The sequence below is a fragment of the Moschus berezovskii genome, chromosome 7 (genome assembly GCF_049115385.1).
Source record: "Moschus berezovskii isolate FMDL1 chromosome 7, NW_MosBer_1.0, whole genome shotgun sequence".
Lineage (NCBI taxonomy): Eukaryota > Metazoa > Chordata > Mammalia > Artiodactyla > Moschidae > Moschus > Moschus berezovskii.
The window spans coordinates 71,431,225-72,420,716 of NC_142466.1; the positions used below are offsets into that span (position 1 = coordinate 71,431,225).

Sequence of the window (989,492 nt, forward strand, 5' to 3'; positions counted from 1 at the left end):
CATTGCATCATTAATGTTTAATAAATATTAATAACAAAACAACCAGCCACGAATCCACCACTTAGATCAGGAAATAAAATATTGCTGTAACCGTAGAAAGACCATCTATGTCTCTTGCCTGTAGCTTTCTCTCTCAATCTCAGCTGCTATTCCAAATGTTGTCTTTATCACTTTTCTGAAAAAAATATGATTTACTTGCATAAGTCATTTCACATTGTATAAATGCGTAAATGGCCTGTTTGTTCTCACTCCTCCCACATCTCTATATACACAGACACTGCCTGACACACAGTAGGTGCTCAGACTAGCCTGGCCCTAGCATAACCAAAAAGCATCTGTGTGCTCCCTGTGCTCTCCAAAGGATTGAAGAAGTCTAGTCTAGTTGGAGTGGGTTCTGGGTAAGAAAAATCACAGAACAAAACATCTCAGTGCACCCAGCTGTATGGCATGAGCATATTGCCACTCCAGGAGAGTCCCTTGTAGCCCAAGTCCAATCTAATCAGGGGAATAGTCTTGGTGGACTGTCTCACTACTTGAAGCTGGAGTCCTACCTTAGAGCTCAAAAGCGTCTTCTCTCAAGGCCTTTTCACAAGTGGCAAGTACCACCCCTATCCACTTAATGACCTTGTACACTATATTAACCGAGCTTCCACTTCCCTACACATTTCCCTCTTAAATTCCTGGAGAATTTATGACACGTTTAACAGCTATTTAAACAATGCAAGCAGTTTCTGCAAGCCACAAACCATTAGTGAGTAGTGAAGTCAATCTACTGGCTCAGACCAGGATTTTTAAAAATTGAAACAGAATTGTACATTACCTGGTCAAGAAGCTAGAATTACAAAATATGAGTGTGTGTTCCCAGGAGCAAGTGGTAAATACTATCTTGTGAAAGTCCCCAGTGGGATTACCTTGTGGTTTGGATGGGCTCTAGGCATTTGAGTGTCCATGACTGACCTTAACAATTATCATAATCCCAAGCAGTTGCCACTATGATTGGGTCAGGGATGAGCAGTAATCCTAGGCCTTGACCAGTTAGAATGTACCACTCCTTGGCCACAGGGTGGGGGGACACATGTCCCAGTTAATCCAAGGTTCTGTCCCTTAGGGAATCCAACCCAACCCTTTGATGGACCTGGAAATTTCAAAACTAAATACTTTGGAGATGCCCAATATGGTCTGAAACACAAAAGGGCTATTCACTGTCCACCCCACCCCCATCCCAGGCCAAAATTTTCTGGGTAGGGAGGAGAGACCAAGAGCAAACAAATAAGACACAGGGTAATTTCCAAGTTATATCATCAATAACCTACTTATAAAAGTCATGGTTTTGCTGCCCTAAGGAGAGCTTTGTTGGAGACCACAGGTCCATCTCAAGCTCTAGGTTACCCTAAGGAGTAGTTTACATACTAGAAGAACCTGGGCACTTAGGAGGCCGATTTTCCTGGTGAAACAGGGCTTTGGGAGTCAGCTGCATATCCATGCCAGGGATTGGTGGCAGGCAGGAGAGCATTTGAAGTTGTCCAGGAAGAGCTGTAAATTGAGTCAAAGTGAAAAGATAGACCCCAGAAAGGGGTGGGGTGGAGGGAGGGGAGCAATAATGCTTGGGGATGGACAGAGACAGCAGTGGTAAGATTCCTCTTACACTTACAGACAAGTGTCCTCCACTACACATGTAATGTTGCATCGTGGTAACACAAAAGGAGCAAACTCTCCCTCCTGCAAACTCTGGCAGCCTGCCAATACCTGGTCCACATTCGCCTGCCAGATTCGCAAGGCTTTTGGGATAGAGAGCTGGGTAGCAGGAGACGTGGAAGGAGACTAACTGGACATAAGTTAGAATGGATAGAGGACCTCTCAGAAGGAAGGTGGCACACGTACAGATTTCACTATAATCTTTCTGGCACCATTTAACATTTTTCAACAAAAACTTAAATTTTTTTGTGTGTTTGAGGAGAAATCAGACCATTCTTTCTTTTGATGAAACATTATGATCAGGGGACTAGGAGGTGGTCAGCTCTAGTGGAGTTATGACACTGTGATAGGCATTAATTGTGTATAGTCCTCACTATACTATAGGCTCCTAGAAGGAAAAAAGAGCTAGACTCACACCTACCTGTGTTTGATAAAGGAAAGCACAGTTGAGTGGAAAGATCTTATGCTGAAGTCTCATCCCTCCAGGAGTAACTGCCCTTCCTCCACTCAACCCATCCCATGAAAACCATCCAGGAGGCCTGATCCCACACTAGCTTTGGTTGAAAGGAAGAAATCCACCTCAGAAATACTATAGAGTCATGCATAAAAGGAACTCAAATAGAGTGTGGAGCAGAACCTTCCAGAAGCTGAGACACATAGATTTCTATAAGCTTGGCGGATATATGGCATTTTCTTCTTTAATTTCATTTAGCTTCACAGTTAAATTTCTTTGGAAAGTACCACACAGTCTCAACTATCTTACTGGAAATGAGGAAGAAGTTTGAGTTATATTCTGGAGTCTGAAAGAGGAGTCAAGAACTGTCCTCTAGGGTGAAGCCCTGGGGTAGGGGGAGGGAGAGCTAGCGATGCTGGCATGGTCTGCCCTGACCTGAGCAGTGTTCTCTGAAATCTCTCCTAAAAATGTGTCCTAGTCTTTGCTTTTGATTCATGTGAGATGCTTCCCAGAGTCTGGCTCCTGCAGCCACATCCCTCATCCCTCAGCCTAGCTGTGGAGCCGTGAAGACACTGGGGCTCCTCCTTCTCTCTTTCTTAGAAGTTTGAAGGTGGCCAGGGCCCTGGGAACACCACATGGCCTGGTTCTGATAGGCTCACCCAAGGGAAATGGCACTTGCTTGGGTGTGATTAGTCCACAGAACCTCCCTCCTGGCTTTCCCTTGGTCCAGCATGTTCGGTCCAGCTGACTGTTGGTGCTGACCAGGGATATAAGGAGCCTTGACCTCTTGGGGCCAAACTCCAGGGAGCATATGGAGGAGTCAAAAACTCAAGGGACCAGGAAGGCCCCCATGACCGGTGAAGGGGGATTGGTTTTGAGCTGGAGTCCTGAGATTTTAGGATGTGGAGTGGCGGAGGCCTGGCTTGGCCAAAGGGGGCTGATAATTCTTCCCTTTGGTAGCACTCACGCTTCCCCTGAAAGATGGGGGCAGAGGCCTGCAATCAACAGCAATGGGTCTTTGTCTGCACAGCATCCTTCTGGTAACAGGAACCTGGTCATAATTCCTTTGGGAAATGACTCCTTCCCAACCACTGGTGCTTTGTGATGGGTCTGGCAGGGTTGCCAAACCCAGTGGCCCATCCATCCTGATCTCTACCACAGGAAAGGGCAGGTGGCAAGGGCACCTATCACCATGCCCCGAGTCCCTGGCTTCAGCAATTGGCACAAGACATTGGTTCTCTACCTAAGGCAGTACTGTACCCCACAGCCCTGGCCTTGGAAATGGAGGGGTACAGTTGATTGTTGTTGTCTGGGAATCACTTTGGCATTTAGTGACCAGGGACCCTGAATACTAGAAATGCCCTAAACAGTGCTTCAGAGCAAAGAATTGGCCTATTCAGCAGCTTCTCTATTGAGAAACCCTGACCCAAATGACTCAAACGATGGGCACCTGACCCCAGGTGGGCTAGCCAGAGTCTATCTCTAAGATTTTATTTCAGAATGACTGTCAGGTGTCAAGTAGCTACCCCTCTACCCCGACACATGCAAGAGTATGTCTGAAAGAGAGAATGAGGACTAGGCGGAGAAAAGGCAGAGGTGAGAGATGGAGAAAGAGAGAATGAGGACTAATGACATCATCTGCCCTTATCCTTTTCAGCTATGACAGCCAAATTTGTGTGTCTGTGTGTGCTTAATGCCTTTGAAATTGGTTTCTTTCTCATAACCCTAAGAATCTCAACCACCATGAGGCTTCAGGAAGCAATGTTCCTCCTTGCTGGGCACAGATATAGGGGATCAAGATTTTAGAAAGTAGCTTTAACTGTTTCTCCAAATACGGAAACAGGTCCAGAGAAGGGTCACACAGCTATTGAATGACAGGGACCAGGCCATATGTCAAGTCTCCTGCCTACGAGCTTGGAACAGAACAACCTACTCTTGTTTAATGAGATCAAATCTAAGCTCCTGCCATCTGGATAGGGGTGCGATTATGTCTTTAACATGCCATTTGGCACTCAAGGGAATGCTAAGAGACACCAGGGGGAGGTTCAGGACCTCTGGGAAATTTCAGCCTAGTTGGGACCACCATGGCTACCTGGATCCTGTTGGTTTGGCTTAAAAAGTGAAATATTCAGATGTATTGGAAATACAGGGCATCCAAATTAAAGGGCAGGGAATTTCAAACCAGCTAAAGCTCCCCTTCCTTCATCCTAGTTTTTCCAGTTTAGGTAACTTAATGGCTCTGTATGTTCACCCATTTCCTTTGCAAAACACCATCAGGAGACAGTCAGCATCTCTGTTGGGCCCAGAGAATTTTTAGAGGTTGTTTGTGGCCAAGACACTATAATTAGATGAATGAGATCCTTTGCCCTTCCCCTGTAGGTAGGAAGGAGTTATGTAAGGAAGGCTGGTGCTTGCTGACTTGGGTGGGTGGAGGCTGTCTTAGAGACTGTGGGGCACCTGCTTGCCTCTAAGTGCTAACTTGGATCCTGACCTGTCCAGAGACCTGATCCTCTGGAATATTCACTGTCCACTCTGCCCCCAGCATTCTCACTCCCCACCTCCCCACCCATTGCATAAACTTAAAGTAACTGTCAGTTTTTTCTGGCACTAAAATCGTTTTCATTGTTATCAGTATCGAACAGAATTCAAATAAAAGCTATTGGCAATATATTCCAAGAGAAATTCAGCTTCTGGCATTATCTCCCCTTTTCCAACTGTGAGAACGTGTTCACAGGCTGTCTCTCTTCCTCCTGCTTTCAAGCTGATATCTCCAAATACTTGGGTTACTTAGGAAATTTTTGTATGTGTTTTGAATATTTTGTTTTGTTTTCACTTGAACTTTTGTTACAAATGCCCAACTTTAAACACACCATAGACACAAGGATTTATCCTCTATTGTTTCTGCTTTGAAGGAATTTGTTGAGGTTTCTTAATTTATGATCAATTTTGTAAATGTCTCTTTGATACTAGAAAACAGAAGAAAGTACTCTGCATTTTGTGCTTGTGAACCTGTGTGTGTGAGAGAGAGACAGAGAGAGACGGAGACAGATAGAGTGAGCATACTTGCTGCTGCTGCTGCTAAGTCGCTTCAGTCGTGTCCGACTCTGTGTGACCCCATAGAGGGCAGCCCACCAGGCTCCCCCGTCCCTGGGATTCTCCAGGCAAGAACACTGAAGTGGGTTGCCATTTCCTTCTCCAATGCATGAAAGTGAAAAGTCAAAGTGAAGTCGCTCAGTCGTGTCTGACTCTTAGTGACCCCATGGACTGCAGCCCACCAGGCTTCTCCATCCATGGGATTTTCCAGGCAAGAGTACTGGAGTGGGGTGCCATTGCCTTCTCCGAGTGCATACTTAGCCTTGAAATTTATCCTTGCTTGTTTCTTGACTGCTTGATCTACCAAATAAAGTTGTATTAAGCTCTTCCCAGCACTTCTGTGTTTCTGTTTAATTATCTCATTGAATGTGGGTGCTATTTTTTAATATATAGTTCTAAATGTGCAAGTGAATTTGCGTGTGTGTGTATATAAAATTAAACTTGTGCAAATCTCCTACTAAAAGGCCACATGGGCATGTGTTCCATGTCTTCTGACTTTTTTTCTCTTTGCATAATACTTTTTAAGAACATGTGATTAAAGGGAAATTTGAGCCATGGGGAAGGGGTTGTGTTGTGATTAAAGGGAAATTTGAACCAAGGGGAAAGGGCTGTGGCAGCCTAATGAAAACCTTCAATTTGTCTTGGCCACAGGGAATCTTCCTGGCTGATCAGGGGGAAAAGCTAGGCTCTCCCTGAGATAATGCAACTGGATAGGGCAGACCAACCCAGAGGAAGATTCTGTGACCTTTATGAGGTACTGAGTCTAGTGGGGGCAGGCAGCAAGCAAGGAAAGAACATGACCATGGGTAAGCAGTCAGTTCCAGAGATGTAAGGAGCGAGATGTTTCCAGGACAAAGAGAGAGCAGCAACATGTACCTGAAAAGCATAGGCAACCACATTAGAATGTTCATCTGCATGGAGCAAACACTCATCCACTGAGCTTGGTTTTGGCCGGAGATTCCAGTCTTAGAAGGGGAGGTGATAAAAAGGAGTTTGGGCCAGACGGAGGATGTGGGCAATACCGGGCACCAGTGCAGCGGCCTAGACTTGGGAACGAGGCAGAACCTAGTTATCAGTCGGCCAGAGACTGAGTCGCAGAGAGGGAAGCTGGAGGACTGCTTAATGTTCAGCTGTCTGAGGGCAGGATGGATGCAAAGGGAGTCACAGTCTGCAGCTTAGGACTGCTTCTCATGGCCAGAGGGAAGACAGCTCCAGCCTGCAAGCCCCCAGCCCTAACCCACAAGGTCCAGGAGACTGGCATTAATTTTTGCTTCTGTGATGAGGTAAGGAACCTGTGTCTCTGGGGAAAGAGGGAAAGCAGAAGAAGAGAGATCAAACAGTCAAAAATAAGCAAAGGTTAACTACCAGGATTAAATAGACACACACATACACACTCACAAATTCACATGAGTAAAAGAGAGTCCACTTCTGTTTTCCAGTATCTGTGGGGCATTTATTGAATTAATCTAAATAAAAAAATAAAAATTTCCAAGCAGAGAAAGTTTCCATGGGGCAATTCTTTGTCAGCAGTGTGTTTAAAATTAGACTTTCATAATGAAGGTCCAATTGAAAACAAAACAACACAAAACAGAAAACAAAACATTTTCTTAAAAGTAACCCAAGCATTTGGGGGAACCAGCTTGACAGAGGCGAGTGGAGAGACAGCCTGTGAACATATTTTGAATGTTTGAGAAGCAGTAGAGAGGCTGCCAGAAGCTGGTTGTTCACGTCCTGTATTGCAAAACAACTTTTGTTTGAAACCCTGTGAGATCTATAACAGTTACTACTATATTCTGTTCTAACAGATAAGATAACTGGACAGCGATTTTTAAGGTATCTGTAGGATATTAGGCAGTAGGAGTTTCATTCCTGATAACTAGTGGATTGACCCTCCTAAGGAAAAAATTTCAAATGCAGAGAAAATATATCTTCCTAAGTGCATTTCTGAGTTGGCAAGAAAGTAAGAGGTACAGGCCAAAATCCTAAGTGAGTTCTAAGTGAAAGAAGGACTATGCTGGCTGTGGCTCTGAGGGCATTGGTTGAACCAGGTGGACTTGAGCTTCTGTTGTTGGGCCTCACAGAGGACAGGGAATCATGAAGTATAGAGATCAGGGCCATCCAATGCACCTGGACACCTCGCCCATAAAGGTGAGACCCCAAATGCCTACACTTCCAGATTGTATAAACTGGAAATAGTTATTAACCACCTTAACCATCAGGGAGTTGCAAGACCCTAGGTCCTGAGCAAAAAGGAAAATTAATGTCATTACTGACGTCTGGGACCACAATCTGTCCCTCATGTAGATTGAGGCCCAATTTCATACTACCTGTGTATTCTAAATAGTAAACAACAAACCACCCTCTGCCCCCAACACTCAAGCCAATACTTTATTAGGTTAATCTGATATTGGCAGTGGTATAGGTGGCAAGAACTAGTGCAAATTTTTGATAGAGGAACCTACCTTTATCTCAGACCTTAAAGAATTTCCACAAATAAAATCTCAGGGAAACGCACAGCTTTCAATCAAAAGAAATGATCCTCATACAGAGGCACTATAAATGAGAAAAAAACAGACTGCAGAAATAGACCCACAAGAATTCAAATACTGGAAATATCATACACAAACAAAACTCTGAAATAACTATGATTGCTATATTGTTTTTTTTAAAAAAGACCAACTTGAAAAACATGTTGGAAATGAGGAACTATAAGGAAAGATCAAGCAGATTTAGGCAAGGTCCAAATACAACTTCTACAAATAAAAAATAAAATGAAAATGAAAACTTAATGGAAATAACAATTAGAAAATGAAATTAAAAAAAAAAAAAAAGAAAATGAAATTTAGTAATTAATTCCAGTGAATTCCCTAGTGGTCCAGTGGTTAGATCTTGGCGCTTTCACGGCTGAGGGTCCAGGTTCAATCCCTGGTCAGGGAAAGAAAATCCTTCAATTTGTGTGGCACAGCAAAAAAAAAAATTAACTCTACTTACAATAAAATGTAAAAATTTACCTGGAAATAAATTTAATAAATGTTACAAAAGGTTCCTACCAATAAAAAAAAAACTACAAAACATTGTTGGAAATAAAAAAAAGTTATTGAGAGAAATGAAAGACTTAAATAGAGAAATATACCATGATCACAAATTAGAATAATCAATTATAAAGATGTACATTCTCCTAAAATTGATTTATAGACTCAAGGCAACTCCAATAAAAATTCTAGCAGGGTTTTGTGTAGATATTGACAAGCTATTATTAAAATTTACTTGGAACTGTGTAGGTCTTAGAATGGGCAAAACAACATTGAAGAAGAACAAAGTTGGAGAGCTAATGCTACAAGATTTTAAGACCTACTAGTGATATTGGCACTAAGATAGACAAATAAACCCCTGTAAAAGAAAAGAAGGTCCAGAATAAACCTACAATCAAGTGATTTTTGACAAAATTACCAGTGTAGTTTTATGAGGAAAGAAATTTTTTCAACGAGTCAACAAATTATTTATAATTTTTATTTATTTATTTATGAATATTTTATTTCTAAAATATAAAGTCTATTTAAAAAGCAGAGAGAAAAGATAGATTACCTACAAAGGAGAAATCAACTAATATCTGATTTCATAAAAACAGCAATGGAAGCCAGAGACAGTGGGATGATGTCTTCAGTTGTTGAGAGAAAACAATTATCAGCCTCCAGTGAAAACACTGTCCCATAATAAAGATGAAATATAGACATTTCAGTCAAACGAAAACCAAAATTGTTTGCCGCTAGTCAACTCTCACTAAAGGGAATACAAAAGGATATGCTTCAGGCAGAATGAAGGTGATCTGAGATGGAAAAATCTGGAGGTAAAAGAAATGAAGATCAGAAAAGGTGGTAAAAATGTTTTAAAAATGGCCACAACTATTGCTTTCTTGGTCTCCATGCCCCTTTGCAATCTGGTTTTGCATCTTCTTATATCAAGAGATGGAGTCTATTTTTCCACTCTTTGAATTTGGGCTCGGCCTAATTCATGCCCATACCAGTGGGATGAGGCAGAAATGATGTTGTGCTAGTTGCAAACTTCCATTTAAAAGTTATTTTGGACCCCTAAACTGTCATGTTAACAAGCTTAGGCTAGCCTGTTAGGATTAAAAACCACATAGAAAAGTGATTGAGATTATTATAGATCTTTTTGGCATCAAGTTGATTTGCCACCTGACAGCAGATTCATATGTGGCTCAGCTGAGATCTGCTTAAATTGACCTACATCAGAAACACTGCCCAGCCTACCCACTGCCTTTTCCTACCCACTGGTGAGAAATAATATATGATTATTATGCTTGGACTGCAAGGAGATCCAACCAGTCCATTCTAGAGGAGATCAATCCTGGGTGTTCATTGGAAGGACTGATGCTAAAGCTGAAACTCCAATACTTTGGCCACCTCATGCGACGAGTTGACTCACTGGAAAAGAGTCTGATGCTAGGAGGGATTGGGGGTGGGAGGAGACGGGGACGACAGAGAATGAGATGGCTGGATGGCATCACCGACTCGATGGACATGAGTTTGAGTGAACTCCGGGAGTTGGTGATGGACAGGGAGGCCTGGCGTGCTGTGGTTCATGGGGTGGCAAAGAGTCGGACACAACTGAGCGACTGAACTGAATTATGCTAAGCCTCTAAGTTTTGAGGTGATTTATCATTTAGTTCAGAGCACCAAGAGATAATAATGAATGGTATGGGCTTCCCTTGTGGCTCAACTGGTGAAAAATTTGCCTGCAATGCAGGACACCTGGGTTCAATCCCTGGGTTGGGAAGATCCCCTGGAGAAGGGAAAGGCTACCCACACCAGTATTCTGGCCTAGAGAATTCCATGGACTGTATAGTCTTTGGAGTGGCAAAGATTCGGACACGACTAAGTGACTTTCACTTTCAATAATGGTATAAATCGATAATGTCTTGTGGGTTAAAAATTAAGATAGAAAGAAAATATATAGCAATAGGACTAGAACCGAAGTATTCTAGAGTTTTAAAAAAAGATGTTTATTTCTCTCATTTCAGAGTTGGTACAGTTGCTTAAGGAATTTATCAAGGACCCAGACTGTCTTTTATTTTCCTCTTCATTATTCCTAGTCATGGCCATCATCCTGATGTTCATAAGATGGCTGCTGCACATCTAGGAATTGCAACTGTGTTCCAGGCAGAAAGAGGGTGAGAATGTAGTATGTCTATCTCTTCTTTATGAGGAAAACAACATCTTTCCCAGAAGCTCTACTTGGTAGACTTCTGATTATATTTCTTTGGCCAGAAATCTGTCACATGACCATATCTAGGTGCCAAGCCTGGGAAATTTTTAGTTAGGTGAACTGCTTTGCCAAAGGAAATGAGGATTCTGCTATAAAGTGAATGTGGGAATGGATGTAGATTAGGCAACTAGCAGTCTCTGCTCTCTACTTGAGAGAAAACATCTTACATGAAGAATGATGAAAAGCAAAGCAAAAAATGTACTCCGCATAAAGATGGAGAGATAGTATTGTGTAGGGACTGGAGTGAGAATCTCCAAGTTTTAGCTCTGAAGATGACTTGCTGGAGGACTGGTCCTCACTTTCTTCACCTTTAAATCACAACGTTGGCAGGAACAAACTGTATTTATTTTTGAGGGCCTATAGAAACTGAAGGGAAGTCACATCATAGATTCTTCATGTGCAAGAACACATTTAGACCTTATAGCAGATATATAAGTCAGTGTCGTTATCTCATTTTTACACCAGGGTGATGTAAAATCTCAGAGTGATGGGGTAGAATGTACAGATCCTACATCTAGGAAATGGCAGAGCCAGTTTCAGCAGAGTCTTCCTTCCATTGCCCACCCTATTTCAAAAGGTGAAATAAGCACATGCATTTTTCAAATTGAATTTTAAGGTCACATTTCCTAAACCAAGTGTCTTTTAAAGCATGATCTGGTGACACCAGCAGCTAAATCCCCTGGGGGTGTTTATTACAAATGCTGACTCCTGGACCTCCTTCAGATGAACTGGAGCACTCTCTAGAACTGAAACCAGGAATCTGCATTTTAAAAAGTTCCCCTGGCAATTTGGAGGCATTTTAAATTTGAGAACCATGGTTATAAACTTATAATTTATCATTCCATTCTAATGTAGTTTATTTATGGATCTGTGGCTTATGGAAATTTCCTCCACATATCAGGAAAACAAAATTTAAAAATAGTCTGGTTTTCCTTCCTGTTCCTCAGTTTCCTAATAAACACACTCAATTCCATGGAAAATGTGAAGGACCTGGAAGTGTGTCACAGAAGATATCCCAACACTGATTAACTGAGGTTCTGTAAGGCAAAAGCGTGGATTACTGTGAACGTGAATGCTGATTAGAATCACACAGAGCTGGAATGGGATGGGCAAAGGAAATGACATTACTAAATATTTACTATGTTCCAGACACTGTTCAGACACATTACGTCATTTAAGGGGCCTAAGACATGTGATTTGATCCCTTTTATTTATAAATGGGGAAGGTATCCTTATATTTCCATTTTAGAGATGAAAAACAATGATGAGAGAAAAACAATCGCTTGTCTGAGATAAATCCTTCATTCATTCACACAGTAAGTATCTCTTGAGTGTTTATCTTAAGCAAGATATTGAGAGTAGAGCAGCAAAAAAGACGTGTAGAGACTGCAGGTGTCACAGTGTCCTGACTGACCCACCAAGTCTCCATTGAAGAAACCAGAACTGAGAAAGCAGATTGGGGCTGGACCCTGGCAGAACAGGCTCTCGGGGCTTCGCCTGCCTGCTGCAGGGAGCTAAGAACAAAGCTTCTTGCTGGTGATCTCAGGCAGCCCCAGAGAGCAGGCCGTGACCTTGGTTCCCGAAGTAGCTACATCCCTGTTAGGTGGTCTGGTGTATGTATACCAGCTCATTACTTGCCCAGAGGAGAGGAGCAGGTGAGGGGTCCAGAGAGAGAGTGTATCAGCAGAATTTCAGATGGAAGAAGGGGAGCCCCCAAGTCTTAACACTGTCTCTCACTAAAACTTGGGAGATAGATGTTACTTCCATTTTATAGATGACAAAATGGAGGCTCAGAAAGGTTAACCGGCTTGCTCAAATAGGTGTTCAAGCCAGAAGGGGAATAGTGCCCATCTCAGATCTCAGTTCCAATACCCGCACCCTGCCCCTTTACTACTCAGGAGGGAGGTCTTCACGGCTTGTAAAATGCTCGCCCCGGTAGCCCTAAACCAATTTACAAATCGATAGTAGAGGCTGGTTCTGATTCCTGCTACCAAGGTTTATTTAATTCCAAGTTCGGATCACACAGAAAATAAAATTTTCTCTCTGAAAGGTTCTGTGGAAAAATGTTCTCTGTTCTATGTAACAGCCTCCTCGGCTGTGTTTGTGTCTGAAGAGAGGACTAGTCTGACAGGAAGAATTACAAATCTGGAGCTCATTTTGGCGTCCCAGAGGAAAGGTGGGTGGAGCGTCTCACAGTAAATTAGGAATTCAGAATGAAAACGTATCTGAGTTTATTTAGGTTTCTAGTGACACCTCAGAATTATTGTGCAGGCGTGTCAAAGGCAGCTCAAAGTAATGACTGCTCCTCCTCCGCTCCCTGGGTGCTGCCTGCTAAGAAGGGGGAATCCCTCTTCTTGGGGATGGAAACCTTCCCTTTCTCACCTGGATCAGGAAGGGAGACGGGGAAAGGAGTGTGGTTTGGAGTCCTGTCTGGCTCAGCTCTGAGTTCCGGAGAGGGGCGGGAGTCAATTCGGGGGTGTGTCTGAGCTCGGGATCTGTGTCTGAGGCGGGGGGATCTGAGGCCAGGATTTGGAGACTTTCTTTAGTTGTTTTTTTTTTTTTTTTTTTGCGGGGTGAGGGTAATCTAGGTTTGGGGGTGGACAATGACAGTGGGAGGAAACAGGAGACTGGGTCGTATCTGAAATGCACTGAGGTAGGATCTTGGGGTGGAGGGATGGTGTTGAAAGTTGAGGCGTGGATCTGGAGAGAAGTTGAAGCCTGCCCGACGATACTAAAGATCCGGGTGAATGTGTGGGGGACCGACGGTGCAGGACTGTGAATCGGGGTCAGGCTCAGTACCAGATCTTAGATGAGAAGAGGCTAGAAGAATAGAGCTTCGAGCTGCCACAGCCTTTTTCCGAAAGCGACTCACACCCAGACACACCCATCGTCTAGCCCTCGCCCTCTGTGGCTGGAGGTAAGGCTGTGCCAGGCTCGCTAGACCCTGCCCCCACCCGGCCTTCTAGCTCCCAGCGGCTCCGACTGGGGCAGGGGTCTGTCTCCTCTGCCCCTGGGGAGTCTGGGGGCGTGGCCGGCAGCCCCGGCGCCTGCGGCTCCGGATTGGCTTCCCAGCGGGCCCGTGGGCGGGGCTTCGGGTTGGGTCCCGCTCGGCAGTTCGCAGACGGCGGGGAGGCGGGGCCGGCGGGAGCCCTGCAGCCAATGGACTGGCAGCCCCCGAGCAGTTACAAAGGGCCGAAGCGAGGCCGCCGCCGCGGCAGGGGAGGTGGGGCAAGGCGAGGCTTGTTGAGGCAAGGCGGCGGCGGCGGCCGGGCCGGGCCGGGCCACAGGCGGTGGCGGCGGGACTATGGAGGCAGCGGCCGCTACTCCGCGTCCCCGGCTGCTCCTCCTCATGCTGGCGGCGGCGGCCACGCTGGTCCCGGGGGCAACGGGTGAGCAGCGGCGCGGCAGGGCTGGCGGGAAGCTTCGGGGCGCGCGGGCCGGGCCCGGCCTCTGGCTCACTCCTTCTCTTTCTCAAACATGGCGCGGGGCCGGGGGCGCAGGTGGCGGCACCCGGGCTGGGCTTTCCTGGTCTGGCCGCCGCCTCGCGAGCCGCGGGCGGGCAGCGGAGGCGGGGCGGAGGCGTGGGTCCGAGCGCGGGTGAACGTGCCTGGCAGCGCGCAGCCGCCGCGGCTGCTGGCTCTTCGCGGGGAGGTGGCGTCGGGCGAAGCCGTCCGGGGTCCGCGGCTGCCCTCTGGGGAGCGAATGGGCGCGGGCCGAGGGGCGGAGGGTGTGAGGCTGGCCGAGACCGGCAGAGCTGGGGCTGCTCCCCGGTACCCGCGAGGCGCTGCGTGGCGTTGTCCCAGGCACCGCACCCCAAGCGAGTTGGTCCTCCGGGCTCCGGGGGCCCGGGCGGGGTTGGGGGGTCGGAGGAAGCTTCCAGGGCGGGTTGTGCGCTCTGAGCCTCCAGGCCTCCCCCAGCAGTGGGAGGGGATGTGTGTGGCAGAGACCCTCGGGGTCAGCGAGGCCTCCCTGGCCTTTGACATCGGCTTGACCCCGCCGAGCGGGGCTGCTTCTACAGCCGCGGGTGGCTTTGGAAGAGGAGCTGCTGCGAAGCTTTGTGTGAGGACAAGGAGGCACTAAGTTGTGTGGAATGTTTCTTCTTTCGTGCGTCTGGGGAACGCTGAAGTGAAATCCACTCACCAGAAGGCTGCGGATTGTTTTGGTAGTAGAAACTTGAACGTTTGCTCACTCTGCGGGGTTTGGAATGTTTGAATGGAAATGACTGAATTGATCAAACGCTTTTATTTCCTCGAAGGAACATCGGTAGAGAGGTTCCATTTCTTGAGTGACAGTAGTTTGAATCGGTCGTCTGTGTAGCTGGTTTTCGAGGGACAGTGTTTGTTACGTTTTCCAAAATATTAAATCAGGATGGGGTATGTGGTCATCACCTACCCAATGAAAGGGGGAGTGAAAAACTTTGTTAGCATTCAAACTGTACTACTAGAAACTGAAATGTAGAGCCTTAGTGAAAGTAACTAAAATAGAGTGAATACAGTTTTATTTCTCTAATTGAACACAGAATGTTTTAAAAACATTTCAAGACTTAGGGTGCCAGTTATTATTAATAGCTACTGTCTATTAACTTATGATACAGATGCATAAAGTACACCAAAGTACATTATATGATCCTCACAACTAAACCCTGAGGGCTGGTGGTGTTTGCCCCATTTTACAGATGAGAAAACAGGTGTGGAGAGGATAAGTGCTCAATTGCTAAAAGCTGGATTTAGGATTTGCGGCAAAGGTTTCAGGGTTTCCAAAACCTATACACTTTAATATATATACCTGTCTGGTATTGCCCATATTCATTTTTAGATTTTTGTCCTCACAGTTAGGAAAACAATTTGGCTTCTTTCTGACTCCAAGTACTTTTTTTTTTTTGGCTACACTGCATGGCATGCAGGATCTTTGTTCCCCCTGCAGTAGAAGCGTGGAGTCCTAACCACTGGACTGCCAGGAAATTCCCTTCAAGTACATTCTTATAGTCCCTTCAGGCTAGGCCTACCTTTGAGGAAACAGTGGATTTTTAACGTGGCCTGAGAAAGGAGTCAAGATAGATATGTGGATAGGTAGGAGAATCGGTATAATTATGCATCAAGCATAAGTAACATTTCCACACCACTAATTAACTCAAATAGCACAGTTCACTCTTTTCCACTTAGCTTAGCACACAAAGTGTTCATGTATTCAAATAACAGAATTGAGCTTACTAGATACACAAAGCATTGCCCAGTTCATGCCCTGGAGGAGCTTACAGACTACACTGGCATGCACACAATACAAAGCTGATCCAGGCGCTGTTATCCTTAAGTCTAGACTACCTTGACTGGTCTGCCTTCTCTCCTTGGTTATGTTGATGTTTGCTTTCATACCTTCTGAAGAAGCTCAAATGCTTTTTAAAATTTCTAATTTGAGGGACTTCCCTGGTGGTCCAGTGGCTGGGACTCCAAGCTCCCAGTGCAGGGGGCCTGGGGTGTGATCCCTGGTCAGGGAGTTAGATCCCACATGCTGCAGCTGAGACCCAGCCAAATACACACATTTTTTTTTTTTTTTTTTAATAATTTGACCTTCATTTTTAAGAGTCTGCAGTTCTTCCTTATTGTCTGGGTATCAGTTTTATATTTTTCTGCCCATCTTCTGCTCTGTCCAACATAGATTTCTTTGGGGAAATTGGTCCCTTGTCCTTGGTACACAGTCTAGTACCATTATGTTTACATAGATTTCCCATGTGAGAATGCTTTAGCTTCCTGTCATTTTGTAACTTTTTCTTCTAAAACATGCCCAAGCCCAACTATTCTTTACATTAATGCCTCTTGAATGTATCTTCCTTTCTTCATATGCAACTATCAGGTTTAGTCTTGCCTATTATCCCTCAAATCCATTTGCTTTCCAGAGTTTCTCTCACCTAGGCTTTTCTGTAGGCTGCTGCCAAGCTAACCTTCTTCAGCCATCCCCACAAGGGGTTTACAAGATTTCCCATTTGTATTCAGTGCTTAGAGCAGTACTTGAGGCCTATGATTAGGGCCATTTCTGTATCCAGCTAGAGATCTCTCATCCTGCTACTGCAAACCCTCGATTCTAGTGTTTGCTGTTTTCCCACCCACTCCTGACTTTTCAGCCTTTTTACTACATATTTAATTTTGCCCCTTTGGGGAGTGTGAGAAGCTTTTAGTCCTGACTGCCTATACTGGTTTAGTTTGTGAACTATTTGCCTGAACTGCATAGAACTTACACTTTGTGTTTTCTGTTTTTACCACCTTACGCTGTTACTTAAATATTCTCTTGAACGTGTTATAAGTACCCAGAGGGCAAGGGTCATGCATTTAATTTCCTTTTGGTCTTAGAACCTAGCCCTATGTTTTATATTCAGTTCCATTTAAGTACTTGTTGATTAAATGAATTCTATTTGACTTGAGTATTCCTTTAGTAATTATACTGTTATATGTAAGTACAGTTTATACAGTATTGAGAATTCTGTGTATAATCAGAAAATTCATGTAACTTCTACTTATGCAGAAAACGGGGATGATACTTACTTTGCCTAGTTTATGAGATTGTGGAGATCGAATGAGAAAATGGTATTATTAGAGTTTGAGGTTGCTGTTTTGTATTGTTATTAATAGGAGGGCTGATGTTCAGCCAGAAATTCCCACTGGGCCACCTGTGTTTTGATTGGTCAGACATCCTTTCTGATTGGTTGATCCCACTGTGGTGCTAGTTGTTAATACTTTTAATATCACCCCTGCAGAGAGGCATCAGTATTCAAAGAGGGAAGTGAGTAGTCTAGGCTGAAGTGACTGGGGGAGGGAGGCTTCCTGAACACTTCAGGACTTAAACTGACTTTGAAGGGTAGCTGGAATTCATTGAGGCAGAGTGGGGGATGTGATTAGTGTTAAACTCTCTTTGTAAACCGTGTCCCCCAACTCCCCTAGGGCAGGAAGCAAAAGCTTTTATTGTCTGGCTGGCGAGTTACTTTGTATTTATAATTTCCTTATTCTAAAATGTGGGGTTTAGATATATTAACCGCTATCATTTATTCCCCAATTCTAAAAATTTTCTAATATGTGACTGAAGCAGAAATGAAATATAAGTGGGATAAGAGAGAATAATGTAATAGGATGCCCACTAGGGCTAAGCATTCGAATGTTGAAAGTCATAAGTCACTCACTTTACAGATGGAAAAACATGGGTTAGGTGAATTTTTCAGGGTAGGGAAGAACCAGGACAGGAACTTGATTTTTCTGATTCAGGATCTCGTGTCCTATATGGCACTTTAAGATGTGAAGGACTTGGATCAGGGAGGAACAGAGTTAATGGAGTACTTTCCTAAATGAAGTTACCTTGGATTTCACAGAGCTTAAGAAAAGTGAATTCTGAAAGTGGGAGAGAGGGGGAATAATTGTAAGTTATAAAGTCCTCAAGAGACTGTCAGTATCTTTTTTATACTGCTGGAAAAAAAAGAGGACCTGGTGTAGTGTTTGTTGATTGAGAAATGTAGACATAATAATTTTGAAAGAAATTTTGGGTTAATTGAAGTGGGGTGTGGGCCTTGTAGTACATGGTGGTTAGGTTTAGAATTTTAGATGAACTCTTTAAAAAAAAAAACACATTTTTTAATGGGTAATACATTGTAAATATGTTTTATTTTTATTTTGTTTTTTTCCACTTGGCCTGCAGGATCTTAGTTCCCTGACCAGAGATCAAACCCATGCCCCTTGCAGTGGAAGTGCAGAGTTTTAACCACTGGAACGCCAGGATCTACTTTATTGCTGACATTAAATGGGGAACTGATATGTTAAAAATAATCAAAAGGGAAACCAGTCTTGTGGGGAAGGCTGCTCCTGTGAAGACTTGGTTGAAAGCTCTTAGGCCTAATTTAAACAATTACCTGAACTCCTTACCATTCTTACAGTAGTGCTGTATTGTATCAGATATGTTCATGTCTAGAGGAGTGGGTTTTGAAAATGCCAGTATCCAATGGATTGCCCTTTTGATGTGAGAACATGTCTTTTCAAACCACAGAATCCCCTGCACATGTCAAAAAACCTCATGCCTTTTGCTGTTCTTTCTTGGTCGTGGATTGCATAATGCAACTTTCTCTGAACAGACAGACTGTGGTTTTATATCATGTGATTGGGTCACATCTTTACTTCCTGGTTCTGGAAATTGAGGGCAGATGCTGGCATAAGTTTCTCAGAAATTTTCGTGCCTTGTCCTGTAGAACTGGCTCAAGAAAACTTTTGGAATCTTCTAAAAATGTATAGTCTGTCTTGACCCAGCCTAACTCCAATACTTAGGTGCCTTTCTTAATGTAATTTTCTCAGTATCAAATCCAAGCAGTTTCCATATATATTAAGATTTGCTGCTACTCTGAATTAGATCCAGGTTTAGCTGTACAGTTTCAGTCCAGATAGTGCAAATAGGTTTCTTATGGTTACCTTTTTCTGGTATGAACTTAGGATTGATTGACTTGTAGGCTTTTTGCCTTAGAAACTTTCTCAAATGTTGGAGGAGTAAGCCTGATTGGTTTTATGGGTCCAGTTTTATAGATCAGATCTGGCCTTTTGATAGCTGCTTTCTCAGTTTGGCAATCTGAGAGCAATAAACATTATAAAGAATGATTTAGAACTTAAATTGTGACTTACAGAATATGCAAACAGGTTGCTTTGACATTTCTCAAAGGTTTAGTGGGCCTTGCATCATCTTATCAATCTGAAAGGAACATATTTTAAGAATGTGCCAGGAATTCTACCTGCCTTGTCTCATTTAATTCGCATGACCAACCTTAGATGATAGCTGTGTAATGGTACAAAAACTTCCTACTAGGTACCAGTTAATTTCCAGAAGAGTCTTTTTAAGTCCATTTGTTCCCAAGTCCAGTGACCAGTGCTCCAGAAATAACTATAGATTTTGATGACATTGGTTTTAACCCAGGATTCTTTTCAGTTCTCTTAAATATTTTTCAAAGATGTTAACATTTTGTCATTCATATTTTAATCATAAACAACATTTGTAAAAGGAAGACCCTTCACATGGAACAGATAGTGACTAACAGTAATCCAGCCACTGAGACTCAAATGATTGTGCGTTAATTACCATTAACTCCATCTGCCTGAGTAGGCAGAGTTGTTGGGATTTTGCTCAGATTGGAACTTAGTTTGTATTGATGAAAGTTGGTAAATAGAGCTTCTGTGTTTCCATTTTACAGACCAGGAAACTGAGGTCATGGTGTTAATGAATGGAGCCTGTGTTTGAGCTTTTCAGAGTATGTACTCTTTCCTCTACATCATGCTGCTTTCATACACAGTAAATACCTTGTTATGGTCACTATGTTAGGAAGGATTTTTTTTTTTTAACCATGAGAATTTGCTTCACTTTATCTTTATTATGGGATTCCCTGGTCTTTATTACAGTTCGCCTCTTTGAAACTGCAGTTCACTCAGATCTTGCAGTCTTTGACATAGATAATTTTAATTTATCCAGTGAGTCTAGTGATAATCACTCACTATTTGTGTTGGTTTATTTATATTCATAGCAAACTCTTATGCTTCTCAAATTAACATAGACACAGACGCGAAAATTTGAGTCAGAGAAAAGAAAAAAACTATCATTGTCCATCATTAACATTTGGCTTATTCTTCCCCCTCCATACATTTTTTGTATAATATAAACATTCTTTAATCATTCTGTTTTAGTAGTTTATCAAAACTAATAAATATGTTTTTAAGATGGCAGAACTTTGAGTTGAAGAAGAAATAGCTCATTTAAAATAAGCACATATTTAGTAATGGTCAACACAGTGGAAATACAGAAGAGGCACACTTGCTTTCAAGGAATGTGATGCTGGGGTAGTAATGATGAATACAGATTCAGTAATAGAACTTCAGGGACTGCTTTATAGAGGTGATAGGACTTGACCTCGTGCCTTGCAGGACAGGGACGGTGTAGACAGGATGAGGGGCAGAGGAGGGAAAGCACTCCTGGGTAGGGGAGGATGATGTGAGTGAAGAAGGAGCATGCTAAATTTCAAGAATTTAAGGGGAAGAATGGAAATTCATGATGCTTACATTATGGGTAGGCTCAAGAGAATTATGAGCCTTGAAAATCAGGTGGATGGTTTTAATAATTTTAATGTGGAAAAAGAATGTCTTACTGTACCGAAGAGGAAATGGAGCAGGGTGGCTACCTAGAAGTTTTGGAGTTGGAATGGCTTTGTGACATTTCAGAGAAATAGGAGGAGCTGGTAGTAGGGTATTTGCATGACTGTTGCCTCAGGTATCTGCGTGGCTTCCTCCCTCACCTCTTCTGTGTCTTTGATCACATGTCACCTTTTTCTCGAGGAGGCTAACCCTGACCACACTTCTGTAACTGCCGTTATCTTGCTCTTCTTTTTCTTTTTTCACACTGCCTTCTAAAATACTGTTTATGTATCATACTTACTAATTTACTGTGTTTATTGTTTCCTTCTAACTACTAGGATATACGCTTCATGAAAGTGGCTATTTTTGTTTTGTTCATCAGTTTATCTCGAGTGCAGAGAAAGTGCCTGGTGCATCATAAACACTCAGTAAATATTGAATATTTAAGGCAGTAGCTCTTAATTGTAAAAAGGTGGAGTACTGGTTTTTAGAAGGACTCCATGATATAAAAACAAGTGATTCCAGGGTTTTTATATCTAGATAATATCTTTAGTAAGGAATTTGGTGAGAGAAAGATTGAAGAGAAATGAATTCTGGTTTGAGCATGTTGAGTTTGAGGTGGAAATAGGATAGGCAAGTGAAATGGTTCAGTAGGTAGAATCCATAAAAGACTGAAAAATGGTTGGAATGGGAGAGGACCTTAGGGAGAGAAATGATATCAGCATTTGCCTTCCATCTCATTCTTGTGGATTCTTATGCCCCCCAAATCACCTTAAGTATTTATTTTGACCCTGAATTCCTAGCTTAGATCTGGAGCCTCGCTCAGTTCATATTATATTGTTCCCTCCTGGGTTGCAGGTCCATATTTAGAGTACCTGGCAGATAGCCTGATACTGATAAATATTCAATAAATGAGACTTATTATACATTTAGATAAGTGGAGGAATGTCTTTTGGAAGAGGAAATACATGTCTCTCTAATGAAGAGCTGTGATTAACTGGTAGACTGAGAAGCAGATTTCACTCAGTATAAGAAAGGACATTATATCAATGGGGAGCAGTCATAAAGTGAAACATTATAAGGTACTATGTTCCCTGTCACTGGAAATGTTCAGGCAGAGGTGGTAGGCAGAGATAACCTCCTGTCCAGAAGTTGTAGAAAACATTTCTTGCATTATGTGAGAGGATGGAACTGATTATATCCAAGCTCTTTTTCTACTCCAGAATTCTGTACTTAAGTTGTAGTCCAGGCTTCCTTACTGTTCTTAGCCAGTGTACAGACTCTCTACTTCCCTAGCATTCATGACTTCAAGATGAGCACCTTTTGTAACTTACTGTTTGGGAAAAATTGATTCAGTGCTTGGCTTGTCCTCTGGCCATTTTCCATAAAAGGATTTAGGAAGCTTGAAATAAAAATACATGCAGTAAGACTAAAGCTAGTGGTCAAAAAGATAAGAACCAGTAAGTAAAAGGGGAAAATAAGGAGAACAATTAACCATAACTTTTTCACCTGACAAAAGTGTTAGTAGTAGAGCTAATAATTAGCTTTGAGTTTTCTAGCACTGAGGGCCATATGGGATCCTGAGAGCTTACATAGATCTCATTGCCTATAGTTGAGAACACATGAGGCTGCCACCTTCATTAATAAAATAGAGCTCCCAAATATGAAGATTGCAAAGTAGGGAGTAGCTTCGAGTGGTAAGAGTTCCATGGGTCTGGCAGCCCTGATTCTTGTTCTCAGCCTTCCTCTTTAACATGCTTGAGCATTTAGTTTAGTGCTGCTGCTACCATTTTTCTTCTCTACTCTTAAGGACACACTGCTGCTGCTGCTGCTAAGTCACTTCAGTCGTATCCGACTCTGTGTGACCCCATAGACGGAAGCCCACCAGGCTCCCCCATCCCTGGGATTCTCCAGGCAAGAACACTGGAGTGGGTTGCCATTTCCTTCTCCAATGTGTGAAAGTGAAAAGTGAAAGTGAAGTCGCTCAGTCATGTCCGACCCTTAGCGACCCCACGGACTGCAGCCTACCAGGCTCCTCCATCCATGGGATTTTCCAGGCAAGAGTACTGGAGTGGCTTGCCATTGCCTTCTCTGTAAGGACACACTGCTGCTGCTGCTGCTGCTAAGTCACTTCAGTTGTGTCCGACTCTGTGTACCCCATAGACGGAAGCCCACCAGGCTCCCCTGTCCCTGGGATTCTCCAGGCAAGAACACTGGAGTGGGTTGCCATGGAACAGCTGATGTAAGACTGGAATGTTTAAATCAAGCTTTCCTAAAAGCTAGAGGATAATGGATGGAAAGCAACATAAAACTGTTCATCCTGGTTTATAAAGACTTTGTCTTCAGGTCCTTATCTTTTGGCCTATCTCCATTTGGCAGACAGAGTCTGAGTACTGCCACCAAGTGACCAGAGCCAGACATTTACCTCTCTTTCCACAGGCCCCAGACAGCAGGGTCCACAGAGTGTCTTTGCTTGGGTTTCTTGTTTGAAGAACTGCCTCCTTTCTGGGTGATGAATTATAAGAATGAAGACTTCCTTTAGGAGAGACCGCAGTTAGCTGGAGATCATGGCCCTACATGTGTTGGTTGTATAGTAACCTCAATATTCATGTAAAAGATACTGACACATGTTACCGTAAGTCACATTCTTTGGTTAGAGACATGATTATTTCACTGGAGAAAACAGTTTCTGCATGCTCTTTAGCAGAATCTATTATAGAAGTCTTTGTATAAAAAAGTAAAAGTCGCTCAGTTGTGTCTGACTCTTTACGACCCCATGGACTATACAGTCCATGGAATTCTCCAGGCCAGAATACTGGAGTGGGTAGCCGTTCCCTTCTCCAGGGGATCTGCCCAACCCAGGATCAAACCTAGGTCTCCTGTGTTGCAGGCGGATTCTTTACCAGCTGAGCCATCAGGGAAGCCCAAAAGGCCTTTGTATAAGAGGCACTGGGAAAAAAGGGAAGAATTTGGGTTTATCAGTTTCCATGACTTGAGCAGGTCACTTTCCTTGCTTATTTGCAGTTGCTGAGTTACTTAGGCCTGTTTCAGTGTTTCCTTGTTTTAACCAATAGGGCTGAACCTCCTTATTTTTGTTCAGTTGCTTAGGATAACCATTCCATCTAGATTTCCTAGGTGTGAACCTCACTGATTACATAATAGTGTATATTTATAGTTCTAGGACACCTTGTGCAGGCATCCTGTTACATTTCTACAATGTAAGATCTTTCAGTATGCATGGAAATACAAATAGCTCCCATGGGAAAAAGCAAGAGCAAATTTTTTTTTTTTTTACTGGAAATGAGGACTAATATACATATTTGGGAGCATTGAACATTAAAGAGATAGTTAAACCTGAAGAGGAATATAGAGATAAAAGCAGTAAGAGTGGCTTTTCATTTATACACACGCATGTGTGCACGCGCGCACACACACACACACAGTATTTGTATGGGGCTATTTTTTTCCCTAGATGTATTCATTCCCGAACCAAACCATAATGTGCTGTAATTGAGTCTCTTTGTTTAGCACATGGCTGTTGATTTGAGTACTTGCTCCAACTGAAAAACTGACATTTAAATTTTGTTATTCAGTGTACAACAGATTTAAATAAAAACACCAAGATTGTGTATTGTAGATTTCCTTCAACATAATTATATGTAATTATTTTACCAAAATAAACAAGTTAATGTAGTTTTAGCTATTTTATCTCACTTCACATTTGGAGAAAAATTACAGAGCAGGGGTTAGAGTTTGCTCGTGTTTCTCAATGAGGAGAGCTAATTTCTGATTGCTAGTTCCAGCTGGTTCCACAGAACCATGCACAGTTGATGCTGGTTAGAGAGCACTGAGCATGAGGAGAGGAAGTGCAACTGGAAGTAGGTCGGGCTGACTACATGTTGCTAAAACAGGTGACAGTTTTCATGAGTGTGGCATCTCAGAAATTTTAAGGAACCTGTGAAGATTAAATGAGATTGTACTCCTAAGCTTGGAGTGTACCTCCTGGCACTTAGAATACATGACGTAAATGATAGTTATTATTAAGAAAATTGTTTTTCATAGAATTGTAGAATTTTTAGACTAAAGAAGGACCATGAGACCATGATTATCATTTTGTCTACTTTGTAAGTGAGGAAACTGAAGCTCAGACATTATGTGGCATTTCAGGATGAGCAGAATGATTTCAGGATAATAATTCAGCTAATGATTGAACAGGAATCCAACTCCCTCCTCACTTGCAGTTTCATTTAGCATCCCTTTTCTGACTCAGGTCTCCATTAGGGAGAATGATTTTTTCTTTTTTAATGTCTACTTTGTGGAAGGATTTTTTGGTGTGGTGTGTGTGCTCAGTTGTGTCCAACTCTGCAACCCCATGGACTGTAGCCTTCCAGACTTCTCCTCTGTCCATGGAATTTTCCAGGAAGAATAATGGAGTGGGTTGCCATTTTCTACTCATCTTCCTGACCCAGAGATCGAACCTGTGTCTCCAGCGTCTCCTGCATTAGCAGGCAGATATTTTACCACTGAGCCACCTGGGAAGATTTCTTTAAATACTATCAAATCAGACCCTTAACAGATAGATGCATAGATGGATAAATAATGATAAAATTAATATAACAAAATAGTAGTTGTTATGGAGTTTAAATGGTAAGTATAGAGGTGTTCACATTTCTGTCAGTTTTTCTGAATGTTTGAAAATGTTCATAATGTTGGAGGGGTGGAACTAAAAAAATATATATTATCTCCTCACCCCAGATACCTGTCTCTGAACAAAGACAAATCAGCAGTCCTGGCTACAGCCAAAGGAAATAAAACAACCGGGGGTCCAGATTCCTCTGGCGTGTACATTCTAGGCCCTTTCCTTGACATTCTTCAGGGAGTGAGAACCACAGGTCTGTCTCACATTTTCTTGTTCTTTTCTTTCTTTACGCTGTCTCCCTCCTTTCTTAAATTGCAAACGTTGCAGGTTTGAAAGTGTTCACCAACGAACAAGCCAGTTAACACAATTAGCACTGTATATGACTTTCCTCTATTTTTCTTCTGTTTTGCTTTCTCATTTTGCATGGGAATTCACTTTTGTTCTTTTCTTTCTTGTTTTAGTTTATAATCTTGAGTATTTGTTTTTATAGATCTTTCTCCCCAAGATTGCAATTGTTTCTTCTACCTTATCCTTAAAAGGAAAAAAGAAACCCAAACATAGGCTCATCAGTATTCTTTTAGTCGGGGCCTTTCCACTCATTCTCATATAACACTTAAATTTTGTCAGGTCCAGCCTACCCTTTCCTTATGGTAGGAGAAGGGGAAGGAGGAGTTTTAATAAATTGGGTTTTAGGAGTCAGGGGATACTCTTAAAGGGTCAACAGACTCAGAATTAGCTGTGCATTGCAAACAGATGGTGTGCCCTAAGGAAATAGCTGCTCTAAACAGTTGGGTTCTTGCATTGAATTTAGCTTCAAGATCTTGGAAGTAGGAAAAAAAATTTCATGGAGCAAATGGGAATACTTAAATATAAACCATTGCTAGGGCCTAGTCACTATTGACTTACGTATAGACATCATAGTTCTGTGCCACCATTTTGTATGCTGCATAGTTCTGTAGAACATAGTTCCGTGCTGTATCTTCTGTTCTCCAAAGGATAAGCAACATCAAGCCTTAACAGACTCTTACCTTTTAATAACCAATCCCTACTAGAGTCCTTCAGTAACCAAAATGCTACTAGCAATTTGAAACCTGTATTCCTAATGCTAAGTCTTGGGACTCTAAATTTTGAGGTGTGAAAATGTTATGAGGTTGATTACAGTGCATCCCCAAAGCTCCAGTTTTTAAATACACATAAAAATGGCTGGATGGCATCACCGACTCGATGGACATGAGTTTGAGTGAACTCCAGGAGTTGGTGATGGACAGGGACGCCTGGCATGCTGTGATTCATGGGGTCGCAAAGAGTTGGACACGACTGAGCAACTGAACTGAATTTAGTCTTAAAAGGGTAAGTATTCCTCTGAAAGAAGTCAGCGCTGGCTGCTTGAAGCCTCATGCCCCAAGGGAGGCTGTGGATCCGAAGGTTAGAAACATTATGACAATATACACATAATAAGCACCTCTTTATTTTGACTGGACTTTTCTGCCCTTGCTTAGTTCTGTTCAGCTATATTTCTCTAGGAGACTGTAATTAGAATCGAACTGCTTTCTTTGATATTTTAATTGACAAGAGAGGTGAACATTTCAGACAAGAGAAGACAAGAACGTTATAGCCTGTGTAAATTGTGGTTCACCAAGTCTCAGATTTCTAAAGTATTTATCATCCCTCTTTTGGCTAAATTCTGTTGTTTTTTCCTTTGTTTTGCAAAGGGGTGCGAATGACATAAAACTAAACACCAAGAGACTGAATTAAGAGTAGGAAAAAAATGTGATTACCTCTGTGGAGCAGGAAATAGAAAGAGTTGAGTGTTGGGGAATTGTTACCTTTTGTCTGGGGAAGGGGGAAGGTGGATAACAATCTTGTAGAACTATTTGACAACCTTAAACTCTATACATATACAACTTTGATCAAAATAAAATCAAAGTTAATGATAAACATATGGCAGTTGTAAGTTCATGAATGCTTGGTAAATACGAAGGTTTGAATTCAAGAAAACAGAGTCTTAGATTAGAATTATACAGAAACAGAAGTCTGCAAATCTAGCAGACCTTTTCAGGAGGTCCTTAAGATGACATCAAAGGTTGAAATAATGAAATAGAAAAGGCAAATTTGATGCAAAAATAAAAGTAGATATGGTAAGATTAGTACCTGACAAAATTTAAGCTACAAAAGGTACGCAGATGACACCACCCTTATGGCAGAAAGTGAAGAAGAACTAAAGAGCCTCTTATGAAAGTGAAAGAGGAGAGTGAAAAAGTTGGCTTAAAACTCAACATTCAGAAAATTAAGATCATGGCATCCGGTCCCATCACTTCATGGCAGATAGGTGGGGAAACAATGGAAACAGTGAGATACTTTATTTTTTTGGGCTCCAGAATCACTGCAGATGGTGACTGCAGCCATGAAATTAACAGATGCTTGCTCCTTGGAAGAAAAGCTGCGACCAACCTAGACAGCATATTAAAAAGGAGAGACATTACTTTGCTGACAAAGGTCCATCTAGTCAAAGCTATGGTTTTTCCAGTAGTCATGTATGGATGTGAGAGTTGGACTATAAAGAAAGCTAATTGCCGAAGAATTGATACTTTTGAACTGTGGTGTTGGAGAAGATTCCTGAGAGTCCCTTGGACTGCAAGGAGATCCAGCCAGTCCATCCTAAAGGAAATCAGTCCTGAATATTCTTTGGAAGGACTGATGTTGAAGCTGAAACTCCAATACTTTGGCCACCTGATGCAAAGAACTGACTCATTGGAGAAGACCCTGATGCTGAAAAAAATTGAAGGCAGTGGCAGAAGGGGATGACAGGATGAGATGGTTGGATGGCGTCAACAACTTGCTGGACAGGAGTTTGAGCAAGCTCTGGGGGTTGGTGATGGATAGGGAAGTCTGGTGTGCTGCAGTCTATGGGGTCACAAAGAGTCAGACATGACTGATCGACTGAACTGAACAAAAGCATTAAAGGGAATGAAAAAGATTTTATTTTGATAAAGAGGTACCATCTTTCAAATGTCATGAATCTTTATGAGCTAATAAAATATTGTCCAAATACATAAGAGCAGAACTGTTAAAAATACAAAAAGACATTGATAAATTCAGTTTGTAGATTAAGAAAACAGTATTTGAATAACATAATAATAATAACAATAATTATTCCAATTTCATAATCATTAATAATAATCTTGTAAAATAATTCTGCAGTTTTCCAGGAAATTGATGATTTGATAATTTGGAAGTCTACAAAGAAAACTCAAATTAAAAATTAACAACCAAATAAACCCCAAAATCATGTATCTGTTGTTGCAGTTGTAAATTACAAACCATTTAGAAATGAACAAGTTTATCAAACCTAGTGGGAGTGTCACTGAAGGAATCCCCAAAGGAAAATTTGAAAGTGAAAAGATTGAAAATCAATATGGAGACTAAGTAAATACAAACAAAATAAGGATTTAGAAAAAAAATTAAGAAAAATAGATTTGATACATAAAATTCCAAATTAGTTGTTTATAAACACATTATTAAAATAGACATATTTGGGAAATATAAAAAAACAAAATTTTTTATTTGGGTTTCTCTGATGGCTTACCTGGTGATTCAGGTGGTAACGAATCTGCCTGCAATGCAGGAGACCCAGGTTCAATCCCTGGATATTGGGAAGATCCCCTGGAGAAGGGAATGGCAACACACTCCAATATTCTTGCCTGGAGAATTCCATGGACTGAGGAGCCTGGTGTAGCCCACAGTCCATAAGGTTGCAAAGAGTCTGACACAATTGAGCAACTTAAAGGCAATGGCAAGCCACTCCAGTACTCTTGTCTAGAAAATCGCATGGACAGAGGAGCCTGGTAGGCTGCAGTCCATGGGGTCGCTACTAGTCGGACACGACTGAGCGACTTCACTTTCACTTTTCACTTTCACACATTGGGGAAGGAAATGGCAACCCACTCCAGTGTTCTTGCCTGGAGAATCCCAGGGACGGCGGAGCCTGGTCGGCTGCCGTCTATGGGGTCGCACAGAGTCGGACACGACTGAAGCGACGCAGCAGCAGCAACTCTTCACAAGAATAAAAGGCAGTATAGAAACATGGCAGGGGAGTATGGTATCTTTTTGTTGAATTGTAATGTGTTTTAATGTAGTCCACCTTTCAGTTTTTTTTTCTTTAATGTGAGTGCTTTTTGAATCCTATTTGATTATATTTCTGGATTCAATGTCTTGAAAATGTTTTTCTGTGCGTTTTCATCTAAAGGGCTTCTTATTTTACCTTTCACATTGAGATGCACAGTCTGTTGGGAGATGATTTTGGTATGAGATTTTTTTTTTTCATCGAAAAAAGATGTTTCTCTAGTTGACCCAGCACTATTTGTTGGTCATGCCTTCCTTTTCCTAGTGCATTATGTCGTCACCTTCACTATAAATCAAGTAGTTGTACGTGAGAGTTATATGTGAGAGTTTGTTTCTGGAATCTCTGTTCTATTGCATCGTTCTGTTTGCCATTGTGCCAATACCGTATTGTCTTAGTATTATACTGTGGTCTTGATATCTAGTAGTGTAGGTCTTCCAAAAGCATTGTTTTTCAGACTGCTTTGGCCATTCTTGGGATGTTTTTCCATATAAATTTTAGAATCAACTTATCGGTTCATACACACACACACCAAACTGTAGCATTTTGATTTGATTTTGTCAAATGTACAGATCACTTTGATGAACATTAACATTTTACAGTGTTGAACTGTCCAGTGATAGGAATTGACATGTTCCTCCATTTATAAATAAATTTTTGTTTTATATTTTTCATAATTTCTATCAAGTAATCTTAAAAATTTAATTGGAGGATAATTGGTTTACAATGTTGTGTTGGTTTCTTCTGTACAACAGTGTGAATCAGCTGTTAGTATACGTATATCCCCTCCCTCCGGAGCCTCCCTTCCCCCCCCATCCCACCCATCTAGGTTTTCAGAATACTGAGCTGAGCTCCCTGTGCCCGTACAGAAGCTTCTCACTAGGTCTCTGTTTTACACAAGGTAGTGTATACCTGTCAGTGCTACTCACTCAGTTCGTCCTGCTTTCCTTCACCTGCTGTGTCCACAAGTCCATTCCCTATGACTATATTTCTGCTCCAACCCTGAAAATAGGTCCATCATTACCATTTTTTTGTAGACTTTCTCTATATATATGCATTAATATACAACAGTTTTTTTTTCCGACTCCACTCTGTATAATAGGCTCTAGGTTAATCTACCTCACTTCAACTGATTCAAATTTGTTCCTTTTTATGGCTGAGTAATATTCCACTGCATATGTACCATAGCTTCCTTATACATTCATTTGTAGATGGACATCTAGGTTGCTTCCATATCCTGGCTATTGTAAATTGTGCTGCTGTGAACATTGAGGTACATGTCTTTTTAATTATGGTTTTCTCAGAGTATATGCTCAGTAGTGGGGTTGCTGGATTATATGATAGTTTTATTCCTAGTTTCTTAAGGAATCTCTGTACTGTTCTCCATAGTGGCTGTATCAATTTACATTCCTACCAGCAGTGCAAGACATTTCCCTTTTTCCCACATCCTCTTCAGCATTTATTGGTTGTAGATTTTTTTTGGTGATGGCCATTCTGACCTGAGGGGATACCTCAGTATAGTTTTGATTTGCATTTCTCTAATAATGAGTGATGTTGAGCATGTTTTCATGTGTTTACTGACTATGCGTATGTTTTGAAGCTTTCACTGTGTTTACTTTCATGTGTTTACTGACTATGCATATGTTTTGAAGTCTTACATGTTGTTTGTTAGATTTATTCCTGGACACTTGATTTCTTTGGATGCTTTGTGAATGATTTATTTTAGAATTTTTGTTTTCTGTTTGTTGCTGGTTTAAGAAAAGGTGATAACATTTTGTATAGTGACTTTTTTGTTTTGAGTAGGTATTGAGTTTTATTCATTTTTTTGTTTATGTGATCTATTTACATTTTCCCAAACTGCCTATAACTCTCTTATTCCTGAGTTTATGTACAGTATCTTTATATATGACCTCCTTTACTTCTTTAGCCTTGCATAAGCCTCAGTTCAGATGTCGTCTTTGAGATGTCTCCCTATTCTGTGCTCCCTCAGCACTTTGTCTGTATCACCCTTTGTCAGCTGTGTGTGTGTTCTTCACATTATCCTGTGAACTCCTTGAGAGCAGGAGTCTCATCCTAATCATCTCTGTCCTCCTAGAGGCACATTGTTTCTTCCTCCACAGATGTCACACTGTGTTCTGTTCTGGTAAAGTGTGTTCAGGCCTTACTGTGTGCTTCTGAATTACCAACTGCACAGACCTTCGCCTCATATATTCAACTATGGCTCCAGTAGGTCTTTTGCTATTTTTCTGGCCCAGGTGTAACTCTCCTCTGCCCTTACTTCAAAGGCAGCTGGTGGATGGTTACCACTCCCTTCTCTTACCACAGTTGTTGCATACTCCATTCCCCTAGCCCAGAATGACTTGTCACTTCTATTCAGTGACATTCATCATGATGTCTTGGTATCTGCACAACCAGCTCACAATGTCTCCTACAGTTACTCTTGCTTTCCAAGCAGAAGGGGTTGAACCCTTTGTCTTGTCCTACTTGGGGGAGGACCACCTTAGATTATCTGATAACCCTTTTTTTCTCTTTTTGTGGTTTTTAGAATAAATCTAGATTCAGTTCAGTTCAGTCGCTCAGTTGTGTCCGACTCTTTGCGACCCTATGAACCACAGCACGCCAGATTATATCCCTGTAACTCTTAGGGCACCCCTGTTTCCTCATCTGTAAAATAGTTATTGTCAGTCTGTTAAGTGTCAGTCACTCAGTCATGTTTAATTCTTTGCAACCCCATGGATTGTAGCCCACCAGGTTCCTTTGTCCATGGAATTCTCCAGGCAAGAATATTGGAGTGGGTAGCCATTCCCTTCTCTAGGGATGTTCCCAACCCAGGGATCGAACCTGGGTCTCCTGTATTGCAGGCAGATTCTTTACCATCTGAGCCACCAGAGGGTTAGTATCAGGTAATCATCAATTGCCTTCGCAGTATGAACGTTTTACGAGTAATGAGTTGTGATTCTTTTATCATTAGGGGTATTATATGTAAATGAGTATACATACATACTTGTTAACTTGGCTTGGAACTGCAAACATGGTTCCATGTAGGTACTTCTCACATGCTATGGGAGTGACGTTCTTGGACTAAATAACTTTGCTCAGGCAGTCACATTGATGAAAAACGGAATGGGTATTTGTGAATGGAGTGAGAAACAGCTACCGTGAATGCTGTGTTGTGTGTGCGCATGTTTATATTGTGTCAGTGCTGCCTCCTAGAGCGATATAAAGCTTTGTTCTGATTCTCTGTCCAGCATCTAGAACAGGAACTGACACACTGTAGTGTTAAAAGATGAGTGTATAAGTGATTTTTTTGAGCATTTTATTATGTGGTAGGCACTATACTAAATATTCTGTTATCTCATTTAGCCCTCAAACTTTCTGAGACTGCTGTTGTCATGAATTTAGGAAACAGGCTCCAAAAGTTAAGCAACTTAGAGGCTAACTGGCAGAGATGGGATTCGAACTTGGGGCTTTTTTGTCTCTGAATTCCATGAAATTAACTACTGTATTCTTGTAATACCCACTAGTCAACATAAAATCCAGTAAGAAACTATAAAAGTGTGTTTAGATTGGGGGACATAAATTCATTTATTTATCACTCACCATCATAAATACAAGTTTGTCCACTTTTTTCCCAAGGGCTCGAGTGAGGCAGAGTGCACACATCTGCTCTGTATATTAACATACCCCCCTCGGCTCATTGAAGTGAAACAAAAATAAGATCGCTTGATAGGAATGAAATTATAATCACATGGTATATAGCTTCAGTAGGATGATTATTTCCCTGTCCTTAAACATACTTCTATAATTTATCAGCCTTAAAGGTTATATAGTATTCCGCTAACCCTGCTGTCACTCATATATTGTTTTCAACAAATGCTATAACAAACATCGATGTGCTTATATTTTTGCTATCATCTGTTTCCTTAGACTAAATTCTAGGAAGTAGAATTAATGAATTAAAAGATGCAGCCTTTTAAAGGCTCTTGCTATATCTTTGCAAATTTTTTTCAAGAAAAAACAGTCTTGAAATTGACATGAAGTGACTGTATTCCTCAGGGTTAAATATCCTGAGTTGGAGTTTTGAAGACAAAATAGGGAAAGGGGATGGAGTACAGAGGGGCATATTAAACATATTTTTTGTAACTTTGAATAGATACAATACACTCATTTTTCAAAATTCAAAAAGTAAAAATAGGTTTATAGTGAGAAGTCTCCTCCTGCTCCAGTCTTCTGGGTACCCAGTTCCCTTCTTTGGAAGTCAGCGTTACCTGTTTCTTTTATAGCCTTCCAGGGAGAAGAAGTGCATGACGGAGGATGAAGTGGTTAGATGGCATCACTGACTCGATGAACATGAGTTTGAGCAAACTCTGGGAGATACTGAAGGGCTGGGAAGCCTGGTGAGCTGCAGCCCATGGGCTGCAAAGAGTCAGATAAAACGTAGGGACTGAGCAACAACAAGAAAGGAGATGCTCTGTGGCATTTACACGCCAGTGTGTGTATGGATTTTCCTCTCTCCCTTTTTAGCACAGATGTTACTGTATCAAATTCAGTGTTACGCACTGTGTGGATTTTTACTTGATACTCATTGGGGTCAGTCTTTGCGTGGCTGCATGATCTTCCATCTTATAGTGATTTTACCAGTTCTATTGATAGATGCGTAGGAAAGATTACAGTCTTGTAGAACTCGTGAGGACATTACCAACTAGGTGAGTATATGTAAGCCACTTTACACATGTATGAGCTATCTTTAGGCTACATTCCTTGGGAATCAGAGGGTATCTTCATCTATAATTTTGACAGAGCCAGCTAGTCCTCCATTTATATGGTGAAAGAAGTTATTCTGGGCAATGGGTATTTACATCAAATGGACCTAAGAGATATCTACATGGGAATTTTGGACAGTTGAAAGGAGAGCACTGAAAAATGGGAAAAAGACTTAAAAAAAATGACGGTAGAAAGGTAGAAAGTGGTAAAAGGAAATTTGCTTGTGTGGCCATTTTATTGAGGACCCTTTGGCTCCAGAAGATCCCCTGGAGGAGGAAATGGCAACCCACTCCAGTATTCTTGCCTGGAAAATCCCACAGACAGAGGAGCCTGGCGGGCTGCAGTCCATGGGGCCACAAAAGAGTTGGTCACCACTGAGCAATCAAGCATACACTGCTAGTAGCAACCATCCATGTACTAAAGAGATACTCCTTGGAGGTTTATTTAAGAAACACATACTAGATCTCTCCTGTGTACCAGGATCTTGGTACCCTGAAGATGTTAAGTTGAACTAGGTCAAGAAATGAAAACATGGATATTTAATGTTTGATATAACTTGTAAGGTAATAGAATCTTACTATTTAAAGGATGGTAGAGTTTTAGACTAACTTCATTTAGTACAGAGGATCCGTACTTCAAAAAAATCTGACTTTGTCATTAAGCCTCTGCTTAAATATCTCTAATGACAGGAAGTCATAACCTTTTGAGCAGCCAAGTCCATTGTAGGGAGGAGCTGCAGTTATAAAGTGACTCTTTCTGAAACAAAATTTACCACATCCTGATCTCATGAGTTGATTTAGTATTGGAGTAAGACTCTTGAGAGTTCCTTGTACCACAAGGAGATCCAACCAGTCCATTCTAAGGGAGATCGATCCTGGGTGTTCACTGGAAGGACTGATGCTAAAGCTGAAGCTCCAATACTTTGGCCACCTCATGCGATGAGTTGACTCACTGGAAAAGACTCTGATGCTGGGAAAAGTTGGGGGCGGGAGAAGAAGGGGACGACAGAGAATGAGATGGCTGGATGGCATCACCGACTCTGTGGACATGAGTTTGAGTGAACTGCGGGAGTTGGTGATGGACAGGAGGCCTGGCGTGCTGTGATTCATGGGGTTGCAGAGAGTCGGACACGACTGAGCGACTGAACTGAAGAGAAATTGACTCAGTTGCTACATCTATAAAATGACGTTGTCTTCACAAACTCAGTTGAATTAATTCTTTGATTCTCTGACTCATTTACATGGCAGATTGATATTCAAATAACACTTATGATTACTTGTTATATTGGACATTTGTGGGATTTTGTGCCCAAAATCTCCCTCTGTCTCCCCCATCACCATGGCTACAGTTAACAGTAAGTGCTGTTGCCTCTCTTTAAATCTGTTCTTAAACAGATTCCCCAAATCTGCTAGGCAATTATCCTGTACTTGTGCAGTTTATTTTGAACCTAAATGAAGGCCTTTGTAGTAATTGCCCCTATTAAATCTCATCTTGCCATTCAGGCAACGTTTTTTTAGCGTGCTTTTCCTCTGATACTAGTTAATGTTATGTCAGCTAATTCCATGGAGCTTTGGAGACTAGAAAATGGAAGTATTGTGAAAAACCAAGTGATTGATAATTTCAAAGTGCCTGCATTCATGTGTTGAATTATAAATGATGATGCTTAAATGCTTTAAAGGTGGCAGAAGTAAATGGTATTTATCTGAAGAAATGTTTGGATAAATCAGATTTTTGTTTTGAAACCCAACATTTGGGAGTGAAATGTTATCCATATTGAAGGAGAACTTACTCTCACAACGTATGAGAGTTATTTTAACTGTTATTTTTAACACTCATGTTGACATTACAGCTGTAGGGCAACCAAAATGCATGGAGTTAAGAACTACAGAGTTTTTTGAGGAACAAAGCCCTTAGCAGTAGGCTCGAGGGGGTTGTAGACAGGATTTTAGCCTTGTTTTATAGAGATATGCCGCATATTTTAAAAGGAAGAGAACCTGTGTGGTTCCCTAGACTTGAAAGAGGGAGAAAAGGAGAAGTCAGGCCTCCTTGAGATGGGAGTGGAGAGAAAGGAAGGTGGGTTACTCTGGGAAGCTCAAGTGGACCAGTAGACTAGATGGTAACAGGGCTTGACATTAGTACTGGAAAGGATTTAACTTTGAACTTTTGCCTTCTCCTTTGCCAGCAATGGTGTGGTCATCTGCTTTTAGTCTAGCTAAGCAGACGGAATAAAGGGCATTGTGTGTTTGTTCCTTTACCTGCCTGTTGGTGAGTATTTGTTACATTTGGTAATAGTATTTGCTGTAAAAAGGAATCGTGATATAATGGGCTAATGGAAAGAATGGTCATTATTAGAAAAACCAGAGTGGTGAAAAGATTGGAATCCAGGGTCTGGTCAGAAGTCTTCATCCCCTTTTTCCGTTTTAGCAGCTGATCTGTCTTATGTCTTAGCAAGGAAGAAACCTCTGAATCCTTCCAGGGGCCTTGTTATCACAGATATTATTGTTGGAGTAATAATGCCGTGTTTGGTTTTGAATGTGTTGACTTTGCACTGACTGGTAGGCCAAGCGGAAGATGCCCTGGCAGGCAGTGTGGGGTCTCGAGCACAAGTGCAGGGAGAGGAGTGTGGACGGATGTGGGCTGCAGCGCGGCACTGAGTGTGCTGGCAGTGCAGTGTCCGCGACTCAGACCGACAGCGTTGTCGGTGTGCCTCCTGTCCTAAAATAATTGGAAAAGAGCAAATTCAGCCAAAGGGGCATCACTGGTGAATTTCAACAAGATGTTTCAGCCTAGTTCTTTATGGGCGAGGATGAGAGATGAAAGGGTAACAAGTGTTGAAAAAGAAGACAATATTTTTCCTTATGTTTTATTTTTTAACTGGATGAAAGTTGCTTTATAAGGTTGTGTTGGTTTCTGCCATACAACAAAACACAAATCAGCCATAATTATATATATATTTCCCTCTTGAGCCTCCATCCCACCCCTCTAGGTCATCACCGAGCACCAGGCTGGGCTCCCTGTGTTATACAGCAACTTCACACCAGCTATCTGCTTTATACATGATAGTGTGTATATGTTGATTGTTGTTGTATATATATTTTTCCATTTGTCCCACTCTCTCCTTCCCCTGCTGTGTCCACAAGTCCATTCTCTATTTCTGCGTCTCCATTCCTTGCCTGCAAATAGGTTCATCAATACCATTTTTCTAGATTCCATATATATGCATTTAATGTGATATTTATTTTTCTCTTTCTGACTTACTTCACTCTGTATAACAGGCTCTAGGTTCATCCACCTTATTAGAACTGACTCAAATTTGTTCTTTCTTACGGCTGAGTAATATTCCATTGCATATATGTACCACATCTTTATCCATTCATCTGTTGATGGACATCTAGGTTGCTTTCGTGTCCTGGCTCTTGTAAATAGTGCTGCTGTAAACATTGGGGTACATGTGTGTCTTTTCAATTATAGTTTTCTCAGGGGGTATGCTTATAGTGGGATTGTTGGGTTAGTTTAATCCCTGGGTCAGGAAGATCCCCTGAGAAGGGAATGGCTACTCACTCCAGTATTCTTGCCTGGAGAATTCTGTGGACAGAGGAGCCTGACAGGCTATAGTTCATGGGGATGCAAAGAGTCAGACATGACTGAGCAACTAACACTTTCACACATGGTAGTTTTATTCCCAGTTTTTTAAGGAATCTCCATACTGTTCTCCATAGTGGCTGTATCAATTTACAGTCCCACCCAACTATACAAGAGAGTTCTGTTTTCTCCACATTCTCGCCAGCATTTACTGTTTGTAGATTTTTTTGATGATGCCTAATCCTGGGTGTTCATTGGAAGGACTGATGCTGAAGCTGAAACTCCAATACTTTGGCCACCTCATGCGACGAGTTGACTCACTGGAAAAGACTCTGATGCTGGGAGTGATTGGGAGCGGGAGGAGACAGGGACGACAGAGAATGAGATGGCTGGATGGCATCACCAGCTCAATGGACATGAGTTTGAGTGAACTCCGGGAGTTGGTGATGGACAGGGAGGCCTGGCGTGCTGTGATTCATGGGGTCATGGAGAGTCGGACACAACTGAGCGACTGAACTGAACTGAATCTGGTGTGAGGTTAAGGGACAGAGTATTGAAGGATATGCCTAAAAAGAAGTGTAAGGGCTGGGAAGACAAAGTTCCTGGTACCAATTTTTATTTCATCAGTAGGGCTTATGGGTTAAGTTGCTTCAGTCATATCCAACTCTTTGTGACCCAATGGACTGTAGCCCCCTAGGCTCCTCTGTCCATGGGATTCTCCAGACAAGAATAATGGAGTGGGTCCCCAAACCCTCCTCCAGGGATGTTCCTGACCTAGGGATCTAATCTGCATCTCTTATGTCTTCTGCACTAATGTGCAGGTGGGTTCTTTACCACTAGCGCCACCAGGGAAGCCCATAGTAGGGCTCATAGGAATTTTAATTTTAATTCATCAGTAGGCCCTGTTTCATATACTATTCATAGTCTCTTCATTGCCAGATATAAGGGCTTGTGAATCAACCGTTGATAGCCCTGGTATTAGGTAGGAAGGAAAGTTATGACTAACCTAGATAGCATATTAAAAAGCAGAGACATTACTTTGCCAACAAAGGTCTGTCTAGTCAAGGCTATGGTTTTTCCAGTGGTCATGTATGGATGTGAGAGTTGAACTGTGAAGAAAGCTGAGCGCTGAAGAATTGATGCTTTTGAACTGTGGTGTTGGAGAAGACTCTTGAGAATCCCTTGGACTGCAAGGAGATCCAACCAGTCCATTCTAAAGGAGCTCAATCCTGGGTGTTCATTGGAAGGACTGATGCTAAAGCTGAAACTCCAATACTTTGGCCACTTCATGCGACGAGTTGACTCACTGGAAAAGACTGATGCTGGGAGGGATTGCAGGCAGGAGGAGAAGGGGACGACAGAGAATGAGATGGCTGGATGGCATCACTGACTCGATGGACATGAGTTTGGTTGAACCCCGGGAATTGGTGATGGACAGGGAGGCCTGGCGTGCTGTGATTCATGGGTTCGCAAAGAGTCGGACATGACTGAGCGACTGAACTGAATTGAGTAATGCCTTGATGTGTGACCTCTGGATACAATGGATACAATGAAATGAAGCAATCATGGAAATTTCCTTTATAGAAGGAACTAAGAACCAGAATCTCAACTTGGAATTTATCCGATACTGGAATATAATCAAAATGATAACCCCATGTGTTCTGCTCTTTTTACTCTTGCCACTTCCCTTGAGAGCTAGATGTTTGGTTTCCAACAGTCCTTCACATCACACCAACATCTTCAAACTCAATAATTCTATGATTTAGTCTGCATTATTTGAAAAATCTTACTACTAGTAATTGTATTCTTGGCACGGGACTGACAGTTTTCTGTGAACACAGTAACTTCATTGCAGTGCTGAATCACAGAGAAATCTCTGTGAAGACATCTTAATAGGGATTAAGCTTAAGTTAAATTTTAGTTGCAGGAGAGCTACCAGTTCAGATAGTTAAAGTGATGATTAACTGAGCTTCCATGCATAGCCAAGTTTTCATAGGCATAGGTTGTAACAGCTCTATCATGTCTTACCTTTCTTTCTAGAGCCTGGAGTTGTGTGGGTTTTTTCTGACCTTGATTGTGACATGGTGTGTAGTTTCCACAATGTTAAAAGTGTGGGAAAATGTGCATCTTATAATTGAGGAAGCTGTGGCTACTAATAGAGATTGGGGCACAGAAGCAAAGGGCCAAGGTAGCAGAAAGGCACTCAGCAAGGAGTTTAGTTCTTCCCTTTGCTGTCAAGTAGAAAAGTCAGCAAGAAGTTGTACTACTGAAAGGTTGGGGTTACTTACCTATGGATACCAGTATAGAGAAGAACCACACATACTTATTCCTGTTCATGATGATAATTTACTGGGGTTGCAAAGAGTCAGAGGCAACTTAGCAACTGAACATTGTCTAGAGACATTTTCTTCTTATTGAAAAACTCTTAATAAGAGAAGCCCCTTTTTAGCACAGACTGTCTCAAATTTGCAATACTTTTAAGAGAAAAATACAAATGTATTTTTCATAGTGTTGAAAGTTGTATAGACATGAAAGTAGATATAAAATCTTTGTTCTTGGCTCATTGACAACTGTAAACCAATTCTGCAAATTAAATATAAAGAGAGCTACAAAACCAAAAAAATTCAAATTAATACAATTATTCAGTGTGACAGATGATATTTAGGTTTCACAGTAGAAAAAATAGCCTTGGGTCTGATTCCATTTTAAATCTGTATCTATATATCTTAAGTTCAGTGATACTAAAAGCTTGCAAGTGCCGATTCTCAGAGGTAATGTTGTGCAAGGTGGTTATGTATTAATTTCTTTATGGCTTTGTCATTCCAAACCACAGTTACTGCTAATGAACTTTTGCGGATTGTACTACAAAGATAGGACCCATGTTATACTTGTAGTGTGCATATGGTATTGGCTTTAAAAATACAGTAAATATACCATGCCTGTATCATCATCTGCTCTGATGATTCAAGTTCCCCGTACTTTTCACTCTTTCATTTACAATTACCATTTCAGTTGCAGAAACCTCTTGCTTGTAGTGTTTCATGAGGATATCTGACCTGAACGAGATCTTAACCCAGCTGAAGCAGCAGCAGTGAAAGCCAGCTGACCGACAGTACTTGTTTAGATACGTATGTGTATGTGTTCAGTCACTCATTTGTGTCTGGACTCTCTGCAACTCTAAGGACTGTAGCCCACCAGGCTCCTCTGTCCATGGGATTTTCTTGGCAAGAATACTGAAGTGGGTTGCCATTTCCTCCTCCAGGGGATCTTCCCAACCCAGGAATCAAATCTGCATCTCCTATGTCTCCTACAGGAGGATTCTTTACTGCAGAACCACCAGGAGTGGTTATTCATGATCTAGAATGGTTATCATTCATCTTTGTTGCTGTTGTTCAGTCACTAAGTCATGTCCAGCTCTTTGTGATCCCCCAGATTGCAGCATTCCAGACTTCCCTGTATTTCACTGTCCCCTGGCGTTTGCTCATACTCATGTCCATTGAGTCAGTGATGCCATCTAACCATCTCATTCTCTGTCATCCCCTTATCCTCCTGCCCTCAATCTTTCCCAGCTTCAGGGTCTTTTCCAATCAGTCAGCTCTTTGCATCAGGTGGCCAAAGTATTGGAACTTCAGTTTCAGCACCAGCCCTTCCAGTGAATATTCAGGGTTGATTTCCTTTAGGATTGACTGATTTGATCTTGCTGTCCAAGAGACTCTCAAGTATCTTCTCCAGCACCAGAGTTTGAAAGCATCAGTTCTCTGGCACTCAGTCTTCTTTGTGGTCCATCCCTCACATCCACACATGACTGCTGGGAAAACCATAGCTTTGACTATTTGGATCTCTTTCAGCAAAGCGATGTCTCTGCTTTTTAATACACTGTCTAGGTTTGTCATAGCTATTCTTCCAAGGAGAAAGTGTCTTAATTTTGTGGCGGCAGTCACCATCCGCATTGATTTTGGAGCCCAAGACAATGAAATCTGATACTGTTTGCACATTTTTCCCATCTACTTGCCATGAAGTGATAGGACCAGGTACCATGATCTTCATTTTTTGAATGTTGAGTTTTAAGCCAGCTTTTTAGTCTCCTCTTTCACCTTCATCAAGAGGCTCTTTAGTTCCTCATCACTTTCTGCCATTAAAGTGGTGTCATCTGCATATTTGAGGTTGTTGATGGTTCTCCCAGCAGTCTTGATTCCAACTTATGATTCATCCGGCCTGGCATTTCACATGGTGTACTTTGCATATAAGTTAAAGAAGCAGGGTGACAGTATACAGCCTTGACGTACTCTTTTCCCAATTTTGAACCAGTCTGTTTGTTATATGTCCAGTTCTGCTGCTGCTTGTTCTGCATACAGGTTTCTCAGGAGGCAGGTAATGTGGTCTGGTATTCCCATCTCATGAAGAATATTCCACACTTTATTGTTATCCACACAGTCAAAGGCTTTGGCATAGTCAATGAAACAGTAGATTTTTTGGGGGGGAATTCCCTTGCTTTTTCTGTGATCCAGCGTATGTGGGCAATTTGATCCCTGGTTCATCTGCCTGTTCTAAATCCAGCTTGTACATCTGGAACTTGTCGGTTCACGTACTGCTGAAGTCCTAGCCTGAAGGATTTTGAGCATAATCTTGCTGGCATGTGAAATGAGTGCAGTTGTATGGTAATTTGAACGTTCTTTGGCATTGCCTTTCTTTGGGATTGGAATGAGTGATCACACCATCTTCATTATCTGGGTCATTAAGATCTTTTTTGTATAGTTCTTCTGTGTATTCTTGCCACCTCTTAATCTCTTCTGCTTCTGTTAGGTCCTTGCTGTTTTTGTCCTTTACTGTGCCCATCTTTGCATGAAATGTTCCCTTAGTATCTCCAGTTTTCTTAAAGAGATCTCTAGCCTTTCCCATTCTGTTGTTTTCCTCCATTTCTTTGCATTGATCACTTAGGAAGGCTTTCTTATCTCTCTGTGCTATTCTCTGGAACTCTTCATTCAGTTGAGTGTATCTTTCTCTTTCTCTTTTGCCTTTTGTTTCTCTTCTTTTTACAGCTATTTGTAAGGCCTCAGACAACCACTTTGTCTTCTTGCATTTTCTTTTTCTTGGGGATGGTTTTGGTTACCACCTTCTGTAAAATGTTACGAACCTCTGTCCATAGTTCTTCAGGCACTCTCTCTCCCAGATCTAGTCCCTTGAATCCATTCATCACCTCCACTGTATAATGATAAGGGATTTGGTTTAGGTCATACCTGAATGGCCTAGTGGTTTTCTATACTTTATTCAATTTGAGCCTGAATTTAGCAATAAGGAGCTGATTATCTGAGCCACAGTCAGTTCCATGACTTGTTTTTGCTGACTGTGTAGAGCTTCTCCATCTTTGGCTGCAAAGAATATAATCAATCTGATTTCGGTGTTGACCACCTGGTGATGTCCATGTGTAGAGTCGTCCCTTGTGTTGTTGGAAGAGAGTGTTACCTATGACCAGTGCGTTCTCTTGGCAAAACTCTGTTAGCCTTTGCCCTGCTTCATTTTGTACTCCAAGGCCAAACTTGCCTGATATTCCAGGTATCTCTTGACTTCCTACTTTGATTCCAGATGAAAAGGACATCTTTTTTTTGGTGTTTGTTCTAGGTCTTGTCGGTCTTCATAGAATCATTCAACTTCAGCTTCTTCAGCCTTAGGAGTTAGGGCATAGACTTGGTTTACTATGATACTGAATGATTTGCCTTGGAAACAAACTGAGATTATGCTGTCATTTTTGAGATTGCAACCAAGTACTGCATTTTGGACTCTTCTTTGTTGACTCTGAGGGCTACTCCAAAGGAATTCTTGCCCACAGTTGTGGATATAATGGTCATCTGAATTTAATTAGCCTATTCCCATCCATTTTAGTTCACTGATTCCTAAAATGTTGATGTTCACCCTGCCATCTCCTGTTTGACCACGTCAAATTTACCTTAATTCATGGACCTAACATTCCAGGTTCCTGTGCAGAATTGTTCTTAGAGCATCAGACTTTACTTTCACCACCAGATACAACCACAACTGAGCTTCGTTTCCGCTTTGGCTCAGCCTCTTCATTCTTTCTATAGCTATTTTTCCATTCTTCCCCAGTATTGTACTGGATAGCTAGCGACCTGGGGCATTCATCTTTCAGTGTCATGTCTTTTTGCCTTTCCATACTGATGATTCATTACTCATCTTAGAGTATTTTTTAAATAAATATACTTAAATTTTTGTACGCTATTTTAGACTCTCCTTCTCCCAATGTATTTGTGACCTTCTGTTTGGGAAACATTTCTTTGACTGTGTAGAATAGCATGTGGAATCTTAGTTCCTTGACCAGGGATCGAACCTGTACCCCCTCTATGGCAGCACTGAGTCTTAACCACTGGACCATCAGGGAAGTCCCTGGCAAATGTTTTTCTGATTGCTATCATGAGTTTGGAATTCAAAGATGGGAAAACAAAACAAATTTTAAAAACCTGGCCGTTCTTAATTTAATGAGAGACACTTTAACAGCAAACTATAAATAATGTGAAGTCAAGTGGGCCTTAGAGAGCATCACTACGAACAAAGCTAGTGGAGGTGATGGAATTCCAATTGAGCTATTTCAAATCCTGAATGATGATGCTGTGAAAGTGCTGCACTCAATATGCCAGCAAATTTGGAAAACTCATCATTGGCCACAGGACTGGAAAAGGTCAGTCTTCATTCCAGTCCCAAAGAAAGGGAATGCCAAAGAATGCTCAAACTACCGCACAATTGCACTCATCTCACACGCTAGTAAAGTCATGCTCAAAATTCTCCAGGCCAGGCTTCAGCAGTATGTGAACCGTGAACTCCCAGATGTTCAAGCAGGTTTTAGGAAAGGCAGAGGCACCAGAGATCAAATTGCCAACATCCGCTGGATCATGGAGAAAGCAAGAGAGTTCCAGAAAAACATCTATTTCTGCTTCATTGACTATGCCAAAGCCTTTGACTGTGTAGACCACAATAAACTGTGGAAAATTCTGAAAGAGATGGGAATACCAGACCACCTGACCTGCCTCTTGAGAAACCTGTATGCAGGTCAGAAAGCAGCAGTTAGAACTGGACATGGAACAACAGACTGGTTCCAAATAGGAAAAGGAGTACGTCAAGGTTGTATATTGTCACCCTGCTTATTTAACTTATATGCAGAGTACATCATGAGGAACACTGGGCTGAAAGAAGCACAAGCTGGAATCAAGATTGCTGGGAGAAATATCAGTAACCTCAGATATGCAGATGACACTACCCTTATGGCAGAAAGTGAAGAGGAACTCAAAAGCCTCTTGAGGAAAGTGAAAGAGGAGAGTGAAAAGGTTGGCTTGAAGCTCAGCATTCAGAAAACGAAGATCATGGCATCTGGTCCCATCACTTCATGGGAAATAGATGGGGAAACAGTGTCAGACTTTATTTTTTTGGGCTCCAAAATCACTGCGGATGCTGATTGGAGCCATGAAATGAAAAGACGCTTACTCCTTGGAAGGAAAGTTATGACCAACCTAGATAGCGTATTAAAAAGCAGAGACATTACTTTGCCAACAAAGGTCCGTCTAGTCAAGGCTATGGTTTTTCCCATGGTCATGTATGGATGTGAGAGTTGGACTGTGAAGAAAGCTGATCACCAAAGAATTGATGCTTTTGAACTGTGGTGCTGGAGAAGACTCTTGAGAGTCCCTTGGACTGCAAGGAGATCCAACCAGTCCATTCTAAAGGAGATCAATCCTGGGTGTTCGTTGGAAGGACTGATGCTAAAGCTGAAACTCCAATACTTTGGCCACCTCATGCGACGAGTCTCACTGGAAAAGACTGATGCTAGGAAGGATTAGGGGTGGGAGGAGACGGGGACGACAGAGAATGAGATGGCTGGATGGCATCACCGACTCTGTGGACATGAATTTGAGTGAACTCCGGGAGTTGGTGATGGATAGAGAGGCCTGGCGTGCTGTGATTCATGGGGTCGCAAAGAGTTGGACACGACTGAGCGACTGAACTGAACTGAAACGTATGTAAAGAGAGCTATGATAAAAAATTGAAAGGAGTCACCCATTTGTTTTATGGGTAGAGGAGAGGTTTACAACTGAGCGACTGAACTGAACTGAACTGAGAGGTTTAGAGCACATCATGGAAAAGATCTTGTTTGAATAGGGTTGTAAAATATGAGAGGGTGAGTTTAAACTAGGCAGAGAGATAGGATCTGTAAAGATCAAGGTCATGAAATATGACCTTGAATGAAGTTCATATTTCATTGAACCATGTTTCATGTTCATGAAATATGAACATCATAATGATGAGAACTGTGTGACTCTGGATAGCATTTGTAATGTAATTTGGACAGTAAGTTGGAACAGTAAGTTGGAACCCCAGTAGAAGTTAGACCCACTGTTTCGCTTTTATTTCATATACTTCTAAGGGAGCCATGAAGATATTAGAACTGGGAGACTATTCATGACAGTGTTTTTATATATAGCAATTACCACACTGTATTGTAATGTTCTCACTCACTGATTATTGGAGCTCTTCAGGGGCTATGACCATGAATTATTAATCTTTGAATACTAAACTTCTGGTAGAGTAACTGATAAAGCTGATGCTTAGAAAACATTGATTGAATGACTAATTATGAGTAAACAGGATTCAGAAGAATAATGACAGTCTTCTGTGATGGTGGTTTTAAATTTTTGTGGGTGATAGACCACTTGGTAGTTCTGTTGAAAGCTATAAACCTTCTCTTTGAAAATGTAAATACATACAACATTTGGCCTACAGTTTCATGGGATTCGTGTATCCTGAAGCCAGTCCGTGGATTCCTGGTTCAGATCCTTCCTTAAGAAATTACTCCCAGGAACTGGCCAAGGACCAGTCCTGAAATAAATCACCACCAAACCTCACCATGAATAAATGACTGTCTCTTTCAACAGTCTTTAACTGTTAGATCTTTCTTATACTTTTATTGAATTATCTTCCTGCTTGGGAGGATTTAATTCAAAGAACTGAACTATCTATGGAGAAAGAAAAGAATTTCTATAATGATTAAGTTAAAGCTTTGCTGGTCTTTAAGGATAATTTAAAGCATGCTTAATTAAGCCAGCAACCAGGAAGCAGCTGCTAGGGTGGTGCTGATGGTGCCTCAGTCAGGTCAGTTCAGTTCAGTCCAGTCGCTAAGTCATGTCTGACTCTCCGCGACCCCATGAATCACAGCATGCCAGGCCTCCCTGTCCATCACCAACTCCCGGAGTTCACTCAAATTCATGTCCACAGAGTCGGTGATGCCATCCAGCCATCTCATTCTCGGTCGTCCCTGTCTCCTCCCACCCCCAACCTTTCCCAGCATCAGAGTCTTTTCCAGTGAGTCAACTCGTCGCATGAGGTGGCCAAAGATTTGGAATTTCAGCTTTAGCATCAGTCCTTCCAAGGAACACCCAGGACTGATCTCCTTTAGAATGGACTGGTTGGATCTCCTTGCAGTCCAAGGGACTCTCAAGAGTCTTCTCCAGCACCACAGTTCAAAAGCATCAATTCTTTGGTGATCAGCTTTCTTCACAGTCCAACTCTCACATCCATACATGACCATGGGAAAAACCATAGCCTTGACTAGACGGACCTTTGTTGGCAAAGTAATGTCTCTGCTTTTTAATACGCTGTCTAGGTTGGTCATAACTTTCCTTCCAAGGAGTAAGCGTCTTTTCATTTCATGGCTCCAATCAGCATCCGCAGTGATTTTGGAGCCCAAAAAAATAAAGTCTGACACTGTTTCCCCATCTATTTCCCATGAAGTGATGGGACCAGATGCCATGATCTTCGTTTTCTGAATGCTGAGCTTCAAGCCAACCTTTTCACTCTCCTCTTTCACTTTCCTCAAGAGGCTTTTGAGTTCCTCTTCACTTTCTGCCATAAGGGTAGTGTCATCTGCATATCTGAGGTTATTGATATTTCTCCCAGCAATCTTGATTCCAGCTTGTGCTTCTTCCAGCCCAGTGTTCCTCATGATGTACTCTGCATAGAAGTTAAATAAGCAGGGTGACAATATACAGCCTTGACGTACTCCTTTTCCTATTTGGAACCAGTCTGTTGTTCCATGTCCAGTTCTAACTGTTGCTTCCTGACCTGCATACAGGTTTCTCAAGAGGCAGGTCAGGTGGTCTGATATTCCCATCTCTTTCATGTGATCCACACAGTCAAAGGCTTTGGCATAGTCAATGAAGCAGAAATAGATGTTTTTCTGGAACTCTTGCTTTCTCCATGATCCAGCGGATGTTGGAATTTGATCTCTGGTGCCTCTGCCTTTTCTAAAACCTGCTTGAACATCTGGGAGTTCACGGTTGACATATTGCTGAAGCCAGTCTTGGGGAATTTTGAGCATGACTTTACTAGCATGTGTGATGAGTGCAATTGTGTGGTAGTTTGAGCATTCTTTGGCATTGCCTTTCTTTGGGATTGGAATGAAAACTGACCTTTTCCAGTCCTGTGGCCAATGATGAGTTTTCCAAATTTGCTGGCATATTGAGTGCAGCACTTTCACAGCATCATCTTTCAAAATTTGAAATAGCTCAACTGGAATTCCATCACCTCCACTAGCTTTGTTCAAAAGGCAAAATGATAGGATACTGAATGAGGAATTCCCCAGGTTGGTAGGTGCCCAGTATGCTACTGGAGATCAGTGGAGAAATAACTCTAGAAGGAATGAAGGGATGGAGCCAAAGCAAAACCAATACCCAGTTGTGGATGTGACTGGTGATAGAAGCAAGGTCCGATGCTGTAAAGAGCAATATTGCATAGGAACCTGGAATGTTAGGTCCATGAATCAAGGCAAATTGGAAGTGGTCAAACAGGAGATAACAAGAGTGAACATAGACATTCTAGGAATCAGTGAACTAAAATGGACTGGAATGGGTGAATTTAACTCAGATGACCATTATATTTACTACTGTAGGCAGGAATCCCTTAGAAGAAATGAAGTAGCCATCATGGTCAACAAAAGAGTCTGAAACGCAGTACTTGGATGCAGTCTTAAAAACGACAGAATGATTTCTGTTCGTTTCCAAGGCAAACCATTCAATATTACAGTAATCCAGGCCTATGCCCCAACCAGTAACTCTGAAGAAGCCAACGTTGAACGGTTCTATGAAGACCTACAAGACCTTTTAGAACTAACACCCAAAAAAGATGTCCTTTTCATTATAGGGGACTGGAATGCAAAAGTAGGAAGTCAAGAAACACCTGGAGTAACAGGCAAATTTGGCCTTGGAGCACGGAATGAAGCAGGGCAAAGGCTAATAGAGTTTTGCCAAGAGAACGCACTGGTCATAGCAAACACCCTCTTCCAACAACACAAGAGAAGACTCTACACATGGACGTCACCAGATGGTCAACACCGAAATCAGATTGATTATATTCTATGCAGCCAAAGATGGAGAAGCTCTATGCAGTTAGCAAAAACAAGACCAGGAGCTGACTGTGGCTCAGATCGTGAACTCCTTATTGCCAAATTCAGACTTAAATTGAAGAAAGTAGGGAAAACCACTAGACCATTCAGATATGACCTAAATCAAATCCCTTATGATTATACAGTGGAAGTGAGAAATAGATTTAAGGGACTAGATCTGATAGATAGAGTGCCTGATGAACTCTGGACGGAGGTTCATGACATTGTACAGGAGACAGGGACCAAGACCTTCCCCATGGAAAAGAAATGCAAAAAAGCAAAATGGCTGTCTGAGGAGGCCTTATAAATAGTTGTGAAAAGAAGAGAAGCGAAAAGCAAAGGTGGAAAGGAAAGATATAAGCATCTGAATGCAGAGTTCCAAAGAATAGCAAGGAGAGATAAGAAAGCCCTTCTCAGAGATCAATGCAAAGAAATAGAGGAAAACAATAAAATAGGAAAAACAAGAGATCTCTTCAAGAAAATTAGAGATTCCAAGGGAACATTTCATGCAAAGATGGGCTCAATAAAGGACAGAAATGGTATGGACCTCACAGAAGCAGAAGATATTAAGAAGAGGTGGCAAGAATACACAGAAGAACAGTACAAGAAAGATCTTAACGACCAAGATAATCACGATAACGTGATCACTGACCTAGAGCCTGACATCTTGGAATGTGAAGTCAAGTGGGCCTTAGAAAGCATCACTACGATGGTCCCTAAGTTTGGATTTAACAAGTGAGGTGGGGGTCCTCAAGACCTTCCTTAGGCTTGATGATATACTAGAAGGACTCATAGGACCCAGAAAAGCTGTTAATACTCCTGGTTTTTATTTATTACAGTAGAAAGACATGTATTAAAATCATCAAAAGGAAAAGGGAGGCACATGGGGCAAATCCAGGAGAAACCAAGTGCCATCTTCCAGATGTCCCCTCCCAGTGCAGCATCATAGGTGTACTCATAACTCAGCAGTCAGGGATGACAGCACATGGGAAGTGTTGCAGCCAGTGAAGTTCACTGGAGCCTTCGTGTCCAGGGCCTCAGTCACAAAGGCTCAGTCACATAGCACTATTATGAGAGAGAATATTTCAGGGTGTCAGAGCTCATCTCCCAGGAACTGGCCAAGGACCAGTCCTGAAGTCAAGCTTTTCTTGAGGATGTGCAAGGTTTGAGCAACTTGGGCTTACTGAGTGAACCCTTTTCTGCACACCAAATTAGCTGTTCAGAGTAGCTAGTTTTCTTCTGGCCTGCCTGTCTGCCTCGCCACTGTTTCTAGTTACAGTAGACCTCCCTGGTCTCATCGCAGATGGCCATTCTGCAAACCTGGACACTTCCCTTTACTGATGTATAATTGGAGTCAAGGGTATATCTGTGCTTTTCATGAGATCACAGTGATCTCCCATTCATTTCACAGTTTTTTTTTTTTAATGTTGTGTACCAAGCTTAGTTCTAGATGTGGATTTACAGAATCTACCCTCAAGAACCTTAGAGTTTCATAAGGGAAAGGAGAAGATAATTCCGTTAAGCAGTGTATGTATGCTTTGGGGAACACTTACCCTTGTTGGCGAGCTTAGTGAAGGGTTCTGTGTGTATGGGAAGGTGTTGATTATAGTTAGAAGACTTCCCTTAAGGAATTACTCTTCAAGTTGAGCCATAAAGATCAAATAGATAAAATTGGGCATGGAGCGTTGCTCATTTCTATAGCCAGTTGCCTTTGTGGTTGGTGGTATGTCTTGTTACCTTGCTTATGAGAAAGTACTCTAATCCTGATTAGAAGATACATCTCTATTTTGGAATCTGCACAGGAGAAGGGAATGTCTGGCTCAATACAAATCTGTTTCCATTACTCTATTATCATAAGTTTACCCTGAGATTTCCAACCTATAGTGAGGAGGAGGAGGTAGGATTTTCACACTGTGCTCCCCAGTGGAGGGAATATATGAATCCCTAATTTTGGACTGATAAGAACAAGTATAACCTTTGTAAATTTCAGTGTACTGCATTTTATTTATTTATTTATTTATTTTTATTTTTTTCAATTTTATTTAAACAAACTTACTTATACTCCAGAGTCCTTTAAAAACTTAATAGCATTTATACATTGAAGGTATTTGATTTTCTTGTAACTAGCACTTCAAATGCAACAAGCATTTGAAGCAACAAGCATTTGACCCAACAAGTAAAACTTTCTACAGTTCATAACTTTTATAAATAAAATAAATGTACAGTGAATAAGTTCTCTGAAATATTTCAATATTTCTGCAGGTTTAGTAACATCATAAAATACATTTCAACTAAAATTCACAAATCTAAAAACCTGTTAGGCATTTTTAGGCGTTTTAAGTTGGAAATGAAGACCAAAGTTACATCGTAATATGCCAATTACAAATAGTACTTCAAATAGCAAATACTACAGTTTGTCCCAAACTTTAAAAACTATTCATGAACTCAACACTGAACTATTGATGGCTATGAGAATTGTTTCCTAGCCTTTTTGAAAATTTCAACCCATTTACGTTTAAGGTAATTATTGATAAGTACGATCCCGTAGCCATTTTCTTTATTGCTTTGGGTTCAAGTTTATACACTCTTTCTGTGTATCCTGTCTATAGAAGATCCTTTAGCATTTGTTGGAGAGCTGGTTTGGTGATGCTGAATTCCCTCAGCTTTTGCTTGTCTGTAAAGCTTTTGATTTCTCCTTCATATTTGAATGAGATCCTTGCTGGGTATAGTAATCTGGGCTGTAGGATATTTTCTTTCATCACTTTAAGTATGTCTTGCCACTCCCTTCTGGCCTGAAGAGTTTCTGTTGAAAGATCAGCTGTTATCCTTATGGGAATCCCCTTATGTGTTATTTGCTGCTTTTCCCTTGCTGCTTTTAATATTTGTTCTTTGTGTTTGATCTTTGTTAATTTGATTAATATGTGTCTTGGAGTATTTCGCCTTGGTTTTATCCTGTTGGGGACTCTCTGGGTTTCTTGGACTTGGGTGATTATTTCTTTCCCCATTTTAGGGAAGTTTTCAACTATTATCTCCTCAAGTATTCTCTCATGGTCTTTCTTTTTGTCTTCTTCTTCTGGGACTCCTATGATTCGAATGTTGGAGCGTTTAACATTGTCCCAGAGGTCTCTAATATTGTCCTCATTTCTTTTAATTCGTTTTTCTTTTTTCCTCTCTGTTTCATTTATTTCTACAATTCTATCTTCTAGTTCGCTTATCCTGTCTTCTGCCTCTGTTATTCTACTGTTTGTTCCCTCCAGAGTGTTTCTGATCTCATCTATTGCATTATTCATTGTATATTGACTCTTTTTTATTTCTTCTAAGTCCTTATTAAATCTTTCTTCCATCTTCTCAGTCCTTTTCTCCAGGTTATTTATCTGTAACTCCATTTTGCTTTCAAGATTTTGAATCATTTTCACCATCAAAATTTGAAATTCTTTATCAGGTAAATTCCCTATATCTTCTTCTTTTGTTTGTGTTGGTGGGCAATTATCTTGTTCCTTTACTTGCTGGGTATTTCTCTGCCTCTTCATCTTGCTTATATTGCTTTGCTTGGGGTGGCCTTTCCCTCTTCTTGCAGTTTGTAGAGTTCTCTTTATTACGTAGTTTCTTCGCTGTGTGGGGTTGGACGGGTGACTTGTCTGGGTTCCCTGGTTAGGGAAGCATGTGTCGGTGTTCTGGTGGGTGGAGCTGGATTTCTTCTCTCTCCTTTAGAAGACAACGGGCTGCTTTTCTGGGAGCCTGATGTCCTCTGCCAGTATTCAAAGTTGTTTTGTGGACTTTACTCCGCGTTCAAATGTTCTTTTGATGAATTTGTGGGGGAGAAAGTGGTCTTGCCATCTTATCCCTCTGCCATCTTGTTCCTTCCTCCCCAGAACACTGGATTCTTATATTCCACTTGGTCGTGGAGTATCTCTTCCCAGCTGCTCCAGCAAGGCGCAGCCGCTGTACCTTACCTTGGACGAGGGGTATCTCCTCAAGGCCGCGCCTCCTGCTTTGAATGTAGATCAGCTCCTCTCGGCCCTCCGGTGCCCAAGCAGCCACCGCCTCCTGAATGTGGTACAGCTCCTCTCGGCCACCGCCCTAACCCTGGGCACGGGGTAGCTCATCTCAGCCACCATTCTGCACGTGGTCGGTTGCGCCGGAGCCGGGCGTCTCCCGCGTCTGCGGCTGCGCCGCCGGAGCCGGGCGTCTCCCGCGTCTGCGCCTGCGCCGCCGGAGCCGGGCGTCTCAGTGTACTGCATTTTAAATGGGAGGACAAATGCTTGCCTTGCACAGATAAAATTGCATGTAACAGTTCTTCTCTACTTGGAAGCCAAAAAGGTTTAGGAAAAAAATCTGGGTCCAAATTTCAACATGTTTGACTCCTACATATATGTGCTTCTTAATAGAATTTGGAACTTCTCAGAATAACAAAGAGTTTTGTTTTTCGAACAGTATTAAAAAAAACTATATAATTATAATAGAATCAGGAATGTGTCTGTTAGTACAGAGACCATGGGATAATTTAAAATTGTTAACCTTGATAATTTTCTCTGATAGGATCTTTTTTTTCTTTTTTTTCCCCAGCATTACAGTGTTTCTGCCACCTTTGTACAAAAGACAATTTTACTTGTGTCACAGATGGGCTTTGCTTTGTCTCTGTCACAGAGACCACAGACAAAGTTATACATAATAGCATGTGTATAGCTGAAATTGACCTAATTCCACGAGACAGGCCATTTGTATGTGCACCATCTTCAAAAACTGGGTCTGTAACTACAACATATTGCTGCAATCAGGACCACTGCAATAAAATAGAACTTCCAACTGTTGGTAAGTTGTATAAGATTTTTTTCTTGATACTATAAGAAAAGCTCTTAGACTATCCCAGTTTATTCAGTTTAGAGGCAAAAAGTAACTAGGCCATACTAGTAGTCATAAGAGTAGCCAAAATTCTTACTCCTGGGTGTGTGTTGCTTGAGACGGTGGTGCCAAGACAGACTTTCTCTGGGGTCTGTTGTGCCTAAAAGAGTAGGCACTTTTAGAGAATCCTGATACAGGCCACCACAGCAGTATATCCTGAGAGTGTCCCTGCTTGTATAATGCTCCATCCTTTGAAAGCAGTCAGTAATGGACAGGGAATGGAGAGCAACACTCAACAATCCAGACGCCTTCACTTTGTAATTTCACCTTGCTTTATGATCTTTATGTATAAATTATTACATATGATTTCTAGGTTTTTGGTCCTTCACCATAGTTTACATTTTAAAATGTCCTAGGAGAGCCAGAAATTTGAAAACTTAATAAACAGGATTGGATTAAAGATTCTGGTTAAAGATATTGGTCTGAGCTCATGTATTTAACTCTGCTGTCACTTTTCCCTGGTGGGTCCCTGCTGGCTCAGATGGTAAAGAATCTGAGATTCCCAGGTTCGATCCCTGGGTTGAGAAGATCCCCTGGAGAAGGAACTGGCAACCCACTCCAGTCTTCTGACCTGGAGAATCCCATGGACAGAGGAGCCTGGCAGACCATGAGGTCACAAGGAATCAGACATGACTGAGCGACTACATGATGTGATGATCTGTCACTTTTCCCAAATACCTACTATAATAAAGGAATACAAAAATGAGGGAAAGCTATATTAATGTAGGAGAATTAATGGAAGAAGTACCACCTAAATGCATGCAGAGTTGTCAGAAACTCTGCAGTTTATAGTGCAGATGATAATAGTCTGGTAAAGAATTGACTAACTATAGGAAACGAAGTACGTGAAAGAACTTCTTGCAGAATCCCACCAATACTTTAAGCTGAGAGGCTGGGTGTGAGACTAGGCTACAGGGGCAGACTCTCAATTCTCCTTTAGGAAGCACCACTTTCAGTGCTCAGAGGGATAGACCCCAGTGCTCACTTTCCACTCAGAGTTGGTCTAGGCATCGTACTAGTTAAAGTAAAAAACACTGCTGGAGCTCAGAGGAAAAGGGCCAGCCCTGCCAGTTATAGAAGTCAGGCAGTCTTCCACCTAGTTCACATGATAACAGCAAAGTAAAACCAAATCTTCACCATAAAGAAGGTCCTTGTGGCAAAGCTCTGTCAGACTGTAATTTTTCTGACTTTTATATAGTTATTTGCAATTCTAATATGATGAAAAGAATTTCCCATTTTTGTTGTTTGAAATGGCTTAGAATATCAGAATGGAGACTCACAAAACCTTATGAAGAACTCACTTTATTTCTAATGCTGAAATACAAAGATCCCTCATTCCCAGGTCCCTGATAATCAGACAGCAAATGATTTTACCAAATGGAAAGATTCCATGGTTCAAAAGAAGTGAACTGAACTGGATAAATGAGAGTAGATGTCATCCTATGAAATAGACTTACCTCATGATAGGGAAGAACTTTCAGAGAGTCCAAGGTCTGTTTTCAGTTCACAGTGAAATGAGAACACTTCACAGTTGTTAAAGATTGCTTTCAGATGAAAAGCTCAATTGATAAATTATTTTAAAAAACGCAGTATTGAAAGTGAACAGCAGACTGGATACTATAATTTTATAATCAAGTGTGAGACAAGCTTAAGGCAAGACAAGCTTGAGAAATTGTGTTACAATTCCGAAAAAAGATACCTGGTGAGCAAAGTAAGAGATATAGAGGACAGATCTAGGTGATCCAATGTGCTTACTGTAAAACCAGAAAAAGGCAAAAGGACAGACAGAAGAGAGAAGAATACTATGTAAAATTAATGAAGAACTACTTAACCAAATACATATAATGAAAAATCCATCAATTTTCAAGAATAAAGGAAAACTGTGTACACATTCAGCACAAGTGAACACTGGTTACCTATAAAAGGAAAAAGTTCAAATTATTTTGCTTTTTAAAAAAAATACCAGAAGGCAATGAAATATCATATATTGCTTGTTACCCAAAATTCTTTAGATGAGCCAAGATTTTTCATATGTAAAGGCAACAGCTAACTTTAGATAATCAAGTATTCAGTGTGTACGCACTCATGTACTCCTTCTGAAAGATAGGATTCGTAAATCAGCCCAGTAAAGATCTCAATATGATAAAGATGTGATGTGAAGGAAATGGTGGCGGGCCATGAACCAGCAAGTGTCAGAATGAATGCCTAAATAGTTATAATTCATGTGTTTCTGAAGCAATGCAAATTGTTAATTGTTAAATTATAAAAAATGATCTTGAATTAAAAGGCTCAGTGATTAAAATAAACTGGAAAGTATACATGTGCAAACTCAAAAAACAGGGTATATTTTTGCATGGAAAAAAAATTGGTGGAGATATATAGATACACAGAACATGCAAAGATGAATTTTAGGGGGATTGTGAAGCTATAGATAAATTTAATTTTGCTCATCTGTATTTATACGTTTTAATTTTTTTCTTGCTATGAGCATATACTGGCCTTGGAATAAGAAGATAAGCCAAACTGCTTTTTTAAGAAAAGACAGTGACTCAAGAAATTTTTAATGAGAGTTGTTCCAGATGATCGGTTCTTTTATTAGTAATCGGAGAGTGATGGGAGGCGGGGGAGTGGGTGTCCAATGTTTGCAGTACCTGGCCTTGTTATTTAGGCTCAGGACTATAGGAAGACTAAGTGGATGTTGACAGAGCTAGTGATCATAAAAGGAGAGCCAGTGGGAGAAGATGAAGTGCTTCACTTGTTATGGGTTTGAGCTCCATGAACTGCAGTAATGAAGCTGTGACTAATGGTAGTGACCAACTGCAGGAAATGTGGAGGATTAGGAAACTGTGGATGCCGCCTATAGTGTTATTGTTGTTGTTTATTTCATTTGAGGCCCTTTTACAGGAAAGCCATCATCTGGCCTTGGTCCTGTCGAACTGGCAGCTGTCATTGCTGGACCAGTCTGCTTTGTCTGTATCTCACTCATGTTGATGGTCTATATCTGCCATAACCGCACTGTCATTCACCATCGAGTGCCAAATGAAGAGGATCCCTCATTAGATCGCCCTTTTATTTCAGAGGGTACAACGTTAAAAGATTTAATTTATGATATGACAACATCAGGTTCTGGATCAGGTAATGTATTTGTTTCTTTTTCCTAAAATGTCTTTTTAAAATAAACTATTTATTAGTTGGCTAAGCCAGTTGGCTAAGTTTGTAAAAATTTGGGCTAGTGTGAATACTACTCCAGGTTTGAACCTTAATATAGGTCTTTAAGCTAAGTTTTTATCTGACTGTGGCTAGTTTAGGAAGGACAAATTGGAAATGACTGACTTGTCAACATTTCATCAGTAAGTCACCTTCACATTTGTGTAAATTTCAAAGCATTCTCACCTTCTCATGACTGTGCAAGATAAAAAGGATAAGGACAGTTATTCTTCTGTAGCTGAGGCTGAAGTTCAGAGATGTTCAAATAATCTGCAGCTACCGAAAGCAGGTATGACAGACAGTGTGTTGAAATTGTGAAGGCTGTTTGCTTTTTTAACATGAAATTGCTGTCTTTGGCTCAGGCCTAGTTCCTGTTGTTGTTTTCATTAAACTAATGAATTTTTTGTCATTTTCTCCCTTAAGAAAATGCCTGACCACCTTGTTATTTAATACAGCTTTACTGATCCATGGCCCTTCTGATATTTGCTTTTCTCAGTTTGTTGATTTCTGTGGGATCAGAAATAGATTACCCAATTGCCTGAAGCAAATTAACTTCAAATAAGGGCTAGATTCATGGATACAAAGATTTAAACATATATATGTAATGAAAATTTCACAAATTATATAATCAAGTGATTAAAGGAACTTTAAAGCAGAAATTATGACTAGGGGAAGCATATGACTCTGAAGCATAAAATCACAGATACACAAAAAGTTCACATAATGAAAAATGCTTTATTTCAAGGGAATGAAGATATATTTTAAGGGATGTATATGTATATATGTTCATTCATTTAAGTATGAAGAAACTGATTTCATGATCTAAAGTTTTCTTCTGTAGAATTTGACCGTAAATATTCCATGAGTTCTGTCCATGACTACTAGGATGCATACAGGCTTATGAAGGAGCCCAGGTCTCTTAAGGCAGCCTTGTAGGGATTCCTGAGACTCCTATGAGGAGGGAGGCAATTAGAAGTTGGATTAGAAGGAGCAGCCTTAGTTCTGAAGATGTGACACTCTGGGCAGAGATGGTGGAGGAGTGGTGAGAGATTATTTTACAGCTTCTCTGGAGTTCCCCCTTTGATTCTGAGTTAAAGGGTTCTCAAAGAATATCCGGCTCATTCCAGGAGTTATCCTGGAACAAAAAAAATATCTTCAGCAAGGACCAAAGTCATGGAAAATTAGGGTGGCTTTAGATCATTTGGAATTAATCCCTTGGACCTGCTCACTTGTGGCCAAACTTAAACCCAAGGAAATCAAAGCAGCTCATGCCACCTGGCAGTGTTATGTATCTGGCCTCAAGGGGAGCCAAGTCTTCCTAAAGGATTAAAAGAAATTGCTGTCTGGATGGCAGTTGATTTCTAAATAAAAATATATTTACCTTTTAAGATACAGATATGAAGTAAAGAATTCTGTATTTGTAGATCTGTCAGGGACCCAGCTCCATTGTCTGAAAGCTTCTCTCCTTTTTATGCCTCCTTTTACCATGTAAAAACTTGTCTGCATTGTTTGCCAGCTCTGTGGCTTTGGGCAGTTAGCTGATGTCTCATGCTGGAGTAATTTCATCTTTAAAATGAAAATAATGAACCCTGCCTTGTGTAGGTCATTGAATTTGTTGTGAGATTCAAATGAAATGATACATTTGCATGAAAGCACTTAAGCACTTGGTAGATTGTAAAGTTATATCCAAATGACAAGTGTTATTACTCTTATTGAAAAGGTATTTGGGGAAAAAATCTGACATACAATTATGAATTTGCTGCATTTTACAAAAAAGCTTAGTTTAAGGCCTCTTTCCCTGTCATAGTTTATTCTGTGCTGAATGGCTTCCAGATTTATCCAGACAGAAGCTATCTTCTGTTGAATGATAGCAGAAAGTGCTTTTCCTCCTATTTATTATAAAGCCTGAATGCCACTTCATGAATGGAACTCATGCCTCTGAGTAAGTCAAATGTCTGTAAATAATATCCTTTTTAGTTCTTTCAGTCATTGAGGAAAAGGTAAAACAACATTTTATGTTATGAATTCAAATGTTTATTACTCAGCACCATATTTGAGGAAGGGCCCTATCTCTTTCTTTCAAAGACTCTACTTTTTAACTTAGGAATTGCGGGAGACAGCAGAGCGCTGGGTTCTGGTACCCACCTCTAAACTTAATGCTAACCTTACCCCTGTTGCATGAATCTGAATTGCAGGTTGGGCACGTGCCTATTTTTAAGCATATGCCTCTATTTAAGCAGTCATTAGATTGAAAAGTTTATGTGGACATGCACATGGGTATGTCAGTTTTTGAGAATGTGAATCTCTTAGCCCAGTGTTTATTATGTCTTGTTCATGCTTTCAGTTCAGTTCAGTCGCTCAGTCCTGTCCAACTCTTCATGCTTATGATCTCTTTAATGTATGCATATTGTTCTTGTCTTATTTCCATTGTTCACTGCATGTGAAGGTGCTTGGACCATGCATTTTTCCCTGTTGTAGCTTCCTCTTGAGCAGTTCTAAAAGGTACAGAAGTAAAGCAGAGAATATTGAGATCTAACTTAGGCCTGTTTATTTTTGTCTTTACAAGAAAACTATTACTTTTTTTTTTAATGCTCAGATACTCATGGGTTGTGGTAACCAAATACAGAAAATATAAATCTTGATTTTTCCCTGATAGCTGAGTTGGTAAAGAATCCACCTGCAATGCAGGAGACCGCAGTTCAATCCATGGGTTGGAAAGATCCCCTGGAGAAGGAAAAGTATTCTGGCCTAGAGGATTCCATGGACTGTATAGTCCATGGAGTTTCAGAGTTGGACACAACCCAGGGACTTTCATGCTTGACTCTGTATTCTAGTTCTGCATCTATCAATGGTGAAGGAGAAGACAGACTTTTCCTTGTCCTCTTAGCCTTTCTTGACTGTACCATTTACACGAGTCTTGAACGTGTCAGGCGTTTCCAGACTTGCCTTTTGCTATTCCCCTTTCTTTTTATTCCTTGCCGTTCTAACTTCAAGATCAGCCTTCTGAAAGGAACCTTTTATTTCCTGTGTGTTTTTAATATTTATTTATTAATACATAAATAAAACCCTGGTGGCTTAGATGGTAAAGAATCTGCTTGCAATGTGGGAAACCTGGGTTTGATCCCTAGGTCAGGAAGATTGCCTGGAGGAAGGCATGACAACCTACTCCAGTATTCTTGCCTGGACAACCTCCATGGATAGAGGAGCTACATTCCATGCGGGCTACAGTCCATGCAGTTGCAAAGAGTCATACTCGACTGAGCGACTAAGCACAGTGCATTTAATTATGGCTGCACTGGGTCTTCACTGCTGCAAGCCTGTTTTCTCTAGTTGCAGCTAGTGGGGCTACTCTTCATTGCAGTGGCATCTCTTATTGCAAGCACAGGCTCTAGGTACATGGGCTTCAGTCGTCGTGGCGCATGGGCCTAGCTGCCCAGCAGCATGTGGAATCTTCCTGGACCAGGGGATCAAACTTGTGTCTCCTGCATCGGCAGGCGGATTCTTAACTGCTGGACCACCAGTAAAGTCCCTGAAATGAACTCTTATGTATACTTTACATCTTTTTAAGTACATGGTGTGGCCCTGTTCAGAGGATTAGTGTCTACTGTATGTACTGTCAGTATGTTAGTGTCTACTGTAAAAAGCATAATTAGGAATTGGTTATTCATAATACAGATGAGCTCCTTCATTTAATTTCTACAGGTTTATTTTTAACCAGCAGTCTCCTTGTAAAAACAACTGTTTACAATTAGACTGCTAACTACTTTGCAGGAAGTGGGGGATGGATGGATAGAGCAAGGGAAAGGAAAGACCTATTTGAGAAGCTTTAAGAGGAAAAGAGACAAAGATTTAATGTTTCTATTTATAAGCATTTCACACTAGAAACCAAAGAGAGCAGATAATTTCATTTACCTCCATTGGGTTAATTTGATCTAGTAGGCAACTCAATATAGATTACATGTGACACAAATGTGTGCATATTAGACTATATAAACAGTGTAGAACTTGATGTACACTGGTATTTTGTTAGTGCCAGTATAATTTCAGGTGACAGTTCTTAGTCCATGAGATATTAAGTGAATTAGAATAGTCAAAAATACAGTGTTACTTAAATTTTATAGGTAAGTACTTTTATATAAATGAAGTGTGGCAAAAATATTGAAAACTCTGTATGTTATAATCAAGTGAGTTCATTTTGTGAGAAAACTGCCAACATCTCATCACCAAGGTAAGTTACTTGGCATCATTCTTTAAGATATTAGTGTTGTGTGGGGAGCCATTTCCTAGCACATAAATTAGTAAATTGCTTGTCCTGAGATGGTTTCTGTGATCATTTTTAAAGTTAGACCATGACACCCGGGGTGGATTCATGTCAATGTATGGCAAAACCAACCAATATAATATTGTAAAATAATTAGCCTCCAATAAAAATTAAAAAATAAATAAATAAAGTTAGACCAGAATTCACTTGTTTCTGGTGTTTACATACTTTTTTCCTCCCATTCTTAAAACTTACCAGACTCATCTTTCTGAAATAAGATTTTTAAATCATTTCTTCCCATTCATGGCCCCTTTTCAGAAATGTTTACCAGTTCCTCTTTCCCCTACAGCTCTTCACTGGTCATCTTAAGCTTGGCTTTCAGTACTCCTCACATTCTGACGCAGCTTCCCTGTTCCTCTACTGTTTTACTACGCATGTCCCTGTTCTGCTTATCTAAGCTGGTTCCCTAAACATGTATCATACATTTCCTTCCTTCTTTTGCTGGTAAATTCCTCCTACCTAAACACCTTACCTTCTCTTCTTCTTTAGTCCTATCCCTTCTGTAAACCACAGTCTAAATTCAGCTTATCTTTTAAAGCCTACCTTGACTCTTAGGGGTTTCTGGATCTTTTTATTAGTTTCCTTTTTATCATGAATTACTGATTTTGCAACTTTACTCTGTATTTCCTCAGTGAGATTTTAAACCTTTTAAACTAAACCTTTCTGGGTCATTCTCTAACACCTATCCTGGTTTAGAAACACATACAGATATTTTGTATTGAATACTGTTTTTATCCTTAGGTTTACCATTGCTTGTTCAGAGAACAATTGCAAGAACTATTGTGTTACAAGAAAGTATTGGCAAAGGTCGTTTTGGAGAAGTTTGGCGAGGAAAATGGAGAGGAGAAGAAGTTGCTGTTAAAATATTCTCCTCTAGAGAAGAACGTTCATGGTTCCGTGAAGCAGAGATTTATCAGACTGTCATGTTACGTCATGAAAACATCTTGGGATTTATAGCAGCAGACAATAAAGGTCAGTGACATTTGCTTCTCCTCTGAGTGTAACAAAATATATTTTAATTCCTTCTACAAATAAGACTATTAAACACTGTCATATTTGATGAGAAATGGATATTTGTCATATTGATTAGACCTATTAAGTAAAACAGAATACATTAGAAGCCTTTAGAACCAGGAACTTCTAAAAGATTTTCTTGATTCTTGACATGTTCCTAAACCTCTAGTTACTTCATAAAGTATAAAGAGTTATTTTATAAAACAAAAAATGAAACTATATGCTTTTGTTAATTTGGTTCTGGGAAGTTAGATATTGAAAATAGTCATAACAGAGAAAAAAAATTCATAAGCTCTAGTTGCCCAGAGTTCTGAGATAGACTAGAGCTCAGATATGTTTCCTTTTAATCTCCTCCTGACCATTAGGACATTCTAGTATTTTCTAATGAGCTTATTTATAGGGAGAATAAAAATAACTTCTCAAGTGTATTCTGTGTTTAAATTTCTAGGGCTAAATAGATTAGTCTTAAGTAAACTCAGAGAAATGGTTCTCTAAAACCACCTACACCTTGGTAACCACATGGATGAACCCTTTCTTGCCTGTTGTACACAGGTGATTGAGGTCAGGGGTCAGATCAGATGCTGAAGCAAGTGAGGAAGCCATGTGAGCAGACAATCAGGATGAGAAGTGACTTCAGACTGTACTTAACTTTTTTGGCTTCAGTTATTATAGCAGTGCCCACAATCCCTACCTTTATAGCTTTTGTCAGAGACTTGTATTAAACTCAACTTTCATCATACTTGCTTTGAATCAAGTGTATTTCCCAGCATTACTATTTGTTTTTTTAGAAAAATGCTTTCATTCTTTTTTAAAGGCCATAACCGTAGTCATCTTTTTACTCTTCTTCCTTCCCATTTCTTCAACAATATTTATTTCTTCAAAATGTTTAATCTTAGTTGGTGTTCATGGGTGATTTTGATTTTTCTTGCTGTTTCTCTGTATTTTCAAGTTTATTTACAATGAACATTACTTGTTTTTTTAAACTTTTAATTATAGAAAATTTCTAGTATACAGAAAAGTAGAGACTAGGATAGTGGATTCCCATTACCCAGCTTCAAAAATTATCAGCTTATTGCAAATTATATTTGAGTTCTGATTCCATCTACTCTGCCCCCTTTGAATTATTTGAAGCTAATTGCAGTAATACATCTTTTCACTATGAATATTTTGGTTTGCATCTTTAGATTATAGGGAATCTTTTTTATGAAACATAGCCATACTACCATTGTCAATTTAAAAGATGCCATCAAATATCTAGTCAGTTTCATATTTCTGCAATTGTCTACTTATTGGTTATTCACTTTCGGATCCATTGCATTTGGTTGATATTTATCTTAAATCCTTTAAAAACAGTAGGGTTCCCCTTTGTCTTCTTTTTTTCCTTCTTGCAGTTTATTTGTTAAAGAAACTGGATTGTTTGTCCTATAGAGCTTATCATATTCTAGATTTGCTAACTGAATTTGTACAGTATCTCTGAACTTGCTCCTTGTATATTTGAAAACAGGTAGTTAAAATTAGAAACTGAATCTGATTATTTTATTGGTTTTCTGACTGAAAATACTATATACTTTCTACATATTATATTCTTTCTATTGCACCTCATCAGGAAGCATTTATATGTAATTATCTACTTTCTGTGACCTAGGGGTGATGATGGATGTAAGCAGCTGTTATCAATAGATACTACCAATTTGGTATTATTTAAAAACAAAACAAACGAAACCAGAACCAGTACTCATAGTCTGACCAAGTCCTTAGTTTTCATTTTCTTCTTAGACACCATTTTGCTTCTTCCCCAATGCTTTATTTTTTTTTTTTGAACAGAGGAAAATTTATGCGTCGAACCTGGACTGGTCACTTATGATAATATACATGCTACAATTCCATTCTCTCCAATCATTCCACCTTCACCCTCTCCCACAGAGTCCCAAAGACTGTTCTAAATGCCTATGTCTCTTTTGCAGTCTCTTATACAGGGTTCAGGTTACCATTTTTCTAAATTCCATATATATGCGTTAATATACGGTATTGATGTTCTTCTTTCTGGCTTACTTCACTCTGTATAATTGGCTCCAATTTCATCCACCTCATTAAAACTGATTCAAATGCATTCTTTTTGATGGCTGAGAAATACTCCATTGTGTATATGTACCAAAGCTTTCTTATCCATTCATCTGCAGATGGACATCTAGGTTGCTTCCATGTCCTGGCTATTATAAACAGTGCTGCAATGAACATTGGAGTACATGTGTCTCTTTCAATTCAATGCAAACTAGTACAGCCACTATGGAGAACAGTGTGGAGATTCCTCAGAAAACTGGAAATAGAACTGCCATATGATCCAGCGATCGCACTCCTGGGCATACACACCGAGGAAACCAGAACTGAAAGAAACCCAATGCTTTAAAACAGTCTTTATTATTAATATATTCTGTTACTATGGAAGGTTTTTTTAAATTTTTTTATTGAAGGATAACTGCTTTACAGAATTTTGTTTTCTGTCAAACCTCAACATGAATCAGTCACAGGTATACATATATCCCCTCCCTTTTGAACCTCCCTCCCCATCCCACCCCTCTAGATTGATATAGAGCCATTTGCTTTTCCTCAGCCATACAGCAAATTCCCATTGGCTATCTATTTTACATATGGTAATGTAAGTTTCCATGTTACTCTTTCCATACATCTCACCCTCTCCTTCCCTCTCCCCATGTCCATAAGTCTATTCTGTTTCTCAATTGTTGCCCTGCACATAAATTCAAAGTACCATTTTTTAGATTCTGTATATATGCGTTCAGTTCAGTTCAGTCGCTCAGTCATGTCCGACTCTTTGCGACCCCATGAATCACAGCATGCCAGGCCTCCCTGTCCATCACCAACTCCCGGAGTTCACTCAGACTCATGTCCATCGAGTCGGTGATGCCATCCAGCCATCTCATTCTCTGTCGTCCCCTTCTCCTCCTGCCCCCAATCCTTCCCAGCATCAGTCTCTTCCAGTGAGTCAACTCGTTGCATGAGGTGGCCAAAGTATTGGAGTTTCAGCTTTAGCATCAGTCCTTCCAATGAACACCCAGGATTGATCTCCTCACTTCACTCTGTATAATAGGTTCCAGGTTTATCCACCTCATCAGAACTGACTCATATGCATTCCTTTTTATGGCTGAGTAATATTCCATTGTGTATATGTACCACAACTTCTTTATCCATTCATCTTTCCATGGACATCTAGGTTGCTCCCATGTTCTAGCTATTGTAAATATTGCTGCAATGAACAGTGGGATAGATGCATCTTTTTCAATTTTGGTTTCCTCAGGTATATGCCTAGGAGTGGGATTGCTGGGTCATATGGTGGTTTTATTCCTAGTTTTTTAAGGAATCTCCATACCGTCTTTCATAGTGGCTGTATCATTTTACATTCCAACCAACAATGCAAGAGCGTTCCCTTTTCTCCACACCCTCTCCAGCATTTATTGTTTGTAGACTTTTTGATGATGGCCATTCTCACTGGTGTGAGGTGATAACCTCATTGTAGTTTTGATTTGCATTTCTCTAATAATGAGCGATGTTGAGCATCTTTTCACATTTGTTAGCCATCTGTATGTCTACTTTGGAGAAATGTCTGTTTAGGTCTTTTTCCCACTTTCTGATTGATTGGGTGAGTTTATTTCTTAATTGGTGCTTTTGTTTTCTGAAACTCTTCTTAACTCATATGAAGGCTCTAATTCTACAAATAGTAATTTCTCCCTCAAATAACTCACCCACATTTTTGGTTTCAAATTCAGTAGTTGCAGTGACTTTAAAAACTGCAATTTGAGGCTTTTACCAGGCCCAGCATGTTTTAGGCTTGTTCTAAGTTGTTAACATGCTGACTGACAAAAAACGCTCCTGCTACTGTGCCCTGAACTCTTCTCTTTTGCTCAAGCAGCAGCCAAGCTAGTGCTGTCACCTAGTGGTCACTGTGGGAATTGGCGACCCTGCTGGCTCTTCCCTACTCTTTCTTCTGTCAGGGGTCAATGGACTCTGCCTAGAATCTAGGCCTGCCCCTCCCCGCTACCTTCACCTCCAGCCCCCTATTCCCTTTTCCTTTGTTTTCCTCCTACTAATTTAGTTAATTCCAACTCAGACAACCCTTTATGTGGGCATAGCCTCTAGTATATCCTTCCACCTCTCTTGTCAATTACCTCAGAAAATCTCCCAGTCTTCCATCTTACTGTGTTCCGAATTTATTTCATGTATTTGTGAACCTTCCAGAATTCAGCTATGGTTAATCATGCAGATGTACTTAGTGATATATCTGTATCAAGAAAAAGGAAAGGTACAAGTTTGAACAAAATCAGTTTATAAAGTTTATGAACAAATTTATAAAGAACTAGTATCATGAATATCTAAATCCTTTTGAAAATACTCAGCAATCTCCACCAGAATCTTCTGAAAACATTTCATTCCTTAATTTATTCTAATCAGAGTTGCTCTCTTTCAAGTAACAACCTTCAAAATAAAGTGTCACTTTGAGTTTCTTTCATTTTACAACTAATAGGGAAGGAAATAGCACATTTTAGTTCTTGTGTGCCATGCTAAATGCTTTTTAAAAACCTATTATCCTATTTTTAAAATCTTCATAGTGGTCTTGAAAAGTTAACTTATTCTTGTAGTGTAAAAAAGGAAACAAAGGCTTACTGGTTAAGAAGTTTCTTAACCAGTCCAAGGTCACGTAGTCAGTAACAGCTAGGCCCTGAATTCCAACCCAGGTCAGAATGACTCCAAGTAAAGCATCTTTTACTGAAATGCCCTGCCTCCTAGTATTGTTGTAATACTGTTTTGCTATCATGATTTTGTGAAATATATGGTTCTTCAGCTACTTCTAGGTTAAATGGACTTCTGTGGACCAGGCTAGCCTAGAAGCCCAGCCAGAACCTTTACCATGGTTCCTGAGGGAAAATACATTTTCATTTCACGTATTGGTTTACAGTTAATTGAACTTTTGGAAAAAGGCACATTCCTAGCTGATGAGGTTTAAAACTACCTTGTGTAAAGTTAAATTCAGTCCCAGCCTTTTCCCCTCCTGACATTTTTAGTTCCTGTCCCAGCTTCCCCATGTGTCAGTGATATCACTGTTTTTATAATTTTCTAAGCTGGAAACCTTGGAATTGTAATAATCTTAATTTGGCTTCTTTTTGAACTGTAAATACAGTTTGTCATTAAAGCTTGCATTTCTCATTTAAGGTCATGTTCGGTTTGTCCCATAATATTCCATTCCCACTGTGGCTGTGCTAGGTTCCAGGTATTTCTCTTCTTCCTCCTCCCTTGTTGTTTCCCTCCCAGCTTCCAGGAACAATCACTGAGCACCTCACCTGGACCAGGCATTCTTCTGTGTATTAGAGTCCCATCCCTGGTACTGTTTGTGTGGACTCAAGATCACCATCTTTACACTATGATTCTTTGTCTCTTGAATGGACTAGTTGTCTTTGCCTCAATCTCAAGAATAGGGGACTTAATTTAAGGACCTAAAGGATATAAACATAAACATATAAGAAAACTGAAAATAAATGAAAATATATGAAGAAGAATAACAAGAAAATATGAAAGAAATCTATACAAATGTAAGGTACCAACGTGTTGCAGTTGTATGATTCAGGACTGAGAGTAAAAAGTTATAATGTTTGAATAGATAAATCATAAATGTTCTATAGCCTATCTGAAATACTGTTTTTCTGCTTGGCAGACAATGGCACATGGACTCAGCTCTGGTTGGTGTCAGATTATCATGAGCACGGATCTCTTTTTGATTATTTGAACAGATACACAGTTACTGTGGAAGGAATGATAAAACTTGCTCTGTCCACAGCAAGTGGACTTGCCCATCTTCACATGGAGATAGTTGGTACCCAAGGTAACTCAAAGCAGTCCTGTTATTTAAGCTTTAAATTCCAAGGGGTCTAATGTCTATTCAGAAAATTTTTGCAAGAAGTCAGCCGAAGTGGAAATGTTTAAAATGAGTTTTTATAGGAGAATATTTTAACTTTCTGTTGAAAATCTAACATAAAATTAGGAATCTAGGAATTTGACTAGAGATTCTCTAGTCATTATAACAATACTGATATTTTGGTAAGTTCTTAAAAGTAGTGTTTAGTCTTGTGATTTTTGAGGATCTTGATTTTGGAATTTATGTGTGAAATGTGAAAATGCTCTGTAAACATCCAACATGCTACATAAATGTTATCTGACCATCTGATAATTCTGTTTGATCCTAGGATAAGGAGATTGCATGAGTTAGTATTGTGCTATATAAGGTATCAGATGCCAGTGTAGTCTCTGCTGTAATGACTATCCACTTGCTACCTGATGTTTATCCACTTGCTAACCCCATTACCACCAGCTTTACTATATACGTCACACATGCTGTTTTACTAGTTCAGCCAGCCCCATCTTTGCAAAATCATTGTTGATTATAATAACTTCATTGAGTTATAATTCACATACTATGTCACATACAATAAACTGGAAAATTCTTAAAGAGATGGGAATACCAGACCACCTTACCTATCTCTCTAGAAACCTGTACGCAGGTCAAGAAGCAACAGAACTGGACCTGAAACAAAATAGACTTCAAAAACAACAGATTCAAAATTGGGAAAGGAGTACAGCAAGGCTGTATATTGTCACCCTGCTTATCTAATTTATCTGCAGAATACATCATGTGAAATACCAGGCTGGGTGAATCACAAGCTGGAATCAAGACTGCTAAAAGAAATATCAACAACCTCAGAATGATGGTAATGACAGAAAGTGAAGAGTAACTAAAGAGCCTCTTGATGAAGGTGAAAAAGGTGCCTTAGAAGTCAACATTGAAAAAAGGAAGATCATGGCATCCAGTTACATCACTTCATGACAAATAGAAAGGGGAAAAGTGAAAGCAGTGACAGATTTTCTTTTCTTAGGCTCCGAAATCACTGTGGACGGTGGACTGCAGCCGTGAAATTAAGACACTGCTCCTTGGAAGGAAAGCTATGACAGACCTAGATAGCATATTAAAAAGCAGAGACAACACTTTGCTGAAAGAGGTCTGTGTAGTCAAAGCTGTGGTTTTCCAGTAGTCATGCATGAATATAAGAGCTGGATCATAAAGAAGGCTGAACGCCAAAGAATTGATGGTTTCGATCTGTGGTGCTGGAGAAAACTCTTGAGAATCCCTAGGAATGCAAGGAGATGAAATCAGTTAGTCCTAAAAAGAAAACCCAGAAAAAATATTCATTGGAAGGACTGATGCTGAAACTCCAATATTTTGGCCACCTGGCGCAAAGAGCCAACTCATTGCAAAAGACCCTGATTCTGGGAAAAATTGAAGGCAAAAGGAAAAGGGGGTGGCAGAGGATGAGATGTTTAGATAGCATCACCAACTCAATGGACATGAGTTTGAGCAAACTCCAGGAGAGCCTGGCCTGCTCCAGTCCTTAGGGTTGCAAAGAGTCAGACATGACTTGGCGACTAAACAACAACAAATTGAGTTGTAATTCACATACTATACAGTTTACCCATTTGGTGTACAAATCAGTGGTTTTTAGTATAATCAGTTTTGTATAGTTATCACCACATTTTAAGAACATTTAAGAACAGTTTCATCACCTCAAAAGAACCCTATAGTTCTTAGCAGTCACTCCCCATTTCCCTCTAAACTCTCTAGCCCTAGGCAACCTCTAATTTATTTTTCATCTATTGTTCAGTCACTAAGTCGTGTCTGACTCTTTATGACCATCTATGGATTTGCTTACTCTGGACATAGCATATGGAATCATACAATATGTGTCTTTTATGACTAGCTGCTTTCTCTTAGTATAGTTTCAAGGTTTATCCATGTTGCAGCATTATCAGAAATTCATTCCCTTTTATGTCCAAGCAATATTTCATTATATGGCTTTACCACATTTTGGGTATCCATTCATCAGTGATGGACATTTGTTGTTTCCACTTTGGGCTATTATGAATAATGCTGCTGTGAACACTGATGTACAAGTTTTAGTGTGGATACGTTTCCATTATCTTGGGTATATGCCTGGAGGTAAAGTTACTGAATCAGACCATAACTAATGATTTGTGAAACTTGCCAGACTTTTTTTTTCTTCCAAAGGGCCTGTACTATTTTATTGTACATTCCCACCAGCAGCCTCTGAGGGTTCCAAGTTTTACACACTGTAATTAGTTTATAATAGCATTTTTTCTAGTAGTTAGTATTAAAGGCATTACACATTTAATGAATATATTCCAGTTGATTGGCAAAAGAGGTGATCTAGATTTTTGGTTCTTGGATTGGAATATTAGTACCTAGGAGTCCTATAAAAAAAGATTCATAGGGTATCAACAAACTAGTATCTTTAACCCCCTGGTTTTTGAGTGTTAGACATATTTTTTGAACATCATCTGTTTTCTTTGAAGTGTAATTTCATCAACTTTTTGTGCACTGATTCACAGAAGTTGGTTTAGTAAGGGCCAAGGTATTGCAGAGATGGGGTGAAATGCTTTTGACACTGGGATGGAAGGACCTAAAGGTGAGATTTGTGATTTGTATTACCCTTTAAGCAACCATGTTTAACTTTCTTTTTCTTTAGGAAAACCAGCCATAGCTCATAGGGATTTGAAATCAAAGAATATCTTGGTAAAGAAGAATGGAACTTGCTGTATTGCAGACTTAGGATTGGCAGTAAGGCATGATTCGGCCACAGATACAATTGACATTGCTCCAAACCACAGAGTGGGAACAAAAAGGTACACTTATCACAGAGTGAACAGTTATTTTTATGTTCTGAAGTTGACTTCTTTTCCTTCTCATTTCTAGATACGTAACTTTTCTGAAACTCAGCCTTGTACTTTATTAGATTGCTCACAGGGAGAAGATCTCATGGTCTTGCCTGCTCTGAAATCATGGTTAGCTAACTTACAAAGGTTACTGCTGATGAAAGGTAGCCTTTCCAGAAAATACTACCATTAGTTATGTTATCATAAGAGTAGTTAATATTTATGGGGTACCTACTGTGTACCAGTCATTTTAATGTGTCTCTTATGTATATTACATCATTTAATGTTCTCTTCAAATGTGCTGTAGTTAGCCCAACTGTTTTTATATTTTTATTTCCTGAAAACATAGCTTTCTCTCTTTAAACTTTCATATGTGCTATATCCTAGAGCAGCAGTCCCCACCCTTTTTGACACCTGGGACTCATTGTTTTGAAGATAATTTTTCCAAGGATGAGGGGTGGGGAGATGGTTTCAGGATGATTCAAGCCCATTATATTTATTGTGCACTTTATTTTTAATCTAATGCTGCCACTGATCTGACAGGAAGTACCACAGTTTGTGGGCCTGACCTCTGTCCTAGAGCATACTTTCCCCTCCTGTTTCCTTAACTTGTACTCAGTCTTCCTTTCTCAGAGGAATCTTTTTCTAGACTGTTAGATGTTCTTGTCAGGCACCCACATTGCATGCTAAATCTGAACCACTTAGCACATTATAACTGTTCACTTATCTGAATATTCCATTGGATCGTAAGCTGCTTGAGAGAAGCCTTGTATTCCCAGCATCCATCACAGTGCCTAGAACATAGTAGGTCCTCAATAAGTATTTATTGAATCTATGAGTACTCCCCTGGTAGCTCAGTCAGTGAACAATCTGCCTACTATGTGGGAGACCCAGGTTCAATTCTTGGGTCAGGAAGATCCTCTGGAGAAGGGAATGGCAACCCACTCCAGAATTCTTGCCTGGAAAATTCCACGGACAGAGGAGCCTGCTGGGCTACAGTCCATGGAGTTGCAAAGAGTCGGACACGACTGTGTGACTAACACACACACATGAGTACTCAAAGAACCTAAGCAGGTAAGTATCACTACCCTCAATTCACAGATGAGGAAACCACCTTGTGAAGGTAATGTGGCCAACCAACCTCATGGATGGTAATCTGAAGAGCTGAGATTTGAACCTGGGCTTTGCTTTGTGTATCACAGCATTTTGCCACTACATACCTTCAGACTGCTACTCTGGGCTTGAATAGAGCTGAGCTTTATTCTATCTCAGCTGTATTTATGGATTAAATGGGGACTCTCAGATTTCTTGACTCAGGGTTCCAGGCAGTGGTTGCTGCAGGTCTTTGTGAGTCCTAATCTGTAACCTTAGTAGGATTTTTGAAACCTCAGAACTGTGCAATATGGTATCAATAAGGACTGGCATTCATTTTTATCTATTATTTTGTTCCCTGGAGTATGTCCTTGCCTTTCCTTTTATCCTGTTTTATCACTGTTTTATGTATCCTGACATACATAGTCCCTGCATAGTACACAGCAAAGTAGGTGGTGTATAGTAGGACGCCTAGGATGTGGTCATTGGAAACAAAGATCATAAGGCAAATAGCATAAAATTGCTATTTCAGCTTTTCATGGGATTTGGAGTAAACCAGTAGAGATACTTATTTTTCTTGAGTCCAGTATGATCTCAGTTATGCATGGAGGCTCAGGCTTCAGAAATCAGACCTGGGGGGACGGGAGTGGGATGTGTAGAAACAGTTGAAGGGTTTAGAGTCTGATGTGACCGCATCTGAGGGTGTACACAGAGAAAGCCTGGGCTGCCTTAGAGGCCAGGCGCCATTGTGTGGGCCGTGTGTGAGGGGCGCTTTCCCCTGTGTTAGCTTTCAGGCAGCAGGACACCACCTCCAGGAACAATCATGAGCTACCACCACTGCCAGGAACACCAGGACCAGGTATCTGGATACCCTCTATCAGAGGGATAATGACAGTACATGCTGAGGAGAGGGGCGCCAGGCATCCACACTCAAGCAGCCCTTGCACCAAAAATACTAAACCCACACAAGGTACACAGGGGTGCTCCCACCTATAAATAGTCCTCAGAGACCATCATAGACAATTGTTTCTCCTAAATTCACAAGATGATGCTGTGAAAGTGCTACACTCAATATGTCAGCAAATTTGGAAAACTCAGCAGTGGCCACAGGACTGGAAAAGGTCAGTTTTCATTCCAATCCCAAAGAAAGGCAATGCTAAAGAATGCTCAAATTATGGCACAGTTGCACTCATCTCACGTGCTAGCAAAGTTATGCTCAAAATTCTCCAAGCCAGGTCTCAACAGTACATGAACCGTGAACTTCCAGATGTTCAAGTTGGATTTAGAAAAGGCAGAAGAACTAGAGATCAAATTACCAACATCCATTGGATCAATGAAAAAGCAAGAGAGTTCCAGAAAAACATCTACTTCTGCTTTATTGACTACGCCAAAGCCTTTGACTGTGTGGATCATGATAAACTGTGGAAAATCTTCAAGAGATGGGAATACCAGACCACCTGACCTGCCTCCTGAGAAATCTGTATGCAGGTCAAGAAGCAACAGAACTGGACATGGAACAACAGACTGGTTCCAAATCAGGAAAGGAGTACGTCAAGGCTGTATATTGTCACCCTGCTTTTATGCAGAGTACATCATGCGAAATGTCAGGCTGGATGAAGCACAAGCTGGAATCAAGATTTCCGGGAGAAATATCAATCACCCCAGATATGCAGATGACACCACCCTTATGGCAGAAAGTGAAGAAGAACTAAAAAGCCTCTTGATGAAAGTGAAAGAGGACAGTGAAAGAGCTGGCTAAAACTCAACATTCAGAAAACTAAGATCATGGCGTCTGGTCCCATCACTTCATGGCAAATAGATGGGAAAACAATGGAAACAGAGAGACTTTTTCTTGGGCTCCAAAATCGCTGCAGATGGTGACTGCAGCCATGAAATTAAGAAGCTTGCTCCTTGGAAGAAAAGTTATGACCAACCTAGACAGCAGACTAAAAAGCAGAGACATTACTTGGCCAACAAAGGTCTGTCTAGTCAAGGCTATGGTTTTTCCAGTAGTCACGTATGGATGTGAGTGTTGAACTATAAAGAAAGCTGAGCGCTGAAGAATTGATGCTTTTGAACTGTGGTGCTAGAGAAGACTCTTGAGAGTCCCTTGGACTGCAAGGAGATCCAACCAGTCCATCCTAAAGGAAACCAGTCCTGAATATTCATTGGAAGGACTGATGTTGAAGCGGAAACTCTAATACTTTGGCCACCTGATGGGAAGAACTGACTCACTAGAAGACCTTGATGCTGGGAAGGACTGAAGGTGGGAGGAGAGGGGACAACAGAAGATAAGATTGTTGGATGGCATCACCGACTCAATGGACGTGAGTTTGGGTAAACTCCAGGAGTTGGTGACGGACAGGGAGGCCTGGCATGCTGCAGTCCATGGGGTTGCAAAGAGTCAGACATGATGAGCAACTGAACTGAAACTCACAGAAGAGAAATGTAAGTAAAATGAAGCAGAGGAACCACTCCCAGTTGAAAGACCAAGAGAATTCCCTTGAAAGAACAATGGAACAGACCTCTTCAGTCTAGTAGGGACTGATTTCAAAAAGAAGACTGAAAATACTGAAGGAATTAAAAAAGGCTATCAACAGAGATACAGAGTACTGTGAAAAAGGAAATAGAAACTATAAACAGGAACCGAGAAAATTTAGAAAACTCACTTGCCAAGACAAAAACTGAAGTAAAAGCAATGAATAGCAGAATAAATAAGAAGAATGAATATCTGACCTGGAAGACAGAATATGAAAACTGCCCAATTAGGGCAGCAGACAGAAAGCCAAACGAAAAAATGGGACCTGTCGGGTAAGATAAAGTATGCCAATCTGCATAATAGGAATTCCAGAAGGAGAAGAAAGAGAAAAAAAGGTTGAAAATGAATTTGAAAAAATTATGACTGAAACCTTCCCATACCTAAAGAACGAAACACATATTCAAGTACAGGAAGCACTGAGGGTCCCAAACAAGGTGAACTCAAACAGGCCTACATCAAGACACGTTATATTTAACAAAAGTTAAAGAGGAAAATTCTAAAGGAAGCAAGACAAAAAGTTAATTACAGTGGATTACCCCATAAGATTATCAGCTGTTTCCACTACAGAAATGTTGCAGGCTAGAAGAAAATGGCAAGATATTTTCAAAGTCCTAAAATAGAAAAATTTGCAACCTAGGATCCTCTACCCAGCAAGGTGATTGTTTAGAAAGGATGAAGAATTTCTCAGAAAAGGAAAAAACAAAGTATACAGCAATACTAAACCTATCCTAAAGGAAATATTGAAAAGTCTTCTCTAAATAGAAAAGGAGTAATACTCTATAGGGGGAAAAAAAGGGAGGAAAAAAATCACAATTGGAAAGCAAATTACTGAAATAAGCCTGTACACAGATTAACAAAAAAATTTTCTGTGAAAGTGATAACCACAATGAACAGCTAAAGAATGAACATGAAGATATAAAAGTGGACATCTAAATCATAAAATATGGAGGAGGAAAGAAAATGTAGGTGATTTTTTCTTTCATTTTCTAGATATGTCTGAACCTTCCTATCTAAGGCAAGTAGATATAGGATGGGATTAACATATTTGAAAAATAGAGTAACCATCAATGAAAAACATACAATAGATTCACAGAAACCAAGAAGAAAATAAGTATGACACAAAAGAAAATTATCAAACCACTGAAGGAAAACAAATAGAAAGGGATAAAGAAGAAATATAAAATCAATGGGAAAACAAAGTTAAAATGGAAATAAATATGTATATATTTATTTAATAGTTACTTTAAATGTCAGTAGACTAAATACTCCAGTCAAAAAACAGAGGGGCAAATGTTTGCACAGCAAAGGAAACCATAAACAAAACCAAAAAGACAACCATCTAATGACAGAAAATATTTGCAAATGAAGTGACCAACAAGGGATTAGTCTCCCAAATTTACAAACAGCTCAATGGCAAGCCACTCCAGTACTATTGCCTAGAAAATCCCACGGATGGAGGAGCCTCGTGGGCTGTAGTCCATGGGGTCGCTAAGGGTCGGACATGACTGAGCGACTTCACTTTCACTTTTTACTTTCACACATTGGAGAAGGAAATGGCAACCCACTCCAGTGTTCTTGCCTGGAGAATCCCAGGGACGGGGGAGCCTGGTGGGCTTCCGTCCATGGGGTCATACAGAGTCAGACACGACTGAAGTGACTTAGCAGCAGCAGCAGCATGTGGCTCAATATTAAAAACAACATGGGCAGAAGATCTAAGTAGACATATCCTCAAAGAAGACATACAGATGGCCAAAAAAGCACATGAAAAGGTGCTCAGCATCACTAATTAGAGAAGCCCAAATCGAAACTACAAAGATGTATCATCTCAGACCTGTCAGAATGGCCATTATCATCATCATCATTAAAAAAAAAAATCTACGAGCAATAAATGCTAGAGAGGGTGTGGAGAAAAGGGAACTCTCCTACACTGTTGATGGAAATGAAAACTGGTACAGCCACTATGAAGAACAGTATGGAGGTTCTTTTAAAAAACTAAGAATGAAACTATCATATGATCTAGCAATCCCACTCTGAGGCATATTCTGGAAAAAACTATAATTTGAAAAGATGCATGCACCCCAGTGTTCACTGCAACACTATTTACAATAGACAAGACAGTCTAATGTCCAGATGAATGGATAAAGAAGATATGGTGTAGGTATACACACACAGAAATATTACTTACCCATTAGAAAAGAAAATGCCATATGTGGCAACACCAGTGGACCTAGAGATTATGATTATCATTCTAAGTAAAAGTAAATAAGAGAAAGACAAATAGCATATCACTTACATGTGCAATCTAAAAAAATGACACAAATGAACAAATTTATTTATTTATGAAACACATTCACAGGCTTAGAAAAAAAACTTAAAGGTTACTAAAGGGGAAGGGTGGAAAGGAGTGATAAAGTATGGGTTTGTGATTAACATCCACACAATGGGCTTCCCTGGTAGCTCAGCTGGTAAAGAATCTGCCTACAATGCAGGAGACCCCAGTTCAATTCCTGGATCAGGAAGATCCCCTGGAGAAGGATAGACTACCTACTCCAGCATTCTTGGGCTTCCCTGGTGGCTCAGACGTAATGCAATGCTCCTGCCTGCAATGCAGGAGACCTGGGTTTAATCCCTGGGGTGGGAAGATCCCCTGGAGGAGAGCCTGGCAACCCACTCCAGTATTCCTGCCTGGAGAATCCCCATGGACAGAGGAGCCTGCACACTACAGTCCATGGCGTCACAAAGAGTCAGACACATAGGACAGCCCATACACACTATATATAAAATAGATAACTCAACAAGAACCTACTATATAGTATAGGAAACAAACTCAACTCAGTACTTTGTGATAACCTATGTGGGTAAACAATAGATACATGTATATGTGTGTGTGTGTAAATGAATCACTTTGCTGTACACCTAAAACTAACACATAAATCAGCTATCCCCAAATATAAAAAATGAGAATAAAGATAAACTCTCAGAGAGTAGATTGCTCAATGTTCTGTGGTAAACCTTAATGGAAAAGAATGAATAACTGAATTACTTTGCTATACAATATGTGTATCAACAATACTTCAATAAGTTTTTTAAAATAGAAAAATAAAGACAGGGTGGCAGATTTATTGTTTTAATTCAGAGCCTACAACATGCTGCCTTATAAGACCCACTTTAGGGCAGAGGACACACACAGATCAAAAGTGATGGGATGGAAAAATATTTCATGTAAACAGAAATGAGAAGAAAAATGGGGAATCACGCATGTCAGACAACACAGACTTTCAAACAAATACCATAAAGATAGATAAGGGCACTTATATTGAAAAAAGGATCAATTTAGGAAGAGGATCTTATACTCATCAGCATATACACACCTAATGTAGGAGTATACATAAAACAGATACCAACAAACATAAAGGGAGAAATTGATGGGGAATAAAGAGTAGGAGATTTGAACACCCCACTCACGTCAGTGGATAAATCTAGACAGAAAACCAGTAAAGCAAGAGAGATCCTAAACAACACAATAGAATTATGGTAAATTGATATTTTCTGGACATTAAAAAATGAAACATTCTTTTCGACTGGACCTGGAACATTCTCTAGGATTGATTACCTTCTCAGCTATAAAACAAGCCTCAACAAATTTAAGAGTGTAGAAGTTATCTCACACATTTTTCGTGACCACAACAGCATTAAACTAGCAACCACAGAAAAAGAAATGAGGGGAGAAAATAAGTTACACAGAGACTCAACAACATACTGCTGCTGCTGCTGCTGCTAAGTCACTTCAGTCGTGTCCGACTCTGTGTGACCCCATAGACGGAAGCCCACCAGGCTCCCCCGTCCCTGGGATTCTCCAGGCAAGAACACTGGAGTGGGTTGCCATTTCCTTCTCCAATGTGTGAAAGTGGAAAGTGAAAAGTGAAAGTGAAGTCGCTCAGTCGTGTCCGACCCTTAGTGACCCCACGGACTGCAGCCTACCAGGCTGAAAAAACCAGTGGGTCAGTGATGAAATCAAAGAGGAAATTTAAAAATACCTTGAGACAAATGACAGTAAAAACAACCATACAAAACCTATGGAATGGGACTTCCTTGGTGATTCAGTGGCTAAGACTCCAAGCACCCAATTCAGAAGCCCAGGTTCAATCTGTGAACTAGACCCCATGTGCAGCAGCTGAGACCTGGCACAGGTATTTTCAAAAAAGAAACCAATGGGATGCAGCAAAAGCAGTTCTTAGAGGGAGGTTCACAGCGATACAGACCTTGCTCAAAAAAACATGAAATATATCAAATAAACAACCTAGCCTACCACTAAAAAGAATTAGAGAACAAACAAAATCTCAAGTCAACAGAAGGAAGGAAAAAATAAAGATCAGAGAGGAAATAAATAAGAGATTTTTGGAAGAAAAAAACTACAACCAAGACCTGGTTCTTTGAAAGAATAAACAAAATGGACAAATCTTTGGCCAGGCTCACCAAGAAGAAACGAGAGAGAACCCAAATAAATGAAAAAGGAGACATAACAACTGATACTGCAGAAATACAAAATACCATAAAGGAATACTATGAACAATTATATGACGACAAATTTGACAACGTAGAAGGGGACAACAGGACGAGATGATTGGATGGCATCACCAACTCCATGGACATGAATTTGAGTAAACTCTGGGAGTTGGGTGACTGACAGGGAGGCTTGGAGTGCTGCAGTCCATGGGGTTGCAAAGAGTCAGACACAACTGAGTGACTGAACTGAAGAAACATACAAGTTTTTAGAAACATACAGTCCACCAAAAAAATTAATCAAGGAAAAACACATAATTTGACCAGACTGATTACTAGAGGTGAAATATAATCTGTAATTTAAAAACTTCCAACAAACTAAAGTCCGGGACCAGATGGCTTCGTTGGGTGAGTTCCATGAGACATACAAAATAATTTATATCAGTGCTTCCAAAAAACTGGGAACACTGCCAAAGGCATTCTATAATGTCACCATCGCTCTGATACCAAAACTAGACAAAGAACCACCAAAAAAGATATATACAGGACAATATAGCTGATGAATGTAGATGCAAAAATTCTTAAATAGCAGACTGAATCCAGCAGCACACAAAAAGTGTCATAGACCACAGCCAAGTGGGATTCATTGCAAGTTCACAAGCATGGTTCAACGTATACAAATCAGTGTGATACACCTCATAAAAGACAAAAAATACGATTATCTCAATGGATGCAGAAAAAGCATTTGACAAAATTCAACATCCATTCATTGCAAAAACTCTTTACCAAAAAAGTGGGTATTGAGGGAACATAATAAAAGCTCTTTATGACAAACGCACAGCCAGTATAATACTCAAAGGTGAAAAGCTGAAAGCCCTACTGCTAAAATCTAGAACAAGACAAGGATGCCCACTCTCACCTCTTCTAGTAAACACTGTAGTATTGGAAGTTGTGGCCACACCAGTCAGATCAGAAAAAGATATAAAAGGTATCCAAATTGGAAGGAAAAATTTAAATTGTCATTATATGTAGATGACATGATTCTGTGTGCATATATATATACACACACACACACACACAGAAAACCCTAAAGACTTCACACAAAAATTACTAGAGGTGATAAATTAATTCAGCAAGGTAGCAGGATTCAAAAGAAACAAGAGGATTCAAAGAAATGGAATGATATCTCATGTCTTGGATTGGAAGAATTAATATTGTTAAAATGGCCATACTGCCCAAGGCAATCTACAGATTTAATGTGATCCCTATCAATTTACCCATGATATTTGTCACAGAACTAGAACAAATAACCCTAAAGTTTATAAGGAATCATAAGACCCAGAATTGCCAAAGCCATCCCAAAGAAAAAGGGCAAAACAGGAACCATAACCCTCCCAGAATTCAAACAATATTACAAGATACAGTAATCAAAACAGCGTGGTACTGGCACAGAAACATTCATATGGATCAATGAAACAGAGAGCCCAGAGATAAACCCATTCCCCTAAGGCCTCTTCGACAAAGGAGGCAAGAATATACAATGGGAAAAAGACAGTCTGTTCAGCAAGTGGTGTTAGCAAAGTTGGACAGCCACATGCAAATTGATGCGGTTAGAACATACCCCCTCACCATACATAAAAATAAAATGGCTTAAAGACTTAAACATAAGACATCAAAAACTCCTTGAAGAGAGCATAGGCAAAACGTTCTGACATAAATCATACCAGTGTCTTCTTAAGTCAGTCTCCCAAGGCAGTAGAAGTAAAGAAACAAATGGGACCTAATCAAACTTACAAGCTTTCAGCACAGGAAAGGAAACCATTAAAAAAAGGAAAAGACAACCTATAGAATTGGAAAAAATATTGACATTGGAAGAAATACAAGGGCTTAATTTCCAGAATATGTAAACAGCTCATAGAACTCAACAACAAAAAAACAAGCAACTTAATAAAAAAAAGGACAAGAGACCTAAATTGGCATTTCTCCAAAGAAGAAATACAAATGGCCAATATGCACATGAAAAGATACTCAGTATCATTAATTGTTAGAGAAATGCAAATAAAAACTGCAGTGAGGTACTGCAGTGAGTGGCCGGTCAGAATGGCCATCTTTAAAAGCTACAAATAACAAATGCTGGAGAGGATATGGAGAAAAGGGAACTCTTACACTGTTGGTATGAATGTAAGTTGGTACAACCACTATAAAAAACAGTGGAAAAAGAAAAACAGCATTACCATATGGTCCAGCAGTCCCCCTTCTGGCTATATATCCAGGAAAAACTCTAATCCAAAAAGATACATGTACCCCCTGTGTTCATAGCAGCACTATTTCACAATAATCAAGACATGGAAACAACCTAAATGTCCATTGACAGATGAGTTGATAAAATGTGGTCCATATATCCAATGGAATACAACTCAGCCATAAAGAGAATGGAATAGTGCCATTTGCTGCAACATGGATGCAACTAGAGATTATCATAATAAGTGAAGTCAGTCAGAAAGAGACAAATATCATGCTATTACTTAATGTGTGGAATCTAAAATATGACACAAATGATCCTATCTGCAAAATAGATTGAGGGACATATAGACTTGTGGTTGCTGGAGGGGAGAGTGTTGGGAGAGGGATGGATTGGGAAGCTGGAGTTAGTAGATGTAAGCTATTACATACAAAATGGATAAACAACAACATCTACTGTACAGAACAGAGAACTATATTCAGTATCTATGTAAACAATAATGGAAAATAGTATTTTAAAAATAATGTATATATACATATAACTGAATCACTTTGCTCTACAGCAGAAATTAACAATATTATAAGTCAACTATACTTCAATAAATTTTTTTTTAATTTAAAAAGCAGTAGAATCATAGTGAAAGGAGGAAAGGTCAAAGTTAATATTGCTCCTCACCCCCCTGATCTCCCTGCCCAGGAATAAAAGAAAGATGATGAAACAGTTTAAAAAGTAATGTTACTATTGCATAAAATGAAGTGCTGACTTCTTTTTTAGGTACATGGCCCCTGAAGTTCTAGATGATTCCATAAATATGAAACACTTCGAATCCTTCAAACGTGCTGACATCTATGCAATGGGACTAGTATTCTGGGAAGTAGCTCGACGATGTTCCATCGGTGGTAAATTTCTCTCCCTTTCCCCAATATTTTGTCACAAACAAAAGTTGTTTAAGAATTGTCTTTATTGAATGAAATTGTTTACCCAGTGATCAACAAGAGTGCCAGAGAGATGACACAACATGCTTTATCCTTGTGCATGGCTTTATCCTAATACACAGCTTTATTCATGTGGTCTTTTTCTAGTTCCACTTGAATTTAGGGAAGCAATAGAAACCAACCCCTTGTTATCTTGCAGTATAGATATTTAGAATGAATGACTGCTTGTGAGGCCACCCAGGAAGCTATTTCTAGCACGTACCGGAGTCAAACTGATTTTTTTACCCCCGAGATTGTAGTGATTTTCTCCATCTTGATAGTGGAAATTACATATACAAAATGCAAATACACTGTCACTGCATGTACTTTTTAAAGTACATTTGTGTTAGATTGAGCACTTTCAATGTTGAGAAACAGTCTTATCCTTGAGAACCCAGGCTCACTTGAGACTAGTGCCTCAGGTTTTTGAGGCAGTGAGGGGTGGAGTAGCAAATAGGACAGGTTATTAACAGACACAAGTAGATGAAGGGACTTGCACCTCAGGCTTGCCATGTAGGATTCACACCTTAGTGAGAGTGTGCATCCCTTTACCAGCTGAGGCTGTGCACTTGCCAAATAAAGGCTTTCATTTTACATTAGGGCTGTAGGAGAAAATGTCAATCTGGTCATCACAACTCATAGTTAACCATTATTAAAATAGCTTTTGCTGATTGTTATTGCAGAATTTAGTTTCAAAGTGTGGGCTCAGTACTGACTCAAGGAGGTGGATTGTTGATGCAAACATGGATAAGAGAGAGCAGGCTGTTCCACTTACCTGTTTTAGTAATGGGACACTGTAACAGGATTTCCAGCTATTCCTTTTCTGTCTGGTCAAAGTTTGTTCTGACATTATCTAAGTAAACCTTTCAAAATAGGTTTTTTAAAAATTCTTTACCAATGTAGGAATTCATGAAGATTACCAGCTGCCTTATTATGATCTTGTACCTTCTGATCCATCAGTTGAAGAAATGAGAAAAGTTGTTTGTGAACAGAAGTTAAGGCCAAATATTCCAAACAGATGGCAGAGCTGTGAAGTGAGTATTTATTTTGGATACTATACAGTTTTCTAAACTGCTTCTGGTTAGTATGTGGAAATTTGCTACTTTTCTTTAAGGAAAACAGAAGTAAGAATTCCCATTCCTTTATTTTTCATAGCTAATTAAATCAATGAGTAAAAACAGAGTAATTTGTTTTTTATGTTCAAGTACATTGCAAAGGCGATGGGACATTTTCAGTGGCCATCAGTTTATTAGAACAGTGTTTTTAGATCTGTCAGTGAAACAAGGCTCCTGCATTTTAAATTAAAGCTTCCTGGTTTTCCCTGGTGGCTCAGTGCTCAAGAATCTGCCTGTCATTGCAGTTAACATGGGTTCAATCCCTCATCTGGGAAGACGCCCACAGGCCACAGAGCAACTAAACTCATGTACCACAACTTATTGAGCTCTAGAGCCCGGGGGCTGAAACTTACTGAAGCCCACACGCCCTAAGAGCCTGTGGCTTTGCAACAAGAGAAGCCACCACAATAAGAAGTCCAAGTACCACCACTAGAAAGTAGCCCTTGCTCGCCACAACTAGAGAAAAGCCAAGCGCAGCAATGGAGACCCAGCACAGTTTTAACTAGGGCAGCCCAGAACAGTGGGCTGTGTACTGGCTGGAATCAGGAGGCCTATATTCTAGATCAACCTGGCTACCATATATTTCAGAGTCTGACTTCAGGCAAAGCACTTCAGTTCTTGGGACCTTAATATGCCTTTTTGCAAAATAAGGGATTTGGATGATTGTGAAGATGGTTACATTTTATTCATTTCACTGTTCATTTGACTATTCACCAGGAATTTGTGGAAACTGATTTTCAGCAGTATCTGAGCTTTTCAACCCCAGTTCTTTACAAAAAGTTTTAGAAATATTTTTGTACTTATACTTTTAAAGTATTTATAAAAAAATTTTATTTAATTTATCCTTAATTGCTAAACTTTTACTAACAGAACTAGAAGATATTAAGAATACATAGAAAAAATGTACAGAAAAGGTCTTAATGACCCAGATAACCAGGATGGTGTGATCGCTCACCTAGAGCCAGACATCCTGGTGTGTGAAGTCAAGCGGACCTTAAGAAGCATTACTACAAACAAAGCTAGTGGAGGTGATGGAATTCCAGCTATTTCAAATCCTAAAAGACGATGTTGTTCAAGTGCTGTACTCAGTATGCCAGCAAATTTAGAAAACTCAGCAGTGGCCACAGGACTGGAAAAGGTCAGTTTTCATTCCAATCCCAAAGAAGGGCAATGCCAAAGAATGTTCAAACTACCACACAGTTGCATTTTCACATACTAGTAAGGTAATGCTCAAAATCCTTCAAGCTAGGCTTCAACAGTACGTGAAATGAGAACTTCCAAATGTACAAGTTGGATATAGAAAAGGCAGAGGAACCAGAGATCAAACTGCCAACATCTGTTGGATCATAGAAAAAGCAAGGGAATTCCAAAAAAAACTTCTGCTTCATTTACTACAGTAAAGCCTTTGACTATGTGGATCACAACAAACTGGAAAATTCTGAAAGAGATAGGAATACCACCTTACCTGCCTCCTGAGAAACCTGTATGCAGTCAGGAAACAATACTTAGAACCAGACATGGAAACAGTGAACTGGTTTGAAATTGGGAAAGGAGTATTGTCAAGACTGTATACAGTCACCTTGCTTATTTAGCTTATATGCAGAGTACATTATGCGAAATGCTGGGCTGGATGAACCTCAAACTGGAATCAAGATTGCCAGGAGAAATATCAATAACCTCAGATATGCAGATGACATCACCCTAATGACAGAAAGTGAAGAGGAACTAAAGACCTCTTCATGAAGGTGAAAGAGGAGAGTGAAAAAGCTGGCTTAAAACTCAACATACAGAAAACTAAAATCATGCATCCAGTATCATCACTTCATGGCAAATAGGTGAGGAAAAAATGGAACAGTGAAAGACTATTTTCTTGGGCTCAAAAATCACTGTGAACGGTGACTGCAGTCATGAAATTAAAAAAGATACTTGCTCCTTGGAAGAAAAGCTATGACAAACCTAGACAACATATTAAAAACAGATATCACTTTGCCAACAGAGGTCTGTGTAGTCAAAACTATGGTTTTTCCAGTAGTCATGTATGGATGTGAGAGTTGGACCATAGAAGCCTGAGTGCCAAAGAATTTATGGTTTCAAACTGTGGTGCTGAAGAAGACTCTTGAGAGTCCCTTGGACAACCAGGAGATCAAACCAAGTCAATCCTAAAGGAAATCAACCTTGAATTTTCATTGGAAGGGCTGGTGCTGAAGCTCCAATACTTTGGCCACTGGATGTGAAGAGCTCACTCACTGGAAAAGACCCTGATTCTGGGAAAGACTGAGGGCAGGAGGAGAAGCAGGTGACAGAGGATGAGATGGTTGGATGGCATCATTGACTCAATGGACATGAATTTGAGCAAACTCTGGGAGACAGTGAAGGACAGGGAAGCTTGGCGTGCTGCATTCCATGGAGTCAGAAAGTTGGACACAACTGAGTTAACAACAACCATTATGATGATACTATTATAATATTGGTAAAACAAAGCATCTCCCTTTAGAGTTTTGTAGTTTAGGAAGAATAAAAAGCTGTTCACTTAAGAAGTTTATTTTACATCTTAAATTAATGTAGACTTCATAGATACCTGTGAGATCAAGAGAGTTCCTTGGCTACCTCCAATGAAATCAAGTATGCAGGCCCAGACAAAATATATTGTGTGCTCACAGAACCTGCAGGTTTAACAAACAAAATTGGGCTAGATTTTGTCTTTGAAAAATGTCATCTTGATACTACAAACTGGAATTATTCATGTACTCATTCAATAAGCAAATTAGAGCAAATTAATATTAAACAGATGACTGTTTAAGCATGAAGGAAAGTTGGTAGTTAACGTTAAAAAACACATGCAAGTTGCAATTACTGTCGCAGCGTGTTGAATTAATGCCATCACTGTCATTTTAGGGTTTTTCTCTGTTTGGCTAGTTTTGTATCACTAACTTAATCTTTCCCTTTTCTTGGGTTTTACAAATCTCCCCTCAGTAGCTGAAACACATCGAGAATTTGAAACTGATAGGATACCTACGGAAGTGTTTTTCAGAGCCCTCTGACCTTTTCCAGTCTGAAAAGCTGGCTCTAGGCCAGCTTTCATCTTGGGATATCCCTCACCTTTCACCTGTGATCTCTCTTGCCTCTTTTGTGGTGACTGCCTTTCTGAACCCCATGTCTTCACGTTTCTTGGTTTGCTCATTATCCCCCTCTTCCATCTCTTTGCTCAGATGTTACCTTGTCAGTGACATGTTACCTGTCGATCTATTTAAAATAGCACTTTTTTCCCCTGGCATATTTTATCTCCTTCCCTAAATGCTGTTTCTCCTCAGCACTTACCACTGACAGTCCATGTATTTTGCTTATTTATTACATGCTTTAGCCCTCTATAAGGAGAAGTCAATGGCACCCCACTCCAGTACTCTTGCCTGGAAAATCCCATGGATGGAGGAGCCTGGTGGGCTGCAGTCCATGAGGTCACTAAGAGTCGGACACGACTGAGCGACTTCACTTTCACTGTTCACTTTCATACGTTAGAGAAGGAAATGGCAACCCACTCTAGCGTTCTTGCCTGGAGAATCCCAGGGATGGGGGAGCCTGGTAGGAGGCCGTCTATGGGGTCACACAGAGTCGGACACGACTGAAGTGACTTAGCAGCAGCAGCAGCCCTCTATAATGTAAGCTTTATGAGAGCAGAGATGTTGTCTGTTAGTTCGCTGCTGTGTCTATTAGTGTATCCTACTAGATACATAAGAGGATGGTATCTGGATTATGGCACTCAGTTTGCTGGATGATTTTATGCATGTCCTGAACCCTTGGTCATTTTTACCTGAAAACAAATGTTCATTTCTAGGAAATTTTCCTTAAGTATTCCCTTCCATTTTCTTCTGTTCTTTTTCTTCAACTCTGGTTATGAATGTAGACATCCTGAACAGGCATTCTGATTTTCTTGTGTTTTCCTTCCTATTACCCATCTCTTTGTTTTCTTTTCTCTGCTTTCTGGGAAAGGAATCCGCTTTTATCTTTTGATTTTATTATTATTATTCAGGTTTATCTTGTAGTTCTATAAAACTTTCCCCAAACCAAACAAAACCCAAAAAAGTATTGGTAAGTCCAGTATCAGTATTTTCTTTTATCTCTTTGAAGATATTAATGATGGATTGTTGATATTGTCTTCTGTACACCTTCTGTTTTTTCCAAGGTGTTTTTTTGTTTGTGTCACTTTCTGCATTTCATATTACTTTCCTGAAATGTTTGATCAAGCTCATACTCTATGTATAAAAGCAGCACTGAAAGCTGATAGGAAGCTTTGTGCACATGAATGGAGCTTATCGTCAACTGCAGTCTGAGGGTGAAGTAACTGGATTGCTTCCTTGGGGAACCACTGATGTCACTCTCTTTAGGCTTTTCTTATTGGGCTGAAGTCTCTTCTGGTCTCTTACCTGGAGGAGTATGTAAAGTCACTGGCCATGTTCTGGGGAGAAAGTTTATTGTCTTAGTGTTTAGTGTGTTGTCAATGTGGAATTTTGCCCTCATTTCCCCAAGACGGGAATCTGTTCTGCTCTCTCAGATTGAAACCTCTTGTCTTCTGTTGGGATGGGGTGGGATGGTCACCCAGCTGTGTGAAGTTGGAGCAGGGCAGGTATCTGGGTTTCCAGCTTCTTTGGCTGTTTCTATTTTTACCCTGAACTTCACCCCAGGGATACAGGATATAAGTTAATTCCTCAGTTTTGGGGGCCATTTCATGTGAGTCAGGTTCCTTCTTTGCCTTGCACAGCTCTGTTTGAGGATTCAGCTTTGTCAGGCTGCTAAGTAAATCCTCCCTTGTCCATCTGCTTTTCAGCTGCTGGCACCAGTATCCTGCTGATGGGAATTTAGGTCATCTTTCAGTTCAGTTCAGTTCAGTTGCTCAGTCGTGTCCGACTCTCCGCGACCCCATGAATCACAGCACGCCAGGCCTCCCTGTCCATCACCAACTCCCGGAGTTCACTCAAACTCATGTCCACAGAGTCGGTGATGCCATCCAGCCATCTCATTCTCCGTCGTCCCCTTCTCCTCCCGCCCCCAACCTTTCCCAGCATCAGAGTCCTTTCCAGTGAGTCAACTCGTCGCATGAGGTGGCCAAAGTACTCATTTGCTATTACAAATAATGCTGAAACACAAATACTTGTATGTCATTTAAAAAGAAAATTTACAGGTAAACATTATTATCCAGGTTGTTGAAAAGTGGTCCATGCATTAATGATCTTTCTTTTCTTTTCTTATAGGCCTTGAGAGTAATGGCTAAAATTATGAGAGAATGTTGGTATGCCAATGGAGCAGCTAGACTTACAGCTTTGCGGATTAAGAAAACACTGTCACAACTCAGTCAGCAGGAAGGCATCAAAATGTAAATTCTGTGGCTTTGCCTGAACTCTACTTCTTCTTAGATCTGCTCCTGGGTTTTAATTTGGGAGGTCAGTTGTTCTACCTCACTGAGAGGGAACAGAAGGATATTGCTTCCTTTTACGATGATGTAATAAGGTGAACTAAAACATCCCAGGATTTCTTCAGACCCAGGAAACCGCCATGTGGGGTCCTTTCTGTGCACTATGAACGCTTCTTTCCCAGGACAGTTACAAAATGTTGTGTAGTCTACCTTTATTTTTTATTAACACAAAACTCGTTTTTTTAAATGATTGCTGGTCTTAACTTTAGGTAACTGCTGTGCTGAAGATCATCTTTAAGGGTAAAGGAGCTGGATGACTGAGTTATATGAAACATTTCTTATTTTTAAAGAAAGTGATTTCTCCTGGTTAGTACATTCTCAGAGGATTCTGAACCACTAAAGAGTTTCTTTGATTTAGACTTTGAATGTACTGTTCTATAATTTTCAGGATCTTAAAACTAACACTTATAAACTCTTATCTTGAGTCTAAAAATGACCTCATATAGTAGTGAGGAACATAATTTATGCAATTGTATTTTGTATATTATTGTTCTTTCACATATTCAGAACATTACATGCCTTCAAAATGGGATTGTACTATACCAGTAAGTGCCACTTCTGTGTCTTTCTAATGGAAATGAGTAGAATTGCTGAAAGTCTCTGTGTGTATTAAACCTGTCATGTTTTAATTCAAAAGTTTATTTACCTGGATAACCCAGACTTACTCTGTTTTGTTTTCTGGAAGAGTTTTTCTGGTATGTTCTTTGGTATTCCATTTTGAAAATGCCTTTCTTCTACCAAAATGTGCTTAAACCACTAAAGAAATGGCATTAATTGGTAAATTGTTATCATGGTCATAATTAAGTATTCTCATCAAGTTTTTGCATTTTAATTGTCTAAGTACACTTTAAAAAAATCAAGTGGCACTCTTGATGCTTATAGTACTTTAATAACTTAAAATCTGTAGCATACAGACGAATTTTTCTAAAAGGGAAAATTTGTCTAGCTGCTTGTGAAAAGTTGTGTGGCATTCTGTAAGCCATTTTTTTCTTTATCTGATCAAAGACAGTGTTATTTTTTTAAGAAATGAATTACGTTTAAAATTAGAATATGGTTAATGTTAAATAGGCTTTTTTCTAGGAAGGTAAAGGTAGTTGATAATTTGAATAGTAACAGGTATGTGAGAGTCACATTGTTGTGTAGGAGTCACTGTTCTGTGGACTTTGTCTTTGTAGCTAAGGTTAGAGTCAGTGTGGTTTTGAGGTCGCAGTACACTTTAAGGAAGGCAGCTTTTACTTCAGTCTTTCCTTCTCTGTGCAGATATCACAACTGCCTAATTTATATGGCTATGGAGTGAATTTGGTGCACCCTCAATATTTGGGAAAGCGATAGCTAAGGAATATTCCAAGGATAGATTCTCCATTTACAGATGTTTATGGTGAAATTAAATGTTTAAAGCAAATCTGTCATGGCTTTCTCACATTAAGTTCAAAGCAGCTTATAATAACTGGTTTTACTTCCAGTGCTAAAAGTCTTTGCAGGATTTTTACAATTTTTCAAAGTCCTCTTTATCACTGTGATCTTAATCTGAGGGAGGACGATAAAGTCTGTCGTAGCTGTGAGGCAAGATGTACCTTATAGAACTATCAATTTCCTGATGAAAGGGTCAGAATAACCTTTACAGTATTTTGGTCAGTAAGAGATAGTGGCCATTTATGCTGACTGAGCTGCATTCTGATAACGTCTTATTTCTTATAAATAGAATAAATTTGAAAGACTATTTGGTCTTAAAGCCAAAGTAATTTTAGAATGAATGACATACTTCATAGGAATTTAGTGTCAATTTCATGTGTTTAAAAACAACATGGGGAAAATATTGTTTAGAGGTTAATATTTTTGAGTCCAAATTTGAGTTTTTTCTGTAGTTACCATGATTTCATCAAAGCAAATGAGTGAGTTTGAGAGGTTTGTTTTTATAATTGTGTTACATTTCCTGTTTAATAATCTCTAGCTCTATGATCAGGTACTTTTACTTTTTTTTGGCCATTTACAAGCCTACCAGATCTGCTTTATGAAATCCAGGGGACCAATGCATGTAATCACTAAAACTATTTTTATATAATTTTAAGAACATACCAAAAGTTCCTGTCTGATTTAAAGTTGTGATACATGATTTCTCAGTTTCATATAAGGTAATCAACTTTTGCTGAAGATATTCTTTATTAAGTCAAAAAATGAGTTACAACTTTACTATTCAGCCTAAATGGATAAAATCTACTTTTGATGAATCAGGGAGCTTTTTAAAAGTTGGAATTTAGTTCTAAATTGGGTTTACATGTTACTCTACCTGATTCCTTTTTTTTCTAACGATGGTTTGACAAACCCCAATTGGCTAGTATTGAAAATGAAAGTAACCGAAAATATTTATGGATCATGATTGCTGTGGCTATTCCTGCAGAAAAATTTGACTGGAGAAATAGTATAAACACAAAGGCTCGTGTTTTTAAATATATCTTCAGATGCTCACTTTCCAAGGTTCAACTTGGCTAAAGTATACCTTCAGACAGATTGTCCATGTCAACTCTGTCAGTACCCCCAGAGGAATGGGGATGAGGGGTGCGTACGGCTTACTGGGGTGTAGGCATCCCTGGTCTTTTCTTCACACCCTTAGCTCTCTCTCTCCCAAACAGCCTTCCTGCTGGTCCTGCCTCTGAGTGGGCTAGCAGCAAGGGGTAGCTCTGGCAGTGGGAATTGTGCCAGAAGCAGTGGCCAGTTGTATCTTCCATAGGACAGGGTAAGGTCCAAAGAGCTGAGCCTGTAGTTATGCTGTAATGATAGTGCTCAGGAAGTGCCTTGAGTCAGGATACAGTGCCATGGTCATCAAGAACTCCAAATTTCTATTCTTAAAAAATTTCAGTGGTCACTTGGCCATTTTGCTGCTCATACCTGAGTTACCATTTTTCCCCCTCTACCTTAAAGAACGGTTATGTACAGAATATTTTGTAAAACAAGATGGTGAAGTGCTAATGAAAACTCAAAATAACATGAGGATCCCATTAGACATGTCATATCAAGAGTTTATTTTTACCCCTCCAATGAAAGAGTGATTGTTAGTAAACTACTTCTTGACCATGGCAGTGTTCTGGCTCCAGATGGTGAGAGTCCAAATAATGGTTCTGTCACAGCTTGGCAGAAAAATGCCAGTTCAGATGTTTTTGAGATTCTAAAAAATAGCTCATGTCCTGCAGCATCTTGTGTCTGTTTTGGAATGCTGCGGTTCCTATGGGCCCTCTCCAGAAATGCTGGACTTCTAGGACATTCTGAGGATTGTCAGTACATTTAAACCTTTAAGCCTATTATGCAGTCTTATTTGTAACTGTAAACTTAAAAAAAAAAAAAGTGGTTAATAACATTCAACCAATTTCTTAAAGCTTAAAAAGAACTTCAGTGAATGTTTTTATTTTTAAACAAGATTTGTGAATTGAGTATCATGAACTGTGTTTTGATATCCCTTTTTCACATTGTGCCAATGGAATGGGGTGTTTGATATTTCTTTATATGTCAAGGAGATGCTTCAAAACGTCAATTGCTTTAAACTTAAATTACCTCTCAAGAGACCAAGGTACATTTACCTCATTGTATATATGATGTTTAATATTTGTCAGAGCATTCTCCGGGTTTGCAGTTTTATTTCTATAAAGTATGAGTATTATGTTGCTAAATTACTCAAATGGTACTGTATTGTTTATATTTGTACCCCAAATAACATCTATACTTTGTTTTCTGTATTTTATTGTATTTTTGCAAAATTCTTTTGGCTTTATCACTGTAATCTCTGCCCCTTTAAGATGTGTACAGAAAATGTTCATATAAATTTTCACTTACATTGGATGATTTTGAGAAACCTGTAAAAAGGTGAGGAAAATGAAAACTGCAGTTCCCCATAAGTTTTTTAAAATTGTATACTGTATTTGTAGTAATATTCTGAACAAACTGTAAATAGGAGGTAGAAGAATAATGCTTATGTCAAGTCCTAACACTACAGTAGAAAAATGGAAGCAATGCAAATAAATTACTTTTTTTCCCAAGTGCCAGTGGCATAATTTAAAATAAAGGGTGTATATTGGAGGGAGTCCTGCCATTATGAAATGTAACTGATATAAATACAGACTAGAATCTTTGGATGACTGCTCGGTACAAATTACAGTATTAGAACGTGTTTGAGACTTGCCCACCTGTCCAAAGGTGCATCTTTGTGTGTAGAAGCTTCTTTCCACATGCTTGTGGGCTGTTAATCTGTCAGTGGACATGAAGTGACATGTCTATATGTGAACTGCTTTGTCTCTGGCTCAGCAATCTGCTAAGTTTGTGTTAAAGTTTTTCAATGATTTCCAAAGAAAATTTAAAGTATTTTCATCTTCTTTCCAAATTTTCCCTTCTTTTCCTAAATTAAGGATTGTGAGAAATAATTTGTAGAAGTAAGTTTTTTTGTTCTTGAGCTTTTTTGAACAGTCAGCCTCCTGAGAGTGAGAACCTGACAAGACAACTGAGGAAGTAGTGGCAGAGAGGGCCGATGTCACCCCCACGCCCGCAACATACTCTGGGTGAGGCTTTGCAGATTGGACTGTTCTTGCATTAAAGACTAGTCACCTCAATTCACAGACCGGATTTAGCAATTTTATTTTTCTTCATAATAAAAGCAAGTAGAGCTTTTTCTTGTAAATTAGAAGAAAGTGAGATTACTTTTAAAGCATCATAGATTCAGAGAAAACAGAACTAGCTTTGTCTTTTCATCACCTCTTCAGCCCTTGGGGTTTTCTAATTTGGACAAAGTGCTATTACCACTCCAGTACTCTTGCCTAGAAAATCCCATGGATAGAGGAGCCTGGTAGGCTGCAGTCCGTGGGGTCACTAAGGGTCGGACACGACTGAGCGACCTCACTTTCACTTTTCACTTTCACACATTGGAGAAGGAAATGGCGGCCCACTCCAGTGTTCTTGCCTGGAGAATCCCGTGGACAGGGGAGCTTGGTGGGCTTCCGTCTATGGGGTCACACAGAGTCGGACATGACTGAAGTGACTTAGCAGCAGCAGCTATTACATATATGACCTGATGGACAGATCTTACAACTCTGTGCTTTATTTCATAATTGAGAATTTAGAAAACATTGGAGCTATTCTGAAAAGTGAGTAGAAAAATTTGATGTTATAAAAGCGAGGGCTCAGTCATGTATGACTGTGTTTTTTTTTTTTTTTTATTGGAGGCTAATTATTTTACAGTATTATATTGGTTGGTTTTGCCATACATTGACATGAATCCACCCCGGGTGTATATGAGTTCCCCTTTCCGAACCCCCCTCCCACCTCCCTCTTCTCCTTATCCTCCCTCTTCTCCTTATCCTCCCTCTTCTCCTTATCCTCCCTCTGGGTCATCCCCGCACACCAGCACTGAGCATCCTGTATCATGCATTGACCCTGAACTGGCAGTTCGTTTCACATATGATAATATACATGTTTCAATGCCATTCTCCCAAACCATCCCACCCTCACCCTCTCCTGCAGAGTCCCAAAGACTGTCCTATACATCTGTGTCTCTTGCTGTCTCATATAGAGGATTATCATTTCCATCTTTCTAAATTTCATATATATGCGTTAGTATACTGTATTGGTGTTTTTCTTTCTGGCTTACTTCACTATGTATAATAGGCTCCAGTTTCATCCACCTCATTAGAACTGATTCAAATGCATTCTTTTTAATGGCTGAGTAATACTCCATTGTGTATATGTACCACAGCTTTCTTACCCATTCGTCTGCAGATGGACATCTAGGTTGCTTCCATGTCCTCGCTATTATAAACAGTGCTGCGATGAACATTGGAGTACATGTGTCTCTTTCAATTCTGGTTTCCTCGGTGTGTATGCCCAGGAGTGCAATTGCTGGATCATGTGGCAGTTCTCTTTCCAGTTTTTTGAGGAATCTCCACACTGTTCTCCATAGTGGCTGTACTAGTTTGCATTCCCACCAACAGTGTAAGAGGGTTCCTTTCTCTCCACACCCTCTCCAGCATTTATTGCATGTAGACTTTTGAATAGCAGCCATTCTGACTGGTGTGTAATGGTATCTTATTGTGGTTTTGATTTGCATTTCTCTGATTATGAGGGATGTTGAGCATTTTTTCATGTGTTTGTTAGCCATTTGTATGTCTTCTTTGGAGAAATGTCTGTTTAGTTCTTTGGCCCATTTTTTGATTGGGTCATTTATTTTTCTGAATTGAGCTGCAGGAGTTGCTTGTATATTTTGGAGATTAATTCTTTGTCTGTTGTTTCATTTGCTATTATTTTCTCCCATTCTGAAGGCTGTCTTTTCACCTTGCTTATAGTTTCCTTTGCTGTGCAGAAGCTTTTAATTAGGTCCCATTTGTTTAACTTTGCTTTTATTTCCAATATTCTGGAAGTTGGGTCATGAAGGATCCTGCTGTGATTTATGTCAGAGAGTGTTTTGCCTATGTTCTCCTCTAGGAGTTTTATAGTTTCTGGTCTTACATTTAGATCTTTAATCCATTTTGATTTTATTTTTGTGTATGGTGTTAGGAAGTGTTTTAGTTTCATTCTTTTACAAGTGGCTGACCAGTTTTCCCAGCACCACTTGTTAAAGAAACTGTCTTTTCCCCATTTTATATTCTTGCCTCCTTTGTCAAAGATAAAGTGTCCATAGGTACATGGATTTATCTCTGGGCTTTCTATCTTGTTCCATTGATCTATATTTCTGTCTTTATGCCAGTACCATACTGTCTTGATGGCTGTGGCTTTGTAGTAGAGTATGAAGTCCGGCAGGTTGATTCCCCCAGTTCCATTCTTCTTCCTCAGGATTGCTTTGGATATTCGAGGTTTTTTGTATTTTCATACAAGTTGTGAGATTATTTGTTCTAGCTCTGTGAAAAATATCGTTGGTAGCTTGATAGGGATTGGATTGAATGTATAAATTACTTTGGGTAGTATACTCATTTTCACGATATTTATTCTTCCAATCCATGAACGCAGTATATTTCTCCATCTATTGGTGTCCTCTTTGATTACTTTCACCAGTGTTTTATAATTCTCTATGTACAGGTCTTTTGTTTCTTTAGGTAGATATATTCCTAAGTATTTAATTCTTTTCGTTTTAACAGTGAATGGAATAGTTTCCTTAATTTCTCTATTTTCTCATTATTAGTGTATAGGAATGCAAGGGAATTCTGTGTGTTGATTTTATATCCTGCAACTTTACTGTATTCATTGATTAGCTCTAGTAGTTTTCTGGTAGAGTCTCTAGGGTTTTCTGTGTAGAGGATCATGTCATCAGCGAACAGTGAAAGTTTTACTTCTTCTTCTCCAATTTGTATTCCTTTTATGTCTTTTTCTGCTCTGATTGCCGTGTCCAGAACTTCCAGAACTATGTTTAGTAGTAGTGGTGAGAATAGGCACCCTTGTCTTGTTCCTGACGTTAGGGGAAATGCTTTCAGTTTTTCACCATTGAGGATGTTTGCAGTGTGTTTGTCATATATAGCTTTTATTATGTTGAGGTATGTTCCTTCTATTCCCACCTTCTGGAGGGTTTTTATCATAAATGGATGTTGAATTTTGTCGAAGGCTTTCTCTGCATCTATTGAGATAATCATATGATTTTTATTTTTCAGTTTGTTAATGTGGTGTAATACATTGATTAATTTGCAGATATTGAAGAATCCTTGCATTCCTGGGATAAAACCCACTTGGTCATGATGTATGATCTTCTTAATGTGTTGTTGGATTCTGATTGCTAGAATTTTGTTAAGGATTTTTGCATCTATGTTCATCAGTGATATTGGCCTGTAGTTTTCTTTTTTTGTGGGGTCCCTACCAGGTTTTGGGATTAGGGTGATGGTGGCCTCATAGAATGAGTTTGGAAGTTTCCCTTCCTCAGCAATTTTCCAGAAGAGTTTGAGTAGAATAGGTGTTAGCTCTTCTCTAAATTTTTGGTAGAATTCAGCTGTGAAGCTGTCTGGACCTGGGCTTTTGTTTGCTGGAAGATTTCTGATTACAGTTTCTATTTCCGTGCTTGTGATGGGTCTGTTAAGATTTTCTATTTCTTCCTGGTTCAGTTTTGGAAAGTTGTACTTTTCTAAGAATTTGTCCATTTCTTCCAAGTTGTCCATTTTATTGCCATATAATTTCTGGTAGTATTCTCTAATGGTCCTTTGTATTTCTGTGTTGTCAGTTGTGATGTCTCCATTTTCATTTCTAATTTTATTGATTTAGTTTTTCTCCCTTTGTTTCTTGATGAGTCTCGCTAGTGGTTTGTCAATTTTATTTACTTCTCAAAGAACCAGCTTTTGGCTTCGTTGATTTTTGCTATGGTCTCTTTTGTTTCTTTTGCATTTATTTCTGCCCTAATTTTTAAGATTTCTTTCCTTCTACTAATCCTGGGGTTCTTCATTTCTAGTTTCTTTAGGTGTAGAGTTAGGTTATTTAGTTGACTTTTTCCTTGTTTCTTGAGGTGTGCCTGTATTGCTATGAACCTTCCCCTTAGCATTGCTTTTACAGTGTCCCAGAGGTTTTGGGTTGTCGTGTTTTCATTTTCATTCATTTCTATGCATATTTTGATTTCTCTTTTGATTTCTTCTATGATTTGTTCATTATTCAGCAGTGTGTTGTTTATTCTCCATATGTTGGCATTTTTAATTGTTTTTCTCCTGTAATTGAGATATAATCTTACTGCATTGTGGTCAGAAAATATGCTTGGAATGATTTCAATTTTTTTGAATTTACCAAGGCTAGATTTATGGCCCAGGATGTGAACTATCCTGGAAAAGGTTCCGTGTGCACTTGAGAAAGAGGTGAAATTCCTTGTTTTGGGGTGAAATGTCCTACAGATATCTATTAGGTCTAACTGGTCTGTTGTATCATTTAAAGTTTGTGTTTCCTTGTTAATTTTCTGTTTAGTTGATCTATCCATAGGTGTGAGTGGGGTATTAAAATCTCCCACTATTATTGCGTTGTTGTTAATTTCCCCTTTCATACTTGTTAGTAATTGTCTTACATATTGCGGTGCTCCTATGTTGGGTGCATGAATATTTATAATTGTTATATCTTCTTCTTGGATTGATCCTTTGATCATTATGTAGTTTCCTTCTTTGTCTCTTTTCACAGCCTTTGTTTTAAAGTCTATTTTATCTGACATGAGTATTGCTATTCCTGCTTTCTTTCGGTCTCTATTTGCGTGGAATATCTTTTTCCAGCCCTTCACTTTCAGTCTGTATGTGTCCCTCGTTTTGAGGTGGGTCTCTTGTAGACAGCATATATGGGGGTCTTGTTTTTGTATCCATTCAGCCAGCCTTTGTCTTTTGGTTGGGGCATTCAGCCCATTTACGTTTTAGGTAATTATTGATAAGTATGATCCCGTTGCCATTTTCTTTACTGTTTTGGGTTCGAGTTTATATACCCTTTCTGTGTTTCCTGTCTAGAGAAGATCCTTTAGCATTTGTTGGAGAGCTGGTTTGGTGATGCTGAATTCTCTCAGCTTTTGCTTGTCTGTAAAGCTTTTGATTTCTCCTTCCTATTTGAATGAGATCCTTGCTGGGTATAGTAATCTGGGCTGTAGGTTATTTTCTTTCATCACTGTAAGTATGTCTTGCCATTCCCTCCTGGCCTGAAGAGTTTCTGTTGAAAGATCAGCTGTTATCCTTATGGGAATCCCCTTGTGTGTTATTTGCTGCTTTTCCCTTGCTGCTTTTAATATTTGTTCTTTGTGTTTGATCTTTGTTAATTTGTGTCTTGGAGTATTTCGCCTTGGGTTTATCCTGTTGGGGACTCTCTGGGTTTCTTGGACTTGGGTGATTATTTCTTTCCCCATTTTAGGGAAGTTTTCAACTATTATCTCCTCAAGTATTCTCTCATAGTCTTTCTTTTTGTCTTCTTCTTCTGGGACTCCTATGATTCGAATGTTGGAGCGTTTAACATTGTCCCAGAGGTCTCTAATATTGTCCTCATTTCTTTTAATTCGTTTTTCTTTTTTCCTCTCTGTTTCATTTATTTCTGCAATTCTATCTTCTAGCTCTCTTATCCTGTCTTCTGCCTCTGTTATTCTACTGTTTGTTCCCTCCAGAGTGTTTCTTATCTCATCTATTGCATTATTCATTGTATATTGACTTTTTTATTTCCTCTCAGTTCAGTTCAGTCGCTCAGTCGTGTCCGACTCTCTGCGACACCATGAATCACAGCACGCCAGGCCTCCCTGTCCATCACCAACTCCCGGAGTTCACTGAAACTTAAACCTTTCTTCCATCTTCTCAATCCTTTTCTCCAGGTTATTTATCTGTAACTCCATTTTGCTTTCAAGATTTTGAATCATTTTCACCATCAAAATTCGAAATTCTTTATCAGGTAGATTCCCTATATCTTCCTCTTTTGTTTGTGTTGGTGGGCATTTATCTTGTTCCTTTACTTGCTGGGTATTTCTCTGCCTCTTCATCTTGCTTATATTGCTGTGTTTGGGGTGGCCTTTCCATCTTCTGGCAGTTTGTGGAGTTCCCTCACTGTGGGTGGGGTTGGATGGGTGACTTGTCAAGGTTCCCTGGTTAGGGAAGCTTGTGTCGGTGTTCTGGTGGGTGGAGCTTGGTTTCTTCTCTCTGGAGTGCAATGAAGTGTCCAGTAATGAGTTATGAGATGTCAGTGGGTTTGGAGTGACTTTGGGCAGCCTGTATATTGAAGCTCAGGGCTATTTTCCTGTGTTGCTGGAGAGTTTGCGTGGTATGTCTTGCTCTGGAACTTGTTGACCCTTGGGTGGTGCTTGGTTTTAGTGTAGGTATGGAGGCGTTTGATGAGCTCCTATCGATTAATGTTCCCTGGAGTCACGAGTTCTCTGATGTTCTCAGGATTCAGGCTTAAGCCTCTTGCCTCTGGTTTTTGGTCTTATTCTTGGAGTAGCCTCTAGTCTTCTCTGTCTGTCATTTCCAAGGTGGTTCCCTCTGTTTTAGCTTCTGTTTTCTGGTCTCTTCAGTGTCTAATTTCCGCCCTGATACTAGGTAGGGGGCGGGTGGACACTTTTTAAGCCTCAGTTGTTCAGTCCTGTTCTGGGAAGGGAGGAACACTGCAGACAGATATCTCTGGCGTCTGTGGGGAGTCCTTGCAGTGTCTTGGCCACTCTGGGTTTGTCCCCACTCACAGCGCGTGTGTTACTCCAGTCTACACTGCACAGGCTCTAGGTTGCTCTGCCGGGAACTGTCTGAGGCCGGCGCTGGGTTGTATGCACTTCCCAGGTCTGAGCGGCTCAAGTTCAGGTTCTCGGGTACTCCACAAAGGTGCAGACTTGGTTGGGCCTGCATTTTGTGCCTTTCCCGGTCCGAGCAGGTCAGGTGACCAGGTGTTTGGCAAGCGCAGTTGCTGCGACTTATCGCCTCCCTGGTCCCTGCCGCTCGGTTTTCTGGGTGTACAACCGGCGCACCTTCTCGGGTGGATATCGACCGGCCGGAGCCCAAGAAGTCTTGATTAGCAACGAAGCCTGCCTTCAGTTTGGTATCAGATGCTTTTCTGTGGCCGCGGTTGTCCCCTTCCGGCTCTGGCTGTACTCCCCTGCCTGTCTCGGTGAGGGATGGGGGATGGGCCGACTGCAACTGGCTCGCTCTGCTCAGTCCTTTATTTTGTGAGTGGGGCTGGCGGAGTCTTAAGTTAGGGCTTTCCGCCTTTTCACGGGGAAGCTATCCCACAGTCTGCTTTGCTATCCCCAGTTCTCTCAGATTGCCCTGGCGGCATTCAAGCCCAGTCCTCTCTCTAAGCAGTTCAGCCGGCTCCTCCCTGCCCAGCCCCCAGTTGCTAATGGCGAATGTGGGCGTCTGCGCTGCTTCTCCACTGGGAGTTACCGTTTGGTGGGTAATCTGTGGATTTTAATTATTTCTTTTTCCTCCCAGTTATGTGGCCCTCTGAGGTTCCAAGGCTCGCCACAGACTCACCAGTGAGAGTGTTTCCTGGTGTTCGGAAACTTCTCTTTTTAAAGCCTCCCTTCCCGGGACGGAGCTCCGTCCCTTCTGCTTTTGCCTCTCTTTTTATCTTTTATGTTTTTTCCTACCTCCTTTCGAAGACAATGGGCTGCTTTTCTGGGTGCCTGATGTCCTCTGCCAGCATTCAGAAGTTGTTTTGTGGACTTTACTCCGCAAAACAATTTTGATGAATAAAAATATTCATCAAATATTCTCTTGATGAATTTGTGGGGGAGAGAGTGGTCTCACTGTCCTATTCCTCCGCCATCTTGTTCCCTCTCCCCATGCATGACTTTTAAGGGTTAGAAAATATTCAGTTAAATAATATTAAATCATTGTGAAAATGAAGGATTCTTAATGTGAGATGGAAAAAAAAGAAACTTAAGATGACTATTTCCTAATACAAGAACAGAATTATAAGAACGGGATATTGGCAAGTTAAGTATTTCAAAGAAGAGAAAGGAAACAAAGGCTGTCGAGAATGATAGGGTTTGGATACAACTAAACCAGCTCTCAAAAATAAAGGTGGGAAAAAAACGCAGCACATGTGAAAAAATGAAACTAGATCATTCCTTAATGCCACACACAAAAATGGGCTCAAAATGGATTAAAGACCTGAATGTTAGACCGAACACTATAAAACTCAGCGGAAAACACAGGCAGACACACTATGACATAAATCACAGCAATGTTTTCAATCCATCTCCCAGAATAATAGAAATAAAAACAAATGGGACCTACTTAAAAAGCTTTTGCAAAGCAAAGGAAACAATAAGCAAAACGAAAAGACTACCCACAGATTGGCAGAAAATATTTGTAAATGTTTTACTGATAAGGGATTAGTCTCCAAAATTTACAAACAGCTTATGACAAACAACCCACTCAAAAGGCAGAAGACCTGAATAGACATGTCTCTAAAGAGGACATACTGATGGACAGCAGGCACACGAAAAGCTGTTCAACAACATTCCTTATTAGAAAAATGCAAATCAAAGCTACAATGAGAAACCACCTTACACCAGTCAGAATGGCTATCATCAAAAATCCACAAACAACAAATGCTGGAGAGGGTGTAGACAGAAAAGAACCCTCCTGCACTGTTAGCAGGAATGTAAACTGGTACACGAACTACAGAGAACAGGATGGAGGTTCCTTAAAAAACTAAAAATAGAGCTACAATATGATCCTGCAATCCCACTCCTGGGCATATATCCAGAGAAAAACATGACCCAAAAAGGTACCTGCACCCCAGTATTCACTGCAGCACTGTTTACAATAGCCAAGACATGGAAACTACCTAAATGTCCATTGGACATTTAGGCACAGCTGCTTACTCCATGCGCCTGGAGAATCCCATGGGCAGAGGAGTCTGGCAAGCAATGGCCCACAGGGTCACAAAGAGTTGGACACAACCGAAAGCACACATGCACACAATGTATATTACAACAACAGCACAAGGGAGTGGGTAGGAAATGGAGCTATACTGGAACAAATACTCTGTTTCTTACTGGAATTACACTAGCATTAATCTGAAGATTGTTGTTAACTAAAATACTGTAGTCCCTAGAACAACCACTAAAACACTCAAAATATAGTTTAAGAAATCTAAACAGCACACTAGAAACATTTTAACAGAAGAAGGAGAAGGCAGCAACAGAAAGATGGAGATGCAAAAACATACGAGACATTTGGCAAACCTAGTAAAATGGTAGCCATAAATCAAACCGTACCAATAATTTCATTAAAAATGACTGGACTAAATACTTCAACCAAAAGACAGAAATTGTTACAGTGGATAAAAAAAGCAAGATAAAAAAGCAAGACTTAACTATGTGGTGTCTACAAGAGAAGCTCTGGATTCAAAGACAAACAGTACAAAAGTAACAGTATGAAAAATATACACCATGCCAATAGTAACCATAAGCCAGAGCCAGAATGGATATACTGATGTCAGACAAAGTGGGGTTGGAAATAAACTAGAAGTAGAGGACATTTCAAATGATAAAGGGTCAGTGTATCAGGGAGATATGGTACTCTACCAGATGGGTTCACTCACGTGCACTCAGTAAAGCTAGTCTAGTAACAGCAGGTTGTGGTGAAGAAAAGTCCAGTGTTTACTGCGAGGCACCCACTGTGGGGACAAGTAAGAATGGTAGCTGATGCTTGAATGACCCAAACTCCCCAATGGATTTTAAGGAAGACAAAGTGAGGGAGAGGGTCACAGGGTTATTGATTAGCTCATGCACAGTTCTCACTGGTTAGTGGTGAGCCAACAGGGTGATGTTTGGGCACTCTCAATCATCAACTTTCTGCTTCCAAGTTGTCCAGAGCCTACATGCCTGTGGTCAGCATGTAGTTAACTTCCTCCAACTGGTGGTTGTGAAAGTGAAAGTCACTCAGTCATGTCCGACTCTGCAACCCCTTTGGAATTCTTCAGGCCAAAATACTGGAGTGGGTGGCTGTCCCCTTCTCTAGGGGATCTTCCCAACCCAGGAATCAAACCCAGGTCTCCCACATTGCAGGCAGATTCTTTATCAGCTGAGCCACAGGGGAAGCCCAAGAATACTGGAGTGGGTAGCCTATTCCTTTTCCAGGTGATCTTCCAACGCAGCAATCAAACCAGGGTCTCCTGCTTTGCAGGCGGATTCTTTACCAACTGAGCTATCAGGAAGTCCTAGATATTAATGCACCTAAAAACAAACATGTGGAGAAAAAAGTGACAGGATTGAAAGGAGAAATGGATAATTCACCAATAACATTTGGAGATTAATACCACATTCTCAATAACTGATAGAACTTGAAAAAAGCAAAAAAGAAGAATGTCATCGCCCAACCTGTCCTGACATTTGTAGATCAACCACCACAGCAAAACATACATTCTTTTCAACTCCACATGGAACATTCTCCAGGGAAAGACCACATGCTGTGATATAAAACAATTTGAAAGGACTGAAATCATAGAAAGTATTAATATATTTTCCAACCATTTGGAATTAAGTTAGGAGTCACCAACAGACATTTTGCAAATCCCCAAATATTTGGAAATTAGTGCATTTCTAAACACTTGTGTATTGAAGAGATCAAGGAACGTTAGAGAATTTTAATGAAGTAAAACAGCATATTGAAATTTATAATATGCAGCGAAAGCAGTACTGAGAGGGAAATTTTGCTTTAAATACATATATTTGAAAAGATATTTAAATTACATTAAGATAGATGCAAAAGTCCTTCATACTATTAGCAAACTGAATCCAGCAACAAATAAAAAGGTTTACACACCAGGACTAAATCGGCTATATCCTGGGGCTGTAAGCTTGATTTCACATCCAAAAAGTTGTATGCTACTGCTACTGTTAAGTCGCTAAGTTGTGTCCGACTCTTTGCAACCCCATGGATTGCAGCCTGCCAGTTTCCTCTGTCCATGGGATTTCCCATGCAAGAAAGATGGAGTGGGTTACCATTTCCTTCTCCAGGGGATCTTTCTGACCCAGGGATTGAACCCATGTCTCTCGGTCTCCTGCACTGGCAGGCAATGGATTCTTTACCACTGAGCCATCTGGGAAGCCCTGAAAACGTTGTATACCATATTAATAAAATGACAAAACCTGTATGTTCAGCTAAATAGATACAAGAGAAGGCATTTGACAGAATTCAGCAGCCATTTGTGATAAAAACCCAAACTAGGAATATAAGGCACATTCCTCAACCTAAGTGAAGAATATTTTCAACCTATGAAAATCCTACAGCTAATAAACTTAAGGGTGAAAGAGAGTGTTTCTCCTAAAATCAGGGGCAATCAAGAATATCCACTCATTTTTATTTAACACTGTAGTAGAGGTTCTATCCAGCTCCTGACCTGCCCCCAACCCCCACCAAAGATTAAAGGCATTCAAATTTGAAAGAGTAAAACTTCCTATGATCCTAAGGAATCCACAAAAAGCTAACTGAAAAAATTATAAGGTTGTATGATACAAGATCAGTATATAAAATAAACTGAAATTCCCTATTAGCAATGAGCAATCCTCTTAAAAACTTCCACTCACAATAGTATCAAGAATACAAGAATAAATTTCACTGAAAAAGTATAAAAACTGCAGAGAGAAATTAAAGATCTAAATAGATGAAGAAACAGCCCATATTTTTGGACTAAAAGATTCAATACTCTTATAATGATAATTCTCCCCCAATTATTCTCTAGCTTCAACTTTTCCCCTCTCAATAGTCCAGCAGGCTTTTCTGTTATTTTGAAATAGACAAACTGATCCTAAAACCTGCATAGAAATGCAAAGTATCTAAAATAGCCAGAATTATTTTGAAAAAGAACAAACTTGGAGGAATTACCCTACCCAATTTCAAGTTTATAAAGCTGCAATAATCAGTGTTTGCTGACATCAGGATAGGTGGATAAAGCAATAGAATAGGGTTAACAGTCTAGAAGTAAACACTTACATATATGATAAATTGATCTGACATATGTGCCAAGCCATTTCAATGTGAGATCAGTCTTCAGCAAGTGGTGCTGGGACAACATATACCAAAATGGGGCAGGGGGCGGGGGGAGGTGTGTGAATACAGAAAGAGAAAATAATTTAGACCTTTAGCTCATTATAGACCTAAAGATACAAGCAAAGGCTGTACAACTTCTAGAGCTTCCCCAGTGACACTAGTGGTAAAGAACCAACCTGATGATGCAAGAGACACAACAGACTCTGGTTCAATCTCTCGGTTGGGAAGATGCCCTCCCAACCCACTCTAGTATTCTTGCCTTTAGAATCCCATGGGCGGAGGAGCCTGGCAAACTACAGCCCATAGGGTCACAAAGAGTTGGACACGACTGAAGCAACCTGGCACCTCACATACGACTTCTAGAAGAAAATGAGAGAATCTTCATGGTTTAGGTAAAGACTTCAGTGTGATACCTGAAGCAAAATTAAAAATGTTGAAAAACTGGACTTAAGAATTAAAATCTTTTTAGCTTAAAAAAAATTGGTGTTGGTTAGGATTAAGGTGGTGGAGAAGTAGGACATGAAGTTCACCTCCTCCCATAAAAATATTAAAAACACATCTACAGGTATTTCCCTGGTGGTCCAGTGGTTAAGATTTCGCCTTCCAGGGGTGCTGGTTCGATCCCTGCTCAGGAAGCTACGATCCCACATGCCTCAGGGCCAAAAAGCAAAACATAACGCAGATTCCTATTTTAACAGATTCAATTAAAACTTTAAATGGTCCACATAAAATCTTTAAAAGACCCCCCACATCTACAAATAGAACGATTCACAGAGAACATCTGAACACTGGCAGAAGACCACAGACTTCCTAAAGAGCAACAAAACCTCCATATAACTCGGTAGGACAAAAGGAAAGAGAAAAATAAAGGAACTGGAGCAGCCCCGCTGTAGGGAGGAAGCTGTGAAGGAGGAAATGTTCTTGCACCCTGGGTAGCCCCTGTGCTGGCAGAGAGACCAGCCTGGATGAAGGGGAAGCTTCAGAGCCTAGGAGGAGAGTGCAGCAAAACAGAGTAACCTGCACAGAAAGTTGTCACCACCACCCTGTGCTCTGTGGCATGAGATGCTCATCCATCGGTGCGGACTGGGTGCTGAAGCTCAGGCTTCAGAGGTTGAGACTCAGGGAGAAGACCGGAGTCGGCTGTGTGGAGACAGCCTGAAGAGTCTGGATGGTGGCCACAGAGGGTATACTCAGGAGGAGCCTGGGCTCACCAGTGAGGCCAGCCACCCTTCCTGGGGGACGTACAAGGATGGGGCAGGACCACAATAAGAGCTTCTCTCCCTGTGAGTGCTCTCAGGCAACAGGACACCTGCAGGAACTCTGGGTGTGGGGGTGAGTCACAGACACTACGGTGGGCTCTAGAGAGGTGCATGTGCCATCACTGCCGTTATGAGACCCGTGAGCAGGCACCAAACCCTGCCCCTGCTGTCCCAGGAGCACACCGGTGCTGCCGTACTGCACACTCCATATCAAGGGAGTAATGGCTAACACACCGAGGAAAGAGGCAGCAAGCATCCAAACTAAAAGCAGCCCTGTGATTTTAGTGGCAGAGTAGAAGGACTTGAGCTCACCTCCTCTCACAAACACAAAAATCACAACTAATTGCTGAACAACCAGAAAAGACCGAGACCTACAGAAAAGGCTATTTCACTTTCAAAGACAAAGAAGTCACAATGAGGTGGTAGGAGGGGTACCTTTGCCACATAATCAAATCTTATACCTATCAGGTGGGCAGCCCACAAATTGGGAAATAATTATATCATAGAGGTGTTCCTACAAGAGTGACAGCTCTGAGCCCCACATCAGGCTTCACAGCCTCGGGGGTTGATATCAGGAGGAGGAACCCCCAGAACATTTGGCTTTGAAGGCCAGCAGGGCTTGAGGGCAGGAGCTCCACAGGGTTTGGGGAAATGTGCTCCACTCTTGGAGGCTTCACATGCACTGGGACCCAGCACAAAGCAGTAACTCCATGGGAACCTGGGATAGACCCATCCAGGGCTTGGAGGGCCTCCTGGGGAAGTGGGGGCTGGCTGCGGCTCACGGGAGGACAAGGAAACTGGTGGCAGAGGCCCCAGGAAATACTGATCAGCATGTGCTCTCCAGGAAGTCGCCATTTTGGCACCAAGACCTGGCCCTACCCAACAGCCTGCAGGTTCCAACGCTGGAATGCCTCGGGCCAAACAACCACAGGGTAGGAACACAGCCATCATTAGACGGGCCACCTAAAGCCATACTGAGGTCAAAGCCACCTTTAAACACACCCCTTCACACGGCCCTGTTCACCAGAAGGACAAGACTCAGCTGCACCAACCAGTGGGCAGGCACCAGTCACTCTCAACAGGAAGCCTGCACAAGACCCAGGACCAACTTCACCCACCAGAGGGCAGACATCCAAAGCAAGAGGAGCTATGATCCTGCAGCTTGTGGAAAGGGGACCATAAACACTGAAAGTCAGACAAAAAGGTGGCAGAGAAAGAAGTTCCAGATGAAAGAAGAAGATTAAAAACCCGTAAGAACAACTAAATCAAGTGTACATAGGCAATCTATCTGATAAAGAATTTAGAGTAATGATAGTAAAGATAATCCAAGATCTTGGAAAAAGATTGGAGGCACAGTGACAAGACACAAGAAATGTTCAACAATGAGCTAGAAGATTCAAAGCACAAACGAACAGAGATGGACAATATTATACCGAAACGAAAAATACACTGTAAGAAATTAATATGAGAACAACTGAATGAGAAGAATGAGTAAGAAAGCTGGAAGACAAGAGTGGTGGAAATCACTACTGTGAGACAATAAAGAAAAAGAAGGAAATGAGGACAGTCTCAGAGACCACTGGACAATATTAAACACAACACGTGCATTGTAGGCGTCCCAAAAGGAGACGAGAGAAAGGGCCTGAGAAAATATTTGAAGATATTAAAGCTGAAAATTTCCCTAACATGAGACAGGAAACACTCAAGTCCAGGAAGCAAAGAGAGTGCCATACAAGATAAACCCAAGGAAGAACATCAGTTCAGTTCAGACGCTCAGTCGTGTCCGATTCTTTGCGACCCCATGAACCGCAGCACGCCAGGCCTCCCTGTCCATCACCAACTCCCGGAGTCCACCCAAACCCATGTCTATTGAGTCGGTGATGCCCTCTAACCATCTCATCCTCTGTCATCCCCTTCTCCTCCTGCCCTCAATCTTTCCCAGCATCAGGGTCTTTCCAAATGAGTTGGCTTTTCACATCAGGCGGCCAAAGTACTGGAGTTTCGGCTTCAACATTAGTCCTTCCAATGAACATCCAGGACTGATCTCCTTTAGGATGGACTGGTTGGATAGCCTTGCAGTCCAAGGGACTCTCAAGAGTCTTCTCCCAACACCACAGTTCAAAAAGCATCAATCCTTTCTTTATAGTACAACTCTCACATCCATACATGACTACTGGAAAAACCATAGCCTTGACTAGATGGACCTTTGTTGGCAAAGTAATGTCTCTGCTTTTTAATATGCTGTCTAGGTTGGTCATAACTTTCCTTCCAAGGACTGAGCATCTTTTAATTTCACGGCTGCAATCACTATCTGCAGTGATTTTGGAGCCCAGAAAAATAAAGTCAACCACTGTTTCCCCATGTATTTGCCATGAAGTGATGGGATCAGATGCCATGATCTTAGTTTTCTGAATGTTGAGCTTTAAGCCAACTTTTTCACTCTCCTCTTTCAGTTTCCTCAAGAGGCTTTTTAGTTCCTTTTCACTTTCTGCCATAAGGGTGGTGTCATCTGCATATCTGAGGTGACTGATATTTCCTCTGGCAATCCTGATTCCAGTTTGTGCTTCCTCCAGCCCAGTGTTTCTCATGATGTACTCTGCATATACATTAAATAAGCAGGGTGACAACATACAGCCTTGATGTACTCCTTTTCCTATTTGGAACCAGTCTGTTGTTCCATGTCCAGTTATAACTGTTGCTTCCTGACCTGCATATAGGTTTCTCAAGAGGCTAGTCAGGTGGTCAGGTATTCCCATCTCTTTCAAAGTTTTCTACAGTTTATTGTGATCCACACAGTAAAAGGCTTTGGCATAGTCAATAAAGCAGAAATAGATATTTTTCTGGAACTCTCTTGCTCTTTCAATGATCCAGCGGATGTTGGAATTTGATCTCTGGTTCCTTTGCCTTTTCTAAAACCAGCTTGAACATCTGGAAGTTCACGGTTCATGTATTGCTTAAGCCTGGCTTGGAGAATTTTGAGCATGACTTTACTAGCGTGTGAGATGAGTGCAACTGTGCGGTAGTTTGAGCATTCTTTGCCATTGCCTTTCTTTGGGATTGGAATGAAAACTGACCTTTTCCAGTCCTGTGGTCACCGCTGAGTTTTCCAAATTTGCTGGCATATTGAGTGCAGAACTTACACAGCATCATCTTTTAGGATTTGAAATAGCTCAACTGGAATTTCATCACCTCCACTAACTTTGTAGTGATGCTTCCTAAGGCCCACTTGACTTCACATTCCAGGATGTCTGGCTCTAGGTGAGTGAGTCATCACACCATCATGATTATCTGGGTGGTGAAGATCTTTTTTGTACAGTTCTTCTGTGTATTGTTGCCACCTCTTCTTAGTATCTTCTGCTTCTGTTAGGTCCATACCATTTCTGTCCTTTATTGAAGACCATTTCTGTCCTTTATTCATCTTTGCAGGAAGAACATGCCAAGACACCTATTAATGAAACTCACAAAAATTAAAGACAAAGAAAAATATTAAAGGCAATAAGAGAAAAAATATCAACAAATAACGTACAAGAGAATCCTCATAAGGGTATCAGCTGACTTTTCAGCAAAAACTCTGCAGGCCAGAAATGAGTGGCACACTATATTTAAAATGATGAATGGGAAAAATATTACAACCAAGAATACTCCACTCAGCTCTCATTCAGATTTGACAGAGAAAGCAAAAGTTTTACAGACAAACAAAAGCTAAGAGAATTCAGCACCACCAGACCAGTTTCACAACAAATCCTAAAGGAACTTCTCTAGGTGGAAAAGAAAAGGTCACAACTAGAAACAAACAAACAAATTACAAATGGGAAAGCTCACTACGAAAAGCAAACATAAAGATAGGAAATCTTCCACACACAAATATATTAAAACCAGCAATTGTGAGGAGAGTACAAATGGAGGATATTGGAAATGCATTATAAATTAAGAAATCAGCAACTTACAACAATTTTGTAGACATACAAGACTTCTGTATCAAAACCTCATGGGAACCACAAATCAAAAATCTACAACAGATGCACACACACACAAATGCAATCCAAATACAACCCTTAAGATAAATGTCAAATCATAAGAGAACAGAATAAGGGAAGAAAAAAGACCTATAAAAACAACAAAATGATAATAAGAACATACATATAAATATTGCCTTAAATATAAATAGATTAAATTTTTCAACCAAAAGACAGAGACTAGCTGAACGGATACAAAAACAAGACCCACATTCATGCCATCTCTAGGAGACCCACTTCAGATCTAGGGACACATACAGACTGAAAGGGGAGGGACAAAGGTATTCCACGCAAATGGAAACCAAAAGAAAGCTGAAGTAGCATCACTCATATCAGACAAAACAGACTTTAAAATAAACATTGTTATTAGCGACAAAGAAGGACACTACATAATGATCAAAAAGGATCAATCCACAAAAATGATATAACAAGTGTAAATATATATGCACTCAAAGGAGCACCTCAATATTTAAGGCAAATTATAACATCCATAAAAGGAGAAATTGACAGGAACACAATAATAAAGGGGGACTTTTAACACTTCACATTCATGAATGAACAGATCATCCAGAGAGAAAGTCAATACGGAAACACAGGCTTTAGATGACATAGTAGATTGAAACTTAATTGATATTTATAGAACATCCCATCTGAAATCAGCAGAATACAATTTCTCCTCAAGTGCACACAGAACATTCTCCAGGATTGATCACATCTTGGGCCAGAAATTGAGCCATGATAAATTTGAGAAAATTGAAGTCACACAAAGCATCTTTCCAATCACAGTGATATGAGATTAGAAATCAACCACACACACAAAAATGTAACTAACAAACAAGTGGAGGCTAAATAATATGTTGCTAAAACCAATGGATCACTGCAGAAATCAAAGAGGAAATAAAAAAAGATACCTAAAGACAAATGAAAACAAAAGCATGACGATCCAAAACCTGTGGGACACAGCAAAAGCAGTTCTAAGAGGGAGGTTTATACCTCATGAAACAAGAAAAATCACAGATAAACAACCTAACCTTACACCTAAAGCAACCAGAGAAAGAAGAACAGACAAAACCCCAAATTAGTAGAAGGAAAGAAATCATAAAGATCACAGCAAAAATAAAATAGGGATAAAAACAATAAAAACATCAATGAAACTAAAAGTTGGTTCTTTGATAAGATAAATGAAATGGATAAACCTTTAGCCAGACTCATTAAGAAACAGTGGGTACAAATCAATAAAATTAGAATTGAAAAAGAAGTTACAATTGACACCCAGAAATAAAAATGACCATAAGAGACTACTACAAGCAATTATATGCCAATAAAGTGGACAACTTAGAAATTGACAAATTCTTAGAATGGTACGATCTCTCAAGACTGAACCAAGAAGAAACAGAAAATATGAACAGATCAATCACAAGTACTGAAATTGAAACTGTGATTTAAAAACTTCCAACAAACAAAAATCCAGGACCAGAAGGCTTCACAGAAAAGTTCTATTAAACATTTAGAGACCATGTAACAACTATCCTTATGAAGCTATTAAAAAAAAAAAAACTATGAAAACTTATGAACCTATTCCAAAAGCAGAGGAAGGAACACTCCCAAACCCATTCGATGAGGCCACCATCACTCTGATACCACAATAAAAGAAAATTACATGTCAATATCACTGATGAACACAGACACAAAAATACTCAACAAAATACTATCAAACTGAATCCAACAATATATTAAAGAGATCATACATTATGATCAAGTGGGATTTATCCCATGGATGAAAGGATTTTTCAATACCTGCAAATCAATCAATGTGATACACTACACCAACAAACCAAAGAATAAAAACTGTATGATCATTTCAACAGATGCAGAAAAAACTTCTGACAAAATTCAGCACCCACTTACATAAAAAACTCTCAAGAAAGTGGGCATAAAGGGAACATACCTCAACATGTTGTTCAGTTGCAAACACCTCAACATAAAAAGGCCATATATGACAAATCTAAAGCTGATATTATACTCAATGGTGAAAAGCTGAAAGCATTTCCTCTAAGATCAGGAACAAGACAAGGATGCCCACTCTCGCCACTTTTATTCAACATAGTTTTGGAAGTCCTAGCCACAGCAATCAGAGAAGAAAAAGAAATAAAAGGAATCCAAACTGGAAAAGAAAAAGTAAAACTGTCAGTATTTGCAGATGATATGATACTATATATAGAAAATCCTAAATATGCTACAAGAAAACTACCAGAGCTCATCCATGAATTTGGTAAAGTTGCAAGATAAAAAAGTAATCCATGGAAATCGCTTGCATTTCTATAAGACAATGAAAGATCAGAAACAAATTATGGAAACAATCCCATTGACCATCACAACAAAAAGAATAAAATACCTAGGAATAAACTACCTAAGGAGGCAAAAGATCTGTACTCTGAAAACTATATGACAATGAAAAGACAATTCAAAATCTATGGGATGCAGCAAAAGCAGTTCTAAGAGAGAAGTAAATAACAATACAACCTTATCTTAGGAAAGAAGAAAAATCTCAAATAAACAAATCAGCTTTACACCTAAAGCAACTAGAGAAAGAACAGACGAAACCCAAAGTTAGTAGAAGGAAATAAATCAAAGATCAGAGTAGAAACAAATGCAATATAGAGAAAGGAAACAACAGAAAAAATCAATGAAACTGAAAGCTGGTTCTTTGAAAAGGCAAACAAATTTCATAAACTTTTAGCCAGACTCATCAAGGAAAAAGGGAGAGGGCTCAAATTAATAAAATTAGAAATGAAAAAGAAGTTACAACTGACACCACAGAAATACAAAGGCTGTTAAGAGACTACTAAAAGAGCTATATACCAATAAAAAGGAAAACCTAGAAAAAATGGACAAATTCTTAGAAGGTACAACTTTCCAAGGCTGAACCAGGAAGAAATGGAAAATATGAACAGATCAATCACAAGTAATGAAACTGAAACAGTGATTTAAAAACTTCCAACAAACAAAAGTCCAGGACCAGATGGCTTCACAGGAAAATTCTATCAAGTATTTAGGGAAGAGTTCCACCTATTGTTCTGAAACTCTTTCAAAAAATTGCAGAGAAAGGAACACTCCATACCTCACCCTATGAGGCCACCATTACCCTGATACCAAAACCAAGCAAAGATGATACAAAAAAGAAAATTACAGGCCACAGATGAACACAGATGCAAAAGTACTCAAAAAGATACTAGCAAACCCTGAATCCAACAATATTAATACATTAAAAGGATCATATACCACGTTCAAGTGGGATTTATCCCCGAGATACAAGGATTTTTCAATAAATGCAAATAAATCTGTGATATACCACATTAACAAACAGAAGAACAAAAAACCATATGAACATATGATCATCTCAACAGATGCAAAAGAATCGTTTGGTAAAATTCAGCACTGATTTAGGATAAAAACTCTGCAAAAAGTGAGCACTGAGGGAACTTACCTCAACATAATAAAGACCATATATGACAAACCCACAGCTAACATCATTATCAATGATGAAAAGCTGAAGGGAGTCCCTCTAAGATCAGGAAGAAGACAAGGATGTCCACTCTCACCGCTTTTATTCAACATAGTTTTGGAAGTCCTAGTCATGGCAAACAGACAAGAAAAAAATAAAAGGAATCCAAATTGGAAAAGTAAAATTGTCACTGCAGAAGACATGACACTATACACAGAAAATCCTAAAGATGCTGTCAGAAAACTATTAGAGTTCTATAAATTTGGTAAAGTTGCAGGTTACAAAATTAATGCAAAGAAATCTCTCACATTCCTACACAATAACAATGAAAGATCATAAAGGGAAATTAAAGAAACAATCCCACTTACCATTACATCAAAAATAAATAAATAAATAAAAACCCAGGAATAAAGCTACCCAAGGAGGCAAAAGACATACTCTGAAAACTGTAAGGTGCTGGATGAAAGAAATTAAACATGACACAAACAGATGGAACGATATACCATGTTCTTGGATTGGAAAAACCGATATTATCAAAATGACCATACTACCCAAGGCAATCTACAGATTCAGTGCAATCTGTATCAAATTATCAATGACATTTTTCACAGAACTTGAACAAAAAATTTTTACATTATGTATGGAAACACAACTCCCCCATTCCAAATAGTCAAAGCAGTTCTGAGGAAGAAAAATGGAGCTGGAGTAATCATGCTCCCTGACTTTAGACTATACTACAAAGCTATAGGAATCCAAACAGATCAATGGAACAGGACAGAATGTCCAGAAACAAACCCATGCATCTATGGTCAATTAATCTATGACAAAGATGGCAAGACCATACAGTAGAGAAAAGACAGTATCTTCAATAAGTGGTAATGCAAAACCTGGATGGCTACACGTAAAAGAATGAAATTAGAACATTCTCTTAATACTATACACAAAAATATACTCAGAACAGATTAAATACATAAATGTAAGGCTGGACATTATAAACTTAGAAGAAAACATAGGCAGAACACTCTGACATAAATCTCAGCAAGATCTTTTTGGTTCACCTCATAGAATAATGCAAATAAAAATAAATAGTACCCTAATTAAACTGAAAAGCTTCTGCACAGCAAATGAAACCTAAAGAAAATGAAAAGAATGAAAGAATATATTTGCAAATGAACAGGCAACAGGGATTAATCTCCAAAATAAACAAACAGCTCACAGAGCTATATGTGTAAAAAAAAAACAAAACCCAATTGAAAAATGGGCATAAGATCTAAACGGACATTTCTCCAAAGAAGACATACAGATGGTGAAAATATACATGAAAACGTGCCTCTATGTCACTAATTAAAGAAATGCAAATCAAAACTGCAATAAAGTATTACATCTCACCAGTCAGAATGGCCATCATCAAAAGTCTATAAACAATAAATGCTGGAGAGGGTGTGGAGAAAAGAGAAACCTCCTACACTATTGGTGGGAAGGTAAATTGGTTAAACTTCTGTGGAAAAAAGTGTAGAGGTTCCTTGAAAAACTAGATATAGAACTGCCATATAATCCTGCAATCCCACTCCTGAGCATGTATGTGGAAAAAAACATAATTCTAAAAGATACATGCATCCCAATGTTCACTGCAGCATTATTTACAATAGTCAAAACATGGAAGCAATCTAAATGTCCATCAACAGATAACTGGATAAAGAAGAGGTGGTACATATATGCAGTGGAGTATTACTCAGCCATAAAAAAGCAAAATAATACCATTGGCAGCAACACTGATGGACCTAAAGATTATCATACTAAGTGAAGTCAGTCAGACAAACATATGATATTGTAACAGAGCAGGATGAGCACAGTCCGTAGCAGGTAATAGCCATTGCTGTGCCTCATTACTCTGCCCACTGTAACTAGGCAACAGGTCTTGTTCGGCCACTGCTTAGTGCCTGAATGGGCCCTGCCCACAAGTAAGTGTCAATGAGTGACCATTAGTTGTCTCGCTCAGCCACTGGCAACTGTCAATGAGGAACCACTGGGGAAGTAATTCAGTCGAGGGTTGATGGTGTGGGGGTCATCAGGTGGAGAATGAGGTAAGAGGTAGATTCAGGCCTTTTCCTGGAGGCCCTCCAGCTTACCCAGCCTTGGGTCAGTGGGTGAGCTGGAGGTCCCAGGGAACAGACTGGTCACTATGTCCTTGAGGGCTCCAGAGTTCTTGCTAAGGCCCTCTACTAGCCATAGCCCAGGCCTTGTGGTAGCGGTGAACATCACGCCCATCCCTGTCTATGCAACCTAACAGCAATGGCTGTCTGGGTCACAGTCTGTGAGACCTGGTCTCCCCTATTTGGGTGACCTGAGGAGGCTGAGGGTCAGCGGGGTTGGGTGCACGGCTCCCTCAGGGATGACAGCTGGGCAGGATGTGGGAACCTGGCTCTGAAGGAGCTGCCAGCTGAGATATTCCTTCTTTTAGCCAGAGCTGGGACCCTGGAGGGTGAAAGTTGTGCCTTAAGACTTTGCTCTTTCTCGTCGGGACAGAGAATAACATTTATCTGGTAGGGATTTATAGGAACATTGTTGCTTGACCATGACTGTACCTCAAGAACAAAGGCTCTGACACCAAGAAGTCGGCAACAACTAACCATGTCCATCTCTCACCTTTTGCTTTTAAAGGGACTTGACGAAAACATTTAGTAATTAACTCTGGGGTTCTCAGGGGATGAGCCACCCATCTCCTGGTATGAATCTGTAATAAATCTTCCTCTGTTCCAAACTATAATGTTTAGTATTGATGGGCCTCACTGTATGTTGAGCGCATGGACTTGAGATTTCAGAAACAGTATAATTCATAGGTGGAATCTAATTTAAAAATATGATACAAATTAACTTATTTATAAAACAGAAACAGACTTACAGATTTTGAAAACAAATTTATGCTTACCAAAGGGGAAACATGGTGGTGGGACACAAATTAGGAGTTTGGGATTAACATTACACATTCCGTTCTGTTCCGTCACTCAGTCGTGTCTGACTCTTTGCGACCCCGTGGACTGTAGCCTACCAGGCTTCTCCGTCCGTGGGATTCTCCAGGCAAGAATACTGGAGTGGGTTACCATTTCCTTCTCCAGGGGATCTTCCCGACCCAGGGATCGAACACGGGTCTCCCGCATTGGAGGCAGACGCTTTAACCTCTGAGCCACCAGGGAAGCCCGCCCCCCATATATATATATATATATATATAAAATAGATAACCAACCAGACCTACTGTTGTATAGCACAGGGAACTCTACTCATTATTCTGTAATAACTCATCTGGGAAAAGAATCTGGAAAAGAATGAATGTATGTATAAGCATTATTGAATTGCTTTGCTGTACACCTGAAATACAACATTGTAAATCAACTACACTGCAACAGAATTTTTAAAACTTACTGTTAAAAATGAACCAGATTGAGCAAAAAAGTTTACAAATCATGTACCTGATAAAAGAGAATTCTTGTAACTCAAGACAAATGATCCAATTAAAAAAGTCAAAAAATCTGATATTTCCCCAAGATAAATGAATGGCTAATAAACAATTTCTTATGACTATCAATAAAATTAATACCATAATAAACAACCACTCCACACTAGAATGACTATAATAGCTTTTTTTAAAAAGGCAATGTAAGTATTGGTGAGGATCAGAAACTAGAATCTTAATACACTGCATGAATGACTGCTCAGTCATATCCAACTCTTTGCAATCCCATGGACCATGGCCTGCCAGTCTCCTCTATCCAGGAAATCTTCCAAGCAAGAATACTGGAGTGGGTTGCCATTTCCTACTCCAGGGGATCTTCCTGTCGCAGAGACTGAACCTGTGTCTCTTGCATCTTAATACACTGACAGAATGTAAAATGGTACACAGTCCCTTTGGAAAAGCTTCATTTTTGAAGAACAGCTTCTTCAACAGTTAAATATAGATGGATTGGATAAGGATCAAGAGAGAGTAAAATGATGTAAAGCTCACCTTCCCCCATGAACACATCAAAAATACATCCACATATATAAAATTTTTCATGGAAATCTATCTAGAAACTGGCCGAAGAACTACATGACCAAGGTTTAAGGAGATTCCCAAGTAACTGGGTAGGACAAAGGAAAAAGCACTGCGTTGGGACCAATGCTTCTGAAAGGAGTCTAAGAGGAAAAGAAAGACTGTACAGGCAGACTCTTGTTCTGAAGAGGGAGTGGGTGGAGCCAGGGTCTGGGCATATTAGGCCTGGGGTCCTACACAGAGGAGACAAGCACCCTCTGCTGATGAGAAAACCACTGGGACAGACAGAAAGGTTGGAAAACCGAGACTCTCCTTGCTAGGAGTGCAGATGCTGGCTTGCCGAAAGACAGGGCAGAGAGTCCTGCCCTCGTGGTTGCTGCCTCTCTGCATTCCCCAGTCTGAGCTGGGCAAAAACCCTTGCCCTATTCACTCCACACATAGCTTAGCAGAGTATCTAGGGTGACCAGATCCTGGGAAAATACTTTATCTAGTGACACAGAGGTGGCCTGGGATATGGTCCAGGAGGGGAGGTGGTGGCCATTGTTGTCACTCAAACAGCTCCAGGAAAGCAGCGCTGATCTCCAACAGCAGCACAAGCCACTTTCTTGCAACCACAATGCCCCAAGCCCTGGTCCCAGCCTAGTGAATGCTCTGGCTCTGCTCACACCATGACACGACCTTGCACTAAATCTGGGAAAACCACAAAGAGCAAAAGACATGACTGTGAGCTATGACTGACAGAGTCTAAAACACCTACACAGGCAGCACATCCAACCTCTGTAAGCATGCAAACGTCACTGAGCTCACTGTTCCCTTCCTTTGGACCAAAACCCCAGTGTGGGGAGAAGGGAAAACACTTAAAGGGAACAGATCCTACCTTAGTTTGACCCTCAGAGTTTCTATTCCAGCAACTTTGGAGTTGACCCATACCCCAGGCAGGGCTGCAGGAGACGTGGAGTAAAGAAGTCCCACCTCATATCCCGAGCAGGATTTAACTCCTCCAACACTAGTCACACTCTCTCTCAAAGTGACAGTGGCCAGCAGATCCTGGCCAGGAAAGATGTGACTGGTGTCCACATCGAATCAAGACTTCACACCACTGACACTAGACACATGCTGTCTACACAGGGATATTCCCATACAAAAACACTTAGACCACAATAAATGTTTCACCTAAATTCACAGACACAGGGAAAATAGAATGAAAAGGCAGAGGAACTACTCCCAATAGAAAAAGCAAGGGAAAACCCTAGAAAACAGGGATAATCAATCTACCAGACACACTGAATTAAGAATATTTATATAAACACAGGTCATTTTAATGAGGAACTAGAAACTATAAAGAAAACCTATTCAAAAATAGGTTATTCAGTTTCTGACATAAAAACACTCTAGAAGCCATGAGGAGCTGACTCAATGACACAGAAGAATGCACAAATCATTTTTAGGAAGAAAGAATAAGGGAAAATCACCCAATTATAACAGAAGATAAACAAATGGGAAAAAAAATGAAAGCAACAAATGAGATTAATAGGGTAATATAAAATGTGCCAACACATGCTTAACAGGAGTTTCAGAAGGAGGAGAGAGAGAGAGAGAAGGGGATAAAAAACTATTTAAAGAAATTTTGACTGAAAATTTCCCAAACCTAAAGAAGGAAATAGACATGCAGGTATAAAAAGCACAGTTCAGTTCAGTTCAGTCGCTCAGTCGTGTCCGGCTCTTTGCGACCCTACGAATCATAGCACGCCAGGCCTCCCTGTCCATCACCAACTCCCGGAGTTCACTCAAACTCATGTCCAGAGTCGGTGATGCCATCCAGCCATCTCATTCTCTGTCGTCTCCGTCTCCTCCCACCCCCAATCCCTCCCAGCATCAGAGTCTTTTCCAGTGAGTCAACTCGTCGCATGAGGTGGCCAAAGTATTGGAGTTTCAGCTTTAGCATCAGTCCTTCCAATGAAACCCAGGACTGATCTCCTTTAGAATGGACTGGTTGGATCTCCTTGCAGTCCAAGGGTCTCTCAAGAGTCTTCTCCAGCACCACAGTTCAAAAGCATCAATTCTTCAGCGATCAGCTTTCTTTACAGTCCAACTCTCACATCCATACATGACCACGGGAAAAACCATAGCCTTGACTAGACAGACCTTGGTTGGCAAAGTAATGTCTCTGCTTTTTAATATACTATCTGGGTTGGTCATAACTTTCCTTCCAAGGAGTAAGTGTCTTTTAATTTCATGGCTGCGATCAGCATCTGCAGTGATTTTGGAGCCAAAAAATATAAAGCCTGACACTGTTTCCACTGTTTCCCCATCTATTTCCCATGAAGTGATGGGACCAGATGCCATGATCTTAGTTTTCTGAATGTTGAGCTTCAAGCCAACCTTTTCACTCTCCTCCTTCACTTTCATCAAGAGGCTTTTGAGTTCCTCTTCACTTTCTGCCATAAGGGTGGTGTCATCTGCATATCTGAGGTGATTGATATTTCTCCCGGCAATCTTGATTCCAGCTTGTGCTTCTTCCAGCCCAGCGTTCCTCATGATGTACTCTGCATGTAAGTTAAATAAGCATGGTGACAATATACAACCTTGACGTACTCCTTTCCCTATTTGGAACCAGTCTGTTGTTCCATGTCCAGTTCTGACTGTTGCTTCCTGACCTGCATACAGGTTTCTCAAGAGGTAGGTCAGATGGTCTGGTATTCCCATCTCTTTCAGTATTTTCCACAGTTTATTGTGATCCACACACTAAAAGGCTTTGGCATAGTCAATGAAGCAGAAATAGATGTTTTTCTGGAACTCTCTTGCTTTCTCCATGATCCAGTGGATGTTGGAATTTGATCTCTGGTGCCTGTGCCTTTTCTAAAACCTGCTTGAACATCTGGAAGTTCATAGTTCACATATTGCTGAAGCCTGGCTTGGAGAATTTTGAGCATGAATTTACCAGCATGTGAGATGAGTGCAATTGTGCGGTAGTTTGAGCATTCTTTTGCATTGCCTTTCTTTGGGATTGGAATGAAGACTGACCTTTGCAGTTCTGTGTCCACTGCTGAGTTTTCTAAATTTGCTGGCATACTGAGTGCAGCACTTTCACAGCATCATCTTCCAGGATTTGAAAGAGCTCAATTGGAATTCCATCACCTCCACTAGCTTTGTTCGTAGTGATGCTCTCGAAGGCCCACTTGACTTCACATTCCAAGATGTCTGGCTCCAGGTGAGTGATCACGCCATCATGATTATCTTGGTTGTGAAGATCTTTTTTGTACAGTTCTTCTGTGTATTCTTGCCACCTCTTCTTAATATCATCTGCTTCTGTTAGGTCCATACCATTTCTGTCCTTTATCGAGCCCAGTTTTGCATGAAATGTTCCATTGATATCTCTAGTTTTCTTGAAGAGATCTCTTGTTTTTCCTATTTTGTTGTTTTCCTCTGTTTCTTTGCATTGATCACTGAGGAAGGCTTTCTTATCTCTCCTTACTATTCTTTGGAACTCTGCATTCAGATGCTTATATCTTCCCTTTTCTCCTTTGCTTTTCGCATCTCTTCTTTTCACAGCTATTTGTAAGGCCTCCTCAGACAGTCATTTTTCTTTTTTGCATTTCTTTCCCATGGGGATGGTCTTGATCCCTGTCTCCTGTACAATGTCACGAACCTCCGTCCATAGTTCATCAGGCACTCGATCAGATTTACTCCCTTAAATCTATTTCTTACTTCTACTGTATAATCATAAGGGATTTGATGTAGGTCATATCTGAATGGTGTAGTGGTTTTCTCTACTTTCTTCAGTTTAAGTCTGAATTTGGCAATAAGGAGTTCATGATCTGAGCCACAGTCAGCTCCTGGTCACGAGAGACGCTGGCTCCGGCAGCGCAGACGCGAGAGACAGCGCAACCGATCACGCGTAGAAGCGTGGCCGAGAGGAGCTATCCCATGTCCAAGGTAAGGTACAGCGGCTGCACTTTGCTGGAGCAGCTGTGAAGAGATTTTCCACGACTAAGGTAAGAGAAACCCAAATAAGATGGTAGGTATTGCGAGGGGGCATCAGAGGGCAGACACACTGATATCGTAATCACAGAAAACTAGTTTATCTGATCACATGGACCACAGCCCTGTCTAACTCAATGAACCTAAGCCATGCAGTGTGGGGCCACCCAAGACGGATGGGTCATGGTGGAGAGGTCTGACAGAATGTGGTCCACTGGAGAAAGGAATGGCAAACCACTTCAGTATACTTGCCTTGAGAACCCCATGAACAGTATCAAAAGGCAAAATGATAGGATACTGAATGAGGAATTCCTCAGGTCGGTAGGTGCCCAGTATGCTACTGGAGATCAGTGGAGAAATAACTCCAGAAAGAATAAAAGGATGGAGCCAAAGCAAAACAAATACCCAGTTGTGGATGTGACTAGTGATACAAGCAAGGTCTGATGCTGTAAAGAGCAATATTGCATAGGAACCTGGAATGTTAGGTCCATGAATCAAGGCAAATTGGAAGTGGTCAAGCAGGAGATGACAAGAGTGAACATAGACATTTTAGGAATCAGTGAACTAAAATGGACCGGAATGGGTGAATTGAACTCGGATGACCATTAAATCTACTACTGCGGGCAGGAATCCCTTAGAAGAAATGGAGTAGCCATCATGGTCAACAAAAGAGTCCAAAATGCAGTACTTGGATGCAATCTCAAAAACAACAGAATGATCTCTGTTCGTTTCCAAGGCAAACCATTCAATTTTACGGTAATCCAAGTCTATGCCCCAACCAGTAATGCTGAAGAAGCCGAAGTTGAACAGTTCTATGAAGACCTACAAGACCTTTTAGAACTAACACCCAAAAAAGATGTCCTTTTCATTATAGGGGACTGGAATGCAAAAGTAGGAAGTCAAGAAACACCTGGAGTAACAGGAAGATTTGGCCTTGGAGCACAGAAGGAAGCAGGGCAAAGGCTAATAGAGTTTTGTCAAGAGAACACACTGGTCATAGCAAACACCCTCTTCCAACAACACAAGAGAAGACTCTACACATGGACATCACCAGATGGTCAACACCGAAATCAGATTGATTATAAAAAGCACCGAAGGTAACAAACAAGATGAACCCAAACAGATCCACACCAAAACATACCATAATTAAAACTGCAAAAGTTAAAGAGAGGATTATAAAGGCAGCAAGGGATAAACAGAGAGTTAATTACAAGAGAACCTCCATAAGGCTATCAGCTGATTTCTCTATAGAAATTTACAGGCCGGAAGGGGGTGGTATGATACATTTAAACTCCTAAAAGGGAAAAACCTGCAACCTAGGATATTCTATCCAGCAGTATCATCATTTAGACTAGAAGGAAAGACAAAGAATTTATCAGACAAGCAAAAAACAAAATAATTCAGCAATAGGACTGGGGAAGCAGACTCTTGGAGGGCACAAACAAAACCTTGTTTGCACCGGGATCCAGGAGAAAGGAGCAGTGACACCGCAAGAGACTGACTCCAACTTGTCTGTGAGTGTCCAGGAGTCTCCAGTGGTTTCGTGGATCAGTGGTGGCCTGCTGCAGGGTCAGGGCACTGGGTGCAGCAGTGCCTGAATGGGACCTTTTGAAGGAGGTCACCATTATCCTCATTACCTCCACCATAGTTTGACCTCAGGTCAAACAACAGGGAGGGAACACAGCCCCACCCATCAACAGAAAATTGGATTAAAGATTTACTGAGCCACCCATCAGAACAAGACCCAGTTTCCCCCTCAGTCAGTCTCTCCCATCAGGAGGATGCCTCCTATCCTTCTCCATCAGAGGGTAGACAAAATGAAAACCACAATCACAGAAAACTAACCAAACTGATCACATGGACCACAGCATTGTCTAACTCAATGAAATTATGAGCCATGCCATGTAGGGCCACCCAAGATAGCCAGATCATGGTAGAGAGTTCTGACAAAACATGGCCCACTAGAGAAGGGAACAGCAAACCACTTCAGTATTCTTGCCTTGAGAACCCCATGAAGAGCATGCAAATGCAAAAGGATAGGAGACTGAAAGATGAACTCCCCAGGTAGGTGCCCAATATGCTACTGGAGATCAGTGGAGAAATAACTCCAGAAAGAATGAAAAGACGGAGCCAAAGCAAAAAGAACACCCAGTTGTGGATGTGACTGGTGATGGAAGTCAAGTCCAATGCTGTAAAGAGCAATATTGCATAGGAACCTGGAACGTTAGGTCCATGAATCGAGGCACATTGGAAGAGGTCAAACAGGAGATGGCAAGAGTAAACATTGACATTTTAGGAATCAGTGAACTAAAATGGCCTGGAATGGGTGAAATTAACTCAGATGATCATTATATCTACTACTGTGGGCAAGAATCCCTTAGAAGAAATGGAGTAGCCATCATAATAAACAAGAGAGTCTGAAACACAGTACTTGGATGCAATCTCAAAAACGACACAACGATCTCTGTTCATTTCCAAGGCAAACCATTCAATATCACAGTAATCCAAGTCTATATCCTGATCAGTAATGCTGAAGAAGCTGAAGTTGAACGGTTCTCTGAAGACCTACAAGACCTTCTAGAACTAACACCCAAAAAAGATGTCCTTTTCATCATAGGGGACTGAAATACAAAAGCAGAAAGTCAAGAGATACCTTGACTTCAGTATTCTTACAGGCAAATATGGAGAGAATATCCTAGGTCGCCAGGAGTAACAGGCAAATATAGCCTTGGAGTACAAAATGAAGCAGGGCAAAAGGCTGAGTTTTGCCAAGAGAACACACTGGTCATAGCAAACACCCTCTTCCAACAACACAAGAGAATACTCTACACATGGACATCACCAGATGTTCAATACAGAAAATCAGATTGATTATATTCTTTGCAGCCAAAGATGGAGACGCTCTATACGGTCAGCAAAGATAAGACCAGGAGCTGACTGTGGCTCAGATCATGAACTCCTTATTGCAAAATTCAGACTTAAATTGAAGAAAGTAGGGAAAACCACTAGACCATTCAGGCATGACCTAAGTCAAAACCTTTATGATTATACAGTGGAAGTGACAAATAGATTCAAGGTATACGATCTGATAGAGTGCCTGAAGAACTATGGATGGAGGTTCGTGACACTGTACAGGAGGCAGTGATCAAGACCATCCCCAAGAAAAGAAATGCAAAAAGGCAAAATGGTTGTCAGAGGAGGCCTTACAAATAGCTAAGAAAAGAAGAGAAGCGAAAGGCAAAGGAGAAAAGGGAAGATACACCCATTTGAATGCAGAGTTCAAATAGCAAGGAGAGATAAGAAAGCCTTTGTACATGATCAATGCAAAGAAATAGAGGAAAATAATATAATGGGAAAGACTAGAGATCTCTTCAAGAAAATTAGATACACCAAGGGAATATTTCATGCAGCGATGGGCACAATAAAGGACAGAAATGTTAGAGACCAACAGAAGCAGAAGATATTAAGAAGAGGTGGCAAAAATACACAGAAGAACTATACAAAAGAGATCTTCATGACCCAGATAACCACGATGGTGTGATCACTCACCTAGAGCCAAACATCCTGGAATGCAAAGTCAAGCAGGCATTACGAAGCATCACTATGAACAAAATTAGTGAAGGTGATGGACTTCCAGTTGAGCTATTTCAAATCCTGAAAGATGATGCTGTCAAAGTGCTGCACTCAATATGCCAGCAAATTTGGAAAACTCAGCAGTGGCCACAGGACTGGAAAAGGTCAGTTTTCATTCCAATCCCAAAGAAAGGCAATGCCCAAGAATGTTCAAACTATCACACAATTACACTCATCTCACACACTAGCAAGTAATGCTCAAAATTCTCCAAGATAGGCTACAATGTATGTGAAGCATGAAATTTCAGATGTTCAAGCTGGATTTAGAAAAGGCAGAGGAACCAGAGATCAAATTGCCAACATCCGTTGGATCAATGAAAAAGCAAGAGAGTTCCAGAAAAACATCTACTTCTGCTTTATTGACTATGCCAAAGCCTTTGTCTGTGGGAATCACAACAAACTGTAGAAAATCCTTAAATAGATGGGAATACCAGACCACCTGACCTGCCTCCTGAGACATTTGTACGCAGGTCAGGAAGCAACAGTTAGAACTGGACATGGAACAACAGACTGGTTCCAAATGTCACCCTGCTTATTTAACTTCTATGCAGTGTACGTCATGTCAAATGCCAGGCTGGATGAAGCACAAGCTGGAATCAAGATTGCTGGGAAAAATATCAATAACGTCAGATATGCAGATGACATCGCCCTTATGGCAGAAAGTGAAGAAGAACTAAAGAGCCTCTTGATGAAAGTGAAAGAGGAGAGTGAGAAAGTTGGCTTAAAACAACATTCAGAAAACTAAGATCAAGGCATCTGGTCCCAGCACTTCATGGCAAATAGATGGGGAAACAATGGAATCAGTGAGAGACTTTATTTTGGGGGGCTCCAAAATCACTGCAGATGGTGACTGCAGCCATGAAAGTAAAAGATGCTTGCTCCTTGGAAGAAAAACTATGACTAACCTAGACAGCATATTAAAAAGCAGAGACATTACTTTGCCAACATAGGTCCATCTAGTCAAAGCTATGGTTTTTCATGTATGGATGTGAGAGTTGTACTATAAAGAAAGGTGAGTGCCGAAGAATTGATGCTTTTGAACTGTGGTGTGGGAGAAGACTCTTGAGAATTCCTTGGCCTGCAAGGAGATCCAACCAGTCCATCCTGAAGGCAATCAGTCCTGAATATTCATTGGAAGGACCGATGCTGAAGCTCCAATACTTTGGCCACCTGATATGAAGAACTGACTCATTGGAAAAGACCCTGATGCTGGGAAAGACTGAAGGCGGGAAGAGAAGGGGACGACAGAGGATGAGATGGCATCACTGACTCTATGGACATGGGTTTGAGTAAGCTTTGGGAGTTGGTGATGGACAGGGAAGCCTGGCGTGCTGCAGTCCAATGGGTCACAAAGAGTTGGACACAACTGAGCAACTGAACTGAACTGAAAGGAAAGGAAATGTGAAGTCACTCAGTTATGTCCGACTCTTTGCGAGCCCATGGACTGTAGCCCACCAGGCTCCTTCGTTCATGTGATTCTCCAGGCAAGAATACTGGAGTGGGTTGCCATTGCCTTCTCCAGAACTGAACTGAAACATACCCTAAAAGAAATCCTGAAGGATATTCTCTAAATGGAAAAGCAAGAACCTTTAGAAAAGGAAAAATCCCAGTAAGAAAGGTCAATATATAGTAGGGATTGAAGATCACTTAAATAGCTAGTATACTGACTGAAAAACAAACAAAAAAATTGAAAAAGCAACTACAATAAACAGTAAAGGGGTAAATGTGAAGATGTAAAATATGACATTGAAGACAATGTTGGGGAGGGAAGTAGAAAATGTAGATCTTTTAGAATGTGTTTGAACTTAAATGACTATCAGTTTGAAGCAGACAGATATAATTATGAGTCAAAATATATGAATCCCATGTTGACCACAAAATCTAAAACCTACAAGAGATACACAAAAACCAAAAAGAAAAGAACTCAAACATATTACAAAAGAAAACCAAAACACAATGGGGAAAAAGAAAAAAGAACAATAGAACAACTAGAAAACAAGAAATAAAATGGCAATAAGTATATACCTATAATTTAAGTGCCAATGGACTAAATGTTCAATCAAAAGACATAGGATTGGATTTTAAAAAAAGATCCATCAATATGCTGTTTACAAGAGACTCAATTCAGGGTGGAAGATATACACAGGCTAAAAGTGAGACAACGGAAAAAGATATCCAGGCAAATGGAAACAGTAAGAAAGCTGAGATAACAATATTCATATCCAACCAAATAGACTTTAAAATAAAGGCTACAGAAAAGACAAAGGGCATTATATAATGATAAAGGGATTAATACAAGAAGAGGATATTAAACTTGCTAATATACATACAATCAATACAGGAGAACCTAAAAATGTAAAACAAATGCTAACAGACATAAAGGGAGAAATGAATACAGTAGTAGTAGGAAACGTTAACATCTCACTGACATCAATGGACAGACCATCCAGATAAAAAGCAAAAAGGCAACAGAGATCCTAAATGACATAACAGACCGGTTGAACTTAATTGATATCTACAGGATATCTAAAAAAAAGAAATCATATTCTTTTTAAGAGTGCATGAAACATTCTCCAGGATCAATCATACATGAGGTCACAAAACAAACCTCAACAAATTTAAGAGGGCAGTAATTATATCAAGCATCTTTTCTAATCACAATGGCGAGAAACTAGAAATCAACTGAAAGACAAGAAAAGAACAAACATGTGGAGAGTAAACAACACACTGCTAAGAAAAACCCCAATGGTTCAACAATAAAATCAAAGAGGAAATCAGAAAATACCTTAAGACGAAAATGAAAACACAACTTCTCAAAATCTATGGGATGCAGCAAACGCAATTCTGAGAGGGAAGTTCATAGTGGTATACATCTTTCTCAAAAAACAAGAAAATTCTCAAACTACCTAACTTTTCACCTAAAAGAACTAGGGAACAAAGGCCAAAGTCAGCAGAAGGAAAAATCAGAGAGAAAATAAAATGAGATAAAAAAAAATAGAAAAGATGAAACTAAGAACTAGTTTCAAGAGCTAAAGTTTTTTTAAAAAGAAACAAAATTGATAAACCTTTTGCTAGACTCACCAAGAAGAGAGAAGACTCACATAAAATAATAAAGAGGAGAAATATCAATGCCACAGAAATTTTAAAAAATCATTAAGTATTATGAACAGTTATATGCAAACAAAATGGACAACCTAGAAGAAATGGACAAATTTCTAGAAACAAACAGCCTGCCAAGACTAAGCCAAGAGGAAACAGATAACTTGAACAGACTAATAATCATTGGAAGTGAAACAGAATCCATAATAATAATAAAAAAATGCAAAACTCCCTACAAACAAAAGTCCAGGACTGGACTGCTTCACTGGGGAATTCTACCAAACATATGAAGAACTTAATCTATCCTTCTCAAACTATTCCAAAAAAAAAAACTGAGGAGGAGAGAATACTCCCAAAATCACTATATAAGGAAATCTTTATCCTGATACTCAAACCAAACACAGTACAAAAAAAAAAAAAAAATGACAGGCCAGTATCCTTGATGAATAGAGATGCAAAAAATCCTCAAAATATTAGCAAATTGACTCCAACAATATATAAAAAGAATCGTTCACCACGATAAAGTTGTATTTATTTCAGGGTCACAAGGATGGTTCAACAATCATAACAAAAAAAGATCAATTTTATACCACATAAACAAAAGGATAAAAATCATATGATCATCTCAATAGATGCAGAAAAAGCATTTGACAAAATTCAACATCCATCCATGATAAAAATGCTCAAATTGTGTATAGAGGGGACATCACCATAATAAACAGTTTATGACAAATTCACATCAATGTAATACTCAACAGTGAAAAGTAAAAGCCTTCCCACTAAATTCAGGAATAGGAAATGATGTCCACTCACTACTTCTTTTGTGTGTGTGTGCATTTACATTTTTTAAAAATTATTAATTTAAGATAAATTTATTTTAATATATTTACAATATTGTGATGCTTTTTTGCCATACATCAACATGAACTGGTAGTAGGTATACATGTATTCCCCCATCCTGAACCCCTTCTCCCACCTTCCTCTCAAACAGGGCTCACTCCGTCTACTTAACATAGTACTGGAAGTCCTAGTCATAGCAATCAGACGAGAAAAAACAAAAAGCCACACCCAGACAGGAAGGGAAGAGGTCAAACTATCACTACTTTGCAGATGACATAATACTTAGGATCCTCATTTGGTTTCTGTATTCCTTCCTGTGCTTTATTAAGGCGTCTTTGTTTTGGCCCCGTCTTCACAACCATGCAACAATGCAGCCTTGATAAAGTCCAGGTTTGGGCCTGTCCCCAGCATCACATCCCAAACAGCACCCACTGTGGCTTCGGCTGTGCTTGTAGCCAGCCTGTATCTAGTTACCAGGGGCTTCTGATGAAAACCATCTGCCTCCTCCCAGGCTTTATCCAGCACCTTCTGCGTTCTGAAGTGAGGAGGGTGGTTAACAAATTTTGAACATCGGTCTAGGTTGGGTAACAGGTTGCAAAAAATTAATGAAAAAAAATTTCCAACTCTTTGGGTCATCTCTGTAAGTTCACATATTGTTCTTCCAATTAAATAAATCTGAAAATGAAAAAGGAGAATGGACCAATATCAACCCCACCAGTTGCCCAGTTTCAGCATTCACATCCCTAACTGGAGACTTGCCTTAAGGGATTTTGCCCTACTTGAGTTTGAGCAGCTTCCTGGCCAAATGGAGTACCCTGGCAGGTATGAGAGGGGAAGACCAGTCCTATTTCCTATTTCTCTACCCACAGACACCAGCAGGGACTAGAGGGGGACTGGGGAGAGCCTGAGGCAACAGCAGCACCAGCGTGTGGGGCTGGGGAAGGAGCCGCCCAAGTATTAGAATTAATAGCAAGCCCTCCTCCTTTTCTTTAGAACCAAGTGAAATAATAGGTTTCTTTTCCTGCCCTTCTTGTTGGGCCATAATCTTGCACTGTCTCTGCACAGGTTTATTCTGACACAATAACATAAGACTGTATAAAAGATTTTATCTCATTTTCCTTCCCATTTACAAAATAAATCAAGTTGTGAGATTTTATTGTAATTTATGGATCCATTTTCAGGCCATTTTGCTCTGGAGTCTAAAGGATATTGTGGTTATACAGTGCTACAAAAAATACCATCTCTTTCTTTCTCTTCCGCAGATTCATAACCCAGAGTCACCTAACTCCAAAGAATGCACGTTAGAGGGCTTTGAGAGCGGACTGAACCAACATTTCCCATTAGGAAGGGGCTCTACTTCCGGGTGGTTACAGCAAGGAGATCTCTCTACAGGTCCTCTCTGCTTGGTGCTTGTCGGGCACCAAGAAGCTCAACCCCTAATAGCCAGTTCTGGCAAGCCACTCCAGTACTCTTGCCTAGAAAATCCCATGGATGGAGGAGCCTGGTAGGCTGCAGCCCATGGGGTCTCTACGAGTCAGACATGACTGAGCGACTTCACTTACACTTTTCACTTTCACACACTGGAGAAGGAAATGGCAACCCACTCCAGTGTTCTTGCCTGGAGAATCCCAGGGACGGGGGAGCCTGGTGGGCTGCCGTCTATGGGGTTGCAGAGAGTCGGACACAACTGAAGTGACTTAGCAGCAACCATTAACTCAGACCGACCTAGACAAACATGGGCAAACAAGAGGAGAACAAACAAGACCACTCCCCCACCAAAAAAAAAAAAAAAACCCGAACAAACAAGAAAGAAAGAAAAACAGTCCTGGGCCTTTAATTCAGGTACTTCAGTCAGCAGCTGAAACCTTCTGTATTGACTGCCCACATCCCAACAGGCAGGCCTCCAACCCGCGATTCAGTCAAGATCACACAAAAAACCTGTGGACACGTGCATTTCTTTAACGAGGTTACTCACCCAAAACACATCTTCCAAACCCAACCCCTGAAAACCATTTTTTCGCTGCAAAACAAAACTTCGGCGCTGAAGGACTGTGGCATCTCACCTGGGAATTCCGAAGGACAGTGCCTGGCAGTAATGGGCCAGGCCGCTGCCTGGACTCACGCACAGGCTCTTAGTACCCGCGAGGGTCTGATGAACCACTGGCAAAAGCTCCGTTTCCACTTACCTCCTGGCTGGCTCATCTTGCCGGACACACAGGAAACCAACCAAAATCCTGAGACACTGAGGCTTACTTCGTAGGCAGCCAAGCAAGGAGGTCGAATGACAAATCTCAAATTTGTCCTCCCAAAGGCAAGAGGCTGGGAAACTGGAGGTATAATTAAGGAAGAAACAGCCAGGGCAGAGGGTGGCGGGGGCGAGGGGCTGAGGCTCAGGAGCAGTAGTGCTATTCGGCGCAGGCAGGTAGGTGTAACTACGTAACTATGTAAGCCTCTGCGTGGTCAAAACGTCACGCTGGCTCATGCTCAGTGGAAAGGCTGGTGGGCCTATCCAGTTTAAACTGGCTTAGCTTTAACCAGACACTGCTGACTATAAGCTCCTAGAAAATAACTCAGGCAAACATCTTATTTTTGGATCATTTGCCACGTGGAAAGCATGCAAGTCTGTAAATGATCTTGATTAGAGAAGGCAGATAAAATGGATTTAACTCACAGTTTCAGTCATCTGCCTTTACTTGCTAAATCTGGCACCCTAAATCCAGAAAAATGAAAACATCCACACAAAGAATCCTAGGTGAATGTTCATAGCAGCAATGTTCATCATAGCCAAAAACAGAAGCAATCAGAATGTCTACTACTGATAGTGATTTTTTTTTAAGTGTTATATTTATTCAATGGGTTACTATTTAGTGATCAAAAGGGATGGACCAGTGGTACATGATGCAACGTGAATGGACCTCAACACCATCATGGCTAGTGAACTAAGCATGACCAAAAGACTGCAGATGGTGCACCAGAGAACTTTTTGCAATGATAGGAATGTTCTAAAACTGGATTTGGATGATTTGGGTGATGAATTCACTATTTTATAAATTCAGTAATTTTTATAAATTCAGTAAAGTTCAATATTATAAATTCAGTAATATTAATTATACACATATAGTGGGTAATACACATATACTGTGTAAATTATACCTCAATAAATCGATTTTTATTGAGGCTTCTCTGGAAGTTCAGATGGTAAAGAATCCACCTGCAATGAAGGAGACCTGGGTTCCATCCCTGGTTTGGGAAGATCCCCTGGAGGAGGGCATGGCAACCCACTCCAGTATTCTTGCCTGGAGAATCCCCATGGACAGAGGAGCCTGGCATGCTACAGTCCATGGGCCCGCAAAGAGTGGGAGACGATTAAGCACAAATCTATTAAAAAAAAAAACTCTCCTGCCATTCTTACCCCCCTCTGCATCATAGTTTATGTGCCAGACGTATGGAGTCACCCTCATGTTTCCCAGCACACCCTGCTTTTTGCCTCTTTGCTCAGGCTCTTCTGGTTTGCTGGGACCACAGATGCCCCTTCCTCTGCCTTGCCAATTGAATCATCCCCAACGCCCAGCTCAAATGTCATTTCCTCCACATTTCAGTCAAGCTGCCTCCTAGTAGGTCACTGATCTCAGCAGTATTTCCAAGTCATTTGGTTCAACTTCTAATTGCACCTCTTTACTGATTTAACCCCCTTGGGGATATTTAGGATTCTCTCCCTCTTCACATTGAAGCAAGAAGATGGTGTTCACACTTTTCCCTTTCCAAGTACCTCACATGAGAACTAACAAAATGGATTGCAGGATTATTTGGATGCTAACTCCCTGGTGACTCAGATGGTAAACAATCTGCCTGCAGTTCAGGAGAGACCCGGGTTCAATCCCTAGGTTGGGGAGATCCCCTTTAGAAGGGAATGGCTACCCACTTCAGTATTCTTGCCTGGAGAAATCCATGTACAGAGGAGCCTGGCCGGCTACAGTCCATGGGGTCACAGAGACTCGGACACTGAGTGACTAACACTTTCCCTTTCCACTTTCAACTCTGCTGGAACCCTGTCTTCTCAGGGAGCCTGTCCTAAGTTTGGTGTGTCCTGTCAGAAGCACAGTACCCTTTCTAGGAGGGTCCTCTTTATGTTCCCACCACACTGTTTATGAAGCCATGTCATATGTACACATGCTGCCCTCTAAGCTCTTGTATAAATTTTGTGTCCTCGAGTGGTTCTAAGGCATATCTCTGCCAACTAGACAGGAATACCTCAAGAATGAGGACCGTGTCTCATTCATTCCCGTGAACCTCTTGCATAGCCCAGAGCAGAGCAAACCCCAAGAAGAATTTGTTGAATGAATGATCATCTTAAGGGAATCCTAAAAGAATATAATTGATCTGACAGAATCCATCCAATAAGCTGTATATTTACATTATAAAAGCTAAGGCCTTCATCCTGGGGAGTCCCTAGATGAAGGGTGTGCTAGCTTTTTAAAAAGGCATTCCAGTGTCACCCCCAGGACCTCTCAGGTGTTCTTAGAGAAGACCTTTCTTATTTTCTTTCTTTACCACCCACCCATCCCCAGATGGCTTCTCTCTTGCTATTCTCTTTACCAATTCCATCAACTACTTTCATTACCCTTTTATTACTTTCTCTTTTTCTCATACTTGATGTCATTAAAACAAAACAAGACAAAAAAGTGTGCTCTCCTTAGAATTCAGCACTGTTAGATGGAAGTTTGGTTTTAAATTTTAAAGTGAAGAATATTTTTACATGCTCAATAAATACTTATTAGTATTTATTTATAATATAAATAAATATTTACCGAGCCTGGACCATACAAAACAAACTATGTACCCATCTTTCACCTTCCATTTCTTTTCTTGTATTGCCCTTCCAAATTAAAAAGCAACCAGAATTCTTATTTACAGCATTCCCGATTCTAGCCCAGCTTATGAATTAAGCGAACCAGATGATTTTGGAAGGCTTTCCAGCTCTAATATTTTGTGATTCTGAACTGAACTGAATATATGTTTTTACCTTGCTTCTTTCTTAAACCAATAAATGAATGCAGTTTTCTTTGATCTTACTGGGGGTGTTAATATTTTCAACCCGAAAAGGAACAGGAGTTTGGTTCATTAGACTGTAGAGCCTGGATTTTTAAGGCATGTGTCCCAGGCATGGGTAAGTGTGATAAATACAGGTTGGATTGGGTTTGGCAGGATGGCTCACCAGATACAGTTTGATTTCTCTTAGACTCTTTGATGCTTTGGCTATGCCCGAGTCCTCCTGTAAGTCAGGCTGAGGATCTGTGACTCAGGGTGTGAGGGGACTTGCATAGTATGTGGCATATAATAGAACCCTGATAAGTATTGAGGGCAGGAGGAGAAGGGGATGACAGAGAATGAGATGGCTGGATGGCATCACCGACTCAATGGACATGGATTTGGGTGGACCCTGGGAGTTGGTGATGGACAGGGAGGCCTGGCGTGCTGCGGTTCATGGGGTTGCAAAGTCGGACAGGATTGAGCAACTGAACTGAACTGAAAAGTATTTGTTGGACCCCTGCTTGCCTGCCAAGACCGTGTGCTCTAATTTCTCTCAGACACTCTATTCCTACTTTCCAAGATAGAGGTCCTGCCTCTCTGGGCACCCATTTGCAGTGAGCAGGGGTGCATCTCCTATTTCATGGAACAACAGAAGTTATTTTAAGGAAGCAGTGTTTCTTAAAAGGTCTTTCTGGTACACTGTCACTCCTTTTCATTGGTCACACACATCAAACCTTTGCCCCGTGTCAGAAATTGAGCCCATGTCCCTTGTGTCAGAACTTCACTTGGGTGAATGAACTCCACTTCCGAAACTGCTGTCCATGCTTTCCCAAGCATCTGTCTGTATGATCCTGATTTCTTACTTATATTGCTACTAATTCATGCCCCTGGAGAAGATAAACCAGATTTTGGATCTATGCAGGTCTCACAAGGATTTTGTTAGTTTTACATTTATAAAACAAGCCTTTCAAGGCAACGTATTCTCAAAAAGTCGTCAGTAGATGGCAGTGTTGTTCTTTTATTGGTTTTGGGTCTAGGGTGTTTCTTCTGTTTTTGTTTTTGTAAGATTTAGAACAGCTGAGGTTTCTGTCTAGCTTTAGATTATGGGTTCCACAAAATGTAGTTCTTTTTACTCAATCAGTCTTTTTGTTCAGGACCTTACCAAAAACCCTAAGTCCTTTGGGTAGTAATAAGTAATAAGTAAGTCTTCAAACTAGTATTCTATTTAAAATGTTTTAATTACAACAGTTAGACATGGTTGTAAAAATTCAAAAGACACAGCAATGTAGAAAATAAAAGTGAATGAAAATTTTCCAGGTGTTTTACTATGCATATAGTATATATTAATAACATTACATATATGTGTGTAGGGTCATACTATTCATACTATTCTACAACTTGCTTCTTTACATCACGGGTTCCTCCCCGTCAATACATACGATCTTCATCTTTCACACTTTCATTGTTTGTAACATTTACATTCTGTTCTGGAACTACAGTCAAGTCTTCTAGCCTTGAACTTCTGAATACTCAATAAAAATAGCATTTACCATATTGTGGTTATGTAAATATTAATCACTGCTGAACAAAATGTGATCAGATCTATAGAGAAGGAAAGAGAATCACAATTGTCAGTGTTCAAAGCTGTGTTTTAACTTCATTTTTATTTTCCTTACTTTTACTCAGTTATCACTGGTTTTTATTAGTTTGTTTGAATCTCATATTTCTTGAAATGTCATTCTTCTATCCCTTTTGCTCTGTTCAAGTACCTTCATGGGTAATTGGTAAACATTAGTACATCTGTTATAAGCTTTCTCTGCAGAACTTCTGTACCTTCTCTGTACCTTCTCCCCACCGATTGCTGATTTGGCCTGGAGTTTTTAGGCTCAAATTCATATTCCCTTGGAATTTTAAAGACATGGTTTAAAAGTGTTTCTGATAGGAAATCTGATGTTAGTCAGATTTTTATTCCTTTGAGAGCGCCGAATCCTGACCATTAGACCACCAGGGAGATTTTTATTCCTTTGAGACTGATGTTTGTTTCCCTATCTGGAAACTTTTAAGACTTTATCATTGTTCTTGGGGTTCTGAAATTTCTACAAGTGTCTAGGTATGGATATCTCTATTTATCTGTTTGGTACCTGAAGGGCTCTTTCAATCTGACGATTTATGTTATCCCCTAGCTCAGAAAAATTTTCTATTATGTTTTCAATTCTGCTACTTGCCCCCCTTTCCTTGGTTCTTTCTCAAACTCATATTGAATGAGTGGGTGCTGACCATCTAGATCGTCTCCAGCCAACAGGAACACATTGCTGAATCCTTCCAGGGGTAGTTCACACATGGACTAATACACACATGCATGAGTTTATACATACACACGTGTATGCACATACATACAAGTTGCCCCCTTTCCCTTTTTACTTAAATGGTGCTGTACCAAAGAGCTGTTATTGAAAGAAGAGGCCAAACTTCGTTAGAGGAAGAGGATTGCTAGTGACAGCCCTCAGCTCAATTTTTCCTCTTCTGTGCTGACAATTTGAGCTCTGCTTCTAAATATGCACACACACACCACCACCACCCCCAACAAAAAAACAAGCTCAAACTCACCCCATTCCATGATGGTTTCTTATAAGCATGTTCTTCAGAGGACTTGTTACTTCTTTCCCCCTAAAAAGAAAGGTTTATTGAAATGTTGCAACCACACAGAATAATCTCCTTGTGAAGAGTTCCATCCAGTAAATTCCCTTTCCCCCCATCTTGTACCCTTCTGGAGCTTTTGCATGACTGGGTTTGGTGCTCCAGTAGCTGCCCAGGGGTCCCACCCATTATCCCAACCCTGGTGCTTCCTGTGGACAATTTCAATGCATGTGTCAGTACTGAAGAATGAAGCAAATTGCTGGATGCTGTTGAATGGTCTGTCTGCTCTCTGCGCACTTCCTCTCCCTCACTGCCATGTCCCCATGCTGGATTCCAGTGCCCTGAATTGACCTTGTGAGGGAAAGTACTGGAGACTGGAAAGCATCTCCTCTCAACTTTCTATCCTTTCTAAAAAGACAGCAGAAGTCAGGCATCCATCTGGGTTGGTGGGGAAAGGGAAAAGGTGTGTGGGTTGGAAAGCGTGTTGGGGGTAGACGGGGTCAGTCTCAGAGCAGAGAGTTGATCAACAGGGGGCTGCCTCCTGTGTGGCCTTGGCTCCCATGGAACTGTCAAATTTGTGTCTTCCTAATTTTCCTTACTGCTGCTGCCTGTCTGAATTCTGCCTAGTTCATAAAAAATAGCCAAACAGAGCTGAAGAACACAATAACTGAAATGAAAAAATACACCAGAGGGAATCAACAGTAGATTAGATCATACAGAAAAAGGGATTAGTGAACTAGAAGGCAGAGTCAATGGAAATCACTTAAGTTGAACAGAAAAATTAATTTTCAAAAATGAGGATAGTTTAAGAGACCTATAGGACAGCATCAAGAATAATAAAATTCACATAATAGGGGTCTCAGAAGTAGAAGAGAGAGAGAGAAAGAAGCAAAAAACTTATTAGAAGTGATAACAGCTGAAAACTTCCCTAACCTGGGAAAGGAAACAGACGTCCAAGTCCAGGAAGCACACAGAGCCCCAAGCAAGATCAACTGAAAGAGGACCACACCAAGACACACTGTAATTAAAATGACAAAAAATGAAAGATAAAGACTATAAAAGCAATAAGGGGAAAGCAACCAGTTATGAACAAGGGAACTCCCCAAAGACTGTAGTAGACTTTTCGGCAAAAACTTTGCAGGCCAGAAGGGAGAGGCACAATGTAATTCAAGTACTGAAAGGAAAAGGCCCACAACCAAGAATACTCGGCAAAGCTATCATTTAGATTTGAAGGAGAGAGAAAGAGTTTTACAAGCAAGCAACAGGCAGAAGAGTTCAGAACCAATAAACTGGCTTTACAAGAGATGAATCCTGCCTAGATCAGAAGTCAGATCCTCCACTCTGGGTAGGCTTGTCTCCAAACTGGCAATGTTTGTCTGTCAGTCTTACACAAACACACACACACAAACATACACAGGTGCGTGTGTGTGCACAGAGGCTGTTTCTGATTTATTTCTCTGTTTACAGAGTCCATCACAGAGGTGCTTAGGAGATTCTTGTGGGACAAATATTATTTTAAAATTTTTATGTTTTGAATAAATAATACTCAAAGAATCCACATATAGTATAGCTACTATGGAAAACAGTATGGAGGTTCCTCAAAAAATTAAAAACAGAATTATCATATGATCCAGCAATCTCACTTCTGGGTATATACCCTAAGGAAATGAAAATAGGATCTTGAAGAGATATTTGCACTCCATGTTTATAGCCGCATTATTTACAACAGCCAAAATATGCAAACAACTCAAGTGTCCATCAGAGGAAGAATGGACAAACGTGATGTACACACACATCAGTTCAGTTCAGTTCAGTCGCTCAGTCGTGTCTGACTCTTTGCAACCCCGTGAACCGCAGCACACCAAGCCTCTCTATCCATCGCCAACTCTCAGAGTTAACCCAAACTCATGTCCATTGAGTCGGTGATGCCCTCTAACCATCTCGTCTTCTGTCGTCCCCTTCTCCTCCTGCCCTCAATCTTTCCCAGCATGAGGGTCTTTTCCAATGAGTCAGCTCTTCACATCAGGTGGCCAAAGTATTGGGGTTTCAGCTTCAGCATCAGTCCTTCCAATGAATATTCAGGACTGATTCCTTTAGGATGGACTGGTTGGATCTCCTTTCAGTCCAAGGGACTCTCAAGAGTCTTCTCCAACACCACAGTTCAAAAGCATCAATTCTTTGGCGCTCAGCTTTCTTTACAGTCCAACTCTCACATCCATACATGACCACTGGAAAAACCATAGCCTTGACTAGACAGACCTTTGTTGACAAAGTAATGTCTCTGCTTTTCAATATGCTGTGAGGTTGGTCATAACTTTCCTTCCAAGGAGTAGGCATCTTTTAATTTCATGGCTGCAATCACCATCTACATGATTTTGGAGCCCAGAAAAATAAAGTCAGCCACTGTTTCCACTGTTTCCCCATCTATTTGGCATGAAGTGATGGGACCAGATGCCATGATCTTAGTTTTCTGAATGTTGGTTTAAGCCAACTTTTTCACTCTCCTCTTTCACTTTCATCAAGAGGCTCTTCAGTTCTTCGCTTTCTGCCATAAGGGTGGTGTCATCTGCATATCTGAGGTGATTGATATTTCTCCCGGCAATCTTGATTCCAGCTAATGCTTCATTCAGCCCGGCATTTCGCATGATGTACTCTGCATATAAGTTAAATAAGCAGGGTGACAATATACAGCCTTGAAGTACTCCTTTCCCTATTTGGAACCAGTCTGTTTTTCCATGTCCAGTTCTAACTGTTGCTTCTTGACCTGCATACATATTTCTCAGGAGGCAGGTCAGGTGGTCTGGTATTCCCATCTCTTTCAGAATTTTCCAGTTTGTTGCGATCCACACAGTCAAAGGCTTTGATGTAGTCTGTAAAGCAGAAGATGTTTTACTGGAACTCTCTTGGTTTTCTGATAATCCAACAGATGTTGGCAATTTGATCTCTGGTTTCTCTGTCTTTTCTAAATCCAGCTTGAATATCTGGTAGTTCATGGTTCATGCACTGTTGAAGCCTAGCTTGGAGAATTTTAAGCATTACTTTGCTAGCGTGTGAGATGAATGCAATTGTACAGTAGTTTAAAAATTCTTTGGCATTGCCTTTCTTTGGGATTGGAATGAAAACTGATCTTTTCCAGTCCTGTGGCCACTGCTGAGTTTTCCAAATTTGCTGACATATTGAGTGCAGCACTTTCACAGCATCATCTTTTAGAATTTGAAATAGCTCAACTGGAATTCCATCACCCCACTTTGTTCATAGTGATGCTTCTTAAGGCCCACTTGACTTTGCATTCCAGGATGTTTGGCCCTAGGTGAGTGATCACACCATCTTGGTTCTCTGGGTCATGAAGATCTTTTTTGTATCTTCTGTTTATTCTTGCCACCTCTTCTTAATATCTTCTGCTTCTGTTGGTCCCTACCATTTCTGTCCTTTACTGTACCCATCTTTGCATGAAATGTTCCCTTGGTATCTCTAATTTTCTTGAAGAGATCTCTAGTCTTTCCCATTATCTTATTTTCCTCTATTTCTTTGCATTTATCATGTACGAAGGCTTTCTTATCTCTCCTTGCTATTTGAACTCTTCATTCAAGTGGATATATCTTTCCTTTTCTCCTTTGCCTTTTGCTTCTTTTCTTTTTTCAGATATTTGTAAGGCCTCCTCAGACAACCATTTTGCCTTTTTGCATTTCTTTTTCTTGAGGATGGTCTTGATCACTGCCTCCTGTACAATGTCATGAACCTCCATCCATAGTTCTTCAGGCACTCTATCAGAGCTAATCCATTGAATCTGTCAATTCCACTGTATAATCATAAGGGATGTGATTTAGGTCATACCTGAAAGGTCTAGAGGTTTTCCCTACTTTCTTCAATTTAAGTCTGAATTTTGCAATAAGGAGTTCATGATCTGAGCCACAGTCAACTCCTGTTCTTATTTTTGCTGACTGTACAGAGCTTTCTCCATCTTTGGCTGCAAAGAATATAATCAGTCTGATTTTCTGTACTGACCATCTGGTGATGTCCATGTGTAGTCTTCTCTTGTGTTGTTGGAAGAGGGTGTTTGCTATGACCAGTGCGTTCTCTTGGCTAAACTCTGCTAGCCTTTGACCTGCTTCATTTTGTACTCTAAAGCAAAATTTGCCTGTTACTCCAGGTATCTCTTGACTTCATTCTTTTGTATTCCAGTCCCCTATAATGAAAAAGACATCTTTTATGGGTGTTAGTTCTGGAAGGTCTTGTAGGTCTTCATAGAACCATTCAACTTCAGCTTCTTCAGCATTACTAGTCAGGGCATAGACTTGGATTACTATGATATTGAATGGTTTGCCTTAGAAACGAACAGAGATCATTCTTTCATTTTTGAGATTGCATCCAAGTACTGCATTTCAGACTCTTTTGTTTACTATGGTGGCTACTCCATTTCTTCAAAGGGATTCTTGCTCACAGTGGTAGAGATAATGGTCATCTGAGTTAAATTCACCCATTCCAGTCCATTTCAGTTCACTGATTTCTAAAATGTCGATGTTCACTCTTGCCATCTCCTGTTGGACTCTTCCAATTTGCCTTGATTCATGGCTCTAACGTTCCAGGTTCCTATGTAATATTGCTCTTTACAGCATTGGACTTGACTTCCATCACCAGTCACAGCCACAACTGGGTGTTGTTTCTGCTTTGGCTCCGTCTCTTCATTCTTTCTGGAGTTATTTCTCCACTGATCTCCAGTAGCATTTTGGGCACCTACTGACCTGGGGAGTTCCTCTTTCAGTCTCCTATCTTTTTGCCCTTTCAAGCTATTCATGTACACACACACATTAATACGATGGAGTATTACTCAACCATGAGAATAGAAGAAAATCCTGTTGCTGTTTGCAACAGTCTGAATGAAGCTTGAGGGCACTGTGCTAAGTGAAATAAGGCAGGCAGAAAAAGACAAGTTCTGTATGATATGTATTTCATATATACAGTATGTGAATGTGATCTTAAAAAGCCAAGTCAATGGAAACAGAATAGAATTGTTGTTACCAGGGGCTGGGCTGTGGGGGAAATACTTGTCAAAGGATATGACCTTCCATTATGATTGACGCGTTTTGGGGACCTAATGTACAGCATGGTGATTATAGCTAATAACCCCTCCTTTCACCTTTGGTAACCATAAGTTTGTTTTCTATGTCTGTGAAACTACTTCTGCTTTGTAAATAAGTTCATTTTTGTAGATTCCATATGCAAGTGATATCACACATTTCTCTTTGTCCGATTTACTTCATATAGTATGATAATCTCTAGGTCCATTCTCATTGCTGCAATTTGCCAACACAACTTCATAGAGAGCTGACTTTCAGAACAGACCAGTGGCAAGAGATCTGAGGGTCAGTTTCTCACAGGTGAGAAGCACGGCACAGGCCTTGTTTACAAACCCAGAAAGACCTGCTGGGATTTTTCTCTGCTCTCATCTCGGTCAGTGAGGGGTTAAGCTTCAGCGGACCCCCAGGGATTTCAGCCTGGACTCCCAGGCCGTTAATCACTGGGGACCAGGGCTGCAGGAACAACACTTACTAGCAATTAACCTACAGTAAAGGGAGCATTGTTCCCCCCCTGCACTCCCTCATCTGCACGCCCAATTACTCTAAATTAACATTTACCAAGCAAAGTGCCTGTTAATTGGAAGGGCAGTAGAAAGAAAGGCCACACACCTACCCAGTCTAACTTAATAACCTCAAAAGAAGCCATTAATTAACAGGAAACGCTGCACATTCAGATCTTGTTTGGCCGGTTCACTGTTAACACGAGTTTGTGTTTCTGAGCTCGGCTCTGGTCTCCCCATTCCCTCCCCTCTAGTACCTCAGATTATAAAAAACACACTCATAGTGAAACTTCTTTTTAAAGGATGTCCACATTGACCGGGTCCTTACAGGTTCCTGGAAACAGTCTTATTGTCTAGATGGGGAAAGTGAGGCAGAGAAAAAAGGAGATGACTGCCCAGGGTCACACATTCAGACAGCAGCCAGTGCCTCCCTGACAGGGACCTCTCTGTGCAACCCTGTGCACTGGAGGCCGCATCCTCTCTGGTCCCCAGGTGCCAGACAGTCAAGTTTGTTAACTTTCACGCTGGTTGACACAGGGCGAAAAGTTAAGTGGGGGGTGACGAAGTTGGGGAGCAGGCACAGTGTCTCAGGGCAGCCTGCTGTAAAACAAATGCCCTTCAAGGCTCACTCCCTGGTCCCTCCCCAGGTATGCAGTTGGGTTTAATGGCACCCACAATCCTCCAGCCCAGTAATCCGAGGATCCTGGCAGACACTCTTCTCTCACCCCAGTTCCCATGTCCTGTCCATTTGAATCCTTGGCTTCATGCAAACCCAGTTCTTCTCTTCCTGCACACGCTCGCGGTCTCCATCCCAGCTGGGCCTCCGCCTGGCCTGATGGTGCCCGAGGTCACCTCTCTCTTCTATTCTCCACAGCGACTGTTACACACTTTCCTGACTGTCCTCAAGCCCCTCACCCATCCCTCCCTGTTCTTATCAGGTAACTGCCCCTGCCTCCTTAAGAAAATGGACACTGTGAGGGAGGGGATTCTGCTTCACTGCCTTCCTTCCTGCTGGGCTCAGCCTGCCCTCCTGCAGGGCTGCCCTGTAGTTGCAGAGGTGTCCCACATTCCCCACCTGGGCTCTCAGTCTGCGCCTCCTCTGAGACCTGGCTCCTCTCTTGCCTCTCGATCTTGACCATCTCACTCTCTTCAGGATTCTTCCGCCACACGGGAAGACTCTGAAGTGACTCCCATCCTACAACAGCCCTGCTTCCCCTGCAGCCTCTTCCAGCCTCCCTCCTTCCCTCCTCATCTTCGGGGTTGAGCTGGTTACACTCATTGTATATTCTCAACCTCCTGCCCACTCTCAATTGCCCTGCAGAAATGCTCTTCCCTAAATTCAAAATTAGCTCCTTGTTACTAAATCAGGAGATGTGCTTTTAGTTTCTTTTTTCTAAATATGACCTCATTTGTTAGAATTTTCTACTGCTGATGACTCCCTTCCTCCTTCCTGAAATTCATGGTCCTTGGCTCCCATGGAGCCACCTTTCATCTTCCAGGTGTCTTGTTCCATCTGTCCCTTCATCAAACATTCCCCACGGTCAGCCCCATCCAGTCGGGTGGCTTCCACTGCCAACTCAGTGATGACGTTGCTGCTGCTGATGGGGGTGGTGCTGATGATGACGGCAGTGACTCTCAGATTATCCTGCATCCAGATCTGAGTCCTGAGGATCAGGATCATCTCCAGCCACCTGGCAGACATCTCACGTGGGACTTTTAGAAGCATCTCACACTCACCATGTTCAAACTGTTCTTTCCTTTGTCTGCTTCTCCCAGAGGGCTTCCTGTGTCAGTGAAAGTGCCACCGTGCCCATGGGAGTCACCCCTTCCCCACCTCTCCTGTCCAGTCAATCAATTAATCATCAAACCCTATATATTCAATCTCCAAGGGGCCTCTGTACCCCTACCCCCATTACCCGAGCTGTGACAAATTCCAGTCTCACCTCCCTACTACCATAGCGATCTTGCTAAACCTATATTTTATCCAGTGGCACCCTTCAGTGGCTCAGCACTGCCCCCAGGTCAAGGGTCAAGCTCTTTAGAACAATGCCAGATTCTTCAAGACCACACACTGGGAAACATCTATGGACTAGGACAAGTGTTCTCATCTCGGCCTCAATTTTCTCTTCTTAAAAATCAAACATCCTTGCAACAATCTTAGAAATTTGATATCTGTTTCCTGATGAAAACACTTACATGAGGTAGGCATTACTGCCCCCATTTCACAGAGTCTGGGGTCACAAAATAATTATGGCAGGATGTAAGCTCCTGCAGGAGACTTACCATACCTTTTCCATGATCCCAGAGCGCAATAAGCCAAGGAAGCAGAACAGGAGTCTTCCAGCTTCTCAGAGATCACCCCGATCACATCACAGATCCAAGAGACCTTCTCGTGTTGCACATGCTTCCTGTTGCCCTGTACCTGGGGCCTGAGTCTTACCCTGAGTTCTGGGTCAGAGAGAATTGCTTCCACACCTAGTCTCAGATGGGATTGGAATGATGGATGAGCAAAGGATCAATAGCCATCTGTCCGGCTCCACTGACAAGCTAATCTTTTCAGTAAACATTTCATTAGCTCCTGCCAGGCTGCTTGCACCTGCTGACTGAGAGGCAGAATGGGGTGGGTGAGGGGCCTCTGCTTTATCTATATGGTTCATATGTCATGTTGGTGGGGGTCTCCTGGCCCCTAAGCTTTGCTAGAACACTGGTACCAGGTACCAGGAGAATCTGAAACATTCCCAGGGTTTTGGTAAATTCCTGGAGATGACTGTTCTTTTTGTCCCCTTTAGTTTTTCCCCAAAGAAGCTTTCACGACCCACTATCTAAATGAGACCTCTCCGGCCCCATTCCATTTTAAGTTTTTACAAATTTAGTCTTCCCTTCGTCGTGCTTTTACTGCTCTTGTTGCTGCTACTGTCAGTTGTACTAACAGTAATAGCAAACAAAACATCTAGGGAGCACCCACTGTATGCTGGGCACCGTGCTAAGAGTCTTGCATGCATTACAACAGCCCTGTGAGGTGGGGCTATTATACTTGTCCATTTGGCAGGTGAGCAATGACTCTCTGAGAGGTTAAATGGGCAAGCAAGACCTAGATCCTGGGTTTGGTCTACCTCCAAAGTCCAAGCTCTTACTCACCATGTCACATTTGCAATTTGTGGAATTATTTGACCAACTTATGGCTCCCTGAGCAGACTGCAAATGCTGCAAAGATGTGGAGCATGTTTGATTGCTTCACCACTATGTTCCGAGCATAATGATTTTTTAAAAAATGATACAAGGTATTACACAGAAGTTTGTTTAACTTTTATTGGTGGTAATGGTTCAGTCGCTCAGTCGTGTCTGACTTTTGTGACTCCATGGACTGTAACCAGCCAGGTTCCTCTGTCCATGGAATTTTCCAGGCAAGAATACTGGAGTGGGTTGCCATTTCCTTCTTCAGGGGATCTTCCTGACTGAGGAATCAAACCCGGGTCTCAAGCATTGCATTGCTCCCAAGCTTGTGGAGATAAGAAGCTGATTTTTATTTTATTTTTTTATTTTTGCCATACAGATTCCGTCTTCGCAGCTTCTTGGGGAAGACTGCAAATACCACTAACTTGGGTGATCCCTCACTTAGCTCCACCCCCTGGCTTCTTAAAACCAAACTACATCTGGAAAGCATCCTCATACTAGCTGATAACTCCTACCTTCCTACTGCAATAAACACGCTACTCCAGTTTTGCATGTCAGGGGGTGTCCCTCATTTTCAGAATTATGTTCACTGGCTTTCTTGGAGGTCTGCAGCCTTTCGACTCCTCATAGTCTCCCCTGTTCATTCTCTGCTCTATTTTGACTGCTTTGGACAGTTCTTCCAAGTAATTTAAAGTTTTGTCTCCAGTTTCAACAAAAATTGTTGCTGTTGGATGACTTTCAGGAAAAGAAAAGGGATAAGGTGACATCATGTCATGAGGTGACTTTATGGGGATTGGGATGAAGCATTCTGGGGGGCAGCCCCAGCAGCTTGTTGGCATGTAGACTGCAGGCTCCCTGGTACCAGATCATTTGGGTTTTCATATTACAGGGAAAGGACCAAGCCAGGCCTCTTGGTGTCTGATTCTAAAGTCCTTGGTCCTAAACACTACATTACAAGGTCTCCATTAGCCATGTTGTTGAAAGAAAAATAGAAAACACTGATAAGCTAAAATAAACAATTACAACCACCCATCATGGTTCCAGTATTCTTGCCTGGAAAATTCAATGGACAAGGGAGCCTGGTGGGCTACAGTTCATGAGATTGCAAAGAGTTGGACATGACTAAGTGACTGAGCATGCACACGCGCACATGCACACGCACACACACAAACACATCATATTTCCACTTAGAGAAAACCACTGTCAAATAAATGATATGGTAGTTAAAAGCCCTCAGACCTGAGCTACCAGGGAATGAACACAAAATAGGCATGTGATTCTGAAACCAGATACTTAGCACTATGTATTTCCATACCAATGAACACAGATTTATTTAACTTTTAGTGGCTCTATGGTATTATAGTGCATGCAGGGAGTATGAGTTAACTAGTCTTCTATGGATATGATCTGCTTCTAATTTTTAACTTTTTATACAATGCTGCATTGAATATTCTTGAATACATATCCCTGTGTACTTAGTTGAGTTTCCCCCCCTAAGTCAGGGTTTCTCAACAATGACACTATTGATGTTCTGGACCAATAATTCTTATCCTTGGAGGGCTGTTCTGTGCATCGTAGAATGTGTCACCTTTGATTCCTTTCATTAGTATCCTATAGTTTTATTCTGAGTATAGGTCTTCTGCCTCCTTAGATTTATTCCTAGGCATTTTATTCTATTTGTTGTGATGGTGAATGGGACTGTTTCCTTAATTTGTCATTCTGATCTTTCATTGTTAGTGTATAGGAATGCAAGAGATCTCTGTGTATTAATTTTGTAACCTGCAACTTTACCAAATTCATTGATGAGCTCTAGTAGTTTTCTGGTAGTATCTTTAGGATTTTCAAAGTATGGTATCATGTCATCCACAAACAGTGACAGTTTTACTTCTTTTCCTATTTGGATTCCCATTATTTTTTTTTCTTCTCTTATTGCCGTGGCTAGGACTTCCCAAACTGCGTTGAATTAAAGTGATGAGAGTGGACATCTTTGTCTTGTTCCTGATGTTAGAGGAAATGCTTTCAGTTTTTCACCATTGAGAAAGTTTGCTGTGGGTTTGTTGTATATGGCCTTTATTATGTTGGGGTAGGTTCCTTCTATCCCCACTTTCCAGAGAGTTTTTATCATAAATTGATGCTGACATGCATGCACAAATGCGAGTAGCAGTAGCATAACCCTTTCCCATATCTTGACAATCATTATCTCCAGATTGCCAAATGTCCCCCAGTTGGCAAAATGCTCCTGCTTGAGAACCACTGCCCTAAGGATAAAAACTCCTAAATCAAAAGGTTAAAGGATATGCATCTTTTAAGACTTTTGCTACCTATGCCAAATCACCTTCCAAAAGCTGCGTATCTATCTCTTTACACTCCAAGAATGTATGAGAGTGCTCGACTCATCACTCTACGAATAGGAGCATTATATTAGTCATTTAATAATTTATTAAGACAAAAGTTCTCTCACTGTTTGATTTTTTATTACTAAAGCCGAACATTAAAAATATCATGTTGACTGTATTCGTTGGTTATAGTTTCTGTGGTGAAATATCTCTCCTTATAATTTACCATTTTTTCTTTTGCAATATTGTTATTCTTTCTTATTTTTCTGTCATCTTTTAATTTATTAAATAAAAAGTACATCCATTTCATAGCTTGCTGTTTGTCTTTCTGTCTTGATATCTATGGTAGTATTTGTTTTAAAATCCTTAGGAATATCATATGCAACGTGACATGTTTTTCCAATAAACTGTGGAAAATTCTTAAAGAGATGGAAATACCAGATCACCTGACCTGCCTCCTGAGAAATATGTATGCAGGTCAAGAAGCAACAGTTAGAACTGGATATGGAACAAGAGACTGGTTCCAAACCGGGAAAGGAGTACGTCAAGGCTCTATATTGTCACCCTGCTTATTTAACTTCCATGCAGAGTACATTATGCGAAATGCTGGGTTGGATGAAGCACTAGCTAGAATCAAGATTGCTGGGAGAAATATCAATAACCTCAGATATGCAAATGACACCACCCTTATGGCAGAAAGTGAAGAAGAACTAAAGAGCCTCTTGATGAAAGTGAAAGAGGAGAGTGAGAAAGTTGGCTTAAACCAACATTCAGAAAACTAAGATCATGGTGTCTGGTCCCATCACTTCATGGCAAATAGATGGGGAAACAATGGAAACAGTGACAGACTTTTTCTTGGGCTCCAAAATCACTGCAGATGGTGACTGCAGCCATGAAATTAAAAGATGCTTTCTCCTTGGAAAAAAAGCTAGATGGCATATTAAAAAGGAGAGACATTACTTTGCCAACAAAGGTCCATCTATTCAAAGTTATGGTTTTTCCAGAAGTCATGTATGAATGTGAGAGTTGGACTATAAAGAAAGCTGAGTGCCAAAGAATTGACGCTTTTGAACTGTGGTGTTGGAGAAGACTCTTGAGAGTCCCTTGGACTCTCCTAAAGGAAATCAGTTCAGTTCAGTTCAGTTCAGTTCAGTCACTCAGTTGTGTCCGACTCTCCGCGACCCCATGAATCACAGCACGCCAGGCCTCCCTGTCCATCACCAAATCCCGGAGTTCACTCAAACTCATGTCCATCGAGTCGGTGATGCCATCCAGCCATCTCACTCTCGGTCGTCCCCTTCTCCTCCCGCCCTCAACCTTTCCCAGCATCAGAGTCTTTTCCAGTGAGTCAACTCGTCGCATGAGGTGGCCAAAGTACTGCAGCTTCAGCTTTAGCATCAGTCCTTCCAATGAACACCCAGGATTGATCTCCCTTAGAATGGACTGGTTGGATCTCCTGGCGGAACAAGGGACTCTCAAGAGTCTTCTCCAACACCACAGTTCAAAAGCATCAATTCTTCGGCGATCAGCTTTCTTCACAGTCCAACTCTCACATCCATACATGACCACGGGAAAAACCATAGCCTTGACTAGACGGACCTTTGTTGGCAAAGTAATGTCTCTGCTTTTCAATATATTATCAAGGTTGGTCATAACTTTCCTTCCAAGGAGTAAACGTCTTTTAATTTCATGGCTGCAATCAGCATCTGCAGTGATTTTGGAGCCCAAAATCAGTCCTGAATATTCATTGAAAAGATTAATGTTGAAGCTGAAGCTCCAACACTTTGGCCACCTGATGCGAAGAACTGACTCATTGGAAAAGACCTTGATAGTGGGAAAGATTGAAGGCAGGAGGAGAAGGGGATGACAGAGGATGAGATGGTTGGATGGCATCACTGACTCAATGGACATGAATTTGAGTAAGCTCTGGGAGTTGGTGATGGACAGGGAGGCCTGGCATGCTTCAGTCCATGGGGTCACAAAGAGTCAGACACGACTGAATGACTGAACTGAACTGATCATATGCAGGGCCAGGGACAGCATCCTTGTGTATTTGGTTTTTAGGGGCTCTGTGTTCCCTGCCAGTGAACCTCTGACCTGGCTAGTCTTTACCTGGTAGAGGAGGCCATTTGGGTCTTGCCCTTGTATATTAAAATCTGTTGAATGTTTCTTTTGAGTTTGAGTGAAAAGTTCTTGCTCTGAAAGCCCACTTGTCAGGAGGCAGTCTTGATCTGGGAAGACTGACCTGGGGCTTGACCATAATTAGTTCAGGTTAATTATTGCCGATCTGTAGATTCGCAGCCCAGAGCCTTTCTTCCCCTGAGCTGGGGCCTCTGGAGGTTTCTTTTATGAGCTCCGAACCCTGAGGGAGGACTTAAAGTAATGAATTTTCCTGTAATCAGGTTTGAGGGTTTGTTCCCTGAGCTATCCAGTCAATTGGAGAATTGAGCACTGACTGGTTTATTTGGCCAAAGGATGCCGTAGATGAAGCACAAGACACCCGATAAGCAACCTGGTGAGTATACTGAAAAAATGACTTAACAATCAGAGATGTCCACCTCTTCTGCTTCATGAAGTTTTTAGAGGAAATAGATTCATTTACAAGGAGAGGATATCATCTGCGAGTTATTCAGGAAAGACTAGCTCAGGGGTAGTTTTTGTTTGAGTATCTAATAACCAGACTGAGAGTCCGATTATCCTCCAGTGAAACCTTGTGAGTTTCACCTTAAACTTCTTCACCATGGGAGTAACATGGTTTGCACATGCTTACAAGTATTTAATTTGCTAAGTATTTACTCAGCATTCATTTGTTTGTTCATTCATCCCTGCAATCACCAGAAGGCACTGTGGATGTAGAATGCATTATATGGGGTTCCTGCCTGTTTTAAGACATGTACATGCCACTTGCATTACTGAGTGAAAACATGCTTTGCAAGGGTTCATGCTATGTACATTCGGGTTCACAACATGAATATCTGCGGAGACCAGGTAGCAAAGTCAGTGAGGCTGGTTCAGGGATCTGGAAGAGGATGAGTGCAGGTTGAACTGAAGGGAAAAGGTAATAAGTACCCGCCAGTCAGCCCACAGGCATTCAGTGGATGCTAGTTCCTTCTCCCGGAGAGTCTCCCATACGGAGCTCTCAGAACTGCGACAGCCTCACTTGGTCTGAACTTGGATAAAACTCCATGCAGATGGGCTTCCCAAAGAACAGGAGAGGACAAGTCCAGACTTTTGTGTTGCTTTGAGGCATCGAGGTCAGAAATAGAAGGGAGCTGCAGCGATATCTTCTGGTCCTATGGCGAGTGCCTAAATGGCCAAATGCAGGCCCCAGGCCCAGTGGGGCCTCTAACAGAGGGGAGCATCCCAGCCCAGAGCTCCATGGGGCCCTGTGGCAGGGAGGCAACCAGGTGGGAGTGGGGGCAGTGGCTGCAGAGAGGACCTTTCTGCCCTCTGACCCGTCACTACAGAGAACCATAAACTGCACACCACACCAAACCTGGTGAGACGCCATGCCCAACTTGAAACTCCCATGAACACTGTATGTATCTGTAGATACAGATATCTCTAGATATCAGTGCACTCTCTTATTGTTTTAGGATTGTCTGTTTGTATGTCACTCTTCTAGAGGCTCTTTCGATTATGTTCATTTCTTGTTTTTCTTTATACTTGCATGAGTTTTCTCTCCTGTTTAGCAAACCTCATGGTGATATAAAGGGAATTCTAGCAGTGAAGTTCCCACTCAACCCACTTCTTCTCAGGAGTTGCTAACTAGTTACAGACAGGAATGTAAGTTATAAAACTTTAGGGAAAAGACTGTTTTACATAGAAATATTTCATCAGAGAAGTTCATTCTGGAGGGATGAACTCTCAAAACTGTCATTCTGGGTTAATTTCATTCCATAGTTAATTCTAATAAAGGAGAAAAGAGAGAGGCAGCCGAAGGCACAGGCGTGGCTGGGCAGGAAGTGGTGCCAGGCTCAAGAAACATGACTGCCTTGGGCCAAAGATGCAGGAGGAACATGCACATCACAAGGCTGCAGGAAGCAGAGCACGGGCGCGCAGGGACATGGTGAGCTGGCAGCCAGCGTGGCTGAGATGTGCGGTGGTGGTGTACTTGCTCAGTCGTGTCCAACTCCTGTGACCCTGTGGACTGTAGCCCACCAGGCTCCTCTATCCATAGGATTTTCCAGACAGGAATACTGGAGTGGGTTGCCATTTCCTTCTCCGGGAGATCTTCTTGACCCAGGGATCAAACCCGGGTCTCCTGCACTGCAGGCAGATTCTTTACCAACTGAGCTACCAGGGAAGGCAAATGTGTGGGGAAGGGCCAAAAAGCTTTGCTGGTTGTGCTCTGTGTGAATTTGAAACTGCATTTAAGTGCTGGTAACAATGACCCGAGAAACCATGGCTTCAGTGAAACAGGGTGCGCTTTTCCTCTTGGGCAGTGCAGGGTTGGTCTGCAGCCTTACCATGCCATTACAACTTTCTATCTTTCCACTCTGCCATCCTTCCTATGTGGCTTCCCTCTGCACATTCCCCTCGTGGCCCATGCTGGCTGCCAGTGCCCCTCCTGGGAAGAAGAAGGGAGTAGGGAAGAGCACAAAGGGTGCCTTCCAAATTTGATAGTGCCCTTTATAAAGTAGTTCCCCAGAACCCGCCTCTCGCCCAGTGACTTCCGTGTACTTGAGATGGACCACCCCATCTGCAAAGGAAGCTATGTGTGTGTCGGTCACTCAGTTGTGTCCGACTTTTTGCGACCTCATGGACTTTAGCCTATCAGGCTTCCCCGTCCATGGAATTCTCCAGGCAAGAACACTGAAGTGGACTGACATTCCCTTCTTCAGGAAAGGAGGCTGAGACACCAGTTTTGTAGTGTGGCGTGTGGCCGCATTCAACAATCAGGGGCGTCCTGTTACAAGGGGAGAGGAGAGAATAGATGATGGCCGGGCAAGTAGCAATTTGTGATACAAGCTCAAGAAAGACAGTGAACAAAGACGGCAACGCACTCTTCCTCCCTCCGCAACGCAGGACGCACGGTACACCGTCACTAGGCAAGGGTGGGCTCCAGACTCGAAGCTCTAACTAATTTGCTCCCATCTTCTTCTTAAAATGTAACAGGAAAGTTCAGGTCTAGGAAATCGGAGGAGATAGAGCATAATTTGAAAGGATTTAAAGCTCTAACCCCTTGCTGCTGCTGCTGCTGCTAAGTCACTTAGGTAGTTTCAATACAGGGCAGTGACAGGACTGAGAGATCCTGGAGAATCTGATGGAGAGGGGCTTGAATGGCATCACACTGTCTGACGTGTGATTCCCAAGATGCTACTGGAAGTTATTAATACATGAAGAAATGGCTCCCTGGTCAAAACATTTGGAAAACTCTGGATTAAACTAAGTGAAGCTGTTTATTTCACTGCAGAAAATGTTGGAGTCATTAACATGCTCACTGAGCTTGTAATTTTTTGCTTTTCTTTCTAAAAGAGAGCATCTCTAAGTTTGTTTGACCATGGAAGTCACTTCTTGCAGAGGGTCCCATGGGATGCACCCAGATTAAATACTGGGGAAACAGTGGTGTGGGTAGAGGCTGCTGCCTTATCCAGGCTCTGGCTTTCTCAAAGTGCTACCCACGGACCACTTAGCCCAGAACCAGCTTAGCCCTATTTCAGACCCACAATCTCAGGGCTGTGGCCTGGAAACCTGCATTTTCCCAAGCTCTCTGGATAATTCTTATACTCACTGAAGTTTGAGATCCACCAGATGACAGAGCTGAACCTTCACTTTACAGAGTATGACTTGAATTTACATCCAGGTAGCTCCTCCTGGCCCCCACAAAACTCATTTTTCTCATCACCATTTGGTATCTGGCTAATTTTCTCAGCTCTCTTCAGAGCAACTTGCATTTATCTTTATTGCCTGTCTCTTTATTGATTTAGGTTCTTCTCTGCAATTCGTCAAGCTTGGATTGTATTTTAATCTTGTCCTCCAAAGTAGCTAAGATCCCTTCCAGCTTTGTATCATGCAGAGATCTGATTAGCTGGGTCTCGATTCCATCCTTCAAGTCATTAATGAAAATATTAAATGGTCCTGGGTTGGTACGAAGATCTTCAGGGTTTTAAGTAGATGTATGGCCTCCATATCTGCCACTGGCCTCTGCTTCGTATAGTTATAGGCTGGATCACACCCAGTGTTTTGGTTGTAGGCTACCATTTCCTAATTTACAAACCCATGCAAGTAATGCAAATCTATGTAGGAAAAAACCCCATTGATCAATAAATATTAGACCAGCAAATGGCTTTAAGGCCTCCTCAGCCTTTCCTCTCACATCAGTGGCATACTGACCACGGGGTGAAGGTTATACCAAATGTGTGCATCAAAAAGATCAATTTTTATACAAAAGGCAGCTCAGCTCCAACTTTGAGGTACACCATTCTAGGCAGAAGCGAGCCCTTAACAGGCAGCTTCTATATCACAATGCAGTAAGAGCTCACTTTCCTGAGCATTTCCTAAGTGCCGGACACGGCTCTCACTTCTTTATATGTGTTCATCAACACCCCTGTGGTGTGAGTACTGCGGCCATCACCCTTCTTCAGATGGGCCGTCTGAGACGTGTAACACACATGTAACACACATGCAGTGCCCGAGCTGGGAAGTGTCAGAGCAAGATCTCAGACTCAGGCAGTCCGCTGGCTCTGACCCGTGGTGGCAGAGGGACCAGAAATGTGCAGGTGTCCCCACTTTCAGAGAGCAGGAGGGAGCATCGTGGTTTCCTGCAGGAGTTGGGCCTTAAAGTCAGATCTCAGTGACAGCCCAGGGGTGAGCTGGGGCAGTTCTGAGGGGGAATCGACACTCATGAGTTGGCCACGTGAGCACTGGAGCAAACCTGGTGGCTGGTGACTTCTCAGTCAAATGCCTGCCAAAGCAACTGACAGAAGCCACACTTTCACCTCAGACCCTCAGCCTCTCCATCACTGTTTCATGAGATGGTGTGCATTTCATTAGTCAGTGAAGACCAGGGCCCCCAGAATAAAAAAAAAAACTGCCACTGCCACTTCTCATTGGGCCAGTGAGAGGAGCCTGGGAGATTGGAGGGCCTTTGTTCTGTTAGGTCTATGGAGCGCTTTGTCCATCAGCCACCAGAGGGTGATGGCTGTCCACACATCAGATATTCCTGTGGGGGTAGCGGGCAGCATCTGCCTGGGAGATCTGGGGCTGATGGTAGGGATTTCCTCCCGGCCCCAGAGCTTTTAAAAACCTTCATGGCGGTGGCATTCCAATCTTAGGGAGCAGTCTAGTTTAAGAACGGTTCCTGAGGTACAAAGACACTTGATTTGGGAGAACACAAGAGACACTGAGCTCAGACCCCTGTTCTGATGCTCAGAGGCTGTGTTTAAGCCCCAGCCTTAGTTGCCTCATCTGTAAAGTGGGGATAACACTGCTTATCCACCTATCTTCCCAAGTACTCACAAGGTTTAAATGAGACAAAGGAAGTGAAGGAGCTCTGAGCGATATGACTTGTGAAGACAAGAGATTTTGATCAAAGCTGCTGTGTTGCCAGCATCCTTCCCGTCAGCAGAGAGGGAGGTGGAGCCTAAGGAGCCTACTGCTTGCTCTGTGCTCGCAAGGAGCAGTCTTTGTGTCATGGAAACTGGCTACTCTGTGGTTGGTGGCACAGAGTAGTGTCCTTACATCTAAAACATAAAGGGCAAGGGATGCGGGGCACCTGGGAGGGGCTTGGTCACAGTTCATGGATGCTGTCCCACATTGACTTGCTTTGTGACTTAAGGCAAGTCTCACGATCTGTACAGTGGGCAGGAGGTAGGATCTCTCTGCCCTTATAGCCGCTCCCAGCCTTCAGCGCCCCCTGAGTTGTTATGACATAGCAGGGAAGTCGCAGGGAGAGAAAGGTTGCTCATACTGGGAGTTGGAGGGGAGGGGTGAAGAGTAGCCCCTGATGCACAGGGAACCTTGGGACTTTTCCTCCCCTCCTCTGGGCCTTGATCTTCTCATCTGTGGAATTGGCAGATTGGACTAGTTGATCTAGTCCAACCATTATCTCCCCACAATTCTGTCTCAATAAATACCCATAGAATCCATGTGGACTCTAAAATTCCCTGATTGTGATTCCTTTAGGAAAACAGATAAGCAAGCAGACACTTTGCCCTCAGATTGGTCCTGACCTCTAGAGTGCCCCGAAGTGTCCCAGCTGAGTGGAGGCTGGAGAACGTTACCACATGCACTCGGGGTCCTTCCTGCCACTGTCATCAAAGGGCAAATGCTGGAACCCTGAGTCCCTCGAGAAGACGGGCTCACCTGCCTTTCTGATGCTCCACCTTCAAGCTGCTGCCATAGCTGCCCCTTGTCCAGTCTCTGGTGTCCTAATTTCCAACAGACTGAGCCTCTGTCCGCTCCATGTTGACGCCTGGTCTTTCTGTGGCTCCAGGGGCTCGTGGAGCACTGTTACATGGTGTGGCCCAGGTTTCTTCAGTTTTATCTTCTAATACTTCCATCGATTTTTAAATTTTAGTGCACATGTAAAGCCAACTGAAGTTTATGGAATGTAGGAAAGGAGAATCCATCTAAAATCTCTTCAACTTGGGATTACCTCCCCCTACCCCCAAGATCTGCATTTCTGCCCTCCCCATCCTCTTTGCTCTATACAAGGCACATTACCTCCCAGTTTCAAACAAGCCTTTCTCTGCTGCTGTGCTTACATTAGGACACAATCTGGCTTCCCGCTTCCCTAGCTGTGACACCAGCATTAACCTCCTCTAGGCTCCTTTCTAAGATGAAGACTGGATCCCATCAGTCTCTTGCTTAGAGATACAGGTGGCTCCTCTTTGCCTTCAGGTAAGCCCAGCGTCATTGTCCTTAGGTTGCTACCACATAGAATAATAGCAAAGACTGTGAAGAAAGCTGATCGCCGAAGAATTGATGCTTTTGAACTGTGGTGCTGGAGAAGACTCTTGAGAGTCCCTTGGACTGCAAGGAGATCCAACCAGTCCATTCTAGAGATCAGTCCTGGGTGTTCATTGGAAGGACTGATGCTAAAGCTGAAACTCCAATACTTTGGCCACCTCATGCGACGAGTTGACTCCCTGGAAAAGACTCTGATGCTGGGAGGGATTGGGGGCGGGAGGAGACGGGGACGACAGAGAATGAGATGGATAGATGGCATCACCAACTCGATGGACATGAGTTTGAGTGAACTCCGGGAGTTGGTGATGGACAGGGAGGCCTGGCGTGCTGTGATTCATGGGGTCGCAAAGAGTCCGACACGACTGAGCGACTGAACTGAACTGAACTTTCATTGTACTTTCTGTATTTCTGGCTCTTTGCTAAGTGCTGTACCTATTCTACTTATTGCATCCTCACAACCATCTTAAGAGGTGGGTCATATTATTATCCACTTTTTGCAGAGAGGAAAATTGAGGCTCTGAGAAGTGACCCAAGCTCAAAGTCACCTAGTCGGAAGGGACGGTGCTGGTATTTGAATCCTGTTTTGGAAGACTGCTGTTTATCACAGTACAATCCCATCTCATCATTTTGAGAAGCTTCCTGAGATTAGTCTTGAGGGACGGAGTTCGAAGTGTCTTTATCTTTGCTTCCAGGTTTTCTTATTATGATCCCCCTTGAAAGACACTTTGCCTGTGCCTCTCTGCTCTGTTACTAGATTGGAAACAACTCAAGCAGAGGATGAAGGCAGAGATGCTCAGAAAACACTGGTTAACTTGAATCCTCCCCTGCCCTGATAGATTCCCTGTATCATACACCTTTCTTACCCCCTTCCTCATCCTCTCTGCATTTGGGCTCTTCATGTGCCTCTGCCCAAGACTCCAGGGACAGACATCCTTGTGTCCATGTACAGGGTCCTGCCTGGACTCTGATGTTGCCCCTTCCCCTTGCCAAAGCTCTCTCCCCTTGTGGTCTCCAGCATGCTCCCCACCACTGGTCATTTTGCCTCTGCCAGTTTCTCTTCTGTCTCCATCCACAATCCTCCCACCCAAGTCAGGGAGCTGTCCCCAGCTTTGCCCCCCCCCCCCCCACCATTACATGGCCCCCTCACAGCCCAAACTGGGGACACAGGAGCAGTTCATAAACACGAGCTGGATGAATATTTAAAGGGAAGTAGTAAGTAGTATATTAACAACTTACATGGATGTTGTAATGATCCACAGTGAAATATTCCCTCACCTCTTTGTAAAATTATCATTCCAAACCACGGAATACATTAGGTTTTATGATCCACTCGCTTCTTTGGGGAGATATAAATCTTGAAACATCATCTTCATATGACAGGGAAAAGAGTCCCCTGGGACACAAGATGTTTAAGAATGTTAACTGAGAATCAGAAATAGTTTGTGACTAATATCAAGGTTTTGTTTATGGACAGAAATAAATCCCCAGTCTAGGGCCAACCTGTACAAATCTGATCACAAATGATGGAATGGGGGAAACAATCTGAATTTAAAGAGGTGACTGGGGGGGCAGCGTTGCAGTGTTTAGGAGCTAATATTTTCTGACCATAAATCTCTATGCTGTTCAAACATTACTAGTCACAAACTAAAATAAATATGATAGAAACTAGGAATTTATATAGATGGTGTACAGTCACCAAGGTCTGTAAGTAGGTCATATGAAATGAAGCAGTTCCTTTTTCTAGGATCATCAAAAGAGGTCTCCTCGTCCTTCTTTCACTGCTCAGATGAAGAACTATCAGTGGTACTCGGCACTCCAGAGGCAGAGGAGGATACATTGGCTTTTTGGGGTCTGTGTGACTCAAAGTAGGGTGGGGGTCTTCACGTGGGAGCACAGCTTTGGGAGAGAGAAGACCCATGTTTGCTTCTTGCTTGTTAGACTTGGTCAGGCTTCTTCCCTGCTTAAAACCCATCGCATATGATATGTGCGTATGATATGATGTATAGAAAAGCCTACAGACTCCATACGAAAACTACTGGAACTGATAAATTCAGCAAGGCAGCAGGAATAAGATAATGCATAGAAATCAGTTGCATTTCTTTATACCAGCAATGAAATATCAGACAGGGCACGTTAAAAGAAAAACAATACGTTTTAAAATTGAACTCCTCAAAATAAAATGTTTAGGAATAAACCTGATCAAGGAGGTGAAAGACTTCTACACTGAAAACTATAAAACATTAACAAAAGGAAACTGAAGATGATTCAAATGGGAAAATATCCCATGCTCTTGGATTGGAAGAATTAATATTGTTAAAAGGCCATACTACCCAAAGTCATATACAGATATAGTGCAATCCTTATCAAATTACTCATGATATTTTTCATAAAACTAGAACAAATAGTCCTAAAATTCATATGGGGCTTCCCTGGTGGTCCAGTGGTTAAGAATCTGCCTGCCAATGGAAAGGACAATGGTTCAAGCTCTGGTCCCGGAAGATCCCCACATACCTCGGGGCAACTAATCACAAAAGCCACAACTACTGAAGCCCACATACCCTAGAATTCTTGCTGCACAAGAGAAGCCACTGCAATGAGAAGTGCATGTGCTACAAGTAGAGAGTGGACCCCGCTTGTCACAACTAGAGAAAGTCCACACATAGCAACTGTAAGCCAGCAGAACTAAAATAAATAAAACTTAAAAAAAATTCATATGAAATCAGGAAAGACCCAGAATTGCCAAAGTAATCTTGAAGAAAATGAGCAAAGCAGAAAGCATAATCCTCTCAGACTTCAGACAATACTACAAAGCTATAGTAATCAAAACAGCATGATATCAGCACAAAAACAGACATATGGATCAATGGAAGAAAATAGAGAACCCAGAACTAAATCCACACACCTATGGTTAATTAATCTTTGACATAGAAGGCAAGAATACACAATGGGAAAAAGTTTCTCAGCAAGTGGTATTGGGAAAGCTGGAAAAGCTATGACATTCACAGGCTTTTCTTGTTGTTGTTTTTAATTTGTATTTTTTAAAAATTGAGATATCTAACATTCAGTTCAATTCAGTCACTCAGTCGTGTCCGACTCTTTGAGACCCCATGAATCACAGCAGGCCAGGCCTCCCTGTCCATCACCAACTCCCAGAGTTCACTCAAACTCATGTCCATCGAGTCGGTGATGCTATCCAGCCATCTCATTCTCTGTCGTCCCCTTCTCCTCCTGCCCCTAATCCCTCCCAGCATCAGAGTCTTTTCCAGTGAGTCAACTCTTCGCATAAGGTGGCCAAAGTATTGAAGTTTCAGCTTTAGCATCAGAGTGTCCTTATTTTTGATGATCAGTTTTGAGGAATACTGGTCAGGTATTTCATAGTATGTCCTATAGATATTTGCCTGATGTATTTTTTTCTTAGTCTGAGTTTACGGGTTTGGGGGAGGAAGGCCACAGAAGCAAACTACCATTCTCATCACATTATATCAAGAGTACATCCCAGCAACTTGACTTATCACTGTTGATGTTGACCTTGATCAGCTGGTTGAGGTAGTGTTTCTCAGATTTCTCCACAGTCAAGTTTCTCTTTTTCTCCCCTTTCATATTGTACCCTTTATGGGAGGCCCTAAAATTAACAAAGAGAAGTTATACTCCACCTGTTGAGGGTGGGGTGTCTACATAAATTATTTGGAATTCTTCTGCATGGGTAATTTGTCTATTCTATTTTTCCTACTTATTCAACCATTTATCTATATTAGTCTGGACTCATGGATATTTATTTTATATTTTGGGTTATAATCCAATACTACTTTATTTTGTTGCTGCTATGTCCCACTGATATACTCCCAATCAATGTGGGTTTAAAAAATTTTTTTTTAGCTATTTCTTACTTTTTGGCATTATAAGAAGCTCTAGGCTTATCTTGTATATTTTCTACACTATCCTAGGCTAAGGCATTTCTCTGTGAATCCTTTCTTTTACTGGAATCTGGTGTTAGAAACCAAGAGTTGGTACCAGGTTTTCCTTTTTCCTGGGCTTTCCTGGTGACTCAGACAGTAAAGAATCTGCCTGAAATACAGGAGACCTGGGTTTGATCCCTGGGTTAGGACGATCCTGTGGAGAAGGGAATAGCCACCCACTCCAGTATTCGTGCCTGGACAGAGGAACCGAGTGGGGTTGCAAAGGGTCTAACATGACTGAATGACTAACATTTCACTTTTCTTTTGCTTTTTGCTACTGAGTCATTTGTTGCCATTGTTGCCTTGCCAGGTGAGACACAAGGTAATATATGTGTGTACACTAACCTATGTATATACATGTATCTATAAAGATTTGTGTAACCATCTGTGTCTATATTATATTAAACATGGATTCAAACGAATATCTCCAACCACATCACCACGTTGATCATTCAAGGCCATCTCCCCTTGCTCACCTGAAAACTTCCACTTCAACAAGGAGATGCCTGGCTCCACCATCTGCCATCCATAGACTCATTTGTTCAGTTCCAGTGGTTTCATAATTGTTAACCAGTACGCACATGGAAACAACTTTGTCAACCAGAGTGAAATGCTTGTGTGCCTTTGGTTCTGTAGACTCCACTGATTTCCAGAGTTACCTGGCTGACTCAATGGAAAAGACCCTGATGCTTGGAAAGACTGAAGTCAGGAGGAGAAGGGGACGACAGAGGATGAGATGGTTGGATGGTATCACCGACTCAATGGACGTGAGTTTGAGCAAACTCTGGGAGATAGTGAAGGACAGGAAAGACTGGTGTGCTGCAGTTCATGGGGTCACAAAGAGTTGGACATGACTTGGTAACAGAACAACAGAACAACAATCTTTTTCTCCCACCCCTTTCAGAGATTGTTTCAACATATTTGTACAAAACTCCCTTTTCCCCTGGTAGGCAGATTTCAGTTCATGTAGTCAGCCTCAGACCGTCTCTGGGACTGCCTCTTTCTTCTGACTTTCCTTCCTCTCTTCCACCCTTCTGCCCTCTTCTTGGACCCTGATTTCATCCTGCTCCCCTTCACCTGGTGTGAGCCAAGAAATACATATTCAGATTCTATCTTTAGGAGCAAAGGTGTGTTCTTACAATTGGTGGTGATGCTCCATGGATCTCCAGGGGATGAGGTCCATTGTCCTAGTACTCCAGAGGATAGAAACTAGGTGCTAACTTAATCACCATCCACAGACAGAGGGGGTGGACAGGAAGATGGGGTGAATAGGGTCAGAGAACACCTGCCAGATGAAGGACTATGGAGACAGGCTGGGAGGCTGGGTGGGAATCAACCATGCTACAGCCATGCCGCAGTTTCACAGGATACAGATTTCCAAAATCAAATCATTCATGGAAACAAAATTTCATTTGTCTTTAAACATTTAGTACTTCAAATGTCTCTAATATGTGTATTTTTAAAAAGTCATCAGAGTATTGGAATACTCTGAAAAATCACCCACTCCTCCTTAAAAGGCAATCTAAATAACATTCTTGTAGTTATAATAGTCTTGGTGGCTCTAGGGCGGTGGGGGGTGCTGAAGCATCAAGTGACATCCTCATCAGTTCTGTCCCTGGGGATGAGGAGAGAGCCTGACAGCTGAGCACTTCTAGGCTTTGATAAACACCTTTCTTATTCTAATTACACCTTTCCCTAAAGTAACTTTTCCAGCTTACTCTTTCACCCCATTCCTTACATCCCCTGTTTAAAAGGAGCCTATTCAGACAGCTTGTGAACAATGCTGCTTCGGGATGGTTTAATCGGGGGTAAGGAAACCTGTAGAGGGTCTTATCTGGGGTAAGCGTCTCAAGCATCTTAGATTATCTCCCTGTCACCTTGTGACCCGTCTTCTTCATGCTACCTTTTAATTTTGGTAGCAATTACGGTGTATATGGATAATGCCTATTAGCATATTCATGGTCATCTAGTCATATTTATTGTCCACACAACTCATTAATCTTCATCTACTTTGTGTGCTTGACAGCTCAATCTATTTTGTAATCTCTGGGAAGCAGCCATAGCCCCCCAAAGCCTTTGTTTTCCTGTAAATAAACTGTGTTGGGGACCAGAGGACAATGGTGCATCCCGTGGTGATTGACACCAGCCATGGCTCCTAATCAGGATGGGACTTCATTGCCAGCTGAGTCGAGTGCGTTATGGGGCCATTGTTCCATTGCTGCCAGGGCAAGAACACACACAGACAGTCACCTTCGCAAGATGGGTTGATTGTTCTTCAAGATTAGACCGAGGTGCCTTATTATCCGTCCCAGACAACAAGGCATCTCACCCAAACAGACACATTTGCAGGAACGGTCAGTACACTGGCTGGATTTGAATTGCTAATGTATAATCTGCCCAGCACAGATGTGCAATGAATATTTGGATGTTGTTTTGCCCGTCAGTCTAGGAGGCTGAATTGATGAGGTGATGAGTATTCAGTGATGGGTCCTGGACATTGGCCAACAGCAGAGTTTGAGCACTTGGACTGGAGATAATCAGATTACCCCCCAAAGTGCCTCTGCAGTAATTCCGCGGTAAATTCTGTTACAGAGGCTGTTTGGTGGGAAGTTTTTTTCCTTTTTGGTGCAATTAGATGTTTTGTTATGCTTTTTAGACTTGGGACACATAGAAGTTGCCTTCTGTCCTTACTTGCCAACTGTTAGGGCTGTGAGTAATATGGGACTGACTGCTTGAGTTTGAATTGGCCATTTTTGAGCCTATTTTCTCAAGCTCAGTGTGCCTCAGTTTTTCCACATGTTAAAATGGGTTGAAAAAGTCTATCAATCATATAGTGCTGCCATGAGAACTCAATGAATTGATACCCACAGAATAAGTCCTAGAATAGTGCCTGGCTCATAGTAAGTGCTTAACAAATATTAACTATAAACATATTATTGGTCACTTACTTGCTCTTGAGATTACTGTGGTCAAAATAGGTTGGGTACACTGGAAATAAAAGTAAACCACCTTCAGTATCTCAAGATGTCTCCTGGCCTTCACCATGCTACTTTGCCTAGTACATTCACAACTATATGGAACACTTCCCACACTTATTTGACCATGAAAGCCTTTTCTCTGGAGCATCTTTTATACCTGATTTTGCCTAGAACACACTATAGGAAAATCTACCTAGAAGATGTTAACACAACAATTGAAAAGGTTTAAAAAAAAAAACACATGATTCAGGAATTTTATATAAAATCAAGCTATTCATATGTGAAGGCAATGGGAATTAATTATGCAAATACATGTATTCTCTCTGAAAAAAAAAATGGTACTCAAAGTGTATTCTTAAGAAGAGGATGATAGCCATGAAGGAGGAACTCAAGAATGGCAGACAAGAACTTGTAGGAAGTGGTGAGACCAGTTGATTGTATTGAAATAATTCTAAACAACTGCAGCAAGTATCTTGTCAAAACTGACATCAAAAGATTAAAATACTTGGAAGAAATTATTTTACTAAAATAATGGGCTATTGGCATACATCAATGAAGATCAAAAGAATGAAGAAGGGGAAAGGAAAATAAGTGTCTTTTCTTAAGAAACAGAAAAAGAAGGTAGAAAGGATGATGAACTTCTGTTTAATAAAGGTATAATAAAAATAACCCCAGTCATCCTTAATGACTTTAAAAATATATATAATAAATCATGAAAGGCCAATACTCTTAGATCTGAGGTAAAAAACCCTTCAATATAAGGTTTCTCTGCTTATTAGATAAATAAAAATAAAAAATGGAATATTCAAAATTAAAATGAGTAAAATAAAGAAAGTCAGGTCTGGCAACATTAATATCAAGCAATGTACAGTCAAAGAGTATGAAACTATTAACTTCATTTCTTTATCCCCAGGCCCTTGCACAAGGTTGGCTGTGAACAGATATTAGCCAGATGTATTGTGGAAGTGGAAGCAAAGGGCTAAAGTTATATGGGAGGGATAGTTAGTCTGCCAGGGCTCCTTGAGTGTAAGATCTTCATTTTTTTACACCTATTTTATCTTTCCAACTCACCTTCTGGGAACTGCTTGCTCCTCCTTCCTCTGGGCCCTCTTAGACTCCTTTCTCCCAGCTATGTGATTCCTCCCACTGTGTGACCCCAGGTCCTGCCCACAGTGGATGGGAGCCCACCTGAGCCCAGCAAACAATAGTACCTTGCCTCCTGACTTGCTTCCTTACTTTTGGGGAAGACACCTGAATCAAGAAGGCGTCATCATTGTCCTTTGATGATGTCTTTTCAAACGCTGATAAAGAAGGCTGGCTCCTCTTTGGTGATGCAAACAGTAAGATGGAGGTTCTCCACTGCTATTTGTGGTCATGTTTCCTGCCATAAGAAACTAGCCTATAATGAAAGACAGTGATGTCATATATTATGTCAAAACTGGTTTTCTGATAGCACGTGAATTCCTAGTTCCATCTGAACCTCAGGCCTACCATTTCCCACTTCATTTATGCAATTTTTTCCTTGAATCATCTATCCCTATAACTTCCTAGATAAAATCCCCTTTTCTGCATTAGCTACAATTGGGTTTTTGTCACTTGGAATCAAGAGTTCTAATACAGTTACCTTGTTAAAGTTTTACCTATGTTAAAAAGACATAGTGGTATGTCCTGATGTATGATTACATATTAGTTCAGTTCAGTCACTCAGTTGTGTCTGATTCTTTGCGACCCCATGGACTGCAGCACACCAGGCCTCCCTGTCCATCACCAACTCCCGGAGATTACTCAAACTCATATCCAGTGAGTCGGTGATGCCATCCAACCATCTCATCCTCTGTCGGCCCCTTCTCCTCTTGCCTTCAATCTTTCCCAGCATCAGGGTCTTTTCCAGTGAGTCAACTCTTCACATCAGGTGGCCAAAGTATTAGAGTTTCAGCTTCAGCATCAGTCCTTCCAATGAATATTTAGGATTGATTTCCTTTAGGATGGAGTGGTTGGATCTCCTTGCAGTCCAAGGGACTCTCAAGAGTCTTCTCCAACACCACAGTTCAAAAGCATCAATTCTCTAGCTCTCAGATTTCTTCATAGACCAACTCTCACATCCATACATGACTACGGAAAAACTATAGCCTTGACTAGATGGACTGTCTCTGCTTTTTAGTATTAGTTACTGAATTGCTAAGTTAGGCATCCAGGTCCCACAATGAAAGGAAGCATATAATTTGGCTGAAAGCAAGGTGGACAACAAAGTAACTCAGTTTGAAAATAAACATCATCAGTTAGTGATTTTTTTTTGAAAATTTCTGTTTTTGTGTGTGTATTACTGAATAGTTTTGCAACATTTTCACATGCCTTTTTTCTGATTTTGTTTTTGCTTTTTAAATTTGCTTTAAGAAAAAAAAAAAGGACTTCCCTGGTGGCTCAGAAGGTAAAGCATCTGCCTTCAATGTGGGAGACCTGGGTTCGATCCCTGGGTGGGGAAGATCCCCTGGAGAAGGAAATGGCAACCCACTCCAGTATTCTTGCCTGGAAAACCCCATGGATGGAGAAGCCTGGTGGGCTACAGTCCATGAAGTCACAAAGAGTTGGACATGACTGAGCGACTTCACTCACTTTAAAAATTTTAATATTTGCCTTTAGAATTTAAAGTTAATAATTTTCCTGCTAGGTTGCTTACAGTAGCAAACAACTGGAACAATCATAATATATAATAGTAAGGGATTAATTAGGACAAACTATACATCCCAAATAGGGCAATAGTTGGAAACACAAATGTCTAAAAATATACTGAAGAACATAAGTGACCAATAAGATTTTATGTTTTCTTTTATATTTGAATTTTTTATCTTATGAGAAAATCAGCTTATGGAGTATCAGAAAATATAAGCCAACAAAATAAGATTTTAATGCCTACCGATTAATCACACCCATCTGATTTCTTGGGAAAATATAAACAACCTCAGATATGCAGATAATACCACCCTTATGGCAGAAAGCGAAAAGAACTAAAGAGCCTCTTGATGAGGGTTAAAGAGGAGAGTGAAAAAGCTGATTTAAAACTCAACATTAAAGAAACTAAGATCATGGCATCCAGTGCCATCACTTACTGGCACATAGATGGGGAAAAAGTAGAAAGAGCGAAAGATTTTATTTTCTTGGACTGGAGATCAGTGGAGAAATAACTCCAGAAAGAATGAAGGGATGGAGCCAAAGCAAAAACAATACCCAGTTGTAGATGTGACTGGTGATAGAAGCAAGGTCCGATGCTGTAAAGAGGAATATTGCATAGGAACCTGGAATGTTAGGTCCATGAATCAAGGCAAATTGGAAGTGGTCAAACAGGAGATGGCAAGAGAACGTAGACATTCTAGGAATCAGTGAACTAAAATGGACTGGAATGGGTGAATTTAACTCAGATGACCATTATATCTACTACTGTGGGCAGGAATCCCTTAGAAGAAATGGAGTAGCCATCATGGTCAACAAAAGAGTCCGAAATGCAGTACTTGGATGCAATCTCAAAAACGACAGAATGATCTCAGTTCGTTTCCAAGGCAAACCATTCATTATTACAGTAATCCAAGCCTATGCCCCAACCAGTAATGCTAAAGAAGCCGAAGTTGAACGGTTCTATGAAGACCTACAAGACCTTTTAGAACTAACACCCAAAAAACATGTCCTTTTCATTATTGGGGACTGGAATGCAAAAGTAGGAAGTCAAGAAACACCTGGAGTAACAGGCAAATTTGGCCTTGGAGCACGGAATGAAGCAGGGCAAAGGCTAATAGAGTTTTGTCAAGAGAACGTACTGGTCATAGAAAACACCCTCTTCCAACAACACAAGAGAAGACTCTACACATGGACATCACCAGATGGTCAACACCGAAATCAGATTGATTATATTCTTTGCAGCCAAGATGGAGAAGCTGTATACAGTTAGCGAAAACAAGACCAGGAGCTGACTGTGGCTCAGATCATGAACTCCTTATTGCCAAATTCAGACTTAAATTGAAGAAAGTAGGGAAAACCACTAGACCATTCAGATATGACCTAAATCAAATCCCTTACGATTATACAGTGGAAGTGAGAAATAGATTTAAGGGAGTAGATCTGATAGATAGAGTGCCTGATGAACTATGGACGGAGGTTCGTGACATTGTACAGGAGACAGGGATCAAGACCATCCCCATGGAAAAGAAATGCAAAAAAGCAAAATGGCTGTCTGAGGAGGTCTTACAAATAGCTGTGAAAAGAAGAGACAAGAAAAGCAAAGGAGAAAAGGAAAGATATAAGCATCTGAATGCAGAGTTCCAAAGAATAGCAAGGAGAGATAAGAAAGCCTTCCTCAGCGATCAATGCAAAGAAATAGAGGAAAACAACAGAATAGGAAAGACAAGAGATCTCTTCAAGAAAATTAGAGATACCAAGGGAACATTTCATGCAAAGATGGGCTCAATAAAGGACGGAAATGGTATGGACCTAACAGAAGCAGAAGATATTAAGAAGAGGTGGCAAGAATACACAGAAGAACTGTACAAAAGATCTTCATGACCAAGATAATCACGATGGTGTGATCACTCACCTGGAGCCAGACATCTTGAAATGTGAAGTCAAGTGGGCCTTAGAAAGCATCACTATGAACAAAGCTAGTGGAGGTGATGGAATGCCACTTGAACTATTTCAAATCCTGAAAGATGATGCTGTGAAAATGCTGCACTCAATATGCCAGAAAATTTGGAAAACTCAGCAGTGGCCACAGGACTACAAAAGGTCAGTCTTCATTCCAATCTCAAAGAAAGGCAATGCCAAAGAATGCTCAAACTACCGCTCAATTGCACTCATCTCACACACTAGTAAAGTCATGCTGAAAATTCTCCAAGCCAGGCTTCAGCAATATGTGAACCGTGAACTTCCAGATGTTCAACCTGATTTTAGAAAAGGCAGAGGAACCAGAGATCAAATTGCCAACATCTGCTGGATCATGGAAAAATCAAGAGAGTTCCAGAAAAACATGTCTTTCTGCTTCATTGACTATGCCAAAGTCTTTGACTGTGTGGATCACAATAAACTGGAAAATTCTGAAAGAGATGGGAATACCAGACCACCTGACCTGCCTCTTGAGAAACCTGTATGCAGGTCAGGAAGCAACAGTTAGAACTGGACATGGAACAACAGACTGGTTCCAAATAGGAAAAGGAGTACATCAAGGTTGTATATTGTCACCCTGCTTATTTAACTTATATGCAGAGTACATCATGAGGAATGTTGGGCTGGAAGAAGCACAAGCTGGAATCAAGATTGCTGGGAGAAATATCAATCACCTCAGATATGCAGATGACACCACCCTTATGGCAGAAAGTGAAGAGGAACTAAAAAGCCTCTTGATGAAAGTGAAAGAGGAGAGTGAAAAAGTTGGCTTGAAGCTCAACATTCAGAAAACGAAGATCATGGTATCTGGTCCCATCACTTCATGAGAAATAGATGGGAAAACAGTGGAAACAGTGTCAGATTTTTTTTTTTGGGCTCCAAAATCACTGTGGATGCTGATTGCAGCCATGCAATTAAAAGACACTTGCTCCCTGGAAGGAAAGTTATGACCAACCTAGACAGCATATTAAAAAGCAGAGACATTACTTTGCCAACAAGGGTCTGTCTAGTCAAGGCTATGGTTTTTCCAGTGGTCATGTATGGATGTGAGTTGGACTGTGAAGAAAGCTGAGCGCCAAAGAATTGATGTTTTTGAACTGTGGTGTTGGAGAAGACTCTTGAGAGTCCCTTGGACTGCAAGGAGATCCAACCAGTCCATTCTAAAGATCAGTCCTGGGTGTTCATTGGAAGGACTGATGCTAAAGCTGAAACTCCAATACTTTGGCCACCTCATGCGAAGAACTGACTCACTGGAAAAGACTCTGATGCTGGGAGGGATTGGGGGCAGGAGTAGAAGCGGACGACAGAGAAGGAGATGGTTGGATGGCATCACTGACTCGATGGACAGGAGTTTGAATGAACTCTGGGAGTTGGTGGACAGGGAGGCCTGGCGTGCTGTGATTCATGGGGTCGCAAAGAGTCGGAGACGACTGAGAGACTGAACTGAAAATCACCGTGGACAGTGACTGCAGCCATGAAATTAAAAGATGTTTGCTCCTTGGCAGAAAACCTATGACAAACCTAGGCATTGGATTTAAAAGCAGAGACGTCACTTTGCCAACAAAGGTCCATATAGTCAAAGCTATGGTCTTTCCAGTAGTCATGTACAGATGTGAAGTTGGACCGTAAAGAAAGCTGAGTGCTGAAGAATTGGTGCTTTTGAATTGTGGTGGTGGAAAAGACTCTTGAGAATCAACTGGAGTCAAGGAGATCAGACCAGTCACTCCCAAAGGAAATCAACCCTGAATAGTCACTGGAAGGACTGATGCTGAAGATGAAACTCCAATACTTTGGCCACCGGATGTGAAGAGTCAACTCACTGGAAAAGACCCTGATGCTGGGAAAGAGTGAGGGCAAGAGCAGAAGGGGGCGACAGAGGATGAGATGGTTAGGTAGCCTCACTGACTGAATGGAATGAGTCTGAGCAAATTCCAGGAGATAGTAAGGAAGGGAAGCTTGGCATGCGGTAGTTCATGGGGTCACAAAGAGTTGGACACAACTTAGCAAGTGAACAACAACAATTTAAATAACACATGCATATATACTCTCACGTTTATTCATTTACAAGACTTTTATTTTCTACAAAAAATGGGACTACATCACACGTGCTTTTTAAAAAAATCAACTTAATGAGGTATAACTGACATGCAAAAACATGTACTCATTTTAAGCATACAGTTGATTAATCCTGACAAACTTAGAAACCCTTATAACCACCACAATAAAGATATAGAACATTTCCATCATATCAAAAAGCTCCATTGTGCCCTTTCCTAGTCAATTTCTCATCCTAGGCCACAGGCAGTATTTAGCTTTCTGTCACTATAGATTAACTTTGTTTTTTCTTTCCTTAAGGTTTCATATTCATGGAATCATACAATGCGAACTCTTTGTGTGTCTGACTTCCACTTAGCATACTTCTGAGATTCATCCACATCACCGGGCTCATCAGCATTTCGTTCCTTTTTTTATTGCTAAGAAATAGTCCATCCCATGAATGTACCATAATTTGTTTATCTGTTCACCTGCTGATGGACACTTTTTCAGTTTTTGACTATTAATGAAAAAAGCTGCTATGAACATTTGAATAAGTCTTTAAATGTATTTTAAATGTATTTTCACTTATTTTAGGCAAAATTTCTAGAAGTGGAATTGATGGGTTGTATGGCGTCATGTTTAACTTTGTATGCAACTTTCAAACTGTTGTTCTGAGTTGATTCCATTTTCTATTCCTGTCAGCAAAGTGTGAGAAGTCCAGGTGCTCCACACTCTCACCAACATTTTTACTGAGTCTTCAATTTTATGGGTGTGCACTGATATCTCACTGTGGTTTTGATTTGCACTTCTTTTAGGACCACTGATGTTGAACATCTTATCATGTGCTTATTGGCCATTTGTATCTTTCCCCATTAAAAAAATGTGGGTTGTTTGTTCTCCTGTGAGGCTTCTTTACATATCCTGGGTGCAGGTCTTTAACAGATATATAAAATATTTTCTTCTAGCCTGTGACTTTTTAATTTTTTTTGTAAATCAGTGTCCTTTGAAAAGCAGTTTTTAACTTTGATGAAGTCAACTTACCAATTTTCCACGTTTTGTGCTTTGTGAAGGCTATGGAGATTTTCTTTTCTAACTTCTACAGTCTGGCTTTGATGTTTAGGCCTATGATCCACTTCAAGTTCATTTCTGCATAGTATGAGGTAAAGGTTCTTGGCAGAAATTAACTGACCGTAGGTGCAGATGAACTCTGTTCTACGGCACCCCACAGTTTACACACTCTGTTCCACGGCACCCCACAGTTTACGCACTCTGTTCCACGGCACCCCACAGTTTACGCACTCTGTTCCACGGCACCCCACAGTTTACGCACTCTGTTCCACGGCACCCCACAGTTTACGCACTCTGTTCCACGGCACCCCACAGTTTACGCACTCTGTTCCACGGCACCCCAGTTTACGCACTCTGTTCCACGGCACCCCACAGTTTACGCACTCTGTTCCACGGCACCCCACAGTTTACGCACTCTGTTCTACGGCACCCCACAGTTTACGCACTCTGTTCTACGGCACCCCACAGTTTACACATCAGCTTCACACCCTGTGTCACTGAACCATTCAGTCCTCCTGCTGACTCTCTTCACAACCACGTGGTGGGGTGGGCTTCTTAGACCTGATTATACCCATTTGATAGATAAAGAAACCTAGACTTAAGGATTATCACCTTAGGACACCTTCTCAATAGCTGTGGAACCCTGAAATTCTGGCTTAAGTAATACAGAAAAGTAAAGGCTGATCTGGTATCATTAACTTAGCAGTCTGTTCTAACACTGCCTGTCACTTTCTTGGGTGAGTGGTAGGTCACAAAGGTAAATCACAACTGTGCTATGCCTCTCCCCTGCTAAGCCCCCACCAAACCCCAACACATCAGATACACAGACACATACACACAACCCCCGAGAGACATCTAGGCTGTATTTGTCTCAAAAGACACCAGTGGCTGGCCTAGTGATACTGCTTCCTACAGAACAGTTCAGCACTTGCTTGTGGTCCTGTTTCTGAATCACCAGACTGGCTCACCCTTACTGTGAGCTCCACCCAATCCCCATCCTCTGGGCAAGGACAGAGTGCTGGCTCCAGCAGCCACTTGGCTGGGAGTTAGCACGGTAAAATCCCTGCCTATCCCCACTCTCAAGGGTTCCTGTTTAATCAGAGGACAGCTGTCACTAGCTGAGCCCCCCACCCTTCAGCTAGCAGGCACGAGAACACTAGTGTCTGGGCGGTGGCACCCTCACAGGCTGTTGGGGATACAGCTGCAGGGGACTGAGGTTAGGAATGAAGGAGTAAGAAGTTCAAAGTGTTCTGAGATAAGGGGCTTCTGACAGTAGAGGTGGCGTGAGGCACTTCAGAATGAACTTAGAGGAGGGCTTCAACTGTCCCTGTGTGACCTCAGGCAGGTCCCGTGCTCTGGGGGCCTGTATTCCCACCCATGGAAGAGCACATTAGGTTGGGTGATTTCTGGGGTTCTAGTCAGCTCTGAGTGGACTTGATTCTGGGACCTGGAAATGCAAAGAAAGGAGGTCACACAACAGTGATGTTGGCCAAGGTGGAGGGGGAAGGGCTGATGATCAACAGGGATAGGGGACGAGCAGAAAGCAGGGGAGGGGAGTATACAATTGCCTCATTTTCTTTAAGGAAGAAGACAGTTAAAGTGAAACTGGCATACTGGGCTGGTGAGAAAAGGTGGCAAGGCATTTATTGATGAGGCATCCATAGTACAACTGAAAGAATTCTCGACCTGGTCCAGGGCTTCACAGCTGTAAGCCTCAGCTTTTCCACAGTGAGCATGGCTACAATAATTACCTGGAATGATGCTGAAAAGAGCTCTGCCACAACCTAACCCCCATAAACAAAGTATTCTTAAGAATACAAATACTCTGTAATTATCTTAAATCCTATTTTTCCACATTGTATAATTAGCCTCCAATTAAAATAAATAAACTTACAAAAAAAAAAAAAAAAGAGTTCTGCCAACTCTAAAGCCTTCCCAAACAGGACTTCAGTATCATTAGTCATTAGATCCTTTCCAAACAGGAAGAACCACAATACTGCTCCCCCTTAGCTGACAAGTGGATATCTTTTCTATGTACATGCCTCGACCCCCACCTCCAACCTGCGTGTGTGTGTGTGTATAAAATCTGAGCTAACTGGTAGAGATCCATGAAGGGCAATAGGGGTCAAGAGTTGTATCCATGTGCATATGGGAATGAGCTGACACGGGAAAACAGTCACCTCTTGGAAAGAGAGTGCATGAGAAACTTTCGTCTCCCATCTCCAGTTTACCCAGGCTTGGGGACCAGGGGCCGGGCATGACAGCATTTTCTGGCATGGATTCTTTCAAATACCCCACTCTTAAAACCCTTTGAGTGACCTCTCTGGTGGTTCAGTGGTTGAGAATCTGCCTTGCAATGCACAGGATTTGGGTTCAATTCCTGGTTGGGGAACTAAGAGCCCACATGCTGTGGAGCAATTAAGTTCATGTTGTAACTATTGAAGCCAAAGTGCTCTGGAGTCCACGATTAGAGAGTCTGTGCCCTTGCAAGGAAATATCCCACATGACGAAACCAAGACCTGACACAAGCAAATAAAAAAATATTTAAAAAACAAATAAAAAACCCGAAAATCTTTTGAGCTACATCATCTTGAATTTCTGCTTTGTCAAAGTAAATGACCCTGATAACTCCACTAGGACTTTGAATGACCCAGTGTCACTCAGTGAGGGCTACTGAGCAGGGTTCCTCACAGGGTTGGCAATAGGGCAATGGGGTGCACGTGGGATGCCAGTACCTCTTTTAGGTTCAGAGCACTAATCTGCAGACAGAGTATCCTGTCCCCCAGCTCTGCTTTCAATCAAAGAATGCTGTACTTACTCTGAACTTCATAAAGTATTAACAGTCATATACTATTTATGCTTGTCAAAGGAGAGCTGGCTAAGAAATTCTGGTATAGTGCTATCCTGGATGATCAGGTAATTGGGGTTGAATCCCAGTCTACTCACTTTTCAATTGTGCCTTTCAGCAAGTCTTTCATCTCTCTGAGCCTTCTTGTGTATAAAATGAGGGACGATCATATCCACCTTAGAAGACTCCTCTGAAAAGGGAAGATGAGTAACAAACAAAGCCTCTCTAAACCTGAGGACCCGAACAGCTGTGCCTGCAGTAGGGTAGAGGACTTCTAACTGAATAAACACACATGAGCTTGGGCAGGGTGGAGGCACACTGAAGAATGGTAAAGTGGTTGGACTTAGGAATCAGAAAGCCTTGAGATGCTGCTCATCTCTCCAGGCTGTGTGACACAAGCAACTGCTTAACCATGCTGCTGCTGCTGCTAAGTCACTTCAGTCGTGTCTGACTCTGTGCAACCCCATAGACGGCAGTCTACCAGGCTCCCCCATCCCTGGGATTCTCCAGGCAAGAACACTGGAGTGGGTTGCCATTTCCTTCTCCAATGCATGAAAGTGAAAAGTGAAAGTGAAGTCGCTCATGTCTGACTCTTAGTGACCCCATGGACTGCAGCCTACCAGGCTCCTCTATCCATGGGATTTTCCAGGCAAGAGTACTGGAGTGGGTTGCCATTGCCTTCTCCCTGGTTAACCATACTTATCTCTAAAGGGAAGAGTACTGAAACCTCATAGAACTGTTAGGATTAAATGAGCTGTCTGATATGGGCCACAGTTAAGTGTTAGAATTACTAATGTTAACATCCTGGCAGTTAACTTCAGTCTTCCATGCTTCTGTGCTCCCTAACTTCAGCTTAGTTCTGGAAGCTGTGAATACTACTTCTATGGGTAAAGCTCCATCGTAGGTCCAGGAGGCAGGAGTTAAATATGCCAGAGGCTGGAAGCTCAGGCTGGGCTCTACATCCTTTCCAGATCTGTGGTCTTACTGTCACCTGCTGCGGCTTAAGACAATGAAGGGAACTTAAACTTAAGACTCACAAACTCATGTAGTCCACTTTTGAAGGATCTGCATAAAAATGGTCAAATAGGCAAAAAAGTTTTAGTGCTTGGAATGGGTAAGCATCAGTTACGGCTCACAGCATGCCTGAGTCTGTCTTTCCTAAACCCAGTGGACACAGTCATCAGGTCTTTCGGGAAAGGCTGCTGTTCCCTAAGAAACACACGGACCAAACCACAAAAGATGGAACAATCTACTTTACCGGATGGCAAGCTTTCACAACACGAAACACTCAACTGAACTTCTCATTCCATAAGACTCAATAAACGTGACACTCTAATTTTAGAGAACTTCTTGTTGGTGCAGTCATTTCATTAAAATACTTCTGGCATATAGACAGACATAACAAATCACAACCTGAAACTCCATCCTCTAAAGAACCTCAAAGAAAAATACAGTAGTGCAGCATGAACCCATGTGGAACTTATGTAGTAATTTTTGATATCCCCATATTGCAAAAATAGCTAGCATTTACATAGCCCATACTGTGTGCCAACTACTATTTTAAGTACTTTACATATATATGATAACTCATCACAACCCTATGAGGAAAGTACAAGAGTACAGTTACTCCACTTTACAGATGAAGAATCTGAGCCAGAGATCAAGCAATTTGCCTAAAGTCACATCGGTTAATTAGGCTCTCAGGTCTTTGCTCTTAGAGTTGATTAATGTGGAGCCTTTGGCCGGTGATCTTTATTATTTTAAAAAAATGAATTTTGCTTTAAAGATACACTGAAAACTGCTTTATGTTTATTTGTACTTAGGTGGTGGTGGTGGTATCTGGCCCTTGCATGGACTGTAGCCCACAGGTTCCTCTGTCCATGCGATTTCCCAGGCAGTAAACTGGAGTGGGTTGCCACTACCTTCTCCAGGGGGACTTCCCGCCCCAAAGATCAAACCTGAATCACCTGCACTGGCAGGCAGATTCTTTACCGAGCCATCAGGGAAGCCCCATATGTTCTTAGACCAACAGGTAAATAACTAACTTTAAGACAGATAAGTGCTATGAGAGGGTCAGAAAATGTGGAAGGGGAAGGCTGCTTTCAGTTCGGGAGTTGGGTGGAGGGTCAAGGAAAGCGTCCCAGCAGTGGCATCTGAGTTAGGCCTTGAAGGATAAAAAAACACTAGTGTCTTACATTTAGTAGGTGCTTACTTAATAAAACACAAATATTAATGAAGTTGACAACTTAGATGACGCCAATAAACAAAAGTCTGTTAGTTGCTCAGTCGTGCCCAATTCTTTGTGCCCCATGGATTGCAGCCCCTCCCCAGGCTCCTCAGTCCATGGGATTTTCCAGGCAAGGATACTGGAGTGGTTTGCCATTTCCTTCTCCCTTCTTCCTGACCCAGGGATCAAATCCAGGTCTCCGGCACTGCCCTAAACAAAATGCATACTACACACATGACAACAGCCATTCACTCCAATATTCAGTTACTCTAGTTTCTGACTAAAGGCTTGGCTGTCTACATTCCTAATACCATACAATAGATCACGGAGGCCAAAATCTAGTATTTTTTCTCTTCCTACGATAAGTATCTTTTATTATCATATCTGTGTGCAAAGCACAATAAATCATCTTCGTAAAAAGACAAAAAACACATCATTCTTGCTATGGATCCAGGCAAAGTTATGACTAACAAAAATTTCCTCACAGAGGTCACTGAACACTGAGGTGGACTGATTCTAGGAACTATAGTAACTGTCTTCTCAAGAAGCCAAATTAATAAACTTTGATGACACACTTTAAGTATTAAAACAAAATAAGGCACAATATGACTCAAAGTTTATAAGTAGAGTAACAATAATCTAGAGAATGTATAATTAAAATATTCTGCTGAATATGGAACTGTACCACATTTATATCTTAATCACCATTGGTAATACTCAGAATTATTATAGCATAAAAGATATTGTTTTTCTGAAAAAGCTGTCTGGGATGTAAGGGGTACAGGAAAGTGACTCAGATTCAAGTATATTTACAAAAATTTTCTTCTGTACTAGATATCAGGTTTTTTCCTTTGGTTTCAAAACTGGGTGTATAATCTACAAATGTGATATTAATGAATACAGCATAAAGACTTAAAAAAAATATGATTATACCAGCAGTTTGGTGACATATTGGTAAAGCTGTTCGGTAAATGCTTCAGGGGAAAACTTCTCTTTCACCCTGTTTCTTCCAGCCAGTCCCATTGTGGCTTTTAAGGAAGGTTCATGGATGAACTTTTCTATTGCTTCTGAGAAGTGTTCTGGGTCAGGGTCACACAGAAATCCTGTGACACAGTGGACAATGGACTCCAAGGGCCCACCTGAATTAACAGCAATGACTGGGCACTGCATGTACATGGCCTCCAAGGGAACGATGCCAAAGTGCTCATTGCTCGGTGTGTAAAGCACACACGTGCAGCCTCGGAGGAGTGAGATTTTCTGCTTGTCTGAGCAAGACCGAAGGAAGGTCACATACTGACTGAGGTCAGACTGCTGGGCCATTTTCTTCAATTCCTGGTAGTATTGTGCGTTTTCCAGGACTCTCTCATCATAACCACCTGCAATGATCAGATGCACTTTGTCCCAATCTTGGGATGTCAATCTTCCACGCAGCTTTACAAGGGCTTCTAGCGCCAAAGTCAGATTTTTCTTCCTTTCATATCTGTTGATGGAGAGGAATATGAATTTTTTCCCCTGGGGGACTATGTCATCAAGCTTTTCAGGAATAGCAGAATCAAAGCTGACGATATTCAGAGATGGGTAGAGGACAGCAGGGTCTATGTGAGACAGGGACTTGAACGTTTCCTTGAAAATGGCAGCTGTGAACCGGCTGTTGACCAAGATGCAGTCTGCCATGCCTGTGGTATATTCCTCTACCCAGTCAATTGGGGCCCTGTATAGGCGTTTTATAAAAGAATCTCTCCTGGTGAGAAGCATATCTGGGAAGTGACAGTAAAACAGGATTTTCTTACGCCGTCTGGCCAGCTTGAACACAGGGATACAGGCAGACACCTAGCCAAAGCAAAAATCAAGAGATAAAGTGACTGGTCAGCTAAACTTCAGCCAAATTAAACTAACAGGCACCTGCCCTGCCCCCTAGTTTGTGAGTCCCTTGTGGGCAATGTCTGATTTTGCTTTGTGTTTCCCCAGACTCTCACCTAGTAAAATACCTGGCATATAGAAGGCTGGGAGACGTTTTCTGGATACTTGATAAATATTTAAAGTTGCAAGTCCAGTGGTTTCCTCTAGAACAGCACTGTCTAATGGAAATTAAAAAAATCTAGTACCTACGCAACACATTTTTAAAGGTTAGTTTTAATATATTCTAAAATATTATCACTTCAAACGTAATTAATAGTTAAGAAGTGAATGAGATCTTCTAATCTCTTTTTTTCACATGAAATCTTTAAAATCAGATGTGTATTTTACTCTTACAGTACATCTCAGTTCAGGCTGGCCACATTTCAAGTGTTTAATAGTCACCCAGGGCTAGTGGCTACCACACTGGAGTCACTCCAGAGTCTACCTCCTCCTAGGAACTGAATGAATGAACTATAGTAGTTTAGTGTAGTCTAGAGTGGTTTAGAGTGGAATCAAGATTGTCAGGGTTTGAATTTCAGCTCTGCTACCTAGGCGTGCTGTGATTCATGGGGTCGCGGAGAGTCGGACACGACTGAGCGACTGAACTGAACTGAACTGAACTGAACCTAGCTGTGTGACTAATTTATCTCTTTGTGGCTTTCTTCTGTAAGGCGGTGACAATTATAGTTTAAAAAATATATATAGTTTTTGTTATTATTAAGTGCACTGGTGTTATGTAAAACCTGTAAGAATTTAGCACACACTATGTGCTCAGTCGGAGAAGGCAATGGCAAGCCACTCCAGTACTCTTGCCTAGAAAATCCCATGGATGGAGGAGCCTGGTAGGCTGCAGTCCGTGGGGTCGCTAAGGGTTGGACACGACTGAGCGACTTCACTTTCACACACTGGAGAAGGAAATGGAAACCCACTCCAGTGTTCTTGCCTGGAGAATCCCAGGGACGGGGGAGCCTGGTGGGCTTCCGTCTATGGGGTCACACAGAGTCAGACACGACTGAAGTGACTTAGCAGCAGCAGCATGTGCTCAGTATTTATTGAAACATTAACCATAATCGTCACTAGAGACTTTCCTTCCTGTTGAGTAATCTTTACAAATCACTTAATCTCTAGCTCTCTTAACACCTGAAAAGGGTGAGCTTTATGGATATTGAGAGATTTATTCAAAGATACTTAGACAGTAGCAGATATGGAACTAGAATCCAGGCTCGGCCAAGCTCATTTATCCACTACAGTCTCAGCTGCCTGATGCTTACTAACCAGTTTTACACATGTGGATTGCTTGGTAAATGCCCATGTTTCTCAAAAAGAAGTAACCTGCACACAAGCAAGGATGACAAAAGTAACTCAGAAGTAAACAATTAAATACAGACACAAACGTGATGCCATTTCTACCTATCAGTTTGGCAAAGATGAAAATAGTTTACAATAGCCAATGTGCATGAGAGCACAGAGTAAGAGGCTCTATCACTGTGGGAGACTAGAATGACACAACCTCTTTGCAAGGCAAATTTGGCAAGCTATATTGTCATTTAAGACATATTACTTTTTGACCTACCTGTTTTATTTCTATGGATTTCAAAGACAATACTTGCAGAAATACAAAAAAATGAAGATATAAGGATGTTTATTACAACACTGAACTGGGACTTCTCTGGTGGTCCAGTAGTCAAGACATTGCTCTTTCAATGCAGGGGGTGTTGGTTCCATCCCTGGTCAGGGAACTAGATCCTACATACTGTGCAGTGCAGCCAAAAAAAAAACAAAAACAAAACACCCAAACTGATTTATTCACACAAAAAAACTGGTCACATTGCTACTGTCCTTTAGCAGAAAAATGTATAAAGTATGATACAGTCAAACAAAAGCAAATTTTCCAGTCACTGTGAAGAATGAAGTGAATCTGTAATACTGACATATGAAGATGTCCTAAACAAAACGTTTTGGTGAAAAAGAGCAAGCTGACCAATAGTAGGTGGGTCTTATGACACACCTAATTATAAATTATATATAATTTAATTTATAATTAGGATAAATTATATCCTATTTATAAATAAGAAGATGCATCTATAAACAGACATCATATGGTAGTACAGCCACAAACAATTTCTGAATGCACACAGACTGTTAATAGTGTCTGTCTTTAGGGAGTGGAACCAGGGTGGGGTTTTTACATTAGTCTTTCACAGTATTTGAATTTTTAGTCCTGAGTAAATGTTACTTTTTAAAATAAACTTTTTTTTTGGGGGGGGGAAGACATAAAAAGGGTCTAGAATAGCTAGAGTCCATATTCAGGTAAAGGGCTTGGACTTTTCTCCAAAGGCTAATGGGAAGCCATGTTAAAGTTTTAACAGGGACAAGACATGTTGAGCTTCGGGTGTTTAAACACATTACACTACTGAGGAAGAGTGGCTTGACAGCGAAAGTTATAATGGGGTATGTGTAGCCAGGAAGTAGTGTCAACAGGAATAATGCCAATAGGAAAGACATACAAGTTACTGGGAAGTAAAACTTGACTGAAGGAGGGCTTCTAATGTTTGCGTTTCTTAGAGCGAGCACCAAGGCCCATATGCTTCAGAATCACCCGATGATCCAGTGAAAATGCAGATTTCGGGGGCACACCTCTGGGGCCCAGGATGAAAACTCCTAAGGGTGGGGCCAGGTAATCTGCCACTTCAGCATGTCCATACTAAAGTTCGAGTTCCAGTGTCACTCCCACTCTAACCTCTCCAGATCAGTTCCCACCCTTTCCGAACCACAGACCGAGAGAGGTCAGCAGAGGTCCTGGGGGGCACTCCTCTCAGGAGTGAGACAACGGGAACCGCGAGGGTCGGGCGGGGCCGCCTCACCTGGTCGCACACGACCACATCGAACTCCTCATCGCCAAGGAACAGCACGTAGAGAGCCAGGAAGATCATGCGCACGTAGGCGCAGACAGCGGCGCCACGACCGCCCCAGCCCAGGCTGCGAGGCAGCCAGTCCCCGGCGCACTGCACCGACAGCTCACGGCTCTCGGCGAAGCAGTGGCCTGGGTCGTAGTGCGCCGTCCAGATCTTCACGCTGCATCCGCGCGCCTGCAGCGCCAGCGCTGCGTCGAGCACCAGTCTCTCGGCGCCGCCCACGCCCAGGTCTGGGTGCAGGAATAGCACGGTTGGCTTAGGACCTGAGTTCCCATCCTGGTCGGGCTTTTCCGCCATGGCCAGGAAGCCACGCCTGCGCCACCAGCCCTTTCAAGGGCTTCCGCGCATGCTCCTTCGTCCGGCTTCCCAGCTGGCCCTAGCGCCGCGTGCGTCGGTTAGGCCACATCAGCGCGAATCTGTGGGTGTCTAGGTAACTGCCGGAGGAAATTTCTCGTCTGACCATGGCTGGATCTTCCCATTGGTAGAGACTTGATTCTAGGAAGGGCGTTGTAGCCCAAGGGAAAAATACAGGAGGCCTGTAGTTCCCATACAGCTGCTCATCAAATCTCTCAGAGCAGAATTGCTACAGGCATATCGTGGGACAGCCCAGGCGTCCCTGGAGTCAGCGAGGGCCCTGCCAGCAGGTCTGGGGGCGGGACCTGGGTTGTTGCTCTGGAAGCGAGTCTCTGCCGCTCCTCTGCGGTTCACTTCAGCTCCCTGCGACCCTCCTGTCTTCAACATGGTATGTGGCCCCAGTCTCCCTCCTTGTCCCGATTTCTCCCAGGCGCCCCGGGAGAAACTGCCTCCCGCAGTTTCCTTGCCTTCCCCAGCGCCCCTATGCGTGTCGCGGTCTCGGCCGTCAGGGCCAGGAATCTGCGGGTTGTCCGGCGGCGCTCACCGGTCTCTGTCCTTGTCTTCCTCTGCAGCCTGGCCCGACCCCCAGTGGCACTAACGTGGGCTCCTCAGGGCGCTCTCCCAGCAAAGCAGTGGCGGCCCGGGCGGCGGGATCCACCGTCCGGCAGAGGTAAGTATCCTTGCGAACTTCTCGGCTGTGGGCTCCTAGGATGGGGCCCAAGAATTCGTTGGTCTTGAGGAGGAGACCCCGGAATGTTAAGATCCATAAGGGCAAAACGAGCCATGATGTGGCCATACGGGTAAAGAGTTTTTGGTCTTTTGTATCTCGAGAGGGAGGCAACATTTTCTTTGCTCACTTTTGAGTATCACTCTTGAAAAAGGAAAGTTAAACTGGAGTAAGGTCACAGCATTGAGAAAACTGACGTCCTTAAACTGGTATCTTTAGACCTGAGCCTGGCACATTTGTATCTGGAAGTTCCACACACACTCAGTCTAACATGACTCGTTCAAGGCCCAGTTCAGTCTCCTTTCACCCCAGCTCCCGCCCCTAATTATGTCTCCTTACGTCCTTATGGTACTGTTGTAAACTCGATCGCCCAAAGCCAGAACTTCAGCATCATCTTGGATTCTTTTTAATGCTCAGTCTTTATTCAATACGTTTATATTGCACACTAAAACCTTCTCATCAGTTCTTTACTTCTCCATTTTCTTCTGCCTCAGTTTAGCCCTCAATTTCTCTCATCTAGAGAAATTTTCTACCTAGCTCGTCTCCCCTCCAGGTAATTTGCACTCTAATGTGTCCTCTTCTCTGATTCTGTCACACTGTTGGTTAGCTTCGGTGTTAGTTTCTTGTTGCTTAAACACAGCAGGGGTTACCAAGACGCATTGTGGTGTCCCACCCCCCCCCCCGCCCCGTTCCAGTCTAACTGATTCTCTTCTCTCTTTATGATCTAGCAACAGTGAGTTTATTACTGTTTTCTGAACTCACTAGACATCCATTCCCCGCCTGTCCCTCCCCTCCCCCCCCACCAGTTTCTGTATATCTTGGACTAGGCTCAGAGTTATTTCCACTAGAGGCCTTCCTAACTTCAAAGGCAACAGTAGCTGCTAGTCTTCTCTTTTACTCCCAAGCATGTTGTTCATGCCCTTCTAATAACATTTGTGTTTCCATATTTATCTCCTTCCATAGACTTTTACAGAAACTGCCTGATATCTCTGTCTTACCATAAAACAATGAGTGTGGAAGGATGCAAACCACCCTGTAGTCTTGGGATTTTTTTGGCGGGGGGGGGGGAAAGGGGGTTGTTATCGAAAGAGGAAAAGAACTTGAACAGATACATGAAAACTATCCTCAAGGATAGTGACAAGGTGACAAGGGATGAGACTTTTTTTATTGGCTATGGTAAGTAAATCTAAAACTGATGATATGAACTCACCTGAGACAAATTTCATCTTAGAGCAAAAAAAACAAACTTTAGTGGAACTGTCAGAAATGCTCAGATGATCCTGACTCATTGTGCCCTGTCATCAAGATGTTCAAGGCAAGGCAGGGATGGACCAGCTGGAAAGTGTGTCGAGCTGTGGTGTAGGTTATTTGGTCTTGGAGTGCTGTCTTGTTTCCACCCTGGATTTCAGAGATTCTTTGTACTGGAGTGGAAAACATGTACGGTAGGTACAGTTGGGGAATGGGTCTAGTTGATGAGAATTAGTAGTAGTATGGCAGGAAGTTGGGCCATCTGAGAACTTTTATAAGAAAAAAAAAAGAAATCATGTACTCATTAAATATAACAAAATTATTTACTTAATAAAAATGAAATAACTGCTGCCCAAGTGAAATGGAGAAACAAACATCTGAGGGTGTTTTGGGTGTTGGTGTCATCTTTCAGAATTCAGTGTGGCCAGTGTAACTAGATAGACCATGGTTGTATTGAGAGACCCTACAGAGTTCCCTTCTAGAATTTTGGTACTCTTTTAAGTGTTACTTCATGAGTGTAATATAATAGATATTGACTGGCTGTGAATATGTTCCCTTTTTGTGAGTTTGTAAGAAAAAGTTGAAGCTAATAGTTAATAATAGTGCTATGCATTATATAGCTCACAGATTTGTACTTTGTCTCCGTATTCAATGAGGTGATAGAGGTCGTACCTTGGAGAAGAAACTCTGGGATTTTAGGTCAGGCCAGGGTTAGAGTCCTTGCTCTGTTGTTACCATATAAAAGGAAGTTGCTAGGATGAAAAGGAACAATAATGTATTATAAACTGTAAAGCTATAAAAGCTACAGTGTTTAGGATTAATGGGACTCAGGGATAGTAAGATGATGAACTAGCCAGGGATATTAAGGAAGTGATCAAATGGATACTTGAGGGTGCATGCCAGGCTCTGTTCCTGTCATGAGGCTGTATCTGTGGAGAAGCTAGGTAGGGTTTGACCTCTGAACCTTATATTGCAATGTAAGAGACTACAGCCAAGGCCGATAGATAATTTCAGGCAGTAAGGCCAAGAAGAAAAGTTGGGTGTAGAATAGAGAGTGGGTAGGGGTAGGGTGTTCAGAGTAGGTGACATGTGACTTGAAACCTAAAAGAGACAAGGGAGCAAATCATGCCATGGAACAGTCAGAAGACCACCAAGTTAGAACAAAGTATGTTAAACGTTGGTGATGAAAACCATTGTGTTAGGGTATAGAAGAGGCAGTTACAGAGTAACCAGAAAGAAAGGGTAAAATAGACCCCAAAGAAATTTAGTTTAAAATTAAAATGTCCTGTGTGCCAGCAGATGTAAGAAACCTTCAGAGAGTCTAGACTGATGCCATGAGGGGGTGGGGGGATCTTTGAGATGCTGAAGACAGGAACTGGAGTAGGGTGAAAGTGTGAGTAGAAAGTGCATGGGTCCCAGTCTTGGGTCAGTGGAAGACTTGTCAGGTCCACACCGGCTTTATCATCTTGTTCAGATTTCATGTACTTACTCCACCGAGTAGAGGATGTGTATGTGAAAGATCTTCCAGGTATGAAATAGTCTGTAAATCCTTGTGTAATTATATTTACAATCAGTTTTCCTATAGAACCAGTCATACAAATGGAGTTAGAAATGCCAGGCTGACCACATGGCCCATAGTTAACATGTCTGAAATATAATCTTTTGAGTACAGTACACCTAAATCATTGTTTGACACTGTTTTTAGATTTCTAACATGAACGCAACTCTTTTTGCCAGAGTCCACACTGGAATCATGACTCCATTCTTCCACTCACCACAGCAGGGCAGGCTCCCAGTGCTTCTTGCATTCAGAGTGTGGGATTAGGTCCATGGTAGGGTGAGGTGGGAGCAGGATCAGAGTTTGGAGGACAGTGAGAAGAGATGGTGGGGATAGGGTGTTCACTTTTGGTCTTTCCCTGTATGCCCATCTTCTCAAAAATCCAGAACCAGCAGCCCACAGATAACTGGAAAAGGATTTTGAGGATTTGGTTAATGGTGGGGGGCAGTGATGAAACGGGGCTTTCTATCTCTCCTCTTCCTCTCCCCTTCCCTGGAATTTATAAGTTGGTGATAAATGGGCTGAAGAAGATTTCTTGTGACACTTACTTTCTCACACTCACTACTTCTTTTCAAGTGTTCCCACTCTCACTCTTGAGTGGAGATGAGACGTGGAACTGGAGGAGTGCTGTATGAGGGGATAGCTGCTGGGGAGGGTTTCCAGTGACCCGGGAGGGACGGGAGGGATTCCCTGGTTCCTTCCAGGTCGGTGGCATTAGTGCTGTTCACTGCTTCTGTGTGCTAAGGCTGCCTTCCCCATGCAGTTCACTTCACAAGCCTTGATCCCCCTTGTGAGGGACGAGTTTCTGGTTGGGTGTTTCCTGCATTTTCCACATCCTACCTCTGCCTGAGATTTATGGTCAGTATATCAAAATAATGAAAACAGACTACAAAATAATTTTTCAACAAATGTGCACTCTGTTTTGAGACCTGGATTACAACTTATGTTTTTTGTTTGTTTCTTTTGTAGAAAATACAGTAATTTGAAAAGATTTTAAAGTAGTCATTTTAAAATCTTAATTGTTTTCTGGGTTATTATATGCATCAGCCTATGGCAGGCACTCAGTTCTTAATGGTTATCATGATCAGTGGAGTAAAAGCAAAACTTTGGAAGGTATTCGCAAAGAAAAAGTTAATTTTTTGGTTCTTTAAAAATATAATGGTAGCATATGTCATAATGCTCTGATAAGGGTTTCTAAGAAAACGCCATTCATAACATACTTTTTTCTCTCACAGGAAGAATGCCAGCTGTGGAACAAGGAGCGCAGGCCGGACGACCTCAGCGGGCACTGGGGGGATGTGGCGATTCTACACAGAGGATTCACCAGGGCTCAAAGTGTAAGTCTTGGGACCTGACCTGTGATTCTGTCCAGAATCACAGAGCCTTTCGGCAGCACTGTGTCTCTGCCACCAGTGGTGTTTGCTTTGATGAGATTGATAATACACAGCAGCTTTCTTTGTGCCAGGTGGGCTGGGTTTGGTTTGTTCATGTACCAGCCAGTTACTTTAGGGCTCAGAATGACATCTGTTCATGAATTGAGTGAAAGCAGGGGGACACCTTCATGTAGCTCTGTCAAAATAAATGATGGGAACAGAGAACTGGAGGGAAAATGGCTTAATTAGATGAAATTGCTCTTCATTTCCTGTTCTTGTCCCACACTGAGAAATAGGACTAACCATTTGAATAGGAGCTGGGTGATTTTTCAAAGCTCTCCTGGAGGCATAAGCTGATATTATTACAGCCTAATGGGACTTTCTGCATTAGGTTGTGCTGAAAAGTTCTTAGGCCTCCTTCCCTTTGGTGGGTGGTGATTGAACCCCTATCACTTTCCAAGTTCTTATGCCTGGGATTGCTCCCTATGCCTTTCTCTCTTCACTTTCTGGTACCTTGTGGCGGACCTACTCCCATGGTTTCTGACCAGGGAGACTCCGGCCACCACTCTCTGTGTCTCAGGGTTAGTCTTTCAGTCGTGTCTGACTCTGTGCCACCCCATGGACTGTAGCTTGCTAGACTCCTCTGTCCATGGAATTCTCCAGGCAAGAATACTGGAGTGGGTTGCCATTCCCTTCACCTGGGGATCTTCCCGACCCAGGAATCAAACCTGGCTCTCACACGTTGTGGGCAGATTCTTTGCCATCTGAGTCACCAGAGAAGCCTATGGATACCACCTAAAGCTATTTCCTGACTAAATTCAGTGGATGAGGAATTGGAATAATGATAGCACCTCTCATTTGTGTAGCACCTCAGGTTCAGAAGCTCTGGTTCAGGGAGGCAAAGCTACTTGTCAAAGACAGCCAGCCAGCCAGAGATGGAACCAGCTCTTCTGACTATTAAATTCCATGCCATCTGTTTCGCAGCACAGAAGACAAAAATCAACTTTATTTGGGTTAGTTTGTTTAACTGGACCAGTAGCTTGACCTGGATCACAAATTTAATTTAGAAGACTTCCCTAGAATTCTTGAGATTTGGTTTTATTTATCGAATTTTTTTTTTCCTGTTATAATGAAGACTTGTAAGGTGAGCATGTATTTTAAGGAAGTAATTCTTGAGCTTGGGGATATGTGAGTTGGCACCAGTCTGACAACCTTCTGGTCCTTGCTAGAGGTAATTTTTCTGAGCATTTCAGAGAGAAAGTTTGAAACCCTTTGCTCTTCAGGGTATCCTGGGAACAACATTTTAACCCTTCTCGAGGTGGTAAAACAACTGTCCTTACATGGGTGAACCTGACTCTGCTTGCTTTGGGCTCTTGTGCAGTGGGGCTTGCTGCTGCTGTGAGTCCTCCCAGGAAGCGATAGAAGCCATTCCTTTGAAGTATCATAAACCACAGTAGTGTCATATCACAGAGAGAGGTTTGTGGTGAAAGGACACATATCCACATCTTGGAGCTTGTTGGCTCTTCCTGGGAGTTAGAAATTTTTTCAGGTTGATAATGATAGCATTTTGGGGGAGCTTACTAGCAGCCTGACTGGTGTGTGAATATATTTAATACCTCAGCAGCCCTATGAGAGAGATGCTGTGATTATCCCCACTTTACAGATGAGGAAACTGAGGCTTGGAGAAGGTGAATCACAGGGCCACAGTCACGGCTTGTGAGGGCCAGAGCTGGTTTCCAGACTCTAGTGCCTGGACTGTGAGCACTGCACTCTCAGCTTCATGCTCTCTGGCTGATGTTACTGTAACGATGCTTCATAGTGAGGGAGTGTGATCCAGTGCATGGTGATGATGTCATCTTCCTGCTGCTGCTGCTGCTAAGTCGCTTCAGTTGTGTCCGACTCTGTGCGACCCCATAGACGGCAGCCCACCAGGCTCCGCCGTCCCTGGGATTCTCCAGGCAAGAACACTGGAGCGGGTTGCCATTTCCTTCTCCAATGTGTGAAAGTGAAAAGTGAAAGTGAAGTTGCTCAGTCGTGTCCGACTAGTGGCAACCCCATGGACCGCAGCCCACCAGGCTCCTCTGTCCATGCGATTTTCTAGGCAAGAGTACTGGAGTGGCTTGCCATTGCCTTCTCTGATGTCTTCCTATGGGCTTTTAAATTTGGTTACTCTCATAATTGTACAAAATTTGGAAGAACAACACGGTGTACCAAGGACTTGGATCCCTGTGCATTGATTATTGTCCACTAGTGGATTGACTGTTAACCTGCTGCTCCGCTGGGTTATTCTACTGCCTTAAAGATTCCTGGGGTATTTGTCCACCCCCAGGTATATCTGGGAGGTGAAGTGACATCTTGAATTCTCCAAAACTGGTGTTGGCAAAAAGAGTCAAAAGGGCGAGGCCCATTACCTTTGACTGAAGTCAACATTCACAGGTTGTGTAAAATCAAGGAGTTCCATCTTTAAGAAACCCATGTACTAATTCTTAACCTGGAAAAGAGTTGATTTAGAGAAGGGCTGATGAGTAAAATCTGTTGATACTTCCCTTCTTTATGGTAAACTAATAGAAGTCAAACTTTTTATGTTGCCTAGAATGTTTGGTTCCTTAAATATGGGAACCTTAAAGCAGTAAAATGAGCAGTGTATGGAATCAGAAAAGCGGAGTTCAGATCCCTCCTTTCCATTCTGGCTCTGTTTTCTGAGGCAAGTAATAATCTCTCTGAGCCTCACTGTTTCTTATGAAATGAGATGAATATTTGTTTCACCTGTGTCTTGAGTTTGTTGATCATATGGGATCATATATTTAAAAATACTTCATAACTTATAATGTGATATTCATCTTTGTATGCCTATTTTATTATAGTTAGACAATGAAGGTTGTCTTCATTAATTTGAAATAATAGTTTGATAATTGGCTTATTTGCACTTAAAGAGTTTGGGAAAATTTTTAAATTACTTTTTATTATGGAAAATATCAAACGCACTAAATCAGAGAGACTAATATGTCCAAGACAGATCCTTTTATCTGTATATATTTTAGTACATTTTATTAAAAGGTGAGGATTCCTCCTTTCTAAATAACCACAATGCTGTCACCACATCCTCAAAATATCCACAGTAGTAATTTTTGGAATATTTTTTAACGGTCTAAATTATATTCTTCGATGGATCTTGGGTGCTTTCCCCTCCCTTTTCCTCTAGGCAGTCTTTAATATTTTAGATATTATAATGTATTACTACTGAAACTAAGCATGCCTTCTCTTCTTATTTCCAGGGGCCCTGTTCCAGTACTGGTGATGAGTCTTCTGTTCATCGCTTCTGTATTTATGTTGCACATTTGGGGCAAGTACACTCGTTCATAGATTCGTCTACATCCATCTGTCTGTCATCTGAAGAAGAAAGGAAAAAATCCCAACATATTTTGGACCAAAAACATAGTGATTTTCTGTTCATGAGGAAGAAATTTTCTGCAAGCTTACTGTTTTACAGGGAACTTAATGAGAATTAAAGAACCAATTTTTTTTCTATGGCTAATAAACTTTTTAATTCATTTATACCAAGTCTCATTGCTGATGCCTGACTGCTAGGGCACTTAGTCACTCTGCCTTTGGATTTACAAGTAAATATGTAGAAATCGTTTTGTGGAGATTTTTTTTTGTTAGATTGACAGTTTCTTACATGACCATGTAGTCATTCAAATCCAAGATGCTGTAATTGGCCTTGGCTTGTTTTCTTCTAGGTATTTCCGTCCTGATGATTGTCATTTTGAGTGTTCTGTGGTTTTCAAGGAGTGTGCCTATGACTCCATCAGGCAGATCTGTGTTCAGAGGCAGCTGGTACCCAGTGGAATCGTCATAGAAATCATCCAGAAATCTTGGATGAAATGTTTGCTCATTCTGTTCTTTGTCTCTAAAACCACAGATAATATTATTGCCTTTTCTTTCTTTCAGTTCTTAATTCTGTGAGTCTAGATGAGGGGTTTCAATCTATTTTATCACTTGTCGATAAACCCCTTTTGAAATAATTCATTTGATAAATTGGATTTCTCATAAAATTGTTTCATTTTGAAAATTAAAGACCTTAATAATCAGTGTGAGATATCAGAATTTCTAAACTGAGTTGTTATACTTCTAACCAAAAATAAAAATTTTTGAAGTGTCACTTAGCTTATATTGCCTTCTGGCTATGAGTATTCAGTTTCTGATAGACCCTAGGAAATACCAAGAGTAGCTCAAAGGTGTACACTCTGAGTCTAGGACTCTAAGCCAGAATTTCTAAAGATTAAGAGATCCATGTAAAACATCCTTGTTGTCCGGTAGAATGTAAAACACCCTAGTTGTCCAGCCGAATCACAAAATGATGAAGAGGTATATTAGTTTTAAAGAACTGGTAATGTGGAAAACATCTTTCTCTAAGCCTATTGAAATTTTCTTTAGAAGAGGTAAGCAGTTTTATAAGTGTTTTTCTTAAATCCTGGCTGAAAGTAATTTCAGGTCCAAAGTGCCAAATTTAAGTGCTGAAATTGTATATCTTTAAAAATGACTTCCTCAGGCAATACATGGGTGAGTGTAAATTCCCAGGTGGCTCAGTGGTAAAGAATTCACCTGCTAATGCAGAAGACACAGAAGACAGTGGGTTTGATCCCTGGGTTGGGAAGATCCCTGGAAAAGGGAATGGAAACCCACTCCAGCATTCTTACCTGGGAAATCCCATGGACAAAGGAGCCTGACAGGCCCTCCTAGTCCATGGGGTTGCAAAGAGTCAGACACGACTAAGTATGTATGCATGCATACTTTTGTAAATCCTAACAAATGGAAAATTGGGAAAAAATAATGAAAAACTGATTCCTTCTGATCTTGGGAATGGATTGTTGCACGAAATAAGCATCTTCATTTTGAAAGTAAGGAAAAAGTCTCAATTTCATTCGGAAGAAATTAAAGATGATAGTATCTATAGTGGAATTTTTCTTTTTCTGATATTCATGTTGACTACCATTAACAGTTAAAAGTCACACATTTAATTTGGAAAAGAAATCTGTTCCTCTTGTCTGGAGGATTTTCTCTGGGGGAGATGCGAAAGCCACTTGGGGGAGCTATTTGGTTGTGAGGGGTGCATTCTCTGCACAATGCTGCTGCTAGCCTCCTCTGCTGAGCAGTGGTCTCTACTGGACTGATTGCTGAAAGTCACTTTTCTGAGCCAGTGATTTATAAGAAAATGCTAGTTTTCAGTGGCAGAGCAAAATGCTTCATTCAGCAGAAGGAACAGTGGGGGGTTGGGCATAAAAATGTACAACATCTATTATGTAGCTGTTTTTGGCTCTGATGATACAATGCTAATACCATAGCTGAGAGTCTTAGTGTTCAAGCTGTTCCTTTTTCTTTTTTTCCAATTTTAAAAATTGTGGCAAAATACACATAACATAAAATGTACCACATTGGCAGTTTTTAAGTGTGCGAGTCAGTGGTACTGAATACATTCATATTTTTGTGCAACCATCACCACTATCCATCTCCAGAACTCTTCCATCTTGCAAAACTGAAACTCTAAACCCACTAAATAATAACTGCTCTCCTCCCCCTTCCCCCAGCCCCTGGCAACCACCATTCTACTTTCTGTCTCTATGAATTTGACTTTCTAAGTACCTCATATGAGTGGAATCATACAATATTTTGTCCTTTTGTGAATGACTCATTCCACTTAGCATCATGTCCTTAAGATTCATCTGTTTTAGCATATGTCAGAATTTCCTTCCTTTTTAAGGCTGAATAATATTCCATTGTGTGTATATATCACATTTTATGTTCCTTTCTTTTTAAATAGGGATTTTTAGACTTGTTTCTTGAGTCCTAGGGGATCATGAGCCATTTATAGTAATTTCAAAAACCTAACAAATTAGACATTTACCTGCATTGAGGCTACCTTGGATCCCCAAATCCTCAAGCTTTCTTGACTATGGGATAGAATTCTAGCCATTACTGAATAGACACAGCCAGTATATGGTGAACAGAAGCTCTAAGTGTTTAAAACTGGGAAAGTGAATTACATGATAACTGCAATTTGAGCTGAGCATTTTAAGTCATTGGGGAACAACCATGTTAGGGAAAGGGCCCAGAAGTCTAAGGCTAGTGATGAAGGAGAGACTGAGATTTCTGAGCCCAACAGTGCCTTGAATGCCTTCCAGTAAAACAGTAGATGAGAAGAAATCTATTCCTGGGAGAGGCGAAACATGTTATATAGTTTCTGTTTTCACACCTGTCTTAGTCTAGACACCACTTTTTTTTTTCTCCAGGTGCTAATATCCTCAAAGGAAGAACTGGAAAAAAAAATTCTGAAATGCAAATGTTGGCATCAAGTTAAAATGACTGAAAATGTCTACAAAGCTATTTCAACAGGAAATACTGTTCAGTGTATGGAGTTCCTGGGCACATATTGCCATGTTCTTAATTCTCTAAAGCTTCTCCCTTGGGAACTCCAGAGCTGCACTGCCCTGTCCCTCAAATGCTGCAGCAGGAGGGCTCCAGTCAGGATTAAGCTTGTTCCACTCTCTGGGGGTACTACTAGGACTTCTAAATTTACTGTACTTACTACCCCATTGTCCAGGCTTGGAAGTGCTTCTGACCTGTGTTCACCTGCTGGCCCTGCCGTTTATCAGTGGTGAGATCATGAATGTCTCTTGTCTTGGGGGTCTCATTTTCCTTAGCTGTAAATGACTAACATATGATAATTCCCACCAAATAGGAGGTCTAAAGGAGAAGGAAGATCCAATGGTTGCTTTGTTAATTAACTAACAGTTAATGAATGCTCATTTTCAATATTTTTAGAATTTGGTTTTTTATTTAATCAACAACCTAATGAGGAATTTACTATTTGCCTCATTTTACATAAGGGGAAACCATTCTGCTTGTAAGTGGAAGGGTTGGGATTTAACTCCAGATCTCTGACTTATTGACTGGAGTCACACAGATAGGATTATTAAGCACTTGGGTTGAGGGCCAGGGAAGGGTGTCACAGAAATAGAGCTTTCACACAGAGCTTTTAAAAATAACAGAATTTGGGGCTTCCCTGGTGGTCCAGTGGTTAAGAATCTGCCTTGCAATGCCAAGGGACACCAGTTCACCCCTTGGTCCGGGAAAATCCCACATACTGCAGGGCAGCTAAGCCCGTGAACCACACCTATTCAGCCCATGAGCCTAGAGCCTGTGCTCCAAAACAAAAGAAGCCACCGCAGTAAGAAGCCTGCATTCCGCAACTAGAGAGCAGCCCCTCCACAACTAGAGAAGGCCTGCATGAGCAATGAGGAGGACTCACCCACCAGCCAGAAAAATAAATAAGTCATTAAAAAAAACAAACCCACAATTCCAAGAAAGCATCCACTATCATTTGGTGTACTCCAGGCATTACACAGCTTCAGTTTTGGTTCTGCAGAAGAAGTTGCTTTCTCTACTTGTATCCTGAACCTTGCTGTCATTCTCTGGAACTCTTGTTTGTAGAGAAAGCATAGTGTTTATTCATTCAACGAACATATAATGATCACTGTGTGATATGCCTTTCAACTAGGGTCTCAGAGATGGTGAGGCAACTCATGGGGCATTTGGGTGTTAGGATCCCATTACCTCCTGGGGTGCCAAGTTCTGCAATAGCTGTGTGATTATGGATAAAACAGACAGGGAGTGCCTTCAAAGGCCTCTCAACTACTGGTGAAATCAATAGTTGGGACCACAGCTTAAGAACCAGTATGCTCACAAGTGTGTGGGCAATGGTGTCAGAGATTGCAAAACTGGAACTGCCTTCCAGAAAATCTACACTGTATTCTCACTTTCTAACACAGGAAGACTGGGGAACCCTGGGACACCCTAGCTGGAAGGACTGAGAGTTTGCTGTGTTCTCCTCATTGTACAACAGAGTTCTGAGGCCTCACGGAGGAGGGGCTCACCCAAGACAGTGCAGGAAGTCTAGCAGAGCAGAGACCAGAACCAGGCTTCCTGCTTCCAGGCCCAGGCTCTACCTCACAGCAGCACTGTAAGCCCTATCTGGGTCCTCTGCATAAGCCAGCTGACCTATCTGGAGGCTAGACTCTGCAACTAGGTAAACCAAGTGGTGGGCTTTGCTCAGTGGGCAGTGTTAATCAAAGGGAAAGGAGTAAAAGCAGCAAGGTTCCCTGTGCGGGAGACCTGGGTTTGATCCCTGGGTTGGGAAGATCCCCTGGAGAAGGGAAAGGCTACCCACTCCAGTATTCTGACCTGGAGAATTCCATGGACTGTATAGTCTACGGGGTCGCAAAGAGTCGGACACGACTGAGCGACTTTCACTCACTAGCTACTAAAATATAAAGTTGGTAAATTTAGGAGAAAGTCAGCAAGTTCATAAGATTTGATGGAGAGACAAAAGAGGGAGAAACAACCAGTAGAACTGCACTGTTTTGTGTTCCGGTGACCATGGATGTGTGAGCCAAAAACACAGCAAAACTGACCAAGCAGGGGTAAAGTAAAAGCCGAACTTTTAAATACTACTCCTGGTTGCTCTGGCAACTAGGTCTCCTTCCCATGCTAAAGATAAAATAAAATATGCAAATTAAATAGGAATCAAAGTTAATCATACCCAGTCTAGATGGCTCCATTTTGGGAAAGGTCTGGAAGTCCTCATAAAGCAAATGAAGACATGAGAAAAACCTGAATTACACATAAAAGGGTTAAATTAGTCCTGTGAACATACTTGCTTTTCTCCCTGTTGACTCTGGTCTTAGGTGATGCAGATGGTAAATCCTGTACTTGCTGGTCCCTATGGTCTCAGCTATTCTACTGGATAATATACACAAGGTGTAAGATCCCCTGGAGGAGGAAATGGCAATCCACTCCCGTATTCTTGCCTGGAGAATCCCCATTACAGAGAAGCCTGGCAGGCTACAGTCCATGGGATCGCAAAGTCGTACACGACTGAAGTGACTTAACATGCTAGTAAGAGAATGGAAGCTCATTCTCCTAGGCCCAATCTAAATTGATCTGGGGTGTAGAATTTAAACAGGGGTTCTCAAAGTTTTGAGTGCACTGGAATCACCTGGGGGAACCTGCGTCTGTTCCCTGGCAGATCTGGCCTGCCTCAGCCTGGGCATCCTGGCTCTGTAAAATGGGAGTCACACAGTGGGGCCCATAGTTTACTCCAGGCCCAGCTCAGGTACAAGTGCATTCATTGAGTCTCCCTTTCTCTTTGAGGCTTTAACCATGGTTCTATTTGTTTTGCAGCCTCTGCGCTGTGTCTGGGGAAATTCACCCTGCCTTGGGTGATTTTGCGTTTTGTGTATTTGTGATCTGGTGGCATGCATGGCTGGATGGCAGTGGGGTGGAAGGTGCTGAGAACCCACAGAGTCCTGGTTCTCCCTTTAGTTCTCTTCAACTCAAGGTAGTACCTCTTTTTATAGAGCACATGTTGCCTGAATGAGCAAAACAAACACTAGTCAGACTTCCTTTTGTAGTAGCCTTGCTGTACTGAAACCTTCAGTTGGCTCCAGGAGGCAGTAAAACCATGAAGAGTGCCTCAAGTATTTCATTATTGTGCTGGCAAGGATTTCCTTCCTGGGTGGGCCATTAAATACTGGCATGGCACTCCCCCCACATCCATCCTGATGGTGGAAAAGCAGGGAGTCACTGCTCGAAGAGCTGTTGGACCCACCAGACTTGCAAACACCTCAATGAGATTCAAGTGATGGTGTCAGGGGCCGGGAAATGTTTGTAGTAATGTGTGCATATCCTTTGTACTTCCTGTTGGTGGGTTTAGTAAACCCAAATTAAAGCAAATTTAGGTGAGTTGTCATTCTCACTCATCTCTGAACCTGGTGCCAGCTTGGTGGTCTGACCTTGCTCACTGCTCCTCCTCTTTCCTTTCCTTCTTTCTCCGCTTCCCCTGACCCTCCGCCTTCCCTCTCCTCTCGCATTATGCTCATCTGTTCTATACAGCTCAAATATTCCTGGACTACTGTTTGCATAAATAAAAGATAAGTGTAAGAAACACAATCCTCTAATGAAAGTTATTTAAAAGTAATTCTAATTTCACTGACATTTTTTCCAAGTTGTCATGTGTTGAATTTTGTGCTCCAAAATTTATACACTGAAGTCCTAACCCCTAACACCTCAGGATGTGACCTCATTTGGAGATGGGGTCTTTATGGAGATAATGAAGTCAAACTGAGACATTAGCGTGGTCCTTAATCTGATGTGAACTGCATCCGTCTAAGAAGGAGCAATGTGGACACAGACAGCTGCAGAGGGAGAACACCCTGTGAACCCAAGGACACTCAGCTTGCAAGCCAAGGGGAGGGGCCTGGAACTGGCTCTTGCCCTCACAGCTAAACCTGTCAGGACCTTGACTCTGGACTCCTAGGCTCCAGAACTGTGCGGCGATATGTTTCTGTCGTTTAAGCTGCCCCCTTTGTGGTACTTGTTATGGCAAGCACTAGCAAACCAGTACATGTTAAAAGGGAAGCCAGTTGGGAATTCTCAGAGATGTTTTTAACCACCAGCCCTCTTCCTGTCTTCCTAGTCCTCTGGCATCTGCAGCTGCTATGGAACCTCTTGATTTCTAAACTCCAGAAACCCTGCCCCACTACTAGCCTGAATTTTTCTAACACCTCTCCTGGGGAGCAAGAAATCAGCAAACTCTGACTCATTACTCTGGTATCTTGAGAAAGGTGGTGCCCAAATTGGAAACACAAGCATTCTGGATCACTGGAAGTAGATATCCCCCATATAAATGTAAACGTGGCTTATTTCATGCATGAGGTAAGCATGAGTTCTATTTGGATTGGGACTTGTTCATGTCATGGTTAACTGAGAAAACCCCAGTGTTCCGACTCAAGAACTGACTTTCAGTTCAGTTCAGTCGCTCAGTCGTGTCCGACTCTTTGCGACCCCATGAATCACAGCACGCCAGGCCTCCCTGTCCATCACCAACTCCTGGAGTTCACTCAAACTCATGTCCATCGAGTCGGTGATGCCATCCAGCCATCTCATTCTCTGTAGTCCCCGTCTCCTCCCACCCCCAATCCCTCCCAGCATCAGAGTCTTTTCCAGTGAGTCAACTCGTCGCATGAGGTGGCCAAAGTATTGGAGTTTCAGCTTCAGCATCAGTCCTTCCAATGAAAACCCAGGATTGATCTCCTTTAGAATGGACTGGTTGGATCTCCTTGCAGTCCAAGGGACTCTGAAGAGTCTTCTCCAGCACCACAGTTCAAAAGTATCAGTTCTTCGGCGATCAGCTTTCTTCATAGTCCAACTCTCACATCCATACATGACCAAGGGAAAAACCATAGCCTTGACTAGACGGACCTTTGTTGGCAAAGTAATGTCTCTGCTTTTTAATGTGCTATTTAGGTTGGTCATAACTTTCCTTCCAAGGAGCAAGCATCTTTTAATTTCCTGGCTACAATCAGCATCTGCAGTGATTTTGGAGCCCCAAAAAATAAAGTCTGACACTGTTTCCACTGTTTCCCCATCTATTTCCCATGAACTGACTTTGGTTGGTGGTAAATTCTTGGCAGCCAGTTTGGTAGCGACCAGAGCTTGTTTAGCAGAGTGAAATACATTCATACAGTAATCATAAAGCCTGGACCAGTGAAGGCCTGGAACAGCCACTGGGATTTGACGGTATACACAGCAGCTTGGGGGGTCCAGATTCAAGTTTTCACTTAGGTGTATTATCCTTACATTCCTAGAATGATCTCTACTCTGTCACTGTGATGAAAAGAGTTATCATAGCAGTTCAGACACTGCTAGTTTTAGAGAGGTCAGTTTGCAAGGTAGGAGCCTGACTGGTGGTCTGCAGATTTGGCACCTGAACAGTTTCCTAACTGATAAAGCTGACTGATGGTGTGATTTCTCTCGTATACCAGTTCTTCTTCTGAGAGTCTGAGACTTTGGTAGTTGCCAGGTAGAAAATGCCTTGGCAACCACTGACAATAAAATCCTTGGGCCCGGAGTCTTCAATAGGCTTTCTGGGCGAAACTTTGTACAAATGGTTGCATTCTTCACTGCTAGAGTAGGGATCATGCTTGATGTGTCCCTCACAGGAGGGAAGGGCTATAGGAAGCCTGCATGGATTCCTCCAGACCTTGCCTGTGTCTTTCTCCTCCTATGACCCTATTATGCATCCTTTCACTGTTACAAACCTTAGCTGTGATGTGAGTACAACTAGGTGATGAATCCTGTGAGTCATTCTAGAACATCATCGAACATGTGAGTAGTCTTGGGGAATCCCTGGAAGAGTCACGGTGTTTTACTTCTTCTTTTTTAGAAAATAATTTTATTTATTTAGTTTTGGCTGTGCTGGGTCTTCATTGCTGCAGGGGCTTTCTCTCCAATTGTGATGCACAGGCTTCTCATTCCCATGGCTTCTTGTGGAACGTGGGCTCTAGGTGCATGGGCTTCAGTAGTATGGCATGTGGCTCAGTAATTGAGCCAGTAGGCTTAACACCTCAGAGGCATGTGGGATCTTCCTGGACCAGGGATTGAACCCATGTCTCCTGCACTGGCAGATGGATTCTTTACCACTGAGCCACCAGGGAAACCCCTGTTTTACTTCTTAATGTGTTGTTGGGTTGTGCTTGCTAATATTTTATGTTTTCTTTATTCACCTTGTTCACTTCAACTCCCATTCATCAAGCTTTACTTCATGCACGTTGTTCTAGGCATTGATATATAGCAACTTCTTTAATCTTCTGAGGTACCCAGGACAGCTCTTTTTGTAGGTAAGAAAGCTGAGGCTCACAGAAATGGAGTGACTCACCCAGCGTCATGGAGCTCCTGACTGCATGGTGGATCTTGGAACCAGGGCACTCTGCCTCCATGTTCGTGTGATCAACAGTCTCAGTTTGCTCTCGACTGAGGGTTTCCTGGAACATGGCACTCTGAGTACTAAAACTGGGGTGGTCCTGGGCAAAACCAGGACACCTGGTCACCCTACTTCATGGCTCTTTTATACTTTATCCGACTGATAGTTCTATTTTCCTGAGGGAGAGCTTGTCCCCATTAGGAGGTGGCCTATTTAGACCCAAATTGAGCCAGACACCTGGTCTCTCAAGGAGACCAGTTTCCAAAGCCTTTCCTTAGTGCCAAAGTCGGCACCTCCCAACCCGCTTTGCGCTGTCTGCTCTTTTCCTCTCCTCCACAAAGCATACCCACCCCAGCCCCGTCTCTGCCCACCACATTTTTCAGCATTACTGGTTTTAATTTCCTTCACCATCCCCTTTGCAAAAACTTCTTTCCTGATTTAATTACTGTTTCTCTTAATTCAATTTCATTCTCTTGACTGTCCTTAAACTCCTAGACTTGTTTCTCCCATGAATTTAATGGCAAGGCCCTGTGTTTAGAGATTAATTGTCGTCATTTTGCCTTCAAACATAGGTACTTTCTTCCTTCTCTTTAATTATCTCTGGGAGAAAGGCAAGTGACCATCCTTCTTCCTAGGGCCTCTGTGAGAAGAAACACCACTGGGGCTGCCTTGAGAGAGAGAGGGAGGGAGAAAGCGGGAGAGAGGGAACGCCAAGCCTCTTAAATCTCTCTCCCACCTTCTACTGACTCTAACCTCAGGGTCTGAGAGTAGCCAGCGTCCAGGTGACACAGGTGGGCTCACGAACAGGTTGAGGGGGGTGGGCTCCAGGGGCAGCAGCTCAGGCTCCAGAGATGTTGGTTCTCTGCCGTGAGGGGTTTGGGATGGTGGGGAGAGGGACGAGGGCTTGGCTCCAGTCTCAAGCATCTCAAGCAGCCAGTCTTTCAGAGGAACTAAGGCTGTGGTCAAAGGAACAGAAACACTTTGGGCTAGAATCTCCCTTCCCTGGAATGCCCCTCTCAGGAAACCAGAGCTTCAGGGCTCTCTCCTCCGGTTGCCTTTCCCACGGCCTCAGTACAGCAGCTTTTGACCTTTCAGCCCTACGCCTGTTTTCCCAGCTCCATCACCCAGAGTCTCCCATGTCTTTGTGTACAGACCTTGAAAAATGGTTGCTAGGGTTATCCTGGGGGCTCAGCGGTAAAGAATCCACCTGCCAATGCAGGAGACATGGGTTCAATTCCTGGTCCGGGAAGATCTCACATGCCGTGGGACAATCTAAGCCCACAATTACTGAGCCTGTGTGCCTAGAGCCTGTGCTCCTCAACAAGAGAAACTGCCACAGTGAGAAGCCTGTGCACTGCACCTAGAGGGTAGCCCCTGCTCCCTGCACGCAGCAAAGAAGACCCAGCACATCCAAAAATCAATCAACCTTAGAACAAAATGGTTGCTAGAGAGATGGTTGTAGGTGGGACCCAGACAGCTTCCTTCATGAGTCAGTTTCTGTGTCCCCCGCCCCCTGGTGGGTGAAGCACCCTGGAGAGGCAGAAAGCACACGCTCTGGGGCCCTCAGACCAGGGCCTGAAATCCAGCCTGGCACGTAGAGGCTGTGTGACCTCGTTTCTCCAGTGCCCTGAGCCTCAATGCCCTCGCCTGCAGGTATTTAGATACTGTAGAGCCCCATGTGAAAGGGTTGCAAGGCTACCTTTTATGTCAGGATTAAATGAAAGAACTCAAGTGAAGTATTCAGCACAGTGTTTGGTGCATAATAAGCCTTAAACAACAAGCAGCATTATTCACACTGAACAGCATTTGGTTCTATATGTCATAGAATCCCCAATTTTTAGGACTGGAAAGAAAACTGAACTTCTTTAAGCCCTCTTGTCTTCCTGCCCATTTAACTACAAAACCTTCTATTTGGTCTCTGACTCTGCTTGGATGCCTCCTGAGATGGGGGGCTGGCTCACTGCTCTTGGGGAGTCCCTGCCTTCTTTGGGCTACTCTGTGGATGTCAGTTAGGAGCTCTGTATACAGGTGTGATGTACTTAAACCGCTTTCCAGTTGCAGGGAACAGGAAGCTGTCCCCCATTCAACTACAAAAACGTAGGCTGCCAGATAACAGGATGCAAATTATAGTTTGGAGGATAATTCAGCAAATAACTCAATGACATACTCACTGGTGAAAGAATCAGGCTCTAGATGCTTCCCTTTACCCCTGGAGTTCGTGGTTCTCCAGTCCAGCTGAAGACAAAGTCCTGAGGATGAGGAAGAACCCAATTAATTTAGACACATTTTATAGACCAGGCATCAAAGATCCCAAGGGAACTCTGAAATCACCCTTTTCTTGGGTTTACGAGGACTCGTAAACAATACCGCCCATCCCTGGTTATTCATGCTCATTAAATGTCAGAATAGAGAGATTAGAGCTCGCAGGGGTTCCCTCCCCACTACTCCGGGGATGCTTGCCTGCATTTATGATGAGAAGGCCCTGGGGTGTTTAATAAACTACCTGATTTGTCTAATACAATCCTCCCAGGGCCTTGTTGATGTTCCCAGTTCCACATCACACATTCTGATATTGGGATAATACCAGAATGTATTTAAAATTCCCACTGTGTCTATTTCATCTTTATTTAAAGGAAATGAATTCCAAGGTTTAAAGCAGATCTTCTAATGTAAATGTACCTATGCACCTAGGAGTGAGGAGCTGAAAATATCACTATCATATATATCAAGACAGTAAGGGAAGGATTACTGCATAGGAACTGCACTAGACATTCATGGCTCGTCTAACTTGAGAACCTGCTTCTCGAAGCATTGAGGTTTGTGAAACAATGGATTCTTCTCCTTAAGAAGTACATATTTGTATAAAGCTGAATTTATTCTCATTTAGGGTTTAATAGATTTAATCATCTCTTAATGATACATTTTATATGGACTATTAAAAGGTTTGGATTCAACCTTAGAACTTAATTTGACCAATCCCTCCTCTTACAGATGAAAAAACTGAGACCCAGAGATGTTAAAGGTTATTCCCAAAGTCACACAGGTATACAAGTGTAGGACTAGGATTTGAATCCAGATTTTAAAAATTCAAATGGTTCAAAACTCACCCCATATGTTCTGAGATAAGCATTTCCAGCAGTCTCTCTGGCATAAAAGGGAAGTGTTAATGTTTCCTCATTCTCTACATCCAAGATCCTATTTATTTGGAATTACCTTGGTGGAAGAATCAACTTGCTCTCGCACCGGTGCTGTCCCTGCCTCCTACCACACTGACAAGGAACCACAACCCCCTTCCCCTGACCTCCCCCAACACGCACACACGGCATCTACATATGTGCAGCAGGCCTTATAGGAGACTTGAGGAAATAGGGATTTGTGTCACCATGTTGCTTGTTTCCTTTCAGAGCACCTTTCTGCAGAATTCATCCCAGAAATTCCCTGTCCCTCACTTCAAAAAGAGAATAATTTAGTTAATCAATTCTCTTTCATTTAGGACTGTGTTTTGTTGCAACAGAGACCTGTAAAACAATGCCTGACATAATTTTTCTCTCATGTAAAAGAAGTCTGGAGGTGGGCATTCAAAGGCTGGCGAAGTAGCGTCACAATCTCATCAGTGTCCGAACCTACTTTCATTTTTCCATTTTGCTATCCTTCGCACAAGCCTATTGCCCTCAAGCAAGATCACCTTAGGGCTGCAGAATGGCTGCTGCAGCACAAGTCATTACATCCATGTTTCAGGTAGAGGAAGAGGGAAGGCCAATAAGGGGCTTGCCAACAGAGTCAATGCCTTTTTCAGGGAGCATTTCCAGAAGTCTTACACTACAGTTATTTTCTTGATTCAATTGGCCAGAAGATATGGGCACTCTTCTCCAGAGGGGAGGCTGGGAAATCTAATTTTTCAGCTGGCACATTGCTACCTCCAATGAAATCAGGGACCCGTGTAAGTAAGAAGAGAAGAATAAATTTTGGGTAGGCAACCACAATGTCTGCCACAACTCCCAACTCAGTTTTGGGCCTATAGCCAATGATTGGTTATTCTATTAAAGCTAAGAGGCCATCACAGGGCTGAAGGGATGGAGTTGGAGGAAAATAAATGGCTGAATCTTTCACCTGCTGTCTTCACTGACAAGTCTCTGCAAGTGGATAGGAACAACAAAGAGATTTATTTGGGGGCAACAAAGAGATTTGCCCAGGGATGTGAAATTTACCACCCTCCTTAGAAGGCAGAAGCGGTTACAGTTGCCTTTTGTTTTCTTATTTCTACACCCAGGGGTTGTTGTGAGAATCAGAAGACAGATAGGGGAAAGCATGTTATAAACTATAAAATACTATTCAGTGACAGCAATGATTGTTTATCATTATTACGAGTGTTGTCACATCTTCTAAAGCTGCGTGATCAGCTGAAGAAAAGGATTTTCTGATGCAGAGCAAGAATGAGAGCCAAAGAGAAAAGGAGAGAAAGAGTGGGGGTTGGGGGGGAAGGGGCAGAGGGCAGAGAGAGGAGAAGGGGAGAGGGAGGGGAGAAGGGAAAGGTGGAGAGAGAAGAGTGGAGGCCCCTTTTCTATCAAAGGCAGAACAAAAATATATTGACATAATTGAATCCCATGTCTGACCCAAACACATATACCCAGGAGTCAGCATCAAAGTTCCTTGCTCAGGGTTTTCTCTCTAAAGAGTATCCCCTTCATTTTTGTTTTTGTCTGTTGCAATCAACATGTGGGATTTTAGGTCTCCCACATTCCCTGCTTTGGGAGCTCAGAGTCTCAAACACTAGACTGCCAGGGAAGTCCCACGCCCCTCATTTTTAAGCAATATATACGCAGAAAATTATGTGAAACATATGCAAAAGCACAAAGAAGTTTGGTTTTTTTTTTAAACCTGCTTTATTGATGTATAACTGACATGCCATAACTATGCACATTTCAAGTGTACGATTTGACATATTTTGACATATGTGTACACTCATGAATCCATCACTACCCTCAATGTAATGAACACATCCATCACCCCCTAAGGTTTCCTCATGCTCCCTCCCTCCTGCCCTTTCCTGGCCAAACCCCTTCCTGCCAGGAATCACTGATCTACTTTCTGCCACTCTAGATTCCTTTGCATTTTCTTGAATTTTATACAAATGGAATATAAAATTCCATAATGTCCTCTTTTTTGCTTAGCTTCATTCGCTTGGCATAATAATTTGAAAAAAACCCCCACAATTTATAGAGAAGTATAATTAATGATGTAACATAGATTCTCCAGGACTGAGAACAGATAATTAGCCATATTTGCTTCAGCTCTCCTCTTGTTTTTCTAATGTGATTTATACAAAGAAAAAAATTGTAAAAATTTGCATAATTCAATGAATAATTATAAAGCAAATCCCCGTGGCAAAGAGATGAACATTGTGAGCACCCTGTTATCTTCTGCGTCCCCTGACAACTACTTCTTCCTTCCCATTCCAGGTCACCACTATCCTCACTTTTGGGAGAATCACTTTCTTGCTTGCCTTTTTGGTTTTATGACCTGTGTATGCATCCCAGTATGCTAGCGTTGAGCCACTTGTTTGTGAATTTTCTACGAATGAAATCATATTGTTTGTCTTCTTCTGTGACTTGTGCTTTTTACTGTTAGGTTTGGGAGATTAGCCATTTGTGCCATGTGGCTATGATTTGCTCATTTTAATAGCTACAGAATATTCAACTTTATGAATATACCACGGCATGGTACAGCCCACACCAGAAAGAAATCTTTTAAATGTGATCATCATTGTTTGGCTTGCACTGGCACCCAAGCCTTGTGCCCATCAGACAGTCATCACAGGATAGAAACAGGCGAAACACCCTTACTCTTGTGGCCAGGCCCCTGACCCCCCACCCTGTGTCTGTGGAAGATTAATCCATTAATATTCACGTATGCAAATCATAAATATTTACAACAATACCTTCTGACATAGTATTCTTTCTGAAGAAGCAAAGCACAAAGTAGTTTTTTTAAAAAAAATACTTGAACTTTATGTAATTTCATTAAGTCACCCCAGGCTAATAAAGTACCAGAGACTGGGTGGCTTAAACAATAGATATGTACTTTTTCTCATAGATCTGGGGGCTGAAAGTCCAGAACTGAGGAATCAGTAGGCTTGGTTTCCTCTGAAGCCTCTCTCTGGTTTGCAAAGGGCTGCCTGCTCCCTGTACCCTCCCAGGCTTCCTTCTCTGTCTTCTTCACTGTCTTCTCTCCATGCCTGTTTCCCAATCTCTTTAAATACCTCCATCAGATTGGGTTAGGACCCGTCCCAGGGGCCACAGTTTATCTGCATCCCTGTTGCGAGGCCCTGTTTCCAAACTGAGGTGCTGGGGGTGAGGACTCCAACGCCTGACTTCTGGGGGCGGCATGATTCAGTCCACAGCAGTTGTGCGGATCCGCGGGAGACAGGAAAACAAGGGCGAGCTCAGACACTCTCCTATAGCTTACTTTTCCACTTCCACTCTTTTCCTCAGGCCTTCAATCTAGAATATCCTGGCTCCCTGCTCCTAAATGCCATCATTCCCATGCTGCTTTAAAAGATGTTACTACAAATTACATAGGAAATACAAGAAATCAAAAGCTAGTTTTATGTTTCTTCATATACAAGAGTGACACAGTAAGAGTCACCGAAGTCAGTGCTTGCAGTCTGAGGCTTTTTTTTTTTTTAAGGTTCAGTGCATTATTCAAGTTGAAAAAATAATGATTTGGACCTCGGCCTTCCTCTAGCAGATGGATCACGTTGCCCATCCCCAGCCCTTTTTTAAGAAGCTCCCTTTATTCTGTGATACCCCAAGTGTCCGCAGGCATGGTGGCTTACAAGCACCTTCTCACATGGTGCATAATTAGATCCTAATCACCACCCAGTGAAATCATCTGAATCCTTGTTGTACACATGGGATAACTGGAGCATCAGGAATGCGGGATTTTCAAGGTCACACAGCAAGAAAGGCATAAAGCCAGTTTTCATTTCTCAGTGCAGGTGATAGAAATTCTACAGTTCTGTGTTGCCTTCTCTCCCGCAAACTGGCAGTATGTCCACCATTTTTTTGTTTCACTTGGTGTGCACTGGTGCTAGTCATTGGGAGGGGGAGCAAGTGAACACATGATGATGACTCAGCGATCAATAAGAAAATGGACTTTTCTCAGTGAAGCAGAGGTGGGGAAGCAGTCAGCTTCTTTCTTCTACTAACAGGGTATATGTTTTGGTTTTCAGTCAGCATGTGTCCTAGGTCCCACTCACCCTTTGTCTTTCATGCTTTCAAAGCTTTCTTTTTCCTTCATATTCCGCCACAAGTATTTGTTTTTGTTTTTTTACTTCACCTGTATTTAGTAGTTGCTGTTCTACTGCAAAGAAGTACTTTCCTCTCTCCTCCATCAGTTTGTATATTCACTTATTAATTCATATCACTATGGTCTCCTGGATTCTTGCTTTATTTAATGAGTTTTTGTTTTATTCCATGGATTTCAAAGACCGAACTATATATTTGTTCAGTGGGAACCGCTTCATTCTGGCTCCTGGGTCCTTTTGATGTGTTCCCATAACTCTGTGAGCATATCCTTGTTGTTGCTGTTCAGTTGCTAAGTCGTGTTTGATTCTTTGTGACCCCAAGGACTATAGCAAACCAGGCTTCTCTGTCCATGGGATAGCCCAGGCAAGAATACTGGAGTGGGTTGCCCTTTCCTTCTCCAGGGGTTCTTCCTGGACCAGGAATTGCACCTATGTCTCCTGCATTGGCAGGTGGATTCTTTACCACTTTACCAGGGAAGCCCGAGCATATCCTTACTTGGCAAAAAAAGGTGTTTCATATTTTTCTTTTACTTTCCTTAAATTCACTGTATTTTGAGAATTGGTGTATACCACCCGTGTTAAAAATTGAAGCCTTCAGCCATTGTACGAGCCAGAGGAGATCATGATTTCTTCTCAAAATATGACCCTTCTCTGCCTTCAAATGAAAGGATAAAGAGGATGATTGCCCCCAAGAAGGCCTGTGTTTGTAATTCATTCCAAGGGTAAACAAATCTACTAACTTTAGTTTCTTAAGGCATCCCTTTCATGGAAGAGAATTTCAAACTTTGTCTCAGATGACACTACATAGGAAGCAGGAGATCAAATATGTGGGATAGGGTAACAGGAGATCACTATGGAATGGACTGCCTCCCTTACTAACAGTGCCTCTGACCCACATAAGGCTGTCCTCCCAAGGAGCCTACAGGGCAGGCGGCAGAGCAGCAAACCTCAGGGTACAGAGGACCTTGTCACTCCTGACTACCACATGGTGAAAAGTAAGCCTCTGTGCTGGGGACACCTGAGTGGTCAGACTATCCTTTCTACACTCACAGGTGCAACCAGAGCCTACTCTTAAGACAGTTTTGATCATGGCCCCTTTTCTGCTGCTGCTGCTGCTAAGTCACTTCAGTCGTGTCCGACTCTGTGTGACCCATAGACGGAAGCCCACCAGGCTCCCCCTTCCCTGGGATTCTCCAGGCAAGAACACTGGAGTGGGTTGCCATTTCCTTCTCCAATGTGTGAAAGTGAAGGAAAGTGAAGTCGCTCAGTCATGTCTGACCCTTAGCGACCCCACGGACTGCAGCCTACCAGGCTGCTCCGTCCATGGGATTTTCTAGGCACGAGTACTGGAGTGGCTTGCCATTGCCTTCTCCGCCCCTTTTCTATCAAACATAAATTCAATCAGGAAAGATTTGAAACTTACAGAAAATTACAGAGAAGTATGTCAAAAGCACCAATGTGCCCATCACTAGATAGAAGAATTGTTAACATTTGCCTTAGATCCTTTTAGAAGGAAAGTAAAACTACAGATAAAATCGAAAACCAATTGCCCTCCCTCTCCCTCCAGAGGTAACTCTCAAGTTAGTAGCCAGCTTCTTAGTGCTCAATATTACTTTGTTTTTATGTGAGTAAACACCAATGTGTAGTATTGACTTGTATATTTAAAACATTTCATAAGCAATACTTTTAAACATGCTATGCATCTCAGGCCGCAGGCCCTTATTCCACAAAGGCCCAAGACAAACCCAGAGCAAGCTAAGTCCAAGATGGCAGGCAAAGTAGGCTAAAGGTCACCGCTTAATGTCCCTTGATTTATCCCTGTATTTCCATGGCAACCTCTGAGAGCAGATGGACACTTACCCTGATTTCTCTGTGTTTGCTTCAAAAGTACCTGGTGTTTGGCAGAGATGCTCTGGGGCTGTTCTTTGAGAGATATATAATGGTCAACCACTGGAACTCTCTCGGAAGACCATGAGAACGCGCCTGCACAGATAAACCAGGGGGGGCTGTCCTGGCATTACCTTTGCTTTATTAGCTTGCTAAGATCTCCAGCCAAAGTGGGGACTCATGCTCTGCTAGACTCAATTTGTGCCATGTGTGAAGAAGGATGGAAAATTGTGCATGCCCTGTCTTCCCCGGGGAATCTCTGCAGCTTTCCCAGAGCCCTATCTGCCTCCTAACCCTTTGAGTTCCCTCACTCCCCTCTCTTTCGGAAGAAGGTGCTTTTAGGGTGGGAGCTTCCCTTCTCCATTCTCTGACCATTGAGTGAAAGCCTGTTTTGATTGCACCAAACTCAATTTCGTTACTGGCAGAGCAAACCGGAGAAGGCAATGGCAACCCACTCGAATACTCTTGCCTGGAAAATCCCATGGACGGAGGAGCCTGGTAGGCTGCAGTTCCTGGGGTCGCTAAGAGTCGGACACGACTGAGAGACTTCACTTTCACTTTTCACTTGCATGCATTGGAGACGGAAATGGCAATCCACTCCAGTGTTATTGCCTGGAGAATCCCAGGGACGGGGGAGCCTGGTGGGCTGCCGTCTATGGGGTTGCACAGAGTCGGATACGACTGAAGTGACTTAGCAGCAGCAGCTGCTGAAGCAGCAGAGCAAACCTGGGTGGAGAAAGAACTCCCTGACTGATAGGGTGTGTGGTGGGAGGGGAGCTTTGGTTCAGCTGGGGCAGCAAGAGGAGTGTTTCATGTCTAACTCAGAACTAGTATCGTACTGCTTGTATCTTTTTTCAGTTGGCTTCTGATTTTCACCTAACACTGAGATTTAGCCATGTTAATATTAATAATGTAGATCTAGTTCATTTATTTGTTAGATACTATTTTGTTGTATGACATTCCTATAATATGTGCATGTGCCTGCTAAGTTGATTCAGTCTTGTCCAACTCTTTGAGACCCCAAGGACTGTAGCCCGCCAGACTCCTCCATCCAAGGGATTTTCCAGGCAAGAATACTGAGTGGGTTGCCATGCTCTCCTCCAGGGGTTCTTCCTGACCCAGGGATTGAACCCGTGTTTCTTTACACCTCCTGCATTGGCAGATGAATTCTTTACCACTATCCTCATCTGGGAAGCCCTTATAATGATATGATATTGCTCTTATTAATTCCTAATGCTTTGTACATTCTTTAGGATTTTCTTTGAAGATAATACACTCACCTGAAATAATGATAGTTTTGTTTCTTTCTATCCCTAAGCCTCTTATTTCTATTTTTAATATAATGTTGAATAGGAGTTCAAGTGGAGATTATTTTGTTCTTTTTCTAATTAAAAAGAGATTGTAAGGGTTGCATTTTTAGGTATGATGCTTCTGGTAGGTTTTGGTAGTTACCTTTTTATCAGGTTAAGGAACCTACCTCTTAGTACTAGCTTGCCTGGAGTGATTTTTCAAAATGTCCATTCGTGACTGGCTTCATTATGTTTCTTCTTCTGAATCTATTGACACCGATTATATAATTTTCTCCTTTTAATTTCCCAATTTAGTTAATTACATCACTGGATTTACTAATGTTAAAGTATTCTACTTTTTTTAAAGAAAAGATGAGATAGAGGTCCAACCTCTATTTATTTGGTCAAGATGTATTTATTTTTAAACACAGCTCAATTAAGTTTGCTATCAAGCTGTTTGCTATCTATGTATTTATTTTTAAAATTCTTGTATTTTTGTACGTTTGAGGTGGGGGGGTGCTGTACATCTTTCTCCCCTGTCTGATTTATTATCTAGACTGTGCTGGATTCATAAAATAAGTTGAGAAGTTTCATCTTTGTTTACTGTCTGGAAGATTTATATATAGTTGGAATTATCTGTTCTATGAAAGTTTAAAGGATCCACCTGGAGAACCATCTGTAATCCATAATTTCTTTGTGGGAAGATTGAAAAACTATTAATTCAAGTTTTTACATTGTTATAAAAGTACTTGAGTTTTCCATTTCTTCTCAAATTAGTAATGGCAAGTATAGTATTTTAGATTGGGGTAGATAAACTATGGCATCTGAGCCAAATGCAGCAACTTTTTGTGAATAAAATATTATTGGCACATGGCCATACACATTTATTTACATATTGTCTATGGCTGATTAGGTTGAGTTCTCCTAATCAATCCCTAGAACCTCTCCTCTGTCTCCTTGAATCTCATAGCTTTTCTATCCTCAGTGTAGATGAAGAATTTCATAATAGAGTTTTCCGTTCACGTCATCTGACTTAGTCACCCATCAGTCCTTCCATTCAGTGACTACTCGGTATCCACATTCCCAGTATTATTTTAAAAGCACTGGGGATATAACAATGAACAAACAAGCCCATGCCCTCATGAAGCTTATGGTCAAGGACGGAGTCTCAGACAATAGACATACACACATTATGCCTGGTGTATTTGGGAGAAAAATAAAAAATAGTAGTCTTTGACTACTGTTTCCATTTCTGTAACATTCTTTGGTCTATTCAAGTTATTTATTTCTTTTGTGTCAATATTGCATTTTATATATATTAGAATTTATCAATTTCATGTAGGTTTTCAAATTCATTACTGTGGAAGGTTTCATTCTTCTGTTTTCAACTTTTTGCAACTTATTGTCTTTGTAGTTGACATAATGCTGATTTTTTTAAAAAAGCCCAGTCTTACTGTTTTTCTCTTCTAATTGAGACATTTTCTAATTTATATTTATTTTATGTTTGAACTTAGTTGCCATTTTATTCACATTTTTCATTTATTTGCCTTCTTTTATTTCTATTCTTGCTTATCACTGGATATGAGCAGGTTTAAAAGTTATACTCTATTTTATGCATCTGATGATTGCTTTAAACTTAAGATTAATATATATTTAAAAATTTCTCCAATTAATGTATTAAACTTGTCAGAATTTATGTCTTTCACCTAAAATATCAAACACTTTAGTCCGCTCTCTTGTCCTTCAGTTTCTCCCCCACCCCTATTCCAATGCCATCATTACATGAAAATGATTTATTTTCTTTTTTTCAATCATGCCATATTTTTAAATTACCTTCTCGGATTTATATCTCTTAAATTTTGACTACTTTTTTTCTAAAATTATTTGCAATATGTGGTAACCCTTTTTGTATCTTACATGCCTGAGAATTTTTTATTACCCTTCACATTTTAATGCCAATTTTTGGATATAAAGTTCTACTTTGTAACTTTTTTTCAATTAAAAAAATTACTTTCTGCTTCTTGTGTCCTACACTTCTTTTGTAAGGGCTAACGCCTCTCTGCAGATTGTGGCCTCTTTCTCTCGGTATTTCTCTGCTTTCTTTAGGTAGGTATTCTCTAACCATGAGATTCTTTTCAAATTTTACCTTTGCCTTTGGGACAGTAAAAGAATCACTACAATCTAAGTATAGGTTTTCATTCTCTACTTTAAAAATGTGAAGTCTTTCATCTTTTCTTAATTCTAGAAAATTAATGTCCATTTATTTGTTCAGATATTTTCTCCTTTCTATTTTCCTTTTTCTCTCTCTTGTTAGAACTCCTATTATTTGGATGTTGAAAAGTTTACTTCTAAGATTTTTTTTTTTCTTTTGTATTTCTTAAGAATTTTTTTTTGTTTTTTTTGTTTTCTGTTGCCATCTGGGAGAATTCCTCAATTTGATCTTTCAGTTCACTAATAAATTCTTCATAAATCTGTACTAAATATATGAATATATTCCTCAGCTAAATCTGTCCTATCATTTATCTACATTTATCTAATAAAATGTGAATATTTCCACTTGGATTTAAAATAGTTTGCTGTTCTTATCTCATAATCCAATGATTTATTATGTTTAAATTCTTGGCCTAGTCTTCTGTTTCATCCAATCCCTGGTGGTTCATTTGCCATTTTTATTGTAATTTTTCTGATAATGTCACTTTTAAGATGCCCCCCTGCCCCCCAGTGAGCTCATGCTACTCTGGTCATGTATATTTGGGGATTTGCAACAGAGAACTCTAGTCTGTGTCTGTCCTTGTGAATATAAAGTGTAGCTAGTGGATAGTGTCCCCACAGGGCCACTATTGATTACTTCTGATTGCTGACTCCTCATAAGGCAACCCTCTGGTTCAGGGTTTCGATGTAAACTTTTAAGGACTAGATGCAACATAGTATCTTGGATTGGATCCTGGAAAAGAATAAGGACATCAGTGGAAAAAACCTGGCAAAATTGAGTATGGTTTTTGCTATAATAATGTACCCATGTTAATTGCACTGCAGTTATGTAAGACATTAACATGAAGAGAAACTGGATGAAGGGTGTACAAGAAACCTTTGTGCTATGGCTGAAATTTTTATGTAAACCTAAAGGCGATACCATACCACCTGACCTGCCTCTTGAGAAACCTGTATGCAGGTCAGGAAGCAACAGTCAGAACTTTACATGGAACAACAGACTGGTTCCAAATAGGAAAGGGAGTGCGTCAAGGCTGTATATTGTCACCTTGCTTATTTAACTTATATGCAGAGTACATCATGAGGAACGCTGGGCTGGAAGAAGCAGAAGCTGGAATCAAGATTGCTGGGAGAAATATCAATAATCTCAGATATGCAGATGACACCACCCTTATGGCACAAAGTGAAGAGGAACTCAAAAGCCTCTTGATGAAAGTAAAAGAGGAGAGTGAAGAGGTTGGCTTGAAGCTCAACATTCAGAAAACAAAGATCACGGCATCTGGTCCCATCACTTCATGGCAAATGGATGGAAAAACAGTGGAAACAGTGTCAGACTTTATTTTTTGGGGCTCCAAAATCACTGCAGATGCTGACTGCAGCCAGGAAATTAAAAGACGCTTACTCCTTGGAAGGAAAGTTATGATCAACCTTGATAATATATTAAAAAGCAGAGACATTACTTTGCCAACCAAGGTCCATCTAGTCAAGGCTATGGTTTTTCCCGTGGTCATGTATGGATGTGAGAGTTGGACTGTGAAGAAAGCTGATCGCCGAAGAATTGATGCTTTTGAACTGTGGTGTTGGAGAAGACTCTTCAAGGAGATCCAACCAGTCCATTCTAAGGGAGATCGACCCTGGGTGTTCATTGGAAGGACTGATCTAAAGCTGAAACTGCAATACTTTGGCCACCTCATGCGACGAGTTGAATCACTGGAAAAGACTCTGATGCTGGGAAGGGTTGGGGGTGGGAGGAGAAGGGGACGACCGAGAATGAGATGGCTGGATGGCATCACCGACTCTGTGGACATGAGTTTGAGTGAACTCCGGGAGTTGGTGATGGACAGGGAGGCCTGGCGTGCTGTGATTCATGGGGTCACGGAGAGTCGGACACGACTGAGCGACTGAACTGAACTGAACTGAAAAGGTGATGGCACCCCACTCCAGTACTCTTGCCTGGAAAATCCCATGGATGGAGGAGCCTGGCAGGCTGCAGTCCATGGGGTCGCTAAGAGTCGGACATGACTGAGCGACTTCACTTTCACTTTTCCCTTTCATGCATTGGAGAAGGAAATGGCAATCCACTCCAGTGTTCTTGCCTGGAGACCCCCAGGGATGGGGGAGCCTGGTGGGCTTCTGTCTGTGGGGTCGCACAGAGTTGGACACGACTGAAGAGACTTAGCAGCAGCAGCAGCAGCAACATTGGTGGCTTAGTTGCTCAGTCGTGTCCCTCTCTTGCGACCCCATGGACTGTAGCTCAGTGGGCTCCTCTGTTCATGGGGTTTCCCAGGCAAGATTACTGGAGTGGGATACCATTTCCTTCTCCAGGGGATCTCCCCAACCCAGGGTTTGAACCAGGTCTCCTACATTGCAGAAAGATTCTTTATCAACTAAGCCATCAGGGAAGCCCAAACTTGACATTATTCCAAAATAAGACATTTTTATAAATATTTTTGATAAGTGAACTAGACACTCATGTATAATTATCTATAGGTGTATTTCAGTTTAAATAAAACATTTTAATGTGTAAAACACACACACACACACACACACACTTATACACCTTAAAAACCCTTTCAGTCAAAGCACCAGTGAGAAGACAGAATTGCCCTTAGTTGTAATCCCCCTGCTTTTGAGGTTCTGAAAGGGAAGGACTGGAAAATTAGAATTCAAGGCAAGCTGGTCCAGTTGTCCCACAGTTCACTGATGCTCTCATTTTTAAAGCTCTATTTTCTCCCTGTTTCATTTTGCATAGATGTAATTGTTTGGCTTTCAAGTTCACTGATCTTTTTTTCTCTACTGTCTAATCCACTGTTAATCCAATCAGTGTATTTTAAAATCTCAGACATGATTTTCATCTCTAGAAGTCTTATTTGGGTCTTTTGCATATTCTCCATGTCTGCATAACTTTTTAAACACTAGGAATGCAGTTATAATACTTGCTAAGTTCCTTCTCTGCTGATTCTAACATCTGTGTCACTTCTGAGTTGGTTTTGGTTGGTTGGTCTCACTATGGGTCATATTTTCCTGATTTTTTGCATGCCTGGCAATCTTTGATTGAATGCCAGACATTGTTAATATTTTGCCTTGTTGGTTTTGGACATGTTGTATTCCTATACATCTCCAGTTTTGTTCTGGGATACAATTAAGTCCTTGGAAACATTGTGATTCTTAGGTCTAACTTTTACAATTCGCTAAGTGGGTCTGGGGGCTTCCCAGGTGGCTCAGTGTAGTCTGTCTGGTGGCTGTAGGCACAGTTCTCAGCGCTGTGTGAGCCCTAGGACATTTTCCCTCCAAGCCTTTCAGGTGGTTCTTTCCTCCACTTCACATTGTTTCTTCACATGACTTGTGGTTGTTGGGTGCACGGGAGGTCCTATGCAGATTTCTGAGATCCTCTCACTGTGCGAGCTCTCTTCTTTGGAGCTCTGTGTTATGAATTCTGGCTGCTTTGGTCTTCATGGACTCTCAGCTCCATCTCCTTGACTACAGGAGTCTGCAGGCTCTGCCTCGGTTGTCCCTCAAGTGTCATAGCTAGAGAATTCTCTTAAGGCAGGACATTGGGACAATCTGCTTCTAGTTTCTTAGGCATGGTTGTCTTCCGTTATATGAATTTTATGTCTTGAAAAACACTGTTTTATGCATTTTTTTCTTTCTTTCTTTTTTGTTATTGTTTTATAAAGTAGGGTAAATTGGTCCCTGTTACTCCATATTACTGGAAACAGAAGTCCCACATTCTTTTTTTTTTTGTTGCTCTTCCCTACATTTTAATGGTGTGTTGAGGGAGATTTGTGTAGTGAGGGCAAAGAGGGGCCAGGACAGCTTTTCCAGTTTCAAAACTCAGTGGCTCCCTCTTCCACTGTTACCATGAAGAACTCAAAATGTGGCCTCTCTATGTAGCCACTTAGTCTCTCAGAGCTAGGATTTCTGCCTCCAGACTGTGCTTCCGAGAACTCTACAGGCCATACTCTTCAAGGTGGACCAGATGCAGGTTTTTAAAAATAGAGAAAGCAAAACAACAACAAAAAAATAAAAATAGAGAAAACAATAGGTTGTACTGAAGGGGGCATCATTTGTGAAAAGGCGGGATCAAGGGAGACACCAGGGCAGGTGCACAGGTGAGGTGGGGGCAGAGGCCAAGGTCAGCCAGATGAAGATGCCAAAGTGAGGGTCAAACACAAGGCCACATGAGCCATGTTTAAGGAAGCCACTTATTCACATACTCCAAGTCTGGGCAGGGGCAGGCACAGAATGTAAGTCTGCCAAAACAGAGGAGGAAGTTATGTATAAGAAAAGGCCCACATGTGTCTATGCAGGATGTTGAGCATTTGAGAAGAGCTTGATGCTTGAAACACTTCCGTGGCAGAGATGGCTGGTTACCCCCTGAGGATAACTTCTTCCTTTGCGGGGCTCCCAGGATGGTCACTGTGGAGAGGCTCCCTGCTCAGGGATGACGTTCCCAGTCCCCTTCGTAGGTTGGCATGAGGCTCAGAGGCAGGTCAGGTGAGTGCCAGTGATACGAGTGCCAGTGATGTGCACCTCCCACACAGTCTAATCCCTGTGCTTCTCCCCTTACAGTTGGTTGGCATGGAGACCCTAAGGGCAACCTTAAAGCCTGCACTATCTCAGGACTGCTTACCTAACTAGGGCATGGACAATTTTTGCTGTCATGGTGATGAAGCTATAATGTTATGTTAAGAACATTTTTCAGTAATGAAGCAAATTGACCATTTGGTAAATTGACCTTTGGCAATCCAATTTCCAGCAAATTCTTTCTTGAGGGGATATGGATATACACATGTATGGACGTGAGAGTTGGACTGTGAAGAAAGCTGATCGCCGAAGAATTGATGCTTTTGAACTGTGGTGCTGGAGAAGACTCTTGAGAGTCCCTTGGACTGCAAGGAAATCCAACCAGTCCATGCTAAAGGAGATCAATCCTGGGTGTTCATTGGAAGGACTTATACTAAAGCTGAAACTCCAATACTTTGGCCACCTCATGCAACGAGTTGACTCACTGGAAAAGACTCTGATGCTGGGAGGGATTGGGGGCGGGAGGAGACGGGGATGACAGAGAATGAGATGGCTGGATGGCATCACCGACTCGATGGACATGAGTTTGAGTGAACTCCAGGAGTTGGTGATGGACAGGGAGGCCTGACGTGCTGTGGTTCATGGGGTCGCAAAGAGTCGGACACGACTGAGCAACTGAACTGAACTGAACTGATATATATGTATACATATAAAACTTGATATGCAACTTGATGTATACAACTTGACTTGCTTCCTTTGGAAAGACCAAGTGGTGTTTTGAGTAGAATAACACACCATTTTTAGCTAAGAGTTGATTTTACTCATAGATGTAGATATTTTGCAGATGTTATACCCTGTGGTTAGATGGGAAAAGACTTGCCTTCATTCTTTTCCTTCCATTCATAGGATGCCAAGCCACCTCTTGTGCTCCCTCTACTCTTATGAGGCAGAAAACTTAAGAGGAAGAAACCAAGGGAACTAGAGAGAGAGAGAGAGAGAGAAGGGAAATCACAGAGGACACTCATGTTGCCAAACCTAGACTAACGCAGACAAGAAAGACTCAAGGGGAGAAAGAAGGAACATTTTGCCCAATTCTTGTGTGTGTGTATGCATACTTGATTGCTGAATTACTAGAATATGTCCAGTAATGTTCTGCCCTTCTTAATGCCAGAGACATAACAGTGGACTTACAGGTTTAACTCCTTTATTTTACAGATGGACAAGCTGAGACCCATATAGAGACACGGGGCTGCTCAAGTCACTGTTTATTAAGTTGCAGAGTTGGGATTTCCCAAATTCACTTGATTCAGAAATTTTAGAGAGGCCCTCCTCCCACTCTCAATGCCCAAATTTACCTTTGAGTTGCGGATCTTGCCTTCCTGTGAGTTGGTGAAAACCACAGGGTGAGCCTGCAGGGAGATAAGCTCCCCGTCCTCACTCAGCTGCTACCCAAACAGACTGCACAGTTCAGGGAGAACAACATGGCAGAGAGGAGTTTTCCACACAGGGTCCCCACCAAAGCCTCACTCTTTTGGTTTTCAGGGGAATCTCTCCGGCCTTCAGCTTGCAGCCTCAGGAGGCGAATGTCTTGAGTCACTCTTGCCACAGTGCTGGGCTGGTGACCACAGAGGGTGACCACAGGCCTGGGGAGCTGGGACTGTCTGGAAAGCAGTTTCTCTTTTAATCTCTCTAGAGGTGGTGTCATCTGCCCTTCCCAGGCTCCTCCCGGTCTGATTGTTCTAAGCCACACTGGAGCCCTGTCTTCCCTAGAGCCCATGGAGTGGCACGCCAACTCCCTTTCAGGGAATTCAGCCCACCATGGCTACCTCTGTGTGTCGCACATGTTGGGGACACTTTTACTACATCCAGAGAACACCAGTTGCTTTCATACATCTGAGCTTTAGCACAAGATGTTTCTTCTGTCTGGACTTTTCTCTCCCACCTGGGCTGCTTAGAACACTCCTTCTTCATTCATTTTTTTTTCTCACAATAATTTATCTTTGAAATTGGGTAAAATATATAAACATAAAATTTAACATTTTAACCACTTTTTTATAGGGTGCAGTTCAGTGGCACTCAGAATATTCACATGGTTGTGCAAACATCATCACCATCCATCTCTAGAACTGAAACTGTCTGCATGCAAAATCACTTTGATTGTGTCTGACTCTCTGTGACCCTATGGCCTGTAGCCTGCCAGGAAATTCTCCAGGCAAGAATACTGGAGTGGGTTGCCATTTCCTTCTCCAGGGGATCTTCCTGATCCAGATATCAAACCTGGGTCTCCCATATTTGGGCAGATTCATTCCTGTCTGAGTCACCAGGGAAGCCAGATCACTTAATAACTCCCCATTCCTTCCCCCAGCCCCTGGCAACTGCTGTTCTACTTTCTGTCTCTATGAATTTGACTACTTTAGGTAACTCATAGGGGCAGAATCATACAGTGTTTGCCCTTTTGCGACTGATATTGCTCTTAGCATAATGTCTTCAAGATTCATCCATGCTGTGGGATGTACCAGAATTTCCTTCTTTTAAAGGCTGAATTGTATGTATGTATCCATTCCATTCCATTGTATGTATGTATCATATCTTGTTTATTCATTCATCTGTTGATGGACACTGGGTTGATTTCACATTTTTGCTACTGAGACGTGATTTGTGGCCCAACATATGGTCTGTGCTGGACAATGACCCACATGCACTCAAGAAGAGTGTTCTGAGTTATGCCTGTTAGATCTAGTTGGTTTATGCAGTTCCTTACTTATCTTCCATTTGGTCATTCTATCCATTATTGAGAGTACGGTAGTGAAGTCTCCAACAGCTATTGTAGAATTGTCTCTTTCTCCCTTCAGTTCAGTTTTTGCCTCATACGTCTTGGTGGTCTGTTATTAGGCATGTAAATTTCCCTTCTCATTTTGAAGCCTCTATCCAAATGCTCCCTCCTCTGGTGCCCTCACCCCTGCCTCCCCCAACCCTGGGTAGTTCCTGTCCTCTGCACTCTCACTGTAACTTGGCTACACTTCTGTGTCCCAGGTTCAGCAATCATGAGTAATTTACATGTCTCTCTTCACAGTTAGTTTGTCTTGGAAGGCACAGAATTTTGTCTTCTTTATGTCTGCATCTTCAGAATCTGGCATAGTAGGAATGTTTGTTGAATGGACATTTGTCCTGGAATGCAACTGTTGTGTCATCCATATTCTTCCTGGGATAAAAATAATTGTAGTCAGAAATTTTCAACATCATTGCTCTTGTATCAGTAATGTATAGCTTCCAAAGTGCTTGCTCTTCTCCCTTATTTGATCCTTATTGCAAGGCTATAAGGGTGCCAGGCTCCACTTTACAGGTGAAGAAAACTGAGGATCAGAGACTTGGATTGAGTGTCTTGCTAGAGGTGAAAATAGTAAGAGGCAGAGCTGGGACCTGAGCTCAGGTTAGTCTGGCTCCCAACCAGGGCTCCTTTCTCTATGTCCACCGCCCTAGTGGGCTTGACTCTTTGTGGCTGGGATCACAGCCTCTGTGTGTAGAGGCTGAACCTCTTTTCTCTTAGGGCATTTGCAGCTTGTCTTTGGATATGTTACAAGGAATTCTGAGTGAGTCTCTGAGCTATACCTCCCGAGATCATTTGAGAGATAGTGAAGGCTGGTGACTGCAGTCATGAAATTAAAAGATGCTTGCTCCTTGGAAGAAAAGCTATGACCAACCTGGACAGTATATTAAAAATCAGAGACATTACTTTGCTGACAAAGGTCCATCTAGTCAAAGCTATGGTTTTTCCAGTAGTCACGTACAGATGTCAGAGTTGGATTATAAAGCAAGCTGAGCACCGAAGAACTGATGCTTTTGAACTGTGGTGTTGGAGAAGACTCTTGAGAGTCCCTTGGACTGCAAGGAGATCTAACCAGTCAATCCTAAAGGGTATTAGTCCTGAATATTTGTTGGAAGGACTGATGCTGAAGCTGAAACTCCAGTACTTTGGGCATCTGATGAGAAGAACTGACTCATTGGAAAAGACCCTGATGCTGGGAAAGATTAAAGGCAGGAGGAGAAGGGGATGACAGAGGATGAGATGGTTGGATGGTATCATCGACTTGATGGACATGAATTTGAGCAAGCTCTGGGAGTTGGTGATGGACAGGGAAGCCTGGCATGATGCAGTCCATGGGGTCATAAAGAGTCGGACACAACTGAGCGACTGAACTGAACTGAACTGAAAGCTGATTGGGACCTTCCCTGGTGTTCCAGAGGGTAAGCCTCTGAGCTCCCAATGCAGGGGGCCCAGGTTCTATCCATGGTGGGGGAAATGAATCCCACATTGCCGCATCTAAATATCCTTCATGCTGCAACCCAGTGCAGCCAAATGAATACATAAATAAATATTTTGGGGCTTCCTTGGTGGCTCAGTGGTAAAGGATCTGCCTGCCAATGCAGGAGATTTGGGTTCGATCCCTGGGTGGGGAAGATCTCCTGGAGAAGGAAATGGCAACCCAGTCCAGTCTAACTGGCTGAAAAAATCCCATGGACAGAGAGCCTGGTAGGCTACAGTCCATGAGGTTGCAAAAGAATTGTATATGACTTAGCGGCTAAACAACACCAACCAACTCTGGGTACTTTGCTCACTGAGGCACAGGTGGGAGCTGGCGCTCCAATCTGGGCTTCCCTGATTATAAACTTGATGTGCTTGCTGTTTGAGCTAACGTACCCTGGGCAGCCCTGGGATAGTTAAGGAGCTTTTTCATGGTTTGAGTTAAAATTGGCCCCGTGTGTCCACTCTGACTGCTGGAGCCCTGCAGAGTGAGTCTGCTCTCTCTGCTCCTGACACCCTTCCAGGGATGTGCATGTGTTTCCCCAAGTTTTCCCTTGGGCTGTGTGGCTCCAGGGCCTTCAGGCTCCTCCACTGCTTTTCCAGGGACTCCTTCTCTGGGCCACCTCTCCCTGGCATGCTCCAGTTTGGCTACTGGCTGGGTCTGAGTGACAGGGACAGCACACCCATAACAGGGCATCACCGGGCTGGCAGGGAAAAAGACTGCGGAGGCTCTAATTGCAGTTTCCTCAAATGGACAGGCAGCTGGCTGTCCAGCAGAGAGCAGGACAGGATGGGGAGGGGGGAGGAGAGGGAAACAGAGCCCTGGCATGTGTGATGGAACAAAAATAGAGGGGCTGGCATTACTGTGAGCCAAGCTTCTTCCCAGCACGTGTTTGCAGGGAGGCTCTGGTTCAGGTGAGTCCACTGGCCCTGTGCTGGTTGCAGGGTGAGTCCCCTGGGCTGGGGGAGAAATAGATATTTCCAGGCCATTCCCCTTCAGTGGCTGGAGTGGGGTTTGGAATGGTGACCATACTGTGGTCCTTGAGATCTTGGATTCTTTTATGGGAGCCTCTGTTTATGACTCCCTTCCCTTCTGTTCCCTGGGTCCTCTAGAAATGGCTGACTTTACTTGTCCATTGACTGACCTTGACAGTGAGGGGAAAACAAGGACAAGGGATGACTAGAGAGGGTCCAATGAGGGCCTCCTGGTTAATTTTCATGTGAACGATGATAATAATTACACATATAGGATTGCTGAACTTATTAAAAAAGGCAGTGCACTACCTTTTTTTAAAATAAGTTCAGCAATATATATATGTACATTATATATATGCTTTTTAATAAGTTCATCCAGTGTGTGTATATATATATATATATATACACACACACATTGTGCAATCCCAACTCTGTACAGGGAAGCTACACTTAGTACTTAGTACACTTAATATTCACCCTGTGAGGGTGCCTGGTGGCTCCTGGCAGTGTTTCCCTTGTGACCCTCTGGGGGCCAGAGTGGGGTCTGTCACCTCCACGCTCTGAAGGCTCTTGTGGGTTGACAGCTAGACTGGAGAGCAGGGTTGGATTTCAGTCCTGGTTCTAAGGTGCTGTGTGACTCAGGTTAGCTCCCTCCCTTCTCTGGGCCCCCTTTTTCATTTTTCTTCCATGAAGGACTTGGGCTAGAAGACCTCTGAGGTCTTGGGCCCACAGAAGCTGGGGGATCTGGGCCATGGGGCCAGGTACTACCTTGCGATGTTCTGGACTCTTCAGGGGAAGGCACCTCTCTCTGCTCTTTGCTGAGCTGGTCTGCGGGTTTCCTAGCCAGGCCCGGCAGTCCTCGAGCCTGGCCTGGAACTGGAGGTTCTGAGGTTGAGACTGTTTCTCCCATGTACGAGGGCAGGCATCGGGCCCAGGCCTCCCTACTTCATCCCCAGACGACACCCCTAGGAGAGGGAGGCTGCCTGCATTGCTTTCAGTGCTCTTGCCCCACCTGCTCTGGGGACAGCCCGAGCCATGTCCTCAAGTCACAGGGAGAGTTCAGCATGTCCTGCTGTGACACACGGCCAGAGGGCAGTAAAACCCAAGCCCTCCTGGTGGGCAGGTGATCTCCACAGAGCTAGCCAGGCCTGACTCAGAGCCTCGGCCTGCCAGCCCCCGACCAGCTGTTCTCCGGGTCACCACACAGAAATCACGCCAGGGGACGGCATCGGGCTGCGGGGAAGCGTGTCCCTGGCTCGGGGGCCAGGGAGAGGAATGCAGTATCAGCCTGGCATCCGCCAGCACAAGAGAACAGCTGACTCTCTGCAGGGAAAGCTGAGACGGAGTCCCAAGTTCAGGGCTGGCGGGAGCCCCGGGTGGGGATTGCTGACAGTCTGACCGACTGCCAAGGAGAGAGCTGGGCCAGACCCTCTGCAGCCCACTCCTAATCCCACCCTCCACCTGACTGTGTGTGACCCTCACTTGATTCCGGCCCCTTCCTCGGCCTTGGCTTCCCCATCTGGGCTGCATATGAAGGTCAGAAGAGAACACATTTTGTGTGGTGTCTTAAACTTTGGGGACCCTGTTCCTCCAGCCTTCAGTGGAAATGCTACTATGAAGGCTGAGTGTCTGACATGCCAGGTGTCTTGACCGGGACACACTCCCTTCTCAGCCAGCCTCCCCTTTTCTCACCACGTCCTAATCTGAGCTGGTACCTATTCTCTTGTTTTCTAAAAGGAAATGACCTTCATTCTGAATTATAAGGAATGGGGATCTGGACATTTTAGTGTCCAGTTGAAGAGGTTTGGGCTGACCATGGAGGTCTTATTTCTGGCTCCAGCTCCCTCTGTGGGGTCTTGAGCAGTTCTCTTCCCCACTCGGGTCTCAGTTTTCCTTTTGGTAGTGGGAGGTGTTCGAGCCAAGTGACCCCGAGACTTCTTTCCAGTTTCGCCGCAGGGTCTCTAATTTCCCCTTGGAAATTAGACCTTTTTTCCCCCTTTTGTCTCACAATGGATTAAATGGACCAAGAAGCCAAACAGCCTGGCTATAAATCCACTCGGAAGGACAAGGAGACCTCTCACTGTAATGTGGGGAGCAGTTAGAGAAATGTGGTGAAAAGAGATGGGATGCTTACTGTTCATATCTCACTCACGGTGGAAGGTTTACAAGAGTGATCTCTCTCTCTCTCACACACACACACACACACACACACACACACACACACGAACACACAGGCGCATGGGCTGGGGGAGGGAGGAGGTGCTAGGTCAGCTGGGGTGTCTGGAGAATGTCCCTGAAGGAGAGTCAGGCAGAAAAGCATGCTTGGTACCAGGCCGCGCTGGGATTATCTTCATCGTAGAGCCATAATTTACTTTCCCCCAGACCTCGGGATTGTACAAGGGGATTCCAGAAGCCTCATGTGAGCAGCGAGTACCCAGGATCTGGGGGCTGCCTGCCAGCAAGGCGACCTCTCTCAGCGGCTGCCTCTGCCACCTGCTGATTGGGAGCTGGCTGCTGCCCAGAGTCCTCGTGAGAGACTTGTCAGGAAGTTGGTGTTCACCTCTCAGGCATTTGGGTGTGAACCTGCCCTGTGGAGCCGTCAGCATGCCTGTGTCAAATGGCTTCACCTGCATGTGCCAGGGGAAGGGCCGCACTCCAGGTGGCCCTCCTGTCACCCTGATCTGTGGCTGACGGAGCTGCCCTGGCTGTATCACTTATTGGTGCTGCCACAGCCTGCAGGCAACTTTGAGCAGCTGGGTCTTTAGATTGCGGCTGGTGGGAAGCTTATACTTTCTGCTGCTTATGAGCTGGGCTTTGAACAAGGAGCAAGAGAACAGGAGAAAGAGCTTTCTGGATGCAGAATTGCACAGGAAGAGTCATAGCAAACGTGGGTAATACAAAGTAAGCCAGTTTACAAAGTAAGCCATGAGTAATACAAAGTAAACTAGATCAAAGGTCCTCTGCCTCTGCCCACAGACCTGTGCTGCTTAGTGAAGAATGGCCATTATTCATAGCAATGGGGAAAATTAAGCCCATAGAATGAATTCTGTAAAACTAATGTAGCTTGTGTAATTCTACTTTATTTTTAGAGATAGCCTTGCTGCTTTTTAATGTGAAATGTTTTTTTCCTTATAAAGTGATTGTGATATTAGATGGTAGTTGGTTTTTTAAAATGTACCTATCTGACAATCCTATGTCAATCCTCTGTGATTAAAAAAAAAAAGTTTTTATTGATCTGTGAATCCCCAAATCTAGGAACCGGTGTATTCTCAAAGATCTTGGATAGAGGGCAGTGGGAGACAGGGCAGAAGTGATAGGCAAGGGCTGGAAGTGGAACAGTCACGTCTATAAGCATCAGGGGACCATGTATACTTCACCCACTGCAGAATCCTCAGCATCTAGCACATGGGTCAGTAATCATTTTCTGTAAAGGGCCTGGTAGTGAATATTTAAGGCTTTTGGGGTCATACTTCTTCTGTTACTTTTACTTGACTTTGCCATCTTAGCACAAAAGCTGCCACAGATAATATGTAAATGAGTGAATGGGGCTGTGTTCCAATAAAACTTTATTTACAAAACAGTTGATGGACCTGATTTGGCCCACGGGTTTTAATTGGATGACCCCAATCTCTGCTAGATTGATAAGAATACTTATCTTTTCAATAAGTATTTATTGGATTAATGTAAATTGTTTCTGGAAGACAAAGAGGAGACATTGGAAGGGTGTGAGGCAGGATGTGTAAGGACCACTGCAGTAGACTGTGTAAGTTGAATGGGGGTGTATCAAACCCTACGGTTTCTCTTTTTGGTTCACTCATTCTTTCACCAAACATTCTGGACTGCCTTCCCTGTGTCTGGCTATATTTCAGGACATGGGAATATAAACTCAGACCCAGCCCTGCCCTTAGAAACACTTGACCTGGTGAGGAAAAGAGATGCAAACACAATTGCAGCTCAGTTTATGGCCTCCCACAGAGGTCTGGCTGAAGTATGCCCCTTAGGTCTCCCCACACAGAGAATAAAGGGAGATGGAATTCTGTTCACCACAAAGCTGCTCAGAGATGGAAGGAGGGTATTTTAGAGATTCTAAGTTCCCTGTTACTGGGGATGCTCAAAGACTGCTGGATGCCCATCTGGTGAGAATATTACAAGGAGGATATAAACCTCACTTACGGCTTTTCTTCCAACCCTCATTCGGAAACAAATCATATGATTCTGCTGCTCTTTCCCGGTTTCTCCAGGTAGACTGTCAGGAAGCCGGGGCTATGAATTCTGCTTGAGGGATGTGTTTCTGGGAGTAGAAAAGCAAGGAGAATAGTTCCAGGCACAGCAGGGACCCTGAGGCAGGTGGCAGAGCTGTGCGGTCCCAGCTCTGTTGCTGATTGACTGCGAGACCTAGGGCGAATGCTTCCCTTCTCTGGACCTTAATGTCCCTTTCTGTATCATGGGGGTCGGGAGGGGGCAGCTGGACTAGGTGTCCCACTGATTTTCTCACTGACTCTGGGAAGGACTATTTGGTTTGCTTGTTTGTTATAGCTGCATTAAGATACAGTTTATATGCCACACAATTTACTCATTTAAAAGGTACAATTCAAGGTTTTCAGTATATTCACGAAGTTGTGCAACCATCCCCATAACCAATGTTAGAACATTTTCATCATCTCCAAAAGAAGGCCCATGCTCTCCAGGTATTGACTCCTAATGCCCGCTGACCCTAGGCGATCACCAGTCTTTCTGTCTTTATTGACTTGCCCATTGTGGAATGGAATCATGTAATGGAATGGAATGGAATTCATGTAAATGGAATCACATCATAGGTGTTTCTCTTTTTTTTTTGATTCTGGCTCCTTTCATTTAGCACATTTGCAAGGTTCTTCCATGCTGTAGCACGTATCACTATTACATTCCTTTTTGATGCTGAATGCTGAATAACATTGTGTTGTATAGATATACTATGTTTGATTTGGGTTGTTTCCATTTTTCGGCTATTATGAGTAATACTGCTATGAGCATTAATGTACAGGTGTTTTTTTTTTTACATGGAGGCATGTTTTCAGTTTTCTTGGGTACACACCAGTGAGGTGAATTGCTGTATGATGCCTTCTTTGATCTTATATCCTGCACCACCACCTCTTATACTTCATAAGGTCCAGTCACAGTGGGGCTCTATCTACCCCCAAGCCCATGGTTTTAGGTCCCCCATGCCTTTGCCACATTGCTTTTTCCCCTGAAGAGCTCTTCCCTCTCATCATTTTGGGTTCAAATCTTATGTGTTATTCAAAGTGAAAAGCGAAGTCGCTCAGTCGTGTCCGACTCTTTGAGACACCATGGACTTCAGGCTACCAGGCCCCTCTGTCCATGGGATTTTCCAAGCAGGAGTACTGGAGTGGGTTGCTATTTCCTTCCAGGGGATCTTCCTGACCCAGGGATGGAACCCAGGTCTCCCACATTGCAGGCAGACGCTTTACTGTCTGAGCCACCAGGGCAGTGTTATTCAAGGCCCAGCTCAAATGTCATTTCCTCCACTGCTGCCTCCAGTCAAGGTCATGTGAGCCCACAGGACTTGCCTATTAACACTAGTCCTTCCCACTGTGGATTGAAGTTATTCTGTGCCCAGGTCTTATTACCTTCTTAGATTCTACATCTCCTGGTTTCATCTAGATTCTGGTTTTTGGATTCACTTTTATATTTCAAGTGCTTGCATGTAGCAGACCCCACATTAATGTTTGAATAGTGAGTATCTGATGTGTTCTGTTATTTAATGATTTTAAGGTGATACGTCTGCACCCTATATGGCCATCAGAATCTTAACAGCCCTTCCCATCTCCTCAGAATGAAGACACATTCTCCAGGCAGCACTCGGGGAATAAGGTTCACCTGCTTTCTGTTTCTCAGGCCCATTCCCCTGTCTCCCGGCTGACATGGGCATCTCAGCCTCTTTCTCACGTTTCCAGCTAAAATCTAATGAATTACTCTGATAAACAAGGTTATATATTTTGGGTCCTGACATTTTTGAGCATTGATCATGATTTTGAAATTTATAAACATAGACAGCTGTCTTCCCAGATGACCTACCAAATCATATTCCCCTAGAAAGCAGAGCTCAATTAGATGTTTAAGGCATCAGGCAGTGAAATGGACTAGATGACTTCCTACCCCATGAAAGGTGCAGTGCAGCCATGATCAATGGTCATTTGGTCTTAGATTCAACATTTCTAACAACAAGTAAATAACCTCTGCCCAGGGCCACTTGAAGAGTAAGAAAGTTCCTTACACTAAACTAAAATCTGCCGTCCTGCAGCTCTTACCCACTGTGCCTGGCTTGGTCTCCAGGGGTCCCTCAGAGGAGCTCCACCCATTATGTTCTAGCCCACCCCTGCAAGTTTTGAAAACAGGACTGTGGCTTCTGTTTTTATCCTTATTCAGACAGAATAGCCCCAGTTCCTTTAGTAAGTTCTCACTGTGTAATAAGGAACAGTAAAAATAATAAATAGTAAAGAGTCAATAATAGTAAATGTTTTCAAATTAGAAAAATATCATCATGCTGCAGTAAAAAGTGATGATATTGAAACTGCAGACTTCAATTTCCGATCCCCAAGCATTCAGCATATACTGGGCATCGTACCAAGCACTTACCATGGATTAACTCTAGTCTCACAACAAACATAAAACATCAGGACTATGATGGTTCCCATCTGACAGATAAGAAAACTGAGACCTAAGAAGAATAAGTAACTTGACTCACCGAGTTAGAGCTAGATGTAGATCTTGAATGCAAGCAAGACGCTTTGAGTTCAAGGTCTAAGTTCCATGTGTGCAGTCTTACTGTCGAGCCAGATGATCTGACCTTCTCCAGACAGTGGTGGCAGGCCTTTTTCTCCTGTGGTCTGGAGACTTGTGTTCCATTGTGGACACTTCTAACTTGGGTATGAATTGCATGAGTTCCCCTCCTTGCCTGAATCGTGGTAACTTCATCCATTAAACATGGAATGAGTGAATTGGTCTGTAAGGTGGCCAGTGGCTTGTGGTTTGAATATTGCATTTGGCCTGAATGCATAGAACTCTTTCAAATCTCTGGCCCTTTGAACTTCAGTCCCACTGCCTGACTTGACAAATAATTCCTCATCTTTTGAGACCTGGTTTGAATATTGCTTCTTCTATGTAGCCTTCCCTGAACCCCGGGGAAGGTCAGCTGCCTTAACCCCTGTTCCATAAACACTGGAATAAATCTCTGCTTTAGAACTTGTGACGGTCTCCTCAGATGGACGGTGACCTTCTCAAGGTCAGAGGCTTGTTTGTTCATTGTGGCAACCTCAGCACTTAGCACAGTGAGTACTTGTGTTTCGAAAGACTTCAGAATGGCCAGGTGGTTCTGGTGCCATTTCACCCTCACAAGCTAGATGGCGCTGCAGCCCACAGGAGTGTCACCCCAAAGGTCTGCAAAACAGCAGGTCTTGCCAGTGGGGGCAGTAGCCTCAGACCAAGTTGGGAACTCACTTGGCCAGAAGCCCAGGAAAAGTACAAGTTTCTATTTTCTCCTCATCTGTTCAGTTTTTAATGTTGCTGGCATTGAACCCTTTGCATTTCCCATTCCTGGAGGTCTGGGAAGGCACAGGCTGCTGGTGCTCCCTTCTTCCTTCCTCTGCTGCCTCATAGCTGGAGAATTTAGATTAGTCCTTCCCTCTGCCTTCAGACTGTTCCAGGTTTATTGTCCCATGTATGTATGATCTATCTGGTTTTGGCCCCGTGTCATCCTCACCTACTCAAAAAAGGAGAAAAAGACACAGTTCAAGATCTCATGGTAATATTTCTGACCCCAATGAACTTCCATTTCTGATCCTCTTACTGTTTATTTGAATCCATTGTGTTTTAATTTTTCTATTTTCCCTTATTTTCTTTCTGCTCTTCAGTGTCTCAGCATATCTTGTGCTCTGTCCTTCAACAGAAGGATAGTAATGGTTAAAGGCACTGAGTCTGAGTGGCCTGGGTCTGAATCTAGCCCTTGCTACTTGTTGTATGACCTTGAACAAGTTACTTGACCTCTTGGTGATTCAGTTTTCTTGTCTGTAAATAGGGGTAATAGTACCCACCAAAAGAATTGTTGTGAGGCTCAAATGAGTTCTTAGTGCTTTACTTTAGAAGGAGTTGATAAACACTAAGTGCGGGCTTCCCTGGTGGCTCAGAGGTTAATGCGTCTGCCTCCAATGCGGGAGACCCGGGTTTGATCCCTGGGTCGGGAAGATCCCCTGGAGAAGGAAATGGTAACCCACTCCAGTATTCTTGCCTGGAGAATCCCATGGACGGAGAAGCCTGGTAGGCTACAGTCCACAGGGTCGCAAAGAGTCGGACATGACTGAGCGACTGAACAGAACAGAAGTGCTTCTAAGTACTCATTACAGAGTTAACACCTGATATTTGTTCACTGTGTGTTGAATGTACGTCTGTATTAGGTCTGAATCCCAAGAAGGCAGGGGTTGGGTTTGTCTTGTTCACGGTCTCATCCTTAGCCCCCCAGAAGAATGCTTGGCACATGAAAGAGGCTTAATTAAAATTTTGAAAGAAATAAAGTCTGTTTTGTTGTTCCTTTATGATAAAAATGAACTGAAATGATGATTTATAATTGTTTACTCATTTAAATTGGTTAGAATTTAAACTTAATAATACTCAGTGTTGGCAAGGGCATTAAATAGGTACTTTCATTTATTGCTGGTGGAGTGTAAAATGGTTGAAGTATTCTGGTAGGTAATTTGACAATATGTAGAAAGAGCCTGAAAAAAAGTTGATTCAGTAATTCCACTGTTTTTTTTTAATCTATGTGTTCAGATATGCACAAAGGTTTAACTACAAGGTTGTTAGTAACAGCAATATTTATTCTTTTTTAAAACATTTTTAGTTAATTTTATTCTAGTGTTATTGGATTGTAATTGACATACAGCACTAAGTTTAAGGAGCTTCCCAGGTGGCACTAGAGGTAAAGAACCTGTCTGCCAATGCAGGAGACATAAGAGATGTGGGTTTGATTACCTGGGTCAGGAAGATCCCCTGGAAGAGGGCATGGCAACCCACTCTAGTATTCTTGCCCAGAGAATCCCATGGACAGAGGAGCTTGGCAGGCCACAGTCCACAGGATCTCACAGAGTCAGACATGATTGAAGCAACTTAGCATGCACGCACTAAGTTTAAGGTGTACAGTATAATGATTTGACTGATATACACACCATGAAATAATTAGCACAATAAGTTTAGTGAACACCCATCATAGATATAAAATTTTAAAAAAGGAAAAAAAGTTTTTTCCTTGTGATGAAAATTCTGAGGATTTACTCTCTTATCATTTTGCATATATAACATACAACATGCTAATTATATTAATCATGTTATACATTGTATCCATAGTACTTATTTATCTTATTTCTGGAAGTTTGTACCTTTTGATCAGCTTCATCCAATTCCCCCCCAACCCTCTCCCCACTCCAGCTTCTGGTAACTGCAAATCTGATCTCTTTTTCTGAGTTTGTTTGGTTTTGAAGTATAATTGACCTACAACACTATGTTAAGTTTCTGGTGCAGAACAGAGTGATTCAATATCTCTATACATTTCAAAATGATCACCACCAGCATAATTTATTCTATTAAAAATCACTAACGATTGAACAGAAAGTTATTAAATAATCTCTTCTGTGGGATAGTTAATAATGTGGGAAAACTTTGTTGATATAAGCTTAAGTGATAAAAAGCAATCTAAAAAACTGAGTATACAGAAGGGCCCCATTATTTAACCTCACTAGTCCCAATTTCCTTATCTATAAAATCAAAATAATAATAATGTATATCTCTTAGGATTGTTACAAGGTTTAATAAAGCGTTTTTAAAAAAGCTTTAAATAAACTATTTTATTAGTTCTGGCATGGGAGTAACAGCTCAATAAATGTTAGATATTGTTGTAAAACATTTATCAGAAGAACGAGACTGGAGGGAAAGGAAATACAGCAGGGTGTTAATGGTGGTTAATCTCAAGTGGTGAGATTACAGGAGTTTTAATTTTCTTCTTTATGAAATCACATATATGTAAAGCAGTTAATAAAGTTCTGGACCCCAGTAGGTGCTCAATAAAAGGTACTAGCATTATTCTATCTTCTATTTTCTCTCTCTCTTTTTAATAATGAACATATATTACTTTAAACATTTCTCTTTGTTTTAAATTTTTTTTGTTGGAGGATAATTGCTTTACAATGTTGTATTGGTTTCTGCCATACATCAGCATGAATCAACCACAGGTATACATATGTCCCGTCCCTCCTGAGCTGCCCCCCTCCATTCTCCTCCCCATCCCACCCCTCTAGGCTGTCATAGAGTGCTGGGTTGAGCTCCCTGTGTCACATAGCACATTCTCTCAGTTATAAAAAGGAACACATTTGAGTTAGTCCTAATGAGGTGAATGAACCTAGAGCCTATTATACAGAGTGAAGTAAGTCAGAAAGAGAAAGACAAATATTGTATATTAACACACACATATGGAAACCAGAAAGATGGTACTGATGAACCTATTTTCAGGGCAGCAGTGGATATGCAGTCATAGAGAACAGACTTGTGGACATAGTTGGGGAAAGAGAGGGAGGGACGAATTAAGAGAATAGCATGGAACCATATACATTATCATATGGAAAACTTTAAGCTTTAAAGTAAAGCTTTATATATATATATATATTTTACATGACACAAATATTACAGTATAAGCCTCACATATGTATTAAATATATAGCCACAATGCCAGTTCTTTATATTTGTTAATTAATTAACAACCCTGACAAAACAGGCACTCTTTGCCAAGCTTTGTGATAGCCACTTAGATCACGTGCAAGGGGAACTGACTGTCAACTTTTCCCCTTCAGCTGGGAGCCCGGTATAACCAACTCAGTTCTGTTTGCATCCTCCTTTTTTTGAGACGCTCACAAATATTCCTTCCCTGCGGCCATTGTTGTTTTGACAACATGTTCCTTCTATGACTCAGTAGTTTTCTCTTTTCCCATTTCTGCCTCAGACTTTCCTTTTTCACAACAAATTCCATGACTATCTTAGCTGCCTTTTCCTGATTTTGTCCCACACCACACTTTCCTTCCCCATCCAAAACAAATAACAATTCACCTCTCCCTTGTAAATGAAGTCAAGATTGCTGATAATAATCATTTCTACCTCTTTCAAATCCAAATAAAAAATGTATGAGTAAGTTGGGATTACAAACCAGAGGAAAGGATGACTAATTTGATGAAAGATATTGGGAAATTTGACCGACTATTTTGCAAGAAAAAAATTAGATTCTTATGGTATGCTGCGCTGTGCTCAGTCGCTCAGCCATGTCCAACTCTTTGCGACCCCATGGACTGTAGCCCGACAGTCTCTTCTGTTCATGGGGATTTTCCAGGTAAGAATACTGTTGTGGGTTGCCATGCTCTCCTCCAGGGGATATTCCCAAACCAAGGATTGAACCAAGGTCTCCTGCATTGCAGACAGATGCTTTACTCTCTGAGTCACCAGGGAAGCCCAAGAATACTGAGTGAGTAGCCTATCCCTTCTCCTGGGGAACTTCCTGACCCAGGAATTGAACTGGGGTCTCCTGCATTGCAGGTGGATTCTTTACCAGCTGAGCCACCAGGGAAGCCCCTTCCTATGGCATACCACACAACAAAATCAATTCCAGATGGATTAAAGAATCACATCTAGGAAAACCTAATGAAGATATCGGTGAATATCTCATTTCAGGGTGTGGAAAACCTTTCTAGAGACTTATGATATAAAAAGGTATATGTGCGAAAACAAAAATAAAACATCTCCTGCACTCAAGAAAATCTAAAACAAAAAAGAAAACAAACATATTTTTGAGATTTACGATAAAGATAGTTATCTTTAAGATAGAAAAAGTCTTGACGAATCAATGGGAAAATCTAAATAAGTCATCCCAAAAATGGGCAAAGGTAAACAAAATTAAAAGATAAGTGACAGACTAGGCAAAATTTTTTATAACATATAAAACAGATACAGTACTAAGAAAGCATCAATTGTTTAAAGAGTTCCTGTAAATCAATGTTCCAAAAGACAAAGAAAAACCAGCAAAGTCTCTGAACAGGTGAATCACTGACGGTGAAGTAAAAATATCAACAAAGATATTAAAAAATGTTCAACTTCACTAATGATCAGGGAAATGCAATGATCTTTTTTTTAAATCACCTTTCTACCTGAAAAACTAGCAAAAATTAAGAAATTTAAAACAACCAGAGTTGAAGTATATATGAGGGATACAGACACTTTCATACTCTCACTGGTGAGAGTATATAATTGGTGAGATCTTAGGAGGGCAATTTGGTGGTAAATTTTAAAAATATTCATCCTCTATGACCCAGCAATTGCTTCAAAGAATATATTCTTAGAAATACTATACTGTGCCCAAAGATGTATGCAGAAACAGGTTCTAATTCCTTATTACAGTATAAAGCAAAGGAAAAGATATTCACATATTCTAGAGAATGCTAACAGAAGTGCACACAAAAGTATGTATGCATAGAATTATCACTGTAGTTTTGGAAGTACTTGGAAATAGATGTCCAATAAAAGCAGATCATATAAATAAATTCTGTGTACGCACTTAACAGAATACTACTCAGCCTGCAAAATGAATGAGATAGGCCTACATGTACAGATATATTAATAGAAAGATGTTCATGATAAAAAATGAATAATATCCACAACCATTACTTTAGAAAAGCAAGTTGCATGAAACATCTACAAAACAGAAACAAACTCACAGACATAGAGAACAGATTTGTGGTTGCCAAGGGGGAGGAGGGGGAGGGAAGGAAGGACTGGGAGTTTGGGATTAGCAGATGCAAACTATTATATTTAGGATGGATAAACCACAAGGTCCTACTGTATAGCACAGGGACTATATTTATTATGCTGCGATAAGTCCATAATGGGAAAGAATATGAAAAAGAATATATATATATATGTGTAGCTGAATCACTTTGCTGTACAGCAGGAATTAACACAACATTGAAAATCAACTATACTTCCATAAAATTAAAAACAAAAGCAAGTTGCAGGACTATAGGTGATGTCTGATGTATTTACATAAACCATGGCCCCTGCAATCAAGCTGTGTGCCTCTGCTTGGATGGGCAGGGCCCCTACTGATGGAGGCTAAGCTATGACTGCTGGCAGAGCTGAGAGGCAGCCTCAGTTACCAGCATCCTCTGCTTTTAACCCTTCTCTGTCAGGGGAGGGCACTTGCCTAAGGATTCTTTCTCTCTTTAGTCTGCTGGGTGGACTTGGGACTCTTTTGTCTTTTTAAGCCGATTTAAAGTAGGTGAAGGTGGAATGATTGGAGAGAATGGAATTGTAGCATGTATATTATCATAAGTGACCAGTCCAGGTTCGACGCATAAATTTTCCTCTGTTCATTTCTTTGCATTTGTGCTTTTTTAATAAAATTCTTTAAAAAAAAAAAAGTAGGACATGACCCCATTGGGCTTCCCTGATAGCTCAGTTGGTAAAGAATCTGCCTGCAATGCAGGAGACCCCGGTTCAGTTCCTGGGTTGGGAAGATCTGCTGGAGAAGGAATAGGCTACCCACTCCAGTATTCTTGGGCTTCACTTGCAGTTCAGCTGGTAAAGAATCTGCCCGCAATGTGGGAGACCTGGGTTCGATCCCTGGGTTGGGAAGATCCCCTGGAGAAGGGAAAGGCTACTCACTCCAGTATTCTGACCTGGAGAATTCTATGGACTGTATCGTTCAGGAGGTCACAAAGAGTTGGACACAGCTGAGCGACTTTCACTTTTCTATGACCCTGTTAACAAATTCTGAAGGTTTCTTCTTAGGAAAAGAATGGATTGGCCACTATCTCCATGAGCATAAAAAAGACAAACCAGAAGAAACTCCCCAAAGGTTCCATATCAGGAGGTCTCTTTCCATAATAATAGTGGATTGTAAGTGGCTAGGCAGGAGGACCCTCTGTATTAGAAGGAGGGGGAGAGAACATCTGAGGTTGAGACCATGAACTCTGTTTGGTCTGTTTAGATAGCTCTTTCTTTTAAGGTCTGCTATCTCATATGAAGTTGAAATCTGCTTCTTGGAGGTTCTATCCTAGGTTCTTTGAGGTCAGGCCCCTCTTCCTAAGGAGAACCCTTTAGAAAATAAAAAATAGCATCCTATTCTTTCTTCTGTCAGCCTCATGATGACGAACCCCCCAATAGAGGCCACTGTGCTATTATTAGAGAAACTGAAAAGGGGACGACCATGGGTGAGATTGGACTCATGATCTTCTTCTACCTACCCTTAATCTGGCCTCATCACCTACTTATCTTCAACGTCCTCTACCCTAACTTCTGGCCCCATTATGTTATGTTATGTTATGTTAGTCACTCAGTTGTGCCCGACTCTTTGTGACCCCATGGACTGCAGCCCACCAGGCACCTTTGTCCATGAGATTTTCCAGGCAAGGATACTGGAGTGGGTTGCCATTTAGTCTACCTAAATGTTCTTAGTAGAGTCATCAAGCATCACCATTGCATTCAATGGCCATTTTTAATCTCTATTCTACTTGACTTCCTAGTAGCTCTTGGCACTACTGACAACTTTGTTTTTCTTGAAACTCTCTAGTGATTTCCAAAGTACCACCGTCTTGGTTGGTATTCCTCAAATTCTCATCTAAGGCCCCTTTTCTCCTTTTCATTATATACTGTCTTCCTCAATGACTACCTCTATCATTCTTTAGGAAAACAACTCTAATTTATTTGTCTTCAGTCTGGATGTCTCCTTTGAGCTCTGGATCTTTATATCCAACTGGTCACTTGCCTTTGCTTGGATCTCTCAGTTGCTCCTCAAGTCCCATGTTTAAGGCTGCACTCATGATCTTTTTCTGCCTGCCCTTAATCTGTTCCCTCGTGAATGCAATGCCCAACCATGTGCTTTTCAGTTCAGTTCAGTCGCTCAGTCGTGTCCGACTCTCCACGACCCCATGAATCACAGCACGCCAGGCCTCCCTGTCCATCACCAACTCCCGGAGTTCATTCAAAATCATGTCCACAGAGTCGGTGATGCCATCCAGCCATCTCATTCTCAGTCGTCCCCTTCTCCTCCCGCCCCCAACCCTTCCCAGCATCAGAGTCTTTTCCAGTGAGTCAACTCATTGCACGAGGTGGCCAAAGTATTGCAGTTTCAGCTTTAGCATCAGTCCTTCCAATGAACACCCAGGATCGATCTCCCTTAGAATGGACTGGTTGGATCTCCTTGCGGTACAAGGGACTCTCAAGAGTCTTCTCCAACACCACAGTTCAAAAGCATCAATTCTTCGGCGATCAGCTTTCTTCACAGTCCAACTCTCACATCCATACATGACCACTGGAAAAACCATAGCCTTGACTAGACGGACCTTTTTTGGCAAAGTAATGTCTCTGCTTTTTAAAATATTATCAAGGTTGATCATAACTTTCCTTCTAAGGAGTAAGCGTCTTTTAATTTCATGGCTGCAGTCAGCATCTGCAGTGTTTACAAGTCAGAGAACTAGGCTTCATTCCTAACACCTCCCTCCTGTAACTTTTATTCTGTGAATATCTCTTGAAAGCACCCACTTTTCTCCATTTCTACTGCATTAAAAATGCAAAATGAAAGGGGCTACTTTGACAGGAAATGAACTCATTATTGGCGGTGGTATCCAAGCAGAGACTGATTGGACCCTGGGTGTGAATGATATGGCAGAGGCTAGGTAACTAGGTGACAGTGAGTGTTCCTTCATCCCCTCTCATCTGTCTTAGCTGGGGGGGTGAGGGCTCAGGCTTCCCTTCTCTTGGACCACTCCTTTTTCCTGCTTGTTCAGGTACTACTCCACAAGACCTACAAAGCTCTCGGAGGCCATGAAGCCAGTTTCTAATCAAAGTCTCTTTCAGAAGAGGGCTGAGTTCTTCTGGGGGCTTCCCAGAAGGATCAGATGGTAAAGAATCTGCCTGCAATGTGGGAGACCGAGGTTTGATCCCTGGGTGGAGAAGATCCCCTGGAGAAGGTAAAGGCTACCCACTCCAGTATTCTTGCCTGGAGACTTCCTTGGACAGAGGAGCCTGGTGGGCTACAGTCCATGGGGTCTCCAAGATTTGGGCACGACTGAGCAAGTAACACTTTCACTTTGAGTTCTTCTGAGCCACTAGTCTCTCCAGACAGCATCCTGATCAATGGGAAATCTGAGGCTCAAGAGCAGGGTAGGGACTTGCCTCAGGTTAAACAATGAGCCAGAGGTAGAGACAGGGCTATGACCCTGCCTCTTGCCTTCCAGTGCTTTATCTTCTCGTTATTCCCTGCTGCCCCTCATCAGTCCACTCTGTCTCATTTAGCGCTGGTGACTAATAATTTGCACAGATCCTGTCAGATGATAAATTACACCTGTCATGTAGGAAGGATGCTTCAGTGCTGCTCTGGGCTAGGGTGTCAAAAGACAAGAGCTATTTATTTAAAACACAAACAAAGAGACTGGTGACAGAGTAACAGTGTGGCGAGAAGTGGACACCTTATTCTTCTATCCTCATATCTGAGGGTCTTAAGTTAGGAACATAACCACGATCTTTAATTTCAGAGGCAAAAATAAACTAAAATCACCACCACCACCATCAGCACCAACAAAACCTCAGTGTTCATCAGTCGAGATTTTTAATTTAGCTATCAATTCCAATAGCTAGATGTTAGGCCTGGTTGAAGAGGAGTCAAAGGTATGATTCATAATATTTGGTTCTGTGGTAGATAAAGAGAACAAGTACAAGCCAAATAAAGTGTATCTGAAACAGCTGTATAATAGGACTTTGCCTGATAATCTGTAGGTTTAACCTGTAGTTCAGCGTTCTCAAAATCCTTTTGATCTCTTCTATAGTGTTTGGGAAAAAAAACTTTCATGATACAGCTTTCTTCAGAAAAGCTGTAGATGGTTGAAAAATGCAGAATATTCTCACAAAATGAAGTGGATTCAGAAGCTCCTCAATCAACAAAGAGTTTGAATTTTGCAAAACTACTCATAAGTCTATTTGTTGCCAAGTCTAAAGTGGCCTTCTACCAGTTATCAATGTGTGTGAAAATGAAAGTCGCTCAGTCGTGTCCAACTTTTGTGACTCCATGGACTATACAGTTTATGGAATTCTCCAGGCCAGAATACTGGAATGGGTAGTCATTCCCTTCTCCAGGGGATCTTCCCAAACCAGGGATCGAACCCAGGTCTCCCACAGTGCAGGTGGATTCTTTACCAGCTGAGCCACCAGGGAAACCCTTGGTGTAAGGTTGCAGTATATAAGAATGAAAGACACATATGGCATTTTTTTTTTACTTATTCCATACATATATCCAAGGTGAAATATTCATTATTTTTTTTTACCACTTTCAATGTAAAAAGTTTTACCTCTGCTTTCTTTCTTTCACAACAATATGTTAACAGTCATGTCCTTATGCTAATATCCTCAGGTGCTGGGTATGAATTTGAACTGATGCACTCCTTTTCCCTACATTCATAGAGTGTAATTGTTTTTCCTGTCCAGAGTCAGGAAGGTTTACAAAATCCTTTGGTTCTAGGACATGTCATTCTGAGGAGTTTCACTGTTGGTTACTCCAGGGTCCCTGTAACATATCACCTACAGAATCTGCATTATATAGATTTAAGCAATAGCTGGTATTGTTGTTGTTTAGTTACTAAGTTGTGTCTTTTGCAACCCCATGGACTGTAGCCCACCAGGCTCCTCTGTCCGTGGGAGTCTTCAGACAAGAATACTGGAGCGAGTTGCCATTTCCTCCTCCATGGGATCTTCCCGACCCAGGGATGGAGCCCACATCTCTTGCATTGGCAGGTGGATTCTTTATCACTGAGTCATAGTAGTTGGAATAGTGATTTTCAGAAAACAAGGAGTGGGGAGAGTGAGGCGTATCTCCTGGGAGATAGCACTATTTGAATCTATGGGTTGAGGGGCATGTAGTTTGAGAACATATTCAATATTATCTCATAATTTTATGTCTGGAAAACAAAAAACAGTTAACATATTCTCAGTGAAAACCACAAGAAGAAAAGCTCAGTGAAATCTTTATGGTTGATTGGGTTATTCAAAAGACACAATAAGAAATCTTTCTCAATTAGCCCTAGGAGTAGCTAAAATGATGGCTACAACAAAAGAGAACAATAGAAGGAGGAATAATACCACACAAAAAACATGCCTTCAGCATAACCAGAAAAAAGAGAACACACAAACTTCAGATTTACCCACAAGTAGATAAAAACTCCAAATGCCACAAACTATTTTTCATGCTTTGCCCACTAGCATTCAAGAAGTCCAGGGGTAGTAGGGGAAATCCTACATGGAAGGGTGAAGAGGGTAGACAGTGGCAGGCCCAGGCTTGATCTACAATCACCACCAGAAAGAGAGGCTATTCTGAGTGAGAAAAATTCTGAAAAAGAGTTCTGCTATATCAGAGCACCTGCTATAAGGAAGGAATATAAAGATGTATGCTAGTGAGGCAGCAGTTCTTAAAAAGTGCTGTTTCTGAGAGAAGAGAATTTGAAACGGTTGGGAGAGATGGTTTTCAGAGATTTGGTGGTGATGGAGAAAAATAAGTAAAGGGAACATTCTACAGTCTTGCAAATAAGACAGAATAAAAAAAAAAAAAAAAAGGAAGGACACTCAATTCCTTCTCCAGTCACAAAAAATAAAGGCCACCTTTTGAAGATATTCTGCAATGCATAAAAAGGGCACCCTTGAATTAGGAATTAAACAGAACTGGTTTTCAACAAGAATGAAAAGTAAACAAAGGATAGACACATCAGAAATCAAGATTAAGTGCTCTTTGACAAGGCATCCAAGAAAGAATAGACTAAAATTTTTGAAATTTTAATCAGGGAGGTTGAAGAAAGGACTAAGAGAATGAAAACAAGATAAAGAAACAAAAAGGTTAGAGAGAAAGTAGTTGATGATAGTCAGGAAGGCAAAGAAAAAACAATATATATAACTGGGTCACTAAAGAGGATAATTCAAGAAGACTTTCTGGAAGTGAAAGAAGATGGTACATATTGAAAGGGTCCACTAGGTACCTGGGAAAATTTATTCATAAGGGTCAGCTCTATGACATATTCTAGTGTAAATATTCAGTTCAGTTCAGTTCAGTCACTCAGTTGTGTCCGACTCTTTGCGACCCCATGAACCACAGCATGCCAGGCCTCCCTGTCCATCACCAACTCCCGGAGTTCACTCAAACTCACATCCATTGAGTCGGTGATGCCATCCAGCCATCTCACTCTCTGTCGTCCCCTTCTCCTCCTGCCCCCAATCCCTCCCAGCATCAGAGTCTTTTCCAGGGAGTCAACTCGTCACATGAGGTGGCCAAAGTATTGCAGTTTCAGCTTTAGCATCAGTCCTTCCCATGAACACCCAGGATTGATCTCCTCTAGAATGGACTGGTTGGATCTCCTCACAGTCCAAGCGACTCTCAAGAGTCTTCTCCAGCACCACAGTTCAAACGCATTAATTCTTCAGCGATCAGCTTTCTTCACAGTCCAACTCTCACATCCATACATGACCACGGGAAAAACCATAGCCTTGACTAGATGGACCTTGGTTGGAAAAGTAATGTCTCTGCTTTTTATTTTATTTTATTTTTTTTTGTAATTAATTTATTTTTTATGTCTCTGCTTTTTAATATGCTATCTAGGTTGATCATAACTTTCCTTCTAAGGAGTAAGCGTCTTTTAATTTCATGGCTGCAATCAGCATCCGCAGTGATTTTGGAGCCCAAAAAAATAAAGTCTGACACTGTTTCCACTGTTTCCCCATCTATTTCCCATGAAGTGATGGGACCAGATGCCATGATCTTCGTTTTCTGAATATTGAGCTTCAAGCCAACCTTTTCACTCTCCTCTTTCACTTTCATCAAGAGGCTTTTGAGTTCCTCTTCACTTTGTGCCATAAGGGTGGTGTCATCTGCATATCTGAGGTGATTGATATTTCTCCCGGCAATCTTGATTCCAGCTTGTGCTTCTTCCAGCCCAGCGTTCCTCATGATGTACTCTGCATGTAAGTTAAATAAGCAGGGTGACAATATACAACCTTGACGTACTCCTTTTCCTATTTGGAACCAGTCTGTTGTTCCATGTCCAGTTCTAACTGTTGCTTCCTGACCTGCATACAGGTTTCTCAAGAGGCTGGTCAGGTGGTCTGGTATTCCCATCTCTTTCAGAATTTTCCATAGTTTACTGTGATCCACACAGTCAAAGGTTTTGACATAGTCAATGAAGCAGAAATAGATGTTTTTCTGGAATATTCTTGCTTTTTCCATGATCCAGAGGATGTTGGCAATTTGATCTCTGGTTCCTCTGCCTTTTCTAAAACCAGCTTGAACATCTGGAAGTTCACGGTTCACGTATTGCTGAAGCCTGGCTTGGAGAATTTTGAGCATGATTTTACTAGTGTGTGAGATGAGGGCAATTGGGCGGTAGTTTGAGCATACTTTGGCATTGCCTTTCTTTGGGATTGGGATGAAGACTGACCTTTTCCAACCCTGTGGCCACTGCTGAGTTTTCCAAATTTGCTGGCATATTGACACAACTGAGCGACTGAACTGAACTGAACTGATGGCTGATTCATGTTGAGGTTTGACAGAAAACATAAAAATTCTGTAAAGCAATTGTCCTTCAGTAAAAAAAATAAAACAAATGCTAGGATCTTTTTTTCTATTCTGTTCTAGTGTCAAGTCAAATGAATGTATTGTTAAATATATCAAACTTCAAGTTTCGCAAAAGAGCCAATCATAACTTATTTTGTTTTTAGTTGTGATGAATCCTCAGAGAACAGGTATTGAGTATATCTCCCTATGCATGATATATGGTTGAAAATAAATTTGAATAAGAAGTGCAGCTTTTAAAATTAAAGCTTTGAAGACCATCAATGAAGTTGATGATGTCTTCCAATCTGTGTAAAAATTACTTGAAGTTAATGAACTGATTTGGGAAAAAATTTTATTGTGTGTCCAGCAATGCTGGATCTGAGATTAGACTTTCTCTTTTTAAATTAAAAACAAAAAACAAAACACCCCCCTTAAAAAAATCTTTAAACTTTTCATCTGTTTTTAGGATATATATTGACTTTATTGATAAACAAGTCTATGAAAGGATCTTAATCTTGCTATCAAGATAGTACTTTTTTATTAACAAAATTGAGTAGAAGCATCAAGTTATTTGCTCTGCGTTGCAAAAAATTAAATGTGAATAACAAAGTTCTCTTGTCTATGTGAGGTTCATCATTAACTATCACTTGCCCTATTTTTGAAATACCAGAGTAAAAACCATGTCAATTAAAAAAGTGATTAAAATTTTAGTAGAATTTGGAATATTTACTTGAGATAAATTTGGAAATTTGAACACACTGTATTGAAAATTGAGGTATATAAACCAAATTATCATTTACTGTGATATACTCCAGGCATTTATAATGTTGTTTCTTCTAAAGACACTGCAGTGCTTTCCGAGGTATGCACCATTCCTCAGTGTAGAACCTCTCATCCGGGGGCGGACCTCCGAGTTTCTCTGGAATCTCCTTCCCCTCCATCTAATTACAGTCTGACAATGACACAGTGACAGATGAAAAGAGGCTAGTAATGGAAGTGTGATGCACTTCACAAGGTGAGAATTTCCATGATAGAAGTCTCAGGTCAGTGGGTTTCAGAATTTTTTTTTTTCAGTCATCCCAAATATTCAAATACTAGAGTTTTTGGTACCATACATAAAGCACGTTCCAAATATTCTGACTGTCGGACTCTTTTGCTCAGAAATATTACATAAAACTAACGTTTCTTCAGAAATGCTTGGGAAACAATTTCCTAGATGACAATGAAGTAATACATCAAGAACTTGAAAGAAAAATATTGTGACCCAACAGTTAAACTCAGTCAAGATGTTCACGCCTAAAGGAACAGGAATATTAAGTTGTATGATAGATCTCAGAAAGTATACTGTACATACTTCCTCTGAAATATTAATAACTATCTAAAGATTTTCCTTCCAGTGCTATTTCTATTTGAAACAATAATAAAATATTCTAAATATATATATATATATATATAAGTAAGTATTCTCGGATGTGGAGAAAACTACAATTTTATACCTTCAGGGAGGCCTGGCATGCTGTGATTCATGGGGTCGCGGAGAGTCGGACATGACTGAGCGACTGAACTGAACTGAAAATGATATGGAAAACAGTAAACAAAAGATAATAGCAGGAAATAAATAATGGAGTTAAAAGTAGTTATTAGCAAATTAAGAAACAAAATCACCAGAAGCTGGCATTTTAATTTAAAATGTTTTCTAGTTTTATCAGTGAAAAATGACATAGTATTATTGCTTTGTTTTACATTTTCTGGACTTTTTGAGGTTAAGCATCATTTAGGGCAAATATCTCTAATGTATGCAACTTACTGTCAAGAGTGTCAGAAAAAACATTGTGTGTGTGTATGTGTGTGTGTGTGTGAGAGAGAGAATGATAAAGCAAAATATTAACAATAGATGAATCTGGATAAAGGGTTAATGGATGTTCTTCTCTTTGTGAAACACTTTGGTAAGTTTAAAATTATTTCAGAAAAGTCTTTTAAAGTAAAAGCACTTAAGGCTATATATTTCTATCAGGATATAGCTTACATTGAATCTTAAAGGTTTTGATGTGAACTATTGTAATTTTGGGACTTCCCAGTGGTTCAGTGGTAAAGAATCCACCTGTCAACACAGGAGCTGCTGCAGCTGCTGCTAAGTCGCTTCAGTTGTGTCCGACTCTGTGCAACCCCATAGACGGCAGCCCAGCAGGCTCCCCCATCCCTGGGATTCTCCAGGCAAGAACACTAGAGTGGGTTGCCATTTCCTTTTCCAATGCGTGAAAGTGAAAAGTGAAAGTGAGGTCACTCAGTCGTGTCTGACTGAGTGACCCCATGGACTGCAGCCTACCAGGCTCCTCCATCTACGGGATTTTCTAGGCAAGAGTACTGGAGTGGCTTGCCATTGCCTTCTCTCAACACAGGAGACAGGGGTTCAATTCCTGGATCAGGAAGATCCCCTGGGGGAGGGCATGGCAACCCACCCCAGTATTCTTGCCTAGAGAATCCCACGTACAGAGGAAAGAGTCAGACATGACTGAGTATGCACACATGCAAACATTGTAATTTTTATTACTTTCTAGATAATTCATACTTTCTTTGATGCAGTCATTATTTAGAAGGACATTTTATAATGTCCAAGTAGTTAAGATAGTATCTTTATCTTTATATTAATGTATAGTCAGAGAGTATGGCTTATAAAATTTCTCCTTTTAGAATTTTATTAAGATTTTCTTCTTGGTCAACTACATGATTGATTTCTAGAAATACTTAGGTGTTTGAGAAAATAGCGTGTTGTTTCTATTTGTGGAAGTATGAGTTTTCTGCCTATGGTTTAATTTTAATTGCTGATGTATGTGGTAGGTTGTAGTCATATTTGCTAGGTCTTTTTTGTTGCTTCCACCAAATTGCTTTATTTACGTAAGCCTCTCTCCTGAAAGCAAAATGAAAGGAAATATTTAGAAAGGTTTTGTTTTTTTACTCTCAATTTTCTCTTTATTTTTCATTTCTAGGTTTTGCTCAAGTAATTTTAAACATTCAGTAAAGGATATTATTAGGTTTAACTTTATCTGTTCTAAAATTCTTCACTTAAAACTTTTGATAAAAGACACCACTCATGCTATTTATATATGCATGCATGCATGTGTATATACTAAGTCACTTCAGTTATGTCCGACTCTTTGTGACCCTATGGACTGTAGCCCTCCAGATTCCTCTGTCCTGGATTCTCTAGGCAAGAGTACTGGAGTGGGTTGCCATGCCCTCCTCCAGGGGATCTTCCTGACCCAGGGATTGAAACTGCATCTCTCTTAAGTCTCTTGCATTGGCAGGTAGGTTCTTTACCACTAGTGCCATCATATATATTCATATGGGAAGCACAGATATACACATATATATAGGTTGTATTAAAAATATTTAACAACCTAGCAAAATGGACACAAGCCATGAAGCAAGGTTACCAGTGTGGCTCACCACCGTTTTCCCTCTGTTTGTTATCTTTCTGCTGGAGCTGCCATTTGATTAGCAGTTTCTTAAATATGTTCCTCAATTAGGTGACACCCTGAGAATGCTTGCATAGCTATGCTGCTGCTGCTGCTGCTGCTAAGTCACGTCAGTCGTGTCCGACTCTGTGTGACCCCATAGACGGAAGCCCACCAGGCTCCCCCGTCCCTGGGATGCATAGCTATAAACACCTTTATTTACCACGTAGGTGTTATTCTTCTCACTAGTTATTTGTGATTGAAAAGTCTGATTCTAGTCTGGGTTTAGTTCTCCTTCCTTTTTAATCCAATTTCTCCTTTTTGTCAGTTGCAAGGGAAAAGATAGTAATTATACAGTGGAGAAACTGAAACTCAGATTTTTTTAAACCAAGCTATGTCAAAGCCTATTTCTTTCTTTAGTCAATTGTGTCTGGAGGCTGAGGGTGGGGGAAATGGGAAGATGTTGGTCACAGGGTACACAATTTCAGTTATGAGGGTGAATACATTCTAGAGATGTACTATACAGCATGGGAACTATAGATAGTAATACAATAATATAGGATTTTTGAAATATGCTAAGCGTATAGATCTTAAGTATTCTCATTACAAAAAAATTGTAACTGTGTGAGGTGATAGATACATTAAGTTATTGTGGTAGCCATTTCACAAGGTATACATAAATCAAAACATCACACTGTATACCATATATATATATACATATATATATAATGTTTGTTTTTTAATTATTTTAATTGGAGGCTAATTACTTTACAGTATTGTAGTGGTTTTTGCCATACATTGATATGAATCAGCCATGGGTGTACATGTGTCCCCCATCCTGAAGCCCCCTCCCACCTCCCTCCCCAAAAATGTTTATTTGTTAATTATACTTTAGTAAAACTGGAAAAATTGTGTCTAAGACTTGAAAATTCCTTTTAATTTTGACGTTTATCTTTCTTTAGATAAGAACACTCTTCGTTCTTTATTTAGTTTTTATGATGATTTCATTTATTCCTTTCTCTCCTTCTAGAACTTGCATCACTTGCCAGTTATCTGTCGTCCAAGTGTCATGTATTTTCCTTCATGGTTTTTATCTTTCTGAATTTGTTGCTCTGTTGTGAGATATTTCTTGTACAGGATACTAAATCTGTTTTTAGAACCAACTATCTTTTCTTTCAGTTTATGTATGAAAAGTTTTGATGAGAAAGCTATATTTTTAGACCCAGAAAGTGTTTTTTATTCTCTAATTGAATCTCCTTAAGAGTTCTTACAGGGCTTCCCTGGTGATTCAGACAGTAAAGAATCTGCCTGCAATGAAGGAGACCCAGGTTCGATCCCTGGGTTGGGAGGATCCCCTGGAAAAGGGAATGGCTTCCCACTCCATTATTCTTGTCTAGAGAAATCCATGGACAGAGGAGCCTGGCAAGTTATAATCCATGGGGTTGCAGAGTTGGACACGACTGAGTGACTAACACTTTCACTTTTTCACTGAATTCTTACACTTTTTAAATTTTCACACTCGATTCTGTTAGTGTCCTGCTCCAGTGGGGCCCCTACTCTTCGTGCTCTGCTTTGCCTACATTTTTTCTGGTTACTGAGTGCTGGTTAAAATAGTTATTTTTTCTTTAGCCTGCTTATGATTTCGTTGGATCAATCATTGGGTAAAATTGCTGGAATCTCTCTCCTGCTGGCAAGGCCTAGGCGGTTCTGTCTCATTAAGTGATAGGGAACAAAACTGCAGGGTTATGCTCTGCTCCTGAGCAGAGGGAGGGAGCTTCTGAGCAAACCTCTCTCTAGGACCACCTCTCTGCCTCAGGGACAAAAGCACCCTGCTTCCTGCTCCCCTGCAGTTCCTCTAAGGCCATGAGGATCGGCTGGCCCTCCCAGGACCCCACACGTGGGGCCCTCCAGGTCACAAGCTGTCCTCTACCTGTGAGTGGTGGTCTCAGATGCCCCCTCTAGTCTCCTCCCGCCTCACTGCCCTGCTGCTGTTTTTCTCCAGAAAGGGAGTCAGAGCCTCTTCTCCAGTCTCTTAACCTCCATAGATTCTCCGTCTCAGTATAGACCATATTTTAGGGTTTTAAAAAGTCATTAAAGTTTCCAGCATTGACTGAAAGGAAAAAGGGAGGAGTAAAAGAAAGCTCTGAAAATACTGCTTGGACGAGGAAGACCACACGTGCTGTATATTTATGCATGAATGCCTGCATGTGTATCCATAGCACTTACAGGGCGAGATCTAAGCCATACAAGGACCTGCTGTGACCCCAACTTGTCCCAGCCGTCCTAACAACTGAAGTCACTTGTTCTTGATGGACTCAGTTTTCTTCAGGCCTTGAGATCAATATTTCAACGAGGCAGCCAGTGAGTCCATGTTCAGGAGTTCAGGGGCTTAATTGTGTCCAGCTTCTGAGAACCTGACTTCTGCTCTGATCCTGGCATCAAGTTCATCCCCTCTTCAGTCCCTCCAAGGCCCAGTGTTGTTTTATTTGTCCCTGTGCATATCATTCGGGGTTCAATCAGAGAAGCAGAGCCACTAGCACAGCGTATGCAATACAGGGTTAATTATAGGGATTTGACCCTACATAAACATGGGAACTGGTCTGGCTAAGTGAGGCTGTTAACTTCTGCGTCTGGGACTGGAGCCTCAAGTCAGCAGAGCAGGCAGTTGGGAAGGAATGATGGGAAGGAGGTAGGGGATCAAGGAGAAATTGGAACCTGCAGGAATGGGTTAGAATCTGAGCGATGGGCTGGAGTCTACTTGCTGTCTCACTTCCTTTGAGACTCCAATTTTGAAGGCAGGAATGGCTTACGGGAAAAGTTTTGCTTTTTCTTGTGGAGCACAACCCTCAGCTGGCCCATAGAATCAGGGAGTAAAATGGGCAGGACTAACAGGGGTGGAGGGTCTGGGTGCTGTCCCATGCCACCCCAGTGAGCCAGCGGAAAAGCAATAAGGTGGGTGAGGTCTTGTGCCCTGCCCTTCTGAGCATAAGAAAGAGTGTGGTAGCTGCTTCCCTGCTACCTTCCAGATCTCATGAAAAAGGTTCCTGTGACCAGAGCTAACCTGGATCTACAGAGGAGGGAATTCTAGGAAACATAGTTCCAGTTCGGGTAAATGGACATTATAAAGCTCTATTAATGAGGCTGTAGCTAGGCACTCACCCAGGGCCACGGGCTGCCCAGTGGCCTTGCAGCTCACCTGCAGTTCCTCGCCTGGCCCTGTGCCTGCCCACATATTAGTGGAAGCCTCTTCCCCATGGGCACCGGGGACTCCCTGCTTGGTCCTCCCCACCAAGGGTTGTGAAGCTCTCTCTCCTGCTATGACCTGGCTCTGGGAAACCAGACTGGATTCCAGTTGGAAGTCAGAGGAATTTATGGACAATTCCTGGTGGTATTTGTATCTCACGGAGCAAGACTTTCCTTCTCTGTTCCGGATTCATGGGCTAGAAGCCATGTGTGAGGAGCCTCTCCGAGGTATAGTGGAGCTCAAGGCCCAGAAGCCCTTATCTCAGAGACTGGGGTAGCACTGACCTGGCCCAGGAAGGCCTCCTTCCCTCTCAGCCCCATCCTGGAAGGGGAGTACAGGTCATTCCTGGTGTTTCCAGGATACTGGGCATGACATAGGGCTTAGTCTAAAACCTTCATTGCTTTTACAGGGACCCTGAAGCCTGAAGAGTGACAGGAACTAGCCCAGGAAACAGAAGAGCATTAAAAGCAACATGTGGAAGCAGACACCTGGCTTCATGTTGGGGCCTGGCCTCTCCCTAGGGTGTGTGGCCTTGGGCACATATGGCAGAAAGTGAAGAGGAACTAAAAAGCCTCTTGATGAAAGTGAAAGAGGAGAGTGAAAAGGTTGGCTTGAAGCTCAACATTCAGAAAATGAAGATCATGGCATCTGGTCCCATCACTTCATGGGAAATAGATGGGGAAACAGTGGAAACAGTGTCAGACTTTATTTTTTTGGGCTCCAAAATCACTGCAGATGCTGATTGCAGCCAGGAAATTAAAAGACGCTTACTCCTTGGAAGGAAAGTTATGACCAACCTAGATAGCATATTAAAAAGCAGAGACATTACTTTTCCAACCAAGGTCCGTCTAGTCAAGGCTATGGTTTTTCCCGTGGTCATGTATGGATGTGAGAGTTGGACTGTGATGAAAGCTGATCACCGAAGAATTGATGCTTTTGAACTGTGGTGCTGGAGAAGACTCTTGAGAGTCCCTTGGACTGCAAGGAGATCCAACCAGTCCATTTTGGAGGAGATCAATCCTGGGTGTTCATGGGAAGGACTGATGCTAAAGCTGAAGCTCCAATACTTTGGCCACCTCATGCGACGAGTTGACTCACTGGAAAAGACTCTGATGCCGGGAGGGATTGGGGGCAGGAGGAGAAGGGGACGGCAGGGAATGAGATGGCTGGATGGCATCACCGACTCGATGGACATGAGTTTGAGTGAACTCCGGGAGTTGGTGATGGACAGGGAGGCCTGGCATGCTGTGATTCATGGGGTTGCAAAGAGTCGGACACGACTGAGCGACTGAACTGAACTGAACTGACCCTTCATATCCTCATACCTAAAATGGGAGAAAACAATAGTGCCTGCTTCATTGGACTGTTATACAGATTAACTGACACCCTGCTAAGTGCCCAGCACTGAATAAGTACTTAATAAAATACACAAAATACGTGGACAGTTTCCCCAGAGCCAGAATCCTTCAGCCCAAGGATACAGGGCATGGGGAACTTTCTTCAGTCCCAGGTGAATCTTCTCAGCCACCTCTGCTGGCTTTTGGTCACCTCCCTGTAATACCTGCATCATTGTGCCTTGCACTTGAGTTAGGTGCTGGTTTGTCTGTCTTCTTATCAATCAGGGATCTCAACCAGCATTCCAGGGGCTGGGTTTCCTTCATCTCTCCCCAGGACACAGTCTGGCACAAACCAGGCCTTCAGAAGAGCTCTGAGTGAGTGGACATCTTTGACTTCCAGAATTTCTGATTTGGAGGGACTGGAAGGTCGTCTAACCCAATTCCCTACCTGATTTCAAGAATCCCTTCTCAGATCATTTGGTGTATACTCTTTCAGTCTCTGCCTGCATGCCTCCCGTCCTGGGAGACTCACTGTTGCTCAGGGCAGCCCATTCTGTTTTTAAAAACAGCTCTATTTTTAGAACTTTCTAATTTTGTTCAATACAGTTAATTTTCCCACTGTTTACATCGAATTTTGTTTGGAGACTGAAGAAACGTGCAGGGAAAGAGCTGGTAAATAAGGATTGCTCCTAGTTTTATGGCTGAGGTTATAAAACAATAAAAAGGGTGACAGAGCACACAGTATAACTTTTATAAGGTTTGCTCAACTAGGTAGATATAGTCCCTCGGGAATGGCTATACATTTCTGCCTCCAGAGTTTACTTGAGAATCCTTTACAGGGTTATTATTTACAAATCCAGACAGGAGTTTGTAGAGGGCTCAGAAGCAGCAGTTTATAAGAGAGTTTGAAGACAGAAGTTTATAGAGAACATGAGTGTTTGTTTGCATGCTAATCTTCTAAAAGTTGTTTTTCTGCTCCACAATTTTGGGAGTGGAGTTGTCCAGGTTCTACGGTATATTGAAAGCTTCAGTAAGAGAGGGGTTGGACTTTCATCTCCAGGACAGGGCAGCTGCTTCTGGAGGGGATGCTAGGATTTGAGGTCAGATCCTTCCCAGCCCCACCAGAGGGATGCTCTCTAGAGTTTGGCCAGAACATCAGCCCCCACGGATTAATCTGAAATCCACTCAATCATTCCAAATGCCTGCTTTATGGAAGAAGTGCCTTCTGGGCACTCACAACTGGATAGGGACTGGACAAAAACAAAGTGGTGAGGACTCCAGTACCAGCCAGAAAGCTTTTAGACCTCCCTGTGGCCACGCAGTCAGCAGCAGGTTAAGGCTTTCTAGAAAACTTCAGAGAATGCTTTCACTAAACCCTGCACCTAGAGCAAGCAGGACGGATTCTGGGGGGCACAGTATGGCCTGGCTCAAAAAACACCAGAAAGGGAGGTCAGGCCCCTGAGGGTAGACATCTGTTTGCTGCTAACTCAATTTTTCTAGCAAAAAGTGAAGACATTAAGATGCCCCCAGCAGAGGTTCAGATCTTTCCCTACCCACATCAACTGTTATTAGGCCTCTGACTCTGTGTGTGTGTGTTCAATGTTCAGTCACGTCCAACTCTTTATGACCCCATGGACTGCAGCCCACCAGGCTCCTCTGTCCATGGGATTCTCTAGGCAAGAATTTTGGAGTGGGTAGCCATTCCCTTCTCCAGGGGCTTTTCTCAACCCAGAGGTAGAACCTGGGTCTCCTGCATTGACGGTGGATTGTTTACCATCTCAGCCACCAGGGAAGCCCCCCTCTCCGACTCTAACAATCTGTGATTATGTGGTCAGCTTTAGGACAGCAAAACATCTATTGGGAGAGGTGAATATTCAGATGGCAAATATGGCTTTTATGTGGAAGAGGTCTCAATACAAATGGACTTTATAAAAGGAGATGTAGAACAGGGGCTCAGACTGTCTCTGGGATAGCTATCTTTTGTCAGTTTATTAAAGTCAGATTTATTGCTGACTCCCTGACCAAAAACAGAGCTGTCAGCAGTCTATAACATGGAGCAGAAATATGAGTTTTCAGTGAATCTGAGAAAAAATATAAAGAGAAGAAACCTTAATGACCTGTCACTTGGAATAAATCTTAGTGGTCACATAAACCAGGATGACAGGAATTTATATTATTCCTCAGCACTTGAATGACTAATGTGGTCTGAGTGGTGAGATGCGGAAATTATTTCTAACAAGCCAGCACCTGTTTGCACACTCTTGGAACTGCTTTGACAAAGTCCTGAATGTCACCTTAACACCCCTCAGTCATGCTGTTGGTGGGCAGTAACCTTCCCACACAGCTTGAGACAGAGGTGGCATTTCAGCTCTGGAAGGTTCTTGGTCAGAGGAGTAGCGGTGAAATGCTAGAGAAAAATCACTGGAGAAGTACTGACCTAGGCAGGGCAGGGACAGTTGAAAAAGGCCTGAGGATCTGGGGTGCATGTACATCTGAACCATTCCTAATCCCACCCCACACTGGGAATCTGGATGCTGCAGCATCAGAATGACAAAGTTAGAGCTGGGAGAGAGTCCTCAGAGATCAGGAAGTTTCATTGCTCAGAGGAGCAGATTTAAGTTTACAGGATGGAAACAACAGATTCAAAGTCACAGAGCAAGAGTGTCAGATGCAGAATGAGAGCTCAGATTTCCAGACTCCTGGGCATCATCACATAGCCTCTGTTAGTGGACAACAGTCCTTTCTTATTTGAGCCTGAAAGTCATTCAGTCGTGTATGACTCTTTGTGACCCCATGGATTATAGGCTCCTCTGTCCATGGGATTTCTCAGGCAAGAATACTGGAGTGGGTTGGCATTTCCTTCTCCAGGGGATCTTCCTGACCCAGGGATTGAACCCAGGTCTTCTGCATCGCAGGCAGATTCTTTACCATCTGAGCCACCAGCGAAGCCCTTATTTGAGCCTGAACAAGTGTAAACCTGCATGCCACAGATATCTACTTGATTCCCCATGTTCAGTGCTTGGAATATAATTGCCCAGTCAAACAGTCCTACTAAGATATTCCCCACGTAAATCATTACTGACCCTAAAAATCCCTCTCTCACAGATACAGTGTGTTACCTTCTACACCATGTTTTCACATCCTTCCTCTATGTGAGCCTACACACTGAAAAGGCAGACAGGATGGCTGCTTTTTTTCTAATTGTATAGATAGGAAACTGAGGTTCCTAAATTAAGGCTAATAAGGCTACACTTCCATTATCTCAAAGGATCAAGAGTCTGAGGAATCAGTGAAATCCTGAACAGACTGTAACGAAGTGCTGTTAATGGGTCAAATTAACAGCATTGCCAGGTGTTATGAAGAATGCACAAGATTCCCAGCTCTGACCCTGTTCCTGGAGAAACTGCAATCCACTGTGGAACCAAAGGCCATCACACCCCTGACCTCCTCTGGCCTGGGATTCCAGAGATCACACAACCAGTTCCTGGGGGTTCTGGTTAATTAAACTGAAGTTGGTTTTCTTTCCTCCCTAAAAACAGTTCATCTAAAATTTAATCCTTTAAAGAGGAGTTCTACATCTGATTTGATGACCTGTTCTTCTTTGTCATTAATTTTTCAAAAACTATTTTAAAACCTGTTCATCCTAGAGCACTTCTGGCTAAATTTTATGCTTCTATTCATTTATCAAATTCACAGCATTTTATGAAGATGGTATTTCTTATCTATGCAGGTGTCTTTTCTATTAAGAGGAATAAAACCACCCTTTCCTCAAAATGATATGTATCTAGCAATAAATACTTGCATTAAAAACATGAATTGCAGTCAATTGTTATGCACAGACACACCCAATCCTGTCTCTGTAATTACAGATGATATGTACCAACGTTGGGTACTCTTTATCTTATGCTTCATAATCGGCTATTAACTTACGAACTAAAATATGGAGCCGATATTCCAGTTAACCCGAATGAGCTGCTGCAGATTTGATTTATTGTGATCTAAGAATGGGCATTAAAGGTTATCCAGATAACAGAGAGAACACAGGGGGATTCTGGCAGAACCTGGAGGGGAAGAGGCCTTTGAACTCTTGCAAATATGGCATATGTATGGAAGGGTTGACAGGAGTCAATCTGGGGCCTGGCGTTTGAGCCCATTTAGATCCGAGTCTAAGTAGCTAAGTAGCTCTTGCGACCCCATGGACTGTAGCCCTCCAGGCTCCTTTGTCCATGGGATTTTCCAGGCAAGAACACTAGAGTGGGTTGCCATTTTCTTCTCCAGGGGATCTTCCCAACCTGGGGATCAAACCTGGGTCTCCTGCATAGAAGGCCAATTCTTTACCAACTGAGCTATGAGGGAAGCCCATCGAGATCCTAAAAGGCTTTAAAAATGATGAAAGAGACACATGTACTCCAATGTTCATTGCAGCACTGTTTATAATAGCCAGGACATGGAAGAAACCTAGATGTCCATCTGCAGATGAATGGATAAGAAAGCTTTGGTACATATACACAATGGAGTATTTTTCAGCCATCAAAAAGAATGCATTTGAATCAGTTTTAATGAGGTGGATGAAATTGGAGCCAATTATACAGAGTGAAGTAAGCCAGAAAGAAGAACATCAATACTGTATATTAACGCATATATATGGAATTTAGAAAGATGGTAACCTGAACCCTGTATAAGAGACTGCAAAAGAGACATAGGCATTTAGAACAGTCTTTGGGACTCTGTGGGAGAGGGTGAAGGTGGAATGATTGGGGAGAATGGAATTGTAGCATCTATATTATCATAAGTGACCAGTCCAGGTTCGACGCATAAATTTTCCTCTGTTCATTTCTTTGCATTTGTGCTTTTTCAATAAAAATACTTTTAACTGAAAAAAATATATATATATAAACCCTGACCGTACATATTTAATAAAAAATCATACACTTAAAAAAATAAAAATAAAAATGATGACTCCGGCAGTCATTTCTTTCAGTCATTTCACCAATTAGCACACATTTATGGAGCACCCTCTGTGTGCCAGGCACTACACTTGAATCTGGGAATACAACTGTGGACTTAAACACCCATGCTCGCTGACTTCATGGAGCCTATTCCCTAGTGAGGAAGACACATCTTAAGTCACAAGCTCACATTTATGTCATTTCCTTTTTCTCTGTATTAACAGAACCCCAAAACAGTTTGGGCTGGCAATATGCCCAACCAACCAAATGACATTTCCCAGCCTCCCTTGCAGCTGAGGATAGTCATGTGACATATTCTGCTCGCTGAAATGTAAGTGGAAGTGTGTTGGGTATTTCAGGAAAGTTTTGCTTTTCTGATGTAGGTGCTATCCCTTCTATCTTGCTGCTGCTGCTGCTTTTAATTTTTTCCCTTTCTTCCTAGAACATGAATGTGAGGCTAGAAGTGAACACCATCTTACAGCTAGCTATGAGGTGGCCATACAGATTTAAGTGAGAAAAAAATTAGCTCCTTCTCTTTGGTTAAACACAATAACTGTGTCTCTCTTACATGCAGTCCCTGCAAGTCAGACACACTGATAAACCCATCTATGTCTTGGATGCGAGATTATGAGGCCAGAATTCTCTTAACGGGTGACAGGAGCATAAAAGGATGATTCTAGCAGTGGTCCACAGCCAGGACTCCAGAATTAAGTCTCCAAGGGGTGGTAGATAAGTAAGGTCTAGTCTCCTGTGTTTCAATGGCTCCCCCAAAGCAGACAGCATGTTGGAATGGGCTGTAAATATTCTTTGCATCATCCATCTGATCACACTGTAAGATAGGGGGAACTGTACTTGCATGCCTACTTCACAGGGCTGTCACAGAGGAATTAGAGATGGGGGCATGTGGGTGGAAATCTATAAAAGCTGAGGAGCTGCACTGAAGGTCAATTAACTTTCTTTTAATACCAGGCAGTCTGAAATTAGAGGTAGCAAGGAAGGAGATACATGTAATGAAAGCCTAAGGAAGAGGTGGATTTTGAACTGGCCCCTGAAGGATGGTGCTGACCATGATGGACAGATACAAGAGGCTGAGTACATAGGAAGCTACAGAGCTGGGGGGCCAGGACAGCAAAGGCTAAGAAACAGTGTAGAAAAGAGGCAGGCCAGGACTCAGGCACTTTCATATGTTAAGGAATGGAATGGAAATCAGATCACTGCTCAGGGTACATGATCAGATATAAGTATTAAATAAGGTATAAGGTAGGTTTTGTATGTGTGTGTGTGTTCATGTCAAGTGTGATGAGAGGGGAGAGGGAGACACAAGGTGGAGTTTTCTCCAGCAATCAACTAAGCTGAAGGGATGTGGAGCTTAGTTGATTGTGGCTGAATTTCTGGAAGCAGTATTTCCAAGGCCTGGGTGCCCAGAGTTAGAAATGCTCTGCAGCACAGGCTAAGGAGAAACACAAGCCCAGAGCGGCCTCCTGCTCGCTTCCCAGAGCCGCCCACTGACTCTTGACATGCACACACTGGTAAGTTCTTTCCACACGGCCTGGCAGGGCCAGGGAGAGATCACTCCCGGGTAATGAGACAATTAGCTCCTTGCATTCTTCCTGCAGGAACAAATCCGGGCCCCCAAGGCATCTGTCCCCTCCTGTTCTTCCAGCTGGCCTCCTTGCCACGTGCATACCCTGCCCGGAACCGGGCCCAGCTGCTTGCCGCTCGCCTGCCCACTTCCGTTTCCAGGAAGGGCTCCGGAGGCTGGCGGAGCAGGGGGCGGAGTGATTGATGACAGCGTGCGTGCCCCTGAACTCCTCGTCAAAGTTCTTCTACAGGGTTGGCAGCCCTGTGCTGAAAGCTGCTCTGTAGCTGAGGCGGCATATGGACTGCTGACAGAGCAGCTGCTGGGGAAGAAGACGCTGAAAGGAAGCCTCTAGGGATAAACAGAGAAACCCATGGCACCACGTGGCACCCAAGGCAGAATTCTCATCCCCTTCACGGTAAGGAAACTGGTTTGGGATAGCTGTGCTAGATCTCATGCTCCTAAAATGATCATCGTCATGTTAACATTGGTTCCGCCCTTACTATGTACCAGCCAGTTCTGAAAACGATTTTGGGTGCATTATTTCAGCTTCTCCTTCAAACAGCCAAAATAACTATTAATCCCATTTCCTTTTTTTTTTTTTAACAGATGGAAAAAAAATCAAGGCTAGAAAGGATCTTGTGCTTGTCAGATAGTGACTCAGGTTTAACTCCAAGCCTTTAATCCAAAACAGGATAGTGGTTTTCTCTTGCAAGCGTTTTGAGATTAACATTGGTAGCTAAGATGCACCGGTGGTGTAATTTGCAAAGCAATAGGGCACTTATTTTCTCTGTTGGACCTCTAGAGTTGTAGGCACAGGTTATAGTCACTTCTGAGCTCCCAGGCTCTAGAACAGGGTATGGCACAGAGGTATACAGTGAATGAGATGAATAATGTATCAATCAACCCTGGGGGGAGCTGCTATCACATCAGTTTTGCAGGTTGAAAGACAGGCTCCTTAGGGAGTCTTGCCTAGGACCTCATAGTAAACTTGGCAGAGAGGAGATTTGAACTCTGATCTTCAGATCACAGGTCCAGAGCTTTCTCTGCTCTACCTGGAGTGTATCAGGTTAAGTGGGGAGAGGGGTTGGCTGGGTGAAGGGGGATGGAGGAGAATGAATGAGAAAGAACATACGTCTATGAGTGTGAATTATTTCAGAGTCAGTTGCTGATATCTTAATAAATCCCTGGTCTCTCAAGCCTGGAGAATATTGTTTCAAGAGCATCTAGTTTTAGTAAAAAGATGTTAAAAATTTTTTTTCTTGTTGTCGGAGGCCTGTCTGCAACCCAATCCCCAGGGAGCCATGGGTCGGTCTGTGTCCCTCATGTCTGTCAAATGCCATTTCCCCCAGGTGGATCAGTTGCCTTGTTTGGGGATCTGGACCTTCCAGACATGTATACAGAAACCAAGAGCCCATTCATCACGTTGAAAGCTGATAGCCGACAGAGATTCAATCCCATCTTGAGGCTAGAAACTTGGAGAGAAGCGAAGTGGACTAATTTTTTCAGACTCCTGAGAGAAAAGTTCCCGAGTATCAAAGGCAGTGCCATAAGCCACGTGAAAAGCGCTGCTGGACAGCTCCACTTCGGGCTGTGGCGAGTAGTGACTGGCTGTTGTCATGAAGATGAGAACAGAAGGCTGCCACATCTGGATTGCAAACACTTTTAGGGGTTCACTTTCCAGCCTCTGGGAGGCACAGGGGTACCCTGAATGGGTGCTTGGACACAGAGATTGAGGAACCAGACTGCTGGGTCCTTCTTGATTGACCCCTTCCTTTCCTTTCCAGACTCGTCCCCAGCTCCTCCCTCCTCAACCTCACCTAGTCTTCGACCTCTGGGTATTTGCCTAAGCACATCCTTCCTTCCTTCCTGTTAAACTTTTATTTATACATAGAAGCCTAGCTCAAGTCACACCCCTTGCACTCTCCCTGGCTGAACTGGTTACTTTCTGCTCAAGGTTCCCACCGTATTTTGCATCTTCTTTGGCTTCTCATATTTTATTACCTTTGTTTGCTTTAAGGGTCTGTTTCCCACACTAGGCAGAGAAGGAAGTAGTCAGCTCAATTCCCCTCCAGAGGTCCCCGGACCTGGAAGATTTTGATGCTTGGTTGCTGCTCCCTTTTGAATGAACAATAAGTTGTGACGTCTAAGCTTTTGGCAACCTCAGGTTGATTTTCTTTTGTATTGTGCATTTTGCACACACACACAAGGGAGCTTTGAGAGACCAGTGGGGAGCAACTTGGAGGACTAGTGAGATGCTGAGACTCCTGGAATTTTGCCCAATCCATGTTTCTATCCAAAAAGTAACCTGTATGCAGAAAAAATATCTCCCCAGGCCAAACCTGGATCTTAGGGACAGAAAGGGCTTGGTGAAGACAGTAGACCTCGGTCCCAAAGACTTCTACAAGGCCTTTTGGTGCCAAGATCGCTCCCTCCTCCACCCTTCCAAGCCCTGTAAATGTTGGTATCTTCCCCAGCATCCAAATCAGACCAGAGGGATCTGTGCCAGAAGTTCCAGCTTCCCTGTCATTCCACACACCAGCCCTCAATCTAGAGTGAGTCACCCACCCGCAGATTCTTTCACTCGAGGATAACAAAGATGCTGACTGCATAGGATGATTGTGAGGGTGAAATGAGATATTATTTATTATCCACTTAAATGTTTAGAGTTTTTTAATGCCATAAAAGTAACAGAATAAAGTGCCCTGAAACTTAATTGTAAGCTTGATTATTTTTCTTTTCATATATGCATACACTCAGGTAACCAACACTCAGGTCAAGATTTAGAGCTAACTGAGATTTTAAAAGCTGACATAGCTTATCGACTGTAAAGCGCTGAAGAAATGTTGGTTTTGAATTATTACCAGGAGGTGGAGCCTCTTTCCCATTGAATTCCTCTCCGTCCTCAAGTTCTAGGTTTCTAGAAATCGTTAGCATCAGTTGCAACCACCCTAGCAATTTGTTGCCAGAGCCCGGACTCCAGAGCCCCAGCTATGCAGAGTGGCCGTGGAGACACAGCCCACACAGACCCACGGCTCTCAGGACCACTGCTCTGGGCATGCAGCCCCTGTACCCACCCCCTTAGGCACCAGATGTTCTCACAGAAGGTGGCCAGTGACGACACAGCTGTTGTGTAGTTTCAATTCAAGACAACTTGACTAAAAAGATATGCCCTGCATGCTAGGACCTGGGCAGAGAAGGAGAGAGGGAGCTTCCTAGACTGGGCGCTCTGCAGACTGTGGGGCTGTGGACATTAGCATGTACATACCTGTGAAATGAGGCCCACAGTGTCCCCTTATCTCCCATGGCACTCTCTTCCTGAGGCTTCCCAGACCTCTCTCTGTAGTGCCGACCCCTCCTTTGGGCTTGAGTCAGCATCTCTGTTTTGTCTGCTGGTGTTTCCACCTGGCTGCTCCCTGGCCCTTTAAGCGCAGGGAAACTCATCTTACCTCTTACACCTGACTTCTTCTTCCTGGCTTTCCTCCTTCATTCTGGCATCACTAATCCCCAGCAGTCCAATCAGAGCCATGTTCCAGGTCCAGTTTTGCCTTGCCACTATTGTTCTGGTCCTTACCTACTGCCATCTCTGTGTTACTTCTGGAAACCCTCATTCTGCTGGAAACCTTGGAGCTGGCTCTTTGCCAAAAATGGGATCTGCTGCCCCATCCCTGGCCATTCCACGACCTAGAAAGATGCCTCTGCTCTAGAAGCACTCCTTGAGCCCTTCCACTGCATGTTATCCACTCATCTGCCTGTTGGTCGCTGCCACCCTTTTTCTGAACCTCTTTCAGTCTCCCTGCCTTCTGGTGCCTAGAGTGGAGTTGGCCCTGATGTTGGTGGACGAACAGATGAGTGCTGAGTTCATGACTAGACAGCATGTTATTGTCTGAGTTCATGACGAGACAGCGTGTTGGTGTTTAGTCACTAAGTTGGGTCTGACTCTCTTCGACCCCATGGACTGTGGCCCACCAGACTCCTCTATTCATGAGCTTTCCCAGGCAAGGGTACCAGAGTGGGTTGCCATTTCCTTCCTCAGGGGATTTTCCTGACCCAGGGATTGAACCCACGTCTCCTACATTGGCAGGTAGATTCTTTACCACTGAGCCACCAGGGAACCATGAGATAGCATAAGTAAAGGCAAAGGTGCTGAGCCATTCATCATACTCTCAGAGACCCCAGCCTTTTTTTTTTTTTTTAAAGGGCCAGGATATGCTAATTCAAGTGGGGACTTTGAGAGTCTTCCTTCATCTTCTCCATCTTTGATCCTCACATTAACAGAAAAGGGCAGGTGTCTGACACCTCACCATCCTCAGTGCTTGAAAATGCTGAATCTGGAGAAACTTTGTCATAATTACCTACCCACTTGAAAGTGCAAACTCTGTAATTTGCCTTTAAGTGATCTTAAATTAATATAAATAATGAAGTATGCTCAGAATACTCAAGTACTGGTACATCCAATTGAACACAATTAAAATTAAGATGGATTTATTAGTATTGTGACTATTATTGATTAAAATGGTAATGATAAATAAGGAGAAATGTTAAGTACAACAGGGAATCAGTAATATTTCTTCAAAGTAATCATTTTGCTGTGACTACCCAATTATTAGTATATTTAATGTGTTATTCAGTGCAATTAATTATCCACTTTGCTTCTGGGAAGGCACTAGGAAAAAATTACTTTCTGCCTGGAGTGGTGGTTGCTCAGGAGAAGGGATGGGAAAAGCTGCTGCTTGCTGGGGCCTCTGTGATAAAGACCTTGCTCTTTGGGAATGTGACTCCAGCAGCTCCGATAGAAGTGTCGAGTACCCTTGGGGAAGATGAAGGAACCCAAGAGACCAGGTTCTTGGCCTTACAGTCAGGTGCTTTTGTAGCCCTGGGAGGTGAGGGTGAGCAGCCAGGAGAGGGAAATCAGAAAACCTGACTTGATTCTGGACTGGGCCACCTAGTTGTGGGACCTGAGTTCCAGAGGTTCATTTCTCTTACCTGCAAAATGGTTAAGGATACATCCTGCTGGCAAAGACCCGTATGTGAAAGGGATCTGTCAGAGACACAGGTGTGTGGGGCTTTGGTGACCGCTTGTCAGGAGACAAGATAGTCCCCAGGCTCAGTCTGACTTGTGGATTTGCTTCTGCTTCCTGAAAACCACCTCTGGGAGTTACCCCTCCCCCCACCCCCAGCCTTTCATAGGTCCCTGATGCCTTAATGCATGGTGAATGTGGAAGGTTACACACCTGCCCTCCGGCCACTTCACCCTGTATCCCCTGACCCAGGTTATACTGTCCATGACCCTCCTTTCCCCTCCTTGCTGGGAAGAATGTAGATGGGTGAGATGATAAAATAAAAATTATTTTAGTTTTTACTTTTACAGAGCTCATGCCCATTCACTTTCTTTCTTTCTTTTTGTTGTGTGGCATGTGGGGTCTTACTTCCTTGACCAGGGATCAAATCCGTGCCCCTTGCATGGAAACATGGAGTCTTAACCAGTGGACCACCAGGGAAGTCCCTTTTTATTTTCTTATCTGTCTGTACAACCATCCTACTAAATAAAGGAAGTTTTATTAACCTCATTTAAAAAAAAGAGTACACAAGGTTCTAAAGAGGCAAAGTGATTTGCTCAAGGATATAAAGCAAAGTGGTAATCTGGGGTCTTGAACTTGAATCATCCGACACTGAGAATTGTGTTATTCCAGCTTGTTCCGCTTTCCCACATTATTGTCACATTTCCTTATCTCTGAGTCTTCTGGCTTCCAACTCCTCAATGCCAAAGATTCACTGTAGCTTGTTTCACAAAGCTAATTGCTAGTTTTAACATACAGATTTTGTTTTATGAGCTCCAAATTGCCCAAATTAGATTTTATTAAGTTCACATGTATGATTCTCCTTGTTTTTAGTAAAAATAAGCTCACTCATTTGTCATTTACAAGGGAGTTTGAAATTAGGATCGTTTTGTATCCACGGAAACACAGGGAAAATCTTACATGTGATCAGACTTTTACCCACAGAATGGGGGAAAAAAAAGGCAGCCGGTAATTAGGTGCATAATCCATAGACAAGCTCCTCGAGCACGTGGGGCCTGCTCTTCTGCTTTGTGGGTGAGTTATGACAACTCTTTCCAGCATGACTATGTGGTGGGGAGGGGTGGTAGGATAAAGGGGTGGGAGAAGCTGGTACCAGTCCCAGCTCTCCCCTTCACTCATTCTTTGGCTTTAAGAACGACATGCCTCTTGTTTGGGGCTTTGGTTTCCCCATCTGTAATATGGGGGTGTCAAAGAAGTTAGGCTTAGAAGAAACTTTTTATCCCTTGTCTCAATTTTTGTCACTGGCAGAGAATGGTCATAATGCTGTGATGGGAAAGACTAAAAAATGTATCTTTATTAACTAACTCGGTCAGCAGCTGCTAACTGAGCAGCTACTAAGTACCAGGGACTCTTCTAGGTACTGGGGATAGTTGAACACATCAGAAGAGACTTCTGTTCTCAGGGAATTGCAGCAGTAACAACAACAAAAACAGACAACTAAATACATCACATTGAAAAGATGATGATATTACAAAAGATAAATCAGAGACTGATGCTATTTTAGACTGGGGGGGAGGTCAGCTAAAACCTCTGTGAGGAGGTGGTATTTGAGCTGAGACCTCAGTGACAAAATGGGTCCAGGCATGAGGCCATCTGGTTGTGGCAGATGTGCAGATTGCAAGGTAGGATGGGAAATCAGTGTGTTCAAGGAACAGAGATGAGGTCAGTATATTAGGAGAGGTGGAGATGGGCTCAGAGGGCTGGACTGTGCCTAGAGGGTGATTGATTAGTTATGTCTGCATTGGAATTATGGGAAAGAGTGTTACTAATGTATGCCTCCTACTTAAAATTTCTGGACTAAATGGTCCCAGCAAAGATATTTCAGTATCCCACTGGCAAGAGCCCCTTCCTGGTACAGGCGTGGGGCTCCACTTGGGTGGATGCGGGGAGGCTCCTATGAGGAAGTGGGGGTGACATTTGAACTGGGCTTTGATGGATGCTAATTTCCATACCAAGGGGTGACATGCCCCTCTCCATCCAGTTTTTTTGTCCTGCAGTGTCTGGGATATACTTCTTCAGTAACTTAGACAAGACACCCTGGTTTGGGTAAGGAGGACTGTCTGTGGAGGCAGAGAACCTGGGCCCAAGTCCATGCTCTGATGTTCTTTAAACATTTGGCTTAGCTGGTCACTTCAGTTTTTCTGAGCCATAGTCTCCTCATCTTTAAAACAGGACAGTAATAAAATTTACAGAGTTCTGTAAGAACTTAGTAATAAATTAGCTAATAGGGTCTTATAATATGTGATATCAGCATTTCAGGGGCTTCATGGTAAAGAATCCATCTGCCAAGGCAGGAGGTGCTGGTTTGATCCCTAGGTCAGGAAGATCCCCTGGAGGAGGGCATGGCAACCCACTCCATTATTCTTGCCTGGGAATTTCCACAGACAGAGGAGGCTGGCAGACTATAGTCCATGGAGTCATAAAATTTGGACAGGACTGAGTGACCAAACAATAATCAGCATTTTAGTATTTATAACATATATTAGTTAAAACACACCGTAAAATATTATAACTAGTATTTTAAATTGTTTTTATTATTAGGACAACTTCTGACACTCATCTCTCAAAAGAATTGGAACTTTTTTTCTTGAGTGAAAATTGTCACAATTTTATGGAAAGTAATTAGCAGAATGTAGCATGCTATGTCCTAAGAAATTGCTTGTTTCTTTTTGCCCAGAAATTCTACTTAGAATTTAACAAAAGAAATAAGTGGACTTCTTTTTCTGGCCAAGATGGAGTAGCTTGAAGTAGCCTAATTCTTGTGCTAAGAAGTAGAGATGCTGAACAAAATACAAAAGAAATGGAGATGAATAAACTATTGCGAGAAGCAAAAACATGGATGAATCTCACAAACAAAATGTCAGGTAAAAAGAACCAGATGCAAGATCTGTACAATTTTATATTTGAATAATACAAATCACATACACACACACACACACACAAATATATATCACAATATATATGTGTGTGTGATTTGTATTATTCAAATATACATACATATACATATAAGATACATGTGAGTATATATTTATATTTGAATATTACATATATATATCAGTAAGATGTATGTGAGTATGTTTAATTCAACCTATTGGTTTTGAAGGTTTGGATAATGTTACCCTGGGAGCAGGTGTGCAACAGGAGGGTACAACAGGAACTCAGGTTCTGGTAATATTGTTTCTTGATCAGGGTGGTGGTTCTATGGAGTGTCGACTTGATAAAAAGTTATTAAACTGTACATTTTTGAATTGTGTACTTTTAAGTTTACTGTGACTTAAAAAAGTTTACCTAAATAAAAAAGTGAAGAATTTGACTTATGGATAAAGGTGTGAAAATAAAGAGGCTTATCATGTATAATAGTAAAAAATAGAAATAATCTAACCGTCTGAACATGGGAAATACTTAAATAAACTGTGGTAATGATACTCTTTACACTGATGTTTTGAAAGAATTTTTAACCATGTGGGAGAATTTTAGCATTACCATATTAATTGAGTATTGTTCCATGAACCTGTGTGCAGAATCTGAGATTGGGTTATATTGGCTGGCTACTGCCTTAGCCTTGGAGGATGGAGAGGGTGGGATGAACCCCCTGCTGCTCAGTCTCTGCTTTTCCCATCTTCAGGGAAAGGTAAACACATCTCATTTCCTATCCTTGCTCCTCTTTATTCTCCTTTCTAAAAGCACCCCAATCCTTTCACAACTCTTCAGATCTCCCCCATCTTGGGAACCCCATCCGGAGTCCTGCCCTCCCCTCCAAAGTCCCTTGCCCTCCACGACCTGAACTGTCTGGTCTGGATAGCTCCCCAGAGACTCCCACCCAGCACTCCTCTCCAGTTCCCATGGTCAGTCCAGATGAAAGTCTTGGGGAAGAAGAGAAATGTTTTCCTACCTGCCCCATAGTTTGAAAAACTGCTCCTACCTGCAAAGTTGTAAGTGCTACATGTTATTATTCAGAGTTGTGTTTGCCACTTTCTCCATGGTCTATCTGTCACCAGTTGGCAGCCTACTCTACCCCAGGCCAGTCACACTGGATTTAGGATGGCTGCTGCCATGAAGAACTTAATTACAAGAAGAACTGGGAGAGTCTTTGCTTTCACTATGTGCAAGAGCCTGACTACATTCCTGTTCAAGCCATCTTCCTCCTCACTCCTTCTTAGAGCCTTGGAGTAGGGTGAGGGAACATTTTCCACATATTCCACAATGAGTTTTCATTACTTTTATCACCAGAAAAATATTAAATAATGCTCTTTTTCTCTATGAGTGCTCTAGATTAATATTCTCAAATGTTAATGTGTGATGCCTACAAGTCACTTAGGGAGCTTGGGAAGTAAGGTACTGAATCTTAGGTTGTGATTCAGAAGGTCTGGGGTTTGCCCTGGCATTCTGCATTTCTAACCCGCTTCTAAGTGATGCTGATGCTGCTGGTCTGTGCCACACTTTGAAGAGTGAAGTGACAGAGGGTAGCTGGAGAGGAGGTGCAAGCTGTGACCTGTCTCCTTGCTCTTCACTGCCCCCAGGCCCCTATGATTCACAAACCTTCACATTTTGCTGAATATTTAGTGCACAATGAGTAAGTATGAAGTCTCCCAAGAAGGCTGCAGTCTACATATGTACCCGGGCTAACCAAAGCACTTTGGAGGTTAGTTGTTTAGAGAACAGGTTCTCAGATTTGAGCCGCCTTACTCCTCAAGCAGATACAATAAGTTGAACTCATGGAAAAGGCCTTAGAGTCAAGAGGCCATGACTTCAGCCCCGGCTATGCCGGTGACTCAGTTTCCCAAAACATAATTGATGGAGTTTAGTATCAGTTGTTGGTAAAGATAATGGTTTTCATGATCCTGTGATCCTAGGAAGTACTATAATAGTATTCATGTCCTTCAATCCAATACTTTCCCTTCTGGGATTTTAGAGCAAGTAAATCATTCAATAGAAGATAAAGATGCTCATAGAAGCATTATTTGTAGTTTCAATAAAATTAATAGATTCAATGCCAACAATAGAATATTAAGTAAATTGAGATATAACCATGAATTAAATATTATACAGCTATTAAAATGATTAGAAAATCTACACACCAATAGGCACAAATGCTTATGTAAGCTAGCAGAATAAAAATTTGGTTCATTTCTACCTTTTTTGGGTGTATGGCTGAACATTAGAAGAAAACATGAAAAAAGTACACTTTAGTTGAATAATTATTTGCTTAATACATATACTTAAAATAATATCATAAATACAACAGTATTGGTATAAAGCCAATGGGAAACTCCATTTGGAAGAAGTAAAAGGTCAAGCCTTTGATGAATCCCCATTGAAAGCAAGTACCCTAAGATCTCTGAGGTGTCTAGGGAAGGCCTAGCTGGGGTTAGCTGGTTCAACTTCCTAAGCGTTGTGAGGATATTTATTTTAGTAACCTTGAATATAGCACCCTGTTCTTTCCCTGTCTTCTGTAACTGGTAAGCAACCCAAGAAGTTTTCCTCAAAGTTCGTGCCTACCTTTGGGAGAGACCCAATGTGGGGGGGTGTTGGGTAGAGGCAGATGCTCAAAAGCGCAACTAGGAAAGCCAGACTTCCCATCTCAAGTTTTGTTTTTTCAGACCAAAATTCTTTTGTTCAGAGCAGATTGGCATCAACTTCTCAAAATTTGCATCGTAGAACAAAGATTCATGTTTGAGTAAAAACAAAGAGAACAGCACAGCTTGCGACTCAAAGGTTCCTCCTGCCCCCACTACCACCCGCTCAATTCTCTATTTCTAGTCTGCTGGGGCAGAGAAGCCATTGAGTCGGACTGGGAACAATTTACTGAGGCAAAGGCTTCTAGAATGAAGGCTGGGCCCAGAGCTGAGACTCTAAGGGAGCTGGTTTGGGGGCTGGCTCAGGCATTAGGTTTCCTCATTTCTGGGTTAGGGACAATGCTCGTGAGCATTAAATTTACCAGGTGAGAGTTTGCATAAATGTGCTATTACTGATTATTTTGCATTGAGCTGGATTTATGTAGAAAGAGCACATGTTTTAGAATCCAAAAGCCTGTATTCAGTCTTGGCTCTGCCTCTTATTAGTGATGGGATCTTGGCAATCACATTCCCTTTACAGGCCTCAATTTTCTGACTTACATACAGAATGGGAAAATAATTCCTATCTTGTACAGTTCACAGGGTTACTGTAAAGGTCACTTGAATAATCAATTGAAAAAGCTTGATAATGCGAAATATTATGCACACTAATTATTTTAATAATGGTAATATGTATGGATGTGAGAGTTGGACTGTGAAGAAAGCTGATCGCCGAAGAATTGGTGCTTTTGAACTGTGGTGCTGGAGAAGACTCTTGAGAGTCCCCTGGACTGCAAGGAGATCCAGCCAGTCCATTCTAAAGGAGATCAGTCCTGGGTGTTCATTGGAAGGACTGATGCTAAAGCTGAAGCTCCAATACTTTGGCTACCTCATGCGAAGAGTTGACTCACTGGAAAAGACTCTGATGCTGGGAGGGAGGTCAGGAGGAGAAGGGGACGGCAGAGAATGAGATGGCCGGATGGCATCACCAACTCGATGGACATGAGTTTGAGTGAACTCCGGGAGTTGGTGATGGACAGGGAGGCCTGGCGTGCTGTGATTCATGGGGTCGCAGAGAGTCGGACACGACTGAGCGACTGAACTGAATAGTGACTTTGCAATTCAGAATTTTATTCTGGAGTCCTAAATATTGATTCCTGCAGGCTTGTAATTATTTAAGGAATGATTTATTGGCTACCATGTATTGAGGTTATAATATAAGTTAAAGTTTTTTTCCAGCTGTGCTGACTGGGGCAAGGGTGGTTTGCAGGTGGGGGTGGTAAACCAGGAAATTGAAGTATCTGAGGAAGACCTGTCCCGAGAAAGCCTGACCAGATACCTTAGTTCAAATCCTAGAGCTACATATAACAAGGAGTATGCAAGCCGATGTCATAAATGATAGGAAGGCATCTTAAAGAATCTTGTGAGAATGAAGAATTGGGGGTATCCTAGATAGGTCAGATGGGGAGCAGGCTCACTGACCTGTGACACTGAAGCAGATCCACCCAGGACCAAGGGGGAATCATCTGAGCCTTCTAGACAATTTGTACCCCTTCCTCCCTTTCTTGCCATCCCTGGGTCTGAATCTCAAGGCCTGGAACCTGACGCCCTGAGATGTGGACCTGCAATACACCGCTTTCTCTTTCTCTTTTATCCCATCCTCCAGTTACATAGTTGGAGTGATGATATGTAATGCATGCTTTAAGATGTTCTTTATTATTCAAATGATACAATTCAATTCTTTTTGTAAAAGAGCTAAAAGAGTCAGATGTGATATAGCAAAGGAGGTGAGGTCCCTTTTCCCCACTTCTCCCCACGCCTGGAAGAAGTGTGGTGGATACCTGTCTCCCCTCTTGGAGCCTTTACACATGTTCATGTATTAATCATATATTTTTGCTGCCTGCTTTTTTCACTAAGTAATATCTTGTGGCACTCTTCCTACTGCCATATCGCTAATGCACTCTGCTTTCTGAGGAATGGGTAGGCCATAATTTACTTAATTATTCCCCTCCCTATTAATAGTAGGTTAGGGTTTTATTTTCTTGATACTGCACACAATACTGTGATGAACATTCTTGGATCCATGTACAAAAACTTGTACAGTGAGTTGTGTGGGGCACACAAACAACTATTTTTTTTTTTTTTTTTGTGGAAGAGTCTTAGGAATAGAATAGTTGGGTCTGTTGATATGTACATTTAAGATTCAGTGATGTTTTCAAATGGCATGCATCAACTGGCTTCACCAGTCTGCATATGTAGTGTATACGAGAAAGTTTCTCCACGTTTTTGCCAACACTTGGTATCTATCTTTTTTTTTTTTTTTTTTACTTTTTGTTAGATAATTCTTTTCCCTGACGAATGCAGCTTTGCATGATTATTGTATGTTATTAATTTTCTGTCAATTGTCTATTTCCTTTATAGACTTTTACAATTTACTTTGTTAATTGTCTTTTTCTTTCTGCTTTGTTAGAATTCTCTGTGTTCTGGATAGTAATCTTTTACCAGTTAAGTGTGTTGTAAATATTTTTCCTCAGTCTTTTAAACTTGGCTCATCTTATAACCTGATTTATGGTATATTCTGACTGACAGAATATTATATATTTTATGAGCATAAATCTATGAAATTTTTATAGTTTCTAGATTTTTGTCTCTTTCTTAGGAAGACCCTGATATTCTAAATTCATAAAAACTATTCATCTATATTTTCTTCTAATATTTTAATAGTTTTGTTCTTTAAACCTCATCTGAGGGTTATTTTCTGTGGATGAATGGTGCAAGTAAGGAATCTAACTTAATTTTCCCCCCAAATGAATAGATAATTGGTCCAGTCTCAATTGTGGATTAGTCCATAGTTTCTCTAGTAATTTGAACTACCACCTTTATCGTATAGTTCCTTTTCATATAATCAGGTTTGTTTCTTGGTTTATTAATCTGTTCCATTGATCTATTCATCAGTACTCGCACCAATATTAGGCTAGTTTAATTATTATAGCTTAAGTGTATTTTGACATCTGGAAGAATAAGACCTGAATGAAAAATGCTTAATTTAGACTGGAATTGCACTGATGGGTAAATCAGTATATTTTCAATGCTAAGTCTTCCTAATCAGTTTTAAAACTTCAGATATTTAAAAGGTTTTCATGTTATTTTATCTTCAAATAGATCTTAAACATTTAAAAATTATATTTGTTTTCTAGGAATTTTATGTTTTTTGTTATAAATTGAATCCTTCTAAAATTATTTAATTAATACTAGTATATAGGCAAGTTACTGGATTAGGTTTATGATGTATATACCCATAGTTTTGAACTTTCTTACTAGTCCTAATATTAGTAGTTTTCAACTGATTCCCTTGAATTTTTTAGGTGGGCAGTCATATTATCTTAAAGAGTGAACTTTTATTTTTCCTTTTCAAGCTTTATGTCCCTCTTTTCCTTGTCTTCTGACCTTTGGGACAATAATATCTAGTATCAGTGTTTGCAACCACTTTTGTCTTGTCGTTATCTTTAGTGGGAATGCTTCTGAGATTTCACCACTAAGTATTTTATTATTGATGATTTCTAATAGGTATCCTTTTTTTATGTTGAGAACTTAACATTCCATTTCTGACTTACTGAGATTAAAAAAAATTAATTCTGAATGTTGAATTTTATTGAATCTTTTTTGTATTTATTGAGATAATGTTACTTCATCTCTGTAATAAATTACAGGATTAGTTTCTCTAATATTGAACTGCCTTTTGCCCCTTTGATAAGCTCATTTTGGATACACTGTATTTTTAAAATATACTCTTGGATTTTATTTGTTAATATTTGTAATTTAGGATGTTTTCCTCATTCTAGAGGAGATCAGTCCTGGGTGTTCACTGGAAGGACTGATGCTAAAACTGAAACTCCAATACTTTGGCCACCTCATGCGACGAGTTGACTCACTGGAAAAGTCTCTGATGCTGGGAGGGATTGGGGGCGGGAGGAGACGGGGACGACAGAGAATGAGATGGCTGGATGGCATCACCGACTCGATGGACATGAGTTTGAGTGAACTCCGGGAGTTGGTGATGGACAGGGAGGCCTGGCGTGCTGTGGTTCATGGGGTCGCAAAGAGTCGGACACGACTGAGCGACTGAACTGAACTGAACTGAGGATGTTTTCATCTCCATTCCTGAGTGACACCTGGCCACCCTTTCCTATGATTCTTACTCTGTGTTCCTGTCTTTATTGTTTCTCTGTTTCTAAATATATCTATTGCCACTCCAGCTTCCTTACTCTCCTCCAAACTCCTCAAAGACAACACACTCATGCTTTCTTGAGCTGGGAAGCCTTCCCCCAAGAGGTGCATGGCTGGATGTGGGATTTGTTGTTGTTCAGTCACTAAGTCATGTCTGACTCTTTGCAACCCCATAGACTGCAGCCCACCAGGCTCCTTTAGCCCTCCACTATATCTCCCAGAGTTTGCTCAAATCCAATCATCTCATCTTCTGCTTCCCCCTTTTCCTTTTGCCCTCAGTCTTTCCCAGCATCAGGGTCTTTTCCAATGAGTTGGCTCTTTGCATCAGGTGGCCGAAGTATTAGAGCTTCAGCTTTAGCAACAGTCCTTCCAATATTCAGAGTTGATTTTCTTTAGGATTGACTAGTTTGATCTTGCAGTCCTGGGGACTCTCAAGAGTCTTCTCCAGCACAATTCAAAAGCATAAGTTCTTTGGTGCTCAGCCTTCTTGATGGACCAACTCTCACATCCATATATGACTACTGGAAAAGCCATAGCTTTGACTATATGGACCTTTGTCGGCAAAGTGGTATCTCTGCTTTTTAATATGCTGTCTAGGTTTGTCACAGCTTTCCTTCCAAGGAGCAAGTGTCTTTTCATTTCATGTCTGCAGTCACCGTATGCAGTGATTTTGGAGCCCAAAATGTGGGGGACACTTGGCTATATATCACCACTTTATCTAAACGTGTTGCTCCCTGTCATCCTCTACCCCTTTAACCTGTTCCATGGCCTCCATAACAGTGTATCTGTCAGAAGGTATATTATTTACCAATTTGTTTTCTTGTTTATTATCCATCTTTTCCTACTAAGCTGTCACTCCACTGGAGCAGGGCCATTTTCTGCCTGGGTACTGCCGCATATCACAGAGTAGATGCTCAGGAAATACTGGATGGATGGATGACTTGTTTTTTTTTCCAGTCAGAGAGCATGGGAAACAGAATTTCTCAGTCTCTTTAGGTTTGAAACATGTTTCAATTTTGTCTTTTCCATTGCATTCTAGTTGGTTGTCTCAGGGTTCTAATATTTCAGTGTCAGTTCCTGCTTGTGCAGAGTAGAGATAATAAAGGCACTCATCTCTTGGAGTTTTAAAGGCACTCAGTGAGAAATGTATACAAAGTGCTTCTCACCATGCCAGGCATGTAGGTAGCTGATGCTCAGGAAATGTTTGCTATTATTGTTACCCACTCTCTCACACAACACAGAGAAGCTCCTTGAGTCTCAGTTTCTCTTTACTGTCCAGGGTGGATGGTAATCCTTGCCCTGTTTATTTCACAGGGTAGTATGAGGCTTATGAGAGAGCATGGAATTTGAAAACAATGATGTGTCATGTAAATAATGTGACTCTCCTCACGTGTTCAAGAAAGAGCTGCATTAAAGGAACCAGGGAAGTGGGGTTCCCCTTGGGCAGAGAATAGACCTGGAGCTGGACACACCTGGGCTCAAATCCTGACTCTTCTATTTACCAACTGTGTGACTTTGGGCAAATTAAAGCCCCTCTGATATTCGTCTTCAGTGTCATGGATGTTCATTCTGTAAACTAGGTGACAGTAACACCTGCTTCACAGGGTTACTGTGGGAATTAAAGTGAATATGTAAAGAACCCAGTTTAGCATTTTTCACACAAGTGGGTATTTAATAAATGATATCTATTAATATTATATTTCTCTATGAAAAGGATTGGCAAGCCACAATTTAGAACATTCTCTTTCCAATTTCCCATCATCGAAATAATCACACTTCGCACAGCCTCACTGGCAGATTTCACAGCTAGTGCATTCAGGAAAAGTTATTTATTTGAATAACAAATTCTTCGCCCAGTTCCCCAAACTGCACATTCAAGCAGAGGTTGTTACAGTCGACAGTGTAGGGTGTATTGAGGAAGGTGTGGTGGTGATGGTCATAGAGACAATATGTGTGGGGCCCTCACTGTGTTCTAGGCACTGTGCTAAGAGCATTACAGGCACTCCTTCATGCATCCTCTTCTTACAAATAAGAGAGCAGGAGCCCAGAGAAGCTAGACAACAGCCCAAGGCCACATAACTATAAGAGGCAGAGGCCATATCTGAATCAGCAGGCTGACTTGGAAATCTTTTTCAGTATTAGAATGGGACAGAGGCGTTTGGGCATAACAGCTCTTCTCGAAGTTTTCAGAACAAAGGGAGAGCACAGGCTTCAGTGTGTAGCTTTTCATGGGTAGAGGTTACTTGCTCATAAGAGGTACTTGACTAATACTTTTTGAGTGAATGAAAAATCAACAAACAAATACATAAACCAAGGTAGTCTTCCTCTGATGACCCTCATAAACAAGACCATAATAGTATCCTGTAAAGTCTACAAATAATAAATGCTGGAGAGAATGTGGAGAGAAAAGAGAACCCTCCTACACTGTTGGTGGGAATATAAATTGGTGCAGCCACTATGGAAAACAGTATGGAGGCTCCTTGAAAAACTAAAAACAGAGTGACCGTATGATCTAGCAATCCCACTCCTGGGTATATATCCGGAAAAAAATGAAAATTCTAATTTGAAGTAGTACATGCACTCCAGTGTTCATAGCAGCACTGTTTACAATAGCCAAGAAATGGAAACAACCCATATGCCCAATGACCGATGATTGGCTTAGGAAGATATGGTATATATACCATGGAATATTACTGAGCCATAAAAAGAATGAAATATTGCCATTTTCAGCAACATGGATGGATCTAGAGAATATTGTACTCAGTGAAGTAGGTCACCCAGAGAAAGACAAATATTCCACAAAATGTATGTGGAATCTAAAAATTAATGCAAATGGATCTACACACAAATCAGAAACAGACTCATACACATACAGTCTTGTAACAAACTTATGGTTACCAAAGAGGAGGGGGAGGGGCAAATTAGGAGTATGGGATTAACAAACTACTGTACTCTTGCCTAGAAAATCCCATGGATGGAGGAGCCTGATAGGCTGCAGTCCATGGGGTTGCTAAGGGTCGGACACGACTGAGCGACTTCACTTTCACGCATTGGAGAAGGAAATGGCAACCCACTCCAGTGTTCTTGCCTGGAGAATCCCAGGGACGGGGGAGCCTGGTAGGCTTCCGTATATGGGGTCACATGGAGTTGACACGACTGAAGTGACTTAGCAGCAGCAGCAGCATACATAAAACAGGTAGGCAACAGGGGTTTACTGTATAGCCCAGGGGCTTACATTCAATATCTTGTAATAACCTGTAATGTAATATAATCAGAAAAAATAACTGAATCACTAAGCTGTACACATGAAACTAACATACTATTGTAAACCAACTATGTTGCTGTGGTTAGTTGTTAAGTTGTGTCCCACTCTTTTGCGACCCCATGGACTGTAGCCCACCAGATTCCTCTGTCCACGGGATTTCTCTGGCAAGAATGCTGGAGTGAGTTGCATTTCCTTCTCCAGCATATCTTCTTGACCCAAGGATTGAACCTGTGTCTCCTGCTTGGCAGGTGGATTCTTTACCACTGAGCCACCTGGGGAGACCAAACCAACTATATTTCAATAGTTGGTACGACTATATGCTTATAAAAGAGTATGCGGTAAATAAGACTACGAGATTACAAAGAAAATGATATCATTGACTTGTAGACCAGAACTATAGGCAGTGCTTCATCTTGGTATCTTTTCTTGCATTTGTTTCCTTCTATTAATTATATTAATCTATATTGCAGGCTGGATAGCTGCCCACCAAGCTCAGGCTGTGTTTCTCAGCTTCTTTTGCTATGGAGTGGATTCTTGCCAATGGAATGTAAGTAGAATTGATGGGTGTCACTTTCTCGCTGTGGCAGTTAAGAAGTAGATGTATGCCTTCCTTTATTTTCTAACCTGCTGGCTGCATGCAGGGGATGAGGACAGGGCCACAATATGGAAGGAGCCTGGGTCCCTGAAAGACTGTCCACCAACCAGAAACCCCTGTGTTGGATGTTCCCATTTGCAACAAAACTTTTGTTTTGGTCCACTGTATTTTGGGTATTTGTTACAGCTCATAGGATGACTTTTCTCAAAACTTCAATTCCTTCTGAATTATCTAATCTCCTTTGTAGAGTTTCAGATACACACACACACGTTTCATTTTGTTGCTGATAATTTGTGAAAGTATAATGAATGGAAGGGCTTCCTTGCCTGAAGAATTCCATGGACAGAGGAGCTGGTGAGTGTCAGTCCATGGGGTCGCAAAGAGCTGGACACAACTGAGCAACTAACACTATTACTAATGAATGGAAAATAGAGGCGAAGAAGAAAGCCCTAGAAGTTCCTTCCTCCTCTCTTCTGAAGGCACAGGAATGTTCATTATAATTTACAAAGTGGTTTTCCATAAACATTTAACCCTCATAATTTACTGGTGTATTTATTTTTGTACAGAGGAGGAGATTAAAGTTCAATTAAGGGATTTTCCCTAGGTCCCCCAGCTGGCAATTAAATGGCAGTGTGGGGACTGACACCAAGTTTGTCTGGCCTTGCCTCCTCTGCTTTTTTGTCACATCCCAGTAATATATGTGAAGTGGATAGGTTCCCTTTCCGTAAACAGGGTGTCTAAGATGGTTTTGATAAGTGCCTTGTCTCTTCCATCTTTACACCTTTGTCTCTGCCAGGGTTTCCTTGGGATGTGGTACCCAAAGCTCGTGATTAAAAACAGCTGCAGAAACAAGAGGAAAACATCTCCTAAAAAGTAATGCCTTGGAACACAATGTGTGTGGACTTCTAGGAGGTGGACAAGGGTGCGTGACATAGTGGATCCATGGGGAGAGCTTTGGTTCTACACAAGAGGCGCTCTTCTGTTGTCAGCTGCTCCTGGGAGGCTCCATGAACTCGATCTCAGATCTAGGGGCTGAAAAACTGGACTCATCCTTCCACTAAGGAATGAGAAGACTTCCTTCGAACTTCCTAGGAGTTTGAACTGCTTCTAAAGTACAGCCCAATTAGCCCATGTAGACTATGCTATTCAATTATATGGCTACTTAAAAAGTATTTAATGAAATAGAATAATCATATAAAATACTAAGTGATAAAATAGTATGATGCAAAATAGTATAATCAAATTTTTGTTGAAATTTGTATGTAGTTACACACACACTTGACAAAAAGACTGAAAGAGACCTCACCTTAGCAAGAATTATTTCTGGGTGATGAGATCAGAGCTGAAATTCATTTATTTAAAAATTATTTTCTGTCACTTTAAATTTTTAGAGGGGCTTCCCAGCTGGTGCTAGAGGTAAAGAACCTGCCTGCCAATGCAGGAAACATAAAGAGACACGGGTCTGATACCTGGGTTGGGAAGATCCCCTGAAGAAGGAAACGGAAACCCACTTCAGTATTCTTGCCTGGAAAATCCTATGGACAGACAAGTCTTGTGGGATATAGCCCATGGTGTCACAAAGAGTCGGACATGACTTAGTGACTAAACAACTATTACAATATATGAACTCCATCAGTTCAGTTCAGTTCAGTTCATTTCAGTCTCTCAGTCGTGTCTGACTCTTTGCGACCCCATGAATCACAGCATGCCAGGCCTCCCTGTCCATCACCAACTCCCGGAGTTCACGCAAACTCATGTATGCTGCTGCTAAGCTGCTGCTAAGTCACTTCAGTCGTGTCCGACTCTGTGCGACCCCATAGACGGAAGCCCACCAGGCTCCCCCGTCCCTGGGATTCTCCAGGCAAGAACACTGGAGTGGGTTGCCATTTCCTTCTCCAATGTGTGAAAGGGAAAGTGAAGTCGCTCAGTCGCGTCTGACCCCCAGCGACCCCACAGACTGCAGCCCACCAGGCTCCTCCATCCATGGGATTTTCTAGGCAATAGTACTGGAGTGGCTTGCCATTGCCTTCTCCGAAACTCATGTATAGCTAGGAATTATTTCTGGGTGATGAGATCAGAGTTGAAAGAATTTAAGTTTCTTTTCTACTATTTTAAATTTAATAAAATAAACAGGTTATTTTTGTAAACAGAAAAAAATGTTAAGAAATAGAGTTTGGTTTTCCTTGATTTGATTTTAAGGTTTTTGCTCATTTTCAAATTATAGCTTTGTTGGGAGATAAAGGAAAATTAAATGAGCTACCAAAAATTTGCCACAAATAATTAATTGTTATTAATAAGTTATGTAGCCAGTTATCAGATTAAAATTAAAACCACCATAACAGGTTGTTCATACAATACTCAAATTTTTAAATTTATTCTGATTGCCTTGCCTACTACATAGAATTTAGATAGCATATAAGTTGTTTCATTTTGTTGTTGATGTGTTGGTTTGGTTGAATAACTAAACTTAAAAGGACTTCTCTGGTGGCTCAGTTGGTAAAGAATCTACCTGAAATGCAGGAGACCTGTGTTCCATTCCTGGGTTGGGATGATCCCCTGGAGAAGGAAATGACAATCCACTTCAATATTCTTGCCTGGGAAATCCCATGGACAGAGGGGCCTGGTGGGCTACAGTCATGGGGTCACAGAGAGTCAGACACAACTGAGCCACTAAACAACAACCACCACAAACTTAGAAAAGCAGACTAAATGACAAAACATATATATGTATATATAAATTTGAGAGAAAGTTGAGAATTGCATTAAGAATGTTTTTAAAGTGTTATTTATAGTGAAAACAATCAAGTCCCTGGTAGGTAAATGAACCAAAGCTGTAAGCATATTTTGCTTAATAATAATATAGCTAATGAAATATAGCAAGTGGATACATGTTAATTCTGACTAGGAATCAAAAGCAGTGCAATGTAAACAATTATGATAAGCCCCAAATGCTGACCAAGATAGTTGTGGAACTGGTGAGCTTCCTGCAGCCTTCTTCGAATCACCCCAGTGATGTTGTCTAGAGCCATAACCACCACTCTGACTCTTTCTCTCAGTTATCTCAATTATGGAAATTTGCCCCACAAATAACAGAAACAAAAGCCTCAATGAAGACAACTATTAATTCTAGTATTTTATCTAAATGTAAGGAAATATACTTGAAAGAACCCAATGACCCCACCAAATAGGAATGAAATTAAATTCTAGGATCCCAGCTTACTAAAATACAAGGTTATAATGACAATTTTGAGGACCACACAGAACTATGAAAACATTTATTAAACAGTATCAAATGTAACGGAATATACAATTAGATTTCTGCTACAAATGCTGTTATTTCAGTGTAAAATTGTATGTGCCTGTGATCAGGTATGGAAAAGAAGAAAAAGATGAAAGCAGTTACACCTGGGTGAGGTTATGAATGATCTTTCTTCTTTCTCAAATATTTTAAAAAATATAATTATGAATGTGTGTTTTAATGAAAAGAAAGATTTCCATTCCTACTTATCTCCATAAATAAAGAAAAATCTTCTAAATGTAAGGTTCTATGAAATTTGAGTTAATTCTTGTTTAGAAATAAAAACTTCATATTTGTTTTCTATGCTAGTTATACCAAATTACCACAAACCACATAAAGTTATTATCTTATGGTTTTGTAGGTCAGAAGTTAGACATGGGTCTCAGTGGGTGAGATCAAGGTGTTGGCAGGGCTGTGTTCTTTCTGGCCTCTCTAGGGCTTCCCTGGTGGCTCAGCTGGTAAAGAATCTGCCTGCAATGCGGGAGACCTGGGTTCGATCCCTGGGTTGGGAAGATGCCCTGGAGAAGGGAAAGGCTACCCATTCCAGTATTCTGGCCTAGAGAATTCCATGGACTGTATAGTCCATGGGGTCACAAAGAGTCAGACATGACTGACTTTCACTAGGGAAGAAGAATCTGTTTCCTTGACTTCAGTTTCTATAGGCTGCCTGCATTTCTTGCCTAATAGTCCCTTCCTCCATTTTCAAAGCCAGCCATGGAAGATTGAGTTCTTCTGACATTGTATCACTCTGGCTCTTCTGGCTTTTCTTCCACTTTCAAGAATGTCTGTGATTAAATTGGGCCCATCTGGATGAACTTCCTCTCTCGGGTTCAGGTGATTAGCAACTGTAATTGCATATGAAGCCTTGATTCCCTTTTACCAAGTAAGGTACCTTGTGAATCATTACTCTGCCTTCCATAAGCCCCTAGTCTGTGCTAGATGAGGTGCTAGTTGATGTTGGGGAAAATGGGAGGTAGGCTTAAAGATGATGCTCATGGTTAGAAGTTGAAATCAGTCATGTAGAAGAACACCTACGATACAATGTGGATGGTGATTAGGGTCCTGGTAAATTAATATTCAGAGACTTGGGAGGGCAGCATGGTTCCTTTTAGCTGGAAGACTCAAGGTGGGGTGAGGGGGTTCATGGTGAATTGGCATTTGAATTGGGCCTTAAAGGATAGGTGGGATTTGGATACAGAAATTGGCAGAAGAAGCCTATGGCATTTCAAGTAATAGATATTAAAAGAAAGTTAGTGAAAGAGCCATTTTTGTAAGGCAAAGATATACAAACATTGACTTTTTAATTCAACCTCATGCGTCAAAGCAAAAGGCATGGAGATGAAAGATAGCAGTAAGTGTCACAGGAAAAATCCAGAAGTCTCTTCTACTTCCTTTCTAACTTAGCCAGAACTTCTAGTTTGTTTGTTTGTTTATCAGCTGTTCATACTCTTACTTTTTTCCTTACACAGCCTCTAAGGTGCCAGTTATGCAGTTCCCTTCCAAGTAAAGTAGCCTCTTAGCAACTTTTTTTTCATGGTTTATAAAAGCTTCATGCTTTGAGCAGAACAAGTTCTGCTGTTTGGATTGGACCAGCTGGAGCTAAAGGCTGCCTACAGAGAAACTCCTACTGAATGCCAATCGTCTGGTCCTATCAGATTGTCTCTGCCTGGGACAGCTGAGTGGGAGAGGCCAAGAGAAGAGAAGGCAGAACCCCAGGAGAGAGAGAGACAGACAGACAGACAAGGTGAGCACTGGCTCAGAGTAGCTACTACATCCACCCAATAAGCTCCTCATTACTGAAGGTTTCCTGAGTGTGTGTTTCTTGAAGTCAATGAAAATGGTGTTTGGCATGTTTTAAGGAGGCCCCATCAAACTTGAGTCTGTTGTGTTTGCAGGATATTTTGGTTATTAATATTTTCCTATTGATTTGATTATTCATGAGCTAGAAACACTCCTTCTGGTAGCCGAACACTTCTCTTCTGCACCTTATCACACAGAGCTCCTGTTTACTGATCTTCAGATAACTACTTATAGAATTTTTTTTCCCCCAAGTCCTGGATAGACTCTATATCATATCACATCACATCACTTTATGAGTCTGGATTCACAAAGGTGAGGCTGCCCTGAACCTCCATGTCTAAAGTCCAGAGAAGACAGCACCTGGTGGACGGTGTTGCCATGGACTCTGTCTTAATAACCAACTCTAAGTGGCAAAAATGGAAAGTCAAGGTGAGAGTGAATTACAAGCCCTTGCAATCAGATTTTTGGGGTTCCCCCTGTAAAAACAGAACTCTATTAAAACTCAAACAGAGGAGGACTCATGAAGGCTGCTGAGTTACAAGGCAGGTAAACCCATAAAGATAAAATAGTTTACTAGTTAACAAATTAATCCAGGAAAGAAAAAAAGGCAACTAAATGAAAGAAGACACCGTCAAGTGGTATTATTAGTGATTACTATTATAAGATGGAATAAAATGGAAGCAGACAGGAAGGTCAGAGAAAAGAAATGGTTTACAAAATATTTCTCAGAAATGTAGGAACAGGAAGATTTTGAATCAACCCCTCTGTATTATCAGAGTCTTCAAAGAATTACAAAAAGAACATTAGAAACAATAATCAGCAAACTGGAAATCATTTCTAGCCAATGGGAAGAAACAGAAAACAGGTTTGCGGATGAGGGTAAAGCCAGGAAAACCCAAGAAATTCCATAAACTGTGCTTTAAAACAAGAGAGGGCCCTGAAGATTGGCAGAGCAGAAATGCTCTCTAAGGTACAGGTGAATCTGAAGGAAGTGAAAAATAAAATAGAAGGAAAAGAAGAAGAAAATGAAGAAAAAATTTCACAACAATATGGTTCCTGAAGATGTATCATAGAAACAACTCAACAACACCTGCAAAGACAAACCCAAATAAGGGGACACCTGGAGGGCTACCCTGGTGGCTCAGGTGGTAAAAAATCTGCCTGCAAAGAAGGAGACCCAGGTTTGATCCCTGGGTTGGGAAAATCCCCTGGAGGAGGACAATGCAACTTACTCCATTCCATGGACAGAGGAGCCTGGCGGGCTACATACAGTCCACGGGGTCACAAAGAGTTGGAGATGACTGAAGCAACCAACACACACACACACACACACACACACGTCCACGGGGTCACAAAGAGTTGGAGACGACTGAAGCAACCAACACACACACACACACACAATTAGTGTGGGAAGAAAAGATCTTAACAATATATGGAAGAAGAAAAATGTTAGCCTATACAGCTCAACATAAAAAATAGTACCATATTTAGCAATAGCCACTCCAGGCAAAAGCAAAATATATGGTCACCGAGTTTAATACACCAACCAAAATAAGAGCCCAGGCCCAGATTTTGTTTCCAGTCAACATGTGTCTTAGCATTTAAGGAGAAGAGAAGATGTTTGCACACTTAGACAGGCCACAACAATTAATCATTCTTGGTACTGAAAGAAAACATTTGGAGGTCAGAAAAATTTGTTATTCTCTTATCTCAGGTGGGGTTAAGATATGGACTGTGTTAGGTTGGGCAACCACCCATCTGGGTTATGCTGGGACTGAAATGTCCCCTAGTGTAAGAGACTTGCTGTGCTACAGATAAGACAGCCCTGAGCAAACTGGGATGGTCCGTTACCCTAGCACTAGTTTCTGTCACATGACAACCTAGGCAGGCTAATTAGGCTTGACAGTAAAATTAACACAGAGAATTCTCTAAACTCTTCAGGTCCTGAATTTTCAAGTTTGTTGTTTTCTTCTGTCATCTAGGAAAATGTTCCTAGAATAGTCAGCATCTGATCATTTATTCATTCATCCAGTTAAATAATGATTGTGGGCTTTTTAGTGCCTTGAGCTGGGTGTGCAGTTCCAATGGAAGCACACCACCTCTGACCTCATGGGGCTTAGAGAAAAAGCAGGAAAGCTGGGTATGAAATACATAAACATGAAGGTATGTATAATGGGAAATGTGATAGAAGGTGTGATGGAAAAGGACACCATGATATGATTGAGAGTGATAGAAGATGTCATTTAGACTGGAGGAGGGGCATTCTGGCTGGAAAAGACCCTCTGAAAAAGGGACAGGAAATCAGAGACCTGAAGGATGAGAGGAGAGAGGAGGCAGATGAAGGATGAAGCTGCAGTGGGGAAATGTATGTCCGGTAGAGATGGAAGACAGAGAGTGTTCCAAACAGAGGGGTAGCACATGCCAAGGCCCCAAGGCAGGAAATAGCTTGGTGAGTTAAAGGAGTGGAGAGAAGACTAGTATTTCTCTTAAATTCACCTGGAAGATCTGGAAGTACCAGGCATAATTGTGGCATAGTGGTCCAAGCAGAGTTGACAGAAAGAGAGAGAGAGAGGGAAAGTGGACCCAAGAAGCAAAGGCTAAACGTCAGTGGTGGATAGTGATCCTTTTTGCCTACACCATTCTTACAGAAATTTAAGCAAATGAGTATAGCTACCCCTGTGGTCTCTCTGATGAACATGCATTATAAAAGGCTCTGAAACAAAGCTGAGAATAAGAGAATGACAGCGATTTAGAAGAATGTGTCATTATGGATAAAATTCTCCTTAATCTGAGAATGGCAAAAACGAAGGGAAAAAATACAAAGCCGGTTTCTAGCTCTGCTAAGTTCCAGAAGAATAAGGGAGGTATTAAAATATGGGCAAAATTTTGGTGCTCCTGGATGGTCCCATCTCCAGCTCTCTCTGTCTTGTGCTCGGTCGTGTCTGACTTTTTGCGACCCCATGGACTGTAGTCTGCCAGGCTCCTCTGTCCATGGGGATTTCCCAGGCAAGAATAATGGAGTGGGTTGCCATTTCCTTCACTAGGGGATATCCTGACCCAGGGATTGAACATGCCTCCCTTGAGTCTCCTGCATTGGCAGGTGGGCTCTTTACCACTAGTGCCACCTGGGAAGTCCCCCCATATCCAGAAGGCCCAGAAATGCCTGAATATTGCTTAAAGTCAAAGTCCCTCAGTCGTGTCTGACTCTTTGCGACTCCATGGACATACAGTCCATGGAATTCTCCAGGCCAGAATACTGTAGTATGTAGCCTTTCTCTACTCCAGAGATCTTCCCAACCCAGAGACTGAACTCAGGGATTGAACCCAGGTCTCCCACATTGCAGGCAGATTCTTTACCAACTGAGCCACTTGGAAAGCCCAACAAAACTAGAGTGGGTAGCCTATCCCTTCTCCAGTGGATCTTCCAAACCCAGGAATTAAACCAGGGTCTCCTGCATTGCAGGTGGATTCTTTACCAGCTGAGCTACAGGGAAGCCCAAATATTGCTTAAAGTGAAAGTCTCTCAGTCATGTCTGACTCTTTGTGACCTTATGGACTATAGCCCACCAAGCTCCTCTGTCCATGGAATTCTCTAGGCAAGAATACTGAAATGGGTAGCCATTCCCTTCTCCAGGGGATCTTCCCGATCAAACCCAGGTCTCTTGCTTTGGCAGGCAGGTTCTTTACTGTATGAGCCAGCATGGAAGCTTTACAGTCACCTTAAAAGAGTCCTGGGACTTCTCTGGTGGTCCAGTAAAGGTTAAGAATCTGCCTTTCAATGCAGGGGAAACAGGTTTGATCCCTGGTCAGGGAATTAAGATCCCACATGCTGTGGAGCAACTAAGCCCATGTGCTAGAGAGCTCATCTGTTAGAATCAGAGAGAAGCCCAGCACATCACAATGAAAGATCCCCTGTGCTGCAACTCAGACCCAAACCAGTAACAAATAAAAATAAATAATTAATTTAAAAAAGAGTCCCCAGAGAGCTATACCAGGGGGGACTCTGGCATAGGAAAGCAACATATTCTTGCTGAGTTTTTTTTTTTAAAGCACAAGTGTCTCCATAACCTGTTAATTATTCAGGCATTCAGGCTAAACCTGCAGGGAGGATTTTTCTATGCTTCTAAACTCCATCTTTGGACCTATTGAATGTTGCAAGTAAAATCTATGTGAAGATGTTGAAAATGCATCTTACAGATTTGAAGATGAAAAAGAAAGCAAGAATACTGGATTATAGAAACTCATAATCACATGGACAGGGTGGAATGAAACCCTGAGGATGAAATTTAGCAACGACAGGAGCCTAATGGTCAGCCAGGAGGAGCTCAGTTCTGAGGAAGGAGAAGGGCTAGAAGAGGACTTTCTGTTCAAGAACCTAGGCTCTGGCTAGTCACAGGCCACGTGGGACCGAGGGGGCAGCCACAGTGTGCACCGGGACACGTGTGGCCTCTGCCTGGGAGGCTGAGGCCCAGATGGGTGAGGTGGCCACTTTCACACAGCCCTCCAACAACTGCTCTTTCATCTAGGGATCTATCTGGTGGCACAAGTCTGGGGACTGGGACACATGTGCTACTCAGGGTTCTCATCATCTCCTCCTTTGCTCCCAGAAGGTGGAACACAAGTTCTAAAACAGTGACATGTAACTCTCTCTCTCTCTCTCTGGTTAACTAAACCTCCAGGCACCTACATGTCAAACAGCACAGGGAAACATTTAAAGGAAAGTCAAGTACATACATGAAATGATTTTAAACATGAGGAAGTCTACACATTTGTGTGGATTTTAAAATATAGTTCAAATGATGGTGTGACCTGACACTCTGAATTTTTATTTTGATTCTTGTCATAAAAATTCCCATTAGATTTATTTTTATTTTATATGCTTGAAAGAAATGCTGGAAGGTTTTATAGGGTAAAACAGAATAAACAGAAGAGTCATGCATGAAGTCAAGGCCACAGTTGATGAGCTTAGCCAATTGTCAGCGTTAATGAAAGGCAGCTGGGTCATGTGGAGCTAGTATTAAACAGAGCAGAGCGCAGACTCTGGGGTCAGAAGGACGTGGGTTTGAATCACACTCTGCCACTTAGTGTCTGCGTTGGTGCTGTCATATGAAGAATGTGTTAGTGATACTGACCTCAGGAGGATTAAATTGGATGTTGTACACAGAGCATTTAGGGCTGGGCATGTAATAAACATTCAGATTTATTATTATTGCTATTGTGGTTATTATTATTATTGTCAGTTCAGTTCAGTCACTCAGTTGTGTCTGACTCTTTGCAACCCCACGGACTGCAGCACACCAGGCTTCCCTGTCCATCACCAACTCCCAGAGCTTACTCAAACTCATGTCCATCGAGTCAGTGATGCCATTATTATTGTAGGATGCATGATCATGTTGTGAATCCTTGATATCAACTGATTTTTAAAAATCAATTTAATAATAGGCTTCAGTTCAGTTCAGTCACTCAGTCATGTCCGACTCTCTGCGACCCCATGAATCACAGCACGCCAGGCCTCCCTGTCCATCCCCAACTCCCGGAGGTCACTCAAACTCATGTCCATCGAGTCGGTGATGCCATCCAGCCATCTCACTCTCTGTCGTCCCCTTCTCCTCCCGCCCCCAATCTTTCCCAACATCATAGTCTTTTCCAGTGAGTCAACTCTTCGCATGAGGTGGCCAAAGTATTGGAGTTTCAGCTTTAGCATCAGTCCCTCCAATGAACACCTAGGATTGATCTCCTTTAGAATGAACTGGTTGGATCTCCTTGCAGTCCAAGGGACTCTCAATAGTCTTCTCCAACACCACAGTTCAAAAGCATCAATTCTTCAGCGATCAGCTTTCTTCACAGTCCAACTCTCACATCCATACATGACCACGGGAAAAACCATAGCCTTGACTAGATGGACCTTTGTTGGCAAAGTAACGTCTCTGCTTTTTAATATACTATCAAGGTTGGTCATAACTTTCCTTCCAAGGAGTAAGCGTCTTTTATTTTCATGGCTGCAATCAGCATCTGCAGTGATTTTGGAGCCCAAAAAGATAAAGTCTGACACTGTTTCCACTGTTTTTCCATCTATTTCCCATGAAGTGATGGGACCAGATGCCATGATCTTCATTTTCTGAATGTTGAGCTTCAAGCCAACCTTTTCACTCTCCTCTTTCACTTTCATCAAGAGGCTTTTGAGTTCCTCTTCACTTTCTGCCATAAGGGTGGTGTCATCTGCATATCTGAGGTGATTGATATTTCTCCTGGCAATCTTGATTCCAGCTTGTGCTTCATCCAGCCCAGCGTTCCTCATGATGTACTCTGGATATTAGTTAAATAAGCAGGGTGACAATATACAACCTTGACGTACTCCTTTTCCTATTTGGAACCAGTCTGTTGTTCCATGTCCAGTTCGAACTGTTGCTTCCTGACCTGCATACAGGTTTCTCAAGAGGCAGGTCAGGTGGTCTGGTATTCCCTTCTCTTTCAGAATTTTCCACAGTTTATTGTGATCCACACAGTCAAAGGTTTTGGCATAGTCAATAAAGCAGAAATAGATGTTTTTCTGGAACACTCTTGCTTTCTGCATGATCCAGCGATGTTTGCAATTTGATCTCTGGTGCCTCTGCCTTTTCTAAAACCTGCTTGTATATCTGGAAGTTCACGGTTTACATATTGCTGAAGCCTGGCTTGGAGAATTTTGAGCATGACTTTACTAGCGTGTGAGATGAGTGCAGTTGTGCAGTAGTTTGGCATTGCCTTTCTTTGGGATTGAAATGAAGACTGACCTTTTCCAGTCCTGTGGCCACCACTGAGTTTTCCAAATTTGCTGGCATATTGAGTGCAGCACTTTCACAGCAACATCTTTCAGGATTTGAAATAGCTCAACTGGAATTCCATCACCTCTACTAGCTTTGTTCATATGAGACAACTAATCCATTAAATTAGCAGGTCTGGCAAATATCCCCAAAAGCCAACAATTAAGTACCAGATAGTGAAACCATCATTGTAAGTCAAGAAGGGATTTTAACATCAAACCTTCAGTGTTACAGACTGAATGCTTGTGTCCCTTTCACACTTCCCATTTCAGTTGTTGAAATCTTAACCCCAACGTGATGGTAGCTGGAGAGGTTCTGCTGTCATGAATGGACTTAGTGTCCTTAGACAAAGAGATGGGACAGAGCTTGCTTCCTGTCTCTCTGCTCTCCATCAAGGGAGAAGACAACAAGAATTTAGCCATCTGCAAACCAGGAAGCTGGCTCTCACCACATGCCAGATCTTCTGGCACCTTGATTGTGGACTTCCCAGCCCCAGGACTGTGAGAAATAAGTGTTTGTTGTTTAAGACATCCAGTCTCTGGCAATTTGTTGTAACAGCCTTAACTAAGACAATAGGAGTCGAAAAAATAAGGCAACAGTATCAGCCCAGTTGCTTAGAGGTGATAAATTAATGCAGTATTTAGTATGTAAGAAATAACGCTAGATAATATCACCTACTTAGAATATGCAAAGCTAAAATGTCTCTGCCAAAAGGGAGACAACGATGAGGTTTTAATGAAAAGAACAAATGGGATAAGATGACAACAAGGAAGGAGAAAAAGCTAATAATAGATTAAGAATTAATCACACAAAGATGATGTTAATATGAAAATAAGCTTAAAAATGCATCCTATTTTTACAACCAGAAAAATTAAAATAATTTATTAAAAATATCTATCGCATCTAAATCCCCCATGCCAGCAGAGGACATGCACAGAAGTATTGATAAGACTATGATATTGAGAGAGCAATTAAAACGTAATAATAATAAACATGAAAAAATATATCTAGTAAGAGTAGAAATCTCAAACATGGGAAAATAGGCCAGAAAAGAACCCAAATATATACAGAAGACATGATACATCATATGTATCCATTTCTCAAGAAGTAATTTTGTTTGGTAGTAATTATGAATCTAGCAATTACAGACAGAAATATAAAACTGAGAAAATGGATAACATTTACAACAAGTTGGGTAGTGGTCTTTTTAGATACATGGCAATAAATTGCAGGATTTTTATTTTTTGTTTGTTTTATTTAATTTAAACAATACAGTCTTGCTACTTTGTGATTTTAGCAAGCCTCAATATCCTTTAAAAACATCAGATTATAGACACAAAGGTTGGAGATTATGGAATGTATATATTTTTTCATGTTTATTATTATTACCTTTTAATTGCTAAAAATAATCTCTCAATATCATAGTCTTATCAATACTTATGTGCATGTTCTCTGCGGGCATGGGGGATTTAGATGCTATAGATATTTTTAATAAATTATTTTAATTTCTCTGGTTGTAAAAATAGGGTGCATTTTTAAGCTTATTTTCATATTAACATCATCTTTATGTGAGTAACAGCTCTTCTTCTGGAAGACTATGGAAGAGAAGACTAAAAATGCAGGGATAGGTCCCCGCACAGTCACTCTGTGTGTTCACCATGCACCAGAAATGTGCTATCAGACAGTTATCCTCATGTCACAGATGAATGAACTAAGGATTAAACAGTAATTTGTCCCAGGTCTCCTAGCTAGCATCAATCAGTGATGGAGCCTGGATTTCTGTCCATGTAGCCTGATTCAGAGCATCTGCTCCTAACTGGAGAATTCAGCAGTGGACTATGAAATGTAAATCTTCTTTTACTTTCAGTTGTCTTTAAGGCTGAAATGATATATATGATTTAGGAAGATCACTCTGGTCATGCTTGAAGAATTAATGTATCTGTCAACATGGTTTTTATATCTAGATGTCTATCCTTGTATTGACATCTTGTATAGATGTCTGTGACTTGTATTGTATTTGAAGGTGTTGATGAACTACTAAGTAACCAGGACTTGAAGGTTCAAGACCCTTGAGAGAAGGAGAACTCATTGAACTGAGCCAACCATTCTGCATTAGTTCTTCTCTCAAAGCATTTGCTGCATCATAAGAGTAACTAAGCAAATAAAAGTCTATTCCACTTCATGGATTAGAAGACTCAATATTACCTCTTCTCCCCAAGTTAGTTTATAGATTATTATAAGCCCAATCAAAATGTCAGCAGATGTGTGTGTGGGTAAATAACAGGGTACTTCCAGAATTTATAGGGAGACACAGAGGGCCAAGAATACCTAAGGTGACCTTGAATCTAAAACTGGAAGGCTACACTAGCAAACAAAGCTATAGTAATTACAAGAGTGTGTATTTGTAAGAGAGAGATAAAGCCAGTATAGAATAGAAATTCCAGACATAGACTAACACTTGTCCAGTTACTTGATTTATGACAAAGGGGACATTGAAGTACAGTAAAAAAAGATTTTTCTCTTTAACAAATTATTCTGGGTCAACAGAATATTCTTATAGAAAAAATCATGAACCTTGTCATCGACTTCACATCTTATACAAAAATTAATTCCAAGTGGATTATAGTTAAAAATAAGACAGTTAAAATTATAAACCTTCTAGAGGATAACATAGGAGAATACATTAATGAATTTGGAATAGACAAGGAGTTCTTAACATTAGGGTGGAAGCAGCACTAAACAAAAAGGAAAATATTAGAAATTTGATGATATTAAAACTAAAAACTATATTAAAAATATATTTGTTCATCAAATATACGATTGAAAGAGTGAAAAGCAAAGTACCAAGTCAGAGAAGATATTTGCAATAAATGTATTTGACAATGAAGTTGTGTTCAAAATGTAAAAGGAACATGCACAATCAATAAGAAAAACAAAAATAACACAATGTTTAAAAATGCAAAAAATCTTGAATAGAATGTCAACAAAGAGGATATCCAAATGGCCAATAAGGACATGAAAAAGGGTTTAGGATCATTAGCCATTATGAAGATGAAAATTAGAAAGCAGTAACACTACACATTCACTAGAATGGCTAAATGTAAAACATTGGCAATATCACATGTTGACAAGGATGTGCAATAACTGGATCTCTGGTAGAAGTGTAAATTGGAGGTTAAGCCATTGATATTACTAATATTCAACTACTTGGACCTGCAAAAACTGTAACTTCCTAAGGTTCAAATGAATACAACTATTTTGGAAAACTTTGTCAGCAGTTATCAGAACTGAATATATAAATGGCTTATGATCCAGTAGCAGTTTCACTCTTAGGTATAAATCTAACAGAAATGAGGACATGTTGGCAACATAAAACATGATTAGGAATATTCATAGCATTATTTGTAATAGCTTAAAAAACTATAAACTGCTCATATATCCAGCTGAATGGAAAAATAAAGAAATTGTGACATATTATCCAGTAGAATACTCCTCAACAATGAAAATGAAAAGACAATAGCTACAGGTGACAATATAGATGAAAAATACACACAATATTGAGTGGAAGAAACTGGATACAAATGAATACAATAAGAAAACATGGTGATAGAAGACAGAATGATGGTTACCTTTGAGAAGGGGGTATTAATGACTGGGAGGGGCACATGTTGGGGGTTCTGGAATGCAAATCATCTGTTTCCTGATCTGTCTGCATGTGAAAATCCATCCAGCTGTACATGTATGCTTTGTGCACTTTTAAAATGTATACACACTTAAATTAGATAATTAACATGATTTCATTAAAAATCATGGATGATGGAGAATCCCAGAGAGGTTTGTAATTCCAGGATGTTGGGGTGGGTGGGAGAGGTGTCCAGTTGCCATCAGGTATGCTGGGGGAAGTGACCTAGTAGGTCTCTTGAGATGTGTTTGTAGGTGTGAAGGCATGATGTGTGAAGGCAGAGAGGACTTGAGGACAGCACTGCACCACCCCTCCAAGCTCTCCATGCCTGCATATGCTTTGGAAGAAATTGAGATGTTTTCTGAGATCCAGTAGAGGACTCAGAGCTGCTGAAAAGGCCATGCTATTTCCTGCTCTCATTCACATCCTGCATTCCTACCTGCTTACTGGTTTATGTTAAACACTAAAAACTGAGCCTTCTATATTTGTCTCTTTGGAGCCCATATATCATCTCCCCCAAAACCTTGTTTTTGAAAACGAAATTCTTGATTCTTACAACTTTCAGATCATCGTTTGGAAGTTCAAGTTTGAACTGACATCTTTCTCTTGGCAATCCGGCTTTAACAATCCTTACTTTCTTCAAGGCAATGACCCTCTGGCTGAAAAGGACAAATGTGATGTACAAGGTGTGGGAAAAAGAAAAGCATATTCAAATACTTTAAAATGTTATCTTGACACTTTATATCTATATTAACTTTCATATTCATTTAATAATAAGCAACAATAAAGTAAAATATAAATCTTTTGTACAGCTGTTTTGGAATGACAAAAAGGTGACAAAAATAGATGGCATTGTATGCCAGTAATATGGTGCCCAGAACAAGGAGGGTGACCTGCCAGTTTTCCATTGTTCTGTGGCCAGGTTTTGGTTGCACACACTGTAAGTGGGTCATTTATAAACCTGAGCATGTTTAGGTATGGCCAAAGAGTAGAGGGGTACTATATTAACCTTTTTGTGTTGCTACAACAAAATGCTATAGACTGGGTGGTTTAAACAACAGATACTTGTTTCTCACAGTTCTGGAGGCTGGGAAGTCCAGGATCAAGATGCTGACAGATCTGGTATCTGCTAAGGACTGGTTTCCTGCTTCACAGACTGCAGTCTTCTCATTGTGTCCTCACATGGTGGAAGAGACAAGGCAGCTCTCTGGGGTCTTTTTATAAAGGCACTAATTCCATCATGAGATCATTCTCATGACCTAATCACTACTCAAAGGCCCCATCTCCACATACTATCACATTGGAGGTTAGGATTTCAAGATGTGAATTTTGGGGGACACACTTAGTCCCTAACAGGTGCTGATACCACAACATATGCGAAATGGTTGAAGAGACTGTATGTTTTGCCCCCAGCCCAAAGATCCTAAAGAGAACATGTCTATTGACTTCACATATATAAAAGTTTGTCCCTTTTTAATATTTTAAATTATCCTTGTACATGTGTTTTGGGTTATATTACCTTACATACATTTTTGGATAAGGATGGATTGGTAAGACATTTCCAAACAAAGACAACACAATTCAGTTCTTTACATTGATCAGATCGACCTATTTAACATACCTAAGTTAAAAATTTGTTTTTCATTTTCAAATAAAATTTCAGATCAAATAAAAACATTTTATTAAGGTAACTATATGTGTAGTGCTGAAGAACATTGCTGCAAAAGAGATTACAAAAGCTTGTTTGCTTCTTTAAGTAATTTTATATAATAGCTGTTTTCTGCCTAGTATAGCACGGAAAATATCTTTTTAAAATTTAATATATAATTCTGGAGACTATTCACTGTCCCTATTTGCTTCAATAAATTTTAGAAAATAAAATATCCACATTGAGTTTTTTGAAGAAGCTTCAAAGTAAATTAGGATAAGCAAAATAACAGTAAAACTCTATTAAAATATGCATTTATGTGATAAAAGATAAACATTTTTCTATCTGAATTATGGAAAATAGGGATTATGGTTCTTTTATATGGAAAGAATTCTCCTTTTATAGAAAAAAATATGGACTAGTTACTTGCATTTTTCTAGCTAGTGTCATCTCATGAAATTGAAATGAAGTGAAAGTCGCTCAGTCATGTGGGCTTCCCTGGTGGTTGAGATGGTAAAGAATATGTCTGCAAAGTGGGAGACCCATGTTCAATCCTTGGGTTGGGAAGAACCCCTGGACAGAAGAACCTGGCTGGCTATACGTTCATGGGGTCACAAAGAGTTGCCATTAACACTTTTACATATGCTACTTTGCAAGATGTTGATCAGATACAAATCAAATTCAAGGATCAAAGAATGGTAGGAGAGGGAACAAGTTTGGTGCACACTCAGCTGAGGTGATTAAAATTTAAATCATCTTTGGTTTCCCAGGCTTTGCACAAGAATATTAAGTAACTCTTCACTTAACAGCAGTTAAATAACATCTATCCTAATGCCTAATTATTTATAGCAAACTTTCTGGTCAGTACATTAACAGGTGTCTCAAAAATACTTTTAACATTCTTATTGCAAAATTCTCATGCTAGAGAGACATGAGGGTCATCAGTTCAGGTGTTCCACTTTATGCCTTCTGTCCCAGCCCATCCCACCTCCCTCTGCTCTGTTACATTCCTTCTAGTCAGGTTCTCCGATTCCGGGCTTTCTATTGTGTATGTTAACATTTCAACATGGGGTGGCCCCTTTAATAAAAAAAATTATGGGGCAAGGTCGTGTCCATTGTTTTTGAGACTGTTTGATCATGAATGCCTCTACTGGGAAACTGTTACATGGCTTCTCAAACTTCAGTCTGTTTTATCTATTTCATCTCAGGTAAGAAGCAGCGTCCTATTTTAAGAAGAGAAATTTTTTTCTTGTCAAAACTCATTCACTCACACAGCCACATGTTTTAAAGCCTAATTAGTCTCATCTTTTTAGAGCTTAACACAACACTGAGATCTGAAAGGCCCCTAGATGCCTTATAGCAGAGGCTTGGGAAAGAGGCTTTAGAATGATTTTTTTTTCATTCATTTATTTATCCATACATTATTTTACACTGTTTACTGTGTTTTGAACATTGCTAGATGCAGGAGAAAACAACAGTATGGAGATCCTTTGCCTCGTCACAATTCCTCAGGTGCAGATCATTTCCTCCCCCCTTTATCTTTTTTTTTTTTTGGTTTTGAGCTCATTTGTAGTTTCTCCTAATTATCAGCTCTTAAGAAGTGAGTGGAGGCCCAGATTCCAGTTCTGTACAAAGCACATACATTGGGTGAGACTAGCCATATGCCTCAATTGGCACATATTTCTTTTGTCAAGAAAGGATTTGTTACGTCTTTCATAGAGATTAAAAAAAAATAGATGCAATTTTTATTCTATTCCACGGTAGAGCTATCACTAAAGTTCATTAAGGAAAATTAGCATAGGGCAGTTGACACTGAATTTGGGTATGGTGTTGACATATGAAATAAGTCTTCAGGACATACTAAAAATTGTTGTTTATCTGAAATTTAACTGGCCATTATTTATTTTTTTCTAAATTTGGCAATCTTATTTAGGCATCAAAAATTTTATAAAGTGGGTCAGGTCTGTAGTTGTTTTCTTTCAGTAGAATCCAATCCAAACTCTGCTAACAAGAACTGCATATAAAAGAGGCCTGGAGATCTTTTATAATAAGAGAATTCTATCTTGACCTTATCCTAAAGTCACCAAGATTATGTCAAGATTGCCTGACTCCTACAAGAGTCCTCAAATGGAGAGTCACATAGACATTAGAAAGGATACAAAATGTCCAAGTACCAGGGGCCTTCCAAGGGCCTTTCTATATTTGAGGCTAGAATGAAATTCATAAACATACAACTGCTCTGTAGAGGGCACAATGGGGCTTCAGGTAAATCTCTGGGTTCAGGGCACAAACACTCCTTTACATACTGTTTATCCCAAAGACTAGAACAGTTCCAAAAGAGCTTCTCTGATTTGCCAAGAAAGATCTATTTTAAAATTCCTTATTAAAAAAACCCTCCTATTTAAATATCATGGCAATGATCCCCAGTAAAGGTGTAGTATTATAAAGAAAATTGTAAGATAAAAAGAGTTAGGAAGGGACTCTGAGGGAAAATTCTCTTCCCAGCAGAGACTTTCTGAACTCATGCACCCAATTAACTCCAAGAGATTTACTGCTCAGTATTTTTAAGTTATTTGTACATGAATATTTTACAGTGATTTTAAAGAACAGATGTTCTCATATTTTTCCCTCTTGCAAATTTTGCAAATAATCTTTTAAAATGTCTTCAATATTCCAAAGTGCTTAACCTTTGCTCTGAGGTAATTACAGGTAAACATCTTGTTACCCACCATGCGAGGTTTTCAAGGATGTTCCTAAGTCATCTATGAGTCGTGTTTGAAAGTTTCTAGCACCTGGTAGAGTCTTCCAAAGAATGGGGTGAGGATTCACTCAACACAAATGCCCAGTAATGTCACTGACAATAGTTGATACTTCTTTCAGACCCCCTTAGGATCCAGCTTCACCCCAGATATAAAAGGCAGATGGTTGAAATCAGTCATAGATGAAAAAGTAGAAGAAACTGGGGATGACTAGGTTGAAAAAGAGTGATGGAAAGATGACAGGGAAGCTTTCATTTGAACTCTGAGATGCTGTCAAGAGGAAGAAGGCCAGAGCCAGCATGTCCAGGAGAAACTGAAGGAAGGTAGACTTTAGTCCGTGCCACAGAGGCCCATCCAAGGATGAGCGCTCACACTCCTCTGAGGAACACAGCAAGGGGACTGAAATACCAGCAGGGGAAGTGGTCTACCTGAAGCCTGCCTTTTCAACTCTGTGATTCTGTGGTTCACAAAAATTCACAACAGTAAAGCCAGGATGTATTGTTTCAGACCTCAGACATTGAGGATTCCTATTAGAATGTGAGTCTCAGCTCTTGCTGAGTGATCTTGGCTAAGTTGCTGAAGCTCTTATGACTAACACCTGGTATCTACCAGGCGCTCTGTAAATACCTACTTAAAATCCCCTGAACCTACTAAATAAAACTATTTCACTTGGGTTGGTTTGGGCTTTGTTTTTCCGAGGTCTGGGCCTTCTCTGATGAACTCATAAATACATCTGTGGAAGAAAATAGTGGAATGTTCACATAGTTTAGTGAGGTTGAAGAAGTAAGCAGCCTGAACCCTGGTGAGTTCCTGGGAAGATGGCTGCAGATTTCACAGTGGGGAGATGCTGGAACCAGCTCTGGGATTGCACCTCTAGGGGTATGGGGAATTGGAAGGTACATGAAAGAGAACTGGGTGCTGAAAGTCATGACCTCGTTTTCAAGGTCTGTTTTGGCCTGCAAGACTTTTCTGCATGAAAGAGTAGCAGCGCTAGACAGAGATGCATGGTATGGATGGTGCAGCAGCACTCAACCAGGATGCATAGATGGTGGGGGACACTGGATAGATGGGAGGGCACTGGATAGATGGTGGGGGCTCTGAATGAATGACTAGTTCCAGGGTCCAAGCAAGAGAGCCATAGGAGGTCTTCCCTACCCAACAAGAGTTTCAAAATGTGTAATCTGGAGTTTTCATACAGTTTAGGGAAGGAGAGCTATTAGGATAAAATACTGGATCTCTTGCTTTTGGTGTTTGGGACCATGCAACAGTTTTACTTTAATCTGCAGAATAAATAAATGTGTCTTCCCTGCATCCCTAGAGTGTGCAGTGTCTCTGCTTTCCCCTGACACTTTCCTACCTTAGCACTCAGAGCCTTCTGCACTTTCAGAGCCTCAGCTCTCTCAGAGCACTCCCTCTTCTCCTTACTCCCTTCAGACTGGGGATCTGTACTGGGGCTGCATTCATGTACTGTTTTCACTTTTTTCAATACTAAAGGGAGTTATGAAAACATCAGGGAGAAAACATTTTTTTTTGTTATAATACTAACTTTTTGTCTTTACATAGTTCAATGTGTGGCAAAAACCACCACAATATTGTCAAGTAATTAGCCGCCAATTAAAATAAATTAATTTTTTAAAAAGAGAAAACATCAGGGAGAAAGTATTTTTTTTCTCATAACACTAACTGTTTGTCTTTACATAGTTCAAAAAAAGAAACTGAGTTGAGCACATTGCCTGCTTAGGCTTCAGTTGTCATCTCTTTGAAATGCAGGGATCACAGTCTCTGAGATTCTTGCTGTTTCAAAAAACCTTAAGATCTTTGATATAGTTGGAAAGTGCTATTTAATCATATTTATAGTTGCAGTGGCATAAATGGGGCTGCCATGATGTGTTTGGATATTGCAACTTGTGTAGGGGACCTTTTGTATCAATGACTGACATTGGGAAGAAGGTGTGTTGGCCTGGGAGAGACACAGGCTTTATTCTCTTACTCAAAAGGGCTTCAGGAGAGATTGATCTCTAACCTCAAATTGCTTAAAGTTTTGGACTCAGGGTAGCTTCCTGTAAGGCTTATTCAAAGGCACATGTGAAAACATTTTTGATTTAATGAATAATCATTAACGGTGTAAGCACCCTTTTTTAAAAAAAATATGGTTCCTTCCATTCTTTACCAGAATCCTCAATATGTGTATGTATGCTGCTGCTGCTGCTAAGTCACTTCAGTTGTGTCCGACTCTGTGTGACCCCATAGATGGAAGCCCACCAGGCTCCCCCATCCCTGGGATTCTCCAGGCAAGAACACTGGAGTGGGTTGCCATTTCCTTCTCCAATGTGTGAAAGTGAAAAGTGAAAGTGAAGTCGCTCAGTCGTGTCCGACCCTTAGCGACCCCATGGACTGCAGCCTACCAGGCTCCTACATCCATGGGATTTTCTAGGCAAGAGTACTGGAGTGGCTTGCCATTGCCTTCTCCGATGTGTATGTATAAGATGGAGGTAATCATTGACAGGATTATTGGGAGGACTGGATGGCTCCTCTTACAATTGCTCTGAATAGGAGGTCTTGGTAAATAGCAGCCTTAGCAGAAGTTATTGCCACTGTACCCAGGCTCTCACATCTGCAGCTCTGTTCACACAACTGAGAGGTCATGGCTTTATCCTCCCTCCTTTATTTTGGATCTTGAAAGTGTCTTTTTTGAGGAGCCAGGTTTCCCAGCTGTGAACACAGTAAATCCAGGGGGAATTTACTATCCAGAGATCCATTTTTTTGGAACTCTATTTGCATGATTTTCCATATTTAATGACATCCCACCAGCAGGATAAACATACATGCAAGGTTGACTCATCTTTTCTTTCTCCTTGGATCAGGAACCTAAGAAAACAGGTGCAGGAAGCAGGTGGGAACTCTGGTGAGCAGGATGCTGCTATGCCATGCTTATATTGCTCAACAGCCCCACAGGGATGTGGGTGGAAGAAATGAGGGGCCCTTGAGGTAACGAGGGGCTCGTCTCTGTCATATGCAGCAGGTCTACAGAGAAGGGGAATGGTGTGGAGTGCCTGCAAGCAGTTCTCCCAGAAGCCCTTTCAATCAAGACCAGAAAGAGGCAGTTTCCATGGCAGTGGTTGAGAGTTGTGAGTGGAGCCACGTCACTGGTGGTTTGTGTGGAGAGTCAGGATGCACGGACAATGAGGGAACCAATCTTTAGAGATTTAGGGCACACGGTTTGGCCGTGAAGGGAGAGAACTAATTACGTCTCTGACAAGTGCAGTTTGCTCTTCTGGCTAGAAGAGAAGAGAGGCCCTAAAGAATATCTCTTTGAGCTTTTTTAGAGAATAGGAGAGTTTCCAGATTGGATGAGAGAAATGACAGAAAAGGAAATAAAGAATGAAAAGGCTTCCAGAAGAAAAAAAAAACCAGAAATCAAAGTTTAGGGAGAGAAATGGATGAATGTGGCATGTCAAAAATGTATGTACATGCACCGTCACCTTATCCCATAGCGTGCTTTGGAGCAATTTTCAGAAGCACACGCAATACAAAAGGATTAAAAATAAGCAAAGGGCTTGGGTTTTAAAAGGTAACTAGGACTCTGAGTAAAGACTGTAGCACAAGGGCATTTTTAGTTCTCGCTCTCCTTACAAACCCACCAAAAACAACAGATTTTTAAAAAAAGAGGTGGGGAAAGCCCTTCATCGTCAATGAAAGAGGAAAAGGCCACAAACTATGAAGCATACCTACCAAATACTGTGAAATCTGGAGAAAAGAGTGGCACGGAGACTGCCTCAGGGCTTGAGCAGGAGAGAAATTTCCTAAATATGAGAATTCCTGCCCCAAAAGGAGCCTTTGGTGAGAATGACCTGGTCCAGGGCAGCATGGGTCACAGATGAATAGGAGTGACCCTGGAGAGGAACAGTGCATCCCTGGAGACGACTGGGAAGTTGGTGCTGAAGGCAAATCATATGGGTCTGCCATTTCTACAACCTGAGGCCAACTGCTGGTCAAGCCCAAGGTGGGATGGTGGAAGGAGGCTGAGTAGGCAGCCTTTGCTATTTGCCAGAGAGCCTGTGATTTAAAAGGTTTTTCTGTGAACAGTGTTGGCTAAAAATATGAAGGAAAATAAGCATCTGTGTGCAAGAGAAATAGTGAATTTGATGAAAGGGACATTGAAACAAGAAAGCTGAACCAAAGTTTCATGCCCCCTGTCTCCTCCGCAGCTAACCTTTCCTGCTTTGCCCCCAAACAAAATTTCAGTAAAGAGCTAATCTCATTAAAAGCCAGTAAGGAATATAAAAGAATCCACATAAGACTTAGGTATAGAACCTACAAAGAAAGGAAGCATATGACTTATAAAAGAGGCAAAAGCCTAAGAGACATCTTGATTATGCTTGAAATATCAAAGAGACTTCACTCTGGTGTGTCTGGTGATGACAAATTAAAGCATTATTTCTGTTGTGAAAAAAAAAATAGACTTGGTCATGGACTTGAGTTAGCCAAGTAAATATTTTCTTGGCAGTGCACAACATCAGTGCAAAATGCCTATTATGCACTGACTGTAATTATAGCATTCAATTAACATTCTTAAATGATTATCATTTCTGGCCGAGTGGTGGTTGAGACTTGGGAGATATGAGCTCCGCCTGATATCTTTGCCTGGAAACCACTATCTGATATTTGAATTTGGAGATTTGATGTGGACCCACTAGTGTAGAGGATGGAGGGGGTGTGTAAGTCATGGCAAGTTTACAGCACAACTCATTGTGGCTTGCTGTCCATTGTTTCAGTGAAACTAATTTACTAAGGTTAAAAAGAAAAGTCCAGGGGTCTCCAGGGGCCACCAGTCATAGGTGGTCCAGTGGCTGGGACTCTGCACTCCCAATGCAGGGGGCCCAGGTTCCATTCTTGGTCAGGGGACTAGAGCCTGCATGCTGCAACTAGGAGTTTGCATGCCACAGCAAAGATCCCACATGCCACAATGAAGATCAAAGATCTCCTATGCTGCAGCTAAGACTTGGAGCAGCCAAATAGGTAAATATTTTTCAAAAATAAAGTTTCACTTTAGAGTGTTGACACTCACTGAAAACATGTTGCTTAGGTCCACAGGGTTGCAAACTGGTGTTTTTCTATGTGTTTGTCATATAGAACATGTCAACAAATATTTATAAATAAAGAAGTCCAGTTTTTGGTATAATAGGCACTTTTCATATTAGTTTACTTATTTCTGGAATATGTGGGTTTTGAACCATTTTCCTCCAGAGGATTAGAAAGCTAGTGTAGAAGGAAGTGTCTATGTAGATTACACTTTAAACCTTTCCTAAACACAGGACAGTGATTTATTGAGTGCAATTGTAATTATTTCTCAAGTTTACAACCATGCTATGGAACGCTTGCTCCTTGGAAGAAAAGCATTGACAAATCTAGACAGCATGTTAAAAAGCAGAGACATTACTTTGCCTACAAAGGTCTGTATAGTCAAAGCTATGGTTTTTCCAGTAGTCATGTATGGATATGAGAGCTGGACAATAAAAAAGGTTGAATGCCAAAGAATTGGTGCCTTCGACCTGTGGTGTGGAGGAGACTCTTAAGACAGCAAGGAGATCAAACCAATCAAATCTAAGGTAAATCAACCCTGAATATTAATTGGAAGGACTGATGCTGAAGCTGAAGCTCCAATAATTTGGCCACCTGATGGGAAGAGACAACTCATTGGAAAAGACCCTGATGCTGGGAAAGATTGAAGGCAGGAGGAGAAGGGGATGACAGAGGATGAGATGGTTGGATGGGATCACCAACTCAATGGACGTGAATTTGAGCAAGCTCCAGGAGATGGTGAAGGACAGGGAAGCCTGGCGTGCTGTAGTCCATGGGGTCCCAGAGTCAAATACAACTGAGTGACTGAACACAACATGGAAAAGGTGTCATTACTCCCATTTTACAGATGAGAAAACTGACTCAGGTTGTCATTGATTCAAAATCAGATAGTACCTGGAGGAGCTGACTTTCCAATTCAGTGATGACAGAATGAGCCAATTAGCACTGAAAGGGTCATAGTACTGAGCATTCCTCCATTAGAAATGTTTCCTGAGGGACTTACCTGGCAGTCCAGTGGTTAAGACTCTAAATTTCTGCTGTAGGAGGGCACGGAATTCATCCCTGGTTGGGAGAGGAAGATCCCACATGCTGCATGGTGTGCCTCCCCCTGCCACAACCTCCAAAAATAAAGAAATAGAAAAGTTATTTAAGAAAAGAAAAATGTTTCTTAGAAGAAATCTACCTATTTAAAAGCTTCAGTAGGATGCAAGATGGACATATGAATACCTGTTTTATACCACTCTCATGCAAAATATCATTAAAAGGGCCAAAGGAATATAATTAGGAGGGAGAAAATACATACACAGGAAATAGGGAGCAATTCTTTCCACTTTCTAGAAATGACAAATGCTTTAGGCAGGATGCACTGGAGACATACATGCATTAGACCAAGCAGGCCAGTGGGGCTGATCAAGAACACTGGTCACATTCCATTATCGTCTCCTGGCTCCATGCCGGGTTGCAGGTGAGGATGGGCCATGGAACTTCCAGAAGTATATCAGAGCAAGAGGTCTACCCAGCTGCACCTGCCTGCCTCATTCCACCTGCATGGTGACCGGCAAGGATGCTGTTTCACTAGCTTCTAATGCAGGCTGTTCCTGGCACCAAGAAGGGACAGAGTCAGGGCTTGAATCTCTTCTGGATTCAGCCCATTGATGGCCCAGAGGCCAACTGTTTACTCAACTGGTGCAAAAAAGTCCAAAGAGTCCTTGCCTTCTATGTGGGTGCAGAATAAACTGAGCTCTGACACATGGCAGGGAAGCCCCCAAGGGCAGGGAGTGCCCAGAGGAAGGAGTGACTCTGTGTGCAAGGGGATGGGGCCTCCTCGGAAAAGGGGAGAGGCTCTGAGTTTGACACCGTGACTGTGAATCCGAGTAGCTGGAAGTGCTGAGTGAATGGGAGTGTCTGAAGAGGACACAAATGGATGGGACAGGGGGAGCAAGTATTTGGGAAAATGGGAGAGGCAGGGCAATACCAGCTCACCCACACCCCAAGGGGCACACTTCTAGGCCTCTGAGGAAAGTTTGCTGAGAGGCACGCGAGCAGGAGAGTGGGTGGAGCAGTGTTCTCCCGTGCTTTGGAAGGTTCAGCGATATTCCCGTATCCTCTGGCAGGAGTCATCGTGGACGTTCAGGGAAGAAGTAGGGACTGCAGCTTTTTATGACAGAAGGAAGCTTCTACCAGGATCGGGATCAAATAGCCCTTACTGTATCTTAAGTGGTGGATTACACTACATCCCAGGGTCTCAACAAACAGGAGCAAGAAGCAAAAGAGTCCTGCTAGTACTCACTGAGCATCAGTTTCCCCAGCTCTAAATGGCGAGGGGTAATATATATTCTCCAGCATGTGGCAGCTGTGTAACCTAGCCTGGCATGTACAATATAAACTCAGCTACTATAAACAGTCTCATTACTGTTTTGAGCTATTCAATTTCCAAATCCAATCCTTCTTCCTCTATTCAACAATGACCTCTTCTGGGAAAACAAACAAGCAGAGAAACAAACAAATGGGATTTCTTTTGTATAAAGTGAAAGTGAAGTCGCTCAGTCGTGTCTGACTCTTTGTGACCCTGTGGACTGTAGCCCACCAGGCTCCTCCTTCCATGGGATTCTCCAGGCAAGAATACTGGAGTGGGTTGTCGTTTTCTTCTCCAGGGGATCTTCCCAACCCAGGGATGGAACCCAGGTCTCCCGCATTGCAGGCAGATGCAGGCAGACACTTTAACCTCTGAGCCACCAGGGAAGCAAAGATTTGCCAATTTCCTTCTTCCCTACATCTTTGGGCATGATTTCTCATGCCATCTCACGCCATGGTTTTGTACATGTTGTTCCTTCTGTCTGAAACACCTTTCCTTGTCATCACTGACTTATCCTTCAACCCTCAGCTCAGTGTCACTTCTGCCGTGCCTCTGATCTGCACATCCCTCAATGATTCACCCTCTCACGGTGTACCTTCACCCCAGATCATAACCGTCTAGACATGGGTTTCCTTCACTAGACTGTGAGCCCCTGAGGATGGTGGCTCCTGTGTTTACTTTCCTTTTTACCTAGCACCCAGAATATAGTAAACCCGAGCAAAGGTTTATTGAAAACTTGTCTTGAAGGAGAATCCATGAAATATTGGAGGAAAACACATTTTTAACCAATCTTGACATTGCATCACTGTGCACTAAAAAAAAAGGAAATTGTTCTGAAATTAGATAAACTCATGATTCTTTCATTTAAATGATTTTTACCCTGTGGACTCCTTTCCTGGGAACTGGTCCAGGCTCTAGAATGCAAAGGTGTGTGACAGAGTGTGGGCACCCGTACAAAATGAGTGTGATGTCAGGGCTCCACATGAGGTATTCAGAGGGAGGAGCCATGGATCTTTCACCACAGTGGGGTGCAAGGATGGTTTTCCATTACCTGAGGCTTTAGCTGTCTTCTGATTCTATGAGTTCAGCCTTTTAAGATGCCACATGTAAGTGAGATCCTACAGCTGTCCTCTGATTCTGTGTCCTAGAGGGGGTCCAGTGACTGGATGGGGGAGTTCAGAGCTGTCGAATTTGGGCCCCTGCAATAGGTGTAGAAATAGATGGAGAGAGAGCAGCGTAGTCCAGGGGTCAGGAGACCCAGGTTCTTTAGTAACTTTGGACAACCTGCTCCCTCTCCTTTGAGAGAAGTTTCAAACTTTTGTAAATTTCTGCTTATACAAAAAAGGGGTGGGATGAGACAATCTTAAGGTTCCTTCTAGGAAGCATGGGTCTATGACAGCTTGAAGCAGGCCCTGAGATCCATTGGTAGGAGCACTTTGATTGGGAAGAAACCCCATGGCCTACAAATTGGGTCTTCCCTGTTCCCAGCTGTGTGACTGGCATCTCACCAATGTGGTCACAGCGTCTGATTTAAAGCACCCGTGTACTGCCTCTGAGCAGTCCAGACCCTTAATGCAGACTGGTTAAAGCCATCCTAACGTCTAAATGAAAGTTCATGAACTAGATCAACCAACTGGACTTGGAAAGGAAGGGGAGGAAATCTGAGCACAAGGAAGTGAGTCTGTTTATTTGTTTCTTAATTCTAATTAGAAAAAGGAAAAGAGTGTTAGGAGTCTTTAGTGATTCACATCTTAATAGCCTGGTTATAATTTATTAATCCCTTTCATCAAATTTTCAGTATCCCTTTCCCCAGGAGTCTGAGTGACTCAAATGTATTTATTGTTTCTAGGTGGGGTGTCATTAAATATTTGGCATCTCCTAAAGCGGCTTGGGGAACTGGATTATATACCATGTGAAGGCAAATTATTTCTGGAGGGAGAAGCATGAATAGATAAAACATTAGGCAAAATGAGTGATACATGCAGAAACATTATTCTTTATAATAATAATGACCTCATATTTATCTCTAATAATGACAATGCAGGTCTGCTATTTTACTTTTTCCTGTAATTTTCCCTACTGGCATCTCTTCCCTTTCCCTTAATGGAAATCCAATGGTTTTCCTTAAAATGGAATATCAACACTAAAAATTATATATTAATATATTATATGTAGTGTGATGATTACCACAATAAAGTTAACACATCCATCAACTCAGATAGTTTCCTTTTTTTTTTTTGTAGTGAGAAGATTTAAGATCTACTCAGAAAATTTCAAGTATGCAAAATATGGTATTGTTACCTACAGTCACCATACTGTATATTAGAGCCTCAGAACTTATTTATAATTGAAAGTTTATTCACTGAGACAAGCATCTCTCCATTTTTCCCATCCTCCCAGCCCTGGCAACAACCATTCTACTCTGATTCTAGGAGTTTAACTTTTTAAGATTCCACATATAAGTGAGATCATATAGCATTTGTTGTTCTTTGTCTCATTTATTTCACTTAGCATAATACCCTCAAGGTTCATCCACGTTGTTGCAAATAGGATTTCCTTCCTTTTTTAAAAAAGCCTGGATTATATTCCATTGTATATGCATACAGACAATTTTACTTCTTCCTGTTCAACTTGGATGTTTTTACTTCTTTTTCTTGCCTAACTGCTCTGGCTAGGGCTTTCAGTAGCAGGTTGAATAGAAGTGGTGAGATCTTGGATAAAACACTTGTTTAGTTCCTGATCTTAGAGAAAACACTTTCAGCTTTTCACTGCTGAATATGATGTTAACCAGTGACTTGTCATATATAGCCTTTATCATGTTGAATATGTTACGTCTATACCTAATTTGTTGAAAGTTTTTATCGTGAAAGATATGTTGAATTCTGTCAAATGCTTTTTCTGCATCTTTTGAGATGATCATATGATTTTACCATTCGTTTTTGTTAATGTGATATGTCATACATAGGACTTTGTGTATGTTGAACTGTTTTTATATCCTAGGGATAAATTTCATTTGATCTTGATTCTTTTAATGTGTTATTGAATTCAATTTTGCTAGAGTTTGGTTGAGAATTTTTATTTATTTTTAAAAAATTTTTATTGGAGGCTAATTATTTTACAATATTATATTGGTTGGTTTTGCCATACATTGACATGAATCCGTCCCGGGTGTACATGAGTTCCCCTTCCTGAACCCCCCTCCCACCTCCCTCCTCCCTTTATCCTCCCTCTGGGTCATCCCCGCACACCAGCCCTGAGAATCCTGTAACATGCAACGACCCTGAACTGGCGATTCGTTTCACATATGACAACATACATGTTTCAATGCCATTCTCCGAAATTATCATGTTCATCAGGTTTACTAGTTTGTAATTTTCTTCTCTTTTAGAGTCTTTATCTGACTTTGGTATCAGAATGATACTAGCCTCATAAAATGAGCTTGGAAGTATACCCTCCTCTTCAATTTTGGAAGAGTTTTGAGGAAGATTGGCATTAATTCTTCTTTAAATGTTTGACAGGATTCACCAGTGAGGCTGTCTGGTTTCTACTGGGAGGTTGAGAGGTTTCTGATTACTAATTCAATCTCTTTACTTGATATTGGCCTGTTCAGATTTTCTATTTCTTCATAATTCCATCTTTGTAGGTTGCACATTTCTAGGAATTTAAACATTTCTTCTAGATTATCTGATTTGTTGCTGTATAATGGGTTATAGCAATCTCTTATGATCCTTCTGACACCTGTGGTGTCAGTTGTAATGTCTTCTTTTTATTTTATTATTTTATTTATTTGGATGACCCCTATCCCTATTTTTCTTAGTTTAGGTAAAGGTTTGGTAATTTTAGTTGTCTTTCAAAAACAAACTTAATTTCATGGATCTTCTCTACTGTTTTCCTATTGTCCATTTCACTTATTTCTGCTCAAGTCTTTTTATTATTTCCTTCCTTCTATTAACTTTGGGCTTAATTTGGTCTTTTCTAGTTTCTTGAAATGTAAAGTTATGTTATTTATTTGAGATCATTCTTTTTTCTTAACATAGGTGTTTATAGCTATGAATTTTCCTTTTAGAAGTGTGTTTGCTGCATCCCATAAATATTGGTATGCTGTATTTCCATTGTTTGTCCCAAGATATTTTTGATTTCTGTTTGATTTCTTCTTTAACCCATTGGTTGTTTAGCAGTATGTGTTTAATTTCCATGTATTGCACAGTTTCCAAGTTTCCACCTGTTATTGATTCATACCATTGTGACTGGAAGAGATATATGATGTGAAATCAGCCTTCTTGAAACTGTAATGACTTATTCTGTATCCTAGTGTGTAATCTTTGCTGGAATGTTCAGTGTGCCCTATGAACAGTCTATGTTGTTGTTCAATCGCCCAGTCATGTCCAACTCTTTGCGACCCCCTGCACTGCAGCATGCCAGGCTTCCCTGTCCTTCACCATCTCCCAGAGCTTGATCAAACTCATATCATTGAGTCGGTGATGCCGTCCCACCATCTTGCTCTCTGTCACCCACTTCTTCTCCTGCCTTCAATCCTTCCCAGCATCAGGGTCTATTCCAATGAGTTGGCTCTTTGCATCAAGTAGCCAAAGTATTAGAGCTTCTGCCTCAGCATCAGTCCCTCCAATGAATATTCAGGATTGATTTCCTTTAGGATTAGTCTATAGTGTTGTATAAATCTGCTACTTTCTTAGTTTTCTATCTGGATTATTTACCCTTTGTTGTGAGTGGGATAATGAAGTCCCCTGCTATCACTGTATTGTTGTTTATTTCTCCTTTCAGTTCTTATTTCAGTTTCATATTCCTTCATGCATTTAGGTGCTCTGAATGTTGGGTGACCGGAGAAGGCAATGGCACCCAACTCCAATACTCTTGCCTGGAAAATCCCATGGGTGGAGGAGCCTGGTAGTCTGCAGTCCATGGGGTTGCTAAGAGTAGGACACGACTGAGTGACTTCACTTTCACTTTTCACTTTCATGCATTGGAGAAGGAAATGGCAACCCACTCTAGTGTTCTTGCCTGGAGAATCCCAGGGATGGGGGAGCCTGGTGGGCTGCCGTCTATGGGGTTGCACAGAGTCAGACACGACTGAAGCGACTTAGCAGCAGCAGCAGCAGCAATGTTGGGTGACAAATATTTTAAATTGTTATATCCTCTCCATGAATTGGCCCTTTTTTATTATATAATTTCCCCTTAAAATATGCAAGTGTTAGGGGTACTAACCTTTTGTAGCGTTGGAAGTCTGCATATAACTTTATAGGCAGTCCTCCATATTTGCAGTTTGGCATCCACTGGATTCAACCAACTGTGGATCGTGTAGTACTGTAGTGTATTTGGTGAAAGACATTCACATATTGGTGAACCCTTTCAATCCAAATCCACATTGTTCAAAGGTCAACTGTATAATGACTTTTTAAAAATCTCATACGATTAAAAAAAATAATTTTTATTTATGTCTTTAGTTTTGGCTGTGCTGGATCTTTGTTGTGTGGGCTTTATTTTGATTGCAGGGAAGCCAGGGCTACTCTGTAGTTGCAGTGCTCAGGCCTCTTTTTGCAGTGGCTTCTCTTGTTGTGGAGCACAGGATCTAGGGCAAGTGGGCACCAGTAGTTTTGACATATGGGCTCTTCCTGGGCTCTAGAGCTCAGGCTCAGTAGTTGTGGTGCATGGGCTTAGTTGCCTCGCAGCATGTGGGATCTTCTCAGATCAGGGATTAAACTTCTGTCTCCTGCACTGGCTGGTGGATTCTTTACCACTGAGCCAGCAGGGAAGCCCCCTCATGACCATTTCTAACTATTTTGACTATTCTATATCAGACTATTTTGTCTGATATCAGTATATCCACTTTTGACCTCTTTTGGTAGACACTTGCTTGGAGTATCTTTTCTATCCTTTCACTTTCAGCCTGTATGTGTCCTTAAAGCTACAGTGAGTTTTTATTGTAGATAACATATCATTTTTTTTAACCCATTTGGTTATCCTGTGTCTTTTAATTGAAGACTTTAGACCACTTGTGTTTAAAATTATTACTGATAGGTAGGACCTATGATTGCATTTTGCTCATTGTTTTCTGACTGTCTTGTAGTTTCTTTCCACATCTCTTGATGTTTTCCTTTGTGATTTGATGACTTTTTGTAGTGGTAGGCTTTGCTTCTTCACTGTTAATCTTTTATGTGTTATTACAGTTTTTTCCTTTCTGGTTACCATGAGATATCTAATATCTAATAGTTATCCTGTTTTAAGTGGCAAACAACTTAAATTTGCATACAAAAACCCTATACTTTTATTTCTCTGTCCCTTCAAATTTTAGGTTATCGATGTCAGAGTTTATATCTTTTTATATTGTGTATGAAAAACAAATTATTATATAGTTATTTTAATGTTTTTTTAACTTTTATACTAGTTGAAAGTGATTTATATATCATTACAATATTAGACAATTCTGCCTTTGTTTATGTATTTACCTTTATCAGTGAATTTTATATGTTCATATGATTTACATTGTTAATTACTGTCCTTTCATTTCAGTTTGAAGAACTCCCTTTAGTGTTTCTTGTAAGACAGGTCTAGTGGTAATGAATCCCCTTAGTTTTTGTTTATCAGCTTTTATTCATTCTGTTCTCTTCACCTACAAAGCACCAAAATATGTGGCAGCAATTTTAAGGATCTATCATTATTACAGAGCAGCAATGGACCTCAGGGATTATTTTAAAGATGAGGCCTGGAGTAAAGTGATTCAGAATCATAATGCTAAAAATGGAAAGGGTCTATCCTCTTTCTCAACTTTTATACAGCATTTCCAATAAAAGTTGACCAGTCTTGATGAGTTTCTCTCCAGAGACAGAGAGCTTACAATTTTCAGAGGCAATCTTTCCATCACGGAGAGCTGGACCATTAGAAAGTTCTTCCTCAATCAGCTAAAATCTTTCTCCCTTTAGCTTCCTCTCTATGTTGTTCAGTTTTCTCCTTGGTGAGAAATAGCAGAGCCAGATGCTGGATGGACCCAGAGCAGGAAGACTCCTGAGAAAGGGACAGCCAAGTTTGACACAAATACCAAAAAATCCCAGGTATAGCTACTTTAGATGGGCTAGTTCCCTAGATACAATGAAATATTACCTAATCATATGGCTTGTTCTGATTAGAAACAGGGATTCCTTCACATGGTCTAGCCTAGCTTATTGGAATTCTACAATAGATTTTAGTACTGAAGTCTTGGTCAATGTCATATTTTGGTACTCTTGACCATATCTGTCTTCCTTGAACTCCTCTTAAGGAACAAACAATTGATAATTGGGGAAGGCAAAATTTCGGGTATATATGGTTCCCCTGGCCAAATCCCATTTTTCATATCACCTTCCAAACATAACTTCTGATACAGCAGACACTGACACTGTACACCCTTTAGCTCACATTAATTAACCTTAAAACTATACTGTGCATCCTTGGGCTTACACTGCACCTTCTCAGTCCTCTCTCCTAGCTAACCAGATCATGGCATCACCCATGTTTTTGAGGCCTCCACTTCTGAGTTCCTCTCCTCCTTGTAAAAGCAATAACCCTTTAACATCTTTGGCTCAGCATTTATTTACACAGCTCAGGGTTATCCAGCACCCCTAGCTTTCTTATCTACCAAAGTTTCCCTTGGAGAACAAGGTCTTCAGCATTTTCATTGGCATAGCTTGACAATGTACATACAATACAGAGCTTTCTTCCTTTCCTATCAATAGCCAGCGTATAAACCTAACTTACCCAAAATCTGCAAATCCTATATTTTTAGTTATTTTTAATGATGTGAACTGATTAATTCCCAAGAGCTACTTCATCCACACCATCCCACCATACCAGTAAGGTGACTATTTTCATGGAAGGGTCTGGAAAGCATACCTATTGCATAATTTCTAATCATCCTGAAAATAGCTTATCAAAAAGCCTCAAAATTTCCTAATGATTGGATACATCACATCTGGAGTCTGTGTATGTCTAAAACCCAGCCAAGTGATGAGCAAGCATTATCTGGAGATACTCCTGAATATTTGTTTTAAAAAAAAAGTAATAATAATACCTCGTAAAGTACATGGGCTTCCATGATGGCTCAGCTGGTAAAGAATCCGCCTGCAATGCGGGAGACCTGGGTTCAATCCCTGGGATGGGAAGATCCCTTGGAGAAGGGAAAGACTACCCACACCAGTATTCTGGCCTGGAGAACTCCATGGACTGTATAGTCTATGGAGTCACAAAGAGTTGGACACAACTGAGTGACTTTCATTGTGGGCTTCCCTTGTGGCTCAGTTGGTAAAGAATCTACTTGCAATGCAGGAGACCTGGGTTCGATCCCTGGGTTGGGAAGATCCCTTGGAAAAGGGAAAGGCTACCCATGCCAGTATTCTGGCCTGGAGAATTCCATGGACTGTAAAGCCCATGGGGTCTCAAAGAGTTGAATATGACTGAATGACTTTCACACACACATAGAGTACAAATCCAAGGAAGCAGAGTGGCTAATGTCAAACTTTCCATTTATGTTTCAAAGCACTCACTTGAACAATGAGGTTTAGGATGGGCTTTGTATTGAATTTCTCACTAATGGATCTTTAAAGGACATATGCACTGCTTGCTGTTGTCCAGATATTTTCTCAAGAAAGTTACCCTCCTGTCTGGTATATACCAAGACTTATTACTCTGACCATCAAATCAGGTAAGGAAAGATTTGGTCTTCCAAGTGACATCTGTCATTATTATAATGATAATAGTAATAGTTAACTACATGGCAGTTACTTGAGTCCCAGGCACTTTATATGCATTGTCTTTATCCCTACATCTCTCGGAAAATATGCATTACTGGTGATAGTCATAAGTTGGCAAGATATTTTGCTGAGACCTCAAATCTGTGAGCCCTTGATCTGCTGCCCACCTCAGTCTAACACCAGTCCTGCTAGGTCTATGAGCAAGGTAAAATGGACAAAGCTAGTCAGAGGAAATAAGTTTATAAGTACAGAGGAAGCTTTGGTACCAACTCTTACTGCCTGATGCTGCTGCTGCTGCTAAGTCACTTCAGTCGTGTCCGACTCTGTGTGACCCCATAGACGGAAGCCCACCAGGCTCCGCCGTCCCTGGGATTCTCCAGGCAAGAACACCAGAGTGGGTTGCCATTTCCTTCTCCAATGTGTGAAAGTAAAAAGTGAAAGTGAAGTCGCTCAGTCGTGTCCGACCCCTAGCGACCCCATGGACTGCAGCCCACCAGGCTCCTCCATCCATGGGATTTTCCAGGCAAGAGTACTGGAGTGGCTTGCCATTGTCTTCTCCGACTGCCTGATGAGGTACGTCCAAATTATAAGGACCAAATTTGTGTTCCTGTGTGGACTAAGTCCTACATGAAAAAACCATCCTAGCTCATTCTAAGAGCTATCATTCTTATAAGCAGAAGAAGAAAAAACACACCCAAGGGAAAGGGCATAATGGGAAGATTATTTTCCTAAGATCTGGTTCAATAGGCTTAAACCTCCCACCCTACCCACCCTTAAAAAATTAATGGTAGGAGAGAGCTGTCTTATAAACTAGGATGGCCCCTGGACCTTCTTAGCCAACTAAAGTTATAGTCATAATCAATCCAAAAAGGAAAAGGATCCAATAGGGCATGCCATGTGGAAGGAAAAACGTTTCAAGTTCTTTGTTCCTCCTTTTGAAATCTTTTCTTGTTAGTACAGAAATGGGAAATTACTGAGATGTGTGCAGACGCTCTCTGATCCTGAATCATGGCCAACATCCCAAATCAATGACGGCTCTCATTCTTGCCAAATCTAGAGTCTTTTTCAACACAATGCCTTAAGCAGTTATATTAGATGACTAGAATCGGCTATTCTTTTACCGTCATTACCTTAGCACCCCAGTAGAACAGTGCCTGTTCCCTGTGTCAGAAAACTCCTGCTGTGGGTACAGTGTAGAAGATGGTGCTTTCTTTCCTCCCCAGAAGTTGTGGCCTTCAGCCAACACACCCCCATATTTTGGGTCTCTCTTTAACTTAAGGATATGGCCTTAGGGCAGAAAAGTCAAGAGCATCAGAAAAGTCCTGCCTGAGTTTTCACGAGGCTTCTTCTCCAATCCTTGCCTCTTCTCTTTTACCTTGATCTGGAAGCAATGAATGGGCAACTCAGCCTATTTTCCCCATGGTTATCTGCTAAATTAGGCAACATAATCTCAATTTCCACACAGAAATTCACTTTGTACAATCAAGTTCCCTGGACAGATGTATACAGTATATATGGAGAAATGAAGTAATACTTTCTTCTGCCTCGCAAATATTAATAACATCCTGAAAAAATGCCAAACCAGACAGGAAGTCAGGACAATAGGCATAAACTCGGATTTTCCTGAGCCAACCTGGATGTCAGGTCACCTTATTCAAAAGAAGCTTTAAGAACGCAATATCAGTCCCATACCCACAGAATGCGTAAATCATATCTCAGCATCAATGTGAGTTCACAGTTACCCTCCAGTCTAATATCTAGACTAGAAGCAAACCAAGTAGCTCTTGTCCAGTTTCCCTACTTCCCAAATGAAGAATACCCTGGGATTCTTTTTTTTTTTTTTAATATGAGCATGTGACTTCCCAACACGTAAAACGGTGTAGCCCCAGAAACAGAGAAGATGAAGCCCATGTCTGATTGAGGATGCTCCTCAATCCCCAGAGGTGGACTCTAAGGAGGGGCTATTTAATCTTATTTAATCCCAGGTCAATGGTTTTTCCTGTGGTCATGTATGGATGTGAGAGTTGGACTGTGAAGAAAGCTGATCGCCGAAGAATCGATGCTTTTGAACTGTGGTGTTGGAGAAGACTCTTGAGAGTCCCTTATACTGCAAGGAGATCCAACCAGTCCATTCTAAAGGAGATCAATCCTGGGTGTTCATTGGAAGGACTGATGCTCAAGCTGAAACTGCAGTACTTTGGCCACCTCATGCGACGAGTTGACTCACTGGAAAAGACTCTGATGCTGGGAAAGGTTAGGGGCGGGAGGAGAAGGGGACGACCAAGAATGAGATGGCTGGATGGCATCACCGACTCTGTGGACATGAGTTTGAGTGTACTCCGGGAGTTGGTGATGGACAGGGAGGCCTGGCGTGCTATAATTCATGGGGTCGCGGAGAGTCGGACACGACTGAGCGACTGAACTGAACTGAATCCCAGGTCTTTACCTCCTGAAAGCTAGCATATGTCATTGGCATTTGGCTTTCAGATAAGTCTGTGTTTTGCAGATTCTGCAAGTGAATCCAGGCACAGCAGTTTGTCTTGTTGATCTTTTGGAACTTTGGAGAGGTGGGACACATAAGAGAGCTAATTGTGGATGGACCCAACTAAGGTTGTATGAAAGTTTACTGCAGCAGAAGATGCCTGCCTGCAGCTACTGAAGAAGGAACCTGGTTTCCATCCAAGCTCCTGCAGCTCGCCTCCTCCCAAGGCTCCCACAGCTAGAATCAACATAAAATAGGAAGCTTTTGACATAATTGGAGAGAGTTTCTCTCTATGGCAAACGGGCACTGATTAAAATAGGAGGGGATGCAATGAAAACTTGTAGTATGGTGGCAAATGTGGGCTTGGCTGTTGTGATCATGGTTTGTTGCTTTTGGATGTCCAAATGTACTCTTCAGCTTGTTAACCAGGTGGTTCATGTGAGAGACTAGGACTTTTCAGCTTAGTGTGGAGAGTGTGGGGCAGGACGAGAGCCTTTTGTAAAGATCTTGGGAATATGAACCTCTCATCTCAATGGCCCTATGTAGGAACAAGTGGCATGTAAGAGCAGTGGAAAGGATTAGACAAACTATCATTGCCAAGACTATTAGGACTGTTATGGTAATTCATGACTATCTCTCTGGCAGGGGACATCTATGGGTCTAACAGGTCTGGACTTGAGCCCATTGGACTTACTGGAGTTAAACAAAAAGGTTGGCCTCTAGAGGGCGTACTAGGTCTCGAGTCTGGTGGAGATCCAGTTAAGGACGTGGTTGGATTATAGTTTTACATGAAAACGGGCAAATTGACAAATTCTGATGTCTGAGTAGCAGACTCTGCTTAGACCCTCCTCTCTTTGCACCTTATTTTTTAAGGTTCCTACTTTTGAACTGTGGTGTTGGAGAAGACTCTTGAGAGTCCCTTATACTGCAAGGAGATCCAACCAGTCCATTCTAAAGGAGATCAATCCTGGGTGTTCATTGGAGGGACTGATGCTAAAGCTGAAACTCCAATACTTTGGCCACCTCATGCGACGAGTTGACTCACTGGAAAAGACTCTGATGCTGGGAAAGGTTGGGGGCGGGAGGAGAAGGGGATGACGGAGAATGAGATGGCTGGATGGCATCACCGACTCTGTGGACATGAGTTTGAGTGTACTCCGGGAGTTGGTGATGGACAGGGAGGCCTGGCGTGCTGTGATTCATGGGGTCACGGAGAGTTGGACACGACTGAGCGACTGAACTGACTGACTGACTGACTGACTTCGAGCCTTCCTTTGAAGTGAGGAGTATCTAAGAAGCCACTGTGTGTCCTCCACAGACCAGTGCAAACCAAAGTGGCAAGCAGTTGGAGAGAGTGTGGTGGGTGGGTTAGTCAGGCTGCCTTAAGCTTTAGTGAGTGGCTAGCTTTCCCTGCTCCAGAGTCAGGGCATGCCTGAGGAAAGGGCACTTTATAAGGCTAAACAAGCTAATTGTTAGTCTGTTTCTGGCCAAGGATTCAAGCCAGGGGCCAAATGGAATTCTAGGCTCACACATCAGCCAGCCCAAATTGCCAGGATATTCTATTAGGGCTTGAAGGCATGATTACTAATGAAGGGAGTGGATATCTGCCTGCCTTGGCTAACCCTTCAAGGACCCTATAGGTCCAAGGCACAAGATCCAGAGGTTCTGGTTTTGGCTTCTTATAGACAAAACCAACCAATACCATCTTCAGTGTATAGATAAGGTCATTCAGTTCAGTTCAGTTCAGTTGCTCAGTCATGTCTGACTCTTTGTGACTCCATGGACCGCAGTATGCCAGGCTTCCCTGTCCATCACCAACTCCTGGAGCCTATTCAAATTCACGTCCGCTGCGTCGGTGATGCCATCCAACCATCTCATCCTCTGTCATCCCCTTCTCCTCCCACCTTCAATCTTCCCCAGCATCAGGGTCTTTTCCAATGAGTCAGCTCTTTGCATCAGGTGGCCAAAGTACTGGAGCTTCAGTTTCAACATCAGTTCTTCCAATGAATATTCAGGACTGATTTCTTTTAGGATGGACTGGTTGGATCTCCTTGCAATCCAAGGGACTCTCAAGAGTCTTCTCCAATACCATAGTTCAAAAGCATCAATTCTTCGGCGCTCAGCTTTCTTTATAGTCCAACTCTCACATCCATACATGACTACTGGAAAAACAACAGCTTTGACTAGACAGACCTTTGTTGGTAAAGTAATGTCTCTGCCTTAATGTGCTGTCTAGGTTGGTCATAGGACTCAGAATTCGAGGAACCAGGATTGATCCTTTCTTCCAACTCTTCTCCCAGTGCACCACTGGTCTGGGAGTCAGGATGAATGCATGTCAGCCCTGTCTCTGCCACCTTCCTTGGGATATCAGGAAAGCTCTCTTTAGTCTCAGTTTCCTCATCTGACAAATGCACGACTCACACTAGGCCTTCTACAAATCCAACATTTAGTGATTCACTATATTATCACCCACTCCTAATGTTCTGTTTGAGACATTAGTATTTTTATCTTCTTTTTAAAAAAAATCAGGAATTTGAGCCTGTAGCCAATGATCTTTCCTCCCCCGTTATGAGAAACAATCCTCAGAATCCCAAGGAAACCAGGTCCAGGACTTCTCCCAGGGGAGGTTTCTGCATGCGCATAACCTACTCTGGCTTAAAAAAAACCAAAACTCTTGACGTCCTTCCCCCCAGTAAAGTCAATGACTTGCAACTTCCTTTCCCAAGTCCTCGCAGAATTTTAGGCAAATTAACGCAGGAGCATTTGATCTTCTCCCCAGATGTTCTGATCACAGAAGGGCCACATATGTGCACACATTCCTGGATATTTTTAGGTTTTTTTATAGGCTCCAAAGTTCTAACTGCTTTTTCACTCTGCGCTTTGTGGCCGCTGCCGGGAGATGCTCTGCCAAAGCTGCCAAGGCAGGGCCTGGTGGAAGGGGGCCGGGTCCGGGAAGGCTCCCCGAAGTTGCTCTGAGTGCCTGGATGCTGCATGGCTTCAGTCCCTGAGGCCTCTCTGGCCACTAAGAGGAAGCAAACCGCTGTCAGGTAAGACTTACGGGTTACAGACTCTCCCTGGAAGAGTTCTGGCTGAAAGTCTCCTAAAAATCATAACAAGGCCCCAGTAAAGAGGTTAACAAGATACAGTGGAGAAAATATTGGGCAGAAGGTCAGAGATGTGACTCTGACTCCTTTATAACCAGTTACTTTTCCTCTACTGGGCCTTAGTTTCTCTGTCTGCAAAATGGGATACTTCATACATGTAGAGCAGGGTCTGCAAACTATGGCCTGCAGGTTGGCAGCCTGTTTTATTAAATAATGTTTTACTGGGACAAAGCCCCAATCCCATTTGTATTACATATTATCTGTGACTGAGCTACAACACCAGAGGAGACTAGTTATGATAAAACAACATTGCCTGTAAATCTCAAATATTTACTCTCTGGCCCTTTAAGAAATAGTTTGCTGACCCCTCATGTAGCAGATGGGCTTCCCTGGTGACTCAGTGGTAAAGCGTCTGCCTGCAATGCAGGAGACTCAGGTTTGGTTCCTGGGTGGAGAAGATCCCCTAGAGGAGGAAATGGCAACCCATTCCAATATTTGTGCTTGGAGAATCCCATGGACAGAGGAGCCTGGCAGGGTCCCAAAGAGTTGGGCACAACTGAGCAACTAATCATGCACACACGATGTAGCAGATGCTGCCTTCACCATTCCAGGACATGCCAAAGGCATCCTACTGCCAGCAACTGGGACTTTCCTCCTTCCCTTGGGGGGAGGGGTTATGGAAATTGATGTCCCCGGGAGCAGCCCCCAGCCAATGACAAATGGTTGGAGATAGCTATCCCAGCTCCCTCAGCTTGCAGGTGGGACAAACCTGAAATGAGTGTCTTATTATCTCCTGGATGTTGCCAGTAGGACTGAGCCCCAGATGCCCACAACAGTAGCCTCCTCATCACCATACCATGTGTTGGCTTCCTCCTCTGTCTCCCCTCTCTACTCTTCCAGCGCTGCTTCCTGGATTCCATTCCCTATCAAAACCTCTTGTACTCAGATCTTAGACTCAGGGTTTGCTTCCGCAGGTGCCCAGCCTAAGCAGGACATGAGTCTTGCACAGCTTCTTCTTTCTCTTCCCTGGCATCTGATCTAACTAAGCTGCCCATTCAGTTCTGGACTTGGGTGAAAGGCCACAAGGCCAGGATGTGGGATGTTTTCCTGAACAACCATCACGGTGCTTGGTGACACACTCTGGAAGTGCAGGGGAGTTTGTTCACTGTGGGGTTAGCCTTGACCATAGGAGGGAAACTGACAGATACATGCACCCTACTCTCCCCCTTTGGACTTCGGTGAAGTGTGGTTTCTCTTTGGAAACCTTTCAGGGGATTTCCATGTGCTGAGAGATCATGTCTGCTGAGAGACCTGCTGTGTTTCTTTGGGGCCTCATTGAGTAACCACTGGGTAGGGGTTATCTACGTGACAGCTCCTGCATCTTCCTTTATCTTGTTTCTGAATCTTTCCCTCACCCTAACCACCATAGGTTTGTACCTCCCAAGTAAGGTTTCAGTCCTATATCCTTGCCTCAGGCTCTGCTTTCCAGAGGATGTGAGCTAAGGCATAGGGTTGGTTTAAATAGCTCTTAAGGACTCTTTTAGCGCTGACATACTGCTGCTGCTGCTGCTAAGTCACTTCAGTCGTGTCCGACTCTGTGTGATCCCATAGACGGCTGACATACTAGACCTCTACTAAATCCTATTTTTCACCTAGTGATAAAAAAGATATTGTATATCTACTGTGTTGGACATGAGACATGGTTTAATTCTCACAGGGATTAGTTTTTGAGGTATGTCAGGGTCTTGTTCGTCATAATTCAAATCAGACTGATTTGAATGTTAGAATGTTATTAATATGATAATTATTATTATTAAGTTTTATATGCTAGACCTTGAGTTATACTTTAAAGGTAATAATTGATTCTCATTTAAACCTTATTGGGTTCTATTATTACCTTCACAAGAGGAAAATGAAATTCAGAGAAGGTAAGCCATTCATCCTAAGTTGCACAGTAAGTGGCCAAGCCAGAATGTGAAACCAGATCTGACAGTTTCCAAAGGCCATGTTCAAAATTATGTACTTTATTACATTTTATATAAACAAATATAACACTCTTTCAAAACTTTTTCTTTGAATAACCACTTCACTAATTGAAGATATATGGATGGCAAATAAACACATGAAAAAGATGCTCAATGTCATTAGTTACTAGGAAAATGCAAATTAAAACCATAGTAAGAGGGACTTCCTTGGTGGTCCAGTGTCTAAGACTCTGAGCTTACAATGCAGGGGGTCTGGGTTCGACCTCTGGTCAGGGGACTAGATCCCACACCCCATAGTGAACAGTTTGCATGCTGTAACCAAAGATCCCATGCTGTAACAAAGATTGAAGGTCCCACAAATAGGACTGGGCACAGGCCAGTAAATTAACACATTAAACAAAACAAAAAACCATAGTAAGATACCAACATACCTAGCAGAATGATTAGAAGGAAAAAGACTGACCATACCTTATGTTAGTGAGCATGTAGAGGAATTGGACTCTAACAAACTGCTGATGGAATATAAAATGGTATAGTTAGTTCAGAAAACAGTTTGCAATTTCATAAAGAGTTAAACATCGATTGAACATGTGACCCAGTCAATCTACTCTTAGGTTTTTACCTAAGAAAAATGAAAACATACATCCACTCAGAGTCTTGTATATAACTGTTCATGGCAATTATATTTCTAACAGCCCCAAAATGAAAACAGCAGCAGGTGTATGGACAAATTGTGGTGTATTCATATAGTGGGATACCATTCAATAGTAAAAAAGAAGAAATTTTTGATACATGCAACAACATGCATGATTCTCAAAATAATTATGCTGACTGAAAGAAGCCATATAAAAATGAGTACATGCTCTATGATCCTATTTATGCAAGTGATAGAAGATGCCATGAGAGCAACAGAAGGCAGTGGTTGCCTGTGTGTATGTAGGATGGGTGTGTGAAGACGGATGAGAAGGATAATACAGAAGCCCTACGAAACTTGGAGGGGTGGTGGATACATGTTCATTGTCTCCACTGTGGCGATGGCTTTGTGGGAGTATACACATGTCAACTCTCATCAAATCGAACACTTAAAATATATGCAGTTTATTGTAGGACAGTTGTATCTCAATACAGCTGTAAAATACAGAAATAAGTTCTGTGTGTAACCGAGCACCACAAGAGATGACACTGTAGAATTGTTCTTTTTCATTGTCTTTTGGGATTGCCCGTGGGAATTAGCTGACCGATCTTTTCTTGGCTAATTCAGAATGGTGTAGCCAAAGTGGGAAGGGGGTAGGGATGCAGTACTGGCAATTTGGAGATGGTCTCTTTATCTTCTTGAGCCTCAGCTTCCTTGGCTGTAAAATGGGAATGTCTCTTGTGCCCTGCCTTCCCCACAAAGTTGGTTTAAGGAAAAGTAAGTGACCCTGTTCTCAAGTGTGAATGACCAAATCTCCCAGTTGATATGACATGTACATGACAAGCAACTGTGGCAGACCCAGTCCTGGATGCTGTAGGCCCACCATGGCGGGGCTTGGGGTGGGGGGTACTGGGAGCTCTTACAGACTCCACCTCTAGAACTGGCACAGCCATCTTTCTTCTGTTCTCTGCTCCTCTGTGGTGTTGTTAACAGATACTCTTTGTCTGGTCCCTCAGGCTCTTTCCTGTCTCTGCTTCTCACCTGCTTTGCCTGGCCTCACATCACTCTCTGCATTTTCTCCCGCTCCATCTTCTGCTATTGAAGGACAATAGCCTAGACCTGCCCACCCACCCCAAGATCAAGGAGAGATTGGGACCCCTTGTTCAAGGTCACCCCAGGCAGCGGGGACCAGAATTTGGTTGGAGAGACAGACACACTTCTCAGGGCTTCTTCAATGAGGAAATGGTACAACTGGATCCAGAAGGGTGGGTGAGCTTTGGTCTGATGGAAGTAGGACAGCATTCTAGACAGAAGACATAGAATCTCCTCCTTCAAGGGCAAAGGTCTGGGGTATTGGGACACTGTGAATGACAATGTGATCCCAGCGCCACAGAAGGTGAGGCTGAAGGGTAAGCCATATCATAGAAGCAAGGTTTAGGGTGCCACATGCCGAGGGGTTTGAGTTCAAATCTGAAGGCACTGGGTAGGTACTGAATATTTCCAAGCCTTGGTGTGACAGTCCCAGTTCACTCAGGGGGGCAGGATGGGCAGAAGGGATCATTTGTGGGGTCTTGCTCATACCTCCCCCAGAAGGGTTGCTTTCTCTCTAGAGCTGGGTTTCTTAACTGTGGCACTACTGACCCTGGGAATGGATAAGCCTTTGTTAGGGGCAACTGTCCTGTGCCTTGCAGAGGATTCAGCAACAACATGTTGGCTTCTGCCCACTGGATACCTGTAGCAGTCCCCCAATTGTGACAACCAAAAATGTTTCCAGATGTCTCTTAGGTGGCAAAACTGCTCTTGGTTGAAGACCACTCCTCTAGAGTTATTTTTTGTTTCTTTTCCTTTTTTTTTGAGTATAATATGCATACCAATGGCCCCTCCTGTATTTGCTCTCTTCTCTCCTTCTAAGGCTGGGCAATGCCTGGCTTCTAGCCTTTCCACGAGGCACATGGCTGGATGGTGTCCTTGGCTCCCCAGACAGCCTCATCTCAGCACCTGTGGCTCCAGATCCCTGCTCACGGGGGCTCTGGCTGGGGCTGGCTTCCCGGAGCCAGCAGCCAACAGCTCTGTCCACCTCCATACCAGGCCAGCAGGGCACCTAATCCACTGTTGGGCACACCACGTGGTGCTGAGGAGACTCCTGGACGGGGTGCCACCGAGGTCGGCTGAGACCAGAGCTGTCCAAGCCTGTTGGCCGTGTACCTTCTGTCCCTCTGCCCTGCTGACTGCCAAGCTCGGAGCCTGAAGGGACGAGTCAGCTCGGGAAGCCTGCCAGGGAGAGGGCACCGGGCTGGGGACAGAGGGCAGGTGGTGGCAGCTGGAGGCCATGTGACTGCTGGAGGTTGTGTGTGTCACAGGGCAGAGCCGGGCTGCCGGCTCATTCCCGGGCTCAATCTGAGAAGGCCTCACATGACTTTGCTGTGGGAGTCTGTGTGTCGGGGGTGGGAGAGGAGACTGGAGGGAGGGGGAAGTGATTTGAGGATCCGGGCTGGAAATTCAAAATACATTTATGCATCACAGGCAGACAGTCATCACATGACCTCCCTGATTTTGCTAATGCAGAAATTAGGCGTGCGCGCACACACACACACACACACACAATGTATCTCACCCTCTGCTGTGTGCAGGCTGTGATGGCTGAGAAGGACATTAGGACTGTAGGAGAGGGAGGGGGAGTCAGCCATGCCACCCGCCTGCATCTCCCAACCTGTCAGCAAAACCAGAACATAAACCGGCCCTCAATTTCAGTGCTTTCCATATGCTCATTCGTATGTGAACCTCACAGCCCACTTCCCAGTGAGAACACCAGGCCTGAAGAGGTTCCTCCACTTTCCCTTTTCTTCCTTCCTTAGGTTGTCAAGGTTTTATCTGGCTTTGTTTTTGCTTTAATACTCCCCCTATCAGCTCTCTCTACCTCACCATGGCCCCAAACAGCATAAGCTGGCAGGTCCTTCTTGCTGATGGGAGGAGGTGAGGGGTCATGAACTCACCCTAAGTCTGGAGGCGGGGGGTGGACACAGAATCCCCAGTGGAAGGGGTCAGAAATGCAGGAGACCAGAGTCAGGCAAGTTCTCATGCGGCCAGGGTGAGAATCAGCACAGTGAGCTCTCAGAGCCCCGGAGGCTCCTTCCCTCAGAACTGAGAGGAAAGTCCTAAGGTTCCTCTGGCAACACAACCTCACAGCCTCCAGTGGGCCAGAGACTGTATTTAGTTGTGCTAAAATCCTAAAGACCTAGGTTAGGACTCCTAAACCTATGTCCTCAGCGTCCAAGAGGACAAAAGCTTGGAAGCAGGCTCTGTACCCTATGGGAAGAGAGCCACCTACTGCGTGCTTGCCGAATGTTTCACCTCGAGGGTTATTACTTTCAAAATAACATTTAATATATTTAATCTCATTACATAAGCAAGATATGTTCAGTGCAGAATATCTGGGAAAGCCAATAAAATATAAAGAAGGAGATTAAAAATTCACCATCATCTCACCAATAAGAAACAACTACTGCTCAAATTTTGGTATGTAGTTTTCTCATCTATAAACTATAAAAAACCAGAGTAATTATATATATACATATAAATATAAAGCTTATATATATAACATAATGTTTATATGTATACATATAAATGATTGAGGCATAACATATAGTAAAACTGTAGCCCACCAGGCTCCTCTGTCCATGGGATTCTCCAGGCAAGAATACTGGAGTGGGTTGCCATGCCCTTCTCCAGGGGATCTTCCTGACTCAGGGAAGTCCATATATAATACAATAGAACATAACATAACATAATATTTATAAATGATTGAGGCATAACATTTAGTAAAAGACATATATTTTAAGTTTATAGCTCAGTACATTTTTACATATTATTGCATCCGTGAGACTACAACATCTCAGAATCCAGAAAATTCCCTCCTCCCTTTCCTCAGTCAATAACTACGTCCATCTTCAAGATGTAGCTGGTATTCTGACTTTCATAGTTTCAGATTAGATTTGCCTATTCTTGAGTATAACTAGATTACTACAGCATTTATTCTTTTTTTTCTTTTAATCTAAAAAAAAAATAGCCATACATTCACATGAATCAGCCATGGGTGTACATGTGGAGAAGGTGAGGGTGGGATGATTTGAAACATTATCCTATGTGAAACAGATCGCCAGTCCAGGTTCGGTGCATGTGACATGGTGCTCAGGGCTGGTGCACTGGGATGACCCTGAGAGATGGGATGCGGAGGGGGGTGGGAAGGAGGGTCAGTATGGGGAACACATGTACACAGTATTTATTCTTTTGTGTTTGGCTTTACTCACCCAATCCGTGGCATCTACTACAAAGCCTAGCCTAGAAAAGGTACTCTGCATTGGCACGAGAAAACTCTGTTGGATGCATGTTGAGTGAATGAGTGAGTGAGTGAATGGCTGAATAGATAGGCTTTGGTGATCTTCTGTGTTTTTTGCTCACTGTCTGGTGGTCCCAGTGGAGAAGGGAGAGCCGTAGGGTGGCTCATGTCATGATCCGGGTGAGAGCAGATGAACCTGGGCTCAAAGGAGGCCCTGTGGAGAGTGAGGAGGCCTGTCTGCCTGGCACTCACAAGGGTTGGGTTGGTGCCCGTGAGGACAGGACCCAGGGTATTTTTAGAAAACCCATCAGGGCTGCCACTTGACAGTTAGGTGACAGCCTAACTGTTTTTGTCCCATGGCTTTATGTGGAGCCCCCACCCGGGTCTGCCCCTGTGGGCTATGAGCCCACTGTCCCCCTCTAAGCACGTGGGAATCATGCTCAGCAGTGGCTTGGGGTGATGAACAAGCACAGAACGAGGGGTCTGGAGCGTTTCTGGAAAGCACATCACTGGAACACAGAAATGCTTGGAGAAATGGTGCCCCAAGAATCCTGTACCCTAAGAAAGAGATGCATGCTCTTTAGGATCAGGGTCACAGCAGAGCTCCCAGACAATGTACCCCCCTTTATTATTCAAAGTTATCAAGGTTGAAAAGGACCCCTTTTTTCCCCCTACCCCACCTGGGGCTTGAGCCCCTTTGACTTTCTTTCCAACACAGGATCAGCTTTCACACCCACCTTTTTGCTTTTTCTACAATCAACACTCTAGCCTAGCCACCATCATCTCTCACCTGTCCTACGCCAGCTTCCTCCTGCCTCCATCTACTCCTGTTTCTTGTTATCCATTCTACTCGACAGCCAGGGCTCGGGGGCTCTCTTGTAGTCTTGACAAAGTGTCTGGATATAGCTGGAAAAGGGGCAATATCCCTGGAGAGGGATGGAACCATGATCTGCAGGACAGAGCTGCTGGGCTTCCCAGGTGGAAGGAGGAGCCATGGACAGCAAAGTGGGAGCCACTCTGAGATGCTGCTGGGGCTAAGAGGTCTGATGTGAGAGGGACAGGACAGGCAGCACTGGGATGACACAGGTGGGCCTGAGACCAGGCAAGGTTTTATTATCTTCTGAAGATTCATTTCTCTTGAGGGAAAGGATTCCTTGGGCTTGGGAATAAATGGGTTGTGGGAGATTAAGAGGCAAGGGATCTGCTGGTTTTGTTTTTTGTTTCTCCTGTATGACAGGAAAATTGCCTTTGGGAATGTAGGAAATCAGTTCTCCATGAGTTCATGAGCTATTGGGGTAGAAGACAGTCATGCTATAAACTTCTAAATCAGATGAACAGGCCTCTGACAAACTGTTAGAATGAGTGCTGATTATTGAGAGTGTTTATGCAGCATGTGACCTGGTGTGGGTTGTTAATGCTGTCCTGGAGACAGCGAAATTTCAGATCAGCAGTATTTTGGGGTTCCACTTGGAAAGAGCCCACCCCTCAGCTGACTGGTGCTGTTCTCCGCCGGGTGATTTAGTGATCAGACTTGCTCAGTCAAGAGGGAGCAGCATCACGACAAGGCACCTGTGCCCATCTGCCAGTTTGGATGAACAGCTAGATCACAGGGTCAGTAATGCCTCCTGGCCAGAGTACATGAGCCGAGCAGCTGTCCCTGACATGCTGGCCAGGAGAGGTCCTCTTACCAAGGCAGCCAGGTCACCACGGGGAGTGTGAGGTCTCCTATGGTCAGAAGGGTATGTGAGTGTCACGGCTATGGTCAGAGGGAGGCAGGAAGCCTGCTCTTGGCCCCTCACACAGATATAAATCCAGGAAGCTGGAAAGGAGGCCATTAAGGTCAGGATGGAGGATACTCCCAGCATCCCCTGCTGCCAGAGGGATGGGTCCATGGTACACTCAGAGATTGACTGGGAGAAGAGATAGGAGCAGAGCTTGCTGCAGTTAAATAATTCCTAGATTGCAGAGCATCTCTGAGCTTTATTTTCCTCTTTTGTAGAATGAGTAAAATGAGATTAAGGATGAAAATTGCCCCATAAATTGAATGATGTTATGTGCATCTAACACATTATTTTCCCCAGAAATTTTCATGTTTAATATTTTTATCAGCAAGTTGGAGGAAGCTAGTGTGTGCAGGCTTATCACATGTGTACAGAAAAATTCAGCTAGGAAGGGTGGTTGAGACACAGGTAAGGGAGACCTTGGGTTGCAGGATCTGAAAACTCTATATTACCCTGGTTTCTCTCCCCTGTGTGCCCTCTCTGCATGATCCTTGGAAAACACAGTGCCCCTAAAGGAGCTCCATGCTTATGATGTGGCTCCTCCCTCTCTCTAATTTAGGGTTTCTCCTCCTCAGCATTGTTGGCATTGTGGTTTGGTTGTGGGGGCTGTCCAGAGCCTTGAAGGATGGTTCTCTACCCAGGCCGGGAGTGAAGAAGGAAATGGCAACCCACTCTAGTATTCTTGCTTGGAGAATCCCAGGGACAGAGGAGCCTGATGGGCTGCCATCTATAGGGTCGCACAGAGTCGGACATGACTGAAGCAACTTAGCAGCAGCAGAGGTCAGGAGTGCTACCCCTCAGACGCCCCTGGGAGACAAAATTCCCCCTAGTTTGAAACCATCTTTCTAGCTTCATCCGTTGAACATTTCTGCCAGCATCATATGTGGCTTTGGTCACATCAAAGTACATGCGGCTGCTCTAAATAAATAAAGGTTTTTCACACCTTTCCTATACCTTTGTATACACAGATTCCTCCCTCTATCATCTTTCCCCACTCCTGCCTTTGAAGCTTCTTAAAATCTTGCTCATCTTTGAAAACTCATCTCAAGCATCCCTTCCTCTGGGACACCATCCCTGAGGCTCGTGGCCAGTGAGTATATTCACAGTATACATCTTCTGGAGCCCTGGCTGCACGGATTTCAATTTTTTGCTTGTGATTCTATCTCATTGGAATATAGGCTTCTTGAGGGCAAATCCTGGATCTCCTTTACCTGTGCTCCCCAGTGCCTGGTACACAGCCTAGCATAGAGGTGGGCTCAGTAAATCCTAGTTGAGTAATATCATTTAATGAGTTACTACTGGCTGGTTACAGGATATAAAATGCTGTAGTCCAAATGAGGTCACTTTTTAGATCTCATTAAAGCAGGGAGTCTAATACTCCATCCTCAGACAGCACAGCAAATCTCATCTCATGTGCAGACAAAAATCAATTTATTATTATTTTAATCTCTAGGATGCCAGAGAGGTGCAGGGGAGTTTCCTCCTGTGAAAAATCTCTGTCTGACTCTGCCCTTGAGAAAACACTGGTGTGGCTACAGTAGGTAGCCCTTCCTCTCTGAAAGACGCTGAGTGAGGTCGGACGCTGACCTCAGCCAAACTTTCTGCTTGCATCCCTCCTGAGCGAGGGGCTCTGACCACAACTTTCTTAAAAATATGCTCCCTCCTGTCCCAGAGCACAGCCCCACCCTGCAGCTTCCAGAACCCTTGGCTCCGGGACTTTCTCCGGCTCTCCTCTTTGCATTGTCAAAACGGAACAGACTGCGCAGAAGGAACGCGTTTGGTGCTGAGACCGGAGCCAGGGCACTATGCGCGGATCCAGACAATCTGCTCCACTCCTTCCAAGGAGAGAGGAAAGGCTTTCAGTACTTGCTGACAACCAAGTCAGCGATGGGAACATCTCTGGGTGACCAAGGCTAAACAAAGCAAGAGATGTACACCCTACGCTGATGCACTTTGAAAAATAAAGGGCTTTTAGCTTTAAATACCGTGGTTTCACTGTGTGTGTGTGTGTGTGTTTGTGTTAGGGTGGTTGTGGTGATGCAAAACCTGTCAAGTCCAACCTCCGCCCAGAGCTTGAATTGCACTGATGGCCCCTCTTCCACACTTCCCTTGGATACCTTCAGGGGCCGAAACCTCTCACTTTTAGATAGCGCTGTCTAATAGAAAGCTTTTGGTCACTTTGATGGTTTATCCTTTTGTCTTAAGTCCAATTCTTTCCTCCATTTGGAACTGGTTATCATTCTTCCCCGGGAAAGATTTTTAGAGGCAACTATGTTTGTTACCACCCAAATCTATTTTTCGGGCTAAACAGACCCAGTTCTTTCAAATGTCTTTCCCGTGACAGTTTTGAGTCTCCCTGCTTCCTGATCATCACTTTCTTGTCACCACATAAGTGACACAATACTCTCGTTGTCTGTACTTCTCACACAGTGAGTTATTTGGGATGGACACGTTTTCCAGAGGGTTGAAGGGTTATCTCTTTACCACCACACTTTTAAAAAGCATGACAGAAAGCATGCAGGATGCGGGTCCCTTGTAGCAAGCATAGATCTCTATCATTTTTCTTTCTGATGTTTCTCATCACCTCTGACATCATCTCATGATACTTCTCCCCACACACCTCTCCAAGCCTCTTTGCTTACCATCTCCCAACAAGACTGGACTTTCTGTGCCGTCAGAGAAAGAACAAGGACCAATGAGAGGAAGCCGCAAAACGTCAGATTACGTGTGGATATGAGAAGCACCTTCTGCTGGCTGAGTGGTTCAGTGAAGAAAAGGGGTGCTACTGGCTGGGAGCAGGATCTTGGCTTCAAAGGTGTTAAGCATGGGCTTCCCTGGTGGTCCAGTGGTTAGGAGTCCACTTGACAATGCAGTGGACACAGGTCCAGTCCCTGGACTGGAAAGATCCCAGATGCTGAGGAGCAACTAAGCCCATGGGACACAGCTACTGAGCCCAAGCACTTCAAGTACTGAAGCCTGAGTACCTAGAGCCTGTGCTCTGCAACAAGAGAAGTCACCATAATAAGACGCCCATGCACTGCAGTGAAGAAACCCCGCATGTTACAACTAGAGAAAGCTCGCACAAAGCAACAAAGACCCAGCATAGCCAGATAATAAATAAATAAAAATATTTTTCAAAGGTGGCAAACAGAGAAACTTGTCAGGGGTGTCCTTGGGGTGGCTCCACAGGTACATCTGCTAAGGAAAGGACTAGGTGCTCCATAGTCTCCTCCAGCTCTGGATTTTGTGGTTGTGGACAAAGATTCCACAATGGGGTTTTATGTGAAATGAGGGCTCCTGCGTGTCCTTGTGACTGTTGTGAGAGAGGGAATGGAATGCCAGTTCCTTCAGCCAAACAGCGGTGTGGCTGGTGGCTGAGTTGAGCCCCTCGAGAAGAGGGCACAGCATGAAGAGTGTGGTGACAGGCAAGAGGAATGAGGGGGTGACTCTGCCTCCTGTGTTTAGAGGACTTGAAGGCCACGAGCTTTGAGACCTCCAGTTGGTCTGGGAGTGTCTGAAGTTCTGAAAAGTATAGGGGTAGTCTGGGACATTGTCCTGGAACCATTTGCCAAATTCCTGGACACCAGAGTGGCCACTGGGCTTACTGTAAATGTTGGGATGTCAGTGTTTTCACAGAATGCTGGAATCTCAGGTCTGGGTGAGACTTTGGCACTGGTCCAGTCCAACCCCTCAGAGCTGGCACTCCCTCTGGAGGCCTCATCCAACCCCTGCCAAACACCTCAGTGTTTGATTAAAGGAAATGATAGATGGAAATGATCGACCATTGGCAGGTAAATAAATATCTCCCCTCTCTCTCACTTCTCCCTTTGCATGATAGGAAGCTCCCTGCCTTCTGAGACAACTCACTCCACCTTGGGGTGGTTTTTCCCTGAAATCTGCTTAGCTGGGTACTTGGTGCCCTTGTAGGACATTTTTAAAATTGATTCCATGTTATCTGAGGAATCAGGTGTTACTTATTACAGTTGCTTATGATCAACACGACTACTAACAGTAAACTTGTGCCAGGCACTAGGTTGAGTACTTTACAAACTAAATACAAAAGTCAGGCTTAGGAAAACTCCAGTGCTTACTGGTTCATGCCATTTCATGCAGTCTTCATGTTCCAGAGCATAAGATCCAGACTCAGATATTAAGCCACCGACCCTAGCTCTGTCATGGATGGATCAAAGTCATCTCCCTAAAGGAGGTGTGGTCACCAGGATTTCTGGACAACTTGTCTTCCTAAGGAAGCCAGTCCTGCAGGAATGTAGTTAGAAGCAGTGGTTTTCTTGAGGGTCACACAGAGACCCTCATCAGAACTGCCCTACCCATCCTGTGTCAGGAGGCTGGGCTAAAGAGACATGTTCTGCAAAGTCCAGATGAAATGGAGGGCCTTCTCTGGCCACTGTGGACGGCAGAGAGGCAATGACAGTCTCAAGTCAGGTTCCTTAGAAGCAGAGGCTGAGAAAGGGTATTAGGTCTCACGGTTTACAGAGGGAAAAACCTGCAAGGGAGGGAGATAGAGAAGCAGGATAGGGAGTAGAAAGGAACAAATGCCAATGTGTTTGAGCGTAGGGCTAGCAGATAAAATACAGAGCGTCCAGTTACATTTGAATTTTAGAGAAACAGTGAGCAATTTTTACTACAAGAATTTCTAAATATTGCATTGGACGTGCTTATACTAAAAATGTGTGCTTTGTCGATCTGAAATGCGAATTTAACTGGATATCCTGTATTTTTATTTCCTAAACCTGGCAACCCAGTCTAGGCCGACCAATCAGCTCTGTGTGCCCCAAACTGACAGATACCTGGGTCGTGAGAGTTTCAGTGCCCTAAACTGTGGTCTCAGGTAAAGCTTAGCCTTGGCCTAATCTTTGGAGAGGGGGTGGAAGTGGGACTGACACTCTGGAACCTAAAGCACACGACCAAAGTGTCCCCTTGAGAGGAGGGCACTGCCGTTTCAGATCCCTGTTTCACTTAGTCATCCCTGTGCTGGCTGTAGTGGCGGGGATTGGGGGAGGGGGATGTGGAGGCGGGCAGGCTGACCTCCTGGAGAGGCAGCTCCTGTTTCCTGAGGGCAGTTCGCCCAAGAAAGCGGGCAGCTGTGAGTCAATACCAGGCAAGCAGGTCACACTCACAGCATCTGGGGGTGGGGTGCAAAGGGGCCCAGAGTGTCCCATACCATCTGCTCCACCCTCTACAGGCCTCCAGCCCAGAGGCTCTACTCCACCCTTCAGGACAAGGGATGAAAACTAAGCCTGACTCCGGTCCCACTGATCAGTGGGTTAGCTCCTCTGTCCTAGGCTGGATGTATGGGAAACTCCAGTGCAGACTGGTTGGGATGTGCTGCCATGTTCACAAAGTTCTGTGAGAGCCCAGAAGAGGGGCTTTCATTATTTTCCTAACTGGGAGAAGGACCAGAACAGATTTTACAGATAGGGTAATATCTGCACCAGGCCTCGGAAATGAGTGGGAGTTTGTAGGGGTGGAGAGGTGAGGGGGTGGTTAAGGACAGGAGGGGAAGGTGCAGCTGAGGCATAAAGGTCAAAGTCCTAGAGGCTGAGATGTAAAGAAGTCTTCTCATCAAGTCCCCCAGGAAGCAGTTACATGGGGCTTTAGTTTCTTTTCCACAGACTGATCCCTAAGCCAGGCGAGCACAATGCCTTGTCAAGGTAGTAGATTCTACTGGGGCAGGTTTTGTCTGAATGACAAAGTATCTGGTCAGGCAAAGGGCTGAAGGACTTATTTTCTGACCTAGGCTAATGCTTTGGAAAGTGCTGGCGGCCCTGCTGACTTGGGGATGCCCGGACACCTGGGGAACGTCCCAGTCCTGGCAGGGGAGGCCCCGCCACCCGGCCCTGGCCCAGATCCATGGGAAGACAAGCTTCCTTCTCACCTTTCCAGTATATCCTGAAACCAGAAGCCCCATGACACTGGCTTCTCTGTCCCTGCTCTGGGATTTCAGCTCTGGCTGAGGCAGGATACCCATGCTGCTGAGAAGCCTGAGAAGCTTCTGGGACAAAGGTGCAGGGAGGGTCAGCTGGGGAGAGCGATGGGACCCAGCCCAGATCAGTGTCCCCATTTCTGGGCTGAACTCGGCCAGCATTGTAGAGCTCAGCATCTGATTCTTCCAGTGGCCTTGTGATTTCTTTTCAGCCCTTTGCAGAGGGAAGGAGGGCTATTAAGCCCTTATGCCAACAACTTACTTGCTGTGTGACCTTAAACACATCACTTGGCCTTGCTGAGCCCACCTTCCCATCTTTACTAATGACAAAAACATCAACACTACCAACTAACATCCTTGCAGCATTTGCCAGCTTTCACGATAGCATGGTCACATAAGTTTTCTGATTTAGATTTCTTAGCAAATTGTGAAGTGGGTGAGTAGGCAAAGTAGCATTAGTATCTCCAATTTAAGGAAGAAGAAGTTAAATATAAACAGTGTAACTTGCTCTACTGTTATAGCCACAAGGCCCCTGGGATTAGGGCTCTTGACTCTAGGACACCAAATAGACAATGATCTCTTATCAGAGTCTCAGGAAATGTCTGAGACAAGTCAGCACTTTAAAAGTCTTGATGATGGGACCCAGGGAGCATTTGGTTTCCATGAGTTTTCTGACACCTACAGAAGCTGGACTCGGGAGGGTAGGGTGTTCTACAATTGGCCCTGTATTCTGTTTCTGCTGCAGTCTGATGTGAATTCAAATCTCAGTTCCCTGTGCTCTTAGAAATACAATAAAAATATTTCATTCTGAAGCCATGACACCAATTGTTTGTAGAAATAAAATAAGATTTGACAAGGTGGTGTTTCTCTTGGGATCCATTAGGGAGGTCCCAGGAGCCCCAGAGCCTGAGGGCTGGTGTCCTTTTTAGATTCCAAGGTGACTGTATCTCAGATCAGTCATTGCTTAGAATCTAAAGAAGCAGACCAAGCTAGTGCTGAGGGTTCCGAGGTGGGAAAGGTCTCTTCCAGTTGGGGTGAGGGGCCAAGGAGAGGAGCAGAGCCAGGGAAAGAAAATAATAAAAACAGTGTTAATGAAGACTGTTTATTTTTTTGGAGAGGTAAGAAGGAAGCAGTTGGGAAGATGTGAGGTTTGGGGCCAGCAAGGAGTTTGCATCCAGACATAGATTTTAGCATAGCCACTTATGAGCTAAGCGAATCCAGGCCAGTCGCTCATCTCTCTCTATCTCCTCACCTGTGACCTGGGTGGGGCAAGACCACACCCTGGCACCACTGTCAAAGTCCAGGTTTCCAAAGGGCTGGCAGAGTGCTTGACCACAGCGGGGACTCAATATGTGTTCATTCCACTGGTTTCCTCCTCTTCCCTTAAATGAATCACTCGCCCAGAAAGTATGGAACTCTCTTTCATCAAAATACACAAAAACTCTGTCTTCTTAGAGAAATCCGACAAAACTAACTTTTAAGATGAAAAAAGGGCTCTGGATGAATAATGAACCCATTGACTTATTTTCTTCTAACCTTGCCATCCATGCTCCCGCAAACATGCACACACACACATGCACATACATGCACACACAGAACTGGTATGGCATGGAGAAGGATGGCCAGCATCCTGCTCAGGCTAAATGTGGAGGCAGAACAGGCCATTCTGGATCCCCTGGGAGAATGGGATCTGTGCTTGGCCCCTGCCAGCAGGCTCTGAGAACCAACCACAGGCCTAGTGTCCACTGCCCACTCTGCCCTGTGAAGATGGAGCCCAGTATCCCCATTCCGATTTCCTCTTGGGAAAAAAAAGGAAGGGAATTGGAGACAGAAAGACGAAATGAAAGCAAAACGATGGAAGGAAGGAGGGAAGGTAAGAGACCTGGTACAAGTGTGAAATCAAAATAATAGACTCAGGCTAGTGAGATACATGTGAACAGAGTGTGACGTGGGCAACCCCCACAAATAGACCTTCTGTTAAAAATAGCCTTTGTCTAAATGTGGAAAGAGTGTAAATATAGTAGCGGTTTCGGCTTACTACTAGCCGAGCCGCCCCAGCTCCAAGTAACAGAGGCTTATTATAGGATGTGTGCGTCAGCAGCAGGAGAGGAGGGAGGGCAGACGGGCAGGCCCTGGGCTGTGGGTACAGTACCCTCCGGCCAGCCAGGGTCAGCCGGCCTCTTGTGGAGTGGGACGGCTGGGTTGCCCTAAAATGCTCTCACAGAACTCTGATGGGCAGAAAACTCCAGCCAAGCTGGGGGGTGGGAAGGAAGGAAGGAGTCATGGTGCTGAATGGAATCTGGGGAGGATTGTCTTGAAAATGCTACTCACTCTCCTCTGGAGCGTCACCAGGCGGTGTGCTCACTGTCCAGGACGCTGCTCGCTCCTGGACGTGGCAGGAAGCTTTCAAAGGAAACCCCTGGGATGACTGGGCTGTGGACAAAGCAGTTTCCTCAGTCCTGAGTGCAGGGGACAACCCCCTGGAAACCTGTGGAAAGTGCCAGAAAAGGATTTGATTCAAATCAAATCAGTTTGATTTAAAAAAAAAAAAAAGACTTCGGGTTTTAATCTCCATGTCCTGGGCTTTACTTAGTAGGTATGCAGAGCACGGTGAGTGACGGTACGGCTAACTGGCTGAGGGCGCTGCTTTCCCGGGGCAGAACCGAGAGAGGACTGTTCTGTGGGAAGCTCACTGCTCCTCATTCTCTTGATCAGGTGCCCATGGAGTGATTGCCTGTGTGGGTGCTAAGACCTGCTCCCGGCTGCATGTCTCATCTGACCTCTTAGGGGACCCTCATTATCCCCCTGATCTGTCACTGTTTAACCCAGATCATCACTCCTCTCTGCTCAGTACATGTTTGTGTATATGTTACATATGCACACATCCCAGCGCGCGCGCGTGCGCGCACACACACACACACACACACACACACACACATACAAAGTTAGCAGTCTGACACCCATTTCCAGCAAGAGCCCTTTGCACCCCTTGCTTCCTCCCACTCTGGCCTCTTTCTCCCACTGTGTCGCTCTGTTTGTCCTGCTCTAGCCCTCTGGCTGCTTCTTTTCATGCCTAACCTTGACTGTTTGCCCCTTGGAGAGAAGACACACCTGGCCCCTCCAGGTAGATCTTTAACTTCTTCTCAGGCACCACTGAGGCTTGCTGTGTGGCTCTGCCCGCCTGGTTCTGCCATCCCCAGAGACTACCCTACTGACTTAGCTCTTGCCCCAGGACTGATGTCCTTATCATCTCTCACCTACACACTGATACTGGTCTCCCCAGTACCATCCAAACTGCCCTGAAAAGCACCTTTCCAAGATGCAGGCTCAACACTGTCACTGCTCCACTCAAAATACTGGCAGTGACTCCCCATGGCCTGTTGGACAAATTCCACCTCTTGGAAGGCCCTTACTTGTCCTCCCACCATCTGTATACCTCTTCTGAGAAGCCTTTCTGGATCTCTTATTCTACCCCAAATCTTTAGTTGTTCTTATATACCTGAAAATGAATCACAAGGCCTTATCCCATGTCTTGGTGAGGGGCCCTCTCATGTGCTCCAACAGAGCCTGTATGTTCCTTTCCTACCACACGTATCACTCTGGGTCAGAGTTGTCTTTTTAACTGTTGGTTTTGCCCAGTGGATTATGACTCTATAAAGGCAAGGTCTGGGAGGAGGACTTGTTCATGCCTAGCATGGTGTTTGGTTCATTGCACTGATTGAAATGGGCTTCCAGGCCTCTCTCCTTCTGCTGTGGCCTGAATATTTGTGTCCCCTAAATTCATTTGTTGAAAACCTAATCCCCAACGTGATGGTATTTGGACACGGGGCTTTGGGGAGGTACTTACATCATGAGAATCCTCCAATTAAAAAAAAAAGTAACTAACAAGTACCTACTATATAGCACAGGGTAACTCTGCTCAATATTCTGTAATAACCTAAGTGAGAAATGAATTTGAAAAAACATAGATGTATCTGTATTATAACTGATTCACTTTGCTGTATACCTGAAACTAACACAACGTTGTAAATCAACGATAGTCCAAAATAAAATAGAAATCTTTTAAAGAACCTGCAATAAAAAAGCCCACCTGATGGGATTAGTGCCTTTTTCAGAAAAGACAGGAGAGGTTTTACCCCCCTGCCACGCGAGGACCCAGCAAGAAGACAGTAGACCAGGAAAAGGGCTGTCCCCAGCACCCAACTGTGCTGGAACCCTGATACGGGACTACCTGCCTCCAGTTCTGTAAGAAGTAACTATCTGTTGTTTAAACCACTCAATCTGTGGTATTGGTTATGGCAACCCAAGGTGATGAAGACAACTTTACCTTCTACAGAGGCCACCAGCTGTTTCCAGGCTCCTCTGCTATTTTCCACAGCCCCTGCTACTGGCCCTTTGGACTGGTGTTACCACCCAGATACAACCCTGAGGTGGTGAGCCTGGAGTCAGGAGAACTGGGTTGGAGTCTCACCTCCACCTCTTAGCTGTCTGCCATTGGGCAAGTTGCTGCACGTTTCTGACCAGTTTTCTCAACTGTGAAAAGGGGTAACACCACTCACTGCATGGGGTGACTGTGAGAGGCAGAGAGTGTGGAGCACCTTTCAAATATTGGGGCCTTTGTCACAGCCCTCGCCCCCTGACGGCTGTGGTTTGGAGACCTGCTCAGATCCAGTTGTGTTGACTCAAGCTGCTGTTTGAGCTCATAAGGATGTCCTAGAAAGCACTTTTGCCACCTCTCTGTGTTAACAGCTCAAAATCTTGCCAGGACCCTTTTGAGCACACAATTATTTTCTTCCTCAAAATCCTTAAAAAGAAAAAGGCTTGAATGGCAATCAGGACTGGCAGAAGCTGGACTGTCATTGTGAACCGAGGAAGGAGGCTACAAAAGGAAATGGGAAGAAAGTGGATATGCTGATAGCCAGGCTGGTGCTCTTCCAGGTAAGTCTACCTGCCCTGGCCCCAGGAGGCCCTCCTGGGGTTTGCTGGTCCTTCAGGCTGCCAGGGTACAGCAGAAGTAATGAATAGTGTGGAATAGCAAGCACTGGGCAGATTATGCCTTTTACGCAGAGTGTTAAAACAGTGGAAAAAGCCAGACTGTGGATCCAGCAAAGCCCAGCTTTAGTCTCTTTTCTGCCCCCTTATGAACAGAGTATAACTAGACTCTTAAACTCTTACAGCCTCAGTTCCTCATCTGCAAAATGAGGATCATTTTTATAAGAAACAAATTCAAATGTGATTGTTTCTGGAAATCTCAAGCACAGTACCTGTGCTCAATAAATGGTAATTGCAACTGATTCTCAATCGATTTCTCTAGACTAGTATTTCATACTGCCAGGAAACAAGCAAAGACAAACGATTCAGAAAACTAAAGTATTGGAGTTCATTGTGTTTTTATATTAAAAAAAACATCTCTCAATCAAGACAAAACCATCTCCACAAAGCAGTCTGAAAAACTTGCCATGGAAGCAAGGATTTGGGGGAAGGACAAGAAAAGAGACTTCTTTAGGATTAGACTAGAAGAATCAGAGCCTCAAATTGCTTAGAATCTCTAAAATTTGTGCTGCAGCTTGTTATATAGAAATTCTAACAAGTAGGATGCAATATATGTTTCCAGATGGCACACACTAATAGAATTATGTATGTGTGGGGTGCTTCTGGAAGTGTGTGTCTTCATCAGCCACTGATCTATAATCAATCTATCCCTCCTCTGTCTTAACGTTTCTTATATATGCACACATCTGTGGTTTCATGTAACAAATGGTCATATGAGTAGGTGGGGGTAGGGGTGGGGTGGAGAGGCCAGGCGCTCAGACCCAGAAGGAAAACATTCCTGATTCAATCCTTGGCTCCGCCTTGTATTGTCTGAATGGCATGTTGGGGAGAACATACAACATTATCTACTTTATCTACCTCAAAGACTGTTGTAAAAATGAGGGATACTGTGGTAAAAATGCTTAGCATAGTTCTACCGGTATCATTGCATAAATTCACACGGGCTTCCTTCGTAGCTCAGTGGTAAAGAACCCATCTGCCAAGTAGGTGACACGGGTTTGATCCTTGGGTCCGGAAAATCCCCTGGAGAAGGAAATGGCAACCCACTCCAGTATTCTTGCCTTAGAAATCCCATGGACAGAGGAGTCTGGTGCGCTACAGTCCATGGGGTTGCAAAGAGTTGCACATGACTGAGCGACTAAACAACAGCAATAAATTCCCACACATGTATACGTAAATGTAAGTGCTCATCCTCTCATTTAGGTATACTCATTCACATAGGTGTGCATTGACAAATACGCATGTGTGCTTATTTGCACATTATTAAATGCACGTGTGTGCATTTAAGTATAGACACACAGGGCATGTGCAACTTTGCTGTATAACCTAGCGGAGAATATTGTTTCTCCCAGAGTTGGTGTCCAGAAATATCTTTGAGCCTGAGTTCCTATAATGCTCTGCATGTGGGGACTATGGGTAGGGAGCTGAGACCAAGCACCTGTTGTGCCCAAGTAAAAGATGTCAGGATGGGGTAGGTGTGGTGGCTGTGAGATACGCCTTGCAGACAGGGAGCCAAATTGACAAAGGGCCCCAGCTGCTGTGCGCTCATATTTGTATTGAGGCCATATTTCCTATGGGCTGCTCCCAGACAATCAGCCTGGAGTGAGTCAGGGGTGCTAGCACTTCTAGTCTCCAAGAGAACAGGGGCTTCTCTGATAGTTGGCTGTGGTTTGAAAACTCCCTCATGGCCTTGCTCAGCCTTCCTAGAACACACAGTGGGCCTAGGACGCTTCCAGCCAACATTCCTCTCCACCCTCCTCCACTGAGATCAGACTGGCAATCTAGTGTGACGGTTCTCCCCACTGGACTCTCCCAGCTCCCTTCTCGTTGCTTCCCCAAGTAAAATCCTCAAGTTTAATCCTGTCTTGGTGTGTGCTTCTAACACCAGAGGGACATGTGGAATCCCAGATCACACAGGAGCCCAGAGGAGGGAGGAGACCTGTCTCCCTGATCACGCATGCTGCACCTCATTAACTTGCATACCCACATTGCCAGGCAGCACTTACTGTCATCCAGGTGGGATGAGGAGACAGGTCTGAGAAGCTCTGTCCCTTGCCCAGGCTCACAGGATCAGAAAGTAGCCGAGCCTGGTCAGAAACCCAGGCTTCTTGAACCCCAAGTCTCTGCTCTTTTTGCTCTGCGTTGCCCATTGAGCACCTTACCAAGAGTTTTCACAAGCTTCATATTACATCCTCAATTACATTCTCAATTATCATCATGACTCTTTTGTCCCTCCTCCAAGGGACTTGTCCCACTCCCAAGCCACTTTAGTCCCTGTGAAAAATCTGGGAGTTTCCTATTCCTCCTGACACTCCCCACAAATTCTCTTTTCCTCTCTCTTCCTGGGAGCAAAAGCCCCAGGGAGACTGAGCCTCACTGTACCAAGTACATAGCAGTCTGGGGTCCGGCCTGGGGATGTGGGGAGAAGCTTCTGCTCCCTGCACTGGAAACTTGCCCACTGAGCCTCCTTCCTTTTTGCTTGAAAGTGCTCTAGAGTTTCTGTGCTCACAATGCATCTCTTTGGAAGCCTGCCCTCTGAGGGTTGCCATGGTGACTATTTTGGTACTGCATGCTAGAAAAAGCCGAGGCACCTGCTGGTCACACCACCAAAACTTGTCTCTCTGAAAAATCAGCAGATGGCATTTGTCAGAAATTCCTACTTCTTGATTAATTTGAGAAAAAGAAGAGTGTGTAGAAATGCTTGTGTCCTTTAACCTGGATCGTCTGTGTTGGTGTTTCTTCGGGGAAGATGTGAAATCACTGTGCAGAAACCCCACAAGCTTCCTTTGAAGGTGGTGGGTCACTTAGTTTTCCAGAGAGGCTAAGAAGTTTGGTGATTTGAATTTCAGTAGATGAAAACAAGGGGAAGGTGGTGATGCCACTTTCCCATTAAGAGGGGTTAGGATTTCAAGACTAATTCTGTAAAGGTTCATCTCTCATTTCTAGTAACTTCCACAGATTTTCAAACATTCTTCAGATTGGATCCAAATTTTAATTAACATGAATGGGAAAAAAAATCATGATTTTTTGGATTTGAATCCCAGCTCTGCCATCCATTAATTTTGTGATCTTAGGGCAGTCCCTCAGGCCATCCAAAGGTCAGATTTCCAAGTGATAAATCAATGATGATAAGAGTATTTATCTCGTAAGTTTGCAATGAGGATTAAATGGGATAGCTATTATCATTATTATTAACAGAATTAAACTTAGGCATGGAGGGATTGACCAATCCATATGCTCATACAGATTTTACATATATCTCTATTCATAAAAATAAATTAATTTCACTGTTGCAATCTAGGCAGTGTTATTTTAGTTAGAACAACCTAACCCTTCCTCCCCAAAAAACTTCTGGGTGCACATTGTATAATGTGTCTCTAACTTAACTGTTTTCTTATTCTGCTTTCCTAGGTCTCACATCCTGGCTTTCACATGCTCTTGTCACAGCTTGCAATATTCTTTGTTCCCAGTGTTATTTAGCAAACTTCGAATGTAGGTGTGAGCTGGTTCCCTAAACATACCTTGACTCAGTCAGTTCAGTTCAGTTCAGTCGCCCAGTCATGTCCGACTCTCCGCGACCCCATGAATCACAGCACGCCAGGCCTCCTATCACCAACTCCCAGAGTTCACTCAAACTCATGTCCATCGAGTCGGTGATGCCATCCAGCCATCTCATTCTCTGTCGTCCCCTTCTCCTCCCGCCCCCAACCTTTCCTAGCATCAGACTCTTTTCCAGTGAGTCAACTCGTCGCATGAGGTGGCCAAAGTATTGCAGTTTCAGCTTTAGCATCAGTCCTACCAGCTCTTAATTTGGGGCTATTTGCAAGCGTCTTCGGCAGAATGGGTTACGTAGATTTCTACCTTTTTTCACTTGTTTGTTCTCTAGGAAGAATTTCTCTATGGTAATTTGATTCTATAATGAGGCCTGGTAAATTAGGGATGGCAAAACCTGGGTGATCACCCTTCCCTCCTGTGACTGTGACAGACATTGCTAATCAATTACAACATTCTTCCCACCGAACCCTGAAGGACTTGCGAACCTTCCTGAAGACAGTGTTCAAGGAAGCCATGCTAATTCACTAGAATCAGCACAGGAAAGGGAAGGAAATCTGTTTGCCATTCCTGGCATTGGGGAAAGAACCCTGGAATGGAAAGCAGCAAAGGTAATGCTAATCCCAGTTCTGCCTTTAACTAAGTCTGTGAACTTAGATTCATCATTTCCTTCTCTGAGGCTCAGTTTCCATATTTGAAATAAAAGAAAGAAAGAAAGAAAAAAGGAAGTCTTTAATTCCTTCTAGTTCTAAAAGTCTCTATACTCTCAGCATCCACCTCCCCACCTCCCACTACAAACACATATTCTCCCATCAGGTGGGCTCCCAACACCCAAAGCAGGCTCTGATCTGTTCTTTTCCTGGGACTTGTCCAAATGATCAGATTTTATCAAACATCCTAGGGTGGCTGAGTGCTAAATAAAACATTCTCAGATGCTTAGAATTACCAAATTACAGCATTTGAGAGCTGAAAGTCACCTTAGAGCACACTGAGATGAATCCTCCATACTAAAGATGAAGAACTAGAAAAAGTGAGTTCAGTGAATTCCCTGAGATCACTCAGCAAGTTAAGAAGTTGATCTGGTCCCCGTTTGGGGAACCATCAGGTCTGAGACCAGGCCAGTCCTCGGTCGTGTGACCTGTGCTCCACCAATCGGATGTACCCATGGAAGAATTCAGTTCAGAAGTGGAGCAGAAAGCCTTGGGAGTGTCAGAGCCTGAGGTTCTGGTGTTCAATGCTCAGCATGTTTGGTGAAAGCCATGGTATTTATGCCTGCACAGGTTGCCAGTGGGGCCTTTAAAGATGTTATCTCACTTTGTGGTTTGGGCATTTGCCTGGCTGGCTACCTATATGCTGCACTCTTTGGCTGTCCTGGAGATTTTGTGAACTATCTAATATTCTTTAATAAATTCTCTTTCCATTAAAATGAGCTAAGTGGGTTCTGTTGTTTATACTAAGAGTCCTGACTGGCACACCAACCCTTGAAGGGAAAGGAAATTCTAAATATAAACGCCACTTCACAGACACTTGTTAATCCTCTCTCTTCTCCTCCGCCCTCCTGCCTTTCTTCTGTCATGCCTGTCAAACTCATCATCATTGAAGCATTGTGGGACCTGTGAAAAGAGATATGTTGGATCTAAATTCCCACAAAATGACACTGGGTGTTTGAAAACGCTTACAAAGAGGCATTGCTCCTCAATGGGGAGGGGTGGGCATCTCAAGGATTTGTGAGGGCTGCAGGGGGTGGGTTGTTGGGGGGTCAAAGAGGTACAGATGTTCTTTTTAGCTCCTCTCCTTCCATCTTTCCCATTCTAGAATTTAAAATAATAGTGAGAATGATGGAAGATAATTTTCACTGGCTCATGTGTGAACTTAAATAGGAGCTGATTCCCAGGTTGGTACTCCTGCTCTTCTCCTAGGTCCCTCCTTGAAAGACTTGTGCTATGTAGCAAGAGATACACATGGATTAATTTGCTTGGAGAACCTTCCATGCAATGACAAAACAATTACAGATGATCCAAAAAACAAACAAAGAGGGACAGGAAAGGGAAAAAAGACCAGCAGAGCAAAGGAGAGGCTGAAAACAGAATAAATTCTCCTTACCTGAGTTCCACAAATAGCAACTGTTCATGCAACTTAGTGGGTGGAGAATGGACTCAGATCTACCCGGCACCCATTAGATGTGTGATCTTGGGGCAGATTCTCTAACCTCTCTGAGCCTCTCTTCCCTTTATTTTATATATTGCATATATAGTATAGTCGGCACTGGGCTTCCTGGGTGGCTCAGTAGTAAAGAATCTGCCTGCCAATATAGGAGATGCAGGTTCAATCCCTGGGTCAGGAATTTCCCCTAGAGAAGGAAATGACAACCCACCACAGTATTCTTGCCTTGGAAGTTCCATGTGACAGAGGAGCCTGGTGGGCTACAGTCCATGGGGTCGCAAAGAGTCAGACACTACTGAGCAACAAAATAACAGCAACACAGATGTATTATATTAGCATTATTTGTGATAGTTTGTCCTATAGACTGGGAATGCCATCAGGAGCAATATTTGAATCGCTCCTCTGAGGAGAAACACATAACCTTGCTTTCTGTGTGTTTCTGTTTAAAGACATTAATATTATTGTTGATTCATTGACATTGAACTCCTGGCCAACAGCGCTGGAATTCATGCTTGAATGAGGCTCATCTAACACACATTTTCTCTATAAGTCACACCACAATCTCCTTGTGTACCATTATGCTTGGAGACATTTTAAAGAGTAAAATCTCTAACAAAAAGAGCACAAAATGTGAAAATAGATGGCCAAAAGGAGCTTGTTTGCAGTATGAGAGCTGAAACAAGATGGCACAGCATCACCTTGTTGAACCTTGGCTGGGAACATCTGTGATGAGCAGCTCAGATTTTTAACTGCTCTGGCCATGTCTGCAAACAACTGTAGGGTGCCGTGAGTGTCGATTTTGGGATTACAGATCAATTTTAACAAGTAGGCAAATTCGCACATATGGAATCTGTGACTAATGAGGATTGACTATATATACAATTATATATTGCTATCTTATCTCACTTAGTTTTTGTCAGGACCAAATGCATGGGAGGATTCATCACAAACAGTAAGACATTGTAGAAATTAATTTCATGGTTATATAACATATGTGCTGGTGGATGCCAGCACATTCTCTCAGTTCAGGTGTCACCTCCTCCAGGAAGTCTTATATCAAAGGCAAAGACTTAACTATAAATACAAACTAGAATGGGTTCCTGGTTTGCCTGAGTGGGGTGGAAAGAAAAGAAGGTCAAGACAACCACTCATTTATTTCATTCAACTTCTCACCTTGTCCAGGAACCTAGATGCAAGGGTATACACTGCCAAATGGCAAGGTCAGGATGTGTATCCAGGATTTCTGAGACCAGAGTTTGGATTCTTAACCTCTAGGATATACTAAAACCAAATTTTGTCACATCATAATTGAAGCAAAAGCACATCACTTAAAATTTCCTGGAGAAAACTCATGGACTCTTGGGAATACCTCTCTGTACCTCCTCCCATTACCCCAGTTAGAGAAACATAGATTTACTGGAGTCCCTCCAAAGTGTGCTAAAGGTTATAAGCCTCTTTTCCTGCCCCCTTCAAACCACCACCCCAGTGGTGACGTGGTGGCTCCAAGATGACACAAGATGACAATGGCCTGGGATGAAGACTTAGGGCTCTGGGATCATGAACTAGGAATGAGTTGGCTCTATGGAGGATTAAGGATGGAGATTTGATCCAGGCTAAGCATGAGCAAAGAATACCAAAGAGGCTTCTGAGATGGTGACAAGGCCTGATGGCCTCCCCCAGTCTCGCTTCTCCTCTGCTGTTTGAGAGTTTATGGGGATATGGACTCCATGCACAAAGGCAAAATTTCCTAGAACTAGTGCCCTGAGGAACCCATTCATTCTACAAATGTTTACTGAATGCCTGCTATATTCCAGGACTTGTGTAAATGGTTGAGCATACTGACATTAAGCATTAGGGTGTACTCATATCGTATTTACCTTAGGACAGACAGTCAGACCCAGCGGTTGAGGACGTTTCCTCATGGTGACATGGAGGAAATCCCAGTACCTACCTTACAGAGTTGACATGAAATTAAATAGACTAATACACACAAAGGTTTAGACCAGGCCCTTGTTATTGCTGTTATTAATTTAAGTGAGCCCATGAGAGAGAAAGAATGTGAGAAAGAAAAAAGTTGTGTTGGCAACTATGCAAGTGCATATGCTTTCTTTCAAGGTGCATATGCTTCTGAAGATAAGCAAGGTGGGATTTTGAGGTCATATTGATTGGCTATGGATTTCATGCTATGAATTTACATTTAACCCTTATATTACCCCCTGTATTTACCCCTATATTACAGTAACCCCCACTACAGTAGTAGTAGTAAGTTGTAGCAGTAGTAGTGGCAGCAATGAGTATTTACTGAGCACATATGCATCTATCAGGTCACAGTGCTGTGTTTCAGCCATGTTTAATCTAATTCACACAATAATGGGTTCCACTGTTTAGGTTTTAAGAAACCACAGTATGAGGCAGTAGAGCAATGTGTCCAAAGGTACAGCTGACACATGACCAGGTCAGGAGGTGAACTCAGTTTTTACAAGTGCAAATGCTGCATCTTAGCCAGTAAGCTATACTGTCTCTGAGGAAACGCACAGCCTAGGGGTGCTGCTGACAATTTTAAACAAATAATTCCGATAGGTGGGAAAAGTGCTGGAGGAGGTGACACGGTAATTAAGCTTTTTGCCAACCTGTTCTCTCCCTATCACTTTCTTGCTGGTGCCTAAATGGCAGGGACCAGATATTGCCCATCTTGGTTCTCCTTGCACTAGCCAAGTGCTCAGTAAATATTTGCAAGTTCGGTTTGATTTGAATGAGATATAATGACTCTTTCAGATGGTGCTCCATGACTGAGCTAATGATTTCTCTAGTGTGGATTACAAGCCCTAAGGGTATGTTATTGTTTCTGAAGCTGGAGCCAGAAATGACAGTCTCTGTTTAAGGATGTAAGAATGCTCAAAATAGGAATGATGTTCATTGCAAGCAAACTTGCTAAATGTGGGCCCCTTTGGTTTCTGGGTCATTCACAACTGGCTACCTTCTACTCTTCTATGTTCCAAAAAGTTCCTGGCTAATCTATTTCCCTGAGTCATGAGTTAAAATGTAAAATAATAAGGCAGATCCTATCTTTGCAATGAAAACCCCACAGGCTACATTTCATCTGTAAAAGCAGCTATGTGCCAACCTGACCTTTTCCCCAGTCTCATGCTCCTTTTGCCTCTCTTTGGGCACACCCAGAGGAAGGGAGATCACCACCATTCATTCCATCTTTGAGAAGTTCTGAGCCTCAGGCAAGGTCATCTTACTAAGTGAAGCTGCCTATCTAGAGCTTTCTCCCTTTTGACAGCCTCCAAGGGTCACACAAATAGCCATCAGCTTCCTTTGCCTCAAGACAGTTTTTTAGAGATTAGATATTACTACTATCAAGGCCATATTCATAGTTCCTTTGAGCACCCTCCATAGAGCTTGGTTTCCAGTCCCCTCACAGCCTGGTCAGCTTAAGTGGATGACAGTGTGAGGTCCAGAACTGAACATGATGCTTTAGATACAGTTTAGCACAGTAAACATGGACCATGCTCTTCACAACATCCTTCTTATTTCTGCAGTGGTACGCCACCTTTGATGCAGCTTGAATTAGATTCCATAGTTTTTTTTTTTGCTATTGCTCTCAAGACAGTGCCCCCAAAATAGGGAGGCATCAGACCTGAGAGCTGGTGGGAAATTGCCATGAGTGAAGAAACAAGAGAGGTTGCCTCTTCTCCCTGGATGTACAGAGGAAGAGAACACCCCAGGTCCCAGGTGAACAGGCAGAGGAAGAAGGCCTTGAGAAAGGGTATTGGCACAGGGTGGAGAGGTTTGGGTTTAAAGCACACTATTCCACCTGCCATTAAGTGGAGGTGCCAACTCTTCTGCTCACAGGGAGAAGACATGTCAAGGACAAAGTGGCAAGTAGCCTAAAAATTCTCGGTGCCCTCTAGTCCCAACTCATTAGGTCATACAGACAAGAAATATCGATCTGACATTCAGAAAGCAGTATCAACATTTTTATATTTTTCCTGAGGTTCTTTTAAAAAGGTAAAATGGAGAGACTTCATTGAGTGAATCACAGCAAAAATTTTCTTTGCTTACGTATGTCCCCAAAGTCGGCCACAGTTTGATAGCTGCACAATTTCCCCCAGCTGAAAGTTCCTTTCTTCCCCCTTCTCTCCTTCCAAACCTATAAACCAAACTCTCTAATGAGGGGAACTGTTGGGAGAAAACCTGACTCCTGGTTCTCTCTTTCCTAGCTCCTGCCTTTAATTGTGTTGTTCATTTACCCTATTTTTTCAAGAGATGCTTAAAAAGCACCTGTGTGATCCTGGGCAAGTCGTTTGACTTCTCTGAGTCTCAGCTTTACCATGGGATAATGAATGTGAGGCATTTAGTATGTGGCTAGAAATGATATGCCTCTTCCACAGCAAGTTACATTCAGCCAACAACATTAGGCTGGGGCTTAGAGGATATGCTCAAATGTCTCAGACTGAATTTGCTTCTTGGAAAAATTCGTGGTACCGTAGGGGAGACAAGTCAGGCAGAGCAACACCACTGACAGAAAGCAGAACATGCTGAGAGGATAGGACAGGACTGTGAGAGGTAAGGACAGGCAGAGCCCAGAAGGCTCCCTGGAAAAGTCAGGTTTGAATAGATCCCTGCTGAAGGGCCAGATTTGACCACAAAGGAACAGAGGAAAGGAGAGTGGGGTGCTTGTACCGGGAGAGAGAGTTGCAACACAGAATGAGTAGGTAGTAAGTCTGGAAAGCAGATGGAAGGTGGGTATTAGTCTGATTAAGGTCTGACTTTCTTGTTTCACAGTTGGAACTACAAACAGGTCTTCGAAATGAACTTTTGCACAGACTCATGGGGTATGAGCAAAAACCAGTCCAGAGAGCTTTAATGCCAAGACCAAGTGGGGAGAAAGAGAAGTACCGAAAGTCAGAGAGGGGTCACTGTTTCTCCAGGCACGTTTGGTGCCAATGACTCCAATGGAGGATGGAGATATTCTGATAGCCTGTGGGCCCTGAGGAGACCTGGTCTTCTGCATGCCCTCACTTACTCAGGAACAGGATCAGTATGGGTATCATTGCCTCAGGCTGTCTCAGAGGGACGGACTTCAGCTTTTATGAGGCCAGCTGGGTGTAGCTCTAACTTTTATTCAGAGTCATCTGTCATTCAGGCCTGGTCTGTGCATGCAGGAGTGACTGTCGTTTCTTTAAACATGTACAGCTAAAAGCCTGTCACACTTTTAACACTTCAAACACAGCATTGGCTCATATATAGCTGCTGGTGGCATCCATAATCTTTATATTTAAAGTCTACCTGCTTCAAGCACTTTAGGATAGTGTTATCTGCTTATAGACTTGAGGTTCCTGCCAATGAATGTTCTTATAGACTCAAGGTTCCTCCAAAAGAATTTCCCCCAGGACTCTTACCAAGATGTATGAACGCCAGGTTCGGGCTATTGGATGGTCTCTCTATGGGTTCAAGAGAAGGTATATGAGATGTAGGGTAGGCAACAGAAAGCCCAGGAAGGAGAAGACATCAGTGGAAGAAACAGCACTGGGGAGAGGCCTGGGGGATATCGTAAACACTCAGAGGAATGTCTGGGAAGCTGGGTCAGGTAGGGGCAGAGGAAATGACAGACTTGAGAAATAATGTCCAGGAGAGAGCATGACTCTAAAGAGGTGAGTCAACAGATGCCAACCACAAGGAAAGTTCTTAGAAAGGATGGAGGGCTCCTCTTTTATGGAAGTCAGATGAGAGAGTTCCCTTCCAGTCAGTTCTATTTTCTCTGTACAGAGGGTCATTCTCTCTGAGGGTAAGATGCTGGGGTGAAAGTGGAGAGCAGGAAAGGGATGGATGGTACCCAAGGGCCCCGGAGGAAGTACTTGGGGGTGGAGGATGAAGACCACAGTGGCAGGAGCAGGAATTAGGGCCTCTTGCAGAAGTGGCTCTCACTGTTTGAACCCTCCACTCCCCCAAGTCTCTCTGTAGAAACCAGATGAGCAAGCAGGCCACAGCGGAAGAGCCGAGGTTACTCTGGGGTCTTCAAAAGCTGTGACTGATTACTGCCTTCTAAAAACTGGAAGGTCAGACTCAGGAGGTTGATGGAAAATGATACATATGTAATAACCAGAGAAGAAGCAGACATATACTCTATGTCAACTCACGATTTCCTTCCTTTACCCCATAAAAGGCATTTCCAACTTCAGAATGTTGTAGCTGAAAAGGATCATGTAGTCAAATCTCACATTTTGCCACAGGGAGAAGAGGCAAGTACATTATAGAGTGATGGGTGCTCCCATAGAAAGAGTACGGTCACTTGGGATCACTTGTGAAGGACACTTAATCCCCGCCAGGAGTGACCTCCCAGGGAGGCTCTCCAACTCGGATGCAGGAAGGGGACCCAGGAGTTGAAGGACTTTGTGGACAAGTGTCAGCCACTGCCCACACAGCCTGCCTTACCCAGCACGCTCCTCCCTCTTCCCCCTTCACCCCCAGGCCATGGCTTCCTGCTGGCATACACCCACACTGGCCCTGAGTCTTGGCTGCCCCTGGGATTGGTCCTACAGGGTGGCAAGCTCTCAGGATACTTGATTGGAACTAGAATTTCATTGTGGAAAATCTCCCCAGGCTCCAACCGCTGACTCATCCCTTGAGCCTTATCCAGGAAATCAGTTTCCAAATTGCACAAACTCACATGCAGAAAAGCTATCAATATGTTCGCATTTGTATCTATGTCAATCTCCTTTCCTTATTCCTTGATATAATGAGTTATCTAATTATGGTGACATCTGTTGAGGAGGAATCTAGCTTCCCTCTCCCCGAACAGAACCCAGTACAGGGCTCTTTTGGGGAGATCACATGCTGCAGGGTTTATGGAAGATGGGCAAAACCCCACCAGGAATCAGCCATGTTGCCACATGGCTCCTGTTATCACTAACAGCCAGCTACTCCCCATCATCAGCACCATGGCAGAGATGGGCAGACCCACAAGCTGAGCTACAGACCCATGGCAGCCCAGGCTGATTGAGAAGTCCAGGGAAGAGGGGAGGAGAACACGTGCTGGTTGCTTCACCTTTGTCTCATAATTAACATATATGCTTTCTTTTCCCTGGTGGCTCAGACGGTAAATAATCTGCCTGCAATGCAGGAGACCTGGGTTCGATCCCTACGTTGGGAAGATCCCCTGGAGAAGGGAATGGCTACCCACTCTAGTATTCTTGCCTGAAGAATTCCATGGATAGCGGAGCCTGGCAGGCTATAGTCCATAGCGTCGCAAAGCGTCAGACATGACTGAGTGGAACACACTTTCTTTTCATCCAGAAATGAGTTTATATTGGTTAGCTACCATATGACCTGCAATTGTGCGGTAGTTTGAGCATTCTTTGGCATTGCCTTTCTTTGGGATTGGAATGAAGACTGACCTCTTCCAGTCCTGTGGCCACTGCTGAGTTTTCCAAATCTGCTGGCATATTGAGTGCAGCACTTTCACAGCATCATCTTTCAAGACTTGAAATAGCTCAACTGGAATTCCATCACCACCACTAGCTTTGTTCGTAGTGATGCTTTCCAAGGCCCACTTGACTTCACATTCCAAGATGTCTGGCTCTAGGTCAGTGATCACATTATCGTGACTATCTTGGTCGTGAAGATCTTTTTTGTACAGTTCTTCTGTGTATTCCTGCCACCTCTTCTTAATATCTTCTGCTTCTGTTAGGTCCATACCATTTCTGTCCTTTATCGAGCCCATCTTTGCATGAAAAGTTCCCTTGGAATCTCTAATTTTCTTGAAGAGGTCTCTTGTTTTTCCTATTCTGTTGTTTTCCTCTATTTCTTTGCATTGATCACTGAGGAAGGCTTTCTTATCTCTCCTTGCTATTCTTTGGAACTCTGACCTGCCTCTTGAGAAACCTGTATGCAGGTCAGGAAGCAACAGTTAGAACCGGTCATGGAACAACAGACTGGTTCCAAATAGGAAAAGGAGTGCGTCAAGGTTGTATATTGTCACCTTGCTTATTTAACTTATATGCAGAGTACATCATGAGGAACACTGGGCTGGAAGAAGCACAAGCTGGAATCAAGATTGCTGGGAGAAATATCAATAACCTCAGATATGCAGATGACACTACCCTTATGGCAGAAAGTGAAGAGGAAGTCAAAAGCCTCTTGATGAAAGTGAAAGAGGAGAGTGAAAAGGTTGGCTTGAAGCTCAACATTCAGAAAACAAAGATCATGGCATCTGGCCCCATCACTTCATGGGAAATAGATGGAAAAACAGTGGAAACAGTGTCAGACTTTGTTTTTTTGGGCTCCAAAATCACTGCAGATGCTGATTGCAGCCATGAAATTAAAAGACGCTTGCTCCTTGGAAGGAAAGTTATGACCAACCTTGATAGTATATTAAAAAGCAGAGACATTACTTTGCCGACCAAGGTCCGTCTAGTCAAGGCAATGGTTTTTCCCGTGGTCATGTATGGATGTGAGAGTTGGACTGTGAAGAAAGCTGATCGCCGAAGAATCGATGCTTTTGAACTGTGGTGTTGGAGAAGACTCTTGAGAGTCCCTTATACTGCAAGGAGATCCAACCAGTCCATTCTAAAGGAGATCAATCCTGGATGTTCATTGGAGGGACTGATGCTAAAGCTGAAACTGCAATACTTTGGCCACCTCATGCGACGAGTTGACTCACTGGAAAAGACTCTGATGCTGGGAAAGGTTGGGGGCGGGAGGAGAAGGGGACGACGGAGAATGAGATGGCTGGATGGCATCACCGACTCTGTGGACATGAGTTTGGGTGTACTCCGGGAGTTGGTGATGGACAGGGAGGCCTGGCGTGCTGTGATTCATGGGGTCGCGGAGAGTCGGACACGACTGAGCGACTGAACTGAACTGAACTGAACTGAACCATATGACCTGGAGATTGAGGTAGCCGCAATTTCTCTCTCATGTCAGCACTCCTCAAATCCAAAGTTTAAAGTGTGCCTACATTCATTTATTTGACAATTATCTGTTGAGGTACCAGGTACTGAGTATCGCATACTGAGGGAGCCGGCGGAGTGGGGGTGGGGTGGTGTGTCCTGAGATAAATAAACGCAATCCTTGGAGAATTTAACATCCGGTGACACAAATGATTGCTGCACAGGCAGATGGTGCCCAGGCTTGAAGAGGGTGCTGAAAGAGACTTAGAAGATGGGCTGCCCGGTCCGGGGCTCCTCTTTTGCCAGAGCCCCTAGACATCTTTAGAAACCATAGTGTCTTCACCTTTCAGGCTGAGCCCCAAAAGACTCGAAGTGGCACAGCCCAGTATGTCAAACCACACTCGGCAGGGTCAATGACTTCCCAGGGAACTTGGACTCATTTTGCCGGTGCTTCTCATTGTTCATTTTCTCAGGAGAATTCTGAGTGGCTTTGATTTTTGTTTTCAAGCTTCCTGTGTCTTTGGGGTAAATGTGGCTGTGGTACATATTTCCGATAGAATTTCTCTTCTTGATTTGTTAGTCCTAATTAAAGTGAGGGAACAGAGGGTTCACCTCTAACACAAACCCTCGCTATTTTTGATAAGATCTTTCTCTATGCCCTAGTCCTGAGCGTCACTGGGAAGTATTTTTTCAATTAAAAAAATTCTTCCACTGACTTTTCTAGGAAATTCCTAATGGTGTAGTCATAGAAAAAAAAAAAGTTTCAAGAATCTAGTGATCCCAATAATAGAACTTTAGGGCTATTGAGGACTTGCAAGATCATTTAATCAGCTCTTCATTTTGCAGACGAAAAAACTCAAGGCACAGAGTTGGGTTTTTGAGAATACCCAATGCTGCAGGGCTTGCCCTGTGCCCTTTCCGTAGGTAGGTTTTTAGGTTCCTGCCGTTACCCACATAGTCTGTCTTATCCTTTAAACATCAAAGTATCCTTTGGTTTACAGAACCATAGTTAAATTCCATTCTAAAGCTTACATCCGTTCATTCACTCACTTATTGATTCATTCTACAAATATTTATTGAGTACACACTACATAAATGCATCCTGTTACTCTCTGAGGAAGATGCACAAATGAATACACCACAGTCCTTGTGCTCAAAAGACTCAAATTTATAAGAATTAAACCTGGGCACATATAATGTAAACAATAATAATAATGGTGATGATGATGATAAGAACACAGTCATTGCTTACACAAAATTCACTACCTTCCAGGCACTGTTCTAAGCCTACCATACACATTAACTCATTAAGTCCTTACAGTGATGTTAGGAAAAATGTATTATTATTATCCCCACTTTATGAGAAAATAGAGCCCTGGGAAGGCTAAGGGACTTGCCCATGGCCACAGAACTGGCAAGCAGTAAATGTAAAGCTATGGTTTGGATCCAGACAGTCTGATGCTAAGGTAAAAAGCCATCGTTGCAATTAGAAGGGATCATCTGAAGAGGAGTGAAAACTCTAAGGAGGAAAGGTCCCTTCCAGGTAGGAAAATTAGGCAAGACTTCATGGAGAATGTGGCACCTGAGTAGGGTTTCCAGGTTTAGTAATTATACTTACCATGCTGACTTGCGACCCTCAGTGTGGAGTGGACTTGAGGGCACTGTGACAACATGTACGAAAGAGGGATATTCTTAGAAGCAGCAGTCCAACTAGTCTCCTTATCCTGAAAATTCCCCCACTCCTTCAAATAACCCCACTCATTTCATCTAGAAAGAGAGATACGGTACTATCACTCTCGACTGAAAACCTTTTAGTGGCTCCCCAGTGCCCTCAAGATTCAATTGATTCCTTTACCTGAGATTTGTCCTCTCTCATTCATTCACATCCATCTGCTCATTCATTCTATTTCTCAACCTTATTGCAGATGAATTTCCATCATCATAACAACCGACTCCTCAAAACCGTCAGTGGTTTCCCATTGGCCAGATGGTACCAATTCTCCAGACTGACTTTTAAGGCTGTCCACAGTCCAGGCCCTCATATCCAAATGCTTTTGCCAAAGAAACGACCTCCTCTGTCTGGGTTATTCCTAATAGGAGCACATTCTGCTCATGGTCAACTTCACACCTTGGTCCATCTCATCCTGGAAAATGAGAATCATCTCTCCTTTTGGCTCTACCTATTCCTTCCAGCCTTGCTCACGTTGACCTCTCTGCCCCCACAACTCTTTCAGCCTTTGCCACACATTCAATCATACCCTGACCTCTCTGCTTTTCCAACAGCACAGTGCAGCCCTCAATTCTGTTCTCAGCAGGGCTGCAGCAGGGCCCTTTATTCCATGGGGGGATCTGGAGTGTCATCTCTAGGCCTTCGCTTACAGAGATGATTATTTTATTTCGATGTGCTTTTGTTGGCAACGGTCTGATGCATCACACATCCAACTCAATGTGCGATGTGCATCACACAGCGCTCTTACGAGAGGAGTAAATAGTGAGACGCAAGAGTGGCTGTCATTTGTCTCAAAATGTCTCCATTCTGAGAATCGCAGGCTGCAGATAAGATCTGTCAATCAACAGTCACAAACATTGTTAAAACTGGCAAAGACTCTTTTCAAACTTTTTTTAAAGAAGAAAATCCAAATGACTTAGGCCCTTAAAGTCAAAGTCTCCCAAGAGCTTGTGAATCAACCAATAAATCAATGAATTAATTAAAAAATATTTATGAACTGTCTATCACATGTCAGGCTGTGTGATATGCTGGTATATGTTGTTGAAGGTACTGAATAAAAATGTCAAAATCCTTGTTCTCCTGGAGCTTGCCTTTTGTAGAAAAGTAGACAACAAATGCCTAAACCAAGGGTCTGTGGACGGTGGTCATAGATTAAATCCAGCTCGCCATCTTTGTTGTAATAAAGTTTTATTGGAACACATCCATGCTCTTTTATTTATGTACTGTCTATGGCTGCTTTCATATGACATTGGCAGAGTTGAGCAGTTGTGATGGAGACCTTATGGCCTGCAAAGCCTAAAATATTTACCATCTGGCCCCTTTATAGAAAAAAGTTTGCCAACCTATGACCTAGAAACATAAGTATATGTCAGGTGATGATTTATTTCATGAAGAAAAATGAACAAGTGTGAAGGTAGAAATGATTGAAAGGAGGGTACCTAGATTTGCACTCTAATAGTGTGACCATAGAGGACAGATCTGAGTGAAGGGGGAACCAAACCACAAGAGACAGATAACTGAGGAAGGGATTTAGAGAGGAAACAGCAAGCATAAAGATCATGGCAAAAAAACCCAAGAAGGCTGTGGGGCTGACGCTGAGTGAGTGAGGAGAAGAGGAGAAGAGATGGGATTGGGGAGATGGTGAGGAGCCAGATCCCAACGGATTGGACCTTGGTTATCCTGAGTGATGTGTGAAGCCAGTGTAGGTCTGGGGCAGAAAATGGTCTGATTGTTTGGAAGGATCTCTTTGTCTGCTGTGTAGAGAAAAGGATGTCCGGTGAAGGGTAGAAGCAGAGAGCCCAGGTAAGGAGCAACTACACCAGTCCAGGTAAGAAAGGCTCACATCTTAGACCAGGTCAGTAGACGTGCATTGATGAGAGGTGGTCTGATTCTGGGTACTATTTGAAGGTAGAGGCACTGGAATTCCCTGATGGATTAGCTGTAGAGTAATAGAGACTCCACAGCTTTGGCCTGAGCATCTTAAAGAGTGGAATTGGCATTTATGAGTTTGGGAGAGTGAGTGAATGGGCACCAGGGTTTCTGCTTTGAGTGTTTATTGAATGGCAACACAGGATAGGCAGCTTCACCATGACTGTCCTCCTTCACTCACCACCTATGGCCTGTGGGCCCTGTGTGGCCAGGTCCTGCTGACTCTTCACTTACTTCCTGCCTTTCTCTTTCTCAACCCTACTGTCCAGCTATGCAGGTCTTCTGCTCTTGAGCAGGTGGCACACCTTTCTGCCTGATGGCCCTTTCAGTGTGACTTCCTCGATGCCTCTTCTCCACCCTTTCCTACTGGCTGCACCTCCTCCTTCAGGTTGCAACTTAAACTTGACCTCCGAGGAGAGGTCTTGCCAGATCACTCCACCTAAAGTGGTCCCCCTTCCATTATTCTCTACCTTAGCCCCCATATCTTACTTCAGTAGTGCTTTTCCCAGTTTCAGTTATTTTATCTGTTTGTTTACTTGTCTTCGGCCTACCCTAATCCATGTATATGTGTTAGGCACTCAGTCATGTCTGACTCTTTGCGATCTCATGAACTTGTAGCCCTCCAGGCTTCTCTGTCCATGGAATTCTCCAGGCAAGAATACTGGAGTGGATTGCCATTCCCTTCTCCAGAGGATCTTCCTGACCCAGGGATCGAACCCTGGTCTCCGACATTGCAGGCAGATTCTTTACCGTCTGAGCTATAGGGAAGCACCACCCTAAGCCACAGACTATGTAAATAAATGATAAGTCTGTGTCTGTCTTGTTCATTATCATGTCCCCAGAGCCAAGCATAGTCTCAACCTTTTAATTTTTCTTTTTCATATATAAAACCCTTTCCTTATGCTGAAATCCTATGCAGGAGCATGGCATATGCATTAATTCATTCACTACACAGCTAAAACAGGTGTGACTCTTGTTGAATTGGCACTGAGGGGCCCCATATTGTGGCCCCAGAACTGAGAACTGGTGTTCTTGTCCAATTGAATACCTCCCATGGTCCAGTTATCAGAGTGTCAGAATGTCTAAGAGGTTCCATTTCCTGGGCTGTTAAATGCCAAAAGAAAAAAAAAAAAGAAATATCAACATGAGACTGGCAACATTTCATTTTGCTAAATAAAGATATGAGAAAAATAAACAGCTACTCTCTTAGTCAGACTGGGCTGCAGGAACAACTCCCCAAGACTCACAGCCAAAGTTTATTTTTCACTCACACTATGTGCCCAGTGAGGTTGGCAGGGTTGTGGTCACTGGGGGAGCCAGGTTGACAGAGGCTGCATCTTGACACATTTCCAGTCTCTGAGGCTGGAAAGTGGAATTGTCTGACTCTCACAAATTCTGCCGGGAAGTGACTTGTTCTTTCGACTTACGTTTCATTGGTGAAAACAGTCACTTGCCTGGACCTAACTGAAAGGGGGGACTGGGAAGATTACTCTTCCCATGTGCCTGGGAGGTAAGAATCAAAACAGTTATGACCAGACCCATGACTCCACCAACTACCAATAACAATCATTTTAGTACCCAGAACATAAGAAGGACATCATATCAGAACAAAGGCAAAACTTGAAGTTGAATAAATTAGCTTCATTCAAAAGTTGCTCTTTGTCCTTATTTTTCTTGCCTTCTCTGTGGACAAAAGGAATATAGTCACAGATCGGTGTGGTCCCCAGGCCAGTGCTGGTTAACCAATCCACTGGGTGGTCCCACCTCCTCACCCATAGGCTGCTTCCTTCACCTAAGCTTGTCTTCTGCTTCGTCTCCCTGTTTCCCACTTCCTCCCATATTGCCCAATTTCTCCAATTTTCAAGCACCAGCAGGAAGCCTTCCCCAAGAGGGATGTCTTCCCTCCAGCATCACTGTGCCTTTGCCTCTTGGGCTCTGAGCCCTTTCTGTTTTTCTGTGCATCACATTGAGGGGTTCAGACTACACATGAGGACCAGAAAAGCTACAGTTTGTCCCCATCCCTACTTGTTCACAGAAAAAGTGAAAAGGATAAGGGCAAAGGTTCATCAATTAGAGTTCCTTATGCTGAGGGAAAGGAGATATTCAAAGGGAACAGATGGTCCAGGCACTATTTGGAAACCCTCAGAAGTACGATTTCCCCCAGACAAATGTATCGACTGGGAAACACAGATGACAGGAGGCAGCAGAGTAAGCTTCAGGCACCTGGGCGCCTGTGTGCTTTGGAGCACCTAGGCTGCTTCTCAGGTGTTTTGGGTTCTGATTTTCCAGGGGAGGCTGGGGAAACTTTGTTTCTCCATCCCTGGGCAATTTCTGGCCCCAGATGCTGCTGCTGCTGCTGCTAAGTCACTTCAGTCGTGTCCGACTCTGTGCGACCCCATAGACGGCAGCCCACCAGGCTCCCCCGTCCCTGGGATTCTCCAGGCAAGAACACTGGGGTGGGTCGCCATTTCCTTCTCCAATGTATGAAAGCGAAAAGTGAAAATGAAGTTGCTCAGTTGTGTCCGACTCTTAGTGACCCCATGGACTGCAGCCTACCAGGCTCCTCTGTCCGTGGGGTTTTCCAGGCAAGAGTACTGGAGTGGGGTGCCATTGCCTTCTCTGTCTGGCCCCAGAGCCAGCCAAAAATGATGAGGACCAGGAAGGAGAAGCAGGGCCACATAGAAGAATGTACTGCAGCAGGCATGAAGAAGTGATGGAGGGTCTTCAGGAACATCTCATTGATGTCTTGGTCCATTCCAACCCACCATCATATCTCACGGTAAACATTTGTTAAACACCTACTTTTGTGTGTGTGTGGTGCTTTTGACACAGTCTCTCATTTGCTACTTGGTACATCCCTGTGGAAGGGAAATACACTTCCATTCTACAGATGAGGGACCAAAATGTCAGAGAGATTATGTAACTTTGGGGGATGGGTGTCACAGTTAGTATGGTAGGCTGAATAATAATCTCCCAAATTATCCACATCCCAATCCCCCAAATCTGTGAATGAGTTTCTTTACATGGCAAGAAGTGCTTTGAAGATGTACCCTAAGATAAGGACCTTGAGACGGAGAAGTCATCCTGCATTATCTGTAAAGGGCCTGATGTAATTATCCTGGGAAGTGCGCAATGTAATCACAAGAGTCTTTTAAGAGGGAGACAGAAGGGTCCGAATCAGAGAAGGAGATGTGACCACAGAAGCAGAGGTCAGAGTGATACCATTGCTGGAAGGAGGCCACAAGACAAGGAATGCAGGCAGCCTTGAGAAGCTGGCAAAGGAAATGAACAGGCTCTCCTCTAAAGTCCCCAGATGGACACAGTCTTGCTGATAGCTTGATTTCAGTCCCGTAAGATCCATCTTGGACTTCTGACCACACAGAACTGTAAAGTAATAAATCTGTGTTGTGTTTAAGCCATTCAGTTGGTGGTATGTTTCAGTTTGTAACAGCGGCAAGTGGAAACTAATACAGGTTAGCAAGGAGGCGAGTAAGGCTTTGAGTACAGGCCTATCTGTCTTTGATGTCCATTATGCCATCAGCCAGGAGGCCTGGGTGCTAGGCCTGTAACTCACTCTCTGAGGCCCAATTTCCTGCTGCATATAATTGTGGGGTTGGATTGTCCTGGTTGATTTCAGCTACAGGAGAACACAGTGGAAAACTCCTCCCACGGCCCAGCGATAATGACCTGAACCACAAATAAGACAGCTGGGCAGTATAGGAGAATGTAGGAGCTGGTTATGAGAAAATAACAGAGATGGGATATGGTGAGTAATTGATGTGGCAAGTGTCTTGTGTAATGATGTGGGCTGGGAGGTGTCATTCATCTAGATGGGACACACTGGAGGAGGACCCAGGTTTTGGTGAAGGTGAGGTTAGACTGGGGCCTGTTGAGTATGATGTTTATGTGAAACTGATCCATGGGGGAGGGGAGGACCATATGGATCTTGGGATCAGGAGAGTGCCTTGGGGGACAGCTAAAGATCTGGGCATTGCAGGTGAACAGATGGTCGTTGAACCTCTGGAGTGAGGAGTGTGAGAAGAGAAGAGAAACAATGATGAACCTTCAGGGGAAACAAAACAAGGAGCAGCCAGAGGAAGAGGACTCAGAAGCAGACTGAGAAGCAGCCAAGCAGCAGGCAAGCCAATGAAGAGAGGGAGGGAGAAGGGGAGGGCAGAAGGGAGAGAGAAGGCGTGTGATGACATCAAAAGCTGACTGCAGCTGGGGTAAGTGAGACATGTCATTAGGCTTGGGAATTCAGAATCCATTGGTGACCTTCACGTGCACCGTTTCCATGGAGAGGTGGGTAAAAGCCAGATTGCATTGGGATAAGGAAGGGAAGGGAGGGGAGGATACACGGATGGCAAGTTATTAGAGAGACATGTTCCATTTAGCTGGAAGAAAGGTGTGCTGAGATGTGATACAAAACACTCCAAAGACAGTCAGGAAGCTTTCCAAACACCCATTAGAAGGGGAAAAATTTCCTTAATAACATAACAAAAACTACTCAAAAGATTGACAATAACCCCACATGGTAGTCAAAATAAGAGGTGGATAAAAGCTTCCCAGGAAAGTGGCAATATTAGGGACTTTGGGGATCAGCTGTACTATGGCCACTGTCCTCCCCAGGCTGCTCTGCACCCAGTCCATTTGGCCTAAGGGCTAAGAGCCCTGGAGAGCAACATTCAAGTCATGCCTCGGTTCCTGTCAATGCCAGGCACTCCTTATTGTCGCTTTGGTCAGATGCTGGTTCCTTGATTTCTGTATCATTTAGGCTGGGGAGATTCCTGAGCTGCAGCTACTCCAGCATTCACAGGAAGGAGACTGTGGGCTCAAGGTCAAGGATCAGATACTGCTGACGCCCTGGCTCAGCACTTTAGGTCCACAGCTTGACTCCCACTCACCAGCAACTGCATGTGGGCTCTCTCTGGGCATCAGAGCCTCCTCCCTATGCAAGTATGCAGACGGATGAATTATTTTCACTGTCCCTTGCTCCTTGGACCAGCCCTCAACAAAGACTGCAGGGCGCTGGTGTATCCACACCCCAGGTCTGTCACCTGTTGGGCAGGAGAACTGTGAGGTGAAGCTCTGCACTGTCAGTCTCAGTCCCAGCAAGACTGAGCTCCAGGTGTCCACAGTGGTAAGTAGGTTGATAACACCATCTACTGCTTTCCTTTTCTGCCTGTCTTACTTTCCGTGTTTCATGGGACTGCCTCCCAAATAAACGACTTGCACTGGAATCCTTTTCTTGAGGTGTGCTGCTGGGGCAACCAAAATGAAGTGGGAGGGATCATCTGATCCAGTGCGTGTGAACCTTCTTGGTTCCTGACAGCTGTGACATCAGTTTTTACTAGTTATCCATATCTTCAGTACCACCAGCATCCAGACCTACTAGGTCCCAGCTCGGGGCTAAGAATCTTACAAACATTTTCTCATCTGTGCAAGAGGTCCTGGTGGTAGATGGGATAATGAACCCACAAAGATGTCCACATCCCATTCCTGCAACCTGTGAATAGGTTACCTTACATGGAAAGAGAGACTACAGTTATGATTCAGGACCTTGAGGTGAGGAGATCATTCTGGACTATCATATTGGTGCTTATAAGAGGGAGGTAGAGGAGTCAGAGTAGACACAGGAAATGTAACAAGGGAAGCAGATATCAGAGTGATGTGAGGAGGGAACCACGAATCAAGCAATTGCAGGTGGCCTTTAGAAGCTGGAAAAGGCAAGGAAGAAGATTTTCCCTTAAAGCCTCCAAAAGGAAAACAGCTCTGTCAACATGCTGATTCTAGAACTTCTGACCTCTAGAACTGTAAGATAATAAATCTGTACTGTTTTAAGCCACTAAGTTTGCAGTAACTCATTACAGCAGCCACAGGAAATCATTAATAATATACTCAATGTAGAGGTTAAGTATATAGATTCTGGAGCCAGAATGCCCCAATTCAAAGCCTAATTCTATCATTTACTAGCTGTGTGATCTTGAGAAAGTAATACCTCTCTGTTCCCACCAGTAAAATGAGAATAGTAATAACATCTGACTCAAGGTTATTGTGAGGCTTAAATGAGTTCAGTTCAGTCCCTCAGTTGTGTCTGACTCTTTGCGACCCCATGAACTGCAGCACACCAGGCTTCCCTGTCCATCACCAACTTCCAGAGCTTACTCAAACTCATGTCTATTGAGTCGGTGGTGCTATCCAACCATCTCATCCTCTGTTGTCCCCTTCTCCTCCCACCTTCAACCTTTCTCAGCATCAGGGTCTTTTCCAATGAGTCAGTTCTTCGCATGAGGTGGACAAAGGATTGGAGTTTCAGCTTTAGCATCAATCCTTCCAATGAATATTCAGGACTGATTTCCTTTAGGATGGACTGGTTGGATCTCCTTGCTGTCCAAGGGACTCTCAAGAGTCTTCTCCAACACCACAGTTCAAAAGCATCAATTCTTCAGCGATCAGCTTTCTTCACAGTCCAACTCTCACATCCATACATGACCACTGGAAAAACCATAGCCTTGATTAGATGGACCTTTGTTGGCAAAGTAATGTCTCTGCTTTTTAATGTGCTGCCTAGGTTGGTCATAACTTTTCTTCCAAGGAGTGTCTTTTAATTTCATGGCTGCAATCACCATCTGCAGTGATTTTGGAGCCCCCAAAAATAAAGTCTGACACTGTTTCCACTGTTTCCCCATCTATTTCCCATGAAGTGATGGGACCAGATGCCATGATCTTAGTTTTCTGAATATTGAGGTTAAGCCACCTTAAATGAGTTAATACATGCTTATTTTTCATGCTCAGAGAACTCACATGGCTTGCCAAAGGCCACAGAGTTAGAGTCAGAGCCCTCAGCTCCATTGGCTCAGATGCAGATGGAATGAAACTCTCCCAACAAGAACTTGGTCTTCGGACCTCTTACCTACCCTCTGACATGCTCTGCTCAGCCATTCTCCTTTTTTTAGTTGGTCATCAGCTCAGATCACAGGTGGCTAAAAACACTGTGATTTTCATTAAATGTGTAAAGGGCTACCTCATAATACCCTTGCAACAACTCCAGTTGTGGGGAGCGGCAGTTGGGCTGGGCAGGGAGTAGCACCCTCAATCTGGGGATAAAGAAACTGAGGTTGAGAGAGGTTAGAAGACTTGCCCAAGGTCAATGGGCTCTTGAGAGACAGGCTGAGGGAGGAGGCAGGTCTCCCGGCTCCTGATGCTGAGCCTTTTAGGCTGCCTGTCAAATCCTTCTAAAGGCGCCTGCTTATTTCCTGCTGTTCAAATCCCAACCAGTGAGAACTGCCATTGATTTAATGCTCGTTTAAGAGAATGTGCTATAAATCCTGCGTAGGTGGTCACTAGGATATACACATTTCCCTTAATATTGCTTTAACTGAGTATCCCTTGGGTAAATACTTTGATTAGCAAATGTTTGTGCTTCAAGGATTTAACTAAATTAGACTTTTCCAGTGGCTGGAAAATACTGAGCTCTGTGTTATTTTGATTTTTCTGATGCACACAGTGGAAACCCAGGGTCCCTTCTCAGGGTTCACTGTCCTACACTGAACCCAGCACGGGGAGCCTGCGTCACTGAATTCCCAGTGACAGTGAACAAATTCCTTTCCCTCTCTGGGCCCCCAGCAAGTTGCTCTGGGAAATGAGGGGGCTGGACTAGATAATCCCTAAGGGTTTTCCTAGCCGGCGCTTCTAACGACGAACCCGCTCCCAGCCCGCACCCCCTACGCGCGCGCGCGCGCGCGCACAGACACACACTCTCTCTCTAATACACACACACACACACACACATACACACGTCGATGATTCCTAGGAGCATAGAGCGTCTCTCCCAGCCTGTGTGCTTGGTCTCTGCCCTGAGTCCCAGCGCAGGAGGAAGGGCAGCCAGCGTCATCAGGAGCTGAGCCCTTGCCCCTCCCGCATCCCGGCCGCTTTTGCTTGCTCTTTGCTGTCATGGGGAAGCTATTCTGGCCCAGCCTCAACTCTTCCAGCGCAGAGGGGAAGTTACCATGAGGAGCTGGACCTCTTGGCAATGCAGATAGGAATGCCTGTTTCCTGGATCCTTCATTTTGCCTGTTCAAGAGCCTTGACCCAGGGGGGCGCAGTGAATGGCTGAAAGCCAACGTTGTTCCATGGTCAACTAAACTGACAATGAATCCATCCATTGACTTTTTTACATTGTAAAGATGACCTCTTCCTTACTTTTAAAATTGGACATTTTCAACTTATTTTGTATTGCCAGTGATCACCCAAGTTGTGTAGCATTCTTTGAAGCGTGAGGTTTTTTGTTCTTGAGGCTGTCTTAGAGCTCCAGTGTTCTCAGGCCTCAGCAGACTGGGGATATAAGTGACATTCTGGTGACATGAATGCCCAAGTCTTGGTGGCAATTAACCCTGACCTGGATCTGAATTCAGGAAGGTCTGAGTTCAAATTCCGTTTCTGTTTGCTCTCCAGCTATTCAAATTTGAGCAGGTTGTTCAGCTCTGTGAGAATTACATGAAATGCCAGACTGACTTGGAATAGCTGCTCAGTAAATATTTGTTTCCTTCCCAAGGGCACCATTTTGCTCATGCCCCACAGGGGAACTGGATATCTTCCCAACTCTGAGCATCCCGAAACTTTAAAAAACTTTGAAGAGCTGATGGAGGTGTTGTTTGAGCTTGGTCTGGAAGCATGAAAATGGGGAAAGGATATTCTACAAAGGAAGAATATAGTGAACAAAGGCCAAGGAGCAGTAATATATGCTATGGTAGGGCTAAATGAGTCGCTTGCATTTGGGCCCTAGTAGGTCTAGCAGTTTAGACAGAGCTTTGTTTTTCTTTTTCCTTTTTTTCCCCAGTTTGCTTCTTTATTTCTCAACTGTCTGCGAGAGGTTAAAGCAATCTGAATTAAGTTAGTTAAATTGACTTTTATTATTGAATTATAATCATTTGTGCAATTATGAAACCAGGTGTTCCTGATTGAGATCAATTATTCCTTCACCTGATCACTATAGAGCTAATAAGGACTTAGAATTGCTGTTCAAGTGTACTTCCAGCCGGGTTGAAGCCTTCTGGAAAGGCATTTATTAAGCCAAAGAGTGGTGGAAAAAAATCCAGGGAGAACAAGGACAGAGATGAAAATCCTTTAGGAAAAGGCCTAGAAAGGCTGATTTGATCATTAAGTAGCCTTGATTTGTGGCTGGCTGTTGACAAGGAATCTTTGAGGTGTTTCCACCAGAACTTTGGTGGGAGTGAGGTAGAGTGGGGGCGGGGGAGGTATGGGGGGAGGCAGGAAATGAGGACACACATGCTGTATAAACCGCAGGTTAGAGCCCCATCTATGCTGTGTTCCTCTGCTGAGGTGGAGTCGTCCTCTCTCCCTCCTGAGGCTTCATCTTGACTCCAGTGAGGATACGAAGACGCCATGGCATCCACTTCCACTGCGTGAGGAGTGTGTGGAGTGGACACGCAGCTTCTGTTCCAGGAGGTGTTGGATTCCTAGAGTTCTAGGTTCCTTCACATCTGGTCCCTATGAGACCTCTGTGAGGAGGTCAGAGCAATAGTAGCTAGTCTCATCTAACAAGTGGTGATCCTGACACTTGGTCAACAGATTCGCTTTCATTCACAGAATTAATGAATGAGATGCGGCTGGGACCAAGCCCTCTAGATGCCAAGACCGCTGTGTAAGGATCACAACCTTATTCCCACACAATCCATTCCATAAGCAAGTAGAGTGAATTGGTCATCTCTACAGTGGTGTGCAAGCTGAGATACATGTAAAAATCACCTGGGGAGATTAAAAGCATACCTGATGCTTGGGCATTTTCTAGATTCAGTTAACTAAGAGTTTCTGGTGTGCCATTGTGTTTCAAAAGGTCCTGAGGTAATTCTAATGTGGGCCTGGCCTATAAAGCATTGATCTAATGTGTGGTTAGTTAGCTAAGCGTAGCCTGGATGGCCTTGGAGTTTTGAGCAAGTCATATAAGGCCCTTTAGGTTGCAAATGACAGAAACCTCAGATCAGTTCAGTTCAGTTCATTTCAGTCGCTCAGTTGTGTCTGACTCTTTGCAACCCCATGAATCACAGCACACCAGGCCTCCCTGTCCATCACCAACTCCCGGAGTTTATCCAAACTCATGTCCATCGAGCCAGTGATGCTGTCCAGCCATCTCATCCTCTGTCGTCCCCTTTTCCTCCTGCCCCCTATCCCTCCCAGCATCAGGGTCTTATCCAGTGAGTCAACTCTTCGCATGAGGTGGCCAAAGTATTGGAGTTTCAGCTTCAGCATCAGTCCATCCAGTGAATATTCAGGACTGATTTCTTTTAGGATGGACTGGTTGGATCTCCTTGCTGTCCAAGGGACTCTCAAGAGTCTTCTCCAACACCACAGTTCAAAAGCATCAATTTTTCAGCACTCAGCTTTCTTTATAGTCCAACTCTCACATCCATACATGACTACTGGAAAAACCATGGCCTTGACTGCTGCTGCTGCTGCTAAGTAGAGTCAGTCATGTCCGACTCTGTGCGACCCCATAGATGGCAGCACACCAGGCTTCCCCGTCCCTGGGATTCTCCAGGCAAGAACACTGGAGAGGGTTGCCATTTCCTTCTCCAATGCATGACAGTGAAAAGTGAAAGTGAAGTCACTCAGTTGTCTCTGACTCTTAGCGACCCCATGGACTGCAGCCGACCAGGCTCCTCTGTCCATGGATTTTCCAGGCAAGAGTACTGGAGTGAGTCGCCAGTGCCTTCTCTATAGCCTTGACTAGATGGACCTTTGTTGACAAAGTAATGTCTCTGCTTTTTAATATGCTGTCTAGGTTGGTCATAACTTTCCTTCCAAGGAGCAAGCATCTTTTAATTTCATGGCTGCAGTCACCATCTGCAGTGCTTTTGGAGCCCTAAAAAACGAAGTCTATCACTGTTTCCATTGTTTCCCCATCTATTTGCCATGAAGTGATGGGACCAGATGCCATATTAGTTTTCTGAAAGCTGAGTTTTAAGTCAGCTTTTTCACTCTCCTCTTTCATCAGGAGGCTCTTTAGTTCTTCACTTTCTGCCATAAGGGTGGTGTCATCTGCACATCTGAGGTTATTGATATTTCTCCCAGCAATCTTGATTCCAGCTTGTTCCTCATCCAGTCCAGCATTTCGTATGATGTACTCTGCATTTAAGTTAAATAAGCAGGGTGACAATACACAGCCTTGACCTACTCCTTTCCCTATTTGGAATCAGTCTGTTGTTTCATGTCCAGTTCTGTTACTTCTTGACCTGCATACAGATTTCTCAGGAGGTAGGTCAGGTGATCTGCTATTCCCATCTCTTTAAGAATTTTCCAGTTTGTTGTGATCCAGACAGTCAAAGGCTTTGGCATAGTCAATAAAGCAGAAGTAGATGTTTTTCTACTAGTGAAGAGGAACTAAAAAGCCTCTTGATGAAAGTGAAAGAGGAGAGTGAAAAAGTTGGCTTAAAGCTCAACATTCAGAAAACTAAGATCATGGCATCTGGTCCCATCACTTCATGGGAAATAGATGGGGAAACAGTGGAAACAGTGTCACACTTTATTTTTTTGGGCTCCAAAATCACCGCAGATGCTGACTGCAGCCAGGAAATTGAAAGACGCTTACTTCTTGGAAGGAAAGTTACGACCAACCTAGATAGCATATTAAAAAGCAGAGACATTACTTAGCCAACAAAGGTCCATCTAGTCAAGGCTATGGTTTTTCCCATGGTCATGTATGGATGTGAGAGTTGGACTGTGAAGAAAGCTGATCGCCGAAGAATTGATGCTTTTGAACTGTGGTGCTGGAGAAGACTCTTGAGAGTCCCTTGGACTGCAAGGAGATCAAACCAGTCCATTCTAAAAGAGATCAGTCCTGGGTGTTCATTGGAAGGACTGATGTTGAAGCTGAAACTCCAATACTTTGGCCACTTCATGCGAAGAGTTGACTCATTGGAAAAGACCCTGGTGCTAGGAGGGATTGGGGGCAGGAGGAGAAGGGGACGACAGAGGATGAGATGGCTGGATGGCATCACCAGCTCGATGGACATGAGTTTGGGTAAACTCCGGGAGTTGGTGATGGGCAGGGAAGACTGGTGTGCTGTAATTCATGGGGTTGCAAAGAGTCGGACACGACTGAGCAACTGAACTGAACTAAGATGTTTTTCTGGAACTCTCTTGCTTTTTTGATGATCCAGCGGATGTTGGCAATTTGATCTCTGGTTCCTCTGCCTTTTCTAAATCCAGCTTGAACATCTGGAAGTTCATGGTTCACGTACTGTTGAAGCCTTGCTTGGAGAATTTTGAGCATACTTTGCTAGCATGTGAGATGAGTGCAATTGTGCGGTAGTTTGGGCATTCTTTGGCATTGCCTTTCTTTAGGACTGGAATGAAAACTGACCTTTTACCTAATTCAGCTAAATAGGCTTGGGTTATTTGCAGCGGGATTTACTAGAAGACTTATTTAATCAAGAGGCATGTAGGAAATAAAGTGGGATCTCAAGGACAAATTATATGTGGGCATAGAAAACTGCCTACTCTCCCCTGACCCATCTCCACATCCCCTTTCCCTCGTGCCAAGTTCTGTGTGGTCACTTCATTTGTTCCCTCCTCCGGCTGTTTCTTCCCCAGTGCAAGGAACCTGGTCACTACCAACTTAGACATTTCCACTGCTGGAGAGGATCTGAGACTTCTTCCTCCCCCTTCTTTAGGCACGTGCCCACTCCAGGCCAATCACTTTAGTTACGTGGCTGTGCCATGAAGATGCTGGTACCCTCCATTCAAACCACATGGCTAGAGTAGGGGAAGGGGTTATTTTCCAGAAGGAGGGGGTACTGTTCCAGAAAAACACACAATAGAGGTTCTCTAGCCATCGTCCATGACCTTCGCATACCATTCCTGCAAATGGACTGCTTAAGTGAGGGCAAATCCTTCAAGAGTGGCCTTGAGAGTCCTGCCCTGGTCTGGAATCTCACACCACCGAGGAGCAAAAATCAACAGCTTTGAAAGCAGGACAACTCTGGACCCAATCACTTCATGAATGCTGAGCAGCAGGATCCACAAGGCAGAGGAGCTAGATGTTGAGGCAGTATGGACATCATTTCTATCCCCAGAGTCTGCCAGAGACTCACAGCCTTGGGTTTGGATGGGACTCTGCAAAGACCTTCAGGTTGCAAGTGACAGAAACCCAGCTCGGGCTGATTTATACACGTAAGGAAATGAATCTTTAGGCTCACATGACTGTAAAATTTAAGGTATTTGCTTTCACAGTTGACTGGATTCAGAGCCCGGATAATGTCCTGAAGATGTGGTCTTCCCCTCTCCCTCTCTCAGCTCTATTCTCCTCTGTGGTCTCTCCTCACAGAAGTAAGATGGTCATCAGACTGTCAGCTGCCCCTAAGGAAGGACCAGTATCTTTTCCTCCAATAGAATTAACAGAAAACTCCAGGGTTGAGTATCATTGGAATAACGTGACCTAGACCTCTGGTCAAAGGATAAAATTGCATGAACTGAGAGTAGGAGATGGGAAAGCTTTGTGGGGGTGTGGAATGGATGCCAGGAAGGACTGGACAACAGATCTCTTTTAAAGACCCCAAAGCTCATTTAGTCCCACATGTCATAGGCCAACTACCCAAACAGAATACTCTGTGAAGCCTTCTCTGACAAACAGTGTGAGAGTGGTTAACACTCTCTCTTTGTCCATTTCTCATTTATAGACAGAAAATACATAAAAATCACTCCTGGAACTTGCCGAGAGACTAGGTATGAATCAGTTGCAACAGAAAAGTTGATCAGAGTTCTATTGAATCACAGGACTCCCAAGAATCATCAAGCTGAGTAGATGGAATTCTGAAGTTGGGCCCAGATGCCTAGTGTGGAGCTCTAGTTCAGCCCTGATTCACTGTGACCCTCAGACAAATCCCTTCTCAAGTCTGAGCTTTGTCCACACAATCTTGCTCAACTACCTGTTCGGATTACCCAGAAGTTTGCCTTAAAACACATGGGAGCAAGCTCTAATTGTCAAGCAGCATTATTATGTTACTTGCCCATGGAATAACCAAGGAACGCTTTCAGAAAATACAGCATTATGGAAAAAAAAACAGTTTAAAGGTGAAATGAATGGAATGATGGAACTGCAGTGCAGCATTAAAAAAAAAGTCTAGGGAAAAATTATTTTAATATAAAATATGTACTTTGAAGAAAACAATGCAGTGGGGGTATGTGGGAGAGCAGAGCAGAAGCCAGAAGTCTGTGGAGCAAAACCAAAGAGGATGGCCATGCTGGAGAGAAATCCCTAGCACAGGCAGCTTCTGAGTTGTTAGCTGGAAAGAACTTTAGTCATGGTCTTTCCAGGTTCGGCCACAAAGGGATGCTGCTTTTGGAGGCCTTTCTTAGGCCTTCTGCTCCTTTTCCAGTCTTCAGAATGAGGGCCAAGAAGTCGGGTGAGCTTTGCAGGCAGATTACAACCAGATCCAGGGCTGTCTGGTAATACTGTGGCTGCACCCTTCCCCAACACTGAAGGCTGTCTGGCTTTCTTCACCCTGTCATCTTGGGCTGTGAGCAACCCACTTAAATCACCACTGGACAGGGAGAGGCTCGCAGCCTTCTTTGCAGCTCTCCTTCCATCCAAGCCATTAGTATGTTTAATAGCTCTGGCCCCATGCTGATTTCTGACACACGGTAATTAATTCCTTTCCACTCAGAGATATAGCCATTTACAGGGCTTGATTCAAAAATGTCTCTGCAATGTTCCATTTGAAAAACACTTAAAATGTTGAGTAGGAAAACCATTTGGCCTTTTGTGAAAAGCCACTGATCTCTATCCCACCCTTACATGAAAATAAATTCCAGATGTGTTAACGATCTAAATGTAACATATGAAACCATAAAAACTCTCTAAGGTGAACATTTATATAATCTTAGAGTGGGAGAGGTGCTTCTAAGCAAACAACCATAGGCAGAAGCCATAAAGACAGAGGTTCATAAGTTTGTTCACAACAAAATTTTAAACTTCTATATGGATGGCCTAAATTATAAAATAAAATTGAATTAGAATAAAAGAAAATGACAAATTGGGGGATGTGACTGCTACCTATCATAATGATGATGATGCTAACATTTATTTGTATGTGCCAGTATGTTAACATATACAGGATACTAACAGTTTAATTCACAAAAGAAAAAAAATCAAGTGCTAAAGAAACATAAAGGAAAATACTGTACTATGTCATCTTATATGAGGGACTTGAGTAACTATAGATTTTGGTATCCACAGGGGTCCTGGAACCAATCCCCCATGGATACCCAAGGACAACTGAATTCTATCTTATTTATAATCAAATTAAAGCAGCAGTAAAAGGCTGCTTGTGAAATTAATCAGGACAATAAAACAATAATACTCAAATACTCATTCAGAAAAATGCTCACCTTCACACACTGCAGTTGAGAGTCTAAATTAGTACCAACATCCTTCAGGGGAAATTTGTCAAAACCAGAAGCATGAATCCATTTCAGTATCAAGGAGTCTGTCCTGGAGATATTATTAAGGATATGCACAAAGATATAGCTATAAGATGCTATTTTAATAGTGAAGGTTAGAATTAATTCAAATACCCAGTGTTTTCAGGTTTGCTAAACAAGTTATCGTATATCCATACTGTGCAAACATTAAAAATTATGTTGCAGGTGTATATTTACTAATATGGAAAGAGGTTCAGCATCTCTTGTTAGTATATTCAGTTCAGTTCAGTCGCTTAGTCGTGTCTGACTCTTTGCAACCCCATGGACTGCAGCACGCCCGGCTTCCCTATTCATCACCAACTACTGCAGCTTGCTCAAACTCATGTCCATCGAGTCATTGATGCCATACAACCATCTCATCCTCTGTCATCCCCTTTTCCTCCTGCCTTCAATCTTTCCCAGCATCAGTTCTTTGCATGAGGTGGCCAAAATATTGGAGTTTCAGCTTCAGCATCAGTCCTTCCAATGAACACCCAGGACTGATCTCCTTTAGGATGGGCTGGTTGGATCTCCTTGCAGTCCAAGGGACTCTCAAGAGTCTTCTCCAACACCACAGTTCAAAAGCTTCAATTCTTCTGTGCTCAGCTTTCTTTATAGTCTAACTGTCACATCCATACATGACTACTGGAAAAACCATAGCTTTGACTAGATGGACCTTTGTTGGCAAAGTAATGTCTCTGCTTTTTAATACGCTGTCTAGGTTGGTCATAACATTTCTTCCAAGGACCAAGCGTCTTTCAATTTAATGGCTATAGTCACCATCTGCAGGAATTTTGGAGCCCCCCAAAATAAAGTCTGTCACTGTTTCCATTGTTTGCCCATCTATTTGCCATGAAGTGATGGGACCAGATCCCATGATCTTTGTTTTTTGAATGTTAGCATATAAAAACAGGTTATAAAAACATATGCTCAGGGGCTTCCCTGGTGGCTCAGTGGTAAAGAGTCCACCGGTCAGTGCAGGAGACATGGGTTCAAACCCTGGTCAGGGAAGATCCCACAGGCCGCGGGACAACTGAGCCCATGCACCACAACTACTAAGCCTGTGCTCTAGAGCCTGGGAGCTGCAACTACTGAAGCCCAAATGCCCCACAACAAGAGAAGCCACCACAATGAGGAAGCCTGTGCACCACAACTAGAGAAAAGCCCTTGCGGCAACGAAGACCCAGCACAACCAAAAAATTTTTAAATGCTTTTTTGGAAATAAAATTTTCTTATACAATTTTTTTTCATAAATGTATTTTTCTTTTATTTATTTATTTTTTATTGGAGGCTGATTATTTTACAATATTATATTGGTTGGTTTTGCCATATATTAACATGAATCCGCCCCAGGTGTACATGAGTTCCCCTTCCTGAACCCCCCTCCCACCTCCCTCCTCCCTTTATCCTCCCTCTGGGTCATTTTTCATATGCTTAGCATATAAAATCTCATTTTCCCCCAAAAAATATCATGGAAAAAATACACCAAATATTAACTGTGGTAAAGTTATCACTGGATAGTAAAATTAGAGCGGATTTCAATTTGCTTTTTGTTTATAGATAATATCTAATTTTTATGTAATGAATAAAGTTATCACTGGATAGTAAAATTAGAGCGGATTTCAATTTTTTTTTGTTTTTGGATAATATCTAATTTTTATGTAATGAATATATATTACTATAAAATAGGAGTAACAAAATTGCTTACTGCATCTTGCATGATTAGTGTGGGGATTGATGGTGTGGAAAGTGGTTTTGGTGCCCTTTGAATGGTAACTATGATTTCTAAAGGGACAGCCCCAAGAAAGAGATGATCAGAGAAGTTGGGGAGGATGAACCAAAGGAAAAACAAACTTGAATAAGCCTATGGCACTCAGAGAAATTAGTGTGAAGGAGTTTATATATAGAGAGGGTGGACAGAAAATAGGGCCACAGACCTTCCTTTGGAGAGTCTGATAGAGTAGAACAAGGAGAAAGACTAAACAGAATCGAGAAGGGAAAAGGATCATTAGACGGACCCTAGTGTTTTCTCCGGAGAAGGCAATGGCAAACCACTCCAATACTCTTGCCTAGAAAATCCCATGGACGGGGGATCCTGGTGGGCTGCAGTCCATGGGGTCGCTAAGGGTCAGACACGACTGAATGACTTCACTTTCACTTTTCACTTTCACACATTGGAGAAGGAAATGGCAACCCACTCCAGTGTTCTTGCCTGGAGAATCCCAGGGACGGGGGAGGCTGGTGGGCTGCCGTCTGTGGGGTCACATAGAGTCGGACACGACTGAAGTGACTTAGCAGCAGCAGCAGCAGCAGTGTTTTCTCCTTCCAGGTTTTGAAGATTATGAAGTTCTGAGAATGTCTGAAAATGGGGAGAGCTTGTATAGGCTCATGCGGAAGTATGAGAGTAATCACTCAGGATCACCAGTCACAAACCCCTCTTGGGTCCATGGCCCCTGGTGTGTCCCCTACACAGGCTCCCTCTGTTTCATCTGGAGGTTCTATGGTGAGCCCTACCTCTTTGCAAGTATTACACAGTTGTGGTGTTATCTACCCAAAGACAGTGGGTAAGATTTAGCAACCTTAGGGAGGATTCTCAATCCCACACAAGGAAAAGTCAAGTTAGAAGGAATTCCAAGGGCCCTGGCCAATTGGAGGATGGCCCATTCTTATGAAAATATCTTATATTAATAGTATCTGCACCAGAAAGAGACTTGAGGATGACCTGGCTAATGTTTAGTCAGTACTTCTCTCCCCTTTGCAATGATCCTGATAACCAGTTATCTAGTCTGTTCACACACTTTCAGTGATTGGTAGCTCATTACCCCAAGCCAGTCATCCACAAATGGACGAGCTCCAGGAAATATGACAAAAACTTATGTCTAGAATTTCTAAGGTCCTTTTTCAAATCTGCTATGAACTTTTTATAGTTCATATTTTCTATTCACTACAGATGCTTTCAAGTTTGTTTAAAAAAATTTTTATGGTCCCTTTCACACATAGCTGTTATGAATATAAACTATTGTTTTATAGACTGCATCTGATAATCCCCCCGTGTAAAGTTTCTGTAGTTCTGTTTCTATTGTCTGTTGTTTTTGCTGGTTCTGTCTTGCAGAGCCTAATTTCCTTTTGTGACTTGTTACCTTGGACTGTTTGTCAGAAATTGTATTAGGAGAATTATTTTCAGGAATAGTTTGAGGCCTAGAAAGAAAGTGCATTTCTCCTGAGAGGATTTAGGTTTGCTGCTAACAAGGATCTTATTAAAGTATATATACTGTATAAGCAGTTTGTCTGGAGTGAGACCCAGGAATCTGCATTTTTAATTAGCTATCTGGTGCCACGGATGTCCTGGATCCATGGACCATACTTTGAGCAGCAAGAGACTGGAACAGGATCCAAAGGTTTAAAGCCAGTGTGTCATTCTTGGGACTGCGTCACTTCTGGCCCCAGCTTATTGTGGGAAGGGTCTCCAAGGAGATGCCTCTGTGTGTGGGCTGTGCTTTGCTTTCTGTCCTTCTCACCTCTTGACACTACCAGAACAAAGTTTTAATTTTGAGGGATTAAGTGTGTTCAGATCAAAAGCAGTTACGGTGCTTGCTTATCTCACTAGGTTTTCTTTTTGCTTTTATTTTTAATCCAGTAATTCCTTAATTTCTGGTCATCTCTGATGCTTTTAAAAAGTTTTTTTTTTAATCTATATTTTTAGCTGCTTTCAGTGGGAGGATTGATCTAAATAACCTATTCCAGTGTTCCTAGAAACAAGAAGGTCTACTATGCCAAGCATGTGCTGTCTTCATACTCACAAATTGTGCAATTCTCTTAAAACAGTAATATCCAAAGAACCTCCTAGCATTATCTCTTCCATCAGTGTAAGACTTTGTTTGCATCTATGATTACTTGTTTAGAATAAATCTGCCACACTCTCTCCAGTCACTTGTACCTGTCCTTCTTTTAAGGCTCTTAATTTCAGAGCTCCTTCATTCAGCAGTGCTTTCCCTGCTATCCTGGCTGGCTGGCTACTCCTCTTTGCACAGTCTTCTTGCCAGTGTGTCCCAACATTTCAGAATGGGGCTGCTAAAAGGAAACATTCGGCTCCACTTCTTATCCCCCAGGTGAGGAGACTGAAGCCTCAAGAAGGGAAACAACTTGCCCAAGATCTCACAAAGAATTTACTGCTGCTCTTAAGACTAGAACCCAAACCCTCCTCACCCAGCCTGGCAGTGTTTCTACAATCATATGCGAGTCCTTCATTATGTTGAGCCAAGCTTGCCTCTCAGCAACTTCCATGTAGTAATTAATCAAGAAATGGCAAGATGTGTGTCTTCTAAATCTGGGAAAAACACCAAAAGAACTCAGTACATTTGTATGTAATTTTTATCTGCCTGGTTCTGAGGATAAAGGTCTCCATCCGCAAAAAAGCTGAAGGGGAAGGAAGCAGTCAACACTGCTCTTACTCTTGGAGAAAGTAACAGGTCACAGGGTTTTATTTTAACTGTCCCCTTTTATTTAATTTCTATCTGTGAGAACTCTGAAACCTGAAGAGCCCCAAACACGCCATAGAATATACTCACTGTCCTCCTGGAAGGATTCCAGTAAAAACAGTTTCTAATTAAATAAAGGAGCTCTGCCATGTTTGCTTCAGATAACAGAATAATGCTTCCAATGACAAGCGCATTTGACTGCGGTCAGTTTATTACTTGTTAAATAATCATTGAGTTTTGCTGTTCTTATCCATCTTACAACCTTTCACTAACTGAACACAGATCATTGTAAAACAAACAAACAAACAACTAATCACAAGGAGGAAAAAAAATGGCAATGCTTAGGGAAACTAGAATGTCTATAATGAAATCCATTAAGAAAGGAAGCAAAATGACTAATTCAGGAACTGGGTAGTAACTCATTCAATCTAATTTCTTAAACTGCTGAAATCCTGGCCCCTAAACACTTCCCGGACCATATGGTCTCCTGAGCACCACCCCAGGCAGACACATACACAGATGACACACATAATCCTACGCCCCAGCCACCGTTGTCTTCTCAGTGGCCACAGACACAGCACACACTCCTGTGCCTCTGTGCCTGAGAGTACGCTGGGCTCCAGGCTGCAACATCAATTTCTGTTTCCCCACCTATCAAAATCTCTTTCAGCTTCCAGGGCTTAACATTAACTTCTCTGAAGATTTCTCAGGGACGAAGCTCCCACCCCTGCTTGTGGGGATCCCTCTTCAGAGAGGCCATGGAGATCCAGCCTCTCTGGAAGGGACTCTGGCTCCTGAAATGTGACCAGAGTCACATGGATCCCCCCACACCATACTTAGGATTTTTTCCTTTTTTAGCATAAGGATGTCCCATGGAATAGTTGGAGAATGCTTAGGACACTAAACAATTCTTCATTGTTTATCGGAAATTCAGATTTCATTGTTTATCCCTGTATTTTATCTGGCAACCCTACTCAGGTGGCTTGGCTGCCTCTGACAGTGGTTCATATTGGAGGACATTTGCAGGTCTCACCACTCTGGGTGTGATCCAGGTTATATGCAACTTGCTGAATGATGACTTGTCCTCACCTTGATCTCTGCCATTTAGTAAAACAAGTGAGTATAAATTATATATTTATATTGAGTCTTTCTGAACATGAGTGTGATTTTTCAAACACTTGTATAAACTTAAAAAAAAAAACGCAGGTGAGTGCTAAGTTGTTTCAGTTGGGTCTGACTGTGACTCCACAGACTGTAGCCCACCAGGCTCCTCTGTCCATGGAATTTTCCTGGCAAGAATAGTAGAGTAGGTTGCTGTTTCCTACTCCAGGGGATCTTCCTGACCCAGGGATTGAACCTGAGTTTTTTGCATCTCCTGCATTAGCAGGTGAATTCTTTACCACTGTGCCACCTGGGAAGCCCAGTAATAATAATAATAATAGTAGTATCTATATTGCCAGGTACATTTCCAAGCGTTTTACAGATACATGATAATCCTCATAACAACTTTATGAGGTAGGCAACAATATTGTCTCCCTTATACAGTTGGTCTTCCATGTCTACAGGTTCTGCATCTACAGATACGGAGAACTGACTGTGTACTATGGTCTCTCCTGGTGGCTCAGCGGTAAGGAAACTGCTCTCAAATGCAGGAGACAAGGGTTCAGTACCTGGGTTGGGAAGATCCTCTGGAGAAGGGCATGGCAACCCACTCCAGTATGCTTGTCTGGGTAATCCCATGGACAGAGGAGCCTGGTGGGTAACAGTCCATGCGGTTGCAAAAACTCGGACATAACTTAGTAACTGAGCATACACAACTGTACTATACCATCTTGTATAAGGGACTTGAGCATCGGTGGATTTTGGTTTCCTGCAACCAGTCCCCTATGGATACTGAGAAACAACTGTACAAGTGAAGAAAACTGAGGCACTGAGCACTTAAAAAATTTGCGCAGGGGACAGTAGGTGACTTGGAGTTGGTAAGTGGCAGAGCTGGAACTGAACCCCCACAGCCTGGCTTCAGAGCCTACCTATCAGCCACTCTCCTCTGCTGCATCTTTAATAGTCAGCACCAACACATTACTCACAGACCCTCACCCCTGACCGTGAACAGTGGCCTACAGCATCAACTCCAAGTTCATTACCTGGGAGTCATGACTTTTAGCAAGTTGATACAGATTACTTTTACACACACAACACCTGATATTCCCCTTCTCCATATATGCTCCAGTGAACCTCCTCATGGGAGGAGACGCTTTTCTCTCTAGCGCTAGCATTTCATGTTGTTTCTGGAAGAGATGAACAGAGACTCAAAAACCTTGCCTTTTACTTCTCCTACTTTGGCACACACTCTTTGTGATACATAGCAATACATTCTTTCCTGCAACTGTTCTTTCTTTTCCAAAAGGAAAATTCCTACTCATTCCTCCAGATCTAGGTCAACTGTCACCTCCTCTGTGAAGGCTCCCCTGGTTTTCCCTGGCTGTGTTAGTCCTCCCGCTTTCTTTGTGCTCCTTTGGTACTTGGGTCATGGCTTAACTCCTGGTCTCTAGATTCCCAAATCAGACTTCTGTTGACTCCGCTCTATCTCAATGAAATGTTTCTCTGGAACAGAACTTCTCCACCTTGACTGAGGCTCTGAATCAGCCAGGGAGCTTGGTAATATACAAATACTGGGTTCCCACTCCCCAGAATTCTGATTTGGCATGTTAGATGTAGGATACAAACACTGGTATTAAAAACAAAGAAGTCCACAGATAGTTCTGAGCTACAGTGATGAGCCTGGTTCAGAGTTAGTATTCTGAGTAGAAGTAGTACCGTACACAAGCTTGCTGAAGTTCAGCTCCAAGCTTGATACCTAGTGAACACACTCCTCTCTGCTGGCTGGGCCCTTAAGGGTTTTTATGACTGAGAGCCTGAAAGAGCTTTAGGAAGAGTCCTTAAGTTCACTTCTAATCCATCCTCTTATTATTCTGATGACATTTTCAGACATGATATTCAATTTCATGCACCCAAAGCAGCGCCCCCTACTACAGCAACATCAGGGAAAGGTGCCTATTTTAGAAGTTGTTTAGAGTAGAATACTTTATAGTCCTCAGCCTGGTGGCCTGCCGTCTATGGGGTCGCACAGAGTTGGACATGACTAAAGCGACTTAGCAGCAGCAGCAGCATAATCCCAGGTGGGGAGACTAAGGTTCAGAAATGTGAGGGGAGCTTAAGCTTCTGGTTTTCCTGCCTCCATCCTACTTGTGCCCTCACATACCCTGTCCACCTCACCCAATGCCAGGTCCCTAGGGTGGCATTCACTTCCACTTGAAAGTGAAAAGAAAAACGGCTTGACTCATGTACCCAACTTGTACCAAAACAAAGTAATGACACTCTGGTTATCCAATAAAACATAGTTTGAAATGATACCCAACTTCATAAAAGACACACACACCATGAAACATCACACAATTTAACGAAATCTTTTACTGTAATATCATTCAAACCAGTGTAAAGCAGCTGCACTCTTAAAAAAATTAAAATTGAATTCTGAGGCATAATCCAAGAGATAAGAGTTAAAAAAAGCCAATATGTGATGATTGAGTATGCATGACCACAACCCGTAATCTCTGCCCATCCTTTTCAGTGTAAACAAATCTGCTGATTGTTGATGGTATTGCTGAAAACATCACTAATCAAACCTTAAATACCAAATACATTTAAGCAAATAACACTCCAGTTAGAGTCATTCTAGCTAATCGTGAAGGAAATCCAAATCGGAGACCAGTTTGAAAATGGCCAGAGCTATCCTGTAGCTGCGCATTAATTGACCAGCATCCTAGAGGCAGTGCTTTCTCTTAAATACAGGAGGCCTGAAGCACAAAAGGAAATAAGGAAGAAGTCCAGGAGGCAAGAGCTAATGCAATTTCAAACTAGAATTACATCAGAAGCTTTAAACAGATGGCAGAATGGGAATAAATGTGTTAGCTCCTTTCTCTTGCTTGGGTTTTCATTGTTTATATCATTAAAAATAAGGAGAGTTTAAAATAACATATATCGTCATGTAGCGACTCACAGAGACACGCAAAACTAGTTGGAAGGGAAAGACTGAATTTGGTCATACTCCTGGTTGTTTTGAAAATAACTGGGTGAATTCAAGTAACTAGCTGGCTATTTACAACAGAGTTAAACCTTTAAAGGTACACTGAACTGGTCACCAAAAACTCTGGATAATTCAGAGACTGGTTTAAGAACATTTCTCCTGTGTGTGAGAAAGTGGGTGTTGTGGATTATGGAGTCTTATACTCCCAAAGTTCAACAGACTTAATCAATTATCTAGTTAATGAATAACAAAGAAATGCATGAGTGTCAGCACTTTCTGTTCCCAGACCTCAACAGATAGCATGAACCTATTCTAGAATCATTCCTGCTACTAGAGGTTTAGTCTCAGAATTCTTCTCTGGACAGTGGATGCTGCTTGTTCATGACAAGAGTGGGTATGTGCAAGCCTTTTTCCCATCGCTGCTCTCATCCAACTCATTCATTTTTTTCAGATGAAGAGATGGGACCCAAAGATGATAAAGTGCCCAGAAATATTGATCATGGCCAGAACTATATTGCTTTGCTCTATAAATGCCTATTAGTGAAGTCAAAGTCTCTCAGTCATGTCTGACTCTTTGCGACCCATGGACTGTAGCCTGCCAGGCTCCTCTGTCCATGGAATTCACTAGGCAAGTATGTTGGAGTGGGAAGCTATTCCCTTCTCCAGGGGATCTTCTCAACCCAGTGCTTCATAAATACTTATTTACTATGTGCCTGGCACTGTGCTAAGTATCCTACACAAATCACCCCATTTGAGCTCACAGCAATTTTATAGAAGCAATTTTTGTTTCTATTTAAAAAATGAGGAATCAGAGTTAGGTCAAACACTGCTCTTCTTGTCAGGATCTTAGAGTAAGCTCACATGAAATCCCTTTCTCTTCTTTGAATTCATAGGGAAGTTAATAAAATACTTGAAATGCTTAAAGCACATAAGAAATAAAGGGAATAGCTTTGTAGATCAGGAAGAAAATCTATTTATCTATTTAGTAATATTTAGGAATCAAAGTGGGGCCATGGGAATAGGACTGCATATGAGCTCCCCCCAAATTTTGGGGGGCTCTAAAGTATGTCTGAGCTTGCACTGTAAGCTACATACACCCACCTCTATCAAAAAGTTTCTTATGAAATTAGGAAAGTGTTACGGAGGGGAGTGAATTTGTGCTGCACTGAGACCATTTTGTGAGGTGAGGCCAGACAGCTGGCCTCAGAGGACTTGGGTTCACATCCCCATTCTTGCCTCTTTGGGAACGTAGCTTTCATTCTCTAGGGATAAAAAAGTTCCTCATCTTCCAAACAGAGTATTCATGCTTCTGCTGTGTACTCATAGCTTCTTAAATTTAAGTTAGGTAGGCAGCCTCCAAGATGGCTCCCTGAGGATCAGTGATGAGTCATCATGCTCTGCAACAGTCCCCTTGCACACTGAACAGGGCTGACTCAGTGACCAATAGAGTATTCGAATAATTATAGTGTGCGTCTTCTGAGGCTCGGAGAAGGCAATGGCAAGCCACTCCAGTACTCTTGCCTAGAAAATCCCATGGATGGAGGAGCCTGGTAGGCTGCAGTCCGTGGGGTCGCTAAGGGTCGGACACGACTGAGCGACTTCACTTTCACTTTTCACTTTCACACATTGGAGAAGGAAATGGCAACCCACTCCAGTGTTCTTGCCTGGAGAATCCCAGGGACGGGGGAGCCTGGTGGGCTTCCGTCTATGGGGTCACACAGAGTCGGACACGACTGAAGTGACTTAGCAGCAGCAGCAGCAGCTTCTGAGGCTTGGTCATAGAAAGGATTATGCCTTTTCCTTGTTCTCTGTCACTTTCTCCCAGGGAAACCAGTGCCATGCTGTGAGATACTCAAGCAGTCTTATGGAGAGGCCCAGTGTGGCAAGGAACTGAGTCCTGTGCCTTTCAGTTCAGTTCAATTCAGTCGTTCAGTCGTGTCCGACTCTTTGTGACCCCATGAATCACAGCACGCCCGGCCTCCCTGTCCATCACCAACTCCCAGAGTTCACTCAAACTCATGTCCAAAGAGTCGGTGATGCCATCCAGCCATCTCATTCTCTGTCGTCCCCGTCTCCTCCCACCCCCAATCCCTCCTAGCATCAGACTCTTTTCCAGTGAGTCAACTCGTCGCATGAGGTGGCCAAAGTATTGGAGTTTCAGCTTCAGCATCAGTCCTTCCAATGAACACCCAGAATTGATCTCCTTTAGTCAGCACCAATTTGCCATCCAAACAAGCAAGCCATCTTGAGAGCAGATCTTCCAGGGCAAGTCATGTCTTATGATAACAGAAGGTCTAGCTAATGTCTCAATAGCACCCCCATGAGAAACATTAAACCAGAACCACCTGGTTAAGCTTCTTCTGAGTTTCGGACCCACAGACACTGTGAGATAAACAATGTTTGCTTTTTTTTAACCACTAACTTTTGGAAGAAATTTGTTACATAGCACTAGAGCACTAATATAGACACAAACAAAACAATAAACTGTGAAATTCTATCTGTATCTTTCTTAGGGAAAATTTCCATATTTTCATATCATCTGAAAATTTCAAATTTCAGGTGATCGCATTTGTACTTTATACAAGTCATTTGATCTTTTGTCTTGGTTTCCCTGGCAAATGGGGAGTAGTGGAACTAATCCAGCACTACAAGTCATTACTAACAGAAGTGAAGTCTCTAGTTCCAGGAATGAAATGCAAAGAGCTTAAACCAGCACCGTCTCCCCACATTTCTTGTTGATTTTTTATCTTTCCTTTCCTTGAAAACCAGACATGGATATATAATACTTTGTTAGAGCTAACAATTTTATAAAATTAATTGCTTTCATGGTCATTTGGGAGAAATTTTTTGAATTATCATTCTTCTTTAAGGGTTAAACCACTTCATCTTTGGACCAGAATGAGATTTTTAAAAAGTTCCATTGGGACCCCAAATATTAACTAATTACTTAAATCGTGATATTTCTCCAAATTTGTGTTTATCCAAACATTTCAATATGAATTGAATGGATAAACTTATTGGGCTTTTTTTAAAAAAAGAATTATCTCATGGCATGAAAACATTCTCTAGGTGATATATTTTTCTTGGGAACTTGTCCTAAGGCTAAGAAACCAGTAGTGTTACAGTTAAAAAATATTTGTGTATTCTTTGTGTGTCTAAAATAGCAAATCCTAATTATTCTTATCAGTTGCTTTAATTATGTAAAGTGTTTTCAGCTTATTTCTCACATACATATTAATATTGAAGGCTGTTCCCACAAACACCTTTACTTAGTTTAGGCCCAAATGGGCAACAGAGAAGATCAGCTCAAAATTTCTTGAAGTTCAAGCACATTGGGCTCAAGTCTGATTCTGTCACTGGGTGGTTGTGGGACTCAGTGTCATTGTCTATATAGAGTGCAGTGCCTGGTGGGTGATCTCTATAGAGTTCTTCTTGGTTTAACTTTCTAGCTTCTAGTGAAGCACTACAGACTTGCCTTGTGATAATGATGAGAGTATTCTGCTTTCTGATACGAAATAGGTAGACTTATGTCACCTCTGACTTGTTAAGGACCCTAAAAGGTACATTTCACTTCCTTAATTTCAAACAGGTGCAGAGTTGCCATTCCCATTTTACCACAGAAGGTAAGAACAAAGTATGTAAAGTCTCAAACCACAAGACATTTGAGGCCTACTTGAATAGCTTTCTCTGAATGGGTCAATATTTAGAAATTAATTTTGTTTTCTGATTAAGCAGTAATAGTTAAAAAAAAAAGCACGAAGGCTCAAAACAGAATAACTAACATCTACGATTGCAGCCATGAAATTAAAAGATGCTTACTCCTTGGAAGGAAAGTTATGACCAACCTAGACAGTATATTAAAAAGTAGAGACATTACTTTGCCAACAAAGGTCCGTCTAGTCAAGGCGATGGTTTTTCCAGTGGTCATGTATGGATGTGAGAGTTGGACTGTGAAGAAAGCTGATTGCCGAAGAATTGATGCTTTTGAACTGTGGTGCTGGAGAAGACTCTTGAGAGTCCCCTGGACTGCAAGGAGATCCAGCCAGTCCATTCTAAAGGAGATCAATCCTGGGTGTTCATTGGAAGGACTGATGCTCAAGCTGAAGCTCCAATACTTTGGCCACCTCATGCGACGAGTTGACTCACTGGAAAAGACTCTGATGCTGGGAAGGATTGGGGGTGGGAGGAGAAGGGGACGACAGAGAATGAGATGGCTGGATAGCATCACCGACTCGATGGACATGAGTTTGAGTGAACTCCGGGAGTTGGTGATGGACAGGGACGCCTGGCGTGCTGTGATTCATGGGGTCACAAAGAGTCGGACATGACTGAGCAACTGAACTGAACTGTACTGAACTGATGGTGTGCCTGCTCTGTGATGATACTGTTCTGAAGCCTTATTTATGTTAAATCATGTAGCCATGACATGGAAACAACCTAAATGTCCAATGACAGATGAGTAAAGAAGATGTGGTATATATATACAATGGAATATTATTCAGCCACTAAAAGGAATGAAATAGTGTTATCTGCAGAGATGTGGATGGACCTAGAGTCTGTCCTACACAATGAAGTAAGTCAGAAAGAGATAAACAAATATCATATATAGACATATATATGTGGAATCTAGAAAAATGGTACAGATGAACATATTTCAAAGGCAAAAATAGAGATGCAGACATAGAGAACAGACATGAACATGGAGGCAGGGGGAAAGGGGAGAATGGGACTAACTGGGAGGTTGGGATTGCCATATATACACTACCACGTGTAAAACAGATAGCTAGTGGAAAGGTGCCATAAAGCACCTTAACTCAATGCTCTATGATAACCTAGAAGGGTGGAAGGGGGTGGGTAGGAGGGTGGTCCAAGAGGGAGGGGCTGATTTACTTCATTGTACAGCAGAAACTAACACAACACGATAAAACAATTATGCTCCAATAAAAAATAAATAAGGTCATCCTTACAATAAGACTCTGAACTAGGCACTATTATTGCCTTCATTTTAGAAATGAGGGAACTGCACCACAGAAAGGTTGACATAGCTCATAGGCACATCGGTGGCAGAGCTGGGATACAAACCTGGATATCTTGTGCTCTTAATCCCTCGCTGTACATATGAAAAGATATAAATCTTACAAATGATCAGTAAAATGAAAATAAAATGACATACTGTCTTTTAAACCATCAAAGTAGCAAACAGTTTAAAATTTTAAATTAAATAATATCCAAGGTAAAGAAGTATACAGGGTATTTTCATGCAGTTCTAGTAAGTGTGTAAATCGGTACAGCAATTATAAGTCCTCTGGATAGAGGAGCCTGGCAGGCTACAGTCCATGGGGTCGCAGAGTCAGACACGAGTGAACGACTTTCACTTCACTTCACATATATATTTATTTAAATCTTTTTCTTCCCTTTTTACACACAATAGGGATTATTATTACATGATACATTTCCCTTTAAAGTTTGCAAAGTTTTGCTCCATGGAAGCTCTGGTAACTCGTGCACTAATCCCTGACTGTTTTACCCTTCCATGAGAGCCTGGCTGGGGATGCGGTCTAGGGTGTGGGCCAGGAGTGGGGCTGCTGCTGCTGCTGCTAAGTCACTTCAGTCGTGTCCGACTCTGTGTGACCCCATAGACGGAAGCCCACCAGGCTCCCCCGTCCCTGGGATTCTCCAGGCAAGAACACTGGAGTGGGTTGCCATTTCCTTCTCCAATGTGTGAAAGTGAAAAGTGAAAGTGAAGTCTCTCACTCATGTCCGACCCTTAGCGACCCCACGGACTGCAACCTACCAGGCTCCTCCATTCATGGGATTTTCTAGGCAAGAGTACTGGAGTGGCTTGCCAGGGGCTATAATATCACATGGGCTACCACTTATGGGTGTTTGCAGGGCTCTCCCAACCCTGCCTCAGACCTGATGCTTCTGATAAAGGATTTAAAGTTTAGGGAAAAGGGAACATGAAAACCATTTCTTTTAGCATGTGAGTTTATCACTTAACTTTCAGACACACTTTTAATCTGTTTGAAAGTAGGGGCCCATCAACAATTGACTTCCTCCCAGAAATGGGATCAAATTATGGAAGAGGACAGGAATCAGGTAACATGGTTTAAAAGGGAGGCGTCTGACAACTCTAACCCTCCAAGTGGATTCAACCGTCTTCCAGTCTGCCTGGCTATATTGGTGGTGTTGCAAAGTGTCTGTTCTCATGGTTTATTCATGATTATGAAGCACTGGCGCTAGGATGGGTGCTAGATGGAAACAACACATTAAAGATCTGGCCTGTGGTCCAGAAAGGAAGATATGTATACATGTAGAGCCCTGATTCAAGGCAGACTCTGATGCACTGTAACTAGTGGAGCCCTAACCAATCTGTCTGGCTTTTCAGGTGGCTCAGTGGTAAAGAATCTGCCTGCCAATGCAGGAGAGCGGGTTCGACCCCTAGATCGGGAAGATTGCCTGGAGAAGGAAATGGCAGCCCACTCCAGTATTCTTGTCTGGGAAATCCCAAGGACAGAGGAGCCTGGCACGCTGCAGTCCATGGGGTCACAGACAAGACTTAGCGACTAAATAACAACAACCAATCTGACAAATATGGGTGTAATAATGGGGATAATAGGTTGAAATTCTATTCCTAAATCCATGTTCTTGGGGGAAGTGGGAGTAATTTTCCTACTTTGCTTGCATTGATTCATTCTTGAACTCATAAACTTGAAGTCACAACCCTACATGGTTAGAATGTCACCCCTGTGTTGGCATTCCCATTTTGGCTGCCTAGAGAAGTATAGCTGCATTTGACTCTGGTTCAGGGGCATCTAACATTAAATACACAGTCTGTTAATACCTGGGAGGCAATGTGGGCTTGAATCTTTCTGGCTCCACTTCGTTATCTATAAAATGAGGATTTTTTTTAACATCTCTCTCGTTTACCTCTTCCTACATACTCCTGAGAATCAAATGAGTTAATGGATGTGAAAGCAGGCTCCAAATTTTGATCGTTATAGAAACGTACCATCATATAGATTTTTATCAGAGCTGCAGGTTTATCAAATGTTTTTATTTCATCCTTGGAGACCCTTGCTTTTATGTGAAATGCTGTATTCACCTCATCAGTTTGTTTTTGTTTTTTTTCTGTGAGACGAATCTTTTTATCCAGTGTCTTCAGTTTGTTTGCTAGAAAAAAAGTTGTCCAGGTGACAATGTTGATATTCAAAAGCCAATCTGAAAACATTTTCCATCTAAGAAGTGTTAAAAATCACAAATGTGTATCTTTTTAAAAACTGACTTTATCTACTATTTTACAACTTTAGTGAAAATATTATCTGTTTTAGGTGTATGTCTGCTCTGAATATTTCTGGCATTCTTCATGGACTTGAATGTGGTTCCTGATTTATTCCTTTTAAATAACCTGGTGATCCCAGGGGGAATATCACAATCTATAAGTATCTCTATTAACAAAGAGATGGATTTTCCTTGGCTAATTACAGTATTAATTTTCATTTACAAGTTGGTAATTCTGAGCATCAATCCTTTCCTTGTCAGTGGGGTGGGGCCACTGTTTTTGGAGAAAGCCCCAGGAACATCTTTTCTATCCTAACCTCCAGTCGTGCCACACATAACAGAAAATGTGGGGAAAAAGATAAGATCGTTTCCTTGATGGTAGACTAAAACAGGCAGAAATTTCTCAGGTTTCTTAACACACTCTCCACGCAGAACCACACCACTCTGGGTTTCATCAGCATCTCAGAATCCTTTTCATCATTCTCCCTGCCTCATCCTAATGAAATCTCATCCCCATACCAGGTATGAAAGCATTATCATCATTATTGCAATATTTATATTCCCATTCCACTCCCCCCTTGCATATTACATCCCATGGCCAGGTGTGAGAAGAAAATCACAAAGTAAAAGCATTTCCCCACGTGCTCTGTTTCTCTGCTTTGAACCCTCAGTCCTAGCTGCCAACAGGAGCACCTCAAGGGCTTTTAGAAACTCAATCAGTTCCCAGATGACAGCATAACAAGATATTAACTTTCATACTGTTGTCCTCTATGATTTGGATTTTCCACTTTTTGAGTAAAGTCTAGTAATTTTGCTTCTAATGGGACAAAGGAGGAACAGGAAATATGGAGGTGCTTCTAGGGCTGGAGCTCGGGAATTAAGGAATCCCCACAATAGAAGGCTGACCCTTTCTCTCCTTTTATTATTGGTTTCAGGATAATGGAGATTAGAGGATGATGGAGATCTGGAAAGCATCAGAGATGAGAAGTCAAAGTATGGGATCTGAACCTGAGCTGGACCAGCGAGGACCCAAACCCAGTTGCCATGGGGGTGTGAGTGAGCAGCCTTGGCTAAAAGGGCATGAAGCAGAGCCAGTCCTTGGAACTTGTTTGGGTTTCCCATAATGCTTCAACTCTGTATCATGGTTTTAGAACAGACAGCAGGGTCTTCAGAAGTCATCTAGTCTTCTTTTATTGATTAGAAACCTGAAGCTTTTTGAGGAATAGGAATTGTTGATATATTGACTTAGGTAAATAGACTTAGAAAGTGACCTGTCACAAAGCCGACACAGGAGGACTGAGGGCCGATGAGGAATGTTTCTGAGAACTAGAAAGGAACCTGGTGTGTCTGAAGGGCTTGGTGAGTCAGAATGTGTTGAGAGGAGTTTTACAGATTGGTCAGACAGCTCCAGGAAAAATGAGTAATAGGTATACAGAAAACTAAGCAAATGAAAAAAGAAATGCACCAAAAAATGAAACTACAGTAATTTCACTACATAGTTTAGTTGCATGAGATACTTACAGGATGATGATGTAAATACTGTGTGTGAGGGAGAAAGGGAAGTCGAATCTTGGCTAGCAGGCATGTAACAAAACAGTAGCTAAATGGGAAAATCAGGAACTAGAACTATACACATGTTATTCAGAAACTTGGAGGTAAATTCTAGAAGAAATCACTAAAATAATTCAAAGGGGCTGCTACCGAGAGCAGCCCTTCAGAGTGCAGCAGGGGACTGCAAGTTCTCATGACTAAGCTGACAGTTCTATCTTAAAAGACATAGATTTTTTAAAGGATGTTTATGCATTTTAAAGGGAGTCACTGGAACTGTCCATAAATACATAGTGAGCTCTTAGATGTGGCCGAATGATGTGCTTTAGTCAATGAAATGAGACCAGAAGTGAAGTATCAGAAAAGAAGTGTTTGATCCACTGTACTCCCTTCCCTATTTCAGCCTTTGTGCATCTGGAGCTGGATTTTCCTGCCACTGGGCCCCTGAGGAAGAACAGTAGAGAGCAGAGCCTCTCAGTCACCCCATAGCTGATAGGGAATATGAGGGAAATCGAGCCTTTGTAGTTTTCAGACACTGCGGGGCGGGTTGTTCAATAAAACCTATACTCATAGCCTATCTAACTGCTATAATCACTTCAATAAAGGTAGAATCAAGTAAAAAAACCAAAACTATGGAAATAGCCCATTCCATCCAAGTCACTAAGGGTGGAGCAAGGTGTAGAGAAATAAGAGATAAGAGTAGTGACAAGCAACTATGAAAAAGACTTAAAGATAATTCACTATATCATATATATAATATATATACATGTATATACATATATATACACATGTACATATATAGACACATTCAATATGTATATAAGAAATTTTAAAACATAAATTATATATTTATAATATATTTAATACATATAAATTTTATATTACTTATATTCATAAATGTAAATGTTATACATAAATATAACATAAATATATGTTATATATTAATATAAATATTGATAGGTAGAATAATGTTCCCCAAAGATGTTCACATTCTAAGCCCTGGAACCTGTGACTATGTTCCTTACATGGCAAAAGGACTTTGAGATGGGAAGATTATACTAGATTATTCTAGTTGGTTTAGTCTAATCGCATGAGTCCTTAAAAGCAGAGAATCATTCTTGGCTGCAGAAGGTTAGCTAGATGGCAGCATGAAAAGGACCCAGCCTGTTTTTGCTGGCTTTGAAGATGGAGGAAGAGGCCACGAGCCAAGGAATGTGAGTGCTGCCTAACACAGTGTGTAGCAGCCAGAGTTCTTATTAGGACAGAGGTTGAAGTTCTTAGAAAACTCTGGTAAAATGAATTTTATTTATGAATATAAAATCTTTATATCTTTTAATAACTCACTGATTAGTTTACTAAGTTTCCCTTGGTTATAAATAAAATACTATTATCTCAGGAGCTTTTCTAGGAACTTTCCATACAGTAAACTAGTAAGCATGCATGGTATTTCCCATCACTGATTGTTAAAAAGAAAATAATTGTATTTTTGGCCTAGTGTATAGCAAGTCAGAAGGACAAACATTGCTTTAAGGTAATCTGCATATATCTCTGTCCTAATCCATATGTGCTGATTTTGAAGTTTAACTCCTAAAAGCCAATCTTTTTCCTTTTCTTTCAAGTTTTGGAAACTATTCTTTGTTATGTCAAGATTCTGACTACAACATATTAAAACATTTTGCAAACTTTAAAGTGCTGCATATTTGTAAAGACTTTAGACTAGAGCCTGGAACTAAACCTTCCATCTCCATTTATAAGTAAGGAAACTGAAGCCCAAACAAGAGATGAGATATTTTCAAAGTCACTTAGTGCATAGGCAAGAGAATCACATTGAGACCCTCAGCGCTCTGCAGGGCTCTCCTTCCAAACTGCTGAACTCATTCCAGACCTCTCCTGGCCTATTTTCCATATATTATCAGAAGAGCACATTTCTCCTTCTCCTGGTCAGACCTTAACAAATTACCCCAAAACACAGAGGGTAAAGCAGTAAACACTGAATTCACAGTTTCTGTGGGTCAGGAATCCAGGAGTGGCTTGGATGGGCACTTATGGCTCAGGGTTTCTCAAGACGGCAGACAAGATGCTGGCCAGGGCTTCAGTCACCTGAAGGCTGACTGGGCAGGAGAATCCGCATCCATACTCATTCATGTGGCTGGGAGGCTGGAAGTCACCGGGGCCTCTCCCTAGAGCTGCTCAGGTCAAGGCCACTGACCAGAGAGAGAAAGAGACTTGAATGCCAAACTGAAGAGCCTGAGCTTTATTTCACCTAAAATGAGTTGTTGATAACTGATGAGAATTGCTGAAGTTTTCCCAAAGCCTTTTTGGGATTCATCATTGATGTCCAATTGCTGGGGTGAACAGCAATTTCCTTATCTGGGGTGAAATCATTCTATGTTGTCTAAAATTCAGTAACTAATAGCTAAAAGAAATTCAAGAAAACAAAATTCAGTAGCAAGAATCCTATGAATACCTTGTCGTGGCCCATAAACATCACAGAAAGGGAGGCAGGGCAAACCTTATCAAGTACATCTCATTAGAACAATATTCCAGGAAGAGAAGAAAGGTTTACTTTTGGATATTCCCTTTTACAAACTTTACAATCACAGATCCTATGACTTAAGGTTTAGAAAGGAACTTTGGAATGATTTAGACTGACATAAGCTGATAAACACCCAGACCTACATTTCAGCTTAACCACACCTTTGAACTTTACACCTGTTTCTCAAGCCGTCTGCTGGGCCTGGCAGTTGGTTGAACTATGGAGTCTCTCATTTTAACCTGTCAGAAATTGGATTCATCATTTTTCCATCCTACTTTGCTTTGGGTGTTTTATTTAATTAAACCATCATCTGCTCAGTCATTCAAGGCAGGAGTCAGTAGCCATTCTCTGCTGAATATGAGAAATCATATTCGACAGGGTACCACCTACTGATTCTACATCTAAACCACCTCTAGCTTCCTCTCCACTCTCAAAGCTCTTGAACTGACTGCTTCTCCCCTCCCCTCCACATCTCATCAAATCTCCCCCTTGCCTCCAGTCCTTTAGGAATGTGTTAACTTGCCCAGAATGTTCTCTCTGTCTGCCTGAAAAACTCTTATTTACAGTTTTTCCTCAAGATCTGGTTCTTATGCCACCTTCTCTTTATGAAATTAATCTATTCTTCATCTGGACTCCCCACACGTTTATCACTGACTTCTAACATCATTCTAGCATTTCCACCTCCTCCACAAAATAATGAGCTCTTTTTATTTTATAGTTAGAGAAACTATGGCCCCCAAAGTCTAAATGATTTACTCAAATTAAAGTTTACTCAGTTTATCAATAGAAACAGGTCTAGAAAACATTCTAAACCTAGGGCTCATGCCTATGATAAAATGTATACTGCTGCCTTTGGCTACAGAGAAGCATCTGCTGGGCTGAACCCATGGTTGTCTTTGAGGTTAAAGCTGTTCCCCCAAAAAGACCTGTTCTGCACTGGGGATAGACAGCCTGCCTGCTAACACTCTAGTTGGTGGGCCTGCGAGTGTCTGCGTCGAGGGGCTGGGTGGAGATGTTTTGGCTTTGCTCGAAGGACAGCCTGTGGAGAAGAAGTGCCACTCCAATTTGTGAGTCGCCCATTTCCACTCCACAGAGGCTTTGTCAAGTAGGAGCCTGTCAGCTCTCATCTCCATCTCTCTTATCCCTGGGGCCAAAAGTCAAATTCGGTTTCTGCTCACTTGTTTGATTTTTAGTGGCTCCTCTGGCAGCCCCAGCTCCAGAACCTTAAGCAAGTGGTTTCTTTTGAAAGTTTAAGGTGGAAATCTCTGAGCTGGGCCTGTGCTTCCTCTGACAAGTGTGTAATCGATGGGAAATCTCTCACTGGAGGCTATCCTTTCCTGAGTCTTGCTAAAAGGCACTTTGAGCAATGGGAAGTGCTCTTAGAGACCTTTTACAATGGACTGAGCTGGGCTAAAATCGTCACCTTTTTCCTCCTGGGTGACCATTCACTATCACCAATCTTTCTGGCAACTGGAGAAGAATGTGAAGATACAGACAGAAAAGAAATCACTCAATACATACAGGACAGAATGTTCTTAGGGATGGGCAGGAAATCAGTGACTTGGAAGAAGATTGTGAAGGGTGGGTGGATGCCGCACCTTTGGGCTTTGGTTTTCCGCCTCCAAGTATCCTCTCTCCCAGGGTTCTTTTTCTTTTCATAGTGTCTATGTGTGTGGTCCATTATGGGTCTTCTATTCACCTGTCTTTGAAAGGGGGTCATTCTACCTAGTCTTCCATTTTCTCAAAAGTGGTGTGGTATGATTAGGAAGGGCTTCCCTGGTGGCTCAGATGGTAAAGAATCTGCTTGCAATGCAGGAGACCCAGGTTTGATCCCTGGGTCGGGAAGATTCCCTGAAGAAAAGAATGACAATCCACTCCAGTATTCTTGTCTGGAGAATTCCATGGACAGAGGAGACTGGTGGGCTTTAGTCCATGTGTTGCAAAGAGTCAAGCATGATTGAGGGACTAACACTTTCACTTTTTATGGTGAGGAAAGAAGAGTGATCTGAAGCAGCTGAAGTATTTCTGAAGATATTTATTCAGGGAATCTGTCTCTTAATGTTTATTCTTTTCACATTTCAGCTGGGCAGATCATCCAGACAGGATGTAAATCTGGCTCACAACAAATGCCTAACTCACATTTAATGTCCATCTCGTTTATGTGCATGTGTGCTCAGTCATGTCCGACTCTTGTGACCCCATGGACAGTAGCCCACCAGGCTCCTCTGTCCATGAGATTATCCTGGCAAGAATAGTGGATTGGGTTGCCATTTCCTTCTCCAGGGAATCTTCCTGACTCAGGGATCAAAACTAGGTGTCCTACTTGGCAGCCAGATTGTTTACCACTGTGCCACATGGGAAGCCCTCCATCTCACTTACTTTTACAGAAATCTGGACCATGCTGAGTTATGGAGGGTTATATATCATCTCTCAGCATCCTTCTTCAAATTGATCCCCAATTCACTGATATTCTGATATTTGGCAGATAATCTCTTGTGCCTACAATTTGGAAGTTTGTAGCTCTATTACTTATTGGAGATGTACTTTTCTTCTCTATTTATGTTCTTTGTATTATTTTAATAGGTTATGACTCAGATAATCATGAGGGTGTGGTCACTTACCTAGAGTCAGACATTCTGGAGTGTAAATCAAGCGGGCCTTAGGAAGTATCACTAAAACAAAACTAGTGAAGGTGACAGAATTCCAGCTGAGCTATTTAAAATCCTAAAATATGATGCTGTTAAAGTGCTGTACTCATTATGTCAGCAAATTTGGAAAATTCAGCAGTGACCACAGGACTGGAAAAGGTTAGTTTTCATTCCAATCCCAAAGAAGGGAAATGCCAAAAAATGGTCAAACAATTGCACAATTTCAATCATTTCACATGCTAGCAAGGTTATGTGCAAAATCCTTCAAACTAGGCTTCAGCAATACGTGAACCAAGAACTTCCAGATTTACAAGCTGGGTTTCAAAGAAGCAGAGGAACTAGAGACCAAATTGCCAATATTTGTTGGATTGTGGAGAAAGTAAGGGAGTTCCAGAAAAATATTTACTTCTGCTTTATTGACTATGCTAAAGCCTTTGACTGTGTGGATCACAGAAAACTGGAAAATTCTTAAAGAGATGGGAATACTAGACAACCTTATTCTCCTGAGAAACCTGTATGCAGGGCAAGAAGCAACAGTTTGAACCTTACATGGAACAATTGACTAGTTCAAAATTGGGAAAGAAGTACATCAAGGTTGTATACTGTCACCCTGCTTATTTAACTTCTATGCAGAGTACATCATACAAAATGCTGGGCTGGATGAATTACAATCTGGAATCACGATCACCAAGAGAAATATCAATAACCTCAGATACACAGATCATACTACTTTAAAGGCAGAAAATGAAAAGGAACTAAGAGTCTCTTGATGAGGGTGAAAGAGGAGAGTGAAAAAGCTGGTTTAAAGCTCAACATTAAAAAAATGAAGATCATGGCATCAGGTACCATCACTTCACGGCAAACAGAAGGGGGAAAAGTGGAAGCAGTGACAGATTTTCTTTTCTTGGGCTCCAAAATCACTGCAGATGCTGATTGAAGCCATGAAAATTAAAGATGCCTTTGCTTGGAAGGAAGCTATGACAAACCTAGACAGTGTTTCAAAAAGCAGAGACACCTTGCCGACAAAAGTCCATATAGTCAAAGCTTTGGTTTTTCCAGTAGTCATGTATGGATGTGAGAGTTGGACTATAAAGAAGGCTGAGTGCTGAGGAATTGATGCTTTTGAACTATGGTGCTAGAAAAGACTCTTGAGAGTCTCTTGGACTGCAAGGAGATCAAACCAGGCAAATCCAAAAGGAAATCAGTCCTGAATATTCATTGGAAGGACTGATGCTAAAGCTGAAGCTCCAATACTTGGCCACCCGATTTGAGGTCAACTCACTGGAAAAGACCCTGATGCTGGGAAAAGTTGGAGGCAAAATAGAAGGGCGCGGCAAAGGATGAAATGGTTAGATAGCATCACCAACTCAAAGGACATGAATTTTTGCAAACTCCAGAAGATAGTGGAGGACAGAGGAACCTGGCATATTTCAGCTCATGAGGTGGCAAAGAGTAGGACATGACTTAGAGACTGAACAATAACAATAGGTTATAAAATGGGCACTCTAGTAAACAGAAGTCCAATGTAGTGTTTTGAAAATAAAAATCTGATGACATCAGCCCCTTAGTCTGCTGCAGTAATATAATCTGCTCCCCATCTGCATCTCTACCCCTTCCTGCATTTTTGTCTCCTTCACCCTTGCTGCTGCTGCTGCTGCTAAGTCACTTCAGTCGTGTCCGACTCTGTGTGACCCCACAGACGGAAGACCACCAGGCTCCCCCGTCCCTGGGATTCTCCAGGCAAGAACACTGGAGTGGGTTGCCATTTCCTTCTCCAATGTGTGAAAAGTGAAAGTGAAGTCGCTCAGTCGAGTCCGACCCTTAGTGACCCCATGGACTGCAGCCTACCAGGCTCCTCCATCCATGGGATTTTCTCCTTCTCCTGGTACCATTCTGTTTTTTTGAAACCTGGAAGGTGGTGTGGAGGATGCTTTCATTCAAATCAAATCATAGCAGGAAGGAAACCAGTCAGGAGATAATTGAAAGCTAAATTAAGGCAGTAGAAAAAAAAATGTAAGAAATATTTAAGAGCCAGAATAAGTAGAATTTGGGGACCTATTAGATACAGGGTGGAAGGGTTGAATCTTCCCTTTCCTGTCTTTTAAGGAATCTGTTAAATTTAAGTTGAATTCCCTATACCTTTTGAATGTTGGGAATGATACTGCTGAAAAAAGAAAAAAAGAATTGGAAAGAGGGGAAGAACAGAGACACAAGGGGTAGATCAAAATTTTGTTATTAATGAAGACATATGGAATGGCATGTCGCCTTCTAAAAGTATAATTTATTAAGGTATAATTTACATACAATAAAGTTTCCACACATTAAGTGTATAATTGAGTTTTGACAAATGCATACATCCATTTCAATCAATATAAAGAATATTTCCACCACCTCAAAAAAAAAAATCTCCTTGCACCCTGTCCAGTCAATAGCTCCACTCTCATCCCTAGGCAACCACTGATCAGCCTTCTGTTACTAGAAATTAATCATGCATGTTCTAGAATTTCATATACATGAATCACACAGCATATAGTCTTTTGTGTCTGATCTTCTTTCATTTAGCAATGTTTTTGAGATTCATCCCCATGTATCATTTTATTTTATTGCTGAATAATATTCCACCATTCAGATATATCACAATTTGTTTATCCATTCACCTACTGATGGACATTTGGGTTGCTTTCAGTTTTTAGCTGTTAGAAACAAAGCTGTCCTGAACATTTGTGTGCAAGTTTTTGGGTGAACACATATTTCCATTTTCTTAGGAAAATACCTATGAGTGGAACTGCTAGATCATATGGAAAGTACATGTACATTTAACATTATAAGAAGCTGGCAGCTCATTTGTTAACTAACAGAACACTTCTTATCACTAGTCACCATAATTCAAGGATGAAGGAAAAACAAATTTAGCCCAATACTACTTGAATTATCATAAAATTTATATTAGTGGCATCTGAATTAATGAGATTGAGCCATTATAAAATGTTAAATTAATATAAAAATGGTTTGAATTTTTAATTTATATGAAAAGAGTTATTGTAAAAGAGTATGATAGGTACCAAGGGAAGAGAAATTTTGTGAACTTTGTATATTTCCACCCAGAAAAGAACAGCAATACGTTGTTATTTTTATCAGTGGGATTCAATTATATAAAATAAAACTGTGATGTGCTCTAAAAATGTACTTAGGGTATTACTGTTTTACTTTAATGGAAACTATCATGGGACTTGTAGCATTGTTTTGCTTATAAAATCATGTGGATCCAGTATATGCTATGATATCATCCTTCTGAGGTGACTCGGCCAGAAAGCTGGGACATGTATGTTGTCAGATAAGCCAGCAACTTGGAAAATTATAGCTCAACTCTTCTTAAGGATTCCCCTGTGAGCGGGAGCCTTAACATTGTCTCTAGGGGACTAACATCTCCAGGAGCAGCCTAATCATTGGCCCAGACACTTCTTTAGAAACTGATTGACAGCAGCTGCCAATCTAGATAATCACCAGAGAGCCCCAATTAAAGCTCTCTGACCATCGATCTTACCACCAGGGCTTGGGACTTTAATATAAATCCACAAGTGGAAAAAAAATTACCCCCTGAGGAAAAAGCAGTGTTTTTATAGTATGCACTATATTACACAGCCATATCATACATTATTTATAATTCCTAGATGCATTTTAAACCCATCTTCTTAAATGTTTCATTGTTAGTCTAGTAAGATTGTTATTTAGAACCTTTGTTTTTCCAATTCTTCACTTTGGAAAGGGACATATTAAATCTGGAAGAAAATATAAATGGAGTATTTTTAGAATTGACAAAAATAGGAACTATTTTAAAGTAATTTGTACTATTGTCAATCCTGGAACCTTCATTTCATTAGCCTCCTAAGAAGGAAGTGCCCAACGTTTTCACTAATCCTCCAGATGAGGCCAAGTTTAAAACACACTCTTGTTATAAGGATTATGTGAGGATGTTAAAACTTGGCCAGAAAGGTGACAAGGTATCTTGATAATTGAGACAATTCTGGAATTTGGCTGGTCTGTCCAACTGCTATGAACTAATGGTGGGTAATCAAACACAGCAGGTCTGCACAGATACAGGCAAATGCCAAACAGCTTTCTGTATGTACAGAATTCAGCTTAATTAGTCACAGAGGAGAAATAGGCACATTTAAGCTAATCCAAGAAATCATTATTGTTCAAGTTGCACTCATACAAACATAGAAATTGTTGCCCTCTTAAAACAAGCAGCTCCTACCTGCAAAGGGAGGGCACAGGAGAGAGTCATTTGACCTTTATATATAAAAAAACTGTCCAGAGGATGAATTCTCTCTATCATTTCTTTCTGTAGCTTTATTTCTCATTAGATCTATTTTACCCCATAGTTGATAAATGTATGGTGCACGCTAACTCAAGAGTGGCTACTGACAAGAAATACAAATGGACTTTTAAAGTGTTTGGGTAGTTTTTCGGCTACAAGTGCTGCTGGGAAAAGCAGATATAGACCTGGCTATTAAGGCAGGGCTTTCTATGAGTGTGTTGAGGGGAGGGGGTTCTTCATTGACAACTGGAACAGGATTGGCAAGTGAGGGTTTTCCTGTTGTCCCAGAATTGCCACTAAGGCTGAGCGGTGAGCAAAAGGCACTTAGTGTCCCACTTTCTAAGTCCTGATCTCTCCAAGGAGGCTCTGGATGGTTGGGCCCAGCCACAGCAACATGGGCTTATTCAAAGTGCTAATTCCAGAATCAGCCATCCCATCCATCCCCATTCCTCCCATATCCCCACCTCACAGGAGAAAAGGATGTGGAGGTGAGAGAGGGTCAGCCCTGTGGGTGTGCTGCATTCACAGAGAGAGGCTATTCCCTTTCATGAGTAAGGTTAAGGAGGTCCTTCCTGTTCTTAGACCATCTTGAAGTGATGTGCTTCTGTTCTCTAATTATTAATATACACAAAGGTGGGAGGTGCCAAGGGGCTTTCCTTGTAGCTCAGTTGGTAAAGAGTCTGCCTGCAATGCAGGGGACCTGGGTCTCATTCCTGGGTCAGGAAGATCCCCTGGAGGGGGAAATGGCAACCCACTCCAGTATTCTTGTCTAGAGAACCCCATGGACAGAGGAGCCTGGCGGGCTACAGTTCACGGGGTTGCAAGAGTCGGACACAACTTAGCAATGAAACTACCACCGGCAGTGCCTACAACAAGTGGGGCTGACATATCATTGATTATCACTGTTTAGGCTGTGAAACTTGAATGAGAAAAAGAGAGAGACAGTCTCCCCGTCTGCGTAGGTGTAAGTGGCGGTGGGGGCTACAGCCCTGACTGCCCCCACAGAGAGGACCAAGAGGCATCTGCATCAGAGGAACATCGTAGGAAAGCCACCAGCCGGGTTCAGTTGGAATTTTCTTTCGAATTTGTCAAAAGATCTTTAATGCATGAGGTTGATGTTTGGGCACAAGTCCCTTCCCACCTGACACATAGGACCCACTCCTGTCCTCCCCAAAATGATAGAAGATGAGATAGAATAGCAGGCATCCAGCCCAGAAGGCCATTGCTGTACCCAGTTGTATAAGGAGACATCTGTACTTTTCTTCCTCCTACCCTACCTGTACCCAAAGCTCAGCACCCAGAAGCTGGAAGGGAAGGTATTTGAAGCCACGTGCAGCCTCTCTTCCCTGGGTCCCAAGTGCTCAGGGCAGAGGTGCTGGCCTGTGCGAGGGTTATTCCTTCTCTGGCCCTGGATGAAAATCTAACAAGTCCCACAGCCTTCCTGGGCACTCTCGGGTAACAAAAAGTCCTGATGTTTTCGGTCACAAAGATGTTTCCCTTTCAGCAAATAATGATCAGTTAACCTGCTTCATTCATTCAAACATTGCTTCATTCAGCGTTAAAGCCCTCCACTCCCCTCCCAGTCCTGGCAGGCCTCCGGTCTGGATGCTGGGGTGGGTCAGCTGCATTCATAGTCTTTCCCCACCTAGCTCTTCTACTTCTTAGCCACTCACTGGGCTGTCTCTGGGGGTGAAAATAAGATGAGGGGTAAAGAGAGAAGTGAGGGACAGGAAAAAGATTCCCTGACTGGGTAGGTGCAATCCACCCTTTGGGCAGGGTGGAGTACCCTTGCTGATTCTGTCTCCTGGGTGATGCTTTCAAAAGCAACTCAGGGACCTCCTGACTGTGCTCCCTTGATGTGAGTGAAGCCCATTTCAGCCCCTGGGTGTCTGGGGATCCTTCCTATTGTATTTCCAGGGAGTCCTCTCTGGGGGAGTCCAAGATGACCCCAGGCTAACTCCTTGTGCCCTCTTTCTACTGTGGCCATATCTGGTCCTTGAAATATCCTCATCCAGCCAGTTCCCCACCGTTAATGGAAGCCCTTGGCTCCTGACACAGTCTCCAATCTGTGCCCATAAAACCTTTTAGTAGATTCTTGCTTGTGAATTGATTTTAGACTAATTTGTAGATTTCTGTCTGATAGAAATGCAAATCACTTTTGTTTGGTGCAACAGATACTTCAATGGGTTATGATTTCCAGTCCTATTGGAAACTTTTCTATCTAATCCTTCAACCTTAACATTGCTATAAAATACTTAGCTTCTCAAATGCTCTTAGAAGATGGTTTTAACATCTTAGTGGATCCCTCATTGATCAGCGAGTTGAACAAAATATTTGACTTGTGTTTATTTCATGCTTGAAAGAGTCATAATTTTATCTTTTTGAAAATCATTCCTTACCAAGATTAAAATCCAACACTTTCTGCTAAGAAATTCTATTACTATTTGATGACAGTACTACCTTACCTGTCTATAGCGATTTATAGTATGCAGCTTCTTTCCTACAGTGAGAAGTTCCTTGAGGATAGACGCGGGCTGTCTTGTGTACCATTGTCTTCCTTCTGCCTGGCATAGTCTCTAATCCAAAACAAGAGCCCAATGAATATTTGCTTTGAATCTCATTTGGTGTTCTCATGAGGTAGAGAGATTCACAGATAAAACGCATTTGGATGGCTTGCCCAGGGTCACACAGGTAGTGAATTAAGAACAATGGAACTCAACCAGACCTTCTAGGGCAATGCTTTTTGAGGACACTACAAATTGTCTCTCATGTTATAAACAACCTCTTAATACACCCATACAAATTAGAAATACTTCCTGGCTAAAAGCTTCATTAAGTGACTGCTTCTGTTAGGATGCTTCTAAAAAATTTTAAACATAATTCAATAACTAAAACTTCACAATTTATGGTCATAAACTTGAAGTTATCTAAGGTCATGGCAATAATTTCTGGAGAAGTAATTAAGTAAATCTGAGGAGGATGATTTGTGACTGAAACACTGGAGTCATGTTTGCCCTAACAGAGCAGTGTGCCTTGGTTGAAGAAAAATCCAAATGTAAAGAATCTTTGTTTTCCAAGCAAGTAACAATTAACACTAGAAAATCAGGAGCTGACTCCATTTGCAGCTGGAATTTCCCTTAGTCCATATTCTTGTTTCCTTGGGTACCCACTGGACTCCCCTCTACCTTGCCAAAAAAACAAAAAATCAAAGAGACAAAACAGAAAAGTTGTTGGTCCCCTTAAAATATTCCTGAGTCCCCATTTCTTCCCATCTCCTCTGCCAGCATCCTATTATAAATTATTGTCTATTCTTATCTGAAGTGCAAAAAAAATCTCCTAGCTCATCTCCCTGTACCTGCTCTTATGCTTCTCTCACATCAACACCACAAGTAAAGTGAATTTTACAAAACAATCTGACCTTGTACTTTTAAGCCCTCTCTGTGGCCTCCTGCTGCTCTTAGATTAAACCTAACTCCTTAATGTGGGTTTGATGTCCAATGTGATTTGTCCTTGCCTGACTCTCTTTCCAGTTACCTCCACCCTTGCTCACATGGGACCGTCCCCATCTCAGACCCTTTGCACAGCTAATCCCTTTTCCTAGAAAGTTCTACCTTTGTCTTCATTTTGCTAATTCTTGCTCCCCCATCAGGGCTCAACTTTAGTGTCCCTTTCTTGGGGAGGATGCCTGTGCTCCTCCAGCAGGTGCAGTCACACCTGCAATCTCTTTTTCAGCATCTGTCTTCCCCCCAAACTCTAAGTTTCTTGAAATTTATCTTGTCCATAGCCCTAAGTTCACTGTGCTTAGCACAGTGCCTAACGTATACAGTATTTTACCAGTTCTCAGAAGCACTTTTTTTTTTACTTTTTAATATTTCTGAAATCAGGATGCAACTTTCAATCATTAGTATGTCATAAGTTAAATGGCAGTATTTTTCTTTCTCGGTGTAAGTAGAATAATTGTGTATCATACAACGAACACTATCTTGCATTTGAAGAAATATGGTGGCTGCCACATGAATGCATACAAATAATAAAGTCTTCAATTATTTATTATTATTATTTTTTGCCTGAATACAGAAATTCTACTACTCATGAATGGTTGGGTTCTGAAAGACTATTTGTGAGTAGCAAAGCAAACAGTCAATTGCTGTTTCCTCCACTGGTCATGGGCAGAATCAGTGCATTTTCACCTGACATCTACCTAGATGTCATGCATTTTGGAAGTTCATTGGGAAAGGAGTATTGTATCTGAGACAGCTCATGTAAACTTCTGCCTGCTGCTCTAGTGTCTGCTGATGCAACTTTTGTCAACACAACTCTGTATCCCAACCACTGCTGTCAGCATCTCCCCTGTCAAGGCTGATGTCATATCAGCTGCCTAAGCTTAGATCAGCTGCCCCCATCGCTGTCTTCCTTCTACACCAAATAGCTCCTTCTCTCTGCTAGCTGAACAGAACAGCCTTTTGGTGCTCACAAGACACCTGCCCTGTCATACATTCAGAACCCTTTGCTGGGAGCCCAGCTAGAGACTCCTGGGAGAGAAACAGGGAGCTATAGAGGGCTTGATCACTCGTCATGCTCCCACCTTGATCACTGGTCCAGATGCCACCAGAATGCTTGAACCATTTTTCTTTGGGAACCAATTCTAACACAGAAACAGTGATATATAGGGCCTAATTTGCCTTTACATGAAACATTAGCCCGTTTTTTTCACCCTTCTTCTTGGGAATCAGCTTTTTCTTTGGTGGAGATTGTCCACCCTGATCATTTACTGAGAAAATTCCATCCATATCCATGGGCATGTCTCAACCCTTGCACAAGTAGACTTACATGGAACATGTTTATTCAATTGACTGTGGCCTTGATAAGTTGCTCTCATGATTGACGAGGTTGCTATTTCTGGGTGTCCTCTCCCATCATTACCCTGCCCGGGGCTTTACAAAATAGCTAGGTTGAATCACACTGACAGAATCTTTTAGTCACTTTCAATTCTCCCAAGGAAATATAGACATGGGCTTTTGGCTTCTAAATTAACTTTGATTCCCTCCAGACCCTGATCCCTTTTAGGTCACAAAGTATCTTAAAACTGAGCTGGCAATTTTCATTTAAAAGAAAAGGAAGAAAAAAGGAAAACAGATAAGGGAGAAATAATTGAAGCAAATATGACAAAGAATTAAGAGCTATCTAAAGTAGAATGTTACTCAAAGTGTAATATAAGTAAAGATCTTAATAAACAATTGGCATCTGCCCAAACTTTCTAAGCCTGAATGGAAGCGAGGACAGAACCATCCAGTTAGAGGGTGCCACCGAACTGTGCTTGGCAGAGGGCTCTGCCCTCAAGTGCAGCAAATAGTGGCCTTAGGTGACTGTAGTAAGCCAGGAGACACATGTGGGTTTGAATCCATTAAACCAGAGAAGACCATCTGATGAGGCTGTCCCACCTGAGGGACCAGGAGCAAATGTTAGAAGCTAAAACGTTGGGAGGATTACTGGGTATATAGACATTGAGATCCCTTAAGAAGCCAACTGAAATCCAGTTCAGTTCAGTCACTCAGTCGTGTCCGACTCTTTGCGACCCCATGAATCACAGCACGCCAGGCCTCCCTGTCCATCACCAACTCCCGGAGCTCACTCAAACTCATGTCCATCGAGTCGGTGATGCCATCCAGCCATCTCATTCTCTGTTGTCCCCTTCTCCTCCCGCCCCCCAATCCCTCCCAGCATCAGAGTCTTTTCCAGTGAGTCAACTCGTCACATGAGGTGGCCAAAGTATTGGAGTTTCAGCTTTAGCATCAGTCCTTCCAATGAACACCCAGGATTGATCTCCTTTAGAATGGACTGGTTTGATCTCCTTGCAGTCCAAGGGACTCTCAATATAATGAAAAATTTTAAGTGGGGGCAAATAACATCATTTGTGATGCCAGAGTAATATCTCAAGCACATATCGTAAATTTTGAGGAGTTTCTGATCTTCAAATGGAACAACTGGGCATCTGATTGAAGGAAATCTCCAAGGCAAAGGGCACCCCCAATTCCTTTGGGGTTCAGGCTAGAGGCCAGACTGGGTCAGGAGAGAGGGAGGATCTTTTCACTTGAAAATGCTACTATGGGAGAATCTTTGGGAATCAGCTGTACTGGCAGCCCAGGGGAGGTCTATGGTACCCAGCAGAAGCCCAAAATAGCAAGGCTGCTCTCTGAGCAGGAGCCTCTCCAAAGTGATTCTGCTCTTCTCTGATATGGCCAGACATTCCCTGATGTGGACTATCAGTCAGACAATCTACCTGTGTGTGTGGAATGGAGGCTAGATCAGAGAGATGAGTGCAGGAATTTTTGTCAATATAAAGGTCCTCTGATAAGACAACTGTAGCCCTGAACTAGGATTACATGGTCATTGCCATTGCCTTCTCCGAAATGGTAGCTACTACTATTATTATTACTACTACTATTATTATTATTATCCATCTACTGTGTGGATCACAATAAACTATGGAAAATACTGAAAGAGATGGGAATAACAGACCACCTGACCTGCCTCTTGAGAAACCTGTATGCAGGTCAGGAAGCAACAGTCAGAACTGGACATGGAACAACAGACTGGTTCCAAATAGGAAAAGGAGTGCGTCAAGGCTGTATATTGTCACCTTGCTTATTCAACTTCTATGCAGAGTACATCATGAGGAATGCTGGGCTGGAAGAAGCACAAGCTGGAATCAAGATCACTGGGAGAAATATCAATAACCTCAGATATGCAGATGACATCACCCTTATGGCAGAAAGTGAAGAGGAACTAAAAAGCCTCTTGATGAAAGTGAAAGAGGAGAGTGAAAAGGTTGGCTTGAAGCTCAACATTCAGAAAACAAAGATCATGGCATCTGGTCCCATCACTTCATGGGAAATAGATGGAAAAACAGTGGAAACAGTGTCAGACTTTATTTTTGGGGGCTCCAAAATCACTGCAGATGCTGAATGCAGCCATGAAATTAAAAGATGCTTACTCCTTGGAAGGAAAGTTATGACCAACCTAGATAGCATATTAAAAAGCAGAGACATTACTTTGCCAACAAAGGTCCGTCTAGTCAAGGCTATGGTTTTTCCCATGGTCATGTATGGATGTGAGAGTGGGACTGTGAAGAAAGCTGATCGCTGAAGAATTGATGCTTTTGGATTGTGGTGCTGGAGAAGAGTCTTGAGAATCCCTTGTACTGCAAGGAGATCCAACCAGTCCATTCTAGAGAAGATCAATCCTGGGTGTTCATTGGAAGGACTGATGCTAAAGCTGAAACTGCAATACTTTGGCCACCTCATGTGACGAGTTGACTTCACTGGAAAAGACTCTGATGCTGGGAAAGGTTGGGGGCGGGAGGAGAAGGGGACAACAGAGAATGAGATGGCTGGATGGCATCACCGACTCTGTGGATATGGGTTTGAGTGAACTCCGGGAGTTGGTGATGGACAGGGAGACCTGGCGTGCTGTGATTCATGGGGTCACAGAGAGTCAGACACGACTGAGCGACTGAACTGAACTGAACTGAACTATTATTATTACTAGTGCTTCTTCCACTGTTCTTATATTACACTATTATTAAATAAACACAGAGCCACATGGAAAAAGTCAGTACTGTGGTCTGTGTCCTAGGGCTATCGACTAAGTTTTGTCTACAGATAGATAGTTTTTTCTCAAGAAGGGTTCATGGCTGCTACATTTCTTGAATCCTTTTTATATTTGTTTTTAAGGATATCTCCCTGTTACCGTCGTATGTAAATAATAATTTGATGGATATAAAATGATTGTGAAATACATCCTCTATAGCTCTGTACACAGTATATACCAGTTTCCTGACACTGAATGTTGCAATGGAGAAATCAGAGGCCAGTTGATTTTTTTTTTTAACTTGGAATACTTGTCGTAGAATAAAAATTATAGCCACAATACTCTTTTTTCATTGCAATAACTCAAGATATGCCTCAAGAGTTTTTATTCTGAGTGTTTTTTTTCTTTCTTTCTGAAATGAATGCTCTGTTTTCCTGCAGGTTCAGCTCTTGGTCTATAGAAATTTTCTTTTATGATATCTTGCAATGCCTTTATGTCTCATGTTCTCTTTTGCAGAAACTCTCATATGTTACGTTGGTTTTCTTTTATCTTCCATGTCCATTGTTTTTCTTTCTAATTTATAAAAATCTTCTTACCGTTTTCTTGGGTATACTCATATTCTGATTATTGCAGTTTCTAAGGTGACTCCTCTTTCTATAGCAGTTTTACAGTTGTGTTTAGTTTCTTTCTTAAACACTGTCAGCTCACTTTTTCTCCTTTGGCCATCTTAGAATCTCTTCCTTGAGCTCTTTTTCTCTCTTTTGTGCCTTCCTTTTTTAAGGGGGCCACGTACTTTTTAACTTCTCTGGAGGGTGAAAAAAATTTAGCTGAAATTTTTTCTATATTCTGGAGTAATTTTCCCTTATAACTTGGAATGATTCTATGTCAGATGTGAATTCCTAATCTGATTTTCACTTCTTAACTTTCTTCATTCTTTTTCTTTTCATAGTGTCTATGTGTGTGGTCCATTATGGGTCTTCTATTCACCTGTCTTTGAAAGGGGGTCATTCTACCTAGTCTTCCATTTTCTCAAAAGTGGTGTGGTATGATTAGGAAGGGCTTCCCTGGTGGCTCAGATGGTAAAGAATCTGCTTGCAATGCAGGAGACCCAGGTTTGATCCCTGGGTCGGGAAGATTCCCTGAAGAAAAGAATGACAATCCACTCCAGTATTCTTGTCTGGAGAATTCCATGGACAGAGGAGACTGGTGGGCTTTAGTCCATGTGTTGCAAAGAGTCAAGCATGATTGAGGGACTAACACTTTCACTTTTTATGGTGAGGAAAGAAGAGTGATCTGAAGCAGCTGAAGTATTTCTGAAGATATTTATTCAGGGAATCTGTCTCTTAATGTTTATTCTTTTCACATTTCAGCTGGGCAGATCATCCAGACAGGATGTAAATCTGGCTCACAACAAATGCCTAACTCACATTTAATGTCCATCTCGTTTATGTGCATGTGTGCTCAGTCATGTCCGACTCTTGTGACCCCATGGACAGTAGCCCACCAGGCTCCTCTGTCCATGAGATTATCCTGGCAAGAATAGTGGATTGGGTTGCCATTTCCTTCTCCAGGGAATCTTCCTGACTCAGGGATCAAAACTAGGTGTCCTACTTGGCAGCCAGATTGTTTACCACTGTGCCACATGGGAAGCCCTCCATCTCACTTACTTTTACAGAAATCTGGACCATGCTGAGTTATGGAGGGTTATATATCATCTCTCAGCATCCTTCTTCAAATTGATCCCCAATTCACTGATATTCTGATATTTGGCAGATAATCTCTTGTGCCTACAATTTGGAAGTTTGTAGCTCTATTACTTATTGGAGATGTACTTTTCTTCTCTATTTATGTTCTTTGTATTATTTTAATAGGTTATGACTCAGATAATCATGAGGGTGTGGTCACTTACCTAGAGTCAGACATTCTGGAGTGTAAATCAAGCGGGCCTTAGGAAGTATCACTAAAACAAAACTAGTGAAGGTGACAGAATTCCAGCTGAGCTATTTAAAATCCTAAAATATGATGCTGTTAAAGTGCTGTACTCATTATGTCAGCAAATTTGGAAAATTCAGCAGTGACCACAGGACTGGAAAAGGTTAGTTTTCATTCCAATCCCAAAGAAGGGAAATGCCAAAAAATGGTCAAACAATTGCACAATTTCAATCATTTCACATGCTAGCAAGGTTATGTGCAAAATCCTTCAAACTAGGCTTCAGCAATACGTGAACCAAGAACTTCCAGATTTACAAGCTGGGTTTCAAAGAAGCAGAGGAACTAGAGACCAAATTGCCAATATTTGTTGGATTGTGGAGAAAGTAAGGGAGTTCCAGAAAAATATTTACTTCTGCTTTATTGACTATGCTAAAGCCTTTGACTGTGTGGATCACAGAAAACTGGAAAATTCTTAAAGAGATGGGAATACTAGACAACCTTATTCTCCTGAGAAACCTGTATGCAGGGCAAGAAGCAACAGTTTGAACCTTACATGGAACAATTGACTAGTTCAAAATTGGGAAAGAAGTACATCAAGGTTGTATACTGTCACCCTGCTTATTTAACTTCTATGCAGAGTACATCATACAAAATGCTGGGCTGGATGAATTACAATCTGGAATCACGATCACCAAGAGAAATATCAATAACCTCAGATACACAGATCATACTACTTTAAAGGCAGAAAATGAAAAGGAACTAAGAGTCTCTTGATGAGGGTGAAAGAGGAGAGTGAAAAAGCTGGTTTAAAGCTCAACATTAAAAAAATGAAGATCATGGCATCAGGTACCATCACTTCACGGCAAACAGAAGGGGGAAAAGTGGAAGCAGTGACAGATTTTCTTTTCTTGGGCTCCAAAATCACTGCAGATGCTGATTGAAGCCATGAAAATTAAAGATGCCTTTGCTTGGAAGGAAGCTATGACAAACCTAGACAGTGTTTCAAAAAGCAGAGACACCTTGCCGACAAAAGTCCATATAGTCAAAGCTTTGGTTTTTCCAGTAGTCATGTATGGATGTGAGAGTTGGACTATAAAGAAGGCTGAGTGCTGAGGAATTGATGCTTTTGAACTATGGTGCTAGAAAAGACTCTTGAGAGTCTCTTGGACTGCAAGGAGATCAAACCAGGCAAATCCAAAAGGAAATCAGTCCTGAATATTCATTGGAAGGACTGATGCTAAAGCTGAAGCTCCAATACTTGGCCACCCGATTTGAGGTCAACTCACTGGAAAAGACCCTGATGCTGGGAAAAGTTGGAGGCAAAATAGAAGGGCGCGGCAAAGGATGAAATGGTTAGATAGCATCACCAACTCAAAGGACATGAATTTTTGCAAACTCCAGAAGATAGTGGAGGACAGAGGAACCTGGCATATTTCAGCTCATGAGGTGGCAAAGAGTAGGACATGACTTAGAGACTGAACAATAACAATAGGTTATAAAATGGGCACTCTAGTAAACAGAAGTCCAATGTAGTGTTTTGAAAATAAAAATCTGATGACATCAGCCCCTTAGTCTGCTGCAGTAATATAATCTGCTCCCCATCTGCATCTCTACCCCTTCCTGCATTTTTGTCTCCTTCACCCTTGCTGCTGCTGCTGCTGCTAAGTCACTTCAGTCGTGTCCGACTCTGTGTGACCCCACAGACGGAAGACCACCAGGCTCCCCCGTCCCTGGGATTCTCCAGGCAAGAACACTGGAGTGGGTTGCCATTTCCTTCTCCAATGTGTGAAAAGTGAAAGTGAAGTCGCTCAGTCGAGTCCGACCCTTAGTGACCCCATGGACTGCAGCCTACCAGGCTCCTCCATCCATGGGATTTTCTAGGCAAGAGTACTGGAGTGGCTTGCCATTGCCTTCTCCGTCCTTCACCCTTATGTGACATAATTACTTGTTCTCCCCCTGAAATCTGTTCCCTCATATCTTTTGTTCCCTTTACCTGGAATGTTATTTCTCCTCCACTCCATTTGCTAAACTCCCCTCATACTCCAGGCTCAGTTTTAAACATCCCTTGTCAAAGGATGCTTTTTCTGAACGCTCTAAGTTTACATCCATGCCATGCCTTGCACTTAGTATGTCAAATCTCCCTTCATATTTGGTTAGCAGTTCCCGCAACATCTTAATTTCTCTTAATGTTGTTAAAATGTGGATTGGAAAACAAATAATAAATTCAAGTCTACTACTGCAGTTTTCAAGTGAATATTGTCTTGACCAGATACATTAACGTCAAAGTAAAAACACATTGAGAATTGATTTTGAAGTGTTGTGTTTTTGTGTCTGTTACATATATTCAAGCTAGAGTAAAAATAGTACTGATGAAGATGTATAATAAAAAAAGGATGTTGTGGAAATCTGTATCTAAAAGTTCACTGGTGCCTAGGTCAGTTCCTGGCACACAGAAGGTGCTCAATAAATGTTTTGTTGAACAAATGAATGACTGATGTACCCTTGAGGTTTATGTTCCTGTACAGTACAGTCCCTCTGTATAGAAATAAAAAGAGACAAGAGGTTCTGTTCAGGTAGAAGAAAGAACAGGTTAAGATAAATCAGGGTGTTGATTCAAGTTGTTCTGTCAGCTTGCTTCATTTGTTTTCATACTTCCTGTTCATAGGTAACCACTTTGTAAACCCAGACGCGAGATGGAAGGCCTGCGGATTCCCGCTAACAAGCTGTGTAAGCCATTCTCAGCATTTCTCCAGGCTGTCAGAGGGCTTAGATCAAGTGTTCTCACACATTGCCTAAGCTCTTCTCAGACATATTTGCTCCAGGCTTTTATCAACTGCCAGGAAACGAGCCGCTGTGAGTTCCAAACCTAGCAGGTATGTGAAGCTGTCAGCATGTCCTCTGATCTGAGAGGAGTTGTGCTAGGGTCAGTTGCGTGATACCCCTCCCCTCTGACCAGTAGGAATTTGTTCAAGTTCCAGGCTCCAGCTGAACAAGGAATCGCTATAGGAGGTTGGCCTGGGGACTTCTGCCAAGCTGGCTCCCCAGCCCTATGTAGCCCCTCCAGTGTCCTGTTATTTGAGATGACATGTGGGATTCCAAGAGCAGGCTTAGCTCTGGTAGCCTCCACTGCCAGAAGTCCATGGGCCGCACTAGATTAATTCTAACGTCTGTAAACCATTTAAAATGTGGCTTACTGTGACGTTGAATTTGTTTTACCTGGTTTTAAAACTCTGAGAATTTAATTAACTTTTTTTTTTTCCAGCTCTTTACAGAATTGAAAGTCAACTACTTTACGCGCAGGGAAGTGTTCATTGTTTTAATAGCTCTCAGGTTGTGTTTGGGTCTCAACTTTTGCATGTGGTGCCTTTTTTCAACTAATTACTTTTTAAATGTGTTAAGACTCCTTTTTAACTCTACTGTGCTTTAGAGTGATATTACCATTTTATCTTTTAAATTTTATTAACTTTTATTTGGGTGGTTTAAAGAGTTTTCAGTGGTGAGATTCCATTCTCTTAACTAGAATCATAGACTTTCAGAGCTGGGAAGGCTCCTGAGATCTTCACTACAACTCTTATAAAGGTGAAGAAACCGAGGTAAAGATGTTAAGACCCTTGCTCAGATTCTCACAGCCAGAGGAGGAGTTGGGGTAAGAAAAATCAGGGTTTTCTAACCCTCAATTGAAAGGTATTTTCACTTCAGCTGGTTATCTTTTTAAGGTATTTTCACTTCAGCTGGTTATCTTTTTAAGATATTTTCACCAGCTCAGTATCTTACTCTGATAGTCACCACCACTGCCTTTGATGAAAATACATACGCCAACTTTTATGAAAAAGACAAAAATGAAGAATTATAACTACAGTTAATGTGATTTTTGTTAATTTCTCACCCAAGCCCCCCAAAATGCCAATACCCTTGTCAGACAGTCAATCAATGGTTAATTAGTTTTAAGTCCTTCTATATGTCAGGCACAACATCTGCCAAAATATGGAAGCCCTTGGTTCTTGTGACAGGGTCACAGGAGACATGAAGTCCTAGGAAGCATATCAATAATCTGGCAAACTAGATTTAGCAGTGGATATGGGGGTGGGGGGTACTTGAAAGCCAGATGTATTTAGATTACACATCATGAGCTAAAATAGCAGAAAAAAATCAGATATGCTCTTTCAACTGGTAATACTGATAAAGTATACTGACTTTAGTAAGTTCTTATATTTTGTTGCAATAATAATAATAGTAATAATATTTTCATAGCATCTTACAGTTTGCAAAGCTCTTGCACTTTTAAAATCTCATATAATTGTCACAATAAATATTTTAGATAAGTATCTTCCTTTTCAAAAAATGACACTGAGACTCTAAATCTCACAGCATATTGTTTGGAGAAATTAGATTTCAACCTAGCCTCTTCCTATTCAAAAATTTCATGATGGTGTTTCTTCAACACATTCATGGACCATTGTTTACGTGCCAGAGACTGTAGTAAGGAATGATTCCATCAAAAGTACAAAATTGGTTCAACACAAGGAAAATTATTAGCTTAATCTATCACTTCAATAGACAAAGCAGCAAAAATTAGGTTTTGTGGCTACACTGGAGCGATAAGAAACAGCTCTCTTTGGATTAGCTCATCCAAGTTCACATTTTACAGATGAGGGAAATCTGGCATGGAGGTGGGAAACAGCTCAAACATTCAGTGAGACAGAAGCAACTGTAAATAGGGTAGCTCAGAAATTTCTAGTAGACAGCCGTGCTTCTCAGGAGACACACAAAGCTACGTACTTGGTAAAAATCCTTGTGCATTTTTGAAGAGCAAGAGCAGGTATACACACACCACACACACATGCACACACAGATAAAATATATGTTCAGTTCAGTCGCTCAGTCGTGTCCTACTCTTTGTGACCCCATGGACTGCAGCACGTCAGGCCTCCCTGTCCATTGTCAACTCCCAGAGTTTATTCAAACTCATGTCCATTGAGTCGGTGATGCCATCCAACCATCTTGTCCTATGCCATCCCCTTCTCCTCCCACCTTCAGTCTTTCCCAGGATCAGGGTTTTTTCCAATGAGTTAGTTCTTCACATCAGATGGCCACAAAGTATTGGAGTTTCAGCTTCAGCATCAGTCCTTCCAATGAGTATTCAGGACTGATTTCCTTTAGGATGGACTGGTTGGATCCCCTTGCAGTCCAAGGGATTCTCAATAGTCTTCTGCAATACCACAGTTCAAAAGCATCAATTCTTTGGTGTTCAACTTTCTTTATAGTCCAACTCTCACATCCATACATGACTACTGGAAAAACTATAGCTTTGACTAGATGGACCTTTGTTGGCAAAGTAATGTCTCTGCTTTTAATATGCTGTCTAGGTTGGGCATAACTTTTCCTCCAAGGAGCAAGCATCTTTTAAATTCATCGCTGTAGTCACCATCTGCAGTGATTTTCAGTTCAGTTCAGTCGCTCAGTCATGTCTGACTCTTTGCGACCCCATGAATCACAGACCCCTAAAATAAAGTCTGTCACTGTTTCCACTGTTTCCCCATCTATTTGCCATGAAGTTATGGGACCAGATGCCATGATCTTTGTTTTCTGAATGTTGAGCTTTAAGCCAACCTTTTCACTCTCCTCTTTCACCAAGAGGCTCTTCTTCTTCACTTTCTGCCATAACGGTGGTGTCATCTGCATATGTGAGGTGATTGATATTTCTCCCGGCAATCTTGATTCCAGCTTGTGCTTCTTCCAGCCCAGCGTTCCTCATGATGTTCTCTGCTTATAAGTTAAATAAGCAGGGTGACAATATAAAGCCTTGATGTAATCCTTTCCCAATTTGGAACCAGTCTGTTGTTCCATGTCCAGTTCTAACTGTTGCTTCTGGACCTGCATACAGATTTCTCAAGAGGCAGGTCAGGTGGTCTGTTATTCCCATCTCTTTCAGAATTTTCCAGTTTATTGTGATCCACACAGTCAAAGACTTTGGCATAGTCAATAAAGCAGCAATAGATGTTTTTCTGGAACTCTCTTGCTTTTTCCATGATCCAGCAGATGTTGGCAATTTGATCTCTGGTGCCTCTGCCTTTTCTAAATCCAGCTTGAACATCTGGAAGTTCGTGGTTCATGTATTGCTGAAGCCTGACTAGGAGAATTTTGAGCATGACTTTACTAGCGTGTGAGATGAGTGCAATTGTGCGGTAGTTTGAGCATTCTTTGGCATTGCCTTTCTTTGGGATTGGAATGAAAACTGACCTTTTCTAGTCCTGTGGCCACTGCTGAGTTTTCTAAATTTGCCGGCATATTGAGTGCAGCACTTTCACAGCATCATCTTTTAGGATTTGAAAATACACGTAGAAGCAAGTTAATATCATTCTCAGTGGCAAAACCACAGAAAGGCATGCTCCCGAAAGAACAGAGCATTATCGTTTGTAATTGCATTAAGGATTCTCTATACAGATGCCCAAAAAAGGGAATTCACATAGAAAAGGAAAAGAGAAAAATCACTTTCTAAGAATCCAAGGGAATCCACCTAAAAGCTAAGTAAGTTAAACAAAGTGGCAGAATGTCAAGTATTGCATAACAACTAATTTCTGAAATCCTGAGATAAATAGCCATAAACGATCATAAAAAGAAAGCTAAAAATTTTTTTTAAAGAAAGCTGACTTAGATTAGCAATATACAGCATAAAATATTTTATTAATTCAATAAATGTTTATTCAGTGCCTACTACATGCTGAACAATGTTCTGGGCACTTGGTGTAGAGCAGAGAATGAATAGACAAAGATCTTGGCCTCAGAGAGCTTTTGTTCTAATGGAGGATACAGATAAGGCATAAGTAAACTGTATCACATCCTTGAATCTAGGGTTATGGGAACAATGGTGAGCAGCAGGAAGGGAGTCAGGACTATAGACAGTAAGCATGGCATTATAGTTTTAAATAAGACCATTTAAAATAAGGCCATTGAGAAAGTAACATCTGGCCCAAAACCTGAAGGATATAAGTGAATTAGCCATGCAGACTTGTGAGAGAAGAGTGTTCAAGACAGAGGAATCAGCTAGTGCAAAGACCACAAAGTAGGGGTCTCTCTGTTACATTAGAGAACAGCACACCGAGGTGACCAACAAAGCTACAGAATTAACACTAATGTGAGAGTGGGGGATAATCACACACAGCCTCAGAGACCCCTGTCTACTACTCTAAGAATATGGACTTTTGCTCAGAATGAAATTCAAAGTCATATAGGTATTTAGGATAAGAGTGTGACTTGAACTTTATGTAAGTCACTTGGGTGAAGTGTTGAAGCAATGCTCTACTTGATCACGGCTCTACCCTTCTCTCTGATTCTGGCTCAAACCTTCACCATCTCTCACTTCATTTATTGTGGATAACAGTGGTTCGGGCCAAGGTACGGGCAGTGGAAGTGATAATAAGAGACTGAATTCTGGATATATTTTGAAGGTAGAGTCAACAAGATTTCCTGAGGTGGAATATGAGAAGAAAAGAACAGCACTAAGGATTTCAGCCTTGACAAACTGGAAGGAGAGTTAATAATTAACATAGTATGAGGCATGTGAGAATGTCAGAAAGAAAATGCTAAAATCCTTATCAGATGGTACCAGAACTAGGACTCTATCCCTGTCTTTTTTGTTCAAGCTGGTTTTAGAAAAGGCAGAGGAACCAGAGATCAAATTGCCAACATCTGCTGGATCATGGAAAAAGCAAGAGAGTTCCAGAAAAACATCTATTGCTGCTTCATTGACTATGCCAAAGCCTTTGACTGTGTGGATCACAATAAACTGTGGAAAATTCTGAAAGAGATGGGAATCCCAGACCACCTGACCTGCCTCTTGAGAAATCTGTATGCAGGTCAGGAAGCAACAGTTCGAACTGGACATGGAAAAACAGACTGGTTCCAAATAGGAAAAGGAGTACGTCAAGGTTGTATATTGTCACCCTGCTTATTTAACTTATATGCAGAGTACATCATGAGGAACGCTGGGCTGGAAGAAGCACAGGAATCAAGATTGTCGGGAGAAATATCAATCACCTCAGATATGCAGATGACACCACCCTTATGGCAGAAAGTGAAGAGGAACTCAAAAGCCTCTTGATGAAAGTGAAAGAGGAGAGTGAAAAAGTTGGCTTGAAGCTCAACATTCAGAAAACAAAGATCATGGCATCTGGTCCCATCACTTCATGGGAAGTAGATGGGGAAACAGTGGAAACAGTGTCAGACTTTATTTTTTGGGGCTCCAAGATCACTGAGGATGCTGATTGCAGCCATGAAATTAAAAGACGCTTACTCCTTGGAAGGAAAGTTATGACCAACCTAGATAGTATATTAAAAAGCAGAGACATTACTTTGCCAACCAAGGTCCGTCTAGTCAAGGCCATGGTTTTTCCAGGGGTCATGTATGGATGTGAGAGTTGGACTGTGAAGAAAGCTGATCGCTGAAGAATTGATGCTTTTGAACTGTGGTGCTGGAGAAGACTCTTGAGAGTCCCTTGGACTGCAAGGAGATCCAACCAGTTCATTCTAAAGGAGATCAGTCCTGGGTGTTCATTGGAAGGACTGATGCTAAAGCTGAAACTCCAAAACTTTGGCCACCTCATGCGAACAATTAACTCACTGGAAAAGACTCTGATGCTGGGAGGGATTGGGGGCAGGAGAAGAAGGGGATGACAGAGAATGAGATGGCTGGATGGCATCACCGACTCGATGGACATGAGTTTGAGTGAACTCCAGGAGTTGGTGATAGACAGGGAGGCCTGGCATGCTGTGATTCATGGGGTCGCAAAGAGTCGGACACAACTGAGTGACTGAACTGAACTGAACTGAGAGTCTATAACCATGTCTGGCACACAACAGGCACTCAATAAATATCTGTTAAATAAATTGATGAATAAATAATAACTACTGGATTCTCCACTCTGAACTATAGTTTAAACCAGTTCTCAAACTCTTGTGTGTAATGGAATCTCTGTGTTATAAAAGATACAGGGCCTCACCCCTGACTTTTGGTCCAATAGTTCTGGAATGGGACCTAAGAATTGGCATTCATCACACCTTCTCTGGGGGATGCAGCTTTGCCACTCAATCTGAGTTGCCTCTCACCTCCTGGGGCTGTTTCCTTCTTTAGGTTATGTCTCAACCCAAATGGGAAAACAGCCCCCTTTTCTTGTTGTCCTTAAAGCACTGTAAATTTCCATGGCAGTCATGTGGAGTGGATGTTTACTGAGGATTCTGGCATATAGCTCAGCAGATAACTTAAAATTTAACAGAAGAAGCCACATCACTCTCCACAAATTTCATAAGCCATTGCCCAGAGACCAAATTGCTTCCCTCTCTTCTCCCTATGTGGGCTTCCCTGGTAGCTCAGCTGGTAAAGAATCCGCCTACAATGCCAGGGACACCGCTTTGATTCCTAGGTCGGGAAGATATCTGGAGAAGGGATAGGTTACCCACTCCAGTATTCTTGGGCTTCCTTGGTGGCTCAGATGATAAAGAATCTGCCTACAACTCAGGAGACCAGGGTTCGATCCCTGGGTTGGGAAGATCCCCTGGAGGAGGGCATGGCAACCCATTCCAGTGTTTTTGCTATGACTTTCATTCTTTGGTCTTTCTTATCCCACTCCCTTCAGAACCGCCCCTCACATACCCACTCCCACTGTTCCTTAAACTCAAACTCATTCCCTCCTGGCTCTACAGAGCAGTTCTCTACAGACCATGTCCTGGGGACTTTCCTTTCTAACAAAGTGATTTATTTTTCCAAAAAAATGACTTTCCCATTTATGGTATTTCAGGACCCAACTTTAAAATCAAAACATTTCTCTCTACCATAACACACACACAATTAATTTTAATAAGTAAAAAGTCCATATTTCATTATGGTTTTAGTTTACATTTCCTTGTTCTTTTAGGTACTGAGGTCATTCTTAGTGGGGGTTTTTTGTTTGTTTCAATTTATGTGTATCTTCCAAGTAAATGTTAACATTTTATCCTTTGTGATGGCTTGCATTTTAATTTTGGCTATGCCAAAGTGTTTTAATTTTTATGTAGTCAATCTGCCAGTCTTTGTTCTTTGTGACTTCTTTAACCATGTGTAACCTTCCTTGCTTTACCCTGGAAGTTGTTCTGAAAGTTTTATGATTTTTGTTTTTATGTTTATATTTGGCATTTCTTTTGTATTTGACCATCTATTATAATTGGAATAATTCACCTGTGATATAAAATAGAGCCTAAATGAATTTTTTTCCCATCTGATAATCAACCTTTATAAAGTCTTATCACCCTGCAGAACCTGTGACACATAATGAATTCTTACTAAATGTTTACAGACAATGAACGCATCTCTGTATGCTACAGCAAACAACTCTCTTCTTCCCTCACTGAACTCTGTTTTACTTGGGGACTTGATACACTTTGGGAAAAACGAATTCCTCATGAAAATGTTAGTCCTTCCCAAGTTGTGAATCTACAGTAGAAGGTAATCAGAAAAGATTAAAGCATTATTCACAGGGCAAGGTCCAAACGCCCCCCTGGACTTCTGACAACAGAGGTATGAGAATTGGAAAGGGAGCGATAAAACAACCTCTAGGTATATGCAGCTGGTCTGGTTCTCTACCTGGAAAATCCAAGAGATATCAGAAAAACAATAGAAGAATAGAAGACATACAATAGAAGAATGTAGTGTAGCACATTATAAAAGCCAACATATGAAAATCAATAGCTTTCCCTAAATCTAATTACGAATAAATTGAATATCAATCAAATTGACACTCATTTTACAAAATAACTGGCCTGTTCTCTTCAAATTTAGCATGATCCCAATAAAAATATCATCAGGTGTTTTTTTTTTTCCCTCGAACCTTGACAAGTTGATTACCTAGTTCACTTCAAAAATAAGCAGGCAAAAGTAACTAGGAAATCTCTGTAAAATAAGAGCAATTGGGGATTGGGTATAGCCCTATCAAGTATTAGACATATTTAAAAGGTTCTATAATTAAACTGTGGTATTGGTATATAAATAGGCCAATAGAAGATAATAGAAAATCTAGAAATAGGCCCAGTTTAAAAGAAAATGTATTGTGTGATAAAGCAAATCATAGAGAAAAGATTACCTGGGATAATGGATAGCCAGAGGGAAAAGGTAAAAATTTGGTTCCTTCCTCACATTATATACCAGAATAAACTCTAATTGAATCAGAATTGTAAATGGAGAAAGAAGGAAAGAGAGGGAGGGAGGGAAGGGTGGGGGTGTGTGTGGGAGACTGAGAAAGAGAGAGGAGAGAAAGAAAGAAAGGGAAGAAAAAAGAGACAACCATAGAAGAAGGCATGGATCAATTCTAAAACAGGAATGGGAAAAAATTTCAACCTGTGTTCAAAATCTAGAGGCCATAGAAAATGACTGATATGCTTGTCTTCATAAAAGTTTTTAAAATGAAGTTTACACTGCAAAAATACATCAAAATATAGTAAGAGACAAATGACAAGGTGAAAAAACATGAACTTATAACAGGTTAATATTCCTCATATATAAAAAACTATAACAGAAATAAAAACAGAAATGATCTATAGAAAAATAAGCAAGACTGGCACTGAAAAAATGCTAATGGCTCCTAATCATATGAAAGATGCTTAATAGAGCTTAAAATAAAGTTCACAAATGAAAAGGACATGAAATACCATTCTAAAAGTTTGCCTATTGATAAGATTTAGAAAACAGACACTGTCATACATCGCTGGCAGGAATGTAAAATGATATCATCTCCATTGAAGGGAATTTGTTAATATTTATAAAAATCATATATGTGTTTATCCTTTGACATAAACATTCCAATTCTAGGATGCTAACTCAAAGACACATTAGAAAAAAAACAGAAAAAAATATAGGTACAAGGCTACTTATTGCAATATGATTTATTTTACCCAATGATTAATTGAATAAGCTATGATATATTTGTAAATATGTGATAGATTTACGTAAATGAGACTCCAAAAAGAATGAATATACATGTATATCCCTAACTATATATATATATATATATATACACCCCTAAGATGTACATTGGAGAAGGAAATGGCAACCCACTCCAGTGTTCTTGCCTGGAGAATCCCAGGGACGGGGAAGCCTGGTAGGCTGCCGTCTATGGGGTCACACAGTCGTACACGACTAAAGTGACTTAGCAGCAGCAAGATGTACATATTCTTTGTCTTAGCCATTCTATTTCTAGGAATTTATCCTATGTGAATAATTAAAAATATATGAAAATTTGACTACTTGGCTATTCATTCTAATCACATTGAACAAGTACTTGTTTCACCTCTATCTCAGGGCTATGACAAGAGTGCAGTAAAATTAAAAGGTCAAGATAAAAAAAAATTCTTTAAAGGAATAAACTAAATATTCAGACCAGGGGGTTGGTTCAGTGTGTGTACTGAACACAGAATAACTGGAGAGATCCCTCCTCCAAGAAGTCTTCCCTAACATCCCACATTCGCAAAGATCACTGTGAGGACTTCTCAACACCACTCTCCACTTCAAGCCTCGCTTTTGAAGAGTTTGTGTATGCTTCTTCCCTCAGCTCTAGGTTCCTGGATCTAGGGAACCATGCATTGCTCATCTCTGTTTCTATTCCACCTGACTCTCACCTTTGCCCCTGAAGACTGCCCAGTATCTTATATATATTAGGCCAAAAATGGCAAATAGGTTTTGTTTGCAGCATTAGCCCTAATCATTTAACAATAGCTTCCTGGAGCACCATGCTGAGAATGGTTCTGAGGCTGAGTGCAGGCTTAATTAAAAATAATGCTACAATCAATTCTATCTTCCGGACACATGGGAAAGAATAGAGCACATATACCATGCCTTGCATAGGGAACTACATGTTGGTCACACTGACCTTGAGTAATAATTTGTCTAACAAATGCATTGATTCATCTTGTAATGCGTAGTATGTTTAAAAAACAGAGACACTCACATATAACCATGGTATATAGCAGACTATGTTAAAGGCGATTAGTCAAAATAAATAAATAAAACATACTGCAGTTTTAATTCCAAAGGAAAAGACATTACAGAGTGGGAGACTAGAGTCTAGACTAGAGTCTTCGTGGGAGATGTAGACTGAGTCAAGCTGTGAAAGATGGACAAAATGCTAAAATCTGAACAAGAAGAATTAGCAAGAAGGGCAATCCAGTCAGGGGAACCAGTGTGAACAAGTACGTGAGACAGAAAAGAATACGTCAGTTTGCTGGAGTGGCCATCCAGCATTCCCCTTCTTCCTCAATGAACCTCAGATTTCTTTCAGACATTCACCTTTCTAACACACAGCTCCATGTGTCAGGAAGACTGACTCCTCTCCTAGCTCTAAGATGGCCCTGACTGGTTGAAGAGTAGCCACTCATGATTGTCAGCAATTAGTCTGAGAACAGCATGCATTCTGTTTCTGGCCAATGAGAGATGAGGGGGAGTTTTCTAGCCCAAGGGAAAAACCACAGGAAAGATGGCGTTCTTCTCTCTTCAAGATGCCACCATTTGTGGGTATGATACTAGGAGCTGCTGGAGCCAATTGCTTCTGGTCTGAGGTTGAATCCATTATCAAGAATGGCAAAGTAGAGGGGTTGGGTCCTTGATCGCATTGCTGAACTGCTAAATCAGTCATCCCTGTAGCCTGCCCAATCTCTGGAATGCCTGTTACGTGAGAGAACACATTTTCTTCCTCTAGAAGTCAGGTCGGGTTTCTGATGGTGGCAGCTGAAAGGATTCTGAGCCCTTAGAAAATGGTGAGCGGTCCCGACTGGTTCGAGCAGAAGTTACCTAAAGGGAATGGGAGGGAGAGACAGCTGGGAAAGAAGGCTGGGGGCAGACCTCATAAGACCTTACGTGCCAGGCCAAAGACTTCATAAATGATGGGGAGCTGATGAAAGTTTTGGTAAGTAGAGGGGAGCAGACTCTCAGAACAGATGGGATAAATATTGGTGCAAATACGTGGTGCAGCTAGAGAGGAAAAAAAAACAATTTGATTCAGACTTTTCTCTCCTTAGTGAAATATGCATCTTCTGAGCAGCATCTTAACCAGACTGGGAACAGTATGGAAAGGACGTGGGCGTGAGTGATGATCAAGTTCCCGGGCACTGGTCTCAATGGTCACACTCATACACAAATGCTGCCCTTGGCTGCAGTTGCGCCAACATCATGTGTGAAACCAAACAGTTGGTTTCTCCGCTTTCCTTGGCAATGGCAAAGCCCCAGTTGGAGGCCCATGTTTGTGCTGAACTCCAGGCGGCACAATTCTGATTTATAACTTTTAAAATTATTATAAATGTGATTTCTTTTCATTGTAGGAAGATTGGAAAATACATACAACAAAAAGAAAATTAAGGCACTTTTCAACTTATCTCCAAAAGATAAGTTACAGATAATATTTGTTGTAGCCCTTCCAGACTTTGTTGTAGTCCTTCCAGACTTTGTCTCTCTATATGCATGTGCATTTTGTAAATAAAAATTATATCATAATGTATATCACTCAGCAATAAATTGTGAATGACTTCACATGTCAATAAATATTTTTCTACAGGATTATTTTTAATGGCTCCATGAACTTCGTTCTAAGGAAATATCATGGTTTATTTGATTAGTGCCCATTGTTGAATGTTTATATTATCTCCAATGTTTGTTATTATGTACACAGATGCCGTTGCAATGAACACTATTATACACGTACGCAATTCACATACATGGTTCAGTTATCATCTCAGGATATAATACTGGAAGTAAAATTGCTAAACAAATGTAGAATAATGGTAAAAAGTAAAAATATCATTTTGAATTCTCTCAATGAAGTATAAAAATAAGTGAAAGTGTCCCCTTCATATGACTCCTCCATTCTACATTTTTTCCCAAGTTTTTAAAATATCTCTTTAATATCTATTTAGACATATATCTAGCTAAACAAGTATCTATCTCTATAATTTATATATTTATGTAACTTATCTACTTATATAATTCAATAGATATATATATACATACAAATACACACACACACACACACACACACATATATATATATATATATATATAGATGAGGTGGGGGTGGCTTCCCTGGTGGCTCAGACGGTAAAGAATCTCCTTGCAAGGTGGGAGACCTAGGTTTGATCCCTGGGCTGGGACGATCTCCTGGACAAGGAAATGGCTACACACTCCAGTATTCTTGCCTGGAGAATCCCATGGACAAAGGAGCCTGGTGGGCTACAGTACATAGGGTCACAAAGAGTCAGAAATGACTGAACAACTAACACTTTCACAAATATACAGATATCTATCTATCTAGATAGATAGATAGATATATATACTTTGCTTTTCACAAGAACAATAAATCTGTTGTGCTGATATGACAATTTCTGAGTACTGCATGTCACATTGTCCCAATAACAATATCATCTTTCCATTGAAATTGGACAAGATTATGCTTTCAAAACAGGTCAAGGGACCCAACTGCTGCCAACAGGCATAGCACCAGGGTACAAAAGATAATTAAGATTACTGCCAAAGTCAGGTGACTTCAAACTTTCACTTCACCGCAATTCAATCATGAATCACACTTTAAAATCTTTCAGATTGCTTGTTCTTTCCATCTAAGAATGACTGGGCACCACCTCCTCCTTTCTCCTTGTGGCCATGGTACACGTAATATATCACATAGTATCTGATGATTTGACTGTATCATTGACTTTCTCAGTGCTTTCACTTAACCTCTCTTACTTGATTATGCAACTTGAGAAATGGGATGGCAAGGTGTGATATAGTGTGACTGAAATGGACATACAGCATTCTAAGAGGTCAGATCAGAGTAGCAAAGTAAAACCAAAGGCATTTTCTGGAGTCAGGATGGACAATGCCAAGGGTGGAGCCCCCAAGCACAAGAGTCAATGTCAGTGCAGTGACGAGGCAGGGAATGGGTGCTAGAGGATCTGCACAGTGAACTGAATCATCCCACTGGGCAGTGATTCCCTGGCATGAGGCGTCTTTGTGGAGCCAAGCACACACCTCCCTGACTATTCTGTGGACTGTCTTAAAGATACCACCTGCTAAGGGTAGAACCAACCATCTGCGAGCACAATCATTTTGCACAATGGTTGAGACCTAGAAATCAAGTCAGATTCACTATATTTAACCACTCTTATTGAGCATTGATCATACTGAAGTCCTGAGCCAGGCTCTGAGGATTCAGAGGTGAATAAAGGCCTAGTCCCTATCTTAGTGGGACTGAGACACATGTGGGACTGAGACACATATACACAAGACTATTTCAGTAAACTATGCTGGTCACAAAGACAGGGACCAGAAAAACTGTTCTGGAATACTTTTGAGTTGCACAAGGAAGATTACATGGAGGGAATGGCATTCGGGCAAAGAACTCCAGATATGCAGAAGTGGATCAGATGGAGATACAGCAGCATAAGAGCATTCAGGAAGAAGCAGCAGCTCATGCAAAAGTGAAAGTTTAATAGACTAGGTCAGGAACTGCTTGGAATTTGTAGAAAGCAAAGAAGACAGGGGAGGTGATGACAGCTAAAGCCAGGGAGGTAACCAAGGGCCACGTACGATCCCCATATACCATGCTAAAGATAATGAGAGCCATTGAAATAGTTAAGCGCACTGATGGCCAGATTGGCCTTTTAGAAAGATCACTGTGGCAAATGGATTGGAGAAAGCAAAATGGAGGCAGGGAGACCCCCACCTCTGAAAACTGATGTCAAAATAAATAATTTTCTTTTAAAAATTCTCCTCTGTTCTTTACTCACTAACATTTATGGAGTGTCTAGTAAGTGTCAGACCTTGTATGAAGCACCAGAGGTAGAAAGAATAGGACATTCGCCTTGTTAAAAAGTGGTTGATTGCCTGGGGCAGCTATGTGCTTGGGCGATGGGTTTGTTCAAGGGTGCGTGTTATTAGAACTTAAGCACACTGAATTCTCTATGAAATGCACCGCAAAATCTTCTGCTTAGCTTCGGCTTCCTTAAGAAGGCAGCCCTCCCATCCCCCTTAATCCAATTAAACGAGCTCTCGGTCGCTGTGAATGCCAGCCTGGCCATGCAGAAAGCTCCTGGCCGTGGAGGATGTCCCGTCCCTAGAGCTTGGCCTGTGCTGTTTGTTGGGCCCTTGCTCCTCCCCTGAGCTGTTTCCATGGGCTGCTGGCCATACTTTGAAAAAATGCACAGGTTGCCAAACTGTCAGCAAAAGCTTTAATGAATGGTTCTAATTACATTCAAGTAGCAGAGCCCACTGCCATTTTAATCAAATCTGGGCCTGGCAAGCTCTTTGGCGGGAATACAAGAGAAAGCCTCATGAAAATTCTGCCAAAACACTAATCACCTTTTATCCGAAATTTGCCTGATGGAGGCCTGGATGTAAAACGCTTAGAGGGAAAGAAAGAAAAAAACCTAACAATAACAACGTTTGGATATTTTAAGGAGCTTATTTTGGGGCTTGCCATAAATTATTCTATGCGAGGAGGGGAGAAAATTCCAAGTCAGGAGTTGCCAGGTGACCTCCCTTCAGGAACAAAACCTCACGAGGCAGAGGGGACGAGCCCTTCCAGGGCCCAAGACAGGAACGCTTGGCCAGGTTCAACCGTAGCTTACATGCTAACAGAGGCATGACCATGTGGCCTTGTTCGAGACCTTGTCAGAATCCAGCTTTGGGAGGCAAAAGACCTCCAGCCCTGCTCCGTGTCCTGATGTCACCTTGAACCTATACCCTGGCACTAACTGGAATTCTTCCAACCTGACACGGGGTGGTAGTAAATAACTTTTTTTTTTTTGTAAAGGTGGCTTTCATATTAATTACTTCAATTCTCAAAAGCTGAAGGGTGAGGGCTTCCTTTACTGAACTATTCAAGGCGAGGATGCAGAGGCAATAGGGGAACTAAAACCCAGACAACTTCGTTCTAGCCAGAGTGAAACAGAAAGGAAAGGCTTGAGACAAACCAGGTTCCTCTCCCCTGGGGCAGAACAAGAGGAGAAGGATTCAAATTGCAGCAAGAGGGAATTCATTTACAAATAAAAAAGAAGCTTCCTGACAATGAGGATAGACAGTGAATAGGGAACCGAGATAAGGGATAAAATCTCCTTTACTCACTGACTCTGCCCTTGGAATACACTGCAGGTGTTTCTATACACTGTCCATCTCTAAAAGCTGGTGCCCTCAGGGAACAAAATGAAGGTCTCTACCGTTTAAATCTTATATCTTAAATTTCTCAGTCAGTTGTTACCCTTAGCTTGTCGGTTAGATTCAATTTTCCACATATTTTGTATCTTTACTCTCAGTATGAGGCTTCCAAGGACTCTGGGATATGAGAGAGTCTGGGGTGCCTGAAAGTGTTTCATGCATGGATTTGGAAGCTGTTTTTATATCTAATCCCTGCTTGCTAAATCGCTTAAGTCGTGTCAGACTCTTTGCGACCCTGAGGACTGTAGTCTGCCAGGCTCCTCTCCTCTGTCCATGGGGTTCTCCAGGCAAGAATACTGTGGTGGGTTGCCATGACCTCCTCCATGGGAACTTTCCAACCCAGGGATCGAACCCTTGTCTCTTATGTCTCCTGCATTGGCAGGCGAGATTTTTACCGCTAGTGCCACTTGAGAAGCCTGAACCTGAGTTTCTGTCACTCATAAAACGAGGATTAAAATACTTGCTCGGCCTATTCTACAGAACACTTGCAAGGATCCTTGCAAGGATTAAATAAGATCCTTGCAAGTGTATAAAATATTCTATTTTATTTATAGTGTATATAAAATGAACTTTAAACATTTACAAATATTTGCGCATTTTTTTTTATATGAAGGTAGCTATAAAAGAGCAAAGTTCTGAAGCTGAGTCTTGAATATCACGGTTCACTGACCAGGGGAACGTGCATTTTTGTTTCCTCATCTGTAAAATGGGTATAGTAACTGCCTCATAGTGTTGTTGAGAGAACTTGATAAGATATAATGAAGGTGAAAGCACTATGAAGAATGAAATAACAGAAAGATATGATTACACTAAAACGTGTTTACTGTGGGACCTCAATACTGGTTGGATCCTGGAGATGTGCCAAGAACAGAAAATTAGTCAAAGCTTGTCATTTAATTTGGGGAGAACAAACATTTCAACAGACCCGGGGTTCCAACAAAACAAATGTCTATCCAAGCAATAGTTTCTGGGACTCCACTGAGGTGGTGGTGTCCAGATCATGCTCCCACACAACTAGAAGACCAGGTTGAGTGTCCATGCCTCCAGGATTAATCTTCCAGAAGATAAAACTCCAACCCCAAAATGGAACTCCTCCAGAGCTCAGGTGAGGACATTTGATAGGTAAGTTGTCAATGGGTTGACAACATTCTTACCCCTTACTTGAGCAATAGCTAAAATCATGGAATAAACCTTCCTTTTATCTTTGGAAAACTTGGACTTGAAAGAAAATGTCCATGAGACAGAACTAGGGTCACATAACCAAAGCTGAATACAAATACATGGTGAGGGGGGACACTTAAAAACAGTGTCCATAGGCCTGAGCCCAGGAGGTATAGCATGTTCTCCAAGAAGGACCTGTAAGGAAGCACAGGAAGGTAGATGGGAGGATGGACTTGTAAGAACTCAGGAATGCTGAGACCAAATAAGGTGAAAGAGAACAATTTAAAAGGGGAGGAGAGAGGAAAAAAGGTTTCAACAAACTCAGGGAAAAAAGAAAAAAAAAAAAAAGGTACAATCCAACAATGAGAGCAGCATTTCCCAACACGGGCTCCTGAACATTAATTTTGTGAAATGATATTATTAATAAAGGATATAGAAAAGAAAAGAAGAACTCTAGTCAAATAAGTTTCAGAATTGTTGGGTTGTGTAATCAATTAATGAAGTTTCTTTATCGAGGGACTTCCCAGAGAATTTAATGCTAATGTGCACTGAATGTCTCTAAGATACAGCGAGTGTATTTCCCAAACTTATTTGACCACAGCATTTTTACTTTTTTCCTACAAAACATCTTGCAGAAACAGAATCCCATACAACAGTTTGGCTTAAGAAACGTTGGTTTAGAAGATCCAAAAGAGAATATGATTCCGGACCAAAGGAGCCTTTGGAATACTAGAGATTTTGTCATTCTATTAATTCATTTATGTATTCATTCCAAAAATATTTCTCACCATGTACTCTGCACTAGGCCCTATCCCAGGCCCTGGGAACACAGTGGTAAACAAGGCAGATGAAGTTCTTGCTCCCATGGAAGGTCTATTACTGAGGATGGAAAGGAGAGTTAAAAACACAGACAAGTAAATATATGAACAAGACTGTGGTAAACTGGATAGTGGACAATAAGGAAATCCACATCTTAACCCCTGGAACCTGTGACCATTACCTTATATGGCAAAAGAGGGGTTTGGGAATGACAGACAGGAGACAGTGATGTGACGGTAGAAGCAGGGAGAGAAAAGGCTATGAGATGCAGAGAATCAGACCAAGGATGCAAGCAGCCTCTGGAAAAGGCAAGGAATGGATTCTTTGCCAGAGCCTCTACAATGAATCAGCCCTGCCAACATTCCACAGATTCATTTAAGACTTCTGACCTCCAAAACTATAAGAAAACAAATATACTCATAGCCCCCAACTTACAATAGTTCTACTTACAATTTTTTTTTTATTTTATGATGGCACAAAAGTGATATGAGTTCAGTAGAAACTGTACTTTGCATCTTGAATTTTGATCTTTTCTCAGGCTAGCGATATGGGGTATGATTCTGTCTCATGATTCTGGGCAGTGGCAGACTCACCTTCCAGCCAGCCACGCGATCGCGAGGGTAAACAACTGAACACCACTTACAACCATCCTGTACCCAGACAACAATTCTGCTTTCCACTTTCAGTAGAGTATTTCATAAATTCCATAAGATCCTGGACAGTTTTTTAAAAAAATATACAATAGGCTTTGTGTTAGCTGATTTTTCCCAAGTGTTCTGAGCATGTTTAAGGTAAGCTAGGTTAAGCATTGATGTTCTGTAGGTTAGCTGTATTAAATGCCTTTTGACTTAGGGTTCAGTTCAGTTCAGTCGCTCAGTCGTGTCCGACTCTTTGCGACCCCATGAATCATAGCACACCAGGCCTCCCTGTCCATCACCAACTCCCGGAGTTCACTCAAACTCATGTCCATTGAGTCGGTGATGCCATCCAGCCATCTCATTCTCTGTCGTCCCCGTCTCCTCCCGCCCCCAATCCCTCCCACCATCAGAGTCTTTTCTAGTGAGTCAACTCGTTGCATGAGGTGGCCAAAGTATTGGAGTTTCAGCTTTAGCATCAGTCCTTCCAATGAACACCCAGGATTGACCTCCTTTAGAATGGACTGGTTGGATCTCCTTGCAGTCCAAGGGACTTAGGGTATTTTCAACTTAATGATGGATTTATCTGGACATAACCTCACTGGAAGTTGTGGAAGACCTGTATGTTGTTTTAAACCATTAAGTTTGTAGTAATTTGTTATGGTAGCAACAGGAAGTTAATACGAAGATCATATTAGCTGATGGTAAGTTCAGTGAAGAAAATACAAGGGGTCCTGACAGTGTGACTAGCTGGGGGTGAGGACAGGTTACTATTTTCAACTGGGTGCTCAGGGAAGGCTGTGCTGAAGGGTGTCAGTTGACAGTGTGCACAAGATAGCACAGCTCAGCTTCTCTGCTGCCTTGTCCCCTCCAGAAATCAAAAGGGAGCTCACTGGCATTTGACAGTTTGACATCGTTGGTCCAAAGAATAAAATTCACTCAGGTCACCTTAAAGGATGAACTATTTATTGAAAGGATAAGTGTAGAAGCAAAGAAACCAAGCTTATCACCCTTGACCAAGTCCAAAGGTAATGGAGGAAAAACCTCCCAGCCAGATTCCCAAACAGAAGAGCAACTCCATTATAGAGATGCAATGAGAATTGTTCAGAAATGGACAGTTAGTTGCTCAGGATCCAGAGCAGGACCAACACGGTCACCAGTGGAATGGAGGATCCTTAGTCCAAGCCTTCCCAGTTAACCGACTTCTGTCTCTGCCTCCAATTTTTCTTCATGTGTCTTTTTGCCTTGGCTCCAAATACCAATGGCTACTATGCTAATATCTTTCATTAAATTCCCCAAGAGAGAAAATCTGATTGTTCTAGTTCTTTACAGTCCTCCCTCTTTTTTCACCGGACAGCCTAAAGATTGGCTGCCTGTCTACAAATCAAGTGCTCATCCCCGATCCAATCAGCTATGGCTGGAGTAGCTGGGTTACTTGGCCGCTGATGCAGGAGGAAATGCCCAGGATCGCAGCAGAGAGAAATGGGGGTCAGGCCTACCTGTTTCCTCCTGAAGAGGCTCTGGGTGGAGCTGGAACTTAGCATAAAAACTCATCTCAGTAAATCCAAATTCCTGTAGAGGAAAGGTGTTTGCCTGATATCTTTCCTCAACAGTGTCTTAGTGCTATTCTTAAACAAAGAAATGTATATAAAAATAATGGTACTAAAATGTGCACAAGTCTCTTTATCATTGGAGCAATTCAAGGAGCCACTCTTTCAAGATGATACAAAAGGATTTCTTCACCTTAGTGTCTGAAAGGTTTTCTTAGAAGCCACCTGCATCTCCTGAGCTCCCAGATACATGGAAGGATATAACCTGAGTGTGCAGAAAGTAGATGTAAGTGTGGCTGGTCCAGATGACTCTAGGTTGTGACCCTGGCTGAAAGGAACAGAGAACAAGAAGGAACTAGAGGTCAAGAAAAAATTATAGAGTCCAGTTCCTCTTTCTTCACCAAATTCCAGACATGAACTCAGGTGGGTGTGTCATGGGATCAGGGAGACCAGGTAGATGCTCTTTTCCACTCTCATCCCCTCAGCAGATGGAGCCCATGCGGTCACTGTGGGGATAGGGGGGAAGTTCCCAGGGGTTCCTGAATACCATCAAAGATGAAAAGGTAGAAGGATTCAATCATTTTAGGGACCCCAAGTATGAGGCTCCTTTTATAGTTTATCTCGTTTAATGCTTACAATAGACTGGAGTAGTAGGGAGATCTTTATTAGCCCATTTCACTGATGTGGAAACAGAGGGTTGCAGAGGTGAAGGGCATGATGTTTGGAGATCTCTGACCTCTCTGTGAAGCATCATTCCCACCTGGGCACCTCTCAGAGGATTAGGATTCCGATCCTCTCCTCCTTTCTGCCAGCTCCCTTTTCTTCCACCATCCACACAGCTTTCCTTGAGCAGACCTTCTGGATCTAATAGTCACTGCTGCACAGCAGAGAACAAGAGAAAACAATATCTTAGAACACTGACAAGATCTGGCTTGGGACACAGATGGCCACTGGGCACAGCTTGGGAAGGAGAAGGAAGAGGGAGTCCAGGCTCCGTCACTTATAATCAGAGAGCCCTCATGAAAGCTGCTTCGCCTTCAAACCTCTGTACCCTTGCTTGCAAAATATTTCCACTCACCCTGTCATATTACAGAGCTAAGGAAAGGAGTAATACCAAGACAGTTGGTGAACGTGCATCACAAACAATAGAGATTTACTGTAGCCAGAAGGAAGGTTGCTTGACCAGACTAGAGTATTTCCCCAGGAAGCTGAATTCTGTCATCCTCTCATTCACTGTCCCAGGAGGCACCTTGCTCTCTCACTTCCAACTCCGGATGTAATCAGCACTACTGGACGGTAGGGGCCTTTGTCTGAGCTTCTTTATATCCTCATCAGCTCACTGACTTAACTGAATGAATGTTTGTGCAGTGTTTTATAGTTTATACATATTTTTATGTAGACCATATCACTTATTTCTCACAGAAAAACCCAATGTTGATCATAACCCTTTCTACTGAGCACTGACTATGGGCTAAGCATTGCCATTGCAACTTTTTGTGCATTCTCATTTACTTATCACAACAACTCTATGAGGCAAATGTATTTCTGTTATGTCTTTATCCTAGACGCGAAAGTTGGAGCACAGAGAGGTTAGGGAAATTGCTGAAGGTCACACAGTAAGTGACAGAACTTAGGGATATACTTGCAGGGTGGCTGGCTCCAGAGACCATGGTCTTTATAACATGTGAAACTTGTTAACATGTTGCAACATGCTAAACTTGTAGAATATATTTCATTTTTCTAGTTACATATGCCATGTCATTCAACTATCACAACAGTCCTACAAAGCAGATAATCCCACTAGATTGGAAAGGTGCAATAAAGTGATTTTTATGAATCCTTACAGTAGGAGAGCAGGACTCATATCAGGTCTTCTAGCTTCAGTCTGGTTCTCTTCCCTCTCTCATAATAAAGGTAAAAACGAGTTCTTTTCAAGGTGCTCTGGAGATAATTAAGATAACAAAGGGCAAGTGGTTTGATTTTCTTTGGAAAGAAGGTTCTTGAGAAACTTAACATTTGATTATTGTTCCTGCATTTTCAGTGAGGAGCAGCAGTGTGGGGGTGATGCCAAATATCAATCAGGCAGCGAACAAATCAGTCATCTTCTGGGTAAGTGCGCACATCAAATTAGCATTTTAGGAATGAGACAGAGAAGGAGATTTCTAATAAGTCTCTCTCCAAAACATACACCAGCTCTGAGAGACATTTCTAACTTCTAAAATTCATAGGATTTTCACAATAAAGTTAGTAATCCTAAAACTCTCCTAGGCAAATGGCGTTTTCTCTTGGAAATTGTAACAATAATTCTGAAGAAAGCAGTAAATTTTACTTCCTTATTTTCCAATTTCACATACCCTACAGTGGTCATATGTGGGATGCTGCTGATTTCTAAAGAAAAGGCTTGTTTTAACCAGTGGAATTTTACAAGGGTGGAAACTTACAAAAGATGATTACTCAGTGAAATCAATAAGCCATCACTCACCACAGATATAAGAAAGCAAAATATGACCTTTCACCTTGAGTAATTTAAAATGACCTAGAAACAAGAAAGGACATGTGGTAGTAACAGAAGCCTTCTTTTTCTTGTCAATTCAACTTTTATTTTTCTGCTGAAATTAGGATAAAATTTTTAAATTATTTTTATAGTACTTGATATCTTTCACTAGTTTTCTCCAGCTTTATTGAGATATAATTGACATATAGTATTATATAGGTTTAAGGTGCTGAATGTGATGATTGGACTCACATATATATTGAGAAATGATGACCATAATAAGGATAGTTAACACATCCTTCACCTCACATAATACAATTTTTATATGTGTAGTGAGAGCATTTACATGTATAACATAGTATTGTTAACTATCTTCACCCTGCTGAATATTAGATTTCCAGAACTTATTCATCTTATAAATGGAAGTCTGTACCCTTTGACTGACCTCTCCTGTTTTCCTCTGCCTTCCAGCCAACCACCATTCTATTCTGTTTCTATAAGTTTGTTTGTTTTTAGATTCCACATATAAGTGAAATTATGTAGTATTTGTTTTCTCTGACTTATTCCACTTAGCACAATGTTGACCATTTTGGAGTATGCAGTTCTGATGCTTACTAACTCTGTAATCTTAAGCAAGGCCATTTCTTTAACCCTTAAGCCTCAATTACCTTATCTGCAAAATAGGGACAGTAATTATAACAACTGGATCACAGCCACCACTATACATCAGATACTGGTAGAAAGCTGGAGATGCCATATATAAGAAGACAGTCAAGGCCCTTAATCCTATGGAGCTTATGTTATAGAAGTACTCAATAAATTGCTTGTAATTATAATTTTTTAGAATTATAAGATTGAGATTATTAAGATTACTATTATTTACACTTTTTGTTGATTGGAATTTGGTCCTATTTTTCCATATCATTTTTTCCTTAAAAAAGATTTTATTTCAATAGAAATCATCTTCTTGCTTAGATAGTAAATTTTTTTAAACTGTTGTTAAAAGTGATGGTATGAGTAGCCTTATAGATCAAACAAACAAATGAAAAAAAAGGTGAAATTTTCTATGTAGGGCAGGCCTGGAAATTTCCTGAGGTCAAAGAATCCTGGAGAAGTATAAGGTTCTTCTTAGAACAATCTCTGAAGAAAGCATGCTTATTATTTAGTGCACAGGGGAGGCCTTGAGTGGAAAGGATGCTGGAGGAATCAAGGGGCCCTATGACTGCAGCCTCTGGAGAGACCTGGGTGGGTACACTTAGGAAGGGCCAGGCCTACAGGTGCCCTCAGACATATGTAGCTGAGGAGACCCACCAGGAATACAGCATGTACATGTGCTTGCAGTGGCCCTCTCCAATTCTCTGCTCCGAGAGGGACCCTCAAAGAGGTAGACCGACCACTCGCCTGTACAGCTTGGCATAGACCCACCCACCTCACAGCTTCTCTCTGGGGCCCAGGCAGACTTCTCTGCTTCTGAGGCATCTGGACAGTTTCATCTGGATGCTTCTACGTGGCTCCAGAACCTTCTTCCCTAAGTGTGCACATCACCTTAGCCCAATCTTTACTGCGAGAATCAAAGCTTTGAAACAGAGGACACAAGGATAAAGATTTGACTCCCAGTTCACCTCTGCATTTATTTATTAACAGATATTCCTAATTAATCTTTTTGATAAATGAGTAAACATTCTCACAGTTCTTAAAGTTTCTTAAAATGGATAAACATTCTTAGAACTTCAGAACAATAAAATTTTAGAGATTTAGGGATATTGGAGCCAATTAGCCCAACCTCCTTTGTTCAGAGCATGGGAAACAGGGTTTGGACAAGGGACGGGACACTTCCGAGGATCTATGTCTAATATCTGGTAAATCTGGGACCATGACCAGGTCCTCTGACTCCCAATCTAGTGCTCCTTCTACCTCTTGATCAATTTACAACCTGAAGCAGGAAATTTGACTATCCTTCTAATCTCCTCCCAACTTGTGCAGCTACAAAAATAGATACAATCTGGAAGCCCAGCCATGCCAAATATTGTGGCAGACTTCCCAGCCTCACTCGCCTCCTCCCCCAGCTGATGAGAAGTGGAAGCTCCATAACACACTTGCTAGAAAAGTGAAAATTATTTCTCTTTTATTCCTTCTTAAATCTAAATTCCATTGCCCGACCAAGTTCAAAGGCCACTTAGGATCCACTATTCAGAGAGGAGGGACCAGAGAGATCATCAGATAAACACAGTCCCCTGTTTTAGATTCTATAAATTTAAAATACCGGAAACAATTGTGAACATTTACATTTTAAAAAGACCCAGACTAATAATGAAGAAAACATGAGGTCTTCAAGGGAAACCTATGTGGCTATATGAGGTCTTTCTCCAAAGATGAGAGGCTAGAAAGAAGTTGAACTTATTAAAAGATTAATTTCAAATGGTGGCTGGATCCTAAGAGAGAAGCAACCTGGATACAAAAGACAAGAGCATTTGAACATAATGTAAGCTGAACTTGAGGAACTGTTTTCCTTCATGCTGACACTTGGCAGCATAATGGAAAAGAGTAGATGGGAGATATATGTACTAGGACACTCACTGCAGCATTATTTGTAAGAGAAAGAAATCCGAAATAATCTAAATCTTCTTCCACAGGAGGCTGGTTGGAATAAATTGTGGTGCATCCATACTGAGGAATATCATGCAGCTGTTTAAAAACAGAAGATTAAGCTACATGTTCTATCATTAACATAGAAGGGTGTCCAATGTACATTAAGATACTAAGTAGCAAAAAAATATAATAAGTCATGGTATTATATAGTATGATCCCATTTGATTTAACAGGAAATGTATATATCTGTATATGTCCAGAAAATTTCTATAAGAATATGCAAGAAAATTATTTGCTGGGAAACACTAATAGGAAGAGAAGGAGAATGAGAAGCTTTTATTTGTCATCTTTCATCCATCTTTCATTCATGTGAAAGTTTTACCACGACAATAGATTCCTGCGAGTATCTTTTCTATAAACCACAAAAATCTAGTATTTTTTAAAAACCACAAAAATCATCTGGAATTGATTTTTTCTCATAAATTTTAATTTACTAACAACTCTCCCACAACATAAAAGTTAATGAATATAAGAGAAATATCCAAGAGCTCTTCACCAATACTTCTCTTTCTTCCTTCCCGAAGCCTTCAACCCCTGGACAAAATCTATCCTCCTCATCCTTGCCATCTCACCCTGTGTAACTCTGAAAGCTAATACCATGTAAAAGTCCTCAATCGCATGCTTTTTTGGCCTCTTCCACACACCCCAGATTCATTCCACATCAGTGACCAACCTTGTTGTGATACCTAGAGCTAGAATGTGGAACTTCCTTTCTCTGGTCAGGGCCCAGAAAGCTATGACCACAACGCATTGGCACGGGTGCTCTAGCAGGTCATCATTATTCTCTTTTTTGGTGAAAATACAGGATCGGGGAATTTCCTTAGTGGACACCGGTGAGTTGCAGCAAGGCATCTGCCCAACTATCTGCAACATACTTTTGGACCACTCTGAATAGAGTGGATTGATGGGGACAGGGCTACAGATTTAACAAAATGTCCACAACACATAGGTTTCTAATGATGACAACCTGTATGGAAGCACCTAAATGTCTACAAAAGAGCCTACATTTGAACCTTTTCTTTCTTTTGTTGGCAAGGAAGAGTATTTTATTTATTTTTTTGGCCACGTCAAGCGGCACGTGGGATCTTATTTCCCTGACCAGGGATAGAACCTGTGCCCCCTGCACTAGAAGTGCAGAGTGTTAACCACTGGATTGCCAGGGAAGCCTTGAGGAAGGATATTTAAAAAAAAAATTTTTTAAATAATTTGGGGGGAGGTCATGCTTTTCTTGCTTAACCTGTTTATCAATGATTCAAACTAGAAAGGCATGCTTTCAATATATACCAGTTTTTCATGTATCACACTAATTCTTCTTTCCCTCCCACTTTGTGAAAGTATTCTAACTTCTGAACTGGAAAAGGTATGAATTGGACCGTTTCTTTCCTATGTTAACAACTTGCCTGTCTCTGGATCTACATACTGTGTGATTCTATTTATTCTGGAAATACTCTGGTAAAGGTAAAATTATAGAGATAGAGAATAAGGGTTAAGGTGGTGGTGGATACTATGCATTTTAAAACCCTTAGAACTATACACAACAAAAGTACAATTTTTACTGTCTGAAAATTTTAAAATAAATTTTAAAAACTTTGCTTTTTCATTTTGAGATACCAATGTCCCTAGTAATATTAGTAAATAATGATAATAATAATAGTACATATAAAAATGAATGCTAGCTCCTCACTTCAACAGCGTATCATTGAAAGGTAAAATTCCTCTGACTTCTTCAGTGTTGGAGCTGAAATATCTGATTGGAAATATGCATCATGTCATCTTCTGCTCCCTACTTACCAGTTTCATTCCAAACATTGTTTTTTCCTCTCACCTCACAGTCCCAGTCCTAAATATATCAGGTTGTTTCTTGCTGCCATCAGCCTTCAAAACCCAGCTCAGCCATCAGCTTCTTAGGAGAGTCTTCCCTAATTCCTGATACAAATCATGCTTATTTATCTATGACCACCTCCATGATGCTGCGCTATAAATGTGTATCAATGTACCACTCACCCCCTTAGCACTCCATTAAACTGAGCTCCCGGATGGTAGATATCACTTGTTATTTGCTTCTGAATCCCTGGAACCCAGCACAGTGCTGGGAACATAATCTAATGCTCAAAAAATATCTGAAGATAATTAAATAATTTTAAACAACTCATTTTTTTCTGACTAGACAAACTAAACTAGTAATTATGTGTTTGAAGAAGAGGGCATTTCTCCAAAATAAAAAAATTCCCTAACAATATAACCATTTTCCCTTTTCCAACATTTTGTTGCTATTTGGGAACAATCTCATGTATTAAGAGGATACAGTCAGCGGTATAGCATGTTTTGCAATATACAGTCCCATATTTTATTTAATCAATTTCCTTCTCGTTTGTAAGTACTGGTGTAACTAAGCTTACTGCACCTTTATGCAATAATTCCTAATTACTGCAGTCCCTTTTACTTAAGAGGACAAGTGCTTTTGACTTCAGCTGGGGCTTACCCCACACCCGAAAGCAAAGGCAGAGATATGGGTAGACCACACAGATTCTTGTAGGGACTGGGGTACATTCACTGTTGCAAGAATCTCATTAGTGTTTATGGTAAAACCCATGTGCCCTGCTCAAATACTAACGGATCTGGAGGGACTAGAGTGAGGGATTTCCCATTCCTGTATTCTGTATTCATCAGGCTGATCTCATTCCCTGGCTCCGGTAACAGGATAGGTCAAAGACATCTGGCTGTTCCAGGCTGGGATTTTGGCAACGGCTGAGATGAACCTTTGCCTCCAACGAGACAGCAGCAGGCTGGGTCTGCAAGGAGAGCTGCCAACCTTGTTGTCACACTTGCCCGAGTCAAGGCTAGACAAGAGTCTGCCTGGAGCTAGGGATGCAGGCAGAACGCTAGAAGTCTGGATAGGGTTTGAATAATGGCAAGGCCAAGACTGAGGGCATGGGAACATGGCTTGGGGGCCCTGGCAACACCACTCATGAACACACTATCTGAGAAGAAGAGTGGCCTCTGTTACCTCTCTCATCCTCAAATTCCCGGTCAAAGATGGAGGATTAGAACCAGCGATTTCTAAAGCTCCCTTCTTGACCCTTGCTTGGCATAGGCAAAATGGCTTGGTCGCAGAGCTCAGGCAGGACCAGAGGGCAAGGCGGCCCAGAATTCATGCTGATCCAGACTTCATGCTGAATTAGAGGACTCAAGGTAAAACAGCCCCCAGGGATTCTTGGACGTCTCCAGAAGCTCCCTGCTCCAATAAGCCTCCGGGAAGCTGGCTCCTGAAATGAGCGGGTTTCCCAGGCTAGCTACCAAACTATCTACTCAGAGGAAACCTATTTGCCCAAGGAAAGGCCTTCAGTCAGAGGCCCTTGGAGCTGCATGTGAGCAATGCACTAAAGAATCCCAGGGGCAAGACAGATTCTTCTCAGTCTGGTTGCTCGCTCCATGCTGGCCCCAGGCTTAGCACTGTCTCTCCGCTTCCTTTTAAACACCAGGCCCTCCTCCCCTACCTCCAGTGTATACTTTGTTAGGAAGCAGCATGCATGGGGGAAAGACAGCAACTTTAGAATCAGAAATGCTGGATTTGAGTCTCAGGCCTGACAGTTGTGCATTTATGTGACCTTGAGTAGATTATTTTCCCTACCTATACCTCAATGTTCTTCATCTGTAAAATGGAAATTATGTCACCCATCTCCACAGATGTTTCCACGACTCAAATCAGATCACTAAATAGCTGTGCTCTGTAGACAGAAACACCAGATAGACCTAAGCCATTAGCCATGTCAAATTATTTTGGGAAATCGTTGGGGTCTAAATGATGCATAAACAAAACCAGAGCTGGAGAGAAAGCCTCTCTAGGCTCTGTGCAGACTCGCTGTCTCCTATCAGTCATCTGGCCATTCCCCTAATCCTCCCCTCCAGCCTGCAGGGCTTGGCTGTGGGGCCAGCCAGCCACTAACAGGACTGCTTGCTGCTCAGACCAGACAGTCCCCAGGGCTGCAGGCTTGTGCCTGTCAGCCTATCAGCTGGCACACTGACAGACGGGGAATCTGGCCGACAAGTGTCTAATCGAGATGGTACCAAGTCTTAAACCTGTCGATTCAGTGCAGTGAATCCAAAGGGGTCACAGGCAGCACTATTAATAAATGCCAGAGGTCTGCTGGGCCACAAAACTCGGAACTTCAAGGCCATGGGGTGTTATGGGAAGGTGGATGATCTGGGGAAAAAGCGTGCCAGTATTCCGTGTGCAGAAGACAGTCCACTGAAAATGTATGAACTTTGAGAGCCAAAACACTAGAAGACCAAGCCCTGCTCCGCTATTTACTGACTACATAACCTTGGCCAGAGCACTTCTCTGAGCCTTGATTTTCTCATTGTACAATGGGTATTACAATAATAATACCATCCCGGTAGCTAATATTTACATATTATGTGTCAGACATCTGTTTCATGTGCTCTGTGGTCAGGATTCTTCTGAAGCAACTGGCTAAAGTACCCGATGAGTTAATGGACACTTGACAAAGATGAGCTTCCTCTATGCACCCCTTATCCTTATGCCTCACAAAACCTCACTGCTCAGGAATTCCCCGGTGGTCCAGTGGTTAGGACTCAGTGCTTTCACTCCCAGGCCCAGGTTTAACCCCTGGTCAGGGAACTAAGATCCCATATGTTGCACAGCGTGACCAAATTAAAACAAAACCCCCCAACAAACAAACAAACAAAACCTACTTCTCTGGTGCAGCAATTTCTTTATTCTTTGCAAACCTGGCTTCACCACTTAGCAGCTGTGTAGCCTATGCAGTTATTTAACTACTCTGAGCCTCACTTTTTTTTTTTTTGATAAGGTAAAACAATGAGTGATGACCTCATACAGTTGTGGGAATGAAATGAGATGGAGACAAAGTGCTTAATGCAATGGCAGCACATAGTAAATCCTCAATGAATATTCGTTGCTTTAATGGTTATTTATCACCCCTCATATTTGTGTCATGTTTTTCACTTTATGAAGCACTTCCACATCTGTTAACTCTTTGGATTTATACTCTGTGAGGCAGACAGGGCAAGAATTATTATTCCTATTCAGCAAAGAAATGGAAGCTCAGAATTGTGAAGTGACTTACTCGAGGTCACGTGGTGAATAAGAAGCGGAGATGAAACTGAAACCCAGATCTTCCTCCTCTAAGCTCAGTGCTTTGTCCCCACTAAGAAAAGGGCCAAAGCCAAACCCCAAGCTGGTCCTTTGGCCTGAAAAGGAACCCCATATGTGCAGACAGAAGTGGTTGGTGGTGGGTGAACATCACAGCCCCACGTAAGTCCAAAGTCTCCATGGCCGCTCTAAATGGAGGCCCCTCCCAGTCACCAAGAAGCCCTTGGGGGATGATCCCTGCCAGGGACATGGCTCTCAGCAGAAACAATTCCTGCAGAGCCTGTAAGTCTTCTGACATTTCAGGGTCCCACAGAAATTGAATGCAAAGTTATATGCATAAGTACGCTGGGTATTTTTCTGGGTAGATGGTCCAATGATTTTTATCAGATTCTCAGAAGCATCCCTGACCCACAGAAGGGAAAGAACAGTTGTTACAAGCTGCAACTTTGACTTTCATACCTGAATAGCCTTCTTCCAAGTCCTGTTCCCTGGGGGTGGCTTCTGTGAACCATGGCCATGACCAAGAGAAATAGCCACTAGCCTCTGCTTGCCTTGCCTGGTGTGGCCTTTATTTTCTTGTCTAGATTTACCAAATTTACTTCAGTGAGTAGACAGTACCTTTACAGTCACTCTAAAACAACCAAACTTTTTTTTTTTTTAATCATAAGTCCATTATTTAACCCAAGAAACAAAAGAGTTAACATAAACAGGGTTTACCACTTTTTTCAGCAAACACAATTTAGATGTGCTGTTTCTAATGAAAACCAAAACAGAGCAAATAATTAAGTTAAGGACAACAGCATCAATTTAGTAGTTTACCAATTAGCAATTCACTCCAACATGTTTTGAGTAAACGCTGAGCTCACAGAACACCATGCTTAGTGCTTCTGGTTTAATTGGCCTCTCTGCAATACTTAGCATGACTGGCCTGTCATCAACACCACCACCTTCCCTAGGTCTTGGTGACACACACTTCTCTGACTACCTGTGGGCTCCCTGTCCATGTTCTTGGGTAGGTTCTTCTTCCTCTGCCCTCTCCTTAGATATTAGCTCTGCCCATACAGTTTTGTTTTCTGGCTGGCTGTCTCCCTGATGATTTCATTGGCTTCCACAACTTTGTTTACCATTTCTATCCTGATGATTCCCAAATCTGTAACCTTGGTTATTCTATCAATACTAATTTTGCTCACTTGGATGAGGACAGCAGCCTCCTAATAGGTGTCTTGCCTCCATTCTTGCCTGCTTTGATCTATTCACGCAGCAGTCAGAGTGATTTTCCCGAAATGCAAACTAGATCATGGTGTAGCCAGAGAGGTGGGGGTCACAGACAGAAGAGCTCGTAAGACATTTTCAGATGTTTGAAACTTACCCTGAAGGCACTGGTGAGCCACTGAAGAACTGTGGACAGAGTAATTATGATCTAGTTTTCATTTTGGGAAAAGCACTCTGGCCTTTGGCCAGATGTATTTCTTTTTTGACCTGATTGTGGAGGCCATTTTGTGGTGATTAAAAAATATATGAGTTTATTCTTCTTTCCACTTAGCTCTTTACCCATTGGTTATGCAGAAATGTAGAGGGTATAGAGGGGCAAGCCACTTTTAAAAAAGAGTTTAGAATCAAACAAATTCAAGGAGAACTGAAGGCTTCTCTTTTTATCTCTTCATTGTATGTTATGCTCTGCATGCATGCCTTCCTCAGCATAAACACACCATCAACATGCCTAGCTCAGCGTTCTTACTCACAGGCTCCTCTGCTCCTTGAATTCTCTCTCCCAACCTCCATACCCAATGGTTCTCCAGGAAGCCTTCTTGATCTTCCTGGCTCTCTCTGGATACATGTACCTCAGAACTCCTAGCTCATGGGCTATGTACATGTACCACCTCTTTTGCACTTCCCATACATAACTTCAGTTCAGTTCAGTCACTCAGTCGTGTCCAACTCTTTGCGACCCCATGAATCACAGCACACCAGGCCTCCCTTGCAGATCTCTTTGGACTGCAAGGAGATCCAACCAGTCCACTCTAAAGGAGATCAGTCCTGGGTGTTCATTGGAAGGACTGATGCTAAAGCTGAAACTCCAATACTTTGGCCACCTCATGCGAAGAGTTGACTCACTGGAAAAGTCTCTGATGCTGGGAGGGATTGGGGGCAGGAGGAGAAGGGGACAACAGAGAATGAGATGGCTGGATGGCATCACCGACTCGATGGACATGAGTTTGAGTGAACTCCAGGAGTTGGTGATGGACAGGGAGGCCTGGCGTGCTGTGATTCATGGGGTCACAAAGAGTCGGGCACCACTGAGCGACTGAACTGAACTGAACTGAGGTTGGTCATAACTTTCCTTCCAAGGAGCAAGCGTCTTTTGATTTCATGGCTGCAATCTGCATCCACAGTGATTTTGGAGCCCAAAAAAATAAAGTCTGACGCTGTTTCCACTGTGTCCCCTTCTATTTCCCATGCAGTGATGGGACCAGATGCCATGAAATTTGTTTTCTGAATGTTGAGCTTCAAGCCAACTTTTTCACTCTGCTCTTTCACTTTCCTCAAGAGGCTTTTGAGTTCCTCTTCACTTTCTGCCATAAGGGTGGTGTCATCTGCATATCTGAGGTGACTGATATTTCTCCCGGCAATCTTGATTCCAGCTTGTGCTTCTTCCAGCCCAGCGTTCCTCATGATGTACTCTGCATAGAAGTTAAATAAGCAGGGTGACAATGTACAGCCTTGATGTACTCCTTTTCCTATTTGGAACCACTCTGTTGTTCCATGTCCAGTTCGAACTGTTGCTTCCTGACCTGCATACAGGTTTCTCAAGAGGCAGGTCAGGTGGTCTGGTATTCCCATCTCTTTCAGAATTTTCCACACTTTGTTGTGATCCACACAGTCAAAGGATTTGGCATAGTCAATGAAGCAGAAATAGATGTTTTTCTGGAACTCTCTTGCTTTTTCCATGATCCAGAGGATGTTGGCAATTTGATCTCTGGTGACTCTCCCTTTTCTAAACCTGCTTGAACATCTGGAAGTTAACATACATAACTTAGGTATTGATAAAATAATTCAGTGCTAAAGAATCCGCTTGCTAATGCAGGAGATGTAAGTTTGGTCCTGGATTACGAACATCCCCTGGAGGAGGAAGTGACAACCCACTCCAGTGTTCTTGTCTGGAAAATCCTATGAATAGAGGAGCCTGGCAGGCTATAGTTAAGGGGTCGCAGAGTCAGACATGACTGAGCATACACGCTTACACGTGATAAAATTTTTCATATGAATCTGCTATGTTTCTCCAGACAAGGCTTTCCTATGTCTCCAAATGAGGCAAGGACTATGTCTGAATCATCTCCATTTCTTCAGTGATTTTTGTTTACTAAGCATTCAGGAAATTTTGGCTGAATCAATAAGATCATCCAAGATCCAACCCTTGAGGGCAGCTTTACTCTGGGATTTGAATCAAGGTTTCTTTTGCAGCTAACCCAGAGCTACCAGCTATTCTAAACAAAGTCACCCTTCTAGACATTCACATTGGATGGCATCATCCATTCAATGGACAGGAGTCTGAACAAAATCTGGGAGACGGTGAAGGACAGGGAAGCCTGGTGTGCTGCAGTCCATGGGGTTGCAAAGAGTCGGACATGACTGAGTAACTAAACGACAATAAGAAAAAAGAGTGGGGGAAAAAAAAAAAAGAAAAAAGAGTGGGGAACTGATGGGGAGGAGTCCTGGGTGCAACTCTAATCTCATTCATTGCTAATTCAATAAGTCATGTCATCTCTTGCAAAAATAGTTTGTTTGGTTTTTTCCCAACTGCAAAATAGTTATTGTTGCACTTCACAGGTTGTAAGGATTGGAGGAAGTATACCCAAAGGAGCTTTGCAGACATGTTAAAACAAAAAGTGGTAACTTTGTGCCTGTGTGAATATTACCCTTTTCCTTCTCTATTTACAGGCATCACTATTTTTCTATTCTCTTTCCATCCATGTCTGACCTTTCCATAACAGTGCTGTTCACCGTAGCACAAGATGCTCTTGCCTACAGCAAACAGCAGTCCTTAAGTTCAAATTTTATAACTGTAAATGGAGTCATTCAAAAATACCAGGGTCAGGACCATGGCTGGCATCTACAATGAGAGACCAGAAGGAGTGATACAAATCAAATGACCTCTCTTATTATAGAGAGTCAATATGCCCTGGAGGAATTCATCTTAGCAAATGAAATTTGCTAAGGTGGTGACAATAAAAGGGGATGTGCAAATGGAATTGGTGAAATTTATACTGAGTATCCTGTGTAAAGACCCAGTGTTTATCTCCTTTTTTTCACAATGCTGCCAGCACACCAGTATCCTGCATTTTCTTATCTACGGCCAAGTAAGGCCTGGTCATATAAATACAGCATAGATACTTCATCTTTCCACCATTTGATATGTAGAATTTATATAATGTGAGTATTTATCTTATCTCTTGATTCTAGATATGGGAGAGCTCATATATGTGTCTGAGAGACATATCCTTGGTGCCAATATGTCAGGAGGACCAGATCTATGTGGAACTTTCCTGGGGCTCTTGTATATGCAATGTGCCCAGAGTCCAGAAGAAAATATTATTGGGTGAGAGCTTGAAAGACAAACACCTCTGAAATGGGGGCAAAGGTCACAATGACAGCTTGTTATCCCCATCTCTCCTATAATTACCATGTGTCATGGGTGGAGTGGCATTGAACCTAGAAGAAACAGTAAATTTTGCTATAGGCTATGACGTCTCTGCTCTCCTGCCATGCCTCCTTCTTAACCATGGTCCGTCAAGTCAACCTTGAACAGCCAAGGGCCTTCTACCTTAGAGTCCTTGCAACTCCTTCCCTACATTTTAACCCAGTAGCACACTTATAGATGATCCTTTTCTGGTTGGTTCCTTTCAGACTGTTAACTTCTTAGGATTAGCTACCCCATGGACTGACTATACAGTTCATAGAATTCTCCAGGCCAGAATACTGGAGTGGGTAGCCTTTCCCTTCTCCAGGGGATCTTCCCAACCCAGGGATTGAACCCAGGTCTCCCACATTGCAGGCAGATTCCTTACCAGCTGAGCCACAAGGGAAGCCCAAATTAGCTACAGATGTTAGATTTGACTTCTCTGTCAAATAATGCACTGCAGACAGAAGGCAAGGGTGGCACCAGGTTCCTGGGACACTGTCCTTGTTAAGACTTCTGAGTATCCAGGTCCCTGATTTCTGAAAGGGAAAACTGGACACACTGTACACATATCCTCTGCAATATGCTGATAATCCTGTGAGATTCTCCCATCAGATGAGAGCTTAGTCTGATACTTTAGAATAATATACTTTCTTTGTCACTAAATCAGAAGTGCAGTTGAGAAGAGCCTGGAGTTGAGACTGGCTGTAGGCTCAGCACGGATGAACAGTGACATGGCTGCTTAGCAAGTCTACAGCAACATAGGCAGCCTTGGCAAATGAGAAGAGGCCAAATTAATGGGAGGGAAGTGGGCAGCCCCATTTTGGCCTGTGCTAGTCAGTCCACAGGTGAATTACCACACTCCCCATTACGAGTCCCTTCACAGAAGACAAATAACCTGAATCCACAATGGGAAGAGGAGCAGGGTGGATAAATGTTGGGGCATAGAACAGATCTGAAGAAACTGGGAATCTTGGCTTACAGGGAAGAAGGCATGTGAGGCCCTTTAAGAGCTGCCTCCAAATATCTGAAAGGTTGTCATTTGGAAATAAGATCAATCATCATCTATGTGAAAACTAAAACCAATGGCTGAAGACAAGCTGATTTTGACTCAATGTTAAGTGCTCCTTTCCTAACAAACAGAGCTGGCTATCAGTGGAAAAGACTGCCTCATGTGCAGGAAGGTGGCTTCTGCCAGTGGGTGTTCAAGCAGAGATTCAATAACAAGTCGTTAAAAGCATGATGGTCTGTGAGATTCCAACTTGTGCGACTCAAAGCTAAGGGCATCCAATGGCCATCTCAATTCCACAAAGTTTTGATGCCAAGAGAGAGTATAGAACCTTATTCCAAAAAGCAGCCTTTCCTGCCACCTCCCTCTCTGTTCCCAGCACACTAATTTTCTCTCCTTCGGTGCTGGTAGGAAGCAGGACTCCATGAGAGGTGGTAAGTGAGACAAGGCTCTGCCCAGCCCTCTCAGCATGATTGGCAATTAGCTGGACTCCAGCCTTCCAGGACTCACAAGCTCACAGCAGGTCATGATACTCCACTGGTGCTTATTTAGAACCCAAGGAAGGAAGCAGCCACAGGTAGCAGGGGCTTAATTCTGAACCCATGCTAACCAAACATTAACATTTGCATTTAAAAACAGGAGCAGGAAAAAGAGCAATGAAAACTCTACTCAATTAAAGCTGTTTGCAAATGCAAATATGCCTGACACAGAAGAGAAAGGGACTCCTGAGTGGCCACCCCTCTCTGTCGACATTTGTGACCAGACAGAAGAGGGGAGTATATACATACGCTGGAGGAAGAAGAAATTGGAGTGGGTGGAGGAATGGAAGATGAGGAGGGACAGAAAGATAATTTTGTTCTATACCACGAAACCTATAATTTCATTCTGACATGAAAATTAGCTCTGTAGCTAATTAGCTTTCTAATATCATTTGCTGCCATAGAAAGGATAAAAGTTTATGAATTTATGAACCTACCTGAAAAAGAAAAAAGGGCTGCAAGTTTGCAAGAGGGGATTAGCTGATTCAAATCACAGGGGCCATTTTAGGGGATTAGGCCTCTCATTGCCTTTGTGCCCTGAAGAGCCTCTAGGAGCAGGCCTCATGTTGTGTCTGCACACCATCACCCTCAGTGGCTGGAATGGCTTCTCTGAGGAGCCCTCCAGTATTTGGAAAACCCTGATGCTAAAGGTCTCCTTGTACAGTGGAAGACTCTGTGCTCTGCAGCACCCCACCACTGGTCCTAATTGTGCCCTCTTGAGCCTCTGAGCACACTTGCCCTCCTGCTGCCCAGGACCAGCCTATTGTGACTTGAAGTAATTTATAAATCAGGCCATGAGTCCACCTGGCAGCTGGCCTGCTTACCCTATCAAACATCTTCCCTTCAACTCTTTGGACTGTTCTAGACCACTTGGCCTTCCCTACCAAGATCACTGTGATCCATTTAGATGGAGAGCCTTCTACAACTTCCAGAACTCAACCTGGCTTTGAGAAATATCTCTCTTATTTTTACTTTCCTTAAAATATAATTATTGTATGTCAGCAAGATGGCAGACTATGAGGTTCTAACTCTCATGACTCCCATAGAAACACTGATACTAACAACCACTCATGGATGGGAGTACCTTTATTAGAGTCTAAGAGTATAGCAGAGGTGTCAGCACCTGGGTGGAGCATAAAATCCAAGAATGGTGCATTGACATGTCAGAAGAGCCATTTTCCTTTATCTATGCCAACCCTTCCCCAAAGTGGCACAGTTCAGGGCCAAGAGAGACCCCATGGCCCATGGTATTTCCCATAAGGGAAAGTGAAAGTGAAGTGAGCATCCAGCTTCCCCAGGCTTGCAGGGCACTGCCCAAGATGCCCACTTCTATCTCATCCCACCCAGAATACCAAGGGGATGGGCTCAGCTGACTCATCTGGGAAAAGCTAGAAGCAGAGAAAAGGGGTGGGGGGAAAAAGGGTGGGGACTCAGAGCAACCAGCATGCATATCTCGACAACCACCCACAGATCATACTAACTAGCTTGCAGTCTTCAATAAGAGCCCTAAAATAGATCAACAAAACTATTGTTGGTTTTGTGAAAAGATAAAATTGACAAACCTTTAGTTAGACTACGAAAAAAGACTCAAATAGTTAAAATTGTAAGTGAAAGATGAAACAGTAAACTGATTCCACAGAAATACAAAGGATCATGAGACTATCATGAACAATTATACATCAAGAAATTGGGTAACCTAGAAGAAATAGGTAAATTCCTAGACACATGAAGAGAGTGTGATTAGTGATACCAAGATTGAATCATAGAGAAATAGAAAATCCGAACAGGCCAATAACAAGCAAGGAGGTTAAATCAGTAATCAAAAACCTCCCAACTAAGAAAAGTCCGAGACTAGACAACTTCATTGATGAATTCTACCAAACATTTAAGGAATTAATGCCAATCTTTCTCAAAATCTTCCAAAAATTTGAAGAGAGGGAACACTTCCAGACTCATTTTACAATGCCAGCATTACACCAAAGCCAGATGAAAAACTTTACAAGAAAAGAAAATTACAGGCCAATATCCCTGGTGAACACTGATGCAAAAATCCTCAAGGAGATACTAGCTCACCCATTCAACAACACATCAAATGGACCAAACACCATGATCAAGATGGGTTTATTCCTAAAGATTAGTTCAACATATGCAAATCAATTTGTGGTTTTCAGTCTGTCTGCCCTCTGATGAAGAAGGATAAGAGGCTTATGGAAGCTTCCTGATGGGATAGACTTAACTGAGGGGGAAACTGGGTCTTGTTCTGATGGACAGGCCCATGCTCAGTAAATCTTTAATCTAATCTTCTGTTGATCTGTGGAGCTCTGTTCCCTCCCTGCTATTTACCTGGAGCCAAACTATGGTGGCATATTGAGTGCAGCAAATTTGAAAAACTCAGCAGTGGCCACAGGACTGGAAAAGGTCAGTTTTCATTCCAATCCCTAAGAAAGGCAATGCCAAAGAATGCTCAAACTACCACACAATTGCACTTATCTCACACCAACCTAGACAGCATATTAAAAAGCAGAGACATTACTTTGCCAGCAAAGGTCCATCTAGTCAAGGCTATGGTTTGTCCAGTAGTCATGTATGGATGTGAGAGTTGGACTATAAAGAAAGCTGAGCACCAAAGAATTGATGCTTTTGAACTATGGTTTTGGAGAAGACTCTTGAGAATCCCTTGGACTGCAAGGAGATCCAACCAGTCATTTCTAAAGGAAATCAAGCCTGAATATTCATTGAAAGGACTGATGTTGAAACTCTAATACTTTGGCCACCTGATGCGAAGAACTGACTCATTTGAAAAGACCCTGATGCTGGGAAAGATTGAAGGCGGGAGGAGAAAGGGGAGGACAGAGGATAAGCTGGTTGGATTGCATCACTGACTCAATGGGCATGAGTTTGAGTAAACTCCAGGAGTTGGTGATGGACAGGGAGGCCTGGCGTGCTGCAGTCCATGGGGTTGCAAAGAGTTAGACATGACTGAACTGAACTGATGCAAATCAATAAATGTAATATACCATATTAACCAAATGAAAGATTAAAAACCATATACTCATCTCAATATATATAGAAAAAGCATTTGAGAAAATTCAACATCTTTTCATAATAAAAACTCGTAATAACTTAGGTACAGAAGGAATGTAATTCAACACAGTAAGGCCATATATGACAAGACCACAGCTAACATCAGACTCAATGGTGAAAAGCTGAAAGTTTTTCTTTTAAGAGCAGGAGCAAGATGAGGTTGTACATTCTTGCCACTTCTATTCAACCTAGTTCTGGAAGTCCTAAACAGAGCAATTAGGCAAGAAAAAGACATAAAATTCATCCAAATCAGAAAGGAAGAAGTAAAACTGTCTGTGTTTGCAGATGACATAATACTATACACAGAAAATCCTAAAGAATTCACAAAAAAACTGTTAGGAAGGATTAATAAATGAATTCAGTAAAGTTGCAGGACTCAAAATCAATATACAAAAGCCAGTTGTATTTCTTCTATATATTAACAACAAATTATCCAGAAAAGAAATTAAGAAAACAAACCTATGTACAATAGCAGCACCCAAAAAAATACTTAGGAGTAAACTTATCCAAGGAGGTGTAAAATCTATACATTGAAAACTATAAAACATTGATGAAAGATCCAGCAATCCCACTCTGGTTATATATCCAAAGGAAATGAAATAAAAATCTTGAGACATCTGCACTCTCAAGTTCATTACAGCATAATTCATAGTAGCCAAGATATGGAAACAACCCAAGTGTTCATTGACAGATGAATGGATAAAGAAAATGTGGTATATATATTGCATATATAACATATAATGTAATTACATATATATATAATATTATATTATTCAGACATAGAAAAGACCAAAATCCTGCCACTTGCGACAACATTGATGACTCTAGATGACATTTACTAAGTGAAATAAACCAGACACAGAAAGACAAATGCTGTATGATCTCATTTACATGTGGAATCTAAAAAAGTCAAATTCATAGAAACAGGGAGTATAACAGTAGTTGCCAAAGGCTGGGAGCTGGGGAAAATGGGAAGGTGTTGGTCAAAGGATATAAATTTTCAGTTAGAAGATGAATAAATTCTGGGGTGCTAACATACAGAATGGTGTTTATACTTTACAATATTGTATTGTACACCTGAAATTTTCTAAGCAAGTGAATATTAAGTTAGAATAAAAAGGAAAAAGGTAACTAAAGTAGGTGATGGATGTGTTAAGGAGCTTGATGTGGTAATCATTTCACAATGTATATATATACCAAATAACATAATTTAAAAATAAACAAAGCTTGAACAGACATTTTTTCAATGAAGACATACAAATCACGACCAGGTTCATAAAAAGATGCTCAACAACACTAACCATAGATTGGAAATGAAAACCACAATGAGATGAGATAGCCTCACACCTATTAGAAAGACTATTAAAAAAAAAAAAAAGATAAATGCTAGCAAGGATATGGAGAAAACAGAACCCTGGTACACTATTGGTGTGAATGTAAATTGGTATACCATGATAGAAAACAGAGTGGAGTTTTCTCAAAAAATTAAAAAATAGGACTGCCAAATCATCTAATAATTTTACTTTTGGGTATTTACCCAAAGGAATTGAAATCAAGATCTTGGGGAAATACCTGCACTTCCACATTCATTGCAGCATTATTTATAGTAGCCAAGATATGGAAATAACATAAGTGTCTATTGATTAATGAACATGTAAAGAAAATGTGATGTATATATAATATGACATAAAGAGTTGTGTCTGACTCTTTGTGACCCCATGGACTGTGGCCCGCCAAGCTCCTCTGTCCATGGGATTCTCCAAGCAAGAATATTGCTGAGGAAGATTCTCCAAGGAATCTTCCTAACCCAGGGTTTGAACCCATGTCTCCTATGTCTCTTGCAGTGCCACCCAGGAAGCCCTCATATTATATTTTATACACACACGCACAGACAACGGAATAATATTCAGTCTTTAAAAGGAAGGAAATCCAGCCATTCACAAAACCATGGATAGATCTGGAGCATATTAACCTAAGTGAAATAAGTCAGATACGTAAAGACAAATACTGTGTGACATCACATATATGTGGAACCTAAAATAGTCAGTCATAGAAGCAGAGTAGAATGGTGGTTGCCAGGAGCTGCGAAGAGAAGGAAATGCCATGACAGTGAAAGGGTGCAAAGTTTCAGTTATACAAGTAAATCTGGAGATTTACTATACAGCATTGTGACTTAGTTAAGAATATTCTTTTGTATACTTAAAATTTGCTAGGGAGGTAGATCTTATATTGGGCTTCCCTGGTGGCTCAGTTGATAAAGAATCTAACTGCAATGCAGGAGACCTGGGTTTGATCCTGGGGTTGGAAAGATCCCCTGGAGGGGGGCATGGCAACCCACTCCAGTATTCTTGCCTGGAGAATCGCCATGGACAGAGGAGCCTGGCAGGCTGCAGTCCACGGGGTTGCAAAGAGTCAGACATGACTGAGCAACTAAGCACAGCACAACACAGATCTTATATTAAGTATTCTTACCATAAAATAACAACAATAATAAAAACTGAGTGGGAGGAAACTTTAGGAGAGGATGGATATGTTTTCAGCCTTGATGGTTTCCTGGGTAGAGAATCAAACCTCAATAAAGTGTTTTTTATATGTATATCATTATAGTCACATTTACTGAACACATATTCTGGGCCATTTCATTTAACTTCTGCAGGAACCCTAGGAGTTAGATGTTCGATTATTATTTCCACTTAACAGTTGAGAAAACTGAGTCTCAGATATGCTAATTTACTTCCCAAAGGTTACAGACCTGGTAAATTCTATAGCCAGGATTTTGAATCCCAGACTGTCATTTATTACTAGCATCACTACCTTATATATGTAGGACCTTTCACAGCTCATTGATTATGACTGTTATTACTCTGTGAATTCTCTCAGTCCCCCAGTGTGTGTGAAGAATGTGAGCCTCATAGAGATAGAGTGCCTGCCCCCATCCACAGATGGCAATCAGTGGTTCTGGAGTTGGAACCCAGACTTTCTGTTCCATGCTCTCTTTACCACAGCATGCTGACACACCGGCTAAATATTTTGCTCTAAAATTGTTTTATTATGACTTCTATAAACACAACCAAAAACATTAACGAGTGAGATTAACACTGAGAAATATTGAATGACTGACTGTATTTATACATTTTTTAGACCCTTTTCCATGGGCCCCTAAACATAGTATAATTCGATTCCAAGGCTTTCTACACACAGATAGATATCAGCTCCTGGTCACATATAAACACCAAGCTCTGGGTCCAAATGATTTCAATCTAAGACTCCTGGGGATAAGAATCCTTCAGAGCAGGCCATGTTGTTGTACTGCAGAAACCAACACAACATTATAAAGCAACTATCCTCCAATTAAAAATAAATGTAAAAATATAATAAAATATCTAAATCAAATTACCACTCTCCTTCCAACTATCATTATGAATTAAGAGTTTCTTAAATGATTACATTCACTAGTTGTAACAAATTTATTTTGGGAGGTCTTATAGAACAAAAGCCTCTTGATGAAAGTGAAAGAGGAGAGTGAAAAGGTTGGCTTGAAGCTCAACATTCAGAAAACAAAGATCATGGCATCTGGTCCCATCACTTCATGGGAAATAGATGGAAAAACAGTGGAAACAGTGTCAGACTTTGTTTTTTTGGGCTCCAAAATCACTGCAGATGCTGATTGCAGCCATGAAATTAAAAGACGCTTGCTCCTTGGAAGGAAAGTTATGACCAACCTTGATAGTATATTAAAAAGCAGAGACATTACTTTGCCAACCAAGGTCCGTCTAGTCAAGGCAATGGTTTTTCCCGTGGTTATGTATGGATGTGAGAGTTGGACTGTGAAGAAGGCTGATCACCGAAGAATGGATGCTTTTGAACTGTGGTGTTGGAGAAGACTCTTGAGAGTCCCTTATACTGCAAGGAGATCCAACCAGTCCATTCTAAAGGAGATCAATCCTGGGTGTTCATTGGAGGGACTGATGCTAAAGCTGAAACTGCAATACTTTGGCCACCTCATGCGACGAGTTGACTCACTGGAAAAGACTCTGATGCTGGGAAAGGTTGGGGGCGGGAGAAGGGGACGACGGAGAATGAGATGGCTGGATGGCATCACCGACTCTGTGGACATGAGTTTGAGTGTACTCCGGGAGTTGGTGATGGACAGGGAGGCCTGGCGTGCTGTGATTCATGGGGTCGCGGAGAGTCGGACACGACTGAGCGACTGAACTGAACTGAACTGAAAGAACAAATCTGAAGATGAATCATGTAATGCTCCCAATACTGAAATTGCTAAACTTCTCACAGAATATGAAAAGCAAATTTACTTTTGAAACATCTTCTTCCAGCTTATGGGTCTTTGGGGACTGATGGAGTGTTACATGGCTACGTCTATAAAAAGGTTTGTGATATCCAATAATAGTACTCTTAAAGAATAATTAGTATCTTTAGAATAGGGTTCATGAATATTACTTATCGCAGCTCATGGAATCCAATGAAGGCACAGTCAAGGAAATGATACCTGGTTGATATCCAAAAATAGCCAGAGCTGGCAGTCTGGTTTGCGGCCTCAGTAGTCCAAGCAAGAAGTAGAATAGGACACAAGGAGGCATGGGAGTAAATACTTCCCATCTGCGTGTCTCTGAGTGTGTGCATGACTTCTTTCCAAGTCTTCTGTGACACCACGGACTACCGCCCACCAGACTCCTCTGTCCATGGGATTTCCCAGGCAAGAATACTGGAGTGGGTTGACATTTTCTCCTCCAGAGATCTTCTTGACCCAGGGATCGAAATCCTGTCTCTTCCGTCTCCTGCACTGGCAGGTGGCTTCTTTACCACTGCACCACCTGGGAAGCCTAAATACTTCTCACAGCATTCCAAAGATGTGACCACTAAATTCAATTTTTCATTCCTAATAATGTCCCTTAAAAAATGTGTAGCTTAATTATAATGAGGGCATCCAGTTTTGATGCCTTTATGTCTTATACAAGAATACTCCCCACTTTCTGTTTTATGTGATATCTATTACACAGTTGAGCTTCACTCTTTTTTGGTATAATTTCAATCTTTCAAAACTTGTGGGGAGGCTCTACTTTCCTCACAAATGAACAAGAGTCCCTGATCTCCAGACAGCCTCTTCTTTTACCTCCCTGCTCTGTTAAACCTGCCACTCCCTTCCTTAGTCCCTCCAAAGTGGGTTCCACCTGAAGTAGACATGCTATCCTATTCTTTACATGAGTCTTCCACTCCTTTCTCCACATATTTCCCTCCCACCTCTTCATTTCCTTTACAGACCATATTTGCAGCTGACACACCTAAGCCCATTCAGGCACCCTGTCCTCAGGAAGAACTCCTTTGATCCTGCCATTTCCTTGCTGAATCTGGTAGTTAGTCTTAATGATTTTATTTGTTTCATCTCATTCTTTACACTTCACACAATTCCTCCTGACAAGCACCATCTTGGTTTCTCCCATCAATCACCTTATTTTTTTTTACAGCTGTGAAATGTATGTTTATTGTTACTTCTGACCCATTGTGTACAATGGGGGTACTAATCCAGCATAAATTACCAGAAACATTTTACATTATTTATTCAGGACTGTGGTTTCTCAACAACTTTGAACTTGGGGTCTTCAAATGTGAAGTTAGGGAAAGTGTTCATGTCTGCTTTACCATATAGTTGGTCAAGCTTAAAAAGCTCCCTGTCCAGTTCTTGCTGATACTCCGGGTCAGCATCAACAGGTCCTGCAGATGTCTGTCACCTAGTTCTATATTCTCTGATCTTGTCCATGAAGAATTACCATACAGGATCAAGTTCTTTATTAGATGCCACTGCTGTAACACCTATGTTCCTCCTCAGAGAGACTGAGACTGAAGACTGAATGACAGTGGACCTGAAAAGCCTCTAAAGAATCATGGTGATCCTGTTCAGTTCAGTTCAGTTCAGTTGCTCAGTCGTGTCCGACTCTTTGCGACCCCATGAATCACAGCACGCCAGGCCTCCCTGTCCAACACCAACTCCCGGAGTTCACTCAAACTCATGTCCATCGAGTTGGTGATACCATCCAGCCATCTCATTCTCTGTCGTCCCCTTCTCCTCCTGCCCTCAATCCCTCCCAGCATCAAAGTCTTTTCCAGTGAGTCAACTCTTCGCATGAGGTGGCCAAAGTATTGGAGTTTCAGCTTTAGCATCAGTTCTTCCAATGAACACCCAGGATTGATCTCCTCTAGAATGGACTGGTTGGATCTCCTTGCAATCCAAGGGACTCTCAAGAGTCTTCTCCAGCACCACAGTTCAAAAGCATCAATTCTTCGGTGCTCAGCTTTCTTCACAGTCCAACTCTCACATCCACACGTTCTGTTACTTGCATTCAATCCCAAGCTGCCAGAGCCACCACTGCCACCACCCTATTCCCATCAATCACTTTAGAAATATGATAGAAAGGAGGGTGGAGTGGGAAGGATGGCTTTTGAAAACTTGAATGCAAATGGCATTGCTAACAAGCTGTGCTACCTATGGAAAATTATGTAGCATCTCTGAGCCTCTATGGGCTTCCCTGATGGCTCAGATGGTAAAGAATCTGCCTGCAGTGTGGGAAACCGTGTTCGATCCCTGGGTCAGGAAGTTCCCCTGGAGAAGGGAATGGCAACCCACTCTAGTATTCCTGCCTGGAGAATTCCGTGGAGAAAGGAGCCTGGCAGGCTTCAGTCCATGAGGTTGCAAAGAGTCAGACACGACTGGGTGACTAACACTGAGCCTCTATTTGATGTAGAGGTTTGTAGAAGAGAGATTATTACCCCATTAACCAGGGCTGGAATACAATGATCATGAAATGATGAAAGGGAAGGAGTTTCATAAACTACAAAGAACTGTCCAGAAGTAAACTGTTATTCTCCTAGCAATATTTCTGCAGCTGTTAGCAGCTGTATTCTTCCACCCACAGAATCAATGTTCTCATCTCTTCTCTTCATAACTTACTCCTGAGAGACCTGGCCCAGTGACCTGTTTTAGTTTCACAGAAGGTGAAGCTGGGCCTTCATTCACTGCAGCTGAAAGTCTTAGTGTGCCAGTGGTCCGCCACATAGATAATTTCTTAAAATGTTCCATGGCACATCTCATTCCTTCTCAGTCCCTGGAGAAAAGCACCTGGTAAGTGGTTAAACAGAGCCATCCTCACCACCTTGATAGTTTACACATGTCTAGAGGCAAAAGAGTAGTGCAGGCTTTGAGATACGTTGGGCTTGGGTTTGAATTCTACCAACAACCCTTACTAGGTGTATGATCCTGGGCAAGTCTCTTAACTCAGTGAGCCTCAGGTCTCTCACCTATAAAATGGAGACAATCTCACATAGGCACGCAATAGATAATAATCATTACAATGATGATTATACTATAGAAATGTGAAGAATCTGTTTAAGGAGCATCTAGCTTTACTGCTACTTTTACTGGGATTGTTCGTATTTCCTAATAACTTGTTAACCAAGTCCTGAGGTTTCCAGGAGCCACTGTGCCATTCACAGGCCCAAGGAGGGAAATCCTGCAGCATCTGCGTAGATGACCTGTTTTTCTCCTAGGGTATCTACCAAGATAAATCCCATTTCTCATACCATGCTCCATATTGCTAGAAAATGGAAATGATACAACTCCTGGATTAATTCCAAACTGAGCCACTCAGAGGTCCCCAAATAAGCCCCTTATTCTCCTGCCTAAATCCTACCCATCTTCCAAGTCTCACACTCTCTGCTTCTAGTATTCTTGGATAACACGTCTAATTTCCTCTGTCCTGATACCTCCTGAAGAGCAAAAACCCTGCTATCATCTCACTGGGCAAGTTCAGAGTGGGGCTTAAGGGGAAGGAGAGGTAGAGAAGATGGTACCAATGACCCAAAGAGGAAGTAGAAAGATAAATTACTGAAGTCGGGGAAAATGTGAACCCAAGAGTTACTCTATGTTCAGACAGGATTTTTAAGATGGGAAAATGCAGTCTAGTGTAAGAAAACAAATGAGAGAACAGCTATGGGGACTTTTCACCCTGGAAAGATGCAAAATATCCTCACAGGGCTTTCCATATATAACGTTCTATAAGGCTGTGATTAAAATCCATAATGAAAAGCTAGAAGTGAACAGAGAATAAACATTATTGTTCAATCAGTGCAGAAATTATCATCAATTAAGCTAACTGGAGAGTCTCAAAAAAGCAGAGATGTTCAAACTGTGCTAGAGGGCTCTCCTCCTCTGAGCATTTTTAGTGAGTTTAATACTCCTTTTGCCTGCAGTATACCAGGTACTGTAGCTGTTCCCTGCTGGGGTGCCTCAGGAACAAAGCTGAGTTTGATTCCTGCGTGTCTTCTTGGTGCCCAGCAGAGAATGAGACACAGAGTCCTTCCAATTTAACTGGGTGCTGGACCACATTTCCTCACGCCTGAGTGAGCCTCAGGGTCAGGTCTTGAGTTGCAAAATTTTGACTCTAAGTCCAGAACCTTTCTAAGACAATGCAACCCCCAAGCTGAGAGATCTCCATGAATATCTGCTGACAGAGACGTGACCACCTCCTGGCCCCTTCTTCCTTTACCTGTCTAACCTGGCAGGAATGCCTCCTCAACCCTACCTGTGGGCTCAGCCTGGGCCCAAGTTCTGGACACTATCCTGGCTTGAGGTAAAGAGAAGTATGAGGTCTCAGTATGAGCATAACATGGTGGCTGAGACAACTCAGCTCTAATCTCTTGGAGGGGAGACAAGACCTCCAGTTCTTCTACCATCTAGTCAATGCTGTAACAACAATTGATTTGGAGTGCTAGCACCTTAAGAAATCACCTGTTTTCACTGCTCCTTGTACTAGTACAGACATAACTTTTCATAGCAAAAATCACAGAAAAATTAGAAGTTTCATTGTGCTTTTTGAACTTCACATTATAAAATTTTATTTCTGCCTTGTTATCTAGTCTTTAGTGGTCAAGTGGCTGCACAGTATTCCATCAGGTTGATACAGCACAATTTACTTAATCAGCTATTCTGGGACACTTAAGTTACTTCCAGATTGATGCTAAACAATACTAATATGAATGCCTTTTCTCTGAATTTAGAATTACTTTCAAGGTTAGATGTTCAGAAATGGAATCAATGAATCAAAGAATAAGAGCTTTCAAAGACTCAATACAGAGTATTTTTTTTTATAGCCTTAGCTTTATTTTCATTTGGTCAGATGTGCTTTAAAAAACATACACATGCTTGTAAAATACCCAAATCTCAGGAATTAGAAGGGTGTAAAACAAGGGGCTTGAGGTGAAAAGAATATCCTAGGCTTCAGAATAAACAAAGCCAACTCAAAATCTTCTCTGTTCAAAATTCAAACATATTTTGTTTTAAATGATATCTAGGTTTTTTTTTTTAAGAACATTTTAAGGACAAAAACTAAGCTTCTTGTGTTGCTTGAGGCAAGGCGTGGCTTCTCTCTTCCTTTTGCAAAATACAGAAGCCATAATCTGCTGACCTCCATGTTCACCCCCCACCCTGCCCTCTGGAGGGCTACAGGGTATCTAGGATGTGTTCAATCTTGCTGACCAGCTCCTGTCGCTTTCCTGAAATAAGCTTCCTATTCTCGATGTACATGTCTTTCTTGAGCTTGCCAGCCACCAGCCACTCGGCCTCCACTGCTGACTTCAGGACCAGCTCCTTGACCTGCGCGTCCAGTTTCTGCATTTCGCTCACTTTGTCGCACAGGTTGGAGCCCTCGGTCTTCAGCCTGGACTGCAGCAGTGCCACCTTGCTGGTCAAAGCCTTGTGCTCCGTCTCCAGGCTCTTCTTGCCACTGTTGAGGGTGGACATATCCCGGGACTGTTTGTATCTACTGACCGTCTTGTCAAAGTGATGGTAGAGACCTAGTCTCTTGCTGACCAGGGTCAAGACCTGATCTGTTATGCAAGCCACCTTCATCCTGACTTCTGCAGCTGGATCCTTTGTGATGGATAAGTCCAGCCTGACATAGATGACTACGGTGAAGAACAGAAAGGAGAAGGCGGCCACCAACAGCAGGGGCTCCTGTAGCATGAGCACCTTGCTGAAGGTGTAGTGCACCACGATGTCCTGAATGTGCTGTTCCACCAGGTTTTTCTTGTGGGCCACGATCACAGGGCGGCCAAATGTGTCCAGGTAGGTATAGTGCAGCTCGTCTGGGGCTCGGCTGATCTCATAGGGACTGTCCACCTGGATGTTCCTGGCCCCTTCAGGGAGGATGATCTTCACAGTCAGAGAGTCTATCACTTGTTCATCAAACACGTGGTCCACAAGCCTCATCTTCAACATATACTGGTCTCCCAAATTATAAAGATACTCATAGCTTGGGAGGTTGTAGCCAATTATGTAATGAGTCTTCCACCCACCAAAGAGAGGGAAACGAGGCTTCATTTCCATCTCCACCGAGTCATCCAAAATAAGGAGGTGTCTGGTGTAAATGTTGCCAATCTCATCCCGGTAATAAACATCCTGGGCAGAGGCAGGAAGGATGGTCTTAAAAGAACTGATGGAGGAGATGCCACTATCTAGCAATCTGTCATAATCATAACGTGAAAAAGGCCCCTTCAGCACAGCCCCCGTGTGCTTCAAGTTCACGTTTTCTTCCACAGCAATATTACCCCAGTGGGAGACCTCGATGACTCGGGTCATGCTGGTGACAGTCAGGAAAGGGCTGTTGTTCTCAGAATGTACTTTAAAACTATCCTGACTATAGGCAGGGATGTCGTGGAAAGGGCCGTAATCCAGGAGGTTCTCGTGGCGCATGGGGTTGCCCAATTTGGTATAGCTCTCCACGTTTGGGGAGGCAAGCTTCACACGCATGGTTTGCGTCTTGGTCGGGTAAGGAGAATAGAAATAATGGTTCCCCTCAAACACCACAAACTGTTTCTCAGACTGGGTGATCTGGGTTGGATATGGCTGAATCACGTGGGTATAAACGGCTTCCACAACGACTGAAACCTCAGCCCCAGGATTAAGAGCAACTGGGAGTTGGACTATGAAGAATCTCCCGCTTTTACTGTTAATTTTGGTCTCCCGTACTTCCAGACTGTTGGTTTCCTCATCCACTCCCGTCACCTGCACGCCGAAGTACGCCACGTGGGCCTCCAACTCGGGCTCCAGCGCTACCAGGAAGGAGGCAGCGCGGGGCGACGAGTCACTGCCCGCGTGAGCCAGGACCACCTCGGCTGTCACCTTGGCTAGATGGCTGCTCAGATCCACCGTGCGCCTCACCTCCTCGTTGACCAGAGGCGGAGCCTCCGCAGAGGTGCTGCCTGGCTCCGGGGCCCAGGCCGCAAACAGCAGCAGCAACGGCAGCAGGTTGACTGCGGGCGCCTCCATAGCCGTGACCTAGTTGACCCCTGCCTGCGTGTGCGTGTCCTGCGTTCCCCACAGGGCAGCGGCTCATTGGGCCACTCAGTTCCCCAAGATGGCGGCGCCCAGGGCCCCACAGTTAGTATTTAATGAGGTAAATTTTTTTTGTTTTTATAATAACAGTGTCTGCTTTTTTTAATTGAAGGATAATTGCTCTACAGAATTTTGTGGGTTTCTGTCATACATCAACAAAAGTCACTGATACTGATTCTTGCTGAGGTATCTTTAATGACTTTACATTACTATAAGCAATATGTAAACAACTATACCAGTTTTAGCACATCACCTCTATCAGACATGATTATCTAACATTTTTGCTAATTTAGAATGTATAGTAGTATCTCATTAAAATTTTCTTGTACTTCTTTACTCACTGGTGAGTTGGAAGGTTTCCTTTATGCTTGTTACTAACCACATTGTCTCCTGTATATTTTGAAAGCACAAGAATGTTTGCTCTAGTGGCCCAGATGTTTGGGTTCCTACATTTATAAACTGTTCTCCCTTGCTTTGGCTTTATAACCTATTTGCTAATCTCCCTGACACCACTTGATCCATTATTTGTGTACTGTTTAACCAAAGTCTACAAACTTGGGTAGGGATTAAGACAATGTCACTTGCAATTTGGGCTCCAGTATAAATTCTTTTTTTTTTTAAAGCTATGTGGCATTAATTGATTCACTTTTTCTCTCAAAGCCTCTTTTCTCACGTGTAGAAAAGAAAAACACCACTTGTCTGCTTACCCCACAGTGTTATATGAGAACTATAAGCCTTGTAAAAGCAGGGTCAGACAGTTTTTTCTGTAAAGGGCCGTAGGGTAACTATTTTAGGCTTACAGATCATATGGTCTGTTGCTGCTGCTGCTGCTAAGTCACTTCAGTCATGTCCGACTCTGTGTGACCCCATAGATGGAAGCCCACCAGGCTCCCCCGTCCCTGGGATTCTCCAGGCAAGAACACTGGAGTGGGTTGCCATTTCCTTCTCCAATGTGTGAAAGTGAAAAGTGAAAGTGAAGTCGCTCAGTCGTGCTTAGCGACCCCACGGACTGCAGCCTACCGGGCTCCTCCATCCATGGGATTTTCTAGGCAATAGTACTGGAGTGGCTTGCCATTGCCTTCTCTGATACAACTACTCAACTTTGCTATTGTACCATGAAAATAGCATAGACAATGATAGTCCATTAATAAGCATGACTATAGTCTAGCAAAACATTTTTAGAATATCAAAACTTAATTTTATATTATGTATAAACTTTTATATCTAAATATATGTAATATGTAAATAAATGTACATTTAAATAAATTATATAACAAACATGTTACACTATAACATTTACATATTATAATATATAATTACATTTACAAATGTTATATAATTACATATAATTAAATATGCATATAATTTAATTTTATAAATTTTTCATGTATCACAAAATATTGTTCTTTTTTTTTCCCTGCTACTTGCTTTTTTATTTGCCTAAAAATAGTTTCAGGTTGGTAACAATTTTACTACTCTCCCTGTTTTTTTTTTTAATTGGAGGCTAATTACTTTACAGTATTGTAGTGGTTTTTGCCATACACTGACATGAATCAGCCATGGGTGTACATGTGGCCCCCATCCTAAATGCCCCTCCCCTCCCCCTCCCCATCCCATCCCTCACGGTTGTCCCAGTGCACCAGCCTGTTTCATACATTGAACTTGGGACTGGTGATCTATTTCACATAACTGCAATACTTTGGCCACCTCATGCGACGAGTTGACTCACTGGAAAAGACTCTGATGCTGGGAAAGGTTGGGGGCGGGAGGAGAAGGGGACGACAGAGAATGAGATGGCTGGATGGCATCACCGACTCTGTGGACATGAGTTTGAGTGAACTCCAGGGGTTGGTGATGGACAGGGAGGCCTGGCATGCTGTGATTCATGGGGTCGCGGAGAGTCGGACACAACTGAGTGACTGAACTGAACTGAATATACATGTTTCTCATGATGTACTCTGCATATAAGTTAAATAAGCAGAGTGACAATATACAGCTTTGACGTACTCCTTTTCCTATTTGGAACCAGTCTGTTGTTCCATGTCCAGTTCTAACTGTTGCTTCCTGACCTGCATACAGGTTTCTCAAGAGGCAGGTCAGGTGGTCTGGTATTCCCATCTCTTTCATCACATCATGAGGAATGCTGGGCTGGAAGAAGCACAAGCTGGAATCAAGATTGCCAGGAGAAATATCAATAACCTCAGATATGCAGATGACACCACCCTTATGGCAGAAAGTGAAGAGGAACTAAAAAGCCTCTTGAGGAAAGTGAAAGAGGAGAGTGAAAAAGTTGCTTGAAGCTCAATATTCAGAAAACTAAGATCATGATATCTGGTCCCATCACTTCATGGCAAATAGATGGGGAAACAGTGGAAACAGTGGCTGACTTTATTTTTGGGGGCTCCAAAATCACTGCAGATGGTGACTGCAGCCATGAAATTAAAAGACGCTTACTCCTTGGAAGGAAAGTTATGACCAACCTAGACAACATATTAAAAAGCAGAGACATTACTTTGCCAACAAAGGTCCATCTAGTCAAGGCTATGGTTTTTCCAGGGGTCATGTATGGATGTGAGAGTTGGACTATAAAGAAAACTGAGCACCGAAGAATTGATGCTTTTGAACTGTGGTGCTGGAGAAGACTCTTGAGAGTCCCTTGGACTGCAAGGAGATCCAACCAGTCCATTCTAAAGGAGATCGATCCTGGGTGTTCATTGGAAGGACTGATGCTCAAGCTGAAACTCCAATACTTTGGCCACCTCATGTGACAAGTTGACTCACTGGAAAAGACTCTGATGCTGGGAGGGATTGGGGGCAGGAGGAGAAGGGGACAACAGAGAATGAGATGGTTGGATGGCATCACCGACTCAATGGAGGTGGGTTTGAGTGAACTCTGGGCGTTGGTGATAGACAGGGAGGCCTGGCGTGCTGTGATTCATGGGGTCACAAAGAGTCGGACACGACTGAGCGACTGAACTGAACTGAACTGAATCCCTACAGTAAACATTAAGAGAAGGGGCATGGTGGTACTCTGCATTTTGTCTTAAAGGAAAGACAAGCTCAGAGAAATTAAGTGATCTGCAAAATCATGCAGCTAATAAATGGCATCTTCTGATTCCAAATAAAATACTTTCTCCACCAATGTGTATGACTCAAATTCCTCAATAATGAAAAGGAATTAAAGCTTGTCCTGAAAAACTTACAGGATATATGTGAAAGTATGCTGAAGTAAAAACTCCTCAACCATTAGTTCCTAGCATCTTGAAAATGAAGGCTTCTATTAGTTATCTATTGCTGGGGAGTAAACCACCTCTAAACATAGCAGTTTATTACAGTGAACATTTAAGTTCTCATCAAGTTTCAGAGGGTCAGGAATATGGGAGCAGCTTAACTGGGAGACTCTGGCGAAGCTGCATCTCAAGACTTGACTGGCTGGAATCCTCTTCCAGGCTGTCTCCTGTGGTTGGTGGCTGGAAACCTCTATTCCCTGACGGTTGGGATGGGCGGTGATCTTCATGGGCTGCCTGAGTGTCTTTATGATGTGGCAGCTGGCTTCCCTTGGCCTGAGTGATCCAAGAGACACAGAGAGAGTATACCCAATACGGAAGCTGCAGTCTCTTTTTAACCTAATTAAGAGTGACATAACCACCACTTTTGCAGTATTCTATTCTCTAAGTACAACCCACACTCAGGGGGAGAGCACTATACCCGTACATGAATATCATGAAGTGAGGATCATGAAGATCATTTTGGAGACTGGCTACTATAGGATTCCTTTATAATTCTAAAGTTTTTGTTGACTCCCATGAGATGAATATCATAATTTTTATATCATTTGTTTTATTGGTAAGATATTAAACTACATGAAATTGCCCCAATTTGACTATTTGTGACCCACAGAAAAATGGTCATTTCATATGACCTAATTTATAACCTTTGGAAGTAGTTGATGCCAACAGTTCAGTTATGGAGCTGCTATTCTACATAGTTACTGAGAAACTTTTATGGCCTAAAACTGATCTAGCTCCTGGAGGTACAATGGTGAATGAGACAGGGAAGATCTTTCCTCTCATGGACTTAATACTTTTCAGTTCAGTTCAGTTCTGTCGCTCAGTTGTGTCTGACTCTTTGCGACCCCATGAATTAACAGTTCTCAAACCTGGCTTTTTAGAACTATGAATCCTTGAGACCCACCCTAGACTCACTAAATCAAGAAATGTGGGGTTGAGGCCAAGGATTTACATTTCCTAATGCCCCACAGGTGACTCTGATGCAGCTGAGTCGATGGCCCAGCATTTGGGAACCACTGGTGCATATTTCCATTCTCACCTTCACCTCCCATTTACTCCACAGCCCACAGCAATGGGTTTCCACTTCACAGAAATTGCTCTTGCTTATATCACCATGAACTCTTGAGAGCCAAGTCCATTAACTCTTCCAGACTTATCTTACTTTCTTCCTGTGGCATGATGTTACTGGCCTCATCTTGCTTCTTAAAATCCCCTCCTCTGGCTTTTAACACCATTCTCTTTTTGTTCTCCTCCTACCTTCACTCTGGTTGTTCCCTTTCAGTGTCCTACTGTTGATCCTCTTCCTATCCCACTGGGTAAGTGGTGCCATTGCTCAGTATTCTGGCTTCAGTCAACCCTCTCACTCTCCAAAGTGTTCCTGGGTGGCTTCCTCCATAATTTTGGTTTAAGCAATCTATATCAATGACTTGAAACCCTGTACACCAGACTTCACTCCCCAGGACTTGTCGGCACACAATACTCAATAGACCCCATGATGTACCCCATTTATTCATGAAGGATATTAATAAATATATCCTTAGTTAGGATCCAGTGGTCCAGAGCTGCTTATTAAGCTATTTATTATTGGATTATAACTAAACAAACAATATAATTTAACTCAAACTACATCGTGAACTTCTTGAGGGCAAGAACTAAGTCTTGTTTATTTCTGTGTCCTCACATTATTCAGGACACTTTGAGAATATAACAGAAGAATCAGTTGAAAATTGACTTGTGTCTTGTTTCTCAATACCCACCTCATCAGCAAAGAAATAGAAAAAGTCTATGTTCCTGCCCCAGCAAGTTAACCAGCCTTTTGCTTTAGAGAAGTCACCAGTGAGAGGTGAGAGTGAACTTCTCTAAAGACAAGTGCTGAACAATATTTTTGTGTTTTAAATTCTGAGGCTGAAAGGGAAGAGGGGATGGAAACAATTTATTGAATGCTTAAGGGAAGAGAAGGTCAGGGAAGAAGAAAGGGTGGTACAAATATGACTTTCTTTGCACATGTGTATATGTGTGTGCATATGCATATTATCTCTGCATATGAAGATTATATATATAGTATATGTACATATGTGTACATATATTATTCTATAGCACATATATGAAGATCACATTGTTGTTATTCAGTCCCTAAGTCGTGTCCGACTCTTTGTGACCCCATAGACTGCAGCACGCCAGGCTTCCTTGTCCTTCACTATCTCCCAGACTTTGCTCAAATTCATGTCTATTGAGTTGGTGATGCTATCTAACCATCTCATCCTCTGTTGTCCCTTTCTCTTCCTGCCTTCAATCTTTCCCAGAATCAAGGTCTCCTCCAATAGAGTCAGCTCTTCGCATCAGGTGGCCAAAGTATTAGAGCTTCAACTTTAGTATTAGTCCATCCAATGAATATTCAGTATTGATTTCCTTTAGGGTTGACTGGTTTGATCTTGCAGTCCAAGGGACTCTCAAGAGTTTTGTACAGCACCACAATTTGAAACCATCAGTTCTTCAGTGCTCAGCCTGCTTTATGGTCCAACTCTCACATCCATACATGACTACTGGAAAAACCATACCTTTGACTATGTGGACCTTTGTCGGCAAAGTGATGTTTTGTTTTTTAATACTCTGTATAGATTTGTCATAGCTTTCCTTCCAAGGAGCAAGTGTCTTTTAATTTCATGGCTGCAGTCATTGTCTGCAATAATTTTGGAGCCCAAGAAAATAAAATCTGTCACTGCTTCCACTTTCTCCCCTTCTATTTGCCATAAAGTGATGCGACTGGATGCCATGATCTTAGTTTTTTGAATGTTGAGTTTTAAGCCAGCTTTTTCACTCTCCTCTTTTACCTTCAAAAGGCTCTTTAGTTCCTCTTTACTTTCTGCCACTAGAGTGGTTTCATCTGCATATCTGAGGTTGTTTTCTCCCAGAAATCTTAATGCAAAATTTAGGCTTAAACTGAAGAAAGTAAGGAAAACCACTAAGTCATTCAGGTATGACCTAAATCAAATCCCTTATCATTATATGACAGAGGTGATGAATAGATTCAAGGGATTAGATCTGGTAGACAGAGTGCCTGAAGAACTATGGATAGAGCTTCATAACACTGTACAGGAGGCAGTGACCAAAACCATCCCAAAGAAAAATAAATGCAAGAAGGCAAAGTAGTTGTCTGAGGAGGCTTTACAAACAGATAAGGAAAGAAGAGAAGCAAAAAGCAAGGGAGAAAAGGAAAGATGTACCCAACTGAATTCAGAGTTCCAGAGAATAGCAAGGAGAGATAAGAAGGCCTTCTTAATTGAACAGTGTAAAAAGTAGAGGAAAACAATAGCATAGGAAAGACTAGAAATTTCTTCAAGAAAATTGGAGATATCAAAGGAACATTTCATGCAAGGATGGGCACAATAAAGGACAGAAATGGTAAGGACCTAACAGAAGCAGAAGAGGTGGCAAGAATACACAGAAGAACTATACAAAAAAAAGCCTTGTTGTTGTTGTTCAGTCACAGTGGCCACAGGACTGGAAAAGGTCAGTCTTCATTCCAATCCCAAAGAAGGGAAATGCCAAAGAATGTTCAAACTACCACACAATTGCACTCATTTCACATGCCAGCAAAGTGAAGGTCAAAATCCTTCAAGCTAGGCTTCAACAGTATGTGAACCAAGAACTTCCAGATGCACAAGCTGGGTGTCAAAGAGACAGAATAATCAGAGATCAAATTGCCAACATTCATTGGTTCATAGAGAAAGCAAGGGAGTTCCAGAAAAACATCTACTTCTGCTTCATTGACTATCCTAAAATCTTTGACTGTGTAGATCACAATAAACTGTGGCAGATTCTTAAAGAGACGGGAGTACCAGAGAAACCTGAGAAACTGGTATGCAGGTCAAGAAGCAACAGTTAGAACCTTACATGGGACAACTGACTGGTTCAAAATTGGGAAAGGAGCACATCAAGGCTGTATATTGTCACCCTGTTTATTTAACCTATACGCAGAGTACATCATGTGAAGATCATATATATATATATATATATATATATATAAAACACAATGCTTCACATGATTATTATGTAAAGTAAATGAACTAATGTAAATAAAACACTTGAGCATGTATCTGGTACATAGTAATGAAGCATTCTGCTCTCTCCAAAATCCTACTTGCTTAAGCAAAGACAAAATGACAAAGCATTTCCATTTGAGTCAGATCTAATTGTTAAGCCTAACATTAGGCCAGAGAGAGAATAACTGCACTCTTGAAATTGTATACACAATTTGTGCAAAGATGCATATGTTTTTCTGAGGATAAAAGTCATAATTTTCATGAGATACACAAAGGAGTCCTTGTCTCTAAAGATTTCCAGAATGCCTAGGAATCAAGTGCTGGTCAACATTTCAACGATTGTTACCATTCTTACTTATTCTTAAACATACTACTTTCCCAATCAAGATATGTATCAGTGACTCAAAGATCCTCCTTTTAAGGAGACTAGTGGAACCTTCATTCATTCATGCCTGTACTCATGCATTTATTTATGCAATAAGCAATCAGTTGTACTGACTCTACATTTGACATTGCTAAGCCCAGGATACGACTGAGCGACTGAACTGAACTGAACTGAACTGAAGCCCAGGATCATAGCATCTGGTCCCATCACTTCATGGGAAATAGATGGGGAAACAGTGTCAGACTTTATTTTTTTGGGCTCCAAAATCACTGCAGATGCTGATTGCAGCCATGAAATTAAAAGACTCTTACTCCTTGGAAGGAAAGTTATGACCAACCTAGATAGCATATTAAAAAGCAGAGACATTACTTTGCCAACAAAGGTCCGTCTAGTCAAGGCTATGGTTTTTCCAGTGGTCAGTATGGATGTGAGAGTTGGACTGTGAAGAAGGCTGATCACAGAAGAATTGATGCTTTTGAACTGTGGTGCTGGAGAAGACTCTTGAGAGTCCCTTGGACTGCAGGGAGATCCAACCAGTCCATTCTAAAGGAGATCAATCCTGGGTGTTCATTGGAAGGACTGATGCTAAAGCTGAAACTCCAATACTTTGGCCACCTCATGTGACGAGTTGACTCACTGGAAAAGACTCTGATGCTGGGAAGGATTGGGGGTGGGAGGAGAAGGGGACAACAGAGAATGAGATGGCTGGATGGCATCACCGACTCGATGGACATGAGTTTGAGTGAACTCTGGGAATTGGTGATGGACAGGGAGGCCTGGCGTGATGTGATTCATGGGGTCGCAAAGAGTCAGACACGACTGAGCGACTGAACTGAACTGAACTGAAGCGAAGCTCAGGGTACAGAGACACACAGACTGTAAGATCATTCAAAAAACAACTACCTAAACTGTGATGAAGACTTAAAATGACCAAAGATTTGAAAAAGGAACATCCCTGCAGTTTAGCAGCAATAGCTTCAAAATCTGCTACTGTCAACAGCAAGAAAAATTGTTCTAAGGAAGGGAGATCACTCAGTAGTAGGGAGCAGAAGTGTAACAGAGAATGTTTTCTCTCTAACTGGGCAGAAGCTAAGGAAAGACAGTCTCCCAACACATCCCCCACCCCCATCCCTGCCTCTTTATTTTTAGCTTTATTGAACTGAAAACTTTCCTTTATGTTCTTTTTTTTCCTTTAGCTTGGTGTGAATTGTGGGCTCTTGAAATCTTTGAAGTGGGAAAGTCCCTAATCTACAGACACAGCATACAAATTAGGTCTAATCTTGAAAATATCCAATGTCAAGAGTCTTACTAACTTGAGAGGTCCATTCTATATTGAATGGGCCTAATTATTAGTTGTTTCTTCCTTGTTTTGAGCTAAAATTTGCTCTAATTTTCACCTCAAAGTCCTAATTCCATCTTCTGGGATAATATGTGTCTTCCATAGCAATATTTTTAATTAATGGCTTATAAAATAATTTTTGGAATTATATCCAGTATTATAATCAAGAGGTGCAGCCGTGAAGAGCTACCCCACGCCTGAGGCCAGGGCCGGCGGCCGAGAGGAGCTACCCCACGTCCAACAGGCGGTGGCTGCGCGGGCGCAGGAGGGCCGAGAGGAGCTACTCCGCGTTCAAGGTCAGGAGGGGTGGCCTTGAGGAGATAACCCTCGTCCAAGGTAAGGTACAGCGGCTGCACTTTGCTGGAGCGGCTGTGAAGAGATTTTCCACGACCAAGGTAAGAGAAACCCAAATAAGACGGTAGGTATTGCTAGGGGGCACCAGAGGGCAGACAAACTGAAATCATAATCACAGGAAACTAGCTGATCTAATCACATGGACCACAGCCGAATGTGGTCCACTGGAGAAGGGAATGGCAAACCACTTCAGTATACTTGCCTTGAGAACCCCATGAACAGTAACAAAGGGCAAAATGATAGGATACTGAATGAGGAATTCCCCAGGTCGGTAGGTGCCCAGTATGCTACTGGAGCTCAGTGGAGAAATAACTATAGAAGGAATAAAGGGATGGAGCAAAAGCAAAACCAATACCCAGTTGTGGATGTGACCAATGATAGAAACAAGGTCCGGTGCTGTAAAGAGCAATATTGCATAGGAACCTGGAATGTTAGGTCCATGAATCAAGGCAAATTGGAAGTGGTCAAACAGGAGATGGCAAGAGTGAACGTCGACATTCTAGGAATCAGTGAATTAAAATGGACTGGAATGGGTGAATTTAACTCGGATGACCATTATATCTACTACTGTGGGCAGGAATCCCTTAGAAGAAATGGAGTAGCCATCATGGTCAACAAAAGAGTCCGAAATGCAGTACTTGGATGCAATCTTAAAAATGACAGGATGATTTCTGTTCGTTTCCAAGGCAAACCATTCAATATTACAATAATCCAGGCCTATGCCCCAACCAGTACTGCTGAAGAAGCCGAAGTTAATCGGTTCTATGAAGACCTACAAGACCTTTTAGAACTAACACCCAAAAAAGATGTCCTTTTCATTCTAGGGGACTGGAATGCAAAAGTAGGAAGTCAAGAAACACCTGGAGTAACTGGCAAATTTGGCCTTGGAGCACGGAATGAAGCAGGGCAAAGGCTAATAGAGTTTTGTCAAGAGAATGCACTGGTCATAGCAAACACCCTCTTCCAACAACACAAGAGAAGACTCTACACATGGACATCACCAGATGGTCAACACCGAAATCAGATTGATTATATTCTTTGCAACCAAAGATGGAGAAGCTGTATACAGTTAGTGAAAACAAGACCAGGAGCTGACTGTGGCTCAGATCATGAACTCCTTATTGCCAAATTCAGACTTAAATTGAAGAAAGTAGGGAAAACCACTAGACCATTCATATATGACCTCAATCAAATCCCTTATGATTATGCAGTGGAAGTGAGAAATAGATTTAAGGGATTAGATCTGATTGATCGAGTGCCTGATGAACTCTGGACGGAGGTTCGTGACATTGTACAGGAGACAGGGACCAAGACCATCCCCATGGAAAAGAAATGCAAAAGAGCGAAATGGCTGTCTGAGGAGGCCTTACAAATAGCTGTAAAAAGAAGAGAGGCGAAAAGCAAAGGAGAAAAGGAAAGATATAAGCATCTGAATGCAGAGTTCCAAAGAATAGCAAGGAGAGATAAGAAAGCCTTCCTCAGTGATCAATGCAAAGAAATAGAGGAAAACAACAGAATAGGAAAAACAAGAGACCTCTTCAAGAAAATTAGAGATTCCAAGGGAACTTTTCATGCAAAGATGGGCTCGATCAAGGACAGAAATGGTATGGACCTAACAGAAGCAGAAGATATTAAGAAGAGGTGGCAGGAATACACAGAAGAACTGTACAAAAAAGATCTTCACGACCAAGATAGTCACGATAATGTGATCACTGACCTAGAGCCAGACATCTTGGAATGTGAAGTCAAGTGGGCCTTAGAAAGCATCACTACGAACAAAGCTAGTGGAGGTGATGGAATTCCAGTTGAGCTATTTCAAGTCTTGAAAGATGATGCTGTGAAGGTGCTGCACTCAATATGCCAGCAGATTTGGAAAACTCAGCAGTGGCCACAGGACTGGAAGAGGTCAGTCTTCATTCCAATCCCAAAGAAAGGCAATGCCAAAGAATGCTCAAACTACCGCACAGTTGCACTCATCTCACACGCTAGTAAAGTCATGCTCAAAATTCTCCAAGCCAGGCTTCAGCAGTATGTAAACCGTGAACTCCCAGATGTTCAAGCAGGTTTTAGAAAAGGCAGAGGCACCAGAGATCAAATTGCCAACATCCGCTGGATCATGGAGAAAGCAAGAGAGTTTCAGAAAAACATCTATTTCTGCTTCATTGACTATGCCAAAGCCTTTGACTGTGTGGATCACGATAAACTGTGGAACATTCTGAAAGAGATGGGAATCCCAGACCACCTGACCTGCCTCTTGAGAAACCTGTATGCAGGTCAGGAAGCAACAGTTAGAACCGGTCATGGAACAACAGACTGGTTCCAAATAGGAAAAGGTGTACGTCAAGGTTGTATATTGTCACCTTGCTTATTTAACTTATATGCAGAGTACATCATGAGGAACGCTGGGCTGGAAGAAGCACAAGCTGGAATCAAGATTGCTGGGAGAAATATCAATAACCTCAGATATGCAGATGACACTACCCTTATGGCAGAAAGTGAAGAGGAACTCAAAAGCCTCTTGATGAAAGTGAAAGAGGAGAGTGAAAAGGTTGGCTTGAAGCTCAACATTCAGAAAACAAAGATCATGGCATCTGGTCCCATCACTTCATGGGAAATAGATGGAAAAACAATGGAAACAGTGTCAGACTTTATTTTTTTGGGCTCCAAAATCACTGCAGATGCTGATTGCAGCCATGAAATTAAAAGACGCTTGCTCCTTGGAAGGAAAGTTATGACCAACCTTGATAGTATATTAAAAAGCAGAGACATTACTCTGCCAACCAAGGTCCGTCTAGTCAAGGCAATGGTTTTTCCCGTGGTCATGTATGGATGTGAGAGTTGGACTGTGAAGAAGGCTGATCGCCGAAGAATCGATGCTTTTGAACTGTGGTGTTGGAGAAGACTCTTGAGAGTCCCTTATACTGCAAGGAGATCCAACCAGTCCATTCTAAAGGAGATCAATCCTGGATGTTCATTGGAGGGACTGATGCTAAAGCTGAAACTCCAATACTTTGGCCACCTCATGAGACGAGTTGACTCACTGGAAAAGACTCTGATGCTGGGAAAGGTTGGGGGCGGGAGGAGAAGGGGACGACGGCGAATGAGATGGCTGGATGGTATCACCGACTCTGTGGACATGAGTTTGAGTGTACTCCGGGAGTTGGTGATGGACAGGGAGGCCTGGCGTGCTGTGATTCATGGGGTCGCGGAGAGTCGGACACGACTGAGCGACTGAACTGAACTGAACTGATTATAATCAATGCAATTGAATAGGATAGGATAGGCTGATAGAAGAGTAGAATAGAAAATAATAGAATTATAGCATGTGAGAGAGAAAGGTTTTGTTTTTCAAGGTATTTCAATTGTTTATAGATTTATGTAAATGTGTACCAGGTTTGATATCAAATGTCTTTCTTACTATGGGTTGCCACAGTAAGTTTGGAAAATATCAGTTCCTTCAGGTTAAGACAGCTGTGTCATGGACCCCTATGTCTTCTGTTCACTGTCCCAGTATTCTTTTTTTTTTTTTCTGTTTTCACTGTACTTGAGCACATCTGTATATTTTTTTTTAATGTAATTAATTTATTTTTTATTGGAGGCAAATTATTTTACAATATTATATTGGTTGGTTTTGCCATACATTGATATGAATTTGCCCCGGGTTTACATAAGTTCCCCCTCCTGAACCCCCCTCCCACCTCCCTCCTCCCTTTATCCTCCCTCTGGGTCATCCCCGCATGCCAGCCCCGAGCATCCTATAACATGCATTGACCCTGAACTAGTGATTCGTTTCACATATGACAACATACGTGTTTCAATGCCAACACTCCTCATTTGTCTTTGTTTCTAGTCTCTTCCCTACCATGGTCTAGCTTCTCTGACAAGACTCTCTCTTGAATGTTCCACTTGAAATGGAAGGCACAGAACCTCTCAGATAGGACAGGACTGGGAGTTGTGCAGACAATACACACCTTGGGGCAGGAAGACGGGCAGGAGTTCTCCCTACTACAGTGTTTGCTAAGTTCTCAGATGCCTTCAGCAGTGGAACACCAAGGTCATTGATCCTATTGTAGCCACGCGTTCCAGGAAACAAACTCACTCAGAAGGACAATGCAGATAGTGAAGTGCAGTTTATTACACCGGCGGGCCCAAGGCAGAGTCTCCTCTTAGCCAAGGACCCCGACCAACATTTGTGAAAATCTTTTATACCCCATGTGTACGTGTCTGAACCCACCACTCCAAATTCCTTGAGACTTACATAAACCAAGGAAAATACAACCCCAGTAACCCCATCATTCATGTGCTATGTGCTCATGTGCTCAAAGAGTCAAACAGTTAGCCAATAATCAATAAGCCCGAGGTTACACTCTGAGAGATACAGAAAAATTTACAGCCTGTCTGGAGGAAGGGGTGATTAGTGTATGTTTTCTCTTAGGTGATGAGTAACCTAGATACGATCTTCAAGGTTCCCCTGTCTGGAGGGGGTCTTATCCTTCTGTTGTCATTTTCATAGCCACTAAACACAGAGTTCAGAGTCCATTGGAAAGGTGGTGAGCATGATCAGCATGAACAGGCCTAAGATGAAGTCCAGGCCCTATGAATTCCTTCTTCACTATCACCAGAGAGCTTCCAAAAAAGTGTCTGTTGGAGACTTGAATTCAAAACTATATAATGCACAGATGCTCTACCAGGTTTCAGAGTAGTGCCAAGAGAGAAAGACCACCATCCTGTCCACTCCAGTCCCACTCACGCTTATTAACTCACTGAATCTGTGGGCTATGCAGTATCATTTCACCTCACTTTACAATAAGAAAACTGAGGCTCAGAGATACAAATAAAAAAACTTGATGTATTTTAGGACTGTCATAAAACTTGCAGTAAATGGTCATCAGACAACCTGTAGTGTGCTATACATCACAATGGTGGTAGCTCTCACTTAAATAGCATTTCATTGTTTTCAAGACACTCTCATATCCCTAGTCCAATCATCCAGGGGTATGTGCAGGGCTCATGATAGAACTTCTGTTCCAGATGAGAACATGGGTCCAGGGAGAGTATGTTAGTTGTACAAGACCGCACAGCTAGAAGGTGGTACAGCTACCTGTAACTTGAGAGCCATCTAAATCCAATGCTATTTTTGTGGGCCTCTCTGCCTAATGCTGACAGTTTTACTCAGACCTACTGAAGCAAATGCTGTTTATTTTCCCGGGTCTGGAAATTTACAAAGAGATTCTAGGATGCTAATGCTTTATCTGGCTATCCTGTTATGGCCAAGATGGCATGAGCGTTTGTGATTCTAGAATAAGATGGATTCTTCCCATAAATGGCCAACAAGTATGGGCCAAGTTGAAAACATTATTTACATCCGTCTCAGACAGTAGGTGAATCTGGTCAGGGTGCCAGGGAATATATGAGAAAATCAGGCAGCATTAATCTCTGTAGCATGTGTGAGGAAATAAAGACCCCCTTGACTGATGGTTGGCTTGATATGTCTGAAGAGGATTAAGTTTGGCTGCGACAGAAATGGCTGGGGAGCCAAAGTGAAGAGAACTCGATGAGGTATGGCCTTCAAAGTTTAAACTTCTAATCTCTATGGACCAGAGTGACTTCGTAAGGAATTCAAGAAGAACGCAACTCGCTCAATATATAATAGGATCCTGAAATCCTAAGAATGTTTGCCTGAGGCCAGAAAAAGGAAAGAAGTGTACTGGTGCCCACTGTGGGGTGAAGTCTCAGACATACTGTGGCAGTGCTGCTTTGATAACTCAGTGCTATGGAGGTATTATGGGCTTGATGACATTTGCAGGGGTTGACACCCACCCAAACTCATCTTCTAAACGAAGAGCTTAATAGATAGAAGCAGCAGCTAAACATATCTGTTCTTTCACCCAAACTAACAGACTGGAAAAGTCAAGCCCAGCAATAAATGGAATTTAATCTCTGGTATTTAACCCTAAATACCATCATGGATTTCTGAGGTGATTCTCTGACCATGCCCCCCCAATCCCTGCTCACAGGTTTTTCTTCCTTTAGGGGTTTGTTTTTTTATAATAAGCTCTACTTGCATTTGCAAAATATAAAAAAGTGAACTTCCAGATGGACTTCTTAAAGTGCAATCCAAACATGAGGGAAACAAGAAATCCAAAAGTCAAAGGCAAGTGGGAGGTTTTCTTCTCCCCCAAATCTCTGGGGAGTCCGATTCATTCAACATGTTCACATTCTAGTTTCATTTCCATTTTCTATAATAAGAGATGAAGATGTAATATGTCAATGTTGATGTATCAGAGAGATGATGAATTCCAGGCTAAAACACAGCGACATCTGCTTGGAAACGAGATGGAAGAAATTAAGATGCTTACCATGATTATTTTCCTCCCGAGCAAATTTATAGTATCTTTGGTCTCAAGGGCAGAAATTCCAGACAGATTAGCTTTTCATCTCCTAGGTAACTCTCTGAACTGCATAGCTATAGAAATTCATTGCTTTAACACTGGGTGTCCTTATTAGGGAAATATCTTAAATTCTGTGCCAACAAAGAAACTCATTGACTACTAAGCAATAGTCCTGAAAATATTTATGACATGGATTACAAACAGGTGCTCCAAATAGAACAAAAGCTGGGGTTATTCACCACTTGGACTAACTGGGAAAATTATTTACACCTAGCACAGTACATTTTATGCTTTTAGTACATATTTTTTCTGGGCTATATGTCCTCATATTCTTGGGATGGTAAATTTGCTTAAGTACCAGAAGGAACTGGTGAATGTAAATAGAGCTATATAAATAATAGGTGCTAGAGCACTAGAATTGCCTGTACTATCTATACTCATTCATAAATTATTCAGCTAAAATGTATCCAGTCTCTACTACATGCCTGTGTTCAGCACTGGAGATGCAAAGATAAATACAATATGACCACTGCCTAGTTCAAAATTTGTTTTATTTATTCCTTTCAAACATCTTAGGAAGCTGTGCAGGCATAAGCATGTCCATTTCATAGATGAGGAAGCTGAGGCTGGAGGAGGTCACATACCAGGAATTATCAAAGTCAAGACTGGTACTCCAACCTTTTTTATTTAAGTTCAGCGCTCTGCCCACTCCCTTACACACTGGCATGATTAAGATGAGACCCAAAGGGGGTTTGGATGACCCAAGGGCAACCATTCACAGTGTCTGAGGACATCAAAGTTGGCTTTTGACCCAGTATTAACATCCTAATACATTCCATTTGCACTTTTTTATCCAGATGTTTAGCACCATGTAGATATACCTGTGGTCTCAATCAAGACTAAACAATACTTTGCAGGAATTACCAAAATGCTCATTGAAAAACTATTCTCTTCAAATTGCATTTGAAATGATCAGTAGGGTAAAGGGTTTAGACATTTTTGAAGCAGTTTCTCTCCGAATTTAAGCAGCAAGAGTTGTAAAATGTTCCCCGAAATATTGCTTGGCATGAAAACTTCTTTCAACTCAAATGAGCCATTGATAAAAGGAATTTGTTAAGAGAGACAGGAATTGGGGTGAAGCTCATTAGCCACTTGGTTGCCAGGGAAGCGAAGCTGCCAGAGGAGACTGGATTGGAGATGAACATGGGGTGGGGTGGAGCGTGGGTGTGTGTGGGCTGAGTACACGGGTCATTTGCAGTCAATAAGGGGCAAAGAGGACATTTTTACACCCTTACTAGGTACAACTTATTTGTTTTTTTTTAAATACTGGCAGAATCAATATGTGGCTACTCCAAAATAACCGTGGTGAAATGGAAACAGCACAACAAAATGGAAATAATTTGGGGGTCAGAAAAACCTAGATTTGAGGATTCCCTCACCTGTTAGTTGTGTGACTTTGGGCAATATTTTAATTTCTCTGAGTTTCCATTTCCTCATCTCCAAAATAAAGACAATCAATCCTACCTCATAGGATAAATATGATGAAAGATTTGAAAGCACTTATTAAATTATTAAACAGTATATAAATCCAAGTTTTCCTTTTCTGTTTACAAAAAAATTCAAATTCAGATCCAGTGAATATATCTCTATGCGCAAATATTATTCTTCACTGATACACTCTGTCTTCCAGCTGCCCCAGCCTTGGTCACACTTGCTCTGGATATTTCCTATGACTGTACATTCAGAGTGCCTTCTGTGGATACTTCTAAGGCTTCAGTTCTGTGGTCACAGGCCTGAAAATGTTACATCTCTGATTTGGGAAAGCAAGGCCTGTGATTAGTCTTCTAAGCACAGTTATACCAAAGGCCATGGCCAGCCACTCAAGTACTCTTGCCTAGAAAATTCCCTGGATGGAGGAGCCTGGTAGGCTGCAGTCCATGGGGTCGCTAGGGGTCAGACACGACTGAGCACCTTCACTTTCACTTTTCATTTTCACACATTGGAGAAGAAAATGGCAACCCACTCCAGTGTTCTTGCCTGGAGAATCCCAGGGACAGGGAAGCCTGGTGCGCTTCCGTCTATGGGGTCACACAGAGTCAGACATGACTGAAGTGACTTAGCAGCAGCAGCAGCATACCGAAGGCCACACACAGACTACGTTCAGATGTCTGATGGCCATCTTGAGTTTGACTCTTGATTTCTAAGCTCTCCAGCTTGTTCCTTCACCAGTTCCTATCATCTCAGTAAATAGCAACTCCATTCACTCAGTTGTTCAGCTCAACTCTTCTGTCTACTCCCCATTAATGTCCAGTCCGTCCCTTAGAAGTATTGTCACTTCTATCTTGAAATACATCATGAATACAACCTCTTGTTGCCTCCCCACCAGTGCCACCCTACTCCAACCCACAAATTTCTTTTGTCTGAATACTGTCAATCTTCACTGGTTTTTCCACCCTTACCTCTTTACAGTCTATTATTCTTATAGCAACCAGAACAACACTTAAAAGATATAACTTAGGCCAATCAAGAGACCTTCAATAGTTTCCTGTCTCATTCAGAATATGGATGAAATCTTAAACCATGGCCTACAAGACCCCTGCTGAGCTGAGCTGTCTTCCCACTACCTCTCAACTTCATTTCCTTCCATCTACTCACTTAATCCTGCCACTCTGGTACTCTAGGCCACCAATTACCCTCTTGCTTCAGGAAGAATTGTGCTTGTCATTCCCCTTGAATGGATCATTTTTATACCAGATATTCACATTTCATTTCTCCACTTTACCCAAGATTCTGCAACAAACATCATTTTTTCAGAGAAATGATCTCCTGGTCTCCTGATCACTTCTGATGTTTGTTATTCTTAGCACTGACATATTATGTTATGTTATACCATATTATATTATGTAACACCATATTGTATTATATTATTGTTTACTGTTTGTCTCTCTACTGGTATATAAGCCCCACAGGGGCAGGCACTTGATCTCTTTCATTTGTTGCCATATCTCCAGCATTTAGATTAAATCCTCTCATTGTAGATGTTCTCAGTGGCTTTATGACACATCCTTGAACCTACCAGGAATAAGGAGGAGCGATAAAAGAGCACAGAAGTCCCAGCTAACAGGAGTTAAATTACTTGCCCAAAGTTATAGACAGAATATATTCAATAAAAAACTGAGATCTGAACCAAAGGGATTCAGAACAAACCACCCCAAAATATGCATTTTGCATACTGATTATTTTGAGCTGAAGGCACAGGCCAGAAGGGTTCTCTGACTTCCTCTCTGTGACATGAAAAAGGTTATAAAACTTCCTATAAGCAAGGTGACCTCCCTGCACCAGGAAGAGAACATTCTTATCACCAGGTAAGTTGACACCAAAATGGATCTGTACAAACAAATCTACTAAAATAATCCTTATATTCCATTCAGTTCAGTTCACTTCAGTTCAGTAGCTCAGTTGTGTCCGACTCTTTGCGACCCCATGAATCACAGCACGCCAGGCCTCCCTGTCCAACACCAACTCCCGGAGTTCACTCAAACTCATGTCCATCGAGTCGGTGATGCCATCCAGCCATCTCATTCTCTGTCATCCCCGTCTCCTCCCGCCCCCAATCCCTCCCAGCATCAGAGTCTTTTCCAGTGAGTCAACTCGTCACATGAGGTGGCCAAAGTATTGGAGTTTCAGCTTTAGCATCAGTCCTTCCAATGAACACCCAGGACTGATCTCCTCTAGAATGGACTGGTTGGATCTCCCTGCAGTCCAAGGGACTCTCAAGAGTCTTCTCCAACACCACAGTTCAAAAGCATCAATTCTTCGGCGATCAGCTTTCTTCACAGTCCAACTCTCACATCCATACATGAGCACGGGAAAAACCATAGCCTTGACTAGACGGACCCTGGTAGGCAAAGTAATGTCTCTGCTTTTTAATATGCTATCTAGGTTGGTCATAGCTTTCCTTCCAAGGAGTAAGCGTCTTTTAATTTCCTGGCTGCAATCAGCATCTGCAGTGATTCTGGAGCCCAAAAAAATAAAGTCTGACACTGTTTTCACTGTTTCCCCATCTATTTCCCATGAAGTGATGGGACCAGATGCCATGATCTTTGTCTTCTGAATGTTGAGCTTCAAGCCAACCTTTTCACTCTCCTCAAGAGGCTTTTGAGTTCCTCTTCACTTTCTGCCATAAGGGTGGTGTCATCTGCATATCTGAGGTGATTGATATTTCTCCTAGCAATCTTGATTCCAGCTTGTGCTTCTTCCAGCCCAGCGTTCCTCATGATGTACTCTGCATATAAGTTAAGTTTCCCCAATATATTTCCTAGTCACTTTCCATGATCCTCTGCCCCTAGAAACTTAAATGCCTTTTCCTTTGTCTTGTTACTTTTCCACAAATTTATCATTCTTTGTTTAAAAGGGTATGAGTTCTTCTCAGTCCTAAGAGCTTCTTAGCACCTTCAGAGGTCCAACTCACCTATATCTGGGGGCTACTGCAGAAAGGTCCAATTCAGTTTAAATGCATTAGGGAGGCAGCACTGCTTCTCTTGTAGCTCAGTCAGTAAAGAATCTGCAATGCAGGAGACCTGGGTTCGATTCCTGGGTTGGGACTATCTTCTGGAGAAGGAAATGGGGAAGGCTCCCATATACATGTAAAAATATTTTTTCTTATGAAGGCTCCCATATACATATAAAAATATTAAATACAATTTCTAGCTTTTCTCCTATTAACCTATTTCATGACAGTTTAATTCTCAGGTATAGTCACAGAACCTAAGACGATAAAGGAGAAGTTCATCTCCTATGGAACAATACTGTAAACAAACCATGGTGGTAGTTCAGTTGCTAAGTTGTGCCCGACTCTTGCAACCCCATGGACTGTAGCCTGCCAGGCTCCTCTGTCAATGGGATTCTCCAGGCAAGAATACTGGAGTGGGTTGCCATTTCCTTCTTCAGGGGATCTTCCTAACCCAGGAATCAAACCTGGGTCTCCTGCATTGCAGACAGATTCTTTACCGACTGAGCTACGAGGGAAGCAGTGTTGCCTCCCTAATGCATTTAAACTGAATTGAACCTTTCTGCAGTAGCCCCCAGATGTAGGTGAGTTGGACCTCTGAGTTAGTTCCTGGAGTATGAAAGGACACCATAGAATTTCTAGAGCTGATAATCAGGGACATCGAGCCAGGACCTCAATGACCACTCCAGGAACCTCTGGTGGCTTGTACCTCTGACATTCAGGAAGCTGTGAGAGGCATAGCCTCCTCTCAGACCCTAGGAGGGTCTCCCAAATGAAGACTTCAGCCTGTTGGTCCAGCCTGAACTGGTATCATGGAATTCACTCAGAGAAAAGGTGAACTTTAGCTTGATTAATGATTGTGAAACTCATTGGGTTTCGGTTCCTAGGGACTGCTTCTTTCCTCTAATTCTCTTGAAATCTCTCAGCTATGGAAGCTGGTCACCAGGAAAATGTTTGTAAATATCCCTCTAGGGGGCTGTCCCCTGTGCTGGAGACAATGCCCTGACTCTAGAGTCTTACCAGATCCTCTGAAGTCTGCAGAGGAGATGGGCCAATGTTTGTCCACATATCTAAGGAAGGAGACATTTTCGAGCAGGTACCACTTGGCCTTGATAAAGGCACTTCTCCCCTGTCTCGTGAGAGGCTGGTCCAGTCCTTTCTCTATCTCCCAAATCCTAGTGCACTCTGACGTGAACTGTCTTCACCAGCGACAGAACAAGTGAAAATCCTTATCATGACATTTTGATCCCATACAAATATCAGTTCTTACAATCTCCAAAATTCTCTCACTGTGCTCTGCACAGGAATTACCGATAACCAAAGTTATTCTTCTCTCCAGAGCCTGATGAAAGAGAAAGCTATTTTACTGAAGATTGTTTCTTTGACATTCACACTCCAACAAGGATAGTCTCTTCTGGGCCTAATTTGACTTCTTTATGTGCCAAGAGGAAACTTTCCATCTGAAGGGCAGGCATTCAGATAACTGAAGAGCCTTTAGGAGGTACTTTATAATTTCCTTGAATTTCCTAGAATGTTTGGAGAATAATGTGTATTGATTAGCTGTCTCTTTCAAAATGTTTAACATTCTCCTATCCTTTTTTTTTTAAAGGGAATTAACAGTGAAGAGAGAAAATAAAAAGAATATACCGACTCACTCATCCATGTTTTCTGACTAAAAGGGGTGTGAATTAAAATTCCACAAAATGTAATGGAGTCCATGCAAGGACATTGGAAGCCAAGCAGTTATTCCTGATAAATTTGGAATTGAGGTTGCGAAAATAAGAGAGATGGAAGTGACTCCTTGAAACCATGTCACAATCTGAATCTGATACCAGGATGGCCAGCATTACTAAATGACGACTTCAGGAGTTGAGGGTTGAGATGGGGGGACATGTAACCTTCAGCTGCCCAGCACAAAGGGAACTGGAGATCTGATCATGCCACAGACCTAGTACATGTCATTCACCATACAAGTGTATGACACTCCAGGGCAGTGTTCTCACAGAGAATTCTGCTTCCAACCAGTGAACTAGCACACACACACACAAAATTACAGCTATGACCAATGATGTCATATAATAGCAAAACAAGCATATTGGAGGGTTTTTTTTTAAGTATAGTACCCTATTTGCAGGGCTTCTGAATTTTTGTTTTTCTTTCAGCCTAGGCCTTACCTTGTCACCCCAGGAGACTGCCCTTTTAGCACAGCAAAGACCACCCACTCATGACACATCAATGAGCCATGGTTGAAGCTTTGCTAGTGAAAAGAACATCAGATTTAGAGATAGGAGACCTGGGCTGTATTCCTGATTGTTGCAGCTAGCTGCATAACTTAGCACAAATCACCTAATTTTTTTAGGACTGTTGCTACATCTATAGAATGCAAAACCTGGAAAATTTAAAGGACTAATCTTATGAAGGAGGTATTATCATCTCCTTGTTACAGGTTGAGGAAACTGTGGCCATGCAATTAATAAGGAACAGAACAAAGGCAATGTAAGATTTTTCAGATCATGTTTTCAGTGTCTATCTACACAATGATTTCCTGAGCTGCTCTTGATCATGAAGGAAGAGGAGTGACCAGGAAGGGATGTCAGTAGAGAGGGGAAAGAATGGCAGTGAAGCTATGCTTAAACACTCAAAACTCAAGTTCACTCATGCTCTTGTCCCTTAGAGATACCCTCTGGCTTCTAATGTGAGGAAAAGACCAGTCTCTAAATCTCTGAGTACCAACACAAGTGGACGTGTTGCACAAGTAGAAACAAAGGCCTGGAGTCCTACTTTAAATGCATTTTATATTTAATGCAGTTAACGCACAGTACATTAAAAGTTTCACATTAAACTTCTTCCACTGAGCCTAGTTTCAAGTGTGAGGTGGCAAAAAATAACAGCTCCTGAAACCATTTTCTCTTTTTTTCAAGGTGTCCTTTAGGGAAGTTGGAGTTACAACAAAGAAAGTAAAACAGAACCTTTGCTTTGGTCTTCTTTTCAGCTTTCCTGTAACCCTCAGGCCCCCTCTCAGTGCCAGCTATAGCCCCACCTCCTTTCCTCTGACAAGCCTTAGCTGCAGCCTCATCTCCTCAGGGAAGCCTTGCCTGGCTGTCTCCAGAGTCAAGGGACCTCTTCAACCTTCCCCCTGAAAGCACTAGGAACCTCTCCTCCTCAGCATATCACATGCTTGTCCTTGTTCCATTAAATTTGGGTGATTATTGGTTAAGCATCTGTCTTCCTGACAGACTCTGAGCTTCCTGAAGACAGTGACTGTGCCTGCTTTGTTCACTCCTAGGCCCATAGAGCCAAGGGCAGTGCCCGGCACAAGGCGGTAGGTGTTGGCTGAGCCACACCCTCGTTAGTTTCCCCTTCCTCCCCAGGGTCTGAGTCACTTACCACCAAGAGCTATTTGCAGAGCACACACGACGTGTGGCATGGTGTTGAGTGGTGCGGAACCCGGGAACTTTTCTCCACTCCTGGAGTGAGCTGGCACTGAGCTAAGAGGCAGCCACTGCTGTGGCATCTCAGAAACAATGTGGCATCTTGCAGTCAGGACAGCCTGCTTCGAACTTCATTTTCCCCATCTGTAAAACAGGAATATAAACGCCTCAGATGCTTACCTCGCAGAGTTGTTCTAAGAATCACATGAATAAACAATGAAAGAGGTCTCTGTGTCACGTAGCATCTCACTGTGAATGTCCGGTTTTTATAAGTGGCATGAGAGGTGGGTGACTTTTCTTAACCCCTACAGCAGAGCTCTCTTGTGGCTCCTTTTAGCACATCCTCCTCTCCAATTTCCTCCTAGGTGTGTGGTCCCAGAGTTCTCATGGCCTAACCCCTTATTTCACAGATGGGGAAAGTGCAACTCAGACTGGGGAAGGGAACTGCACCAAATCTCACATGAAGTCAGAGGCAGAGCCAGGACTTGAACCTGGGCATGTGGTGTCCTTTCCACCCATTCACCCAGGGCTGTGTCCTTAACATGTCTCCTTCAGTCAGTTTCCATACCCCGAGATGGCTCTTTCTGCCCCTTTTGAAGCCATTCCTACCCTCACTACACAGGCTACAGACACACAAAGGTGCTGGCTCAATTGTTTGTTAAATATGAGTTTAGTTGGATGAATAGTTGTTAGAGGTCCTAAAATATTTTGGCATGGGCCAACTTGGTCCTTAACACCCCTCTCATTTTCAATTCATTATTTTAACGAGGCACCTTACCAGCATCCCCTCTTACTCTCTCCCTGTAAAAATGAACATATTTTTCCTCTAGAAGAGAATTTAAGATTCATTTCATGCTGGGGGAGAGAAGAGTCTAGCAGATCAAAGCCCACATCTGTGGAGCTGAGGGCAGACAGGGAGAGGGGACCATAAAGGAGGAAGGGTAAATAGTGTGACAACTATAGTGACGGCAGTAAGAGCACCCATGCACTGCATTTTCTATAGCAGTGCTGTGCTGAGCCCTGAGCCTGTGTTATCTTAGTTCAAAAACAGACAGTAAAAGGGTACACTGTGTTGAACAGTATCCCCCAAAATTCATGTCCATTTGGAATCTCAGAATGTGATCTTCTTGGGAAATAGGGCCCTTTAGATGTAATTAGCTAAGATGAGGTCATTCTGTAAAAGAAGAGAAAACAGAGACCCAGACACACAGGAAGAACCACATATGACTACGGAGGCAGAGCTTGGAGTGATCCATCTACAAGCCAAGGAATGCCAAAGATTTCTGGCACCTACTAGAAGCTGGGAAGAGGCAAGGAAAAATGCTTCCTGAGGCCATTGGAGATAGAGTCGGGGCCTGCTAACACCTTGATTTTGTATTGCTAGCCTCCAGAACTGAGAGAGAATAAATTGCTGTTGTTTTAAGCCATCTAATTTGTGGTAGTTTGTTACAGAAGTCATAGAAAAGGAACAGAGGAAGTATTAAAACTCCCATAACCTAGATAAAGTTAGAAAATGTTTCAAATCCAGCATCTTTGAACTTGATAATAACAACAGAAGGAAGCTGGGGGATTCCTGTGATTAGTCTCCATCTTATGGACTAGCCATCTGAGGCTGGAGATTGTAAGACAAAATGGTCATGTAAGAGTGAGCATTACAGTTGAGACATCCATTTCAAGTTAGGCCCAGAGAGATGCTCCCCTCGAAATACAAATTCCCCTCCTATTGCCCATCCTTTTCTCCCTTCTCCAAACAGAGGGGGAAGATCCTGTCCCTTTCCCAGCATCATCTCGGGCAGGGCAGACCTCAGAAAACCATGAGCTCTCAGGCTCCTCCAGCCCCCCAGCCAGGCCTGTTTCTAGGTGTCAGGCCAACTCTTCTTAGATCTAACTTCCTAACTCTGATGTGCAGGGAAGATAATCCAAAAATTCACAGATATTTGGTAAACTAGGAACATAGTCTTGATCTAATAAGACAAAATTGGACTATATTTGAAAAAGTAGAGTGCAGTCAGCTTGTTACTTGGCCTTGGATGTAAAAACACTTCAACTAAAGTGGTTTCTCCTTATCATTAATTCTCCTAAAGAGAAATTTACCTAAAAGTCATCTCCCTTAAAGTGTTTTGAAAATTAGATGAGATTAAAATGAGGATGTTAAAATGAAATTAAGCAATTGTTTTAGGGGGCAAGATTTTAGTTAACAGACCTGGACTTTTGAATGTCAAGTTCTAACTATTCTAGAAGTTATGGGAGAGATCATCAAAGGGCTTGGAGTCAGGAGTGATGTGTGCTCTGGAAAGGCTAACTGAGCAGCCATGAGAAGGATGGATTGCAGAAGAGACTGGAAGACCATTTCATGGAGGTTGAGGTAAAGGTCCAAAGGAGAGAGCTGAGCCCAGGGCTGGGGCAGGAGAGGCCGAGTGAAAGGGCGGATCAAAGACAGATGGCAGATGTACAACGGCATTTACTGATGGCTGATTATGGGAAATCAAGTGGGATAAAGCCTGGATTTTAACAATCAATGGAAGTGAAAGGAGGAGAAGGAGCAAAGACAGGCAGGAAGGTGAGTCTGGTTTTGTCAGCATGGATGTGAATGTGACCATGGGAACCCTGGCCAGTTATCTGAATCCTTGTCTGCTCATTTCTGGACTTTCTTTTAGCGACAGAAATACAAACTTCCATCTTATTTAAGTCATTGATATTTTGGGATTTCTGTTTCTTGCAATCAAACATAAGCCTAATACCAATATTGGAGCTTTTTCCTCACAACAACAATCCCCTTTAAAAAGATAACTACTTTATCCCAAGAATGTTTATAACTTTAAAAGAAGCTTCTTCCCACTCTCAGAATTCCCATATTCAACCTATTTTCAAAGCTTACAGTTTCTCCTTTAAAGATAACTTTTATATTTGCCTTTCCAGTCTAGCATTCTTGATGATGCTTCTGTCTACATGACCACTCACCTGGCATAGCATCCCTCCTCTCCATCCCACCAATGCAGACACTGCTGAAGGCCTGCCACACACTGCCCTCATTGACAGCCTTACAGCCTGCCCCAACAATTTCAAATGCCCCACCTAACTTTCAAGATCTTTCCAAATCTGTCTTTGACCTATCTGACATTATTTTACACCTTTAACCAACATGAATTTTAGTTCTAATCAAGCCAATCTTCTTTCTGAAATACTATAGCCATTCCCAGCTCTGCAATTCACTCCACTTATTCTTTCTACATGAAATATCTTCTCACTCTTCACTCGGCTACCGTGTATACTTTTGTGTGTATTTAGCTATCAACATCTTTCAAGGACTTGAGAAAATCAGTCACAAGATATGAACAGGTATGACTTGAACCAGGATGAAAATCCAGTGAGGCTACAGCCAAGCTCCCAGCTGGAGATTATAAGCAACTTGAAAGCAGAGATCCCTTCCAACACCTCCTCAACATCAACCCCTTCCCCATAGTTCTGAGAAGAGTGATCAATACTGAATCTGGAGAGATTCTCCAAGTGTGGGAAGAAAAATAATGCAAAACGAAAGTGACATCATTTAAAGATTTACAGACAAATAACTAAAACTAAAACTATGTGATAGACTTCCCCACATAAATATAATTGGAGTTAAAAACTAGAATCTAAAACCTCATACCCTTTAGGATGGTTACCATCAAAAAATAGAAAAAGTACAAGTGTTGATGAGGATGTGGAGAAATTGGAGCCCTTGTGCTCTGTTGGGAATGTAAAATGGTGCTGCCACTTTGGAAAACAGTGTGGCAGTTCCTCAAAAAATTTAAAATAGAATTACCATATGATCCAGCAATTCCACTTCTAGGGATGTACTCACAAGAATTAAAATCAGGGTTTTGAACAGATATTTATACACCCATGTTCATAGAAGCATTTATTCACAATAGCCAAAAGTAGGAAGTGTCCATTGATGGATGAATAGCTAAACAAAATGTGGAATATACATAAAATGGAGTATTATTCAGTCTTAAAAAGGAAGGAAATTCTGACACATGCTACAATATGGATGAACCTTGGGACCATTAAATAAATAGTGTATGATTCCACTTATATCAGGTACCTAGAATAGGCAAATTCATTGAGACAGAAAATAGAACAGTGGTTGCTAGGGGCTAGGCAGGGAAATGAGGAATTATCGTTTAGTGGGTTCAACACTTCTGTTTGGGAAGATTTTCTGGAGATTAGTTGGTATAATAAGGCAAATGTACTTAACACTACTAAACTGTACACTTAAAAATGATTAAGATGGTCAGTTTTGTCACGTACTCTGCATCAATTAGAAATACATGTGCTTTTTAAAAAAATAGAATGTACAGTATTTGGTGTTCAATTCTGGAAACACATTTGAACCACCTGGGGAATTATTAAAACAAGACATTGATTTCCCCTTCCCACTCCCCTTCTCCTCCCCTACAGATAGTCATTTAATGGGTTTGAAGTAGTGTCTTGGATGATTCTACCACGTAACCACAAGAATCACTAGCACAGGAATTAAGGAAAAACGTCAGTGATCTCACATTTACGTTACAGATATGGAGTCTTATAAGAAATACGTGAGAGGAACAAGAAAGAGCCTGGACTTCAGTTTAATATACTTGAGGTTGACTCCCACCCTACTACGTCCTAGCTTTGTGACATAGGGCAGCTTAAGCCTCAGTGCCTGGCAAAGTACTCAGTGTCTAGCCTGATGCCTGGCACACAGGAAGCTATCAATAGACATTAGATTTAAAAAAATAACACATCTCTCTGGGAGCATAATGACTATATGGTTACATTAGTCTGGAAAATTAAGTATCAGAAACAATAAAGGTAAAGTCCCAAAATAGTGACACACAGTAGGCATGCAATAAATAACAGATATTATTACAAATACTATGGATAGAACTTGAGATCATTCAATTCAACCTTCTCATTTTAAAGAGGAAAACACTGGGGACCAGTTAAGAGAAAGAATTCTTAGTGTTCATTTTATCATATAATAGCCTTCCACAGTTTAAATTTCTATTCTCTGAAATTGCCTACACTAAGACTTCCAAAAACCAATGCTGCTGTTCAAACCATCACTTATGACAAGAAACTGTGATGTGTTCAGATAAGCCTGTAGGTGCCTTGCTCAGTAATGTTAGATGGCAGAATGTATATCTTTGTGACAATCTGTAGAACATCAAATCTAAGACTTGAAACTCCACAGGTCTGAGTCACTATGTATCGAAGGCAATTTACCTAGGTTCCCTGGGGAGTAAATCTCTCCTTACTGGTTTTCAAGAGTTTTCTCTAATATGAGGCTTCAAAGCTTCCACCCTAGCAAGACCTCAGTAACCTAACAGTCACCCATGGTGCCCCGTGGCTCTGTTATTCACTGACAGCCCCTACAAAGTGTGACCAAAGAGGGAGGTACACAGACCATTTCTGGGGCCCATTAAAAATGAAGATTCCAAGACCTGAGGGTATAATCTTGCAGCCTCTATTTTCCAGAATCCCAGGTGTCTCTTAAGCACCATAAAGTTGAGAATCATTGTCATTCCAAAAACCATCTGGCAGTTCGTTTATTCCAGTGTTCAATATCTTACTGAGCAGGTACTCCATTCAGGCCCTGACTTTGGCACTAAGTCAAAGAAGACATTGTTCTTATCCTCAAGGAACTCAGAATCTGCTAGAGGATAGACAAACTGCAGGTGATACAGTACAGTGTGATCATTTACTCATTTCATCATTCACTAAATAATTACCAAGTTCAGTTCAGTCTCTCAGTCATGTCTGACTCTTTGTGACCCCATGAATCACAGTACGCCAGGCCTCCCTGTCCATCACCAACTCCCGGAATTCATTCAAACTCATGTCCATCAAGTCGGAGATGCCATCCAGCCATCTCATTCTCTGTCGTCCCCTTCTCCTCCTACCCCCAATCCTTCCCAGCATCAGAGTCCTTTCCTGTGAGTCAACTCTTCACATGAGGTGGCCAAAGTATTGGAGCTTCAGCTTTAGCATCAGTCCTTCCAATGAACACCCAGGACTGATCTCCTTTAGAATGGACTGGTTGGATCTCCTTGCAGTCCAAGGGACTCTCAAGAGTCTTCTCCAACACCACAGTTCAAAAGCAACAATTCTTTGGCACTCAGCTTTCTTCACAGTCCAACTCTCTCATCCATACCTGACCACTGGAAAAACCATAGCCTTGACTAGATGGACCTTTGTTGGCAAAGTAATGTCTCTGCTTTTTAATATGCTATCTAGGTTGCCCACTGTATTCTAGGCATATAGAAAGGCTGTATGGTATAGTGGTTACAGAGCAGGACATGGCACCTGCTCTGTAACTCTTATATTCACTATCAGCATGACCTTGGGCAAGTGACTTAACTTCTGTATACCTCAGTTTCCTCAGCTGTAAAATGGATATAATAATGACACTTCTCTCACAGGATGAATGTGATGATTCTATGAGTTAACATATGTAAAGCCTCGAATAGTCTCCTGGCACATAGTAAGTGATGAGTAGATTTCTATAGGAATCTAAGCTTCACGAAGGCCAGGAGATGTGTCTTTTATCCCTAACACCTAGAGTGATACTTGCCACATAGTAGGCAATTACTAAGTATTAGTAGAATAGATATGAATTTTGCTGTCAACATGGCAAAGTGAACTGGAATTAACTGATTCTTCTCCCCACTTTCAACACATATATGTTCAGTTCAGTTCAGTCGCTCAGTCGTGTCCGACTCTTTGCGACCCCATGAACCACATATGTTGGGCAATATAAATAAACATTTAAAAATACATATGTGCTCTTAAAAGAAAGATAAATTCCCAGATACTGAAGAATCAAAGAAAGAAATCACAAGCAGAAATATAAGCAGAAGCTGGCATATTAGAAGTCTCGAAAACTGCCAGTTCTAGTGACGGTGGTGGTGGTGATGGCAATGGAGCAGATGAAGATGATGGATGGATGAAGATAGGTCTCAAGAAGAATTACAAGGCACAATCTTCCTAGACTAACTACATGAAAGTCATTCTTTCCCCTGCTTTTGCCTGTGATAAATATGACCCACATATTAACCAAACAGATTTCACTTCCATGAATGTGGGTCTACCTAGCTCATCTCTACCTTAACTGTTCACGTTCATCACATGATCACTGGATTTCATACACTGAACTAGTCTTAGAAATTTCCCTGAAGCACTTTTTCCTGGTGCTGGGTTGTGCTAGGTCACTTCAGTCGTGTCTGACTCTTTGCAACCCCATGGACTGTAGCCTGTCAGGCTCCTCTGTCCATGGGATTCTCCAGGTAAGAATACTGGAGTGCGTTGCCCTGCCCTCCTCCAGGGGATCTTCACAACCCAGGTTACAAACACTCATCTCTTATGTTTCCTGCATTGGCAGGCAAGTTCTTTACCATTAGTGACACCTGGGTCATCCATACACAAAGTTGTAAACTCATAGACTCTAATGTTTAGAAGAGACATAACATGTCAAAAAGTTCAAGCTCCTACCCAGTGTTTCACTTCACTGCTCACCATAGCCACTAAGGTTGCTCGGATTCAAACTTTCATCAGTTTGTTAGAAGAGATTAACATTGAGACTTCTTACAGACTATTATAACCTATCCTAACTCTAGTTGCTTGGGATACCAATCCATAAGGGATGCTGAAACAATAGAAAAATAGTAATATGGCACCTGTAAACTCAGGTTTCCACGTGAATCCTTTAAATAATTGGCAAAGTGTAAATTGAACCTGATAAAAGCAACATAAGACACTGGAATAGAGATTTTAAAAGTGTTCTCAGCTGGTGTTAACCAATTCAAAGTAAGTATTTCATTTTTTTGCATGTGCAAAGTATATAGTCCAACTACTGGCTATACCACTAACTCTGAGACTGGCTGGTTAAAGCCAAATAATATATAGTGCAATGTTGTTCATTGGGATGAGTGATTCATTTTATTATTTAAAATGTAAACACTTTCATACACCTCTTCCAAAGCTATCTGATTCAGAACAATCAACAATTCCTAGCCAATTCTAAATAAAGTATTATGATACACTGAGTAGTCTTTTATTTTTTAACATAAAGAGGCACACCATTTTATTACTAGAAAATCAGTTTCTCTCTGAACCTACTAAGATATTAAATATTTAGAGATTCTCCTTTTCAAAGATTCCCACATTTCTCAGTCCAGCCATGGTTCTATCAGTGCAAACATCCTCCCGTTACTTGTCTCTGGTTCCCCAAACACTCATACACATGCTTGGTCAGCCTCTGAACAGCAATTGTGCTTCTAAACAAACAGGGATTCCTCGAGGAAAAGTAATTCTTGTCATCTCCAGCTCTTTTCGACCCCATGGACTGCAGCACACCAGGCTTCCCTGTCCATAACCAACTCCCGGAGTTTACCCAAACTCATGTCCATTGAGTCAGTGATGCCATCCAACCATCTCATCCTCTGTCATCCCCTTCTCCTCCCACCTTCAATCTTTCCCAGCATCAGGGTCTTTTCCAATGAGTCAGTTCTTCGCATTAGGTGGCCAAAGTATTGAAGTTTCAGCTTCAACATCAGTCCTTCCAATGAATATTCAGGACTGATTTCCTTGAGGATGGACTAGTTGGATCTCCCTGCAGTTCAAGGGACTCTCAAGAGTCTTTTCCAACACCACAGTTCAAAAGCATCAATTCTTTGGTGCTCAGCTTTCTTTATAGTCCAACTCTCACATCTATACATGAACTACTGGAAAAACCACAGCTTTAACAAGATGGACCTTTGTTGGCAAAGTAATGTCTCTGCTTTTTAATATGCTGTCTAGGGTGGTCATGGATTTTCTTCCAAGGAGCAAGCATCTTTTAATTTCATGGCTGCAGTCACCATCTGCAGTGATTTTGGAGCCCCCACCAAAATAAAGTTTCTCACTGTTTCCATTGTTTCCCGATCTATTTGACATGAAGTGATGGGTCTGGATGTCATGATCTTAGTTTTCCGAATGTTGAGTTTTAAGCCAACTTTTTCACTCTCCTCATTCATTAAGAGGCTCTTCGCTTTCTGCCATAATGATGGTGTCATCTGCGTCTCTGAGGTTATTGATATCTCTTCTGGCAATCTTGATTCCAGCTTGTGCTTCATCCAGCCCGGCATTTTGCATGGTGTATTCTGCATATAAGTTAAATAAGCATGGTGACAATATACAGCCTTGACGTACTCCTTTCCCAATTTGGAACCAGCCTGTTGTTCCATGTCCAGTTCTAACTGTTGCTTCTTGACCTGTATACATATTTCTCAGGAGGCAGATCAGGTGGTCTGGTATTCCCATCTCTTTCAGACTTTTCCAGTTTATTGTGACCAACACAGTCAAAGGCTTTGGCGTAGGTAATAAAGCAGAAGTAGATGTTCTTTTGGAATTCTCTCGCTTTTTTGATGATCCAACAGATGTTGGCAATTTGAACTCTGCTTCCTCTGTCTTTTCTTTTTTTTTTAATTTTTTTATTTTTTTTTTCAGTTAAAAGTATTTTTATTGAAAAAGCACAAATGCAAAGAAATGAACAGAGGAAAATTTATGCGTCGAACCTGGACTGGTCACTTATGATAATATACATGCTACAATTCTATTCTCCCCAATCATTCCACCTTCACCCTCTCCCACAGAGTCCCAAAGACTGTTCTAAATGCCTATGTCTCTTTTGCAGTCTCTTATACAGGGTTCAGGTTACCATTTTTCTAAATTCCATATATATGCGTTAATATACAGTATTGATGTTCTTCTTTCTGGCTTACTTCACTCTGTATAATTGGCTCCAAATTCATCCACCTCATTAAAACTGATTCAAATGCATTTTTTTTGATGGCTGAGAAATACTCCATTGTGTATATGTACCAAAGCTTTCTTATCCATTCATCTGCAGATGGACATCTAGGTTGCTTCCATGTCCTGGCTATTATAAACAGTGCTGCAATGAACATTGGAGTACATGTGTCTCTTTCAATTCTGGTTTCCTCGGTGTGTATGCCCAGGAGTGCGATTGCTGGATCATATGGCAGTTCTATTTCCAGTTTTCTGAGGAATCACCACACTGTTCTCCATAGTGGCTGTACTAGTTTGCATTCCCACCAACAGTGTAAGAGGGTTCCCTTCTCTCCACACCCTCTCCAGAATTTATTGCATGTAGACTTTTGGATAGCAGCCATTCTGACTGGTGTGAAATGGTATCTCATTGTGGTTTTGATTTGCATCTCTCTGATGATGAGGGATGTTGAGCATTTTTTCATGTGTTTGTTAGCCATCTTTATGTCTTCTTTGGAGAAATGTCTGTTTAGTTCTTTGGCCCATTTTTTGATTGGGTCACTTAGTTTTCTGGAATTGAGCTGCAGGAGCTGCTTGTATAATTTGGAGATTAATCCTTTATCAGTTGCTTCATTTGCTATTATTTTCTCCCATTCTGAAGGCTGTCTTTTCACCTTGCTTAGAGTTTCCTTTGCTGTGCAGAAGCTTTTGATTTTAATTAGGTCCCATTTGTTTATTTTTGCTTTTATTTCCAATATTCTGGGAGGTGGGTCTTGGAGGATCCTGCTGTGATTTATGTCGGAGAGTGTTTTGCCTACGTTCTCCTCTAGGAGTTTTATAGTTTCTGGTCTTACATTTAGATCTTTAATCCATTTTGAGTTTATTTTGGTGTATGGTGTTAGGAAGTGTTCTAGTTTCATTCTTTTACAAGTGGCTGACCAGTTTTCCCAGCACCACTTGTTAAAGAGACTGTCTTTTCTCCATTTTATATTCTTGCCTCCTTTGTCGAAGATAAGGTGTCCATAGGAGCGTGGGTTTATCTCTGGGCTTTCTATTTTGTTCCATTGATCTATATTTCTGTCTTTATGCCAGTACCATACTGTCTTGATGACTGTGGCTTTGTAGTAGAGCCTGAAGTCCGGCAGGTTAATTCCCCCAGTTCCATTCTTCTTCCTCAAAATTGCTTTGGCTATTCGAGGTTTTTTGTATTTCCATACAAATTGTGAGATTATTTGTTCTAGTTCTGTGAAAAATATTGTTGGTAGCTTGATAGGGATTGCATTGAATGTATAAATTACTTTGGGTAGTATACTCATTTTTACAATATTTATTCTTCCAATCCACGAACACGGTATATTTCTCCATCTATTCGTGTCCTCTTTGATTACTTTCACTAGTGTTTTATAGTTTTCTATGTACAAGTCTTTTGTTTCCTTAGGTAGATATATTCCTAAGTATTTAATTCTTTTCGTTGCAACAGTGAATGGAATAGTTTCCTTAATTTCTCTTTCTATTTTCTCATTATTAGTGTATAGGAATGCAAGGGATTTCTGTGTGTTGATTTTATATCCTGCAACTTTACTGTAATCATTGATTAGCTCTAGTAGTTTTCTGGTAGAGTCTTTAGGGTTTTCTGTGTAGAGGATCATGTCATCAGCGAACAGTGAAAGCTTTACTTCTTCTTTTCCAATTTGTATTCCTTTTATGTCTTTTTCTGCTCTGATTGCTGTGGCCAAAACTTCCAGAACTATGTTGAATAGTAGTGGTGAGAGTGGGCACCCTTGTCTTGTTCCTGACTTTAGGGGAAATGCTTTCAGTTTTTCACCACTGAGGATAATGTTTGCTGTGGGTTTGTCATATATAGCTTTTATTATGTTGAGGTATGTCCCTTCAATTCCCACTTTCTGGAGGGTTTTTATCAAAAATGGATGTTGAATTTTGTCGAAGGCTTTCTCTGCATCTATTGAGATAATCATATGATTTTTATTTTTCAGTTTGTTAATGTGGTGTATTACGTTGATTGATTTGCGGATATTGAAGAATCCTTGCATTCCTGGGATAAAGCCCACTTGGTCATGATGTATGATCTTCTTAATGTGTTGTTGGATTCTGATTGCTAGAATTTTGTTAAGGATTTTTGCATCTATGTTCATCAGTGATATTGGCCTACAGTTTTCTTTTTTTGTGGGGTCTTTACCAGGTTTTGGGATTAGGTGGCCTCATAGAATGAGTTTGGAAGTTTCCCTTCCTCAGCTATTTTCTGGAAGAGTTTGAGTAGAATAGGTGTTAGCTCTTCTCTAAATTTTTGGTAGAATTCAGCTGTGAAGCCGTCTGGACCTGGGCTTTTGTTTGCTGGGAGATTTTTGATTACAGTTTCAATTTCCGTGCTTGTGATGGGTTTGTTCAGATTTTCTATTTCTTCCTGGTTCAGTTTTGGAAAGTTGTACTTTTCTAGGAATTTGTCCATTTCTTCCAGGTTATTCATTTTATTGCCATATAATTGCTGATAGTATTCTCTAATAATCCTTTGTATTTCTGTATTGTCAGTTGTGATCTCTCCATTTTCATTTCTAATTTTATTGATTTGGTTCTTCTCCCTTTGTTTCTTGATGAGTCTGGCTAGTGGTTTGTCAATTTTATTCACCTTCTCAAAGAACCAGCTTTTGGCTTTGTTGATTTTTGCTATGGTCTCTTTTGTTTCTTTTGCATTTATCTCTGCCCTAATTTTTATGATTTCTTTCCTTCTACTGACCCTGGGGTTCTTCATTTCTTCCTTTTCTAGTTGCTTTAGATGTAGAGTTAGGTTATTTAGTTGACTTTTTTCTTGTTTCTTGAGGTGTGCCTGTATTGCTATGAACTTCCCCCTTAGCACTGCTTTTACAGTGTCCCAGAGGTTTTGGGTTGTTGTGTTTTCATTTTCATTCATTTCTATGCATATTTTGATGTCTCTTTTGATTTCTTCTATGATTTGTTCATTATTCAGCAGCGTGTTGTTCAGTCTCCATATGTTGGCACTTTTAATAGTTATTCTCCTGTAATTGAGATCTAATCTTACTGCATTGTGGTCAGAAAAGATGCTTGGAATGATTTCAATTTTTTTGAATTTACCTAGGCTAGATTTATGTCCCAGGATGTGATCTATCCTGGAAAAGGTTCCGTGTGCGCTTGAGAAAAAGGTGAAATTCATTGTTTTGGGGTGAAATGTCCTATAGATACCTATTAGGTCTAACTGGTCTATTGTATCATTTAAAGATTGTGTTTCCTTGTTAATTTTCTGTTTAGTTGATCTATCCATAGATGTAAGTGGGGTGTTAAAATCTCCCACTATTATTGTGTTATTGTTAATTTCCCCTTTCATACTTGTTAGTAATTGTCTTACATATCGCGGTGCTCCTATGTTAGGTGCATAAATATTTATAATTGTTATATCTTCTTCTTGGATTGATCCTTTGATCATTATGTAGTTTCCTTCTTTGTCTCGTTTCACAGCCTTTGTTTTAAAGTCTATTTTGTCTGATATGAGTATTGCTACTCCTGCTTTCTTTTGGTCTCTATTTGCATGGACTATCTTTTTCCAGCCCTTCACTTTCAGTCTGTATGCGTCCCTCGTTTTGAGGTGGGTCTCTTGTAGACAACATATATGGGGATTTTGTTTTTGTATCCATTCAGCCAGCCTTTGTCTTTTGGTTGGGGCATTCAACCCATTTACGTTTAAGGTAATTATTGAAAAGTACGATCCCGTAGCCATTTTATTTATTGCTTTGGGTTCAAGTTTATACACTCTTTCTGTGATTCCTGTCTATAGAAGATCCTTTAGCATTTGTTGGAGAGCTGGTTTGGTGATGCTGAATTCCCTCAGCTTTTGCTTGTTTGTAAAGCTTCTGATTTCTCCTTAATATTTGAATGAGATCCTTGCTGGGTATAGTAATCTGGGATGTAGGTTATTTTCTTTCATCACTTTAAGTATATCTTGCCACTCCCTTCTGGCCTGAAGAGTTTCTGTTGAAAGATCAGCTGTTATCCTTATGGGAATCCCCTTGAGTGTTATTTGCTGCTTTTCCCTTGCTGCTTTTAATATTTGTTCTTTGTGTTTGATCTTTGTTAATTTGATTAATATGTGTCTTGGAGTATTTCGCCTTGGGTTTATCCTGTTGGGGACTCTCTGGATTTCTTGGACTTGGGTGATTATTTCTTTCCCTATTTTAGGGAAGTTTTCAACTATTATCTCCTCAAGTATTCTCTCATGGTCTTTCTTTTTGTCTTCTTCTTCTGGGACTCCTATGAGTCGAATGTTGGAGCGTTTAACATTGTCCCAGAGGTCTCTAATATTGTCCTCATTTCTTTTAATTCGTTTTTCTTTTTTCCTCTCTGTTTCATTTATTTCTACAATTCTATGTTCTAGTTCGCTTATCCTGTCTTCTGCCTCTGTTATTCTACTGTTTGTTCCCTCCAGAGTGTTTCTGATCTCATCTATTGCATTATTCATTGTATATTGACTCTTTTTTATTTCTTCTAAGTCCTTATTAAATCTTTCTTCCATCTTCTCAATCCTTTTCTCCAGGTTATTTATCTGTAACTCCATTTTGCTTTCAAGATTTTGAATCATTTTCACCATCAAAATTCGAAATTCTTTATCAGGTAGATTCCCTATATCTTCTTCTTTTGTTTGTGTTGGTGGGCAATTATCTTGTTCCTTTACTTGCTGGGTATTTCTCTGCCTCTTCATCTTGCTTATATTGCTTTGCTTGGGGTGTCCTTTCTCTCTTCTTGCAGTTTGTGGAGTTCTCTTTATTATGTAGTTTCTTCGCTGTGTGTGAGGTTGGACAGGTGACTTGTCCGGGTTCCCTGGTTAGGGAAGCATGTGTCAGTGTTCTGGTGGGTGGAGCTGGATTTCTTCTCTTTCCTTTAGAAGACAATGGGCTGCTTTTCTGGGAGCCTGATGCCCTCTGCCAGTATTCAGAAGTTGTTTTGTGGACTTTACTCCACGTTCAAATGTTCTTTTGATGAATTTGTGGGGAAGAAAGTGGTCTCGCTGTCTTATCCCTCTGCCATCTTGTTCCTTCCTCCCCAGAACACTGGATTCTTATATTCCACTTGGTCGTGGAGTATCTCTTCCCAGCTGCTCCAGCAAGGCGCAGCTGCTGTACTTTACGTTGGACGAGGGGTATCTCCTCAAGGCCGCCCCTCCCGCCCTGAAAGTGGATCAGCTCCTCTCGGCCCTCCGGTGCCCAAGCAGCCACCGCCTCCTGGACGTGGTACAGCTCCTCTCGGCCACCGCCCTAACCCTGGGCGCGGGGCAGCTCCTCTCAGCCACGATTCTGCACGTGTTCGGTTGCGCCGGGAGCCGGGCGTCTCTCGCGTCTGCGCCGCCGGGAGCCGGGCGTCTCTCGCGTCTGCGCCGCCGGGAGCCCGGCGTCTCTCGCGTCTGCGCCGCCCTCTGTCTTTTCTAAATCCAGTTTGAACACCTGGAAGTTCACAGTTCACGTATTGCTGAAGCCTGGCTTGGAGAATTTTGAGCATTACTTTACTAGCGTGTGAGATGAGTGCGATTGTGCAGCTGTTTGAACATTCTTTGGCATTGCCTTTCTTTGGGGTTGGAATGAAAACTGATCTTTTCCAGTCCTGTGGCCACTGCTGAGTTTTCCAAATTTGCTGGCATATTGAGTGCAGCACTTTCACAACATCATCTTTTAGAATTTGAAATAGCTCAGCTGGAATTCCATCACCTCCACTAGTTTTGTTCATTTCCTAAGGCCCACTTGACTTTGCATTTCAGGATGTCTGGCTCTAGGTGGGTGATCACATCATTGTGGTTATCTAGGTAATGAAGATCTTTTTTGAATAGTTCTTCCATGTATTCTTTCCACCTCTTCTTAATATCTTCTCTTCTGTTAGGTCCACACCACTTCTGTCCCCAAAAAGATGTCCTTTTCATTATAGAGGACTGGAATGCAAAAGTAGGAAGTCAAGAGATACCTGGAGTAACAGGCAAATTTGGCCTTGGAGTACAAAATGAAGCAGGGCAAAGGCTAATAAGAGTTTTGCCAAGAGAACGCACTGGTCATAGCAAACACGCTCTTCCAACAACACAAGAGAAGACTCTACACATTGACATTACCAGATGGTCAATACTGAAATCAGATTGATTCTTTGCAGCCAAAGATGGAGCTATACAACTCTATACAGTCAGCAAAAACAAGACCAGGGGCTGACTGTGGCCCAGATCATGAACTCAGTATTGCAAAATTCAGACTTAACTTGAAGAAAGTAGGGAAAACCACTAGACCATTCAGGTATGACCTAAATCAAATCCCTTACGATTATACAGTGAAAGTGAGAAATAGATTAATGAACGCATTAGATCTGATAGAGTCCCTGAAGAACTATGGACAGAGAAAAGGAAGAAAACTAGAAAAGGAAGAAATTAAAGAATTGCCTAATTCCCTTAAAATTCTTTACAGACCAATCAGGGTCCCTTCAACTTCCTTCTATATAGTCTCAGATGGGTATATTAAGTTCTCTCTTTCTCTCTCCCTCTCCCCACCTCCACCCTACCCCATACATCACATCTTCCCAAACTTGTTTATGCATCAGTGCTTTCCCCCTAACTTTATCTTTTCTAAACTTTCTGAGCACAAAGGCATGCCCTGTGCCAGCTGCAGTGACACCAGGACTAGCAGAGTGGAGCTACACATCCAAATTTTCCTGAGCTCTCTTTCTAGGAAAACAAATAAATTTGAAGAAACCACACAGAAGACTTCAGTTAAGGCAAAAATAAAATGAAATAGCTTATTGGACCCAAATTGCTTTTTACTTGTACTACTTCTGTCAGTGTCCACATAAATTTTAATTATACTAAAAGAAGAATTAGGGAACAACTGCTAGGAGGACAGACTGAAATTGACAGGGCTGCGGTAGGTTATGAATGTTGTTCACTACACAAAAGCGGTCAGCTGAGGGGTTAGTGGGGCCCCAAATCCAGCTTCTCACTTAAAAATGCCATGCATCCTGGGACAGGTGGAATTTACTCAGAAGGGACATGCTTTTCTACTTATATAAAGACATAATATGGGCTAGGAGTGGTTATTTACAGGATTATTAAGTAAACAAGCAAATATAACGAGAATAAGGGACCAGACTTCTTACTATCAGACAAAGAGTTTCAAATACTGAAAGGGTATTGGGTTGGTGGATGTATCAATGTGAATTAATGAATTTTAATACAAATTGATAAAATTTATGTGGGTATGTGAACGTGTGTACATGGATACATTTCCTAATTATTTCCACCAAGGGGGACTAGAATCCATGAAAATATGAGCATCAAAATATGTAATGACAATCACAGATTATAACTCATTAAATAAAATTATAATCTATGAATTTATATGGACACAACAAATAAATGAATAAAAAATAAATGGGAGAGAAGGAAAAGCTGTACCTTAAAATAGAATACTAACTAATAAATACAGAATGAATAACAAAAGTTAGAAAATTGTCATTTGGTAACTATCAGGAATAATTCAGGGAAAACGATCAGTGGATGCTAAAATTAATGCGTGGTAATTTAATGGGAAACAGGATATTTGCATCCTAAGATATCCCATAAAATATCTATCAATTAGTGAATATAAAATACTTATTCATTGCTAAGTACAAAATCATTATTAATTAATCTTAGAGTAGATAACCTTACAGACACCATCTTAACCAAGTGACAAACTAAACATCAACAGTAATGGCACAAATCATCACATGTACCACCTGATACAATGCATGGAGAACAATGTCATGGCTTTGCTTTCCTGGTTTTCCTGACAAACATACATAACCTGAAACTAATTATTAGCAAGCATTAGAGAAATCCAAATTGAGAAACATTCTAAAAAATTATGGGACTAAACTCTTCAAAAATGTCAATGTCATGAAAGATGAGGGAAGAGTAAAGAACTATTCCAGACTAAAGTGGTTGTTTCCTTGAAAAGACTGATGAAATTGATAAACTCCCAGCAAGTTTCAACAAGTAAAAACAAATATGGACAAATTTTCTGTATCAGGAATGAATAAAGAGTGCATCACTACAGAACCTAGGGAAATTAAAAAGATAGAAATAATATATTATGAAAAGCTTCGTGCCAATAAATCTGACAACTTAGATGAAATAGACAAATTCCTAGAGCACAACTTTCTATAACAGACACACACAAAATTTTTTAAATGTGAAAATTCTATTTCTATTAAATAAATTGAATATATATTAAAAACTATCCCACAAAGAATACTCCACACCCAGGTGTAAATTATCCTAAACATTTAAGAAAGAAATGACACCAACTTTATATAATTTCTTCCAGAGTGTAACAGAAGATAGAACACTTGCTATATCATTTTGATAAGGGCAGTACATCCTTGATACCTTCTTACTAAATTACTGTAAGATATGTGATAGTTAATAATTTATTAAGAACTCTCTAAAACATGCCAGAAACCATTCAGTGCCACTCCAGGAAGTCCCTCCCATCTTTTTTCTACCATAATTGTGAGGACATTTTTATTATTATTGAATAAAATCTTCATTCGGATCACTTCCTTCCATAAGTCCTACTTCTACCTTAAATGTGTGACTTTTGGGTCAGGCAGTTTAAATTAGGCACACTTCAATGTAGTTTTAAAAAAAAACAATTTTTGCCCTTTTTGGAGAGCAGGGTCAAGTAATGTCCAGAAAACAGACCATACACGTTACTCAGTCTCCAAACTTTACACCATCACCAATCCCTTAACTCGTAGTGTATCAGCTTAAGGTAAGGAAAAAGCTCATGGTGTCTGTTCTACACATTACTTGAGAAAGATGCAGTAGAACTAAAGAAAATAAAGAAAGAGTTTCCCAAGTAATGATGACAATTCTTGGCTGTGTTGCGTTTTATACTTTGCAAAACACTTTTTTGTCTCATTTGTTGTAGAAGAATCCTGGGAAGGAAAAGAGGCACTTAATATTCCCACTTTACATGCAAGAAAGCTGAACTCTGAAAGGATTAAATATGGCACAAAGTTACACAGGCAGTGATTGATAAGGTGGGTTTTGTTTTTTTTTTTAGGTAATTAATTTATTTTTTATTGGAGGCAAATTATTTTACAATATTATATTGGTTGGTTTTGCCATCTATTGATACGAATTTGCCCCAGGTTTACATAAGTTCCCCCTCCTGAACCCCCCTCCCACCTCCCTCCTCCCTTTATCCTCCCTCTGGGTCATCCCCGCATGCCAGCCCCGAGCATCCTATAACATGCATTGACCCTGAACTAGTGATTCGTTTCACATATGACAACATACGTGTTTCAATGCCATTCTCCCAAATCATCCCACCCTCACCCTCTCCCATAGAGTCCCAAAGACTGTTCTATACATCTGTGTCTCTTTTGCTGTCTCGTATACAGGGTTATCATTTGCATCTTTCTAAATTCCATATATATGTGTTAGTATACTGTATTGGTGTTTTTCTTTCTGGCTTACTTCACTCTGTATAATAGGCTCCAGTTTCATCCACCTCATTAGAACTGATTTGAATGTGATGCCTTTGATCCCTAGTTTTACACACTTTCGACAATACTACACAGCCCTCAAACAGCCAAGTAGTGAAAGTAACGCATGTGGAAAAGCTTTAACTATCTAGGGTTATACAATATGGAAAGATGAACGTTAAAGAGGGATTGGATGAGAGAAGGCTAAGAAAAATTATTATCTCTTGCTGACTGCATGACTAATAACCACCTTCTTCATGTGCCCTCCGGGCTTCCCTTGTGGCTCAGATGGTAACGTGTCTGTTTACAATGCGGGAGACCCAGGTTCAATCCCTAAGTCAGGAAGATCCTCTGGAGAAGAAAATGGCAACCCACTCCAGTACTCTTGCCTGGAAAATCCCATGGACGGAGGAGCCCGGTAGGCTACAGTCCATGGGGTCGCAGAGTCGGACATGACTGAGCGACTTCACTTCACTTCACTTCACTTCATGTGTCCTCCACATATGCAAAATATAGGCTACTTATATATCAAAATGTAAGCATACAAACGACCCTCAGCCTACAAAATATCTCTCCCACCAGTCTGAAATTTGCTCCCTTATAATGATAATACTGGAAAGCACTGTCTTTCCTGCTGCCTAATATTCTTCCTATAGTTCTGCCTTCTTGGATCACGATATGCTTAGCTAAAAAACTAGATGAGATGATCTTCAACCACTTCCTCTCTTGCCCTCTACACCAAACATTAAACAGATGTCAACTCTCATTCATTCACTCAAAAGGGTCTAAAAGACAGCCATCTGATATACTTACTGACACACCACCCTATATCATGAGATGAGCTTTACTCGTGCATCTATCTCAGTAGACTCAGAGAAACCCCTGGGCAGGCCCATATCTGATACATCTCTGCATTACTAGAACCCAGCACCACCCAGAGCAAATAAAAAGTGATCAGAAAATATTGATATCTGAAGGAAAAGGAGAGAACTCATGTCCCTTCTCCATGCTAGAGCTATCTACTGAATTTTCCCTGGACCTCTACCCCTGGCTCCAGGTTTTCCCCTTCTCCCATATTATTTATTGCTCGCATTAGAAGGATGTCTATAAAACACAGATATGAACTCTGTAAATATATCTTACTTCTGCTGAAAAAAAATCTTTAAATTCCTTAGTATTGTCCCAATTCACACCTTCTACCTGCAGGCAGGGGTATAAGCACCCTATAAAAGAGAACTGGCTCTGACATCAGCCCCACCCTCCTGGCCACCTTCTCCAACTATGCCACTCATTGAAGCTGTGCCAAAGGCAGGTCTGGCCCTTGGACCTTTGAATGGTGGCCTTCTCATGCTGTAACTCTGAGCCTGGTCCTGCCTTACTTTCGAGAAGGACTCTGTGGACCCTCTCCATCCCTTACCTGGGGGTAGGTCCTCATACAGCCCCGATATCCAGACCCCTACATCAGACCCAGTCTCTCAGAGTCCACTTTCCCAGGAGAATAATGTGGGTAAGAATAGCATATTAGACTCATAATAATCTGGCTACAGGTCAGCCTCCTGTCTCAGCCCTCATAAAATCTATATTTCAGTCACCTGAGAACACTTACCATTCTTCCCCTGTACTGTGTTCTTAAACATATGCTCTTCCTGCTGCCTTAAATGGCTCATCTCTTCCTTCCCACACACTCATCTCCCTGTAAAACTCCTTCTCATCTACCAAGGCCCAGTTCAAACAGCATCTTCTCTCTCTCTCAGATCCAGTCTGCATTAAATATGGATTTGGAGTTATGCTCCTACTCTATCACCAATTTCATTTTACTCTGACAGTGGAATGAGTTTGTCTCTGCCTACAGACCAAGAGCTCCAGGAAGATGGGGACTCTGTCTTGTTTAGTGTTATATACCTAAAGATAAACTCCATGAATTAAAAGCAGGAACTGTGCCACTGTTGAATAAATGAAGCCGATAAGCATTAACAAACTGTCTTTCAATAAATGAATAATAGAGATGGCTTCTATTACACACTTGAATACCAATACCTACCAATAATATCTATTATTAACCTGAGGGTGTACATTGATTGACTGATTCATTCATTCATTTGCTAAATTCCTAATATTGCAACACAACTAGGTTAGATGCTGGGGACACGGAGGTAAGTAAAACATAGACCCTGTCTTTGGGGAGCTCAGATTCTTCTAGACTCAATTATCAAATAATGTAAAAGTGCATTAATAGACATAAGCTTAAGGTTAAAATATTCTTTAAAAACATACTATTCTTTTAAAACAATACGAAGTTCACACGTTTGTGATAAATGTTATTTAATGGCTGGTAAAACTGCAGAAATTTGGAAATGGTTCCATCATCAGCCATTTCATCCGCTGGGTGACTTCGGTTGACAGCAAGATCAAGAAAGCTTTTAAACAATACTTCTTTCAAGCTGAAAACATGAATGAGTTTCTACCTGAAAGAAATGATGAATCCTTTTCCTAAAACAGAGATAATTGTTAGCAATTTCTGAAGGTGAACTAGTAAAGGATTCATTCTCACATCATTCTCATCTGTCTGATGGAGATGGAAGGTTTATATAGGCTTGACTAGTCCCCATGGCAACAGCCTTTCTCCTGGGTTACCATAGGAATTGTGAAGGCCTTTATAAACCTCCATTAGCAGAGCCTAGGCCGGCAGCAGTCAGAAACGTCTGCAGAGGAAGACACTGCAAAGTGTCAGTGAGGGCATTTGGGAATTAATTTTACCCTAGAGTAGCTGAGCAGGTCTGTTTAGCCCCTACCTCTACAGCTACAAACACAAGATAACACTAGAATTGGTCTGATGCCTTGAACGTTTCACACGAAGGGGTTTTCAAAACACAGCCACAGATAGACATGACCATGTTTCACAAGATTTTGAGAGACTAGAAGGAGTCTATTCTGACAAAGCCTCATATAGAAGAGGTAAATTCACATTTTCTTTTTTCTTTCAGAAGAAGGCATTAAAACCATAATGATGGTTATATCACAATGTGAATGTTCTTAATACCACTGAACTATACACTTAAAAATTGCTAAGATGGTAAATTTTGTTATGTGTTTTTTTACCAAAATTAGAAATTTTAAAACTGACATACTTATAATTATGATACCACCAATACTGAGCACCTGCTATATCACAGACACTAATGCTAGGCACTTCAGGTGCTCTGCATCACACCATCCCACAAGCCTGTGAGTAATCATCCCTCCGTGGAAGATTGTTATTATCCTTACATCGAAGATGAGGACACTGAGGCTTAGAGAAATAAAGTAAGTTGCTCCAGGACACACGGCTAGTAAGTGGTAGAGACAGCAATCAAGTCCAAGTCTCTCTGACATTGGAATCTTGGTCCTCAACTACACAACTTCCACAACAATGTCACCTTCCACAGCAGCTCATGGACATGGTAAAGAAACATTCTATTGAACTGATACATGAAAGCTCTTACTGAATTCTGTTTAAATGTTCATCGTTTTCATTTTTAAGACAAAAAGGGTAGTCTCAGAGTATGATTGCAGTAGGACTTCTGATTCTAACCTCTGAATTTCTTTACAATAATCATATATTTTTAGCAAACAAAAATATTTCCATTTTAAAAAGTTGCATTGTGTAAAGATTAATAACTCCGAGCACTTTCAAATAGCAATCTCTATATATTTTTTAAAAACCACTAAAATTTACAGGAGAATTGCACATATGGAAAAATTGTTTATTAAATAAACTGGAGAATTGCAAATAATTTTTAGGCACTGGAGAGCCCTTTCTCATCAGGGCAAATAAACTGATCATGTTTCATGCTTGCAAATGTAGAATGCATGTGATAGTAATCTCCTCCTTGGGTTTTGGTCAAGCCATATGGACAAAATATGAAAAAAAATAAAAGAGTATGAATAAGAAATAATGTGAAAAAAATTCTTGTCTGGGAATAAAGACATTCTAAATCCCTAGGGAATTTCCTCAGTAGCAAAAGGAAGGTATTAGGAGTCAGTTAATTAAAAATAAACCTTTGGGATATGCCACCAGAGAAGAGATGCATCCCCCTTTGAGGTTTCTTCTACATGATAGTCATAGCTGTGAGGGACACTACGCGGGACCCTTCCACCAAGAGTCAAAATTCTGGGTCCCAGCCCCTGAAGCTCTCAATGCTCAAATAGGTAAATGGGAGAAGAAATTACTTTTTTTTTTCCTTCAAAGGCTTTAGTGGAAAAGAAGATACTAATTAGCAAGAAATGAAAAATATGCCAAATTGCATCTACTTTATTTTTTGCTTTTGAAGTACAGTTTCTTAAATATCTGTTGGTGTTTCTCTTTAGCTACTTTGGTACTTTTTTGTTTTAAAAAGTAAAATTGAGAGAAAATGAGGAGTTAATTTGTATAAAGTTTCAGTTTTGAGAGATGAAAAAGATCTGGAGATCTGTTATATAACAATGTGAATGAACTTAATACTACTGAACTATATGCTTAAAAATGGTTATGATGGTACATTTTAGGTTATGTGGTTTTACCACTTCTTTTAAAAGGTAAAATTGATGACATCTGTCTTAACTCAGGCTGCTATAACAAAATACTACTGACTAAGTAGGTTATGCAATAGACATTTATCTCTCCCCTAGTGCTGGAGGCTAGGGGTTCCAAGATCAAGGTGCGGGCAGATTCCGTTCCTGTAAGATCCCTCTTCCTGGCTTGCAGATGGCTGCCTTCACACTATGTCATCTTCAGACAGACAGAATGAGCTCTGGTCTCTTCCTCTTCCTATAAAGGTACTAATCTCATTATGGAGGCCCCGTCCTCAAGAACTCATCTAAATCTAATTACTTCCTGTAGCCAGCATCCAGGAAGAGAGTGCTCTGGGCACCCTTGACCCCTTAACAGACAAAATCCAGAATGCTCTTGCTTTGCCTCATGTTAACCTCACTTCCAGTCCTGCTTCTGCATTAATTCATCCTCTGACCTCTTGCTTTGCCTTTTGTCCATCACAATAATGATGGACATGATTTCCTTGATTTTGACCCTTAACTCTTCTCCTGGGCCTCATGATGAACTTGTCCTCAGGTTAAATCTACTTCTGACCACCTTATCATCTGGACCCAGACCTCTGAATCTTACCCCACATAATGACCCACCCTGGCTCATCTCAAAAGTGGGATGCATTGGGCATGGCCCCAAAGGCATCATCAACACACTGGACAAAATATTAAGAAATGACAAGACGAATTTTCTCAAGAATATATTTAAACTCTGCTCTTTGATTCACTATATTGATTGTTTCAATCTGAGAGTAGAGAAGATATGGTTTGACAGCAATTCATATGACATAGACTTTGGGCTTGTATTGACCATCACTGACAAATCCAATATTAATCAACATCATTCAACAGTGTAAGAAGGTCACTAAGATTACTAATATGATAGATATATCAGAAAGTCATCAAAGGTTTTTAGTGAAGGGACAGATAATAAGTATAAGTAATAACAAGAATTTGCTGGCCGTCCAATCCCTGTCACAATTACTTATCTTTTGTCTATTAAAAGCAACCAGAAATAGTGTGTAAAAAGAATGGGTGTTGCTGTATTCCAATAAAACTTTAATTATGAATGGCAGAATTTCATTCTTTTTTATGGATAGAGGTAGGATATTAAGAGACACAAGCTATTAGTATAAAATAAATAAGCAAAAAGAATATATTGTTCAGCACAGGAAAATATAGCTATTATTTTGTAATATTTTTAACTGGCATATGATCTATAAAAATATTGAATCATTATGTTGATTCAATATATAATATTGTAAATTGACTATGCTTCAATTAAAAAAAAAACTTTATTTATACAAACTGGGTCAGTTTGCCAACTCCTGGGCTACAAAATACCAAGCCACCATCAAGTACCTGACATTCTCACAGTACCCTGTAGACATCAAGCCATAAGCCAATCCTTGTGCAGAGTCGGACATGACTGAGTGACTGGACTGAGTCTATCTTTGGGCTCTGAAAGTTTAATTGTTCAGTTGCTAAGTCATGTCCAACTCTTTGAGACCCCATGAACTGCAGCCCTCCAGGCTTCCCTGTCCTTCACTATCTCCCAGCATTTTCTCAAACTCATATCCATTGAGTTGATGATGCCATCCAACCATCTCATCCTCTGTTATCTGCTTCTTCTCATGCCCTCAATCTTTCCTACCACCAGGGTCTTTTCAAATGAGTCAGTTCTTTGCATCGGGTGGCCAAAGTATTGGAGTTTCAGCTTCAGCACCAGCCGTTCCAATGAATATTCAAGGTTGATTTCCTTTAGGATTGACTGGTTTGATCTCCTTGCTGTCCAAGGGACTCTCAAAGTCTTCTCCAGCACTACAGTTTGAAAGCATCAATTCTTCAGCACTCAGCCTTCTTTATGGTCCAACTCTCATATCTGTACATGACTACTGGAAAGACCATAGCTTTGACTATACAGACGTTTGTCAGTAAAGTAATGTCTCTGCTTTTTAATACACTGTCTAGGTTTGTCAAAGACAAAAAAACAGAGCCATTCCTACTGGCCAGTACTGGTTTATTAGTCCATTAACCTCAAGCATAGTTAGGAATATATTTGGTTGGGCAAAAAGTTTGTTTGGGTTTTTCTGTAAGATCTTATGGAAAAACCCAAATGAACCAGAAGTATTAATATTCAATTTGAACTACTCCAACTGGTTCCCAAGGAGAATATGGCTCACTTTGTCAGAGCCTTACTGAAATCAGAGTGCCCAAGACTATCACATCCCTCTGCCAATCTAAGAAGAGAGAGGTTAGTGTGTGGTTATGTTAATCCTAGTGAACCCACACAGCTCCTGAGGACCACCAATTCCTTTAAAATATTTACCAGATGATCTTTTAATTGACTGTTCTAGCTTCTTAGCTGCAAGACGGCACGTCTATGGGGAAAGGTCATGAACTGGCGGCCTGGTGGCCCTATCTGTCTACAGATCTCTTTCATTTAGCCCATATGATATATTTAAAAAATCTATTTAAATAGTTATTCTCATTTGATAAATAATAAGAGTTAAAATAAAAATCTTAAAGTTCTAGGACTTTTAGGAATGACAATAGCCAACTGGCACTCAAGAAGAGTTGCCCTTTTAAGAGGGGCCTGCCCTTTCCCAATCACTAGTCTCCAACTGCCCTACTTGACTCTTCGTAGTTATTTTCTGGTTTCCATAAACATTTAGGTTTACAATCTCTCTACATAACCCACTTTCCCCCTTTTAGAGAATCATGACTATAATTAGCTGATTTCAGTCTCCTGACACACATCCCCCATTTTTCACAGCTCCTCCAAGATAACCAAAAGTGGCCCAATAATCTCATTTGCAAGGTCTCACAGTGCCCTAGAATACAATGTTCCTGGGCAGGAGGCTAGAAGCTTTACACTCACTCACAGTCTCTTCACTAGTTTGGCCTTCAATGATCTTTTTTATGCTCCTGTTTGTTCTACCCTTTCCATTCATAATGTCATTCTCCTTGAAAAAGTGAATGAAGGCCAAGAGCTTTTGAACAGGTTTGAAAAAATTGACCCAAGGCATTTACTTTTGCCTTTTTAAAATAAAAAAAAACACTCTGGTTTTCTCTAAACAGAATTTTGTACTGAGCATTGTTCACAAGTCACAGTTCATTCTGAGCTTTCACTTTTGTTACATCATTTGCACAAATCTTCAGCAACTTCTGTATTCATTCTTGGTTTCCAGTCATGTCCTTTGAAGATCTGAACTCACACAGAGAGTTGCTGTGAAGCTAGAAGATTATTTCTATTCAAGAACCATGCTGTTTCTTCATCAGGATTGTGTGTAATTTCATAGACAAAATGTACACATAGGGACCTTACATGAGACATCTAATACTTACAAATTTCCAATTAGCCAAATTTTTTCTCTAGATTTCATTTTTCCCCTTGTCTAACACAAGCTCTTTCTCTCAATTTTCTCCTGTTTTTGATCACAATTAAATACAGAAGAGGGTCTCATCCCTTTAACAACCTGTTGGGAAGGAAAAAATGGTGGGACAAGTAAGGATTTATTAGCAACTGGGTAGAATCTGAAATTGGCTAACTCTGACACCCCCTGGTTTCTTTTTTTAAAATTAATTAATTTTTTATTGAAGGATAATTGCTTTACAGAATTTTGCTGTTTCCTGTCAAACCTCAATATGAATCAGCCATAGGTATACATATATCCCCTCCCTTTTGAACCTCCCTCTCATCTCACTCCCCATCCCACCCCTCTAGGTTGATACAGAGCCCCTGTTTGAGTTTCCTGAGCCATACAGCAAATTCCTGTTAACTATCTGTTTTACATACGGTAATTAAGTTTCCATGTTACTCTTTCCATACATCTCACCCTCTCCTCCCCTCTCCACATATCCATAAGTCTATTCTCTACGTCTATTTCTCCATTGCTGCACTATAAATAAGTTCTTCAGGACCATTTTTCTATATCCTGTATATATGTGTTAGAACACGATATTTATCTTTCTCTTTTTGACTCACTTCACTCTGTATAATAGGTTCTAGGTTAATCCACTTCATTAGAAGTGACTCAAATGTGTTCCTTTTTATGGCTGAGTAATATTCCATTATGTGTATGTACCACAACTTCTTTATCTGTTCATCTATTGATGGACATCTAGGTTGCTTCCATGTTCTAGCTATTGTAAATAGTGCTGCAATGAACAATGGGAATGATGTATATTTTTCAATTTTGGTTTCCTCAGGGTATATGCCTAGGAGTGGGATTGCAGGGTCATATGGTGGTTTTATTCCTAGTTTCTTAAGGAATCTCCATACCATCTTCCATAGTAGCTGTAGCAATTTATATTCCCACCAACAGTGCAAGAGCATTCCCTTTTCTCCACACCCTCTCCAGCATTTACTGTTTGTAGACATTTTGATGAGGGCCATTCTGACCGCTGTGAGGTGATATCTCAGGTCAAACAGGAGATGGCAAGAGTGAACATAGACATTCTAGGAATCAGTGAATTAAAATGGACTGGAATGGGTGAATTTAACTCAGATGACCATTATATCTACTACTGTGGGCAGGAATCCCTTAGAAGAAATGGAGTATCCATCATGATCAACAAAAGAGTCCGAAATGAAGTACTTGGATACAATCTTAAAAATGACAGAATGATTTCTGTTCGTTTCCAAGGCAAACCATTCAATATTACAGTAATCCAGGCCTATGCCCCAACCAGGAATGCTGAAGAAGCCGAAGTTGAACGGTTCTATGAAGACCTACAAGACCTTTTAGAACTAACACCCAAAAAAGATGTCCTTTTCATTATAGGGGACTGGAATGCAAAAGTAGGAAGTCAAGAAACACCTGGAGTAACAGGCAAATTTGGCCTTGGAGCACAGAATGAAGCAGGGCAAAGGCTAATAGAGTTCTGCCAAGAGAACGCACTGGTCACAGCAAACACCCTCTTCCAACAACACAAGAGAAGACTCTACACATGGACATCACCAGATGGTCAATACCGAAATCAGATTGATTATATTCTTTGCAGCCAAAGATGGAGAAGCTGTATACAGTTAGCAAAAACAAGACCAGGAGCTGACTGTGGCTTAGATCATGAACTCCTTTTATTGCCAAATTCAGACTTAAATTGAAGAAAGTAGGAAAAACCACTAGACCATTCAGATATGACCTAAATCAAACCCCTTACGATTATACAGTGGAAGTGAGAAATAGATTTAAGGTACTAGATCTGATAGATAGAGTGCCTGATGAACTCTGGACAGAGGTTCGTGACATTGTACAGGAGATAGGGACCAAGACCATCCCCATGGAAAAGAAATGCAAAAAAGCAAAATGGCTGTCTGAGGAGGCCTTACAAATAGCTGTGAAAAGAAGAGAAGCGAAAAGCAAAGGAAAAAAGGAAAGATACAAGCATCTGAATGCAGAGTTCCAAAGAATAGCAAGGAGAGATAAGAAAGCCTTCCTCAGTGATCAATGCAAAGAAATAGAGGAAAACAACAGAATAGGAAAAACAAGAGATCTCTTCAAGAAAATTAGAGATTCCAAGGGAACATTTCATGCAAAGATGGGCTCGATAAAGGACAGAAATGGTATGGACCTAACAGAAGCAGAAGATATTAAGAAGAGGTAGCAAGAATACACAGAAGAACTGTACAAAAAAGATCTTCACGACCAAGATAGTCATGATAACGTGATCACTGACCTAGAGCCAGACATCTTGGAATGTGAAGTCAAGTGGGCCTTAGAAAGCATCACTACGAACAAAGCTAGTGGAGGTGATGGAATTCCAATTGAGCTATTTCAAATCCTGAAAGATGATGCTGTGAAAGTGCTGCACTCAAAATGCCAGCAAATTTGGAAAACTCAGCAGTGGCCACAGGACTGGAAAAGGTCAGTCTTCATTCCAATCCCAAAGAAAGGCAATGCCAAAGAATGCTCAAACTACCGCACAATTGCACTCATCTCACATGCTAGTAAAGTCATGCTCAAAATTCTCCAAGCCAGGCTTCAGCAATATGTGAACCGTGAACTCCCAGATGTTCAAGCAGGTTTTAGAAAAGGCAGAGGCACCAGAGATCAAATTGTCAACATCTGCTGGATCATGGAGAAAGCAAGAGAGTTCCAGAAAAACATCTATTTCTGTTGTATTGACTATGCCAAAGCCTTTGACTGTGTGGATCACAATAAACTGTGGAAAATTCTGAAAGATAGGAAATACCAGACTACCTGACCTGCCTCTTGAGAAACCTGTATGCAGGTCAGGAAGCAACAGTCAGAACTGGACATGGAACAACAGACTGGTTCCAAATAGGAAAAGGAGTACGTCAAGGCTTTATATTGTCACCTTGCTTATTTAACTTATACGCAGAGTACATCATGAGGAACGCTGGGCTGGAAGAAGCACAAGCTGGAATCAAGACTGCCGGGAGAAATATCAATAACCTCAGATATGCAGATGACACTACCCTTATGGCAGAAAGTGAAGAGGAACTAAAAAGCCTCTTGATGAAAGTGAAAGAGGAGAGTGAAAAGGTTGGCTTGAAGCTCAACATTCAGAAAACAAAGATCATGGCATCTGGTCCCATGATTTCATGGGAAATAGATGGAAAAACAGTGGAAACAGTGTCAGACTTTATTTTTGGGGGCACCAAAATCACTGCAGATGCTGATTGCAGCCATGAAATTAAAAGACGCTTACTCCTTGGAAGGAAAGTTATGACCAACCTTGACAGTATATTAAAAAGCAAAGACATTACTTTGCCAACAAAGGTCCGTCTAGTCAAGGCCATGGTTTTTCCCGTGGTCATGTATGGATGTGAGAGTTGGACTGTGAAGAAAGCTGATCGCCGAAGAATTGATGCTTTTGAACTGTGGTATTGGAGAAGACTCTTGAGAGTCCCATGTACTGCAAGGAGATCCTACCAGTCCATTCTAAAGGAGATCAATCCTGGGTGTTCATTGTAAGGACTGATGCTAAAGCTGAAACTGCAATACTTTGGCCACCTCATGTGACAAGTTGACTCACTGGAAAAGACTTGATGCTGGGAAAGGTTGGGGGTGGGAGGAGAAGGGGACAACAGAGAATGAGATGGCTGGATGGCATCATCGACTCTGTGGACATGAGTTTGAGTGAACTCCGGGAGTTGGTGATGGACAGGGAGGCCTGGCGTGCTGTGATTCATGGGGTCGCGGAGAGTCGGACACGACTGAGCGACTGAACTGAACTGAACTGAACTCAATAATGAGTGATGTTGAGCATCTTTTCATGTGTTTGTTAGCCATCTGTATGTCTTCTTTGGAGAAATGTCTGTTTAGATCTTTTCCCCACTTTTTGATTGGATTGTTTGTTTTTCTGGCACTGAGTTGTACGAGCTGCTTGTATATTTTGGAAATTAATCCTTTGTCAGTTGTTTCATTTGCTATTATTTTCTCCCATTCTGAGGGTTGTCTTTTCACCTTGCTTATAGTTTCCTTTGCTGTGCAAAAGCTTTTAAGTTTAATCAGGTCCCACTTGTTTAATTTTGTTTTTATTTCTGTTACTCTAGGAGATGGGTCACAGAGGATCTTGCTTTAATTTATGTCATTGAGTGCTCTGCTTGTTTTGCTCTAAGAGTTTTATAGTTTCTGGTCTTACATTTAGGTCTTTAATCCATTTTGAGTTTATCTTTGTGTATGGTGTTAGGAGGTTCTAATTTCATTCTTTTATATGTAGCTGTCCAGTTTTCCCAGCACCATTTATTGAAGAGGCTGTCTTTGCCCCATTGTATATTCTTGCTTCCTTTGTCAAAAATAAGATACCCATAGGTGCATGGGTTTGTTTCTGCTCTTTCTATCTTGTTCCATTGGTCTATATTTCTGTTTTTGTGCCAGTACCATACTGTCTTGATGACTATAGCTTTGCAGTATAATCTGAAGTCAGGAAAGTTGATTCCTCCGGCTCCATTCTTCTTTCTCAAGACTGCTTTGGCTATTCGGGGTCTTTTATGTTGCCATATGAATTTTAAAATTTCTTGTTCGAGTTCTGTGAAAAATGCCATTGGTAATTTGATAGGGATTGGATTAAATCTGTAGATTGTATTTGGTAGTATAGTCATTTTCACAATATTGATTCTTTCTCCCCAGGAACATGGAATATCTCTCCATCTGTTTATGTCATCTTTGATTTCTTTCATTAGTGTCTTATAACTTTCTGTGTACAGTTCTTTTGTCTCCTTAGGTAAGTTTATTCCGAGATATTTAATTCTTTTTGTTACAATGGAGAATGAGATTGATTCCTTAATTTCCCTTTTTGAGTTTTCATTGTTAATATATAGAGATGCAAGTGATTTCTGTGTATTGATTTTGTATCCTACAACTTCACCAAATTCACTGATTAGCACTAGAAATTTTCTGATAGTATCTTTAGGGTTTTCTATGTACAGTATCATATCATCTGCAAACAATGAGAGCTTTACTTCTTCTTTTCCAATCTGGATTACTTTTACTTCTTTTTCTTTCCTGATTGCGGTAGCTAACACTTCCAGAACTATGTTGAATAACAGTGGCAAAAGTGGACACCCTTGTCTTGTTCCTGATCTTTAGGGGGAGTGTTTTTAGCTTTTCACCATTGAGAATAATGTTTGCTATAGGCTTATCTTATATGGCCTTTACTATGCTGAGGTAATGCAATAATAGTCGAAGACTTGAACATCCTACTCACACCCATGGACAGATCATCAAAACAGAAAATTAATAAGGAAACACAAGTCTTAAATGATACATTAGATGAGATGGATTTCATTGACACCTTCCAGACGTTCCATCCAAATGCAGAAGAATACACCTTCTTCTCAAGTGCACATGGAACATTCTCCAGGATAGACCACATCTTGGGTCACATATCAAACCTCAGTAAATTTAAGAAAATTAAAATCATATCAAGCATCTTCTCCAACTGGGCTTCCCTTGTGGCTCAGCTGGTAAAGAATCTGCCTGCAATGTGGGAGACCTGGGTTCGATCCCTGGTTTGGGAAGATCCCCTGGAGAAGGGAAAGGCTACCCATTCCAGTATTCTGGCCTAGAGAATTCCATGGACTATACAGTCCATGGGGTCACAAAGAGTCAGACGTGACTGAGCGACCCTAGCTTTCTCTTTCATGCTGAGCTAGGTTCCTTCTATGCCCATTTTTTGAAGAGTTTTAATCATAAATGTGTGCTGAATTTTGTCAAAGGCTTTTTCTGCATCTATTGAGATTGTCATGTGGTTTTTATCAATTTATAAATATGGTATATCACATTGATTGATTCCCGTATATTGAAGAATCCTTGCATCCCTGGAATAAACCCAACTTGATCATGGTGTATGAGCTTTTTGATATGTTGCTGAATTCTGTTTGCTAAAATTCTGTTGAGGATTTTCACATCTATGTTCATCAGTGATACTGGCCTGTAGTTTTCTTTTTTTGTGTTGTCTTTGTCTGGTTTTGGTATAAGGGTGATGGTGGCATCATAGGATGAATTTGGAAGTATTCCTTCCTCTGCAGTTTTTTGAAAGAGTTTTAGAAAGATTGGTATTAGCTCTTCTCTAAATGTTTGATAGAATTCTCTTGTGAAGCCATCTGGTCCTGGGCTTTTGTTTTTTGGGAGATTTTTGGTCACAGCTTCAATTTCAGTGCTTGTAATTGGGTTGTTCATAATTTCTATTTCTTCCTGGTTCAGTCTTGGAAGATAGAACTTTTCTAAGAATCTGTCCATTTCTTCCAGGTTATCTATTTTATTGCCATATAGCTGTTCATAATAGTCTCTTATAATCTTTTGTATTTCTGCATTGTCTGCTGTAACTTCTCCTTTTTCATTTCTAATTTTGTTGATTTGATTCTTCTCTCTTTTTTTCTTGATGAGTCTGGCTAAGGGTTTGACAATTTTGCTTACCTTCTCAAAGAACCAGCTTTTAGTTTTATTAATCTTTACTATTGTTTCTTTCATTTCTTTCTGCTTGGATCTTTATGATTTCTTTTCTTCTACTAATTTTTTTTTCTGTCTTCTTTTTCCAGTTGCTTTAGGTGTAAAGTGAGGTTGTCTATTCAATGTTTTTCTTGTTTCTTGAGGTAGGATTGTATTGCTATAAACTTCCCTCTAGAACTGCTTTAGCTGCATCCCATAGGTTTTGAGTTGTTGTGTTTTCATTGTCATTTCTTTCTAGAAACTTTTTGACTTCCCTCTTCATTTCTTCAGTAACCTATTGGTTATTTAGAAGTGTGTTGTTTAATCTCCATGTGTTTGTGTTTCTTACAGTTTTTTTCTTGTAATTGACATCTAGTCTCATAGAATTGTGGTTGGAGAAGATGCTTGATATGATTTCAATTTTCTTAAATTTACTGAGGCTTGATTTGTGACCCAAGATGTGGTCTATCCTGGAGAATGTTCATTGTGCACTTGAGAAGAAGGTGTATTCTTCTGCATTTGGATGGAACGTCTGGAACGTATCAATGAAATCCATCTCATCTAATGTATCATTTAGGACTTGTGTTTCCTTATTAATTTTCTGTTTTGATGATCTGTCCATTGGTGTGAGTGGGGTGTTAAAGTCTTTGACTATTATTTCACTACTGTCAATTTCTCCTTTTATGTCTGTTAGTGTTTGTCTTATGTATTGAGGTGCTCCTATACTAATAAGACAAACACTAACAGACATAAAAGGAGAAATTGACAGCAGTGAAATAATAGTCAAAGACTTTAACACCCCACTCACACCAATGGACAGATCATCAAAACAGAAAATTAATAAGCTGGAAGAAGCACAAGCTGGAATCAAGATTGCCGGGAGAAATATCAGTAACCTCAGATATGCAGATGACACCACCCTTATGGCAGAAAGTGAAGAGGAACTCAAAGGCCTCTTGATGAAAGTGAAAGAGGAGAGTGAAAAGGTCGGCTTGAAGCTCAACATTCAGAAAACAAAGATCATGGCATCTGATCATGGCACTTCTTGGGAAATAGATGGGGAAACAGTGTCAGACTTTATTTTTTGGGGCTCCAAAATCACTGCGGATGCTGATTGCAGCCAGGAAATTAAAAGACGCTTACTCCTTGGAAGGAAAGTTATGACCAACCTTGATAGTATATTAAAAAGCAGAGACATTACTTTGCCAACAAAGGTCCGTCTAGTCAAGGCTATGGTTTTTCCAGTGGTCATGTATGGATGTGAGAGTTGGACTGTGAAGAAAGCTGATCGCCAAAGAATTGATGCTTTTGAACTGTGGTGCTGGAGAAGACTCTTGAAAGTCCCTTGGACTGCAAGGAGATCCACCCAGTCCATTCTAAAGGAGATCAATCCTGGGCGTTCATTGGAAGGACTGATGCTAAAGCTGAAACTCCAATACTTTGGCCACCTCATGCGATGAGTTGACTCACTGGAAAAGACTCTGATGCTGGGAGGGATTGGGGGTGGGAGGAGACGGGGACGACAGAGAATGAGATGGCTGGATGGCATCACCGACTCGATGGACGTGAGTTTGAGTGAACTCCGGGAGTTGGTGATGGACAGGGCGGCCTGGCGTGCTGTGATTCATGGGGTCACAAAGAGTCGGACACAACTGAGTGACTGAACTGAACTGAACTATATTAGTGCATAGATATTTACAATTGTTATATCTTCCTCTTGGACTGATCCCTTGATCATTATGTAGTGTCCTTCCTTCTCTCTTGTAACCTTCTTTATTTTAAGGTCTATTTTGTCTGATCTGAGGACTGCTACTACAGCTTTCTATTGCTTCCTATTTGCACAGAATATATATTTTCCGTGTGTGTCTTGAGGTCTGAAGTGGGTTTCTTGTAGACAGCATACATATAGGTCTTGATTTGTATCCATTCAGCCAGTCTGGGTCTTTTGGTTGGAGCATTTAGTCCATTTACATTTAAAGTAATTATTGATATATATGTTCCTATTGCCATTTTCTTAATTGTTTGGGGTTGATTTTGTAGATGCTTTTTCTTCTGTTCTATTTCTTGACTATATAAGTCCTTTTAACAATTGTTGTAAAGCTGGTTTAGTGGTACTGAATTCTCTTAACTTTTGGTTGTCTGAAAAGCTTTTTATTTCTCCATCAATTTTAAATGAGATACTTGCTGGGTACAGTAACCTTGGTTATAGATTTTTCCCTCTCAGTACTTTAAATATATCCTGCCATTCCCTTCTGGCCTGCAGAGTTTCTGCTGAAAGATCAGCTGTTAAGCATATGGGGTTTCCCTTGTATGTTATTTGTTGCTTCTCCCTTGCTGCTTTTAACATTCTTTCTTTGTGCTTAGTCTTCGTTAGTTTGGTTAGTATGTGTCTTGGTGTGTTTCTCCTCGGGTTTGTCCTCTTTGTGCCTCTTGGACCTGATTGACTATTTCCTTTTCCATGTTGGAGAACTTTTCAACTATAATATCTTCAAAAATTTTCTCATACACTTTCTTTTTCTCTTCTTTTTTTGGGACCCCTATAATTCAAATGTTGGTGCATTTGATATGATCCCAGAGGTCTCTGACTGTCCTCAACTCTTTTCATTCTTTTTACTTCATTCTGCTCTTCAGAAGTTATTTCAACCATTCTATTTTCCAGCTCACTGATTCTGCTTCAGATACGTTATTGATTCCTTCTAGAGTATTTTTATTTCAGTAATTGTGTTTTTTGTCTCTGTATGTTTATTCTTTAATTCTTCTAGGTCTTTTTTAATCGATTCTTGCATTTTCTCCATTTTGTTTTCAATGTTTTTGATCGCTTTTACTATCATTATTCTGAATTAGTTTTCAGGTAATTTTTCTCTTTCCTCTTCATTTATTTGGACTTCAGTGTTTCTGGCTTGTTCCTTCATTTGTGCAGTATTTCTCTGCCTTTTCATTTGTTTTTTTAAAGTTATCGTGTTTGAGGTTTCCTTTTCCAGGGCTTCAAGAAAAGTTGAATTCTTTCCTTGAAGAAGGTTGAATTCTTTCTCCCTTTTGATTTCTGCCCTCCCAAGGTTGGTCCAGTGGTTTGTGTGAGCTTCCTATAGGGTGAGATTTGTGCTGAGTTTTTGATTGTTTGTTTTTCTCTGATGGGCAAGGCTGAGTGAGGTGGTAATCCTATCTGCTGATGCTTGGGTTTGTATTTTTGTTTTGTTTTTTGTTTAGATGAGGCATCCTGCACAAGTTGCTACTGGTGGTTGGGTGATGCCAAGTCTTGTATTCAAGTGATTTCCTTTGTAGGAGTTCTCACTATTTGATACTCCGTAGGGTTAGTTCTTGCAGACACTGGGCGCTGGCTCTGGTCACGCAGACACGAGATGCCAGAAAAACATTTATTTCTGCTTCATTGACTATGCCAAAGCCTTTGACTGTGTGGATCACAATAAACTGTGGAACATTATGAAAGAGATGGGAATCCAAGACCACCTGACCTGCCTCTTGAGAAACCTGTATGCAGGTCAGGAAGCAACAGTTCGAACTGGACATGGAACAACAGACTGGTTCCAAATAGGGAAAGGAGTACGTCAAGGTTGTATATCGTCACCCTGCTTATTTAACTTCTATGCAGAGTACATCATGAGGAATGCTGGGCTGGAAGAAGCACAAGCTGGAATCAAGATTTCCAGGAGAAATATCAACAACCTGAGATACGCAGATGACACCACCCTTATGGCAGAAAGTGAAGAGGAACTCAAAAGCCTCTTGAGGAAAGTGAAAGAGGAGAGTGAAAAGGTTGGCTTGAAGCTCAACATTCAGAAAACAAAGATCATGGCATCTGGTCCCATCGCTTCATGGGAAATAAATGGGGAAACAGTGGAAACAGTGTCAGACTTTATTTTTCGGGGCTCCAAAATCACTGCGGATGCTGATTGCAGCCATGAAATTACAAGACGCTTACTCCTTGGAAGGAAAGTTATGACCAACCTAGATAGCATATTAAAAAGCAGAGACATTACTTTGCCATCAAGGTCCGTCTAGTCAAGGCTATGGTTTTTCCCGTGGTCATGTATGGATGTGAGAGTTGGACTGTGAAGAAAGCTGATCACCGAAGAATTGATGCTTTTGAACTGTGGTGCTGGAGAAGACTCTTGAGAGTCCCTTGGGCTGCAAGGAGATCCAACCAGTCCATTCTAAAGGAGATCAATCCTGGGTGTTCATTGGAAGGACTGATGCTAAAGCTGAAACTCCAATACTTTGGCCACCTCATGCGACGAGTTGACTCACTGGAAAAGACTCTGATGCTGGGAGGGATTGGGGGTGGGAGGAGAAGGGGATGACAGAGAATGAGATGGCTGGATGGCATCACCGACTTGATGGACATGAGTTTGAGTGAACTCCGGGAGTTGGTGATGGACAGGGCGGCCTGGCGTGCTGTGATTCATGGGGTCGCAAAGAGTCGGACACGACTAAGTGACTGAACTGAACTGAACTGAGGGTTAGTTCTTGAAGAAGGTGATGGCACCCGACTCCAGCACTCTTGCCTGGAAAATCCCATGTACGGAGGAGCCTAGTAGGCTGCAGTCCATGGGGTCCTGAAGAGTCCGACATGACTGAACAACTTCACTTTCACTTTCATGCACTGGAGGAGGAAATGGCAACCTACTCCAGTATTCTTGCCTGGGGAATCCCAGGGACGGGAGCCTGGTAGGCTGCCGTCTATGGGGTCGCACAGAGTTGGACACGACTGAAGCAACTTAGCAGCAGCAGCAGCAGGGTTAGTTCTCTGGTAGTCTAGGGTCTTGGAGGCAATGCTCCCACTAAAAAGGCTCGGAGCTTGATCTAGAGTTTTGCATGTTTCTATATATTCTTTTCCATTGGTCAGGTACTCCTGTCTGCTCTCAGCTGGTGTTCTGTATACACTTCTGTGTCTGAAGGTATATTCCTGATGTATCTGTGGAGAGGGATGTATTCCACGTCCACTTACTTCTCTGCCATCTTGTTCTTCCTGGTTTCTAACTTTATCCTTTGAATTATAAGGGAATCCTGGGGGAAGAACATATTTGGGCCATATAAGAATAACTGGTGAGGTAGGGGCACTCAAAAGAAATTTAATTGTAAGAGGACTTGCAGGATCTCTTGGAGATAATTTACTTCAAAAGAAAGAGAGCCTTGTATGACTTGTTAGACTCAGTGATGGAACATTATGGTCTATGAGATGAGAGGTTCCAGGTACCAAAATGGGGAGATTTTACTTGAACCCACCCTGACCCCTCCATCTAGGTGCATATGTTTGGCCTGAAAAGAAGGGAACAGTTAGCCAACTCAAAGAGCTTTCTGCCAAAATTGGTTGTGGGCTCCTTTAAGAGACTGAGCCATAGAGGAAGAAAAGGACAAGCCAGCTGGAGTAGCACTTCAGTTCAGATCAGTTGCTCAGTTGTGTTTGACTCTTTGCAACCCCACAGACTGCAGCATGCAGACTTCCCTGTCCATCACCGATTTCTGGAGCCTTTACTCAGACTCATGTCCTTCATGTCGGTGATGCTATCCAACCATCTCATCCCGTCATCCCCTTTTCCCACCTTCAATCTTTCCCAGGATCAGGGTCTTTTCCAGTGAGTCAGTTCTTCACATCTGGTGGCCAAGTGTTGGAGTTTCAGCTTCAACATCAGTCCTTTCAGTGAATAATCAGGACTGATTATTTTCTTTAGGACTGAATGGTTGGATCCCCTTGCAGTCCAAGGGACTCTCAAGAGTCTTATCCAACACCACAGTTCAAAAGGACCAATTTCTCGGTGCTCAGCTTTATTTATGGTCCAACTCTCACATCCATACATGACTGCTAGAAAAACCATATCTTTGACTAGATGGACTTTGCCAGAAAAGTAAAGTCTCTGATTTTTAATATGCTGTCTAGGTTGGTCATAGCTTTCTTCCAAGAAGCAAGTATCTTTTAACTTCATGGCTGCAGTCACCATTTGCAGTGATTTTGGAGCCCCCACAAATAGTCTGTCACTGTTTCCCCATCTATTTGCCTTGAAGTGATGGGACTGGATGCCATGATCTTAGTTTTTTGAATGTTGAGATCTAAGCCAGCTTTTTCACTCTCTTCTTTCACTTTCATCAAGAGGCTTGTTTAGTTCCTCTTTGCTTTCTGCCATAAGGGTGGTGTCATCTGCATATCTTAGGTTATTGATATTTCTCCCAGCAATTTTGATTCCAGGTTGTGCTTCATCCAGTCTGGCATTTTGCACGATGTTCTCTGCATAGAAGTTATATAAGCAGGGTGACAACATACAGCCTTGATGTACTCCATTCCCAATTTGGAATCATTCCGTTGTTTCATGTCTGGTTCGAACTGTTGTTTCTTGACCTGCATATAGATTTCTCAGGAGGCAGGTAAGGTGGTCTGGTATTCCCATCCCTTTAAAAAGTTTCCTGTTTGTTGTGATCCACAGAGTCAAAGGCTTTAGCGTACTAAATAAAGCAGATGTAGATGTTTTTCTGGAATCCTCTTGCTTTTTCTATGATCCAACGGATGTTGACAATTTGATTGCTGTTCCTCTGCCTTTTCTAAATCCAGCTTGAACATCTAGAAGTTCTCAGCTTGGAGAATTTTGAGCATGACTTTGCTAGCATGTGAGATGAGTGCAATTGTACAGTATAAACATTCTTTGGTATTGCCTTTCTTTGGGATTGGAATGGAAACTAACCTTTTTCAGTCCTGTGCCACCGCTGAGTTTTCCGAATTTGCCAGCATATTGAGTGCAACACTTTCACAGCATCATCTTTTAGTATCTGAAATAGTTCAGCTGGAGTTCTGTCATCTCCACTCACTTTGTTTGTAGTGATACTCCTAAGGCCCACTTGACTTCAAATTATCCAGAATGTCTGGCTCTAGGTAAGTGATCACACCACTGTGGTTATCTGGGTCTTTAAGATCTGTGTATTCTTGCCATCTCCTCTTAATATCTTCTGCTTCTATTAGGTCCATACCATTTCTGTCCTTTATTGTGCCCATCTTTGCATGAAATGTTCCCTTGGTATTTAATTTTCTTGAAGAGATCTCTAATATTCCCCATTCTATTGTTTCCCTCTAATTCTTTGCATTGATCACTCAGGAAAGCTTTCTTATCTCTCCTTGCTATTCTTTGGAACTCTGCATTCAGATGAATATATCTTTCCTTTTAACCTTTGCCTTTCACTTCTTTTCTCAGCTATTTGTAAGGCCTCCTCAGACAGCCGTTTTGCCTTTTTGCATTTCTTTTTCTTTGGGATGGTTTTGATCACCACCTCCTGTATAATGTCACGAACCTCTGTCCATAGTTCTTCAGGTATTCTATCAGATCTCATCCCTTCAACCTATTTGTCACTTCCACTGTATAACTGTAAGGGATTTGATGTAGGTCATACCTGAATGGTCAAGTGGTTTTCCCTACTTTCTTCAGTTTAAGTCTGAATTTGTTATTAAGAAGTTCATGATCTGAACCACAGTCAGATCCCGGTCTTCTTTTTGCTGACTGTATAGAGCTTTTCCATCTTCATCTGCAAAGAATATCCGTCCGTTCGGTCCGTTCCGTCGCTCAGTCGTATCCGACTCTATGCGATCCCGTGGACTGTAGCCTACCAGGATTCTCTGTCCATGGGATTCTCCAGGCAAGAATACTGGAGTGGGTTACCGTTTCCTTCTCCAGGGGATCTTCCCGACCCAGGGATCGAACCCGGGTCTCCCGCATTGGAGGCAGATGCTTTAACCTCTGAGCCACCAGGGCAAAGAATATAATCGATGTGATTTCAGTATTGACCATCTGGTGATGTCCATGTGTAGAGTCTTCTCTTGTGTTGTTGGAAGAGGGTATTTGCTATGTCCAGGGCATTCTCTTGGCAAAACTCTATTAGCCTTTGCCCTGCTTCATTTTGTACTCCAGGGTCAAACTTGCCTGTTACTCCAGATACCTCTAGACTGCCTACTTTTACATTCCAGTTCCCTATGATGATAAAATAAATAAATAAATAAATCACTCAGTCGTGTCCAACTCTTTGTGACCCCATGGACTGTAGCCTACCACGCTCCTCTGTCCATGGGATTTTCCAGGCAGGAGTACTGGAGTGGGTTGCCATTTCCTTCTCCAGAGGCTCTTCCCAACCTATGATGATAAGGACATCTTTTTTTTTTTTGGTGTTAGTTCTAGAAAGTCTCGAAGAAGGCAGTGGCACCCCACTCCAGTACTCTTGCCTGGAAAATCCCATGTACAGAGGAGCATGGTAGGCTACAGTCCATGGGGTCCTTAAGAGTCGGACACAACTGAGCGACTTCACTTTCACTTTTCTCTTTCATGCACTGGAGAAGGAAATGGCAACCCACTCCAGTGTACTTGCCTGGAGAATCCCAGGGACGGGGGAGCCTGGTGGGCTGCCATCTATGGGGTCGCACAGAGTTGGACACGACTGAAGCAACTTGGTGGCAGCTGCTAGAAAGTCTTGTAAGTCATTATAGAACCACTCAACTTCAGCTTTTTCGGCATTAGTGGTTTGGGCATAGATTTGGATTACTGTGATATTGAATGGTTTGCCTTGGAAACAAAAAGAGATCATTCTATCATTTTTGAGATTTCACCCAAGTTCTGCATTTCAGACTCTTTTGTTGACTATGAGGGCTACTCCATTTCTTCTAAGGGATTCTTGCCCACAGTAGTAGATATAATGGTCATGAATTAAATTCACCCATTCCAGTCCATTTTAGTTCACTGATTCCTTAAATGTCAATGCTCACTCTTATCATCTCCTGTTTGACCATTTTCAATTTACCTTTATTCATGGACCTAACATTCCAAATTCCTATACATTATTGTTCTTTATAGCATCGGACTTTACTTCTATCACCAGTAATATCCACAACTGGGCACTGTTTTCACTTTGGTCCCATCTCTTCGTTCTTTCTAGTGTTATTTCTCCAGTCTTCTCCAGTAGCATACTGGGCACCTACCAACCTGGGGAATTCATCTTTCAATGTCATATCTTTTTGCCTTTTCATATTGTTCATGGGGTTCTCAAGGCAAGAATACTGAAGTGGTTTGCCATTCCCTTCTCCAGTGGATCACGTTTACTCAGAAGTCTCCATCATGACCCATCTGTCTTGAGTGGCCCTGTATGGCAGGCCTCATAGTTTTATTGAGTCAGACAAGGCTGTGATCCATGTGATCAGATTGGTTATTTTTCTGTGATTGTGGTTTTTATTCTGTCTGCCCTTTTGATCAATAAGAATAAGAGGCTTGTGGAAGCTTCTTTATGGGAGTGACTGGCTGTGGGGGAATCTGGGTCTTGTTCTGATAGGCAGGGCCATGCTCAGTAAATCTTTAATCCAATTTTCTGTTGATAGGCAAGGCTGTGTTCCCTGAGGCCAAACTATCGTAGGGGTAATGTAGGTAATGGCAACCTCCTTCAAAACGACTTATGCCAGCACTGTTGTATTCAGTGCCTGACTCTGCGGCAGGTCACTGTTGACCCACGCCTCTGCGGTAGATTCCTGTACACTCACAGGCAAGTCTGGCTCAGTCTCTTGTGGGGTCACTGCTCCTTTCTCCTGGAGTAGCAGTGGGCATCAAGTGATGATATGTAAGCAAGCTAAGGACATTCAAGGTACAACACCTATACAACTTGCTTCCTTACCAGACCTGCAATCTAGATCAGGGATTCATTTCTTCCATCTGGCTGGAAGATCTACAAGATGCCCCATGTCAATAATAACCTCTTTTCTTTTACATTTTTGCCTTTCTCAAGATTTGACTCATAGCTCAGTACATCTCTGTTCAACTGTTTATCTTGTGATATGTGGCAATACCATGACAGTTCTAAAAATTTGTTCCTTTTCAACAAAGTGAACACCTTCACTGCCATATTTAGGATGAGGATCCTCCCATCAAGTCTTTGAGAACATTCTGGTATTAAAATTCTAAAATTATTCTATTTCACAGTGCTAAAAAATCTTTCCAACCCCTTTCCCTATCTTTACCTTCGATTCCCTGAGATTCTTCCCTTCAGTCTTATGCTTCTGGGTGAGTAATAAATAGCTCTACAATTTTATCTGAATAGTCACAGGGATATCATGAGCTTGCCAGTCTTCATGTGATAATAGTTACTACCAATGATGATGACAGGTACCACTTACTAGGTAGCTACTATGTGCTTTTACGTGTATTATCTCATATACATATTTTCTTTCTTTTAAAAAGCATTTATTTATTTGCTGCACTGGGTTTTAGTTGTGGCCTGCAGGACCTTCAATCTTCACTGTTGCATGTGGGATCTACTTCCCTGACCAGGGATCAAACCCAGCCCCCTGCATTGGGAGCGCAAGTCTTAGTCACTGGGACTACCAGGGAAGACCCTCATATATGTATTTTCCCTTTATACATGAAAGAACTGATACTCAGGAGCCTAAATAACTTTTTTCAAAGTTCCTGAGCTATTAAGGATCTGGGGTGGTATATCAGGGTCCAAATGACATCCTCGAAAGAGATGATTAAAGAAAGTTTAATGAAGGGACAGTTTTAAGGTATGAGCAGAGTTACAGATAATTTGGAAGGAGTGATAAAACAAACCTTGGCTAGAAATGGCAGAAAGCTTTCACTGTCCTTGGGCACAAAGGTGAAAGAAGGTTCAGTGGTTACTGGAAGCTGGAGTGAAAACTGTAGAAGAGGGACACCTGTCAGGAGCAGCCACAGCCAAACTGCAGTCCAGCAGAGGGGGAACAGGGAAAATAAACATCCTGACTCACTTTCAATCCTCCAATTACCTACCAGAGCCTCCCTTTGGCTAAATCCGACAAGAAGCAAAAGAATAAACCTTAAGTCAGCCTCCTAGCACACAGGGCAAGGTGAAGGGTGGGAAGTGGGTCTGAAGGAAAATAAAGAACATCCCTCAGAAGTGAGATCCAAACACTGGTATGTCTAACTCCAAACCCTTGATCTTGTCAAAATGCCATGATAACTTTATTTCAAACTAAAGCAAAATGGCTGTCTGAGAAGGCCTTACAAATAGCTGTGAAAAGAAGAGAATCGAAAAGCAAAAGAGAAAAGAAAAGATATACCCATTTGAATGCAGAGTTCCAAAGAATAGCAAGGAGGGATAAGAAAGTCATCCTCAGAGATCAATGCAAAGAAATAGAGAAAAACAATAGAATGGGAAAGACGAAAGAGCTCTTCAAGAAAATTAGGGATACCAAGAGAATTTTTCGTGCAAAGATGGGCACAATAAAGGACAGAAATGGTAGGGACATAACAGAAGCAGAAGATATTAAGAAGAGGTGGCAAGAATACACAGAAGAACTATATAAAAAAGATCTTCATGACCCAGATAATCACGATGGTATGATCACTCACTTAGACCAGACATCCTGGAATGTGAAGTCAAATGGGCCTTAGGAAGTACCACTACGAACAAAGCTAGTGGAGGTGATGGAATTCCAGTTGAGTTATTTCAAATCCTAAAAAATGATGCTGTGAAAGTGCTGCACTCAATATGCCAGCAAATTTGGAAAACTCAGCAGTGGCCACAGGACTGGAAAAGGTCAGTCTTCATTCCAAACTCAAAGAAAGGCAATGCCAAAGCATGCTCAAACTACCGCACAATTGCACTCATCTCACACGCTAGTAAAGTCATGCTTAAAATCTCCAAGCCAGGCTGAGTGCTGAAGAATTGATGCTTTTGAACTATGGCGCTGGAGAAGACTCTTGAGAGTCCCTTGTACTGCAAGGAGATTCAGCCTGTCCATCCTAAAGGAAATCAGTACTGAATATTCATTGGAAGGACGGATACTGAAGCTGAAACCCCGATACTTTGACCACCTGATGCAAAGAACTGACTCATTGGAAAAGACCCTGATGCTGAGAAAGATTGAAGGTAGGAGGAGAAGGGGACAACAGAGGATGAGATGGTTGGATGGGATCACCGACTCAATGGACATGAGTTTGAGTAAACTCTGGGAGTTGGCGATGGACAGGGAGGCCTGGTGTGCTGTGGTTCATGGGGTCGCAAAGAATCGGACACGACTGAGTGACTAAACTGAACTGAAGAGCTCATGACTTCTAATATTTCTAATTCCATTGTCAGATTTGTGTCTCAGGCACTCATTCACTTCCCAGATAACCTTATTTCTTTCAAGTTATTCTTGCAAATAATGACCTGAAGAAGTAGAGAAGAGAGCTGTTCCAGCACCCATAGGTTCTGCAGTGTCCTATTCAGCACAGGGCTTCCCCTGTGGCTCAGCGGACAAAGAATCCACCTGCAATGTGGGAGACCTGGGTTCAATCCCTGGGTTGGAAAGATCCTCTGGAGAAGGGAAAGGCTACCCACTCTAGTATTCTGGCCTGGAGAATTCCATGGACTGTATGGTCCATGGGATCGCAAAGAGTTGGACACGACTGAGCAACTTGTACACACATTCAGCACAGAAGAATTCCTGTAGATATTGGTGATAACATTTGCCCACACAAATGATTCATTAAGACTGGGATATCTTAGCAGATTCTGCCACAGCCCAGATACATGCTTCAGGAAGTCAGTCCTCTCCTGATTGGAACTGGTACAACCCTCAGTCCTTTAAAATCTTTTATACTGCTTGATCTCTTTGGTCTTTATCCTCCTTCCCTGTCTACCTCTTTCTTAAGGAGGAAAACGAACAGATATTCCCCAAGCTCTTTCACATTCTCCTCGATCAGGGAATCTGTTAAGACTCCCAGTGATGGCTGGTTATTGAGTCATTGTATAACCAACATGCCCTCATCCATGGGTATCTTCTGTGACTTTCCCCAAAAATGAGAAAATAGTAATTTTATTGGTCAGTTCTCAGGACAAGAATTGGGCCACTTTTTCAAGCAGGCAATATCACTGCTTCTTAAAAAAATAATATAAAATAAAACATAATTAAGAAAATCATAAGAAATCTATTAGAAAAACCTTAGAACTAATAAACGAATCTAGGAAGGTCATGGGTTACAAAGAAAATATATAAAATCAATTGTATTTTTATAGACTATCAGTGAAAAACTAGAAAATAAAAATCAAAGAAACAGTATCAATCACAGTTAAAAATGAAATAGGAATATATTTAATACATACATTCAAGACCTGTACTTTGAAAACTATAAAATGTTGCTATTATAAATTAAGAATATCTAAATAAACTGAGAGACATACATATGTTCATGAATTGCAAGTCTCAATATTGTTAAGATATCAGCTTTTCTCTAAATTGATTATAAGTTCAACATTATCTCTGTCAAAACCCCAGGAATCATTTTTGACACACTGATTCTAAAATATAAATGGAATTGCAAATGATATAAAATATTCAAAACAATTTTGAAAAGGGAGCAGAAAGTTGGAAGACTTACTCTACCTGAGTTCAAGACTTAGTATAAAACTATAGAACTCAAGCTGTGTGATACTAGTGTAAGGATAGGGAAATGGATCAATGGATTAGATAGTTCACATACATATATTTTCAAAGAGGTGCCAAGGTAATTCAAAGCAGGGAAAGGACACTCTTCAACAAATGTTGCAGGAATTACTAAATATCTTTATGGAGAAAAAATGAACCTCAACCATTATGTCATATTATATGAAAAATTAACTTGAAATACATCATAGAATAAAACATAAAACTAAAACTATAAAACTCCTAGAGGAAAACATAAGAAAAAACCTTTGAGAACTTGAAACAGGCAATGATTTTTTTTCCAAGACACAAAAGGCTTGAAACATAAAATAAACAAACTAATAAATTTAATAGCAAGAGTCCTGAGGCTACTGCCCAGGCAGTTTAGCTTGGCACTTAGATGAGTCTCTTTCCCTTTGCTTATTTTTGTCCTGTGTTAAGCATGTTGAACTGACCCTTGGCAGAAGCTCTGGAGTTCTACATGGCTTGAGTAAAAGTGCTCCAGACTAACTTGCCAAAGCTTTCTGTGCTGCACTGGGTCTCAGTCTCAGCTAACAATAAAATGTGAGTTTGCCTTTGTTCTTTATAAACGTGTATCTTTGTAAACACATAAAGAAAAGAAGAGGCTGAGCTAAGACAAAATTTATGCTTTCCTGGGTCTTAGGCCAAAATAATAGACAACTTTGTTAGTGCTCCATGATTAGCACAGGCTTAATGTACTGTTGCCAAGCTTTGTCTCATTCCATGGTTTAAGAACCAGTGTCTTAAGTTAAATTAGAATCCTTAAACTTAATTAATTGGAGGCCAAATTTTTTTACCCTTCCTGGAGAAGGAGAACTCCTCCCAAGAGGGTGTGTCTCCATAACCCTCACTGTCACCTTTGGAATACAGTATATCAGGATTGCTGTGTATACTGTCTCCACTACTGAAACACAAATGCTGCTAAAGGACCCAATCCTGGCTTAACAGAAGGCATGGACATTGATAAAGATGCATCTCTTCTTATAGGACTCAGAGATGTTTTAACTGCTTGAAACTCCCATAAGGTCTCTAAATCCCTGTCTTCAAGGTCAGGACAATGAGATAGGTCACAGAAATCTAAAGACAAAAGCAATTGAGGCTGAAGACATTCTTTGAAGGAACAGCACACGTCAGTGACCTCATAGATATGATTCCAAAGACTGTACCTCTGGCTTAGTCCCTGACTAGCCCTGGACCTGTGGACACTGAATCTCTATTCTTCTCCATAAACTCATCAATTTGTGAATTTCTGATCATGCTGAAACCTCCCCTCAGAACTTCAGGATTCTAGAATATCTTTAGCATCAGAGGTGTTCCTTTGGGTATAATCCCAGCTGACCTGCTTTACCCAACACTGGTTGCTATTCTGTTTTATAATAAGAGCACAGAACTCAGGGAAGCTTTTGAGGTTTTGTAGCATCTCTGTCTCACACCTTTTAGTTCAGCCCTTTTCTGGTGTTGGAGACACAAATTGGTCCTTAACTTCCTGATAATTACTCTCTGTTTAGGGAAAAACTGGAACAAGTGTCACAGTTTTTTGAGCTAAGATTTGCCCTGTTTACAAGGTTGGTATGAGGGTCAAAACAGAAAATTTAAGTACATGTATGAAACACACACATACATTCTGCACATAGGACTATTACATAAAATTTGTCTTCCATTTGAGGATGCATTAATGAGATCCTCAGTATGAAAACAGTACAAAAAATTAACTAGCAGAAACCTTATTTGAGTTCTAGATTTACACCAGAAAAATAAATAAATAAAAGCAGTGCACTCTTAATCTCCGTAATATATCTTTAAAGATGGTATTTCAGCTACTTTTAAAATGTGTTTTCCCTGTTTCCACTTACACAAAATGTCCCCTTGGTTCAGAACTCTGGAACACTCTTCTAGCCTAACTCTTAATAGGTCTCACCCTGCTTGCTCCGATGGTAAAGAATCTATCTGCCTGCAATTCAGAAGACCTGGGTTTGATCCCTGGGTCAGGAAGATCCCTGGAGAAGGGTATGGCAACCCACTCCAGTATTCTTGCCTGGAGAATCCCATGGACAGAAGAGCCTGGTGGGCTACAGTCCATGGGATCATAAAGAGTCGAACACCTCTGAGTGACTAATATTTTCATGTCCAATAGGTCTCAGAAATGGCATTGAAATGGGCCTTCCACCTGTCCCTGGACCCTTCTTGGACGCTACCATCAGCCTTTCTCTATAAGTATCCTATCTTCAATATAAAATTTAAGTCTTGTAGCTGATTAGATGCAGATTTAACTCCTGCTTAGCTTTTCAGCCTCCTCCTCCTCCTGTCTGTCCCTATCCAGCCTCACTTTTCTCACTTGTGTATGTATCAATCTGGATCCCAACCTCATTTGAAAGCCAGAAATATGTCTCCTTCATCTTGAGGAGGCCTCCAGCATTGTCTAGTGCAATCCTTGGCCAACAATAAATCCAAATACACGTTTTAAAATAAATACACTAAGCCTCTCTGAAGGAAAAATAAGTATTCATATTTTCTCCTTGGGAGCTGGGTATGACCAGCAATGACAGTGAGACTCTGAGGTTTGGATGGATATGAAGTGTGAAATAGTCAACAGAGAAATGGGGTTACAAAAGACACTGTTGCCAAAAACTGGATAGTTGTTAATGTGGGCCCAATCTTTCTCAGAAGCACCTCTGGGAACCTGGGGATTGCAGACCATTAAGCCTCACCTCAGTATCAGGACAACAGATGAAGAGTTAAAGAAAGAATAGTACAACACAGATAAGGTGGATGTGACACTAGGTCTCAGCATGGCTTTCCCTGGGGAGCCTAGGTCTCTATAACCAGGCTGAGTTCTTTGATAAGGAGAACGAAGGAACAGACTGTTTAACAAGGTTGTACAAGGATCAGATTTGCTCATGTTTTCAGCCAGTTTTGGGTGGGGAGTAGAACACAGACACTCTAGGAAGAAGAGACAGAAGAATTTGCATGGGATACCGCCTGGATTCAAACATCTTTTTAACAGCAAACAAATGTGATTAACCTGGCTAGCACAGTAGTGAGCTGGAGAGTCCTAAGGAGACACTTCCAGGCAGGTTTTCTATAGTGTGTGTTTCTGTTGGTAAATCCTACATTCCTAATGATTGCATTTAAAAAAAAATCAGATATGGATTCTTTTGAAATAGGTACAAATAGTCCCATGAAATATATCTGTTGATCATATTATACCCACATATTATGAGCTAGAGTTATTATACCCAAATGCCTGTTAGCTTACCAGAATCAAAAACACCTACATCCAACACTAAATTATAGACCCTCCCAAATCCACTCCCCTGGCTATGTTGCCTGTTTCTGAAATAAAAAACACCACCATTCACCCAGTCAGAAGGGTGTGAAACACAGGAGCCATCTTTAACAACTCTCTCTAGCCAGTTCTATCCCAATAACATCCTCCTTCTCCATCCCCATTACCACTGCCCTGGACAGAACTTCATCAGGTCTCATTGGGTTAAATGGTCTCACGAGATTAAACTGATAGCTTCCTACTGGTTCTTCTGCCTCCTGATAGTTCCCGTTAATCTCCCTCTATACACTTCTTCCAGATTGATCTTCAAAAAGCACATCTGTCATTGTGTCACAACACAAACAGATGCCTCAAAACCTTCAAAATCTCTTCATTGTCTTAACAAAATTTAAACTTTGTAACCTGGAATTCAAGAATGGCATAATTTGGGTCCAACATATCTTTTAAATATTTTGTTATTCCCCTGTATTTTCATTTTCCTTAAAATATATTTAACTTTAATTAAAATAATATCTACTATTTATTGACCAATGCCCTGGTTTCCCCACCCCCTTCAATCACTCTATGAGATGCCTTGTGATGGTCCCCATGGGACACATGAGGAAAATGAAACCAGAACAGATAAAATAACCTGCTAAATGTTGTCTGAGTGGTAGGTGGCTGAGCCAGGTCACTACCTCCAAAGCCCATGTTTGAGGCTCTGCCTGTCCCCCATAGAAATTTCCCTTTTCTTGGAGTACCTGCACTGCCCCCTCTTCCTCATGAAGGCAAAAAGTTTATATTCCTCTTGCTTGAAGCTTTTAATTCCTTGAAGTTTTTTGTTGCACAATCTGGAACTAGGAGTTTTTTAACTCCGATTTTCTATAAAGGATTTGACTCGTGAGAACAGATCACTCCTAGTGATTGTTTTGTCATTTATTTCTAATTCTATTTTATCTGTATTGGGAGTTGTTCTTGCAGAGTGGAACTATTTTCCCTTCTCTTTTGCTAAGCAATAAAGAAAGAACTGGATAAATAACACATATTCACTTAAGGTAAAGCAGGTTGGTATATGAAATCTCATCTGAATCACCCTTCTCCAAGGCCTGGTTTTCACACAGAATTGAGAAGCATGTAAAGAGCTGGAAGAGTTGGGTAGAAAGTACAGTCTGAAGGCACAGACAAAAGAAGATGTAATGCTGTAAATTCTGAAGACTGTCAGAAGATTCATGACCTGCTAATGTTAAAGCGAAATTAGTGCTCTTAACAAAACTATTAAGTAATATATTAGCTGATTATTTTCATAAGTCCAATTCTAGCACCTCCAGGCACACTGACCATATTTTTAAAATGAACAAATAATTCTCTCACTTTTCTTTGCAGACTACCACACTGACATAAAAATGCTTATGTAGATTTTTGAATGAATACGAGTCTCATTAAACTTTGTACAGGATCCACAATGTTGTATTAGATCTTTTTCTTCTCTATGTATTTCTTCCAATTTTATAAAGTAAAACATTTTCATAGCACTTTGCATTTTACAAAGAACATTTACGTTATCTTATTTGATTTTTAGTTTTTCTTTGAAAGGTAAATAGAATAATTGTAGGTAAAGAAGTGTAACTCAGACAGGGGAGGTGACTTATCTATGTAACAGGGATAATGCATGGAAAAGAAAGGATTTGAACCCTGGTACTTAGGCAGGAGAAGAAGGGGACGACAGAGAATGAGATGGCTGGATGGCATCACCGACTCTGTGGACATGAGTTTGAGTGAACTCCGAGAGTTGGTGAGGGACAGGGAGGCCTGGCCTGCTGTGATTCATGGGGTCGCGGAGAGTCGGACACGACTGAGCAACTGAACTGAACTGAACTGAACTTAATTCCAAATTCAGAGCTCTTTCTAAGCACCTTCTAGGCACCTGGCACTTGACTGGTCAAGAGGAACAAAATGCTGAATGAGAACATGAGAAACTTAGAGCATAGTGGAAGGATGGACAGAGAAGCCTATAACGCAGTCTGAGGAGATACACACATGGTATACGCAAGCTCTGAGGAAAGGCTCAAATATCAGCCAAGGGGTCTGTGAAGGACTGGTGAACTGAGTCCTAAAGAATGAGTGGGATTCAGCCAAATAAAGGACAGGCAAAAAAGGATGAGAAATTCCATGTAAGGGAAGAACACGAGCAAAGGCACTGAGGCCTGTATGGTTGGAGTGGTGTCAGGTGTGGACACTGTGCAGTTAATCGTTGCTGAATCAGAAAGGATCAGGCAGAAAGCTCTGATTAGTGAGGCCAAAGACACCTGTGGATGTTAGATCATGGATGTCCCTATATGGGAAGAGCCTGAATATGTTTCTATAGATACTGGAGAATTATTTAAATGCTTTAAGCATGGGCTTGACCTGGTTAGATTTATATTTCATTAGATCATATTGACTACGATATTAGGATATTTGTTGTTGTTGTTGTGTAATACTTAAAACATGTTTGACTCTTTGCAACTCCATGGGCTGTAGCCCACCAGGCCCCTCTGTCCATGAGATTTCCCAGGCAAGAATACTGGAGTGGGTTGCCATTTCCTTCTCAAGGGGATCTTTTCAGCCCAGGGATTGAACCCTCATCTCCTGCATTGGCAGACAGATTCTTTACCACTGAGCCACAAGGCAAACCAGTATGAGAATATACTGGCAGTAAATAGGAATGGAAGCAGGAAGCCCTGTGTGAAGGCCACTGCAACAGTCCAGGAGACAGAAAGGAAGGAAGACTGACTTAATTTGGCAGGATGTAACCACTGATACCATGTGGCTGGCAAAGGAGAAAGAGAAGTTGAGGGAGATTTATAGGTATTGATAGAAGTCATGCAGGTAGAAGAGCTCTCTTAGGGAGAGTGTCAAACAGTGGGCAACTCTGGTGACTTCCAATAAGTGAAAGGAAGAGAAACCTACAAAGAAACAGATAAAATTGCCAGACACTATGAAAATCAGAAGAATGATGCAAGGAAATTCAGAGTTTCAAGAAGGAAAATAATGATTAACAATACCAAATATAGGAAAGAGGTTCAGTGAGGTGAGAACTGAAAAACATCTGCTGGATTCAAACAATTAGGAAGTTATTTTTGATGTCAGTGGCAGCTGTTTCAGGAGAACGATTGGACAAGAAGTCAGGCTACAGCAGGTTGAAGAATGAATGAGAGGTGGGAAACTGGAGGCAGTGAGTATAGGCAACTCTTTTGAGACATTTGGATAAGATGCTACCCAGTTAGAGGTGAACATGGGGTAAAGGCATTTATGTTTTGGTGAGGTTTTTTGGTTTGGTCTGGTTTTTAGAACAGAAAAAACGACTACTTAATATCCTAAAGAAGAAGATTTCCCAGAAGGAATGCGAGGTGATGACTAGCAGAAAAATGTATACAAGGAGAAAGCGGCATTAAGGATACATCTCCTCTGAGGCTGAGGAAAGAAGAGGCAATGAATGGGAAGCGACTGAAAGCTGAGCAAGATCACATTGAAGGGATCATCTTCTCAGTGGCATAAGAGACATGAGATTCTGTTAGCAACGTGGGGTGTGGGGCGCTGTGAATGGAATTCAAGGAGAGTGGTAAATGTTCAGAGTTAGTAATCGAGGACTCCAAAGAGGAAAAAGAAGAAATAAAGTTTGGGAGACAGCCAAATGATGAGGAGAAAATGGAGGGACCGCCGGTCTCCTTCACCTCTAGGAGGTGAAGGCATGAGGCTATTAGAAGGGAGTCTGTGACTGAAGCTGAGGTAAGGTGATGGTCTCTGGAAATGGGAGTTCCGGAATTATGAGACGAGGGTGTTGAAGGGTGCAATTCTTGCAAATGAAATCTCCCAGGATGGCGACATCAGGAGGTGAGATGGTGTGAAAGATCATGAATCTGGTGCCAAAAGTCTTTAATAAATGAACAACAGTGACTGGAGGCTCGTAGAGGACAATGATACAGAAGAGACCGTGTCACCGGAAAAGCTCATGAACAATTCCTGGAACTAAAAATAGAACCTGGGTAAGAAAATAAAGTCTAACCTTTTTCTCCTTTGTGCTTTGTCCAGTTTCCCTTCCTCATAGGGTGCGCCATGCAGAGGCCTCACACCTGGCACTTCAGACTAGAGTTCCTAGTGTGAAAGGGCTGCCTGACAGGTCAGCTCGGGCTGCAAGCAGAGACTCTGTGCACAACACTCAATTCAAGATGGTGGCAGTGGGCCGTGTACAGAGACACTGCACTGGGAACTGCCCTCTGAAGCATGAGCAGCACGGCTGCACCTGCCCCGGTGGACCTGGCCCCTCCCTGGTGACAAGAACCTGATAAGGCACACCTGCTGACAGCCTGTTAGGGAGCGGTTGTACTCAAGAGTGGGGGTCTCCAACCTCCGGGATCTAATGCCTGGTGATCCGGGGTGGAACTGATGTAATAATAATAGAAATAAAGTGCACAATAAGTGTAATATGCTGGAATGATCCCAAAACTTTCTCCTACCACCCCGGTTCACGGAAAAAATTGTCTTACAGGAAACCAGTCCCTGGTGCCCAAAAGGTTGGAGACTGCTGCTCAAGAGCACCAGCTCATACCTCTCCATTTTTTCATCAAAGGATAAAATGTTCCTTTGTCTCTTAACCAAACTTGGTCTCCTTCTGTTGGCTTGAGCAACACCAGACAGGAAGACTTTTATTGGAGCTCAATTGGAAAGGGTGGGTAACAATAGTGGGTTCTGTAGAAAACTGAATGAAACAAAATAAATTGCAGTTTTCACTAGGATGAAAGTGTAATGTCTATAAACATAAGAAAACCATCCAGGAGTATGTCAACCCCCTTACTGGCATCATGGGGCATGAAAAATGGAAGAGTGAGGAGTTTCCCCTGGGGAAGTCCACAGAGGGCAGTCCAGGTCTCAGCAGATGAGGGAGGTGGATGGTGACCAGTCCATCGTGAAGTAGGGACCCGGGGCACAGAGGAGAGAAGTGGGACTCAATAGCAAAAGAAGGGATCATTCAAGAAATAACTGGGATATGTACAGGAGAAAAGGAGAGTCAGGGATAGCCTTTCATTCTGTGATATAGAACTGTAGAGATGAGAAGCTTGTTAGAAGATATTCCCCCACCCCACATCCGATCAAATATTCTAACTGTGGCCCAGATTGGGCCAGCATCTCAGGTAACATCCACTTGGTCTCAAGGAGACCATGAGAGCTGCTGAAGGTTTACAAACTGATTTCCAGAGCCTTCCTCTTATCTCCTAATACAAGTTCAGTTCACTCGCTCAGTCGTGTCCAACTCTTTGCGACCCCATGAATCACAGCACGCCAGGCCTCTCTGACCATCACCAACTCCCGGAGTTCACTCAAACTCATGTCCACAGAGTCAGTGATGCCATCCAGCCATCTCATTCTCTGTCGTCGCTTCTCCTCCCGCCCCCAACCTTTCCAAGCATCAGAGTCTTTTCCAGTGAGTCAACTCTTCGCATGAGGTGGCCAAAGTATTGGAGTTTCAGCTTTAGCATCAGTCCTTCCCATGAACACCCAGGATTGATCTCCCCTAGAATGGTCTGGTTGGATCTCCTTGCAGTCCAAGGGACACTCAAGAGTCTTCTCCAACACCACAGTTCAAAAGCATCAATTCTTCGGCAATCAGCCCTCTTCACAGTCCAACTCTCACATCCATACATGACCACTGGAAAAACCTTAGCCTTGACTAGACAGACCTTGGTTGGCAAAGTAATGTCTTTGCTTTTTAATATACTATCAAGGTTGGTCATAACTTTCCTTCCAAGGAGTAAGCGTCTTTTAATTTCATGGCTGCAATCAGCATCCGCAGTGATTTTGGAGCCCAAAAAAATAAAGTCTGACACTGTTTCCACTGTTTTTCCATCTATTTCCCATGAAGTGATGGGACCAGATGCCATGATCTTTGTTTTCTGAATGTTGAGCTTCAAGCCAACCTTTTCACTCTCCTCAAGAGGCTTTTGAGTTCCTCTTCACTTTCTGTCATAAGGGTGGTGTCATCTGCATATCTGAGGTTATTGATATTTCTCCCAGCAATCTTGATTCCAGCTTGTGCTTCTTCCAGCCCAGCGTTCCTCATGATGTACTCTGCATAGAAGTTAAATAAGCAAGGTGACAATATACAGCCTTGACGTACTCCTTTTCCTATTTGGAACCAGTCTGTTGTTCCATGTCCAGTTCTGACTGTAGCTTCCTGACCTGCAAACAGGTTTCTCAAGAGGCAGGTCAGGTGGTCTGGGATTCCCATCTCTTTCAGAATTTTCCACAGTTTATTGTGATCTACACAGTCAAAGGCTTTGGCATAGTCAATGAAGCAGAAATAGATGTTTTTCTGGAACTCTCTTGCTTTCTCCATGATCCAGCGGATGTTGGCAATTTGATCTCTGGTTCCTCTGCCTTTTCTAAAACCTGCTTGAACATCTGGGAATTCACGGTTCACATATTTCTGAAGCCTGGCTTGGAGAATTTTGAGCATGACTTTACTAGCGTGTGAGATAAGTGCAATTGTGTGGTAGTTTGAGCATTCTTTGGCATTGCCTTTCTTTGGGATTGGAATGAAGACTGACCTTTTCCAGTCCTGTGGCCACTGCTGAGTTTTCCAAATTTGCTGGCATTTTGAGTGCAGCACTTTCACAGCATTATATTTCAAGATTGGAAATAGCTCAACTGGAATTCCATGACCTCCACTAGCTTTGTTCGTAGTGATATTCTCTAAGGCCCACTTGACTTCACATTCCAAGATGTCTGGCTCTAGGTCAGTGATCACGTTATCATGACTATCTTGGTCGTAAAGATCTTTTTTGTACAGTTCTTCTGTGTATTCTTGCCACCTCTTCTTAATATCTTCTGCTTCTGTTAGGTCCATACCATTTCTGTCCTTTATCGAGCCCATCTTTGCATGAAATGTTCCCTTGGAATCTCTAATTATCTTGAAGAGATCTCTTGTTTTTCCTATTCTGTTGTTTTCCTCTATTTCTTTGCATTGATCACTGAGGAAGGCTTTCTTATCTCTCCTTGCTATTCTTTGGAACTCTGCATTCAGATGCTTATATTTTTCCTTTCCTCCTTTGCTTTTCGCCTCTCTTCTTTTCACAGCTATTTGTAAGGCCTCCTCAGACAGCCATTTTGCTTTTTTGCATTTCTTTTCCATGGGGATGGTCTTGGTCCCTGTCTCCTGTACAATGTCACGAACCTCCATCCATAGTTCATCAGGCACTCTATCAGATCTAGTCCCTTAAATCTATTTCTCACTTTCACTGTATAATCATAAGGGATTTGATTTAGGTCATATCTGAATGGTCTAGTGGTTTTCCCTACTTTCTTCAATTTAAGTCTGAATTTGGCAATAAAAGGAGTTCATGATCTGAGCCACAGTCAGCTCCTGGTCTTGTTTTTGCTAACTGTATACAGCTTCTCCATCTTTGGCTGCAAAGAATATAATCAATCTGATTTCGGTGTTGACCATCTGGTGAAGTCCATGTGTAGAGTCTTCTCTTGTGTTGTTGGAAGAGGGTGTTTGCTATGACCAGTGCGTTCTCTTGACAGAACTCTATTAGCCTTTGCCCTGCTTCATTCTGTGCTCCAAGGCTAAATTTGCCTGTTACTCCAGGTGCTTCTTGACTTCCTACTTTTGCATTCCAGTCCCCTATAATGCAAAGGCGGAGAAGGCAATGGCAAGCCACTCCAGTACTCTTGCCTAGAAAATCCCATGGATGGAGAAGCCTGGTAGGCTGCAGTCCATGGGGTCGCTAAGGGTCGGACACGACTGAGCGACTTCACTTTTCACTTTCACACATTGGAGAAGGAAATGGCAACCCACTCCAGTGTTCTTGCCTGGATAATCCCAGGGACAGGGGAGCCTGTTGGGCTTCCGTCTATGGGGTCACACAGAGTCAGACACGATTGAAGTGACTTAGCAGCAGCAGCAGCATAATGCAAAGGACATCTTTTTTGGGTGTTAGTTCTAAAAGGTCTTGTAGGTCTTCATAGAACCGTTCAACTTCGGCTTCTTCAGCGTTACTGGTTGGGGCATAGGCCTGGATTACTGTAATATTGAATGGTTTGCCTTGGAAATGAACAGAAATCATTCTGTGCCCCCCCCCCAAAAAAAAAAAGAAATCATTCTGTCATTTTTAAGATTGCATCCAAGTACTGCATTTCGGACTCTTTTGTTGACCATGATGGCTACTCCATTTCTTCTAAGGGATTCCTGCCCACAGTAGTAGATATAATGGTCATCTGAGTTAAATTCACCCATACCAGTCCATTTTAGTTCACTGATTCGTAGAATGTCTATGTTCACTCTTGCCATCTCCTGTTTGACCACTTCCAATTTGCCTTGATTCAGCGGCGCAGACGCGAGAGGCCCCGGCCCAACCGACCACGCAAAGAGGCGCGGTCGTGAGGAGCTACCCCATGCCTGAGGCCAGGGCTGGCGGCCGAGAGGAGCTGCCCCACATCCAATAGGCGGTGGCTGCGCGGGTGCAGGAGGGTCAAGAGGAGCTATTCCACATTCAAGGTCAGAAGGGGCGGCCTTGAGGAGATACCCCTCATCCAAGGTAAGGTACAGTGGCTGCGCTTTCTTGGAGCAGCTGTGAAGAGATATCCCACGCCCAAGGTAAGAGAAACCCAAATAAGACGGTAGGTATTGCGAGGGGGCATCAGAGGGCAGACACACTGAAATCATAATCACAGGAAACTAGTCGATCTGATCACATGGACCACAGCCGAATGTGGTCCACTGGAGAAGGGAATAGCAAACCACTTCAGTATACTTGCCTTGAGAACCCCATGAACAGTATCAAAAGGCAAAATGACAGGATACTGAATGAGGAATTCCCCAGGTTGGTAGGTGCCCAGTATGCTACTGGAGATCAGTGGAGAAATAACTCCAGAAAGAATGAAGGGATGGAGCCAAAGCAAAACCAACACCCAGTGGTGGATGTGACTGGTGATAGAAGCAAGGTCCGATGCTATAAAGAACAATATTGCATAGGAACCTGGAATGTTAGGTCTATAAATCAAGGCAAATTGGGACTGGTCAAACAGGAGATGGCAAGAGTGAACATAGACATTCTAGGAATCAGTGAACTAAAATGGACTGGAATGGGTGAATTTAACTCAGATGACCATTATATCTACTACTGTGGGCAGGAATCCCTTAGAAGAAATGGAGTAGCCATCATGGTCAACAAAAGAGTCCGAAATGCAGTACTTGGATGCAATCTTAAAAATGACAGAATGATTTCTGTTCATTTCCAAGGCAAACCATTCAATATTACAGTAATCCAACTCTATGCCCCAACCAGTAACGCTGAAGAAGCTAAAGTTGAACGGTTCTATGAAGACCTACAAGACCTTTTAGAACTAACACCCAAAAAAGATGTCCTTTTCATTTTAGGGGACTGGAATGCAAAAGTAGGAAGTCAAGAAACACCTGGAGTAACAGGCAAATTTGGCCTTGGAGCACAGAATGAAGCAGGGCAAAGGCTAATAGAGTTCTGCCAAGAGAATGTACTGGTCATAGCAAACACTCTCTTCCAACAAAACAAGAGAAGACTCTACACATGGACATCACCAGATGGTCAACACCGAAATCAGATTGATTATATTCTTTGCAGCCAAAGATGGAGAAGCTGTATACAGTTAGCAAAAACAAGACCAGGAGCTGACTGTGGCTCAGATCATGAACTCCTTTTATTGCCAAATTCAGACTTAAATTGAAGAAAGTAGGGAAAACCACTAGACCATTCAGATATGACCTAAATCAAATCCCTTATGATTATACAGTGAAAGTGAGAAATAGATTTAAGGGACTAGATCTGATAGAGTGCCTGATGAACTATGGATGGAGGTTCGTGACATTGTACAGGAGACAGGGACCAAGACCATCCCCATGGAAAAGAAATGCAAGAAAGCAAAATGGCTGTATGAGGAGGCCTTACAAATAGCTGTGAAAAGAAGAGAAGCGAAAAGCAAAGGAGAAAAGGAAAGATATAAGCATCTGAATGCAGAGTTCCAAAGAATAGCAAGGAGAGATAAGAAAGCCTTCCTCAGTGATCAATGCAAAGAAATAGAGGAAAACAGCGGAATAGGAAAAACAAGAGATCTCTTCAAGAAAATTAGCGATACCAAGGGAACATTTATATAACTGAAAGGAAGCAAGGAAGATAGAATTTAAAATGCTACATGTGAACATTATGGCAGAAGCTTAGATTCCAGGTTCTAGCTTTTTGAAAACTCAGTTTCTCGTTGTTTTTGATGTCACTGAGTGCAGTAAGGTGAACCAAATTTGTTGATCCAGAAGCTATTCTCTTGGAGTAAATACTGGAGGCTTCAAAGCTGTGGGAACTCTTTACCGCCCCCTCTGGTGTATCATGCAAAGATGGGCTTGATAAAGGACAGAAATGGTATGGACCTAACAGAAGCAGAAGATATTAAGAAGAGGTGGCAAGAATACACAGAAGAACTGTACAAAAATGATCTTCACGACCAAGATAATCACGATGGCGAGATCACACACCTGGAGCCAGACATCTTAGAATGTGAAGTCAAGTGGGCCTTAGAGAGCGTCACTTCGAACAAAGCTAGTGGAGGTGATGGATTTCCAATTGAGCTATTTCAAATCCTGAAAGATGATGCTGTGAAAGTGCTGCACTCAATATGCCAGCAAACTTGGAAAACTCAGCAGTGGCCACGGGACTGGAAAAGGTCAGTCTTCATTCCAATCCCAAAGAAAGGCAATGCCAAAGAATGTTCAAACTACCGCACAATTGCACTCATTTCACACGCTAGTAAAGTCATGCTCAAAATTCTCCAAGCCAGGCTTCAGAAATATGTGACCCGTGAACTTCCAGATGCTCAAGCAGGTTTTAGCAAAGGCAGAGGCACCAGAGATCAAATTGCCAACATCCGCTGAATCATGGAGAAAGCAAGAGAGTTCCAGAAAAACATCTATTTCTGCTTCATTGACTATGCCAAAGCCTTTGACTGTGTAGATCACAATAAACTGTGGAAAATTCTGAAAAAGGAATCCCAGACCACCTGACCTACCTCTTGAGAAACCTGTATGCAGGTTAGGAAGCAACAGTTCGAACTGGACATGGAACAACAGACTGGTTCCAAATAGGAAAAGGAGTATATCAAGGTTGTATATTGTCACCCTGCTTATTTAACTTATATGCAGGGTACATCATGAGGAACACTGGGCTGGAAGAAGCACAAGCTGGAATCAAGATTGCCAGGAGAAATATCAACAACCTCAGATATGCAGATGACACCACCCTTATGGCAGAAAGTGAAGAGGAACTCAAAAGCCTCTTGAGGAAAGTGAAAGAGGACAGTGAAAAAGGTTGGCTTGAAGCTCAACATTCAGAAAACTAAGATCATGGCATCTGGTCCCATCACTTCATGGGAAATAGATGGGGAAACAGTGGAAACCGTGTCAGACTTTATTTTTTGGGCTCCAAAATCACTGCGGATGCTGATTGCAGCCATGAAATTAAAAGATGCTTACTCCTTGGAAGGAAAGTTATGACCAACCTAGATAATATTTTAAAAAGCAGAGACATTACTTTGCCAACAAAGGTCCGTCTAGTCAAGGCTATGGTTTTTCCAGTGGTCATGTACGGATGTGAGAGTTGGATTGTGAAAAAGCTGATCGCCGAAGAATTGATGCTTTTGAACTAGGTGCTGGAGAAGACTCTACCCTCTTACACTGTTGGTGGGAATGCAAACTAGTACAGCCACTATGGAGAACAGTGTGGAGATTCCTTAAAAAACTGGAAATAGAACTGCCATATGACCCAGCAATCACACTCCTGGGCATACACACTGAGGAAACCAGAATTGAAAGAGACACGTGTACTCCAATGTTCACTGCAGCACTGTTTATAATAGCGAGGACATGGAAGCAACCTAGATGTCCATCTGCAGACGAATGGATAAGAAAGCTTTGGTACAAATACACAATGGAGTATTACTCAGCCATTAAAAAGAATGCATTTGAATCCGTTCTAATGAGGTAGATGAAACTGGAGCCTATTATACAGAGTGAAGTAAGCCAGAAAGAAAAACACCAACACAGGGAGGCCTGGCGTGCTGTGATTCATGGGGTCGCAAAGAGTGGGACACGACTGAGCGATTGAACTGAACTGAACTGAACTGAAACTCATATATATGGAATTTAGAAAGATGTTAATGATAACCCTGTATACGAGACAGCAAAAGAGACAGGTATATAGAACAGTCTTTTGGACTCTGTGGGAGAGGGCGAGGGAGTCATGATTTGGGAGAATGGCACTGAAACATGTATATTATCATATGTGAAACAACAAAGCACCAGTCCAGGTTCGACGCATGATACAGGATGCTCGGGGCTTGTGCACGGGGATGACCCAGAGGGAAGATAAGGGGAGGAGGGAGGTGAGACGGGGGTTCAGGAAGGGGAACTCATGTACACCCGGGGCAGATTCATGTCAATGTATGGCAAAACCAACCAATATAATATTGTAAAATAATTAGCCTCCAATAAAAAAAAAAAAAGAAAAGAGAGTCCCTTGGACTGCAAGGAGATCCAACCAGTCCATTCTAAAGGAGATCAATCCTGGGTGTTCATTGGAAGGACTGATGCTAAAGCTGAAACTGCAATACTTTGGCCACCTCATGCGACAAGTTGACTCACTGGAAAAGACTCTGATGCTGAGAGGGATTGGGGGCGGGAGGAGAAGGGGACGACAGAGAATGAGATGGCTGGATGGCATCACCGACTCTGTGGACATGAGTTTGAGTGTACTCCGGGAGTTGGTGATGGACAGGGAGGCCTGGCGTGCTGTGATTCATGGGGTTGCAAAGAGTCGGACGCAACTGAGTGACTGGACTGAACTGAACTGAACTGAACTGAACTGAAGGTGGGCTAGAACTGATGCTTCTGCATTCACTGTCTAACTCTTGGCCAAAGGAGTGGGCAGAATGCAGTCAGGCAGAAACTTTGGGCAGGCAGTGTCCTGAATGCTTCTCAAATGACACAGATGGGAACACTTCCTTTATCTTTCCATAACTGACCTCATTCATCCATGAAAAATTTTCAGAATAATCGTAAATAAATACATCATTGTTACAATTTTCTTCACAATCTAGTCAAGAAACAATAAAGCTTTTTATTACGGTAAAGTCTCATACACATAATTCAAAGGTCATCAAAGCTGTTTCTGCCAGAAATACATACCTATATAACATGTACATATTTATATGCACATATATGTGTATATACACCGATGTGTTGTGCTTAGTCGCTCAGCCATGTCTGACTCTCAGTGACCCCATGGACTGTAGCTCGCCAGGTTCCTCTGTCCGTGGGATTCTCCAAGCAAGAATACAGGAGTGGGTTGCCATTTCCTTCTCCAATATACACAGATACATATATAAATATATACATATGCATACATATACAAATGAATAATTACAATATATACAACTTTATATTATAATTCCTTATACTCAATTCCTGCAGTATACCTCCATCTGGATGCCCACCAGTTCCTCAAACTCAAAGCCCAAAATGGAGAATGAAAGTTAGTGGTTAAAACAATGTACTGTTTCTCACAACTCTGTGGCCTGTCTGTCTGGCCTGTCACAACTCTTCTTGCCTGCGATTACTGATGTGGCCACAGTCAGCTGGCAGACCTACAGCGGGCTGGGCTCAGCAGGTGCTGTTGACTGGAGGGCTCTATTTTCCCCCACAGGGCTTTGGCCTTTCTGATGTGTCTCAAGACACAAGAAGAAGAAGCATGCAAGACTGTGAAAATGGAAGCTGCACAATTTCTGAAAGCCTAGACTCTGAAGCCATACAGTGTCACTGCAGCTGCATTCTACAGGTCAAAGGAAGTCATGGGGCCAGCCCAGATCCAAAAGAGAGGAAACAGGCTCCAACTGATGAGAGAAGCAGAAACTCTCATTGCCAAAAGCAGGCAAGATGGGCAATGTTGCAGTCATCTTTGGAAATAATTTGACACGTCTGATTCCAGCCATCTTCCTTCTTTCTTTCCTTCCTGTTCATTAAACTTACAATTACTAAGCACTTGCTATGAGCCAAGCAGGTGCTTGGTCCTCTTCTAGGTACCAGGGACACACTCGTGAAGGAGACACATGAGAGCCCTGGAACTTAAATTCGAGTGGAACTAAGCAAATAGATGAAGGAGCTCGTCTTAGCTAAGAACAAAAAGTGAAGAGAATAAGGACTGAGGTGGGAGATGAGCAGGGCAGACAGACTACCTTAGACTGGCCATCAAAGAAGCCCCTCAAATGAGAGGACATTTGACTAAAATTGGGGACAGAGACCCACAAGTGCAAAAGCCCTAAGGTGGGAGCAGATTTGGGCATGGCAGTAGCATAGTGAGCTGGGAGAGAATGGCAAAGCATTTTTTCTATATTAGTCACAGATAAAACTGGGTATCAAACTTGCAAGCCAGTTTACAATGTCATTCTAAACTCACTTTCTCTCATCCCCAAATTCATTGGGGCCCAAGTATGAGTGTTTCTTCTAAAATCTCTCAGGTCTACTACCACACTTTGTCTTTCTCACCAGGATCCAGAATTCACTCTTGTCTGCCTCTGCTTTCTTCCCACTTCAATCCAGTCTTCAAAAAACTGCCTGAATGATCACTTGAAGACATAGATCAGCTACAGCTGAAAAGCCCTCAGTGGCTCCCCGTTGCCACTGGATGAAGTCCAAACTTCTCTTTTTGGAAGCCTACATAATCTGGTCCCCTGTTTACTTTTTGAGCCTATCTCTCCACTCTGCGTCTGGACTCTATTGTGGGAGGGCCCTTCCTTTGAGGTTGACGTATTATTCCTCAAGTGAAATGAGAACTGAATCCATAATCTGCCATTAATCTTTCAGCATGCATTAGGAAAGCAAATGTTTCTAAAGCCAGCTCTTCTAGACAGCAGAAAATTGGACTAGAGAGGAATCAAAATGAAGAGGGAGGAGGGAAGAGATGGGCTCAGAGACAGAAGGAAGGATCAAGTCTAAACCTGAAGTGAGTAACTCTTGAGGACAAGTCAAGTACATGAAGAATGGGGGTGAAGGAAAGATCTAGAGCCATTGACAAAAAGTGGAATGGTAATTCATGTATCATGTATCATGCACAATTCATGGAAGGCCAGAGCTGGAAATGACTTTGGAGGTCATCAAGTCCCATCCTTTATCACACAGAGGAGGGTAACCATCCCAGAAAGGGGAAGTGCATTGCACATGGTCCCAAAACTTGTCCATAGGAGATCCAGCCTGGCCCTTAGCCCCCAGACTCCTAGGCTGTGTTGCCTCATCTTTCTTCCCTTTAATCCATCCTCCCACCCTCTCCAGGGTGGAATGACCTTATGGAGTCAGGCCCAGAAACAAGGAGCCTCATGTTGCTGTAGAATGTAACAAAAAGCCAAGTGGGGGGGTGTTTCTCTGGCCATCAGGGTTGTACTCTCCCTGGCATACAATGGAAGCACCCAGGTCCAAAGCGTCTGGGTCAGAGACAGAGGCTCCTTATCTTCAGCTGTGCTGATGTGACACATTAAGAAGATGACAGGAGAACAACCAAGTCCATTTATTTGACTGCCATGATAAGTGAACTGGATCAGCTGTGCAGCTGCGCCAAGGAACTGCTTGGAAAGATGTCACTAGGGTGACCAAGAGAAAAAAAAATCATCCTGGCAGCCAACGTAGTGGCCTCTTACAGCCAAAAAAAGCCGTAGCATCATAATCTTTCTAAAGAGGTTTCACATCCATTGAATTCTCCACCCAACACGTCTGTGGGGTAGGTACTATTTTCACTATTTAAGGATGCAGAAATGAGAAGCAGAGGGCACACTCAAGGTCACATGAGCTCATAAGCAGAAGAGTTGGAATTTGGGCACAGGTCTCATGATTGCAAATCCACATGACAAATATTGCGCCTTAAAAAGGAAGCAAATTCTGATACAGGTTACAACATGGATGAAACTTGAAGACATTATACTAAGGGAAATAAACCAGACATAAAAGGACAAAAATACTGTATGATCAAACTTATACAAGTTACCTTGAGCAGTCAAATTCATAGACAGAAAGTAACATGGTGGCTGCCAGGGGCTGGGAGGAGGAGAAGGGTAACAATTGTTTGAGGGGTACAGAGTTTCAGACGGGAATAGGAAGAATTCCCAGGGATGGACCATGGTTAAAACAATAAATTTTACGTTATGTATACTTTACCACAATAAAAAACAAAATAAAAAATATTTTTAAAAATCTACATAAATGCAGTAATGCATGTTTTCTAAAAATTCTATTTCTAAATCATAGTTTGTAGAATGCTGGAACTGAAAGGAGCCCTTACTTTATAGAAGAGGAGACTGAGGCCCAAAGAGGAACATTGATGAATATGGGTCAGTCAGGAGGTGAGGAGCCTCCGAGCTCTCCGAGTGCTTTCTGGCCCTGGTCCTCTCTGCCTGTTCCCAAACCTCCAAGGCTAGTGTCTCAGTCAGATACTTGGGCTGACATAACACAATACCACAGACTGAGGGGCTTAAACAACAAAAATGTCTTTTCTCACAGTTCTGGAGGCCGCAAGTCCAAGATCAACAAGCTGCCCAATTCAGTTCCTGGTAAGAAACCTCTTCCTGGCTTGCTGACGGCTGCCTTCTAGCTATATCCTCCCATGGCAGAAAGAGAGCTCTTTCCTCCTGTTTCTAGAAGGCCCACCAATCCTGTCAGCTCAGAGCCCACTCCTATGACTTCATTTAACCTTAACTACCTTTTAAAAGGGCTTCCCTGGTGGCTCAGAGGTTAAAGCGTCTGCCTCCAATGCGGGAGACCCGGGTTCGATCCCTGGGTCGGGAAGATCCCCTGGAGAAGGAAACGGTAACCCACTCCAGTATTCTTGCCTGGAGAATCCCATGGATGGAGAAGCCGGGTAGGCTACAGTCCACGGGGTCGCATAGAGTCGGACACGACTGAGCGACGGAACGGAATGGAACGGACCTTCTAAAAGCCCTGCTAAATATGCAGTCACTCAGGGAGAGAGGGGTTAAGGCTTCAACATGTGGATTTTTGAGGGACATGATTCAGACCACAGCAGCTAGACACCTTATACCAGACACTTACCACGTGCCAGGCATTGTGCTTTTCTGAGAGCCTCCTTTCATCCACCTAGTCTCTTACTGATGGAGGGCCCTGGGTTCGATCCTGGATCTCTTCTTTGCCTACATCCATCCCCTAAAGTGACTGAGGTCAGTTCCCCGGCCTTCTCACAGCTATATCTTCAATCCTGATCTCTCCTCTGAACTCAATATTTCCTTACTTGAAGATGCTAAAGCATCTCAGATCTAACATATCTAAAACTAAACTCTTTATAGATTCCCTGGTGGTTCAGTGCTAAAGAATCTGCCTGCCAATGCAGAAGATGCAGGTTCTATCCCTGGGTCAGGAAGATCTCCTAGAGAAGAAAATCGCAACCTACTCCAATATTCTTGCCTGGGAAATCCCATGGATAGAGAAGCCTGGCTGCCTACAGTCCATGAAGTCCCAAAAAAAGAGTCGGACACAATTAGCAACTAAACAACAACAACAACAAACTCTTCCTTTCTGTCCCTCAAACTTATCCCTAGTTTAGTTTTCCCCATTTAAGTAACTTTATTCCACTTGCTGGAAGTCATCCTTTAATGTCTTTCTTTCCATTCTAGGAAACCCATTTGCAAATCCTGTGAGCTCTGCATTAAATGATTATTTTTCAATTCTATTTCTGGGTATTTTTCTGAAGAAAATGGGAACATTAATTTAAAAAGATGTATACACCCTTATGTTCATTGGAGCTTTATTCACAATTGCAAAGATATGGAAGCAAACTAAATGTCCATTGATAGATGAAAGGATAAAGAGCATACTCCTCAGGCATGCAAAAGAATAAATCCTGCCATTTGCAACAACATGGATGGACCTTCATGGTATTATGCTAAATGAAATAAGGGAATCAGAGAAAGATAAATGTATAATTTCACTTATATGTGGAATCTAAAAAACCAACAAATGAACAAACAAAACAAGACAGAACCAGACTCATAGGTACAGAGCAAAAACTGTGGCTGCCGAAAGGAAGAAGATTAGGGGACAGGCTAAATAGGTGAAGGGGATTAAAAAGTACAAACATTCAGCTATAAAATAAATCACAGGGAACATAATGTGCTAATAGGAAATACAGTCAATCATATTATCATAACTTTGAATAATGGCAATGGAACTAGACTTATCATTGTGATTATTTCATAACATATAAAAATATTGTATCACTATGTTGCACATTTGAAACTAATATAATATTGTATGTCAATTATAATTCAATAAGAAAAAATATAATTTCTCACTTTCTCTCCTCCAATTCTCCCCATGCAAATTGTCATCACTTCTTGGCCAGACTATTGTAACAGGCCTGTGTCATGGGTTCTATGATACACTAATCAGGCCCCCCCTTTAGGACTGAAGTATTTGTTTCCCTGGCTGCTGGGGGTTCTGGCTGATGAAGTCTCAGAGTTACATCCTTCTTTGGGAATGGCCCTCAGAAAGGAGCTGCTTTATCCAAGTTTGCTCTTCCCTCAAGATAACCACCTGGGGCAAGTCCTCAGGTAATCCAGTAGTGAAAGTGAAAAGTGAAAGCGTTGGTTGCTCAGTTGTGTCTGATTCTTTGTGACCCCATAGACTGTAGCCTGCCAGCTCCAGCTCCTGGATTCTTCAGGCAAGAATATTGGAGTGGGTTGCCATGCCCTACTCCAGGGGATCTTCCCGACCAGGTATTGAATCTGGATCTCCACAAATTTATCACTGTAGGCAGATTCTTTACCTTCTGAGCCACCAGGGAAGCCAGATGTCTGTTCAAATGCCATCTCATTATGAAGGCCTTCTGACCACCTGAATTTAAAATATTACCCCCTTTATTCTCCAGCTCCGTGACCCTGCTTTAATTTTTCTTCATAGCATGTATCAGGCTCTGACACATATTTATTTGTCTACTTATTGTTCTAGAAATTTAAGCTCCAAATAGCATGGGGTATGTGTGTGTGTATGTGTGTGCATGGGTGACTGCTTAGCCCTGGCCCTTAGAACAGAATCTGGTGGCACATAGTAGACATTGTATCAGTTTTCTCTTGTGGCTGTAATAAGTTACCACAAACCTAGAGGCTTCAGTTCAGTTCAGTTTAGTTGCTCAGTCGTGTCTAACTCTTTGCAACCCCATGGACTACAGTACGCCAGGCTTCCCTGTCCATCACCAACTCCTGGAGCTTGCTCAACTCATGTCCATCGAGTCAGTGATGCCATCCAACCAACTCATCCTCTGTCATCCCCTTCTCCTTCTGTCTTCAATCTTTCCCAGAACCAGGGTCTTTTCCAATGAGTCAGTTCTTTACATCAGGTGGCCAAAGTATTGGAACTTCAGCTTCACCATCAGTCCTTCCAATGAATATTGGAGAGGCTTAAAGAACACAAAAAGACTCTGATTCTTGAAGGGACTGGGGACAGGAGGAGAAGGGGACGACAGAGAATGAGATTGGCTGGATGGCATCACCGACTCAATGTATGTGAGTTTGAGTGAACTCCGGGAGTTGGTGATGGACAGGGAGGCCTGGCGTGCTGTGATGCATGGGGTCACAGTCGGACACGACTGAGTGACTGAATTGAACTGAACTGAAAGAACACAAATTTATTATTGTACAGCTCTAGTGGTCAGAAGTTTCAAATTGATCTCTCTGGGCTAAAATCAAGGTTTAGGCTGAGCTGCATTCCTTCTAGAGGCTCTGGGGAAAATATACTTCCTGACTTTTTCCAGTTTCTAGAGGCCTCCTTCATTCCTTGGTTTGTGGCCTGTTTCTCCATCTTCAAAATCAACAGCAAAGCATCTTCAAATCTATCTCTGACTCAGGACCCCTGCCACACATACACATCTCCCTCTTCCACTTTTGTGAAAGGACTTTTGTGATGACACTGGGTCTATCCCATTAATACAGGATAATCTTTCTATTTTAAGGTCAGATGATTAGCAACCTTAATTCTGTCTGCAAACCTTACTTCCCTTTTGCTACACAACCTACCATATTCACAGGTTCTGGGAATGAAGACAAAGATACCTCTGGGGGTGCCAATATTTGGCCAGCCCAACACTCAATAAGTAAATGAATGGTTAATTGCCTAATTTCACCCAGTGCTACTATTCTCCCTTTTTACAGATGAAGGAAATAAAGCCTGAAAGGTTAAGTCACTTGCCCAAGTTCACCTCTCTAATAAATAACAAAACAGAATTTCAAATATAGACAGGCTGACTTGAATCAGTCTCTGATTGCCTCCATTTACTTCACTTTTCTGTAATTGTCAACTCACAAATCTCTCTCCCCAACTACACTCAGAGCTGCTAGAAGGCAGAGACCATGGCTGTGCATATTTGACAACCCCAAAGCCCAGCCTAGGGCCTGGCAAACAGCAACAAGAGCAATAACAATAATAACAGTGGGAGTTTACTGAGCATGTGACATGTGCCAAGTGCTGTTATAAACATTTTATCTGCACCCCAAAATATTTATTGAGTGCCAGTTGAATGGATAAAACCATTTTTCTCACTAAATCTCATTTTTAGCCCTATCTAATACTCAAGCTCTATACTAAATGTGCAAATTAAGTCATATTGAATTGGAGAGGCTCTAAAATATCAAGAGTAGATTTATTTCTGTCTTCTGGTCTGAATCCAGAATCCCAACTCATCATCAATCAGTCTGTCTAATGAATGAACATTCACTGTGAATAGATTTATCCATTCTAGATTAAGACTTTGATTTGACAAACTAGAAAATAATGACTAAGATACACAGAGGTCCTTGCAGTTTCCTAAGCACATTCACATATATATTTAATTCTCAGAATGGTATTGTACAAAGGGGAAGAATGTATAATTACTCTCATTTCCTGACATGAAAGCCTTGACTAAGAAAACCTATATAGCTTGCCCAAGGTCATCCAAGTAGTGAGGACCACAGTCCAGATTTCCTCCTTCTAATTCCACATTTTTCTGCTGTACCGTGCTGCCAAATAGAACATCATATGCCTTTTAGCAAGGGGACTGCCCATGCAGACTGGCAAAGCTCAGCTTCCATGCGGATCTGTGGGGACTGTGCCAGCTCCTCGAATCTGCTTTACCCAGTCAGATCACCCAGCCCTCCCGATTATGAGGTTTACAATTTCTCAGTCTGCACAATGAAAGAGAGGCCCTATGAATTCAAATTACTACCAAAAAATCTACAAAAAAAAAGGGGGGGGGGAGGGAAAAATTGCTATTGGGAGGACTTTTTATTTGTCCTGAAAAAAAAAATATATTTTACTGAATATAAATTCTGCATGAGATTCAGGGGAAGAATCTAGCAGGTGTAGGAAATTTCTATTCTGTTTTCTTTTTATCCACTTTTCTAAGCATCCTTTCTATTTCCAGTGAGCTTTTAAAAGAATGCAAGAGGACTCAGACTCTGGGATAAAGAGAGAAAGAAGAATCCTAGAGTTACAGAGCCTGGCTAACCCCTTTTCTGTGAAACTCTGTGTGTTCTTTTGTGCAGTAATGAAGGGATGGGAAGAAAAGAATTGTCCCCACATTATCCACCACTAGGCCAGCCAAAAGGACCTCTGACTCAAGAAGCAAAGCATACCCACTACTGGCTCAATCCCCTAGCATCTTCACCGCCAGATGATACTCTCAGAGAACTCTGTCCTCACAGCAATTGTCCAGAATTTGGGGGTCAGAAGCTGCCATGGGAAAAGTATCTAATTCCACTTTCACACACTTGTGCTGTCATCAACCCAAATACGGAAGTCTATTTTGGCTATATTTTCACTACACAAAGGCAATAGTGCAGAGAAAGAAGCCCACTTGCCAGAACCAATGAAGAAATCTAATTCATTTCTAAATTATAATTGTCCTGAATTCATCTCATCAAACATCCTACAAGGTTTGGTGCTCCAAGTGACTGTGGGGTTTCAAAGTGCAACTCACATTACATACACTAACCAGAGAGAATTTTCTAAAGTACAGATTTCTTCTCTTCAAGTCTCTTTTCCAAATTGTCTCCAGATTGATTTTTCTAAAACATACACTCATTTTTATTTGACAAGCATATATACGGTTGCTATTAGGTTGAGTGATAGCAACTTATCTAGGTATGGTGAGTGATCAAGGCAGGAAAGTACCTGTGTTTGTCAAAAGAAAGAAGACAACATTAATCAAGTAAACAAATAAACAAGATTAATCAGATAACTTGTTGTTCGGTCACTAAGTCATGTCCGACTCTTTGTGATCCCATGGACTGCGGTACACCAGGCTCCCCTCTCCTTCACTATCTTCCTGAGTTTGCTCAAATTCATGTCCATTGAGTCAGTCATGCTATCTAAACATCTCATCCTCTGCTGTCCCCTTCTCCTTTTGCCCTCAATCCTTCCCAGCATCAGAGTCTTCTCCAATGAGTTGGCTCTTCACATCAGATGGCCAAAGTATTGGAGCTTCAACTTCAGTATCAGTCCTTGTAATTAATATTCAGGGTTGATTTCTTTTAGGATTGACTGGTTTGATTTTGTGTTGTCCAAGGGACTCTCATGAGTCTTCTCCAGCACCCATAATTTGAAGGCATCAATTCCTCAGCACTCAGCCCTCTTCATGGTCCAGCTCTCACATCCATACATGACTCCTGGAAAAACCATAGCTTGACTATACAGACTTTTGTTGGCAAAGTGAGGTCTCTGCTTTTCATAGCTTTTCTTCCAAGGAGCAACCATCTTTTAATTTTATGGCTGCAGTCACTGTCTGCAGTTGTAACTTAGTAGTAGTAGAAAGAAATTAAAATGGGTCTTGGGATAGAAAGTGATGTGGGTGGATGGATACTTTGGTAGTAAGTCATATCTGAATCAAGGCCTTAGAGACAAGAAGGAAATTATGCCAAGATCTAAGAGAACAGCATTCCAGACAAAGGAAGGAGGAAACACAGAAGGTAGAAATGAACACAGTCGTTTGCAGAACACAGAGAAGACCCAGGAGGCTGGAAGATTCAAGGAAAGGGTAAGTAGGGGGAACTGAGGCAAGAGAAGTGAGGCTGGTACGGTAGGGGTAGAAAAGAAAATACAGAGATAGGCTCAAGACACAGCATGGAGGTAGACTTCATAGATTGACTTGGCACAGGGCACAGGAAAAAATAATCAACAATGATTTTGGGTTTTTTGCTTCAGTGAATGGCAGTGACATTTTGAGTAGGGGCAAGAAGGAACAAAGCTGGGAGAAAAACAAGTGTTTTTCTTTGAACATGTTACATGTAAAATATCCACTAGACATTCAAGTGAAAATGTCAAGCCAATAGCTGGATACAAAATCCATAGGTAAATAGTCTAGGCTAAACATAAATGTAAGTGTCATTGACAAATATACCTATTACTTGTACCTGTGAAATTCCTGGGGAGAGCAGAGCCCTAGGGCATTCCAATATCCAGAGGTTCAGCAGTGGAGGATGGATTAGCAAGGGATAGTAAGAGAGGATGGCCAGTGAGGTGGGAAGAAAACAAGGAGTGTGATAAAAAGCCAGGAGAAGAAAGTGATGGAGAAGGAGGGAGCAGTTAATTATGTCAAGTGTTGCTGTTAACTGTGTCAAGGGTTGCTGAGCAGTAAACTATCAAGGGTTGCTAGGCAGTTTAGCTGGAAAAAAGAAAAGGAGGAGAAGTGACCAGTGGATTTAGCAAAATGGAAATCCCTGGTGACCTTGAGAGGAGGTTTCAGTGTGATGACTCACTCACTCCGGCCTGGCTCCACACTCACAGCGCAGACTGGGGCTGGCGGATGCCTTCCAGCCTAGTGAGCACGAGCTACAGGGTCCTAGAGGAAAGAGCCCACGGCAGTACCTCCTTGAGGGGATGGCTTTGTGCACAAGGGATGCTTGAGCTCTTGCTTCAAGGTGCAGATGAATTTGTAGAGTGAGGAAAGCATGGGGATGGGGGACAGACGGGAAGATGGTGAAGAACAACATAGGTAGAGGGGAGACAGCCTCTATGAAGGCACAATGTAAAGGGACTTGGTGTGTCTTGGGATGGTATGGAGGGTGAATGTCCTAACTGTTGAGACCTGTGAATGGGACCTCATTTAGAAAAGGGGTTTTCTCTGATGGGATTAGGGATCGATCTTGAAATGAGTTCACCCTGGATTATCCTGGATTGTTATGACAAAGATCCTTCTGAGAGAAAGACAGAAGATTCGAGACAGGACAGAGGGGAAAGACACACTAAGGAGAGGCCACATGAGGATGGAGGCAGAGACGGGAGGGTGCAGCTACCACAGGGCCATGGAAGCCCAAAGAGGAGGGAAGAACTCTCCGAGAGCCTTCAGAGGAAGCATGGGCCCACCAACCTTAGCTTCAGACTCCTAGCTTCTCAAAGTATGAGAGAGACTATTTCTGTTGTTTTAAGCCACCAAGTTTGTGTTCCTTCTTCTCAGCAGCCCTAGGAGCCTAATACAAATGGACTGAAGTTTATTGTGGCAGGAGTTCAGGATGATTTGCTGGGTGCCCCAGAGACCCCTTTTCTATCAGATGTGGATCTGGGCCATGCTCTCCTTGCTGGGTAGCAGAGAAAGCAGCCACTTACAGGTAGCCTGGCTTCTTTACAGGGAGAGCCAGACTTATTAATCAAAAGCAGACTAATAGTCACCTAAGCTTCTCAAAGAAGCAAGGCCAAAACACGCTAAAGGGAGGGAAAAATTCTCTCCTCTCTAGGACTTCAAATGGGGTGGACTCATTCTAAGAACAGAGCAAAACTCCATTGCTGCCTAGGTGAAGTATATCTGCCTGGTAGGTAACCACACACAGAAATCAGGCACTGCTCTCAGCAGAGATCATGTGAATTGGACCTGCGGACCCGCCATCACCTAGAGGACCAGAGCCATCCTCACCTCTCCCTGGGGGACCCATAGAAACCTGAAGTGTCACTAAAGCTTGTGAGCTCAGAGAAAGGTAGCATGGCTCCTAGGCAGAAGTGAGCAGTGAGGACATCACACTGCAGAAGAAAGCGTGTGGGGAAGGGACCCCACAGAGATAGGGACCCATCAGCGGAATGGAGAAACGGTCCAGGAACCCCCCTTTGCGGCATAAAAGAACAAGGAACCAGTGTCCGAATTCTGTGCCTTGATACCGTATGCCCCTTCTTAGATCTAGGAAAGACCCTCTCAGAAGGACACCATTGTCCATTGTCCGGCTGACAGGACTGGTGGAGGCTTGGTGGGGTAGGCTGGGGAGGGGAACCCTGGGAAGGGACCAGACTTAGGTGCCTCTGTTCTTTGGGATTAGAGGGGCGCTGGGCCTTACACCTCCTCTCCCCAAGCCCCAGCCTGAGCTCCTATGTGAGAGAAGTCATCGTGGGCGATGACAGCAGCAAAGAAAACCCACCCCAACTAAGCTGGGAGTAAAACCAAGGTACTGAGGTTTTCCAGCCATGATTAGATTTGCTTTTTATAGAGATCACTCTAAGAGCAGTGTGGAATATGGAGTGCATGGGAAGAAACTGGTAACAGAAAGATCACGTTCCAGAATGTTTAAATAACAGTCCAAGAGAGAGATGAAGACGACCAGATGAAGGCAGTGGCAGTGTGGGCAGAAGCACTCACTGAAGAGGGGGTTCTAACTTGGGAGACTGAGCTGGGAGATGTTCTGTTAACCGAGATCTAGACAGAAGGCGAGCGGCAGGATTCTCCAGCTCACCCCTACTCCCAGAACACTGGGGTGTAGAACACCATGGCTCTTCAGGGGTCAAGAGATATCCTGGGCATTTCTGTGCTTGAGGCTTTTGGTGCTTTAAATAAAAAGAAATGCAAAAACACGGTTAAATAAACTGGTACCTCTGAAATATTTGCTTTTTAAAAAATTATGGCTTTTAAACCATGTGCACAATGCAATGTATGTTTGGTTACTCTTCCAAGGCAATCATAGGAATGATCAATTTATTTATTGCACCATCAGGGCTCTGGTCTCACAAAGAGGTGCAATTTTCTGTTTTATGAAAAGAGTCTTCTCCCAGGCTTGGCAGTGCCTCACTAAGACAGTGTGTATAACCCGATCAGGGATGAGGTTAAAAATAGACATAGAGGGCTCCACATGAATGTGAGACCTAGGCATACAGTCCTTTGGGTAGACATCCTGAGGGCTGGATGTGAATATCATATCCTGAAAAACCACCCAAAGAAATAATTAATTCAAAGGTGCTGGCTGCAAAGAGCTATAAGCCAGAGAGACGAGGCTAAGAGTAAAAGCAAGAAGCAAATGGGGCAGAGCCCAAAAGCACCCCCAGCCCCACCAGCTGGCAGCCACGTGGGTGATGATATGCTCTGAGATGTTAAGGAGACAGCCTGGAGCTGAATCACTTAGTCGCTCCAGCCAGTGATGCAAGAATAAAAGCATATTTCATGGGAGCCCAGAGCTTCTGATCAGGTGGGGATCTATCTCCTTCCTATAGCACTCTTTTGAGCCTTAAGTCCACTAGAGTAGCCTTTCTTGATTAGGATTCTGACCTATATTTTCTTATCCTCTTACTCTTCTATCTCTAACTCCAGGCACATGTACTATGGGGCAGTACAGAACAGTGAGAAAAGCACTATGTCACTCATCTCTAGCTTCAAATGCTTGGGCACATCCGTGCATTATTCTGAAGCTCGGCTTCTCTACCTATAAAATGCGGATGACAGTAGTAGCCTCATAGGATTTGTTGTGAAAATTAATAGTTGTGAAGGTGCCCTGTGATCTCAAAGCATCACAAGCACTAGCCCAGAATGAGTTCATCCTTATTGTAATTGGTGTGGGGAATCCCTCCAGCCCAACACAGGGAGTCAGGCGTTGTAGCCACAACATCATGACATATAACCCAAAGTTCCATGTAGCCACAGCCCCCTGCCTGTGACTCAGTGCCACGAGACACCTTTCACCCCAACTTCTCTTTCTTTGCTGCCTGTAACTACCTGTCTCACTCCAACTGGCTCTTGCATGGCCCAATTTGAACCTATTATTTTCATATGTATGGGGCCTTGAGCACTGTCCTGAGCTCAGGTTCCCTTCCATTACCATGCCTGAACACTGACAGCAAACATATCTGGTCTCTATTGGTGGACAGAGCAGAATGAGGAGGGGAAACACGATCACACTGACCCTCCATCAATGATGCCCCATGGACAAGGTTTCGTGTTTCATCCTAGTGGTTCCTCAAAGCCCAGTTAACATACAAAATCCTCCAGAAAGCTCCTTTTGGTTCCAGATGTTCTGAATTCTGAGTTCCATAGGCCTCCTCTAATGGTCCTGAGAACTCTGAGCCTTACATGATAGTGACGTGAATTCATACAGGTCTTTGCTCTGCACATCATACGCTCCTTGACTTACCTACGATTTATGTGCTGGACATGTTTGGATGCTCAGTAATGTTTATTGAGATTACAACAAATCCCCTCCGTAAGGTTTTCTATTTGCCAAAGGTATCTTTTCCCTGCCACAATCTCAGTGCTTTTTTATAGCAGAAGTCAGGAAACCAAGGCCCATCACCTGCTTTTGTAAATAAAGTTTTATCGGGACACAGCCACATCTGTTTGTTTATTAAGAGTCTATCTCCGTTTTCATGCTATAGAGGCAGAGCTAAGAATCATCACAGACACCTCACAGACTGCAAAGCCTAAAACATTTGCTATCTGCCCCTTTACAAAAGTTTTGGTTACCCCTGTTTTACAGCAAGGAAGTCCAAATTTTCTCATCTGCAATGCAGAGGTAATAATAATAACAACAACAACTAATATCACAGAACTGTTGTGAGGATCAGAAGCAGATGTAAAATTGTTCTGTACATCTGTAAAATTACATCAGCAGATGTAAAAATGTTCTGTAAATGGCATCTACCTGCCCACAACACGGGGTCAAGATTAGGCTAGAAATTTCAAGGGACGAGTGTGATAATGTGACAAATGTGAAGATTCACTTGCGGGATGGCCTGTCCCATCTAAGTTGACACCTGGTAAACATACAGTGCTGCACAAATACGGAAGTCAAATATCTGCCCACAGGAATCCAATTCCCCTGCCCTCCAGGGCAGACTCTCCGGATATGACATTAATTCAGATAGGGCTACGGCGACGGGAGAGAATGAAATAGGCCCCTGAATGTTCCTGTTCCTCATTTATGATAAACACTCTGAGGAGTAAGGAAGTCCTTTAATTAATGCCATGGGCAGATTTGCATAACTGCTGCTTGTGGTAGATAAGAATGATTTTTTACTTGATTTGACAGAGCTAACAGCAAACTCCAAAATATTTTCAATTAGCCTCCTAGCTAGTTATCAACATGGATCTCACACTTCCTAAGGTGGGCCTCCAGGTCTTGTGGAAGTGGCATGTTTTAAGACCCAGGGGAAGTGTGGGTAATAAGGGAGGCTGGTGGGGACAGAGCCCTGGGTTTATAAGAAAGAAGGAGACAATTCATTGTGACTCAGCTGGAAGAGGTGTTCGTCACAAGGGCAGGGCTATGCTGGGATTTGAAGACCAGGCAGCTCCTGGCTGTAGGCTGCCTACGGGCGGGGTCAGTAGGATGCGGGGGTGCTCTCCTAATAGTGGGTGGGAAGCACAACTGCCGTCATCAGGCTAAGTTGTTTCATTCATCTTAATGAGATATGAAAGGGGGAGTCATGTGGGGATAAGCTTGACCCCCCCAGGTTCCTCATACTCACTTGGCTATCCTCCCACACTCCACACTGCATCGGCATTTCACATTCCATCGGACACCCTCATTGCCCTCATCACACTGAACCTGGGAAGGAGACGGGGATCTTAACACTCTGATCGTGCAGAGGGGGAACTGAGGTCCATGACGTACATACATGGAGGAACGCGGCTCCCCACCCTGCAGTCTTCTCCACCACGCTGCCTTCTGCAATAATGACCTCATGGCTCTCCAACTCTGGACTACAAAATTCTGGGCTGGTCCTTCTGATCCCAGTGCCAGCAGTGAGGGTGGATGTCTGCTAAGGACCAGACTTCCTGTCTGAGATCCCCCCGCAGATGGTGCCCCAAAATCCTGCTCCATGTGTCATTGACACAGGCATCCTGGCACATAAGCCCCTGTTGGCTCAGATGGTAAAGAATCTGCCAGCAAGATAGGAGACCTGTGTTCAGTTCCTAGGTTGGGAAGATCCCCTGGAGAGGGAAATGGCTATCCACTCCAGTATTCTTGCCTGGAAAATCCCATGGACAGAGATGTGTAGCAGGTTACAGTCATGGGGTCACAAACAGTTGGACACGGTTGAGGGACTAAAACTTGGATTTGAATCCTGCCAGGCCTGGGGCTGGACAGCAACAAGGAACAGCAGGGCACAAACCTCAGGAGGTGCTCACTCTTAGGGTCATCAATTACCTAATTATGAGGATTTAAATGAAATAAAGTGCTTCAGTTCAGTTCAGTTCAGTCCAGTCGCTCAGTCGTGTCCGACTCTTTGCGACCCCATGAATCACAGCACGCCAGGCCTCCCTGTTCATCACCAACTCCCGGAGTTCACTCAAACTCATGCCCATCCAGTCTATGATGCCATCCAGCCATCTCATTCTCTGTCGTCCCCGTCTCCTCCCACCCCCAATCCTTCCTAGCATCACTCTTTTCCAGTGAGTCAACTCGTCGCATGAGGTGGCCAAAGTATTGGAGTTTCAGCTTCAGCCAGTCCTTCCAGTGAACACCCAGGACTGATCTCCTTTAGAATGGACTGGGTGGATCTCCTTGCAGTATAAGGGACTCTCAAGAGTCTTCTCCAACACCACAGTTCAAAAGCATCAATTCTTCGGTGCTCAGCTTTCTTCACAGTCCAACTCTCACATCTATACATGACCACGGGAAAAACCATAGCCTTGACTAGACGGACCTTGGTTGGCAAAGTAATGTCTCTGCTTTTTAATATGCTATCTAGGTTGGTCATAACTTTCCTTCCAAGGAGTAAGCGTCTTTTAATTTCCTGGCTGCAGTCAGCATCTGCAGTGATTTTGGAGCCCAAAAAAATAAAGTCTGACACTGTTTCCACTGTTTCCCCATCTATTTCCCATGCAGTGATGGGACCAGATGCCATGATCTTTGTTTTCTGAATGTTGAGCTTCAAGACAACCTTTTCACTCTCCTCTTTCACTTTCATCAAAAGGCTTTTTAGTTCCTCTTCACTTTCTGCCATAAGGGTGGTGTCATCTGCATATCTGAGGTTATTGATATTTCTCCCAGCAATCTTGATTCCAGCTTGTGCTTCTTCCAGCCCAGCGTTCCTCATGGTGTACTCTACATAGAAGTTAAATAAGCAGGGTGACAATATACAACCTTGACGTACTCCTTTTCCTATTTGGAACCAGTCTGTTGTTCCATGTTCAGTTCTAACTGTTGCTTCCTCTCAAGAGGCATGTCAGGTGGTCTGGTATTCCCATCTCTTTCAGAATGTTCCACAGTTTATTGTGATCCACACAGTCAAAGGCTTTGGCATAGTCAATGAAGCAGAAATAGATGTTTTTCTGGAACTCTCTTGCTTTCTCCATGATCCAGCGGATGTTGGCAATTTGATCTCTGGTCCCTCTGCCTTTTCTAAAACCTGCTTGAACATCTGGAAGTTCACAGTTCACATAGTGCTGAAGCCTTGCTTGGAGAATTTTGAACATGACTTTACTAGCGTGTGAGATGAGTGCAATTGTGCGGTAGTTTGAGCATTCTTTGGCATTCCCTTTCTTTGGGATTGGAATAAAGACTGACCTTTTCCAGTCCTGTGGCCACTGCTGAGTTTCCCAAATTTGCTGGCATATTGAGTGCAGCACTTTCACAGCATCATCTTTCAAGATTTGAAATAGCTCAATTGGAAATCCATCACCTCCACTAGCTTTGTTCGAAGGCTCTCTAAGGCCCACTTGGCTTCACATTCCAAGATGTCTGGCTCCAGGTGAGTGATCACGCCATCGTGATTATCTTGGTCGTGAAGATCTTTTTTGTACAGTTCTTCTGTGTATTCTTGCCACCTCTTCTTAATATCTTCTGCTTCTATTAAGTCCATACCATTTCTGTCCTTTATCGAGCCCATCTTTGCATGAAATGTTCCCTTGGAATCTCTAATTTTCTTGAAGAGATCTCTTGTTTTTCCTATTCTGTTGTTTTCCTCTATTTGTTTGCATTGATCGCTGAGGAAGGCTTTCTTATCTCTCCTTGCTATATTTTGGAACTCTGCATTCAGATGCTTATATCTTTCCTTTTCTCCTTTGCTTTTCGCTTCTCTTCTTTTCACAGCTATTTGTAAGGCCTCCTCAGACAGCCATTTTACGTTTTTGCATTTCTTTTCCATGGGGATGATTTTGGTCCCTGTCTCCTGTACAATGTCACGAACCTCCATTCAGAGTTCATCAGGCACTCTATCTATCAGATCTAGACGCTTAAATCTATTTCTTACTTCCACTCTATACTCATAAGGGATTTGATTTAGGTCATATCTGAGTGGTCTAGTGGTTTTTTCTACTTTCTTTAATTTAAGCCTGAATTTGGCAATAAGGAGTTCATGATCTGAGCCACAGTCAGCTCCTGGTCTTGGTTTTGCTAACTGTATACAGCTTCTCCATCTTTGGCTGCAAAGAATATAATCAATCTGATTTCATTGTTGACCATCTGGTGATGTCCATGTGTAGAGCCTTCTCTTGTTTTGTTGGAAGAGGGTGTTTGCTATGACCAGTGCGTTCTCTTGGCAAAACTCTATTAGCCTTTGCCCTGCTTCATTTCGTGCTCCAAGGCCAAATTTGCCTGTTACTCCAGGTGTTTCTTGACTTCCTACTTTTGCATTCCAGTACCCTATAATGCAAAGGACATCTTTTTTGGCTGCTAGTTCTAAAAGGTCTTGTAGGTCTTCATAGAACTGTTCAACTTTGGCTTCTTCAGCATTACTGGTTGGGCCATAGACTTGAATTACTGTAATATTGAATGGTTTGCCTTGGAAATGAACAGAAATCATTCTGTCTTTTTTAAGATAATAAAGTGCTCCAGTTCAGTTCAGTTCAGTTCAGTCGCTCAGTCGTGTCCGACTCTCCGCGACCCCATGAATTACAGCACGCCAGGCCTCCCTGTCCATCACCAACTCCCGGAGTTCACTCAAACTCATGTCCACAGAGTCGGTGATGCCATCCAGCCATCTCATTCTCCGTCGTCCCCTTCTCCTCCCGCCCCCAACCTTTCCCAGCATCAGAGTCTTTTCCAGTGAGTCAACTCGTCGCATGAGGTGGCCAAAGTATTGCAGTTTCAGCTTTAGCATCAGTCCCTCCAATGAACATCCAGGATTGATCTCCTTTAGAATGGACTGGTTGGATCTCCTTGCAGTATAAGGGACTCTCAAGAGTCTTCTCCAACACCACAGTTCAAAAGCATCGATTCTTCGGCGATCAGCTTTCTTCACAGTCCAACTCTCACATCCATACATGACCACAGGAAAAACCATTGCCTTGACTAGATGGACCTTTGTTGGCAAAGTAATGTCTCTGCTTTTTAATATACTACCAGATAAATAAAGTGCCGGCCCACAGAAAGTGCTATGAAACCATTTACTGTTGTTATTAGTAGTAGTATCCCTAGTAAGTGTTCTTGCCTGGAGAATCCCAGGGACGGGGGAGCCTGGTAGGCTGCCATCTATGGGGTCACACAGAGTCGGACACGACTGAAGTGACTTAGCAGAAGCAGCAGCAGCAGCAGCCCTAGTAAAAGTATTATTGAGAATCTGTTTCTTCTTCTGTTAACTAGAGATGAAATTAATTTTTGTCAGTGAATAGACTGTGACTGTAGTAAAGCTACACAAATTCAAGCCATTGTTCCCAAAGGTCTGACACTACTTTGGGGTTTCAACTGTCCTTGAATGACTGACACTTAGCTTTGTCCTATTTATGGCCACAAGCAAATCCTGACCCTGCCCTGCCCATCTTACAGGCCAGGAAATTTGGATTCCATGCTGGAGCTAACTGAAGATTTCAAGCTGGAAGTGATACCGCAGATCTATGCTTGATGAAGACGTCTCTGGTGGGGTGATTAGATGAGAGAAGGCCAGACTTGAGGCAGGGAGACCAGTTAGAGACAAGTGAACAGCCCTGGCAAGAGACAATGAGGTCTGAAGTAGGGCAGTGATAGTGGGGCCAAGAAAGGACCAAGCAAGAGAGTGTAGATGAGGAAGTAAAATCTGTTCATCACTCCTGGAAAAACAACTGTGAATCAGTGATACCATCTTTATCCCCCAAAGCAAACAGATCCTTCATTAGTGCTAGCAATTGGGAGCTGTGTGAGGTTTGGTACCCACTAGCTGCTAAACATGCATATAAAAGGAAGCACACCATATGCTGTGATGAGTTTATGCCAATTGGCCCTGCTCAGATATATACTGCTTTAATTTTAACACTTTATTTGAACAAAAGTCTACTTCTAATGAAGCTTAGGATTCCCAGAGTTGCTTGCTGCTAGCCAATTAGACTTGATTTCTTTCCTCAGTGATGAAATGTCTCTTTCAATAAGTATGGCCAGGATTCAGATGTCAACTCAACAGAACAGGAAACTTCATGGACAGATGGAATGAGATGTCTCTGAAGGTAATGAGTTATTTGTCACTGGAAGCATTCAAGAAAGAGCTGGAAGACCACTTGATGGAGTTGTTGCAGAGAAGATTCAAACATCAGAAGGTAAGTGGGATGGGGATATTAGACTTGATGACCTTTAAGGTCTTTAAGAACCATGAAATTCTAAGAGGTTGAATCACAAATGTAGTATTTGACTGATCAGGGGAAGCCCATAATCACAGTAGAGTCAGAATGAGGATCTAAGATTTTTCAAGAAATTATAAATGCCTTAAAGAAGAAATCTGGACAACCCATGGGCCAAGATAGCCCTAGGGCATGTGAATGGAAAGGTCATCCTAAAGAGTCTGGCTCCTTGACAATCTAGAGGTGTGGGATGGCGTGGGATGTGGGAGGGAGGTTTGAGAGGGAGGGGATATATGTACACTTATGGCTGAATCATGTTGATGTATGGCAGAAACCAACACAATATTGTAAAGCAACTACCCTTCAATTTAAAATAAATAAAAAGAGTCTGGTACAAATGAGAAACTTCTTTTAGGAATAAGAACTAGGAAAACACTTTGGTTTTCCTTTTTATATAACTAACCATGTGTCTCTTTTCACTTTGACCCTTACAAACGTAATTAGCACAGGAAAATAGCAACCATGCTTGTTTGTCATCAGTGGTCTCTCTTATCCTACCTTACACCATTCTGGCCTCTGATTTTAACATATACTTTTACCAGACCTAATACTGTCTCTAATCCATAGTTTGCCTTCTATTTCTTCCTATGAACTACCTCAACTGAGAAACAAGAAAGGAAATAAATAAGAAAATAAATAATAAGCTACCACCTGGGATGCCCATTGTTGGAGTCCATCGATAAATTGTGAGGAAACAGCAGGGGGAGCATTACTCTGGGAGTCACTTGAGTCATCAGCATTCCTCTGCTGTGGTGCAAGTGTAGGGAAGAGGCTTCCTGAACTCAGCCTCCCTTTCTGTAAAATGGACTGAAGCACAGGGTGGGATTAGGCTTTGGCTCCTAAGACCTCCTTCTAGTTCCTGCTCAGATCCTCAGGTACATCTCCAAATGCTCTCCCTCTACCAAGTTCAGGCTTCCCCTAGACTTTGAGGTTCCCTGCCCATAGACAGCATCCTAGTCTTTTTACTTATTTTTTAAAACAGCACATGTACATAGTATTCATTACATTTCGTGCACTATTTTGAATGCTTTCATGTAGTGATTAATTTAAATTTCATAATGATTTTGTGACAGAGGCACTCTTTATGCCCGTTATAAACAACACTGAGGCCTTTGCAGACTAAAAAGTCACTAGTAACTGACAGAAGCAGATTTAAAACCCAGTCAACTAAGCTCTGAATTCATGCTCTTAACTATATGTTTCTTCAAATCCAATCACACTTTGGCTCAACTCCCCATCCTTCTGATAAACCCTAATCTGGATTATCAACTCTCCTGGATTACTGCCTTCCTGCCACCCAATTAAGCAAGGACTTTTCTGAGTACCTAATCTGGGTCAAGCTCTGTACTGCACTGGGGGCAGGAGTCAAACATACATCTCACACAGCAGAATCCAAAAAGAAATTAAATAAATGCTCTGTGGAAGTTCCAGCAATGGGCTATGTCAATGGGACTTCCATTGGTGGAGATGGTGATGGAAGAGAATGGAGAAGAGCATTGTAGGGGGAGGAAAAAGCATGAACAAGGCTGTTCTGAATATGAAAGTACAAGGTATGTGTCCCATGGTCTGGCTCTTGGCTTTCTCTGCAGTCCAGTCTTAGATCACTCTTCCCATTTAACTGTTATTAACACATATTTATTGAGGTGAGTCAAGCGATGTTCTAGGTCCTGAGGATACAGGAATCAAGAAGACAGCTTCATTCATGATCCTTACAAGGTAATGGAGGGATACAATTCATTAACAAATACAAATGATACGCGAAGTGGTGGTAAGGGTGATGAAGAATTATATGCAGAGTAATGGGACTGAGAGTGGTGGAGGGTCACTCTTATAGAAAGAGTGATCAGAGAAGGCCTCTTTGATAATATTCAGCACAAATTCACATAGAATGAAGCAATGAGCTATGAAGACATCTTGTATGAGGATGTCATAGGTAGAAGGGAGAAAAAATGCAGGTGTCCAGAAAATGAACTGTTTGTCATTTTTGAACAGCAAAATGAGGCTGATGGGAGAGGGGGAGAGGAGGTGGGAAGAAATGAGATCTGAGCTCCAGTGGGACCCTGGACCATGTGGGGTCTTGTGCACTAGAATAAGGACTTGGGATTTTGCTGTCCCTACAAAAAGAAGCATTGCAGGCTGTTGTGGGTGGAGTCATGACAGCCACATGAACCTTTCTAAATCTCCTTGCAAATTCAAGTTCTGTCCTACTCAGGGCGTTTACCCAGGCTGTGCCTTCTGCCAGGAATGTCCTCCCCAGTCTCTATGCTCAGCCATTTCCTATTCCCCTAAATGCAGTCTCTCAGGGAAGCTGGTCTTGACCCTCCCAAATAGATTAGATTCCCCTGCTGAACAATCTCACCATCCTATACTTCCCTTTTGTGGCACTTACTAAAACTACATTACATAATATAAACCATTATATAACTTTCGTTTATTACTGTTTCTGCCACTAGATAGTCAACTCCATGAAGCAAAACTGTGTATCTTTCCTCTTTACCTCTGTATCTTCAATTCCTAGCACAGAGTCTGATTCTTAAGAAGTACTCAATAAATATTTGCTTAATGAATGCAAGAATAAATGAAATGAAAGATAAGGATGAAAAGGCAGGTTGGAGCCTCTAATTCTGGGCTGGGGAGCAATTTTGGCCTATAAACAATAGAAAGGTCAGATGGCAAGCATACAAGGGGTGTGATTCAAGGTACAAATAGGTCAAGCTCCTGATGGCTATAAGCAGGAGAGATGGGAAGGTATTCAGACTAGGGGCAAAAAGAATATAAAGCAATTTTTAAAACTGCTTGGTGGACTCCCTGCCCTGTGTAAAACTCTCATATCAAGAGAAAATATACATGTTATAGATGCTTTCGTGAATATGAGGATTCACAAAGGCTTGAAAGTATATCCCAAGGGATTCCTCTGTGGCTGGTGATAATAATCAGCTAGTAGTATGACTAAACAACAACAAAAACAAGTGATAAATTTTACTATATGGGAATCAAGAGAACTAGGTTCATTCATTCATTCACTGTTCATGCAATAAATATTGATTATTGACCACAGACTAGGGCTAACTCTTGGAGAGGTGCTGGGTCTAGGCTTTGCTTGTTGCCGACTAAGTATATCGACTTGGACTAGTCACTTAACCTCTCTATATAAGAAGGAAAAGAGCTCTCATTTATAAGGGAGTGGTCTTCCCTACTAAAGAAAAGTAAAAAGCCCTCCAGTACTTGAGCTGTTTCTCCACATGGGATAATATGAGATAACAAGGTAATATAATAAAAGCCCTAATTTTGTCCCTTGAGTCTCCTTGTCATCATTTGCTTTGTGGCCTAGCAAAATCTCTACTTATTCCTCAAGGCCCACATCAAATATCAGAGCTCTTAACACCTTGCCTGGCTCCCTGCTCCATGAATCCCTCCCATCCTGCCCCACACAGTGCACTGGGTGTTATACAGCTGATCACTCCTTGTGACTTACAGTTGGGCTCATCTAAGAACTGTGCCTTTTCCCTGTTTCCCCAGCCTCTGGCTGAGTGTCTGGCCCAGAGCAACATTCTCTGCAGCTAAATGGGTAAAAAGTTACTACCAGGTCAGCAGAATAGCTGGTAAACCATGCTGGGGTAAGAAGAAGTTCAGACAGACTACAATCAGAAAGAAGAGACTTGTTAACTAAACCAGCCAAGAATATAATTTAGCCTCTCTGGATATGGAGGAAAAGATAATGGCAGCTTATTAAGCCATCTATGTGGATATGCCCAGGTCTCCAGATGGGAGTATCAGCCCAAGGTGACATATCCTTGATGCCTTTCAGGTCTTGGGCACCTCTGACTTAGGCTTGTTAATACCTTTTCTAAAATGGCAAGTCACTCCAGTACTCTTGCCTGGAAAACCCCATGGATGGAGGAGCCTGGTGGGCTGCAGTCCATGGGGTCGCTAGGGGTTGGACACGACTGAGCGACTTCACTTTCACTTTTCACTTTCACACATTGGAGAAGGAAATGGCAACCCACTCCAGTGTTCTTGCCTGGAGAATCCCAGGGACAGGGGAGCCTGGTGGGCTTCCATCTATGGGGTCACACAGAGTCGGACACGACTGAAGTGACTTAGCAGCAGCAGTAGCAGCAGCAAAGTTAATAATTAAGGGACAAATGCAAGACATAAATTAAGTCAAGCAGAGGAGTCTCATGTATATCAAAGCTATGTATCTCACTACACTTTCACTTTGTCTAAAGAACAAATTTTTGTTTGTTGAATACTACTCTGTGCAGGCATTGTGGTAAGTGTTTTATGTATATTATATAAGACCAATATAGTGCAATGGAGGAAATTGTTTTGTTTTTTAAATTTTATTAAAATATAGTTGATTTATAATGTTTATTAGTTTCTGCTGTACAACAAAGAGATTTAGTTGTGCTGTGCTGTGCTCAGTTGCTTCAGTCATGTCCAACTCTTTGCGACCCCATGGACTGTAGCCCGCCAGGCTCCTCTGCCCATGGGGTTCTCCAAGCAAGGAGCGGGTTGCCATGCCCTCCTCCAGGGGATTTTCCAACCCAGGGATAGAACCCAGGTCTCCTGCATTGCAGGCAGCTTCTTTACCATCTGAGCCATAAGGGAAGCCCAAGAATACTGGAGTGGGTAGCCTTTCCCTTCTTCAGGGGATCTTCCCGACCCAGGAATCAAACTGGAGTCTCTTGCATTGTAGGCAGACTCTTTATCAGCTGAGCTACCAGGAAAGCCCATGTATCTATATACTTTTTCATATTCTTTTGTATTATGGCTTATCACAGGATATTGAATATAGTTTCCTGTGTAACTATCAGTAGGACCTTGTTGATCCATCCTATATATGTTAGTTTGTACCTGCTAATCCCAAACTCCCAATCCTGAGTGTGGTTGCTTTCAATCCTGGGTGTTCATTGGAAGGACTGATGCTAAAGCTGAAACTCCAATACTTTGGCCACCTCATGCGACGAGTTGACTCACTGGAAAAGACTCTGATGCTGGGAGGGATTGGGGGCAGGAGGAGACGGGGACGACAGAGAATGAGATGGCTGTATGGCATCACCGACTCGATGGACATGAGTTTGAGTAAACTCCGGGAGTTGGTGATGGACAGGGAGGCCTGGCGTGCTGTGATTCATGGGGTCGCAAAGAGTCAGACACGACTGAGCGACTGAACTGAACTGAACTTGGGATATAAAGGGAGAGTTTTCTCCCTCTCTCTCTCAAGGAGAAAACTTGAATTGTAAGCAATATTTTGATAGACCATTTGAGTGAGAAATGAGACCCCCAAAGATATACTGAAGTAACAACAGATGAGTTCAGACCTTTTTCTGATAACAGGCAGATGTTCACTTAATGGCAAGACTTTTGAACTGCTGAGTAACAAGATGACTCTGGACTGTGCAATGATGTGCAAGTTTGGGGCAGAATTGAATTGTTCAGAAATAATAGAGGAGAGGATGAAGACTGTGGATCTGGAGGGATCCTGGGGACCACTGGGATTTCCCATCTCTCCTGGGAAATCAGCAGAAAATTCTTCCTTATTCCCCAGTGCTCTTGGGACATGAGGATTATTTGACAGGACAGAAAGAAAAGCTGAGATCAGGAAGTCAGCAAACATAAGGGAATAGTCATAAATCTGTTTAGGTTTAATCCACAACTCTATGAGGCAAAATGTACTAACTCATCTTACAGATGAGGAAACCGAGGCTTATACAGCTTAACAAACTTGTCGAACGTACACAGCTAACAGTGCCTGGGAAGCCACTCAAAACACATCTGCTTGATTCCAGTGACTATAATTTTTAACTCTAGGAGACACTTTCCTCTATGATTTGATGACTTTCTCGCCTATCAAAAGTTTGATAAGTTTGGTTACTGCTCTCCCTAATTGTATTTTAAGCCATATTAGTAACTGGAGAAAACAACTGTACACAGAATAGCAGGGGAGAGATGCTTCCTGCCATGGAGTGTAAATAGCCTACTGATCTCCCATCTTCATAAAGGGACTAGAAGTGAATCTTCAGCAGGAGGAGTAATTGCATTTAAGGGAGGGGAGCAGACATGGCACACATGGGCACATGCTGCTGAAAACGATATGGGAGTTATCACTGCCATAGTCTCGACAAACGCCCACTATGGAATGACATCACTGCCAAAGCCCAATTAGCTCAGAGAGGACCCTGGCACTGGATGATGTTCCTTCAAGATGGCATGATATTCCAAATATAAACTGGGTCTGCACTGGGCGATGATTCAAGAAATCGTATTGGCCAGTTCACAGGACAGCTTGGCAACTAGAAATCCTTTAAACAGTCTTTTGAAAGTGCATCACCCCCTAAACAGACAGAGGTATAATTATACCCCAGATTCCTCAGTAAACATTTAGAAGAATAAATGCAGAGGTTTTCTGTAAATGGTGTGGTTGTATCATAAACTATACTTAAAGAAGATAAAGGAAGTTTATCAAGATGCATCATCTTCTGGAGTTTCTTTGTCTTTTCAAGAAAATAATTGTTAAACATTTAAAACAGAAAAAATTCCTCACATTTTACAGCTTTTTACACTTTACTCCATACTTTCATGTACTTTATCTGATTTTACCCTGGCAACAGCTCCATGTGATTATTGTTGCCATTTTATAGATGAAAACTTCACGTTTAAACATGTTAGTCCCTTAGTTGTAACAACTCTTTGTGACCCCATGGACTACAGCCCTCCAGGCTCCTCTGTCCGTGGAATTTTCCAGGCAAGAATTCCCTTCTCCAGGGGATCTTCCCAACCCAGGGATCCAGCCTGGGTCTCATGCATTGCAGGCAGATTCTTTACCGTCTGAACCACCAGAGGTACATTTTGAGGATTTTGAGGAATTTTGCATCCCTCTTCTTTGTGCCGTCAGCATGTTTCCTAGGGCCTGACCTATCACAAGGGCACTATAAATGTGAATGGAATGGAATACATTGGAAGATAACTGAGTGACTCGCCCAAGCTAGAAAGCAACAACAGAGCTCACAGCTCAGCACTCATTATCTGATGTGCTGCCACATCATTCAACCAAATGTTTACCATCCACCTGTTTTGTGCCTGGGTCTAGAATAAACAATGGAGGATCAGAAGAGCATGGGAGAAGGCCAGATGTAAAAGAAGCAGAAGATATGGTTCCTGAATAAATAAATGGACAATGGCCAGACCATACACACAGACACAACTCTGACCCACAATCAGCAGCCATCAGTCTAGGAAGTCAAACAATAACTCCTGTAGCCATCAACACCAAGTGGCAGGAATTGATTGATAAACAAACAACTTTTCCCCTATTTTTGTTCTGACTTTCAACTTAGGACTAAACAGAAAAAAGCCAAATATGTACTACTAGCCAGTCACATAGGCTGCCCCACCCCTAGTTAACCCATCCCCAGCTTTCTCGTGCCAACAGCCTCCAAGCAGGACATAGCATTCTTACCTTTTCCCCACTATGAAGCTTTTCACTCCCTGCCTGCTTTTGAATCTCTGCCAAACCCAAGTCATGGTGGCTGATTCCCTTGTTACTGCAAACTCCAAATAAACAGCTTTTCTTATTTTCATTCGGGTGGTGTTTGTTTATTTGTACATCTGGGTTTAAGGAACTTATACTACAATGAAGAGAAAAGAAAGATATATATGTAGGGAACAATAAAACAATGGTATGAAACACTGCCAAAATAAGTGGTCAACTGCTTGATAAAATAAGGATTCTTAAGTCCTAGTAGTGCAAAGAAATCAGTTACAGCTGCCTGGAGGAAGCATTCTATTACCAAGATGGACTTGTCTCTGGTAAGGGGTCTAGATGGCCTGAATGGACAGGGTGTGAGGAACACCCAATCTTGAGATGTCACAGAGATGACCAGGTTTCCCAGACTCACTGATTACTATGCATGTCTATAGATCGACAGTCTCTAAAAGAGACATCCTTTTAGATAATACAGAGATCTCTATTGTCAACTGAAAGACTAGAGAACCCACATCCTCTTCCAGTTAAAAGGTGTAACCTTGAAAGATAAGCAACTGTAGGAGATGAAAATTCAGATACATAAGAAGGGTGGAGATTAGGTGTTCAGGAATGTGGTTGATAATGAGCTTTTGGAAAAGTACAGGAAAATCCTATTAGAAACACAAGATTCTTCATCAACTTGATACAACATTAATTCATATAATAATTACTGAGCAGATAAGTGGTGTCAAGCATTTTTCAAGGAGCTAGAGATACAATAGAGAATAGCATGGACTATCACTCACAGCCCTAAAAGTCACTTAAAGTTAAGATTTAAAAAGAAAAGGAAGAAAAATGTCAGGAAAATTCTAAATCAGATCATAACAGAGTTTTACATAAAAGATATATGAAGTATCCAACAGTGCTGAGAATCCAATAGGAGAGGCAACCCATGTATCTATCCTTGAATATCTACATACCAATGCCCAAAGTACGGAGATAAAAAAATCACCCTAAAACGTTAACATCGACTAGGAAGTAGAACTTAATAGGACTCATGTATCAGTCCTGGTATCATATGACTTTAAACTTCCATCCTTCCCATCCTCCAAAGGCCATCAGAATATTATCTTAACTCTGAAATAGTTGTGACCATGTTACTCTCCTGCTGAAAACATTTTAGTGACTTCCCATTACCTAGTGCATGTATTTCAAGGCCCTCAGTAAATCTTCCAATGCATTCTTCCAAAAACCCCATCCCCCAAGATCCCTTGCACCATTCACTTTAGATCTGTGTTGTCCAATATGGTAGCTTCTAGCCACATGTGATTATTTCAATTCAAATAGATTTAAATTGATTAAAATTAAATGAAAGATCCAATTCCTTAGTTGTAGTGACCACATGTAAAGTACACAATGGCCACATGTGGCTAGAGGTTACCATGTTGCACAGTAAAGATATATACCCATCATCACTGAAAGTTCTATCTGACAACACTATTCTAGACTAATCACCAGTCTCTGAACACGTCTTTGATTCCTTACTTCTGTGCCTTCAGTTATTCTGATGCTTCTGTCTAAATTGCCATTCCCCATCTCTAGCTAAAAGAATTCTAGACATCATTAAATTTTCCATTCAAATGTCATTTCCTCCAGGAAGCTTTCCTGAGTAAAATGAATGGCTGTCCTCTGTGTTCCTTCAAACTACATGGAACCACTATTTTATCACTAATCTTACCTTCCTTGAGCTAAAATCCCTGCATAAGTAACTGTTTCCTCCAACAGACAAAAGTTCTTTTAGGGCTTTGTGTCTGGTAAAGTGTCTTACACATAGTTAAGGACCAAAAGTTTTTTGACTTTCTGTTAATTCCTGGTTGACCTGAACTCCTGACTAAAACAAAGCAATGGGAAATAGAACGACAATACCCAAAGGAAGGAATGAACAGTAGGCAGAATGATGCCCCCATACCCAAAGATGTTCATGGCCTCATCCCCAGAACCTGTAAATATATTAGGATACATGATAGAGGAGGAATGATGATTGCAGATAGCATTCAGGTTGCTAATCAGCTGGCTCTAAAATAGGAAGATTATCCTGGATTGTTCAGGTTGGCCCAAAGCAATCACAGAGGTCCTTAAGAGTGGAAAAGTGGGGTAGAAGAGAGAGACCCAGAGAGACGCTAGTGTAATGATTTGGGCAAACATCAAATCAAAGGATTTGGCCTTTGAAAATCAAAGAAGGGGGTCATAAGCCAAAGAATGAGGACAACCTCTAGAAGCAAGGAAGGGATATGGATCTTTCTTGGAACCTCAGAAAGACACCTTGAGTTTACCCAGTGAGGCCCATTGTGGACTTCTGACTCCCAGAACTGTAAGATCTTAAATTTGTGTTTTTTAAGCCACTAAATTGTGATCATTTGTTACAGCAGCAATACAGAGTGCAAAGGAATATCATAAGTCAAGATGCATGATTTTTGCATGGATCAAAAACTGACAGTATTTGTATTCTTCATCGAGCACTTTACCTCCAAACATCTGTCCTATGAAAACAATCAGAATTCTCATGAAGGTTTATATCAGGATGTTCATTCGCAGCATTATTTATGCCAGTAAAAAGTTCAGTAAGAAGGGATTGATAGCTATCCACACAACACAGTATTACATGGCCATTAAAAATATCAGTTCCTTGAAAAATATTCAGTGACATCGGAAAAGCTTATAATCGAGTTTTTAAAAGCAGGATACAAAACAATATATGATACCAGTTTTGTGAAAGTTGAAGCAAATGTTAATGATGGATTTTAAAAAGTGTTCTAATGTTAATGATAGTAATCTTTGTGGAATAAGATTAGGGGAAATTTTTGGTTTTCTACTTATACGTTTTGAATCTTCCAGTTGTTCTATAATAAGCATGACTTAACTTTTAGAATCAGAAAAACAATCAATTTTCTTATATAAAGCAAGCCCCTCAGGTAACAAGAATCACAAAATTAATCATGCTTTTGACTGAGTATTCTCATTCATGAAAATGTATCCCAAGGAAACAATTCAAAAGAAGAAAAAATCTTATAAGTAAAAAGGCTTTCATAGCACTGTTACTTATAATAGTTTAAAATTGAAAGCCACCTGAATACCCAGCAAGTCAATTATGATAAAGCAAATTATATTTGCTTGATAGAATATTGGGAGATCATAGAAATAATTAATACAAAGACTATCTTGGAATACAGAACCAACAGAATAATGCAAACCAAACAGTTCGAGCAAAAAAAAAAAGTTTACAATTATAATAACTCCATATACATGTGGATAAAGACAAGAAAATAAGAGTTATAAGCAGTTTTTATGCTAAAGAAAAGAGGATTTGAGCGTAATTTGTAAAAAATTGTTTTGATTGTAAATACAACTATTTGATAAAGACATACAACATCATGTCAATCAAGAAACCTGAGGAATAAAGACTGGTTAAGAGAATTGAAATAATAATGATACCAGAAATAGAAGCCATACCTGTGAGAAAGGACATGTGAGACCACCCACGCAGAGACCACCCACACACTTTCATTCATCTACCCAGTAAATACTTATTGAGCATTTCCTCACATATGAATAAAACCATAATGAATAATAAGGGAAGAGAAACACAAAATTTAGAATTTGAGATACTTTTGGGGAACTAGGTAAGTTCTGTTGAGGAGGGGAATGCAGATAGTTTCATAAGGATTGATCATTTTTTAAGCTATTTCTTAAACTGGGTACATGGATTTTTTAATTATTCTTCTGATGTTTCACAAGTGCTTACTACAGTGTCTGGCACATATTGGCTCATAAAAGAAATTATTGCAGAATGAAACTTTTCAGTGGCTCCATAAAGAAAGCTCAATTCCTCAATACGGTGTACAGAACTGGTCTGGACCTAATTTATCAACGCCTACGATATCCCACCTAATCAACAACTACTTTTGTTCATTATTTGCCAAAAACACAGGAATCATTTGCTGTCTCTGGAAGTTTGTTTCTTCTGCCTGGAAAGATTGTCTTCAACTAGAGAGCCCCTAATCTCAGGCCAAGCCCACCATATCTGCTTTGTAAAACATTGTCGATCTTCCTAATTGCTTTCTCCTCTGTGTCCCTGTGGTGTTTCCCATATTTAATGCATTAGAACCCGACTTGCACTAATCTATTTCAGTCTCTCACATTAATGCTGTATTGTTAACAAAGTCCTCTTAACTCCATTATATTTGCAATAACATTTTGAATCGTAATTAGCCCACTTAAAAAAGATGCAGAGTCGAGCTTCCTAAGGTCACATGATAGGTTAGATTCAGTCAAAGAGCAGGACTTGAACACTGGTCTTCATATCATGTGGCCTCTGAAAGGACAGGGCTATCAGGGCAAATGAGGGCAAAAAGAGGCTGAGAGGATACAACTGAAGTCTCTAACAATAAGTCAGCACCTATAACATGAGAAAGACTATTTTCATGAGAATTAAGATAGGCCATGAAGATCTAATTCAGTGTGGTTTACTTTAGTTATACCTGTTAAAATAAAAAGTGCATGTGTGTGTGCTCTGTCATGTCTGACTCTACAGAATGGACTAAAAGAATGATCACAAAAAATTTTTTTAATGTCAAATGAATTCAACACAATGAGCCCTACGTCTCACAAAGAGATTCCAAAATAGCAGTAAAGTCTCTAAATTAGGAACCATGTCCTATTTTTTTCTCTTACTCCAAGAATCTAGAATAAAGTCCTAAAAAGGACTCAAAACGTGAATTAATGAATGAATGAAAAGAGATGCTATTATAAAACACAATTAGTTTTAGCTTTCCTGCAACTTTTTCTCCTTGGTCACTTGGCCCTTTGAGTTTAGGGGAATTGAACCTCAGTTTCTTAGGTGTTCAGATACTGAGGGATGCCTGTAATGTTCAAAACCCAAACAAAATATTCATTTGTTTGAACCAGTCAACAAGTACTTAGGCAGTAAACTGGATCTAAACAGCAGATACCTGCTCTATCTTCTACATTATCTTTAACATTTGAGACATGTACAATGCCTGATTTGAAATAAACCCCAAAGTCACAGATTCAAAGAACAGAAAATCTACAAAGCAAGAAACCTTGACTTTCCATAGATAAATGGCTGGGTCTGATGAAATTAATAGTAATTTGGAGAAAAAGATACCACTGAAAAACTCAAAGGCTTTGAAACCATCCCATTGAGCACCAATGGCTATCCACTTTATAAGCGGATCATAGAAAACATGTTTTTTGAAAACTAGTCACTGGACAAATCAACCTTTAGCAAATTCTTTTTTGTGAACTAATTCTTAAAGAATTGACCTAGAGACAAGGCTGGATAGTTGGACTCAGCACGGTGCGAGGTTTCACAGCCTAGTCTGGGGAGGGACTGACTATGGCTCTGGGATACACTTCAGGCAAAGAACAGATCTAGGTTCAAGTAAATTGACTAAAAGGCAGTGTTCTCAATAAGAAAGGATTTAAAGGATGAGCCAAGGTATACCTGTCCTGGAATGCGCTGAGGGGATTGCCCCAGCTGCCTTCTCTCTGTGCCTGATTGCAGGTTATCATTTAGCTATAGAGAGGAGGATATAGACAGCAATCCTTCTCAAAGAACTAGGGTTACAGCACCCATATTACAGCTCACATGTGCAGTTATCCTGATGGGTTCTGCCATCCCCAGACCCAAACTTCACTTACTCATTCTCTCATTTAATAAATACTTAACAAGGGTCTATGTCCTGTCCGAGAGGCTAAGGACACAGTAGTGAACAATACAGACAAGGTCGGGGTGCTTACCAATCTTACATTCTAGAAGGAAGAAATAGTAATAAGAAAATATCAGAGACTGTGAAAATTGAAAGCCCCAAAAGTCTTTGCTACCACAGACAACAAGGTTCAATCTTCCCAGTGACATTAGACAAACACTTGCTGTTAAACTCGACCGAACAGCAGACCTACTCAGATGCTCAGTGGTCCCTGGAAGGATCTGATTATGGGGGATGGTTAGGGGGATTTCTCTAACTATTTGGTCCAATTTCTAAATGGAAACTCACAGTGTTTGATGAATAATGAATGTGAATAATTAATGCATTTGAGAAAGGAAAATTTCTTACCTGTCAGTTACTTATCTTGGAGGTTACACATCCATCACTCTTCCCCCTAGGGGCTACACTCATCTCCATAGAAACTGGGGGCAACCCAGAATGTTAATTATGCCTCAATGCCAGATTTCCCTGCTCAGAACGTGACTCACCAGAAGACTTTCTAGGGCTAACTTGTGTTGAAAAGTAGAAAATTTAATTTATCTGACTTATTTTTAAAGCCCCAAATAATGAAGTATTTTAATAAGCCTAAGAAACTATCAAAGGACTGATTCTAGTGCCCACACATTTGGGAAAGAATTGCATAGAAACACATGCATTCTCTGGGAAAGACCAAATAGAAGAAATGATCCTTGATCCATGAATGACTTTAGTAACGGCACCTGGAACAACAACAAGCACACAGTAGATGCTCACTGAATATTATTTTTATTGTTGAATGTCATGTTCAAGGCTGTTGAGTGAACTACCAGTTCTGTGCTGTGAGTCCTCATTTTATGGTGATATTGTACATAATATCCTTTTATACACTTTTTAAAATTTATTCCTTAAAACAACATGAAAAATAGGTACAAGTGCACAATACATTATCCATAATTTTTTAAAACTCTAAAAACCAAAACTTTAGGGAAACTCCTATTATGGCAAAGCCTGATTTCATATTAAATGAACCTATGCATCATCTTTATACTATTTCCTTAAATACTGACATATTTTGCTACATCAATAATAATATGATTGCTTTCGGAGTACTGCCCCAATCATGCTGGGTTTGCGTTGACCTACATAGTATATATAACATATTACCTTTATAAAAATTCTGAAAAATTCAGAATTCCAAAATACATCCTGCCCCAAGAATTTTGGTTGGAAAAATCATGGACTCACAATATCATCCCAATAATGAAAGCTAAGCAATTTAGCCAATATCATAATGCTAGTAAGCAGATACTTAACCCAAAATTCTCTGATGGCGAATCTTTTGGGGTTTATTTTCCCCACCACACTAACTCTTCAAGAGGTCTGAAGATGAGTATTTAGATAATTGTTTATCCTATTAACATAAAGAGGTAAAATGATCAAAGGCAGCACACACTTGGTCAGTGCAGCAGAAACTGGGAAAAAACAAGTGGCATAGCATCTGGAGCTAGGTGCTCCCTGAAGAAAATGTCTTCTGAAATGCAATCTCATTCTCCAGTGCCATTTCAAGTGCATATGAAATAGGAGCTGACCAAGGGTTGTCCTATAGGTGTCTTTGAATAAACCAGATACGATCAAACATGATACTATAATACCACATCCATTTTTTCTAATCATGCATCTTTACTTTTATTTGAAGGTAAAAACTGAAGAGACTAAGCACACACACATACACACACAAATAATGCCCAGATCTTCCTCTTAGGGAGAGAGAACAATAAGACTAAATTATAAGGTTGGTACTTTTATTAGTCAGGACAGTCTAAGTTATGCTGCAGAAACAACTCACAAGGCTCTGTGGCTTACAACATATCTGTTTCTTGCTCTTGTGCTGTGTGCTGTGTTTAGTCGCTCAGTCCTGTTGGACTCTTTGCAACGCCAAGGACTGTAGCCAGCTAGGCTCCTCTGTCAATGAGGATTCTCCAGGCCAGAATACTGGAGTGGGTTGCCATGCCCTCCTCCAGGAGATCTTCCTAACCCAGGGATCAAACCCAGGTCTCCCACATTTCAGGTGGATTCTTTACCATCTGAGCCACCAGGGAACATGCCAATCAGTAGGGCCTTCATTCATAGTAAGCACTCTGGGACCAAGGATGCCAAGACAGCCACCCTCTCAAACATTGCCAGCTGTCTGACAGAAGGAAAGAGAAACTAATACAGCATGTACTGGCTCTTTAAGCTTCTACCTAAGCTTGTCACTTGTTGTCATTCCCACTCACACAATCCATTGGTCAAAGTAAGTCATTCAGTCACACTTAACATCAAATGGGGAGTAAGAAGAACAAAATGCATGACTTCTGAGATTTTCAATAAATTTCCTTATTCAATAAATATTTTCTTGAGTGCCTGCTAGTGCTAAATCCTGTCCTATGTACTGGGGATTAAAGAAAAAATTGTATTGAATGCTATAAAGAAAAGTGAATGAGGGTAAAAGCTGGTGATTCGGTTGGCGAGGAGGAGGTGAAAAGTAAGTCCAGGGAAGAAGGCTCTGAATGAGAGACCTGGAACAATTGTGGGAGAGAGTGGGATAAGGGATATTCTGCTTTCGAGGCCAAAACAAGACACAAGGAACTCAAATCCCAAGAAAATCCAGAAGGATTCCTAAAACAGAGACAAAGGGGTAACACATCAACTGTTTGAATTTGTGGGGCTGAAATAGTTGAGTTCTTTCCCTTCAAGCCCTGTAATACACGGCCCTACCACCCTACTTCCTTCTTTTTCTGACTGAAACAACACATGCAAAAAAGAACACTTCCCTTTTTTTCCCCATAGTCAAGTAACGTACAAAAGTGCTTTATTTCAGGAGAGAAGAGCAATCAGCAAGGGTTCTGTAAACAAATAAAATTATCTACCATTACTAAGCAGAATTTATACTCGAGGAAGTGTCCGAGGTGTTTTAGATACTTCATTTCATTGAAGAGGGTTGTCACAAAAAGAACAGATGTATAGGACTAGACCCTGCAGAAGGAAAAGGCTACCCACTCCAGTATTCTGACCTGGAGAATTCTATTGAGTCACAAAGAGTCGGACAGGACTGAGCAACTTTCACTTTCACACAGGATTAGTGTTCAGTTCAGTTCAGTTCAGTCGCTTAGTCGTGTCAGACTCCAATGAAGAGGCTATAAAGAGAGGTACCTGACTTTCTGGTAAGGCATAGAGATTTTTTGTGTGTGTGTGGCGAAAAATATGGAGTCTGTCTCTCAAGCCTGCACTCTAAATTACCATGAGACATAGTAAACTTTAGAATTTGAGGAGGAAAACTTGTGGAAATCCTTATCTATATGAATTCTTCCTTGATAAATTTAAAGATGGAATCACCCTTGTAATAGGAAAAAGGAACATTACTTAGGCCTCTTTGCTAAGACATCTTCTGCAATGGTAATCAGGTTTTTCTATAGGTAAGAGTAACTCGTGGCTACTTCCTCACACGTCCAAATATTTGTCCAAAGATCACCTTCTCAGACTATCCCATTTAAAATTGCAGTGCCTCCTCAGCACTTCCTACTCCCTCTCCTCTGGCTTTGTTTCTCCCTGTAGCATTTATGAACTTCTTATAAACCTTAGGATTTATTTCTTCACTGCTTGTCACCCACAACTAGAAAGTAAACCCCATGGTAAAGGAAATTCTTATCTGCTTTGTTAATTACTTTTGTTTCCCCCAGAGCATAGAAAAGTGTCTTACACTTGATTAGTAATTATAAATGGTCAAAATGAATAAATGAATGAGCGGGAGGATTCAGAGAATTGTCTCTTACTTAAACAAGAGTTCTTTCTTTCTTTATTTTAAATTTTTATTTTTATTGGAGGCTAATTATTTTACAATATTATATTGGTTGGTTTTGCCATACATTGACATGAATCCGCCCCGGGTATACATGAGTTCCCCCTCCCGAACCCTCCTCCCACCTCCCTCCACGAAACTAGAGCCTATTATACAGAGTGAAGTAAGCCAGAAAGAGTTCTTTTTTTAAACTGAGGTATAATTGGGCTTCCCTCATAGCTCAGATGGTAAAGAATCTACCTGCAACGCAGGAGACCTCAATTCAATCCCTGGGTCAGGACGATCCCCTGGAGAAGGGAATGGCAACCCACTCCAATATTCTTGCCCGGAGAATTCCACGGACAGACCATGGGATCGCAAAGAGTGGGAAACAACTGAACAACTAACCCACATACTTGACATATAATATTAGTTTCAGATGTACAACATAATCATTCAATATTTGTGTCCTGCAAAATGATCACCACAACAAGACTAGTTACCAATCCATCACCATATAGAGTTACAAAAATTTTTCTCTTGTGCTGAGAACTTTTTAAGATATACTCTCTTAGCAACTTTCACATACGCAATACAATGTTGTTGACTATATTCATTGTGCTGTATATTACAGCCTCGTGACTTACATGTTCTTTAATTGGAAGTTTGTACCTCCTGACTCCCTTCATTTTACTCATTCAAGTTTTCAACCTGGGATACACTAATAGGCCCAGGGGTCTCTGTTAATGCCTTAAAATTGCATGGGGAGAAAAGTGTATTTATGTGTATAGTCAGCATCTCAAATACGGCAACTCAAAGGTTAAAAACCATTTTGTGTGCTATATCCATCCATACAATAGGATGTTATTTAGCCATAAAAAGAAATGAAGTACTGTTACATGCTACAACATGGATGAACTTGGAAATGGTATGCTAAGTAAAAGAATTTAGACACAAAACACCACATATTGTATGATTCCATTTATACGAAATGTCCAGAATAGGCAAACCTCTACAGACAGAAAGCAGCTTTGTGGCTGTCAGGGGCTGGAAGGGGAAGGGAAAGAGACTGCTTAATGGATATGGGGTTTCCCCTTGGAGCGATGAAAATGTTCTAGAACTAGTGTTGATTGTTTTACAACATTATGATTATACTAAATGCCCCTGAATTGTACACTTTAAAATGGTTAAAATGGTAAATTTATGTTATATGTACTTCTTTTTAAAAGAAGAACCATGCTGTGAATAAGGGAAAGAAAGAGATGGTAAAGATGAGGCAAATCATCTCATATATCTAACAAGATGGATGGTGGAATATAAGTCTGAAAAGCTGTCGGTTGCTATAAAATTTTCTAATAATGAATTGGAATATTTATAATATTAGGAATAACAACTTATATTTGAACCAGGTTTTGCAATTTCGAACAAATTTCCAAGCATATTCAAATTCCTAGGGAGCAAAAACACTAGTGAGGTAGGCTGCTCCTGCTGCTAAGTCACTTCAGTCGTGTCCGACTCTGTGTGACCCCATAGACGGAAGTCTACCAGGCTCCCCCATCCCTGGGATTCTCCAGGCAAGAACACTGGAGTGGGTTGCCATTTCCTTCTCCAATGTGTGAAAGTGAAAAGTGAAAGTGAAGCCGCTCAGTCGTGTCCGACCCTTAGCGACCCCATGGACTGCAGCCTACCAGGCTCCTCCATCCATGGGACTTTCTAGGCAAGACTACTGGAGTGGCTTGCCATTGGCAGGTTAGATAAAATTCTATGATTATCTCCATTTTATAAATGGCAATAATGAGGTTCAGAGAGGTTAAGTAATTTTCCCAAAGTCACATACATAGCTAGCAAAGAGTAAATGAGGATCTAAATCCAGCTCTGTTTATGATTTGGGAAATATTGTTCCTCTAGCTCTTTTCAACGTTTTAACATCTTTCCAGATATCACCAGTGTTCTTGTGGTAAGACTTTCCGTGGGTGTGTGCTAAATGCATGCTCTGTCTTGTTCAACCCTTTGTGATCCCATGGACTGTAGCCACCAGGTTCCTCTGTCCATGGGATTCTCCAGGCAAGAACACTGGAGTGGGTTGCCATTCCCTCCTCCAGGGGATCTTCCCCACCCAGGGATCGAACCCACATCTCTTACTTCTCCTGCACTGGAAGGTGGGGTCTTTACCACTAGCGCCACCTGAGAAGCCCAGATGAGGTCAAAAGCCATGTTTCTTCTCTGACATCTGGAATCATATCATAAGAGTGTGGTCACACTGGGTACTTTATTGTGAGCAGAAGTTCTGACTAGAAATGGTACATAGCTATGATAAGTCAAAGTACTAGGAAAACAGTGTTACTGGTGTAAATGTTTGAGCAAGAATGTTGTAAAATGTGGGGCCAATGGTAGGAAAAAGAGGTAATCAAAGCTAATAAATGAAGCCAAGTTCATCATCTTACCAGTGAGAAAATTCAGGCACAATGGGGTTGGTAGCTTATCTAAGACACAGAGAGTTAGTGCTCAAGGTTAAGACTTGAAGGTTCTGTGAACACACAAGGGTTCCTGGTGAACCAGCCTTCCAGCAGAGTAAATGGGAAGAGATCACTTTGTTTGTGTAGTTACCATCCAAGAATAAGATGACATTTATTATAAACAGAAAGGAAGAATTGGAAATTCTGTGATAATAAATGACCTAATGCATAAATTTAGCCTCAAATGAATTTATTTTCCATCTTAGTTGTCTCCACTGGGCTGAAGCACACTAACATGGTGGCTTTTCTATCTTACCCAGGAGTAGTCAACTATGCAGAATTCACCAGTGATGTTTCATGAGCAAGGTTAGTGGCTGGGTGAATAATGCAAGGCCACAGTGTCAATTACATACACAGAGACACGATGGTCAGAGCTGAAGGGGCCATAGAGCTCTTCCAGTCTGGGATTTCCCAGCCACAGTCAGCTGACCTCCCTGAGCCAGCGTCCAATGCCACCTTCCTTCTCAGAGACAGCGTCTACGTTTGGTCCCTTCCCGCTCCTCATCTTCTGCCCCCTCACTCTGAGAGAGGTTACAATGACTGGAGCATCAGCCACCTTGGGGAAGACATGGAGGAGAAAACTTGAAAGACAAGAAGGAATTTTGTAGAGAAAAGTAACTTTAGCAAAGCTTTTCAGTGTGTGATTTGAGCTGGAAAGAAGACCTTCAAAATCATGTAAACTAAACCTTCACTCCTTCCATGAAGAGACAGATGTTCCATGAAGGGAACAGATGTGACTTGTCCAAAATCACAGAGTCAGGAAGCAACAGAGACAGATCCTTCAAATTCTAGTCCAGGGCCTTTTCATGACACTTCTCAGTCTCCATCATTCTTTTCAGGCGAAATAATCATGAGCGATAACATACCAGTGCCACACTGACACTGACCATACTATGTATTGTTTTCACACTTCACAGAGTGTATTTTGACTCAGGACACATGAGTGAGGTTTTGTGTTGTGCACCTGTATCTCTTTGTAACTAATACTTCAGGCCTGTCTCATAGAAAATGCACATGATTTGTTCAATGGAATGGATGCTTTGGATGGGACAGGTGAGATGGGTAGAGTTCTAATATGGTTGTTAACGTCTCTCATGACACGTCACCCTTTCCTTAGGTGAAAGCCTTCTCATCTTCTTCTGTCTCCTCCACATTCTCCCCCTGTTGAAACTTTTTCAAGGCACCAAGCTTTGTCTCTTGTTCTCTGTAGTGGGAAGGGAGTGCCCAAACTCTGGCAGCTAACAGCCTTGAATCTGGATGCTACCCTGACTGATGCTAACTGTATGATGTGGGTGAGTTACTTAACCTCGCTGAGATTTAACTCAGCCAGTTGTAAAACAGTTGATAATACCGATCTCATTTGATTTTTCTGTGGAAGATATAATATATGTAAAATTTCTAGCATAATATGTGCTGCACAACAACTGCTTAACAAATGTTAAATTCCCCTTGCCTGGGAGATTCCTCCCATCTCAGTGTCCATGGTTCTTTATTTACCCTTCACTAGTTTACTATGCATTATTTTAAAGATCATGCACGACCTTAGAATACTTCTGTTTTCCCTCTAGAGCATAAACTTTCTTGAAGGTGCTCCTATATCAGAGGAATCTTTGCATTTGCCCCATCAAGACTTCTCACAGCATCTGGAATGATACTTAGCACGAATGTGGCACACAGAATTTATTTTGCAGAATTGAAGCAAACATGTGTGGTGGTGATGGAGGAAGCACATACTGTATCAGGCCTTTTGGATAATTTGTCTGAAAAGTAACCGCTCCTATGCTGGTGTCATACGTTTCTTAACCATATATCTGTTTCTCCAGCAAGCGTGGGTGACAAGGTATTTGACAATGATGCCCCTCCATTAACAGTGAACATCTGAAGAGCGGACTCCTGCTCCATGAGAGGCTGAGTTGTGTTTCTGTGTTAGGTCTTCATGTCCCCAAGAAGAGGAAGTGGTATTTCAGGAATGGCAGATGACAAGGTGACGTCACCCATCTCCGTCAGTGCTCATTTCGTTTCTTCAATTTTAACAAACAAGTGATAGAACAGTTTGTTCCTTTATCACATGGGTGGCCTCTCTTTGTGTTTATTAAGGAAAATAGAGAAGGTTCTCCTCACCATGCCCTTCACTACAGAGCTTCTCATTTTAGCACCTACCTCTTTGTCTCAACTTTCTGGAAGTGGGAAAGGCCAGTAACTGAAACTTAAATGGTTAATTCACAGGTTGTATCTATCCAATACCATAATACAAAACAATTTTAAAATTGTTTAAAAAAATTAGAGTATTCATACCTATGCATTCCTAGAATAATAATCAAAATTAACAAATACATGCAAATTATGATGCCCAGACAGCATTTATTGAGCTCTTCTCACAATCAAGTCATTGTGCTTTAGGTTCAATTACTCTGTCCACTCCTCCATCAGTGACGTCTATGTACTATTGTAGTTGTTTTTCTCTTTTGTATATTTTAACTAAGATATGTATTTTGCTCTTTAAGACATAGTGCTATTGCAAACTTAATAGACTACAGTTGAGTGTAAATACTTTTATCTGCACTGGGACCATAACAATCTTATAGTTCATTGTATTGCAATCATCACTGTATTGTGGTAGTCTAGAACCAAACCCGCAATATCGCTGAGGCATGCCCCTATATAAAATTATATAGCATAGAGTGGTACTATATTAATGCTATTTACAAAGGACTATAGCATTGGAAGGACTGATGCTAAAGCTGAAACTCCAATACTTTGGCCACCTCATGGGAAGAGTTGACTCACTGGAAAAGACTCCGATGCTGGGAGGGATTGGGGGCAGGAGGAGAAGGGGACGACAGAGAATGACATGGCTGGATGGCATCACCGACTCAATGGACATGAGTTTGAGTGAATTCTGGGAGTGGTGATGGACAGGGAGGCCTGGCGTGCTGTGATTCATGAGGTCACAAAGAGTCGGACACGACTGAGTGACTGAACTGAACTGAACTGAATAGCAGACCCCAAGAAGCAGAACTGAATTCTAAATTGAAGTCTGGATAAGGGAGATAATTGAACAGCTACCAGAGGTTGCTCTAGGTGTTTTCACATAGCCAATCTAATATAATTTTATTTAATTATAAAATACTCCACTGGGATATATGGGTAATACTATCCTCATTTTGCCCATGTGGAAACCAGGTCCCACATGGTAATAGCAAATACCTATCTAGTATTTATCATGTATTGAATGCTATTCTAAAAGCTAAAGAAGCATTAATTTATTTAATCTTCATTACAATTCAGTGGTACAGGAACAAATCCCATTTCAGAGAGGAGGAACTGAGTTCTAGGTGTTTGAGTCATTTGCCCAAGGTCTTACCACCACTAAGTGGTAGAGCCAGATGGGGGGTTCCTGAGTCCTTGCTCTCAGCCCTCATGTTACTGCTCTGTAGAGGCTAGGTAATGTAGTCAAAGTTACCACCTGGAAAGGGGTAAGGGCAGGATTGACCCCATATCTGCCTTTCTGGAATAAAAATAATGTCCTTTTAAAAAATTATTTTAAAAATTTCATCCTAGAAAAAGAGAGCAGAAATATAGGTTGGAGTAAAATGCCCTGAATGCCATAGTAATGAGTAAGAACTCTGTTCCATGATAAAGGAAACCCTCTAAAGATTTTGATCAGAACATTTAAAAATCAATATGATTAACTCTGCATTGAGGAGGGGGAAAACTCCCTAGAATGTAAAGAATGAATGACAAGTGGATGAGACAGGAAGTAACCAATCCAGTTAGGTGGATACTGCAGAAGTCCCAGTGATAAAGGTCTGAGATAGGACAAGGTCACAGTTAACAGAGAATAAGGGTGGGGGGAAGATTCAAGAGAGTCCTCAGAGATGGTACCTGAAGGACTTATCCAGTGTGGAGGGAGGACAAGTCAAAGAGGAACCTGAAGCTGGTAGCTCGAATAACTAAGAGAACAATGGTTCTCTTAAATGCCCTCAGTAACACATAGTTTTTCCTGTAGTCATGTACGGATATAAGAGTTGGACGATAAAAAAGGCTGAGCACCAAAGAATTTGATCTGTGGTGCTGGAGAAGACTCTTGAGAGTCCCTTGGACTGCAAGGAGATCAAACTAGCCAGTCGTAAAGGAAATCAACCCTGAATATTCATTGGACAGACTGATGCTGAAGCTGAAGCTCCAATATTTTGGTCACCTGATTCGAGGAGCTGACTCATTGGGAAAGACCCTGATACTGTGAAAGACTGAAGACAGGAGGAGAAGGGGATGACAGAGGATAAGATGGTTGGATGGCATACCTGACTCAATGGACATGAGTTTGAGCAAACGCTGGGAGATGGTGAAGGACAGGGACGCCTGGAATGCTGCAGTCCATGGGGTTGCAAAGAGTCTGACACAACTGAGCAATTGAACAACAACAACATAGATGGATAAGAAAGTTTTCAACCTGTCGAGTTCTTGGTGCCTATAAAGCCCTCTATGAAGCTAACTAGGAGAGAGTCATTTCAGCAGGGAAGAATTATTTAGTCTCCTGTCTTTGACCCTCCTAAGTACCCTTCAGGACTGGAACGAACCTACTCTTTGTAAGCTGTTTTAGCCAATGAGGCAGCAGTTGCAATCTTTTTTCTGTGGCAACACATGTGAGGGATGTCATTCATGGACACAGCATCCCTTTAATCACACCCACAACATCTTAGACTCCTAAAGTTAAGGGAGACAAGTGGTACACATCGTGCATAATCCCAGAGGCCCCGCCATCATTCCAGATGAGACTGGGTGTGTTCAGGGTGGAATGGCCAAAGACCCAGCTATCATCCCAAATCACAAAGTTTTTTCCTTAAGGATTTCTAATGACTTAAGAAAATGATTATGATGTAATCAGGTTAAGTGAAATAAAAGCTCTGTAACAACTTAGAGGGGTGGGATGGAGAGGGAAATAGAAGAGAGGTTCAAGAAGGAGGGGACATATGTACACTTATGGCTGACTGATGTGATGTTTGACAGAAAACAACAAAATTCTGTACAGCAATTATCCTTCAATTAAAAAATAATTTTAAAAGATTTTTTTAAAGCAGAGAGAACAAAAAATGCATATAATGTATTAAAAATATATGTATATAACATGCATAGAAAAAACACAGGAAGAAAATGCATCAAAATGTTAACAAATATTAAGTGAGCACATATCATATGCCCAGGAATTGTGCTATTCATCAGGCATGGTGGGGGAAATAACCTATTTGATCCTTTCATACAGTTTATAACCCGGGACTAAGCTAAGCTAAGCTAAGAACTGAAAGACACTTAAGAAACAAGTGCACAGACTCTGAGTAAAAAATTCTTCTAGACTTTTGGAGTTAACTGAGTCCTTGCTCTCAACCATCATGTTACCGTCCTGTAAGGGTAAAGTAAAATGTCCAAAATTACCAGCTAGAAAGGGGCTGAGCCAGGACTTGAACCATGTCGGTTCCACACCCTCACTGACACCAATTCTTTTAGTGGTCTAACATTATCAAGGTTTTCTAAAACATTCAAAGTTCCCATAGAAACAACTCTATTTTGTGCTGATATTTCATTGATTTACATAATATACCATCAAATTCTGTAATTATAATAACAAGTATAAGTGGCATTTCCCTATTTGTAAATAAACACAAGTGATTCTTGGTAAGCATGGGCCCATCTGGAGGGGGCACTGAAGGAGATCCCCTGGCCGCCAGCACACAGCACGCGGTGGGCCTTGGCTGGAGCAACTATGGAAGTAATCCAAGGACTACATCAATCCCGTAAGGCAATTATGTGGAAACTGATGAAGAGAACATATACTGTGTCATATATCTGGTCACACAGCTTGAGACTGCCGTGACATCAGGCAGCCAGTTAAATCATATCGACTTCCCTGTCAGTTGAAATCTTATTTTCATTCTTATTATATCTGCCACTAAGTCACAATTTTGTGAATTGTGTCACTCCCCCCCAAAATTTGCATGTTGAAGTACTAATCCCCAGTACCTCACAGTGTGACTTTTTTGACTTCTCAGAGCTTTTAAAGAAGCAATTAAGGTAAAATCAGGTTGTATGGGTGGACCCTGATCCCATGTGACTGGTATCTTTATGAGAAGGGAAGATCAGAACACGGGCAACACATGCAGACCAAGGGATGACCATGTGAGGACAAGAAGGTGACTGTCAGTTAGCCTATCAGAGAGGCCTCAGAAGAAACCAACCCAGCTGGCACCTGCCTCTGAAACTGTGACAAAATAAGTTTCCGTTGCTTAAGCCATCCGGCCCAAGATATTTTGCTATGGCAGCCCTGGAAAACAAACAGAGTGCTTATCTCAACAGCTGGCACATGGTGAGCACTCAGGTAGTGATGAAACGAACGAATGAATGAAGACTGCAGATGTCTCACATTCTGTGTTTCTCTTTGAGGACTTTAAAAAAAAGAAGTTTAATAAGCAGCGGTGTGCTTGAGTCATCTGCCAGCACTGAGATTTTCAGATAAGAGAGTGGGCCCTCTCTTTCATCCATTTCTAGTTCTTAATCTTAGGACTGGGAAAAGGAGTTCCTATAAATTCCAATTTAAGAGCATGTCAAATGATCAGAGCTGAAACCTCTGCATTATTAGAACAGAGCCAGTCCTCAACAGCTTCACAGAAGCGTTTAGCTCCCTCGTGTTGGGCAATGATGTCTCTTGGGGCTTCACAGAGGCCCTGGTGCACACAGACAAGGCTGGGAGGTGAAAACCACAAAGAAGATTGGCACACAGCCAAGAAAATTGCCAAGGCCTTTGATACATGGTGTGTGAGGTCGTGAAAACACTGAACTTTCTCCCTCTCTTCTCCCACAGGATGAGAATTAAGGTACTCCAAGAACCTGACATAAAACCTGTGTGTGCTCTTAGCAATACGACCTCAAAACTGAATGGCAAAATTATCTGGATTGTTAACATTAGCACAGAACAGAGAGCCCACGGTAAACCTCGAGGGTCCATGGCCCAGCCTTCTCTATTTTGAAAGGAAGGAAACAGAGGTTCAAAAAGGGGAAAGGTCTACCCCGACTCTTGTCATCATCATTTCTTAAGCCTTTGGCATAGAAACTGAAGACACAGTTGAGTACTTCAGTCTTTCATATTATTACTTAAAAAAATATTTCTTCCCCAGCATCCCTAGTGATTGGTCAGTAGACTTAGCTTAAATACTTCTAGGAACAGGGAACTCATGGTGCTCTGAGACAGTGAGACCATCTCTAAACAGAATCAGTTGCAGATAATTCCTTTTACTGAGCCCAAATTTATCTCCCTGCATCTTCCCCATTCTCAATACGGCTTCTTGAGCATCATGGAATCCATCTAACTCCTCCTCCCCATGGTAGCCTTCAGATATCTAAAGCCCAAGAAAACTTTTAACAGTATTTCATAGGTCATGGTTTTGAGCTCTCTATTCATCCTTGTCACTATCGTCAATGGCCTTAAATCCTCATAAGGCAGACAGAAATATAACACACCCATTCAACAAATTAATTCAGCAACTGTTGTATAAGTTGTTGAAGATGTACACTGGAGATGCTGTGACAAATAGAGCATGCATGGTTCTTGCCATTGTGGAACTCATAATCAAATGGTCCCTGTTGCTCTTCAACTGATTTTGAAAATAGACAGCTTCCAAACTGTATTGGTAAGGAAGTAAAACATTCAATCATCTTGCTAAACATCTTGTTATGGATTGAATGTTTGTGTTTCCTCAAAATTCATATATTGAAATTCTAGCCCCCAGTGTAATGGTATTCGGAGATGAGACCTTTGGGAGGTAATTAGGGTCATGAGAATAGAGACCTCATTATGGGGCTGGTACTAGTATAAAAAGAGACACAAGAGGGCTTGCATTCTCTCTCGCTTTCCAACATGTGTGGATACAATAAAAAGACAGCCAGAAAGCAGACCCTCATGAAGAACCAAATCAGCCAGGACCTTGATCTTGGACTTCTCAGACTTAAGAACTGTGAGAAATACATTTCTGTTGTTTAAACTATGTAGTGCGTGGTATTTTTTTTCCCTAGCAACCTGAACTAAGTCATATATTCATGAACACATACCACACCTTGGCAGTTCTCTTGAATTGTTTGTTGAAACTGGATGGTAACTGAGTACTGAAGGAATGGAAGCCTGGGTGACTGAATGATTGACAAAGGGACATTCCCATATACAGACATGCAGGTTTATCACAAAGATATATGGGAATGTCCCTTTGTCAACCACTCAGAAAAGCATTTATCAAGAAAGTAGGACTGGAGTTAAGTCTTAATGTATGGGCAGGAAGGGTGGGCCTTCTGGGCAGGAGTGAAGGCATAGAGGAATACAAAAAAAGAACTCAACAGTCACTGGATAGGGATAAACAGAGGAGAACCAATTAAATAACCACAAATTGTGAATGTTACAAAACAAAGCCAAACAATTCAGATCACACCTAACAAACAAAATTATAATAGAAATACCATGTTTGCTCCCCAAACACATGCACATTCTAACACATTCTTGGAAAGAGTGCTGTAACATTGATTTATATCTGACAGTCCAAGTGAAAAAATGAAAGAGCTGCCAAATCTGCCTATATAAATCCCAGTGATTTCACATGTTTTTATCCTATGAACTGAAGGCAGAAAAAGAGATTTAAGCCCTTGAGACAGCAGACAATAAAACAGTACCCTAGTGAAACTTCTCAGAGGAGCCACCAGAATCATATTTATCATGTCCAAGACTGACATTAATTCTAATGTGCAGACATTCTTCATCATTCAGATGCACAATATTAAATAACTCTAACAGGTGAATTTATTGAGTTATGCAGAGCTGTGTTGAGCTGTACAGAGGGAGTGTATAACTACAGTATTACACAGTATCAAACACTCCATAGGAGCCATGACAAGCTTCTTCTGTCAACAGCCAGATGACTGACAAGACCCTCTTCCAAAATCATCTTGATTTTGATCAGCACTTGATGAAAGTGCTTCTCTTGTGCCTTGTCATAGAAAACCTTTCAGCTGTAAAAGCCTTGAGCAACTGATCAGAACAAAACTGTTATCTAAGAGCAGTCTAGGCCATGCTTGTAGGTAATCCTGACTGGTCCATGAAAAGGAGGAATGATCCTCTGTCTTGGTGAGGTTATAAATCGAAAATCTCAACTATCAGATGAAAAGGTCATTGGTGCTGCTTCCTTGCTGCTATAAAGAACACCCTGCCTTCTAGACCCCACTGCTGCTGCTGCTGCTAAGTTGCTTCAGTCGTGTCCGACTTTGTGTGACCCCAGAGACAGCAGCCCACCAGGCTCCCCCGTCCCTGGGATTCTCCAGGAAAGAACACTGGAGTGGGTTGCCATTTCCTTCTCCAATGCATGAAAGTGAAAAGTGAAAGTGAAGTCGCTCAGTTGTGTCTGACTCTTAGCGACCCCATGGACTGCAGCCTACCAGGCTCCTCCGTCTATGGGATTTTCCAGGCAAGAGTACTGGAGTGGGATGCCATTGCCTTCTCCATCTAGACCCCACTAAAGACCCTAAATTGTTAGCTCTGCAAGCTACTGTTCTCATCAAAAGCCTAGCAGAAAGGTAAGAGCATGGGTCTCTGGGGCAGCACCAGAAATATGCATTTCTGGTAAGCCACCCCTAAGTAGTTCTCTAACTTGGTTGATTACCAGAAGCATCTGGGAGCAGTTTCAAAGCGTGGATTCTCAAAACACACCCCAGAACCCCCCTAAATGGAATCTCCAACAGTTTGTAAACTGTGACTGAAATCATGGATCATTCTGCTGTTCAGTATTGTTTATATAACGATGAAAGAGAGATTCCAGTTGGTGTAGGTGTCACTTCTCTCTAATTGTTTGTTTCCTTTTACAAGAAAAGGAGATTTTGGTAACCCACTGAGTTTCCACTCTTGCCTTGGACACCAGGAAACTGAAAACTGATAGTAACTCTTCCTGGTTTAGATTTCTAGGTACAATTGTTTCCCTTTCTATTATTAGGTTCTTGAAGTATTCTTTTCAAATGTAACTTGGAATTAAGTCACATAGAAACAGTCAAAGCATAAATTACAAATTAGTGAGATATAAATAATTTCAATTCAGTTCACTTCAGTTCAGTTCAGTCGCTCAGTCATGTCCGACTCTCCGCGACCCCATGAATCACAGCACGTCAGGCCTCCCTGTCCATCACCAACTCCCGGAGTTCACTCAAACCCATGTCCACAGAGTCGGCGATGCCATCCAGCCATCTCATTCTCGGTCGTCCCCTTCTCCTCCTGACCCCAACCTTTCCCAGCATTAGAGTCTTTTCCAGTGAGTCAACTCGTTGCATGAGGTTCAAACTTACCATAAATTTCAGAAAGTCACCCTCTCTATTCTCTATTCACCTTCTCTATAAATGTGGGTAGATCTTACATTTTACAACTTTGTACCAGTGATGGGGCCCCCATCAACTTACTCACTGGACAAATGACAGAGGATAAAGGGCCCAGAAGGATGGCTAAACTCAACAGAGTGTAGGAACCAGGAGGGCCATGTTCAGTTGCTTTATGAGCTCACTTGTTCCCTTTCACCCCAATTATCTGCTAAAGAGAACAAGCTGTGATGTAGTGACAACTGGTGTGAATCTACAGTCAGAGGACTTAGGTTGGACTCTCAACTCTTTAGGGCATTTCACAAGTCATTACCTCTGTGGGTCTAGTTTCCTCATTTATGAAATGGGGGTAACCACCTTGACTTTGCTTGTCTCCTGGGGTTATTGTGAAAGTTCTCTGTAAAATGAAATGTTTTATTAATGTAAGTTATTTAACAACTAATGGGAATAGCTCAGAAATACTAAATAAAATATACTCAAATGTGATAACTGACTCATCAAACGAGGTTTCCCATTTCTAGGAAGGAATGGTTGGCTATAAAAAAAAAATCTAGGGTATTCTAATGTGCTCCCCAAACATGAAAACTTGCAAGAGAACAGTGTACAGCATGAGGTTCCAGTGAGGAGGATGGCCTTTGACTGTCAGGGGTTCAGGTTTCCATTGACAGACAATGCTTACAACTGATCAGATAAAGCCTGGAGTACTTTTTCAATCCCTGACAGCTCACTGTAGGAGGCCTTCACCACCTATAGCATGTCTGAAGGAAACCAACCAAAGTATAAGAGGCCTGGAAATAATGTCCCATTAAAAATAGCTAAGGGAACTTGGTAAACATAGACTGGAGCAGGTTCACAGGACAGGCCCTAGTCGTCAGATGTATGTGGTGACAGAAGTGTCAGGTAAAAGAGAAGTTCATTTCTTTCAGTGTGGATTCCCCAATGTGTGAAAGCTGCTGGAGACAAGATGTCAATTAGGGGAAGACAAATTTCAGAGCAGAGTACATTAGCAAGTGAAATGCTGAGCTTCTGCAACATCAATTGCCAGATATTTCAAAAGCAATTCTTGCCCTTAGTGAGAAGCTGCAATAGATATTCTTTTAAATGTTCTGACCATAAGATGCTACAAGCCAGTACCTTCATCACTGGCAGACACAAAGTTTCTCATTCTTAGAGACAAGCCTAAAATTCTTCTGCTAAAGAACCTAAACTTGACTTCAGTTCATAGACTTTGAGAGTTACCACTGAGAAAGCCTTGACTTTGGGACTTGAAGCCCATCCCATGCCCAAATTGGTGCTCTTCAACATCTCTGCACTTAGTACTTCACTGTGATTGCTACGCTTCTCAGATCAAAGCTTCATGCAGCACCATCCCCCAAAGCAGCCTCTCTTGGAACCAAGCCAGAAATCCACTGCTGCCATTTGTGTTTTCATTTAGTAAATAAAGATCAGAAATGGCTGCTGCTTTAATAGATTGAAATAGATTATTTGGTCTGCAAATAAATATCTTGGGGGAATTAGAGAAGATTTGGAGAACAACAGTCAATCTCAATATAATTAAAAATAAGCTCTCACCTGCTACTAATTTCCTTCTTGTTTCTTTGCTAACAGAAATCTTTGTTTGAGCAAAGAGGTAAAAGGCACAGTTAGAAGCTGTTTACATAGTGCAAATGAGAGTGCTAATTGTAGGGAGCCTGCATGTTAATGAGAAAGAGGTTATTTATCAGTGTGAAATTCTGAGTGCAATAAATTGCAGGTGATATTTCAGGAAACATTCATTTTCTAATGATTTCTTTTCACCTCCAACAGTGGTCCCAAATCAAAGGGCAGTATGTTGTAATGAAATAAGAATTGGTCTGAAAGCCAAGAGATCTGGTTGTGGTCTCTCTTGAATGAGGTGTTTTTCCCTCTCTGAGTTTCAGGCTCAATCTCTGTGAAAATTAGACATGTCTAAGTTTCCTTCCAGCTCTGATCATCAGGGTATAAGAAATCTGAGGAGTATACCTACTTCTGCTGAGAAATCAGTTTCTCTTTCTTGGGATAACCTTTGTTGTTCTGAAACTAACTTAACAAAAAAACATTCTTGGAAAAGGCCTGGCTTCCTAGCTCCCAGGTTTTCCCCTACTCTGGCTGCTGTGGTTCTGCCCAGCTCTTTTTGAGGAACTCACTGCAGATCCCTGGAAGAAAGCCTTTTGGCAGGACCGCAATATCATGTGCCTCCCAGCTGCCCCCAGACCCACCCAGCAGTTCTGAAGATGCTCCAGGCACCCAACCCGCTGTGACTCATTTATTTGGCACTATTCTTCGAATATCCACTGTATGTTCAAGGCATCATGCTGAACACTAGGAACCCAGCATTGTGCAAGGCAAACAAAGGCTATGCCTGCATAGAAACGACCATCTAAAGGGGAAGTCAGATGTCAAACAAATAAGTATCCAAATAACAATAAGTGCCAAGTGACAAAAATAGGGCAGGTCATGACAGGGGGCGGGGGGCTCACTTATCCTGGCGGGTCAAGAAAGGCCATCCTGAGTGACATTTTCATTAAGGGCTAAAGTAGAAGAAAGCTGGCCATGGGGGGAGGGGAGTACAAGCTGAGGAAACAATACACAAGATGCTGGGGTAAGGAGGCGAGCACATCCAAAGACTAGAAGGGTCAATGTGTCAGAAGACTCTGAATAAGCAGAGAATGGACAAACAGAGCCTGGAGATCTAGGTAGGGCCTGATTACAATTTTTGGACTCTGACTCAAGACAATTGGAAGCCATCAATAGACTTTAAATGGAGAACAGATGTGATCAGACAGAAGGGTTCTATCAGTTGTTGAGTCTAAATTGAGGTTTCTGAGGGGCTTAGCAGAACCCCTGTAGCTCTCTTCCATTCCCTCCCAGAGCCAGGTAAGTGTACCATGCCCCAAGGGAAAAGGGTATCCCAAGTTACCAAAGAAACCAAATGTTTCAAATGTCTAAGGAAACTGAATCCACAAATAATGCTTTGGTAACCATCCTCACTATGGAAAGAGAATCCAACACAGACCTTAGGGAACCCTCCACCCTCCCGCCTTCCTGCTCTCTGCACTCAGGTGTATCAGGTAAATGGGATAGGTAAATAGGGAGGACGCTCAGTCAGTTCAGTTCAGTCAGTTCAGTCGCTCAGTCGTGTCCGACTCTCCGCGACCCCATGAATCACAGCACACCAGGCCTCCCTGTCCATCACCAATTCCCAGAGTTCACTCAAACTCATGTCCACAGAGTCGGTGATGCCATCCAGCCATCTCATTCTCTGTTGTCCCCGTCTCCTCCTGCCCCCAATCCCTCCCAGCATCAGACTCTTTTCCAGTGAGTCAACTCGTCGCATGAGGTGGCCAAAGTATTGCAGTTTCAGCTTTAGCATCAGTCCTTCCAATGAACACCCAGGACTGATCTCCTTTAGAATGGACTGGGTGGATGTCCTTGCAGTCCAAGGGACTCTCAAGAGTCTTCTCCAGCACCACAGTTCAAAAGCATCCATTCTTTGGCGATCAGCTTTCTTCACAGTCCAACTCTCACATCCATACATGACCACGGGAAAAACCATAGCCTTGACTAGACGGACCTTTGTTGGCAAAGTAATGTCTCTGCTTTTTAATATGCTATCTAGGTCGGTCATAACTTTCCTTCCAAGGAGTAAGCGTCTTGTAATTTCATGGCTGCAATCAGCATCTGCAGTGATTTTGGAGCCCAAAGAAATAAAGTCTGACACTGTTTCCACTGTTTTTCCATCTATTTCCCATGAAGTGATGGGACCAGATGCCATGATCTACGTTTTCTGAACGTTGAGCTTCAAGCCTACATTTTCACTCTCCTCTTTCACTTTCATCAAGAGGCCTTTGAGTTCCTCTTCACTTTCTGCCATAAGGGTGGTGTCATTTGCATATCTGAGGTTATTGATATTTCTCCCAGCGATCTTGATTCCAGCTTGTGCTTCTTCCAGCCCAGCATTCCTCATGATGTACTCTGGATATAAGTTAAATTAGCAGGGTGACAATATACAACCATGACGTACTCTTTTTCCTATTTGGAACCAGTCGGTTGTTCCATGTCCAGTTCGAATTGTTGCTTCCTGACCTGCATACGGTTTCTCAAGAGGCATGTCAGGTGGTCTGGTATTCCCATCTCTTTCAGAATGTTCCACAGTTTATTGTGATCCACACAGTCAAAGGCTTTGGCATAGTCAATGAAGCAGAAATAGATGCCCTACTCCAAGGGAAATAGCAGGACAGGAAGTGATAAGCAGGGAACCCCCAAGATAATAGCACTAAATGAAGTGAAGACACAGGAAAAGGTGTAGAAAGAAAAGACACCTGCAGGCTCTGGCCACAAACAAATGGAGTTTCAGCTCCAGCTCCCAGAAGCCTCTACATGAACCCTTGTCAAGCACTGGTGGGCACAAATGCTTGTTAAGCGAGAGGCAGTAATAGAGGTGGGTCATGGGATGCCAGCTCCCTGAGCGCACTGGGGATGCTAGAGGCTGAGTCTGAGGGAGACAGATTAACAGCCTTCACAGTATTTCTTAAAGCATTATCCACAGATCATGTTTCTGAATAAAAAGGGTGTGGTGACCAATATAGATCTCCCAGCCCTAGAATCAGTCCTTGTTAGTACAAAGGTAGAGGGCAGGACCCAGGCCCTAAGTCAGACTAATGGTTTCAAATCCTGATTCCACACACTTACTAGTGATGTGAACTCAGGCAAATTGCCTCATCGGTTTTAGTTTGAGTTTCCTGGCATGTAAAATGAACATCGTAAGAGTACCTACTTCATATGGTTGTTGTGAAAAGGAAATGAGATAACTCATGCAAAGTATTTAGAATGGGACCTTCCTGTGACACAAGTCACTGAAAATTGTTAACTGTTAGTATAACTAGGTCAAAATCACTAACAGTGGGCCTGGGGAACCTGCATCTTAAGCTTTCCCCAGGCGATTCTTGGGGCCACTCATTAATGCTCTATCTTCAGTTAATAGAGCCATCTATATGCCAGCCTCTGAGCTAAGCCTTTTATATGTCTTATCTCCTTTAGTCCCATGAGGTGGCACTAATAATCCTCCACCTTTCAGATGAAGAAACAGAGGCCTAGAATGGTTAACTACCTTGCTTAAAGCCAGATCTTGAAGTTCTAGATGCCCTTTAAGGACAGTATATTCTACTAGTTTGGAAACAGATAAGTCAGTCAGAGGGGACCAGAGCAGGCTGCCACTGCTGAGCTCAGAGTAGCTGTGAGCAGACTCTGTAGCCTCCGTCCAGTCCAATGGGTGGGTAAGAGGGGAGAGTGGATTTAAGGAAGGGCTGGGGCTCACAGGTAGACCTGGCAATGCTGCTTCAGCCCTAGTAATTAAGAGAGCCAAGGAAAAGGGCTCAGCCCTGCCCATCATCCACTGTCAGTCTCTCTTCTTGCTACATACTGCTCCCATCACATCACAACACCTTTCCAGCAATTTGAATGCCTTTCTCAAGGCACAGAGTGTGTCAACCCTCATTAAGCCTGACCACCTTATTGAAGATTGGCAGTGTCCTCAAAGCCAAGTATGGTGCCTGGAATATGGGAAGCAGGAACAATAGAATGACACATAGGGGGCAGTGAAAATCCCCAAATCAAAAGATTTTGTCTTTCCAGTGGTCAAAAAGATTGGCAGTCAGGAGTCCAGCATTTCAGTTCCATCTCTGTCATTTTCTTGCTATGCATCCTAAGCACATTGTTTAACATCTCAATATCTGCTTCATTTTCTATAAAATGACCAGTATAATCATTCAAGTGAGAAAATGGACTTGAAAGATACTTGTATACAATAAACTGATGTACCAAGACAACATTTACCCCCATGTATGGAGACAAGACATTGCCCAACTATGATAGTAGAGCACAATGTGTTATATCCTTAAGAGCTGCTGCCTTCCTGGAAGGACTGGCCCTCCTTTCTTGGCATCCCAGGCACTCTCCATGAATGCATGAGTGAACAAATGATCCCTTCCCAAAGAGGATCTTTTCATTTAAAAAATTCTAGAGGTAAAAATTTCAAAACAATATCAAGTTTCTCTAGAAACACATGTCAGGCACAGGAGCAATAGTCGTGGTAGATATCTAGCTGGGAACCTGGCCACTGACAAGGCTGTCATATATTTCTCATGAATCTCTACAAAACTCCTATGGGGCACGTATGGCCTTGCTCTGACACACTCTGCTCTGCTCCTACCTGCCTCCCTGTGTCACCCACCCCACTCCAAGCCCTTTTGCTTCTTCAGTTCACCCTTCAGATATGATCTGAGTTCAAAGGTCATTTCTTCCAGAAAGTCTTATTGATGAAGGATCTAAAAGAGCAGGATGCCCAGGTTCCTCCTACGACAGCTGAGCTGCCTATCAACTCATTGCAAAGGTACTGGTCTCCAGTGGAGAAAGAAAGAGACTGAAATGCAATGCTTAAACACCCAGGGCCATGTTTACCAGAGGAGGGAAGGTGAGACTGCTGCTGGACTCACTAGAATTAATTCCTAGCAAGCCATCAGGTTAACAGGAATAACAACAAAGAAAGGACAGCCACCAGTCAGGGTTAAAACCAGCCCTTCTGTAAGAATAGGAACTGAACCAACAGGGCAGTTTTCTGTGGCAACACTTGGGGAAATTTTTGGTGGGGGAAGGGCATGGAAATCAGCTAACTCTCTGTGCAGCCAGAAGAGAAGGTTTCTGTTGTGGTCCCGTTTCCCTTTCTACTGGAGGTGGAGGATGGTGCATACCACTGATGGTCTCCCCTCATCATGTCCAGGAGGTACGGTGAAGGGTCTTAAAGAAATACCTTTCTCTATAGTTGGCTTCTAAGGGAAATTATAATCAAGGACATAGCTGAGTATGAAACAAATAAGAAAATTATTCCAAACAAGCAGGGACTCAAAACCAATGTTGGTAGCCTAAAAAGTGATGAAGAAAGAAATGAAACTTCCACCAATTCTTACCATGATGGGAAAGTCCCAGTTTTCTAAAAAAAAAAAACAAAAGTAACAATTTATATTCCTCATAACAAATTCAGTGAGTTTCAGGTACCAGGAAGCAAGAAGAATCTTGTTACCGTCCCCTCTAACACACACACACACACCTCCCACGAAAACAAGAAGTGCCTCCTGTACCATAACTGATGTAGCAAACTCCTGGACCCTACCTCCAAAAATACAAACCCCATCAAGACTCAAATACTCAGTCTTAGCATCTTATGGTGGAAAGGGCTCTGAGGCCAGACAGGTTTGGATCAGAATCACTTTCAAGTCATGCAATAAAGCAAATTACCTAACCTTTCTGAGCCTCAGTTACTTCATCTGTGAAGTGGAGAAAAAAGGCATCTTTCACACAGGGTTGTTATGGGCTTCAAAAGATATGACTAATGTAAAGCACTTGGCATAATGCCTCTCAAATAGTTGTGCCTCAAAGATGTTCTGAGTCCTTCCTCTATTCCTGTAGATTTACTTGAGAAAAAAGAAGTCAGAAGAAATCTGGAGAACGTCCCCATTAGGTAAAGGAAACAAAAAAATGTAGGAAGTCATTTCTTCTTCTAATTGAAGGTTACGAGTATTGAGTACCTTATTTGTTCCATGAAACATGTTAGGGTCACTCCAGGGTCCCCCTACAACACCTTCATATCATCCCAATCACAGAACTTAGGCCACTAATTGATATATTATGATCACCTACTTACTTATCTCTATCACCTACTAAATTAAAAAGTTTAGAATCTTCTTCCTGGATGTTTATCCAGTCCTTTGTGCCAGGTCTGAACATTTTCAAAATTACTGATATCAACATTTTTAAATTAATAAATATTTATCATTATTTAAGAGAACTATGTAGTATAAGTATCTTATAGTTAAAATCTGGATCAAAATCTGAATCAGTAATAAGACTGGAAAACGGAAGGCAGGAATAAAAGGTGAGTTAAGGAGTGAAGTTCCTTGACTCCAGGAGGAAAAAGTCAAAAGACACTGTTTAACTTCTTCTCTAAAACTTAGACAAAACAAGCTAGAAAACACTCTTTAATTACGCATCGAGTTTAAAATAAATAAATATTTCCCTAACAATGGAGAAGCTAAGAGGAAAGAAATAATATATTGTAAATAGAAAATGATGCCCTAAAAGGTAAGAAAAAGTAGAAAAAAGAAAGTTAATGAAACAAAATGATAAAATATATACATATCTGTTTCAGCAAGAACATGTAAATGACTTCTAATGCCCTATTCAAAGATCCTCAGATTGGGTCAAACAAAACCTAACTATTTGTTGTTTACCAAATACATCTTAATACAAATCAGCATAAAAGTATAAGGAAAAGGTAAAGGAATATCACGTTAATGCTTAAAAATGATAAATTAAAATATAATTGTCTTGAATATTTATATGTGAAATAACACTGTATTAGCAAATGTAAAGCAAAAATTGTTAGAATACAATGAGAAAAATGACAGGAATGTTATATTCAGAAATGCTAACACATCTGTCTTTGACAGATAAATGAAAATACAGGATATAAAGGTGCTGATTAATCTATTTAGTAAAATTGATTTAATATACAGTTTTATAAAGTGAACAATATTGCACAAACAGAAAATATATTTTCTTTTCTAAGACCTATGACCTATTTACGACAATTTATCTAATATTAGGATATAGAGAAAATTTCAAAGTTCTAGAACCAAAGTTTCACAAGCTATATCTCTGAATATAATTTAACAAAATTAAAAATTAATAACAAACATTTCAAGAAAGTACCAGTCCCTTAGAAATTAAAAAATTACCCTACTAAACAACTGTTAAAAAGGAAATCACAAGTGTAGATAATTTTTGGTGACGATGAGAAAACTATATATAAAAATTTATATGAAATGTCCAAATAGGTCTCAGTGAAAAGAATCCACAGTCTTAAATATTTCAATATGTAACAAGATGGGGAAAAACGAACTAATCTGTGAATTAAACTCTAGAAAAAATAGTATAATAGTATAAAAATAGTATAATTTTATATTTTAAAAATAAAAGGATTGAATAAATATAAAGAAGTCTAACAAAGGTAAAATAATAAAAAGACTGAATACTCAGTACTCAGAATTGGTAAATAAACCCAAGAGCCGGTCTTTGAACTCAGCAGTAATGTAAACAAGCTTCAAACATGTAAATTAGAAAGAAAGGGAGGATTCTGGGGAGATGAAGTAGACAGTCAGAAGATCTGTCAGAAACTAGAGAAACTAGACAGCAAACCAAAATCCACAGCCAACGTTTACAACAAAACTAGGTGGCACGTGATATCATTATATAAAGTTAAAATTTGATCTTCTGTTTTTTTCATGGTGGTAGGTTGAATAATGGTACCCAAAGATATCTATGTCCTAACTCCTGGAACCTGTTAATGTTACCTTATACTGCAAAAGGGACTTTGCAGATGTGGTTAAGGATACTAAAATAGGGAGATTATCCTGGTTTATCCAAATGGGCTCTGTGTACAATCACAAATGTCCTTTTAAGAGGAAAGTAGAGAGGAAGACACAGAAAATGAGGTCAATGTGACAAGTGAAGCAAGCTGCTATACTGCTGGCTCTGAAGGGGCCATGAGCCAACTGGCTGCCACTAGCAAGTAGGAAAAGGCAAGGAAATGGGTTTCTCCCAAGAGCCTTGATTTCAGTCCAGTGTAGCTGATTTTCAGATGCATGACCTCTAGAATTGTAACAAAATAAATGTGTGTTGTATTAAGGCATCAACTTTGTGGTAAGTTGTTACAGCAGCAGTTCAGTTCAGTCGCTCAGTCGTGTCCGACTCTCCGCGACCCCATGAATCACAGCACGCCAGGCCTCCCTGTCCATCACCAACTCCCGGAGTTCACTCAAACTCATGTCCACAGAGTCGGTGATACCATCCAGCCATCTCATTCTCAGTCGTCCCCTTCTCTTCCCGCCCCCAACCTTTCCCAGCATCAGAGTCTTTTCCAGTGAGTCAACTCGTCGCATGAGGTGGCCAAAGTATTGCAGTTTCAGCTTTAGCATCAGTCCTTCCAATGAACACCCAGGACTGATCTCCTTTAGAATGGACTGGTTGGATCTCCTTGCAGTCCAAGGGACTCTCAAGAGTCTTCTCCAACACCACAGTTCAAAAGCATCAATTCTTCGGCGATCAGCTTCCTTCACAGTCCAACTCTCACATCCATACATGACCACGGAAAAGACCAGCAGTAGGAAGCCAATAAATACACTGATGAAATCATCTTTGATAATAAAACAAGTCAGGAGCAATACAGGTGTACCTCAGAGATAATGTGGGCTTGGGTCCAGACCACCACAATAAAGTGAATGTAGCAGTAAATCAGGAGAAGGCAATGGCACCCCGCTCCAGTACTCTTGCCTGGGAAACCCCATGGGCGGAGGAGCCTGGTGGGCTACAGTCCATGGGGTCACGAGGAGTCGGGCACGACTGAGCGACTTCACTTTTACTTTTCACTTTCATACACTGGAGAAGGAAATGGCAACCCACTACAGTATTCTTGCCTGGAGAATCCCAGGGACGGAGGAGCCTGGTGGGCTGCCATCTATGGGGTCGCACAGAGTCGGACATGACTGATGTGACTTAGCAGCAGGAGTAAATCAAGTCCCACAAAATTTTTGGTGCATATGAAAGTTATGTTCACACTATACTGTAGTTTCTTGAGTATTCAATAGCATTATGTCTGAAGAAACAAGTACATACCTAATTTAAAAATACTTTATTGCTAAAAAATGCCAACCACCATCTGAGCCTTCAGTGAGTCATAGCAGTAACACCAAAGATAACTGATCACAGTTACATTTATTATTATGATGCCATAATAAATATAATAATAATGAAAAAGTTTGAAAGACCATGCCCTCTCAAATTTCATATATTGAAACCTAATACCCAATGTATTGGTATTAGGAGACAGGGCCTTTGAGAGGTAATTAGGTCTATGAGGGCAGAGCTCTCATGAATGGGATTAGTGCCTTCATAAAAGAGACCCCAGAGAGCTGCCTTGCCCCTTCTGCCATGCGAAGTTACTGTGAAAATTACATGTCTATGAACCAGGAAGTGAATTCTCTCCAGACACTGAATCTGCTGGCACTTTGATCTTGGACTTTCCAACCTCCAGAACTGTGAAAAATAAAGTCTTGCTGTTTATAAGCTACCCAGTTTGTGGCATTTTATTATAGTAGCCTGAATCAGTTATGACCAATTAATATAATCGAAATATCATTTCAACTTTAAAATCAACATAAAACATTAAAAAACTGTCAGTGAAATATTTGCATCCTTCTTTTTCCTAAGTCTTTGAAATCCAGTGCGCATTTTTCACTAACAGCACGTCTCAGCTGGGACTGACCACATGTTAAGTCCTCAACTGCCACCTGTGGCTAGAGGTTATACCATACTGGACAGCACAGTTCTGACCTGTAGTTTACTTGTATACCCTAGACAGCTCTAGAAGTCAAATGGATCAAGATTTTTTAAAAAAATATGAACAGGCTTCTTTAAAGCATATTCAAAGTCTGGGTTCACAGGAAAATGCGAGCCCTCTCACTAGGGCAAAAACCATCTCCCTTTTCTGGTGTGCTTTCAGGCCACGAAAACCATCCCCCATTACTGGTGGGCTTTCAGGCCATGCCACCAGATTGTGTGAGTTCAGGAGACTGGGCTAATGTGTGGAGCTGTGCGATTGTGCCAGTCCTGACTTCAGGGATGACAAGACAGGCTGCCCAGGACAAAAAGCAACACCTAATTGGGGTGCAAAATCTCCACACTACTCACTTCGCTAGGGTAAGAGATTTTAAGAGGCCATCACAAAGCAACACTAACCCAACTCTTATGAATTAAGCCACTGTCAGTTAACGGCATTTGTTGAAATTTCCTCATCAGATCACACATTCAGTTTTGTAGAACAGAATATCATTGCATGACAATGTAGAGTTTATAAGTATTTTTCTATCATTATCTTACTGCTGCTGCTGCTGAGTCGCTTCAGTTGTGTCTGACTCTGAGAGACCCCACAGACGGCAGCCCACTAGGCTCCTCTGCCCCTGGGATTCTCCAGGCAAGAATACTGGAGTGGGTTGCCATTTCCTTCTCCAATGCATGAAAGTGAAAAGTGGAAGTGAAGTTGCTCAGTCGTGCCCAACTCTTCGCGACCCCATGGGCTGCAGCCTACCAGGCTCCTCCGTCCATGGAATTTTTCAGGCAAGAATACTGGAGTGGGGTGCCACTGCTTTCTTTGCATTATCTTACTATATTTATCTAATATAATTATAGATCATTGCACTAGAGGAACGGAACAAGAAATATGTAAGCTTTGATAGGAGCACCAGGTCATTTTATACTGCCTAATGTGGGCTTCCCAGGTGGTGTAGTGGTAAAGAATATGCCTGCCAATGCAGGAGACATAAGAGATGCAGGTTTGATCCCTGGGTCAGGAAAATCCCCTGGAAGAGGGCATAGTAACCCACTCCAGTATTCTCACCTGGGAAAGTCCCATGGACAGATGAGCCTGATGGGCTACAGTCCATAGGGTTGTAAAGAATTGGACACGACTGAGTGACTTAGCATACTCGCACAAAGTGATCTTAGGCTTCCATAGTGGCTCAGACAGTAGAGAATTTGCCTGCAATATTGGAGACCAGGTTCAGTCTCTAGGTTGGAAAGATCTCTTGGAGAAGGGAATGGCAACTCACTCCAGTATTCTTGCCTGGAGAATTCCATGGGCAGAGGATTGTGGCGCACTACAGTCCATGGGGTCACAAAGAGTGGTACATGACTGAGCGACTAACACTTTCATTTTCAATTCTAATTAAATGACAGAACTATACACCATCATTAATATAAACCTTTTTTCTCATATACTGAGTTTTCCACAGTAGAGGGAAGAAAATATTTCTTTGCTCATTAGCACATGTTAACATAGAATGAAGTGAAGTGAAGTGAAGTCACTCAATCGTGTCCCACTCTTTGTGACCCCATGGACTGTAGCCCACCAGGCTCCTCAGTCCATGGAATTTTCCAGGTAAGAGTACTGGAGTGGGTTGCCATACAATAGTCAGTCATTAATAGTTTATTTTTCCTACCAGTGTTCAAATAACAGCCTATTGGTAGCCAACAGAAGGCTAAAAATAGGTGAAATCTCATTTAAAATAGTGGAAACTGAAAGTTAAATTTCTCTTTCACAGAAAGTAGGTATTATTCACAGTCATTTTTACTCTTATTAAGACTATAGATCTAAAGTATTTACTCTTGTGGAGCAGGTAAACGTGGAAATCTTTGCCTGCATGCTGTATTCCGTTCCGTTCCGTCGCTCAGTCGTGTCTGACTCTTTGCAACCCCGTGGACTGTAGCCTACCAGGCTTCTCGGTCCATGGGATTCTCCAGGCAAGAATACTGGAGTGGGTTACCGTTTCCTTCTCCAGGGGATCTTCCCGACCCAGGGATCGAACCCGGGTCTCCCGCATTGGAGGCAGATGCTTTAACCTCTGAGCCACCAGGGAAGCCCGCATGCTGTATTAGTAAGCTAAAAACACCTGTTTTCTCTCTGTCACCATTTCTCCATCTCCTATTATTGGAATGCTTAGACATTTTGACAACGGTGTTATTTCACTCCGAAGCTTTACAAAAAGGGAGGAAGAATAGTTCAAAAATATGATGAAAACACCCAAGGTCATTATGCTCCTCATTTCTTTGCACTGAATTTATTTCCTTTTTGTATTCTGCTGTGCACACAAAAATTTCAATGTAGAATAAATTCAAAAGCTTCTATCTCCATCCAATAAAATCTTTAAAAGTCATATATCTCTCCCAGAGACTTGAATTAAGTAAAACAGAATCAAATGTCCAAAATTCAGTCTAAAACTGTCAATCGTGTAAGTCCTTTTTTTAAAAAAATCCTGTATGGAAAATGTAGCATCTGCATTTTAGGAAGTCTAGTCAGTTCAGGACAGTCACCATCTCTTGAAGTAGTTATCACCATTTTCAAAAATCATCTCACTAATATCTGCACCTTTCCTCTGGGGCTCATGCAGTATACCTGGCTGCATTTGCACTACACACAAATAATTCTTAACAGATGCCTTTGAAAGGTCCTGTTGACTAAGGTCTCAGCAAGGAAGTCCTCAGGGATTGCCTAATGAGACTAACCCATGAGAACAGATAAACATGGGGGGTTCAGGAAAGGTGAATGCTTATTGTTAAGTGGGAAGCAAAGCAGACTGGCCAAGTACCCCTAAAGTTAAATTTGAGTGGGTTGCCAAAATGGTGCAAATAGAAATACAGAGAAATGAGCAGGTACTGAAACAGAACAAAATGAGATAAGATCAAGAATCAAGTGAGTTAATAATAGCCAGTATGGGAACTAATCTGGTGAGCATTGTGTCTTTCAGGTAAGACTTTATAACCAGGTTGGATAAAAGCCTGTTTTTAGAGCAGCATTTTCAAACCTCAGTGTGTGTTGATTTCCCTGGGAAATTTGTTAAAATGACCTGAGGACAGGTGGAAATGCTGTATTTCCAGCGAACTCCCTGGTAATGTTGATGCTACTGGGCTAAGAGCCACAGTTTGAGTAGCAATCATCAAGGACAGAATTTTGTCATAACTCAATAATGACTGTAGTAGTAACATTTTTCATCTTTGTTCTACACAGTCCTATTTTTTAGAAGCCATTTCTTCTTAAAAAAAAAGTTTTAATCAGTGCTATTTAGTATTCATACTTGGGTAAAGAACAGGGCAAGACTGGACTTGGACAAGGGCCAGTATCTGAGAGAAAAGAAATACTCTAGGTCCTCAAAGAAATCATGATCTATAGAGAGAAGGACCTATCTGAACTTCTTATTTAGAGGATGACCTAGGGTGCAGGTACTGACATAAAAATAGCCAAAGACAAAGCCTGCATGGATCTTGAAAATGACATATTCAACTCTTTAAAGTGGCTTGACTCTGAGTTTCTGCTTTAGAGTTTACTCTAAGAAGTAAAACAAGAACAAAAAAAATTCCAGGAGCTAGCCTCACAACAAACCTGTGTAGCAGGTATTGCTGACAACTCCATGTTACAGATGAGGGACGGGGCTTCAGAGAGATTAAGTGATGTGCCACAGGTCATTCTCCTAGTAAGAAACAAATAAGAAATAAACTAGGATCACAAACCAAGGCTGGTTAGAATATTTTATAATAAAAAGATTTTTAAAAATTAAAAGACTAGTTATAAAACCAAAATGCAATTTAAAATGATCATTGCCATATCTTCCCAAGCTACTTCCTAAGGTGTTTATGAAGCTCCAATGAAATAATTCGAGATTTTAAAGGGCTTGGAAAACATGTGTAGCGAAACAAGAAAGAAAAACAGAAAGAAAGAAGTTGGCAAACAAAGGTACTTTGTAAACTATAGAGGATGAGTTTAGTTGTTGATGTGATTTATCATTATTAGGTCCCAAGGTTGTGGAGCCAAGTCAAGGCTGCAAACATAAATCAATGCTTCTTCCAGTTTTAGGAGATAAAAGAACCTCTTTGAACTCTAAACTTCAACGTCTCTTGGCCTTGGTATCACCCTGTGGTAATTTATATAAATGAAGCCTAACTGTGAGGAAGATTATTTCTCTTTCCCCAAGGAAATACTGATGGAATTCCCTCCCCCTGACATTCCCTCTCTTTCTATCTCTCTCTCTCTCTCACACACACACACCCCATTAGATATTACTTAACTTCTTATGAAAGCAACAAAAACTAAGATCCAGAGAATTGTGATAAGACCAAAGTCAATAGAAGACTACAGAAGAGTCAACTATTTGACTATATCACCTCTTCTTTGAAGGGGAACTGGAAGCAGGATGGATTATACCTTCCTTCAAATACTGTTTTTCATTCATTCACAATTAGATACATGTTTGTCAGAGCCAGACACTGTGTGAGTGTCTGGAGAATGAAACATACTACTCTCATGAAGTGTTTCTTTGTGCTGTCCTAGCCACTTTGAGTGGCAGCAGCAGCAGCAGCAGCCACTTTGAGAATACAAGTATGAGTTAGACTCATAGAGCTATCCTCAAAGAGCTACTACCTAATGTGGAAGGCAAACATGTAAACAACTAAATTTCAGTCTATGTAGAGATAAGGGATCCTGAAGAATGGATAAAATTTTGAAAGGAAAGAACAAGAGCAAAGGGACAAATTGCAAATGGTTTTTGCATGCCATTTTAATAAGTTGAGAATTGACCTTGTAAGCAATGGAGAACTACTAAAAGTTATTGAGCATGGGAATGCTTAGAAGTGCTGCATTCAAGAAGAGAGGGGAGAAGAGATAGACGGGAGGGAAATAGTGTCCAGATGTAGGATCTGACATATAGGGCCTCACTACTACAGAAAGTGGTAAAGAAACAGGATATAGATCTGGAAATGTTTGGTTGAGAGGCATGTGGTCGGGAAGAGGACTCAAAGAAGCCTGGGATGTGAGCTTGTTTCTAGAGAAAATAGCAATTCGATCAAAAAGACAGATGTGTGGGAAAAGATAATGAGTTTGATGGGACATAACAACCCTGGTGGAGACTCCTGGAAATACCATAACTGGGTTGCTGTTCTATTATTCATCTCATTCAATGTTTAAGAGAGAATTCAATGTTTAAGAGAAGATGTTTTATCTTCTCAAAGTAGAACCAAGCTTCCCATTCATCCTTGAGAGCCCGTAGGACTATCTGGGCCATGGTTTTTGATTTGTGGATATCTCTGCTCTGAGTTGGACTGATTTCCTAGAAACAACAATAAAACCAGAAGATAGTTCTCATTTTCTCACCCCAGCCTCATCTGCCCACACCCATAGCTCCAAAGCCCACCTTAAAAACTTTAACAAAGGCATTTCCAAGCCTCTTTAGTAAAGGATCCTGGGCCTTGGGCTTCCATAGCTTGAATTTTGCACCAGAATCCTTCACCTGATTTAAGCTCAATCCCTCTTCATAGGACTTCGAGGAAGACAGCTGATTCTGGTCCACCTCTTAATAACTAATCAAACCTAACATTATTTTGAGGGAAGGTCTGACCTGCTGTTTGTCAGCCTTCAACATATCTGAGCACTTCCTATGTATCAGGTCTGTGCTAGAGACCAGGGCAGATACAAAGAGAATCATGCACAATTCCTGTTTGAGTATCTTAGTTTCTAAAATGAAAACACTGCAGTAAAAGAACTACAAGAAGAGGGATAAAACACTCAGAGGCAGATCAGAGAGGTATTAAGGACTGAAAAATTTGAGAAGAGATTTCTTTCATATATGGGGGACAAAGAGGCTCATGAAAGGCTATGAGGATTAAGTAGCACTTAGCCAGGCATGAAAAGAAAAGCTTGTAGATGTTTGGACTTGGAGAGCAGCAAAAATGGTTTCTTCTGAGCCAAAAGACAGGATGCAAGACAGGATTGGCTGAGGAAGTTTGAGGGGAAGGTTAAGCCACTGAAAGGTGATATATTCAGTGGATCTACCCTATAGGGAGGAAATAGTCTTTATTCATACTTGGTATAGGTTCTACACTAACTCATGAGCCTTTTACATCTATAGTCAGTTACATGAACTTGGATTCAGAAGAAAAATACATAAGGATTTTAAATTTAGCTTTAGAGGAAGTTTCTACCAAAAAGGGGTGGGGGCTGCTTTAAATGGTGAAGGAGGACAAGGGTAGGAGGTTTGCTTTTATCTCAAGAGTGGTACCATGGCAGGGGACATAGCTACACCAAGAGAGTGTTTGGATGAAATGTCATGCTTTAGAACAAAGTCTTTCTTAGATGCTAGACTATGTAACAACACATAGGAAGAAGTTCGGTGCACTTGATCAAATAGGGAAACAAGCAAACCTCCTTAAAAAGTGAATGTCAGGAAATGATCATTATCCCCCATTCTTGCCAGACTGAGTAATGTGCCTATAAGTTTTATCCAAATAACATACTCAATGAGAAAAAACACAGAACAATAAAATTGCTGAAAGGTCTGGCAACCAAATTAAAGACTCATGGCGGGGGGGAGATGGGGGTAGCTGGAAAGTGCCCAAAATCAATGTGCTGGAAAACCCTTTGCTAATCATGCCAAGAACTAAACCCCACTTGAACTAGTAGGGCTTATGTGTGAACCTTCTTTAATGCCATTCTCAAGAGAGTGCACCTAACAAATACAAGTTTCCCAGCGAGAATCACAACTTTGCAATGGCATTTTTGTTTGTTTAATAAAATGCCTTTTTGTATGTCCCTTATTTGCAGAAAGGGTTTCTTTTTGTTGAGATACTAGATCCTTTCTGCACCTCATGCAACTCTGTAGGTACAAAGGAAGAAATAAAGCATTCATTTGGGGACAAAATCAAGGATAAAAAGCCAGTATCTTGAATAGGTAAGATTAATGGTGAATATTTTGAAACACAGCATAGCTTATTAAGAAATATGGACCAAAGGTTCTTTTAAATCACTTTCAGAAAACTAAATATGGTTGTTATAAAAACAGAGGTGCATTTTTATTTAGCATATAGACCATTTCTGACAAAGTGATCCTACCTGGAAAATACTGGTGATCCCCACTGAAATCAACACAGCTAAATAGGGGTAATCCAACTTTTCCCCTCCAATAGCAGCAAGGCAAGTTGAGCCAGCAGAACTTTTCTTTGCCCTATTTTCCCCTAATTCAATTTCTCTAATGAAGAAATATTGTTGAGGCATCAGGTATCTTATTTTGGAGGAAGGCACTGAACAAGGCGATACAAGATCATACAGGCTTGCAAACATTGGCATCTGCCTTTCTGTAAGGAAAAGGAGACAGGAAATAGAGCCTTTTATCACATGAACTGGCTAAAATGAAAAAGAGAAGAGAAACAGAATAAAGATAATCACCTCCCACAAAGGATCACTGCATATATTTTCATTTGAAAATACTAGAAAATAAAGATGTGATCATCAGTAACTAGCATGAGTTACACAGGAGTTCTGAAGGCATGTTCAAAATGCTAGCACATGCATATCTATCACACACACACGCACACGCACACACACACATAACGTGGCAATTTGGCATTTTGAATGCCCATAACAAGTTCATCCTACCCTTTTCCCTAGTAAATAGACCTATGTAATCAGCAAAACCATATATCTCAATCCAAAGATATAATTGTGTGAAGAAGGAGTCTCAGGGGAAAAAAAAAAAAGTGTCCTGATTTCATAAACCTTTCATTCATGGATAATCTTAACTACCTCTTACTTTTTGCATCCATATGTGACTCCAGTGAATTGTATTAGCAGTGGCGAGCCGCCACTTTCTCTGTTTTCTGAAGCCAAGAGGCTTTACATTTTTTTTACCTTTACTCCCCTCTCCTCCTTTTGGACAATTAGAGGAGCCATTGTATTTCAAGCTACTCAGAATGACAACCCTTCAGCTCTGCAGAAACTATGAAACTGAGTCACATAAAGAAATCTGCTGGCTTTTCTGGCTCTAGGAAGTAGAGATCTGCTAATCACTTCATCAGCAAAGCATGGTGTCATCCCTGCTGCCCTTTCCTTAACTGCACTCTGGATGCCAGTCCCACTTCTGTGGTACTATGGGAAAAAAAGTGAAGTTCTCAAAAGTTCCTGAGCATCCACTGAAACATTGCTTATCTTTACCTTATACAGCATTTCTCAACTCTGTAGCAGGTATCCTTATGATTAAAAGCACTACATCTTCTTTGGTTTATGTAATTACTGGATTTTTTTTGATACTGCAAAGCTTAAAAGAGCAAAAGTCAGTCTAAGTGGTCTCAGGGGAGAATAAATTTTGCTCAAATACTATGGCTAGGATTTAATCACTTAGCAGCCAGGAAAGAGTTAGAAGATGGCAACCAGTCTTTGAGCAGAGTCCCCTCTGTGGAACATAATCCTTTTAAGTTCACCAAGAATAAGTCAAAGCAAATCTCACCTACTTTTCTGATACAGAAGAGAACCACAGATATAAAATATTTCTACCTCAATCAGCATTATATCATACCAAGTGCTTCATTATTACTTTTATATCAGAAGAAGAAATACTGACTGAAAATAACAATCATATGGTTGCCCAATAAGATGTGTTTAGTGTACCAAGGTCAACCAGGAGAGAACACTCCATTGGTGTAAAAGGTTGCTTAACTAGCTTCATCTCCTAACAGCATTCTCAGACCCTAAAAATGTGGTACCAACCTAGACAGATGTTTACAGAATCACTATGTAGTCTTTCAAAGTTACTATATTAGTTACACATTTTCTGTGCATTCCTATGAAAATATTTGAGTACTTGACCTGTCATTTTCCCCTGAGAACTTCTGCACTGTCTCCCACAGGTTTCTTCTAGGTCCTACCTACCAGAATCTAAGTTGCTCTTATATTTAGCATTTTTATTTTTCTCTACAATATTCAGTTAAATCCCTCCTGGTAGGTAAAACTCCCACAAAAAAACCCCACTGTTTCTTCCACATCTTAATAAGAGATACTTTGTAATATTAGTTTGAACCACTTTTGAAAATCAAAAGAAATGATCAAATATCAGCAATTTCATATAGTTCTACATAGGAAACCAAATCCAAATATCTTCTGCTAAAAATTCCATTGGAAATCATCACAATGGGGGTGGGAGGCTGTAATTTATAGAAGTCTGTGAAAATGATAAAGGTATTTGAAGAAGTAGATATTACCACAAATATCTGCTCAGAAAAACACATTAATTGGATAAAGTTCAATGAGCTTCAAGCACGTTTTTCTCCTTCTCTTTACAACTCTGTTCCTGAAGATGAACACTTTCTTTCTGCTTGATACCATGAAGGTCACTACTTCCAGCAAACTTAAGAATTTACCATGCTGTATTCTAATGTTGGTGATTTTCTCTGTGCTCGATTTTTAAGTCTTCCTATAAACAAGGGAAAACAAAGAAATACTCTCTTCCTTCAACAGCTGGAATTCAACAGCTGGAAATTCCATTTAGAGAAAAATTGAAAATATATAAAAGGGAATTTAATCATTCTGTTTTAAATTCTTAATAAAAAACATTTTACACAAAATTTATCAAGTACAATTACAAATAAAATTATACATAAAATGTTTCGTATTTTCAAACAAAAGTAACTGTAATCTAGAAAGAGTATTTATCTAGTACATTTTGTAAAATATAACTGTTTTTCTCAAAGTAAAGTATTTTTGTAATTAAAGATGTATATTTATCTTATGTCTAGATTCAAGGTGGTTTCCCTGATGGCTCAGCAGTAAAGAATCCATTGTCAGTGCAGGAGACACAGTAGACTTGGGTTCAATCCTGGGTGGGGAAGATCCCCTGGAGGAGGAAATGGCAACCCACCACAGTATTCTTGCCTGGAAAATCCCATGAACAGACAAGCCTGGTGGGCTACAGTCCATGGGGTCACAAAGAGTCGGACACAATGGAGCAACTGAGCACACATACACACTAGATTCAAGGTATTACAAAAATTTCACCTCACCAGTCTGAATTATAGTTCATAATAATCCTTCAATGAGCTCCCAAAAGACAGACCTGAAATATTATAGAATGTGCCCTGCCGTTAACTATTTCAAATATAATTTTCCCTCAATTTTTTATTAAAGAAAATTTATGGCCAAATAGAATAAAACGTTAAGTATCTAAAATGCTAACCTATTTATAATATATGACCAATTAAAAAAATGGGAAAGGGGAACTGAGAATATGTTGCCCAAAAGAGAAATTACTAAAAGGGAGAGTTTTATAATTTTTATTGTTTCTAAATATGATCATTTTTGTTGTTTCTTAACATCAAAAATATGAAAGCGTAATTTAATGCATCTTTAGAATATTTAGGAGTAAAGAGATGGGAGGAAGGTAAATGGATATCTACTTTATTCTTAAAGTGTCCTATTTTCACGGTTTTTAAGATAGCAAAATATTTTATGACAAGATTATTAATGCCAAGAGATTTAAAAAATTTGAAATGCAGGTAACAAAGAGGATTTCTCCAAACCTGAATTATTTTCTACTGTCTTTTCTCATCTTTAGACATAAGAATCCATGACTTAAGCAGGGCAGCTTATTGTGAAACAAAAAAATGAATGTGAAAATAGTTGAAATTATGAGTGTTAACCTACAATGATATAAATTTAGGCAAGTATTATTTCATCTTGCCTAGTTCTGTAAAATTCTTTCATAAAAGTCCCTGACTCTCACCAAAACAGTCAGAACATGATGGAAGAACTCCTTTTTTGAGTTTGTGACTCATATAGTTAAAACTTCACTTGAAGTATCAGAGTTTCAGTTTAAGTTCCTTTTATTTCTCCCTCTGAGGATGTAGAAAGTCATAAGTTATTCAGACATTTCAGGCAGAAGAAACAGACATGGAATAAAATAATCAGCATAAGCTATGGGTAGAGATAGAAATTACCATGCAAATTACTTACCTGCCTGGTTGAATCTGTCTGCACTTAGCAAGCCAATTTTAGGCAAGACACAATGCTAGATAATTCTGAGACTTTAAAAAGGGGGCATTTACCTATTTGTCTGTTGTATTTTTGCCTCACTGCACAATATAAATACAGAAAAACGCTTACAATAAAGCTGAAAAATATAAATTGAAAATAAAAGACAAAGTAAAATATAAATAACAGCTATAGACCAGGGAAAAACAAGCTCAGATAGGCAATCTCGATGCCTTCCCACATTATGGACTATAAACTTTAACCTTCTGGAATGCCACGCCAAAGGGAAGCATTATTCTTATAATTCAATGCTAAAATGTAGCTCTGCATATAAGTTGAATAAGCAGGGTGACAATATACAGTCTTGACATACTCCTTTTCCTATTTGGAACCAGTCTGTAGTTTTATGTCCAGTTCTAACTGTTGCTTCCTGACCTGCATACAGGTTTCTCAAGAGGCAGGTCAGGTGGTCAGATATTCCCATTTCTTTCAGAATTTTCCACAGTTTATTGTGATCCACACAGTCAAAGGCTTTGGCATAGTAAATAAAGCAGAAATAAATGTTTTTCTGGAACTCTCTTGCTTTTTCGATGATCCAGCGGATGTTGGCAATTTGATCTCTGGTTCCTCAACTTTTCTAAAACCACCTTGTACATCTGGAAATTAACAATTCACGTATTGTTAAACCCTGGCTTGGAGAATTTTGAGCATGACTTTACTAGTGTGTGAGATGAGTGCAATTGTGTGGTAGTTTGAGCATTCTTTGGCATTGCCTTTCTTTGGGAATGGAATGAAAACTGACCGTTTCCAGTCCTGCAGCCACTGCTGAGTTTTCCAAATTTGCTGGCATATCGAGTGAAGCACTTTCACAGCATCATCTTTCAGGATTTGAAATAGCTCAACTGGAATTCCATCACCTCCACTAACTTTGTTCATAGTGATGCTTCCTAAGGCCCACTTGACTTCACATTTCAGGATGTCTGGCTCTAGGTGAGTGATCACACCATCGTGATTATATGGGTCATGAATATCCTTTTTGTACAGTTCTTCAGCGTATTCTTGCCACCTCGGCTTAATATCTTCTGCTTCTGTTAGATCCATACCATTTCTGTCCTTTATTGAGCCCATCTTTGCAGGAAATGTTCCCTTGGTATCTCTAATTTTCTTGAAGAGATCTCTAGTCTTTCTATTCTATTGTTTTCCTCTATTTCTTTTTACTGAGCACTAAGGAAGACTTTCTTATCTCTCCTTGCTATTCTTTGGAACTCTGCATTCAAAGGGGTGTATCTTTCCTTTTCTATTTTACTTTTTGCTTCTCTTCTTTTCTCAGCTATTTGTAAGGCCTCCTCAGACAGCCATTTTGCTTTTTTGCATTTCTTTCTCTTCGGATGGTCTTGATTCCTGTCTCCAGTACAATGTCAAGAACCTCTGTCCATAGTTCATCAGGCACTCTATCTATCAGATCTAGTCCCTTAAATCTATTTCTCATTTCCACTGTATAGTCATAAGGGATTTGATTTAGATCATACTTGAATGGTCTAGTGGTTTTCCCCACTTTCTTCAATTTAAGTCTGAATTTGGCAATAAGGAGTTCATGATCTGAGCCTCAGTCAGCTCCTGGTCTTGTTTTTGCTGACTGTATAGAGTTTCTCCCTCTTTGGCTACAAAGAATATAATCAATAAGATTTGGGTGTTGACCATCTGGCAATGTCCATGTGTAGAGTGTTCTCTTATGTTGTTGGAAGAGGGTGTTTGCTATGCCCAGTGCATTCTCTTGGCAGAACTCTAGTAGCCTTTGCCCTACTTCATTCTGTACTCCAAGGCCAAATTTGCCTGTTACTACAGGTGTTTCTTGACTTCCTACTTTTGCATTCCAATCCCCTATAATGAAAAGGACATCTTTTTTGGGTGTTAGTTCTGGAAGGTTTTGTATGTCTTCATAGAACTGTTCAACTTCAGCTTCTTCAGCATTATTGGTTGGGGCATAGACTTGGATTACCATGATATTGAATGGTTTGTCTTGGAAACAAACAGAGATCATTCTGTCATCTTTGAGACTGCGTCCAAGTACTGCATTTCAGACTCTTGTTGACTATAACGGCTACTCCATTTCTTCTAAGAGATTCCTGCCCACAGTAGCAGATATAATGTTCATCTGAGTTAAATTCACCCATTCCAGGCCATCTTAGTTTGCTGATTCCTAGAATGTCAACGTTCACTCTTGCCATCTCCTGTTTGACCACTTCCAATTTGCCTTGATTCATGGACCTAACATTCCAGGTTCCTATGCAATATTGCTGTTTACAGCATCGAACCTTACTTCTATCACCAGTCCCATCCACAACTGGGTGTTGTTTTTGCTTTGGCTCCATCTCTTCATTCCTTCTGGAGTTATTTCTCCACTGATATCCAGTAGTGTATTAGGCACCTACCGACCTGGTGAGTTCATCTTTCAGTGTCCTATGTTTTCGCCTTTTCATACTGGTTCCAAATAGGAAAAGGAGTACGTCAAGGTTGTATATTGTCACCCTGCTTATTTAACTTATATGCAGAGTACATCATCAGAAATGCTGGGCTGGAGGAAGCACAAGCTGGAATCAAGATTGCCAGAAAAAATATCAATAACCTCAGACATGCAGATGGCATCACCCTTATGGCAGAAAGTGAAGAGGAACTCAAAAGCCTATTGATGAAAGTGAAAGAGGAGAGTGAAAAAGTTGGCTTAAAGATCAACATTCAGAAAATGAACATCATGGCATCTGGTCCCATCACTTCATGGCAAATAGATGGGGAAACAGTGGAAACAGTGACTGACTTTATTTTTCTGGCTCCAAAATCACTGCAGATGGTGACTGTAGCCATGAAATTAAAAGACGCTTACTCCTTGGAAGGAAAGTTATGACCAACCTAGATAGTATATTCAAAAGCAGAAACATTACTTTGTCAACAAAGGTCCATCTAGTCAAGGCTATGGCTTTTCCAGTAGTCATGTATGGATGTGAGAGTTGGACTATAAAGAAAGCTGAGCACTGAAGAATTGATGCTTTTGAACTGGGGTGTTGGAGAAGACTCTTGAGAGTCCCTTGGACTGCAAGAATATCCAACCAGTCCATCCTAAAGGAGATCAGTTCCGGGTGTTCACTGGATGGACTGATGCTAAAGCTGAAACTCCAATACTTTGGCCACCTGATGTGAAGAGCTGACTCACTGGAAAAGACCCTGATGCTGGGAAAGCTTGAGGGCAGGAGAAGAAGGGGACAACAGAGGATGAAATGGTTGGATGGCATCACTGACTCAATGGACATGGGTTTGGGTGGACTCTGGGAGTTGGTGATAGACAGGGAGGCCTGGCGTGCTGTGGTTCATGGGGTCACAAAGAGTCTGACACGACTGAGCAACTGAGCTGAACTGTAAATGTAGATATGTTTTTTCAACACTTAACTCTAAAATAAATATCTCTAGATGAGTTGAGGAATGTGGTGTAATGCCCTTAACCACGGTGCTAGCTACTTTCCAGTTCTTTCTCCACCTCAAATTCACTACCTGCTTTCTCTCTTCTGCATAGTAGGATACTGTCCCTCCAAGGCTCCTTCTTTGGCCTCAGGTTGAGTTTGGCTGGAGAATAGAGGTCAGGAGAAGAGAGAAAGGTTGCAAATTCCTTCCCTGCTCCTCTCAGCTTTGGCCATGTTTCTGTTAGAGGTTGGCATTTCTTCTAGACCATAGCTATGCTGGGTGGCACTTCCCCCAACTCCAATAACCCTTAAGTCCAAAATGTTAACAGCTTCCTACTTTGCTAACCTCTGGCCACCTCAACAATTTTTGTTAGTTCTCTTAACTCTACCCATACTTCTCCGTGATGGCTTTCTTTGAAAGAATGGTATGATTTTCCTACCAGGACTCTGATTGATACAGATGAATTCCTACAGCAATGCATTATTTCAAAAGCTTCCTCAATCGCATGCCAATGAAAACACCTCTGAAAAGGGAAATATTATTGTTCAAGTATATACAAACAAGGCTCCCCCTGTGGCTCAGTGAAAGAGTCTGCCTGCAATGCAGTAGACACAGGAGATGTGGTTTCGAGCCTTGGGTCAGGAAGATCCCCTGGAGGAGGGCATGGAAACCCACTCCAGCATTCTTGCCAGAAGAATCCCATGGACAGAGAAGCCTGGTGGGCTATAGCCCACAGGGTTGCAAAGAGCTGGACACAACTGAGCTGAATGAGTTCACACGCACACATACAGAAACAGTCTAGAACAGTTCCAAGTATCGAATGGAGCTTTATGAAATGATGAAAATGTTTTTATATCTGTGTTGCCCAATATAATAGCTGTTAAGTATATATAGCTGTTGAGTTCCTGAAATGTGGACAATAATGGAGTGAAATTTTTATTTTATTTTAATTAATTTATGCTTAGCTACATGTGGCTAGTGACTACACTACTGTACAGCACAAGTCTACATTAATCCAAGAACAAAACCTAGAGACTATCTGAATTTATGGTACAAAAACAAGTAGAGTTCCCACCCTGATAAAAGCCTGTAGTTATAGAAGGTTAAGGAAAGTACAATAAAAAGGACACAAAGTCCAAAAGATGTAAAGTTCATACCAAATCACAGGTATTAAGGAAATCTTCATGGAGGAGTTTTAATTTAAGATGAGTCTGGATAATGGAATAAATTTTGTATTAGTTTTCTATGTCTACTAATAAAGCATCACGTTTAATGGCTTAAAAGTAAATTTATTATCTTACAGTTCTGTAGGTTAGAAGAACAACATGGGTCTCCCTGGGCTAAAATCAAGGTGTGAGCATGACTCTATTCCTTTCTGGAGGCTGTAGGGGAAAATCTATTTCCTCACCTTTCTAGCTTCTAGAGACCACCCTCATGGCACCCTTTATCCATCTTCAAAGCCAGCAATACAGCATCTCTTGTTATATCCCTTTGACCACAACTAGGAAAGGTTCTCTGTGATTACATCAGCTCACCCAACTAATTGAGGATTAATTTTTCCATCTCAAGATCTTTAACTTAATCACATCTGTGAAGTCCATTTTGCCATGTAAGGTAACATAGTCACAGGCTCCAGAGATTAGGATATTGACATCATTGGGGGCTCGTCTTTTGCCTACCAAAGATTGCCCATGCCAAGACACTGAAGATGAAAAGAAAAGGATTCCAGGAGGAGGTACAGGCCAAGAGCAAGACAGACCATAAGGAATTGACAGGATAATCACTACAATCTGTTAACTAGCTCACCCAATTAGCCCGTGTTCTCTGTTTCATCTCTATGACGTATTGTAACACATGCTGTGGAGAAGGAAATGGCAACCCACTCCAGTGTTCTTGCCTGGAGAATCCCAGGGACGGGGGAGCCGGGTGGGCTTCCATCTGGGGGGTCACACAGAGTCGGACACGACTGAAGTGACTTAGCAGCAGCAGCAGCAACACATGCTGACTACTCAGGGCTGGTAGGCTACTCTAGGACACCTGCCTACAAATACTTCTGCCAGTGAACTGCATGCTTACCAACAGCCAGCTGTGTTTTTTGCCAAATCTATTTAGTCCAGTTATATTGTCATTGTAATACATAATTTAATTAAATACTACATAAATCAATATGAATTTGAAAAGATTTGTTCCCATGCAAATGAAGTCTAATGCTTTGGAAGGACTCTTTTTAAGGTACTGAAAACTTCTGCTAACAATTTTGGCACTCAACACTTTGGGAATCACATTCCTCTCAAAGAATGTCTGATTTGTCACCTTCTTTCTCCACCTTGGGACATGGTGTGGAGTCCTTAATTTCTATCATGTCATGTTTTAGGCTCAGACTGCTGACTCTGTATAGATTTGCTTTCCCTCTCACTTTCCATCATGCCCAAACCCAAATTTTCTCTTCTTTGTTACAGTCTGCTTTCTCTGAAGAAGTAGAGACTTTCAGGAGGATGGAGATCAAGAATAGGGTGCTGCATTTGGTAATTAGGAGATTGTTACCGACCTTCATGTGAATGACTGTTTCAGCCATTTGAGTGGACAACTGAATAGTTGTCAGGATTGCCACATCAATGATCTCATGGGCATAAAGACCAGAAGAAGAACACAATGGCACCTATCCCAATGGCATAAAAATGATGACAAAAGCACTTTCATACTGCTGACTCAGTCTTCATCCGCTGGCGTAACCAAGACTTCGAGAATGGAGGGCCTCATCTCTTTCATTTATTATTGTGAAGTAGACTGTTACCAAGTGTACACTTCAAAAAGGCACCCAACTAGACAAGGATGGCAATAAGGTTAAAAAGAAAAGAAATAACTGTGCAGCCCTAAGACTGTATTCAGAAGTGAGAAAGATGCCCCCACAAATCACTTCACTCTCATGCGTACAAAGCAGAGTACAGCCTGATTTATTTTCCTGTCCAGGGAACTGGCCAGATTTTTTCTAAAACCCTGGAGGGCAGTCTTTGTGCTCATGTTGCCTATGGACATGGCCTGGGAGACGAGCATCTGACTGTTTTAGAGCAGTTCTAATCCTCTTGGACTGCTTGGGAATGGCAAAAAATGTTTAAGTACATATGAGCACATGCATATTTGAGTATGTGTACATATGCATCTATCTTATATGTGTACATGTATTTATGCATGTGGACATATTAGCTGATATAACGCAATAGATACCTAAAAATTTACATTAAAAAAATCAAAATGGCCTATTCCCTATCAAAATAATGACAAGAGGGTCAGGCAGACAAATGAGTTTTTGTTTTTTAAGTCCTGACATTGAACTGCATAATCTTTTATATTTTCATCCTAAGGTATTTCATAACATTTGTGAAAAAAATTGTTTCCTTCTGTTCTTCAGTCTCACAAAGTTCTCATTAATTTTGCTACTGTAGTCTGGAACAATTTAAACCTTTAGCTTTACAATTCTCAAAGACATCTTCCTACTGACCACACTGAAGGAAGTACGACATGGTTCAAAGGGTCCCAAAGAGTGAGCTTTGGGTTTAAGGACAGAACTCCACCAAAGGACATGGGTTTAAGCCAGAACTCCACCCATTATGAATTTAGGCAGATCTTTCATACTCCTGAGTCTATTTCCTCATCTGTAAAATGGGACTGATAACCCTTGATCTGGGGCCTTCCCTAGTGGCTCAGATGGTGAAGAATCTGCCTGTAATGCAGGAGACCTGGGTTCAATTCCTGGGTCAGGAAGATCCCCTGGAGAAGGGAACGATTACCCACTCCAGTATTCTTGCCTGGAAAATTCCATGAACAGGAGCTTGGCAGACTACAATTCATGGGATCACAAAGAGTTGGACATGACTGAGTGACTAAGCACATATGCAACCCTGGACCCATTTTTCATATAGGAGTTTAAAAAGAGCATCTGAGAATGGGTTTTGTAAACTTTGAAGTACTAAATATAGAAATGAATAGGTATTATTACAACTACAATAGTTAAAGTAGGTCTCATGCTTAAGAAGGAGCTCTAGTGATGAGTTCTCTGGTATGTTAAGACAGGAAGGAAATTATAGGATTCCAACAAACACCTGTCCTTTGACTTCATTCATGAAATTCAGGGTGGAAATTTAAACTATTTCCCTCGATTTCCATTAGAATTACATTGGCTTCAAAGGAGGTAAAAGTCAAGATGTAACAAAAAAATTTTATTCTAAATTGTTCCGAAGTGTGGGTTTTCAATCATCATGATTCCTTAAATTAGAATAGATCTGCAAAAATAGATACATGCGAGCATTTTTTCCTAAAATTTTTTCATGTAAGAGTATGCAGCCTGCTATATAATGTCACACATTAAAATAACGTTGGCATGGAATGGGAGTAAAATCCTTTCTCTGGAAATAAGCATATGTTATTAAAATCATATTCCATTTGTAGCCAACTACTAGAAAAGAATCCACATTTCAGTGTTTAAGTTTAGGATCAACTTGGAACATTGTGATTTTGTGCAATAAGCATAGGACTAAGGCAAGAGACTTGGGTTCTACTTCCAGATATTCCACTAACTAACCTGATGACTTCAGTAAAGCATTGACTTCCATATGCCTTAATTCTCTCATGAGTAAAATAGATTAACACTGCATGCCTACTTGCCTGTTTCATAGGGTTCTTATGAGGATCAAATGAAAGTATCTATGAAACTGTCCCTGTGAAACTATGAAATGGTGTAGAGAAATAAAGAATTAAGAAAATGAGCTTTACATGAAAGTTCTTACAGCATAACATATCCATTAAACTGTATGTGTAACCCGTAGAGATAAATTTATTTATGTGTATTGCATGTGTAACCCATAGAGATATGGGTTTATTGTATGTGTAACCCACAGAGATAAACTGGTAATTCTTTTTTCCATATGTTAACTTTATAACAAGTTTATGATAACCCTGACCTTAATAAATCAGCTAAAGGAGCTAAATATGCTCTTTATAAATCATTCTTCTCTATGGTTCTTGAAGAGAGCTTAGGATCCCCAAGTCACACAAACTTTGGGTGTTCTGACAAAGCTGTATATAGAATGAGCCACAAAATTAATATGAGGTTAATAACAAGAATATGAACAACACTACTACAATATTTAAAATATCCCATAAACACAATGAATTTATAGAACAATAATTAAGAATACAATAACAGACAATACAGAAAATTAAGTCCTTCCGAAAATCATGTCCTTCCCTGGCTGCCTCACACTTTGCAGACACTTTCAGAAGACTTTCCTCATGTTGTATTTAGCAGGAGAAATGTATGGTGAATTTATTGAGCCACGATATTTTTTTAATCTTTGCATATTTCATCACTTAATAAATGTTTATGAATGAATAAAAATAATTAATGAAAAAAAGAAAATGATGTCCTTGAAAACTCAATGTTTCTACAGAATGCAGCAAAATTGACTTGTAGAGAAAAAAATCATGATGTTAGTAATCTCTCTTTAAAAGTTTAAGAATATCAGCTAAATATTTTAAAGGATAAAAGAAAAAACAAAACCAATCCTTCTGCACTGTTGGTAGGAATGCAAATTGGTACAGCCACTATGGAGAACAGTATGGAGTTTCCTTAAAAAACTAAAAATAGAGCTACCATATGACCTTGCAATCCCATTCCTGGGCATATATCCAGAGAAAAAAAGGATCTGAAATTATACATGCACCACAATGTTCACTGAAGCAGTATTTATAATAGCCAAGACATAGAAGTAACCTAAATGTCCATCAACAGAGGAATGGACAAAGAAGATGTGGTACACATATACAATGGAATATTACTCAGCTATGAAAAAGAATAAAATAATGCCATTTGCAGCAGCATGGATGTTCTGAGAGATTCTCATACTGAGTAAAATAAGTCAGACAGAGAAGGAAAAATATATGACAGCCCTCATATGTAGAATATAAAAAGAAATGATACAACTGAACTATTTACAAAATAGAAACAGAAAATGAACTTGTTGCCAGGGGGAAGCATGGTGGTGGGGGCAGGGAGGGGGAAGGATATTTAGGAAGTTTAGGATAGACATGTAAACACTGCTATGTTTAGAATAGATAACCAACAAGGACCTACTGTATAGCACATGGAACTCTATTCAATGTTATGTGGCAGCCCAAATGGGAGGGGAGTCTGAAGGCAGAATGGATACGTGTATATGTATGGCTGAGTCCCTTTGCTGTTTACCTGAAACTAACACAATATTGATTGCTAATCAGTTATGCATCCTTAGTCGCTCAGTTGTGTCTGACTCTGTGATCACATGGACTGCAGCCTACCAGGCTCCTCTGTCCGTGGTATTCTCCAGTCAAGAATACCGGAGTGGGTAGCCATTCCCTTCTTTAGGTGATCTTCTCGACCCACGGATTGACCCCCAGTCTCATGCATCACAGGCAGATTTTTTACCATCTGAACTAACAAGGAAAACCCTAATCTACTATACCCCAACACAAAATAAAAAGTTTTAAAAAAAGACAATCCAAACCAATAAAAAGAAAAAACTAAAATTAAATAGCCATATCAGAAAATTGAACAGAAATGTAACTGAAAGATAAAACCATGATCTGACTTGCTAAAAAGATAGACCAACAGCAGGAAGTTAATCAAGAGTAAATTGCAAATAAATAAAAGTGAGAAAGAAAAGAAAATCAATATACAGAATAAAGTGAGTGAATACACAATTGAATGAAAATGAATTTTATGTAATGATTTATTTTTACAAAATATGATAAAAAGTGAAAAAAATTGGAGATAATATCAAAGAAAGCAGAGGATTATATGAGTTCATGCAAAAATTATCTAAAGTGATCACAGAATAGTATCAATTGTTATAAACCACTTTTAAATATAGCAAAAAAGGTAAAACTGTAAGTAAACTATGATCTTGGCTATAAAACCTGATAAAGATAACACCAGAAAAACACTATAAGACAATTTCATTTATTAATATACAAACAAAAATGTTAAACAATTATTAATAGAGAGAATTCAGCAATTTACTAAAAAATAATACACAATGAAAAAGTGGGATTTATCAAAGGAATTTAAGGAATACTCAAGAAAAACTGCCAAAACAAAACACCACATTAATACTACAAATAATAAGAACCAAATTTAAATATATGTTCAAGATATTTTCAAAAGCATCAGAATTTATTTATTTAAACAGAAAATATAGGAATAGAAAGATATTTCATTATAACTTCACAAAAATGCTATTATATCCTTACTATGTGAAATGATATTCAATACAAAGAAGGGTCTACTTAAACCCATGAACTAGCTTTCTACATAAAGGAGGAAAAACATTAGATATATTCTCATTAATAACACAGACAAAGTACAAATGCCCATTGTCACTGTTTACTAATTAATACTGTATTTCAGATTCTTAACAACTGCAATGACGCTTAAGGAGATAATGTTAGATTACAGAGAAAAAGAGAATATGTTAATATCAGAAGTATCATTGTATACCAGTATTTTAAAATCAGCTATAAAATTTTCAAAGTTATTTAAAGAGTTTTACAAAATAGTCAGTGATCAATATATAAATTCACAGTGTTCCTCTATACCATTTCCATATCATTAAAAGTAGTCAGAAATAAAAATTAAAAACAATTTATTCATTCCAACAACAAAAATGTAAATTAGAGATGTTTTAAAGGAATGCAAAATTTATGTTAAATTGTGAGTAGAAATTTTGGAAAGGAAATAATAAATATAATAAATATTATTAAAATGAAAATCCTTCATAGGTTAATCTGTAAATTAAAACAACTTGAAAGTGAACTTCAACTATTCCTAATATAACTTAAAAAATATTTTAAAATTCATTTGCAATGGAATTCCTTTTTAAAATGGAATCAAATTAGCAATCCTTGATGCAGTTACTTCCAGCAGCCCAGTAAAATTACCAAAAAGAGGATAAGTCCAAAATTAAAAGCAACTCTGAAAACTGAGACGTGCAGACACACTGGTTGCCAGAATCTGGGAGGAATTTTCATTTTCAACTTTGGAGTTGGATTGAGAAAAAACAACTGGTGGCTTCCTTTTGCTTTATAAAAACATAACAATTTTTAAAAGTTCAAACAACATGAAATAAAATGTGAAGACCCTTGTCTCTCATTCACAGTCTCTTCCCTGCCTCAGAAAACTAGGATCACGGCTAACTGGATTGTTGAGTATCCATCCTTCTGATATCATGATTTTCCAGTTTTATGACTTTTCTTTCAACCCTCTCTTGTTTCTACATTCATTCAAAGGAGGTACTGCTAGGAAAGGATTGTTAATAGGGGGAGGGCTGTTTCACAAAAAATACCCCAAAACTGTCAGGGATTATGGGCTAAATGAAAATTACTCTCATGAAAAGCATTATATGGAGATACAAAAAAGAAAGAGGCGTGGTACAGTACAGTTCATTTGTAACTGTAATTTTCATTTATTCCATTGCTTCAGAACATCAGAAAACTTGAAAGAACAGAAGATTTCACTTCTGGTGAGCAAAGCCACACTAAATGAATTCAGGACAAATACTTAGAATTGGGCTCAGAATTGTATACAACCAATTGTGGATCTATGGAGGGATTTGGCACAGAAAACAGAAGAAGAAGCCATACCATCTTTCTTTGTAAAAATTTCTGTATAGATAACTCTCTCACTTGAAAATGAGTAAATAACACGCACACACGCATGCATGCACCCACACACATGTGCACACGTGTGCACACACATTCACACACACACACACAGCATGAGTCCTGTAAAAAATAAGGCAGAAGAAGGGAAGAAGTCCATCATCCTAAAAATTAAAAGAAAAAGCAATTTTCTGAAAATAGTCTTCTAAGGAAGCAGAAGACAGCACTAGAAATTTTTCTTTATATTTGCTCAGATACAAAAACTAGGTCTCCATGAAGAAGAATCAGAGAGCAGTTAAAACAGGGAGGGGGAACTTAAAGAAGGCTGACATGTTTGAAGCTGCCCAAAAGCTCCAACTCCAGAGAACTGCTGCTATTGGACATGCTGGTAGTTTCCCTAGTAACCCCCATTTGCAAAGCTCATCTTTATACTTAAGTTCAGAATGTGCTCAATGAGAACAGACTTTTACCTGAGACATTTGTCAAAAAATATCAATGGCCACCCTTTAAACACTGTGGCTGCCTGTAATGTTGATAATGCTGTGCTGTGCTTAGTCACTCAGTAGTTAGTGTCAAACTCTTTACGACCCCATGGACTGTAGCCCACCAGGTTCCTCTGTCCATGGGATTCTCCAGGCAAGAACACTGGAGTGGGTTGCCATGCCCTCCTCCAGAAGCATTCACAGCCCAGGGATCAAAGGGAAAGAGTTTTTTTGTTTGTTTTTTTTTAATGAGAAGGATTTAAGGGACCTCTGAGACAACATCAAGCATACTAACATTTGCATTTTAAGGATCTTGGAGAAAAGAGAGAAAGAGATAGAAAACTTATTTGAAGAAATAATGGCTGAAAACGTCCCAAACCTGTGGAAGGAAACAGACATTCAGGTAATAAAGCGCAAAGATTTCCAAACAAGAAGAACTCAAAGACACTAACGCTAAGACATATTATAATCAAAATGGCAAAATTAAAGACAAATAACTTACAGGGAGACCTCATATAATTTTTAGCTTATTTTTCAAAAGAAAGTTTATAGGCCAGAAAGGAGTGGCAGGATATATTTCAAGGACTGAAAGGAAAAAAAATACAATCTAGAATAATCTATTTGGCAAGGTTATCATTTGGATTTGAAGGAGAAATAGTTTCCCACATAAGCAAAAACTAAGATTGAGATATTTCAAGTCTTGAAAGATGATGCTGTGAAAGTGCTGCACTCAATATGCCAGCAGATTTGGAAAACTCAGCAGTGGCCACAGGACTGGAAGAGGTCAGTCTTCATTCCAATCCCAAAGAAAGGCAATGCCAAAGAATGCTCAAACTACCGCACAATTGCACTCATCTCACACGCTAGTAAAGTCATGCTCAAAATTCTCCAAGCAAGGCTTCAGCAGTATGTAAACCGTGAACTCCCAGATGTTCAAGCAGGCTTTAGAAAAGGCAGAGGCACCAGAGATCAAATTGCCAACATCCGCTGGATCATGGAGAAAGCAAGAGAGTTCCAGAAAAACATCTATTTCTGCTTCATTGACTATGCCAAAGCCTTTGACTGTGTCGATCACAATAAACTGTGGAACATTCTGAAAGAGATGGGAATCCCAGACCACCTGACCTGCCTCTTGAGAAACCTGTATGCAGGTCAGGAAGCAACAGTTAGAACTGGACGTGGAACAACAGACTGGTTCCAAACAGGAAAAGGAGTACGTCAAGGCTGTATATTGTCACCCTGCTTATTTAACTTATATGCAGAGTACATCATGAGGAACGCTGGGCTGGAAGAAGCACAAGCTGGAATCAAGATTGCTGGGAGAAATATCAATAATCTCAGATATGCAGATGACACCACCTTTATGGCAGAAAGTGAAGAGGAACTAAAAAGCCTCTCTATGAACGTGAGAGAGGAGAGTGAAAGGTTGGCTTGAAGCTCAACATTCAGAAAACAAAGATCATGGCATCTGGTCCCATCACTTCATGGGAAATAGATGGAAAAACAGTGGAAACAGTGTCAGACTATTTTTTGGGCTCCAAAATCACTGCGGATGCTGATTGCAGCCATGAAATTAAAAGACGCTTGCTCCTTGGAAGGAAAGTTATGACCAACCTTGATAATATATTAAAAAGCAGAGACATTACTTTGCCAACCAAGGTCCGTCTAGTCAAGGCAATGGTTTTTCCCGTGGTCATGTATGGATGTGAGAGTTGGACTGTGAAGAAGGCTGATTGCCGAAGAATCGATGGTTTTGAACTGTGGTGTTGGAGAAGACTCTTGAGAGTCCCTTGGACTGCAAGGAGATCCAACCAGTCCATTCTAAGGGAGATCAATCCTGGATGTTCATTGGAGGGACTGATGCTAAGGCTGAAACTGCAATACTTTGGCCACCTCATGCGATGGGTTGACTCACTGGAAAAGACTCTGATGCTGGGAAAGGTTGGGGGCGGGAGGAGAAGGGGACGACGGAGAATGAGATGGCTGGATGGCATCGCCGACTCTGTGGACATGAGTTTGAGTGTACTCCGGGAGTTAGTGATGGACAGGGAGGCCTGGCGTGCTGTGATTCATGGGGTCGCGGAGAGTCGGACACGACTGAGCGACTGAACTGAACTGAAGAGTTAATCACCCTAAACCAGCCTTACAAAAGATGCTATAGGGTCTTCTTTAAACAGAAAAGAAAGGCCACAACAAGAAATAAGAAAATATATGAAAGGGGAAAAAAAATCACTGGTAAAGATAAATATATAGTAAAGACAGTGGATCACCCACTTAAAAGCTAGTAAGAGATTTAAGATAGAAGTGGCATAGTCAACTGTAACTACAATAAGCAGTTAAAGGATACACAAAATTAAAGATGTAAAATATGACACAAGAAACATAAAATATTGGTGGGGTGGGTAAAAAGTAGTCCTTTTAAAATGGTTTCAAAATTAACTGTCTATCATCTTAAAATCAGTGGCTATATATCAACTTCATGGTAAACACAAACAAAAACCTATAGTGCATACAAAAAATAAAAAGTAATCCAAGCACTACACTAAAGTAATTCATCAAACTACAATGGAAGAAACCAAGAGAAGATACGGGAACTGAGAAGACCTACAAAAATAACCAGAATACAATTAACAAAATGGCAGTAAATACATACCTATTGATAATTACTTTAAATGGAAATGTACTAAATGCTCCTATCAAAAGACATATTGTACCTAAACAGATTAAAAAAAAAAAACATGACGCATCTATATGTTATGCTACAGGAGATGCACTGCACATCTAAAGGCATACACAGGCTGAAAGTAAAAGGATGGAAAAAGGTATTCCATGCAAATGGAAAAAAAAGTAAGCCTGAGCAGTAATACTTATATCAGACAAAGTAGACTTTAAAATAAAGATTGTAACAAAAGGCAAAGAAGGGAATTATATACCAAACAAAAGGATACAACATTTGTAAATATTTATGCACCTGATATGCTGCTGCTGCTAAGTCACATCAGTTGTGTCCGACTCTGTGTGACCCCATAGATGGCAGCCTACCAGGCTCCCCCGTCCCTGGGATTCTCCAAGCAAGAACACTAGAGTGGGTTGCCAGTGCTTTCTTCAATGCATGAAAGTGAAAAGTGAAAGTGAAGTCGCTTAGTCGTGTCTGACTCTTTGCGACCCCATGGACTGCAGCCTACCAGGCTCCTCCATCCATGGGAGTTTCCAGACAAGAGTACTAGACTGGGTCGCCAGTGCCCTCTCCGATAGAAGAACCTAAATATAAAAAGCGAATATTAACAGAAATAAAGGTAGAAATAGATAGCAATACAATTATAGCAAGGGAGCTTATTACCCCATATACATCTATGGATAGATTACAGACAGAAAATTAATAAGGACACATTAGATAAAATGGATATACCAGATATACACAGAAAGTTCCATCCAAAAGCAGCAGAACACACATTCTTGCCAAGTGCATGTAGAACATTCTCCAGATAGATCACATTTTAGGCCACAAAACAAGTATCAATAAATTAAAGATTTTTTCCAACCACAATGCTATGAAACATAGAAATCAACTACAAGAGGAAAACTGAAAAGCACAAACACATAGAGATAAAACCACATGCAACTAATGGGTCACTGAATAAATCAAATAGTAAATTAAAAAATACTTTGAGACAAATGAAAATGCAAATAGAAATTTCCAAAGTCTGTGGGATGTATCTTGATGAAGATACATCTTGATGAAGAGCCTCTTGATGAAGGTGAAAGAGGAGAGTGAAAAAAACTGACTTAAGACTCAAAACTCAGAAAACTAAGATTATGGGATCCAGTCCCATAACTTCATTGCAAATAGATGGGGAAATGATGGAAACAGGGACAGACTTTATTTTCCTGGGCTCCAAAATCACTACATATGGTGACTGCAGTCATGAAATTAAAAGACGCTTGCTCCTTGGAAGAAAAACTATGACAAACCTAGACAACATGGGAAAAAGCAGAGACATTACTTTGCCTACAAAGGTTTGTCTAATCAAAGCTATGGCTTTTCCAGTAGTCATGTTTGGAGAGTTGGACCATAAAGATGGCTGGGCACTGAAAAATTGATGCTTTTGAATTGTGGTGTTGGAGAAGACTCTTGAGAGTCCCTTGGACTGCAGGGAGATCAAACCAGTCAATCTTAAAGGAAATCAATCCTGAATATTCATTGGGAGGACCGATGCTGAAGCCTAAGCTCCATAACTTTGACCACCTGATGTGAAGAGCTGACTCATTAGAAAAGACCCTGATGCTGGGAAAAGTTGAAGGCAGGAGGAGAAGGTGACAAGAGAGGACGAGATGGTTGGATGGCATCACTGACTCAATGGACTTGAGTTTGACCAAGCTCTGGGAGATGGTGAAGGAAAGGGAAGTCTGGCATGCTGCAGTCCATGGGATCACAAAGAGTTGGACGTGACTATGCAACTGAACAACAAAAAATGGGAGGTATCAAAAGCAGTACTAAGAGTGACGTGTATGGCAATATAAGCCTACTTCAAGAAACAAGAAAGATCTCAATTAAACAATTTAAATACTTTTAAAGGAACTAGAAAATGAAGAGCAAGCAAAGCCCAAAGTTAGTAGAAGGAAGAAGATAATAAAGATCTTGTGGAAATAAATGAAATGGAGACAAAAAACAAAACTGGAAAAGATCACTGAAATTGAAAGTTGGTTCTTTGAAAAGATAAAACTGACAACCTTTAGCTACAGCCATCAAGAAAAAGAGACCTCAAATAAATAAAATCAGAAATGAAAAAGGATAAATTAAAATTGACAGCACAGATATACAAACGAGCATAAGAAAATATTATGAACAATTACATGCCAACAAATTAGACAGCAAAGAAGTGGATACATTTCTAGAAACATAATCTTCCAAGACTGAATCATGAAGAAATAAAAATCTAAATAGTCCAGTTATTAGTAACAAAATTGAATCAGTAATTTAAAAACTTCTCAAAAGTGAAAGTGCAGGTCTAGATGGCTTCACAGGTGAATTAAACCAAATATTTAAAGAACAGTTAATACCTATCCTTCCCAAATTATTCCAAAAAATTGATGAGGAAAGATCATTTCCAAATTTATTTTGCGAAGCCAGTCTTACCCTAATACAAAAATTAGTGAAATACAACACCAAAAAAGAAAACTGCAAGCAAATATCTCTACTAAACATAGATGCAAATATCCTCAACAAAATATCACCACACATAATTCAATAATGCATTAAAAGTATCATATACGATGATCAAGTGGGATTCATTCCAAGGATGTAAAAATGGCATAACATACATGAATCAATCAGTGTGATACACTAACAAAATTAGCGGCAAAAATCATATGACCATTTCAGTTCAGTTCAGTTCTGTCGCTCAGTCGTGTCCGACTCTCCGCGACCCCATGAATCACAGCACGCCAGGCCTCTCTGTCCATCACCAATTCCCGGAGTTCACTCAAACGCATGTCCATCGAGTCAGTGATGCCATCCAGCCATCTCAACTCTCTGTCATCCCCTTCTCCTCCTGCCCCCAACCCCTCCCAGCATCAGTCTTTTCCAGTGAGTCAACTCGTCACATGAGGTGGCCAAAGTATTGGAGTTTCAGCTTTAGCATCAGTCCTTCCAATGAACACCCAGGATTGATCTCCCCTAGAATGGACTGGTTGGATCTCCTTGCAGTTCAAGGGACTCTCAAGAGTCTTCTCCAGCACCAGTTCAAAAGCATCAATTCTTCGGCAATCAACCTTCTTCACAGTCCAACACTCACATCCATACATGACCACGGGAAAAACCATAACCTTGACCAGACGGACCTTTGCTGACAAAGTAATGTCTCTGCTTTTTAATATACTATCTAGGTTGGTCATAACTTTTCTTCCAAGGAGTAAGCGTCTTGTAATTTCATGGCTGCAATCAGCATCCGCAGTAATTTTGGAGCCCAAAAAAATAAAGTCTGACACTGTTTCCACTGTGTCCCCATCTATTTCCCATGCAGTGATGGGACCAGATGCCATGATCTACGTTTTCTGAATATTGAGCTTCAAGCCAACCTTTTCACTCTCCTCTTTCACTTTCATCAAGAGGCTTTTGAGTTCCTCTTCACTTTCTGCCATAAGGGTGGTGTCATCTGCATATCTGAGATTATTGATATTTCTCCCAGCAATCTTGATTCCAGCTTGTGCTTATTCCAGCCCAGCGTTCCTCATGATGTACTCTGCATATAAGTTAAATAAGCAGGGTGACAATATACAGCCTTGATGTACTCCTTTTCCTATTTGGAACCAGTCTGTTGTTCCATGTCCAGTGTCAAGACCAGGAGCTGACTGTGGCTCAGATCATGAACTCCTTATTGCCAAATTCAGACTTAAATTGAAGAAAGTAGGGAAAACCACTAGACCATTCAGATATGACCTCAATCAAATCCCTTATGATTATACAGTGGAAGTGAGAAATAGATTTAAGGGACTAGATCTGATAGATAGAGTGCCTGATGAACTATGGAATGAGGTTCGTGACATTGTACAGGAGACAGGGACCAAGACCATCCCCATGGAAAAGAAATGCAAAAAAGCAAAATATGACCATTTCAGTAGATGCAGAAAAAGCATTTTACAAAATTTAACATCTTTACCAAAAAAACTCTCAACAAAGTTAATATAGAGGGAACATACCTCATCATAATAAAGTCCATATATGACAAATCCACAGTTAACATCATAGTCAATGGTGAAAAGATGAATGCTTTCCCTCTGATATCAGGAACAAGCCAAGGAAGCCCATTCTTACCACTTTTATTCAACTTGGTATTGGAAATCCTAGCAACAACAATTAGGCAAGACAAAATATGACATCTAAATTGGAAAGGAAGATCTGAAACTGCTGTTCGCAGATGACAGGAAACTATATATAAAAAACTCCAAAGACTCCACACACACAAATACAATTTAGAACAAATGAACTCAGTAAAGTTGTAGAATATAAACATTAATATACAAAATCTATTGCATTTATAGACACTAAATATGAACAATTTAAGATAAATAAAGAAAAAATTTTTAGAGAAATAAAACAATCCCATCAGCAATTTCATCAAAATATATAAAATTCCTAGAAATACAGTTAACCAAGGAGGTAAAATGCCTGTGCTCTGAAAATTATAAGACACTGAAGAAATAAATTGAAGATGACTACTAGTGAAAGTGTTAGTCGCTGAGTCATGTCAGACTCATTGCAACCCCATGGACTAGCCCACCAGGCTCTTCTGTTCATGGTATTTCCCAGGCAGGAATACTAAAGTAGGTTGCCATGTCCTACTCCAGGGGATTTCCCCAACCCAGGAATACCCATGGCTTAGACAGTAAAGAATATGCAATGCAGGAGACCCAGGTTTGATCCCTGAATCAGGAAGATCCCTGGGAGAAGAGAATGGCTACCAACTCCAGTATTCTTGCAGGGAGAATTCTATGGACAGAGGAGTATCGCAGGACAGTCCATGGGGTCACAAAGAGTCGCACATGAATGAGCAACTAACATTTTTACTTTCACTTTGACTACTATGTTTTAAGTAAAAAATAGTTAATAGAGACAGAGAAAAACATTTTTAAATCGGAAAGGGGTCAGTTTATCAGAAAGATGTAACAATTATAAATATATATGAACTATATATACTACAGTAAGTGCAGTATATGTAATACTACATATACTATAATAAATACATGAAGCAGTAATTGACAAAATTAAATGAAGAAGGACTTCCCTGGTGGTCCAGTGCTAAGACTCAATGCTCCCAATGTAGCAGGCCTGGGGTCCATCCCAGTCAGGGAACTAGATCCAACAAGCCACAACTAAGAATTTGTATGCCACAATTAAAAGATCCCGCATGCTGCAGTGAAGATCGAGGATCCTGCATGCTGCAGCACAGTCAAATAAATAAAGATTTTTTTAATTAGAAGAAGAAATAGACAATTGAATAGTATTATTGGAGAACTCTTTACCTCAATTTTAATAATGGATACAACAACTAGACACAAGACCAAAAACGAAAGAGAAGACTCGAACAACACTATCAACCAACTAGAACAGGATATACATTCTTCTCAAGGGCAAATTAAACATTATCCAGGATAGACCATGTGTGAGTCTGCAAGAAAAACTCAATAAATGCAAAAAAACTGAAATAATACAAAATATGTCCTCTGATGACAATGAAATGAAATTGATAAACATAACTAAATGGAGAATTCAACAAGGTTGTCAGAAACAAAGTGAAAGAAAGTGTTAGTTGCTCAGTCCATGACTCTTTGCGACCCATGGACTGCAGCCTGCCAGGCTCCCCTGTCCATGGATTCTCCAGGCAAGAATACTGGAGTGGGGTTGCCATTCCCTTCTCCAGAGTACCTTCCCAATCCAAAGATTAAACTTGGATCTTCTGCATTGCAGGTGGTTTCTTTACCGTATGAGCCACCTGAGAAGCCTCATAAGGGGTTATAACAGTCCTCCAAATAGCTTATAAATTTTTGAAGAAAACTAGAAAAGAGGGAGTGATTCCTTCTAACCAGATATTATGACATTCTTCAAATATAATTGAAATAAAACAGTATGATGCTGATGAACGTCAAATGGGTCAATGGAACCAAATGGAGATCAGAAATAAATTCATGTATGTATGGAAACTTCATATAAGATAAAAGTGCATTTCAAAACAAGGAGATAATTGTTGTATGAAAGATATTGGAAAGACTGGTTTACTATATCAATACAACTAATGTTGGACTCCTGCCTTACACTGTATGCAAAGGTGAATTCAAGATGAATTAAAGACCTTTCTATAAAAGATAAAGCTATAAAGTTCACAGAATATATATGAGAATATCTTTGTAACCTAGAGATATGAAATGCTTTCTTAAGTAAGATCCAAAACGCATAAACCATAAGGTTAAAAAATATACTGATGGGTTTTACTATGTCAAAGTAAAGGATTTCTTACTTTAGGATAAATCTGAAAAAGAATATGAGCAATACTTATATTCTTTTAAGTATTAAAGCAATACTTATATTCTAAAGGAAAAACTTCTATTCTTATGAAAATATAAGAATACTTACATTCTTTTAAGTATTAAGCAATACTTACATTCTAAAGGAAATCAATCCTAAATATTCATTGGAAGGACTGATGCTGAAGCTGAGGCTCCAATACTTTGGCCAACTGATGTGAAGAGCTGACTCACTGGTAAGGGCCCTGATGCTGGGCAAGATCAAAGGCAGCAGGAGAAGAGGATGACAGAGGATCAGATGGTTGGATGGTGTCACCGACTTGATGGACATGAGTTTGAACAAATTCTGGGAGTTGGGGATGGACAGGGAAGCCTGGTGTGGTACAGTCCACAGGGTTGCAAAGAGTCAGACACAACTGAGTGACTGAACTGAACTGAATATTTATATAAAATATTTCTGACAGAAATTAAGGAAATTTAAATAAATGGAGAGTTATACTTGTCCATAAATTGGAAGACTCAGGATTCTTAGGATGTCAACTCTTCCTAAACTGATCTGTAGATTTCACACACTCCCAGTGAAAATTCTAGTGTGCTTTTTTCTAGCTATTGACAAACCAATTCTAAAATTCATGTAAAAATGCAAAGGACTTAGAATAGCCAAAAAATATTTTAAAAAGAAAAAGATAATTTGAGGATTAACATTGCCTAATTTAAAGACCTATTACAAAAACACGGCAATCAAAATGGTGTTTATTGATGAAAAGATAAAATAGATCAATGGAACATAGTAGAAAGTCCAGAAATGGACAACTAATTTTTTAACAGATGCAAAGGTAATTTACTGGAGAAAAAATCATTTTCAACCAATGGTGCTATAAAAGTTAGATAATATATTTTTAAAATAATCTTTGATCTATACTTTGTACCATATACAAAAGTTAATTCAAAATGGATCACAGACGTAATACCCAAAACTATAGAATTTAGAGAAGAAAAGATAAGAGAAAAACCTTTGTGATATTGAGTTAGGCAAAGATTTCTTACATAGGATAACAAAAGCACAAACCATAAAAGAAAAATGATAACTTACATTTTATCAAAATTTAAAACTTCTGCTTTTGAAAGACTTCATTAAAAGAATGAAAAGGCAAATCACATACTAGCAAAATATACTAGAAAGCACTTGTATTTAGAACATAAATACAAGTATATGTGAATACAAATACATAAATATAATTATACATAGGATATATAAATACAAGTATTTATAAAAATATATGATCAAGGACTTAAATCTAAAATATATAAAGAACATTCAAAATTCAATAAGAAAATAACCCAATTAAAATGCATAAAATATTTGAACAATTAAAAAAAATATTTAGAGGGAACATAAGCACAGAAAAGATCCTCAACAGAAAGAGTTATTAGATAAATGCAAATAAAAACCACAGTGAGATACCATTCCATACGTATGCTGCTGCTGCTAAGTTGCGCCAGTCGTGTCTGATTCTGTGCGACCCCATAGATGGCCACCAGGCTCCTCCCTCCCTGGGATTCTCCAGGCAAGAAGATTGGAGAGGGTTGCCATGTCCTTCTCCAATGCATGAAAGTGAGAAATGAAAGTGAAGTCGCTCAGTCGTATCCGACTGTTCGTGACCCCATGGACTGTAACCCACAAGGCTCCTCTGTCCAAGGGATTCTCCAGGCAAACGTACTGGAGTGGGTTGCCAGTGCCTTCTTCTTCCTTACCTATAAGAAAGGTTAAAATTAAATAAAATGACCATATCGAGCCAGTGAGGATGTGGAGGAACTGGAACTCATACATCCCGCTGACTGGAATGTAAACTGGAAAAACCACTTTGGCAATTTCTCACTCAACACTATGTAATGTGTGTGTGGGGCGGGGGGGAGTGTGTATAAAATCTGTATCTATGCTATATATCTTGAAGCTTATTGATTTTTTTTTGACCACATAGTGTTCCATGATATCTATCTATTCTCTGTAGGATGAAAGTCAAGCTTACCTTCAACAGTTTTTTATCTATTCTCTTCAGAAAGAAAGTCAAATGTATCTACAATTTTTTACTACATCCTTGTACATCCCTTTTTATCTTTGTTGGAATTTATCCAGGAGCGGAATTTCTGGGCCACAGTACATATGTATAATAAACACTGTTACATTGTTCCGGAGAATGGCTGATAAAGGTAAATTTCAACCAGTAGTGCCCATGAGTTTCCATTTCCCATTTTTTTGAAAATTGCCAAATGGTGATCTTTTAATTACATAATTCTTTTTACATTTATTGCTTGACATATAAAGGAGAGCTTTTAAATCTCCACCTGCTCATTTACTTATTCATTTATTTAATCAGTATAGACTCAAGGACTTCTATTTTATTCAAAGGACTATAATCAATCAAAATCATTATTTTGATGCCATAAATATCCCAGAATGGGAGTCCTTTCAAGCTGGTACATGTGTCCTTTTGATAAATCTCCACCAGTTTTTCAAGAACACATTTCACATTTGAGTCAGTTCTAATGAGGTCGATGAACCTAGAGCCCATTATACATAGTGAAGTAAGTCAGAAAGAGAAAGATAAATATCATATACTAATGCATATACATGGAATCTAGAAAGATGGTACTGATGCATTTTTTTGCAGGGCAGCAATGGAGAAACAGACATACAGAACAGACTTATGTGAGGAAAGAACAAGATGGCGGAGGAAGAAGATGGCGAGACCACTCTCTCCCCCACAAATTCATCAAAAGAACATTTGAACATGGAGTAAAGTCCACAAAACAACTTCTGAATGCTGGCAGAGGACATCAGGCACCCAGAAAAGCAGCCCATTGTCTTTGAAAGGAGGTAGGAAAAAACATAAAAGATAAAAAGAGACACAAAAGAAGTACGGATGGAGCTGTCCCGGGAAGGGAGGCTTTAAAAAGAGAGAAGTTTCCAAACACCAGGAAACACTCTCACTGGCGAATCTGTGGCGAGCCTTGGAAGCTCAGAGGGCCACATAACCCTCTTTTTTTTTTTTAAGATTTTTTTAAAACCCACAGATTACCCACCAAACGGTAACTCCCAGCGGAGAAGCAGCACAGACGCCTGCATACGCCATTAGCAAGTGGGGGCTGGGCAGGGAGGAGCCGGCTGAACTGCTTAGAGAGAGGACTGGGCTTGAATGCCACGAGGGCAATCTGAGAGAACTCGGGATAGCAAAAAAGACTGGGATAGCTTCCCCATGAAAAGGCAGAAAGCTCTAACCTAAGACTCCACCAGCCCCGCTCACAGAACAAAGGACTGAGCCGAGCAAGCCGGCTGCAGTCGGCCCATCACTCATCCCCCGCCGAGACAGGCAAGGGACGGCAGCCAGAGCCAGAGGGGGCAATCGCGGCCCCAGAAAGGCATCCAATACCAAACTGCAGGCAGGCTTCATTGCTAATCAAGACTTCTTGGGCTCGGGCTGGTGGATATCCGCCTGAGAAGGAGCGCCGGTTGTACACCCAGAAAACCGAGCGGCAGGGACTGGGGAGGCGATAAGTCGCAGCGACCGCGCTAGCCGAACACCTGGTCACCTGAGCTGCTCCGACCGCGGAAGGCACAAAACGCAGGCCCAACCAAGTCTGTGCCTTTGTGGAATACCCGAGAACCTGAACTTGAGCCGCTCAGACCTGGGAAGTGCATACAACCCAGTGCCGACCTCGGACAGTTCCCGGCAGAGCAACCTAGAGCCTGTGCAATGTAGACTGGGATAGCACACGCGCTGTGAGCAGGGGCAAACTCACAGTGGCGGAGACGCTGCAAGCACTCCCCACAGATGCCAGAAATATTTGTCTGCAGCGTTCCTCCCTTCCAAGAACGGGACTGAACAATTGAGCCTTTAAAAAGTGTCCACCCGAACCCTACTGTCAGGGCGGAAATCAGACACTGAAGAGACCAGCAAACAGAAGCTAAAACAGAGGGAACCACCTTGGAAATGACAGACAGAGAAGACTAGAGGCTACTCTTAAGAATAAGACCAAACACCAGAGGCAAGAGGCTTAAGCTCAAATCCTGAGAACACCAGAGAACTCCTGACTCCAGGGAACATTAATCAATAGGAGCTCATTAAACGTCTCCATACCTACACTGGTGGCTCAGAGGTTAAAGCGTCTGCCTCCAATGCGGGAGACCCGGGTTCGATCCCTGGGTCGGGAAGATCCCCTGGAGAAGGAAACGGTAACCCACTCCAGTATTCTTGCCTGGAGAATCCCATGGACGGAGAAGCCTGGTAGGCTACAGTCCACGGGGTCGCATAGAGTCGGACACGACTGAGCGACGGAACGGACGGAACGGAACGGAACGGATACCTACACTAAAACCAAGCACCACTCAAGAGTCAACAAGTTCCAGAGCAAGACATACCATGCAAATTCTCCAGCAACACAGGAAAATAGCTCTGAGCTTCAATATACAGGCCGCCTAAAGTCACTCCAAACCCACTTACATCTCATAACACATTACTGGACACTTCATTGCACTCCAGAGAGAAAAAAATCCAGCTCCACCCACCAGAACACCGACACAAGCTTCCCTAACCAGGGAACCTTGACAAGTCACCCGTCCAACCCCACACACAGCGAGGAAACTACATAATAAAGAGAACTACACAAATGGCCAGAAGAGGGAAAGGCCACCCCAAGCAAAGCAATATAAGCAAGATGAAGAAGCAGAGAAATACCCAGCAAGTAAAGGAACGAGATAAATGCCCACCAACACAAACAAAAGAGGAAGATATAGGGAATCTACCTGATAAAGAATTTCGAATTTTGGTGGTGAAAATGATTCAAAATCTTGAAAGCAAAATGGAGTTACAGATAAATAACCTGGAGAAAAGGATTGAGAAGATGGAAGAAAGGTTTAATAAGGACTTAGAGGAAATAAAAAAGAGTCAATATACAATGAATAATGCAATAGATGAGATAAGAAACACTCTGGAGGGAACAAACAGTAGAATAACAGAGGCAGAAGACAGGATAAGCGAGCTAGAAGATAGAATTGTAGAAATAAATGAAACAGAGAGGGAAAAAGAAAAACGAATGAAAAGAAATGAGGACAATATTAGAGACCTATGGGACAATGTTAAACGCTCCAACATTCGAATCAAAGGAGTCCCAGAAAAAGAAGACAAAAAGAAAGACCATGAGAGAATACTTGAGATAATAGTGGAAAACTTCCCTAAAATGGGGAAAGAAATAATCACCCAAGTCCAAGAAATCCAGAGAGTCCCAAACAGGATAAACCCAAGGCAAAATACTACAAGACACATATTAATCAAATTAACAAAGATCAAACACAAAGAACAAATATTAAAAGCAGCAAGGGAAAAGCAGCAAATAACACACAAGGGGATTCCCATAAGGATAACAGCTGATCTTTCAACAGAAACTCTTCATGCCAGGAGGGAATGGCAAGACATACTTAAAGTGATGAAAGAAAATAACCTACAGCCCAGATTACTGTACCCAGCAAGGATCTCATTCAGATATGAAGGAGAAATCAAAAGCTTTACAGACAAGCAAAAGCTGAGAGAATTCAGCATCACCAAACCAGCTCTCCAACAAATGCTAAAGGATCTTCTCTAGAAAGGAAACACAGAAAGGGTGTATAAACTCAAACCCAAAGCAATAAAGAAAATGGCAATGGGATCATATTTATCAATAATTACCTTAAACGTAAATGGGTTGAATGCCCCAACCAAAAGACAAAGGCTGGCTGAATGGATACAAAAACAAGACCCCCATATATGCTGTCTACAAGAGACCCACCTCAAAACGAGGGACACAAACAGACTGAAAGTGAAGGGCTGGAAAAAGATATTCCATGCAAATAGAGACCAAAAGAAAGCAGGAGTAGCAATACTCATATCAGATAAAATAAACTTTAAAACAAAGCCTGTGAAAAGAGACAAAGAAGGAAACTACATAATGATCAAAAGATCAATCCAAGAAGAAGATATAACAATTATAAATATTTATGCACCCAACACAGGAGCACTGCAATATGTAAGACAATTACTAACAAGTATGAAAGGGGAAATTAACAACAATGCAATAATAGTAGGAGATTTTAATAGTCCACTTACATCTATGGATAGATCAACTAAATAGAAAATTAACAAGGAAACACAAACTTTAAATGATACAATAGACCAGTTAGACCTAATAGATATCTATAGGACATTTCACCCCAAAACAAGGAATTTCACCTTTTTCTCAAGTGCACATGGAACCTTTTCCAGGATAGATCACATCCTGGGCCATAAATCTAGCCTTGGTAAGTTCAAAAAAATTGAAATCATTCTAAGCATCTTTTCTGACCACAATTCAGTAAGATTAGATCTCAATTACGGGAAAAAAAACTATTAAAAACGCCAACATATGGAGGCTGAACAACACGCTGCTGAATAATGAACAAATCATAGAAGAAATCAAAAGAGAAATCAAAATATGCATGGAAATGAATGAAAATGAAAACACAACAACCCAAAACCTCTGGGACACTGTAAAAGCAGTGCTAAGGGGGAAGTTCATAGCAATACAGGCACACCTCAAGAAACAAGAAAAAAGTCAACTAAATAACCTAACTCTACATCTAAAGCAACTAGAAAAGGAAGAAATGAAGAATCCCAGAATCAGTAGAAGGAAAGAAATTGTAAAAATTAGGGCAGAGATAAATGCAAAAGAAACAAAAGAGACCATAGCAAAAATCAACAAAGCCAAAAGCTGGTTCTTTGAGAAGGTAAATAAAATTGACAAACCACTAGCCAGACTCATCAAGAAACAAAGGGAGGACAAACCATAAGCAATAGGAAATGCTTATTGCTTTAAGCTAAATTTGGGTGGCTTGTTATGCAGCAATAGCCAACAGAGGCAAGCAGACGCGAGAGACGCCCGGCTCCCGGCGGCGCAGACGCGAGAGACGCCCGGCTCCTGGCGCAACCGACCACGTGCAGAATCGTGGCTGAGAGGAGCTGCCCCGCGCCCAGGGTTAGAGCGGTGGCCAAGAGGAGCTGTACCACGTCCAGGAGGCGGTGGCTGCTTGGGCACCGGAGGGCCGAGAGGAGCTGATCCACATTCAAAGCAGGAGGGGCGGCCTTGAGGAGATACCCCTCGTCCAAGGTAAGGTTCAGTGGCTGCGCCTTGCTGGAGCAGCTGGGAAGAGATACTCCACGACCAAGTGGAATATAAGAATCCAGTGTTCTGGGGAGGAAGGAACAAGATGGCGGAGGGATAAGATGGTGAGACCACTTTCTTCCCCACAAATTCATCAAAAGAACATTTGAACGTGGAGTAAAGTCCACAAAACAACTTCTGAATACTGGCAGAGGACATCAGGCTCCCAGAAAAGCAGCCCATTGTCTTCTAAAGGAAAGAGAAGAAATCCAGCTCCACCCACCAGAACACTGACACATGCTTCCCTAACCAGGGAACCCGGACAAGTCACCTGTCCAACCCCACACACAGCGAAGAAACTACATAATAAAGAGAACTACACAAATTGCAAGCAGAGGGAAAGGCCACCCCAAGCAAAGCAATATAAGCAAGATGAAGAGGCAGAGAAATACCCAGCAAGTAAAGGAACAAGATAATTGCCCACCAACACAAACAAAAGAAGAAGATATAGGGAATCTACCTGATAAAGAATTTCGAATTTTGATGGTGAAAATGATTCAAAATCTTGAAAGTAAAATGGAGTTACAGATAAATAACCTGGAGAAAAGGATTGAGAAGATGGAAGAAAGATTTAATAAGGACTTAGAAGAAATAAAAAAGAGTCAATATACAATGAATAATGCAATAGATGAGATCAGAAACACTCTGGAGGGAACAAACAGTAGAATATCAGAGGCAGAAGACAGGATAAGCGAACTAGAAGATAGAATTGTAGAAATAAATGAAACAGAGAGGAAAAAAGAAAAACGAATTAAAAGAAATGAGGACAATATTAGAGACCTCTGGGACAATGTTAAACGCTCCAACATTCAAATCATAGGAGTCCCAGAAGAAGAAGACAAAAAGAAAGACCATGAGAGAATACTTGAGGAGATAATAGTTGAAAACTTCCCTAAAATAGGGAAAGAAATAATCACCCAAGTCCAAAAATCCAGAGAGTCCCCAACAGGATAAACCCAAGGCGAAATACTCCAAGACACATATTAATCAAATTAACAAAGATCAAACACAAAGAACAAATATTAAAAGCAGCAAGGGAAAAGCAGCAAATAACACTCAAGGGGATTCCTATAAGGATAACAGCTGATCTTTCAACAGAAACTCTTCAGGCCAGAAGGGAGTGGCAAGATATACTTAAAGTGATGAAAGAAAATAACCTACAGCCCAGATTACTATACCCAGCAAGGATCTCATTCAAATATGAAGGAGAAATCAAAAGCTTTACAGACAAGCAAAAGCTGAGGGAATTCAGCATCACCAAACCAGCTCTCCAACAAATGCTAAAGGATCTTCTATAGACAGGAATCACAGAAAGAGTGTATAAACTTGAACCCAAAGCAATAAAGAAAATGGCTACGGGATCGTACTTTTCAATAATTACCTTAAACGTAAATGGGTTGAATGCCCCAACCAAAAGACAAAGGCTGGCTGAATGGATACAAAAACAAAACCCCCATATATGTTGTCTACAAGAGACCCACCTCAAAACGAGGGACGCATACAGACTGAAAGTGAAGGGCTGGAAAAAGATAGTCCATGCAAATAGAGACCAAAAGAAAGCAGGAGTAGCAATACTCATATCAGACAAAATAGACTTTAAAACAAAGGCTGTGAAACGAGACAAAGAAGGAAACTACATAATGATCAAAGGATCAATCCAAGAAGAAGATATAACAATTATAAATATTTATGCACCTAACATAGGAGCACCGCAATATGTAAGACAATTACTAACAAGTATGAAAGGGGAAATTAACAATAACACAATAATAGTGGGAGATTTTAACACCCCACTTACATCTATGGATAGATCAACTAAACAGAAAATTAACAAGGAAACACAATCTTTAAATGATACAATAGAACAGTTAGACCTAATAGATATCTATAGGACATTTCACCCCAAAACAATGAATTTCACCTTTTTCTCAAGTGCACACGGAACCTTTTCCAGGATAGATCACATCCTGGGACATAAATCTAGCCTAGGTAAATTCAAAAAAATTGAAATCATTCCAAGCATCTTTTCTGACCACAATGCAGTAAGATTAGATCTCAATTACAGGAGAATAACTATTAAAAGTGCCAACATATGGAGACTGAACAACACGCTGCTGAATAATGAACAAATCATAGAAGAAATCAAAAGAGACATCAAAATATGCATAGAAATGAATTAAAATGAAAACACAACAACCCAAAACCTCTGGGACACTGTAAAAGCAGTGCTAAGGGGGAAGTTCATAGCAATACAGGCACACCTCAAGAAACAAGAAAAAAGTCAACTAAATAACCTAACTCTACATCTAAAGCAACTAGAAAAGGAAGAAATGAAGAACCCCAGGGTCAGTAGAAGGAAAGAAATCATAAAAATTAGGGCAGAGATAAATGCAAAAGAAACAAAAGAGACCATAGCAAAAATCAACAAAGCCAAAAGCTGGTTCTTTGAGAAGGTGAATAAAATTGACAAACCACTAGCCAGACTCATCAAGAAACAAAGGGAGAAGAACCAAATCAATAAAATTAGAAATGAAAATGGAGAGATCACAACTGACAATACAGAAATACAAAGGATTATTAGAGAATACTATCAGCAATTAAATGGCAATAAAATGAATAACCTGGAAGAAATGGACAAATTCCTAGAAAAGTACAACTTTCCAAAACTGAACCAGGAAGAAATAGAAAATCTGAACAAACCCATCACAAGCACGGAAATTGAAACTGTAATCAAAAATCTCCCAGCAAACAAAAGCCCAGGTCCAGACGGCTTCACAGCTGAATTCTACCAAAAATTTAGAGAAGAGCTAACACCTATTCTACTCAAACTCTTCCAGAAAATAGCTGAGGAAGGGAAACTTCCAAACTCATTCTATGAGGCCACCATCACCCTAATCCCAAAACCTGGTAAAGACCCCACAAAAAAAGAAAACTATAGGCCAATATCACTGATGAACATAGATGCAAAAATCCTTAACAAAATTCTAGCAATCAGAATCCAACAACACATTAAGAAGATCATACATCATGACCAAGTGGGCTTTATCCCAGGAATGCAAGGATTCTTCAATATCCACAAATCAATCAACGTAATACACCACATTAACAAACTGAAAAATAAAAATCATATGATTATCTCAATAGATGCAGAGAAAGCCTTCGACAAAATTCAACATCCATTTTTGATAAAAACCCTCCAGAAAGTGGGAATTGAAGGGACATACCTCAACATAATAAAAGCTATATATGACAAACCCACAGCAAACATTATCCTCAATGGTGAAAAACTGAAAGCATTTCCCCTAAAGTCAGGAACAAGACAAGGGTGCCCACTCTCACCACTACTATTCAACATAGTTCTGGAAGTTTTGGCCACAGCAATCAGAGCAGAAAAAGACATAAAAGGAATACAAATTGGAAAAGAAGAAGTAAAGCTTTCACTGTTCGCTGATGACATGATCCTCTACACAGAAAACTCTAAAGACTCTACCAGAAAACTACTAGAGCTAATCAATGATTACAGTAAAGTTGCAGGATATAAAATCAACACACAGAAATCCCTTGCATTCCTATACACTAATAATGAGAAAATAGAAAGAGAAATTAAGGAAACTATTCCATTCACTGTTGCAACGAAAAGAATTAAATACTTAGGAATATATCTACCTAAGGAAACAAAGGGCTTCCCTGGTGGCTCAGAGGTTAAAGCGTCTGCCTCCAATGCGGGAGACCCGGGTTCGATCCCTGGGTCGGGAAGATTCCCTGGAGAAGGAAACGGTAACCCACTCCAGTATTCTTGCCTGGAGAATCCCATGGACAGAGAAGCCTGGTAGGCTACAGTCCATGGGGTCGCAAAGAGTCGGACACGACTGAGCGACGGAACGGAACGGAAGGAAACAAAAGACTTGTACATAGAAAACTATAAAACACTAGTGAAAGTAATCAAAGAGGACACGAATAGATGGAGAAATATACCGTGTTTGTGGATTGGAAGAATAAATATTGTAAAAATGAGTATACTACCCAAAGTAATTTATACATTCAATGCAATCCCTATCAAGCTACCAACAATATTTTTCACAGAACTAGAACAAATAATCTCACAATTTGTATGGAAATACAAAAAACCTCGAATAGCCAAAGCAATTTTGAGGAAGAAGAATGGAACTGGGGGAATTAACCTGCCGGACTTCAGGCTCTATTACAAAGCCACAGTCATCAAGACAGTATGGTACTGGCATAAAGACAGAAATATAGATCAATGGAACAAAATAGAAATCCCAGAGATAAACCCACGCTCCTATGGACACCTTATCTTCGACAAAGGAGGCAAGAATATAAAATGGAGAAAAGACAGTCTCTTTAACAAGTGGTGCTGGGAAAACTGGTCAGCCACTTGTAAAAGAATGAAACTAGAACACTTCCTAACACCATACACCAAAATAAACTCAAAATGGATTAAAGATCTAAATGTAAGACCAGAAACTATAAAACTCCTAGAGGAGAACGTAGGCAAAACCCTCTCCGACATAAATCACAGCAGGATCCTCCAAGACCCACCTCCCAGAATATTGGAAATAAAAGCAAAAATAAACAAATGGGACGTAATTAAAATCAAAAGCTTCTGCACAGCAAAGGAAACTCTAAGCAAGGTGAAAAGACAGCCTTCAGAATGGGAGAAAATAATAGCAAATGAAGCAACTGATAAAGGATTAATCTCCAAAATATACAAGCAGCTCCTGCAGCTCAATTCCAGAAAACTAAGTGACCCAATCAAAAAATGGGCCAAAGAACTAAACAGACATTTCTCCAAAGAAGACATAAAGATGGCTAACAAACACATGAAAAAATGCTCAACATCCCTCATCATCAGAGAGATGCAAATCAAAACCACAATGAGATACCATTTCACACCAGTCAGAATGGCTGCTATCCAAAAGTCTACATGCAATAAATGCTGGAGAGGGTGTGGAGAGAAGGGAACCCTCTTACACTGTTGGTGGGAATGCAAACTAGTACAGCCACTATGGAGAACAGTGTGGAGATTCCTCAGAAAACTGGAAATAGAACTGCCATATGATCCAGCGATCGCACTCCTGGGCATACACACCGAGGAAACCAGAATTGAAAGAGACACATGTACTCCAATGTTCATTGCAGCACTGTTTATAATAGCCAGGACATGGAAGCAACCTAGATGTCCATCTGCAGATGAATGGATAAGAAAGCTTTGGTACATATACACAATGGAGTATTTCTCAGCCATCAAAAAGAATGCATTTGAATCAGTTTTAATGAGGTGGATGAAATTGGAGCCAATTATACAGAGTGAAGTAAGCCAGAAAGAAGAACATCAATACTGTATATTAACGCATATATATGGAATTTAGAAAAATGGTAACCTGAACCCTGTATAAGAGACTGCAAAAGAGACATAGGCATTTAGAACAGTCTTTGGGACTCTGTGGGAGAGGGTGAAGGTGGAATGATTGGGGAGAATGGAATTGTAGCATATATATTATCATAAGTGACCAGTCCAGGTTCGACGCATAAATTTTCCTCTGTTCATTTCTTTGCATTTGTGCTTTTTCAATAAAAATGCTTTTAACTGAAAAAATAAAAATAAAAAAAAATAAAAAATCATGGTGTTAACTTTGCCTAGAGATATAGCTGAGGAAAAAGTCTCACATGCAACAGAAGCAAATAGACCATTGTAGCCTCCTATTCAAAAATGATACAGTGATAGTCATCATTAAGCTGTGTGTTTGCTACATAGCAATCCAGAAAATTTGAGTTTGGGCAAATATGTCAATGTATCATTATCACATTATGCTAAACAAATTACTAGTGAGTGTGGACAAATGTCTTATAAAAATATCGATAGTATTAACCATTATATATAATAATTATATAAATGAGTATGTAAAATAAAATTCCCACAAAGATATTTATTGTATCTGTATCATATTAATTATATGGCTGTTTAAATAAAGATAAGTTCAATGCAAAAAAAAATAAAAATAAAAATAAATTAAAAAAAAATAAATTAAAAAAAAAAAAAAAAGAAACAAAGGGAGAAGAACCAAATCAATAAAATTAGAAACGAAAATGGAGAGATCACAACCGACAACACAGAAATACAAAGGATTATTAGAGAATACTATCAGGAATTATATGGCAATAAAATGAATAACCTGGAAGAAATGGACAAATTCCTAGAAAATTACAACTTTCCAAAACTGAACCAGGAAGAAATAGAAAGTCTGAACAGACTTATGGACACAGAGAGAGGGGAGGTGAGGGTGAAATGTATGGAGAGAATAACATGGAAGTTTATATTACCATATGTAAAATAGATAGCCAATGGGAATTTGCTATATGACTCAGGGAACTCAAACAGGGGCTCTGTATCAACCTAGAGGGGTGGGATGGGGAGGAAGATTAAAGAGGGAGGGGACATATGTATACCTATGGCTAATTCATGTTGATGTTTAACAGAAAACACCAAAATTCTGTAAAGCAGTTATTCTTCAATTAAAAAATAAATATATTTTTAAAAGTTAAAAAAAAAAAGAATCAGCAGGGAAGGGAGTTAGAATGATGATTCCTTGGATGCATGTGTAATGTATGGCTGAGTCCCTTCCCTGTTCACCTGTAACTATCACAACATTGTTAATTGGCTATACTTCAGTACAAAATAAAAAGTTCAAAAGAAAAAAATTTTCCACCAGTTTTTTAAAAGACTTTCTAAAGAGCAGTTTTAGCTTTACAGAAAAACTGCACAGAGTTCCCATATATCTCTCACCTTTCATCCCCCTCCCCCCGCCATTTCTCCTTTGAGATCAGGTAAGAAAGCTCAACATTCAGAAAACAAAGATCATGGCATCTGGTCCCATCACTTCATGGGAAATAGATGGAAAAACAGTGGAAACAGTGTCAGACTTTATTTTTTTGGGCTCCAAAATCACTGCAGATGCTGACTGCAGCCATGAAATTAAAAGACACTTACTCCTTGGAAGGAAAGTTATGACCAACCTAGATAGCATATTAAAAAGCAGAGACATTACTTTGCCAACAAAGGTCCGTCTAAGCAAGGCTATGGGATTTCCAGTGGTCATGTATGGGTGTGAGAGCTGGACTGTGAAGAAAGCTGATCGCCGAAGAATTGGTGCTTTTGAACTGTGGTGTTGGAGAACAATCTTGAGAGTCCCTTGGACTGCAAGGAGATCCAACCAGTCCATTCTAAAGGAGATCAATCCTGGGTGTTCATTGGAAGGACTGATGCTAAAGCTGAAACTCCAATACTTTGGCCACCTCATGCGAAGAGTTGAATCACTGGAAAAGACTCTGATGCTGGGAGGGATTGAGGGCAGGAGGAGAAGGGGACGACAGAGGATGAGATGGCTGGATGGCATCACCGACTCGATGGATGTGAGTTTGAGTGAACTCCAGGAGTTGGTGATGGACAGGGAGGCCTGGCGTGCTGTGATTCATGGGGTCGCAAAGAGTCGGACACGACTGAGCGACTGAACTGAACTGAAGGAAGGTCAGTTAATATTCAGGTATTCTGAATATCCTGATAAACCACGAGGGCATTAAACACATTCTCAGAAATGGAATTTTTCCAATTTTTTGTTGCCAAAATGTTGCCTCATATAGGCTTTACATATAAACACTAAGTCCCCTTACTCTATCTTTGGAGGTATCTTCACAACCTGACAACCTTTCATAATTCTTCCTTTTAATCATAAAAGAAAAAACCAGAATGTTTGAAGCCATTTCCCTATCCCCTGAAAATATGCTCTATGTATGTCATCCCTAATTTCTGTATATCACAAAATTCATTGTTCATAGAGCCACAGAGTTAAAGGTATCAGAAATTTTTTGCACTCATTATCTTGTAGATGGAAGAACTGAGGCCTAGAGACATGAAATCACTTCCCTTAAGGTAATAAAGCAAATCAGCAACAGTGCGAACTGAAGTCCACTGATTTTTAATCATCTTACCAAATATTCCTGCCGTGATAAAAATTAATTCTCCCACTCACACATAAGCTTTTCAAACACTGGTTCACTTACAAATTGTTCCAGGATTTTTGTTAAAAATTAATATTGTACCAAACTTCAACAGGTTTGGAAACTAAGCTGTAAAACAACAGACCCTACACACACAATTATTTCTACTGATACATGGTTGATGAGTATCCTACCTAATCAATAGGTTTCTTTTTTTTTTTTGGCTGTGCTGGGGTCCTTGCTGCTGTATGGACTTTTCTCTAGTTGTGGAGAACGAGGGCTACTCTCTAGCTTGCAGTGTGTTGGCTGCTCATTAGGGCAGCTTTTCTTATTGTGGAGTACAGGCTCTATGGCACTTGGGCTTCAGTAGTTGCAGCATGTGGACTCGGGGTTGTGGTTCCTTGGCTCTGCAGCACAGGCTCAATAGTTGCGGCACACAGGCTTAGTTGCTCCCCAGCAGGCGGGATCTTCATTGATCTGGAGTCAAACTTGTGTCTCCTGCATTTGCAGGCAGATTCTTTACCACTGAGCTATCAGGGAGCCCAATAGGTTTCTTTAGTTTGTTTTTGTTGTGTGTATATATGTGCACATTTGCGTGTGATTTTTTTTCTCCAATTTCTATTAACATCACATTAAAAGGGAAGTTGGAAATGTGAAGGCTTCTATTGTTGAACAGACATGTGACTCTTGCCTAAATGGCATTAAAATCGCTCAGACACTGAACTGAAATGAAAGCAAATGTGCGTGTACCTATCAAATTACGTAGGGAAACCAATGTAGGTTGAGTTGCATGTCACCAAATGCCCCACATGTGACATACAGGGAAAATGACATAATCCAAGTATTCAGCAAAAGCAGCCCACAGTAACAAATGCATCATTTCTGAAGAGGAAGAGAGAACAGATGGCTCAGCAAGCAATTGTAGAACAGCCAGCTTCCCCCTCCGCACCTCCAGAACCAAATTGCCTCCCAGTGTCTCATCCTAGGCCCTACCGAAACTCAGGCAAAACACTCCTTTAGCACATTAACAGCAGCCATGGCAAAAGAAGTCCTAGGTCACAGTGCCCTGGGCTTGGACCCAAGGGACCTACATTCATAGCCAGATTCTTCTTACCTTCCATGGTACCTTAAACAAGTTATTTAACTTTTTTAAATTGTATTTTCTCATCTCTAATAAGAGGTAGGACAACATGATAATGTTAAAGGAGATATTGAAATGAAAGTGTATCAAGAACTACCAAGTACTCAACACATATGAAAGTTCATTAGTTAAAAAATACAGATTAATTGAAACTGATAGTTAGAAGCCAACCTGAAACCTAATAGCATATATTGCATGCAGCGTTCAAAGAGCTCTAGTCCTAGTTGATCACAACCTCAGGGTTCCTTTTCAAGGATGGTCAGTGAATTTTGGTTGTCTCTATGTTAAAAGTCACCATGACTTTATTCTTATTACAAGAGAGGGATAAATCTATTTCATTCATTACTCATTATAAAACATTTATTGGGCATCCATGCTAAATCATACATGACGAAAAATATGGTAGCTGAGGCTCTTTGGCTGTTAATTCTTTTTAAGATAACTATCTCTTTTTTGTTGCTATTGCTTAAAGAGCAAGCATGGTGGAGGGAAAAAATTAACTACATCAAAAATGCTAGAGACAGACATATCTCGATGATTTGTGTATCAGCCTAAGAATTAATAATGACCTACATTCCTAGTGTTTTTAAAAAATGATTTCATAGATGCAAACTGATTTAATTCTCATAGTAGCTCTCTGAAGCAGGAATTATATCCCACTCTTTGGAGCCTGAATGCAAATCTAGTTTCTCTGACTTCAAGTCCCCCTATAACATACCACCTTTCACTTAAAGCCAAGGGACCTCAGGGAGGGAAAAGAAAAGTATAACCTTTGTGAGACAAATAATAATTATTTTCAATACTCTAGTGGATACTATTGAGGCAGTTTCCTAAAACTCTATCCTCAAACTTCATAAATGGTAGAGAAAAACAACTAAAACAAGCTTTAAGAAAACCATTAAAATAAGACTAAGTAATTTCCATAATCCCTTTTGTTACTGGGGTTATTTTATTTGTTTATCCACTGACATTCTGCTAACTGCAGAAGAGACTCCCAAAAAGCTGAAACTAGACCAAAATAGTAGAATGCTACTAATTGGCGGATCAATAAAGTACTCCATTTTGTTTGCATAAATAGACATTTTGATGGCAACCCTTTGCTTTGATGGCAACCAAAATAGATTAACTGGATCTTTAATAGATGTATATAATAAGAATTGCAGACAATATGCCCTGAAGATCATCATTCTTGTCTTTGGGCAGATGGTAGAAATGGAGGAAGGGGGAAAAGATGGGAGAGAACTTTCCTAGAGCAGCTGTTGCATGTGGGCACCATGCTGGGTGCTTCACATGTTTTAACTCTTTGAGTTTTCATAATCGCCCTCGCTGCAATTTTACAAATAGGGAAACAGAGTTTCAGATCAGTTAAGACCCAGTTCCATCTCTTTCCCCCACTACTTCACATTATCTTTGAAATGATCTGCTGTGGAAGGGCCAGAGCACATGTGTGTGACAGAGGAGTACCTTGACTCCTGATAACTCCTTAGAGAGGTCAGGATTCCAGAGTCATGATTCAGGAACTGGAATGCTGCCAAGGTCACAGATGGTACACTTAAGGCCCCTTAGCCTGTGCACAGAGTAGAAGAAACTCCCAAAAAGCTGAAACCAGACCAAGAGCTAGTAAGTTACCGCTAGTAACTAGCAATAAGGGCGAAGGGTGGAGTCTTAGAAACACAAAGTTGGGAGCCAGAAATATAAGATGTGAAAGAATTAGAAAAGTACAAATTCATATAAGTGTTAAAAAAAAAAGATTGCTTGTCAAAAGCTACGGCAATCAATAAATGTAAGACAAGAATTTCAGTAATGTGAGTAGAATTAACTTTTGTAATGATGGCAAAATATGAGGACATACTTTACAATAGAAAATTAATAAGTACATAAAAGTAAGAAGTTGGGTGGGGTGGAAGTGGGGAAATCACCATAATTCCACCTTGATGTGATTAATGTTTTTAACATTTTGGCATATTTTCTTCTAATCGTCTAGAAACTTTTTATGCAGTTGAAATCATACTGAATATGTAATTTTGTTTGCCATTTATTTAATTTAATGTTATCATGAACATTTGCCCAAGCCTTTAAAAACTCCTGTATCTTTTTACTCTTACATTCCACTGAGCCACCAAGACATCAAGGGTAAGCTCAATGTTCTATTCTTTTAATATTTCTGTGGAATTCAGCATAGTCATTTGCAGAGGAGGTATTCAAATAATATTTATTGAGTGGAATATGAACACCAGTGCCCTCTCATCACCCCTTAATTTACTAATTCTCTGAAGCCCTAAATCTATGGTTAATTTTATGGTGCATTGTGTCTATTCTGAGGATGTGTTATAATATCTGTTTCAAGCATGTTTGCTACTCTTAACTAGATGGTGTGTTTTCTGGGGAAAAAAAGGTTCTTCAATTCCTCTCATATACACTGCCTTCCATCTTCACTAACAGAGCTTACTATAGTGTTCCTTCCACAGAAGACAATTTAATCTCATTAAATTAAAGATAGATTATAGCTATAAAAAATTCAAAGAACTAGAATACATTTAATTTTATCAGTGATAACTTTTCGCAGCAAGAGAGCTTTGGTTTTTTCCCAAGTTTGGATCCCTGTTATCAAATCCTTCTTAGGCTTTCTCTCTCCCACTTTATTCCCCTTACAGAAGACTGAAACCATATAAAGGGATGTGCCTGTGTGTGTGAGAAAGAGAGAGAGACAGAGATGGAAAGAGAAAGAGAGAGAACTGGAAAATTCTATAGCCATGAACATTGTATAAATGAGAAACTAGGACATGAGCTATCTTTCTCTCTTTGTACTCTTGACCAATTGTCAAAACAGGATGATTCAACTTTGGGCTGAATTAAAAGAGGTAAAATATCCAGAACAAGGAAGAAAACATGCTTTACTCTGTGATGTTCAGTAATCCCAGGACTATTGTGTTCAACTAAAAAAAAAAAAAACACCATAGAAGATTGTTTAAAAGATGAAATTCCCAGAAAGATGATGGGTGTCAAAAACAAAAGGATTATTAAGGGAGGTGGTTTTCATATAAGAGACAGATTAGATAATAAAGGGTCTGGTAAGTTATGGAACGTTCTTGATGTTTCTCTGAAGGAGCTGCAGGTGGGTTTTGAGCAGAAGAGTGAAATAACTTGGGATTTTGGAGGATCATTTTGCTAAGAATAGATGATAAAGAGGCAAGAGTGGAAGCAGGAAAACCAAGTAGGAGGCTATTGCAAAAATCCAGAATCTGTGACTCCAAAGGGTAGAACCTTCATGTGTAGAAGTCATAAGGAGGCATATGGTATAGGCTGACTCAGAAGGCAGTGTGTTCTCAGCCATCAAAAGTGTACAAGTAGAAAACCAAGGCAAAGATATTGAAGAGGTTGGCTTTATAACTTAACAGTCATTTCCAACATTGAGACTCCAATATCATTGCCCACAAGCTACCCATACCCTCAGACAGCTTAATAGCTCCATAACCATGTTAACTACTTTTTATTATTAAAGCATAATATATTCACTATAGGAAATTAGAAAATAGAGATACAGGTAAGTAAAAGGAAAATAAATAAAAATACAGTCCTAACATCCAGAAATATTCACAGTTAAGACCATGGTAGCAGTGAAGACTCCACCTGCCAATGCAGGAGATGCAGGTTCGATCCCAGGGTCAGGAAGATCCTGTGGTGAAGGAAATGGCAACCCACTCCAGTATCGTTGCCTGGGAAATCTCATGGACAGAGAAATCTGGTGGGCTACAGTCCATGGGGTTGCAAAACAGTTGGTTGGACATGACTGAGCAATTGAACAACAACAATATATTCTTCCATTATATTTTCTTGACACATAAATCTTTAGATAGATAACAAAAAGCATAGGGTTTTTCTAATTAACAAGATTACTATTTTATAGTATTTTATAATCTTTTAAAATTCAATGTATGGTGAAAATATTCTGTTGTCAATTTATATCTTCTGCCAGAATCAGAAACCCCCTATAGATAGCCCCTACAACAGCCTTGAAGTAATGAGTAATGTAAATAAGATAGAAACTGGCAGGATACACATAGTCTTAGGAGATTTAAATAATGAGATAATGTCTTCCTCATGAGTGTCTCCCACCTAGCTCTGAGGGATATTTTGAACCATCTCCCATATAATATTTCACAATCCTCTGCCAGTTTCAGCACCCTTCCTCTAACATCATAACAAGCTATATCCCAAGTTAAAATATGGGAACATAATCAGGAGAGAGTGAAGGAACACCTTTCATTAAATTGAGCCACAAAGGTCTCATTTTACTTTTCCCTTCTTACCTCTGAGTATCTTGCACTTAAAAGTTTCCAAATGACTCTGAGCTTTATTCACCACCTTAGCACCAAAAGTAATACCTTGATATTTCCTCAGATGCAGCATCCATAGATTCATTCATCATCAACAAATATTTATTGAGTATCTGCTATGTGTACCAGGCACCGTTCTTGATATTTGGGATGAAGCAGTGAACAAAAGAGGCAAAATCTCTGTGGAGTTTTTATTCTTTTTGAAGGAAATAGACAATAAAAAATAATTCAGTATGTCAGTTTGTAAGAGCTGCTATGGCAGGAGAGAAAGCAAGGAAGAAGGACAGGTAGTGACATGAAGGAAGAATAGCATGGTCTAGGAAGTCCTGGACATGAAAGGTGGCTTTAAAGCAAAGACTGAAGTAGGAAGGGAGCGAACCATAGGATAGTAGGGGAAGAGCATTTTAGGCAGTGGCCCTGGGGTTAGGAAGTACTTGGACATATTCTAGGATCAGAATGGAGGCTAGTGTGTGGGGAACAGGGTAAGGATAAAAGTAACAGAAGACGAGGTCAGAAAAGAATGCCAGAAGTAGGATCACATGGGGCCTTGAGGATCATAGAACAGACGAGGTCAGAAAAGAATGCCAGAAGTAGGATCACATGGGGCCTTGAGGATCACGGAACACCTTAAAACTTTTCTCTGCAGGAGGTAGTAACCACTGGTGAGTGCTGAGCAGAGAAGAGGGACATGAAATGACTTGAGTTTTGGGAGCATCATCTTGTTGGCAAGAGACTATAGAGGGCAAGAAAGCAGGGAGACCATGTAGGAGGCTGGAACAATCCAGTAGATAAAGGCTGGGACCAGAGGGTGGCAGGGTGGGTGGGAAGAGGCAGTCAGATTCTGCATAAGTCACAGCCTCAGCATATGACGACAGTTGAGAAAGAGAAGGAAGTCAAGGATATCACCCAAGTTTCGTCCCTGGAAACTGAAAACATAGAATTATCATTCACTCGAAAGATGAGCGGATCACTGTAGAAAGAACAGGTTTGCAGTGGAGGTAATTAGGAATTCCGCTTTGGATACTCGAGTTGATTAGCCATCAAAATGGAGATGCCAAATAAATTCTGGATATATTAGTCTGAATCTAGGATTGATGTCCAGGTTAGAAATTTGGGATTTATCAGCACATTGATGGTAAGTGGAACAGTAGACCAAAAAAGATTATAAAGGTAGTAAATGTAGACAGAAAACAAATAGGTCCGAGAATGAACATGAGGGCACTCCAATATTGAGAGGGCAGAGCCCATGTGGCAGAACCAGCAAAGGGGAAAAAGCAGCAAAGACATAATGTCTTCGTACTAACTCCAGGAAAGATGTGAATGAAAAGTTCCTAAGAAAAAGTAAATTACCTGTTATTAGCTTAGTGACCCTGAGATACACAAGATGATGCAGGGCTATAACAGTGTCTGACCTCAGACAAGAAAAGAAATATTGTTCAGAAAAGACTTTGTCCCTACTACTTAACAGTGACTTCAGAACAACGCCATTAATTCCAACTAAAGCCACTTCCAACAATATTCAACTATTCTGTAATTTAAGTAATCACAGAGTATTCCATATATGAATATGAAATGATTCATTTATTTATTTAAGCAATTTCTTATTTCTGGACATTTACATTTTTATATCTCTTGGCTCTTTTAAATAAGACTTCAGTGAATATCTGTAAACACTTCTTTGAAGACAATTGTTTTCTTAGAATTCATTTCTCTAAGTATAATTACCAGACTAAAGGTGATGCACATTTTTAAGAGACTTAATATATATTTCCAGATTAGCCTCCACACGGATTGTCCCAATTTACATTCTCACTAACAGAGTATAAGTGTCTTATGACTGAGACATAACAAAGCTACCCTGTGAAGTCAACGATCCTTTTAGTAGAATCTGTATGAATAGCCTTCATCTAATCTTTTTCTTAGCTTCTAACATCTAGACACCCCTTTGGTTCCTACTCTGGCTTTAGACCTTGGACTTGGACTTTCAGAGATTCCTTCCCTTTCCAATCCTGGTTAAATGGCTCCAGGGTTCTTCCCAATTCCTGACCTTGCTTACCTTTTGTTACCCAATCCCCATTCCAGACTCGGCACAATCAAATTCCTCTTATCCATCCAGCAAAATCTCAAGGTTTTGCCTCATTCAAGCCCAGGAGCACTAAGAAAGAAAACCCACCCATCTAAGACCCCTCCCACCAGGAAGGGGGAGAGGTAGTTGGAGGCCATCTGTCTTGATTTCTCATCTTCCACGGGCCCCTTCCAAAAGTTGGTCCTCCCATTAAAGCCTTCCTTTATTCTGGTCCAAGAAGAACAGATTGATTGTCCCACTCCCATGACCCTGCCCAACCTCAAAGACCTGGGTAAGAATAAGAAGAGAGAGTGGGGCCTCAGTAATTAACCTCACTGGAGACTTGCAATGAGCCTGTGAAGTACGTAATACAATCACATCATGTGTGCTTATGAACTATGAGAAGCTTCCACTTTTAAATGTCTTACTCCTCCTAAAAGAACAGTGCTTATTGAGATAAATGAAAAGAGGTGGTTGTTTTAAATCAGTATGACTAATGTTAAAAAACAGCTGGTAAGGAATACTAGGTAATCACATACACACAAGCTACCAACTGGGAACATTACAGTGTTATACCTACCATAATTTAGTTCTCCCGCCCCACGTAGTCACTCAGAGTGGCAGCTGTGATCTTGGGCTTTGCACATTAGAGACCATTAGGAAAAGCAGCATGATTCATCATCTTCTGCCTGTGTTATTTTAACTTAGTCATTTGGGGGCAGATCTTCTGAGATACTAACAATAGTCTGAGACTGGATTGATTTTCTTCCTTAAATAACATGTGGATTTTTTTTAACTGTTGAAATTTCTGCCATTTCAGATAAAGACAAATAAAATCTTAGAACTGGAAAAGAATATGGATGTGACTTAGAATGATCTCTCACCCTCATCAAACTATCCTCTATAATACTCCTGGCAACTAGACAGTCCTTGATTTCTCCCAGTGATGGGAAGTTCACTACTCATTAGAGAGGACATTTTGGGACTTCCCTGGTGGTCTAGTGGTTAAAGAATCTGCCTGCCAATGCAGGGGACGTGAGTTAGATCCCTGATCTGGGAAGATGCCACATGCCTCAGGGCAACTAAGCCGATGTACCACAACTACTGAGCCCTTGCTCTAGAGCCCACACACCACAACGAAGAGTAGCTCCTGATTGCTGCAACTAGAGAAAGTCCATGCACAGCAACTAAGACCCAGCAGAGCCAAAAATAAATAATTTTTTTTAATGTTTTAAAAATTTTAAAAGAGGACATTTTGACTTTTCAAATAGCTCTCATTAGAATATTTTCTTTAATGTGTTTCTATGTGAATCACTGGTTTTTCATATTTCCTTATAGATTAATCCAGAAGGAAATGATGCTTTTATCCACATAATACACATAATCAACAAAGGCAGATTAGATTTTGTTGTCTTTTCTTTTCTGGGATAAGTACTTGTGGTTTCTCTAAAATTTTCCCTTAGAATCCTCAGTATCCCAGACACTGTCCTTTGACTGAATATCGCTCTTAAAAAACTGGTGTAAAATGGTGTAAAAAGTAAACACAAGGCTCCAGGTGTGATCTAGCCGAAGCACAGTATGAAAGGGCACAATGCTTCTACAGACGCAACTTTAGGTTTCTTGGATGCCATGTTACACAACTGACCCCGGGATCCTTTTAAAATAGTCTGCTTTGCTTTTAGGATGTCCCTGGTTCTACAATTCAAGGATTTGTTTTTTAACCCCAATTCACTATTTTATATATTTACTGCTATCCAGTTTTTCTCTTATAGGCTTTGTACAAGTTTTATTCTTTTAGGCCTACATTTCAGGTATTAAGACCATTTAATTATACCACTGTCTCTCCAGAGGATGAGATGGTTAGATAGCATCACAGACTCGATGGACATGAATTTGAGCAAACTTCAGGAGATAGCAGAGGACAGAGGAGCCTGGCGGGCCACAGTCCGTGAGGTCGCAGAGTCAGACACAACTTAGCAACTGAACAACAATAACAACTATCCCTCCTAAATTCTCATTCTCCAAAAATTCAGTGGCTCCATCTTGATAACAGTCTGGGTATACAAGGATAGGGCAGTGGGGTAGAAACATCAATCCTTTAATCAATGGTCTTGGAGTTTTCTAAATCAGCTATTGAACCACAGTCTAGTGATAAAAGCAATCCCTCGACTACCAGAGTAACTGCATATCTTGATGGAATTCTCAAGACTCTTCACCCCTCAATTTCCCCTAAATATTTTTTTACAGGATAGTACTGTAGCCTACACAAAGATACTTCACAAGAAGCAGCCCCTGAAACTCACCATTGCATTTCATGTAAAGATGTACTGAGCAGATGGTTTACTATTTGACATATGTCCTCTTTATGAGAACCCATAGAAGTTTCTCCCTGCTCTCAGTGTTTTTCTTTCTTATAGACACTTTTATTTATGATGTTTTCTCTTTCCTTGGACTGTTAAGAAGCCCACAGCAAAATGTGCAAGCTACCTCTAGAAAAAGTACAGAGTAGGAATAACAGGATCACATGGCATATGTTTTATGGACCAACCACACACTCATGGTTTCAGCTTCTTCTCCCTAACTTTGTTTTTCCTTTACCCTAATTTCCTCATCCCTCTCTTCTCCTTTGCTGTCTTCTTCTATCTCTCCCCAACCTCCTTCATTTTATTAAATTTTATGTGTTGTTAAAGCCACCAAAAAATCTTTTTATAACAAAAGTAAAGATGGAACATAGATAGATAATCTAGATCATTTTTATCTAAGTATTTTATCCACAAAGATATCATTATACAAATCAAAATGCACCATATCTACAACATTAACAGGATCCACAGGACTTACAGGGACTTACAGTCATTTAAAAGAAGTGGGCAATGTCCTAGGCCCAGTGAATCCTACTTAAACAATAAATCCTAGTTCCTAACAATTACTGCTTTCTTTTCTAAATGCTTACAAGTTATACATATAGTTGCATTTTTAGAATTTTTCCAGGGATTGATATCAAGCTGGCTACTCTGTCATTTGATGAGACTGGGGCGGGGAGATACATATTTTGTTCTTCCTTTAGAAATTTGGAATATTTGCTCATTCCAAGTCTTCTGGAATCCCTCCTATCCTCCAAGTCTTATCAAAAATCACTGATAATAGCTGTGAATTCTTCACTGCCAGTTCTCTCAGTATTCTGGGGCAAGTAAAAAATGCAATGAACTTTATATTTAAGTCCAAGAAAAATTAGGCATCATTCTTTTGAGAATAATGTTCGAAGTATGTTACAAGCTGTTAAAGCAGTTAAATTATAATAATTAATATTTTGTGCAAATAATTTTACCCCAATTAGAAACTTCAAAAGAAAGGGAATTAACATTTATTGAGTACTCACAATGTATAGGTATCATGAGGTGATTTACATGTTTTCTTATTTGACATTCATAACAGTCCTATGATTTTAGTTATTATCCATTTCACAGATGAGAAAACTAGGTTTTGGAGAAGTTAAGTAGCTGCCCTAAATCACAAAGATAAATTGAAAAACTGGGTCTCGAACCCAAAGTCCATACTTCCCCCCGCCCCCGCCATATCAGACATGTAAAATTGAGAGGAATAATACAAAACTGGTCATCCAGACATAACCTTTATCTGATCGGAAAATGACAGCCAGGAGGTTTGTGTCTTCCTCAGTAATTTTGCTCCTTCAGCACAAAAGTCAAACCTGAAGATAACAAAACCTACACGAAAGAAGAATTCTGTGTCCCTAAGATTAGTAAATGTCAAAGAAAATATCCTCTGACCAGGACACTAAGAGCTGGGGAGGTGATTCATACCAAAGGTTGAAGGGGAAACTCTCTTAACAAGAGTTAAGCCCTCAGGCCTAAATACGAGAAAATAAGACAGAAACTGTCCTTAAAGCAGAGTGAAGGATAGAAAAAACAAAAGTAAAGATATTATAGTTAAAGCTAAGTTAAGAAAAAGACACTACTACTAATGAACTCACAAAACAGAAACACTCATACTTCTAGAATGAGTTTATGGTTGCAGAAGGAGGATGGGGGGAAACAGATAGGGAGTTTGGGAAAGACCTGTACACAGTGCTATAATTAAAATGAATAACAAACACCACAATATACAATGACTATATAATTCAGAGAACTCCACTCAGTGTTCTGTGGCAGCCTGGATGGGAGGGAAGTTTGGGGGAGAACGGATACATGTATATGCATGGCTGAGTCCCTTTGTTGTCCATCTGAAACTATCACAACATTTGTTTGTTAATCAGCTATACCCTAATACAGTATTCAGAAAAAAATTTTTTAAGAAAAAGATATCTATCCTTAGCTGCTTGTATCTCTTAACATTTGGTTTAAATTGCAGTGGTAGTCATACAGTAGAATGTATAGAAAAGACTGATCCAGGAGGTTCGGGTAGAGTCCAGTATCTCTCTTTTCTTAATTCTCTCTAGTTATCACTAGTACCCAAATTCAACTGAGAAGTTTGGGCTATTGATTTTGCACAGAATGCTGCCCCAGCATCTAGGAAAGAAACTAAGCAAAGATGTCTTTTAAAATTGCGAATAGTAAATAATTAGTTGTAGTAGATAATATCGGAGAAGGCAATGGCAACCCACTCCAGTACTCTTGCCTGGGAAATCCCATGGACGGAGAAGCCTGGTAGGCTACAGTCCATGGGGTCGAGAGGAGTCGGACATGACTGAGCAACTTCACTTTCACTTTTCACTTTCATTCACTGGAGAAGGAAATGGCAACCCACTCCAGTGTTCTTACCTGGAGAATCCCAGGGATGGGGGAGCCTGGTGGGCTGCAGTCTATGGGGTTGCACAGAGTCGAACACAACTGACATGACTAAGGAGCAGCAGCAGCAGCAGATAATATAACTTTCCATAGAAGTAATACATCCTAAGAAAATGTTTATAAATGTGTTACTAAGAATAATATTGTGATTTCCCAAGTCTCCATCAGACAAAGTATTTCCTTGATTCATTCAAGATGACTAGACTATGCTTCTAAGAAGACATGACTAGAATGCAATAGAAGTGAAAATAGTGACATACCCAATCGCATTGTTACTTTCTTTGTACAAGTGACTGGAGATGTGAAAAAAGAATGAATTAGATAATAAATGTCAATTTATCTGTTTTTATCTACCAGTATACAAGGAAAAGGGTGTTTTCATTATAGATGAGCCACACTGATTCTTTACAAAGAACCATACCTACCATGGGTTTCCCTGATGCCTCAGATGGTAAAGAATCTGCCTGTAATGTGGGAGACCTGGGTTTGATCCCTGGATCAGGAAGATTCCCTGGAGGAGGGCATGGCAACCCTCTCCAGTACGCTTGCCTGGAGAGTCCCTATGGACAAAGGAGCTTGGTGGGCTACAGTACATGGGGTCTCAAACAGCCGGACACAACTGAGCAACTAAGCATAACATAGTACATACCTACCACAAAAAGGGCAATCAAGTCAGATAATTCTGCCTAACAGAAATAGCCCTTTAAAGCATACAAATTTCCATTCCATTGTGTCTCATCCTTATGCCAGCTATTCATAATAATGGCTGTGGCCAATCAGACCCAAGCCTAGTGAGACTTTAGGAGCCTCATCCTATTGGCTATAGTACCTATGGAACCCTATTGTAGGTCATTCAGTTCCTAGCCCTAAACCCTAATACCTAACGCCCTGATACCTCTCATCACCATTTTTTTTTTTCTTTTTAGCAGCAGCTACCACTACAAAAGCAATAGCCCTTATATTCTGAGTATCTACAAATTACCAGGCAGACAGTAGATTCAGCCAGTTTCATAATTAATCTCAGAGCTCATCATGCATGCATGCTCAGTTGTATCCAACTCTTTGTGACCCTATGGAATATAGCCTACCAGGCTCCTCTGTCCATGGGATTTTCCAGGCAAGAATACTAGAGTGAGTTGCCATTTCCTCTTCCAGGGGATCTTCCCAACCCAGGGATCGAAACCATGTCTCCTATGTCTCTTGCATTGCAGCAGATTCTTTACTGCTTGAACCATCAAGGCAATAACAACTTCTATCAATACCCTCAAGTTAAAGATGAGGAAATGAGGTCAGAGAACCAGTATGCAGCAGAACTAGAACTGAAGCCCAGTTACGTCCATTTCTAAAGCCCATACTCCTTCCACACTGTCCCTCTAACTACAGAGTATCTTCTTCCTCTCCAATACTCACTCTTTCTCTGATCTCTCTCTTCTCAGTGTTAAGTACCCTGAATCTTCTAGTGTATCTCTTTAAAGACTTAGGTTCATTAAACAGCTTTTACTGTTATGCTATGGTTCCAAGTAGCAGCAAACCCTACTCCAACTGGCTTAAACATTCAAAGAGGTTTGTTTGGTTCATGAAAATTAAAATAAATAAATTTTTAAAAAATTAAAAAAAAGAAAGTTCAGAGGTAGGGAAGCAGCAAGTGTGCTCTGCTTAGGACTCCAGCCCCATTTCTCTGACATTCTGTTGGCTGTGTTTTACTTTGTGACTTGGATTTGCAAGATGATTACAAGCAATTGTGTCATTGCTCACATCCAGGGAAAAGAAGATGCCACTTCAGAGAACATCAGACAAAATTACTAGGGTTCACTCTGATGACTCCCTTTAAACCAGTCTCAGTGACCAAGGACAATAATATGCTATGATATCTTGGATCTCTTCTTCCTCTCTGGAACAATGCCTGAGCAAAACATGTTAGCAAGGGAGCTAAGAGTATTCAGCTTGGTTAGTCCAGTGGTTCTCAGCCCGGGCCGCACATCCACCTCGTCTGATGAGCTCTGTATACACCACCAATTCTCCGGCCTCACTCTTGATCAATTTATAATTTTGTTAAATTCTCCCAGTAATTGGTATGTGTATCAGAAGCACCTGGTTTACATTAATCAAACTCCTCTCTTCGAGTTAGGAGTAGAGTCAATCCCCCACACACCATTAATTCCTCGAGGGTGAAGCGAAGAGGAGATATGAATGGAGAAGAGGCAGTCTCCATGCGTTCTATAGCATTTACCATGCTGTTGCAGCTGCTTGTTTTAATTATGTCACTTCCCCTCTAGACAATAAACTCCGTGGGGACCTAAACTGTGTCAATATTATTCATCATTGAATCCCTAGAATCTGGCAGATACCTGGCTGCTGCTGTTAAGTCACTTCAGTTGTGTCCGATTCTGTGTGACCCCATAGACGGAAGCCCACCAGGCTCCCCCGTCCCTGGGATTCTCCAGGCAAGAACACTGGAGTGGGCTGCCATTTCCTTCTCCAATGTGTGAAAGTGAAAAGTGAAAGTGAAGTCGCTCAGTCGTGTCCGACCAGGCTGCTCCATCCATGAGATTTTCTAGGCAAGAGTACTGGAGTGGCTTGCCATTGCCTTCTCCGAGATACCTGGCATCTAGTAGTAAATGCCCACTGAAACTTTCTAATGAATGGATGAAACTCAGACTCTATTGGGCTGGCCTCGCAAAGAAGCCCTATTTTCCTTTAAAATAACCAGTCATCTCCTGAAGATTAATCTCTCAGTGTTCATTATCTTTCTCCAGCATAAAACTCTCAGGGTTCTTCTCTGTCTTCATCATCATCTCCAGGAACTTTGTCATGTTTTAAAGGTTCTCTACAGAGCATCCTTCCTCTTCCTCTCCAGTATCATCTCTGAGGATCATCTGTACTTATAAGACCTCATTATTAATGAATTCCTCTCAATGCATCCTCAATATAAGAGGTGCTCTCTTTAATTTTTTTTCCTTTTGCCAACATAGAGAATGATTATAAAATGACCCTATTTTCATTTAAAAATTAAACTGATGTTCTGTCCAAAGCAGTCTCTTGAATTGTATGAAAGGTAATAACAACACTAAAAAAAATCCTAACAACGGACACTTTTACAGCTCCTATATAGACAAGGTACTGCTCTTAGCAGTTTATATGTTATATATTAATATTATCTCTCATAATTATCCCAATAACCTTAGGAGATGAGTATCAGTCCTACTTTCCCAAATGGGAAAATTGAGGCACAGGAAAACTATGTGACTTGCCCAAAGCATTACAACTAGTGAGTGGTAAAGCCAGGACTTAAGCTCAAGTCATCTGATTCCAGAATCCAGGCCTTTAATTGCTACAACTTTAATATTCATCAAGAGAGCAAGAAAGGTGTCACAAGAGGCTAAATGAGATGACGGCAGTGGAAATGAATAGAAAGGGTCATCTGTGTATTCACAGAGAGATACTGCAAAGCAAGGAAGAGCAGTGAAAACTCAGCAATACCTTGGCTTACAGCAAATAGTGAAAATGAACCCATATTATATTGCCATATGTTAGGGCAAGAGAGAAATCTTGACAGAGTATAGGTATCAAACACCTTAAAAGTTGAGCTTTTAAAGGAAATTTTTATATGATCTGAAGATTGATAGCATCCAGGGGGTTACCTGGAAAGAGTTTAAATGTGAGGGTGGCTGGGGTCAGAAACATGTGAGAATCTGAGGATTGGGGTCCCAGATCCATTGTCTAATACCTGAGTCAGACGATGACTCAAAAGTTAAAAATTCAACAACAGAATCAAGGTCTCAGAGGCCCAGCCCATGTGGCATACATCCTCTTGAGAGAGGTCCCTGGATTTTAGAAGTCTAGAAATGTGTATAGAGAAATAAGGCAAAACACAGCAGGTGATGCCAGCTGGAACCATCTCTGTTTTATTCATGCCTCGTTGGCAGGCGGCTGGTTCCCAGGAGGTGGCTGAATCTCACAAGGTTCAGATGTTAGAGGAAACAAATAACTAATTGTGCTGAACCTCAGCTTGGATTAATTCTGGGGTATGCGCAAGTGTTTGTGTCTCCAGAGCTTGCAGTGAAGTGGAAAGCATGTATTAGCTAGCTTGGTGATCTGAACAGAAAAACTGAACCACTGCCAAATCTGTGGGTGACTAGATGTCCTGTGTGAGCCTAGACATCCTAAGAAATCATGGTAATGGTCAGCATGGCCCACCCTTGCAAGGTAAGGCATGTCCCTCCTTTCCCCTAGCAATGCATTATGCGTCTCTCTAAAATGAAATTTGTTTGGTTAAATTCTTGTAGAATCATCTTCTATATTGTTCTACCTAGATAAGTAACAGGTTTGTTCCCTGCTATGTAAAAGAACACTTCCCTTTTATTTGCTTTAAAATTACCTATTTGATGCATCAAGCCCTGCCCTCCTATTCCAGTTCAGTTCAGAAAGGCCAGAATTACAACAGTTCCTGAATGCTCCCCATCTGCAAGATCTTATCCTCAGAGTTGGGCAAGTAAAGGGAAAAGGATTAAAAGACTGGTTCTTGCCTTTAAGCAACTCCCAAAACATTGGGGATGCAGACACAACTTTTTATAATAGAAACCTGTGACCAGTGCAGTTAAAATGACATAAGATCTCAAGTGAGGATGCAATTCATTACGTTGTAGGAATGTGAGGACACTTCTTAGTGGAGGCAATTCTCAACCTAACTCTGAAGGTGGGGTAAGATTTCAACAGGAATTGAAAACAGTAGTTTGAATCCTCTGAGATTCCTTTAGAATTGAGGTGAGATACGAAAACAAAATAAAACAAACATTCAAACTGTTGTATTTGTAGGTGTCTAAATGAAGACACCTAAGAGGCAGTTAGCAATTCAGGATTTTAAGTACAGACATGAGCGCCACACACCTATGGAGATAAACAAAGCCACAGACCTACACTTGACATGGCAGGAGTGGAGAGATGGAAGAGAAAACTGAGCATGGAACCTTGGGGAATACCTGAGTCTGAGGCAGAGACAAAAATGGAGCCAGCAACATGGGCTGAGGAGCAGTGGTCTCAAGGGAACAGAAAATTATCAGCGTATCAACAAACTAGGGCCTCTGAAACATCTATCATTTAGGATCAAGACTGAGAAGAAGCCATAAGATTTTATATTTAGAAAGCATTGTCAACCTTCATAAGAGTAGCTCCAGTAGAGGAGCGAGTGTGGAAGCCTGACTGAAATACACTAAGAAATAAAAGGGAGATAAGGGAATGTTTGGAACTCTTCTTTTTCACTAAGTGGGATAAAAGGGAGGTGGCATCTTGAATAGAAAGCTGCAAAAAGAACAGGATTTTGCTAGTAGCAATGCTTAGGCATTATATAAATTACCCAAACCAAGAAACTAGGGTTTATAGTCTGAGAGAATGCAATACAAATGCATACGTTATTTATGGACATTCTGTATGTCATGGGTTTATGGTTTTAATAGATGTTGTATCAAGACCGTTGGGCTTCCCAGGTGGCTCGGTGGTAAAAGAATCCTCCTGCCAATACAAGAGATGTGGGTTCGATCCTTGGGTTGGGAAGATCCCATGGAAGAGGAAATGGCTACCCACTCTAATATTCTTGCTTGGACAATCTCACAGACAGAGAAGCCTAAAGCGCCACAGTCTATAGGGTCGCAAAGAGTCAAACACGACTGAAGTGACTGAGCACGCAGGTAGATAGTAGTTGTTTTCTTCACCTGGTTGTTCTTTTGGTGAACTGAACCTGCTCTAGTAATATAGTTCCAGCAAGGGCTACCAACCTTAATACACATACACACACACAAATGCTCATGCAGTTTTTGGATCAAGTAATGAGCATGTAACCAACTTGTGATTTTTCAAATAGGACCTAGCAGAGGAGATTGAGTCCCTCTCTAAAAGCAAAGTTGGAACCCGACCATGGAAGCTGCTAGTAGCTATGCTTCAAGACTAGAGGAACAAATTAAGAGAGAATAAATTTGATAAATAATGAGAAGCAAAGATAGCAGATAAAGAAACATGAGATCCCTGCAGATATTCAAGTCCCTGATTCCAGAGGTCGCAAAGGCCCAGCCCTACCCCCGCAGTTTTGTGAGACTTCCAATAAATTTCTCTTTTCATTTCAGCTATATGAGCTCCCATCAAATGAAATTAAGAGTCCTGAATATTACTGAAGTATTGGCAAAGGGTAAAGAAGAATTTTTAGAAGTTGTACTTCTTTTTGAGATTTTTCTATGGATGAAAATATTTTCAATATTCTTTTAGTTGACAATTGTACAGCTGGAGTTGGAAGAATAGGAAAACACAGAATATGACTTGGTAGAAAACTTGAAGGAAATATTAAGCATGTAACACTCACTAGAAGACCCTCAGTAAATGTCTGAAAGGTGGAATAGAGTAGGTTTATGTACCCAGACTTTGGAGCCAGAGGACCAGGATTAAAAACCTGGCTCTACCACTTACCAGCTGTGGTCTTGGGCAAATTTTCCTATTTATTGTGCTGAAGTACATATAACATAAAAATCTGCCACTTAAGCTATTTTCAAGTATCCAATTTAGGGACACTTAATATATTCACAATGTTGTGTAACCATAGATATTATTGAATTCCAGAATATTTTCATCATCCCAAAAGGAAACCTTACTACCATCATAGTGATTCCCTTTCCTCCCTACCTCTAGCAATCACTAATCTGTTTCTGTCTCTGTTAATTTGCTTACTCTGGACTTTTCATGTAAACAGAATCATATAATACATGGTATTTTGCATGTGACTTCTTCACTTAGCATGACATTTTCAAGATTCATTCTTCTTATACATATATCAATCCTTTATTCTTTTTATGGCAGAATAATATTCTGCTGTATGGACATTTTCCATTTTGTTTATCCGCTCACTATTTGATGGATATTGGGTTGTTTCCAACTTTTGACTGTAATGAATATTGATGCTATGAATATTTGTGTACAAGTTTTTGTTTGAACATCTGCTTTCAAATCTTTGTTTGTGATATGGTAACTCTATGTTTAACTTTTTGAAACTCCCCCAAAATGTTGCACCATTTTACATTTTATAGTGATCTAAGAATTTTTTCTTTTCCTTGAATACACTTGCCAAAAGTAACAAGTATATTTATTGATTGTTTAAAAGAGATTGTTAATTTATTAAATAATAATTTTTCCACTTTACAATTCATTACTGTTATTTTTAAATTTTAACTTTTCTAAAATTTGAATGTATCTTTCAATAGATGTCAAAGACATTTGACAATGGCCAAGTACAGGCAATGGCCAACTACAGCTGCAGTTGCTACATACATGTGATCTTAGCCACACATAGAAGCTATATTCATCCACTTGTCACCTTAGATGAGTTATTAATATTTCCATTGCTAGCCCAACATGGAGTTACATTTTCATTTTAGCTTAAAAATGATTTCTTCATTTTACTTAAAATGTGACCCAAAATATCATGCCATGGAGTAGCACTGAAATGAAAATTTCTGTGTATGCAGATGATTTTCTGTCTTATACAGAGCAACACAATTAAAGGTAGTAGAAAATGACAGATTTTTCTGGTAGATAATAGAATATAGAAATATAAGAACAGGAGTGTGACCAATGCCAGTTGACTTCCTAGTGACGCTGTCATCAAGCTGTATGTAGTTCAATTAAGGGGGAAAAATTATCAGTTTAACCCAGTAGAAAACGTAAGTGAACCACTTTCAGTATGCTTTCAAATTAAACTGTCAACTCTGAAGGTGAATTGTGGTTATGTTCAGAAGAATAGGAATAAAAAGCAGTGTGTCACCATAATGTATGCAAAAAGAGATGCAGGAGGGATTTCAGACTGAGTGTGAAGAAGACTCAAACCAAAAATGTGGTTGTAACAGTGAAAAATAAGAAAGTAGTATACAATTGTATTAATGATTTTATATTGCACTATATTTACTTACAGATGACACAACTGTACATTAGAAAATTCTAAGAAGTCTCCCCAAAAACTATCAGAACTAGTTAGTCAATTTACCAAGATCACAGTATACTGAGAAAATATACCCAGACTGATTGTATTTCCATATAATAACAATTGGGAAATTATATTTTATAAAAACAAGATAGAAATGTGCAAAACCATATTTCTATATACTAGTAATTGAAAATAAAACGATATCTTTTGCAATAGTATAAAAAACATACAATGTTAACAAAACTTGCAAGACCTCTACACTGAATACTAAAAAATTATACCTAAGAAAAATTAAAGAAGAGCTAACAGTATGAAAAGAAAAATAACGTTCATGGTTTGGAAGACTTAAGTTGTCAATTCCCTCTAAAACAATAACCAGGTTTAACACAATTCCAATAAAAAAACAAGCAGGCGTTTTTTTGTTTTTTTTTTTTAAGAAATTGACAAGCTGATTCTAAATTTGTATACAGAATTGCAGTAAGCCTAGAATAGTCAAAATCATCTTGAAAAAGTAGAACAAAGTCAAAGAAATTATAAAATCTGATATCGACTTACAATAAAGCTATGGTAATCAAGATTGAGTGTGGCATTCGTGCGTGTATGCTAAGTTGCTTCAGTCATGTCTGACTCTTTGCAACCAATGGACTGTAGCCCACCAGGCTCCTCTGTCCATGGGATCCTCCAGGAAAGACTACTGGAGTGGTCTTCTCCAGTGGCATTTGTATAAGGATAGACAAAGAGATAAATGAAACAGAAAAGAGAATCCAGAAACAAACCCCCACATATGTAGTCAATTGATTTTCAACAAAGGTGCCAAGGCAAGTCGCTGGGGAAAGGAAAATCTTTTCCACAAATGGTGCAAAAACAATTATTAATAGATATGTGTGATTAAAAAAAATTTGAACTTCAACCCCTATATATGCATATGTGCTCAGTTGTGTCTGACTCTGCCACCCTATGGACTGCAGCCCTCCAGGCTCTTCTGTTCATGGGATTTTCCAGGCAAGAACACTGGAGTGCACTGCCATTTCCTTCTCCAGGGGATCTTCCCAATCCAGGGATTGAGAAGTGTCTCCTGCAATGGCAGGTGGATTCTTTACCACTGAGCCAACTGGGAAGCATTTAACTCATATACCAAATATAAAAATCTACATTAGATAGAGAGTACACCTAATACAAAAGACAAAATAGTAAACTTTCTAGAAGAAAATATAGAAAAATATCTTTACAACTTTGGCAGAGACTCCGTTCCGTTCCGTTCAGTCGCTCAGTCGTGTCCGACTCTTTGCGACCCCGTGGACTGTAGCCTACCAGGCTTCTCCGTCCATGGGATTCTCCAGGCAAGAATACTGGAGTGGGTTACCATTTCCTTCTCCAGGGGATCTTCCCGACCCAGGGATCGAACCCGGGTCTCCCGCATTGGAGGCAGACGCTTTAACCTCTGAGCCACCAGGGCAGAGACTAACAAGACACAAAAACCATATACTTAATAAATCAAACTTTATCAAAATTAAAATTTATGCCTATCAAAAGATACCATTACATAAAAATACAAGCCAGAGACTGGGAGAAAATATTTACAATACCACCTATATCTAGAAAAGGATTTATTTCCAAGATATACATATATATATTTTTAATTACTAATATTAAATATATTTTTTAATTATATATATTTAAGCACCTATAAATCAGTAGTAAAAGTCATACATAAAAATTAGAATTAAAGATCTATGAATAGCTAATAAGCACATGGTTTTTCCAGCAGTCATGCATGGATGTGAGAGCTGGACTATAAAGAAAGCTGAGCGCCGAAGAATTGATGCTTTTGAACTGTGGTGTGGGAGAAGACTCTTGAGAGTCATTTGGTCTGCAAGGAGATCCAACCAGTCCATTCTAGAGGAGATCAATCCTGGGTGTTCACTGGAAGGACTGATGCTAAAACTGAAACTCCAATACTTTGGCTACCTGATGCGAAGAACTGACTCATTTAAAAAGATCCTAATGCTAGGAAAGATTGAAGGCGGAAGGAGAAGGGACAACAGAGGATGAGATGGCTGGATGGCATCACCGACTCAATGGACATGAGTTTGAGTAAACTCCAGGAGTTGGTGATGGACAGGGAAGCCTGGCGTGCTGCAGTCCATAGGGTCACAGAGTCGCACACAACTGAGCGACTGAACTGAATTGAATGAGCACATGGAAGGACATCTAACATCATTAGTCATCAGGGAAAATATGATTTAAAACCACAATAGGAAACCACATCACACCCAGGAGAATTAAAGTTTTTTTTAAGTAAATAGCAAATGTTGACAAAAATGTGGAGTAGCTGAAATTCTTACTCACTGTTGGTATAATTTAAAGACTATTCTTAAAGATTTTGTCCATTTTTTAATAAAGTTAAACATATACCACAGGTACATAAGTTGTCAAAATACATCAAATTATATTTAACATCTGCATACTTTATTGCATGGATAATATAATGCAATAAAAATTTTTTAATTTTTAAAAATTTTAAATTAAAAAAATTTTTTAAATTTAAAGTTGGTCAAATTCTTACAGCTGAAGAGGCCAAAGTTGTTGAAACAAATTGAGAAACTTGTTCTAAGCGATCTGTTGTTTGAAGTTATACTCTTAATTTACTGTTTGCCACAGCTATTATTTAGGAGACTGTATTTTTTAGTGGTTCTCACATGGTTGAATTTTTGTTATTTAAATACAGTTGTTGGGGCTTCGCTGGTGGTCCAGTGGTTAAGAATACACCTAGCACATGTGTTCCCCATCTTGACATGTACACCCGGGGCAGATTCATGTCAATGTATGGCAAAACCAATACAATAATGTAAAGTAATTAGCCTCCAATTAAAATAAATAAATTTTAAAAAATTAAAATAAAAAAAAAAAGAATACACCTAGTAACGCAAGGGACACCAGTTCAATCCCTGCTCCGGGAGGAACCCACACGCCTTGGAGCAGCTAAGTCCGTGCACCACAGCTTCTGAGCCAGAGCTCTAGAGCCCTTGAGCCACAGGTACTGAGCACGCCTACTGCAACTACTGAAGCCCGCATGCCTAGAGCCAGTGCGCCACCACAAGAGAAGCCACTGCAATAAGAAGCTCACGCACTGGAACCTGAGAGTAGCCCCTACTCACCGCATCTAGAGAAAGCCCACACACAGCAGCAAACATCCAGCAGAGCCACAAAATTAAATAAATAGATCCTTTTTAAAAATAAATATATTTGGCTACAGCAATCAGAGCAGAAAAAGACATAAAAGGAATACAAATTGGAAAAGAAGAAGTAAAACTTTCACTGTTCGCTGATGACATGATCCTCTACACAGAAAACCCTAGAGACTCTACCAGAAAACTACTAGAGCTAATCAATGATTACAGTAACGTTGCAGGATATAAAATCAACACACAGAAATCCCTTGCATTCCTATACACTAATAATGAGAAAATAGAAAGAGAAATTAAGGAAACTATTCCATTCACTGTTGCAACGAAAAGAATTAAATACTTAGGAATATATCTACCTAAGGAAACAAAAGACTTGTACATAGAAAACTATAAAACACTACTGAAAGCAATCAAAGAGGACACTAATAGATGGAGAAATATACCATGTTCATGGATTGGAAGAATAAATATTGTAAAAATGAGTATACTACCCAAAATAATTTATACATTCAATGCAATCCCTATCAAGCTACCAAAGATATTTTTCACAGAACTAGAACAAATAATCTCACAATTTGTATGAAAATACAAAAAACCTCAAATAGCCAAAGCAATCTTGAGGAAGAAAAATGGAACTGGGGGAATTAACCTGCCGGACTTCAGGCTCTATTACAAAGCCACAGTCATCAAGACAGTATGGTACTGGCATAAAGACAGAAATATAGATCAATGGAACAAAATAGAAAGCCCAGAGATAAATCCACGCATCTATGGACACCTCATCTTTGACAAAGGAGGCAAGAATATAAAATGGAGAAAAGACAGTCTCTTTAACAAGTGGTGCTGGGAAAACTGGTCAGCCACTTGTAAAAGAATGAAACTAGAACACTTCCTAACACCATACACCAAAATAAACTCAAAATGGATTAGAGAGCTAAATGTAAGACCAGAAACTATAAAACTCCTAGAGGAGAACGTAGGCAAAACCCTCTCCGACATAAATCACAGCAGGATCCTCCATGACCCACCTCCCAGAATATTGGAAATAAAAGCAAAAATAAACAAATGGGACCTAATTAAAATCAAAAGCTTCTGCACAGCAAAGGAAACTCTAAGCAAGGTGAAAAGACAGCCTTCAGAATGGGAGAAAATAATAGCAAATGAAGCAACTGATAAAGGATTAATCTCCAAAATATACAAGCAGCTCCTGCAGCTCAATTCCAGAAAACTAAGTGACCCAATCAAAAAATGGGCCAAAGAACTAAACAGACATTTCTCCAAAGAAGACATAAAGATGGCTAACAAACACATGAAAAAATGCTCAACATCCCTCATAATCAGAGAGATGCAAATCAAAACCACAATGAGATACCATTTCACACCAGTCAGAATGGCTGTTATCCAAAAGTCTACATGCAATAAATGCTGGAGAGGATATGGAGAGAAAGGAACCCTCTTACACTGTTGGTGGGAATGCAAACTAGTACAGCCACTATGGAGAACAGTGTGGAGATTCCTCAAAAAATTGGAAATAGAACTGCCATATGATCCAGCAATCGCACTCCTGGGCATACACACCGAGGAAACCAGAATTGAAAGAGACACGTGTACTCCAATGTTCATTGCAGCACTGTTTATAATAGCCAGGACATGGAAGCAACCTAGATGTCCATCTGCAGACGAATGGATAAGAAAGCTTTGGTACATATACACAATGGAGTATTATTCAGCCATTAAAAAGAATACATTTGAATCAGTTCTAATGAGGTGGATGAAACTGGAGCCTATTATACAGAGTGAAGTAAGCCAGAAAGAAAAACACCAATACAGTATACTAACACATATATATGGAATTTAGAAAGATGCAAATGATAACCCTGTATACGAGACAGCAAAAGAGACACAGATGTATAGAACAGTCTTTGGGACTCTATGGGAGAGGGTGAGGGTGGGATGATTTGGGAGAATGGCATTGAAACACGTATGTTGTCATATGTGAAACGAATCACTAGTTCAGGGTCAATGCATGTTATAGGATGCTCGGGGCTGGCATGCGGGGATGACCCAGAGGGAGGATAAAGGGAGGAGGGAGGTGGGAGGGGGGTTCAGGAGGGGGAACTTATGTAAACCCGGGGCAAATTCATATCAATGTATGGCAAAACCAACCAATATAATATTGTAAAATAATTTGCCTCCAATAAAAAATAAATTAACTACATAAAAAAATAAATAAATAAATATAGTTGTTAATTCCTAGTTTTAGTATATTATGGTCACAAATGTAATCTGTATAATTACTATTATTGATATTTATAAAGGTTTATCTTTTGGAGCAACTGGATGATGAATTTCCATAAAGGTTTTATTAACAATTTTTAAAAGACTGCCTGAAATACACAAATAGATATAAAAGATATAGAGAATAGAAAACAGAAATGAAAATAAAAAAGATTCTATTTTTTATATTTTTTGATATACTGTCAATGATTAATTTTTCCTTATATTTTGAATGAATTTTGCACTACGTATCTCAAGGGAATGTTATTTGGTCTGCTTAAAAATATTTTCATTTGGAATTATACCTATTATTAAAATAACATTTTTCATTTTAAACTTGTATCACATTGTTTTAGATATATTTCCTGCAAAGAGAATTTAGTTGACTCTGATAGAATGTTTTAAAAGGCAATCTGAAAATTCAAATCTTTAATTATGACATTCTTATCTCAGTAATTTACAGCTATAATTGATATATCAGATCCTTATTCTTTCATCTTGTGATGTTTTCTGTTTTCATGTTTCCTTAGTGTTTTCTTTTTGTAAGACTTTTCAGATGGATCATATTTCTTTTTGTCCTGCTTTTTTATTCTATTGATTGTTTTTTAGTTTTTAAGTCTCTAGTTGTCAGTCAAATATTAAATGGTATCTGCTACCTTTCTCTGTATAACTTCTCACAAGTAGCCTGATAGTAAATCTATCAGTTTCTAAATTCCTTTACAATTAATTAAGAGTTCTACATTCACATTATTATCAAATTTATTTATCTATTATATATCTCTATAAATTTTGATATTTGCCCTTAGTTCCATAGGCAGATTTACAATACTTAGTTTTGAACAATGGTTTTCAAACTTTGTTCCGTGGGGTTCTCTAGTTCTGAAGAGGTCCCTCACAGTTACCTGTGGTTGGGTCTCTTGGTTCTTCATATCTTTTTAACCAGAGAATGACAAGAATAGATGTTTCATATTTGGGGTTTTCCAGGAAGAAATTTTTATCTCCAGATAAAGAATTTAATGACTAAAACACATTTGATAAACACTGATTCAGACATGTCCTTATTTTAATTGGATTCAGACCTAAGGACAGCTCTTTTCCAGCCTAAGTTCTCCATTCTTTGGCTTTTCCTTCAAGTAATTGCTATCAAGGAGAATATATATTTCTGAGTCTCTGCATATCTGAGATGTCCTTTTGATACTTCACTAGCTAACAATGACTAGGCTGGGTGTAAAACACTAGGTTACAAACTTTGTTTCTCAGAACTGTATAAAACACTCCATTTTCTTCTAAATTTAAGCTTTCAGAGTAAAAGTCAAAAAATGGACAGATTTTTGTTATTTCTTCCTTCCCCCCCTTTTTTAGGTAGTCTGTTTCTTCCACTTATGTTTGTGGAAGTGCTTTCTTATCCTTATGAATTAAAATTGTTGCCAGGACATGTCCTTATGTGTGCCTTTGTGCATTGACTGTCTGGAACATAATGATTTTTTTCAATATGGATCTTACTTCTGCTCATGAATTTTTCCTGTTTTCTCTTTAATTATTGCTTTTTTTTCCATTAGTTTATCTTCTTCAAGAATACCAATTATCCATATAATTACTCTCTTTAATTTCCTTATATTTTATATTCTATGGAGAAAGCCAAATACTTCCCAGTTTCTAGACACTCAGTTATCATTTCAGAATCACGTTTTTTTTCTCTAGGAAGGACTAATAGAGTCCATTCTAAAGGAGATCAATCCTGGGTGTTCATTGGAGGGACTGATGCTAAAGCTGAAACTGCAATACTTTGGCCACCTCATGCAACGAGTTGACTCACTGGAAAAGACTCTGATGCTGGGAAAGGTTGGGGGCGGGAGGAGAAGGGGACGACGGAGAATGAGATGGCTGGATGGCATCACCGACTCTGTGGACATGAGTTTGAGTGTACTCCGGGAGTTGGTGATGGACAGGGAGGCCTGGCGTGCTGTGATTCATGGGGTCGCGGAGAGTCGGACACGACTGAGCGACTGAACTGAACTGAACTGAACTGAGATACCCTTTCTTCCCTTTCAATACAGTATTCTTCATACACTCCATGTGGTTTTTTCTTCCTCTGTGTTTATATTTGAACATGTGGAAATCTATTCATATATTGAGTTTATCAGAGGAAGGCACAGCAACCCACTCTAGTATTCTTGATGGGGAGAATCCCATGGAGAGAGGAGCCTGGCGGGCTACAGTACATGGAGTTGCAAAGAGTCAAACATAACTGAAGTGACTAAGTATGCATATGGTGTTTATCAAAAGATAGGAAAGTTGAAATAGCCGCAGCTCCATTCTAATAGCTGTGCACAGCCTCTAGACCAAGGTCTGGTTTCCAGCAAGACTTCCTCTAATGCACCCTTCTTCTAATGAGGTTCCATCTTGCTCCAGAACACTGTCTAATTCCCTGGGTCTGTGAACCTGCAATGTACATAAAAATCTGCAATTCCTAGCATGAACTGTTACCAGGGTTTTGGGGGTGGTGCTTTGGTTTTATTTTTGGTTAGTTTGTTTCTGATCCAACCTAAACCTAAGGAGCTTTACCTATAAGACATTTTCCCCTGAAAATGCAATATGCCTCCCCCAGTCCTCTGACTCAGACAAACCTGACCTTGTTTTCTTAGAATCCAAGCTGTTTCCTGAGAATTTTAATTTCTCTGGATGTAGAATGATGCAACAATACTCTCAGCCCACACGGGTAAAAGTCTACCTACCCAGTTATCTTAATGATGGACAGACAAGGGGTCACAGTGCCTTCCTTCCTCATTTCAAAGGGTTTTTGGTGTCATGTAGTAAAGCTGACTAGGTGTGCTATAGAGAGAGATTTGGGTAGTTTTACCTCAGTCTCGATTTATGGTTAGTATAGATTCTTTAACAATTTTGAAATTATTCTGCCCATTGTTTTTATTTTGATATTTAATTTATTACGCTTTTTCTTTGTCTTCATAGGCATTTTAGTTAAAAAAAAAAAAAGTTGGGAACGACTTCACCAGGGGCATCAAGCCAGGCTCCATTTTCAGCTGGAACTCCTATAGCTTCTTTATAAATAATTAAAACACGTCTGGGAAGGATATTCAGCAACTAAATCAATGCTAGAGATTATTCACTAAAGATGTGAAATCTGGGTATCTGGATGTAAAAAGAGAGAAAATACTGTTTTTTCCTGAGCAAAATAAAATTCCTAACAACTGACTAAGATCCCTTATAGAAATGATGACAAAGAACAGTATTCCCAAAATAAAAGGCTTATGCTGAGAGCTCAAGTTGCTCTCCTCCCAAGCAGAATTAAGAGTACTGTTCTGCAGATTTGGGACTAATGTCACCACATCGAGCCCTAGCTATAATGCAGGCAATAATATTTTGTAGAAAAGAACGCCATGTGGCGGCCCTGCTAATCTTCTGGATGAGAATAAGTTGGAAGTTGGCAACATGTATTGACATGCCTTGAACTAAAAGAAGTACCTCATGACACTGCAGTTTTTAGGGCTATTCAGAGATAAGAGATACACAGTCAAACATAGTGTGAAATATGGGCAACTGTAAAGCAGTTGAATACTAAGCACTTCAGTCAAATGGAATTTTAAAAATATGTTCAAACAAAAGCCTAGAGGTAATAGAGAGCAGTTAGCAGTTGATGGCTCTTTGAGTGGAATGTGGGGGAAATGTTTGTAGATGAGGGTCCAGTAAAGGCTGAATCTTGTCATCATTTTTAAAAAGAATTTAGGCTAAATTCTTCAGTTAAAGAACTTAAAGAAATGGGTACATGGCTCAGTATGGGAGTTAAAACCACTTCCACAAAGAACAAAATGTTCCCCCATGAGAAATATGAGCTCCCCATGTCTATGCCCTAAATAAAGAAGGCTCCATCACTTTTCTGAGGTCAATGTTGATATCCCCAACCTTCCAAGAGTTGAACAGCTCCAAGTTTTTCACCAGCCAAACGAGCAGAATTTAACAAGAAAAGAGCTTTGCCGTGTTAAAGAAAGGCTAAAACTGCAGACTTGTTGTTCAGTTGCTAAGTCGTGTCTGACTATTTGCCACCCCATGGACTGCAGCACGCCAGGCTTCCCTGCCCTTCACTATCTAAAGCAAAACTGCAGCCTGCTTAAGCCTGATTTCCCAAGTAAGAAGTACTATAAAGCAAGACAGGAACAGGGATACAGAAAGGGGATGGAACCTGAGCAGCTGAGACCAGGATGAGATCAGAAGGTGCACAAAATATCTTTAAAAGCAGAATCTCAGTATTCTGGCAACACATAACAGGGAAGCATCTCATCTGAACTAGTCTGCCCTGGCCTTTCAATAGGAGGGGCCCTGCTAATCTTGGATAAAATTATTTTAGAACTGAAAGAGAATTTAGAGATTATCTAGTCTAGCCCCCTCACTTGAGGACACTTAGGCCCTAGGAGATTAAAAAGCTTGCTGGGCTCATGCAATAAATTAGTTGTAGAAGTGGAATTATAACCCCAAACCTCCTAATGCTCACTGAGATATTCTTTCCACTACAACACCAATCTCCTCATGACTCTTTTTATGGAAATTCTAAGAGAACCAGTATGATATAGTGGAAAGAGAACTTTATCAACTATAAATTCTGAGTTCCAGGCTTTTCTCTCCTAGTTTGAATAACTGAATCCTAGAAGTCATGACTACATTTAATTCAACTTGCCTCCCAAAGAAAGCAACCCCTAAGTAATATCCTGAACAACTACGTGGGTGAACGGGCTCTTGCAAACCCCTCCCAGGAGTGGATATCTCACTACCTGGGAGGGAGCTGATATTGCTCAATGATCTGGAATCTTCCAAAGCATCTATAAAACTTCTATTTTAACCTCCAAGAAGGGGTTTTTATCTCTTCTGCATGTTAGCACTGTTCATTTAGATTCTGGAGCTATAAACTGAGAATTATAAAGCCGAGATTGAGAAACAAGAAAGAGCTTTGCCGTGTTAAAGAAAGGCTAAAACTGCAGCCTTGTTGCTGTTCAGTTCATAATGTAGTCAGGGAGATGACCCTTAATTACTATTAAATATGAAAAAGGATGCCAACAAGTACAAAGCACATATAAACAATTAATATTAGACACTATTTTTATTAACTATTACATAGTTCTTTCATTATCTTGTGTTCAGACTACATTCACTTCCTTCAAGCAGGCAGCACAGAAAGTGGCTTACAGATCAGGAGTCAGCAAACTTTCTATGAAGGACCAGACCATAAATATTTCAGGCTTTGAAAGCCATACATTACTGTCACAACTACTCAACTCTACATTTCTAGTATGAGAGCAGCCACAGAGACTATGGGAATAATGGATGTGACTGTGTTCCAATAAGATTTGACTTTTAACAACAGAGGGCTGGCTGGGTTTGACCACAGGCCATAGTTTGCCAATCTCTGCACTAGCTCCTTCATTGTCCTCACCACCCTCCTTTAACTTGTCAATGCCCCTTTTAAAAGGTGTCATTGAAAGCTAAACACTCTGCTCTAACAGTGCTTTTATGTCAGGGCCAGTAAAAAAATATAAAATAGGGTTATTAGATACCATGAATAGGATACAATAAGTCAGTTGTTGTGGTTCAAGACGGTCAATTTTTTAAATAAGGAAAGTACTTACATTAATTTTAGTTTACGACATGCTTTCAGAAATACTCTCATTTAATTTTACTCACTGCATCCCATTATTGGCTTATATTAGTTCTGAGGTCAATTAGAAATCTTGAGAATAAGAATGAGGTGCTTTATTAAAGCAAAGAGAATAAGTGAAACTCAACAATCTAAACAGTGCACAACCTCCAGCCCCCTTTTGCTAATTATCCCTCAAAATTCTGACAGGAGGACTTATATTTTCTAATCCTGAGAAGGACAGGAGATTAAAGGATTACACTCTCAGGAAATATGCCTTTAAAAAAGATACTAACATTTGAGAATCATGAACTAAACAGTGGGGTTCTTTCTGAATGGAGAGTGAAATCCACTTCGGCAATTTTCAAGCTCTGCCCATAAATATGAAATCTTCAATTAGCTTTTTAGTGCCTCATTTTTAAATACAAATGGAGAGTCAAGGATCAACCAAGGTATTTCAAAAAAATTTTCCAATTAATATTTAGAGACCAATGTAAGCATGAAAACAAGGAAAGAAAGGAAAGGAAGGAAGGAAAGAGGAATTAAAAAGGAAATTAAAAACAAAAGCTGAAGAACTAGAAATAATACAAGGAATTTTAAAAGAAACCTTACTCCAAAAATCTGTTTAATATTTTCAGAGAGATTTTTTAAAAAGCTACTAGATTTACTAAACAAGAATAAAATGCCATGAAAAATGAATATTCAAATATTTTAAAATATAATATAGGAAAAAGTAAATAGAAAGATGAGAAGATAAAATTGAGAAGGTCATCAAAGGAGCAGAATAAAAAGTGAGAATATCAACAAAGAGTATTTAACAAATAACGAACAGGAATTCCACAAAGAACAGAAATAACAGAGGCGGTATTAACAGAGAAGGGCATTATCTAAGAAATAACATAGGCAAATTTCTTAGAAGTGAAGAAAATTAAGATTCCCGGTTGAAATGATCCCTGAGAGCACACAGCCCCTTGGCAAATTATAGATCAAGTGTTAGAAGTTACTCAGACAACTAATCTTTATTAACCTGGTCTAGGCACTGGTGGTTCCACAACAAACAAAAAGACAATTTCTGACTTCAGAAATTTATGCTAATGGTGACCAGTCCTCTTCACGCATCTCCAAAAGATCCTCTCCACTAAAAGAACCAATTTTCCCATAGTAAAGAGAGTTTGTGCATGCTAAGTTGCTTCAGTCATGTCTGGCTCTTTGTGATCCCATGGATTGTAGCCTGTCAGGTTCCTCCATCCAGGGTACTCTCCAGGCAAGATAACTAGAATGGGTTGCCATGCCTTCCTCCATGACATGGAAGGGGATCTTCCCAACCCAAGGATCAAACTCGCATCACTTATGTCTCCTTCATTGGCAGGTGGGTTCTTTACCACTAGTGCCACCTATTTCCGTTCCGTTCAGTCGCTCAGTCATGTCCGACTCTTTGCGACCCCGTGGACTGTAGCCTACCAGGCTTCTCCGTCCATGGGATTCTCCAGGCAAGAATACTGGAGTGGGTTACCATTTCCTTCTCCAGGGGATCTTCCCGACCCAGGGATCGAACCCGGGTCTCCCGCATTGGAGGCAGACGCTTTAACCTCTGAGCCACCAGGGATTATAAGTCTGGTCCAGATAATCATCCTTCCTGCTCATGCCTAACAGACCCAGTCCTAGCCCTGAATTACTAATGCACACAGTGTAAGAGACAATCACTGAGGCATGTATTAATAGAAAGTATACTGCTTACCTAGGACCTACCCTGGCTTTCACACTTTCACAATTTTTCAGAACACGGGAATCATTTGCTAAATAGTGACAAGAATTCTTAGCAAAGAATAGAGGGTCCATCAGAAAAGACAGATTTGTCCCTGTCCTTTGATTGGTTTGTAAGTGGCCACTGGATTCCCTAACTCGCTAGTTTAATTTAAACCCCAGGCAGCTGAGAACAACTGGGGTTGATCTGACTCCTAGAAAGAAGGAAAGAGCTCTGGAGACCAGAATGTGTTCCAAGATGGGATTTTGACTCTAGACAGATTAAGGAATCAGAAAGACGTGCTCACCATAGGCAAGAATTCTAGAATTTCATATTGGAGAAGACCTATGAGACTGTCACACAATCCAGTTATACAATGCACGAATGGCCTCTGCAACATTCCAGATGGGTGAGCATGTAGTTCTCCTGGAACTGCCTCACCTTGCAATTGAATAGAGCTTCCTTGCATACCCTAAACTGAAATTTCCCTCCCTGTAAGTTTAACTTTAGACTTAGGTGGTGCTGTTTGTGTCACTCGGAAATCAATCCAGGTTGTTTCTATCTAAAATGAGATCTGGAAAGGCAGGATGTTACAAATCTGAGATAGTGTAGGGAGTGAATGGAACCCAATGAGTAGAACTCAACTTCATGTATCCCATCCACTATTTTTTTCCTTCCCTTTGCCTCAGAAGAAGAGGTTCCCTCCTCCCCTGAAAAGCTCATCTCTCCATCCACTCTATCCCACTGGTTCTCAAACTTTAAAATGACTCAGAATTACCTAGAGAACTTAATAAAATATAGATTTCTGGTTATCACCCCCAAAGTTTCTGATTCAAATGGTCTGGGGTATGACTCAAGGATTTGCATTTCTGAATTACCAAGTGATGCTGATGCTGCTGGTCCAGGAATCATATATTGAGAACCACTACTCTTGACTGAAAAACCTTCTGTCAAGGGCCAGATAGTAAATAGATTAAGTGTTGCAGGGCATCCAGCCTCTGCTGCAGCTACTCAATTCTGCTGCTGTAGTGTGAAGGCAGCCAAAGACATTATGCATAGATGAATGGATATGGCTATGTTCTGTGGTGTTGGAGAAGACACTCAAGAATCCCTTGGACTGCAAAGAGATCCAACCAGTCCATCCTAAAGGAAATCAGTCCTGAATATTCATTGGAAGGACTGATGCTGAAGCTGAACTCCAATACTTTGGCCACCTGATACGAAGAACTGACTCATTGGAAAAGACCCTGATGCTGGGTAAGATGGAAGGCGGGAGGAGAAGGGGACGACAGAGGATGAGATGGTTGGATGGCATCACCGACTCAATGGATATGAGTTTGAGTAAACTCCAGGAGTTGGCGATGGACAGGGAGGCCTGGCATGCTACAGTCCATGGGGTCGCAAAGAGTCGGACACGACTGAGCGATTTAACTGAACTGAACTGTGTTTAAATAAAACTTTACTTTTTTAAAACCAGGCCATGAACCAGCCTGCAGGCTGTCATTTACAACCTCCTGCTCTAGATTCTTGCTCAGAGTTCTACTCTCATCCCTTCCTTTTATAGACAAGTTTCTTGAACAATTCAACACGCATTGTTGCCACTTCATCACTTCCCATTTACTCTGCAATCCTTGTAATCTGGCTTATACCCACTCTGTTCCACTGAAATTGATCTCAGCAAAGTCATCAGTACTGTCACATGAGAGCTTTCAGTCCTTTTCTTATCTGCATTTTTCTCTTACAATGATTGTTGGCTTTATCATCTTTCTTAGAACATCTTCCTCCATCAGCTTCTTTGATAGCACCCCCTTATAGCGCCTGTCATACTTATCTTGCTGCTGCTTCTGAGTTTTCCATTTCTCTGGCCAAGACCAGTTTCATGGAATCAGACCAATACAGCTTCACAAAACCCAGTATTTAGAAGGGCTCCTGCATGGAGCTTAATGTACTATAGTCACTGTCTCAAATTCTTAAAAATTTTCTCTTTGAATTTCTATTTTGTGAGTGAAGTCCAAAGGAACACGCAATGGGCTTGGAGTCTCAGCTCATGTTCATCCTCCTCCTGCTACCTCTTGAGATGGGCTCTCCATGCCCACTGCCATGCCCCCACGCATGGTTTCCCTCACCCTACACCTCCATTCCAAAACTGTAGCCACTCTCTGCCCCTGGAAAGGGCCTGGGCACCATACTGGAAGGATCAGGGTTGGGGACACATTCCATTCTTGTGCCACACCAGCAGCACCATGGCACGTGAGCCAGGTGACCAACAAGAGACTGTCTCAGCCCATGAACTTCGTGGTACTCCCATCTAGGTACTTGGTGTGTTGTGACTCAGAGGTTTAAAGATCCTTGGGGGTCACACAACTGCCATGAGTTGAGGCAGGAGACCATGGCTGGCTCCAACTTCCCCATACCCACCAACCTCTGGCCAGGGTGTGGTATGGAAATTCCACACTGACAGAAGGAAAACTTAGCATCCTCTGGGCCCAAGCAAATGAGGACACATATGGTGGGACAGGGCCTGCACTTGACACACAAGCATCGCCTTGCCAGAATACACCTTCAGCCGGCTCTAAGGGAAGGAGAAGGAAAGACTCCCCTCTCTTCCTCCAATCTTCCTGAGTTTGGGTTGAATTTATCTCTTCTGCCAGCTCAAGGCAATCTCCATAAATGAGCCATGAAATAATATGAGATGTGTTATTTCAGTAATTCCACATACAAGTGAAATGATAAGATATTTGCATTTAAAACTGGCACTCCTGAAAGAAGCCAGTCATAAAAGACCACATAGTATATAATTCCATTTATCCTAAATGTCCAGAATAGACAGGACTACAGAGAAAGAAAGTAGATTAGTTGGTTACCTAGGGCTAGGGGAGGGTGTAGGTGGGACTGCTAATGGGTGTGGGGGATTTCTTTCCGGGATGATGAAAAATGTTCTAAAATTAGATTGTGGTGGTGATTGCATAACTCTGTGCATGTACTAAAACTACTGAACTGCACACTTTAAATGGGTGAATTTATTGTATGTAAATTATATCTCAGTAAATCTGCTGGAAAAAAACTGGCATTGTACAATATAAAGATGAATGATAAAATTCATGCTAATAACTCAAAAGTTTAAATTTTTTCTTTATTGGAATGACATTAAGTGCAAATAAAAACCACCATGATGTCAATACAGAGATCACAGAAGAAAAAAAAAGCTTCGTAGAACTTTTTTTTCTTGTTTTGACCAATGAGTCCTATATTTTCATTAACATTGCCTTTGCCTCTGACCTCTTAAATATTGGTGATTCCCATGGTTTTACCTTGAGCTGTTTTTCTGTACAGTCTCATTCAAGATCCAAATTTCAGCTACCATATGCTTCTTCATGCCTCACAAATCTTTATTTCCAGCCCAGACCACTCCATCCACAAATATCCAAAGGCCCACTGGCTATCTCCACAGGCACTTAAAATGTAGCATAAATACCCATGAAAGCATGGTCAGTTTGTTAAGTCGTGTCTGACTCTTTGCAACCCCATGGACTGTAGCACGCCAGGCTCCTCTGTCCATAGGATTTTCCCAGCAAGAATACTAGAATGGGTTGTCATTTCCTTCTCCAGGGGATCTTCCCCACCCAGAATCAAACCCATGACTGTGCAGGGTTTCCTGCATTGCAGATGGATTCTTTACCGCGAAGCCACCCAGGAAGCCAATTACATACACATGTATCCATAGTCTGCTCTTTCTCTGTGTTTCCTATTTAGTGAAGGATATTACCACCCACCAAACTGATCAAACCAGAAACATTAGCGTCCTTTTGATATTTCTCCCCACCTCCTTCCAATTCAATCATTCACTAAATTCTACAAATTCTAAAACTCCAAGTATATTCTAACCTAGACCTTCTTTTTAATTTCCTCTGATTCTGGGCTGGTTCACATCCTTATCAAATCTTACCTTGACTACTCAAATGGCTTTCTTTTGAGTCTCCTTGTCTTTAATCCCAACCACGTGCAGTTCATCTTTCACTCTTTTCAAAATGCAAATCTGATCATGTCATCCCCTCGTTCAAAATAGGTATCTGTGTCACTGTGACCTAAATGATAAAATGGAAATTCATCATGATGATCATGATGTCAGAGAACCATGCATACATACTGTATTTTTCAACTTTCATCATAATCTTTTTATAGTAGAGAAACACTGGGAACAAGGCAAATACCAAAAAAAAGAGCAGTGGTTAAGTAGTTGTAGTATATCACCATGATGAACAAGTTCATTTAAAATGTTAAAATGTTAATTGTAAAATAAATGATGACATGTTCACATTCTACTTTATTAATGATACAGTCATTTAAAATCAATTGTAAAAATAGTCATTTCCAGCAGTATGGTGAGCTAAGTATCACAGTTGAGCACTGGTTTAAAAAAAAAAAAGAAACTGAAAGGTAAAGATTTTTATATGTTCTTAAATTAATTTATAAGAAAATGATACCTAATCCAAAAACTAAGTGAAAATAAAAACTCAGAGAAGAAAAGAGAGCACTAAAGCCGGCTTTCATCAAGAGACTATTTGCCAAATCAACTCAATTTGACTTTTAGGTTTTCACAATCTCATGAGGATTGTTCCAGGAAGGAAATCTAGTGAGCAACTCTTTCCATAAAGTTGAGATCTCAAAGGGTTATGTCTTCAGGGTAAGAATAAATCAGAAATAAACTGACTCCCACCTTCAAAGAACTTATACAGAAATTTTCTTGTCTGAGACTTTCATTATGAGGAGAGGCCTTCCTTGATGGCTCAGCTCAACAGGTAAAGAATCCACCTGCAATGCAGGAGATACAGGAGACACAGGTTCGATTCCTGGGTAAGGAAGATCCCCTAGAGGAGGAAAATGGCAACTCACTCCAGTATTTTTGCCTGAAAATTCCCATGGACAGAGAAGCCTGGCAGGCTACAGTCCAAAAGGGTCGCAAAGAGTTGCACATGACTGAGCAAATATGTATACACATACACAACAAAATTTAAATCTCCCAAGACCCTGAGAACTGGTAATAACAACTAGTATTCATTCACATTTGCAACCCACTCCAGTATTCTTGCCTGGAGAATCCCCATGGACAGAGGAGGCTGGTGGGCCACAGTCCATGGGGTCGCAAAGAGTCAGACATGACTGAGTGACTAAACACAGCATAGCAAACTAAATTTACATTACTTGATTGGTTTCAAGGAAATTTTTTTAAAACCTCAAGTTGAGGATTTAGCTTACAATGTCCCTGCCATACAAACACCTGTTACTCCCCAGGGACCTGACAAAAATAAATGAAAATCCTGTCTGAGTGAAACCACCTTTATCATAGTCTCAGAGTTTACCCAAAGTTCCAAGGGCTTCCCTAGCAGCTTAGTTGGTAAAGAATCTGCCTGTAATGCAGGAGACCCTGGTTCGATTCCTGGGTCAGAAAGATCTGCTAGAAAAGGGATACCCTTCTCCAGTATTCTTGGGCTTCCCTGGTGGCTCAGTTGGTAAAGAATCTGCCCAAAATGTGGGACACCTGGGTTTGATCCCTGGGTTGGGAAGATCCCCTGGAGAAGGGAGTGGCTACCCACTCCAGTATTCTGGCCTGGAGAATTCCATGGACTGTATAGTCCATGGGGTCACAAAGAATCAGACATGACATGACTGAGTGACTTTCATTTTTCCAAGGTACAAATCAGAGTCAAAATTCACAAAATACATAACAAAATAAGATTAAACAATAGCAAGCAGAATAGAACTGCAAATATTTGTTTATTGGAACAAAGACCAAAAGTTAAGAACAATTTAAATATCAATGGAGGGGTTTAATAATAGATTAGAGACAGTGGAAAAGAGAAGTAATGAATTAGAAGATAGATCTGAAGAAACTATTCACAATGTAGGGCAGAGGGAAAGTATGAACTAAAGTTAAAAAATACAGAATGTCAAGCATGTATCTATTTGGAATTCTAGAAGAATTCTAAAACCTTTTAAAATTGGAATATTCTTATAACCATTAAAGCAACTGAATCAGAGATGTAAAGTTTATACATCTAGAGAAAACTCAAGATCCAGATGGCTTCACTAGGAAGTTCTACCAAACGTTCAAGAAAATTATAATTCCAAACTTACGAAAACTCTTCCAGGAAATTAAAAATAAGGGAATACATTGCAGTATATTTTCTCATTTTATGAGTATAGCATAGTCTTGATTCTAAAATCTGAGAAGGACCTATGACAAAGGAAAAGCAATGACCAATTTCAATCAAGAATGGGTTCAATAATCCTAAACAATATATTAACAATTTAACAATATATGACAATTATCAGTATATAGAAAGGAAAATCCATCAAGTTAAATTTGCACCAAGAATATAATACTAAACTAGAAAATCAATGGAATGCTCCACACTAATAAAGGAGAAAATACAATCATCTAAAGATGAAGAAAAAAGTTTCATTAATTCAATATACCTTCACAATTTATCCCTTCACTATGCTTCCCAGGTGACACTAGTGGTAAAGAATCTGCCTGACAATATAGGAGATGCAAGAGATACAGGTTTGATCCCTGGGTCAGGAAGATCCCCTGGAGAAGGAAATGGCAACCCACTCCAGTATTCTTATCTGGAAAACTCCATGGGCAGAGAAGCCTGGCGGGCTACAGCCCATGGGGTTGCAAAGAGTTGGACAAAACTGAGCAAAGTGCATTCTGTATTTGACTCACAATTAAAAAAAAAACACCTCTTGGTAATCTAAAAAGAGAAATGCGCTTCTTTAATCTGATAAACAATATAAACAATAACAAATATAAGCCTAAAGAAAACATCATACTTAATATGGAAACTCTGAAAGATTTTGCTTTGCCATAGGAAATAAGACCCCACTAAGCCACTCCAGGGAGAAGGCAATGGCACTCCACTCCAGTACTTCTGCCTGGAAAATCCCATGGATGGAGCAGCCTGGTGGGCTGCAGTCCATGGGGTCGCTAAGAGTTGGACACGACTGAGCGACTTCACTTTCACTTTTCCCTTTCATGAATTGGAGAAGGAAATGGCAACCCACTCCAGTGTTCTTGTCTGGAGAATCCCAGGGACGGGGGAGCCTGGTGGGCTTCCGTCTATGGGGTCGCATAGAGTTGGACACGACTAAAGTGACTTAGCAGCAGCAGCAGCAGCAAGCCACTCCAGTACTATTGCCTAGAAAATCCAATGGATGGAGGAGCCTGGTAGGCTGCAGTCCGTGGGGTCACTAAGGGTCGGACATGACTGAGTGACTTCACTTTCACTTTTCACTTTCACACACTGGAGAAGGAAATGGCAACCCACTCCAGTGTCCTTGCCTGGAGAATCCCAGGGAAGGGGGAGCCTGGTGGGCTTCCGTCTATGGGGTCAGACAGAGTCGGACACAACTGAAGTGACTTAGCAGCAGCAGCAGCATTCCCAATTTTATAAAGTATTTTACTGGAAATCCAAACCAGGGTACTAAGGGAAGAAAAGAAACAGTGATATAACAACAGGAAAAGAATTGGAACTATCACTTTTGCACATGATAGAATCCAGAATAATTTATAGACAAATGATTGGAATTAAAAAGGAAATTTAAGTATTCTTCTTGATACAGTGTCAATTTACAAAAATCAGGCTTCAATTACAGAAGAAACATTATTAGAATATTTTAAGATACTATTTTCAATACCGTTAAAAATAAATTTAATAAAAATTATACAAATCCTTTATGGAAAAAAAAATCATTTTAAAAAATTATAAAAGGCTGACAGCTCTAAGCCCCACAATGGACTCGCCAGTCCAGGGGTTCTACCCCAGGAAGACAAGTCCCCACTACATTTGGCTTTGAAGGCCAGTGGGTTTTGGGGGAGACCCAGAGGGTTGGAGGAAATAGAGACTCCATTCTTAAACAGCACACACAAAATCTCACATGCCCTGGGTCCCAGGGCAGAAGCAGTAATTTGAAAGAAGCAATAATTTGAAAGAAGCAATAATTTGAAAGAGACTGATCTTGGAGAGTCTCCCAGCAAGGCAAGAGGCAACTGAAAGCAGGAGCGCACCCTGGAGATACAGACACTGGCAACAACCATTTTGTGGAGCTCAGTCTATCACTTGTTGACAAGCACCATTGTGTAATCCTCCTTCTAGTTTATTAGCCTCAAGACTCTGCCCGCCTCCACCAGCCTATAGACAACAGTAATGGTATGCCTCAGGCCAGGAAACTAAATGATCAGGGACACAGCCACACCCACCAGCAGACAGGCTTATTTAAGTCACCCTGAGCCCACAGCTCCCCTGGACATAGCTCTGCCCACCATAAGGCCCAGAGCTCAACCCTACACACCAGTGCACAGGCACTAGACCCTGGACTCCCAGAGCCCTGCTGCCAGAGACCCTGGGATCCAGCTCTGCCCATCACTGGGCAGGCATCAGCCCCAGAATCCCCTGGGCCCTGGCCTCACCCACCAGCCAGTTTACTGTAGCCTTGGGACTAGCCTCACCCAGCCCGGCATTGGAGCAGCCACTGGCTGAGAGGAAATACCCTACGTCCAAGGTCAGGAGTGGTAGCTATGAGGAGACAGCCCACGTCCAAGGTCAGGAGCTGAGGCTGGGCTTCACTGGACCAGCCTTGTGAGATAACCCACGTCCAACGTCAGAGAAACCCCAGTAAGATGGTAGGTGCTAGAGCGGCTGTGAGGAGATACCCCACATCCAAGGGCAAAGGAGAAGCCCCAGCAATATGGTAGGAGGGGCAAATTCACATTTAGAATCAAACTCCATTCCCGCCAGACATGCTCAGAGGGCTCAAACAAACCTTGTGCGCACCAGGACCCAGGGACCCCACAGAGACTGAGACAGAACTGTGTTTGAGCATCTCCTGTGGAGGTATGGGTCGGCCGTGGTCTGCCGCAGGGACAGGGCTCTGGGTGCAGCAGACTTGGGTATGGCATAAGCCCTCTTGGTGGAGGTCGCCATTTGCCCCACCATAGAGCTGCCAGACTTACACAGGACTGGGAAATAGTCTCTTGGAGGGCACAACAGAACCTTGTGCACCAGGACCCAGGAGAAAGGAGCACTGACCCCCCGGAGACTATCCTGGACTTGCCTGTGGGTGTCCGGGAGTCTCCAGCGGAGGTGTGGGTTGGTGGTGGCCTGATGCAAGGTTGGGGGCACTGAGTGTAGCAGTAAAAGCATGGGATCTTTTGAGGGAGGTCACCATTACCTCCACCATAGTTTGGCCCCAGGTAAATAGCAGAGAGGGAACAAATCTCCACCCATCAAAGAAAATTGGACTAAGGATTTACTGACCACGGTACAATAAGAACAAGACCCAGTTTCCCCCTCAGTCAGTCTCTCCAACCAGGAAGTTTCCATAAACCTCTTATCATTCTCTATCAGAGGGCAGATACACTGAAAACCACAATCACAGAAAACTAACCAATTTAATCACATGGACCACAGCCTTGTCTACCTCAATAAAACTATGAGCCACGCCCTGTAGGGCCACCCAAGACAGATGGCTCATGGTGGAGAGTTCTGACAAAATGTGGTCCACTGGAGAAGGGAATGGCAAAGCACTTCAGTGTTCTTGCCTTGAGAACCCCAAGAACAGTATGAAAAGGCAAAGAGATACGACACTGAAAGATGAACTCCCCAGGTCAGTAGGTGCCCTTCATGCTACTGGAGATGAGTGGAGAAATAATTCCAGAAAGAATAAAGAGACAGAGCCAAAGCAAAAACAACACCCAGGTGTGCATGGGGCTGATGATGGAAGCAAGGTCCAAAGATGTAAAGAGCAATATTACACAGGAACCTGGAATGTTAGGTCCATGAATCAAGGCAAATTGGAAGTGGTCAAACAGGAGATGGCAAGAGTGAATGTCGACATTTTAGGAATCAGTGAATTAAAATGTACTGGAATGGGTGAATTTAACTCAGATGACCATTATATCTACTATCGTGGGCAAGAATCCCTTAGAAGAAATAGAATAGTCAACGAAAGAGTCTGAAATGCAGTACTTGGATGCAATCTCAAAAATGACAGAATGAACTCTGTTCGTTTCCAAGGCAAACCATTCAGTATTAGGTAATCCAAGTCTATGCCCTGACCAGTAACGCAGAAGAAGATGAAGTTGAACGGTTCTCTGAAGACCTACAAGACCTTCTAGAACTAACACCCCAAAAGATGTCCTTTTCATTATAAGGGACTGGAATGCAAAAGTAGGAAGTCAAGAAACACCTGGAGTAACAGGCAAATTTGGCCTTGGAGCACGGAATGAAGCAGGGCAAAGGCTAATAGAGTTTTGCCAAGAGAACGCACCGGTCATAGCAAGCACCCTCTTCAACAATACAAGAGAAGACTCTACACATGGACATCACCAGATGGTCAACACTGAAATCAGACTGATTATATTCTTTGCAGCCAAAGATGGAGAAGCTCTATACAGTCATCAAAAACAAGACTGGGAACTGACTGTGGCTCAGATCATGAACTCCTTATTGCTAAATTCAGACTTAAATTGAAGAAAGTAGGGAAAACCACTAGACGATTCAAGTATGACCTAAATCAAATCCATAACGATTATACAGTGGAAGTGAGAAATAGATTTAAGGGACTAAACAGAGTGCCTGATGAACTATGGACAGAAGTTTGTGACAGTGTACAGGAGACAGGGATCAAGACCATCCAAAGCAAAAGAAATGCAAAAAAGCAAAATGGCTGTCTGAGGAGGCCTTACAAATAGCCCCCTATTTGTAAAGAAGAAGAGAAGTGAAAAGCAAAGGAGAAAAGGAAAGACAAACCCATTTGAATGCAGAGTTCAAAAGAATAGCAAGGAGAGATAAGAAAGCCTTTCTTAGTGCTCAGTGCAAAGAAATAGTGGAAAACAATAGAATAGAAAGACTAGAGATCTCTTCAAGAAAATTAGAGATACCAAGGGACTATTTCATGCAAAGATGGGCTCAATAAAGGACACAAATGGTATGGACCTAACAGAAGCAGAAGGTATTAAGCAGAGGTGGCAAGAATACACAGAAGCACTGTACAAAAAAGATCTTCACAACCCAGATAATCATGATGGTGTGATCACTAACCTAGAGCCAGACATCTTGGAATGCAAAGTCAAATGGGCCTTAGGAAGCATCACTATGAACAAAGCTAGTGGAGGTGATGGGATTCCAGTTGAGCTATTTCAAAGCCTAAAAGATGATGCTATGAAAGTGCTGCACTCAATATGCCAGCAAATTTGGAAAACTCAGCAGTGACCACAGGACTGGAAAAGGTCAGTTTTCATTTCAATCCCAAAGAAAGGCAATGCTAAAGAATGCTCAAACTACTGCACAATTGCACTCATCTCACACGCTAGTAAAGTCATGCTCAAAATTCTCCAAGCCAGGCTTTAGCAATACGTGAACTGTGAACTTCCAGATGTGCAAGCTGGATTTAAAAAAGACAGAGAAACCAGAGATCAAATTGCCAACATCCACTGGATCATGGAAAAAGCAAGAGACTTCCAGAAAAACATCTATTTCTGCTTTATTGACTATGCCAAAGCCTTTGACTGTGTGGATCACAATAAACTGTGGAACATTCTGAAAGAGATGGGAATACCAGACCACCTGACCTGCCTCTTGAGAAACCTATACGCAGGTCAGGAAGCAACAGTTAGAACTGGACATGGAACAACAGACTGGTTCCAAATAGGAGAAGGGGTACATCAAGGCTGTTTATTGTCACCCTGCTTATTTAACTTATATGCAGAGTACATCGTGAGAAACACTGGGCTGGAAGAAGCACAAGCTGGAATGAAGATTGCTGGGAAAAATATCAATAACCTCAGATATGCAGATGACACCACCCTTATGGCAGAAAGTGAAAAAGAACTAAAGAGCCTCTTGATGAAAGTGAAAGAGGAGAGTGAAAAAGTTGGCTTGAAGCTCAACATTCAGAAAACTAAGATCATGGCATCTGGTCCCATCACTTCATGGGAAATAGATGGGGAAACAGTGGAAACAGTGGCTGACTTTATTTTTCTGGTCTCCAAAAGCACTGCAGATGGTGACTGCAGCCATGAAATTAAAAGACGCTTACTCCTTGGAAGGAAAGTTATGACCAACCTAGACAGCATATTAAAAAGCAGAGACCTTACTTTGTCAACAACGGTCCATCTAGTCAAGGCTATGGCTTTTCCAGTAGTCACGTATGGATGTGAGAGTTGGACTATAAAGATAGCTGAGTGCCAAAGAATTTATGCTTTTGAATTGTGTTGTTGGAGAAGACTCTTGAGAGTCCCTTGGATGGCAAGGACATCCAACCAGTCCATCCTAAAGGAAATCAGTCCTGAATATTCATTGGAATGACTGATGTTGAAGCTCAAACTCCAATACTTTGGCCACCAATGCGAAGAACTGACTCATTTGAAAAGACCTTGATTCTGGGAAATATTGAAGGCGGGAGGACAAGAGGAGGACAGAGGATGAGCTGGTTGGATGTCATCACTGACTCAACAGACTTGAGTTTGAATAAACTCTGGGAGTTGGTGATCGACAGGGAGGCCTGGAGTGCTGCAGTCCTTGGGGTTGCAAAGGTCAGACAGAACTGAACTGAGCCTCACCCACCAGTGGGGATACACCAGCCCCAAGACATCTGCAGCACTGCAGGCTGCCTAGGCAGGAATCAACCCAACCACCAGTAGGCCAGTACCAGCCCTGGAACCCACTGGGCCCCAACCCTACTCGTCAGCAGGCCAGTACAAGCTTCAGGACACCTCAGACCCTGCAGCCAGCTGTGTCAGAAACCAGCCCCACCCACCAGAGGTCCAACACCAGCTCTGGGATCCCTGGGCCCTGCAGCCAGACACCAGGTCCTGGTTTTGCACAACTCTGGGCTGACACTAGTCCTGGAGCCCAACCCCACCCACCAGTGAGCCAGCACTAGCCCTGGGCCCCTTCAGTTCAGTTCAGTTCAGTTCAGTCGCTCAGTCGTGTCCGACTCTCTGCAACCCCATGAATCACAGCACGCCAGGCCTCCCTGTCCATCACCAACTCCCGGAGTTCACTCAAACTCATGTCCACAGAGTCGGTGATGCCATCCAGCCATCTCATTCTCTGTCGTCCCCTTCTCCTCCCGCCCCCAACCTTTCCCAGCATCAGAGTCTTTTCCAGTGAGTCAACTCGTTGCATGAGGTGGCCAAAGTATTGCAGTTTCAGCTTTAGCATCAGTCCTTCCAATGAACACCCAGGATCGATCTCCCTTAGAATGGACTGGTTGGATCTCCTTGCAGTCCAAGGGACTCTCAAGAGTCTTCTCCAACACCACAGTTCAAAAGCATCAACTCTTCAGCGATCACCTGGGCCCCTTAGGATTCTACAAACAGCCAGCTCGTGACTCAGCCCTGCCAACCAGCAGCCAGCAGCCTCTGCACAAGGCATGGCCTGGCAACCAACTGGACCAGGGCCAGTCACATCTGCCAGAACGTCCACAGTAGTCAGCCTGACACAACAGAAGGACCCACACAGACCACATAGAAAGCATGCTAGAGAATATGGCTCTGGTGACCAAAAGCGAGTGAGCTGCTGGGATGCATAGGAAATCTCCTATAGAAGGCCGCTTATCTAAAATCAAGAGACATAACCAGCCTAACACACACATAAAAATGGATAAATAGAGTGAGAAGTTAGTACTTTTTAACAAATAGTTAGAAAAGATAAAGAACAAACAGAGACGAAGACGACAATAACTGAAAAGAAAAATTCACTAGAAGGAATGAATAGTAGACTAAAGGATACAGGGGAATGGATCAGCAAGCTGGAAGACAAATTAATAGAAATCACTGAAGTTGAAAAAAAGAATGAATGAAAAGGAATGAGGACAGTTTAAGAGAACTACAGGACTAATAGTAATATCACGTGTACTAAAACTCACATTATTAGGGCTCCAGGAGGAAAAAAGAGAGAAAGGGGCAAACAATATATGTGAAGAAATAATAGCTGAAAACTTCTCTAACCTGGGAAAGGAAAAAGACATCCAAACTATGGAAGCACAGACAATCCCAAATAGGATAAACTCAGAGAGGACCACACCAAAACACATTGCCATTATAATGGCAAAAATTAAAGACAAAGAGAGAATATCCAAAGCAGCAAGAGGAAAGTAAGTTACAGACAAGGGAATTCCATTAGGCTATCTAATGACTTTTCAGCAGAAACTCTGCAGGCCAGAAGGGAGAGGCATGATATACTTAAAGTGATGGGAAGGAAATACTTAAAACCAAGAACACTATCCAGCAAGGCTCACATTTATATTTAATGTTTTACAGACAAGAAAAAGTTTAAAGAGATTAGCACCATCAAAGCAGCTTTATAAGAAACGTTAAAGAGATTTCTCTAAACAAAAAAGAAAAGGGCATAACTAGAAGCATGAAATTACTATAGGAAAAAGCTCATCAGTAAAGGCAAATATACAGTAAAGGTAGTAAATCACCATGTATAAAGCTAGTAGGAAGGTTAAAAGACAAAGTAGTTAAAATCATATATATCCACAATAAGCAGTTGAGGGATACATAAAACAAAGAGATGTAAAATATGATGTCAGAAACAAGTCATGAGAGGAAGAAAGTAAAAATGCAAGTTATTAAAATACATCGAATGAAATATGTTTGAATTTAAGAGATTAGTAACTTAAAATAATCATATATTATATATAATTGCCAACATCTGTTGGATCATAGAAAAAGCAAGGGAATTCCAGAAAAAAACATCTGCTTCATTGACTACGTTAAAGCCTTGTACTGTGTGTATCACAACGAAAATTCTTAAAGAGATGGGAATACCAGACCACTTTACCTGCCTCCTGAGAAACCTGTATGCAGGTCAAGAAGCAACAGTTAGAACCAGACATGGAAGAACAGATTGGTTCCAAACTGGGAAAGGAGTACATCAAGGCTGTATATTGTCACCCTGCTTATTTAACTCATATGCAGAGTACATCATGCAAAACACCTGGCTGGATGAAGCTCAAACTGGAATCAAGATTGCTGGGAGAAATATCAATAACCTCAGATACTCAGATGACACCACCCTAATGGCAGAAAGCAAAGAGGAACTAAAGAGCCTCTTGATGAAGGTGAAAGGGGAGAGTGAAAAGGCTAGTTTAAAATTCAACATTCAACAGGAAAAAAAAAATCCCAAAATGGCAGTTATAGCACTAAAACAACTATTCAAAGATGCCACCAAGGTCCTAGGATCCTTCAGTCTTTTCACTCTACCACCCTTAGCATGCATCTTTTTTATTCATGCTTCCAAAATGGTGTTACATCTCAAGAGATGAGAGTATTGTACTAAGTTCTGGGCAGGAAGGGGGAGAAAGAAGAAAGGGTTAAAGGCATGTGCCACCTGTCTGCCTATTTTTACTTGAGGGGAAAAAAATTTTCCTGGAAACCTAATCCAGTGGACTTCTACTTACTTTTCATTGACCAGAACGTATTTTCTAGCAAGGGAGCTTGGCATAATGATATTTAACTAGTACACTGCATACTGAACAAAAGTGGGCTTCTTTAACCAAGGAAGATAGGAGGATTGGTATAGGGTAGGCAACTATGAGTGGGTACCTCACCCAAATATGCCAGTCATCCAGAGCTTTAGCTATAGTCTCTAGGACACTGATTTGATTTTTTTCTTCACCACCTTTAAAAGCTTTAACTCTAGAGTCCAAGCAATGAAAACAATGCATAATTACTTTAAATGTAAATAGACTAAATGTACCAATCATTTAACTCTAGAGTCCAAGCAATGAAAACAATGAATAATTACTTTAAATGTAAATAGACTAAACGTACCAATCAATACCCATAGAGTGACTGAACAGATACCAAAACAAGATTCATATACACACTGCCTACAAGAGACTCACTTCAGATCTAAGTGTGTTAGTTGCTCAGTCTTGTCTGACTCTTTGAAACCCCATGGTCTGTCCATGGAATTCTCTAGGCAAGCATACAACAGTAGGTTGTCATTCCCTTCTCTGGGGCACCTTCTCAACCCAGGGATCGAACCAAGCTCTCCTGAATTGCAGGCAGATTCTTTACCATCTGAGCTACCTCAGATCTAAAAACACACACAGACTGAAAGTAAGGGAATGGAAAAAGTTATTCTGTGCAAATGGAAATCACAAGAAAGCAAGTGTAGCAATACTTAAAATAGACAAAGCGGACTTTAAAACAAAGACTGTTACAAGAGACAAAGAAGGACACTACATAACGCCCAAAGAGTCAATCCAAGAAAAAAATAAAATAATTGTAAACATATATGCACCTAATATGGGACCACCTAAATATACAAAGCAAATACTAAGAGACATAAAGGGAGAAATTGACAGTAACACAATAACAATAGAAGAATTTAACACCCCATTCACACTAATGGAGAGATGATCCCAACAGAATATAAGAACTCCTACAAACCGATAAGGAAAAGAAAAATACAAGCAAAAGATTTGAACAAACACTTCACTAGAAGATAAACCACCAGAAAAGATGTTCTACCTCACTACCAATTTGAAAATTACATATTTAAACCCAATGAGAAAGTATTTTATACCCACTCAGTCAGTCAGTTCAGTCGCTCAGACATGTCCGACTCTTTACAACCCCATGGACTACAGCATGCCAAACTTTCCTGTCCATCACCAGTAAAGGAATGAAAAAAAAATTTTATACCACTAGAGTAGCAAAAATTATACTGTTTGATAATATCAAATTTTGACAAGGGTATAAAACCACCAGAATTCTTACACATTGCTAGTGGGAGTGTAATTTGGTTCAAGCACATTGAAAAACAATTTGGAATTACATATGTATTTGAAGAGGTACACATCCTATGTGTAATCCTCTGCCAATGATTTAGCAGAGTCATTCTTACATCTATACCATAAAGAAAGTCTTGAACAATTGTAATAGAAATTGTATAAATACAATGTTCTTTACATTACCATTTATAATGGGTAAAAATTGGAATAAGGTCAAATGTTTATCATAGACAATAAGTTGAGGTATATTCATACAGTGGAATACTTTATACCATGCAAATGAATACAATATAACACACAATGGCATGGAAAAAATATAGGTGCTTAATATTGGGTGAAAAAAAATACACAGAAAATGTATTCGTATGAGTCCATTTAAGCATAGATTAAAAATATTCATAAAACTATATGCTATTTAGGGATACAACCAAATATATGATAAAATTAAAAAGAAAATCAAAGGTACAATTAACACATTTTAGGATGGTGGCCATGTGACCTCCAGGAGGTAATAAACAAGATGACATAAGAAGAGGCACACAGGGACCTTCAAAGATAATGGTAATGTTCTATATCTTAAACTGAATGATAGGCATATGAGTGTTCATTATTTCCTGATTCTTCATATCCTGCATGTAGTTTATAAATTTTTGCATATATTCAACAGTGAATAGTTAAAAGAATTGTATGATGTAATAGAATACTGATGTGAAAATGCACATTGAAATTAACATTACAAATTATACTATGCAGCAACATGTAAACATGCTTTTGATTACTATTCTAAAATTAGAAGTTACATATCAAAAGCCACACACAAATTACAGTTTTAAATGGATACAAACAAAATATAATCAAAGAGAAAGTAAGACACTTGATTTTTAGTTTAATTTTTTCTCCTTTATTTTTATTTCCATTAATGTGGTCATAATTTTGTGCCAATAATAAAATGATATAACTAAAACAGAAAATGGATACTCTGAACAGGACTTCCATTAAAGCTATTTGGATATCACCATTCTCCTGGTGGCAGCTTATCTCAATTGCAAACAAAGTACCCAAGGAAAAAAATCAGTCTCATGATAGCTACACTTGTGAACCTTGCTTTATTTAGCAACCAAAACGTGCCTCATTGGCCTTCTTCACCCATGTTACCTTTGACCATATCCTGATAGAAACATGGTGCCCAGATAGCTGAGAAAGGACACTGCCACGAAATCCTTCTTAAGGCCAACTCTACCCCTAATGACCTCATTTTATAAAAAACATTGATATTAAGTATACAGAAAAGAAAGATTATGACCAACTTACTTGCCATTAAGGGACTAAGAAAAGGGAATATGATTTCAGGAAACTGCATCGGGTTCAATTCAATTTGAAATCAAAACTGGTTTTACCATCCTATATTTAAGTATTGTGAACAATCCAAGGTCATCAGAAACACTTTAAGTCAATCATATTAAGAAATAATCTAAATGTTTCAGAAAGAAATATACAGAGGAAACTTGAGGAGCATTAATACTTACTGTTGTACCTGTTCAAATATCTAAAGTTTGTGAAAGAATAGGAAATGAAGTGAAAATTAGTGATGGTGTTTAAATGACTCTAAATCACAACTAAAAATGTTCATACCATCAAACTTAGAAGAAAGAAATCAATACTGCTATATTGAAGTTAAGAATAAATTAGAGGCATGTAAAAGTCTGGAATAACAATATGCTATAAAAATTACTGATATAAAAATATGCCATTTAACAAATTTGATACTACAGAGGCATAAAATTCTACATAGAGTCTGGAAGCAACCATGTGAACATAAGGAGGTAGCTGGGGTGATGCCAACATGGTTAATTCAGAAAGAAACTCAAATTTATAACTGGTTAGGTTTAATTTCTGTTTTGAAGATAAAATACATTCCAGAATCTATATGTTTCAGAAATTTTTCTACTGATATTTAAAGATAAAAACTGGACAATATAAAAAATACATTTTCAGGAAACATCTTCCCTCTTTCCTCCTCCAAATCTCACGAAGAGCTCAGTTCACACACATGCATGCACGCACTCTCACACACATTCATATGCACACCTCCTAAACTGTATTTCAATAATTAACAATTCTAGGTTACCAACTATAACAAAATATATAAATATAAAACACTCTAATTGTTTAAAAACTAGCTGTATAATTTGGGTATTCAAAGATTTTTTAAAGAAATTGATTTCAGAAAAGTTGGAAAAGAAACCTAAGTTGATTGACAGTCTGGAGTTTGTGTTTCCACCATCTGATCATAGCCAAAATGCAAATGTGATTAAGTTCTGAGAGACAGGGATCTGAAAAGTGTCTGCAGCTTATTAGAATCTTCCCTCTAGGGACCATCCAGCAAGGTCATCAAGGGTGACCTCCCAGCTTGTGGCCTCAAGAACCCCTTAAAACAGGGAAGGGAAAATAATCTTTATACACCAAATCTGACCCATTGGTGGAGTTGCTATTGGAAGACAGGGTGTTGAGTTCACATCTAAGATCAACTAGGAAAAAAAAACCTGAAATGGCTTGTTTGCCAAGGGCATAAAAGAAGAAAATGGTGGCAGAGGTGCCCCAAGGTTTCTGTCTTTGCCCTAAGAAAATTCTGCAATTATCTACATCATTAGGAGCTAAAACATACTTATGCACATATATACATCCTTCTACAAGTGCATTTTTATGCTATTAATCATGCAAAGAAAAGCTGCATAAATATAATCCCACTTTATATAATCATTCAACAGAAACATTTAGAAAACCTATTTTATGTATCCATTTAACAGCATCATAATTATATGTACCACACATTATTCTAGGTATCTGAAGATAAAGATTGAGAACTGGTTTGTGCTCCCAATAAATTCACAATCTAGACGAAAAGAAAAATTATCATCATACAAAATGCCAGTGGAGAAATGTACAAAGTATTAAGCAACTAACTCTTCCTAAGGGAAGTTACAGAGTTTTCTCAGAGGAGGTGACATGGCTTTTGGTCTTGAAAAACAGATATCTATCAAATGAGACTGGTCAGGTCATTCTTGACCAATGCATGCATGCATGCTCAGTTGTGTCCAACTCTTTGCAACCCCATGGATTGTAGCCTGTCAGGATGATCCATCCATTGGATTCCCCAGGCAAGAATACAGCAATGGGTTCCATTTCCCTCTCCAGAGGATTTTCCCCACCCAGGGATCAAACCCATGTCTCTTGTATTGGAAGGCAGATTTTTTACCACTGAGCCAAATGGTAGTAAATGACATTTGGTAGTCTTTTAGTAAATGACAAGTCATACCTTCCAAGAGCTGTGGTCCAAAAGTTTAGAGGCAGATGAGTAAGATCTAACAAAGAAAGACACTGGAGTGGTCATAGGAATTAGAATGGCAATAGGGATTGTGATTCAAAAGAATATTACGAAAAGCTATTTTACAAAGTGAAGAATACCTTTATAAATCACCCTCTTGGGAGTTCTGTTTCTACTTAGGATATAAAAAGCTGGGAGGAGCTCAGTCCAACACTACCAACAATAAAAAGCTGGACAGACTACAAATCATAACTTGTCTTGAGCCATCAGAGAGCTGCCGTTGTAAGACAAACAAGTAACCTGAATTCTAAAGAAAGACAGGGCCTTCCTAGGAGAGCCAGGACAGGAGCACTGTCTCGTGTGAGCCAAGACAACAGAAGAGGAGATACTAGGTATCATATAATGAGTAAGAAGAATTCAGCTAAATTTTTAAACTAATTGCAAAAGATCAGGTGTGGGTCAGCTTTTACCTCTCTCAACTCATGGCCACTACACTGCAACCATTTGAAATAACAGGCTTGAGCACAAACACAGCAGCTTTTTCAACGCTGCCAGGTCCTACATTTCTAGACTCTCTCTACTCCCTATTTCTGCTCTCAAATTAGCTAATCTTTGCCCAAGCTCAACTCATTCTTGAAAGATGTTGCTGTAAGCAGCAAGTAAAAGCCAAAACACAGCAATACTCTGGCTCTTTGTAACCACTTTCCCTGTAGTACTCACATGGGAATCAAATAAGTGATCTTGTGTTTACTAAACACACACAGTGCTCAAGTGGTAAAAGATGCTTACTGTGGACTCATACTCTAATTCATACACCTCTACACACCTAAGAATCTCAAGCTATTCCTCTTTCAAAATCACTATCAACACCTAGAAAACAGGACTAGAAACAGAATGGAGTCCAAAAATAGACCCATACACATACAGTCAAATGGCTTTTGACAAGGTACCTTAGCAATTCAGTGGAAAAAGGGAAATCTCTTCTATAACTGGCTTAAAATAACTGGATATCCACACTAAATTGAGAGAAAGTGAAAGCAAGCAGGAAGTGAGAGAGCGAATGAATATGAATCTTAACTCTTACCTCACACCATACACAAAAAATCATCACAAGATGGGTTATAGACTTAAATGTAGAGGTAAAATAATAAAGTTAGGGAAAAAACGTAGGAGAAAATCTTTACAATATTGCAGTAGGAAAAAACTTTTCAAGAAGGATAGAGAAAGAATGAACCATGAAAGAAAAACATTGATAAATGGTACTACATTAAACTGCTCATCAAAAGACACCATCAAGGGTGTAAATAGACAAGCCACAGACTGGAAAAAATTTCACAATATGTATATCTGAAAATATGTTTTCAGTTCAGTTCAGTCACTCAGTCGTGTCTGACTCTTTGCGACCCCATGAACTGCAGCACGCCAGGCCTCATTGTCCATCACCAACTCCCCGAGTTTATCCATTGAGTCGGTGATGCCATCTAACCATCTCATCTTCTGTCATTCCCTTCTCCTCCTGCTTTCAATCTTTCCCAGCATCAGGGTCTTTTCAGATGAGTAAGCTGTTTGCATCAGGTGGCCAAAATACTGGCGTTACAGCTTCAACATCAGTCCTTCCAATGAACACCCAGGACTGATCTCCTTTAGGATAGACTGGATTGGATATTCTTGCAGTCCAAGGGGCTCTCAAGAGTCTTCTCCAACACCATAATTCAAAAACATCAATTCTTTGGCGCTCAGCTTTCTTTATAGTCCAACTCTCACATCCATACGTGACTACTGGAAAAGGCATAGCCTTGACTAGATGGACTGTTGTTGACAAAGTAAGGTCTCTGCTTTTTAATATGCTGTCTAGGTTGGTCATAACTTTCCTTCCAAGGAGTAAGCGTCTTTTAATTTCATGGCTGCAGTCACCATCTGCAGTGCTTTTGGAGACCAGGAAAATAAAGTCAGCCACTGTTTCCACTGTTTCCCCATCTATTTCCCATGAAGTGATGGGACCAGATGCCATGATCTTAGTTTTCTGAATGTTGAGCTTCAAGCCAACTTTTTCACTCTCCTCTTTCACTTTCATCAAGAGGCTCTTTAGTTCTTCTTCACTTTCTGCTATAAGGGTGGTGTCATCTACATATCTGAGGTTATTGATATTTCTCCTGGCAATCTTGATTCCAGCTTGTGCTTCCTCCAGCCCAGCGCTTCTCATGATGTACTCTGCATATAGGTTAAATAAGCAGGGTGACAATATACAGCCTTGACGTACTCCTTTTCCTATTTGGAAAATATGTTTAGAACATACAAATAAAACCTGTAAATCAATAACTAAAAGACAAAGAACTCATTTTTGTAAATGGGCATAAAATGTGAGCAGGTAACTTACAAAAGAAGATACTGAAATAGCCTATAAACACAGGTAAAAATATTCAACATTTTTAGTCATCAGGTTAATGCAAAGTAAAATACAATGAGATACTACCACCACATACACACATCAACATAGAGTTGTAATTTAAAAAATTATTAATGCTAGATGTTGAAGAGGAAAGAGAAACCTAGGTTTTCATAAGTTCTTGTGGAAACGTACAATGACTTTGGAAAAGTGTTTAGCAGTTTCTTTAAAAGTTAAAAATACCTTATGACCCAGAAATATTGCTCATAGATATTTTCCCAAGAGAAATGAAAATGTACATTTACATGAAAGTTTATATAAGAATGTTCACAGCCGTTTTATTCATAGTAGCCCAAAACTGAAAACAATCCAAATGTTCATCAACAGGGAAGGAAGTTTTTTTAAAACTGTGGTACTTTCAATGAATGGAACACTGCTCACCAATATAAAGGACTAAACTAGTAACACATACAGCATGAATGAATCTCAAAAATAAGCTTAGTAAAAGACACAAAACACAAAAGAGTACGTATTTTATGATTCCATTTATGAGAAATTCTAGAACAGAAAAAACTAAGCTATGGTGACAGAAAGGAGCTCAGCAGTTGAGGGGGTGAGTATACGGACTGACCAGGAAGGGGCATGAGGGGACATTCTGAACTGATATAAAGATTTTACATCTTGACAGTCAGTTGTCAAAACTAATTGAACTTAAAGATCTGAGCATTTTATTATAAGCAAATTATACCTCAGTTTTTTAAAAAGTTAATAAATGTTGCTATGTATTATATTTCAGGTGGTACCTCCTTCAGTCAGTTCAGTCGCTCAGTCGTGTCCGACTCTCCGCGACCCCATGAATCACAGCACGCCAGGCCTCCCTGTCCATCACCAACTCCCAGAGTACACTCAAACTCATGTCCACAGAGTCGGTGATGCCATCCAGCCATCTCATTCTCTGTCGTCCCCTTCTCCTCCCGCCCCCAACCTTAGATGTAATTTATAAAACTGTAAACTTTTCTAAAGTCCTGGTTCTGCACATTGATTTCTGTCATACATAGAGTTTGATTCTCCCTATACGTCCATGAACCCCCTGCACTTAAGTTAGAGGGGTGGTCACCCCTACCCAGCTGAAATGCTGCCCTGAGGTCTTGGTAGGGGTGTGGAGGAAGTAGCATTTCAGAAGAAACTCTGAGAACAGGGTGAGACAAATCCCAGGGACACTGCAAGAAGAACAGGAGCTTTACTACCCTACAATGGGATAGTTGTCCAGACCTGACTACCAGGTACAAAATTCTATAACGAGGTTATCAAGGAGTGATTCTTCACACCCACCCCTTTTTGCAAAGAAGCAGAGGGGCAGTGAGGATATCTTGCCTTAAATTTTCAACTAACCATAAACTAAACAAATTACCCAATTCATTGACTTGAACTCCATTTTGTCTTTTGAATACTCAAGTTTGAATATAACCTTGGCTGGAAGAAGGCACCTGATCTTTGCTGTCACAAAAAATGTTACAAAGAAGAGAACACAACTGACTCACTCAAATGTTTTCTCACAAATGCATTAAGTCACTGGTGCCAGGCTCAAGTTGTTTCATACACCAAAATAACCAGTTTGGCCTCATGACTCCCAATAAAAGCTGGCACAAATTAAGCATGTTACCATCCTCCAAAACTGAAGTCTTTGGGGAAATGTGTAAGTGAATGAAAACGTTCAGCTGAGGAAGCTGGTAACTTCATTTTTAATGTGCTTATTCAGGGTTGAGACTAGTGTTGGACTTTAGAGACATTTGGAAGAAGAATGGAAGTTTTGTGTTCTTTGGTCACAAGAACACACTGTGACTTAAATATAGAAGCAGATAACATTGTTTTTTAGAGGAAAATAAGTGCTTTGGTGATTTTAGGTCCTTGGTCTATTTATTTTACAAATGCATGCATTGGTCTTGCAGAATCCGATTCTGGACCACAGTCGTTACTAACAAAAGCTACAACCTGAATGTAGTTTCTCTGCCTGTGATGAGCAGATGCAGAGGTGGGGTGACCCTCACCTTAAGCTTGATTTGTATCTATCCCTTAAACAAGTATCAGATGCTGAATGCAACCACATTATGGGGATAACAGCATTGCGGTCCACAGAGTAATTTTTTTCTTGGTCTATTGTTACTTAATTCAGAGAAGTATATATGATGCTGTAATAAGGAAGGAAGATACTTAGTGGTTAAATTTCTGATTTTCTTGTAATCATATACTTCTATGTCTGTGACCGCTTCTTTGTAGGTTCACCTTACTTGGTCATTTCACCTTACCCAGTGGTGATATTCTACACAGTTCAACTCCTGAACCCTCTATTACTTTTCTTCACTATTCCCCCCCCCGACTTGCAGACCCCTCCATTATTATCTTAACTACCACCACTTTATTGATAGAATCCAATCTCATGACTGCAATCCTCTTCTCTCTCTTTTTTCATTGTGATCCTACTGCTTACTTTTCACTTGGATAACCCATCATGCCCCTAACACTGCATATCAAGTCAGCACAATCCTCCCTTTCTATAATATCCCTTAATCGTATCACCAGGCTGTAAGACTCCCTTCCTAAAACCTTGACTGCTAATTTATTTTTCTCCTTTCTTCATCTACATCCTATCAGTGATCAAGTCCTGGTAAGTCTTTTTTCATGATGTTCTCTCTCTGCTGATATCTCCACTGTCCAGTCCACCAGGATGTCTCTCAGATGACTGCAGTAAGCTGTTACCAGTTTCCCTGTGTGTCTACCCACTATCTATTCTACACATAGCAGCAAGCATATTCATTTCAAAAGGCAAAGTTGAACGTCACCTCCCGGTTAAAATATTCCAATGTTTTCTTATTGTTCTTGAAATAAAAACAAAGGAGCCACTATTATCTGGCCCCTGCCTTTCTTTCCAGGCTCATGCCAGCACCCTCTACTTTGTTTGCTATAGAATAACCCTTCTAATCACATTTCACTGTTTTGAATGCATGTTCCCTGCCACCATAGGGCTTTGCATATGTTGTTCCCATTATCTGGAATGATTTTTCTCCTTTTCCTCACCTCCCTTTGCATAGTTCACTCCTCTTCACCTTCAGTTCAAATTTTTAAAAATTATTTTATTCAGAGAAAACACTCTTGATTTCTAACTGCCCAAACTAGATCAGATTCCACCCTGTTATACATGCCCATATCATCTTATACTTTTCCTTCATAGTATTATTATAGCTTGTAATTAATCTCTATGTGATTATTTGAGGAATGTCTGTCTCCCTCACTGGTCTATTAACTCCAGAACAGCAAGAGTCATGCCTATGAGGCTCACTAAATCACTGGTACATAGCACATTGCCTTCTACTTACTAAAAGATCAAAGAACATTTGTGGAATTAATGAAAAAAGGTCTTCCATGTTTGCCCTTTTCTTTGTCTTCCCATTGCCACCACCACTGTTCAGATCCTTCTGACCTCATGTTTAAGTGACCAAATATTATATGGTCTCCTGTGTGAAACTTCTCCCCTTTCAAATCTAATCTGCACATCCTCAGATCAATCTCTCAAAACAATGCTTTCATTGTGGCTCTTTTCTGGTTAAAAATTATTCAAAGTTTAAAAACTAAAATGGAAAACCCTTATCCTAACCCTCTCACCTCTTCATGATCAATCCCTTTTCATCCCTCCATGTTTCAATATGACTTCCTGACTAAACTCTCCAGCTCAACCCCATTGATGTATACACTGATGGCTGTCCCCATAGTGCTGTGCAGGTGGTGCACTGAACAATCCCTGAAATGCCATTGATATCACAGTCTAAGTGAATGATACTCCTGGAGTTAAGCAGGGCATAAGTGATGTGGCCAAACACAGCAACCCCATGAACATCTCCTTAAATTTCTGCTCTCTTACCTCCCACCTTTGCTAAAATGTTTGCTTGGTCTGGAATGCCCTTCTCGGTCTCCACCAATCAAACTCTAACCTATCTCCACAGTCCTGGCTCTCTTCTGTACGCAGTCACAACGACCTGCATTCCTGAATTCCTATAACACATCTTACCTTGATATTTACTATAGCCTATGTATTGTTTTTTAAATTTCTTTAGTGTGGTGTAGAGGAAAGAGCACTGGAACTGGAGTCAGAAGATGTGCCTAGGTCTACTTCAACAACAGCAAGGGCACTTTGGAGAACACAAATGAGTGGCCTCAGGTAAACAGCATAAGGTCCAGAGCCTCAGTTTCCTGCCTGAACAGTGGGAATAGCAGTACCCTGCAGGTTGTTGTGAGTGTTCTTGCAGGCTTTTGAAGGGGAGAATGATTTGCCTGAAGACACATGGCAAACAATGAAGTACTATATGAAGTGTTTGCTAACTGGTTACTGTCTTCCAAACAGACTAGAAACTCCTTGCCAGAAAGGGGCTGTGTGTTTTACTCCTGGGTGTCCCTCAGAGCAGTTAGCAGGGTCATCCATGTGATAAGTAGTCAATTAACGTTTGCTGTGAAAGAACGAAGTCAGCCTGGCAACTGCAGGCAACAGATGATGGTGTCCCACAGGTCTGCTGCGCACGGCTGCCATCCATTCTGCCACTGCCATGCTTAGCCCCTCCCTCCCTGCTATACCCACCCCCAAGGCTGCACATCCCAGCCTCCCACAGCACCAAACTCTTGAGGCAAAACAATGAACTCAGGGGCCACACTATACGGAGTCAGTGACTCGTGGGTACTTTCCATTTTTTCTACGTTCATGACAAAGAATGGGAGCAACAATAGAAATTCTGTGGTGACACGTTAGGCACCAAGGGAGTTAGTACAGAGTTCCTTCAGGAAGTCATTCAGTTTTCAGGGATCAAGAATGGGATATAATCACACCTCGGTCTAATCAACAGAGTTCGTACGCTTAAGAGTCTGTATCTCCATCAGCAAAGTAGTGTTAAAGATTGAGGATGGAGAGGCCATCTAAACACACAAAAATATTTTTTTCCCCTAGAATCAGAATGGAAAGAGATCTTTGATGTCATTTAGATCAAATTCCAATCAAATAAAATAATGTCTAATATATCTCATGACCTCTACTGAAACATTTCCACTGACAGGAAACCCACTGTCTAGGAAGACAGCCCATTGAGAGACCAACTATAATTTCCACTTTATATCACATTTAATCCAAACCCTGATTTCATAGATTATGAAACTGAAGGCTGTAGCAGAAGAGACTTGACATCATAGAGTAATATACAGGCAGAGCTCAAACAGGCTTCTGTCATTCCTTGGCTAGTAAGAAATTTAAAATACATCTGGAAAAAAAAATACATCTGGGCCCCACCACCTCCCTTTTTATTCCTACTCTTTGCTTCTGGTTCTGTCTCCAGAGCCACAGGGACTCTATCTAATTCCTTTTCCACATGACAGTCTTTCAAATTTTTCAAGAAAGCCTTACTGCAGCTTTTGAATCTTCCTCCAAAAGAGAAGCCACGTTCTCTACTCCTGCCCATCTTTTCAATTTTTCTTCACTTGGCATGAGTCTATACCCTTACCGCCTTCAGCAGTCACTCTCCCACAGGTTGAAGACACTTTTCTACTTAGAGACACCGATAAAGAAAGCTGAGCACCGAAGAATTGATGCTTTTGAACTGTGGTGTTGGAGAAGAATATTGAGAGTCCCTTGGACTGTAAGGAGATCCAACCAGCCCATCCTAAAGGAGATCAATCCTGGGTGTTCACTGGAAGGACTGATGCTGTGGCTGAAACTCCAATACTTTGGCCACCTGATGTGTAGAGTTGACTCATTTGAAAAGACCGTGATGCTGGGAAAGATTGAGGGCAGGAGGAGAAGGGGACGACAGAGGATGAGATGGTTGGATGTCATCACTGACTCGATGGACATGGGTTCGGGTAGACTCCGGGAGTTGGTGATGGACAGGGAGGCCTGGCGTGCTGCAATTCATGGGGTCTCAAAGAGTCAGACATGACTGAGCAACTGAACTGAACTGGAGCACTGAATAAAATCCCAGCAGTAAAAAATACAGTGGGTCATGAGCTTCCCTTGATCTTGACACCTCATTTCCACCATTGTTCAGAGAAACAGCTTTACCTTTTTAGCAACCAGATGACACTGTTGAACAAGTTACAGTAGCTATCTATTGAGCACTTAATATATCCCAGGTACTGTTCTAAGTACTTTACATGTGTTTAAATCTTACAACAATTCCAATGATATTATTTAGAACTAATATCACCATCTTCCTCTTCTAGGCAAGGAAAATAAAACACAGGTTTTAAGATACACATCCTAGATCATGCAGCTAGTAAGTAGCAGAGCCAAACTCTCACCCAGGCTGATGGATTCAAAGCCTGCAGGCTTAATGCAACAAATGACTTAATGAAAAATAAACCCCTGAACAAAAAATTATAAATTCTGTTCTTTACTGTGAAGGGAGCTCTTTCACAACCTGTAAAATGGAGTATTTGGCTTTACTCTGCATCCATCTCTATTAAATTTCAGATTGTTAAGTTTGGGTTTCTCCTTTTTTTAGCCTCCTTGCTGTAATTAAAGATATTCACTAGTTGGGACCTCCCTGGCGGTCCAGTAGTTAAGACTCTGCGCTTCCACTGAAGCAGGTGCGGGTTCCATTTCTTGTTGGAAAACTAAGATCCCATATGCCATGTAGTGTGGCCCCTCAAAAAAGATATCAGCTATTAACAGTTATCCTCAGGTTATGTCATCTTCAGATTTGATTGTGTATTTGCTTTCTAGCTTTTTATTTAAGCTGTTGATAAAAATGATGACTTAACAAAGGGCCTCGTGATACAAAAACTTAATTAGTAGCAAAAAATAATCTCAGGGTTTACCCTGCTTCTTCTTTGTTCTTGCTTAGCCATTAGAAAGCTATATAATTATAGCTATTTTCTGGCCAATATTTATTCATTTTTGTCAGAAAGATATGATAATGAAATTTAACAAACACTGTATAAAAATTAAGACTGCAGAATATCCAAAGCATAGCTTTCAAAAATGGAAATAAAGCTAGTATGGTCTGATTTGTTCTTCGTGGATCCATGTTACCTCTAAATCATTACAGCTTTTGGTAAATTACTCAAAATTCATCTGCTTATTGATCTGTTTTAGAAATGGTAACTCAAGTTGTCATCAAGCTTACTGACCTACAATGTCCAATATTTACCTTTTGTCCTTTTGGGGGTTTATTGGAACTAATTACAGCTTTCTCATTCCACATCTATCCTTGCTGCTGCTACTGCTAAGTCACTTCAGTTGTGTCCGACTCTGTGCGACCCCATGGACGGCAGCCCACTAGGCTCCGCCATCCCTGGGATTCTCCAGGCAAGAACACTGGAGTGTGTTGCCATTTCCTTCTCCAACGTGTGAAAGTGAAAAGTGAAAGTGAAGTTGCTCAGTCTTGTCCGACTAGTAGCGACCCCATGGACTGTAGCCCACCAGGCTCCTCTGTCCATGGGATTTTCTAGGCAAGAGTACTGGAGTAGCTTGCCATTGCCTTCTCCGTATCCATCCTTAGAACCCTAATAAAAGTTTCCAACAGTTCCACCTCAAACACATATGCACATTCTTTTATTATCATGGGTGGTTGGTCATCTGAACCTAGGAACCGAAACATTCTCACAGCTTCAGACTCTGACATTCAATTTCCCCTTGATATTTTCATTTGGACATCTACAAGGCATTTTCAATTTAATATTTCTCCCATGGAGCTTCCAGTCACCCCATTCTAAAACCAGGTCTTCCCACAATCTTCTGCATCTCAATAAATGGTGAGGCCCCTCACCTTGGAGTCATCCCTGATCTCACGTGCAAGAGTCAATCCATCAGCAAATCTTGTGGGCTCTGCCTTTCAACATTTTCCAGAATCCAACCATTTCTCAGCAGCTCCACTGCTACATTCTAGTTCAAGTCAGCTTTGACCCTCTTCCAGACCACTGATGAGTCTCCTAATTGATGCCTCTACCCCACACCAAGATGTTGCTGTCATGCTTAGTTGGCCCTGTGGAATCCCTTGAATCTCTGATTGGTGAGCCTTTCTCTCAGCTGCTGGGGGTGCATCAGTGAGAACTGCACTTGGGCAGTGGAAGCCACCACCCCTGGAAGTGCCTGGGATTTACACTGTCCATACGTTTCTCCAGTCTTTACCCAACAACCAGGGTGAAGGTAAAAAGACCCTCTCCTTTGTCTCAGGTGGGAAAATCGTAACATGACATTTATCCTCCATGGCTTCCCGTGAAGCTGTTAATGCATGACCCCAAACCACATTCTTGTCCTTCTTCTCCCCTTCTAGCCTGCTCACTCACCCCCTACCAATTTCTCTGGAAATCACTTACACATTCCCATCTTAGGCTCTGCTTCGAAGGAACTGAGCCTAATGCAGTCCCATTAATAGCAGATACAGTGGTCCTGTTAAAATGTTTACGTCATTCCTTTGCTCAAAATCCTCCACTGGCTTCCCATTTTATGAAAGGGAAAAACTCCCAAAGTCTTTACCATGGCCTCAAGGACTCTACATGATCTTCCCCAGCTAACTTTCTGACTTCACCTCTTTCACTCCCCCTTATCCATTCCACTCCACTCTTGCTGCTCTCCTTGATATTTCTCCAGAGGCTCTGCAATCTCCTATATCAAGGCCATTGTATCTAAGTTTCCTCCACCAAAAAAGCTCTTCCCCCAGATATCCACTAGACTTGCTCATGCTTTTCAAGTCTCTGTTCAAAGGTCAGTTATTACAGAGGCATTCTCTGACTACCCTACTTTAAAACAGCACACATATCCCATGTCCTGTCACTCTTTTTGTTATCTGTCTCCTACTATGAGAATGTAAGTTCCCTGAGAGTGGAATCACTGCTTGGTGCATTTATATCCCCAGCACTGAAACAGTGTCTGACATATTTCAGGCAATAAATAAATTTGTTGAATTATTTAAGTAGGTGATCTTTTGACTTTCTACACAAAAACTACACAAACATACATATACATCCAACAACTTTCTTTGATTTCAAAGCCCTATTACACTATGTGTTCTGTTTTTTACACCTTGGAAACCATTACCTGTGATGGTCACAACAGAAGCAAAATAAAAGTTGGGTTCTTACAACTTTTTGCTGTAATCTATTAATGTCGTTCCACTAGAGAAAAAACTGGATAATATGTGGAAGTCAAGAAACAATAGAGTTTTGCAATCCAGAAAGCCTGAGAATCGTACTGTTAGCTCAAATGGCTCATAGTCAAGTTGCCAGGCAGTTAACTCCAAAAGATGCAGCACAGTTGCTATTAGCAGTGAAAAGTAAAGAAATGAAATGTGAAGTTAAGAAAAACTTTATGTAGCAAAGATCACTGATATTTAAAACCAAAAAAGCACAATAATTATTTAATCATATAAAGAGTGGATATATTTCCCTTATTACTCATAGGAAGGGTTCTGTGGTAGGTTCTTGGAATGGACAAAAAGTAACACAGAAGAATTCTGGAGTTTTTAGTACTGTAAGTTATAAGCTGACCATGAAAATGAAATGGGTATTTTTAAATGTAAAATTGACCATGTGGCAAATGGTATGAGAGACACAGGTTGATTTATGAAGGAATGCCATACTTCACTTCGCTCAAACCATAACTCAAAACCCTAGGAAAACATTCCTTACCCCATAGCTGAGGATATCTCCCTCCTCTATCTCAAGACTCTCTTCTTTTTACAAAAGATAAACTAATGAAAATGGCATAAGAAGGTGGTCTTCACTGTGCATGTATTAGCTTCAGGGCCTGTGGTGGGGGGAGTCCAGCTTGTTCACAGTTAGTGGAGGGAGTGGTTGGTTCCAGGCTTCTTCCTACACCAAGCCCAGAGCCTCCACTCCCTTATTCAGCTTCATGCTCAGATTCCTAACCCTTTGGGACATGCAACCTTTACCCTAAGGTCTTCTCTCTACCTCTATCCAGTGAGGTGTCCCAGAAATCCTCCCCTCCCACATCCCTCTGGCATAACTGTCTATTCCTTGGTTGGCTCATTCAAACATTTCCCCAGTGTGCCCGATGCTCTCTGCACCCAGGCATGATGGCTTTCCCTGCCTGCCCTCTGTTCCAGGCCCCTTGCTCTGTTTCCTTATTGATCCTGGATGAGGGAACCTCTCTCTCTAACAGTGTCTTCATTCTTCCCAAAAGGAATCATTATTTATTTCCCAAAGGGGACCTCTTTTACTCTTTGACTTTCCTCTAACAGCTCCTCTACAATCTGCTGCAGAGCCTTTCAAGGAGTAGTCTCAAACCTCCTCAGTCAAGATCTCGGATCTGGACCAGAAATTCTCACTGCACCATGTGTCATTTCTAATGAGCTTCCTAGGAGATTTTGTTGCAGGAGTAAGTTTAAGAACCACTGCATTCATCCACCATCAGAGAGCACCTCTATAAACCTCTCTCCTCATTTTATAGATGTCAACCACTCCCCATGGGCAGCATCAAGGGTGGAGAAGGTACATGGTCAGGGCCTCTTAGAGGCCATACCACTTTCAATTCCTGAGAATGGCAGTATTTAATAAAATGAACAAATTCCAAAGAGCATTAAAAAAATTGCAATATATTCTAAATGCTGACACTCAAATATATATTATTGCTATTCTTCAGTCTCTAAGTCGTGACCAAATCTTTGTGACCCATAGATGGCAGCACGCCAGGCTTCCCTGTCCTTCACTATCTCCAGGAGTTCTCTCAAATTCATGTCCATTGAATCAGTGGTGCTATCTAACCCTCTCATCCTCTGCCGCCCTCTTCTCCTTTTGCCTTCAATCTTTCCCAGCATCAGGGTCTTTCCCAATGAGTCAGGTCTTCTCATCAGGTGGCCAAAGTATTGCAGCTTCAGTATCAATCCTTCAAATGAATATTCAGGGTTGATTTCCTTTAGGATTGACTGGTTCAATCTCCTTACTGTTCAAGGGACTCTGAAGAGTCTTCTCCAACACCATGGGTTCAAAAGCATCAGTGTTCAGTCTTCCTTCTCTCACATCCATACGTTACGTACATAATTACTGGAAAAACCAAAGCTTTGACTACACAGACCTTTATCAGCAAAGTGATGTCTCTGCTTTTTAATATGCTGTCTAGGTCTGTCATATCTTTCCTTTCAAGGGGCAAGAGTCTGTTAATTTCATGGCTGCAGTCACTGTCCACAGTGATTTTGGAGCCCCAAAAGAGAAAATCTTTCACTGCTTCCATTTTTTCCCCTCTATATGCCATGAAGTGATGGGACCAGATGCCATGATCTTAATTTTTTTGAATATTGAGTTTTAAGCCAGCTTTTTCTCTCTCCTCTTTAACCCTCATGAAGAGGCTCTTTAGTTCCTCTTCACTATCACTTCAAAAGTGGTAAGAACCTCCTTCTCAGGATGTACATATTCCAAGATTTATTGTACAGTTCAGTTCAGTCGCTCAGTCGTATCCGACTCTTTGCGACCCCATGAATCACAGCACCCCAGGCCTCCCTGTCCATCACCAACTCCCGGAGTTCACTCAAACGCATGTCCATAGAGTCGGTGATGCCATCCAGCCATCTCATTCTCTGTCGTCCCCATCTCCTCCCACCCACAATCCCTCCCAGCATCAGAGTCTTTTCCAGTGAGTCAACTCGTCGCATGAGGTGGCCAAAGTATTAGAGCTTCAGCTTTAGCATCAGTCCTTCCAATGAACACCCAGGATTGATCTCCTCCAGAACGGACTGGTTGGATCTCCTTGCATTCCAAGGGACTCTCAAGAGTCTTCTCCAACACCACAGTTCAAAAGCATCAATTCTTCAGCGATCAGCTTTCTTCACAGTCCAAATCTCACATCCATACATGACCACGGGAAAAACCATAGCCTTGACTAGATGGGCCTTGGTTGGCAAAGTAATGTCTCCGCTTTTTAATATACTATCTAGGGTGGTATAACTTTCCTTTCAAGGAGTAAGCGTCTTTTAATTTCCTGGCTGCAATCAGCATCTGCAGTGATTTTGGAGCCCCAAAAAATAAAGTCTGACACTGTTTTCACTGTTTCCCCATCTATTTCCCATGAAGTGATGGGACCAGATGCCATGATCTTCGTTTTCTGAATGTTGAGCTTCAAGCCAACCTTTTTACTCTCCTTTTTCACTTTCATCAAGAGGCTTTTGAGTTCCTCTTCACTTTCTGCCATAAGAGTGGTGTCATCTGCATATCTGAGGTTATTAATATTTCTCCCTGCAATCTTGATTCCAGCCTGTGCTTCTTCCAGCCCAGCGTTCCTCATGATGTACTCTGCATATAAGTTAAATAAGCAGGGTGACAATATACACCCTTGACGTACTCCTTTTCCTATTTGGAACCAGTCTGTTGTTCCATGTCCAGTTCTAACTATTGTTTCCTGATCTGCATACAGGTTTCTCAAGAGGCAGGTCAGGTGGTCTGGTATTCCCACCTCTTTCAGAATTTTCCACACTTTGTTGTGAACCACACAGTCAAAGGCTTTGGCATAGTCAATAAAGCAGAAATAGATGTTTTTCTGGAACTCTCTTGATTTTTCCATGATCCAGCAGATGTTGGAAATTTGATCTCTGGTTCCTCTGGCTTTTCTAAAACCAGCTTGAACATCTGGAAGTCACAGTTCACGTATTGCTGAAGTCTGGCTTGGAGAATTTTGAGCATGACTTTACTAGCATATGAGATGAGTACAACTGTGCAGTAGTTTCAGCATTCTTTGGCATTGCCTTTCTTTGGGATTGGGATGAAGACTGACCTTTTCCAGTCCTGTGGCCACTGCTACCCTACGTCTGAGGTCAGGAGGGGCGGCTGTGAGGAGATACCCCTCGTCCAAGGTAAGGTGCAGTGGCTGCACTTTGCTGGAGCAGCTGTAAAGATATACCACACGACCAAGGTAAGAGAAACCCAAATAAGATGGTAGGTATTGCGAGAGGGCATCAGAGGGCAGACACACTGAAATCATAATCACAGAAAACTAGTAGATCTGATCACATGGACCACAGCCTTGTCTAACTCAATGAAACTAAGCCATGCCATGAGGGGCCACCCAAGACAGGCGGGTCATGGTGGAGAGGTCTGACAGAATGTGGTCCACTGGAGAAGGGAATGGCAAACCACTTCAGTATACTTGCCTTGAGAACCCCATGAACAGTATCAAAAGGCAAAGAGATACGACACTGAAAGATGAACTCCCCAGGTCGGTAGGTGACCAGTATGCTACTGGAGATCAGTGGAGAAATAACTCCAGAAAGAATGAAGGGATGGAGCCAAAGCAAAACCAATACCCAGTTGTGGATATGACCAGTGATAGAAGCAAGGTCCGATGCTGTAAAGAGCAATATTGCATAGGAACCTGGAATGTTAGGTCCATGAATCAAGGCAAATTGGAAGTGGTCAAACAGGAGATGGCAAGAGTGAACGTAGACATTCTAGGAATCAGTGAACTAAAATGGACTGGAATGGGTGAATTTAACTCAGATGACCATTATATCTACTACTGGGGGCAGGAATCTCTTAGAAGAAATGGAGTAGCCATCATGGTCAGCAAAAGAGTCCAAAATGCAGTACTTGGATGCAATCTCAAAAATGACAGAATGATCTCTGTTAGTTTCCAAGGCAAACCATTCAGTATTACAGTAATCCAAGCCTACGCCCCAACCAGTAACACTGAAGAAGCCAAAGTTGAACAGTTCTATGAAGACCTACAAGACCTTTTAGGACTAACACCCAAAAAAAGATGTCCTTTTCATTATAGGGGACTGGAATGCAAAAGTAGGAAGTCAAGAAACACCTGGAGTAACAGGCAAATTTGGCCTTGGAGCACGGAATGAAGCAGGGCAAAGGCTAATAGCGTTTTGCCAAGAGAACACACTGGTCATAGCAAGCACCCTCTTTCAACACCAGAGAAGACTCTACACATGGACATCACCAGATGGTCAACACCAAAATCAGATTGATTATATTCTTTTTATTTTTAATTTATTTTTTATTGGAGGCAAATTATTTTACAATATTATATTGGTTGGTTTTGCCATACATTGACATGAATTCGCCTCAGGTTTACATAAGTTCCAGATTGATTATATTCTTTGCAGCCAAAGATGGAGAAGCTCTATACAGTTAGAAAAAACAAGACCAGGAGCTGACTGTGGCTCAGATCATGAACTCCTTATTGCCAAATTCAGAATGATATTGAACAAAGTAGGGAAAACCACTAGACCATTCAGGTATGACCTAAATCAAATCCCTTATGATTATACAGTGGAAGTGAGAAATAGATTTAAGGGAGTAGATCTGATAGATAGAGTGCCTGATGAACTACGGACAGAGGTTCGTGACACTGTACAGGAGACAGGGATCAAGACCATCCCCATGGAAAAGAAGTGCAAAAACGCAAAATGGCTGTCTGAGGAGGCCTTACAAGTAGCTGTGAAAAGAAGAGAAGGGAAAAGCAAAGGAGAAAAGGAAAGATATAAGCATCTGAATGCAGAGTTCCAAAGAATAGATAAGAAGAGATAATAGCAAGGAGAGATAAGAAAGTGTTCCTCAGCGATTAATGCAAAGAAATAGAGGAAAACAACAGAACAGGAAAGACAAGAAAATTAGAGATACCAAGGGAACATTTCATGCAAAGATGGGCTCGATAAAGGACAGAAATGGTATGGACCTAACAGAAGCAGAAGATATTAAGAAGAGGTGGCAAGAATACATAGAAGAACTGTACAAAAAAGATCTTCACGACCAAGATAATCACGATGGTGTGATCACTGACCTAGAGCCAGACATCTTGGAATGTGAAGTCAAGTGGGCCTTAGAAAGCATCACTACGAACAAAGCTAGTGGAGGTGATGGAATTCCAGTTATTTCAAATCCTGAAAGATGATGCTGTGAAAATGCTGCACTCAATATGCCAGCAAATTTGTTGTACAGTGAAAGAAACAAAGAAGGAGAACAGCCATTGTGTAAGTGGAATAAGAAAGCTGGGACGGTTTAGCGACATTTGCAAGGTGAGTGCTCCCCAAGTGTGCTCTTTTGCTCATCTGTAAGCAAACCCTACAGATGCTACTGACTCAGCCTGGGGAGAGAAACCTGCCTCTGCCCAGTCAGATCAGTGTACACGTGTCACTCTCTGTGACTGACACCTCTCTCTTACCCTCATTCTCTTCCCCTCCTCAATCCTGTAGCCACGTCTTTATTGAAATTTCCAGCCTGGTCTCCACTGTGTTACAGGAAATTAAGGCAAGACATGATGCCTGTTTGGTCCAGGGTGACCTTACTGGTGGCCATGGTAACTAGTGAGAGATTCTCAAAGAGGAGGCAGATGGCAAGGTCACAGACCCCCTCACGGCATCCAGTGACACCCTGGGGACCTGGGACTTGGTTTCAGGAAGGGAGCTGGTAGGGCTCATTCTAGTTGCATCCTCCATGCTTACCTTGTTCCAATCATGAAAATCTGAACCTTTACAATCAGTGACACTCACTAGAGAAAAGGAGTTTTATTTAAAAAAAAAAAAAAAGGGATATATCCTCTTTCTATGGGCCGCATTCTCATTTCACCCTGAAAAACTAGGTTTCAAACTGACAATACTTAGCAGACACTTACAGTTGGGGGTGTTCTGTTCACCCATTTTCTCCCCAATGAAAAATAAAAATACTTTCCACACCTGAAGCCTTTCTGTTCTACTATCATACCGAAGTAAAGCAGTATCTCCTTGGCAACTTGTGCCGGGATAAGAAAACAGTAAAACCCCCAGGCAAATGCATTCAGCAGCCTGTCTGCCAGGAGAGGGGTCTCCAAACTTCCTCCTTCCTCCTCCAAACAGGCGTTCTGGAGTTACAGTCTACCCATGACTGTGTGGATTTATTTAGCTACAATGTTATCATCTCCACTGAGCCACAAGTAGGAGACAATTCTCTGCTTTTATTTATAACCTGAAGGGATTATTTTTGAGTTAAGGCTTTAAGAATTCAGATCTATCAGGAAAGAACAGCTTGTGTAATGAACTTCCTGTTTTCATCATATTTGGACACCGAGCCTTCTTGTTGCCTGTTATTATTACCCAGTTAATATGAACTGCCTGCAGTTTATTTTTAGCCACGTTGACTCCATTGTAAGGACTGCATAACTGCTTTCAAAATGGGAAAATGTAATTACGGGATCTAACACTAAGTTGGGGATATTCTTAGGTTCTTTCACAAGGCAGTGGCTTAAAAAATGAAAATAGACCATCTTAAATGGCTAAAGAAAACACAGTTATTTGATCCAAAATAGCCCATTGATCCTTTTACAAACTAAACACGTTCTTCACAGAATAAAGTCCCATTTTTGTTTCAGTGACCTAAACATATGAATTTATTTCCAAGCTCAGAGTAGGGAGAAGAGAGAGAGGAAAGGAATTGGTGGAGAATAGCGGAAGGAAGGGTGAAAACACACTTATCAAAAGAGCAAAATATTAAAACTGTGCTGAAAGTACTAAAACACCTAACAGAGGTTAACAGTTGAGGGCTGGGAAGGTGTGTCAGGCAGCCCCGTCATCCGATTGTTGTACCCAGTGCACTCATCAAGCGGTGCCAGAGGTGTGAAGGGAGTCCACCCTCACATTTGGTGGCCTTGGGTCAGTCACTCACACAGGCCACGGCCTCAGCGCCCACCTCCTCCATGACTTCAGATACTTGCCCACTCCATTATTCATCTGTTCAACAGAATGGAATTGAGCACTCAAAATATCCTGAACTTCAGGAATGAAATGGGAAACAAGACGTGGTCTTTGCTCTAAGTGTGACACATGTACTGGTAGAGAGAACTTCAGAGGATTCCAGAAGCACAAAAAAGGGGATACCTAACTGAGCCTGGATGAGAGGAGGAAGACTTTCTGGAGGGGGTGATGTCTTGACTTGAGTCCTGAGGTACAAGCTGGGCTTATTCTGAAAAATGACATCCTAAGCTGAAGAGGAAGCTGGGACAAAGGCCCGGTTGCCTGACTGAAGTGGAGAGTGTAAGGGGACATAAATAGAATGAAAGTCACAGTGTTAGGTAAGGGTCCTGTAAACCATAGTTAAGCCTCTTAACTTTATCCTGAGAGTAATGGGGACAAGTTACAGCAAACTTCTAAGAGTGACAATATTTAACAAATATCATAAACATCAATGTATGAATGGATAAACAAGATGGGGTATAAACATAGAGTGGAATATTATTCAGCCTTAAAAAGGACACAAATGTTGATAAATGCTACAACATGTATGAACCTTGAGGAAATTATGCTAAGTGAAATAAGCCAGTCACAAAAGGACAAATACTGTATGACTCCACTTATATGAGGTTTCTACAATAATGAAATTTTTAGAGACAGAAAATAGAATGGTAGTTTCCAGGGTCTGGGGTAAGAGTAAAATGGATAGTTAGTGTTTAAAACGGATTTAGAACTTCAGTTCAGGATGATGAAAAAAGTTCTGGAGATGGATGGTGCTGATGGCACCACAACGTGAATGGACTTAATGCTACTGAACTATATACCTAAAAATGGTTAAAACGGTAAATCTTGTGTTGTGTATATTTACCAAAATTGTAAAATTTTTAAATAAAAAAAAAGAAAACTGCAGTGGCTGGATTTATGTAGATAGATAAGCAGAAAAGTAGAGGTAGGAAGTTTTTGCAGTAATCCAGTGAGAGATAAAAAGTGACCTGAACTTAGGCTATGTGAATAAAGAGAAGGGAACAAAGTCAAGATTCATTTGGACATTACACTAGGAAATCCTAGTATTAACTGGAAGGGAGCACTTTGAGAAAAGTAGGGGTTAGAATAAAGTCCAGATTTCGAGCTGGAAAAATTGTATGGATGGTGATGAAGCCAGTCACTAGAAACAGTGAATGATTTAAAAAAAAAAAAAAGAAAGAAAGAAAAAGGACTGCTTAATTTCTCATAGAATAATTTAGAAAGTAGATGAAATAAGGTCATTTCAATAAGGAAAAAGGATATTTCTCTGTTCAGTGAGATGTGAAAGCTATAAATAGAATGTAGCTAGACCTACAACTGGGGAATTTGCTCAGTCGTGTCCGACTCTTTGCGACCCCATGGACTGTAGCCTACCAGGCTCCTCCATCCATGGAACTTTCTAGGCAAGACCTACAACTAAAATGCAAAATTAGAGAGAACAAGATGGGAGAAGAGTAGGTGGACATGAAGTATATCTCTCTCCAGGGATATATCAGGATATACCTTCAGACACAGAAGTGCATGCAGAATACCAGCTGAGTGAGAGCAGACAGAAGTATCTGACCAACGAAAAAGAATATATAGAACCACTGAAAACTTGAGATCAAGCCCTGAGCCTTTGGAGTGGGAGCACTGACTCCAAGACCCTAACCCTCGGGAGTATCAAATAGTGAGAACTCACACAAAGGAAACCACTTGAATACAACATGCAGTATCACCCAACCACCAGTAGCACCCTGTGAAAATGCCTCATCCGAACAACAAACAAAACAAAAACACAAACCCAATCATCACCAGACAGGATTATCACCTCACTCAGCCATGCCCATCAGAAGGAAAACAAACAAACAAAAATTCAGCACAAATCTCACCCTGTACAGAGCTTACACAAACCACTGAACCAATGTTAGGAGGGCAGAAACCAAAAGGAGGAAAGAATTCAAGTTTTCTTGAAGCCTGGGAAAAGGAGACCTCAAACACACTAAGTTAAAAAAAATAATAATGAAAAGGCAGAGAAATACTACACAAATGAAGGAACAAACTAGAAACACAGAAGTCCAAGTAAATGAAGAGGAAATAGGCAAACTACCTGAAAAAGAATTTAGAATAATGATAGTAAAGATGACCAAAAACCTTGAAAAACAAAATTGAGAATATGTGAGAATCAATTAACAAAGACCTAGAAGAATTAAAAAGTAAACATACAGAGACTAATTAAACAATCCTCAGTGGTGAAAAACTGAAAACATTCCCCCTAAGATCAGGAAGAAAACAAGGGTGTCCACTTTCCTCACTATTATTCAACATAGTTCTGGAAGTCTTAGCTGCAGCAATCAGAGAAGAAAAAGAAATAAAAGGAATCCAGATTGAAAACAAAGAAGTAAAGCTCTCACTGTCTGCAGATGACATGATACTGTACATAGAAAACCCTAAAGGTAGTAGCAGAAAATTACTGGAGCTAATCAGTGAATTTAGCAAGGTTTCAGGATACAAAATCAATACACAGAAATGATTTTCATTTCTATATACTAACAAAGAAAAAGTCAGAAAGAGAAATTAAGGAATCAATCCCATTCACCATTGCAACAAAAAGAATTAAACATCTAGGAATAAACTTACCTAAGGAGACAAAAGAACTGTATACAGAAAATTATAAGACACTGATGAAAGGAATCAAACATAACACAAATGGATGGAGAGATATTCCATGTTCCTGGGTAGGAAGAATTAATATTGTGAAAATGATTATACTACCAAACACAATCTACAGGTTCAATGCAATCCCTATCAAATTATCAATGGCATTTTTCACAGAACTAGAACAAAAAATTTCACAATTCATATGGAAACACAAAAGACCCTGAATAGTCAAAGCAGTCTTGAGAAAGAAGAATGGAGCTGGAAAAATCATATATTACAAAGCTATAGTCATCAATACAGTATGGTACTGGCACAAAAACAGAAATATAGACCAATGGAACAAGATAGAAAGCCCAGAAAAAAACCCATGTACCTATCGGTACCTTATTTTTGACAAAGGAGGCAAGAATATACAATGGGACAAAGACAGCCTTTTCAATAAATGGTGCTGGGAAAACTGAACAGCTACATGTAAAAGAATGAAATTCAAACACTTCCTACAGAAATGGTAGGGACCTAACAGAAGCAGAAGATATTAAGCAGAGGTGGCAAGAGTACACATAAGAACTGTACAAAAAGGTCTTCATGATCCAGATAATCACGATGGTGTGATCACTCACCTAGAGCCAGACATCCTGGAATGTGAAGTCAAGTGGGCCTTAGGAAGCATCACTACGAACAAAGCTAGTGGAGGTGATGGAATACCAGTTGAGCTATTTCAAATCCTGAAAGATGACGCTGTGAAAGTGTTGCACTCAATATGCCAGCAAATTTGGAAAACTCAGCAGTGGCCACAGGACTGGAAAAGGTCCGTTTTCATTCCATTCCCAAAGAAAGGCAATGCCAAAGAATGCTCAAACTACCGCACAATTGCACTCATCTCACACACTACTAAAGTAATGCTCAAAATTCTCCAAAACAGGCTTCAGCAATACGTGAACCGTGAACTTCCATATGTTCAAACAGGTTTTAGAAAAAGCAGAAAAACCAGAGATCAAATTGCCAACAACCGCGGGATCATAGAAAGAGCAAGAGAGTTCCAGAGAAACATCTATTTCTGCTTTATTGACTATGCCAAAGCCTTTGACTGTGTGGATCACAATAAACTGTGGAAAATTCTGAAAGAGATGGGAATACCAGACCATGTGACCTGCCTCCTGAGAAATCTGTAGGCAGGACAGGAAGCAACAGTTAGAACTGAACATGGAACAACAGACTGGTTCCAAATAGGAAAAGGAGTACGTCAAGGTTGTATATTGTCACCCTGCTTATTTAACTTATATGCAGAGTACATCATGAGAAATGCTGAGCTGGAGGAAGCACAAGCTAGAATCAAGATTGCTGGGAGAAATATCAATCACCTCAGATATGCAGATGACACCACCCTTACAGCAGAAAGCGAAGAAGAACTAAAGAGCCTCTTGATGAAAGTAAAAGAGGAGAGTGAAAAAGTTGGCTTAAAGCTCAACATTCAGAAAACTAAGATAAGATCATGGCATCCGGTCTCATCACTTCATGGCAAATAGATGGGGAAACATTGGAACAATGGCTGACTTTATTTTTCTGGGCTCCAAAATCACTGTAGATGGTGACTGCAGCCATGAAATTAAAAGACACTTACTCCTTGGAAGGAAAGTTATGACTAACCTAGACAGAATATTAAAAAGCAGAGATATTACTTTGCCAACAAAGCAGAGATATTACTTTGCCAACAAAGGTCCGTCTAGTCAAGGATATGGTTTTTCCAGTGGTCATGTATGGATGTGAGAGTTGGACTAAAAAGAAAGCTGAGCGCCAAAGAATTGATGTTTTTGAACTGTGGTGTTGGAGAAGACTCTTGAGAGTCCCTTGGACTGCAAGGAGATCCAACCAGTCCATTCTAAAGGAGATCAGTCTTGGGTGTTCACTGGAAGGACTGATATTGAAGCTGAAACTCCAATACTTTGGCCCTCTATGCGAAGAGCTGACTCATTTGAAAAGACCCTGATGCTGGGAAAGACTGAGGGAAGGAGGAGAAGGGGACAACAGAGAATGAGATGGTTGGTTGGCATCACCGACTCGATGGACATGGGTTTGGGTGAACTCTGGGAGTTGGTGATGGACAGGGAGGCCTGGTGTGCTGCGGTTCATGGGGTCTCAGAGTTGGACACGACTGAAGGATTGAACTGAATACCATACACAAAGATAAACTCAAAATGGATTAAAGGCCTAAATGTAAGACCAGAAACTATAAAACTCTTAGAGGAAAACAGACAGAACACTTGATGACGTAAATCAAAGCAAGATCCTCTATGACCCACCTCCTACAGAAATGGAAATAAAAACAAAAGTAAACAAGAGAGACCTGATTAAACTTAAAAGCTTTTGCACAGCAAAGGAAATTACAAGCAAGGTGAAAAGACAACCCTCAGAATGGAGAAAATAACAGCAAATGAAAGAACTGACAAAGGATTAATTTCCGAAATATACAAGTAGCTCATACAACTCAATACCATAAAAACAAACAACCCAATCAAAAAGTGGTAAAAAGACCTAAACAGGCATTTCTCCAAAGAAGACTTACAGATGGCTAACAAACACATGACAAGATGCTCAACATCGCTCATTATTAGAGAAATGCAAATCAAGACTACAATGAGATATCACCTCACACTGGTCAGAATGGCCCTGATCAAGAAGTCTACAAACAATAAATGCTGGAGAGGGTGTGGAGAAAAGGGAACACTCTTGCATTGTTGGTGGGAATGTAAATTGATACAGCCACTATGGAAGACGGTATGGGGATTCCTTAAAAAAATTGGAATAAAACCACATGTGACCTAGCAATCCCACTCCTAGGTATATACTCTGAGGAAACCAAAATTGAAAAATATACATCTATCCCACTGTTCATTGCAGCACTATTTACAATAGCTAGAACATGGAAGCAACCTAGATGTCCATCAACAGATGAACAGATAAAGAAGTTGTGGTACATAAACATAATGGAATATTACTCAGCCATAAAAAGGAACACATTTGAGTCAGTTCTAATGAGGTGGATGAACGCAGACCCTATTACACAGAGTGAAGTGAGTCAGAAAGAGAAAGATAAATATCGTATTCTAACACATATATACAGAATCTGGAAAAATGGTACTGAAGAATTTACTTACAGGGCAGCAATGGAGAAACAGACATAGAGAATAGAATTCTGGACATGGGGAGAGGGGAGGAGAGAGTGAGATGTATGGAAAGAGTAACATGGAAACTTAATTACCATGTGTAAAATAGATGGCCAACAAGAACTTGCTATATGGCTCAGGAAACTCAAACAGGGTTCTGTATCAACCTAGAGTGGTGGGATGGGGAGGGAGATGGGAGGAAAGTTTGACAGGAAACAGCAAAATTCTGTAAATCAATTATCCTTCAATAAAAAATAAATTAACTTAAAAAAACAGATGAACAAAAATTGACAGAAATTCGACAACCTAATGATTGACAACAAAGATATTTTAAACTCAATAAATGTAAAACAGAGACAGAAAAAAAATAAAATGTAAAAATTTGCTTTGCAAACCCTCAGAAGAAAGCAACCATGATTGTAATGGATGAGTGAGACTCAAAGTGGAATGAAGAGTGAAGCCAGTCTGGAGGCTGGATTTGGGGTCCAGGACAGCTGTGGCAAATATTGCTTGATGGTTTCTAAAATGCTTTACATTCTGCTGAGTCATTCGCTTCCAGGGGACCCATCAAAATGTCATGCTTCATTCTTCAGTCATCATCTCCCAACCCTCCCATGAATATTACCCCATGTCAGTCTTCAAACCCACCCACCATTTTCCTAACATACCCTTAGATGCCTCCATACACACTTCTCACAGGTTCATGGCTCTGTCTTGAACGCCCTTCTCTCTCCTCCTGGACCCAGCAAATTTCTACTTATTCTTCAAGATTCATTAATTTTGAGTCTGTTAACAAGCACCTTTTGACCTGTATTGGATACTGGGTAGGGACAGAGATGATAAGACACAGTCTCTGCCATTAAAGGGTCAGGCATACAGGGCAGACAATACACAGATAATTGCAATAAACAGGGCACTGCTATAATCAGAAACAGGTAAAAAGTGCCACAGGAAAACAGCAGAAATACACTGCCTTGGGTTGGGGGAGGTGGGGGAAGATCACAAAAGAGCTTTGACAGTTCAAATGTCATTTGCCCTACGAAGAATTTCCCAACTTCCCTGACCTCATGGAACTTTGTTTTTTTAACGCATGATATTTAACACAGTGTACCATATTAGATCAGTTCTTCTTACTCACCTGTGAGTTCCTGAACACTGTAGTCCTTCATGGAACCCTTCATCGTTCAGTCCATAGTATGTGTTCAATAATTTTCACTGGATGGATGGACAGGTAGATGGGTAGATGGATGGATGACTGGCTTGAAAGTGGTTATTAATCCTCTAATTCAACACTTTCTATGGCAAGGAACTCATTGAACCTCAGCTACCAGTTTTCTCTTAAGTCTATAGAAGTAACAGACATGAACTAACAAGATTTTCTCACCATTGGAAGTACTCTTAGAAAACAGAAGAAGTAACTATCTTGGATATTCTTTCAAATCACTAAAATATCATTCAGATATTTTGTACTCTAATACATATTATGATATTTGACATTTTAGATAGACTTTATACTCAGCAAAATCAGCCATAGACAAAGATGTAAATTTTCTTTTCTTCGACAATCTTCTTCTACTCCAGAACCTCAGAATTTCAAAGATGAAACTGGTCGTGTCAATTCAGCCACACTAAGGTGTTAGGCTAGGTACGAACTCCCCTTCCAGGAGTGTTTGCATCTTGGATAAGGATGCCTTGGAAATGAAATTATTCAACCAACAAGTATTTTTCTGAGTACTTGTTATATACAATATCTTGTGCAAGTACATCAGGGACTACAGAGAGGATAAAAACATGTCCCAGTCTTCAATAGTTGACAAGAAAGTCACAGACCCATGAAATCCTGAAACCAATACAAGAAAGAAGCCTCCAAGCTCTGGCTCCCTCGTTCTTCAATGGCCTCCCACAATTCCCCTCCCATCCTCCATTCCTGCCACATCTGTCTTTCCTCAAACACACCAAGCACACACCTGCTTTAGAGTTTTTGCACAAACTGTTCCCTCTGCATGGAAACTCTTCCTGGAGAGACATTGCTCTCTCCTTCCGATCTAGGCTCAGATGCCACCTGGTCACACTATTTAAAATAGCAAATTCCACCCCCACATCCAGCACACTATCTCTCTCTTATCCTCTTGACTTTTCATCACAGCACTTAATACCAACTGTTAACATCATATAATTTTTTGTTTATTACTTACTGACTGTCTTCCCCTCTTTCCACTAGAATACAATTCTGCAAAGGCAGAGAGTTCTGCCTGTTCTGTTTACTGATGTATCCTGGGCACCTAACATGGTCCCTGGAACATATTAGATGCACAGGTTGAATGAATGAAAGAACAAATGAGCAAATGAATGGCTATGTTCCTCACTAGACACACTGGGGTGAGATCTACAAAAGCAATTCTACTCAGTTGCCTATACTTTCCTAATAAGATGCCATAGTTTTACCCACCATATTTTACTAATTTCTTCTTAGTATGTGAGCAAAGGTATTGGCTTAATTCAATTATGAACCTTATGTCATAATTTCCTTAAATAGTAGAGCTATAGATGCTATAATAAATGGATCTCTTCAGGCTTAAAAAAAAACTATGAAGAACATTCTCATCTAATTTTGAATTTTAATGAATAGTTTTAATGATGACTAATTAATTTTGATATTTATAGAAAATGAAATGCATTTCTTCTTTTATGAAAAATCTAGTACTTCAGGAACAACAGATTCTTGGAGAAAAAAATTCTAATGAGATCATTAAAACTGAAAGTGTTGTACTTACTTACCTAAGCCGAAACAGGCACAGCAACTGAATGGGCACCAAATATTAACAGTACCTTCCTTCTTTTGCCTGACTCTGCTGAGTTCCTCACTTGCTATGATCTGTATGAAACTGTGAGGAGGATTACTAGTGTCTAAGCAGGAGTTTCCCAGTACCTATGCGACGAGTTGACTCACTGGAAAAGAGTCTGATGCTAGAAGGGATTGGGGGTGGGAGGAGATGGGGACAACAGAGAATGAGATGGCTGGATGGCATCACCGACTTGATGGACATGAGTTTGAGTGAACTCCGGGAGTTGGTGATGGACAGGGAGGCCTGGCGTGCTGTGATTCATGGGGTTGCAAAGAGTCGGACGTGACTGAGCGACTGAACTAAACTGAAAAGACAAAGAGAAAAACCTGTTTTCTAATATGTGTTAAGAGCAAAGCTAATGTCCTAAATCCAGAAGGAATTTACCACTTAATTTTTTCAACAATAGATTTTAGATAACATAAGGTACAAAATCCTCAGCGTTATTTGCAAAAAAAAAAAAAAAATGCAAAAGCATGTTCCAATAGACCATTCTTTGTGTTTATTTATTTTATTTTGTACTAGAGTATAACCGATTAACATTGTTGTGATAGATTCAGGTGAACCAATGGACATTTCTTTATACTGAATTTCATAAGGGTTCAGAGCATAACACTAAATTTTTAACTCAATGAGAGCATTCCTGTTGGGAACAGAGGTGATCTGGCCCAGGTATGCTGCTTCCTGATACTACAACAAACCACAGGAACAGACATTTAGAGTCCTTAGAAGAGAAATGGAGTGTTCGTCCGTTCATCATCCCTCCAACATCATGTCTTAGGTGAGCCCTTGGCAAGTGTACAGATATAGGTCACTTCAAGACTGAATTCGCTGACAAGTGCCTGAAGTGCCAGTAGTCGTTGATGTTGATTATCCATACACTTTCAACACCAGATGTGCAGGAAGTGAGGTTGACATTCTGTTGTCAGTTTTTTAAGAACATGACTTGTATATTTGCCATCCTATTTCTGCTCAAAGCTGCAGGGGTTCCTGCAGGTGACAGCAGTATTTCCCTCAAAATGGAGTTTGAATCCACTCACATACTTAGGCACTCTTTTAAAGACCCTGAATGTTTCACCATATTGCAGACGATTTGGTCCAAGACTTTTCTTAGGACAAGCATAACCGATCAACCATTTCAACTACTAAAAAAAAAAAAAAGCAACAAAATGAAACACCCTCCTTATGGCCCCCATTGAACTAATACCTGGTGTGCTTGTCAGAAGTTAGCTGCAAAAATAAAATGTTTTTTAAAATGCTCCTTTGTACCAGAAGGATTTGCCTTCTTGGTTAAGGTTATCTGATATTATCAACTTAAATGCTGGAGAGCATCTTTCAAATGCAACGATTTTTAGCTCTGACAGAGTTGACGCTAAGCTGCTCTTTCTAACAATAATTAGTCAGCAGGTTCAGCTGCTTCTTTTATAGTATTGTTTATTGCAAAACATTACAAAAACATTGACAACACTCAAAATAAAAGAAGGAAAAATCCACCCAAAATTCTGCCATCCTACAAACCAAACTGTTTACATTTTTTTTTTCATGCTCCCTTTCAGTCCCTGTCCATATGCAGACAGAATTTTTACAGTTGTAATCATAGCACAGATACAATCTTGTAGTCAGGTTTGTCTCAATTAGAGTTCTTAAAGCATTTTTCCAGTTCACTCTCTCATCTTCATTTCTGCTACTAGGAACACTTCACCCCCACCGTTCTTAGTGACCTCCATGGATCCTACGTGTTGAGGAAGGCTGAAAAAGAATAATCCACAGAATTGGGGGAAAGGGTTAAGTTCCCACTTGTAAAGAATGGAGTCTCTAGAATTAAAAGCATGTGGAAAGGATTTCTCTTTCCCGCTTTGTTCCCATAGCTGGAAACCTTTATGAAAGTAGCTACATTTCCCCACCATCAAGCATGCTTTTGTTATCTTCATAAAGAGCCCTCACAGGTATTTTCTCTTTACCTAGTTTGTTTTTAAGGCCTGCTCATTATTTAGGATATAGGCATATTTAGGCATCTTTTCTTCCATCTGCTATAACAATTTATGTAACTTGGAATTTTTTAAATGTGGCTACTACTTCGCACTGTATCCATGTGAACGTGAAGTGGTGTACTCAGCTGTCAAAATGTTGGATACCTGGATGCATCTTTTTACATGTTAACTTGTATTCTTCAGTCTCTGGCTTCCATACCAGACTATACATCAGACTCCTCCAGGGGTAGGGAGCCAGTAAAAAAAAAAAAAAAATATATATATATATATATATATCTCCAGGGTTCACCCCTGCTCAGATGAAGCAGAATCTCTGCTGCTGTCTATGGACTAATGTCTGTAACACTGTACATTCAAAATGTCATAAAGTCTCTTTCTTGATAACAGCTCTGACTGTTACAGTTTGTGGATTTTTCAGTTCAGTTCAGTCGCTCAGTCGTGTCCGACTCTCCGCGACCCCATGAATCACAGCACGCCAGGCCTCCCTGTCCATCACCAACTCCTGGAGTTCACTAAAACTCACGTCCACAGAGTCGGTGATGCCCTCCAGCCATCTCATTCTCTGTCGTCCCCTTGTCCTCCTGCCCCCAACCTTTCCCAGCATCAGAGTCTTTTCCAGTGAGTCAACTCGATGCATGAGGTGGCCAAAGTATTGGAGTTTCAGCTTTAGCATCAGTCCTTCCAATGAACACCCAGGATTGATCTCCTTTAGAATGGACTGGTTGGATCTCCTTGCAGTACAAGGGACTCTCGAGAGTCTTCTCCAACACCACAGTTCAAAAGCATCAATTCTTCGGTGATCAGCTTTCTTCACAGTCCAACTCTCACATCCATACATGACCACGGGAAAAACCATAGCCTTGACTAGACGGACCTTTGTTGGCAAAGTAATGTCTCTGCTTTTTAATATACTATCAAGGTTGGTCATAACTAGGAAACAGTGTGGATTTTTAGGAGATGGAAAAGAAAGAACTGTAAGGATTTGGAGAAGGAATGGAAGAAGAATGTGGACCGCAGAAGCTTTGTTTAAATGGCCTTTGATTTGCTACTGCTAAGTCACTTCAGTCGTGTCCGACTCTGCACGACCCCATAGACGTCAGCCCACCAGGCTCCCCCGTCCCTGGGATTCTCCAGGCAAGAACACTGGAGTGGGTTACCATTTCCTTCTCCAAAGCATGAAAGTGAAAAGTGAAAGTGAAGTCACTCAGTCGTGTCCAACCCTCAGTGACCCCATGGACTGCAGCCCTCCAGGCTCCTCCGTCCATGGGATTTTCCAGGCAAGAGTACTGGAGTGGGGTGCCATTGCCTTCTCCAGGCCTTTGACTTAGGCAGACCCAAAACGTGAGTCATCTGCTCCGATAACCTGGTGAGTGGGTGAAGCCTCCATCCTCGATACACAATCACAATCCTGGAACCCTGAGGGGGTAATGGCCACAAAGGTGGGGGGTCATATCTGGTAGAGATAATGCTGAGGCAGTGTGTAGTAAATCATTTTTTTTTTTAATGAGAATGCTTTGACCCTGGAAAACTCTCACTTTTATTAATAATTATATGTTCTATATTGTTTCAACTTTTATAAGCATGGATTTATGCATTATTGGTTAATTTCCAATTTACTAACAAGGGGCAATTTTGTCCCCTGGGGGATATTTAGCAATGCTTGAGTTATTTTTGGTTGTCATAGCTGGGAGAAGAGAGTACCACTGGCATCTAGTGGGTAGAGGCCAGGATGCTGCTGAACATCTTACAGTGGCAAAGGATAGCCCCTGCCCCCCAACAATTATCCAGCCCCAAATGTCAACAGTGCTGAGGCTGAGCCCATGCTGCAGCATGCAGTGTTAGGCAATGAACAGCATGTAGGAAATAAACCAGAGAAGCTTATAAAAAAAGCCAGATTGGGGGAGGCCTTATAGTTTATGCCAAGGATCATTTTTTTACCATGGATGATGGAGAGCCAGTGAAAGGAAATTACCTGATCAAATCTGGATTTTAAATATACCACTCTGAAGAGTAAATCAGAGGAGGCCATTACTAGAGGCAGAGAAAGCCCTTAGGATGCTGTTGGAAAAGCCCAGAGAGGAAAGTGAGAACCTGGACAAGATTGTGCCAGAGGGATCAAGAGAGAGAACAGAGTCAACCAACACATCTTGAGGATGCAAAAGTCAGCAAATCTTGGGAACTGCATGGATATGGGAAGGGCAAGGAGGACTCCAGGGTAACTCCCAGGTTTCTAGTTATGATGGTTAGATACAGAAAGAGATTTATGGAGGAAAAAAATAATATAGCTAGATAAAAGTTTCACAAAGTCTCAGTTATTCTCTGGAGGAGATAAATAACAGAATCTACTCATTCAACAAATATTTTAATAGCAATTATCTGTAGAAAATAATTTATACATAGAGCTGGTTAGCTCCTTATGCAAGCAAGCTATTAGACTGAGACTTAGTCCTTCAATTTAAGAAAAAAATGTGTGATGTTATTTTGAGGAAGTATCTAAGAGCCTCAATCGTTCTGTAATTTTGGGAGATGGAGGGTTTCCCTTTTTAAATCTAGAGTCAACCACACTTAGAGATCATCTTGAGGAAACCATACCTGGGGAGTTAATTGAGGTAAATAAGTTGGCAAGGACTGCAGCCAACTACTCAAGCAAGATCAAAATAATTCTGGCAGCAGAAATTCTCTTCTGGAGCTCTCTTCAGACTTGAAGGACTGGGTTTTTTTAGAGTTGATGAAAATAATGGGTTCTGGCTATGGAGAATACTGGGGACAACAAAATGAAGAGAGGCAAAGTAGTAATTGAAATGATATGTTTAGTAATCAATCCATGCACATGATTTTCAATTTCTTCATCCTGAAGTGATACCAAAGAAGATCAAGTTCCCAAATGTGCTATGTTGGTATCCCTGTGGTCAAGCCCTGAATATTCCAGAATAATTTAAGTTTTGGAAAGGACAAGTTGTTTTTTAAAAGAACTGCAACTTAACGAGGCTTTAGATAACTCGATCTCAGTTATATTTGAGATGACATCTTGATAATATGGCCTAGAGCTTTTCGTTTCTTTCTGATCTCTCTTATAAAGCAAGAAATAAAAGATCTTGTTCTTGAATAGTCCAGCAACATAGCAGTATCACCACAATTTGTTAATATTATGAATAGTTCGTCATGAAGACTTCCCAAATAAAATATGTGCCATAAATTCTTTGTTATCATACATTTTTTTTTTCGCTTCAGTTTAACTTCATTCCTAAAAATCTCCCTGATTGAGTTACGTTTAGGGACAGTTGCAAGGACATTTTGAAAGTTCAGATTAAGTTTAAGAGAAAAATATTTACTTTCAACCAGTCTAAAACATCCAAGCCAAGCCTGTAGATAAGCCCTGAAGAGCTAATTCTTCAATCATCAATAATGCTGCCTCTGGTTGGAAAAGTAAGTGAAAGTCCACAGATATATCCCACAGCCTGCCATTTACCATTATTGGAACTATGATTATAAATGAGTTTGACCAGATATTTTCCTCTTTGATTCAGACAGTTTACTCTTGGAGAAGTGCCTTAAAAGGAAGAATCAGACAATTGTAGGGTTCTGATGGATGTAGCTCTGATGGACCCGCTGCCAATCCTGGCATTCATATCCCCTGAAATTATGTCAGCTAATGAATACTTAGAAAACATAAAGTTCAGAAGGCTTTCAATTTCTGTACAATTTGAAGTACCAGTGTGCACGCTGTAGGAAAAAACATACATATTAAAACCTTGATCAGCCTTGTGAGGACCTGGAGTAGTAAAATTCCATATAGTCTATGAATGTCATTTTTATTTAGTAGATGCCACCCAGGTGCTGGCCACCATGAGAAAAGTTTTCACAACAATATACTTCATCCATCCAACAGTCATTATAGTGTCTCATTCGAGTTGAAGAAAGAGACTTAAAGTTCAAAGTCATCTTTCTAATAATTGGTGAAGCCACAATTTAATCCAGGTCTTCTGATAATAAATCTACCTTTTTGCCATTACACTACTCTATCTCTTACAAGCCCTAAAAGCACAGTAGTATAAGTTCATCATTTCTCTTTTCCCTTCCAAATTTAGCTCCTTCTATTGGAAACCCACCATCTCTCTGTCTCCTTCCCGTAAGGCCATCAACTGTCAATTCTCCTATTTTTGAGGGCTCCTAAATTACCTTCAAAACTCTTGCTATTCAGTGTGGTTATGAACCAGCATCACTGGCACCCACCCAGGATCTTACTGTAAAACACAGCACTCCAGACCCACCTGGACCTACTTAACCTGCATTTTTATAAGATCCCTAGAGAATTAATGTACATGTTGAGGTTTGAAAAGCACATCTCTCGTCTAAGTGAGAGGCTCCTCTCCATTCCTACTACCACCGTTATTTACCAGCCTCTCAGTGCCTCTGATCCAGAGTGTTTACCAATCCCCTAACAACTCTCTTCCCTCTTTTGGTCTCACCCTAATCCCTCACTACCCAATTCTTATTCATAAACCACAAACACACTGACTTCCCTAAAGAAAAGATTGAGTCACTCTCCCTAACTCCCAACTTAAAACCTTTCACCTGTTCCTCAGGGCCAGTGAAAACAATATAAGAACATCCCTTGTGCCACATATTTCATAAGACCTTTAACTAACTTGTTCACTCCTTACATCAACCCTGTGAAACTGACATATTATTAGCTCCATTTTAGAGATGAGAAGACTGAATGAGTTTAAGTACCTTGGCAAAGGTCACAAGGCCGGTAAATGGTAGAACCAGTATTAAGTCTTCAACAAACTCCTTAGCTTGGCCTCAAATGTCCTCCACATTCACATGAAAAAAGAATGGAATATATACAATATTACTCAGCCATAAAAAGCGATGAATTTGAGTGAGTTATAGTGATGTGGATGGACCTAGAGCCTGTTATACAAAGTAAGAAAGAGAAAAATAAATATCATATACTAATGCATATGTAAGAAATCTAGAAAAATGGTACTGATAAACCTATCTGCAAGGAAGGAATGCAGACATAGAAAATAGTCCACATAGTCCACATACATAGTCCACATAGACTTGTGGACACAGCTAAGGAAGGAGAGGGTGAGACAAACTGAGAAAGTAGCATCGACATATATACACTACCATATGTAAAGCAGAGGGCTAGTGGGAAGCTGCCGTACAACACAGGGAGCCCAGCTTGGTGCTCTGTGATGACCTAGATGGGTGTGACAGTGGTGGTAAGGGGAGTGGGAGGGAGGCTCAAAAGGGAGAGGACACACACATGCACATAGTTATGACTGATTTGAGTTGTTGTACCACAGAAACCAACACAACACTGTAAAACAATTATTCTCCAATTAAAATTTTTTTTAATTTTTTCAAAAAGGAAGGGAGGGTCTTGATCCAAGTATCAACTTTTTGCCAGGAACTTGGCTAAGAATTTCCTCTGGATTATACAACTTAAACCTCACAACAACCCTGCAGCAGGGTTTTGATGCTATTATTGCAATTTTTACAGGTCAAACTAGCAAAGAGAAACCTGAACCAAAGTTCAGTTAACTCCAAGCCAATATTATTACCACTATATAGCACTACTGTTCCTTCCACCTAGAAGGTGTTCCCTGCATCTCTGAAGGCCCTAATTTTACCGCCTTTTAAGGCCAGTACAAATTTTAGGCACAAATTTTCCTCTTTTCCTCTACTCTTTCCCTCCTCTGAAATTTTAATAGCTCCTTACCTCCAATTTTCTTTTGGCATGACTTCTATCTTCTGTTATGGTTATTATGGTTATTTCTGTATGTGTATAAATACATACATGCATGAAAAAATACAAGTATGATAATTGAGACTTGAAACAAGAATTATTATCCTGGTTATGACAGAATTTGAGAAACTGACAAAAGTTAACATTTACCACTTAATTTCTTCCTATTAAATCAAGAAAAACCCTGTTATGAGTTGCTTTTCCTGCAAGATGTTTTCTGGATTTTTCCACCAGCTCATTACTTATTTTTCTGTCACTTTGCTTACATCTTTCATTCTATTTTATTTTTCTTGACAGCCATTATCTGTTATAAACAATCACTTCAGATGGCTCCATTTTGATAATAGTTCCAAAATTACCTCAATATAATTCCAACCTTTTCTTACTACCTGGCATACATCATCCCACAAATAGCCCACTTTAAATTAAATGGAATATAAAGGGAAAGAAGAGAAGACTTGGCTTAAATATTCTTTTAAGGACTTCTATTGTGATAATTCCTATAACACTAATAACCCATTGGCAAGTAAGTTTCAGAGTTTACCAGTCCACTGATTTCCCAAGGCACATGTCACATACTGTATTGTCAGCCAAACAATAAAATTCATATATTTTACTTTCATTATTATTATTATTACTGATCCCTAGTAAACAGCTTTATAATCTATAGCTGAATACAATTTTATAGTTCACTAAGTATTTTCATATTGGCCACAACCAAGAAAACTTTCATTTCCTCTTTGACTGATGCTGATGACTCCCACATCTAAATTAAAGGTCAGTGAGCACTATTACAATAATTCTTTTTTCTAATGTACTTCAGAAAGCAGAGATCTAAAATGTATTTCCAAAAACGTTTTAAGATTCACTTTTAAACGGGGATAGGATCTTCCCTTGTGGTCCAATGGTAAAGAATCTGCCTTGCAATGCAAGGAGTGGGGATTCGATTCCTGTTGGGGGGACCAAGACCCCACATGCCCCAGAGCAACTAAGCCCGCAGGACGTGACACAGCCAAGAAAATAAATCAATTCAATTTTTTTAAAAGAGAGGGGGATACAGTATGCAGATTTTGACCTGAATCCTTTCTGGATAGAGCATCTCCCACTGGTTTCCAAGGAATACCCTGTAGGACAAAGTACAAATTACTGAAGTCAAAGGAATGTCCAAAAGTCCAAAACAAACTTCACCATAAATTGTTCTTATATTTGATTCAAAAGAGAACTGAAACAAAGTGGAAGTCTCATTATACTTGCTGCTGCTAAGTCACGTCAGTCGTGTCCAACTCTATGCAATCCCATACACAGCAGCCTACCAGGCTCCGCCGTCCCTGGGATTCTCCAGGCAAGAACACTGGAGTGGGTTGCCATTTCCTTCTCCAATGCATGAAAGTGAAAAGTGAAAGTGAAGTCGCTCATATATGTTGGACTCAGCGACCCCATGGACTGCAGTCTATCAGGCTCCTTCGTCCATGGGATTTTCCAGGCAAGAGTACTGGAGTGGGTTGCCATTGCCTTCTCCCTCATTATATTTATGTTGTCATAAACTCAAAAGTGCCTTGGAGTTTACATATTTTTTGAATTTATATAATTTAACAGCACTATGGAGAAGGCAATGGCACCCCACTCCAGTACTCTTGCCTGGAAAATCCCATGGATGGAGGAGCCTGGTAGGCTGCGGTCCATGGGGTCGCTAAGAGTCGGACATGACTGAGCGACTTCACTTTCACTTTTCACCTTCATGCATTGGAGAAGGAAATGGCAACCCACTCCAGTGTTCTTGCCTGGAGAATCCCAGGGGAGGGGGAGCCTGGTGGGCTGACGTCTATGGGGTCGCACAGAGTCGGACACGACTGAAGTGACTTAGCAGCAGCAGACAATACATTCCATGAGGGAAGGTACCTCAACTCTTCTGATCATTGCAAATTTTTCCAGCACCTGGGATAGTGTTATAATATGTGCATAATAAATACTTGTTTAGCAAAAGAACACATTCCTTTCATTATGTTGAAGAGGAAATTGGAGGCCAAAGTAGTTGAATGACCTAACCAAAGTCACACAGTAACTTTGAAGCTGTCCCAGCACTTAGAACTTCAGTCTATAACCCTGGTTTGGTATCATTTCTGCTGATTTCAACAAAAGCAAATGCAGATGCTGAGGGGGAGATGAAATGAATGAAAAGTGAAAATAAAATAGAAGCCTTGAGACTATTTTAAAACATCTCATCAGAAGCCAAAAATAAAAATATCTATAGGATTGGAAGTTGGTGTTAGTCGCTCAGTTGTGTCCGACTCTTTGGAACCCCAAGGACTGTAGCCCACCAGGCTCCTCTATCCATGGAATTCTCCAGGTGAGAACACTGGAGTGGGTAACCATTCCCTTTTCCAGTGGACTTTCCTGATTCAGGGATCGAGCCTGGGTCTCCCTCATTGCAGGCAGATTCTTTACCATCTGAGCTACCTGGAAAGCCCAAAGATTGGGAAGGGAGTGTGCCAAAAAAAATTTTTTTAATTAAAAAGTCTTCCAAGAATAAACAAACAAAACTCCCACCTTGTCTGACTGATGGGCACAACAATTACAGAGGTTTAGGAAAAAAAAACAAAACAGTTTTTAATAGTAGAAAATTAGCCCTTTTAAGGAAAGCAAAGCACACAAAACAGAGCAGGTTAGCTATAAACTGAAAAGTAGACCAAATATAATTTGAAAAATACTTTGAAAAGGACTCCAAAGGCAATAAAAAACTTTTAATACAAGTGAGCTGAAGACTCTGTAACACTTTAATGATCGGTGTCTAAAAGAGGTACACTCAGGGGAAAAGATCAGATAGCAATTGAGTAAATGAATCACTCTTCTCGGTCTTTGTGGGGAAAAAAATTGCTAGAGGGGAGATTCATGCATTATAAATGTGTTTTGTAACATACAAATCAGGTCTACTATAGCAAATAGTGAAATTTCTTATTAAAATGCTGCTAAACATCATCAAGTATCATAATACAGTAAATTATGTCTAGGTATACATTTCTGACTACTATTGTTAAAAAATAAAATAGAACTGGGCTAGAACAAGAAAAAATAAAAGAGGAACTAATGGTCGAGGAGATAATGGAATTAACATAGATGATCAAGGCAGAATTTATGCTCTTGAGATTTGTATTTAACCTAGGAATTACACAATCTCTTTGGGCAATCTATTCCAGTACGTGAATGTGGCTACCATTTTACTAAACGCTTAACCATAGCACTGTGCTAATCACTTTATCTCATTATTTCATTTAAACTTCAAAATAATATGAGGATGTTGGTGTTATTATCCCTACAGACAAACAGACTGAGGTTTAGATAGGTTAAGTAGTTTGTCGTATATAACAGCAAATAAATGCCTGGATATGAACCAAGGCTGGTCAACTTCTATACCAAGATTTACCACCATGTCACACTGCTTTACTCTTACCCATTCTTTCCTTGTTTCCCCCTTTGAATGTAGCTGAATTGGTTTGCCCAGATCTCACCATGATATAACACATTAAACAGCCAGGTTTCTAAATATGTACAGGAGGGACCTTGTCATATTTGACTTTGTGTCTCCAAAGTCTAACACTTAGCACAAGGTAAATGTTCATTAGGTGCTTGATAAACTGAAATGAGTTGGATAAATATAATGAATATTATAGTACCATAGCAAATTTCCGACAAAAAGTACAGTTGATTATGTCTAGGTATACAAAGCCTGTACATTAAAAATTGAGATTTAATGCAACAGATAAAGGTTAGACTTTCCTACATATCAACATGTTGGCTCTGACATAAATAGCCACTGTAGTTATAGGTATCTGTCAGTGGATCACAGAAAATCAGTGCATTAGGCAGACTTTCATGATTTAAACAATACGATTGACACTGGCTCCTGGGGAAAAAAAAAAGAGAGAGAGAGAATTCATCGAAAACTACTGGATACTTCAGAGAATCAACACAAAGACTGAAGAACTAAGGTCAAAATACAAGCAAAAATCAGGAAAATATAGGTAACCAGAACCACCGACAAGGTCACATGCCAGGAATAGCCTGCTTAGGCGCTCAGTCATCACCACTGAATTTTGGGTGGCATGGCTGGACTGCCACCACCGACAGCTTAGGGGACTCCACTAAAACTGCCAACACAACCGTCACCGGGAACAACAGCCACCGCCGCCGCCACCGCAAGAAATTTTAAACTGTCCATTTCTTTAGGTAATTCACCACAGACTGAAATTCTTGAGCAGGAGATTGTGGCTAAAGTTAGCCAGCTTTTTTTTTTTTCCTGCAAGACAGAAGAAAATAAATGACATTTTTGGCCTCCACATGGGTGGACCCTGCTTCTCCCCAAGTCTACACAAGATTCCACAAACACAGAAAATGAATTTGAACGGTAGGTGACAAAGAGAAGATATGTATTTACTATAGAACTACAATCTGAGAACCTTCTAGCTAAGCAGGTCTCCAAAATCTAGTATTGACCTCCAGGTTAACTCCGTTTAGGAAATGGAGAGCATTCCCAGGTAAAGGAGCATAATCGTATCAGCACTGAAGAGGGACATCACTGCAGGGGTTGCATTAAGGCACATTTCCTACATCAGAAATTGACAATTATGGTTTCATTCCCTTCAGTGTCCCTGAACTTATGACATGTCTATGGCCATCACTTCTTACCACGTATGTGCAGACTTGTTGATTACTTCCTCCTAGGCCAGGGTGAGGGCCTTCATAATGACAATGGTGATGGTTACATTTATTAATACTAAGTCCTGGGAGACGTGCTAAGAGTTTTATGTGTACTATGTCATTTTATTCTCACAAATACTCTATAAAGTAGGTACTATGATTACATTCATTTTATGGATCCAGAAAGTGAGGCAGAGAGGTCACCTAATTTGTCCACGCACAGTAGGAAAGCAGCAGGGCCAAAGCTGGAATCAGGCAGGCTGGCTACAGAACCTGCCCTCTTCACCGCCTCCCTTTGAGAGGATTTCCAGCAAATCTTACTGGACAGCTGACTTACACCATTTATTTCCTTGATCAGCTCAGCCACTATAGAGAATTAGCATTTTACACATGAAGCATAGTAATTTTGTGGCAATTCCAACACTTCTACTTGCACACCTCTATCAACTCTTATGGATCAAGCTTATTTATCAGAAAAAAAAAATGGAAACAATGTTTAAAAAAGAAATCATCACAGAAAGAACAAGCAAACAGAGAGATGGGTCCCTCACTAGCTCTGGCTGACCGTGAGCTTTTGATGGATCTCAATCTGCTGCACTTTGAACTACACAGTTAAAAGGACCATATAGTCAGCCAACCACATCTGCGAGTTTTGTACCCTCAGACACAACCATCTTTGGATCACAAATATTCGAAAAAAAACTCCAGAAAGTAAAAAGGCAAAAGGCAAAATTTGAATTTGCTGCACATCAACAACTATTTACATAGCATTGACTTTGTATTTACAACTATTTACACAGAATTTACGTGGTATTAGGTAAAAGTAAGTAACCTAAAGATGATTTAAAGTATATGGGAGGATATGCAAAAGTTAAATGCAAATAATAAACCATTTTCTATAAGGGACTTGAGCATCCACAGATTTTGATGTCCATGGGGAGAGGGCTCCTGGAACCAATCCCCCTTGATACTGTGAAATGACTGCATGACCTTAGTGCTCGGTGCTGTAATGAATGTACATACATTTTGTTCCATTGCACTCTGTCCCCTGGGCATCCTTGCTCTCAACCTGTCCATTTCATGGCCAGGAAATCTTGGGGTCATCCCCCTGCCACATGCCCACAACTTCCAGGCAAATCTCAGCTTCTGAATTAGCTAGATTCTTTCAGAAAATGGCCATTCTCAGTTTAAACAGCAAAAATTTTCTGCCCATGATTCCTCTCCATTAATATTACATATATAAGGCATGGCTCAAACAGGAAAACAGAATTACTCTAAGTACTTAAAGAAGAGGGAAAGCAATGCAGTGAATTGGTTACACAAGTGACAGATGAGTCAATTTGCCAGAGGACAGTGAAACAACTCAGAGCAGAGCAACAAAGGGAAGACACTACCACTTCTAGACTGGAGGGACAAAGAAAAGAGGTGGTGACACTGGAGCCCAGGGTGGAAGGTCCATTGCAGGCATGTCTGTTGAGAGCTGGAGTCAGAGAAGCTGCAGCTACTGCTGTAAAGGCTGCCCATGGTAGAAAAGGGGAGAAACATCCCCTTTTCTCCTTTCCTCTTCTTTTCCAGCCTCCTGTCGGTGTCTCCCATGCCTGACTTCTGTACCCCAGCTGATGGAGGAGCCTGAGAAAGGTGCCTGTGGGATCAGGCCCCATGGGACACAGAATAGATCAGGGCAAGGAAAAGGAATGGGTCTGAGAGCAAACAGATCTTAGAGAGTACATGCCTCATTACCTAAATTACATGTTAGAGAATTATTTAATTTTTAGACTAAGTGAATTCACATGCATTAAAGAAGACATGTGTATTTTAACATAAAAATATTTCTGAGATAATCCTCACCATTTCAAATCACACTTTAGGAGTGGTCCTAAATGAGGTGTATCTATGTATTTGTTGTAATTTATTATATAGTGGTAGTATATTTGTGCTTAAGCTGCTTCTTTAATGAACTATATATAACCCATTAAGTAATATAGCATCACTTCTTATTAACTAATATATTTGATAACATTTCTTTCCACTTTGTGGAAAAAAATTTATTCCAATTTATTTTTTCCAGTATCTTATTGTGAAAATTTTTAAACATAGAGAAAAGTTGAAAGAATTCTATGGTGAACATATATATAGATACACACACCCCCAAAGACTAGATTTTACAATCAACATATTGCCATATTTGCTTTATCACATACCTACTCAACTATATTATCTTTCTACCTGTTTATTATTCCATATTAATTTTTAATGCATTTTGAGATAACTTGCAGTATCAGAACACTTTCCCCCAAAACACTTTTGCATATATGTAATTAATTGGATTTTAGTATTTGTTTATAGCTCTTTTTGAGATAAATTTACATACAGTTAAATTCATAAATACTGTGATAGCTGATGAGTTTAACAAATGCATACCTGTATAAACCACTAAAAATCTCCCTCTTGTTTTTTCCCTGTCAATCTCAGCCCATACTTTACCAGAGGCAAACACTGTTCTTATTTTTTTCAACATATATTATATATATTGTATATATTATAATGTGTATATTATATATTCAACATATATTGTGATTGTTCTAGAATTTTATATAAATGGAAACATAAAATTTTTATTCTTTTGTATACTTCTTTCACTCTGTATAGTTTTTTGGAGTTTGGGGGGTTTGTTTTTAGATTGTTTTCATATTGTGTATAAGAGATATGGAACAACAGGCTGTTTCCAAATAGGAAAAGGAATACATCAAGGTTGTATATTGTCACCCTGCTTATTTAACTTACATGCAGAGTACATCATGAGGAACACTGGACTGGAAGAAGCACAAGCTGGATTGCTGAGAGAAATATCAATCACCTCAGATATGCAGATGACACCACCCTTATGGCAAAAAGTGAAGAGGAACTCAAAAGCCTCTTGATGAAAGTGAAAGAGGAGACTGAAAAGGTTGGCTTGAAGCTCAACATTCAGAAAACAAAGATCATGGCATCTGGTCCCATCACTTCATGGGAAATAGATGGAAAAACAGTGGAAACAGTGTCAGACTTTATTTTTTGGGGCTCCAAAATCACTGTGGATGCTGATTGCAGCCATGAAATTAATAGACGCTTACTCCTTGGAAGGAAAGTTATGACCAACCTTGATAGTATATTAAAAAGCAGAGACATTACTTTGCTAACCAAGGTCCGTCTAGTCAAGGCTATGGTTTTTCCCGTGGTCATGTATGGATGTGAGAGTTGGACTGTGAAGAAAGCTGATCGCCAAAGAATTGATGCTTTTGAACTGTGGTGTTGGAGAAGACTCTTGAGAGTCCCTTGGAATGCAAGGAGATCCAACCAGTCCGTTCTGGAGGAGATCAATCCTGGGTGTTCATTGGAAGGACTGATGCTAAAGCTGAAACTCCAATACTTTGGCCACCTCATGCGTCGAGCTGACTCACTGGAAAAGAGTATGATGCTAGGAAGAATTGAGGGTGGGAGGAGACGGGGACGACAGAGAATGAGATGGCTGGATGGCATCACCGACTCAATGGACATGAGTTTGAGTGAACTCCGGGAGTTGGTGATGGACAGGGAGGCCTGGCATGCTGTGATTCATGGGGTCACAAAGAGTCAGACACGACTGAGCAACTGAACTGAACTGAACTGATAAGAGTAATTTGCCATTTTTAGAGCTGAGTAGTATTCATTGTTTAAATAGACCATCGTACCTTTATCCATTCTCATGTAGACGGACTCCTAGGTTGTTTGAAGATTTTATTATGAACAGTGCTGTACATTATCCTTGTGCACGTGCTTTCGTGATATTTCTCATTTTTCTTGGTTAAATACTTATGAATGAAATTTTGGGGACACAAAGAAGTGTCTACTTAAGTATTTAAAAATCATTCAGACTATTTTCCAAAGTGATGAAGCCATTTCACACACCAACCTATCAACCATTAAAATATCCTAGTGGCTCTACATCCTCTTCAAATTGAAGACTTTTTAATTTTATTCATTCTAGTGGGTATTAAATGTTACCTCATTGTGGTTTTAAGTTGTACTTTCCTGATGACTAACGATGTTGAGCATACTTTCATGTTCTTATTATTGGCCATTTGTATATCTTCCTTTGTGAAATATCTGATCAAATCTTTTGCTCATTTTTATTAGGCTGCTTTTCTTTCTTATTATTATGATTTCTTTTACAAGATCCAAGTTAAAAGAACACTTTCAAGTACAAAAAGCAAGATACATGAACTTTTCTGCCTAAGTCACATTTTCAGTTGTTATATTAGTACTTAGATTAATTTTTTAAACTTTTATTTTCCACTAAAAAAAATTGAAACCCAATTTTTCACTAAATTCTTTATAAAATAGACAAATTAAAAATGTCTCCTTATGTTGAACCATAGATAAGAATACATGCAGTTGGTGTACCCAAATGTTGAATTCCTAGGTAAATGTAAAACCCCCTGGTCTACTTAAACATTTCCATAAAACAAAACATACCACTTCCCCATATTCTAAATCAGTGCTTACAATCTTCTGACAACAATTTTTTTCCCCTAGGTTCTCTCAACTTCAGAGCTCAAACCCCAGGTCTTTTCATTTCTTTTCTAGGCAAGATTATTGTCTTTTGTCTTCTAGAGAACAAGTTTTGACCAGCCTTAGATGTGAATCAGCTCTCCTTACCAATCTTCTACCTATGCTTAAATCATTTCTCTTGGGATTTCCCAATGGTCCAGTGGTTAAAGAATCAGTCCTGCAATTCAGGGGACATGGGTTCAATCCCTGGTTGGGGAACTAAGATCCCACGTGCTGTGGTGCAGCTAAGCCTGCCAGCCGCAACTACTAAGCCCAGGTACTCTGGAACCCATGTGACACAACTAGAGAGTCCATGTGTTGCAACAAAGATGCCACATGATGCAACAAAGATCCTGCATGCTGCAACTAAGACCTGATGTAGCCAAATAAATAAATATTTCTTTAAAAAACAGTTTAATGTGTTCTACCTGATTTTCTAATGACACCGTTAACTTGGATCACCCATTGTACACTCAGCAAAAGTGTTATCAATGTAACTCATCTAATATCTTAAGGACATTAATAAAATAATATTAACAAAATGTACAGAATAGACTATACAGAGGAAGAGATGAGAAAAGTTGTGCCTCTTTAAGTTATAAGGCAACAGAAATCCAGCTTGAATTAGATTAAGCAAAAGGAGGTATATATTGGTTCAGGTACTACAAGAAGGGCAAGATACAACTGGACCACAAAGACAGAGACTTGAATATAAGCATCTTTGGAACCAGAAGCTTGGGTACCACCAGGATTTCCTGTCTCATAATTGCTTTTTCTGCAAGTTTATTTTATTCTTCTAAACTAGCTGCAAGCACATGATGAGAAAAGTGGCTGCCAGCAGCTACCATACTTCATCTTGCCTTTATGGTGAGAAAAGAACAATCCACACCTTCACTACTTCCTAGTTCAAAACTCCAAATGATGAGTTCTAACCATCCATTAGCCATCAACTGTGACCAGGTGCAAGGTTTGTAAGAACACAGCACCTCACATTCAAATCAATGCTTAGGGTGCAAAAACAAGTGTGTCCCAGAAAGAATGGATGATTTTCCCAGAAGAAAAGAAAAAGCTGATGGACAGACAAAATAACAAGAGAGATACTACAATAGTATATCCTGAGCCTCAAAATACTTATTCAGGTGAAGGAAGAGAAAGAGGCTGCAAGGAAGAGAAAGATTAAGGGAAAACTCTTATTGTGGGCTCATGAAAGCAAAAGCTTATTTGTATGGAAAGAGTTTTCTTTCCACTGCCTTCTTCTCGAGAACCTCTTTTAGATATATAATACTAATACCAAGGCCTTACAAATAGCTGTGAAAAGAAGAGAAGCGAAAAGCAAAGGAGAAAAGGAAAGATATAAGCATCTGAATGCAGAGTTCCAAAGAATAGCAAGGAGAGATAAGAAAGCCTTCCTCAGCAAACAATGCAAAGAAATAGAGGAAAACAACAGAATAGGAAAAACAAGAGATCTCTTCAAGAAAATTAGAGATTCCAAGGGAACATTTCATGCAAAGATGGGCTCGATAAAGGACAGAAATGGTATGGACCTAACAGAAGCAGAAGATATTAAGAAGAGGTGGCAAGAATACACAGAAGAACTGTACAAAAAAGATTTTCATGACCAAGATAGTCACGATAACGTGATCACTGACCTAGAGCCAGACATCTTGGAATGTGAAGTCAAGTGAGCATAGAAAGCATCACTATGAAGAAAGCTAGTGGAGGTGATGGAGTTCCAGTTGAGCTATTTCAAATCTTGAAAGATGATGCTGTGAAAGTGCTGCACTCAATATGCCAGCAAATTTGGAAAACTCAGCAGTGGTTGCAGGACTGGAAAAGGTCAGTCTTCATTCCAATCCCAAAGAAAGGCAATGCCAAAGAATGCTCAAACTACCGCACAATTGCACTCATCTCACACGCTAGTAAAGTCATGCTCAAAATTCTCCAAGCCAGGCTTCAGCAATATGTGAACCGTGAACTCCCAGATGTTCAAGCAGGTTTTAGAAAAGGCAGAGGAACCAGAGATCAAATTGCCAACATCTGCTGGATCATGGAAAAAGCAAGAGAGTTCCAGAAAAACATCTATTTCGGCTTCATTGACTATGCCAAAGCCTTTGACTGTGTGGATCACAATAAACTGTGGAAAATTCTGAAAGAGATGGGAATCCAAGACCACCTGACCTGCCTCTTGAGAAACCTGTATACAGGTCAGGAAGCAACAGTCAGAACTGTACATGGAACAACAGACTGGTTCCAAATAGGAAAAGGAGTATGTCAAGGCTGTATATTGTCACCTTGCTTATTTAACTTATATGCAGAGTACATCATGAGGAACACTGGGCTGGAAGAAGCACAAGCTGGAATCAAGATTGCCGGGAGAAACATCAATAACCTCAGATAGGCAGATGACACTACCCTTATGGCAGAAAGTGAAGAGGAACTCAAAAGCCTCTTGATGAAAGTGAAAGAGGAGAGTGAAAAGGTTGGCTTGAAGCTCAACATTCAGAAAACGAAGATCATGGCATCTGGTCCCATCACTTCATGGGAAATAGATGGAAAAACAGTGGAAACAGTGTCAGACTTTATTTTTTTGGGCTCCAAAATCACTGCGGATGCTGATTGCAGCCATGAAATTAAAAGACGCTTGCTCCTTGGAAGGAAAGTTATGACCAACCTTGATAGTATATTAAAAAGCAGAGACATTACTTTGCCAATAAAGGTCCGTCTAGTCAAGGCTATGGTTTTTCCAGTGGTCATGTATGGATGTGAGAGTTGGACTGTGAAGAAAGCTGATAGCCAAAGAATTGATGCTTTTGAACTGTGGTGTTGGAGAAGACTCTTGAGAGTCCCTTGTACTGCAAGGAGATCCAACCAGTCCATTCTAAAGGAGATCAATCCTGGGTGTTCATTGGAAGGACTGATGCCAAAGCTGAAACTGCAATACTTTGGCCACCTCATGCAACGAGTTGACTCACTGGAAAAGACTCTGATGCTGGGAAAGGTTGGGGGCAGGAGGAGAAGGGGACGACAGAGAATGAGATGGCTGGAGGGCATCACCGACTCTGTGGACATGAGTTTGAGTGAACTCCGGGAGTTGGTGATGGACAGGGAGGCCTGGCGCGCTGTGATTCATGGGGTCGCGGAGAGTCGGACACGACTGAGTGACTGAACTGAACTGAACTGAACTAATACCAATATGTCCCAGCTCTTTACTTCCCATGCCTAACAATACAGGCCAAATCCTACTCTTTCATTCTGGTCTATTCATGTGCTTCTTCTCTTCAACTAATATGCCAAAATGTCATACAAGATTTTGTCTAGTCTAAGAAGCTCAACCTCCCACTTTCTGAAAAAAGTAAGTAAAAAGATGGAAGTTAGTCACAACTTTAAGTCACTATTTGCTTAAGAAAAAATAACTGCCTTATAGATGAGTTGCATTTATTTCTCAGCAACACCAATATATCATAAATGATTTGGAGGGAAAATACAGGAATAGTTGAATCACACAGTAATTAGGTAGGTATTTTGGCTAAAACTTAATAATCTATCACACTCTTAAGTAGTTGGACTAAATTTTAATCCAAAATAAATCTATTCATGTATTGTATTTCTCCTGTATCATAGACCCCCAATTAATGCTTATTATATAAATAATGCAGCACCCATAGTTACAGAAAGAAAGAAAAACTTAACTCTTCCTTTAGGAAGGAGTTCAAGAAGAGCAGCCTGGTTCAAAATTGGGAAAGGAGTACGTCAAGGCTGTATATTGTCATCCTGCTTATTTAACTTCTATGTAGAGTACATCATGTGAAATGCCAGGCTGGATGAATCACAAGCTGGCATCAAAACTGCTGGGAGAAATATCAACAACCTCAGATATGCAGATGATACCACTCTAATGGCAGAAAGCAAAGAGGAACTAAAGAGCCTCTTGATGAATGTGAAAGAGAAGAGTGAAAAAGCCGGCTTAAAACTCAACATTCAAAAAACTAAGATCATGGCATCTAGTCCTATCACCTCATGGCAAATAGATGGAGAAAAAGCAGAAACAGTGACAGGTTTTATTTTCTAGAGCTCCAGATGGTGACTGCAGCCATGAAATTAAATGATGCTTGCTCCTTGGAAGAAAAGCTGACAAACCCAGATAGCATATTAAAAAGCAGAGACATCACTTTAACGACAAAGGTCTGTATAGTCTATGATTTTCCTAATTAAAAAAAAAAAGCTATGATTTTCCTAATAGTCATGGATAACTGTGAGAGTTGGACCATAAAGAGGGCACAAAGAAGGCCGAAGAATCGATGGTTTCAAATTGTGCTGGAATAGACTCCTGAGAGTCCCTTGGACTGCAAGGAGATCAACCAGTCAATCCTAAAGGAAATCAACCCAGAATATTCATTGGAAGGGCTGACGCTGAAGCTGAAACTCCAATACTCTGACCACCTGATGTGAAGAGGAGGGTCAGAGGAGAAGCGGGTGACAGATGAGATGGTTGGATGGCATCACTGATTGAATGGACATGAGTTTGAACAAACTCCTGGAGATAGCAAAGGACAGGGGAGCCTGGAATGCTGCAGTCCATGGGGTTGCAAAGAGTCAGACACAACTTAGCAACTGAACGACTACAAGAAGAGCATCATGAATTCACTAAGGGGAAGGGATAAGTAAAGAAACTGTAGATAAGGGAAGAATATGTGCAATCACGGAGGTCTGAACAAGCAGGAAAATGTCAACTAGTTAACTATTAGAAGAATGGAGAATACAAATGGGAAAATGGTGAGAAATGCAGTAAGAAAAGTTGGCAGAGTTTGAATCATAAAGGGCTTTATGGTCTTGTTAACTAATTAGGTTTTCATTCTAAAAACACTGGAAGACTCTGAAGACTTTTTAGTTGGGAATGAGTGAGGGAGAAGAAAAATTGTTATATTTGAAGTTTTTCCATTTTATAGTAACCATGCTGAAAGCATTGAGGAGATAAATTGAAGAGATCTAGGCCAGAAGCTTAGGAGAACCATTATGGATGAATATTATATCAATTCATGGGATAAATAATGAATGGTCCAAACTGAGACATTTCAAAAGTGTTTCATGAAAAGAAATAATAGCATTGAAGCTTGGAAATAAGGGAAAGGGCAGAGACTAGTGGTACTATTGAATTCCCAGCTGAAAGAATGTTGGTCCCACAGTTCAAGATCAAGAATATAGAAAAATGTTTCTAATGGGCAATAATGAGCCCAGTTTAGGACATGGCATGTTTCCTGTGGTAAGTTCAGGAGAAGCTGCCCTGGAGGCAAAGCTGTATGCCCATCATCAGGGACAGAGGCCTGAGCTAGAGAAAGATATTTGAAACTATGAGCAAAAAGGTGGTCATTCAAGCCATGAAACTGGATGAAATAATCTAGGGGACTGCACAGAATAAAAAAGAGGAGTTCCTAGAACAGAAGCCTACATGGTAGCCAACTTATTTTTACTTTATCCTGCTTCTCAATTATAAAATACACTTGTTTATAAAAATTAAAAATATAAGAAAAACTGCATATTGGTTGAAAAATTGGCATAGGACATAAGTGAGTTCAGTTCAGTCACTCAGTCATGTCCAACTCTTTGCAACCAGGCTTCCCTGCCCATCACCAATAAAAAGACAATTTTTTACATGAAAAATACAAATAGCTAAACATTATATATATGTATGTATATATGCAGAATATATGGTTGATTCACTTAGAGAGGAGTGATGACATTCCACAGAGCAACCCTCCTCAAAGGACTTTAAGTGGAAACATTCCACTTTCAGCTCAAGTGGGCAGTGAGTATAGGAATAGACAAATGGCATAACCCACGCAGATATTCTTCCTGAAGGCCAAAGGCTAACTTGAATACTTCTTGTACTAGTTCTCTGATAGCTCAAGAGTGTCCTGAAGGCCCTTCTGAATGGCCTGCACTTTGCCCAGGTCATGGAAGACATCCATGATGTGAGAGCTGCAGTGAACTGAAGTAGCAGGGCTGCAAGTAACAGCTACTATGGAACTGAATGTCATAGAGAATAACAAACTCTGGCATGAGAATTCTATAGCAGTAAAAAGGGTAGGTCCCAAAACCTTCTGTGGACTGATATCAATGGCTTCAATGACAGAATTGTTTACATTATATAGTTGTAATATTTGGGTAAGGACATAAAGCCAACCACCCTTATACCTCTGACTCAGAAAATCTCTGAAGGGAAAAATGAGTCTCACCCTTGTGCTCTCAAATATACATTTTTCAGAGTTGACCTAGAAATACTATAGGAGGCTTATAAAAACTATCCAAAGATGGGACCTAAGTGACAGTAAATCATAGAAGTATATCATGTCTCCCAAGAAAGCTGATTTCTCAGTCCCAGCAGTCATCCAAGATGCTGTTCAATGGGTGCTGGAAGATGGCCAAAGAGCACAGATGCCAAATAGCCTTACAATAAATTCAGACTCTCCAAAATAACACTGGAAGGATACTGTTTACTTGCCACTTCCCAAAAAACAAAGTTACAACTGTACTGGCTGTCAAATTTCATAAAGACTTACACCCTATGTTCAGGAAGATCAATCATAATGATAATAATAAATACCATTTATTGACTACCTATCATGTGCCAGGCCCTATGCTAAGAACTGCACGTGTATTAGTTCAATTAAGATTATTGCATCTCATCCCGCCACTTCATGGCAAATAGATGGGGAAAAGTGGAAACAGTAACAAATTTTATTTGGGGGGGGGTCCAAAATCACTGTCGACAGTGACTGCAGCCACGAAATTAAAAGACACTTGCTCCTTGGAAGGAAAGCTATGACAAACCTAGACAACATATTAAAAAAGAAGAGATGTCACTCTGCCAACAAAGGTACGTACAGTCAAAGCTACAGTTTTTCCAGTAGTCATATACGAATGTGAGAGTTTGACCATAAAGAAGGCCGAGTACCGAAGGATTGATGCTTTTGATCTGTGGTGCTGGAGAAGACTCTTGAGAGTCCCTTGGACAGAAAGGAGATCAAACCACTCAATCCTAAAGGAAATTAACCCTGAATATTCATTGGAAAGACTGATGCTGAAACTGAAGCTCCAATATTTTGGCCACCTGATAAGAAAAGTTGACTCATTGGAAAAGGCCTGATGCTGGGAAAGATTGAGGGCAGGAGAAGAAGGGGGCAACAGAGGATGAGATGGTTGGATGGTATCACCGACTCGATGGACATAAGTTTGAGCAAACTCCAGGAGATGGTGAAGGACAGGGAAGCCTGGCATGCTGCATTCCATGGGGTCACACAAAGAGCTGGACACAGCTTAGAGACTGAACAACAATTAGTTCATTTAATTCTCACAACAGACCTATGGTGGATTAAAATGCTTATGGCAACTTCTTCCAGATCACATAGTTAGAAAGTGGTAGAGCCAGAAGTCAAAGCTAGATCTTACTGATTTCAGTGCCCATCTGTGGTAGTTTTTGCTCTATGCTATATTGCCTCTTCTATTGAGAGCTGTTACAGGTTGTATATATAAGCTTGCTAGAGTGACAACTGTCATTCTAGAAAAGGTAAACACCAGTCTTTTTCCCATTAAAGAGAACCAAGATAGCTCCTGCAGGAGGTGTGCAAAGCTGATAAATCTACCACCATAACTGCTGTCATACTCAAAAAGAACTTCAGCTTTGGGTTGAAAAGAAAGAACATCTTTGGTTCTGTGGCAATAGAAATTCAAGGTTCCAGCTTCACCATATGCAATCCTGGTGATAAGCACAGAGCATGAGAGTCAGGGTAGCTCTTCTGTCTTCCCATTTAAGAGTTCTTACAAGCATGTTGTAAAGTTGTTCAGAATCCTCAGCACAGAGGTAGCAAATAGGATGGTGCCTGGACAGGTACCAAGGAAATGATGGCAGAAATTTGAAATTAACTAAAAGGTATCTGATGCAGATCTCGGGAGAAGTTAAAGTAACTTGGGTTTCCCTGGTGGATCAGTGGTAAAGAATCTGCCTGCAATGCAGAAGACCCATGTTCAATCCCTGAGTCAGGAAGATCCCCTGGAGAAGGGAATGACTACCCACTCCAGTATTCTTGCCTGAAGAATTCCATGGACAGAGGAACCTGGTGGGCTACAGTCCACGGGGTCACAGAAGAGACAGACACGACTGAACAACTAACACTCTCACTTCAATACAGTAACTTGTGATCCAGTGAAAAGTAACCTCCAAGCACTCTTGGCTTACACTTCAGACAGTTTAAGGGGGTCATTCTTTTTAGAATGTGGCCCCAAAAGGATATCCATGGACAATGTCAGATAAGAAGTCTGACCTACCAAACCAAGTCTTCATCCACAGAACCACCCAATACTTCATCACAGACGCCAGGTTCTTTGGCTAGGAATACCTCTGAAATGCAGGACACCCCTTTCTAAACTTAGACCTAAGAGATAACAAAGGTCAGAGGCCAGCCGTCTCCTTGCGGGTTATGAGTATGGATCGCCAACAGCTGTGGACAGACAGACAGACAGACACACACACATACACACATTGGTAGAGAGAGGTATATGACTGGCTTTGATTCCACCCCAAAGACAAGTTCTACCAACTGAGAAAAGTATTAGAGGTTTTAGTACCAGTTCAGTGTGAAGGGCTCTTCTGAGGCCTCCTTGGAATTCAACCAAGAAAAGAGTCATTCCATTCCATGTCCTGGGCAAGAGGCCAGAACGATCACTGACCCTACTTTACACTGAAGCCTATGGACATCACTGATGGCATTCCCATCTGCTGTCACAGCAGGAAAAAGGATAACCAAACATGACAACATGCTCTGAAAACACAAAACATCTAATAAAACGTCCACCTTTTTCTAAGGTCATTTTTAGTTTCAACAACCAAAAAAAAAAATGTCTAGAGAATTTCTAGCCTGGAATAATAAAAATAATCTGCCTATGGCTGAGTTAATTCTGTCTTTCTGTCTATGGCTGTTAAAATTACACGTGGAAATGACACAGAAGAGTTGTAATTCTTTTATTAGGCCCCTGATAATGATTACTGAACTTCAATATAAAGTTATTTGACCCTGTCCCCAAAGACAAATAAGAATATTACTTCACTACTACCTTTCAGGGAATTCAACCTTTCTTGGGGATCTGCTGAAAAATCTGAGTCCTCAGAAATTCAGTCTCATCTTTAAGATGATTTATAAAAACTTAAGGGACTAAGTCTTGAGATCTGGAATAAATTAAATACTTTAAAAAATATTTTAAATAATGTTCTCATTCCATTGCTTAAGATGACTGATTACTCCTGAATGTATCATACTTTCCCCGACTATCTTCCACAACTGTAACCTTCAAACTGAAAACTGTTTCTTTCATTATAGAATAGGCACTATGACAGCTGAGTTTCTTTTAGATAATAAGTTAATTACCAGTCATTTTGTACAAATCAAATATTTAAATATTTATATGCAAAATCAGAATTATTTAGAGTTTTGAAAAAATATTCTTACCCAGCACAGACACTATAGTTTAAGGAATATTCCTGAGTCACTTCCTGTGACTCACTGACCAGCTATCATATTTGTTCAACATACATAAGCACTGATCTTTGATCAATTTTATATTTTTTCCAGATTAAGTCAGATTTCAGATTTAACCAATTCTCTAAATTAACTTTATAATCAACTGTCACATCTCTTTTCATGTAGAAAGAAGGGGTGAAGGTTGGAACTCCAACAGATCCATGAGTAAGTTGCTTGGAATTAAATTCTTTATTTGTAAAATAGTGTGGGTGGGGGAAGGAGGAACTCTTTGAAATTCTTTGAGTACTTCTACTTGAAATAGTTTTCATTTTCTTGATTCATCTCTCACCTCCTCATCCTTATTTGTCTCTTTATTACCACTCAAAAATCCTCTCATTCATCTCTTATTAATTCCTTGTTCCAAATTCTTTAGTGGCCTTTCAAAAACTTTCTCTTCCTCTATGTTCCTAAAATCCCCAATCACAAGACTCTATTTCTAGCCTGCTAATATTCTGAGAAAACAGAAGACAGCTGAGGTATTTTTCTTGTTATTTCCTTTCTCTCCCTGTCTTAACTCTTCTGTATTGGAAATTGTATTCCTCCAGGGTGAAATGTCTCTCTGTGTGATAAGTGTTTTCCTCTTCACCTTTACACTTCATCCCAACCACCCTCTGCCCCCACCACTGCCAGGCCATTTCCTTATGTCCTTACTCCTTCACTTCTCTTCCTTGAATTTTTTCATCTCTCCTGACCAGTCTCATCCTGTCTACCAGATAAACCCAGTCTTTAAAACTAAACAAAATTCTTCTCTAGACCTTGCCCTTCCCCGAAGTTTCCTCTTCTTATCACCTCATCAATACTCAAATGTTTAGAAGAGAGGTCTACATTTGCTTACTATTTTTCTTCACTAGCCCTTACCCACAAATGCCTTTTAGGATAACAATAACCTCTTACACGTCAAATCCAACTTCATTCTCTAAAGTTTTTGCAGTATTTAACAAGGTGTCTCCTGAACTTTGTCTCCTGAAACCCTTTCTTCCCTTGGTTTTCTAACCCTGTACTATCCTGTTTCTCCTAAGAATCTCCTGGCCATGCCTCCACTGTGTTCTTCCTTCTCCTGTCCTATGAAACCAGGTATTCCCCATGGTTTCACCTTTGGACCCCTCTTTACATCCTCTCATCCTATCCTTTGATAATCTAGTTCTTTGGGACTTTTTTAACATCTGGGTCTCCAGCCCAACAGCTCTCTCAGCTGCTCCACACATATTTTCACCTGACAGACAATCTCATTCATAACACTAGGGACTCCTCAAAGGTACAAATTATGTTCTGTTCACTCGTGAACATCAATTCCCCACCTTCACTATCAGTGCCAGGAACAGGGGAGCAGGAGGGAACTCAGTGAAACAGTATTTCCCACCAACTTCTGAACAGACAAAAAACTGAACAGCTGTCTGGCCCTCCACAAGCCAAAACAACCAAACCTAACTTCCCAGTTTCCTTTAATAACACTACCCACTTCTAACCTCCAAGTCTTAAAAGTCTCAGTTTCAACTCTGACATGTTCTTTCTCCTTGCCCCTTATAGCCAATAAATTAACATATGTAATGATTCTTCCTTTGTTATGTTGTTATACCTGTCTATACATTTAGCTTGGCAGAAAGTGAAGGGGAACTAAAAAGCCTCTTGATGAAAGTGAAAGAGGAGAGTGAAAAGGTTGGCTTAAAGCTCAACATTCAGAAAACGAAGATCATGGTATCTGGTCCCATCGCTTCATGGGAAATAGATGGAGAAACAGTGGAAACAGTGTCAGACTTTATTTTGGGGGGCTCCAAAATCACTGCAGATGCTGCTTGCAGCCATGAAATTAAAAGACGCTTACTCCTTGGAAGGAAAGTTGTGACCAACCTAGATAGCATATTAAAAAGTCGAGATATTACTTTGCCAACAAAGGTCCATCCAGTCAAGGCTATGGTTTTTCCAGGGGTCATGTATGGATGTGAGAGTTGGATTGTGAAGAAAGCTGAGCGCCGAAGAATTTATGCTTGTGAACTGTGGTGTTGGAGAAGACTCTTGAGAGTCCCTTGGACTGCAAGGAGATCCAACCAGTCCATCCTAAAGGAGACCAGTCCTGGGTGTTCATTGGAAGGACTGATGCTGAAGCTGAAACTGCAATACTCTGGCCACCTCATGCGCAGAATTGACTCATTGGAAAAGACCCTGATGCTGGGAGGGATTGAGGGCAGGAGGAGAAGGGAACGACAGAGGATGAGATGGCTGGATGGCCTCACCGACTCAATGGACATGAGTTTGAGTAACTCCGGGAGTTGGTGATGGACAGGGAGGCCTGGCGTGCTGTGATTCATGGGGTCACAAAGAGTCGGACACGACTGAGAGACTGAACTGAACTGAACTGAACACATTTAGCTTCTTTCTGTCATGCCTTCAATCCAAGGCCTTAATTACCTCCTGCATATCTTACTGTAATAGCTTCCCAACTCAGTTTCTCCATCTCTCCTACAGACTCCTTCCAGGGCTTACCTGGTGGCTCAGAGGTTAAAGCCTCTGCCTCTAATGCGGGAGACCTGGGTTCAATCCCTGGGTCAGGCAGATTCCATGGAGAAGGAAACAGTAACCCACTCCAGTGTTCTTGCCTGGAGAATCCCATGGATGGAGAAGACCGGTAGGCTACAGTCCATGGGGTCGCAGAGTCGGACACGACTGAGCGACTTCACTCACTTTCACTTAATGGCACTACTCTGGATCTCAAAAATAATTTTTATGTAGCCTCGGCCTTGCCCGAGCATCCAGAGCTCTTTATAATAAGGCCTTCAAAATACCTATATGCTTGAAAAGACTAGAGATCTACTCAAGTTATTTCAAGAAAAGAAAACATTTCAAAGAATACTCACGTATTAACTGAGAGTTATCAGAAAACAAGAAAGCTCTGAAACTGAACCACTCTCTCTATCAGTGCCTCTGCTTCTCTTTTCAGTTTCCCTTCTCTCTATTGCCCTACTTCCCCTGGTTATTCATGGTTTCCATTCCACCACAAACTCAGCCAGCATACAGCACATCACGACCACTCCCATGCGTGCCCATGCGCTAAGTTGCTTCAGTCTGTCCGACTCTTTGCCACCCTATGGACTGTAGCCAGGAGTGGGTTGCCATGTCCTCTTCCAGGTGATCTTCCTGACCCAGGGATCAAACCTGCATCTCTTACATCTCCTGCATTGGCAAGTGGGTTCTTCACCACTAGCGCCACCTGGGAAGCCACGACCACTCCCAATACCTTCTAAACCTTGGCAACTCTTTCAACTCTCTATCCCCACTGCTTACCTGGTTCAGTCTCTTGATTTCCCAGTTCCAAATCCTAGAGAATCCCAATGACCTAGTCCATCTTTCCAGGCTGGATCACAGCCTATAGACTGTCTGTCTACACTTGGATCAGATGCCCATCAATTCCAATCAGATATGAACTAGTCACAAGGCAGGCTAACAGGTTGAGAGACAATTTGGCACTCCTAGGAGCTGGGCTTTGGGCCAAGAATATCCCTTTATGATACAAATTAAAAAGATAAAACCAGCAGTAAGGTTCAGATATAAAAATATAGTGGATATACAAATTGGTTAAAGTACAAACAATTCTTATAAACTTTAGGTAGAAAAATAATCCTTCTGGTATATACTTTTGTCTATAAGGACTGTAAAATTAATAATTTTGTGAATTCTTATTGAGAACCCTATGTAAACAATGTAACCAGATGCTGTAGGATGTACTAAGAAATAATCTTTTCATTCTCTCTGAATAGTAATCATAGTAAAGAAAACAAATAATGTCAACAGTAGGAATATTCTCTCCACATGACTCAGCTACAGAATGTTAGAAAACTTCCTCTGCAGAAAATCAAGTTTTCTCTAAAAAAAAATTAAAAATAGAGAAAAATGAAAATACTAATTCCATAAGGTAAAGTTTAAAAGAGCAGTGAATTTTTATTTATTTATTTTTTTTCAGAAAAACTCTTCTACTTTTCCACATACCAAAGAACATGCTATGGGCAGTCCTCAGCAAAATATAGATCATAAAATTGGAAAAGGAAAAGGAAAATTAGGATAGTGGGAACAATTTTAGTGTTAGAAGTCTTAATTTTAAGGTAACTCTCACACAGATCTTACCATGTGTCCTTGATAAGTGGACACATGGTTCACTTTATTATAAGACCAGGAATTTTCTCAAACCTCAGACTATTATTAGTACCTTTAGAAGAAATCATCATTATGGCACTAGACCTGAATTATTTCCCCTCTTCTAATTTGCAGGACACTTGTTCAGTTCAATTCAGTTCAGTTGCTCAGTCGTGTCCAATTCTTTGCGACCCCATGAACCACAGCACACCAGGCCTCCCTGTCCATCACCAACTCCCTGAGTTCACCCAGACTCATGTCCATTGAGTCGGTGATGCCATCCAACCAACTCATCCTCTGTCGTCCCCTTCTTCTCCTGCCCTCAATCCTTCCCAACATCAGGGTCTCTTCCAATGAGTCAGCTCTTTGCATCAGGTGGCCAAAGTATTGGAGTTTCAGCTTCAACATCAGTCCTTCCAATGAACACCCAGGACTGGTCTCCTTTAGGATGGACTGATTGGATCCCCTTGTAGTCCAAGGTGCTCTCAAGAGTCTTCTCCGACACCATAGTTCCAAAGGACACTTGTATAGTACAGTAAACCAAGTGAGTCTCCACTGGCAAAGGTCTTAAGGCTCTGCTTCCGTCATATCATCTCTAACTAGTACTCAAAATGGAGCGATTACACTCAGATTGCTATCTCTTGCCCCCTTCTCACAACCTCTCTCTACCCTCTACCTCCTTTCCACTCCACATTTCTCCTTTAATCTCTCACCCTCATTCTCCACTTCTTCCTTTCCTCAAACTTCATTTCTGTTTTCCCTCTCTCTCTTAGGTTCCTAGTGGCTCAGATGGTAAAGACCAGAACAACTAGGCTAAACATCTCCTACTCAACACAGTTTTCCTAACTCTTTCATAGCATCATGGGCTAATGAATTGATAGTCGATAAAAAAAAAACTTACTACAAGCCCATTATATGCTAAGCTTTGTGCTAGGGAATTTAGAGCACCTCTCTTCCCTACATGTTCAGCAAAAGTACCGAAATTCTAAATAAAGACAGGATTAGTACTGCTTCCCAAGCAGCAGTACTGGTAAAGAATCCACTTGCCAATGCAGGAGACTCATGATTGATCCCTGGGTTTGGAAGACCCCCTGGAGAAGGAAATGGCAACCCACTCCAGAATTCTTGCCTGGATAATTCCACGGATAGAGAAGCCTGGTGGCCTACCATCCTTGGGGATGCAAAAAGTCAGACATGACTGAGCAAAGAACACTTTCACTTTCACTTTCCTATCTCTCTCTTACCACTCTCCCCTTCCCTTCCTCCATTCACATAAAAGAACTAAAGTGAGAAAGGAGTATGTTTCTTGTTCTTCCTCTATTTCCCTACTTGAAGAACCACAAATTCTACCCTCTAGGTGATAGAAGTCTGGTAACAAAGATACCTAACATCTTTGATGTTAATATCTAAGATATTTTGTTAGATATCAAAATGTCAGCTAATATTTTAAGTATAATTCAGACTAAAGTATTTGTAAGTCTATCAGAATTTCATGAATTTTCTCTTTGCATTTGAGTGACAGTCCATTTATTTATTTTGATTTTCAATGGTAGGCTAAATGTATAACTGTGTTCTCTGTTTCTACATTTATTACACCCCCTTAAAATATTTTGTGTAATAATCATTACGAAACTTTAGTGTCTACTCACACAGTGCTTCCTTCTGCAATCTTTACCAAAATCAACCCCTCTCTCGCAAATAGTAGGTATTTGGTGAACATCCCCTATCCTAGTTCAAAGCTCTGTACTGATCAACAACGGTCTCTGTGCCAAAGAGTAAACAATATAATGTTCATTCATTGGGAGTTCAGTTCAGTTCAGTTCAGTCGTCAGTCATGTCCAACTCTTTGCGACCCCATGAATCACAGCACATCAGGCCTCCCCTGTCCAACACCAACTCCCAGAGTTCATTTAAATTCATGTCCATCGAGTCGGTGATGCCATCCAGCCATCTCATTCTCTTTCGTCCCCTTCTCCTCCTGCCCCCAATCCCTCTCAGCATCAGAGTCTTTTCCAGTGAGTCAACTCATTGCATGAGGTGGCCAAAGTATTGGAGTTTCAGCTTCAGCATCAGTCCTTCCAATGAACACCCAGGATTGATCTCCTTTAGAATGGACTGGTTGGATCTCCTTGCAGTCCAAGGGACTCTCAAGAGTCTTCTCCAGCACCACAGTTCAAAAGCATCAATTCTTCGGTGATCAGCCTTCTTCACAGTCCAACTCTCACATCCATATATGACCACTGGAAAAACCATAGCCTTGACTAGACGGACCTTGGTTGGCAAAGTAATGTCTCTGCTTTTTAATATACTATCTAGATTGGTCATAACTTTCCTTCCAAGGAGTAAGCGTCTTTTCATTTCATGGCTGCAATCAGCATCCGCAGTGATTTTGGAGCCCAAAAAAATAAAGTCTGACACTGTTTCCACTGTGTCCCCATCTATTTCCCATGAAGTGATGGAACCAGATGCCATGATCTTTGTTTTCTGAATGTTGAGCTTCAAGCCAACCTTTTCAACTCTCCTCTTTCACTTTCATCAAGAGGCTTTTGAGTTCCTCTTCACTTTCTGCCATAAGGGTGGTGTCATCTGCGTATCTGAGGTGATTGATATTTCTCCCAGTAATCTTATTCCAGCCTGTGCTTCTTCCAGCCCAGCGTTCCTCATGATGTACTCTGCATATAAGTTAAATAAGCAGGGTGACAAGATACAGACTTGACGCACTCCTTTTCCTATTTGGAACCAGTCTGTTGTTCCATGTCCAGTTCTAACTGTTGCTTCCTGACCTGCATACAGGTTTCTCAGGAGGCAGGTCAGGTGGTCTGGGATTCCCATCTCTTTCAGAATTTTCCACAGTTTCTTGTGATCCACACAGTCAAAGGCTTTGGCATAGTCAATGAAGCCGAAATAGATGTTTTTCTGGAACTCTCTTGCTTTCTCCATAATCCAGCGGATGTTGGCAATTTGATCTCTGGTGCCTCTGCCTTTTCTAAAACCTGCTTGAACATCTGGAAGTTCACGGTTCACATATTGCTGAAGCCTGGCTTGGAGAATTTTGAGCAGAAAACTCAGCAGTGGCCACAGGACTGGAAAAGGTCAGTTTTCATTCCAATCCCAAAGAAAGGGAAGTCTTTACAACCACACAAATGGTTGGAAAATTTTTTCTGGAAAGGATCAGATAGTAAATATTTTAGTCTCTGTGGGCCACAAGTTTTCTGTTGCAACTATACAATTCTGTAGCTCTAGAGCTAAAATGTCATGGACAATCGTTCTTAAAAGAATGACTGTGACTGTGTTACAATAAAATTTTATTTGAAAAAAACAAGCTGCAGACCATATTTATCCCATAGGCTGTCGCTTGCTAACCCCTAATTTATACAAAATCCTCATTCTATTGTCAATGCCAGAGAGTGATTAAGTGATTTCTAAATAACTAAATCATACCCTTTGAGTCAATGGCTCCAATTTAACCAGTTTTGATAAAAATTTTCTAATATGAACTAAATACATCACTGCCTCCCTTTAAAAAACTGTTTATACAGAAAAAAATTTTAAAGAAAATTTAAATCACCCACTAAAAATCATACTATCTAACATTAATCACTTTTATAATTTTGATGAACTGTCTTCAAGTCTTTTATACTTTAATATTTAAACATTAATTTTTAATAACGATAAGAGTACTGGGCAGGATATGCCTCATTATGCTATGGGAGCAAATTACCCCCCCAAATCCCAGTGGCCTAACTCAAATAAGGCTTATTTCCTACTCATCCTACCTGCCCATCATAGGTCACCAGGGACCTTTGTCCATTAAGGAACCCGGGCTCATCAAGAAACTCCACCATTTTCTACTTGTACTTGGAACATACGAGTTCTTCAGTCACCTTAGAAGAAGAAGCAACAAATGGAGGATATTACATCACATCCTCTCTACTTTAGCCCAGAAGTGTCACATAACTTTTATCCACAGCCCACAATCTAGAATAAGTTACATACCTACAGGTAGAAGGATGGGAATGTCAAGGACATAAAATAGAATGTTTGGTGACCACCACTCTCCTTGTCACATTAATAATCACACACTATAGGGGACATTCTTGGCTGTCCAGTGGTTGGGACTCATGCTTCCATTGCGGAGGGCATGGATTCAATCCTTGGTCAGGAAACTAAAATCCCACGCGCCTCGTGGTGTGTCAGAAAAAAAAAAAAATCAAACTCTATACATAAGGTTATTCCTCTCTTTGTGCTTAAAATTATAAGCATTTTTGCACATCCTTAAATCTCTTCATAAACACATAAATATGACCCTCTGTTATTTTGTCATTGTTTTACTATTATCAATACTGCTGTATGCCTGGCAATTTCCTAAGTACTTTATGGGCAATTTTTTTCATTCAGTTCTCACAACTAGTTTATGAGGAAGATAAAATAGTATAACCACCTTATGGTTCTGAAAATGGAGGCCTAATGAGTAAATTTTCCAAGAACACACAATAAGTAAGTGGCAAATCTGAGACTCACACAGAGAACTGTCAGACGTTCAAGCCCATGCTCTTAACCAATGAGTGTAAACTAAAGAACTGCAGTCCAAGAGTGAAACACACTGCTGCACTGAGTTGCTGACCAGAAAGTGTATCATTACAGGGGTAGAAAAGGATGCATCAGACCATAAGGAACTGTTGTTACCAGTAACTTGCAGACAACAGAAACAATGACAGGTGAAAATTGGAACCCAACAGAAGATTGATCAAATTTTCCAATTCTTTTTCTTTCCCTAAGAAGTATTTCAAAAGATGACTGACCTCTTTGAACTCATTAAGGTCCCTAGATTCTTAGATCATGCTAGAGGGAGGGGAAGCCGTAGAGATATAACGGATTCCTTCTACTCTGGAAATCTGACGTATAGGGAGGTTTCAACTGAAAAAAAACTGAAGAGTAAACATAAGAATCTCCTAACAGTTTAACTGTATCTAATCTATCCTTACTTAATATGTATTCTCTAATTAAAGCAAGAACTGACATGTATAGGCTTCAGTTTTAGATGTAGCATTCTTCATCTATTCATGTCTTGTCATACTAATTCTACAAAGTATAGTACTTGCTATGTATTATCCATATCTTAAAATTTTTAACTAACCAAGTAAGTTATATTTTAAAAGCACTAACAATATAGTAATTAAATATCATCATCACAACTATGTACTAAGAGGGTGGAGATTCGTGACATGGTACAAGAGATAGGGATCAAGACCATCCCCAAGAAAATGAAATGCAAAAAAGCAAAATGGCTGTCTGAGGAGGCCTTACAAATAGCCCCCTATTTGTAAAGAAGAAGAGAAGCGAAAAGCAAAGGAGAAAAGCAAAGATATACCCACTTGAATGCAGAGTTCCAAAGAATAGCAAGGTAAGAAAGCCTTCCTCGGTGCTCAGTACAAAGAAATAGAGGAAAACAATAGAATGGGAAAGACTAGAGATCTCTTCAAGAAAATTAGATACACCAAGGGAACATTTCATGCAAAGATGGGCTCAATAAAGGACACAAATGGTATGGACCTAACAGAAGCAGAAGATATTAAGAAGAGGTGGCAAGAATACACAGAAGTACTGTACAAAAAAGATCTTCACGACCCAGATAATCACGATGGTGTGATCACTCACCTAGAGCCAGACATTCTGGAACGTGAAGTCAAGTGGGCCTTAGGAAGCATCACTACGAACAAAGCTGGTGGAGGTGATGGAATTCCAGTTGAGCTATTCCAAATCCTGAAAGATGATGCTGTGAAAGTGCTGCACTCAGTATGCCAGCAAATTTGGAAAACTCAGCAGTGGCCACAGGACTGGAAAAGGCCAGTTTTCATTCCATTCCCAAAGAAAGGCAATGCCAAAGTATGCTCAAACTACCGCACAATTGCACTCATCTCACATGAGATGAGTAGTAAAGTAATGCTCAAAATTATTCAAGCCAGGCTTCAGCAATACATGAACTGTGACCTTCCAGATGTTCAAGCTGGATTTAAAGTGAGAGGAACCAAAGATCAAATTGCCAACATTTGCTGGATCATCGAAAAAGCAAGAGAGTTCCAGAAAAACATTTTTCCTGCTTTATGGACTATGCCAAAGCCTTTGACTGCATGAATCACAATAAACTGTGGAAAATTCTGAAAGAGATGGGAATATCAGACCATGTGACCTGCCTCCTGAGAAATCTGTATGCAGGTCAAGAAGGAACAGTTAGAACTGGACATGGAACAACAGACTGGTTCCAAACAGGGAAAGGGGGTACGTCAAGGCTGCATATTGTCACCCTGCTTATTTAACTTATATGCAGAGTACATCATGAGAAATGCTGGGCTGAATGAAGCACAAGCTGGAATCAAGACTGCCGGGAGAAATATCAATAACCTCAGATAGGTAGATGACACCACCCTTATGGCAGAAAGTGAAGAAGAACTAAAGAGCCTCTTGATGAAAGTGAAACAGGAGAGTGAAAAAGTTGGCTTAGAGCTCAATGTTCAGAAAACTAACATCATGGCATCTGGTCCCATCACTTCATGGCAAATAGATGGAGAAACAGTGGAAACAGTGGCTGACTTTATTTTTCTGGGCTCTAAAATCACTGCAAATGGTGACTGCAGCCATGAAATTAAAAGACGCTTACTCCTTGGAAGGAAAGTTACGACCAACCTAGACAACATATTAAAAAGCAGAGACATTACTTTTCCAACAAAGGTCCGTCTAGTCAAGGCTATGGTTTTTCCAGTATTCGTGTATGGATGTGATTGTTGGACTATAAAGAAAGCTGAGCACCGAAGAATTGATGCTTTTGAACTGTGGTGTTGGAGAAGACTCTTGAGAGTCCCTTGGACTGCAAGGAGATCCAACCAGTCCATCCTAAAGGAGATCGATCCTGGGTGTTCATTGGAAGGACTGATGTTGAAGCTGAAACTCCAATACTTTGGCCACCTGATGCAAAGAACATACTCACTGGAAAAGACCCTGATGCTGGGAAAGATTGAGGGCAGGAGGAGAAGGGGACGACAGAGGATGAGATGGTTGGATGGCATCACTGACTCAATGGACATGAGTCTGGGTAAACTCAGGGAGTTGGTGATGGACAGGGAGGCCTGGCATGCTGCGTTCCATGGAGTTGCAAAGGGTTGGATGCAACTGAGCGACTGAACTGATCTGAATTGAACTCTACCCCATACCAAGTGGATAAAGATGATGTGGAACATATATACAGTAGAATACTATGCAGCCATAAAAAGAATTAAATAATGCCATTTATAGCAATGTTGATGGACCCAGAGACTGTCATACTCAGTTAAGTAAGTAAGACAAAGACAAATATCATATGATATTACATGTATGTGGAAACTAAAAAAAAAAATGATACAAAATGAACCTATTTACAAAAACAGAAATAGAGTCACAGATGTAGAAAACAAACTTATGGTTACCTGAGGGGAAAGCAGGACAGGGATAAACCGGGAGACTGGGATTGACATATATATAACAATATAAAATGGATAACTAATAAGGACCTACTGTATACATAGAACAGGAAACTCTACTCAATACTCTGTAATACCTATATAGGAAAATAATCTTAAAAAGAGTGGACATCAGTATATGTATAACTGATTCACTATGATGTACACTTGAAGCTAACACAACATTGTAAATCAACTGTACTCCAATTAAAATTAAAAACACGTACATACACACCAAACTTAAGCATCCCTAGTCTGTTCAGGTTGCTATAACAAAAATACCATAGACTGGGTAGATACAGCAACAAACATTTATGTCTCACAGTTCTGAAGGCTGGAAGTCCAAGATCAAGGTACTAGCAGATTCAGAGTCTGGTGGGGACCTACTGTCTTGTTCATGAACAGGTGCCTTGTCCTGTATCCCCATTTGGTGGAAAGACGGAGAGAAAGCTCTCTGGGGTCCCTTTATAGGAGAATAGAACCCATTCATAAGGGCTCCATTCTCATGATCTATTACTTTCTGAAGGTCCCACCTCCTAATGCCATCACATTGGAGGTTATGATTTTTTCAACAAGAATGTTGGGGAGATACAAACATTCAGTCCATAACACACGCCAAGTTTTGTTTTAGTAGTAAGTCCATTCTCAGATTTATTGTGGAGCAGAAAGACATTTGAGAAATTTCAGTGATCAAGCTTTATTTATTTGGAAGTTGTGTTTTTGTTCCCTATAGCTACCAAAACAAATTACCACAAATTTGGATGGCTTAGACAAACCTAGACAGCATATTAAAAAGAAAAGACATTACTTTGCCTACAAAGGTCTGTATAGTCAAAGCTATAGCTATTCTAATAGTCATGTATGGATGTGAGAGTTGGACCATAAAGAAGGCTGAGCGCCAGAAAAACTGATGTTTTTGAACTGTGGTGTTGGAGAAGACTCTTGAGAGTTTCTTGGACTGCAAGGAGATCAAACCAGTCAACCCTAAAGGAAATCAATCTTGAACGTTCATTGGAAAGACTGATGCTGAAGCTCCAATATTTTGGCCACCTAATGCAAAGAGCCGACTCACTAGAAAAGACCCTGATACTGCCAAAGATTGAAGGCAGGAGGAGAAGGGGATGCCAGAGGACGAGATGGTTGGATGGTATCACCGACTCAATAGACATGAGTTTGAGCAAGCTCCAGGAGATGGTGAAGGACAGGGAAGCCTGGCATGTTGTAGTCCATGGAGTCCAAAGAGTCGGACATGACTGAGCAACTGAACAACAAAAACAGCAGAAACATACTCCCCCACAGTTTTGGAGGTTAGATGTCCAAAATCGTGGTGTCAGCAGGGCTATGTGCTCTCCGAAGGTTCTAGGGAAGATTCTTTCCTTGCCTCTTCCTCGTCCAGTGGTTGATGGCAATCTTTGTCATTCTATGGCTTGTAGATGCTTCACTGCAATCCCTGCCTCCATTGTCACATGCATTCTTCCTGTCTCTGTGTCTAAATTCTCTCTTGTCATAAGGACACCAGTCAGTGGACTATAACTCATCTTAATCCAATATGACCTCACCTTAAACTGATTACATCTACAAAGACCCTTTTCATACAGCTCATGGGGTTCTCAAGATAAGAATGCTAAAGTGGTTTGCTATTCCCTTCTCCAGTACACCACATCGTGTCAGAATTCTCCACCAAGACCTGTCCATCTTGGGTGGCCCAACATAGCATGGCTCTTAGTTTCATTGAGTTAGGAGATCAAACCAGTCAATTCTAAAGGAAATCAGCCCTGAATACTCATTGGAAGGACCGATGCTGAAGCTGAAGCTCAAATACTTTGACCACCTGATGCGAAGAGTTGACTCATTAGAAAAGACCCTGATGCTGGGAAAGACTGAAGGCAGGAGAAGAAGGGGACGACACAGGATGACACCAGTTGGATGGCATCACTGACTCAATGGACATGAATTTGAGTAAGCTCTGGGAGATGGTGAAGAATAGGGAAGCCTGGAGTGCTGCAGTCCGTGGGGTCACAAAGAGTCAGACACAACTGAAGCGACTTAGCATGCTACTGCTGCTGCTAAGTCACTTCAGTCGTGTCCAACTCTGTGCAACCCCACAGACGGCAGCCCACCAGGCTCCCCTGTCCCTGGGATTCTCCAGGCAAGAATACTGGAGTGGGTTGCCATTTCCTTTTCCAATGCATGAAAGTGAAAAGTGAAAGTGAAGTCGCTCAGTCATGTCCAACTATTTTCGACCCCATAGACTGAAGCCACCAGGCTCCTCTGCCCATGGGATTTTCCAGGCAAGAGTACTGGAGAGGGGTGCCATCGCCTTCTCCGATATATAACACCGTTTACCAGTCAATCAATAAAAGGGCTCCCAGTTCAAACAAACTACCTTAAAAACAAAATTTGGCAACCAACCCATTTGAAAGTTAGGAACTTCTTATAATTTTGACCAATATTCATTTTTATCCATATTTTTCTAAGGAAAAAGCTTGGTTATTTGATACATACTATTTGTAAACACTATTAGAACTTACAATAATCCATGAACTAAATGGTTAGCAACCAATACTAACAGACAATGACGATAATGGTAATTATGATGCTGCTGATTATGATAGCAAGAAATCTAAACAGACATTTCTAAGAATGTAGTAGCTTTCTGTTTTTATCAAAAGAAGTAAAAATTTTAAGTAGAAAACTGCATTCAAGTGTTTATTATTTCTTACATAACAAGTACAGATAAAGATCTGGAGCTTATGTTAAAAATAAAAAAATTAACTAAAGCTCAAAATAAATATATTCAGTAGGGAACAATAGTCTTGTAACAATGTAGGCTTTTGCAGAGCACCTTGGAGTGATGAGTCATTGTACTTGATGATCTTAAACTAGTTTACATATAATTAGAGAGGCATGGAAGTTAGGGGGCTGGTATTGTTGTTCTACATAGAAACCTAGCACCACACATCTAATAAAAATTCAGAGGTTTGTATCACTATTATGTAAGAATTACAACAACTCTAACAGAAAAAAAATCTAGCCAGATTGTAAAATGATTTTTCACTTCCGTTTCTGAGTCATTTAGTGCAAATAGCAAACCAAAAATAAAAGCACAACACCAGGAAAGGAATCAAGCTAATTATGCATTATAAATAGGTAGATACATATATACATACATACAAACATACATGTGTACATGTATAGATGGTTAGATATATAGATGAGACATATTGTATCTTAAGTGTGTATAATTTTATACACTTTTGCAACATATTCACAAATATGATATTAGAGGGGTTTTTTTAGTTTTTAAACTGTATTATTAATACTTAAATCTTCTACAGACCATTTTTTCCCCTACAGGAACAGGACTGCTACAGAATACAGACAGAATTTTACTTTAAATTATCCATTAGAGGAATCTTTGGGGTTATATGCTATTTTTTACATACTACTCTTTTCTTCTAAAAATTAAAATCTTGAACACAATCCATGTCTCCCAAAGTCCTGTTTTCTTGTTGTCACTGTGCTATGCCTATTCAGCATAACTTTAACTCACTCAGTCATGTCCAACTCCTTGTGACTGCATGGACTGTAGACTGCCAGGCTCTTCTGTTCATGGCATTCTCCAGGCAAGAATACTGGAGTAGGTAGCCACTCCCTTCTCCAGGGGACCTTTCCGACCCAGGGATCGAACCTGGGTCTCCTGCACTGCAGGACATTCTTTACCATCTGGGCCACCAGGGAAGCCCAATTAGGCATCAATTCAGCTCAGTCGCTCAGTCATGTCCGACTCTTTGCAACCCCACGAACCGCAGCACGCCAGGCCTCCCTGTCCATCACAAACTCCCGGAGTCTACCCAACCCCATGTCCATTGAGTGGGTGATACCATCCAACCATCTCATCCTCTGTCGTCCCCTTCTCCTCCTGCCCTCAATCTTTCCCAGCATCAGGGTCTTTTCCAATGAGTATGTTCTTTGCATCAGGTGGCCAAAGTATTGGAGTTTCAGCTTCAACATCAGTCCTTCCAATGAACACCCAGGATCGATCTCCTTTAGGATGGACTGGTTGGATCTCCTTGCAGTCCAAGGGACTCTCAAGAGTCTTCCCCAACACCACAGTTCAAAAGCATCAATTCTTCAGTGCTCAGCTTTCTTTACAGTCCAACAACCACATCTATACATGACCACTGGAAAAACCATAGCCTTGACTAGACGGACCTTTATTGGCAAAGTAATGTCTCTGCTTTTTAATATGCTATCTAGGTTGGTCATAACTTTCCTTCCAAGAAGTAAACGTCTTTTAATTTCATGGCTGCAGTCACCATTTGCAGTGATTTTAGAGCCCAGAAAAATAAAGTCAGCCACTGTTTCCACTGTTTCTCCATCTATTTGCCATTAAGTGATGAGACTGGATGCCGTGATCCTAGTTTTCTGAACGTTGAGCTCTAAGCCAACTTTTTCACTATCCTCTTTCACTTTCATCAAGAGGCTCTTTAGTTCTTTATGACCAACCTAGATAGCATATTAAAAAGCAGAGACATCACTTTCTGCCATAAGGGTGGTGTCATCTGCATATCTGAGGGTATTGATACTTCTCCTGGCAATCTTGATTCCATGCTGCTGCTGCTGCTAAGTCACTTCAGTCGTGTCCGAATCTGTGCAACACCATAGAAGGCAGCCCACCAGGCTCCTCCATCCATGGGATCCTCCAGGCAAGAGTACTGGAGTGGCTTGCCATTGCCTTCTCCGCTTGATTCCATAACCTTGCTTAATTCTACTATCTGACTGTCCCTCTTTAACATAAGTACTGCAGTCCTTTCTAGTTCAAACATTTATTCTTCAGTCTCTAATCCTGGCATCCCATATCCCTAATGTTTTTTCCTGGGATTTGACGCCATTGAGACCTGATTCTTTCAGCCTCAACTGGTGACTCTTTCAATGGAACAGAATGGTAGGTAAGCCCTTAACAAAGGAGAAAACAAAACAAAATCCCTCTTCTTTACTGGATCATATCATTGCAAAATTTGAACTTATGAAGCATTACTTGCTGACCATCCCTGCTAGCCATTTCTTTATCAGAACCTAGGAACCCAATCACAGTTATATCCCAAAGAGCTGGGAAACTTTCCTCCTAGGCTGTTTGGACAGTACTGCTCATACCCTCGTCACTAGGCTACGCAACATATTCTGTTTCCTCCATTCCTGTCCTGAACCTACTAAAGGGGCTTTTGATGCATAGATGAGGTTATAAAAACCTCTCTGCTCCATGAATCTTAGAAAATAGCCAAAGCTCCAGAAATGTGTGCCTATTTCTCCTTAAATCTCTGAACATTCAATGGCTCTATCTCAAATACCAATTCTGTATGATTCCTAAACGCCATAAAAAAATATGCCTTTTTTCCCACAGAAACCTTCTGTTGCTTTTCCTGTAACCTACCAAATCTGTAGGCACTGACTCCAATAAAATATCCTTCCTCCACAGAATCCATGAATCAAGCCTCAGCCAGATTTCCTAACCCACAGGGGCTAGAATGCCTGCTTCTGTCTGGAATTATGTTTTTTTTCACTGGAATGAAAGAGGAGGTAGAATGCTTTGGTCAGTTGGTCAAGCTCAGAAAAATCAGTACACATCAGGAACATAAGGAAGCTCAGAAATTTTTAACAAACAAACAATAATGGAACGACGTTTCTTTGGATCCCTTAGATGTAAGAGAGCATGAATCTACACGGAAGGAGAAACTGTCTAGGATGGTCAAATCCCAAAAAAGACATGATAGTATTAGAGCTCCCCACTCTTGGAGCCTGAACCCCCCAGCAAGATCTAACAGTTACTAAATTCAGATGCAGTATCATTGAGCAAGCAGCCCAAAGATCAACATTTCAAATGAATAATCAATGAATTTCAATTAAAGTATTCTAAAAAGATGTGAAGTGGCTTAATATTGAAAATATACACCCTCTAAATGTAGTCCTATATGTAGATAAGACATACCACTATTAAAGTGAAGAAATAAAATCGATTAGTGATATTAAGCTAGAGGAATCTTTACCAGTCTTTGCCATGTTCAAGCTCATAGTTCTGACCACTTTCCTTAGTGTGATGAATGAGGCTGATAATGGAAGAATTATATTCACCACTAGGCATTATATTCAAGAGATTGATGTGGTAGCGACTTTTCTCACTTGGAAAATTAAATTTGCTGAATTAACAGCCACCAGCCCATTGGAAGCATAGTGTAGAAGGGCATTACTTATAAGAACAAAAATGACATAACAACAACTAATGGTTCTACAAATGGTATAGAAACAGATTTTCTTTTTTAATTCATCTCTCCCTGCTAATGAAACTGAAGATGGTATGTATTGCTTCTTTTCAACACTACTGATGCTGTTTTTGCCATATGCAAAAAGACTAATAAATAAATTTGAGTGAGCTAGAGCATCACTTGATAAAAACATCTAAAAACACTAAGATTATGCCAGCATGGGATAACCATGATCCCCAAAAGAGACGTCTTAGGTAAATATACAACCAGAAGCTCAGTATGCACATTTCCATACTCAAAAGCACAATAAGGCAAAAGTCCCTTTGATAGTCTTGAAATCAATAACAGAATTTACACATAAACAGGGCTTATTATGTATAAATTTAATATATAATAAAGACCATTAATCAGTCTAGAAAAGAAATAATACACAATAAATAATGGTGTGATAAATTTGTATCTGTATCTCATAAATAAATGTCAGATGGATAACAAGGTTATATGCAAAGAATGAACATTATAATGCCCAGAGGAAAATATTATTATAAGTAAAAAATGTACATTGGGAAAAAGTCATGAAAGTCACCTTGAAAATCATGAGAGAGTCTTTAAAGTAATGGATTGTTACATCTTTTTTCTTTTTTAAAAAACTTCAGCATGGCAAAATACAAATAACATAAAATTTACCATTTTAATCATTTTCAAGTGTACAAGTCAGTGGAATTGAATACATTCACAATGTTATGTAAATATCACCACTGTTTCCAGAACTTTCTCATTATCTCAAATAGAAACTCTACTCATTAAGCAACAAGTGCCCTTTTCTTCTCTCACTGCAGTCCCTGGTAACCTCTATTTGATACTTTGGGCTCTATGAATTTGCTTATTCTATCTAGCTTATATATATGTGAAATCGTATAATATTTACTTTTTTGTCTGGCTTATTTCATTGAGCATGCTGTTTTCAAGGTTCATCCATGTTAAGAGTATGTGTCAGAATGTCATTCATTTTATAGCTGAATAATATTCCACATTATAGACATTTCAATTTTTATTTATTCATCTGTTGATGGACATCTGGGTTGTTTCCACCTTTTGGCTACTGTGAATAATATTGCTGTACATTGGTGTACATATAACTATTTGAGTCCCTAGGTTTTTTATTTTTTTAATAAATTTATTTATTTGGCCATGCTGGGTCTTAGTTGTAGCACACAGGATCTTCGATCTTTGTTGCAGCATGCAGGATCTTTAGTTGTGGCATGCAGGATCTAGTTCCCTGACCAGAGATTTGACCGGGACCTCTGCATCAGGAGCAGGAACTCTGGGAAGTCCTGAGTCCCTGTTTTAATTATTTCTGGTATACACCTGGGAGTGGAATTGCAAGCTCATATGGTAGGTAACTCTACGTTTAACTTTTTGAAGAACCACCAACTATTTTTTCACCATAATGTCTTCCTGTTATCTGTTTAATCTCTGCAATGTCTGAACATGCATGCATGCATGCGTGCATGCTCAGTCATGTCTAACTCTTTGTGAACCCATGGACTGTAGCCCACGAGGTTCCTCCGTCCATGGAATTTTTCCCGACAAAAATACCAGATTCTTTACCACTGAGCCACCTGGGAACATAGGTGCGCGTTTTTTATGTTTCAACACATTTTTTTCAATTTTTTATTGTAGTAAAATATATATATATATATATATATACACAACAAAGTTTATTATCTTAACTACTTTTAAGTATAGAGTTTCAGTGGTATTAGATAACTCATAACTGTTATACAGCCATTACCATCATCTATCTCCCAAACTCTTTTCATCTTAAAACTCCTTAACTGCCCTACAACATTATACGATAACTGCCCATGCCTCCCTCTCCATAGCCTTTGGCAAGAACAATTTTACTTTCTTTTTTTTTTTTTAAATCTCCCTCACCCTTTAGCTTCTGGTAACCACCATACTATTCCCCATTAGTATAAGTTCAGCTTTTTGTGTTTGTTGTTGGCTTTTTGTTTTTTTGACTCCTTATTTAAGTGAGACCATGCAAGATTTGTCTTTCTGTGTCTGGTTTATTTCACTTAGCATAATATCCTCCAGTTTCATCTATGTTGTTGTAAATGACAGAATTTCCTTCTTTCTTAAGACTGAATAATATTCCATTGTGCGTGCTCAGATGCTTCAGTCATGTCTGACTCTGCGACCGCAGGGACTGTAGCCTGCCAGGCTCTTTAGTCCATGATATTCTCCAGGCAAGAATATCAGAGTGGGTTGCCACGCCCTTCTCCAGGGGATCTTCTTGATCCAGATTTTGAATCTGCATCTTCTGTATTGCAGGTGAATTCTTTATCAACTGACACACCAGGGAAGCTATATATATACATATATATATATACACACACATATATATATATATCACATCTTCTTAATCCATTCATCAATCAACAAGCATTTGATTGTTTCCATAACTTTGCTCTTGTGAATAATGCTGCAAAGAACATGAGAGTGTAGATATCTCTTAGAGATACTAATTTCATTCCCTTTGGTTATACATCTAAGTGGAATTGTGAACCATATCGTAGTTCTATTTTTAATTTTTTGAGGAAATTTTACATTGTTTTACATAGTGACTGTACCAATTTATATTTCTACCAACAATGTACAAGGATTACCTTTCCCACAAACCTACAGTTACCAAGGGAGAAGGGGAGAGGGATAAATTGGGAGACTGGGATTGACATATACACACTGCTATATATAAAACAGATAACTAATAAGGATCTATTGTATAGCACCGGGATCTCAATATTCTAAAATGATCTATATGGGGAAAAATCTAGAAAGAGTGGGTATATGTATAACTGATTCACTTTGTTGTTGTTCAGTAGCTCAGTCATGGCTGACTTTTTGTGACCTCATGGACTGCAGCACGCCGGGTTTCCCTGTCCTTCACCATCTCTCAGAGCTTGCTCAAACTCAGATCCATTGAGTCGGTGATGCCATCCGATCATCTCATCCTCTGTCATCCCCTTCTCCCCCTGCTTTCAGTCTTTCCCAGCATATCAGGGTCTTTTCTAATGAGGTGGCTCTTCGCATCAAGGTGGCCAAAGTATTAGAGCTTCAGCATCAGTCCTTCCAGTGAATATTCAGGATTGATTCACTTTGCTGTACAGCAGAAACTAACACAACATTGTAAATCAACTATACTCCAATAAAAATTGGTTGAAAAAAGGGATCCCTTTCCCCTACATTCTTGTAAACACTTGCTATCTTTTAACTTATCCTAACACATACTTATTATCTTAATACATCCTAACAGGTGTAAGAAGATATCTCATTGTGCTTTTGATTTGTATTGTCCAGATAACTAGTTATATTGAGCATCTTTTCACATATGTATGGGCCATTTCCTTCCATGGAAAGGGCCAAGAAACAGGTTCTTAAGTAAACTGGATTTTGACTAGTGGACTTGGACTCTGGAAGAGGGCACCTTCTGCTTTTTCCTCACCTACAAAGGATTTTTCCTCATTTCCTACAAAGGATTATCTTTCCCACAAACTTACAGTTACCAAGGGAGAAGGGGAAGGGGATAAACTGGGAGACTGGGATTGACATATATTCACTACTATATATAAAAATGGGCTTCCCTGATAGCTCAGTTGGTAAAGAATCCACCTACAATGCAGGAGACCCTGGTTTGATTCCTAGGTAGGGAAGATCCGCAGGAGAAGGGATAGGCTACCCACTCTAGTATTCTTGGGCTCCCCTTGTGGCTCAGCTGGTAAAGAATCCACTGGCAATGCGGGAGACCTGGGTTCGATCCCTGGGTAGGAAAAATACCCTGAAGGAGGGAAAGGCTACCCACTCCAGTATTCTGGCCTGGAGAATTCCATGGACTGTATAGTCCATGGGGTCTCAAAGAGTCAGATGTGACTTGCACTTTCACTTTTACTTTCATATATAAAATAAATAACTAATAAGGATACATCATATAGCACTGCGATAGAACCATATTCTAATCAGGTTATTTGGTTTTTGCTATTGAATTATAGAGTTCCTTATACACTGGGTCATTGACCCCTTATCAGATATATGGTTTGCAAATATGTTCTTCCATTCCATTGGCTGGTTTTTCATTTTGCTGATTCCATATAACCTAAAAATGCAAACTGACCCCACACACTACCCCCATACTGACATTCTCCCAAACGGATCTTCTTTTCAGAGACAGTGAAAGAAGAAGGAAATGAACCTACAGGTGATGGAAGAGCAGAAGATGGCCTCTTCTCAGTCCAAGGCCTCTAGTCAAAATCCGGTTTACTTAAGAACCTGTTCCTTGACGCAGGCCATATTCCAGCCAAGACAAATCCAAGTCTTGATCTTCTGCTTCCTTGGGTCCAGTGTGACTTTATGCAGCACTGGCTCAAAGGCTCTGAGACTTAGGATACGTGACACCTGTTTGGCTCTGTCTGTTCTGTCTGTGGGTGTAAGCAGTGGGGGTTATCCCTTTTCCCTCAGAGTCTCTGGGTGGGGTGTGATTCTTAGCCCTGTCAGTGTTTTACTCGTGTGTTCATTCATGCAAATTTTACAGATAAGATCTGTGCATATGTGTGTAAACTATACCTAGAAATTTAAAACTATAAAACAACAACAACAACCTCAAGTGGAGAGGAGTGGGTGGAAGTAAATGGGAAGTAGGTGGAGTCAGATAAGCAAAAATGGCAGAAATTGACAAGTATTGAAGCTGGGAGATGGATACATAAGGGGGGTCATTATAGTCTGTTTTTTTAATATATATTTGAAATTTACCTTAATAAAAAGTTTTTAAAAATTAAAAGATAAATACAAGTGGAGAAAATATTCATAGCAAAATAAAAAATGTTACCTGTAGCAAATATGACTGACACGTCAGTATATCAAGAGATGATAAGAAAATTATAGATTAATAAGAAAAACCCTAAAATTTCAATACACAGATCATAAATGGCATGGACATTTAATTCACAAAAGCAGAAATGCAGAAGACTAACATATAAGAGGTTATATGTTCAACTCCACTTATGATTACAAAGTAGAAATTTGAGATGTTTTTTGCCTATCCACTTAGTAACAATTTTTTTAATGCTCAATTCTACTTCACTCCTACCAGAGTTAGTAGAAAACAAATTAACAGACGAATGGGACTTGATAATATGATCATAGGGGAAAATATTTAAGGGATTTCTCTAGCAAACAGAAAAACTGCCATAGGGAATTACCTTTTCTCATACACCAAGCTGGTCTGTTCCAACCCACAGTGCCAGGTCGCTCACCTCCGTTAAAATGTGTTCTGGACTATATCTTTCAAATCTGTAACTACCAAGCTTTATTGTTGCTGTGGTACACCTAAACTTGAGTTCTCCACACTCTTTGCCCTTATTCCCTGAAGTCGTATCTCCCCATAGGTTATGAAGTCCCTAACCTTTGCTGTTGATTCTTCTGAACTTGACTCCGCTTCCTATTGACATGATATATGTTAAACTTCCTTATATTTAACAGAATTCCCACTCTTGGCCCCCTCAGCACAAGGTGATATGTTTTTATTCAAATTACAGTGGAATCACATAAAGATAATATGGCATTATCTATACCACAAGGATAATGAAAGTAGCTAACTTCGTTATATGCTTCCTACAATCCAGGCAATCATAAGTGCTTTACATACTTTACATACATAATTCAACTGAGACCTCATAACCTCTTACGTGGGTGGGTAGTAGTATTTTTATTTTGCCTGTGAGGGAGATGTTAAGTGACTCACCAGCCTCACAAAGCTGCTGATTCCAGCCAAGTTGATTTGATTCCAACACACACTCTACTGCCTCCCTGGGCCTTTTATTACGTAGAACACATCGTGAAGACCGTGATTTGACCTACAGAATAAATCCCTATTATAATAAACAACGTAAATACAAAGTCCTACTGTATTTGTGGCAGCTTGCCAGGGAAACCAAGCACTTCCTGGGAAACAAGTCACTACTGAAGTAAATAGAGCCTTTCATTTTAAAGAAACCATTATTTTCTATGACTTTTCTAGTAATATGAATTGACAGATATAAAAACAAAAACAAACCAAAATCCCCATCATACCATCACATAACACTGAAAGGCACTGACTGACAGGAAAATACAATCCTGTATTTACATAAAACTAGGCATTAGTATTCCAGGATATTGAGTGGAACTTTTCCTGTGGCCCAGAACCGACACGCATCTACAGATGAAATCTACAGGCACTGACTCTCCGTATTGAAAGGGGCAGAAACCTTTCCTCGAGGCTTCCTAATAGACAAAACCCACACTACAACTGAGAGCCATCCACCAACCCTCACATTCTTCCCAGCTCCTGTAAGAAGCCTGGGCAAGGAGAGGAGTGATCAGAGGTCCCAGCCTTGCAGAGAGGACAGTACTCAGTGAGGAAACTGTCTTTTCCCTATTTCACAACACTAAGTTTGTCAGAGGGAGGGGCGTGTGCTGCTGCAAGAGAACTCCAAGCAGAGTGGAGAGTATCTTGCAGAAAGGGAGATGGCTGGCATCTCACTGTGCCATGAGTAGAGCAGAGGGAAGCCTGATGAGAGAGTTTTGGGGAGGACTTCGCCTGAAGATGGGTGTGTGTAATTAAACACAGACTTGCACTCGTTTCTCACTGTAGGTTTATGAAGGCAAAAGGCTTCCTGGAGTAGCGCTGTAACAGCACAGAGAAGTGGAGTAGCAATCCTGGGAAGAAAGGACCTGTGGAACCTCCACCACAGTTTCACGACAGAATGTATGGAAGAAAAGCCCGGTGGTTTCCATCGGTCCACAGAAGAACTACAGAACAGATAAGAGACAAAGAGACTAAAAGGACTAACCAGAACAAATGACTTGACACTCTACCAGGGAGCTGTGGAGTAGGAAATGGCAACCTGCTCCAGTCTTCTTGAGACCCAGGGACAGAGGACCCTGGCGGGCTACCATCCATGGGGTTGCAAAAAATCAAAAACACCGAGTGACTGAGCACACTACCAGAGAGAGGACCGGGTCTCCAGGAAGGCTAGACTCTCTAAGGAAGTCCTCGCTGACAGAGTGGACCAGGCTGGCCTAAACAAGAAACCATCACGTAGAGACTGTTACATCAGCAGAAGTTGCCAGAAGTGATAAGACCAAAGGGAGCAGAGTGAGCATACACACCTTCCCACAACTGGCAGGGAGTCAAGTATACAGGACTATTGTTCAGTTCAGTTCAGTTCAGTCGCTCAGTCGTGTCCGACTCTCCGCGACCCCATGAATCACAGCACGCCAGGCCTCCCTGTCCATCACCAACTTCCGGAGTTCACTCAAACTCATGTCCACAGAGTCGGTGATGCCATCCAGCCATCTCATTCTCCGTCGTCCCCTTCTCCTCCCGCCCCCAACCTTTCCCAGCATCAGAGTCTTTTCCAGTGAGTCAACTCATCGCATGAGGTGGCCAGACTATTGTTACCTCTATCCAAAACCACTTGCCCTAATCCTAGATGGTCCACATGACAGAGAGAAAAAGAGAAGAAACTCTCTCTCTTTTCTTAGAAACTCTCTCTCTCTGCCCTTTGCCTTCCCTACCTCTCTCTTTCTCCAATCCCACTTCCAGCCCACTTTTTGGGTCCCTTAAGCAATGGCTGGGGGAAAGTTTTAAATTGGACATGATACTACAGTTCTAAACTGTACTGAACTAAGTTTATGCATCAAAAATTATCAGAATGTTTTGATACTTACCTAAGGTGCTATGGAAGGGTAAAAAAGATTTCTACAGAGTTTAGTAGAAAGAACTGATGAAAACAGGTAAAGTGCTTAATACATCCCACCTGTATTGTTGATAAGTAGATCATCTTACCTCAAGCTGTACTGGAAGAACTGTCAGATCCTTACCATTTGAGAACACAATATGCATGATGACTGAGGGACTCCAGTACCTAACATTAGTTTTTCAATCTTCTTGTTTAAAAAAAAAAAAAATCACTCAACACAATTTGCCTCCCATGGCATTCAATCAGGGCACCAGAAGTAAAAAAAAAAAAAAAAAAATCAAGTCAAATTAAAGACATAAGTCATATTTTTACACATCAGATAAACCTGAGATGGGACCTTCAGCCCCCTTCTCTGTGAGTCATTTTAATACTACAGAAAGCTATGACCCTGTGTTTCCAGGAGGACCAGTCATGCAGCTCTGCTGTGCAGATGAGTCATAAGAAACCTGGCTAACCGTACTTTGACATCCTCAAGCTACCTCCCTGGGAGCTGGCCATTTTATTTCCACTCTCTTCCCACCCCCACCCCCCATATTTCTTCCCAGAAGCCATCTTTATCTGAATTAATGTGACAAGAATAACCAGCCTGTCACCCTATGGAAAGGATAGACTTTCAAAAATCACTGTAACTACAAAGTGCTTCCACTATATGATTCCTACTTTAAAAAGTAAAATAGTTTTTTTTTTTTTCTCTCTACCAGAAAGTGGTCCAGATTCTCAGCAGTCTCCAGTCTCAGTTTGGTACCATAACTGCCATAAATAAATTTCTTACGCACTAAAACCAGTTTTGCCCTTTTCCCAGGAGGCTTTTGTAAAGCTCAACATAAATTCAGCTATCTCATATGATGCAATTGTGATTTAGAAAAAGCCAAGACCATCATCAATACACAGTTCCATCCTCCCACACCAACAGCCCAATCTAACTGCCGCCAAGTCCCCAAACCCTGAAACTCCCACCCACAAGCTGCCAAACCCTCTGGTTGCCCTATCACTGGCAGATGCTACGATGCTCTGTCAGTAAAAGGTTTGTGAGAAACTGAAAAGTGTACAAAATCAAACAGAATGCAAAGACATTTTTACTGAATTCAGGATTTTGGAATACTTAATGCTTAAGAATTAAGACAGATCTAGGGATCAATACCTTGTGATTCTCTATTTGATCAATTCCAAAATGGCTACTCCCTGCTGACCCTAAAAGGAATAAGGGATGGCAGTTTGCAAAGACTTTGAACATCCCCCATAAGAAGCATCGCATACATACAACTCTGTAAATACAAACATTTCAATCATGAGGAGATTTGTGTGTGCCAAGGTCACCATTTCTATGTTGAAGTAACATGATAAACACTCAGAAGTGAGCAAAGTTATTCCACTAAGGGGGACACCATAATCCACTGTCATTTACACGCACTGCACTGAGCTGTGTCCAGGGACCCTGACTTAGTGATGCAATGAGCTGAAATGTTATAACCACAGTTGGGTTACTCCTAGAGAGCTCACTAAGGTCCTTCACCAAATTGTGTAATTTTTATTTGAATCTGGGAAGCAATCCTGAGACTCTCAGCCCCTCATCTTACATAAGGGAATACTGAGGCCCAGGATATTTGTGTCAAACAACTCAGATAGCAAAATACTAAAATCTGGGTACCCTGATTCCTAGCCTGGGGCTCTTTCCTTTTTTTCTGTTACCCAGCCTAATAAAAACCCACTGTTCTCACAAACACTTTCCCCATCCAAGTCTCATCTCTATGCTACGACCCTAAGCCCAGGCATCCTTCAATCAATTCTTATTCTGAGACCTTGTATCCTGAAAGAGCATATTCATTTTCTATTGTATTGGTATTCTGTTGTGATGTAACAGATTACTGCAAAGTCAACGATTTAAAACAACACAGATCTATTATGGTAGAGCAGTATGGGTCAGACATTCTGACATGGGTCTCACTGGATTGAATTCAAGGTGCAGTCTCTTCTGAAAGTTTTGGAGAGAATTTGTTTACTGGCTTTTTCCACCTTCTAGAAGTCTCCCACATTCACCAACTCATGGATTCCTCCTCCATCTTCAAAGTCAGCAACATAGTACCTCTTTGATCCTGCTTCCATCAATGTTATCTCTTTCCCTGACTACCCTCTTTTTCCTCCCTCCTCCACTTTTAAGGACAACTGTGACTGCACTGGGCCAATCAGAATAGTGCAGGATAACCCTTCTTTTTCAAGATGAGCTGATTAGTAACCTGAATTCCATCTACAACTTTAATTCCCCTTTGCCACATAACCTAACATATTCATGGGTTCTGGGGATGAGGACATGAACATCTTTGAGGGATCATTAATCTTTCCTCTTCTCTTCAGCACCTTCCTCTCATCCCTGGACATCCCTCAGCTGATATAAGAGAAAAATGGAGTCTAAATTGACTGAGTCCCCAAACGATTACTGGAGCATGTAGGGTGAGATGTGCCCAGTGGTCATTTGGGGATCCTTTCCTCAGAGACGTGGGAGGGACACTGACCCCCTGGGTACAGCGCTGTACTCTACAACTCTCTGTCCCCAGAGCTACAGAGGGCTGAGCCTAGGTGGAGAGGATAAGGACCTGGCATGGAATCCAAGAAGCCAGGGAGACCAGCACACTCAGTGCTATTACTAAGCATGGCCTTGGTGTTGGTCAAACACAACATAAACGCACAAGGCACTGAATGTGTGGGTTGAGCCTTCAACTGAAAATTCCTTGGAAATAGACTTTGTGGTCAAAATTATGAAAATCATTGCATTGTCAGATAATCTACACTTACATTTTCCTTTAGGAAATCTGCATTTTGCTTTAGGGAAAAAAAGAACCAACTCGGACAATTATGGAAGACATTATATAAGGAAATTAGTCCTACAGAGTCCTATTAACCACCTCATAAATACTTATTTTTTAATTTTGAAATAATTAAATATTCATAGGATGTTACAAAGATAGAACAGAGAAGTATAGCGTACCCATCACCCAGTTTCCCCTAGTGGTTGTATCTTACATAATTACAGTTTAATATCAAAACCAGGAAACTGACATTTGTGCAATATGTGTTTATAGTTCTATGTCATGAGATTTACATTTTAAAAACATAACTAGACAAATGGATATGTCTGTGTCCACCACTCAGTCAGAATCCTACAAAATGTCAGCAGCACTTCATGCGACTTAAGGACTCACCTACCAACAGGCCTGGGTTGGATGACTTCTAAGAATCTACATAACCTCTAAGATAAAGTATGCAGTGAAGCACAGAGAACTTGACAAGGGCCTACATCAGCAAAGTGAAACAACAGGGAACTCTCAGTCTGCTAGGCACACCTGTTGAAATGAGAAAATTCTCTTGAAACATTTTCAAATGATTTATACTCAGTGTAAGGGAACTGTCCAACAACTTCAAAGATGCCAGTCATCTCTGAGAAGAAAAATAGGAAAGCTGACTGAAATACCACCCCAAAGTCTTACTTTTTTCTATCCCAGGCAAGAACTCAAGAAAAATCCTCTGAATCAGTCCCACAAAGTATCACAGAATGTTAGACTTACAATGGCCCATAGAAACTTTCTAGTTTGCTCCAATCTTTTAATTTACAGATGAAAAAAACTGAGACCTAGGATAGGGAGAGGACTGCTAAGTCACACAGCTAATTAGTAGCTGTGTCAAGATTAGAACCTGAGTCCTCTACCTCCCAAAGTGGCACATTTTCTAGTATTCACATTATCTACCTTCAAACACATGCTCCCGAAATTTCAACATGATTTTAATAAAGGGAATAACATGATCAGAAGAGTAATGCTACATAGAAAGACTACCAGTGGGGCAGAATTTGATAGGAGGAGACCAGGAAAGAGGTTGTTGGATTATAACAAAGACTGATATATCTTGGTGGCTTCAACTAAACTGAAGGCAATAAAAGTGGAAAGATGCAAAAGGATTCAAGACATATGTTGGAAGTACAGTCAGGATCAGCTGAACTCTGTCATCTAGGTCGTCAACAACAAATTTCTGACCATGAAACATACCAAGGTGAGTAACCTATTTGCCAAGGGATGCGGGGGTGGGGCGTTATACTTGTACACTTGGCCTCATTGTCACTGCTGTTATTAGGATTTCACTTTCACTTTTCACTTTCACACATTGGAGAAGGAAATGGCAACCCACTCCAGTGTTATTGCCTGGAGAATCCCAGGGACGGGGGAGCCTGGTGGGCTTCCGTCTATGGGGTCGCACAGAGTCGCACACGACTGAAGTGACTTAGCAGCAGCAGCTACTTAGTTCAGATGATCCTACTTGTCTTGGCAAACAGCACCTACCTGGCTCACACATTTATAGACCCAGCTTCCCCCATGCACTCAGACAGCTTCCTAACTAGAAAACTGATACACATACTACGCTACAGGATTAGGTTTAATCAGACACTGGATTTGGGGTACTGGCATCCTTGAATGAGGCAGATGAGCTCTGCCTCATCTGCCTGTAAGTACTTCTACTTACAGGTTGAAGTCAGCCCAGATTGAGTGGCACATGAAGAGCTTCCTACCCTCTGTGCCCAGAAAGGCAAATCAGTAGCAATCTTGATGCTGGTGTAAACATCAAATGAAACCTGAATCATCCAAACATTCAGCACACAGCTAGTTCAGGAATCTACCCTTGCTACCCAAGATCCTCTGGTTTCCTTCAGGAGCTGCAGACCTAACCGGTTCACTGGGGGAGCCTGACCTCTTGACCCTTTCCTGAGACTGGTTTTCTACACCTCTCACCCGTCTCCCACACTCCTCCCAGGCTTGTAACTCAGACACATAGACACCAAGCACAATTATTGATCCAAAGATCCGCTGTTGCTCTCTGTATGCTTCTCTTGGACTGGAGACCAGATCACACACAAGTTGGTTTTGTTACATTCCTCCAGGCTTAGCTTTGGTCTTCCCATTAAAAAAGTCTGCCTTGTTTTTTACTTTATGGTGGTAGAAGGAAAAGGGAATGGGCAGCTCTCAAGCAGTGCTCATTGAGAAGCAAATCCATGCAACCACTCTGAAGAGAAATTTGGCAAAAATCTGGAAGAGTTAATGATGCACATATCCTGTAATCCTTTTCCTAGGTATACACCCAAGAGAAATGGATAACAGGACCACCAAAAAAATCATGGAATGTTATTCAGATCCACTTTATTTTACAGCAAAACTGTAAATAACTCAAATGCCTAACACAAAAAAATAGATAAATTGTGGGATAGTCATAAAATAGAATATTACCCAGGAATTTAAAGGAAACTTACTAATATATACAATACGAGTGAATTTCAAAATATGTTCAGCAAAACAATCTAGACCCAAAAGCTAATGCTGGTTATTCCACTTATAAGAAATTTAAGAAAGAGCAAAACCAAATCTAAACTAGCTCAAAATAGTAATTATCTGTGATGGGACATACAGCTGGGGCTTTGGACTGAAAAAGCACATGGGGGAGCTCTCTGGGGTTTATTTTGCTCGCTGCTGTAACGGCATATATTTAACTATTGATTTGGGTTTCATAGTGGTAAAATATACGTATAATGAAATGCCTAACCTTAAGTGTACAACTTGATGAGTCTTGATAAATGTATTATCCATGTAACTACCACACCAGTCAAGATATTGAGCATTTCTATCACTCCAGAAAGTTACCATATACCCTCCCAGGCAACTACTGTTCTTATTTCTATCACCATAAATTTTCCCCCTCTATAACTTTATATAAAGAGAATAATTCAATGTTATTTTGTGTCTGGCTCCTTTCACTCATGATCTTTGGAGGGATTTGCTCTTATTGCTGGATGTATCAGTAGTCCATTCTTTTTACTTGCTGAGCAGTATTCTTGTATCTGAATTATACCGTAATTTATCCTGGATGGATATCTGGGTTCTTTACAGCTTGGGACTAGCATAAAGTTGTTGTGAACGTTCTTTGGTATGCCCTTTTGTGGGCATATGTTTTCATTTCTTCTGGAGAAATACCTAGAAGTGGAATTTCTGGGCCACAACACAGATATATGATTAATTTTTTTAAAAACTGCCATTTTTTTCCCAAAATGATTGTGACTTTATACACTATCAGCAGTTTTCCTACATTCTCACCAACAGTTGTAGTTGTCTATCTTTTTAAAGTCAGCCATTATAGTGAATATAAAACAGTATCTCACTGTAATTTTAATTAGCATTTTCTCAGAAGATTAATGATAATAAGCAATTTAATGTGCTTATTAGCTATTTATACACATTTCTTTGTGAACCACCTGCTCAAGTCTTTTGCCGATTTTATATTAGATCACTTGTCTATTGATTTGCAGGAGATACGTTTATTATAAACATTTTCTCCTGGTCGATGTCTTCCCTCTTCATTTTTTATTGTGGTAACTTTCAATGAGCAAAAGTTTTGAGTTCCAATAGATCTATTTTTTCCTGTTTAATGCTATTTATGTGCTCACCAGGAAATCTCTGTCTAACCCAAGTATGTTTTCTTCTAGAAACCTGATAGTTGTTTTACATTTGTGTTGATGATCTACTTAAGTATTTTGATTTTTGGTGTTATCTGATAAAGAATTTTATTTTTAATCCCATTTTCCAATTGCTTACAACTGATCTATAAAAATATACTTGGCTTTTTTCTGTGGTCTTTCTAAATTCATTTTTAAGTATCAGTAGTTGTTGTGCAGATCCCTTTAGATTTTCTATGTACAGAATTACGCCCTTTGCAGGCTTTATATCTTACACTTCTCTTTCTTGCCTCATTGCAATGGCCAGCAGCTCTAGTGAAGTATTATCAGTGAAAAGAAGCAGTAAGGAAGGACATCTATACTTTGTTCTCAATCATGGGGGAGGGCTTTCAATATTTCAGTGTTAAATGTGATGCTGCTACAGGAGTTTTATAGATGCTATCAAGTTAAAGAAATTTCAGTTCCTGATTTGCTGAATTAAAAATTACTGAATCTTGTGAAATATCCTTTTTGTATTTATTGAAAGGATTATATGGGTTGTCTTCCTTGTTATGTTAAAAGGTGATACACATTAACTTTGGGGTTAAGCAATTTTGTTTCCAGGGACTAAACCCCACTTGACCATGATGCATTAACCTTTTTATACAGTCCTAGATTCAACCTGATGATATTCCTTTAAGGATTTTTATTTGTCTTAGTTCCAGCTGCTATAAAAGAATATCATATACTGGTGACTTTAAGCAACAAACATTTATTTCTCACAGTTCTGAAACCTGTGAAGTCCAAGATCAAGACACCGGCAGATTGTGTGCCCTCTTCCAGGTTGCAGACTGCTGACCTCTCCATCATATTAAGGATTAGGACTTCAACATATGAATTTTGGAGGGACACAAACATTGTCTATTGCAGTGTCTATGATCTCAGGAATACTGATCAGCAATTTTCTTCTTTTGAAGTATTTTTCTCTGGTTTTGGTATCTGGGTAATGCTTGCCCCATAAAATGAGTTAGGAAACGTTCCCTCCTTCTCTATTCTCTGATTTGTTTAACATTCATATTACTGCTACTGTTTGATAGTATTCACCAGAGAGACCATCTGGACCTATAGCTTTCTTCACAGGAAGGCTTTTTATCACAAATTCAAAATTTTAAATATAGGGCTATTCAGATTTTCTGTTCCATCCTGTATTAGCTTTAGTAAGTTGTGTTTTAAAGGAATTTGAAAACATCTCATTTCTTGAATTTATTGGCATAAAGTTTGCATAATATTTATTAATCTTTTAATGTCAGTATGATCTATTCCTCTTTCATTCCTAATTATGGTAATTTCTGTTTTCTCTCCTATCAGTGATGGTAAGAGTTCCTCAATTTTATTTTACTTTCAAAGGACAATCTTTTGGCTTTGCTAATTTTCTCTATTGTCTCTATTTTTCTATTTCTGATTTCTGTTCTTTATTGACTTCTTTTGGGTTTAATTGGTCTTCTTTTTCTAATTTCTTCTGGAGGTTTGGAAACAGAGCAAGCAGGCTGTGAACAAGATTTATGTATGAAGGACACCAAATTCAAGCCTGAGTATCACTTTCTCTTGAAGTCTTGGAGACAACCTCCAGGTGGTAGACAGACACACACAATACATGGGCTCTGATAATGACATAAGTTCTTCATCTTTGGACACAGGTTGAGTGTTTCTGCATACTGCAGTACATCATTTGTAATCAGGACCAATCAAAGTCCTGAAGGCCCAGGTTCACTGCTTTGAACATGTCTGGAGTCTACTGGTACATTGTCAAGGCCCTAAGATTAACATGAGTATGGACTTTTAGGCAAGCATAAGGTCCTAAAGTTTAAGCTTCTTTTTCATGTTTCTAAAGGTTTTCCGAGGAACCCAGGGAAATGAGAGCTGTGTCAGCAACACTGTCTACATAAATTTGAGTTCTTATAGGTACCAGAATTATGAAGGTTATCTATTATGAACTGAGGCCCCAGATATCCATAGCTATAATTTTGCAGGTTTTGGCACCTTGATAAACAAGTGATGTCAACCAATTTGAATGAATTAAAAATTTTTTAAAGGTTATCAGAGTTGGTGGGAGAAAAGTTATATGAGAGGGTTGAAGTTGAAAGAATGAGAGATTACTACAATTTCAAATATAACGGATGATATATGCAAAACATTCAAAAACTGTAAACTAAGAGAATTAGATCTGCTGTTCTCTGGATTGGAAGTCTGTAGAAGCCAGTGAATTCCAAGGAGGCTTCAAACCTAAAAAATAAATTAAAATAATGAACTTGGGCCTTCTATGAGCTTCCTTGGTGGCTCTGGATAACTTCTGAATATCTTCTACTTTGCTCAGATTATTTGCTCCTAGCCCTTTCTATGGAGAAGGCAATGGCAACCCTCTCCAGTACTCTTGCCTGGAAAATCCCGTGGGTGGAGGAGCCTGGTGGGCTGCCGTCTATGGGGTCGCACAGAGTCAGACATGACTGAAGCGACTTAGCAGCAGCAGCAGCCCTCTCTAACAGTAAGTAATGTGTCTCCTATGATCTATTTATTTCCTTTATGAAACTTAAATCTGTGGAAACTTTTCCATTGTGAAGTCATGAAATTCCAAAGACCCTGGAAAAATAACCAATCCCATGAGATGGACCTGCCTTCAACCTGGAGTTCTTCTCCCAAATTTGTGGGGCATCCATTCAGTTCTTTTACCACCTCAGCTATATTCACGATAACTGAATAAATCTGGAAGTTGTGGGAGCTCCAGTGTGGCAGTGGAGGTGAAGATGGGGCCTGCTCGCTATGAACAATCCACTCTCATAAAACAATTTAAAGCAAGGCAATATTTTTGCATTTTTCTGTAATTAAGTATCATTAAGATATTGAAGCCGCAATGCATCTTTCAATACCTATTTACTGAATGCCTACTACACACCAGACACTGTGCATGAGACAGAGGGATCCAACAGTGAGCAAAGAAAGAGAGGAAAGAAAGCTACAAGACAGTTTTGAGTGGAAAGAGTAGGAATGGAGAAGGTAGAGTGCTGGTGTGATCCTTTATTACCAAAGACTTTGTATATTCTTGGGTCCTTGAATCAGAAAAAAGTAGCTATGCTGGATCCCTCTCTCTTATGGGGGAGAGAGTTTATGTATGTGTGGTGGGTTTGGAGAAAATGAGGAAACATAAGGAGAATACCTCAATTTCTGCCCAATGGAAGTGGGAGGATGGAATCACTGATGTTCCAGAAGCTAAGAAAGGAAAAATGTAAATTATTTTCTTTACGCATGTGGTTTGCACAACATCCTCCAACATAAGACTCCCACTTGGGTCCTAAAGTTGGAAAAATATAGGGAGTATGGAGATGAACAGAGTAACAGGACTTGACATGGTATCCCAGGTGTCAGCACTAGTAGACCAACTCCTAGAGGGAGATATTTGTAGGATATTCTCCAGGTTCATTACTCACGTGCATTATAAATATGGAATTCATGTCATTAACCTAAATTACAGAGATGCATTTCTCACATAAGTCCCTATATGCAGGCTGGGTAGCAAAGAAGAGTTCTTAAAGTGGGGGTAATGTAAAGAGCTCTTAAGAATTTCCTAACCTAAAAGGTATTTCCCGTGTTGACTGAAATATTTCATTGATTCCACTGCTTAGAACCTATCTTTAATCATCTCTCTGTAACCACAAAAGCAGTTACAATAAAGATTCTGAAATCAGATTGCCTTGTTCATCCTGGGCTTCACCACTAACTGCTCATGTGACTTTGGAGAATGCTTTTTCAATTTATCTTATTTATTTGGCTGTGCCAGGTCTCAGTTATGGCATGTGGGATCTAATTCCCTGATTGGGGACTGAACCCAGGCCCCTACATTAGGAGCACAGAGTCTTAACTACTGGACCATCAGGGAAGTCCCTGAAGTAAGGTTTTTAATAATCAAGAAACACATTTATTGAGTATGCAGTCACTTAGCAACTTTACAGCTAAGCACTTTACATGTATTTGCATGCATGCATGCTTAGTCACCATGTCATGTAGCCCCAGGGACTGTAGCCCACCAGGCTTCTCTGTCCATAGGACTTTCCAAGCAAGAATACTGGAGTAGGTTGACATTTCCTTCTCCTTCAACCCACATCTCCTGCATTACTGGCAGATTCTTTACCACTGAGCCACCTGGGAAGCCCCATGAGATAGAGGTAGGTATCATTATTATAGTTATCAGATGAAGACACTGAGGCAAATGTGTAACTTCCAGGTCCAAAACTAGTAAACTGAGGAGCTGAAATTCAAACCTAAGCCATTTTAACTACTATAGTCTCACGATTCTACAGTGGCCTCACTTAAACACTCTAAGCCACTATACCTACCTTAGACAGTTGTAAAGATTAGGTTAAGATAATGCGTGCAGACTTGATGGAGTGCAAAAAGTGTTCAACTCTATTACTATTTCAGATAAATCAATCCTTTAAATAAAAATGTAGCAATGTCTAGCAAACCCCCACACAAAGCCCCAAAACAGAGGCACGAAAGACCCATCAGGACTCCATTCCTTCTTGCCTCTCCAGTCTCATCTCCTACCACTTCCCCCATCCACACTTCAGCCTAACTGAGTTACTTTTCATTCTTCAGAGGTGCAAGACATTTCGTTATCTCCATGACCTACAACATGCTGTTCAACTCAAATCTGTCTGGAACCCCCATCCCCTGCTAGGTTAGATGCTCCCTGTCTGGGCTCCCACAGAATCCTGCACACACTGGTTGCTCTTCTAATGCTGTACTCAAAGTCCTCTGTTTATCTGCCTCCTCCATTATGCTGTAAGCTTGAGGACAGTCTGCTGCAGTAGTCTCCCATCCTAGCTCCCAGAACAACATATGCAGAGCAGACATTCAATGAATGTATACACAATGAACACATTAATTAATTCTGATTAGTGTTCTAATGGAGTTATAACAATTTACTGGTAGGATGAGTAAAGACTGATTGGGAGGGTCTACAACAACTTCTCTGAAGAGGCAGCAACTGACTTGGCTCTTTATGGGAAGGTAATGCATGGATCAGTGAATACACACAACAGGACCTCCCAAGAAGAAAAGGTTTGAGGAAAGGCTCTAGAAGAAAACTATGGAGTATAATAAGTAAACTTCTATGACTAGAAAATAGGAAACAGGGAGGATAAGGTCACTGTGACAATAAAACTGAGAACTGCAAAGAATCATCAAATCTCTTTTCAAACAACTTTCCATTAAAAAAAAAAGAAAAGTTACTGCTGCCCAAGTAATGTTATCTGCTCCCAGTTCTTCGATTTGCATTTCTTTTCATTCACTCATAACTAACCCATAATGACCACATCAAAAATACAGCAATGCATACAAGGAGGGATTGCAGCAAAAGGATAGAAATGGGGAAAGTAAAATAGCATGAAAAGTAGGATGAAACTGCTCTAAAATGAAAATACCAAGCAGATAGGAGAGTCTCACCTGTATCAGAGCAGGGCCCATGTCATCAGTTTGACTGTTCTTACATTTATTTAACTTAGTCCTTTTTAACTACATAAATTTCCATAATGTACTCACATCAATTTAAGACGCAGAGACAGCAATCACTGAAGGTAATCGCTATCATTTTAGAAAGGAAACCTTTGACCTACGTACTTTGCACTCCACCCAGTAAGCCACTGGCATTACTAAAGAGTCAGTGAATGATACAGTGTTAAATACAGGCTACATCATGCAAGAACAAAATTTACAACCACTGTACTGATTGTGCCCCCTGCTTTACACACCAAATCGATACTTAATGCACACCTGTTAGGAGAAAGACACTCTTCTTTGCATTGACAGGGATACCTTGATGAATTTGGTATGATCCAGACCCTTAAAGAATATACAGAAAAGGTGAGCCAAATGTGTACATGATACTGCAATTCAGGCTGTGATAAATGTATGAAAAATGTAACATGAAAGCAAAAAAGAAGTACTCATTAATCTTAACAGGAAAAATGGAGGAAGATTTCATGGCAGGGTTAACTGGGACTCCTAGGAAAAGTTTTCATGGTGTTTATTTTAGTTTTACAATTTTTTTAAATTACAAAGGTGATATATGTTCATTATGAAAAAATACAGAATACAGATAAGCAAAAAACTACAAATCACTACATTTTGGTATATGCCATTTAAATTTTATTTATTTATAAAAATAATAACATTTTACATTCTTTTCGGTAAGCAGCTTTTCAGGCAACAATATATTACAACCATCTTTCCATGTTATTCACTATACTTCTACAACTGACTTTTATATTTTAAGAGGAGCATACCACAAAAAGAGTACACAGCAAAAGCCTTCTCCCTTCTACCCTCCATTACCTTACACTTTTAAATGGAAGCAACCACTTTTACCAGTTTCTTGTGATCGTTCCATGAGTAGTCTATGACTATATGAGCATGTGTGTATATATTTCTCTTTTTAAATAAATGGTAGTAATGCACACAGTTTTGTACCTTGCTTCTGTCCCCCAGGCAGTACACATATCATTGCCTTGTTCCTCTTAGTGGCTGCAGAGTGTTCCATTTTACTTATATACAATACCTTATTCATCCAGTACACTTTGATGGACATTCAGAATATTTCCAACCTCTTTCTGGTATAGTAATGCTACATATATCCTTAAAATGTAAATATGCACACATTTGTGACCATATCTGCAGAAGTGGAATTTTAAGGTCAAAGGATATGTACATTTTTAGTTTCATAGACATTACCACAGTATTCTCCATTCAGATGGTCCTAATTTCTAGTCCTGCCAACTTTACAAATGAGAACACCTACTTATTTCCCTACCTGTGGATGCCCAAGATACTATTTTCCATTCTCCTCCCCCACCACACACACACACACACACCTTACAGACAGGTGAGGTCATTTGTCTGGTCAACAGAATAAGGGATATGAACAGACGTACGTGTCATATTGAGGCCAAAGAAACTGAGAAGACGGTGCGTATTTTCTACTCTTTGTTTTTCTACCAGTTGGAAACAAAGCTGGAGGGAAAGGGAGAGCCACATGATGCAAGGAACCTGAGTTTCTGAATCACCTGAGAGAGAACAACTGTCTAGCAATCAGAAACATCCACAGTGACTATTGCATGACAGAGAAATAAATTTCTATTGTATTGAGCTGCTAAAATGTTAGTGTTTGTTACAGTAACTTGCTTTAGGCTAAGCAGTACACCAAGATACCCTTTTTTATATAAAACACTAGATCCACATTTCAGAGGGATACATTTCGGCAATGTTTAGTAAGTATTTCAATGTTAAGTATGACAATGGTTATTGAGAAAGTATCCTTCATTTCCTGGATTACTTAGAGCTGTTTTTTATTTCTCTTTTTAAAATCAAGAATGGGTACTGATTATCAAATACCTTTACAACATCTGTGGAAATGACCTTATGGTTTTCTCCGTTGATTTACCAATGTGATATATTACGTTACTATTTCCTCACATTGAAACAGCTTCACATTTCTAAAATAAATCAGGTTTGCGTGGTTACGGTATTTTTACAAGATACTGAATGCAAAACATAAACAGAACAAAATATGGGAAATTCTTCAAACATGACTTAAATTTTAATTGAGGAAGTAAAAAGTAGAAGAGACCTTTCTGAAGAACGAATCTGTTATCTGGAAAAGCAAGTGAAAGTTTAACACACTGTCCAGGGAAATAATAAAAAGAAATGGAATCCCTAAATGAAAAAAAAAAAAAAAGAACTAGAGGGCCATTCTAGAAAGCGTAATTGTAAATAAAAGAAGTTCCAGAGGCAGACCAAAGACCATACTGGAGAAAGTAATGATGAAAACACAATACAAGAAAACTACCCTCAGGAGAAGACCTGAGCTGTTAGATCAGAAGCACTCACTGAGTGCCAGCAGGATAAATGAAAAAAGGTGTACATTTAGGCATATCCTCATGAAATTTCTGAAGTTTAAGAATAAGAAAGAAAAATATAAGCTTTCAGAAAGAAAGAACAGGTTACTTACAAATGAATGAACATGAGGCTGGCAATGGGCACGGATAAGAACGTAGGCTCTGAAGCAAGACTACCTGGGCTCATATCTTGGTGTGACTTGGTCAAGTACTTAACTTCTTTGTGCTTCTGTAAAACAGGGATGATGATAGTTCTTAGCTTCTAAAAGGCTGGCTGGAAACAGTATTTTCAACAACACATGGGAAGTCTGGCACATCATCTGAGTCACCCAACTTCTACCTGTTAACACTGAAAGCTATATCAGAGTCTGAACTCTGCACACTAGTGAAAGACAAAAGCCTGCCCTCTCCCCAGAGCTTAATGTGTAGCACTAATGACCTGAAGAGCTGGCTGGATTAGCCCACCAGAATGCCTCCAGTGGTACCTGAGCTCCATGCAAGTGAGGCATGAACTGATAAGCGGAAGCAATCTCACTGATTATTCTTTAATGTGAACAAGGCACTGACAACAGTCTTTTGGCCCAGAGTAAAGATTAACAGAGAAGAAAAGGCGATAGGCTCTGTCAAAAGTAAATAGACTCACAATGGAATCTCTTGCAGTCAGTGAAGACTCTCCCACAATCTTACTGTTACTCAGGGATCTCCACAAAGTGAAACGGTATGGGACTTGTGGCTGCCTGATTTGGGTGTCATAAAAAGTTGTTTAATTCATTTAGCAAATTCTTTGAGCACATTTATGTATCAGGAACAACAGTGGGGTTCTAATTGTGAACAAGACACAAGTCCCTTTCCTTAAAGAATCTACATACATGGACCTGGATTTATACAACCCAAATGACCCATGAGATGTAAGAAATCTATCCCAGTACCAAAGAATATCTCTTATATTCATTCACACACACCTTTTAGTCCAATTGAACATGAAACAAAAAAGCTGAATTCTTGTTAATCATGAATAGTCAGATGTTACTTTAATTTAGTTCCTTTTTCATAGTTCTGCAAATGCAAACCCTAGTGTAATGATTTGGTGGGATTCTTGGGTTAATTAGTTCAATTCTAGTAACTAAGCATTTAGCACCAAACATATGTATTTTAAATGTGCCTCTATACATACTAGCTAAAAATTCCCTAGCCCATTTGCCCGCCTTCAGACAAGATTATTTCTTCAATCCGAAAGGAACACATAGAATTAAATGACATACGTTGAATGCAGTGGGTTGAACTTGTGGTCCCTGAAAAAGGTACACATCTTAAGTTCCACTCTTGTCATTTAGTCCCTATTTGCTCTTTAGTAAGCAGGTTAGCCTCTCTGAGCCTCCACCTTATTTGTAAAAACGGGATAATCAAACCTGGGCTACTATCCCCCAGAGTTCTGATAAGAATAAATGAGATCATACATGTGAAAATATTAAGACTACTATAAAATCCTTTACAAATATGAATTAATATTCTTAAACTTTATCTGGAATTTCAAATGAGGTTTGAAGTTTGGGTTCTTTATTCAAGCCCATTTGCTGCAACCCTTTACACAAATCAGTACTGCCTAATTTTAGCAATGCAAACCTTGTATCAATTTTTAATATTAAATTTTATTTATAGAATTAAGCTATTACTAAAGTACAGAGAACTTCTTTAGTGCTAGGATTTAATGAAGAAGGTCTAATTACTACTAGTCTTATCAGCCATTTCTCTTCCCTCCAAATATCTTCTACTACTGTCATACTAATTTAGAAAAGAGACCATCTAATTGGTTTATTGCCCCATATACATTAACAAATCAGTTCTAACTGATTTGCCTTCAAAAATATCTGTGAACTCACTTAACATAATCATAATTCTTTCTCTAGCTGACCTTAATTATTCCATATGAATTCTTCTGGCTAAGAATGAACCATTAATAACTTCTTCCTCCTATTTTCTGGTTTTCCCCCAATAGGTGGATCCTGATCTACTGCCAGACCTAGTTCTTCTTTCCTGAAATCAAATATATTTATGAAGTATAATCATAAACTAAGAATATTCTATCCATTGTGCACTAAAGTTTCATAACCCTATAATCTCACTTTATCCATGTACGAGTTTACATTTTCTATAGAATTCTTCCATTTTTACTTCACAAGAAATATCATCAAACATATTCTAAACTATTGAGAAGCTAGTTCTACTGCAAGCTTCAAATTTCTTTCCTTCGGAGCACAAAGTTTGACATTAAAAATAAAGAAATGGCACTCTGATGATGCAGTCTTTATTTTCTTGTGCCATAATCATTATTTTCTATACCACAGGTGAATGATATTCAAATTTTCCTCAGATCTAACACAGAATACCATAAACATTTTATTCTTTGAAATTTTGCCTCTTAAAAGAATTCCTCCCAAACAGAAGTTCAAGACAGTAAAAATCTGAATGGGCTCTTGAAATCTGTAGATGCAATAATAATCAACTGTAAGTATTATCACCGGTAACACACCCTTAAGATGAGATGTCCTTCAAGAACACATTAGGTGTCCCTATCAAGCCACTGAATTATGGGTAGTAAGTTATTTTAATACATTTAAATTCACTACCTTTCTATAAGCAAAAATTAAATCACTTCTGAGATATAAACACCTGGCTCTCCCAATGACCTCTAAACATTTCAAATCAAAAGTTACCCTTAGGAAATCCACAATCATTATTTTGTATAAATACAGACGAATACTACTCTATACCATTATCACAGGCTTTATCCGCCTACACATGGGTTTATAGAGGTTCCTACTATATCATCTCAGATCAATAAGAAATTTAGTAACAGTGGTCTCCTAATTCTCTATGGCCTACATAAAAGTACATAAAAACTGTGAATCTCTTCCAACAACAGGAGCCTCTACATTTTTCAGACAATTGATCCCACGTGAGACTGCCAACATACTATTTATGTATCAATCCACCTGATCAGGAAAACTGGAAGTAATGATCTTCATTAAGAATTTCAACTCTGGAACCCTTGAGGGTACTTCTTAAGAAACTAAAGACATCCTAAGAAGCTGTCCATTCCCCAATCACCCATCTTAGGAAACAAGTGTAGAACCTGGCTCCTCGCCACTAGAGGGGGGTGTTTCTTCTATTGGTTTCTCTTTCCCTTAATTTGGCTTTCCAGAATTTCTGGTTGAACTAGAAATAAGCCTTAAGATCAACATTCTGACCTTTATTTCCCCTTCATTCTGTGTGGCCCTTTCTTTTTATTTCAGGCTGTAATCTACCACTAAAATATCAATTTCCATCCCTGATTACTTGTATAATTATGTTTCACGTCATATTTCATTGCCTTTTTTATGAACAGACTAACAAGCTGCACAGAGTTGATTCTAGAGACTTTGACATTAGTTCATCTAAAAAAAAAAACCAGAAAATCCAACCAAGACTGCTTATTCTTTTTCAGGAAAAAATTCTATTTTTCATTTGCCATGTTCACATTAATTCATTTGAATTCCAAAAAAACTGCTGGGGAAAAACTGAACAATAACAAATTTTAAAGAAGATACTCAGTCTCTTTAAGTGACTTGCCCAAGATTTCAGGTAGCAAACAGTGAAGCCATAATGAAGACTCACAAGCCCCGACCCCTAGACATTTCAGGTGTTACTTGTACTATGCCATGAGTAAAAGGCACTAGATAAGAAAATGGACTGAGGACTGACCTAGTCTTACTATTTGCCATACTAGTCTAGAGCAAACAGCTATGTGACTACTTCAGTCAGTTCAGTTCAGTTGCTCAGTCATGTTTGACTCTTTGCAACCCCATGGACTGCAGCACGCTAGGACTCCCTGTCCATCGCCAACTCCTGGAGTTAACTCTAATTCATGTCCATTGAGTCGGTGATGTCATCCAGCCATCTCATCCTTTGTCGTCCCCTTCTCCTCCTGCCCTCAATCTTTCCCAGCATCAGGGTCTTTTCAAATGAGTCAGTTCTTCGCAGCAGGTGGCCAAAGTACCAGAGTTTCAGCTTCAACATCAGTCCTTCCAATGAACACCCAGGACTGATCTCCTTTAGGATGGACTGGTTGGATCTATTCTCAAGAGTCTTCTCCAACACCACAGTTCAAAAGCATCAATTCCTTGGCGCTCAGCTTTCTTTATAGTCCAACTCTCACATCCATACATGACTACTGGAAAAACCAAAGCTTTGACTAGACGGGCTTTTGTTGGCAAAGTAATGTCTCTGCTGTTTAATGTGCTGTCTGGGTTGGTCATAACTTTTCTTCCAAGGAGCAAGCGTATTTTAATTTCATGGCTGCAGTCACCACCTGCAGTGATTTTTGGAGCCGCCAAAAATAAAATCTCTCATTGTTTCCACTGTTTCCCCATCTATTTCCCATGAAGTGATGGGACCAGATGCCATGATCTTAAGTTAAGTGTGACTACTTAACTCACTACTATTTCTGGCAAAGATTATATACATCTTAGACTAGCCCCTACCTGCCATGAAGTCACAAAGTGAGACAGGAATGGGTGAGAGAGATAAAGGAAGAGAGGCTCAGGGGAGAAGGAAGAGAGGAAAATAAATCTATTAAACAATCTTGAGGTCAGGCATATGATGCAAAGTACTCAAGAACAGGGACTAAAACATAGCGAGAAATCAGTATCAGGAAAAAGAACAAATGAATGACAAAAAAGCAGTCACATCATCAAATAGTCAAAGGATCCAACAGGCTCCAGAAGAGATGACGGGTGCTGGTGGATTCCCTGCTGCTTTCTGTGAAAAGTCCTGGTCTAACACAGAGCCCCTTAGAGAAGACCGAGGTAAGAGCTGGCTGGTTAAAAGCTGTACCCAACTTTCTGAAGCCATTAAGAGGGGGAGGGCAGAACCCCAAGAAATCTATCAAAATCTAAACAAAACCAGCTGCCATGAATCTGCTTGGGACAAAGTGAGTATACCACTCAGAATGCTTTTGGCTGAAAGTGACAAAATCCCAGATCACACTGGCTTACACAATAAGGAACTGTATTATCTCACAGAACTGGAAGTTCGGAAGTAAGGCAGACCAAGTACAATATAATCAGCAGTTCAGTAAGGTCATCAAGAGCTCAGGTTTCCTCTCTCTGCTCTGCCATCTTCTAGATCAGCTTCCTGCTAAGCTAGTTTCTTTCACTACCCTAAGATGTCTTGTGCAGTTCTAGCCATCATATTCAGACATAACAGCGTAAGAGGAAGAAAAGGCACTATCTCTTTTTCTCTTTTTAGGGTCAAGAAACCATATTCCAGATGCACCCTGGCCCTCCTTCAGACTTCCCGTCACATCTCACTGAACAAAACAGGTTACAGACCAACTCTAACTCTTCATTAGCAGATGAAATGGGATTAACCATGACTGCTTAGACTAATCATCTAGAGTAGAATGAAAGCTGGGTAGTCAATCACCACAACCATACTAAGGGCAAGTTCTGATGATGAGTATTATCGTGACACTGTTTTCACTCCGTAACAAATCTATTAACTTATTGTGTTGCTTCCAAGATCTTTAACAAGGCATGTGCTTTGCCCAAAATTTGAATAATCACTCTTTGCTCACATTCCATACCTGCCATCATAAACTTTTTTAATCAGTTTTAAAACATTTTATTATGATTTTCTTGGTCTATCTACTATTAAAAAAAAAAACAAAACACTTCACTCCCAAGCAATATCTGCAATGGAGGTGTCCTCCCAGACAGGCAGCAGCCTGACAGCATGGCTCAAGCATTTGTGAACATCAAGATTCAGCCTGGGAAGGTGGTCATGTTCATCAAGCCCACCTGCCCCTACTACAGAAGGACGCAGGAATTCCTCAGCCAACTGCCCTTCAACCAAGGGCTTTTGGAATTTGTTGATATCACAGCCAACAGTAACACCAATGAAATTCAAGATTACTTGCATCTGGCTCACAGGAGCCAGAACGGTACCTCGGGTCTTCATCGGTAAAGAGTGCATAGGTGGATGCACTGATCTAGTAAATATGCAAGAGAGAGGGGAACTGTTGACATGGCTAAAGCAAATTGGAGCTCTGCAATAATTACAGAGCAGACCCAGGCTGATAACCCCCTTGAGGGATGGATGGCATTGCAAATAACAACAGCAGTTCCTGGAGGATGGACCTGGGGCAATTTGACCCAGCTACAGTGGACCTGGGGCGAATTTACCCAGCTACAGCAATGGTTTACTTAAAATTCTGAAATATGTTAACCTCAATAAAGGGGGAGGGGCATTTTGGGAGGCAAAAACCAGCTTCTTTTGACTAAGAATTAAAAATGGACCAACGTGCCCAAAATAACAGGTTTAAGCAGTCTCATGGATATCTCGTTTCATGTGGATTGGCCCTTTGGGTTCCAAAGGGACATGACAAGATATGCTTAGGATTCACTCACTGATCCAAATCTCTTTGGCACATGTTCTTAGCAAGTGTTCTCCTTGTGCTGGGATGCCGCTACCTCTAACTCCCGTGTTTCTCAACCAAGTATATCTCAGGTCCCTGAGGATGATGCTAGAGTTTGTTTTCCGCTGCTGCCTGAAAATTATTTGTTGAGTTTGACTTCCTAGAATTTGTATTATGAAATCAACAGGTATTTTGAATGTGCTTTTCCAAAAGGTATCTCCCAGGCCACCATCCCCACCCCACCTCACCCCCTCCTACTTTGACAGTCACTGCTCTGAACCACTGTCCTGAACCCTGAAAACTCACAGATCTCATAGGAAATGTTCAACAGTTCTGTGAGGGGGCTGAGCACCCAATCTGAGAGATGCAATATGAAAAGTTAGACACTGCTGATCCACACTCTGTGCTACAGGGATCAGAAGTCTAAATCTAGATGCGGTGATCATGCGGCAACACTGTTAGGTCAGATGGTGTCCAGAGAATCCTGAACAAGCATGTATTGTTTAGATTACAAACAAAAGAAAAACACAAAAATTTAAATGTTGTGTGGAAAATCTGTATCCCCATTCCCCAAAAATATGTCTCTGAAAATAGCCAAATTTGAAAAACACTGTTCTAAGTGTTCTCTCTCTCCCCTTTTTCCCCCTCACTCTATGAGAACTAAAGAATTCCTTATTGTGAAGGATTCTAGAATTGCAAGATTAAGTTAATTTCCTTCTGTAGTCTCTCAAGTATGAATGGTTAATTTCTTCTCTATTAAAGAAGTACCCATGGATCACATAGTGATTTTTGCCAAATTATTTTCTACATTCTCAAGACTTTAAGGAATGTCATCAATGCAAAATATACCAATTTCAAGCATTTTTTCACATTCATCCCTCCTTCCATTATAAATAAAGGCACATGTTATTGTCCTTCAAAAAAAAAAAAAAAAAACTTCAATGCAATATCTTATAGTGAGAATGGTAAATAGGTTTGTCATAGCAACTCCAATAGGTACATCTACCTAGAATCCCATTTCAAGAAAGACCCAAAGCTGAGTCTGGATCCAATGGGTAACAGTGCTGTGACTGATCAGCGATGTCTACCATGTACGAGAGCTTGGGCACAACACACAACGTGTCCCTGCCAGCCCTGACTTAGAGAAAATCTACTTAAATAATTTCCCTTCAATGATAATGGATTTCTCTGCCTTATTTTTATTTTAGTCAGGACCCAATCTAATTCCTCTTTATAACTTCCATCTAACTTACATATATACACATAATATACATGAAGCATGAATACCGAAAATTATTTTGTAGATGATCAGAGTTCCACAGGGACCCTTTTGTAAATACAAAGAAGGGATGGACAGAATCGCTTAATTTATAAACTGTCTCATTTAAAGAAAGCAGGGGGGTCTTTGAGGCCCAAGCTAGTGATGGACCTCAGCAGGCTTCAGGGACTGAAGGAAAAAGAGAATGGCAGTTTATTTTCAGTTAAGGTGGACTGGCCCACAGTTGCAGGTCAAAAGGTAGAAAGGAACCAAAGTCTAAACCTGGACAAAGGTGACGAACCAACAGCTGCAGAATGATTAAATAATGGCAGATTACAAGCAGCATTCAGAGTTTGTGTGTTTAAAATGCACTTGAAAAGAGAGGAAAGGACAACAGCGGTTATTCTTCGGTAAATTATAATTTATGGCTTTTTTTTTCCTTTTGTCCTTCTACTCCTTATCTACATTTTTCTGAGTGTCCTGTACTGCATATGCACTGCCATTTTAATGAGGGGAAAAAAGCAATAAAGGAAACATCTTTTTATCTTATCGCTCAATGTTTTGGTTGTTCCAATTAACCTCTTACTGACTTTTAGTTCAGATCAAGTTTGTCCAACTATGCTATTGTTGGGCAGCTAGGTTGCTTTAACCTTTTGGTATCACGAGTAACACAGTGCTCCTGTAGCTGAAAATTAATTTGAAATATAAATGAAGAAAAATTAGAAAAATCTCTAGAAAAAGGACCAAAAGTATTTAAACAACTCATAATATACTAAAAGTATTACTACTCAAAAATTTGTAACTTAGCATATTCACTTTCTACTAAATAATTGTTTTAACCAAATTTTCCAGTTGACTAGTTTGCTTTCAACTAAGTTGTATTTGGACAAAAGTGATTTTGGCCAAAATGATTTTAAGATAAATTGTATTGGACAGAGTATACTACCACCTTTAGGGGGAAGTCTGAAGGCAGAGATAAGAAACAGGCTCCCCCAAAAGGTTTATTAATAAGAACAGGCAAGTCTGAAACAGAAACATCACCAAGGGCAATGGTTCAAAGTAGAAGGAAATGTCTATCAAGGAGCTATAAAACTAGCCCAAATAACTTTTTTTTTTTATTGAATAAGTTTATTTAGGGGTAAAATAGACCATTTATAAGTAATGAAGTCCTTTAGACTTCACAAATTCCAATTAGGAAAGGGCTGTTAACTAACTATAGTTTCCCGACTGCAGTGCATTTCATTTTAAAGCCCAAATAACTTAGAAAGTGCTAGTATGCATATCAAGTAAATTCAGTTTAAGCTGCCTGCTTGGACACTCTCCCCTAGGAACAATGCTGGATTTTCCCTAGGTTCCCTAGATGAAAAAAAACTTCATTATCTGTTTGGGGTTCAAACTGAGGAAGCATGTTCCCCAAATTATTCATCCACAGTCACGTTTCCAGTAAATGAGGTTCTGGAGCTGACTACTGCATGATCCAAACCACTTCCTGGGCATATTATGGTTCCCTCTCCCAAATTATAGACAGTAATGTCCCAAATTGTCAGAAAAAGTAGAGGTGGCAAATGATGTGAATTTGCACAGAAAGAAGCAACCTGAACTGGACTGCCTCATGAGTAAAATACCCAGGTAGTGGATTTCAGCTTCTGGAACAGCTGATTAGCATGGCTAGAGCCGTCTCTGGTTCGAACAATCTTCGAAGGAACCTGATTACAGTTAAGATTTCTTTTTAGTCCATTATTGCTCAATGGAAAATCCTGGAAAGCTTTCTTAGAAGCCTGTATTCATTCAAGTATTAACTGGCTGCCAAGCTGCTGGTGTAGCTGAGGTAAGTAGAGAGGTAGCGGGGTGGAAGGCAAAGACATCTTTGCCATTAAAGGTGTTCTCTAGGAAGGAAAACCGAGAACTGCATTTATACTCAGTCACAGCAAAGCAGGTGTGAAAAAACAAAGCATATGAATCAATCTGTTTCTAGTAAGAAGTAAAACAACGTAGAGAGGGACTAGTCACAAATGGTATTGGGGCAAGTGAGTAGCCACTTGGAAAAAAAATTAATTTGGACCTATCTCTCACACCATACACCAAGAAAAACACATCACAAAACTTATGTGTAAAATAGAAGCCATAAAAGTAGTAGTAGAAGACAATTATAACCTTGTAAAGGGACAGGCTTTTCTAACTAGGACAGAAAATCCAAAAGTCATAAAAGGTAAGACTGACAAATTCAACTATGGCTTAGGAAAAAATCTACCTGGCAAAAAGACCACAAGCAAAGACAAAACACCAATAACAAACTGGGGGTAAAGAGAATATTGCAATTCACTTTGCAAACCTCCACATTATAAACATCAACCACAAACTAATGTTCAAATGACTCCCCCCAAAAAAGGCAAAGAATATGAGATACTTCACAGAAAAGGAAATACAAATATATTTTAAACATATGAAAAAATATTCAAACTCACTCATAAAAAGAAATAAAAATTAAAAGTACACTAAGATAATAATTTTCACCTATGAGATTGGAAAAAAATCTGAAAGTTCAACAACACATTTTGTTGGCAAGAAGATGGGTAACATGGTGCTCTTAGACTCAGGTGGGGATATAAACTGCCTCTATGAAGAACAAATCGGCAGTACCTATAAAACTACTATGAGATATACTCTTTCACCAGCAATTCCACTTTCAGTAAATTTATCTTACAAAAATACTTGCACAAGTGTGAAATAATCTATGTAACACTGCAGCGCTGTTTCTAATAGCAAAGACTGAAAATTTCCCAAATGTCCATTAATATGGTACTGACCCTATATCCACACAACAACATGCAAGAGATCCCTAAGACATATTGTTAAAGTGAAATATACCTCATATATTTCTCTACTGTTATGTAAAGAACACCAAAACACCCTGTTTGTGAAAAGAGCAGAATAATATGCATAAGCTTTCACTGGCATAAAAAAAGGAAAGCAGAGCAGAATTTATATTTATATTGACTTGGATATAAATTTTAAAACTCAGAAATGATAGGAATTGAGTAGATGGTGGACAGAAGTGGAAGAGAAACTTTTTATTTCTAAACATATTGTAGACTCATGTGAATTCATTTCCTTTGCAAAAGTTAAATCTTAAAATTTAACATAGTAAATGTTTAGAAAATATAGCTTGAGTTCCTAGATAATATTCTACATTTGCACCCCTCCATTTACGGGTTATAGATGGTACACAAGTGACTGAGGCCCTAAACTTCAAATTCAAAGCACAATGAATGTTACAGAAGGAAATCTGATATGGAGAAGAGAAGAACTTACCAACGAACAGGTTATATAAACCAAGGCAGAGACACTAAAGAAAAGAGGGAAGAGTACCACCGTGTGAAAGATCAGAGCAAAAGTGCCACATCAAGATAATGAGATAAGCCAGAGGTTAACTCTTGAAACGGTTCAGGATCAAATGTGATATAATTCCATAGGATACTTGAATTTTTTAGTTCAAACACAGATGTCACACAGAGTGCTGTGACTCAGGGGTGCTGCCCTCAGGTGGGCAGCTGCAATGGACAGAAGGGCAGTGCAGACGCAGCAGCACAGTGATGAATAGCAGGCTTTCTCTGCTGCTCACACGCTGAACCAGAGTGAAACCCTCTGAGAAAAGTAAATAAGTTCAAAAGGCTGGTTACAATAAAGGAAAAAGTATTTTGAATAAAGTTTCTTGAAAACTGCTTTCATTCATTCATCAAATGTTTACAGAACACCTACTCTGTGCCAAGAACTTCTCCACGGGCTCAATAAATTCATCCCCCCCAAATAAATATGTCCAAAATAATTTAAACAAAATGGCATTTTAAAAGATTTTTGAGATAAACAGAAGCTTAAAAGTTTAAATATGAAAGTCGCTAAAAGTTAACTGACAACTATAAAGTGCTACGAAACTATGGTAAACATTTCAAAATGTACACAGGTTATCCTATTGTTTTTTAAAACAGTGAAATCAATGACAACATGTGAATTTAAATAAGACAATCATATTCAGAAATTATAAATAATGAGGAATTTTACCAAACTTAAAAATGGCTTCATATTCTCAACACTACAACTGATAAAACAAGAAAACATAAAAAGGGAACTAATTCAGAACAGATGTCAGGGAAGAATTTTTCCAGTAGTGAACTATAAACATGAGGAGCAAATAATGAAAAATGTATTATGGTAAAAATTAAAATCAGTTACTAATTACATGATCCAAGTAGTAAATCAGATACCTAAATATGTAGAAGAGGCATTTAAAATTAATGGACAAACCATGTTTTTACCATTCAAACCTAACTCAGATAATACATAAACTGGCAATGCGTTAAAATTTGGCTATTTCCCAATGCCTATAAAGTCAGCTCTTATTTATCCATAAGAGAGAAGGAAATGGCAACCCACTCCAGTATTCTTGCCTAGCAAATCCCATGAAGAGAGGAGCCTGGTAGGCTGCTGTCCATGGGGTCACACAAAGTCGGACATGACTGAAACGACTTAGCATATGTGCGTGTATTTATCCATTAAAATGTATCCAGCTGCAAATCTAACAAGTCTGCAAACAGAATTTATTGAATTCTTCCTGCCTGATTTGTTAACATTTTTCCAACTTAACACCTACATGGTACTTTACTGTTGACCTGCTTTCTCAATATTTCACTTTATCAATTTACACTCTAAAAGGAAATGTAAAGACTTACAAGCCCACCATCACCAGTCCTTCTCTAGGAAAAAGCAAAGGACAGTTTCATCTTAGCTGCTACATTTAAGAAGAAATGATTTATGCTTCAGTTCAGTTCAGTTCAGTCGATCAGTCGTGTCCGACTCTTTGCGACCCCATGAATCACAGCACGCCAGGCCTCCCTGTCCATCACCAATTCCCAGAGTTCACTCAAACTCATGTCCATCAAGTCGGTGATGCCATCCAGCCTTCTCATTCTCTGTCGTCCCCTTCTCCTCCTGCCCCCAATCCTTCCCAGCATCAGTCTTCCAGTGAGTCAACTCGTCGCATGGGATTTATGCTTAGCATGCAGTAAGAATCAGAAAGGAACAGGAGGAGCAAACAACAGTGTCTATTCCAATGAAAGTTTATTAATTTGTATGAAGTCAGTTTGTGATTCATCCATATTCAAATGAATGAACAAAAACAAATTCCAAAGCTAAATATAAAATGACTTTTGGACTATCCAGGTTTCTGCTTGTTTTCACTTTATGGACAAAACAACGCCGTGAAGCTGGCAGTCCATTAACTCTCTCAGGTCACCAAGATCTCACTCAATGGCTTCAGTTATTTACCACATAGGGCAAAAACGTTAAGCATGATATTACTAATACTACTACTACTACTATTTGTATAGTAAACAAAAGAGTTCTGAGCCACCTGACTATAGCAATCTGGTAGTGACGAGAGGCCAGGTCAGAACTGACACAAGCATTCAACCTCAGAAACTGAAAGATCCTTACAGATCACATGGTAAGCCCAACATTATTATTTTACAGATGATGATACTTAGGTCCCCCAAAAGATTACTTAACTTCTGCAAGGCTGGGCAGTTTCATGGCAGCAAAACCAGTCCCATGCCTCTGAGAAGCAATCTAGTGCTCTCTGTAAAATACAGCATCCCACTCTTGGTGAACATGCTGAAGGACTGACCCTGTACATGTGAGGCAATCTTTTTTTTTTTTCCCAGAACTGGGTGATAGTAAAGGGCTATGTAGTTACATGTGGGGAGATACTTCATCCATCAACCCAAGATAAAATGCAGATCTTATTTCATAGCCCTAAATAATATCCTGAATTTATTTATCAGACATGAGTAATAACTGTTCTCCTCCAAATTACTGTGGGCTTCCAAAGTTTACCAGCAACTGGTGAAAAACATGACTAAGAAATAAACTATCTTTTCAAACAGACTATTTACTAATGGGGTTTCCTTGGTGGCTCAGACGGTAAAGAATCCGCCAGCAAAGGGGGAGACCTGGGTTCAATCCCAGGGTTGGGAAGATCCCTTGGAGAAGAGAATGGCTACCCACTCCAGAATTCTCACCTAGAGAATTCCATGGACAGAGAAATGTGGCAGGCTACAGTCCATGGGATCACAAAAAGTTGGACATGACTGAGCAACTTTCACTCACTCACTGAGGAAAATATTATTTAATGAGATTAAAAAATAATATTAGCACTTACACTATTAAATCGTTCCATCTCTGGCTTTTACTCTTCTGAAATTTTCCATAACTGAAAGTCTATGCTGATTTATTATTTACTTTTTCCTTGTTAAATATTAATATTAGAATTCCCATGAGTCTCTTTCTAAAACTTCTAAGAAACCAAAATTCCAAAATCTCTTTGCCTAGCTTACTTCTACATATATGAAGTGTCATACAAATCTACTTACATATATTTTAGAAAAGATGAGAAATTCAAGAATTTTTATGTTTAACTGGCTATACACAGGTGCCATGGTTCTGTTTCCTGAACCTTAAGAAATTTTCCCAAAAGAAGTTGATAATAACATTTCCTCGCCTACAGCAGCCCATTTTTCATTGAGAGGAAGCAGCACAAGAGAAAGTACAAATAGAGGGGAAAATGGTAGAAGAGTCAAACCAAAAGTCTGTCAGGAAAAAAAATCAAAGCAAATCTTCCTACACAGATATAACACAAGTCAAGCTGCAATTTCCTAGTATCACCATGCAGCTGTCTGGCCTTGTGGTGGGCATCTTGACAAGGTATATTCAATCAAAAGTGTTAAAAGTTAAAGAAAATAACTAATGTATGATATCAATTTGTCCTTTCATTCCAAGAATATCCTAATCCATATAATTGGTTACTTATAGCTGTTCTCTATTCGTATTTAAATTTAGATGGGGAAATATTTTATGGGTACTTACTATCTCTGTTAGACTTAGGAGCCACAGGAATTTCAAAAGATATATGAGGCATGCTTTTGAAGCTTACAGTTTGACAGGGGAATAAGCAATGCACACAAGAGTTCAAAAAGAAAGCAGTGAAATAAGAACTTTATGAAAGACTAAAACACAATCAGAATTCACTTCTTGAGCTAGTTTTAGAGGAAGGGTAAGATATCAATAAGCAGAGACGAAGAGGAAGAAGAGAACTCCATAAAAAAGAAAACTGTGAACAAATGTGGCAGGGTAAAAGGATGTCTGAAGCACAGAGAGGATATCAGTTTGACTAGGACAGGAAAATTACACGGAAATAAAGAAACCAAGGTGTGCAGGCTTTGGGGTTTTATTTTGGAGACAATACCCAGCTGCTGAAGACTTTTGAACCCAAGGGTGATAAAACAAAGGCCTATATTTCAAATGTTTGGAAGAGACTATTAAACCTATGGGCTTCCCTGGTGGCTCAGAGGTTAAAGCGTCTGCCTCCAATCCGGGAGACCCGGGTTTGAGTCCTGGGTCGGGAAGATCCCCTGGAGAAGGAAACGGTAACCCACTCCAGTATTCTTGCCTGGAGAATCCCATGGACGGAGAAGCCTGGTGGGCTACAGTCCACGGGGTCGCATAGAGTCGGACACGACTGAGCGACGGAACGGAACGGATTAAACCTATGGTGTTATTTAGCGTAAACTTTAAAAAAAAGTGATATAACAGAAGCTATACTTGAGGAAGAATAATTTGGCAATAATAGAATTGACAGAGAAGGGAGAGTATGCAAGCAGGTCAAATAGAATACAATTGTCCCATGTTCATAAGCTGAGTAATTTAAGTGGTAAGTCAATGTTATGCCAAGCTACCACATTTTATATATATATCTTGAATGTAGTAGAGAACTTCTATAGTGATTCAGGAAAACATGGACTTACGAACAAGTCTCCTAATTTTCCCTCCTATCTTCACCTTAGTAACAAATTCTGGCTTGGAATTTTTATTTCACTTTAACTCACTCAAGTTTTTTATCAATAAGACTCCTTATCATCTTTACATACTAGCAAAATCAACAAGATGTACGTATCAGTGCTTAATCAGAAGAGCACTTAAAGCAATTTTTAAATCCTATTTTGTTAAAGAATTTGCTTTATATCATACACAATAAATTTCCCTCAAATTTCATATTTTATTTTCCAAGAGAAAGAGCACTTTCATTCTTGCAGACTACAACCACATAATCAAAACAAACAAAACATAATTATCCAGTGAATGTGTAATAGTTACTTCATAGAGTTTTTTAACAGATTGGCTGCCACAAGTATCATGAAAGCAGAAACTAACCACTTTCTTTGCTTTGGGTGTAAACTGGGCCACACATGAATGTCCCTCTTCTAGAAAAAGGACAAAACCAAGTTAAATTTTCAACATTTCACAAATTAAGATAGTCTTATTCTATTGGATTTACCAAAAGAAGAGATTTAATTATAAAATACCGTTTTATTTAATAAAAAGTCATCGAAAAGGTATACCGAAATGGTCAAGTTACATAAGCCTTACAGAAAATTATGCCTGATTTTTAGTAAATCAGACTTTTGAAACAGTATGGAACAGATATTTGAAAAAGAAGACTTAAAAGATTCACTTGGTTTGAGGTCATCTGAAGAAGTGCATATGATTAGGGCCCTAGGTTTAAGCAGGGGGTGGTGTCCCAGTTTGTAAGAAAGCCTAGTCTCTGCTTCCATGACTTTCCATTTGAGTGCAAAAATGTTGCCACTTATCAGTGACCACTGGAACCTCTCCAACAGTCAGTTCAGCTTCCTACCCAGAGGAGCACTAAGACAGCTGATTGGTTCAGAGAAATCAGACAACAGGCCTCAGCCTCAAAGCAGTCAAGGAACAAAGATTGGTGACCAGATACTCAGGGGAAAAAAAGGATGTAAAAGGCAGGAGAGGGGGGAAGGGGGCCAGGAGAGAACATAACCAAGGGAAGCGTCCAGAAAGTCACATCCACTCAACATGTCAGAGAAAAATGTCATGGAGACATTCAGCTAGGGATGGATTTTTTTTTTTAATTTAAGATAAATAAGAATATCGAAACTGTCACGGAGGAAATCCAAGTCATATGAACAAACTTAACTAACAAGTTTTACATATTAACATTTACAAAACGTAGTTTACTCAACAAATTCACTGAAAGATGTCTTATTTCCTAAAAACTGTACCTAACAGTTGTCCTTTTGAGTGATTCCAGTCCTGCACGCGATTTCAAAGGGAAGGGGGAACGGGTGGGGTGCCAAACACATGAAATTTTTACAGCATGGAAATAAAAGTATTTTTAAACCTTCCTGGGGTGAAAAGTTAGGCAAGAGGTAATACGTGGAAACTGTCAAGTGCTTCTCTACACACCCACCCACCAGATACCATCGCAGCCGGCTAGGGGAGTCTCCCTCTTTTTGCCTGACAGCTTCACTTTCTTTGAGGTCTGGAGCTGGTGATCACACTGGCCCGTCATGGTATTTTCAGTTAACAAAGCAGTTACTCAACTGGGGAAAAAGCCACAAAGGAGCCGAGCAGCTGCTGCTGCACCCGTGATGCAAGTGCAGGATGAGCCCCGGGCCGCCACCGCCGCCTCGGCTCCTCCGTGACGTCCGGGAGGGGTATCCCCGGCTCTCAGGAAGTGGTGGCCGCGGGTGGCTCCGCCCCCACGCGACTCTGGGCTGGCGAGGACGCCGGGTGGCAGGAAGGCCGGGCCCGTGACGGACGGGGATCACCGGCCGACAGCCGAGCACGCCCCGCGGGCCGCGCGCCCCGGGCCCTCCCTCGAGTCACCCCTCATGGCGGTCTCCGCGCCCTGACTCGCCCTCCGCTCCCGTCACAACCCGCGCGCCCCACTCTCTCCCACAGCTCACACCCACTCACCCCGACCCCCTGCGCCAAGCCTGGCCCAGCGTCGCCGGTCACCAGACGGGGTCGAGCCGAGTCCAAGATGGCGCCCCCGCCCCCTCCGCACTCCCCGCGGGGTCAGGGCGCCCCCTCACGCGGCGCGCTCGCGCCCGAGGCCCGGCTAAAAATAGCCAGGTCCAACTATATTTGGTGCGGCCGGATCCCGGCGCGGCCGCGCGCACCCCGCCCCGCCCCGCGCGCACCCGGCCCCGCCCCGCCCCGCCCTCCCCGCCCGGGCGCTGCGCTGAATGGAGAAGGGGCGGGGGTGACCGAGGGGAACCTACTCCGCTATCTGCGGCGCGCGCCGGCGGCGGGGCCGGGCCAACCGCCGAATTTAGTAACATCGCCTGCGTCAATCACGCGCCTCGCGTGCGTCAGTGCTGCGCGGCTCCAGGTCCTGCTCCCCCCACCACCCGCCAGTCTTTGAATGGATGCAATGTAGCAGCGCCCTCCTTCCTTCCGAGACTGGATTGGAACCTGTGGCAGTGCAGACTCTGTTCCTGTCCTCTAGGTCAACTTTCGTAGCACCCTTCCAGGTCTTCTGCACACCAACCTGTCTGAAATGGAAGTGGAGGCGAAGAAATATACCCAGATCATATATATAACTTTACTTTTGTTTTCAAGTTTCTTGTGCTAGCTCGAACCTTCGATTCTGAATTGTGTGTTCCGCCCCACCCCTCCCCCAACACACACGCAAAGATTGTGACAGGTCAGAAACATAAATGTCACGTCTGATTCAAGCGGACCACATGGGGATCATGTCTGTCTGCATAGTTTCACTCAAATATTTTCTCCTCCTCAATAATTCATTTCTAAAAGTGGTTGCTTTCATCCAGCTGCAACTTATGGAGCTAGGAGACTTTAACGCTGATAAAATTTTGTTATTGTTTTCAGCAAGAAATTCACACTTAAATTCATCACTTCCAGGAAGAAACTGCTCTCCGTAACAGAATCTCCCAGGCTTACAGCTCACCATTTCATAACAAACGCGTCTCGGGAGACCAGAACAAATCCCCCAAGGAAGGACTGACTAATGAATCCTGTTGATTGATTTCGAAATGTTTAATTTGGGAGGTGGAGGGGAGGCCCATCTACAACCATCAAAAAGTGAAAGCGCAAGCTGAGAGTTACCCTTTCTGACGGGAGGGGATGATTTGCAACAGTCAGACCCGCTCAGCTGTTCAACACGTGTGTGTTTGTTTTACACATATTAAGTAGTTGCTGCTACAGCGCGAGCGGATGGTGGATGTGCACTAAATTGGGTTATAAAGTCCAGTTAGGAAATTCACACCTTAAGTGTAAAGAAAGAAAACCTTATCTTCCCAGAGCCATCGGTATTCCTGTGCAAAAACACACACCCAGCAAATGACCGGAGGAGGAGAGGGATTAAGCCTAGTCACCGAGGGCCAGAGAGATGAGAGACGTAAACAGCTTTAGGCTGTTGCTTGGGGAAAGCGCAACTGCACCTCAGGGAGTCTTCGGACTGGTGCCTGACTCCTGCACTGGCTGCCAGGTCACTCAGAGAAGCTGTTTGGCGGAGCCTTCCCTTTCGGAAGAGCTGTCCTCTCTCTTACCCCCTCGCCCTGGCTCCCTGCCCCGGGGCAGCCTCGGAGGCGTGCCAGTAGCACTCCTCCAACTCTACTCCACCCGAGCCTGACAGCTGGGCGGTCCCGCCTGACCTGCGGGCGGGCCGCTGCACCCTCTTACCGACTCGCGACCGGGCGAGCCGCGCGGTTGCAAAGGGGTTGGCAGCACTAGTCCGAAAGGTCCCCGCGCCAGGACTGGCTGCGCCGCACAGTTTCCATTGTGCTGCCCTGCGAATGGCCGGGGAACGCGCGCGCGCGTGCTCGCACATACACACACACACACACACACCCTCCCTCGCACGCGGAACCGGCTGGGCTAGAGGAGGGAGGAGGAGGGTGACGTAGCGTCCCATGGCGTCACATTGACGTCTCGCATTCCAGGCACTCTATGGAGAGGGCGCTAGGGCTCCTGTGGCATAAATGACGTGCCGAGAGAGCGAGCGAACGCGCAGCCGGGAGAGCGGAGTCTCCTGCCTCCCGCCCCCCACCCCTCCAGCTCCTGCTCCTCCTCCGCTCCCCACACACAGACAAGCTCACACCCGCTCCCTCACTCGCACACACAGACACACGCGCGCACACACGCTCCTCATACACACTCTACTCTCTCCCGCGCGCTCACACCCCTCTCGCCCTGCGCCCTCGCGGGTGCAGCGCAGCACCGCAGTCGGACTCCCCTCCCGGGCTCACTTTGCAACGCTGACAGCGCCGGCGGTGGCCGTGGAGGTGGGAACAGAAGCGGCATCCTATCCCCTGGTCACGGCCGGAGACCGGACGCCCGCGGAACCCCTCGGCGGCGCTCTCCCATGAGTCGGGATCGCAGCATCCCCTGCCAGCAGCTAACTGCCTCTGGGAGCCGCTGGACTTGTACACCGCAGCCCTTCCGGGACAGCAACATTGACTCCCCTCCAGTGCAGATTTCGGGGCAGCTTTCTAGAAACTCGCACTAAAGACGGAACCGCCACAGCATTCAAGTACGTATGAGATTCGCTCAGTTAATAGGGGGACTTGTTAAAAAGTTGGCGCGCTGGGAAGCTCAGCTTCTGAAATTGACAACTTTTTGAGTTGGGGTTCCCCCCCGCCCCGGCCTCCTTGCTCCGGCTTTGCTCGCGGAATCGCCCGGTTCTGATCTGAAAGTTTTCCCTCCCGGTAGCGGGCCTGCGGGGATCTCTGGAGCTTGTGGGATTCCTCTCCTTACCCAAAGAGGCGAAAAGCCTCTAACAAAGACGAGGACCGGGATTTGTGCAGTAGCAGCTCCAGCGATGTAATTCAGGGTATTTCGGCTCTAGTTGTCATGGTAATGATGCTCTAGGCGGCGGCGGCGGCAGCAGCGGCAGGGAGTTGCTGCTCCTGTGATGAACGGCAGTAATTTTCCTGCCTTTTAACTAGGATTGGAAATAGGGGCTCCGGTGGGTCCAAGTTAATCTGCCTAATGGTGACTCCGAGATGGTTGATTGGGAGGAAGCTTGGGAGGGAAGGGGACCTGGCCGGAGTTTGCAGCCGGGTTCGGAGGATCTCAGGAAAGAGGGCGTAATTGTAGGAATGTGGCTTATTGTATTGAAATGAGCCTGGGGCTCCACCAGGCACGTCTGCCTGGCGTCGCCGACTTGCTCGTGTACACTTTTCCCTTCGTAGGTAGTCGGGTGTAATTGCCGACCCCCGTGCCCCAACATGCGTGGGGACGATGTCCCCCCCTCCTCTGAGCCTTGACTCGGTATGGGTAAGGCATGTTTTAACTGATAGAATTCGCGCTTTTGGAGAAGTTCCTCGGAGTGTTTTACTCTTGATAGAAATGAAAGTTCTCCGTGGTAAGAGGAGAACGGTCAAGCGAGTGCAGCCTGCAGAGACTGACTTCCAAGGGCACCTCTCAAACCTGTTGGAAGCTTGGGGCAATCGTGAGGGAGAAGGCATTTGTCCCTTGATTCTAAAGAACGTTCTTGGAGATTGTCATTTATCTGTTGTGCCCACGGACTGTCTAAAGGGAAGAGCTGCAAGGAGTTTGGTAATCAGAAATCTCAGGCTATTATCCCAGAGCCCTAGAGTGCCGGGAGAGAGGTACAGAGCGCCGTTCAGTCATTTCATCGCGGACCCGATCCTGAATCTTCTTTTCCCACGACGGATATTTTACAGAACTGAATTGGGTAAGGGAAAAGCTGCCCAACGTGGCTTCTGAGCACAGTCAATGAAGTCTGAGTTTATTCGAGTTCTCTTAACAAGATGCTCATAATGTGACTATCAAAAACCTCTTGGGCCATAGCAGTCTTCACACCCGCTCCCAACCCCCGCATCCACCCCACCCTACCCCCTTCCCTCGGACACTGCGCTCGCAGAAACTCTTCCCCCGCGGTTTGCCTCCTCTCCCTCGGTCTTTCTGAGAATCTCTGTCTTTCCCTTTCTGTCGATCTCTCCTCCACTCCTCCTGCCCCCGCCCCACCTCCGCCCCCGCTACCCAGGGTTGGAAACTCCGTGGAGGAGCCCGGGTCACAATGGTGCGTTTCACGGTTTCCTTCACACACTCCACCACGGGGAGGGGAACACGGGGGTGTTCCTTTCGTCTGCCTACGAGAAAGAAAAGGGCTTTGACAGAGGTAGTTATTTCTTCCTAATTTACAACCCCGAGGCTCCGTGTTCCCGGCCGCGGCTGCCGCGAGCGGGAGCGGAGCAACGTGTTTCCAGGAGCGGAGGCTTTGCCTAGGTAACCAGTCATTTCGGGGCGGGGGGAGAGGGGGGCGCGGAGAGAGTCCAGGGGCACTAGGCTCGGCTGTAGGAGGTGCGGTGTGGCTTCCCCACCCCACCCCCGCGAACGCTGGGCTGGCGAGGGAAGCCTCCTCTTCCTTGGGGAGACGCTTCCCTCACCCACCCTAGCCAGAGGTCGATCCTTGGAGAACGACTCCGCTTGAAAGACCCCAAAGAAGGGCGGGAACGTGGGCACCTGGAGGAGGTGGTGGGAGGTTGCTGGAGACTCCCATTGAAGATGCAGAGGGACGGGGAGCGCATGTTAAAGCCGTGGGAAGATCCTGCGCTAGGGCGAGCGCAAGCTTTCTGTAGTATCAGCTGGAGCTGGGGGTGGGGGTGGCAAGGGAATCCCCCACTTCCTGGCCGTCAAGGGCTTCCGGGATCTGGGGGCTCCGACCCCTCTCCTTTCAGGCAAGCCGCGGGCGCAGGGGCGGCGGGAGACGAAACTTACTCGACACTCGCGGTCCGCGCACGCCCGAGGTTTTTGGGATTTTGGCGGGGTTTTTTTCGGGTGCCGGTTCCCATTCTTATAGCTGTGAGTGGGTCCGGGCAAAGGGGGCGCTATAGGCCGGAGAGTCGGACACGGCTGAGCGACTGAACTGAACTGAACTGGGGCCGTGGGATCCTTTCCCGAGGCCCGCCGAAATGCGCTTCCAGGTACAAAGTTTCGCTAAGGCTTTGCGCAGAGACACTTGCCCCAGAGCCGCTCTCGGCGCCCTCCAGAGAGTGCCCCCTCCGGGTTGTGCCCCCTCCGGATCGCCGTATGGCTCCGAGCCTCGAAGTCGCCCACTCTCTGTGATACCTCCCGTGGGTGAAGGGGCGCCTCCCTCCGCTGGCACCAGCAGCGGCAAACCCCAACCGCCTTGTGCCGCGCTTCCAGCGCCGGCCTATTTCCACTGCGCCCTTTTGTTTGCTTGACCCCTGGACCCCGAAACTCGCCGCTAATAGAAGCGAAGCTCCATTAGCATTTAGAATGAAAAGCGCAGACTTTCTTAATTCCTCGGGGCATTCATGCATTCGTTCCGGACCCTGTGAATTTCCTACGCAACGTGTAAAATTTGTATCTGAGGGGTGGGGGCGGGTGAATATTTTCCGCTCCTGCACACTCACAGACTCCGATTCTGGCGGAACTCTTTCCTCAAGTGTTCCCATTCTTCGGTTTTCCTGACATCGCTAGCTCGGAACCAGTTGGGGGGTCAGGCAGATTAATTTCTGGGCAACAACTGGTTGCGCGTTTTCTAGCCTTGGTTCGGGAACCACAAAACCGCCGTGAGCGCGGATAACCTTTCTTCGGCTCACCCACGGCGCTGTGTTGCCTTTTATCCAGGGACTCCGGTCACCTTAAACACTGCTTTCTTAGCCTTTCAATTCTTTGTCATTTCTAGAGAAACCTACCACCCCCAACCCCGTACGCTCAGTCCAGGCCTCGGTGACCAGGCATAGTCTCACTGTGACCTTTATCCTTTCTCCTGGTGCCCGCCCCCCGTCCCATCAGAGCCTACTGGGGAAGAGCTCCGCCCGGCAAGCCCCATCGCTGAGACTGGACCCTCAGCGAAGCCGGGCAGCACCGCAGCCACTTCACCCAGCCGGACGTCCCCGCCTCCTCCACTCTCAGCCTCCGCTGGAGAGACCCCCAGCCCCACCATTCAGCGCGCAAGATATCCTCCAGGTAGGTCTGAAGGCACGACCCCTTATTCTTTCCGGGCTGGGAGATGTGGGTGGAGGAGCCACACACCCACAAGCAGGCTGGTGGACTTGTCCAGCGCCAGGACAGTGAGTGAATGCTGGCCGCGAATTTCACGGCACAGGTGGCTTCTTTGCACGAAGCTCCTCTGGATACCACACGCTGTTGCTACCTAGTGGAGCAGCCAGATTAAATTAAGCGTTGCATTTCTCCAAGATATTTTTTCCTAAGAAAAATGCAAATACACCAATAGATTGGGATCTTTTTATACATTTTAGTGTCTTCATTTTTGCTTTCCTTTTAATGCTAAGGCATTTAAGAGTTATGGGATCATTTCAAATAATACGAAGCATTTTTGTTTGTATAAAACCCAAATCATTTGAGTGCAGACATTTGGATTATTGAAGCTCAGAGGGAAAGAGGGAAAGCATTTGAGCTGAAAACCAAGGAGTAAATTTGAGTTGGGCAAAATAAAGGATTGCAGGTTTAGCTTGTAGCACCTCTTTTTGCATTTGGTAAAGGACTCCCCTGGTGGCTCAGTGGTTAAGAATCCACCTGCCAATGCAGCAGGCATGGTTCTATCCCTGGATTGGGAGGACCCCCTGGAAGAAGAAATGGCGACCCATTCCACTATTCTTGCCTGGGAAATGCCATGGACAGAGGACAGAGGAGCCTAGTGGGCTACAGTCCAAGGAGTCACAAAAGAGTCGGACAGGACTTAGCGATTAGACAACAACAAAGGGATACCAGGTGCCTAGCCGAAGAGATGCAAATAAATAGAACTCAGTCCCAGCAAGCTCATCTTCTATCTGGAAACCTCAGAAAGTCACAAAGAACAACAATAGGTAGGGACTGGTGAAGAATGATAGAAAAGAGTCATAGAGAAATCCAAGGGAAGAGAACAAACGAAACATCAGGCAATATTCTTTTTTTTTTTTAATGACGAGCCTTTCATTTCACCCCAAAAGTTGGACAGCAGGGTAAGTGCTCTTTCAACTTGAAACTAATTATCATTTGTAGGGCCTTGCTTGGAAAATAGAGGCTTGAACTGGCCTCTCCTCATCACTGCTTCTTCCAACAGGCCCTCAACACCTTTTTTCAAGTCAAGATTTCATCCCATACATGTATGACTCAATCAGATTTGGAAATGTGGGTAAGATAAAGATGTCAAAGGAAATGTGAAGTATTCGATTTTCTATTAGTCACAACTTTTACACCATAGACTCCAAAGAGACGATAAGCCTTTGGTTCAGAAAAACCAACCACCAGAAACTGCCCAGATTACTCTATATTTAGCCATAAAGAAGAGGAAATAATTAGATACATTATCCACTGGATCCAATATGTCTCAGGACTTTCTCATTAGTTCAGCCTCTCTGAATAATAATCAGTACTCCAGATTTCAGTGCTTTGGGGCTGAGGGAAACTAAATCTATTAAGAAAATGTTTTCTTTTCTAGAGGTGCTAACTTTTCTATCATAAGAAAATATGTAGATAACTCACTTATTATAACCAAACTGTAGTCATTAAGCAGCTATTGATATGTTTATTACTTAGATGGAGAAATATATATATTTACATATACATTTATACATATACATATATAGAGCAGGAGAAGGGAATGGCAACCCACTCCAGTATTCTTGCCTGGAAAACTCTATGAACAGAGGAGCCTGGAGGTCTACAGTCCGTGGGAGTCGCAAAGAGTCGGACACGACTGAGCGACTAACACTTGCTTACATATATGTGCTAAGTCGCTTCAGTCTTGTCTGACTCTGTGCAGTCCTGTGGTCTATAGCCTGCCAGGTTCCTCTGTCCATGGGATTCTCTAGGCAAGAGTACTGGAGTGGGTTGCCATGCCCTCCTTCAAGAGATCTTGCTGACCCAGGGATCGAACCCACATCTCTTATGTCTCCTGCATTGACAGTTGAGTTCTTTACCACTACCACTATATATTATATATATATATATATATATATGTGTGTGTATATGGCACAGAGCAGGTTTGGTGGGTGTTTTGTTGCAGCTGCTGATCTTTTTTTTTGCAGATGGCGCAAACTCCCTCGAGCCCATTTCCTGGGCCTACGTTCCCACCTCACCACCTAGCTGGCTGAAATCATCAACAGGGGTCCAGTTTGAGCAGGCTGCCAGTCCTGTTTGGAGGAGTAGGGAGGGGGTGGGAGAAAGCAACCATAAAGTGTGTGGGTAGCCTCAGTTGGCACTCATAAAATATTAGAATGTCACTGGGCCAGTAAGTCCCAAATAGGACACCTATTTTTCTTTCTTTTACTAACACTCAGGTTTACAAATCAGAGAGTTGACTTGAGGGGTGGGGGAGTAGTGGTCTCTTTCTCCCAAAATAAACCAACAGGGCATTCACTGGATTTCTTCTTGTCTTCCTAAATTGATAGCTGAGGTCACTCCATTAAATTTCTAGGGCTCAAAATCACTTTTTAAAACACAATTGGGCTTTTGAGGGAAGACATCAAACTTCCCAGATCTAACGGAGGACAGGGCAAGGGAAGGAAGGTGGACACAGAGGTCCCCAGGAGGCTAGGTTTTGACAGTCTGTGACCCCATTGGCAGTTCCTGAAGGATTCAGTTTTCTGCCCATGGAGGAAGGGAGGAAAGTGGGGGAGACAGAGGGAGGGAAGAAGGAAAGAGGAAAGAAATATAAAAGGAAAAAAAGAGAGAGCGAGCATTGGAAGGAGGGAAGGAAGGAATTTATGCTGCTAGAAAGGTGGAAAGACTGTCATTTCCTAGTTCCCATATTAGAGAGCAACGAATCCATTGCCACCCATTAGCTAGGAAGACGCTTCTGAGAGATCCTTTCTCCTCTCCCTGCAGATATGCCCTGCGTGCAAGCCCAGTATAGCCCTTCGCCGCCAGGTTCCAGTTATGCAGCACAAACATATGGCTCGGATTACACCACGGAGATCATGAATCCTGACTATGCCAAGCTGACCATGGACCTTGGCAGCACCGAGATCACCGCCACAGCCACCACGTCCCTGCCCAGCTTCAGCACCTTCATGGAGGGCTACTCCAGCAACTACGAACTCAAGCCCTCCTGCCTGTACCAAATGCAGCCGTCGGGGCCACGGCCGCTGATTAAGATGGAGGAGGGTCGCGCGCACGGTTACCACCATCATCACCACCACCATCAGCACCAGCAGCAGCAGCAGCAGCAGCCATCCATTCCGCCCCCATCCGGGCCGGAGGACGAGGTGCTACCCAGCACCTCCATGTACTTTAAGCAGTCCCCGCCGTCCACCCCCACCACGCCGGGCTTCCCCTCGCAGGCGGGGGCGATGTGGGACGACGCAATGTCCTCGGCGCCCGGCTGCATCGCGCCCGGCACGCTGCTCGACCCGCCGATGAAGGCGGTGCCCACTGTGGCCGGCGCGCGCTTCCCACTCTTCCACTTCAAGCCCTCGCCGCCGCACCCGCCCGCGCCGGGCCCCGCCGGCGGCCACCACCTGGGCTACGACCCGACGGCCGCCGCCGCGCTTAGCCTTCCGCTAGGAGCCGCCGCCGCCGCCGCAGCTGCCGCCGCCGCCGCCGCGGGCAGCCAGGCCGCCGCGCTCGAGGGCCACCCGTACGGGCTGCCGCTGGCCAAGAGGGCGCCCGCCCTGGCCTTCCCGCCGCTGGGGCTCACGGCCTCCCCCACCGCGTCCAGCCTCCTGGGCGAGAGTCCCAGTTTGCCGTCGCCCCCCAGCAGGAGCTCGGCCTCGGGCGAGGGCACGTGCGCCGTGTGCGGGGACAACGCCGCCTGCCAGCACTACGGGGTGCGCACCTGCGAGGGCTGCAAGGGCTTCTTCAAGGTGAGCCGTTCGCCTCCTCCCGGGCCCCCTCCCCTCGGCTGCTGGCCTCCTCAGCCACCCGCTGAGAGCATCTAAGCGGGTCCTTCCGGGTCCTAGCCATTAGAGGTGTGATGTTACACTGTAGCCTTTACTAGCACCTTCACACCCACTTTCTTGGGGCCTTTTAGCTTGATGTCCATCAAAGGAGGCTGCCCAGGTGGGCTTGCGGAGACTGTGAACTTCCCGACTTGGCTTTACCGGCTGCAATTTTTTCTGGAGAGAGCTTTCAGAAGATACGCAAAGGGATCTGTGACCTCAAAAATGCACACACCTCTCTGAATTCCTCTTCTATCCATCCCAAATATCTGAGGGAATAGAGTCTTGTGTGCCAGGCCTTGGGTATTTGTATCTCATTTAATCCTCCTAGTGAGAGCTAGGACTCTAGATCAGACAGAACTGAGATTGAATTTTGGGCACCCACTAGCTAGTTTTATGAACAGCATCTTGAGGGTTTAAATTAGTTATCCTTGTTTTATAGATGAGGAAATGGAGGCTGAAAGAAGTTATTCAACTGCCCCTGGACACACACTCAGAAAGTGAGATGGAGGCAGGATGCCAACCGGTGTTTGTATGACCCCAAAGTGCATGCTTTCTTCACAGCTCAGCAGCTGAAGAAGAGACAGGAACATCTGGGGGAATGCAGCTTGGGTCAGCTCCCCTTGCAGAAGAGAGAAGCTGGAGTCTCATCAATCTGCTCCACTTCTGTGTCACACACAAGGCCAGGTGTGGACACTCTTCATTAGCTCATAGACCCAAAGGAGAATTTTACAGTGGGAAGGGTCTTCAGCCTCCCCCTTATTTTACCCATGAGGATATTGAAAGTTAGAGAGGTGATTTAGTGGCACATGGGGACAGTTCCAGCTAGTTTCTGCTACTCTGGAGTTCAATGCTCTTTGCACCACTCAAAGAGAAGAGGCCTTGTTCTCTGGCTGCTCTACTTTTGCCCTTGACCCCCAGACACTTAATTCTGCGCCACCCTCCCTATTCTCACTGCCTTGGTCATTACATCAGGTATTTACAAACCCAAGAATGTTCTCCCACAATTCTCACTTCCTAACCTCCAGTGCTGGCCAGGGTGGATGCTGGATGCTGACTGGGTAATGAGGATTTGGGAGGCCAATAGGCCGGATCTTCGAGCATCCTGGAATTAAGAGTCAGAGCTCCCAGAAAGGAATCCTTGATCTGTCACCTATCAATTTTATGATGTTGGGTAGGACACTTCCTTCCAGACCTCAGTTTCCCTATCAGGTGACTACAGTGCAGAGAAGTGTTAGTTTTAAATGAGATAAAACATTTATGAAAATATAATTTTTAAAGGGTCATTAAAGAATAGTATATTGTAAATGAAAACTACAAAATATTTATGAAAAATGCACATGTGTACATTGGTATACATACCAACAAGCAACAGTTATTTTTGATCTAGAGATAGGAATCATGTGATTAATTAAATTCTGCAAACAAATGAGAAAATGTTTGTGGAAAGATTTTGCAATATATTAAGCGCCATACAAGAGGTATGCTAGATTATGATGTCTTAAATGTAGAACAGTCAGTTTAGCTGTTTTTTTCTGTCAAGTAACTGCATTTCTTCAGCAGATTTGATTTTTACAGTGTTTCAGTGGAAATGCTGAAAGGCAGTGAAACAGGTAACCAGAAGGGGGAAAAGAAAGAAAAACAATTACGAGAAGTATAAGTAATCCATAAATATAACCACCCCTGAATAATTGAGAGTTGACCTAAATGCAGGAGTGATAATACATTTCTGGTCTAGAAATGTTAATTGTGTTCCCCAACAAGCATGCTTTTTCTAAAGCAATACCTTGAAAACAAATCTATACTTGAATGGGTGGGGGTAAGATAGGGGAGAACCACCCCACGGATCTGTTAATTAAGGGAGCAGGAGCAGGTTTTACCCAGTGGCTTTCTACCATTAAATTGAATTCTTTAAAAATGTGACATGAAGTGCAGTTAATGATGGGAATTCAGTGATTGAACCATAACGATCTCTCCCTGTCCTTAAACAGTTGTGCAGGCACATACAAATGCTAGGAAGGTTTCAGGTTATTGGGAAAACATATACCTGAAGCAAAATGCCACCAGCACTCAAACTGGTATATCCTTGGGGATGATGACAAGAAATAGTTTTCTAAAATTACTTTGAAAGAGAGCTTTTAATTACGATGAAAGAGAGCTTCATTCAGGAGACACAGGTTTCCTACCCTTACAGACCGCTGCAAATTTAAATGCTGGAAACATCAGAAGCATGTTGTATTTTTGAAATTTCTCCTTTTGAACTAAAATCACCTGCTAAAGCAGGGAAAATGTATCTGGCTTTAAATTGTATATAAGCGGTTTAGAAACAATCTCTGAAAATGAAATTAAAAGGTAATAGAGTAAAAACTGATACAAGAGGATTGAGAATTGCTAAAAATTAAAAAAGATAGTAAATATAGAATTTTAGACACAAAATAGATCACCAATCCCAGATTACCTAGATTTTTTTATTCATGTAGCCCAGGCTTACCAAATAAATTCACCTTTCTGCTATATTTGGAGTTGAATAGATTCAGGTAACTTCTGAATGAGTGGTGAATACACATCTATTTGAATAAATTATTTTTATTTTTTTAATCAGGCATTCTCTTGTATCTGGAGCATAAAATATCTTTTATTATTTCATGTTTCATTTTAAAATTGTATGTGATTCTGAAGAATACAACATTATTTTATATCCAGACCCAAGTTTAATGTTGCATCTTTTACAACATGGCTATTTTGTTCATGTCAATAGTCATTTATGACATAACCTATTAATGGGAATTTTCATTGAAAATATATGGCCCTCATATTCCTTCCTTTATCTCATTCTTTCTTGTTTGTTTGTTTTTCCTTGGATGTGATAGTGGTTTTTAGTATCCAGTTTTAAATATTTACTTTCAAAAGTCAGAAATGGACAGTTTACCATTCTTTTAAAAATAAAATACACTGCAAAGGCTGATAAATGATTTGTTGTTGCATTAAAACTTTATTTCCTATATGTTATAACTAGAGAAGTCCTCATTTTTGCTTTTTATGATTTCATCTCTATTGGCGGACAAAGCCAGTTTCTGTGATATTTGACTTACAATAGTGATAGGCAATAAAGTATATCCCAGATAATTTTGATTTTATTTTAATAAGGTCAGCAATAATCAGGGGAGTGGACCAAGTAGAAAATTGTTCCCAAGGGGATATTAAAAGTGAAGATAATCTAATCCTCCAAGGTATGATATGTTGACCTGGTAATTTCAGATATGATTTTATCATTCAGACTTGGATGTCTCCTGAGACTTGCTTCAGAACAATCCGAGATGATTTTCATTGTCAGCAGCTAACACTAATAAAATTGTTTTTCCTGCAGGCTAGTGTGTTAGGAAATTAAATTTATCTAATTATACGAATTGCACTGTCGCTTTTCACATTGTAATTAAAATACATCTTGTCAGGTCCTACCTCTTTCCAGAAACTATTAGTTGACTATCTGTGTATTGTATTTCCTCAGAGAACAGTGCAGAAAAATGCAAAATATGTTTGCCTGGCAAATAAAAACTGCCCCGTAGACAAGCGACGTCGAAACCGATGTCAGTACTGTCGATTTCAGAAGTGTCTCAGTGTCGGAATGGTTAAAGAAGGTACGGGTATAATGCTTTTTATCCAACTTGCTTGTAAATATTCTCAGATATCCCTGAAAAAAGTTAATATTTACATTGGGATGGTGAATTTTCCTAGTTTCCCTTTCCTTTCAGCATTTTATTTTTATGGTGTACTTACATTTAAAAATAGCAGAGGTCTGCTTATTCTAATTTCTCAAAATCAATAGAGAGCTTGTGTACATACATCTTTCTTCTATTTGAGAAGGAGACTTTTAGGGCTAATTCATTACCAAATGTATGTATGGGGTGGCTGTTATGCTGCCTGTTTCAACTCTCATTAAATCACTGTGGGGATATTACTCCAAACTTTTTCCACTTTTAAATGGTCAGTCTAATTAACGATTTGCTCAACTGTAAAGTGTTTTGTTTCCTTTCTGTGATTTATGGCTGTTTGTGGATATCTTTGGAGACATTTTTTCTTTTTTTCTCTTGGTATCAGTTGTCCGTACAGACAGTCTGAAAGGGAGGAGAGGTCGGCTGCCTTCCAAACCAAAGAGCCCATTACAGCAGGAAGCCTCTCAGCCCTCTCCACCTTCTCCTCCGATCTGTATGATGAATGCCCTTGTCCGAGCTTTAACAGACTCAACGCCCAGAGATCTTGATTATTCCAGAGTAAGTTTTATGATATCCTACTTTTGAGTGAATGATCAGGGTCTCTATTCATGATACTAGTAGTAAGCCTGGATTGAATGACTTGTGTCTGGCACTGTGCTCAACCATTTTCATACCTTTTCTCTATTTTTTCACTTCACTCAGCAATTCCAGTGCATCCATTGCACCAAATAACTTTTGCCTTATTGAATCTCTAAATGCCTTAACAAATGACCCTGACAGTGCAGCACCTGTCATACCCATTGTTGCAGGATTCCTGATGATTGTGCCAATGAAAATCTGCACAGGTGAATTACAATTTGTATATTTCTTTCATGCTTTAGACAACATGACTACTGTGTTTTTCATATTGTGACCAAACCAGCTGGGTAAGCCTCAAGTATCCTTAGTTTACCCAGTTACGCTGACATTGATTGACCTACTGCTTATGCAGAGGGATTAGACCATTGATGGAGAGAAGCAGACTCTGGCCTTGGAATCAGGAGGTGTCAGGAGGGCTGGGATGGAATGTTGCCTCTGCTGCTTCCTGCCTGGGTTGCCTGGGTCTCCTGGCTCCTGCTCTTGGCTTTCTCATCCTTACAGTGGAGATGATTACAATACTTAACCTCAGAGGGATGTTTTGAACATCAGTCACATAGGAACAATGGTTGAGAAAACATTTGAAAGGGTAAATGACCACCAGTGTTGTTAAGTCAACCAAAATATATCAACACTTTTATTTCATATAGGATATAGTGAAATATCTTCAATTTGAAACCTGAAAATTCCCAGAAATTTGGATAACCTGAAGAAGGATTTTCTGAGCAAATGTATCAATATTACTAGAAGACAGTTTTAAAAGAGACTTAGAAAAGCAAACTTCTAGTAAGGCAGGGTCTCACCAGAGGAAAAAAGAAAGGAAAAAGGTCATAATTATTCAGCCACTTCTACATGCTTGACATTGTGGTACTTTGTCTCATCTAACAACCATTTAAAGAACCATAAACTGTAAGAATAGTTACTCCCACTCTAAGACAAGAAAACTTAGAAACACAGTTTGCACACAGAGGAGAGAGAAACGAGTCAAGGGATCCCCAGTTGGTTGATTTGGCTTGGCAGCTATTACCAGATTGCCTTCTCCAGGTCCAGTCAGTATCTTGAACTTCTGGTTGAAGGGTTGACCAAGAGTGTGAGTGTGTCTGCTGTTGCCCTCTTTTTAGGTTGTAGTGTTGACAAAAATGAAAGGGTGATTGGTATACCTGCTGTGATCTTCCTCCCTTCATCCCCTCCCTCCTTTTAGGCTGTGAGGCCTCCTTTGTACTCTGGAGCACAAGACTTCCTATGAGAAGCTTGGTAGGTCCTTAGCATCAAAGGTTGAGGACTCTTGTTCTGATTACAAGTAGCATCTCTTGAGTGAAGTCAAGTCTCAAAAAATAGTTTAACTGAATAATGCAGTGGTTAAAGGACTAAGGCTTTGGAACTGAGCAGGCCTCAAGTAAAATTACAATACCATCATGTATTGGAATGACCAATACATTCCAAGCTGGGTAACCTTGAACAACTGATTAAATCTTTTAATATCTCACCTTCCTCATCTGTGTTACGGAATAATAATATCTACTTTCCAAGATTATTTTTATAAAATTTAAATAAGATACTTGTCAGAGCTTTAGCTCAGTACCCTGTATGTTATCTCCTTGACCATACCTTCTTATTCTGTCATGTGTTGAATGCTTTAATGAGTATAAATACTACATATGTCAGGTGCTACGTAGCAAAATCACTAAGGTAATAGTGATGATTGCTATTTCATTGATGAGGAGATTAAAAGTGAGAAAGGCTAAAGAACTGACTTGCCCAAGGTCACATGAGTGAGTGAGTGAAGTTGCTCAGTCTTGTCCGACTCTTTGCAACCCCATGGACTGTAGCCTACCAGGCTCCTCAGACAATGGAATGTTCCAGGCAAGAGTACTGGAGTGGGTTGCCATTTCCTTCTCCAAGGTCACATAGCTAATATGTATCTGAGATAGAATTAGAAGCCAGTGGGTCCAATTTGCCCCGCAAAGCCTGTGCTCCTAAGACCAAAATTCCCTGCCTCTCTGGTTTCAGTGAGAATGGGTGATTGAAAAGCATTTGGGAATAAAGACTTTTTCATGAACCAACTCTGGCCTTCCCTTATGCAATTTATCTGTATTAATGAAGCTTCTTGGCACTGCCTCCACTAAGGCTACAGCACACAATCTGACGTTGTTCTAGGGCATTGGAAATGACTATGGCCAGTCCAGAGAATTTTGTCCACAAAGTGATGATGGCGGGGGGCAGGGGGCGGCGGCAAATCATCCAATTATTGGTCTACATGGCCTAATTAGTTATTCAGTGGCAAACCCTGTCCCATACTTTGAGTTGTCCCAGCTGGGAACTGTCTCCACACTGAAAAATCAATCCACTGTGTTTGCTTGCTTCTGCACCAGTCAGTGTGTTAGACTAGAGTCATCATCCTCATCAACAAACATTTATCCAATTTAATTGTTAGCTTTGTCCAAAATAGCAGATTGACCATGCCAGAGTCTGGGTCACGATGATACTACCTTTGGGGCCTGGCTCAATTTTGCAAAGCATATTTATTTTAATTGTATTGTTTTGGAATCAGATCGAACCTCATAGCTTGTATTCTCCTGCTTTTAGATAGCTTTACAAAATTATCAAAAATTGGACCCAAATCAATTAAATTAAAAGTCTTTTTTAAAAAATACAGTGAGTTTTCATCAAAAACTTGGATGAAGGCATAGAAGGCATGCTGATCACATTTGCAGATGACAGAAAGCTGGGAGGGATCGCTAATATGATGGATGTCAGTATCAACATTCAGAGTGATTTCGACAGGTTGGAACAGGATAGATGAAACCATCATGGAGAAAGTTAACAAAAATAAACGTGAAGCTCAGCATTTAGAATTTTTTTAAATGGGAAAGACTTAGCTTGTCAGTGGTTCATGTTGAGACGATCTCAGGAGTTTATTCTCTGTGCTCAGTAAGAACCACCAATGTGTTTAGGTGGTGGAAGGAGGGATGCTAAATTAGCTTCAGCCTCTGCGGAAGGATAGGACCAGGACCAACTTGGTGGTGCCCCATAGGCTCTGTGCTGTCAGTCCACACTTCAAGGATGGAGTTCAGTTCCAAGCTAGGATTTAAGAGGGTAATGGATACACTGTTTCTGAAAATTTGAAAGGGATTGTTGGAGGAAATGGAAGTATGTAGACAGAAAGAGAGTAGGTGTGGTGGGACTAGATCACACTGTTACCATGTTACCAAGAGGACTGTTCCCCAAGGGCAGATCTAGAGGGTGAAGGAAGTGGCCTTTCCAGCCCATTCTGAGGACAAGGAAGAGTTCTATTGGCTCTAAGAACTGCTATGGAAGTATGAAGAAACTTAAGGAGAACTCTTTAAGGGTTCCTCACAAGAAGACAGGTTGTTTTGGCTGATATTAAGCTCCTTCCAGCTCTAAGATTTCATGATTCTAGGGTCTACCTTATTGTCCCTAAATGCAAGTGAATAGATATATATATACTTATAAGCATGTGTGTTGTTAAGTAACTTGTTACTTCACAAGATTGAATTTGCTTCATTCTCTTAAAAAATTAACATAAAATGAACGAAGCAAAATGAATTTATTGAAAGTCTACTCTGAGCCAGGTACCATCACATATATTTAGTTTATGTGGTATAATTTATGGTTTCAGTCATTTTTTAAATATCATTCATTGTCATTCAGTTTTCATATTACCTTTTCTTTAAAGTTTTTGTTTAAGAATTCAGAGAACTGGAGGTGATCTTGAGGTAATCTAATCCAACACTCATTTTCAGAAGAGTAAATAAAAAGTTTAAAAAGATTAAGTGGATTGCCTAAAGTCAGTGGCAAACGGTTAGACTCAAATCTCATCCCTCAAGAGAGTGTGTTTCTCACCATATTGCCTTTCTATTTAATGGAAATGTACTAGTTTTTGTTTTTTTTTCAAATAGAAGTCTTTATTAGATTTTTTAAATTACAATAAGAGTAACATATGCTCATGGCTTGAAAAAGGCAAACCATTTAGAAGTGAATCAAGTGAAAAATGAAAGTATCTTCTTCATTTATTCCTGCTTAAATGGTAGACATAATTTATTACATTTTAAATAAGAATATGCACTGTTGGTTTCGAGTCAGACAGTTGAACATGACCAAAACAATTTATTAAAGATCCTACCTTCCCCCAGTGAATCAGAGAAATGAGAAAACATTTGCCAGACAGGTTCATTCTAATCTTCTTGTCCCAGCCTATGTGCCTTTAAGGTAGTAAGTGAGTGTTTTCCTGGTTTGTGGGACAGGGAGGTGGAGGACTTGTTCCAAGTCACAGAGGGAAGGGTGTTTTCAAGGCCAGAAAGATTGCTCCTCGCTCTGTGAAGCGTTCCTGGCGCTGAGACCTTCTCTTCTCTTTTGGGCCAAACTTCTCTCCTTCAAAAGTGAGCTCAGATCATTATATATCAGTGCAGTCAAAACATGTCAGATTTGATTTGTTTCTCCTCAAAATGTTGCTGTTCTCTACCCCGCAGTTGCTTTTAATTTAGCATTACAAGTATATATAGATACCGGACTTGACTTCAGAGCCTGTGTAATTACTAACTAATGAGAAAGTATACCTCACATCCTCATTTGTTGGTCATTTTAAGTATTTGCCAACAAGCTAGGATGTTTTCTGGTAAGAGTATCACTTAGCACTGTAACAGACTCCAAAAACAAGATACAGTACAGATACAAGCAGGCACCAGCAAGTGGCATTTAAATATGTTAACAAAATAGCCTAAGAAACAGCTGTAGGTGGCACATGTTAGACCTACAAAGTATAAACTACATGAAGATTCTGCAGAGTCCTTCTTAAAGCTACTTCAGACCCTCTCAAATTGCCACTAACCCACAGGATGATTTCAGGCCAGTTCTGCCCCTCTGTGGGCCTCAGTTTTCTCATCTGAATGACGAGGAGATTGGACTAAATGCAGTGCCACAGTCCCTTCCAGCCTTCTGATTCCCTGACCCTGTGACCATTATACCTGCTGCAATTCCCCTATCAGTACAGGTCTCCATTTCCCAGAGTGTGGTACCCTGACTGCCTGTATCAGAAGGAGCCAAGGTGTTTGCTTAAAATGCAGATTCCTGGGGCTACATGCAGGCCTACTGACTCAGAACTGGGGGATGGGGAAAGCAGGCAGGAATCTATAGTTTTAAAAAGGCCTCAGATAGTTCTTTGGCACACTAAGGTTTAAGAACCATCATGATAATTTAATAAGAACAATTCAATTTTACCCCTAATCTCCTATTTCCAAACTTGCCTGGCATTGAGAAGGAATGAGCAATAGACATGAATTTAACAGAAAGTAATTGGCTCACTGAACAGTTCTTCCAGAGCAGTGGACACATTACTGAACAAGATGCAACTCCTGTCTCCATGGAGCTTACAGGCCAGTGAGGGAGACAGAAAGTAAACCCATTTGTAACTGCAGTGATGCCATTTTGGGAAGAGAGGAGGGTTTGGGGGTTTTGTTTTTGCTTTTTTAGAGAAGGGAGACAATTAGATCAGAAAAGAAGAAATTTGGGGAAAACTATTAATTGCCTGTTTTTAAAGTGTCACTTTTTAAAGTATAAGATCCTAAGACTATGTATACATAGTTTGGCTCATAGAATAGTAACATCTGAAATATAAGGACCCAGGGAAAAGTAACATTGTAAGGGAAAGTAAAATGTTCTTAAGACATTTAACATATTTAGCCTCGACTGATGGTGAGATAGCGTGAGATCAGATTCCACTCTGCTATGAAAACATCACATTGCTAAATTTTAGGGCTGGTGTTCACCAAAGGTCTTGCGTAATTTATTTTAGGCCTAGGCTGTGGCTGAAATCTGACTTGTACATACATGGTATTACCATTTGAAATGTGTCAGCTCATTTAGTTTAAATATTTGTTGCTTGCAGTCCTAGATTCTCAATCTAAGTCCTTCAGAGAAATCTGCATTAGACATTAGCTATCAGTAAATGCAATCGTGTGTCTTTGAGTGGTGGTAAAATCTGATTATTGATGGATCAATTATCCATAAAGGCTGGAATACAATGTTAGCATAAAGAGGAAAAAAGATTCACTTTTAAGGTCTTTCTCTATTTGGCCTATATCTGATTAGAATGATCAATAAGCAAATTATTCCAGATTTTCTTTGGTGAACCCCAAACTGCTTAGCCCAGAGACGGAGCAATATAGGGGAGTACAGAAGCAGAGTTTGGGGTCTGGTTCTTCCAACTCTATGCTCAGCATTTCACGGCAAAGTGTTTATAAACTGCTAGCCCAGGCAGAGAGAGACTCTAATATGTTTTGTTCTGTTTCTTTAAACCTTATATTCAATAGAGGGGACACTTGATTTATTTTTCACCCCCAGAAGTTGATGCTGACCCTCCAGTCACCTCCTAGTTACTGGTGGCTCAGACTGAATCCAGTTTGGCTCCAGAATTCTGGAACGTGAACCGGAATCACCGCAGGTGAAGCCCAGAGAATCTGGCTGGAGTCTGGCACACAGGGCCTGCTGGCTTTCCTCCTTGCTGGACTCCATCAGAGAAAACTGCATACACGGGCAGCCACTGCATCTCCCTGTGTTCAGGATGCATGAAATGTGAGCCCAGCAGGGACAGAGGCCTGCAGAGGACCCTGGGTGAAAGCTGAGTGCTCTGGAGGCTTCTGAGCAAATATTGGAAGCAGGGAGATTATTGAGTTGTGAGCCCTGCTTTCAGAGAAAACAGTGCAGGCGGGAGCTGTTAGGTCCCATTCCTTGACATTCTTTAGTCTTTTTCTCTCCATTTAACACCCTACTTTGAAACAATAAGGCTGAATTAGTATCAAATTCTAGGCAATACCATCATACTGATGTGATTAGCAACACTTAGAATCATTGAATGCAAGAGCCATCATGTGGAACATTCACCAGGATAGATGATGGTCTGGGCTGTAAAAGAATAGAAATCATACAGTGTCTGCCATCAAACACACCCTGGAATTAAACTAGAAATCAATAACAGAAAGACAACTGAATACAAGAGCCAAAGGAATCTTAGAGATTGGCTAGTCTAGTCACTTCCTACTTCAGAGGCAGAAACAGACCCAGAGAAGTTAAGTGCCTGATCTAGGGCTGTACAGCAAGTCAGTGTCAAAGCCTGGAGGAGGGACCCGAGATTTGCTGTCTGATCCAACATCCTTTCCTCAGCTGTCAGTTACCTGAGAGTTTCACATGTAGTGCTATCAGTTTTCTAAACGTGGTGCTGCCTTGAATTTCATGCTGCCTGTGGGGCACAAAACATTTGGAATTAGATTCATGTAAGAAGAAAAAGTTTAGAAATAAAATATTTTTCTCCCCACTCTCCTCCAGTTTATAGTACCTGTGCTGAAAGGAGGTGGTGGGGAGTGTCCGTGACACCAGATCATGATGCCATCCTTGAATATCCATGGAAAGGAGAGAGGACTGCTTCCTTCTACCTTACTTTCCTCCCATTCCAACTCGGAACATCCAGGGCTTCATATTAATAGAATCCTGGCCCTGGGCAGATTATTGGGAACAGAGGAGCCAGGACTTTGGACTGGACCTGATATTATGGGATCATAGAAAGTCAGGCTGAAAATTAGGAACCTTCCAGTTCAACCTCATCCCTCATTTTATAATATGGGAGCTGAGGGACAGTGATAATTCTAAATATCAAAATCATTATCGGTATCATTACTGTCTTCGTGTTAAATATGTTCTGTGTGCCAGGTTTTCCACATATATTATCACATTTAATCACTACAACAAAATGTTGAGGAAGATAGTACCACCATTGTGCAGAGGAGAAAACTGAGGCTCAGAAAAGCTAAGTAATTTACCCTAGATAACTATAGTAGCTGCTGCTGCTGCTGCTAAGTCGCTTCAGTCGTGTCCGACTCTGTGCGACCCCATGGACGGCAGCCCACCAGGCTCCGCCATCCCTGGGATTCTCCAGGCAAGAACACTGGAGTGGGTTGCCATTTCCTTCTCCAAAGTGTGAAAGTGAAAAGTGAAAGTGAAGTCGCTCAGTCTTGTCTGACTAGTAGCGACCCCATGGACTGTAGCCCACCAGGCTCCTCTCTCCATGGGATTTTCTAGGCAAGAGTACTGGAGTGGCTTGCCGTTGCCTTCTCCGAACAGAGCTACATTATTTCAAAAATTAGGGGCCTAGACAAATCTAGGATTGAAGTAACTGGACTCCTTGTCTGATGTTTCTTTTGTTATTTCATGATGCCTTTTGGGAAAACACAGTGGGATGAGGGGAGACCCAATTCAGACAAGGGCCTTATTCCTTCAGACCTATGTAATTCTACAGTGAGCACCTATCTGCTCTTTGGCTTTTTGTCCTCCATCCCCTGACTGTTCTTTCATTGAACAATATTCAACAACAGTTTGTTATTGTTATTATTTAGTCACTGAGAATCAATTATGTGCCAGTTACTGTGGTGACAAAATATGAGACCAAATGAATATATACATGGAGAGCAAAATACTTTTTTTTTTGAAATGTCACCTTTATTATAGAGTAAATTCTCATATACACATATACTCTAGTCTTCCATTGATCAAAGAAAAATACTTTTAAAAACTATCCTACAGGCCACCAGCTAGTAATATCAGAAATGTTAATAGCCAGAAGGCGTAGGACTGTAAATCATAGAGGCATGTTTACGTCTTGGCTGTACCACCGTTGGTTATGTAACTTGGGAAAGTCTGTTAGCCTCTCTGAGCTTCTTTGAGTCTCAGTTTTCTCATCTGTAAAATAAGGATTAAAATACATGCCTCTGGAAGATCAACTGAGAAAGGAGACACAAAAGCACCATCAGCTGTGTTTCTGTGAAGGCAATGATGCACATTTACTGAAGGTTTTTACATATGTCATAAGTCTCTGTTGTTGGTTGTCCCTGGATTATTACCTTGCTGTATCAATCTTTCTGCCTGAAGCAGGAAAGATTTTCCTCCAGTGATTCAAGCAAAACACTGACGCCACCAGCATAGCTAAAAGCTGGGTAGAGACTTTAATCCTGCCTGTACCTTCCTTCTCCTGGAGCCCTCTAGGTCAGTGTTGTCCAACAAAACATGTTCTACACCACATGGTGGCTATTGAGCACTTGAAATATGGCTAGTGTGATAGAGGATTTTCACTCATTTAAGTAGCCACAAGTCCTGAGTCTAATGGTACTCTACTGCCTGGGCCGTGCCAAGGATACCTTCCTCCCCAACCCCTTCTTTTTTGTTTTATCTCTCAGAAATCCATCAACAATAAGCACTCATCTTCTCGAATTGGTTAATTCCAAGATTCTCAAACTTCACTGTGCATGAGAATTCACCTGGAGATATTGATAAAACAGTTTTTTGGGCTACTCCCCACAGAGATTCTGATTCTGTAGGTCTGGGGCAGAGCTGGAAATTTTTGCTTCTAACACATTCCCAGGTGTTGCTGATGCTGCGGGTTCAAGGACCACAGTTTGAGAACCAGGGGTTAATTAACCATCTTGTTTGGAGACAGCTATGCCTTAGGGACTCTGTGGATCCTGGAGGCTCACAAAGACAACCCCCTAGGGTAATGACTCTCAACACTGGCAGCCCTTTGGAATCACCTGGGGAGCTTTTAAAAATTCCTGATGACCAGTCCCCATCCCAGACCAGTTAAATTAGAATCTCTGTGGATATGACCCAGACATGAGTCTTTTTTAAAGCTCCCCAGATGATTGCAGTCAGGACTGAAAACCAGTGCACTCACAGGACTTAAGCAAATTTCATTGCCTATTAAGTGGTAACAGAATCCACTCTATTTATGTCACAGGCTATCATGAGAATCTGATGAGACTATGAATGCAAAAAGGTTTTATAAACTGTTGGACCCAAGAGTAACGATTTGGGCATTGACGATCTTTTTTTTTTTTTTTTTGAGTGCAAATTGTTTTATTAGAAGGTGTTGGAAATTGGGGGGATAAGGACTAAGACTTGTAAGAGAAGCAAGCAATAAAATGTGCAGCATCACATAAAACACTGTGTGGGCGGCTGACATTTGGTCCCAAAAGAAGACTCTAGGAGACAGTGTAGAACTTGCATTGAACTGTAGTTACCCCACCCAAGGGATACACAGCTTGGTTATTTATCCACCAACCCACTGACTGAGGTTCTCCAGGAAGGATGCTAATTTCTGGCACTTTCTGCTGTCAGTCACAGTAAGAGTGGGCTCCGGTGGTCAAAGAAAGCCCTCCTGAAAAGAGAAGGCATTGACAGTCTTGCAAGAGCCAATTAGCAAATGATGCTGTCAGCCCTATTGGACTGAGATAACGCTGCTCTCTGTGGTTTGCATTCTAGTACTGTCCCACTGAGCAGGCTGCTGCAGGCACGGATGCTGAGCATGTACAACAGTTCTACAACCTTCTAACAGCCTCCATTGATGTATCCAGAAGCTGGGCAGAAAAGATTCCCGGATTTACGGATCTCCCCAAAGAAGATCAGACATTACTTATAGAATCAGCCTTTTTGGAGCTGTTTGTTCTCAGACTTTCCATCAGGTAATTACTATTCTATTATCTTCCTTTAGTCCACTCCTTCGAAACCTGCTGGATTTTTAACTAAGTCAGTGGTGAAAAGTTTGCTCAAGAAGGACATATGTAATATGTCCAGGCATTAAAAAAACTGAGCAGTGGATCGAACACTGGACTGGTAGCCAGGTCTCCTGGGTTCTAGTTTCAGTTTTAGCAGACTTGTTGTAAGACCCTAAGCAGGTCACTTGCTTCACTAGAAATTTAGTTTCCTTCTTTATAAAATGAGAAGGTTGGATTTGGCAATTGATGGGCTTCCCTGGTAGCTCAGCTGCTAAAGAATCCGCCTGCACTCCAGAAGACCTGGGTTTGATCCCTAGGTTAGGAAGGTTTCCTCGAGGAGGGATAGCAATCCACTCCAGTATTCTTGCCTTGAGAATCTCCATGGACAGAAGAGCTTGGCCAGCTAGTCTGTGGGGTCGCAAAGAGTCGGACACGACTGAGCGAGCGATTAAGCACAACACACAGCAAAACCCCTTGCAGTGCCATCATTCTGTGATTCCAGGAAGATTGTCATGGTATGTAAGGTATTTCCTGGGAGCAAGTGTTTTCAGCATTGCCTTTACTTTCCAGGTTTCTATTTAGTGTTACTTTCTGATACACCAGTTCAGTTCAGTTCAGTCGCTCAGTCATGTCCAACTCTTTGCGACCCCATGAATCACAGCACACCAGGCCTCCCTGTCCATCATCAACTCCCAGAGTTCACTCAAACTCATGTCCATCGAGTCGGCATGCCATCCAGCCATCTCATTCTCTGTCGTCTCCGTCTCCTCCTGCCCCCAACCCCTCCCAGCATCAGAGTCTTTTCCAGTGAGTCAGCTCGTCGCATGAGGTGGCCAAAGTATTGCAGTTTCAGCTTTAGCATCAGTCCTTCCAATGAACACCCAGGATTGATCTCCTTTAGAATGGACTGGTTGGATCTCCTTTCAGTCCAAGAGACTTTCAAGAGTCTTCTCCAGCACCACAGTTCAAAAGCATCAAGTCTTCAGCAATCAGCTTTCTTCACAGTCCAATTCTCACATCCTTACATGACCACTGAAAAAACCATAGCCTTGACTAGACAGACCTTGGTTGGCAAAGTAATGTCTCTGCTTTTCAATATGCTATCTAGGTTGGTCATAACTTTCTTTCCAAGGAGCAAGCGTCTTTTAATTTCATGGCTGCAATCAGCATCCACAGTGATTTTGGAGCCCCAAAAAATAAGGTCTGACACTGTTTCCACTGTTTCCCCATCTATTTCCCATGAAGTGATGGGACCAGATGCCATGATCTTTGTTTTCTGAATGTTGAGCTTCAAGCCAACCTTTTCACTCTCCTCTTTCACTTTCATCAAGAGGCTTTTGAGTTCCTCTTCACTTTCTGCCATAAGGGTGGTGTCATCTGCATATCTGAGGTGATTGATATTTCTCCCGGCAATCTTGATTCCAGCTTGTGCTCTTCCAGGCCAGCATTCCTCATGATGTACTCTGCATAGAAGTTAAATAAGCAAGGTGACAATATACAGCCTTGACGTACTCCTTTTCCTATTTGGAACCAGTCTGTTGTTCCATGTCCAGTTCTAACTGTTGCTTCCTGACCTGCATACAGGTTTCTCAAGAGGCAGGTCAGGTGGTCTGGGATTCCCATCTCTTTCAGAATTTGGATTTCCCATCTCCACAGTTTATTGTGATCCACAAAGTCAAAGGCTTTGGCATAGTCAATGAAGCAGAAATAGATGATTTTCTGGAACTCTCTTGCTTTCTCCATATCCAGCGAATGTTGGCAATTTGATCTCTGGTGCCTCTGCCTTTTCTAAAACCTGCTTGAACATCTGGAAGTTCACAGTTCACATATTGCTGAAGCCTGGCTTGGAGAATTTTGAGCATGACTTTACTAGCATGTGAGATGAGTGCAGTTGTGCGGTAGTTTGAACATTCTTTGGCATTGCCTTTCTTTGGGATTGGAATGAAGATTGACCTTTTCCAGTCCTGTGGCCACTGTTGAGTTTTCCAAATTTGCTGGCATATTGAGTGCAGCACTTTCACAGAATCATCTTTCAGGATTTTAAATAGCTCAACTGGAATTCCATCACCTCCACTAGCTTTGTTCTAAGGCCCATTTGACTTCACATTCCAAGATATCTGGCTCCAGTGATCGCGCCATCGTGATTATCTTGGTCGTGAAGATCTTTTTTGTACAGTTCTTCTGTGTATTCTTGCCACCTCTTCTTAATATCTTCTGCTTCTGTTAGGTCCATACCATTTCTGTCCTTTATCGAGCCCATCTTTTCATGACACACCAGAGGGGGCGCTAAAGAGTTCCCACAGCTTTGCAGCCTCCAGTATTTACTCCAAGAGAATAGCTTCTGGATCAATAAATTTGGTTCACCTTACTGCACTCAGTGACATCAAAAACAACGAGAAACTGAGTTTTCAAAAAGCTAGAACCTGGAATCTAAGCTTCTGCCATAAAGTTCACATGTAGCATTTTAAATTCTATCTTCCTTGCTTCCTTTCAGTTATATATTTATAGGAGATGGTACCAACATTTTACCAATATTATAGGAAAAACCATCACTTTTCCCCTCCTTCTCTTCCCTACCCACTCCCCAGTTTCATATCATGTTACCAAAAACTCTCATTTAAGATGCAAATTCCCATGCCTCATTCCCAGCTGTTTTGGTTTGGATCTACGTTGAAGCAAGTCTGCTGCTGCTGCTAAGTCACTTCAGTCGTGTCCGACTCTGTGCGACCCCATAGATGGAAGCCCACCAGGCTCCCCCGTCCCTGGGATTCTCCAGGCAAGAGCACTGGAGTGGGTTGCCATTTCCTGCTCCAGTGCCTGAAAGTGAAAAGTGAAAGTGAAGCTGCTCAGTGGTGTCTGACTCCCAGTGACCCCATGGACTGCAGCCTACCAGGCTCCTCCCATGGGATTTTCCAGGCAAGAGTACTGGAGTCGGTTGCCATTGCCTTCTCCGTGAAGCAAGTCTGCTGCTGCTGCTGCTAAGTCACTTCAGTCGTGTCCGACTCTGTGTTACCCCATAGACGGAAGCCAACCAGGCTCCCCCGTCCCTGGGATTCTCCAGGCAAGAACACTGGAGTGGGTTGCCATTTTCTTCTCCAATTCATGAAAGTGAAAAGTGAAACTGAAGTCGCTCAGTCGTGTCCGACCCTTAGCAACCCCATGGACTGCAGCCTACGAGGCTGCTCCGTCCATGGGATTTTCTAGGCAAGAGTACTGGAGTGGCTTGCCATTGCCTTCTCCAGAAGCAAGTCTAGAAATCTGCATTTTTTAATGTATTTATTAATTTTTTTAAATGAAAGATGAATATTTTTAATGATGAAATGTACAATTCACAAAGAAGATAGACATCATAAACAGTTAGACACCTAACAAGAAAAAAACAAAGATACATAAAGCAAAAATCAGAAGAAATATGAGGGAAAAGAAAATATATATATAATCATAGTGTGACATATTAACTTAGAAATCTGGATTTTTAAGTCATAGTCTAGCAATTCTGATGCCACTGGTCTGAGGTCTGGGTTTTAAACCCTGAGATTGAATCATTTTGTCCTGTGCATGCATGCCTCTGGGGAGGGATCTGTGGGAGAGACTGAAGTGGAGTTACAACCAGACTGGCAGTAATTAGCATAATTACAGCCTATCCTGCATGTGCAGGAGCCAAGCTGAATCAGCAATTTGACTGCTATCTATTAGGCAGGCAGCAAAGGATTAAGTCAGTGATCAGCTCCATGAGGACAGACACCATGTAGGCCCCATTCATCAGGTTTTCTCCAGTGTCCAGCTAAGGAATGACACTGGTTTTGTGCTCAAGAAATACTTGCTGAGTGAGTGAATGAATGAAATTATTTCTCTAAAAAACACAGTTAAAAAGACATTAACATGTTACTGCAATGGGCCAAGAGAGAGAAATATATGGCAAGAGATTTGAAAATTAAAGGAGAGTTAAGATTAAGTTAAGGTCCACCTAAAATTCAGAATTAGTTACACCTAACACTGGTTGGGCTCCTCTTGTATTCAGGCACTGTGCATAGACTTTCAAATTCTTTATTTTATTTAATTCCCACAACATTCTTTGGAGGTAGCAATTAGAATTCCTGTTTTATAGATAAGAATAAGGAAATGCAGAAAGATTAAAGGAGTGCCCAAGGCTCCACAGAGAAGTGGTGCTAACTAGAAGTTCCAGGGTGCCTTTCATGAGAAAAGAATGGGATCACTGCGGACATAATATAAACTATCAGGATGAATTGAGAAATAGCCCTCTATAACCCCGCTGCTAAAAGCGGAGAATGTAGTACAAAACAAGGACTCTTTTTACTTTAGACCATTGTTCAGTTTATGATTGATTTCTGGCGCTTGAAAGGACTTGGTGTTTTTAGAGCCTGCACAATGGAATTGTAGTGCCTAACCTCGGGCCTTATCAGTTTTCAACATTTAAGAAAATGAAAGAGAAGTCCTGGTGAAGGATCACTGAAGGGAACAGTCTCGTGTTCATGGCACAGAGAGACAGGGTACTGGGCTTCACTTCCAGCATCCATCCCAGGGCAAGCCAGAAACTGCTTCTAACCATAAGAGAGCAGTTGCCCTACTCCAAGCATCTCCAGGGCTGAGGCTTAACAGGGAAGTCAGCAGACCACTAGCAGTGGTTGTTTATGTCAGGGTTGTTCATTGAGGGCGTCTGGGCAGGTTTAACAGCACCACGCTGGGTTTTGAAGGCTGCCCAAAGCTGTGTGGGTACCAGTGCATTATGATGTTATCCCACTGGACAGATTGAACAGACCTATTTTTGTGTCTCTATTCTCACCCCCTGACGACTTTCTCTCATAGGTCAAACACTGCTGAAGATAAGTTTGTGTTCTGCAATGGACTTGTCCTGCATCGACTTCAGTGCCTTCGTGGATTTGGGGAGTGGCTCGACTCCATTAAAGACTTTTCCTTAAGTTTGCAGAGCCTGAACCTTGATATCCAAGCCTTAGCCTGCCTGTCAGCACTGAGCATGGTCACAGGTAAGCGCCACCCTGACGTGATGTGAAGGGACTGTGTCTCCCCCTCTCTCTTTTCCTGGCTTATGTTTGATTCTGGCTTTGGCTGTCACACAAACACAGGAAATTAGGAAAATGATTGCCCCACTCTGCTGAAATCCACTGAGTTTGTTGTTGTTTAGACGCTAAGTCATGTCTGACTTTTTGCAACCCCATGGACTGTAGCCCACCAGGCTCCTCTGTTCATCGACTTTCCCAGGCTAGAATACTGGAGTGGATTGCCATCTCCCTCTCCAGGGCATCCTCCCAACCTAGGGATCGAACCCATGCCTCCTGTATTGGTAGGTGTATTCTTTACCACTGAACCACCAGGGAAGTCCCCCACTAGGTTTATCATAGTTTAAAACAGGAGACACACAGCTGCAACTTATTGTCATGAACTTTCAGGAAAGAGGATTCCCAGTGGATTTGGTTATTGTCCGTAAACCCAGTTATGTGAAAATCTAAATTTCCACAGGGTCACTGTGGGCAGTTGGACTCACTGCTTCAGGGTTATTTTTACAGGAGCTTTTGAAGGAAGATTACCTTAACCAGCCTGGTCCTGTGGGACAGAGGGGTGGGTCTTCGCTTCTCCCCAGTCCTTGGCTAGTAACCCATAGTAAAACCAAAGAACTGCATACACATAAAACACACATTTATTTATTTACAGCTTTATTTAGCAGCTTTAATTGGCAGGGGACTGAGGAAAATGGGTATTCATATACAGCAAAAATGGTTCAACTCAATTACTTTAAGGGTTTAAACCAGAAGCCTAGAACATATTCAGCTTCTCAGCTATGCTTTTCTCCCCCTAGATGTCTCTTTCTGTCTATCTTTTGGGAGGTAAACGATTCCAAGGCAGAATGACAAAGAAAAACAAAGGCATAGTGGATAAGAAAGGGAACACCATCTCCCTGTAGCTGCTTGAGGCCCCAGCTCCCCTCTGCCCCTTCATACTTGGAGAGTTTCCTGTTCGATCTCATCCTTCTTGTTCAAACTGGGGCCTGGTGAGGTAGTGACGGTAGATGGAGGCTCCAGAAGAGGCTAGCCAGAGCGGGTTTCACCTCCCATCCTTTTCATCAGACTCAAGTACAGGCTAGGTCACTGGATTGAGGATTAAGTTTCAAATTCTTGACACACTTTTGGCTGTGGAAAACATGTTTTTTTAGGCTGGTGATGCATTTCACAGAGGGCCAAATGCATCCTGGGGCACACATGGGCCCTTCTTTCTGATGCATCAGAAATATGCATTGTTTACACACACGTCCTTGGGATATCTCCTGTTAGCTAAAGTGAGATGTGTCTGAGTACATTAATAGACTAAGCTGGTTCATTATCTAATGGTTTACATAAAGTCCAAGAAGAGTAAAGGTGTCCACAATGGGAGGAATAGGACACCAGTGTGTTCCCTCAGGATTCCGAGTAGAAATTAACTCCTCCTGGTCTTTGGTCCTGAAAGAGGGGTCTCCCTGCCAGAGGCTTCCAAGGAAACCATTGACAAAACAAAAGAAACAATCTCCAAGAGTATGGATTTGATTAGGGGTCTTCCAAATGGCACACATAAGGGAGCACCTGAAGAAAATAAACACATTGAAGGCACAAATGAATCACTCCAGCAGGACTGGAATGAACGTGGTTCAAAGGCTAGTTTTCAACTGAAGCTCTCCAGTCAGTTTTAAAATCATTCAGCTCTTCCTAGGACAGTTAAACCTTCAAAGCTAGAAAGTATGAAATTTAGTTAATTTAGAAAAGCAAACATAAAAACCAGAGCCAGCTAACCTTTGCTTTCAGTAAATAAAGCCAACACATTGCCCATCGCTATGGAAGTCGGTTTTGAGTATAGTTCATCAACAAGTGTTCCCTGATCTAGGCACTCTGCTGCAATCCAGTAGGTTTTCAGAGATGGTAACACATATCCCTGGAAGAGATAGAGCATTCAAAAGAATCCATGTGATACAAGGTGCTGAGTGCCAAGGTGGGGATGTGAGAGTGGATACAAGGTGCTGAGAGACCCGTGGTAGGAGATGGTCATCTCAAAAGAAGTAGTGTAAAAGAATCTAAAAAAGAGTGAGTACATGTATACGTATAATGGAGTCAACTTGCTGTACACTTAAAACTAACACAACATTGTAAATCAACTATACTCCATTAAAAAAATTTTTTTTAAAGATGTAAATATATCCAAACCAGGAAAAAAAAAAAGAGGCAGCATGAGCTGGTCTTTGATAAAAACATAAGATATCTCCAGGTTAAAATGGAAGCAGTGAGAATTCTAGGCATAAATATAAATTTGCTAAAGCCATGGAAAATGTGGCTGTCATACATATCAGGTCTAAAAACCAGAGTGATGGGAAGTGAGACAGGTGTGATAGGTTAGGGTGAGGCATGGCATGGTGAACCTTTCACACTTGGATGAGAAGGTTTGGGGTTTCTCTTGAGAGCAGTGGGGATCCACAGAGAGGAGCATCATGGCCAGGCTTGCATTTTAGAAAGATCTACCCTAACAGCTGGTTTTGAGCACAGATTTTAGCAGGAAAGAGACTAAGGGGAAAAGCCAGTCCAGGTATGAAAGTTGGTTTGAGAGGAGGTCCTGAGGCTGACATCCTTTTTTTGTTTTACCCTTTAAGTAGAAATTAATAGACAACAGTGAGGTCGCAGCATATGGGTGCCAGGCAGTCCCAACCTGGAGAGATTGGCAGTTCAGTGCAGAGAATACGGACTAGGAATTAGGAGAAGGTGGTGCTAGTCCCATTGCTGCCTGCAGTTTGCTGTGTGTGCAGCAGTTACAGATGCTTTGCTGCTGCAGCTGTTTAGTCAGTAAGTCGTGTCCAACTCTTTGTGACCCCATGGACCCGCCAGGCTTCTCTTTGCATGGGATTTCCCAGGCAAGAATACTGGAGTGGGTTGCAATTTCCTTCTCCAGGGGATCTTCCCAACCCACGGATTGAACTTGCGTATCCTGCATTGCAGGCAGATCCTTTGCTGCTGAGCCACCTATAGGTGCTCAGCCTCTGCCCATTTATGTGGAGACTTGCTCAGGGAGGAAGCAGGTCGTCTTGGCAGAAATTGCAAGGATTTGGGAGACCACCACCCCAGGTTTGAATCTGGGATCGTGTATTTAATAAGTGCATGCTACTGAGAAATGCATTTCTCTGAACTCAGTTTCCCCATCTGTAAAATGGGGATAATAATATCTATTCCCTCTGGTCATGGCAAGGATGACAGATAACTAGGTTTGCGGTATAGCCAAACTGGCTTCAGAACAGGTGCTCTCTCCATTTATCTTCCATCCTGGAGGGATGGTGACAGGGACTCCATCAAATCAGGCATATGCCTGCCCTTTCCACAAACCCTAGCAGTCCAAAATCAAACTCGGTGGCATGAGGAAACAGATGGTAATCTTAGAAGGCAGTGTGTTTGGTGAATATCTCCTAGGATGCTGGAGAGAGGCTTGAAGAAAGACAGTGATATTAAAGAAATTTGGCTGCACTTACCAGGCACTGACAAAGGGCCCAGTCCTTGATGGGGTGCTTCCAGATCCTGCTCTCAGTCCCACGGCCTGTGCAGAGATGGTTGTTATAGGTGCTGTAGTTATAATACACAAGAAAAACAAGGCCTCTTCTCTCATTTCTGGATCCTGCAGAACTCTCTCTGTGATTTGCTGGTTGGGAGAGGGGTTGAAATGTGTGAAAACTTCAGGAAATGGCAGAAAAGGCAGTGCCTGAGCACTAGCAGTGCACATTGTCATGGCTATTAATTTTCATTTGAACGTGGGCTTCCCTGAAATCTTGACCTCTGAGAAAGCTCCATGGATCATAAAAGGTTACTGTGGAATATCAGTTGGGCTATTAGCAGGAGAAAATTTGTCCCCAAATTGTCTGCTCCAAACAACACCGAACTCTTCGAAGGGAAATGGGGTTTTAGACATTAACCAGTCTTGCTTCCAGGAAAGTTATTAAGAATCTGTACCACATTGGTAGTTTGTACAAACATGACATTTTTTCCCAATTCTTTTTTTTTTTTCTTCCTCCACTTCTGTCTCTGTGCCCTGATAAAAAACTAGGTGGCGAGGTGGGGCAGGAAATGGTTTTTTTCAGATTACTCTCCTTTCGCACAGTAAAAGGAAGTTCCCCACAGTTGTGGTTGTCACGTTTTTAGGTCCTCACTCTATTTACCCTAACCACTCCTATATTCCTGACATAGGAGTAATGGAAACACTTTGCTTCTGATAGAATACCAATAGGGTGATATCTAGTTGCAGTTAATTATGTGTAATAAATAAGAAGCCCCCTCCAAAATCAAAAGTTAGTATGGAATTACCATTTTGTAAGTATTGTTCACTAAATAAATATTGCTGCTGCTGCTAAGTCACTTCAGTCGTGTCTGACTCTGCGCGACCCCATAGATGGTAGCCCACTAGGCTCCCCTGTCCCTGGGATTCTCCAGGCAAGAACACTGGAGTGGGTTGCCATTTCCTTCTCCAATGCATGAAAGTGAAAAGTTAAAGTGAAGTCGCTCAGTCATGTCTGACCCTTGGCGACCCCATGGACCGCAACCTACTAGGTTCTTCCGTCTATGGGGTTTCCCAGGCAAGAGTACTGGAGTGGGTTGCTATTGCCTTCTCTGAAAATACATATTGAGGCCCTACTATATGTGGGGCATGGTGACAGTCCCTAGGGATGCAAAGATGAGCTATGTGTGAATTCTGCTGTCAGAATTCACAGCAGAAAAGTGTATGGTCTACTAGGAAGTCATATGTGTTGATGTAGTGAACTCAGTGTATGGTATTGAGTGCTCAGGTCCTTAAAAGGGATAGATTCAGGGCAGGGGAAGTTCAGATTACTGCTAGCACTTTGGGGGTAAAGGAAAATGGAGGTACTGGTCATGCGTGGCTTCCCAAGGAGATGGCATCAAGAAATGAGACCATTTAGAGGAAGGACATTGCCACTATGCAGTGGAGGAAACTACATAGCAGGGGCATGGCAGTGGAACTGTGCACATTCTGGGGAAAAGCAAGGAGTTGGAGTTGCATTATGTATTTTTTTATTTTTTCCTTTCCTTAAAGATTTTATTGGGGGATAATTGATTTACAATATTGTGTTAGTTTCAGGTGTACAACAAAGTGAATCAGTTATACATATATCTGCTGTTTTTCAGATTCTCTTCCCATATAGGCCATTATGCTATACTGTAGGTCTTTAAAATCCTATATGTAATCTCAGTAGAAAGAACAGGAAAACTAAAAGAGTACAAGCTACTACACTTGATGATGCTCTGTCTTACAATGAGCATGAAAAAAAAGACATGAATCCACTGTGGGCCAGGGACTCCCTACTTCTGATGGTGAGAGCTGAGATCATGTCCTGTACTTCGGGAAAATTTAAAGAATTTTCAGGGAAAATATTGATTCTATGTAATATTTATCTTATGGCTTATGATTATGACCTAACCGCAGAGTAAAATGCATTTTCCATAGAGTGAAAGGGGCTTCCCTGGTAGCTCAGCTGGTAAAGAATCCACCTGCAATGCAAGAGACCTGGATTCAATTTCTGGATCAGGAAAATCCCCTGGAAAAGGAATAGGCCACCCACTCCAGGATTTGTGGACTTCCCTGGTGGCTCAGATGGTATAGAATCCACCTGCAATGCAAGAGACCTGGGTTCGATCGCTGGGGTTGGGAAGATCCCTTGGAGGCGGGCATGGCAACCCGCTCCAGTATTCTTGCCTGGAGAATCCCCATGGACAGAGGAGCCAGGCTACAGTCCATAGGGGTCACAAAGAGTCGGAAACAACTGAGTGACTAAGCACAGCGCATAGAGCAAAAAGGGAAGAAGATTGGAAAGGCAGTTTTAGACCAGATAATGGAGAGAATCTTGAGTGCCAAATGCCATTTTTCAAGACACTACATTAAATCAATGTTCCCCATGGCTTTCATTCCCTACTCATGTCTTCCATCAGGTAGAAAACATTCTTTTCTTTTCTTTCTGTAGTCTTTCTCTTTTGTCTTATGGGAATGTGACTCTGAGATTGAGGAGGGGACAGAAAGCAGTGAAACAGTGACATGGGAGAACCCAGTAGGTGGCTGATCCTGCCACACTCCCCAGCACCTGTCTTCTCAGAGCTCCCCTGTTCACTCAAAATGGTTACCTGGTTACTCTGTTTTTCTCTCACATATAGCCATCAGCTACATTGCAAGGAAAACTAAATGTAAAACTTGACAGGGCCATATTTAAAAAAAAAAAATGGTAGTGGAGAAGGGATGTCATGGGAGTTGGAGATTGGAGGACTGGGTTCAAGTCTTCACCATGCTTACTTCCTAACTGCAATTTTGGGCAAGTTCCTTACCCTCTCTGAATCTCGGTGTTCTCCTTTTTCACAGGGATAATGATGTCTACGTGTAGGTTTCTTGTAAAGAGTGAATAACCTAATTTGTATTTTACAGAAAAAAAATTAGAGAAATCTTTATTATTATTACCCTAAATGGCACAAGTTTTACTTCCAAGAAGAGCTGGCAGTTCTAAGAATCCATAAGTCATTTCAATCGTGTTTGACTCTTTGCGACGCTATGGCCTGTAGCCAGCCAGGCTTCTCTGTCCATGGGTTTTTCTAGGCAAGGATACTGGGTTGCCATTTCCTACTCCAGGGGATCTTCCCAACCCAGGAATCAAACCTACATCTCTCATGTCTCCTGCATTGGCAGGTGGATTCTTTACCACTGGCACCAACTTTGAAGCCCCCCAAAATGTTGATGCTTCCCTACAGTTATTTGTGCACATCACATTAAGCAATTTCTTTGTGTCTTTCTTTCCCCGCTAGATTCAGAATTTCTTAAGGGAAGGGAGAGGTTTATTCATCTTTATAATTACTTTAGCATTGAAAAGTGTCTGGCATAAGGTAAATATTGCTTGAATGAATGGGTTAATTGTGAATAGCAGAAAGTGTCCCAAATGAGGAAAATCTGTGTTATTTATTTTTAGTCCACCACTTTGTTATTAGAAGATAGAATTCCTGAGAACTACCTTATTTTAATTCAGAGTGACTCTGTATTTATTGAACATCTGCTATGTGCCAGGCATAAAATCCCTTATCCTTGAAGAGTCTGTGGTCTCACTGGGGAGACAGACACCTGCTCTAATAAATCAAAGACAGCCTGAAAGGCACTATTACAGCCTGAGCACAGGTTGCTGACTGACTTGTGGTTTCCTGATCAGTGTGGGCTCAGCGTCTATGGGACTGCCCATCAGGAAAGGATGTTATAACATGAGAAGCAGCAGTGAGATGCCTTCCCAGAGAAAGAAGTAGAACTCCGAGCAGGAGGTTCTATTTGTTGGCGGGTGTCTGAGTTAGACACACATCTCTCCCCGGGCGCTCTCTTCCCCTTCCCCTTTGGCTGGACCTATATTATTGTTGTTACTGAGTCGGCCTGTGCCAAGACCTGCTCAAAGTCAAAAGAAGTTACTTTTCCTTATTGAGGCTGCTAATGGTACCATCACTCCTTTCCTTACCCCCTGATCCTTGCCATGAGGAAGAGGATTTGGCATTTCTTGTGTGGCCCTAAGAGGCAGAACTGTAAACTGTAGGAAGGCAAAATTTAGCTCAACATAAGGAAAGCTTCCTGAAAGACAGAACTATCTGAAATTGGAATAAGCAGCCATGGGGAGTGAGTTCCTGCCTTGAGGAGTGAGATTTACAGATATTGAATGAACGCTAGTTGTATACTGTATCAAACATCTTATGGGGACTGGGATTGACTGTAACAACAGCTTCTCCAACTTTCACGTGCATGCAAATTATTGGACATCTTGTTAAACTGCAAATAATAACCATACAATAGTGAGAAAGTGAGCAACAGTCCATGGGGTTTACATTTAATGGAAGAGGCAGGCACTGGTCACAAAAAATATCTGATTTCAACCCGTTATATCCTTCAAAGGGGAAAAAATAGAGAAAATGCCATAGAAGAACAAGATCTAGATTGGGAGTAAAAAGGGAAGCTTCCTTGAAGAAATATTTGGTCTGTAATCTACAGGATAAATAGATGTTAACCTGGTGAATAGGGAAAAACAGGAGCACAAAGCTAAATAGCTTCAGTTTTTCATTCAACCAGTCTCTCCGCATCTGTCTCTGTTTCGTACCTTCTCCTTCCCTCCCTCCCATCCCTTCTCCCCACTGCCTGCCTCCCTGCCTCCCTGCCTTCCTCTCTCTCCTAGCAGAGATGTCTACTGCGTGGCTAGCTAGAATGCACAGGAATCCAGCAGTGTCTTTAGACACTAACACAAGGCAGGTTAGAAGTGCAATCTGTTGTTGCTCGCTTTGTTCACTGTTCTAATCCCAGTGCTTTGTTCACTGTTACAGCCCCAGTGGCTGTAACACTGCTTGGCACAGAAAGTGAAAGTTGCTCAGTGGTGTCCAGTTCTTTATGACCCCATGCACTGTAGCCTGCCAGCCTCCTCTGTCTGTGGGATTCTCCAGGCAAGAATACTGGAGTGGGTTGCCATTCCCTTCTCAAGGGGATTTTCCTGACTCAGGGATCAAACCCAGGTCTGCCGCATTGTAGGCAGATTCTTTACCGTCTGAGCCACCAGGGAAGTTGTTGCTCTGCTTTGTACACTGTTCTAACCCCAGTGGCTATAACGCTGCTTGGCACAGAACAGATACTCAAATATTTGTTGAAAGAGGCAATTAGTCAATTAGCTAATTAGTTACACAGAAAGTAGGAGGGAGTTACAGGGAGGCTGAGTTCATCTCAGGAAAAGAAGGGACATTCTAACAATGTTCAAGGCAACCAGGTATAATAGAAATATCTCTGGACTTGGCATGAAAGAAATTAGCCACTTGTTAATTTTGACCGTGGCAAGTCACTTCACTTTCTGTGCCTTAACGTTCTTATTCATTGAATACAGATTATCTTTGTCCTGCCTAGTTCATAGAGTTATGGTGAATAAAATAATAAAACAATAAAATAATCTAAGTTTTTAAAATGTAATGTAAAGTACTATTAAATATATTTTTATTATCAGGGTGTAAAAGTGAACTCCCAGTCTGGCTGGTGTCAGGCACTCTCTTTGTGGTATCTTGCAGTGGAGACTTTTGTCTTAGGAGAGAGTTTGAACTCAAATTCTTTCCAATTCATATATTCTGTGGTTATGACACATAAATCCACACATGTGGGCATGCATGCTCATTCCGACTCTTTGCAACCCTAAGGACTGGAGCCTGCCAGGAATTCTGTGTCCGTGGAATTCTCCAGGCAAGAATACTGCAGTGGGTTGCCATTTCCTCCTCCAGGGGATCTTACCGACCTAGGGATCGAACCCACATCTCTGGCATCTCCTGCTTTGGCAGGCAGATTCTTTACAGAATCTGTATTTTCAAGTTTTGAATACATGAAGCTGAGTTAAAATACATATTGGATAAAAATGATATAGATCAAAATGCAAGAAATACTGAGAAGCTTGCTTTATTTAATGGTGGACAAATATCATAAACTGAAATCTGTATATAGGAAGGGGGAAAATCCAAATGTCTAATTTCCCCTACAATTTATGAACTCTCTGTATATCTCTGTATGACTCTCTGTATAACTCTGCAGCCATGTTTACCAAGCTGCAAGAAGAAAGGGAGGTTCCCTTAAATTAAAATGTCAGTGATTGGGGTTTTAAGGAATTTCAGATTATTGGGAAGGTCTCAGACACTTAGTGACTCCCTAGTGATTTGAAAATCTTGCTGACTGCTGGCAGTAGTTTGCCTGGAGACTGAATTTTATTTCAACCCTTTTGAAAGAGTAAAGAAGCCACAAATCCAGTAGCTGTTCAACACAACAAAGAAGGTGCCTTTGGCTTCTAACAGGAGTGTCTCTGAATTCCTCAAGGAATTCCAGGCCTAGGGTTGATCCAGCTGGCAGGAGGTATCGATCTCCACTTGAATTCACTGAATAAATAATGGTTGCCATAGTTATCGAGCAGTCACAACTGGTTGGAGAGCAGGGAAAACTCTGAGGCACCTTCTGTGAGTTTGGCCATGAGAAAGTCTGGTTACAGGGTTCCATAATCAACCCCCTCCTGAAATCCAGGCCACACATTGCTCAGTTTCTTTCTTCTGATAATGAATGTAGGATCCTGAATATGGTGCAAGACATGAGGCACGGAAGGGAAGGGAAAGCTTAAATCAATGGATTGGTATTTTATTCTGGGAAGAGCATCTCTCCCTGCATTATGAACCTAGATTTGATATATCTCAGGATGTAACAGAATTTACTATCAGCAGGATGACTGTTTGATCATGTTACAGCAACGAAAAGGTTTCACAAAGGACCAAATCCCAGTTTGTTCCATTTTAACTTTGTTTGTTATACCAATACCATTAACCTGGATATTTTAAAAGAAAAGAGTGATCTGACAGTCTCATGAATATTTTCACTTTTCTGTTTCCGTTCACTCTTCTCTGTGTGTGTTCAGTTGTTCAGTCGTGTCTGACTCTTTGCAACCCCATGGACTGTAGCCCACCAGGCTCCTCTGTCCATAGAATTTTCCAGGCAAAAATACTGGAGTGGGTTGCCATTTCCATTCACCCTTCTCTAGATATCAGAATAATTTTTGCATAGATGGTAGCACAACTTAGATACCATTTTGTATTCCATTCTTTCTTTAATGTAATAGTATACATTTCACCATGTTGCTTCACAGCCTTCATGTCCTTTGTGATGTCTACAGAATCTTCCATTATGAGGACATACTGTTTTTAACTCAGCGCTTTCCCTATTTTTCTTCACTTTATCCTTTCCTGTTTTTTTTTTAATTGGAGCATAATTGCTCTATAGTGTTGTATTAGTTTCTGCCATACGATAAAGCGAATCAGGCATATGTATACATATATCCCTTCCCTCTTGGACCGCCCTTCTTCACCCACCTCCCACCCCCCTAATTCATCACAGAGCACTGAACTGAACTCTGCATGCTCTACAGTAGCTTCCCACTAGCTATGCATTTTATATATGGTAATGTGTTTATGTCAAACCTAATCTCCCAGTACATCCCACCCTCCCCTTCCCACCCTGTGCATCCACACGCCAGTGTTCTACGTCTGCATTTCTACTCCTGCCCTGCAAATAAGTTCATCTATGCAAATGTTCTAGATTCAAGATGATGCCACCCCAAGTGTCTTCATGCATACAGTCTTATTCTTTTGTTCAACATTTTCTTCAGATAAATTCCCAAGAGTGGGATTACTTGGTCAGAGACTCTGAACATTTTATAGCTTTTGAAATTTGCTGACAAGTTTGCAGCCAGATTTTTTGCTCTTGAGGTAGACAATAGGCAGCACTGGTGGTAAAGAATCTACCTGCAATGCAAGAGACCTGGGTTTGATCCCTGGGTTAGGAAGATTCAGGAAGATCCTCTGGAAAAGGGGATGGCTACCCACTCCAGTATTCTTGCCTGGAGAATTGCATGAACAAAGGAGCCTGGTGAGCTACAGTCCATGGGGTCTCAAAGAGTCAGACACGACTAAAGCGACTTAGCATGCACATACTGAGAGATGAAAACTTTGACTGAGATAACAGGGGCCAATGTCTTCTTTCAGGAAAGAGGCTCTGAAATCTACACACTGAGGGAGAGCAAATTGATTGGCACTGGATGTCAGGCTCCTTTTTGTTCACAGGATATGCAACATTGCTCTGGAGCCAGAGGATAGAGGCTGCCTCAGAAGATTGGGTTCAAATCCCAGTTCTTAGCAGTTGTGTGACTTTGGGAAAACCATTTAACCATCTATACAAAATAAGAGATCATACTATTTAACATAGGAATAATTTTATATATTATTTTATAGAATATAAGATTACTGGTGTTCATGTCTTGCCACATTATGAAATGCTTGCATCACCTCCTCAGGTCCTCCTCTTCTTCTCTTTGACTTTTCCATCTCCACAGAGGAAAAACATGTGCCAGGTATAGGTCAATAGGAGTATGGGAGTGGGGAGGGAGGGGATAAAGAAAAGAAAATCTAGATTCTTCTCAATGCTGGTTAGCATGAAAACACAAGAATGCACTTTGTATCAGGGCAGCTTTTGCATTCGCAAATGGAAAATTACAGCCCCTACTACCAAGTGAGTCTGTCAGGATGGCAGCATTGTTTCATTTACCTGGATGTGTGTCTGTGTCACTCTGAAAAGAGTTGCTTCCTCAGGTCTTGCTTTTGTAAGACCTCAGTCAGATAATGTGTTCAAAACAGTAGCCACCTTGTTATTCATTCACTGTGGCTCTGTGCTGGGAACTGTGTGCTTCATCTGTGTTATTCGCCCAAGCTGGTCCTCCTAGAAACTCTGAACTGGGTATGATTATTATCTTCATTTTGTAAGGAAATGATGGCTCAGAAGTTAAGGGACTCTAGGGGACACTGAGTAAGTGCCAGGACTGAGATTCAATCCCTAGTGCTGTTTGATACTGTGTGTGTGCGTGCTAAGTCACTTCAGTGGTGTCCGACTCTTTGCGACCCCGTGGACTATAACCCACCAGGTTCTTCTGTCCATGGGGATTCTCTAGGCAAGAATACCGGAGTGGGTTGCCATGCCCTCCTCCAGGGCATCTTCCTAACCCAGGGATCAAACCTGTGTCTCTTATGTCTCCTGCGTTGGCAGGCGGTTTCTCTACCACTCGCACCACCTGGGAAGCTACATTCGATACTCAAGGCCTTGAACTACCTCTAAGAGGGAGGGCATTATGACTGTAAAATGCCATCCCAACTGGCAGAACAGGACACAGGTCTCCATTAGGGATTCAGGGTTTTTTAAGACGTAACTGCCTCCTAAATTTTCCTATCCTTTTCTATCCTTCTGCAGAACGACATGGGTTAAAAGAACCAAAGAGAGTGGAGGAGCTATGCAACAAGATCACAAGCAGCTTAAAAGAGCACCAGAGTAAGGGACAGGCTTTGGAGCCCACTGAGCCCAAGGTCCTGCGTGCCCTGGTAGAACTGCGGAAGATCTGCACCCTGGGCCTCCAGCGCATCTTCTACCTGAAGCTGGAAGACTTGGTATCCCCACCTTCCATCATCGACAAGCTCTTCCTGGACACCCTGCCTTTCTGAGCAGGAGCAGCTTGAGCAGGGAGCTGCCTCATCTGCTAGCAGCCGCTTGCTAAGTAGCAGAGGGAGGGGGTCTGGACACCTACCATTTTCTGTCCTTCCTTAAGAGAGAAAGCAAGCTCCTGTCGAAATGAAAGACTTTTTTTTTTTTTTCTGGCACTTTTCCTTACATCTGAAAGCCAGAAAACTTGCAGAGCATTGTGTTGGGGTTGTGTTTTATATTTAGGTTTTGGGGTTGGGGTGGGAGGGGGGTATAGTTCATGAGGGTTTTCTAAGAAATTGCTAACAAAGCACTTTTGGACAATGCTATCCCAGCAGGAAAAAAAAAAAGGATAATATAACTGTTTTAAAACTCTTTTTGGGGGAATACAATTATAGTTGGTTTGTATTTAAAAACAAGAACAGCCGAGGTTTGTTCGCCAGGGTAGGATGTGTCTTGAGACTGATCCCTTTAGAATACACTTCTTGTATCAAGGGTACGTATGTGGTGCAAACAAAACAGAAATTTCCTCTTCTTAGTTTCTTTCTTCCTTTATTTTATTTTAACAAATGGTGAAAGATGGAGGATTACCTATACATCAGACATAGCAAAACAATAATGGCTGTTCGCTTCCATATACAAGTGCAATTTTTAAAGTGCTGTCTTATTAAGTCTTGTTTATTAACTCTCCTTTATTTTGTATGGAAATAAAAAGGAGGCAGTCATGTTAGCAAATGACACATACTAATTTCCCTAGCAGAGGCTCGTCCACCTGCCCTGTAGAACCCTTCTGAGGTATGGTCCATCCAAGATTTTAGGCCATTCTTGATGGATCCAGACCCCTGCCCTAACTGTCCAGCTGTCCTAAAGAGGGCTCAGATTATACGACGGATTGCCACACAGCTTCTTTATTGTCATCTTTTGTAAATCCTGCCAGAGTTCCCTAAACTTGCTTCAATTATAGAAACTGACTGGCATTCATTCAGAAGCCCCAGGAGCATTCAATAAGTTTCAAGTATTTGAACCCTAGATGAGAACATGCAAATAAGTAGGAATGGATCATACAGGGTAAGCACCAGGGATAATAAGGTTTTTTAAAGTATATATAATTTAATTTTTGTTATTGGTTAATGAGACAATTTTGGAGAACAGGCAAGTCTTATTATAAAAAAAAAATAGTATGAATGTAAGTACTAGAAAGAATTAGTGTGCTGCGTTTCAACATTCCGTGTTCGTACTCCCTTTTGTATGTTTGTACTGTTAATGCCATATTATTATGAGATAATTTGTTGCATAGTGTCCTTATTTGTATAAACATTTGTATGCACGTTATATTGTAATAGCTTTGCCTGTATTTATTGCAAGACCACCAGCTCCTGGAAGCTGAGTTACAGAGTACTTAAATGAGGTGTTCACAGTGAACTTGGATACACCACTTAGAAATTAAATAAGCAAATATATATATAAATATAGCAGGTTACATATATATTTATAATGTGTCTTTTTATTAACCATTTGTAAAATAAATGTTACTTTCCACGCGGTTATTTTATGGTTCATTTGCAGTGACTTTTAAGGCAGTACTGTTTAGCACTTTGATATTAAAATTTTGCTTATGTTTTGCTAAATTCAAATAATGTTTGAAGATTTTTAGGTCTAAAAGTAACTTTATATTATATATATACTCTGTATCAAGTCAAAATATCTTTGGCCATTTTGCTAAGAAACAAACTTTGAATGTCAAACTGATGTCATAGTAGTTTTTGTTAGCTTTAAATCATTTTTGCTTTAGTCTTTTTAAAGGAAACATAACAAAACTATGCTGTTTGTATTGTCATTAAATTATACAATCAAACAAATGCCAAATGATTGCCTAATTGCTGCAAAGGAGAGTCCAGATAGCAAATCATGTATGTTTTTTTCCAAGTGTCATTCTGATATTTGATCTTGTATTGTTTGTGTGAGCTTTTGTGAGAGATTATTTTTATATTAATATCAAGATGATAGGATCTGGAATGTTAGGATCTTGGAATGTTAGAAGGGGCCTGACTTGTCAACTAGTCCACCCCTCCCTGAAATTCATAGAGAAGAGAACTGGGGCCCAGCAAAAGGCAGAGTTATGCAAGATAAAACAGCTGGTAACAAAATCAAGACTAGAACCTAATTCTTCTTTCCATGGTCTTCTTACTTAATTTACTGCATCTACAGGAAAACAGGCTTTTAAAAATAACCACTAATACTTACATTTTACCATGAGTAAAGTAGTACTTTTGCAGTAATTGTTTGAGTTTATGTGCAGACATAATAGACATAACTAAATATCAGGAAAGCTAACATTTCATACAAGGTAGCTTCAGACCAAATTCAAGTTGAATTTGAATAAATTAGAAATGCTGTGCATACGTATAACCTTTTTGAGCACCATTAGTCTTAGAATGTTAATCCTTGTTTTTTGTCATGTCTGTAAAGAAGAAACAAAACAAAAAACCGGAGCCCTAGAGAAACGCTGTCACTTTTTATTTTTACACCCATTGGATTTAAGGAAAAGACTTTTTAGTCGATATTGATTGGTTGGAAGGAATGAAGAAGGTTTTTAGTTATAGGTCCAGACACTAGTGCTGAAAATAAAGATTATAGCCAGTGTTCTTCTGTCTTCCATAGTTACTACAACTATGAGAGCCCCCCCCCAAACCCCCACCAAGTCATCTATCAATTCAGCTCTCTTTTTTTTTTCCTTTGGTCTTAATGTTGACACACAAGTTTATATAGAGTGGATGACCGAACTAGCTCAGAAGAGAACAGCAAAGAATTAAAGCAGGTGATCTTCCCTTGTGGGAGAGCTCTCTCAGTGCTAATATGCCTTCTGAGGGCAAAAATCAGGAATCCACCAGCTGTTAATGGAGAGTGCCTTGCTTCCATTTCAGACGGCAGAGTTTTTCCAAGTTTCTCTGCTCCTCTAACAGCATTGCTCTTTAGTGGGTGTTAACCTTGTGTTTGAAAGAAATGCTCTTGTACATTAACAATGTAAATTTAAATGATTAAATTAAATTACATTTTACCAATGGCTACTGGTCTGTTGAATAAGCACACTTCATTTAATAGTATTTTCTTAATCATTTATATAATGGTATTTGCTGTGAACTCTTGAAGAAAGTGAAAGTGTTAGTAACTCAGTCATGTCTGACTTTGCAACCCTGTGTGAACTCTTAAACATCTCAAATGGATTTTTTAAAGGCTTACTAGTGCTGAAAAATTAATAGGCATTCTGAATCAGAAATATATTAAACTTCACTGATTGGGAAGAGGGACATTCTAAATTCAATAACTATCTATTGATTACTTCCTGCAAGCAAAGCATAATTGGGTGCTTTGAGGAGATACAAACATGCAGTGTATGAAGCTTTTGCTTTCAACTGTATATAGTGGAGTTAACAATTTGTTGCCTAAAAGTATCATTTAGGCATATAAAGGATTTCTTTCATGTTTCAAATTAATGGGTTATCAGTCATTTGTGAACCAGAATTGATAAGAATCGGTGTTAGAGTTCTCAAAGATTGATTGGTACTCTGCCTTTTTGCTGAAGCCATCACTACTACATTGCTTAGAAATGCCCCTGTGGGCAATGCAAATGCAACTTTTATTCAACACTGGCCCAAACATATGGGCTTCCCAGGTGGCGCTAGTGGTAAAGAACCTGACTGCCAATCCAGGAGACTTAAGAGAGGCGGATTCGATCCCTGAGTGGGGAAGCTCCCCTGGAGGAGGGCATGGCAACCCACTCCATATCCTTGCCTGGAAAATCTGATGGACAGAGGAGCCTGGCAGTCTACAGGGTTGCAAAGAGTCGGACCTGACTGAAATGACTTAGCATATCCTAAATATATATTCCAAGTGAGTACAAATTTTTTTTTAATTGGCGTATAATTGCTTTACAATGTTGTGTTTCTGCTATACAAAGAAGTGAATCAGCTATATGTATACATATATCCCGTCCCTCTTGGCTTTCCCTCCCCACCCCCACCCCACCCCTGTAGGTCATCATTTCAGTTCAGTTCAGTTCAGTCGCTCAGTCGTGTCCGACTCTCTGTGACCCACAGAGCACCAAACTGAGCTCCCTGTGCCCCCCCTTTACAGGAGGTTCCCATTAGCTATCTATTTTACACATGGAAGTGTATTTATGTCAAACCTAATCTCACAGTTCCAAATATGGGTTTTTTTCATAGATGGATAGCTCAAAAACAGAAATGTGGGAGTTCTCATGATTTTCTTTATTGGTTCATACATAAAGTATTTTCTGTGACATCTAGGTGCTGTGTGTGGTCTAGGAGCCAAGCACGTCTCTCTGCTTCTTGCCAGCACCTTCATTCCTCAACTATAAAATATTGTAAGAAGAGAATGAGAGATATAGTAAAGCACCATCTTGCATTCAAATTGAAATGTCAATGCCTGGACCAAAGGGATAAAAGAGAAGAGGAGTGGAGAAGCTCTTTCTTTGGGGACTGTAGGGGCCAAAGTCTGGTTTGAGTGGGGAAGGAGGCAAGAAAGATCAGTTTTAGATAAGGGGCATATGCCTATGGATGAATGCACAAAGATAACACAAGAATTGTTATTTTTGTGCACAATTTTAATTGACTTTTTTAAAAATGTGGTAAAACACACATAAAACGTACCATTTTAACCATTTTTAAATGTACAGTGATGTTAAGACCACATATTGTTGTTTAAACAATCTCCAGAACTCTTCTTACAGAACTGAAGCTCTGTTCCCATTAAACAATAACTCTCTATTCCTCCCTCCCACAGCCCTGGTAACCAATTTTCTTCTTCCTGTTTCTATGAATTTGACTACGTAGGTACCTCATATGAGTGAGCTCATACAGTGTTTGTCCTCTTGTGTCTGGCTTATTTTACCTAGCATAATGTTCTCAAGATTCAGCCTGTTATAGCATGTGTCAGAGTTTCCTTTCTTCTTAAGGCTAAATAATATTCCGTAACAAATAATAACATCACACCTTGTCACATGTCAATGGACACTTGATTTTCTTCCTCCTTTTGACTATTGTAATACTGGTGTGAACATGCATGTACAAATATTATCTTTTCAACACTTGGCTTTCAATTGTTTTGACTAAATGTTGACTTTTGAGCTTATAAAAAGCATAATGCAAATTATTTTCAAAGATAATCTTGATTATATGTGATTTTTTTGCCTTAGGCACTGATTTCAGATTCTCCCCATTTTTTTCTACCAGGTAGCTTCATGACCACTCCAGTACTCTTGCCTAGAAAATCCCATGGATGGAGGAGCCTGGTGGGCTGCAGTCCATGGGGTCGCTACGAGTCGGACGTGACTGAGCGACTTCACTTTCACTTTTCACTTTCACACATTGGAGAAGGAAATGGCAACCCACTCCAGTGTTCTTGCCTGGAGAATCCCAGGGACGGGGGAGCCTGGTGGGCTTCCGTCTATGGGGTCACACAGAGTCGGACACGACTGAAGTGACTTAGCAGCAGCAGCAGCAGCTTCATGACCAGTCTACTTATAAACTTTTGTTCTAAGACTAGGAGAAAAATGGAAAAGAACAAAATCAAAACACAGAGAATACTAAAATCTGAAGGTATTAAAAAGTCCATCATCTTGTCCACATATTTGAAAAAGCCTGTACTTTGCCCAATAGGTTGAAAATCTCATCATGTTTCAAAGAGGGTGGTTCTTGTACCACCTATTATCTGACACCCCTCACCATGTACAAAATTCTCAAAAGATACTTCAGAAAATTATTCTTCAGTGTCATCCTGAACTGCATTGTGACACTAACATAAATAATACTTTTATGTGTTCTATTCAGTTAGCTTTGCAAGCACACTGTCATTCTGTTCTTTTTTTTTTTAAATCACAGCCCATTTCATGGCTCTAATAGTGAGCCCAGGGATCACTGGCCCCTTAACCTGATAACCTGCCATGATGCTGGTCATCCTCCAGGCTGGGGTTCTAAGGGTAATTGATTTGAGAAGAAGAGGAGACTCAACACTTATTAGGCATCTATTATGTGTGCCAGCTATCCTGATAGAAATACTCATCCATGACATCACTTAATGCTCACTGCTTCTGAGAAGGTGTCATTACCCCCTGTCTGAAAATGGGGAAGGGAGCTAGGAGAGGTTGGGTACCTTGCGTGACATCCCATGAGATTTGAACACATGTCTATATGGCTCCAAAACCTCTGGCAGCCTTCCTGTGAGCTTAGTCTTTAGACCCCTGTCTCCTCTCTGAGCACAGAGATCATTTACCCTGAGTTCCTCGCTCATCAGCAAGTGGTAAGAAACTCTACCCAAGCCACAGAGCTACTAGCCTATACTCTGTCACAACCTCATTTTTCCCTTTCTGTCAAACTTATCACCTGTCCTACTAATTCTTCAGCCTCCTTGACTCAAGGTATCCACCATTTTGTCTCCAGGAACTTTATCCCTCGTTAGCCTTAGACTGCAGGGCCTTGTAATAAGGAAGCTCTGCTCCACTGTTGGAGTTCCTTTCTTGTGCTTTTCCCCTCTAAATACAAATGTTCTCTGTCCTCAGAGTGGACTTCAATCATTCAACGCTTCACAACTCTTTCCTGCCCCCAGCCAGCTTCCCAATTTCCAGTTGATTTAAAACTTACACTCAGACTGTCGTCAACGGCCTCAAAGTAGTCCTCCTTCAGATTCCAGAGTCAACTCTCTGTCCCCTTCTGACCATGGTCACTAAACACACAAAGAGCAGCCTCCTCATTCCCAGAACCTACTTTCTTTGTCCCTGAAGAGGGGTGCTACAGCAAGCAGAGAACCAGGCAGTCCTTGGCAGTCTCAGAGTTGTTCTCTTCCCAGTAGCCAGGCCTTCATTTTGCACATTGAATATATGTGTTCCTAACACAATTTCCACATTTTGTTCCTAAAATCCTAATTTCTTCACCCTGATTATTCCACCCTTGCCCATTTTTTCCTGCCTGTTTCTAATCAATTGTTAAGAATTATATAAAGGTGTTTTAAAGTATTAATTAAAAAAGACATGTAAGTATACTATCCTAACATAGCTGCTTTCATATGTTTCACTCTCCGTATGTACATATTTAGGGTATTTTTCTTATTTAAAAAAATAAAGAGTACATCCTTATATATTTGCATTTTTGCTTCTTACATTGCCAAAAGAGCCTACATGAAACTAAAGTAATATAAAACTGGAAAAACAAAACTGATTAAAAAAGTAAAATATTTTGTATATACAAAAAATAAGACTAATTAAAAAAAATAATAATTGTAAAATTATTTGTACATACAAAACAATAATATAACAATCATCTATTACCTTATCACCCAATTCTAGAACTGTTGGAATCTCTATGATTCTCTAATAATATTCCTCACTTCTCCCCAATAGCCTGAATTTTGGTTTATCATTGCATATATATATATTCCTAAACAACTTATTGTTTAGAGTTACACTTTAAAAATTCTATATTAGTTGTGTCATAATATACATATTCTTTTGCAACTTGTTTTCTCTTTGCTCAAATTGTATTTTTCCATCTGTCAACAGATGTATAGATAATACATAAGATAAATATATACATATATATATATACAATGGAATATTATTCAACCATAGAAGAGAAAGAAACAATGCCATTTGCAACAATATATATAGACCTAGAAATTGTCATACTGAGTAAAGGAAATCAAATAGAGAAAGACAAATATCATATAACTTATATGTGGATCCTAAAAAATGATAAAAATGAACTTATTTGCAAAACAGAAACAGACTCAGAGACATAGAAAAAAGGCTTGTGGTTGCCAAAGGGGAAAGTGCTGTCTTGCTATACTGTTGGTATTAAAGAAGAACGTGCACTGACCCTTCAGAAAGTATTGTGACTTGAATAGTTTAAATCTGAAAGAGCTGCAAATACAGTGGCACTGTAACTATCATGTTCAGTACAGTAGGAAGCTTGACTTGGCTTATGAAGCCATTGTGGAGGGTAGTTTTGGTAGAATCACCCTGCGTATCTAACACAATGCCCAGTTCAGCACAAACCCTTAGAAATGCTTACTGAATGAATTCAAGTTAGATATTCACTGATGGAGGCGGGAGATAGAAACCATATCAAATTCCCAAGAGATAGACTATGTCATGATTTTCAAAGTTGGTGTCTAGAGCGGAAGTGTCTAGTTTCATATTTTTCTGAATTTCAATGCTCAAGAGAGAGAGAGAAAAAGAAAAGCAAAAATTCAAGACAACCCTAAGGAAGGTTTGTTTTTTTTCCTTTCCCTGTAGAAAGCAGCTGTCAGTTTAACTTATCCCAAAATACTTTCAGTGATGAGCATGACTGAAAATGCGTTTTATCTGTAATTAGAGAGATTACATTAAACACTATTATTTGCAGACACACATTGAATTAACCCTAATCGAGGCTAGCAAATAGTAGAGCCTGCCTATTTTTCACCTCCAAATTTTTAGAAAATTGTGACAGTTGACACACGAGGGACAATGCTGACAAGATTTCTTTCCATCAAATGCCAGACAGTAATTGTAATTGCCTTTAAAAATGTTTAAAGCAGTTTCGTTAGTAAATCAGAAGTTGTCACAAATCATGCTGATAGTTTCTAAACATGGAGGTTGTTGACTGTGCATTCCAATGTGAGTTTAATGAATTGATTTTCTAAGGAATTTAACTTTGCATCTGTTTTCAGGTGTAATTAATTCACTCTGATTAATGTGATTAGCATAGATATCAGTGGATTACACATGATGCCCTCTATTTATTCACTTATTTTTAATCTGTCACACTGTCTATCGGAAAATTATATAAGTGTTTTTTTGGGAAAACATCTTGCTCATGTCTCTGATCACATTGGATTTCTGCAAAGCAGAATCCTGGTAGGAATTCACTGATTATTCACAGGATGTGCAGCAATGTACTTTTGTTTGAGGGACCTATTAAAGTTTACACAGTCCCGGGTTTTAAAGAGCTTATAATCCAGAGGGGAAGATGAGACAAACATTCCGATGCAAGTCACTCACAAAAAAGAATGACTGCTCTCAGAGTCTTCTTTTTTTGAGCATCTCTTCCCTGTTCTCCTTAAGTAATGCTATTACTTGTGTGTGAGCTCAGTTGCTAAGTTGTATTCGACTCCTCACGACCCCATGGGTGAAGGTAGCCTGCCAGGCTCCTTGGGTCCATGGGATTATCCCAGCAAGAATACTGGAGTGGGTTGCCATTTCCTCTTCCAGGGGATCTTCCTGACCCAGGGATCAAATCCACGTCTCCTGAGTCTCCTGCATTGGTAAGCAGATTCTTAACCACTGAGCCACCTGGGGAGCAATGATATTACTTAAGGTATGTCAATGGTTCTTCTCTTCTCCAGTGCTTCCCACTATCCTGGGCACTCTTATTTGTGGCTTCAATCACCACTCCTAAATCTATCTCTCTACTCTGTCCTTGCAGATGCCTCCAGATATCTTCACCTGGATAACCCATGGGTACGCCAAATTTAAAATATGAAACCCAAATCTTCATCCAAATGTTTCCCTCCTGTCTGTAAATGGCTCCTGCATCCACCCAATCAGCCAAGCTATACTATTATTGTAAGTCTCTGGACAGAAAAAATTCATTTATTTCCCATCGTTCTCCAAATTTAACATTCATTGGAATCATCTGGAAAGCTAATTAAAGCACAGTTTCCTGAGACTCATGCCCAGAAATTCTAATTCAACGGTCTGGAATGGGATCTATGAATCTGCAATTCTAACAAGCTCACAGGTGACAGCAAGGCTGTTGGGCCAGGGTCCACAATTTGAGAACCACTGCCCTAGATAATGAAAAAAACATAGACACATTTCCGTGAGTCGTCAAATCCCTACTCGGTGAGCAATCATTGCCAAAGAATGAAGGCCCAGGAAGTAAATCTCCTCTGGAGAAAGAATCTCTGCATCAACCAGAGACAGGATGAGTTAATGAAATGGCATGGGATTTAATTATTCCTTCATTCATCAACCATGTTTTGAGTGCCTACTCTCTGCTCAGCACAGTACAAGGCACTGAGCTATACAATGCTGGATAAAAACATGACACAATCCAAGTTTTAACAAGTGAACTCAGGCACTCTACTGAGACTGTAACATGGGAATCATAATGCCATTGTGTAGGCTTTATGAGAGATACCAAATAGAAGATTTACAATATGTGTCTAGTTCAGTGCCTGGGGCATTGATTCTCAATGAGGATAATGACTAATTGATAACTCTTTTATTGTAATGTGAAAATTAGCCACTCTAACGTACTATGCAAATACTAGTTGTAATTATTTTTAGCATTGTTTCATTGCAATAAACTCCGCAAGGTAGCTGGCTAGATTTTAACAATATAAGAAAAGACCCCAGACAACTGAAGACATGGTGGAACTTTGAGGGTTGTAGAACCCAGCATCTCTTCCGTTCTTTAAGACTATTGAAATTTGAGTTTTAATAATAGTTTCCCAAGTGAAAGTGAAGTCACTCAGTCGTGTCCGACTTTGCATCCCCATGGACACCAGGCTTCTCCATCCATGGGATTTTCTAGGCGAGAGTACTGAAGTGGGTTGCCATTTCTTTCTCCAGGCAATCTTCCCGACCCAGGGATCGAACCCAGGTCTCCCGCATTGTAGACAGATGCTTTACTATCTGAGCCACCAAGGAACCATCCCTCCCAAAAGACATTTTTTTACATTAGCATACTGTTTGATTAACTGTAATTCTTCCAGGTAAATTGGAGTTGGTGTGGAAGCCAAGAGAAACAACAAAATCTGATGATTCTTACTAGATTCTAGGATTTCAAGTGTCACATTGTCTGAAAGGAGGTGGATGTGGAGATAAAAAGAAAACACCTGCTTCTCGTCAAAGACTTATTGTTAATGACTCATTTATCATTAAAGACTAAATGTGTGTTTGCATGCTCTGTCATGTCCGGTTCTTTGCTGCCCCATGGACTGTAGCCCACCAGGCTCCTCTGTCCATGGAATTTTCTAGGCAAAAAATACTGGAGTGGGTTCCATTTCCTCCTCCTAACCCAAAGATAGAACCCGTCTCTCTTATGTCTCCTGCATTGGCAGGTGGATTCTTTACCGTTAGCACCACCTGGGAAGCCCCAAAAGACTAAATGAGGTACAGTTAAATGCTATAAAGGCTTTGAAAACAGTATTGATTTGAATCTATTGATATGGAAAATGGCAAAGATGGCTATATATATATGTATATATGCATAATTTTGATTATAAAAGAGTACTGGTTTATTAATTATGTATATATACATAAATGGAGGAGGGCATGGCAATCCACTCCAGTATTCTTGCCTGGAGAATATCATGGACAGAGGAAACTGGCAGGCTACAGTCCATAAGGTTGCAAAGAGTCAGACACAAGTGAAGCGACTGAGCAAAAACACACACACCCACACACATATACATAAGCAGAGAAGTTCTGAAAAGATATATAACAAATTGTTAACAGTATTTATTTCTCTGTGAAATGATTATGATTACTCTCCAAAGATTAATCTGTATCTTCTAAATTTTTTTTTACTTCTTTTGCTTTTTCTTGCTTTTTTAAAACTGAAGTATAGTTGCCTTACAATATCACATTAGTTTAGATGTACAACATAGTGATTCAATATTTTTATAGATTATACTCCACACAAAGTTATTGTAAAATATTGGCTATATTCTTTGTTCTGTGCATTACATCCAGTGTCTTATTTATTTTTTACCTAGTAGTTTATACTGCTTAGCCCCCTTCCTATATCTTGCCCTTCCCTCCACACCTCTCACTATTGGTAACCACCAGTTTGTTCTCTATAAGTTGTTATTCCTTCATCTGTTTTAATTTTTAGACTCCACATACAAGTGAAAACATACAGTATTTACTTTCTCTGTCTGATTTATTTCACTAAGCATAATATACTCAGGATCATCCATGTTGCTGCTGTAAATGGCAAAATTTCTTTCCTTTTCACGGCTAATATTCCATTATATATACTGTGGTGGTTTAGTTGCTAAGTCGTGTCTGACTCTTGTGAACCTCATGGACTGTAGCCCACCAGGCTCCACTGTCCATGGAATTTCCCAGGCTAGAATACTGGTGAGTGTTGCCATTCCCCTCACCAGGGAATCTTCCCGACCCAGGGATCAAAACCCATGTCTCCTGCATTGGCAGGCAGATTCTTTACATTGAACCAACTGGGAAGCCCTAAATATACTGTACTCATATCCTATTATATATATATGTATATATCTCCATATATATCATATCTTCTTTGTCTCTTCACTGTTGATGAAAATTTAACTATTGGAAATAAAGCTGCAGGGTGTGTATATCATTTTGAATTTACACTTTTGTTTTCTTCATACCCAGGAATGGAATTTCTGAGTCATATAATAGTTCTATTTTTAGTTTATTGAGGAACTTCTGTACTGTTTTCCATAGTGGCTAGGACAATTTATATTCCCACCAACAATGTACTAGGGTTCATTTTTCTCCACATTCTCACCAACACTTGTTATTTGTTTATTTTTTATATTAGCCATTCTGGCCTGTGAAGTGGTAGCTTATTTTGATTTTGATTTGCATTCTCTGATGATTAGTGATGTTAAGCATCTTTTCATGTACCTGTTAGCCATGTGTACATCTTCTTTGGAAAAATGCCTATTCAGGTCCTCTGCCCATTTTTTAATCAGTTTTTTTTTTATATTGAGCTGTACAAGCTTGTTACACATTTTAGATATTAACCCCTTATCAGATATATCATTTGAGAACATCTTCTCCCATTCAGTATGTTGTTTTTTATTTTGCCAATGGTTTTCTTTGCTGTGCAACAGTTTTTAAATTTATTTAAGTCCAATTTGTTTAATTTTGCTTTTTTTCCTCTTGCCTGAGGAGACAAATCCAAAAAGATATTGCTAAGACTGATGTCAGACTACAACCTATGTTTTCTTCTAAAGGTTTTATGGTTTCCAGTCTTACATTTGCATCTTCAGTTCATTTTGAATTTATTTTTGTAGATGGTATGAGAAAATATTCTAACTTCATTCTTTCCCATGTAGTTGTCCAGTTTTCCCAATACCACTTATTGAAGAGACTGTTTGCCCTATTGCATAGTCTCGCCTCATTGTTGTGGATTAATTGACCATAGGTACAAGGGTTTATTTCTAGGCTTTCTCTTCTGTTCCAAGGATCCATGTGTCTGTTTTTGTGCAGTTATTATGCTGTTTTGAATGTTAATGTTAGTATGCTTGATGTCCCAGAGGGACTCATTTTTTAAAATTTATTTTCCTTTTCACTGTTAGGATTGGGCGATTTCCACTAGTCTGTCCTCCAGATCAGGATTCCCAGGTGGCCCTAGTGGTAAAGAACTCGCCTGCCAACACAGGAGACAAAAGAGATGCGGGTTCAATCCCTCAGTCAGGAAGATACCCTGGAGGAGGGCATGGCAACCCATTCCAGTGTTCTTGCCTGGAGAATCCCATGGACAGAGGAGCCTGGTGGGCAACAGTCCAAAGGGTCACAAAGAGTCGGGCACGACTAAAGCAACTTAGCACGCAGGCATCCTCCAGATACTTATGCATTCTTTGGTATCACCTAATCTGTTTTTAATCCCTTCTAGTATGTTTTTCTTTTCAGTTATTATATTCAGCCTCTGACTTGTTCTTGTTTATACTTTATAGTACTTTGCTGAATTCCTCACCGTGTCCATCTATACTTTTCCCAAGTTCAGTTAGTATTCTTATTTCTATTGCTTCGAAGTCTTTATCAGTATTTGTCTCTCTTCCATTAGGGATTTTTTTCAAGGACTTTATCTTGGTCTTTTGTTTGAAACATATGCCTCTGTTTTCTCATTTTGCTTCCCTTTCTTTGTTTGTCTCTATGCAATTAGGTGAAACAGTTACCTATCCTGGTCTTGAAGGCATGACCTTATGTAGGGGGTGTCCCCAGGTGATCTGCGGGTCCCCAGTGGTTTTAGTGGGAGAGCTGGATCTGAAGTGAGAGTGTGGGCCATGTCTCCCCTCAGGTTGCACGAGCAGTCACCACCTTGGTGGAAGGGAGTATTGGAGTCACTGGGCTAGAGCCAGAGCCAAGTGTCAACAGGACTTTCTCCAGGCTCAGTGGCAGCCCCTGACCTATGGCCCCATCATGGACAGGGCCAAGGCCTGCGGAGCTGGAGCAACAGTCAAAAGGAAATCTCCACCTTGGATGGGAGCCTGGTCAGGGCCTGAGGGCTTGGGGCGGCACTTCTGAGCCAGTGGCTCAGACGGTTAAAAATCTTCCTGCAGTGTGAGAAACGTGGGTTCGATCCCTGGGTTAGGAAGATCCCCTGGAAAAGGGAATGGCTACACACTCCAGTATTCTTCCCTGGAGAATTCCATGGACAGAGGAGCCTGGTGGGCTACAATCCATGGAGTCACAAAGAGATGAACACAACTGAGAAATTAACACTTCTGAGCTGGTTCCACTTTGTCCCCAGTGTTTGGGTGTGGTTAGAGGCTGGAATGAGGTTAGAGGGTTTGGAGTCAAAGTGCTTGGAGCCACACTACTGAGCTGGTTTTTTCTCCCTGGTCTAAGTGCAGGCCAGCAATGGCAGTCTCCAGCCTGTGTAGGGTCAGGCCTAGACTGAACTGGTTCCTCTCCCTCCAGGTGCAGGCACACTCACCAGCTGTGGTGGTCTCAGCCTTAACAGAGAGCTGTGGTGGAGCAGGAAATGCTGGAGCAGAAGCCTTGGGTTGGGTAAGGGGCAGGCCTGTGGGGGTGGGGGGGGCGGGCAGGCAGGTTTCAATTTGCTGCCTCCACACTGGGACTGGGAGCAAGCAAGTCTGTGCACATGATCTTTAAGAGTGGAGTCTCAGTTTCTTACAGCCCTCAGGCAGCCCAACTGGTTTCCAAACCAGTTCATCTTCCCAGTGTTGAACCCCAGGGTTGGGGTGCCTAAGAGGGGGCTCTAACCCCTCCCTCCATAGGAAGGATCCCCAAGCCTGTTATACCCCATACTGTTCTGCATCACCAGGTAGGGGTGTGAGTCCCGACGAGATCACTTTTCCTTCCCTCCTCCCAGACTCTGTGGCTTCTTTATAGCCTTGGTCACAGAAGAGTCATTCTGCCAGTTTTCCTGTCATTTTCTGTAATAGTTGCTTTATACGTAGTTGTAGTTTTTATGAGTTCCTTTTGGAAAGGTGAGTCCAGGGTCTTCCTACTCCTCCATCTTGATCCTATCTATTGTAGGTTCTAGATTTTATTCAACAACCATGTAAGATTGGTGTAATATGCATTTAGAAAAGAGAGAATGAGGCCACAGGTCCTGCAAGGAACAAGTAAACCTGTGGAAGTTTTATGGCAATGTTTCAAATCTTGGCTGCATATTAGCATCACCTAGGGAAACTTTTAAACATCTAATGGCCTGACTGTCCACAAGACCAATTAAATATAAATCTCTGGGGCTAGAACCTAGGCTTCAGTAATGTTTAAATATCCCCAGGTGTGTTCAATGTGTAGCCAAAATGGAGAACCACTGCCTCAGGAGAACTGCATTTTCTTGCTCTCAGTGGGTCCTGGGAGTCCTGGCTTATGAGGGGCTTCCTGGTCCTTACAACAAGGCTGCTGCTGCTGCTGCTGCGTCACTTCAGTTGTGTCCGACTCTGTGTGACCCCATAGACAGCAGCCAACCAGGCTCCCCCGTCCCTGGGATTCTCCAGGCAAGAACACTGGAGTGGGTTGCCATTTCCTTCTCCAATAACAAGGCTGCTGCTGCTGCTAAGTCACTTCAGTCGTGTCCGACTCTGTGTGACCCCATAGACGGAAGCCCACAAGGCTCCCCTGTCCCTGGGATTCTCCAGGCAAGAACACTGGAGTGGGTTGCCATTTCCTTCTCCAATGTGTGAAAGTGAAAAGTGAAAGTGAAGTTGCTCAGTCGTGTCCGACCCTTAGCGACCCCACGGACTGCAGCCTACCAGGCTCCTCCATCCATGGGATTTTCTAGGCAAGGAGTGACTTGCCATTGCCTTCTCCGAACAACAAGGCTAGTCCCCAGGAAAGACGTCAGTGTTCATTGGCTCCCAGTATGAACACAGCTGTATGCAGATTTTAAAATACTTTTGAAATGGATCAGGACTAGAAATGAGTTTGGCCACTGGATGAATATAGGGAGAAAAAGTTAAAGAAGATATGAATTAGAATATTTGGGTTCTTGGTGAGGTCTGTCATCCAACAGCTGTGTGATCTTAGGTTACTTTTCTCTGAGCCTCAGGTTCTGCATGGCTTTGCCTCTCTGTGATGCTCTTAGGATTAAATGAACTAAAACACATGGAAAGAGCTTTGTGAAATGTAAGGTACTATATAAATATCATTTTTTTGGTGACTAATAATATGAAGAATGTGCTCAGAGGAAGATATCTGAGGAAGACATAAGAAAAGGTTGAATTACCTTCTCATAGGAGACCCAGGCCTCTGGATGGACAGGGAGAACTAAGTATTCAATACGGGGCAAATTCATGGACTGAAATGAAAAGCAAGTTGACATGCTAAACATGAAACACTTCTTTCTCAGAAATCCAGAGAAGAAACTATGAGAAAGCTCTTCCATTTGCTTTTCTGATGGCTTCCAGGAATTTATCCCGAAGTGGTGATGTCCCAGAATAAATAGGTTTTCTTCTCATAATTATGCCAAATGTTCTGAGAATGGGCTGAGTACAAGGCTGAATTCATTCCTGAGATTGCTTGCAGTTTAACTTAGGTCCCAAGGAGGTGGTCTCTATGTTATCAAAAAACAATCCTTGCAGACAACTTTTTGGGCTTCTCTGGTAGCTCAGCTGGTAAAGAATCCCCTTGCACTGCAGGAGACCTCAGTTTGATTCTGGGTCAGGAAGATCCGTGGAGAAGGGATAGGCTACCCACTCCAGTATTCTCAGGCTTCCCTGGTGGCTCAGACGGCAAAGAATCCGCCCACATTGCGGGAGACCTGGGCTCAATCCCTGGGTTGGGAAGATCCCCTGGAGGAGGGCATGGCAACCCACTCCAGTATTCTTGCCTGGAGAATCCCCATGGACAAAGTAGCCTGGTGGGCTACAGTCCATGGGATCGCAAAGAATCAGACACGACTTAGCGACTAAGCACACACATACAGCTTTTTAAATCGCAGTGGTTTTCCAGAATCCTTGCATCTGGAGAACAGCTTACTTATGTCTCTAGATTGACTTTTTATTTTCCTCTGAAATTATTTTATTCTTTGAAAATAATAGGCAGTGGAAGGAATTTTACTCCAGTACTGTCTGTGGGAGGAGCTCAGCATTAGATAGGGCCATTTCAGGTATCATTTGACATGGGTCATGGATGGAGAGAGCTGAGAGCCCTTTAAGCATAGAGATGATGACTCTTTCATCTCTTTGTATGCCCTGCATATGCAGGACCCAGAAAAAGTACACAGTGACTCAATTCCCTGGAAGCATCTCTTGTAGGCACAGTTCCTATTCATGGTAGGAAATTAATAAATATTTGTGGAAAGAATAAAATTGTCATCAGGTCTAACACACTGATAATGTCCACTGTTGTGCAAGTGTGTTTCTCCTCTGTTCATCTTAGCCCATTATCAGCTGCAACTTCTCCCATAACATGGAGATTTATTGCCCCATATTCTCAGGGTTAATATGGATCTACATTGAAGATTAACCATAAACTTTTGTGGTACATTATAGTAGTATTATTGAGCTGGATCTTTGGAACTTTTGGAAGAATGAATGCTGTGATGGCAAAAGACAAAAGACACAGGAAACCTGAGTAGCAGATTTCTAGCTTGGTTTCTGAGTTGATGATGGTGCTATTCACTGAAATATGAAGGAGATATAGTTTTTAGGGGAAATAAAGCATATTGGGGCTTCCCAGGTGGCACTAGTGGTAAAGAACCAACCTGCCAATGCAGGAAACATAATAAGACACAGGTTCAATCCCTGGGTCAAGAAGATCCTCTGGAGAAGGAATGGCTCCCACTCCACTATTCTTTCCTGGACAATTCCATGGATAGAGGAGGCTGGTGCGCTGCAATCCATAGGGTTGCAAAGAGTCAGACACAACTGAACCAACTTAGCATGCACACACTCAAGACATATTTAGTTATGGACATGCTGAGAAACAGTGACAAACTTTATTTTGGGGGGGCTCCAAAATCACTGCAGATGATGACTGCAGCCATGAAATTAAAAGATGCTTGCTCCTTGGAAGAAAAGTTATGACTGACCTAGACAGCATATTAAAAAGCAGAGACATTACTTTACCAACAAAGGTCCATCTAGTCAAAGCTTTGGTTTTCCATTAGTCATGTATGGGTGTGAGAGTTGGACTATAAAGAAAGCTGAGAGCTGAAGAATTGCTTTTGAACTGTAGTGTTGGAGAAGACTCTTGAGAGTCCCTTGGACAGCAAAGAGATCCAACCAGTCTATCCTAAAGGAAATCAGTCCTGAATATTCACTGGAAGGACTGATGCTGAAGCTGAAACTCCAAAACTTTGGCCACCTGATGCGAAGAACCAACTCACTGGAAAGGACCCTGATGCTGGGAATGATTGAAGGTGGGAAGAGAAGGAGATGACAGAGGATGAGATGGTTGGATGGCATCACTGACTCAATGAACATGAGTTTGAGTAAGCTCCAGGAGTTGGTGATGGACAGGGAAGCCTGGCATACTGAAGTTCATGGGGTTGCAAAGAGTCAGACACAACTGAGCAACTGAACTGAACTGAACTGAACTGAACGCTGAGTTGTAGCTGCCTGTCTATCATCCAGGTGGCAGTGTTGAGTAGATCATTGGATATGCAAGTATGAAACTCAGGAGACATATGAATATATTCTTAAGCACTATCAGCATACAACAGTAATAGAAATCCAGGAAGGGGAAATGAGTTTAGGGAGAAGAACAATGAGAGAAGTTTTAAGGGGAAGAATGTGACAGGCCTGTAGCAGAGGATTGAAAAGAAAGGTGAAAATGGACATGGCTTTAAAGAGGAGAGGATCGTGTGCAAAGGGACCTGAGGTCAAGGGAGAGATTTTTAAAGATCAGAAAAACATGTTTAAACGCTAATGGAAAGGACAAGATAGGCCTGCCAGGCACCTCTGTATCCGTTCATGATCACATCTGATCAAAATAACCCTCAGAAAGGGTTGACTTCAGCCTTTCAAATCTAGCACAAATTCTTCTCTTGGCCAACTCTGCTGCTGCTAAGTCACATCAGTCATGTCCAACTCTGTGCGACCGCATAGATGGCAGCCCACCAGGCTCCCCTGTCCCTGGGATTCTCCAGGCAAGAACACTGGAGTGGTTGCCATTTCCTTCTCCAATGTGTGGAAGTGAAAAGTGAAAGTGGAGTCTCTCAGTCGTGTTTGACTCTTAGCGACCCCATGGACCAGGCTTCTCCGTCCATGGAATTTCCTAGGCAAGAGTACTGGAGTGGGGTGCCATTGCCTTCTCCGTGGCCAACTCTAACTCATACCAAAAAAAAAAAAAAGGAATTCTAGGAAATGAAGTTCTCAGTTTATCCAAATTGACATATCACAATTCAGTATAGTACATCTCTTGTCAACTTGGTGTCTATGCACATTTCTTAAACTGTATGTAATTTTCAAATACAACCATCAAGACCATGCTTCTGTAAAACATTATTATTCTTCACACAACTGAAAAAAATGCTATCTCCTAATCAAAAGATACTGAAAGTACACTTCATCTAGCCTGAAGAGCAAAATTTTGCCATTCATTGGGCACTAAACTGAATCTTCAGAAGGCTATTACATAATTCAATCAGGTGAACTGTTTCCAGGTGATGGGAAAATGAGTTCCTTGGTCAGAAATAAAGTTTTGTGGGATATCATGATGGTGCAGAGGGCGTTCTGCAAGTCCATACAGAGATGGGTGTTTTTGGAAGAATCAGTGAGGAGGGAAAAGCAAATCCATTCCCCAAATAAGGATCTATTCTAGTAAGAACGATGCACTTCCCTATCCATGGTGGAAATGGCTCAATATAATCAGTCTGATGCCAGGTGACCTGAGAAATAGTACCATATCTTTGATTGGTGTTGGTCTTTGCTGTTGGCAGTCAGAGACCCAGTAGTGGAGGTAACCAGATCAGCAACATGGGCAACCTTTGTCCCTGCAGCCAATGGCCCCTTTATTTATGAGTGCCTTGGGCAAGGACAGGAATGATTGGGGAAGGAGATGGACTGACGTCCACAAAACAGATCTTGCTGTTTGGTTAGCTTTCATCTGGGACACAAATATCATAATCTGTACTCTTTCAAAGAGGTCTATCCTCGTACTTCTTCAGAACTTACTGCCTCCAATTCTCCAGTTATCTTCCTTCCAAGTCCAAACTCTTAGGGATTTGCTCATGAGTTAATGTAGAGAAATACCTTCGTTCATCCCTTCTTCCACGCAAATTAACCAACCAGGTGTACTGCTTGGAGTTTTGCCCACTGGGAAGATTTCTCAACACTGTCCTCATAGCCACACCTGAGTGGAGCTAGAGTGCTGCAGGCATCCCATTTCAACTTCTGCCAGTACTTTTGGGTGATGATTTGGAATGAGAGGCTGAAGAGGTATGTGAGCTTAGAGACTATCCCTGGAGGGAGGGGGAAATTTTTTGAAGAGAAAAGAAACCTGCTGTCCACAATGGAACACGGTAAAGAACAGAGATATTTAACAGACTTTATTAAAGTTTAAAATACACTTTTGCAATATATATAGAACCTTCTCCCCTAGTCCCATGGGATTTTCAGTAAAATACCTATTTCTCATCCATATTGGAAGAGGTGGACCTACAGTGGGAGTACATCAAAATGCTGAGTGCCATCTCAATAGTAGGCCTGGAGCATGAGTACAGGTGCTCCCAGGAAGCCTGCCATGCTCCTGTCATATTGGCAAAAACCAATGCAAAGCACTGTTATTAAGTTGCTGTGAGTGGTTTCTACCCTGCAAGAATATACTTTGAGGCAGATTGCCCCTCATTTCAAGAGGCTAAAGCCCTGGACTGGCCCTTTAGTTACCCAAATATAAAACAAGTTTCCCCCTATTCTTGAGAAGAGCTGTGATGTAATGGGAATACAGATATTTTAGCCTTAAACCTGATTGTGGTATAATATAAATTGTCCTGGCTAGGTTTTCGCAGCCAAAACTGTGTATCTACATATTTTGTTGCTTATTCTGGGAGAAATGCTTATTTTCTCTGTAGAAAGTTAAACTGAATGTTCTTCACCTGGAAGTGGTAGAGATGCATGTGCCCTTATGTGAAGAAATAGGAAGCTGTGAGGAAGAGAAGCGGGACATGTAAGTAAGATCTTCACTCACCCTTAAATAGTCTTTAAAAGCTGGACTTGGTCTGATGCCTGCCAGCTGTTTAGTGTCCTGTACATTGGGCATGTGGTTAAGAGCATGGGCTCTGGGCTTATATTGCCTTCATCTGAATCCCTCTCTACAGCCTGTCTTGCCTTGAGCAAATTACCTAACTTCCCTGTTATTCACTTTCCTTATTTTAAAATTGGAGGGATGATCGTTGTTACTCTATTAAGTTGTTGAGAGGATTGAAATGAGTATGTAGAGTGTTTAGCATAATGTTTGGCAAATAGTAATATCACAACACACTTTAGAATAATCAAGGAAATACTGATATTAGGCTATCAATGCTTTAATTCTTTTTGTAGGAACCAGTAGGTGAGGCCACACTCCTTCGGGGAGATTGGGCTTCCTCATTGCTTAGTGGCTGGGTTCTAAAAGTGAGCTTCATAAGACAGCCAGGCAGAAACTTCATTCCTTATTGTAATTTAACCATGGAAGTCATGTAGTGTCACTTCTTTCAACCACAAATCCACCTGTTTCTAGGGCAGGGGACATAGATTCCACTTCTCTATGGGAGGATGGTCAAAGTCCCATTTAAGTAAGAGCATGTGGAGTGGGAGTTATTCTTTTGGTCATGTTCTGAAAATATAATCTGCCACAGGTGGATGGCACTACCAAACTGCCCTCTTGCCTGGGTTTGGGGGAATTCTTTTAACATCCCTCCACACCTGGGACTCAAAAGCTAAATGAACAAAGTTCTATTTGGGAGTCCAATAGGGTAGTATTTCTTTAAAAGGTAGAATTGGAAAAGTTGATTGCACGAAATATTATCAGCTGGAAGGAAAAAAATCTCTTTCAACACAGTGAGTGGAAGAATAGGGACAAACAATTATGAAAAAGTAGGAGCAATAGACAGAGGAGCAATAGAAGGCAATAGCAACCCACTCCAGTGTTCTTACCTGGAAAATCCCATGGACGGCAGAGCCTGGTCGGCTGTCATCTATGGGGTCACACAGAGTTGGACACAACTGAAGTGACTTAGGTAGCAGCAGCAGGAGCAACAGAGGGCTTCCCAGGTGGCACTAGTGATAAAGAACCTGCCTGCAAATGCCGGAGATACAAGAGATACGGGTTCGATCCCTGGGTCGGGAAGATCCTCTGGAGGAGGTCATGGCTATCCACTCCAGTATTCTTGCCTGGAGAACCCCATGGACAGAGGAACCTGGTGGGCTACAGTCCATGGGGTTGCAAAGATGTGGACACGACTGAAGCAACTTAGCACACACTCAGGAGCAATAGAGCAATAGCAGCAAATCCTGCCTGGAGAAGCAATAGAGAACAGTAACAGCAGGATGAAAACTGGGGAGAAATAGCAGAAGGATGAAGGTCATAAAAGGAAAGAACAGTTTCTGTGGAACATGAATAAATCTTGCAAAAATACTTTTAAAAATATTCTATTAAGGTTCATTCTCATTTAAAAAATTTTAAGCAATACAAGAAGGTGAAGATGAGAACATATATCACCTACAATCTTACAACTTCAAAATAGTAATCATCAAATTAGGTGAACATTGCACGAAATGTTATCAGCTGGAAGGAAAAAACTCTCAACACAGTGAGTGGAAGAATAGGGACAAACAATTATGAAAAAGTAGGAGCAATAGACAGAGGAGCAATAGAAGGCAATAGCCTACTTGCTCTACTTTCCACATACATACATACGCACGCACAAAAGACAGCTAGCCAACTAGTTAAAGAGAAAGGCAAAAAATAAAATAAAATTTTATAAATTCAGGATCAAATTATACATGTTTTTTAATAAAGGTTTACATTTTATATTATCTTAATAATTTATATCCCCCTAAATTAAGCCTTGTTAAAAATTCAGGATGTCAAATACCTAAACAGAAACGTCTGTAGCTTTTTACATTATGGATACAGGCTGCTTTCTTCTTAATTTTCTACAACAATTTATTTTATTTATTAATTTTTGGCCACACCAGGTCTTTGCGGCGCGTGGGCTTTCTCTAGTTGCAATGAGCAGGGGCTACTCTTCACTGCAATACATAGGCTTCCTGTGGTGGCTTCTCTTGCTGCGGCGCACAGGCTCTAGGTATATGGGCTTTAGTATTTGCAGTTCGCAAGCTCAGTAGTTGTGGCCCACAGGCTTCATTGCTCCTTGATATGTGGAATCTTCTTGGACCAGGGATTGAACCTGTGCCCCCTGCATTGGCAGATGGATTCTTATCCATTGTACCTCCAGGGAAATCCTGGACAATTTTTATATTCACTCACCAGCTAGTGAGCTAGATATTTCTTACCAAACACATCGAACTTCTCATGAAACCTTTCTGAAATAAAAGGATGAAAAAAGAACAAAATATGAGACTCTTCAAAATTTAGCTGACCTTGACTTAACAAAGAGTATAAGTTAAGTGCCCCCTCCCATTTTAATTGAGGGAGGCATTAACTGAGACAAATTATTTGTTATTAATGTGATAACACTAAGTAGTCTGTCATATTCAGGAGTGACAGCTCAAATGGGGACCATACTTCTAAGAGGTGGTGATATCTCAGAACTACATAGTAATTTACTATCATTGATTCTTATAAATTTGCTTTAACAGGTATACTACTATATTCATTTCTTAAATGATTGTATGATATTAAATTAGGGATTTTTCAATGTCATATCTTTTATTTATTTTGTTATGTGTCCTGTATCCTAACTTGTGTTATCTCTGAATCTAGGTTATACTTCTGGAATTTGTCAAACTATTTTGGCACCACTAGAACATTTAGCACCAGGTGGCAGCAAAATCTGAAAGTTGAGATATAAGTAAACAATTAAGAATTTGCCTCAAACCTCAGGATAGTTAATAAGGTGTAAGAAATGCATCACTTCCCCTGCTTCCCTAGTTTCTTTTTAGATCTCTCTCTCTCTTATTTTATGGAGTGATTATCCAAAATGTGCACATACCCACCCACTGTCTTCCTACACTCACATGTACTCTTGAAGACACAGAGAAAACAGCCAGGAACCCCGCCAAGTGGACTGTGCTGGAAACTAGCTTCAGAAATGCAAGAACTAGGATAGCCCAGAGCTTAGAAAGGCAGCAGAATAAATCAAATTGGAATCTGTTAGGAAAATCCAGGGTCTAAAGGACCAGAGACCAAGCTCAGACATTAATTCCAAAAAACTAGAAGCAGAACCAAAGTCAGGTTAGCTGAATAAAACAAAGAGGAGGTGTAAAGCAAGAGCAGGTAAGAAACTTAACAGCAACTCACCTTTAGAGGTCAGCAAGGGCAAGTGCTTAGTTGTTTTGAGCTCACCAAAAGAGACAGAAAAGAAACTATAGTCCTGTTCTCTTGTTAAATGTATCTAAGTGTTAACGACATCATCTCTACAAAATTCTCCATTCTTTATGGACTGACCAAAGAGCAGGATTCTGGAATCTCTTTTTGGTTTTGCCCTGTACTTGCTGGATGATTCACACTGGCTATTTCCAAGCTTAGGTGACTCCTTCATCTGATGAGAGTTAGTGCTAATCTAGTCTTGCCAGAAGAGATGGCAGTGATTTGGGATGGCAGCTCCAATTTGCTCTTATTTAAGAAGCACTGCCTTCGTCACTTCAGATTTTATCTGGCTAGGGTCTGGTACTTAAGCTGTCAAACCAGATAGAAATGCATACTTTTTTTTTTTGAAATGCAAACTTCTTAAACACAAACACAAAATCATTTTAAAGTCCATTAAACAGATTTTTTTAGTTGGAGAGTAACCCAAAATTGTCAAGCAACTTTCCTTTCAGATGCTTCCTTAATCACGATAAAGTTCCAAATAGCATTTTTCAATAATTATATTTTGTGGTGTTTTTTTTAATGGGTGTTAGAGCTTTTAGGCATCTTTGATCCTTTTCTCCTACTTGTTGAAAAGGCTCACAGTTCAGTCCTTGGAACATGCATCAAACTCATCATCATCTGAAGAATCTCTAAAAGGTTTGCAAGGGACTCTATTGTCATCTTTCTTTATTTCTGAAGCTTCCCACACAACTGCATGGCTGTAAAAATGGATTTTCACATCATATGGCTAAAGAAAAACAAATGTCTTTGTTCCATGGTGCATTTCAGAAGATTAACAGGTGTTAACAGATGGGAGGCATTTGCTCTTAAGAATAAAAGATCTATCATGGTTAGAAATTGTCTCTTAAGAAGTAGCCGTGTTCATTTCTGAACCTGCAAACCAAGAGGTGGACTGTCTTTACAGAGCAGGTGTTTGTGACAGCTAGCAACAAGAAGGAATCAAAGTGCCCCATGGTAGAGAGTTGCTAGGTACCCGGGGAGGCCTCAAAGTGCCAGTACCTCCATGTTCCAGGGTTACATCTTGGAACCTGATTTTACAACACGGTGAGAGTGGATTTCTCTATGTCTCTCTCTCTCAGATGAACACTCACTATTAAACTCTGAAATATAAACCAAGAAACTTGTTTATTAACTTATAATTAGGAACTTGGCTCCTCTGATTTCTATCTGTCCTCTATAAACAGATCTACAAAGAAAGTCAAATTATTATCAAAAATCTGTTGCACATTAGCATAGATTCAGAGTAAGGGGAATTGGCACATGATTCAAATGTTTACTAGCATTAACTTTCATAAAGCCCAGTGCACTCGCCTCCACAGGAATAAGAAAATCAAATCCCTCACTTGTTTCTTTACCTGAATTTGATCAAATAGATTTCCTAGTTTTGACATTTTATATTCAATTTCAATATGAGTTCCATTTTCTTCTGGTGCAAATGGAAGCATAATAGGAAATCAAGAGTCAAGACAAACCACAGTAGTAGAGAACCTTGGCTCAGGATATATGAGGAGTAAGAAAGAGCTCTTGAAATAGTCTGCATGACTTCAACTCTCTAGATAAATTCTCTTCCATAATGTACAAGAAACACAGACACTGTTTATCATCCTCTGAGCCATTTTGAGACATCATAGAAATGAGAAGAGGTGCTTGAACTCTAAAAATAAGCGTTTGTTCTGACTTTTTGAAAAAGGAAATTATTTGATCCTGCAAAGATAGGAAAAGTAAGTTTAATGCAAACCTCTGGAAAAATTCAGGCAGATTATTAAGTGTAGAAAAGAATGCAGGGATGACCAGGAAGCAACATGAGTTTACTACAAATGCATCAGCTATTCAAGAAGTTCATCATTTACATTCTAGGCTGCATTATTAGTAGACACATTTATTTATTGGTTTATCAGATTTAAGATAAACCTAAATTTAAATCATAAAATCAACTGGACGGTATTTAATTTCCTTTCTATGTCCCAAGTCAGTTCATGAACCAGCAATTATTTGTTCCTCAGAAGTCTGGGTAAAACTCAGCAGTGATTCCATTCTAAGTGCCAACTCTAGCTCCTGTAGTCACCCTGAAGGCAATGTTTTCATTCTAATAATATTGCCTTCATACGGAACATCTCTAATTTCACTTTCAGAATTTTCTTCTGAAGTTTACTTTCTGTCTTTAAAAGTAAAAAGTTACTGCCCTAAGGAGAATGGATTTTTAACTTTTTCATAAATAGTCAAGTCTGTGATGTGCTGTGCTAATTCACCTGGGTTGTCTCTGACTCTTTGCGACCCTATGGACTGTAGCCCACCAGGCTCCTCTGTCTATGGGATTCTCCAGGCAAGAATACTGGGTGGATTGCTGTGCCCTCTTCCAAGGGATCTTCCCGACCCACAGATCAAGACCTGTGTGTCTCTGCATTGGTAGGTGGGTTCTTTACCACTAGTGCCATCTGGGAAGCCCTATAGTCAAGTCTATTAGAAACAAAAAACATGAACTTTAATTACCTAGTCAATTGAATTAAGTGAGAAAGCCAAGGAAACTGATTTAGCTGGGGGTCCTATAAACTGGCTCCGAAAACAATCTCTAAACAGGGATTTATTTTTAATGGAGGAAAATATCCCTAATACTTTCAAATTCTTAAAGATTGTCTTGCTTTCAAATATTTTAAAATGTAACTTTAAAATGATAAGGGATATTGAATACAGGAAGACATACAGACTTTTCTATATCTTCCTTTCTTCTGATCTAGCAATGTAATTTTAGCATTATAAAAATCTTTTAGTAACAGAACAGGTTACATTCCATTTCAAATGCAGTTTTATATGTATGATTTAAAAAAAAACCCACAGGATAACAGATTTTATCTCCTAATGCTCTGATAGGCTGTAAATCAGCTGTTTTATTTAAACTTAAATAGAATTTTTTAAACACACAGGAGCAAAGATTTAGGTAGTCTTAAGTTTGTATCTTTTCTTAAAGTCTTTTGAAAACAAAATTCAAATTTTAAATGCAAAAATATTCAGTTACCAGTAGATTCACATTATGTTCAAGTGCTATGTTATACAGGACTTCAACCAAATTTTTAAAAGTTAGGAGATCAGCAGTATAACCAGAGAGTAATGTCTGTAAAGTTATTTTCCCAATCTGCCTCATCCATGCAAATTTCCCCTGGGGACATTTTAAATACTCTTCACAAGAAGTTGATTAAGTAAGAAATTAAAAATAAGAAATGATCTTCAAATATTTTTTTCTTACCCTTATTCCAAAAAGGATTAAAGATGATTTATTAAACTATATATAATTCAACAAAATTTTCTTTTATTTTTTAAATTTATTTTTTATTGAAGTATAGTTGATTTTGAATGTTGTGCCAATTTCTGCTGTATAGCAAAGTGACTCAGTTTTATACATATGTACATTCTTTTTTGATATTCTTTTTCATTGCAGTTTATCCCAGGAGACTGGATATAGTCCCCTGTGCCATACAGTAGGACTTTGTTGTTTATACATTCTAAATTCAACAAAAAAATTTAAAAGCAAGGAAAGGGTTAAAAAGAAAATGAACGTGGGAAAGTAAGAAAGGGCTGAAGTGAATATTCACATTCATGATTTGAAGTCTAATTTATTTGCTAAGTTTGACTTGGGCTTTTTAAAAGCCATTGCAAAGAAGGAAACAGTTCCATGATTCATAAAGTTTGGGGAGGAACAGGTCTGTTTTGAGGGGGACGCTAATATAGATTCTGAATCTTGAGGGTGGAGGAACTCAAATATCTGCTAACCTGAAATATTTCATGGTGATTGAAAATTGAGTATTTTGTCAGGGGTGCCTGAAAAGCAATTCAGATCATGTCACTCCTCTGCTCTAAAAAGTTCAGGAGCTCTCATTGCCTATAAATTCACTATAAATGTCTTCATCTAATATTTGAGCCCAAATATCAAAACCAAATCAAAGTGACCTGTTTGAAGGCAGACAGCATCTCTTATTCAATATTGTGTTAACCAACACTGTTACAGGATTTTGTGACTGAGTAGGTGTCAACAGATTCTCAAAGATGTTATATAGAGGAATTCTCAATCAGCCAAAAAAGTTTTGCAGAAACCTATCCAATCTTCATTTGTCTACTTGTAAGACCTTCTGACACCTCTTCCTGTTGAATGCTGACCAATAGCTTCAAAGTCAATAATAATGATAATATCTCCATCACCAGTAGCAGCTGTAATAACACCTTGCATTTGTATAGTGCTCTGCAGTTAACAAAGTGTATATACAAAAAAATTTAAAGTATCCTTACAACCAGCTTGCCTTTTGGTCTGAGTAGGGATCATGGACCTTCCTACAATGCAGAAACTAAGTCTCATAGAAGATAAGTCTTTATTAAGTGGTGGATGCCATTTTCTTCTGATTTCCACAACAGAGTGTGGTCTGCTCCTCTCCTTCAAATTCTCAGTGGCATTTGGTTTACTCATCTCTTATGACAATAATCACTCCATGTATTTTATATAGTGTCTTACAGTTGGCGAAATAGTTTCTCATGCTAAATACCTGTTTGTTTTTTTGTTTTTAATTCTCACATCAGCTTCATTTAAAGAAAAAACAATCCTCTTTACCTTGAATATCCTGCTGGTCTCTGAACACTCTCTAAAAACATAAAAAATGAAATCAGTAGATTAACACTGCCCGTTATCACCACCATACTTATGTTATCATCCTCCAATGGAAACTGACATTTTTTCAGCTCCCTATTCTCTGCCAGATGCTGGGATAATTTTTTATAGCTAATATAGTTTGCCTTCCATATCCTCAGGCTCTGCAGCCACAGATTCAACCAACCACAGACTGAAAATATTTGAAAAAAATTCCAGAAAATTCCAAAAAACAAAAGTCAAATTTGCTGCACACTGGAAACTATGTACATAGCATTTACATTATATTTTAAACTATTTGCATAGCATTTGCATTTATGCCATTTTACATAAGGGAGTTGAGCATCCTTGGATTTGGGTATCCATGGGGGTCCTGGAATCAGTACCCCTTGGACTCCAAGGGAGTATAGCTTCAATGGCTATCTTCTTTGTTCATAGACTGCTCAATTTGATTCTTTAACATCTCCCCACCCCCAAACAAAAAACCCAGCCAAAATTTAGAAATGAAATATATACTGTCCTTCTCTGTGGATATTAAGGAAAGAAAGGGGGTGGTGATGCTAAGAAGGAACCAACACCCTTTATGAAAACTCTGCTGCAGAGACTGATTTAAGGACCAATTCTGGGTAGGTTTCAGCAGGATGGCATAGCACATTGAGTGGATCAAAGCTGTTCTTACAAGAGCTGCCACTTAGGGAAATTTCCAATGAAGACATCATCAGGTGGGAAGAGACTCCAGCAGAGGTATTTTGGTGAGGAAGCTCTTCCTTCCTCATCTTGGTTCAGAGTGACAGTTCCAAGCCTGAAGAAGGCTGGCGAGAAAAAGCAAGATGGAGAACACCATCAGAAATCCCCTAGGAGGACAGGAAAATTCCTGCGTGCAGATGTGGCATTATCGAACTCCAGGGGGCTCTCTTCATATGAAATACAACGAGCATGGTGCCCAGGGAGTTGTGTAACATGGAATCCTCCCCACAGAGTCTGGTTTTGTCCTCCCATCCCACTAACTGAGGTGTATAGAGGGTACCCATGTTGGGGACTGTCAAGGGAACTGGGGACTCTCAAGATTTCTAACTCATGATGGTTTGGTGCCTGGCATTTTGATTTCGTTTTATGGCTTTCTATGACTTTGTGTTAAAGATGTCTGTGAGGGGGCACAATGAGATTCTGTGGACAAGCTGATCAGGATTGTGAAGGCCAGGTGTCATGTGCAATGTGTGAGTCATCCTGCCGAAACTCAGGCACCTTGTGACAAAGATTTCTCTTGAAAAAAAAAAAAAAAAGTCAATTTCACCCAAACTGTGTGGCCCTGTTCCTTTGGGTTTTTTTTTTTTTTAATTTCTGGGAAAAGCATCAGCATATGTGAATTAGAAATTATTCTAGTTCACATATGGGGACTGGTAACTATTTCTCATATGACCTTTAAGTCTATGATCCTCAAAATCCACCACACTTAAGAATTATCCAAAGAACTTTAAAAAACATATAGACGCCTGGTTCCCACTTCAGCCCAATTAAATCAGAATCTCCGAAGGTGAGGCCCAGGCAATTATATTTTTTAAAGATCCCCAAGTGACATTGTTGTGTGCCTCAGGTGGTGCTCTTATTCTTCCTCTGCTCTCACCCTCAGTTACAAACTGAGCTTTAAGAAAATTTGCTCAGCTGGGCTAACTCAGTTGTGAAACTGGAGAAGACCAATGAGATCATAAAGGCGATGAGACAAACATGTTGTGTTTAAAACAAACAATTGTCAAACGCCACATTCCAGGGCATGTGCTGGGAACACACAGTAAATGACACAAGGTGCCTGCCTTCAGTAAGTTTCTGCTCTAGATGGAAAGACAGATATGTGGAGGACTCTACTGCAGAGTGAAATTAAATCAAGGTACTGTGGGCATAAGAGTGGGGAATAAGAGAATGTTTCTGGGGTGAGAAGAGATTTGACATGGGTCTTCAGGGAGAAGTCAGTTTTTGATAAATGGAAAGGAAGCAGAAGGACTTCCCTGGTAGTATAGTGATAGTTAGGGAGTCTGGGATCAACAGGTACACACAGCTGTATTTAAAATGGATAACTAATAAGGACCTGTTGTAAAGCACCTGGAACTCTGCTCAATGTTACGTGGCAGTCTAGATGGCAGGGGAATTTGGGGGAGAATGGATACCATATGTATGGCTGACTTCCTTTGCTGTCCACCAACATTGTTAATCAGCTATACTCCAATATAAAATTAAAAGTTAGGAAAAAATACCAAAAAAATAAATAAATAAAAGACTTTGCCTTCCAATGCAGGGGGTGTAGTTTTGACCCCTGGCCAGGGAGCTAGAATTTCACATGTCTTAGCCAAAAAACCAAAGCATAAAACAGAAACAATGTTGTAACAAATTCCATAAAGACTATAAAAATGGTCCACATTAAAAAAAAATCTAAGAAAAAAAGGAAGGAAGCAGAAAACATTTCAAAGAAATGAAGAGCTTGAGCAAAGGCATAGAAGGAAGAAAGTGGATGGGAGTTTAGGAAATGATAGGAACTTCATGGAACTTCAGAAAATGCTGGGCTATGAAGCTGGAAATTTAAATGAAAACTTGGAGGCCACAGAAGCTCCCCTAAGAAATCAGCAAGTGTTGTGTGAGTCTGTATGATGTATGTTTCAGAAGGAGGGGCCACAGCAAAGGTTTGAAACTAACTGGTCCCATGAGCAGATCTGAAACAAATAGGGACATGATCAACATGAACTTTGGTAAATATACCTGAGGTGGTTACTCATACTACTCTCTGGCAACCTTCTCCCTGCTTCTCTGCCCCCGCACTCTGGGGAACTGAATACACCTTTGTTTCATCCTGTGTACCTTTTACATATGTTCTCTCTGTACAGAATGCCCTTTCATTTTTTTGAAGATCTAATTGGTTTTCTCCAATGATGGATGAATTGGAGCAGCATCACATCCAGTGAACAGAAGGGCTCTCCTAGGGGCTTTACAAAATGGAAGACTTTTCAAGACAGAAGGAGAGTGGGACAAGTATTTTATTAGCTTGAAAAAAAAAAAATCATCCCAGGCCAGGTCCTTTTTTTTTTCCTTTTCTCTTTTGGCACTTCAAGATGAATTTTTGTTTTAATTGGAGTATAATTATTTTTCAATGTTGCATTAGTTTCTACTGTACAATAAGATGAATCAGCTATATGCACAAATATATCCCATCCTTCTTATCCTCCTTTCTTTAAAATTTCTGTGTATTAACCAAACACTGAAGTCTCCTTCTCTGTGCTTCTTTCTGTAGCACTTGTGTAGGGATAGCTAATAACAGTGCTTGTTAATTGTATTGTATTTATTGACATGTCTGTCTCTCCCTGTGGACTGTGAGCCCCCAGAAGACAGAAGTGAGATCTTTTTAAACCTTCAGTCACCAGGACTCAGTACAGTGGCTGGCATAATGGCTGTGCAGACTAACTGATTGAATGAATGGGAAAGCACTTTCCAGGTGTTAGAAAGATTCAAACTTACCAATTTTGTCTTGTAATGTTTAAGTACAGGAATTCAGGACATTTTTTCCATATTTAAAACCATTTGCTCAGGCTTGAAACATTTATCTTCTGAGGCATTCACTTATATAAGCAGAATGACAGTTCCTGAACCTATCAATTTATTTCCATGGAGCAAGCAACATTTCTTTCTTTAGTAGTAATCTGCCAAAGAAATATTACAGTTAATGTGTCTTTGGCTAGAGGAAATATAAATACCATTCAAAAAACTCCTGTAATCCATTGAGGCCTACAGAAGGGAAAAATCCCCTAAAGGGTGTGACAATGAGATTTGGGCACTTGCCCTGCTGAGAAGAGGGAGGGTGGCCTCTTTGTGAATTTTGTGGATTTCCTATCCCTTAAATGTATTTCTCTAGTTGGAGGATTAAAAGGTTTACTGGTGAGAGTGTCAGTTGTCAAAAGATTGAGGATAGGTTCTATAATCCTGTAAAAGAGAGCCCCAGGAGGTTCTCCAACAGGAATCAAGAAATATTTGGTGTCTTGGAAATCCTTTTGCCCTGTTGTTATATTCTCTTAGTTCTTCTGTGACAATCATGCTGCCCCTGCAAGAAATGGCAACTTTCATGAACTCAATTTTTGCACTATTGCTCTCATATGCTACTTATAAGGCACTGTATTTTTCCCTGCCTTTCTATCAGGTTTTTGTCTCATGTATTTTGGTGCTTTGTTTTTAGGTACATACATGTTAAGGACTGTAAAGGAGAATTAACACCTTATTATTAGGTAAAGTGCCCCTGATAATTTTCCTTGTCCTGAGGTCTGCTTTGTCTGAAATTAATATAGGTACTCTTTGTTAGCATTAGTGTGGCATATCTTTCTCCATTCGCTTGCTTTTAACCTGTTTCTTTACATTTAAAGCAGGTTTCTTGCAGAAAACATATAGCTGGGTCATGTTTTTTTGTTTACTCGGACAATTATGCTGACAAAAAACTGGATATATTCAGAGCATTCATATTCAAGGTGGTTACTGGAACTTCACAGGTGGTCCAGTGGTTAAGACTCCAAACTCCCAATGCAGGGGCCCCAGATTCTGTCCTTAGGGAACTAGATCCTGCATGCCACAACTAAGACCTGGTGCAGCCAAAAACAAAACAAAACAAACAAAAAGAGTAGATTTAAAAAGTAAAGTGGTTAATAAAATAGTTGGTTGACCCTTTACCCTGTTTATAACTGTTTTCTCTGTACTTGTTCTTTGTTTCTCTGCTGCTACCTTCTCACCCTCTCTGGTATATCAATTACATTTCTTTTTAACCTTTTTTAGTAATTTTTCTATAGTTTATAATATATATTCACAACTATATATTTCCCAAAGGAAATCAACCTTGAATATTCTTTGGAAGGACTGATACTGAAACTCCAGTACTTTGGTCACCTGATGCAAAGAGCTGACTCACTGGAAAAGACCCTGATGCTGGGGAAGATAGAGGGTAGGAGGATAAGGGGGCCCCAGAGGATGAGGTGGTTGGTTGGATGGCATCATCGACTCAGTGGACAACGGTTTGAGCAGACTCCAGGAGACAGTGAGGGACAGGGAAGCCTGGTGCACTGCAGTCCATGGTGTTGCACAGTTGGACACCACTTGGTGACTAACATGTTGCATCAGGTATTGTTAACTGAGATGAACAGGCTTTTGGTGTGAGGTTTTACATTAATTTGGCTAGGAGTTGGGCTGTGTTTAATGTTTGCTGTACTGGTGGGTAGCAGGCTTCAATTTCCTCCAGAGTCCTTATTGTCTGAATTTCACTAAAAATTCCTTTAGAAATTGCACTTGAAGTTCTTTCAACTCTAATCTGCTGTTATTATTCTGGAGAACTATAGATGTGGTAGTAAGGTTGAGGGGGTGGAAGCATTCTATAATTATGATTTACCTATAATTGATTTTCAGCCTTTTAGTTGTCTTGTGTCCTTGGACTTTGACCCTCAAGGGACAGGAAGGCTACGACACTTGGGAGTTGGGTAACTAAACCAACCCCGCCCTCCACCCACCACCACCTTAAGCCTCTGGCTACAGAGAAGGCTCCATATGTTTCATAATAGTTTATTTTCCCCTCCTCTACCAGAAACATGAGGATTTTATCTTGGCTTTTCACCATGAGAACCTGATGAGTTTCCTGGAGGTGAAACTCATGAATATATGTGGTTCCCCCTTAAGACTGCAAGCCTCAATACTTTCTAACTCTCATACTAGTCCACACTCCTCCTCAAAGGATTTGTCAAAGTTACTATGTAAAGGCTTCCAGCAGCTTAAGGCTCCAGGGGCTTCTGTTTCAGGTAAGCTAATCTTCTGTGATTCTCTGTATTTTCCTACCTTTCCAGATTTGGTTCAGTTTGCCCTGAACCTCAATTCTCTTATGAGTCCAAGAAAGGTAATTTACTAAGTTTATTCACCTTTTTTTCTTGTTGTAAGGATGGAAGTAATGACCTTTAAGTTCTTTACATGTCAGAGCTGAAACTGAAAGTCTCAGAACCCTGTAAAAGAAAATTTACATTTATTCAATTATTTGTTTATCACAGGTAGGAGGCGCTGAACGGGAATCTGTAGGTGGAGACTGAGATAAGCAAACATGGAAACTGTCCTCAGGGACCTTGTGTTCTAACATGGGGCAGTTCAAGACAGCTTCTCAACCCCTCTGCTTGAGTATGTCATAGGTGTACAGAAGTATTAAATTTTCCAGCTCCCAGTGCAACTGAACCAGTGGCAGCAGCTGAGAGTAGCTTTCTCTCTCAGTTTTGCTTTATAAATATCATTTTCTATTTGTGTCATGACAGTGAAAAGGGTGAAAAACACTGGAGGTGGCAACAAGACACCAGATTACTATAATAAAATGAAGACAGTGATGTGTCAAAAAAGAATCAGATTATAAGCTGGGTGTTTAGTGGGTGGAGGCCTTAAAACTAGAAATTCCAGAAAAATTAGGAGAGGTCACTTTTGGAGGGACTATAGGAAGATGCACGACTGTGGGACTGAACTGAACTGATAGGAAGATGAGTGGGTTTTGGATGTGCAGAGAAGGAAGGAAAATTAGTATAGAATATTTCAGGTGGAAAGCACAGAGTAGGACGGGGAAAAAGACTGGGATGAAGAATTCTAAGGAGTCCATTTTGGTTAGAACAGAGTATGCTTGAAGAGGAATAATGAGAAAGTCAGAAAGCAAGGTTGGGTTCATGTGGAATATCTATCAAGTAATAACTAAAGTACTACAAAATCCAAGGTGCCTTGTAAAATGCCAAACGTTAAGGAGTCTGCCTGTAACGCGGGAGACCTTGGTTCAATCCCTGGGTCAGGAAGATCCCCTGGAGAAGGAAATGGCAACCCACCAATATTCTTGCCTAGAAAATCCAATGGATGGAGGAGACTGGCAGGCTACAGTCCATGGGGTCACAAAGAGTCGGACATGACTGAGTGACTTCACTTCTTCACTTCTAATATGATTTTAATGCTAAGTAAGTTTACTGTGTTTTAGTTGTGAGCATAGTATAAATTTGCATCTTGAAGGTGAGTTGGATGGTAAGCGGTGTGTGTATAAGGAATTAAAGTCACTGATAAAGCAAAAATGATGATGTTAAAACTACCCTTGAAATTTGTTTAAATTGCCTCTAAAGTTCTTTAAGCATGGTTTTATAAATACTACCCTGTGTAACAATTGTTGGATGCACAAAGTTCTGAGAATAATAAAGATAGTTAAAAGAACAAAAAAGTAGGGAAGGAGTCTTTAGACAGGTGTCTGGGCATTTAAGCTATTCTACGTGTTAAATAATTATCAAATTCCTAAGTAGTGAATAGCTGATACCTGGAGAATTCTAATGTTGTTCCTTGCCTGCAGAGTTCACTCCCGTTGGTTTGCTGCAAGGTCTCTACTGGGCTTCCCTGGTAGCTCAGTGGTAAAGAATCCGCCTGCCAAACAGGAGACATGGGTTTGATCCCTGGGTCAGAAAGATCACCTGGAGAAGGAAATGACAACCCACTCCAATATTGTTGCCTGTGAAATCCCATGGACAGGGGAGCCTGGTTACAGTCTATGGTGTTGCAAAAGAGTTGGACACAATTTAGCGACTTATAACAACAAAAACAAGGTCCCTATAGTCACAGATTGTTGGGTGACAGTGTGTGCATGGGGGGCAGGGGGAGATGCTAAAGCAGAAAGTGAAAAGATTTAAGTACTAAAGCTGGTGAACACTGTATATAAGTTTAAGATGATATTGTAAGATAATAGAAACAAATGGAATTTTGTGTTTACAACAGAACTCTCTTGTTTGAAAGTAGTTCACTTGAGCTAGCTTAAGCAATTAAAGAAAAAAGAAAAAAAAAAACCAATATGAAAGGCATGAAAGCTGGAGTGGGGCAGGGGATTAGGAGGCTTGGGGGTATAACCAGACCTAAGTGATGGCGTTAAACTAAACCTCAGGATTGAGCTGTAACTAGAAATTTGAATGTGCTGCAAACTGTTTCTTTTTTTGTGTATCTTATCATTGTCACCCACCCCTCTTTCAATCTCTTTTGTGGCTTTTCATTTTATATTCTAAGGGGGTGAAGGTCTCTAAAGAGAGTAAGGATTACTGCTGCTATTTCACCACTATTTCAAAGAGAAATAATAGAAGTGATATTAAGGAAGTATCTTTGACTACTTTTTGTTTGTTTTAAATCAAAGATTGCTAGCTCTTTCTATTTTATTGTGGTATAACTCACACAAAATACACACATCTTAGGTGATGAATTTTTACACATGTAGTCACAGCAGATCAATATAGAGAACCTTTCCAGCACCCCAGAAAGTTACTTACATTTTCTCCCAGCTAATCTCACGCTAAGTGAACATGAAAGTCACTCAGTCATTTCTGACTCTTCGCAACCCCATGGACTATACAGTCCATGGGATTCTCCAGGCCAGAATACTGGAGTGGGTAGCCTTTCCCTTCTTCAGGGTATTTTCCCAACCCAGGGATCGAACCCAAGTCTCCCACATTGCAGGTGGATTCTTTACCAGCTGAGCCACAAGGGAAGCCCAAGAATATTGGAGTGGGTAGCCTATCCCTTCTCCAGGGGATCTTCCTGACCCAGAAATCAAACCAGGGTCTCCTGCATTGCAGGCTGGTTCTCTACCAACTGAGCTGTGAAGGAATCCCCAGTCTAACGCTAAAGGTGGCCACTATTATCACTTTATTTTAAACCTTTTTTCATCTCAGTTCACAAGATGGTTGGAATGTTAGAATGCACCAAGAAGTAGAATATGCTTAGAACTGCAGTAGATATTTCAGTAGTTCATGGCTACAGAAAAAACTTAGTGAAGGTAATGGCTTCATATGTTTTTTTGCACATGGCCTACAGTTAAAAAAATCTTTTTAAACAACATGACCTAGGATATACATACAATCATCTCTCCACAATTTTAAATCGACTCTATGAGCAGCATGGCTTCCTCTGATTCAGCAGTTTATGGAGTCAAAAACACAGCCACCAGGAGCTCCTCTGTGAGCATTTTCTCCATTCAAGAAACAAACCATAGTGAAGCTAGAATCCTAGTCCCAATTCCAGATTCTTATTGTTCCAGTTTGGGTCCGGGGTCTGCTCCTAGACCAATTTGCTATGGTCAGGAGCATATGGTCACCTGTATAAAGTGCCACCAGATCTGCTGATGGCCTGCAGATCTGGGGTTGGGGGAGAAACAGTTTGCAGAAAAGGAATGGGCTAGGAAGATAACCTAGGAGGTCTATATTACTGTGCCAAATCTGAATCTGATTCTCAGTTTCTCCATATACTTGCTGTATGATAGTGGAAAAATTATGTGATGGTGGTTTAGATGTTAAGTCGTGTTCGACTCTTTGTGACCCCATGGACTATAACCCCCTGAGGCTCCTCTGTCCATGGGATTTTCCAGGCAAGAATACTGGAGTGGGTTGCCATTTCCTTCTCCAGGGGATCTTACTTCATATAGTGTATATACCTTGTTTCCTTAGTCTGTTCCAAGAAAGGTGCTAGGTTCTAAGTAAATGAAAATATACACCTTGCCTCAAGAAGTAGCCTTATTCAGGTATGGTTGACAAGTCGTAAACACACATATAAAGTGGACAATCTGGTAAGTTTCAGCACATGTATACACCCATGCAACCAGTACCACAAGCAAGATAATGAACACATCCATGACCCCCAGAGTTTCCCTCCCTTCACTCCTACCCCCTTTAGCTAGTATTAATTCTTCAAATAGCTCCTGTCAGTTCAGTTCAGTTCAGTCGCTCAGTCGTGTCCGACTCTTTGCGACCCCATGAATCACAGCACGCCAGGCCTCCCTGTCCATCACCAACTTCCGGAGTTCACTCAATTCCTTACAAATACAAACTAAATTCTGCTATTTGATCTTTTCTCTCATTACATTTTTTAATAGGTGGTTGTTATTTAGGAAAGCTATTTTTCTAGCCACTTTCCTTGTTTCAATTAATTCCTCGGGTTTTCCAAGTAAGCAATCATAATACCTAAAAAGAATATTTTTTTTCTTTTCCATTTATTATTGCTGTTTTGTTTTGTTTGTCCTTCCTGCTTTATATGACCTCAGGAAAATGTTGGCTGGTAGCAGCAGGGCCTGCTCCTAACAACTTCAGGGCCCAGGCAAGAGTACAAAAGGAGGTCCACACACCATATGTCTAAATATTTAAAGATCATAAATCAAGCTAACAAACTGTTAGGTTAAAAAGTTCTATCCAAGAAAAGCAAATACTGTGTATTAACACATATATATGGAATCTAGAGAAGACTCCTGAGAGTCCCTTGGACAGCAAGGGGATCAAACCGTCAATCTTGAGGGAAATCAACCCTGAATACTTGTTGGAAGAACTGATGATAAAGCTGAAACTCCAGTATTGTGGTCATCTGATGCAAACAGCTGACTCATTGGAAAAGTCCCTGATGTTGGGAAAGATTGAGGGCAGAAGAAGAGGGCATCAGAGGATGAGATGGCTAGATGGCACCACCAATGCAACTGACATGAACTTGGGCAAACTTCAGGAGATGGTAAGGGACAGAGAGGCCTGGTGTGCTTCAGTCCATGGGGTTGCAAAGAGCTGGACATGACTGGGCAACTGAACAACAACAACATGAAATCGAGAAAGACGTACTGATGAACCTATTTGCAGGGCAGCAACTGAGACACAGACACAGATAACAGACTTATGGATACGGGGCAGGGTAGAGGAAGGAGAAAGTGGAATGTATGAAGAGAGTAAAATGGAAACATATACATTACCATATGTAAAACAGCCAATGGGAATTTGCTGTGTGACTCAGCGAATTCAAACCAGTGCTCTGTAACAACCTAGAGGGGTGGATGGAGAGGGAGGAGGGAGGGAGGTTCCAGAGAGGGGACATAGGTATATGTATGGCTGATTCATGTTGATGTTTGGCAGAAACTAACACATTATTTATTATACAGCAATTACCCTTCAATTAAAAATAAAAAAATGTAATTATAAAAATGTTCTATCCAGCTACCCTGACATACCTGACTTATAGCAAATATATACATAAAAACCTAGAAGGCTAGGTTCAAGTTTACAATCCTTGTGTGTCACACCGCCCTGGTGTGCTTGAGGTAGCTGTTGCAGAACTTAACTCAAATGACTTTTACTTCAGTAGCTCTTGTTTAACTGACCCTTGCATAAAAGACAAATGAAAACATTTTCCCATGGTATTGCCTAATATTTTTTCTCTTTAGAATTAAAATCTTATAAGCACCTCATTCCTAGGGTAAAAACAACAACAAAATTCAGCATTCATGATACCCACAAAGAAAACCTGAAATGCTTAGCAGATTTTCTGCTTTATTTTAGAAATGCCTTTCAAGGCAATTCTTTTAGAGCCCTAATAGTCATTGGTCCCCAATTTCGACCTCTATCCCCACTTCACTGGAATATCGTAAAAGCTGTTTCCTAAGCTATTACTTCTGAGGACAATATAATCAGTGGGTACATTCTGAGCAACTCATTTGAATATTCAAATACATATTGAAAAGGCTCGATCTGGAAGTCGTCCGGGGGGAGGACCTGTGAACTGGACAGGGCTTCAAAGCCAACCATCTGCTTATTCATTGGTAGCAGCTGGTATATCTGCAAGAACTTGAGAAGGAAATTAGGAAACCCAGTTGAAGTTCCAACTCTGTCACTAACTGGCTGAACTGGAGTGAGTCACTGGAAACTCTTTGTTGAGCCTCAGTCTCATTATCTATAAAACTGGAACAACGACATTGGCATTAAAGGCCTAACCTATTTGGGAGGAAAAACACAAGTCTGAACTTCAGTTTCTGTCCCTTTTACGTTTAAACTTGTGCCCTGTCCACCTCAGAGGATTTGGGGCTTGGGGGGTTGGGGGAAGAGCGACAGGGAGAAGGTACAACCTCTCTGAGCTTCAGTTTCTGTATGCGTAAAAAGGTAACAGCATCCGGCAAGCCCACCAGTAAAATTCCTAGAAGAGCAGAAAATGGGACAGAAAAATATTGCAAAATGTAAAAGGCTCTATATATGTGACTTCTCTCACACTTAAAACACAACGAACAGACTTAAAAAGCAATTGTGCTTCTCCTTCCTCCTAGCTCCAGTGTTACTGCCCCACAACAAATAAAGACCAGCTTGTTAGACAGTCCAGAGTGGCGACCGCGTTTGTACATCCTGGAGTGCCGGTCACACCCCTCAAGGCAGGACGTGGGCGGGAGGGGGCGTGGCGGAGCACCGTCCGCCTATCGCGACGCCCCGCCCCCGTCACCCCTGCGCCTGCGCCCTGCGTACCTACCAGCCTCCAGCGCCCCGGCGGGAGGTAAGGGGCTCTCGAGAGGCCGCCTCAGGGGTGTCAGGCCGTGACCGAAGTGGTGGGCAGGGTGCCAGCACCGGGCGCGGGAGGGACACCCCGCAGGAAGCAGGGCATCAGGTCGGAAGTGCGAGCGCTGTGGGGTCTCTACTCGACTTCTCGAAGTGGCGTTTTCGGTTGTGGAGGCGCTGTTCGAAGCGGGTATAAGGAGGCGGCCGACCGGGCGAGCTTGACGGCCTCCCGGGTCTCGGGGTGGAAAAGTTTCCGTCTTCTGCCCTGCCCGTTGACGCGCTGTGGGTCCCAGCTCGTCAGGGTAGCCGGAGTCTCGGTCCAGAGGCTGGCCCGGGCACCTGTTCCTGGGCGGGAGTGAGGGGAGACGGCGTTTGGGTTCTGTGGCCCAGGTGCGCGGTGGATGACACTGCGAGGGACGGTACGAGGCTCGAGGGAAGTGAGGGGAGGTCCTGGGGCTCGAGGTGGGAGCCTGCCTCCTGTCAGCCAGGCCGGCGAGAGGGCGGTGGATCGCAGAAAGCCCCACATCCAAGTCCCCCCCTTTTTAAAATTCGGAATCGGAGGCTCAGAAAACAGATACGGGAGGTCGGTCCAAGGGCCTTGACTTTTCTTTCCAAAGTCAGTACCCCTTCCCCCAGTCAGAGACACTAGGCGACATGCTTGAGGGAATTTGGTGCCACCGGTGTGGGCAGATGTGGGGAGGTGTTCATCACTTTTTTTGGAAGGGCGCATTGCCTGCAATTTTGGACTTTTCCTGAGAAACGGGATTTTTCGCTTATAAATAACCTTAAGTAATTTGGTTAATATCCCAGTACTTTTTCCTTATTGAGTAGTATGATACTCAGCTGGTAATAGTTGTAAGCACTCAAGGTTAAGTTTGTAAAGCACCTGGCACCCCCACCTCACCCCCGCCCCAAGTGTTAAGTGCCGTGAATATGGTTGCAGTTCTTTGACTTCTAAATGTTTGACCTGTCTTATGTGAAACAGTTCACATATTATTTTAAAAGACTTTTCACTTTGAAATAATTTTACAGTTACAGAAAAGTTACAAAAGTATCTGAGTTGTTTACAGTTTCCTTTAATGTTAACATCTTATGTAACTATAATACAGTTAGTTACCAAAAGGAAGAAATTAATTTCGGTACAACACTATTAACTAAATCACTAACTTTCTTCAGACTTCATCACTTTTTATAGTAACGGCCTTTTTCTGTTTTGGATCCAATCTAAGATCCTACGTTGCATTTAGTTTGCATGCCTCCTTAGTAGTCTCCAATCTGTGACAACTTTGAAGTCTTTTCCTGTCTTTCATGACCATTGCACTTTTGAAGAGTCCTGGTCAGTTATTTGTAGTATGTCCTTCAGTTGGGCTTTGTCTGATGTTTTCTCAGAATGAGATTAAGGTTGTATATTTTTGTTGAAGTGTATTTGCCCTTCTCAATAGTTTATCATAAGGGAGTGCATGAAATGACACTACTGTTGATCACTTGGTTAAGGTGGTATCTGCTGGGATTCTCTAATGTAAAATAACTATTTTCCCCTTTGTATTTAGTTAGTATCTTGGGGTAGAACTCTTAAACCATTGAGATATTCTGTTTCCCCTCAAACTTTAATTTGCTGATTTTAGCATCCATCAGTGGATCTTGCCTTCAGTAATTATTACTGTGATGTTTTCCCCATTCCTTCTTAATGTATTAATTGGAATTTTTCAGTAAGGAAGAGCTGTCCCTTTATCCTATTTATTTATTAATTTTTTGTATCAGTTCAGTTCAGTCGCTCAGTCGTGTCCGACTCTCCGCGACCCCATGAATCAGCACGCCAGGCCTCCCTATCCATCACCAACTCCCGGAGTTCACTCAAACTCATGTCCACAGAGTCGGTGATGCCATCCAGACATCTCATTCTCGGTCGTCCCCTTCTCCTCCCGCCCCCAACCTTTCCCAGCATCAGAGTCTTTTCCAGTGAGTCAACTCGTATCGACTCATTTATTTTTCTATTGGTTATTTTCCTACACTTTTGTTATTTATTTTATGTCTCAAGTTGTTCCAACTTCGTCCATTGGAAGTTTTTTTCAGATTGCTTCCTGTGCCCTTTTAATAGACCCTAATCCCCCCCCCCTTTTTTTAAACTGCCTTACTTTTTGGCGTCATAAGATGCCCCAGGCTTCTCTTAACATTTTCCCTATCCTGGAATCCACCAGTTCTCCGAAGACCCCTGGTTTTTTTTTGGAGAGTACTATTTAAACACCAAAGGATCTGGGCCCTAGGTGTGCTCATTGCTACTGGCGTATCATTGTTTCTAGTACCTGGCAGAAGACATCTAGGAAGGTGTGTGTGTGTGTGTGTGTTTGTATTTTATATATATGCATGCTCAGTCCCTCAGTCATGTCCAACATCTTGCAGCTCTATAGACTGTAGCCCACCAGACTCCTGTCCATGGGATTCTCCAAGCAAGAATACTGGGGTGGGTTGCCATTTCCTCCTCTAGGGGATCATCCTGATCTAGGTATCAAACCAGCATTTCCTGTGTCTCTTGCATCGATAGACATATTCTTTACCACTAGTGCCACCTAAGGAAGCCCCTTTTATATGTATAAATGTGTGTATTTCTAGCTAGCTATACAGTCATCCCTTAGTATCCAAGAGAATGGTTCCAGGACCTTCTGCTACTGCTGCTGCTAAGTCGCTTCAGTCGTGTCTGACTCTGTGTGACCCCATAGACTGCAGCCTACCAGGCTTCTCCGTCCATGGGATTTTCCAGGCAAGAGTACTGGAGTGGGTTGCCATTACCTTCTCCGCCAGGACCTGCAGCAGATACCAAAATCTGAAGTCACTTAGGTTCCATAGTTGACTTTTTGTATCTGCAGTTCTGTATCTGCAGATTCAAGTAACTGTAGATCATGTAGTATTTATTGAAAAAATTCCACTGTGGGTAGACCCTTGAAGTTCAAATCCATATTGTTCAAAGGTCAACTGTATATCTGTATATGTCATGGAGATACAGGCATATATATATATATATATATATACACACACACACACACATATACCCATGCATCTACAAAGATTGATATTTTATTTTTATGTGGGCTTCCCTGGTGGCTCAGAGGTTAAAGTGTCTGCCTCCAATGCGGGAGACCCGGGTTCGATCCCTGGGTCGGGAAGATCCCCTGGAGAAGGAAATGGTAACCCACTCCAGTATTCTTGCCTGGAGAATCCCATGGACGGAGAAGCCTGGTAGGCTACAGTCCACGGGGTCGCAAAGAGTCAGACACGACTGAGCGACTGAACGGAACGGATATATATACACACACATGTAATATATATATATGTCTGTATATATGTATGTTTTTAAACTGGAGTTTATTCTGATACTTCTATTTCTAGCAAAATACCACATTGTTCATTTTAGTCTTGCCCCTCATTTATAACTTCTCCCTTTAACAGTGAGAAATCTGGCTTTTGTGTCTACAAAATATTTTATTTGTTCAATCCTAGTAATACACATAATGTGTTGTTAGTTCAGAATTCCTAACCCATAGTCCTATGAGAAACAAATTTACTAACTAGAGAACAGTAGAGTTGTCTGTAGCTTTTTTTTTTTTTGTCTTTAACCTTGTGTTATCCAGTTTCTGCTGTGCTGTGCTAAGTCACTTCACTCATGTCCAACACTTCGTGACCCTATGGACTGTAGCCCACCAGGCTCCTCTGTCCATGGGATTCTACAGGCAAAAATACCAGAGTGGGTTGCCATGCCCTCCTCCAGGGATCTTCTTGACCCAGGTACTGAACCTGCGTTTCTTACATCTTCTGCATTGGCAGGCAGATTCTTTACTACTAGTGCCACCTGGGAAGCCCAGTATCTCGTATCTAGACACTAGTGTCCAGCATCTGTTTTATAAAGTTACCTATATTAGTTATTTTCTTCCACCACTTCCTTCAGTGTGGTGTTCATTTGTAATACAGTTTATTTTTTATAGTTTGTATCTCATTGTGGGTTCTCCCAAATTTTGTTGTTTTTGTTTTTTAATGTACAAAATTTCACCTTTTGTGGTATACAGTTCTGTAAGTTTTTATAAATGTATTTTAATTGTGTATCCACCATCATTGGTCAGGATACAATTCTGTTGCCCCACATATTCTATTACACTTGAAAAAAAGTCAAAAGTAATACAACTCTGCAGAAGTTTGGGAAATTAGTCATTTTTGTGTTCCCACTAGCTTTTTCGTAGGCATGTTTTAAATATTTGTAATGTTAATGTAAACATATTTTGTATCCTGTGTTTGAATTATACCAGAAATATTTCCCAGTTTTTTGACTGAAAAATCAAGAAATGCTGAAAATATTTTCAACTCGTTATTTAGTCACACTCTTAAACCACATTTTGTATTGAATTAAGACCTTCCCTTAATAGCTTATAAATGTTATTTGAGCTACTTTGTGATCAGAGTCACTGTTGGACAATTTTGTTTCAGTAACACCATACCTTATGCAGTTATTTGAGTGTTATGTCCTCTTCTTAGTTTTATATAGACATTTTATTATACTTTTATAGAAATGGAAATGGTGCAGAGAAGGAAAAAAATACTGTCTAGAAGGAAACCAGGAGATGGAAAAGTCTCTTCAGGAGCTCTTGGCCAGAACGTCTGCCCTGAAAGATGGCCCTTATGAGGCAGCAGGTTTTTCCTTCAGCACAAAATGCTGAGGGGCAAAGTCATGTACTCTGACCTGGAAATAGCACTTTTTGAATCTGAAAAAGAAAGCTGTCATTATAGCATAGGGGAACAGTGAAGATAAGCCAAATAGTCAATAATTGGGGTTTGTCAAGTACACCGAAAACTGATTAATGGAAGAGAAAGCGGAATCATTTGAGTTGTATCTCAAATGCTACATACATTTGGGAGGCAGATGGGCTATAAAAGAGAAGGCAATGGCAAGCCACTCCAGTACTCTTGCCTAGAAAATCCCATGGATGGAGGAGCCTGATAGGCTGCAGTCCGTGGGGTTGCTATGGGTCGGACACGACTGAGCGACTTCACTTTCACACATTGGAGAAGGAAATGGCAACCCACTCCAGTGTTCTTGCCTGGAGAATCTCAGGGACAGCCTGGTGGGCTTCCGTCTATGGGGTCATACAGAGTCGGACACGACTGAAGTGACTTAGCAGCAGCAGTAGCAGTAGCAGACAGAGGGAGTACCTTGCAAAGCCAAAAGTAGAGATTGGGTGATATTTCAATAGCGTGGGTGGATTACTTATGAACATTGTATTTTCTTGCTCAGTTAATAGGGAACTCTTGGAAGTGTTTGTTGGAAGGAGAAGCATGTTGCCTTTGGTGTTTTAGATATATTAATTGGTGGTAATCTATGGGGGAAAATTGGAGAGGGGAAAGAGACTAAAGGAAGGCCAAATAAAACGCTTGTAATGAGGAGAAGAGACGACAGAGAATGAGATGGCTGATGGCCTCACCGACTCAACGTACATGAGTTTGAGTGAACTCCGGGAGTTGGTGATGGACAGGGAGGCCTGGCGTGCTGTGATTCATGGGGTCGCGGAGAGTCGGACACGACTGAGCGACTGAACTGAACTGAATATGCTATGCATATTGTGCTGTTTGACTAGAGTGATAGGATTAGAAGTAGTGTAGAAGAGACATGTGAAGACATGTTTTAGTTCCTTTAGCATTGGAATACCAGTTTGAATACCAGGTACTTTATCAAAACCATTTTGATAGGAGTAATAGTATATATAAAGATAGCTTCTTAAATAATCTGCATAGTGGAAGAAAACACAAGAGGCAATGTGATAAACTAGGAAACGATGTTAGACAAGTAATAGATAATTTATAAGACTATTATGTGTTATATATAATAAGAGAAAGACATTCCCTATAGCACAAGCAGGCAGTTGATGAAAGAAGACATGCAAATAGATAATAAATCAATCTTATTAATAATTTAAAGAATGCAAAATAAAACAATAAAGAGACACCATTTTTGTCACCAGTTGAATGTCTAAGAAGAATGATAATATGAGGTATTGGTTGGAGTACAAATAAATGGACATTAAAAATTTTTTTAAACTGAAGTGTCAGTTCAGTTCAGTCTCTTAGTCATGTCCGACTCTTTGTGACCCCATAAATCGCAGCACGCCAGGGCCTCCCTGTCCATCACCAACTCCCGGAGTTTACCCAGACTCATGTACGTTGAGTCGGTGATGCCATCAGCCATCTCATCTTCTGTCATCCCCTTCTCCTCCTGCCCCCAATCCCTCCCAGCATCAGGGTCTTTTCCATTGAGTCAACTTTTCGCATGAGGTGGCCAAAGTATTAGAGTTTCAGCTTCAGCATCAGTCCTTCCAATGAACACCCAGGATTGATCTCCTTTAGAATGGACTGGTTGAGAGTCCAAGGGACTCTGGAGAGTCTTCCCCAGCACCACAGTTCAAAAGCATCAATTCTTCAGCGATCAGCTTTCTTCACAGTCCAACTCTCACATCCATACATGACCACTGGAAAAACCATAGCCTTGACTAGACGGACCTTGGTTGGCAAAGTAATGTCTCTGCTTTTTAATATGCTATCTAGGTTGGTCATAACTTTCCTTCCAAGGAGTAAGCATCTTTTAATTTCCTGGCTGCAATCAGCATCTGCAGTGATTTTGGAGCCCCCAAAAATAAAGTCGGACACTGTTTTCACTGTTTCCCCATCTATTTCCCATGAAGTGATGGGACTGAATGCCATGATCTTTGTTTTCTGAAAGTTGAGCTTTAAGCCAACTTTTCATTCTCCTCTTTCACTTTCATCAAGAGGCTTTTTAGTTCCTCTTCACTTTCTGCCATGAGGGTGGTGTCATCTGCATATCTGAGGTTATTGATATTTCTCCCAGCAATCTTGATTCCAGCTTGTGCTTCTTCCAGCCCAGCGTGCCTCTTGATGTACTCTGCATATAAGTTAAATAAGCAGGGTGACAATATACAACCTTGATGTATTCCTTTTCCTATTTGGAACCAGTCTGTTGTTCCATGTCCAGTTCTAACTGTTGCTTCCTGACCTGCATACAGGTTTCTCAAGAGGCAGGTCAGGTGGTCTGGTATTCCCATCTCTTTCAGAATGTTCCACAGTTTATTGTGATCCACACAGTCAAAGGCTTTGGCATAGCCAATGAAGCAGAAATAGATGTTTTTCTGGAACTCTCTTGCTTTCTCCATGATCCAGCGGATGTTGGCAATTTGATAGGGGTGCATATATCTTTTCAATTACTGTTTTCATTTTCTTCAGATAAACACCCAGAATTAGAATTGCTAAATCATATGACAGTTCTATTTTCAATTTTTTGAGTAACTTCCGTTCTGATTTCTGTAGTGGTTATACCAATTTATATTCCCACCACAGTGCATAAAGCTTTCCTTTTTTCCATATCCTTGCCAGCTACCAGCATTCGTTATTTCTTGTCTTTTTTGATGATAGCCATTTTGACAGGTGTGAGGTGGTTCTGACTAACTTTTCCCTGATGATTAGTGATACTGACAATCTTTTCATGTGTCTATTTCCCATCTGCATGTCTTTCCTAGGAAAAAATGTCTATTTAGATCCTCTACCAATTTTTTAATTGGATTATTTTTTGATATTGAGTTGTGCGAATTAAAATTCCATGGACAGAGGAGCCAGGTAGGCTACAGTTCATGGAGTTGCAAAGAGTCAGACACGACTGAGCAACTTCACTTTCACTGTGTATATTTTGGATATTAATGCCTTATCAGATACATTATTTGCAAATATCTTTTCTCATTTAGTAGGTTACCTTTTTGTTTAGTTGATGGGCTCCTTCACTGAGAAAGCTTTTTAGTTTGATGTACTCCTGTTTGTTTATTTGCCCTTTTCTGAGGAGAAAGATCTAAAAACATTGCTGAGACCAGTGTCAAAGGGTGTACTGTCTGTGTTTTCTTCCAGGAGCTTTATGGCTTCAGGTCTTTCATTTAAGTCTTTAATCCAGATTAATGGACACTTTGATATGTCCTTCTCTAGATATGTTGCTAGTGGGAATGTAAATAGGCACAACCTTTTTTGGGACTTCTAATATTAAAAGCCTTAAAAAATGTGTCTACCTGTTAATTCTACTTCCAGGTATTTATTTTAAAGAAATAATCATAGATGGTTGTATGGACTTAAGTGTAAGGAGGGTAATTACACTGTGGTGTAATTTATAATAGGGGAAAATTGGAAACATCCTAAATAGACAACATTAGATGATTAAATCATTGAACATCTATAAAATGTGATACTATGGTGCTATAAAAAAACATAGAAAAATAATTACATGGAAACATTTTTATTATATTTAAGCAGATTGTTCAAAATAAATCTTTCATTTGTTCTTTTATTCATGCCTTCCTTTGTTCACCCAGTAACAGTATATTTTTTTGCTCCTTGCCATTCCTTTCCTTTGGGTTTATTTTCTTTATTGTTAAATCATGCCTTTCAGTAGTTCTTTTAATAAAGGGCTTTGTAATAAACTTGGTCTTTGTAGGTCTGAAAATGATTATTTTACTCTCACTTCTAAATAATAATTAATCTGGATGTATATTAGATCACCACTTTGAAGATATTTCTGTCTTTTGCCATGTTGCTTTGATGAAAAGTTTGCTGCTTTTGTTGTTTTAGTTTGTCTTTTATATCTGCTTTGCTTTTTAAAGTAGGTTTTCTTTTTCCATAATGTTCTGAAATTTCCCATCTGTGTATTTTGGTAAATTTGTATTTTTTAATGCTACTTGGTGGTTATATGCATTTTCAATTTGAAATTTTACATCTTAATTCTTAGCATATTCTCTTTGAATAGTGCCTTTTCAGTTCAGTTCAGTTGCTCAGTTGTGTCCAACTCTTTGCGACCCCATGGACTGCAGTATGCCAGGCTTTCCTGTCCATCATCAACTCCTGGAGCCTACTCAGACTCATGTCCATTGAGTCAGTGATGCCATCCAACCATCTCATCCTCTGTCATCCCCTTCTCCTCCAGCCTTCAATCTTTCCCAGCATCAGGGTCTTTTCCAGTGAGTCGGTTCTTCACGTCAAGTGATGAAAGTAATGGAGTTTCGGCTTCAGCATCAGTCCTTCCAATGAATATTTTGACTGATTTCCTTTAGGGTGGACTGGTTGGATCTCCTTTCAGTTCAAGGGACTCTCAAGAGTCTTCTCCAACACCACAGTTCAAGAGCATCAATTCTTTGGTGCTCAGCGTTCTTTATAATCCAACTCTCATATGCATACATGACCACTGGAAATGTGACTCCTACTTGTTATTGAGCTTCTCATTTTATCCTTTATGTTGCTTATCTTCTTTTTCCTTTTTCCTTTGTTCTGATTGATAGCTTACAGCCAATAGTTCTCTTTTCAGCTACAAAATTTACTATTTAGCCCACCTTTGGAGGTTTTTATTTGTAGAATTTTTACTTGGTTTATTTTCAGATTGGCCTGTTAATGTTTCATAATATCTAATTTTTTAAAAAATTCTGTTTCTTTCTTTATGTTTTTATTTTAAAATGTACCAATTTTAATTTCATTTTTAGATTACTTTATTATCTCTAGACCCTGAGCTGTGAATTTTCCCATTTTGTTGGGTCTGTTGACCAGCTCTTTTGGTAGTGAACTTTCTTGTGCACTCTCATGTCTGCTAACCACTGTAGCTGTTAGACTCTTTATTTGTGGTGGCTGGAGATTTTCCTTTTCTGCTTTTAAGTTTAGATCAAATGTAAAGACAAAGTTTCTGGTGGATAAGATAATTTGTATAACCAACACTTCAAAGAGAGAAACATTATTTAAAGTAATGGTTTTTCATGTTTGTGGAGTGATAGAGTGTTTTGATAGTTTCATGAAAGCAATTGACTCTATCTTCTGAAATAATTAAAAAATAGTCCTAGTTTTTTGTAAAGATTCAGTGACTCCTCAAAGTCCTGAACCCTTATCCCTATGCACTCCAGTCTAGCATACCATAACACAATGGGATTTAACATAGTCAACTTATTTATTTTTAATATGGGAGAGATTGTGGCTAATTAGATAGCATGAAAACATGATGTACAGAAGTGGTTTTCAAGCTTTCTTAGGCAGTGGAGACCTTTATTTACATAAAATCAAATAAGTTCAAATTTATGAAATTAATTAAACAACATTTTCTGAAGCTGAAGCAGGTGTGGGGTCGTGGAGCCTGCCCACTTGACAGCTTTTATCATCACCTACCCTGACCCCAAAGACATAACCCTAGACTCTCTGCAACACTGGTAGAAAAACTACTGGTGAATTAGAAAGAGCTTTTGATTGTACTCTCAGGAATACTGGGTTCTTATTCCATTTCTGTCACTGGTTACTTGTATTGATTATCCATTCTGTCTCTCAGTCGTGTCCGACTCTTTGCGACCCCGTAGACTGTAGCCTAACCAGGCTTCTCCGTTCATGGGATTCTCAAGGCAAGAATACTGGAGTGGGTTACCGTTTCCTTCTCCAGGGGATCTTCCCGACCCAGGGATCGAACCCGGGTCTCCTGCATTGGAGGCAGACGCGTTAACCTCTGAGCCACCAGGGAAGCCCTGTATTGATTATAGACAATGCTAATTACTCTGTAAGAAAGGGAAGAGGCAATTTAAAGAACATCAATGAGAAGAGTTGCATTTTATATTTTAAGTGTATAATTAGATATATATTGGAAATAGAGTTTGATACAGCAGAACTGTTAAGAATAAAATTTTTTCTTCAAATTTTTCAAGTTGACACCTGTTTAGAAAACATTATTCACTGTCAAAGATACATTGGGTGATGAAGACTTGAACAGTATGCTTCTGGTTTTCTGAAAAAAAAAAAGAAAAGTTATTTAAATATATGCATACATTATATTATAAAGACCTATAAAGACATACATCAAAATGGAAAGAATAGGGGGATGGGAGGGAGGAAAAATGGAAAGAGTAGCTAACTATAAGTGAGATGATCATTGATTTTGTTTTATTCTCTATTTCCTAGTTTCTAAACATTCTAAAGTGAATATACCTGACTTGTAGGAGGGTGGGAAGGGGGTGCAGAAGGGAGGGGACACATGTATTCCTGTGGCTGAGTCATGTTGATGTATGGCAGAGGCCATCACAATATTTTAAAGTAATTACCCTCTAATTAGTATAAATAAATTTAAAAAATATTTTAAGTTTGTTAACAAGTCACTCAGGTTCAGCATCAAGTTGAGTATGTGTTCAGAATATATTATAAAGTTACCTAATTGTTGTTTTTTTAAAATAATGGAAATTAATTTTTTAAATTCTTAAATATTTCCCTTTTAGGTTTTTCTACATGAGTGGAGAAGATAATTGTTGCAAGTAGGAGAGATACAGCATTTTTTTAGGATGTCTGAAGATGAAGAAAAAGTGAAATTACGGCGTCTTGAACCAGCTATCCAGAAATTTACTAAGATAGTAATTCCAACAGATCTGGAGAGGTTAAGAAAGCACCAGATAAATATTGAGAAGGTGAGTTTTTTCATTTTCTTTCTTTTTTTCCAGGTTTTTCTTTTTATACTAAAGAAACAGTTACATATTCTGATTTATATTTGTTGTGCATTTCACCTACATTGAAAATACCAGAGAAGAGACTTTGCTAAAACATCTAGCTCCTGTTGATTTAGCAACATTGTTCATTTTTTCTGTTCCGCAAATACTCCTCTCATATTATTCCTTTTTTAATGAAAAGATATAAGAATAGAATCTATGCCTTTTTAGTTGTACACAGTGATGAATTAAGCAGTTAATAATTAGAATTTGTTTGATAGTTGACTATAACATGAATGGATTTCCGCTAAAGGGCTTGCCCAAATTTCATTCACCCAGTGGCAGGTTTTCTTAACTGTGAGGGTGTGTTCATCAGTAACTCTTGTCCTTGTCAAGTGCTATTGGATTAAAGAGGTAAATCATTGTTTGATATGAGAGAATTTCCCAGCTTCATGGCTTCCCTTTGAGGAAACCCCAAAGCCCAAATATTAATTAGCTAGAGGTTAGCTTAGGAGATAGGTAGGGGAAGAACTAGTGTTGGGGACTTTGGTGGAGGTTGCATAGAACCTGGCCTGACTGGGGTCTGATGGAGTGGTTGTGGCATTTATGGGAACATGGATTTGACAGGTTGTGTTGTCTTATTTTCTGTGGGACAAATCAGTGGTATTTGATCTCTCAAGAGAACCTCCCCCAGTACAAATTTTAAGTTGTGAGGTCCTCCATTAGATGTTTTTTGGCTGGGAGTGGGTGGGAGTGGAAGTGGTCATTAAGCCTTTCAGTATAAACAGTATTTATCACCCTCAACTGTGTACCTTATACAAGTAAGAAGAGTGCCATGGATACCAACTGTCTTTCTAGTACTTAAGTCTTCTGTAAAAGTTTAGAAAGTAAGTGCCAAGAAAAGTAAGGTGAAAATTTCAATGGAAATACGAACAGAATTCAAGATTAACATTTCATAATCTTTTAGTTTCTTCTTTCTCCATGATAAGTACTATGACTTTTAAGGATGAAGGGGTTGTCTGGTACACAGGTTATTCTTGTCATGAGCAGAAATAAAGATTCCATGCTTTGATTAATAAGGAAGGCTTGTTCTTTTAGCACTGTAACCATATGGAAATGGAGTTGTTTACTTTTGATCAATCATATCTGGGTGGGAGGTTTGATAAGGTGTGTTTCAAAGTCCTGAGCTTATGTTGAAGTGTTCAGTTAACAATGATAAGAATTTGGCAAATGAATTGATTCTGAAAGGAAGAAATAAGTGGACTGTGGTCTATTAAGACTCTTTCTTTGTCCTGTTTTGTTTTTGACATTTTTCCCTTTGGCAAATTGCCCCTTTCTTGTATTTATTCTACACAAACATGCCTGCTGTCATTATCCTCAGATCCTAGCCACATGTACAACCCAATAATTGATGGAAAGGCCAGAACCCTGGGAGAAAGGTGGGTGGGGATAGAAACAGGTCTGTTACTGATTTAATTAGCTGTGCCAGACCTCAGAAATAAATTATTCTAGAGTTATATAGATCTTTTTCTGCCAGAACGTTTTTCCTGTAGTATTTTCTGAAAATTTTACTTTTTGAGAACCTTTTAGATGGTATCAGAATAATTATAATTTACTGTATAGGTGATGTCTGAAGCTAAGCAGTCAGACTTACACTGAGCTATGTTTTAGTCCATAATCTTGATCATTCTATTTCTAGGACTTCTAGTTTATTTTAATGGTGATTTTTTAAATCTATATAAGTTTGAATAGCATATTTTAGTAGATACTTTTTGGCAGTGTAAAAACATTAAAAAGCCACTGCCTTTACTTTGGACAGTAGAGTTAAGAACTAAATTTAGAGTCCAGGTGTCTTAACAGTGCCTCATTTTCAAAAAGAGATAGTCTTCTTGAGGGAAGGGTGTAGAAAGATAAAATATTTATTATGTTAGCCATCAGTCATCCAATATGAATTTAAAAGGAGAAAGTCAGACTGAAGGGAAATTGAAGGTAAGCCTTAGTAGAGTGATTGTGCAACATCTGAAAACAATGAGAGTAGTGTGCTGTGGACACCTGGGACTATATTCCATAGGTCCTTCAGCATTATGTTTTATTACACATGATAGACTTGATTAGAATGTAATCCTGAAATTTGAAGTGTTAGCATTTCGGATTTCTTATCTAACATGGAATAGACTTAAGCATAGATAATGGGACCAACAACATAATAAGCTTTGAACATAATTTTCTTTGTTTCATTTTATAGAATTTTTTGGGAAAACTTACTGTGTAGCATGCCCCACCATACACATTCTCCTGATGACCTGGTTGTGGTACCTCTAGTTACTGAGTCTTTCTGGAACAGTGCTGTTCCTTTGGCTTACTTCTCACTGCCGTTCTCTCCTACTTTCCACCCCTTCTGCAACCCTGGGTTTCAACTTTCTCTGCTCTACTAAGTCAGTTGCAACATGTCCATTCTCTTTCCAGCTTCCAAAATGTTGTTAAAGTTTCTCTTCAGTTAATATCTCCTGTTGTATTCTCATTATTCTTGTGGGTTGATCCCTTTTAAAATTCTTTACTGTATTTTGGTTAAATTTTGAAAAAGGGCCGAGATGAATATTTGTTCTATCTGCCAGGTTTAATGAGAAGGGAAATTATTCTGTTCTGTTCAGTCGCTCAGTCGTGTCCGACTCTTTGCGACCCTGTGGACTGTAGCCTATCAGGCTTCTCCGTCCATGGGATTCTCCAGGCAAGAATACTGGAGTGGGTTACCATTTCCTTCTCCAGGGGATCTTCCCGACCCAGGGATAGAACCCGGGTCTCCCGCATTGGAGGCAGACGCTTTAACCTCTGAGCCACCAGGGAAGCTATAACAGGCTATAAATATATGTTAGCTTTTCATAAGTGTTAGTGTTTGCTGTTTCTTATATTTTTAGCGTTGAAAGTTATGTAAAAAATTAGGTCTCTAATCTGTAAGAAGTTTACCCACCAGTTAAAGAAATAAGATAGGAAATATTCAGATATGATGAGGCAACATATAATTAGGTGAGAAAATGAGTGGTATGGACTATTTAGGTGGTATGAAGCCTGAACTATGTGGTACAAAATCAGATATAATCAGTCTTGTTGATTTGTTACTTTTGATTTGGTTTCACTTATTTGTTTTTTTAACTTGTGATTACAACAAAAACTATTCCCATTTCTCTTTTTAGTATGGGAATGTTTGTTTCAATCTTACAATCACATTTCCCCCTTCATTGTTTTTTCCTACTGGACCCCTGATTCAGTTTGCTTTCTCCTGTGTTACAGGATAGGAAAGCCTCAGCACAGGTGGTGATGATAATGGGTCTAATGGTGATAATTTCATGCTTGTCAGTGTTTGGTTAGGAATGAAAAATAGACATATCCTGACATATCTGACTAATGAGACTTGAGGGAAAAAACCTGTTTGGGATATGGAACTTCTGGAAAAAACTTTTCTACTGTATAAAGATGTACACGGGAGGAAGCAGTTCTGCTGGTCTTATGTCTCCCTGCTGTATATGTAACCATAGCCAGGAGGGGATAAGTATGAGAATGAAAAATCTCTGTTGAAGGTAATAAAGCAGACAGAACTTGGGTGCTTGACAACCTTGTAAGCTTCTGAACTAAACTACTCTTGAATTTATCATCCCTCTTTTAGGGTGCTGTTTATGTGAGGTAATAAACATCTTTATTAATAAAGCCATTTCTTTAAACTTTGAGGTTTCTGTTATTTGCAACCAAAAACATCCTAATTGCATCAAGTTATAGCACAACTTGACTCACTGGAAAAGAGTCTGATGCTGGGAGGGACTGGGGGTGGGAGGAGAAGGGGATGACAGAGAATGAGATGGCTGGATGGCATCACTGACTCGATGGACATGAGTTTGAGTGAACTCCGGGAGTTGGAGATGGACAGGGAGGCTTGGCGTGCTGTGTGATTCATGGGGTCGCAAAGAGTTGGACATGACTGAGCAACTGAACTGAACTGATAGCACAACTTTAACTTATCTATCTAGCATCACTGTGCAAACAGACAATACAAAAAAATGACATTTTGTAAAAACAGTGCATTTTAGAAATGTTTGTCAGTGGTCCCAACTTAACTAATTTTTTAGGGGATTATTTCTTGTAATTTTGCCCCTGCTGCTGCTGCTGCTGCTAAGTCGCTTCAGTTGTGTCTGACTCTGTGCGACCCCATAGACGGCAGCCCACCAGGATCCCCTGTCCTTGGGGTTCTCCAGGCAAGAACACTGGAGTGGGTTGCCATTTCCTTCTTCATGCATGAAACTGAAAAGTGAAAGTGAAGTCCCTCAGTCATGTCCAACTCTTGGAGACCCCATGGACTGCAGCCTACCAGGCTCCTCCATCATGGGATTTTCTAGGCAAGAGTACTGGAGTGGCTTGCCATTTTCTTCTCCGAATTTTGCCCCTAACACACATTAAATCATTTAAAGCTTTTTCTCCTCTGCAGGTATTTGGAATGACAGCCTTTAATAATGTAACCTAATTTAGGTTTAACATTGTGTATCCCAGGGACGGCAGAGCCTGGTTGGCTGCCGTCTACGGGGTCGCACAGAGTTGGACACAACTGAAGCGACTTAGCAGCAGCAGCAACAGCAGCAGCAGCAAACATAGAGTCTGAGCTGTTTTCTTTTTTTTAGAATTTTGTTGTGAGACATAAGGTTTCATCTATTCAGTCTTCATCTAAGATACTAATCTCTTCTACAACTTACTTGACACGTGAGCAAATAATAATAGTAAACGCAGTAGCTGTTGTGTTTATCTGTTGAATGCTGTATAAAGTTTTTGTATTTATCATATTTAATCTCACAACATCCTGATAGGTTAGTCTTCTTATTGTCTTCCTTTTTTAGGTGGGGAAGCAGACTTGGAGTGGTTAAATTACTTTCTTGAAATCACCATGCTGCTAAATATCTTCTAATATTGTGCCTGAAATATAGCATGATTTAAGTTTGTTCTCACTCTTTTTTGGTTTTTGTTTTCCTCTTAGTATTGTCTATTGTGGACTGTTCTATTTTTATGCTCATTTTCCAGTGAAGAAGGAAAATGGAAAAAATAGAATTGAATACTCTGGCTTTCCTACATTTATTAGCAGTATCCACTCCGTTTGCTCACTTTTCAAACTTTGTTTTTTTGTTCAAATCCCAACTTAGTTATATCCTGTGGAACACTATCTGGTTGACTCCATCCTGGGTCAGATACAAGTACACCATCGCCACACAGCTCTGTGCAGTAGACCTTCAGGTTCACCACCATTTTAACCATTCATGGGGAACCTGCAGATGCCCATGATTGATCTCTAGAGAGTTGTAAAGGTAACATTAAAATCTTTCTCATAGGGTTATTCTGAGGATTGAGATATTATATAAAGAATCCCTGAATGCAAAGTTGATACTTGGAAATGAGTTACTTAACAAGTAAGTTATTGTTTTCGGGTACTCAACATTGGTGGTGTCAGTTAATTGTTTATAATCGTTAGGAGAGTCACTACATTCCTGAGATCCTTTGTGTTTGTTGTGAGTTTTACATTTTTCATATATGGTAGACACAGTAAGGTGAATTACTTTTAACCTCACTGTAGGGTGGATATTATTTATCTTCATTATTCATTACATGAGTAATCCTAATTTTATGCTATGCTCATTGGACTATCTGTTAATATTATGTAGCTTTACTTTTTGAGTCTTTGATTTTTTTTCTTTTTTATTGAGTTTAATAAATAATTTATTTGAATTGAATACTTAAACTTTTCCTCATCTACAGTACTCTCATCCTACCTGGTTAATCCTCCATAAAGCCATCATCTTCCCTATAAGGGGTTCTGATCATTCAGATTGTTGAGATATCCTCTGATATCCGGCAAAAGAAGCTTTCATCTACTTTCTCTGCTTCTTTCTCCTCACTCTTCCCATCATACATTATACCACAAACACATTGATCTTACATCAGTCCTTTGGATACTGCATATAATTTTATAGCTCCATAGTGTTCCTGGGTCTTTTTCTCTCCAACTGAAGCATCTTTTTTTCCTACTGTGCCTGTAAATTTAATAAACCTTTTACGTTTCAGCATATGGTTTAAAGTGCTTTTATACCCTAAACTCCTAAATCCTGAACATTCTCTGTGTTATATCATCATAAAATTTCCCAAACCTATAGTAAATAACTTTGGCTTCCCTGGTCGCTCAGATGGTAAAGAATCCTTCTTCAGCGTGGGAGACCTGGGTTCGATCCCTGGGTTGGGAAGATCCCCTGGAGGAGGAAACGGCTACCCACTTCAGTATTCTTACCTGGAGAATCCCCATGGACAGAGGAGCTTAGCAGGCTACAATCCACGGGGTTGCAAAGGGTCAGATATGACTGAGTGACTGAGCACGTAGTGAAAACATTATATAATTTTGGAAAATCATTTTTAATAATTATGATTAGCTTTTATGTTTTTATACTCTATGCAGTATGAGGCAGATTGTTATCATTGTTTTTCAATTTGGAATCAAAATATTCTGGAAGATGAAATGACATAAAATGTGAGCCTGCAAATATATAAAGTTGTTTAAGTAAATGATGAGGCGTTCTAGAGAGAACTCTTAGCCCGGGTACTACTCTTAGAATATTTGTTCTCCTTGCCCAGCAGGCAAAGTGAAACTGAGAGACCTGGTGTCACTGCCAAAGAGCACAAAGGGATTAATGTGGGGAAGGCTGAAAACACCTGTGCAGAGGCCTTCATGACATGGTGGTGTGGGTTCATAATCAGGGTTATCCAAAATGATAAACTAGAAGAGAGGGTAAAAGGAGACAAGGTGTTCACCAGGATGAGAATGGTGGACACGGCTTTTTCTCATCAGGATAAGAATGTGCTTTGGTCTCTTTTGGGAAAGTCTAGGGGAAAGGCTTTCTGTGAATGTTGGATTCTCTGCTTGTGCCTATTCCACGGGTATACCATGAGGCCATAAGACACATGAAGAACAACATGAATGCATGTGGTGAGACAAAACATCTTCCTGAAATGACTGAAAAACAGTATCTGATTTTTTTCTGTAGTTGTTTTTCATCTTTCTTGGTCCAGTTTATTCATAGCAATTAAAGGTATTCATTAGAAGTTGTAGTATCCAGCAGAGGAAAAGAGCAGAATCTGAATCACACTGGGGATGTCATTCTGAGTTCCACCCACCTTGAAATATTGGGGCAAAGCTTAATGGCCTGGAAGCCACAGTAAGAGCAAATGGTACTGAGACAAATCCTTCTGCCCACTCTGTGAAAAGTGTATATCAGATCAGATCAGATTAGTCCGACTCTTTGTGACCCCATGAATCACAGCACGCCAGGCCTCCCTGTCCATCACCAGCTCCCGGAATTCACTCAAACTCATGTCCATCGAGTCGGTGATGCCATCCAGCCATCTCATTCTCTGTCGTCCCCGTCTCCTCCTGCCCCCAACCCCTCCCAGCATCAGAGTCTTTTCCACTGAGTCAACTCGTCACATGAGGTGGCCAAAGTATTGGAGTTTCAGCTTTAGCATCAGTCCTTCCAATGAACACCCAGGATTTGGATCTCCTTGCAGTCCATGGGACTCTCAAGAGTCTTCTCCAGCACCACAGTTCAAAAGCATCAATTCTTCGGCGATCAGCTTTCTTCACAGACCAAATCTCACATCCATACATGACCACAGGAAAAACCATAGCCTTGACTAGATGGACCTTTGTTGGCAGATTAGTATTAAGTAATAGTCAAGGCTATGGTTTTTCCCGTGGTCGTGTATGGATGTGAGAGTTAGACTGTGAAGAAAGCTGAGTGCTGAAGAATTGATGCTTTTGAACTGTGGTGCTGGAGAAGACTCTTGAGAGTCCCTTGGACTGCACGGAAATCCAACCAGTCCATTCTAAAAGAGATCAATCCTGGGTGTTCATTGGAAGGACTTATGCTAAAGCTGAAACTCCAATACTTTGGCCACCTCATGCGACGAGTTGACTCACTGGAAAAGAGTCTGATGCTAGGAGGGGTTGGGGGTAGGAGGAGACGGGGACGACAGAGAATGAGATGGTTGGATGGCATCACCGACTCGATGGACATGAGTTTGACTGAACTCTGGGAGTTGGTGATGGACAGGGAGGCCTGGTGTGCTGTGGTTCATGGGGTTGCGAAGAGTTGGACACGACAGAGCGACTGAACTGAACTGAATAAATTTTAAAGTGACTTGTTTTCAGATATGTATTTTTGGCTTCCATTCCCTTCTTTTTATTAATATAACACTATCTAAAAGAGCGTTTATATTGAATCTGCTGGCATCATTCAGTTTTTGTTAGTAGTGAAAGTAGTAAAGTTTAAATTTATTTGATTGGGTAGTGGTTTTAAGTTTATGTTTGGCAAATATATTTTCAATATAGTCTAGTTACTTTTACACTTAGTGGCTATTGTTTAGTTCTTAGATGATGAAAAAAAATCAGGAATTATCTAGAGTTTTTTTTTTTTTATGCATTGTGAACAATAAAGAATGTAAAAATACCCTGGAAAAAATTTTAGTGCTCTACTTTTATAATCTATTAGGCCTTCTATATATATATGGGTCATTTTCATGTTTATGTGCTTTCAGAATATTTCTAGGTTGATTTTGTGTGTGTGTGTGAGTGGTATATCAAAAATATGTTTAATGTCATTATTCACATCTACTGACATCTTAATTATTTGAATTTTTTTTATTTCAACCAAAAATAATATACTTGACATTGTTTATATTTTGTGCAAATACTGTCATGATGTTACCACATTACGCTATGGTTCTTGTCAAAAAAAAAATTTTCCATTATGCTCATTAAGTTTCTTAGGTGAAACTCTGAAAATATATAAAATGTTCATTCTCATTTTTACATACTTTCTAGTCTGTGATATCAATGTTCCTTTTTCTCAAATGAGATTTTAGTTTTCAGTAGTTGACTCTGTCAATAACAGACATTTCAAAATCTTCATGTATAGTAAGAATATCTGATGAATGCTGTTAATCTTTTCATTTTTAACATTCTTTTACATTCTCAATCTTTATTTTTTTCACCTCCAAGGAGTATGCATTATAGACAAAATACATACTCTTTTTCAGTAAAAGAAAGTAAATAGTATCTAGTGGTTTTTATTTGTTTTACTGTTTGCCAGAATTTTGTGTGTAATGTTTTTGAAAATTTCCTACCTGTATGGTCTTTGGACAGTTAATTTCCACTACCAAGTCAGTAACTTTTTTAGCTGGCATGTTTTAGTTTGGGTGTGTGAGTGGGGATTTTTGTGGTAAACTGGGAATAATCACTTAGTGATTAAAAAAAATTCAATACCTTTCCTTTTCTTTCGTACAGTATCAGAGGTGCAGAATATGGGACAAGTTGCATGAAGAGCATATCAATGCAGGACGTACAGTTCAGGTAAGGCTATTGTATTGTTTCAGGTAAATCAATATGAAAAGGACAGTCATAAGGAAATTTTGCTAAAATAAATACCCTTGTAGCTGAGTCCTTTTATTGTATTTGTAACTATTTCCTTAAAGATGCATTTTTAGCAGGAATTATTGAATCAGATGTCAGTCATATTTTTAAGGTTTTGATTAATACTACCAAAATTTTCTCCAGAAATGATATGTTAACGTACACTTTCACTATGAATCCATTTTACAACATTAATACTACTCATTCCTCAAATTTTTGCTAATTAGTAGGTTAAAATAATGCTGCTTTGTTGTTTTAATCTGGACTTTTTCTTTCATTGCTTTGAAAGGTGAAACTTTTTATATGTACCTTGGATAGTAAATTTTTTTTTAATGAATTGTCTGTTCATGTCCCTTGCATATATTATGTTGTTGTTTTCTGTCGGAGTTCCTTATAATTTTAAGATAATTGAACTTCTTTTTATAAGACTGATGCAGTAATATAGTGTTGCAAATATTATTTGCCAGTTATTGGCTTTTTGATAAATGTTAATTATTTTAAATTAATTTTTGAAATTAATATATGTACATAGGTAAAAGCCAAGTAAAAAGACATAGCACCTACCCTTCTACATCTCCAGGTCCTTCTTTTAAGAAACTACTTTTAATCCTTTTGGCCGTGTTCCCTGGTACTTAGCTCTTTATTCCTAAATACCATGTGTAGTGCAGTGCAGTGCACGTCGCTCAGTCATGTCCGACTCTCTGCGACCCCATGGACTATACAGCCCATGGGATTCTCCAGGCCAGGATACTGGAGTGGGTAGCCTTTCCTTTCTCCAGGGGATCTTCCCAACCCAGGAACTGAACCCAGGTCTCCTACATTGCAGGCGGATTCTTTACCAGCTGAGCCACCAGGGAAGCCCATGTGTCGACTTATTTCTTAATCAGGTTTAGACATAGTCTCTTCACTTCTTGCTATATGAAGTGCAGATCTAACTTTCCACCCTATTCTCCTATTTCCTTCCCCAATAATTGTATTATTATAATTTTGTTTAAATGAGTGATTAATATCTCATTGTTTTAATTATAAAGACATTGTTTCTTGCTAAGCCAAATAGTGATAAACAGTACAGACTTTTGCTTTGTTTTCTTTAAAATGCTGGTTTTACCCTAATGACTTTTAGAATGTGTTTAGTGTTTATTTTTAATTGATATATAATTGATATACAGTGTTATATAAGTTATAGGTATGTAACATTGTTATTCACAATTTTTAGAAGTTATATTCCATTTATAGTTATTATAAAATATTGGCTATATTCCCTGTATTGTACAAGGATATATTTATCCTGTAGCTTATCTATTTTCTATGTAATCGTTTGTATCTCTTAGTTGCCGACCCCTATCTTGCCCCACCTCCTTTCTCTGTCCTTAATGGTAATCATCAATTTGTTCTCTATATCTGTGAGTCTGCTTAGGTCTTCTGAACATTTTTTACTTGGGTTTTTTGGTGTTTTTGCTGTTGAGTTATACGAGTCGTTTATATATTTTGGGTATAAACCCTTTATTGGTCACATCATTAGCACACATTTTCTCCCATCTAGTAGGTTGTCTTTTTGTTTTGCCAATGGTTTCTTTTGCTGTCCTAAAGCTTTAAGTTTGATTAGGTCCCATTTGTTTATTTTTGCTTCTGTTTCCTTTTCTTTAGGAGACAGATCCAAAAGAAATATTGCTAAGATTTATGTCAGAGTGTTCTGCCTGTATTTTTTCCTAGAAGCTTTATCATTTCTGGTCTTACATTTAGGTCTTTAATTCATTTTGAGTTTATTTTTGTATGTGGTTTTAGAGAATTTTCTACTTGCATTTTTTTACATGTAACTGTCTTGGCACTTGGCACTACTTATTGAAGAGACTGCTTTTTTCCATTGTATATTCTATCCTCTTTTGTTGTAGATTTATTGACCATGAGCAGGTGGATTTATTTCTCAGCTCTCTATTCTGTCCCACTTACCTATGTGTCTGTTTTTGTGCCAGTACCATATTGTTTTGATTACTGTAACTTTGTAGTGTAGTGAGAAGTCAGGGAGCATGATTCCTCCAGCTCGGTTCTTTCTCAAGATTGTTTTGGCCATTCAGGATCTTTTTTGTTTCCATACAAATTTTAAAATTATTTGTTTTAGTACTGTAAAAAATGCCCTTGGCATATTGGTAGGGTTTGCATTGAATCTAGATTGCTTTGGGGAGTATGGTCATTTTAAGAATATTAACTCTTCCAATCCATGTACATGGTATATCTTTCTGTCTGTTTGTGTCATCTTCATTTCTTTCATTAGTGTTTTATAGTTTTCCAGGTACAGGTCTTTTACCTCCTTAGGTAGATTTATTCCTAGATATTTTATTCTTTTTGATGCAGTGGTGAATGGATTATTTACTTAATTTCTCTTTCTGATTACTTGGTTGTTAGTATATAGAAATGCAACAGATTTCTGTATATTAATTTTGCATCCTGCAAATTTACCGAATTCATTGAACTCTAGTAGTGTGCTGGTGGTATGTTTAGGATTTTCTAAGTATCACGTCACCTGCAAACAGTGACAGTTTTACTTCTTTCTTTTCAGTTTGTATTCCTTTTATTTCATTTTCTCATCTGATTGCTGTGGCTGGGACTTCCAATACTATGTTGAATAAAAGTGCTAAGAGTGGACATTCTTATCTTCTTCCTGACCTTAGAGGAAATACTTTTCCTTATTCTGAAAGAGATGGGAATACCAGACCACCTGACCTGCCTCTTGAGAAACCTGTATGCAGGTCAGGAAGCAACAGTTAGAACTGGACATGGAACAACAGACTGGTTCCAAATAGGAAAAGGAGTACGTCAAGGTTGTATATTGTCACCCTGCTTATTTAACTTATATGCAGAGTACATCATGAGGAACGCTGGGCTGGAAGAAGCACAAGCTGAAATCAAGATTGCTGGGAGAAATATCAATCACCTCAGATATGCAGATGACACTACCCTTATGGCAGAAAGTGAAGAGGAACTCAAAAGCCTCTTGATGAAAGTGAAAGAGGAGAGTGAAAAGGTTGTCTTGAAGCTCAACATTCAGAAAACTAAGATCATGGCATCTGGTCCCATCATTTCATGGGAAATAGATGGGGAAACAGTGGAAACAGTGTCAGACTTTATTTTTTTGGGTTCCAAAATCACTGCGGATGCTGATTTCAGCCATGAAATTAAAAGACGCTTACTCCTTGGAAGGAAAGTTATGACCAACCTGGATAGCATATTAAAAAGCAGAGACATTACTTTGCCAACCAAGGTCCGTCTAGTCAAGGCTATGGTTTTTCCAGTGGTCATGTATGGATGTGAGAGTTGGACTATGAAGAAGGCTGATCACCAAAGAATTGATGCTTTTGAACTGTGGTGCTGGAGAAGACTCTTGAGAGTCCCATAGACTGCAATGAGATCCAACTAGTCCATTCTGGAGGAGATCAATCCTGGGTGTTCATTGGAAGGACTGATGCTAAAGCTGAAACTCCAATACTTTGGCCACCTCATGTGACGAGTTGACTCACTGGAAAAGAGTCTGATGCTAGGAGGGGTTGGGGGCAGGAGGAGACGGGGACGACAGAGAATGAGATGGCTGGATGGCATCACCGACTCGATGGACATGAGTTTGAGTGAACTCCAGGAGCTGGTGATGGACAGGGAGGCCTGGCGTGCTGTGATTCATGGGGTCTCAAAGAGTCGGACACGAACTGAACTAATCGTGATGTTAACTGTCCTTTTGCTTCTTTTGGAGTTAATAATCTTTTCATTTAAAAAAATTTCCTGTTTTTTTGTATATTTTTAGTTAATTTAAAAAAATGCTCCACATCTCTGCTACAATGCTGTCAATATTTTTCATATGCTCAAATATGTCATTTCAATTCTCTATCCTAAAGACTCTCTCCTGAAACCCTTCTCTGCCATTTCCAGTCTGAACTCATTTTCTAGGTTTGTTGCACAGCTGTTGTTCTAGGACTTCCCTCAGTTGTTCCTGTGTTAGGTTCCTGTTTTTTCTGGATATCACATCTTCCTCACTTTTGGCTTACTCCATTGTTCTGTTGGAATATATCTTTCAATAGCTCTCAAATAAGGGTACCTTTGAGGTAAGATTTTAATTTATTATGTGTCTGATAAATACCTTTATTCTCCCCTCACATGTGATTGCTAATTTCAGTAGGTGTAGAATTCTCTTTCAATTTTGAAGGCTTTCTAATTTAGTGTTGCTCTTAAGAAGTAAATATCATCTAGTTTCCCATTCTTTATATAGGACCAAGTTTTTTTTCCTCTTTGGGAAACTTTTGATCTGTTTACCCTGGTGTTGTGAAATTTGATAATGTAATGTGCTTTGTGTTGGACCCTTTCAATTTAAAAACTCATGATTTTAGTTCTGAATCATGAATGAATGAATTCATGAGTGAATTTTTCTTTCCTTTTCATAAAATATATTTTTAAAAAATTATTTACTTATTTTTGGTTGCACTAGGTCTTCATTGCTGCTCTAGGACTTTCTATAGTTATAGTAAGCAGGGGCTACTCTAGTTGCACTGTGTTGGTTTCTCATTGCAGTGGCTTCTCTTGTTTTGGAGCTTGGGCTTTAGGGCATGCAGGCTTCAGTTGTTGCAGCTTGTGGGCTCTAGAGTGCAGGTTCAGTATTTGTGGCGCATGGGCTTAGTTGTCTCACAGCATGTGTGATCTTCCTGGATCAGGGGTTAAACCTGTGTTCCCTGCATTGACAGATGGATTCTTAACCACTGGGCCACCGAGGAAGCCCCTGGGAATTTTTCTTACTTATTGATTATTTATTCCTCTGTGTTTTCTCCTGTCCTCTCTTTTTAAAATATGCTTTTACCGCAAGGGTCAGCAAACTATAGCTCACAGGCCAGATCTTGCCTGCTGTGGGCCCCATTTGTTTATGTACTATCTTTGGCTGCTTTCATACTACCAATGAATTGAATGGTTGCATCAAGAGACCATATGGCCGGCAAAGCCTAAACTATTTACTGTCCAGTCCTTTACAGAAAAAGTTTGCTGATCTCTATTTAGTTGAATGGAAGACTCTTGGATTGCTTTTCTAATTTTCTATTCTCTTTTCTGAGAGATTTCCACAGCTTTATTTTCAATTCTTTCTGCTGAATTCTTTGTTTCTACTATTATGACATTTATTTCCCAAGAACTTTTTCTTATTATTTTTTATAGCATTTTACCTTTGGACATAATAATTCTTTCTGCTTTTCTGAGACACTGAAGAGCTGATTGCTTGTCTCCTGGTGGACTTCACTTAAATATTCTTTGATAGGCTGGCATTTTCCTTGGAGCAACCTGCAAGTATCAGTGTTTGGAGGTTGTTGTGGTTTCGTTTTATGAAGAAGAATCCTTGTTTTCCTCCTAGGGTAAGTAGGCACTTATTTCCTAATTCCAGAATCAGTGTAGGTGAATTCTGCTGTGCTTCCATTGTTCAGTCATGTGAGCCCTGCCCCCTCTCTTTTTTAGCCCTATGCAAAATGTTTCTGAATTTGAAGTCTCACCAAAAAAGGCATCTTCAGTCCTCTTACATTTCCAAAAAGGTTACTATGGCTGCAGTATAGTTAGTAGATTGGGATAGAATAGAATCAGTGCAAGACATTATTTAGGAGTGGTTACAGAAATGGTGAAGGTATAGAAAAAAAGATTGATTTGAGACTTAGGTAGAAATTTGACTTGCCTCTCTTATATATGTATTTTATCAGTATTTCTTGCTGCCTAGATTATAGCCCTAATATCAGTAACTATGTCTCCACTAATTGTGCATCTCAGAGTGCCAGCTGCTCAGCAAGATTCAGAGTTTATGGAATGGTACCGTGCATGTTAATGTCAATGAGATTATTATGACTTTCGTTTCTTACCATCTTCACTGTTTAACATGTCATTAAAAATCACTTATGACTTTCTTGAGACAGTGGTAGGGTCAAAGTGTTTGTTTACTGATTTTTCAAATTATATATATATTTACATTATTGATCTCCATCTGGCATAGAAGTTTTATGTCTACCATTAAAATAATGAGATTGAAACTGTTTTTAGATGTAGGTATTGCCTTAGTTTTATTCGTATATGCCTTGAATTTTTGTATAGGCTTGTTCTTTGCTAGTTTGTGTAAAACATTTTTAGATAAACAATTTCATGAACAGTTACTGTGAATTTTCAAGATTTACCATTATTAGATTTGTACAGTAAGAACTATCTTTTTACTTTTGTTACAATGTCTTTGTTGGAAAGGAGCTCTTAATTTAAATGTGTCAGTCTTTATTTATCAGTCTTTTCTCTTGTGGTTCATGCTTTTGTTATCTTGTTCAGGGAATGTTCTGTGTCCTAAGGTCAAGAAGATATTTCCCTATATTTTCTATTGAATATTTTAAATATTTTGCTTTTAACATTTAAGTTGTTAATCCACCTGGTATGAGGTAGATATAAGTAAAATATTATCCCATTTGGAAAACCAGTTGTCTTTCATTATTAACAGATTTCTGCAGTGTTACTTACATACTGCAGTTCCATATATGCATGAGTCTGTCTCTGGTCTTTCTCTTCTATTTGTCTATTTCTCCATCAAGGTTCACACTATGTTAAGACAGCCTTGTTATAAGGCTTGATATCTAGTAGGACAATACCGTTACCTTATTTTTCCTTCCCAGGAGTGTATTGGCTATACTTGGCCGTTTGGTAATCCATATAAAATTTGGAAACTGCTTTTCAAAGTTTATACACAATCTTTTGGAAATATGGGAATCACAATAGATTTGTTCGTCTATTTAGAGAAAATTGACATATTTACAATGTCCAGTTTTCCTACCTATGAATATATGATATTCTTGCACTTGTTTATAACTTCATTATATTTGTATCTTTATAGTTTTATGCATAAGATTGTGATAGATTGTACAATCTACCAAGAATTCTACCAAGGTTTTTTATCATCCTTCTTGGGGTGGCTCAGAGGTTAAAGCGTCTGCCTCCAATGCGGGAGACCCGGGTTCAATCCCTGGGTCGAGAAGATCCCCTGGAGAAGGAAACGGTAACCCACTCCAGTATTCTTGCCTGGAGAATCCCGTGGACTGAGAAGCCTGGTAGGCTACAGTCCACGGGGTCGCAAAGAGTCGGACACGACTGAGCGACAGAACAGAACAGAACATGGTCTTTTACAGTATGACCTTGTTACTCCCCACCAAGAGGTGGAGTCTCATTCCCCTCCCTTTGAATCCGAGCTGAGGCAGAAGTAATGCCACTAGACTTCTGAGGCTAGATTAGAAAAAGCCAAATAGCTCCCAGTGGTTCTCTAAGGATGCTTGCACTGGAGGAAATTAGCCATATGTGAAACATCCAAATATCTGAAGACCTCCATGCAGGAGATATACACAGCCACAACTGAGCTCTTAGGAATTTCCAGCCTTAAGTGCTAGCCACATGAGTGAGCCATCTTGGACATCAGTGCAGTTGAGCCTTCAAATGAATACAACTTCAGCCAATGCCTGACTCAATTACATGAGTGACCCCAAGGAAGATCTCTTCAGCTGATTTCTTCAGTGTCTGGTCTGCAAAATCATTAGCAAAATTAAGTGGTGGTTTTAGGCCTTTAAGTTTTGGAGGAATTTGTTATGCAGCAACAGATGACTGGAATACAGGACTTACACTTAATTTTGTCTATTTCAATCTACTTCATTAATTTGTTCTTAAATACTTTATTGTTTTAGGGTGTGTCTTTGTGTCTGAGGGAGGTGTAAAACGTCCTTCTTTCAAATTATGTTTTCTAACTTTTGGGGTTTATATACAGAAATAGTTAATTTTCATATATAGATCTTATGGCCAATTATATTAAATAATAATTTAAAGCTTTAGGAAAAGAAGTATCATAAGTCAGTATGTGACTAATTGTCAAATATATTCAGGAGACCAGTAAGCAATAGAATGCCAGCTATTTGGATGATGGATAAGGGCAGTAGTATTCTCATTTTTCGGATTAAATAAGGCTGAGGAACAGAGAAACTGGTGTTTGTCAAAGCACAAGACTGTCATAAGTTGAAGGACAGGGGTCCAATCTGGAATTATTTTTAATATTAACTCAGTTGGATAGACTAATCCAGGAATATTCTCAGGAATACTGCACTTAATACCTAGATAGTAGGTCTTCATTAGATATTTGTTGAGTAAATGAATGGTGGCCCTTTTCTCCTTTGGTTTTTATTCCTTTTGGTGGTTCATGTAATATATTTTAAGCTATATGTAATCTTTTTGGTGCCTTTTGATATTGAAATATGTGTGAAATCATTACTATTAATACCTTAGTGTAATAGTTAGGTAATACAAGCAAGGGATAGTCCAGATTTATTTTAATTAAATAGTTATGGCTCTGGGGTCCTTAATAATAAATTGTATGACATCTAGAATGTGTTTACTGTAAGTTGTTTAAATGTTTCCCAGTGCACTTGTGCTTTATGTTTGTAAAGAAATCAGATTAATTATTATGATACCAAATGTTTTCTGCTGTGTACAATTTGCTCTCAAAATTACATGTTGTAAAAACACATTAGAAATCCTTAAATCAATATTTAACAAAGGCAAATATATGCATAGCCTCTCTTGTTTTAATTATTAAATACATAATTAGCCATTTTTCAGAATTTTAATTAACTCAGAATAATTACTTTTTACACTTATCAGTATAGATAAGTATACATTTAAATATATCTTTTAATCTATAGACAGAAATTTCAGGATATTTCTGGAAGAAGGGAAAAAGCCATAACTAGTTACTAAATTTAGATGCAGAACTAGAGAGAGAGAGATGTCACCTTCACTTTACTGAAAATTTGGCCATAGTTTGCAGTTTACTACTACTTGCTTACTGCAAAATGTTTTAATTACTGAGTTGGTATACTTTTTTAAAAAACTTATTTCCTTGATTATAGTATCGTTTATCAAACTTGATAGTTCTGCATATTTTCAGAACTTGGCATAATATTATTTATTAATTATATTTTCAGGAGATTATTGGGAGAACCTGATTATTAGGAGAACAGAAACACTTTAACATTTACTTTGTCCTGGAGAAGGAAATGGCAACCCACTCCAGTGTTCTTGCCTGGAGCATCCCAGGAACAGCAGAGCTTGGTGGGCTGCCGTCTATGGGGTCGCACAGAGTCGGACACGACTGAAGTGACTTAGCAGCAGCAGCAGATACTATTCCAGGGTTTCCCTGGTGGCTGAGCAGTAAAGAATCCGCCTGTAATGCAGGAGACGCGGGTTTGATCCCTAGGTTAGAAAGATCCCTTGGAGAAGGAAATAGCAACTCACTCCAGTATTCTTGCCTGGGAAATCCCATGGACAGAGGAGCCTGGTGGGCTACAGTCCATGTGATTACAAGACATGACTTAGCCACTAAACCACCACCACAGATACTGTTCAAGCCACTAGAGATACAGCTGTGAGCAAAACAGAAGAAAATTCTTTTCTCATTGAACTTATATGTTGGGGGTAGGAATGAAGATAACAGACATATTTTTAAAATAAATATTTAGATGATTATAAGTACCTTGAAGTAAAAGCAAAAGCCGGTTAAAAGGAACAAAGAATTGCTGGAGATGATGAGTGTTCTTTTGTATAAAGGATGGTTGTGGAAGGTTTCTAATGACATTTGAGCTGAGACCTGAGGGAAGTAAAGGCGTAAGGGAAACCCAGTGTGAAGACTCTGAGGTGAGAGGATGTGTGGCATATTCAGGGAGTAATAAGGAGGTTAGTGTGGTTGATGTGAGCCCAAGAGATGAGGTCAGAGAGATCAGCTGTCTCTAATTAGGGAAGGCCTTGCAGGATGTGGTAACTTAAAGTTGGATAGAAAACCTTTGGAAGGTTCTGAGCATATGATAATGTGGTATGATTTAAAAGATTACCTTGACTGTTATGAAAAGGATAGATTCTAAGGGAGCAAGGATTGAAGCAAGAATACCAGATAGGTGGCTAATATAATAATCAGGGTACTATGGGTCTACTTTTTAGAAAAATGCAGAAACACCCATGTACAGACAATTTGTGTAGAATGTCAGAGGCCTGGTATGTTAATTTTTACATACTTTCTGTAGCCCTGGGAAATGGTTCTGTACTTAAAAGCTTGCGAAATACGGAACTATCCTGACAACAAATTTAACATTGAAATACCATTTTGAGAAGTTACACACACTTCAAATATACAAAAATGTAGAAAAGGAAATAATGAAAATATAACATTTATGTACTCATCACTTAACTTTGTCAACTCTTAACATTTTGCCCCAATTTCTTCCCATTTTTTTGGAAAGAAAAATTTAGAAATACCACTGAAGTCAGTTGTGTACCCTTCCTTGATTCCATTTACTTTGTTCCTGTCTGCATCTGAAGGAAATCTTTTCCCTTGTTTTAAGTATTTGCCATTTTTCTGCATATAACTGTATATAAATACCTGGAGAAGGAAATGGCAACCCACTCCAGTATTCTTGCCTGGAAAAATCCCATGGACAGAGGAGCCTGGAGGGCTGCAGTCCATGGGGTTGCAGAGAGTTGGACACAACTGAGCACTTGTCAGCAGCATATATAAATAATATGTGATATTGTTTTGCATCTTTGTTTCTGCTTTTTTCCCAAACAGCTTTCTTGAGGTGTAATTGACATTTGATAAAGTATACAATTAGATAAGTTTTGATATATATACACACCATGAGACCATCACCACAATCAAGATACTGTGAGCCCTTCACCGCAGTCCAGATGACGAAAATATATCCATTGCTCCCAAAAGTTTCCTTATACCCGCCTTGTAACCCTCCTTCTGACTTCCTCCTCCTCCATCCTCCCACATGCACATACACTCCTACTACCCGAGCAACCACTGACCTGCTTTCTGTCACTATGCATTAGTTTGAATTTTCTAGAATGTTCTATAAATAGAAGCATATAGTATATACTTCTTTTTTGTCTGACTTCTTTCACTTTCACTTTGCATGTATATTTTGAAGTTCATCCATGTTGTATTGTGTATCAGTACTTCACCACTTTTGTTTTTATTTTCAATTATATATCTTTATTAACAAAAGATAAATAAAATACAAAATAGACACTAATATCGGATTTTATGTTGAACCAACCTATGTTAAGGTAGGAATATGAAAACATAAAATTTGACATTCTTAAAGTAGGTAAGAATTAGATCTGTTTGTATCACTGTTTTAATTTCATAGTGGTCTGAATTTAGATTCAATGTATATCCACAGTACTTGACAGTTTGATTGAGTTACTTTCCCATCAGCAGTATTTCTGAGATATTCACTTAATGCAATATTCTAATGGGTTTTGGTAGTTTGGAAAAGCCAGTGAACTGTTCAAAGTCAATGTACTCGTGTCAGGGGTTTTAAACAGGCTGTTTTCATTGATCCCATTCTGTCAGTATTATCTTCACAATGTTATTAGAAGAAGCTAAAAAATCATGTCATTCTCAGTTACTAATAGCCCTACAGGCTATACTTGTAATATTTTGAAGAAACCTTCAATTTCAGGTTTCACTTTTTGCAAATTTTACCAAGATACACCTGCTGGCTATAAAGATTAGGTACAACAGATACTCTACGATCTTTAAAAAATCTAATATTCATGATTGTTATATAAAGGCAGTCACAATTAAAATAGCAATTAGTATCACAAACCATATCCTCTGTGATAAAGGAGAGGATTTCAGTGTCTGAATACCCCTGTCTAGAATTGTAAAAGACCTAAAACTGATAAGTCAACACTGACTCAAGTGTGGAAAACATTTTTTTTTCCCCATTCAAAGACTAACACATTTAGTTCTGAGTATAAGATACAAGGAAATGTTTTGAAAATCAAAATTTTATAACCAAGTGGAAAACAGAATTGTTACTACACAGATTGACTTCAGGAATAAAGTTATTCACGTGTTCTACAGATTTCCTTCCAGTAACCCAAAGCTCAAGATAGGTTATCAGCTTCAGATTAGAAAAATCTGGGAAGGCAAAAAGAAATGATTATCAAATAACTACAGTTATAGTTCAGTTCAATTCAGTCGCTCAGTCGTGTCCGACTCTCCGCGACCCCATGAATCACAGCACGCCAGGCCTCCCTGTCCATCACCAACTCCCGGAGTTCACTCAAACTCATGTCCATCGAGTCGGTGATGCCATCCAGCCATCTCATTCTCTGTCATCCCCTTCTCCTCCCACCCCCAACCTTTGCCAGCATCAGAGTCTTTTCCAGTGAGTCAACTCGTTGCATGAGGTGGTTACTACTAATTTAAAAAAAATGAAGTCCTTGTTTCAAGAAGGAGTAACTAATTGCCTTCACAATGAGTGCTAACACTAGATAAAGGGCCATAAAAACTGAGGAAATAAAGTTTGAAACAATAAATAAATGTTGAGAAGATATTTGTGGTAGGTGGAGAACTAAGACCTTTTCCCACATCACTAATATAAAATCTCAAATAAAATCTTAATCTGCACTTAATGTACCACTTTATTTCTTCTTCTTTGTTCTTCACTGTGTAAAGGAAAGAATTTACTATGAGACTTCTGGATGCTTTATTAAAGTCAGGCAGTCTCTTTGCTTCCTGACTTTAACGAGAATAGATATTAATTTTTTCATCGATAATCAACAGCAAGAATCTAAAAGAATGTATCAGCAGAGTCTATCTTGGGTCACTGTCAGTGACGAGTGACTACTGTCCAAGGAAGGAGGCCATGGGGTCATCTGGCCTCTGACGTTTCATTCTGTAGGCCTCCATTTCCTCTTCAGTGGGTTCCCGAGTTTCATATATGCTGTTGTAAGGTTGCTTCCTCTCATCGATCTGCATGATCTCCTTGACGTGAAGAAGACGGGCCTCCTCTGCATTCAGTGCCTTTTTCAACTTTTCATGTTTCTTTTCTTCATCATCACTCTCTGAACTGCTCTTTTGATGCTTCCTCTTCTTCTTTTTCTCCTCTTTTAGTTTTTCCTGATGCACCTCCATGAGGATTTGATGTTTTTTTCACAGATTCTTCCCCAGTTGCATCATTTATAATAAATTCCTCTGAATTAGCAATCTCATTCCCAGCTTCTGCAGTACAATAGGAATACTTGAAAAAAGAGTAACAGCATTTGTATCCCCATCGGCCTTCTTTCCAGTAAGATCCCCAGATATGTATATAATTGTTGATCGTCACATCTTCCTTGTACTTGGAACAGGCGACAGCTGCTTTGATGACTGTCCAGTGTCTTGAGTATTACTCATAGTCTTCAGTCTGAGCTAAAAGCAATTTGGCTGGAGGAACTTCCAAGTGTTCTTGACTGCCGTACTTTTCCAGGATGCTTTCTTTCTGCTGTTCTTTGAAGTCTTCTTTCTTGACTTTGAAGGACTCATACAATAGTTCTAGTTTTGTAGGATCTGCTTGTAGATGCACTTCACACCCCTTGTCATAGGCTTCCCAAGCAAACAGTTGTGTCTGAGCCATTGAAATGGTATCACCTGTGTATCTAATGAAGTTACCCCTGCATAGCTGACCTCATCTGGATTCTTTCCTGCATTCACATAGGGATTCTCTCTCATTGCTGCAGTTTTGGGATCATAGTAAGCAGAATTTGGATCTAAATTCCACAAATATTTTGTAATATATTCTCGAATCCTGAGATTCCAACAGTAATTCATTTCTTAGAGTCAAAATTCTGTCCAGGCATGTCAATATCATCTGCATATTTATCTTCATCCTCATCTTCACTGTTATGATCATTTTCCATCTGAGAATTCATTTGTTCTTCTCCCCACTGATGTTTTAGAGAATTAGCCTGTTCCACTAATTTTCCTGAGGCTAATTCATGGAGATTTTGGGTTTTCGGTGTTCACTTTGCGAGGTCAACTTTGGCATCAGTTCAGTTCAGTTCAGTCACTCAGTTGTGTCTGACTCTTTGTGACCCCATGAACTGCTGCACGCCAGGCCTCCTTGTCCATCACCAACTCCCATGGAATCTACCCAAATCCATGTCCATTTGAGTCAATGATGCCATCCAACCATCTTATCCTCTGTCGTCCCCTTCTCCTCCTGCCCTCAATCTTTCCCAGCATCAGGGTCTTTTCAAAAGTCAGCTCTTCACATCAGGTGGCCAAAATATTGGAGTTTCAGCTTCAGCATCAGTCCTTCCAATGAATACCCAGGATTGATCGCCTTTAGTATGGACTGGTTGGATCTCCTTGCAGTCCAGGGACTCTCAAGAGTCTTCTCCAACATCATAGTTCAAAATCATCAATTCTTCAGTGCTCAGCTTTCTTTATAGTCCAACTCTGACATCCATACATGACTACTGGAAAAACCATAGCCTTGACTAGATGGACCTTTGTTGGCAAAGTAATGTCTCTGTTTTTGAATATGCTGTCTAGGTTGGTCATAACTTTCCTTCCAAGGAGTAAGCGTCTTTTCATTTCATGGCTGCAGTCACCATCTGCAGTGTTTTTGGAGCCCCTCAGAATAAACTCTTCTACAATTTTCATATGTTCTTCTGGATTGTAGCCATTTCACCGATCCCTCTTCCCGTCGTAGTCAAACATCACCTGAGGCTGGACATGTTCATCTGGAGCTATATTAATCTCCATAAATTTTGCTGCAACTCATTTAGGTCTCTCAAAACAGTCTTTCTTTTTGTGTGTCATGGCTCCACAGTTTTCACATGCTCCTTTTTGGTATTTAGTAGTTATGGAATTCTCTTTTACACCCCTCTTGTACCATTCTCCAGATGAGCCTATACCGCTTTTTTCTCTGGCTGTGGTCTCTGGTGCTTTAAAGTAGGCATTTTTGTTGGATCAGCATACCATGGCACTGAAGAAATACACTGAGGTATGTGAGGATTGATGTCTTTTCCTTTTTCATCAACTTCTGCAGGGGCATTGCCCAGTTTTTGCTGTTCTTGTAGATCCTTCTTCTTTCTCCAGTCCTCTCTAGTCATCTTCTTTGGTTTCTCCAGACTCATTTCTTTGGGCCCCGACAAGGGGGCCACAGTGGCTGCATCCACAGCTGCAGCTGACATGGTTATCTGGCCTCCTGGTCCCAACGCTGCTGACCCTAGGACAGTTCGACACGAATAAACTTCACCACTTTTTATTGTTGAGTAGATACTGTATTGTATGGATCTACCACAGTCTGTTTATCTATCCATCTATTGATGGACATTTGGGTATTTCTAGTTTTTGGCTACTACAAATAAGTCTACTATGAATGTTTGAATATATGACTTGTATGTACAAAGAATTTCATTTCTCTTGGATAAATACTTATGAATAGAATGACTGGGTCATATTCTTTACCTTTTTAAGAACCACCAAGTTGTTTTCCAAAATAATTGTAGCATTTTAAACTCCTACCAATTCCTTCATATGCTTGCCAACACTTGATATAGTTAACCTTTTTAATTTTATCCACTTTTTATAGGTCTGTAGTGGAATCTCATTGTCATTTTGATTTCATTTGACTAATGATGTTTACATTGTAAATTTCTTAAGTAGTAGAATCTTACTTGAAGATAAACTATAGAGGGAGGGAGGAAGATGGCAGAGGAATAGGATGGGGAGACCACTTTCTCCCCCACAAATTCATCAAAAGAACATTTGAACGCTGAGTAAATTCCACAAAACAACTTCTGAATGCTGGCATAGGACATCAGGCACCCAGAAAAGCAGCCCATTGTCTTCTAGAGGAAGTAGGAAATAATATAAAAGATAAAAAGAGAGACAAAAGAGGTAGGGACAGAGATCTGTTCCAGGAAGGGAGGCTTAAAAAAGAAGTTTCCAAACACCAGGAAACACTTACTGGTGAGTCTGTGGCAAGCCTTGGAACCTCAGAGGGCAACATAACTGGGAGGAAAAATAATCAAAACCCGCAGATTATGTGCCCAACGGTAACTCCCAGTGGAGAAGCAGTGCAGACGCCCACATCCACCACTAGCAAGCGGGGGCTGGGCAGGGAGGTGTGGGCTGCATTGCTTAGAGTAAGGACCAGGCCTGAATGCCCTGAGGGCAATCTGAGGGAGCTAACTTCAGATAGCAAAGCAGACTGTGGGACAGCTACCCCGGGAAAAGGCGAAAAGCCTTAACCTAAGATACTGCCAGACCCGCTCACAGAACAAAGGACTGTATAGAGCTAGCCGGCAGCGGACGGCTCATCCCCCACTGTGACAGGCAGGGGAGGGCAGCCAGAGCTGGAAGGGAGCATTTGCGGCCCCAGAGAGGCATCCGATACCAAACTGCAAACAGGCTTCGTTGCCAACCAAGACTTCTTGGGTTTCTGGCTGGTCGACATCCTCCTGAGAAGGTGCGCCAGTTGTACACCCAGAAAACTGAGTGGCAGGGACCGGGGAGGCAATAAGTCACACCGACCGCGCTTGCCAAACTCCTGGTCACCTGAGCTGCTCGGACCGGGGAAAGGCAGAAAACTCAGGCCCAACCATGTCTGTGTGTTTGTGGAGTACCTGAGAACCTGAACCTGAGCAGTTTAGACCTGGGATGTGCATGCATCCCAGGGCCCGCCTCAGACAGTTTCCAGCAGAGCAACCTAGAGCCTAAGCAGTATAAACAGGGAAAGCACACACGCCGTGAATGGGACAAACCCAACGTGGCCGAGACACTGTGAGCATTCCCCACAGATGCCAGGGTTATTTGTTTGCAGGGTTCCTCCCTCCCCACAGCACGACTGAACAAGTGAACCTTAAAAAGTGTCCACCACTGCCCCCTAGTGTCAGGATGGAAATTAGACACTGAAGAGACCAGCAAACAGAAGAAGCTAAAACAGGGAACCGCCTTGGAAGTGACAGATGTAGAAGTCTTGAGGCTACTGCAAGAATAAGACTGAAAACCAGAGGCAGGAGGCTTAAGTCCAGAGCCTGAGAACACCAGAGAACTCCTGACTCCAGGAAACATTAATCGATAGGAGCTCATCAAACGCCTCCATATCTACACTGAAACCAAGTACCACCCAAGGGCCAACAAATTCCAGAGCAAGACATACCATGCAAATTCTCCAGCAACACAGGAAATTAGCTCTGAGCTTCAATATACAGGCTGCCCAAAGTCACTCCAAACCCATTGACATCTCATAACTCATTACTGGACACTTCATTGCACTCCAGAGAGAAGAAATCCAGCTCCACCCACCAGAACACCGACACAAGCTTCCCTAACCAGGGAACCTTGACAAGTCACCCGTCCAACCCCACCCACAGTGAGGAAACTCCACAATAAAGGGAACTCCTCCACAAACTGCCAGAAGACAGAAAGGCCACCCCAAACACAGCAATATAAGCTAGATGAAGAGGCAGAGAAATACCCAGCAAGTAAAGGAGCAGGATAAATGCCCACCAACCCAAACAAAAGAGGAAAAGATAGGGAACCTATCTGATAAAGAATTCCAAATAATGATAGTGAAAATGATCCAAAATCTTGAAGACAAATTGGAGTTACAGATAAATAACCTGGAGACAAGGATTGAGAAGATGCAAGAAAGGTTTAACAAGGATCTAGAAGAAATAAAAAAGAGTCAATATACAATGAATAATGCAATAGATGAGATCAAAAACACTCTGGGGGGAACCAACAGTAGTATAACGGAGGCAGAAGGTAGGATAAGTGAGCTAGAAGATAGAATGATAGAAATAAATGAAAGGAAAAAAGAAAAATGAATTAAAAGAAATGAGGACAATCTCAGAGACTTCTGGGACAATGTTAAACGCCCCAACATTCGAATCATAGGAGTCCCAGAAGAAGAAGACAAGAAGAAAGACCATGAGAAAATACTTGAGGAGATAATAGTTGAAAACTTCCCTAAAATGGGGAACGAAATAATCACCCAAGTCCAAGAAACCCAGAGAGTCCCAAACAGGATAAACCCAAGGCGAAATACCCCAAGAGACATATTAATCAGATTAACAAAGATCAAACACAAAGAACAAACATTAAAAGCAGCAAGGGGAAAACAACAAATAACACACAAGGGGATTCCCATAAGGATAACAGCTGATCTTTCAATAGAAACTCTTCAGGCCAGGAGGGAATGGCAGGGCATACTTAAAGTGTTGAAAGAAAATAACCTACAGCCCAGATTACTGTACCCAGCAAGGATCTCATTCAAATATGGAGGAGAAGTCAAAAGCTTTACAGACAAGCAAAAGCTGAGAGAATTCAGCATCATCAAACCAGCTCTCCAACAAATGCTAAAGGACCTTCTCTAGACAGGAAACACAGAATGAGTGTATAAACTCGAACCCAAAGCAATAAAGAAAATGGCAACAGGATCATACTTATCAGTAATTACCTTAAATGTAAGTGGGTTGAATGCCCCAACCAAAAGACAAAGGCTGGCTGAATGGATACAAAAACAAAAACAAGACCCCCATATATGTTGTCTACAAGAGACCCACCTCGAAATGAAGGACACATACAGACTGAAAGTGAAGGGCTGGAAAATATCTTTTTTTCATATTAAATAAAGATATTCCACATAAATAGAGACCAAAAGAAAGCATGAGTAGCTTTCTTTTGAAAAGAAAAAAGAAAGTAGCTTTTTTTTTCTAGCCTTGGTAAGTTCAAAAAAAATGAAATCATTCCAAGCATCTTTTCTGACCACAATGCAGTAAGATTAGATCTCAATTACAGGAGAAAAACTATTAAAAATTCCAACATATGGAAGCTGAACAACATGCTGCTGAATAACCAACAAATCATAGAAGAAACCAAAAACGAAATCAAAATATGCATATAAACAAATGAAAATGTAAACACAACAGCCCAAAACCTCTGGGACACTGTAAAAGCAGTGGTAAGGGGAAGGTTCATAGCAATACAGGCATATCTCAAGAAACAAGAAAAAAGTCAACTAAATAACCTAACTCTACACCTAAAGCAACTAGAAAAGGAAAAAATGAAGAACCCCAGGGTTAGTAGAAGGAAAGAAATCGTAAAAATTAGGGCAGAGATAAATGCAAAAGAAACAAAAGAGACCATAGCAAAAATCAACAAAGCCAAAAGCTGGTTCTTTGAGAAGGTAAATAAAATTGACAAACTACTAGCCAGACTCATCAAGAAACAAAGGGAGAAGAACCAAATCAATAAAATTAGAAATGAAAATGGAGAGATCACAACCAACAACACAGAAATACAAAGGATTATTAGAGAATGCTATCAGCAGTTATATGGCAATAAAATGAATAACCTGGAAGAAATGGACAAATTCCTAGAAAAGTACAACTTTCCAAAACTGAACCAGGAAGAAATAGAAAATCTTAACAGACATATCACAAGCACGGAAATTGAAACTGTAATCAGAAATCTTCCAGCAAACAAAAGCCCTGGTCCAGACGGCTTCACAGCTGAATTCTACCAAAAATTTAGAGAAGAGCTAATACCTATCCTACTCAAACTCTTCCAGAAAATTGCAGAGGAAGGTAAACTGCCAAACTCATTCTATGAGGCCACCATCACCCTAATGTCAAAACCTGACAAAGATGCCACAAAAAAAGAAAACTACAGGCCAATATCACTGATGAACATAGATGCAAAAATCCTTAACAAAATTCTAGCAATCAGAATCCAACAACACATTAAAAAGATCATACACCATGACCAAGTGGGCTTTGTCCCAGGGATGCAAGCATTCTTCAGTATCCACAAATCAATCAGTGTAACACACCACATTAAAAAAATGAAAAAAACCATATGATTATCTCAATAGATGCAGAGAAAGCCTTCGACAAAATTCCACATTCATTTATGATAAAAACCCGCCAGGAGGCGGGAATAGAAGGAACATTCCTCAACATAATAAAAGCTATATATGACAAACCCACAGCAAATATTATCCTCAATGGTGAAAAATTGAAAGCATTTCCCCTAAAGTCAGGAACAAGACAAGGGTGCCCACTCTCACCACTACTATTCAACATAGTTTTGGAAGTTTTGGCCACAGCAATCAGAGCAGAAAAAGACATAAAAGGAATCCAGATTGGAAAAGAAGAAGTAAAACTCTCATTGTTTGCAGATGACATGATCCTCTACACAGAAAACCCTAAATTCTCTACAAGAAAATTACTAGAGCTAATTAATGAATATAGTAAATTTGCAAGGTATAAAATCAACACACAGAAATCCCTTGCATTCCTATACACTAATAATGAGAAAATAGAGAAATTAAGGAAACAAGTCCATTCACTGTTGCAACGAAAAGAATAAAATACTTAGGAATATATCTACCTAAAGAAACAAAAGACCTATATATAGAAAAGTATAAAACACTGGTGAAAGAAATCAAAGAGGACACTAATAGATGGAGAAATATACCGTGTTCGTGGATTGGAAGAATAAATATTGTGAAAACGAGTATACTACCCAAAGTAATTTATAGATTCAATGCAATCCCTATCAAGCTACCAATGGTATTTTTCATAGAGCTAGAACAAATAATTTCACAATTTGTATGGAAATACAGTAAACCTCAAATAGCCAAAGCAGTCTTGAGAAAGAAGAGTGGAACTGGGGGAATCAACCTGCTAGACTTCAGGCTCTACTACAAAGCCACAGTCATCAAGATAGTATGGTAGTGGCGCAAAGACAGAAATACAGATCAATGGAACAAAATAGAAAACCCAAAGATAAATCCACGCACCTATGGACACCTTATCTTTGACAAAGGAGGCAAGAATATTCAATGGAGAAAAGACAGTCTCTTTAACAAGTGGTGCTGGGAAAACTGGTCAACCACTTGTAAAATGATGAAACTAGAACACTCCCTAATACCGTAGACAAAAGTAAACTCAAAATGGGTTAAAGATATAAACAAAAGACCAGAACTATAAAACTCCTAGAGGAGAACATAGGCAAAACACTCTCCCGACATAAATCACAGCAGGATCCTCCATGACCCACCTCCCAGAATATTGGAAATAAAAGCAAAAATAAACAAATGGGACCTAATTAAAATTAAAAGCTTCTGCACAGCAAAGGAGACTATAAGCAAGGTGAAAAGACAGCCTTCAGAATGGGAGAAAATAATAGCAAATGAAGCAACTGACAAAGAATTAATCTGAAAAATATACAAGCAACTCCTGCAGCTCAATCCCTGAAAAATAAATGACCCAATCAAAAAATGGGCCAAAGAACTAAACAGACATTTCTCCAAAGAAGACACACAGATGGCTAACAAACACATGAAAAGATGCTCAACATCCCTCATAATCAGAGAAATGCAAATCAAAACCATTTTACTCCAGTCAGAATGGATGCTATCCAGTAGTCTACAAGCAATAAATGCTGGAGAGGGTTTGGAGAAAAGGGAACCCTCTTACACTGTTGGTGGGAATGCAAACTAGTACAGCTACTATGGAGAACAGTGGGGAGATTCCTTTAAAGACTGGAAATAGAACTGCCATATGATCCAGCAATCTCACTCCTGGGCATACACACTGAGGAAACCAGAATTGAAAGAGACACATGTACTCCAATGTTCATTGCAGCACTGTTTATAATAGCCAGGACGTGGAAGCAATCTAGATGTCTATCTGCAGATGAATGGATAAGAAAGCTGTGGTACATATACACAATGGAGTATTACTCAGCAATTAAAAATAATACATTTAAATCAGTTCTAATGAGGTGGATGAAACTGGAGCCTATTATACAGAGTGAAGTAAGCCAGAAAGAAAAACACCAGTACAGTATACTAAGGCATATATATGGAATTTAGAAAGATGATAATGATAAACCTGTATACGAGACAACAAAAGAGACTCAGATGTATAGAACAGTCTTTTGGACTCTGTGGGAGAGGGCGAGGGTGAGATGATTTGAGAGAATGGCATTGAAACATGTATATTATCATATGTGAAACGAATTGCTAGTCCAGGTTCGATGCATGATACAGGATGCTCGGGGCTGGTGCACTGGGATGACCCAGAGGGATGATATGGGAGGGAGGTGGGAGGGGGGTTCAAGATGGGGAACACATGTACACACTGGGCAGATTCATGTCAATGTATGGCAAAACCAATACAATATTGTAAAGTAATTAGCCTCCAATTAAAATAAATAAAAGAAAAAAAAGATAAACTATAATAAGCAGTATACTGTAATTACTAAAATAACAAAGTTATAGCTAGCAAGACAAGAAAGAAGATAAATGGAATGAAAAATACTGAGTTAATTCAATACGTCTAGTCAAGGCTGTGGTTTTTCCAGTGGTCATGTATAGATGTGAGAGTTGGACTATAAAGAAAGCTGAGTGCTGAAGAATTGATGCTTTTGAACTGTGGTGTTGGAGAAGACTCTTGAGAGTTCCTTAGACTGCAAGGAGATCCAACCAGTCCTTCCTAAAGGAGATCAGTCCTGGGTGTTTCTTGGAAGGACAGATGTGGAAGGTGAAACCCCAACACTTTGGCCACCTGATGCAAAGAGCTGACTCATTTGAAAAGACCTTGATGCTGGGAAAGATTGAGGGCTGGAGAAGGGGACGACAGAGGATGAGATGGTTGGATGGCGTCACCGACTCGATAGACGTGGGTTTGGGTGGACTCCAGGAGTTGGTTATGGACAGGGAGGCCTGGCGTGCTGCGGTTCATGGGGTCGCAAAGAGTCGGACACAACTGAGCGACTGAACTGAACTGAATTCAGTACAAAACAAAAGCTGAATCTCCATACTGTTCTCTATAGTGGCTGCGCCAGTTTACATTCCCACTAACAGTGTAGGCAAGTTCTCTTTTCTCCACATCCTCTCCAGCATTTAATGTTTGTAGATTTTTAAATGATGGCCTCCTCTCCCAGTGTTTATGCTACAGTTGTCATATATTTTACTTATACTGATACATGTGTTATATATTTCATAATATTTAAAGTTATCTTTTTCAAGTGATTTAGATATTAAGTGGGGGTGGGGAATCTTATCTGTTTACTTCTGTTATTTCCATTTTTGGTGTGCTTAATGCCTTTATGTAAACCCATGTTTTTATATTGTATAATTTTCCTTTTGCCTGAAAGTCTTCCTTTAACATTTTTTAGAGTGCAATTTTGCTGTTGTTAAATTCCTTTGTGTATATATCTAAAGAGTCTTCATCTGGCCTTTGTTTTCAAAAGGAATTTTGCTGTATATAGAATTCTGCATTGTGTTTTTCCTTCAGTACTTCAAAGATGTTGTTCAACTGTCTTTTCAGTTGCATTGTTTCCAATGAGAAATCTGTTTTATTTTTATCTTTATTCCTCTATATGTAATGTGTCTTTTCTCTCGTTACTTTTGCAACATTCATTTTATCAGTGGTGAGCCTTGGTGGAGTTTTCTTCATTTTTCTTGTGCTTCAAATTTGTGGAGCTTCTTGCATCTCCTAGTTTATAGTTTGCATCAAATTTGGAAATTTTTTGGCCTTTATGTCTTAAAATAGTTTTCTGTCCCCTCCTATCTCTGTTCTCCTTTAGGGACTCTAATTATATATACACTATGCTACTTGAAGTTAGCTCACAGCTCACTGATGTTCTTTTAAATTTTTTGCATCCTGTTTTCTCTGTGTGTTTCATTTTATATATTTTCTATTTCTATGCCTTCGTGTTCACTAGCATTGGCAGCAGCCATGTCTAATCTACTGTTAATCCATTCAGTGTATTTTTCATCTCTTATTATTTTATACTCTAGAATTTTGATTTGGGTTTAATATCTTCCATGTCTCTACTTAACTTTTTAAACATATAGAATACAATTATAATAACTTTCTGTATGCTTCTCTGCTAATTGTAATGTCTTTGTCAATTCTGGGTCAGTTTCACCTGATTATTATCTTCTTTATTGGCAATATTTTTCTCCCTCTTTGCTTGGGTTACCTTTGCATGACTGGATGCTAGATAATTTTATGTTCCTGTAACTCCTTTGAGCTTTGTTATGGCACATAGGTTACTTGGAAAGAGTTTGATCCTTTTGGATCAAAAGGATCCTCACTTTATGATTTATTATAAGCTCGATTGGAACAATGCTTGGTCTTGGGCTACTTATTTTCCCATGACTGGAGTAAAAGCCTTTCTAAGTATTCTACCCAGTGCCCTGTGAATTAAGTTTTTCCAGTTTATCTGGTGGGACACTTTCCAGCTTTGAATGAGTGCTGAGCACTGTTCTTCTAATCTTTTTAGATGGTATTTTTTTCCAGTGTTGGGTAGTTTCCCCACATACATGTTCTAATCAGTATGCTTGAGGGTTACCCTTCTTCATATCTCCAGCACTCTTTTTCTGTACAGCTCTCTCCTCTTCAGTACTCTGTTCGACAAACTCTGCAGAGACAGAATTCTATCTGTTTTTATGTTTTGAAACTGCAGGTATTGGGGTTGGCCAAACCAATAGAATAGGTTTAACGGTTTAATTCTTGGAATAAGAAATCATTAAGAATAAGAAAGATTTTGTGATCAAATTTTGAAACTAAATGAAAAGTTGAAATTGTTACTATAATAATTCAACGAAGAACGTTAACTTGGCTTTTATAGAAACTTGATCAGCAGTGATGATGCAGAGCTTGTTGAGAACACAGATTTCTGGGACTCACTTTAAAGATTCTGATTCAGTAGATGTCAGACCACATTTGGAAAGAAACTGCTCTACAGAGAGTCTGTCCCAGTTTCATAGGTAGCATAAATACAAAGAAAGTCAGGCATGGAACTGGTAGAAGTAAAATATGTCTTTCATTGTTTTATTAATACTAGGAGAAACACAGGATACTTGAGCATCACCGACTCAATGGACATGAGTTTGCGTGAACTCCGGGAGTTGGTGATGGACAGGGAGGCCTGGCGTGCTGTGATTCATGGGGTCGCAAAGAGTCGGACACAACTGAGCGACTGAACTGAACTGAGCTATTTTTTATTTTTTTTAAGGAAAAATTACAAGAAGGGAAAAGCAGTAGAAAAGAGAGGGAATGAGGAAGATATAGGGAGAAATGAGGATAGTAGATAAAAGCTAGGAAAAAAAGAAAAGATTAGACAGATGCAAGGCCAGGTATCTTAAGGGAGAGAAAGAAGAGTAGACTCTAAAATGAATGCAATTAGGAGGTAAATTCTTTTTAGGTTATTATGAGTTTAGAGGAATTTAAACTTAAATTTTGACTTGAAATATTTGTGAACTGATTAGTCAAGATTTAGGATTCCTGCCCGCCACCCCCCCCACCATTTTTTTTTTTTAATACATTTGGTATCTATGCTTCTACTCTGATTGGAATAGTTACTGTAGAACCTCAGAGAGGAAATTAAATCTAAGGCACCATTGCTTGTAAGATACACCAGTATTTTCCTCTAAGAGGGATAAAGTGCTGGCAGTTAAATATGCTTTTTTTTTCTTCTAAAAACCATCTCTTTTTAAGATATATTTCAGTATCAGAGGTGTTGGAAAGATGTGCCCTAAAATTGATGAAATACAATATTTCCACTCCACCTTTATCTTTTTCTGGTTTATTCTAATTTTTAATATTAGTCATCAAGAATGGCTCAGATCTCACCACTGTCATGAAGCCTGTGTAGGTCCTTACAGTGAGATGTTTCAAGTTTCCTTTGAGCATGTTTCTTATGCCCCTTTCAGTTTTGAATATTCTTCTTAATGGAGAATCAAAAGCAAAATAGGAGTTAAGTAGTTCTGCTTTCTCTGTATCATCTGCTAACATTATACCATCTGCCCCAAGCAGTAGGCCTAAACCTTCTTTCTTGTTCCTCTTGCTCTACATGGTTTTTAAATCTTTTTTATCAGTCTTAACATTTTTCACCAGCCTCCGCTCATTCTGGGCTCTTACATACATGGTTCTTCTCCTTTCACGTCACTCTTTTGTGTTCATCCTTATTCACATGCCTTTCTTTTCATTCTTTTTTTTTTTTTTAAAAAACTGCCTTAAAATTATGAACTTACAGCACACCTTACCCAGTCATATTGGATTTTTAAAGATGTCCCCCTTAATATTTTCCCTTCACCCATAGTAATAGAATTCTTAAAGTCTGACAGTGTATTTTTGGCTGGGGATATAACATTGTACAAATTCTATGGAAGAGGGAGAATATGTCACAGGCAAATGCTCATTAGCTGCAGAAACTTCTTAAAGCTTTTCCAAACTAATATTACCTAAAATACTTCTGTGAACCATGTAGCAAGTATGTAACCAAGCTTTGCAACTGAAATGTAGAAAAGAATTATACAGCCAAGAGATGGTATGTAGTGAACAATTGTTCCAGGGCTTGAGAACTGGACCTAATCCTAATTCTGCCACTGTGTTCAATTGGACTCTGGTTTCCTTACTGTAAAATTGTGAAGTTGAATGGATGATCTTATAAGCCCCTTAGAGTTCTATGATTTTTCATATAAAATGCTTAATATCATATATCTTTAGTTTTTCCAGTTCACATTGGAATGGTAAGAGTGGATATAAAAGAAATATGAAGTCATGATAGGATAGAGGTACAACTTTTTGATTTACCCACAAAATCTTACAAGATGCTTTAGTGTAGCTAAACTGGTTTTTTTTTCAGGGTTGGCTTTAATTTTAATATAGTGCAATAGATACTTTATATTGTATTAAGATGCCATATAGCTAGGAATTATGTTTATGGTTTAATGGAAAGGTTGCTGACTTATAAGAATACCTGGGTTTTAACCTCAGCTTTGCTGGTAGATAATTAAGTACATCCTGAACAAATTTTGTTTTGCTTTCTCTGTGTGTAATAATGTGAAATGTAATTATGTGGACTATATCACCTCACTGAAAGTAGGCATTTGATTATTAAAGGAATCAATACTTTTTGTTCTGGCTACTGTGCAGGATTTGCATTCGTGTTTGTGAAAGTACATTCAGTTCAGTTCAGTCGCTCAGTTGTGTCCGACTCTTTGCAACCCCATGAATCACAGCATGCCAGGCCTCCCTGTCTATCACCAACTCCCAGAGTTCACTCAGACTCATGTCCATCGAGTTGGTGATGCCATCCATCCATCTCATTCTCTGTCATCCCCGTCTCCTCCCGCCCCCAATCCCTCCCAGCATCAGAGTCTTTTCCGGGGAAAATAATTTAAAATATATGAATAGAGATCTGCAGTTTTAAAATAAGCATCATATATAGATCACTACAGTATTCTTGCCTGGGAAATTCCATGGACAGAGGAGCCTGGCAGGCTATAGCCCATGGAGTTGCAAAGAGTCAGACACAATTGAGCTACTGAGCACACATACACAAATAGATCATTCTTACAAGTTCTGTTTAATTGTAAAAGAAAAATTGGATTTTATGTTTTCCAAGTATAGACCATTGAAAAAGATTAAAAGCTCCCTGGTTTATTTTATGAAGGTAGCACAGCCTGTTAGAGTGAGTTTAAACCTAGTGAAGTTAGTATAGACACACATACTGGTCATGTATGCATCTGTGCACACATACACACATTCACGTACTCAACATGTACTAAAATTCCAAACAAAGTATTAGCAAATTGAATCCCACAGTGTATTAAAAAATTGTATATATTGACCAGGGAGGGTCTATCTCAGAAATATTCAAATGGCTCTGTACCATGAAATTTTCCCATAATTCATTATATCAACACATTAGAGGAAAATTTATGATTATGTCAACAGGCGATTTTTAAAAGAGAGAAAAGCATTTCATAAAAATCCAGCAACTTCACTCAGAAATTCAAATAAAACAGCAAGATAACACATAGTACTGGCAGTATATCGGGAAATGGAAACTCAGACATTAGTGGTAGTGTGAATTGTTAAGCCTTTCAGAGAAAAACTGGTAATAGCTTTTGAAATAAAAATGCATATTATCCTTTGAATAAGTAGTCTAACTTTGGGGAATCATCCCTACAAAATATAGTATAATAGTATATACTAGAATACTAATATATACTGTTACTGCTTATTAGGATTTATGTGCATGCATCCTGTCATATCTGATTCTTTGTGACCCCATGGACTGTGCCTGCCAGGCTCCTCCATCCATGGGATTATCCTGGCAAGGATACTGGAGTGGGTATCCATTCCCTTCTTGAGGGGATCTTCCCGACCCAGGGATCAAACTCATGTCTCCTGTGACCAGGATTTATAGTCTAGTACATTTGTTTCATAGTTTGTAATAGTTAAAAACTGGAAGCAACAAGAAAGACTATATCAGTACTATGGAATATGGTACAGTCATTGACCAAGAAGGATATCCATTATGATATTGTTAAGTTGGGGTGTGAAAGTTTGTCAGTTATAGATTATTCTGCATAATCTATAATTCATTTTTTGTGAAAAGAAGGTCTATATATGCTAATATTTATATGAGTAGAGACAAGTATGCAGAAAGACTGGGTTAAAAGAAGTGGTAGGCTTGATGAAATGAGGAAATCGTTGTTTTTCTTGATGTGTTTCTGCAGTGTTTCATTTTTTATGAAGAACATTTGTTACCTTTGTAAAAATCACATTTAATGAAGGAAAAATGCTAAATTCAGAATATGAGGATGTGAGTACTAAAAAAGCTGGATTTGGCCAGAGATATAAAAAATGGAAAAGTACTAATGAATACTGTCTGCTCTAGAGAATACTTGTAATCATTTCCATTCAAAGCCATTATCACAGATTGGCTCTGAATGTAAAGATATTTTATATTAAGAGATGGTAGCTTTAACGATTTTTTTTTCTTTTACAGCAACTCCGCTCCAATATCCGAGAAATGGAGAAGCTTTGCTTAAAAGTGCGAAAGGATGACCTAGGACTGCTGAAGAGAATGATAGATCCTGTTAAAGAGGAAGCATCAGCGGCAACAGCAGAATTTCTCCAACTACATCTGGAATCTGTAGAAGAACTTAAGAAACAATTTAATGATGAAGAAACTTTTTTACAGCCTTCTTTGACCAGATCCATGACTGTTGGCGGTAATGTACTAAGTCTTGTCCTTGATCATAATATTGTAATGCAGTTAATTAAGTTTACTTCCTTGTACTGATATTGTAGATTTGCAAATTATATATAAATCTCCAGGGATACCTCCTAGTTCAGTATGCTGAATTCTTGGACCCTGAGTGTGACTGGAAATGCATATCCTAAACATTTCATGTGTATTAGTTGCTCAGTCGTGTCCGACTCTTTGTGACCCTGTAGACTGTAGTCCCTCAGGCTCCTCTGCCCATGGAATTCTCCAGACAAGAATCCTGGAGTGGGTTGCCATTCTCTTCTCCAAAACATTTTATAGGATTAAAAAAACTAGAGGCTATGCTGTATAGTGTGAAACATAAAGGCTTCAAGTACCTACTTGTTCATATATTAAAAATAAGTTTTAAAATATTTCCTAAGGAGAATGTCATCCTGGTCTGCAGAGTACTTCTCCCTCATCTCCAGGTGCAGGGGCAGCCTAGCCAGGCATGCTTCTTTCTGAGGCATTCTAGTTTTCAGAGGGCATGTCAGATCTATCTCCCATAAAAATCTGCATTGGTGGTCACACCATTAATTTTTATGAAGTGATACTCTAAGGAAGAGGCCAGTAAAACCTGTCATTATAGCTCCTCTATGGATGTAATTGAAAATTGTTGATTACATTAAACAATGTATGTATAAAGAAACCTGAAAAAAATTATTGGTTTAATCAGTAGTACTTCAGAGCAGTTAATCTTTTTTATTCTTACAGATACTGAATGGCATAACTAACAAAGTTTCTCTCCTTGAGTTGTTTACTAGAATGTGAAAGAAAGTGAAAGTCGCTGTCATGTCTGACTCTTGGTGACCCCATGGACTGTAGCCTGCCAGGCTCCTCTGTCTGTGGAATTCTCTAGGCCAGAATACTGTAGTGAGTAGCTGTTCCCTTCTCCAAGGGATCTTCCTGACCCAGGGATCGAACCCAGGCCTTCCGCATTGCAGGCGGATTCTTTACTGACTGAGCCATCAGGGAAACCCAAGAATACTGGAGTGGGTAGCCTATCCCTCTCCAGTGGATCTTCCTGACCCAGGAATCGAAATGGGGTCTCCTGCATTGCAGGTGGATTCTTTATCAGCTGCACTACCAGGGAAGTTTACTAGAACACTTAAATATAAATTTTTTAACTGGCAAAAGCCTAAATTTTGAACTTTCCTGGCTTGATTTTGTAATTACTGCCCTTGTTTTTCCTTTGAATTTCTCTTTTTAATTTATGCATCCTGTTATATTTTATACATATTCTAAGCCACCTTAAAACTTTATGGAAAAGGTGGGGTATAAATAAATTGTTGTTGTTCAGTTGCTAAGTAGTGTCCAACTCTTTGCAACCCCATGGACTGTAGCAGCCCAGGCTCCTCTGTCTTCCACTACCTCCTGGAATTTGTTCAAATTGATGTCCATTGAGTCAGTGATGCTTTCTAACCATCTCATCCTTTGCTACCTCCTTCTCCTTTTGTCTTCTATCTTTCCCAGCATCAGGGTCTTTTCCAGTGAGTGGGGTCTTTTCCATTGAGTTGGCTCTTTGCATCAGGTGGCCAAAGTATTGGATCTTCAACTTCAGCATCAGTCCTTCCAATGATATTCAGGGTTGATGTCCCTTAAGACTGATTGGTTTTATATCCTTGCAGTCCAAGAGTCTCTCAAGAGTCTTCTTCAGCACTGCAGTTCGAAAGCATCAAGTCTTCGGTGCTCAGCCTTCTTTATGGTCCAACTCTCACATCTGTATATAACTACTGGAAAAAGTGATGTCACTGCTTTTTAATATGCTGTCTAGGTTTTTCATATATATATATATATATATATATATATATATATATGTTAGTCACTTAGTTGTGTCTGACTCTGTGACCCCATGGACTGTGGTCTGCCAGGCTCCTCTGTCCTTGGAATTCTCTAGGCAAGAATACTGGAGTGGGTTGCCATCCCCTTCTGCAGGGGATGTTCCCAACCCAGGGATCGAACCCAGGTCTCCCATATTGCAGACAGAATCGTTACCATCTGAGCCATCAGGGAAGCCCCGGTTTGTCATAGTTTTCCTTCTAAGGAGCAAGCATCATAATTTCATGGCTGCGGTCATCATTTGCAGTGATTTTTGAGCCCAAGAAAATAAAATCTGTCACTGCTTCCACTTTATCCCCCTTCTATTTGCCAGGAAGTGATGGGACTGGATGCCATGATATTAGTTTTTCTAATGTTGAGTTTCCCATGTGGCCCTAGTGGTAAAGAATCCACCTGCCAATGCAGGAGATATAAGAGACATGGGTTCAGATCCTGGGTTGGGAAGATCCTCTGCAGGAGGGCATGGCAACCCAATCTAGTATTCTTGCCTGGAGAATACCATGGACAGAGGAGCCTGGTGGTCTATAGTCCATAGGGTTGCAAAGAGTCGGACATGACTGAAGCAACTTAACATGCACACATGCCAGTATTCTTGCCAGAAGAATCTTATGGGCAGTGGAGCCTGGCAAGCTGCAATCCATGGTGTCGCAAAACATCTGAGGACAACAAGAAATAAATTACAAATTAGAATACAATCTGAGAGATGTTACATCTGACCAATTTTCCTCTTTTTGTTTACCTAGAAAGTAGGAGGCTCCTGTATCACTCCCTGGCTCCCAAACCTGATTGTTTTAATGCTATATTTTCAGTGCTAATGATCCAATTTTACAGGACTTTTTTTTTTTTTTAACAGAAGAAACATTTAGGCCATCATCCAGAGTTTCTGGATAATCTTACTTTTATTGTCTCCTCAGTACCTAAGCATATAGTACATAGAACTTGGCACATAGTGGACCATTAATAAATGTGTTGTAAGTATGAATTGAGTAAAAATCTTTTTAGAGACAGTTTTGTAATCTCAGGTGTGCTGTACTCACTTCGCTGTGTAGATAACCATTGTCTAACAACATTACCCAAAGTATTGTTTTGGGTAGAAAGAAATCTTAGCACTCAACCTTGGTTGAAGAGTATTTAGGAAGAATTATTTTTACTGTTTATATCATTGTGTTCATATAGAATTATTACCTCCATAATGATGTGGCTAAATGCTGTTCTAACTATGAAGAACAAAGCTGTGCTTCCTGTTTATGTATAGAGAAACTTGGCCTTATAAGTTCCATGAGATTAAGGAGTCATCTTATTTACCAGACCCTGTGACAGTTGTGATGGTAGTAATAACAGTGAAGATGGTGGATTTTCTGGAAAGAATCACTGGTATCAGTCTCTTCTGCTGGTTAGTTTTGAATTGCCCATCACCAGCAATTCCCTCACAAACAAAAATTTTGAGATCTATTTAAGTATTTTAGCCTTAATTTGCATTTTATCATTGCATTGTTTGTGTTTTTACTAGTAGAATTGCTTGGGCTCAACAAATTTGGTTTTACATGTCATCAGAGGAATTGGGTAATTATTAGAAAAAGGCAGTTTACCCAGTTTGCTGACAATTAACTTTCTCTATAGGTAGCTGACTAATATTAAACAAAAAAAAGTGATGGGAAAATTTGAGGAAGCATGTATATGGAGAAAGTGAAGAAGATTGGGGCAGAGCTAGAGGGTGAGGGAGAGGAAATAGCAGGTGAAATTTGTTTTCCAACTCTGTTGATTCTCAAACTTCTCAATTCATGGAGCACCAGATTAGCTGAAGAATTATTCACTTGCCACTGAGAGAAACTGTGAAATTAAATCTCTGTGTCTAGTGCAGATTTGATTGAAACAGTCTTTCCATTTAAGGTCAGATACCTTAATCTCTTAATCTAAAACATCTTTAAAAACTCATAATCTAAAACAGTGTGTATAGTTTCAAATTCTGAACAGTCTGCTGGTCAGATTGTGCTTTGACTTTGTATCCATTGCCAGCATTAAGCAGTTAAAATTAACTGTCTCACCCAGTGCCTGAGTATTTCACCAAGCATGAAGTTTCTACTAAGTTGTGTTAAATCCATAAATATTAACAAGTAATTGAGAGGGTGGGAAAGGAGAAGAATAATGAAAAGGAAATAACTAATTTACATAAGACTTAATAATGGGGAAAGAACTGGGTTTGCTCTATGTGTGGTCTTCTAGCTATAGACTCTTTTCTGTCATCCTACATGTTTTTATCCTGTGCTCTCTGGGTTTTTTTTTTTTTTCTTTCTTACTAGTTTTGCTTTTGGTACTCATAAGAGTAGTGACAGCTTATACAGAAAAAAAAAGTGATATGCACAGAAATTTAAGTGACTTAAAATGCTTTTTCCTTTAAAAATTCAATCTGATTATAAGTAAGTTGGTTGGAAACATGAGAGCAGAAATTCAGGAGCAATGCCACATTTCCATGACTGAGATCAAAATACAAAAATAGTTTTTCATTTACAGATAGAAATAACAAGTAGAATAGAATGTTTTATGTTCTCTGGAGAATGAAAGAAGCCTGTTACGTTTAGGGGGAAGCTGTGATGATTTTGCTGTATCTTTTGTCCAGATTCTGAGAGTTTCTAAAGCACATCTTCTCTGCCAGTCTTGCTTGATCTGAGAAAATCCCTTCTGTCTCAGTTGTGTATCTAGTTTCATTTTTAGCATATTGCTTCCCACCAAGAGAAGTGATGAGCCTCCAAATCTGATTTGTATTTAGCAAGGTGTGTCAGGTCATATAGAGCAAATCAGTGCTTCTCTCTGTCTTTGTCTTTCTTACTTCCCATCCAGCTCACACACTTCACCAGTGCAGTCGGAACAGAATCTTACTACATTTTAAACAACTATTCACAAAAGAAAAGAGTCCAACATTAAAACTGCTGGGAACTTCAGACCAGCGTGTTGAATTCGATGAAATATTAGATTTTATCACAGCTATATGTACACTTGTATTGAACACATTGTGAATGATGTAGATGTTTTTATATATTACTTACAAGGTGTCTTTTGAATTGACTTTAATTTTCTTAAAAATTCTCCTTTGCAGTTAAGTTAAACCATGACTCTAAAGTCACTTTATCTTGATAGGTAGGTTTATATAGATGATCAGTAAAATAATTTCACTATGATAAAGCTGTTAGAACATGAAATAATTCAGGAAATGCTTTTGAATTAACTTAAATTTTAAATGGAACTTTTCCTAATGTAAAATGTAGTGGAAGTTTTTTAAATATTGTGTTATAATTCTTACTGGAATCATTGCCCTTCCTGATATATGGAGAAAGATGGGGGAGGGTATAGTGAGAATAGTTCAGACGCATAGAAGGAAAAAGTCTTATGTCTTTGTTACTAAGCTTGTTTTTCACATCAACTAAAAATATCTTAATGTTTGAGTTTATAGTCAATAATGTTTTAAAAAAATAGAATCTGAATAACACTGCTAAGCGATACCATATTCCACATGCACTTTACACTTGCAGTTGTTTGCAAGTGAGTGAAACTAAGATTGATATACAATAGCAGTTTTGACTTCAGTGGACAGGGTAAGAACTCTTTGGCTGTCTTTCCTGCAGCTATAATCTCTCTGTGTTTTGTCTCAGTATGTCTGTAGTAGTTTGTAAAAGTTCAAAGTCAGTGGATGAACACTGAGATAGTGATTTTTAATACAAGCTGGAATAAATGAATTACGGAAGTTGTAGAAATTAAGAGGTTCCTTTCTTAATTGTTAGTCACGCCTTGAATTGATTAGCAATGTTCTGAGTTGTAAGTTTACAGCAGGATTTTCCATGGAAGAGAACAGATTTCTTTGTTCTAAGACTCCATTTGAACTAAGATGCATACGCAGTTTGGTTTCAAGTGAAACGTAAATGACTTAAACATTTAATTAATTTTTTCATTGAGGGAAATCTTTTATGTTTGCTTAAAATGTCAAACATTTCCCACCCCTTCATTTTTAGATCAAGAATTTTTGTATGATAATCTCTCCTCATTTTGTTATACATCCTGGCATACTGCATTGGAAGCTTCTCTAATAGTACAATAATTATGGCTTTAAAAAGTCTTTTGAGTGATATTTACAAAGTTTTGCTTTACATTTGATCTGTTAATGAAAAGAGATATCATTATTTATCATCCTATTAAGGAAGTTGTAGTTCTTATTACAAATGGAATATGAAGTAGAAGAAAGATCTTAGAGTAATTAATTACTTTGATTGAAGTAAAAAGTTTTTTATGTGATAACTTAGGACATGGAGTAAATAACTCTCCTAAACATTTGTAAAAATCAGAGCTTTTAATATGTTGGATATTTGCCATATGTTGTAATGTAAAACTTTACTCTGTATGTGTTGTTTTTGCTCTTTCTTTAAGGTAGGGAAATATATTCATTTCAGTTAAGATTCAAAATTAAAAGAACACTGTCAATTCTGATAAACCTACAAATTTTTAACTTTTAATCAACTGACTGCCCTTCCTAAACAATTTAAATAGGTTTTATTTTTTAAGAGGTAAAACATTCACAAACTTCGAAAGTAAAATAGTAATGCAGTTTTATAAAATACCATTCAGAGGGGCTTCCCTGATAGCTCAGATGGTAAAGAGTCCATCAGCAATCCTGGGGTTCAATTCCTGGGTCATTAAGACCCCCTGGAGAAGAGAATGGCACCCACTCCAGTATTCTTGCCTGGAGAATCCCATGGGCAGAGGCTGAGCTTGGCAGGCTATAGCCCATGGGATCGCAAAGAGTTGAATACGACTGAGCGACTAACACAACCACATAGGCTTAGATGAAAAGAGAAATTGATATAAAAGATGAACTTAAATCATAATGACTTACTTTTAGGAATACATCAGGTCACATCACTATGTTACTTTCCTGCTTATAACCTTTAGTAGATTTCTCTGGTCTTCCAAATAAAGTCCAAAGTCTTTAACTGGGCTACAAGATCCCTCCTAACCATCTATAATGTCTTATACTTGTAGCTGTATGTTTTCAACTTTATGCTTTGTCAAGACCATACTGCTGATTTTATGTTAAGCTATATTGGGTATTTTTTGAGGACCTTTTTCATGTTGGTCTCTCTATTTAGAATTTATATTCCTGTCTTCTTAAGAAGGAATTAAGAAGAAATTAACCTTTTTTAGTAAGTTGTTCCATAAACTGCACACCACACCAAACTCGGTCAGATGCCATGCCCAGCTTGAAACTCCCAGGTATCTGTATCTATTTATCTAGATATCAGTGCAGTCTCTTATTGTTTTAGGGTTGTCTGTTTGTATGTTTACTTTTCTAGAATGTAAGTTCTTTGAGAACAGCTACTTTGTACTGTTCACTTTTTTATCCTTGGTGTTCAGCCCAATACATAATGGATGCTCAGAAATATTAAAGTACTAGATGTTTTGAGCTTTCAGTAAGGAAGACAAAGGGAAGTAGCCCTTCAGATCTCATCCGTCCATTTCCACTGCCACTGTTTTAGAGCACACCGTCATCATTTAGCACCAAACACATTGAAAAGCCTCCCAACTGGTTTTTACTCTGTAATATTTTGCCTTTCAACTCCATCCTTAATCTGTTCTTCACACTACAGCTGTGGTTACCTTTCTAAATCTGAAATATGATTATGGCACCCTCAATTTCCCAGTAGTCTCTAAATCCTTTTAAAAGTTCCATATTGATCTTAAGAGAAAGACAAAACTCTTTAATGTAATTTACAGTGCCATAAATGATGTCACCTTAGATTTCCAGCCTCAGCTGTTGCTTTCTCTTGTCATGGTCTGTGCTTTAGCTATACTGACTGGTTTCAGTTCCTAAACTTATGCTCGTTAGTCTTTCTGACCTGAATATTCTCTCCTTCCCCCTTCACGCTTGCCCTGGTTCAGCACTATAATTTCTGTTCATCCTCAGGCTTTAGCTTCACAACCTTGTCAGATCACTCTTTCTCTACAGGTCTCAGTTAAATACCTTTCTTCTGTGCTCACATAGCATACCATACTTACCCATATCATAGTTCTTTTCAGACTGTACTGAACTTGCCTGTAAACATGTCTATATCATACATTATATAGTAAACTCCATTAACAGTAACAGCAGTGACAGTATTCTTAATGGATAAACATCACCTTATTTTACAAATGAGGGAAATAAGCCAAAGAAATCAAAGAGCTAGTAAATAGGCAAACTAGGATTCTAACCCAGGTCTTTCTAACTAGGCTGATACTCCTAACCACTATGACTTCGTGGAACTGATTTACCTTAGCACATTGTTTGGCATATAGTAGGCATTTTATGGAGAAGGAAATGGCAACCCACTCCAGTGTTCTTGCCTAGAGAATCCCAGGGACGGGGGATCCTGGTGGGCTTCCGTCTATGGGGTTACATAGAGTCGGACACGACTGAAGTGACTTAGCAGCAGTAGCAGCAGGCATTTTATAAATATCAGTTTAATGACATTGGTAAAACCAAGGAGGAGGTAATAAGAAAGACTTGAAGGTAGGGTTTGGAGTATAAATTCATCTTTATAGCAGTGTTAATGAGGAAAGGCTTAAAGGGTTGATGACTTTTTAAAATTCATAAAAGCCATAGAAGAATGAAGGCACAGGCCAGAAAAATTACTCTGAGGAGAAGGATGACAGTATGTGCAAAAAGATACATATGGTAAGAAGTGTTTAACAACAAATTTACTATTACCAAAAATGACTGATTTTTCATGGCTGAAAATGCATCATTTCTCTATTTTTAAAATCTTGTGAATCTGATGTTTATTACTAAAATAGTCAAAGAAAGTGTTACTGATTTAGCAATGAAAAGTATTATTTCGACTAGGTTATCTCTTCATAGAACATTGGCCAAATAGAGTAGTTCTACCTTATGCTATTTCAGCATCTAGCCCTAGTTGTTCAGATTGGGTAAGTAGTATTTGTAGTAATTTTCTTAGATGATTTTATAGAATAATTAAAGTAATAGTGTTTGTTAACTAACCTCCCCATAGATAGTCAATTTACTTTTAGCCTGAACTTCATTAGTAAGCATTTCACATGGTAATTGTTTCATGGAATTGATTCATGCTACCATCTTTGTAACAAAGCAGATATACTCTAAACATGAGGCTATGTTCATCCAGGAACATTTCACAGTACTGAAGATGAAGCTGATCCTCAGAGTATGACTCAGATTTATGCATTGCCTGAAATTCCTCGAGATCAAAATGCTGCAGAATCATGGGAGACCTTAGAAGCGGTATGTTAGAAATGATTTTCCTTTTGGCAGCTGTGAGGTGTGAAAGTAAGTAATTTCCTCTTTTTCTTTCTTTTTAAGGACTTAATTGAACTCAGCCAACTGGTCACTGATTTCTCTCTCCTAGTGAATGTAAGTATATGACTGTTTTTGACTCGGAGATGTTGGATTAATATAATAAAAGGCTTTTATCAATTACTGGACTTCTGATTAGAATTTTAATAGAATTTACAATTTATAAGACTGGTATTTATCCATGGACCGAAGTCTTTAATTGTCCTCAAATCCCACTTCAATTTAAAAAAATTTATTAAGCGTTTTTTATATAGAATATACCGGTTATTAGGGTTTTGACAAGATTGGATATAGAAATAAATGAATCCTGCTCTTTGCCTTCAGGGATTTACAGTGGGTGGCCATAAATTTGGACCCCACCAAAACTGAAATTTAAAGAATTATTGTTAAATGCAAAAATAAGGTATGGAAAGTGTTATTGGCTCCAAGGAGAAGTGTTTAATTCCAAGGGAAAGTTGCAGGTGTTGTGATATATTAAGAATAGTGTCATAAGATAGGTAGCGTTTGCCTTGAGCCTTGGAAATTGAGTAAAATTTCCACAGGCAGGAATGAAGGGTGCATTTGAAGATATCAAAACAAAAACATAGAGTAGAAAAGTGTATGGGCTTCCTGGATGGCTCAGTTGGTAAAGAATCCGCCTGCAATGTGGGAGACCTGGGTTTGATCCCTGGGTTGAGAAGATCCCCTGGAGGGAGGGCATGGAAACCCACTCCAGTATTCTTGCCTGGAGAATGCCCATGGACAGAGGAACCTGGCAGGCTGCAGTCCATGGGGTCACAAAGGGTTGGACACAACTGTCCTTTCAGGAATAACAAGTGTTAACAATGTGACTAATGCATGAGGTACCATGGGTAAACTAAGCAAGGAGATTGAGATGCCATTGAAAGCCATACCAAATAATTTGAACTTTACTTTGTAGATATTAAAGAGCCAGTAGATTTTTGAGCAGATAGAATGATATGATAACCTGTACTTCAGAAAGATCACTATTAGCAGTGTGAATAATTGTGCTGGGCGGGAGGAGATTATAGGTGGGAGGACATTTGGAATCAATTGCAAGAGTTTCACTGAATGCATGGCAATACGAATATTAATACAAAGGTAAAAGGCAGCCTAGAAGCATTTCTGGGGTCGACTTATGAGAAATTGGAGAAAGGTGGAAGAGTCAAAATAAATTGAGGCTTTATTCTACATAATTGGGTGGCCAGTGGTACTAACAAAGATTGGGGAACAAAAGTAGATTTGGTGGGAAAGATAGAACAGATTTCTGTCATTATTTTTGTAAATTACTCTTATTTTTCCTTCCCAGGAATTATGGGAAGGGGTGTGTGTGTGTGTGTACACAGGTGCATGTCTGTTTCTGCATATGCTTCTGTCTAGGTTTAGTTCATTGTTCTTGGTCAAACCATGAGTTAGGGGTTGTACATCTTTGAATTATGGTTTCCCTGACATCTGGCTTTAAATTATAGGAAGTTCCTAGGTTATGCAATCTCAGGTTTGGAATTGGAAAGGACTTATGAAGCCTATTAATCTGATGCTTCTACTCTTGCTCCAGCTTCTCAAATAGATGATCTTTTGCTTTCTTTTGAACAGTCACAGTGCAGAGATACACTCATTCCATTTGGAGGCTCTAACTTGCAGAAGTTTTTTTCTTATGTAAAGTAAACTTTGCCCTTAATAACTTCCCTCTGGTACTTTTGCCATCTGAAACCCTGTCCTGAAAAGTCTTTTTTCCTTATAAAAGTTTTTCACCACAGCCAACATAATACTCAACAGTGATAAGCTGAAAGCCTTCCCACTAAAATCTGGAGCAAGACAAGGAAGCCCACTCTCACTACTTCTATTCACCATAGAATTGGAAGGCCCAACCATGGGAATCAGACAAGAAAAAGAAAGGTATCCAAATTGGAAGAGAAGAGGTAAAATTGTCAGTGTATGTAAATGACATAATTCTGTGTTGATGCACTTTTAGGGTGCTCCCATGTCTTGGCTATTGTAAAGAGTGCTGCTGTGAACATTGAGGTGAATGTGTCTTTTCAAATTATAGTTTTCTCCAGATATATGCCCAGGAGTGGTATTTTTGGATCATATGGGAACTCTGTTTTTAGTGTTTTGAGGAACTTCCATACTGTTTTCCTGAGTGACTGTACTAATTTACATTCTCATCAACAGTGTAGGAGGATTCCCTTTTCTCCACAGCCCCTCTAGCATTTGTTATTGTAGACCTTTTAATGATGGCCATTCTGACTGGTGTGAGGTGGTACCCCATTATAGTTTTGATTTTCATTTTTCTAATAATTAGAGATATTGAGCATCTTTTCACATGCCTATTGGCTATCTGTATGTTTATTTCAATCTTCTGCCCATTTTTAGATTGGATTGTTTGTCTCTTTTGTTATTGAGTTGTATACACTGTTTGTATATATTGGAAATGAATCTCTTGTTGGTCACATCATTTGCAAATATCTTCTCCCAGTCTGTACATTGTTTTTTTTTTTTAAGTGATTTTCTTTGCTGTGCAAAAACATAGGTTTGTTAAGACCCCATTTGTTTATTTTTGCTTTTATTTCTATTACCTTGGGAGCCTGACTTAATTTATGTCAGAGAATGTTTTGCCTATGACTTAATTTATGTCAGAGAATGTTTTGCCTATGCTCACTTTATGGTGTCTGTCTTACATTTAAATCTTTATGCCATTTTGAGTTTATGTTTGTGTGTGGTGAGAGAGTGTGTTCTAACTTCATTGATATACATGTGGCTCTCCAACACCACTTGCTGAAGAGACTTGCTGAATGTCTTTTTCCCACTGTGTATTCTTGCCTCCTTTGTGTGAGTTTATTTCTGGGCTCTCTAATCTGTGCCACTGATCCATGTGTCTGCTTTTGTGCCAATCCTGTGCTGTTTTTGTTACTGTAGCTTTGTAGTATTGTCTGAAGTCTGGGAGAGTTGTGCTTCCTGCTTAGTTCTTTTTTTCTTTGGCTAGGTCTTCTTTGTAGCAAACAGTCTTTCTCTAGTTGCAGCCAGCAGGAGCTACTCTCTAGCTGTGGTGTGAGGGCTTCTCATTTTGGTGGCTTCTCTTGTTGAGGAGCATAGGCTCTAGGGTGCTCAGGCTTCAGTAGTTGTGGCACCAGGCTTAGTTGCCCCACTGCATTTGGGATCTCAGAACAGGGATTGAACCTGTGTCCCCTGAACTGCAAGCTAGATTCTTAACCACTGGACCACCAGAGAAGCCCTCTTGCTTTGTTCTTTTTCTTCAAGATTGTTTTTTCAACTCCGGCTCTTTTATGGTTCCATATAAATTTTAGGATTATTTGTTGTAGTTCTGTGAAAAATGTTATGTGTAGTTTGATAGCATTAAATCTGTAGATTACTTTGGGTAGAATGACCTCCTGTTTCTTTGAATCATCTTTCCTTTACCAATGTTTTATAGTTCTCAGCGTGTAAGTCTTTCATCACCTTGGTCAAGTTTATTATGCCTAAGTATTTTTTTATGTGATTAAAAGGAATTTTTAAATTTTAATCTTATATCCTGTTACCTTCATGAATTCATTTGTCAATTCTAGTAGTTTTTATGTGGAGTTATTAGGGTTTTCTATATACTACTCAGCTATAAAGAAGAATGAAATAATGCCATTTGCAGCTACATATATGAACCTAGAGATTATACTAAGTGAAGTCAGAAAGAGAAAGACAAATACCATATGATATCACTTATACTTGGAACCTAAAATATAACACAAGTGAACTTATTTACAGAATAGAAGCAGACTCACAGACATAGAGAACAGACTTATGGTTGCCACAGGGGTAGGGGGTGAGGGAGGGATAGACTGGGAATTTGTGATTAGCAAATGCAAATAATTAATATTATGTATAGAATAAATAAACAATAAAGTCCTACCGAACCACACAGGGAAATATATTCAATATTCTTGTATTAAAACATAATGGAAAGGAAAAAAATTATTCAGCTTTTTGAGATCAACATTATTCTTCCTCACCCAACCACACCTCAGAATATTTTCTTAAGAACCCTTGATTCTCTAATGTTTTTTCTAGAGTCTAATTTCTCAGCTTTTCAGTACTAATTATTTACTCTAGTTTTTGGATTTATTTCTTGAAATGTAAGACCTAAAATTGAGTACAGTAAATTGTTTGAAGCGTTCTCCTATTTTATGCTTCTGAATCAGAAGCAGCAAAATGCTTGAAATTTCTGAGTTAGGTATCTGTACAATCTGTTAATACAGTTGTGTATGAAAGAGAATTATATATTAAAAATCCAAAAATATTTGTTTTTATAATCATGATTTATTCAGTTTTTATAACTCATAATCTGATCTAATGCAGTTTGTAAAATCTTTACATGTAGGGTTACACAAATATTTATATTTGCTCAAAATCATCAATATTTACACAATAAAATGGATGAGTTACAATGTATGTAAATTATCCCTCAAAATTGATATAAAAAGAGATCTAAACATATACAAATTCTCATTGGAAATGAATGCATTTCTCTTCCAATGAGATAGGCACATGAAAGGGAATTTAAGGGTTTGTGGCCATTTAACAAGTTATATTTCCTGTTAGGTTATGTAAGAAGCTCCTAACCCCTAATCTAAGAAAGATTTGTACAAGAAAACTTTGCGTATAGCCATGGTTCTATACAGATGTCCTATTTATAATAGTCTGTGTAAGGACATGAGAGAGAATGCTATTAGGCAAAAGCTCAAAGGAGAACCCCTGATTACTGTTCCCAGGGTGACCGAGTTCTCATGACCACATGGTCAAGGACTCAACAGAAACTCCATTTAGATACAATATGATTTGGAAACATAACTAGAGTGACCACATCCTTTCATTATCATCACATGGACATGATAGTATTTAGGCTAATTAACCATGTATTTATGGAATGCTTTCTGTGTGCATAGTATTGTGCTAAACTCAGTACAATGAAGAATAGAGAATAGTATTAAAAAAGAACCTATAGGACAATCAAGATAGTTACACAAAATTGTGAATGTGCTTAATACCATTGAATTATACACTTAAAATTGTAAATTTTATATATACCTTTACCATAATAAGTAAGTACTTGCAAAGCCGTTAAGAGATCCATGTATATTTCAGTAAATGTTAATTAATATCTACTAGGCACCCTGCTTTTTATTCTTCAGCGTTATTGCTCAAGTGCCCTCTTCTGTTCCTATAACTGTGGAACCAGCCCTGTTTCTCAGTTCAGTTCAGTTCAGTCGCTCAGTCGTGCCCGACTCTTTGTCAAGAGGAATTAGGAAAACTCTGGGCCATTTGCTCAATAACTTGTCACTATTGCTGCTCATCCAGTTTTGTCTCTACCTTTTGCCATATCCTGTATGGCTTTTATATCCCAATGCATAAAAACTGGGTTGTAATTGATTAGATCGGATTCTTCCATTTATTATTTATGTGACCTTCAGAATGTTAACTACACTTAGCTTTGTCAATTGCTGGGAGGACTCCATGAGATATTGTCTTATTTCCCACTCCCTTCCCTACCCTTGGAGTAGGAAATGCTAATCCACTCCAGTATTCTTGCCTGGAGAATTCCATGGACAGAGGAACCTGGTAGGCTATAGTTCATGGGTCGCAAAGAGTAGGGCACGACTAAGCGACTAACACACACACGCCATTCCCTACCCTGACCCACTGCATTCTTGCCTCTGTCCCTCCCTGTTTGATTCCCTCTTTGCTTAGAATTCTATTTTTGCCACCACCAATATTTAGACATTTTAGTACTATAGTTCCTATAGTCCCTTTCCTATTACTGGAATCCCCTAATGTCAACACCACACTTACCCACCCTGCTTATTGCCTACTCTAGGCCAGTAGACTCTGCCTGTGTATCATAGCGTTGGTGTGTTTGTTTCTGGGCTTTTCTGTGTATATGAGTGCATATAATTAAGGTGAATATATTATCTATCTTTGGAGCTCAGAACCAAGATAGCTTAGTTGGTTGGGATCTAAGACTAAAACTGGCCTTGAAAGCTGGCTGGAATTTAGAGAGAGAAGAATAAAGGAACATACCTGGAATTTTGGCCTTAGTTTCTTAAACCTGTATCTTTCCAGGCACATTAATATAACTGTACAACTGCCAACAAGGGGAAAATAGTTCTTCATAGTTTTGATGTCAAATGCCCAAATTGCATTCTACTTGACAAATATTAACTTAATAAATCACATTTCCCCCCAGAATCTTAGATGCTCTTATAACTGCTTATTAGGATTCTGTTATTTTTCTCAGGCAGGTAAGGAAATCTAAGTCAGTGTTAAATCCATAAACATATTCTTAGATTCTTTAGAGAATTGTTTTCCTTTAAAAAAGAAAAAGTCTATTCATTACTCTAGTTTGAGAAAACTACAGTGATCCTCAACGGTTTAAATCATTGTTAAAGGGATGCTGAGAACAAGATGAGGTGCCAGTGTTAAGTTGATGGTTGTCAGATTTGGGAGGCCTAGGTCAATGAAAGCAAACATAAGTAAATCAGAACCAAGAGGGAAGGTTGGTAGATAGGGGTGAGGAGGCTTTGTTGTTCAGGGCTTGGTGTCCTGTAGCAGAATAAAGTTGTGTATGTATGGTTTGGCCCAGCATAAAGAGCCAAGGTCACAGTGGACAAGTAGGGTCCAGATTGAGCTCTGAATGGAGTCTAGTTTGGCATTTAGCTGGGGTCGAAGAGGGATTCTCTTCTTTTTTATGTGAATTAAAAAAAACCCTCAAAAGTAAGCAGTCTGAATGTTGATGTGATCGTGCTTACATGGGTTTATACATGTGTGAGAACTAATCAAAGGATATGCCCTAAGAATTGTTTGTATATTATATGTAAATTCCATATAAAGTTTTCTTAAAATGGGAATATGTTCCTCTGTCAGGTAGTGAGTTCTTATCACTGGAGATGTTTGAGCTGAGATTCAGTGGCCACTTGTCAGAAGTGGTATAGTGGGGTTTCACACAGCCGAGGGGAAAATTGCACTTCCACCCAGAGAAGTTGTGTCAGCACAGGTGTTGCCATTTTATGTAGAAGGTTTTATTAATATGTTTGATCTGAAACATTTTAACTTGTCATGATTTTTAAATGTATTGACGTGTACAGGTGTAAAACATGGGACAGTAAATTCATTCACTGCTCCCTAGTGCATGTCACAAATGGAACAATTTTATGGCAGATCAAGCCACATTATATTTTTATTCCTAAAACATAATAACTTGTGTTTATTGGATCAAGGGCATTTAACTCCTGAGACAGATTTGTCTGTTTTAAACTGAATCTCCAAAGAAGATAAGTTAGAAAGGCTTTTTGGTTTGATTTTGTTTTTTTCCATCAAACCTCACATGACATGTAAATGCTTACTTGGATGTTTTTCCTCTTGGAAAGTAGATTCATTTGGAGAATAATATGTTTGTATGTTAGAATGGATTTTAGTGTGAGATGCTTTTTCCTATAAAGGTGCCACCCTTTTCTTGTCTAATAATTAAGTCACCCTCTTTTCATACAAGTGAATTTGTACTTTCAACATGGTTTATCAGATGCTATTAATGAACCGCTATTAAGACTGCAAGGCTGCAGTACCCAGGGCTCTGATTACAGGAATTAAAGTAGTGTGTATTGGCTGACTGCTGCTCCCCAGCAGGAACGTTCACTCATAATTCCTTTGCATCTAGTCTCAGCAGGAGAAGATTGACAGCATTGAAGACCATGTCAACAGTGCTGCTGTGAATGTTGAAGAGGGAACCAAAAACTTGGGGAAGGTAAGATTCTGCTCCTGCTGACAAATCAATGGTACTCTGGCTCTCAGGAATCCCTAGTATTAACCCAATTGATCTGTTCTCTTTAATGTTGAGGGAACCAGCAATTAAGAAAATAAGGAAGAAATGACACATAGGTAGTGCAGGAAATCAATGGTTGTTGTAATATTCTACTCTAAGATTCCTTCTGTTGGGAGAAAAATTTTTTTCAGAGAGAGAGAGTAAACTGCAGCCCTGCTGTGGCACTTGGTGTTACAAAAAAATATTTTCATGGGTTCAGGGAGAGGAGTAGAGAGGGTTGCCAGAATCCAGTAGGGGCCAATGTTTAGGGACATGACAGCACAGATGGTATGGGTCCATCTATTTCCCATAGAATGTGGCTCTTAACCCCAGGTACATAGCATGGAATAATGTGTGCAACATAAAAGCTTTGGGAGTATCTGTGGCTACTGAAACTGTTTAAATAAGCCAGCTAGATAATGGATTGACTATTTTGCAAGTAAAATCAATCTGTAGCAGTCCACTCTTTGTAGCTCACTTCTCTAAGTTCTGAAATCTGGAGCAATTAGAGTACCTGTGGAATACTTTCTCCCCTCCCCCGACCCCAGAACAATCTCTAAGGTTAATTATGTACCACGAGTTAAAGAGGCATTGCCAGGAGTAATGAGAGGAAAATGCACATCACCACAGGGAGATATTCTCAACTCAATTTCTAAATTGAATTTTTTTTTTTTTTACAGGCTGCAAAATACAAGCTGGCAGCTCTGCCTGTGGCAGGTGCACTCATCGGAGGAGTGGTAGGGGGTCCGATTGGCCTCCTTGCAGGCTTCAAAGTGGCAGGAATTGCAGCTGCACTTGGTGGTGGGGTGTTGGGCTTCACAGGTGGAAAATTGATACAAAGAAGGAAACAGAAAATGATGGAGAAGCTCACTTCCAGCTGTCCAGATCTCCCCAGCCAAACTGACAAAAAATGTAGTTAAAAACCAAACTTCAGTATTATTGGTGCCAACATGTCTATCCTAATGATGACCTTCGCTGCTGTTGGACACCCAGTCAGCTTTCAGAACATGATTATATCCAAATAGTGTCTGTAGATGCTCAAGTGGGATTGAACTGTGATAAGAGGATATATTTTGTTGTTTGCTGGGGTATTAATGGCAATGTGAGAAATTGAGGAGCCTGGACTGAGGGTGTACAATATTTGTCAGGTAAAGTTTAAGAACTGCCAGGGAGCAGATTTTCTACTTGGAAATGTGAAAACCGAACCTATAACTTTGATCAGGACTTGTGATCTGTGGACATGTTGGGTTATGGGAGGACCGTTTTCAGAATAGTTTCTTCCATGACCCTGACTTGGAGACTCCAAGGCTAAGCATATTATAAATATGCTTCTTTAACTCCTAAATCTACATTATTTAGACAGTTTAGCAGAGAAAAGAATGGAAGTTCAGGAGCTTTTCACATCAAATAGGGAAATCAGGATCTAGCAAGGGGCCCAAGTGAACTACATAATGGAGTCCATTTGGTGAGCCCTCTTGCCATTTGGTCTAACACTGTTTTCCAGTAAAGGAAATAAATATTGTAAGAACATGGAAAAAGAGGCCAAATTTCTCCTTCAGATATCTTAATTTGTGACACTAGCTTCTTTGAAATCTTTCTTCTGCCTCTCTGTAAATAAAGAACACAGAGTCTCAAGTCAGCCGATCTCTTAACACCTCAGATATCTAGTCCCTTCTGTCTTCCCACTTTTGTAATTTTGAAAAGTTCTTTGACTTATGGAATGAATTCTACCCATGTGTAATGAAGACTTTTCTCATAGTCTTTTTTTTTTTTTGTATTGTAGAGAGAGGTGTTGATCTCCAAACATTGTTAGGGTTTGGGCTAAAAAATAAGCAAGTGGGGGGATAACCAGATCATTTCTTGGGGCATCTTACAATTTCAAGGGGCTCATGTACTTGTCGTGCAGTGAGTCTTTGACCCTATTTCGTCTTTTCAGCTGGGAATTGGAGGAGCTAAGAACTAGCTTTCTACCTCACTTCCATTACTACCATCCTTTTCCCTAGGTTTTACTATCTCCTGTTCTTTCCTTCACTTTGTACAGCTGCATTTCTTCCTGAGAATAGCATTCATGCTTGCCTTTTCTCACATTCAAGATTGATGATGGACAAGGCCTGGCGCCAAGACTCAGTCTTGGTGGAGGATTTGTGGTGCTAATTTCAACACTTGACATTGATGGCAAGCATGACCCAGCCCAACCTAGTGTCTGTCTCAAATAGCAGGGAAATTTTAAATTTAGGAAAAAAGAATTTAAGATTATGGGCAGCCTCATCCTGTACTCTCAGCTCATCTGAAGTAGGAAGGAACCACCTTTTGCCTTGTTCTTTATTCTTTTCTGAGGACAGAGGAAAGGGCACCTATACCATAAAAGATGTGAGCTCTCTGCTCAGGAACCAGATGGATTCATCAGGTGGTTGAATGGTTTATCACTTCTCTCTTGCTGAGTTTACCCTTAATAACTTTTATTGATTGCTGCCTTTTACTTGTATGTCTAATCTAAAGAGACCTTTCTCTTTCATACTTTTTGCTTCTCACCAATGAATGCTAATGAGGCAACACACCATTTCTTATCATTATTGAATAACTGGAAAACATATTGCTCCCTGCTGACTTGTATCTTTAGTATAATACCAAGAAGGGAGTACTTTGAATAAGTGTCAGATTCTGATCCAGTATTTGATATTAGATACCTGTGAGGTTGGGATAATTGCTTTTGAGCTCCACCTTTTTATGTTTTCTGATTCTTGCTGTCCCTTTAACACAGGATGTTCAAGCCAGAATGAGGATCAGAATTGCCTGTACTTCAGAATTCCTGTACAGAATTCCTGTACTTCAGTCACGTGGGTTCTAATAATAGCCATTCTGATTCTGTCAGCTAAAACTGTAAATTTAAGATATAGTTACATCAAGATTCAGCTGAACTGCTGAATTCTGTAATTTCTAGTATTCTACCCTTCAGCATAGCCCAGTCTTCATCACTGCATATTATTCCTATTCTGCCAATCTAAAATTGGCTAGCCCACCATCTTAACAGCACTAGGGATTCATTATACTGTCAGGCTGGTTTTACTCAAGACCTGGTGGAGGAAAGAGGCTTATTGTTGACCCTCGCGTTTTGTTTTGGGATCTTTCCTTTTCACTAAGCCAGTGCGGGACATCAATGTATGTGCTCATATAGGCCTTGAACTTTTTTTTTTTTAATTGCTCATCAGGATGGGAATATTACTCTACCTAGAGTAATATTTTATGCTTAGGTAAGTTACAGTCCTTTTTTAAAGTTTTATAATTTAAAATCATTTAGAAATTGTATCTAATTTCCTCATTAAGAGAGCCTAATAGCCATCTTTTTGTAGAAATTTCCATAAGTGTTTAATCAACTATGAATGATATACCTATAAACTGTAATGTGTTAGAAGTATAAATTAGTCAGTATGACACAGAAACCAGTCTTAAAATTGAATTTAATGCCCACTTCACTTTCACTTTCACACATTGGAGAAGGAAATGGCAGCCCACTCCAGTGTTCTTGCCTGGAGAATCCCAGGGATGGCAGAGCCTGGTGGGCTGCTGTCCATGGGGTCGCACAGAGTCGGACACGACTGAAGTGACTTAGCAGCAGCAGCAGTATCAGATTAAATTTATCTTCTATATGATTCATGTATTATTTTTACTGCAGCAAGTTAGAAGTAAGGAACATTTTAAGTTCTTAAAATTTACTGAGGCTTATTTGGATACAGGCAGCATTCCTAAAGCCTTGTTGATATAATAATCTGAGAATTTCTCTGTAGAGCAGAGACTGAAACTTTTTGGTTGTAATCTATAGTAAAAAAAAATGCATTTATATCAAAACAGCATATGCTTTATGGAACAATACGTTATGTGCAGTGTACTTTGTTTTTTATTGTTTCGGCTTTTAAAATATGCTAGTTGTAACCTATGAAATTGATTTCATAATCTACTAATAGATGTTGACATTTAGTTTCTCAAAAAAAAAAAACCCTTATAGAGGAACTGATACTTCTGGAATATTTTCTGTTGGTCAGGACTTCATTAGGCATTTTATAGGTAAGGAAACTGGGTCTCAGAGAAACTAAGTAATTTGTAGACCGTTATTCAACTGCAGAAAGGTGAAGCCAGGATGTAAACTAGGTCTGTTGAACTACAAAAACTTCTGTACTCTCATACTGTGCTGCTTCTGTATATAAAATTGTGATGGGCTAGTCACTTTGCTTCACCCAAACACCCATATATTCTGTAAGGGAGGGTTGGTTTGAAATTACACGTGCCATTCATTTACACTTTTCTTAAAATCTTCTTTTTTCTCACCAAGTGTCCAGCAACCTCAGAGTTTTTAATGGTTCAGACAGTAAAGAATTTGCCATCAGTGTAGGAGACCAGGATTTGATTCCTGGGTCAGGAAGATCCTCTGGAGAAGGGAATGGCTACCCACTTCAGTATTCTTGCCTGGAGAATTCCATGGATAGAGGACCAGGTGAGGCTGCAGTCCTTAGGGTCACAAAGAGTTGGTCATAACTGAGCGACTAACACACAAACATGCAATGCAGAAGTACATAGTGCTGAATCTGGTCCTTAGACTATAAAAGTGTTTCCATCCCACACGTATCCTACATATTTCCTTATCTTTGTGGGTCATAGTCATCACTTAAGCAGTGTTTTTTATACTGAATTTTAAAATAAACTCTGAAGTAATGTTTTAAAGCAATTATAACTCATAGAGTCAAGTTATTATCCTTTACCATGGTATCCTTGGGAGGCCATGTACTTACTGTAGTGATGCTAGTATTACTTAGAATATTTTTGAAACTTTTCTTTTGGAATTGGCTTTAAAGACATTTTACAAATCACGTTAAAAAAGCCAACTCAGTGTTTACTAGTCACAGATTATGCTGCTTTATCCTTATGACGTCTTCTTTCCTTAGTTTTGTTTTTCTTCTGCTGATTTAGCTATTCTACCCACCTGTGCAGGAGCCAAAAACTTAAGAAGCCCCAGAAGGTGGGTGTGTTGGCCAGAGTTCCAGGAGCAAGAATTTTAGGTTACACTGAAACTGAGTGCTGTATAGGGAGAATTCTGTGAATCCAAAAACCATCCTCTGTGGGCTGCATAAGTGCCATCATTAATTTGCACAGGAGTAAGGACTGAAGTATCTATGAATCACAAGAGGCTGTGGAAACTTAAATATAAACAATTGTGTACAACATTTTTCTCCAGTGAAAATCACAGAAGCCAAACCAAGCCATTCTTTGCTCTCAGGGTCCCCTTTGCCCTTCATTGCTGCCACTCAAAATCTCTGGGAAGAAGGATGAAAAAGAACTTGGGGAAATGGTTCTCCTGTAAAATGGCACTTTCTTCTCTTGTGATGAAGTATGACATGGTGGTGGCTATCAGTGCTCGAAACTTTAATTCGTGAGAGGCATAATAAAAAATAGGGAAGCTTCCCCACTAGCCTAAATTAATGTAAACAGTTCAGGTTTTGTTTGTGTTTTTATCAACATGTCATGTTTCTAACAGGAGTTTCTTACTATTTATACTGATTAATTTGACACCATTTTAAAAAGACACTTCTTGGGTATTATAAACAGTCAATGGTAAAAGATCTATATGTTATCTATATTACTGCCTCAAAAATTACTGGTATAGACAAGAAAAACATCTATGCAATATTAACAAAAATAAATTTATTTAAAAACATGAAAGGTGTCAAATGCAAGTGATTTCCCCAAGGTTAAAGCTAGTTAACACAAAAGTTAGAATTATAACCATGGTCCAAGAAAAAAAAATCCTCAAATAATTTAACTGAATTTCTGTTATGCCATATCAAGTTGCTTGCTGAAGTTTGTGGTCTTTCAGACCAATATTAATATTTCAATTCAGTCAACAGCTCTAGTGGAAAGAGAATTCACTGGGGAATCAGGTCAGGGTTCTAGTTTTGTCTTTGTCTATTGTAGTAAGCTTTTACTCAGGGTGGCTGCTTTCTCCCATTCTCTAGCCAGGGATTCCCCCAACCTAACATTCTCCATTCTTTTTATATTTAGCCTTCTCCTGGGTCTTGTCAACTGTTTGAATATTAGTTCTTTTCATGTCTTAGATCTATTCATAGTCATCACTCTAGTAAAAGACTATATTACCTCACATCCCCTACCTCATCCTCCCCAACTTTAGACCATTCCTCACATTACCGCCACAAAAGTCATCTTTTATTTTTTGCTGAAATATTTTCAGCAGCTCTTATTGAATAGCCGATCAAGTTTTTTCCTTCCATATTTTGGCCCCAGCTTGTCTCTTCAGACTCACTACTCACTATATGACGGTGCCACTGAAAACCAGACATTCTATAAGAATGATTTTAAGGTTTTTCTATGGTGAAGGGACAAAATGGTTATAAACTATGTTTACATTTTTTCCAGATTTCTGTAACATTCAGTTCAGTTCAGTTCAGTCGCTCAGTTGTGTCCGACTCTCCGCGACCCCATGAATCACAGCACGCCAGGCCTCCCTGTCCATCACCAACTCCCAGAGTTCACTCAAACTCGTGTCCACAGAATCGGTGATGCCATCCAGCCATCTCATTCTCTGTCGTCCCCTTCTCCTCCCGCCCCCAACCTTTCCCAGCATCAGAGTCTTTTCCAGTGAGTCAACTCATCGCATGAGGTGGCCAGAGTATTGCAGTTTCAGCTTTAGCATCAGTCCTTCCAATGAGCACCCAGGATTGATCTCCTTTAGAATGGACTGGTTGGATCTCCTTGCAGTACAAGGGACTCTCAAGAGTCTTCTCCAGCACCACAGTTCAAAAGCATCAATTCTTCGGCGATCAGGTTTCTTCACAGTCCAACTCTCACATCTGTAACATTACATTTTACAAAACTAACCAGCTGAGTTTTGTTTAAGCTCTTGAACAAGCCTAAAAGTTGTTTCCTTAGGGGAAGAAATCTTTTGTCCCACCCCCAAGAAGAAAGTATATTCAATTTCTTAACCTCCAGTGTCAGTCTTGCCACATGTGCATTGGATAGCCAAAGCCATGAGGATTTTAATTTAGCAGCATAGATTCTCCATACTAGAATTGACTATTGTCAAGCTCCTGTGAGAAACTTGACTGATCAATATTTGAGGAAAGCACTCAAGAGTACATTTCTCAAGTACTAGAGATTGGTTAATCACTAAAAAAGATGTTTACATGGGTTTCATTAATTAACCCCCCAATGATGTCTTCCATTTTATTATTAAAACCTTTGGTGTTAGCAAAGGTCAGCACAACAGTGAGAATTTCTACAATTCTGTAAAGCCTCCTGAATTCACTTACTATGTTGCTGAGTGGTGCTTATATAAGGAAACATGCAATAAATTCACTTATTCAACAAACATTTAACTGAATGCCTATTGTATGTTGGATGCCAGTGCCATATGTAAAAAATATTAGACCTATAGAATCTACCCTTATAAACCATTCAGGCTAAAGAATTCAGACACTCAAAGCAAGGAAATCACCATAAAACATGGTAAGTACCCTAAAAAAGGAGAGCAAAGTATGAAGGTAGAATGGAGTGACTTGTTCTGCCTGGAAAAGAAGAGGAAGACTTTGTAGAACATGTGGTATTTGAGCAGTGCTCCAAAGAAGAATATGCCTGACTGAAGACTGGATTTGTAAGCTTTCAAATGTCAAAGGAATTGCAAGGACAAATTGTTCAAAACATGAACAAGTATAGTGTGTTTAGAGAAAACGAAGGACTTAAATGTGAGTGATGAAGCTGGTTAGATGAGTATACAGACCAGGGTAGTTTTTATACGTGTGTGTGTGTGTGTATGTATTTAATATATACATTTAATAATTATTTGTTTAAATGGGTTCTTTGTATCAGATAAGACTGTTACAACCCTCTAAGTTCTTTGTTTTGCCTTCATTGCCAGAGAAGTTAGTAATAAAACTTACCTTTGCCTGGGCTCTTGGTACATTCAACATATTTGCTTTTCTTCCCCACATGTAAGAAATGATTTGTGCTTTCTTGCCTTTGTTGTGAGATCCCCTGCTTGACACAGAATGTCTGCTTTCTTCCTATCCTGTTATTCATTCCGTAAATATTTATTGAAAACTCACTGAGAAAACAGTCATGAAATTTACTTTTGCCTTTTAGTGTCCAAGACCTTCATGGCCCAGTTTCCCTTCTCTATGTGAGTATTTCTTGACAACTGCAATCCATTTGGCTTTCATTTTCACTTGGGGCTAATTCTGCAGTGTTTTATAACTTAATAGGTATAAAATTCTTTCATTTGTGGTAGTGTGATCTCTCCAACTAGAATGCTAGCTTCTTACAGGGCAGGGACTATATCATCTGCTTCTTAAGAGTATTTTACAACACAAAGTACAGTGATGAGAAGGGAAAAAGAAGCTATACCCCTGTTAGTGACTTCTTGATGCTGAGTAGTGAGGTCATGGCATGTGTGTTTTGCTGTTTACAGAGATGTGTATTGAAATGTTAAAAAGCTTTCTAAGACATACCAAGCTCAGCCCTCACTTTTGTATATTAACATAGGAATGAATGATGCAACAGAAGAAATCTGGAAAACATCTCTGGGACTTGGATATCATGAACTGAAAATTTCAGAATTTGGAGGTAAAGGTATTTCTCATTTGCCAATTAAAAGTCATGAGTTGGAAGAGAGAAGATATAAATCACTGAAGGAATGATGTGGTAGAATTGGGTTATTTTCTGTTTTACCATAGAAATATTAGTGTCAGAATAGTAGGAGCCCAAGAATTTATAATCTGATGGTCTAGTATTGAAACAGAATAGTGGCAGGAATTTAATTGCTCTGTCCGGCAAGCAGAGATTGGAATTAGGTGAAGGGCAAGGTTCAAGTTAGGAAGTAGGCATTTGACAGGATTTGAACCAAGGTTTCTAATACTCAGAGTCATGCCTCTCAGTTAATAGGAATGAAGAGGAATGAAGTGCTCCTCACTTACTAATTCTCCATAGGTCTTAGTTCCTTTTCTTTCCTTTCTAGGTTTTATTGTTTGTAAGATTGCTGCCTCTTTTCTGGGTTAGGGTGGGGGTCAGCAATTCAGGTCTTCCATAGTGACCCCCTCCTTGCATCCCCAACCCCCCATAGGTAACTTACCCATCTTACAGGGTGGTTATGAAGATTTTAACATTTATACATATCGAGTGCCTAAATGAAGCCTGGCTCATAGTAACTACAAATGTTGCTAGTGTTATTGTTGTAACTATTATTATTTTTCCTGAAGTTTAAAGGAAAGGCACATTAATGAAAAATTAATGTGAATAGTGTTAGGGAGACACCTAAAATGAGTGGAAAGTGGAAATGTTAGTCGCTCAGTCGTGTTCGACTCTTTATGATCCTGCCAGGCTCCTCTGTCAATGGAATTCTCTAGACAAGAAAGCCATTCCTTTCTCCAGGGGATGAATTCTTAAAATAACTTTTTTAAATGGCTTAGTTACTAAGATGTGGTACAATGATGACAGATGCTTGATAGAAAGTAAATCTTATTCTCAATTAAGAATGATATCCAAACATGAAAAGGTGTGGCTCAGATGGTAAAGAACCTGCCTCCTATGTGGGAGCCCCAGGTTTGATCCTGGGGTCGGGATCCCTGGAGAAGGAAATGGCAACCCACTCCAGTATTCTTGCCTGGGAAATCCCATGGACAGAGGAGCCTGGCAGGCTGAGTCACAAAGAGTCAGACTGAGTCACTGACACACACACTTAGTAATCTATTCCAAGTTGTCTGGGACGGTCTTGATTTACATCTCTTGTCATGGTGAAATTATTGCTTAATGTTCCCTTTCACTCTCAAATGACTTCAATTGGACACAAAAATTACAGTGTCACCCTAGTTATACCGGCAGTGTAAGTAAGTGTGAAGTTACCAGGAAAAAAAAAACAACAACTGTATTTTTCAAGGATTTATAGTTTATAGGCTCAGATTAAAAAAAAAAAAAAGGCATCCTAAGGTTAGAGAGAGCCTGTATATTTGATCATGAAGTACTACCAGCAGTCTTTGAGGAAGTAGGAAATAAAACATGCCAGAACACTGAGCTTGAGCAAAAGTCTAAAATCCAGGCATAAAACTGGATTCCAGAGAGTAGGGAAGTTACCTTCTAATCCTAGGAAATTTCTGAAGTGGACTGTTCAGCATTGTTTTAAATCAGAAAGCCATGCTCATCATGAAAGCATGAATTATGAAGAACTGATTAAGTCAGAATAGAGGCCTTGTTATTTCCCTTACTATGTGCATAGCCAGGGATGCCCTTCACTATCCCTCTTCTTGGGCAATGGTTAGGGCAAGATAACAATCACAGTGTCAGGCTTCCAAGACTGATCTGATCTTACCAAGGCAAGCATACATGTAGCGTCAGGAGAATGGGCATACGGTTTTCTGCCTGGAACTTACCCAATAAGTAAAACACATGAGACACAGCACAGATAGGCAGTTATCTCTTACCTGAGTGGCCAAGTTGGGAAGGAAACAACAGGGCATAATTACTAGTAATACTTTGCTACTGAAGTAAGATATTAATAGAAAATAACAGCAGCTTCTATTAATGTAATGGGGCTTCCCAGGTGGCACAAAGAATCCTGCCAATGCAGGAGAGTTAAGAGATGCAAGTTTGATCCCTGGGTCAGGAAGATACCCTGGAGTAGGAAATGGCAACCCATTCCAGTATTCTTGCTTGGAGAATACCATGGACAGTCCGTGGGGTTGCAGAGTTGGACACCATTGAGCATGCATGTACATATTAATGTAATTCTCCTAGAGGGGAGAAGTTTAGGAAAGTGTAGTTCTTTCTGTTCCTAGGCAAGAAAATCACTTCTTATGGGAACATTCCCTTGACCCCCAAGGCTGCACACACACCTCCATGCCCCTGTGGTTAACTCAGAACTGCACCTAAAACATTCTATTTTTACTTATCTGTTTTGCTTCTTCACTCAACTTGGAAGTTAGGGGCAATCTCTTATTCACTGTTGTATCCTTATCCTGGCAACAGTAGATTAATGCTTGCCAAATGGTTAAGTGTATGTTTTGTAAACCACATGTGGTATTTTGTCAATTCACTCTAGTCTGTCCTTCCACAAGGCTGAGTGACTGAGCTAGGGGTCAAATCCACCTCACAGAAAATGTGTCATTTCATGGGAAAGTTTCCAGCACTTCTGCAGGACTCTACACTGCCCAAATAAGGACTCCAGTGTCATTCTGAAAGTTATGTATCTGTGGGTTGGTGTAAGATTTTAATCGCTTCTAGAATAAAACTCTTAAGACTCCATAATCAATTTAGGATATAGGATGAAATGTGACTAGCTAGCAGATAATTGGGATTCACAGATGATGCAGCCGAGTCCATTCCAGTTATGGGGATGCTTTCTTGTCCCCATTTATTATGTAATTTGACTTTTTTTTCCCCATCACATAGTAATCACTTAACAGTGCTCTAGGGTGCTGGGAATCAAAGATGGAGCAGTTTGTGCTTCCAGAGCCAGCCTTCACATGGTGATCAGGAAAAGGGATACATATACCCCAACTTCTTTTAGACTGGGTATTCTAAAACACTTAAATAAAGGGCTGTGGGACCACAACAGGTGGTAATGGTCCTGGGCATTGAAGGATGGATAGAAGGATTTACTAGGTGAGGTGGGGAAAGGGAGGGAGTAAAGGGAGCACTTTTGGGGCACGATTTGCAAGCTGCACTCTTCCTCTTCCAGTGTCTCCAAAACCTATTCTCTGAAGGCAGGCTGGCCCATCCCCAGGGTGCTCTGCAAGAGGGAGCTTTGACGCTTTAGCTAAAGGCTAGGTCTGTTACCAGCACATGGATTCATGCAGCTTCCCATGCTAAGTCAGTTACAATTAAATAATCTAAAAGATAACTGTAAAAAGATAACTGTAAAACTGGAACATCTTGTCACTCTGGTCATCTGAATTTTGAGTCAAATATTCATGGCAAATAAGTCTCAAATATAGAAATATTTTAGAAATATAGTTTTATTACTTGGAAATACATACAAAAATTCAAACACAGCTAAAAAACAGTTGCCAAGCAGCAGTCCTATCCAACCTGTTTTAATGAACACATAAATCAGTTATAATCAGCATAAGACAATTTAAGTTCTAAAACAACTTACTGTCTTCAGGATCTTTAAATATTGGGCTTAAAACTGATTATTCTTTACAGCTATTTAATCATTCCCCCAACTATAAACTACTAACTGTAATGGTTTTGAAAACTGGTATAATGTTTGTCCATTTCTAGTCTTCTGTTACCTTATGATCTCCATGGTGTCTCAAAAATTCCCAGCAGTTGCTGACAGAAAGCATTTGCAACATCCAGCAGCTCTCTGTGATGCTGGAGTTTGAGCCTAAGAGCCCTAAAACTATTCAAGGTGGCAAAATTTTTACTTCCTATTTTTGCTTATGTCATTTTATTTTTTGTCCAAGAAGACTAGGTCTCTTTGTCAGAGAAAAAAATAAAAAGTGAGTTACTCTTGTTTTTTCTGATTGTTGATCCAGTATACTCCTTTATCTATTTTTCTTTTTTGCTATGATTCAGGTTTTAAATCTTTTTTGGCAGCTCATTCTGAGCTTTAACATGTCTAACACTGTTTTTTATATTTCACTTTGCTCTTTTCGGGCCTTATCAGCCAGTTTTTCCTTCTTTTATATGTAATCTTTGACAAGTTGACTTCATCAGAGAGCTCTCCATGAGATGCTTTAGTTGCCCATTCTCTGCCTTCTTCTCTAGGTTCATTTAACTTTTAAAAAAATGTTCAGAATTCCATCTAAGGTAAGTTCACCCTTTTATGGTCCCCCTCACTACTCTATTAAAAAAAAAAACAAAACTGGAAAAGGTAGTGGGCTGACAAGCAGTAGGGCCTGCTTTTAATTTTGGTTTTGCAACTTGACTGTGTTCTTCAGTCTAGTCTAGCATCCTTTCTTTCACAGCTGCGGAGCCTGAGGCCTGGAGTAGATTGGATATCCTCTGATTCACAGAGGTTCAGAGGGGAAGAAGTCTAAATTTTAAGTTCTAGATTCCTGAATTTCTCTGTCTACATCCAGCTGGTGACAAATCCCTATGGGACCTCTTGTATTTGTTTCTCTCCATCTCTGCTGTCCCTGTCTTAGCTCTGCCTTTCTTTCTCCTCCAGTGCACTCATTTAATTATCTTGAGACCTCTGCTACAGTGTTATGA

At 41.0% G+C, this 989,492-nt stretch overlaps 5 protein-coding genes, 3 long non-coding RNA genes and 4 pseudogenes across 16 annotated transcripts; 6 read left to right on the forward strand and 6 right to left on the reverse strand.

The window, feature by feature from the left end:
• The first annotated feature begins 13,719 nt into the window (after positions 1-13,719).
• Positions 13,720-93,406, forward strand: TGFBR1 (transforming growth factor beta receptor 1). 2 transcript variants are annotated; one of them, XM_055427134.2, is made up of 9 exons: positions 13,720-13,917; positions 53,779-54,024; positions 57,007-57,249; positions 62,384-62,614; positions 68,379-68,546; positions 71,260-71,416; positions 82,597-82,721; positions 83,700-83,830; positions 89,158-93,406. In XM_055427134.2, exons 1-9 carry the CDS (start codon positions 13,833-13,835, stop codon positions 89,281-89,283), a joined length of 1,512 nt encoding a protein of 503 aa, XP_055283109.1. In that variant the 5' UTR covers positions 13,720-13,832; the 3' UTR covers positions 89,284-93,406. The 2 variants fall into 2 exon arrangements, with proteins under 2 accessions (XP_055283109.1, XP_055283110.1); XM_055427135.2 differs by having other exon boundaries at positions 57,019-57,249.
• On the reverse strand, positions 65,643-145,890 carry LOC148777354 (uncharacterized). Of its 2 annotated transcripts, XR_016037857.1 has the most exons (6): positions 145,712-145,890; positions 137,816-137,875; positions 69,197-69,245; positions 68,008-68,160; positions 66,838-66,950; positions 65,643-65,918 (listed from the first exon to the last, which is right to left on the reverse strand). It is a non-coding gene; the product is annotated as an uncharacterized LOC148777354 (long non-coding RNA). The 2 variants fall into 2 exon arrangements; XR_016037856.1 differs by lacking the exon at positions 65,643-65,918 and having other exon boundaries at positions 66,637-66,950.
• A 25,584-nt stretch (positions 145,891-171,474) lies between these two features.
• On the reverse strand, positions 171,475-182,773 carry ALG2 (ALG2 alpha-1,3/1,6-mannosyltransferase). The gene is made up of 2 exons (XM_055427138.2): positions 182,371-182,773; positions 171,475-179,437 (listed from the first exon to the last, which is right to left on the reverse strand). Exons 1-2 carry the CDS (start codon positions 182,716-182,718, stop codon positions 178,535-178,537), a joined length of 1,251 nt encoding a protein of 416 aa, XP_055283113.2. The 5' UTR covers positions 182,719-182,773; the 3' UTR covers positions 171,475-178,534.
• Positions 182,717-191,236, forward strand: SEC61B (SEC61 translocon subunit beta). The gene is made up of 5 exons (XM_055427139.2): positions 182,717-182,811; positions 182,995-183,163; positions 183,348-183,445; positions 187,544-187,645; positions 190,957-191,236. The coding sequence occupies exons 1-5, from the start codon at positions 182,717-182,719 to the stop codon at positions 191,042-191,044; spliced, it is 552 nt and encodes a 183-aa protein (XP_055283114.2). The 3' UTR covers positions 191,045-191,236.
• Positions 191,237-202,455: 11,219 nt separating this feature from the next.
• Positions 202,456-824,862, reverse strand: LOC129556862 (uncharacterized). 3 transcript variants are annotated; one of them, XR_016037858.1, is made up of 9 exons: positions 824,678-824,862; positions 807,239-807,354; positions 696,498-696,636; positions 618,592-618,833; positions 615,094-615,181; positions 485,692-485,879; positions 335,721-335,877; positions 303,030-303,144; positions 202,456-202,750 (listed from the first exon to the last, which is right to left on the reverse strand). It is a non-coding gene; the product is annotated as an uncharacterized LOC129556862 (long non-coding RNA). The 3 variants fall into 3 exon arrangements; XR_008686108.2 differs by lacking the exons at positions 202,456-202,750; positions 303,030-303,144; positions 807,239-807,354; positions 824,678-824,862 and adding exons at positions 326,016-326,222; positions 697,269-697,567; XR_008686110.2 differs by lacking the exons at positions 615,094-615,181; positions 618,592-618,833; positions 807,239-807,354; positions 824,678-824,862 and adding an exon at positions 697,269-697,567.
• On the forward strand, positions 258,433-329,517 carry LOC148777355 (uncharacterized). The gene is made up of 3 exons (XR_016037859.1): positions 258,433-258,649; positions 276,830-276,906; positions 329,118-329,517. It is a non-coding gene; the product is annotated as an uncharacterized LOC148777355 (long non-coding RNA).
• Positions 455,312-456,489, reverse strand: LOC148777356 (ATP synthase peripheral stalk subunit F6, mitochondrial pseudogene; annotated as a pseudogene).
• LOC129556859 (dolichyl-diphosphooligosaccharide--protein glycosyltransferase subunit 1 pseudogene) lies at positions 458,813-461,925 on the reverse strand (annotated as a pseudogene).
• On the forward strand, positions 812,898-813,219 carry LOC148777357 (glutaredoxin-1 pseudogene; annotated as a pseudogene).
• Positions 824,863-826,778: 1,916 nt separating the features above from the next.
• Positions 826,779-870,647, forward strand: NR4A3 (nuclear receptor subfamily 4 group A member 3). Of its 3 annotated transcripts, none has more exons than XM_055427141.2 (8): positions 826,779-827,258; positions 830,406-830,689; positions 833,552-834,528; positions 838,112-838,241; positions 838,702-838,874; positions 849,276-849,475; positions 854,336-854,514; positions 867,365-870,647. In XM_055427141.2, exons 3-8 carry the CDS (start codon positions 833,554-833,556, stop codon positions 867,610-867,612), a joined length of 1,905 nt encoding a protein of 634 aa, XP_055283116.1. In that variant the 5' UTR covers positions 826,779-827,258; positions 830,406-830,689; positions 833,552-833,553; the 3' UTR covers positions 867,613-870,647. The 3 variants fall into 3 exon arrangements, with proteins under 3 accessions (XP_055283116.1, XP_055283115.1, XP_055283117.1); XM_055427140.2 differs by having other exon boundaries at positions 830,516-830,689; XM_055427142.2 differs by lacking the exons at positions 826,779-827,258; positions 830,406-830,689 and having other exon boundaries at positions 832,921-834,528.
• Positions 870,648-909,211: 38,564 nt separating this feature from the next.
• STX17 (syntaxin 17) lies at positions 909,212-977,820 on the forward strand. 3 transcript variants are annotated; one of them, XM_055427147.2, is made up of 8 exons: positions 909,212-909,282; positions 920,603-920,788; positions 930,168-930,233; positions 958,984-959,209; positions 968,250-968,365; positions 968,444-968,494; positions 976,137-976,223; positions 976,961-977,820. In XM_055427147.2, the coding sequence occupies exons 2-8, from the start codon at positions 920,666-920,668 to the stop codon at positions 977,198-977,200; spliced, it is 909 nt and encodes a 302-aa protein (XP_055283122.1). In that variant the 5' UTR covers positions 909,212-909,282; positions 920,603-920,665; the 3' UTR covers positions 977,201-977,820. The 3 variants fall into 3 exon arrangements, with proteins under 3 accessions (XP_055283122.1, XP_055283123.1, XP_055283121.1); XM_055427148.2 differs by lacking the exon at positions 909,212-909,282 and adding an exon at positions 909,288-909,393; XM_055427146.2 differs by lacking the exon at positions 909,212-909,282 and adding an exon at positions 912,922-913,064.
• LOC129556866 (pre-mRNA-splicing factor SLU7-like) lies at positions 943,009-945,377 on the reverse strand (annotated as a pseudogene).
• Positions 977,821-989,492: the final 11,672 nt, after the last annotated feature.

Coding starts and splice junctions, on each gene's coding strand:
- NR4A3 (XM_055427141.2), top strand. CDS start 833,554: ATGCCCTGCGTGCAAGCCCAGTATAGCCCTTCGCCGCCAGGTTCCAGT. Junction 834,529..838,111: donor GCTGCAAGGGCTTCTTCAAG/GTGAGCCGTTCG, acceptor GTATTTCCTCAG/AGAACAGTGCAGAAAAATGC. Junction 838,242..838,701: donor TGTCGGAATGGTTAAAGAAG/GTACGGGTATAA, acceptor TCTTGGTATCAG/TTGTCCGTACAGACAGTCTG.
- TGFBR1 (XM_055427134.2), top strand. CDS start 13,833: ATGGAGGCAGCGGCCGCTACTCCGCGTCCCCGGCTGCTCCTCCTCATG. Junction 71,417..82,596: donor CACAGAGTGGGAACAAAAAG/GTACACTTATCA, acceptor CTTCTTTTTTAG/GTACATGGCCCCTGAAGTTC. Junction 83,831..89,157: donor ACAGATGGCAGAGCTGTGAA/GTGAGTATTTAT, acceptor CTTTTCTTATAG/GCCTTGAGAGTAATGGCTAA.
- ALG2 (XM_055427138.2), bottom strand. CDS start 182,718: ATGGCGGAAAAGCCCGACCAGGATGGGAACTCAGGTCCTAAGCCAACC. Junction 179,438..182,370: donor ATGTGGTCGTGTGCGACCAG/GTGAGGCGGCCC, acceptor TGCTTTGGCTAG/GTGTCTGCCTGTATCCCTGT.
- STX17 (XM_055427147.2), top strand. CDS start 920,666: ATGTCTGAAGATGAAGAAAAAGTGAAATTACGGCGTCTTGAACCAGCT. Junction 920,789..930,167: donor ACCAGATAAATATTGAGAAG/GTGAGTTTTTTC, acceptor TCTTTCGTACAG/TATCAGAGGTGCAGAATATG. Junction 968,495..976,136: donor ATTTCTCTCTCCTAGTGAAT/GTAAGTATATGA, acceptor CTTTGCATCTAG/TCTCAGCAGGAGAAGATTGA.
- SEC61B (XM_055427139.2), top strand. CDS start 182,717: ATGGCCAGGAAGCCACGCCTGCGCCACCAGCCCTTTCAAGGGCTTCCG. Junction 182,812..182,994: donor CTGGCCCTAGCGCCGCGTGC/GTCGGTTAGGCC, acceptor CAAATCTCTCAG/AGCAGAATTGCTACAGGCAT. Junction 183,164..183,347: donor ACCCTCCTGTCTTCAACATG/GTATGTGGCCCC, acceptor CTTCCTCTGCAG/CCTGGCCCGACCCCCAGTGG.